The 1,153,433-nt window shown below is 37.2% G+C and overlaps 1 protein-coding gene, 1 non-coding gene and 1 pseudogene across 3 annotated transcripts; 2 read left to right on the top strand and 1 right to left on the bottom strand.

The window, feature by feature from the left end:
- Positions 1 to 60,556: 60,556 nt before the first annotated feature.
- On the bottom strand, positions 60,557 to 60,633 carry LOC139179275 (small nucleolar RNA SNORD121A). The gene has a single exon (XR_011563654.1). It is a non-coding gene; the product is annotated as a small nucleolar RNA SNORD121A (small nucleolar RNA).
- A 105,955-nt stretch (positions 60,634 to 166,588) lies between these two features.
- DPP10 (dipeptidyl peptidase like 10) lies at positions 166,589 to 967,537 on the top strand. Of its 2 annotated transcripts, none has more exons than XM_070768724.1 (26): positions 166,589 to 166,892; positions 344,471 to 344,585; positions 392,736 to 392,831; positions 575,081 to 575,175; positions 601,231 to 601,305; positions 793,855 to 793,907; positions 794,008 to 794,089; positions 830,357 to 830,477; positions 840,773 to 840,927; positions 848,430 to 848,527; positions 857,072 to 857,195; positions 872,829 to 872,867; positions 882,670 to 882,777; positions 912,225 to 912,316; positions 912,734 to 912,781; positions 916,297 to 916,418; positions 917,736 to 917,783; positions 927,351 to 927,449; positions 927,557 to 927,626; positions 943,194 to 943,388; positions 944,334 to 944,388; positions 959,117 to 959,216; positions 959,470 to 959,528; positions 959,637 to 959,709; positions 963,168 to 963,241; positions 965,131 to 967,537. In XM_070768724.1, exons 1-26 carry the CDS (start codon positions 166,821 to 166,823, stop codon positions 965,263 to 965,265), a joined length of 2,403 nt encoding a protein of 800 aa, XP_070624825.1. In that variant the 5' UTR covers positions 166,589 to 166,820; the 3' UTR covers positions 965,266 to 967,537. The 2 variants fall into 2 exon arrangements, with proteins under 2 accessions (XP_070624825.1, XP_070624833.1); XM_070768732.1 differs by lacking the exon at positions 166,589 to 166,892 and adding an exon at positions 167,031 to 167,131.
- A 54,449-nt stretch (positions 967,538 to 1,021,986) lies between these two features.
- On the top strand, positions 1,021,987 to 1,023,248 carry LOC109575404 (glutamine synthetase pseudogene; annotated as a pseudogene).
- The last annotated feature ends 130,185 nt before the right edge of the window (positions 1,023,249 to 1,153,433 follow it).

The raw sequence follows: 1,153,433 nt of genomic DNA on the forward strand, positions 1-1,153,433 counted from the left end.
ACTCATCAAAAACATGTTAGTCTCTGGGTTAAATGGAATCTCTTCCTGCACTGAGCATCATGCTTTTAGTCACAAGTTTAAAAAAAAAAAATGTGAAAGCTAATTAGTAGTGCAGAATACAGTAATACCCTGGGGCAACGAACAGTAGGTAGTTATTACCACGGACCTAGAGATTACAGGTCCCTGCTGATCCCAGTTTCCTTCCTATCCTCCTATTGTCTTCCCATTCTGTCCATTGGCTGAAACCAGTCAGAAGCCAGTGGACCAGAGGTCCTAACAATACATCTGTAAGTGTAGCTATCTAGGGTACAGAATTAAGGCGACAGGGTGAAAAGTGATTAAGAGGTACAAACAAGAAATTCAATAGATTACAGCTCATAGGAATGTTTTGTATTTTTATTACTTTATATTTAGTTATGTCCTCCAACAATTCTAAATAAGATAGGCACTCATTTTATAATTGGGTAGTAAAACATTTTTTATTGATACTTATGCTGAATTAAGCATAGACACTCAGAGGAAGGCTGAATTCCACACAATCTCCACATCTTACCAGCTCCCCAACCAAACCCATTCAACACATACATATCTCCTGGTAAAGAACCTGCCTGCCAATGCAGGAGACAGAAGAGACACAGGTTCAATCTCTGGTTTGTGAAGATCCCCTGGAGGAGGGCATGGCAACCTACTCCAGTATTCTTGCCTGAAGAATACCATGGACAGAGGAGCCTCAGTTCAGTTCAGTCTCTCAGTTGTGTCCAACTCTTTGCGACCCCATGAATTGCAGCACGCCAGGCCTCCCTGTCCATCACCATCTCCCGGAGTTCACTCAAACTCACATCCATCGAGTCAGTGATGCCATCCAGCCATCTCATCCTCTGTCGCCCCCTTCTCCTCCTGCCCCCAATCCCTCCCAGCATCAGTCTTTTCCAATGAGTCAACCCTTCACATGAGGTGGCCAAAGTATTGGAGTTTCAGCTTTAGCATCATTCCTTCCAAAGAACACCCAGGGCTGATCTCCTTTAGAATGAACTAGTTGGATCGCCTTGCAGTCCAAGGGACTCTCAAGAGTCTTCTCCAACACCACAGTTCAAAAGCATCAATTCTTTGGCGCTCAGCTTTCTTCACAGTCCAACTCCCACATCCGTACTTAACTACTGGAAAAACCATAGCCTTGACTAGACGGACCTTTGTTGGCAAAGTAATGTCTCTGCTTTTCAATATCCTATCTAGGTTGGTCATAACTTTCCTTCCAAATCTGGCAGGTTACAATTCACAAGGTCACAAAGAGTCACACACAGCTGAAGCAATTTAGCACGCACCCATACATCTCTCATCTTTTTATCTCTTCTTGCAGAACAACTTCTTTGCTTTACAGTAAACTTGAATTCTGGTCCCAGCTCTGCCAAATTGTTCAATGACCATGAGTAAGCCACTTAGGCTTCAATTTCCTCTTCTGTACAAAGAACAATCTTCTTTCAGTAAAAAGAAACCAGAGTTCGCTGAAACCAGAGTTCACTAGGTTTAAATCCTAGCTCAGTCTCTCTACTGCTTCATAGGAACACAGTAGTGTAAATCACTGAGCCTTGGTTTACTCACCTATTAAAAAAGTTATTATCATCCTTGTGTTAGTTTCCTATTACTGCTGTAAAACAGTTCCCACAAATTAAGTGACCAAAGCAATGCAAATGTTGTCAAAGGTCAGAAGTCCAATACATGTCTCAACAGGCTAAAATCCATGTGATGGCAAGAATTCTTCCCTTTATAGAGGCTCTAGGGGAGAAGCCACTTCCTATCTACTTGCAGTTCTTGGTGGGAATCCTTCCATGCAGTTGTAGAACTGATGTCTCCATTTCCTTGCTATGTCACTTTGGAAGGCTCCTGGAGATCTCTCTCTGGTCCTAACACATAATCCCCTATGTCTCAGAACCAGCAACAGAAATTCTGCTCAAGCTACCATTTCTCAGACCTTTCTTCTATTGTCTCATCTGTCTCTTGGACTGCAACTGAGAAAAGTTCTCTACTTTTAAGTGTTCATGTGATTAGTTTGGGTCTACCTGGATAACCCAGGATCATTCCATCATCTCAATACCTTGAACTTTTGTTATGTAATATAGTAACTAATCTAGGGATCAGGATGCAGACACCTTTTGAGGAGTCATTATTCTGGCTACCTCAGTTCTGAATTTATTACATTTTTTTATAAGGATTAAATGAGATAATGCATGTAAAGCATTCAACATAGTGCTTTGCAAAAAATAGATTTTTAATAAGTTGAAACTGTGACAGTACATGTAATATTGTGAGTAGGAAAGCAGTTAGTTACCTACACAATATAATTTCAAGAAGGTAAAGTGTTTTATTTAGTTTTTTATCTGACACATCTCACCCTTTGTCCAGGGCTTGAAATATCACCAAAAGTCATGTTTTCCTTTAGGTTCTGGAATAACTAAGCACTGAAGCATACATTTTATAAAGTGTGAGAAAGTCAGTTGTGCTGAAAGGATGCTACAGTCTCCATTAGAGCAGAGATCATTTTGCTTACTGCTATACCCTCAGTGTTTATAGAAGTAGCATGACTTACACAGAAGCAACCTAAATGTCCATCCACAGAGGAATGGGCAAAGAAGATGTGGTACACATACACAGTGAAATATTACTCAGCCATAAAAAGGAATAAAACTACCATTTGCAGAGATATGAATGGACCTAGAGGCTGTCATACAGAGTGAAGTAAGTCAGGAAGAGAAAAACAAGTATCACTTAATATCACTTATATGTGACTTAATATCACTTATATGTGGAATCTAGAAAAACAATACAGATGAACTTATTTCCAAAGAAGAAATGAGACACAGACATAGAGAATGAACATATGGATAACAAGGTGGGAAGAGGAGGTGAAACAAATTGGGAAATTAGGATTGACATATAACACATATACCCCCTTTTTTGGATCCCTTTCCCATTTAGGTCACCACAGAGCATTGCATACAGTTTTCTCTACTCAATGTAGGTTCTCATTATGAGAATCCAAAAAAGGGGGTATATGTGTATGTATTGCTGATTCACTTTGCTGTATAGCAGAAACTGACACATTATAAAGCAACTATACTCAAATAAAAAATGTTTTAAAGGAGTGAAACAAATATTTATTGAAAAAAAAATGAATGAATTTGTGTGTGAATGAATAAGTGGGGAGAGCAAGCTTGAGAGAATAGATGTGCTGCTAGGAGAGAGAATCAGGCTTCAACAATACAGGCACTGCTTCTTCTAGAAGCACTCATCTCTCTCCCAAATTACTTCCAAGAGTCTCTCTCAGTTCTTCTGAATTGAATTCCTTGCCAATCCATTCCTGATTTTACAACTGGAATGAAATGCCTTTAGTCAAAGCTCATTACTCACAAACCTCATTAAATTCCAAGTGGTGTTTCTTTTTTTCTGTTGAATAAAACCAAGTTCCTGCAACACCCTCAGAAAACTGGTCCCAGTCACCACCTTATTCATGCTTTACTCGGCAGCTGCCCCCAAAATTTACTCTTCCCTTGCTCCCCTATGTAAGTTACATACTAAATAACCTGAGGCCTTTGTTCATATCAATTCCTCTGCTTTATAGACTCATATCTCCATCTCAAGATATCCTTTTCTGACATCTTGTTTTGGTTTTAGTACTCAACACAGCTGCCAAATCCTCCACATTCCCTCCCCCAATGATGTGGCTCCTTTTAGAAAGAAATACTATTCTAAAATCAGATTTTTTTGCAATTTTTAATTTTTTTTTAATTTTTATGCTATTTTAAAGGTTATTTTCCATTTACAGTTATTACAAAACATTTACTCTATTCCTAGTGTTCTAAGATATATCCTTGAGCCTATCTGACATCCAATAGTTTGTACCTCCCTTTGCTCCACCCCTATATTGCCTCCCCTCCTCACTGGTAACCATTAGTTTGTTATTTACATCCATGAGTGTGCTATCTTGCTATAGTCATTAGTTTGTTGTATTTTTATTTATTTATTTAGACTGTGTTGGCTCTTAGTTGAGTCATGCAGGATCCTCATGGCAGCACATGAACTCTCTAGTTGTGGCACTTGGGTTCCAGAATGTGTGGGCTCAGTAGTTGTGTCACATGGGCTCAATTGCTCCACAGCAAGCAAGATCTAAGTTCCCCAGTCAGGGACCCAACCTGCATCCTCTGGATCGCAAGGGGGATTCTTAACCATTGGACCACCAGGGAAGTCCCTAGTTTGTTTTACTTTTAGATTCCACATATACAGAGTGAAGTAAGTAAGAAAGACAATTATCATACATTAACTCCGGTGTTCTTGCCTGGAGAGTCCCAGGGACAGCGGAGCCTGGTGGGCTGCCGTCTATGGGGTCGAACAGAGTCGGACACGACTGAAGCGACTTAGCAGCAGCAGCAGCAGCAGCAACGCATATATATGGAATCTAGAAAGATAGTGCTGACCATACTACTTGCAAGACAGCAAAGGGGACACAGACATTTTGGACACACTGGAGGAAGGAGAGTGTGGGATAATACGAGAGAATAGCACTGAAACATGTGCATTACCGTACATGAAATAGGTAGCCAGTGGGAGTTCAATATATGATACAGGGAACCCAAAGCCAGTGCTCTGTGACAACCTAGAGGGCTGGGAAGGGGAGAGAGGACGGGGGTTCAAGAGAGAGGCGGCTATGTATACCTAATGACAATTCATGTTGATGTATGGCAAAAGCTATCACAATATTGTAAAATAATTCAGATCAGATCAGATCAGTCGCTCAGTCATGTCCGACTCTTCACGACCCCATATCCTCTAACTAAAAAAAATATTTAAAAAATAGATTCCACATATAAGTGATTCATATAGTACTTATCTTTTTCTGTCTGAAATATTTCATTTAACATAATGCCCTGAAAGTCTGTCCATGTTTCTGCAGATGATGAAATTTCATTTTTTTTTATGGCTGAATAGTGTTCCATTGTATATAGGTACTTATCTTCTTGATTTATTCACCTGTCAGTGGACATTTAAAGGTTGCTTCCATATCTTGGCAATTATAAATTATGCTGCTATGAACACTGGGGTGTATATATCTTTTTGAATTAATAGTCTTGTTTTTTCCAGATTTTTTTTTTCTATTTATCAACAAAGGTCCATCTAGTCAAGGCTATGGTTTTTCCAGTGGTCATGTATGGATGTGAGAGTTGGACTATAAAGAAAGCTGAGTGCCGAAGAGTTGATGCTTTTGAACTGTGGTGTTGGAGAAGACTTGAGAGTCCCTTGGACTGCCAGGAGATCCAACCAATCCATCCTAAAGGAGATCGGTCCTGGGGGTTCATTGAAAGGACTGATATTGAAACTGAAACTCCAATACTTTGGCCACCTGATGCGAAGAGCTGATTCATTTGAAAAGACCCTGATGCTGGGAAAGATTGAGGGCAGGAGGATGCCGAGGTCCAACCCCGGCTGATCCAGGGTATTCGAAGGAGAGACGGCCTAGGCGACTATTTATATGCTAATTAGAGATATAAGAGTAATAGAATAAGGATAGCTCAGTAGGAAAATTCAGTGGAGAAAAGAGGCTGAGTAGCTTGGTTTACGCGGAAAATCAATATAACCCGTGACACCAGATTAGCTCTGACCACGGAGGCCACAGGCGCCCTCTCGAATAGCGGAAGGTGCCCCATCTTAGACACCTTCTCTAGTGGGTCTTAGAAGCCCAGGCAAATAAATGGTCGCAGAGGATATCCACGCTCCAGATGGAGACTTCAGCCAGAATGTGAAAAGAAAGAATGACATGGGGAGACCAAGCGTTGGCGAGCAAGGCCCGTAGCTTTATTTTTAACATGGGCTTATATACCCTAAGTTACACATAGAGGATAATAGGGGATGCAAAGTCAGCAGTCTTTGATTCTTATCAAAAACCAGGGTTTCTTTCCTGCAAATTTATCATATACAAATGGTTTAGGTGATTTACATCATCTTCTGGCCAGAAGGCCTATTAACATTTTATGACTCTTGACAAGGACTTATCAACAAAGACTTATTTTCTCTAAGAGTAATTATTTTAAGGTTTGGCACCATCTTCGGAAGATAAAATTGCATTCCTATAGGGTGGATGTGTAATGGGTTTACAACAAAGGAAAGAATTTATTACCTTAAGGGTCTAAAGTTACTAACACCAAGGCCACTACTTATTTTTTCTACATACCAACTATATTAATGAATACACATTCAAGGATACAATACAGGGGATGTGAAAACTTGGCAACAAGCATTAGCTCATCAATGAAATCCTTTACTAGTTTATTCTGACAGTTTCTAACTCTCTGAGAGGTTCTAAGCTATTTGAATATCTTAAGCTTCCCGTGCCTCTCAAGGCTGGGAGACTGTAAACAATCGTATGCATAGCTGTAGGAGTCCGGGTAAACTTGTCAGGCGAGTTAGAGAGCCATCTGAGGGGTTTGGATTTAAACACTCCTAATTGCCCAGGAACTTTATTAATTGGAGCTGTAAGTTAACTCTTTGACAGAGAGAGTGAGATGGTGGTAGGGGACAGCCCCCAGTAAAGTCAGAGGTGAGAGCACAAAGCAATAAAGTAGGCAGACTCTGGTTTTTGGGGGTAGATGCTCGAGAATATCCGGGGGGACTCCTGAGGCTCAATCCCACCTTTGCGTATGCCGAGCCTCCTTCCTCATGACCTTTGTCACGAGTGGAATGCCTCACCGGCTCCCGGCAGGAGGAGAAGGGGATGATAGAGGATGAGATGGTTGGATAGCATCACTGACTCAATGGACATGGGTTTAGGTGGACTCTGGGAGTGGGTGATGGACAGGGAGGCCTTGCGTGCTGTGGTTCATGGGATTGCAAAGAGTTGGACACGACTGATCAACTGAATTGATTGAATTTATTGAATGATCATTAAGTGTGTCTGAAAAAAAATTAAGAGTTTAATCTTATCTTTCCATTGTTATGGTTTATGGGCAGATAAGATTGACCTTAAAGCATTTGTTAGGTAGCTTGGTCTAAAATGAACCATCTTCAAAAAGGATCAGAACAAAGGATGGGAATGAGTGTGGTTGGTGGTATGCAGTGAGTGGCACCAGAGTTCACAGTCTGCTTTGCATGTGTTTCTACACAGAAATGGGACCAAAGGTGCCAGGACATGTCTCAGATTATAATCTCAGGAGCTTAGCCAAGAGCCACATCCTCCAGGAAGCTCCCCTAACACCTGAATTCCAGTGTAGTTTTGTAATCCGGTTTTGGTGCTCCTCTAGCACCCTCTGTGTAGCTTTTCCCTATCTTAAAGGGTGCTGTATGTATTTACTGGGCCCTCTCTCCTATCAACTCCTTTCAGGGACAAATCTTTTGTTGTTGTTGTTGTTGTTTTTCATATTCCCTTTGTTCCTTTGCACTGTCTAAACAAAAAGTGAGCTAAAAATAACCAAGCTACAGATACCCCACTTTGCATAAACAGACATTAAGAAAGACTGACATTAAAAGTATAAGAACTTAAAGGGCACGTTTCTTCTTTGAGATTACATACTGGTGTTCCAGTATGTAAAGATAGCACACTGAAAGATGAACTGCACAGGTAGGTAGGTGCCCAATATGCTACTGGAGATCAGTGGAATGAAGGGATGGAGCCAAAGCAAAAACAACACCCAGTTGTGGATGGGACTGGTGATAGAAGCACGATTCGATGCTGTAAAGAGCAATATTGCATACGGTAACCTGGAATGTCAGGTCCATGGATCAGGGCAAATTGGAGGTGGTTAACCAGGATGGCAAGAGTGAACATCAACATTCTAAGAATCAGTGAATTAAGATGGACTGGAATGGGTGAATTTAACTCAGATGACCATTATATCTACTACTGTGGGCAGGAATCCCTTAGAAGAAATGGAGTAGCTATCATGGTCAACAAAAGAGTCCGAAATGCAGTACTTGGATGCAATCTCAAAAACGACAGAATGGTCTCTATTCATTTCCAAGACAAACCATTCAATACCACAGTATTCCAAGTCTATGCCCCGACCAGTAACACTGAAGAAGCTGAAGTTGAATAGTTCTATGAAGACCTACAAGGCCTTCTAGAACTAACACCCCAAAAAATGTCTTTTTCATTATAGGGGACTGGAATGCAAAAGTAGGAAGTTAAGAGACACCTGGAGTAACAGGCAAATTTGGCCTTGGAGTACAAAATGAAGCAGGTCAAAGGCTAACAGAGTTTTACCAAGAGAACGCACTTGGCAAACACCCTCTTCCAACAACACAAGAGAAGACTCTACACATGGACATCACCAGATGATCAACATCGAAATCAGATTGATTATATTCTTTGCAGCCAAAGATGGAAAAGCTCTATACAGTCAGCAAAAACAAGACTGGGAGCTGACTGTGGCTCAGATCATGAACTCCTTATTGCCAAATTCACACTTAAATTGAAGAAAGTGGGGAAAACCACTAGACCATTCAGATATGACCTAAATCAAATCCCTTATGACTGTACAGTGGAAGTGAGAAATAGATTTAAGGGACTAGATCTGGAGTACCTGATGAGCTATGGACAGATTTCTTGACAATGTACAGGGGACGGGAATCAAGACCATCCCCAAGAAAAAGAAATGCAAAATGGCTATCTGAGGAGGCCTTACAAATACCTGTGGAAATAAGAGAAGCGAAAAGAAAAGGAGAAAAGGAAAGATATACCAATTTGAATGCAGAGTTCCAAGGAATAGCAAGGAGAGATAAGAAAGCCTTCCTCAGTGATCAATGCAAAGAAAGAGGAAAACAATAGAATGGGAAAGACTAGAGATCTCTTCAAGAAAATTAGAGATACCAAGGGAACATTTCATGCAAAGATGGGCTCAATAAAGGACAGAAATGGTATGGACCTAACAGAACCAGAAGATATTAAGAAGAGGTGGCAAGAATACACAGAACTGTACAAAAAACATCTTCATGATCCAGATAATCACGATGGTGTGATCACCCACACTCACCTAGAGCCAGACATCCTGGAATGGAAGCCAAGTGGGCCTTAGGAAGCATCACTATGCACAAAGCTAGTGGAGGTGATGGAATTCCAGTTGAGCTCTTTCAAATCCTAAAAAATGATACCGTGGAAGTGCTGCACTCAATATGCCAGCAAATTTGGAAAACTCAGCAGTGGCCACAGGACTGGAAAAGATCAGTTTTCATTCCAATATCAAAGAAAGGCAATGCCAAAGAATGCTAAAACTACTGCACATTGCACTCATCTCACACGCTAGTAAAGTAATGTTCAAAATTCTCCAAGCCAGGCTTCAGCAATACATGAACCATGAACTTTCGGATGCTCAAGCTGGCTTTAGAGAAGGCAGAGGAACCAGAGATCAAATTGTCAACATCCACTGGATAATCTAGGAACCAAGAGAGTTCCAGAAAAACATCTACTTCTGCTTTATTAACTATGCCAAAGCCTTTGACTGTGTGGATCACAATAAACTGTGGAAAATTCTGAAAGAGTTGAGAATACCAGAACACCTGACCTGCCTCTTGAGAAACCTATATGCAGGTCAGGAAGCAACAGTTAGAACTGGACATGCAACAACAGATTGGTTCCAAATAGGAAAAGGAGTATGTCAAGGCTATGTATTGTTACCCTGCTTATTTAACTTATATGCAGAGTACATCCTGAGAAACACTGGGCTGCAGGAAGCACAGACTGGAATAAAGAATGCCAGGAGAAATATCAATAACCTCAGATATGCAGATGATACCACCCTTATGGCAGAAAGTGAAGAAGAACTAAAGAGCGTCTTGATGAAAGTGAAAGAGGAGAGTGAAATAGTTGGCTTAAAGCTCAACATTCAGAAACTAAGATCATGGCATCCAGTCCCATCACTTCAAGGCAGATAGATGGGGAAACAGTGGAAACAGTGTCAGACTTTATTTTTCTGGGCTCCAAAATCACTGCAGATGGTAATTGCTGTCATGAAATTAAAAGACGCTTACTCCTTGGAAGGAACGTTATGACCAATCTAGACAGCATATTGAAAAGCAGAACCACTACTTTGCAAACAAAGGTCCTTCCAGTCAAGGCTATGGTTTTTCCAGAGGTCATGTATGGATGCGAGAGTTGGACTATAGAAAGCTGAGCACCAAAGAATTGATGCTTTTGAACTGTGGTGTTGTAGAAGACTCTTGAGAGTCCCTTGGACTGCAAGGAGATACAACCAGTCCATACTAAAAGAGATCAGTCCTGGGTATTCATTGGAAGGACAGATGTTGAATCTGAACCTCCAATACTTTGGCCACCTGATTCAGAGAGCTGACTCATTTGAAAAGACCCCAATGCTGGGAAAGATTGAGGGCAGGAGGAGAAGGGGATGGCAGAGGATGAGTGGTTGGATGGCATCCCTGACTCAATGGACATGGGTTTGGGTGGACTCTGGGAGTTGGTAATGGACAGGGAGGCCTGGTGTGCTGCGATTCATGGGGTCGCAAAGAGTCAGACATGACTGAGAGACTGAACTGAACTGAACTGAACTGGTGTTCCCACCATACAGGAGTGAAGAAAAAGTGGCAAAGATAAGTTTATCTATCCTGTATTGCAATTTTGTGAGACACCCACTAGCTGTGCTTAACCTCCAGCTTAAGAATCTGCCTGAAATGTGGGAGGCCTGGGTTAGATCTCTGGGTTGGGAAGATCCCCTGGAGAAGGGAAAGGCGACACACTCCAGTATTCTGGCCTGGAGACTCCCATGGACTGTATTATCCATGGGGTCTCAAAGAGTCAGACACTAACTGAGTGACTTTCACTTTCACCCACTCCAGTATTCTTGCCTGGAGAATTCCATGGACAGAGGAGCCTTGTGGGCTCCAGTCCATGGTGTCACAAAGACACGACTGAGCAATTAACACACACACACACAAGAGGGGAAAAAAGAGTCTAGTAACAAATGCTTCTTCTCTCCTGTCTCCCAGGATTCAGCACTATTTCCATTGATGAGAAAACCCAGAAAGACTACTGTAAAATCAGCAAATTTGATAGCCAGTGTTAGGAAACATTTTCTAGAAAACATGATATGATCTAAGGTTGTGAGATCCTTGAATGCTGATAATGATTCTTGTTCCTCTCTGTTGCCCCAGGGCCTAACCTATGCCTGGTAAATATTCTGAGCTTAGGTATTCTCATTTGCCAAATAACATTAATATCTAACTCACAGAATTGTGACAGGATTATATAACAGCTAAGAAGTTTTATTTAAGTATTAGTTTCATATGATATGCATGTAGCTCCTGAAATTTATTTTTAAGCTATAAATTCACAAATGAGTAAATGTAAATACACAATTAATCCATGAAATGATTCTTCAAACTACCAGCCAGAAAAATGTAAATTAACAACAAATATGAGATAATATTTCTGTCCTTCAGATTGTCAAATTTTCTGAAAGTTGGTATCATCTAGTCTGTTAAAAAGTTATATCCCAGCCAGGTATTTATTTCTGGTGGGAACAGTATTGCAATATTTTTTAAAAGTAGGCAGGTCTTCCAAAATTTTCTTTGAAGATTTTGATACTTAACATTTTAAAATATGTAAGAAATTATCATCATGAGAAGTCAGAATTGTGTTGGATTTTCTTACATATCTCTATTGTTAGTTTTGTTTTCATTTAAATTACATATTTGGCAATAAGGGAAATTATTAGATTTTCAATGCTTAAAGTCTAAGATTTTTTAGTTTTGGGTAAAATATTAGTTGCTATAACCTGGCAATATCAGTTATCATTATAAAATATTTATTTTCCCCTGAAATCCCAACTGAAAAACTATTTTATGGCAATACAAGCAAAAATAAATCATTTTACATAAATTCATTTGCTGCAGTGTTATTCGAAGACAAAAATCCAAAATCAGACATATTTCATCAATAATTAAAGCTGATAAATTAAAGTGGGTACTTCTATTTTTTAAAATAAGAGAATACACGAGCATTAACCTGGAGAGTTGCCTATAGTATGCAAGTGAGGGAAATGGAAAAGTAAAAGAAAGGTAACAAATTGCAGAGTAATATAAATGGTAAAATCACATTTAAAGAAATACAAATTGTATATATACGGTGAGTGTTTAAATAAATACAGAGATAGGTCTGGAAATTATATACTGTATCAAAGTTCTAATTTGGATTACTTCAGTGGGTAAGCCTACAACCAGAACATTAGAAATAATAACTTAAAAGTTCAATTATGTTATATTTTCCAATTTCAAAAGAGTATATAACTTTTTGACTTAAAAAATCTAAGAAAGTTTAAAAATGAACTTTAAAATGTTAAAACTTGCTATAGGTGGAAATATTGACTGAAATGCAGAATGAGAAAAATCTTGAGGGTGACATAAATGTTCTTTATCTTGATTGTGCTAGAAGTTACATGACTTTATATATTTGGCAAAACTTATCAAATTGTACCTTTAAAATGGGTGTATTTATTATATACATGTACACATATTATGCTTCAATAATTTTGAAAATGAAATGGTGAGGAGTTATAGGTTTTATTTTCTTTAATCCTCGACCTCTGTACTCACAAGTACTTCCAAGAGTGGTTGAAAGAGTTGTTTTCTTGGCTTGAACTGTTTCTGTGCTGGAAATAGAATAAACCCAAGAATATAGCATTTTTAATTACTCTTTTTATTAATTCAATCCAATTCCCTGAGGAAATGCTACATATGTACTTATGTTCGCATGTATTTTTCCTGTAATTATTTTAAACAATAAGTATTTTTGGAGTTAATTAGTCTCCTTTTTCTCCTTGATCATCCCTAAGCTCAGAATCAAATTTCCAGCTGAAACAAATTGAATCTAGTGTACGTTATAGTCTTCAGGCTTGTGTTTCCTCTTGTAACTTCTCCATCTCCTCTATTCAAGAACCTAATGTTGAGCCCCATTTATAATTTGGTTTCTCGTATTTTTACATATGTATTATTTATGTGCTTTCTGAAAAATAAATTGCCTAAAATAATTTGTAGAAAAATAAGGGCGTTCTCAGTCATGTCCAACTCTGTGGCCTCATGGACTGCAGCCAGCCAGGCTTTTCTGTCCATGGGATTCTCCAGGCAGGAATAGTGTAATGGGTTGCCATTTCCTCCTCCAGAGGATCCTCCTGACCCAGGGATGGAACCTCATGTCTCCTAAGTCTCCTGCATTGGCAGGCAAGATTCTTTACCACTGAGCCACCTGGGAAAAATAAGGCAACACAATTTGAAAATCAAATTTGTCAGGCTTTAATTTAGTGCTTGTTGTACATCTAGGACTGCTTGGGACATAGAAACAAAGAAATAGGCACCCACACACAAATTAGGAGACATAAATCCTAGAGCTGAGAATTTGTATTATCAACATTTTTTTCTTTTTCGAGAATTAACAACTCTGGGGCCGGGGAGGAGCATTTGAGTGGGGGGAGGGAGCGACTTTTGAAAGAACTGTATTCTGTGATGTAGAAAAGAAAAAGAAAAATACTTAATTCTTTCAGGAGATTTTTTAGTACATAGAGTTAGGAATAGTTTGTATCTTTTATATTGGTTCCTTTTGTCATTACAGTAAATAGCCTCAGATGCTTATAACCCACCCTGCTGCTCATAAAACTGGTTTGATCTGTGTTTATCATTTGCTCTATGAGTAGTTCTTCATTTCTGTTGTGACCATGATTATAAAATATTCTATTATGACAGGTCTTAAATGCACACTAGCACTATAAAATAGTATCTTTGGTAGGTATTTAAACAATTTTAATGTTGAGGCAAAAATAAGTAAAATTCCCTCCTGTATGCTGATTGTTCCTAAAAAGCATTTAAAAACTCAAACCCTCACATCTAAAAATATCCCCAATTTTTCTGGCCTTATTCAGGCTTATGAGTTATCCCAAAACCACTCAAAGCATTGCCATTATATAGAGAGAAAATAAGGCATAGTCACTATAACAAGTATCCATACTCCACTATACTTTGTTTCAGAGTTGAGAAAATTAATACACATTTCAGATCTTAGTTTTGTGACATATTTGACTTTGGAGGAGCAAGACAATAAGTGGAATCTATCAAACTTTGAGATCCATTAAGTTGTCATACTCTACCTCTCACATTTTTTTTACAGCTAAGTTAACATTCTTTGTATTAGCAATAAAAATGTTATTTCTATTTATATTCAAAATCTGACTTTCTTCATTTTCAATGCTATCAGCATTTAAATAAGTAACATTAGATTTTGACTTATTCTGAAGAAGTTTTAAAGTGCCATTATGAAGTGAATTTTGTGAAAGCTTTAATTTGGAAGTTAAATATTTAATGGAATATGGAGAGTTTTAGAACAGTTACATCATTTATGTAATATGAGTAACTCACAAAAAAATTCAAAGCATACATAATTCTCAAAATAGGCACAAATAATTTTTTAAATAAATACTTTATATTCATGTAGATATTTATCAATACTTTCTCATTATGTAGGAATTAGTGAATAAATGTACAACAAATTTTTATAGCAATTATAGACCTTGTTAAAACCAGACCTGTTTCATTATTATAACAATATTATATTATTATTATATCTTATTCACCTATTCATGAATTCAACAAATATTTGCTTTGTCCTTACTATGTGTATGGGCCTGTGTTAAACGCTGATAGTATGATACTTAGCAAGGTTAGTTTCGGCTTTTTAATTTTAAAGAAAAGAAAAATTTTAAAGAAGAGAAAAATTGTATATTAAAAACAAGAAAAATTGTATTTTAAAGAAAATAGAATTTTATTTAAAAAATAAAATAGATCTTTATTTTAAAGAAAAGAAAATAGAATTCTATTTTAAAGAAAGTAACATATACATTTAGGATATACTATGATGTTTACTCAGATACTGAGTTATAGGTCTTCCAAAACTTTCCACTTTATCTATCTTCAGTTTACCCTATACTTGATTTGTTAAAATAAAATGTCTTTGACTATTTTTGTGTTTTCCTTGCTGATTTTGTCACTCGTGGCTGATTCTACAAGTTATATTCTACATATAACTTCATGACTTGCATAAATCCTATTTTAAAATTTCCATGTCCAACCAAGTCACGGTAATTCTGAAACCTAAGCACCAAGCTTGTAATCGATGTGGTGACACACTGTGGAAATGTGTACACATGAATGTAACAACAGAATCAAGTTTTAATTTATTCCTGCTGGTAGATAATAATAGGAAGTCAAGCAGACTGATGTGCGATAGCTATTTATCCAGCCGTGCATTGTTTGTGAGTAAGCACAATGCATGAGACCTTCTTTGTGCCTCATTAAATAAGTTAATTACATAAATCAGGGAAAATTTTTAGAAAATGTGGGTATAATTTTAAAGATAAATGATGCATTTTTCATTGCTGAGAATAAAAACAGATGTGACCATGCCCAGGTGTCAGTCATGAAACATTACCATTCTTTAGTATCTAATGTGAATGAGAAATTAAAAGGTCAAATGAATAATATACTGCTATTTGTAGAACATGGTCACCAATATAAATGTCTGCCTAATTAAAATAAGTCTAAGGGGCTCCAATGCCATGATAAGAATTAAAAATGAGATGCATATAATTTCTATAAATTGCATTAAAAGACTTTTTCAACAGAAGCTCCCCAAATCCATCATTTAGTCAATGAAAAATCCATTAATACATTTAGTGTATTTATTAAGGTAAACCAGACATGCCTAAATCCTTTTATTTGTCCAGCTTCTCAGTGTTCCACATGCCTTCTACTATTATAAAGGGTAGTAGCCAGACAAGAGAGGCAACACCTGAAAAACCAATGGAGAGAAAGGATTAAATGGAGAGGAACATACAGAAATGATCATTACAAGGTGCATCATTAAGGCAGTGTCTCTAGAGGCAAATATGGGCCTTAATGCATGGATATGTTATTTTTTTCACTTCCAATCAGTTCAAAATATTTTCAAATTTCTCTTTTGATTCCTTGTTTGATTAACAGATTATTTAGACATATATTATTTAGTTTCAAATATTTAGGAATTTTTCTGCAAATATTGTTACTCGTTTCTAATTTAATTCCATCAAGGTCAGAGAACATATATTGTATGTTGTTAAATTAGATTTACTGAGATTTGTTTTGTGGTTCAGAATGTGGTCTATCTTGATAAATGTTTTGTGTAGACTTTAAGAGAATGTGTATTCTGCTTTTGAACAGTATTCAGAAGGCAATGGCACCCCACTCCAGCACTCTTGCCTGGAAAATCCCATGGACCGAGGAGCCTGGTGGGCTGCAGTCCACGGGGTCCCGAAGAGTCGGACACGACTGAGCGACTTCACTTTCACTTTTCACTTTCATGCATTGGAGAAGGAAATGGCAACCCACTCCAATGTTCTTGCCTGGAGAATCCCAGGGACGGGGGAGCCTGGTGGGCTGCCGTCTACGGGGTCGCACAGAGTCGGACAAGATTGAAGCGACTTAGCAGCAGCAGCAGCAGCTACAAATGAAAATTTGGGCATTTTGATTGATAATGTTATTGACATCTTTTATATTCTTACTATTTTTTTCTCTCTGTTCTGTCAACTATTGAAAGTCTTGAAATTTCTAACATTTCAATGTGTTTTTGATAATTCAATTTGAACAGTTAACTGCCTTTTACAGAAAATTAAATAATAAAAAAAGACTTTATATTTGCTTGCATAGGTTTTTTTTTTTTGATGTTTTTTCATTCTTTTGGGCAGATTCAATTTTTCCACTGGCATCATTTTTCTTCTGCCTGAGGGCTTCCTCTAGTATACCTTCTAGTATAAATCTATAGGTTATTAAATTCAGCTTTGATATTCGTTCAAGATTCTTTTTATTTCACCTTAAAATTTTAAAATATCTTTCACTTTATCTAGAACTCTTTTTCTCTTCTGTCAATGTTTTAAAGGTATTACCCAGCTGCCCTCTGACTTTCATTGTTTCTGCTGAGAGGTTGGCTATTATTCTTAGCTTTGTTCCACAGTATCGTATTGTTTGATTGCTTTTAAGATTTTATACTTATCAATGGTTTTAAACAATTTAGTTACAACATGCCTTCGTATAGTTTTATTCATACTTTTTCTTTTTGAAGTACTTTGAATCTATTGGATTTGTGAGTTTACAGGTTTCATCAAATTTGGAAAAGTTTTGGCCATTTATTTCTTTAAATGCTTTTTCCATATCCACCCTTCTATCCATCAAAGATTTAAATTTATGTATATGTGGTTACTTTTTGTCACAGTTCACTGATACTCTGCTAATTCTTTTCCCTAATATTTTCCTCTCTGTACTTCATTTTGGGTAGTCTCAATTTATTTGTCTTTATATTCACAGATCTATTTCTCTATAGTGTTAATCTGTTTCTAATCCTATCCAGTGTTTTTCATCTCAAATATTGTTTTAATACCCTTGCATGCTATTTTATCATGGTATCATTGCTGGGAATGTTTAAACTAATTTTTTCCTCCTTATGAGTCATTATTTTCCTGCTTCTTTGAACGTCTTATACTTTTTATTAGATGTCAGAAATTGTGAAATTTATCTGTTCGGGGTGCTGGATATTTTTCATTCATGTAAATGTGATCAAGTTTTGTCCTGAGATGCAGTTAATCTTATTTGGAAATCATTTAATCATTTTGACCCTTGCTTTTAAGCTGTGTTCAACAGACCAGAACAGTTTATTCTAGATGTAAGTTTGCCCCATTATAGAAACAAAAGCCTCTGAGTACTCAGTCAATGCCCTCTATATTATGAGGAGGACTTTTTGTTTCATTTTGTTTCCTTTAACTCAGTTTCTTCAGCTGAAAACTTCCCCTGAAGATCTCTAGAGTGTTCTGTTTATACAACCCTCACCTTTTCAATACTTTGTCATTCAAACTCATGCAGCCTTGGCTTTCCCTGGATTTCAACAACTATCTTTATCTATTCACGGAGACCTCAGGGTTCCGCCCAATTTGTCTTCTTTGTGCCATGTCTTGTAGTCTCTCTCAAAGGTAAGCTCAGGCAATCTTAAGACTTGATTTACATTTTTCCAAATCACTATTCTTGATTGCCTAGTATTCAATGTCCTAAAAAAATGTTATTTCATAAAGATTGCCTGATTTCCTTTTGTGGTTTTGCTTGGTTTTGGTTTCTGCTTTTAATTGTTTCAGGCATGATGGTAAATCTGCTTCCTGTAACTCAAATTTATCCAGAGGTGGATATCTGGATTCTTTGTAATTTCATATTTACATTAGTCTACATTTTAGTTCCTTAGGCAGGGTTTAGTTAAGAATATCATTTTCCAAAATGAGAGTCAATATATAAGATTTATTCTCTAATATTTAATTAGGATAATTTTTCAGAATATAGCCTCACTATTTTGGGGATTCCATTATCAATAAAAATTTTTGACATATAGTCCCTAACTGGAGACTGCTTAGACATAAAGAAACTGCTGTTTTATTTTTTTTTCCACTTAGAAATTTCTTATTTGAGAACAGTATAAACACCATGGACCAAACTACTTACATGGTCAAAAGTTCAAAATTTCTTTTTCTCCAGAAGAGTATGTCCAAAGATCATTGACTTAGAAAAATCAGTTCAGTTCAGTTCAGTTGCTCAGTCGTGTCCAACTCTGCGAACCCATATACTGCAGTACGCCAGGCTTCCCTGTCCATCACCAACTCCCTGAGCTTGCTCAAATTCATATCCGTCAAGTCAGTTGTGCCATTCCGCCATCTCATCCTCTGTCATCCCCTTCTCCTTCTGTCTTCAGTCTTTCCCAGCATCAGAGTCTTTTCCAATGAGTCAGTTCTTCACATCAGCTTCAGCATCAGTCCTTCCAATGAAGATTCAGAACTGATTTCCTTTAGGATTGACTGGTTGGATCTCCTTGCAGTTCAAGGGACTCTCAAGAGTCTTCTCCAACACCACAGTTCAAAAGCATCAATTCTTCAGCACTCAGCTTTCTTTATGGCCCAATTCTCACACTCATACATGACTACTGGAAAACCCATATCTTTGACAATACAGACCTTTGTTGGCAAAGTAATGTCTCTGCTTTTTAATATACTGTCTATGGTTTGTCACAGCTTTTCTTCCAAGGAGCAAGGTCTTTTAACTTCATGGCTGCATTCACCATCTGCAGTGATTTTGGAGCCCAAGAAAATAAAGGCTCTCACTGTTTCCAGTGTCTCCCCATCTGTTTTCCATGAAGTGATGGGACCAGATGCCATGATCTTCATTTTTTAAATGCTGTTTTAAGCCAATTTTTTCACTCTTCTCTTTCACTTTCATCAAGATACTCTTTAGATCTTCTTTGCTTTCTCCCATGAAGGTGGTATCATCTGCATATCTGAGGTTATTGATATTTCTCCCAGCATATTGATTCCAACTTGCTCTTCATCCAGTCAGGAATTTCACATGATGTACTCTGCATATAAGTTGGAGAAGGAAATGGCAACCCACTCCAGTACTTTTGTCTTGAAAATCCCATGGACAGAGGAGCTTGGTGCAGGCTACTGTCCATGGGGTCGCAAAGAGTCGGGCATGACTGAGCGACTTCACCAAAAAAAAAAAAAAAAAAAAACAAAACTCTGCATTTAAGTTAAATAAGCAGGTGACAATATACAGCCTTGACATACTTCTTTCCCAATTTGGAACCAGTCTGTTGTTTCATGTCCAATTCTCTGTTGCTTCTTGGCCTGGATACAGATTTCTCAGGAGTCAGGTAAGATGGTCTGGTATTCCCATCTCGTTAAGAATTTTCCACTGTTTGTTGTGATTCACACAATCAAAGGCTTTGGCATAGCAAATAATTCAGAAGTAGATGATTTTTTGGAATTCTCTAGTTTTTTGTATGAGCCAATGTATGTTGGTGATTAGATCTCTGGTTCCTCTGCCTTTTCTAAATCCAGCTTGAACATCTGGAAGTTCTTGGTTCCCATACTGTTGAAGCCTCACTTGGAGAATTTCGAGCATTGTTTTGCTAGTGTGTGAGATAAGTGCAATTGTGCTATAGTTTGAACTTTCTTTGGCATTTCCTTTTTTGGGATTGGAATGAAAACTGATCTTTTCCAGTCCTGTGCCAATGCTGTGTTTTCCAAATTTGCTGGCATATTGAGTGCAGCTCTTTAATAGCATCATCTTTTAGGATTTGAACTAGCTCAGCTGGAATTCCATCATCTCTACTAGCTTTGTGTGTAATGATGCTTCCCAAGGCCTGCTTGAAAAGTCACTTAGGGAGAATAATTTCTCCTGCAATTTAATGTTTATTTGAAGAAAGGGAAAAATAGAAATAACAAACTCTGGACAGTATGTGACATCACAGGACTGCTCTATCTTTGTTAATACCTAATACTTATAAGATGTTCGACTGGCTTTTCAAGCACATGAATAGAGTTTGGTTGGTGTAATTGTGTCCAATCAGAATGCATTTGCCATCTAACTAATTAATATTTGTCTCATCTCTGTTGATGTGCAAGGAGTTAGACTAGGAGACTTTCAAGATCATTCATTCATTGCTTTCTCTAAACAGGGGCTGTTCTTCTGCATGCAGATTACATATTAAGTATATGCAGTTTTATAGATGACTAGAATGCTAATAAAAGAAACAAATAGAGAAGGTAAGAATTTGTTGTTTATCCTTTTCTCCAATGATTTCATGGAAGTGCAAACCTTTACAAAAGCTCTCAAAGCTACTTTAAGAATGGTTTCTTACAATGTGAACAATGCAGCTTTTGGCAGTTTAGCATTTCTAACCTTGCTGTCTGACTTGAGGGAAGATCTGTTCTCTTACTTTTTGTCAGGTTTTGCACCTGAAATATAGCCATAATATGCTTTGCTCTTCTATGGACTACATAAGTTAGCTGTAAAATTCAATTTGAAAAACACTACCTATTACAATCATAATATACAACCTCAGTGACATGTGTCATTGCTGAATTATTCTCTTGCAAATGCTTACTGTAATGGTAAAATGCAAAGTTTGAGTCTATCTTAGATAATTTTATTATAGTCAGATAGAACAAATAACTCTTTGATGTAGTCTGCATGAGAATGAGAGTAATGTGGTTAAAAAATTAAATACATAGGCAATATTAGTTAACAATAGAAGGGAAATATCTTGGAATCTATTTTTCTTAGCAAAGGGTGGAGGCCTTTTCAAATCATATTAGCTCTTAAAATTGCCTTTATTCCTATTAAAATACCAAGAGTATCCATACAGCAAGGCAGAGATCACGCAAAGCTGAGAAATCATTCCCATGGTATATCATTGAATTTGGAATTTTGCAGAAGGATGAAGTAAAATCCTGAGATTTTAATATTATACATTTCTGTGTAGATATTAAAAATTTATATGATTCTCTAAGTGTGTATATTGAACCATTGCATAGACAAAGACTAAAAAAATCTCTGAAACATAGTATTTGTGATTGGTGTGATTCAGAATAAGAAGATATTTCCCTTAGCAACAAATAACTGTGTTAATATTCCATAAATATGATATATGTCCATCCATCAATAGGTACTTATGTTGTTTTCATATTTTGTCAGTTGTAAGTAATAGTGCAATAAATAGAGGGGTGCGTGTATCTTTCTGAATTAGCATTTTAGTATTCTTCAGCTAAATACTTAGAAATGAAATAGTTGGATCACATGTGAGTTCTATTCTTAATATTTGATGAATCTCTATACTGCTTCCCACAGGGGATGTACCAGTTTACATTCCCACCAAAAGTGTATGAGCGTTCTTTTTTTCCATATCCTCTTCCACATTTGTTATTTTTTGCCTTTTTGATAACAGTTATTTTAATAGGTGTGAAGTAGTATCTTATTGTGGGTTTTTATTTGCATTTCCCTGACACTTAGTGTTGTTAAACATTTTTTAGTGCCTGTTGGCCATCTGTTTGTCAGAAAATGTCTTCTTTTAAAATTTGAGTTGTTTTTTTGTTGTTGTTGAATTGTATGAGCTCTATACATACTTTGAATATTAACCCCTTATCAGATATGTGACTTGCAAATATATTGACCATTTGGTAGGTTGTCATTTCATTTTGCTGATGGTTTCCTTTGCTGTTCAAAAGCTTCTTAGTTTTATATAGTCCTATTTGATTACTTTTGCTTTTGTTTCTCTGCATGAGAAGCTATCTCCAGAAAGATATTACCAAGACCCATGTAAAAGGGCATACTGTCTATGTTTTCTTCTTAAAGTTTTATAGTTTTATGTCTTACATTCAAGTTTTTAATCCATTTTGAGTTAATTTGTGTGTATGGTATAAGATAGTGGTCTAGTTTTAATCTTTTGCATGTGGCTGTTCAGTTTTCCTAATTCCATCTATCTTTTCACTATTGTATGTTCTTCATTCCTTTGATATAAATTAATTATCCATATATGTGTGGGTTTATTTCTGGGCTCTCAATTCTGTTCCATTGATCTACATGTCTATATTTCTGCCAGTACCATGCTATTTTGATTACTGTATCTTTGTAGTATAATTTGAAATCAGGGTAGTGATACTTCCAACTGTGTTCTTCTTTCTTAGGATTACTTTGGTTATGTTGGGTCTTCTGAGGTTCCATACAAATTATAGGACTTTTTTGTTCTATTTTATATTTTAAAAATCTCTGGGGATTTTGATAGGGATTACATTTAATCTATACATTGCTTCAGATAATGTAATCATTTTGACAATATTAACTCTTCCAATCCATGAGCACACAATGTCTTTCCATTTCTTTTATTCAATTTATTTCAACAATGTCATTGTTTTCAGTGTACAGGTCTTATGCCTTTTTGGTTAAATTGCATTACAGATTCATTTTGTTGCTATTTTAAATAGAATTGTTTTCTTAATTTCTTTTTTTTTACTAGTTCACTGTTGGTGGATAGAAACAACTGATTTTGAAATTGACTTTTTGCATTATACAACTTTCTATATTCATTATTATTAGATTTTTTTTTTTTTGGTAAAGTCTTTAGGGTTTTCTATAAATAAAATCTTGTCATCTGCATGTGGTGACAATTTTACTTCTCTTCCAATTTGGATGACTTTTTTTTTCATTACCTAGTTGTTTGGCCAGAACTTGTTGATTAAGAGTGATAAGAGTGGATATCCTTGTCTTATCCCTGATCTTAGAGAGGTAGCTTTCAGTTTTCACCATTTAGTATTATGTTAGTTGTAGCTTTGTTATATATAACTTTTATTATGTTGAGGTACATTCCTTCTATACCCAGTTTATTGAGAATTTTTATCATAAATAGTTAATTACAAATTTTCTTAATAGTTATACCTTATTACTTTGTTTTTACTCTTTTGAATAAAATTTTTACTTCTACTGGACATGGAACAACAGACTGGTTCCAAACAGGAAAAGGAGTACATCAAGGCTGTATATTGTCACCCTGCTTATTTAACTAATATGCAGTGTACATCATAAAAAATGCTGGGCTGGAAGAAGCACAAGCTGGAATCAAGACTGCTGGAAGAAATATCAATAACCTCAGATATGCAGATGACACCACCCTTATGGCAGAAAGTGAAGAGGAACTAAAAGCCTCTTGATGAAAGTGTAAGAGGAGAGTGAAAAAGTTGTCTTAAAACTCAGCATTCAGAAAACGAAGATCATGGCATCTGGTCCCATCACTTCATGGGAAATAGATGGGTAAACAGTGTCAGACTTTATTTTTTTGGGCTCCAAAATCACTGCAGATGGTGACTGCAGCCATGAAATTAAAAGATGCTTACTCCTTGGAAAGAAAGTTATGACCAACCTAGACAGCATATTGAAAAGCAGAGACATTACTTTGCCAACAAAGGTCCGTCTAGTCAAGGCTATGGTTTTTCCAGTGCTCATGTATAGATGTGAGAGTTGGACTGTGAAGAAAGCTGAGCACCGAAGAATTGATGTTTTGAACTGTGGTATTGAAGAAGACTCTTGAGAGTCCCTTGGACTGCAAGGAGATTCAACCAGTCCATTCTAAAGGAGATCAGTCCTGGGTGTTCATTGGAAGGACTGATGCTAAAGCTGAAACTCCAGTACTTTGGCCACCTCTTGCGAAGAGTTGACTCATTGGAAAAGACTCTGATGCTGGGAGGGATTGGGGGCAGGAGGAGAAGGGGACGACAGAGTATGAGATGTCTGGATGGCATTACCAACTCGATGGACATGAGTTTTGGTGAACTCCGGGAGTTGGTGATGGACAGGGAGGCCTGGTGCACTGCAATTCATGGGGTTGCAAAGAGTCGGACACAACTGAGTGACTGAACTGAACTGAATGAAAAACTAGAAGACAATTAAGGAAAGATATCATCATCATCATCATCAAAATTTATCATGGAAAATCTTTGCAAACTCACATATATTACATACATGTGCATGTGACTTTTTTTTGGCTTTTCATCCAGATTCTCAAATTTCAGATGAATTTCTGGCTTATTTATTCACTTTTATTCTTTGATTTATAAAATTAATATACATTTAATAGCCACTAAGTTCCAGGGGATATTGTAAGCAAGAAAAATTAGTGGCAAATAAACTGCCCTTAAGAGGTTTGTGTTTCTTGTTCTGTGATTTTTAAAGTGTAGTCCTTAGAAGTGTCTTGGATATTTGTTAACTCTGAATATATCTTATGTCACCCCAAATATTTCTGTGTATGGGTTTCCAAAGTCTATATTTTTAACATACATCCTCGTTGATTCTTTTGTTCTTTTCAAAAATTTTTCTTTTTTGTAGTATAGTTACTTTACACTACTGTATTAGTTTCTGCTTTATAACAAACTGAATCAGCCTTATGTGTATATATATCACCTCTTTTTTTATTTCCTTCACATTTAGGTCACCACAGAGTACCAAGTAGAGTTCCCTGTTCCATACTGTGCTATATAGTATGTTCTTATTAGTCATCTATTTTACACATAGTATAAAATATATATATGTTTAATTGTATGCATATAAATTTATATGTATATAAATAAATATATATGTGTATATATGTGTCAATGCCAATCTCTCAATTCATTCCACACCCCATGTCCTGGTTTGTATCCACACATTTGTTCTTTACATCTGTGTTATTCTTTAAAATTTGCACACTGAACTATTGCATTTCAGCATTTCCCATTTTTAGTATTTCCCATTCCCATGCCTCCTGAGTCTGCATCTTAACCTGTCATCGAAGTCTTTTTCTACTTTAAAGTCTGAGAAGGATTGATGTGATCTCTATGATTTCTGAAGCCAATCTTGTGATATAGGTATGTTATGTGACCAAAGAGTGATGTAGGAGAGACCAATAAAAATGTGCTCTGGAACTTGAATTTTACTGTTGAAAAATTTACTTGAATTTTATTCTATTCAGAGAAGGCAATGGCACCCCACTCCAGTACTCTTGCTTGGAAAATCCCATGGATGGAGGAGGCTGGTAGGCTGCAGTCCATGGGATTGCTGAGGGTCGGATACGATTGAGTGACTTCACTTTCACTTTTCACTTTCCTGCATTGGAGAAGGAAATGGCAACCCACTCCAGTGTTCTTGCCTGGAGAATCCCAGGGACGGGGGAGCCTGGTGGGCTGCGGTCTATGGAGTCGCACAGAGTTGGACAAGACTGAAGCAACTTAGCAGTAGCAGCAGCATTATTCTATTTTTAACATTTCTCAGTTGAATCTATTTACTACACTTTGATTGGGTTTCTTTGTTTGTTAAGTTCCAATTGACACTGATATAAAGAATAGTGATGTACCACTTGGGCTGATCAGTTACTCTCTGAATACTCTCTGCATCAGCCTGATGCAGGGGCATATGGACAATGAATATATTGACTAGATTGAAGGTCTGTATTACAAAAGTAAGAGAAACCACAGATGTAAAGTTAGTACAACCTGTCTTCAATCATCCATTCATTTATATTAGTCAGCAAATGTTTATTAAACTTTTCCTATGAGCCAGGGATTAAATAGCATCTAAATTTTAAGAACAATAAATATTTATAGAATTTCACTATGTATCAGTGATTCTTTTTAACTGTCACATGTGTTATCAAATTTAATTGTTACAGTCCTATAATGGAGGAATTGTGATCTCTCGTCTTACAAATCAAGAAACAGAAAGGTAGAGTAACTTGCTTGAAGTCACCCAGCTATAATAAATTTTATTGGGAACTTGAATCCATCTCTTTCCTCAGAGCCCTCCCTTTTTGACTGCTATGCTGTATTACTGAGTAAGATGCTAGGAATTAGCTCATGAAAGTGATTAGTTAGACAAAAAGTGAAAAAAAAAAAGTTTGCTATATTTGAGGCATACTGGAGTTTCAGTGGAAGCACAGAAGAAGTAAGAATTCATGGGGGGTATAGAGAAAAAGATGTACTAAAAGAAGCAATATGAATAGTGGTAATCGAAAAGAGCATACAGACCTTGAAACTTGAGAGTTTCTGAATATGGAATTAAAAGAGTTTCAAAATACAAAATAAAAAAATAAACAATTTATTGAGTCTACCTGTAGGAGTCAGAGAAGGCCAGGAGATCGTTCCCTTGTATAAACTTAAAGATGGAGGAACAGACTTCTGGACATCAGTTCAATTCAGTTCAGTCGCTTAGTCATATCCGACTCTTTGCAACCCCATGGACTGCAGCACGCCAGGCCTCCGTTCATCAGCAACTCCCAGAGTTTACTCAAACTCATATCCATTGAGTCAGTGATGCCATCCAACCATCTCATCCTCTGTAATCCCCTTTTCCTCCAGCCTTCAATCTTTCCCAGCCTCCGGGTCTTTTCCAATCAGTCAGTCTTTAGCATCAGGTGGCCAAAGTATTGGAGTTTCAGCTTCAACATCAGTCCTTCCAGTGAACACCCAGGGCTGATCTCCTTCAGAATGGACTGGTTGGATCTCCTTGCAGTCCAAGGGACTCTCAAGAGTCTTCTCCAACACCAAAGCTCAAAAGCATCAATTCTTCCAGGCTCAGCTTTCTTTGGAGACCAACTCTCACATTCGTACATAACTACTGGAAAAATCATAGCTTTGACTAGACAGACCTTTGTTGGCAAAGTAATGTCTCTGCTTTTTAATATGCTGTCTAGGTTTATCATAACTTTTCTTCCAAGGAGCAAGCGTTGTTTAATTTCGTGGCTGCAGTCACCATCTGCAATGATTTTGGAGCCCCAGAAAATAAAGTCTGTCATCGTTTCCACTGTTTCTCCATCTATTTTCCATGAAGTGGTGGGATCATATGCCATGATTTTTGTTTTCTGAATGTTGAGTTTTAAACCAACGTTTTCATTCTTCTCTTTCACTTTCTTCAAGAGGGTCTTTAGTTCTTCTTCACTTTCTGTCATAACAGTGATGTCATCTGTATATCTGAGGTTATTGATATTTCTCCTGGCAATCTTGATTCCAGCTTGTGCTTCATCCAGCACAGCGTTTCTCATGATGTACTCTGTATATAAGTTAAATAAGCAGGATGACGATGTACAGCCTTGACGTAGTCCTTTCCCTATTTGGAACCAGTCTGTTGTTCCATGTCCAATTTTAATTGTTGCTGCCTAACCTGCAGCAACAGGTTTCTCAAGAGGCATTCCCATCTCTTAAAGAATTTATAAAGTTTATTGTGATCCACACAGTCAAAGGCTTTGGCATAGTCAATAAAGCAGAAGTAGATGTTTTTCTGGAACTCTCTTGCTTTTTCAATGATCCAGCAGATGTTGGCAATTTGATCTCTGGTTCTTTTGCTTTTTCTAAATCCAGCTTAAACATCTGGAAGTGAATGGTTCACATACTGTTGAAGCCTGGCTTGGAGAATTTTGAGCATTACTTGTTAGCGTGTGAGATGAGTGCAATTGTGCAGTAGTTTGAGCATTCTTTGGCATTGCCTTTCTTTGAGATTGAAATGAAAACTGACCTTTTTCAGTCCTGTGGCCATGGCTGAGTTTTCCAAATTTGCTGACCTAGTGAGTGCAGCACTTTCAAAGCATTATCTTTTAGGATTTGAAGTAGCTCAACTGGAATTCCATCTTCTCCCCTAGCTTTTTGCATAGTGATGCTTCTTCCCACTTGACCTCACCCAGGATGGTCTGGCTCTAGGTGAGTGATCACACCATCATGATTATTTGGGTCATGAAGATCTTTTTTGTATAGTCTTCGGTGTATTCTTGCCACCTCTTCTTAATATATTCTGCTCAATATCTTCTTATTAATATCTCCTGCTTCTCTTAGGTCCATGCCATTTCTGTCTCTTATGGTGCCCTTCTTTGCCTGAAGTGTTCCCTGCTGCTAAGTCGCTTCAGTCGTGTCTGACTCTGTGCGACCCCATAGACGGCAGCCCACCAGGCTCCCCTGTCCCTGGGATTTTCCAGGCAAGAACACTGGAGTGGGTTGCCATTTCCTTCTCCAGTGCATGAAAGTGAAAACTGAAAGTGAAGTCACTCAGTCGTATCCGACTCCTAGCGACCTCATGGACTGCAGCCTTCCAGGCTCCTCCATCCATGGGATTTTCCAGGCAAGAGTACTGGAGTGGGTTGCCATTGTCTTCTCCTAGGTATCTCTAATTTTCTTGAAGAGATCTCTAGTCTTTCCCATTCTATTGTTTTCCTCTATTTCTTTGCACTGATCCCTGAGGAAGGCTTTCTTATCTCTTCTTGCTATTCTTTGGAACTCTGAATTCAGATGGTTTTATCTTTCCTTTTCTCCTTTGCCTTTCACTTCTTTTCTATTCACAGCTATTTGTAAGGCCTCCTCAGACAACCATTTTGCCTTTTTGCATTTCTTTTCCTTGGAGAAGGTCTTGATCACTGCCTCCTGTACAATGTCACGAACCTCCTTCCATAGTTCTTAAAGCACTCTAACAGATCTAATCCCTTGAATCTATTTGTCACTTCCACTGTATAATCATATGAGATTTGATTTAGGTCATACCTGAATGCTCTAGTGGTTTTCCCTACTTTCTTCAATTTAAGTCCAAATCTGGCAATAAGGAGTTCATGATCTGAGCCACAGTCAGCTCCCAGTCTTGTTTTTGCTGACTGTATAGAACTTCTCCATCTTTGGCTGCAAAGAATACAATCAATCTGATTTCAGTGTTGAGCATCTGGTGATGTCCATGTGTAGAGTCTTCTCTTGTGTTGTTGGAAGAGGGTGTTTGTATAACCAATGTGTTCTCTTGGCAAAACTCTATTAGCCTTTGTCCTGCTTCATTCTGTACTCTAAGGCCAAATTTGCCTGTTACCTAGGTATTTCTTGACATCCTACTTTTGCATTCCCATTCTCTATAATGAAAAGGACATCTTTTGGGGGTGTTAGTTCTAGAAGGCCTTGTAAGTCTTCATAGAACTGTTCCAGCTTCAGCTTCTTCAGCGTTACTGGTTGGGGCATAGACTTAGATTACTGTGATATTGAATGGTTTGCCTTGCAAACAAACGGAGATCATTCTGTCATTTTTGAGATTGCATCCAAGTACTGCATCTCGGACTTTTTTGCTGCTATGATGGCTACTCCATTTCTTCTAAGGGATTCCTGCCCACATATTCTGGACATATGGGATAGTATGTTGTTGTTTAGCTCCCCCGTCATGTCTGACTCTTTACTGACCCCATGGACTGTAGCCTGTCAGGCTGCTCTGTCTGTGTGATTTCCCAAGCAAGAACACTTGTGGTGGTGGTTTAGTTGCTAAGTCATGTCCAACTCTTGCGACCCCATGTACTGTAGCCTGCCCAGCTCCTCTGTGCATGGGATTCTCCAGGCAAGAACACTGGAGTGGATTGCCATTTCCTTCTCTGGAGATCTTTTCAACTCAGGGATTAAATCCTCATCTCTTGTATTGCAGACAGACCCTTTACCACTGAATCACCAGGTAAACCTCATGGAACAGTATGTACAACAGCACAAAACATTAGACAACACACCATGTTTAGGCAACTAAAAATTCCTCAGTTTTGCTGAAATGTAAGTTTTGAGGTAGGAGAGAAGTGAGAAATGATGGACAAAATAGGAAAGAGATATATACTGAAGATAATTGTATGTCATGCCAAGAATTTCAGATTTATCCTAAAGAAGATACAAATCTATTGAATAGTTTTAAAACAGATAAATCATTAGATTTCACTTCAGAGAAATTAATTTTTAAAGAATGGAAATGAATGCTGTAATGTTTTAGATAATAATAAATATAAGTGTTCTGTTATTGCACTTTTTAGTCTTCTGGGAAATACATAAAAGGAACAGCAGTGTTGCTGAGAGAGCTGTAAGTATTCTGGCCCCAGGAAAAGGTGAGCATAACATGATTTCTTATACCAGAGGGCAAGACCTTCCCAGCAGATTTTTGACCTGGTAAATTATGTGTGCACACTTTTTTCCCCCATGAGTTAGTGAATTGAGTTGTTATTCTTGTAGGTCAGGATCTTTAAAAACTATTTTGTGTTTACTTTCACAAGCATGATTACTTTATAAGCCATCATTTTTGGGGATAATGCCTAGGTTGTTAGGTACTTTGGGATCTTAGAAGCTACATATTTTTGGACACAATAATTAATGGTGCAGGACTCTACTGAGGTACAAATGTATATATCCATCAGCAAATGTCTACAGGGCAATTTTCAATCAATGCCTTACTAACAATACTAATTTCTAATCATAAAACTTTATCTGACAAAGCCATCTGACTAGCTGTTCAAAGATCATACAAATATCAATAGAGATGATGCTAGAATCCTATTTATTCATTAGGTTCATTCAAACCACACGCACATAGATCTTCTTTCAGAAAAATTAATACTTTTAAAGGTTTCAATTTCAACCTGATTTAAACATGTACTAACTTATAATTGACTAATTTTCTTTCGTTTTAAATTGCATAAATTTAGTCACAATTTCCAGTATAAGCCAAGGTGAAAGGAGACAACTTTACCAATGCCCCGGTCATAGCTATAGCAGATAGTCATTCTTTGTTTTTAGTATTCTGTGATCACCTGGCAAATGGAATAAAATAAATAACTGATGCAATCCTTTCCATTAAGTAAATTTCAAGGAACACTGCTTCTGCTCCCACTGATGTGATTTCCAGTATCTGGCACTTGTACCATGTATAACAAATAATCATTGGCTTTTTAACTTTGAGTTTGGCCTGGCATTCACCCAAGAGTGAAAGGTTTTTCATCATTCTTCCTCACCATGAGATGTCGCTTATGTGATAGGATAAAACAGAGACCATCTCTAGTTCATTGATATTTATGACCCAAGACAGGATATGAACTTAGGGATCCCTGCTCTATGCATTATTAAGCCATACTCTTTATACATTTTTCATAGGAACAGTGGTGTTTTTTGTTTTCCTAGCTGTTTCCTTACTTCCCCTCTTTTTCCATCACAGTGGAACTCCATCACTCTATTTCTTCCAAACAGTATATCTTTCTAGGTCACACCCTTGCTGCCTCAAGAATTTTAACGAGAGTTATAAATCTATGGTGTCCACATACCTGGAAATCTCTTGCTGACCTTATCTTTCATCATTTTTGCATGAGGATCTGTTATGACTTTGAGTAATGGTGTGTTTTAAGAAAATACATATTATATAAATAGGTTGTGCCCTATGTTACACAATGAGGATGCCATGAGCCTGCTGGCCTTCTGTCAACAGGCCATTCTCTTGCTTGCTGGTTTTCCATCAGTGGAGTTTCTGTTATGAATCTCCCACCTCCTGTTTTCATAATTAAGCTGTTTTTCTTGCTGTCACATTACTTCTCTTTCAATCAAGAACATATGATTTAGCTAAAAAAGCATTTATTTTAGTGTGGCATTAGCTTTATTTTTAAAAATCTTTTCCATAAATTTTTATTTTATCAGAGCATAATTCCTTTACAGTGTTATGTTAATTTCTATTGTACAATGAAGTGAATCAGTTATGTGTGTGTGTGTATATATATATATATATATATATATATATATATCCCCTGCCTCCCACCCCATCCCCATCCCACCCTACTAGGTCATCACAGAGCACCAAGCTAAGCTTCCTATACTTTATAGCAGGTTCCAACTAGTTATCTATATTACACATGGTGGTAAATGTGTCAATCCTAAGAAAGAGACCCACAAAACAAGCCCCCAAAAATTAAAAATTAAGAAAATGGTAATAGGAACATATATATCAATACTTATCTTTAATGTAAATGGATTAAATGTTCCAACTGAAAGACACAAACTGGCTGAAAGAACATTTAAAATCAAGAAAAGGCAGATTTGAATTCTGGATTGGTCATCTACCTGCAAAGTGATTCAACATTCCCAATCTGTGAAATAGATAAAATAAAGCTAACTTCAGATGATTGCTATAAGTTTTAAGTTATGCAATACAAGTAAAATGCTAATATTTTAGCTGTCCTAGAATAAATTCTCATACACACCTAGGGTTGTTGCTACTGTAATATTCTGAACACAATTTACTCTTGACTATTGATACATGGGATGTGGAATTGAAACATTTCTTTATTTTGAAACTCTTGTGACAGATAAGAAAAGTAAGGCATAGAAATGATGTTGCTCAAAGAGCAGGGGGTAAAAATAGAATACTTAGAATTGATACTTCAATTCCAAATCACGCCATAGTTTATTTTACTACATTTTCCCCATTAATATTTTCCTACCAATAATATTGTTCCTCTTCTCACATCATAGCATATATTTGTAGATCACTTTTAATTTGAACCTAATAATCAAGGACTCTGTCTAGTTCACTAGAATCTAATGTTTCATGTGAAACCTTTGGAATTTGTCATATTTTTCATGTTAAACAATTTCATAATTCCAGTAGTGTATTTCAGTAATGACATACACAACATTATTTCACTGAGGGAGAAGACAAAGCAAATTTCCCTGGCTCAATGCACTGAAATACATTTAAGCCTTGCTAGCCAAAATAATTAAAATATTTTGTTTAAGGCATTCTGAGTACCAACTACTTTTTGAGTCTCTGATGAGTACTTCATGGCCTAACAGAGAAACAAAATATTGTGTTGATTTTTTTTCCTCCTTAAAACATAATATTATGTTGCATGATTGGTTCAGCCAATATAAATATTAGAAAAAGAGGTATAATCATTTGAATCTTATAGAGATTGCATTTAGTTGAAAACTCAGTTGATTGGATTTAAATAAACTTACTTTCCAAGAAACCTGTATGCAGGTCAGGAAGCAACAGTTAGAACTGGACATGGGACAACAGACTGGTTCCAAATAGGAAAAGGAGTACGTCAAGGCTGTATATTGTCACCCTGCTTATTTAACTTATATGCAGAGTACATCATGAGAAACGCTGGGCTGGAGGAAGCACAAGCTGGAATCAAGATTGCCGGGAGAAATATCAATAACCTCAGATATTCAGATGACACCACCCATATGGCAGAAAGTGAAGAAGAACTAAAAAGCCTCTTGATGAAAGTGAAAGAGGAGAGTGAAAACGTTGACTTAAAGCTCAACATTCAGAAAACTAAGATCATGGCATCCAGTCCCATCACTTCATGGCAAATAGATGGGGAAACAGTGGAAACAGTGTCAGACTTTATTTTTTTGGGCTCCAAAGTCACTGCAGATGGTGACTGCAGCCATGAAATTAAAAGACGCTTACTCGTTGGAAGGAAAGTTATGACCAACCTAGATAGCATATTAAAAAGCAGAGACATTACTTTGCTAACAAAGGTCTGTCTAGTGAAGGCTATGGTTTTTCCAGTGGTCAGTATGGATGTGAGAATTGGACTGTGAAGAAAGCTGAGCACCAAAGAATTGATGCTTTTGAACTGTGGTGTTGGAGAAGACTCATGAGAATCCCTTGGATTGCAAGGAGATCCAACCAGTCCATCCTAAAGGAGATAAGTCCTGAGTGTTCATTGGAAGGATGAACACTGATAATGATGTTGAAGCTGTAACTCCAATACTTTGGCCACCTGATTTCAGAGAGCTGACTCATTGGAAAAGATCCTGATGCTGGGAAAGATTGAGGTCAGGAGGAGAAGGGAACGACAGAGGATGAGATGGTTGGATGGCATCACCGACTCAGTGCACACAGGTTTGGGTAGACTCCGGCAGGTGGTGATGGACAGGAAGGCCTGGCATGCTGTGGTTCATGGGGTCACAAAAGTCAGACACACCTGAGCAACTTAATTGAACTGACTTTCCAAGACCACAAAATTTGAGAGACTTCACACTTTTGTTGTTGTTCAGTTGCTAAGTCATGTCTAACTTTGTGACCCCATGGACTGCAGCACACCAGGCTTCTTTGTCCTTCACTATCTCCCAGAGATCGCACAAACTCATGTCCATTGAGTCACCCACTTCTTTTGTTGACTTCTTTGACTTTTGTTGACAAAGCATAACTTTTCTTCCAAGGAGCAAGCATCTTTTTATTTTGTGGCTGCAGTCACCATCCACAGTGATTTTGGAGCCCAAGAATATAAAATTTGCTACTGTTTCCACTTTTTACCCACCTATTTGCCATGAAATGATGGGACCATATGCCATGATCTTAATTTTTTGAATGTCAGCTTTTTCACTCTCTTCTTTCAACCTCATCAAGAGGTTCTTTAGTTCTTATTCAATTTTCACTCTTAGACTGGTATTATCTACATATCTGAGGTTGTTGATATTTCTCTTGGCAAACTTGAATCCAGTTTGTGATTCATTCAGCCCAGCATTTCACATGATGTACTTTGTATAGAAGTTAAATAAGCAGGGTTACTGTACACAGCCTTGTCATACTCCTTTCCCAATTTTGAGCTAGTCAATTGTTCCATGCTGGTTCTAACTGTGGCTTACAGGTTTCTCAGGAGGCAGGTGAGGTGTTCTGATATTCCCATAAGTTTAAGAATTTTCCATGGTTTGTTGTGCTCCACACAGTCAGAGGCTTTAGCATAGTTAATGAATTAAAAGTAAATATTTTCCTGGAATTCCCTTGCTTTTTCTATGATCCAACGGATATTGGTGATTTGATCTCTGGTTCCTCTGCCTTTTATAAATCCAGCTTGTACATCTGGAAGTTCTCAGTTCACATACTGTTGAAGCCTAACTTGAAGGATTTTGAGCATCACAGTTTTGCTAAACTGTTATTTGTAAGAGTGCTTAACACAATATGAAGACAAATAGATATTAAATTATGTAGCTATTCATTGAAAATGTCTTCTTCCATAGAAAGCACACTAAAGTTCATAGCTTTAAGTTTCTAATACTTATTATATCTGACTACAAAAGATAACACAGTGAATTCTTGATTATTCTGGGATTGACTTGGTATGTTAATCAGGTTCTTGATTTTCTCTTCTCTCTCCTTGCTGCATGCTCCATGGTCACATAAGTATTCACTAGCAACTCAATTAGAATGAAGGAAAAAAACTAAGAAAATACAAATTTAGATAGTATCCTTTTATTATTGAATTATCCTTTTAATTTAAAAAGTATAGAGGAAACATCTAAAGCATCAGATTTTATTTAAAGTTTTTAGATTATCTATATGTTTAATATACCTTTCCCTGTTTAATATATCAAAACATTTCCTCTTCACTAGTTCTATGGTATTCAAAGATATATTTTGGCCAGGTGAAAAATGAGTACAGATGATAATTTTGGTTTATCAATTCTGTTGGTTCATGGGGAATTTCTGTTTTGTTTCATTTTGTCTGTTTTACTAATTGGATGAATGATTTTCTCAAGTTTGTGTATACTCAGAAGAGACATTCAGCATTTAAAGACTGCAAGTGTGTGTGTGTTTTTCTTAATGTTAAATAAATTTAAACTATTGCTTTGAATTGGCCAGTTGTTTTCATGTAGAAGCAATAGACATTTTTGTTAAGATTTTTAAAAAACAACAACTTAAGTTTCTAGAAATCAATCACAGTGTAGGAAATTTAAAATTGTCTCCATCTGTGAAACCATCATTTCCACAAGTGATAATGTTTTAAACAATGCAGCTTTGGTTACAAAGTATATAAATTCTTACCTAGTGAAATAAAGGTAACTACTCCAAATCATGCCACTTGAATTCTCAGAAACTGTAAAGCTTAACTAGATTCCTACTCTTCACACCCCATGGGCATTTTTAATAAGTCACATAATGTGATTCTAGGCTAGGGTGGGGGAATAAACTAGGAATCTCTCTCTAGAGGATGCTTATGTATATTACACATAATTAGGTTGTTTCTGTGAAATCATCCTAAATCATAGTGGGTGATGCAGTTTGTAATTTTCAACTGCAGGGGCCATCTTAGTTTGCAACTTAGTTTAGTTTGGAAGCATATAGTATATAGGTGATATCCATCAAATACTTTGTAAACTGAAGACCAAAATATTCAGTTGTCAAAAATAGAGAAGGGTATATACAATTATAATTAATTTAAACATACAATAACACTATATTAATAGAAAAAAGGATTATTTTTACCATTCTTATAATCTTTGCATAAATTTACTATATATGAATTTTTATTACTTTTGTTTATACTTTGTTCCTATCTCATGTATTCTTTTTTTTAAAAAAAATCAGAATTGCCATTTTAAAATATTATTAGATTCAAATGTGTGGCTCTATTTAGTATTTTAATTTTGTTTTCATTTTATAAGCTCCATCAGCAAAATGCCATTTGGTATGTTTTAAACATGAACCATATCTTCATTTAATCTGGTTGATATTTAGAAAACAAAGCTGAAGAGATATCCCTCTACATTATTTTTTAATCATTTGTTATTTACTAGCATTTGAGAATTTATAATTTTAATATTAGTAACGTGTGTATATCATTCCATTGAAAAATTAATCTTTGATTCAGAAAGCATGTTGAAAGAAAGCTTTATTAAATTATGAATGCACTGAATAGATAGGTGACTTTCATGTCAATGTTGAAAAAATCAAATATTTTACCATCCTCGTGATTCTTCCAAGCAGTTATCTGATTTCTACTAATATATTTACACTATACCCTTTTAAATCCATTTATAATGTCATTGCTGCTCTTTGCCAGCAATATTGAGTGTTAATTAAAATTTCACTGTATCGATCATGATGACATTGTGATTGAAAAAATACTGTGTATTCAGTCTAATCTTAGTTTCTCAACTTCAGAAAATATGTCTATAATCATATTTTCATTAGTAAGAATTATTTCCAACCAAATTTTAAATACTTCTCTTTCATTCTTTTAAATCAGTAAAACTTTCATATTTTTCCTCCTTTCTTGTTTTAAATGTTGTAAAGTAACAATTATCATGTGATTCATACACACATGTTAAAATGTTAAAAATGGGCAGCAATCTTGACATCTGAGCAATAAATAATGAAAGAATGCTAGACATTAAAAGAAGCACTCATTTGTATCTTTCAAATAAGATAGAATAAGAAATGAACACTTATTAAGGACAGTTTCTAAAATTAGAAAATCTCAAAGTAATACATATTATAGATATCAGAAACTAAAGAGAAGCTAAAATATTTCTTACTGAGCTGCACTTACTACAAAGATCACCTACCAGCCCCCAGTAAATTCCTGTATTCTCAAACTACTTCCCACTTGATCACCCAAATCTGACTTCTTGTTCACCAGATAAAATTTGGAAAATAGCAACGTTGTCTTTATGAAAAATTAGTCCACAAAATAAGAATAAATAGAACTTGTTCATCTTGATAAAGGACGTTTGTTGAAAACCCACAGCTAACTTCATACTAATGGTAAAAGATTGAAAGCTCTTACACTGACATCAGGAATAAGCCAAAGGTGTCTGCTCTTATCATTTTTTTCAAAATTTTCTGGAAACTCTGCCAGAGCAATCAGGCAAGGGAAATAAATAAAAGGCATACATCTTGAAAAATAAGAAGCAAAACTATCTCTATTCACAGATGACATGATCTTATATATAGAAAAAAATAAAATAAAATAAAATCTCAAATAACCCAAGAATACCTATTGGAGCTAATGAGTTTAGCAAAATTTCAGAACATGATATTAATATACAAAAACTCAGTTGTATTTCTATACACTTTGAATAAATAATTTAAAATGAAACTGAGAAAACAGTTTCATACATAATACCATCACAAAGAATAAAACACTTATGAATAAATTTAACCAAGGAAGTGAAAACATATACCGTTAAAGTGAAAGTATTAGTCACTCAGTCATGTCTGACTCTTTGCAAACCCCTGTGGCCAGCTAAGCTCTTCTGCCCATGGAGTTCTCCAGGCAAGAATACTGGAGTGGGTTGCCATTTCCTTCTCCAGGGGATCTTCCCAACCCAGAAATTGAACCCCGGTCTCATGCATTGCAGGCAGACTTTACTCTCTGAGCCACTAGGACAGCATGGCATAAAAACAGATATATACATCAATGAGACTGAAATGAAAGCTCAGAAATAAATCCATATATCTATGGCTAATTGATTTTCAACAAGATGCCAAGACCACTGAATGGGAAAGAGTAATTTTTTTTAATAAAAGAAAGTGCTGAGACAACTTGATATCCACAAGATAAAGAATGGGTTTAGATCCTTATCTCCTATCACAAGTAAAAATTAACTCAAAATAGATCAAAGTCGTAAATGTAAGACCTAAATCTATAAAAATCTGTGAAGGAAACAGCTGTAAATTTTAGTGTACTTTGCAGTGGTTTCTTAATTATGACATCAGAGCATAAGCAACAAATGAAAAAATAAGCTAAACAAATTTAAAAAATATATATTTCAAAGGATGTTATCAAGAAAGTAAAAAAACAACTCATAAAATGAGAGATAATATTTGCAAATAGTATATCTGATAAGGGTCTAGTATCCAGAATATATAAAGAACTCTCACAACTCAGCACCAAAAGATAAAATTGAAAAATTTGCAATTGATCTGAATAGATATTTCTCCAAAGAAGACATACAAGTGACGAATAAACACATAAAAAGATGCTCAGCACCATAGTCATTTCTCCTGCTGCTGCTGCTAAGTCGCTTCAGTTGTGTCCCACTCTGTGCGACCCCATAGACGGCAGCCCACCAGGCTCCCCCAACCCTGGGATTCTCCCGGCAAGAACACTGGAGTGGGTTGCCATTTCCTTCTCCAGTGCATGAAAGTGAAAAGGGAAATGCAAATCAAAACTGCAGTGAGATACTTCACATCCACTAGAATGACTATAAGAAACAAAATGAGAAATCACAGATGTCACTAAAAAGTGAAGAAACAGGGATCCTTGTACATTGTTGTTAGTAGTGTAAAGTGATGTGACCACTGTGGAGAAGGTTGACAGTTCATCCAAAACAGAGTTATCATATGACCAGCTATTCCACTCGTAGGTGTAACTAAGAGAATTGAAAATACGTATTTGCACAAAATGTATAAATTAATGTTCATAGCAATGTTATTCACAACAGGCAAAAGATGGAAACAACACAAAATTCCACTGACTAGGGAAGAGGGTAAATAATATGTGATATATCTATGCAATGGAATATTATTTAGCTATTAAAAAAAAACAGCACTCATATACTCATGAAACCTGAAACATTATGCTAAGTGAGAGAAATCAGACACAAAAGGCTATATAAGATTCCATTAATATGAAATTTCCAGAATAAACAGACATTTATGTCATAAAGACAAATTATATTAAGTGTTGCCAGGGCCTGGGGACTGTGGAGAATTGATGGTGACTGCTTAAAGATTATTGCTTTTCTTTGGTGGGTGATGAAAATGTTCTAGAATTAGAGAGTGGTGATCACTGAACAATATTGTGATTTTACTGAACCTGACCTAATTGTTAAAATGGTAAATTTTATCTCATTTTTTAAAAAAGTTAAATAAGAATTTTTTATAGACATTTTCAAAATGAATACAAATATGGAAATTGGAGTGTATCTCATGGCCTACTGAAAACATTTCAGTTTGATTGAATGAAAACACCATTATTTTAGACTTTTCCTCTGAAATTTGTAGCATGTTATATTAGAGTTCCAATATGTGTTTGTAGAGGTTTCCCTGGTGGCTCAGATTAGTAAAGAATCTGCCTGCAATGCAGGAGACCCAGGTTTGATCCCTGGGTTGGGAAGATCCCCTGGAGAATGGAATATCCTTGCTTGGAGAATTCCATGGACAGAGGAGCCTGGTGAGCTATAGTCCATGGGGTTGAAAAGAGTTGGACACGACTAAGCGACAAACACTTTCCCTTCCATGTGTTTATAGAATATAGAAGAGTATGTTATCTTTCCTACTAGACTATATGCACCTTGAGGGCAGAAACTAAATTTTTGTTTAATTTAGTTTTACTGTTCATAGCTAACTTAGTCAGTTATAACTGATGGACATATCAATACGTAGTTGTTGAATAACTTAATCAATTAATATCCTGGCTTAGAAGAAGGAAATTAATGTGTTATCAATGGTGATATATTGCCTAATTCTTGCCTTTATATCCAAGTATTTAAAAAAAAAAATGATTTCTCATCCTAGCTACAAATAGGATGGAGCAGCCATCATCACATGTTAGTTTCATGGAGATCATTCAATTGATGAACGAAATACTGAAATGTGAGTTAATTTTCTGGTACATTACCATATATAAAATTGCAATTTTCTGAAAACTTATGTAATATGATCAGTTATTATCTTTGGTTTCAGTACTAAATGCTTTGTGGCCCCTCAAAGACCTGAAATAATGTAAAAGAAGATGAGAAGTGATCCACTTTCTACTCACTGAGAATTTCAAGCCATTATCTAGTTGCCACTGATGAAAGTTATACTTGACTCTTGCTTCCTAACTGCAATTTTTAAAAGAGTAAGTCTGTTGAACTCAGATCTAGCCTCGTTTACAAACATGGTGCTTCATTGAAAGTAACACCGTGAACTGTGGCTTCAATAATATTCTTGGGGGAAAATGTACTATTAGGTTCATTTTTGTAGTTTCTTGTAGCAACCTAAGTTAAACTAAAGTTTAACTGAACAACTAAAGTTAAAATTCACTTTCTTAGCTTGCTCTTGGTGTATAATATTCTCTGGGCTTCCTAGGTGGCTCAGACAGTAAAGAATCTGCCTGTAATGCTGGAGACCCAGATTCAATCTCTGGGTCCGGAAGATCCCCTGGAGAAGGGAATGGCTACCCATTCCAGTATTCTTGCCTGGAGAATTTCATGAATAAAGGAGACTTATGGGTTACAGTCCATGGGGTCTTGAAGAGTCTGACATGACTGAGCGGCTAAAACACAGACACACATCATACTTTCTATATACAATTTCTTTTGAAAAATTCCATGTGTTTCGTTTCCACTTTTACTGTATTTCTTTGTTATTCTATTTCAGCATTCTTTCTGAATTGCCCACTCTCCTTCAATAACAATGCTACTATTTATTTTTGTGGTGCTTGAAATAAAACTTTGCTATTGGTCTACCTCTTCTGCTGTTTGTTGGCCAGCTTGTCTTCTTTAAGTGAATACAGATTTTATTAAAACAAAATAGAAGACACAAACTACTAATGTTTAGACTATTCCAAGACCCTGTATGCTGTGCTTTTCATTGCTCTCTTGAATTCCCATTCTATTTGTTCTGGTTTGAATCTATTTTTTTATAAGTTGTTGTTCAGTCACTAAGTCATGTCTGACTCTTTGTGACCCCATAAACTGTAGCACACCAGGCTTCCCTGTCCTTCACAATCTCCCTGAGTTTGCTCAAACTCCTGTCATTTGAATCAGTGATGCCATCCAACCACCTTATGCTCTGTCACTCCCTTTTCCTCCTGCCTTCAAACTTTCCCTGCATCAGGTCTTTTCCCATGAGTCAGCTCTTCACATCAAGTGGCCAAGTATTGGAGCTTCAGCTTCAGTATCAGTCCTTACAATGAGTATTCAGCATTGATTTCCTTTAGTATTGACTGGTTTGATCCCCTTGCTGTTCAAGGGACTATCAAGGGACTTCTCCAACACCACAGTTCAGAAGCATCAATTCTTAGGCTTTCAGTCTTCTTTATGGTCCAAATCTCACATCCACATGTGCGTACTGGAAAATCCATAGCTCGACTATATAGACCTTTGTCAGCAAAGTGATGTCTGCTTTTTAATATACTGTCCAGGTTTCTCATAAGTTTTATTCCAAGGAGCAAGCATCTTTTAATTTTGTGGCTGCAGTCATCATCCACAGTGATTTTGAAGCCCAAGAAAATAAAGTCTGTCACTGCTTCCATTTTTTTTATATAAGTTGTAGAACCATGCAATTCAACATAGGAGGTGATATAAATAAAACTTACTCAAAAACTACTACTTAATATTCTTGGTTGTTTTGAAACTTATTATAAGTGATAAATATAACAGAATTCCTAATAACTTATCAATGTAATGATCAGAAAAAAATGGCTTTTTTTTCAGTGATGATGGAAATCACTTTGACAAAATGCTTGGTACCAACTAAACAACAAGCTGAGAACCACTTGAACGGGTAACTTTTAAAAAACTTCAAACTTGAAACACTATTAATCTCCTAAGTTCATAATTTTTATACTAAATATCAAAAATAAAATGGGTATTTGATTAGCATACTATCTCCAAATGTTTATTTTCTGCCAGCTGTCAGAGAGTAATTTGAAGGTGACTCTTTACAATTATTTTTAGAACTGGCATAATTTTTCTGCACTGATTTCTAGAATGGATGATTGAGTGCATCTTGATGCACCCAAGACACTGTAAGGGAAATTTTACTCATAATTGCATATTTTAATATTTTACTTTCATAAATATTTGCTGTTATTTGGGCTTTTCCTGTCATATAAAAAGTAGGGATTTGTTGATATAGTACTAGAAATGTATCATATTAGACTCACTCTTTTAAGAAGTTATGCAGCATTTAACATATATAAAATTTATAAAACATAAAATGAATAGCCATACCCACTGCCCAGTTTACTAAATAAAAGATTCAGTTCAGTTCAGTTCAGTTGCTCAGTCATGTCTGACTCTTTGCAACCCTATGAATCACAGCACGCCAGGCCTCCCTGTCCATCACCAACTCCCGGAGTTCACTCAAATTCATGTCCATTGGGTTGGTGATGCCATCCAGCCATCTCATCCTCTGTCGTCCCCTTCTCCTCCTGCTCTCAATCTTTCCCAGCATCAGAGTTTTTCCAATAAGTCAACTCTTTGCATGAGGTGGCCAAAGTATTGGAGTTTCAGCTTTAGCATCATTCCTTCCAATGAACACCCAGGACTGATCTCTTTTAGGATGGACTGGTTGGATCTTCTTGCAGTCCAAGGGACTCGCAAGAGTCTTGTCCAACACCACAGTTCAAAAGCATCAATTCTTTGGTCCTCAGCTTCCTTGACAGTCCAACTCTCACATCCATACATAACCACTGGAAAAACCATCTAGCCTTGACTAGACGGACTTTTGTTGGCAAAGTAAGGTCTCTGTTTTTCAATATGCTATCTAGGTTGGTCATAACTTTCCTTCTAAGGAGTAAGTGTCTTTTAATTTCATGGCTTCAATCGCCATCTGCAGTGATTTTCGAGCCCCCAAAAAGAAAGTCTGGCACAGTTTCCACTGTTTCCCCATCTATCTGCCATGAAGTGATGGGACCAGATGCCATGATCTTAGTTTTCTGAATATTGAGCTTTAAGCCAACTTTTTCACTCTTCACTTTCACTTTCATTAAGAGGCTCTTCAGTTCTTCATTTTTTGCCATAAGAGTGATGTCATCTGCATATCTGAGGTTATTGATATTTCTCCCGGCAATCTTGATTTCAGCATGTGCTTCTTTCAGCCCAGCATTTCTCACGATGTACTCTGCATATAAGTTAAATAAGTAGGGTGACAATATACAGCCTTGACGTACTCCTTTTCCTATTTGGAATCAGTCTGTTGTTCCATGTCCAGTTCTAACTGTTCTGATCTGCATACAGGTTTCTCAAGAGGCAGGTCAGGTGGTCTCTTATTCCCATCTCTTTCAGAATTTTCCAGTTTATTGTGATCCACACAGTCAAAGGCTTTGGCATATTGATAAAGCAGAAATAGATGTTTTTCTGGAACCCTCTTGCTTTTTTCATGATCCAGCGGATGTTGGCAATTTGATCTCTGGTTCCTCTGCCTTTTCTAAAACCAGCTTGAACATCTGGAAGTTCACGGTTCATGTATTGCTGAAGCCTGGCTTGGAGAATTTTGAGCATTACTTTACTAGTATGTGAGAAGAGTGCAATTGTGCAGTAGTTTGAGCATTCTTTGGCATTGCCTTTCTTTGAGATTGGAATGAAAACTGACATTTTCCAGTCCTGTGGCCACTGCTGAGTTTTCCTAATTTGCTGGCATATTGAGTGCAGCACTTTCACAGCATCATCTTTCAGGATTTGAAATAGCTCCACTGGAATTCCATCACCTCCACTAGTTCATAGTGATGCTTTCTAAGGCCCACTTGACTTCACATTCCAGGATGTCTGGCTCTAGGTGAGTGATTACACCATTGTGATTATCTGGGTCATGAAGATCTTTTTTGTACCACCTTGCCACCTCTTCTTAATATCTTCTGCTTCTGTTAGGTCCATACCATTTCTGTCCTTTATCAAGCCCATCTTTGCATGAAATGTTCCCTTGGTATCTCTAATTTTCTTAAAGAGATCTCTAGTCTTTCCCATTCTGTTGTTTTCCTCTATTTCTTTGCATTGATCGCTGAGGAAGGCTTTCTTATCTCTCCTTGCTTTTCTTTGGAACTCTGCATTCAGATGCTTATTTCTTTCCTTTTCTCCTTTGCTTTTCACTTCTCTTCTTTTCACAGCTATTTGTAAGGCCTCCTCAGACAGCCATGTTGCTTTTTTGCATTTCTTTTCCATAGGAATGGTCTTGATCCCTGTCTCCTTTATAATGTCATGAACCTCATTCCATAGTTCATCAGGCACTCTATCTATCAGATCTAGACCCTTAAATCTATTTCTCACTTCCACTGTATAGTCATAAGGGATTTGATTTAGGTCATACCTGAATGGTTTAGTGGTTTTCCCTACTTTCTTCAATTTAAGTCTGAATTTGGCAATAAGGAATTCATGGTCTGGGTCACAGCCAGCTCCCAGTCTTGTTTTTGCTGACTGTATAGAGCTTCTCCATCTTTGGCTGCAAAGAAGATAATCAATCTGATTTCAGTGTTGACCATCTGGTGATGTCCACGTGTAGAGTCTTCTCTTGTGTTGTTGGAAGAGGGTGTTTGCTATGACCAGTGCATTCTCTTCAAATCCCTTTGTTTCTTGCTTCCTGAGCATCTCTTTCAGAAGTAAATATGATTTTGTATATGACTTTCTTGAATTTCCCTATGTTTACCATATATATATATATATATATATATATATATATATATACTTACCATACATATTTATTTCATATATGTGTGTGTGTGTGTGTGTGTGTATATATATATATTCATGGACTTCCCTAGTAGCTCAGATGGTAAAGAATCTGCCTGCAGTGCAGAGACCTGGGTTTGATCCCTGGGTTGGGAAGACCCCCTGGAGAAGGAAATGGCTACCCACTTTAGTATTCTTGCCTAGAGAATCCCATGGACAGAGGAGCCTGGCAGTCTACAGTCCCTGGAGTCACAAAATGTCAGACACAACTGAGTGACTTTCACTTCACTTCACTTCATATATACACACACACAACAGCCTAGGTTTGGAGAGTGAGGCATATAGGCTACAATTTACAGAAAGAATGTATGTGTCAAGGGCACTATGGTGTGGAGCTCAGCATCGGCAGAATAGATCTGAGTTTTTAATCAATATACTATTATGTCCAGAGTCTGAAAAACCCGAGTCATTGAGGAGCCCCATGGTTCTCAGTTCCTCGGTTACTATGAACCATGACAATTAAGTTCAATGCTGCATATCTTCTCTTTCTAAAGAGCCCAAACCTGGGGAGAAGGAGTGGGGCATCAAGACAGAAAACAGTGAATGGGAGGAAAAGAGGATCGGGGGAACCGAGTGAGGGTGTCTACTCAGAGTCCTGCCTGTCTTTCCAACAGCCCTGCTCACTGAAAGTGTCCTTCACCTCTTTGTGCAGCAAAATTACCTGAAACAATTTATAACTAAGAATAGGGGATATATTTTCCTTTCTTTTTTTGCTACTATGGTAGCTAAAATTATGCATCCACAAATGAAACCAGATCAGTAATAGAAACCACTTCATTCACAAGCTTCATTTTCTCAATGCAACTTTCAGAGAGCCACCCCCAAAACAGCAACAACAGCAATAAAATTGTATCTTCTTTAAATGTTTCCTATCAGATCTGAAAAAATTTTGTTTGTTTTGGTTTGGGTTTTTTTGCTATTTTTTATTTTTTTAATTTTGGAATGATTTTTATAACTCAAGTTACTGTTCCTCAACTGCACTAGACATGAGAAAAAAGAAATACACCACCTTATCCTAAAAGCAGTGCACCATGACACCCCCCTCACCCACTCTGTGCACCAATCTACGTGCTCTGCTGTTTGAGATGAGAGTAGAGTTTTCATTGCAAAATATTCCTCCTTCTTATATTTGTTGTAATTGTGAATGGAAGAGTTATAAAAACAAAGCCTTACATTGAAGTAAGGTTTTATGAAAAGTGAAAATCACTCAGTTGTGTCTGACTCTTTGCAATTCAGTGGACTATACAGTCCATGGAATTCTCCAGACCAGAATACTGGAGTGGGTAGCCTTTCTCTTCTCCAGGGGATCTTCCCAACCCAGGGATCCAAACCAGGTCTCCTGAATTGCACGTGGATTCTTTACCACCAAAGCCACAAGGGAAGCTAAGAATACTGCTTTTTCACATTCAACATTTCGACTACAAAAATAGGCAGATGGACCGGACCTATTTATGAGATAAGATAACCAGGAGTGAGTGACTTCCTAGGACAATGTAGACCTGCTGTTTTTACTGGGTGAAATTCCCTTTCTGTGGAAGAATACAGAAGAGGCAGTGTTTTACTTTGTTTATTTATTTTAGTTTTTTTAAAAAATGTGCATGTGTGTGATTCAGTAGTGGTTTGGTGGCTAAGATGCTGCACTCCCAATGCAGGGGATCTGGGTTCATTCCCTGACCAGGGAATCAGATCTCACATACCACAGCAAAGATTCTGTGTGCTACAACTAAGGCTTAGCACAGCCAAATAAATATTTTTTTTAATAAAAATAAATTGAAAATGTGCATGTGATCTCAAAGAATAAAACAGCAAGAATGCAGTGATGTATTAAATTATTCACTTTTGGACTTCAAAGAGTTTCTGTAGACAATAACCTCATAAATCAATAGGTAATGGGCATAAATAAGAGTCATAGAATTTAAGAGCTGGACAGAGCTCTTGAGATCATTCAGGAAAACCCCTCCCAAGGGATTATACTGGTTCCAATGGCTCTGAGAAAACAAGCCCTATGACAGACCTCCTAGTCTGATCTAGGTTTGAGATTTGGTAAGGATTTTCATTTGAACTCAGGGAAAGCTTACTTTCTCTTTGGTTTATCAACAAAGCAGCTAATAAGCAGTGAGAAAACTGTACAGTAGTTATGAATGTTTTGGGTCTTAAATTTCTTGCTATGATCACATTGGGATAATGGTCTCTTATGTGCACCTGCTCTAGAGGACTTAGGAGATTCCTTATTTTGTTCAGTCAGGCTTTCTATGGGCAGACTTATTCATGACCGAACAGAAGAAATAAGCCTGGCTCCGTGAGAACATCCCCTCAGGGGTATCACAGTGTTTTGTCTGCCAGTTTGGGAAATGTAATAGTCAGTCTTTCTTCTACAGCTTACATGTTGAAATCAAGGCTGGGTTTGCATCTTAAAGTGGAAAGAAACATGCTCTTTCAAGACCTTCAACACCTACTGCTCTGTTAGCAGTCTTTTTGTTTCCTGGAGACAAGAAAACCATCTCTTAAGTTTCCGACTCTTTGTACTATGTTTTTAGTCTGAAGCTGCACAGAGAAAGTCAGCAATCTTTTCAGCAAGACAAACTTTCAAATACTTCAGTGAATTACCTCCCTTTCACAACTACTCCAAGGCTGGGTCTTCATCTTTGTTTTTCTAGCCCCAAATTCTTTTTTTAACCTTTATTTTATATTGTGTCTAGCTGATCAACAATGTTGTGATAGTTTCCAGTGAACAGCAAAGTGACTCAGCCACACATATCCACGTATCCATTCTCCTTCAAACTCCCCTCACATCCAGTCTAGCTCCCAAATTCTGTTCTCTCTCTTCCTAACAGATAGATCCTTTTGGGTTTGTGTGCTCTCATCAAAACATTCTCTGATGTGTCATATCCAGTTTTAAAATGTATCATGCGTGCTAAGTCACTTGAGTCTTGTCCAACTCTGTGCGACCCTGTGGATTTTAGCCTGTGAGGCTCCTCCGTCCATGGAATTTCTAGGCAAGAATACTGGAGTTGGTTGTCATGCCCTCCTTCAGGGGATCTTCCGAGGGATTGAATCCGTGTCTCTTTTGTCTCCCACATTGGCAGGAAGGTTGTTTACCATTAACATCAGGTGGGAAGCCCTTTAAAATGTAAATCTCCTAGCAGATCCCAGCTGAGCCCCAGTCGTTTGCTACTAGGGATTCATTCATATCTCTACTGTCAATCATCCGCTGATTGTCATTTAAAGTAAATGACATTTAAAGTAAATTAAAATCATTTAAATTAAACAATTAATTGTTATTTAATCATTTAAAGATGATAACAAAAAAGGGAAGGACGAGAGGAAAGAAGGAAAGAAGTTAGGAAGAGAGGGAAAGATGGGGAAGAGAGAGAAAGGAGAGAGAGAAGGAGGAAAGGGAGGGAGGCAAAGAAAAATAATCCACCACCCAAATAAGAAAAGGATTCTGCGGTGCTCTGTTAAGTCATACAAGCTTTTCCCTTATCTTGTTTTCTAAGTTCTCACAAACTATTTGATAAATACTGCAGTTATAATATTTATTGTTTGCCTATATAATATCCATTCTCTTTTTTCTAATAAATGTGCCTTAATTTCCTAATGGATCTATGCTCCCTCACTTCCAGGAAAAGTGGTTTGGGAGAGCTCTGTCTAGCATGGACTTTAGTAGAGTATGTGAGATTCTGGCCTGAACAATCAAAGCACTCTAGTCCCATGACCACTGTTTCAGATATGGGTATTTGACCCATACAGGGCCACAGAACTAACCTCAGAAGTTTTATGAAAAATACCAGAAAATAAATTATATTTCAACATAATTTGGGAAGAAAGCTTGGCTGCTAGACGCTCCAGGAGGAAAAAGAAGCCAAGGTTAAAAAAAAAAAAAAAAAAGAATCAGGAGATGGAAAGACCTTCTTGATAACTTGGAAGTATAGGGCACACCACCATGCTGCAAGTCAGTTATACTGTGAACTTTTCAGTTACTGACACTTTTTGTTTAAGCCACGTTCAGGTGGGCTTCTTTTATTTGTCACAGAAAGAGACATGATGAATAACATCTATTTTCTAAAAGTAGATAATCAAATTTTACCAGAGTTTCCAAAATCAATTGTTTCTAATTAAAAGCATAAGAATCATGTGTGCATTTATTTTTTAATTCTTACCCTTAATGTAATTTATTAATTGTATAATTATTTTATTTAGCAGCTCTTTCCTCTAATGTTATAAGCTACATGAGAGCAAGAAACACAGTATAAGGCAACCTATTTGTCTGGTACAACACCAGGCATTCAATTTCTAGTACCGTACAGTAAATACTAAGATAGATAAATGAGACATATAGGTAGAGATAGATGATAGACGTTATTAAATGTATATTCTGTCAACTCCCCCATCCTCTGCAGTTTAGCATTTGGTGACATATGCTTTGGGAACTCATTCACAACACTTTCTATTATTCTAACAGCTTTCCCTTTCCGATCACATGCTCTCTGAAAATCTATTTCTCCCTTCTGACTTCATCCTTGTACTAGCTAAAAAATGTTCCTCTTATGCTAGTAATAAGCTTATTCAGAGAGATGCCACTCACATTCTTTAAACCTAGAAAATGTTCCTGGTAATATAGAGATGGTGCTCATCCCATGTGGAAGAATAGATATAGTATTTAAACAACCATACATTTTTATCATACCTTTGAGGGTCCATGCTTTCTGCTGCATCTCAAGATGAATTAGAAATTCCTTGTGATGCCTTGGCTGGGACCAGGTGGTGCTAGTGGTAAAGAATCTGCCTGCCAATTCAGAGACGAAAGAGAGGTGGGTTCAATCCCTAGGTCAAGAAGATCCCCTGGAGTAGGAAATGGCAACCCACTCCAGTATTCCTGCCTGGAAAATCCCATGGACAGAGGAACCTGGCAGTCTACAGTCCAGGATATTACAGAGTTAGACATGATTGAGTACACATGCTTTTTTGTGATGCCTTACTCCATTTCAAACAATCAGAATCTTTTTGGTTATGTTGGAGACCTTTTTAAGACTCTTAAATTTTCATTTGTCTCCTCCCTAGCCATTATAGATACAAGACTATGAATTAACTTCAACTAACAATATTGTCAAAGGCCAACAAACATTATCCAACCTCATAAAAATAACAGAAGCACAAACACAGAGACTTCCCTTCTATTTAAGTACTTATTTAAGAAAGTATCTAACCTTTGCAAGAACTTCTGGAAAAGCTTTTATGTTTTATCTATTTGCATTGAAAATTCATAAATAAACGTAGATGAAAATGGTTCGTTTACTTCTCAATTGTGCCCAAATTAGCCAAATGTCTTTTGAAGCTGATGACTTCCAGTTGTTTTGTGCAAATGGACAAGTGACTTCCACTTTATGGGGCTGGGGAGAGCATTATAGTGGTAGCTAATAATGCAGTTTAGGCAACAATTTACACAAATAACACATTGATTAACTTCTATGTAAGAGCTAAGCCATTTTCAATTTGTAACCATAGACTTACACTGATTTCAAACTTGAGAAATTTAAAAATGGATGCTAATTACATAAAACACACAGTGTCCATAAAGAAAAAGAAAGCAATAATGATGATGATAGTAATGATGATAGCTAGATAGCACTTACATAATTGATTTTTAGATTTACAAGGGACCCTTGTAAATGTTTTATACAAATTAATCCATTTAATATTCTCAAATATCATTTGAGACAGGTAGTATGATTATCCTAGATGAGAACTGAGAACAACATTATGCAGATTAGGTGGGAAATATTAACTGCCAAGGGTCTCAGACGAGACTGAATACAGCATGTTGGAGAACCCAAAAGAAGATCAGATGTTCATAATTAACTTTAACATAATATTTTATAATTTGTTTTCATTTTCTTTCTAGTACAGAGTTGTTATTAAGTATATAAAATTTCCAAGCAAGAGAATATTTGTTATTGTTATTGGTTTATTTTTGACTGTTCCTTTTTAACTTTACTTTCGAAATGTTTTGTTCAGGGAATGTGACCTTCCATTACATAATTTGTTCTGATTGTATTTGTGAAAATTTTAAATATTCTTTCCTGTGTATTTGGAGAAAAAATGTATTAAGAGTGCAGCATTCTCTCTCTCTGTGTACATATACAGTATATGTATACTACATATGCATATATATTAAATAAAATTGTTCATTTGAATTTTACAGTTCCTCTTTATTTTGAATCTAGTATCATCATCAAAATTGTTTGGAATGAAGTATCTTAAAGGTTCTAACACTTAGGGATCAGTACATTTCTCCTTGTATTTCTATCAGCTTAGTTTTATATGTGCAGCTTGATAATATATTTCAGGCATAGAAGGTTTCATGACTTTATTTAAACCAATAAGGTGTATTTTTAGCTTGTCCCATTCATCACTCTGTTTTCTGCTATTATAATTAGCTCCACAGTGTTGGTGCAATGTGTGACTTTTGTTATTAAAATTTGCCCTATATATTGATATATTTTCTGTTATTATCACACTTTATGTTATCATAGTTTTCACTCACTCATATATGGAATATAGCTAGATTTAGGATTGTGGTTAACTTGGTTTCTTTCTTTTGTCATTTATTTATTTATTTATTTATTTTATTATTTCTTGACTGCCTGCCTGCCTGATGCTGAAGATTTTGTTTATAATGAGGAAATAAAACTTGTGTTTATTGTACTTACTTAGCATTCCTTAGGTTGGAGTCCCCAGAAAGGAGAGCCAGAGGCAGGGAGCAGAGTAAAGTCAAGTGGAGAGAAAAAGGGAGAGTCAATAGAGAATATTTATGGAGCTGATGGTTGACCTTCAGAACCACCCTTCCAGAAAATGGTGTGAATCAGAACAGTATGGTCTCGGGAGAACAGGGTGGGAATTTATCCACTCACTCCTATTGCTCACTACTCAAAATTCTGGCTGATGGGATGTTAATTCTTCCTTGCCCTGTATTCTGGCTGCACATGGATGGGAACTGAGCAAAAATCCTTAGCTACCTGCACTTATCTGTGAAAGACGAAATGCTGGGAACAGGAGGCATGAATGAGGCATGAGGCAAGGGTGTTGACATGCAATGCAGACACACCTGAAGAGGTTGTTCCGTGTCTACTCAGAGGCAGTCTTCGCAGAGGTGGCTGGGAGAAGAGCAGGTGAATCTGAGAAGGTGAATGAATGGTGCATACGAGGTTTTTAGTATGGTCTTCAGCCTAATATCTGTTTGTTTTTTAAAATCTCATTTTAATTCATCAAATTGTCTTTTCTCATTTTTTTCTAGTTTTTATTTAATTTTATTTTAAAGATTTTATTAAAGTATAGTTGATTTACAATATTGTTAGTTTTAGGTACACAATAAAGTGAATCATTTATATGTATACATATATCCATTCTTTTTTAGATTCTTCTCCCATATAGGTAATTACAACGTATTGAGTTCTCTGTGCTCTACAGTAGGTCCTTACTAGTTATTTTATATATAGTAGTGAGCATATGTCAATCCTGATCTCCCAATTTATCCGTCCCCTCTTCCTCCCTGGTAACCATAAGTTTGTTTTCTACATCTATTATTTTATTTATTTATGTTTTGTAAATTAGTTCATATGTACCATTTTTTTAAGATTCACAAATAAGCAATATCATACTATATTTATCTTTCTCTGTCTGACTTATCACTCAGTATGATTATCTTTAGTTCCATCCATGTTACTGCAAAGCATTATATATCATATGCTTAATAGTTACAACTATTTAATAGTTATAACCATTTAATATACACATTCATAGAATAATGTTTAGTATCTATTTAGAAAATGAACATAACATAGTTTCACTTTCCTATGTGCTCCATCTCCACCAGTTATCCTGTGTTGACATTTTCAAGGTTTAATTGAGTATTAATAAAATTTTTGCAATATTTCTGCATTATCTCATGATAACCATTACATATTTGTTTTCTGCATTAATGGGGAAAAATCTATTTTTGAGTTCACTGTTTTCTTTTATAGCTATATCCACTTCTCAATTCAACCCATCAAGTGAGTTTTCTATTTATTTTATTTCAACTGGAAATTAAAACCTTAAAGTAAACTCTTTTAAATGGCAACTGCCTTGCATAAACTGAGAAGAGTTGAGACAGGAGAGGTCCATCTACTCTAATAATTATGGTGATGAATGGCTAGGTGACCTCTCCTGTGCTTAGCATCCATTGACTCTGATTATGGGGGTCCCCTAGAGTGCTACCATATTAGCACAGGATTGATACAGAAGTCTGGAGCTCTGTTTTCTTATGTTTGTTTTATTATCTTCATAGTTCTTTCTAATCTCCTTTCTAAATTCCAGGGATTCCACAAAATATCTGGTTTGCTAACAGCATTCTTCAGTTTTTGGTGCTCATTTGAAGATGTGCACACACATGCTCACATGTGTGTGTGTTTGTGTTCGTAGTCTTTTTTCCCAGTGGCACCCTCTCCCTATCTCACCTCTTTCTCTCCTCCATTCTGCTTTTGCTCTCAGAATTTTTCTCATTATATAGAATTTGGAATAATAGAGTAGAACTGTATACTCAGTATATTCTGGCTCAATCTCCAGTACATTTTCTAATTAACTATATGCTTTTATTTTGTTACTCTTAGTTTTCATTAAAACATATTTTTTTTAAATGCAAGCTGGATAATTGGGTTAGTATATCTGAGTGTATTTAGTAGATGAAGGTGTGTTAGTTGCTCTATCGTGTCCGACTCTTTGAGACGCCATGAACTGTAGCCTCTGTCCATGGAATTCTCCAGGCAAGCATACTGGAGTGGGTGGTGGTAGTAGTAGTAAATAAAAGTTACTAAGTCATGTCTGACTCTTATGACCCCATGTAGCCTGCCAGGCTCCTCTGTCTATGGGATTCTCCAGGCAAGAATGCTGGAGTGGGTAGCCATTCCCTTCTCTAGGGGATCTTCAACCGAGGATCAAACCCAGGTCTCCCACATTGCAGGCAAATTCTTTACCATCTGAGCCACTAGGCCAGCATGATTTAGTGGATAATCTTTTTCATTTTCAACTGGTAAAGAATCCCCCTGTAATGTGGGAGACCTGGGTTTGAACCCTGGGTTGGGAAGATCCCCTAGAGAAGGGAAAGGCTACCCGCTCCAGTATTCTTGCCAGGAGAATTCCATGGACTGACTCTACAGTCCGTATGGGGTTGCAAAGAATCGGACATGACTGAGTGACTTTCACTTTCACTTTTTAAATTTTAAACTATGTTAACCTTAGCATTTGCCCAGATACTGCCTGCCATCCTCCATTCTGCTCAGTTCCTGAATCAAAGTAATGCTTAAGTGATACATTAATAAACAGCAAAGTATTTGAACTTACCATCTTTTTAAATTATATGACTTGATAAATTGCATGTTACTGCTTAAGATAAACATTAAAAACATTTAACATTGTAGGTTAAAACTGTATTAGTCTAATCTAGAAGCCACATCACAAGTGAATATGTATTAATTTATAAATATAAATGTCTAACTCTGTCAATCATCTTACAGATTATACAGTTAAGATTGAATACCAGTTGTAATTTTTGTCACACACAAGGCTTCATGTGTACATACTTTATGTACTTACATATGTACACATTTATATCTCTACATTATTTCTTTACTAAGGGTAATTCAAGGATATTCAAAATATGAGAGAAATACAAATAAAAATATGAAAGGAACTAATATGATTATTTGCACAATGTAAATATAGAAATAGAGCATGCTTTAGGGATCTTAAGGGATCTTGGGATCCATTACTTCCACAGTTGTTCTAAAATTATAGTGTCTCTCAAATTTTGAAAGCTAGAAGTTACCTTCAACCTAAAGCAAATTATAACGGCAAAATGTTACAATAACATATGGCACTAAGAATGGATTCTAAATGGCCACCTGTTCCTAATATCTATAATTGCAACAGATAATTTTTGGGAACCTGCTGCTCAGCACTGTGTTAGCCACTAAGAGTTTGAAGATGATTAAAAGGACAAAATAACAACCAAGCACAATTCTTATTGTTGCCTTTCTCAAAAATGTTATCAAATTGAGGAGTAATAGTAGTAGTTTTGTTATTTTGTTAAACATCAGACTTCCAAATCTAAGTAAAATAAGAAACTGTCAGGGAATTCCTTGGTGGCCCAGAGGTTAGGATTCTGAGCTCTCACTCCTGAGGTCCTAGGGTGCAGTCCCTGGTGGCCAAGACGGTAAAGAATCTGCCTGCAATTCAGGAGACCTGGGTTCAGTCCCTGTGTTTGGGAAGATCCCCTGAGGAAGAGAATGGCAACCCACTCCAGTATTCTTGCCTGGAGAATTTCACGGACAGGAGCGCCTAGCGTTACAGTTCATGGGGTTGCAAAGAGTGGGACAAGACTGAGTGACCAACACACACACACACACACACACACACGGAACTAAGACCCTGCAAATAATGCATCATGGCCAAAAAAAATAAAAAAAGATTCCAACCAGGTCCAGGAATCTTAGGGATCTGTGAAAGTCATAAAGAGTATCCTCCAAACTATTCAGTCATTTCCTTATAAAAATCAGTGTTTTACTTTTAATGTCTTTGATGAGATCACAAAGACTAAAGGATCCGTACTTCCTTGCTTTTGTTGGAAGTGAATGAACTCAATCTTTACCCAGGTTAGCACAGAAATAAGGTGGTAAATGAAACTGATAAGGTTTGATGACACAGATCCAGATTCTAATTCTTGTGTCTTATCACACCCTGGTGAATTTAGGCAAATTACCTCCTTGAAAAGGAGTACATCAAGGCTGTATATTGTCACCCTGCTTATTTAACTTATATGCAGAGTACATCATGAGAAATGCTGGGCTGGAAGAAGCACAAGCTGGAATCAAGATAGCTGGGAGAAATATCAATAACCTCAGATATGCAGATGACACCACCCTTATGGCAGAAAGTGAAGAGGAACTCAAAAGCCTCTCGGTGAAAGTGAAAGATGATAGTGAAAAAGTTGGCTTAAAGCTCAACGTTCAGAAAACTAAGATCATGGCATCTGGTCCCATCACTTCATGGGAAATAGATGGGGAAACAGTGGAAACAGTGGCTGACTTTACTTTTGGGGGCTCCAAAGTCACTGCAGATGGTGATTGCAGCCATGAAATTAAAAGACACTTACTCCTTGGAAGGAAAGTTATGACCAACCTAGATAGCATATTCAAAAGCAGAGACATTACTTTGCCAACAAAGGTCCATCTAGTCAAGGCTATGGTTTTTCCAGTGGTCATGTATGGATGTGAGAGTTGGACTGTGAAGAAAGCTGAGTGCCGAAGAATTGATGTATAGTGCTCAAATTTAAATAAAACAGGATTGAACTTAATACCCTGGTAAATAGATATGTATCATCATAATCTATTAATATGTGTAAGCTCTAAAATAAACAAATACAATGAAACCCCACAGGCTCATATAAGTATAATAAGAAATATATTATGTGGTGATAAGTGATCATACATCATGCAAACGTGGCATTGCATGTATCTTTGTGTTTAGGAATATGCTTGCCAGCTATGCCACACTAGTCATCACTTCTTAACATATTCTGGTCTTAAATAGCACACAGATAAAACTAAAAAGAATTAGCCCTATCTTTGATCAATGTTCAGAACAAATATATGGCAGAGAATTATTATACAGCACACTTTTTCCAGAGGGCAATAGATTATTCACTACCATGTCAAATCATATAATTCAGCCTATTTAGATATGATAGATTACAGTAAAAAAGCATTATTTTAATAATGAGTGTAAAATAGTGTTAACTCTAATCAATCAGACATTTGTTAGCATGCTAACAACCTGATTACTGTAGTATCGGCTACCAAACAGGTAAGAGTATATGCTTATAAAAAGATAACAACATTGATTACAGTATATGGGTTCACTTATTCTAGGAACAATAAGTATAAAGATAAGTGTAGAAATAATAATTTGTTAATTAAATGTGTTTTAAAATCACAGTTGCTGACACTGGCTGCTTCTTTTCACCTCTCTGAATTTTAAATAAAAAGTGCCTTAAATAACTTAGAATTTTCTGCAATTCATTTATCAGTGCACTTAGCCTTCACCTAATAAAAATGCATTATTTGGCTTCAGCATGAAATTTCCCAGATAGTCCAAGGCAAATCTGCCAAATCTATGCCAATACTTTTCTAAGTATTTTGCAAATTAATCTTTAGAAAGGATGAAAGTTTACTTTCTTAACTTTGCAATTAAATGAATATTTTCTCTTCATAAACAGAACTTAATGAACCAATGTTTATGTAATTGTCTGTTTGCCAATTAAACACTTATCCTAGAACTCATAACTACCCTTCTTCGTCAAGGAGTCAGCAATAGAAAATTCTTTCTTTTCTGTCTTTTTTTTTCAGTAACCTTTCTTCTGCCAACTTTTCCCTTATTCTTCCTCCTAACTGTTTTTGCTCATCCTCTTTGCTTTTTACTCCTTGCTTTTTCCATTTCTCCACCCTGCTCCACTTCCAGTGGAGCAGGAAGTGAGGGCATAGTGATATCTCATAAACAGCTAAGTGGGGAACAGCAGGTGAAGGTGTAGATCAGGCAGGAGAGGGAAGCCATGATCATAAAGCTTGATCGCCTTGGTTTAAAACATTTAGAAGGTGAGATGGAGGAATTTTCCTGGCCCAGAATCTGGGAACTAAAAAAAAAAATTTCCATTAGATTTTTCTCAAATGAAGAGAAGATTACATGTTCAGATGGTTCAATGTCATTGGCAGTGATGCTGAGGAAAAGCCAGAGAGCGAAGAGCTAAAAAAAAATAGGGGCAAACTGTCTAGTTGTGCACAGGAGGGAAGTTGAGCCCAAAGTTGAGATAATGAGAGTGAATTTGAAAGAGACAGAGACTATCGAAGGAATACAACATTAAAAGAATCCCTGGAGGAGTCAGCAATCAGTTGCAGAAAGGACAGAAGTGAGTCACAGATTAGCAATGGAATGAATGCACATTTATGCGTTCTTTCCTAGCTCCTTTCCTGAAAAGCACATATATCACCGGATGGTTATCTGAACAAGAGCCCCGCTGAAGAGGGTGACAATCAGCCTAAGCCAAGCAGACAAGTAACTCTGCTACAGGGAACAGCCCTAGAAACAGGTTTTACGATTTAGCATAGATATGTCTTTTTTCTTAAAAGAAACAATCTCAGCTTATATTTTATTCATAGAAGCCATTCTTTACTCTATTGCCTTGAGTGATTTTGGCGGTGAGTAGATGTGAGAGTAGTAGCTTTAAATTCACCCGTGCCCTTGAAACAGCAGTGTGCAGTACATTCAGCATTGTTACCCTGTCGCTCTTCTGCCTGCTTTGTGGGCCTGTTATGAAACTCCTCTTTTCAGAAAATTGTATTCTGGTGCTATTATTGAATTAACATTTTACTTAAATGTACACACACACACACATATCTCTGAGAGACCATGTAAATAATCAAAGGACAGCAAAAAGGCATACTCTCTAGGAAAAAATTTTAAAATGTCTAAAATGCCCTGCTTACCTTAGTTTCAAGGGAGATGCAAGGACCTATTAATGAGGTTTACCAGGTGACTCAGTGGTAGAGAATCCGCCTGCCACTGCAGGAGATGCATATTCAGTCCCTGGGCTGGGAAGATCCCTGGAGGAGGAATGGCAACCCATTCCAATAGTCTTGCCTGGAAAATCCCATGGACAGAGGAGCCAAAAGGGCTACAGTCCATGGGGTATCAAAAGAGTCAGGCACAACCTACCGACTAAACAACAACCACCTTAGTTTCAAGGGAGATGCAGGGACTTATTAATGAGTGGACATATTATATACTAAATAGAAAGTCAAAGTATATATTTTCTTTCAGATAGAAACAGAAAGCATGATATTCCTGATTCTGCTTCCCACATTAAAGAATAATTATTTTCTGTATAAAACATAATGTTTATTTGTACACTGAATTTTAAAAGTTGTGATACATTTCTAAAAAAAAATTATGTGAGCTGTGCATCCTAACGTTAGCTGCACCTTGGAATCCTCTGGAGAATGTAAAAATACTGAAAACAGAACTCCACCCTGAGAAATTCTGATTTGTAAAATTCTCCCTAGTCAATCTCATACATAGCCAAGGTGGAAATCACTATATTAGGGCCTGCCTGTGGTTTAAAAAGTAATTTCTCTCCTACCAACATAACAATAAAATAGGATGTTGGAGGAAAGTTCCTTCTGAACTTTGTATGTGAAATCAATCTCATTCAATTTACAATTCTGTCACTGGATGATCCTGGTAATGAGTTGACCTGAGTCATCCCTTCATTGAAAGAACACAGTGCAGAAAGAGGAACAAGAACACTGGAATCAGGGATTTCCATGGGTGTTGGCCCAGCCATTTGTGGAGCTGCTGAGATGCTTTGAAAATGACTAAATCTCTGTTAATGTCAGTTTCCCCACCAATAAAGTAGAAGTGATTAAAATATATACTTAACAGCCCAGAAGCTGTTTATTTTTTTTCACATATTTACCTTTTTATTTTTTGATGAGAACTCTCTAAGCAAATTTGAATTATACAATACAATACAATGTTATCAGCCCTTCATGGGTGACTAAATCAACCCTGAATATTCATTGGAAGGACTGATGCTGAAGGTGAAGCTCCAATACTTTGGCTACCTGATATGAAGAGCTGACTTGTTAGAAAAGACCCTGATGCTGGGAAAGACTGATGGCAGGAGGAAAAGAGGGCAGCAGAGGATAAGATGGCTGGAAGGCATCACTGATTCAATGGACATGAACTTGGACAAACTCCAGGAGATGATGAGGGATAGGGAGGCCTAGAATACTGCAGTTCATGGGATTGCAAAGAGTTGCACCCAACTTGGCAACTGAACAACAACGTTATTAACTCTAGTGACCATGTTATACATTAAATCCTAAGATCTTACTGATCTTATACCTAAAATTTATACTCCTCCTTATTTCATCCACCTTCTGCCCCTGGCAACCATTTTCTAACCTCTGTTTCTATGAGTTTGGTATTTTTTTTACAAAAAATTTCCACATATAAGTGATACTATTCACTACTTGTCATTCTCTCTCTGACTTATTTCACTTAGCATAATAGCCTCAAGTTTCACCCAACATTTTCTTGTTTTGAATTCCACACAGAATTGTCAGGTATGTGCTTGGAAATTATGACATCATTGTTAAGTTTCACCCAACTCTTTGCAATTGGCAGGAGTATCTTCTTTTTCATGGTGCAACAATATTCCATCACATATGTGTACCACATGTTTATTCATTTATCTGTGATGGACACTTAGATTGTTTCTATATCTTGGGTACTGTGAATAATGCGGCTATGAGCATGGGAGTACAGATACGAGAAGCTGTTTAAATTAAATGAAATAATATGTATAAAACTTGTCACATTGGAAATAATCAGCATGCAATTCCCTTTTCCTTTACTACTGAATTGTAACCTTTCATATGCTCTGGTGCTACTTTAGGATAAAATAGGCAAAATCAAGTGAAGGTGATCAAAATCAAGTCTATCTATTTATTGCCTTGTCAACAACTCTGTGGAGACTGGTACGAGGTACTTTTAAGTTTTAAGGAAGAGAAATGATTTTTTTAAATAAAACACACACAAAGCAGATATTTTTCTCTTAATATATACTGTTTAACTTAAAATAGTTGGTTATGAGAACTACGAGGTTATTACAAAGACAATGCTGCTGATGCTAAAAATAAACTCATATGCATACATGTGAAATTGTTTCTCGGAATTTAGGGCACATACGGAAGGATGACAATATAATGCAATTAAAGAGTCCTGGAGATGTGGACCTAAGACAACAAGCTAGTTTCCTAACTCCCTGGTTTACCTTTCAGTGGGCTTTTCAGGTGGTGTTAGTGGTGAAGAACCCGCCTACCAATGCAGGAGACCTAAGAGACATGGGTTTGATCATTAGGTTGGGAAGACACCCTGGAGAAGGGCATGGCACCCCACTCCAGTACTCTTGCCTGGAAAATCCCATGGACGGAGGAGCCTGGTAGCCTGCAGTCCATGGGGTCACCAAGAGTTGGACACGACTGAGCGACTTCACTTTCACTTCACTTTCATGCATTGGAGCAGGAAATGGCAACCCACTCCAGTGCTCTTGCCTGGAGAATCCCAGGGACGGAGAAGCCTGGTGGGCTGCCGTCTATGGGGTCGCACAGAGTAGGACACGACTGAAGTGACTTAGCAGCAGCAGCAGCAGCAGAAGTGACTTAGCACACACATACCTTTTAGTGGAAAATATATTTTGATCAAGTAATTACATAAATAACTGGAGCAAGTAAAACACACCAGATGCAGATGGGAAGGAAGCAAATGTGGACGTGGCAGGTAATGGAGGTTATCCAGGTGAGAGAGACGACAGACCCTGGACCAGCATGGGCGATGGAAACAGAGAACAGATGGTTTGTATGAACTATTTGGAAGACAGAACCAACAGGATCTACATACAAGGAGTATTTACCTCTAAACTACTTTTGTTATTATTTTTTTTTTTTAATTTTAGCTGCACTAAGTCTTTGTTGCGATGCACAAGCTTTCTCTAGGTGCGGCACACAGGCTCAGTTGTTTCACAGAATGTAGGATTCCTGACCAGAGGTCTAACCTGCATCCCCTGCATTAGAAGGCAAAGTCTTAGCCACCAGCAGAGTCCCTATTTATGTACTATTTTACAGTTAAAATCAATAGGATTTGAAAGAGAAGTTTATGGGCGATAACTATATACCAGACTTAAGCAGTCACATAAATGATGCTACTATTTGATAAAATTGGGTATATACTAAACAAATCTCTCATTTGGGATGAAAGATCATATTCCAAACACTTTGTGTTTGAAATTTGTTTGAAGTATCCAAGATGAGATGCCAGGTTAACAGTTGGGAGATGTCTCAGACCCATAAAGGAGAGATATGGGAAGCAGATAGACACCTATGGGTCATCGATTTTAGATGGTAAGGTAGCAAATGAAGTGATGAGTGCAGGGGATGATATTGAGATAAAGCACCTGGTGAAAAGAGTACACACGTTGGTGTTAAGGGCTTCCTGTGATAACAGTGACTGCCAGTCATGCTAGTGCTTTGTGTACAATAGCGTGCATGTGTGCTCAGTCGTGTCTGACTCTTTGTGACCCCATGGATGGTAGTCTGCTCACCAGGCTTCTCTGTCTATGGAATTTTCCAAGCAAGAATACTGGAGTGGGTTGCCATTTCCTCCTCCAGCAAATCTTCCCAACTCAAGTATCGAACTTGAGTCTCCTGAGTCTCCTGTATTGGCAGGCTGATTATTGTACATAAGAGGGAAAGGGGGAAGCCCCTTATGTACAATAGCAGAATTTAACTCATACATCCTCTTTCTTAGAACTTGTCTGCAAGTGAAACCAAAGCTGCTCTTCAAGAAATGTTGCATATTCAGTTGACCTTGAACAACATGGGTTTGAACTACACAAGTCCACTTATATTTGGATTTTTTTGACAGTAGATACCACAGTACTACACGATCCAAGGTTGGTTCAATCCAAGAATTTGAAAGTGTGAATACAGAAAAATCCTGGGTATAGAGGAACTGCACACATGGAGGGCCAACTATAAATTATACACAGAATTTGACTGCAGGGGTTTGGTGCCCCACATTATTCAAAAGTCCACTGACTTGGAAGTCTTCAAAAGACAACCAAATTTTCCAAATGGCCCTTAGATACAGGCATTGTATAGAATGACCAAGTAAAAATCTCAGACTGAGAATTATAAAGATTGGTTATTTCTATTTAGAATCCTGTCCAGAATCCCAAGATTCTTTTTTCTGTTGTTCAGTTGTTAAGTCATGTCTGACTCTCTGCAACCCTATGGACTGCAGCATGCCAGGCTTCCCTGTCCTTCACTATCTCCTAGAGTTTGCTCAAATTCTTCTCCATTGAGTCAGTGATGCTATTTAACCATCTCATCCTCTGCTGCCTCCTTCTCCTTTTGCTTTTAATCTTTCCCAATATCAGGGTCTTTTCCAATGTGTCAGCTCTTCACATCAGGTGGCCAAAGTATTGGAGCTTCAGCTTTAGCATCAGTTCTTCCAATGAATATTCAGGGTTAATTTCCTTTAGGAGTGACTGGTTTGATATTCTTGCAGTTCAAGGGACTCTCAAGAGTCTTCTCCAACAGCACAGATCAAAAGCATCAATTCTTTGGTGCTCAGCCTTCTTGATGGTCCAACTCTCACATTCATCCATGACTACTGGAAAAACCATAGCTTTGACTATATGGACCTTTGTCAACGAAGGATTGTCCCTGCTTTTTAATGTATTGTCTAGATTTGGCATAGTTTTTCTTCCAAGGAGCAAGTGTCTTTTAATTTCATGGCTGTAGTCACTGTCTACAATGATTTTGGAGCCCAAGAAAATAAAATTTGTCACTACTTCTACTTTTCCCCCTTCTATTTGCTGTGAAGTGATGGGACTGCATGTCTAGATCTTAGTTTTTTGAATGTTGGATTTTAAGCTAGATTTTCGCTCTCCTCTTTCACCCTCATCAAGAGGCTCTTTAGTTTCTCTTTGCTTTCTAACATTAAGGTGGTATCATCTGCATATCTGAATTTGTTGATACTTCTCTCGGCAATTTTGATCAAGCTTGTGATTCATCCAGCCCAGCATTTTGCATGATATATCTGCATAAAAGTTAAATAAACAGGCTGACAATATATAGCCTTGTCTTACTCCTGTCCCATTTTTGAACCAGTCAGTTGTTCTATGTCCAGTTCTATGTGTTGCTTCTTGACCTGCATACAAGTTTCTCAGGAGCCAGTAAGGTGGTCTAGTATTCCCATCTCTTTAAGAATTTTCCACAATTTGTTGTGATCCACACAAAGGCTTTCTTTTTAAGTCCCTGAAGAAATAGTTATCCATTGAGGGTTTGCTAAATAGTCTCTTTAAGAAAATTATTTTCATGGTCATCAGCTGTAGTCTGTGATCTAAAATTTAATTAGGAATTCTAAATCTCTCTTGAGTCTCTAATAATCAGTGACTATAAAGACATTTGCAGCTCACTAGTTCTGACTATCTTACTACAGAGAAAGGAGTGAGAAAGCTCCAATGAAGGATTCTTCCTGTGTTAGGTAACTCCCTCCCTTCCATAATGTAGAGAAACATCTACTTTTTAGTTAACATTCTATTTCTATCCACCTTAGGTGGAATGGTTGAATTCTTAGTATTTGAAAACAGTGAATAATTTAAAACTCTAACAAGTAAAATTTAGTCCACCTGTTCTTAAATGCAATCTCACCTTCCAGGGTCAGGTATGCTTTGATAATTTGGGTTCCTAACAGAGTGGAGGAAGCAATTAAGAGCTTTGCTTTTGTAAATCATGTTTTGTATTCAGAATCAAAAGACCAGGTTTTCCTAGCCCGCCCAGTGCACAGGATGTACTGTGAACTGAATACAGTGGGAACAGAGAACTGTCTTCACTTCCCTAAATCCTCATCTTCCTTTATGAAAGTTTTGTCTTTTTTGTTGTTTCTCGTTATTGGACTTTTGATTTTATTGTGGGCTATTTCAGGCATTTGAGTAAGAATAAAGTGATATAAAAAAAGCATTATAGTCAACATTAGGGGTCATTAAAGATTAAATTAGGAAACAATTGTTTCTGATTTTTTTAAGAAGCTGAACATGACAAAGAGTTGAAGTTCCTTTTTGTCCTCTTCACCTGTATCATTTCATGCCCTTTCTCCTTCAATTTCACTATTCAAAGGTCAGCGCTCTTAAAAGAAAGGTTTTTGTTTGTTGGTAATGACTGAAGGTCTCCTGGACCCTTACCAGTTTCTGTACAGAGAGAAAATCAGAGAATGTACTAAATCTATAGAAACTGACCCTGTATATGTTAAAACCATAACAATTTTGATACATATTATACTCTACACGCTCAGTAGATAGTGAGGTATTCAAAAACTTACATATGCGGTTTGCAGTTTTTGTTACCTTTTTGAATAGTATTATACTGCATGTAAAATTTTACACTTGTTCTTTTTTTTACCGAAGTATAATTGTGTTACAATACCATGTTAGTTTCTGCTGTACAACAAAGTGAATCAACTGTATGCATATGTATATCCCCTCCCTCTTATACCTCCCCCCTTCCCTCCTCCACCCCACCCATCTAGGTCATCTCAGAGCACCAAACTGAACTCCCAGTGTACGCCTGGCTCTTAATATTTCATTTTTGAGTTTTATCTATGTTAGTAGCAGTAACTCTAATTAATATCAACTGGGGTTGGTACACACTACTCCAAAATATGACACCTTGGCATATTGAATATTTTAAGCTGAAGGAGTTTGAGAAAATAGCAGAGGCAGGAAGGTCACTCTGACTTCCCCTCCTTCCTCTGAAACCTTCTGATTCCTGGAGAAAAGGAGCATCTTTTTCTCCAAAGACAAGGTGTTGAGCAGAATCTGAACAAACTTTAAGGCTTTACTAAGTTTCCCCCCAGTTTATTCCACCTGCCTCATGTTCTTTGACCTATCATATTTCTCTGTGACTGTCAGCTCTTCACCAAGTATGCCATACTCACCATTTCTTTGACGCTTTGTTTCCTTGTGTAGGTTCCTATGTCACATGAAAACTATATTAAATAAATATGTAAGCTTTTCTTTTATTAGTCTGTCTTTATCAGTTTAATTTTCAGACCCAGCTAGGAAGTCTAAGATGGTCAAGGAAAACATTAGCTCCCCTACAGTAATATTCCATTTACAGTAATATTATAGTAATACTCTAAGGTATTATTCCATGTTCCCATAGATGAATGTGAGGTTGTTTATAGTTCTAGTATTATAAAAAAAATGAATCACTAAGCATTATTGTTCTGGTACATGCCTTCTTGTGTTTATATGTGAGAGTTTTACATATAAGATATTTATTGTTTGTTATATATTATAACATTGTTAACTTTATGTCATATTGCTAAATTGCCTTCTGAATTGGTCTTAAAAATATACACTCCCGGTAATAGTGGGAGGCCTCATTTCTTCATTTTTTGCTAACACCTAGTATTTTATTTTTTGTGTGTTGGCTCAATTTTATCTCAGACTTCTGTGATTAAGTCCATGAAAAATCTTGGTACTGCCACCATTTTCATGGGTATCCTCTCCATAAACACTACCAGCTCCTTGATTCTTTTCAGATGAACAATTCTTAAACAGTTATAATACAGTGAGCCAAATACTTTGTATACTTATTAGCTGTTGTAATCTAATATATAACTATCCCTAATCAAAACAACAGGAGTAAAACTTTCCATCTGTTATATTCACTGTATATTAGCTAAATGGTGACAATTAGAATAAATGTAATTCTGATTTAATAATGAAAAGTAAGAGGATAACCCAGTCATCGATGAGACCACACCAGATTCACCATGAACTTCAAGTTGCTGTTGTTGTTTAGAGTAAGATACTCAAAATTACGTTCCTGCTTCAGTCACATACATGGTATCTTACCCCACTGGTAAACTAGGAAATCGGTCAAGGTACCAAATCCTTTTTTAGCTCCCTATATTCCCTATTTAAAATAAGTTTATTATGATTTTTGAATTAAAAAAAATATATTAACAATTTTTCCAAGCACCTTAGTTAATCTTTCTAAAGGATTTTTCATATGTTGAGGCCTTAATAAAGTCACATTACCTTTCACCTTTTTAACCTAACTTGGGCTTCCATGGTGGCTCAGACTGAAAAAAATCTGCCAGCCATGCAGGAGATCTGGGTTCAATCCCTGAGTCAGGAAAATCCCCTGGAGAAAGGAATGGCTACCCACTCCAGTATCCTTGCCTGGAGAATTTCATGGGCAGAGCAGCCTGGAGGGTTACAGTCTATGGGGTAGCAGAGTTGAACATATCTGGGCAACTAACTCTTTCACTTTGTCATACTAGGGTCCCACAGTTTGGTGACCTGCCCAAACACACTGACCATGAAGAACAATCTAAATGATCAAGATTTTGTTGCCCCACTTATTTATTCTACATCTCACCTACTTCTCTATTATTTCAGGACTTTACTCCTTGATAACAAATCTGGGAAACTAATTAACCAGTACCAACAGTGGGTTAATGTCCTAGAAAATATTTACCCTAGAAAGTAGTTTTTAAGTCTCTCAAAATATTAGTCTATAAGCCTCAAACTAAGCTTATCAAATGTAGAAGGGGAACAAAAATAATATTAGACTCCAGCTTATTTTAACTCACTTAGGTACCCTTAAGAAAACTCCCATTTGATCATCCACCTGCCTCAATAAGGCCTGAGACAATCATACTCACCATTTAAATTCAAAGCCATAAGCATAGCATGCTAATGGAACCAAGGCAAATAAGTAGGTAGCAGTTTATTTTTAATGGCTATTAAATATTGTTAAATTGTAATGAAACGTTTAAGAAAATATATGTGATATTCAAATGAACACCAAATGATTTCATTTCACACTAGTCAATATTAAATTAACTCCATATTACATGAAAATGTTGTACTTCACTGAAATAAGCAATAAAAGAAAATTATGCTCTAACCCACAAACATGTTATGGTTGGAAATTTGTTATTAAAAAAGAATAGGGCTAATATTGTAGAACTATTTTAAAGTCATTTATTTTTTAAATAATTAAGGGAAAATAACCACACCGGTAGTTCCATTATGTGTTTTAAATCAATGAATCAATGAAATGCACTAAAATGTTGGCAGGCATAAACAAATTGCTGTTGTACCATCCAAGGCCTACTAAAAGTTATGTAAGTAGTATAACAAAAATCTAAAAAACATAACATTTAACACTGAAAGTGAAATGAAAGTGTTCATAGCTGTCCAGTCGTGTCTGACTCTTTGTGACCCCAGGCTCGTCAGTCCATGGAATTCTTCAGGCAAGAATACTGGAGTGGAGCCATTCCCTTCTCCGAGGTTCTTCTCAATGTTTCAAATTTGAAAGTTGAAATAATTAACTAAAAGAATTAATAACCTAAACAGCCATGAATGTGTAATATACACATGTAATTGGTCAACTGATATGAATATTTAAATTGTTGCAAATTATGGAGTTGAATAAAAAAGGTCCTTTTGCCTTTATACCAACTCTCATTATTTCCACATATTCATCCAAATTAACTATGCGTTTAGGAACTTCCCTGGTGATCCAGTGGTAAGACTGTGTCTTCCAATGGAGGGGGTGAAGGTTTGATCCCTGGTTAGGGGGCTCAGATCCACATAACCCATGGCCAAAATAAAACAAAACATAAAAAAAAAACAGAAACAACATTGTAATAAATTCAATACTTTAAAAATACTCCACATCAAAAAATCTTCAAAAAAGATGTATTTAAATATTATAGATAAAATAATAAAGTCATAGTAAAATGCTCAGAGTAACAATAATAATTAATATACAATAATATTTTGATTAATTTCACCTCATGCTGCTGCTGCTTCTGCTAAGTCGCTTCAGTCGTGTCCGACTCTGTGCAACCCCATAGACGGCAGCCCACCAGGCTTCCCCGTCCCTGGGATTCTCCAGGCAAGAACACTGGAGTAGGTTGCCATTTCCTTCTCCAATGCAGGAAAGTGAAAAGTGAAAGTGAAGTCGTTCAGTCATGTCTGACTCTTCGCGACCCCATGGACTGCAGCCCACCAGGCTCCTCCGTCCATGGGATTTTCTAGGCAAAAGTACCGGAGTGGGGTGCCATTGCTAATCATACTCAAAAGATATTTATGGGTTGTTTGATTAATGGGTGATTTTAACTTAGATTTAATCTATGATAAACTGAAAGTGATTCAGTTTGGGTGGGATTTTTTTTATTGTTCTTGTTATCATTTTTGCTTCATACACCAGTTCATTAAAATACACACACACTTAATTGAGTGCCTACTCTACAACATGCTGGGACACAGAAATAAGAGATCCTCCAGGACATCACAGCTTCATGTGACAAGCAAGAATGCACTGTGTGGCCTGCCTGCCATGGCACACTAGCAAAACACTATGGGATCTCAAAGGTGTGTGTGTGTGTGTTGAATTTGGGGCACCATCATTTTGTGGAGGAAGCATTATCTGGATTGAGAAAAGACTAGCATTTGACAGCTACACAAAGTGGGGATGAAGAGGGCAGTAAAAACAGCCTGGGTAATCACATAGAAGTAGCCAGAACATCATTCTCAGGAGACCACGGTCCTTAATTGAAGTGATGAGACAAGCTTAGACAGAGTGGAAGAGAAGTGGCTAAAGAGAAAAATCAAACACTGAATCAACAAAGGCCCTTGTGTCATTTTAAGGAACTGGAGCTTGATAACCAGACAGAGAGCATTCTGTGTTGAAGAATCCGCCTGCCAGTACATGAGATGCTGATTTGATCCCTAGGTCAGGAAGACCCCCTGGGAGAAGGAAATGGCAACCCACTCCAGCATTCTTAACTGGGAAAACCTATGGACAGAGGAGCCTGGCCGGCTGCAGTCCATGGGGTCTTGAAAGAGTGGGACACTCTGCAACTAAACAACAACAATCAGACAAAGAAGTCCTTAAAACACTTAAACAGGGAAACGGCATTGTCAGATTTTCACTTCATATAGCTCACCCCAGTTGCCTCATTGTTGGTGAACACTTCCTACAATTAGAAAAGTGGACACAAAAAGAAACTGTGTAATAATCTCCCAGGGCTTTACCCCTGGCTGTGGAGGGAGGAGTCAGAGTCCCCACAAAACATGGAGTACTGACCTTATTATAGTTTGACTCATGTTAAACTGCAACAGTAAGGAAAGGATGCAAATTTAATTAGTCCTTTGCTTCCCCCTCAGCTTGGAGGTAAACTCAAAGAGCTCAGGAATAGAGCTGCAAGTTTACTTTGTTGTTCAATAGCTCAGTCGTGTCTGACTCTTTGCAACACCGTAGACGTCAGCAGATCAGGCTTCCCTGCCCTTCACTATATCCCAAAGTTTGCTTCAATTTATGTCAATTGAGTTGGTGATGCCATTCAACCATCTCATCATCCTCTGTCACCCTCTTATTTAACTTAGGGATTTAACAACGAACTATAGCCAACTTCCTATATCCAGCCCACTCTCTGTTTCTATAAACAGAGTTTGATTGAAACTCAGTCACGTTCTCATTCTTTTATGCATTTTCTATGGTTCATTTTGCACCATGACACTAGAATACTCACAAAAGAGAGCGCAGAATGTGCAAAGCCTACAATATTTACACTCTGGAGCCTGTGTAGGAAAAAAATGCCAATCCCTGATTTCAGAGATCACTCAGTCCCCAAGATGTATTTTTTCCACAGAGTTCTATCTTCTTTGCTCTTTATTCTTATACTTCAGACATATCTGGGATCATTTTCCTTCTGCCTGAAGTCCAACTTTTAGATTTTTTTCTATGAAAGTCTGCCATGCTGACTGTTCTTAGCCTTGTTTGATTGAAAACATCTTTTTTCACCAACAGTCACAAAATGTTTTACACATTAAAGAGATGATTCTTCTATCATATTTGGTTGCTGTTAAGAAGTCAACTGTCAGTCTAACTATTGCTCCTTTGAAGATAATCTTTCTGTTTTGTTTGCCTCTGGCTTCTCTTAAGATTTTTCTCTTAGCCTTTTTTTTTCCTTCTCAAGTTTCAATGTAATGCAGTTAGTTGCAAGTTTCTCTTTAATTATCCTGTGTGGGATCTGTGGGATTCTTGAATCTGCAGATTACTGTATTTCAGAATAAAAAAAAAGAAAAAGTCAACCACCACTCTTAAGTTATATTTGCTCTTCCACCACCTCTTTATCTTTCTCTAGAACTCTGATGACATATCCAAATCTTGTTGGGTTCATCCATGGTTATGTCTCCTTTGGTCTTTTTGGATAGAACTCTAGAGAATTCTTTTCAACCTATCTTCATACAAACCAAGTCTGTCTTCAGCTCTCCTTGTGTGTCTTTAAGTCTCCTCACAGATAATTTAATTTCTAATATGTATTTTTCTAGAAGTTTTATTTCTTTTAAAACCTGCTTTGTCACTCTTTACTGTACCAAGCCCTCTAGGGATATCTTTAAATTGATTGTTCTTTTATTTAAACAAGTTCAGCATAAGTGTTTTATGGTGGTGGTGGTTTAGTTGCTCAGTTCTGTCCAACTCTTTGCAACCTCATGGAATGTAGCCTGCCAGGCTCCTCTGTCTGTGAGATTTTTCCAGGCAAAAATACTAGAGTGAGCTGCCTTTTCCATCTCCAGGGGATCATCCTGACCCAAGAATTGAACCCATGTCTCCTGCATTGCAGGCAGTTTCTTATGCTGAGCCACCAGAGAAGCCCTATAACTGTTTTATAGTTGGTGTCTAATTATCTTAACATCTTATGTCTGCATTTTACTGTGCTTCTGGTTTCTTTTTCCACGTTTTCTACATATCTTCATAGAGTCTAGCATGTATATGCATCTAGTGATCATTTTTGGTGGGATAAGCATTCTATATGAAAAACTATTTTAGGGCTAATTTGACAAACAACTTTTCAAAGACAAAGTCTGTCACTGAATCAGGTCAAGATTTGACCCAGATAATTCAGTACATGACTATAATTATTCCCAGAATCTGCCATTTCTCCTTCACCTTCAACTCTTGGCCTAAGAGTAAATTCTTTAGGGTCTTGGCTTACCAAGAACAAAGAGTCCTATTCAACTTCTCAGTTTAGTTGAATTCTAGCCTTTGATTTTAGTCCCATTCTCAGAAGGCAACTGCCAAGAAGTTAGATACCTTCAGGGCAAAGTTAGTTTCTGTGCTGGCATAAATCTCTGGGTTTTCATTATTCCTTCATTTTGGTCTGGTAATTGCTTACTGTCCTGTTGTCTGTGTGATGCTCTTTTGTGATATTTTATCCAGCTTTTTTAGTTTTCAGCAGGAGGGTACCCGCCAATAGCCTGGCCCTCCAATTACTAGGAACAAGAAGTCTTTTAAATTACATTTTAAAGGTGAGGATATTAGTTTAAATGAGACATTAATTTTCTGCTAAAGGAGACCACTTACTCTGTTGCCTTGGTGAAGCAGGGGAAGTGTCTCAATTTTTTTTTTTTTAAGTACTTCACAGGTTTAAAGGACTATAGAAGACTGTGCTCTTTTTTGCGCTGACATTATGAAAGGCTCATGTTAAAATAACTACTCGAGGTCATTTTTGTCCATAAAGGGCTGTGGCTCTGGCAGATATCCAGAATTCCAAGAATGTTTTGCTGATGCCAATGGTAGACTGAGAAAAGGGCAATTCACTGCAGCTTCTTCCATCAAGTGTAGAGTCTGTTTTTTCTACCCTTTGAATTTGAGCTGTTTTCCATCTTACTCTTGTAGGTACAATGCTACAGAAAGGATGTTCTCCATGTTCTGAGCAGAGCTTTAATAATCTTTGAGTACATCCACTCTTACTTCTGGAACCCTGTGAACTTCACTTGAGCAAGTCAGTGACAGACTCCCGGAGGATTTGAGACCACGTGGAAAGATGCCCCACTTACTCTAGCTGGGGGAACTCCCAGTTGACCACTGACCCATGAGCAAGCTCACCTGAGATCAATCAGATCTGCCCCAGACTAAAAAAATTCAACCGAACCCAGTCACCTTGCCAGCCCAGGGATTTATGAGTTGAATATCTGGTTGTTTTCTTAAGCTACTAAATCTAGAAGAGATTTTGTTTGTAGGAAAAGCAAACTCACATAGCTTTGTAACCGATATATTACTTAATTAAAAGTATTCTTTTAAAATCACTAATAAGCTCTCAATAGTCAAATCAATGAGCCTTTTTCTGTTCTTATCTAACAAGACCATTTTAAAGCATCTAAGAATCTTGATTATTTTAAAATGTGTACTCTCTTGATTTCTGTGACACCATAACCTCTTGCTTCTACTAGAACTTCTATACTGTCCTTTCTTCATTTCTTTGATGAATTTTATTATTTTTGTTGTTCTGTTTTTGTTTTTTCCTACAAGTGTTAGCATTTACTAGGCTTCAGTCTTCTTCCTACTTCTCCACCCACAAATTCCCTTTTTAGCTCTCTTCAGTTTTTCTTTCAATGACCATTGGAATGGTTATGATAAACTGTATCTTCATTAAAAACAAAAAAACAAAAAAAAACCTCTTCCTGCCTTACAAACTTATGTAATCTCACAGCTGACTGTGCGTTATCTGTCCCCAGGCCCTAAGATTTAACATAACCCAAATTGTATAATCATGTTCTTTTCTTCTGTCTGATGATTGACTGGCTGGCTCTCCCTCATTTCAGACAGTGTCACCACCCGGCATCCAGCAAGCTGCTTGAGAAATCTCAGCATAATACTGAACTCTGCTAGACTCCATCCTCCTCATTATATCTGTGTCCTCTACTCCTATTGCATTTCCCCAGTTCAAGCCCTCCTTTGCTTTCTCTTGAAATGCTAATAGCATCTTGATGAATCTTCCTAACCTTGTTCATCTTTCTTAAATAGCCATCTTAAACTCATCTGCCAAAATAAGTTATTAAAAACAAACAAATAAAAAATAACTTTTAGAGGCTTAACATTTACTGTAAGAGATTTGGAAAATCATAAGCACATATGCTACAACAATTATTTTCTCTGCCTCTGACAGTCATCACTATGTGATTTCTGCATTATTTTCATGTTATGCCTAGAATCCAACTTCACACAGATGGCCATTACTAGTGGATAAGAGATAGCTTTAAGGCTGAAATCTACTTGCCTTGGATTGTCAAAGATAAAACTGGATACTCGCCAGAGTGGTAAAAAAAATTTTGATCGGTGAAATATTACTGCAATAGATAGTGTTACAAGAGCTGAACTCAATTTTTATTGTACAGAAGTCACTAGGCATTTTAAAGGAAAAGGAAGAAGTGTAATTAGAGGCTCAGTAGAATTAGGGAAATGAAAACTTAAAAAAAAAGTGGTCAGTGTAAATGCCAATTGGGCCAGCTGTGTCTGTTAGATGGCAAATATGGAAGTTAGGATTTTATCCTCCCATGGAGACTGGGAGACTGAGGTAACATCACATTTTAAAGGAATGACTTTCAAGTCCTTGAGAAAGACACTGTTGAATTGTAGCAGATACATGTATATCTCGAAGGGATAGAGGAAAGAGTCGAATCTGAAAGTCCTTTTCAGCAAATGCTCTAAGAAAGAGATTTTTAGGGACAAATTTCACATGTTGTCTGGGGCCTTGAATTTATTCCAACAGGCACTTTACAGGAGGCTAGAGTCATTCAAGGGATGAGGTATTGAGTTCTATGTTCACTGTAGGAGGAGGAGAGTGGACAAAAGCATTTTTGTTGAGAGTCTATAGTTTTTATAGACCTAGTCTGAGATCTAGTCACTAAGAGGGCTCAGGGGAGGCTGGCTAGAGTTTGGTCAAGGAGAGAATCTTTGTCAGGATTAACATCTATATGCCATAACATTATATTGTAAGAATAGGGTATTCATTCAGTAAAGACTTAATGATTGTTCCAGTTAATTGTATTTTGTTGTTGTTTAGTCGCTAAGTGGTGTCCGACTCTTTTGCAACACAATGGACTGTAGCCTGCCAGTCTCCTCTGTCCATGGGATTTCCCAGGCAAGAGTACTGTATTGGGTTGTGATTTCCTTCTCCAGAGGATCTTCCTGACCCAGGTTTCGGACTTGCATCTATTGCTGCATAGCAAATAACTCTTAAGTGCAATGGCCTATAGCCACAATAATAATTTACTTCACAAACAAATTATAGTTTGGGCAGAGCTCAGAGGGGAGCTCATCTCTACTCCATACAGCAGTAACCAGGGCAGCTCAACTGAGGCTAGAAGCTCTACTTCCAAAATGGGTCATTCACACGATTGGCAATATAGTGCTGACTGTGTAGTCTGGGATCTCAGCAGTAGGCAAGGAGTTTGTATTTCTCTCTATTTGAGTCTCTGCATCAGGCTGCTTGGGCTTTCTCATAATGTGGCAGCTAGATTTTAACAGTGAGGGTTCTGAGAAAACCAGGCCATAAAACAAGTTTTAGGACAAAATCTGGAAAGTTCTAGAAGGTCACTTTCATCATATTTTATTGGCCAAGTGTTAAGGCCAACCCTGATTCAAGAGGAAGGCATTCTACCTGTTGGGGAGAAGAATGTCAAAGAATGTGTGACTGTTTTTCTTCCACTATGCTGAGTGCTTGAATGAATGGAGTCGATGCAAGATTCTTTATTAGCTGTCCCCTGTCTATATCTTCTGGAATTTTTTTTTTTCATTTCTCTTAAACATATTGTGTAAAAATAAGCAAAGAAAAATCTAAAAACGTATTTCCATTCTCTTAAATACTCCTTTCTTTTCCTCTGTTTCTCTATTGATGCTGTATCCTCAACAGAGAATGTCCATCCATTCTCCTACTATTTGCTTCCTATATAACTACATCTCTTTTAATAGTCAACTAAATTTTCTTTCAGGTATTTTTTCATGAAAGCATTCTAGATTCTCTTCCTTTGTGATTATGTCAAATCCTATATGAATCCTTCTAAATATAACTGCATGCAGTTTTGAAGATTTTTTATAATGTATCCATTCATCTCATTAGAACTCTGAAGTCAAGTATTACATTTTAAATGTCTTTGTATTTCTAATATTTAGTACATCCCCTAACAATTGTATCCATACAGTGGTTTTAAAATAAAGGACACTTAAAACAATGACCTCTCTAAACTCCAACAAAACTTGTGGACTCAAAACATCTGAGAATGGGTCATTCAGCTAGGAATTATGATTCCAAAATAACTAAGGGCTCTAGGCAACATTTTTCCTTCCCTCTGAGAAATTCTCAAGGAGTCCAGCTCTCTGAAGACAAGTGTTGTTTGACAAGTTTGTGAAATCAAGTTCACTGCTCTCTCAAATTCTGCCTGGTACTATGATTACAGTGCCTCAGCAGCTTGAATTTCCTGGGCAAGAGTACACTATGCTGTAATAATTCAGAAGCTGTTTTTTTGTTCTTGAAACATATGGTGCTAGCTCAGATTTATCTTGGGAAAAGCTGGTCAGGAAGAGAAACTGCTGAAGAGCTGAAATCTCTCCCAACAGCTAAGGAAACGATGGAGTGACACTGGCGTCCTTCCTTGGAGAGCTCAGGCTCTCTGCCAGTTTGTGGTCCATATCCTGAACCCAAGAGCTGCTTCAGGTCTAATAATGATTGCCTCGAGTTGCATAGGACTGATATTACCCCAAAGGGCTCATAGTTTCGAGCATGCTTAAATGAACTCAGCTAGAAAACAGAGCCTCAGAAAAATGGATTAGCACTGCTAAGAACAGAGTTTATTTTTATTCTTCCTACTTACAAAGTTACAAGTTGACTTGTTCACAAAGAATTCTGGTTTTGCTCCACATTGATGTTCAGCTGGGTGCAACCATTATTCTGGGAGAACACATAGAACAGAATGTGGTAATAGAGAAAATGCTGTTATTGGCTTATCTCTTATAGAGAAGTTTGCAATGGGGCTGAGACCACCTGAAATGAATAACATCCTGAATGTTCAATCTATATCATCCTGTGATTTATTACTTCATTATAATAGACTGAATTTGAGTCAATAGTCTGCTCAGGAATTAGAAAAATATCTTACTTGATTTGTTTTGTGTGCTCTTTTGAAATATTTGCTTCATCAAGTAATCCTTTACCCCACTCTCCCTCCCCTAGCCTCCTCTCCTCTCCTCTTCTTTTATTCTCTTTTTCTACATATACATGTGTGTGTGTTTGTATAAATTAAATACATACTTATATATGTAAACATAAATATACACTGTTTGCATATATGCATATTAAGTGTTAAGTCTGGTTGAATGACTACAATTGAACTTATGATTTGAATATTGTACACACATTCCTTCCAGACAGAAGACTAAAGGTTAGTTTCCTAGCATTAAGGAGAGAAAGATAGGTTAGTAAACATATGGACACTATGTGCCCAGGGAAAATGTTTTTAGAAAAATAATGGCATTAGTAAAAGGCATAGAGAAAGCTGGAGAAAACTCCAAATTAAAAAAAGGACAAAAGGCCTCTGCTAATTTTTTGTCTGGAGGAATAGTGTTCTATGAATCTTGCATCTTCAGTAATAAGAATGGATTAACAATGGAGAACAGCTGGAATAAGAAAATATTCTGATTAAATATTTAATATTTTAAATAGGTTTATTCTAATAAAGGTAGATTATATTTAACCAAATAGGTCAACCAAGTAAAGACTAGTTTTTAATCAATCATAATACTAATTTGTACTTGGCTTCTTAGGGGATGCATGTTCTTCATGGAATACTCTGATTTCTTCTCTAATACAGTTTTCCATGTGTGTGTGTGGGTGGGTGTGGGTGTTCATTCATTTTATTATGATGACTAAACACCTGTCATTTGTTGGAACAGGATAAACATTTTCCTATAAATATTGGTAGGTTTAGAAAACTTTATTTCAGAAAGAATAAAAGTGATCATTTCAGCTTAGTTTTTTCCAAATCATAATAAATTAATCTGAATAAATGATTTTGTAGTACCATTTTAGTAAAAAAAAAAAAAAAAGTTAAAAAGAAACTTTCTAAAAAATAATACTTCACAAAAGCCAGATTTCAAATTGAAAAATCAGAGATAGATAAAATCTGAATATTTGGTCATCTGAATATTTGTCATCAAGACATAGGTTAGGAAATCTCAAAGTTCCCCACCTACCCAAAAAAAGTTCCTCACCCCTTCAAAAAAATTTGTTTCTCCAAGAAAATTGAATCAGCTTTCCTAGCCCTGGCTCATTATAATGCTTTATTTACATTTTATAGAATGTTTTATAAACAGTTAAAATATCTGATCTTATCTCAGATAAATAAATGTATTGTTCACATGTTACACGCATTTACACCCTTCCCCCCACAGGCTATCTTCCAAGCTACGCTTTCAACTCCAGAGAACAAGCACTGCAGGGTGTGTGGCCTGTTCTAATTCCAGTCACAGGACAAATGTTCTCAGCCAATAAGCGCTTTGTGTTCCAAGTTGAGTGCATTCTTTATTTATTTTGCTGCACTCTCTTGTGGTGCCTCCATTTATTTTATTTTATGGTAAACAGTTTTCATCCACAATGGTTAAGAGAAACAATCTGTCAAACACAAACACCTAGCTGAATATGCTAGTATTAAACGAACATTGTTATGATGGCCGTGTGTAACTACAAGGAATGGTTGAAGGAAGAGATGAATATCAAAGATTGGTAGAAATATTTTAATGGTTTTATGGGCATCAAAAAATATCCCTCAATCAATTACAAATCACAGTGGTCCTTAAATTCAAGCATGCATCAGAATTACATAGTAGTCTGGTTAACTACAGATTGCTGGCCCCACCTTCAGAGGTTCTGTTCCATAAGTCTAGGGTAGGGCTTGAAAAGGCTCATCTCTAACAAATTCCCAGGTGATTCTGATGCTATAAGTTGGGGAGCACACTTTGAGAACCATTCTTCTAGAGTAACACCTAAAGGGTTCTTCAATCTGGATTTATCATAATTACTAAAATATTATTTGAGAATTGTTTGAAAAAAAAAATGGTGCTACTTACACAACTTCCACAGAAAGAATAAAAAATAACTAGCTCTATATATCGGAGAAGACAATGGCAACCCACTCCAGTGTTCTTGCCTGGAGAATCCCAGGGACGGGGGAGCCTGGTGGGCTGCCGTCTATGGGGTCTCACAGAGTAGGACACGACTGAAGCGACTTAGCAGCAGCAGCAGCTCTCTATATATAGTTGTTTATAGTTGCTTTTATATAGCTGTTTTATATATACAGTTGTTTATAGTTATTTTAAAATATATAATTGTTTTATTATAATAAAATATAAATAAAATATAAAATACATATCATAAGCCCACTTGGACTTCCCCAGTGCTCAGTGGTAAAGAATGCACCTGAAATGCAGGAGATGCAAGTTTGATCCCTGGGTCAGCAAGATGCCCTGGAAGAGGGTACGGCAACCCTTCCAGTTGGAAAATCCCATGGACACAGGAGCCTGGTGGGCTACAGTCTATGGGGTCACAAAGAGTCAGATGCAACTGAAGCAACTGAGCACAAGAAATGGCAATCCACTCCAGTACTATTGCCTGGAAAATCCCATGGACAGAGGAGCTTGGTAGGCTACAGTCCATGGGGTCGCAAAGAGTCAGACACGACTGAGCGACTTCACATATTAATTCCACATTCTTTTTCTGCTAGGCAATTAGTGAAATATTGAGTAATACTTTAGCCAAATTTAACTAAGGGAAAAACTTGGTTCTGGCATAATCTGAACCTTCAGACACAATAGACTTCTACTTTTTTTTTTACTGCCTTCCCATTTTGGGTACTCACCCCCAGAGTAACATCCTGGAAAACGGTCATCTAAACCTGCTTTATCTATTACTTCTTAAATTCTATGTCACCTTCTTACAACCTCCTCGAAGTTTACAGACTCTGATTGCCTCCTTTTGATTTTTTTTCCTCTTTTTTCTCAGTTTTTCAGTTCATTCTCTTCCTCCTTCTTTTTCTTTGAACACATCTGCACCTCAAAACCAATCACCACAACCATGAAGAAATGGCCATTATTTTTCTACCATTGCTTTCTTTGCATCCTATTTGGCCAAAATAATCCAACCTAATCATTTCCCCTTTGCTTTGCACATTATTCATCATCATTAGACAAATTAAAGGTAAAAGAACCTGTATATTTGCAGCTGAAATTTTGTGAATGCCAGTATTAGTTGGACAGTAGTCATACACGTCCCTATTAGTCTTCTCTGCTGTTTTCACAGTCTGTATTTCAGATTCTCATCACTGAAGTCCCTTCTGACCATCTTCTCCCTCACACTTTGGGGAAAAAAAAAACTTACCTTCCATATAATAGTAGCCACAAGTCAGTTTTTCCCTACGACTTCCTTCACCCTTCCCTATGCTGATGCTTGTGCCCTCGGTTATCTGTGCCTAATTCTTTGCTTTCCACTTCTGAGGAAAACAAGAGCAGAAGCAAGAACCAGCACATGGGTAGTGTCAGATAAATACCCTATTTCCCTTTATATTGAATATTTCTTACCACCAGCATGCATGTGTGCTCAGTCATGTCCAACTCTTTGTGACCCCATGGACTATGTAGCTCACTAGGCTCCTCTGTCCATGGGATTTTCCAGGCAAGAATACTGGAGCAGGTTACCACTTCCTACTACAGGGGGTCTTCTAGACCCACAGATCAAACACAGTTTTCTTGAGTCTCCTGCATTGGCAGGTGGGTTCTTTACCACTTGGAAGCCCTTCTCACCACCAGAACAATGCCTTAAATCTTTGGAAACAAAGCCACTCTATTATATGCTGCTCTTCCATTTATTTTTAAAAACAAAACCAAAAACTCATTCTATTCAAATTATTTCTTTCCCAGCTTCTTGTCTCCTAAACTAGCCTGCAAGGTTTTGTTTTTTTTTTTCCCCTGTGAGTCCTACTCTTTACCTCCATCTTGTCTCTAACAGTTAACTTAGTACCAGATGCATTGCAGGGGCTACTCAGTCAATGAGCCAATGGGTCATTTCTCTGTTTTCATTGTCTCATCTCTGCCAATCCTCACTTTGTGCTCCTTAGTTATTTCCCGTTAGTTTTCTCATCTTGGCAATGATGTTTTTATTATCTGTCATTTGCTTACCCATTTGCCAAACGTTTACACCTTTAAAATATATGTGTATATATATATATATATGAGACATAAGAGCACAAAGAAGAGTCTCACTCCCTCAAAGGCAACCTTTGCTTGTATTTGTTAAATGATATTCTAAATACAGCTCCATGCATACTTAAAATGCACAGTCTCTGGGTCTTTTACTGGTTTCTTTTCTTTATTATTTCTATTTCAATGGGGTTGGTGGCATGGTAGTAAACTGTACCTGGAGCAGCTATCAACCATGACTAGAATGGGGATTAAAGTCAGGGGTGGCAGGGCTTATCTTGGAACAATTCAGTGCCCATTTGTTGTTTCAAATATCTTCTCATAAAACCTGCTATGTCTTCAAACTTAGGAGCATCCCTCTCTTTCTAGCAATGAAGTCATGTGATATGATCAGATGGTCACTGCTTCTCTTCCCTTCTGGTTGTCTATGTCCAACCATCTCCCTGTACTAAGAAACAGGATTGAAGACAGAAAGATGGCACACTGGCAGGATCCAATTTTCAGACTGCTTTCTCCTGTTTTGCCCTGTAGATTGGGGTCTGCACAGGGCCACTCTCCCTTCCTCCCTCGCAGCATGCACCCTTCTCCACCTTGTCAACAGTGTCCATGGCACTCTGCTAGGGTCTCCTATACACTGAAATCACTTAAGCAGCCCAGGGTGTGTCTGCTGTACCCACATTTTTTTTAAAATAAAGAAACTGAACTACAGAAAGCTTAAATAATTTGCTCTATTTCATCACACTGCTAGGTGGGGGAAGCTCTCTGTTTAACTCCAGTCTTGTCTATATTCTTGAACACTTTCCAAAATCATACCAAGTAACTCACTTTCCAAACAATTTGTGTCCATTATCATGTGATTCACACATTATCACCTCATTAATTTGTTCATTTTATTGCTCATTTCCAGAATGGTCTTGCTGCTTTTTTTAAACATAAAACATCCCAGCCAGTCTTAAAGAGCCAGTTTATAGCTTGACTTGCATCCTGTCCTTCCCCTAATTGTCCTAGTAGAAAGTAATATTTTTTCTATTACACTCAGGTGTGTTTGTGTCTAACATTTGTTTTAATTGAAGTATAGTTGATTTGGAGAAGGAAATAGCAACCCACTCCAGTATTCTTGCCTGGGAAATCCCATGGACAGAGGAGCCTGGTAGGCTACAGTCCATGGGGTCACAAAGAGTCAGATACGACTTAGCAACTAAACCACCACCACCATAGTTGATTTACAATGTTCTGTTATTAATGATAGTTAATAGTTTCAGGTGTACAGAAAAGTGATTATATATATATATATATATATATATATAATTTTTCATATTCCTTGCCCTTATGAGTTATTACAATTTATTGAGTAGAGTTCTTCTGTTCTATACAGTAGGTCCTTTCTGATTACCTTTTTTGTGTATGGTAGTATGCATATGTGAATCCCAGACTCCTAATTTTTCCCTGCTCGTATCCTTCTGCTTTGGTAACCATAAATTTGTTTTCTATGGCTATACTTATTTATAATGAATCAATTCTTGTTAGAAATACAAGCATCACCTTAGATCTCAGAATTGTACTTTGTATTTCTCTCGCTATCTGGTATAAAACTATTTTATTTTTGTTTTCAATACTTGGTTTCGATAAATAGTGTGAAAAGTGGAGGTAAAATCAAATGAAAAAATAATGTAGCAGTTATTGTAAGAAGACTAAAGACTGAAGTCCTAGCATTTATTAGCTGTGTAATATTAGAAAATGCGACTGGGGCCCCTGGACCTTATTATTGTCATCAAGAAGAATGGTAGTAATGATAAAACTACATGTTTTACCTTTTGTTGAGTTTTTAAGAGGGAATCACATACAATAATAGATATGGAAGTGTTTTATAAATCATAGAGTGCTGTGTAACGGCATTTTATTGTTGCTAATAAAAAACAGTCGATTGGTTATTTAATTGACTATTAGGAAGGAATACAGTGCATAGCAAAAAAAAAAAAGAAAGAAAGAAAGAAAGAAAAACAAAGAAAGAAAGCTGAGACTGTGATCTTAAAATACAATTGTAGAAATTGTTGATGCTGTCTTTCCTGTAGCTGAAGTTACCTGATTCTGCCTTGCTTTAGGGCTTTTTCACTACCCCTTAAGATAAAAGACTAGAAGACAAATCCAGAAAAAATGCATAGCTAGGCAAAAAGTCTAGCTGGAACTCAACGAAGCAAACCGAGATAAGTAAAGATCCACCTTGAGGTGGGGTAGAAGATATGTAATAATTGTTAAAGTGACTAACTACACAAAGAAAGAGAGTTGCTTTAAAGTTGCTTAAAAACACAGGAAATATGGATGCTCCTATTGAATCTGCCTGTAATGCAGGAGACCCAGGTTTGATCCCTGGGTTGAGAAGATCCCCTAGAGAAGGGAATGACAACCCACTCCAGTATTCTTGCTTGGAAAATCCTATGGACAGAGGAGCCTGGCAAACTATAGTCCATGGGGTTGCAAGGAGTCACACACAACTGAGCAACTCACACACACACACACACACACACACACACACACCCATTGAATCAGCTTAACTGAGTCACATACACATAATTATCTGTATCGCAAAGCAATATTGTAAATATCAGCAATGAGTTGTAAAGATTATATCACAGTGAATGACTATACTATCCTTTGTATTATTACCCACCAATTACAAAAGACAGGTAAAATTAAATTTAAAAAGAAATTCTCTATGTTTAATCCAGACATTAAATTGTTATAAAAATTTTATTTATTTTACTTTGGAGGGAAGCCGAATTTGGAGAAATAACAATAATTTGATGTTACATAATGTCTAGGAAACAGTGTGTACATAACAAATATTTTTTGAGTCACTCAGTGAATGGTAGCCACTGGTGTATAAGGTAAATAGTATTTCTGGGTGAAAAGGCTGAAACAATGATTCTTTTGGCCCATAAGTGCTGGGATATTACTTACATACAGCAAGTTCCCTACATACACACCTTCAAGTTGCAATATTTCAAAGATGTGAATGTGCAGTCTTCAGCAACTTAGTGATGCTCATTGAGAAGCTAAAGCTAGATCTGCAAGGAGTAGGCTTCACTGAACTCCTTGCTGTGCAACATGAGGAGCTTACTAATGAAGACCTGATGGAACCGGAAGTCCAGAGAAGGGTAAAGAGAGACAAGAGGAAGAAGTAACTGAAGAATCAAAGAGATTTATGACTCAGGAAAAGGCAAAGGGATTTTCTTTATTTGAGGAGTCACTGTTGGTTTGTGAGGCCAGGCCTCAAATGTAGAATGGTACACAAAAGTTGCAGCAGTGGTTCAGAATGCAATCCAGTGCTGCCGTGTCATCTACGATGAGAAAAAAAGAGCTATGACCCAGTCATCATTGGATCAGAGGGTAGATATAATCCAACCAAGAACCACCACCTGTACCGTCAGGCATGAGTGAAATTGTAGCCTGCCCTCCATTACCTACTGCTAGAGATCCTACCGTCAGGCATGAGTGAAATTGTAGCCTGCCCTCCATTACCTACTGCTAGAGATCCTTCAGCTCTACCATCTCCCACCTCCTCTCCTTCCTCCAGTCAGTAACTCTTCTTGCCTCTTCACTTGATGCCAGCCCTTGGAGGCCAGCTGTTGTACTGTATACTGTACTTTTCAGGTACTGTACTGTAAGATTTAAAATATTTTATTTATTTTTAGTGCTTATTTGTTCTTTATTTGTGTGAGAAGTATTATAAACTTATTATGTTGCTGCTGCTGCTAAGTCACTTCAGTCGTGTCCGACTCTGTGCGACCCCATAGATGGCAGCCCACCAGGCTCCCCCGTCCCTGGGATTCTCCAGGTAAGAACACTGGAGTGGGTTGCCATTTCCTTCTCCAATGCAGGAAAGTGAAAAGTGAAAGTGAAGTCGCTCAGTCGTGTCCGACTCTTAGCGACCCCATGGACTGCAGGCTACCAGGCTCCTCCTTTCATGGGATTTTCCAGGCAAGAGTACTGGAGTGGGGTGCCATTGCCTTCTCCTATAAACTTATTATAGTACTGTCCTATATAGCCAATTGTGTTACCTGAGTACCTAGATTAACTTTGTTGAACTTATGAAAAACTAGACTTACAAATGTTCTCTAGGAACAGAACTTGTTTGTATCTAGAGGTCTTTCTGTATTTAAAAAGAAAAAATAACTCTTAACTAAAAATAATTTTTAAAAAATTAAAATTTGGGAAAATGCATAAAATATCACCTAATATTTTCATTGTTCCACTAAATGAATTTGTTTTAATTTATAAGACAGTAATTATTGCATCTTGTCTCTGTGAAGACATATTTGTGAACCATTTTAAGTAAATCCTTTTTTCCTTTTAAATTTTCTAACAGTGGAGAAAATATTTTTTTGTCCCTGAAATATGCAGTTAAAAATTATGAAATTGGATGGGTAATTTATGGATAAAAATTATCATATATGTCATGGTGTGATTCCTTTAAAACTTAGTGGAAGGCTTTTAAAACTCACCTACTGTTTTGTAAGGGTATCAAGAATTAATATCTTTGAGGGTTTCAGAGGTGGCTCTAGTGGTGAAGAACATGCCTGCCAATGTAGGAAGCAGAAGAGATGTGGGTTCAGTCCTTGGGCTGGGAGGATCCCCCATAGAAAGAAATAGCATCACACTCCAGTGTTTTTGCCTGGAAAATTCCATGGAAAGAGGAGCCTGGTGGGCTATCGTTCATGGGTTGTAAAGAGTCAGACACAACTGAGCACATGCACACAAGCGCATGCACACACGCACACACACATAGAGTAACTTTGAGGTATGGAGTAGTGAATGATGGAGTTTATGTTTTTGTTAAGTGTAAAGGGAAAAACATTCACACAGTAGCTGCTGTTTATATAGTAGGTTCACAGTTACCTAATATACCAGCGTGCCAATTAAAATCGAGAACATGTCATTAAATAGGCTTATTCTATTCAGAGTTAAAAACATGACAGCAGCCAACCTTTATTGTTAGGCTTTACTGCAACAAAAGTTCTTTGGATGCTACTGTATTTCTAGTGTTAATTGACTGAAAGTGATAAAAGAAGTCAAATATCTAGACAGGGCTATATATTTTGGGAGATAAAAAAAAATTACTTTCTTACTTTCAGTAAAATCTCTCATTGATCACAAGAAGCAAATGTCAGTCCCCAATTCTCTAACTTACAACTATAATGCATAAAAATGTACTACTTGAATCAGTTCAGTTGCTGAGCCATGTCCGACTCTTTTCAACCCCATGAACCACAGAACACCACGCCTCCCTGTCCATCACCAACTCCCAGAGTTTACCCAAACTCATGTCCATTGAGTCGGTGATGTCATCCAACCATCTCATCTTCTGTCGTCGCCTTCTCCTCCTGCTCTCAATCTTTACCAGCATCAGGGTCTTTTCAAATGAGTCAGGTCTTTGCATCAGGTATTGCACCAAAGTATTGGAGTTTCAGTTTCAACATCAGTCCTTCCAAAGAACACCCAGGACTGATCTCCTTTAGGATGGACTGGTTGGATCTCCTTGCAGTCCAAGGGACTCTCAAGAGTCTCCTCCAACACCACAGTTCAAAAGCATTAATTCTTCGGTGCTCAGCTTTCTTCACAGTCCAACTCTCACATCCATACATGACCACTGGAAAAACCATAGCCTTGACTAGACGGACCTTTGTTGACATAGTACTGTCTCTGCTTTTGAATATGCTATCTAGGTTGGTCATAACTTTCCTTCCAAGGAGTAAGCGTCTTTTAATTTCATGGCTGCAATCACTATCTGCAGTGATTTTGGAGCACGCTAAAATAAAGTCAACCACTGTTTCCATTGTTTCTCCATGTGTTTGCCATGAAGTGACAGGACTCGATGCCATGATCTTAGTTTTCTGAATATTAAGTTTTAAGCCAACTTTTTCACTATCGTCTTTCAATTTCATAAAGAGGCTCTTTAATTCTTCACTTTCTGCCATAAGGCCACCCTTATGTCATCTGCATATCTGAGATTGTTGATATTTCTTTTTTTTTCTAAGTGGTTTATTTTTATTTTATTTTATTTAACTTTACAATATTGTATTGGTTTTGCCATATATCAAAATGAATCTGCCACAGGTATACATGTGTTCCCCATTCTGAACCCTCCTCCCTCCTCCCTCCCCATACCATCCCTCTGGGTCATCCCAGTGCACCAGCCCCAAGCATCCAGTATCGTGCATCGAACCTGGACTGGCGACTCATTTCATTTTTGATATTATACATATTTCCCGGCAATCTTGATTCCAGCTTGTGCCTCTTCCAGCCCAGCGTTTCTCATGATGTACTCTGCAATAAGTTAAATAAGCAGGGTGACAATATACAGCCTTGACGTATTCCTTTTCCTATTTCAATGGAATGCATAAATGAGATATAAAGGTGATATTCTATGAGTAAAATGAAAAGGTCATACTAAACTGTGTACTTCTTGTCTTACTAATATTTACATTCTGTGGACTTAGCATAACATCTATTTTGAAATAGAAGCTCCTTGAGTATTTATTGAAGTTAACATAGTTTGATTATCTAAATTTAAATGTAGTTGAATTACATAAGCAACTAATTTAGCTTAAGTAATTTTACTTAGCTGACAAAGATAGTGACAAAGATAGCATTAAGATGGACTAACAAATAAGTATACAAGAGTTTTGCAAGCAATTTTTGGAAAAGATGAGGTAGTAAATATTTTGAATTTAGGGTATCAAAATCGAGGATATTATGTAGTATTTATAAACTTATTTTTAAATGTCTATAAATACATTTAAAATATAAATATTGTATGTGAAAGTGAAGTCATTTAGTCATGTTCAACTCTTTGTGACCCCCATGGACTATAGCCTACCAGACCCCTCCATCCATGGAGTTCTCCAGGCAAGAGTACTGGGGTGGGTTGCCATTTCCTTCTCCAGGGGATCTTTCTGGCCCAGGGATTGAACCCGGGTCTCTGGCATTGTAGGCAGACACTTTATCATCTGAGCCACCAGGGAAGTCCTAAATATTGTATGTACTATAATATAAACAGAAATATAAAAAAACATTCCTAACTCATAGACAATACAAAAACAGGCACAGAGCATATTTGGTTCATGAGTCCTGGTGTGCTGATCCCAGAAGGAGACCTTGTACAATAAATCTGAAGATTTTATTCACAAATTTGACCTAAATGTTTCTGTAGATTTTGTCCTTCATAATGAAGATTTACATACAAAATGGTAGTGTAGTGATAGATTGCAATCAATCTCTTGTGAATTTGGAGTCAACAGTTGTAGTGACTGGTTTAATTGTGTCTTTATTTTGCCACATACGTTAGCATGATGTGGGTAATAGGGCTTAGATAAGTATGGATATTCTACTGAAGATGACATCATCAGGAGAAAAAAATCAATGGGGTTTAAAGTACACCTTAGAAAAAGGATGTGCTATGGGAAAGGGAAAATATTCTTCCTGGCAGAAGGAGGATGTTCATATCCAAATGGGCTTTGGGAGCTATGTGAGGCTCGGTTAGTTGCTTAGGGGTATGTCAGGCTGTTGTCCTTGAGATCCACCTTTTGACATAAGAACATCTGCATTGGAAATATTAAACATAAGTGCTATCTATTTATGAAACTGTGCTCTCCTTTGCCAGAAGGAATTCTACACCTCTAACATGATAAAACATGCAATCAAACATGCATGTGTGATGGAAATTAAATTTAACCAATTAATTTATCTACTTTAAACAAGATTTGACTGTGGTCCATTAGTGTTGCCTTTTTAAAGGAGCCATGCATCATTTTCCAAACTGTAAATTATCTTACATGTAGCACCTTTGAGTAGCATCATAGTAAAATTTAAGAAAATCTGAAAAATTATGAAGAAGGGCAAAGCTCTTAACCTTTATGAGTCTGTGTCCTCATGTATCAGGTGAAGAGATTTGATCTAATGAATGCTAATAATCTACTTTTTAAATTCCAGGAAGGTATGAATTTTCTAAATATCTAACATGCAAAACTACTCACTGAATCACCTAAGGTACAAAAATCTACTCATATGAACTATTTTAACACCTAGACCATACTTCCCAAACTGTGTGTCAGAGTGCTCTGGGACACTACAGTGAACTCACAGAGACATCTGTCAGACACTACGCAAACTCCTGGATAGATGTAGGTCAATTTCAACTCATTCTTTTAATCCTGTCACATCTTTCAGGAACTAACTTTATGGTAGTTGCTGTGACAAACATAGTTCCATGTGAAAATCAATGTGAAACAGGAAATGAGAATGGTAGTGAACAGTCTAATTTCAAGGTTTGAGAAGTTTCACAATGACCAAGAGATTGAAAGCACATACATGATTATTCACATTCATTTTAGACATTTTAGGCTTCCCAAGTGGTACTAGTGGTAAAGAACCCTCCTACCAGCTTAGGAGACATAAGAGACACCAGTTCAGTTTCTGGGTTGGGAAGATCCCCTGGAGGAGGGCATGGCAACCCACTCCAGTATTCTTGCCTGGAGAATCCAATGGACAGAGGAGCCTGGTGAGCTACAGTCCATAGCGTCGTGTCACGATACCTTTGAGGGACTTAGCATGCATGCACACTTGCACATGGTAAAAGAATGTTAGATATTTCATTTGTCCTAGTAGCATCATGAAAATATTACTAAGTGTGCTGTGAACCAGGAAAGTTTGGAAACTGCTGAGATGATGTATAAGTCATTTATGGGTCATGTGTTTCTAGTGCATTCGATTTTTCTAAAGCTAGTAATCTAAATATTGAGTATATCTGTCATACTAATTGTGATTCAAAAACTTGATCATACTCACTTTCAATCTATAGTTCTCCAACCGCAATCCTACATTGACTTAAACTACTCCTAACCCTTGAGAAATAAGGGTTCTCAGAAATAAGGGTGCATACCTAAAACACAATTTTTACATAATATGATGGTAATAGTGGGGTGGAAAGAGGATGGAATTTTAGTTATATTCAGGAGATACTACATTCTTTAAAATATTTTTACTATTATGCCATATTTCCATGTTTTCCTATGATACAATGAGAATTTAAATGTGATGAATCGTGGGTAGAAAAAAAGTGAGCCGTAGGGAACGGAACAGACCCTCTACAGGAAACTGTTATAGAGAAGTCATATTAGTGAATATAATTCCTGGTCAGGAGGTCAGTAAAATGAGAAAACAGATGTGCTCGGGGAGTAGATAGTCCTTGACATGATGGTATAGGCAATCTTTTCAAGAAAAGGGAACAGTCAGATTTCGCTTAATGTTATTAAAGGCAAGACTGAGCTTCCAGCTGAAGAAAAACTTAACATCATAAATCACTGTACCTGGTGTACAAGGGAAATGAAACTCAGCCTAAATTAAAACATGGACCAAAATAACAAACATGAAAAACAAAAAGAAGAGCCATTGCTTTTCTAAGTGAACATAGAAAATATTTTTTCAGCTGCATAATGAAATGCAATGGACAGGTGCAAAGACACAGAACATAGTAAGCCACAGAAACAGATAAATTAGGAGTCTTGGATGAGCAGATTTATATGCAAGTATAACTGAATCACTTTGCCGTACATCAGAAACTAATACAACATTATAAATCAACTATACTTCAATAAAGAAAAAGGAAAGAAAATGAAATCAACATGAGCAGAAAGGCTGGCATTTAAAAAATTGACCTTAACTGTGTGCAGGAAGAGTCAGAGGAGCCCCACAGCAGGTAAATATCTAGGGCATTAATAAGAGTAAATGCAGTCCAGTGAGATCCCAGGAAATGTTAATATAAACAGAGCTCCCAAATTCAAGTGCAAAATGAACAGGATGGGCAGCGAGAATGAATGGACATGAGTTGCATGAAACGCAGTGGACTAGGGCATGTTACTTGGTCAATCTCCAGCTTTTTGGAAGATTTTCAAGTGGGAAAGAGGTACCATTATTGTCAGATTTTCTAACTTTATATAAGCCAGATATTGGATTTTTATGTGAAATCTACTAATCTTAATATATTGACAGAAAATTAAAAATAAAAATTTAAAGAACATAGCGATCAAATAAACACATGAAGACCAAAGAGAAATTTTGGTTTTGCATTTCTTTTGCCAAAAGTCTTCACCAAAATGAGTATGTAAAGATTCATTTGTTATCTGATACACAGGTTTTTTTATTACACAAAATACATTGTATGTGTGTGTCTAGAGAGAGAGAGAAAGAAAGAGAGAGAATGACTACAAGTTACCAGCTCATCATTAATACTTACTGTCTTAGTCTGTTAGGGCTGCTATAACAACATACCACAAACTGGGTGGTTTATAAACAACAGAAATTTATGTCTCACAGTTTTGCAAGCTTTTTGCAGTTTTGCAGCACAATCAGCTTCTGACATGGGCCCCCTTCTGAGATATATTCTGCCAACATTTTGCTCTGTCCTCGCATGATGGGAGTGCTTCCTAGGTGGTGCAGTGGTAAAGAATTTGCCTGCCAAAGTAGGAAACAAGACACGCAGGTTCAGTCCCTAGATCAGCAAGATCCACTAGAGGAGGGCATGGCAACCCACTCCAGTAATTCTTGCCTGGAAAGCTCCATGGACAGAGGAGCCTGGCAGGCTACAGTCCATGAGGTCGCAAAGAACTGGACACAACTGAGCACAAACGCATATGGTGAGAGGAATAAAGGAATCCATGGGGTCTGACTTATAAAGAATCCACCCCAATCATCTAATCACCTCACAAAGTTCTTGTCTCCTAACATTATCACATTAGGCATTAGGATTTCAACATATGAATTTTGAGGGAACATGGATTCAGACCATAGCACTTAGGAGGTTTTGGTTTTCAAAATGTCTTCCACACATTTAGAGAGATATCAGTTTCACAGCTGACTGTGGACCTGGGCCAACTCTTGTGACTTAATCAAATCAAATTGCATTTAAATTGAATCCTTTTCTAAAGAAAGGGTATATTTTTCCCTTTAAACCCATTCCTAATATTATTTTAAATGTAATTTTTCAGAAAATTAGAAAGAGAAACAAAAATCTGAGGATATTACCAAGCAAACATAGAGTTTAGAAAGATCTATTTGATTACTTGGTTTAGAAGCAACTTTTCCATACAACTATATTCATCAATAACCCCAAGGTGACTGATCTATTAGAGGACTGCATAAATAACAGTAGAGAATGACAAAGCTATTAATCAATAGTTTAGTTATTATCAAAAGTTATTAATCAAAAGTTTAGTTATTATCAACATATTCTATATAGGAAGATAGGATAAAATTCCAGAGAGTAATGAAAACTTTCTACCATAAATATTTGTATAAATTTTCATAGGTTTGTAAGTGCTGGTAAGCCTTTTTATCTGGAACATTTCACTTCCTAAAATTGCCAGGCAATTTGCTACCAATATAATCAACAGTATATATAAAAGTAATACATTGCAAAAAAAAAATGCATGGGCATAAATTCCACCAAATTTTATTTAATACCCCTTTCAACTGTGATTTCCTAATCTTCCCCAAAGAAATACAGTCAAGTCCTACAATTCACTAAAACTTGATTGTCTCATAATTTATTTTGATCATTATAATTTGATGACTATGATATTCCAAATTTAGGACTCTGCTACCTTCCAGCTTCTGGTTTTGCTTTTTTAGAACACTGCCTTGACAGAACCTTAAGGAAAAAAAAAATGACTCTAGTCTTCTTAAGGATGAGAAACCAAGTGGGAGAGGTTCTAGCCAATGGTGAGCACTCAGAACTAACAAGGGGAGTGAGGCTTCCTTGGACCATCTATCCCCTTAGGAGCAATGAACTGACTGCTAGAATTAGAGATCTGAGGGAAGACCTGCAGAAGAGCTAACCAAATGAACTGAGCCCAAATTGCCAACCCTAGGGATTGGGAGCTAGTAAATGACTATTTTTTCTATGAAGTTTCAGGATGGTTAGTTACACAGCAGAAGTAAAACAATGTGTACTAATCAGGGGTCAACAAATTTTTCTGAAGAAACCAAAAATCAGGAATATTTTTAGGCTTGTGAGTCATACAGTTCCTTACACAACCACTCAACTCTGCTCTTGTAAAACAAAAGCAGCCATAAACATGTAAACATATGAGCATGACTGTGTTCTAATAAAACTTTATTTACAAAAAGAGGTGGCTATTACACAAGTACTTATAGTTTGCCCAGCTCTGATATATATGTATTTGTATGTACACATTGAATATGTGTGCTTATATGCTCTCAAGTGGTCCATGAATATATGAAGTCTTTCATGATTAGTGTTAAAATAGAAGAGTAGATACTTAAGTGCAGAATGGAGAGAAGGAAGACAATAGGCAGATTAGAGACAGTTTGGATCAAAAAGAATGAAGACCACTAATCAAAGTGAATAGGTTAATAAGTTCATTGTATATATACTTATTACATGTATACTTCTATCAGTTCAGTTCAGTTCAGTCACTCAGTCGTGTCTGACTCTTTGTGACCCTATGAACTGTAGCACACCAGGTCTCCCTGTCCATCACCAACTCCTGGAGTTTACCCAAACTCATGTCCATTGAGTTGGTGATGGCATCCAACCATCTCATCCTCTGTCATCCCCTTCTCCTCCTGCCCTCAGTCTTTCCCAGAATCAGGGTCTTTTCCAATGAGTCAGCTCTTTGCATCATGTGGCCCAAGTACTGGAGTTTCAGCTTCAACATCAGTCCTTCCAAAGAATACCCAGGACTGATCTCCTTTAGGATGGACTGATTGGATCTCCTTGCAGTCCAAGGGACTCTCAAGAGTATTCTCCAACACCACAGTTCAAAAGCATCAATTCTTTGGTGCTCAGCTTTCTTCACAGTCCAACTCTCACATCCATACATGACTACTTGAAAAAACATAGCCTTGACTAGATGGACCTTTGTTGGCAAAGTAATGTCTCTGCTTTTGAATATGCTATCTAGGTTGGTCATAACTTTCCTTCCAAAGAGTAAGCATCTTTTAATTTCATGGCTGCAATATATATGTATGGATTTATAAATATTATACAATATTTACAGAAAATACAAAAGGTAAAGTATTTATATGCATATTTTATCTATATGTATAATATATATTGTTATATATACTAAAATACTTTTTTTGTATTTCTATATATGTGTATTTATAAATATATGTGTGTACATGTACCTAATAATATCATTTTCTCTAAGAAATATTGCTAGCAAATTCATTCTTCATCTGTGTCAATGGCTCATTTCAGATATGATAGATATCTAGTTATATTACTCTGAAACTTGTGTTTTGGAAAATAAATCAATGAATGTCCATTTTAAACCTATTTCTCAAGTTTAAACTCATTCCCTTGGTGCTCTCTCTTAAATAGTAATAAAAGGTTTTGCTCAAGCTGAGCCTGCCTAATCTAGACATTACACTCTTGTGAAAATAACCATTTTGATAATAAGGAGATAACCAGACTGCTAGAGATTCAACCGGGACAGTTATGTTACTGTGTGGCTGATATTCAATCAGCCACATTATTAAGACCCAAGATACTGTAACAAATTTTTAATATACTATAAGGTGATACTAGTAATAATCTATAGTGCAGTGAGCAAAGACTTTCAAAAAAATATTTTCCACTTAAATGTTTTTCTAACTTCATGTTAAAGATTGTGTCTGTGATCCTAGTTAAAGATCAAATCTTTAAAATATAGGTACTTTAGATCTGTATTTGTATTGAATTTGAATGTGAAGATCTTTGCTAGAATGCTTTGAAAGAGATTAGAAATATTGATTCTCATTTAAGTACTCTTAGATCACCAAAATCTCACTAATGAAGAATTTCTTTAGATAATGACCCTTATTGGCTAGTTAACAAACTATCCCATGAACATGTAATACATTAATCCCTCAAACATGGCCTGAAATCTCTAAATGAGATATTCTGTGGACAGGCACCACAAATGGCACCCCCTCTCAAAGCTGACGGTGGTTGTTTAGTGGTGGTGGTGGTTTAGTCGCTAAGTCATGCCCAACTCTTGCAACCCCATGGACTGTAGCCCACCAGTCTCCTCTGTCCATGGGATTCTTCAGGCAAGAATACTGGAGTGGGTTGCCATTTCTTTCTCCAGGGGATCTCTAGGGGATCTGCTGCAATGCAGGCAGCTCTTGCATTGCAGGCAGGTTCTTTACAGCTGAACCACGACAGCACCCCCTCCCACCACCCCACCCCACCACCCACCCACCACCATCTATACAAACATCATAATGCAAACCTCAGCTTTGGCTCTTCTGCTTTTGCCATGCTGCCCACCCTGGACCCCGCATCTGCCAAGTATATGACTAAGTTTATGGAAGTTTTGGCAATACAATTCTTTCAGAAACTTAGTAGGCATATTACCTATTTTATCCCTGTCATGTTGTAACCACATGTAAAGTTTTTTCTAGACATGCTTCCTTTTTTTTTTTTTTTAATTGGAGGATAATTGCTTTAAAAGGTTGTGTTGATTCCTGCTGTATAACAACATGGCTTCCCTGGTGGCTCAGAGGGAAAAGCATCTACCCACAATGTGGGAGAACTGGGTTCAATCCCTGGGTCAGGAAGGTCCCCCGAAGAAAGAAGTGGCAACCCACTCCAGTATTCTTGCCTGGAGAATCCCATGGACAGAGGAGCCTGGTAGACTATAGTCCACGGTGTCACAAAGAGTCAGACACGACTGAACGACTTCACTTTCTTTTTTCTATCAACCATAAGTGTACATATATCCCCTCTCTCTTACTCCTCACCACCCCCACATGTTTCTTAAACCTGATTGATTTCTCTAATTGTTTGCCTTCATACATTATATCTCAGTTAATTGTGGTGATTTGGGGACTTTCTGGCATGACAGTTTTGAGTGAGATGGCCACAGCCTTAATAGGATCTTTGCTTCAGGGCTGTATATGAATTGTTCTATATCATTCTATTTTTTTTTTTTTCCTCTTAGCAGTTACTGTTAGTGGACTAAACAAAAACTTTGATAACCATTTGGCACTCTCAAATTTGGACTCTTTAATTTATTTTGATTTATTTTAGCAATTATTTCCCAGACAAACATTTTATTATATTACTATCTCAATACACATAATTACTCTTATCTTTCAAAGCATTTTATTGAGAGCTACAGGCTCAGGAGCCCTACTTCTCAGTCTGTCTACTTCCTAAATCACTAATGACAACAATTTTACCTGATGGTTTACAACTGCATAACACGGGTCTCCATTCAAACTGCTTCCAGTATCAGTGACTTCCTTGCATGCTGCCCAACCACTAAGCCAGTGCAGTATATATACTTATTGTGTACTGTGCTTAGTCACTCAGTCACGTCCAACTATTCTCCACCTCATGGACTGTAGCCTGCCAGGCTCCACTATCCATGGAGCCCATGGGGTTTCTCCAGGAAACAATATTGGAGTGGGTTGCCAAGCCCTTCTTTAGGGCATCTTCCCAACCCAGGGATCAAATCCAGATCTCCTACATTGCAGATCAATTCTTTACCATCTGAGCCATCAGGAAAGCCCTTTAGATAAAACAGGGCCTTATTTTCTGATACCAAAATCTCACTATCAGAAATAAGTGAATTCACTATGAGTAAGTAAGTACCCGACATTCAAAAAACTAAGATTATGGCATCCGGTCCCATAACTTCATGGCAAATAGATGGGGAAACAATGGAAATAGTAACAGACTTTATTTTCTTCGGCTCAAAATCATGCAGATGGTAACTGCAGCCATGAAATTAAAAGACACTTGATCCTTGGAAGAAAAGCTATGACCAACCTAGACAGCATATTAAAAAGTAGAGACATTACTTTGCCAACAAAGGTCCATCTAGTCAAAGCTATGGTTTTTCCAGTAGTCATGTATGGATGTGAGAGGTGAACTATAAAGAAAATTGAGCACCAAAGAATTGATGCTTTTGAACTGTGGTGTTAGAGAAGACTCTTGAGAGTCCCTTGGACTTCAAGGAGATCAAACCAGTCAATCCTAAAGGAAATCAGTTCTGAATATTCATTGGAAGGACTGATGCTCAAGCTGAAGCTCCAAAACTTCAGCCACCTGATGCGAAGAACTGTCTCATTGGAAAAGACTCTGATGCTGGGAAAGATTGAAGGCAGGAGGAGAAGGGGATGACAGGATGAGATGGTTGGATGGTATCACTGATTCGATGGACATGAGTTTGAGCAAGCTCTGGGAGTTGGTGATGGACAGGGAAGCCTGGTGTGCTGGCAGTCCATGGGGTCACAAAGAGCTGGACACGACTGAGTGACTAAACTGAAATAAGTACTTTGTTTTGCTCTGTTTCCCAGCAAAGACTGTTTGTAGACCTAAATAAATGTCTTGCAAATATTTTACATGACCGTAATATGAGATTTTGCAGCTGTATACATATGCACACATACATACAGTAGCCATCCTTTGAAACAATATATATGATCTTCTTGGGTCTTCACACTAAGTGAAGTCTCATCAATGTGATTAAGAGGTAGTCTTTTTTTTTTTATTTCTTTGCCAATAACTCAGTAAGAGGCCAATGCTTTCCAATATTTTTACATAATATCAAAAATGTCTGATTAAGCAAAAAATTTATTTAATTTTATCTTTTGTTAGGGAAAAAAAAAGTCTATTTTATAAAATGATTATCTAAATTTCCAGTCAGAGGAAAGAATCTAATTTGCCAAAAATGACTCAGAATTAATTTTATATTTTACCATTTATCCTTAGCACCCACTCAGGCCTGTGTGTACCTCTCTACTGATTGTGCTTTCTTGTAATTTTTCTCTTAGAGAGCTACTTTGTGATTGTAAAAATCCACACAAGTCAACACACCAGAATAGTTACAGATAATTAATTAGGCTCTATTAAGTTAATTTCAATCCTAGAAAAACAAAAGTTTATATTTTCTAACAATGTATGTGCTGAAATTGAGGACAGTCATCTGGTGAATCATTCATTCTTTTGTTTGTTTTTTCTAACCTCACAAATTTTCAGTGATTATATTGAAAAATACTCAGGCAAAGACTCCAAATAAAGAAATTAAAATTCTCAGAAGAGATATTATAAACAGATGGTAACATAAAGGTTAAAACCTTTGTGATTTAAAAAATCAATAATTAAGTTTTTTTTTTAGTGTGACTTAGATCTTTAAAGCACAGATCAGATTGATTACTGACATAATCCAGTTTTTTAAACTCCTTTTTTATAGTCTAAAGACATGAGCATACATATATAATTTCAATCACCCAAAGCTATTTTGGCATCAGTGTGATAGCCTACTGTACTTCTGCAAATTACTTTATCTCCTTTACTGCTGTGCGATTCTTCCTGTCAATGCCATGTCTCTGATAATGTCACTTCGAACAGTGATTGTGTGAATGCTTGGAATCACTGATAATTTCCACAGACAGCATCTTGTAGTAAAGTAGTAAGGGAATGTTTTTCTATTCTGTGTAAGTGTCTTACAGTGACTGATTTCTTACAAGATGGCTTTCTTGGCATCCAGTGCAAGGACTCTCATCCCAAGACAGAACTGTATGCACAAATTAGAAATGGATGAAAAAAGTCTTAAAATAGAACTGCATTGGAAAAATGCATTCTTTCTTAACAAACTCCTGAACTTCTATAATCCCTGGTTAACAAGGTTATCATAATTCCAGACAGAGAATTTTCTGAAGTAATAAACATGTAAATGTCTTTCATCTTGATAATTTTTATATTACTTCATTGAATATTATAGCTTGAAAAGAACAGAAATTTCTTTCCATATAAACTAACAACTAGACGATCCATTGCCTAGTCTAATTGTTTACAAAGTTAAATTTCTCTAAAATAATAAAATTCTAAGTTTAAAAATAAAATACTAAGATAAAGGGGGAACAAGGAGGTTGATGGGAAGTATAATAAATAGAGAGCAATAAAAAGGATTTTGGACTGGTTACAGATTTTATTTACTTTTATTTTATTTGATTTCTAAGTGCTATATCAACCATGTTTTATATGGTTAACTATGTCAAATAGCTAGAAACCTTGTCTATATGTTTAAAACAAGGCCCATAATATTAGAAAGATACTGATTTAACAATGACTCAGATTAGCTAGACAGAGGGATAGATAGATAGGTAGATAGATAGATGATAGACAAGCATGGTATATATATATATACCAAAGCAAACATTTTATATGTGTATATACACTGCAGCATCTTTTTCAGTTTTAGTCAAATGCTCTTATGCATTACTATTTGATCATAAACTCAAAATGTACTCTAAAATGCTAATTTCTAGAAAATATAATGCCTGAGGCAATTTTACAGAACTTGTGATTTGTGTCATTACAGTCCTACTTATTATAATTTCAAAAGATTTATAGAACACTTCTAGTCAGTCTTTTTAAGAAAACCTAAACAGTGGTCATGTATGGATGTGCGAGTTGGACTGTGAAGAAAGCTGAGCAACAAAGAATTGATGCTTTTGAACTGTGGTGCTGGAGAAGACTCTTGAGAGTACTTTGGACTGCAAGGACATCAAACCAGTCCATTCTGAAGAAGATCAGCCCTGGGTGTTCTTTGGAGGTAATGATGCTAAAGCTGAAGCTGCAGTACTTTTGCCACCTCATGCGAAGAGTTGACTCATTGGAAGAGTTGACTCAGGGTGATACAATCCCTCTGATGCTGGGAGGGATTGAGGGCAGGAGGAAAAGGGGACGACAGAGGATGAGATGACTGGATGGCATCACCGACTTGATGGACGTGAGTTTGAGTGAACTCTGGGAGTTGGTGATGGACAGGGAGGCCTGGTGTGCTGCAATTCATGGGGTTGCAAAGAGTCAGACATGACTGAGCTACTGAACTGAACTGAACTGAAACATGAAAAATTTAAAATAAGCATTCTCTCTTTTTAAAAGACATGGGAATACCAGATCACCTGACCTGCCTCTTGAGAAACCTATATGCAGGTTAGGAAGCAACAGTTAGAACTGGACATGGAACAACAGACTGGTTCCAAATAGGAAAAGGAGTTCGTCGAGGCTGTATATTGTCACCCAGCTTATTTAACGTATATGCAGAGTACATCATAAGAAATGCTGGGCTGGAAGAAGCACAAGCTGGAATCAAGATTGCCAGGAGAAATATCAATAACCTCAGATATGCAGATGACACCACCCTTATGGCACAAAGTGAAGAGGAACTAAAAAGCCTCTTGATGAAAGTGAAAGAGGAGAGTGAAAAAATTGGCTTAAAGCTCAACATTCATAAAACTAAGACCATGGCATCTGGTTCCATAACTTTATGGCAAATAGATGGGGAAACAGTGGAAACAGTGTCAGACTTTGGGGGCTCCAAAATAACTGCAGATGGTGATTGCAGCCATGAAATTAAAAGACGCTTACTCCTTGGAAGGAAAGTTATGACCAACCTAGATAGCATATTCAAAAGCAGAGACAGTACTTTGCCAACAAAGGTCCGTCTAGTCAAGGCTATGGTTTTTCCAGTGGTCAGGTATGGATGTGAGAGTTGGACTGTGAAGAAGGCTGAGTGCCGAAGAATTGATGCTTTTGAACTGTGGTGTTGGAGAAGACTCTTGAGAGTCCCTTGGACTGCAAGGAGATCCAACCAGTCCATTCTGAAGGAGATCAGCCCTGGGATTTCTTTGGAAGGAATGATGCTAAAGCTGAAACTCCAGTACTTTGGCCACCTCATGCGAAGAGTTAACTCATTGGAAAAGACTCTGATGCTGGAGGGATTGGGGCAGGAGGAGAAGGGGACGATAGAGGATGAGATGGCTGGATGGCATCACTGCCTCGATGGATGTGAGTCTCAGTGAACTCCGGGAGTTGGTGATGGACAGGGAGCCCTGGCGTGCTGTGATTCATGGGGTCACAAAGAGTCAGACACGACTGAGCAACTGAACTGAACTGAATCTGATCATACACGATAACATTGATTTACCCATTGTTTTTTATGCTGCTAGTTTTCTCTTTCACCAAGTTGTTTCTCGGGGTGATACATAGGCCCTTGTGAATATTATTCCTGGGAAAAATAATCTAACCACTCCCAATACATGTGTATCTTAACTAATGCAGATAAAATATGCAGAAGGAAATTGCAGATTTCTGAACCTGGAGTAGGATCAATGGGTCATAGTATTATAGACTAGAGTTTTTCAAACTTAGATATCAACAGAGTCTTGGAGGGTAATAAAAATGGATTAAACAGGTAGGTATAATCTTGTAGACTGTAATGAACATAGGAACCGATGTCCCCTCAAAAAGAGCCAATATCTACAAATGTCAGGCAATTGTTTTCTTGCTGAAATCTGGACTATATAGTACAGCTGGCGAAAAAGGCAGAAATTCATTTTTTGTATGTCAAGTTTCAATTCAGTGTAGTTATCTAATTCAAATTATTGAACAATATACACATCATACAAAACACATCTCTGAGAACTGTCAACAGTCAGTTTTAACACTATGTACATATCATTTGTCGAAATAACAAACTTTTTATAACAAAAATAAGTATGCAACATTTTTAATTGAATTTTAATATTTTTTTCAACACCAGTCAGTCATGACTCCTATCATTTCTTATTATCTCATAACTGTCAACTTTTAAAATTTATTTACTTTGGGGACTATGAATACTCTTGATATTATAACTATCAAAATTCTTATGACAATATCTGTGTGACCACTCATCAGTGGAAAAGAGGGTGGGTGCATAGTTGGGATGGGAATGAAAAGTTTAGGAAATTGTTTGCTAGGTTGTAACAGGGAAGTTTCTTGGTGGCTTATATAGTAAAAAATCTGCCTGCAATGCAGGAGACTTAGGTTTATTCCTGGGTCAGGAAGATCCCCTGAAAAGGAAGTGGCAACCCACCCCAGCATTCTTGCCTAGGAAATCCCATGGACAGAGGAGCCTGGCAAGCTACAGTCCATGGGGTTGCAAGAATCGGACATGACTTAGCAACTAAACCACCACCACCACCATTGGGGAGCTGAGGCAATTTCTCTTCCTTATCAAGCATGGCACCTCTTTATCTATTTGGGCGTCTCTAGCTATATGGGGGAAGAAAACATGAATTTACGTCTCTAAGGTGTTTTAAAATAGCAACAGAATTCTAACCTAAAATATTAGTCCAGGAAATTAAAAAAAAAAAAAAAAAGAATTGAAGCCATGTCCAAAATTTAGCCTGAGACTTTAAAAATGTTGAAGGTATTAAAGCCGCAGAACAGGCAAATGAAAAATTGCTATAAAATTATTGTAACAAGAATTCACCTACTGCTGGAACTATTTTTCCTTCCTCAATTCTCCCCAGTTCACCTCTAACACCACACAGGCTCTGCTCCTGGTTAACTTATGGAAAAAACTAAGATGGTTTCAGGATGGGAAAAAACATACTCAGGGTAAATCCTGACATGGCTACAAAAGGTAAGCTCTCTACGGAAAACCATGTTCTTGCCTTCTATCTGTTCCACCTCTGCTCCCTTGAACTAACCGTGTTAATGATGAGCCATTTCTCAGTCACTGAGACTGTTCTTGGAGAAAAGTTGGTTCTCTTATACCCAGATCTTTAGGAGGTAGTCCTAAGCAAAGGTTCTATACCTCAGGCAATGCATCTCATCACGCTTGCTTCTCATTTAGAGTTACTCACTCCAGTAAATGATGCCTTAGCCATTTTAATACTCAGCTGGCGTGTCAATTGTCCCATGCTGACAAATGCATAGATGTCAGTAATTGAGCAGCCTTTTTTTTTTTCCTGCCTCTGGCCCAAGGGCCCAAACAAACCTACTTAGAAGGCTGTGAATATTAGCAACTTTTGAAATCACTGAATAAAATATCTTCACTTTTTTATTCAGTTATATATTTACAATGTATATTCCACATATACATTGGAATACATACATAACTAGTTTTGTTTCTTATTAAAATTATATTTTAGGTTAAGTGCAATATTTTGATTCTGTTCTAAATGGCAGAGAGAGCAAGACATTGGCATTCATTTTTTTTTGTTGTTCCTTTTGCTTATGCTATTATGATGTTAATTAAAAAAATCTGGATCTAGATGAAGAGAAACTTTATTTGAAAACATTATTACTAAGGAACTGGGGGGATGGACTTTTACGGTAGGAAGAAGGAGGTTAATGCAATAGGAAGAACATAACCATGTGATCTACCAGCTTCTCAACAGCTAGTGGGCAATATTCTTCTCTTCGTAAGGAGGATTAAACAAAGCTAACAAAAAACAAGGTTTGAGGAAGTGAATGTGCAAGGATGAGATAGAAGGATCATAAATCAGAGACTGTTTTATGTTGCCATCTGACTATTCTCAAGATGGGAACTTAAAGAGGGGTTGTATACAAGCTTGGGCTAAGGATGGATCAAAATGCATGAGCCTGGGAGAAGCAGAGGAACTTAACCAGAATTTGGTTACAAGCATTTTGTTTGGATTAATCAGTGGGGACTCAACAGGTAATCTGATCATCTGTAAGGCAAAGAATGAGAATGTAGAGGATCTGTCTCTGACCTTGTCAGAAGTAAAGAAGAAGAACATCTATAGTCTTAACTGAATCATATGGGAAGGGTTGATTCATTGCAACAATCCTCTTCCTCAAAACAAAGGCATGGAAAGATTGCTTAACCATTGCTACTTCCCAGAATCACAGGACTCAGATACAACTCAGCATTGACATTCAAAATTTCATACTGAAGTACAAAGATAAAGTTTAAAGTAATTTAATCTTGAGAAACTAGAATCTACTTTAATTCCTCGTAATGACTGAGTAATATTCCATTGTATATATGTACCACATCTTCTTTATCCATTCATCTGTCATTGGGCATTTAGGTTGCTTCCATGTCCTGCATATTGTGAATAGTGCTGAAATGAACATTGGGATGCATGAATCATTTCAAATTTTGGTTTCCTCCAAATATATGCCCAGGAGCGGGATTAATGGATTATGTGGTAAATCTATTTTTAGTTTTGATATTTTTTAAGAAGCCTTCAATCTGTTCTCCAAAGTGGCTGTATCAATTTACAATCCCACCAACATTGCAAAAAGGTTCCGTTCTCTCCACACCCTCTCCAGCATTTATTATTTGCAGATTCTTTCATGATGGCCATTTGATACATTCTGATTATAGTTTATGATTTGCATTTCTCTAATAATTAATGTTGAGCATCTTTTCATGTGCCTCTCGGCCAAATGTATGTCACTGTAAACCAATTATACTCCAATAAAAAAACAAATGAATGTTCTTGGAGGAATGTTCTGTCATAGTTTATGAAGATAACCATACCTTCAGGGCAGTGGTTATCAGCTGGCAATTATCCCTTCATCCCCTTCCCCTGCAGACACCTGGAAATATTTTTGATTGTCCAAATGGAAGTATGGATGCTACTGGCATTCAGTGGGTAGAAGCCAGTTTTTCAGTCACTCAGTTATGTCCAACACTTTGCCACCCCATAGACTCCAGCACACCAGGCTTCCCTGTCCATCACCAATTACTGGAGTTTGCTCAAACTCATGTCCATCGAGTAAACGATGACATTCAACAATCTCATCCTCTGTCGTCCCCTTCTCCTCCTGCCCTCAATCTTTCCCAGCATCAGGGCCTTTTCTAATGGATCATTTCTTCCAATCAGGTGGCCAAAGTATTGGAGCTTCAGCTTCAGCGTCAGTCCTTCCAGTGAATATTCAGGGTTGATTTCTGCTAGGATTCACTTGTTTGATCCCCTTGAAATCTAAGGGATTCTCAAGAGCCTTTTCCAACACCACAGTTAAAAAGCATCAATTCTTTGGTGCTCAGCTTTCTTTATGGTCCAATTCTCACATCCATACATGACTACTGGAAAAACCATAGCTTTGACCGTATGGACCTCTATCAGCAAAGTAATGTCTCTGCTTTTTAATACGCTGTCTAGGTTTGTCATAGCTTTTCTTCCAAGGAACAAGCGTCTTTTAATTTCATGGCTGCAATCACCATCTGCAGTGATTTTGGAGGCCAAAAAAATAAAGTCAGCCACTGTTTCCACTGTTTCCCTATCTATTTGCCATGAAGTGATGGGACCAGATGCCATGATCTTCGTTTTCTGAATGTTGAGTTTTAAGCCAACTTTTTCACTCTCCTTTCACTTTCATCAAGAAGCTCTTCAGTTCCTCTTCGCTTCCTGCCATAAGGGTGGTGTCATCTGTATATCTGGGGTTGTTGATATTTCTCCCAGCAATCTTGATTGCGGTTTGTGCTTCATCCAGTCCGACATTTCATATGATATACTCTGCATATAGTTAGATAAGTAGGGTGACAATATACAGCCTTGATGTAGTCCTTTCCCGATTTGGAACCAGTCTGTTGTTACATGTCTAGGTCTAACTGTTGCTTCTTGACTTGCATACAGATTTCTCAGGAAGCAGGTCAGGTGGGCTGGCATTCCCATCTCTTGAAGAGTTTTCCAGTTTGTTGTGATCTGCACAATCAAAGGTTTTAGCATAGTCAATAAAGCAGAAGTAGATGTTTTTCTGAAATTCTCTTGCTTTTTCTATGATCCAATGGATTTTGGCAATTTGATCTCTGGTTCCTCTGCCTTTACTAAATCCAGCTTGAACATCTGGATGTTCATCGTTCACAGACTGTTGAAGCCTCACTTGGAGAATTTTGAGCATTAGTTTGCTAGCTTATGAGATGAGTGTAATTGTTTGGTAGTTTGAACATTCTTTGGCATGATACCAAAATTAGATTGATTATATTCTTTGCAGCCAAAGATGGAGAAGCTCTATACAGTCAGCAAAAACAAGACCAGGAGCTGACTGTGGCTCAGATCATGAACTCCTTATTGCAAAATTCAGACTGAAATTGAAGAAAGTAGGGAAAACCACTAGACCAATCAGATATGACCTAAATCAAATCAAAACTGAATTTGGGTATTGGCCACCTGGTGATATCTATGTGTAGAGTCATCTCTTGTGTTGTTTGCTATGACCAGTGCATTCTCTTGGCAAAACCCTGTTAGCCTTTGCCCTGCTTCATTTTGTACTCCAAGGCCAAACTTGCCTATTACTCCAGGTATCACTTGACTTCCTACTTCCTACTAACAGAAGCCAGGGATGCTATTAAATATCCTATAGTACACAGGACAACTCCACAGGAAAGATTTATCTATACCAAACTTTCAATACTGTTGAGGTTCAGAAATTCTGCTTAAGGGAAAAAAAAAAAATTGATAACTGTGTAATTCTCTGCCATTGTCTGGCTGTGTAGACTCTCAGAAGTCAGTTACCTAGTCTGAGCCCCAGTTTCCTTATATGTTACCTGGGAGCAATGCTGTTTATTTCATAGGGATTGTTGGGAAGACCTGGGAAATAAAAGTCAGATAGAAAATATTAATTACTTATTTCCCAATTTTCCTTTCATATACTTTTATCCATTTCTCACATTGGCTTCTCCAAACTAACTTTTGGTTATCACCCATGTCCCAGTGGTTGGACAGAGATGCTAACTCAAGAATCTGGGGTTGAAGTAACAGAGAACAGAACTCGAATACCACCAGGATTAGCTTTCTGAACATAGGCAAAGCGACAAACTTATTCCCTCTATGTTTCAGTTTCCTTAACTGTCAAAAGGATAAAAAGACATTTTCCCTTACCTGTCTCGGGGATAAAAATAAATAAGTTAATAGGGAAAGCAATCAGCTTGCCCAGAAGAAGTGATCAATAAATGATTTTTGCTTCAACAAGATGTGAAAGCACTTTCAGAAGTTATGAGCATTATCTAAATTGAGGGATTTAAGTGGCCATTAAAATTTATTTCACTATAATTTATTTACCAGTCTTGTGATCATAAGGGTGCTCTTTAATTTTTTAGTTTTATTTTAAATTAAATAACTATCTACAAAAAATCTAAAACTATGTATGGATAAATCTCAAATTAAGAGTATAAAATTCCTCATATACTCAGATCTGTTTCTACTCTGGATACTTCTTTTCATAATTTTTGAGTTTTATTTCTTTGAGTAGTTTCCTTTGTATTGTTGTTCAGTTGCTCAGTCATGTTTGACTCTTTGCAACCCATGGACTGCAGCAGGCCAGGCTTTCCTATCCTTCACTATCTCCCAGAGTTTGCTCAAACTCATGTCCATTGGTTCAATGATGTTATCCAACTATCTCATCCTCTGTCACCGCCTTCTCCTCCTGCCCTCAATTTTTCCCAGCGTCAGGCTATTTTCCAATGAGTGGGCTCTTTGCATCAGGTGGGCATAATATGGGGGCTTCAGCTTCAGCATTAGTCCTTCCAATGAATATTCAGGGTAAATTTCCTTTTGGATTGACTGGTTTGATTTCCTTGCTGTCCAAGGGACTCTCAAGAGTCTTCTCCCACACCATAGTTTTGAGAGCATCAATTCTTGGGCACTCAGCCTTCTTTATGGTCCAACTCTCACATCTGTACATGACTACTGGAAAAAATCATAGCTTTGACTACAGACCTTTGTGGGCAAAGTGATATCTCTGGTTTTGAATATGCTATCTAGGTTTGTCATGGCTTTTCTTCCAAGGAGAAAATTTCTTTTAATATCATGGCTGTGGTCACCATCTTCAGTGATTAGAATAAATATTTTGATTTTTCATGATTTATTAATTTTAGACAGAATTATGTGATTCCACTCTTCAAAAGATTAATCATATAGTGACTTACCTAACTATATATGTCTCTTTTCCTTCCTGTGCTAAAGTTTACTGTTTATGCTATTATTTTAATGTTTCAAAGTTTATAAACTTCACACTTGATATGTAACTTGTTGTATTCCAATTTTACTTTGGGTTAATTCCAAAAATTTAAGTGAAATTTAAAAGCATCAAAAGCATCAATTCTTTGGTGCTCAGCCTTCTTCACAGTCCAACTCTCACATCCATACATGACCACAGGAAAAACCATAGCCTTGACTAGACGGAGCTTTGTTGGCAAAGTGAGGTGGGTTACAAAAAAAAAAAAAAAAACAGGATTGGGGAAAAGGAAAGGCTGGGCTGTGAAACATGACAAAGTCCTCAACTTATCCCAGGAGAAGCTCTAGAGCTAAGATGCCACTTTAGAATTGTCCCAAACTGGGTCAAAGGAGAAGGCATTGGTGTGGGTTACAGCAAGGAAGGGGCATGATGTTGGGTATGATTAGTTGTTCCCATCAACAGGAAAGTTTGGGTGGTGGGTGGGGAGGGAATCAGCTGCCCACTATCAGCCACCCCACCAGTAATTCCAGCAGCTGCGGGAACTCAGGCTCCAGACCTGAAAGGGGTGACAATGAGGCAGGGAGGAATGTGGACAGCACAGAGTGGAATCCAAAACTGTCCCCAAGGAGTTATTTCTCATATGAGATCCTGGAACATTTGAAAATTTGGATTTGTCTTTTTCTTTATGCTTTCCTGGTAATTCGTCTGAGTAGATATTCTTTTCCTCAGGTTGTCTATTTTATCATCTTCTTAGCACACAGTTTGGATAAGTAAGTCTGCCAACCAGATACTTACTATAAGCTGTAGCTGTATCCTTTTTCTCTCTATGGAAGATTGAGGAATTTCTCTTCATCCTTGAAGTTCTGAAATCTCTCAGGATATGGATCCTCTTCAATTCCAATCAGTGTTTCTGTCTATGATACAAGGCTGTATCTTTTCTTTAGCTAAAGAAAATATTTTTATTTATGTATTTCATTGTTTCTTTCCATTTGTAATCCCAGTTCTTTTCATCTGCAACACTTATTCAATAAGACCTAGAATCCTGGATCTACCATAGAAGGAATCTGTCCTCTGATTATACTTGTCTTTGCCTTTTGTTTTTTTTGTCTTCTGGGACATTTATTCAATTTTTATCTTTCAGATATTCAGCTAGAATCTGAGCTTTATTTATTTTACTTTTCATTCTATATGCTGACTTTAAAAATATCTAGGTACTTTCTTTGTCTAGTAATATTCCTTTCTTTGGACAGCAATCTCTTTTATAAATGAAATAAATGCTTGTTTTTCTCTGAATATGCTAAATCTATTTTGTAGATGTTCTTTTCTTCTGTACATCATTTCTATTTCTTCCAAATTGGCTCTATGTTTCTTTACCCTGGTGTTTGCTTTAATGTTTTGCTCACATATTTGGCAATTCATGGTTCATTGTTTCATGAATAAAAACAAACCTAATTTGACTAGTAAAGGTTGTTTTCATAGGTATACTCTGAAAATACATTTAAATCTGTCTCTCTAAGTCACTAAGTTATGCATGCATGGTGTGTGTGTATCACTGTGGACTAAATTTTATATATATATATATGAGAATGTATGTATATTTCATATGTAATTGTATGTATTTACACTAAATATATATAATAGTTTGCATATATTGTATATATTGATATATATTATATATGCTTTATTTTATCTTTTGTTTTATGTATTTTGTGTTGTTTATAGGATATATATTACAAATATTTAATGTATTATTATATATAAGTAATACATATATATACACACTATGTATATGTGTCCTTTTTTATGTAAAATGTAAGTGACCTGAATGTTTTTTGACCATCAGTTCAGTTCAGTTCAGTCACTCAGTCGTCTCTGACTCTTTGCGGCCCCATGAATCACAGCACACCAGGTCTCCCTGTCCATCACCAACTCCAGGAGTTCACTCAAACTCACATCCATTGAGTTGGTGATGCCATCCAGTCATCTCATCCTCTGTCGTCCCCTTCTCCTCCTGCCCCCAGTCCCTCCCAGCATCAGAGTTTTTGCCAAAGAGTCAACTCTTCACATGAGGTGGCCAAAGTATTGGAGTTTCAGCTTTAGCATCATTCTTTCTAAAGAACACCCAGGACTGATCTCCTTTAGGATGGACTGGTTGGATCTCCTTGCAGTCCAAGGGACTCTCAAGAGTCTTCTCCAACACCACAGTTCAAAAGAATCAATTCTTCGGCTCTCAGCCTTCTTAACAGTCCAACTCTCATATCCATACATGACCACTGGAAAAACCATAGCCTTGACTAGACAGACCTTTGTTGGCAAAGTAATGTCTCTGCTTTTGAATATGCTATCTAGGTTGGTCATAACTTTCCTTCCAAGGAGTAAGCATCTTTTAATTTCATAGACATCTCTATTAGCCTCAAATTCTCATTACTTTCAATATTTTCATAAGATATTTTTGGTCATATTTTCTGCTCTTTTCTTTCCATCAGCATCCTAGTTTTTACTCCTTAGCTCCAATCCCACTCCTTGGTCCCAGGGAAATACATATAATCTGATTAGTTATCAATCAAATGTAATTAAGTCATTCTCATTAACATCGTGGTGGTTTAGTTGCTAAATCGTGTCTGACTCTTGTGACCCATGAAATATAGCCTGCCAGGCTGTTAGTTCATGGGATCCTCCTGACAAGAATACCAGAGTGGGTTGCCATTTCCTTCTCCAGGGCGTCTTCCCTACCCAGGAATGAAACCTGTGTCTGTTAAATCTACCTATACTGGCAGGCGGGTCCTTTACCACTAGTACTAGAGTGTGAACTAAATCATACACATCTACCTTTTCTGCCTCTGTACTTGTTCTACCTCTTCTCTATTTCCAAGGTGCTTTTGTATAGGTGAAAGAGCCACTGTGTGCCACAGTTTTCAGACCTGGCCATCTGATACTCATCTTCTCTCTACTTCCTTTATTGATGTCACAGTCTGAGGGTGATAAGTTCTTAAGGTAAAGGCTTCTGGAAACATATAAGGTCCCACATTTGTTGTTGTTCAGTCACTCAGTCATGTCCCACTCTTTGTGACCACATGTATTGCAGCACGCCAGGCCTCCCTGTCCATCACCAACTCCTGGAGTTTACTCACACTCATGTCCATTGAGTCGGTGATGCCATCCAACCATCTAGTAGTCTGCCTTCCATTTCTCCTCCTGCCTTCGATCTTTCCCAGTATCAAGGTCTTTTCTAATGAGTTGTCTCTTTGCATCAGGTGGCCAAAGTATTGGAAAGAAAGAAAGTCAAGTCACTCAGTCGTGTCTGACTCTTTGTGAACCCACAGACTGTAGACTACCAGACTCCTCCGTCCATGGGATTTTCCAGGCAAGAATACTGGAGTGGGTTGCCATCTCCTTCTCCAGGGGATCTTCCCAACCCAGGGATCAAACCCAGGTCTCCTGCATTGTAGGCAGACGCTTAACTGTCTGAGCCACCAGGGAAGCCATGTGGCGGTCCCACATAGGCTACTCCAAACTAGATGCTAGCAGAGCTGCTTACTAAGAGATCAGGCTTTCATGCAGCCCTTACAATTGTGTTTTGGTTCTCTATAGCTATTATTATTCCTGTTGTATATTGTCCTACTGAAATCACAGGCAAAAAAGTATAAAGGGCAAGCATTTGATTTAATGAAAACATCACCCTAAATCCCAACAGTACCCATTCATACATTCTCCTATGTCTACATGAATCCATTTAAAAATTATAAATATTTATGAAGTGCTTAGTCACTCAGTCATGTCCAACTCTTTGTGACCCTTTGGACTATAGCCCACCAGGGTCCTCTGTCCATGGGATTTTTCAGGTAAGAATACTGTAGAGGGTTGCCATTTCCTAATCCAATTTATGAAGAATAAAACCTATCTATCAATCAGCATCCACCACTGATTTTTTTCTCAGAGGATTATATTCACAAGGGCCAACAGACCCCCCGACCTTTGCTCCCCAACCTGCTCAGGAGACTGTTTTTTAATGGTAATTCCATTGATTTCACTCCAACTAGGTAAAAATAAAAGAACATTTCAATACAAGTGAATATTTTTATACTGAGAACATTGATGAAAATCTAATATAAATAATAACATTTCCTTCACATAATCTTTGCATTTTATCTAACATTAGCAACTACAACTAGAATTAGTAACATTACTTTTGACATGCCTCTCTCCTTATTGGAGGAGGTCACTGAGAGGACATGACTGCTGGTTGACCCTTGGAGCTGGACTTGGGCAATGGGAAGAACCTTTCCTCCTCTCCTGTCTTTAGAAAATACCTTCTCTTTCTCTAGGAGCTACCTCAAAGATGCCAGCCCTGAGGGAGTCATATGCTAATAAAACCATGACTGTATACATGACAACCCCATTAAAGCCTCTACATAAACTCTTAAAACTGTAGTAAGCAGATGTGGTGATCTATTTGTCTTGAGGTCACCCAAGACAGTGGCTCAATGGGTAAAGACTCCACCTGCAATTCAGGAGACACAGTAGGTGTCTTCCCTGGGTCGGGAAGACCCCTGGGGGAAGAAATGGCAACATACTCCAGTATGCTTGCTTGAAAAATCCAATGGACAGAGGGCTTGGTGGGCTACCGTCCGTGGGTCGCAAACAGTTGAACACGACTGAGCAACTAAGCACATGCACACAAAACCAAGACTCATGTAAATTCCCTTGCTTATAAAAGTTGCCACCGACCAGCCTGGAGTGGTCTGCCTCTTTCTTTGGTCTCTCCTTGCTCACTGTGTATGGGGGTCAATTTTGAATTTCACCTGGGGAATTCCTGGGATTTAGGAAATCACTTCTGATTATGACATACCAATGTGTTTCTACTTCTGTACTTAGGAGTGTAGCATTAATGTATTGGCATAGATTATTAATTCCTTGATTTAAGTAGAAAACTCAAATAAAGGAAGTGGAATATAGATGCTTTGTTAAGAGTGAAGAGGATCCAAAGCATTTCATTACCTGCAAAGGCTACACTTGCCTATGTGTATGGTGGAGTGTGTGAGCTGGGGATCTGCATGGAGGGAGATTTGAAGGAGACGGTATGGAAAATTGGCCTATCTTCATAATTTTTTCAGGAGCTTTTGTTGCTCCCCAGAGGGACTGTGTTAAGAGATAGTGAAACTGTATCACATTGTTTGAGTAGATGACAGAGCTCTGGGAAAAGGGTAAATGACCGAAGACAGAAAGGTGTGAGGTGACTTGCTTGGGCTTCAGAGTCTGTCACTCTGTTGCTGAGGCAACCATTGCTAGCAGAGAAATAAGATCCATGGTTACCTTTCTGGTGGTGTTGAGTTGTTGGGGAAAATATTAGCAAAGAATTTGGATCATTTGTTCCCAGGAGACCCATTTGAATCATCGAAGCTTAGTGTCATTTGTCTGTATCTCTTTCAAGTATGCATTCCACATATCAATTTGCTTAAATGGTGGGTGCACATGCCAAATCTAATTATCCCTTATCTCACAGAGTCATTAATCATTTCTATCCATTATTCATTGTCTACCGATAGCTACTCCAATCTTTAGTACATGAAACTTCAATACGTATTAGAATACCATGTTTGTAAATGGCATTTTTCCCTGAAATGCACTGCATGGCATTTCTTAGTTAGATGAAATATTTTGGGCATGAAAACTGGTGGTGTGTTTTATGTCTAATAATCTATAAAAATAATAAAATAAAAACAGGATGTTAGAGACAATTGTGAAGCTGCTAATACTTATTCATTATAATGTTCATTAGCATGGTAAAGTGAAAATATTATACAATCTAAATAGCATCCAAGAATCTCAAAACACATTGAAAAGAAATTATAACTTATCAAAAGCATCATGGGTGAATGATGTGATGAGGATATTTTCCTAGCTAAAATTTAAAAATTACGTGAAACTAGGGTTAGCTATGGGCTTCCCAGGTAGTACTAGTGGTAAAGAACATGCCTGCCAATGCAGGAGACACAGGAGACTCAGGTTCAGTCCCTGGGTTGGGGAGATCTCCTGGAGGAGGGCATGGCAACCCACTCCAATATTCTTGCCTGGAGAATCCCATGGACAAAGGAGCGTGGTGAGCTATGGTCCATAGCTCAGGGTTGCAAAGATTCAGACATGACTGAAGTGACTTCACATGCAGGATTAGCTATAGCATTCTCTAGCTGTTGAGTATCTTCAATTGCTGTGTACAATCATTATTGCCCCATATGCATTTTGACTCTCTATTTTCCTCCAAAATATTTGAGTGGTACTGAAATAGATGTGAACAATGATCAAGTTCAAAACATTTTTTTCAGACACTAAGTCTATTGCACAGCAGAGATTTAAACTCAGATTTCATGACTGCAACTATAGGTATTTCATCCATAGATAGGGATGTAGCCAAATGTGTTCAGTGCCTCCTACATAACCAGTTACTATATATAGTGCCAGTACATATTATTTTCACTATTGGGAAGGCTAATTGTTTATATGTACTATCTATATTTCCACCTGTAACATCTATCAGCTGTCTTTCTATCAACCTATCTATATCTATCTATTGTGAAGGTAATCAAAGTTCAACAAGGTTAAGTGTCTTGCCCAAGTTTCCTAGATAACAAATGAATCTGCCAAGATTTGGATCCTAGTCTGTCATATTTAAATTGTAATTTGCATGTTGCCAAACCCCTCTACCTTTTTTTTTTTTTTTAGTTTCATATAATGATGAGGAAGTAAAAAATAACATTTTCTTTATACTATAATGTTAACTTAATGTTAAATGTCAAAGATTCCACCCAGAGTAGCTTAATTCATCCAATTCACTTATTTTAAAAGTGTGAAAATGATGGTTCAACAAAGGTTACTGCTTTACATATTTATACCATTATTGTTACTGTTTCTTAACTTGTTATCTTGTTAATATTTTTACTACATCTCACACTTTCTTCTTGAGCTGCTCATAACTGGAATATCATGTCTTATTTTTCTTTTATTTCATTTTTTGTCTCCTTCTAGCAAAGATCTACATATATAAGATTGAACTCAAAACTTTTGTCTTCCATAAATTCTTGGCAAATTTCTAACACATAAAATGTTGTCTGTTGGAACTAAGCATATATACAGTATAATTAACCTTTTCTTACTGTGGCTTATTATTTATCCCTCCTTGTAATCATCTTTTTGTTTCTTTCATTTTTGCTGAGACAGAAAATTTTTATCACATGTGTTAATATTTATTTTTACTTGAAGAACAGAGTCACAGACAGAAAAACAAGCTGTTAATAGGTATTCGTAGAGTTCAGTGGTCTAGCATAACACCAGGTACATAGTAGGTGATTCAGTGGGCTTGGCAGGTGGCACAGTGGTAAAGAATCTGCCACTGCAGGAGGCACAAGAGATGTGAATTCGATCCCTGGGTCAAAAAGATCTCCTAGAGGAGGAAATGGCAACCCATGCCAGTATTCTTGCCTGGAAATTCCATGGACAGAGGAGCCTGGTGTGCTATAGTCCCTGGGGTCACAAAGAGTCAGACACAACCAAGCACATGCATATACAGGTGGTTCAAAAAGGACATGTCATTATCTTTCAAATGCCAACTTTTGGTACAGTAAACTATCAATCACTTTTTACATAAATGCCTTGCATGGTTGATTGGGTTTCCCTGGTGGTTCAGAAGGTTAAGAACATGCCTGCCAATGCAGGAGATGGGAGTTTGATTTGCAGGTTGGGAAGATCCCCTGGAGAAGGGAATGGCAACCCACTCCAGTATTCCTGCCTGGAGAAATCCATAGACAGAGGAGCTTAGTGGGCTATAGTCCATCAGGTCACAAAGGGCGTCACAAAGGGGTCATGCTGTGACTGTGTCACAGTCACACAACTGAGGGATTAAATCACTTGGATGGTTATCCTACATTTTTGTCATTTAGGGACTATTTGTTTTTGTTTGGTTTTCTGATTTTTTTTTTTTTTTTTAGTTATCTTTAGAGGTTAGGTGATACCTAACCATTTCCCTCCCCCCACAACAGAATACTATTCTTATTAGAAGTTCCTAATACAGGCAATTCCAGAATGCAAAGTGTGATAGAACACATCTGGGAAGGTGAGAAATTGAAACCATAGTTTGGGGGTAATACATTGCATCACCGTTATCCTTGCAGCCTTCAGGTCTTCTGTGCCACCCTCTCCATTAAACCATTTAATGTGCAAGATCTTCATTTGTTTTACAATTTTTACCAGATTTTTCTGCTTTTACTAGATTCTCCAGCACCCAAATCCCTGGTTTCCTGTAGGCCTTAAGAAAAAATATATAGAGAGAAAAGGGCAAGTGTGGGTATGGGGTAAGACAGGGACAGAGAGGGGCCACCAGAGGAGGAGAGAGGGAACTGTTTGGCCAAACCACTCATCCTTTTAAAGACATGTTCATCTACTGTCTCACCAGCTGGGCAAAGAGTGCCGTGAGAGAAACTTGTCCACTTTCTTGTAGCTCTTCATGCTTTCCAGTGTATTGACTTTGCCAAAGTGTGCACTCAATCAGTATTTGGTCATTGATTGATGTTTAGTCATGACAGAGGGCAAATCGTTTGGTCTAGTTCATTGACGAGGTACAGCAAGTCAAATCATGTGAACTTTTATCATTGAAAAGGGAAAAGAGAATTACAGAAGTTGGAAATTCACTGCCCACTACCATGGAGGTAGAAGTCAAAATAAGCAATTTTTCCCACCAGCTTTTCCCTTTGTGTGCTTCTAGGCCAACAAACTCAGTATTTTAACATGAATTGCCTAAAACTAACTGCAAGTGTCTATATTTCAAAATGTGTCTCTATTTCACCTTTGAAGCATTGACTTGTCTATCAATCCCTGAAAAGCTTCTGTAAGATCAACATAGCTGAAGACTGACCCAGTCATGTTGAAGACATTTGTGGACACATGCCATAAAAAGGAATGAAATTGTGCCATTTGCAGAGATGTGGATAGACCTAGAGTCCATCAGAGTGAAGTAAGTCCAGAAGAGAAAGTGTGAAAGTGTTAGTCAGTTGTGTCCAACTCTTTGTGATCCTGTGGACTCTAGCCTGACAAACTTCTCTGTCCATGGGATTTCCCAGACAAGAATACTGGAGTGGGTTTCCATTCCCTTCTCCAGGAGATCTTCACAATCTAGGGATGGAACCTGGATTTCCTACATTGCAGGCAGATTCTTTACTATGTGAGCCACCAGGGAAGCTCCAAAAGAGAAAAACAAATATCACATAAGAGTGCTTATTTATGGAATCTAGAAAAATGTTACAGATAAACTGTTTTGCAAAGCAGAAATAGAGACACAGATGTAGAGAACAAACTTATGGATATGAAGGGGAGAAAGGGAAGGTGGGATGAACTGGGAGATTGAGATTGATCTGATCTGATACATAAAATAGATAACTAATGAGAACCTACCGTATAGCACAGCAAACTCTATTCAGTGCTCCATGGTGACCTAAATGGGAAGAAAATCTATAAAAGAGGGAATATATGTATACATGTAACTGATTCACTAACATAACATGTAAAATAAATACACTCCAATAAAATTAAAAAAAAACACATATAAAGACCCTCAAATAAATAAATATGTATGTACAATTAGGCAAGGGAGATTAACAGAGGGAAAAATAATTCAGATGCCCTGTTGTATTTGATCCTCTCATTCATGTACTTATTGCCTCAAGTACCTTCAGAGTAACCGTATGGGGGACAAAGTGGGAAAACATGGAGAGACAAAACACTGGAGTATTCAGTAAACTTGATTCCCAAGTGCAGGAATAATTTAGGGTATCATTTCAGAGTAACTTCCACCTTAGCAAAAGCTTTCTTCACTAGATTTGTTGCTTCTCTGGAATAGGTTGCTGATTTGATAAATGGGTACCCCTTTACTCAAGCCCCAAACCTGAATGGTACCCTTTATCCTTTTCTGTCCCCCACCTACTACATCCATTCAACTACCAATTGTTGTTTATTCTGTCCCCTAAGTAGTCCTTGATTTTTTCTACTTCTCTCCAATCTGCTATTATCACAATAGTCTGAACCAACAATATCTCTCACCTAGACAATTAACTCCTTCAAGCTAATTTCCATCCCTTTCTACAATCAAATAAAATACAGAGGTTAAGACTGCAAGCTTTCAACTCAGACTGCTCACTGATCAGCTTTGTGACACTGGGCAAGTTGCTAAAGCTTTTTATAAAGTGGAAATGTTTTCCACCTCACTGAGTTGTTATGAACATTAATATCTGAATACATGTAACATCCCTAAAGAGATCTAGTGTATAGGAGGTTCTTAGTATTACACTCAGCAGATCTAGTGATATATAAAATGAATAGCTGATCATCCCCTTTTCCAGCTTAAAACCATTTAATGACTTCACATTATTTTTAGAATAAAGTCCAAAATTCTTAATATGGCTTCAAATGAGTTTCCTTGACTTGGCCCTATACATATCTCCAGCCACATCTTTGCCATTCCTGTGTTCATTATTTCATCTTCAACAGCACTGGTTTAATTCACATTTCTTAGACATTCAGGACTCATTTTGATCTAAACCTTCACATGCACAGCTTTCTTTTACCTTCCTTTAGCTGGATCTTCTCTCATTTTCCCTTAAATTCTGATGTTCTTTCAGAATCAAACTTAAATAACACCTCCTTGGAGACTTCCTTGGAGATTTGGGCTTCCCTGGTGGCTCAGCTGGTAAAGAATCCACTTGCAATGTGGAAGACCTGGGTTCAATCCCTAGATTGGGAAGATCCCCTGGAGAAGGGAATGGCTACCCACACCAGTATTCTGGCCTGGAGAATTCCATAGACTATATAGTCCATGGGGTTGCAAAGAGTCGAATACGACTGAGTGACTGTCATTTTCACTTTGGAGATATTTATTAAGTGACATTATTGTATGAGTACTCAAAACTAGATCAAATCCCCCTCTATATGCAATTTCATAATGTCTAGAATTAAAACTAGCTATTTGTGTAGTTATATGTTTTGTTCTTTTCTATCATGTAAATTTGATTACATTAAGCTTGTAGTGAAACAGGCAATATCTATTAACCAGTGAAGACACTGCTGCTGCTGCTAAGTCGCTTCAGTCATGTCCGACTCTGTGCGACCCCATAGATGGCAGCCCATCAGGCTCCCCCGTCCCTGGGATTCTCCAGGCAAGAACACTGGAGTGGGTTGCCATTTCCTTCTCCAATGCATGAAAGTGAAAAGTGAAAGTGAAATCGCTCAGTCGTGTCTGACTCTTAGCGACGCCATGGACTGCAGCCTACCAGGCTCCTCCGTCCATGGGATTTTCCAGGCAAGAGTACTGGAGTGGGGTGCCATTGCCTTCTCCGTGAAGACACTATCACTAATCTAAAACAGTGCCTATCTAGCTGTTTAGCAAATTCTTTAATTCTTAATCGATCAGTCAATCAAAGGCTTAGAAGAATAACTGTAGAGTTACTCTAATTCTGTTCTTTGATTCTCTAGAGGCTTCATCCTGGATCTACTTACCAGAAGGAGAGCCAGAGATGCCTTAGATAATTCATCCTAATCTCCCATTTTATAGATAAACCCATCAATTCAATGAAGCAATATGAAAGGCTGTCTCCACTTTTCTCCTGTCAAAAGTTCGACTGCTTCCCTATCTACTGTCACTATGGAAAAATTCCCAAATATTAACCTGGACATTAGTAGAGATTAGTTGGCCAATTTATAAAGCTGTGTATTGTTGAGTCGAAAATTTAAATGGTAAAACTGAGATCAGTAAAATACTGTAATAAAAAAAATATTGAGACCATAAACAAATATCCCTTCTACCTCATCATAATGTTCTGTTTAAAATCATTCTTGAGCATAAAATATAAACTGTGATAGATATTGTTAAAGATTTCTTAAATTACTTCTATTAATAAACAGAAAAAGGTGTGATAATGGATAAAAACTTGAATCTTGACAGATGCCTTAAAATCTGACTGTTCTTATTCTTGCCAGTGTGGAAAAAGAAATATATTTTCAATATGAAAGAACTCAAACATATAAAATACAAACTTGAAAATCAGAAAAATTGTAAGTTAGTTACAAGATTTAAAAATATATTTTATTTCTCTGTTTCTTTAAATAGTGAGCCACTTAAGGGCAATGGATCCACAAATTGACTTTTTAAAATATTTCAATTAGACTTGCAAAAAGTCATATTATTAGGATCAATAAAGGGTACTTATTTCACAACTGGAATTGCATCTACTTACAATGACCAGATACAAAGTTTTGTTGAAAGAGTTTCATTTGTTGAGCATTTCTGTTTTATATAATTGTATCTTAGTCTACAGCATCACTGCTATTGACTAAAATTATATGGCACTTCATACATTTCAAGTTATTTTGTGTTTTCTGTGCTCAGGCAATCTTGACTGAATATGAATTCTTTTTGTCAACCTGGAGTAGTTGAAGTATATTTATTTAAAAGCAATACTAATGATATAAATAGACGTAAGAAAGGTATCACCTGAATAGGCATTTTCAGGTAAAAGAAACGTTTATATTTGAAGTGGAGGAGACATAGTATATATTTACAAGTTGTTTTTTACACAAAATTTCAATGTTGTTTTAGTTCTTCTTCTTCAGACACTCTCGCTCTTGTTCCTTTTCCTATGTCACAGACATTTATACTCCTCTTTTCTCAACGTAACCTTTCCCTGATTACAGGCATTGTGCTAATTACTCACTGTGATTCCAAGGTTGCACACAGCCAGCTTTGTTCTCACTTCTGCAGAGACACACAGCTGCATCCATATTCAGTAGGGAGTTCTTGAAAATAACCTAAGTGGCACTTGGGAATAGATCTTCCTCCAGTGAGTAAATACCTATTCAAATAAACAAAATATACATTCAGTTAGCATATTTATGAAATGTTACACTTTCCAAATGAGTCTTTTTACAATGAAAGATTCATCATATGGTAATACAATTGTAAATATTGTGCCAGGTCATATCTAAAGATACAAAAGTCTAAATGCCTATTACCCTAGGTCTTCAAGGTTTTTCTGCCAGAGACAATACACGATAGTAGCACTTTGTCACTGCAAAGAACCAGGAAGTTTGTTGCTGTAGCTTTGTTTTGTTTGGTGGAAGTATATCAGCAAAAGACACCAACTGTAGAGTCCTGAGTGTGTTTTGTTTCCCTAAATAGAATTCTGATTCTCTTGTTAAAATAATTTAATTAGTTCCTACTTAAAAAAAAAAATCAGAAAATATTATCTAAGTACTGGATTTCTGTTTTCTTTTGAAAACCATGAAGATCTTCCAACTCTGAGCCCCATCTCTGTCCCAAAGCAGTGACCACTGTCCAATAGCTCAGCTAGTAAAGAATCTGTCTGCAATGCAGGAGACTCTGGTTCAATCCCTGGGTCCGAAAGTTCCTCTGGAGAAGGGATAGGCTACCCATTCCCATATTCTTCGGTTTCGCTTGTGGCTCAGTCGGTAAAGAATCTGCCTGCAATGTGACAGACCTGAGTTTAATCCTGGGTTGGGAAGAGGAGGGCATGGCAACCCACTCCAGTATTCTTGCCTGGAGAATCCCCGTGGACATAGAAACCTGGCGGGCTACAGTCCATGGGGTCACAAAGATTCTGAGATGACTGAGCAACTAAGCACAGCTCAGCACACAGGGATCTTTCTATCCTCAGAGGGAGGAGGGTTCTATTGTTTTCCTAATGTTAGTTAAAAGATAGTTTTTCTTATATCTCTTTTTCCATCAAGTGTGGTAAAATTAAAAATGGACCAAGATGCTAGTATGTTTCAAATAAATGGAGAGCAATATATGGAGCCAGTATATTTCTTCATGGAAGCAACAAACATTCCATATATTTAATTTGTAGCAGTGTCTGCATGAAAGATTGCATCTTCAACACCTCGCCAGTCTCCGCTCTTGCACACATTTATATTAACTTACTTGCCTCTTAGGAGTTGTGTTTACAGCCACTATGACATAGTGTGAGCTGACTTTTGTAAAATGAGTGTGTGAACATGTGTACACTTGGGAAAAATTGGCGAAGGATACTCCCGATGTCAACTGCACTATTTCTGGTCTATGGGGTTGTGAGTGATTTTGACTTTACTCTGCTTCCCTTTTTTATATTATGAGTTTTTCACTGTATACTTGTGTTATTTTTAAAAAAACAGAAACAACAGTAATTTTTTCTTTCTTTCTTTTTTTTAATTAAAGAAATGGTTTGGTCAGAATGCTAAACACCCATTCCCCATTTGTTCCCCTCTGGATGCAATTAACGCATATTTCAATCTTTATAGAACCTAACCCCAAATGCAAGGATCTTTATAATCAACCTTGCCAAATTGATTTTCACTCAATCAAAAACCTCGTCTCCAGGCATATTGATTTTCTCATTGTCGTTTAAACACACCTGAACCATGAACTGTTTTCCTCCTCTCCATTTTTATTTATTCTGTTAACCCTCTCAACTTGCATCCCAACCCAGAATATCTTATTTTGTCAATGCTCAAAATACTCACATCATTCAATGCCAGCTCAAAATCCTCATTAATGCCTCCCTAGATTTCTGAAATGATCTCCCTAATTGCAATTGTACTAAACCAATTATAGCAGACAGCTTAATTTTACAATAATATTCCCTTATTTGTCCTCTGAGGAATACGAAGTCCTTGAGATATTAGCAACTTTTATAATATAAAAACCCAGTGGTTTAAAAACAAAACCAAATCTTTAGAAACTTTGGTTTCTTAAACGAAGTTAATGAGATTTATTAACTACAGTGCTGCTGCTGCTAAGTCACTTCAGTCCTGTTCGACACTGTGTGACCCCATAGATGGCAGCCACCAGGCTCCCCCATCCCTGGGATTCTCCAGGCAAGAACATTGGAGTGGGTTGCCATTTCCTTCTCCAATGCATGAAAGTGAAAAGTGCAAGTGAAGTCACTCAGTCGTGTCCGAGTCTTTGCGACCCCATGGACTGCAGCCTACCAGGCTCCTCCATCCATGGGATTTTCCAGGCAAGAGTACTGGAGTGGGGTGCCATTGCCTTCTCCGAACTTCAGTGCTAAGAATCATTAAATTTAAAATAAGAGAACCATTAAAATATGCATGCTCTCCTATTTATGTTGAAGACAAGAAGTTTTAAGATATGGTATTTTACAAACTCTTATCAGCATCAAACTCCTTTTTATGGTCTATATTTTTTGTAGAATTTCACAGAATACTATTCTGCAGAAGACAGTTTGTGTGGTGCTAGTTTATTCTGTAGTTCTATGTTTATGCTTTTCTTCCAAATCAGCTAGAAAATCTCTAAAGACACTGAACTTGAATTTGAGCTCTTAACAATATTTTTGTGCCTCAGAGTTCTTGGACAGTTATGAGCATATGGTAGGTACACAAAAACCACAGGGAGATGAGAACAGCCCTAAAGATGCATTGGCTATTAGCTGAGACAGAGGAGTAACAGCAAAGGGAAAGGAATGGGGCCAGGGGTGGGGCCATGCCTAAAAGAGCATTAGCTAATCTCTGAACATCTAACTTTTTCTCTTTGTGACACTTATTCTTTGTGACTATCCTGTCTGGATCAAATACTTTCAAACCCATGCTTCATGTGACTCCACTGCAAAGAGGAAAAAGAATAAAGAGATAGGGTCACTTCCATTCAAGGTGCAGCCTCATTTTTCCCTCTCTTGTTGGCAAATTGATGGGAACTTGACACCTGACATATCTTCTTTTAAAATGAATGTAGGGAAGGTGGATGATAATGTACTCGATTTTTTTTTTTCAGTTTCTAAATGAATGGCACAGTGAAAATCCTTCATGAAGTCTTGATCCAAAGAAATTAATTCAAAGAAATATTTGAGCTGTCTACCTACCATCTCTAACAGATTTTGACCATTTATTTCTGAGCATGTTTATTTCTGAAGTACATACATGTCTATTAATTAATTAACATTCTTCTTGTTTATGTTTTCTTGTACATCTCATAATATCCTTAAACTGCCCAAGACTGGACTTAACGTGCCTTGTTCCATGTTCTGCAAAGGAGAGGTATATGAATATTGAGCATGTAGTATGGTCTTAATGAATACATGAACTATTCATAAAATGCATTCCTATTGTTCCTCTTTGCCATGTTTAACCATTCTGTTTCCTGTCTTTTGTCAAACTATGTCCTTATTTTGCATGTATTCTGATTACACCCAAAAACCCATTCTCCTCAGTCTTCATTTCTCTCTGTCCTTATTTCTCAAATAGTCACAGAACTAGTAGCATTATCACCTGACAACTTGTTCAAAATACAGAATTTTAGATCCAACCCAGGCATAGTGAATCAGAATACACATATAAACAAAATCTCTTGGTAATTCTTATGGCTGTTCCTGAACATTTGAGAAGCTATATTCTAAGTGTCTTCTGAATTCCCACTGTGGTCTCAGGTATTTAGCTTACAGACTCCTTTCTTTCTCACTTTCTGTTATTGCAGGAATTTCGCCAATTTTTCTTTCTCTCTCTTCTTTTTTTTTTTTTTTTTTTTTTAGCAAGTCAGCTGGCTTAGGAATCTCTAAACCATCTTCACAATCTATCTTCTATCTTTTCAAAACTCTCCTATCTGTACATCCTTCACTCTTACCCCAAAGATAAACATTTCATTGAACCTGCCTTCCTCATAGTTAATTGAATCACGTAGAATTTCCTTCTTCAAGATTCTCTGAAGAGGAGATCGCTCCATTTTTTAGGCATTCTGCAGGCCACTGTCTGCTTTTCTGCTCCATAACTCTCCTTAAACTCCTTCAACTCACAATTACATAAAATTTCTGAAGGTATGGAGCATTTCCCAAACTTCAGTTGATGTCAAAACTTTCTTTTCCCTCAACTTCTGTGGCATAGTCCTTTCCTGATTCTGCAAAGATTCAGATCTCTCGTTCTCATTTTCCTACATCTGCTTTCTTAATAAATATACTGTCTACAGTCATCTCTCTTCAGTTTCACTCATTTATCTCCCTACACAATTTCTGTAGGTGACATTACCTACCCTCAAGGTTTGAACTACCAAATTCAGTGCTACTGACTCTTTGTATCTCTGGCCTTGCCTTCTCCTGGGCTCCATGCCTTTCTTTGCCTGTTAGATAGCTCTCCTTGTCCATATGCCCCCAATTAAACTAATTTTCTCCTCCCTTTTTGCATTCTCTGTTCCTTAGCTGGGTTGGTAGAATTGAAATGCCCTTTTCAACTCCTCTTTTCCTTTACCCTCCATGTCCAATCATCTCTTAGTTCTGTCAGTTCCACTGTCTTAATCGCTTTCAAATCTATCTTGTCTCTCTTATCACATTGTTACTGACTCAGTCCAACATTTCTTCATTATTTCTTCCTTACACTGTTATAATTGTCTCCTAATAGATTTTCTTGCTCCTCATCTGCTGAGCTCCTTCTAGTTAATCTTTCTCACTTCCTCTAAAGTGAAAAAACTTCTTTCCTCAAACTGGAGTCAGCTTAGTGGGTTTCTCCTTGTGCTTAGTTGCTCAGTCGTGTCTGACTCTTTGCAACCCTTTGGACTATAGCCTGTCAGGCTCCTCTGTCCATGGAGATTCTCCAGGCAGGAATACTAGAGTGGGTTGCCATCCCCTCCTTCAGGGGATTGTCCCGAGCCAGGGACTGAACCCAGGTCTTCCACATTGCAGGAGGATTCTTTACCATCTGAGCCACCAGGGAAGCCTGGGTTTCTCCTTGCATGTTCACAAAAAGCAAGTAAGGTCTCCTGAGGTCACAACCTGAAAGGAACAGGAAGGTAGATAAACAACCCAAGTGAGGCGTGGTTTCTTAGGCAACATTTCTTTCTAGTAACTATGTATAAATGAAAATAAGGAAAAGGTTTAAATTGATTCTGGGTCGAGAATATGATTACAAATTGCTTTTAAGACTTCTTATCTTAGCCTTTAGTGATTGTTCTTAAATAAGCCCTACTAATTGCCCATCCATGTTTCATAGATGTGCATCATTTTCCTCATTTATATCTTTGACTTACCTAAAAACACAGCTCAGGAATGACCTTTTCTCATTTCCAGATTCTTCACTCTCAATTTCCTTTTTCTTTTCCCCAAACTACGTCTTCTGAAAGGGAGACTGGAAATTCAAATCTTACAGTTTGAATTCATGGGCTAGGATCAGGAAAAAAAGGAATTATTCCAGGGGTTTGTGAAAGATTCCAAAATCTGAACAGAGGAAAACCTCAAAAATCACCAATTTATGAACCAAAGATGGAGATGATAATTACTGAAAATATCTTTCATGATATCAGCACCAAAGCTAAATTCTATGAAATGTACAATCCAAGATGATGGAAGACAAGAGAGGGTACAGGTGGAAAAGTCTTTGGCAAATACTTGTAATTACTGTGAGACATTGTACGGAATGGGGACCACTGCCTGGGACTAGCATTGACATTCAAGTACTTGGTTGGTGCAGAAGTCAGCCTGCCATGTTTACAAGACCAGGACTTGGTACACACCTTCCCTCAGAGCCTTGCTATGTGGAGGAAATGCCTTTCATTTCCACCGTATGCCTTGTTCTGCATTAGAAATGTGAGAAAGCCTGATCTAAATGAGGATGACAGAGAATCTCCAGATTAATAATAAGGGTGATAGCAATTCCAGGCAGAGGGCCTGGAATATTCCTGCAATGAGAAACTATCTTATTTAAATCTGTGTTCCCAGGATCTGTCATATAGTAGGCCCTCTAAATGCATTAATATGTGAGTCTGCAATTAGAAAGTCACAAACATAAGATAAATGCTGAAGCCAAACAAATGACCACGGAGTTTAAACAAATAGAACAAAACTGAAACTCATTTAAATTTGTCTATACATACTATTCTGGTATTCATTTGGTTGGCAGGGCTTCCATGGATTAAAAATATTCCTCAATTGGATGCCATTTAATAAACAGGAAAATTTCTAAATGTAACTGTGAACTACATGACCAATAGAAGATTAAGTAGTCCAACCTAAAGTTTCTTAACTACTTGAACTATAATAAAAACTTTCCATCTATTCATACCATTAGATAATCAGATATTTTGAATCCACACCTATTAAAGCCTCCATGTGGGTATATTTGGGACATGTTCAAAACAGCATCCGAGTCAGAATTACTAGAAGTCTTATTAAAGAGTCCCAGTATCATTTCCACAGAAACAAATGTGCAAGTATGTTACTTCCTGTGTATTCAAATACAGAAATTAACAAACCACTCATTCTTTATTTTGCTTCCCTCAATGCCAACATGTAAACTTTAAGTTCATATGTGAAAAGTGGTGTTAATGGATAATCCTTAAAAATACAGATTAACAAGGGAAATTTCTCTTTAGGGACTTAAAGATCAGGGAACTGAATTAACATTGAGTTCTTACTGGATTCCAAGGCATTTAGATAGGTTTTCTCATTTGATCTTCACAAAAACTCTAAGTAACTGTTATCAATAGGAAACAAATGAGAAACAATGAGTGAAAATACCAGCGACTTCAGTTCAGTTCAGTTCAGTCCCTCAGTCATGTCCGACTCTTTGTGACCCCATGAATCGCAGCAGGTCAGGCCTCCCTGTCCATCACCAACTCCCGGAGTTCACTCAGACTCACATCCATCGAGTCGGTGATGCCATCCAGCCATCTCATCCTCTGTCGTCCCCTTCTCCTCCTGCCCCCAATCCCTCCCAGCATCAGAGTCTTTTCCAATGAGTCAACTCTTCACATGAGGTGGCCAAAGTACTGGAGTTTCAGCTTTAGCATCATTCCTTCCAAAGAAATCCCAGGGCTGATCTCCTTTAGAATGGACTGGTTGGACCTCCTTGCAGTCCAAGGGACTCTCAAGAGTCTTCTCCAACAGCACAGTTCAAAAGCATCAATTCTTTGGCGCTCAGCTTTCTTCACTTTCCAACTCTCACATCCATACATGACCACTGGAAACACCATAGCCTTGACTGGATGACCTTTGTTGGCAACGTAATGTCTCTGCTTTTGAATATGCTATCTAGGTTGGTCATAACTTTCCTTCCAAGGAGTAAGCATCTTTTAATTTCATGGCTGCAGTCACCATCTGCAGTGATTTTGAAGCCCCCAAAAATAAGGTCTGACACTGTTTCCACTTCTTAATGCCAAGAACTTTAATAGGCATGTGGGTATCTAGTATCTAAAGCTCATTTTGCTGTTGAGGGCTACTGCTGAGTTGATTGGTGACTTGCTTACAGAAATGCTACTCTTAAGTGGTAAAGTGGGGTGTATGAAGATTTTCTTACTAATTTCAAGGCTTGAGTTGCTTTTATTATAAGCACCTACAATCCTTAAAATAGGTTAAGGCCATTTGGGAAACAGTGAACTGAACTACTTATTTATCTGTCATTTAATCAAATCCATCTGCTTAAATGCCTGCCTGCTATTTTGTATTTGTCCACAATGCCTAGCATTGCATTCTGCCGTACTTGACAACCAGTAAATGCTTGCTGAATTGATGGATGATCTTTTGTGTTCTGTTAAAGAACACTCATCAAACTCCAGGAACTGTTTGTCTTTGTGTTAATAAACAACTGGTTATGATGAACCTTTTAAAGAAAATTAAATTATTCTCCTCCAAAAACACACACATTTAGTAAACATGAGAATTTTATTATTTGGGGATATGTTTTTGAGGGTATTGATTTTAAACTCAGTTAAATCGCTAGAAGGCAATGGCACCCCACTCCAGTACTCTTGCCTGGAAAATCCCATGGACGGAGGAGCCTGGTGGGCTGCAGTCCATGGGATCACGAGGAGTTGGACACGACTGAGCGACTTCCCTTTCACTTTTCACTTTCATGCATTGGAGGAGGAAATGGCAACCCACTCCAGTGTTCTTGCCTGGAGAATCCCAGGGATGGAGGAGCCTGGTGGGCTGCCGTCTATGGGATCACACAGAGTCGGACACGACTGAAGTGACTTAGAAAGCAAGCAAGCAAATGGCTAGAAGAATGGGAATAGGATTGAAAAAATTTTCTTTATGAGCCATATCTAATAATAACTGTTTGATATGTAGATTTAAGTACAAATTCACAGAAATCCTTATCAAATAACTGATATACTGCCTTATGCTTGAGTGTACAATAAAATATCTCTTAATAGATCATTTAATGTATATGCTACATCTGTATGTTAAGTATATACACTTACCCTAAGTATATGTAACAATTTAAGCCTTATCCTCTAGACATAAAGAAAGGAGATGATATGTATTTTGTCTGCTCTGCATTTGGCAGCTGGCTGGAGAGTATGCATCCTTCCTAATACTGATGTTCAAAATAATCATATGAAACATATATTACTATTATTGCATTTAGATGGAGAAACTAAGTCAGGAAGACTTAGTTGCCCAACTCACACATCTTATTTAGAGTTTAAACCTACCTGTCTGATTTCAAAGTCTTTGTCTATTGTACTTATGGCACACTAATCCCAGTAATTCAAAATACAAGGAAGACATAGTGATGCAAATAGAGCCTTCATCCAAAAGGATCAGAATAAAAGGGTAATGGATAATAAAATATTTACAATATCTGTAGGGTCAAAGATAAGTGCATTTTTGGAAAAAAATAAGAATGACTGGAAGGAAACACAGCACAATGTGAACAGTGGTTTCATTACATTACATTTTGTTATTGTAGTAATGGAAAAATTTAAACTCATAATAAGGCAGGATGAGGGCATTGTAGGACAAGACTTCATATCAAATTAAAAGAGAATTATGGGAGAGGAGCCTTGTGAAGTTATCCAGAAGCTTGGGCAGGGAGAAGGGAAGTTGCAAGCTTCTACTCTGAATAACCACAGACAAGAGCACTTAGCACTTCTTCGTGAAATTACACTTTCATTTCAAACCCAGGATAAGAGCAGTAGTCATGGTTGGGTGAGAGTGTTGAGGAAAAGAACAGTGATGAAGTCTTCTACTTATCACACAGGCAGGAAGGTCCCAGGCTGACTAGACAATCAGTATGCTAGATGCTGGAGACAGTGGGTGAAGTCATGTCAGGAGGCCCCACATGCTCCTTTGACATGTGACAAATGGTCCTACTCCTTGAGCTGTTGCAGGAAGGGGGACTCCTCCCAGGTCCTGAGAGTGGGCTCTTGTCTAATGCTCAGAAATGAATTGTCTGAAGAGACACACATGCTGACAAAGCAAGAGACTTTATTGGGAAGGGGTGCAAGGGGGAAGGCAGTAAGGTAAGGGAACCTAGAAGTACTGCTCTGCCACATGACTGGCAATCTCAGGTTTTATGGTGATGGGGTTAGTTTTCAGTTGCCTCTGGCCAATCACTCTGACTCAAGGTGTGATGGTGCACACATCACTCAGCCAAGATGGAGTCCAGTGAGGTAGACTCTGGGAAGTTGCTAGGAGGACTGGAGTTTCCTCTCTCCTTTGACCTTTCCCAAATTCTTCTGATTGGTGGTGGCTTGTTGCTTCCACATTCCTTGCCAGGACCTCCTATTTAAGATAACTGTGAAAAATTCTTCAAGAGATGGGAATACCAGACCACCTGACCTGCCTCTTGAGAAATTTGTATGCAGGTCAGGAAGCAACAGTTAGAACTGGACATGGAACAACAGACTGGTTCCAAACAGGAAAAGGAGTTCATCAAGGCTGTATATTGTCACCCTGTTTATTTAACTTATATGCAGAGTACATCATGAGAAACGCTGGACTGGAAGAAACACAAGCTGGAATCAAGATTGCCGGGAGAAATATCAATAACTTCAGATATGCAGATGACACCACTCTTATGGCAGAAAGTGAAGAGGAACTCAAAAGCCTCTTGATGAAAGTGAAAGTGGAGAGTGAAAAAGTTGGCTTAAAGCTCAACATTCAGAAAACGAAGATCATGGCATCCGGTCCCACTATTTCATGGGAAATAGATGGGGAAACAGTGGAAACAGTGTCAGACTTTATTTTTCTGGGCTCCAGAATCACTACAGATGGTGACTGCAGCCATGAAATTAAAAGACGCTTACTCCTTGGAAGGAAAGTTATGACCAACCTAGATAGCATATTCAAAAGCAGAGACATTACTTTGCCAACAAAGGTCTGTCTAGTCAAGGCTATGGTTTTTCCAGTGGTCATGTATGGATGTGAGAGTTGGACTGTGAAGAAGGCTGAGCACCAAAGAATTGATTCTTTTGAACTGTGGTGTTGGAGAAGACTCTTGAGAGTCCCTTGGACTGCAAGGAGATTCAACCAGTCCATTCTGAAGAAGATCAGCCCTGGATTTCTTTGGAAGGAATGATGCTAAAGCTGAAACTCCAGTACTTTGGCCACTTAATGCGAAGAGTTGACTCACTGGAAAAGACTCTGATGCTGGGAGGGATTGGGGCAGGAGGAGAAGGGGACGACAGAGGATGAGATGGCTGGATGGCATCACTGACTCTATGGACGTGAGTTTGAGTGGACTCCGGGAGTTGGTGATGGACAGGGAGGCCTGGTGTGCTGTGATTCATGGGGTTGCAAAGAGTCGGACACGACTGAGCGACTGATCTGATCTGATGTGATGTAAGTAGTTACTATCAGGACTGGCCAGGGACGATGGATTCAGTCAGTGATTCCCCTACACAATTCCTTTACAGATCCCCTGAGAGGAGGTGTTCAGGCTACCTCTCACTGTATTCATGTGTCTTTTCCCTGCAGTGCTCCTGACGAAGCACTCTGGAGATTGTGGAGAGGAGAGTAGACTGGTAATGAGAGAAAATAGAACTTTGTTGTTTTTATTCTTCCTTCTACACAGCTTTTACTGCTTCCTTTTCCCCTTCCTTCATTTCTCCCTTCCTTCCAAATATGTGCATCCTGCAAGAATTCCCGCTTACCACCCCATATACTGGTCAGGTGTGGAGAATGTATTGACTATGGCTTTCTTTAACAATAATACAAAACTCATCTATTTTATTAAAAAACAAAACAAAACTCGGGTCTTATATTTCATTTTTAATGCCCCCAAAGAAAAGAAGTCACTAGCATCTTAAGAGTGCTGCTATATCAAATGCTGGTAGTGGTTTAGTCACTAAGTCATGTCTGACTCTTATGACCCCATGGACAGTAGCCTGCCAGACTCCTCTGTCCATGGGATTCTCCAGGCAAGAATACGGGCGTGGGTTGCCATTTCCTTCTCCAGCTACACCAAGTAGCCTACCCCTTAAAACTGTTTATGATTTTAAAACTGGACATTTTAAAGCTTGGAGAAATCATTTCTGGTCCCCAGTCAATGAACTTTTCTCTCATCTCCTAAGGAGGCTGACCTTAATGAGCTAAACGAGGGTCCTTTTAGTTCTAGTTTATGTGAGTAGTGATACCGAGCCACCAACCTAGCACAGAAGATAACTTCCTGTGAGTCTTTGAGGCTGGGTGTTCAATCTTTCATGTTTTAAGCATAATCCCAGACCATTCTGCAAAAAGATTTCTTGACTTCCACTTCAAAAATCAAAGGCAAGTTTTCTCACGGTTGTTGATTTTTATGCCATAAATGAATGTACAGGAAAGTCACAAAGCTTTTCTCTTTACCTTGGGCAGTCAAGCTTGCTAATTTGACCTCCTACTGTCATTCAGAATCTTCCACCAGGAGAATTTTTTTAAGAAGCAAGAAGCTGAGCACTTAGGCATGGAAGATTGTTTTAATTATTTATTTTTATGGGATGGAAAGAACTGAAAGAAAAAAAAAAAGAGGTATCTTGTGTCTTTGAGGAATCTTTCATGGATGAGAAACTTTAGGGTACAAAACAACAGCTTTTCTCAGTTTATCCCGAAAATAAAAAAATAATGTGAACACAAATCACAATGCAACAAAAACTCTGAGGTGAGTTCTATACATGCCCAGATCCCTCTAAGCATACCTATGTGTGTTAGATTATCTCGGAGAGAAATTGTGTTGGAGTTTATGACAGGAAAAGTGCACCTGTGTGAGTTCTGTCTTACTATTTCTGTAATAATGTAGATATTCAATGAACATATTTAGAACAAATGACAATGTTTTTCCAGTTTTATGTATTCTCATAGTATTTACAGAGACACATCAACTGGATAGAGTTGCAGCTATGAGCAAGAAAGTAAGGCCATAATATTTCACAAATTATTCCCCCTAAAAGCTCATGTATATATTCTCAAGAGATGTCCTCAGGCACTGAGTCAGAACCAATATATTTTTATGTTATGACCTATTCTACCATACATGGCTATCTCGTGTCTCAGGTCTAAACAGATTAAAAGAGAAAATGCCGCTAGCAATCGGCAAAGACAAAACATGCAGAGGGATAGATGGGAAAACCACAAAGCAGACACAGAGATTTACAGAGTCAAAAAATGAGGGACACCTATTTTAGGAGAAAACAGCTACAATAATAATCTTTGGGAGCGTGGCACAGAAATATATGTCTGAATGTTGACTGAAGTTATCATATTTAAAACCCCCAGTATAAGTAGAGAACCATGTAAAAATTCTAGAAATCTGTCCATCCAAAATTGACTTTCAAATATTTTCACTTAAAGAGATTTCCTTTACCAATGATGGAGGATACATTTGGTCTGAGATTCACTTAACTCAGTGTTTTTAGCATTAGGTGCAGGGGTTGGCTTCTCCCTTACATGGCCCAAATGACTTCATTTTCTTTTAAAACAGAGCCAGAGCAGTTAGCATGCATGCAAGCCATGGGGTGGGTGGGAAGAAGAGATACTTTGTGCTAATGGAAAATTAGCTCAATAACTCAAAGAGCATATCTGGCATCACTTTTGTATGTGAGAGACATCTATTTCGGTTTTCATTTTCTGATAGGCAGTGATAGAATTACAACTAATACAATAAATAAATAGAGCTTTAAGAGGTACAACAAAAACATCCCAACCCTGGCCAGTGATTTGATTTGCTCCGGCACATCTATTGACTGAGCCATGTGGCAGGGAACCAGGGTTTCCACACAGCAGTGGGTGGAGCCATGAATCAGGCAAGCCTCTTAGCAGAGAGGCTCATGGGAAAGTGCAAGATGAGGCAGTACTGCGACTGGCTGACTGCCCAGGCTGCAGAGGCTCTCAGCACAGGACAGGAAACGAGGGCTCCATTCCGCTTTGTCCAGCCTGTTGGGCCAGGCCAGGTGTGGAAGGGATCTGGGTCCATCATCAAGCAAGGAATATCAAGCAGCAGGTGGGCCAGGCAAGGGAGGGAATCAGTCTGTAGTTCAGAAGACACCAATGAGCGTTGTAGTTTTAGGAGAAGTTCATTCACAGTAAAAGGAAAGGGGCACTAGATGAGGTGGAAAATTTCCCCAATGGAAAAGATATTGATGGGACTCCAAGTAAGATGGCCAGTCAAGGGACTAGAATTCTAGGTAGATAAAATCTAGGTAGATAAAAGCAAGGTATAGAGAAGACTGTGATGTAGAGACTATACCAACTACATTCCAGGCACAACTGTGCTGTTAGACTATTAGACAAAGAACCAATTCAAGGTTCTGCTTAACTATGGGACTTAGGCTGCCAACACTTTCCATAATACCACATGTGGCTGGGCTAGACTTACGCTGAGAAATGAGGGTGACCAGTATAGAGGTTGGGATTCCCTGCTGGCTCAGATGATAATTTGCCTGCAATGAAGGAGACTAGGGTTTGATCCCTGGGTGGGGAAGATTCCTTGCAGAAAGGAATGGCTACCCACTCCAGTATTTTACCATGGGCAGAGAAACCTGACAGTCTATATAGTCCATGATGTTCAAAGTTTAAGAACAAAAATGTAGAGGATATAATGTAGGGACTGGCAGAGGCACTGGTGTGCATCACACTGCTCAGATAAAGCTTATAAATCTGGACCAAAAAAAGGGTTTTTATTCTAATTTGCTTTTCCAAAAGTTATATACATAAATGGTTGCCTTGCTTCATTTCTCCTCTACATGGGGAATAGGGGTGGCTATCTGGAGAAAAAAAAAAAGGCTTATCAAAAAATTTTTAGTACCCTATTGAACACATCACTGCATTTTAATCTGGGACAGCGGGTGGAAAATTGGCATCTGGTTAATCAGATGTTTCTAGATTATTTGATGATATAACTTAACTCTGTTGATGATGAAATGAAAAACTGCATGTCTTCCCTAGAGCAGCATTATAAAGCATTCTGCTTGGTACTTAAAATTGATTGTGCATTATATTGGTTAAAGAGTGACATTTTGAAAATAAAATTAAGGCTGGTTTGCATTTGGTTGAAAAAGTTGTGCATCTATTTAATACGAATATTATTTTTCTTCTAGAACACATTTGTAGTTTGCATTTAAAATAACTCAATGTTTTTACTCAATATTGTTTTAAAAATAAGATGAATATGGATATAATCATTCACAAGGAAAATAACTCTTATGAGTGAGATTGGTTGCTATATATTTCCTTGGAAAAATAAAATGCAATATATATTTTATTAATGATAGCATAAGCAATACCATAGTAAAAATACCAAAGTGGTTTAATTTTTTTAATTGAAAGTCTTTATAAAGCAGTAGGAAGCATTATATATTATTTCCTTTTACATCTAGAGTTACATTTAGAGATGCTATCGGAATCCTGGATCAATATCTGTTTATTATGATTTAAGCTCCATGACTTTGTTGCATTATGTTTAATTTGTGTGTATTTCCTTGATTCACAACCTACAGTAAATTCTTATTACTTAGATCTGGGCAAAATGTCTTTAAAATTATCCATAACTTCCAGGTAGTAGAAAAAAATGAATTTCATATTGATGGTAAAGGAAAACAAACTGCTACCCATGTGTGATGCACATAGATTTATTATCTAAATAAGTCTTGAATTCCTCCTTCAAATATGATTGGGAGTTATATTCTTTCTAGAAAATTTCATTTTCCAAGGGCGCATTTGCAAAGATATCAGAGCAGCAATTAAAATAGCAAATAGTCCAGCAATTATAACAGAGAATTTGAAAATATTTGCAAAAAAAAAAAAAAAACTGTCTTATTTAACTTAGGGTATATTACATGATATTTGAAAAGGGACTCAGGAGACTTGGTGTTCATAATTTTAATCACATAAGTGAAAAAATATATTGCTGTTATAAAATTTGTGTTATAAGATGATGTCAGAGACAAAAATAATAGGGAAGTTCAAAGATTGTGTTTTCAATTTTTAAGTGATTTAGGGTAAATCATCAAAGGACTCTAGGAAGACAGTCTCAATTTCTCTCTCTTTCTCACACACCTTAAAAGCCTCACATTTTAAAAGGCCAGGCAAATACTGTACTAAAAGTCAGTGAGTGAAATATATAGTAAGCATCTGATTGTAAATCTAGCCACAATCATCTAGAAAGATAGTTATAAAATGGACATTTTGGGCCGAGTATCAAAGATTTAATAAATTAAGCTTTGTCAAGCAAGAGAAGGAATTGAGTTTCAAAGCAGCCTAGAGGGGGAAAAGTAAGAATGGAAAGATACATCTAGGGTCTAACTGAGTAGTATTTAATTGAAAGACACATCTGAGAAAACAATAAACAAGATCTTGAGAGTATTTTGTTATAAAATAGAATGATGATTCCGTGGTAACGGTGCATTGATCAATCTCTGACCAGCAGGAGAGTGAGCTTGGCCAGTGAACTGGCTCTAATGTGAACCTCTTTGTCCCATACAAATGGTTCTAGGCCAGAAAATCTAAGCTCAAGGACACTGGATCCCACTGGAGAGCTCAGAGCATTTGTACATCAAACTACGTATTTATTGTGTTAGTCCTTATCATGTCTGACTCTGAAACGCCATGGATTGTAGCCCACCACACTCCTTGATCCATGGAATTCTCCAAGCAAGAATACTGCAGTGGGTAGCCATTCCTTTCTTCAGGGGATCTTTCCAACCCAGAGATCAAACCTGGGTCTTCTGCATTGCAGGCAGCTTCTTCACTGAGTTACCAGCGAAGCCTAATATGTATTTATCAAATGCCATGTAAGAAGCAGACCCTATGCTGGGTACCTAGGGCATGGGCATGAACAAAAGAGACAAAGGCCTTAAGGGAGGGTATTTTAGGGAAGTTAGTCAGGAAAGATCTTCCTAGGATAGCAGCACTTGATAGAGACTTGAAGGAAGTGGAAAGTGAGCATCATGGGTTTTAGAAGTGTGTTCCCTGTGAAGGAAACCGCAGAGACTCTCAGGTCCTGTTTAAGGACCAGAGAAGTGGTCAGTGAAGCTGCAGGAGTAGGAGCAGGGGAAGAATGATGGGAGAAGATAGATCGGAGGTAGTGACAGCAAAGGGGCCAGTTCAATGAGAGCCTTAGAGCCACTGTGAAATCTGGCTTTTGTCTCAGTAAGGTCATTGAACAAATTTGAGTAAAAGAGGCTGCTCTGAAGAAATTGAAGGGAAGCAAGGGTGTAGGAGGGATATGAGCAAGCTTTAACGATCATCCAGATAAAAGATTTTAATAGCTTGAACCAAGTTTCTAGCAGTGGAGGTACTAAGATGTGACTGAACCCAGGATCACTCAGCAGGATTTGCTGCTGTAGTGGATATGGTGTGTGAGAGGAAAGAGAAGTGAAGAGAGGAGTAATTGATGACTCCAGGTTTTCTAATACAAGTAATCAGAAGGATGGACATGCCATTTACTGCAATGCTTTATATTATGAGAGGGAGATAAATAGAGTTTTGGGCATGACCATTTTGAGGTGTCTACTGGACATTCAAGCACAAAGGAGAAGTTGAAGTATTTATCTTTGAAAGTAGAAAATAAATGGAATAGAGGAATATTGTAATATTACCAGATAGCCCTAAGGATCCACCAGGGATTATGAATTTCCCCAAGGGATTCTAATGTTAGTCAAGAATGAATACTGTTGAATAGGACAAGAAGGCATGGATATTCCATTAAGTTATTAAGGCTATCAAAATCCCTTGGCAATATATTGCACTCTGCACATTGTTTTTTGGGCATGGGAGTGGGGACTGGAAACTGAGTGGCTTTGAAAAGTTCCTTAATTGATTCCATAGATTGTTCTCAACATGGAAATCACTAACATAAATCAGAAGAAAATATTTTTTCTAGTTTCTTTCAGGAGCATTCTCAAATTAATATCTGTAAACTTGACATTTATGAAGGAGGCAAACAAAAATTCCAGAAGGCATGTTATGTCCCAAACACTGTATTTGCTGCTTTATGCATGTTATCTTTTTTAAATTAAAATTTTAATTGGAGTATAATCGCTTTACAATATTGTTTTAGTTCCTGCTGTACAATACCGTTTAAGTCAGCTATATGTATACATATATCCCCTCCCTCTTGAACCTCCCTACCATTCCCCCCAACCCACTCCTCTAGGTCGTATTATCTTAATTGATCCTTCCAGCACACTGTTCAGATGGAGACTCAATTTGTAGAGATGAAGAAAAAAGGTTAAGGTATTTCACCTAGGTAACAGGGATAGGGAGAAGGCAATGGCACCCCACTCCCGTACTCTTGCCTGGAAAATCCCATGGATGGAGGAGTCTGATAGGCTGCAGTCTATGGGGTCGCTAAGAGTTGAACACGACTGAGCGACTTCACTTTCACTTTTAACTTTCATGCATTGGAGAAGGAAATGCCAACCCACTCCAGTGTTCTTGCCTGGAGAATCCCAGGGATGGGGGAGCCTGGTGGGCTGCTGTCTATGGGGTCGCACAGAGTCGGACATGACTGAAGCGACTTAGCAGCAGCAAGAGGGATAGAGGTAAGATTTTGCCTTCAGTTTAGTCACTCAGTCATGTCCAGCTCTTTGTGACCCAATGGATTGCAGCATGCCAGGCTTCCCTGTCCAACACCAACTCCCAGAGCTTACTCAAACTCATGTCCATCAAGTCGGTGATGACATCCAACCATCTCATCCTCTGTCATCCCCTTCTCTTCCTGCCTTCATTCTTTACTAGCATCAGGGTCTTTTCTGAGTCAGTTCTTCACATCAGGTGGCCAAAGTATTGGAGTTTCAGCTTCAGCATCAGTCCTTCCAATCAATATTCATGACTGATTTCCTTTAGGAAGGACTGGTTGGATCTCTATGTAGTTGAAGGGACTCTCAAGAGTCTTTTCCAACACCACAGTTCAAAAGCATCAATTCTTTGGTGCTCAGCTTTCTTTATAGTCCAACTCTCACATCCATACATGACTACTGGAAAAACCATAACTTTGACTAGACGGACCTTTGTTAGCAAAGTAATGTCTCTGCTTTTTAATATGCTGTCTAGGTTGGTCATAGCTTTTCTTCCAAGGAGCAAGCGTCTTTTAATATCATGGCTGCAGTCACCATGTGCAGTGATTTCAAAGGCCAAAAAAATAAAGTCTGTCACTGTTTCCATTGTTTCCCCAACTATTTGCCATGAAGTGATGGGACCAGATGCCATGATCTTCATTTTCTGAATGTTGAGTTTTAAGCCAGCTTTTTCACTCTCCTATTTCACTTTCATCAAGAGGCTCTTTAGTTCTTCTTCACTTTCTTCCAAAAGGGTGATGTCATCTGTATAACTGAGGTTATAGATATTTCTCCTGGCAATGTTAATTTCAGCTTGTGGTTCATCCAGCCTGGCATTTCGCATGATGTACTCTGCATATGAGTTAAATAAGCAGGGTGACAATATACAGTCATTTCTACCTGAAGAAGTTGAAAGACGTTTCCAAGTGTTTGTTATAAGGCAGAGGTTTAATAACTTGTTTAAGTGCATACTGTCTATACAGTGATGTCCTTAGTGGTAAAGAATCCACCTGCCAATGCAGGAGATTCAAGCAATGTGGGTTCAATCCCCAGGTTGGGAAGATCCCCTGGAAGAGGGAATGGCAACCTACTCCAGTATTCTTGCTTGGACAGAGGATCCTGGTGGGCTACAGCCCATGTGGTCAGAAAGAATCAGACAGGGCTGAGTGACTTGAGAACACACATATACCTCTATACAGTGATATGTTAGATTCTGGAAACACTTAAAGACTGTAAGTGTCATGAAGATTGAGTGTGCTGGATGCTGGTGTGTTCTTGTATTCTTTTATTCATCCAACTTTTATTTAGAGTTTATGATGGGTAAGGAGCTAAATAACACATAGCCTTGTTCTCAAGGATTTCCTATGCTATTAAGAAAGTCAGATAATGGTGCACTGTTTCTGCTTTAAAGGCTTTGTTCCTCTTGCTTATTTAATATTCATCAACTGCCTATAATCCTAGGCTTTGCAGAAATTATTTACTGCTTTCTGCAGTGATCAGTTAATCAAGCAGGGTCACAAAGAGGATCAAGCGGGGGTGGTAGAAATCTAGATCCTGGAATTCAGTAAAAGTCTCTGCTAGCTAGAGCCCAGGGTTCTAAATACAAAATTAGAGGCTGGGAACACAGCAGTGTGTGCTGATAGGTAAACTGAACCTAGCAGATGAGCCACCAGGAGGGAGACCAGGTGGAAGCCAACACTGCTGGTTTCAGTAAAGGCAGAACAAGGTTGGAAATTCCAGGTCAGAAGGTCAACTGTTTCGAAGAGAAGGGTATTGCTGAAATATATGAATGAAAAAGCAAAGTTCAGAATCTCTACCTCCATTATGGATCTGCTTAGGTATCAGACTTTTTAGAGTAGGCTGTACTACTTTTTCAACACTCAGGGAAAGAGGAATGAATGTTCGATGGGTGTACTGACTGTCACTAGCAGGAAGAATCAGAGCTGCAGCCCCCCAGGTCCCTAGCTACATGAGTTCCTTGAGAGTCCCTGGTCTACTTCAGTAGAGGAACAACAGGCAGAGGGCTGCATACTTATTAGGACAGTCTTTTGCTGGGAAGATCCCCTGGAGAAGGGAACAGCTACTCACTTCAGTATTCTGGCCTGGAGAATTCCATGAGCAGAAGACCCTGGCAGACTACAGTCCATGGGATCTCAAAGAGTTGGATACAACTGAGCAATTTTCATTTCACCTTGCTGGAAAAGGGAATAGCAACCCACTCTGGTATTCTTGTCTGGAAAATTCCATGGACAGAGGAACCTGGTGTGCTGCAGTCCATGGGGTCACAAAGAGTCAGACGTGACTGAGAGACTGAATTGAACTGAACTGAACTGAGCGACTAACACTTTTTCTTTTTTCACTTTCTTTTGCTAGCACATAGCTGGGCAGATAACTCCTTTCAGAAACTAGAGGTTGAGACATTAATTCTGAAACTAAAGAATAAGACAACTGGAAGAGGTGGTTTATTAAGATTATTAAACCAACAGCAGCAATGACACTTCCCAGCCTAAGCTGCTATTTAAGGCATTATAAGATGCTTGCATAGACAGACTTGCTCAACAGACCTGAAAGAGTAATAAAATACGAGGTGAAGTAAAGGCAGAGAATGAATGGATTTGATCAGTGAACAGAGCACTATCCAAGTTACAGAATAGTTTCCACAAGGTTACGAATTCTAAAGGCAGGGAAAATGCAATAGGTTTAAAATGCACTGGAATCCTAAATATGCCAAATGCACTGCAGAGTCCAATAGACTTGATCCTGCTGGGGATGGTCATACTTCAATAGGGTTTAGTCTTCTGAACTTCACATCACTCATTTGATCTGAGGGTGTAAAAGTGTGTGGCATTGCAGAATAAGCACAATTTTGAACAATCTTCCCAGATACCCAAAGGTCCCAAGCACATTTTATTCTGTTCTTTTATCACACAACAAGTAAAGGGCAGAGGACAGAGAGACTGTCAAATGCTTCCTCTGACAATCCAGAAATTTCTGCAGCAGATCTTTACAAGTCTCGGGCAGATGGTCTTTGCTTCTCCGCAGCCTGGTTCCAGATTCATTTCACAATTTATCAAGCAAAGTAGTGGAAGAAAACACAGAAAAACTTTAGGCTGAGACCCTCTCTGTTGCATGACACCAGAGGGCTGTGTACAACCTGGGGTAGAATCACTTGGTGTATTTACTAACATTTAAAAGAGTACAAGTTTTTAATATAAAACTGATTGGTTCACTCAATTATTGTAAGGAGATGAGGAACTCATTAAAATGCTGGCCAAACCCAACCACAATTCTGGGACCTGGGGACTCAAATATTTTCTTAAAAATACCAGTGTGAAGGAAATGAGCATTATTACCCTGGAAGCAGTGAACCCCACTCTGAGACAAGAATACCCCACTCTGACCCATACTTCTAGTTGTTGGGGCAACCACTTTCCCTCTTTCTATGATTTTTCTTTACTATACATTGCATGTTATTCTTTGACCATTCTCATATGGATGGACTACTCCCTTCCCATGCAAAAGTTAGGATTCAGAACAAGGAGTCACTTAGCTCTTGTTATGTAGAATGGTTAAGAGTCCACAACCTCGACTTTTGAAAACTTGAATTTTCAGCCTGGGTCAGCTCTCCTATCTGGCCTTTTTATTAAAAGCTTGGAGAATTTATATGTGATTTTTTTAAAGCAAATTTTGACTCTATGTATAGAAGAAGAGGAAAGAGAAACATGCAGTTGTTGAGTGTGTGTTACACAAATATTAATTAAGTCAATGGAATCAATGAAAAAGATACTATTTTTCAACTCATCTACATCTTTACTAATTTTTTTTTTGGGGGGGGGGGTCTAGTTCAATCAGTTGCTAAGAGAGGATTGGTAAAATCTTCAACTCGAATTTTATTTCTTCCTTAATAGAGGAGACATTATTAGAGGTTGAATTGTGTTCCCTCAAAATTCATAGTTTAAAGTCTTAGCCCCCAGTATCTCAGAATGTGACTGTAGTTGGAGACAGGGCCTTTAAAGAGATTATCAAGGTAAAATTAGGTCAGATGGGTGGCCTCTAATCCAATATTACTAGTATCCTCATAAGAAGAGGAGATGAGAAGGCTGCTGTTTGCAGGTCAAGAAACAAGCCCTCCGAAGGAATCAAACCTGCTGTCACCTTGATCTTGGGTTTCTAGCCTTCAGAAATGTGAGAAAAATTTTCTCACTATGGTTTAAACCACCCAAGTAGCATAATTTTGTTACAAAAGCCCTTACAAATATAACCATATATAAGTTTATAGTAGCTATGCCTTCGGTAAATTAAAACTCTATCAATATAAAATATCCCTCGACATCTCTGATAGTATATATTGTGTTAAATTCTATTTTTAGTTCAGTTGCTCAGTCATATTGGATTCTTTGTGACCCCATGGACTGCAGCATGCCAGGCTTCCCTGTCCATCACCAACTCCCGGAGCTTACACAAACTCATGTCCATCGAGTCGGGGATGCCATTCAACCATCTCATCCTCTGTTGTCCCCTTCTCCTCCTGCCTTCAATCTTTACTAGCATCAGGGTCTTTTCCAATTAGTCAGATCTTCACATCAGGTGGTCAAAGTATTGGAGTTTCAGCTTCAGCATCAGTCCTTCCAATGAATATTTATGACTGATTTCCTTTAGGAAGGACTGGTTGGATCTCCTTGTAGTCAAAGGGACTCTTAAGAGTCTTCTCCAACACCACAGCTAGAAAGCATTATTCTTTGGCACTCAGCTTTCTTTATAGTCCAACTCTCACATCCATACATGACCACTGAAAAACCATAACTTTGACTAGATGGACCTTTGTTGGCAAAGTAATGTCTCTGCATTTTAATATTTTGTCTAGGTTGGCCATAGCTTTTCTTCCAAGGAGCAAGTGTCTTTTAATATCATGGCTGCAGTCACCATCTGCAGTGATTTTGAAGGCCAAAAAAAATAAAGTCTCTCACTGTTTCCATTGTTTCCCCATCTATTTGCCATGAAGTGATAGGACCAGATGCCATGATCTTCATTTTCTGAATGTTGAGTTTTAAGCCAACTTTTTCACTCTCCCTTTTTCACTTTCATCAAGAGACTCTTTACTTCTTTTTCATTTTCTTCCAGAAGGGTGATGTCATCTGCATATCTGAGGTTACTGATTTCTCCAAACAATCTTGATTCCAGCTTGTGCTTCATCCAGCCTGGCAGTTCACATGACATACTCTGCATACAATTTAAATAAGCAGGGTGACAATATACAGCCTTGAAGAACTCCTTTCCCAATTTGGAACCAGTCTGTTCCATGTCCAGTTCTAACTGTTGCTTCTTGATCTGCATACAGATTTCTCAAGACAGGTCAGGTGTTCCGGTATTCCCATCTCTTGAAGAATTTTCCATAGTTTGTTGTGATCCAGAGAGTCAAAGGCTTTGGCATAGTCAATAAAGCAGAAGTAGATGTTTTTCTGGAACTCTCTTGCTTTTTTGATGATCCAGTGAATGTTGGCAATTTTATCTCTGGTTCCTCTGTCTTTTCTAAATCCAGCTTGAACATCTGGAAGTTCATGGTTCACGTACTGTTGAAGTCTGGCTTGGAGAATTTTGAGCATTGCTTTGCTAGCATGTGAGATGAGAGTAATTGTGTGGTAGTTTGAGCATTCTTTGGCATTGCCTTTCTTTGGGATTGGAATGAAAACTGACCTTTTCCAGTCCTGTGGCCACTGCTGAGGTTTCCAAATTTGCTGGCATATTGAGTGAAGCACTTTCACAGCATCATCTTTTAACATTTGAAATAGCTCAACTGGAATCCCATCACCTCCACTAGCTTTGTTCTTAGTGATGCTTCCTAAGGCCCAATTGACTTCACATTCCAGGATGTCTGCTTCTAGGTGAGTGATCACATCATCGTGGTTATCTGGGTCATTAAGATCTTTTTTGTTAGTTCTTCTGTGTATTCTTGTCACCTCTTCTTAATATCTTCTTATTCTGTTAGGTGCATACCATTTCTGTCCTTTATTGTACCCATCTTTGCTGAAATACCATGTTCCCTTGGTATCTCTAATTTTCTTGAAGAGATTTTCTAGTCTTTCCCATTCTATTGTTTTCCTCTATTTCTTTGGATTGATCACTGAGTTCAACAGGAAGTGAACTCTTTTATCTGATATTAATTCTGGCACTCCAATCTTCTTATGCTCACTGTTAACTTTCAACCTGTTTGTATCTTTATATTTAAAGTATATCTTTAATAAACATAAAATAGTTAGGTATTTGTTTTGCTGAAGGTTTTCACTTTCAACTCAGGTTCAGAGGATTTGTTAACAAAATAAGCCACTTGTTGTATACAAATAAATAATACAAACATTTATTAGAGAATTATCTAGTTAACTTATACTAGCATTAAAAGAGAAGAGAAATAGAGACAGCAGAGGATACATCACCAAACTGGGTTTTGACCAATATCCAGACTCTAACAGTGCTGGGAAGTAAGGTGACATAGCACATCTGGAGTCCCAATTGGGAGAAGATTCCAGGCAGAGAGGCAGCTCCATGGGTAGACTTCAGAAACTTCAAAGATTGCAGTTTGGGGTTCCCATTTACAATCCCAGGAAGCAAACTGATATCATCATCAATCTGTGAGCAAATAGCACCTCTGGTTTCATGTTAATGTTGTTAGTTTTGCCTTGTAAAACTTGGAATGTTGTTAAGCCTGGGGCTACCCTTCAGGGGTTCAACAGTCTCAGGACTATCTTTTTTTTTTTTTTTATTTTATTTTATTTTTAAACTTTACATAATTGTATTAGTTTTGCCAAATATCAAAATGAATCCATCACAGGTATACATGTGCTCCCCATCCTGAACCCTCCTCCCTCGTCCCTCCCCATACCATCCCTCTGGGTCGTCCCAGTGCACTAGCCCCAAGCATCCAGTATCGTGCATTGAACCTGGACTGGCATCTCGTTTCATACATGATATTTTACATGTTTCAAAGCCATTCTCCCAAATCTTCCCACCCTCTCCCTCTCCCACAGAGTTACTATCTTATCTATGGTTCAAGCAAGTCTTGCACTTCAAGCAGGCAGTCACTCACAGTCATTCATAGGGCAGTGTCCAGGCAGGTTACAATCAGGTTACAGGTTACAATCAGAGGCCTGTTCTGCTTTGTCTCTGAAGTCTAAACAAGACTATTTATTTAATTTCCCTAGAAGTATTTTAAAAATCCATTTTGACTATATCAGCCTTTTAAGCAAAAGGTTTAGTCCATTTACATCTACTGCAATTATTGACATAGTTATTTACCATTTTCTTTTATCCTCAAGATATCACTTTTTTATTTCTGTTTCTGTTTATGCTAAGTAACTTATTTATTATATTCTAGAATTCTGGACATTATATAATGAAGACCCTGGAGTCTGTTTTGTTCCTCCAAAGAATCCTGATATCTTGTTTGTTTATGAAGCAGATAAATTGATTGGACTCAAACTGCAAATTCTGTTTTTTTTTTTTTTTTTTTTTGGTAGAAGCCCAAAATTCAGTTAAGTTCTTCAATTCTTAGGTCATCTATTTGGAGTATTCTCTAAATGTCTATAGTTCATGGGTCAGCCAGAAAATTAAGCAGCATCTTTAAATGCTGTTTTATCTGCTTTGCAAGGTATAAGCTGAAGTCTGCCCTTAGATTAGATGCTCTGGAATGAAAAACTCACTCAGTGCTGCTCCCTTCTTCCAAGTGTTGATTCCCTTTCAAAATGTGTCTTTTTCTTTTTTTTCCCCCTAATCTCCTTCCTTTAGCTATGTTTTTCATAACTATTTTTGCAGTGGTTATAGTTACTATTTTGGGGAAGAGTGGTCCAATGGAAGCTCATTTAAGAAGTAATTTAAAATAAAGTTAGGAAAAGTGCATGGGAGAAGGAAAGAAGAAAGAGGAAGAGGAAAAAGGAAAGAAGAGAGAGATTTCCAACAAACAGTGGGCAAATGGGAAAGACCTACAGGAAGGCACCTGAGATCCAGTCCATTAGATTAAATGACATGAAGAGACAGAATAACCGTTTCATGTGGACCTGAGAGAAAAGTGAGAAGGGCTAGTGGGAAAGGAAGAACCCCAGACACTAGTAAGAGTTATGTGAGAAATACACACAGGAATGACTTCTAATAATAAAGCCCTTATGTAGTATAGTGTCCTCCCTTTGAGTGTAGGCAGAACCCATGGCTTGTTTCTAACAGATGGAATATGGCAAAGGTGATGGGATCTCACTCCCTTATTTATGTTCCATGATATGAGATGCCTGGTGGACAAACCAGAGTGAGATGCTCTCCTCCTGACCGTGAAGAAGCAAATGGCAGTGCTGTAAACTGCCTATGTCACATGGCAGAAACTATATGTCAATGGCTTCTAGGAACTGAGAGCAGTCTTCAAACAAGAATCAGTTAGTAATGGATGTTCTCTTTCATATGTATTTTTGTTGTTGTTATTGTTGTTCAGTTGCAAAGACTCTGTGACCCCATGGGCTGTAGCATGCCTGGCTTCCTTGTCCTCCACTATCTCCTGGACTTTCCTCAAATTCATGTCCATTTAGTCGGTGATGCTATCTAAACATCTTATCTTCTGCTCCCCTTCTCCTTTTGCCTTCAATCTTTCCTGCCATCAGGGTTTATTTCCAGTGAGTCAGTTCTTTGCATCAGGTAGCCAAAGTACTGGAGCGTCAGCTTCATACAGCTACAAGGAAATAAACTCGACTGCAAAGTGACTGAGCTCAGAAGCAGACTGTTCTCCAGTCCCAGTTCTAGATGAGAACACAGTCCAGAAAAAAATCTTAATTTTTGCACTGTTAGATCCTAAGCTGAAGACCCAGCTAAATCATGCCACATGGAAACTTGTGAGGTAATGGACAAGTTTGTAGTAATTTGTCAGCAACATAGAAAACGAATACAGGGTGTAAGCCAAAAAGCACTGCTTTTCCAAGTTGAGTATCTCAAGTGAAATCAGAAAAATGGTATCTGTTCAAGACATTCAGGAATAGGAGGAAGAGGGCACACATCAGAGGGACTAAGTAACACTGACTCTGACTCAAGATTATAATGGCACATTACCAATGGAAACTCTGAAAGTGACCTCAGTCAGAGGCGGTGATTGGGAAAATTCAGTTATAACAGGGAGTCAAGAATTAGAGTGACTGAGCTTGGTCACCTTGAGGCCAACATGATTACACTGGCATGGATTAGAACTTTCAGGGGAAAATAATTATAATAAAAAAGAAAATTTGACTGTATATAAGAAAAGAAAAGTAGTGAAAGTCCACTACAAGAAACTCAAGACATTGACTACTACTACCTAAGAGCTGTGCTAATATTTGGAAGGACTATTGTATACTGGGACTTCCATGGTGACTCAGATGGTAAAGACTCTACCTGCAATGCAGGAGACCCAGGTTCAATCCCTGGGTTGGCAAGACCCCCTGGAGAACAGCAACCCACTCCAATATTATTGCCTGGAGAATTCCATGGACAGAGGAACCTATTGGGCTAGAGTCCATGGGGTCTCAGAGAGTCAGACTTTCACTTTCACTGGTATACTAGAAATTTTGCTGATTTCATAGATCAGCATTGACCAAGAGAAATATAATGTGAGCCATATATATAATTTTTAAAAATTCAGTAGTCACACTTGAAAAGTAAAAAGGAAGATGTGAAATTAATTTTAATATTAGATTGTATTGAATCCAACATATTATTTCATTTAGTATTAAATATAAAATGTGTTAATGAGAATAAGATAGCTTCCTTTTTTTTTTTTCTACTAAGTCTTCAAAATCTAGTTGTGTATTTTTCACCTAGAGCATTGTGTTCATTCAAAACAAGTGTTATTTTTTCAATGTCATATTTTCACATTTAAGCACTCAAATAACAACTACATTTTTGTCTGTTTTATTTTGCTTTGTAATTATTGATTTTATTTTTAAAAGCAGTTTTAAGATTACAGAAAAAGTGAGTGAAAAGTACAGAGATTTCTCATATACCCCTCACCTGTCCCATATACACTGTTTCCTTATTATTAATATTTTACATTAATGTGGTATATTTGTTACAATTAATAGGCCAATATTCATATATTATTATCAACTAACTGCCATAGTTGGCATTAGGGTACTTTCTTTGTGTTGTATATACAATAGACTTTGATAAAAGTATAATGACATATATCCACGGTTGCAATATGATACAGAATAGTCTTATTGTCTTAAAAATCCCTGTTGCCCACCTATTTGTTCCTCTGTCTGTCCTCCCCTGAACTCCTAACAGTCACTGATAGTTTTTGCCTTTTCCAGAATGTCACATAATTAGAATTACATGGTATATAGACTTTTCAGATTAGCCTATTTCACTTAGCAATGTGCATTTAAGTTTCCTCAATACGTTTTCATGGCTTGATAGGTCATTTCATCATTGAATAATATTCCATTGTATGTATATACCACGGTTTATATCCATTTGCCTAAAGAACGGCATGCTGGCTGTTTGCAAGTCTGGGCAATTATGAATAAAGCTTCTCTAAATATTTGGTGCTGGAGAAGGAAATGGCAACCCACTCCAGTATTCTTGCCTGGAGAATCCCAGGGACAGAGGAGCCTAGTGGGCTGCCGTCTAAGGGGTTGCACAGACACGACTGAAGCGACTTAGCAGCAGCAGCAAATATTTGGTGCAGGTTTTTGTGTGGACAAAAGTGTTCAGCTCATTTGGGTAAATAGCAGGACATGTGATTGATGGATCACGTGGTAAGAGTATGTTTAGTTTTGTTAAGAAATTGTCAAGCCAACCCCCAGAGTGGTTGTGCCGTTTTGTGTTCCTGCCAGCAATGAATGAGAGTTCCTGTCGCTCCACATTCTCACCAGCTTTTGGGGCCAGTGTTTTGGATATTCGCTATTCTAATATGTATGTAGTGCTATCTCACTGTTTTAATTTGTAATTCTCTAATATCACATGATGTTAAGAACACCTACATTTTAACAACCACTAATACCACCACTACCACTACTTACTAACACTTAATTATCACTTCCTATGTACTAGACCAAGCACTTTCCGCATACTTTCTCACAACATCATGAATCAGATCCTATTATTTTTAGGCATTTTTGCAGAAAAAAACAAACAAACTGAAGTTTAGAGAAGTTAAGTACATTCTAGTTAATGGTTTCTCTGACTCCAAATCTCATCTCTTAACTACTAGTATCTTTTTCTTCCTCTCTCGAAGTGTGATCCTAGAATCTCTTACTTCAGAATCAACTAGGATGTTGATAAAAACTCAAACTCCCAAACACTCTCCTGACACTACCATGGGGAAAAAAATGGCAACCCACTCCTGTCTTCCTGCCTGGAAAATTCCATGGACAAAAGAGCCTGGAGGGCTACAGTCTGTGGGGTCACAAAGAGTTGGACACAACTGAGTGACTGAGCACATAGACATTACTCTATTATATCAAAATCTTCACAATGAGTATCTGGAGAGGGAGATGCTGATTTATATCCAAGACTGACAATCACTACACACTATACTATCATATAAGGATTATTTAAAATCTAAGTAGAAGTTGTGATATTTTGTTGTACTTGATTCATGTATTTCTCTTTGAATCATATTTGTAAAATATAATTATTTATATAAAATAAACTATACTGGAAACAGTGAGAGAATAACTTCAATGTAAGTCAATAAGTGGTTCACTGTGTCTCCTCATTAGAGAATACATAAACAGTTTTCCCCACATATATCCAAGCTTGTATCGGAAAATATCTACCAAAGATTCTTATTATTAGTACATGCACTTGAGTGCAGATTATAAAATATAGGAGCTCTCACCTAGATACGGATTCTTAAATAATATATCTGAATGAGGAATAGAATAAAATTGATAGTTTTATAATAAGGAAGCATAGCTGTAATTCTAATAAGAGGGGAAAAAAAAAGTCCATTGAATAACTCTTAGGTATCCCTCTGTGCTAGATAAATTGGACAAAATCATGCAAAATACTCCTAGTGTTATGATAGATTTGTCTAACTATATGTCTGTATACCTTTTTATATTGGGTATATATATATATATATTATACCTATAAATATGCACATATATGGGACTTCCGCAGTGACTCAGTAGTAAAGAATCCACATGTAAATGCAGGAGATGAAGGCTCGATGCCTGGGTTGGGAAGATCCCTTAGAGAAGGAAGTGGCACCCAGTCCAGTATTCCTGCCTGGGAAATCCCACGGACAGAGGAGCATGGTGGACTACAGTCCATGAGGTTGCAAAAGGAGTCAGACATGACTTAGCAACTAAACAATAACAACAATGCATGTATATATATGTGTGTGTGTGTGTGTGTGTGTGTGTGTGTAAAGTTTATAGTATATTTTAAACATCAACTCAGGCCAAGCAAAAATCAACAAAAGAGAAAGTCTATAAAAACTTATGAATTAAATTAAATAGATATGTATTCCTTCTGACTTTTGACCCAAGACATTATTAAGGATATTCTCAATGGGATTACCTGTATTCAAATCCTCGTTATGCCTCTAAATAGGTTTGGAACATTGGATATTGAAAGACTTGGTTTACATCATTCTAAATGGAGGTAGAGATATATCTACACTGTAGAGTTGTTGCATTAAAACCATTAGAGAGTGCCTGAATCACATTAAGCAGTCAATAAATGTGAGTTATTATCTTAACTATTATTATTATTCACAGGAAAAATTCAAAAATGGGAAGGGACTTGATAGAGTAGTAGAGTGGAAAGAGGCTCGAATGCCAGTGTGGTACCTAATGGTATCAGGAAGTAAATGGTATGTGACGGATGCACAATGTAGAAATTAAGCACTCTAGGAATGGAAAACAGAAGAACTCACTTTTCACAGGAATGGGCACGGATGGTTTCTTCAAGAAACCTAAATGAGTTTGCAGTTGTCTTTAGGTGGAGAAAATGTGCATTTGAAGGGAGTGTGCTTTCAGGGATATACAAATTCAGAGATTTTAGCACTTCACAAATGGAAGAACCTCAGTTGGACCCTCAGACAGAGCCCACTGTGCCAAGATTTGGAATGTAGGCAGAGAGAGATTCAAGATAGGTGCTACATAAGAAAGAAGCTCAGCTCCAAGTGAGAAGAAGGCATCTTTCTAGCACTAACTGAAGCTCACCTTGAGTAGTACTGCACAGCCTTGTACAGCTAGAAAACTGCAGACAGGACAAAAGAACCCTTTAGAGAAGATGCCCCTGAAGACAGAAGAGAAGAGGCATAGCTACAGGAAGCCACCAATCCTGCCAAGAAGAGCATTAACTGTTCTCTATCACACAGCCTGTGTACTTCTGCAATCAATAAGAATGAGTGGGCTCGGACTGGGCCTCATTGTTTTACCATGAAATTTGGAATTGAGCAATAGAGTCAATCTCCCATTTTCTACATGGTGTTAGACCGAAGCTCAGTTGACACAGCATTTAACAATATGCAAATGAGTCAATGGCCTTGAGTTAATGGTCTTGCAAGGAAGATCCCAAAGAGGATGCCCAGCAAAAGATAAAACTCCTTTCTCCTTACAACTTCTTTTGTCTATCTCCTTGTTGATCTCAGTATTTGCTACCTTGAGGAGTTCTAAAAGCATAAACAAGGTTAGCTTTCCATTTTCAAAGCCATAAACCATTTTGGAAAGTCAGGAGCAATTCTGTAGCTGTACATACATTGAAGAGAGAGCATGACACTGAGCATAGAGCTTTACCATCACTCAAAACAATTTGGAAGGGATTATTCTAAAATGCAGTACCTATCTTTTATTTTCCATTTTTTTAATACACACCTTTTATTGTTTACTAAGAGCCAAGAACTCTATTAGGCATTTTTTAAACTGCTGTTTTAAAACAAAATACAAACACATGAAATCACAGAAAATTACTATAAAGCAAATACTAAAACACTATTATTTTAACCGAGCTTCCCAGGTGGCACTAGTGGTAAAGAACCATCTACGAGTGCAGGAGATGTAAGACACCTGGGTTTGATCCCTGGTTTGGGAAGATCCCCTGGAGAAAGGAATGGCTACCCACTTCAGTATTCTTGCCTGGAGAATCCCATGGACAGAGGAACCTTTAGGGCTACAATCTATAGAGTCACAAAGAGTTGGACACAACTGAAGTGATGTAGCATGCACACATTATTTTAACTACCACCTACATCAATGAATAAAACATTGCTAGATATCTAGAAACCTCTCCCTCCAAAAGAAGCTCTGTCCTCTCCCTCCAAAATTAAGCACTGTTCCGACTTTTACAGTAATCCTTTCCTTATGTTTTTTTACAGTTTATCCCTTAAATGTGCATCCTAAGGCACTGTAACCTAGTCATCAGTTTTCAAGTTGATATGTTTTTTTTTAACTCCATTTTAATCGTCATCCCTTTCTCCTCCCACCACCAATTGCCTCCTTTTCTCTTTTTAAAAATGTATCTTTTTTTCTCGAGTTTGCTCTAGATTAGAGTTGCTAATTGCATATTCATGATGCAGCTTTTCAGGTTTTCTTTTCTGTATTGTGGGATACAGGACCCTTCTCCACACAACTTTGCTGTTTTGGGTAAGACTATTGATGGTGCTGCGTTCGTTTATCAGGAGACACAACAACAATGACTAAAGGCTTAACACATCAAAGACTGATGCTTAACATGTCAATCCATCCATAAATATCTAATAAAAATTAGAGATTCCAAAATGGTAACATTCTAGCTCTATTCAATGTTTTTGTACATTAACTCTAATAGTTTTATGGATAAGGAGATGCTTCCTCTCATCTACAATTTGGTTACCCAGTGGTACAGTTCCAAAAAAGGCAGAATTAATGTTTGATTCTTTTCTTTCATCTAGTTTTCATGAGAACAAACTGGTTTCCTATCAACCTCAGAAGGGGACCAATTAAGATTTAAATGTATCTGGTGGATTCCCATCCACCGTAATTTCTATCCTTACCAAAGTTCAACATTTTCTTTGGCTCAGTAGAGGCATTTTAATGCTCCCTTTTAATTCCCCTTAACATTTTCACTTTGATGCACTGGAGAGGGAAATGGCAACCCACTCCAGTGTTCTTGCCTGGAGAATCCCAGGGACGGGGGAGCCTGGTGGGCTACCGTCTATGGGGTCGCACAGAGTCGGACACGACTGAAGCGACTTAGCAGCAAAAGCCCCAGCAGCAACATTATCCTAATAGTCTTTGAACGTGTTCATGCTGCTGCTGCTGCTGCTGCTAAGTCGCTTCAGTCGTGTCCGACTCTGTGCGATCCCATAGACGGCAGCCCATCAGGCGCCCCCGTCCCTGGGATTCTCCAGGCAAGAATATTGGAGTGGGTTGTCATTTCCTTCTCCAATGCATGAAAGTGAAAGTGAATAGTCTTTGAACCTTTCTATGCTAGTTTATGTCAAAATGTTTCAGGTTTATCTGGTACACTGCTTATTCCAGATACAGTGCATCTATTTCTATAAAAAGCCCTGGTTTCCTTTATGATGACAATCTGGCTGTAGGTGATAACTGTTGCTACTAGGGTTGCTAGTTCTAGCAAATAAAAATAAAGGACACTATGTTACATTTCAATTTTAAATAAACAACGAATACATTGTCCCAAAATCTACACAGGACAACTTGTACTAAAAAGTATTTGTTGCTTATCTGAAATCAAATTTAAATGGACAGCCTATATTTTATCTGACAACTGATTACAACTAGGCAGGTCATCTCTAGACAGTATTAGTCCAGGTCCTCTGAGAAGCAGATAAGATTAGCTATGCAAGAGAGTTATGGGAGGAAATCATTATGAGGAAACAAAGCCAAGGGTTTGAAAAGACAGGGGAGCCCTCAGAGGGTGATGCAGGCTTGACTTCTGTGAAAGGCAGGGAGATGAAAGGAGAGTAAGAGAACCAGAGTCTCAAATTACAGTTCAGTTCAATACACATAAATATTTACAAATATATACATATCCCTGGTTCACATGTTATTTCCTTAAATATCTTAAATGTGTAGATTTATTTTCCCCTTAAGATAAAGTATTATTGTGGAAAAATCGAATGATAATATTAGTTAATTTTAAGTATTTTTTTGCCTACATGCCCTTCCAATTTTCTTCCTTTAAAACCTCTTAATTTTACATGGTGTTGATTGTGCTGTGTTAATAATCTCAGGCACATTATGTGATTTTTGAAAAAGTAGTTACATTTTTTTTTCAATGTCATGATATTTTCTTAAATCATTGTTTTCAATGTTTCTTCTCCCTCCCACCTTGATTTGTTTTCCCACTAAGGAACTCCCATAATCTGTATGTTGGATCTTCCTTTGTGTCTGCAGTATTTGTGGCTTTCTTTTGGATATGTTTATTTCTTTCTTCACTTCTTTTGGTTTTTTATCATTTTTCTCTTCCCACTTTGATTTTCCTTAGAAAGTAAATATTTAACTCTTTGCAGATCATTTATTCTCTGTCATAATACTTAACACTGTCATTGCACCTTGAAAATAATCATAAGTATATGTCAATGATCAAGTATGAAAAAGTTTTATATTCCAGTAACTTTATTTATAAAATAGGAAGTGAGCTGCAAACTATAGTTTGCCAATCCTTGGTCTATTGGGATATTATTCTCCTTCTTTCTTGCAGGAAGTTTGTTTTAAAGGGAAACGTTTAAGTGAACTTTTAGATTGTTAGAAGTTCAGACAGGTTTTCTAACTTCAAATAAATCTTTTTTGTTTTCCTGTAGTACTTAAAAAAACATAATAGCTTGTGCTCTTAGATTTCCCAGACCTGTTCACCTTTTGTCCATATTTTCTCTTTCCTTCATCTCTATTATTTTTATTCTGCTCAATTTTGATTCCAGTTCTAGTAATTTTTCCTCAGTGTGTGGTCCTGTGTTGGAAAGAAGCCTTGGAAGGTCAATTTCAAAAGTTCAAAGGATCTAGGCTGCTTTAGCTACCTTAGACTTTGACATTGGCTTGTTAAAAGCTATGAAGTTAAGAACTATGAAGCTGTGAAGTGTTTGAGATTTTACAAGGCTTACAAGTTAACAAGTTAACCTACCAGTTTTATGGATATTTTCAAAAAGTATGAGACTCTTGAGTCAGAGACAAAGAATTTTACTACTTATAGCAAAGAGTATGAAAGTGAAAGTCGCTCAGTCCTGTCCAACTCTTTGCTACCCCATGGACTATGCAGTCCATGGAATTCTCCAGACTAAAATACTGGAGTAGGTAGCCATTTCCTTCTCCAGGGGATCTTCCCAACCCAGGGATAAAACCCAGGTTTCCCACATTTCAGGAGCATAAACATCATCATATTCTATTTGTGCAAGCTCTCCTTGTCCCCAGGTCCCATGGAGGTGAGTGATTGGACCCAGATGAATGTTGGTTTATACAGTGGGTTACAGATGAGGAGGAACCCTGAGCTTAAGAAAGTCAAACCTTTTTCAGTGAGAAGTAAGGCGGCTCTTTGCCTTTGTTCCAGAGGAAGACCATGCTCCCTCTTTCCAGGATAATTGCTGTACAAATATACTTTAAAAAATACTCAAGAATAAAAGACCATTTCTTGTTAGTAAGGCCTGCAGAAATGGGAGAGATCAACTGGAAATTGATTCCCTGCAGAATCCCTTTCACTCACTATTGAAATGAACAAAACCTCTCCCAGTTATTTTTATATTGATCCACGGTGCTTTCTCGTGAATACCATCCACTGACTATTTTTTGGTTTTTTTCCTTGAATATTTTGGGATTGTAGATACGTCATTTGCCCTACTGCTTCCCTCTGCTTTCTCTAGATACCATGGGCACTCAGGCTGCGTGGCTTCTGGTATTTACAGATTAGTAGAGGTGTTTTATTGAATGGATTTGTTGTAAATGTTGTGCTTCTGGTTTTGATGTCTAGTTCTCATCTAGCCTAAACCCATGCTGACATCACTGCAGTCCATCTTCCCAAAATAACCCTATCTTTTTAAAGAAAGTATGCCAAGCTGATTTTCCTTTTTTTTTTTTTAATTCTCATTTTGGACACCAACTTTACTATGCTATGATATGGTTATACTCTGTGATCGTACTGAGTTGCAGTGGGGTGTTTGACCTTTTCTCCCTCCTCCCAACACTAAATGGTACTAAGTTTTTCTATCATTTTAACTGCAGGTCCAGTCTTTTTCTTTTCTGTTTACAAGATTACAGACTACATATTTTCCCATCTTGCTATTATTTGTGTATCTCTGCTGCTGCTGCTGCTAAGTTGCTTCAGTCGTGTCCGACTCTGTGCAACCCCATAGACGGCAGCCCACCAGGCCCCACAGTCCCTGGGATTCTCCAGGCAAGAACACTGAAGTGGGTTGGCATTTCCTCCTCCAATGCATGAAAGTGAAAAGTGAAAGTGAAGGCGCTCAGTCGTGTCAGACTCTTAGTGACCCCATGGACTGCAGCCTACCAGGCTCCTCGGTCCATGGGATTTTCCAGGCAAGAGTACTGGAGTGGGGTGCCATTGCCTTCTCACCCTACACTAATTCCTGTTACCCTCTTTTTGAATATCTTACCCAAAGACTAGTAAATCAGACAAATAAACTTGTTTAAAACGTGTGCAGAGGTTGCAAAGGAAAAAGAAAAATGCTCTGAGTTTGGGCATAATTCTAGAAGATTCTGTTGACCTTGTGGTAGTTTTGGCATTATATGGACAGGCTATAGAAATTTAAACTGTGTGAAGATGACAAACCTTTGTGTTCAGTTCAATATAAGTTTACCTAGTATGGCTCCTCCTCCCTCAAATTCAGTATAAGATTTATATCCAAGGTGGGAAATAGATGTCCATAGGAGCTGCATTGCCAATATAACTCTTATGTCCAAATTCATTTTTTCCTATGAGTTCTCAGTACTAGAGGTTCAGTATTTTACAGCACATACTGTCTGCTCATGAGCAGTGGAAAATTTCAAGTTTATTTGGCTTTCACTTAATGTTTTATAACTCAGCAATATCTGGCAAGCCTTTACCGATATCCAGCCTCAGCAGATCAGAGGATTATGAAGATTACATAATTGCTACTGCTAAGCCACTTCAGTCGTGTCCGACTCTGGGCGACCCCATAGACAGCAGTCCACCAGGCTCCCCCGTCCTTGGGATTCTCCAGGCAAGAACACCCGAGTAGGTTGCCATTTCCTTCTCCAATGCATGAAAGTGAAAAGTGAAAGTTAAGTCACTCAGTCGTGTCTGACTCCTAGCAACCCCATGGACTGCAGCCTACCAGGCTCCTCCATGGGATTTTCCAGGCAAGGGTACTGGAGTGGGGTGCCATTGCCTTCTCCGGATTACATAATTCCTACATGTTAAATAGAAAAACGTAAAATATTCTGAGACAATAGTAAGATAGAAAAAAGATATTTTCTTTGGATGATGCTGCTCAATAAATTATATAAAAATAAGTTCATAGGAGATTGTGAGAGAGCTTAATATTGAAATGGTAAGGAGAAGAATTATTTTTTTTCAAAGTATATTTCATCCACGACTTCTTTTACTTAAGCAAGGAGACTGATATCGATCCTCATCCACAACCCCTGCACACACACAAACTGTACCTCTGTGCCCAGTAAGCTTTTCTGCCCCCCATACAAATTACAGTTTAGTAGAAAAGGTAAAATGTCTTTTGTGGCAATTAGAATGCTGAGCAAGCTAATGTAGAATAAAGGCATAAATTGTGTAGTGAGGTATACACTAGAAGACATGTTAATGAAGAGTGTCTCTTTGAACTTGACTTAGGAAAGGATGTGAGAGGAGCTTAGCCCTAATCAATCAATTACAGTTGAGAAGATGGACAAATGAGTGGATCGCTTCTCCACAAGTAGGAGTAGGGAACCACAAAAGAGACTTCCATCCATCCTATGAGGCTATTTTGATGTCCTATCAATAGGATTAAATGCTCATATGAATACTACTGACTCAAAAAAAATGGCCAATTAATTGCTATTTCTCTAGTCATTGGTTTGTATAAACTGTGATATTTGTTAGTGATTTTCTCCACCTCCTCCACTGATGCATGTAGTTAATTGTTAAGCGCAAAATGATAAACATTACAAGAAAATACAGATAATTGATAGTAATTGAAAAATATCAAATATAACTCAACTAGAGAAGAATAAGGAAATTAAAATTTGAAGTATGCTTTCTAAAATTATGTGAATACATACTATAGAATCAATGGCAGGTGCTATACTTAATACCTAACCAAAAGGAATTAAAGTATTTCACAATTCTTATGAAAACATTAATAAGAATATAAAAGACTTAATATACTTGGATAACCCTAATAATAATAGCATTAGAATGCCTCTTTTGGTTTTCCCTCTTTCTTTTTCTTTTCTCACTTCTCCTTAATCTCTTCTTAATCTTTCTCCTTTTTTGATTTGAATAAAGATACATGAAGCTAGTAAATATTTAGAATCGTAGGATAGACATCAAGAGACTCAGTTATCTTCCCAAATAGATACAGATGACGGATAGATAGATGAATACAAGGATATAAGAAGTAATCTATATCAATAGCAAACAACTCATCTAGGTTAATATGTTAAACAGCGTTAAACAGTGTTCAGTAATAAGAGATGTATTTTATGTGCCTCATTTCAATAGAGGTCACATCCCAAGATGCCCTGAACTATATTTGCAAAATCTAAACATAGAACTCTGGGACGAAAGGACTGGCTGGGAATCCAAAGACTTGGCCTCAATTTTCTTTGGAGATGGTAGAAGGAAAGTTGCCAGTGGTAGAAACTCAGTGGGTAGAGAAGAATGCCAGGGGCCCTTTAATGCTAGTGGATGGTCTGGAGCCTTCTCATTTGAATCTGAGACTAGACTATCTTTAGTTTTCAAGAGGAAAATTCATGAGGGAGTGTGAATCTAGCACGAAATCCTTAAAAATACACTGAGCATGGTGAAATTGTTAAAAACAGAAAAGAAAAGAAAGTAGGAATTCTCTCTGAAATTAGTCAAGATCTCAAGTTTTATCTTTCAATTTATAAAAGATTTCTCTGAAAGAGAAATGTTCTTTTTGCTGTTCTGGGAATTATATAAGGAAAGGAGTCAGGTAACCACTATGAAGTCTGAGTGTAGAAGTAATAATGTACTTTCCAAGAACAAAGATAAAGAGGTTATTTTGAATCATTAGAAAATCTAATCCTGTTTAGGAAGTCAGAAATATCAGAGATATCAGGTTCATAGACACATTACCTGAAAAGAACAAATAGTATGCCAATGTTTCTGAGTACTTTTCCACATCTGACAATCCTTCTGTAATTTGTGGACAACATCTGATTCAGGAAACATGATTTCATTTCTGAAGAAATAGGAAGATAAGGAAATAATTATCACAAAAAAAAGGAAGGTATTTTACATTAGTTCAGTTCAGTTCAGTTCAGTTCATTCACTCAGTCGTGTCCAACTCTTTGCGACCCCATGAATCGCAGCACACCAGGCCTCCCTGTCCATCACCAATTCCCGGAGTTCACTCAGACTCATGTCCATCGAGTCAGTGATGCCATCCAGCCATCTCATCCTCTGTCGTCCCCTTCTCCTCCTGCCCCCAATCCCTCCCAGCATCAGGGTCTTTTCCAATGAGTCAACTCTTCGCATGAGGTGGCCAAAGTACTGGAGTTTCAGCTTCAGCATCATTCCTTCCAAAGAACATCCAGGGCTGATCTCCTTTAGAATGGACTGGTTGAAAAAAAAAAAAAAAAAGAATGGACTGGTTGGATCTCCCTTCAGTCCAATTACTCTTAAAAATCAAATAAACACAAACCCCTTGTAAAGCAAGGATACTGAAGTGAGTAGCCATTCCCTTCTCAAGGGGATCTTCCTGACCCAGGGATCAAACCTGGGTCTCCTGCAGGCAGATTCTCCACTGTCTGAACCATCAGGGAAGTGTAAAGAATCTAGTAGGTAAAAATAACAGGTAATTGCCCCCACATTCTAGATGTTTTGGTGTTGTGATTCAGCTATACATTGGAGCGAAAATATTAAATGGGAAAATCATGTTCACTGCTTTCCTGTCTGAATACTCATGTATGTCACAGAAGGACTGTTGGGGATAAAGATTCGAGGTGTTTTAATGTAACAACCAAGAGGACTGTACAGTCCTGGTCTCAGTGCCAATGAGAAGTTTGTTAATATCTTCCTGTCTCCAGTGAGCAACAAGAATGACTGTCAGGATATTGCAACTCTGTCTGCTTCCACCAGAGATCATAATTGGGCTATGAATTTTTATAACAGGAAAGTCTTCGTATCATAGACAGAGACTAACAAGTTTAGTTAAATTAATGCCCACAGCATCTCAGAACAGGATGAGCTCTGTACATGGGTATCACTCAAATATGTAGTGACACTACTTCTTTTTCTTTCTTTTTTTATTAAAACATCTTTGTGATAGTTTACTGGTTAGAGCTTCTGTTAATAATATATGTCTTATTTCTGAGGATTGCTCAGCATCCTGGTCTTCTGCCCAGTGACATGATATGCACTTCGGGGAATTCAAGAAGCCAATTGAGGTGAATAGAGGTGATTTATAAATCGAAAGCAAATGATAGTAGAAGATGTGAACCAAAGCTATTTCTTGATCTGCGAAAAGCTAATTGGGCACATTTCAGGCTAGGTCTCAAAGGCGCAGCTCATGAACTCTGTCTTCCTGATGTTGTGCTCATTACAGACACTCAATAGAGAACTGGCTAATGCTAGAGAAATCCCCATCAAAGTGGCCTTAACGTGACACTGCAGATTTACTTCTGGAAAGAGAGAGAAGCAAAAAGAAGGGAGAGATTCCAGGCAACCAGCCATTACAGAGTCCTATTTGCCTTAAGTAATTGATCTGAAACTGAAGAGTTTGTCTCTAAAGGCTCTCTGGGCTTCACACATCCTCAAGGGACTTTGTCTTCCTCTAACTTTTCAGGGTTTAGCCAGCCTTTATTTGTTACTGTTGTTGTCAGAGGAAATGTGGGATTTTATAACCTTTGATATGGAAGACTGAATATAGCACACATGATCTAAATATTCTGGAAAAATCCATTTTTGCCACTAATGCTTAAAAATGTTAATGATAATCTTCAATGAATTTAATTATCTAAATCTCATGGCCTATGCTCAGTCATGTTAATCATTCTAGATAAAATGAAATGTATGAGTTGGTATCATACTTTTAAAGAATCAAATATCAAGGAAAGAAAGACACTGCAAATGTTCACAATGTCATATGTGAGAAAATTTGGGGGTGACTTGGAAAACTTAAATCAATATATTGACGAAGCAGCTTAGTGAGTTATGTTTACATGGGAACCTGTAAGTAGGATTTGAGTCAGTAAAATTTTTCCAAAGCGAATAGAGGAGTCTGAATTCTAGAAATTTTCCTGAATAATATGGCCACATGTTGCAAGATTTGGATATTTATAACCCCAAATAGGAGAGATTTTGGTGGACAATCTCTTCAGTTTTTGCAGTTTTAAGACCCTGATTCCATTCCACAAAAACTGTAGGAAAACTTCCTTTATCATTGCCTGACTGTTATAAAATGAATGCTTGTCCATGAGTTAGCTCATTAAATATATGAAAAAGCTACTGAGAAATACTGTATAAATCTCTACAAAACTCTCCTTAATAAATCTGTTTTTTAGAGATGATACACTATAAAGAAATGAATTTTAATTTTCTGAATTCTAAAAATAGTATCAAGACAAGAATTGTCAGTGTACACATATGTGTAACTAGAGAGCCGGGGGAAGTTTGGTGGATATTAAGGGTCTTTTGTGAAGTAATTTACTTATCTATTGATTTTTTGTGTTATTTTTGTAAATACTTGTCTAAGATTTAAAAGTATGTAATGTAAACATTTTAACATTTCAATGATACATGTTTGCTCCATAAAATTAATATATTATCATAGAAATTTATAGAGAAAGATGAGATCTTAGTGGTCGTGTGCTCTAAAGATTTTAATTATACCAGGTAAGGAAGCAGATCCATAAGTAACTTTCAGTTCAGTCACTCAGTCATGTCCGACTCTTTGCGACCCCATGGACTGCAGCATGCCAGGCTTCCCTGTCCATCACCAACTCCAAGAGCCTACTCAAACTCGTGTCCATCGTGTCAGTGATGCCATCCAATCATCTCATCCTCTGTAGTCCCCTTCTCCTCCTGCCTTCAATCTTTCCCAGCATCAGGGTCTTTTCCAATGAGTCAGTTCTTCGCATCAGGTAGCCAAAGTATTGGAGTTTCTCTTCCAATGAACATTCAGGACTCATTTCCTTTAGGATGGACTGGTTGGATCTCCTTGCTGAACAAGGGATTCTCAAGAGTCTTCTCTAACACCACAGCTCAAAAGCATCAATTCTTTGGCGCTCAGCTTTCTTTATAGTCCAACTCTCACATCCATTCGTGACTACTGGAAAAACCATAACTTTGACTAGATGGACCTTTGTTGGCAAAGTAATGTCTCTGCTTTTTAATATGCTGTCTAGGTTGATCATAGCTTTTCTTCCAAGGAGCAAGTGTCTTTTAATATCACGGCTGCAGTCACCAACTGCAATGATTTTGAAGGCCAAAAAAATGTCTGTCACTGTTTCCATTGTTTCCCCATCTATTTGCCATGAAGTGATGGGACCGGGTGCCATGATCTTCATTTTCTGAATGTTGAGTTTTAAGCCAACTTTTCCACTCTCCTGTTTCACTTTCATCAAGAGGCTCTTTAATTCTTCGCTTTCTGTAATAAGGGTGGTGTCATCTGCATATCTGAGGTTATTGATATTTCTCCCAGCAATCTTGATTTCAGCTTGTGCTTCATCCAGCCTGGCATTTCACATGTTGTACTCTGCATATAAGTTAAATAAGCAGGGTAACAATATACAGTCTTGATGTACTTCTTTCCCAATTTGGAACCAGTCTGTTGTTCCATGTCCAGTTCTAACTGTAGCTTTCTTGACCTGCATACAGATTTCTCAGGAGGCAGGTCAGGTGGTCTGGTATTCCCATCTCTTTAAGAATTACTTCTGCCCATACCTCCATGCATGAACTAGGGCATGAGACTAGGGTAAGAACTACAATACGATCACACCTAGTCTGGCACAGGTCCTTTTGTCTACACTGCACTAGCTTTACATCTAATTGTGTGGTTTTAAAACTTTGTAGATGTTTGATTGTAAATCAGTGTTTTATGTCTTTATACGATAATGTAATCAGAAACCATACAACACTCAGCTTCAGACATTCTCTCAGAATATAAGCCTTTTTTTTCCCTTGACCAGTGGAATTTTTCCTTCAATAAAGAATAAAGTAGAAAATCCTATGTTGTAATTCAAGGACATCACATTTCAAAAAAATAGAGTATGTAAGTTGGAGACATTAGTTTACCTGTGCTGTGGTTAGTCATGTCTTTTCAACTCCCTTGAGTGTAGTAGCCTGCCAGGCTCCTCTGTTGGTGGGAATTCTCTAGGCAAGAATATTGGAGTGGGTTGCCATGCAAGGTGGATCTTCCCAACCTAGGGGATCAAATCCAGGTCTCCTGCATTGCTGGCAAATTCTCTATTGTCTGAGCCACCAGGGAAGCCCAGTTTATCTGTGATTAAGTTTTAATTAATGCCCTTAACTTAGATCCCAACAGCTGTAAAATAATCCTCTTAGCTTAGACAAAATAAGGACCCACCAAAAAGACAAAGACTCAAATTAAATCAAAGAAGCTTTCCTTTAAAAAATGATATATGCACACAAATACACATACACGAAACATACAACTTATGTCTTGAATTGTGACCCAAGGGGATTTTATAGTGAATACTGATAATGGATGCAAATTGAACAGCTTAATTCAATCAAATAAGTAATCTTAAGTAGAATGAAGATAACTGCCTTGTCCTATGTGGCAGAAATCTTTGTATATAACTAAATTCCTGCAAGTCAGTTGTTCAATATAGAACCAAATGCAAAGGATGACACATTGAAATAATGAACAGAAGAGCAAAATATAAAGACAAAAACACTTTTTGAATAATAGAGCTCCCTTTCTCCCAAAACGTTATATGTAAGGGAAAATCTGTATTGTCAGTTTTAATGGCTAAATTGCCCAATAGCTATTTTACTACTGTTTCATTTAAAATTTTTGTTTTGTACTTTTACAACTAGCACAATTATTCCTATGAAAATGGTCCAACACACTATAATAGGCCACTCATAATATGTACTTCATTACCTGTTTTTTAAAAGCCAGTTTTCTCTCCATCCAAATACTACCTTTTTCTGTAGAGAAAGTCATTTTATTCTCTAATCTACTCAAATCTGGTGAACCTGGCTGTCTTAAAAAAAAAAGAAAGAAAGAAAAAGCATATCTTAAAGGCACTATTGCTACAATTAATGCTTAGGATAAGTGTGACAATGCATACCTTAGGAACTAACAAGGCAGGATAAAAACGTTTTTTTATCCTACAACATTCCCTCAGCTGTGTGTATGTATGTGTGCCTGCGCGCTCAAGTGTTGACTATTTGCTGCGACACCATGGACTGTAGCCTGCCGGGCTGCTCTGTCCGTGGAATTTTCCAAGCAAGAATTCTGGAGCAGGTCGCCATTTCCTACTCCAGAGGATCTCCCCCGACCAGGGATCAAACCCAGGGTCATCTCTTGAGTTTGCTAGGAGGTGGCTTGTTCTTGGACCAAGTAACTCAGAAAAGGATGGAGTTTGTCCTTAGCTAGTAAAACATGAGTCAAGGCGACTCCCCTCCCCTCCCCCACGCATTTTCTAGGTCCCTTCTGCCGAAACCTCACAACTTGTGTTCTGAATCCAGTAATACCAGATAGTTGACTCCTCCCTTCCAGTCTCTGGCAAGAAATCTCCAACAACCAGTGCTTGAGACTCACGGGCTGCTTGTTGCCCATCTGCTCTGGGCGGGACCTTTCTACTATCCCGGGAAATCCGCGTGCTAGCGCACTTGGATGAAACTGGAGGACTTTGTTTTCTTATACCCACAGGGATTCGGCTCCAAAAAGCTACATTGACTCATTGTTTTGTATCCATGCTCTAGGCTCCCAGTACTCACTAAAACGTAAACTTTGAAAGGGAGAGAAAGTTGTGTTGAGGAAGGGAACGGTGTAAACGGACTGAAAATTTGAGGATTTTTCTTCGTGTCCAGAGACAGAGAGAAAAAAGTAGGAGTACCAGAGTATCATTATTTTAATTCAACCTTTAGGAATTCCACTGGCATTATTAACCAACTAGCCGGGGAATCCAGGCTGGAGGCTAAAGGATCCCTGTCTATTGACTCAAATCAGAAGACCGGTCGTAATCAGTCTACGACAACCTCTTCGGTCCCGATAGGTGTTGGTGCCCGGGATGGGGCTCTCGACCGACAGTACCCCTCTGCCCCCTGGCTTCTCGGAGCGCTGGAGCATGCCCAGTGACAGCGCAGGAGCCACCGAGGGCTTTGCAAGCGCGCACTCCGCTTCTCCGGGTTTTAGCAGGAGCCCGCGGGGGGCGGGAGGGGGTGAGGGGACCCGCGGAGCTGGGCAGGCTCCGCCGCGCGTGTGGGGAGCTCGCGCCAGGCGCAGTGCTCTCGCCCGCTTTGCAGTTGCTCCAGAGATGCTGGCGCGCGGCTCCCGGCTGCTCCACCTGGCGCGCTGAGCTCTGCGCGGGGAGCCCCCGGGGGCTGGCGGGGGGCGCAGACTGCGGTAGAAGGCGAGCCGGGCTCCTCCGGGACTGCGAGACAACGCTCCAGCACTGTCAGGTGCCGCTCTCCAGCCGCTCGCCGCTCCGCTAACTTGTCACTTGGTGGTGTCCGCTCTCCAGGGCTGTCTACGCTTTGGGGTGGTGGGGTGGTGGTGGGGGGCGGGGGGAGTGGGGAGTTAGAGGGTCTGCGGTGGCCGAAGGAGGGATCCTGCGAGGGGGAGCTTGCCTGGTGCCGCTCCTCTTCCCCTCCCCATCGCTCCCCTCCCCCCACCCCGTCGCTGCCGCTTTGCCTTCCGCCAATTCGGAGAGCATCGGGAGCCTGTGACATGCAATCCCTGCCAACGGTCCCCGAGTCTGAAGTGCCCGCGAGGAAGTGAGCGCCAACACGGGCCGCGGGCGATGACAGCCATGAAGCAGGAGCAACAGCCCACCCCAGGGGCCAGGGCGAGCCAGGCGCAGCCGGCGGACCAGGTGAGAGTTGGCAGCTGCGGCCAGGCCCTCCCAGGAAGGGAGACTCCAACCCGCGCTTCCCCCGCCCCTCCTCCAGGGCTCAGCTCCCACGCCTCCTTCTCCCCACCCACCCCCGCCCCAGTTCCAGGCTCTCCTCAGCTCATCCATGGACTCTGCACGAAGTTAGAGCCTCCGAGTGCGCTCCGGGGCCGGGCGAGAGGATGCGCAAGGTGGAGAGCCGCGGGGAAGGGGGCAGAGAGGTAAAGGAGGGGTGGCCTGGGCAACCCCTCGGGCCGGCCCCCGACGGAGGGGAGGTGGCCGGGGCCAAGAAATGGGGACCTCTTGGCTCCTATTGAAGCACGTTGGAGGAATTGCTGCTCTCTTGGAGGCTTCCACTTGCTGGGTTCGAACCCTGTTTTCACGTAGCTGAGACCAAAGCTTACCGGAGTAGGCAGATGACCTTTAGGCCATCAGAGTACTTCCTTTCCTTTCTGTTTTCCTTTGAGGAGACCGGGACGGGGGTGGGGGTGAGGGACGCAAAATGGGGGAAGAGGGTGTACCACGCATCTGTTGTCTGCTTGGAACCGAGCTTGGAGCAAAAAGGCATGATTAGGTGGAACTGGGAAGATAGTGGCTTTAGTGATTTGTTGAGTCCAGATGTGTTGTTTCTGCAGAAATGAGGGGGTGCGCTGTGCTGGCTGAGGGTAATTTTAGTCCGTTTTCTGTCTTTCCTCTCTGGTCACCCCGTTTTGTTTCGGTCTTTAGGAATCTGTAACATAACCATACGGTGAATCTCCATCTCGTCTCTGTCCCTGGGTTGGGGTGACTCGTGAGTTCGGTGTCGTCTTTTCCCAAAGTTGGAGGGTCGGGAGCGCCGAGGTGCCCTGGCCGAGAGGAGGGAGGCTGTCACGTTTACTCATTTAGAGAGTCTGAACCAAGAGGGTTGTACTTAGGTCTGCGGATAACCACGGAGCTGGAGGATGGAGGCGCCGGGGTCCAGAGGTGGTCTCTCTGCCCCGAGCGCACTATTGAAGGCCTCTCAAAGCATTTCTGGCGGAGACACTTCTAGCTCATTGCTAGAAGTGGATGAAGGGGGTGCAAACAGCGAGGCTACAGGAGGGCTCAGCTCTTCGCATATTTTAAGCATTGAGGAGTTAGTGAAGGGGAGCTGTCCGCTCAGAGTGGTGGGAGGCAGAGGGGGCGACTCTAGGGCTGCCGTTATTAATGTTCTAGTCCTGGCTGTCGCTCCTGGCTAGTGGCCTCTCTTTCGCCCTTCCCACCCTTCTCATTTTGCTCACATATGTTTCACATAGGTGGTGAGGATTACTCAGACTTAAAGCCCCCTCCCTTTACTGAGATGGATGTTGCAGTTTTTATAAAGCACTTGTTTTCTTAAACCATTCTTTTTGCTCCTTACCCTGAGAAAAGTATGAAAATATTAAAACATGTATATAACCTGTCCTTTCTCCTTGTATCTCTTTTCCCTGCTCCCTCCAGCACACATCACAAGGTAGCAACGGGTTATCTGATTATAAAAATAATTTCAGGAGAGGAGCATGGATTTAACATCCTCTTTCAGGCTGACAGCTCTTAAATTTCATTAATAAGCCACTGAGCCTCTCTACTGCACTTGGAATGATACTACCAATAAGAATGATTAGTCAGGTGAGAGTTTCCACATGAAATCTTTACTCACTAACCTGTGACACCAGCTGGTTACTTGAGGCTCTGCAAACAGTTCAGTGATGGTGGAGGTGGGGAGGAAGAAGCAGAGGATACAGAAGCTGAAAATGTTTATGTAAATAGTGGACAAGCTGTATATCCACAGCAAAGCCTTTTTTCAGAACTAATCTGGTACTTAAAATTCACATGAAGACAGAGACTCAAGCTTGAATCTGTTGTTAGTGTGCATTTTTGCTTATGCCACTTCAAATAGTCAGGGAGTGGCCATTTGTAGAACTCTTGTTTTAATTGAGTTTTTTTTAAGTGCCTTTCTGAGCACTGATGTGATTTTACAATGTCAATGGTATGCATATTACACTTGAGCTAAAATGAAAGAGATTGATTTCTCAAGGGAAAGGAAAGGAAGACTGAAATATACATGGCAGCATCCCACTGGGAGTTTTCCAGGCAATCCCAGAATATACCTATGTGTAGTCTATTCTTTGTCTAAAGCTTGACATACAAAATGGTGAGCAGATGATGTGGACAATTGCTGTGATGGCTTAAACTATTTCTTTTAAGAGTCTAGGTTTTTTATTAATAGTATTAGTCATTGTGATTTAATTCTGCAGTTGTTAGGTAACTCTCATGTGGCCCCAGATACAATACCTCCATATAGACAAGATCGATTGTTCAAGTTTCTGTGATATTTCTGGAAAAAAAAAAAAAAAAGATTCACAAAATTAAAAATGTAGCTTTATGAAATCCTACTTAATGATTTAATAGGAGGCGTGTTCCAGTAAGTCACTTGCTAGGTGTTGATTTTGAGTGATTTAAGCTTTTGAATATTGCCAGAAAGGTCTTTTGCTTTTTGTGGTAGTGATTATTATGAAACCTCAAAGATGCCTTGTCCAGAGGCCATCAAATACCCATTTCTACGAACAGCATCATGGAAGACCAGAGTCTTTCTTCTCCGTGAGATGGTTATGAACCACATAATTTAATTGTTGTTGTGGCCTTTTAGAGAGTTCGGCGTCCCTATTTCACCTTATCTACTACTGTCTTCTAGCGTAGGGTGCCATGACCAGAGGTAGCCCCTCCTCTGGGAGCAGATGCAACAAGAGTAACAGGGACTGCATATTTTTATTACTGTTCTGAATCATTGGAGATATTTTCATCATCTCAGTAGTCTTGCCTTTAAAGCTTCATTGATTAAATAAATGTTTACAACAGTTACTTCTGTTGTTTTTATAACACTCCACATTTACAAAATGTCTAAAAATAAATGCTTAGCTGTGGGTAGAAGCAGTCATTCCCACTTAACGTAATCAATATCCATTTTACATCAGGGAATACATAATCTTGAGTGGCTAGTTGTAACTTATTATTAGATTTGGAAATCACTTCCTGTGTGCTTGCCATGTGCTGAGTACTGTCCTCTGGGTTGATAAGGTAACACTCACTGAATGCATTTTCCTACTTGATCCTCAAAGCTGACAATTTTTAAGTTAGGTCTTGTTATTATTCCTAGTGTAGGGATGAGAACAGAGAATTCTCTCAAGTAACTAAACAACTTGATCAACCTTGTCTTCATAAGTGGTACAGATGAGACATAGTCCTAGTCTATGGCAGTTAAAAAAATAAGCTCTTTTAACTCTAAAGCTCCATCTTCTAACCTTTACACAATTACAGTTCAACACCCTTCTACTGGCATAATGCAGAAGAATTGCAAATATTACATATGCATGTGTATAAATTTACCTTGAATATAAAATAGGTAAAGATTTTGTTTAACTCTTCAACTGTAAATGTAAATAATAAATCTTGAAATTAAAAAATTAGGTTAGTATCTCTTAAAATAATATAAAACCAGATATATCCTGATAGGTACATAGGAACTTAAAAAAAATATTTCTATCATTTGCCCTTGGTAGTGGTAAGACTTTCGAGGCTTCTTAAACATACCTTTTTATAGTTAGACCTGGTTTAGAATTTGCTCAAGTTGCCACCAGGTGGCACCCTTCTGCTGAGTCCAATGGGTAAAAATATTTCCTAAAATGTTTGATAGGTCTCTCAGCTCCAAAAAACCAAACCCAACAACAAAAAAGCAAACAAACAAACAAAAAAATTAAACAAGAAAAAAAACGATAACCTTATTTCCTGAAGTATGACTAAAAAGTGTATTTTTATAAACAACTGTTTGGCTGCAGAGGCATTAGTTATGCATAAAAAATCAACAACAACAGTAAAACTCATTCTAGTAGAAATCCACTCTCTTACTCTCTTACATAACAGCCTATTAATGAAATAGTTCATGAACAAAATTGGGGTTAAATAGATAATACGTAAAATGCCTTTTGTAAAATATTAGGGTACTTTTGACTTTTAGGTGATATTAACCTAAAGTTTTCACAAAGAAATTAGGATCCAGTATTTTTACTTCCACTTTGGTCAACAAACCTGATTAAAAATTTCAAATGAATACTTAATGAATTCATAAAAAAGTTATTCTTCCCTAATACATAAACATGTCATAATTTAGTTTATATTGTTTTTAACACAGAACGTCAAAGAAAGCTTTTAGAAATCATGTTAAGAAACTTTAACAGAAAATGTATTACTTCTCAACATTCAATATAAAATACATAGTATCTTATTGGTGGAAGAATTCTGTATCATTTGGTTATAAAAGACATTTGATACAGGTGCTATGTAGAAGTTTTTATAACTTGTTGTTCAGTCACCAAGTTATATCTGACTCTTTGTGACCCCATGGACTGCAGCATGCCAGGCCTCTCTATCTCTCACCATCTCCCGGAGTTTGCCCAAGTTCATGTCCATTGAATCAATGATGCCATCCATAACTTAGGAGATATATACATCCTAAAGTGAAAGAAAGAAAGTGAAGTTGCTCAGTCGTGTCCGACTCTTTGCGACCCCATGGACACCAGGCTCTTCTGTCCATGGGATTTTCTAGGCAAGAGTACTGGAGTGGGTTGCCATTTCCTTCTCCAGGGAATCTTCCTGACCCAGGGATCGAACCCAGGTCTCCCACATTGTAGACAGAAGCTTTACCATCTGATCCACCAGGGAAGTCCTATCATCCCTTAATTTCTTATTACATATATTATATATATATGTCTTACTGCAAATATGTACAACATTTTATCTGCTGAGTTTAGAACACACCACAAAACGTTCCTTGCTTATAAGCTTCTGATCTCTCTGTTTATTTGAAAGACTGAGCATATTGCACATTTAAGAAAGATTAAAGTATATAAAAACAAGTTAAATAAAATTGTATTATTAAATATTAATGCTGCATTATCTTATGAAGAGCGTTATATTGGAAACAAAACACTAGAACCAATTTCTCCAAGTCTAAGTAAAATTAAAATTATTTTCAAACTTTGGTTTCTTGGACCATTTATGATTATATTATGTTTTAGACTTTTAGTACTTATAGACACATTTTAAATTTATTTATAGGGTATCATGTAGCATGCATGGCATGCTGAGTTCCTTCAGCTGTGTCCAACTCTTTGTGACCCTGTGGACTGACTATAGCCCTCAGGCTCCTCTGTCCATGGGATTCTCCAGGCAAGAATACTGGAGTGGGTTGCCATGTGCTCCTCCAGGGGACCTTCCCAACCCAGGGATTGAACCTAAATCTTGTATCTCCTCCATTGTGGGCTGGTTCTTTACCATTAGCACTGCTACAAAGCTAGGATGCTGCAACTAGGACTGTGAGTTTTTGTGCCATCAACCGGAGTATTTATTTACCACTATCTATATATTATGCACTGGAAAGCTCAGATTCAAATTCATATCTCAGCTCTGATAGTCATTGCTGTGTTTTGGGTAGCAAGATAAGTCATTTTCTGTATTTCATCTGTGAATGGAGGTGGCTATAGATCCTATACCTGATTGTTGTAAGGACTGAATGAAATAATAAGTAAAAGCTTTTGAAAAATGCTTATCTCATACAAAGTGCTTTCATTACATGTATAGTTTGGGAACAGGAACCCAGAGAGGAAGAAACTTAGAGGATCACTGAGTCATGTACAGCTGCTATATCATTTTAGTATTTTCCAGAATATTGCATTAATTAGTACACATATGTATGTGATTACATATGAGTTTTCACATGCATAAAAATATTTTAATGATGTAGTAAATATTACTGAGTTAGGCATTGAGTTGGCAGAAATGCAGACTTTACAATATTTCATAACATCCTTATTTCCACTCAATGAAAACTCACTTCTCTACCAAAATTGAAAAAGACACATGTACCCAAATTTTCATTGCAGCTCTGTTAACAATACCTAGGACATGGAAGCAACCTATATGTCTATTGACAGATGAATGGATAAAGAAGCTATGGTACATATATACAATGGAATATTACTCAGCCATAAAAAGGAACACATTTGAGTCAGTCCTAATGAGGTGGATGAACCTAGAGCCTATTATACAGAGTGAAGTAAGTCAGAAAGAGAAAAGCAATTATTGTATATTAGTGTATATATATAGAATCTAGAAAGAGGGTACTGATGAACCTATTTGCAAGGCAGCAGTGGAGACACAGACATTGAGAACAGACTTATGAACATGGCTTGGGTGGGGTGGGCTGTATAGAGTTACATGGAAACATACATTACCATATGTATAATAGATAGCCAAAGGGAATGTGCTGTATGAATCAGGAAACTCAAACAGGACTCAGTAATAACCTAGAGGAGTGGGATGGGGAGGGAGGTAGAAGGTATGTTCAATTGGGAGGGGACATGGGTAAACCTATGGCTGATTCATGTTGATGTTTGGTAGAAACCAATGCAATACTATAAGGCAGTTATCCTTCAAATAAGATTAAACAAACAAAAATTAAAAAAGCCTCACTTCTTTACTGTCCTACTCTATAAGAGGCCATGCTAAAAGTAAACATTGGTTAAGTCTCACTGCTGCTGCTGCTGCTGCTGCTAAGTCGCTTCAGTCGTGTCTGACTCTGCGCGACCCCGTAGATGGCAGCCCACCAGGCTCCTCCATCCCTGGGATTCCCCAGGCAAGAACACTGGAGTGGATTGCCATTTCCTTCTCCAAGGAATTAGCTGCTGAACATGCATATTGTTTGCAATGTACTTATATTGGTAATAAGCATGGAGAAGGAGAAAAGAGGGGTGTGGCTTACAGAAATATCTCAGGAGATGAGATTTTAGTTTTGGAACAGGAAAATGTGCATCGCAAGTGGAGTCCCCTGAGGAGCCCAGGGTGGGTGTGGCTACTATCATTGGGAGTGAGACTAAGTAACCCAGTATTGGGCTCAGATAATTTGAAATATTTTTACACACACTTTTTTTTTTTTTTTAACAGCTATTCCATTGCAATATTTAAATATACACAACATTTTTGATGTCTGACTGTTAAAGTTACCTCCATGTATTTTCATGCTTTTTGAGTGACTCTGTGGGTTCTAATCAAGTTAATATCTTACTGAAACATTTTAATGGGGATAAGTACTAAAATATGTGTCAACCAGGAAAGGGTGGAGCTCTCCCTACTTGAAGACCTCTAAAAGCTCCAAAAGAGCAAAAATAAATAGTGGAGGAAACATAAACTTCTTCATAAACACATCTTCATATAAAGTTAGAAATACTTCAGTGAAAAGTGTATGCTGCCTCTCCTTGAGAAGTCATATAGTTCAGTACTGATTATTTCCAGCTCAGTCTTGTGTTAAAACTTGTACTTGACCTGGTCTACAAGCTTTTTGGCAATAGCCAACCTCTGTTTACTTTTCTCCATCTAGACAACACATGTTTTCCAAGGCTTTTAAAATGTGTGCCTACCATTCCCCTACCTGGTAGATATTCTTTTTTTTTTTTTTTTGATATTCTTATGATTTATTATGTATTCACTAAAAAAAGGCTTGTCATTTCCAGGATAAGAGAGGAAGCTGGGGAGTAGGCTCAGTGGGGAGAATGGGACATTTAAGAGAGACTTCATCTATTATTCATTCATTTTCCTTAAACTGCCCTAAATTCCTAAGGTTTCAGACATACTTGTATGTTATGGTAAATATAACACCCAGCCGCCAGACCAAATGCAGAAAACTGGCTTCTATCTGAAGCTGATAGAAAAAACATTTTATTTCAAACTGTAATTGATGTTAACAGCACTCTTGGTAATGTCTTCTACATAATAGAAAATTATTTTCATTTTCTTTTCAAGTTTGTTCATCCCATGGTTTATTTCAGAATTGTTAAAGCATTAATAATTTTTAAACCAATTTGCAGATAATGTGCTTTTTCCCACTAACCAGAACAGCATCTTCTGCAATATATTTTGGAATTGCCAAATGATTCTCAGATTAATTATATTTTGGAGAAGAAGGTGACATTATGTAGGGTTGAAAACAGAGTCCAACAATTTCAGACTGAATCTTTCTTTTGCTATTTGCTGTGCAATGTAGAGCAAATGATTTAACCCCTCTGAAACCTGTTCTTCTCTTTAAAGGAAGAGGATGGGGAGAAAGCGGCAAGGATTAGTGACAATCCATGTGAAGAGGCTTGTTTAACTTCTGTCCCAGGGTAAAACTTAGGGCATATTGGGTTGGCCAGAAAGTTTGTTCAGGTTTTCTGGTAACAGCTTATGGAAAAGCCTAAATGAACTTTGCTGGTCAACTCCATATTTTTATTCTTATTGTCACTATGTGTCTAAATTATCTGAGAAGATTATTGTGTTTTTTTGCAAGGGTAATTTTGTATTTACATTAATGAAAATACTAAACTTGATGAAAGTGAAAGAGGAGAGTGAAAAAGTTGGCTTAAAGCTCATCATTCAGAAAACGAAGATCATGGCATCTGGTCCCATCACTTCATGGGAAATAGATGGGGAAACAGTGGAAACAGTGTCAGACTTTATTTTTTTGGGCTCCAAAATCACTGCAGATGATGACTGTAGCCATGAAATTAAAAGACGCTTACTCCTTGGAAGGAAAGTTATGTCCAACCTAGATAGCATATTGAAAAGCAGAGACATCACTTTGCCAACAAAGGTCCGTCTAGTCAAGGCTATGGTTTTTCCTGTGGTCATGTATGGATATGAGAGTTGGACTGTGAAGAAGGCTGAGCGCCGAAGAATTGATGCTTTTGAACTGTGGTGTTGGAGAAGACTCTTGAGAGTCCCTTGGACTGCAAGGAGATCCAACCAGTCCATTCTGAAGGAGATCGGCCCTGGGATTTCTTTGGAAGCAATGATGCTAAAGCTGAAACTCCAGTCCTTTGGCCACCTCATGCGAAGAGTTGACTCATTGGAAAAGACTCTGATGCTGGGAGGGATTGAGGGCAGGAGGACGACAGAGGATGAGATGGCTGGATAGCATCACTGACTCGATGGATGTGAGTCTGAGTGAACTCCGGGAGTTGGTGATGGACAGGGAGGCCTAGCGTGCTGCAATTCATGGGGTCGCAAAGAGTCGGACATGACTGAGCAACTGAACTGAACTGAACTGAAGCATATGTGTGTGTGTGTGTGTGTGTGTGTACATTACCATGGGCTTCCCAGGTGGCTCATGGGTAAAGAATCCACCTGCAATGCAGGAGGTGTGGATTTGATTCCTAGGTAGGGAAGATCGCCTGGAAGAGGGAATGGCAACCTATTCCATTGCCTGGAGAATCCCATGGACAGAAGAGCTTGGTGGGCTCTGTTCCATAGGGTCGTACACACACTCACACAAATGATCTTAATATGCTAAGTAATTACAGTTGATTTATTATAAGGCATTCAGTAAAAATTTATAACAACCTGACTGATTTGTACTATTTTCAGCTGCTAAACTGTTTAGGATCTTCTTTGAAGTGATCATGGTTTAATATTCTCTTTCCAGAAGTTTGGTTTCCAGAAATGACTGAATTTCCTTAGAAATTCTTTGCATGTGGGAACTGATGATATGTTGAGTTGAAATTTAAGAAAAGTGCATAATCAAAACTGACTTCAGATCTGGGAGAGCCAAATCAAGTCATCTATATATTCTCCAGCCAAGTTGTATGTTATCTGACTTGAATATTATTGTAATTTATCATACTTATCGATTTTTCTCAGGTCAGTGCAAAAACCTATGTGTCAGGTTACAAGACAGCAAATGAAGAAAAGTGAGGAAACAAGCCATTTTTATTATCTTTATCCCCAACCCCCTTTTAAGATCTAAATACAGATTCGATTTTTTTCTTCTGTATGAAAGTCTCTGCTCTGAAAACCTAAATATGACAAATCTGAGGTATATTTTTGAGAACCTGAATAGAAAGCTCTCCTGCAATTTATTTTCAAATAATGGGCCAGAGAGACCACTCAAAGTTGCATTAATAAGGCTTATACAAGGTAGAAACAGGCCTTTTCTGTTATTGATATGTGATTTTAGTTTTTGCAAGAGTAATGGAGTAAGTGAAAATTCTGGTACTCATGATTCCATTAATCACATCTCACCTCCAGGAAAAGTTTTAATATGTGTTAATGAATGCAAGACATGGATTTTTTTTTTTCATTTCACATATTTTGAAACAAATGCTAGAACTTTCTTTTTTTTTTTTTTTAACAAAACAACCCTTTAAATCAGTGTTTTATGAACTTGCATAATGATTCTTCTCACTTAGACACAGAATACAGGATTAGGAATCAAGATACCTTTGGAATAGAGGTCAAAACTATCTTTTCACAAAGAAAAATCTGAAATTCATGAAGAATGTCTCAAATATAGAAATAGGTCATTTGTTTGGCTATGTTGCCATGTAATTTACATTTCCTGGGATTTATGAATTTATGAATAGATTTTCTATCTACTCCATTAGCTTTTAGAGATTTTAAGGGAAAAGACTATGCATTTCACTGTTTTGTTTCCTCTTAGAATACTATAAAGAGTGTTTTTAAGATATAAAGAAAGCATATTTTGAAGGTATCTTCATAAAGTTGTTCCTTTTCCCTGATCCTATGAATTAAGTGGTTTTCATTTCTTGACAAGTCATGTTGGCAGTGATAGATAGGTGTGAATTGAACCTGGAGCTGAAATGAAGAGACTCACCCTCATATGATTATTGCAAATGGGATTTACCCAACATTAGTGCCAGAGTGGCATTATGGGTGGTTTCTTTTGCATCTGTCACTCCTTACAAATGTCTGTTTGCACACAGAATCAGAGCTTGTTATGTTACAGGATGGTCCCTTTGATTTCCTGTGTTTCCCTTTGCATCTGTGCCGTCTCTAAATCCAAATCCAGTTTTTTCTGCCTTTCTGTATTTCTGAGATCCAGTTTCTTTCCAAGACTAATTCCTTGAGTCTAGACAACTGCAATGTCCATAGTGACCTTGCTTTTCCAGATTCTTCCATCAAATAGCCATAAAGTCATCGATGATAACATTTTGAGAAACTCTCCTTGTCTTTGTTTTCAAATCAGGAGACAGTCAATGTAGAGGTGAGTGTCCTGTTTCAGATCACACCATTGGTTAGAATCGGAAGCAATACTTGATTTGGGGTCTTTCACTTATGTGCATTTTTCATGTGTCATGCCACCAGAGTCAGCTATTGATATAGAGTCTCTGGTGATTTTTTGGTGGCACAGACACCTTCCTTAGCATTTGACATCAGAGTAAAATTTTTTTTAAAATTAGTGTTCTTAAAGGCTTTGAATCTGTAGGTAAAACTCTTTGATATTTCTTGGTTTCTCCATTGTGATGTGCTGGTTCTAGGCCAGTGGTCTTTAGACTCTTGGCACCTGGCCACAAAACCATGGAACCATATAAGCATCTTCTCCAACTAGCTGTGGCAAGAGAGCACCCCAATGCCATAAAGCCATCATGAAAATAAGCTGTGAGGTGCACTGTTCCAAGGAAATGATAGCAACTCTCACCATACGTGAAGACATGGGCATTCTTAGACCTCTCCTCTTCTCCTCAGCATAAAAGGGGACCCATTGATCTTTACACTCAGCACTTGAAATTGCAATTCAATGATGAATAGACAAGTGATTGGATGAGTCCCTTCTTGTGAATGGAGGGATGCACCCAGGTGCTCTAGAAAGCATCAAGGTGAATTTTAGAGCTTTCTCTGGAAGTTAGTAGAAATAACAGGCTTCTGATTTGCTGGAGTTCTTGGAAAACAGAACCATTTCTAGAGGATGTAGTAATTTTGTCAGTGTCCCACGTTTTAGTACTAGATCAGAGGAACTTTTATATGCTAAATATATAGGAAGCAGTTTTGACATGTGAACTACTTTGAACCAGTTTGACAAGTAGTTTTGTGTGAACATTTACACAAAATTCTTGTTAGTGGAAAGAACAATGGCTTTCTATTCATTTGATGATGTCATGCATGCTTATCTTTGTGACCCCATGACTATAGCCCACCAGGCTCCTCTGTCCATGGGATTCTCCAGGCAGGAAAACTACAGCAGGTTGCCATTTCCTCCTCCAGGGGATCTTCCCAACCCAGGGATAGAACCCACACCTCTCCTGCATTAGCAGGTGGGTTCTTTACCACAGAGCCATCTGGGAAGTTACAACCTCAGTTTAAACTCTACTAACTAGTTTGAGCAAGTTACCTAGTCTCTTTCTGAATTTAATATTTCATCTGAAATGGTATGATGCTTACCTTGCTGAATTGTTCTGAAGATTAGCAATGAGATAGGTTTATTAATCAGGGGATGATGAAAATGACTGTGCTTGTATTGTTGTTAATGTATATTGGGTACTGGAGAAGACTCTTGAGAGTTCCTTGGACAGCAAGGAGATCAAACCAGTCCATCCTAAAGGAAGTCAGCTCTGAATATTCATTGGAAGGATGGGTGCTGAAGCTCCAATACTTTGGCCACCTGATGTGAAAAGCCAACTCTTTGGAAAAGATCCTGATGCTGGAAAAGATTGAGGGCAGGAGGAGAAGGGGGTGACAGAGGATGAGATGGTTGGATGGCATCATCGACTCAATGGACATGACTGAGAGTAAACTCCGGGAGACAGAGGAGGACAGGGAAGCCTGGTGTGCTGCAGTTTATGGTGTCACAAAGAGTTGGACATGACTGAGTGTTGAACAACTACAACTACCAGAGAAAGGCAAAGGGATGGGGCGTCAGGCTTCCGATGGACTGGAGGCTCTGGCTTCATCTTTTTTCTCTGTTACTTTGACTAAACTTCAGAGCACATTTAATATTGAGACTTTTTTTTTTTGACATGGAGACTATATGGGTTCAACTTGGCTCCAAAGCAAAGATGGATTAGGTGTTGGTTAGTAAAATATCCATTTATTTTTAGATTCTTTATAAATGCAGAAAAATCAACAATGTTTGCATTCTGAAGGTGGAGAACTGAGTATGGATTTGCCTTTCCTGATTTTTTCCCCTCCATTCCATGGTTAAAAATCCTACTCATACTTATGATACATTCTACATTTGGAATGCTGTTTCATTCCTATTCAGAGCTGAGAGCTGTAATGGCGAATCTAAAAAAACTAATATAGAATCACAGATGGTGCAAATATTTGAAAATAGGTAAATACAATCTAGGATTAGCTGTTTGGGCTCAGAAATGTCAGCTTCGTATTGCTTATTGGTCACACAAGACAGTTTTAGCTAAGGGGAAATCCAGGACAAAAGCATCATGGTATAAAATTTCTGGTTTGGAGCTATGCAGTATAACAAGCCCATGATTATTACATAAACTCCAGAATGAGTCTCTATGTAGCTAGAAAAGGTGTTTTAGACAGGTCACAAAGTACCAAGAGGTTATATATATGATAAAAATTAAGTAAATATAATAGCATGGAACTGCTATCATTAATATCTGCTAAATTACATTTAAAGCCAATTTTTGAGGAGAAAATATCCATTCTTATAGAAATGCTGCAGTTTCACAGTACATGACCTGAGCATGGGAACTACTAGATTGCCAGCATAAAATCTGTAGATGGTAGTTATTAGTAGTAAGTGCTGTGTGTCCCTATTTCTGACTGAGAGTTTTAAGCAATATAATTTGTTTTTCTTTCACTTTTTTCCCCTATTACAGATAAGATTCTTTTAAAAGTTTCTTAGAATTAACTATGGTGATTGTGTTACCTGATTAACTGACAAGACAACTGAGAATGATATAGGCTAACTTGTTAAAGGTTGTAACCACTGATGAATTTAGAAACCAGAGTAGTTTAGTAATTAGAGGTCCTGTCTTCCAGTTTGGGAGTTGGTAGGTGACTCACTCAATCATGGGATCATAGAAGCCATGTCTGGTTGTCTGTGTTGTTGTCAGATGAAGTAAAAGAGGGTGAGAATTAATGGGAAGGTTCCAGCTGGTTTAGGTTTTTTTCTTTTACTTAAAAATTTTTTTTCTAGGCAGTAAGTTTAATAAGATTAAATCTATTATATATTGATCCTATCTGGAAGCATCAAGGAGCAGGTGGACATGAGTGTAATGGTTGGGTGAAACCTCGATTTTCTGCTATTTTTTATTTCTCAGATGAAGTGACAGAGAATGGAAAGATAGATTGTAGATTGTATACGATCTGTAAAGCAGCACTGATCCCTATCAAGTAAGAAATCCTGGCTTCTCATATAAGTGTATAGGGAACATATGTCAAGGATTTAACTTATTAATAAAGAAACCATCAAGATGGGAAAGCTGGTTTGAAAAACATGTGAGGAAGAGACTTGAAATAAATGACGTACAAAATCTGCAAACTTAGATCCAAAACTGGTTAATATTCAAAAGGGCATTTAAATTATAACCTTGGTGGTTATCTTTTATAGCAGACAGAATTTTTTTGCCACTTACCTATCTTCTACAAGTAACATCTAATAATTACTTTGGATCCATGTTGAGAGTAAATTTTAAGTCTAAGAAAGATACATTCTCCTAGAGTTGTATAATCCTTATGTGGGTTGATTAGAAATGCCGTGGTCTAACACTATAAAGATGGACACATTTCCAAATTCTCTAAAATCTTAACATCCCCAACCTCACAAAAATGATGCAGTCCAGGTCTACAGTTGATGTTTCAACCAACTTCTTAAGCAATTTTATGATAGCTTTTTACAAGCCCTTTGGAGCTTGAATGTCAGACCTGATTCATCAACAGCAAAGTTCTGGAATGCAGCCAGTCATCCAGTGCTGTTTGTCAGGTTGTCCCAACAGATTGGTCCAGGTGTTTTTGAAGGATGGGAGAGAACAGTTTGATAATTTCAAATAGCTCTCTGTGGAGAAGGTTAAGTATTTAATAGAATAATTGCACACAGGGAGGTGAAAAGCCATTCTTGAGGATTTAGCGAAATAAAGTTCAGATCAAGATCCAAGAGACATGTGTCCAATCCCTGGGTTTGGAAGATCCCCTGGAAGAAGAAACTAGCAACCCACTCAAGTATTCTTGCCTGGGAAATCCCATGGACAGAGGGATCTGGTGGGCTACAGTCCATAGGGTCATGAGAGTCGGACACGACTGAGTGACTAAACAACAAACCAACAAACAAGTTGCATAATAGTAGTGGTTCTTAGAAAATGGCTGCTTTCAGAGCTGCCCTTTGGAGGTGAGGGATACCATAAGCACTTCCACAGTCTGATTTAAGATGTATCCTAAGTTTTCCTTCTCTTGGCACTCACTTTCCTGACTGCAAGTCCAGGGGTAGCTCATCTCATCGTCTGCAGATATCTGACTGAATTCCACCATGAGTCCCTTTGGCCTTTTAACTTTAAGACTGAGTAGACGGTGGTCATGATATATGTCTAACTGCATTGATTTGAAATTCCATGGTAACTTGGTATGCTCTTCCTTGAGAACTGATATTTGGGCCAAGAGGAAATGAGGCCTTTATGAAAGTGAAGCAGTAGGGGTGGGAGAAAATAAACATAGATATGGGATTGAGAATCTCAGGAGGGGATGATCCCCTGCACATGGGGCCAGACACTTCCCTTAACTAACCCTCAATTTTCTTATCTGAGTGAAAAAAAAAAAAAAAAAGATTTAAATTTAGATGAGTATTTTTGTATTATGTACAAAATATGTATGAGTATATTTGTATTATGTATCATCTGCATATCTCAGGTTATTGTTATTTCTCCCATCAGTCTTGATTCCAGCCTGAATCTGTGCTTCATCCAGCCTGGCATTTTTCATGATGTACTCTGCATAGAAGTTAAATAAGCAAGGTGACACTATACATCCTGAACATACTCCTTTCCCAGTCTGGAACCAGTCTGTTCCATGTCTGGTTCTAACTGTTGCTTCCTGACCTGCATGCAGGTTTCTCAGGAGGCAGGTAAGGTGGTCTGATATTCCCATCTCTTTAAGAATTTTCCACAGTTTGTTGTGATCCACAAAGACTTTAGCATAGTCAATGAAGCAGAAGTAGATGCTTTTCTGAAACTCTCTTGCTTTTTCTGTGATCCAACATATATTGGCAATTTGAACTCTGGTTCCTCTGCCTTTTCTAAATCCAGCTTGAACATCTGGAAGTTCTCAGTTCACTGAGAAGCCTAGCTTGGAGAGTTTTGAACATTACTTTGCTAGTGTGTGAAATGAGTGCAATTGTGTGGTAGCATTTTTTGGCATTGCCTATTTTTGGGATTGGAATGAAAACTGACCTTTTCCAGTCCTGTGGGCACTGCTGAGTTTTCCAAATTTGCTGGCATATTGAGCGCAGCATTTTCACAGCATCATCTTTTAGAATTTGAAATAGCTCAGTTGAAATTCCATCACCTCCACTAGCTTTGTCTGTAGTGATGTTTCCTAAGGCCCACTTGACTTTCCACTCCAGGATGTTTAGCTCTAGGTGAGTGATCACACCATCGTGGTTATCTGGGTCATTAAGATCTCTTTTGTATAGTTCTTCTGTGTATTCTTGCCACCTCTTCTTAATATCTTCTGCTTCTATTAGGTCCATACCATTTCTGTCCTTTATTGTGCCCTTCTTTATATGAAATGTTCCCTTGGTGTCTCTAATTTTGGTTTCTATTTCCTTCTCCAAGAGATCTCTAGTCTTTCCCATTCTATTGTTTTCCTCTGTTTCTTTGTATTGTTCACTTAGGAAGTCTTTCTTATCTCTCCTTGTTATTCTTTGGAACTCTGCATTAAAATGGGTATATCTTTCTTTTTCTCCTTTGTCCTTTGCTTCTCCTCTTTTCTCAGCTATTTGTAAGGCTCCCTCCTACAATCATTTTGCCTTTTTGAATTTCTTTTTTTGGGGGATGGTCTTGATCACAGCCTCCTATACAGTGTTATGAACCCCCATCCATAGTGCTTCAGGCACTATGTCTGTCACATCTAATCCCTTGAATCTATTTGTCACTTCTCCTTTATAATTGGTAAGGAATTTGTTTTAGGTCATACCTGAATGGCCTAGTGGTTTTCCCTACTTTCTTCAATGTAAGTTTGAATTTGGCAATAAGAAGTTGATGATATAACAAAGTTACAAAGTAAATTTAGAATTATAAAAGGAAAATAGTTTTAGTAATAAAATTATTGGCATTTTTATTATCACTGACAGAGGGTAAAGTTTTGAATACTATTCATAAATGCCATGCAGTGGTCAAGTGCCTATTCTCATTTTATCCTCACCATAACTCTATGTGATAGGTATTACTTTTATTCCAGTTTTGCGTATGAGAAGCTACGGTTTGGAGGGTGAAGAGATTTCCAAGGTAGCACAGCTAGTAATTAGGGAAGCTATCTTTTGGTCACATACAATCATATATATTATAATAAGTGTCAGGTGTTTCCTTTATCAAAATGAGGCCATAATTTGCTGTGTGTGGTTGATCAGTACATCATATTTGATTTTTTTACACAGAAAATAGTAGTACTAGTAATTTTACTGGAAGTTAACGGTAATAATCCCCTTTAGAACTCTGCAAGTTTGTACCATCATCCTTATGTTAAAAATGGGGAAATTGTGAGATCGAGTGGTAAAGTAGTTAGACTAGGGCCACATACCATAATTCTATGTCATAGATACTACTTTTATTCTAGTTTTGCAAATGAGAAGCTGCAGTTTGGAGGATTAGAAGATTTCCAAGAACCAGAGTGGCAGAACAGAAATCTGAATCCTCACCATCTGCCTCTGGAGCCCTTGCTCTTGAGTCCTCTACTACACAGTTCCTGAAGTGTTTAGTGCATACCTATTGTGTGTGAGGCAATGTGATAAGAGCATGGCTTCCATCTTCTGTATGTCCATGACAAATGAAGTTTACTTTGAAATTATTAACCATGAGTAACTTCATGTTTACTCAAATATTTTAAGAAAAATGTTTCTCCCATGTCCAAATGTGTTCTTCAGTTTGTGTAACATATGAAACCAGCTTTAAAATTAGACATAGCTAATTTTAGTGTCTTTCACATGGTATCTTATGTCTACTTTTTTATTAGTGAAAAATGATGAGAACTAAAGGATATAGGGTGTGTCTGTAAACTTCATCATGTAGAAGAACTTAAGATTGCCTTGCCAGTGTCTCACAATAACCTTGAGCGACACATGGGCTTCACTATTTTAATGAATGAAAAGGTGAATGCTTTCACCCTAGTTATTCAGCAACCTAAGTGTCAGATCTAAGCCTGATTTTGCAACATTCTCATGTAATTTTATTTAGTTCAATGACCAATATTAACTGAATCTTTTTATATTTCCTGACTTTAAATACAACAATCTTCATTAATTTCTGAATAACATAATCAGGTGGTTCAAACATCAAAATTGGTATACATAGAGTGAGAAATCTCCCTCCTGCAGTTATTCCCCAGCTACTGAGTTTCTAATTCTATTATTTTCTAAATAGATAATCACTATTAATGTTTACATTTTTTTCTGTTCTTTGTTCTGGAGACATTTGTTGTATGTAAAACCTACTCAGTTTCTTTAGCTACCTCCCTTTCTATATAAATGTTAGCATATGTCGATTTAAAATGTGTGATATTTTAATTGTTTTGATAAATATCTGGATATTATTAAAATAGGCTAACAGTTGACTTCTTTGACACATATGTTGATTTAAAATGTGTGATATTTTAATTGTTTTGATAAATATCTGGATATTATTAAAATAGGCTAACAGTTGACTTCTTTGACACATTTACTCTTTTATTCATTATGAATTAGAGCTCTTTGTGTCCACTAAACCCATAGCCAGTTTTGGTGCCTGTGTGTGCCTGTGCACTTGTATGCATGTGGAAGAACTGTGCTCTTGGGACATTGCCTGAATATAGTACATTCCCACTAAACACCTGAGAAATTGTCTAGTGGAGCACACAGTAGCATAAACTCTAAAGGCAAATAGCCAGTATGCTTTTCTAATCAGCCACACATAGTAAGTCATTTACTATCACTTAGATCACTTGTGAGAGTGTTAGTCTCTCAGTCACGTCTGACTCTTTTGTGGCCTGCCAGCCTCCTCTGTCCCCGGAATTCTCCAGGCAAGAATACTGGAGTGGGTTGCCACGCCCTCCTCCAGGAGATCTTCCCAACCCAGGAATTGAACCTGAGTATCCTGTATTACAGGCAAATTCTTTACTGTCTGAACCACCAGAGAAGTTTAATATTATTTAAATATTTAATAAATCATTTAACCTCAATTTAATAAAAGAAAGCAATTGATGGTTATTAGGATGTGTTTGACTGTATGTGACCAAAAAAATATTTTCTCTACTTACTAGCTGTAATACTTTGGGAATCTTAACCTTTCTGAACCTCAGCTTCTCATTTGTAAAACTGGAATTAAGGTATGCAATTTGTTGACATTTACTTCACTGCTGTGTACATCTATGTATATATATATATTTAGCTTTATAACCTTGGTCTGTATATGTTAATTAGATTATTCTAATGGATTAAAAAGAGAATAGCATCCTTCCCATCTCAAGCATTAGACTTAGGAATAAGTGCCAACTGTTGCATATTCTAAAACTTTGCAGGGAATTTTTGAGCACTTCCCAGTGGATAGATAAAAAGGAAAGGGACATCTACTGTCATTTATTAAAGACAGATTTATACTCAATAAGTTACTTAGGGTAAGGAAATAAGACAAACTTTAGAAATTTTAATATAGCATTTTAAAAGTACCATGAGTTTTCTGTAACAATAAGAAAGATTTTATATCACTAGATGAATGAATGGTGTTGTGAAGCATAAAGTCTGCTTGTAGACAGGACCCAACACTGTGAAAATATCATTTCCTGTAATTTTATTACGTGGTATGGAGACTTTCAGTATGTGATGATGAATATATGTCATGCTTGCATTTTTGTGTATCCTGGGGGGTTTAAACTAATTTGTAAAATGGGAAGCATCTCTTTAAGAGTATACTATACTTGATTTTCATTAAAATGCTAAAATTATTTGCTTAGCCTAAAAATGCTGTATGTTGTTCTCAGCCACTGTTGACTTATTCTCCTAGTGAAGAAGAAAGAATAACCATAGTTTAGGGAGAGATGGAAGACCTTGTCCTTTGCAGAATCTTTTTTTTTTTTTCAATTACTAAAATAAATGATAAATTCTTATGTCCCTACAACCTTATATAGTGAAGTAGGTGAGAACCATTTCAAACCCACAAAATCTATTCAGTCAAAACATTCCCCTCTGTTCCACCAAGTAGTATTGAAAATTATTAACAAAAACACGAGGAAGAAAAATAGCAGTGATGAAATATTTTATTGATCCATTAAGGACGACCAGGTCTCCAAGGCTGTAGTCACTTTCACAAGGGGATGTTTTAGTTAAACTATTCTTAACAACAGGGAAAGAAAAGTTTTAAAAATTTCTTTTAAAATTCCATATAGGTTACAGAGCTTTTTAAAATCAAATAACTCCTTTTCTCAAAAAATTTTAAAGAAAAATCAATTTTTTACAATGCACTTCCTGAATTATGGTAGAGCATACTTGGTGGCAGGTAATCTTTAAACATTAGGTGAAAACATTTCATTTCTAATGGTTCTGGGAAGTCAGGCCACTAAATGGGAAGCAGTTATTAGAATCTGAAACAGGCAGTAATCCTTGATGTCCTGCTTGGGATATTAGGAGAAAGTGGGTACGGTTTAAGAGGTACATTGATGGAAATAGAGGTTTTATAATTCATTTTTCTTGATCTCTAAATAACCTAATCAGAAAACATATATGAAGCAATACCAGAAGAATTCCTGATTTCATACGAAGTGAATGAATATGACTTAAAATAAATCTTAATGTGTTAACTACTACATTTTTATACACAAAGACTGGGTAGCAGTATCATTTGATTTTATCATGAGGAATCAACCCTGTTGTGCATTTTAATTCAGCATCTCTTAAGTTAGTCTTTTGCTTTTCCAAATTAACCTGGAAATCTTAGGTCAGAATATTAGAGTGGGTAGCCTTTCCCTTTTTAAAAAATTTGGAGGCTAATTACAATATTGTAGTGGTTTTTGCCATATATTGACATGAAGCAGCCATGGGTGTACATGTGTTCCCCATCCTGAACCCCGCCTTCACCTCCCTTCCCATCCCATCCCTCAGGGTTATCCCAGTGCACCATCCCTGAGCACCCTGTCTTATGCATTGAACCTGGACTGGTGATTTGTTTCACATATGATAATACATATGTTTCAGTGCTATTCTCTCAAATCATCCCACCCTCGCCTTCTCCCACAGAGTCCAAAAGACTTCTTTACATCTGTGTCTCTTTTGCTGTCTCACATATAGGGTCATCATTACCATCTTTCTAAATTCCATATATATGCGTTAGTATACTGTAGATTGGTGTTTTTCTTTCTGACTTACTTCACTCTGTGTAACAGGCTCCAGTTTCATCCACCTCATTAGAAGTGACTTAAATGTGTTCTTTTTTAATGGCTGAGTAATATTCCATTATGTATATGTACCACACTTTCTTATCCATTCATCTTCCAAGAGACATCTAGGTTGCTTCCATGTCCTGGCTATTGTAAACAGTGCTGCGATGAACATTGGGGTACACATGTCTCTTTCAATTCTGATTTCCTTGGTGTGTATCCAGCAGTGGGATTGCTGGGTTATATGGCAGTTCTATTTCCAGTTTTTTGAGAAATCTCCACACTGTTCGCCATAGTGGCTGTACTAGTTTGCATTCCCACCAACAGTGTAAGCGGGTTCCCTTTTCTCCACACCCTCCCCAGCATTTATTGTTTGTAGACTTTTTGATAGCAGACATTCTGACAGGTGTGAGATGGTACCTCATTGTGGTTTTGATCTGCATTTCTCTGATAATGAGTGATGTTGAGCATCTTTTCATGTGTTTTTTAGCCATCTGTATGTCTTCTTTGGAGAAATGTCTGTTTAGTTCTTTGTCCCATTTTTTGATTGGGTCGCTTATTTTTCTGGAATTGAGCTGCACGAGCTGCTTGCATATTTTTGAGATTAATTCTTTGTCAGTTGCTTCATTTGCTATTATTTTCTCCCATTCTGAAGGCAGTCTTTTCACCTTGCTTATAGTTTCCTTCATTGTGCAAAAGCTTTTAAGTTTAATTAGGTCCCATTTGTTTATTTTTACTTTTATTTCCATTACTCATAGAGGATCCTGCTGTGATTTATGTCAGAGAGTGTTTTGCCAATGTTTTCGTCTAGTAGTTTTATAGTTTCTGGTCTTACATTTAGATCTTTAATCCATTTTGAGTTTACTTTTGTGTATGGTGTTAGAAAGTGTTCTAGTTTCATTCTCTTACAAGTGGTTGACCAGTTTTCCCAGCACCACTTGTTAAAGAGATTGTCTTTTCTCCATTGTATATTCTTGCCTCCTTTGTCAAAGATAAGGTGTCCTTAGGTGTGTTGATTTATCTCTGGGCTCTCTATTTTGTTCCATTGATCTATATTTCTGTCTTTGTGCCACTACCATACTGTCTTGATGACTGTAGCTTTGTAGTATAGTCTGAAGTCAGGCAGGTTGATTCCTCCATTTCCATTCTTCTTTCTTGAGATTGCTTTGGCTATTAGAGTTTTTTTTGTATTTCCATACAAATTGTGAGCTTATTTTTTCTAGTTCTCTGAAAAATACTGTTGGTAGTTTGATAGGGATTGCATTGAATCTATAGATTGCTTTGAGTTGTATACTTATTTTCACTATATTGATTCTTCCGATCCATGAACATCTATTTCTCCATCTATTTGTGTCCTCTTTGATTTCTTTCATCAGTGTTTTATAGTTTTCTATATATAGGTCTTTTGTTTCTTTAAGTAGATATATTCCTAAGTATTTTATTCTTTTCATTGCAGTGGTGAATGGAATTGTTTCTTTAGTTTCTCTTTCTGTTTTCTCATTGTTAGTGTATAGGAATGCAAGGGGTTTCTGTATGTTAATTTTATATACTGCAACTTTACTATATTCATTGTTTAGCTCTAGTAATTTTCTGGTGGAGTCTTTAGGGTTTTCTATGTAGAGGATTATGTCATCTGCAAACAGTGAGAGTTTTACTTCTTTTCCAATCTGGATTTCTTTTATTTCTTTTTTTCTCTGATTACTGTGGCTAAAACTTCCAAAACCATGTTGAATAGTAGTGGTGAGAGTGGGCATTGTTCTCTTATTCCTGACTTTAGGGGACTTTGTTTCAATTTTTTACCATTGAGGATAATGTTTGCTGTGGGTTTATCATATATGGCTTTTATTATGTTGAGGTATGTTCCTTCTATACCTGCTTTCTGGAGGGTTTTTATCATAAATGGATGTTGGATTTTGTCAAAGGCTTTCTCTGCATCTATTGAGATAACCATATAGTTTTTATCTTTCAATTTGTTAATGTGGTGTATCACATTGATTTACAGATATTGAAGAATCTATGCATCCCTGGGATAAAGCCCACTTGGTCATGATGTATGATTTTTTTAATATATTGTTGGATTCTGTTTGCTAGAATTTTGTTAAGGATTTTTGCATCTATGTTCATCAGTGATATTGGCCTGTAGTTTTCTTTTTTTGTGGCATCTTTGTCTGGTTTTAATATTAGGGTGATAGCCTTTCTCTTCTCCAGGGGATCTTCCCATCCCAGGGATTGAACCCAGGTCTTCTGAATTGCAGGTGGATTCTTTACCAGGTGAGCCACAAGGGGAGCCCAATTTTAGATCAGATAATATAAATACAGTGAGACAGAGCAGTGTATCAGGATTCTCTTGATCCCAGGATATTGGTGTGTTAGGTGACACACCAAACCCTCTGTTTGCCTAACAACCAATAGAGTCTCAGGACATACCTCATGGATGAATTTTAAGTGTTACTTCTGGCAAAATCTAACTTTATCATCCTATCAATAGAAATTCATGTGTATATATACATCTAGACAACCAGGATTATGCTCAAAAAAAGCTATTCTGAATGGGGAAGTTTCTGCCTATTCTTTCAGTGCATGCGTGCGTGCTCAGTTGTGTCTGACTCTTTGCCACCATGGATTCTAGCCTACCAGGTTCCTCTGTCCATGGAATTTTCCAGACAAGAATACTGGAGTGGGTTGTTGTTTTCTCCTCCAGAAGGTCTTCTTGACCCTCATCACCTGTGTCTCCTGCATTGATAGATATATTCTTTACCACTGAGCTGCATGGGAATTAAGTGTTTACTTTGGAAGCACTGAGGGTAACCTCAGACATTCTTCCTTAAAATAACTTACCTCCCTGCTTCTGCTTTTTTTCTTTTTTTCCTTCCTTCTTTTCATTCTTTTTAAACTAAAGAGACAGGAAGTAATACAGAAGTAAATAAAAGTCTATCACTTTATGGCAACCCACTCCAGTATTCTTGCCTGGAGAATCCCATGGACAGAGGAGCCAGGCAAGCTACAGTCTATGGGATCTCAAGAGTCAGACACAACTGAGTGACCAAAGACACACAGCACACAATGTAGTTCTATGTAGAGAATGTCACTATAGTTGTGAGTGTATGTGTGTGCAGGTACAGATAAATAATGGAAACATCTCACCTTTGTTTTGATTTGTGAATACAGAACCCTTCAATGCCATATTCTAACATGAAACTGCTTTACATCAAGACCTTTGAGGCACATCTGTTCTTTTTATCTTGGACCCTGAAAAATAATTTTTGGATAAGCATTTTGTTTCAAGATACTTGAAATGAGCAACAGTAATTTCTTTAAGTCACAAAGGAAAGTCTGGTGAATTATGGTGCTAACCTGGTAGCTGCCTCAGGCCAGACAACTAACAGGGAGGGACCACAGCCCAACTCATCAGCAGAGAAAAAGTTTAAAGCTTTACTGAGCATATACTGAGAATACACAGAAGAGCTATACCAAAAAGATCCTCCTGACCCAGATAACCACGATGGTGTGATCACTCACCTAGAGCCAGACATCTTGGAATGTGAAGTCAAGTGGGCCTTAGGAAGCATGACTACGAACAAAGCTAGTGGAGGTGATTGAATTCCAGTTTAGCTATTTCAAATGCTAAAAGATGATGCTGCGGTAGTGCTGCATTCAATATGCCAGCAAATTTGGAAACCTCAGCAGTAGTCACAGGACTGGAAAAGGTCAGTTTTCATCCCAATCCCAAAGAAAGGCAATGCCAAAGAATGTTCAAACTACCACAGAGTTTCATTCATCTCACATGCTAGTAAAGTAATGCTCAAAATTCTCCAAGCCAGGGTTCAACAGTACATGAACTGTGAACTTCCATATGTTCAGACTGGATTTAGAAAAGGCAGAAGAACCAGAGTTCAATTTGCCAACATACATTGGATCATTGAAAAAGCAAGAGAGTCCAGAAAAACATCTACTTCTGCTGTATTGACTATGCCAAAGCCTTTGACTGTGTGGATAACAGCAAACTGTGGAAAATTCTTCAAGAGATGGCAACACCAAATCAGCTGACCTGCCTCCTAAGGTATCTGTATGCAGGTCAAGAAGCAACAGTTAGAACTGGACATGGAACAACAGACTGGTTCCAAATCTCTAAAGGACTATGTCAAGGCTGTATATTGTCACCCTGCTTGTTTAACTTATATGCAGAGTACATCATGAAAAATGCCAGACTGGATGAAGCACAAGCTGGAATACAGATTGCTGTGAGAAATATCAATATCCTCAGATATGCAGATGACACCACCATTATGGAAGAAAGTGAAGAAGAACTAAAGAGCCTATTGATGAAAGTGAAAGAGGAGAGTGAAAAAGTTGACTTAAAATTAAACATTCAGAAAACGAAGATCATGGCATCTGATCCATCACTTCATGACAAATATTGTTTCCAGGGGAAACAATGGAAAGAGTGACAGACTTTGTTGTTTTGGCCTCCAAAATAACTGCAGATGGTGACTGAAGCCGTGAAATTAAAAGATGCTCACTCCTTGGAAGAAAAGCTATGACCAACCTAGATAGGATATTAAAAAGTAGAGACATTACTTTGCCAACAAAGGTCCGTCGAGTCAAAGTTATGTTTTTCCCGTAATCATGTATGGATGTGATATTTGGACTATAAAGAAAGCTGAGCACCGAAGCATTGATGCTTTTGAACTGTGGTGTTGAAAAAGACTCTTAAAAGTCCCTTGGACTGCAAGGAGATCCAACGAGTCCATCCTAAAGGAAATCAGTCAGGAATATACATTGGAAGGACTGATGTTGAAGCTGAAACTTCAATACTTTGGCCACCTGATGCTAAGAAATGACTCACTAGAAAAGACTGTGATTCTGGGAAAGATTGAAGGCAGGAAGAGAAGGAAACGACAGAGGATGAAATGATTGGAAGGCATCACTGATTCAATGGTCATGAGTTTGAGTAGGATCTGGCAGTTGGTCATGGACAGGGAAGCCTGGTGTGCTGCAGACCATGGGGTCCCAAAGAGTCCGACATGACTGAGCGACTGAACCAAACTGACTGAGCATAACCCTGCCCTCCAGGGCAAGACTCAGTTTTCCCCACAGTCAGTCCCTCCCATCAGGAAGCTTGCACAACCGTCTTGTCCTCATCCATCAGAGGGCAAACAGAAGAATCAAGAAGTACAGTCCTATGGCTTCCAGGATGAAAATCATATTCATAGAAATCTAATGAAAATGATCTCATGGATCACAGCCTTGTGTAACTCAGTGCAGCTATGAGTCAGACCTTGCAGGCCCACCCAGAATGGATGGGTCATGGTGAAGAGTTCTGACAATATGTGGTCCACTGGAGAAGGGAATGGCAAACCGCTTCAGTATTCTTGCCTCAAAAACCTGGAATTATTCTGAAGTTGTCTTAGGCAGATTCTGTTTTTTGTTTTTTTCTCATAACCCATTGCTCAATCACTTGGTGGCTTAAAATAAAAACTACTTTATTTCTCATAATTTTGTTGTTTGTTTATCCTAGCAGGAATGGGTGACAGCTCTCCAGTTCCCTGCAGTGTCACTAACTCTACTAGGAGCGAGGCTACGTGAAAGGGCCAAGGAGGTGTCACTCGTGTGGCTGGTATCTTGGGACATGTTCACATGGCCTTTATCTTTCACCACAGTTAGCTTGTCCTTTGTGCCAGTTAGTTGTCTTCCAAGAGGGAACATTTCAAGCAGTGAAGGCAGAAATTGCAGATCTCTTAATAATCAACCTTGGAAGTTATAGAGCTTCTCTTCTGCCACTTTCTATTGGTTAAAGCAAGATATAGGGTCAACCCAAATAACAAAGAGGGAAAAATACTTTATTAGAGATGTGTAAAGAATTTGCAAGCATCTTAAAACTACCAAGACTCAAATAATGTTGGTAAAAACAGAACTATATCTGAGCATAAACGCTATATGAGCATGTGAAGAATTTAAAGGTGTTTAAATGATGAAAAATATTGTAAGAATGAAAATGATCCCATGAAATACAGAGAACAAACTGGTGGTTGGGGAAGGGAACAGGTGAGGGAAATAAGGAGGTACAACCTTCCGGTAGCAAAATAAATGAGTCATGGGTATGAATGTAAAATGTGGGGAAAATAGAGACATACTGTTTTTTAGTTGTGACTTTTTTTAACTTTGTATTTTATGTTAGAGTATAGTTGATGAACAATGTTGCAATAGTTTCAGGTATTCAGCAAAGGGATTTAGTTATGCATATACATTTATCTATTCTTTTTCAAGTTCTTTTCCCATTTAGGTTGTTACATTATGTTGAACAGAGTTTCCTGTGCTACACAGTAGGTCCTTGTTGGTTTTCTATTTTAATGTAGCAATGTGTAACTGTCCATTCAAACTCTCTTAATTATACCTTCCCCTCACTTTTCTCCCCTGGTTATCATAATTTCCTTCTCTAAATCTATGAGTCTGTTTCTGTTTTGTTAGTAAGTTCACTTGTATCCTTTCTTTTTCGATTCCCTTTATAAGCAGTATCACGTGATATTCCTTTGTCTGATTTACTTCATTGAGTATGACAATCTCTAGGTTCATCCATATAGTTGCAAATGACATTATTGCAGTCTTCTTAGTGGCTGAGTAATATCGCATTGCATATATGTGCCACATCTCCATTATCCATTTCTCTGTTGATGGACATATAGGTTGCTTCCATATCTTGGCTACTGTAAACAGTGCTGCAGTGAACACGGGGGTGCATATATACTTTCAGACTGTGTTTTTCCCTGGATATATGCCCAGGAATGGGATTGCAGGATCCTGTGATAGCTCCATTTTTAGTTTTTTAAGGCACCTCATACTGTTCTCCATAATGACTGAACCAATTTACATTCCCACCAACAGTATAGGAGGGTTCCCTTCTCTCAACACCCTCTCCAGAATTTATTGTTTGTGGATTTTTTTATGATGGCCAGTTTGACTGGTGTGAGGTGACATCTCATTGTAGTTTTGATTTGCATTTCTTTAACATTTTTTCATGTGCCCCTTGTCCATTTGTATGTTTTCTTTGAAGAAATGTCTATTTGGGTCTTCTGCCCATCTTTTTATTCAGTTTTTTTGTACTGTTTTTGTATGGTGGTGGTGATGGTTTAGTCATGTCCAACTTTTGCGACCCTGTGGACAGTAGCCCTCCAGGCTTCTCTGTCCATGGGATTCTCCAGGCAAGAATACTGAAGTGGGTTGCCATTTCCTTTTCCATTTGCATGGTCACTGATAGTAATCAGGTTTATCATGGTGATCATTTTGTAATGTATGAAAATATCAAATCACTATTGTACACTTGAATCTAATGTAAGTTGATGATAGTTCAATTTTTTAAAAATTCATAATACCACTTAATATTTAAGGGTTGGGTATCAGACTAAGAATTTGAAGAGATGCTTCAGTGTTAATAAAAATTTTTTAAAAAGTGATATCATGGCATCAATGCTATGCTTGGCCATATCTATCCATGTGAGCCTCTTTAGAATGTGGAGGCAAGTTGTAGTTAACAGAAAACAATCCTTCAAATGCAGTGATGCTTAAAAAGACACAAATTTATTATTTTCACTTAAACATAGAATTATATGTAAAGCAATCACATTTATCAAGGTATAGTCAAGAAATATATTTATTTGGAAATAAACTTAATCTACTATTTCATTGAAAATATCATATGTTCTAAATAAACTTTTAACTTCAGAGAAATTATGACCATCTAGAATAATTTGGTGCCAAGAAGTAAAATATATATCTAGACTTCTGAGAAGGTGTACATTTTAAAGAATGGGACAACATTGTACATATAAGTTGGTTGTTATGGCTGCAAGGGTACTTTAATTCTGAGATATAATTACTTTAATGAATTCTGCCACTGTGAAATATTTTATCTGGTCACATTTCATGCTGGAAGAAGCAGCTAAGCTGGGATCGATGGAATTCCAAAGATTTCACATGAAGTGAGCTTTTTCAGATAGGGGAAAATGATCCAAGAACAAAATCTTTGGGGTTCTCAGGAATATCATTCTTTGTAAAATATTTTTAAAAATTATTCCTGTCACTCCTTAGACCTTAATAGTACTTGAAAATTATCCTGTTCTCGGTGGTGTTGCCTAAAAGTGGACTTCAGTGCTAGTCAGATACCCCTCTCCATGGTGTACATCCCTAGATATGGTGCCTTCCTTCTTTATTTACCCATGGATCAAACAAAGAGCTATTTAACTAAGGGAGAAGGTGGGAAGGCCATCTCAGAAGACCCTTGTGTAATCTGAGTGATGGAAAGTTGCTTTTCTGTGCTCTCCCCTCCTCCACACTATCTGTTCTACTTGGAATACTGCTTCATATTTGCATCTTCCCTCACTTTTAGGGGAGATGGGAATGTAGAAACCAAGTAGTAAACTTACCACCTGAGAAGAGTAGTGTGGCTTATACCACAGGGATCACAGGCTGCCAAGAGTCCTTTTTGGAATGTGAAAAATTGTGTGTGCACACACACACCCAGTGAAGGAAAATGTGAAAATTTGCACACATGTGCGTGTACACACACACAGTGAAGGAAAAGTAATAAGTTGCTTGGAGATTTCTCTTGGCGCAATAACCTAAGTTGTGCAAAAGTATCTCTGACTACATTTTAAGCAACTCTCTCTGACTCAGAGCAGAAAAGAACATAAAATAATATTATCCACTGCTGTAATAAAATGTTTTGGTACTCAAAATGCCACATATTCTTTTATTTCTTAGAGATGGGTACTTCCGTTTATACTCCAAATTCTATGAAAAAAGTCCTATTCTTTTTTAATTGAATAAACATTTATTGAGTATCTATTATATGTCAAGCATTATACTGTTCCTAAACTTACAAAGTCAACCATCTAGTGGAACTTTATGTAGACACAATGATGCTACTGATGATTATTGCAGTGAGGTGCCCATGGTAATGATGGAGATGAAAATCGAGCACAAATAGGAAATTACTAAGTATCCCTGAATATCTGTAGAGATTTGCTCTTCAAAGTTTCACCTCAAAAACTCTTTTTACTTTGATTTACTACCTTTTTATGTTGACTCTGACTTGCAGTCCTCGGGAATAAAGCTATGTGTGGCATTTTAAGCATTCTCTCTTGTTGGTTTCAGTTAAGTGCTCTCCAGCTACAATCTTTTAGAATCTTTTACTCCATCCTATTTTGTATTTACCTGTTAACTGGTCTCTCTCCAAATAGCCACATCTCTTAAGGGCAGAGACTAGGATTTGTTAATTTTGAATCATCAAATATAAAGTTTCAAAAAATTGTTGTGAGATTTGCGTTTGTGGCAGAAATGATTTGAAGAGAAAGAAGTTTGGCATTTAGATGAAGAGGTAATCTTTATTAAGCTGGTTAGTGTTTATCATAGCTCCCAATTTGTGGATCACTTTAAGGGTACTAGGGCCGGTGAAGCCTTGGTGAACTTGTTTTGACAGATGCGATGATCATTTAGCCTTTTGTTATATAATCTCACAGGAAAAGTTCAGAGTGAGATGATGTACAGCAGAAGGACAAGAACTCCAAAAGCTTAAAAACTCCAAAGATTAAAACAAAGTCTGGGAGAAACAGAATCCAGAGGGTACGGGGCTTACAGGGGGTTGTGTTGGAAACTTTCTGTGTGACCAGGTGACCAAGAGCACAAGCTAAACTGACAGGTGAGTTAATTACATTAGTTTGAACTTCAAATCTAATCAGTATCTTGGGGTTTGAAGTCCAGATAGGGGGAGGGAATAGGCAACTCAATGACTTTCTGAATAAGCAATTGAAAGAGTCTATAAAACCTAATAATAAGAATAGTGACCCCAAGGGCAGGACCACTATTCCTGAGGAATGTCAAGAATCAAAAAGGGGACTTCCCTGGTGGTCTAGTGGTTAAGACGTCACCTTCCAATATAGGGGGTGCAGGTTCAATCTCTGATTGGGGAACTAAGACTGTAAATATCTGGTGGCCAAAAAACCAAAACATGAAACAGAAGAATATTGTAATAGATTTAACAAAGACTTAAAAAAAAATAGTCCACATCAAAAATAAGAAACAAACAAAAAAAAACCTTAAAAAAAAATAAGTAAAAAAGGAAGCAGTACTTTAAACTCATGTCCAATTATCAGAATGATATAGTCTTTGGCTATTATTATCATTATGGTTATTATTACTGTCATCATCATCATTATTATTTTGCCATAACTTGGTGTATCAGGAGGAATTCTTGTGCTTCCTGATAAGAATTAACTGTGCAGCTGAGCTGACTAGGCTGGGTTGCATTGGCTAGAGTAGAAGAAGATATTACAAAAAGAAGGAGAAAGGAGAGAAAAATGTGAACATCTGTGGATGATATATGTAAAGTTCTTCCATTTCTTGAACTTTATAAGATGATGGCAGCAGGAACTTGACAAGAGTAACATTCTCTTTGGAGGTTGCCCTCCATGGATGCTCCCATTTATCACAACTTATAGAAGTCGTATGTGGGAGAGTTACTTTAGACAAAGCCAACCCAGCTGTAATTAATGGCTCAGGCCAATACTGGGTCTTTGCAACAGGTGACAGCAAGTTGCCTGAAGTAGTTACAATGAAAGAGAATAATCTAGTGGAAGCTATTATCCTAAGTAATATATTTTATACAAAACAGAGTTAAGGAAAATGAATAACAGTATTTAATAATGCACAATATGAAGTCAAAGAGAATTTTGAAAACCTTAAAAGATGCTTTATTGCTAAGTTCCACCATTGCTAGAGAAAAATTAAATTTTATATAGTAGTCTTTTGTTGTATGTTAGTAAAATATTGAAATAAAGGAGGAAAATAATATTGCTTGAAATTTTTATTTTTAGAATTGGATCAGGATTATACAATGAGGTGTATCGCAGCTTGTTTATAACTTTTGAATTCTGAACTTGTATAAACACTGGAACATTGTTTGAAAGGATCTCATGCTTAGAACTCACAGCAGGTTAACTGGCTTGTTCCTATGGCCTGCTTTTATAGATACATTTGTTGTTATTTCTTTTTCAGCTTTTAGATTATAAGTATACAACGAATTGCAGGAACTTCTGACCTGCTTGAAAAGCTTTGGAGGCTGAACTGCATTGTATTAATGAGTGAGAAGTTAAAGCCAAGAATTTAAATTTTTCAGCACTCATTAACATAAATGTAGAACATTTCACCAGAGAAATGAATGCAATGACAAAAGTTTTAAAGTATTACAAGAGTCTGAACTAAAAAAGAACTCATGAAATATTAACTCACCATTTTACGAAATTCATTTTGCAGAATAATTATTGCTAGAGTCCTAGAAAATGTTGGAGAGTTTCAAAAATTAAAAAAAAAGTATGTAAAAGTCAAGTTTTTAGCGATAAATATTTTAAATTTACGTCAATTTATACTAAGCTTCAAGTTTTTTTTAATTTCTGAAGAAAATTACATTAAGAATGCATGGAATATTTTAGAGTTATGACTAACAAACCAAGAAGAAAATAACATAAATATAGCTATGTAATGTTATCTAATTGGGCATAGATGGATGTGACTCTAATTCAGTATAGCAGAAACTCCAGGAAGCTATTTTAACAAGAGGATATAGTCCAGACAATATTACATATGCAGGTCACCATATTTAGAGGTAATTACTGTAATTATAAACCTATTAGTATAGATTGTAATGCACGTATGTTCATTATAGGAATTCTCCAGGAATTGGAGTTCTCTAGGAATTGAGTCTTCTCTAGTGAAAAATATTAAAATTATTTTCAAGAATAAAGCTGATTACAGTATAATGGAGCAACTCCCCATCACCTTTACCTCACAATAAATGCACCCCATATTATTGTATTGGTTATGAATTTCACAGAATTCTTTAATTGGTTGAATTTCCCAAAAGTCTATTATATTAACTTAATTCCTTATAACTCTTTGGCAGGTAAGGAGAAAGTTTCTTTTATTTCTTCCTCTATTCTCTCTCTCTTACTGCTCAGTAGCTCAGTATTTCCATTGTTTTATTCTCTTCTTCATTCTTGATCTTAGTTCTTTTTGCTTGTAAACTTGGTTTTACATGGATATTTTTCTGTGTAGAGAAAATAGAGTGCTCTTTATATGCTTGGGGTACCAGATGCACACAGATGAACCTTATACACCAGGAACTGTACTCATCACTGAAGTCATAGTTTTGAAGAAGACGATAGAGCTCTCAGAGCCTAAAGTGAAGTAAAGGCAGAGACAGACAAGCACACAGTGGTTTGGTGAAGGTAGCAGAGTGTGCAGTGAACGCTACAGGCATCTTGTAAGAGTCTTGCTCAGCTCATCCTTCAGTGTGGTAGTGGAAGGGAGTCAAAGACGACTTTCCAGAAAAGATGACCTTTGACCTGAGACTTGAAACATGAGCAGAGATAGGATAAGAACGAGGGATGGTAATCACTTCAAGAAGGCAGTGTGATGCATGAATTGTATAGGTCCTAATCATTGTTACTTATGGAGAAATTACAAGCAATTGTGTATGACTGTCCATAAATTTCAAGGAAGTGGTATGTGATGAGGTTGGGGGATGGAGGAGGCTTGTCCTAGGAATCATTGTCTCTATAGGGTATTCCTTTGGGCTTCCCTGGTGGCTCAGCAGTAAAGAATCCACTTGCTATTGTTGGAGAAGTGGGTTAGATCAGGAAGATTCCCTGAGAAGGAATGGTAGCCCACTACAGTATTCTTGCCTGGGTAATCCCATAAACAGAGAAGCCTGTGGGCTACGGTGTATGGAGTCACAAAGAGTTGGATATGACTTAGTGACTGCTGCTGCTAAGTCGCTTCAGTCGTGTCCGACTCTGTGCGACCCCATAGACGGAAGACCATCAGGCTCCCCCGTCCCTGGGATTCTCCAGGCAAGAACACTGGAGTGGCTTGACATTTCCTTCTCTAAGACTTAGTGACTAAGCAACAACAGCAAATAGGATATTCATAGCAGCTTGGGCTATTCCCTAGCAAATGAGGAGACTGTTGGAGGACTTCAAGCAGGTGACACTCAAGGCCAATTTTATATGTTTCATTTGGTAGTTTTATATGTTTCATTTCTATGTAGGATGGACTTAGAGTAGTAATACTCTCCAGTGAACAGTCTATCAATAAGTGCAGATGAGATAAAGCACCTGGGCTAAAATTGTGGTTATAAGGAAAGAACAAAGTAAAAAGTTTGAAAATATAGTTTCAGTTTATCAGGCCTTGGGAGTCAAGTAGGATGATGATACATCTTCAGGGATGTATATTTAAGTATGGAACCTCTTTGAGGGAATATCATGAGTTCAGAATGCCTCACAGGTTTTTCAATTTGTTGGCTCAGGGACGTTGTGGGAAGACTCGTAGAATACATAAGGAGAAACAAGTCCAACTGAGAAGTTAGTTTTTGGTATATGAAGTTTGAGATACTTTTGGACATTGTTGATCTGAGATTAAGTCTTAAAAAAGGAAAGTAGATATAAATTTGGAAGTCATCACTATATGTAATATATAATATATATATATATATAATATATTTTTCTGAAATTCCCTTGTTTTCTCTATAATCCAGCAAATATTGGCAATTTGATCTCTAGTTAATCTTCCTTTTCTAGACCCAGCTTGGAAGTCTGGAGGTTCTTGGTTCACATAATGCTGAAGCCTAGCATGCAAGATTTTAAGCATGACCTTACTAGCATGGGAGATGAGTGCAATTGTCCAATGGTTAGCACATTCTTTGGTACTACCCTTCTTGGGAACTGGAATGAGGACTGACCTTTTCTAGTCCACCAGGGAAGGGTGGATCTTCCCTGTACCTCAGATGGTAAAGGATCTGTCTGTGATACAAGAGACCCAGGTTTGACCACTGGGTTGGGAAGATCTCTGGAGAAGGGAATGGCAATCCACTCCAGTATTCTTGCCTGGAGAATCCCATGGACAGAGGAGTCTGGCAGGCTACAGTTCGTAGGGTCACATAGAGTTGGACACAACTGAGTGACTAACACTACTAGTCCTGTGGCCTTTTTTGTGTCTTCCAGATTTGCTGACATAATGAATGCAAAACCTTGATGGCGTCATCCTTTAGGGATTTGAATAATTCTGCTGGAATTTCATCACATCCACTAGCTTTATTAACAGCAGTGCTTCTTAAGGTCCATTTGACTTCACACTCCAGAATGTCTGGCTCTGGGTGACTAATCACACCATCATAGTGATCCGGTTCCTTAAGATCTTTTTATGCAGTTCTTTCATGTTTTCTTTCCATCTCTTCTTGATCTCTTCAGCATCTACTAGGACTCGACTATTTTTATCCTTTATTGTGCTCATCTTTGGTCAGATGCTCCCTTGATGTTTCCAGTTTTCCTGAAGAGGTCTCTAGTCTTTCCCCTCTTGTTGTTTTCTTCTGTTATTAAACCGTGTTCATTGGAGAAGGCCTTCTTGTCTCTTTCATTGACCACACCAAAGCCTTTGACTGTGTGGATCATGACAAACTGTGGAAAGCTCTTAGAGAGATGGGAATACCAGACCATCTTACCAGTCTCCTGAGAAACCTGTATGTTGGTCAAGAAGCAGCAGTTAGAACCACGAGGAAGAGCATATGGGAAGTAAAACTTCAAAAGAGTTTTGCTGAGCAGGGAAGGAGTAAGACTAGCAAGAGTAGAAGAATCATGGAATTCAGCAGGTTTTCTTGTTTCTTAAGTTTTATTTTGTATCACTTATTTGATTTCTCTTCTTATTTTTTAGGACAGCAGGAACTGAAAAATGTTTATAGACTACAGGGAAAGAACCAGTTGAGGCTAAGATGGAAACAATGGGAGGAAAGGGGATTATTAAGGAAGTGGTGTCTTGGGTATATGTCAGGTAACTGGATCTTTCTGTGTAAAGAAAAGCTTGGGCTAATATCTATTATGACTATTCGAATTTCATTGAATTTAACTAAAAAGAACCATGACTTGAGTAATTTTAAGCCTACAGAATTACATTAAGATAACAGGTAGTGTTTCAGAAAATTCATGCCCATTCAGAAAATTCATGGATGAGGTCATAAAACATAGGAAATCTGAGAAAGGTCAATAATAGAAAATGGGTAGAAAACAGAAATGCAAATACTTTCTAACTGTGCATAAGAGGCTCATATTTTCTCCTAAAAAAAGAAACTCAAATTGAAATTATACTGCAGTACCAATTTTCACCATTCTGATTGGCAGCAATACAAAAGTTTGGTAATATATACTGTTGTTGAGGCTCTCAGACTTGCTGGTAGAAATGCAAAATGGTACAATTTTATATGGAGACAAATTTGGCACTATTTAGTACAACTAGATGTACTCTTGCCCTTTGACTCAGCAATCACACTTTTAGAAATCAGTTTCAAAATATATTGGCAAAATATAGAAAAACAGAAAGTACAAACAAGGCAATTCATTGTAAGTCTATAATAGCCAAACACTGGAAGCAGCCCAAATTTCCTTAAATAGTATTGTGATACATCTATACCAATTCAGTACTTTGTAGTTATAAAAATGATTGATATATTTCTATTCACTATTACCATCATTATATATATGTTAAATATACACACACATTAGAGAAAAACATATACGCACTCACAATGTAGAGAGAAGTATGTATGTATTATATACTCTCATTTTCCCAAGAGGATCAATCTGCATATTCTTAGATAAATGGTACAAAATATAATTGTGTACACACACACACACACTTATCTGTTTATACTTACAAATATAAACCTAGAAAGATAGATATAACCCTATAAATATTTTTCCCTGTTACAGGAAGAGGGCAATGATGTGACAGTGACAGAAAGAGAAGTATATTTTTCTTTGAAAATACATTATCTTGTAGAAGTGTTTTTGAATCTCTGTAAATACATAGTTTAAATTATGACAAACTAAATTAACAAAGGCATCTCTAAATATTAAAAATAAAACATACTAACATATCTAAATATGCATCCAGAAAGAAGCTATTCCAAGTGACTTTAAAAAGCAGCAATCTGAATATTATATGCCTAGTGGAATATCCTTAGATTAAAAAATTTTTCAGGAAAATAATTGTTTATAATTGTCATATTTTTTGAGTATTGTTATTATTTTTCTGAGACTCAGTGTGTGTGATATGAGCAAGATATCATGATCTCTGATGTATGGATATGAAAACTGAGAAGTTCAGAGAAGTTTGTAAACTTATCAAATGTAACATATTAGACAAACTGACCTTCAGGAGGTCTGACTTTCTCACCAGGACATTCTAGGCTCTTCCTTGCTGCTAATGTAAGAGCCTGAAGTGATTTTCTTTCTCCCTTTTTTTCCCTAGGCATTTTTAAAATATATGAATAAATATAACATTTTTATTGGTGTATAGTTGATTTATGATTTTTTTTTAGTTTCTGCTGTGTAGCAAATGAATCAGTTATACAAACATATATATCCAGTATTTATTTTTTTAGATTTTCTTCTCATATTGATCATTACAGACTGAGTATTGAATAGCATGCCCTGTGCTTTTCAGTAGGTTCTTATATATATTAACTATCTATATATAGTTATCTATATTAACTCTATATATATCAGTTCAGTTCAGTTCAGTTCAGTCACTGAGTCGTGTCCGAATCTTTGCTACCCCATGAATCACAGCACGCCAGGCCTGGCTGTCCATCACCACCTCCCGGAGTTCACTCAGACTCAACGTCCATCGAGTCAGTGATGCCATCCAGCCATCTCATCCTCTGTCATCCCCTTCTCCTCCTGCCCCCAATCCCTGCCAGCATCAGAGTCTTTTCCAATGAGTCAACTCTTCGCATGAAGTGGCCAAAGTACTGGAGTTTCAGCTTTAGCGTCCTTCCTTCCAAAGAAATCCCAGGGCTGATCTCCTTCAGAATGGACTGGTTGGATCTCCTTGCAGTCCAAGGGACTCTCAAGAGTCTTCTCCAACACCACAGTTCAAAAGCATCAGTTCTTCAGCACTCAGTTTTCTTCACAGTCCAACTCTCACATCCAAACATGGCCACAGGAAAAACCATAGCCTTGACTAGACGGACCTTTGTTGGCAAAGTAATGTCTGCTTTTGAATATGCTGTCTAGGTTGGTCATAACTTTCCTTCCAAGGAGTAAGCGTCTTTTAATTTCATGGCTACGGTCACCATCTGCAGTGATTTTGGAGCCCCCCAAAATAAAGTCTGACACTGTTTCCACTGTTTCCCCATCTATTTCCCATGAAGTGATGAGACCAGATGCCATGATCTTCGTTTTCTGAATGTTGAGCTTTAAGCCAACTTTTTCACTCTCCTCTTTCACTTTCATCAAGAGGCTTTTTAGTTCCTCTTCACTTTCTACCATAAGGGTGGTGTCATCTGCATATCTGAGGTTATTGATATTTTTCCTGGCAATCTTGATTCCAGCTTGTGCTTCTTCCAGCCCAGCATTTCTCATGATGTACTCTGCATGTAAGTTAAATAAGCAGGGTGACAATATACAGCCTTGATGTACTCCTTTTCCTATTTGAAACCAGTCTGTTGTCCCATGTCCAGTTCTAACTGTTGCTTCCTGACCTGCATATAGGTTTCTCAAGAGGCAGGTCGGGTGGTCTGGGATTCCCATCTCTTTCAGAATTTTCCACAGTTTATTGTGATCCACACAGTCAAAGGCTTTGGCATAGTCAATAAAGCAGAAATAGATGTCTTTCTGGAACTCTCTTGCTTTTTCGATGATCCAGCGGATGTTGGCAATTTGATCTCTGGTTCTTCTGCCTTTTCTAAAACCAGCTTGAGCATCTGGAAGTTCACGGTTCACGTACTGCAGAAGCCTGGCTTAGAGAATTTTGAGCATTACTTTACTAGCATGTGAGATGAGTGCAGTTGTGTGGTAGTTTGAGCATTCTTTGGCATTGCCTTTCTATTTCTGCTTTATTGACTAACCCTTATGGCAGAAAGTGAAGAGGAACTAAACAGCGTCTTGATGAAAGTGAAAGTGGAGAGTGAAAAGGTTGGCTTAAAGCTCAACATTCAGAAAACTAAGATCATGGCATCTGGTCCCATCACTTCATGGGAAATAGATGGGGAAACGGTGGAACTTTATTTTTTTGGGCTCCAAAATCACTGCAGATGGTGACTGAAGCCATGAAATTAAAAGACGCTTACTCCTTGGAAGGAAAGTTATGACCAACCTAGATAGCATATTCAAAAGCAGAGACATTACTTTGCCAACAAAGGTCCATCTAGTCAAGGCTATGGTTTTCCCAGTGGTCATGTTTGGATGTGAGAGTTGGACTGTGAAGAAAACTGAGTGCCAAAGAATAGATGCTTTTGAACTGTGGTGTTGGAGAAGACTCTTGAGAGTCCCTTGGACTGCAAGGAGATCCAACCAGTCCATTCTGAAGGAGATCAGCCCTGGGATTTCTTTGGAAGGAAGGATGCTAAAGCTGAAACTCCAGTACTTTGGCCACCTCATGCGAAGAGTTGACTCATTGGAAAAGACTCTGATGCTGGGAGGGATTGGGAGCAGGTGGAAAAGGGGATGACAGAGGATGAGATGTCTGGATGGCATCACTGACTGGATGGACATGAGTTTGAGTGAACTCTGGGAGTTGGTGATGGACAGGCAGGCCTGGTGTGCTGTGATTCATGGGGTCGCAAAGAGTCGGACATGACTGAGCAACTGAACTGAACTGATCTGAACTATCTATATATCTTGTTAAGTATCTATATATAGTTGTGTGTATATGTCATTTTTGAGCCTTTGTTGCTTGCTCCCTTTACAATAGGCTGTGAACACGTGCTATAATCTAGATGGTAGGGGATAGAATGAGCATTGGTGTGTGAAGTTGAATACATTAATACAAGATGTTCAGTACCATAGCAAGTTCTCAGTGTTGTATATTCTTGTGCAGATGCAGTCTTCCAGGTCCCCTCAGGAAGACAAAAAAAAAAAAAAGGGTGCTTCCCTGGTGGCTCTGGTGCAAGAGATGTGGGTTTAATTGCTGGTCGGGAAGGATTCCATATGCTGTGGAGCGGCTGAGCCTGTGTGCCACTGCTGTTGAGTCTGTGTTCTAGGGCCCATGCACAGCAAGGAAGAGTGGCCCCATTTCACTGCAACTGGAGAAGGGCCATAACAGCAGTGAAGAGCCAGCATGGCCAAAAATACATAACTAAACAGAATTATTAAAAAAAAAAAAAGTCTTTCTGAAGGAGCTTTTGCTGTACTGTGCATAGGAAAAGAATTGCACTGGTCAGACTCCTAGGGTTGCATTTTGCCTGTCTGATAAATCTATATTGGGACACTGATGCAGATTTGGGGGTATATTTTGGGCATTTAACACATGTTAATTATCATCACTGACTGGGCAGACTTATTTGAAGAAACAACATGTGATTAGAAGATGAGGGGTGCTCTGTAATTCAAAAGCCTATTTCGCACTCATGAGACTTTGTTGGGGATACTAATTCTGACTCCTGGTGGCTTTCAAGGAAGATTTATCTTTAAGATCATATGATCATTGTCCCTCTCCTATTTTATCATTGTTGTGTACTCTTAAAGATGTTAGGATTAAATGTTTTTTATGTTCTAATATGATGAAAAAAGGGCTTTCCCAATGGATCAGCGGGTGAAGACTCGCCTGCAGTGCAGGAGATACAGGAGACATGGGTTTGTTCCCGGATCAGGAAGATCACCTGGAGGAGCTCCTGGCAACCCATGCCAGTATTCTTGCCTGGAGAATCCCATGGGTTTAGATGCCTGGTGGGCTATAGTCCAAAAGGTCACAGAGTCAGACACAACTGAGCAACTAAGCATGCATGCATGATGAAAAAGACCCCTCCCCCCAAAAAGCACACACAACTGTAGAGATGAATATTCTGTTGGGTTTGCAACTCTGGAAGAAGAGACTTCTTTTTCCTGTTTGTCTCTCAAAAGTGTGAATATATTTCTGGATACTACTTTGAGCTTGTGCTTTAAAATCTACCCAGTTATTTACTTCTTCCCCCAAGGAGTCTGCACACATTCACATTCTCATGTCTACTTATGTTAATGTCTTTATGCCATTGTTCTGTCATAATAAATATTGCTTTGGCTACACATACCTGTAAATTATTATGATATATTTTGATCCTGAGAGTTGGATAACGATTAAAACTTGTGGGACCTCAGCTTATTCATTTAGAAGTGGTAGAAGTTTTTATTGCTTTGTCAGAATTCTTAACCGCTGCCTCTCCCTTAGTTTCATCCCACAGTAATCCTTCCTTAATGGCTCTTGTGGGGTATTTTGTGGCATTTCATTCTTAACAAACAAGTAACTCTTCAGTGGGCACTCTAATTTTCTCTCACTTCTCTTCCACGTTGACTGGTGTACCAACACACAGTATATTACTTACTTTATTACTTCCAGTTTGGTGAAAAAGTGGATTTGACATGACAACCAAATATTTAATGGAACAGAAGTATAGAGGAAGAACACATCTTAAAAGAAATATAAGAAGCAGTATTTCATGTCAATCTGAGGTGTTTTCAGCGTTGAGGAAAAAAATATGTGCCATTGAAGTGCAATTTTTTCAGAGACAAGAGTTCATTTTATTTATTAATTGTGGACAATCCATAAAGCACAGCAGTATTTTCCCAGAGCTTTCCCCCTGTGGTTTTCTAATTTATTTGAAATGTAGAAAAGAAAAATTTCAGCTGGGGCAGTAGAATTAAAGTTCAACTTAAATATATTTGATCACTGGGGCATATTCTTCCCTCAGATGACAAATGTTTAACAGAATATATTAACATCTGCCTTGCTTGACTCTTGAATCTGTGTGCCTCTCCTACTGGGGCTTATTATGCTGACAGTGGCCTACTAGGTTAGTTATTCTCTATTTTGTGAAAGAATATTTTTTAAATTATTACTATCAGATTATATTTTTAGTAAATTGAGATTTCAGTTTTCTATTTCAAAATATAATATTGTTAGAGTTGTGTTAATCCATGATAGCTAAAACTGATACTACATTAAAATGTGTATATATGAATATGTGTATGTGTGTGTGCTAAGTTGCTTCAATCGTGTCTGACTTTTTGCAGTCCTATGGACTAAGCCTGTCAGGCTCCTCTGTCCATGGAATTCTCCAGGCAAGAATACTGGAGTGGGTTGTCATGCCCTCCCTCAGGGGATCTTCCCAACCCAGGGATTGAACCTGATTCTCTTATGTCTCCTGCATTAGCTGGCGGTTCTTTACCACTAATGCCACCTGAGAAGCATACATATATGTAAGCTACCCTTTCAATGGGTAGCTATCCCTAGGAAAGATAACTTTTCTAAAGGATCAACTTTAACATTTATTATTCTATAAGCAAAATCATGGTCAAGACCTCTGATCATATTTTCTTGGGGACTCTTAAGGCATTCATGAATCATTACTGAGTTCTCTGTTTGCACTTCTCACTTTGCTAGAGCATAAGAAGGTGTGAGTACGGTGTGTGTAGGGCAGCTGTCCTGAAGGAGCTTATCAGAGAACAATTGGAGGACAAAGCACAATAAAGTCAAAACATTAGGTTTAATATAACCACAAACTATGATGAAATATATGGAGCTGAAAAGAGAAGAGCTTCCTATTGGGAGTTGCTTTATTATAATATTGGAAATTAAGTCACATCTTAAGATATGGATGGATAGGCTTAGTCCGGTTGTGGTGAGATGATGGATGATGCTGGTAAATAAGTATGACATGGGCAAATATTTAATCACAGAGTACCGGGGAAACAGAGAAGACTGGAATAAATGGAGTTGCAAATATGGACTCATAAACTTACCTTCAGCAATTGTCAAGATACCACTGGTGGAAGCTGGTCAACTTCATGCATTTTGGCCACAGTAATTTAGTTAAGAATCCAGATTGTAGGGTAAGAGATCTTATTGGCTATATTCTTCAGAGGTTAATATATCATTTTCTGTACTGCATTTAAAGCACACTATAAACCCTAATAGAAGACTTGCTTCATAGCCAAAATCTGGGATGTTGGTAAATCTTGGCCATAAAATTTAAGAGTTGGCTTATTTCATATCCTGTTTTAATGAAGCTGCAGGATCATTGGGGTCTTGAATTATGCTTAACAAAATGAATATACTGTGGCATTTGTAGTTGGTGTGATTCAGAATTCACTTGGGTAAACTGCATGTGTCTATACTCTTTAGGATCCTATTACTAACTTTTGTAGTAGTCTGCCAAGTGTGATTTTATTAATTTGTGTTATACCTATAGTCATGATAAATGCTCTTAATTCCCCATGATATGTACTAGGTTATATATTAATATACAGTGATTTTCACTTTGAAATATTTGTTGAGATTTGCTGATTAATATAGTATATTTCCTTTAAAACTCTTATGTATTTGTCATTCAGTGTAATTTCTCATTAAAATTTAGTGATCATATCAACATTATTTTCTTGGAAATGATTCATATAACTGCATCAAGATTAATAAAAATAGGTTTGTCCATCCTAAATCATTAGGCTAAGACTTAAATGAGTGATCCTTAGGTTAAAATCTTGCAAGTTTTCCTCATCTCACTAAGAGTAAAAGCCAAAGTTCTTTTCATGATTTACAAGCACCCATGTTCCCTGATAGCTCAGTTTGTAAAGAATCTGCCTGTAGTACAGGAGACCCCATTTCTATTCCTGGGTTGGGAAGATCCACTGGAGAAGGGATACGCTACACACTCCAGAATTCTTGGACTTCCCTTGTGGCTCAGATGGTAAAGAATCCACCTGCAATGCGGGAGACCTGGGTTTAATCCCTGCGTTGGGAAGATCCCCTGGAGAAGGGAAAGGCTACCCACTCCAGTATTCTGGCCTAGAGAATTCCATGGATTATACTCCATGGGGTTTCAGAGGGTCAGATATGACTGAGCGACTTTCACTTTCAGTCATTGAGCACCTTGATACTTGTCTGAACTCATCTCCTCAAACTCCCTCTTACTCATAGCATTCAGTTTGTGGTACTGCTGTGGATTGTTGTGAGGGTACCAAATGAAATGTGTGTGTGTGTGTGGGTGTGTAATTGTGTACTCTCCCAGTTGGAGGTTTTATCCCTTAGTGTAACTATCTGATTCTATATGTGCACCCTGAAATTTTCGCTGTCCCCCAGTCATGCCTTTGCCTGTGCTGTTCCATTAGTCTAGAATTAGTTTCTCTAAAATATCTTCAGGGAAAACTCCCTCAAATTCTCAAAGACCTTGATCAAATTAGTTCTTAATGAATCTTTTCCTACAAGGATTTTTTAAAAGTTGCACCACTTTTCTTCTAAGCAGTCTTTTTCTTCACAACACTTGCCACTTTCTAATATGCTATATTATTTTTGCTTACTCTCTTTGTTGTCTATATCCCTTCCTCACACATAGAACATAAATTCAGAGAGAATAAGGCATTTTTTGCTTGCTTTTACTAGAGAATCTCCAGCACCTAATTCAGTCTGGTGTGGAGTGTCTAATAAATATGCATTAAATAAAGACTAGAATCTTCATCTAAATGCAAGTCTACCATTATTATCACTTCAAAACAAATAGATCTTATGGTGAAAAAGGATGAAACAGGTCTTAGCTTTTCTTCTAATCAGAAACATTAAATGGAACCAAATTTCTAGATTTCTTTCTATTTGCATCTCCAGACAACATTTACAATCTATCTAGAAACATGCCAGAGACTAATTACGATGAAATAGATAATAATATTATAGTAGTAATGGCAATAATCCTAGCTAACACTTTTTAAAATATTAAATCTCAGGCATAATTTTTATTAATTTTCCCCAATTTTATTATTATTGACATACAGTACTGTATGAGTTTAAGGTATACAGCATAATGATTTGACATATACATTATGAAATGATTGCCAAAATAAGTTAATTTTTTATTTCTATTTATTAATTTTTTGTCTGTGTTCTGTGGCATCTTGGTTACCTGACCAGGGATTGAACCCACACCCTCTGCATTGGAAGCATGGAGTCTTAACCACTGGACCACCAGGGAAGTCCCACTCAATAAGTTTATTGAACATTCATCATCTTGTATAGATACAAGATTGAAGAAATAGAAAAAAACTTTCCCCAGTGATAAGAACTCTTAGGATTTACTCTTTTAACAATTTTAATATACAACACACTGCAGATCAATTACATGTTGTAGTACTTATTTATCTCATGACACTAAGTTTGTATCTTTTGACTGCCTTTATTCAGTTATTTCTTTCCCTACTTTCTGGCTCTGGGAACCAAAAATTTGATATCTTTTTCTTGGAGTTTGCTTGTTTTTGAAGTATAATTGACCTGCAACACTATATTAGTTTTTTTATACAGCATAGTGATTTGATATTGCTATATATTTCAAAATAATCCCCATGATGTCTAGTTACCATCTGTCAGCAAAGATGTTACAAAATCATCGACTGTATTCCCCACATTGTACATTTTATGGTCGTGACTCACTTGTTTTTCAGCTGGAAGTTTATACCCCTTTTTCCCCCTCACCCATTTTTCTCCTTCCTTCACCCCCTGCCATCCAGTAACCTGTTATTTCTTCTCTGTATCTATGATTCTGTTTCTGGGTCATTATACTTGTTCATTTGTTTTGTTTTATAATTTTATTTTATTTTTCTTGAGGTTGATCTCACAGTCATGAGATGCAAATAAAAGACGGTGATTTTTGCTCATCATTATTTTGTTATTTAGATTCCACATGTAAGTGAGATCATATAGAATGTGTTTTTCTCTGACTTATTTCATTTAACATAATATTCTCTAGGTCATCTATGTTTTCCCATAATGGAAGACTACATTAATATATGACTAATATTCAATTGTGTGTGTCATATATATACATCACATCTTTGTTCATCTATTAATAGGCACTTAGATTGCTTCCATGTCTTGGCTATTGTAAACAATACTTCAATGAACATGTGAGTAAAGGTCTTCCCATGTGGTGCTAGTCATAAGGAAATCTCCTGCCAATGCAGGAAACATAAGAGCCATGGGTTCAATCCCTGGGTTGGGAAGATCCCCTGGAGGAGGGCATGGCAACCCACTCCAGCATGCTTGTCTGGAGAATCCCAAGGACAAGGAGTCAGGCAGGCTATAGTCCATAGTGTCAGGAAAGAGTCAGAAACAAATGAAGCAACTTTGCACACACACACACGAACATGAGTGCATATATTCTTTTGGAATGAGTGTTTTCATATCTTTGGGTAAATACCCAGAAGTGGAATCACTGGATTATATGGTAGTTTTATTTTGAATTTTTTGCAAAATCTCCCTAGTGTTTTCCATAATGACTGCACCATTTAACATTACCATCAATAATGCATGAGGGTTTTCTTTTCTCCATATCCTAGCTGACACTTGTCTTTTGAATAATAACCATTCTAACATGCATGAAGTGCTATCTATTGTGGTTTTGATTTGCATTTGCCTGATGATTAGTGGTATTGAGCACCTTTTCATGTGCCTCTTGACCATCTGTGTGTCTTCTTTGGGAAAATGTCTATTCAGATTGTCTTTTTTTTTTTTTTGTCTGCCTATTTTTAAATCAGTTTTTTTTTTTTCTTTTTTGATGTTGTATGCGTTCTTTGTATATTTTGGCTATTAACCCTTGTTGGATATATTATTTGCTTTTCACATTCTGTAGGTTACATTTTCATTTTTTGGTCCTTTCCTTCACTATGCAAAAATGTTTTAGTTTGATGTAGTCCCATTTGTTCATTTTTGCTTTTATTTCCCTTATCTGAGGAGACATATCCAAAAAATATCACTAATACTGATGTCAAAAAGTGTACTTTCCTGTGTTTTCTTCTAGAAATTTTATGGTTTGAGGTCTTATATTTAAGTCTTTAATCCATTTTGAGTTTATTTTTGTGCATGGTATGAGAAAGTAGTCCAGTTTGAATTATTTTTTGGTTGTAGCTGTTCAGTTTTCCCAACACCATTTATCGAAGAGGCTGTCTTTTCCCTCTTGTATATTCTTGCCTCCTTTGTTGTAGGTTAATCGCCCATACAAATGTGGGTTCATCTCTAGGTATTAGATTTTCTTAAGCTTTCAATATATATATTTTAAATTTTTGCTAAATTTTATATAGATTTTATTAAATTACCTAATAAAAGTGTTAAATTTTTAACAAACATTTTGATTGGCAATGCAGAGCAATATGATGCCTGCATTAAGTATGATGGAAATCAACCACAGAAACTTAAAGTAACTTGTCCAGGGTTAGACAGCTGGTAAGGAATAGATTTCAGATACCAAACAAGGATCTGCCTCAGAGTCCAGGCTTTAACCAATGTGCCAAGACTACTATTAACCACTACTCTGTTTCCTGAAGTCTAGCTGTGGGGGAGTACAGGACTCTTTAACCTCTTTTCTATTTTATTTGTTTATTTATTTATGCTTTTATTTAGTTAGTTGGTAATTTGCATGTATATGTACATATTTTTTTCTACTTGAGATTCATTGGGTATTTGTGTGTGGATTTTATGATAGCTATATCTAGTCTAGAGAATATAAGAGTCGGGTAAATTCTTTTATTTTCTAGGGGGGAATTTATTGGCTTCTAAACACAGGGAATCAAAAACTAATCTAAATAACTATTAAGTTGTTTCCATTTGACATTTCTGTTTTTCTTGTTATATTAAGGGCATCATCTTTATTAGTCATTTGAACTTTTAGGTCTTAGGTTTGAAAGTAGTAAGTACCTGAGAGAAGGTTTTTGTTCACACAGAGCCATGTAACTCTATCTTTATTTTAATATAATACTTTCCCCAAAAGTATTTGAGACGAAATCTGTGCTTCATTTTGGTTTTGACATATCTTGGTTCTTGTATTTGTTTTTTTTTCTCACCTTTTTGTGTTCATACCCTCTTTTTATTCTTTATCTTTGTTCATTGCACTGTGTAGTTTTAAATTCGTATTTAGACTAAACGATGATTTTAAGAAGGTAGTTCTTGTGTCATGTTCCCTTTTCATTCATTGTCTTCAAGATAGCTTAATATATCTGGCTTAATATATCTGTCTTAAGATAGCTTAATATATCTGGCTTTCATAAGGCATAGTCTATAGACTATATATATGAGTTTGAATATATGTCAAATAGTATGCAAAGCTCTCTACTTGACACTTTAGGGATCAAATACTATCATGACACTCTGTGTTTTAAATGAAGGCAGGTGTTTGACCTCCAATATAGCTGACCTTTAATCAACAGGGAACATATAAAATGTCCCTAGTGTGGAATGATAGTATTTAGATTATACATAAATGAAACCAACTCTCGGTCCCCTTACTATTTCTGTTATTCTACATCAGTTATTGCATCTGAGAAGCAGAGTACTTTCTGTTTCGCTACAGTTCATCTAGTTTGAAGTAAGAAAATTTAAGAGTGCAGCAAAACAAACTGCCTTTTGCAGCCGAACTCTGTCTTCTCTGACAGATGGTTTGGTTGGGCGTCTTTTCCATTCAGAGAAGTGTTATATTTGAAGAATGAAAGCATTGAAAGAGGCCATTTGTTTTATAGAAGCAGGGTTTCAAATAACTATTACCACTGCCAATCTCTACTGTAATTCTTGGTTTTTCACATAGGTGTACAAGAAGCCCTGGGGTGATATTAAACATTCAGGCAATGTTTTTTTTTTTTTTTTCCCTAAAGTCATTAAGCACCCAGCATTTAATCTTTTCTATATGCAGATTAAAAATGAAGCTTGATTAAATAGCAACAAAGGAAGATTCATTCAGAAAAAATTGCATCATTATTGTTGGTTTCTTTAGTGCAAATAACTAATTTATTATGCAGAAGAATAAGACTTTCTAAGAGTATTATTTCCCCAAGCAGACATAGCACTTTTGAAGGTTATGGAGTATCTGTTTACTCTGCTAACCTAATTCTCTGCCCATGCCTCTTGTCAATGCCTTTTTTCCATTCTGGTATAGAACAATCCACAGCTAGGACTATCCTACTGATTATACTTCAGGCTCTAGATCCTTCCTAAAACTGTTCTCATATATTGATATCATGACTTGATTATACTGTCTACTTGAATCATTCCACCTAATGGGAACTTGCTTTTATAACAATTTAAAATATTATTGACTTACTTGCTGAATATATTTGCATTTTCCTAAGGATTACAGGGGCTTCCCAGGTGGCTCAGTGGTAGGGAATCTGCCTGCCAAGGCAGGAGACCCAAGAGATGTGATTTTTGATTCCTGTGTGGGAAAGATCCCCTTAAGTAGAAAATGGCAACCCATTCTGATATTCTTGCCTGGGAAATCTCATGGATAGAGGAGACTGGCGGGCTACAGCCCATGGGGTAGCAAAAAATCAGATACGACTTAGCAACTGAGTGTGCATGCACACAATGACTATAAAGCCTTGTCCTAAAGAAATAATGCAAATAGAGGGGAAGCAAATGTGCTTGTCATTCATTAAGAAAAAGAGAGAAGCAAGAAAATAATATTTGGGAACAAGAGATATTTCTTTGTTTTTCAATTCTCAGTACTTTGTCCTAGTTTAGGTTATCCTATGAGCCCCTTTAAGAAAGTAAATGGCAACTCAGTCACTATAAAATCTAAAAGATTAAAACAGCCCACTTACTTTGAAACCATAAGGTAAATAATCCTCCTGCAATGCAGGAGACACAGAAGATGCAGGTTTGATCCCTGGGTTAGGGAGATCCTCTGGAAGGGGAAATGGCATCTCACTCCAGTATTCTTGCCTATAAAATCCCATGGACAGAGGAGCATGGTGGGCTACAGTCCATGGGGTAGAGTCGGATACAACTGAGGGAGCAAAGAGTCGGACACGACTGAGGGAACACAATCAATCTTTACCCGAACACATCTCACAGTTTTTAGGATATGGAGCCATTTTGCTAGCCACTTTGGGGACAGTTCAGGTTTTAAATATCACTTTTAAGCTAATTCCGTCTTACACTAGAATCTACCAGTTGTGTCTATGTGTGAACAGCAGAGGAGATGAGTCCAAGAAAGGTAATCAAGAATGATTTCCTCACGAGTAGGCTGTTTTTTTTTTCTTTTTTTTAAGGAGACTATGTTGTCCTTGAGGTGTATGGAAATCTTTCTTTAATTTTAGTTTACTTTGTATGTATCTTTATTTAAAAAAATTTGTTGTTGGAGTATAATTGCTTTACAATGCTGTGATAGTTTCTGCTGTACAGCAAAGTCAATCAGCTATAAGTATGTATACATCCCCTCCCTCTTGGATTCTCCGCAGCCCCAATCCCACCTCTCTAGGTCATCACAGAGCAGGGAGCTTGCTATATAGCAGCTTCCCACTAGTTGCATATTTTATGTATAGTGGTGCTTATATGTCTTATAGTGCTGCTCTCTCAGTCCGTCCCACCCTCCTTTTCCCCCACTTGTGTCCACAAGTACGTTTATGTCTGCATCTCTATTCCTGCCCAACAAATAGTTTCATCTGTACCATTTTTCCGAGTTAATATATGATGTTTGTCTTCCCCTTTCTGACCTCCTTTACTCTGTATGATGGGCTGTAGGTCCAATCTTCTTCTTTATTTTTTTAATTGCTACTCCTTCTGCTCTGGACCTAGTTTCAGCCCCACGTCCTAAATATTGGGCCACAAGAGGAAAGTGATGCCCTGTTGTGTCTTCAGGAGCAATATTTCTGCATATTTAGAATTGCTACCCCATCAGGAAATCTTGAGGTTAAGAACCCTTATTTGAAAGAGGAAAATATTGGGGAATTAGAGACTGAATATCTTTCACTTCCTCATATTAATGTCTGTCTTTAAAATGTAGTGCTCTTATGTCCTGGCATGTGGCTCCTGTATTCTGAAGGTTTCTAAGTTTTATGTTAAATTAGTGCTTGTGCTTTCTCAAAATGCTAATCACCAAGATTATTTTACATTTGATCAAAACTCAGCCACAGATACATAATTCATTTCCATTATTTAATTAATTACAAATTCAAGAAATTAGCACTGCTGATTTGAAAGTCAAGCAATTTTCTGTGACCTAGCAGCTTAAAGCACAACCTTTTCTGGTTTATCACTAAATGAAAAATACCTGCTAATTAGGAATGGGAAAATTGTGGTTTGGTGAAATTGAACTTATCTCAATTTCCTGACTAAATGCCCTTGGCATTTTAGGCTCATCTAATTCAGTTTCCTGATTTTTTTTTTTGAATTGCTTAGCTTTGGTTTAAATACCTATTTTCCTCTACTTATTTACTGGAAAGTCTATATATCTAACAGTTGTATTTTTTTGTGAATACTTTATTATTTTAAGTCTAAATTGGATTCCTTATAATTTTACTTGCTTTCATATGTCTCAGAGCAAATTTTTTTTAACATTAGAATGTTACTGTCTAATAACGCTTTCTGTGATGATGAAATGTCATATTATGTCCAATATATAGATGTAGCTATAGACTTTGAAATGTGTCTAATATGACTGAAAAACTGAATTTTTAATAGAATCTTGTTGTTGTTGTTGCTAAGTCACTTCAGTCGTGTCCAACTCTGTGTGACCCCATAGACGGCAGCCCACCAGGCTCTCCCGTCCATGGGATTCTCCAGGCAAGAACACTGGAGTGGGTTGCCATTTCCTTCTCCAATGCATGAAAGTGAGAAGTGAAAGTGAAGTCGCTCAGTCGTGTCCGACTCTTAGCGACCCCATGGACTGCAGCCTACCAGGCTCATCCATCCATGGGATTTTCCAGGCAAGAGTACTGGAGTGGGGTGCCATTGCCTTCTCCATAGTGACCCCATGGATTTCAGCCTAACAGGCTCCTCTGTCCATGGGATTTTCCAAGCAAGAGTACTGGAGTGGGGTGCCATTGCCTTCTCCATAATAGAATCTTAGCTAAATTAAATTAAAATACCCATTCATGGCTACTGGCTCTAATACTGGATATCAAGAAATACTGTTGTCACCAAGGGCACAGAGTAGAAAATTTTCTCTTGTATATTGCCTCACAGGTAATACACCATGCACACAATTTTCTTTCACAAGCATTTGAGAAAAAATTTTTGGTGTTAATGCTTATTTTGTCAAAGAGATAAAGTCATAAGGAAAATCTCAGAATGTGGTCAACTCAAATTAAGAAAATAGGTACACATAATGATCAATCAAGGGTGAGATGGGCAGGGGAGGCATGGAAGCGGGCATAGAGAGGGCAGTAAGACAACCAAAGAGTGGCAGTTACTCAACTGCATTGTCCAGGTTCATGTTTCCTACAAGAATAGATGAGTCTTCAATATAAGAAATAGGGTTGGCTTGCAGTCTTTTCTTTAAGTTTTTTTTTTTTTGTATTTATCCTTTTTTCCCCAAGTTGTTGCCAGTGTGTGTTATTCAAAAGATCTTTGACATTTCTCAAATCTCTGCTGATGAGTCGACTCTGTTAAGTGTGAAAGAGCTATTAAGGTGAGGAGATGGAGAGTCATGTACATATATGCTTGTCTTTTATCTTTTGTACAGTTTTACTCCATTCTTAATTTCAGGGTAAACAGATTGGAGAGAAAGATGCTGAGCTGCATCACATTGGGCAGAGCTGAACTGATCAGAGCTAAGGGTGGTGGCCTTCCAAATTATTAAATTAGTTTACTTTCAGCCTCATTCAACTAATGTAGTCATTTCCCTGCTCTTAAAAAATAAACACACACACACATAACACCTTGAAGTTGCTGCTTTTATGTTTTTTGGCCTCTACTTTCTCTTTTTGAACCTCTTTGTGATTTACCTCGATCTCCCTGTCCGTGCATAGTATTCTTTATATCATACAATATATTTTATTATGTTCATTTCTCATTAAATTTTCCCTTCTCTCTGCCTTACCTAAACTCTTTCCCTGCCTATAGAAGTTTACCTAATTATCATACTAAAGCAGTTCATACTCAGTTGTGAAGCAGTTCCCCAGGTTAGGAATAATAGAGAAAGTGAGTTATTCAAATGAATGTTTAAATGATGGAATCCTACAGCGGTGGGTGACTCTAAGCTGAGAAGATTTCCCTTGCCTACTATGAGCTGTCTTTTGTCATCCTGATTTGAACTGATTTTAGGGTTTTTGTAAAGAAAAGGAAAGCTAATTAGTGAAATTGTCTTCTGCAGTTAAAATTCCATTATGCCTTGTCTCCCTGTCTCTTCCATAAAGCTATGTATACACTGGTGGCCTCTTAAAACACTAAGTGACCGCTTCTCATTAGGCAAGGTATAAAAACACTAGTAGTAAAGAGGGTGATTTAACTCGCTCCAGGGAAGTCTTCTCTTCACACACATCAAGAACTGGCCACGAGTCAGACATTGGCCTCAGCATTTGTGGAATAAAAACAAAGCCTCTAGCCCCTTAGAGCTGACAGGAGCAATAGGTATGGTGAGGACTGCGTAGATCCAGTGTGTAATTGCAGCAAATTCTATGATAGTAATGGAGAAAAATCTATTGAGCCTTTAGGCGATATAAGCAGCTTAGTCACATAAATTCTAATCTGCCAACAACCCACAAAGCAGATGTTACCACCTACATATTTCAAATGAGGGTCCTGAGGCTCAGAGACGTGGACCCTCTGGGTAAAACCTTTGGCCCTGTCTCTGGCTGCATCCATGCTCACAGGGCAAACGTGTCATGGAAGAAAGAGGAAGCAGCTCATTGTCTTTTGCCTGCCTTCCCTATCGGATAGTGACAACTCCTCCTCTGGGGCACAGTGACTCACTTCAGTGACAGGAATTCAAAAAGGGAAGAAGCAGCTTCTTACTTGTGGAGGAGACTAGTGTACACATTTTCTTGAAAGTGTTAGTTGCTCAGTTGTGTATGACTCTTAGTGACTCCATGGACTGTAGCCTGCCAGGCTCCTCTGTTCAGGGGATTCTCTAGGCAAGAATACTGGAGTGGGTTACCATTCCCTTCTCCAGAGTATCTTCCTGACCCAGGGATCAAACCCTGGTCTCCTGCACTGCAGGCAGATTCTTTACTGTCTGAACCAAGAGGGAAACCCCATACATTTTCTTATGGGAGCATAAAGTTGCAGAAATGTTTCTTTGTCACAGGTGACTAGGCTGCTTTCCGCATGTGTTAGTGAAGGAACTCTGTTAGTGTGAGTAATGTAGTAGATAACCTTGAGAAACTGACTTCATTTTTAGGAGAATCTTTAAGACCTCAAGTCAGCATTTTCTGATATGTCCTCCACATGTGTTCATTAGCATTCCCTGAACAAGAGTTTCTTGTACAAAGAGGTAGATGTGGTCCATACTTATGGTTCCATGTGGGAGACACTTCCTACCAAATCCTTCTTACTCAGTTCTCTGAGAAGTACTACAGTAGAGAAAATATTGAATTTTGTTTATTTTTTTTTAATTTTTTAAAAATTTTATTTTATTTAACTTTACAATATTGTATTGGTTTTGCCATATATAAAAATGAATCTGCCACAGGTATACATGTGTTCCCCATCCTGAACCCTCCTCCCTCCCCCCTCCCCATACCATCCCTCTGGGTCATCCCAGTGCACCAGCCCCAAGCATCCAGTATCATGCATCGAACCTGGACTGGCGACTCGTTTCATATATGATATTATACGTATTTCAATGCCATTCTCCCAAATCATCCCACCCTCTCCCTCTCCCACAGAGTCCAAAAGACTGTTCTATACATCAGTGTATCTTTTGCTGTCTCGTATACAGGGTTATTGTTACCATCTTTCAAAATTCCACATATATGTGTTAGTATACTGTATTGGTGTTTTTCCTTCTGGCTTACTTCACTCTGTATAATAGGCTCCAGTTTCATCCACCTCATTAGAACTGATTCAAATGTATTCTCTTTAATGGCTGAGTAATACTCCATTGTGTATATGTACCACTGCTTTCTTATCCATTCATCTGCTGATGGACATCTAGGTTGCTTCCATGTCCTGGCTATTATAAACAGTGCTGTGATGAACATTGGGGTACATGTGTCTCTTTCCCTTCTGGTTTCCTCAGTGTGTATGCCCAGCAGTGGGATTGCTGGATCATAAGGCAGTTCTATTTCCAGTTTTTTAAGGAATCTCCACACTGTTCTCCATAGTGGCTGTACTAGTTTGCATTCCCACCAACAGTGTAAGAGGCTTCCCTTTTCTCCACACCCTCTCCAGCATTTATTGCTTGTAGACTTTTGGATCGCAGCCATTCTGACTGGCGTGAAATGGTACCTCATAGTGGTTTTGATTTGCATTTCTCTGATAATGAGTGATGTTGAGCATCTTTTCATGTGTTTGTTAGCCATCTGTAGTCTTCTTTGGAGAAATGTCTATTTAGTTCTTTGGCCCATTTTGTGATTGGGTCATTTATTTTTCTGGAATTGAGCTGTAGGAGTTGCTTGAATATTTTTGAGATTAGTTGTTTGTCTGTTGCTTCATTTGCTATTATTTTCTCCCATTCTGAAGGCTGTCTTTTCACCTTGCTTATAGTTTCCTTTTCTTCCCACATTTGACCCTGGAATCATGTTGGTTTCTTTTTCCTCTTCCAAAGTCAATCTATTAACATTTCCGTAGAACATATTTGAAAAATATTTCATTAAATTAAAGGGATAAATGATGTGGAAAATTCAGGCATACTAGTGGGACTAGGGAAACATTTTTTTCAGGGTGTGGGTTGTAGACAACCATTTTGTTATTCAACTAGGTTTACAGTTCTGGTGGTACCTGGTACTAAGCAGGTATCCTTATAGTTTTCTATGGTAATAGAACTGACTGGCTTGCATGGATTCTGTAAATGCTAACCAGTGTTAAATAATAATGCTGAGATTAAGCATGTGCATCCTGTCTGCTCAATCTGGATGCAGGACTCTTGTTGCTGTTTAGTTACTAAATTGTGCCCAACTCTTTGCAACCCCATGGATTGTAGCCTGCCATGCTCCTCTGTCCATGGGATTCTCCAGGCAAGAATACTGGAGTGGGTTGCCATTTCCTCCTCCAGGGGGGTCTTTCTGACCCTGGGATTGAACCCACATCTCCTCCATTGCAGGTGGGTTGTTTACTGCTGAGCCACCAAGGAAGCCCAAATGCAGGATAGTCTCAAAGAATTATGTGATACAGTCGTGCTATCTCTTTAACAGTCTTCAAAGATGTGATCATAAGATCTATAGAACTATAAAGAAATCATGACTGAACAAATACGACTCTTGGAGATTTTTTTCAACAGCCACCAAGTGTTTTGTTGACTTTTCCAGACTTTTAAAAGTGCTGTAACTTCAACATTCAAACCTCCTTTTTGTGTGCATAATAAACATTTCTGCTCTGTATAATTTTAACTAGACCAAATGATGCTTACACTTTCCAGATACCAGCTGTTGAAGCAGCAACTTTCAAATGATTTTGCAGATTGGCAAACACATTATATCTTTGTGTGTTTTGCAGCTGTCTCTTCAGTGAGCCTTGCTTTGCTTTTTGTGAAGTAACTCATGTACAGTGACAGAAGAGTATTTGTTTTCCTCCAACAGTCTTAGCAATTAGTACTTTTCAAGCTCCAGTTTTCCTTCCATGCAACAGGTACCCTGTACTGTGGACCATTTACAAACCAAGGTAATGATGTGTAGGGTTTTTAAGGGCAATTACTTTACAGAAATAAAGGAGAAAGAAGGAATATGCCGTGTCCTGACATGAGTAATTTTAAAATTATTTACTCAACAAATACTCAACACAGTGTCTTTGTGCTGAAGGTACTCTGCTAAGTATTTTACAGCAACTGAACAGTAAATTGTATGAAGTAGTTGGATAAAGTGTAAAAGAGAAAGTTGTTCTAAGGAAAAATGAAATTTTAGAGGCGATAGTGCATCACTTTAGTGCAATAGAGGGGAACCCAATGAGGCTAGTGCAAAAAATCCAAAATGAGAATATCTTAAAGTAAATCTTGGAAGGCAACGGAGAGATTGTGGAAGGCCATGTTACAAAGCTTGGGACTGAGCCTGAGCTAATGGAAAGCCTTAGAAGGATTTTTAGCAGGGAGATACCAAGGTCAGATTTGTGTTTCTAGGCAAAGATGGCTTGGTATCGGATGGAGAACAAATTGGAGAGAGTCAAACTGGATGCAGAGAAACCCTAAGGATGTTATTACCTAGTTAATTAACAATGATTGGCAAGAAGGAGGCAGTGGAAATGAAGGATCCCAGTAGTTTTCTTATACATGTCTATTAGCTGATATAGACAGTTGTGAGCTAGAGGATGATAGAACTTTATGTTTATTTTTTTAAATTGACTGTGGCCCAGATTCAGTTCAGTTCAGTTCAGTCTCTCAGTCGTGTCCGACTCTTTGCGACCCCATGAATCGCAGCATGCCAGGCCTCCCTGTCCATCACCAACTCCCAGAGTTCACCCAAACTCATGTCCATCAACTCAGTGATGCCATCCATCCAGATTATGAACTGCTTATTGCCAAATTCAGACTTAAATTGAAGACAGTGGGGAAAACCACTACACCATTCAGGTATGACCTAATCAAATCCCATAGGATTATACAGTGGAAGTAAAAATAGATTCAAGGGATTAGATCTGATAGAGTGCCTGAAGAACTATGGACAGAGGTTCCTGACATTATACAGGAGACAGGGATCAAGACCATCCCCAAGAAAAATAAATGCAAAAAGGCAAAAAGGTTGTCTGAGGAGGCCTTACAAATAGCTGAGGAAAGAAGAGAAGCTAAAGGTAAAGGAGAAAAGGAAAAATATACCCATTTGAATGCAGAGTTCCAAAGAATAGCAAGGAGAGATAAGAAAGCCTTCCTTAGTGATCAATGCAAATAAATAGAGCAAAACAAGAGAATGGGAAAGACTAGAGATCTCTTCAAGAAAACTGGATATACAAAGGGAGCATTTCATGCAAAGTTGGGCACAATAAAGGACAGAAATGGTATGGACCTAACAGAAGCAGAAGATATTAAGAAGAGGTGGCAAGAATATACAGAAAAACTATACAAAAAAAAAAAATCTTCATGATGCAGGTAACCACGATGGTATGATCACTTACCTAGAGCCAGACATCCTGGAATGCAAAATGAAGTGGTCCTTAGGAACCATTACTATGAACAAAGCTAGTAGAGGCAATGGAATTCAAATTGAACTATTTCAAATCCCGAAAGATGATGCTGTGAAAGTGCTGCACTCAATATACCAGCAAATTTGGAAACCTCAGCAGTGGCCACAGGCCTGGAAAAGGTCAGTTTTCATTCTACTCCCAAAGAAGGGCAATGTCAAAGAATGTTCAAACTACCGCACAATTGCACTCATCTCACACACTAGCAAAGTAATGCTCAAAATTCTCCAAGCCAGGCTTCAACAGTATGTGAACTGTGAACTTCCAGATGTTCAAGCTGGATTTAGAAAAGGCAGAGGAACCAGAGATCAAATTGCCAACATCTGCTGGATCATTGAAAAAGCAAGAGAGTTCCAGAAAAACATCTACTTCTGCTTTATTGACTGTGCCAAAGCCTTTGACTGTGCAAATCACAACAAACGGTGGAAAATTCTTCAAGAGATGGGAATACCAGACCACCTGACCTGCCTCCTGAGAAATCTGTATGCAGGTCAAAAAGCAACAGTTAGACCTGGACATGGAACAACAGACTGGTTCCAAATAGGGAAAGGACTAAGTCAAGGCTGCATATTGTCACCCTGCTTATTTAACTTATATGCAGAGTATACGAAATGCCAGACTGGATGAAGCACAAGCTGGAATCTAGATATTGCTGGGAGAAATATCAATACCTCTGATATGCAGATGACACCACCCTTATGGCAGAAAATGAAGATGATCTAAAGAGCCTCTTAATGAAAGTGAAAGAGGAGAGGGGAAAAGTTGGCTTAAAACTCAGCATTCAGAAAACTAAGATCACGGCATCAGGTCCCATCACTTCAGGGCAAATAGATGGGGAAACAATGGAAATACTGAGAGATTTTTATTTATTTTTGGCTCCAAAATCACTGCAGATGGTGACTGCAGCCATGAAATTAAAAGGCGTTTGCTCCTTGGAAGAAAACCTATGACCAACTTAGACAGCATATTAAAAAGCAGAGACATTACTTTGCCAACAAAGGTCAGTCTAATCAAAGCTCAAAGCTAAGGTTTTCCCGGTAGTCATGTATGGATGTGTTAGTTCAACTATAAAGAAAGCTGAATGCTGAAGAATTGATGCTTTTGAACTGTGGTGTTGGAGAAAACTCTTGAAAGTCCCTTGGACTGCAAGGAGATCCAACCAGTCCATCCTAAAGGAAATCAGTCCTGAATATTCATTGGAAGGACTGATGTTGAAGCTGAAACTCCAATACTTTGGCCACCTGATGCAAAGAACTGACTCTCTAGAAAAGACCCTGATGCTGGGAAAGATTGAAGGCCGGAGGTGAAGGGGATGACAGAGGATAAGATGGTTGGATGACATCACCGGCTAGATGGACATGAGTTTGAGTAGGCTCCAACAGTTGGTGATGGACAGAAAAGCCTGGTGTGCTGAAGTTCATGGGTTCACAAAGAGTCGGACACAACTAAGTGACTGAACTGAATTGAACTGATAGTTGATTTGCAGTATTATATTAGTTTCAGGTGTATAGAATAATAATTCACTATTTTTACAGATTATATTCCATTGAAAGTTATTAGAAGATAATGGCTATCATTCCTTGTGCTATAAAACATAGTCTTGTTACTTACCTGTTTTATACAGAGTAGCTTGTATTTTTTTTAGCATTGTTATTTATTCATTTATTTGGCTGCACTGGGTGTTGGTTCAGCATGAGGCAACTTTAACTGCAGCATGTGAATTCTTAGTTGCATCACATAGGATCTAGTTCCCTGACCCGGGATTGAACCAGGGCCCCCTGTGTTGGGGTCTTGTCACTGGGCCAGGGAAGTCCCAGTAGTTTGTTCTTAATCCCTTACCCCAAACCTCCTTCTCCCCTTTTGTAACCTTAAGTTGGTTTTCTGTATCTGTGAGTCTGTTTCTGTTTCATTAAGAGGATGGTAGAATTTTAGATCTAGAAGATTCAGTAATCTAAGCCCTTGGTTTAAAATGTGAAAACTCAGTCTCAAGGCAATTAAGTCAACTTGTTAAAACTTTTAAAGCTGGTTAGTAGGAAAGCCAGAATCAGAACCCATGTCTCTAGGGAAACTTGCTTTGTATCACCTCTCCATTTTTATTTTGTATTTTATGACTTTCATTTAGCCTTACCTGCATAGCATTGAGTAAAAGAGTAATTTCTTTCAATAATATTGTGAAATGCTAAAATAAGATCTTGTAACAGAGGGGGAAGATTGAAGGCGGGAGGAGAAGGGGACGACAGAGGATGAAATATGTGGATAGCATCACTGACTCAATGGACATGAGTTTGAGTAAACTCCGGGAGTTGGTGATGAACAAGGAGCCCTGGCATGCTGCAGTCCATGGGGTTGCAAAGAGTCAGACATGACTGAGCAACTGAACTGAACTGAGCAGAGGGGGGACATTTAATGGCAGCTGTCTCTTCCTCTGCCTCTTGCTATTTGACTTTGAGCAATGCATCCATTTACTTCCAATATCTGGTTTATAAGTTTTGACTCAACCAGTCTCACATGTCTCCATCAGTCAGTAAACAAGTATTGATCACCACCCATGCTCCAGGGACTATAATAAGTGCTACGTGTATATTTTGAGTAAAGCTCTGTCCTTAAAGCTTTGCAGCATAAGGCGAATGCACAGGGCAGCAGGGCATCCAACCCTTCTCTGGGTTCACTCTGACTTCCTGGGAATGAAACTTATTTAAGGGCAGTGCCAGTATCACAGTTTCAGATTGTCTGAAGTGTAAATTTAGGAGTAAATTGACAAAGCTGAAAAAAAATACTGTTCATATTTCATTTTTGTACCTCACCCTTGTGATTAGTTGTAACATATTTATTCTGAAACCCTTTCTGGAATTGGCCTTGTGGATGTCAGATCAATTCTGATCTCAGAGTTAAGTCATTGTAAATGGGTACCATGTTAGATTACTTGGGCCATGTTAGATTACTTGGTTCAGCCCTTGCGCTAGTGGTAATGATAGCAGTGCTTACCTCAAAGGCCTTCCTTAATGAACTTTGACATCCCCATCTTGATCCTAAGGAGACATCCTTACTTTTGAACATATCTCCCAACTTTAAACTGCAGCTCAATTATAAAAGTTAAACATTTTCATCTTAAGAAAAATGTCAATGCTCTCATAAAAATCCACATTCTGTCCAAGAGGCCAAATATGACTCTGTATGGAACACAGGCATGTTGGCAGAAGAAGAAACTGTGTACAAAGCTTGTATTCTGTATTCGTTTGCTCATTAATTGTTTTTATTGGATAGATTTGCTTAGCAAAATTTAAGATATGCACACACACTCACATTTGAAATAGTTTATGCTGCTGCTAAGTCACCTCAGTCATGTCCGACTCTGTGCGACCCCATAGATGGCAGCCCACCAGGCTCCCCCGTTCCTGGGATTCTCCAGGCAAGAACATTGGAGTGGGTTGCCATTTCCTTCTCCAATGCATGAAAGTAAAAAGTGAAAATGAAGTCGCTCAGTCGTGTCCGACTCTTTGCGACCCCATGGACTGCAGCCCACCAGGCTCCTCCGTCCATGGGATTTTCCAGGCAAGAGTACTGGAGTGGGGTGCCATTGCCTTCTCCGGAAATAATTTATAGTGAGGTTTAAATGTGAAGTTTTGGTGTGTGAGATTGTGATTCTCTTCATCAGCTGCATTCTTGTGGGTTTTGTTTTTCTAGCATTTTTTGTTTCTTTGGTATTTTTCTTGTGTTACTTGTCTACTATGGTTTTTTGGGGGGTTTTTTTGTCCAGTCTAACTTTCTTCTTTTATGCCTTGCTCTAGTCATCTTGCTTTGGCTCTTGTTCATTTCCTGAGTAGGCAAACAAACCTCTGGGAAATGTGGTCTCACAGCTCAGAACAGCAAAGAAAAAATAAATAACACAGTAACTCCAAGGAAGGAACTGTGTTTCCTGGAGATGAATTCGTGCCAAAGCAGATGCAAGAAGCAGCAGCTCTGGCAGGAAAAGGGAAGAACTACAGATGTGTCAAGGTTGTAATTCCCAGCTTTAGTGACACCAATAGCAATGTAGACAAAAAGCACTGCGTTTCCACAATATAGTTATATAGATGCTAAAGATACAGAGAGGGAGATTGAATTAATCTCAGCAGTACAAATAAGACACCTTCAAGACATTTATATTTTAGTGCAGTTGGTTTATTTTGCAAACAAATTCACAACTATCTGAACTGTTGTATGACTAATTCCATTTTTGTGCTGTACTTTTAAGACTAAGGTGTAATGATTTGAATAGAGCTATTTATTAACTTTAGTATAATTTTGCTAAATTTATGAGTGCTTTTTGGAAAGTGAGTCACCTACTTAGTTTCTTTTGGTGATCTTTATGCATTTCACTGTGCTTTTATTTTAGACTATAAAATATTCTGTGAGAATATATTTTTGAAACGAGGATCTATCAGTGGGTCACAAACAGCTTCAATTTGCCAACATATTAAAACTTTTTTTTTTTTTTACTAATAAGATCACAGCTATTTTCTTATTCATTTGACATGGAAAATATTTGACTTTCCCTAAGGCAACCTTTTTTATTATCTCCCTTTTTAAAGAAGAACTCAACATTGTTTTTTACATTTGAGTAACATATGTTCAATTGAACAATATAAATGAAACCACAGTCAAATAATTAGACCCCGTAAATGGTTTTCTTTAGGTGTTCTTATTTATTCTAAACTTCGAATGGTTATGATATGTCAGCCAGAAAGATCCAGTTTGAATAAGAACAATAAATAATTTGATTTTTTAATGGATGTGTTCTGGAATTTGCCTGAACAGAGAACAGCCTGATGCGGTGATTAAAAGGATGGGCTCTGAAATGTGCCAGCCAAGAGGTCTGCATGCTCCTTCCTGTATGACATTGCTAAATAAGGATGATGATAACAGGCAAGTTGGCCTCTGGCTTCTTTGTAAAATGGCACAAATACCAGTGCCGACGTGAGAAGACAGTTTTGAGACAATGTAAGAAAATCCTTTAGCAGAGTCAAGCCCTAGGAAGTACTGACTAAATTGCCCTTGGTTAATAGTATAATTGGTTCTTCCAGGTGGCACTAGGTAAAGAATATGCCTGCAGTGCAGGAGGTGCGAGAGCCATGGATTCGATGTGGGTTCCATCCCTGGGTTGGGAAGATCCCCTGGAGTAGGAAATGGCCACCTACTCCAATATTCTTGCCTGGAAAATTCCACAGGCAGAGGAGCCTGGCAGGCTACAGTCCATGTGGTCACAAAGAGGCGGACACGACTGAGCACTCTGCAGTAGTATCATTACCATTTCTATAAGCTCTGCTAGTTCTGTTTATGAGATTAGTCATACATCATCCATTGTCAAATCTAAAATGTGACAACAAATTTTAGATTTAATAACATTGGTTGATTTAGCCCATTGAATTATATTCAATATGCAATATGAAATATATATATACACACACACGTATATATAATTCAAATAATTCCTCTTTGTGTTTATTTTCCACCCTTTTGCCTTAGACTATTGACCCTTGAGGGACTTTAATGCTATGTTGTTTCACTTAATATGGCAGTAATATACTAACCATCAGTTGTGTATATCAGAAGCAGTAAAACCAATATGACTTTAGTACATTCATATTTTGAAAAATTTTTTTCATATATTGCTTAGACTCTAAGAAACAAATGATGTTGATACTTGCATGAAATAGAGTGAGAAATGAGCTATTAGGTATTTTCTTTTCTTTTTTTTAGGGTTGATTGTAAGAGGCAGCAAATGCTTTGAGTCTTTGAAATGTTTTCCTATCTCATTTATTACTCTTTTCTTGATTAACAAGTAAGTACTAGTTAAAGCTATTTGATGCTATGGCTGTTTAGCTTTTTACACAAAAATGGGTCAAAACCATTTGATAAGTGTGCATTTAGCATTATGCAAGAGCACTAACCCAGGATACATGGCTTAGATCTGACCTTCACCTGCAATTACTTATCAATGAAGCTCTGCCCAGGCCATTGTCAAGTACTTGTACATTATCCACATTATCCACAAATTATCTAATTTACAAGTTGAGAGGTTAGTCTTTATCTGTATTACCTTTAAACTAAATACTTATTGTTCCCTTAAGCATGTTAGTAATTTAGAAAACAAGGAGTAAACCTTTTTGCCTGAATCTGTTAGGTCGTAACCCTTCATCACAGGCTCTTTTGAAGATGTGAAGAGGCTTTATATGAAGATGATCAGAGAAGCCTGCTCAATGGGAAAGAATCAACCCTATGTGTATGACATGTAGTAGTGTCTTCCCTCGCCAAAGGCCTACTCCAGTTATTTAGATCAGAGGTTGCCTTTCATTACCGTAGCCAAAATACTCCCCTTTGATCTGCATCTTCTTAGATTCAACATAAACTTTTATGGCACATATCTTTGAGAAGTCCTTATTGGCATGTAAGGGGTCACTGCATAGTGGAACTTTTAACATATGAAACAAAACAATATTAAAAAATGCTTTATTTATTTGGCTGCACTCAGTCTTAGCTGTGGCACCTAAGATTTTCCGTCTTTAGTTGCTGTATGTTGTATCTTAGTTCTCTGACCAGGGATTGAACCTCACCTCCTCCTTTGAGAGCAAGGAGTCCTAGCCAATGGACCACCAGAGAAGTCTCAAAACAATATTTTTGTGTTTGGTGGAATGATAATCTATGCAACAATATTGTAAAAGCTAGTTTTCTTTAGTTGCTACCTGTCTGAAGCACACACATATATGCTAAACTGCCTTTTACTTTGATATATTTTTATCATAACATATTAATGTATAAATACATATTTGGGCATGTTTGTCCATAAATTCTTAGAGTGACATGTTTATTATTGCATGTTCTGCCTGAAATGAGTTCATGAGTTCAGTACTTGAGAAATGCATGTTATTCATATCAGGTTTATTATATATGGAATTGCAAGAGTTTATTTTACTTCTCTTTCAAGTCCATATAAACAATTTATCTATCTAAGTAGAAAACTGAGACATTCACATGACTAGCCATGCCCACTAATATTTAGTATTCATCACTCTGTTATCCTTTAAGTGAGTTCTTAAATAGTTCTGTTGAACTATAGGCCCAGTAAGGCCTATAGAATATAGTTGAAGATCTGATCAGCAGTTATAGTGAGAATTTCCGAGAGGAAATTTGGGAAAGTCTTCACTGAGGACTCATTTCAGGTAGCTGGAGTATAATACCCTCCTGGACCTAGAAGGATGCAGTGCATTTTTATTTCACATATTTTGTTTCAAAATCAGTAAGAGATACCTTGGAGTAGGAAGTTGTGTTCCTGACAAGCATTAGTTTAGAAAAGACTGAGATTGTAAACTCAAACATATTATAGACCCACTTTGCCCATCTCTTGCTTATAAGAAACTCTCTGTGCTTTTACCCTGCTTCACTGACCCACAGTGTGAAGAGATCATAAGAGTAATCAATACTTATCCTTAAGGCTTCAGAGTTTGTTTTATATGAGGTCTCCATGGAAGGATCTGTGTTTACTTTATCTGTCTTCATCCTGACTGATCATATACCACTTACCTTTCCTCTTTTCAAACTAAAATCTAATTTTTCTTTCTTTCTTTTTTGAAAATTTGTTACTTAAAATGTCTCCTCTGATATTCTTGTTCTGATATTATTGTTTGATGATTTTAGTAGGAAAGAATAAGGTCTGCATTTTTGTTTGTGAACTCTTCCTGGTTATTCTTTGACATTGTTTTTAGTTGTATGGCTAATATTTATGTTTGCTAACATGCATGTACTTAATCTCAAGTGAATAATAATAATGCATTACAATGTATAACATATCAAGATGATTAGCATATAACTGTTTCCTAAGTACTACAGTGTTTAAGTGTAAGTCTATAGCACTGAAACTACTATTATCTAGTACTTACTAGGATAAGTAGATTTTAGTCATATTTAAGAGCTTAATAAGCTGACTCAGGTCCCTAAAATAGTGTTTGTTATACTGAAATAAGGGCAGAATTTATAGATTGAAAAAATTCAGCAAAAATATTTTAAACAAAAATATTAGGGTAAAATAACTTTTGAAAAAAAACATTTAGAATTTGGACTTCCATTTTGCAGAGAAATTCTGTGTTTGAGAAGCAATCCTTCCCAACAGGAGTTGGGAAGCAGACTTCAGACTGTAACATAATTTTCTGGCAAGTGTGGCCAGTGGGTTGTAGAGTGCCATGCAAATTGAGAATGGTTGTCGCTGTGGAATGAATGGAGGTTTGGTCTGGGTGCCAAGTCAACGTAAGGAATGAAAGCTACATCCCATGAAGATGGCTTCATGACAACCCTGGCTTTCAGCACATTGATGAAAAGCTTTATTATTCCACTTCTGCTTCAGTTGCAGGCATCCTTTCAGGGGTTAAGCTTACCCAAGAGTATTACCTCATTTCCAAGTCTAAGCATCAGGTCCTGATAGATGGTATGAAATCGTCAAACCCTGTGGATTTTCAATGGCATTTTAAAATCATCTGTATCAACAGAAATGATGTTAAGATACACTGAGTTCATTTTAAATAATTTCTACTTCAGCCTACTTTGAGAGGGGGCAGATAGGGAAATATGAATCAGTATTGTCATGCGATGTGCAATTTCTATATGAAATAGTTAAAGTGTCACTAAACGTGTTTGTCTGGAAGTCGTATGAGTGTCCCAGTCTGTCCTTCCTCCAGACTTCCCCCTTTATTCAAAAACACTCCATGGCCATAATTTGAGCTTGTCTCCTGTCTCTGGGGGGATGTCAGAGGTTTGCCTGGTTTTCTGTATCAGCTCATCACTGGCACTGCCGTCCATTCCCTACCTGACTGCATTGTTGCTTTCCTGACAGAATTGTGACCCCTGGCTTCCCTGCGCTCTCAGGTTTCCCATCCACTCAGTCTGACTGAGGGCACACAGCTTGTTTTCCCTGTACTCATCTTGTCTAACTGAGATCACTGTCCTGTGGTTAACGACTATCTGTGTTGTGGACATGACATAATTTGAAAAAGGATAGGGCAAAAATTTTAACCTACTCCATTACCCAGTGGGTTTGGTTTTTAAAGTCTGTGTTTTTATTCTAGATGAGACAATTTATGTTATGATGTGGTAAAAATTTTGTGGATATTTTCACTGTTGGTTATCCAGAGTTGCCACAGAACAAAGGTGTTGGTGTAATTCTCTAGGTCTGTCAATATATTATGCTAGTATTAATGTGATGTCAAAGAGTGACTCCTTACAGTATTGCACCAAATAAAGACACATCTTGTTCTGTGCTAATCTCAGCCTACCAATAACCAATGTTGTGGCTGGGCAGGCCCTTGTGGTTCTTATGATTGCAAGACACTCTTCAGCAGTAACATTAGGAAGCTATGAAAAATAAAAGTTTATTATGTATAGGACGTAGAAATTACACGGGCCACACAGTGAGGTTGTGGGTGAAGAGAGAGAGGGCCTATGCCTGCAGTTCAGCTCTTATTGGTGTTAATCAATGGTGGGGACCTAGGGTTTCCACAGGCTCACTCTTTAGTGGAGAAGGGATTGGCAACCCACTCCAGTGTTCTTGCCTGGAGAATCCTGTGGACGGAGGAGCCTGGTGGGCTGCTGTCCGTGGGGTCGCACAGAGTCAGACAGGACTGAAGTGACTTAGCAGCAGCAGCAGCATTCTTTATTGGTGAATTTAAAACACAAAAGTGGAAATTTAAAGCTGGAAGAGAAAAAACAAGTGGCTCAAATGTCAGTTATCAAAATCAGCCTAAATTTGTAAAGCAAAGGAGACTTAGTGAGGGGAGGTAGTCTGAATCTTTATCTAGTGTGTCTGGCAGTGTGCTTTTCTGAGATGACCCTGTTTGAACCAGATGCCCCAGCAATCAAAGCTTAAGTCAGGCACTTGCATTGAAAAAAGGAGAAAACCCAACTTTCAGGACTTACACTGTACATCTTTATTCCCATCTAACAAGAGATCACATGATTTCTTTTGATCATTTTAAAATTTTGAAATTTTTAAGTTCCTTGACCAACGTGATGAGCATTAAGTTGCAATTTTAACTCTGAAAAGAGAAGATGCAATATGATTTTATAAATCTGCAGAGTTCATGAAAAAAACTTTCATTTTAGAATAGGCCAGATGCTATTGTAGCTGATAGATACATGCAAAAATTTAAATCCTCCAAGGTCTATGAAGAGACCACAAAACTTTAAAAATGTCAGTGATTGATTTTATAACTATACATTATCTGATTTAACATAATAAAAACATGCATTAAAATTTTTGAGTTTAATGGCAAGGTACCTTTCAAATTTATACATGCAATCTGTTTGGATTTATTTCTTTATCTGTTCAATAAGTTTCTATTCATCCTCAGTACCTAGTTTACTGAATAAACTTTAGTACTCAGTAAATTTTTAGTAAAATTTAGTAATTTCCCATCTTCTCCCAGATGAGTTATTTTTACTTCAGGGTTTTTACCAAGATACTTCATAATTAGGAGCTAGAAAGAAGTCTCAAACCACTTAGTTTTGATTCCTAGATCTCTCATTACCAGCTGTTGACCTTAGAAAAATTATTTAATAACTTTAAATCTTAATTTTTTTCATCTGCAAAATGATACAAGTGTAGTTGTTTAATAACAGTAACTGGCCCTCCTTATAAATGACATGACAATATGGTAAGCCGCACATAGAGTGTTTGTCAATAAGGTTAATTTAATATTAATTCTGTTTCTGTGATGGTTATTATTATTTATTTAGGACTTTGACATTTTTGTTTAATTTTTTGCTCATTTGACTATTTACCATATTATATGGAGGACTCTTTCCAGACAGAAATAACTTGGTCTGGTTTGGTCTTTCCTCAGTAGGTAACATGTGTCCTAAACATAATAGGTATTTAATTAATTTAAGGTGAATAAAGAAAAAATGCCATTCCTCTACAAAACGCTGCCAGAGGAACTTACTAGACACACATTTCATCTTTCATTCAATGCTACCCATCACCCATCCTAAAGCATCTGATTTCCTATACATGAAAACCAAACTCCCTTGCAAACAACATCACTGAGGTTGACTTTGGTTACTTTGCCCAGCACTATTCATACTAAACTATTTCATCTGCTAAAGCACACTACTGATTCACATGTCTTCTTGCCTTTGCCTATGATTACTTATGACTAGAATTGTCTCTGCCTTATTTACCTGTCTAACCTACTTAAGGAGATCATCCCTGGGATTTCTTTGGAGGGAATGATGCTGAAGCTGAAACTCCAGTACTTTGGCCACCTCATGCGAGGAGATGACTCATTGGAAAAGACCCTGATGCTGGGAGGGATTGGGGGCAGGAGGAGAAGGGGACGACAGAGGATGAGATGGCTGGATGGCATCACCGACTTGATGGACATGAGTTTGAGTGAATTCTGGGAGTTGGTGATGGACAGGGAGGCCTGGTGTGCTGCGATTCATGGGTTCACAAAGAGTTGGACACAACTGAGTGACTGAACTGAACTGAACTGAACCTACTTACTCCAAGACTCACATCAAGCATCACCCTTTCTCAAGCCTCTGCTAGGTTTAGGTCTACCTTCCATCCTCTGCTTTACTTACTTGTCATATGTCACTTGACCTTTACTGTTATTCATTTTTTTTCTCTCTCGGTCATGTGATTATATTCTTTGTAAGGGCAGGCAAAGTTCCGGTCTTAATAATAAATGTTTTGCCTGAGAGTTTCTTAAAAGGGTCACTAAACATGTACTGAGCTGAACTGAATATGTTATATAGAGTTATACTTTCTCCATTCAGCTTTCTGACTTGCATTCAAAAGGATACCCTTTCTGTTTTTACATTTGCTGGTGTAAAATGTTACTTTGAAGCCCTTATCCCAGCTGTCAAATACAGGTAAAAAAATGAATTCAAGAGATAAGTATCTTTGAGGTTTTGGGAAAGGAGAGAAAAAAAGGATTTGGTTGTTCTTGAAGCATGACCTCTAACCTTATATATCTTGCCTGTGACTTTAATCAGTGTGTAGCAAGAAAGTTCTGCTGGATACTTTTTTCTGGAAAAATTGTATTCCCTTACTTATAAATTGTATTTATACCTGGCTTCCTTAGAGCATGACATTTGAATGAAATATGTACCTTATGAAAATTTATTTGTTTTACACTACATGGTTTCCAGCTATGGTACTGGCATATCTTATATTGAAAGCAGTGGTCATGTCTAATGTTGTTAAAAAAAGAAGGTGTCTTTTAATAAACTAAGAAATGCATTGATTTCTTAGAAGTTTTTCTTAAGCTCCTCCCACCAAAAAAAACCCCAAAAAACAAGAGATAACAATTCTGGTCTAGTTTTAATATTTTATTTGGAGACAGTAAGATCTTATTCTGTTTGCATCCATTTGAACCAGACTCTCTGTGTGTGTGTGCGTGCGTGCGTACATGCTCAGTCATGTCCAACTCTTTGTAACTCTATGGACTGTAGCCCACCAGGCTTCTCTGTCCATGGAATTTTCCAGGCAAGAATACTGGAGCAGGTTTCTATTTCCTTCTCCAGGGCATCTTCCTAACCCAGGGATCAAACCTGTGTCTCTTGAGTCTCTGCATGGCAGGTGGATTGTTTACCACTCTACCACCTGGAAAGCCCTGAACCAAACTATGTATTTCATATAAACTTTTTCTTTGAGGATGCTGTGAGTAAAATTTTTGACTTACTCTCCATGCCAAGGAGATCCTCTGTAGAGTAATATATACTGGAAATAATTATAATAAAATATGCTTTTGATTTCCCATGTCTAACATTTGAGTCTCTAATGTTTATGAAGTACAAATCAGTTTTGTGGTGATTGTTTTTCTGACCATAATTTAAACAGAAAACACTGCTGAATTAAACTATTTTAATTGAGAGAAAAACAATGTCGATTTTTTTTTTTTTACTAAAGAAAGCCAATATCATATGTTCAAATTGAAGTTCATTTATTTATTGGTCTTAGAAGCATTATTATTACACATTCTGATATACATGATCATTGCCCACCAAAGCACTAGGATCTGTGATTAGTGATAATATGTTGTGCTATGCTTAGTGGTCTATAGCTCACCAGGCTCCTCTGTCAATGGGGATTTTGCATTGTCTCTTTTATCAGAGTATCTATGCTAAGTCACTTCGGTCCTGTCTGACTCTGTGCGATCCCATAGACAGGAGCCCACCAGGCTCCCCTGTCCCTGGGATTCTCCAGGCAAGAACACTGGAGTGGGTTGCCATTTCCTTCTCCAGTGCATGAAAGTGAAAAGTGAAAGTGAAGTCGCTCAGTCGTGTCCGACCCTCAGTGACCCCATGGACTACAGCCCTCCAGGCTCCTCCATCCATGAGATTTTCCAGGCAAGAGTACTGGAGTGGGTTGCTATTACCTTCTCCGATCAGAGTATCTAGGGTATTATTATTATTCCCATTTTATGGATGATAAAAAAGGGCACAGAGAGTTCAAAGTAACATAGCTTAAAAAAGTGTTAACGGGTTTTAATTCTTCAGCCTAAGATAATACATATTCATAAAACAGGCTTGTATTTAGCTGTACTTGGTAAAAAGTTGAGTAATTTTGGTTTCTAGACTGTGAAGTGAACTTGAAAATGAACAACATTATGTTGTATTTATTTCCCCACCATTTATTATGTAATAGGGATGCAGTCAGTTTTTGCATCCTGGTCTTGCATATATGTTCATATTTACTTGGTTTAATATTTCCAGCTCTGGTTCTTAGTACTTTTCCATGTTCATTTTACTTCTGTTTCAAGCCACAAACCACATGCCATTCTTAGTACAGATCTTTCTCTGTCCATGGTCCTGAAGTCAATAAGCTATTCCGTAAAGAATAACAATAAAAAGGTTCTCTCTTCATCAACCATCAGATGATTGATGTTTATCATATGTATTACTGAGATATAACCCAGAGAAGTTTGTATTTCTTGAAATATTACCCTATATTGTCAATTTAAAAGTTCTGAAAACTTAGTAACAGGAGAATAAAATGACCTCAAATGTCATTTGTCAAGCCCTGAGAAACAGAAAGTTAAAGAAACTGACCTAATTGAGCTTGGAACCTAGGCTCACAATTAGCTTGAAATTGAGCTTGGAAGAAAGCATAGCTATATTGTTTTATTTCCTTGTCCTTTAATGATGCTACACTGCCTTGTCTCTTACATTAATAAAGAGAAAATTTATCACAGAAGAATGTGAATTGTTGGACTTTTCCCTCAGAATTTATCATCTGTGATCAACAACTAGAAATGTGTGAACCAGTTGGTCCACCTAACTGTGATAGAGTGATGGCAGAGATTATAATAAACACCACCAGTGATTAGCATTTATTGGGTTTTCACTGTGATCTTTACAAGCATCATTCAATTTAATCTTCCCTTCAACCCCATAAGAACTAAAATTATCGGTGTGATGATGGAGATCCTAATACTCAGAGATTTAATTGCCCATTTACCTTGGCATTGTTGCAGGGTAAATGTTTGAAGCCAGGTTTTCTAACACCAAAGTCTATATCCTTAATCACTATTTTATATTGCCGACTTTGTTTCATACACTATTGTATCTATTGGTAGTTGTCAACATTGCAGGCGTTACCACTGCCACAGACTCTTTTTATGAGCTTGTTTGTGACAGTGATAAGAAAAAAATATAGTATATTTCCAATTAGTTATCTTTTGTAGATTTCCCACATGATCCTATGAAAGACACCTTGGGTTTAGCATTGTTCTAGGGAAAATGCATTCAGGAATAATGATGTTACAAAGTCATCTGTTTGCAAAAGATTATGTGTAGTCTACACATAACCAGTCTTTGATAGGGGAGCAGTATTTCACCAACATAAATGACCTTGAGAAAGCTTTAGACCTGCTTAACTTGAAGTTCATTTAATTTTTATTTCTGAAAGCAAAACACACTATGCTTTTGAAGAATCTTAACAAGTTCAACAGAGAAATATAACAATACTTCACTATTACTATAGCATGCACTCTACTGTGCATTTAACATAATTCCAATTATCATATCCATTCTTCAGAATATGGATCTATTTTTATATATCTATTTCTTAACGAACAGATATAATCTGAGGTAAATGTGAAATACACAGTGCAGTACCTGATTTAGATAGATAGATATTGTGCATTGATTATCTATATATGGATAGATATAGATGGCAGTATCACCTCCCTCAAAGCTCTAGTTATCGAGAATATCCTCTAGCATCTAGCAGCATTGTAAGCTGTTATCAGAAAATGTCAGGAAAGCTTAAATTCAATTTTACATACTCTTCAAGAAGACAGCATATATGCAAAACATCTTGTCACTTAGAGTATTGCTGTCATTTGTCTCACTTGTAGATTTTGTTGTCATGATACATTGAACAGATTCTGGTAGTGGGTGGGTTAGACTGTCTAAGTATTATTTTCTATCCCAAAATGTTCATTATGCTCTTTTGGTGCATTTTTATTAAGAAACTTAATTATTTAGAGTTCTAGCTATATATGTCTCATGAGTTGTACATATGGTGAATGTGTGCCAAGCAGTTTTGTTGAATCTGACACATTTCTACAAAGACACTGTGAGAAAAAGAAGTCAATAAGATCTACTTGCATTTTGAGTTAGAAAACCTTCCATTTAGTCATCATGTGGTTCTATTCTTTATTTCCATGAAAATCGTTTGAAACATAGCAAACCCATATTTTTGAATTTGATATCTATACTGTCAGTTTTCCATAGAGCAAAATAAAACTTAACAAGCAGGAACAAGATCTTTGACTGCCATGTAATAATGTGTCAGGTAATCTTATTCAGCTGTGAAATACTTAATACTTTTGAATGGCACTTTACTGAATACTTCTATCTATAACAGAATTTATTAAAATGCTCATTTTGACTACTTATAACAAGTGGATCAATTCAGTATTTCCAATAGTGGTTAAAGAAAGCTCAATTTCATTAAATATCTGTGAGGAGGAAATTGATTTCAGAACAAAAGTCACTATTTCAAATTACTTATTTGGACTTCAGTTTTGCTTGTTGGTGGAGTTCCCTTTGTATAACCAATTATAGTAAGTTAAGCTTTTCATTTGTTATAAGGGATGTGTTCCTGTCTGAAAAACTACAAATTTCAAGTAAATCAAAAGAAAGACAAACCGTGGCACCAAGGGATTTACTGTAGACATTGAGGCACATTTCAAGTTTATACTGAAAGCTGGAAGCTCCGTATAAATTGCCATGTTCCTAGGACATTCTTATAGTTCTGGATGCAGGCAGACACTACATCTGGCATTATTTTGACATCAGGACATTTGGATGGGTCGGATCTTCTCAAGATTTCATTTTAAATTGTTTGGAGTTTCTGAAGTACCCATATGCTTCCTTCTTTTTAGGTGACATAAAATAAAATGTTTTGAATAGTCTGAATTATGTGAATATGTAAGATTCTAGAAACTTCATGAAATATAGAAATTATATTTTTCTGAACTGAAGTGGATGAACCTAAAGGCTGTTATACAGAGTGAAGTGAGTCAGAAAAACAAATATCGTATATTAATGCATATATATGGAATTGAGAAAAATGGTACTGAGGAACCTATTTGCAGGGCAGGAATGGAGATGCAGATGTAGAGAATGGACTTGTGGACACAGCGGGGGAAGGACGTGATTGAGAGAGTGGCACTGACATGTATGGACTATTGTGTGTAAAATAGATAGCTAATGGAAGTTGCTGTATAATACAGGGAGCTCAGCCTGGCACTCAGAGATGACCTAGACGGGTAGGATGGTGGGGGGCGGGTAACGATGGGAGGGAGGCTCTAGAGGAAGGGGACATATGTATTCCTATGGATGATACACATTGTTATATAGCAGAAACAAACACATTATAAAGCACTTATTCTCCAATTAAAAATTTAATTTTTTTTATTTTTCATTTTAATGCAGACTATTTTTAGCAATAAATAATTTGTCAGAGTGAGGTCAGTTTTCAGAATACCTGAAATAAGTTAGAAACATTTACCTTGCATTGGAGAAGGAAATGGCAACCCACTCCAGTGTTCTTGCCTGGAGAATCCCAGGGACGGGGGAGCCTGGTGGGCTGCCGTCTATGGGGTCTCACAGAGTCTGACACAACTGAAGCGACTTAGCAGCAGCAGCAGCCACTCCAGTATTCTTGTCTGGAGAATTCCATGGACAGAAGAGCCTGGCAGGCTACAGTCCATGGGGTCTAAAGAGTCAGACACAGCAGAACAACTGACACTTTTCACAGGAATATAATGAATCCTTGAGTTGTAATTCATGCTTTTTTGTTCTCTTTTTTTCTTAGGTCAAATTTATTGAGATGTAATTTGCATACAGTATGATTCACTCTTTTTAATAAATAGTTTTGACAACTGTATGCAGTCATATAACTGTTAGCACAATTAAGATACAGAAGTGTTCTCTCAAACTCTTTTGCCCTTAGTCACCCATCCTTGACTGTCAGTCCTTGGTAGGTACTGATACGTTTCTCATCTCTATAGTTTTGCATTTTGCAGATTTTCATAGAAATAAAGTGACACAATCTGTAGTCTTTAGGGACTGGCTTCTTTTAGTTAATGTATTTGAGATTCTTTTCTGCTGTTGTATGCCTTAGGACTCCATTTCCTTTTATTGCTGAATACCATCCCATTATATAGAGATACCATAGAGTGTTCAGCCATTTTATGCTTTCTTTTTATTTTTCTAGGCAGGGTTTCTGCCATGAACACTTAGCATTCTGTTAGCACTTTGACTAATTATCATTTTATATACATTTATTTTCTTTAAGGCTTTTCAAATGAGCTTTCACAATTTTAGTTTTTGAAAAGCAGGAGCTTTTGGACTTACTATGTTATTTGTAATCATTTATACTTAAATAAGGAGAAGGCAATGGCACCCCACTCCAGTACTCTTGCCTGGAAAATCCCATGGACGGAGGAGCCTGGTGGGCTGCAGTCCATGGGGTCTCTAAGAGTCGGACACGACTGAGTGACTTCACTTTCACTTTTCACTTTCATGCATTGGAGAAGGAAATGGCAACCCACTCCAGTGTTCTTGCCTGGAGAATCCCAGGGACGGGGGAGCCTGGTGGGCTGCCGTCTATGGGGTCGCACAGAGTTGGACACGATTGAAGCGATTTAGCAGCAGCAGCAGCATACTTAAATAAGACCTAAGGTAGGAAATGACTGCCCAGTTCAGGATTCTTGTTGGGATAATCCCATGAAACAGAGGAGTCTTGTGGACTATGGTCCATAGAATCACAAAGAATTAGACACTACTGAGCAACTAAGCAGTGAGCAAATACTTAAATAAGCATATATTGTATTTAATAAAAATGAATCATATTATAAAATATTCTATTAAAACCTCAAGATCTGGTAATGATTCATGTTCATACATTTTTGGGGATGCCTTTTTGATATCAAATTAATTGTGAAAAATTTGAACTACAGACACTTATAAAAGAATAAAAGGAGAAAAATCTATAGTGTGCTAACATTGCCTATAGTTTCCTGGAAAATAAATATAATTTTTCTTAATCTCTAATGTCTGTAACCTTACTCTCAAAAATTGAGAACTATTGATTTATACTTAAGTTGGAAGGTTTAAAGTGAAACCTAAATTAGGTAATTTAGTTAACTTAGGGGAAGCAAGCTGAGTCTGTGAAATGTGAATACGAAAAATACTTGAATGTTCAAAATGTTAAAAAAAAAGAAAATTGTAATTTATTTTTTGAAATAACCTGTATTCTTCCAGGGAGTTCTCTACTATTATTAACCCATATATTTCAAGTAGAGTTAAAGCTCAGTTATTTAAAGTTCTGTAGGAGAAGGCAATGGCACCCCACTCCAGTACTCTTGCCTGGAAAATCCCATGAGCAGAGGAGCCTGGTAGGCTGTAGTAGCGACCATGGGGTCGTTAAGTGTTGGACATGACTGAGTGACTTCACTTTCACTTTCCACTTTCATGCATTGGAGAATGAAATGGCAACCCACTCCAGTGTTCTTGCCTGGAGAATCCCAGGGACGGGGGAGCCTGGTGGGCTGCCATCTGTGGGGTCGCACAGAGTTGGACACGACTGAAATGACTTAGCAGCAGCAGCAGCAGCAGTAAAAAATAAGTAGTATAGAATTATTGATGGAAAAAATTGCTTACACATAATTAACAATCTAGGTTATGAAGTATGGAAGAATAATTTTAACTTTAATATCTTAAAATAAGAATATGCATATTCTTTTACCTTTATCTCATTCTAAATACATGAAAATAAAATAACATGCATTCTACTTATATACATGTATGTTTTTCCTATTGCACTGGGCTGGCTGAAAAGTCATTTGTGTTTTTCTATAAGATGTTACAGAAAAATCCAAATGAACATTTTGGCCAACCCAATACATATATTTGTAATCTTTTTTGTTATTGTTATATTCCTCATCTTTTCCTGTGATTTTTAAAAAATTATTGAAATATAGTTGATTTACAATGTTATATTAATTACTACTATACAGCAAAGTGAGTCAGTTATATATATATATTGGGTTGGTATAAAACTTCTTTTGGTTTTTAAGTAAAAATAAAGGGCACATTTTTCATTTTCATCTAAGAATTTTATTGAACATCATATTCATCATTTCATTCCACTACCTTCTCCCATTTTTCAGGCAACTTTATAATTCCATCTCCCCAAAGCTTCTATTTCTTGAGCAAAGAATAGTTCCAAACACCTTTTACAGTTCAGAGAACTGCAATTTTTTCCATTAAGAAAATTTTGTAAAGAAAAAGACATCTGAAGGTGCAATTTCTGGTGAGTACGGTGGGTGAATCATAACTTCCTAGCCAAGCTGTAACGGTTTTTGCCTGATCATCAAAGGAACATGCAGTCTTGTGTTATCCTGATATAAAGTTATTCATTTTTCTATTGACTAATTCTGGGCAGTTTCCATTGAATGCTGCTTTCAGTGTGTCTAATTGGGAACACTACTTGTTGAAATTAGTCATTTGATTTTCTGGAAGGAGCTCATAATAGAGGACTACATTCCAATCCCACTATGTACACAACATCACCTTCTTTGGAGGAAGACCAGCCTTTCGTGTAGTTCACGGTGGTTCATTTCATTCACTTGCCCTACAGTCTCTTCCATTCCACATTATTGTACAGTATCCACTTTTCATCATTCCATAATGTTTTCTTTACATTTCAATAGAGAGTTGCATGTGGAAATATTGTGAAGAAGGTTTTTTTCACTTTAGCTATATGGAACTGACATATAAAAGCGATTAACATAACCAAGCTGGTAAAATGATTTTCAGCACTTGATTTGGATATTTTGAGTATGTCGGCTCTCTCCTGCACAGTGTAACATTGATTGTTGTCAGTGAATGTCTCTAATTGATCACATCAATCACAGAACATACAGTGCACAAATCTTTGTTTATGTTTCAGTTGTGTTTTTATCTTTCTGGAAATAAAAAAGCATATTATGCTGAAAATGTTGCCTTTTACTTCCATTTTAATATGAAATTGGCTACACACAAAAATCACCAGTTTTTAAATGCATGTTGATATGACAGGTATCACAATACAATCTAACAAAATTGTTTTGAATGAAGTTAAAGTGCTAGTAGAGCGTATTATGGGGATGGGGGGGATGAACAGACTTTCTGGCCAACCCAAATATGTATAATTTTTTGTATAATTTTATGTTATGGTTTATCCCATGATATCAATTGATTATAGTCCCTTGTGCTACCTAGTAGGACCTTCTTGTTTATCCAGTCTATATATTCCAATTTGCATCTCAGACTCCCAGTCCATCCCTCTCCCACCTCCTCTCCCTCTTGGCAACCACCAATGCATCCATGAAAATTTTTAAGTACCCATTTTACATTATGATTTATTTTAATGCTTGAATCTTTTGTATGTTATACCTACATTTAGAATTGAAAGGGATTTAAATTATCTTAGTTGAGGCAGCTCATTTTTCTGGAGAAGAAAGTAATCTCTTGAGTGGTTAGTGAACAGAAAAGTTCCAAAAGGTATGAGATCTCCATGTCAATTCAGGAGAATCTCCCCTATTTTTCATTTCATAGTTAATGGGAAATGAATCCTATCAGAAAGAATTTTCTATACTTCTGTTTGAGACAAACTCTGGGCCCCAACGCTTTTATTCAAGAATTAGAAACATGAAATAAATCTAGTGCCAGAGTACACATCTTCCTGGGGCCCCTTCCTTTCTTCCTCCTCATACTCCTGTGGCCTTCATTCCAGATCAGTTCCATGTCATCTCATGTCAGACCAGTGCTTCTCAAACTTTGGTAAGCATGAAAATTATCTGGAGAGTTAACAATGCACACAGCAGCCTAGCTTGTTCAAACTGGGCTTTAGATTTTCATTAAATTCTACATTTGACAATTGACATTGTCAGTTGACATTGGTTCCTATTAGAGTTTAGAATCGCTGGTTTATAGAGTCCTGCCTGCACTGTTGCAGAAGCGCGCTCTCTGCTTAAATCCAGGGAACATACTTTACCTGGCACAAATGTTCTTAATGTAAGTCCATTGTTGTTGTTGTTTTAAATCTATATCATTGGCACAAAAGTGCATTTCCTGCTCTCAGTCTTGAATTAAATTCAGAGTTATTTCAGATAGAACTTTATTGGGCCTCATCAGGTTTTTCTGGAGAGTGAAAAATACCAAGGTTTTATTTTATGAGCTTTGAATATATTTCAATAACACTGAGCATAGAGAAGAAGGCACTGGGTTGCTAATAGATAACCCCAGTTATCTATTAGCTGCTAATAGCTGCTAATAGATAAGCTAGTCCTTAAAAATGCCAGGTTGTCCTCTTTCTAATTATTTTGCTTACAGTGTTTCACCTGGCCCTCCCTTTTAAATTTGCTCATCAATATGCAGATTTGATTTCACAGGCTCCAAGAAGCCTGTGATTTCCCCAGTGTTTTGTGCTTTCTTCTTCCTCTGAACATGTGTACAGTTGTCATGTAGCCACTGTTATGAAAGGTATTCTGACATGTATGAGTGTCAGTGTGCATTCTCATTATCGTCACACAAGGCAAGGAAACTAATTTTATTCCTTTTCATGATCACTGCACATTACAATCTCCCTAAAATGCATATTGCATGGAGTGAATACACTCATTTTGAGCTCTTAATCTTATGGCATTAATATTTCCTAGTAATCATAGTAACAGCTGCTGTTTATTCCATAGGTAATATACGCCAGCCTTGCTAAGTGTTTTATGTATATTACCATCCTTAGATGTCCTTACAGCCATCACTCTGAGATGTAGGTAGGTTTGTTTACTCAATTTCCCATGTGGAGCAATGTGAGGTTCAGGAAACAAATAATTTAATGTGTTGCAATAGCGGGTAGGGACCATAGCTGCCTCTTAAATATAAACGGTTAGCAGTTTCACTGATAGTGTTCATAATCATCTAATCTTGACTGTATGTATTTATGTATGTGTGTGCTCAGTTGTGTCCAACTCTTTGCAACCCCACGGACTATAGCCCGCCAGCCTCCTCTGTCCATGGGATTGCCCATGCAAGAATACCAGAGTGGGTTGCCATTTCCTTCTCCAGGGGATCTTCCTCGACCCAGGGATCAAATTCATGTCTCCTGTATTGCAGGCGGATTCTTTACCAGTGAGCCACCAGGGAAGTCCAATCTTGATTGTAGATTGTCTTTTTTTTTTTTTTTTTTAATGGATTCAAAGTGGCAAAGTGAAATAGGTGACTGTCTTGTAATTTAAGGGCTTATAGGGACAGGATTTATTCTGTTATGCAGAATCAAAGATGATCTTTCAGGCAACTTGAAGGTTTGCAATTGTGTTGGAATCAGGCATGCATGCGTTTGTGTGATATTTGTTTTCATGCAGTTCAAGTGAGGCTAGATGAGTGGTATTATGTTTTCCAGTAACTGATACCACTGTGCTTTCTGAAAGAAGACAGTCTAATTGCCTGTTTCAAAAACTTTTTGTTATTTAGAGAATTTTATCTGCTTTTTTTTTAAAAAAAACAAACAAACAAACAAACCTGGTTCTTGAATATAGTCCAAAGTAGAGTCCCATGGGCTTCCCTTGTGGCTCAGCTTATAAAGAATCTACCTGCAATGTGGGAGACCTGGGTTTGATCCCTGGGTTGGGAAAATCCCCTAGAAGAGGGCACAGCAACTCACTCCTGTATTCTTGTTTGGAGAATCCCATGGACAGAGAAGAGTCTGGCAGACTGCAGTCCATAGGGTTGCACAGAGTCCAACATGACTGAAGCATTCAGGCACGTCTGTGTGATTGTCCACCCTTCTCCCTGAAAGTGAAAGTGAAGTCGTGTCTGACTCTCTGCGACGCCGTGGACTGTAGCCTACCAGGCTACTCTGTCCATGGGATTCTCCAGGCAAGAATACTGGAGTGGGTTGCCATTTCCTTCTCCAGGGGATCTTCCTGATCCAGGGATTGATCCCGGGTCTCCCGCATTGCAGGCAGATGCTTTAACCTCTGAGCCAGCAGGTGACCACCTTCTTAGTACAGACCACACTCACCTCCATAGGCATCTTTTGGTTTGGAGAAGTCCACATCCCCATCCTCTGCTCTCTACTTTACCTCCTGGTGTTTCACTTTGAGGGGGATATTTCAATATGAGTTCTCTCTGAGGTTACATTTGATGATTCTTCTTAGAGACTTTGGGTTTCCTTGCATGGAGACTCAGTTTCTGCTGAGAGCAAACCACAACGGAGCCTGTCACAGACAGGAACTCCTCTCCCAGCTTACAGCCCACTGTGGGTGTGCACACGATGTAATCCCCTGGTAACTTCTGTACCACCCTCTGACTCATACAACACTCACTTATCTTTGTCACATCAAATGTGGGGAGAGAGGCTATGCTACTCCCTACCCCCACAACACACCTCATCTCTGTTCTCCAATTTCTCTCCAACCCCAACTGTGTCACTTAGCTTTAAACAGAACATTCTAGATCTTGGAGTGAGTTACCATACCATTCCTTTCATCAGAGGATCTTCCCATCCCAGGGATTGAACCCAGATCTCCCACATTACAGGCAGATTCTTTACCACCTGAGCCACCAGGGAAGCACATTATGAGATATAAAAAGTGAAAGTGAAGTCACTCAGTTGTGTCCGACTCTGCGACCCTGTGGACTGTAGCCTACCAGGCTACTCTGTCCATGGGATTCTCCAGGCATGAATACTGGAGGGGGTTGCCATTTCCTTCTCCAAGGGATCTTCCTGACCCAGGGATCGAACCCAGGTCTACTGCATTGCAGTCAGATGCTTTAACCTCTAAGCCACCAAGGAAGCCCATGAGATATAAACTAGTCCTCAAACCAGTAGAAAGATGAATGAGGTAGGAGGGGAAATGCTTTTTATGTCACTTCAATCTTAAAGAAAGGGGAGTGGATTCTCACAAGTGATAGGACGAAGTTGAAGATGTTTTCTTTCAGATTCAGTTGTCCTCTAGTTTTATTATGAGAGTCAGTGTTTATCATTTTTAGGCTTTTAGGCTTCCCTGGTGGCTCAGTCAGTAAAGAATCCCCCTGCAATGTAGTAGACTCTCTGTAATGCAGGAGACCCAGGTTTGATCACTGGGTCAGGAAGATCCCCTGCTGAAAGAAATGGCAACCCACTCCAGTATTCTTGCCTGGGAAGTCCCATGGATAGAGGAGCCTGCAGGACTACAGTTCATGGGATCACAAAGAGTTGGATATGACTTAATGTCTAAACCACCACCACCACCACTTATCATTTTTACCTCCAGCCCACAATAAGAAATACATTTTGCATCATAATCTAGTTTTCTTGTCTCTGTCTTCCTTTCTCTCTTTTTTTCATACCCACACATATACAAACACACACACCCAAAATATATTTTAAAAATCCAGCACTTAGTTATACTATTAATGCAGGCCCTGCCCTATAATTTCTTCTTTTCAGTCCAATCAGTCTTCAGGACATTTGTTTCATGGCCTACTAAACTGATTAGATAACCTTCAAATGGATCAAGTCTCACAATTTATAAACACTACTGTAGAAGGTAAAGGGTAATAAACACGTTGCCCTTTCTCTCCTTGATACCACAGACTCTCAGATCAATAGCTAGACCTTCCTAAAATTGGCCTTGAAAATTTTAGAATCTTAATTCTCAACAGCGGTTTTCTCTGCTGTAATTCATACACTACTGGGGAGCATTTGGAGACGAGAGATAAAGCAGTCTCTATGTTGTGCAACTGCTCATTGTGTACACTTTGACCAGAAAACAGATCTGTGTGGGTGCACACACACTCATATTTATCAGACCAGTTTTGTTGTTTTCCTTAAATACAACAATAATACATGCTTGTTGTTTAAAAATATTCTGAAATACTTGTTAAATAGTTTTTTTTTTTTTTTTTTTTCTTTTCCACTCCTGCAGAGTAACAACCATTTCAGGTCATTTTCAGGCCCTACACAATACACATACACCCCCATGCACACATATTTTAGTAATCTTGCATTTCTGTCAGGGCTTTGCTTATTCTAGAAGTTGATCATCATAGGCAATGTGACCTTGGCATGAGAGTCAGCTTTTGTTCTAAAGTTTAAACAGGCACCTCCCAGTTGCCTGGAAGGGCAAATTTATGATCTCTCTGGGATGAGAACTTGATTTTTAGACTATTAGCTTTTCTTCAGCTTCTCTCTCATTTCCCATGAAAATACTTAGGTTTTTCTTTTTAACTTTTTTTTTTCCTTAGCTTTTATTACACATTTGCTAATTTTATTCTCAGTGTGACCTCTCAGCTATCTACAGGGAAAGGCAAATTGCTCTAGAAAACCTCCACTCAAGGAAGTTCAGAAAATAGACTTCTCTTTGTAAGACTAATATGGTCTGGGAATGGTTTACTGGGGTGCAAAAACACTTGCACATCCCAAGAGAGCAGGAGAGTAGAAATAATGATCTGGATGGTGAAAACAATAATGAAGACTGTGCCTCAATTATTTTTTTCTTTTTTAAGTATTTGTCTTCTAAGGCACTGAGGTATAAATCTCTGGTTTCTAATTTGTGGAAAATAAGAACTGTGGATAGAAGGATACAATCTGTGATACAAACTCATTTAAAACAATATAATTCTATTTTAAAATGAAGTTGCCTTACTTGGTAATTTCAAAGCTGAGCATGTGATGCTATTTCCTGAAGTGCTCTAAATTATCCTAAAGTTGAAATTTGACGCTATTACCCTAAGAAATGCATTTTGTGGGATGGGCTTTGTGCTTAAGTTTGCAGCCTGGGCAATTTCTCACTGAAATGTTTCAATTGTCTCTAAGCTCCAACCCTAGTTCCTTATCTCATGACTAAAATAGTTTTTTCTTGAATAAGGTATAGGAAACAACCAGCCAAAATAAAAATTATGTACACTGTCTTGGACACACACTTCAGAGTTCTGTTTCATTGTTCATGATGATGATTGTAACCCTCTATCTAGTACTTTTTGTGTCTGTGCCTGACATTCTCCTGAACATTGTCATTAAATCCTCAAAATGAAACTCTGAGTATGTACTATCAACTTTTGGTAAAATGAAAAAAAAAATGCTCAAGAAGTTTCTTACTAATGTAGCATGGTGGTGGAGCTTTTAACCCATGTCCTCAAGAATATACTCTGGACATGGTTGTTAGGCAGATGTTCTCAAGAACAGTTGCTCTTAGGTATTTAATGGCAGAGTCTTTCCAGACATCTAGCAGGAATTCAGTGGATGTCTTATTTAGTGTGTTGGTGAAAGTATTAGTCACTCAGACATGTCTGACTCTTTGCGACCCCATGGACTGTAGCCTGCCAGGCTCCTCTGTCCATGGAATTTTCCAGGCAAGAATCCTGGAGTGGGTAGCCATTCCCTTCTCCAGGGGATCTTCTTGACCCAGGGATCAAACCTAATTCTTTAGCATTTGAGCCACCAGGGAAGCCCAGGATGAAAATCAAGGTGATAAGTATTCTCTTTGGTCCTCTTATTACCAAAGAATACTTTTATATTATTAATAAGTTCTTCAAACAAACACCAGGGAGTCTCATGTGTTTTCTTTTTCAGTGGCAGGCATTTTGAACTGATCACAGCATTCATCCTGGTGGAACGAAGTTTGTTTGCAGGATCATTCACAAAACAGCATTCTAGCCAGCCACCACGGATCAATTGTTGATGGCATCAAAATAGACACCATTGATTGGCATAAAAATTGTGCTATTATAGTCTTCTTCCTTCCTATGACCCACCTGTTCTGATGACTGAAAAGACAATTTTGAATTTTTAACTCAAATCCATAAGAGAAAGGTTGATTTGTAAGAGACACTTCTTAGGTGCTATGCAAGTGAAGCTGGACTCATAGGATACATTCTGTTGTGGAGTTAAGTAAGTTGGCTTTCCTTATTAATGAAAACAATTTTAACATTTTGGTGTTTCAGTGAGTTAAAATTTTAAGGAAAGGTTACATTTATACACTAGATTTTGGAATTTGACATGAACAATTTTCACTTAAGATAAGGATCTTAAAAAACCATTGTTTTCCTTGCAGCCACTTAATGTACAGGAGCAGCAACAACAACCACAATAAAAATAAAACTTTTCTGGCTTCTGGGGCTTCTGTGGTGGCTCAGATGGTAGAGAATCTGCCTGCAATGGGAGAGACCAGGGCTTGATCCCTGGGTCTGGAAGATCCCCTGGAGAAGGGAATGGCAACCCACTCCACTATTTTTGCCTGAAGAACTCCCTGGACAGAGGAGCCTGGCAGGCTACAGTCCATGGGGTTGCAAAGAGTTGGGCCCAACTGAGCGACTAATACCTTCACTTCACTTTTCATTTTCTGCTTTCCTTCTGGAAACCTAAGCTCCGTGTTGATAAGCCCTATATATTCAAATGCAATCTTTACAAAAAGCCTTGCAAAATGTTGTTCTATTTTTAAAACAGAATAAAACCAAAAATAACTGTGATTCATCTTTCAGTAACTTCCTCTTCAACAGCACAACTCATAACTGACATATCCTACAGGGAATACCAGGTATGTCTCTCCATGTCTAAATCTTGTGATCTAACAATGAACTGAACGATAGCAGGGACTTGCCATGGTAAATATAAAAAATAAGTACTATTTCTAATATCTCTAAGGCAACTTTTTACAAACTTCATATTCAGATATTTTGCTAAAATGTAATATTTTGGGGTTTCCCAGGTGGCTCAGGGGTAAAGAATCTGCCTGTCAAGCAGGAGACATAGGTTTGATCCCTGGGTCAGAAAGATTCCCTGGAGAAGGAAGTAACCGAATCCAGTATTCTTGGCTGGGAAATCCCATGGACAGAGGAGGCTGGTGGGCTACAATCCATGGGGTCTCAAAAGAATCAGACACTGTTTAACGATTAAACAGCAGCAATATTTTGATTAGCCCTGGTAGCTGCAAGTTTCATAATTTTCTTTCTTTACTCTTTCTCTGAAATAACACAATATGCATAATTTCTAATATCATCAGAATCTTACCTTTGCATAGATTACTGATATAAAATAGCATTGGTATTATTCATAAAATACAGTATATCCTTAGATATTGTGATTTAAATGAATCAGTATTAGTACATCAGTTCTCCTTCCCCCCTACACTGGTCTTAGTGATGTTTGTGCTGGGAATTCTTTAATCATGGCATCATAACGAAAGAGATATATAAGCTGGACTTTTACTGTCAATCCAGCCACTTCCAGTTCCCCTGGACTTTTCATGAGCCTTATTTTTGGCTTTGTGTAAGGCAAAAACTCTTCATACTATGGAGTAGAACTGTACTGATGTGCGTTTAGTCTTCATCTTTGTTCATCATTTGACTTTGATGAAATCAGTCAGTCCTTCTGTGCTTAAGAATTTTACCTTGAATATGTGGATAAATATAAGTCATAGGGTTGTCAAAAAGATTGTCATACACTTATGAGAAATTCCTTGGAAATTGTGTGTTCACTGACTTCTATTACTGTCACAGCAGTTACTTTGAAGATAACTGCTTCAAAGTAGGTAGCACTTGGATGTATAATTTTTAAATAGTTTAAAAAATGAGCCAATATACAGTTGTAAATAAGCTTACGTGGAAATACTTGATAGAAAAATGAATATTAATATCTATTATGTTAATTCTTAATGGTATTTGTTGATTTCTCTACCATCTCACATGAACTTTCTTTACTTTTCAAATAAATTCAAATATTGGTTATATATAGAAAAATATGGGTTTCCCTGGTGGTTCAGCAGTAAAGACTCCACCTGCAGTGAAGGAGATGCAGATGGGTTTGATCCCTGGGTGGGGAATATCATTTGGAGGAAGGAATGGCAACCCACTCCAGTATTCTTGCCTGGAGAATTCCATGGACAGAGGAACCTGGCAGGCTACAGTCTGTGGGGTTGCAAAGAGTCAGATATGACTGAGCAAATATCTGTCTGATGTATATACACACACACACTCATGCAGATACAAACACCATAACTATACCATATCATGCCATGCTCAGTTGCTTGATGAAAGTGAAAGAGGAAAGTGAAAAAGTTGGCTTAAAACTCAACATTCAGAAAACTAAGATCATGGCATCTGGTCCCATCACTTCATGGCAAATAGATGGGAAAACAATGGCAACAGTGACAGACTATTTTTTGGGGCTCCAAAATCACTGCAGATGGTGACTACAGCCATGAAATTAAAAGACACTTGCTCCTTGGAAGAAAATTTATGACCAACATAGACAGCATATTAAAAAGCAGAGACATTACTTTACCAACAAAGGTATATCTAGTAAAAGCTATGGTTTTCCCAGTAGTCACATATGGATGTGAGAGTTGGACTATAAAGAAAGCTGAGCACTGAAGAATTAATGCTTTTGAACTGTGGTGTTGGAGAAGACCCTTGAGACTCCCTTGGACTATAAGGAGATCCAACCAGTCCATCCTAAAGGAAATCAGTTCTGAATATTCATTGGAAGGACTGATGCTGAAGCTGAAACTCCAATACTTTGGCCCCCTGATGCAAAGAACCAACTCATTGGAAAAGACCCTGATGCTGGAGAATATTGAAGGCAGAAGGAGAAGGGGATGACAAAGGATGAGATGGTTGGATGGCATCACTGACTCGATGGACATGAGTTTGAGTAGTCTCCAGCAGTTGGTGATGGATAGTGGAGCCTGGCATGCTGTAGTCCATGGGGTCACAAGGAGTCAGACAAGGCTGAGTGACTGAATTGAATTGAACTGATGAAATGTTGCTTGCCAGGCTTCTCTGTCCATGGAATTTTTTAAGCAAGAATACTGCAGTGGGTTTCTTTCCCTTCTCCAGGGGATCTTCCTGACCCAGGGATTTTACCTGGGTATCCCGCATTGCAGGTGGATTCTTTGCCATCTAAGTCACCAGGGAAGCCCTGTGTGTATCTATGTATACTTACATACATACATATATAATGTTCTTTATTCGTAGTGATGCTTTCTAAGGCCCACTTGACTTCACATTCCATGATGTCTGGCTCTAGGTGAGTGATCACACTATCGTGATTATCTTGGTCGTGAAGATATTTTTTGTACAGTTACGAACAAAGCTAGTGGAGGTGATGGAATTCCAGTTGAGCTCTTTCAAATCCTGAAAGATGATGCCGTGAAAGTGCTGCACTCAATATGCCAGCAAATTTGGAAAACTCAGCAGTGGCCACAGGACTGAAAAAGGTCAGTTTTCATTCCAATCCCAAAGAAAGGCAATGCCAAAGAATGCTCAAACTACCACACAATTGCACTCATCTCACACGCTAGTAAAGTAATGCTCAAAATTCTCCAAGCCAGACTTCAGCAATACTTGAACCGTGAACTTCCAGATGTTCAAGTTGGTTTTAGAAAAGGCAGAGGAACCAGAGATCCAATTGCCAGCATCTGCTGGATCATCAAAAAAGCAAGAGAGTTCCAGAAAAACATCTATTTCTGCTTTATTGACTATGCCAAAGCCTTTGACTGTGTGGATCACAATAAACTGTGGAAAATTCTGAAAGAGATGGAAATATCAGACCACCTGATCTGCCTCTTGAGAAATCTGTATGCAGGTCAGGAAGCAACAGTTAGAACTGGACATGGAACAACAGACTGGATCCAAATAGGAAAAGGAGTTCGTCAAGGCTGTATATTGTCACCCTGCTTATTTAACTTATATGCAGAGTACATCATGAGAAACTCTGGACTGGAAGAAACACAAGCTGGAATCAAGATTGCTGGGAGAAATATCAATAACCTCAGATATGCAGATAACACCACCCTTATGGCAAAAAGTGAAGAGGAGCTAAAAAGCCTCTAGATGAAATTGAAAGAGGAGAGTGAAAAAGTTGGCTTAAAGCTCAACATTCAGAAAATGAAGATCATGGTGTCTGGTCCCATCACTTCTTGGGATATAGATGGGAAAACAGTGGAAATAGTGTCAGACTTTATTTTTTGGGCTCCAAAATCACTGCAGATGGTGATTGCAGCCATGAAATTAAAAGACGCCTACTCCTTGGAAGAAAAGTTATGACCCACCTAGATAGTATATTCAAAAGCAGAGACATTACTTTGCCAACCCAACAAAGGTCCATCTAGTCAAAGCTATTGTTTTTCCAGTGGTCATGTATGGATGTGAGAGTTGGACTGTGAAGAAGGCTGAGCACCAAAGAATTGATGCTTTTGAACTGTGGCGTTGGAGAAGACTCTTGAGAGTCCCTTGGACTGCAAGGAGATCCAACCAGTCCATTCTGAAGGAGATTAGCCCTGGGATTTCTTTGGAAGGAATGATGCTTAAGCTGAAACTCCAGTACTTTGGCCACCTCATGTGAAGAGTTAACTCATTGGAAAAGACTCTGATGCTGGGAGAGATTGGGGGCAGGAGGAGAAGGGGACCCCAGAGGATGAGATGGCTGGATGGCATCACTGACTCGATGGACGTGAGTCTGGGTGAACTCCGGGAGTTGGTGATGGACAGGGAGGCCTGGTGTGCTGTGATTCATGGGGTCACAAAGAGTCGGACACAACTGAGCGACTGAACTGACTGAACTGAATGTTCTTTGTATTCTACTGGGCTTACATTTTGCCTTCCAGTTTGTTGTAGTATAAAAGTTTTGCTAAGCGTTTGCTTTGGCATAATATGAAAATTCATCTTGGCAGCCTCCAGTATTTCTTGTTACCAGCTTCATGACTGGCAATTACAACTATTTTTATTTTAGTTGTGGAAATATCCCACTTTTGGTACTGGTTTGGGTACAAGGTAAATTATGGTATGCACATTAACCCTAGAGACAACATCTCAATGACTGAACATGTAAGAATGGAAGTTCTCTTAATGTCTAAAAGAAAATGATGCTTAGATTTAATATATATACCTGTTTATATATATTTACATTATATAGTATATAGTTTTATATATATGTATATATATATATGCAAAGAATAAGGTTATTTTTCTGTTGTTTCATTTTCTCACATTCTTAAATTATATATTATTTTGTAAGTATTATAATTATAAAGAGGCTTCCCCAGTGGTAAAGAATTTGCCTGCAGTGAGGAGCTGTAGGAGATGAGGGTTTGATCTCTAGGCAATTTGGATAACAGAGAACAGCAGAGTGGAAAGCTCACCATAATCTTTGACTTAATGACAGGTATGAAAGTCAAAGTCTTAGTTGCACAGTCAGGTCCAACTCTCTGTGACCCCATGGGCTGTAGCCCATCAGGCCTCTTTGTCCATGGGATTTCCCAGGCAAGAACACTGGAGTGGGTTGCTGTTTCCTTCTCCAGGGGATATTCCTGACCCAGGGATCAAACCTGGGTTTTCCAGGTTGCTCGCAGATTCTCTACTCTCTGAGCCACAAGGGAGGCCCTAGTGAATGACAGGTATGGAAAACAATTCATATAAATTAAAGGCCATAACCTAGGCAACCACCAAGCACTTGATTTAGCCAAATCTGTATCATAATGTCCTTTGGCCCAGGATGGTGACTTCTTTTCTCCCCTTCATGCTATTTTTAATTTGACCATTTCTCTCCTCATAGCCACCAGAGAATGCTTTTTGACCATTAAGAAATATATGAGTTAGTTGTTTCAAACAATGTCTATGCCTCTTTGAATGAGGATTTGTACAAAATGTAGTTAAATGTATTGGCTGAAATGAATTTTATTTTACAGATAAAAATAGTATAATATGATAATTTAAAATGATATAGTAATAATACATAACACAATAAATATAATTATGTATAAATATAAATATGTATAATAATACAATAATGTTATTAATTATATTATTATAGTATTATAATAATATAATAAATATAAAAATGAAAAAGAATATTAGAGTTTGGTAAACTACGTAGAGAATCTGTCTTATCATTATTTTGAAACCCCAAATTATCATTTTGTGTTGTCTGTCGTGTTTTAAGATTGAAGTTTTTTTGTGTGTTGGATATTTACTACTATAGAGATAGTGACAACTTAAAATAAGAATTTAAATACTTATAATGATAAGTAAATCAAAAAACCTTTTGACATTAAAAGGAATTTTGTGATATTTATTTTTGTGTACATTAATATGAGAACTGAAAATAAATGCCCAGCGTTTCTATTAATATATAAATGACTGTAGTATATATACATATATACATGATACAGTGACCTTTAAAGTTACTTCTACAATTGCTATAATTAAGCCATAGTCTTAACAAAATATTTTTTCCAAGATGAAAGGAATATAAAAGTGTTTCTGGCATTAAAAATTGCAATAAAGAAGTTAGAAATCAAAGCCAAAATAAATAGCTTACATAGTGAAAACAGTGCTTTGTCTGTGGTAAATTTTTTGGCTGGGATAATGTAAAATATTTCTTAATTCTTGAAAGTAATTATTGTGAATGCTTCATAAAATGATAGGGTGAGAAAGAAAGCATTTTGTTTAAAAGCTGAAAATATGAATAGAAACATATTGCACAGTAGAGTATCTTAAAATTTTATAACAATTCTGAATAAATATTAATGGTAATAAAAATAAATTATGTACATATATATATAGTTTTCTCCAATCTGTATCCCAAGACTACCTCTATCTTTACCATTGCTTTCAGATTTATTTTACAGAATTGTAAGCATTCTGTGAGACAACAGAATAGTTGTCATAGTAATACGTGATAGGTTTTCTCTTCTAAAAGTCTGTCACAAAAGGAATGGATTCTTATGTCCTCCTTATAAGTTTCTTAGGGAGACTGACAATGAAATCCCTGTATTAATTAATTGAATATTAGATCTAAAACTCTATGAACTATTTCAGATACAGTGATAATTTTTTAAATTTAATTTTGCACTGATGTACTTCTGATTAGAAAAACATGGTCATAGTAACTCTTGGCTTAAGCCTTGGAAGAGTTAATGGATCTTTCCAAGTACTTGTCAGCAAAGAATACCATAGACACTGAAATGAGCTAAATGAAGTTGATGAGCAAGTAAAAGGACCTATAGAAGAAAAAAAATGTTAATGCCATAAGCTGAACACTGCATGGGAAATTAATAGGATGAGAACTGAAAAGATGTGATTGATATTACTGCAAAACAGCCAATGGTGTCTGACTTTGAGTTCTTTAGTAGAGTGATAGGATATGGAATCAGATTGCAGGAGTATGGAAATAAGGAGAAACTAAGGGAAAGGTAGTTTGTCCTTTGAAGAAGGTTCTTGATGAAGGAAAGAAGGGAGTAGTGTTTGAAGAGAAAGCATAGTCCTTGTAAAGTCTGTATGCAAAGACAACAAGCCAAAGTGCGGTTTGGTTGTTACCCTTGATCCTATTCTGACTAATGGGGCTTTGCAGCCTCCTTCTATGCCTCGCCATTTAGTTCAGGTTCTTCCCAAAAAGGGTATTACATGGCAAATCATTGTGAATAGCATGTCTCCTCTGCCAGTTTTCTTTATTCCAGTTCAGGGGATTGTAATGATGTTCTGTACCATTGACTGCAACAAAGGTAACAAAGATGTAAATGTGCCTTCCGCAAAGGTGCGGATGCCCACTGAATGGCTAATGCCTTTTCCACAAGGAGAAATTTCAGTATAATCCCACTGAAGTCAGTATTTAGATTTGCCTTGTACTTTCAGACTCTGACAGATTTCTGTAAAACAGCTCTTAGTTTTTATATACTCTTATATGCTTAAATGCAATTCCCTCTCTCTAGGACTCAGGTATGAGTCCCACAGGAAAAGGGCTGGCACATGTGTGAAATGCCAGACCATGAGGTGTGGTCCATTATTCCTGCAGTCAGATGTGACTCATGGTTTTGAACTACACTTGTGTACTTTCACCCTCTTCTCCTTTATGATTAGATTTTTCACTAGGGGCTTCTCTGACTCCACTTGCAGACTTCTTTATGGGTCAGTCCACTTGTCCATCATGAATATGCAGGAATGAGTGAATTAGTGTGTATACAAATTAGGCTGCCAACTGGGGTGAACTGCTATGTTAGTTATTACAGAGCGAATGGTGAAGTGGGTGGAGTTGAAGTTGTTACTCTTGTTTGACAGTGAATAAGTGTGGGGAGTAGAACAGGAAGGGAACAAAGTCCTAATGATAATGAAAAGAGCAGTACTATCCTAATGAATATTTAAAGAGGAAGTGCATATACAACCTTCTTTATGTGAAATATAATGAATATTAATATCTTAAGTACAAGAGTACAAATCATACTTCTGTTCCTACACCATGATCTGAGAGGATGAAAAAAAAATATTAGATATATGTTCAAATTAGTTAGAAGACTCAGTAGAAAATCATGATGATGGTCTGGGTGACACTTGGAGTGGGAGACTTTAAAATAGGTGCATAAATATTTTTTGCAGCACATGAATATTATAAAAGACATAATTTGAAAGTAGAAATTCTTACAAAGCATTTTGAAATTTTGGTAATATGTTAATATTTTATTGGGAATTGATCAATAATTTTTGATGTCTATATATGCTAGAGATTAAACCTAGTAGCTTTTCAACATTTAATATATAAAATGGGCTTCACTTATGGCTCAGAGGATAGAGAATCCATCTGCAATGGAGGAGACCCAGGTTCCATCCCTGGGTTGGGAAGATCCCTTGGAGAAGGGACTGGATAAAATGTCACAAATAGATGAATCTGATAACTTGTCTTTCCTGTTTAATGAATATCTTAATATAAAATACACTGTGAGAAATATTAAGTGTTGTAAGAAGTAAATTATTAAGGAAGTTCAAGCAGATTATGTCTACATGAAATGATTGGAGAATGTCTTATAAAAGATGACTTTTTACCTGGACCTTAATAATAGGTAGGACTTATGATATATGGTAAAACCAATACAATATTGTAAAATTAAAAAATAAAATAAATAAATAATAATAGGTAGGACTTAGCAATACAAGGGGAAATATGATGCATTCCAAGTAGAGGAAGCTGCATAGACAAAATGAGAGAAGTCAGTGAGCAGTGAGCACAGGAAGTGGCTTAATTTAAAAATTTTCATTTTATATTATAGATTTACAATATTTTGTTAGTTTCAGATATTCAGCAAAGTGATTCTGTTATACATTTACATATACCTCTTTTTTAAAAATTTATTTTCCCATTTAGGTTATTGCATAATTTTGAGTAAAGTTCCCCATACTATACAGTAAGTCCATGTTGGTTATCTATTTTAAATATAGTAGTGTGTATATGTCAATTTCAAACTACTGATTTATCCCTCACCACCACCTTTCCCCTTCAGAAAGCATTGTTTGTTTTTGACATTTGTGAATCTGTTTTGTAAATAAATTATTTTTGTACCATTGTTTTATGTTCAGCATATAAGTGATATCACATAGTATTTGTTTTTCTCTGACCGACTTCATTTAGTTGGATCACCTAATAGGTCAAGTGGTTTATGAGAAATGAGGTTGAAAGTGTAATTAGAGGATACATCATTGCATACAATATTAAGTTTGAGTTGTTTCTTAGAGTATTTTAAGCTGAGTTGTTTCATGATCTGGTTTGGAACTTTAGAAATAAGTTCCTGAAAATATCAAGACTTCTGAGTTATATATATTTTAAAGCAACTTCTATAGAAGAAGGATAATTCAAGTCTGTGGACAAACCATCAAAGAAAAAGGAACTTTGCTTTTCTTTCTTAAAGAGCTAGTGGAAGTTAAAAAGGTGAACCTGGTTCCAAGAGAGGAACAATGAATCTCTGGGGTCAGGAATGCTGCTGTGGTTAATGAATAGCTTCATAATAAAGATCAAACATACAGTCCTTACTGACTGTGCAGGGGTAAAGAATCCACCTGCCAAGTCAGGAGACACGTTGGGAAGATCTTCTGGAGTAGGAAATGGCAACCAACTCTAGTATTCTTGCCTAAAAAATTTCATGGACAGAGGAGCCCGTCACATAGAGTCAGACACAACCGAGCAACTGAACATGCATGCATAATTATCTTGTATTTATTTTTATAATGAGTGATTTACCAGACAGTAAAGAAATCTGTACAGTAGCTGATCAAATACTGAAAAGACCCAGAAATATGATGCGTTTAGCTATTGAATTTACTATTTAAGTATTCCCCAAAGGTATTAAGTTTTTTGCTTCTTCTTACTCACTGGCTTCTCAGTTATTTATGTTAAAATATATTTCATGACCCAGATATTTTCTTATTTACCTTTCTGGCAAGGTCTGAATGTATAGGCAAGAGCCCTTTTTTATTCTTTTGTAAAATACATATGCAGAGAGAGACTACAATGTGATAGATCCCAGACCCCAAATCAGCGAATCTACTGCACACCGACTAATGATATAGCCTCTCTTTTGTGTATTTACCCAGACACAGATCTTGCCTTTTAGTTGTAGAGGTTAAAATTGAAAGTTTGTGTAAGGAGAGAAAGTCATTGATGGACACATTGGACCATGTAAAAGGTATAAGCAGAATTTAGAAGAAAGGGAGAAGAATTGACCAGAGATGTGTGGGTGATGAATGTAGGGAAGTGGGAGTCAGAGTATGAATATGGAAAATTATGAGGCCATGGGTTATGGCAATGATAGCTTCAGCTCACAGGACATTTAATTACACACTCTATTTTGGTTCTTAAAGAAGATTCCCAGAAGAAATTACTGTTGCTATGAGTCAACTTAATAACAGCTTATATTCAAAATTGTGTTTGTATACATAATTATTCAGTTCAGTTTAATGGCTCAGTCATGTCCGACTCTTTGCAACCCCAGGGATTGCTGCACGCCAGGCTTCCCTGTCCATCACCAACTCCTGGACCTTGTGGAAACTCATGTCCATCAATCAGTGATGCCCATCTAACCATCCCATCTGTCATCCCCTTCTCCTCCTGCCTTCAGTCTTTCCCAGCATCAGGATATTTTCCAATGAGTCAGTTCTTCATGTCAGGTGGCCAAAGTATTGGAGCTTCAACTTCTTCATCAGTCCTTCCAATGAATATTCAGGACTGATTTCCTTTAGAATGGACTGGTTGGATCTCCTTGCAGTCCAAGGGACTCTCAAGAGTCTTCTCCAACACCACAGTTCAAAAGCATCAACTCTTTGGTGCTCAGCTTTCTTTATAGTCCAACTCTCACATCCATACATGACTATTGGAAAAACCATAGCTTTGACTAGATGGACCATTGTTGGCAAAGTAATGTCTCTGCTTTTCAATATGTTGTCTGGGTCGGTCGTAGCTTTTCATAGATAGTTATTGGCAACTAGCAAAAATCTTCACTGCTTACAAAGTGCTATATGTTCCCACTCTGACCTAGAAAAGTCTTCTCTTATAACTGACTTGTAGAATTATATTAATGAAACAGATCAGATCAGATCAGATCAGTCACTCAGTCATGTCTGACTCTTTGCAACCCCATGAATCACAGCACGCCAGGCCTCCCTGTCTATCACCAACTGATGGAGTTCACTCAGACTCACGTCCATCGAGTCAGTGATGCCATCCAGCCATCTCAGCCTCTGTCGTCCCCTTCTCCTCCTGCCCCCAATCCCTCCCAGCATCAGAGTCTTTTCCAATGAGTCATCTCCTCGCATGAGGTGGCCAAAGTACCGGAGTTTCAGCTTCAGCATCATTCCTTCCAAAGAAATCCCAGGGCTGATCTCCTTCAGAATGCACTGGTTGGATCTCCTTGCAGTCCAAGGGACTCTCAAGAGTCTTCTCCAACACCACAATTCAAAAGCATCAATTCTTCGGCGCTCAGCCTTCTTCACAGTCCAACTCTCACATCCATACATGACCACAGGAAAAACCATAGCCTTGACTAGACGAACCTTTGTTGGCAATGTAATGTCTCTGCTTTTGAATATGCTATCTAGGTTGGTCATAACTTTCCTTCCAAGGAGTAAGCGTCTTTTAATTTCATGGCTACAGTCACCATCTGCAGTGATTTTGGAGCCCAGAAAAATAAAGTCTGACACTATTTCCACTGTTTCCCCATCTACTTCCCATGAAGTGGTGGGACCAAATGCCATGATCTTCGTTTTCTGAATGTTGAGCTTCAAGCCAACTTTTTCACTCTCCAGTTTCACTTTCATCAAGAGGCTTTTGAGTTCCTCTTCACTTTCTGCCATAAGGGTGGTGTCATCTGCATATCTGAGGTTATTGATATTTCTCCCAGTAGTCTTGATTCCAGCTTGTGTTTCTTCCAGTCCAGCGTTTCTCATGATGTACTCTGCATATAAGTTAAATAAACAGGGTGACAATATACAACCTTGACGAACTCCTTTTCCTATTTGGAACCAGTCTATTGTCCCATGTCCAGTTCTAACTGTTGCTTCCTGACCTGCATATAGGTTTCTCAAGAGGCAGGTCAGGTGGTCTGGTATTCCCATCTCTTTCAGAATTTTTCACAGTTTATTGTGATCCACACAGTCAAAGGCTTTGGCATAGTCAATAAAGCAGAAATAGATGTTTTTCTGGAACTCTCATGCTTTTTCGATGATCCAGCGGATGTTGGCAATTTGATCTCTGGTTCCTCTGCCTTTTCTAAAACCAGCTTGAACATCAGGAAGTTCACGGTTCACGTATTGCTGAAGCCTGGCTTGGAGAATTTTGAGCATTACTTTACTAGCGTGTGAGGCCTAGATCTGATAGATAGAGTGCCTGATGAACTATGGAACTGATTCAAATGTATTATTTTTAATGGCTGCAATAATATTCCATTGTGTATATGTACCACAGCTTTCTTATCCATTCATCTGCTGATGAACATCTAGGTTGTTTCCATGTCCTGGCTATTATAAACAGTGCTGCGATGAACATTGGGGTACACGTGTCTCTTTCAATTCTGGTTTCCTTAGTGTGTATGCCCAGCAGTGCGATTGCTGGGTCATATGGCAGTTCTATTTCCAGTTTTTTAAGGAATCTCCACACTGTTCTCCATAGTGGCTGTTCTAGCTTGCATTCCCACCAACAGTGTAAGAGGGTTCCCTTTTCTGGAGCTTCCCAGGTGGCTCAGTGAATCCACCTGCCAATGCAGGAGACTCAAAAAATGTGGGTTCAATCCCTGGGTCAGAAAGATCCCCTGAAGAAGGAAATAGTTTGACTTGCATCCTGTCCTTCCCCTGATTACCCTGCTGCTGCCACTGCTGCTAAGTCGCTTCAGTCGTGTCCGACTCTGTGCGACCCCATAGATGGCAGCCCGCCAGGCTCCCCTGTCCCTGGGATTCTCCAGGCAAGAACACTGGAGTGGGTTGCCATTTCCTTCTCCAATGCATGAAAGTGAAAAGTGAAAGTGAAGTCACTCAGTCATATCCAACTCACAGCAACCCCATGGACTGCAGCCTACCAGGCTCCTCCACCCATGGGATTTTCCAGGCAAGAGTACTGGAGTGGGGTGCCATTGCCTTCTCTGCCTGATTACCCTAGTAGAAAGTAATACTTCTTCTATTACACTCAGGTGTGTTTATGTCAACCCTTACATTTTTTTTTTTTTAACTATTGAAGTATAGTTGATTTGGAGAAGGAAATAGCAACCCACTCCAGTATTTGTGCCTGGAAAATTCCATGGATAGAGGAGCCTGGCGGGCTACAGTCCGTGGGATGGAAGAGTTGGACACAACTTAGTGACTAAACAACAACAACAATAACTATTTCAAGCATGGTTTCTGTGGGGAAGTATGTATTGAACTTCAGTGAAATGCCAACATCAGTGTGTCCAAACTGTAACTGTCTTGTATGCTATTGGGGAATGTTCCACAAGCTGGGATTGCCATCTCAGAAGTGGGGAGGAGAATGAAAATAAGAGTCAGGCAAGGATCTGGTCCATGAAAGTGTTTCATGACTTTTTCTCCTACTGAAGTTATTGTAAGGAAGACAGAAATAATAGCAACTGCAGCATCTACGCAGGGCAAGTTTGTGTACTGCAGGAATCAAAGTACTTGTATCCACTCCTTTAGCTTAGAATCCACAACAATTTGAAACACTTTTCTCCCATTTCCGACAGCTTCACTAAGAAAAGCTCCACAGCTTTCTCTAAGAAAAGTTTTGAGAAGTAGGTGTGATTGGCCCAATTTTATTAATGATGGTTTTAAGGCATATTGAGATTGAGGCTGTCTCTGCTAAACCTAACACCTCTCTTTGCTAAACACAGTTCCTTGCACGTACATACATGCCTCACTCTTCTGCCATCTTTCTAGCTGCCTCCAATGGCTCTATAAATTCGGTCACTAGGGAAGTGTGAGCCTAATAAAATCTGATTAGAAAGTTTTACTTAAACCCTCAGCCCTAAAATCTTAGCTCTACATCTCTTTAACAAATATCCATGGTGGCTAATTGAAGTGCAAACGTAGAAAAAAAAAAAAAAAAGAAAGAAAGAAATGAGAAAGTGATGTCTACCAAATGGCAGCGTAAGTATTTCTACTGTGCACTATCGTTCTCCCTTAAACAAGAAAATACCTTCACAGGAGCTAAGGATTGCAGGTGAGGGATTGTAGCGCATGGGTGAAGCATTTTTGTTCAGTTTTCTAAGCCATGTCTGGCTGTTTGTGACATGCACTGTAGCATACCAGCCTTCCCTGTACTTCACTATCTCCCAGAGTTTCTCAAACTAAAGACCTTATGTATGACTTGAAACCATGAAACTGCTAGAAGAAAACAAGGGGAAAAAAAGCTTTTTGAGATTGTTATTGACTGTAATTTTCTGGATATGACACCACAAGCCCAAGCAACAGAAGCAAAAGTAAACAAGTGGGACTATACTCAAGTGGCCATTGAGTCACTGGTGTTATCTAACCATATCATCCTTGTCGCCCCCTTCTCCTCTTGCTATCAGTCTTTTCCAGCATCAGGGTCTTTTCCAATGAGTTGGCTCTTTGCATCTGGTGATCAAAGTATTAAAGCTTCAGCATCGGTCCTTCCAATTAATGTTCAGGGTTGATTTCCTTTAGGATTGACTGTTTTGATCTCCTTGCTGTTCAAGGGACTTTTACCAGTCTTCTCCAGCACTATAATTTTAAAGCATGAGTGAAGCATAGAAAGAACAAAAGGTGCATAGAGAAGGGTAGGAAAGATTGATTTGCTTTGCTCCCATCACTTCTCCCCCAAGCCTGAGCAATCCAACCATAGAGACAGGTCTCTGACCCACCTGGGTGTTGGCTAATTCTTATGGCCCTAGTCAGCTCCCATGGCATCAGCAATCAGTGGATTCCTGCTAACACAAGCTTCTGGCACATCTGAGTGGCAGCTAGCTGCCACAGCCCCAGGGTGCGCCTGTGGACACAGGCTCCCAATTTACCCTCAGGAACTCAGGCTCCCCTCCATGCCAACTACCACAGACCTAGGCTTTCAACCCATCTCAGCACCAAGCTAGGTCCCATAGACCCAGCATCTTGACCCAACCCAACAAGAGACTAGCCCTCATGATTTCTATAAAGCAGGTTGAATCCTACGGACACACCCTTCTGGCCCACTGCATTGCCAGGCCAGTCTCCAGACTGAAATTGGAACCCTGTCTCACATCATTCACAAAATTTAGCTTAAGATGGATTAAAGACCTTATATATGACCTGAAACCATAAAACAACTTGAAGAAAGCAAGGGGAAAACAAGCTTCTTGACATTGTTCTTGACCGTAATTATCTGGATATGACACCACAAGTCCAAGCAACAGAAGCAAAAGTAAACAAACGGGACTATATTCAAACTGAAAATCTTCTGCACAAAAATAGGAACATTGAGTAAAATGAAAAGACAGGCTATGGAAGGAGAGAACATATTTGCAAATCATGTATTTAATGAGGGATTAGTATCAAAAATTGCATAACTAACTCCAATGACCCAATGGTAAACAAACAGATAATGCAATTTCTAAAAAATGGACAGAGGACTTGAATGGACTTGAATTTTCCCTCTCTAAAAAACTAACCAAGCATAAAGATAGTGAACAAGTACATGAAGAAATGCTCAACATCACTAATCATCAGGAGAATGAAAATCAAAACTACAATGAGATACCACTTCCCACCTGGCTATTATTAAACAAAGGAGAAATAGCAAGTATTGGTGAGGATGTAGAGAAAAGGGAACCATTGTGCACTGTTGGTGGGAATTTAAATAGTACAGCCACTATGGAAAAAGGGATGGAGGTTCTTCAAAAAGTTAAATATAGAACTACCATATGATGCAGTAATCCTACTTTTGAGTTTATGTTTGGAAAAAAAAAAATGAAATCACTGTCTTGAAGGATATCTTCATCTACATGTTCATTGTAGTATTATATGTGATAGCCAAGACATGGAAGTAACCAAAATGTACATTTATGATTAAAAGGATAAAGAAATGTGGAAGTATGTGTGTGTGTGTGTGTGTGTGTGTGTTTACATGCAATGGAATATTATTCTGCCATGAAAAGGAAAAGCTTTTGGACAACATGATTTGACCTTGAGAGTGTTGATTTAGGTGAAATAAATCTACACAGAAAGACAAGTACTTTATGTTTTCACTTATAAGCACAGTCCAACAACAGGAACTCATACAACTAAAGAGCAGAATAGTGGGACTGGAGAGTAATGAGGAAATATTGGACAAAGAGCACGAACTTACAGTTATAAGATAAATAAGTTCTGAGGATCTAATCTGTATAGCATAGTCACTGTAATTAACCATTTTCTATTATGTGTTTAACATTTGTTAGGAGACTAGATCTTAAATTGGAAACCTACTCCAGTATTCTTGCCTGGAGAATCCCATGGACAAAGGAGCCTGGTGGGCTACAGTCCATGGGGTCGCAAAGACTCGGACACGCCTGAGCAACTTCACTTTCTTTCTTTCTATAGTTCCTTTTGGAGAAGGAAATGGCAACCCACTCCAGTGTTCTTGCCTGGAGAATCCCATGGACAGAGGGGCCTGGTGGGGCTGTGGTCTGTGGGGTTGCAAAAAGTTGAACACAACTAAGCAACTAACACACACACACACACACACACACACACACAGATCTTAAATATTACCACCACAAAAAGAAATAATAATTATATGATACCACATAAGTGTTAATTAACTGACTGGAGTAATAATCTCATAGTTTATATGAGTATAAAGTCAGTGTTGTACACCTTTAACTTATATATGCTATATGTAAATTATAAATATCCCAGTAAAGCTGGGGGAAAAGAAGGAAAAAAAATATTTGAGGAATTAATGGCTGAATACTTCCAAACATGTTAGACAAAATAGAAATACATGAGTTTTTACTGAGAGAAAGAAAGGAAGGAGAGGGGGAAAGAAGGAAGGGGAAAAGGGAGGGAAGGAAGAAAAGGAGAAAGAAATAAGAAAAGAAAGGGAAAGGAAGAAAGAAAAGAAAGAAAAAAGGAAACAAAAGTTTTTCTTTAGAAGGCAAAATACTGTAAGAAAAAGGAATGATATTTTTCAAAAACCAAGGTCTCAGACTGTTAGGAGAAAGCTTAATAAGGAATGGTTATTTACATAATCTCAAAGTATTTTCTTACATAATACTTAATTACAAAGAAAACAAGGCCAACTTTACAGATACTAACTCTGATGATAGACATCACTGTAATCAAGTGATTAATGTTAACATCACCATAATTAGGATAAATGATATAGTCTGCCTTTTGACATAATGCACCAAGAATGATATAGCATCATGCACATGACATTCCTACCAAATATGTTTAATGTGAATCTAAACATGAGAAAATATTACACGAATGTAGATTGAGAGCATTTCACAAAATAGCCAACCTGTGCTCTTCAAAAATGTCAAGGTCAAGAAAGAAAAAGAAAGGTTGTGAGACTGTTTCAGAAATGAAAATGAAAAAGACAAAGGAGATATTACTAAGTTCTAAGCACAATATAAAATTGCATCTTGAACAGGAAAAAATGAGATGGTTGTTATTGGGAAATAGAGGAAGTCTGAATTTTTACTGTGGATTAGGTGATAATTTAACTTTAACACATTTTCTGAATTTTATGAATATATTGTGGATTTTACTTATACTTCAGAAGTATATTTAGAGATGAACAATGACGATCAATGAATGATCAATTGAATCATTCAATCAATGAAAAATATTTACTAGGAAATGGGATAGCATGTGAAAAATATTTACTAGGAAATGGGATAGCATGTGAAAATAATTAATCTATGAAGATTTACATATTTTAAGTCCAGTTGTTTTTCAATATCATTGTTTATTAAATATATATATACACACAGCACATACATATATATGTATATGTACGTATCAGATCAGATTCAGATCAGCCGCTCAGTCGTGTCCGACTCTTTGTGACCCCATTAATCGCAGCACACCAAGCCTTCCTGTCCATCCCATCTCCTGGAGTTCACTAAAACTCACGTTCATCGAGTCGGTGATGCCATCCAGCCATCTCAGCCTCTGTCGTCCCCTTTTCCTCCTACCCCCGATCCCTCCCAGCATCAGAGTCTTTTCTAATAGTCAGCTCTTCGCATGAGGTGGCCAAAGTACTGGAGTTTCAGCTTTAGCATCATTCGTTCCAAAGAAATCCCAGGGCTGATCTCCTTCAGAATGGACTGGTTGGATCTTCTTGAGGTCCAAGGGACTCTCAAGAGTCTTCTCCAACACCATAGTTCAAAAGCATCAATTCTGTGGCTCTCAGCCTTCTTCACAGTCCAACTCTCACATCCATACATGACCACAGGAAAAACCATAGCCTTGACTAGATGGACCTTTGTTGGCAATGTAATGTCTCTGCTTTTGAATATGCTATCTAGGTGGGTCATAACTTTCCTTCCAAGGAGTAAGCGTCTTTTAATTTCATGGCTGCAATCACCATCTGCAGTGATTTTGGAGCCCCCAAAAATAAAGTCTGACACTGTTTCCAGTGTTTCCCCATCTATTTCCCATGAAGCGATGGGACCGGATGCCATGATCTTCGTTTTCTGAATGTTGAGCTTTAAGCCAACTTTTTCACTCTCCTCTTTCACTCTCATCAAGAGGCTTTTGAGTTCCTCTTCACTTTCTGCCATAAGGGTGGTGTCATCTGCATATCTGAGGTTATTGATATTTCTCCCGGCAATCTTGATTCCAGCTTGTGCTTCTTCCAGCCCAGCATTTCTCATGATGTACTCTGCATAGAAGTTAAATAAGCAGGGTGACAATATACAGCCTTGACATACTCCTTTTCCTATTTGGAACCAGTCTGTTGTTCCATATATGTATGTATATATATATATATATATACACACACACACACACACACATATGTATATGTATGTATATATGTATCTATATATATGCATGCATATATGTATATGTGTAAATATGTGTGTATATAATATGTATATGTATATACATACATTGAATATATATTGAATATATATATACACACATATGTATGTATATATCTGAGTGTATATATATATATATATAGATAGAGAGAGAGAGAGAGAGAGAGAGAGAGACTTCCCTGGTGGCTCAGCAGTAAAAATCTGCCTGCAGTTCAGGAGACTCAGGAGACACAGGTTCACTCCTTGAGTCAGGATGATCCCATGGAGAAAGAAATGGGAGCTCACTGCAGTATTCTTGTCTGGGAAATCCCATGGACAGAGGAGCCTGACAGGCTACAATACCTGGGATCCCAAAAGAGTTGGACATGACAGCACACAGTCATGCATATACATGCACACACACACACACATATGTGTGTATATATATATATGTGTGTGTGTATATATGTGTGTATATATATATATATATATATATATATATATATACACACACACATATACCCCATGCAGAACTCATGTGAGGTAGTGAGTGGTCATAAATATACTAGAAATAGTTCTTATATTTGAAGTAATTATAAAGTGATGGACAAGTATATATTAGTATTATGTTCGAAGCTGTTTCTAAAGAATTAGAATTGAGAACATGGGAAAAGAACAGCCTTTGAAAACGTTTTAGATAGATTGTCTTTGGGCAGTCCCATCCTCCCAGTATCAATTCAGTTCAGTTCAGTCACTCAGTCGTGTCCGACTCTTTGCGACCCCATGAGTCCCAGCACGCCAGGCCTGCCTGTCCATCACCAACTCCCGGAGTTCACTCAGACTCACGTCCATCGAGTCAGTGATGCCATCCACCCATCTCAGCCTCTGTCGTCCCCTTTTCCTCCTGCCCTCAATCCCTCCCAGCATCAGAGTCTTTTCCAATGAGTCAGCTCTTCGCACGAGGTGGCCAAAGTTCTGGAGTTTCAGCTTTAGCATAATTCCCTCCAAAGAAATCCCAGGGCTGATCTCCTTCAGAATGCACTGGTTGGATCTCCTTGCAGTCCAAGGGACTCTCAAGAGTCTTCTCCAACACCACAATTCAAAAGCACCAATTCTTCGGCACTCAGCCTTCCTCATAGTCCAACTCTCACATCCATACATGACCACAGGAAAAACCATAGCCTTGACTAGATGGACCTTTGTTGGCAACGTAATGTCTCTGCTTTTGAATATGCTATCTAGGTTGGTCATAACTTTCCTTCCAAGGAGTAAGAGTCTTTTAATTTCATGGCTGCAGTCACCATCTGCAGTGATTTTGGAGCCCCCAAAAATAAAGTCTGACACTGTTTCCACTGTTTCTCCATCTATTCCCCATGAAGTGATGGGACCGGATGCCATGATCTTCGTTTTCTGAATGTTGACCTTTAAGCCAACTTTTTCACTCTCCTCTTTCACTCTCATCAAGAGGCTTTTGAGTTCCTCTTCACTTTCTGCCATAAGGGTGGTGTCATCTGCATATCTGAGGTTATTGATATTTCTCCCAGCAATCTTGATTCCAGCTTGTGTTTCTTCCAGTCCAGCATTTCTCATGATGTACTCTGCATATAAATTAAATAAGCAGGGTGACAATATACAACCTTGACGTACTCCTTTTCCTATTTGGAACCAGTCTGTTGTTCCATGTCCAGTTCTAACTGTTGCTTCCTGACCTGCATACAGATTTCTCAAGAGGCAGACTGAAATCAGATTGATTATGTTCTTTGCAGCCCAAGATGGAGAAGCTCCATACAGTCAACAAAAACAAGACCAGAAGCTGACTGCGGCTCAGATTATGAACTCCTTATTACCAAAATCAGACTTAAATTGAAGAAAGTAGGGAAAATCACTAGACCATTCAGGTATGACCTAAATCAAATCTCTTATGATTATACAGTGGAGGTGAGAAATAGATTTAAGGGCCTAGATATGATAGATAGAGTGCCTGATGAACTACGGAGTGAGGTTCGTGACATTGTACAGGAGACAGGGATCAAGACCATCCCCATGGAAAAGAAATGCAAAAAAGCAAAATGGCTGTCTGGGGAGGCCTTACAAATAGCTGTGAAAAGAAGAGAAGTGAAAAGCAAAGGAGAAAAGAAAAGATATAAGACTCTGAATGCAGAGTTCCAAAGAATAGCAAGAAGAGATAAGAAAGCCTTCCTCAGTGATCAGTGCAAAGAAATAGAGGAAAACAACAGAATGGGAAAGACCAGAGATCTCTTCAAGAAAATTAGAGATACCAAGGGAACATTTCATGCAATGATGGGCTCGATAAAAGGCAGAAATGGTATGGACCTAACAGAAGCAGAAGATATTAAGAAGAGATGGCAAGAATACACAGAAGAACTGTACAAAAAGATCTTCACTACCCAGATAATCACGATGGTGTGATCACTGACCTAAGTCCAGACATCCTGGAATGTGAGGTCCAGTGGGCCTTAGAAAGCATCACTACGAACAAAGCTAGTGGAGGTGATGGAATTCCAGTTGAGCTATTCCAAATCCTGAAAGATGATGCTGTGAAAGTGCTGCACTCAATATGCCAGCAAATTTGGAAAACTCAGCAGTGGCCACAGGACTGGAAAAGGTCAGTTTTCATTCCAATCCCAAAGAAAGGCAATGCCAAAGAATGCTCAAACTACCTCACAATTGCACTCATCTCACATGCTAGTAAAGTAACGCTCAAAATTCTCCAAGCCAGGCTTCAGCAATATGTGAACCGTGAACTTCCTGATGTTCAAGCTGGTTTTAGAAAAGGCAGAGGAACCAGAGATCCAATTGCCAACATCCCTGGATCATCGAAAAAGCAAGAGAGTTCCAGAAAAACATTTATTTCTGCTTACCGACTATGCCAAAGCCTTTGACTGTGTGGATCACAATAAACTGTGGAAAATTCTTCAAGAGATGGGAATACCAGACCACCTGATCTGCCCAGTATCAATAAGGAAGCCTATATGAAAAATTGGCATAAGATGATACACATTCTTGACCATATCTAAAATTAAAAAAAAATACCCATGCCTATGAACTTTGCATTGTATCACAAAATAATGATACCCTGAAGCAGACTCCAACAGAATTTCCTCAGACAGACCACATCACCCTATAGATGAAAGAATTAATATGTCTTCCATGTGATTCAGAATTATTATTTTTTAAAATGTACTTAGACTAACAGATACTGTGGTCTGAACTTTGCTTGTAATACTAATTTGTTCAGTAAAAGATTGATTAAAATATGTAGCATTTGGAACTAATCGGTAACAGTTACAGAAAATTCATTTTTCCTCCCTGCAAAAGTCACTTCTTTCAATTATCTTAAGTAATTCCAGTGAATAACTTTTATTTAAATTATTTGGATAATTGCATCTGATCAAAGTTGACCTCTCATGGGCTGTTGACCTATAGGATTATATCTGAAATAATTGCCAAGGTTATTGCTTAGTATAATGCTTGTTTAACTCAGAGATATACATGCCTCACTGTTAACTGTGTTCTAAACCCTTCTCATCTGATTGATCATGATTTATTGAGAGCACCCTTTTTTCTCTGTGTGTTTACTTCAGTTCACATAACCTAAAAGGGTGTGTGTGTGTGTGCAGAGAGTTGGCAGTGGGGCCTCTGTTGGATTTGATGCTAACTTTAGTTGTTGGTCTTATACTTAATCAAGATTTTATTTTAAACTTGATCCGAAGAATAAAAAGTTCAGATATTTTTTATGGACTCGAGTGAAGGTTGCCTAAATTCTTTAAAACTGTACATCTCAATTTACTTCTTAGATGGGTTTAATGCATCTCTTTCCCAATTGTATTCCTTGAAATGAAAAATATCTCTTCTAACCCTCTAGCTGTAGGGAGTTTGCCAAAGACAAAGTTGTTTACAAAGATTTTAATTTCTGACCTATGATTTCAATCTTCTTTTCATCTTAATATAGGTAATGGTAATATGTATGCAATATGTCTCAATATGTCATTGTTATCTGTAAAAAGTGAAAAACTAAAGTAGAAACCCTATCATTTTAAACAGGTGTTTTCTTCTAACTTACATAAAGTTACATAATTTTTTTCTAAGTTATATTCATCAATTCCTATATGTGCACTTTGTTTGCACATATATGTTTGCTTTAATGATATAACTTCAGTTCAGTTCAGTTCAGTCGCTCAGTCGTGTCCGACTCTTTGTGACCCCATGAATCACAGCACACCAGGCCTCCCTGTCCATCACCAACTCCCGGAGTTCACTCAGACTCACGTCCATCGAGTCAGTGATGCCATCCAGCCATCGCATCCTCTGTCGTCCCCTTCTCCTCCTGCCCCCAATCCCTCCCAGCATCAGAGTCTTTTCCGATGAGTCAACTCTTCGCATGAGATGGCCAAAGAACTGAGTTTCAGCTTTAGCATCATTCGTTCCAAAGAAATCCCAGGGCTGATGTCCTTCAGAATGGACTGGTTGGATCTCCTTGCGGTCCAAGGGACTCTCAAGAGTCTTCTCCAACACCACAATTCAAAAGCATCAATTCTTCAGCGTTCAGCCTTCTTCACAGTCCAACTCTCACATCCATACATGACCACAGGAAAAACCATAGCCTTGACTAGATGGACCTTTGCTGGCAAAGTAATGTCTCTGCTTTTCAATGTTATCTAGGTTGGTCATAACTTTCCTTCCAAGGAGTAAGCGTCTTTTAATTTCATGGCTGCAGTCACCATCTGCAGTGATTTTGGAGCCCCCAAAAATAAAGTCTGACACTGTTTCCACTGTTTCCCCATCTATTCCCCATGAAGTGATGGGACCGGATGCCATGATCTTCTTTTTCTGAATGTTGAGCTTTAAGCCAACTTTTTCACTCTCCACTTTCATCAAGAGGCTTTTTAGTTCCTCTTCACTTTCTGCCATAAGGGTGGTGTCATCTGCATATCTGAGGTTATTGATATTTCTCCCGGCAATCTTGATTCCAGCTTGTGCTTCTTCCAGTCCAGCGTTTCTCATGATGTACTCTGCATATAAGTTAAATAAGCAGGGTGACAATATACAGCCTTGATGAACTCCTTTTCCTATTTGGAACCAGTCTGTTCCATTTCCAGTTCTAACTGTTGCTTCCTGACCTGCATACAGATTTCTCAAGAGGCAGGTCAGGTGGTCTGGTATTCCCATCTCTTTCTGAATTTTCCAGAATGATATAACTTATGCTCTACATAAACCTCTACATGAGGTTTAAAATTATTTTATAGGATATTTTTAAGATAATATTGTCAATGGAATTGATTTTAAAGTATATGAAATACCATGTGTGAAATAGATAGCTAGTGGGAAGCTGCTGTATAGCACAGGGAACTCAGCTCTGTGCTCTGTGATGACCTAGAGAGGTAGAATGGGGTGGGGTGGGAGGGAGGTCCAAGACGGAGGGGATTATATGTATGCATATAGCTGATTCCCTTCGATGTACAGCAGAGACCAACACAACATTGTAAAGCAATTATACTCAATAAAATATAAAGTTATAGAGAGTTCTAGACGAATTTTCTGTTCAGAGAAGGCAAAATGTGAAAAGATTGAGAACCACATGGGATTTCCATTGAAACTGAAAAATACATAGCCTGACTTCTTTTTCTCTCTATTCTTATTACTACTTCAAATTCTTAAGTAGAAGCAGCTGTCATGAAAATTTGGGCCTGTTTCTTTTTAAAAAGTAAATTTGATTTATTGGTGCCAGAAACATCAATAAAACAAAAATACAGTTGACCTTTCTATACAACATGGGTTTGAACTTATACATGGGTTTTTTCCAACAAATATATAGTCCATGATCTGAGATTGGTTGAATCTGCAGATGCAGAACCACTCTTGTAGAGAGCCAACTGTAAAGTTATACATGGATTTAAAACTGTACTGGGGAGTCAAGGCCCCAATCTCCACATTATTCAAGGGTCAAATGCACTTTCAAATTAATTTTATTATTGTCATGGTACACTGAAATAAGATTTATCCTAGTTTATGTATCTGAAATTACTGTATTATGCAAAAGGATTAGAAATGAGAAATTTAAGCAAGTTGACAGTGAAAATGCTGTCAGTAGCTTATATTATTTGAATACTCACTGGCTGCCAGCTGCATGCATTTTTATCTCAATTTTTATGGCAACCCACTGATGGCAAAACCATTCAGAGTTGAAATAACTGATTTGAAAACAAGAAAGTAAAGACAAGAACTTAGGAATAAATCAAATTTTAAAAACATTTAAACCTCAAAATTCAATTTGGCAAATTAAATCTTCATAAAAATTAATTAATGATGAAATTAAATTCAATATAGAATGTTAATAATAAACATGTACTCAGCATTTTAAATAAGAAATATAAATTTCATTCTACAGAGAGAATGTCTACTTTTACCCATGTACATCACCACTGAAGTTTATGATCAGCCACATTTATCAGAACATAACAAATAACAGTAGTTTAAGTAAAGTTGATACGTATTTCTCTTATAAAGAATATCTAGAGGTTGGCATTCCCAGGCAGGTATAGGCAGCAGTTATTTCCTGCACCTTGCTTATCTTATTTCCTGCACTTAACACTTATCTCCAACTTGGTGCTGGAATTTCAATCACCATGCCTGTGCTCCAGTTAGCAGAGGGAGGAAAGACTACAAAGGCAGTGTGCTTCAACTATACCTTTTAAAGAGCCTACTCAGAACCATCCTCATAAAACTTTTGCTTACTGTTCACTGTTCAAAGATTTTATTATATGACCACACTTAGTCACAAGAGATTCTAGGAAATACTGATATATAGTCTGTACCTGGACATATTGCTGCCCTAAGAATAATCCTTTTTTCATTTTCTTTTTTTTTAACATGTTAAATATATACAGTTTATCGAATGTCAAATATATTTCAGTAAAGATGTTTAGAAGGAAAAAGCAGGAGAATACACCAAGCAGATATTAACAAGAACAATAATGAAAAGATTATTTCCGGCTATATTACCTGAGACAAAACAAATTCAAAGGCAAAAGTCATCATTAGTGATAAAAGTTAACTGTGTAATGATCAAAGTTCAATGCCTACCAGACATTGTAAGTCTAAGAATATAAACTTGCAAATATGTATTGTTAGATATAAAGATATGAAGTTGTACACACAGATAGTATCAGAATATCTTTTAGTGCAAATTCCAAGGGATATTGACAAATTCCTCATTTCTGTGGAAATTTTCAATATCTCTCTCTCAGTTATTGGCATGTTAAATACACATAAAATTAGTGAGGAATAATTAAATTAATATGGTTGATAGAATCAATGTAAATAGACTTACCTGCTCTAAGTATAATTTTGGAGTTGCCAAATAGAAGTCTCAGTCCTGGCCTATTTTCATTCAATATACAGTGATTTAAAAAGTACACATGCACATATACACAAAAACAGTATGTAGTGTGATATATATATATAATAAATATGTATTTATTAGAAATTTTTATTTATACTTGCTTTAGTATATTCAATAATGGTTATTTATCAGTGAAATATATGACCTCTTTTTGTAGCTCATAATTTAAGTCTATTTTATCTCATAAATGTATACCTTTACAAATAAGTTTTTAAAATAATAATTTTGAAATTTCCAATGTTTATTCACTATTTTCCCCCAGATTAACCCTTCTAGAGTCAGTCACTATTTTTTATAAACTATATATGTTAAATGTTACAGTATTTTCAATTATTTGGTCAATGTCAATGACAGTTTGAAAGTTGGAGATATGTTCAAATCATTCTGTTGATATTATTTGGACTTGCTTTCTTTTGGGGGTGCTTCCATGGTAGCTCAGCTGGTAAAGAATCTGCCTGCAATGTGGGAGACCTGGGTTTGATCCCTGGGTTGGGAAGATCCTCTGGAGAAGGGAAAGGCTACCCACTCTGGTATTCTGGCCTAGAGAATTCCATAGACTATACAGTACATGGGGTCGCAAAGAGTCAGACACAGCTGAGTGACTTTCACTTTCTTTTTTTTTGATATGATAAGGATTGCTTGGGCTTCCCTTATAGCTCAGTTGGTAAAGAATCTTCTGCAATGCAGAAGACCTCAGTTCAATTCCTGGGTGAGGAAGATTCCCTGGAGAAGGGATAGGCTACCTAGTCCACTTAAGTATTCTTGGGCTTCCCTTGTGGCTCAGCTCGTAAAAAGAAACTGCCTGCAATGTGGGAGACCTGGGTTCGATCCCTGGGTTGGGAAGATCCCCTAGAGAAGGAAAAGGCTACCCACTCCGGTATTCTGGCCTGGAGAATTCCATGGACTGTATAGTCCATAGAGTCACAAAGTGTTGGACACGACAGAGACATTCACTTCACTTTCAAGGATTGCTTATTTGTTTACTTTTTTATCATTCCTGAGTCAAGAAACTTGGAGATCATATGAATGTACTTGCTTTTCAGTTAAGGGTCAGATGTTCAATTTAAGAAAGGTTAGGGATGAGGTAAATCAGTGTGTTCTAAGATGACTCCATAAATCCAAGACACTGGCCAGGAAAAAGAGAGTATGTTTCTCAAAATCTCAGTAACAACTGCTATTGGCTCCTTGAATGTAAGGTACTGTTGTTCAAGAATGTGTCATAGTTTATAGAACTGTGCATCAATGTCTATACTAATTAGTAATACTGAGTGTTTACTGAGTCAAAAGGGATAGATATATGATTTTAAAAGCCATTTTGTATAGCTGTTATTTAGAATTTTAAATTTTCTTAGTGTGTTCTTCGTAATTTACCTTAATTGTAAATGTTCTTTTGAGAAGTAAAGCTAAAATTTGGGGAATGGAAAGTACTTTTAAAATCAGAGCCTCTCCTCGAGTTCGCTAGTTCATTAAATTAGAAATTAAAAGTTGAGGAAACTGACAAGGGAATTGGGGCATACTCTGGAATTACTTTCAAAGCTAAACATGAAAGTAAAACTGTGTCAAAACCATAATTAGTATTTGCCCTTGAATTGTCCTTGTTAACAGAAGTGGAACAGTGGAAAACACTGCATAGAAGCATTGGCTGGAAATAGTGCATTTCATAGCCAATAAATCTCAACCACTTTAGCAGAATATAATTAAGAGGAGGGTTTATAATCTCTGTTGCTTAAAAAAAAGCAGAGCACATCTTTTTCTACATTTCTAAATTCTCTCATGGAATCAGCTGAACCTGTGTCTTTCAAGATTTCATTGCAATCCACAGTTAAAAGCTGTATTGGAATTTTTAAACTACTCTAGATAGCCCAGTTTTATTGAGTCTAAAAGGCAGCAGGTCATACTGTTATTTTGGTGGGTCATTTCCACTTTGGCTATTTCTGGTGGGAACCATAGGAGAATTAAAGGAAACCTCTGGTGAAAAAGTAGGGCTAACTGGGTCAGGATTGAAGAGGTTTGCCTTGGAATCATGGTGGATTCTCATTCAGCCTTGAAAATTTTTAAATAGGATAACTTTTCTGTCCCAGCACTTTCTTATAATCTTATTTATCTTTTGACTTTTTTTCTTGTTGGAAGAAAATACATTTGCCACCTATTTCTTGAGTGCACATCTTGGAAAGGACTAGGCCGGGAGTTTATTTGTATGAATTGCCGACATTTTGTGTCTGTTCTAAAATCATCAACAAATGTTTAAATGTTTGGAAAGTAGGTGATTCTCTTGTACTACAGCCAGTAGTTATATAAAGTTTGTCTCATTTCTCTTTTTAACCTTTCCCATATTCTACTCATTATAAGGCATAGGTATTTTACTTATGTCTATATTGCCATGTATTTTGCAACATTTAGTTATATTATTATAACTGTTCAGAGAAGACCCAGATATCCTCCCAGAATATCTCCCATGAAGTTCTACTTATATAAGTAGTGGCTATGTTAACTTGACCCCAGACAAACAGTCTTGAAGTATCTTACCCCAGACAAACAGTCTTGAAGTGTCTTATCAGTTTGGGATTTCAGCTATAGGCAGTTGACAAAGGATTAAGGATGAGCTGGCGAGCAGCCTGCAGAACTAACACTTGGGAAAATCGTCAGGAGAGCTTAAGTGCTTAAGTGCTGAAGTTGAAATAAAACTGTCTTACTGAAACTGATCTGAAAATGCTGAGCAGTAAGGTAGAAACCAGGTGTGAGACAAAGGAACCAAAACAAACAAGTGGGATTGGAATATAGATTAAGAAACTAGAGCCAGGGTACCTTCATTTTGGTGCCTAAATAACATGCGTATGTTTTCTCAAATGGAGAAAGTAGATCTCAGGATCCTCAGTTGATTTCAGTCTTTTTTGAGGAGGGGCGGATTGTAACCTCAGGGGTATAACAGCATTCTCCTCTTTGACCTTCCTTGAAAACTACCCAGAGCAAATCTAAATTTATTAAACACTGTAGTGAGGGAGTAGATCACACTGATGCTCAATAGGGAGAACTCACGGAACTCTATTGAATTTAGGAAGAGTTCAAAGCCAGGAAGATATAAAGAGTTCATATTTTCCCCTGTATATTGGGAAAATGATGACCTATTTGGTCAGAGATTCAGAGAAAATTGGTGAAGCTGCATTCTTTATTATATTTACTTTTTAATTTTACTTTTAATTGGAGAATAATTACTTTATAATATACTTATGGTTTCTATCATACATTGACATGAATCAGCATAGGCATATCCATGTCCCCTCCCTCCTAAACCTCCCTATCACCTCTTGTCCCATACTATCCGTCAAGGTTGTCATAGACCACTGTTTTTTTTATTATTTAAAATTTTTTTTAATTTTTATTTTTTAAATTATTATTATTTAATTATAATAGTTTTAATGCCATTCTCCCAAATCATCCCCTCCTCCCTCTCCTGCATCCTACAGCAAATTCCCACTGGTTATCTCTTTTACATATGGTAATGTTTCATCCTACTCTCTCAAGTTTTCTACCCTCTCCCTCACTCACTGTGACCAAAAGTCAGTTCTTTATGTCTGTATCTCCTTTACTGCCCTGAAAATAGGATAATCAGTACCGTCTTTCTAGAGGCCATATATATGTGTTAATGTATGATAATTGTCTTTCTTTTTCTTACTTCACTCTGTATAATAGGCTTTAGGTTTATCCACCTCATTAGAACTGACTCAAATGCATTCCTTTTTATAGCTGAGTAATATTCCAATGTGTATATGTACAACAATTTCTTTATCCATTTATCTGTCAACAGACATCTAGATTGCTTCCATGTCCTAGCTACTGTAAATAGTGCTGCAGTGAACATTGGGGTATATGTCTTTTTCAGTTATGGTTTCCTGAGGGTATGTGCTTGGTAGTGGGATTGCTGGGTCATATGGTAGTTTTCATTGCTAGTTTTTTAAAGAATCTCCATACTTTTCTCCACAATGGCTATATCAATTTGCATCCCCACCAAGAGTGCAAGAGAGTTCCTTTTCCTTCACACCCTCTCCAGCATTTATTGTTCATAGATTTTTTGATGAGACTCATTCTGACTGGTGTGAGGTGATACTACTAGTTGTACCTGACACTTTGTAACCCCACAAGCTGTAGCCCTTCAAGCTCCTCTGGGATTTCCCAGGCAAGAATGCTGGAGTGGGTTGCCATTTCCTTCTCCAGGGAATATTCCTGACTCAGAGATTGAACCTGTGTCTCCTGCATTGGCAGGTGGATTCTTTATCACTGAGCCACCAGGGAAGCCCCATCCATAACACTAGGCCTATAATAAACCATATTCCAATATATGGGTCTGGGACCTATATTCTTTGCTCTGTTTTTCTATATTTATATCTATATCTGTAAAGTCACTATAACTTGTAACACTGTTTCCCACCTTATCTTATTCTTTTTTTGACTCAAATAAAATTTGCTAATTCATTGTCATTTGCTCACTTATATGAATATCACAATGATATTTTTCAAATTAAAAAAGAAGTTTCTGAGATTTTGGTAGAAACTTGATCAAGCTGGTGATAAATTATACAGCTTTAAATTTATTTAGACTAGGTTTAAAAGAACAGATAAAGCATTATAATTTTACAAAAAATACTGTGCATTGTTTCAAATTTCTTTCTAAATATATGTGTATGTATATAGCATATATATGTATATATACATATAATTGATATTATTTTTATTTTAAATTCAGTTATATCCTTGTTTCATATTTGTAGAAGTCATTTTGTTTGTCTGCAGACCCTGGAACTGGTTAGAGACTCTGATAGATTTGAGAATTTCTGCTTTGTGTTTTTCTAAATATAAAGAATTTCATTTATAGATAGTGACAGTTTTATTGCTTACTTTATAATCCCCTTACATTTTGTTTCTTTTGCATCTGCTGTGCTGTGCTTAGTTGTTCAGTTGTGTCCGACTCTTTGTGACCCCATGGACTGTAGCCTACCAGGTTCTTCTGTCTATGAGGATTCTCAAGGCAAGAATATTGGAGTCGGTTGTCATGCCCTCCTCCAGGGGTCTTCCTGGCCCAGGAATCGAACCAGGGTCTCCTGCATTGCAGGTGGATTCTTTTATCAGCTGAGCTATCAGGGAAGTCTCTTCTTTTGCGTATGTCTTATTATATAGAAGTGTCAGTAGCTCTCATTCTTATTTATTTCCTGGTCTTGAAGGAAATGATTTAAGCATTTGCTTTAAATGCTTATCATGTGATAGAAAGCACTTATCATGTTAAAGTTCCAGGACTATTGTATTCAGTGCCCCTGACCCCAGAGCAGGTCACTGTTGATTCACGCCTCTGCTGTAGGTGCCTGACAGCCACGGGCAAGTCTGGCTCAGTCTCTTGTGGGGTCACTGCTCCTTTCTCCTAGGTCCTGGTGCACACAAGGTTTTGTTTGTGCCCATAAAAACTCTGTTTCTCCAGTCCTGTGGAAGTTCTGTAATCAAATTCCACTGGCTTTCAAAGTCGTATTCCCTGGGGGTTCTCAATCCCTTTGCCAGATCTACAGGTTGGGAAATATGTTGTGGGCCCTAGAACTTTCACAACAGTGCGAGAAGTTTTTTGGTATAACTGTTCCCTAGTTTGTGGGTTGTCTGCTTGGTGGCTGTATGGTGGGGCTGATACTCTGTGCCTCCCAGGTCTGCTGCAGCCAGAGCCCCTGTCACCACGGCAGGCCACTGCTGACCTGTCCCTCCACAGGAAACATTCAAATTTGGAAAACTTAACAGTGGCCACATGACAGGAGAAGGTCAGTTTTTCATTCCAATCCCAAAGAAAGGCAGTGCCAAGGAATGTTCAAACTACTGTACAATTGCACTCATCTCATATGCTAATAAAATATTGCTCAAAATTCTCCAAGCAAGACTTCAACAGTATGTGAACAGAGAATTTCCAGATGTTCAAGCTGGATTTAGAAAAGGCAGACGAACCAGAGATCAAATTGCCAGCATCCATTGGATCATAGAAAAAGCAAGAAAATTCCATAAAAACATCTGCTTCATTGCATATGCTAAAGCCTTTGACTGTGTGGATCACAGGAAACTGTAGAAAATTCTTAAAGAGATGGGAATACCACCTTATCTGCCTCCTGAGAAATCTGTATGTAGGTCTGCTGCTGCTGCTGCCAAGTTGCCCAAGTCGTGTCCAACTCCATGTGACCCCATAGACAGCAGCCCACTGGACTCCCCTGTCCCTGGGATTCTCCAGGCAAGAACACTGGAGTGGGTTGCCATTTCCTTCTCCAATGCATGAAAGTGAAAAGTGAAAGTGAAGTCACTCAGTTGTGTCCGACTCCTAGCAACCCCATGGACTGCAGCCTATCAGGCTCCTCTGTCCATGGGATCCTCCAGGCAAGAGTACTGGAGTGGGGTGACATTGCCTTCTCCGTATATAGGTCTAGAAGGAACAATTAGAACCAGGAATGGAATAATGGACTGGTTCCAAATTGGGAAAGGAGTATGTCAAGGCTGTATATTGTCACCTTGCTTATTTAACTTCTGTTCAGAGTACATCATATGAAATGCCAGGCTGGGTGAAGCACAAGGTAGAATCAAGATTCCCGTGAGAAATATCAATAACCTCAGATATGCAGATGACATACCCCTTATGGCAAAAAGTGAAGAGGAACTGAAGAGCCTCATGATGAAAGTGAACAAGGAGAGTGATAAGCTGGTTTAAAATTCAACATTCAGAAAATGAAGATCCTGGCATCCAGTCCCATCACTGCATGGGAAATAGAGGGGGAAACAGTGGAAACAGTGAGACTATTTTATTGGTCTCCAAAATCACTGCATATGGTGACTGTAGCCATGAAATTAAAAGACACTTCTGGAAGCAAAGCTATGACCGACTTAGACAGCACATTAAAAAGCAGAGACATTACTTTGCTGACAAGGTCCGTCTAGTCAAAGCTATGGTTTTTCCAGTAGTCATGTATGCATATGAGAGTTAGACCATAAAGAAAGCTAAGTGCTTTTGAAAGAACTGATGCTTTTGAACTGTGGTGTTAGAGAAGACTCTTGAGAGTCCCTTGGACTGCAAGGCAATCAAACCAGTCAGTCCTAAAGGAAATTAGTCCTGTATATTCATTGGAAGGACTGATGCTGAAGCTGAAGCTTCAATACTTTAGTCACCTGATGCAAAGGGCTGACTCATTAGAAAAGGCCCTGATGTTGGGAAAGATTGGGGGCAGGAGGAGAAGGGGGTGACAGGGTATGAGATGGTTGGATGGCATCACCGACTCAATGGACATGAGTTTGGGTGAACTCCGGGAGTTCGTGATGGACAGGGAGGCCTGCTAAGTCACTTCAGTCGTGTCCGACTCTGTGCAACCCCATAGATGACAGCCCACCAGGCTCCCCCATCCCTGGGATTCTCCAGGCAAGAACACTGGAGTGGGTTACCATTTCCTTCTCCAATGCATGAAACTGAAAAGTGAAAGTGAAGTCACTCAGTCATGTCCAACTCCTAGCGACCCCATGCACCACAAGCCCACCAGGCTTCTCGGTCCATGGGATTTTCCAGGCAAGAGTACTGGAGTGGGGTGCCATTGCCTTCTCCAACAGGGAGGCCTGGCGTGCTGCAATTCATGGGGTTGCAAAGAGTCAGACACACCTGAGTAACTGAACTGAACTGAACTGTACTGTTGATAGATATTTAGGTTGCTTCCATGTCCTGGCTATTGAAAACAGTGCTGCAGTAAACATTTGGGTGCATGTATCCGATTATGGTTTTCTTCAGATATATGCCAAGGAGTGGGATTGCTGGATCATATAGTAGCTCTCTCTTTAGTATTTTAAGGAAACTTCATAATTATTTTCATAGGGACTATACCAATTTACTTTCCCATCAACAATGTAGAAGAGTTCCCTTCACTCCACACCCTCTCTAGCATTTATTGTTTGTAGACTTGATGATGGCCATTCTGACCAGTGTGAGGTGATTTGACATTGTAGTTTTGAGTGGTATTTCTCTTGTAATTAGTGATATTGAGTATCTTTTCATGTGCTTCTTGTCCATCTGTATGTCTTCTTTGGAGAAATGTCTATTTAGCTCTCCTGCCGCTTTTTTGATTTTTTTTTTTTTTTTTTATATTAAGCTGCATGAGCTGTTTGTATATTTTGGAGATTGATCCCTTGTCCTTTGCTTTGTTTGCAAATATTTAGTCCCATTCTGAGGGTTATCTTTCTGTCTTGTTTATGGTTTCTTTTGCTGTGCATAAGTTTGTAAGTTTAATTAGGACCCATTTGTTATTTTTGTTGTTATTTTCATTACTGTAGGAGCTGAATCAAAAAGATCTTGCTATGATTTACATCAGAGAGTTTTCTGTTTATGTTTTTCTCTAAGAGTTTTATAGTGTCTGGCCTTACATTTAGGTCTTTGATACATTTTGAGTTTGTTTTTGTGCATGGTGTTAGAGTGTGTTCTAATTTCATTCTTTTACATACACCCATCCGGTTTTCCCAGCATCACTTATTCCAAGAGACTTTTTCTCCACTGTATATTCTTGCCTCCTTTGTTATAGGTTAGGTGTCCAGAGGTGCATGGGTTTATCTCTGAACTTTCTATCCTATTCCATTGATCTGTATTTCTGTCTTTGTGGCAAATACTGTCTTGATAGCTATAGATTTGTAGTATAGTCTGAAGTCAGGGAGCCTGATTGCTCCAGCTCTGTTTTTCTTTCTCAAGATCAGTTTGACTATTCAGGGTATTTAGGTTGTTTGTCTTTCCATACAAATTGTAAAACTTCTTATTCTAATTCTGTAAAAAATGCCCTTGGTGATTTATTATGGATTGCATTGAGTTTGTATGTTTCTAAGAGTAGTATAGTCACTTTCACAATATTGATTCTTCATGTCCAAGAATATGGTATATCACAACATCTGTTTATGCTATCTCTTATTTCTTTCATCAGTGTCATAATGTTTTCTGAGTATATATCTTTTTCTGCTTTGCTGCTGCTACTGCTGCTAAGTCGCTTCAGTCGTGTCCAACTCCGTGCGACCCCATGGACTGCAGCCTACCAGGCTTCTCCGTCCATGGGATTCTCCAGGCAAGAACACTGGAGTGGGTTGCCATTTCCTTCTCCTTTTCTGCTTTAGGGAGGTTTATTCCTAGGCATTTTATTCTTTTTGATGTGATGCTAAATGGGATTGTTTCTTTGGTTTTTCTTTCAGATGTTTCATTGTTAGTGCATAGGAATACAAAATATATTAATTTTTATCCTGCAAATTTACTGAATTTCTTGACAAGCTCTAATAGTTTTCTGGTAGCATCTTTTCTATGTATAGTATCATATCATCTGTAAATAGTGATAATTTTACTGCTTCTTTAAAATTTGGATTCTTTTTATTTTCTTTTCTCCCATAATTGCTGTGGCTAGGACTTCCAAGTGAACTCTGGGAGTTGGTGATGGACAGGGAGGCCTGGCGTGCTGCGAGCCATGGGGTCGCAAAGAGTCGGACACGACTGAGTGACTGAACTGAACTGAGGACTTCCAAAACTAGGTTGAATAATAGTGGCTAGAATGAGCATCATTGTCTTGTTTGTGATCTTAGAGAAAATGCTTTCAATTTCTCTTGTTCCTGATCTTAGTTTTTCACAGTTCAGATACTTTCAGTTTTTCACAGTTGAGAATAATGTTTGCTGTAGTTTTGTCATATATGGCCTTCATTATGATGAAGTAAGTTTCTCTCTATGCCCACTTTCTGGAGAGTTAAATCATAAATTTGAGTGTTGAATTCTGTCATAAGCTTTTCTTGCATCTATTAAGATGATCATTTTTTTATTCAATTTGTTAATGTGGTGTATCACACTGATTGATTTATAGATTTTGAAAAATCCTTGCATCCCTGGGATAAACCTACTTGACCATGGTGTCAGTTCAACTCAGTTCAGTCACTCAGTCCTGTCCAGCTCTTTGTGACCCCATGGACTACAGCATGCCGGGCTTTCCTGTCCGTTACCAACTCCTGGAGCCTACTAAAACTTATGTCCATTGATTCAGTGATGTCATCCAACCATCTCATCCTCTGTCGTCCCCTTCTCCGCCCACCTTCAATCTTTCCCAGCATCAGGGTCTTTTAAAAATTAGTCAGTTCTTCGCATCAGGTGGCCAAAGTATTGGAATTACAGCTTCAGCATCAGTCCTTCCAATGAATATTCAGGACTGATTTCCTTTAGGATGAACTGGTTAGACTTCCTTGCTATCCAAGGGACTCTCAAGAGTCTTCTCTAACACCATAGTTCAAAAGTATCAGTTCTTTGGCACTCAGCTTTCTTTATAGTCCAACTCTCACATGAATACATGACTACTGGAAAAACCATACCTTTGACTAGATGGACCTTTGTCAGCAAAGTAATCTCTCTGCTGTTTAATATGCTGTCTAGGTTGGTCATAGCTTTTCTTCCAAGGAGCAAACGCCTTTTAATTTCATAGCTGTAGTCACCATCTGCAGTGATTTTGGAGACCAAGAAAATAAAGTCTCTCACTGTTTCCATTGTTTCCCCATCTATTTTCCATGAAGTAATGTGACTGGATGCCATGATCTTAGTTTTCTGAATGTTGAGCTTTAAGCCAGCTTTTTCACTCTCCTCTTTCACTTTTATCAAGAGGCTCTTTAGATTTCTTCACTTTCTGCCATAAAGGTGGTATCATTTTGCATATCTGAGGTTATTGATATTTCTCCTTGCAATCTTTATTCCAGCTTGTGCTTCATCCAGCCTGGAAATTTTCATGATGTACTCTGCATATAAGTTAAATAAGCAGGGTGACAATATATGGCCTTGATGTATTCCTTTTCTGATTTGAAACCAGTGTTGTTCCATGTCCAGTTCTAACTGTTGCTTCTTGATCTGCATACAGATTTCTCAGGAGGCAGGTCAAGTGATCTGGTATTTCCATCTCTTTAAGAATTTTCCACAGTTTGTTGTGATCCACACAGTCAAAAGCTTTGGTGTAGTCAATAAAGCAAAAGAGATGTTTTTCTGGAACTCTCTTGCTTTTTTGATGATTCAACGAATGTTGGTAGTTTGATCTCTGGTTCCTCTGTCTTTTCTAAATCCAGCTTAGACATCTGGAAGTTCACGATTCTCCAAGTCTGGCTTGGAGAATTTTGAGCATTACTTCACTAGTGTGGGAGATGTGCACAATTGTGCGGTAGTCTGAACATTCTTTGACATTGCCTTTCTTTGGGATTGGAATGAAAACTGACCTTTTCCAGTCCTGTGGCCACTGCTGAGTTTTCCAAATTTGCTGGCATATTGAGTGCAATACTTTCATAGCATCCTCTTTTACAGTTTAAAATAGCTCAAATGTGATTCTGTCACCTCCACTAGCTTTGTTTGTAGTGATGCTTCCTAGGGCCCACTTGACTGCATTCCAGGATGTCTGACTCTAGGTGAGTGATCACAGCATCCTGATACCTGGGTCATGAAGATTTTTTTTGTATAGTTCTGTGTATTCTTGCCACCTCTTCTTAATATCTTCTGCTTCTGTTAGGTCTATACCAGTTCTGTCCTTTATTGTGCCCAGATTTGCATGAAATATTCTCTTGGTATCTTGAAGAGATAATCATCTTGAAGAGATCTCTAGTCTTCCCCATTCAATTGTTTTCCTCTGTTTCTTTGCAGTGATCACTGAGGAATGCTTTCTTGCCTCTCCTTGCTGTTCTTTGGAACTCTGCATTCAAATGGGTGTATCTTTAGTTTTCTCTGCCTTTAGCTTCTCCTCTTTTCTCAACTGTTTGTAAGGCCTCCTTAGGCAACTATTTTGCCTTTTTGCATTTCTTTTTCTTGGTGATGATCTTGATCACTGCTTCCTGTACGACGTCAAGAACCACCGTCCATAGTTCTTCAGGCACTCTGATTGTGGTGTATGAAACTTTTATTGTGTTTGGGTTTAGTTTGCTAGTATTTTGTTGAGGATTATTATTATTTTTTTAATCTATGTTCATTGCTGTTATTGGCCTGTAATTTTCTTTTTGGTGTGTGATGTTTTTGTCTGGTTTTGGTATCAGGGTGATGATGGCTTTGTAGAATGAGTTTGGGAATGTTCCTTCATTTGCAACTTTTTGGAAAAGTTTCAGAAGAGTAAGTGCTGACTCTTTATGTGATAGAATTTGCCTGTGTAGCTGCATCTTTAGGTTATTTAGTTATATACCATCTGTGTACCTAGGAATATTTATTACCTGTAGGTCTTTTCTGTCTCATAGTATGTGTACAACAGTTTTATTTGGGTTATTTTCTTCCTAGTCATTCATGTTTTTTCTAAGATTTTGCTTTGGATAGTTTTCTTTTCGGTCTTAAGTTTTAGGAATGCCTTTTGAAAATGATTCTGGTAATAAAAGCAATACTAATACCTGAGTTTTTAGCATATGTATTCAGTTTCTACTCTCCACCTACAAAAAATCCCCTACAGTCCCCTCCAAAAAGACTCCTTAATGCCTGTGCTTATTCTCATTTTGAAATTCTCTCTTTAATTTTAGAATTATAAATTTTCTTTCTTTGTAACACAATTAGGTATTTCTAAAATACCTAACAAATGAGCTAGCTCACATTTATATGTGTTTTAGCAGGAAAAGGGCACATATTATTTCAGTGTGTCAATTTGCCCCTAATCAAAAACCCTGAACTATAATTTTTTAAATTCATTGCCATTATAGACCTGTTTGGTTTAGCACCTCATCTTTTGTCATGGATCTCTCTCAATTTCTTCTAGTCTTATTCCAGATTTCATTCATGTCACAGTAATTACTTTGTGTCATCATTCCTTTACTCACCACTATTTTATTATTATATATTTTATGAAAAACCTAAAAAGTCATGGATATAGCTCAGTATTTATTCATTTTGACTATATATTCAGAATATCACATAATCTGATTCAACTATTGATTATGATATATATATATATCTAAACATTTTAACAAAGCATTTAAAAAAAATACTTATGCTTCTTTCTGTCTCAAACATAGGTCTTTGTCAGTAATTGATATGTTGAAAAATGCAATGTTTAACAAAAATTGCATTAATTAAAAGGCAGATAAATCAATCTTAATATTAAAAGCACTGATGATTCTTAGATAAATTGTGCACTGATAAATTAACGTTAATAGAAGTGCCATATGCCATGCATTTTCTTTTTGCCATACTAGCATCTCTGTATTCACTGCTCTCATTAGTTATTTTTCCCCCAGACCCTCGTAAAGAAGATAAACTCATTATAATACATTGTGTATTAATTCCAAAATTCCATGTATTTCTACAAGGGGGAAATATAAGCCACAATCATGGTACATTTCTTTGGAACCAGCAGAGTAATCCTACACTTATACCTCATTCCCCTTTAAGTAACAGTGTGTAGCTTGAGCCTTCCACAGTAATGTTTAAAAGTGTCAATAAAATATTAGCATTTATTGCCCTCATTCTGGAAATAATAGCTATATCCTAGATCAAATCATCTTATGTCCCTAGATGTAGTTTTTCATCCTACAAATATTGTATAGAGCTTATCTACAACAGAAGTCACACTTCTTTTATCTTACTAATGTGTCCATTTCAGTAAGTAGCCCAGCCTTTGGTCCTGGGCCCAGATTGATCTTTGGGGATATGTTACCCATGGGAGCTATGATTCTTTATCTAATGAATGCTTAAGACTCTCATTGTCCTGACTCCTAATCAAGAGTTGTCCTTTTTAAGTATTTGACAATGATATGTGATGTTCTGTCTTTTGAAGATCTTCCCAGGGACAGACTTGGTAGCTTCAAAATGATTACTGATTGTGTTACTTTAATAGTTTTATCCTATTAATAACTGCAATCTGTGAAAGTCTTATTCTTGTTTTTAAAAAATACATTCCAAAGAGTCATTAATAGAAAGTAGAGTAGAGATACTCATTAATAAGCTAGGAGTTGCTTCATTGGTTTGGCTTTTATTTCCATATGCTTTTCTCATATACTTGTTTTATAGGTTTTTCCCCCTCTGAGACTATGTTCAAAACTTTAATTTTCCTTCAAAAACAGTAGTGCAAAAATTCTATATGTGTTCACACATTCATGTGTGCACATACTCACACACACACACAAGCCCATTATTAAATGCATTAGCTGGCAGCCAATAAATCTATATCCATTTCCATAATTTTGTTGGTTATTATATGTCTGAATTCAAGTAATTATGAATTGCAGTAAGTTGCATTTTAATTCATAATGAGAATGGGAAGTAGTTAAAATGATCTCCATACTAAAGATTCAGTATAATTATAAACAAAGAAGAGTATATGTACCAAGAAAATCATGCTGAAAAACTTAAATTATTGAGGCTGTTCAAGAGTGCTAATGGATATTTTATGATATATTTTAGGGATTTATGTTACATTATTAATATATTATGGTTTTGAGTTATGACCTATATTAGTTTTTATTAAAATAATGCTCCATAACAAGCCATCAAAAATCTCAAAGCCTAACAACAAATATTTCACTGAAATGACTGTGTATTGCCTGCTGTGGCTATGCTTCACACTACTGGTTAGGTTTGTGTCTCCGTGCATCTCACATTCTGGGATTGATGCTTACTTGAGGAGTAATATTTGCATGGTTTAAGGCAGGATTGCATATACCAACCAAGTCCTACATGTACATCTAAAGCTTGACTGAAAAGATTAATTATATTAGCACACATGCCAACAGTTCAGACAAGTCATTTGCTCACGCTCCAAGTCAGTGAAGAGGACAGGTATATACACATTGTATATTCACCCCATTTTCAGATGGAGAAGGAAGAAAGAATTGTGAACAAATAATACTATGTGCCACATGAAATATGCTTAGTAATATTTGGTAATATTTTGTAGACTTCATGTAACAAATTCAAACTATTCTTCATGAAATATAGCAATGAAGTCATGTATTTTAGGATTATACTGTTTAGACAGATGGTGCTATTTCAGTTCTGTAAGCTATTTAATGTTCATTTGTAGATCATGTATGCATTAAAATATCAAGATTTAATTTCATAGTGTATGTGAAAAGTGGATACCAAATTCTGGGCTGTGTAATAAAACTATATAGGAAATGGTCATGAGAAAATCATGAATTTAGAAAACTTCTATTTATGGTTTATATTAAAGGCCCCAGATGTTCAGTCTTACACAATGAGGAAAACGGAGCTTTTCTTTCATATTGTTAGGTTCTACAACTTGCTGGTATTACAACTTGTTATAGATGACACTTGAGTTTTTAGATGATTCAAAGATCCTCACTGAAGCATGTGTGCCACATAGTCTTGTGCCAATTTGAGCCATCTCTAGGCTGCATTGCAAATAAAATTTAACTAGCAATTTCACAGTTCCCATTTGTCTCATTCAATACATATTCAGTAGCGCTCCCAATGTCTCCATTCTGTTCTTTAGTTTTGGTTTTTCCTTGTATGTTTTTTATTTTCTCTGAATTTAATTCATCTTACTGTCCTAAAGTGACAAATGCTTTCATTATAAGCATTTATTTAATATAGAATTCTGTATTAGATACTCTATATGTAAGTTAGTAGGGAACATGGTCTTCTAGGACAGTGGTTTTCAAATTAAAAAAAAATAAATTGGTCCTATAAGAAAAAGATATTCATTACAACCCCCTAAACACATACATCCTGCTGCTGCTGCTACTAAGTCACTTCAGTCGTGTCCGACTCCGTGTGACCCCATAGATGGCAGCCCACCAGGCTCCCTCGTCCCTGGGATTCTCCAGGCAAGAACACTGGAGTCGGTTGCCATTTCCTTCTCCAATGCATGAAAGTGAAAAGTGAAAGTGAAGTTGCTCAGTTGTGTCCCGACTCTTCGCGACCCCGTGGACTGCGGCCCACCAGGCTCCTCCATCCATGGGATTTTCCAGGCAAGAGTGCTGGAGTGGGGTGCTATTGCATTCTCCAGCATACATCCACATACATATATAAAACAAAAATTTTGTGTAGATAATAGTTACCTTACTGCATGTGATACATTCTGATGTATTCTATTTCATTGGGATAAGGTCTGGTAGCAACTCACTAAATGTATGTTAGTTCCTCTAATATGTCTCATTTCACTGTAAAATGCTACTTTAAAATTTTTAGGTCCAGCTGGATGTTAGACTTAAGGACAGAGGAGGGGACACTTATGCATTCATACATTCTCTGGTATCTGTGTATGTGTATGCTTAGTTGATCAGTTGTGTTCAACTCCTTGCGACCCTATGGATTGTAGCCTGCCAGGCTCCTCTGTCCATGAGATTCTCCAGACAAGGTATACTAGAGTGGGTTGCCATGCCCTCCTCCAGGGGATCTTCCCAACCCAGGGATCAAACCCAGTTAACCCACATTGCAGGCAAATTCTTTATTGTCTGAGCAACCAGGGAATGCATTCATACATTCTCTGGTATCATTAACTGCTAAATAAATGGTACAGATCATAAATACTAAAAGAGTTTGGTAAAGGAGGAAGCTAATCTAATTATAATAGTGATATCAGACCTCATTAAGGATGAAGAGGTGACACTTGGATTGCATATTGGTGTTTCAAAAGGATTAATGTAAAAAAGTATTTTGTTACAGTGGCGTGGTCATCAGGAGGACATATTGTGGGCAGTATGAATTAGATGAGATGGATTGAGATGTAGGGGTTCATTTTGAGAATCTGTGAGAAATAAGCATGCAATGAAAGACTAATTCCAAATTATATCTTTATATGAATGTCAGGCCAAGAATCTTAAAATTTATTCTTTGGGCAATAGGAAGTTTCTTTCAGTTTTTTATTTTGGAGGCTGGAATAATGTAAAAAGTGTTTAAGAAAGTGAATTTGATGGGTGACATAAAGCATCAACATTTTACTGCTATTGTATTTTTGCAAGTTTCTTTTTTAGATTTTCTGATAAATTCTTTAGTGTTGAAGTTGTTAATTGCTGAACAGGGTTAATCTCTTACACCTTTCTGGGACTTGTTGGCATTTTGACAGGAACTAAATTGGATAGTGTTTTAACACTTGTGAATGTTACTATTGAGAAAGTGTCCATGGGGATCAGATGCATTCACCTCTCATATATTCTATCCTGAGAATTTTATGTGTTCTTAAAAGTGTTATTTTCAGTGTCCACTATGCATTGAATCTGCTCCCTACTCTCTAGAGTGGTTTTATCTTTATTAATGATCTTAATTTTTTTGAGGACTGTGATAAGAAGCTTCATATTTCAGAATGATAATAATTTGATCAGCCTTTATGTTCTAAGAAGTTAATTATTAAAAGTACTTAGAAAGACAAAATAGCATGAAATATTAGTGACCATATTAGTGAAACAGGCTGTTGTATCCTCATAAGTTATTTTGCAAAGGATACAAACAAAGAAAGCCCTTATTATTTTTTTTTTTTTTTTGCTGGGAGGAGCAGGGAATAAGACTATTTATATTATGTTTGTTTTATTATAGGCAGAAACATGTTCTTCCTTTAAGCTTCTGGTCACTGTCAACGCCATAGGGCTATTGAATTTTTCTACTTATCAACCCCTGTAGGGTGTTCAAGGCTAAAAACATCTTAAATGCCATATAAGTTAGTTTGAAAACTTTGCTCTGTAGTCTATAAAGATGCAAATATTTATACCATGAGAAAATCAAGGGATGTTTAGAGGATGTATTCCTATACAGTTTAGATTATCATATTGGAAGCAAATCATATTTTCAGTGAGATGTCTTTCCATCCTTATATCAGAAAGGCATGTCTCTGTGCCTTGAGAGAGAATATTTAAAGACATTTCTAATTTCACAAATAGGAATACTTTGGAATAGCCGAGAGTTGTCATTAGGGAGGAAATCTGCTACACATTAGCAAGCACTATTAAATGTAAAGCTTCCCTGGTGGCTCAGATGGTAAAGAATCTGCCAACAAAGCAGAAGACCTGGATTCGACCCTTAAGTCCCAAAGATCTCCTGGAGGAGGGCATGACAACCCACTCCAGTATTCTTGCTTGGATAATCCCCATGGACAGAGGAGCTGGGCGGGCTACAGTCCATGGGGTCGCAAAGAGTCAGACATGACTGAGCGACTAAGCACATTATATGTAAAGGTGATGTCTCAGGCAAATAATGGATCAAATTCTTGAAAAATCAGGGTACCTTCATTATCATGTAACTGAATTTCCACAGTGTTTTTCACCAATCTGTGATGTACTCAAAGAAAACTTTTCTGTATCTCTCTGCTCTTTTCTCCTACCCTCTCTCTTTCACCACCTGTATCTGTCTTTTAATCTTGTCACAGGTGCTTTTCCAGTACTTTCCATCCTCAGGATATTTGCTCATATAATTTCCTCTACTTCATATACTTCTTTTCTTCCTACTGGTAAATATAATTCCTCACCATAAAAATCAGTCTCAAACCACAGAATCTTTAAGATGTTTCCTCAAACTTTCATCATATTTAATCTTATGTACCCATTTTCACTGTGACTTGTGTTTTAAAAACTATAGTTCACCTTCATTTTCTTACTTAACAGTAATTTATGTATATCCACTTATTCTTTCATTAATGTTCTACTGTAGGTCAAGGGCTCACACACATCATAGTCATTGACACAGAAATTTGTAGAGTTGGCAATTAATAGATATTAGGTGATTTAACATTATTTCTATGCTGTAAATACTTAAAATTATATTTTCCATTTATCTTTCAATTTTCATACTATTGTGGCTTCATTAGATATAATCATAAGGGTAAGACTATTCATCTTCATACCTGCTTTACTTGAACATGTTGTTTTATATGACATAGATGCTTACTAAATGTTATTTGGGAGACAGCATGAATTGTTGTAAAGCTCAATATCTTAAATTCAAGGTTGTAACTTGAAAAGTTAACACCATTTTACAGAAAAGTAATTAATGTATTGAGTTCCTATTAAGTTATTGTAGGATACCAGGAGTAAGAATATAGAGCAACTGTATTAGTTATCTATTGCTACATAACAAATTACCCCCAAACTTCTGGCTTAAAACAACAACTAACATTTGTTATCTCACTGTTTCTTTGATTAGGAATCTAGAGCCTGATTTAAGTTTTCTCGTGAGGTTGCAGTAAAGCTGTTGACAAGGGCTGCATTCTCATCCGAAGAGAAGGGGAGAATTATTTCCAAATTCACTATTGTAAGCCTCAGTTTCTTTCTGGCTGTGGCCAAGAGCCTGTTCTTGGTTTTTTGGTTTGGTTGTTTGTCCTATAGATTACTCCACAAAACTGCCTCATGATATGACATCGTTTTCCCTAGGTTGAGCAATCAGAGAGACAGAGATAGAGAGACAGACAGATACTGAGCGAGAGAGAGAAAGAGAGAGAGAGAGAAGATGGAAGACCAAGTCTTTTTATAATCTAAATTGGGAGTGACATTCCATCATTTTTGCTACATTTTATTGGTTTAAAGCAAGTCACAAAGTCCAGCCCACATTCAAGGGCATGTGAGACATAAATATAGAAGGGGGATTTTGGGGTCCCATCGTATAGGCTGTCTACCACAATACTTACCCTCTTTTTTCAAACTCAGTTCAGCATACTGAAAATGCCCAAACTCTTTCCCCTATAGTATAATGCTTTCATATCATTTTATTGCTGCTTAAAGGAATTTGCATTTTGCTATGTATAAAGTATCAACAAATTGGTGTTGTACAGCCAATTTTTTTCCACTCCATAGAGGAAACTGATTTGTACAACATTAAGAGAGACATTAACTATATTCCATATCTATGAACTGTTACTGACAGTTTTAATACAGCAGGGTATTTTGTAGCTGATAAGGTTTTAGAATAAGGAAATCTTGACAGAAGTTTTGAGTGTATATTCTTTATGCTTTCATACTGTGAAAACTATGCACTCTCCTAAGAAAAGATTTTGAAGTGACACAAGGGATCAGTCTGAAAATTGACTTCTAGAGTCTTTGCTCTGCTGGTTGTAGCATTTTTTTTTTTAAACTATTGAGCACTCTCTTTTTCATGTTTATTTCTTGTTTTTTCTTACTGCTTTAAGAAATGTAGTGACAAAATCTAATTTCTCACAAAAAGAGTAAGCAGTAGAGATGCTAGGTACCTTTGAACAGCTGTGATGTCTTCTGAAAATATTTATACATGTGAACTAGAACTTCAAAATCTACCTGACAGCTGAAATATAAATTGTAAACCAAAGCAGGTTTAAATAAGCCATAGGTGAAAAACATTTGAGTAGGAAAGTATGAAAAAAATGGTAAAAACTGCATTATAATTTGATATCTTCAGTAAATAATTAATATTAATAGTGTAGGTTCTTTTTATTAAAATTTGACTGGCAGATGCTTTACCCTCTGAACCACCAGGGAATATTACTTAAAATTTGACAAATAATAACAAAAATCATTAGAAATGTTATTTTTCCAACAAAGGTCCATCTAGTCAAAGCTATGATTTTTCCACTAGCCATGTATGGATGTGACAGTTGGACTATAAAGAAAGCTGAGGACTGAAGAATTGATGCTTTTGACCTGTGGTGTTGGAGAAGACTCTTGAGAGTCCCTTGGACTACAAGGAGATCAAATCAGTCAGTTCTAAAGGAAATCAGTCCTGAATATTCATTGGAAGGACTGATGTTGAAGCTGAAACTCCGATACTTTGGCAACCTGATGCAAAGGACTGGCTCATTGGAAAAGACCCTGATGCTGGGAAATTTGAAGGTGAGAGGAGAAGGGGACAACAGAGAATGAGATGGTTGGATAGCATCACTGACTCAATGGACATGAGTTTGAGCAAGCTCTGAAAGTTGGTGATGGATAGGGAAGCCTGGTGTGCTGCAGTCCATGGGGTCACAAAGAGTTGGACATGACTGAGCGACTAAACTGAACTGTACAAAAATAAAAATAACAAAAATTAAAAATTGGTATTTAATTGTAAAATATAAAGATGACTTAATTTTTTTTTAAATTCCATGATTTCCATTTGTGATGAGAACACTTTTATTTAGTCAAATATATGTGAAAATGTTATCTTGATAGACTTTTAAGAGTTTAATAAAAGATACAATCAGTGTAACAATACATATTCTATCAACTGGTTTTATTCATACACTTTGGGAATAATCTGATAATGATGAAACATGAAAGCACTAACATAATAAAATTGAACAAAAAATCTTCTCAAATAAATTGATGTTACTGTTTCACGGACAGCTGGTATTGTTATAAATCATTCTACTTACATTATCGTAAGTGCTGTCTGTGAAATGAATCAGCTTCACCACGTAGAATATACAGTAGAAGGTTGCTAACAGGTTGTTAGATGAAGTGAACATTGGATTGTGTCGTAATTGGCATTGTTAGGCTGACAGACATTGTAATGCCTAAATGGGCCTCTTCAGTGTTTTTTCTAGAAAAATAATCCAGCTTGTAAGGCTTGTAGAAATGTTGTAAATGAACAGAAAAACTTTCATTTTGACCTAGAATGTGTGAGTTTATTAAAGGATAAGTATGTCAAGTTTGTGCTAATTTTAACTACCTTTTACCTTGAGCCACTGAAGGGTAAAGAGATTAGAGTCAAGATCATTATGGATGTGAAATGCTTCATGATTCAAATATTTATCTCATATATGTACTCAAATGGTAATAGGAAACAAAAATACCTATCAGATTTTCATTGTGATAGTGAAATATCTAAAAGAGTGGGATTGCTTTGCTGTAATTTATCTTGCTGCTTAGGTTTATTTGGTAAAAATGACCAAACTTTTATTAAAAGCAGTTGTTTTCTTTTATACATATAAGGTGCCATTTTATGATAGATATTGATAGATACATAGGTAGTTAGATATTGATAGATACATAGGTAGTTAGATATGGAGAGACAGAGAGAAAACTCCCTTGTATGAAATTTAGCTTTTCCCTTGATTGTTTAGAAATTCTCTTGTTTCCCCTTTTAATGTCAATTGGATAGCCAAGAGTGGAGTGTATTTGTTTTCTAAAAGCACATTTTTTTTCCATCTTTATTTTTTGTTATTCATTCACTCTAAATATCTGTTTGAATTTACTCTAATACTTTCCTGTCTAACCAAGATTATCTGTACTTTTTATTTTTCACATTTTGTCTGGAGAATTTGCTTTTCATGAGGTCTCACAAACAACTGACATTTATGACTACCTTGGGCTTCCCCAGTGATTCAGAGAGTAAAGAATCTCTTTGCGATGCAGGAGATCTGGGTTCAATTCCTGGGTCAGGAAGATCCCCTGGAGAAAGGAATAGCTACTCACTCCAGTATTCTTGCCTGGAGAATTCCATGGACAGAAGGAGCCTGGTGGGTTATAGTCCATGGGATGGCAATGTCAAATATGACTGAGCATATTTTATTTCAAATCAAGTATTTCAGAACAGTACTAGAGATTTGAAATAATGTTTTTAAAAATCATCAAAATGATTGTTGTTTTTTCTGAAGCTAAAGAGCAAACATTGATTGTAAAGATTGAATTTGGAACATAAGGCCAATATGGTAGTTTCCCCAAACTGTTTTGAGTAGAAAACTAGTGTGGTAGTCTTTCAGTAGGATTCCAAGGCCACATAAATTTCAGAATTAGAATTAACGCATTGTAGCTGCCCTGTGAAATGTTTCAGTCTTTACTATGCTCAGATACATCATGCATCTGCTAGCATCTGGGAAAAGTCGTGTAATAAGGTGTGCCAGTTGATTGGTTGGGCAAAGAACTCCCGCCTGCCTCTGTGAAGCACCTCAGGGAACCAGTTTTCTTGTGCATACAATTTGAATCCTCAGTTAAAAGTTATTATCTTAGTCGGTCTTACCTTTGGATGATAATCTTATTATAGGTAATTGTATAGTTATGCTTCAAAATAGTCTATCTGTTTTATTTTTAAAGGTGATTTTAAAGCTTTACTGTTATGAACTCTGCTACTTCATGTGGTAATTCTTTAACTCTAGAACCTACAAAATTAAGCCAACTCTGATACTAAAGCCATCACTTCTTTGACCATCACTTTCCCTAATTCTTAAGTGAAATTTGAGATTTGATTTGTTATTATTGCTATAGTGGTATGGCCGGAGTATTTTTTATTTCTTTTTTCTTCTTTTCATTTTTGTTTAATCTGCAGAGAAGTTCTGACACCCTCTGGAACTCTAATGGGAAGAACTGTAGAATGTATCCACTGCCAAAAGAACTAATAAAAAATTTACACACTGGAGGCCTTAGTTAAATGAATTATTCATCAACAACTGTCCATCAGGGCATTAGAAGTTTATGGCAGTATGAGCTGTGGAAAATAGAAAGAAAAATTACCAATCACCAACTCTATAAATGGGAAAATCAGAAATTCAGATTGAATCTGAATTTTAACTTATGCACATAGAAAGACACCATGCAAAATATTGAGAGTGACTGCAAACTTTTTATACACCTCATTATTTAATAAACGTAATTGGCTGCCAATTAACAGTTGTAGACTCTTTCTTGTTTTTCTGTCCCTTCATCAAGCATAATATTAATAATAGTGGAGAAAAAGCATGTTCTGGTTTCTAGTGTTAACCCTCCTCTTTAAGATTGCTCAGCACTTCAAGCAGGCAAACTGTGTTCCCAGAATAGAATCCTATTTTGGCTTTCTTTTGTATTAGAAACAGTCCATTGCATCTTGACAAGGTGTTTTGAACCAAAGGAAGAGGTCAATGATTTAAACAAGCTTTCGTAAAAGTGTATATAGAGAAAGCTGATTCTTAGCTTTCCAAAATTAATTTTAACAACCACCTGTAATTGAAGGCACTTCACCCAGGGACCTTCACAAAACAGACGTTCAAAAATTGCAAGTTGACCCGTACTGCAGGAGAGTCATTTTGTGCCTTTGAAAAGTTCCCTGGGATAAATCACACAGTGTCTGTATTGAGTTCTCTGATTAAATAATAATGTCTCCCAGTCTTTTTCATCCCTCTCTAGCTAGTCATTCATCTATCTATCTATCTACATATATGTGAATGTGTGTGCATGCTAAGTTGCTTCAGTCATGTCCAGCTCTTTGCGACCCTATGAACTATAGCCCTCCAGGATCGTCTGTCCATGGGATGCTCCAGGCGAGAATACTGGAGTGGGTTGCCATGCCCATATATACACATATTCAAATATATTTTATATAATTTATCTATTGATGTATATTAATCGGTAAATACTATGGATCCAGCCGTTGTTGAGGGCATGTGACTTAATATACACTTGCAAAAATTTATGAAGAAAATAGTTATTAATATTTTATATATTCTAAGTCATGGCTCAAAGAGTCTAAGGAATTTTTCCATGTTGACCTAGTAAAGGAAAAAGTTACTGTATATGTCATTTTAGTAGCAAATACCAGCCTTTCTCTTTTTTTCTGGATATTATGTAAAAAACGTACGGACAAGTTTCTTCACAAACTCATACCATAAGAACAACTCCTTGGTTTCTATCATATTCTTGGGGACAGAAACATCTTTCTTAAATCTCACCCAGAGATGAATTGCACGCTCATCTTTTTCTGATAATGAATATGTGGGGACACCAATTACAGTTTTTCTTTTCTCTTGGCTTTTAGCATAGTTATTGATAATGAGAAAATACTCAAATGGCAATTTGCCAGTTGGAGAAGAGGGAACAAAAATTCGTAGAACCTGGCCAATCCAAATTTGAAACAATCGCCTTTTAAGAAATGGAGAGTTCACTGTGGTTGCTCATGAATGTTGTCACTTGTATCACTTAAAAGGATAATTTATAAATGGCTGGGGGAGAATCCCAGGCCCAAATATGCTCTCTTCTCTGAAAAGCAGGCAAACACATTTTGAGCTAATTTTATCTGCATTTTTGTCTAAGAAAAAGATGTTTCATAATTCTACAGACAAGTGATTTTGTTTTTTCTAAATATGGGCTTCCTCTAAGAATCTGAAATTGCTCATACTCGGGACAGAACAATCCTGAGCTGAGTGTCCAGGGGGAGACTGTCATGGGAGTTGGCACATTAGTGAGAAAGGAGACATTACTTCAGAGGAACTTAATGATGCCATTTTTTTTTTTTTTCTGGTACTCCAAGGTACAGCCGCCATTAGAGAGATGACTCTGAGAATTCTGTAAGATACTCAATGATATATAATCACCTTTATTGGTGACATTATGAAGCATGAGACATTTTAGCAAGATCATCTTTTGTCAGAGACATGTTTATCATTTCTCTTTCGTTAAGTCAGTGCTAATAAAGTTTCTGATTCACTGCTGTTTTACTCCCAGAACTGCACTAAATAGGATTATTTTCATAAAACTCATGACTTGGGCTTCCCTGGTGGCTCAGTGGTAAAGAATCTGTCTGCCAACGCAGGAGACTCAGGTTTGATCCTTGGTCTGGGAAGATCCCACTTGCTACGGAGAATTAAAGCCTGTGTGCCACAACTAGTGAGCCAGTGCGCTAGAGCCCGGGAGCCACAACTACTGAAGCCCTTGCACACTACAGCCTGTGTTCTGCAACAAGAGAAGCCACCGCAATGAGAAGCCTGCACAGCACAAGTAGAGAGTAGCCCTCACTTGCTGCAACAAGCAAAAAGCCCATGCAGCAGGGAAGCCCCAGCATAGCCAAAAAAAAAAAAGTGACTAAAATGACCTGCTTTTGACCTATGTCCCTCTATTTCTGCGGTGATCCAAAAGATATTTCAGCACAGAAGTACATGCCAACAGAAGTTTAAAGTTTACAATTTTAAAGTCCTGTTTATTTCTTACTTACCCAAAATTCTAAAATGAATTTCTTAAACAATTTCAAAAAGATTGAAAATAAAAGCAGTAATATTAAGAAATATAAATTATACTTTGTATAATTTCACTTATAAGTTAGATATTTTTTAAACAAGTCGAGAAGTAAAATCCTAAAGAAATATTTTCCATGTTTTTCCTGTCTCAGAATTGGTGTAAACAACCACTGCAAACTAAAATATAAAATATGTTCTCCATTCTCTACCAGTAAGGGAATCTTGGAGTATCTGCTCTGTGCTTCTTAGAGACCAGCAAAGCTGTGAGTGAGGCAGATAATAAAGTGCAGTGTAATGAATAACTTTATAGAACTTCTAGCCTTTAAGGGCAGTCAGTTTGGAATACTATGCTATATTTTAGCACAGTGTACTTTTTGATGTCACCCTAGGGATCTGAGAGAATGAGACTGCTACTTATATCCTGCCAGTTTTTTTTTTTTTTTTTTTTCCCTTCTGTACTCAATAGCACTTTCCCTATATTCTATACATGACATTATGTTACAGGAGAAAATGTTTTATAGCAAAGTCATTTGGGCACTTCAGTCACTATGTTCCCTTGGATACTTATAAAGAATAACCAGTTTTATAATAAAAGCCATTCTAGTGATATATGCATACTTTTTTGGATTCCTCCTATTTTTCTTTTAGGAGTTGAAAGTTAATGAAACTATAGCATTTCTTGAGAACAACTTATGTAACTATTTGTTGTTGTTTAGTCTCTAAGTCATGTCTGACTTTTTTGTGACCCTATGGACTGTATAGCTTGTCAGGCTCCTCTTATGGGATTTCCCAGTTGGGAATACTGGAATGGGTAGCCATTTCCTTCTCTAGGGGATCTTTCCGACCCAGGGATTAAACCCACATGTCCAACACCAGCAGGCGGATGCTTTACCACTGAGCCACCAGGGAACCCCTTATGTAACAGTATTCCTTTTAAAATAAGTGTACATTTTTGTTACTCAACATATCACGTAAACCAAATTCTACCTGTTATGTATGAAGTACTGACTTTTAACTTTCTTAAAGTATATGTAATTGAATTTGTAAGTTGTTACAAATTCTTTTCTTCATATCGCCATAAAAAAATTAAGGTTGGCAGAGATATCGATCTTCCCTGGGGGCTCAGATGGTAAAGAATCTGCCTGCAATGCAAGAGACCTTGGTTTGATCCCTGGGTAAGGAAGATCCCCTGGAGAAGGAAATGACAACCCACTCCAATAGCTCAGTTGGTAAAGAATCTGTCTGCAATGCAGGAGACCTGGGTTTGATTCCTGGGTCATGAAGATCCCCTGGAGAAGGGAATGGCAACCCAGTCCAGTATTCTTGCCTAGAGAACTCCATGGACAGAGGAGCTTGCTGCTGCTGCTGCTGCTAAGTCGCTTCAGTAGTGTCCGACTCTGTGCGGCCCCATAGACGGCAGCCCACCAGGCTCCCCCGTCCCTGGGATTCTCCAGGCAAGAACACTGGAGTGGGTTGCCATTTCCTTCTCCAATCCATTAAAGTGAAAAGTGAAAGTGAAGTCTCTCAGTCGTGTCCGACTCCTCTCAACCCCATGGACTGCAGCCTACCAGGCTCCTCCGTCTATGGGATTTTCCGGGCAAGGGCTGTATTTCATGGGGTTGCAGAGTCAGCTACGTCTGAGCGACTAACATTTTCACACTTTCCAGTCAACCTCCATTAATGTTATTGATCTATATTTACAATCAGATGTTTCATTGCTGTACAGTTTGATGAGGTGGTTAAGACCATAGCCTGGGAGACAGGCACAGATGCCAATTCTGTTTCAAGCTTCTCTACTTATGTATAACTTTGGACATTCCACTTTTTCATTCTGAGGCTCAGTTCCCAACTCTTAATGTAGAAATAACACTTTCTTCATAATGTAAAGTTGTAAGAATTCAACTAAATGTCATGATTGCTCCTATGATAAAGTCATTCAGAGCACAGGCTGCCCACTGCTTATGATGTGAAACTGTTTCTTTGTGCTCTGTCTAGAGCCTGAGCTCTTTATTTCTGGAACAGTTATTGATTGTACCACTTACTTATCTATTAAATTCATTGTTATAGATGCCTTTTGAGTCTGGCTCATCAGAAGCTGTTCTTTTTTTTTTTTAACAGCTTTAGAGATAATCTATACACCACATAGTTAATTAGTTTAAAAATAGAATCCAGTGTGTTTTACAGAGTCATGCTGCCATCACCATATGAAACTATAGAAGCAGGGCACTCAAAGCTGGCGCTCTGGGACAACCCAGGGGGATGGGATGGGGAGGAAGACGGGAGGGGGAATCAGGATGGGGGGGCACATGTGCACCTGTGGCTGATTCATGCTGATGTATGGGAAAAAACACCATAATATTGTAAATTAATTATCCTGCAATTAAAATTAATTACTTAAAAAAAAAAAAAACCTTAGAAGAAAACACAAGAGTAAATTCTTATCTTGGGTTACACAGTGATTTCTTAGATTTGACATCAAAAGCACCAGTGGTAAAATTAAAAAAAAAAAAAAAAATAGAATATAGGGAACCCAAAGCTGGTGCTCTGTGACAGTCTAGAGGGATAGGGTGGGGAGGAAAGTGGGAAGGGGCTATAGGAAGAAGGGGACAGATGTATGCCAATGACTGATTCATGCTGATGTAAGACAAAAACCACCACAATATTGTAAAGTAATTATTCTCCAATTAAAATAAATAAATAAAAAATAGATAAGTGGAATTTCATCACAATTAAAACCTTTGTGCTTCTGTGAACCCCACCAGATCAGAAGCCCTTCTTTTGCTATGTGAATGACCCACAGACTTAATTGGTCTGGAAATGGACATTTAACCCATGGTAGTTTGACATAGATTTTCTCATGTAGGAAACTGAAGTAGATACAAGAAAATATCATGAAGGGAATCTCAATTAATCTATTACTTGTAAACTTCAGAAAACTTCATTCATCATGTTTTATTCACTATGTAAAACGAGAAGCCCAAAAGTCAATTAAGAAAGAGAAGGAAAAGTGAGGAGATTTTGATCTAGAATAATGCGCTCAAATTAAAAGACGCTTACACTTTGGAAGAAAAGTTATGAAAAACCTAGATAGTATATTGAAAATCAGAGATATTACTTTCCCAACAAAGGTCCATCTAGTCAAGGCTATGGTTTTTCTAGTGGTCATGTATGGATGTGAGAGTTGGACTGTGAAGAAAGCTGAGCACCAAAGAATTGATGCTTTTGAACTGTGGTTTTGGAGAAGACTCTTGAGAGTCCCTTGGACTGAAAGGAGGTCCAACCAGTCCATCCTAAAGGAGATCAGTCCTGGGTGTTCATTGGAGGGACTGATGCTGAAGCTGAAACTCCAATATTTTGGCCACCTCATGCGAAGAGTTGACTCATTGGAAAAGACCCTGATGCTAGGAGCGATTGGGGGCAGGAGGAAAAGGGGATGACAGAGGATGAGATGGCTGGATGGCATCACCGACTCGATGGACATGAGTTTGAGTGAAACCCAGGAGTTGGTAATGGATAGGGAGGCCTGGCGTGCTGTGATTCATGGGGTCACAAAGAGTCGGACATGACTGAGTGATTGAACTGAAATGAACTGAATGTGCTCAAAATGTTGCCTGTGAATCAGTACCAGGCCATGGATTGCTTATTACTGGTTTCTACATGATAAGGAGTGTGTGCAGGAATGTCACAGTTCAGTTGGCATTTGCATTTGGTAGCAAGAATTGCCCAATTAAAAGCAAATTATTTGTTATACATTTCTAAAATACTTATTTATTTGACTGTACCTGGTCTTTGGTGCAGCCTGTGGGATTTTTAGTGCACATGTGGGGTCTGGTTCTCTGACCAGGAAAGGGATATAGTCCCCCCGCATTGGGAACATAGTGTCTTAGCCACAGGACTGCACCTTGAATACATTTTACACAATCTTATTAAGGACCAGCTTTTTGTGTGACAGTCTTCTAGATTATTGGGACATAAATCTTTTTTAAAGTATTCCTTGTATCTTTCCTACAATTTTATGTCCAATGGTAGCAGGTTGCTTGCCCTAATCATGCTTAATAAATACTGATTGAATTAGTTGTGGAAAAGTGAATCCAGTTGCAAGTTGAATTTGGAATTATATAAAAAAATGACATGATGAAAGATGTGTCTTTAGGATCAGCAGGCCTGTGTGGAAATGAACATTTTTATTAGCCTTAGAAATAATAAATAGTAATGAAGCTGTTATTTCTGTTTTACTAAAATATGGACAAAAAGTTAAAATCTATGTCTTTACTTTTAAGCATTGGTAAAAACAAAGAATGAACATTTATTTATTTAATTTATTAAATGACAATTTTATTATATATGTGTGTCTGGAAGTCTTAAGTCTAAGGCATAAGAATGCAGGCTTTTCCCAGGAAAACTGTGACTTCTTGAGACATATTTTATAAACCAGCCCATGTTTCTTTAGTTATCTTTTATGATTTCTCACACAGACCAACATTATGTTGATTAGACAGACAGTCATAAAATATCAGTAGTTTCCATTGGGAAAGTATTTAAATGCAAAGCAAGATGTCACATTTGTTATTATGTATTCCACATATGTTTGGAAATTATCTCTTGAAGATTTCTGTAATTAACCTTGGACAATTAGCCTTTGTTCTTTACTATGTTGAGATATGTTCCCTCTTCGCCTATTTTCTGGAGAGTTTTTATTGTAAACAGGTATTGAATTTTGTCAAAAGATTTTCTGCATCTTTTGAGATGATTATATGGTTTCCATCCTTCAATTTGTTGTGGTGGTGTATCACATTGGTGGATACTGAAAAACACAAAAGCCTTACTGCATCCCTGTTATGAATCCCACTTGCTCATGGCATATGATACTTCTAATATATTGTTGGATTTAGTTTGTTGGTATTTTGTTGAAGACTTTTGTGTCTATGCTCATCAGTAATATTGGCCTGTAATTTTCTTTTTTGTGGTATCTTTGTCTGGTTTTGGTGTCAGGGTGATGGCTTCATAGAATTAGCTCAGAAATGTTCCTTCCTTTTCAATTTTTGGGAATAGTTTCAGATGGATAGGTATTCATTCATCTCTCAATATTTGGTAGAATCAGCCTGAGAAGCCATCTAGTCCTGGACTTTTGTTTGTTGTAAATTTCTAAATCACAGATTCAATTATGGTACTTGTAATTGGTCTCTTCATATTTTCTATTTTCCTCATTCAATCTTAGGAGACTGTATCTTTCTAAGACTTTGTACATTTCTTCTAGGTTGTCCATTTTATTGATACATGGCTACTTGCGGTGTTCAAGGTTTGAAAAACTATTTTCTCCACTTAATATGTTATATTATAAATATTCTGCCTCGGATTTGTGAGAGAAAATTTCTATTTTACTCTTGTTTTTCTAAGAAAGGTCCTATGAAGGAGTACCTTAAATATCCTGACCCTATGGCTAATATATTTTTGTTCTCACCTGATTTCTTTCATACTCCTTTAACCATGAGAATTCTATCTTATCTCCAACAAAAGCTATAATTGAAATAACTACATCCATAAATTTTATTTATGGATGTAGTGGAATTCAGCCCCTAAAAACAATATTATACACACTTTTTTGTGTTTGCTTTTTCTCAGCTAGACCATAAACACAGGTTTTAATTTTTTATTTTACTTTTTATGTAGTTGCTTCCAAACAGATTTTCACTACATCCCCTAAACTTAAGTTTTCTTTTACTGTTTTCACTCTTAGAATAAAGTGAAGCTCTTGCGTTATTTCAATAGGAACTGGAAATACATGCTTTAATGAGGCAATTTCTGATTCTGTATCAGAACTGGGTACAATGTGTTTTTTCGTTTCAGAAGTAAAGATAATCCCCTGTTCTTGCTGGTGTGTGTTTCAGAGACTTTTTTTCTTTTGCTTGTTTGTTTCTACTAGTTAGAAATGAGACAGAATTCCCATAGAGTAATTTTATCTGAGACACTACACACTTGAAAACTTCATAGAAAAGGAGGCTTCTTCCTCAGTGGAGCTCATTTGCTAATACATTATTTTCCACATGATCAATGCTGGTTTGAAATGGAATAACCAGTGTATCTGTGCCTCTTGGTAAAATCACAAGTCCACCAGAAAAAGAATACACCTGTAGGAGAAATCCTAGCTTCTTATTTTTAAAAAGTACATATGATCTTACAACTTCTATTGTTTTAATTGCTGTTGAAATTAATGATTTGCCTGTATCAGTGCCTAGCAAGAAATGGTATTCAACAAATGTTAGTTGAGTTAGTGAGTACTTTAGTCCACTTGGGGCTTCCCTTGTGCCTCAGCTGGTAAAGAATTTGCCTGCAGTGTGGGAGACCTGGGTTTGATAGTTGGGTTGGGAACATCCCCTGGAGAAGGGAAAGGCTACCCAGTCCAGTATTCTGGCCTACAGAATTCCATGGACTGTATAATCATGGGGTCACAAAGAGTCAAACACACCTGAGTGACTTTCACTTTCACTTGGTCCACATAGTATAAGTCATAGGATATAAATATATGTGATCGTTTATCCTCTGATGTATATACACTACTGACACTATGTGTAAAATAGATAACTCACGAGAACCAACCGCATAGCACAGGGAACTCTACTCCATGCTCTGTGGTGACCTAGATGGGAAGGAAATCCAAAAAAGAGATATATGGAAACATACGGCTGATTGACTTTGCTGTACAGCAGAAACTAACACAACATTGTTAAAGTAAATATATTCCAGTAAAAATTAATAACAAGTATACATGATCCTTATTCCAATATCAAAAACACTGGATATCTTAAAATATTATAAAGTTAAATGTGGAAAATTTTTGCTGTGCTTTATGATTATGAAAGCAATAGCTGTTCACAATAAAGTATTCAAAAATATCAAAATGTTTATAGGGTAAGAAGACATTTCAAGAATTCTAGAATTCTAACCCAGGAATAATCTTTAAGTTTATCATTGATTTTGTGTTTTTTGTTTAAAATTTAATATTATTATTATGTTTATAAAATGTATATTCTTTACTTTGAGTTGGCAGTGTGGAAGAAGAGAATCCAGTTTTGTACTTTAATACTAAAAAGTTTGTATAAACAAGTGATAACCTAAATAACCTTAGTACTTTAAAAAAGAGATATGAGCCCTGCCAACTTATAATATGTTTTTAATAAATGCATTTAGGATGATAAATATGCATCAAACAGAATTGTGTGACACAGTTATGGTTGGCTTTACTGATGTATTTCCATACAATAAAATCCACCAATTTAAATGCAGTTTGATTAGTTCTGACAAATGTGTAGAACTATTGGCATAATATTGGCATAATAATATCATTTATAAAGCACTTCTATCACTCAAGGATTTCAGGTTTTCTTCTAAAACTTTTACAGTTTATCTATTATTTTTACATCCATAATGCTTCCCAGTTAATATTTTTATGTGATATAAAGTCATGATTATGGATCATTATTTTGCCTGTGGATAACCAATTATGCCAGTATCATTTCAATAAAAGATGATCCTTTTTCCCCTTAAATTCCTTTGGCACTTCTGTTGAAAATCAGTTTGTCATTTATGTGTGAGTTTATTTTTTTTATAACATTCAATTCCATTCATCTATCTTGACGTCAGTGCCATACTGTCTTGATTATTCCAGTTCTAGAACAAGGTAGAAATCAGGTAGTGCAAATTTTCCAGCTCTGTTCTCCCTTTTTCATATTAGTTTGACTATCTAGATCTTTTACATTTAAATATCAATTGTAGAATCAGTTTGCAGTATCTAGACAAAAAACCTTCTGAAAATTTGATAGATATTGCATTGAATCTATAGATCATTATGGGAAGAAATGGTATCTTAATAATATTGTCCTGCAATTGATAAACATGGCCTATATCTCATATATCCCCTTTATTTGATCCTTATTAATTTATCTCAGTGAAAAGTAGTTGTCAATTAATGTCTTGCACATATTTTATTAAATCTATCCTTAAATATTTTATATTTTGATGCTATTGTAACTGGTCAAGGATTGAACCTGCATCTCTGCGTCTCCTTAATTGGCAGGGAAACCCTATGTATTGTATGTATATATATATCTATATATATACACACTTCACATACAATTGATTTTTAGATAAGTGGATGTCTTTTTATTTTGCAAATCTGCTTTTCAGTTCTAGGACTTTGCCCTATATTCTCTGGGATTGATTTTCTGTGTAGACAATAGTGCCATTTGTAAATTCAGTTTTATATTTTCCTTCCTAATATCTGAATGGCTAGTATTACTAATTTCCCCCCAGTGGCTAATATTTGCTTTTGGTTTCTGAAAGTACACTCAAAAGCTATGAAGTCTTTTTCCCTGAATCCCACTCCAAAAAATATTGCAGAGCTATATTTATTACATTTTATACTTATAGTGTCTTACCTATAAAAAAACTTATAGGCAAGGCTCTTTCAGGAGACTAGTTCTTTCATTTTGTACTAAGAGCCATGAGGGTTTGCATCGCAGAGGATCTTATCTAGGAGGTAAACTTCATCAGCAAGTGTAGTATCTCACCAGCTAAGTTTCCTTGAAATATACCAGAACCTAGTTAAATATCAGAAGCTGGATATCCTGTGTTTAGAGATGAAAAATAATATCCAAATTTAAGCTCTGTTTTAAACCAGCAGCAGATATTGAGATGTTTTGGAGTGTAAGTCTCTTCAGTAAGATACCATTCCGGTCTTGTACCTTATTCCCCACTTTGACAGCAGAGCCTTAACTCATTCTTACATATAGAAAAGCTTTTTGCTCCTCTCCATGCTGGGATAAGGATTATATCTATATGTGCATTTACAATATAATTTGGACATTTGAATATTTTCTAACTTCCAATAAACCCCATTCACATGCCCTTCTTTAATTGGATCCTATATCTGGCAATGATTTTCCTCTTATTTCCTGGTATTAGCTCACTCTTCTTAATTCGAATCTCACTTCTGGTTCTGGCCTCTTTCACAAGTACAAAGATAGTATAGATTTTTATATCATAGGGCTGCCTTGAGCTGATGCAAATCACTCAATTACAGTAGTGTAGATAAGGCGAGGGAATATTTCATGCAAAGACGGGCACAATAAAGGACAGAAATGGTATGGACCTAACAGAAGCAGAAGATATTAAGAAGAGGTGGCAAGAATATACAGAAGAATAAACAAAATAAGAATAAACAAAAAAGATCTTCATGACCCAGATAACCACAATGGTGTGAGTACTCACCTAGAGCCAGACATCCTGGAATGCGAAGTCAAGTGGGCCTTAGGAAGCATCACAAAGAACAAAGCTAGTAGAGGTGATGGAATTCCAGTTGAGCTATTTCACATCCTGAAAGATGATGCTGTGAAAGTCCTGCACTCAATATGCCAGCAAATTTGGAAAATTCAGCTGTGGCCACAGGACTAGAAAAGGTCAGTTTTCATTCCAGTCCCAAAGAAAGGCAATGCCAAAGAATGCTCGAACTACAGCACAATTTCACTCATCTCACACATTAGCAAAGTAAGGCTCTAAATTCTCCAAGTCAGGTATCAACAGAATGTGATCCATGAACTTCCAGATGTTCAAGCTGGATTTAGAAAAAGCAAAGGAACCAGAGATCAAATCGCCAACATCTGTTGTATCATCAAAAAAGCAAGAAAGTTCCAGACAAGCATCTGCTGCTGCTGCTAAGTCACTTCAGTCATGTCCGACTCTGTGCGACCCCATAGAGGGCAGCCCACCAGGCCCCGTCCCTGGGATTCTCCAGGCAAGAACACTGGAGTGGGTTGCCATTTCCTTTTCCAATGCATGAAAGTGAAAAGTGAAAGTAAAATCGCTCAGTCGTGTCCGACTCTTAGCGGCCCTGTGGACTGCAGCCTACCAGGCTCCTCCGTCCATGGGATTTTCCAGGCAAGAGTGCTGGAGTGGGGTGCCATTGCCTTATCCGAGACAAGCATCTACTTCTGATTTATTGCCTATGCCAAAGTCTTTTTGAACATCTGGAAAATTCTTCAAGAAATGGGATTCCAGACCAACTCTCCTGCCTCCTGAGAATTCTGTATGCAGGTCAAGAAAGCAACAGGTAGAACTGGACATGGAAAAACAGACTGGTTCCAAATTGGGAAAGGAGTATGTCGAGGCTGTACACTGTCACTCTGCTTATTTAACTTATATGCATCATGAGAAATGCTTGACCAGATGAAGCACAAGCTAGAATCAAGATTGTTGGGAGAAATATCAATAAGCTCAGATATGCAGATTATACCACCCTTATCGCAGAAAGTGAAGAAGAACTGAAGAGCCTCTTGATGAAAGTGAAAGAGAAGAGTGAAAAGTTAGCTTAAAACTCAACATTCAGAAACTAAGATCATGGCATCCGGTCCCATCACTTCATGGCAAATAGATGGGGAAACAATGGAAATAGAGACTTTATTTTGGGGTACTCCAAAATCACTGCTGATGGTTACCGCAGCCATGAAATTAAAAGACACTTGCTCCTTGGAAGAAAAGTTATGACCAACCTAGACAGCATATTAAACAGCAGAGAGATTACTTTGCCGACAAAGGTCCATCTTGTCAAAGCTATGGTTTTTCCAGTAGTCATGGATGGATGTGAGAGTTGGACTATAAAGAAAGTTAAAAAACTGTGGTGTTGGAGATTACCCTTGGACAGCAAGGAGATCCAACCAGTCCATCCTAAAGGAAATCAATCCTGAATATTCATTGGAAGGACTGATGCTGAAGCTGAAACTCCAATACTTTGGTCACATGATGTGAAGAACTGACTCATTGGAAAAGACCCTGATGCTGGGAAAGATTGAAGGCAGGAAGAGAAGGGGCAACAGAGGGTGAGATTGTTGGATGGCATCACCGACTAATGGACTTGAGTTTGAGCCAGCTCCAGGAGTTAGTGAAGGACAGGGAAGCCTGGCGTGCTGCAGTCCATGGGATTGCAAAGAGTCGGACACAACTGAGTGACTAAACTGAACTGAACTAATAAACTTTATAATCAGACTGAAATTAGTGAATGACAAAATCTGTGATACAGAACATTACATTTTTGGATGGACAGTTTTTAAATTCTAGCAATGAGGAAGTGATAACTACCTGCTGAAATTTTATGTTGACTGACTCTCCTCATGCTGTTTTTGTTTTTATTTATTAATTTGGCTGCATCAGTTTCTTAGTTGCCTCACATAGAATCTTCATTGCAGTATGCAGGCTCCAGAGTACATCAGCTCAGTAGTTTCAGTGTGAGGGTTTAGTTGCCCGGCAGCATATGGGATCTTCGTTCCCTGACCAGGGATTGAACCCATGTCCAATGCATTGGCAGGTAAATTCTTAACAACTGGACCACTGGGGAAGTCCCTTTATGCTAACTCTTTTAACTGTGTTTATTATTTACTGTTTTATGTTGGTCACTGTTTTAAGTTCAAATAAGTAGTCACTTTTAATAACTCGTGCTTGTTTATCTTAGATGTGAAGTATATGGTACAATTTTATTAGAGATTTTGACTGATTAATCAATCTAGTTGAACACTAATCTAAGCTTAGTGTTTAAATTCTGTCTGAAGGTGCCATTACTGGATCAGGGAAGGATGGAATAACCAGCCTTGATTTCTGATCAGTCTGACAATCTCTAAAAATAGAGATACACACCCTGAGTGTGTATGCATATGATATTGAGTTGTGGTTGTCTCTTAATTATAAGCAAAATTACTCTCATTTTCTCCTCAATATCAAAGTTTTCATCAATTTTGAGTAAAGAATTCACAGAAAGAAGGAGAATCTAGATCAATGTGCTGAAAATTTTTGCTTAGTTTCTGTGTAATCATGGCTGTTAACTACCTACACTATTAATTTTTGGTGACACATGAAAATTACTTTCACAATAAGCCTGTTCTTTATAACACCCACATTTGTTTAGCATAGTCGTGTTTCTGTTAAACCCATTGAACAGAGAGAGCCTATCAATTTATCTTTAATGCATTATCTTTTGAAAGCACTGTGAATTCTTTGTTTGTATTCTCTGAGTGGCCTTAGTAAGTTAAAAAAAAAAAAGACCTAATATTTTAACCTGTCAGACCTTTAGGCACTAAGTAATTTTTCCTGCACTATTAATTAATGGTACATGGTATTATCTATGCTGTAAATATGTTAATCAGTTACAATAAAATAGGACATACCAGCTTTTGGCTCAGTGGGAAAGAGAAAGTAAATATATTTTTGTTGTTAGAATAAAACATGTTACAGTGTTGCTATAGGAAATAGATGCTTCTGAAATAGGTTCAAGGCAAAGGAAACCTACAAGTTAAAAAATATATTTTGTAAACCTGTACCTCTAAAGTATGTTGACAGAAGAAAACTTAACATTTGAGAGTTAAGTTTATTTGGAGATCATACTGAGAATCATATCCCAGAGATGTCCTCTAATATAGCCCTGAGGAACTATTCCAGAGAGGTAAGGAATGACCCAGGTTATATAGGAGTTTTTTTTCTGGGGAAAAAAATGTAACTGGACATCAAAAGATTAATGCTATTCACAAAGAACAGACATCTCAAGTTAATAATTTTAGTACTTTTCTTTGTATGAGAAAGATGCAAGAATTGGGGCTCGTTGAAGTTGTTTCTCAGGTATGCATCTCAGCTATCTAGGGCAAGTATCCAAAGCACAGAATATTTCCTGTTTTTCTCCAGCCTGAATTCCCCCAGCATGTACCTCTGATGGCCAGTTGTAGTGACTAATGACTTGATCCATTATAGAAGTAGGATGTACTTTGGTGCTTGGTCACTCAGTCATGTTGGACTGTAGCCTGCCAGGCTCCTCTGCCCATGGAATCTTCTAGTCAAGTATACCAGAGAGGGTTGCCATTCCCTTCTCCAGAAGATCTTCCCAACCGAGGGATCTAACCTAGGTCTCCTGCACTGCAGGCAGATTCTTTACTGTCTGAGCCATGTAGAGCTTTCCTAGAAGTGGGATGGCGGGCACCTTTTTTTGTTTACTAGAATGGCAAGCAACAACATTCCCTGTCCAGGGTACCACACAAAGGAAGAGGCTCCAGTGAGGGAGGAACAATGGGTTTACACGTTAATGTCACATTCAGTTCAGTTCAGTTCATTTCAGTCACTCAGTTTTGTCTGACTCTTTGCAACTCCATGGACTGCAGCACGCCAGGCCTCCCTGTCCGTCACCAACTCACAGAGTTTACTCAAACTCATGTCCATTGAGTCGGTGATGCCATCCAATCTTCAATGTCACATTAATTTCTACTTTATCCTTTACATCACTTCTCTTTATTCTTATTTCCCTTAAAATGTAGTTTTTCTTCCAAACTATAGCCATAACCCATTTACATAAAATTCTTAGGTTATCAGTGATGTTTCCTACTCATTGTGTTTTAACATCTGAAGTGTGGACTTGTAATTAATTATCACAATATTTAACTTAAATGTTTGTCCATAACATGCTTGGCTCTGTGCTCAGGGCTTAAAACTCATTAACTCATTTAAACCCCACAGCAAAACTCTGAAGTTGTGAATGGAGAGACCAAAGCTTCAGAAATTTAGCCATAACTTTAGATGAATAGCAGAGCGAGTCCTGAGTGCATGTCTTTCTACAGTGACACCCAGTCTCTTAACCACTGCTCTTTCGCATGTCACCTTATTATTGAGTCACTAAGTCATGTCCAACTCTTTGTGACCCCATGGACTGCAACAAACCAGACTCCTCTGTCCTTCATTGTCTCCCAGAGTTGCTCAGATTCGTGTCCATTTAGTCAGTGATGCTGTCTAACTGTGTCATCTTTTGTGCCGTCTTTGCCTTTTGCCTTCAATCTTTTCCAGCATCAGGATCGTTTCCAGTGAGTCAGCTGTTTGCATCATGTGGCCAAAGTATTGGAGCTTCAGCTTCAGAATCAGTCCTTCTAATGAATATTCAGGGTTGATTTCCTTTAGGATTGACTGGTTTGATCTCCTTGCAGTCCAAGGGACTCTTAAGAGTTTTCTCCAGTTTTCAGAAAGATAATTAACATCCACTATTTCATAAGCTGAAAGATAGATTACCTATAATATTAGAATTGTGATATCCAAATGCAGGTATTAGAGAACATATACTAGAGAATAAAAGTGAAGGTATAGTAGGAGGGATAATTATATATGTCTTGACTTATTTTTAAAATTCTTTGGAACGTGTACAAGTACACTGGTGACCTTTCTACATAGACCTCCAATGAGGAAAGGTATCCCTTTGTTAGATGAAACCCTTTTCATTTCAAGCATGTAAGCAGTACCACACTTGGTGGATTAAAGATCGATTTATCTCAGCAAGCAAAAAACATTGTCAAATTGGTCAGTCCTCCTTTCTGGCTTTCTCTTTTTTCTAGGAATGGGAAAAAAAAGAGGGCTTTACTTTCTACTGTCTCAGAATCTTGTACCTAAAGCTACAATTGCTACAAATAAAACCCAAGAACAATTTGCTTTGTGGTTTCCATATGTAATTACATTATAACTGCTTCTCTTTGCCCTGTAGTCACAGTTGCAATTTGTGATTAAAATATAAATGGAAATAAAGTAATGACCCATTGTAGTTAATGAAGCATTTTCTTTATCTGTAGTTTCTTTATTGCCTTTATTTCTTTTTCACAGGTTAACATATGTATGTTAATTTTTATGCATGCTGTATGCTGAACTTACATTTCCGTATATTATTTAGGGAAACTTTTACATTAGCTCTAATAAATAAACTGTTAAGTTTTAAATCATAGTCTTTACTTAATTTATTTCTATTTGCTCATTTTTTCATTACTCCAGGAGGAAACAGCCTGGTGCTTTATTTTTATAATAAAATTCTCTGAGAAAGAGTTATTATGGGTTTTAACACTGGTGTGAAAACATCATTAAAGTTTACAAAGCAATAACTTTTAAAAACATTTGGAGAGATTTTTGGCTGATGCAATTTTTCTGCTAATATTTTTGCTTCTAGATAAGGGAAACTGGATTTAATTCTTCCTTAGATCCTGTTAGATTTACACAAATTTAACTATATTTCCTTTTATGATACACATGTAGAGTCACATCATTTTCACTTTGAAGTTATTAAATACGATTTATTTTTCTGTGTTAGTGGCCTGTGAAGTTTAAAGTGAAAAAATATACATATGCACACAGAGGGCTGAATACTGAACCAGTATTGACTCATTCTTCACAATAGCAATTAGAACAGAATTTAAGGAAAGGAATAGAGGATGTGTGTGGAGGAGGGAGATGAGGGTATGGATTAGGGGTGATGAGAGTGAGCAAAGAGAGAGGAGTATAGAGAAGGAGAGAATGAAGTTTATTGTTAAACTCTATAAAAATGCTCATTGTTTCGATGGTCATTTTACTGTTGTTTTTACTATCCATGAAAAATGAATAAGATCACTGAAAAGGTAGCCAGTATCAATGTGATTCTGATAGCAATGGGCTTCCCTCATGGCTCAGCTGGTAAAGAATCTACCTGCAATGCAGGAGACCTGGGTTCTATCCCTGGGTTGGGAAGATCCCCTGGAGAAGGGTTAAGGCTACCCACTGTAGTATTCTGGCCTGGAGAATTCCATGAACTATATACAGTCCATGGGGTTGCCAAGAGTCGAACAAGTCTGAGCGACTTTCACTTTCTTTTTTTCCTTTCCTTTTCTGAGAGCAAAGGAATTATAGTGCCCACATCCTTTTGAAAAAGTTTCCTGAAGTCACATAACACTGATTTGTTACAAACCAGATGGGCAATGGCAGTCTATCAAATTCACATTTCCTGCTTCCGTGTGTACAAGACCTGTCTATATGAGAGTTTGCTAAATTCTTATTGAAATATTCAGAAATACAGCTTCAAGTATGTATTTGTGATCTTGGAGAAATGATGACATTTTTAATAATTGGATTTCTTTACTCTGGAAAGGTGGAAAATATAGGACTATAAATTCAGCATTCATGAAATTATTAGGGATGTGTTTAAACAGAACAAGGAATTAGCAAGTCCCAGTGTGTTCATATCAGAAAATGGAGTAAAGGTAGGATTCATGGAGATTTCAATGAAATTTAAAAGAGATAATGATCAAGGCAAATGAAAAGTACTGGTACCTGATTCATGTGAGATTTGTACATTTTACCCTATGTAAATTTCACCAAAAAAGTTAATGCCATAAATAGCAAGTTAATAATTCTGAAATCTGGCTGCTGGGTACGTAGCTATTCACTTTTCATTTTCTCCAAATTTTCTATATGTTTAAAAATTGTAATAATAAAATATTGGGTAAGAAAGTAAAAGTTCCTAAGACAATGGTAAGAAAATCCAAGTCTATTCTGGTAACAATAGTTGAAAAATAAATTATTTTTTTAAAAAAGCATTTTGATAATCATGACTTTTATAAACAGTACTCTCTGAAGGCCCCAATATTCTTCTGACTTTATTGGAATCCTGGACTTAATAGCTGTGTGTGTGATCAAGAGTATCCAGTTTTGACATACTTTTGATACAAAAGGAATTGTCATACACAAATATTTGGCAGAAAATTTTCTAAAGTCATATGGTCTACTGCAATGCTTCTGGGCATACAGGACCTATATGTGAAGATTGGCTCAAATCTTACTAAACCATTCAAGAATATAGGTTGAAGCATGTATTTGAGACCTAAACTAAAACAGAGATGAGATCAAAGTTGAAAATAGCCTTGAGAAAGTTGAAAATAGCCTAAACCAAAAGATATCACTGATACAGGATTAGTCAACATTTTTCTAAATTGATACAGTATGTGTTTGGGGAAAGACATTTGTTTTTTCCTTAAGTCATGACACATCAATAATTATGTACATGCAGTAAGTTTGTCTCTGGTTTCTCTAAGACACCCAAATTATTTGGGGTTCAGTTCAGTTCAGTCAGTCATATCTGACTCTTTGCGACCCATGGACTGCAGCATGCCAGGTCTCCCTGTCCATCACCAACTCCTGGAATTTACTCAAACTCATGTACATTGAGTCAGTGATGCCATCCAACCATCTCATCCTCTGTCGTCCCCTTCTCCTGCATTCAATCTTTCCCAACCTCGGGATCTTTTCAAATGAGTCAGTTCTTCGCATCATGTGGTCAAAGTATTGGAGTTTCAGATTCAACATCAGTCCTTCCAATGAACACCCAGGACTGATTTCCTTTAGGATGGACTGGTTGGATCTCCTTGCAGTCCAAGGGACTCTCAAGAGTCTTCTCCAACACCACAGCTCAAAAGCATCAATTCTTCGGCGCTCAGCTTTCTTTATAGGCCAACTCTCACATCCATACATGACTACTGGAAAAACCATAGACTTGACTAGATGGACCTTTGTTGGCAAAGTAATGTCTTTGCTTTTTAATGTGCTGTCTAGGTTTTTTCATAGCTTTCCTTCTAAGGAGCAAGTGTCTTATAATTTCATGGCTGGAGTCACCATCCACAGAGATTTTGGAGCCCAAGAAAATAAAGTCTGACAATGTTTCCATTGTTTCCCCATCTATTTGCATGAAGTGTTGGGACCGGATGCCATGATCTTAGTTTTCTGAATGTTGAGTTTTAAGGCAACTGTTTCACTCTCCCTTTTCACCCTCATCAAGAGGCTGTTTAGTTCCTCTTCACTTTCTGCAATTAGAGTGGTATCATCTATATATCTAAGGTTATTGATATTTCTCCTGGCAATCTGGATTTCAGTTTGTGATTCATCCAGCCTGGCATTTCTGTATACATTGTATATATAATATACAGTGTAAACTGTTTTGATCTTATTTTAGAGCAGCATTTTTCAAACTTGCTTACTAAATAGTAACAAGGAAGGCTACAGACTGAATATGATTACTTCTTGAAATATCTTTGAAGTTTAAATTATTTGTCTTTACAACATGTTATATAGCTTTTGCTCTCCATGAAAAATCTTGCTTACTTTAAAACATCATATCTTAATATATTCATTAGGTAAAAAACTTGTACACATCAAATGTTCAGGTAGAATGGATTCTCTGTGAATGGATTTTGAATTTACTCTGCATCTTACCATATCTTTGGTCTGCTGCCGGGATCTCCAAAGTGATGTGTAGCAAAATTTGGGGAGCATAGTCTTAGTGGATTACAGATATAATATATTTTTGGTTATTGTTTTACCAAAAGATTGTTTACTGTATCCGCTGAACATGTAGGTATCAAATTGAAGCACTTTCTTTTACTGATGTGAACATTGTCATATTATATATATTAGGCTGGGATGTTGGTAAATACCTTACTGAGAATGATAACTAAATCTATGATATATGTCTACTATGAAAGTTTGAAAGACAAGTGAATACCAAGTTGAACTGTTACTCAGTGAAATCAACTGGTTGCTCTTCATTTCTCATAACACTCCTTTTATTTTGATGGATTCACCTAAAGACAAGATCTGCTACTCAGATTTGGGGAATAGATATACTGATACTTAAAATCATATTAAATGCATCTACCTCTTGGGTGCAGATTCGTATTAAACAACAGCATAGAGACTGGCAAAGAAACCACATTGCTAAGGTATAAATTGATCTAGAAAAATGACCTTGCAGCATGTAGGACTTGGATCAGTTTAGTCAAGCCTTTCTGTCCTTATTGACAGACTTTCAGGGAAGTTAAATGAACATCTAGAAGTTGCTTGGTGAACATGAAACCAGAGCAAGGAAAATTGGTTATAAATTTAAGATACTTGATAATCTTAGCCCTGTATTCTCTTATATGTTCATTTCTTCAATAGGAGTTTTTGTGTCTAGGGGATCACAGTTAATAACTAGGAGAGCACTGCTGTATATTACCTCCTTCTGTTTGCTGAACAACTTCTCTACCTATAACAATCTAGGCAGAATATAGGCCATGTTCCTCTTCACAAACTGGGGCCAGTTCTGTTTCTTATGATTCAACCACAAGAAAGCAATATTTTTCTTTATTCCCTAAATTTACTGTGGTACCATTATGTTGTACAGAAAATCTTCTGGAAAGGGAAGAATAAAGATAATGTTGAGTTGTTCAGAAACTGTGGAACTTACAGCACACACATCATTAGAGTAATGCATCTAGTAAGAAGAGAGAGGTAGAATGGAGATTTAGAAATGATCTTTTAAAAGGAGAGAAAAAGAAGGTGAGGAGGACAGTTATGGTGGATTCATATATCCTGGGTGATCTTATGAAAGTTCATGTTTAATCATCGAGTCTGAATCAATACAGACATCTATAAATGTCTGTTTGTGATGAAGGAGCAAGCCCTGGGTTTCATCAAGTATTTTTTTTTAAATATCCTTTATCTTCCTTTTAACAATCAAATTGAGGAAACCAGATAAGGAATTTTTATCATGGAAAATTATAATAAAGAAAATGTATTTTACCTTGGGACAAATAATTTGCCAATCTTATATCTTATAAAGAATTAATATTCCAAGTATGTAAGAAACTCATACAACTCTATAGTAAAACCAAAAAAAATCCCAAAATCTGATTGAATAGTGGATAGAGGACCTGAATAGACAGTTTTTCAAAGGAAACATACAAATGGCCAACAAGTACAGGAAAACGTGCTCAACATCCCTAACCATTAGGAGAACAGAAGTGAAAATCAGATTGAGATATTATTTTACACCTATCAGAATGATATAAAAAAAGACAAGAAATAACAAGTGTTGATGAGGATGTACAGAAATGCGAACACTTGTGCACTTTTGGCGGGAATAAATTAGTACAGCCACAATGGAAAACAGTATGGGGATTCATCACAAAGTGTGAAACAGAAATATTATAGGATTCAGCAATCCCACTTCTGAGAATATGTGAAAGAACATTAAATCAGGATCTTAAGCAGATATTTACTGAAGCATTAATCTCATTAGCTAAGATATGGATACAACCAGTGTCCATCCATGGATGAACGGATAAAGACGATGGGTATAGTTATGTACATACAATGGAATATTTTTCAGCAATGAGAAAGGAGGAAATCCTGCCATTTTTGACAACATGGATGGACCTTGAGGGCTATGCTGAGTGAGATAAGTCAGAGAGAGAAGGGCAAATACTATATGATATCACTTATATATGAAATCTAAAGAAGTCAAACTCATAGAAATAAGAGTAGTTACCAGGGGGAGGGCAGAGGAAATGGAGCAATGGTGGTCAGAGTATAAACTTCCAGTTATAAGATGAATAACTTAGAGTTAACAATCATATATTGGACTTTAAAATTGCTAAGAAAGTAGATCTTAAATGTTCTTACAAAAAAGAAATGTAAATTTTATGAGGTGATAGAAGTGTTAATCAGTGCTCCTGTGGCAACTGTTTCACAATACATAAGCGTATCAAATTAGTGCTTGGTATACCTAAATTTTATACAATATTATGTGTCAATTATATTTCAGTAAAGTTGGGGGAAAAGAAATATGCATTTTCTGAAAAGGAAGACCCTGAAAACCACTAGTTGTGTGGCTTCTAAGCCAATCATCCACCCTGCCCCCATTCAATAAATATTTGTTGATTAAAGAAAATAGTCTAGTGGAAGAGACATATAAAACTAGACCATCAGATGTAATTTAAGTGCTACCATCAGGGTAAGCCAAGGTGCCATCATGGAAGGGGGCCTCATGCAAACCTGGGGGCATAAATGCATCATTCTGGAGAGACCAACAAGGCCATCACTATAAGTGAGCATACATTAACCAGGAGGATGATCTCTGGAAAAAAACATGCTTCTAGTTTTAGAGATTTAATTATTTATTTACCAAATATAGGTTGAAGTTTTACTGTGCATGGGGCTCTTAAATTAGTTCTGTGCATACACTGAAAAAAGAAACAAGATCCCTGGAGTTTGTATGCTAGTAGGTAAATTGTGTATATTTTGGATTGTTGTTGTTTAGTTGCTAAGTCATGTCTGACTCTTTTGGATCCCATGAACTATAGCCCACTAGGATCCTCTGTCCATGGAATTTCCCAGGCAAGAATACTGGAGTGGGTCTCCATTTCCTTCTTCAGGAATCAAACCTGGGTCTCCTGCATTGTCAGGAGACCACTGAGCCACCAGGGAAGCCCATATATTTTGGATTAGGTTTTGCAAATTTAAATCTGGGAGAATTATTTTCTCTGCCCTATCCCCATTAGTTTGTTGCTTTTTTGAGGAAGAGAGCCTCCAAAACAGTGCTTACAGCATTTCTTCTTTGAATAACTGTTCTTAAATTTATCTTCAAAAATCTCTTCTATAAAGCGCAACAAAATGAGCAATGATATGGGTCTCTTTTGGTAAGCTTATTACTTGTGACTAGTAACTTAGAATCCTTACATCAATGTTTTTTTTTTTTTTTTATGAGGGAGAACTTATGATTGGTTTGAGACATCTATTAAGCATCCTCAAATTCCGAGAATGCTTTTTTTATGCTAATAAATATCACAAGAAAGTGAGTTGATGATGTCTATCATGTGGCCAAAGCAGTGATGGTTTTCCAGAGGGACAGACAGGAGTCGGTTATCTTTTCCTGGTAGGTGGATTGTCACTGCCCATTTCCTCCCCAACACAAACTTAAAGCTGATTGAATTTGTGACCCCATGGACTGTAGACCACAGGGCTCCTGTCCATGGAATTCTCCAGGCAAGAATACTTGGGTGAGTAGCCATTCCCTTCTCCAAGGGATCTTTGCAATCCAGGGATCAAACCTGGGTCCTCTGCATTGCAGGGAAATTTTTTATCACCTGAGCCACCAGGAAAAGCCCTTTATATCTCTGGGAGAATGAAAATATGACATGCAAAACTTAAAAAATATCAAATTTAGATTTAAACTCTCCAGTAATTCTGGCAAAATGAACATTTAGAGCAAACTTCTTTTGAAAGAGATTGGGGGATGGTCAGTTTATAACTAGAGTACTGAGGGGACATTCTGTTGAAGGCTGCAGATACTGACTACTGTATTCACAGACCAGGGGAAAAAAAGACTCTCTTCAGCATATGAATAGAAACATTGACTGGCTTTGAGGCAAGTAATTGCCTTACTCATCCGCGCACACAAATTTCAGCCAGAGAAGTCCTCATTTAAGCAGAGCACAAATGATGCATGATGCATACTTATGTCGATGAAGTGTAATTTACCTTGGATTTATTTAATTATTCTTGGTCCATGGGGTTTCTGAAAAATATCCAGGATACCACATTACTGCAGATTTAACTAAAAGGTCCACATCTTTGTTAATTTCTTATTTCTTCATTGCATGATGTGTACATAGAGTATATATGTGTTAGAATTGGTCATAACCATCACAGGGCAATAGAGAAGTTGAAATAAACACATATTCTTAACATTTCCAATTAAAAGTAGTACAAGAATGTTGATTAACATAGTGAAAATATAATTTATTTCTTTCCTTTTTAAATACCTGTATGATACTTATTAACATTTTAATGGCAAAAGCAATAAAAATAATTAAAAGCACATTTAGTTCCTGTTCTGCTCTATTTCCCTGATTCCTGCTCTTTTTTTCTTTTCAAGTGAAAGTTGTAAAATTGGTGTTCTAGCTGTAACTGCCTTCTTATGATATTAAATTTCTACGTGTGAAGGAAGAATTAGAAAAATTTTTTCCTACACAAATTCTGTGTTTCAGTTTGGGAAAAAAAAAAGTGGTTATACCTCCATTCTTGCCATTTGAAGGGCAGAATTGAAAATTTTAACAATAAAATGCTTAATTTTCAAAGTTCATTATACTTTTTCAGGGTTAAAAATAATAGATAATAAGTAAATATGTGAAAAAATCAAGCTATGAGCAGTGTCAAATGTGTCTGTTTCTATTTCAACTATTAATTATTTTCTACTGCTGAGAACCCTGCAGTAGTAAAGAATTCATCTGCCAATGCAGGAGACACAAGAGATGTAAGTTCGATCCCTGAGCTGGAAACATCCCTTGGAGAATAAAATGGCAACTCACTCCAGTATTCTTGCCTGGAAAATCCTCTGGACAGAGGAATCTGGCAAGCTACAGTTCATGGGGTCTCAAAGAGTAGGACACATCTGAGCGACAGAGCACACACATGTGAGGACCCCAAAGGTTTTTTACTGAAAGAGAATTCTTCCTCGCCACTGACTCTCCCCCTTGTGTGCCTAACTGAGAAGTGACACTTGTTCCTGAGGAGGCCAGCGATTTCCAGATCCCGCCCAATGCACACACACTTCCTGGGAAGATTTTTGGCTGGTAATTTGGTGCTAGTGATATAGAAGTCCAGTTAGTTTAAATAAGGAAATCTGGTGAATTGCCAGATTTGTCCCCAGATGCTCAGCAGCAGCTAAAGGTCAGCTGTGTTATAAAGAGCAAATTAATAATGCTGGCTTTGAACTTGGCTTGTAGCTACAGCACCACTTGTTCTTTTCAAGCAGTCTGGCTTTGCCAGTGGTGCTATTTTCTTAACCTTTGTTTGGAATCTTATTTGACTCTTGGACAATGGCAACCTTTAACTAACCACTAGAAAAAGAAGCCTATTAAATATACCTTGTTCAACTGAAGAGTTAACAATGAATAGTTTCTCCCTCAGCCTGAGGTGAACTTTTTCTGTCTTTCACCTATAAGCTCTTCCTGATCCAAGTCTTAGCTAGGAAAGGGTCAAAATAGATTTGGTCTTTAGTATACCTAATATTTAACACCATTGCGGGGGTGGTCTTCTCTCTGGATTCCTATCACGTTCAACTTCTTACACTACAGTATTAATTTTTTAAGAATATTTTGTGTTATTTTCTTCTATTGTTTAATAATCTGTTGATCTCCCCAACTAGGTTGGCGGATTGTCACTTATTTGAAGGTAATAAACTCATCTGAATTCCTTACAATCCTCCCTTCCTTCCTTTCTTCCTTTCTTTCTCCTTCCATCCATCATCCAATATAAGCTGACATCTGTCCTTGCAATAGACTGAAACTTCAAAAATGTATATGCTCATTGAGACTTTGCGAAAGTTTTATAAAACTGTCTGTTTCAAAGGAACTGCTTTTCCTGATTCAATGACAGTTAATACACATGAACAATTGCATACAATTTTAAAATTTAAATTAGAGGTGGTTACAAAATTTAATACAGCCTAAACAGTTTATGAATAGTTCTCACTTGCATGATTTCTTTCAAGGCTCACAGATATCATATGCAAATTGGTAATGTCACTTCTGTTGTATATGTGAACAAAGCAAAGCTGTTTTATCTAGGAGACAGAAAAATGGAGATGATTTTTGGGAAGTACTGGCTGCACTAGACAGTGTCCAGTGGCATTATTTGGACATAGGCTGCTATTTCTGACTGATGTCTAAGAAAATGAAGGCTAAGCTAAGCTAAGCTTGAGTCACACAGGTAAAGTGGGTAGACCAGGTTGCTAGATTTTACTCTTTTCTCTCTCTCTATGACAAATACTCCACATTAAACATGGATAATCTGTTGTTAAGTTAGTTTTATATCACACTTTGATATAAAAGTAGTTTTATATCTGTTGATATAATAGTACTGAAAATTAAGATTTGAAATTCTGAAAGTAACTGCAAGATAAAGAAAAAGTATTGTCCCACATCCCCCAAGTAGTTTCTTAGTCTATTACATTCATAACATCAGTGAATGTGGGTAGGTCCACCATGTTTCAAAAATTGTGCTGGGCATCACAGATACAATGAGAAATGACTAGCTTCACTGCCATCCTCATAGGCAAGAGGATAGTTTGCTAAAATATTGGAACTTTGGGAAAACTTAATGAAAGATGATGTCTGCAGCCTTCTCAGCTGAAACCACACTCAAAGATGATTGTCTGCCTTGTTGGCTACTCATGCTGACTAATGAATCCCAGAACTTTAGGACTGTTGATCCCAGTTTGTAGATCACTGAGATTCTTTTAGTGGTCTTTAAACAATAAGCATACATTTCCTGAGATGAGCCAACAACTACTCTCCTGGGGTGCCTTTTCTCTTTAGATTACAGAGAGAGATAGCTAGTTCATCTCCTAGTTCTCAAATGGCTGGGATGACTCCCTGGAGATTAAAGACCTTATTCTTTACTCTTAAAGCGTAAAGCTGACCCCAGTCGGGCAGTCCAAATAGTTTGTGAACACTTACTATGTGCCATACCAGTTGTAGGGGATGCAAAGATGAGTATGTAGTGTTTTCACTTGCAGATGAGGTGGAACTCAATTGAGATTGAAGCAAGATTTGGTAGGAAGAAGATAATAAAAGTGACCATTGTGTCTTAGGCACTATCTGTTGGATTCATAATTATGAAATATTAGGTCGATCATATATGTTAATAGAGCTTATAATTATAGAATTTGAATATAAAATCAAGATATACTGATGCCAAAGCTGCTAACCAATAATGTATTCACCAAATTTCACTGAGGTTGAGGTGCATCATTTTAATAGTTTCAGAACTGTATTACTAGGACATAATCTCTATAGTTGAGATTCTCAGCCTTTAGTGTGCACAAGAATCTTCTGAAAGCTTGTTAAAACAAAGATTATTCAGGACCCAGAAACTCAATAAGTCTGTGATGGAGCCGAATAATTTGCATTTGTACTATCTCAGAAGTGACACTACCATTCTTCGAGTAGCACTGACCTCAGGGATGTTCATCTAACTTTAGCAAACAGCAGAATCACTAGGACAGATTTTAAAAGACATTGTTGGACTGGGCCTTCCATGGAGATTCAGCAGGTCCAGAATGAGGCTAAATACTTTTTATTTCAAGCATGCTTTCAGATGATGTTCAGCAGCATCTAAAGGTCAACTTTAGACTCTGCTGGTTCATGGACTGCACTTAGGACTAAGGAATTTTCTAACTAGGTAAATGTAAATAACCTAATAAGAAACTCAATTTTGAGAGATGTAAACCCTTTGACCAAAATAAGTATTTTACCTAACTTGGAATTCTCATGGGAAAAGTAGAAAAAAATTGTGTAAAACTGCATATGTGAATGGCATAAATCTGGGAAGCAGTAAGTCCTTCAAGTGACAAGTGATAGTGATACATGTGAAAGTGAAAGTCACTCAGTTGTGTCCAACTCTTTGTGACTCCGTGGACTAAACAGTCCATGGAATTCTCCAGGCTAGAATACTGGAGTGGGTAGCCTTTCTCTTCTCCAGGGGATCTTCCCAACCCAGGGATCAAACCCAGGTCTCCTGCATTGTAGGCAGATTCTATACCAGCTGAGCCACAAGGGAAGAATACTGGGGTGGGTAGCCTATCCCACAAGACAAGAATACTGGAGTGTGTAGCCTATCCCTTCTAGAGTGGATCTTCCTGACCCAGGAATTGAACCAGAATCTCCTGCATTGCAGGTGGATTCTTTACCAACTGAGCTATGAGGGAAGTAACAATGATACATGAAAAGATGTTATACATATAGAGGGCAAAGCTAGGCTGCTTGAAAAATACAGTGATGCCTTTAGCTACCTGTTTTCTTAGAGATCAATTTTTTAATAGCTTGTCCATACATTCATTTTAAATATTTAATGTATAAAATTAATTAAAAATCTTTGAATGGTGTAAAATGCCATTAAATGCTATCACTAGAAATTGTGTTCATACAGAGGAAAAATTGGGCCTGAGCCAAGCCTGGGGGAGCTCCACAGTTTAGAGTTAAGTCTAAGAAAAAACTAGTAAATAAAATGGAGAAGTAGCTCATGATGGAGGATAAAAAATTAGGAGAGTGTGGTATCACAGGAAAGACTTTCCTGGGAGGATGTGTTGGTTAATGGTTTAGGTTGCTGCTGAGAATTTGTGTAAAATAATGGAAAAATTGACTGTCTGATTTGGCACCATAAAGACCATGAAGTCATCTCATCTAAGTGTCATGTGAAGCCCCATTTGGCCTTCTTACAGAAAGAAGGTATAATGAGAAATTGGGGTCAAAATCTAAATAATTTGTTGATATGTGTGTCCATGGATTTTTTTTGAAATATAATTTTAATTAGTGTTTCTATTGTTATAATATCACATTTTTTATTAGTACAGGTTTATATTACATGTAATATCTAGCATGCATCATTATTTTTCTTTCTTTCTTTCTTTCTTTCTTTTTTTTTTTTTAAAGCATTCTATCTTCAAATGATTATTTTTCCAGACTAATTCACAGTAATTTTATCAGATCAAGGGAAGAGTTCTTTTAGAGTTTTGTTTTTTGGGGACTGCTTTAAATTTTTAGTTTAATCTAGGAAGATGAACATTTTTTTCCATATTGAATCTTGCTTAAGAGCGATTCAGTGATTCCTACATCCTTCAAGTGATCTTAGATGCCCTACAGCAAAGTTATGTGGTTTTCTTTCTTTGGACACTAAAACTTTCTAAAGTCACTTAATATATCTGCTGCTATCATGTACATTTCTAAATCTGTGGCAAAATATGCATAACATGAAACTTACCACTATAATTTTTAAGTGTGCTGCTCTCTTTGGTAATAAGAGTGGTACCACTCTAACTGGTATGAAGTCCATTCATACCATTGTGCAGCCTACATTAACATATATCTTTAGAACTTTCTTGTCTTCTAAACTGAAACTCCATACCCATTAAACAATGACTGCCCACATACAGACAGATATCAAAATGACTCTTTTACAGTTCCCTCTTTCCTATTTTACATAAATGATAACAATTACATATTTATATTGTGTGTCAATTAACACAGACAATCTTTATCTTTTGTTTTTCAAATTCTATGTGTGTGTGTGTTAGTGGCTCAGTCATGTCTAACTCTGCGAACCCATGCACTATAGCCTGCCAGGTTCCTCTGTCCATGGGGATTCTCCAGGCAAGAATACTGGAGTGGATTGCCATTTCCTTCTCCAGGGAATCTTCCCAACCCAGGGATTGAAGCTGGGTCTCCTGCATTGCAGGCAGATTGTTTTCCATGTGATTGTGGTTTCAGTCTGTCTGCCCTCTGATGCCCTCTCTCAGTGCCTACCATCTTACTTGGTTTTCGCTTACCTTGGATGTGGGTTATCTCTTCACAGCTGCTCCAGCAAAGTGCAGCCTCTGCTGCTTACCTTGGACATGAGGTAGCTCCTCCCTGCCATATCCCCTGACATCGGGGGTGGGGTAGCTCCTCCTGGTCACCACCACTGACCTCGCATGTGGAATAGCTCCTCCCAGCCGCTGCCCCTGACCTCCTGGATGTGGGGTAGCTCCTCACAGCTGCGTTTGTGCGCTGTCTTAGCTGCCTGTGCTGTGGAGCCATCCAAGACGGACGGGTCATGGTGGAGAGGTCTGACAGAATGTGGTCCACTGGAGAAGGGAATGGCAAACCACTTCAGTATCCTTGCCTTGAGAACCCCATGAACAGTATGAAAAGGCAAAAAGATAGGACCCTGAAAGATGAACTCCCCAGGTCGGTAGGTGCCCAGTATACTACTGGAGATCAGTGGAAAAATAACTCCAGAAAGAATGAAGGGATGGAGCCAAAGCAAAAGCAACACCCAGTTGTGTATGGGACTGGTGATAGAAGCAAGGTTAAGTGCTGTAAAAAGCAATATTGCATAGGAACCTGGAATGTTAGGTCCATGAATCAAGGCAAATTGAAAGTGGTCAAACAGATGACAAGAGTGAACGTCGACATTCTAGGAATCAGTGAATGAAGATGGACTGGAATGGGTGAATTTAACTCAGATGACCATTATATCTACTATTGTGAACAGGAATCCCTTAGAAGAAATGGAGTAGCCATGATGGTCAACAAAAGAGTCCAAAATGCAGTACTTGGATGCAATCTCAAAAACGACAGAATGATCTCTGTTCATTTCCAAGGCAAACCATTCAGTATCATGGTAATCCAAGTCTATGTCCTGACTAGTAACGCTGAAGAAGCTGAAGTTGAACACTTTTTGAAGACCTACAAGACCTTTTAGAACTAACACCCCCAAAAGATATCCTTTTCATTATAGGGGCCTGGAATGCAAAAGTAGGAAGTCAAGAAACACCTGGAATAACAGGCAAATTTGGCCTTGGAGTACAGAATGAAGCAGGGCAAAGGCTAATAGAGTTCTGCCAAGAGAACAGACTGGTCATAGCAAACACCCTCTTCCAACAACAAAAGAGAAGATCCTATACATGGACATCACCAGATAGTTGAAGCCAAAATCAGATTGATTATATTCTTTGTAGACAAAGATGGAGAAGCTCTATACAGTGAGCAAAAACAAGACTGGGAGCTGACTGTGGCTCAGATCATGAACTCCTTATTGCCAAATTCAGACTGAAATTGAAGAAAGTGAAGAAAACCACTAGACCATTTAGGTATGACCTAAATCAAATCTCTTATGACTATACAGTGGAAATGAGAAAGAGATTTAAGGGACTAGATCTGATAGTGTGCCTGATGAACTATGGAATGAGGTTCATGACATTATACAGGAGACAGGGATTAAGACCATCCCCAAGAAAAAGAAATGCAAAAAAGCAAAATGGCTGTCTGAGGAGGCCTTACAAATAGCTGTGAAAAAGAAGGGAAACAAAAAGCAAAGGAGAAAAGGAAAGATATACCCATTTGAGTGCAGAGTTCCAAAGAATAGCAAGGAGAGATAAGAAAGCCTTCCTCAGCAATCAATGCAAACAAATAGAGGAAAACAATAGAGTGGGAAAGACTAGAGAACTCTTCAAGAAAATTAGAGATACCAAGGAAACATTTTATGCAAAGATGGGCTCAATAAAGTACAGAAATGGTAAGGACCTAACAGAAGCAGACGATATTAAGAAGAGGTGGCAGGAATACACAGAACTCTACAAAAAAGATCTTCACGACCCACATAATCACAATGATGTGATCCCTCTCCTAGAGCCAGACATCGTGGATGTGAAGTCAAGTGGGCCTTAGGAAGCATCACTATGAACAAAGCTAGTGGAGGTGATGAAATTCCAGTTGAACTATTTCAAATCCTGAAAGATGATGCTGTGAAAGTGCTGCACTCAGTATGCCAGCAAATTTGGAAAACTCAGCAGTGGCCACAGGACTGGAAAAGGTCAGTTTTCATTCCAATCCCAAAGAAAGGCAATGCCAAAGAATGCTCAAACTACTGCACAATTGCAGTCATCTTACACTCTAGTAAAGTAATGCTCAAAATTTTCCAAGCCAGGCTTCAGCAATACATGAATCATAAAATTCTAGATATTCAAGCTGGTTTTAGAAAAGGCAGAGGAACCTGAGATCAAATTGCCAACATCTGCTGGATCGTCAAAAAGGCATGAGAGTTCCATAAAAACATCTATTTCTGCTTTATTGACTATGCCAAAGCCTTTGACTGTGTGGATCACAGTTAACTGTGGAAAATTCTGAAAGAGATGGAAATATCAGACCACCTGACCTGCCTCTTGAGAAATCTGTGTGCAGGTCAGGAAGCAACAGTTAGAACTGGACATGGAACAACAGACTGGTTCCAAATAGGAAAAGGAGTACATCAAGGCTGTATATTGTCACCCTACTTATTTAACTTATATGCAGAGTACATCATGAGAAACGCTGGGCTGGAGGAAGCACAAGCTGGAATCTAGATTGCTGGGAGAAATATCAATAACCTCAGATATGCAGATGACACCACCCTTATGGCAGAAAGTGAAGAAGAACTAAAGCGCCTCCTGATAAAAGTGAAAAAGGAGAGTGAAAAAGTTGGCTTAAAGCTCAACATCAGAAAACTAAGATCATGGCATCTGGTCCCATCACTTCATGGCAAATAGATGGGGAAACAGTGTCAGACTTTATTATTCGGGGCTCCGAAATCACTGTGAATGGTGACTGCAGCCATGAAATTAAGACGCTTACTCCTTGGAGGGAAAGTTATGACCAACCTAGACAGCATATTAAAAAGCAGAGACATTACTTTGCCAACAAAGATCTGTCTAGTCAAGGCTATGGTTTTTCCAGTGGTCAAGTTTAGATGTGGGAGTTAGGCTATAAAGAAAGCTGAGCACTGAAGAATAGATGCTTTTGAACTGTGGTACTGGAGAAGACTCTTGAGAGTCCCTCAGACTGCAAGGAGATCCAACCAGTCCATCCTAAAGGAAATCAGTCCTGGCTCTTCATTGGAAGGACTGATGTTGGAGCTGAATCTCCAATACTTTGTCCACCTGATGCAAAGAGCTGACTCATTGGAAAAGACCCTGATACTGTGAAAGATTGAGGGCAAGAGGAGTAGGAGACGACAGAGTATGAGATGGTTGTATGGCATCACCGACTCAATGGATATGTGTTTGGGTGGACTCCTTGAGTTGGTGATGGACAGGGAGGCCTGGCGTGCTTCGATTCATGGGATCACAAAGAGTCGGACAGGACTGAGTGACTGAAGTGAACTGAGCTGAACTGTTTACCATGAGTCTCCAGGGATGTCTTCAAATTCTATAAAATTTAAGATAAAGTGTAGTATTGGCAGCCCAAATTACAAAAATACTATTTTTTTGTTTGTCTTCTTATTTACCCTTATGGGTTGCTTTGCGTTTTCATCTGACTTCAAATTATTTTTCTTTTGTTTCAGCTTGAATGACTCCCTTTAGCCTTTGTTGTGGGGCATGTCTAGAGGCATTGAAATCTTTCACCTTTTATTTATCTGGCGATGTCTTAATTTTACCCTCATTTTCAAAGAATGTTTTTGCTGGACATAGATTTTTTGTGGTTGATAGTTTTTTCTTTTAGTCCTTTAAATATATTATCCCATTGTTTCTGGCCTGCAAATTTTCTGCTGAGAAAATCATTGCTATTGCTCATAGAGCATATTTCTAATAGCTGTTTTAAAGTCTCTCTGTAGTAAGTCCAGAACATGTTATTTTACAGTTAATTTCTAGAGATATATTTTGTTCTCTGACTGGACCATGTTTTCCTTTTTCTTTTTCTGTAAGCCTGTGGTCTTTTGTTTAAAACTGGGCATTTGAATAAATAGCCACTTCTTCCAGTCATTAGAGACTGGATTTTTGCAGAGGAAGATGTTCTCTAATCAGTTCAGCAGGAAACTTCAACATATTTTCAGGTTTTTTTTGCATTTGTCTTCCCTAGACCTGTGTGTCCATGCCCCCCACCCTACATTCTTCCTTCCCCACTTCCCACCATTTCCCAGTATACATGGTTCTTTTAAAATGTCTTGATTTCTCTAATGGTTTCACCCTAGCTTTATCTTAAGGTGTTGAGTATTATAGTTTATTTCTAAGCAGATAATCTATTTTCCTCAAATTCTGTTTGTCTACAGACCTCCTGCAGTTTTCATTCACCATGGAAGCCTCTGTGGCCTTCCATGCCTTCGACATGAGATCTAAGCTATTGCTGCTACTTCTCTCAGGCAAGACAGAAACCAGTCTCTCAGGTAGCACACAGATAGGCCGGAGCATGCAAACAATTCCCGCCCATTTCTTCCATCTGAAGAAAGGAACTGGGAATTGAGTCCCTTCCTCCTGAGTGTACTGTACTATGCCAGCGAGGGAAATAGGGCATTCAGACATGCCATGACATATCCCGCCTTTTTAAGTATGGCTTTTTCATGGTTGGATATTTGCTTGGTTGCTACAGATCCGTAGCTGGTTTAGAGTTCCTATAATGCTATTTTAATCAGTCCATTGTTATTTACTTGGTGTTTCCATGAAGGCCTGGAGCGTCCTAGTCTGCCATCTTGCTGATAGCAGATTTGTTTGTTTGCTTTTTTAATTGATGTATTACAGTTCTACTTGTGGTTTTGAAGTCTAAACAGGTTCAGAATCTTAGGAGATCTGCCAAACCTATAAATCATGATATTGTGAAAATATTACTGAAAACACATTGCTGATAGCTGTCATGTTTGTTTTGTTTCTAATTTAATGGTGATCCATGTAGAAGTGTGTCACAAACATAATTATCAGGGAGTGATGAATGCCAAATTACAATTGGGATAATTGCTACTTCTTTTATAAACAAATTAATGGTGAACAAATAAAACCAAATGAGAATGTTTTTAAAATAATAAAGCAAATAGCAATAAAGACTCTTGCCTTGTATTTCTAATATTTCCAGGTGATGATGCTGTGGTCTGTAGGTCACACTATGAGTCGCACTAGCTCAACACTGCCTCATGTACACTGGTAACATGAAGCTGTAACAGATATCATTTTTAAAAAATATATAACTTGTGCACTTCACTTGACATAGTCTTTTAATTGGAGATGTGCACTTCACTTGACATAGTCTTTTAATTGGGGATGGATGATAAATTAGAAACTTGTGAATGTCTGCAAGCATAATGGGCAATCTTAAGAAGTGGTAGGTATTATCAGCATTAAATTACAAATTAAGTATGAAAAATAATTTCTACAGTTATATTTTCATTACTAATATTCATTACTAATATTACCACCAACTCCCGGAGCCTACTCAAACTCATGTCCACTGAGTCAGTGACATATTTATTATATACATTTATATTCTTTTGGGACTTTCCAGGTGGATGAGTGGTAAAAAATCTGCATGCTAATGCAGAAGATGCACGTTTGATCCCTTGGTCAGAAAAATCACCTGAAGAAGGAAATAGCAATCCACTCCAGTATTCTTGCCTGGAAAACCAATGGGCAGAGGAGCCTGGCAGGCTATAGTCCCTCGGGTAGTAAAGGGTCAGAAGTGACTTGGCAATTGAGCATACCCATACATTTATATTCCTTTTTCTTAATTTTTAGAAAGTTGGCTTTGCTGGTTTAGCTTTTTTTCCTTGTTTTGCACAAAGAAATTATATATCAGTCAGTACAGTTGCTCAGTCATGTCCAACTCTCAGTGATCCCATGGACTGCAGCAAGCCAGGCCTCCCTGTCCATCACCAGCTCCCGGAGTTTACTCAAACTCATGTCCATCACATCGGTAATGCCATCCAACCATCTCATCCTCTGTTGTCCCCTTCTCCTCCAGCCTTCAATGTTTCCCAGCATCAGGGTCTTTTCAAATGAGTCAGCTCTTCGCGTTAGGTGGCTAATGTATTGGAGTTTCAGTTTCAGCATCAGTCCTTCCAATGAATATTCAGGACTGATTTCCTTCAGGATGGACTGGTTGGATCTCCTTGCAGCCCAAGGGACTCTCAAGAGTCTTCTCCAACTCTACAGTTCAAAAGCACCAATTCTTAGGTGCTCAGCTTTCTTTATAGTCCAACTAACATATCCATACATAACTACTGGGAAAACCATAGCTTTGACGAGATGGACCTTTGTTGGCAAAGTAATGTCTCTGCTTTTCAATGTGCTGTCTAGATTGGTCATAACTTTTCTTCCAAGGAGCTAGCATCTTTTAGTTTCATGGCTGTAGTCACCATCTGTAGTGATTTTGGAGCCCCCAAAAAATAAAGTCTGTCACTGTTTCCATTATTTCCCCATCTGTTTGCCATGAAATGATGGGACCAGATGCCATGATCTTAGTTTTCTGATGTTGAGCTTTAAGCCAACTTTTTCACTCTCCTCTTTCACTTTCATCAAGAGGCTCTTTAGTTCTTCTTCACTTTCTGCCATAAGGGTGGTGTCATCTGCATTTCTGAGGTTATTGATATTTCTCCCAGCAATCTAGATTCCAGCTTGTGCTTCTTCCAGCCCAGCATTTGTCATGATGTACTCTACATATAAGTTAAATAAGCAGGGTGACAATACACAGCCTTGATGTACTCCTTTTCCTATTTGGAACCAGTCTGTTGTTCCATGTCCAGTTCTAACTGTTGCTTCCTGACCTGCATATAGGTTTCTCAAGAGGCAGGTCAGGTGGTCTGGTATTCCCATCTCTTTCAGAATTGTCCACAGTTTATTGTGATCCATGCAGTCAAAGGCTTTGGCATAGTCAATAAAGCAGAAATAGATGTTTTTCTGGAACTCTCTTGCTTTTTTGATGATCAAGCAGATGTTGGCCATTTGATCTCTGGTTCCTCTGCCTTTTCTAAAACCAGCTGGAACATCTGGAAGTCCATGGTTCATGCACTGCTGAAGCCTGGCTTGGAGAATTTCGAGCATTAGTTCACTAGTGTATGAGATGAGTGCAATTGTGTGGTAGTTTGAACATTCTTTGGCATTGCCTTTCTTTGGGATTAGGATGAAAACTGACCTTTTTCCAGTCCTGTGGCCACTGCTGAGTTTTCCAAATCTGCTGGCATATTGAGTACAGCACCTGCACAGCATCATCTTGGCTTTAGACAATTATTATTCTAGACTGTCACATTTGCACTTAATTTTTTAGATAACATAAAAACATTCAAAGGCTTTGTGGAATAAAGTGATGTAAATGAAACCAAGATTGAGAAATATTATAATGGTAATAAATTTAAGATGAATGAAAAGAGGGAATGAGAGTAAGAGTTCATTAAGTCTGCTTTCCTAAGCAGGGACTTGAAGATGCCTTAGGTAGTGATGGGTCATTTTTAGAGGAGCCTGACATTCTTATGTGTATCTCTTTATGAACACCAGATAAATATTTTTTACTCAAGTATGTTTTACAATTTTTAAAATGGTATATATTTTTTTACTATGCCATTAGGGAAAATATGAATTTATTTGAAAGCATTACAGAATTCAGAAAAGTGTTTATAAAACTGTGAATTTTTCAAATATGTAGAGGCTCAAATTATTCCTTGATTTATTGGTTTATGGACTGCTTCAAGAAATATTTACTTCTAGAACAGCATATTATTGGGTGAGCAGGGTTTCTGAACTTAGACTTTTATGGGTTGGAACTTGAGATATTCTACTCATTAAGAGTGAATGTAATTGTTATTGATCTCTCTAAATCTCATTTTTTGATGTGCAAATTTGTCAAAATAATAGTACCTTTACTTATTTATTGTGAGGATTTTATGAGATTGTGATTATAACGTGTCTAGTACAGTACCCAAACACATAAGATATCTATTATTGCTGTTAGACAGTGTTTGGTAGACATTATAGTAATATCGTGTTCAAAAACCAAAAAACTCACTCTGAAGTCATTTTTCTGGTTATTTGCCTTCAGTTTCAGTGAGTGAATCAAAATCAGAATCAGTAGATATAAAATTATAATTTCCTCTTGATTCTTTTGAAAGTGAAAGTGAAGTCGCTCAGTCGTGTCTGACTGTTTGCAACCCCATGGGCTGTAGCCTACCGGGCTCCTCTGTCCACGGGATTTTCCAGGCAAGAGTACTGGAATGGGTTGCCATTTCCTTCTCAAGATTCCTTTATTGGACTGAACAGTCGGTTATAATTGCTTACAGTTACTCTTTTTCCCTTTTCCTACACATCCCCTTGAGTTAATAAATGTGGCAGTGCTTGTGATTGTTGGCCAAGATACTCACTTCTTATTGTTTGTTGCCCCTTTTTTCATTGTCTTAGTTCTTGAGATGAGTATTTCACAACTTTTTGCCCATCTTAGCCTTCTTTTCAGGGCTTCCCAGGTGGTGCTAGTGGAAAGAACTTACTTGCCAATGCAGGAGAAGTAAGAGATGTGGGCTTGATCCCTGAGTTGAGTAGATCCCATGGAGAAGAGTATGACAACCCACTCCAGTATTCTTGCCTGGAGATCCCATGGACAGAGAGCCTGGTGGGCTATAGTCCATAGAGTTGCAAAGAGTCAGGGTCTGAAGTGACTTAGCATGCATACACGCACAGGGTTCTATTAATACATAGAGCATTGCATCTCTGATCTGTCACTCTTACTTCAGAGTAGTCTTACCTGACTTGTGCATGTGAGCTCGGTTGTGACTGACTCCTTGTAACCTCATGGACTGTGTAGCCCATCAGGCTTCTCTGTCCAGGCAAGAATACTGGGGTAGATTGAACCTGTCTCTCCTGCACTGTCAGATGGATTCTTAACAACTAAGCCACCTGGGAAGCCCTGTGAGTAGTCTTAAGTAGAACCTTCATATGGAAAATAACTGTTCATCATATCGCACAGATTCTAACAAAGAAATTGACCTATCAACCTTCAGTCACATTGCATTCCAGAAAAGTGTTTCTGGTCTGGGACAACTATTACTTGTCTTTTTTTAAATTTATTTGTGGTTGTTCTGGGTCTTTCTTTGCTGCTGCACAGGTTTCTCTCTAGTTGTGGTGAGTGGGGACTGCTCTCTTGTTGTAATGCACAGGCTTCTCATTGCTGTGCCTTCTCTTGTTGTGGAGCATGGGCTCTAGAGCACAGACTCAGTAGTGGTGCCACACCAATTTAGTTGCTCCGTGGTATGTGGGACCTTCTCGGACCAGGGATCAAACCCGTGTGTCCTCCATTGGCAAGCAGATTCTTTACCACTGAGCAACCAGGGAAACTGTATTGTTTGTCTTGATGTTGCTGCTGCTGCTGCTGCTGCTATGTCACTTTAGTTGTGTCTGACTCTGTGCAACCCCATAGATGGTCTCCCGCCAGGCTCCCCCGTCCCTGGGATTCTCCAGGCAAGAACACTGGAGTGGGTTGTCATTTCCTTCTCCAATGCATGAAAGTGAAAAGTGAAAGTGAAATCGCTCAGTCGTGTCCATCTCTTAGTGACCCCATGGACTGCAGCCCACCAGGCTCCTCTGCCCATGGGATTTTCCAGGCAAGAGTGCTGGAGTGGGGTGCCATTGCCTTCTCTGCTTAATGTTGTTACTTTAATGCTAATGATTTGATAATCTACTGTCTCAACTTATATGGAATAAGTTTATAAATGGAAATTCTAACCAAAATGCAGGAGGGGTAGAGGTATTGAACAGTAAGCATTAATAAGCATGAACAAGAGGTGTGGCGTGAACCATTTTAGAAAAAGGAGTGAGATTGACTTCTGCTGGATTTGGTTCATCAGAATGAAAGATAAACCTAAATGTACTGATCTGAGAAGGGCTAAACATTAAGAAAACACCCTCTATGCATGGTTTATTCTAGCATTTATTTAGGACCTAGTTTTTAAGTCCAAAGAGTTTATGGCAGAATTGAGTGCCACTGTCACTATGTGAAAATTGGCTTCAGTGCTTTAAACTGTGAGTCACAATAACCCATTTATAGTTTATCAAATGTTTATATCATATTTTACTTATCTTTTTTAAAGAAAGACTGGGGCTTCTTGGATGATTTGTGTATACACTGTGAACTGGAAACCTTTATGTTTTGTTTCATTTGTCCCCAAATCATTTGACTATTTTTCAATAAAGAAGGTTTTATTGGGAATGGAGTAAAAGAAATTGGGAATTGGGGTAGAGAGAAAGAAACAAGAAACTTAGTGTTTTATAAACTTTATTGTAAAGAAAATCTGCCATGTATTTCAAATCAGGGTGGTCTATGCTTTACTTTGGTGAATGATGCTCATATATTTCTAGTCAACAGAATGGAACACAGATCTGAAAATTATAAAGTTTTACTATGCATATAGTAAAAGATGCTCAAGTTTCTCCTTCTCTGTCAGTCATACCTTCTTGCCAATATTATGCGTGCTGCCCAGGGAGAAGATGTTGTTATCTATTGCTATGGAAGCAATTGTTTAATTTAGTTACTACATCCTCTTGATTTTTATGAGTAGTGGTAAAAGAGGACTTTTTATATTGACTAATGTGCACCGGTCTGCATTGAGGGGGATTTTGAATTATTTTCCCATCACTAATCTTTTTTTACCCCTTTACCAGTTAAAAAAGTAGTCTATAGTGCTTCAGGAATATTAATATTTAAATCCTCATTGTAGGGTCCATTGTAGCAAGAAAAATGTAAATGGGCACACTTTATTTCCATATTATTTTGCAGAGTATTTTGGCAATCATTCTAGTGTTTATAGTCAATGTATTTTAATGCCATCCACATTTTGGACAGCAGGCATAAAGCTCTGCTGGTTTATCTCTTGGAGAAGTAAGATTGCCCCTCATAAGACAGCCATTTATAATACATGCACCTTTGAATAATTAAATGAGCCACTGAAGAGGAAAAGGATTCTAATCAGTTTTCAAACTGTGATTCTTCCATGCACTGAATCATTCCTTTATGAATACATTTCTCTTGGAACATGTATAATTATGAAACTTCTTTTTTTCTCTCTCTGTAGGAACTGGGAAGTAACAGCCCTCCACAGAGAAACTGGAAGGGAATTGCTATTGCCCTGCTGGTGATTTTAGTTGTATGCTCACTCATCACTATGTCAGTCATCCTCTTAACCCCAGGTAATCTGTCTTTATTACTCTCTTATGGTGGTATTGTGGATGATAATTTCACATTGAAATATCTAAAGAGGATAATCTTATATGGTATCTTAGGACACATTAACATTGGTTGGAATAAAAAAATGCATAACCAGACATTTTGCAAATGGCACAGTCATTTTGTGGTTTAAATATCATGCAAGATATTTTGGGGACATTGGAATATAAAATATATATGTGTGTGTGTGTATATATATATATATATATATGGAATGCTAAGGAGATCTTTGGTCTCTATTGCTACTGAGAGACTTATTATGATTGTTACTTTAATAAATGTGGAGCATATTTGACTTTTATTGCAAATGGAGATGAGGGAATAGAGTCTGGAAGTTTCCATATGTAGGAGATAGCTCAACTGTATTGATGGTGGGAAGGGAGGATATGATGGACAAAGAGATTTAGATCAAAAGAAAATGAGCTAAGCCTCTGAGTATGATACCTCAAATTTCTTCCTCTCTTCTTTCTCTGTTGTTTTTACATTCCTAGTTTCTGTCTAAAGATACTCTCCAAGCTGCTCTTGCATTACTCTTTAAATTTTGTTCTTTATATTAAATGGTTGAATTCTATTATGTAAATTATCAGTATGTTTAATTCTTCACTGGTATTTATTTCAGTACTTGGAATTTTACTGCTCTTTGGTAGGTGCTATTACAGAAGGCAGAGAAAGGCTGCTCACATTTTAAACTCACAAACTGCCTTCCAGGAACAAAAAATTTTGTCATGCTGCTACAACGCATCCAACTAGCTTGCTCAAAGACTGGTCACTGTATAAGGCTCAGCATTATAAAAAATAATCATTTCTTATACCTATAACTAGTCCAAAAATAGATAAAGCTAGTCCAAATTATGCAGTTACAGCCTGTTGTTAAAGACTATGTATTTATAACTTCACTTCCTGTCCCAGTTTTGTTATTTACAAACCCTTTAAAAATGTTGAATTTATCTCCTCATGTACAATATTTGATTAACAAAATGACCTCTTTCACAGGTTCATTTAGTCAACTAATTATTGTGGCTAATTATACAAATTGCAGTATCCATTGTTCCAAATATATAGATTTCCAAAAATTTAGTTCATAGTTGTTATTTAACATATGAAGAGCTGGAGAAAGAATTTGAGGGAATCAGGAAAGAGGAAAGAGGAGGGAAAGAGAATTTTAAACAAAGATAGAAAAAACATTCCTGATAAGAACTGGTTTATCTATCATTCTCCTTAGGAATTTTCTCTTACAGCCTCATTTGTGCATCTGCAAGACAGTGTAATGAATGGTGTGATGGCTATGAGTTGTTGCCAGTTGCCAAGAATCTTTGTTAAAGGAAAATGAGCTTATGTTTGGTGCAGTGTTTCACTTAAACATAGAAATTTTGACATAATTATTAAAAACTGAATGACATGCCTTAACTGCTTCTATTGGTGACTGTTAACCAAATGGAAGAAATTAGTTTCATAAAATGCCTCTGTGTTTCTCCTTAATTTTTTTCTGTCTGAGTCTAGTATCCTTTTCCTAGTTGTTGACTCTTTGAGGCCACAGTGATACTTTGGTGTCTTTGGGATATTGGTATAACAAAGACCTATAGGGTTGGTTACTCACTCTGCAAAACCCTTCCCAACTTGCCCCAGTAATAAAAATATAGGATGGTTGCATTTATTTTGTCATGCACTTATTCATTTATTAAAGCAAGAGTTTACATAAGATACACTTTGGTTTGAATTCTGGATCTAACAGAACTAGTTTTGTGAAATTAGCTAATAGTTAAACATTATATCTACTACTGTGGGCAGGAATCCTTCAGAAGAAATGGAGTAGCCATGATGGTCAACAAAAGAGTCCGAAATGCAGTACTTGGATGCAATCTCAAAAACGACAGAATGATCTCTGTTCGTTTCCAAGGCAAACCATTCAATATCACAGTAATCCAAGTCTATGCCCCAACCAGTAACGCTGAAGAAGCTGAAGTTGAATGGTTCTATGAAGACCTACAAGACCTCTTAGAACTAACACCCAAAAAAGATGTCCTTTTTATTATAGGGGACTGGAATGCAAAAGTAGGAAGTCAAGAAACACCTGGAGTAGCAGGCAACTTTGGCCTTGGAATATGGAAGGAAGCAAGGCAAAGACTAATAGAGTTTTGCCAAGAAAATGCACTGGCCATAGCAAACACACTCTTCCAATAACACAGGAGAAGACTCTACACATGGACATCACCAGATGGTCAACACCGAAATCAGATTGATTATATTCTTTGCAGCCAAAGATGGAGAAGCTCTATATAGTCAGCAAAAACAAGACTAGGAGCTGACTGTGGCTCAGACCATGAACTCCTTATTGCCAAAATCAGACTTAAATTGAAGAAAGTAGGGAAAACCACTAGACCATTCAGGTATGACCTAAATCAAATCCCTTATGATTATACAGTGAAAGTGAGAAATAGATTTAAGGGACTAGATCTGATACATACAGTGCCTGATAAACTATGGAATGAGGTTCGTGACATTGTACAGGAGACAGGGATCAAGGCCATCCCCATGGAAAAGAAATGCAAAAAAGGAAAATGGCTGTCTGGGGAGGCCTTACAAATAGCTGTGAAAAGAAGAGAAGCGAAAAGCAAAGGAGAAAAGGAAAGATATAAGCATCTGAATGCAGAGTTCCAAAGACTAGCAAGAAGAGATAAGAAAGCCTTCTTCAGCGATCAATGCAATGAAATAGAAGAAAACAACAGAATGGGAAAGACTAGGGATCTCTTCAAGGAAATCAGAGATACCAAAGGAACATTTCATGCAAAGATGGGCTCGATATAGGACAGAAATGGTATGGACCTAACAGTAGCAGAAGATATTAAGAAGACATGGCAAGAATACACAGAAGAACTGTACAAAAAAGAGCTTCACAACCCAGATAATTACGATGGTGTGATCACTGACCTAGAGCCAGACATCCTGGAATGTGAATTCAAGTGGGCCTTAGAAAGCATCACTACGAACAAAGCTAGTGGAGGTGGTGGAATTCCAGTAGAGCTATTCCAAATCCTGAAAGATGATGCTGTAAAAGTGCTGCATTCAATATGCCAGCAAATTTGGAAAACTCAGCAGTGGCCACAGGACTGGAAAAGGTCAGTTTTTGCCGGGAGCCAGAGTGAGGACCTCCATCTGTGGCAAAGGTCATGAAGAAGGAGGCTCGACATACGCAAAGGCGGGATCGAGCCTCAGGAGTCCCCCTGGAAATTCTCGAGCATCTACCCCCAAAAACCAGAGTCTGCCTACTTTACTGCTTTGTGCTCTCAACTTTGACTTTAGTTGGGGCTGTCCCCCACCACCATCTCGCTCTCTCTGATAAAGAATTAACTTACAGCTCCAGTTAATAAGTTCCTGGGCATTAGGAGTGTTTAAATCCAAACCCCTCAGATAGCTCTCTCTAACTCGCCTGACAAGTATACCCAGACTCCTACAGCTATGCATACGATTGTTTACCCTCTCCCAGCCTGGAAAGGCACGGGAAGCTTAAGATATTCAAATAGCTTAGAGCCTCTCAGAGAGTTAGAAACTGTCAGAATAAAACTAGTAAAAGATTTCATTGATGAGCCAATGCTTGCTGCCAACTTTCCACATCCCCTGTATTGTATCCTTGAATGTGTATTAATTAATATAGTTGGTATGTAGAAAAAATAAGTAGTGGCCTTGGTGTTAGCAACTTTAGACCCTTAAGGTAATAAATTCTTTCCTTTGTTGTGAACCCACTGCACCTCTGCCCTATAGGAATGCAACTTTATCTAACACCTCTGGAGGATGGCCCCAAACCTTAAAATAATTACTCAGAGAAACTAAGTCTTAGCTTTGACAAACCTTTGTCAAGAGTCATAAAATGTTAATAGGCCTTCTGGCCAGAAGATGATGTAAATCACCTAAACCATTTGTATATGGTAAATTTGCAGAAAAGAAACCCTGGTTTTGATAAGGATCAAAGACTGCTGACTTTGCATGATTTCACACCCCCTATTGTCCTCTATATACAACTTAAGGTATAAAAGCCCCTGTTGAAAATAAAGCTACAGGCCTTGCTCACCAAAGCTTGGTCTCCCCATGTCATTCTTTCTTTTCACATTCCGGCTGAGTCTCCATCTGGAGCGTGGAGGTCCTCTGCGACCATTCATTTATCTGGGCTTCTAAGACCCACTCGAGAAGGTGTCTAAGGTGGGGCCCCTTACCCTATTTGAGAGGGCGCTGGCGGCCTCCGTGGTCAGAGCTAACCTGATGTCACAGGTTATATTGATTTTCTGCGTAAACCAAGCTACTCAGCCTCTTTTCTCTGCTGAATTTCCCTACTGAGCTATCCTCATTCTGTTACTCTTTATATCTCTAATTAATATTTAAATAAAGCTATAAGCTACTGTATCCAGAGAACTCGCCGAAGCCGGGGCTGGACCTCGGCAAGTTTTCATTCCAATCCCAAAGAAAGGCAATGCCAAAGAATGCTCAAACTACCACACAATTGCACTCATCTCACACGCTAGTAAAGTAATGCTCAAAATTCTCCAAGCCAGGCTTCAGCAATATGTGAACCGTGAACTTCCTGATGTGCAAGCTGTTTTTAGAAAAGGCAGAGGAACCAGAGATCAAATCGCCAACATCCATTGGATCATGGAAAAAGCAAGAGAGTTCTAGAAAAACATCTATTTCTGCTTTATTGACTATGCCAAAGCCTTTGACTGTGTGGATCACAATAAACTGTGGAAAATTCTGAAAGAGATGGGAATACCAGACCACCTGACCTGCCTCTTGAGAAACCTATATGCAGGTCAGGAAGCAGTAGTTAGAACTGGATATGGAACAACAGACTGGTTCCAAATAGGAAAAGGAGTACGTCAAGGCTGTATATTGTTACCCTGTTTATTTAACTTATATGCAGAGTACATCATGAGAAACGCTGGACTGGAAGAAGCACAAGCTGGAATCAAGATTGCAGGAAGAAATATCAATAACCTCAGAAATGCAGATGACACCACCCTTATGGCAGAAAGTGAAGAGGAACTAAAAAGCCTCTTGATGAAAGTGAAAGTAGAGAGTGAAAAAGTTGGCTTAAAGCTCAACATTCAGAAAACTAAGATCATGGCATCCGGTCCCATCACTTCATGGGAAATAGATGGGGAAACAGTGGAAACAGTGTCAGACTTTATTTTTTGGGGGCTCCAAAATCACTACAGATGGTGACTGCAGCCATGAAATTAAAAGATGCTTATTCCTTGGAAGGAAAGTTATGACCAACCTAGATAGCATATTCAAAAGCAGAGACATTACATTGCCAACAAAGGTTCATCTAGTCAAGGCTATGGTTTTTCCTGTGGTCATCCTGTGGTCATGTTTGGATGTGAGAGTTGGACTGTGAAGAAGGCTGAGTGCTGAAGAATTGATGCTTTTGAACTGTGGTGTTGGAGAAGACTCTTGAGAATCCCTTGAACTGCAAGGAGATCCAACCAGTCCATTCTGAAGGAGATCAGCCCTTCAATTTCTTTGGAAGGAATGATGCTAAAGCTGAAACTCCAGTACTTTGGCCACCTCATGCGAAGAGTTGACTCATTGGAAAAGACTCTGATGCTGGGAGGGATTGGGGGCAGGAGGAGAAGGGGACGACAGAGGATGAGATGGCTGGATGGCATGAGTCTGAGTGAACTCCAGGAGTTGGTGATGGACAGGGAGGCCTGGAGTGCTGAGATTCATGGGGTCGCAAAGAGTCAGACACGACTGAGCGACTAATCTGAACTGATGTGATCTAAACCTTGTCTTTAACTTCACTCATCTGTGTTATGGATGCAACTCATAATGGCAACTTTACATTGTTGTTACTAACCAAGGTTCTTGACTTCATTAATCAATAGAAATTAATAAGAAGCCAGACAAAAAATTCAGGCAAGGCTTTCCTGGGGCCCCTGCTGTAGCAGAGAGGAGCAAAAAACAAGCAACAGGTTCCCTTTCTTGCTCACTTGCTCCCCAAGGGGGACATGCTGGTTCTTTATATGGGGTGACAGTCTCAGGTCCAGGGCTTGGCTCAGAGGGATGACTTAGGTGTTTTGCCCACCCCTTTGGTGGTGCTGTGTGCAGGGGATATGCACAGTACCCTCCTCTTGCTCTTGGTTCTTCAGAAGTGGCAGTTGGGATCTTTTGATCTTTTTGTATTTTGTTGTCAATGGTTTGTCCAAACTGGGCATGCACACAGTTATTTTTGGTCCCTTATAGTTTTTTTGTATTTTGTTGCTTGAGAAGATGTTGGTCCATGTGTAAGCACTGCAGTAAAGGGTATCGGGTCCCAGATCTTAGCCTGTCTCAGTGTTACCTCTCAGGGATAAATGAGCTAATAAAATTGAGGTGTTTGGTATAGTGTGTAGAACTACTGCTACCATTTGTTTTATTATTTTTATTGTTAAGTACTTATTGACCACCAGACACAATGCAAAACACTGTTACACGAGGGAGACTGCTAAGAAAAAATATAAAGTCTTTTAGGAGTATAGATCTTCTCTGATTTCAATGTTAAGTTTTGGCATGTGGAAAAATGCCAAATATTTAATCTGGAGTCAGTATCTCAGTATTCTGTTCATTCATTTATTCATACATCAATAGATGATAATGGAGTTCTTACAACTTTCTAGGTACTACAGTAGTTGGTCTGTCTCCTGCTTTGTATCTTATCTTTATATCTTCCAATCTCCTTTTTCCACAACTACACAGGAGCACAACAACCACACATCCCCAACTCAAAGAAGTGAAGTTTTAATTTCATATGAGATTAATTATACAAGTGGAAGTGGCAATTATTTTTTACATTAATAATGTACTAAATTTGTTTTCCCTGGAGAAGGAAATGGCAGCCCACTCCAGTATTCTTGCCTGGAGAACTCCATGAACAGAGGAGCCTGGTGGGCTATAGTCCATGGGGTTGCAAAGAGTCAGACACGACTGTGCTAACACACACAGACACACACACACACACACACAAATTTGTTTACCACATGTTCGAATATGTTTGCATTGCACTGTTATTTTTGGCAGGGATGTTATGAAATGAAAAACAGAAGTCAGTATACTAGAGTGGAAAAAGTATTATTACAGAAACAACCTGTGTTCTATACTCTATAAATTCAGTGTCACCAGAATTGTAAGATTATGCAAACTGATGAAGCAGATAAATGAAATCATGGTGGTTAGGAATTTTGCTTGAGTTGTGAGTAAGCAAATACTATCCTGACTACATGACCATTGTGGTGGGCTCACACCAAACAGCAGAGTGAAATATAAGGTCAGAAGATTTATTAGTTTGTGGCCTGAGTCCTAAGCCTGGAAGTACTCCCATAAGTTATCTAGTCTTGCCTCCCTCATTAGACAGGAAACAAACAAGCAAAAACCAAATAAAACTGAGTTTGTTTGTTTGTTTGTTTTTAACCTCTGGTTCTGAGGGCTAGCATGTTCATTGAGACCATTAGTGTGGACCTTTGATTTCATGCATGTATGCTTGTGTTTATCTGTGACCAGACTAGTGCTCTGATTACACAGAACCTTCCTCTTTTTAACCTCAGCAGAGCTACAACAGACCAGCAAGGGAAAACCTGTGACTGAGGGAATAATGTGCTACACTCCCCTCTAATCTTCACTTTGTTCACAAATATGTCCTGAAGGCTCAGCTTTCTATTAGTCCATCAGACAGATGGCAACTTTCAACCAGGAAGAGGAATCCACTCAGGAGGGGAAGCTTCTGATGGTGAAATTATTCATCAAGACACCTGACTTTTTAGAATAAAGGACTGACTCTAGAACAATCCATCCAGCAAGGGTGGAGGTCAGAAATCCGTTTGCCTTTTATAGCTCTATGACCTTGGGCAAGTCACTTACCTTCTTTTGTTACTGGGAAGAACAAAATCTGACTCCATATTTAATCTGCTTCTTTTGCTTTAACCTTTGTTTTACATTACTTTTGTTCACAAAAAGGATAATGTTTATACATAATATCATGCATCAGCGAACCCTGCCTCTCTGCCTGAATGGTAAACTAAAGTGCCTTTGTTCAGGATCCTGTCCACATGTGGTTGTCCACAGGAAGGTAGGCTTCCCTGGTGGCTCAGAGGTTAAAGCGTCTGCCTGCAATGCGGGAGACCGGGGTTTGATCCCTGGGTTGGGAAGATCCCCTGGAGAAGGAAATGGCAACCCACTCCAGTATTCTTGCCTGGAGAATCCCATGGAGGGAAGAGCCTGGTAGGCTACAGTCCACAGGGTCGCAAAGAGTTGGACACAACTGAGCTACTTCACTTCACTTCTCCCTGAGGTTACCATTCCAAGAGATATTTGCAAGATTAATGGTCTTTTGACTTTACTTCCTCACATTCACCCCCCACCCCACCCTGTTCTATAAAAGAACCTGGTATCCAGAACTTGATAAGATGGGTTTTTTTTTTTGTTTTTTTTTTTTTTGAGTAACAAGTCTGCCTTCCTCTCAGTCGGCCAGCCTTCCAAATAAAGTCTTAATCCTTTCCTCAACACCTCATCCCTTGGTTAATTGACCTGTCATGTAGTGAGGAGAGCCAGATTGGACTCAGTGACACTGTGATATCAAGTGTTTTGTTGACAAAAGGGGCATCTTTGTTTTGCCAAAATTTGAAGTGATTTCTTGAAGCTCATTACAGTCCTAGTATTTATGATCTAATAAAACAATAGTAATAATAGTGGCTTCCTTAGTAACATACTAAATCTGGTAAACTCTCTCACTGACCCTTCCTACATTGGAAATATATTTAATTGTTTTGAGGGGTAGATGGAGGAGAAAGCATACAAGGAATTACCTAGTCTAAGAAATGATTTAGAAACTGTGATTTCAAAATAGGATCACATTTTGCAGGTTAATGCTAAGACATGCAAGCCTATAACCAGAGAAACACATGTTCATTGTAATTTTGGTTTGATTGCAAATTTTATTACAGAAGTAATTTGACACAGGTGTCTTAATTTCCAAGATTGTCAGCAACTTCCCTGTCTTGTGAAAAGAAATCCTAATTATTTTTGAAGAGTGGGTTAACCATTTAAGTGTTTCTTTAATAAGTAACTATTTCTGAAACCAAAACTTTTCATTTTTTTTTCTGATTAAAGGGTATAATTACTTGGATACGTTGATTAAGCCCACATATCTTTTTATTTGCACTGAAGTCACTAATAAAAAAAGAATACCCACATTTATTTTCAGAATAGGTAACAATAAGATCAATAATTTAGCTTCTCAGGTGGTGCTAGCGATAAAGAACTTTCCTTCAGTGCAGGAGACTTAAGAGATGTGGGTTTGATCCCTAGGTCAGGAAGATCCCCTGGAGGGGTTAGACAACCCTCTCCAGAGCTCCTAGAGAATCCCATGTACAGAGAGACCTGGAGGACTATGGTCCATAGGGTCACAGAGAGTTAGACATGACTGAAGCGACTTAGCAAGCACACAAGATCAATAATTATACTCTAAAATATATGGGTGTACATTCATGCTTAAAGTCCTGGAAACCAGTTTTAGGTAGCTATACATTTACTCTACAGTCTTATATTTATATTTAATATGCAGAATGATAGTGAACATGGTTAGGAAATGTTTCACACAGGAAATAATTACCCATTTTGACCTGTTTTGAAAAATAGAGAAATGTATTTTATGAATTAGAATGTATTTGGTAGAGAATATTCATCAAGCTCTTCAGTCTTGTTGCCATATTAAAATAACCACTATGGACTGTGTGTATTACACCAGTTCTTCAGCGGCACTGGCCTGTTGCCCTTTGATTAATGTCTGTAATAAGTCAGTGTCAAAACAGGGTCATCAGGTTAATTTACTCTCATGGTTGACTAAAGGAAACATATAAGGTACTGAAATTGTGTCTTCATCATTAGCTCTAGCTCTCACTTTTAGGCAATTTTTTCTCCCTTTAGTTCCTTCTCCAGGTGTGCACCTGGGGTTGATCCTCACAGGTCTATCAGAGTATAAAAGAAGTCAAGCATTAAGGTGTAAGATATGAGAACTCTGCTTGATCTAACACAGTAATTTAATAAGGACTGTCCATTTCCATCATATAAATTTACTTATTTTCCCTAAAAGGTATCTCTAATAGTAAGAATTTTACAATAAATTTAGATTCCATTTTGGAGAAAATTTACAGAGGTTGAGATTGCCACTGTGATGCTGATGATAGGTAAATCTTTAATGTCAGATAGGATTTGATCCATGAAGTTAGGCTCAAATAGTTCATTTGAGCCAAAACTTAGAACCAAGGAAGTAGAGGCTACCCAAGAAATACATATAGTCCTATTGTGAAAAATAAGCAAAAGAAAAATTGAAGTTAGCCATTAAGGATGAGTGCCTTTCTTTGAAGAAATACCTACTTATGTATATTTTCCAAAGAGAGTGAACAATCATCTCATTTACTCATCACACACAAATTTAATGGAGTAGTTTTTTAGGTAATAAGTCCGAGGTCAGCAGAATGTGGATGAATTAGGTGCCTAGTTTACAGAGAATATGCAGCAGATAGACTGATTAAATTGACCTTGATATCAGACTGACTTGAGTCCATGTTCTTGCCTTGATGTGCATGTTAGTTGCTTAGTTTTATCTGACTATCTGCAACCCCATGGACTGCAGCCCGCCAGGCTCCTCTGTCCATGGGATTCTCCAGGCAAGAATATAGACTAGGTTGCCATTCCCTTCTCCAAGGGATCTTCCCCACCCTGGGATGAACGTGGGTTTCCCACATTGCAGGCAGATTCTTTACTGTCTGAGCCACCAGGGAAGTTCTCCTTGCCTTGATATGTGCCTGCAAATATGGCTTTGTAGCAAAGAATTTGCTCTTTCTATTGTCTTAGACATTAAATTAAAAAAAAAAAAGAGTGAAATAAGCCAGAAGGAAAAACACCAATACAGTATACTAACGCATATATATGGAATTTAGAAAGATGATAACAATAACCCTGTGTACGAGACAGCAAAAGTGACGCTGATGTATGGAACAGTCTTATGGACTCTGTGGGAGAGGGAGAGGGTGGGAAGATTTGGGAGAATGGCATTGAAACATGTAAAATATCATGTATGAAACGAGATGCCAGTCCAGGTTCAATGCACGATACTGGATGCTTGGGGCTAGTGCACTGGGACGACCCAGAGGGATGGTATGGGGAAGGAGGAGGGAGGAGGGTTCAGGATGGGGAGCACATGTATACCTGTGATGGATTCATTTTGATATTTGCAAAACTAATACAATTATGTAAAGTTTAAAAATAAAATAAAATAAAAAAAAATGATTTGACCCTTTGAAATGAGGCTTTAAAAAGATTAATCTGTCCCTCTTTATCAAAAAGATAATTTTCCAGAAAACAGTTGATAAAATTAAGTACCTTATTGGACTAATGACAACTGGTTTGTTATTGTTATGCAAAAACTCAAAATGAATTTATTCTAGTTACTATTATGTCCTATGAAAATAATAGCTGCTGGTTATAGTTAGTTAAAATGTCATATTATATTATGTTCCAAGCAATCACTTGGCAGCTGTAATTTAAAAGGTGTCATTTAAGTATCTGACCTGTGTTTTAAAATGTCAAAGCAACGATTAAAGTCTCCCATTATGCTTTTATGAGGGTGAAATAATATTTTACAGATTTTGAGATTTGCACTACTCAGTTGTAAACATCAACATCAACCAAGATGCAAATTGTTTATTTTATTTTGTTGAATTAAGAAGGGAGATATGTTGTATTGACAGGCATAAGCTAAATTGTCTTTGCTTGTTTTTCCAAGAACAGCACAGATGAACACATTTGAATATGGTATTAACCAGGCATAATCAGGCTGCCAAAGAGAAAACAATGACAGATTTTAACAGTTTCCTCCTAGATAACACGGATTGTGGTTGCTTTTCTAATAGATTTATCTCTTAGGTTAAATGGAAAACAATTTTATCTGGCACTAATAAAGTCAGAGTAATGTTTTTTGTCTTTGCTTTATCGTTGCATTTCTATTTTTAAGTCAAATTTGATTTCCTTATTTATTTTCATATTTTTGTGTTGTTCAATCAGATAAGTAATGGATTTAGTTCACATTTTAATATGTTGATTTTAATAAGAGTCAGAGGAGAATTTGTTTTAATAAGTAACATTTATTTATTTGCTTGCTACATGCCAGGTTTTTTTTTTTTTTAATTTTAATTGGAGGCTAATTACTTTACAATATTGTGGTGGTTTTTGCCATACATTCACATGAATCAGCCATGGGTGTACATGTGTTCCCCATCTTGACCCTCCCTCCCACCTCCCTCCCAATACCATCCCTCAAGGTCATCCCAGTGCACCAGCCCTGAGCCCCCTGTCTCATGCATCGAACCTGGACTGGCAATCTGTTTCACATATGATAATATACATGATTCAGTGCTGTTCTCTCAAATCATCCCACTCTTGCCTTCTCCCCACAGAGTCCAAAAGACTGTTCTATATGTCTGTGTCTCCTTTGCTATTTCGCATATAGGGTCATCATTACCATCTTTCTAAATTCCATATATATGTGTTATTATACTGTATTGATGTTTTTCTTTCTGACTTACTTCACTCTGTATAATAGGCTCCAGTTTCATCCACCTCATTGGAACTTATTCAAATGCATTCTTTTTAATAGCTGAGTAATATTCCATTGTGTATATGCACCACAACTTTCTTATCCATTTGTCTGCCAAGGGACATCTAAGTTGCTTCCATGTGCTGGCTATTGTAAACAGTGCTGTGATGAACACTGGGGTACATGTGACTTTTTCCATTCTGGTTTCCTCGGTGTGGATGCCCAGCACTGGGATTGCTGGGTCATATGGCAGTTCTATTTCCAGTTTTTAAAGGAGTCTGCACACTTTTCTCCTTAGTGGCTGTTATAGTTTGCATTCCCACCAACAGTGTAAGAGGGTTCCTTTTTCTGCGCATCCTCTCCAGCATTTATTGTTTGTAAACTTTTTGATAGCAGCCATTCTGACTGGTGTGAGATGGTACCTTATTGTGGTTTTGATTTGCATTTCTCTGATAATGAGTAATGTTGAGCATCTTTTCATGTGTTGATTAGCCATCTGTATGTCTTCTTTGGAGAAATGTCTGTTTAGTTCTTTGGCCCATTTTTTGATTGGGTCACATATTTTTTTTCTGGAATTGAGCTATAGGAGCTGCTTGTATATTTTCAGATTAATTCTTTATCAGTTGCTTCATTTGCTATTATTTTCTCCCATTCTGAAGGCAGTCTTTTCACCTTGCTTATAGTTTCCTTCATTGTGCAAAAGCTTTTAAGTTTAATTAGGTCCCATTTGTTTATTTTTGCTTTTATTTCCAATATTCTGGGAGGTGGGTCATAGAGGATCCTGCTGTGATTTATGTCAGAGAGTGTTTTGCCAATGTTTTCCTCTAGGAGTTTTATAGTTTCTGATGTTACATTTAGATCTTTAATCCATTTTGAGTTTATTTTTGTGTATGGTGTTAGAAAGTGTTCTAGTTTCATTCTTTTACTAGTGGTTGACCAATTTTCCCAGCACCACTTGTTAAAGAGATTTTTTTCTCCATTGTATATTCTTGCCTCCTTTGTCAAAGATAAGGTGTCCAAGGTGCATGGATTTATCTCTGGGCTTTCTATTTTGTTCCTTTGATCTATGTTTCTGTCTTTGTGCCAGTACCATACGGTCTTGATGACTGTAGTTTTGTAGTATAGCCTGAAGTCAGGTAGGTTGATTCCTCCAGTTCCATTCTTCTTTCTTAAGATTAATTTGGCTATTCAAGGCTTTTTGTATTTTCATACAAATTGTGAAATTATTTGTTCTAGTTCTCTGAAAAATACTGTTGGTAGCTTGTTAGGGATTGAATTGAATCTATAGATTGCTTTGGGTAGTATACTCATTTTCACTATATTGATTCTATCCATGAACATGGTATATTTCTCCAACTATTTGTGTCATCTTTGATTTCTTTCATCAGTGTTTTATAGTTTTCTATGTATAGATCTTTTGTTTCTTTAGGTAGATTTATTCCCAAGTTTTTTATTCTTTTTGTTGAAATGCTGAGTGGAATTTTTTCCATAATTTCTTTTTTTGTTTTCTCATTGTTAGTGTATAGGAATGCAAGGGATTTCTGTGTGTTGATTTTATATCCTGAAACCTTACTATATTCATTGATTAGCTCCAGTAATTTTCTGATGGAGTCTTTAGGGTTTTCTATGTAGAAGATCATGTCATCTACAAACAATGAGTTTTGCTTCTTCTTTTCCAATCTGGATTCCTTTTATTTCTTTTTCTTCTCTGATTGCTGTGGCCAAAACTTCCAAAATTATGTTGAATAGTAGTGGTGAGAGTGGACATTCTTGTCTTGTTCCTGACTTTAGGGGAAATGCTTTCAATTTTTCACCATTGAGGATAATGTTTGCTGTGGGTTTATCATATATGACTTTTATTATTTTGAGATATATTCCTTCTATGCCTGCTCCAGAAGGAGGGTTTTTATTATAAACGGATGTTGAATTTTGTCAAAGACTTTCTCTGCATCTATTGAGATAATCATATGGTTTTTCTTTTTTAATTTGTTAATGTGGTGTATCACATTGACTGATTTGCAAATATTGAAGAATCCTTGCATACCTGGGATAAAGCCCACTTGTTCATGATGTATGATCTTTTTAATATGTTGTTGGATTCTGTTTGCTAGGATTTTGTTAAGGATTTTTGCATCTATGTTCATCAGTAATATTGGCCTGTAGTTTTCTTTTTTTGTGGCATCTTTGTCTGGTTTTAGTATTAGGGTGATGGTGGCCTCATAGAATGAGTTTGGAAGTTTACCTTCCTCTGCAATTTTCTGGAAGAGTTTGAGTAGGATAGGTGTTAGCTCTTCTCTAAACTTTTGGTAGAATTCAGGTGTGAAGCCATCTGGTCGTGGGTTTTTGTTTGCTGAAAGATTTCTGATTGCACTTTCAATTTCCATGCTTGTGATGGGTCTTTTAAGATTTTCTATTTCTTCCTGGTTCAGTTTTGGAAAGTTATACTTTTCAAAGAATTTGTCCATTTCTTCCAAATTGTCCATTTTATTGCCATATAGTTGCTGACAGTAGTCTCTTACCATCCTTTGGATTTCTGTGTTGTCTGTTGTGATTTCTCCATTTTAATTTCTAATTTTGTTGATTTGACTCTTCTCCCCTTTTTTCTTGATGAGTCTGGCTAATGGTTTGTCTATTTTATTTATCTTCTCAAAGAACCAGCTTTTAGCTTTGTTGATTTTGGCTATGGTTTCCTTTGTTTTTTTTGTATTTATTTCTGCCCTAATTTTTATGATTTCTTTCCTTCTACTAACCCTGGGGTGCTTCATTTCTTATTTTTCTAGATGCTTTAGGTGTAGAGTTACATTATTTATTTGATTTCTCTCCTGTTTCTTCAGGTAAGCTGATATTGCTATGAACCTTCCCCTTAGCACTGCTTTTACTGAATCCCATAGGTTTGGGTTGTTGTGTTTTCATTTTCGTTCATTTCTATGCATATTTTGATTTCTTCTCTGATTCACTGGTTATTCAGATGTGTGTTGTTTAGTCTCCATATGTTTTTATTTTTAATAGCTTTTTTCCTGTAGTTGAAATCTAATCTTACTGCATTGTGATCAGAAAAGATGCTGGAGATGATTTCAATGTTTTTGAATATACCAAAGCTAAATTTATGGCCCAGAATGTGATCTATCTTGGGGAAGGTTCCGTGTGCACTTGAGAAAAAGGTGAAATTCATTGTAATAGGGTGAAATGTCCTTTACATATCACTTAGGTCTAACTAGTCCATTTTATCATTTAAAGTTTGTTTCTTTGCTAATTTTCTGTTTAGTTTATCCATAGGTGTGAGTGGGGTATTAAAGTCTCCCACTATTATTGCGTTACCATTAATTTCCCCTTTCATACTTGTTCAGTTCAGTTCAGCCACTCAGTCATGTATGACTATTTGCCACCCCATGAAGCACAGCACGCCAGGTCTCCCTGTCCATCACCATCTCCTGGACTTCACCCAAACTCATGTGCATCGAGTCGGTAATGCCATCCAGCCATCTCACCCTCTGTTGTCCCCTCCTTCTGCCCCCAATCCCTCCCAGCATCAGGGTCTTTTCCAGTGAGTGAACCCTTCACATGAGGTAGCCAAAGTATTGGAGCCTCAGCTTCAGCAATAGTCCTTCCAATGAATACCCAGGACTGATCTCCTTTAGAATGGACTGGTTGGATCTCCTTGCAGTCCAAAGGACTCTCAAGACTCTTCTCCAACACCACAGTTCAAAACCATCAATTTTTCAGTGCTCAGTATTCCTCAGAATCCAACTCTCACATCTATACATGACCACTGGAAAAACCATAGCCTTGAGTAGACAACCTTTGTTGGCAAAGTAATGTCTCTGCTTTTTATTATGCTATCTGGATTGGTCATAACTTTCCTTCCAAGGAGTAAGCGTCTTTTAATTTCATGGCTTCAGTCACCATCTGCAGTGATTTTGGAGCCCCCCAAAATAAAATCTGACACTGTTTCCACTGTTTCCCCATCTGTTTCCCATGAAGTGATGGGACCAGATGCCATGATCTTCATTTTCTGAATGTTGAGCTTTAAGCCAACTTTTTCAGTCTCCTCTTTCACTCTCATGAAGAGGCCTTTTAGTTCCTCTTCACTTTCTGCCATAAGGGTGGTGTCATCTGCATATCTGAGGTTATTGATATTTTTCCCAGTTAATCTTGATTCCAGCTTGTGCTTCTTCCAGCCCAGCGTTTGTCATAATGTACTCTGCATATAAGTTAAATAAGCAGGGTGACAATATACACTCTTGACATACTCCTTTTCCTTTTGGAATGAGTCTGCTGTTCCATGTCCAGTTGTAACTGTTGCTTCCTGACCTGCATATAGGTTTCTCAAGAGGCAGGTCAGGTAGTCTGGTATTATCATCTCTTTCAGAATTTTCCACAGTTTATTGTGATCTACACTGTCAAAGGCTTTGGCATAGTCAATAAAGCAGAAATAGATGTTCTTCTGGAACTCTCTTGCTTTTTTGATGATCAAGCAGATGTCGGCAATTTGATCTCTGGTTCCTCTGCCTTTTCTAAATCCAGCTTAAATATCTAGAAGTTCACGGTTCACGTAATGCTGAAGCCTGGCTTGGAGAATTTTGAGCATTACTTTACTAGCGTGTGAGATAAGTGCAACTTTGTGGTAGTTTGAGCATTCTTTGGCATTGCCTTTCTTTGGGATTGGAATGAAAACTGACCTTTTCCAGTCCTGTGGCCACTGCTGAGTTTTCCAAATTTGCTGGCATACTGAGTGCAGCACTTTCACAGCATCATCTTTCTGGATTTGAAATAGCTCAAATGGAATTCCATCACTTCCACTGGCTTTGTTTGTAGTGATGCTTCCTAAGGCCCACTTGACTTCACATTCCAGGATGTCCAGCTTAGGTTAGTGATCACACCGTTGTGATTGTCTGGGTCATGAAAATCTTTTTTGTACAGCTCTGTGTATTCTTGCCACCTCTTCTTAATATCTTCTGCTTCTGTTAGGTCCATACCATTTCTGTCCTTTATCGAGCACATCTTTGCGTGAATATTCTCTTGCTGTCTCTAATTTTCTTGAAGAGATCTCTAGTCTTTCCTATTCTATTGTTTTCCTCTATTTGTTTGCATTGATCACTGAGGAAGGCTTTCTTGTCTCTCCTTGCCTTTCTTTGGAACTCTGCATTCAGATGCTTATATCTTTCCTTTTCTCCTTTGCTTTTTGCTTCCCTTTTCAGAGCTATTTGTAAGGCCTCTTCAGACAGCCATTTTGGTGTTTTGCATTTCTTTTCCATGGGGATGGTCTTGATACCTGTCTCCTGTACAATGTCACGAACCTCAGTCTATAGTTCATCAGGCACTTTGTCTATCAGATCTAGTCCCTTAAATCTATTTCTCATTTCCACTGTATAATCATAAAGAATCTGATTTAGGTCATACCTGAATGGTCTAGTGATTTTCCCTACTTTCTTCAATTTAAGTCTGAATTTGACAATAAGGAGTTCATGATCTGAGCCACAGTCAGCTCCTGGTCTTGTTTTTGCTGACTGTATAGAGCTTCCCATTTTTGGCTGCAAAGACTATAATCAATCTGATTTCGGTGTTGACCATCTGATGATGTCCATGTGTAGAATCTTCTCTTTTGCTTTTGGAAGAGGGTGTTTGCCATGACCAGTGTGTTCTCTTGTCAAAACTCTATTAGCCTTTGCCCTGCTTCATTCTGTACTCCAAGGCCAAAGTTGCCTGTTACTCCAGGTGTTTCTTGACTTCCTACTTTTGCATTCCAGTCCTCTATAATGAAAAAGACATCTTTTTTGGGTGTTAGTTCTAAAAGGTCTTGTAGATCTTCATAGAACCATTCAACTTCAGCTTCTTCAGCATTACTGGTTGGGGCATAGACTTGGATTACTTTGATATTGAATGGTTTGCCTTGGAAATGAACAGAGATCATTTTGTCGTTTTTGAAATTGCATCCAAGTACTGCGTTTCAGACTCTTTTGTTGACCATCATGGCTACTCCATTTATTCTAAGAGATTCCTGCCCGCAGTAGTAAATATAATGGTCATCCAAATTAAATTCACCCATTCCTGTCCATTTTAGTTCGCTGATTCCTAGAATTTCGATGTTCACTCTTGCCATCTCTTGCCATCATACTGGTTAGCATTTGCCTTATATATTGCAGTGCTGCTATGTTGGGTGCATATATATTTACAATTGTTATATATTCTTCTTGGATTGATTCTTTGATCATTATGTAGTGTCCTTCTATGTCTCTCTTCCCGGCCTTTATTTCAAAGTCTATTTTATCTGATATGAATATTGCTACTCCTGCTTTCTTTTCATCTCCATTTGAATGAAATATCTTTTTCCAGCCCTTCACTTTCAGTCTGTATGTGTCCCTAGATTTGAGGTGGGTCTCTTTCAGCCAGCATATATTGGGGTCTTGTTTTTGTATCCATTTAGCCAGTCTTTGTCTTTGGGTTGGGGCATTCAACCCATTTACCTTTAAGGTAATTATTGATAAGTATGATCTTATTGCCCATTTTGTTGTTTTGAGTTTGAGTTTATAAACCTTTTCTGTGTTTTCTGTCTAGAGAAAACCCTTTAGCATTAGTTGAAGAGCTGGTTTTGTTGTGCTGAATTCTCTCAGCTTTGGCTTGTGTGTAAAGCTTTTGATTTTTCCTTTATATTTAAATGAGATCCTTGCTGGGTACAGTAATCTGGGTTGTAGGTTTTTCTCTTTCATCACTTTAAGTATGTCCTGCCATTCCCTTCTGGCTTGAAGAGATTTTATTGAAAGATCTGCTGTTATCCTTATCCCCTTGTGAGTTATTTGTTGTTTTTCCCTTGCTACTTTTAATATTTGTTCTTTGTGTTTGATATTTGTTAATTTGATTAGTATGTGTCTTGGGGTGTTGCACCTTGGGTTTATCCTGTTTGGGACTCTCTGGGTTTCTTGGACTTGGGTGGGTATTTCCTTCCCCATTTTAGGGAAGTTTTCAACTATTATCTCCTCAAGTATTTTCTCGTAGCCTTTCTTTTTGTCTTCTTCTTCTGGGACTCCTACGATTCAAATGTTGGGGCATTTAACATTGTCCAGAGGTGTCTGAGATTGTCCTCATTTCCTTTAATTCTTTTTTCTTTTTTCCTCTCTCCGTTTATTTGTACTATTCTGTCTTCCACCGCACTTACCCTATCTTCTGCCTCAATTATTCTACTGTTGGTTCCCTCCAGAGTGCTTTTGATCTCAGTTATTGCATTATTCATTGACTCTTTTTTGTTTCTTCTAGGTCCTTATTAAAGTTTTCTTGGGCCTTCTCAATCCTTGTCTCCAGATTATTTATCTGTAATTCCATTTTGTTTTCAAGATTTTGAATCATTTTTACTATCATTATTCTGAATTCTTTCTCAGGTAGACTCTACATCCTCCTCTTTGGTTTGGTTAGGTGTGCTTTTATCATGTTCCTATACCTGCTGAATATTTCTCTGCCTTTTCATCTTGTTTAGATTGCTGTGTTTGGGGTGGCCTTTCTGTATGCTGGAAGTTTGTGGTTCTTGTTTATTGTGGAGGTTCCTCCCTGTGGGTGGGGTTGGACGAGTGACTTGTCAAGGTTTCCTGGTTAGGGAAGCTTGCTTTAGTGTTCTGGTGGGTGGAGCTGGATCTCTTATCTCTGGAGTGCAATGAAGTGTCCAGCAGTGAGTTTTGAGGTTTCATTGGGTTTGGTGTGAGTTTTGGCCGCCTGTATTTTAATGCTCAGGGTTATGTTCCTGTGTTGTTGGGGTGTTATTGGTATGTCTTGCTCTGGAACTTGTTGGCTCCTGGGTGGAGCTTGGTTTCAGTGTAGGTATGAAGGCTTTTAGATGAGCTCTTGTTGATTAATGTTCCCTGGAGTCAGGAGTTTTCTGGTGTTCTCATTTTGGATTTAAGCCTCCCGCCTCTAGCTTTCAGTCTTATTCTTACAGCAGCCTCAAGACTTCTCCCTCCATAAAGCACCTATGATAAAACATCTAGGTTAATGGTGAAAAGATTCTCCACAGTGGGGGACACCCAGAGACGTTCACAGAGTTACATGGAGAAGAGAAGAGGGAGGAGAGATAAAGAGGTGACCAGGAGGAGAAGCATGGGAATCAAAAAAAGAGAGAAAAGTCAAGCCAATAATCAATTCCCTATTTACTCTCAACAGTCTGTAACACTCAGAGAGGTCCACCGAGTCCCATAGAGAAGAGAAGAGGGAGGAAGGAGATAGACGTGACCAGGAGGAGAGGAGAGGGAGTTGAAAGGAGAAACCAGTCTAGACTGTGATCAGTTCCCTAAGTGTTCTCCACAGCCCAGGACACCCAAAGAGATTCACAGAGTTAAGTAGAGAAGAGAAGGGGAAGGGAGGAGATAGAGGTGACCTGGGGGAGAAAAAGGAAAGTCAAAAGGGGAGAGAGCAATCAAGCCAGTAATCACACTGCTAAGTAAAAATGTGTACTGAAGATTGGATTCTTAAAGGTACAGAATTGATAACAAATACCAAAAAGCAAAGATTAAAAATCTAGAGTAGAGGTTAGAGTCTCAGAAATACAATATCAAAAAAAAAATGCAACAAAATCACAAAAGTTATAAAAAAAAATATATATATATATGAAATTTGCTTTAAAAATAGGGTCTTTTTTTCAAGGTAATAGGTTTTAAAAATGAAAATTAAAGGATTAATAAAGAAGTTAAAATTAAAAAAATAAAAAACATTAAAAAATGATAATAGTAAAATATATCTAGAAATTTCTTTGGAGCTGTTGAGGGCAGTGTAGGGTCGGTTCAGTTTCAGATAGTTCCTTGTTCCAGCTTATACTTCTTCTGAAGGTTTATAGGTCCCTTCCAATGTAGCCAATGCTAACTACAAAGTTTTAATCTGTTGCTCTTATCACTTCCAAAGTGGTTCCCTCTTCTTTGTTTATTTTGGCTTCCTCTGTTTACAAGTCTCTTCAGAATCTAACTTCCACCCTGACAGAAGGGGGTGAAGGTGATCATTTATTTAGGCTCACTTGTTCAATTGTGCTGTGGGGAGGGAGGAAGACTGCAAAGAAATATCACTGGCATGTGTAGGGAGTGCTCGCAGGGTCTGGGCCACACTGGGTTTGCCCCTGCTTACAGTGTGTGTGCTTTCTAGGTCTACACTGCACAGGCTCCAGGTTGCTCTACATGGGAACTGTCTAAGGCAGGCCCTGGGTTGCATGCATTTCCCGGGTCTAAGCCATGGAGGTTCAGGTTCTTGGGTACTCCACAAAGGCACAGACTTGGCTAGGCCTGCATTTTGTGCCCTTCCCAGGTCTGAGCAGCTCAGGCGACCAGGTACTTGGTGAGCACACTTCCCAGGTGGGCAGTGTATCTTATCACCTCCCTCATCTCAGCTGTTTGGTTTCCTGGGTGCACAGCGGGAGTGCTGTCTCAAGTGTGCTGTGTATCTCCTCTGGGGAGCATATGTATGGCTGTGACTCTCCTGGCAGATGTCAACTGTCCAGGATCCCAGGAAGACTTGGTTTGCAACTGGGAGCCTGCATGCAGTTTGGTAGAGGATGCAGTCTCTTGGGCTGAACTTGCCCCTTGCCTTCTGGCTCTGACTGTCGCCCGCCTGCCTCCCTGCCTCTGGCGGGGGATGGGCTGTTCTGCAGCTGGCTAGCTCTCCTCTGGTATTTGCTCAGTCCTTCCTTCTGTGAGTGGGCCAGCAGTGCCTTAGGTTAGAGCTTTTCAGGGGAAAGTTCTCTCTCTCTCTTTTTTTTTTTCTCTCTCTCTCTAGCTATCTCACAGTTTGGGTTGCTATCTCATGTTAGCGCCTTCAGATTGCCCTCAGGGCATTCTGGCTCAGTCCTTACCCTAAGCAATGTAGCCCATGTCTCCCTGTTTAGCCCCCGCTTGCTGGTGGCCAATGTGAACATCTAGGCTACTTTGCTGCTGGGAGTTGCCGTTAGACACGTAATCTGTGGGTTTTATTTATTTTTTTCCTCCCAGTTATGTTGCCCTCTGAGATTCCAAAACTCCCCACAGACCCACCGGTGAGAGGGTTTCCTGGTGTTTGGAAACTTCTCTTTTATGACTCCCTCCTCGGGACGTCTCCCTCTCCATCTCCAACTCTTTTGTCTCTCTTTTTATCTTTTATATTTTGTCCTACCTCCTTTCGAAGACAATTGACTGCCTTTCTTGGTGCCCGGTGTCCTCCGCCAGAGTTCAGAAGTTGTTTTGTGGTATTTGCTCAGCGTTCAAAGGATCTTTTGATGAATTTGTAGGGCAGAAAGTGGTCTCCCCGTCTTATTCCTCTGCTATCTTAGGACCGCCCCCCCTCCAGGGGTTTTATTAAGTACTTTTAATGTACTGATTATTTATGCTCATGCCACTAACATGAAATAGATACTATTAATTTATTTATTCTACATTATTTGACTGAGTCTTGCAAGTTACAGTAAATTGGCTGTCACACAATTAGAATGTGGGGAAGTTGGGTCTCTACTCCAGGGCTTTTTGGCTCTAGCACTTGTCTTAATCTTGAAATGAAAGTTAAAGTCTATACTGTATCTATGGACTGTATAGGCAAAGATCATATTAGAAAAAAATAGAGAAATGAACTATGCTTTATTCTGAACCTTTATTATTTTTAATAAGTGAATTAATTCTGTGTATTTCTATAAGGGAATGCAAAGCAAAGAATGAATTAATCTGGAGGTGTGACCAAAAGTAGGTAGGGAGAAATAACAAGTGGTTGATTAAAAAATACACATGTATATTCTCTTTCAGCTATCGAATTTTTTTTTTGAAATCTCAAATAGTCATGATAAAATATAAGTGAACATTTTCTTTCCTAAACTGCATTGTATTAAAAATATTTACATGTCACTGTATAACTTTAACTATGTTGTTGTATTTTTATTTGCTTGTTTCTAATAGAAATATTTACTTTAGGGGTATAATAGCTTGATCTCTGAAAATGAGGGATCAAAATAGTGCTTATGAAGCAGTTTCCTTATGAGAAGGAGTTGCATCCAGTTGCCCCTCCTCCTGGAAAAAAATTAACATAAATTTCCCCCTTGTATTTGTGAAAGGGGTTATTTTAATATGCAGTTATTTACCAGGGACTTCAGCATCCAGTCCTTTGGTTTTGAAGTATAACTGAAGCCACTTCATTCCAGAGTTCATTTATTGGGTATGAGAAGATACAGTATCTGTTAAAAAAAAAAAAAAAAACCCAAAGCCCTTAAGTTAAATAGTGTTTTAAACTAAATAATATCATACTCTCTGCCTTTGCTCTGGAAAATGAAATTTTGGCTGGAAAAATTTCAGTGTTTGTTCATTGTTTTGGCTTATTTTTTCACCTCTTATTCCTGGTCTAAGATTGCTCAAATGAATCTTAAGTTCCAGCTAAGAAACCTTTCTAGAGAAAGTGGAATCAGTGAAACTAGACTTGGGAAACATCCTTACTTAAATGGAAAACTGGCCTGTATAAGTGAGTATAATAATTTTACTTTGGCATGGAGAGTAGATCTCTGATCCTAGACTCACAGCCTACTTTGCTTTTTCTGGGATAGCATAGGACGCTTACTCCTTGGAAGGAAAATTATAACCAGCCTAATGAAAAGATATACCCATTTGAATGCAGAATTCCAAAGAATACCAAGGAGAGATAAGGAAGCCTTCCTCAGTGTTCAGTGCAAAGAAATAGAGGGAAAAAAATAGAATAGGAAAGACTAGAGATCTCTTCAAGAAAATTAGAGATACCAAGGGAACATTTCATGAAAAGATGGGCTCAATAAAGGACAGAAATAGTATGGATCTAACAGAAGCAGAAGATATTAAAAAGAGGTGGCAAGGATACACAGAAGAACTATACAAAAAAAAATCTTCATGACCCAGATAATCACGATGGTGTAATCACTCACCTAGAGCCAGACATCCTGGAATGTGAAGTCAGTGGGTCTTAGGAAGCATCACTATGAACAAAGCTAGTGGAAGTGATAGAATTCCAGTTGAGCTATTTCAAATCCTGAAAGATGATGCTGTGAAAGTGCTGCACTCAATATGCCAGCAAATTTGGAAAACTCAGCAGTGGCCACAGGTCTGGAAAAGGTCAGTTTTCATTCCAATCCCAAAGGCAGTGCCAAAGAATGCTCAAACTACCACACAATTGCACTCATCTCACACACTAGTAAAGTAATGCTCAAAATTCTCCGAGCCAGGCTTCAGCAATACGTGAACCATGAACTTCCAGATATTCAAGCTGGTTTTAGAAAAGGCAGAGGAACCAGAGATCAAATTGCCAACATCTGCTGGATCATGGAAAAAGCAAGAGAGTTCCATAAAAACATCTATTTCTGCTTTATTGACTATGTCAAAGCCTTTTTGTGATTTTGTGGATCACAATAAACTGTGGAAAATTCTGAAAGAGATGGGAATACCAGACCACCTCACCTGCCTCTTGAGAAACCTATATGCAGGTCAGGAACAACAGTTAGAACTGGACATGGAACAACAGACTGGTTCCAAAAAGGAAAAGGAGTTCGTCAAGGCTGTATATTGTCACCCTACTATTTAACTTATATGCAGAGTACATCATGAGAAACACTGGGCTGGATGAAGCACAAGCTAGAATGAAGATTGCCGAGAGACATATCAATAACCTCAGATTTGCAAATGACACCACCTTTATGGCAGAAAGTGAAGAGGAACTAACAAGCCTCTTGATGAAAGTGAAAGAAGAGAGTGAAAAAGTTGGCTTAAAGTTCAACATTCAGAAAACGAAGATCATGGCATCTGGTCCCATCACTTCATGGCAAATAGATGGGGAAACAATGGAAACAGTGGCTGACTTTATTTTTTCGGGCTCCAAAATCACTGCAGATGATGATTGCGTCCATGAAATTAAAAGATGCTTACTCTTTAGAAAGAAAGTTATCACCAACCTAGACAGCATATTAAAAAGCAGAGACATTACTTTGTCTACAAAGGTCCGTCTAGTCAAGGCTATGGTCTTTCCATTAGTCACGTATGGATGTGAGAGTTGATCTATAAAGAAAGTTGAGGGTCGAAGAATTGATGCTTTTGAACTGTGGTGTTGGAGAAGACTCTTGAGAGTCCCTTGGACTGCAAGGAGATCCAACCAGTCCATTCTAAAGGAAATTAGTCCTGGGTGTTCATTGGAAAGACTGATGTTGAAGCTGAGACTTCAATATTTTGGCCATCTTATGCGAAGAGCTGACTCATTTGAAAAGCTCCTGATGTTGGGAAAGACGAAGGCAGGAGGAGAAGGGGACGACGAAGGATGAGATGGTTGGATGGCATCACCAACTCGATGCACATGAGTTTGGGTAAGCTCTGGGAATTGGTGATGGACAGGGAGGCCTGGCGTGCTGTGATTCATGGGGTGGCAAAGAGTCGGACACGACTGAGCAACTGAACTGACTGAACTGCGACAACATATTAAAAAACAGAGGCGTTACTTTGCCAACAAAGGTCTGTCTAGTCAAGGCTATAGTTTCTCCAGTAATCATGTATCGATGTGAGAGTTGGAGTATAAAGAAAGCTGAACACTGGCGAATTGATGCTTTTGAACTATGGCATTGGAGAAGACTCTTGAGAATCCTTGGACTGCAAAGAGATCCAAGCAGTCCATCCTAAAGGAAATCAGCCTTTAAGGAGGCCTGGCATGCTGCAATCCATGCGGTTGCAAAGAATCGGTCACGACTGAGCACTAAACTGAACTGCACTGATTAGCAGTTATACAGTATTAACAAACAAGGCTAAGGATTTTACTTTTCCATATGAGTTATTCCATATACCATAATATTATCCACTTTCAAGTGAACAGTTTAATGGCATTTAGTATATTGACAATGTATGTAACCACCAAGTCTATTCCAAAATATATTATCACCCAAAAGAAAGCCCAGTGCCCATTAAGAAGTTACTCTTCATTTTCCAGTTGTCCAGATCCTGATGATCACTGGTCTAGCAGTTTCTATCAGTTTACTTATTTTGAATACTTCATGTGAATGGGACCAACCTATACATGTCCATTTTAGTTTGAGTTCTTTCATTTAACATGATATTTTAGAAGTCCATCCACATTGTCACATCCATTCATCCATCCACTGATAGAAATTTGGGATGTTTTCATCATTTGGCTCTTGGGAATAGAGCTGCTATGACCATGTGCTTACATGGATTTTTTTTTTCAATTTTTTTCATTTCAATAATATTATGGGTATACATCCAGGAATACAATTGTGAGATTATGTGTTAATTCATTCATATTTAACTTTTTGAGAAACTACCAGATTATTTTCCACAGCAACCAAACCATCTACATTTCCAACAACAATATATATATGTTCTAGTTTCTCCACATACTCACTAACACTTGTTATTTTCCATTTATTATGTGATCATCATCTGAGAGCTCTGAAGTTGCATCTCTTTTGGTTTTAATTTGAATTTCCTGAATGATTAGTGATGTTGAGCATCTTCTCATATACTTATTGGTCATTTGTATATCTTCTTTGAAGAACTGCCTATTCAAATCTTTTGAACATGTTTTCATCACTTTGTGTGATTTGCTGATGAGTTGTAGCAAAGAGATCCAACCAGTCCATTCTGAAGGAGATCAGCCCTGGGATTTCTTTGGAAGGAATGATGCTAAAGCTGAAACTCCAGTACTTTGGCCACCTCATGCGAAGAGTTGACTCATTGGAAAAGACTCTGATGCTGGGAGGGATTGAGGGCAGGAGGAGAAGGGGACGACAGAGGATGAGATAGCTGGATGGCATCACTGACTCGATGGATATGAGTCTGAGTGAACTCCGGGAGTTGGTGATGGACAGGGAGGCCTGGCGTGCTGCGATTCATGGGGTCGCAAAGAGTCGGACATGACTGAGTGACTGATCTGATCTGATCTGATTCTAGATATTAATATCTAGCTAGATATATAATTTGCAAATATTTTCTTCTGTAGGTTATCTTTACTTTTGTGACAGTGTCCTTTGATGCATAACGTTTCTTAATTTTTATGCAGTTCACTTTTTCTTTTGTTGCTCATAGTTTTGGTGTCATATCTAAAAATCCATTACTAATACAGAGCCATAAAGATTTACCTGTTTTTTTGGAGGTTTCTGGTTGTCATGTCTATAATTAGAGCTTTGATTGAAATTGAGTTAATTTTTGTATATGGTGTGAGGTAGGTTACAATTTTATTTTTTACATGTGGATGTACATTTCACCTAGAAACATTTGTTGTTTGTTTACCCACTGAATTTTTTTCATCCTTGTTGATTATCATTCACCTTTGTTGATTATATTGGTTTATTTAAGGATTTGCAACTTTAATCAGTTGGTCTGTTTCTAACCTTAACCACTATCATATCATGGTTTTGAGTACTTAGTGTTATAATAACTTTTGAAATTAGAAGATATGGGTGCTCCAACTTTGTTTTCTCTTTTATTTTTTCCCCCTACTTGGAGCCTTTTACAATTCCATATGAATCTGAGAATTGTCTTTTCCATTTCTACAACAACAACAAAGGCAGTTGTAATTCTGATGCTGATTGAACTGAATCTGTGGATCACTTTGGATAATATTGCCAACTTAGAAATATTCTTTCAATTATTAAAAACAATTGTCTTTTCTTTTATTTATAGCTATAACTTCTTTCATCAGTGTTTTATAGTTTTAAATGTAAATTCTTTACATCCTTGGTTAAATTTATTCCTATGTATTTTATTTTTTTGCATGTGATTTTAAGTATAATTGACTTCTTATTGCTGGCATAGAGATATACAACTGAATTTTGAGTGTTGGTAAACACTAAATTTACTCATTAACTATAGAAGTTTGTTGTATATTATTTGGGTTTTCTATATATATAGTGGAGAGATGTTTGTGTCATTTTTGTGACAGATATTGTGTCAGATATTGTGACATTTATGAATAGACATAATTTTGTGTCTTCATTTCCAGTTTAGCTGTCCTTTATTTCTTCTTCCTGCCAGGCTAGAATTCTGGTTAGAAATTCCAGTACAATTTTGAATAGCAGTGGTGACATTGGCAATCATTTTCTTGTTCCTGATCATGAGGGAAAGCTTTCAACATTGACTACCACTTTAGCTGTCGGTTTTTCATAAAGACCTTATTTCCTGTTGAAGTTTCCTTCCATTCCCAGTTTTTGAAACATTTTTAAAAGAAAAAATAATGAATTTTCTCAAATGCTTTTTATCATTAGTTGAGATGAGAATGCTATTTTCCTCCTTTTTTTCTATTAGTGCAGTATTACATTGGTTGCCTTTTTTTGATCAGGTTACCTTACATTTTGAAATAATTCTCTTTGTTAATAATTAATAATCCTCTTGATATGCTAAAGAGTATGGTTGGCAATTAAAAAAACAATTCTGCCATCTGATACTAGTATTTCATTGAAGGTTTTTGCATCTATTTTCTTAAGGAATGTTAATATTTTTTTCATGTGTTTTTTTGGCTTAGAATCAGGATATTTCTAACCTTACAGTATGAGTTATTAAGTTTGCCTTCCTCTTTTATCTTTTGGAAGAGCTTGAGAATAATTGGAGCTAATTCTTTCTTAAATATTTGGTAGAATTTGTCAGTAAAGCCATCTGTTCCTGGATTTTTCATGCTGAGTTGTTTTTGGCTATGAATTCAGTCTTTTTATTAGTAATTGATCTGTTCAGGTTTTTTATTTCTTGAGTCAATTTGGTAGTTTGGGTGTTTTTAGAAATATGTCCATTTTATATGTTATTTAAGTTGTTAGCACACAATTGTTCAAAGTACTCTCTCATGATCCTTTTAAATTCTATAAGATTTTAGTAATGTTCCAAGTTATAAGTGACTTATTACTTGCATCTTTCTTTTATATCTTAGTCAACCTAAGTAGAGTTTGATCAATTGTGTTCTTTTCAAAGAACAAACTTTTGCTTTTATTGATTCTTTCTATTGATTTTCTATTCTCTAATTTCATTTATAATCACTCTAATATTTTATTACTGTCTTCTACTAGACTACAGTTAATTTGCTCTTCTTTATCTACTTCTTTACATGCAAAATTAGGTTATTGATTTGAGATATTTCTTTTTTACTGGAGTTGTTTTTCTCTTTTAGTAATACTTCACTGTTTTGAAATGTATTTTCATTTTCATTGTCTCAAAGTATTTCCTAATTTCCCTTGTGATTTCTTCTCTGAAATATTGCTTATTAAAAGTGTTTTGTTTAATATCCTCATACAAGTGATTTTTCCAGTTTTCTTTATGCTATTGATCTTCACTTTTACTCTATCTCATTTAGAGAATATATTTTGAGTAATTACAATATTTTTAAGTTTGTTTAAGCTGGTTTGGTGACCAAACATATGGTGTATCCTGAAGAATGTTCCATGTATTTGAAAAGAATGTATCCTGGTATAGTTGGATGTATATATAGATTAATAGATCAAGGGATTGATGATGCTGATATACTGATTATTTTACTGATATTGATGTATCAAATTGGGGAAGTCAGTATTCATTGTAATGAATAGTCTCTGAAGTCTCTATTCCTTTAGTTTATATACAGTTAGTGTTTTTCAAATATTTCACTGAATGTTAGGAATCAAGAAGTTGGGGCAGGCAGGGGGAAAAAGAAAGAAAAAAAAAATTTTTTTAAAAGAGGGGACAAAATCCACTCTCATTCTTTTCAAATTAGTCCTGTGCTTGGATACTTTTTCAGATCATCTGCATTTCTACTTTAGCCTTCACTTCATGCATGTACTGAGTCTAGAGTTTAGCCAGAGGTGAAAACTCGGGGTCTTTTCAGCTCTTTTTAGAGCGTGCATATGGCTTTCCAAATGCTCCAATATATGCAGGCGTTTTGAATTCATAATTTTCCAGAAAAAGTAATTTTCCAACTTTCCCTCCCAGCTTTTGGTTCTCTGTGTTATGTCTTAACTGTGTCTTTTTCCCCATGTAGCTATAGCCTGTTCATTTGCTTTAAGACATTTTTGAGGAATATTCACTTTGCTGCCCTGAATGTTCTGAACCAGATGTAACAAAAATGAGTGCTTCTATTAGTTAAGACAGTTTAGAGCAGGCAAGCACAGTTCTTTGGGAATAAGAACTACTTTTCTCCTTCTAGAATCAGAACCATACTTCAAATGCAGGCACCTGACTCAAAGATTGCCACCAAGACCATGAGGGGAATGGGGGTTATGGCCAATAAAAATACCACAAACTTTCCTGTTATTTTTGAGTTGCCTTTTTCTTGATTTAGTGTTTCCTTGACTTCTATAAATATTTGACTGTTTTCTAGACTTTTGACAAAGTTTATTCTGACAGTTTTGCTTAGTTTTTTTTTTTTTTTTTTTTTATGTTACGATGGGGAAATTGTGTTTTTGAGCAGCCTACTTTATGTGCATTCATCACTCTAATAACAAATTTTACTGATACAACTTATATGCAACTGGCCTCTGTCATTTTTGATCAACCCAAATTCCTTGTTATATTTGAAACCATCAAGCATAGATTTTATATCTTTACTATTTGTACAGTTTCCTCCACTTATTTTATGATGCATAATAGTTTACACTATCAGTACAAATAGTTTACACTATCAGTATACTACCAATACAATATTTAGTTTCCACTAAATATTGAGTAGTGACAAATAATGCACTTATTCACTCTTGTATTAAAAATTAGAGAATATCAGAGAAATAGTTCAGGGAAGTTCTTGATGCTGAACATAATAAATAATAATACAACATAGTATAATAATTAAATCTGATGTTGTTACCAAATCAAGAAGCTCTGTATCTGTGGAGACCTAGGATAATACTATAATCTTGTTGTTGTTTAGTCACTTAGTCATGTGTGACTCTTTGTGACCCCATGGACTGCAGCACACTAGGCTTCCCTGTCCTTCACCATCTCCTGGAGCTTGCTCAGACTCATGTCCATTGAGTCAGTGATGCCATCCAACCATCTCGTCCTCTGTTGTCCCCCTTTCCTCCTTCCTTCAATCTTTTCCAGTATCAGGGACTTTTCCAAGTCAGGTCTTCACATCATGTGGCCAAAATATTGGAGCTTCAGCTTCAGCATCAGTTCTTCCAATGAATATTCAGGATTGATATCCTTTAGGATTGACTAGGTTTCATCTCCTTGCTGTCCAAGGTTTCATCTCCTTGCTGTCCAAGGGGCTCTCCTTGCTGTCCAAGGGGCTCTCAAGAGTCTTCTCCAACACTAAACTTAAAAAGCATCAGTTCTTCAGTGCTCAGCCTTCTTTATGGTGCAACTCTTATATCCATACATGACTAGTGGAAAAACCATAGCTTTGACTGTATGGATCTTTGTTGGCAAAGTAATGTCTCTGCTTTTTAGTATGCTTTAGGATTGACTAGGTTTCATCTCCTTGCTGTCCAAGGTTTCATCTCCTTGCTGTCCAAGGGCCTCTCAAGAGTCTTCTCCAACACCAAACTTAAAAAGCATCAGTTCTTCAGTGCTCAGCCTTCTTTATGGTGCAACTCTTATATCCATACATGACTAGTGGAAAAACCATAGCTTTGACTGTATGGATCTTTGTTGGCAAAGTAATGTCTCTGCTTTTTAGTATGCTGTATAGGTTCGTCATAGCTTTTCTTTCAAGGAATAAGTATCTTTTAATTTCATGGCTGCAGTCACCATCTGCAGTGATTTTCTAATTAGTCAGGTCTTCATTGACCCATAACCTTAGCAGTTTGAAATGAGGATACAATAAACTTAATAAAATACACAAAAAAGTACACATAGGAGAGCTTAGTGTACTAAGCTCTCAACAAATCCTTGAAAACACAAAAATTATTTTAGGCATTTGAATTATACCTATATATATTATCTGAATTAGAAATTAAAAAATAATTTCTTAGAATTTTTATGAAATATCTTTGAATTTATTTAAAATGGCAAAATAAGGCTATTAAATGTAAATATACATAATATGTAATGAAAAATATATTTTCAAACTTTGGTGAGAAGAATGTCATTATTTTATGTGTTTGCAAATATTTCACATCTGGCTCAATAGAATTCTGCAGGATTCTTCTATGTATCTTTTGTCAATTCTTTTGCAATAAGTTGCTTTAATTGAAGTATATGAAGGACTTCTGGCCTCATGAAGATATGTAGTTAGAGCCTGAGGAATTTTTTTAATAGCTTTTTCACATAATTATAGATTCCTTTCCTTGATACTTCTTGAAAACTTGTGGTAGATTCTAAAAAGGTAAGTGATACATTCTCAATGGTTAGTTGCAGTGTGAAACCTGAAGCCATATCAACAAAATGTCAGTACTCTTTAAAATCCATTGGTCCATCTAGCGCTTTAAAAGGATCTTTTACCTATGCATGATTCTCTAACATTATGTATTGGTCATTTGGAAAATATTAGTTCACTGAGTTATACACACCTTCCAAATCTTGGTAGAGTTTATTGCATAGTGTTAAAAAAAACAGTGAATATCACTGATAGTAAAACTAGAAAATTCTCACTGAAGGAGTATTGGGAAGCGGTCAAATTCAAGGTGGAGAAGACAAATTTTACTCGAAAGCTTGAATTTTATAGTTTGTGGTAAATACAAACAGTTGTGTTTTTTAAGTGAGAGACTCATTTTTTTATTTTGAAGAAAACATTTGCCTGATACTTAAATCTAAATAATTATAATTTGTTTTCATTCTTTCGACTAGAAATAATGTTCTATGGGAAAAAAAAAAAAGAAACAACAGTTCAGTTCTTAACTCAAGCAACTGCCCACATGCATTTCTTTGGAACAGCTGTCATGTTGCTACGCAGTGGATGTGTTTTGATGGGCCAAGGGTAGGGGATATAACTCCATTTTCACCACACGAATATTAAAAGGATCGCAAGGGTTCAGACTGAATACAATGAATAATTTTTAGAACTGTATTTGGGAAATTCTTCACTGGAATAGAGTTTTTAAAGCATTTTTTTGAGTATCTGTATAAAGAACAGGATGATGACAGTATAGTTTGATGCCATAGTGTTGACTCTCAATGAGATACCTGTAGTTTGGTTTTGCTCCAGGCATGAGAATTTCAACCCAGTGTAAAAGAAAGATGTATCTTAGTATTACAAATGTAGTTTTGACTTTTGGGACTGCTGTCCACTAGTTGTCCATGGATTAAGGACTGCTAACTTCTCCTGTAGAGCCATGTATATCTGGAACAAAAATTTGCTGATGGTGAGATCACTGAAAAAAGTATTCTTGAAGAAGCAACTTAAACTTGGTTATATAAGAGCTCAAAGGCCCAGAGTAGTGCCACATCACTCTAGGGTAAAAAGAAGACTTCATTCTAGTGTGTGTGTGTGTGTGTGTGTGTGTGTGTGTGTGTGTGTGTGTACATGCATGTTTGTGTATATGTATGTGTGAGGTGTGTGTTATGTGTATATATGTATCAGTCTGTAAATGGCCTTTATTTCTCACAATGTGAAAGGCCTTTAGAAAGGAAATTTTTCATATTTATGTTTCCTACTCAAATTCAGGAGATTTAATTTGGGAAAAGTCTCAGAAAGAGGTTTGAGAATGATTAGCACTTTCTATAATTGACTAATTTGACTAATTAAACCTATGAGTAAATCCTAAAGCTCTTGATTTATTTATTCAAGAGATGACAAGTTTGAGGTGGAATTTAATAAATCCTTCAGAACCTAAAAGCCATACGTTATTTGATGAACACTTAGAGTCTCTGCTGAAAATAAGGAGAATGAGTACAAAATATAACAGAACTTAGGGCGTCTTAGAGATGCAAGCTACTTTATATGCCACAGTGCATATGTGTGTGTGAGTGCATGTGTGTGTGTGCATGTGTGTGCACACACACGTGTGCATTTGGTATGCTCAATAAAACTATATGAAGAAACCAAATATGTTGACAGCACAGATATTCTAGTTGAAGAGTTTTAACCATGTAATCCTCATCCACCCTTGTCCTTTCTCTGCCCTAAGAGAGTTTGTTAGTCTCTAGAACACAACTAGCCATAGTGTAATTAGGTCCAACTCTTTCTCTTCACAAATGAAGAAACTTCTGCCTGAATAGATGGAGTGATCTAGCCAAGGGCACATATACTAAGGGTTTAACTAGGATTAGAATATAACCGCCTAGCTCTGATTACTGTTATTTCAGCATTAATTCTTGTCCCTGTCTGAGTATAGAGAGTGGGAGCATGATCAAAACTGTGTATTGGGAGACTTTGAGAAGATGAATTGATCATAGGAGGCAAATACCTTGTAATCCATTTTTTGATATTTTGTATTCAACATAAATTTCCTGTAACTTCTCCTCATGGATGGTGAAAAGGGGCAGAATTGGGAGTGACAGCTAAGTAAATATTTAATACCTTCCTTGCTAGCTGTCCTCTTCATTCTATTCCGTATAGACCCAGCATTAGTTATAATTTAATAAATTTCCACATAGTTGAATTTTTAAATGACTTTTTGTAATTAAAATATGGCTTTTTTACATGAAAGCTACATGCTGGAAATATGTGGTACTTGAGAAGGAAAGACAATTCATTGGAAGATAATCTGATTTAGGAAGTAAATTCTTTTTGAGAGGATATATAATTAGACTTTATAAAATATGGGGTTCATCTGAGTTAAAAGTGGTTCTAGATGATAGAATTGATGAGGATAATGGATTGCCTGGTCTCTTTATTCAGGAAACTTTGCTAGTGCCACAACACAATATTAGAGTAGGAAAAGGCAAAAGAAAGAGATAAAGGAAACTCTGGGCATACCAAGAGGAACAAAGGTAATTATCTGGGACTATAAAACAGATGGCCTGCACTGCACTAATTCCCTTTGTTCTTTTGTTCAAATGGATGAATCGGTGTCCAGAATACTAAGTGACAAGCTGCTTCAAGTTTCCTTCATTGACATGGCTGATTTACAATTTATTTGTGTGATCCATATTTTTGACCATCCAAATTCAAAATAACTGAATACTCTTTTGCAAAAAGAGACTTCTGGGACTTCACTGGTGGTTCAGTGGTTAAGAATCTGCCTTGCAATGTAGGGAACACCCGTTCAATCCCTGGTCTGGGAACTAAGATCCCATTTGCTGCAGAGCAACTATGTCCATGCTCTGCAATTACTAAGCCACAAGGAAGGATCCCACACGATTCACAAAGATCCCACATGATGCAACAAAGACCTGACTCATTCAAATAAATTTTTTTTTAAAAGAGACTTTTAAGTAAATTTTACATTTCACTAAATTTTTTCACCTAAAAGGTACAACTCAATACTGTACTTTTGGTAGGTACTTACAAAAACATATTGGTAATATTTGGGCTAAAGGAAGCTATGAAAGAGACAAAAACTCAAGAGGGGAGAAAAACATTTTGTTTTGTGACTTTGAAATTTCAAAATTCAAATTTGCTTTGTACTGACCTATACCTTTTAACATTTTAGTAATAACATTTTAATATTTAACATTTTAATAATAATAATGACAGTGGCTAACATTAAATGAGGTGATTACCTTGCCTAATGATTTCCATATACCTCTTCATTTAGTAATAAAAATCAAAGGAGATATAGCTTGTACCAGAACATATCTTGTAATTTTCTTCTGTTTCAATGATACATACTTTTATTCCTCTAATTTACATTCTAAACAGTATATATAGCTAAAGATGATGCTGTGAAAGTGCTGCACTCAATATACCAGCAAATTTGGAAGACTCAGCAGTGGCCACAGGACTGGAAAAAAGCAGTTTTCATTCCAATCCCAAAGAAAGGCAATGCCAAAGAATGCTCAAACTACCACACAATTGCATTCATCTCACACGCTAGTAAAGTAATGCTCAAATTGTCCAAGCCAGGCTTCAGCAATATGTGAACCGTCAACTTCCAGATATTCAAGCTGGTTTTGGAAAAGGCAGAGGAACCAGAGATCAAATTGCCAACTTCCGCTTCATCATCAAAAAAGCAAGAGAGTTCCAGAAAAACATCTACTTCTGCTTTACTGACTATGCCAAAGCCTTTGACTGTGTGGATCACAATAAACTGTGGAAAGTTCTGAAAGAGATGATAATACTAGACCACCTGACCTGCCTCTTGAGAAACCTATATGCAGTTCAGGAAGCAACAGTTAGAACTGAACATGGAACAACAGACTGGTCCTAAATAGGAAAAGGAGTATGGCAAGGCTGTATATTGTCACCCTGCTTATGTAACTTATATGCAGAGTACATCATGAGAAATGCTGGGCTGGAAGAAGCACAAGCTGGAATCAAGATTGCCGGGAGAAATATCAATAACCTCAGATATGCAGATGACACCACCCTTATGGCAGAAAGTGAAGAGGAACTAAAAAGCCTCTTGATGAAAGTAAAAGAGGAGAGTGAAAAAGTTGGCTAAAAGTTCAACATACAGAAAACTAAGATCATGGCATCTGGTCCCATCACTTCATGGGAAACAGATGGGGAAACAATGGAAATGGTGTCAGACTTTATTTTTTTGGGCTCCAAAATCACTGTAGATGATGATTGCATCCATGAAATTAAAAGATGCTTACTCCTTGGAAGGAAAGTTATGACCAAACTAGATAGCATATTCAAAAGCAGAGACATTACTTTGCCAACAAAGGTCCGTCTAGTCAAGGCTATGGCTTTTCCAGTGGTTATGTGTGGATGTGAGAGTTGGACTGTGAAGAAAGCTAAGCACCGAAGAATTGATGCTTTTGAACTGTGGTGTTGGAAAAGACACTTGAGTGTCCCTTGGACTGCAAGGAGGTCCAACCAGTCCATTCTGAAGGAGATCAGCCCTGGGATTTCTTTGGAAGGTATGATGCTAAAGCTGAAACTCCAGTACTTTGGCCACCTCATGCGAAGAGTTGACTCATTGGAAAAGACTCTGATGCTGGGAGGGATTGGGGGCAGGAGGAAAAGGGGATGACAGAGGATGAGATGGCTGGATGGCATCACAGACTCGATGGACGTGAGCTTGAGTGAACTCCAAGAGTTGGTGATGGACAGGGAGGCCTGGCGTGCTGCAATTCATGGAGTCGTAAAGAGTCGGACATGACTGAGTGACTGAACTGAACTGAACTGAACTGGAAATGGTAATCCTTTTTTCATTTTCTTGGTGATAAATTAGAAAATATTAAAAAGAATTTGAAATATTGTATATTTCAAGATCTCAAATGACGTATATTTTGACAACATTTAGTATTCTGAGTCACAGTTCAGCATCCTAGTGAAAGAACAGAATAGGAAAATGATGGAAAATCAAAGGGGAATTAGTGCTTTAGTTGTTAAATAGTAAAACAAAAGTTTTAAGTCTGACTAGGAGATTCACAATCAACAAATATTTTGAAAACATATGAAATTTGGTGTGACCGCTATCGTTTGTATTCAGTATTTTCAACTAGTTATATAAGGAGGGGGTGTTCCTAGTGCACCAGCCCCAAGCATCCAGTATCGTGCATTGAACCTGGACTGGCATCTCGTTTCATACATGATATTTTACATGTTTCAATGCCATTCTCCCAAATCTTCCCACCCTCTCCCTCTCCCACAGAGTCCATAAGACTGTTCTATACATCAGTGTCTCTTTTGCTGTCTCGTATACAGGGTTATCGTTACCATCTTTCTAAATTCCATATATATGCGTTAGTATACTGTATTGGTGTTTTTCCTTCTGGCTTACTTCACTCTGTATAATAGGCTCCAGTTTCATCCACCTCATTAGAACTGATTCAAATGTATTCTTTTTAATGGCTGAGTAATACTCTATTGTGTATATGTACCATAGCTTTCTTATCCATTCATCTGCTGATGGACATCTAGGTTGCTTCCATGTCCTGGCTATTATAAACAGTGCTGCGATGAACATTGGGGTACACGTGTCTCTTTCCCTTTTCTCAATGTGTATGCCCAGCAGTGGGATTGCTGGATCATAAGGCAGTTCTATTTCCAGTTTTTTAAGGAATCTCCACACTGTTCTCCATAGTGGCTGTACTAGTTTGCATTCCCACCAACAGTGTAAGAGGGTTCCCTTTTCTCCACACCCTCTCCAGCATTTATTATTTGTAGACTTTTGGATCGCAGCCATTCTGACTGGTGTGAAATGGTACCTCATAGTGGTTTTGATTTGCATTTCTCTGATAATGAGTGATGTTGAGCATGGTATGGGGAGGGAGGAGGGAGGAGGGTTCAGGATGGGGAAAACATGTATACCTGTGGTGGATTCATTTTGATATATGGTAAAACTAATACAATTATGTAAAGTTTAAAAATAAAATAAAATAAATTAATTAAAAAAATAAAATAAAATAAAACACAGAATAGAAAAAAATAAAAAATAAATAAAAATTTTATATTTTGGAAAAAAAAAAAAGGAGGGGGTGTTACCCTTTCCATGAACTTTAAACAATCAATAATGTTTAAAAACAGAAATGCACTAGAAGACTAGTCTGTAGTGATGTTAAAGATGGGATATGATAATAAGCTTTAAGAATAAATAAAGATTTAAAGGTAGAGTTGGGAAATATAAGTGGTAGTATACTGGAAATCCAGAGAAGATAGAGAATGCCATGAGCAGAAAGAGTTCTGAATAACTACCTGATTAGACTTTTCTTTTTATTACTGTTTTAATATGACATTATTTCAAATTTAAGATTTACATTAAAAGAAATATTTCTGAACCACTAATATCAAGAGTAAACCTATTAAAATTAACACAATTTCAGTAGAGAAAACACGTACTGAAAGTCACAAATTAATTTTATTCAGCTTAGTACTGAAGAACTTTCTTTTCTCTTCTAAGATTATACAGCTAACTTATTTCAAAAGGCCATTTAAAAACAAGATTGGAGTTTTGGAAGAAAGCATAGAAATGCCAATAGAAGTCTATGATCATAAATGACAGACTAGTACAGAGAAAAGAACATGGAGTGAATTATTTAATGTCAATTCTGTTTCCTATTCTGTTGCCAAAGATTAATCTTTTAGTTAAGATTCTATGTCTTGTAAAAATTTAACAAGTAATTACTGTTTCCAATTCATTAAATACTTGTGATCATTGTCATATTGTGCATCTCTTTGGATCTTTGTGCTCTTATTCATAATTATAATCATAATCATAGGATTCTATTAATATTTGGTCAGCAAATATTCAGCATTTTAATTGCAACTATTAACATATATTAGATTTTAAGACTTTTACACATGTACCCACACTCATATGTATACACACACACATTGCAGAAATGTATTTCGTTACAAAATAACTAGAGATAAGATGTGTTACCCACTACCTTACTAATGGAGGATAAGGTCTATGAAGAGAAGTGAAATTTGCTCAGTCATGTCTGACTCTTTGCAACCCCATGGACTAGTCCATGGAACTCTCCAGGCCAGAATACTGGAGTGGGTAGCCTTTCCCTTCTCCAGGATATCTTTCCATCCCAGGGTTCAAACCCAGGTCTCCCGCACTGCAGGCAGATTCTTTACCAGGTAAGCCACAAGAGAAGCCCAAGAATACTGGAGTGGGTAGCCTATCCCTTCTCCAGGGGATCTTCCTGACCCAGGAATCTAACTTGGGTCTCCTGCATTGCAGGCTGATTCTTTTACCAACTGAGCTATGAGGGAAGCCCCAAGGTCTATGAGATGAATATTAAATTTGAGTAATATATATTTTTTGATATTAGGAAACAGATACTGATATCAGAATTTCTTCCTCTGAGGATTTCTAAGAAAGGAGTTGTGCATGAGGGATCATCTCTCAAAGTTATTTACAATCTAATACCAATTTCCTTCTAAGCTACCTTCTCAGTGTCTAATGTAAGTGATTGCAATGAGTGCGAGCCATGGAATGAATGCAAGCCAGGCTTCTCTGTTTAAGTGCAACAGTGGAGTTAAAATAGAGAGAACATTAATAAAATGTATCAAATAGTCAGGTTTCTCAAGTTGATTCTAACATAAATTATCTTAGAAATCAAGTTGCAATTGAGTTATACGTATTTGCTGATAAGATGTAATAGGTGATGCTACTAATATTAGTACTAAATAGCATGCAACAGTGAGCCGAGGGTAAATGTGGAGTTTCAAGCTGATGTATTATAGACAGTTTCCTAAAGGAAACAAACAAAAGCCTCACTGTTTTGTGAATGCTCTGACACTGCTCTATGTGTGAAAATAGACGGACACTTTCCTGAGCAGGCTGGAATAGAATATGATGCTAATAAGGTCTGGAGAGGTACACAGAGCAGTTGAATTTCAATAGGAGAAAGGTTCTTGTAGCTATAAAGAAGTAAGAATATTCTCAAAGTTATCTCTATAAAATTGTATATTTAAAAAATTTAATTAACACAATATTAGTGAATAAGGGGCCTCCCAGGTGATACTAGTGGTAAAGAACCTGCTTGCCAATGCAAGAGGCATAAGAGATGCTTGTTTGATCTCTGGGTAGGGAAGATCCCCTGGAGGAGACCATGGTAACCCACTCCAGTATTCTAGATTGTAGAATCCCATAGACAGAGGAGCCTGGCAGGCTAGAGTCCAGTAGGGTCGCAAAGAGTCAGACAAGACTGAAGCAACTTAGCAGGCACTCATGCAAAGAGAATGAGGAAATAAAATTTATTTTGTGAGTCATTGTAGCTTAGTAAGTCAAAGAGATGTAGGCCCCAATTTCAGTCCTGCCTCTTACTGACCACGTGACCTTTGTCGAAATCTTTAACTTTGCAGAGCTTAAGTTTCTTCTCAAGTGAGTTTACTAATATACAATATGACTTGAGGGAACATCTGGAAGAGAGATGGTAGATTACAGAGGATGGAGACCCCAAAAGACTCTGATGAGATGTGGAGATGAAAGGAGGTAGGGGATAAAAGTCAGGCTCCAAGGTTATTAAAACAGAAGCTTACTTATTCATTATGTGTTGAAGGAAGAAGTCTCTATTCTAGGACTGAAAAATTCAAGAGACCTCAGTGATAGTGCCTCACAGCTAAGGAAAAATTTAAAGAAATGAGCCAAGAATAGAAAAAACAGAAAAGAAATGAAGTACAGAGCTCACTCAGTAATGAATGAAGACAAATAAATTAATCCTTATGTTATGTTTGAGTATTGTTTAAATTTTAGATTTCATCACAATAATTTGAATTACTTTGATGAATTGATTTTATAATAAGTTCCAGAGGCAATTGGAGTTAAAAATCCTTACTATTAAAATTATTAAACTATTTCAGATTACCAAAATAAATGAAGTTCAAAATCCTTAATAAAATATTGAAATGTTAAATGATCAATACAATAAAAATGAAAAAAAAGATCATTAGTTTAATTCATTAAAAATGTAAACATTTAAATAAATATTTAACATATTAATCTAGCAGTATAGAAGTAATAATAATTTTCCATGAGCAGTTGGATTTTGTTATAGAAATAATGGTGTTAGAATAAGGAAATTTCTTTTAAACAATTTTTATATCAACACATTAAAGGAAAATATTTTTACATAAAAGGCTGTAAGTGTATCATAACATAATTTCAAATAAAAATTTTAAATGTCATAGTAATAAAAACAAATTACTTAAGAATGATAGAGATTCCTTTCCAATAATCTAGAAACTATATTAAATAATGAAATATTAAAGATGCTGCCATAATAGAAGAAAACAACAGGATTGTTATTTTTTCATTATTATTCAACATTGCTTTGACAATGAAGCTAATGAAAGCATTCACTAAAATGAAATAAACATCTTTTAATTAATGGTGCTGGAGCAGTTACTTGTCATGCAATGTGCCCAAAAAATAAAATAAAATATGAATCTCTAATTGTTCCTCATATGATAGACAAAATATATCTCAAGATCATTCAGGGAGTTATATGTAGAATATAAAACTATGAATCTTTCAGGATACAAGAAAATCTTCAGTGTTATTTGAAACATTCTAAGTCTTGACAGCAAAAGTGTGATTTATAAAATGATAAACTAGACTTCATCAAAACTGAAAAAACAAAAAAACAAAATATCTTTTCTTCTGCAATAGTCCCTTTTAAGAGGATGAAAAGAAGCAAGAGAGTTGGAGGAGATTTGAGTTGACATATCAACAAATGATTTGTATCAGAATATAAATACTCTCTAAACTCAACAGTTAGCCAATCCCACAAACAAAGCAATCCAATTAGAAAATGTTCAAATGACATTACCAGACATTTCACTGAAGAGGATATAAATATCACAAATAAGCACATTAAAAGATGTTCATTAGCTCTCAGGGTAATGCAAGTTAAAACCACAATGGCATTCATTATACGCATGTCAGAATAGCTTATTAAAAAAAAAAATCCTTGCAGGAATGCAGAAAAACTTGATTTTTTTTCTTACAAAAATAAATATGTACCATATGACCCAACAATTGCATATTTTGGTATTTATCCCAAGGAAATGAACATTTATGTTTACATAAAAACCTATAAATAGTTTTCATAACAACTTTATTGATAGTAGCCCCAGACTACAAATGATAACCCAGATTTCCTTCAACAGATGAACAGTTCAACAAACTGGTACGTTCATGCCTTGGAATATCAGCAAACAGCAAAAAGAAATGGAGTACTGAAAGACTCAATGACTAAAGTGGATTTCAAAACAATTATGCTGAGTGAAAAAGGCCAGTCTCAAAATATTACATAATGCATGTTTCCACAACACCCTTGAAATTGCAAAATTATAGAGATGGAAAAGTAGATTAGTGGTTGCCAAAGGTTTCAGAGAGAGGCTATGTGACAAAAGGGCAACACAGGAGATCCTGGTGACAGAACTGTTTGTGTTTTCTGGTGCTCATCATATTTGATACAACTACATAGAAATAAATACGGCCACATATACACACATGTACACAAATGAATACATGCAAAACTGGTGAAATCTGAATAAAGTTGATGGAAGATATAAATTTTCTTTTTGTGCTATTGACTATGCAGATATATGTGACTGATGGAAACTGAATGAAGGGTATAAAGGATCTTTCTGTATTTTTTCTTATAACTGCATGTGATCTGTAATATCTGAAAATTTTATATATCTTTTGTATATGCCTATGTGTATATATTTTACACATAAGTGTATGTATACATATAAACATATGTATATGTATGTGAAAGTGGAAAGTGTTAGTCACTCTGTCCAACTTTTTGAGACCCCCATGAACTATAGCAAGCCAGGCTTCTCTGTCCATGGGATACTCCAGGTAGGAATACGGGACTGGGTAGCCAGTCTCTCCACAGGCTCTTCCCTAACCAAGAATTGAACCCCGGTCTCCTTCATTACAGATTCTTTACCATCTGAGCCACCAGGGAAGCCCATATATATATGTGCTGTATGTATGTATGTGCTGTGCTTAGTCGCTCAGTCATGTCTGACTCTGCAACCCCATGGACTGTAGCTCACCAGGCTTCTCTGTCCATGGGGATTCTCCAGGTGGTAATATGGGAATGGGTTGCCATGCCCTCCTCCAGGGAATCTTTCCAACCCAGGGATTGAACCTAGGTCTCTAGCATTGTAGGCAGATTCTTTTACCATCTGAGCCACCAGGGAAGCCCATGTGTATGTAAATATACATGCATACATATATGTATAAATTTAAACTTTATGAAAAGGAAAAAATATTTTCAGATGATGTAACCAAATAAGTAGAAAAGAAAAGATTTCATTTCCATTGGCATTTTAAAGCAAATGTGATATGGTAAATAATGTAATGATTAACTCTATGTGTATATAAAGTTATTTAGATTAAGAATGGGAAATATTCTGTTCACAGTAACAAAACACATGTGAGAGAAAGTTGCTCAGTCGTGTCCGACTCTATGCGACCCCATAGACTATACAGTCCATGGAATTCTCCAGGCCAGAACACTGAAGTGGGTAGCCTTTCTCTTCTCCAGGAGATCTTCCCAACCCAGGAATCGAACCCAGGTCTCCTGCATTGCACGTGGATTCTTTACCAGCTGAGCCACAAGGGAAGCTCAAGAATACTGGAGTGGATAGCCTATCCCTTCTCCAGCAGATCTTCCTGACCCAAGATTACAACCGGGGTCTCCTGCATTGCAGGCAGATTCTTTACCAACTGAGCTATCAGGGAAACCCTAAACAAAACATACATACTTACTAGTAAATACAATAGTAAATACAAAGGATCTATATGAAAAGTAGAAGATGAAACAATTAGTGTACATAAAATATGAGTGAACTAAGTTCTGAAAGAAGAACCTTTATATTACAAAATGTTTAGAGTTTTTCTATTCACTGTGTATATGTTTTGCTATTTTAGTAAGATTTCTATTTTGGTGGGTTTTAATATGATTTTCAAGCTCATATGAAAGAATGCATGTTTGAGAAATAGTATTTGAAAAACTATTAATACTTGAAAATAAGAATTATATGGTGTGGTGTAATTGCTTTAAAGGTGTTTTTTGTTTGTTTTATATCTGCCTAAAAGATGCAGTAAATAAAATATGTGGAATTTACCTAGGAGCAAAATTATAGTTAATTTTTCAATTCAGTTGATAAGGATCATTTTTAATATATTGTGTTAGGATAATCTACCCTCCCATTGAAAGTTAGATCCTACCTCCCACTCTTAGCTGTATTAATTTCCTTGGATCAGCTAAATAAATGCCTATCAAATAGAGATGATGAAATATAATCATGTAAAAATTGAAAGGATTGGACTGGACAAATTATGGTGCTTTTATATAATCTCAGGAAACTTTACATTGTGAAACTTACCTATAACAAAATCCGGTCTTATTGAGCTATCTCATTGAATAAATATATTTTCTGAAATCCTAATAAAATTAGCTCATTTTATTAAAATCCCAAACTCCTATGACAGAAAATTAATTATAGAATCATGGCTCTTTTTCTTTGTCAAACAAAAAGCACTCATCCTTCCCGCTAAAATGTTCTCATTCCTTCATTTGTCCATGCCATTCCCTTTCTCTGTATTTTGAAACCTGAAAGTAGTGTCAGCCACTTAGTCATGTCTGATTCTTTGCGACCCCATGAACTGAACCCTGCCAGGCTTCTTTGTCCGTGGGATCCTCCAGGCAAGAATACTGGACTGGATTGCCATTCCCTTCTCCAGAGGATTTTTCCCGACCCAGGGATCAAACCCAGGTCTCCTGCATTGCAGGCAGATTCTTTACCATATGAGCTACAGGGAAGTTCCACAAAGGAAAGATCCAGAAATGAAACCTGAAAGGCCCAGGTCATTTAACTTTAACATAAAAATGAATAGATTTTATTTTCAAGAGAAATTTTATGTTCATGGTAAAATTGAACAGAAGGTATAGAAATTTCCCTTTTACCTTCACCTGGGTGAAACCTTCTGCACTGTTATTATCCCACCCAAGATATGTTTGCTACAATTGATGAACTTATATTGACATATCATTATCAGCCAAAGTCCGTATTTTACTTTAGGGTTCACTCTTGCTTTTTACAGTCTATGAATTTGGACAAATGTAAAATTACATGTATCTAGCATTATAACTTTTCATACTGTTTATGGTATTCTCAAGACAAGAATGCTGAAGTGGTTTGCCATTCCCTTCTCTAGTGGACCCTGTTTTGTCAGAACTCCCCACCACGACCTGCCTGTCTTGGGTGGCCCTACATGTTATGGCTCATAGTTTCATTGAGTTAGACAAGGATGTGATCCATGTGATCACTTTGGTTAGTTTTCTGTGATATTTTTAGAGTCTTCAATGTTTACATTTTTCAGTGTGTTAAGTAGTTGGAATCATACAGTATGCAGTCTTTTCAAATTGGCCTCTTTCATTTAATAATTTAAGATTCTTCCATGATTTTCATGGTTGATAGTTCATTTCTTTTTATCACTGCATAATATCACAACATCTGGACCACAGTTTATCTGTTCACCTACTGAAGGACATCTTGATTGCTTCCAAGTTTTAGCAATTATGAATAAAACTACCATACCCTCCATGTGCAAATTTTTGTGTGGCTGTAAGTTTTCAACTCATTTGGGTAAATACCATAGAACACAATTGTTAGATTATATGCTTAGTTTTATAAGAAACCACCAAACTGTCTTCCAAAGTATCTGTACCATTTTTCATTCCCACCAGCAATAGTTGATATTTGTTCATTTTGTTTTTCACTGAAGTCTTTTCTGATTGTTTTTGCAAGGTATTTTCCTTCCTTTCTTTCTGTTTATACAGCACTCTATATCCTCATTCTGACATCTATCATATTCTTTCTTGCTTTGTGTGAAGCCCTTGGGACATGAAATAGATATGTCTCCTGTACCTTATATTACTTCACTTAACACCTTGAAAATTAAGAGCCCTATTATTTGTTGAATGAATAAAGTAATTTTAAATTTTGTCATATGAGACTGTCAAATGGAGCATTTTGTTTTGCAAATAATTTTATTCTAGGCTTGGATCACATGATTCTCACTAGTTCCACTTGTTATCTATTTTTCAGTTGTTTCTGAGCAATTATTTTGTGGGTTAAATACATGCTTGACTCATATTGAAGGAAATTGCATTTAAAGTTATTGATTTTTTTGCCCCAACTTTTCTACTGGAAGAAACAAAACCTTGCTGCAATAAGTACTGAGCCTTTAAAAAAAACAATATCTAGTGTTCTTGCCTGGAGAATCCCACGGACGGGGGAGCCTGGAGGGCTGCCGTCTATGGGGTCGCACAGAGTCGGACACGACTGAAGTGACTTAGCAGCAGTAGCAGTAATGATGTTAGCATATATTCTTAAGACTTTATTTTCAACAAGAGTTTAGGTAACAGCTGAAAGGTCACAAAGATGGTTTTATACAGTAAATAAACAATGGCATTGTTTTACAAAGAAAATAAAATATCCCAAACTTGTGTATAGACTTTTTCATCTAAAAACTTGCTTGCTGTGTTTAATTTTGGTGCTTGGGAAATTGTGTTCTTCTATTTCTTAGATTTTGGAATTTAAAGGGAAATACACCTAGTTTATGTGTCAGGGACTAATATGAATGTATACTTTTCATTCATATTCTGGCATTGTATTACTTTTGCAATTTTTGCATTTGACTCCTAGACTCAGTATTTGTTGGATGGTAATTATTTGTTGAAATTTGGCATTTATTCTGTTTATTTGGTGAATTTGGGAAGTTTTATTTATCATATTTGTTTATAACATTTACCTCTTCATCTTTGATATTTATAACAAAACTGTAAATTTATCATTAGAATATGTTGAAGTTATTTTGGAAAATAGTGGGCTGGATTATGGTTAAACGGTGAAAAATGTGTCCTTTGAGGCACAATTCACTGTTTTCATATTATATATCACAACATAAAGTCATGGAACAAACTTCTAAAGCCAAAGAACATTAACATTGCCATTTTATATTGTTATTAACATGTTTTTGAAGCAAAATAGTCCAAATATTATAATTCATTAGTTTTTAAAAGTAACATAAGTGTCTAACCTAAATTTTATTTTATTTTAGATGAACTCACAAATTCATCAGAAACTAGATTGTCTTTAGAAGACCTCTTCAGGAAAGACTTTGTGCTTCATGATCCAGAGGCTCGGTGGATCAATGGTATGTATGTATGTTCTTATACATCATGTTTATTTCATGTTCTATATGGTGAAAATTAAATAATGGGATTTGTATTAATATTTTAATTGACATTATTCTTCAATGATTTTGTATACCATTTAATCAGAAATGTACACCTTGGCTCTTATGAATAAAAACCTTTTCTTAAGATAAGTCTTCAATAAAATCATCCCCCAAACATTAGATTGACTGCTCTGTATCTGCTTTTCCCTCATAATCATTAATTATGTGACTTGAAACACATATTATATCTCTAGCATTTCTCTAGGTAATTCTCATTGGCGTAGAAGTATAGATATGGGGAGCCTACATGTAAGTGCTTCAAATTTGACAATCAAGTTAATTTTCTTTTCTCTGTAGCTTTTCTTTTTTAAGTTTAAATGCCACAAACTAAGGGGACTGTAACAAAGCTGAAATGACAGAAAGAGCATGGGAATATATTGCATTTTGCCTTTTTCTGGCTTGACTAAGAAACCGCCTCAGCTTTCTCTAGGTTATTCCTTATTTTGTTATTTTCAAAAAGTTTTAAAAAACATTTAGATTTTAAATTAATTAATTAACTCACATCACCTAGTGGCTCCAGGGACTTCGGTTTGTCTTTATGGGAGTTTGTGGGGAAAGTTACTGTGTAATCCAGTCATAAGAAATGTGTTGGTGAAAAGTAAGTCAGGGGATTCCCTGGTGGTCCAGTGGTAATGACTCCATGTTTCCACTGAAGGTTGCAGAGGCTCTATCCCTGGTTGGGGAACTAAGATCTCACATGCAGCATGATACAGCCAAAAATAAATAAAGAACTAAAAATTGTCTTTTAGAGAAGAAAGAAGGAAATCAAATTTCCATTCCTTGAGTTTTACAATTTGCCTAACCATAGTAATCACTGTGGTTGTTGTTTTTGTTTTGTAGTCTCTAAGTAAAGTAGGACTCTTTTGTGACTCCGTGGGTGGTAGCCCTTCCAGGCTTCTCTGTTCATGGGATTTCCCAGACAAGAATCCTGGAGTGGGTTGTCATTTCTTCCTTTGGGGGATCTTCATGACCCAGGGATTAAACCCATGTCCTGTGTCTCCTGCATTGGCAGGTGGATTCTTTACCACTAGGGACACCTGGGAAGCCCCATCACTGTGGCTTGATAGCTGTTAATCTTTGCCCTTCACTTTGTTTAGACATAACATGTATATATTTTTGCTTTATCTTCAAGGCCTAGATTATTTCAAAGCATAGAGCTTTGCCTTTTTATCTAATAAGTACTGTCTCACAGTCCATCCTTTCTTCTCTAATATCCTAATTAAGTACTTTTATGTCTGCAAATTAAGTGTTAATTTATGGAAGCTGTAAAAATAATGTAATTTAATTCACTAGGGCAGGGGCCAAATCATACTTGTTTACCTATCATAGATACAGTTTTTGGAGATTAGCAAGCACTTAAGGTAATTTTTTTTCTTTGAATAAATAAATGAAAGCATTTAATTGAATTTCAGTTTTATTTTTCTATAAACTCAAGTTTCAGTTGAAATTGGTTGCAAGATAAATATCATGCTGATGATATTACAAATAGAGAAAATATGATAGCGATTTTATTAATCTATTTTTGTGTATTTTCATTCTGAATTCTTCATAAACTTTAGTCTTGCCATATTGTTGCCTTTGCATTATGATTATTTTAGATATACAAAACTGTGATTTATTTCAGATGAGTACTATTACTAAATGTTAAGAAGGGGTATAATTTTCTAGTATTATTCTAAGTGGATCTCTCACAAACTGTTCTCCTGATGTGCTAATGTAATTTTGCAAGTCATCTTTTTACTTGCTAGCCAGTATTTTCTACTGAAGGAGATGATCAAAAAAAATGTGAGTCATTAAATTTGAAATGCTGAATAATATTCTGTTTTCTTCACCATGATTTTGATCAAACTGTTAGAAATTTGTGTAGTCTTTTACTTTGGAAAGCAAGAAAAATCATGGGTCTCATCTCCCTTCTCAGGTTAGATTGGGCTATTTTAAAAGTCATTTACTCCTGTGTGTACCTGCACTTCAGTATCGAAGTACCAAAGGACTGGAGGGATGTGTAAGCAGTGAACCGCGTGCTAAATTAGGCCATATTTCAATATCTAGGGCACACATTCTACTCTAATGCTTTACAAGGTATCACAATAGTGTTATTTGGAGCAAGTCATTTTAATCACTTTTTCATAATTTCTTTACCAATCATTGGTAAACTTGATTTTGAGACTATATCCTTGGATAAAGCTGCAATGTTATTATTGTAGTCTAAGTAAAACCTAAAATCAATAATACTTAAAAAGAATTTGACATAAAACAACCCTTTAAACAGGATTAAACAAAATCTAAGCTCTTAGAGGCATGCCGTCTTCATAAATCCTACTGAAGGAATTGATTCACTGTCAGGAGATTGTGTGTGCTGGGTTGCTTTTTGAGCAGGGGAATAGATTTGTCTTCATTTATTCCTGTTATGCAATCCAGATCACCTTTCTGGCAATCACTAGATACTTGGCCTATTTATGTATTCCTCACAAAGCCAGAAAATACAATGGTAACTATGAGTACAATGTGTAACCCTGGCTTCATTGTCACAGATTATGTCTGGATGTAAAATGTGAGCTTCTTTTTGCTAATAATGTTTCACCAGGATTCCAAAGTATATAAGTGGATTATATAGGAGTCTAACCTATGCTCATTTGGAAGGAGTCTAACCTATGCTCATTTGCAAACTTTAGTTAATTGTTATTACATATATTACATAATATAATATGTAATTATATTACATATATATTATATACATATATAATATATTATATACATATATATATAACTACATATATATATGTAATTATTTAATACATTGCTAGTGAAGGAGACTGAAGGCTTATAGATGACCCTGATATGTGTAGGCTGAAGTACAGTAATGTCATTCATTATGCTCCTTCACCATTAATATATATTTGAATGTCAATGCAGCCTTGGATGGGTGCTCATGTTCCTGGTTAGCAGAACATCTGCCTTCCCCTATACCTACTCAGATATCTGAAATCTCCATTTTTATAGTGTCTTCTTCCTAGTTATGTCACCTTGAGTCCTGGACATCTATCTTCTTTAATGTTATTCATCTCCCACATACATTTGAGGATCAATCCATCATCAAAGAAAAATCTAATATTGAGTGGTTTCTATGCTAGGCTTTGTGCTGGATATTTATGAATGTATTTCATACATAGCATGTAAGTTATAATGGTGAACTCCAGAAAACTAAGGCTAAAGCAAAAAATTTATCCAAAACACAGCTGATAAGAGTTGGAGCCTTCTTTAAATCAATATGTTCAAAGTATAAAGCCTATCTTCTTTCACTGTTTCACTGAGGTGCCATTCCCAATTTTTAACACATACAGTAATTACCTCCTTGATAGCCTCATGGTTACAGATGTCAGTGTGACTAATCCTTCATGTTGAATATTGCAATCATGTCATTTCCCAGGTGTATCCATATAATGGTAACTCATGTGGTCACTAAAAGAAAAATGTATAAGCATATTTATTGATGTGTATGGTAGAAGGAGAAGAGGGCAACAGAAGATGAGATGGTTGGATGGTATCACAAATGCAATGGACATGAACTTGGGCAAACTCCAGGAGATGGTGAGGGACAGGGAATCTTGGCATGCTACAGACCATGGGGTCACAAAGAATCAGATATGACTTGGTGACTAAAAACAGCACGGTATAAAAAGTGAACAAAGATGTCTTTAAAACAGAGTGGATAGTATATGGTTCACACTGTCTCTCCTGTATACCAGTGCAAGTTTACAAATGCCTGGATTTTGACCTGATTTTTTTTTCTTTTTGCATATTCATTTTTTCTAAATTTTATTTAATGAATGTATACATTTATGTGATTTTATAACTAGTTTTTATTTTTTTAATTTTTAATTCAGTTTTTATTTTACAAGTGAATTTTTATTTGCAAGTGGATTTGCAAGTAAAGTTGTGTTTGTCTTAAGTGTACAGCAAAGAAATTTAGTTATGCATATACATATATCCATTCTTTTTTAGATTCTTTTCCTATATAGGTTATTATAGAATATTGACTAGAGTTCCCTGTGTATAGTAGGTCATTGTTGATTACCTGTTTTATATATAGAGGCATGTATATGTTAATCACAGACTGCTTCATAAATAAGAAGTTTCATGGGTCTCTAGACCTCCAGCAGTCTCCTGGCAAATATAACTTTGTAAGGCTCAGCTAAAAATTGTAAAGTTATTTCTCAAAAAAATCAGAGGGACCCCTTTGCCAGTTGAATAAATTTCAAAGTCTTCCCAGTGTATTCCAGGCCTCTCAGAACCAAGCTTGGCCTCTTTCCTACTCCTCTACTGTACATTATGTTTTAGAGATATTGAACTACTGGATATTTTTCATAGGTCTCAAAAGCTCTTTTGACTTGGTACTTTTGTCCACACGGTCTTCTGTACCTGGAATCCCTTCCCCAGTCAGACAGCCTACATTTTTATCCCACTTGAAATCTGATTTCCAGGTGCAAAGACAGTGACTATTCCTTTTCCTGCCATCAGTAAGGCACATTATCTTCCTGTAAACCCCAGAGGCTGATTCTCTCATATAGAAATTTCTGCCTTGATTATAACATATTTTAACCTACTCTAAGACAGTGCTTCTAAAACTATTATGAAAGACCACTATCTTAAAATTTAATAATTTGTTTTTATTTCTTATTTGGTATGAATCTATATTTTTGAAAAATACAATAAAAAATGAATTACTAGAAAATAAAGTGATAAATAGGCATTTCATATACAGTCTCCAAATTTATCTTCTTATAATCAACCATTCAAAAATTACATTGCAAAAATGTAATACATACCACAATAAAAATGGGCTCCAAAAAAAGAAATTTCATATCATGCTTTGTTTGAGAGAGGATATACAGGCAACTCATAGAAAGGATTGTTACTGGTAATTTTTGTAATTCCTAAATCAGAATTAAACAAACAGTGAGAGAAATAGTGGTTATTCACTTTACATGCCAATTCTCAGATTTTGAACAGAAACTAGTATGTCAACAATATTCAGAGGTTTTAATGTAGGAAATGAACTAGCTTCCTTCTTGTTAACTAATCTAGGTTAGATTGACAACACTAATCTCAGGGGATGCTGTGTATCTAGACTATCTCTATTTTTTTTTTAAATAACATTATTGGTGAGAAGAAATCAGTCTCTAAAATAAGGATGATGGCAATGGAAGTAGAGATCTTATAGCAATTTTAACAATTTTGGGATATTGACTTTAAAGTTTTATACAAAAGGAATCAAATGATACTATATTTTTAAACTCTGTCTTCAACTCTTTACCACTAGCTAATGTCAAAATTTATTCTGTAGGTTATAAATCATTTATCCATCAAAAACAGATTTTGGATTTTAAGTACATCTGGGGTATAGTGAAAAGACTACAGTTAAGTCCATAACACATGCTGGGGGTCAGGAGACCCATGAAATTTTTCATGGGAGAAAGCCAAGCTTCTGCTCAGGTATTAATAAATTAGTTCATTTATCATGCATTTGGATCTTGCAACACTGTCAAATTGCTACCAAAGCATCTAAATGCTTATCTTCAGTTAAACTTACCCCATTGTGGACCAGTGGTCAACAAATTGCAGTTGGCTGAAGTCTAGCAATGTCACTCTAAGAGCAGCTCAGTTCTAAGAGACAATAAACCCTGAGAAATAGGACTTGTGTCACATTGATGTAAAAGTCAACCCATCAATTAGCACATTGCTGGGATCCAACTAGGATTCAAAATAGTTCACTTAGCACAGTGAGATACATTTCCTGGTATATGAAGGTGGGCCCCTTTGACCCACAATCAGTATAAGTTTCTTTATGGTTCTCTTTCTTATGGTGTGCATAGATTTTTTTTTTTTTTAATCTATACAAAGTTGTCTTTGCCAATATCCATCCCATATATGAGATTTTGCGGTGTTGTTTTTTTTTTTTTTAATGGCTAGCTGGGATGAGTGATCATGTGTGAGGCTCTGGATATAACTGTGATTTTATTGGACTAATTGTTGGAGCCAGCTGAACTTATCTATCACATGATACTCAAACCTGTTATCTTCAAAATGATGTGTCAAAGTATGACATATTGAAAATAGGAAAAAGTCCTTAAAAGGAGATTAACCAGATAAAAGAAGATGAAAAAAAATTCAGCTATTTTAAAAAGCTTTCCAAAGCTTGGTTTCTTCATCAATATTTGGGATAATATTTCCTATAGGTAAGAGCACAATGAAAACAAGCTATAGTTTATAAAACACAAAGATAAAAGGTAAATGCAAAAAAATAAGAACACACATATGAAAAGCAAAAATCTGGAACCTAATAAATCTTCAAATAGTAGAGATCCTGACGACAGCTTTTAGAGATGCTCTGGGTAATTAATAATTCTTTAAAATACCTCCAGCAGGCTTATGCTGATAAATTATATTCAAGATTTTTAATATAAAGTAAAAAGCCATTCTTGTAATCTTCATGAAAAATAAAACAAATTGCTGAAATAGTACCAATAATATTTACAGTAATAAGGGAACTCATACTTAGGGAAATCAGACAAAATAATCAGATTTGTTTCTTTGCTTGTTTGGCATTGTTTTAACATGCAAGGATTTTTGTCCCTCAGTTCAATTTTATTGTGTTGCAGAAAATGGATTTATTTGTGTGCAAGGAGCTAGTTACACTTCTGACAGCATTATGACTCCCAGCCCTGAGTCAAAATTTTAACTCTTTCAAAATTTTAACTCTTTCAACTGATTTTTAATTTTTCTCTCTTTTTCTTTTTTTTATATATAACCATCAGCAAAGCTGATATTTTTAAAAGTTAGAGTTGAATTTGTGACTATGAGTTTTTGAGAGTAATTTATATTTTTATTGAAACATAATTTAATTAGTTTATCATGCCTGATATATTTTAAAGTAAGGATGTCAAAGTATCTTGCTATCAAGAGTAGATCACTTCCTGCCAAAATTAAAGTGTGCATGATAATATGTCATTAAAGCATATTTACTTTTATGCATACTGCCAAAAATGTTCTCTTTATTACTATGGGATTTATATGCTCCACATGCTTTCATGAACATTTAAATTAATCTGTATTAAAAACATTAGAAATCAAAAATAAAATTAAAATATTTACTATAAAAATCAAACTGTGGTAATTTTACATACCAGTTGAAAGTATTCCTACTTTTGTTTGAAATTAAAATATAGTTTTTTAAGAAAATATTTTAAAGATTCCAGCTTATGTTAAAGTGATAATATTTATACTAAATGATTTACCCATAAAATCCAGTGTTAACATTTCAGGGGGAAAATATTAGGAAAATAAAATTCCTATGTTTAAATAACACATGGTTTACTTAAGAGTATTTAAAGGGAGTTGAAAATATAAACTGAACTTTAGATTTTGAGAACTAAACTTTCATGTTACAACCTACTTTTTATAGTAGAAAAGTATATTTTGATTTTTTAAAGGGAACAAAAAAGTCTGTGTGAGTGGTAAGAAACATTTATGCTTATATTCATCAAGCATTATTGAATTCCAAAACTACGTGCCCTGCACAGTTCTGTATATTCCAGGTGGAACCTGTTGACATTTAGAAGGTTTGCAATAAAACAGATTGTGTACTTACAGTGCATTCCACATAATCATGGTTGGTCTTGGCTTTTTGGCCCAGGAACTGGGTTTCTCAGCACAAATGTAGATTAATAGACACTTTGACATCTATTTTTCCCTCAATTTATCCATCTATCCTTTTATCCATTCAAGATATATTTACTGAGAATAGACAAAAATTCTTCTAGATATAGGATGTAAAAATCAATAAACACAGTTTTTTTTGGTCAGGGAAATTATGAATGCATTCCCCATTGTTTACAGTATCTATTCTGATATAGAATGTGAAGAAGTAAAATTAGTAATCAAAATACTGTGATTGGAGTAGAAAGTAGAGATAATTGGCGAGTTGCCAGAAATGTTCCGTTCGGACTATGATGAGGTTTGGTTAACATTCTTTTCCCCAGAATCCAAACCACATCTCCATTTTCCACACTTCTGTCCCTGATATGATACAGGAACTCCAGCACATTTTGGTTTTTGAACTCTTTTATTCTCTTTGCCTCTCCTTTACTTGATACAGTTTCCTCTTATATGTGATAGTAGTTATGGCTAATATATACATGAACCACTGACATGTTTAAAAGAAATAAAATATAATTATGGTACCCAGGGAATTCAGAAACTAGATGAAGATAACATGCCTGAAATAATCAGACAACAATTTGATGATAAACTCTTGGGTCATTACTGAGGGGAAAAAAAAAGAACTGTAAAAGATCAATTTGAGTTAAGAATAACTGGAGTCATCTTTATGGAAAAGGTGAAGTTCAGTCTTAGTGTAGAGGTCAGATGAGCCCAAGACTAGAAAGAGGATGTCCCTGGAACAACAAGGAAGTATTATGACAGGGTCATAGGAATTGGCATAGTGTGTAAACTATCTGTAATGTCCTATGCCTGTGTGTGTGTTTAAAATTAATGGTGAAAAAAGGCAATCAACTCAGATTGGTGTATATTTAGAATATTAATACTATCATTTTACTATACCTGTTATACTTTGATCTACTTTAGCAGAATCATATTATTAAATTATGATTTTAAAACAGAAGAATTTGAAGTTACTCAGATCATTACCAGCTATATCATTTTCCTTGGAACTAGAATAGGAATTTCACCTAATATGTTTATGATACATTCCTGTTTACATTTACTCTTCCACTTTTTTAAGATGTTTCAACATGCCTTAGATATTTGTGTTTCTTTGAAAAACTTTGTTTGGAGGCAGAGTGGGCATTAATTTTGTGTTATACATGAGTAAGTTGAGCCACTGTTTTTTTCTTCACGTCTCCCCAGTTCAAAATCAGCACTTAAGTCTGGCCAGAACCCAGGTTTTCCATGTTCAATGTTGGGCAGAATACATCACCCTAGAGAAAATGTCTTCAGTGAACTATTTTTGTATTTTCCTTAAACTAATTTTTAATACTGTTTATAAACTATCAAAAACACATATCTGGCTTAAGGAGAGACATATTAAGAGGAGGATTAGTAATAATAAGGGAAGATTTCTTTTGACTCATATCTGACAGTTTGAATTTGAACAGAATTTTTAGGTGATTTTGAGAAAGCATAATCATTTTTGTATCATCAATTGTAACTGTAAAAAAAAAAAAAGTCTTGCAAAAAAAGTAAAATAGTGACATTTACACATAAAGCTTTTAATGCAACTTGCTTTGCCTGAGTCATGTTTTGTGCTTGTGTGTATGGCAGGGGGCAGGGGGGTGTGCATTTCTTTCTAAGGCCAGTTTTACTTAATCGTGTTAGTCATGTAGTCAGAGGGGATGGGCCATTGAGACCTTTGGGTAACACACAGTCAACTATTCTGCTATGTTATATTGGATAAACAAGTATTAAACACACAGGTACATTTCAGAAAGTCTTTAGTTAGAAGAATTGCTTGAGATAATTTTGTTTAACAGTAAAAGGCTAAGATTCTCTATAGTAATTCATTTCAAGCATGAGCATTTAGTCAACTGAAATGTTCCATCCTGTTCACAGTGGCTTGGTTTCACGTCTGCTCAAAGAGGCACATACAATAGTATATCTAGCATTTTACTTCTATTTCTTTTCAATATTTATCTTTTATTTTTGGTAAATATTAAATACTATTTTTATATAGTCCTGTAGGGCTGCAAAAAGTTTGTAATATATTCTTTCATTAATTTATTTTTAATGTCCATAATATGTTATTTTGAGATTTATCTAATAGGAGCTAGTAACCATGCTTGCATTTTTAACTTATCATACATGATATTTATAGTTCTCTAATTTAAGTGAAGATACATTCATTTTATAAATCAACAAACTGAAGTTTCAAGCAAATGTGGCTTTATCAGGTCCACACAGCTAAAAGGAGGCAGATTCAAGCTTTAAGGTAATATATCGTACTATCAATTTCAGGCAACAATGAGCATAATAACTATAAACAAATTAAAGTTTTAGAAATATAATATTAAGAAAAGATATAACACGTATAGAAAATAGTTTTTAGATGTAAGATTAAGCATAAACTGTATAATTAATGTTGGAAAAGTGAAACTTCTCTAATCAATTTATACAAGAACTCTGAAATAAGATGTGCACAGAATTTAATGTGGGATTTAAAATTTAATGTGGCTAGAAAACAGAGTATTCCACTGGGATTCAGGAGCCTGGCTCAGTAGCTGAATACTCCCCTTGGGAAGACCTCATCACCATTGCTGTGCTGGACCTCAGGTTCCTCTTGATCAGTGGGTTTGATTGAATAACACAGTCAATTAGATATCAATGAGATGGCACCAGTTTTCTCACTTGGGATTACCCAAATCTGCATGTGGTTGCACAATTGGCCTTAAAGTAATTGGCAATGTGACTACAATGCATACTTCTGAACTTCCTATTATCTAGTTTAAGTGGAAGTTTTATTATTATTATTAGCAGTAGTATTAGACGGATTTTAAAATTCTCTGTTATCACTTTCAAAACTTGATTCTACTCCGTATCAGTTTCTAAGAGACTTACCAAATGACACCAGTTAATCTGATAATGCAGTTTACCTTGTCTTGTAAGATGCCAAGATTTTAATCATCAATAATGATAATAGCTTAATGACCTATGCATTTATTTATGAGTTAAAATATTAGTTGTGTCTTGTTTCAAATGAACATTGAGAATTAGGGGCAGTGAAGAAGGTCTGAGAAGGGGATATTCTGATCATGCCATTTATTATACAATTTTTATAATTTAACTTTTTCTGTTATACATAAAAGTGAAAAAAAAATAGTGTAATCAGCCTCTAAGTAATTATGATCAACTTGTGAATGATTACCAACATGCTATGGTAATTATTCAGCCAAGGATACAAATATGAGTGTGAAATACAAAAGACTGGAAAAATGAAAGGAATAAATCTAAATGAAGCAAAAAAGGAGATTTGTTGTTGGTGATGTGCTAGAGGGGAGGATTGCATGCTGATCTGGAATGCTGATCTTTTATGATCTGGAATGCTGATGGATTCATGATCTGGAATGATCTGTATGCTGATTCCATGGTTCCTGTGCTAATTCTGAATGATATAACATACCTTTAAAAAAAAAACATATATATATATATATATTTATTTATTTATTTATTTTGGATTGTGCTGGGTCTTCATTGCTGCACAGACTTTTCTCTAGTTGTGGAGACCAAGAGCTACTCTCCAATTGTGGTATGTGGGCCTCTCTTGTTGTAGACCTTGGGCTCTAGAGTGCATGGGCTTCAGAAATTGTGGCACGTGGGGTCATTAGTTGCAGCTCCTGGGCTCTAGAGCACAGGGTCATAGTTATGGCACATGGACTTATTTGCTCCCCAGCATGTGGGATCTACCAAGATCAAGGATCCAACACACGTCTCCTATGGGTTAGATCTCCAGGTAGATTCTTTATCACTGAGCCACCAGGGAAATGGATACATTTATCTTTAAGGGTAAAGGCAAGGAGATTAAACCAGAATTATGAGTGTGAATTCTTGCAATATGATTGAAAAAATCAGACCTCGAGAAACAAGAAATTGGAGGTGCTATCAGAACCATCATTGGATGCAAAAGGCAATCCTGTTAGTAAGGGGTTTGATTTTTCATGCAGATTTCAGAGTTAACAAAAATGAAAGCCTGTGGGGATGGATGTCTGCTCAACTGAAATATGTTACATGTAACAAGCATAGTCTTCCATCTTTTGATGAGGCTAGTTTAGGTAAAAAGTAGTGATTTCTCCACTGGGCCCCAGTGCCCGGAAACGCAACGGCCCGCACGGCGCGAGGCCGCGGCGCCCCCTGGCGGCCGGCGAACCCCTAACCTCAGCGAGTGCCGGCGATAGGACTCCTCCAAGTCGATCGCACAGAGAAGGCAATGGCACCCCACTCCAGTACTCTTGCCTGGAAAATCCCATGGACGGAGGAGCCTGGTAGGCTGCAGTCCATGGGGTTGCTAAGAGTCGGACACGACTGAGCGACTTCACTTTCACTTTATTAATGTTACAGAGAGGTTGTGTGATCATGTGATAAGGATGCCTTAGTAGGATTCATATAATTGATAGAAAATTGTAAAAGATCTCTGAGTGTAACTTTAGTTCTGAGACTTCATAATTTTTTTTTTCTCCATGTCAACATAAAGTCATGGTATAAACCACTGTTTTAACAGTTCTTTGGTTTAGGAAACCAGTTGGTACTTTGGCCTAAAACCTTAAGGAATTGTGTCAGCTTTCACAGAAATTCCTTTGCTTCTTGTTCCCATACCAGAAACCTCCAGTATATGACATAACAGTGTTTTCTCTTTGTTTTGACTGGCCATATGGAATTTCTGAAACATAATTTAAAAGCTGATCTCACTTTGCACTTTCAGTTGATAACACCTTGGCATACTTCTTTGTGCTGTCAATACCTGTGCCAGTTTTAATGAGCTTGAATATTCATTACTGGAGTTGTGTACTCAAACCATTAACCTGTCACTTCTTTGTTCTTCTAAATAGCATCTGAAAGCAGATAGCTTGCAGCTACCTGGTCCCTGGTGATATTCAATTTGTAAGTGAAAAATTACACACATTAATTAGTTCTATGTGTATATGTTTCCCACTTTTTCCTAGGAGTATGAATGTTCACTAGATTTTCTGTCATTACCAGTTTTGCTAATTGTTTAATTTTTCTTTTGATGAAGCTAGTTTAAGTAAAAAGTAGTGATTTCTCCATTCCTTATTAATGTTACAGAGAGGTTGGGTGATCACATGATAAGGATGCCTTAGTAGGATTCATATAATGGATAGAAAATTGTAAAAGATCTCTGAGTGTAACTTTAGTTCTGAGACTTCATAATTTTTTTCTCCATGTCAACATAAAGTCATGGTATAAACCCATGACAAAATACTTTTTACATAGCCATTCTTGAGTTTTAATTCCACAAAGATGCTACTATATTCAAAAGATTATAAAAAATATAAACTCTCTTAATAAGAAAAGAGAGTAACACCTCTTGTAGCACCAAGTACTGCATAATCTTTTCTGACTGTTGATTTTAGATGACTATGTTGCTCTCTGAGGTCCTCCCAACCATTGAGGTGGAGAAGCAACCTGTCTATATGTCAGGGCAGAATGCTTGACAAAGAAAAGGTTAGGTCTCCAACAATCGGAACTTTACATCTGTCTCTGGTTGAGCTGGTAGGCAAGTCACTCCACTTCTTTAAGCAGCCCAGTCATTACTCACAAGACTGAGAAGATAATTTGTCTTTCACTTCCTCCTAGAGCCACTGTGAGCATCACCTGGGATGTAAGTTCTCTAAAAATGTTAAATCATGTAAAAAGTTCTGTCTCTGTTCTTATTTACAGAGAGTTGATATTCATTTCACTAAATAGTATGGCCTTCGCCAAGTCAACCAATATGCTTGGCATTACTTTTATCAAAGTACCATAGTGAGAATCACAGCATCTAATTATTACTTGGGTGTTGAGTATGTGCCAGGCAATTGGTTGTTTGTAATGTTCGACTTTATTTAATCCTCACAACAATGCTCTGAATAGTGTTTATGATCTCCGCTTCACTACTGAAGAAACCAAACCCAGAGACCTTAGAAACTATCCCAGGCTCCTATAGCTAGTAAGTAGCGGACCTGCGGAGAGATTCCTCAGGTTATAGGATGAGGAGAGATTAAGGGTACAAAGTTTCAGTTATGCAAGATGAATACATTCTGAGGATCTAATGTACAGCAATGTGATGACAGTTAACACTATTGTACTGTTTTTCTAGACATCCGCTAAGACATAAAAGAAAATAAAAGAGAAAACGTTAACTGTGAGGTGAAAAGTGAAAGTGAAAGTTGTATCCGACTCTTTGCAACCCCATGGACTATACAGTCCATGGAATTCTCCAGGTCAGAATACTGGAGTGGGTAGCCATTCCCTTCTCCAGGGGATCTTCCCAACCCAGGGATCGAACCCAGGACTCCCACACTGCAGGTGGATTTTTTAACCAGCTGTCACAAGGGAAGCCCAAGAATACTGGAGTGGGTAGCCTATCCCTTCTCCAGTCGATCTTCCCAACCCAGGAATCAAACTGGAGTCTCCTGCATTGCAGGTAGATTCTTTACCAGGTCAGCTACCGGGAAAGCCCTAACTGTGAGGTCATGGGTGTTAATTAGTTTGTTGTGTTGATTAATACATAGTGTATAAGCATATATAAACCAACTCATAGATATGAGTTTGAGCAAGCTCTGGGAGTTAGTGATGGATAGGGAAGCCTGGCATGCTGCAGTCCATGGGTTCACAAAGAGTCAGACATGACTGAGTGACTGAACTGATATATTAACATCAACTTGTACACCTTAAATATATACAATTTGCATTCACCAATCATGCCTCAATAAAGTTGGGAGAAAAAAATTAATTACTTAAAATTTAGTCAAAAAAACTGCTTAGATAAGAGTACAGAAGAAAAAGATCATGAAATGTCCTACTTTAATTTTTTGTTTGTTGTGCTACTTTAATTTTGTTTTGTTTTGGCCAAATTTGCTAAACGTCCTGCTATCACTTTCCCTATCTGCTTTGAAATCCCAACTCTTGCTATCATATTTGAGGGCACATTTGTCAGTTCTTATTACTTTTAGTTCCTGTTACTCATTGAATGAGCTGAAAAGCCATGGCATGTGCAACTCTTGTGACCCGATGGAGCCTGCCAGGCTCCTTTGTCCAGTGGGATTTCCCAGGTAAGAATACTAGAGTGCCATTTCCTTCTCCAAGGGATCTTCCTGACCCATGGATGACCTGCATCTCCTGTGGCTCCTGCATTGGCAGATTCTTTACTGCTGAGCTACCTGGGAAGCACCACCCCCCATCCCCAACCAACTGAGTGACTTAATGTTTATTAAGTTTATTTAAATATAAATAAATATAAATATTAAACATGAATAAACTTGTTTATTTAAACAATAAAGTTCTTATTGTTTAAAGATCCTATAATTCACTGAATGAGCTGAAAAGCCTTGGTTACACACAGCTGGTATTTGCTCTTACCAAATTACCACTTTCTACTCTCCAAAACTTGCCATACCAAAGAAAAGTGCTCAAACCATGGAAAAGGCACACACTGTTGCATGTTCCCCAGTTGAGTTTATGTCCTCAAACCTTTCTTTTCTATAGCAGAAGTAGAAGCTTCAGTTCTGCTTGAAATTCAGCCCTGGCTTTCCTAGTCTTCTCTAGTTTTTGAGAAAGCCTCCTGGACTAGTTTATGCTCAGCTGTTTGAGACCTTCACTGGTAAAGTCAGTTTCCTCAAGCAGAAATGTTAAATTTTGTCTGTATTTTCAGATTCGAAAAACAATGTCTTGCATGTAGTTATTTTCACAAATGAATTGGTAATTTGGTGCCACACACAGACCCGCATTTTAATTTGAAAACAGACATAATTGTGAGGGTAGGCTTTAAAATGTTTCCTCACAGATTTAGAAGCAATATATATAATAGAGGACATTATTTCTTCTTTCAGCAATTCAAAGGAAGAAAAGCATTCAGTTTATTTAAAGTTTAACAAAGGAACTAAATTATCTTGATGAACTATTATGACCAGTCATAGTGTGGATTTTGATTACTGATGGGCAAACTCCCATATCAAGTTACACACATTTTAAAAAATGAATATTTTTTTCTCCACAATTGGTGAGACAAGTTGTAAAGACTAGACATATTTGTTTCTGTTGGGATCCCTGAAATATTCATTTTTGTCATGGAATTACACTTGAGTCAAAACCAAATATCTCAAACTAGAGGAACTATGCTAGAATTCAGTACATTGTTGGAGGTCTCCTGCATGCCGGCAGGGCAATATATATTACTGAATTATTCTCATTATTTAGGGCTTCCCAGGTGATTCAGTGGTAAAAGAATCCACTTGCTAATTCAGGAGATGCAGGTTTGATACCTGGGTTGGGAAGATTCCCTGGAGCGGGGAATGGCAATCCACTCCAGTATTCTTGCCTGGGAAACCCCATGGACAGGAGTCATGGGGTCTCAAAAGAGTTTAAAACTACTTAGTGACTAAATGACAGCAGCAGCAGCATTATCTGTAGTTGCACCATAAAAGACAAATACAAATATGGAAACTTCTAAAATATGAATAATTTGGACCCTTAAAGAGAGTAGTTTTGGGCTACTGGGTAGGTTGGTTCCTTAGAGCTGATTCTTTATACCAAGAACTGAAAATGTCTGCAGATCCATGTAATCAGGCAGAAAATAGGTGAGTTGCTCAAAATATACCATATCTTCATGAGCATCTATTGAGTTTTTATGTTCAGAAATTTCTTTTCTTTTTTTTTTTTTATATTGGGTTTCTATGTATCAAGTTACTGTTTTTTCTTTGATTTTTCAAACTTTTCATTACACTGGCAATTGATCCAGATAGGCAAAACTGGAAGAGGTTTTAGAAAATTGTTCCTTGGTGTACCATAATATTTGAAAGTGAGAGCAATGTTGAGTTTATTTTAATTCTGTGGGGTCCATCTCAGTGCCTGACACCTTTTTGGTGTTCAGTAATCTTTTAGTTAAATTGTGCATTACCTGCCACCATCCACAGTCATCATACCAAGCCCTGTGTTAGACTTAAGTGAATCTTGTGATAACTGTGGGTTTTCTCAAGGTCATAAAAACACAGAGAGTCATAGTCAAAACCAACCCAGTGATTCTTATTTTTGTTGTGTGCTGTGCTCAGTCGCTCAATCCTGTCTGACTCTTTGCAACCCCATGGACTGTAGCCTGCCAGGCTCTTCTGTCCATGGGGATTCTCCATGCAATAATACTAGAGTGTGTTGCCATACCCTCCTCTAGGGGATCTTCCCAACCCAGGGATGGAACCCAGGTCTCCTGCATTGCAGGCAGATTCTTTACCATCTGAGCTACCAGGAAAACTTTATTATAAATCAGTATTAGTTTATAAATTTATATTCCTGTTATAAATCAGAAATTTTTAGTATAAATCAGTGTTACTATATTACTGGCTTTTCTGACCTCTATAGTAATTTTCTGATTGTAGATTTATTGATTTCATGCAATCTAAAAGGTCGGTTTTAAAGGAAGACACAGTGATTGGTAGAGTTGGCCTGGGTTTTGCCAAGAAGTGACATTTTGACAACAGAATTATCTGGTTTCTTCCCCCAAAGAGACCCATAATGCTTAAGGTGATTCTTTGCTCTGTCTTTTTTACCTATCATTACACCAGTTATTACTTCCCTCTCTTGACTAAGTTGCATATTTCAAGAGCTCCCCAAATTTACCTTCCACATGACTTTTTTTCCATCTTCATTTAGGCATCAGTTCTGCTAAATGAATACCTCCAATGCTTCTATTGAAATTCTGGCTCTTGAAGGCCTTAACTATATTTATTCTTCATATAATTATCCATTTTATTCTTTACAGTTTGTCTATGGTTATATTTGCCACATACTATCATATTTCATTTTAATTTACTAAACAGATTTATTTTATTTTATTTTTTAACTTTACAATATTGTATTGGTTTTGCCATATATCAACATGAATCCGCCACAGGTATACATGTGTTCCCCATCCTGAACCCTCCTCCCTCCTCCCTCTCCGTACCATCCCTCTGGGTCATCCCAGTGCACCAGCCCCAAGCATCCAGTATCGTGCATCGAACCTGGACTGGCGACTCATTTCATATATGATATTATACATGTTTCAGTGCCATTCTCCCAAATCATCCCACCCTCTCCTTCTCCCATACAGTCCAAAAGACTGTTCTATACATCAGTATCTCTTTTGCTGTCTCATATACAGGGTTATTGTTACCATCTTTCTAAATTCCATATATATGCATTAGTATACTGTATTGGTGTTTTTCTTTCTGGCTTACTTCACTCTGTATAATAGGCTCCAGTTTTGTCCACCTCATTAGAACTGATTCAGAAGTATTCTTTTTAATGGCTGAGTAATACTCCATTGTGTATGTGTACCACAGCTTTCTTATCCATTCATCTGCTGATGGACATCTAGGTTGCTTCCATGTACTGGCTATTATAAACAGGGCTGCAATGAACATTGGGGTACACGTGTCTCTTTCCCTTTTCTCAGTGTGTATGCCCAGCAGTGGGATTGCTGGATCATAAGGCAGTTCTATTTCCAGTTTTTTAAGGAATCTCCACACTGTTCTCCATAGTGGCTGTACTAGTTTGCATTCCCACCAACAGTGTAAGAGGGTTCCCTTTTTTCCACACCCTCTCCTGCATTTATTGCTTGTAGACTTTTGGATCGCAGCCATTCTGACTGGCATGAAATGGTACCTCCTAGTGGTTTTGATTTGCATTTCTCTGATAATGAGTGATGTTGAGCATCTTTTCATGTGTTTGTTAGCCATCTGTAGTCTTCTTTGGAGAAATGTCTATTTAGTTCTTTGGCCCATTTTTTGATTGGGTCATTTATTTTTCTAGAATTGAGCTATAGGAGTTGCTTGTATATTTTTGAGATTAGTTGTTTGTCAGTTGCTTCATTTGCTATTATTTTCTCCCATTCTGAAGGCTGTCTTTTCACCTTGCTTATAGTTTCCTTTGTTGTGCAGAAGCTTTTAAGTTTAATTAGGTCCCATTTGTTTATTTTTGCTTTTATTTCCAATATTCTGGGAGGTGGGTCATAGAAGATCCTGCTGTGATGTATGTCAGAGAGTGTTTTGCCTATGTTCTCCTCTAGGAGTTTTATAGTTTCTGGTCTTACGTTTAGATCTTTAATACATTTTGACTTTTTAATTCATTTTAATTTCTTTTTAAGAAAAATATCTAGTCTTCCATAAACAGGTTAGTATCAGCCATTATCTCTCCCTCTCAGTCCCCGAGATTATATTCTGTAAATTTTTTATCATAAACATTGTGTTGCTGCTTATCTTTGGAGTAAAGACTGTCTGTCTAGACTCAGCATTTATTCCTATTGACTCTGCTGGGTCTTCCAACTATCCACATACAGAACAGGTGAAACTGTATCTGCTTTGATACTTTTTAGCATCTAAGCAGACTCCAGCTTAGTGACATCTTATGAAAATGAATATTGCCTCTTTTCCCATCTCTTCAATTCTTGCCCCTCTAATACTTTCCAAGTGAAAGTCGCTTGGTAGTATCTGACTCTTTGCCACCCAATGGACTGTAGCCTGCCAGGCTCCTCTGTTCATGGAATTCTCCAGGCCAGAATACTGGAGTGAGTAGCCTTTCACTTCTCCAGGGGATGTTCCCAACCCAGGGATTGAACCCAGGTCTCCCGCAAAGCAGGAGGATTCATTACCATTGGAACCACCAGGGAAGTCCCTTTCTGACACTTTAAACAGTACTAATGAAAAATATCATGTTGCATTCCCAAGAATCCCCTTTTAGGAAGGTTCGTCTTGCTTGTATTCAAGTCTGTATCTCTTTACTTATAGGACTACAGATTATAAAACCTATGGGCTCCATAAATGTTTTCCCTAGTCCTTCCTATTTCCCAAGTATTTTCTAAAAGCTGACATTCTAATGGATATTGTAAGAATGACATTGTAAGGAGGAGAGACTGAGAAAGTATGGTAAAGCATGTATGATATTTTAAATAGCACCTAAGCAGCAGACTTAATTATCTGGTTAATACACTCACTTGAATTTTAGATCCAAGGGATGGACAATGGTAGCAAATGGGAGCAAAAGACTCATGTGTGTGCGGGTGTCTGTGTGTGTGTGTTATGTATTCATTTATGACAACATAGCCTGGTGATCCAAATACTGGAGTTTTTAATCCAACTCTTAAGAAGATGATGGAAATTCTTCCCAGTTTCTCAAAGGTTGATGTTTCTATTTTTTAGCAAAGTGTGATAATTGCTAAATACAACTATATTTGTTAAAATGTATAATTTGGTAGTTTCCTAGATGGTGCATTGGTAAAGAATCTGCCTGCCAATGCAAGAGACATAGGGATGCGGGTTCGATCCTTGGGTTTGCGAAGATCCCCTAGAGAAGGAAATGGCAACCCACTACAGTATTCTTGCCTGGAGAATTCCATGGACAGAAGAGCCTAGTGGGCTATAGCCCAAGGGGTCACAAAGTTTCAGACATGACTGAGCACACACAGTGCTCACACACATAATTTGGTAGAATTTTGGGAGAACATCTTGAAAGTACTGCTAGTAAGATACCATTTCATATGAATAAACTTTGGACATTTTTTACTTTTTAAGTTCTGAATGACATTTATTCTGTTTTGACTTCTTCTAAGGTTGTTCAGATCACCAAAACATTCCTTGTAATTTAAAGGAAATTTAGGATCAATAAATCACTGAAAGTCTGATGAGATGCAGCATCAAAGCAGCTCTATTCACCAGAAAGGAGTTACAATGACTAATTAATAAGCACTAATGAGCTTCTGCATCTTTACATGAGTTATATGCTTGATAATTTTTTATTTTGAAGTTTTAATGAAATTAAAATTCTACACAATAGCTAATAAAGATAGCTTTAATATTTATAAAAACCGAAGATATTTGAGAGACATTTTATGAGAAAACTTGAAATTATCCCATGTCTTGGATTGGATTTTAAGATTTCCAATTGACATCAATTTAGGAATTAAAAAGAAAAAAAGAATACCCATGCCCTAGTTGTGCTTCCATTTCATGTGTAAATTTGGGAACATTCTTAATTTTAGGGATCTCACTTAGTTGAAGGCCGTCGGTGAGTTCAAAATACTGTTTCAGGGGCCTCACAGTAAATTAGAGTTTGTGATAATTATTAAAGAACTCCCTGGACTTCTTACAGCTTTGGTTTTCCATCTCTTTTTGTCTTGAGACTTTGTTCTAACAAAAACACACATGAAAGGAGCGAGAGAGAAGAGACAAAGAAAATAACTCCTCTGAATAAAGTTTAAATCCTGCAGGAGGTCTGGAGTTTGCCAAATGTCTCTCCTTTTTTCCTGGCAGCCCCTGGAGTCTTTTGTGAAAGCTTGAGGGCTTCAAGGAGCACAGGATGGAAACCACAGCACACAGCATGTTTTCAAGATCAAAGGATATATTCGGACACTTGTAGTAATATGCAAAGTGTCCAAATATAATGTTCAGTCTTATTTTACTAGTAATTTATTTCTTTGTAATGTATCTATCCATCATTTTTTCCAATTCATTACTTCTTTTAAAAATCTGAATTAGTATATGATACTTATTATTTTGTAAAATTAATTGGTATTACAGTATAGCTGATTTACAATGTTATATTAATTTCTGCTGTATAGCAAAATGAATCAGTTACGCATATACATTTAGATTAGTTTCTCATATAGGTCATTACAGAGTACTGAATAGAGTTCCCTGTGCAATACAGTAGGTTATTATTAGTTATCTATTATACATATAGTAGCGTGTATATGTTCAGTAAGTGTTATGGTGAATTAAGTCCCTAATTTGAATCAAATATGATCAAGAGGGAAGAGAAGAAATATTAATTTTTAAATTAATTTAAAATTTATTATATAAATTTTATTATTAATTTAAATTAATTAAAGCAATTTTAGTGCTTTATGTGATTTAATGCTATGTGGTGTTTTTACTGGAGGTCTCTATGTTATGCATTTGTACAGATACGAGTTTGTGAAAGGTTGTTTTTCTTTTTTCCTTGAAGTACTAAAAGTATTTTCTTTGAGTAAAATTTGAAACCACTGTGGAAATTTATGATATTTACCAACTGCCTTTATATGGTCATATTAGTCTATGGTTAGTTTATATCTCATTATTTCTGTGATTGCCAGCTGGTCAAATATATACTTTTATTTGTTTTACTTGCTGATGAAACTGAGCTGTTTTCACTAATTATAACAGTTACTTCGGATAAGCATGTTAGTCACTTAGTCATGTCCAGCTCTTTGCAGCCCCATGGACTCCTGTCCAGGGATTGGGCAGGACAAGCCTGTCAGGCACCTCTGTTTGTGGGATTTCCCAGGAAAGAATATTGGAGTAGGTTATTATTTCCTCCTCCAGGGGATCTTCCCGACCCAGGGATCAAATCTGCAAGCAGATTCTTTACTGTCTGAGTCATCAGGAAGCCCATAATCAAATAATCAAGGACATGATTGATGAAAAGGAAATGTTCTCAAAAGTATTTCAAAAATTGAGATTATTTTATAAACTGATCTATATTTTCACAATAAAGCAGAAAATTGAAGCTGTATTATTGTGAACAGCAACAACAACAAAACACTTGCCTCAATATAATTTCATGAATTTCTTTTGATTTTTAAAAAATTTTACACGAGTAAATTTCTTGATTTTCTTCTGCAGTTTTGATTACTTAAATATACACATACTGAGTTCATATATATGCCACACCCATGTATGGTTTTGGAAATACAGATGAATGATGATTTATATATTAACTCAAGGGTAAGTTAGAAATGTAGGCAAATAATTTCAGTAAAATGTTTGGGTATCATATGAGGTTAGAAATATACTGAAGACAAAATTTATAGCAGAAGAAATATTGACTTTCTGTGGTGGAACCTTTACAAAAGAAATACAGCTTGTGCAGGGGTTTCAAGAATGAATAGAAATTTCTAAATGAACAAAAATGGGTCAGAGAGTAGTACTGGGTGAGGGAACAATGGTGTCTTTACATGCAGAGATGCAGCCCAAATGCTTTTCTGTTTAATATTTGAGAAATGTCTTGTTTCCATCTTTTATTCTTCAACTGGCTGATTGTTTTACCCAGGACAAATAAATGAAAAACACAAAACTTTCTGTTAGTAGTAATTTTTGTAAATCTATCTGTAATACATACAAAGGTATCTGGAGAAGAAAATGTTTTAGATCAAAGTTTTTAGATTTGACTGTGCAGAAGTTTGGGTTCCAAAAACACTCTGTGAAACTGCAGAAGCAGCAACGGCATGAAAAGCTTTTCTGATTCTCTACTTTAACCAGAATAGTCTCACCTTAAACTGGTTTTAATATTGAGGTTCTTCATTTAGGAAAGGAAAAAAAAAAACAGCGTTCTATCACAAAAAGTAAATGCACAGGCAAGATATATTTAACTGAAATCCCTTATAGACTTAGACTTGTGGTCATTTTTTCTTTTCTTTTTTTATATGTTTCAGATGACAGGATAATTGAGAGATTGTTTATTGACTTGGAAATTCTCATCCCATGAAATCCATATTTACTTATTTGCAGGTCACTCATTTTTCCCCTGATAATTTTAGAAAATGTCAGGGAAAAAAGACACAGTGATTGATCATATTTGGATAGAGTTAATCCATGAAAAATTAAAACTTGATCTTGAAAACTGTAATGTATAACAATTTTCAGAGAAAAAGAAAATAGTTAAAGGCATGGGGAAAGAAAACATGGAGCAAAAGCTGCATAGTGTCAAGTATGGACATTCTGGTCCCACTTCTACTATATGTAGAAAAAAATAAACCATAGAAAGTTAAGGTTTAATTCCTATGATAAACCTATACAGCATACTAAAAAAGCAGGGACATAATTTTGTGAAAAATGTCCATCTAGTCAAAGATATAGTTTTTCCAGTAGTCATGTACGGATGTGAGAGTTGGACCATAAAGAAGGCTGAGTGCTGAAGAATGGATGCTTTCAAACTGTTGTGCTGGAGAACTCTTGAGAGTCCCTTGGACAGCAAGGAGATCAAACCAGCCAATCCTAAAGAAAATCAACCCTGAATATTCGTGTGAAGGATAGATGCTGAAGCTGAAGCTCCAACACTTCAGTCAGCTGATGTGAAGAGCCAACTCACTGAAAAAGACCCTGATGCTGGGAAAAATTGAAGGCAGGAGGAGAATGAGGTAATGGAGTATGAGCTGGTTGGATGGCATCATCGACTCAATTGGCATGAGTTTGAGCAAACTCCCCGAGATAGTGAAGGACAGGGAAGCCTGGCATGCTGCAGTCCCTGGGGTCACTGAATCAGACATGACTGAGCAACTGAACAACAACAACCTGATTTTTAAATAAGTATTTTTAAACAAGAAGATAAATTTAAATAACAGTACGTGTCTTGGAGCCCTCCACCTGTTTGTATCACATACTGTAAATAAATATGCTTAGGAAATATAAGATAAACCAAGTATAAGAGTGGGCTTCCCTGGTAGCTAGGATAGTAAACAGTCTGCCTGCAATGCAGGAGACCCGAATTCTATCCCCAGGTTGAAAAGATCTCTTGGAGAAGGGAATGGTACCCACTCCAGTATTCTTGCTTGGAGAATTCTATGGATAGAAGACCCTGGCGAACTACAGTCCATGGGATTGCAATGAGTTGAACACAAATGAGTGACTAACATTTTCACTTTCAGAGTGCATCAGAATCACCTGGAACTATTGTTAGAATACAAATTGCTGGTCCTCATGCCCAGAGTTTCTGATTCAGAGGGTCTGGGTTAAGCCAGAAAATATGCTAGGTGACACTGCTGGTCCCATGACTAACACTTAAGAGAGAAACAGATCATATGAATTTGAATTACTGAAATTCTGTCTTCAGATAAGAAGAAAATAATGATCATATTTCTACCTACAGGGTTGTGGAGGTCTTCTTTATTAAACAAATTTCATAGTTTTGTTTTAGAAATTAAGTTTAGAAAGTTTGCAATAATGACTGTAACAATATCCCTTACTGCTATTTTAACTCAATTTTTAGGTACATAGAGCTTCTTCCTATTAATATTTTCCACAAAATTGATTTATGTTTAATTATAAACAAATTTAACTTATTCTGTATTTTTTTTTGCTTTTGTAGTATACTACTCTGGGAATTTAAAATTTTACATTTATATTTTCAAGATGAACTCAATTGAACCTATGTATATCTCTCAAAAATTTTTACCTATAATTTGCATAACTTGAAACCAGATGGCAGAAGTGATTTCTTATATAAACATATGATAATATTTGTAAATTTATCTTTTCAAAAACAGTCAGCCAAGACTTTTCATTAAAAGATATGAACCTGAAATCTTTAAGAAATACCATTTGAAGATTATTGATTTTTAAACCAAATTTGCCTTATTAAATTTCTTTTCCTTTCCCTAAAAAAAAGTCATTTTACCATTTTCAATATCATTATGTAAAAGTATATTGTAAAAACATTATGTAAAAACACTTTATGAATGTTACTTTTTCCTGAGTATCATTATTTGGGCACACACCCAAACCTACTGATAATGCTGCCATCCTCACAATGCAAGAGAAATATACTGAAGGGAGAATAATTTTGATATCCAAATATTTGAAGAAGTAACATTTGAAAGGGATATAGATTTTGGTTTAGCATAGTGTCAGTGGAGGGAAGTTATAGGAAGACATATTTTATCCTAATGTAAGAGAAAATATCTAAACAGAATGATAGAGCAATTAAATAATTCTCTGATGCACTCTATAAGTGTCTTCAAATTATGAGTGTGTGCTTGTAAGAAATCCTGTACGATAGATTCTGAACAAGTTTGAGTGTTAGAATGGATGCTGTCCTGATTTTTTTATGGTTCTTATAATTTAAGCTAGTTTTTTTCCCCCCTAAAGCTCATTTTCTTTGTTATTTTATTAGCTTTTTAAGTCTTTTTAATATTCATGTAGGTAAGAGTTTAAAATTCCTTGGAGCCTTGCATTCCAAAGATTTTTTTATTAACACATGCAATTTGTTGATCATTTTGTTTAAACCATAGACATAAGTTGAAGAAATGCTGTTCTCAACATAAATTATGGAAGGAATACAACTGAAAAAAAGAAAGACCTTAAAGAGAAAGAAAAAAATGGGTGCATGTAAGGTCTTTTGGTTTTAAAAATAAGATAGTTTTTGAAAATTGCCATTCTTTGGTTATTTCTTTAGCTTCTAGGTGTCAGTCTAGATGGTGAATGGAAAGATAATCATTACCCTTCAGAGGTAAGAAAATCTCCACAGGTTTTATAGAACTTATTTGATTTCAATAAGCATTAAAAGGTTTTGTAATTTTTGCACTGTCCCACATTCAGTGTAAAGCCAGGATTGATTCTGCTCTGAGCTCAGCAGGATGAAACTCTTAGCAAGTATGAAACTCTCTTAATTGGCCCACATCCTTTCAGTAGGACTATTACTCAGTCAGAGGCCATTATTTGTGATAACCCACTATTGACTTGGCAACTAGACCAGGGAAAAAGGTTGTTAATAACCCCTGCTCAGAGACCAGATTAGTTGACCAGTCCTGGAGTTTATAATCCAGTATATGGAATAAACATATAACCATCACTGCAGTCAGACTACTTTAAGCCCTATACCTGAGGCGGTACAGTATATGAGAACTGAGTGTAGCACTAGGGTCAAGCTTGTTTTAAAATCCTAGCTTAGATGTTTACTTTGACATTATGCTAATTGTTTAACTTATTTGGGGCACTAGAAATATAAACACAATCAAGACGTATTATCTGCTTACTTTTAAGGAAATTATTACTAGCATATTTGTTAATGCAGTCAGTTATTGTTATTACACTTTGTAATATCCACTATGTATAATTGTAATGGACTCTGATGGTGCCACACTAGAGATGCTGCATCTTGGAAGCCACAGAAGGATTGCCTGACTACTTAAGGAGGTCAGGACAAGTTTCCTGGAGGAAAGAACAATTGAACTAAAACTAGTAGGAAAAGTAGAATTAATAGCTCTTTAGTAAATATTGTGTGTTTATTTGTGTCGAACACATAATTTCCATAATAGTGAACTAGCTTAGTAGGACAATCCAACGATATAGGAAATCTTATTCCACATGAGAACATAGATGTTTAGGGAGATTATATAAGATCATTATTTACATACAGCATGTTGTAGCTGAGCTCAAAGTCCAAACAAAGTTAATGCTATCAACCTATTTGCAATATTGTGCAGTGTTAGACAAATAGAATAGTGAGTCTTCGCTGTCTTACCTCAAAAAAAAAAAAAAAAGGATTCTATGAAAACTGATTAGAATGCTACTTGACAGTAGAATGAGGGTGGAGGATCTGAGCATTATTTCAGGGGGACTCCTTCCCATAAAAAACTAGCTGGAGAAACTAGAAATGGGAATAATGTTTCAAAAAAGAATAGTTAGAAAGATAACATAAAATTATGATGGATTTAACACTTTGTATTTTACCAGTAGTGTTTGACTAAAGAAATTCATTAGGTTGTTGAGGGTAAAAGCCTGAAAATAAGGCATTGGGGATGAATGTTGAAAGAAGGAGTAGATGAAGGGAGTACAGCCCATTCTTGCGAGCCATGAACATGTAATGAACATTTGAAACACATACACCTACACACACACACACACACACACACACACACACACACATATATATATGTACATTATATATATATTTCAAACATATATATATTTTAAAAAATGCTTGTTTGTGTGCACAGTAACTAGAGACTTTTAAAATAAATCACTTCTCTTTTTACTGATACACCATTTTGTTCTAAAATTGTGATAATCAGATGGAAGTGGGGGTAGGTTGCATTTTGAAGTGTAAATTCTAGATGTGAACATCTTTAAGTATTTTAAAATTTGTCCTCACTGTTAGGAAAAGGTGTGATTTCACAGTATTCTTTGCAAAGAGTAGAAAGACAAAATTTAGAATATTATCAAGGAAGTAGTCTATCACTTTTTTGTTCCTCTCTCTCTCTTTAGCTCTGCTCTTCCAGACTGGCTTTCCAATCTTGAATTTCACTAATAAGCCCTACTGCTTCTAATGATTTCTTTCCACTGCTCTGTCTGTATTTAATTCTTATTATTAGGTCTGCTTTCCCATCTGAATTTGCTTTCAATGGAGAAGAGGTATCAATATATATATAGGAATATTTCACTGTTAAGCAGAGCTTGACTTGAATGTAAATTAAAAAAATACATAAAATGGAATAGTTTTTGCCTCTGTCTACATTTATCTCCACCCACTCAATTATTATTTTAAAGGAGTCCATGAGAAATAATGGAAGAAATAAAAAGAATGAGGGAAAATATTGGGAAATAAATAATTTAAGTTTTCAGCTTGGGAAACTAGAAAAAGAAAAGCAAATTAAATCCCAAGAAAGTAAAAGCAATACTATGAATTAAAACAGAAATCAATGAATTACAAATAAAAGAATAGGGAAAATCAACAAGCACAAAACAAGTTCTTAAAATGATGAATAAAATAATAAGCTCCTAGCTAAGCTAACTAGCTAAAAAAAGAGAGAGGAACATATTTACTAATAAAGGAAATAAAAGAGGGGTATCATTATGGACACTATGGACATTAACAGGATAATAAATGAATACAATAACCAACTTTATGCACACAGACTTGATAACCTAGATGAGATACACCAATTCCTTGAGGGAGACAATCTGTCAAAACTCACAGAAGAAGTAGACAATCTGAATAGTTCTATTTAAAAAAACTGAATTAATATCTAATAACCTTCCAAAATAGAAAGCACCAGGCTTAGATGGTGAATTCTACCTAATTTAAGGAAGAAATTACAGTAAACCAACTCTCTACAGTCTTTTCAGAGGATAAAAGCAGAGAGAATGTTCTAACTTACTCCGAGGCCCACGTTACTCTTATACCAAAACCAGACAAAGACAAAGAAAGAACAAAACCATAAACAAAAATGTAGATCCATATTTCTCATGAATATAGATGCAAAAATCCTTAGCAAGCCACATCTAACAAAGTAGAAAAATTATACACTGTGACCAAGTGGGATCTATCCTCAGGTATGCAGAGTTGGTTCAACACTTGAAAATCAATAGGTGCAATCCATCACAGCAAGAGGCTAAAAAGAGATGCAGAACATGATTTGACAAAATCCAACACCATTTAGTAAATCTTTAATACAATTTTCTGTTGATGAGTGGAGCTGTGTTCCCTCCCTGCTATTTGCTATGCTAAGTCACTTCAGTTGTGTCCGACTCTGTGCGACCCCATAGACGGCAGCCCACCAGGCTCCCCCATCCCTGGGATTCTCCAGGCAAGAACACTGGAGTGGGTTGCCATTTCCTTCTCCAACGCATGAAAGTGAAAAGTGAAAGTGAAGTCCCTCAGTCGTATCCGACTCCCAGTGACCCCATGGACTGCAGCCCACCAGGCTCCTCCACCCTTGGGATTTTCCAGGCAAGAGTACTGGAGTGGGGTGCCATTGCCTTCTTCGCCCTGCGATTTACCTGGGGTCAAACTATGGTGGAGATAATGAAGATAATGGTAACCTCCTTCAAAAGATCCCATGCATGTACTGCTACACTCAGTACCCCCAACCCTGCAGCAGGCCACCACTGACCCATGCCTCCTCTGGAGACTCCTGGACAGCAGAAACATTACTTTGCCAACAAAGGTCCATCTAGTAAAGGCTATGCTTTTTCCAGTAGTCATGTATGGATGTGAGAGTTGGACTATAAAGAAAGCATCAATTTTTCAAATGATGCTTTTTAACTGCAATGTTGGAGAAGACTCTTGAGAGTTCCTTGGACTGCAAGGAGATCCAACCAGTCCATCTTAAAGGAAATCAGTCCTGAATATTAACTGGAAGGACTGATGTTGAAACTGAAACCCCAATACTTTGTCCACCTGATGCAAAGAACTGACTCATTTGAAAAGAACCTGATACTGGGAAAGATTGAGGGCAGGAAGAGAAGGGGATGGCAGAGGATGAGATGGTTGGATGGCATTACCAGCTCGATGGACATTAGTTTGAGTAAACTCCAGGAGTTGGTTGTGGACAGGGAGGTCTGGTGTGCTGTAGTCCATGGGGTTGCAAAGAATCAGACAAGACTGAGCGACTGAACTGAACTGGCTGAACACCCATTCATGGTAATACTCTCAGTAAACTAGGAATAAGAGGGAATTTTTTAACTAATTTGCCATCTGGAGTAATTAAGATTGACCAAAGAGATAGGATTGAATTTTAGGATTTATTAAATTTGTTTTTTAAATGTTTGTCATACTGTATGATAATTAATGGTTAGACAATTTATATACCTTATATTCATTACTTAAAATCTAGGAAATTAATTATACTAGGCAAACTTTATTAAAGAGGCATGAATCACTGAAATATTATTAATTAAGAGGATCAAATGAAGATAATAAGACTTCTTTGTTTCTTGTGCTCCAAGTAAAAGTATAAAATTCTATGTTATGGGATAAATTCATTTTTAATATATTTTTGTCAATCAATAAATACTTATTGATTGCATGTTAAGTTCTCAAAAAAAAAGCTATGGGAAAATACAAAAATATGAAAGGCATAGTTTAAAATTTTCAGCTTTAATTGTGAAACTTACATATGTATGTATGTGTATTTATACTTTTATATTCTTTTACGATTGAAAATTCCAAACATGCAAATCAGCGGAGAGAAATGTAAAACAAAACTTCAGCAATTCCTGGGTCTGTTTGTTTTTGTATGCATTCCACACTTTTGCCTGCTTACTTCTATGTTCTTTGTAATGGGAAGCAGACCCAGTGAGTTAGGATTTTCAACCTTCTCTGTCCTTCTCACCTGATTCTAGCAGTGGGAAATATAAGGAATGGGACTTGAGGCCCCCAACAGGTTTCTTCTTATCCTTTCATACTCACTAGCTTCAAAGAACATGTTAACATGTTGCCTTATTAGCCTCATCAACGTTTTTCTTAATTTTAAATAAATAACAACCATCATGCTGTTTTACCCATAAATACCTCAGTAATGCATCTGGAAAAATAAAAACATTGTCCTCATAACCAAACTATCATCATCACATCTAACAAAATTAGCAATAATTTCCATGGCATTTTTTTTTTGCATTTTTTAATAATCTTAACTGTACTTTGTCCTTTATATTTGAATTGTTTGAAACATACTTCAATGAAGATCCCCATATTTTAGTATATCTCATGCAATATTTGGGGCTATTTGTACCAAAAGAGTAATTTTCATTTATCTGAATTTCAAATTTAACTAAATGTTCTATGTTTTTATTTGGTAAATTTAGCAATCATACGTCTAATTTGGTTATTATGTTTTTATAGGTTATGAGTGTTTGCCAAGTCTTGGTTCAGTTACCAGTAGTAAATATGATGAGATAGTCAAGGTTGTATGGCACTTATATTATATAATTAAGGATGCTAATCAAGCAATAAACAATTGGATGAATAAGATCTTGACAAGCACCATAAGAAAAAAAAAAAAAGTGGTGAATGTGACTGGAAGATGGGGACAAATGCACACTCAGGGAAAATTCCTCTTAGGAAATGACATTGACCTGACTGAAAAATTACAGAAGGCAGCCAGACATGTGCAAATTCTAAGAAAATGTGTTTTTAGAATAGAGGATTGAAGATGTAAACTTTCTGATGTGGGAACAAATTATATATATATATATATATATATATATATATTTGTTTTTACTGAAGACTGCAATAAGGTATTTGTTTCTGGACTGTCTTGAGTAAAATTAGGAAAGTATTCTGAGATAAGAGTCAAAGAAGTAGAAAGACACTATCAGGTAGAAAGACACCATGTTATTTAGAGGATTTTTGTGTCATCAGATGGGCTTCCCTGGTGGCTCTGATGGTAAAGAATCTGCTTGCAATGCAGGAGACCTGAGTTCTATCCCTGGTCAGAAAGATCTCCTGGAGACTTGCCTGGAAAATTCCATGGACAGAGGAGCCATGGAATAGCATTTTGGGCTCTACACTCAAGTATAATGGGGGGCTTTAAAGTAGGAGAACAACAAGAAATTATTTTCTATGGGAAGAGATCATTCTGGCTGCAGAGAACTGTTAGAGGGGAATGGTGGACTTTGGACTAGTTTGCAGGGGGTAATTATGGTAGACTAGCAGGAGGTCTAAGTAGTTCAGGCAGAGTAGCAGTGGAGACAATAGAGGAGGCAGTCTGTAAACCTGGCCTTCCAGGGTGATTCAACCAGCTGTACTTAACCTCTTTCCTTACACTTCTAATAGTCTCATGAGTAAAACACCCACTGTCACCACATATAAAATGCTATATTGAAATTTCTGATTATGCTATGTTTCCCCTTCCTAGACTTATATACCTCTTCGGGACAGACTAAATGGTTTTTCATAGCATCTTGCTCATATTCAGTGCTCAAATCATATGTGGAGAGGAAATTAATTAATGGGAACTTGTTTCACATTCCATAAATACTTTTTAATGAATGTGGCTCCTGCAGTTCTGTTAATTAAAAAGCCAATATATAAGATATATAACTATGGCTGTTATATATGATATATATTATATATGACATTTATATAAAATATATTGGTATATATCAAGCATATGATATGTAATTAAGACATTATAGAAACTTTAAAGCCTATTTGTTTTTTAACCCTTGAAAGCTAAGTTTGGAAAAATATGTTTGTAAGCCACTTGGGATCATAGCAAAAGTAATCAAACACATGTTTTTAACCTCTTAAAGAAAGCCAGATGTAATTTCCTCAATTTTCATGACTATATTGTATGTTTGATATCAGACCTCATTTTTTCTCCTTTTTCATTGAAGGCCAATGCCTGTTATCTTATAATCTGTAATATCTTCACACCTATCAACTTAATGAAATCACTTTTCAAAATGTCACAACTGCATTGTGATAAAAAAATGCACCCAACTGCAGCATTCCCCCCCTGCCTGCAGTTAGATGCCCTTACAGTAATATCTCCCACACACACATTCTACTGGATTTCAGCTACATGAAATTTACCATATTTCATGAAGCAATATAATGTCCTGGTTCTTTTACAGTTATGATTAGTAATTAACCATTTGTGTCATAACTTTAATTTTTATTTACCTTTAACACTTGGGGAAGGAATCATTTCTATTTTGTTAAATTTTCTTTGCCTCAGATGAGCTTGAAGCTTGGAATTCAGCAAGTTTATCATGAATAAGTAACTGACATAATGAACTAAATAGTAGCCTTACTAAACCTAATGATACAAAGTCAACTGTGGTTATCTCCCTAAGGGTGTTGAGGGGGTAGGAGGATGAGAAGAGTTCTGGTTAGAGGTGTACCCATGAATTAAAACAGCCACTGCTAACAAAATTGCACTCACCATATTCTAGGGAAGCTCAACATAATATAATGCATGAGGACTTTGGGACATTTTTGAGAACATTATTCATAAAAGTAGTATTTGATATACAATTATCTTACAGCCTCTGTGTGAATGCTTATTTGTTAACCATGTGAGATTTATAGAATTACCTATCAAGGCTTCTCTGTAATTGACTAGTATTTCATTATTTAGCACAGCTCCTTTGTTGTAAGACAATCTTTAATCTATCCTGTAATTATGTTCTTATCAAATCAAAGCTGGTCTATACCTTATTCCCCACAGGCCATAGGAAAACTTGAGAATTCCTTTGTTATATAAAATCCATCTACATTCAGCAAGATTCTTCTGAAAACCCAGTCCCTCATTTTGTTACATATTTTTGCCTCTCTAGTTCTTACTTCAGTGAATGGAAACTTTTCGATACCGAAAACTATTTGTTATGTAAGTTGAAGGAGGAAAAAGAACTTGAGTTGAAACTAGGGCAAAAGCAGCTTTTAAGAATTTGTGTCTGTGTCTCCATGGACTCTTGTTGAATACACAAAAACACCATGCTGGAGTATAATCACCCCAGGAAATGAAGCTAAGCTGAGACAATCCCCACAAAGGCTGTTTTTAGTCAGTAATAATTATATGTTAACCAACTGGTGTTTTCTGCCAAAGGGTAGATGACATTTCTGTTGATGATAAGTTGCATGTTCTGTAGCTGCATCTTCATAGCACAAACGGCTTTCACTAAATTTCTCAGCAGTGTGGATTAACTATCAGATGATCTTGCTCTTCTTGTCACTGCTTTCTCTTTTATGCTCTGCTTGATATAAATAGGGGTATCGGACATTCTTTATTGTATCTTTCCTTCCACATATCAGTTGCTCCCTTTAACACTCAAGTTTACTGTTGAAAGAGAAATAAACTGGGTCTCCTCTCCCCTGTCCCTGTTTTTTTTTTTTTTTTTTTAAGTTTTGATGGTTGATCAAAATGAGAGCACCATTTTTCCTTCCAAAGACTTTATAGGATAATTGATGTGCTAAAATTTCACACACTGTACAAGGTGTATTTTGTTGTTGTTCAGTCCCTAAATCCTGTCTGACTCTTCCAGGACCCCATGGACTATAACCCCCTCAGGCTCCTCTGTCCATGGGGTTTCCCAGGTACGAATACTGGAGTGAGTTGCCATTTCCTTCTCCAGGGGATCAATAAACTGCATATCAAAATTATCTAGATCTCATTAAAAACTAGAATTAAGTTCCTCATTTTAGTAAAGAAGTTGAAATTAGAGGTTAGATCATGTGTCTACAGTCTAGAACTAAGTCGCAGGATTATTGACTGCATCCCAGAGTTCTTGTGTCTTCATAATCACTCTCATCTTACATTAGTTATCTTTTCCATCAAAAGGAACACACACATAAAATATTACTCTTTCTGTCATTGTTTGAAATCCCAGTATTGATTTCATGAGGACCATCAGACAAAAAAAGTATAGTTAAAATGGAAAATAGTGAAGAACCTAGAGGAAGGAGAGCTGCTCAGAAGGCTGATGTATGTGAGTTTTACAAACCCATGAGTGTATTAGTTTCTTTAGGAACCCAGAGTAGAAATCAACATTTACTTAACATGTGACATATAACACCATTATTTTTAATTAGCCTGTTGTATTTGGGAATATTTTACTGATCCAGAGTCTTTTAAAGCATGGATATAAAACAGCAAAATAACGATGAGCTACTAGGACTTCTCACTGCTTATACTGGAAAAAAAAAAGCAATTTTTAATAATGCCAACAAATATAAGGCTTCCCTCATAGCTCAGTTGGTAAAGAATCTGCCTGCAGTGTAGGAGACCGTGGTTAGATTCCTGGATTGGGAAGATCCACTGGAGAAGGGATAGGCTACCCACTCTGGTATTTTGGGGCTTCCCTTGTGTCTCAGCTAGTAAAGAATCCACCTGTAATGCGGGAGACCTGGGTTTGATCCCTAGGTTGGGAAGATCTCCTGGAGAAGGGAAAGGCTACTCACTCGAGTATTCTGGCCTGGAGAATTCTATGGACTACACAGTCCATGGGTCACAAAGAGTCAGACATGACTGAGCAACCTTCACTTTGACTTTCAATAAATATAAAGGCCTTGCAACTGAATACCTATCAGGTGACCAGTGTAACACCCTTACAGGATCACATTGATCATGGAGAGTGATTATGTTCTGAAATCATTCTATTTCATGACTGCTAAAATAGGCTGTATTCTAGGTACTATGAGAACATTCAGGGTGAATACTGACATCTAGAAGAAAAAGATTTTTGAAATAGTATATGAAATGGCTATGTTCATATGTCAGGCAGATCTACCTTTGAGACTTGAATCTTTAACTTTTTTCCCCAATCCATATCCTTTATTAGTAAATGAATAGATCTAGCTCTGCTTTTGTATAATTGTTGATATTCATTTCTGGTCTGAACCTAAAGGAAAACATAAAAACCTCATGATTGAACCACAGGATGCACACAGGTTTGAGTCCTCATCTTAATAAGTTTAGGAGCTTCATCAACTGTTCTCTCTAAACTAGTTTCCAGGTCTATACAAGTGAAATACCAGCATCTAAACTATGATGTATACTGAAATATGTGTGAGACAATGTGACTTTAGCACATATAAATAGTAAATAATATTTATCATAATTATAAATATATATTTGTAAGTAATTAGTCCAGTGTTCATAGCCTGCCAGGCTTCTCTGTCCATGTAATTCTCCAGGCAAGAATATTGGAGTGAGGTGCCGTTGACTTCTTCAGGGAATCTTCCTGACACAGGGATTGAACTCTCATCTCTTGAGTCTCCTGCACTGCAGGCAGGTTCTTTACCATTTGAGCTAGCAGGGAGGCCAAATAACTTTTTATCATAATTATATATCTGTAAATAATTTAGCCCAATGTTCATTTTATTAAACTGAGGCCAAAATTAAAACAGAAAAAAAATTTTTTTTTCTCCTCTAAGTGAATGAGAGAAAAGTACAAAGGTAGTTGTAGGGGTGATAAATGAGGAAGTCACTGTATTTACAATTGTTGTTTAGTCACTCAGTTGTGTTTGACTCTTTGTGACCCCATGGATGGCAGCACGCCAAGCTTCCCTGTCCTTCACCATCTCCTGGAGCTTGCTCAAACTCATGTCCATTGAGTCAGTGATGCCATCCAACCATCTCATCCTCTGTTATCCCCTTCTCGTCCTGCCTTCAATCTTTCCTAGCATCAGGGTCTTTTCTAATGAGATGGCTCTTCATATCAGGTGGAGCTTCAGCTTCAGCATCAGTCTTTTCAATGAATATTCAAGATTGATTTTCTTTAGGATTGACTGGTTGGATCTCCTTGCAGTCCAAGGGACTCTCAAGAGTGTTCTCCAACACCACAGTTCAAAAACATCAATTCTTCAGTGCTCAGCCTTCTTTGTGGTCCAACGTTCACATCCATACATGACTACTGAAGACCATAGCTTTGTCTCTAAAGACCTTTGTGGGCAAAGTAATGTGTCTGCTTTTTAATATGCTGTGTAGATTTGTCATTAGCTTTTCTTCCAAGGAGGAAGTGTCTTTTAATTTCATGTGTGCCCTCATCATCTGCAGTGATTTTGGAATTCAAGAAAATAAAGTCTGTCACTGTTTGCATTTTTCCCCATCTATTTGCCATGAAGTGATGGGACCGGATGCCATGTCTTAGTTTTTTGAATGTTGAGTTTTAAGCCAGCTTTTTCACTCTCTTCTGTTACCTTCATCAAGATGCTCTTTAGTTTCCCTTTGCTTTCTGCCATAAGGGTGGTGTCATCTGCATATATGAGGTTGTTGATATTTCTCCTGGCAATCTTGATTCCAGCTTGTGCTTCATCCAGCCCAGCATTTCACATAATGTATTCTACATATAACTTAAATAAACAGGGTTATAATATATACAGACTTGATGTAATCCTTTCCCAATTTGGAAGCAGTCTGTTGTTCCACGTCCAGTTCTAACTGTTGCTTTTTGACTTGCATACAGGTTTTGCAGGAGGCAGGTAAGGTGGTTTGGTATCTACAGTACACCAGTTCAGTTCTTCATTTCAATGTAGGTAGATCTTAGTGAATTAATGAGCTAGACAATAAGATTTTCTATTATCAGAACCTGAGTGTCTCAACAGAAATAGTATTGACCCAAAACACCAGGGACCTGTGTTCTCTCAGTAAGTTCTCCCTATATGACTCAGGACCACTCAGCTGGGTATCCACCTTCTCATCTGTATAATAGAGTGCATGTGTGTGCTCATTCATGTCCTACTGTTTGTGAACCCATGAACTATAGCCCGCTAGGCTCCTCAGTCCATGGAATTTTCCAGGCAAGAATATTGGAGCAGGTTGTCAATTCCTTCTCTAGGGGATCTTCCTGACCCAAGGACTGAACTCCCTGTCTGTTGAGTCTCCTGCATTGGCAGACAGGTTCTTTACTACTGTTCCATCTGGGACTGAGTCCTGAAGGTCTTTCTAGACACAGATTTCCATGGTTCTGTGAAAATCCATATTCTCCACTTGTTAACATAAAAAAAAAATCCTTCCATTTTGTGTTGTCAAATGGGAAATAAATTCAAGGCCTCACATTATAATATCATCTTTCCATTTTGTGTTGTCAAATGGGAAATAAATTCAAGGCCTCACATTATAATATCATCTTGGCTAATTTTGCTGTCTTTCCCCTCAAGCCTAGAATTACTGGCAAGCTGTAGCACCACTGAAACTTACTGAGGCTCTAATCTTCAATGACCTTTTGTTTTAAAAGCTGTGCTGGGTTTTATTTTCAATGACTACTTCCTTTTAAAGAGTGGTGGTCACTTTGATATCTCGTTAATAGAAAGGTCAAAAAATTGTCAGTCTTAAGGATTCATAAATTGTTGAGCTGTGCTTTGTTATTTTCCCATTTTCAATTTTTATATTTCCCATACAAAGCTGTGTGCTTTCATTGAAAAAATACATAATTGCACTCATAACTGCAAAATATTACATATAGAGAAAATTTACTTCGGGTTATAGGTGAAAAGAAACTCTATGCCTAGTGAATTTAACCATAAAGGACATTATTTTTAGGACTGTCTATTAGATGAGCAAGCAAGTTACATATCAGACTATTTTAATATAATTTCATTTCAGTGGTCATGATTTAAACTATAGCAAATCCTAACATTTCCATACAGATATATTGTTTTATAGTTTCGTTCTTTATATTTATAGTCACCATTATGTGAGATATTCAGTATAGTGAAAACAGTAGCTACAACTCTAGAATTCTAGTTGCTGCTGGAGTTCCCATGGCAGGGTAAATTGGGACATGAGGAGAAAGGAGCACATTGAATTCATTATTGGTCTATTCAGTTTCTGGGCCTTTGTACGTCTTCAGTAAAAGAAAGAGACAGAGCTTTGGAACTTGTTATTTTTTTTCAATTCGCAAGAGGCAGGCCTTTCTTTGGTCTGGCTTGGTTAAAGGACTTAATATAGTAGCAGATCAGCCTCCCAGATGTGCTCTGTCTCACCTGGTTTTTGAAGACAGCAAAATCCAAGCTGAGATGCGTGAACCTGAATTGTCCAGGCCACCTCAGTGAAGATAGCGTATTATGGCACTCAAGCCAATGAAACACCATATACTATGTGTAGGGCCATAGCAGAGAGAATATGATTTATTTTAGGACCTGAAAGAAGTTTGTAGTTAATGGTAGGTAGACATAAGGCAGTTAGATGTTAAGAGTTGGGACTGACAGAGGGAAGTGGATTAATTTAGACCATTATACAGAAACTGACTTCCTTAGAATTTTCTCAAATGTATAAAGAAATTCAGAATTCATTTTTAAAGCCATATGGAGACACCTTAGTATTTTAAGTGAAAAGTGACATGATCAAATTTCCATTTTAAAAATTGGAATGTAAAATTATTACAGTCTTCATATTTCAGAACTTCTGAAGCTGGAGGACAAAAAATGGGGCAGACATTTTAAGTAAGAATACAGTCCTTGCCTCAAAATCACAGTGTTCTTGAAATGTAAGTGGAAGGACTGATGAAACCCACCCGACTGCTCTTTAAATTACTCTTTTGGGAATGTGGAAGATGTTACAATTATTTTTTAATAAAAATGTCACCTTATTATAGGCTGCTATGAGTAAAATGCTTGTGCTTAGTCAGTCAGTCATGTTAGACTCTTTGCAACCTCATGGACTGTAGCCCACCAGGCTCCTCTGTTCATGGAATTCTCCAGGTAACAATACTGAAGTGGGTTGCCATGCCCCTCTCCAGGAGATCTTCCCAAACCAGGGATCGAACACAGTTCTCTCACATTGCAGGTGGATTCTTTACTGTCTGAACCACTGGGGAAGCTCATGAGTAACATACAAGAGAAAGAAAGAAAAAAAAAAGCCCATTAAATGTTACCTCTCCATGAAACTAATGAAATGGTTGAATAATTTATTTGTAAGGCATTTATTCTAGCAAGATACAATTTTCTAATATGAGAGCAAGTTGAAGATTTAAAACAGCTATCAAAATAGTTCATATTGGGTGAAATCATTTTTCCTGAATTACGAGACCATTATAAAATAGGAGTCTAATCAAAGGGGTTGTTCAGAGGTTAACCCTCTATCCAACCCAGGCATCCTTGAACTCTTTAATCAAAGAAACTGTTAAGAAGCCAGAAGAGACTTTCAGACAAGGGTTTGTGTGTGTGTGTGTGTGTGTGTGTGTGTGTGTGTTTGTAGTTGATTTATAGTGTTGTGTTGATTACTGCTGTACAGCAGTGATTTAGTTACACACATATATTAAGTATGCATATACACATTCTTTTCTCTAATATTATTTCTCATTATGGTTTATCATAGAATATTGACTAGTCCTCTGAGCTATACAGTAAGACCTTTATTGGTGCTTCTGGAATAGCACAAGGGAATAAACACAAGAAACAGGTATCCTTGACTGATCTTCCAGGAGCCAAGTTCAGATCTTAAATAGAGTGAGGGTTGGGCAGATCTGAGGGTTTGGGCCAGAGGTGTGCTCTGGGCTGTCCTTTCTCCCTCTTTCCCTTCCTGGGTGCCCTGTGCAAGGATCAGTCACATCACTTCAAACAGCGTGAACCAGCTCACTACTGCCACCCTAGGAAGATGGAATAGTGGTCAAAATTCCCCTTTTGAGCATGCTGATGCTGGATGTTTTGAGCATGCATGATGCCGGGCTGGTCTTAGCTGCCTTTGTGGTCTCCACTTCCAGTTTCACCAGCTGGTCAGGTGCCTCCTGCTCTGAGTCAGTTTCCTATTTGTTCAGGGAGACACTGTCCACGTGCTACTGTTCTGGCAGGTTCCAACTTATCTCAGTATGAAGTGGAGCAAAACTCAACCCACTGCATGGTATAGTGATGTATAAAGTTTGCATTTACTAGAGACCCCAAACTGAAGGCAACTAAACAGCAGTATTTCTACACTTATGTTACATGCCATTTTCTCTAATATACTAATCCAGGAAAACTTTCTGGCCCATAACCAGGGCTAGCTCCACTGCAACTCCTGAACACTACTCTGCAGGGAAGGCCATGTGGAGAGTCTGGGTTTGGGGGATGGTCACTGGGGCGGAAGGCATGGCTCCTTCCTTTCTGCGCATCTGGCCAGCAGAGGATCACATAACTTTACTGTCCAGGAGCAGAGGAACCACATTAACTCCAGTGGAGATCTCCAATTTCAATAGGGGATCGCCTCCTATTCCACCCACTGAGACCCCCCTCCCCAGACCCTGCCCAGGCATGATCATGCCGTTCACTCTGGGGCCCTGCCTGCCTGCCACATCCTCCTTCAACAGTATGCACCTCTGAGCTTCCCCGAGGCTGCTTTCTCACTTCCAGAACCCACAGACCAGCGGGTGATCCCAGAGACCCTCCCGTAACTCATTGGACCCCCAGCCCGGCTCTTTCACCTTTCACCTACTTAGGTGTGAGGTCCAGCCTGTCCTCCCTGAGGATGCAATCCACATGCTCATCTTCTTGCCCTATTCCTCCATGTTGCTGGCAGCAGCCGCAGCTGCATGGGTCACCCCAGGAGTACAGCACTTCTTGTTTCAGCCACCTACTCGCCTGGCCTCTACCTCTCCAGCGCGGCTGCCTGATCGCAGTCTCTGCCCATCCATGGGTGTCTGCCCCTACATCCACTCCCTGGTGGTCCCAGCACTTCCCCGTGGAGGGTGGGCCCTGCCTTCATACCTACCATCTTTGGAGTCAGACTGTCTCAACCCTACTCTTTTGCTTAGGACAGCGCAGATTTTTTTTTTTTTTTTTCATGCATGTAGGATCTTAGTTCCCTGGCCAGGGATCTAACCTCTAACCCAAGATTCCTGCAGTGGAAACTCTTGGGATCTTAACCACTAGACTGCCAGGGAAGAGATTTTATTTTCCAGAGGTCAAATGATTATACACTCCTCAAAATATATTTTTTATAATGTATTCATCTTACTTGGCAGTGGGACTTCCATAAATAATAACAGTAATAATTATCTAGAATTTCCTGCTGGGGCTTCCCTGGTGACTCCACCATAAAGAATCCACCTGTAATGCAGTAGATGCTGGTTGAATCCCTGGGTGGGAAAGATCCCCTGGAGAAGGAAATGGGAACCCACTCTAGTATTCTTGCCTGGAAAATCCCATGGGACAGGGGAGCCTGGTTGGCTACAGTCCATGGGGTTGCAAAGAGTTGGACATAATTCAGCGACTAAACAACAACAACAGAATTCCCTGCTAAGAGTAATGGTATCTGTGTTATCCAAAGTTGAGAGTGAGTGTTGCAAGAGAGTTAAAAATCAAGAATGATTATTTTGACCATAGAGAAATGAATGATTTCTTCCTTCCATCCAGTTGTTTGTCTTCTACTTGTATAGGAAAAAAAAAAAGTACTCTCATGTTCTCAAAACTATTCATGTAATAGGACTCTTCCTCTGAATTAATTTGCTAAGGTTGCCACAATCAAATACTACAGACTGGGTGGCTTAAAGGAGAGATGATTATGTCCTCATAGTTTTATCATGTCCTCTGAAAGACTTAAATCAGAGTGCTAGCTGACTTTGTTCCTTGAGGACTCTCTTACAGGCTTACAGATGGCTGTTCTCTCCCTATCCCTTTGCACGGCTGTGCCTCTGTGCATATGCTCCTAGGGTCTCATTGTATGTGTCCATATCTCCCCTTCTTGTAAAAACACCAGTTAGAGTAGGTTAAAGCTTACTCTAACAGCATCATTTTAACTTCCAATTTAAAGATCCTATCCCCAAATATAGTCACATTCTGAAATACGAGGGGTTAGAGCCTCAGTGTATGAATTATGGGGGGACATAATTCAGTCCACAATAACTACCAAAAGTTTCACTGACACCTATCAGCTTTTAACTGCTCTGATTTTCCACCTAGGCCCTCCCCTAGGGCTTTATTTTTGCTTTATTTTACTAATTAAAGTATGCTAATTAAATTTACTAATTAAAAATACTGTTTAATAATTAAAGTGTCTTTGCATATCAAATTCATTATCCAATAAAGGTCTATAGCTTTAGTTTCCAGTTCACTAGATCCTACCTAGTACTGACTTTATACCTCAGCTCAAAATTTTCACAAATTCTTTTGTAGGTAAAAATCTTTGCTGGAGATAAAACTCGTGGGTAACTGATAGACACTTTTCCCCTTAATTTTGCATTCTTTTACATTGAATTTTGATTATTCCATATATTTCCATTGTCTGCTTGTCTAGATTTTAGTTGATTTAGGATGAAAATGACATTTTATATTCACTCTATATCTTAATAATGTCCAGTAGAATGTTGTATATATATCATATTCTCAAATTATCCTATTTGATTGAATTTCTGATTACTGAAGTATGCAGCTACTTCAATCCGTTTATTTTCAATGTTACCTTAATTGGCTTTGTGAATTCCCAGCACTTTCATTCAGCACTTGTCATCTACAGTGCTTGAATGAGCTAACAGTTGCATGCTTTGGGTAGCACTCTAGGCATGAGGGTTACCTCGATGCACTGTAATCCTTGCGTACCTCAATGCACATCTATTGCCTCATAGACTGCCAAGCTTGATTTTACTGACATGGATGGATGGTTCATTTTTCTTTATGTGTCCTTTCAAGAAGATTAGCCTGCCTGAAAGACAATTATTTCTTTTTAACCAAGGTTATATGAGCATATACAGCTTTTTTGTGATAATCTTAAAAGTTATGGTCACTTTTGAACTATGTTAGGTAAAAGATTCATATTGACTTCCATGAATTATCAATGTTTGTTTTCAGAACACTGGTGGAATAATGTTTAGGAATAAGTTGATATCTGAACTCAGTATCCAGTAACCCATGTCAGTTCCTTTTGTGATTTGTTAAAATGGTAATTCTTTAATCTAACTCTTTCACCTTGGAATAATATACAAAATATCAGTATGCATAAAGGGCTCTTGGAAGTCATTGTTTATTTATTGTTTCTTCTTTTGTGTGTATAGTCATGCACCTAACAAAAGAAATAGCACACAATGTCAACAGCTCCCACTGTATTAGTCTTTTACTATCCCAACATATGCCCTAATATTTAAAGAGCAATAAAAGTCTGCTGCTTCCACGGTCATTAGCTTTGGTTGTTGCAGTCAATCACCCATAGAAGTCAGAGTCATATTAGTTTTTTTTTTCTTCCTCATTGAACAATCTAGCCATCATTCTCCTTTATCATTAAAGGAAAAATTAACTTAGGAGACTGCCCAGACACTAAAGTGCATTTGCAACATGAGAAAACTCTCATCACTTTACTTGAGGAAAGGTACCTCTGTCCTGTTGAAGGAACAGTAAAAATGAGGTTAACATTATTGATTAATGCATTAGCCTATCTTCTTTAAAGTGGATTGATAGTTTCTAGTTTTAAAATACGTGTTAATTCAAGAAAAGAACTATATGAGTAGTTTACTGAAATACTTAGATAATTTTAGAGGATATTCACTCTGGTCTCACTGATTTGATTACTTTTGCTTAATCATAATTAGTAATGGAAATAAGATTATTTCAAACCTGATGTATCTGTAAAATCAAGAAGTTAAAGAAAGATATAAGTTGGTCATGTTTGAGCGTCCTTGGTGGGTTATGTAACCTTGAAATAATTTCAGCTAGGTTAGGGAGAGTAATTTGGGAGAAGGCAATGGCACCCTATTCTAGTACTCTTGCCTGGAAAATCCCATGGACAGAGGAGCCTACGGCTACAGTCCATGGGGTCGCTACGAGTCGGACACGACTGAGTGACTTCACTTTCACTTTTCATTTTCATGCATTGGAGAAGGAAATAGTAACCCACTCCAGTGTTCTTGCCTGGAGAATCCCAGGGATGCGGAGCCTGGTGGGCTGCCGCCTACGGGGTCGCACAGAGTCAGACACGACTGAAGTGACTTAGCAGCAGCAGCAGCAGCAAGGAGAGTAATTAAATTTTTTTCAATAACCTCATTATGGAGAAAAACTAGAAACATAGGCAATTTTATATTTACTTTATAAGATAAAAGTAAATACTATTTTTAGTTTTATTTCGTTTGAACTGAAGCAATTTCATTGATAATAAATTTTGCATTTCTTCCATCATTCCAGAGTCATAATTATAAGTGAATAATGTTAAATTTCAATTCTTCTGATATTCAGATCAAATTTTTATATTTGTGTTAAATATATATGAATTACAGAACATGAGTTTGGAAGTGAGCATCTAAATATCATCATGAAAACTATACATAAGTACTCTTATTAAATGTAAGTTGTAGCACTGTGTGATTCACTGGTGAGGCAGGGAGCTAATGTGTTGTCACTCAGGCTCAGCTTCCTCTTTAGTCTCTGACCAGTTGCTGGCCCAGAGTTTTTTTCCTATGCTTTTGGCCAGAACTTTTTGATTACTCAGATTACTTGTCCGCCTCCTTTGAGGTAGGGTTTTCAGAGTTAGTGTTGGCTGGGTCTCTCTATATCCCCTCACATGTTTGTTTCCGTAACCAGTGGTCCTTGCTCCTGACCACATGCCTCTCTGATCAGTCGCAGTTTTGTCACCTCAGCACATCGCTGGGTTATTAGTGTGAGTTGATCTCATAGAACAACATCACATAGAACAAATGTTCATGACTGTTTTGTAATTTGATAAAGTGATGAAATTTGTGGATATGTCTCTCATAAAGATGTTCTTCACACAAGCAGTTGCATAACATTTCAGGACTGATTGATGACCTTAGAACTCATGGTGAAGAGGTGCCTCTGGATGCATTTCCTTGGATATTTTACTTAAGTGTGATTTTTTTTCTTTCTTTTTTCCCTCGGTTATGTTAAGCTTCTTATTAATAGTAAGGGAAGCCGTGCTTAAAAACTAGATTATTTTTTTATGTATGAATATGTGGCAAAATTTACTGCAACTTATATGATTTATTAAACTAACTCAATCCTGAAGCAATTGCATTATTAAGTAGTTAAAAAATTCATGACATGTCCTTAACACAGTGAGAGTGCCTTGGAGGAGCTCATTCATCCAATAAATATGTGTTTAACAAACTGCTTGAAATGAATCTCTTTTATGGGTTTTTGTAATTATTGTTCTTATTTAAGATTTATATATGTGTGTATATATATATATATGTATATACACACACACACACAGCATAAATAACAGAATTTGTTTTTAACATAGGGTTATGGTTTGTTTCTGAATGCACGTAGTCACAGTCCTTTGCTTGTGAGTATGTAATAAAATGCTTTGTTGCTTCATTAAAGCTACTCAGTAGGCTGTGGTGTCCTAGACATATTCTCTACATGGTGCATAGCTGCCTTTCCATTTTGAGATTTAAAGGAGCACTGCATTGAAAACTTTCTGTGATTTCTTATTCTGTATCAGATGCTGAGCTCTAAGATGCAAATGAAGATCTTAAATTTTAACTTTTCTGAATTTTCAGCCAGATATTTTCAAAACTAAAGGGCTATGTGAAAAAAAAAAAACCACACCATTTCCTGTGTCATCTTAAAAAGAGGTGGTTCTGCTTATGTCGTATTCTGAGATATATGCAATCAGTGGCAAGCCTCCTCAATAACAGATTGTAAATCTGTTATGACTACAGACACATAGAGAACACAACTGTCTAAGAACTGCAGTTTTCAATTCTTTTAGCACTTAATTGTGTTTTAGTTTAGTTCAGTCTCTTAGTTGTGTTCTACTCTTTGTAACCCCATGGACTGCAGCACACCAGGCTTCCCTGTCCATCACCAATGCCCAGAGCTTGTTCAAACTCACGTGCATGGAATCAGTGGTGCTATCCAACCATTTCATCCTGTGTCATCACCTTCTCCTCCCGCCTTCAATCTTTCCCAGCATCAGGGTCTTTTCCAGTGAGTCAGTTCTTCACATCAGGTGGCCAAAGTATTGGAGTTTTAGCTTCAGCATCAGTCCTTCCAATGAATATTCAGGACTGATTTCCTTTAGGATGAACAGGTTGGATCTCATCGCAGCCCAAGGGTCTTCTCCAACACCACAGTTCAAAAGCATCAATTCTTCAGCTCTCAGCTTTCTTTATGGTCCAACTCTCACATTCATACATGACTACTGGATGGGTCTTTGTTGGCAAAGTAATGTCTCTGCTTTTTAATATGCTGCCTAGGTTGGTCACAGCTTTTCTTCCAAGGAGCAAACGTCTTTTAATTTCATGGCTGCAGTCACCTTCTGCAGTGATTTTGGAGCCCCCCCAAAAACAAAGTCTGGCACTGTTTCCATTGTTTCCTCATCTATTTGCCATGAAGTGATGGGACCGGATGTCTTGATCTTAGTTTTTTGAATGTTGAGTTTTAAGCCAACTTTTTCACTTTCCTCTTTCACTTTCATCAAGAGACTCTTCAGTTCCTCTTCACTTTCTGCCATAAGGGTGGTGTCATCTGTGTATCTGAGGTTATTGATATTTCTCCCTGCAATCTTGATTCCAGCTTGTGCTTCATCCAGCCCGGCATTTCTCATGATACACTCTGCATATAAGTTAAATAAGCAGGGTGACAATATACAGCCTTGACATACTCCTTTCCCAATTTCTAATCAGTCTGTTGTTCCATATCTGGTTCTAACTGTTGCTTCTTGATCTGCATACAGATTTCTCAGGAGGCAGGTCACGTGGTCTGGTGTTCCCATCTCTTGAAGAATTTTCCACAGTTTGTTGTGATCCATACAGTCAAAGGCTTTGGGGTAATCAATAAAGAAGAAGTACATGTTTTTCTGGAATTCTCTTGCTTTTTCTGTAATCCAATGGATGTTGGCAATTTGATCTCTGGTTCCTCTGCCTTTTCTAAATCCAGCTTGCTGCTGCTGCTGCTAAGTTGCTTCAGTCGTGTCCAACTCTGTGCCATCCCATAGACAGCAGCCCACCAGGCTCCCCCATCCCTGGGATTCTCCAGGCAAGAACACTGGAGTGGGTTGCCATTTCCTTCTCCAATAAATGAACACCTGGAAGTTCACGGTTCACATATTGCTGAAGCCTGGCTTAGAGAATTTTGAGCATTACTTTACTAGCGTGTGAGATGAGTGCAGTTGTGTGGTGGTTTGACCATTCTTTGGCATTGTCTTTCTTTGGGATTAGAATGAAAACTGACCTTTGCAAGTCCTGTGGCCACTGCTGAGTTTTCCAAATTTGCTGGCATATTTGGTGCAGCATTTTCACAGCATCATCTTCTAGGATTTAAACAGCTCAACTGGAATTCCATCTCCTCCACTAGCTTTGTTCATAGTGATACTTCCTAGGCCCATTTTACTTCACATTCCAGGATGTCTGGCTCTAGGTGAGTGATCACACCATTGTGGTTATCTGGGTCATGGAGATATTTTTTGTATAGTTCTATGTATTCTTGCCACCTCTTAATATCTTTTGCTTCTATTAGGTCCATACCATTTCTGTCCTTAGACTTGTGTTATTGCTTAAGCATCATATTTTTTGACTCTGTATTGTGAATTAGTGTTTATTGGTACCACCTCTTGCCTCATTACTTCTATTTCTACTAGTATCATCATCCCTAAAAATTATAATTTTGTGAATACTCCTACTCTGACTGACATATAGAAAAGCACTTTATTTTAATCATGTTGCACATAAAGAAACTGAGATATAGTAATTTTTAAATGACTTGCACAAAATCACACATACAAAAACTGTATTGGGAAGATAAATTTTTCTTTTCAGTAATCCACATATGTAAACCAAAGACCCAGAATAATAGTAGCCTAAACTACTGCTCAGAGTATTACCAGGCCCTTTAATTAAATAAAGCACATTGTTTAGTTATGATTTATAACCTACCTAAACTGTTGGAATAATCTTAAAATTATTCTGTTTTCCAGCTACATTATTTATTTACCTGTGAAAGAATCTTGAAATTTTGCCTTAGAATCAATCCACATACTATATGCAGCAGTTTTATGCATTCATTTACCCTTTATTTTAGAAGTTTTGATATATTAACTTATATGCTTTTTATTTTTTAAAAATGTTATTGGAGTATAGCTGGTTGTCAATGTTTTGTTATCTTTAGGTATACAGCAAAGTGAATCAGTTATGCTTAAAGACCTGTTGATGTATCTGAGTAAAAATATAACTTTAAGACAGGAAAAAAAAATTGTTTCATCATAATTCCACCCAACTCCTCTATAAAAAGTCTCAGATAAGTCTCTTGACTGACTGAATTTACCAAATAAATATGGATGAAAAGAAGTGAATGAATCCCATCCAATAAAGGAATTTCAGATTAATTATTTAAAGAACCTAGAAGTAAATACTCTTATTTAAATTACAATGGACTTTTGCTTATGGCAGCATGAAGATGTTGCCAAATTCTCCCTCTTGTCCCACTCCCCAGATAAGTATAAAATTAAAAGAAAAATGTCAGAAACAACATTTGAAGGTACTGGATACCAACCAAAAGCAGATGAAAGGTTAGTAAGAATTTACTCATAATTAACTCAAGAGCTATAGGTTAGAAGACAGAGTTATCTATGGCTTTTTTTGTCTAAGTTACTTCCATCTTTACTTCACTCCCCAATAGGGTCAACAAAAGCTATTGTTTTAACCATTGACATGAAAGCCACAAGCTCCAAAGTCATAGGGAACTGATTCAGTTTGGAGTTGTCAGTGAAAACCTATGGTTTTGGCAGCTAATGTGGGAATTTAGATAGGACAAAATTGGGGAGGAGGGGAAATTTATATATTCGTTAGTCCAGTGTGGTCATCCTGATTGGGATAGACCAGTCTGAAATTTAATTGAAAGATCCTAGAAATCGGCTCCATAGAAAATCTGAGATAAGGTCTTCACGTATCACTGGCTGATGGAAAAGTTTGCATATTTGTCAGGGAAACCTGAGAAGGCTTGAGAAATATGTGATGATGCAGACTTGAGGACTAGCTATAATTCTGAATGTGTTTCCCAAACCACTCACTAATCAACCTGAAGAAGGTTTGCACCTTATGGGAACAATGATTTAGAGCACATCTTCTATCCAAATAATGAGATAACCAATAAACCATAAAGACACGGGGGAGATTATCTTTCCTGGTGGCTCAGAGGGTAAAGCGTCTGCCTGAAATGCTGGAGACCCGAGTTTGATCTCTGGGTCGGGAAGGTCCCCTGGAGAAGGAAATGGCAACCCACTCCAGTATTCTGGCCTGGAAAATCCCATGAACTGAGGAGCTGGTTAGGCTACAGACCATTGGGTCACAAAGAGTCGGACATGACTGAGTGACTTCATTTAAGCATAAACATAATGAGAATAATAATAATGAGAAAAATAAGTAAAGAATCACAGGCTGCTCATCATGGGGGAGACAGATTCTACAATAAGATTAGGAATTTAATTAAAAAAATACAAAACTCACAGGACTATAAAACTTATTTTAGACTTGGTATCGTATGTTCTCAAAAATGTTAAATTTTCACCCCCAAATTATGAGCCATTCAAAGAAACATAAAGGACTGTATCTATGAAAGTTGATTGATAGGACCAGGTGTAAAATTTAACAGGACAAAAAAAAAAAAAAAGCAGCTATTGTAAATATCTTCAAATTAAAGGAAACTGTATTAAAAAAATAAGAGATATAATGGCAGTGAATCCACAAATAAAGAATATCAATAGAGAAATGTAATTATAGTTTTGAAATGAAAATAAAAATTATATTTTTGAAAAGTGAAAATATAGTTTTATATTTGAAATAACTGAAATTAAAACATGATCAATGTATATAATAGTAGATCTAAAGTTGCAGGAAATAATATTCAGAAATTAGATGATAAATATGATCTGAATTTTGAAATCTGAATAACAGAGTGAGAAAAAAATTGAAGAAGAGTAGAGACTCTGAAACAGGTGAGACAACATAAAACTATCAATGTCACAGTAGAAATTATTGGAAAAGCAAGTAGATAAGCAGAGACAATCAGTAACCAAAATTTGTTGTTGTTTTTTAATGGTAGGTAAAAGAGATAAACATTTAATTAGACTGATTAATAAAGAAAGAGAAGAAAAAACTACCAAATTCGGTAATAAAAAAGAGAACTCAGTATAAATTCTTCAGAAATTACAAAAAAACACTATAAGAATAGTATTTGACAATTATAAAAACCTAAGTAAAATGGATACATTAATGAAGGACTGAAGTTACCAAAAGTAACTCCAAGGGTTGGGGGGGTAGGCAAATCAAGAGATTTAAGTCAAGTCCAAAAAAAATAAAAGGTTATTAATTAGTGCTCTTTCCTCAAAGAAAGCCTTTATGTAGATAATGGATTAATTCTATCAAGCATATACAGGAGAATACCTAATAATGCTTTACAGACTATTTGAGAAAATAGAGAAGGAACACTTTTCAATTTATACTTTGAGGTGATTATCACCCTGACACCAAACCTGACAAAGATGTTTCAAGAAAATAAAACTGCAGAGAATATCCTTCAGGTACATAGAGAGCAAAATTCTTAATGGGCTGGTAAATTGAATTTGACAACATGTAAAAAGGTTATACAACTTGACCAAGTGGGGTTTACCCCAGGAATTCAAGATTAGTTCATCATTCAAAAAATAAATTATTATAGTCTTTATACAAGTGAGAATCAAATAAACAAGTGAGACTCTCAAATTTTTCTCAGTTGATGCAGAAAAAATTTATTAAATCTAACACAATTATGGTGAAAATTTATCAAGAAACTATATAGAAGAGAATATCTTCAAATTAATAATGAGCACTTATGAGAAAGCTATTCCTAGTATAAAAGGTGAAAGGATGAATGATTTCACTGTATGATTGGAAAAAATGTAAGAGTATCTAAATTCATCTTTTTTACTCAATGTTGTTAAGGAGTTATACCAATGCAATAAGACAGGAAATGGAAATTAAATACATAAAGTTTAGAAAGGAGAAAATAGAAAGGTTTTTATTTTTAGATGACATGATATTGTATGTAAAAACTCTAAAACATCTACAAAACAATCAGTAATATATAATAAGTTCATTTAGAAAAGTGACAGAATTCAGTCAATATACAAAAAAATAGTTTTTTCCATACTAATAATATCTGATAATATAAAATATGAAATAAAGAAAATCCTATCCACAATTTTAAGAAAAGTTATTTATGAGTATATTTTTTAAGAAATATATGTTCTTTAGAATAAAAATTGCAGAACATTGGTTTTTTTTACATTTTAAAATTAAGAATTTTATTTTTAAAAGTAAATTTACTAAATTAAAAATATGAACATTCTAAAAAATGTTATGAATATTGCTAAACTGCATTTTTTTTTTCTGTAACTCTCTTGCTTATTTTATTTTATTTTTAAACTTTACAATATTGTATTGGTTCTGCCATATATCGAAATGAATCCGCCACAGGCATACACGTGTTCCCCATCCTGAACCCTCCTCCCTCCTTCCTCCCCATACCATCCCTCTGGGTCATCCCAGTGCACCAGCCCCAAGCATCCAATATCGTGCATCAAACCTGGACTGGCGACTCGTTTCATATATGATATTATACATATTTCAATGCCGTTCTCCCAAATCATCCCACCCTCTCCCTCTCCCACAGAGTCCATAAGACTGTTCTATACATCGGTGTCTCTTTTGCTGTCTTATTTACAGGGTTTTTGTTACCATCTTTCTAAATTCCATATATATGCATTAGTATACTGTATTGGTGTTTTTCTTTCTGGCTTACTTCACTCTGTATAATAGGTTCCACTTTCATCCACCTCATTAGAACTGATTCAAATGTATTCTTTTTAATGGCTGAGTAATACTCCATTGTGTATATGTACCACTGCTTTCTTATCCATTCATCTGCTGATGGACATCTAGGTTGCTTCCATGTCCTGGCTATTATAAACAGTGCTGCGATGAACATTGGGGTACACGTGTCTCTTTCCCTTCTGGTTTCCTCAGTGTGTATGCCCAGCAGTGGGATTGCTAGATCATAAGGCAGTTCTATTTCCAGTTTTTTAAAGAATCTCCACACTGTTCTCCATAGTGGCTGTACTAGTTTGCATTCTCACCAACAGTGTAAGAGGCTTCCCTTTTCTCCACACCCTCTCCAGCATTCATTGCTTGTAGACTTTTGGATCGCAGCCATTCTGACTGGTGTGAAATGGTACCTCATAGTGGTTTTGATTTGCATTTCTCTGATAATGAGTGATGTTGAGCATCTTTTCATGTGTTTGTTAGCCATCTGTATGTCTTCTTTGGAGAAATGTCTATTTAGTTCTTTGGCCCATTTTTTGATTGGGTCATTTATTTTTCTGGAGTTGAGCTGTAGGAGTTGCTTGTATATTTTTGAGATTAGTTGTTTGTCAGTTGCTTCATTTGCTATTATTTTCTCCCATTCTGAAGGCTGTCTTTTCACCTTGCTAATAGTTTCCTTTGTTGTGCAGAAGCTTTTAAGTTTAATTAGGTCCCATTTGTTTATTTTTGCTTTTATTTCCAATATTCTGGGAGGTGGGTCATAGAGGATCCTGCTGTGATGTATGTTGGAGAGTGTTTTGCTTATGTTCTCCTCTAGGAGTTTTATAGTTTCTGGTCTTACATTTAGATATTTAATCCATTTTGAGTTTATTTTTGTGTATGGTATTAGAAAGTGTTCTAGTTTCATTCTTTTACAAGTGGTTGACCAAATTTCCCAGCACCACTTGTTAAAGAGATTGTCTTTAATCCATTGTATATTTTTGTCTCCTTTGTCAAAGATAAGGTGTCCATATGTGCGTGGATTTATCTCTGGGCTTTCTATTTTGTTCCATTGATCTATATTTCTGTCTTTGTGCCAGTACCATACTGTCTTGATGACTGTGGCTTTGGAGTAGAGCCTGAAGTCAGGCAGGTTGATTCCTCCAGTTCCATTCTTCTTTCTCAAGATTGCTTTGGCTATTCGAGGTTTTTTGTATTTCCATACAAATTGTGAAATTATTTGTTCTAGCTCTGTGAAGAATACCATTGGTAGCTTGATAGGGATTGCATTGAATCTATAAATTGCTTGGGTAGTATACTCATTTTCACTATATTGATTCATCCAATCCATGAACATGGTATATTTCTCCATCTATTAGTGTCCTCTTTGATTTCTTTCACCAGTGTTTTATAGTTTTCTATATATAGGTCTTTAGTTTCTTTAGGTAGATATATTCCTAAGTGTTTTATTCTTTCTGTTGCAATGGTGAATGGAATTGTTTCTTTAATTTCTCTTTCTGTTTTCTTATTATTAGTGTATAGGAATGCAAGGGATTTCTGTGTGTTGATTTTATATCCTGCAACTTTACTATAATCATTGATTAGCTCTAGTAATTTTCTGGTGGAGTCTTTAGGGTTTTCTATGTAGAAGATCATGTCATCTGCAAACAGTGAGAGTTTTATTTCTTCTTTTCCAATTTGGATTCCTTTTATTTCTTTTTCTGCTCTGATTGCTGTGGCCAAAACTTCCAAAACTATGTTGAATAGTAATGGTGAAAGTGGGCACCCTTGTCTTGTTCCTGACTTTAGAGGAAATGCTTTCCATTTTTCACCATTGAGGATAATGTTTGCTGTGGGTTTGTCATATATAGCTTTTATTATGTTGAGGTATGTTCCTTATATTCCTGCTTTCTGGAGAGTTTTTATCATAAGTGGATGTTGAATTTTGTCAAAGGCTTTCTCTGCATCTATTGAGATAATCATATGGTTTTTATTTTTCAGTTTGTTAATGTGGTGTATTACATTGATTGATTTGTGGATATTGAAGAATACTTGCATCCCTGGGATAAAGCCCACTTGGTCATGGTGTATGATCTTTTTAATGTGTTGTTGGATTCTGATTGCTAGAATTTTGTTAAGGATTTTTGCATCTATGTTCATCAGTGATATTGGCCTGTAGTTTTCTTTTTTTGGCATCTTTGTAAGGTTTTGGTATTAGGGTGATGGTGGCCTCATAGAATGAGTTTGGAAGTTTACCTTCCTCTGCAATTTTCTGGAAGAGTTTGACTAGGATAGGTCTTAGCTCTTCTCTAAATTTTTGGTAGAATTCAGCTGTGAAGCTGTCTGGACCTGGGCTTTTGTTTGCTGGAAGATTTTTGATTACAGTTTCAATTTCCCTGCTTGTGATGGGTCTGTTAAGATTTTCTATTTCTTCCTGGTTCAGTTTTGGAAAGTTATACTTTCCTAAGAATTTGTCCATTTTTTCTACGTTGTCCATTTTATTGGCATATAATTGCTGATAGTAGTCTCTTATGATCCTTTGTATTTCTGTGTTGTCTGTTGTGATCTCTCCATTTTCGTTTCTAATTTTATTGATTTGAATTTTCTCCCTTTGTGTCTTGATGAGTCTGGCTAATGGTTTGTCAATTTTATTTATCCTTTCAAAAACCCAGCTTTTGGCTTTGTTGATTTTTGCTATGGTCTCTTTTGTTTCTTTTGCACTTATTTTGGCCCTAATTTTTAAGATTTCTTTCCTTCTACTAACCCTGGGGTTCTTCATTTCTTCCTTTTCTAGTTGCTTTAGGTGCAGAGTTAGGTTATTTATTTGACTTTTTTCTTGTTTCTTGAGGTATGCCTGTATTGCTATGAACTTTCCCCTTAGGACTGCCTTTACAGTGTCCCACAGGTTTTGGGTTATTGTGTTTTCATTTTCTTTCATTTCTATGCAAATTTTGATTTATTTTTTGATTTCTTCTGTGATTTGTTGGTTATTCAGCAGCGTGTTGTTCATCCTCCATATGTTGGAATTTTTAATAGTTTTTCTCCTGTTATGGAGATCTAATCTTACTGCATTGTGGTCAGAAAATATGCTTGGAATGATTTCAATTGTTTTGAATTTACCAAGGCTAGATTTGTGGCCCAGGATGTGATCTATCCTGGAGAAGGTTCCATGTACACTTGAGAAAAAGGTGAAATTCATTGTTTTGGGATGAAATGTCCTATAGATATCAACTAGGTCTAACTGGTCTATTGTATCGTTTAAAGTTTGTGTTTCCTTGTTAATTTTCTGTTTAGTTGATCTATCCATAGGTGTGATAGATCTCCTATGGATAAAAGTAATAGTAATAATAGTAATAAAAGTCTCCCACTATTATTGTGTTATTGTTAATTTCTCCTTTCATACTTGTTAGCATTTGCCTTATATATTGAGGTGCTCCGGTGTTGGGTGCATATATATTTATAATTGTTATGTCTTCTTCTTGGATTGATCCTTTGATCATTATCTAGTGACCGTCTTTGTCTCTTTTCACAGTCTTTGTTTCAAAGTCTGTTTTCTCTGATATGAGTATTGCTACACCTGCTTTCTTTTGGTCTCTATTTGCATGGAAAATCTTTTTCCAGCCCTTCACTTTCAGTCTGTATGTGTCCCCTGTTTTGAGGTGGGTCTCTTGTAGACAACATATGTAGGGGTCTTGTTTTTGTATCCATTCAGCCAGTCTTTGTCTTTTGGTTGGGGCATTCAACCCATTTACGTTTAAGGTAATTATTGATAAATATGATCCCATTGCCATTTACTTTATTGTTTTGGGTTTGAATTTATACACAGTTTTTGTGTTTCCTGTCTAGAGAATATCCTTTAGTATTTGTTGCAGAGCTGGTTTGGTGGTGCTGAATTCTCTCAGCTTTTGCTTGTCTGTAAAGCTTTTGATTTCTCCTTCATATTTGAATGAGATCCTTGCTGGGTACAATAATCTGGGCTGTAGGTTATTTTCTTTCATCACTTTAAGTATGTCTTGCCATTCCCTCCTGGCTTGGAGAGTTTCTATTGAAAGATCAGCTGTTATCCTTATGGGAATTCCCTTGTGTGTTATTTGTTGTTTTTCCCTTGCTGCCTTTAATATTTGTTCTTTGTGTTTGATCTTTGTTAATTTGATTAATATGTGTCTTGGGGTGTTTCGCCTTGGGTTTATCCTGTTTGGGACTCTCTGGGTTTCTTGGCCTTGAGTGATTATTTCCTTCCCCATTTTAGGGAAGTTTTCAATTATTATCTCCTCAAGTATTTTCTCATGGTCTTTCTTTTTGTCTTCTTCTTCTGGGACCCCTATGATTCGAATGTTGTAGCATTTAATATTGTCCTGGAGGTCTCTGAGATTGTCCTCATTTCTTTTAATTCGTTTTTCTTTTATCCTCTCTGATTCATTTATTTCTACCATTCTATCTTCTAATTCACTAATCCTATCTTCTGCCTCTGTTATTCTACTATTTGTTGCCTCCAGAGTGTTTTTGATTTCATTTATTGCATTATTCATTATATATTGACTCTTTTTTTATTTCTTCTAGGTCCTTGTTAAACCTTTCTTGCATCTTCTCAATCCTTGTCTCCAGGCTATTAATCTGTGATTCCATTTTGATTTCAAGAGTTTGGATCAATTTCACTATCATTATTCGGAATTCTTTATCAGGTAGATTCCCTATCTCTTTCTCTTTTGTTTGGTTTGGTGGGCTTTTATCCTGTTCCTTTACCTGCTGGGTATTCTTCTGTCTCTTCATCTTGTTTAAATTGCTGAATTTGGGGTGTCCTTTCTGTATTCTGGCAGTTTGTGGAGTTTTCTTTATTGTGGCGTTTCCTCACTGTGTGTGGGTTTGTACAGGTGGCTTGTCAAGGTTTCTTGGTTAGGGAAGCTTGTGTCGGTGTTCTGGTGGGTGGAGCTCTATTTCTTATCTCTGGAGTGCAATGAAGTGTCCGGTAATGAGTTATGCGACGTCTATGGTTTTGGGGTGACTTTGGGCAGCCTGTATCTTGGAGCTCAGGGCTGTGTTCCTGTGTTGCTGGAAAATTTGCTTGGCCCTTGTTGGTGCTTGGTTTCAGTGTAGGTATGGAGGCATTTGATGAGCTTCTGTCAATTAATGTTTCCTGGAGTCAGGAGTTCCCTGAAGTTAGGGTTTGGACTTAAGCCTCCTGCTTCCAGTTATCGGTCTTATTTTTACAGTAGTTTCAAAACTTCTCCTTCTATACAGCACCATTGATAAAACATGTACGTTAAAGATGAAAAGTTTCTCCACCATGATGGCCACCCAGAGAGGTTCACAGTGTTACATGGAGAAGAGAAGAGGGAGGAGGGAGTTACAGTTGACCCGAATGAGATGAGGTGGAATCAATAGAGGAGAGAGCGGGCTAGCCAGTAATCATTTCCTTATGTGCACTCCACAATTGGACCGCTCAGGATGTTCACGGAAGTATACAGAGAAGAGGAGAAGTAGGAAGGAGACAGAGGTGGCCAGGAGGATAAAAGGGGGAATGAAAGGAGGGAGACAGATCCAGCCAGTAATCAGTTCCCTAAGTGTTCTCCACCATCTGGAACACACAGAAATTCACAGAGTTGCATAGAGTAGAGAGGGGTTAGGGAGGAGACACAGGTGACCTGTTGGAGAAAAAGGAGAGTCCAAAGAGGGAGAGAGCAGTTGAGCCAGTAATCTCGCTCACTAGTGAAAAATGGGTACTGAAGATTGGGTTCTTAAAGGTACAAAATTGGTAACAAATACCTAAAAGCAAAAATTAAAAATCTAGAGTAGAGTTTGGAATTTCAAAAATACAATGTTAAAGAAAAGAAGAAGGAAAAGAAAGAGAGAAAAACAAACAAACAAACAAAGTCGCAAAAATTACAAAGAAAGTATAGGTACAAAATTGATAACAAATACCAAAAAGCAAAAGTTAAACATTTAGAGTAGAGTCTGGAATTTCAAAAATGCAATGTTAAAAAAAAAGAAGAATAAAAAGAAAGAGAGAAACAAACAAAAACAAACCAAGTCGCAAAAATTATAAAGAAAATATAGGTACAAAATTGATAACAAATACCAAAAAGTAAAAGTTAAAAATCTGAGTCTGGAATTTCAAAAATACAATGTTAAACAAAATAGAATAAGAAAAAGAAAGGGAGAAAAAACATACAAAAACAAACCAAGTCACAAAAATTAGAAAGAAAATATAGGTACAAAATTGATAACAAATACCAAAAAGCATAAATTAAAAATCTAGAGTAGAGTTTGGAATTTCAGATATACAATGTTATATAAAAGAAGAAGAGAAAGAAAGAGAGAGAAAAAAAGAAATAAAAAAAGTCACAAAAATTATTAAAAAAAAAAATATATATATAGGTATAAAATTGATAACAAATACCAAAAAGCTAAAATTAAAAATCTAGAGTAGAGTTTGGAATTTCAAAAATACAATGTTAAAGAAAAGAAGAAAAAAAAACAAGGTCACAAAAATTATAAAACATATATATATCAAGTTTGCTTTTTAAAAAAAAATCGTCTTTTTTTTCTTTTTTTTTGCAAAGTAATAGTAGGTTATAAAAGTGAAAATTAAAGTAATAATAGAGGACTTAAAATTTTTTTAAAAATTAAAAAAAAGAAAGAAAGAAAGAATGATCATAAAATTAGTAAAAATATATCTAGGACTTTCTCTGGTTTTGTTTTGGGTATTGTGGGGTCAGTTCATTTTCGGCTAGTTTCTTGGTCCAACTTATATTTCTCAAGATCTATAGGCCCCTTCCTATGTAGATGGTACTAACCACAGGGTTTTAATCTATTGCCTGTAGCTTCCAAGGCGGTTCCCTCTGTTATAGCTTCTTCTGTTTGCTGGTCTCTTCAGTGTCTGGTTTCCGCCCTGACACAAAGGGGACAGTGGAGGACACTTTTTTTTTTTTTTTTTTTTTAGGCTCACTTATTCAGTCGTGCTGTGGGGAGGGAGGTAGGATGCTGTAAACAAATAACACTGGCGTGTACTCACAGTGCCTCAGCCACACTGGGTCTGCCCCGGCTCACATAGCATGTAGCCTCCCTGCCCACACTGTTCAGGCTCTAGGTTGCTCCGCCGGAACCATCCGTGGCTGGCCCTGGGCTGCCTGCACCTCCCAGGTCCAAGCCGCTCAGGTTCAGGCACTCGGGTAGTCCTCAGAGGCGCAGACTCGGTTGGGCCTGCGTTTTGTGCCCTTCCCAGGTCTGAGCAGCTCAGGTGATGAGGTATTTGGCGAGAGTGATTGCTGCGACTTATCGCCTCCCTGCCGCTCGGTTATTTAGGTGTGCAACCGGCACCCCTTCTCAGGCGGATGTTGACCGTCCAGACCCCCAAGAAATTTTAGTTAGCAAAGAAGCCTGCTTACAGTTTTGTAGGTAATGTCTCTCTGGGGCTGCAATTGCCCCCTTCCAGCTCTGGCTGCCTGTCACCAGAGGGGGACGGTCTGCAGCCGGCTATCTCTGTACAGTCCTTTGTTCTGTGCGCGGGCCTGGCGGTGTCTTAGGTTAGGGCTGGCTTTTCGCGTGGTAGATATCCCACAGTCTGGTTTGCTAGCCCAAATTATTTCGCTCAGATAGCGCTCGGGGTATTCTGGCCAGATCCTTATGCTAAGCAATGCAGCCCGCGCCGCGCCTCCCTGCCCAGCCCCTGCTTTCTAATGGCGGATGCAGGCGTCTGCGCTGCTTCTCTGCTGGGGGAGTTACCGTAGGGCTTGCAATCTGCAGGTTTTAATTGTTTATTTATTTTTCCTCCCTGTTATGTTGCCCTCTGTGCTTCCAAGGCTTGGCACAGATTCAGCAGTGAGAAAGTTTCCTGGTGTTTGGAAACTTCTCTCTTTTTAAGACTCCCTTCCCAGGACGGAGCTCTGTCCCTCCTTCTTTTGTCTCTTTTTTTGTCTTTTATATTTTTTTCCACCTCCTTTCGAAGACATGGGTTGCTTTTCTGGGTGCTTGATGTCCTCTGCTGGCATTCAGAAGTTGTTTTGTGGAATTTACTCGGCGTTTAAATGTTCTTTTGATGAATTGTGGGGGAGAAAGTGTTCTCCCCGTCCTACTCCTTCGCCATCTTAGCTCCTCCCCCAGAACATTGTTGAAGATAATAAAGAAGACCTAAATAGGTGAAGATATCTGCCAAGTTATTGAATTAGAAGATTCATTATGTTTCAGATGATGATTATCAGCAAGTTAATTTGTAGATTAAATGCAAATCTTATCAAAACCCCAGCAGGCTTTTTGTTGTGGAAATCAATTTACATGGAAATGCACAGGACATAGAATTAAACAAATAATTTTGGAAAAGGAGAACAAATGTAGAGGATTTATACAATTGATTTAAAAAATTATTGTAAAGCTACATAATACACTGAGATACTAGCATAAAGAAAAAGTTATAGGTCATTGAGAAATTAAATAGGTGGTCTAGAAATAAAACTGAATATTTATGGTCCACTTACTTTTGACAAAATTGCCAAGATAATTCAATGGGGGAAAGGATGATGTTTCAACATGTAGTGCTAGAATAATTTTATGTCCTTGCTTTACATAAAAAGTAACTTGAAGTGGATTATAGACCTAAATGTAAGAGCCAGAATTTCAAAACTTTCTGCAAATGTCGTAGAAGAAACTGTGACCCCAGGAAAAGTGATTTTCTTTTTTTTTTTTTTTTTAAATGGCACCAAAAGCCCAATCAAGAAATTATAAAAATAAAACTACTTCATAATATTAAAAACATTTGCATTTCAAAAAAACATTAAGAATATGAAAGGTAAGCAACTTACTAGAAATAATATTTGCCAAGCATATGTCTAAAACTACCTTTATTCATGGAAAGTGAAAGTCGCTCATTGTGTCCTACTCTTTGCGACTCCATGGACTGTAGTCCATGCAATTCTCCAGGCCAGAATACTGAAGTGGGTAGCCTTTTCCTTCTCCAGGGGATCTTTCCAACCTAGAGATCGAACCCAAGTCTTCCTCGTTGCAGGCAGATTCTTTACCAGCTGAGCCACAAGGGAAGCCCACTTTTATTCATAATATATAAGGAATTTTGACAAATTAATAATTTAGCCAAAATGTTAAAAATATATCAAAATTTTTAAGTCACTTAAGATGATATATGAACAACAAATAAACACATAAAATATACTCAAATTTCTTAGTTATTAGGCAAATACAAATTTTTATCCATATTTGATTTCACCTACCACTTAATGGAATGGTAATAAACAATCAGAATGACAATGTGAAGAGATGGTGAAAATATGGAGAAAATGCAGCTCTCAAACACTTTTGATGAAAGTGTTAAGGACAATATAACCACTTAGGAAAACAGTGTAACAGTTTCTTAAAATGTTAAACATTTGCTTACCACATGGCCCAGCATTTCCACTCCTAGCCATCTACCTAACAAAATAGAAACAAATGCCCATTTAAAGATCTATATGTTCATATAGCAATACAGTATTCATAAAAACCCCAAACTGGAAACCAGTGGTCATCAACTGGTAAATGGTTAAACAAACCATTACATCAGGAAGTGGAAAGCTTATTATCAGTAATAAGAAAGAAACTATTTCAATATGCAACAACACATATGGACCAAAAAACATTTTGTGAAGTGAAAGAAGCCTATGTATTATATGATTTAGTTTACATTAAATTTCTTTATAAGGCAAAATTATAGAGACAAATATCAGTGTTTCCAGAGGCTGTTTGTGGGATTGACTGGAAATTGATGTAATATTTTGTAGTAATGAAAGTGTTTTAAAACTGGTTTGGGATGATGGTTGGACAACAGTATAAATTTACTAAAACTTCTCAAATTGTACACTCAATGTTATATTATATAATTTATACCTCAGAAAAGGTCTTATGATATTTCAATTCATTTTCTTAAGATTTGTGCATGGCATGTTTGTTATAGCTTAATATAATTTTAGTGAAAAAGTAAATCTTATCTGCTTATTCATAAATACAAATAAGTATTTATATATTGTTGTTTCTGTTGGGTGTCCTTTTTCCATGGAAATAAAATTATAAATGTTGGGTAATTTTTCAAATAACCAACAGTTTTGTTTTAGGTCATGATACCGTTCATCCCAAGTTTTCTTAGTTCCTGTGGGTTATAATTTTCCTAGTTTCTGTATTATTCCTCAAATGTTTACTTAAAAAAAAAAAAGCAATTGCAGAAACAGCATTACTTTTCAGACATTATATCACATCACACATTTACATGAGCATCTACTGTGAACCATGTGTGATGCTGTGCTTTAGAGATAAAACTGACTTAAGAAAAAACAAACAAAACAGTATTTTGTTCCATATAAAACCTCATTTTAAGATCCAAATTAGATTGCGAAAAGCATATAAACTGAAAGACTTTGTCAGGGACTGGTAAGGGTTCAGAGCAAAGGGAAAGTTCTTCCTACTTGTATTCGTATTGAATTGACTATTCAGAAAGAGCTGCTGTCTAAAGATTTATTATAAAGGTTATAAAGATAAAACCTATAAAGATTTTGTTATTACATTGGAAAAAATTAAAAAGACTCATGCTATAATATTTGTATCACTTTAAATCACCCATTAATTACAGTGTAAATTCTAGATTTATGAAGAATAGAACATCTTTAGACAGTTTGACTGAAAAGGGCAGAATTTGAAGAACAGCAACAACAAAACACCCTGTAAATACAGGTCTGTACTTGTAGAGTCACTGAAATTTAAATTTCTTCAGAATTCTTCTCAATGAATGTTTAATTAGCATTTTCATTTGAATAATTAAAGCATTAATGGTACTGGGTTGACAGCAGTTGATTTTTGCAGTGATATGATCCTTTGTAGTGACTCTGGGTGACTATATTAGTTCTCCTTGACACAAGACTAAGCTCTTCTGATCTGTTCATTGAAGTGCAAATACCTGAAATTATTCATCCTTTTGTACTCAATGTATTATTAAGGTTTTCTTCTCACTTACTATTTTTTTAAGCTTATTGTTTGGGAGAAATAGAGATCTTTAACTTTTATAGAGAAGAGAGATGACTTTTCTAATCTGAGTATGTGACCACTTAATGTCAAAAAAAATGTGTGCCTTCACTGTATTATTTAGGGGGATTCAGAGAGTCCCTATTGTACCAGGGCAAATAGTATTCATGATTGTTGTACTTTTTAATATTAATACCTTAAATGTCTCTCAGTCGTGTCTGACTCTGCAACCCCATGGACTGTAGCCCGCCAGGATGCCCTGTCCATGGGATTTCCCAGGCAGGAATACATTAAGTAATTGCCTGTAAAATACTAATGCCATCAATCATTCTGCCACATATAATTTCTCTTTTCTGGGATGTCTGTGTGTGCCATAGCCAGATATTGTTTTCTGAGGAGTGGTTCCCTACACAGGGACCACCCAGTGTTGTGCCACGAAGCTCTAGCATTTGAAACACAGCTCGGTGGACCAGTGAAGAGTATCTGAGGAAAGGGCAGTTTTCAGTAGATGAGCTAGAAGATCACACAGTAACCTGGCCCACAAAATCTGCTCCACATCTTTATTCTGCTGAATAGTAATTGGCAGCTATTCAGCTACTTTTTCTTTTGCTGTCTGAAATGTAGGAGAAACAGATGCAAGGAGAAACAGAAACAGGAAAAAGTCAGTAAACAGAGACCATGAATCAGAAAATTCATAAAATAGAGTTAAGTAATTGTCAAAAAGCAGAAAATAGTGGCAGAGCCCCCACAATAGTGGGGCACTAGAATAGGTTATCTCTTCACAGTGAGGTTTGAGTAAATTAGATTTCTTTCTTTATATTTTCTCTGTTTTAGGTAGTCTACAATAAGAGAATGTTGCTTTCATGATTAGAACAATATGTACAAATAGCATAAATGCATCTAAAATTTTGAAAAAAATTACTAGCTTGATTTAACTAGATTTTCCTTTGTTTATCATCATGACTCTGCAAAAGCTACTGCATCTGTTCCTTTATGAATGAAATACTGATTGGGCAAACTGAAATATAGTTTCTTACATCTCATATTTAGGCTTCTGTAAAAAACGTGGTTTCTGAATAAAATGCAGACATAGGTTTCTACTCTGTGTTTCAGCTCAGGGACAGTTTGTGGAGGATGGGGAGTTTCAGCCTGTTAGTCATCAAGTTTAATTCTCCAGCTGTCATTTTAGTCATTTGGCTTTGTCTAAGGAAGATAATTCTATATTTCTCAGTGATTTTTTTTTAACTGAGATTTCTCTGTCACAGTGGATATCTTCAACATTGTCACTGGAGCCAGAGGAACTTGATATACGCTTCTGATTCAGAGGTCAAGGTGTCAGAGACACAGTTTTGTTTTGTTTTGCCTTTTTCTGAGGAGGAGTCATTAGTTTCTTCCTTTCATTAGTATAAACTAGATTTATGCCAGATCTATTCAGGTGCTACCAGATGATTAATGAGTATATAATCACCATGTCCAAAACTCTATCAGTGTGACATGAGACTTCAGAATCTTGCTTCAAACCTAGACTTTAAAAATAATTTAATCCAACTCTCTTATTGTAGAGATGAGTCAGTGTTGTCTGAGACAAGTGAAGTGACTTGCCACAATTATACAAAAGCATATGATAGAGCAGATTCTAGATCTGAAGCCTCCTCTTTCTAGCCAGGTGCTTGTTGTGCTGTGCTGTAAGAGAGGTACATTCCATTTGTCTTTTGTCCCAACATGTACTATATTTCTTGATACAGAGTAGGAGCTCAATTAAAATCTCTTATAGGTATCAGTGAATACTGAGTACATTCTATCACTTATCAGAGATATGCACAATTCATCTATGGAGAAGCTTTTATCTCCACACTATACATTGTTACAGCAATTTTTAAGACTGAGATATATTTAACATCAAATCGCCTTCATTAATATACATGGAATTGTGCCTGGCACTCTGCCAGGATCTGCCCAAAGAAAATAATATAAAATTCGCCTTACCTTTCTAAATATTTAATCTCTCACAAGGTCCAGAGAGAGGGAGAGACTTCAAAAAAGTGCTAAGCTCCTGAATTACTAAGGCAAGGCAAGCATCAAACACAAGAATGCAGAGCCACTATTCCCCAGATCAACATCAAGACATAACGCTGTCTTCAGGAAGACCCTGAGAAGGAAAGCACTGCTATTGACCCGAATTTTCCAGATTATCACTGATAAGCCATGTGAGTCAAGATGCAGACAGATTTTCTGAAGTGCTGTCACCAATATCAACTTTGACTCTTCCTGTGTCATCTGACAGCTTCATCATTATCTTAGATCTAGGCTTTCCTGGTATCCTTTTCTATTCTTGAACTCTCAGTTGGGTCTGGTGATCTATGGTCTTATTATTGATTTATATTTATTATTAGCCTGTCTGCCTAGTAAAAGAGATGTTTAATTCTGCTCACATTTCTCCTCTTGCCCTCCTAACAGGAGTTATACTTTCTTTTCTCTTTGTCATTACTCTTTAAACATCTGTGTGTCTAGCTGTACTTTGACGAATTTAAAGTACAGAGGCATGGATGTCAAAGATAGATACAGAAACAGCTGTTAAGATGGGGTCTTGGAATTTTTAGTAAAGCTAGGTCTTTTGGCATCTGTGCCCCTGTACATTATTATTTGTTCAACAGTTGTTTCTAAACGGTTGACTTCTAAAGTCCATCCTTATGTTGACCATCCTTTAACCAAGTTCACTGCTTAAAATTAAAATAGAAAGTAGCACGGTCTATATTAATTAAAAGATCCTTTAAGGGATCAAGGCCAAAATCTGGGTAAATGAAATCTTGCCAAGTGCACAGGCCCAGAAATAACTGCACCTTCCTTTAGCAAGAATTCTACAGACTATCACACTCAAATATATGACTTTCCCTTAATTTTGTGCTAATGTATAAACTGAGGGTCCTGCTTGTCTTTGTAATTACCATTTACATGATATATATGCACAGGAAATAGTGGAGTTTGTGTATGTATATGTCAGGATAGGGCTCCTGACCTTGTCACTGGGAAATAAATCTGATTGTGTAGATGGCCTACTTGATATGTTCATGTAAATATATATACATTCATGTTTATTTTAATATCAGAATATTTGAAAATTACAATGAGTTTTTAATATAGTAGCATTCTAATTCTAGGATTGTTGCTATTTCTCTGTATAGCTTCAAAAGTTATCAATACACATATCTGAAAACAAAACTGTCAATTTGAGGTCATTTGTGTTTACTCTCTCTTCTGAGAATATCAGACTAATTAGATTGCTGCTGCTGCTGCTTAGTTGCTTCAGTCGTGTCCGACTCTGTGCGACCCCATAGACAGCAGCCCACCAGGCTCTGCTGTCCCTGGGATTCTCCAGGCAAGAACACTGGAGTGGGTTGCCGTTTCCTTCTCCAATGTGTGAGAGAGAAAAGTGAAAGTGAAGTTGCTCAGTCGTGTCTGACTTGTAGCGACCCCATGGACTGCAGCCCACCAGGCTCCTCCGTCCATGGGATTCTCCAGGTGAGAGTACTGGAGTGGGGTACCCCTAAAAACTGAAATTATATTTTGTTGTTTGCAACTAGATAATATTACAAAATAAGTTGCCATAGAAAGACTACTCCAGTAGCTATTCAGCAGGCATTTTTCTTAGCCAAGTCATAGAGTGAAGTAAAGAGGTGGGCGTTATGTTGATAGAGTGCAAAAGCTAGTACCAGTTCAGTTCAGTCGCTTAGTTGTGTCCGGGTCTTTGTGACCCCATGGACTGCAGCATGCCAGGCCTCCCTGTCCATCACCAACTCTTGAAGCTTACACAAAGTCATCTCCATTGAGTCAGTGATACCATCCGACCATCTCATCTTCTATTATCCCCTTCTCCTCCTGCCTTCAATCTTTCCCAGAATCAGGGTCTTTTCAAATGAGTCAGTTCTTCACATAAGATGGCCGAAGTACTGGAGTTTCAGCTTCAACATCAGTCCTTCCAATGATTATTCAGGACTGATCTCCTTTAGGATAGACTGCTTGGATCTCCATGCAGTCCAAGGGACTCTCAAGAATCTTCTCCAACACCACAGTTCAAAAGCATCAATTCCTTGGTGCTCAGCTTTCTTTGTAGTAGGAGCCCCTTGTGGCTCACACAGTAAAGAGTCTGCCTGCAGTACAGGAGACCTGGGTTCGATCCCTAAGTTGGGAAGATCCCCTGGAGAAGGAAATGGCAACCCACTCCAGTATTCTTGCCTGGACAATCCCATGGATGGAGGAGCCTAGCACTCACATTCATACATGACTATTAGAAAAACCATAGCTTTGACTAGATGGACTTTTGTTGGCAAAGTAATGTCTCTGCTTTTGAACATGCTGTCTAGGTTGGTCATAACTTTTCTTCCAAGAAGTAAGTGTCTTTTAATTTCATTGCTGCAGTCACCATCTGCAGTGATTTTGGAGCCCAGAAAAATAAAGTAAGCCACTGTTTCCCCATCTATTTGCCATGATGTGATGGGACCGGATGTCATGATCTTAGTTTTCTGAATGTTGAGCTTTAAGCCAACTTTTTCACTCTCCTCTTTCACTTTCATCAAGAGGCTCTTTAGTTCTTCTTTTCTTTCTGCAAGAAGATTAGTGTCATCTGCATATCTGAGGTTATTGATATTTCTTGCAGCAATCCAGCTTGTGATTCATCCAGCACAGCGTTTCTCATGATGTATTCTGCATATAAGTTAAATAATCAGGGTGACAATATACAGCCTTGATGAACTCCTTTTCCTATTTGGAACCAGTCTGTTGTTCCATGTCCAGTTATAACTGTTGCTTCCTGACTTGCATACAGAATTCTCAAGAGGCAGGTCAAGTGGTCTGGTATTCCCATCTCTTTCAGAATTTTCCACAGTTTATTGTGATCCACACAGTCAAAGGCTTTGGCATAGTCAATAAAGTATCAGTTCAGTTCAGTTTAGTCGCTCAGTCGTGTCTGACTCTTTGTGACCCCATGAATCACAGCACGCCAGGCCTCCCTGTCCATCACCAACTCCCGGAGTTCACTCAGACTCACGTCCATCAAGTCAGTGATGCCATCCAGCCATCTCATCCTCTGTCATCCCCTTCTCCTCCTGCCCCCAATCCCTCCCAGCATCAGAGTCTTCTCCAATGAGTCAACACTTTGCATGAGGTGGCCAAAGTACTGGAGTTTAAGCTTTAGCATCATTCCTTCTAAAGAAATCCCAGGGCTGATCTCCTTCAGAATGGACTGGTTGGATCTCCTTGCAGTCCAAGGAACTCTCAAGAGTCTTCTCCAATGCCACAGTTCAAAAGCATCAATTCTTCGGTGCTCAGCTTTCTTCACAGTCCAACTCTCACATCTATACATGACCACTGGAAAAACCATAGCCTTGACTAGATGGATCTTTGTTGGCAAAGTAATGTCTCTGCTTTTCAATACGCTATCGAGGTTGGTCATAACTTTTCTTCCAAGGAGTAAGCGTCTTTTAATTTCATGGCTGCAGTCACCATCTGCAGTGATTTTGGAGCCCCCAAAAATAAAGTCTGACACTGTTTCCACTGTTTCCCCATCTATTTCCCATGAAGTGATGGGACCGGATGCCATGATCTTCATTTTCTGAATGTTGAGCTTTAAGCCAACTTTTTCACTCTCCTCTTTCACCTTCATCAAGAGGCTTTTTAATTCCTCTTCACTTATAAATAGACGTTTTTCTGGAATTGTGTTGCTTTTTTGATGAGCCAGTGGATGTTGGAAATTTGATCTCTGGTTCCTCTGCCTTTTCTAAAACCAACTTGAACATCTGGAAGTTCATGGTTTACATATTGTTGAAGCCTGTCTTGAAGAATTTTGAGCATTACTTTACTAGTGTGTGAGATGAGTGTAATTTTGCAGTGGTTTGAGCATTCTTTGGCATTGTCTTTCTTTGGGATTGGAATGAAAGCTGAGACATTTTTCAATCCTGTGGCCGCTGTTGTGTTTTCCAAATTTGCTGGCATATTGAGTTCAGCACTTTCACAACATTGTCTTTTAGGATTTGAAATAGCTCAACTGGAATTTCATCCCCTTCACTAGCTTTGTTTGTAGTGATGCTTCCTTCCTAAGGCACACTTGCCTTCACATTCCAGGATGTCTGGCTCTAGTTTAGTGATCACACCATCGTGGTTATCTGGGTCATGAAGATCTTCTTTGTATAGTTCTTCTGTATATTCTTGCCACCTCTTCTTAATATCTCCTGCTTCTGTTAGGTCCATACCATTTCTGTCCCTTATTGAGCCCAACTTTGCATGAAATGTTCCTTTGGTATCTCTACTTTTCTTGAGAAGATCTCTACTCTTTCCCATTATTGTTTTGCTCTATTTCTTTGCCCTGATCACTGAGGACAGCTTTCTTATATCTCCTTACTATGCTTTGGTACTCTGCATTCAAATGGGTATATCTTTCCTTTCCTCCTTTGCCTTTCACTTCTCTTTTTCATACTTATTTGTAAGGTCTCTTCAGACAACCATTTTGGTTCTTTGCATTTCTTTTTCTTGGGTATGGTCTTGATCCCTGTCTTCTGTGCAATTTCAAGAACCTCTGTCCATAGTTCATCAGCCAGTCTATCAGATCTAGTCCCTTAAATCTATTTCTCACTTCCACTGTATAATCATAAGGGGTTTGATTTAGGCCATACATGAATGGTAGTGGTTTTCCCCACTTTCTTCAATTTAAGTCTCAATTTAGCAATAAAAAACAGTATAGATCCCTGCTTCCCTGGTGTGCAGAGTACACATTGAGATTTTGAAAATAGAGCTAATTAGTGTATTCCTCCCTTTATTCTCATAATTTGCCAGTATTGGTTCCATATCTATTTAGAGTAGAAGACAAATCATATTTAAACTGGCAGCTTCCTCATTGTGTAGCTAATACATATGGATAAGTAAAATTAAAATCATGGCTTAATCTAGCCAAAAGAGGTGCATGGAAAATTGATGGTACCTTCTGGATGATCTTGAACCATACTACTCAGAAGCATTTTCTTACACTTAACATTTCTGTGTCAAGTACTTTACTAACTTAGGTGTATGGTAAAGAAAAGGACCTTGGAAAATTTTGTCAAGACATTCATATGCTCAAAATACCATTAATTGATTAACATATTAATCAATTAAATAAATTCCAGTTCATTTGTATGCCTTCCATGTTGCAAGTTGTTACTAATTCTGAGTTCTGGCTTTATAAGAGATAAACATGATAAGCCATTTGTATATGTCCACTGAGGGCTCAAAGTCTTCCTTGTGAATTAGATCAATAAATGCACAATTATAAGGCTATGTTCCATTTTCATGAATAGAAGTTTACACAAGAAGATTGAAATCTATGAGAACATTTATAGAATTTAGATGTAGAGAGGATTGTTCAAAGCAAGGAACTACATCAGGTTGGGGGATGGTGGAGTGGGGGTCTTCACTCGTGTAACTGCTTCCTGGTAACATCCTACTGGTACTTTTATCTTAGATCATTTCAGATACTTGTTCTGTAATATTTATACAGGCAGCAAATTCTGTTGTTGTCACTCATGCTTGCTATATAAGACTGATAAAATCTTGTGTCACCCTTTTCTATGGGAAATTGATGTTGTAAATTTAAGTGGACTCTGGTAAAAATATTTCAGAGCTCCACAAGATAGATCCAAGTCTTTGAATATGAATTTGTTGGTACCATGTATTGTAGGTTGTCAAAGGTCCACTAGAAGAAAGATAAAGTCAGTGAATTCAAACTCCCAAATAATGGGAATATGTTACCTTTTCTGGCTCTTAGGTAGTGGTGTCAACTTGTTTCTAATGTATGTTCCTGTATGTTGTGGGAATGGAGTCAATTTGGAGGAGCTTGGGAAAAGATTTGTAGTTTGGAAAAGGAGTAACCTCATATAAATCTTTGTAACAGTTTACTTAAATATTAATAATAAATAATTTACCAATATACTTGATTTAGCAAGCTCTTCTATAAGTAGTATTTCCAGTGCTTAATATATATTAATTTTTTTGATCATTGTAACAACTCTATGATGTACTTTTTATATCATCGCATTTTGTATATAAGAAAATAGAGGCAAAAAGAGGTCAAGATTGTCTAGGACCACAGCTACTAAGTGTCAGAGTCTGGTATTCTCTTCAGCATTGTACTTAATGCCTCTGAATTTATGATGCCCTGCTCTTTCTCTCATCTGGTGCTTGGTGTTTGTTCTACTTATGTTAATTTTTCAGTTGAATCATCTGTGTTTTGCAGGTATTCAGTCATGCTTTCAATATATTTTATACCATTATCTAGAATTTTTCTCTATTATTTTTTTTTTTGGTTTGTTTTGATCTAATTATGTTGACCAATACCGCCAGAATAATAGTTGTGATAGTAGGCATTTTGCCTAAGTGGAATGCTACAGTTGTTTCCCACTGTATCTATGATATAGGCTTTGTTCTGCTGCTGCTGCTGCTAAATCGCTTCAGTTGTGTCCGCCTCCGTGTAACCCCATAGACAGCAGCCCACCAGGCTTCCCCGTCCCTGGGATTCTCCAGGCAAGAACACTGGAGTGGGTTGCCATTTCCTTCTCCAGTGCATGAAAGTGAAAAGTGAAAGTGAAGTCGCTCAGTCGTGTCTGACTCTTAGCGTCCCCATGGACTGCAACCTACCAGGCTCCTCCACCCATGGGATTTTCCAGGCAAGAGTACTGGAGTGGGGTGCCATTGCCTTCTCCTTTGAGTTCTAGCTAGCTAGATTTCATAAAATTAAGGTTCATGTGAGGAAGCAAGTTCAGTAATCCATGTGAAGAGAAATATTGAGAGTTTGACTCATTTTGAAGGTGGAGTTGATTGCCTGATTATTGGGTTTGGATTTGCAGGGGGTCTTTCTAGGTGGCACAGTTGTTAAAGAACACATCTGCAACACAGGAGACACAAGAGACATGGGTTTGATCCCTGGGTTAGAAAGATCCCCTGAAGGAGAAAATGGCAACCTATTCCAGTATTCTTGCCTGGAAAAGTCCATGGATAGAGGAGCCTGGCAGGCTATTTAGTCCATGGGGTCATAAACAGTTGATCAGAACTGAGCACACATGCAAGAAAATTAAACTATTGGTTATACCACTGTAGAGATTATCATTGACCTTGACAAGAGCAGTTTCCATGGGGAAGTAAAGGCATAAGCTTGACTGAAGTGAAATCAAGGAAGAATGAGAAGAGACATTAGAAAGAGTTCTTTCAAGCAATTCAAGTAAGGAACACCCAGAAGAGATGGTAGCTATCAATGAAAGAATATGTAGGGTTAACTCACTGTTTTTAATAAAATACATTGTAGCATGCTATACACTGATAAGAATTATCTAGGAAAGAGGGAAAGATTGGTGCAACAAAGACAAATGTAATTGATAGACGTTTGTTCTTCAGATGAAAAGGATAGAATTTAGGTCTTGAAAGGAGGCATGATCAGAGAGTGGAACAAGGTAGTTGATCCCCAGTCACAAGGAAGACAGAACATAGGACCAGACAGGTATGCACACAGGGTGCTGAGCACACTTGCATGAAAATAAAGAAGAGGGAAGAGGTATTTGTAGAAGAGAAAAATATGAATTGTCTAAGAGAGTGGTACATTTGTACAATCTAGAAACAGCTATTCCTTCAAAATGATACTTTTCTGTCATCTTCCAGAAAATTGGTGAAATACACTAATCAACAATGACTGTGAATGTATTATAAATAGGGCCCTCTATGGTTGGGCAATGCCCCAGAAATGTATGTTGATGATAGTTTTAGGAAAATATAGTAAGAGATCATAGTAGTCATTTGCTGAGTGAATGAATATAAAATATAATAGTTGTCTTAAAAAGAAACTTAATGAAATCTAAGATGGATGCTGAAGGTTATAAATATATTTTGGTCTTTGAGATATACCAAAATTAGGAGTATAATTAAAAGATAAAGTCCACCATTAGCTTCATGATTTAATGTTTTGCCCAGTTTATCACTGTATCCAAATTATTAAAGTAAGCTTTCAAACATTTGCTTTAAAATAGACCATTCTTTTCTATTCTTTATGAATTAAATAGAGTCCATTTTCCCCCAAAATGTATGTGCAGCTTGAATTCTATAGAAAAGAAAGAACTAAAATGCATTTAAAAAATACCTAAGGCCATTAAAACGTCCTCTGGTGATATTTAAAATGAGAAATAGGGCACTACTTAATTTAAGTAGTATATTAATAATGTGGAAATGGGTTCAATCTTCTCCTCTTGGGGTTCTAGAACTTTCCTCTTGCAGCTGTCTATATCCTTAGATGACATATATTATTATTAACTGAGAGCTAAAGAATGTCTTACGAAAGTACTTTTTATTCAGGTTAACATACTTCATGTAAAATACCAAGTGCGAGTTATCAGAGGAAGAGGTGAGGTTTTGGTGTTTTTCCAGATTATTGTGGTTCAATTCATAGAAAACCCAAATCCTGTCCTGCTAATCATGACTTCTCCCCACAGAGTTCCTGTACGTGGAGAATCTGTATATTTAGGTATGAAAGTACCAACTTTAACAATAGCCTTGTACATATTTCATCCTCCAGTGCAGATATCTGGACTAAGGATGAATTGGCACAACTGACCTAGACTCAAGGCTTGAAGGAAATTTTCTACTTTCCCTTCTCCTTTATAAGCATGCTTGCAGGAAAGAGAAATATAAATTTTTTGCTTGCAGCAAAGAGAAATTTGAACCAAAAAGAATCCATTTATGTTGATGTCACAAAATAGAGTTGAAGTGGGACTGAAAGAGAAGGGATGGAATGAATCATGGATAGTTGGTTACTAAGGCACTATTTTATTTTATCTTAATTTTTATTGGAATATAATTGCTTTACAATGTTGTATTAGTTTCTGCTGTACAGTGAAGTGAATCAGTCATAAATTTACATATATCCCCTCCCTCTTGGACCTCCCTCCCACCCAATACTCTAGGTCATCAGAACACTGAGATGAGCTCATAGCAGCTCAGATGTGCTTTATAGCAGCTTCCCACTAGCTATCTATTTTATAGATGATAGTGTATATATGTCAATCCCATTTTATTGCCCCAAATGCCTTATACTCTCACCAGTGAGATTTACTACTCTTCCTTCACAGAAAGATCTGGAATAAACTGTGTAGAGCCAGGACCACTTTGAGAAGTATACCAGAAGCCAAATGTAATGTTTTGAAGATGTTGAACCTCATCACATTTTGACCTCAATTGGTATTATTTGCGGAATGGCAATTACTTTGGAGGCCATTTACTTTAATTCACTGATAGTATCAGTGAAGTAATGGAAATCCAGAGGGCTTAAATGTCTTGTCCAGAGTTTCAGAGAAATTTAATAGAACCAGCACCAGAATTTGACTCTTCATTTGTGAATTTTTTGATTGATATAGTTCATAGATAAAATCTCTGACTGCTTTCATAGGATTCAGAAATGTCTGATCAATCGGTGGGAATACACCACTAACAGTCTGTTTCAAAGGAAATACTGAAATGTGTCCTGGGGGATAACTATGCCAAAGATGACTTCTTTGTGGTTCCATCCAATAAGTAATACTGAGTTTGATAGACTCTTTTATAAAAGGGGATGGAGTGAGGTTGTGAGGTGGATTATCCAGGCAGCTGAATATCTGCGATCCCCACTTATTGCTCTGACACACCCAACATGTACTAGAGATCAAAGAACTAGAAACTATGGGTAAAAGAGTGAAGAAACGGTTTTCACTATAGATAGTTTAAAATATAGGGATCATAAACTATATTCCTGGCTCTCTGTCAAACAGTTTAATGAAAACAGTAGGATTCTCTCCTCTTTGGCATGAGACATCATATTGCCTGGACATGTTGTGGGCTCCCCAAAATATAGTGAAGTCATAACTTTGGCTTATCAGGGATGAGGGATTAGAAGCTCTTGAAAGCAACACTGGGAGAAGTCCTCTGAAATAGAAACCTCATCTGAGATCCAAAAAGATGGATTGTTCTAACCCATACTGAAAAGTGTTGCTTCTTTTCTCTGTCTCTTTCTAAGTGCATTTAATTTACCAATTGTTTATTAAACCATGTTCTTGAAAGGCAGACATGACTCAGATGCTAAAAAATCTGCTTGCAATGAGGGAGACCCGGATTCAGTTCCCTGGGTCAGGGAGATCCTCTGGAGAAAGAAATGGCAACCCACTCCAATATTCTTGCCTGGAGAATTCAATGGACAGAGGAGCCTGGTGGGCTACCGTCCCTGGGGTTGCAAAGAGTGAGACAAGACTGAGCAGCTAACACTACCGTGTTATCATTAATAGCTTTATACCTATATATATATATATATATATATATATTTAAAAAATGTCAAACCTGAAAATCATCTTCAACAACATCAGCTTATTTTTATTAATCCGGTTCAATTAGACTTAGACAAATAGTGAATAATATAGGTGGGAATTCCATAAGGTACTAAATTATATGGACGTGAGTCTGAGTGAACTCCGGGAGTTGGTGATGGACAGGGAGGGACTGGTTGGATCTCCTTGCAGTCCAAGGAACTCTCAAGAATCTTCTCTAACACCACAGTTCAAAAGCATCAGTTCTTTGCCACTCAGCTTTCTTCATAGTCCAACTCTCACATCCATACTAGACCACTGGAAAAACCATAGCTTTGACTAGATGGACCTTTGTCAGCAATGTAATGTCTCTCCTTTTTAATATGCTGTCTAGGTTGGTCATAGCTTTTCTTCCAAGGAGCAAGCATCTTTTAATTTCATGGCTGCAGTCACCATCTTCAGTGATTTTGGAGTCCAAGAAAATAAAATTTGTCACTGTTTCCATTGTTTCCCCATCTATTTGCCATGAAGTGATGGAACCAGATGCCATGATCTTTGTTTTTTGAATTTTAAGTTTAAGCCAGCTTTTCACGCTCCTCTTTCACTTTCTTCAAAAGGCTCTTTAGTTCCTCTTTGCTTTCTGCCATAAGGGGTGGAGTCATCTGCATATCTGAAGTTATTGATTTTTTTCTCCTGGCAATCTTGATTCCAGCTTCTGCTTCATCCAGCCCTAGGTTTCACATGATGTACTCTTAATGTAAGTTAAATAAGCAGGGTGACAATATACAGCCTGGACGTACTCCTTTCCCGTTTTGGAACCAGCCTGTTGTTCCATGCCTGGTTCTAACTATTGCTTCTTGACCTGCATGCAGATTTCTCAGGAGGCAGGTGAGGTGGTCTGGTATTCCCATGTCTTGAAGAATTTTCCGTAGTTTGTTATGATCCACACAGTCAAAGGCTTTGGCATAGTCAATAAAGCAGAAGTAGATATTTTTCTGGAACTCTCTTGCTTTTTCTATGATCCAATGGATGTTGGCAATTTGATCTCTGGTTGCTCTGCCTTTTCTGAATCCAATTTGAACATCTGGAAGTTCTTGTTTCAAATACTGTTGAAGCCTAATTTGGAGAATTTTGCTTATTACTTTGCTAGCATGTGAGATGAGTGCAATTGTGCGGTTGTTTGAACATTCTTTGGCATTGCCTTTCTTTGGGATTGGAATGAAAGCTGACCTTTTCCAGTCCTGTGGCCACTGCTGAGTTTTCCAAATTTGCAGGCCTCTGAGTGCAGCACTTTCATAGCATCATCTTTTAGGATTTGAAATAGCTCAGCTGGAATTCCATCACCTCCACTAGCTTTGTTCATAGTGATGCTTTCCAAGGCCTGCTTGACTTTGGACTCCAGGATGTCTGGTTCTAGGTTAGTGATCACACCATCGTGTTTATCTGAGTCATGAAAATTTTTTTGTATATTTCTACTGTGTATTCTTGCCACCTCTTCTTAATATCTTCTGCTTCTTCAAAGATTTTTAGTAAATAATCACAATTCATATACCTTTCATTTTTTAATGCTATGTAAACTTGGGTTGATAATAGAATAAATAATTTCTAGTGCTCTCAATCGTGATAGTGGTTTAGTTCAGTTAATAAATTAAAACTGTAAAAGTGTGTTCATGTCCCTATGACATTCTCACTGTCGGGACCATTTGCTCAGATTCATTTATACATGTGAAAACTTTTTAATTATTTAGCATTGAGAGAGATAATTATATTCCTGGAAATACCATTTCCCATCTATGTGTGGCCACAGTCCTGAAAATATCCTGAGTTCTCCCTAGAATATTGCTGTTCAGCTGAGCTGTAACAGGAGATACAAATTCAAATAAGAAGTTTAAATTGTCTAGTTGTTGTTTGGTTGCTAAGTCATGTTTGACTCTGTTGTGATTCCATGAACTGTAGCCTGCTAGGCTCCTGTGTCCATGGCAATTTCCCAGGCAAGAATACTGGAGTAGGGTGCCATTTCCTTCTCCAGGGTATCTTCCCGACCTAGGGATCAAACTGAATCTCCTGTGTTGGCAGGCAGATTCTTTCCTGATGAGCCACCAGGGAAGCCCCAAATTGTCTAGTAGCCACACTGGATTAAAAAAAAAAAGGTAAAATTAATTTTAATAAAGTATGCTACTCAATCCAATATAAATTTAAGCATTTACCTCATGGTACCAATATAAGAATTGTTAATGATATATTTTAGATTCCTTTAAAAATGTGTTGTAATTTGTACTTATAGAATATTTCAACTCAGACTAACCATGTATGAAGCACTCAATAGTAAAATATGGTTAGAATGGCAACACTATTTGCAAAGAGAAACTCTAGGGTATGTTTTTTTATGGATATATAAAACTATTATTTTGTGGAAGCATAATAAGAATTATGAGTTTTAAAAATATTAATTAAAAATTCAAATGATACTTGCCATCTTTTGTATAATATAAAAAAAATCAGTTTTTTTTTTTTTTTTTCCTGTTCTTTAATATGGATATTTTGCTCGTATACATAGCTCCCCCTGCCTGTGGAAAGTTTCTCCAGAAGAAAATAATTGAAAGGAAAATAATTGTTTTGCCTAGAATAGTAGCAGAGAAAACTGGGAGAAAAAGGATGTTCCAGTGTTACTTAAAGCAAATTTTAGCTTAGGCATCGGTCATCATAACTTGGACGTGAGTTTGAGTGAACTCCAGGAGATGGTGATGGACAGGGAGGCCTGGCGTGCCGCAATTCATGGGGTCGCAAAGAGTCGGACACGACTGAGTGACTGGACTGAACTGAAGGAGTATTTACTGAGAGAAGTGCTATAATGTTACAACTGTGCAACTAATGGCAGTGCCTTGTGGAAATGCTGTCTGAGACTAGTTGATAAACAATATTTGGGAAGTATGATTGCTTTATTATTTGATAACTATGCTCATCAACAAGGAAACTTTATATATTGCCTGTTATATTTGCTTAACATTGTTACATATTATATTTAACTCATATGAATTAATCTTTAACAAATAAAATGGAAGAAGAGTAGGAGGTTCCAAAGCTTACTCTCCCACAAAAACAGTAATAAATAAACAACTTGAAACTAATGAAAGTAACTCAGGGAAACTCTAGACTACAACAGAGTAGCAACAACCACCCTGGGATCTCAGATATGAGGATGATGGCAAAGAAATGTATATGAAGCAGTTTATCTACATCACTCCATCCTTCCTGAGGGTGGCTCAGTGGTCAAGAATCCACCTGTAATGAAGGAGATGCAGAGACACAGATTCAATCCCTGGCTCAGAAAGATGCCCTGGAGAAGGAAATGGCAACCCACTCAATTATTCTTGCTCAGAAAATTCCATGGACAGAGGAGCCTGATGGGCTGCAGTTCATGAGGTCACAAAAGAGTTGGACACAGCTGAGTGACTAAACAATAGCATCCTCCAGGCCAGAGCATCTTGGTGCCAGGAGAGAGATTCTTGGGGGAATTTCACCCCATGTAATGGGAAAAAGGAGAGTGGGAGAACCCCAGCAACCAGTGTGGACAGTTGCAGCATGTGCTACTGAGGACTCCCACGGGCCCTGGACCAGAGTTGTCACTGCAGTGAGACCTGCCCCCAGGGGCCCAAATGCCGAGCTCTTTAGGGTTGGGTTGCCATGGTGCCTGGCCCTATCTGGGGCCAGAGCTGCCATTGCTCTATGCCCCTGCCAGGTTCCAGGTTGTGGCTTTGTCCTATCCATATTGGGGCAGCCACTACTGCTCTGACACTCCCACTTCCACAAGTCTAGGATGCAGATTATTGTGAAGATCCACCTGGCTGATTTTCCAGTTTTAGCAGCAGGACCTCTGGGTCCCAACACATGGCTTTACTAGGCCACTGCAGGGGACATGCTACTGCTATTCTCTCACTGCCCTCTGGGGCCAGAGTGGGGACTTTGACTCACCATATCAGGTCATGCCACTTTGCACCGTGTACCCTAGGCCCAAGCCACCGGTGTACCCTGTCATCCTAGAGCTGCAGTCTGCACTGATGTTGACCCCAACTGAGGAAGATGCATGACTACTATGTGTTGTGTGCTCCTGGGAAATAGACATTGCACCCTTCCCAGATGGCATCCTTCCAACCACCTTCAGGACAGACTGTAACCTTAAAGTCTGTCCACACTGAAGTCAGTCTGAAAAGGCTGAATGAGATGACTCTTTCAAATATACAGATATCCATGCAAAATCATTAGAAATGTGAGAAAACAAGGAGACATGACACCACAAAAAGGATGTGATCATTTTCTACTAACAAACTCCAAAGAAATGGTGATATGTGAGTTATCTGAAAAAAAAAAAAAAACAAAAAACTCACAGTGATTATTTTAGGGAAGCTCAGAGAGATTTAAGAGAATGGAGACAGACAGCTCAATGAACTTTGAAAAACAATATACGAAAAAAAAAAGTTAAGAAAACAGTGATAAACTATATTAAAAATAAGAAAACAAATTCTAGAGCTGAATAATTTAATGAATTAAATTAAAGATACAATAAAGAATTTCAACAATAAACTTAAAGAGGCAGAAGAGAATCTGTGAACTTGAAGACAGATACCTTGATATTATCCAGTTGGAGGAGAAAAAAATATTAGGATGCAAAACAGTGAGGAAAGCCTATGTGAATTATGGGACACCATCAGACAGAAAATATTCACATTATGGGAATATTAAGGATAAGAGAGACAGAAAGGGAAAGAAAACTTCTTTAAAGAAATAATGTCTGAAACTTACCAGATCAGGGAGAGACATATCCTCAAAGAGAACTTAACCAAACTGATTCATCCAAAAAGAACTTAACCAAAACATATTATAATCACGCTGTCAACCATCTAAGACTTTTTGATGGTTGATTTTGATTCTTTTCTAAGAATTTTGAAAGCACAAAAAATGGCTCATCACACAGAAGGGGATTCTGTTAAGATTATTTTATTGATTTCTCAGTAGCAACCTTGCAGTCTAGGAGAGAGTAAAATGACATATTCAGAGTACCCAAATGGGGAAAAAATGCAAAAACTCAATCAGAAAACTTTGCTAGCCTAAGAAAAAAGAGAGATGGCTCAAATTAATAAAATTATAAGTTATAAGGGGGACTATTTCATCATCGTGATACTGAAACCAGACAAGGACATTATAAGACAAGAACATTACAAGCCAATATCCCATATGAACATGATGTAAAATTCTCAACAAAATACTAGAATACCTTTCAAGAATACATTGAGAGGATCATACAGTGTAATCAAATGAGATTCATCCCTAGAATGCAAGGATGTGTCAATGTATAAAAGTCAGTTATTGTGATACACCACATTAACCAGATAAAGGGTAAATATCATAGATCACTTCAATAGATGCAGAAAAAGCAGTTGGTAAAATTAAACATCTTTTCATGATAAAACTCTCAACAGATTTGGTAGAAGCAATGTTCTTCAACACAGTAAAGACCATACGTGACATGCCCACAGCTAACATAATGCTCAGTGGTGAAAAGCTAATGCTGCTGCTGCTGCTGCTAAGTCGCTTCAGTTGTGTCCAACTCTGTGTAACCCCATAGACGGCAGCCCACCAGGCTCCCCCGTCCCTGGGATTCTCCAGGCAAGAACACTGGAGTGGGTTGCCATTTCCTTCTCCAATGCATGAAAGTGAAAAGTGAAAGTGAAGTCACTCAGTCGTGTCCAACTCTTCATGACCCCAGGGTCTGCAGCCCACCAGGCTCCGTCCATGGGAGTTTCCAGGCAAGAGTACTGGAGTGGGGTGCCATTGCCTTCTCCCGAAAAGCTAATAGCCTTCCTCTAAAATCAGGAATAAGACAAAATGCCTACTCATGCCATTTCTATTCCACCAAGTACTGGAAGTTCTGCCCATAGCAGTTAGTAAAAAAAAAAAAAGGAAAAACAGGAATCCAGATCAAAAATAAGTAAAATTATTTCCATTTGTAGATGATCTGATCTATTTAGAACCCCCTATAGACTGCATACACACACACACACACACACACACACACACACACACACACATAAGGAAATAGCATTGAGGAAGAAAACTCTTCTCATGTATGAAACTGGAGGGCATTATGTTAAGTGAAATTAGCCAGACAGATAAAAACACATACTTTATGGTATTACTTATATGTGTTATTTTTTTAAAGGCAATTTCAAAGGAATAAAGGACAATATTGTGACTGCCAGAGGCTCAGGGAAGGGGTAAAATGAGTGAAGTAGATCAAAGAATAGGGGCTTCTCTGGTAGCTCAGATTGTGAAGAATCTACCTGAAATGCAGGAGACTTGGGTTCAATCCCTGGGTCAGGAAGATCCCCTGAGAAAGAATGGCAACCCACTGCAGTGTTCTTGCCTGGAGAATCCCATGGACAGGGGAGCCTAGTGGGCTATACAGTCCATGGGGTTGCAAAGAGCCAGACACGACTGAGCAGTTAACACAAAAACAGATTAAAGAGTATAAATTTTCAGTTATAAGAAAAATAAGTTCAGAGGATACAATACACATCATAGTGACTCTAGTTAATAGCATGGTATTATATACTTGAAACCTGCTGAGAAAAGATCTTAAGTCTTTTGCCACACAGAAGAAAAGTTAACTATGTGAGTCGATGGATGTTGTAATTGTAATGTTCTTGGTAATCATTCCACTGTGTATTTATATATCAAACCATCACATCGTACAGTTTAAAAATGCACATCTATATCTGTCATTTATTCCCCAATAAGTTTCAAAAAAGTCTATTGTTGTATCTCTTAGAAGTCTGTTTCTTCAAATTATTCCTTTCTTGTCACTTTGTTACTTTTGCTTCAATATGACATATTTTTTTCCTAGTAAGATGTGTTTTAAAATAAAAAAATAAATATAATTAAAATTTAAAATAGTCTAGAATAATATATAATATCTAATAATGTATATGTATATATATGTTAGAGATTCAAAAATGTATTTTAATGAAAAAAAGGAATTGGTTATAGCTGATTTATACAGTCATCATTCCTTCTCTGCTAAAACTTCTGTGGAAGCTACATCATTTGCTCAGGATTATTTATTCTTGCCTCATAAAATACTGTTGCCTAAAACTAAAGTTTCTCTGCCTTGCATTGCAGTTAGTTTTATTTTTCTTAAAGTGTTGGAAAGAGAAGGGTGGTGGTGAACAAGGCGGGGGATACTTTTATCACCGGTGGCTTGCTACAGGCCACGTTTTTTCCTGGGAGATTTTGACGAGGCTGAGCGCTAAACATGAGAGGGACATGAGTATTTCATCCATACAATTTGAAGTGATATAAAATTTTCAAGAAACTGGAGCAGTTTAAGGCTGATTTAGGATCCAATAGAGAGATCATGGGTATCCATAGCAGAGTGTGCATACTAGAAATACTATTGGGTACTCTGTAAAAGTATGGTTTTCACTTTTTTTTAGGAAAGTGGATGACCTAACATTATAGTTTCTATCATAATTTTAACATGCAAGCTTTTACCTAGCAATACCTCTCCTAGGAATTTTCAAAATGATATTTCTTACAACATTATTTATAACACTGAAGCAAAACTAAAGTTCTACAGATAAGAAAGTGGCTAAAAACTTAAAGAGTTTCTTAGAATATTTTGCTGCTTTTAAAAAAATGAACTACATGTATATAACAGATGAGATATAGTTCAACCCATTTTTTTTTAATATATATGACTGCCTGATAGGTAGGAGAACTAAAGAGAAAGGTATAAAGGATTAATGAGTGTATAGAAGAAAGAAAGAAAAAATGCAGGGAAAGTAAATTAAGGAGATACATGTTAAACTTTAACTGTGGTTATTTTTGTGAATAAAATTACAGTGAATAAAGGAGGAAATTTTTTCTTTATATTTTTAAGGTTTTTTTCCCTCCAAACTCCTTATATTACTTTTGAAATATGTTACATAAGAAAAACATGTAAATATGCTATTCTTACCTGGGGGCTGTTATTGTGTTTAAAATGAAATTATATTTATTATATACCCCTCACTTTATTTGGGAAAAAAAAAGAACTTGAGCTTTATAAGAAAACATAAAATTTAATAAATTAACATAAATATAGTGTTTGGGGGAAATGATAATATAGGATGTGATCATAAGATAGAGTAGTAATGTGATCTAAAAATGCATAGCATAATATCTAATAATGTGGTTCCATGCTGTCTGGCATAGAAGAATAGTTCAAAAGACAAGATTTGTTTTATGTACATAATAATAAAAGCCAACTGACACTCCTGTAGTCTCTCCAGGACTTAAAAAACTTGTGCATATTTTACAATTAGAATACACATTAAGAGACTGCCCGCTTTCCCAGGATCAGATCTTATCTGGCACCTTTGCTTGGTTTATTTTGTCTTAATACATAACCTTCTCCTAAGAAAAGCAAACAAACAATTAGGCTGAGGGCATTAGCAGTGTATGGATGATAATGGAGCAGACATTTATTAACATTTAGAATCTTGAATGATTCATGATTATCACACTCCACTCTAGTGAATAAGACATGCCAATTATTACTGTGTTAACCTTTTTTCATTTTGTGAATATGTATGTGAACAGCCTAGGCCAGGTTCAGAGGAACATGTAATTGGAAAGGTAAAGGTAGTGCATCTGACAAAGGGTTGAAGGGTTGGGGAGGTCTTTCAAAAAAATAGGGGGAGGGCACAAGAACTGTGTGATATCTGTTTTCAAATACTTAGAAGGAAAATGCAAAGGGGGAAATAAATGAAATGAATTAATAAACTAGGACCTGAAGTTGGAGGTTAGAGGGCAGTAGATTTGGGTTTGGAGTCCCTTGGACTACAAGGAGGTCCAACCAGTCCATTCTGAAGGAGATCAGCCCTGGGATTTCTTTGGAAGGAATGATGCTAAAGCTGAAACTCCAGTACTTTGGCCACCTCATGCGAAGAGGTGACTCATTGGAAAAGACTCTGATGCTGGGAGGGATTGGGGGCAAGAGGACAAGGGGACGACAGAGGATGAGACGGCTGGATGGCATCACTGACTCGATGGACGTGAGTCTGGGTGAACTCCGGGAGTTGGTGATGGATAGGGAAGCCTGGCGTGCTGCAATTCATGGAGTTGCAAAGAGTTGGACACGACTGAGTGACTGAACTGACTGACTGACTGAACTGACTAAGAAAAGATTGTCTAAAAGAGTGTATCTGCTCACTGGTGACATTAATTGTTTCAAAAATGATGTTTGCTAGTTAGCTTTGACTGAATTATTACAAGACCAGGGCTTAAATATTGGAAAAGTTACTAAACTAGACCATTTTAAGATTTCTAAAATGTTTCCAGATCTGTGGTCAGTTCTTTTTTTTTAATTATTTAGTTATTGAGTGATATGAAACTAACATGAATCATTGTGAAACATGAAACACACACCTAAAACAAAGCATAATATTTTTGTTTCTTAATGTAGCACAGTGGAAAATGAGATTATTTAACATTGGAAGAATGAAAATAGTAGCACTGTGATTTCTCTTCATAGATTTTTAGTCTTTGCCAATCAAAGTTTTCAAGTACTTGTTGAATTCAGCTGTTTACCAGAAGTAAGATATTCCAAATAATACAACAACACTAACAAAGAAAAATTAATATATTCTAGGGAAAAAAATTTGTAAATAGTATTCCTTTTACAGTACATATGAAGAAATAGCTAAATTGGTAATCCCAGGTTTTTGTTTTCTATTGAATTTTCTAACTGAAAAGCCTCGGGCAATCCCTTTTCAAGAATGGTATTCTTTTCATATATAGTTTAATAAAGACAGCACAATGCCAAGATCCTTGAAATGGCAGATGAGCAAATTGCTCTGTGTTTTACTGCTCACTCAACTCCTGCATTGGTAGTATTTGACAAGTAGAACTTAAATGGGAGCGCTTTTCTAAATTTGTTCTTTTCCTTAGAGAGGGCAGTTACTCTAAAAACTTACTGAAGTAAGGTGGCATAAATTTCCCTCCTCATTTATTAGGATCCAATCTGCATGTAAACTCTGCCAGGCATATTATACTAGGTTGGTTAAACAGATATGATACTAGCTCTTTAAGAGAATGAAAATCAGATGATATCAAAGTAGAGACACAAAGCTATTATTTATACCAAGACACTGTCATTCTTCATGAACTAATATCTTGCAAAAGAAGAAGAATCTAGGGGTGCTGCAATAAATATTAGATGATCTGTTCTGACCAGAAATCTAAGCAATCAAGCTAAGCATGATAGACTTTTAGGAGCATAGAGAACAAATCTATAAATCTCATTAGGTCAAAGAGAAAGAGGCAAATATATACATCTAGGTGTGATTTAAGGCAATAAGGAGTAAAGGATCCAGGATCAGGGAATATAATAGAGTCAATGCCTAAAATAGAGTCAGTGCCTTATGAACACATCATGGTATCAGAGTGTCAACAAAAATTTCCTTATATTAGTAGGTATGGATCTAGATTAGGTAACAAAATACAAATGGACTGCAAAAATGAAGTTTGATTCTGAAGTTAAGTAGAGATGGTGCTTCAATTGAGGGACTCTGGAGAGGCTACTCCTCAGCATGTCCCAAAGGCACTATCTATTGAGCCCCAGTGTCTGTTACACAAGCCGTTGGGGATTCTTCTGTCCTTTCTTTTCTCTGTGCCAAGGATCAGACCAATGAAACTGTGAGCACTGGTCAGATATTTAGCAAATTTTCCGGCGGGCTATGAAGGGGATTCCTTGGCACATTTTTCTTTTTTTTTTTTGGATTTTTTTTTAATTTTTTTTTTTAAACTTTACATAATTGCATTAGTTTTGCCAAATATCAAAATGAATCCACCACAGGTATACATGTGTTCCCCATCCTGAAGCCTCCTCCCTCCTCCCTCCCCATACCATCCTTCTGGGTCATCCTAGTGCACTAGCCCCAAGCATCCAGTATCGTGCATCGAACCTGGACTGGCATCTCATTTCATACATGATATTTTACATGTTTTAATGCCATTCTCCCAAATCTTCCCACCCTCTCCCTCTCCCACAGAGTCCATAAGACTGTTCTATACATCAGTGTCTCTTTTGCTGTCTCGTACACAGGGTTATTGTTACCATCTTTCTAAATTCCATATATATGCGTTAGTATACTGTATTGGTGTTTTTCCTTCTGGCTTACTTCACTCTGTATAATAGGCTCCAGTTTCATCCACCTCATTAGAACTGATTCAAATGTATTCTTTTTAATGGCTGAGTAATACTCCATTGTGTATATGTACCACTGCTTTCTTATCCATTCATCTGCTGATGGGCATCTAGGTTGCTTCCATGTCCTGGCTATTATAAACAGTGCTGCGATGACCATTGGGGTACACGTGTCTCTTTCCCTTCTGGTTTCCTCAGTGTGTATGCCCAGCAGTGGGATTGCTGGATCATAAGGCAGTTCTATTTCCAGTTTTTTAAGGAATCTCCACACTGTTCTCCATAGTGGCTGTACTAGTTTGCATTCCCACCAACAGTGTAAGAGGGTTCCCTTTTCTCCACACCCTCTCCAGCATTTATTATTTGTAGACTTTTGGATCACAGCCATTCTGACTGGGGTGAAATGGTACCTCATAGTGGTTTTGATTTGCATTTCTCTGATAATGAGTGATGTTGAGCATCTTTTCATGTGTTTGTTAGCCATCTGCATGTCTTCTTTGGAGAAATGTCTATTTAGTTCTTTGGCCCATTTTTTGATTAGGTCATTTATTTTTCTGGAGTTGAGCTGTAGGAGTTGCTTGAATATTTTTGAGATTAGTTGTTTGTCAGTTGCTTCATTTGCTATTATTTTCTCCCATTCTGAAGGCTGTCTTTTCACCTTGCTAATAGTTTCCTTAGATGTGCAGAAGCTTTAAGGTTAATTAGGTCCCATTTGTTTATTTTTGCTTTTATTTCCAATATTCTGGGAGGTGGGTCATAGAGGATCCTGCTGTGGTGTATGTCGGAGAGTGTTTTGCCTATGTTCTCCTCTAGGAGTTTTATAGTTTCTGGTCTTATGTTCAGATCTTTAATCCATTTTGAGTTTATTTTTGTGTATGGTGTTAGAAAGTGTTCTAGTTTCATTCTTTTAAAAGTGGTTGACCAGATTTCCCAGCACCACTTGTTAAAGAGATAGTCATTAATCCATTGTATATTCTTGCCTCCTTTGTCAAAGATAAGGTATCCATATGTGCGTGGATTTATCTCTGGGCTTTCTATTTTGTTCCATTGATCTATATTTCTGTCTTTGTGCCAGTACCATACTGTCTTGATAACTGTGGCTTTGTAATAGAGCCTGAAGTTAGGTAGGTTGATTCCTCCAGTTCCATTCTTCTTTCTCAAGATAGCTTTGGCTCTTTGAGGTTTTTTGTATTTCCATACAAATTGTGAAATTATTTGTTCTAGCTCTTTGAAGAATACCGTTGGTAGCTTGATAGGGATTGCATTGAATCTATAAATTGCTTTGGGTAGTATACTCATTTTCACTATATTGATTCTTCCAATCCATGAACATGGTATATTTCTCCATCTATTAGTGTCCTCTTTGATTTCTTTCCCCAGTGTTTTATAGTTTTCAAATCATTCCAAGCGTCTTTTCTGACCACAATGCAGTAAGATTAGATCTCAATTACAGGAGAAAAACTATTAAAAATTCCAACATATGGAGGCTGAACAACATGCTGCTGAATAACCAACAAATCACAGAAGAAATCAAAAAAGAAATCAAAATTTGCATAGAAACGAATGAAAATGAAAACACAACAACCCAAAACCTGTGGGACACAGTAAAAGCAGTCCTAAGGGGAAAGTTCATAGCAATACAGGCACACCTCAAGAAACAAGAAAAAAGTCAAATAGATAACCTAACTCTACACCTAAAGCAACTAGAAAAGGAAGAAATGAAGAACCCCAGGGTTAGTAGAAGGAAAGAAATCTTAAAAATTAGAGCAGAAATAAATGCAAAAGAAACAAAAGAGACCATAGCAAAAATCAACAAAGCCAAAAGCTGGTTCTTTGAAAGGATAAATAAAATTGACAAACCATTAGCCAGACTCATCAAGAAACAAAGGGAGAAAACTCAAATCAATAAAATTAGAAATGAAAATGGAGAGATCACAACAGATAACACAGAAATACAAAGGACCATAAGAAACTACTATCAACAATTATATGCCAATAAAATGGACAACGTGGAAGAAATGGACAAATTCTTAGGAAAGTACAACTTTCCAAAACTGGACCAGGAAGAAATAGAAAATCTTAACAGACCCATCACAAGCACGGAAATTGAAACTGTAATCAAAAATCTTCCAGCAAACAAAAGCCCAGGTCCAGATGGCTTCACAGCTGAATTCTACCAAAAATTTAGAGAAGAGCTAACACCTATCCTGCTCAAACTCTTCCAGAAAATTGCAGAGGAAGGTAAATTTCCAAACTCATTCTATGAGGCCACCATCACCCTAATACCAAAACCTGACAAAGATCCCACAAAAAAAGAAAACTACAGGCCAATATCACTGATAAACATAGATGCAAAAATCTTTAACAAAATTCTAGCAATCAGAATCCAACAACACATTAAAAAGATCATACACCATGACCAAGTGGGCTTTATCCCAGGGATGCAAGTATTCTTCAATATCCGCAAATCAATCAATGTAATACACCACATTAACAAACTGAAAAATAAAAACCATATGATTATCTCAATAGATGCAGAGAAAGCCTTTGAAGAAATTCAACACCCATTTATGATAAAAACTCTCCAGAAAGCAGGAATAGAAGGAACATACCTCAACATAATAAAAGCTATATATGACAAACCCACAGCAAATATTATCCTCAATGGTGAAAAATGGAAAGCATTTCCTCTAAAGTCAGGAACAAGACAAGGGTGCCCACTTTCACCATTACTATTCAACATAGTTTTGGAAGTTTTGGCCACAGAAATCAGAGCAGAAAAAGAAATAAAAAGAATCCAAATTGGAAAAAAGAAATAAAACTCTCACTGTTTGCAGATGACATGATCTTCTACATAGAAAACCCTAAAGACTCCACCAGAAAATTACTAGAACTAATCAATGACTATAGTGAAGTTGCAGGATATAAAATCAACACACAGAAATCCCTTGCATTCCTATACACTAATAATGAGAAAACAGAATGAGAAATTAAGGAAACAATTCCATTCACCATTGCAACGGAAAGAATAAAATACTTAGGAATATATCTACCTAAAGAAACTAAAGACCTATATATAGAAAACTATAAAACACTGGCACGTTTTTCCCACTGCTTTTTCCTCCTGTCCTTCAGCTCTCTCCTGGGACTCAAGCCCGACCAAAACCAATGAAACTCAGGCTCTGATGTCTCATTGCAAAAATTCATTGAGAGACAAAGTGATAAGAGGTAGATTTGGTGTACCATTGCTGTTGGCAAGGGCTGGGGCCATGGAATTAGGCCTGGCTAGGATTTGTCATGGAGAAGGCAACGGCACCCCACTCCAGTACTCTTGCCTGGAGAATCCCATGGATGGAGGAGCCTGGTAGGCTGCAGTCCATGGGGTCGCTATGAGTCAGACACGACTGAGCGACTTCACTTTCACTTTTCACCCTCATGCTTTGGAGAAGGAAATGGTGACCCACTCCAGTGTTCTTGCCTGGAAAATCCCAAGGACAGAGGAGCCTGGTGGGCTGCCGTCTCTTGGGTTGCACAGAGTCAGACACTACTGAAGCAACTTAGCAGCAGCAACAGAGATGGTGCTTACCAAAATCTATCTACCTAATGCCAGTGTGATAGAGAAAAATCACAGGACATTCCTTACTCCTCTGTGGATCTTGACTTCACCATTGTGCTAATGATACTCACTTCTGGTCTCTAACACTTTGGTGGTCTAACCAGCTCACTTTCCTTTATCTGTGACCCAACCTGCACAATGTGCATGCCTTGGGTGTCAGCTGTCCACCCCAGCATTTGCTCTTACTTCTTCTATTTGAATGTAAAAATAGGACAAGTGGGCACTTGTGTCTGCCTAAATATTCATGTGAACTACATTTTGAACACTAGCATTCTAAATCTCCATTACTGCAGGATGTCTATAAAGTTGGATTTGGAATTTGATCAGAATAATGGCAGAATTATTGCTAATAAGGCAAATAAGCTGTTTTCAAAGCTGAACAGAAAGCCCATCTACTTTATCTGGGAAAAAATCATGTCAGTAAGCACAATAATCAAAGCTGTATAAATTACACATGCTCTAAATAGGGAAGCAGACAAGGCACTCTTAACCAAAAAAGGGATTTCAGATCATTTTTTTTTACTCAGTTTTCTACTCTGAAATTCATTGTTACCTATCAATTGCCTTTCCTTAGCCAATGTCAAGTCTATGGACAAGTACACTTAATTATGTTAGCTGGAATGTTCAGCTCCATGGCAGCCCTCATCAGTTCATTGCTCTTTTTTATTTAAGCTGTTACAGACTTTGCTAAAATCTAAAGGAAAGGAGAGGCAATTTCTTCTAGGAAATAATGCCTGAAATTAAATACTTGATTTCCAACAAGAAAGATATATGTAAATATAGAAAGAGTTGGTCTGCTGGTTTTGCGGCAGTCAATCTGAGGGACTTTAACTTTCACCTCCAATATGGGTCTTAGCTTTCTCATCTGTGACATGAGAGGATTAGATTTGCCCATGTGGAGGCCCATTTCCTTCTTTTAGACTAGAGAATTCTTGATGAATAGACCAAATGATTGGCTGACTGGATTTCAATTTTGTATGTTTGAAATAATTTGAGTTACGTTTAAGGGGTCTTTGTTTAAAAGGCATATACAAGTGAACATGTCTGTATGTGTGTGTATCTTTTTGTCAGTACTTATCAACAGGGGGCAATTGTGCTCCTCAGTGAGCATTGAACAATGTCTAGAGACTGTTTCAGAGACCCAGAGATGGCATGTTATGTCTTCTGGTTGGAGAAGCCACAAATACTGCTAAACATCCTATTGTGCACAGTACAGCCCTCCCACAACAAATGGTTTTACAGTCAAAAATATTAACGATGTCAAAGTTGAAAAATCCTACAGGTAGTTATGGCCCAGGTTGACTGCATACCCCATATTTCTGGATATTGTAACAAGTCCAATTGTGACTTGTCATATAGATTAGACAGAGCAGGATCTTTTCCTGACCCCATAAAGAAAGGATTTCTCAGTTTTGTCTTAAATGCTAGGGATTAGAGGCCAGGTTTATTCTGGTGCTTAAGATTTCACCTTATTGTGAAATTAACAGTCATGATTCGAGAATTCTGTACATGTATTTCTTTTTGGGCTTCCCTTGTAGCTCAGTCGGTAAAGAATCTGCCTGCAGTGCAGGAGACCTGGGTTTGATCCCTAGGTTGAGAAGATCCCCTGGAGAAGGAAACAGCAACCCACTCCAGTATCCTTGCCTGGAAAATCTCATGGATAGAGGAGCTTGATGGACTTCAGTCCATGGGGTCGTAAAGAGTCGGACACAACTGAGCAACTAATACTTACTTACTTACTTATTTCTTTTTATTATTAGTTGATATATTGTATCCTTCCTAATGTACAATATAAAAAATATTTCAAGGTCTATGAAAGCAATATGTTATCCATTTTTATGTTGTGGTGTTAGTACGTATTAATACAATTGATATTATGGGTTGACCTCTAGGTTTTCTATATATTTATAGCCAACTGAAAACCAATAGATATTTTCATGATTTCTATAATTTTAATGATTTTCTATATTTAGGTAGAATTGATTTGACTGTGTGTATGTTGAAATAAATATATGCAAAAGCACATCTATAAATAAAATAACTAAATTTTTTATTTCTATGATATCATTACTTCCAATAGCATGATGCTGTTTTTTATGTGTAGCACAAATTTTTATCTAGCTAAGGTCTACATTTACTAACTTTTTAATATACTATTGATTTCACTTTAAAAACAGATTATCAGGCTAACACATGGTTGTCCTTCACATTAGGTATATCTGCAGGGCCTCAGAAAATGAAAACATTCGGTATTTTGCTCCTATTTCTTTTATTAATTCCATTTATTTCTTTATTCCCTTTAACAAGAGGGCTGGTATTTTCAAAGATTAAGTTATCTAAGTGAGCTTCTCACTAACTTTAATAAAGATTTGTCCTTCATGTACCATTCATCTATCATGACTAACATGCTCCTATCCAAATCTAAATTTTTACCTTATAAGATTTTGTAAGTTTCTGGTTACATGACTCATAGCCTGTCTCTAACAGTCATTTTACATTTCTTTAGATAAATAACGTCTATATACTGTGATTCAGTTTCTTCTTTAATAATCTGGTCACAGTTTTCTGTTCAATTTACCCCAGAAATGGTGGGTTAATTAATATTAAGGCACTTTGAGAAATATCTGAGATGCAATAGATGTGGGTTTGATTCCTGGGTTGGGAAGATCCTGAAGAGGAGGGCATGACAACCCAATCCAGTATTCTTGCCTGAAGAATGGACAGAGGAGCCTGGCAGGCTACAGTCCATAGGGTTGCAAAGAGTTGGACATTACTGAAGCATTTTAGCACACATACACACACGTACACATGGGTAATGTTGGTAGTATAATTTTTACATGAGATAGCAGTACCAGGAGCAACAAAAACATGAATTTACTGGGGCAAATTAAAAAAAAGCTATGATATAAAAATGTTCCTGCGTTATTTTGCATTCAGATTATGATTCAGCTATAATTGGAAATTTGAATAATTCCTTCAAAAATCTCTATCACCAAAGCTTCTGAAATACAAGCTCACTTCAAGGTCAAGTAAATTATGTCCTTTATTGTTAAAGTTGAGCAAACACCTGCAATGTACCACATATTGAATTGTGTCCTGGGAAATACCTGGATGAATCAAATTGGTTTCTTGTCCTCGAGCAGCATCCGGTTCAGGTGAAATGGAGTGACAGACGCAGTAATAGAGTCATGTACAGCAGGAGTGGAACACGAGGAAGCACAGGTAAACTCTTCTTGGTCGGAGGGCTCAGTATCAGTTCAGACATTTCCTCTACTGTGGCTTGTCTTTAGCCCTCCTACCAAGAAGAGTTTACCTGTGCTTCCTCGTGTTCCACTCCTGCTGTATATGATAAATATTTGGGGGTAATTTTTACTTCAAAGCCGTGGCCTGTTTTGAAGCAAAGACCTTTGGTAAGTGGTGTAGAAACCATCAATGAAGACAGGTATGCTGTTGTTAGTACTGACTAGACTCTAGAAGAGAGGCATCTGCCAATGGTTTTTGGGCTGTGGGTAACCAAATCATCTTTGTGATCATGCACAGTTTGAAAAGCTGTACAAAAAATCTTTGAACAGTTTCTTGGGATTAGAGATTACACATATGTAAAACAATTTAAATATTTTCTTTATGTTTGATGCTAAATGAATTATTTTTGTTTTCTAAAGGAATGTTTATTTACCAAGAAAATAAGTTTGACTTTTATGTGCATGCACACACACACACACTTTGGTAAGAGTAAATGTATATTCCATATTTCCAGGAAATATTTAGGAAATTTCAACTATTGTTTTCTTTTCCTTTTAAACTTATCAGTAATATGAATAGAAATGTAACACATTTTAACAATTAATGTTTTATTCATTGTGTTTGTTTCTGAACTGTTATGGTGTTTGGAAATGTGTACCTTTTACAACTGCATGTTAAAATTCTTTTCCAAGTGCCTGAGTAAACTTGGTATCAACTTCAAAAATGCAAAGTATTTCTTTCTACTTTATCATATAAAGTGCATAAAATGATATTTTTAGCAGATAAAGACTTTTTGAAGATAATTTAAACTGAGGACATACTCTGCAAGTATAATCTGAAATATGTGGAGCACTGTCTTATTCAGAGTCAAGAACATCAATTTGATTTCAGATTGCAGTCTATTTCTACAGCAGTGTGGCAGAGTGCTTAAGAGCTCAGCCTCTGCCAGTCGATGGACCTAAGTTTGAATTTCTGCCACTATCCTGTGGTTAACTGTGTGCTGGCATGGTGCTTAAACTTTCCGATCTTTAGCTGGTCCTTGAGTATTGTTAGGCTAAAAATAATACTTTTTAAAAGGGTTGTTGAGACAGTCTAACAAGACTGTGTGTGTGTGTGTGTGTGTGTGTGTATGTGTGTGTGTGTATGAGCACATGCATGCATACTTTGCAGAATGGTCAGTAAAGAAGCATTTGATTTAAGGTTAACTGTTATTATTGTATTATTATTTCATTACTATTATTAATATAGTTTTGTGCTGAAATAAATCCCTGGTCCCTCAGACGGTAAAGAATCCAGCTGCAGTGTGGGAGACCTGGGTTCAATCCCTGAATTGGGAAGATCCCCTGGAGAAGAGAATGGCTACCTACTCCAGTATTTTTGCCTGGAGAATTCCATGGACAGAGGAGCCTGGCAAGCTACAGTCCATGGGTCATAAAAGGTTGGACATAATTCAATGACTTTCATATTCATATGCTAACATGCTAATACATTATAAAGTGCTTCCCAGCTGGCTCAATGGTAAAAAATCTACCTGCCAAGCAGGAGACACAGATTCGATCCTTGAGTTGGAAAGATCCCCTGGAGAAGAAAATGTCAACACACTCCTGTATTCTTGCCTGGGAAATTCCATGAACTGAGGAGCCTGGTGGACTATCGTCCATGGGGTCGGAAAGAGTAGGACACGACTTAGTAACTAAATGCATCAACGATGCACTGTAAGGCAGTTTTCTCATTCTCTTTTCCAGATACATACAGATGTCACTTCTTTGAAATGAATATCCAGGATATCCTTGAAGAGAAGGATATGACAAAACAAACATGAAATATGTCCAAGGAGTGTGCAGGGAGGAAGAAGAGTAGTTGCCTCTATTTGAAAAAGTAGGGTCAAACCTTTGTTCACATGACTTTCTCTCTGTGAGACAGCCTACTTCTTTTTGGCTACTCTCTAGGTGTTAATTCCTTTTTTATGACTTTCCTCAGGACCTTTTTGTTGATCAGACCTCTTTTTAACCTTTCATCCTCCTACACCTTCCTTCTATCCCCAGCCTTGTAGAGTGACCACTCCTCCCTTGATTCTACAGTCTGCTATACCTAGTGCATACATGGCATATACTAGATGTGATGTTTAACTGGAGTCTTAAGTATATGCATATCTTCCCTTAATAGGCTGTAAATCCTGCTTATTTTATTTCTATATCCCAGAAATCTAGTAGTTTATCTAGGAATTTCATACAGTTTCTATGTGTGAATGAATGTGACAGATTCTCCGTGTCATAAGAGGATGGACAGAAGCTGTCTGATTGCTGTAGCATACCAAATATCCTTGGGTTAAAATGATGATCTGTATTGGCTACTATTGAACTATTCCTGCAATTAGATAAATGATGAGAAAGTGTGTCATGATCACGTGCTATGAGCCCAGTGGTCTATTCTGTAATCTTAAAAATCCAATGACATAAATTCATGTGAATTAACTGTAATGAAATACTCCTCTGAAGAAAAGAAGTTGACCTTTCTGAGGAGGAATCCATGACTGTAATTTCAGTACCACAGACAGCAATTCAGGATCCCTTGTTCCATGGTCTTACAGTGGGAATGGACATCTGAATGCTATATTCAGCTAGAGAACATTGTCACTGCAGCATTTGCTTAGACTCCATGGAAAAGGGATGTGGGTGGAAGCAGGAAAAGTAATTTTCTCAGTGAAAGCCTTAGGAATTCTCACGTATTTTGAAACTTAAAAATGAGTCAAGAAACTTAAGGATAGTTTCACAGAAGAAAAATGTGTATAGCAAGTTGATTTTGGCATTGAGAATAGGGTCATGCAGAGTATCAACAGAAAATTTATTTTAGTCTGGGCTTCTCTTTTTTTCCACTGATGACTCCCTGACCGTGATAGTCTTTTATCATCACTCCCATCTTTGTAGAAGTATGGCTTTTTTTTTTTTTATCTTTCTAAAGCTTCCTCCCATCTATTATCATTTTTTTTTGTTCTTTCATTCCTCTGAGTATCCCTCCTCATTGTTATCCATAAGCTTTTCTATTCTTAATCCCTTCTCTTTATTCCTTCTACATACTTAGAATAACCTGCACTTCTTTGACCCTTTTCTCAAGCTTTCCTGTTTTCCCACTTTACCAAAACAATTATAAGCAGCTTGTTTTACTATTTCAATCCTCATTGATTGTCAAGGCTTATCTACAAACCATCCAATCTATCCAAGTGATTTTCAAATCCCACTAATCATCAAAGGCATTTAATCCTATGAAGTTTTAGGCTACGTTCATGGAGATTAGATTTTGACAGCTCTGTTTCCAAGAAGGTCTAACTTTATCAAACACATTTGATGATCAGGAAATATATATGCTATCTATTTTTCTAGTTAACCTCTGGCCTCATATCTAATACAGTTTAATTATATTTTGGCTCAATTATTTAATCTTTGTTGATCATTTTTTCTAAGATTTATTAGAAACCCCTTGAATATTAAGGCCATGTATTATATCATTTTATCTAACTATAGATAATAATTAAAGCATTTTAAATTTAGCTAATTTTAAGGAAATAAGCCCCCGCATATATATAATATATATATATATTTACTGTTTATATCTTTAATTTAGTGGAAGAAAAAGTGAAATTTTAACTTCTAGGATGAGGTACCTAATGACAAGGGATTTGGATGGTATAAATAAGTGAGAAGCAGCCTCACTGATGTAGTTTTGTATCAGCTAAAGAGACATGAGGCTGGGGCAGAAACATCTCTGAAGTTCTACTTCCAAAAGTCATACTTGCTAAGTAATCATCCTGGTATAAAATACAAAAAAATGTTAGTGTGCATGCACACATACAAATATATGCACACAAACGCACATGCACAGAGTAGACTTCTTTTTGCAGTTCTGCTATTATGAATTCCCTTTCCATGATTTTGCTAAATATTAATAGCATCAGTCCTCCAACACTATAGTTCAAGTTTCATTTACTATGGTATATTAGTTGTGTGCAATTTGCAAAACATATATTTTACTGGTTGCTCAGTAGTCCAGAAATCACTATGTAAATAAGAGATTGTATCATGATTCATGACCAATTATGTCCTTTCTTAAGGTCTGTCTGTTTGGTCACTTAACATCTCTTATTTAGTTCATAGACAGACAGCAAAGCATATTTTTATGTCACTTCCTTATCTCAAGTTGATAAGTCCATGTGATATTTTACAAAAATGAGTGAACAAAATAAGAAACTGGCCAGCACAAATAAAAGTACATCAAACAAATTAAAACTGATAATGCTGGGAATGAAATTTGAATGGAATGCAAATACAATAGCTGATGTAAGGAAGTTGATATTGACACCATTCAAGAATACATAGAAAGCCAGAGGAACTTAGTGAAGGGCAAAGTGAAAATGAAAGTCGCTCAGTCATGTCTGATTCTTTGTGATCCCCATGGACAGTAACCTGCCAAGTTCCTCTGTCCATGGAAATCTCCAGGCCAGACTACTGGAGTGGGTAGCTGGTCCCTTTTCCAGGGGATAGTCCCAACCCAGAGATCGAACCCAGATGTCCCACATTACAGGTGAATTCTTTACCATCTCAGCCACCAGGGAAGTCCAAGAATACTGGAGTGGGCAGGCTATTCCTTCTCCAGCAGATCTTCCTGACCCAGGAATCAAACCGGGGTCTCCTGCATTGCAGGTGGAATTTTTACGAACTGGGCTACCAGGGAAGCACAGTGAAAGGGAACCTGTGACCATAAATGAGGGAAGTGATTTTGAAAAAGTGGATGAAGATATCACAGAGGAAGTGATATGCCCTAAAAAACTTCACATTAAAGGAACTCTCAGAGATATTTCATGACATCTCAGGCAAAAAAATAGAAAATGTTAGAAGCATATCTAAACATAAAAAGGAGTATTACAACTCACCATGTTGTTTAAAATATACTTTATTATCATTAATTTATATAATGAGAAAAAATACAAGCATAGTTCAAAATATTCAATAAATTTCTTATAAGAAGCACTTTAAATTTCAATATTCCTAATGTTTTAGATTACATCATACTAAATAAATAATAGTTTTACTACTTCTTTTCATCGCCCCATATATGTATAACCAATGATAAGATAATTTTTTTTAACATTTTGAAAACATTTTTCAAGTGCCATGGAACAATCATAATTTTTCCCACTAAGTTCACTTTGCAATATCAGTCAAAGCTTTCATGAACATTTTTGCAGTCACACATACTATATACAGAAAAAAACTGCTTGAATATTCTTTAAATGAATAATCAAACTTGCCACAAGGTAAAGAAAATCCTTTGGACTAGTGAAAAATGCATGTGTTTTTCAGACTATGTATGTTTGTGCAGATCCTAAAGTTTGAGTTTTTATGGGGCAAGAGCATTCTAGAAAAATGGACAAATATGAGAAAAGTACCACAATACAGTGGCTTGAACAAAGGGAATGTTAGTGGGTTAGAAAAAAATGAAGTAAAATATTAAAGGAATGAGGTTCTGGGGCTTGTTTTGTCTATCAGATAAATGTAATTTTTCTTTAAGTTAAAGCATTTGGACCAATGTTATCGTGAGTGACAGTATCCTTTTTTTTGTTGATTTTTGAAACACCTTAGGTAACAGATTATGGCAACAAAGATAATTTTTTCAGACATATCAACCAAAAAATCTATTGTGATGCAAAAATAACATGAATATATTGGATGTGGAATGGTGATAAAATTCTGAAATCTTAGTTGATAAGTGACCACTCCACTCCAGTGTTCTTCCCTGGAGAATCCCAGGGACGGGAGCCTGGTGGGCTGCCGTCTATGGGGTCGCACAGAGTTGGACACGACTGAAGCGACTTAGCAGCAACAGCAGCTATGATGACCCGTTGAACATATTCTATATGCCTACCTGTTTTTAGTATTGCATATAAACTTAGAACAGTGGATAAAATTGATGGTATTTGGTTTAAATTTTTGTCTACAGATCTTGCTGTAATAGCTTAGGCATTTGATATGATTAAATGTTTTTGATCTTGAGACAAATGAGCTGTAAATTGAATATTTTAATTTCTTGTTCTAAAATGATACTGAATATAACTTACAAAAGCATGTAATAGAATCCTTTGGTGATATAAAGATTAAAGCACTGAATTAAGTCCTAGATTGTTGTTCTTATTTAGAAAATGCCTATTTTAAGATAATCAATGGATTCCTGACCACACTCATCAGTGCTCAAATATTAAATGTAGTCTATCAACCATTTTAAAACACCATTTACTGATGACCATTTAGAGCCTTGGATACAGCAGAGGACAAGGTGGGTAGTAAAGAGACAATAATAAAAAATGGAAATGGCATGAACTAAGACTTGGAAGTTTTAAAAACAAGGAAAGTTAGTTTATCTAATGAGACATTTTCTTGATCTAGTTCTGAAACTTCATTCAATTTGTGTATATGACTATGTTTTGAAGAAAGTATTGGGATTTGTATGAAGTACTTTCAAAATAATCTGTATTCAGATTAATTAACACTTTTGCTACCAAAATAATAATAATAATATATTAATTGTTGATATGAAATTTAGGGTTAATGTCTATAAAATGAAAGTGAAAAAGTTGACTTAAAACTCAACATTCAGAAAACTAAGATCATGGCATCCGGTCCCATCATTTCATGGCAAATAGATGGGGAAACAGTGGAAACCATGAGAGACTATTTTTTGGGGCTCCAAAAATAGTCCATTTGGGCAGATGGTGACTGCAACCATGAAATTAAAAGAAGCTTGCTCCTTGGAAGAAAAGCTATGACCAACCTAGACAGCATATTAAAAAGCAGAGACATTACTTTGCCAACAAAGGTCCATCTAGTCAAAGCTATGGTTTTCCTAGTGGTCATGTATGGATGTGAAGTTGGACTATAAAGAAAGCTGAGCACGGAAGAACTGATGCTTTTGAACTGTGGTGTTGGAGAAGACTCTGATAGTCCCTTGGATTGCAAGGAGTTCCAATCAGTCCATCCTAAAGGAAATGAGTCCTCAGTACTCATTGGAAGGACTGAAGCTGAAACTCCAAAACTTTGGCCACATGCAAAGAACCAACACATTTGAAAAGACCCTGGTGCTGGGAAAGATTGAAGGCAGGAGGAGAAGGGGACGACAGAGGATGAGACTGTTGGATGGCTTCACCAGTGCTATGGACATGAGTTTGAGTAGTCTCCGGGAATTGGTGATGGACAAGGAAGCCTGATGTTCTGTAGTCCATGGAGTCGCAAAGAGCTGGACATGACTGAGCAACTGAACTGAACGGAACTGAAAATATATTAATTTTATAAAGTAAAGATATATAATAATTCTCAAAAGGAAGCATAGTGTTTCATTGGTGATTAATCATGCGACTACATGAAGGTAAATCAGAATATAATTTATGATAGTTCAGTTAAGTTCAGTCATTCAGTTGTGTCCGACTCTTTGTGATCTCATGAACCACAGAGACCAGGCCTCCCTGTCCATCACCAACTCCCAGAGTTTACCCAAACTCATGTCTGTTGAGTTGGTGATGCCATCCAACCATCTCATCCTCTATCGTCCCCTTCTCCTCTTGCCCTCAATCTTTCCCAGCATCAGGGTCTTCTCAAAAGAATCAGCTCTTCTCATCAGGTGGCCAAAGTACTGGAGTTTCAGCTTCAGCATCAGTCCTTCCAATGAATATTCAGGACTGATCTCCTTTAGGATGGACTGGTTGGATCTTCTTGCAGTCCAAGGAACTCGCAAGAATCTTCTCCAACACCACAGTTCAAAAGCATCAATTCTTCGGTGCTCAGTTTTCTTTATAGTCGAACTCTCACATCCATACATGACTCTGGAAAAACCGAAACCTGACTAGAAGGACATTTGTTGACAAAGTAATGTCTCTGCTTTTCAATATGCTATCTAGGTTGGTCATAACTTTCCTTCCAAGGAGTAAGCGTCTTTTAATTTCATGGCTGCAGTAACCATCAACAGTGATTTTGGCCCAAAATATAAAGTCTGCCACTGTTTGCACTGTTTCCCCGTCTATTTGCCATGAAGTGACAGGACCAGATGCCATGTTATTAGTTTTCTGAATGTTGAGCTTTAAGCCAACTTTTTCACTCTCCTCTTTCACTTTCATCAAGGGCTCTTTAGTTCTTCTTCACTTTCTGCCATAAGGGTGGTGTCATCTGCATATCTGAGGTTATTGATATTTCTCCCGGCAATCTTGATTACAGCTTGTGCTTCTTCCAGCCCAGAGTTTCTCATGATGTACTCTGTATATAAGTTAAATAAGCAGGGTAACAGTCTATAGCCTTTACATACTCCTTTTCGTATTTGGAACCAGTTTGTTGTTCCATGTCCAGGTCTAACTGTTGCTTCCTGACCTGCATACAGGTTCTGAAGAGGCAGGTCAGGTGGTCTGGTATCCCCTTCTGTTTCAGAATTTTCCACAGTTTATTGTGATCCACACAGTCAAAGGATTTGGCATAGTCAATAAAGCAGAAATAGATGTTTTTCTAGAACTCTCTTGCTTTTTCAGTGATCCAGCAGATGTTAGCAGTTTGATCTCTGGTTCCTCTGCCTTTTCTAAAACCAGATTGAATATCCGGAAGTTCACGGTTCACATATTGCTGCAGCCTGGCTTGGAGAATTTTGAGCATTACTTTACTAGCCTGTGAGATGAGTGCAATTGTGTGATAGCTGGAACATTCTTAGGCATTGCTTTTCTTTGGGATTGGAATGAAATCAGATCTTTTCTGGTCCTGTGGCCACTGCTGAGTTTTCCAAATTTGCTGACACATTGAATGCAGCACTTTAACAGCATCTTCTTTTAGTATTTGAAACAGTTCAACTGGAATTCCATCACTTCCACTAGCTTTGTTCGTAGTGATTATTCCTAAAGCCCACTTAACTTCACATTCCAGGATCTCTGGGTCTAGGTGAGTGGTCACACCATCGTGATTATCTTTGTCATGAAGATCTTTTTTGTATAGTTCTTCTGTGTAGTCTTGCTACCTCTTTTTAATATCTTCTGCTTCTGTTAGGTCCATACCATTTCTTTCCTTTATCGAGCCCATCTTTGCATGAAATATTCCCTTGTTATCCCTAATTTTCTTGAAGAGATCTCTAGTCTTTCCCATTCTATTGTTTTCCTCTATTTCTTTGCATGGATTGCTGAGGAAGGCTTTCTGATCTCTCCTTGTGGTTCTTTGGAACTCCGCATTCAAATGGGTATATCTTTCCTTTTCTCCTTTGCTTTCACTTCTCTTATTTTCACATGCACATCACCAGATTGTCAACACTGAAGTCAGGTTGATTATATTCTTTTCAGCCAAAGATGGAGAAGCTCTATACAGTCAGCAAAAACAAGACTGGGAGCTGACTGTGGCTCAGATCATGAACACCTTATTGCCAAATTCAGACTTAAATTGAAGAAAGTGGGGAAAACCACTAGACCATTCAGGTATGACCTAGATCAAATCCTTTATGACTATACAGTGGAAGTGAGGAACAGATTTAAGGGACTAGATCTGATAGACAGAGTGCCTGATGAGCTATGAATGGAGATTCATGACATTGTACAGGAGACAGAGCTCAAAACCATCCCCAAGAAGTAGAAATGCAAAAAAGCAAAATGGCTGTCTGGGGAGGCCTTGTGCTAAGTCACTTCAGTTGTTTCCAACTCTGTGCGACCCCACAGATAGCAGCCCACCAGGCTCCCCCATCCCTGGAATTCTCCAGGCAAGAACACTGGAGTGGGCTGCCATTTCCTTCTCCAGTGCATGAAAGTGAAAAGTGAAAGTGAAGTCACTCAGTTGTGTCCGATTCTTAGTGACCCCATGGCTTGCAGCCTAACAGGCTCCTCCGTCCATGGGATTTTCCAAGCAAGAGTACTGGAGTGGGGTGCCATTGCCTTCTCCAGGGGAGGCCTTAAATATTGATAATTATGTTTCCTAAAATGCACATATTTTTAGAATTGTAAGAGATGTCAAATATCATTTAATCTTGCCCCCTACATGATTTCGTCTGATGAATAAGTTCTGTGGAAAAGATGTATTTGAATCAACCTCAAATGATGTTAAGACATTCTCTAACACTGATTGAGAATTTTTTCTGTGAATTATTTTTATCTAGTGTGAAGACCAAGTAGCAAACTGAACTCTCTGTTTACTGTGTAGCTCCTTTACAAATGTCAACCACCCTTTGCTTTAACCACTGAGGGAGGGTTCAGCTTTAAAGAAGAAATATGTTTTATCAATTTTATACTTTTCAGGGCATGTTGAAGCTGTGGCCCACCTATATCTCATGCCGACTTCCTTATGGAGCTGCTACTTATTTGTAATACAATATTTATTGGCCCAAGTAGCTGGAATCTGTCTCAGGTCCCCCCTAGAGACTTCATTTCATGATACAGATTTAAAAAACTGGAATCTATGAAGTCCAAGTGAAGTGAAAGTGATTAAAATAGTTACTTCCCCAGCCACATTAACTGTATAAGTGAAATATGTTAACAGATCATCAGATTGAATCTGAAAGAGCAGAGTTTCATTCCACAAGTGTTAAGCTTGATAAGCACAGCTTTTGTATTATTTTTTTCTACAACAATCTCAGATACAGGTCTCCATGGTGCTTTTAAAAATGGGAAGTGATGCTGGATAGGAAAACAGATGGCAACTTAAATATTCATAATTTGGTGTTCCTTTACCTTAATCATGCAGTAAGCGACAGCTTGCACAACAGTGTGTGAAACATATTAAGAGTATGACTAATATGTTTAAGTTCACTCAGGAGGAAATTGGTGTGAATTTTGAAGGTGATAAATCACTCTCTTGGTGGTATTGTAAAAGCTGTCACTAAAAAATGAACAATAATGGTAGAATGTTTTTGTTGTATCTCAATCTTCATTCAAACAATTTAATTTTTATAATAGGTATTTTAGTTTACTAAGTGTATTCTAGGCATTTCATAGTGCCAAACAAGTGATACGCATGGACATCAAGAATAAAAGTCATATTTATTTTATAGAATCTATTAAAAATATTGTTAAGGCCATTTATATTACTAGGGGTTCAAACTGAAAGAAATAACTTTTACTGTGGATGAAATTTCAAATTAAGCAATAACTATGATAAAAATAGTGGGATCAAGCACATGAAAAGATGTTACACAACACTGCTAATGAAATGCAAATTGAACTACAGTGAAATATTACTTCTCATTAATTAGAATGACCATTATAGAAAATAAACCAAAAGTGGAAAGTAACAAATGTTGTCAAGTATGTGGAGAAATTGGAACCTTTATGCTTTCCTGATGGGAATGTAAAATGGTATAGCCACTGTAATATACAGTATGATGGTTCCTCAAAAAAAAAAAAAAAAAAAAGAAGAAGCATAAAATTACCATAAGATCCAGAAATTCCTCTTAAGGTGTATACTGAAAATAATGGAAAGCAGGCACTCAGGATATATGTACACTGATATTCATAACAGCATTATTCACAGTAGCCAAAAAGAGGTATAACTCAAATATCCATCAGTGGATAAATGATAAACAAAATGTGGTATACACATGAAATAAAAAATTATTTAACCTTTAAAAAGAATGAAATTCTGATACATGTAACAACATGAACACATTTGAAAACCTTATGCTAACTATAAAGAAAACTGAGCACCAAAGAATTGATCCTTTTGAACTGTGGTGTTGGAGAAGACTATTAAGAGTCCCTTGGACTGCAAGGAGATCCAACCAGTCCATTCTGAAGGAGATCAGCCCTGGGATTTCTTTGGAAGGAATGATGCTAAAGCTGAAACTCCAGTACTTTGGCCACCTCATGCGAAGAGTTGAGTCATTGGAAAAGACTGTGATGATGGGAGGGATTGGGGGCACGAGGAGAAGGGGACAACAGAGGATGAGATGGCTGGATGGCATCACTGACTCGATGGACCTGAGTTTGGGTAAACTCGGAGTTGGTGATGGACAGGGAGGCCTGACGTGCTGCGGTTCATGGGGTCACAAAGAGTTGGACACGACTGAGAGACTTGGACATGGAACAACAAACTGGTTCTAAATAGGAAAAGAAGTATGTCAAGGCTGTAGACTGTCACCCTGCTTATTTAACTTATATACAGAGTACATCATGAGAAATGCTGGGCTAGAGGAAGCACAAGCTGGAATCAAGATTGCCAAGAGAAATATCAACAACCTCAGATATGCAGATGACACCACCCTTATGGCAGAAAGTGAAGAAGAACTAAAGAGCCCTTGATGAAAGTGAAAGAGGAGAATGAAAAAGTTGGCTTAAAGCTCAACATTCAGAAAACTAATATCATGGCATCCAGTCCCATCACTTCATGGCAGATAGATGGGGAAACAGTGCAAACAGTGGCAGACTTTATTTTTTGGGCTCCAAAATCACTGCTGATGGTTACTGCAGCCACAAAATTAAAAGACGCTTACTCCTTGGAAGGAAAGTTATGACTAACCTAGACAGCATATTGAAAAGCAGAGACATTACTTTGTCAACAAATGTCTTCTAGTCAAGGCTATGGTTTTTCCAGTGTCATGTATGGATGTGAGAGTTCGACTGTAAAGAAAACTGAACACCAAAGAATTGATGCTTTTGAACTGTGGTGTTGGAGAAGACTCTTGCGAGTTCCTTGGACTGCAAGGAGATCCAACTAGTCCATCCTGAAGGAGATCAGTCCTGAATATTCCTTGCAAGGACTGATGCTGAAGCTGAAACTCCAGTACTTTGGCCACCTGATATGAAGAACTGACTCACTGGAAAAGTGCTTAATGCTGGGAAAGATTGAGAGCGGGAGGAAAAAAGGATGACAGAGGATGAGATGTTTGGATGGCATCATGGACTCAATGGATAAGTTTGAGTAAGCTCCTGGAATTGGTGATGAACAGGGAAGCCTGGCGTGCTGCAGTTCATGGGGTTGCAAAGAGTGGACGTGACTGAGTGACTGAACTTAACTGAACTAACCCACTATTGAATTATAGAGTTTCTGGCTTTGATTTTTGTAGTAGTAATTGCATACTCTCCAAAAGACATAGTTTAGGTGCTACTTATCCTAATTTTTCACTTTATAAATTCTTTTGATTATCATTTTTTAATATTAGTAGTATTTCTATGAAATAAACCACTTGCCCTAGTAGAATTTGTACTTAAATAGAAAATGTGTATGTATTTCCATATATTATATGAAAAGTGAATTTTACTAACAAGAAATTTTCTCCCTTAAAGAAAAAATGTTATTTCATTAAGAATTATTAAACTGACATTGTTTTTCTTTTACACTGGTTTTCAGAAAGTTTGTTGGCATATTCAACTATACAAGCCCTACATAACTTCCTGTATTGGTTTTATTTTTTTCTCCTTTTTTAAAAATTATATTCCTCTTGTATCTGTATTTTCTTCTTTTTAATTTAGTGTTATGAATATTTTATTACTTCACAGTAGTTTTTTATTTCAACTCCAGCAAGATTTTGAGGGAACTGATAAACCCAAATTCAATAAAACAGAACAATAAAGCTAGTCACAATAATAAAATTGGAAAATAAAGAAGATGTAGTGTAAACAACCAAAAGTGTAGTTGAATAATCATGCTGTATGGATCCAGAGACAGGAACACACACTTGCAGCTGAGTTCTTCAGCATGCCGTGGTGTATATGATTTAGATTCAGCAACCTCATGTGGGACTTGAGAGATTTTATTACCTGAAGTCGTGAGGCATAAGTTGGGAAAGAATTTTGCATGTGACCAATATATATGTCCATTTGCAATTCAAAGTCATATAAACTAGTATCTCCTTTAGGAAACTTTTCTACCTCTGTCTGTTCATGCTTAGGATCTGTGATTACTATGCTTTTTCAGGATGACCTATACGTGTGTTAGCAAGGTCGTGTACCTCTGTTATACTCTAGACCTGTTTTTTTTTTTTTTTTTTCAATACCTCAGCCACTGGCCACATGTGGCTAGTGAACACTTGAAATGTGACTGTTCCTTGGCTTTGAGTTTCTGAAATCACACATAGTTAATATCAATTTAGACTCCAAATTTGTTTAAGAACTTAGACCCAATAATTTGATTTATCATGGGACACTTTATTTTTTTTAAATCTCTCTTAGCCCCAGATCAAGAAAAGGTTCTTAGTTTCTTGCTCTGGTAAGTAGAGATTTTTTTTTTCCTCCACTTGGCTTGCACTCCTGTGAAATCATCTATTTAATATAGTAATCTCAGTTCTGCCCTGTATGGACATCAAAATCCAATTCCTTTATCATAACTAGCCCAGTGATCCTGCTCGTACTTATCAGGGCTATTACTAGTCAGACTGGCTGCCTAGTACTCTAGGTTTTCTTTTTTTTTTTTCCTTTAAATCTCATAGCTGTTCTATGTCTGTGACTCGCATATGTGTGTATGTGTGCACCCCCACCCCCCACACACACATTTCATCCAATCATTCTTGGTGTTATTTTACAAGTGTTGCTGAGTTACCCTAATTCTTGATGTGTTTAATAGTGTTCAGTGTGCAGTGTTCAGTGGGGCATTGCCTAAAATTTTTAAAAGAAGATCAAACTGATGTTTCAGGAAGATTAGTTTGGTTACTCACGTGTGAACATGTGAGTAGATTATAAAAAAGAAGACAGTAACTCAAGATGCCTTTTATTTAATGCCTTTGATGATTACTGAGATATATCAAGTTTTAAATTGAACACAAATCTAGAGGAAACATTGATAAATGAAGTCTGTCTTTTATGAATATAAATAGAGTAGTTCCCCTTTGCAACTATATTAAAAACTATTATCACAGACATATTTTTCCTAGAGATTTCATAAGTGAAAAAATACAACATGAAAAGATTGAGCAGTTAACAGCTGTAAAAATTATCAATATTTTTCCATCATTTATAGAATAAGTGTTGTCTTGAACAGTTAAACTATGTGGCTTTAGTTTTTTTTTTTTTTTCCAACTACAATTTTATTTTTAAACTTTACAAAATTGTATTAGTTTTGCCAAATATCTGAGAATACACAGTTAGAAAGCTAAGGAGAGAAACAACATTGTCTGAATAAGAAGGAAGGTTTTAACAAGAATCAAGCCTATCCATATGGATGGTAAACTATTTTATTTATTTATCCATTTTTATTTTAAATTTTATATTCTGCTGACAAAAAGTCTTTTAAAATTTTAACATTATGTTCTATTAAGTCTTTGATTTGGGTTTAAGTTACAAAGCTTGCCAGGTGGCTCAATGATAAAGAATTTGCCTGCCAGTGCAGGAGGTGGAAGAGATGTGGGTTCAATCCCTGTGTCGAGATGATCCCCTGGAGGAATAAAGGCAACCCACTCCTATATTCTTGCTTGGAAAATTCCATGCAGAGAAGGAGCCTGGGAGTCACAAAGAGTTGGAGATGACTGAGTGACTGAGTACATACACACACACTACTGAGATACATGATTTTCATTAGTACCAGTGATGCACATACTATTTTGTATAATATTGTATAGTATTTTAAATTCTTTAGCATTTTGAATTCTTCAAGGCTTAAAACAAGGCTTAAAACAATCTGATCACATGGACCACAGCCTTGTCTAACTCAGTGAAACTATTAGCCATGCCATGTAGGGCCACCCAAGACGTACAGGTTATGGTAGAGAGGTCTGACAAAATGTGGTACACTGGAGAAGGGAATGGCAAACCACCTCAGTATTCTTGCCTTGAGAACCCCATGAATAGTATGAAAAGGCAAAAAGATAGGACACTGAAATATGAACTCCCCAAGTTGGTAGGTGCCCAATATGCTACTGGAGATCAATGGAGAAATAACTCCAGAAAGAATGAATAGTCAGAGCCAACACAAGAACAGCACCCAGTTGTGGATGTGACTGGTAATAGAAGTAAAGTCCAATGCTTTAAAGAGCAATATTGGAGGGGAGGAGCTGAGATGGTGGAGGAGTAGGATGGGGAGAACACTTTCTCCCCAAAAAATTCATCAAAAGAACATTTAAACACCGAATAAATTCCACAAAACAACTTCTGAATGCCGGCAGAGGACATCAGGCACCCAGAAAAGCAACCCAAGTCTTCGAGAGTAGAGAGAAGAAATACAGCTCCACCCACCAGAACACCGACACAAGTGTCCCTAACCAGGAAACCTTGACAAGCCACCTGTACAAACCCACACACAGCGAGGAAACGCCACAATAAAGAGAACTCCACAAACTGCCAGAATACAGAAAGGACACCCCAAACTCAGCAATTTAAACAAGATGAAGAGACAGAGGAATACCCAGCAGATAAAGGAACAGGATAAATGCCCACCAAACCAAACAAAAGAGGAAGAGATAGGGAATCTACCTGATAAAGAATTCCAAATAATGATAGTGAAATTGATCCAAAATCTTGAAATCAAAATGGAATCACAAATAAATAGCCTGGAGACAAAGATGGAGAAGATTCAAGAAAGGTTTAACAAGGACCTAGAAGAAATAAAAGAGAGTCAATATATAATGAATAATGCAATAAATGAAATTAAAAACACTCTGGAGGCAACAAATAGTAGAATAACAGAGGCAGAAGATAGGATTAGTGAATTAGAAGATAGAATGGTAGAAATAAATGAATCAGAGAGGATAAAAGAAAAACGAATTAAAAGAAATGAGGACAATCTCAGAGACCTCCAGGACAATATTAAACGCTACAACATTCGAATCATAGGGGTCCCAGAAGAAGAAGACAAAAAGAAAGACCATGATAAAATACTTGAAGAGATAGTAGTTTAAAACTTCCCTAAAATGGGGAAGGAAATAATCACTCAAGTCCAAGAAACCCAGAGAGTCCCAAACAGGATAAACCCAAGGAGAAACACCCCAAGACACATATTAATCAAATTAACAAAGATCAAACACAAAGAACAAATATTAAAGGCAGCAAGGGAAAAACAACAAATAACACACAAGGGAATTCCCATAAGGATAACAGCTGATCTTTCAATAGAAACTCTCCAGGCCAGGAGGGAATGGCAAGACATACTTAAAGTGATGAAAGAAAATAACCTACAGCCCAGATTATTGTACCCAGCAAGGATCTCATTCAAATATGAAGGAGAAATCAAAAGCCTCTCAGACAAGCAAAAGCTGAGAGAGTTCAGCACCACCAAACCACCTCTCCAACAAATACTAAAGGATATTCTCTAGACAAGAAACACAAAAACGGTGTATAAACTCGAACCCAAAACAATAAAGTAAATGGCAACGGGATCATACTTATCAATAATTACCTTAAACATAAATGGCTTGAATGCACCAACCAAAAGACAAAGACTGGGTGAATGGATACAAAAACAAGACCCCTATACAAGAGACCCACCTCAAAACAGGGGACACATACAGACTGAAAGTGAAGGGCTGGAAAAAGGTTTTCCATGCAAATAGGGACCAAAGGAAAGCAGGAGTAGCAATACTCATATCAGATAAAATAGACTTTAAAACAAAGGCTGTGAAAAGAGACAAAGATGGTCACTACATAATGATCAAAGGATCAATCCAAGAAGAAGATATAACAATTATAAATATATATGCACCCAACATGGGAGCGCCGCAATATGTAAGACAAATGCTAACAAGTATGAAAGGAGAAATTAACAATAACACAATAATAGTGGGAGACTTTAATACCCCACTCACACCTATGGATAGATCAACTAAACAGAAAATTAACAAGGAAACACAAACGTTAAGCGATACAATAGACCAGTTAGACCTAATTGATATCTATAGGACATTTCATCCCAAAACAATGAATTTCACCTTTTTCTCAAGTGCACATGGAACCTTCTCCAGGATAGATCACATCCTGGGCCATAAATCTAGCCTTGGTAAATTCAAAAAAATAGAAACCATTCCAAGCATCTTTTCAGACCACAATGCAGGTTAAGATTAGATCTCAATTACAGGAGAAAAACTATTAAAAATTCCAACATATTGAGGCTGAACAACACGCTGCTGAATAACCAACAAGTCACAGAAGAAATAAAAAAAGAGATCAAAATTTGCATAGAAACTAATGAAAATGAAAACACATGAAAAGATACTCAACATCACTCATTATCAGAGAAATGCAAATCAAAACCACTATGAGGTACCATTTCACACCAGTCAGAATGGCTGCGATCCAAAGTCTACAAGTAATAAATGCTGGAGAGGGTGTGGAGAAAAGGGAACCCTCTTACACTGTTGGTGGGAATGCAAACTAGTACAGCCACTATGGAGAACAGTGTGGAGATTCCTTAAAAAACTGGAAATAGAACTGCCTTATGATCCAGCAATCCCACTGCTGGGCATACACACTGAGAAAACCAGAAGGGAAAGAGACACGTGTACCCCAATGTTCATCGCAGCACTGTTTATAATAGCCAGGACATGGAAGCAACCTAGATGCCCATCAGCAGATGAATGGATAAGAAAGCAGTGGTACCTATACACAATGGAGTATTACTCAGCCATTAAAAAGAATACATTTGAATCAGTTCTAATGAGGTGGATGAAACTGGAGCCTATTATACAGAGTGAAGTAAGCCAGAAGGAAAAACACCAATACAGTATACTAATGCATATATATGGAATTTAGAAAGATGGTAACAATAACCCTGTGTACGAGACAGCAAAAGAGACACTGATGTATAGAACAGTCTTATGGACTCTGTGGGAGAGGGAGAGGGTGGGAAGATTTGGGAGAATGGCATTGAAACATGTATAATATCATGTATGAAACGAGTTGCCAGTCCAGGTTCGATGCACGATACTGGATGTTTGGGGCTAGTGCACTGGGACGACCCGGGGGATGGTGTGGGGAGGGAGGAGGGAGGAGGGTTCAGGATGGGGAACACATGTATACCTTTGGCGGATTCATTTTGATATTTGGCAAAACTAATACCATTTTGTAAAGTTTAAAAATAAAATTAAAAAAAAAAAAATGAAAACACAGCAACCCAAAACCTGTGGGATACTTTAAAAGCAGTCCTAAGGGGAAAGGTCATAGCAATACAGGCATACCTCAAGAAACAAGAAAAAAGTCAAATAAATAACCTAAAGCAACTAGAAAAGGAAGAAATGAAGAACCCCAGGGTTAGTAGAAGGAAAGAAATCTTAAAAATTAGGGCAGAAATAAATGCAAAAGAAACAAAAGTGACCATAGCAAAAATCAATAAAGCCAAAAGCTGGTTCTTTGAAAGGATAAATAAAATTGACAAACCATTAGCCAGACTCATCAAGAACCAAAGGGAGAAAACTCAAATCAATAAAATTAGAAATGAAAATGGAGAGATCACAACAGACAACACAGAAATACAAAGGATCATAAGAGACTACTATCAACAATTATATGCCAATAAAATGGACAACGTGGAAGAAATGGACAAATTCTTAGAAAAGTACAACTTTCCAAAACTGGACCAGGAAAAAATAGAAAATCTTAACAGACCCATCACAAGCAGGGAAATTGAAACTGTAATCAAAAATCTTCCAGCAAACAAAAGCCCAGGTCCAGATGGCTTCACAGCTGAATTCTACCAAAAATTTAGAGAAGAGCTAACACCTATCCTGCTCAAACTCTTCCAGAAAATTGCAGAGGAAGGTAAACTTCCAAACTCATTCTAAGAAGCCACCATCACCCTAATACCAAAAGCTGACAAAGATCCCACAAAAAAAGAAAACTACAGGCCATGCAAAACTAATACAATATTGTAAAGTTTAAAAATAAAATTAAATTAAAAAAAAAAACTACAGGCCAATATCACTGATGAACATAGATGCAAAAATCCTTAACAAAATTCTAGCAATCAGAATCCAACAACACATTAAAAAGATCATACACCATGACCATGTGGGCTTTATCCCAGGGATGCAAGGATTCTTCAATATCCACAAATCAATCAATGTAATACACCACATTAACAAATTGAAAAATAAAAACCATATGATTATCTCAATAGATGCAGAGAAAGCCTTTGACAAAATTCAACATCCATTTATGATAAGAACTCTCCAGAAAGCAGGAATAGAATGAACATACCTCAACATAATAAAAGCTATATATGACAAACCCACAGCAAACATTATCCTCAATGGTGAAAAATGGAAAGCATTTCCTCTAAAGTCAGGAACAAGACAAGGGCGCCCATTTCCACCATTACTATTCAACATAGTTTTGGAAGTTTTGGCCACAGCAATCAGAGCAGAAAAAGAAATAAAAAGAATCCAAATTGGAAAAAAGAAATAAAACTCTCACTGTTTGCAGATGACATGATCTTCTACATAGAAAACCCTAAAGACTCCACCAGAAAATTACTAGAACGAATCAATGATTATAGTAAAGTTGCAGGATATAAAATCAACACACAGAAATCCCTTGCATTACTATACACTAATAATGAGAAAACAGAATGAGAAATTAAGGAAACAATTCCATTCACCATTGCAACGGAAAGAATAAAATACTTAGGAATATATCTACCTAAAGAAACTAAAGACCTATATATAGAAAACTATAAAACACTGGTGAAAGAAATCAAAGAGGACACTAATAGATGGAGAAATATACCATGTTCATGGATTGGAAGAATCAATATAGTGAAAATGAGTATACTACCCAAAGCAATTTATAGATTCAATGCAATCCCTATCAAGCTACCAACGGTATTCTTCACAGAGCTAGGAAAAATAATTTCACAATTTGTATGGAAATACAAAAAACCTTGAATAGCCAAAGCTATCTTGAGAAAGAAGAATGGAACTGGAGGAATCAACCTACCTGACTTCAGGCTCTACTACAAAGCCACAGTTATCAAGACAGTATGGTACTGGCACAAAGACAGAAATATAGATCAATGGAACAAAATAGAAAGCCCAGAGATAAATCCACGCACATATGGACACCTTATCTTTGACAAAGGAGGCAAGAATATACAATGGATTAAAGACAATCTCTTTAACAAGTGGTGCTGTGGAAACTGGTCAACCGCTTGTAAAAGAATGAAACTAGAACACTTTCTAACACCATACACATAAATAAACTCAAAATTGATTAAAGATCTCAACATAAGACCAGAAACTTAAGACAACATAAAACCTTAACATAAACAAAAACATAAAAACTTAAAACAACATAAGACCAGGATGGGGAACACATGTGTACCTGTGGTGGATTCATTTTGATAATTGGCAAAACTAATACAATTATGTAAGGTTTAAATAAAATTAAAAAAAAAAAAAAGAAACAAGATCAGAAACTATAAAACTCCTAGAGGAGAACATAGGCAAAACACTCTCCGACATGTATCACAGCAGGATCCTCTATGACCCACCTCCCAGAATATTGGAAATAAAAGCAAAAATAAACAAATGGGACCTAATTAAACTTAAAAGCTTCTGCATAACAAAGGTAACTATTAGCAAGGTGAAAAGACAGCCTTCAGAATGGGAGAAAATAATAGCAAATGAAGCAACTGACAAACAACTAATCTCAAAAATATACAAGCAACTCCTACAGCTCAAGTCCAGAAAAATAAATGACCCAATCAAAAAATGGGCCAAAGAACTAAATAGACATTTCTCCAAAGAAGACATACAGATGGCTAACAAACACATGAAAAGATGCTCAACATCACTCATTATCAGAGAAATGCAAATCAAAACCACTATGAGGTACCATTTCATGCCAGTCAGAATGGCTATGATCCAAAAGTCTACAAGCAATAAATGCTGGAGAGGGTGTGGAGAAAAGGGAACCCTCTTACACTGTTGGTGGGAATGCAAACTAGTACAGCCACTATGGAGAACTGTGTGGACATTCCTTAAAAAACTGGAAATAGAACTGCCTTATGATCCAGCAATCCCACTGCTGGGCATACACACTGAGAAAACCAGAAGGGAAAGAGACACGTGTACCCCAATGTTCATCGCAGCACTGTTTATAATAGCCAGGACATGGAAGCAACCTAGATGCCCATCAGCAGATGAATGGATAAGAAAGCAGTGGTACATATACACAATGGAGTATTACTCAGCCATTAAAAAGAATACATTTGAATCAGTTCTAATGAGGTGGATGAAACTGGAGCCTATTATACAGAGTGAAGTAAGCCAGAAAGGAAAACACCAATGCGGTATACTAATGCATATATATGGAATTTAGAAAGATGGTAACAATAACCCTGTGTACGAGACAGCGAAAGAGACACTGATGTATAGATCAGTCTTATGGACTCTATGGGAGATGGAGAGGGTGGGGAGATTTGGGAGAATGGCATTGAAACATGTATAATATCATGTATGAAACGAGTCGCCAGCCCAGGCTTGATGCACGATGCTGGATGCTTGGGGCTGGTGCACTGGGACGACCCAGAGGGAGGGTATGTGGTGGGAGGAGGGTTCAGGATGGGGAACACAGGTATACCTGTGGTGGATTCATTTCGATATTTGGCAAAACTAATACAATATTGTAAAGTTTAAAAATAAAATAAAATTAAAAAACAAAAAATAAAGAGCAAGATTGCATAGGAACCTGTAATGTAGGTCCATGAATGAAAGCAAATTGGAAGTGGTCAAACAGGAGATGGCAAGAGTGAATGTCAACATTTTAGGAATCAGCAAACTAAAGTACTGGAATGGGGAATTTAACTCAGATGACCATTATATCTACTACTGTTGGCAAGAATCCCTTAGAATAAATGGAGTAGCCATCATAGTCAACAAAATAGTCCAAAATGCAGTACTTGAATGCAATCTCAAAAATGATAGAATGATCTCTATCTGTTTCCAAGGCAAAGCATTCAGTATCACAGTAATCCATTCAATATCACAGCCTATGCCCTGATCAGTAAGCCTGAAGAAGCTTAAGTTGAACGGTTCTATGAATACCTCCAAGACCTTCTGGAACTAACACCCAAAAGAGATTTCCTTTTCATTATAGGGGACTGGAATGCAAAAGTAGGAAGTCAAGAAACACCAGGAGTAACAGGCAAATTTGGCCTTGGAGTACAGAATGGGACAGGGCAAAGGCTAATAGAGTTTTGCCAAGAGAATACACTGGTCATAGCAAACACTGTCTTCTAACAACACAAGAGAAGCCTGTATACATGGACATCACCAGATGGTCAATACCAAAATGAGATTGATTATATTCTTTGCAGCCAAAGATGGAGAAGCTTAGCAAAAACAAGACCAGAAGCTGACTGTGGCTCAGATCATGAACTCCTTATTGCCAAATTCAGGCTTAAATTGAGGAAAGTAAGGTAAACCACTAGGCCATTCAGGTATGACCTAAATCAAATAAAAAATACAATCAAGTGAAAAATAGATTCAAGAGACTAGATCTGATTGACTGAGTGCCTGAAGAACAGTGGATGGAGGTTTGTGACACTGTACAGGAGACAGGGATCAAGAGCATCCCTAAGAAAAAGAAATGCAAAAAGGCAAAATGGTTCTCTGAGGAGACCTTACAAATAACTGTGAAAAGAAAAGAAGTGAAAGGGAAAGGAGAAAAGGAAAGATATACCCATCTGAATGCAGAGTTCCAAAGAATAGCAAGGAGAGATAAGAAAGCCTTCCTCAGTGATCAGTGCAAAGAAATAGAGGAAAACAATAGAATGGAAAGACGAGAGATCACTTGAAGAAAATTAGAGATACCAAGGGAATATTTCATGCAAAGATGAGCACAATAAAGGACAGAAATGGTATGGATCTAACAGAAATAGAAGATATTAAGAAGAGGTGGCAAGAATACACAGAAGATTTATACAAAAAAGATCTTCATGACCCAGATAATCACAATGGTATGATCACTCACCTAGAGCCAAGACATCCTGGAATGAAAGTCAAGTGGGCCTTAGGAAGCATCACTATGAACAAAGCTAATAGAGGTGATAGAATTCAATTTGAGCTATTTCAAATCCTAAAAGATGATGCTGTGAATGTGCTGCACTGAATATGTCAGCAAATTTGGAAAACTCAGCAGTGGCCACAAACTGGAAAAGGACCGTTCTCATTCCAATCCTAAAGAAAGACAATGCAAAATACTGCTCAAACTGCCGCACAATTGCACTCATCTCACACACTAGTAAAGTAATGCTGAAAATTCTCCAAGCCAGGCTTCAGCAATATGTGAACCATAAACTTCCAGATGTTCAAGCTGGATTTAGAAAAGGCTGAGGAATCAGAGATCAAATTGCCAACATCCATTGGATCATCCAAAAAATGAAAGAGTTAAAAAAAAGTCTACTTCTACATTATTGACTATGCCAAAGACTTTGACTGTGTGGATCACAGCAAATTGTGGAGAATTCTTAAAGAGATGGGTATACCAGACCACCTGACTTGCCTCCTGAGAAACCTGTATGCAGGTCAGAAAGCAACAGTTAGAACTGGACATGAAACAACTGACTGGTTCCAAGTGGGAAAAGGAGTACGTCAAGCCTGTAGACTGTCACCCTACTTATTTAACTTATATGCAGAGTACATCATGAGAAACAGGGCTAGATGAAGCACAAGCTGGAATCAAGATTGTGAGAGACTTTATTTTTTGGGGCTCCAAAATCACTGCAGACAGTGACTGTAGCCATGAAATTAAAAGATGCCTGCTCCTTGGGAGAAATCTTATGACCAATAGATAGCATATTAAAAAGCAGAGACATTACTTTGCCAACAAAGGTCCATCTAGTCAAAGCTATGGTTTTTCCAGTGGTCATGTATGGATGTGAGAGTTGGACTATAAAGAAAGCTGAATGCAGAAGAATTGATGCTTTTGAACTGTGGTTGTAGAGAAGACTCTTGAGAGTCCCTTGGACTGTGAGGAGATCTAACCACTCCCTCCTAAAAGAATTCAGTCCTGAATGTTCATTGGAAGAACTGATGCTGAAGCTGAAACTCCAATACTTTAGCCACCTGATGCAAAGAGCTCACTCATTTGAAAAGACCCTGGTGCTGGGAAAGATTGAAGGTGGGAGGAGAATGGGAAGACAGAGGATGAGATGGTATACTGGATGGCATCACTGAGTCAATGAACATGAGTTTGAGTAAATTCTGGGAGTTGGTGATGGACAGGGAGGCCTGGCGTGGTGCAGTCCATGGGGTCGCAAGGAGTTGGATGGGACTGTGTGACTGAATTGAACTGAAATAGTTGGAGCAGTTTTCGCAGTACTTTCAACCTTCAAAGGCAGAAAGTACACAATTGGTAGTAAAGGCTCCCCTCCCACACTTTTATCTCTTAATGTGAAAAGTCTGTGATTAACAAACATTTTGTTGGTGTTCTCTAAAGAGAATAGTGTTCAAACTCTTAGACTTTGTAACTTTACAGCAATGTTCTTAACACTTGATTTCAAGACATTTTTATTCACTGGAAATTTGAGTGCCTGTTGTGTGAATAAACAGTAATGAACTAAACAGACACTGCCTTTGCTGTAATTGAGTTTAGAATTTGGAAAGGAAGATGGACATTACATTTGTGAATATAGCTATTCTATATCTTACCTAAGGAGAAGCGTGGGATTTTACAATTGGTGTTGTCAAAGTTGTTTAAGTGAAGATGGTGTTTCTCAAGGGGGCTTCCCAGGGGGTGCTAGTGGTAAAGAACCTGCCTGCTAGTGCTAGAGACGTGAGACTCGGTTCTATCCCTTGGTTGGGAAGATCCCCTGGTGGAGGGCATGGCAACCCATTCTAGAATTCTTTCCCAGAGAATCCCATGGACACATGAGCCTGGTGGGCTACAGTCCATAGCATTCCACAGAATCAAACTTGACTGAAGCGACTTATCACACACTGTGTTCCTCAATATGCAGTTCCCAGACAAGCAGTATTAGCAACACCAAGAAACTTGTAAGAAATGTAAATTCTAGGGCTGCACCCGAGACCTGCATGCAGGTTGTCGCTTTAGTAGTATCTGACCCAGTGTGATGCTATGGACGTTAGCCGGCCAGGCTCATCTGTCCATGGAATCCTCCAGGCAAGAATACTGGAATGGGTTGCCATGCCCTCTTCCAGGGGATCTACCCAACCCAGGGGCCGAACCTACATCTCTTACCTCTCCTGCATTGGCAGGGTTTTTTTTTTTTTTTTTTTTTTTATTACCACTAATACCACCTGGGAGAAGGCAATGGCACCCCACTCCAGTACTCTTGCCTGGAAAATCCCATGGACGGAGGAGCCTGGTAGGCTGCAGTCCATGGGGTCTCGAAGACTTGGACATGACTGAGTGACTTCACTTTCACTTTTCACTTTCATGCATTGGAGAAGGAAATGGCAACCCACTCCAATGTTCTTGCCTGGAGAATCCCAGGGACGGGGGAGTCTGGTGGGCTGCCGTCTGTGGGGTCACACAGAGTCGGACACGACTGAAGCGACTTAGCAGCAGCAGCAGTACCACTACCACCACCACCTGGGAAGCCCCCATCTGAGACCTACTGAGTCAGAAAGATTAGGGATGAGTCTAGCAATTGTGGTTTTAACAAATACTCCAGGTGGTTCTAATGGCTGAAGTTTGAGAAGGACTGATCTAGGTCATGATTTCTGAGTGTGGGCACCACTGGTATTTGAGACAGATAATTCTTTGTTGTGTGGGTCTACCTTGTGCATTGTAGCCTGTTTATTAGCACCCCTGGCCTCTAACCAGTAGATGCCAGTGACATCTCTCAGCCCGTCAACCAAAAATGTCACCAGATATTGTCACCAAGGGACAAATTCTTGTTGCCAGTTCCCCCTCCTCGCATCTCTCCATCTGCTCACATGTTAGATAAAGTTCAAATAACATACTCAGCCCTTTATCTTGTGATCACATAGTGTGTGGTTAAGTGCTCTGAAACAAATGAAATAGGGATTCTACCACATTTATTCAACAAAGAATCCTAAATTAATTTGATCTTAAATATAAACAGAGAGAATCTAAGTTTTGGTCATGCTGGTCTCTCCTTCATCACTTGCTTTCAACTTTTTTCTTTTCCTTTTTAGTTCTTCCCTATTTTGACATCTGTATTTTTCTTATCCTTCTCTTTTTTAAAGTAAGGAGTGGATAAATACTGTTATAGATTAGTTCTGTTTTGACCTTAAATAGTAACTCATTCTGTTTCTCTTCTAAATTTAGCAATTTGATGAATCTCATGTAATTAAAATGAAGTTTATTTTCACATAAATTAGACTGAAGCACCTGCTGTTTCCTAAGACTTTGAACATATAAAAGTAAAGAAAGTGAAGGGTGCAATTTTCATTTTATCTTATATTAGCAAAAAATCAAAATATTCCCACTGTTGATTTATATTGTCTAGAATCCTCAGTCAGTCATAGATTACTTGGGAATTCATTTATTTTCAGGTCATTTAAAAAAAAAATTTACTCATCCATTTTATTGATATTTTAAAAACTTTCCTCAGCCCTGGTTATTGGATAAGAAGATGTTCTAGTTTCTTATGACTTTGAAGCAAACTCCAAAGCCCTAATTTGAGGATATGTTGCCAGAAGTCAAATAGATAAAAGTAGTTGCAGTGAAAAAGCAGAGATCTCTCCTGATCCAGCAGTCATTCATTTTGAAAAGTTCATAAACATGTGCATACTTTCTGAAATTGTTAATAGACCCAGCCCAATTGCATGTTTCCACAAGTTAGTTATGCTAGCAGGCCTATAGCAGGGGTTATAGGAGTTAATTCTCAGTAACATTTGACTGATACTGATAAGGATCGGAGAGGGGTCAAGGATATTTTATCTCCATTATTAACATTCTTGAGCAGGATTATAGTTAATAAGTTGTTTACCATAGATAATGGGGATGATGATGATGGTGATCATAAATAATATGTATAAATAGCTGGAAAAATTTCAGACAGGTTGAATCAAAGATAACATCTTCTGGAATTTTTTTTTTTTTAATAAGAGTTCTTTGTTGATGACTGGAAAAGGCAATGGCAACCCACTCCAGTACTCTTGCCAGGAAAATCTCATGGAAGGAGGAGCCTGGTAGGCTTCAGTCCATGGGTTCTAGAAGAGTTGGACACGACTGAGCGACTTCACTTTCATTTTTCACTTTCATGCATTGGAGAAGGAAATGGCAACCCACTCCAGTGTTCTTGCCTGGAGAATCCCAGGGACAGCTGAGCCTGGTGGGCTGCCATCTATGGGGTTGCACAGAGTCGGACACGACTGAAATGACTTAGCAGCAGCAGCTTTGTTGATGACAATGTAGTGTCATGGAAGGCGGATAGTAGCTGAGTACTAGATAGCCCCAGTACCCTGGGGATCAGGTATACATTATAGAAAGGGAATCACAAATAGAGATGGGGAAGGTGGGGATTGAAGAAAGTGTGGTTGATTGGGGTAGGCCTCATCGTAACCTGAATTTTCGAGGATGCAGCTTATAACAACCTTTGATGCCCTTAGGCTTACTCACAAAAATAAAATCTTATGTCCCCAGTGAATCCAGAATCAGAAGACAGCTGGATGGTCAGGAACAATCAGAACAGAGACAGAATAAAATGGTGAGTTAAGAACAGGCAGAAATGGGGAACGGCAGGAAAGAGACAGCCAGGATGGCCAGAAACAGCCAGTGAGGCCAGAAACCATCAGGAAACAGAGCTGGAGACAGTCAGGTTCAGACAGCCAGAGCAAAGGGAGCCTGAGCCAGGAGAACTGAAAGTTTTCTGAAGCAGTGTTACCAGTTTGACAGCATGCTTTGAGGGTCAATGTGGCCTCAATTGAGCAGAAGCTCTGACTCCACTTGTAATATATTTATTTATGCATAAAGATGTAAGTGCCTCTCAGAAACCAGCAAAGAGATATATAACTACAGGAGGGGTCTGGGTTCAGGGTGGGAGCCTTGGCACAGAGCAGTGGAATGTTTTCTGTGCAACAGGGAGGCAGGGTACCCAAACACCATCCCAAATATTAAATTATTAATTTGCCTTGTAAAAAATCCTTATAAGGTGAAGCACAAGGAAAGGAGGATGGGGAAGCCAAAGACAAGATTTGGGGTGGGGGATGGGGAGGGAAGCTGCCCTCATTGTCCCCAGGCCAAATAAACATGTGGAGGTCCTTCATTTCATGGTAGGGAGTCCACAATTCTCTCCTCCTTTCTCTCTTTTTCCTCCTCCTTGTTTCCCAATCTTTCTTCTGCGTGGCATTTGTTGTTTTGTGTCTAAAGAATTCACAGGGTAAGAAGGGAGGGTGAGTTCAAGGAGTCAAAAGGCTGATTACTGCCAAGGCATTTGACTTTGTGGACGTGTAGGCTTCCACCTTTAGGCAGGGGAAGACAAATGAGCACAAACAAAGGATTATCTGCAGAGATGGCATCAAAGAGGACTTGAACTTGACTGTGTTTCAAAATTGAAGCTATCAGGTTTGGGAATGCATCTTGGCTGGTCTGGAAGAGCAAGGTGATGGTGGTAGGAGCATCTATTTGAAGCCATCTTCCTTAGTGGATACTGTCCCCCACAAACCTCTCACCTTTCACTCTAGAAAAGCCTTCACTTCTCCTCCTCCTGGAATCTCCTCTTGGGTTCTTCTAGGCACAGCATGGGCTGGCAGGCCCAGTTCCACTGCTGTGTTTCAATGAGAGCAGAGGTTGTGAGATGTGTTTGGTAGTGAAATAGATACAGCATCACTCAGGTTTTGGAGGGAAGAGTATAATCCATGTTGCATGGGGAACACTGAGAACACATCTTTGTGCTCAATCGTATCCAACTTCTGTGATGCTGTGGACTATAGCCTTCCAGGCTCTTCTGTCCATGGAATTTTCCAGGCTAGAATACTGGAGCAGGTTGCCATTTCCTACTCCAGAGGATCTTCTCTGATCCAGGGATTGAACCCATGTCTTCTCTGTCTCCTGCATTGCAGGCAGATTCCCAGAGGTTAGAGCATGTCTGCCATGTGGTTAATCAAATGATTGGTTACTGGGAAGGCAGAGGATAATGACCTGCATTTTTAATGCACAGGACGAGGAGGACAATGAGGGGAAAACTTGAAAAATTCCATTCTTAGGAAGAAGTAAGCAGAATGAAAAGTGAAGCTTCCCCTTAAAGATTCAGGAGGGTAAGGAAAGAAAAAACAAGAAGAATTGGCCCTCTGTGAATAAAATACCATTAAAGAACAAGATGTCAGATTAAAACAGGCCAATGACAACAAGAAAATAAGAACAGCAAGATTGGCTCTGTATTAAAGAAACTGCACAACTATACTTCAATGTAGCATGAAGTGCATGCACCTTTGCACTAAGATGCATAATGAGCTACCCTACCCCTCAAGTATTATCTGCTGTCATTCAGTTCAGTTCAGTCCAGTCATGTTTGACTCTTTGAGACCCCATGAACTGCAACACGCCAGGCCTTCCTGTCCATCACCAACTCTCAGAGTTCACCCAAACCCATGTCCATCGAGTTGGTGATGCCATCCAACCATCTCATCCTCTGTTGTCCCCTCCTCTTCCTGCCCTCAATCTTTCCCAGCATCAGGGTCTTTTCAATTGAGTCAGCTCGAAAAGCTAATTCAAGACATAATCCTGATCATAAAGAAACTAGGACCCCATATTTATAAAACTTACTGTGTGAAGAAAAGTATCACCTACTATTGCCAGACAAGAAAAATTCAAGATAAGAAATCATCATCATTAAAAAGGGACCCAATATTCACAAAAATGTATACATGAAGAAATGGCACAGAATGAATATTTATTGAATGAATTCCTCAATTTTTGTTTTAATTCAGAAGCGCTCATGAAAATACATGGGTAAATTTTAAAAATGCTTACTTCATTTCATTCAAGCTCTGCTGAATGGAGGTATCCACAGAGTTGCCTTCTCAGACCACACTTTCTCAAATAATTCTCCCCAATCACTCTCTTCATGGAAAATACCACCACCTGAAGTTTTACTCTATCATTTTTATTGGTATATTTTCTGTCTCTGCTACTAGATTAAAAATACCATGTGGTCAGCAAATTCATTTGCTTTAATTTATCTCTCATATCTAAAATAGTGCTGGCCAAACAGAAGGCACTCAATAAATAACTGTTGAATGAATAAATGAATGAATGAATCCATTAAATATTTTTGAAGGGATCTGTATACAAACTAAAAATGAAATAGTGAAATGTTCATCAACTTCAATCAGATATTTGAGATGGGTCCAATTTATCTGCTTTGACATGTAAACTTATTGTGACTTTGTTTTAATACTGTAATTTTAACAGGAAAATATATTTCTAAATGAGTCAGCTAATACATTTTGGAAAACAGTTGGTGCAATAAGTACTGGGAGAGAGCCATGGGATCAGGCCAATGAAACATTCATTTTACTGTTGGAAATTTTAATAAAACAGTAAGATTATTGATGTTGCTTCTTATTAGTAAGACTTATCAGAGCAGCATATGCTGAGAGGATAAACAAAGATGAGAAGTATAAAGTCTGGTTGATCTTAGTAGTTGAGGTGACTGTGTTAACATTTGAGAAGAAAAACAGTGTTCTCATTTTAACATTCACTGCACTCTTATCACTGATGCTGAACCTGGCATTTCTTACATTTGATGTGGAGTGAGAGTGGTTTGTCTTCAAAACCCTCTTGGCTAGGGCCAGTTGAATTTATCCCTGCATCTGACACATGAATGTCTAACACAACAAAGTGTTCTTGGCTCCATTACATTGAATATCACGTTTAGGGAGGTCCTGTGATGAACACATGTCAGTTTCTGTCCTAAATGTTAAAATCAGAATCACCTGTTTAATAGCCACTTGGCGTTAAGCTCCAAGTGGTTGGAGCTTAAGCTCCAATCAGCTACACTGCTGCTGCTACTGGTGCTGCTGCTAAGTCGCTTCAGCTGTGTCCGACTCTGTGCAACCCCGTAGATGGCAGCCCACCAAGCTCCTCTGTCCCTGGGATTCTCCAGGCAACAGTACTGTAGTGGGTTGCCATTTCCTTCTCCAGTCAGCTTCACTGATTCCACTGAATCAGTGGATTCAAAATATTTCCCAAGCTGCTGCAAAGATGTAAGTCATAGACCCTCCATCAGATCCTCAGCATGTTTGTAATAGGGATTTGTAACTGTGGATTATGAGGCAGTCATGGAAGTTACACGAAAATTACCTATATCTTCCCTGGTGGTGCAAGTGGTAAGGAACATGCCTACCATTGCAGGAGATGCAAGAGATGTGCGTTCAATCCTTGGGTCAGGATGATCCCCTGGAGAAGGAAATGGCAACCCACTCTAGTGTTCTTGCTTGGGAAATCCTATAAACAGAGGAGCCTGGTGCGCTGCAGTCCACGGAGTCCCCCCAAAATCTGAGTCCCAACACAACTGAACACACACATGCTTTAAAAACATGCAGGTGCTTATAGTCAAGAAATATGTATGGTAAAATTGATTAAAAAAAGGAACTTTAAGTATGGAATTATCCTTTCATTTTTTAAGATAGAGTAAAATAAAACGCCAAAGGTGTGAATTTATTTTTCTCAAGCCCAAGAATTATTCGTTAGCAGAATAAAGACATGAATTGAGGCCTCTTGAATCCCAATTATTTGGTACTTTCTAATAGGTGCAAAAAATCATCTGAAATCTGATTAAGTGTGCAAAAAATCATCTGAAATCTGATTAAATAAATCTTTCAGCTAAGTTTTGTTACATAAAATTTTGATTTGTAAAAAACATTACAAAACAAAGAAACATTGAAATGTAAGATACAGATATATAAGCCAGTACTTGAGATACAATAAAAAGAAAACTACCAAATAGATTCCAAGGCCAGGATATAGTCAGCATTACTTTTTTTTTTTTTTTGGTCACTTCTAGTACCTTGTTATTGAGATATCTGAGACAGGCAAAAAGGAGATCAAATATGACATTCACTTGTTCTTCATAGCTCTGAATATTTGCTGTCTAATGTGTAAGCTTTTAGCTGGGAGGGGCTGCTAGCCATTTACTGTCTCTGTGTGTTTCGGAAATTGTGCTGAGCTCTGATGGCGTAGTCATTCCCAAGTCATTCACTCCTATTTGTCTGTCTTTCTTTACTGTACATCTGTGCACATTTAGAGATTTTATTTGCTGTAATATTCAAAATGCAAGATAATAAAATATGAACATAGAATTCTCTAGTATATAAATGTTGTTCCTCACAGAATATCAAATCCTCTGTGATAGGGACCAGTGTTCTTATGGTTGTCTTATTCATGTAGAGGCTGAGGCTTGTAGATTGTAGTTTGACAGAAATGACAAACCCACTAAATGACAAAACATATAACAGGGATTTACAAGGAAATCAGTGATTTTCCTACTGGAGCCCTCATACTCTCTATGTGGGAATATTAAATAATGCAACACAATTTAACAGTTTCTTTAAAAGTTTTTAGGTGACATAGTAAGTATGTGCCCAGGCAAAATGAGAGGTGTGTGTTTGTGTGTGTGCGTGTATCCTGTACATACATATATACACACGCACACTACAAACCTGTATGAAAATGCTCATTAGAATATTATTTGCATGGGCAAACACTGGAACCAATCCAAAAGTTTATCAACTGGTAAATGAATAAACAAAAGTTGTATATTTGTGTAGTAGAATACAAATCAACAATAAAAACAACCAAATCCTGATGTATACTACAAAATGAATGAACCTTGAAAATATTGTATGAATCCACTCATATGAAATATCCAGAAGAGACCAATTTACAGATACAAACTGAAGACTCTCTGGTGAGATTGCACCAAATGGGCTCCAGAGAATTTTTAGGGGATGATGAAAATGATCTAAAACTGAATTTTGGTACTTAATGTCCAACTCTGCAAATTTATTATGACTCTTTGAATTTTGTACTTATAATAGGTATTTTTAAAATATACATTTTACCAAACAAATACAAAGTGGGTGGCAGTGGTGAGGAAGGGAGGGAGAGACAGGGAGACACTCAGAGACTGTTAACAATAGGAGAAGCCATGGGAGCCATTCTAGATGTAATCTAAGGGAATGGCAAACCACTCCAGTATTCTTGCCTTGAGAACCCCATGAACAGTATGAAAAGGCAAAATGATAGGATACTGAAAGAGGAACTCCCCAGGTCAGTAGTGCCCAATATGCTACTGGAGATCAGTAGAGAAATAACTCCAGAAAGAATGAAGGGATGGAGCCAAAGCAAAAACAATACCCAGCTGTGGATGTGACTGGTGATAGAACCAAGGTCTGATGCTGTAAAGAGCAATATTGCATAGGAACCTGGAATGTCAGGTCCATGAATCAATGCAAATTGGAAGTGGTCAAACAAGAGATGGCAAGAGTGAATATCGACATTCTAGGAATCAGCAAACTAAAATGGACTGAAATGGGTGAATTTAACTCAGATAACCATTATATCCACTACTGCGGGCAGGAATCCCTCAGAAGAAATGGAGTAGCCATCATGGTCAACAAAAGAGTCCTAAATGCAGCACTTGGATGCAATCTCAAAAATGACAGAATGATCTCTGTTCATTTCCAAGGCAAACCATTCAATATCACAGTAATCCAAGTCTATACCCCAACCAGTAATGCTGAAGAAGCTGAAGTTGAACGGTTCTCTGAAGACCTACAAGACCTTTTAGAACTAACACCCAAAAAAGATGTCCTTTTCATTATAGGGGACTGGAATGCAAAAGTAGGAAGTCAAGAAACACCTGGAGTAACAGGCAAATTTGGCCTTGGAATACGGAAGAAAGCAGGGCAAAGACTAATAGAGTTTTACCAAGAAAATGCACTGGTCATAGCAAACACCCTCTTCCAACCACACAAGAGAAGACTCTACACATGGACATCACCAGTGATCAACACCAAAATCAGATTTATTATATTCTTTGCAGCCAAAGATAGAGAAGCTCTATAGAGTCAACACAAACAAGACCAGGAGCTGACTGTGGCTCAGATCATCCTTATTACCAAATTCAGACTGAAATTGAAGAAAGTAGGGAAAACCACTAGACCATTCAGCTATGACCTAAATCAAATCCCTTATGATTATACAGTGGAAGTGAGATAGATTTAAGGGCCTAGATCTGATAGGTAGAGTGCCTGATGACTATGAAATGAAATTTGTGACACTGTACAGGAGACAAGGATCAAGACCATCCCCATGGAAAAGAAATGCAAAAAAGCAAAATGGCTGTTTGGGGAGGCCTTACAAATAGCTGTGAAAAGAAGAGAAGCGAAAACCAAAGGAGAAAAGGAAAGATATAAATATCTGAATGCAGAGTTCCAAAGAATAGCAAGAAGAGAAAGAAAGCCTTCCTCAGAGATCAATGCAAAGAAATAGAGGAAAACAACAGAATGGGAAAGACTAGGGATCTCTTCAAGAAAATTAGAGATACCAAGGGAATATTTCATGCAAAGATGGGCTCGATAAAGGACAGAAATGGTATGGACCTAACAGAAGCAGATGATACTAAGAAGAGGTGGCAAGAATACACAGAAGAACTGTACAAAAAAGATCTTCACGACCCATATAATCACGATGGTGTGATCACTGACCTAGAGCCAGACATCCTGGAATGTGAAGTCAAGTGGGCCTTAGAAAGCATCACTACGAACAAAGCTAGTGGAGGTGATGGAATTCCAGTTGAGCTATTCCAAATCCTGAAAGATGATGCTGTGAAAGTGCTGCACTCAATATGCCAGCAAATTTGGAAAACTCAGCAGTGGCCACAGGACTGGAAAAGGTCAGTTTTCATTCCAATCCCAAAGAAAGGCAATGCCAAAGAATGCTCAAACTACCACACAATTGCACTCATCTCACATGCTAGTAAAGTAATGCTCAAAATTCTCCAAGCCAGGCTTCAGCAATACATGAACCGTGAACTTCCTGATGTGCAAGCTGGTTTTAGAAAAGGCAGAGGAACCAGAGATCAAATTGCCAACATCTGTTGGATCATGGAAAAAGCAAGAGAGTTCCAGAAAAACATCTATTTCTGCTTTATTGACTATGCCAAAGCCTTTGACTGTGTGGATCACAATAAACTGTGGAAAATTCTGAAAGAGATGGGAATACCAGACCACCTGACCTGCCTCTTGAGAAATTTGTATGCAGGTTAGGAAGCAACAGTTAGAACTGGACATGGAACAACAGACTGGTTCCAAATAGGAAAAGGAGTACGTCAAGGCTGTATACTGTCACCCTGCTTATTTAACTTATATGCAGAGTACATCATGAGAAACGCTGGACTGGAAGAAACACAAGCTGGAATCAAGATTGCTGGGAGAAATATCAATAACCTCAGATATGCAGATGGCACCATCCTTATGGCAGAAAGAGAAGAGGAACTAAAAAGCCTCTTGATGAAAGTTAAAGTGGAGAGTGAAAAAGTTGGCTTAAAGCTCAACATTCAGAAAACAAAGATCATGGCATCCGGTCCCATCACTTCATGGGATATAGATGGGGAAACAGTGGAAACAGTGTCAGACTTTATTTTTTGGGGCTCCAAAATCACTGCAGATGGTGACTGCAGCCATAAAATTAAAAGACGCTTATTCCTTATATGTTTGAGACGGATTATGATCTAATCAGAAAACTCAGTCAGCATCTACTGTCATTCCACTTACTTCCCTAGCTAAATAACTAAATTAGAAAATTTGTTAAATCTGATGAGTTCTAGGTAAAAATAATGACCAGTGAGGATCTACTGACTTCCTGTGGACTCACATATTTTTCTAATTTTTAGCTTCACCATGGGTTTCCTCACAGCAGCTGTGTTCATTCCATCAATAAGATCACATTCTTATATTTATAATGTTTTTAAACATTTAACTTTTCTCTCACTAATTTCAACATCTCAATTTTAAAACTACCTAGTGCAACACTATGATTTTTTTAAGGTTTTTTTTCTTTTTTTTTTTTGTCTTAGAGAGTGGAAACTAAGATGTCCTCAAAGAAACACAGCATGCCAGTTTTGACAATTTCTAGAATGTTGAGTGAACTCTGGGAGTTGGTGATGGACAGGTGGACAGGTAGTCCTGGCATGCTGCGATTCATGGGGTTGCAAAGAGTCAGACATGATTGAGCGACTGAACTGAACTGAGAATGTTGAGACTTTTGGAGTTACCAGCCATGTTGAAATAAATTATGATACATTGATGTTCAGTACCTCAGTCATGTCTGACTCTGTGCGACCCCATGGACTGCAGTACACCAGGCCTCCCTGTACCTCACAATCTCCTAGAGCCTGTTCAAACTCATGTCCATTGAGTTGGTGATGCCATCCAACCATCTTGTCCTTTGTCCCTTTCTCCTCCTTCCTTCAATTTTTCCAAGCATAAGGGTCTTTTACAATGAGTTGGCTCTTCACATCAGGTGGCCAAAGTATTGGAGCTTCAGTTCAGTTCAGTTTAGTTTAGTCGCTCAGTCGTGTCTGACTCTTTGTGACCCCATGGATCACAGCACTCCAGGCCTCCCTGTCCATCACCAACTCCCAGAGTTCACTCAAACTCATGTGCATTGTCGGTGATGCCATCCAGCCATCTCATCCTCTATCGTCCCCTTCTCCTCCTGCCCCCAATCCCTCCCAGCATCAGGATCTTTTCCAGTGATTCAACACTTCACATCAGGTGGCCAGAGTACTGGAGTTTCAGCTTCAACATCAGTCCTTCCAATGAACACCCAGAACCAGTCTCCTTTAGGATGGACTGGTTGGATCTCCTTGTAGTCGAAGGGCCTCGAAGAGTCTTCTCCAACACCACAGTTCAAAAGCATCAATTCTTCAGCTCTCAGCTTTTTTCACAGTCCAACTCTCACATCCATATGGAAAAACCATAGCCTTGACTAGATGAACCTCTGTTGGCAAAGTAATATCTCTGCTTTTGAATATGCTATCTAGGTTGGTCATAAGTTTCCTTCCAAGGAGTAAGTGTCTTTTAATTTCATGGCTGCAGTCACCATCTGCAGTGATTTTGGAGCCCAAGAAAAGAAAGTCTGACACTGTTTCCACTGTGAGCTTTAGCGTCCTTCCAATGAATATTCAAGGTTGATATGCAAGACTTATAAAAAGGAAAAAAAGTAGTTTTCTTAAGTGAAAAGAGATAAGATCTATTTGTACCATGCATACTTTACATACATGTAGCTAATCTATAAATCTATTAACATGCCTATTTTAATTGAGTATATATAATATGAACCCTCTGCTACTGCTGCTAAGTCGCTTCAGTCGTGTCCGACTCTGTGCGACCCCATAGATGGCAGCCCACCAGGCTCTGCTGTCCCTGGGATTCTCCAGTTAAGAACACTAGAGTGGGTTGCCATTTCCTTCTCCAATGCATGAAAGTGAAAATGAAGTTGCTCAGTTGTGTCCAACTATTCACGACCCCATGGACTGCAGCCTACCAGGCTCCTCCGTCCATGGGATTTTCTAGGCAAGAGTAGTGGAGTGGGGTGCCATTGCCTTCTCTGTAATGTTAAATATAAAATATTCATACTAAAAATATATGCTCAATATATATATTGCTGGGTTCTTCTCTAATCAATGGAATTTTTACCTAATTTTTGCCTTGATTCTGAAAGTAGAGACAAATAAAGATAGAACCTTCATGGAACATGTGTTCTATGGCAGAGGATCACAATTGACAACTGCCACTGCAAACAGCATTGGTGGCCATCTATGTTAATCTCTCTGAGGCCCCATTGCTGACTTAGGTGGATACATGGTAGACAGTTATCAAAGTTCAGGATGTGTGTGTTTGCCCATTGCTCAGTTGTGTCTGACTCTTTGTGGCCCCATGGACTGTAGCTCGCCAGGCCCCTCTGTCCGTGGAATTTTCTAGGCAAGAATACTGGACTGGGTTGCTATTAGCATGTTAATTTTCCTGGAGTGTTCACCAGCTCTTCCAGTAACCAAGTACCCTCTAGGGATGAAAAAGACAGTTTGAAGAAAGGTGGGCCTCAAAGTACACTGGAAAGAAAAAAAATTTTTTGAGGAACAAAAAATGCATGCAATATGAATCCAAATCTAAGGGTATATTTTCAAGTAAATGTTACCAACTTCCAATAACTAAATAATTGGGATTATTTTTAACTTCTTCAAGATTAATTTTAGTCCTACAACTAGAGTTTAAAGAAAAAAATTGGGAAGATATCCATACCATAAGTCCACCCTTAGGTATTATTAACTTGCAAGGCTTACATAAGGAAATACATACTAAACATCTTTATTCAAATCATGGTCCTAGATGATGTGGATATAAAGCAGAGTGGAATATGGAATTTGTACTCAAGATAGAAAATCACATTAAATTTTTTTTTCTCTCTTCTCAGCATATAACCATAAATGAAGTAGTTTTCCTTTTTAAAATTAGTAACTGTGGTATTCATGTGAATATTCAGTGGTGATGAGAAATTCAAATTTTAGCTTTATAGGCACTTCCTAGTGACTGATACAATAGGTTTCAGAGGCCCGTTAACTCTACCTGGTGACCACATAAGTAATTCACACTCTGTTGTATGAATGGGTTACATTTTTCATAATGGCCTGAAAATATAAAACCTGTCTTTCTTTCCCAATTAGTTATCCTCTTTTGGCATATAAGTGGAAGAGACATAATGAAGTACCAGAAGTTTTATCTGTTTGAGCTCAAGTAATACTTCCCAAGGTGACATTTCATGGCTAAAGAGGCAGTCTTCTTGGTTTTGTGTTTGAAAACACACTTATTTAGATTGAGATTTAAGATGGTATTTTTATTTCCACAGGAATTTGAAAATGCTTAGCAAACATACACTTGATCATTTCCTTTTACAAATATACTGAGGCTTCTGAATTTCAATAATGAACTCTTCTTTTTGGCCAGTTGCCTGTATATTTATCTATAAAATTAGTATCATTGTGACAAGGTTGTAGTTATATAATTGTTCCCTTACTGTTAGATTCTGGGTCTCTCTCATTTTGCCCTATCAGAATCCTGGGAAGTAGCAGAGAAGGTCACTGCAGGTTCCAGTGAACATCAATTTGACTTCACAACTGCTATGCTTTGTCAACTAAAAGGAAAAAAAAAAAAGAGTTGGGCACTGTGAGCAGTTGGAGCACCGTCAAATGAATTTGATCAGGAGATATTCCCTGGCCCAGCCAAAGGTTCTTTATACATGGGATTAGTCCCACATGAGAGTGGGGACCTTTCACATAATAAGGTGGGGAAGTGACCATCTCTGATTAAATTTCAGAATTATGGAGAGAGAGGGAGGATAATGGTAGAGTACATTCTGACAACAGATCAAAGGAAATATGAGATTAAATCCAAGAGAAATATATTCCTGAATGCAAACTTAATTGCTTAACCAATTCTTACTGATTAGGGCCTCTGTCTTCTATAACAGGAGCAGGATAAACTGAATAAAAAGAATGTGTCCTTATGCCTCGTCATCACAAAAGCCAGAACTATGCTGAAACATGGTCAGATCAGATCAGATCAGTTGCTCAGTCGTGTCCGACTCTTTGCGACCCCATGAATCGCAGCACGCCAGGCCTCCATGTCCATCACAAACTCCCGGAGTTCACTCAGACTCACGTCCATTGAGTCAGTGATGCCATCCAGCCACCTCATCCTCTGTCGTCCCCTTCTTCCTCTTGCCCCCAATCCCTCCCAGCATCAGAGTCTTTTCCAATGAGCCAACTGTTTGCATGAGGGGGCCAAAGTACTGGAGTTTCAGCTTTAGCATCATTCCTTCCAAAGAAATCCCAGGGCTGATCTCCTTCAGAATGGGCTGGTTGGATCTCCTTGTAGTCCAAGGGACTCTCAAGAGTCTTTTCCAACACCACAGTTGAAAAGCATCAATTCTTCAGCGCTCAGCCTTCTTCACAGTCCAACTCTCACATCCATACATGACCACAGGAAAAACCATAGCCTTGACTAGATGAACCTTTGTTGGCAAAGTAATGTCTCTGCTTTTGAATATGCTATTTGGGTTGGTCATAACTGTCCTTCCAAGGAGTAAGTGTCTTTTAATTTCATGGCTGCAGTAACCATCTGCAGTGATTTTGGAGCCCAGAAAAATAAAGTCTGACACTGTTTCCACTGTTTCCCCATCTATTTCCCATGAAGTGATAGGACCAGATGCCATGATCTTCGTTTTCTGAATGTTGAGCTTTAAGCCAACTTTTTCACTCTCCTCTTTCACTTTCATCAAGAGGCTTTTTAGTTCCTCTTCACTTTCTGCCATAAGGATGGTGTCATCTGCATATCTGATGTTATTGATATTTCTCCCGGCAATCTTGATTCTAGCTTGTGCTTCTTTCAGTCTAGCATTTCTCATGATGTACTCTGCATATAAGTTAAATAAACAGGGTGACAGTATACAGCCTTGACGAACTCCTTTTCCTATTTGGAACCAGTCTGTTGTTCCATGTCCAGTTCTTACTGTTGCTTCCTGACCTGCATACAAATTTCTCAAGAGGCAGATCAGGTGGTCTGGTATTCCCATCTCTTTCAGAATTTTCCACAGTTTATTGTGATCCACACGGTCAAAGGCTTTGGTATAGTCAATAAAGCAGAAATAGATGTTTTTCTGGAACTCTCTTGCTTTTTCCATGATCCAGCGGATGTTGGCAATTTGATCTCTGGTTCCTCTGCCTTTTCTAAAACCAGCTTGAGCATCTGGAAGTTCATGGTTCACGTATTGCTGAAGCCTGGCTTGAAGAATTTTTAGCATTACTTTACTAGCGTGTGAGATGAGTTCAATTGTATGGTAGTTTGAGCATTCTTTGGCATTGCCTTTCTTTGGGATTGGAATGAAAACTGACCTTTTCCAGTCCTGTGGCCCCTGCTGAGTTTTCCAAATTTGCTGGCATATTGAGTGCAGCACTTTCACAGCATCATCTTTCAGGATTTGGAATAGCTCAACTAGAATTCCATCACCTCTACTAGCTTTGTTCATAGTGATGCTTTCTAAGGCCCACTTGACTTCACATTCCAGGATGTCTGGCTCTAGGTCAGTGATCACACCATCATGGTCATCTGGGTTGTGAAGATCTTTTTTGTACAGTTCTTCTGTGTATTCTTGCCACCTCTTCTTAATATCTTCTGCTTCTGTTAGGTCCATACCATTTCTGTCCTTTATCGAGCCCATCTTTGCATGAAATGTTCTTTTGGTATCTCTAATTTTCTTGAAGAGATCCCTAGTCTTTCCCATTCTGTTGTTTTCCTCTATTTCTTTGCATTGATCACTGAAGAAGGCTTTCTTTTCTCTTCTTGCTATTCTTTGGAACTCTGCATTCAGATATTTATATCTTTCCTTTTCTCCTTTGCTTTTCACTTCTTTTCTTTTCACAGCTATTTGTAAGGCCTCCCAGACAGCCATTTTGCTTTTTTGCATTTTTTTTTCCATGGGGATGGTCTTGATCCCTGTCTCCTGTATAATGTCACGAACTTCATTCCATAGTTCATGAGGCACTCTATCTATCAGATCTAGGCCCTTAAATCTATTTCTCACTTCCACTGTATAATCATAAGGGATTTGATTTAGGTCATACCTGAATGGTCTAGTAGTAGTATTTATTTATTTTTTTGTTTTGTTTTTCAGTAAAACTTAAAACTTAGTGACTAAAAGTGATCTTTTTGGAGTAGTTGAGATGTTCTGTATCTCAGTTGTGATCGTAGTTGGCTGTTGTTCAGTCACTAAGTCGTGTCCAAACTTTGTGACCCCATAGACTGCAATATACCAGACTTCCCTATCCTTAACTGTCTCCCAGAATTTGCTTAGATTCATGTCCATTGAGGCAATGATGCCATCCAACCATCTTATTCTCTGTCACCACCTTCTTCTGCCTTCAATACTTCCTAGCATTAGGGCCTTTTCCAATGAGTCAGCTCTTCACATCAAGTAGCCAAAGTATTGGAGCTTCAGTTTCAGCATCAGTCCTTCCAATGGATATTCAGGGTTGATTTCTTTTAGTATTGACTAGTTTGATCTCCTGGCAGTCCATGGAACTCTCAAGAATCTTCCCCCGTACCACAATTTGAAACCATCAATTCTTCAGCTCTCAGTCTTCTTTATAGTCCAACTCTCACATCCTATATGTATACTGGAAAAACCATAGCTTTGACTCTGTGTACCTTTGACTGCAAAGTGATGGCTCTGCTTTTTAATATGATGTCTAAGTTTATCATAGTTTTTCTTCAGGGATCAAGCATCTTTTTAATTTCATGGTTGCAGTCACTGTCAGAAGTAACTTTGGAGCCCAAGAAAATAAAGTCTGTCACTCTTTGTACTTTTTCTCCATCTTTTTGCCATGAAGTGAAGGGACCAGATGGCATGAACTTAGCTGTTTAAATATTGAATTTTAAGCCAGTTTTTTCACTCTCTTCTTTGACCTTCATCAGGAGACTCTTTAGTTCCTCTTTGCTTTCTGCCATTAGAGTGGTATCATCTGTATATCTGACATTGTTGATATTTATCCCAGCAATTCAATTCCAGCTTGTGAGTCATCCAGCCCAGCACGTTGCATGATGTACTCTGCATGTAAGTTAAATAAGGAAGGTGACAATATACAGCCTTGATGTACTTCTTTCCCAATTTTGAAACAGTCCATTGTTCTATGTCCATTTCTTACTGTTTCTTCTTGACCTGCATACAGGTTTTGCAGGAGGCAGATAAGGTGGTCTGGTATTCTCATCTCTTTAGGAATTTTCCACAATTTATTGTGATCCAAGCAATCAAAGGCTTTAGCATACTCAGTGAAGCAGAAGTGGATATTTTTTTTCTGGAATTTCCTTGCTTATTCTATGAACCAACATACATTGGCAATTTGATCTCTGGTTCCTCTGCCTTTTCTAAAACCAGCTTGTACATCTGCAAGTTCTTGGTTTATAATGTTGAAGTGTAGCTTGAAATATTTTGAGCATTACCTTGTTAGCATGTGAAATGATGGTAGTCAGTCAGTCAGTTCAGTCGCTCAGTTGTGTCCAACTCTTTACAACCCCATGAACCACAGCACTTCAGGCCTCCCTGTCCATCACCAACTCCCGGAGTTTACCCAAACTCATATCCATTGAGTCGGTGATGCCATCCAACCATCTCATCCTCTGTCGTCCCCTTCTCCTCCTGTCCTCAATCTTTCCCAGGATCAGGGTCTTTTCAAATGAGTCAGCCCTTTGCATCAGGTGGCAAAGTATTGGCATTTCAGCTTCAACATCAGTCCTTCCAATGTAGTATATACCTATTATATATATATTTGTTAAAACTTATTGACCTAGGCTGTTAAAGTGGGTGAATTTCATTATATATAGATTACATCCAAAGAAAGCCTATTTCAAAAATTGTAACTTACCTTTCTCTTTCTCACTGATGTGATAGAAATTCTATGTATTATTTGCTTTGAGTAGAGGTATTGCAATAAAGAATATGCAATGCTTCTTTGTGCACCAAGAGATTATGTTCCTTTTGTCTTGATACTCTGTTGACCATAGAGTCATTTTCAATCTCACTCCCTGAAATGAAAGTGTTAGTCGCCCAGTCATGTCTAATTCTTTGACCATGGACTATAGACCACCAGGCTCCTCTGTCCATGGAATCCTCCAGGCAAGAATACTGGAGGGGTTGCAATTCCCTTCTTCAGGTGATGTTCCCAACCCAGGAATCAAACTCAGGTCTCCTGCATTGCAGACGGATTCTTTACCATCTGGGCCACAGGAGAAGCCCTCCTCCTCAGCAAACTTCCTTCCCTCTTTCAACTACATAAACAAAAATATACTTTGATAAAGAAATGCCCTTTCCTGTTGGCCTCTCAAACCCCATGGTACTTCAGGATTATTTTTTTTTTTAAGCATTATATCTTTCTACTACTGGAGAAGAGAGGAAAATAGCACCAATATGCTACTGGAGAAGAGTGGAAGAAATAGCTCCAGAACAAATGAAGAAGCTGAGGCAAAGTGGAAGCCACACCCAGGTATAGATGTGTCTTGTGGTAAAGTCCAATGCTATAAAGAACAGTACTGCATAAGAATGTGCAATGTTAGGTCCATGAATCAAGCTAAATTGGAATTGGTCAAACAGAGGATGGCAAGAATGAACATCAACTTTTTAGGAATCAGTGAACTAAAATCACTGGAATGGGCAAATGTAATTCACATGAACATTGTATCTACTATTGTGGGCAAGAATCCCTTACAAGAAATGCAGTAGCCCTTGTAGTCAACAAGAGTCCAAAATGCTGTACTTAGGTACAATCTCACAAATGACGGAATGATCTCTATTCATTTCCAAGGCAAACCATTCAATATCACAGTAATTCAAAACCATGCCCCAACTACTAATGCTGAGGAAGGTGAAGTTGAATGGTTCTATGAAGACCTATAAAACTTTCTAGAACTAACACCAAAAAAAAAAAAAAAAGATGTCCTTTTCATCATAAGGGACTGGAATGCAAAAGTAGGAAGTCAAGAGACACCTGGAATAACAGGCAAGTTTGGCCTTGCAGTACAAAAGGAAGCAGGACAAAGTCTAACATCATTTTGCCAAGCAAACATGCTGGTCATAGCAAACACCCTCTTCCAACCGCACAAGAGACAACTGTAAACATGGACATCACCAATGGTCAATACCCAAATCAGATTGACTGTATTCTTTGCAGAACAAGATGGAAAAGCTCTACACAGACAGCAAAAACAAGACTGGAAATTGACTGTGGCTCAGATCATGAATTCCTTATTGCCAAATTCAGACTTAAGGAAGGTAGGGAAGACCACTAGGTCATTCAGGTATGGCCTAAATCAAATCCCTTACAATTATACAGTCTAGTGACAAATAGATTCAAGGAATTAGATTTGATAAGAGTCCCTGAAGAACTATGGATGGAGGTTCGTGATATTGTACAGGAGACAGGGATCAAGACCATGCCCAAGAAATATAAATGCAGAAAGGCAAAATGGCAGTCCAAGGGGGCTTTACAAATAGCTAAGCAAAGAACAGAAGCAAAAGAAAAAGGGAAACGGAAAGATATACCCATTTGAATGCAGAGTTCCAAAGAAGAGCAAAGAGATAAGAAAGCCTTCCTCAATGATCAATGCAAAGAAATAGAGGAAAACAGTAGAATTGGAAAGACTAGAAATCTCTTCAAGAAAATTAGATACCAAGGGAACATATCATGCAAATATGGGCACAATAAAGGACAGAAATGAAATGGACCTAACAGAAGCAGAAGATATTAAGAAGAGGTGGCAAGAACACACAGAAGAACTATACAATAAAGATCTTAATGAGGCAGATGACCACAATGGTGTGATCACTCACTGAGAGCAGACATTCTAGGGTATGAAGTCAAGTGGACCTTAGGAAGCATAACTATGAACAAAGCTAGTGGAGGTGTGGAATTCCAGCTGAGCTATTTCAAGTCCTAAAAGATGATGCTCTTAACCTGCTACATTGAATTTGCCAGCAAATATGGAAAACTCAGCAGTGGCTGCTTGACTTGAAAAGATCAGTTTTCATACCAATCCCAAAGAAGGGCAGTGTCAAAGACTGTTCAAACTACCACAAAATTGCATACATTTCACATGCTAGTAAAGTAATGCTCAAAATTCTCCAAGCCAGGCTTTAACAGTATGTGAACTTAGGACTCCTAGATGTTTAAGCTGGATTTAGAAAAGGCAGAGGTACCAGAGATCAAATTGCCAACATCCATTGGATCATAGGAAAAGCAAGAGAATTCCAGATTTACTTCTGGTTCAATGACTATGTTAAAACCTTTAACTGGGTGGGTCACAACAAACTGGAAAATTCTCAAGGAGGTGGGAATACCAGACTACCAACCTGCCTCCTGTGAAACCTGTATGCACATCAAAAAGCAACAGTTAGAAACAGATATAGAATAACAGACTGGTTCAAAATTGGGAAAGGATTTCATCAAGGCTATATATTGTCACCCTTTTTATTTAACTTATATGCAGAGTATATCATTAGAAATGCCAGACTGGATGAAGCACAAGCTGGAATCAAGATTGCAGGCAGAAATATCAGTAACCTCAGATATGCATGTGACAACACCCTATGGCAGAAATCAAGGAGGAACTAAAAAGCCTCTTGATTAAGGTGAAAGAGGAAAATGAAAAATCTGACTTAAAACTCAACATTAAAAAAACAAAGATCATGGCATCCGGTCCCATCACTTCATGGCAAATAGATGGGGAAACAATGGAAACAGTGAGTGATTTTATTTTCTTGGGGTCCAAAATCACTACAGATGGTGACTGCAGCCATGAATTTAAAAGATGCTTGCTCCTTGGAAGAAAAGCTATGACCAACCTAGACAGCATATTAAAAAGCAGAGACATCACTTTGCCGACAAATGTCCATCTAGTCAAAGCTGTGGTTTTTCTGGTAGGCATGTACAGATATGACAGTTGGACCATAAAGAAGGCTGAGCACTGAAGAATTGATGTATTTCATCTGTGGTGTTGGAGATAACTCTTGAGAATCCCTTAGATTGCAAGGAGATCAAACCAGTCAATTATAAAGTAAATCTATCCTGAATATTCATTGGAAGGACTGATGCTGAAGCTGAAGCTCAAATACTTTGGCCACCTGACTTCTTAGAAAAGACCCTGATGCTGGGAAAATTTGAAAGCAAGAGGAGAAGGGGACAACAGAGGACGAGATTGTTGGATGGTATCACCCACTCAATGGACATGAGTTTGAGTAAGCTCTTGGAGATGGCGAAGGACAGGGAATCCTGGCGTGCTGCAGTCCATGTAGTCGCAAAGTATAGGACACAACTGAGACTGAACAACATATATCTTTCAGAAATTGAATAGTATTTGGAAATTATCACCTTGTTTTATTTTACTATTTTTCTACTAAAAAATTGAGATTTTTACCATCCACAGAGACACCTCAAACCGCATGTTCAAAGTTAGGTTCAAAACTGTTCCTCACCAACTCTTTCTGCTGTTTTCCAGACTACAGCTATGATACCATCACCTGCCCATCATATAGAACTCCTCCATGATTCCCTTTTTCTGATTCCTTTCTGCACATGGCATCCAGTTTCAATCAGCTCTACCTCCTTACCACTTCTTTGTCTCATTCCCTTATAGTCATCCCCCTATTTCAACCTCAATTCAGACTTCATTCATTGTTTGCCTAGCCTACTGTTTTTCCTATGTATTCTCCTTTAAGTCTTATCTCATCAGTCCATATACCTTGTGCCTATAAGTTCATCATGAACATATGAAATTATTTCTGTCTTTTTCTGATTTAATCTTCTTCTCCTGACTTCTCATTGCCTATGTCATTATAACCAAAATTTATTGGTATGACACACAAGGTCCTCCATGATAGAGGCTGTCCACCTCTTCAATACTGATTACAAAACCTTGCCATATTTAATAGTTTGGTCCTGGTATGGACTGAATATTTGTGCTCCTCCAGAATTCATATTTTGAAATCCTAACCTCCAGTGCAATGGCATTAGGAAGTGAGATCTTTGTGTTATGTCATAAGGGTGGGGCCTCATGAATGCAATTAGTGCCCTTGTAAAAACAAACAGGAGAGCTTCTCTTTATGTTTCTGTTTTTTGCCATGTAAGGCTAAACTAAGACAGCCATCTGCAAACTAGGAAGTGGCTTCTCACTATTGGTGATGGCATCTTGAACATGGATTTCCCAACTTCCAGCACTGAAAAATGTTGTTTAAGTCATGCAGACTATTGTAAAGTGTTATAGCATCTTTGCAATCTCAAAGCCATAGTAAGCTGTCTAATTCATTTGTGTTGTTGTTTAACCTATTTTATGAATGGCCTTCAAGGTATATTAATTCCAGGCAGGTGGAAATAGTTACAGTGTAGACCACATTTGGAAATTATTAATACTCATCTGAAGGAGAATTTAATGTTTTCTTATCATTTGAAAAGACCCTGATGCTGGGAAATAATGAAGGCAAGGGAAGAAGGGGACAACAGAGGATGAGATGGCTAGATGGCATCACTGAGTCAATGGACATGAGTTTAAGTAAACTCCAGGAGTTGGTGTTGGGCAGGGAGGCCTGGCATGGGGTTGCAAAGAGTGGGACATGACTGAGAGACTAAACTGAACTGAACTGATGAGTCATCATCTCCTGTGTAGTGCAACAACTTTCTTTATTTTGTTCCATTTGTATCTAATCTATTGCATTACCATATCATGCACTAGATTCAGCTTCCCTTTAGGCAATGCTGACTCCCTTGGTTAAACAGGCTCAGTCTGTCAGCTAGGTCCCTCTTTGGACTCTCACCATAAAATGGTATCTAGGCAAGATTTGATTTCCTAACCTCATGCTGCTGAAATAATATTCATGCATTGTATTACCCTCTGGCATCTCTGGACTCTAGTGCTTTTATCCTGTTCCCTGTGGTTTGCTTTCTCTCTGTTGATCTTAATGGTGAGCTCCTAAACTGGTGGAATCCAGACTGGCATATCTCATTTGCATTGGATAGAAACTAGTGGTGCTCTCTTATCTACTTAGCCTGTGCTTGACTCATGATGGTTTACAGAATCCCTGAATCACGATCTGAATCAGCCTCCATCAGGTCATCACTGTTTAATCTCCAGGCTACTTTGCATGTCCAGTTCTATTCACATTGCTCTCAAATGAGTCAGATGATACTCTGTGACTCCTCTCATTAACCAGAATGATGTGATCAGAACAGGACCAATCATAATGTCTTTGGGGCCAGAGCAAGAATAGAAAGGGAAATGCTTTTTCACAATAAATATTTAATTCATAAGTCATGCTGTTGGATTGTTAAATAAAATGTAGTTCAATCTGTTACCTTAACAAATATGTGGCCCTGACTATCTGGGAAGTTACATTTGAATTGAGAATTATATGACTCTGGGCTCCTCTTGTGGCTCAGCTGGTAAAGAATCCACCTGCAATGTGAGAGACCTGAGTTCAATCTCTGGGTTTGGAACATCCCCTGGAGAAGGGAACGGCTCCCGACTCCAGTATTCTGGCCTGGAGAATTCCAAGGGGTCACAAAGAGTTGGACATGACTGAGCAATGTTCACTTTGTGACTCTTTAGATTTCTGAATCAAAGCTCAGTGGCACAGGAGAACCAGAACCTGGGATCTGTCACATGGCCAACCTATCATCTTAGTGCCTTTAGAGCCTCAGACAAGCATGTGGATACCCCAGCCTGCATGGGGAGAATGTTCACACTCTTCTGGAAACAACTATTTGTCCCCTACTATTTGTCAGTCTCAGCAGTATCCACCTAGGTGGTTTAATCTATTCTAAAGGAGGAAAGACCCAAGGAATGAACTCTCCTAGGCTCTGGAACAAGGATCCAGTAAAACTTTCTTACAGTCCTGGGCAGGTATGGACTGCACATGGGTATATTACCAATGGATAACTATGGTACACCCTTGGCCATGGAATCCTTGCCCCATGAGTGGGAGTGTGGCTAGAAGGGGGATAGAGTAGCCTAGAGAGTACAGGGGTTAAAGTTGCCTTCATCTGTGTGCAGTGTTGATCCATGCACAGTAGTTATCACAATCTCAAGAGGAACAGGTATGTGCTCCTGTGCACCACCTTTATTAAGTACTCTGTTGTCTTCTCTTTAACCATTCTGTGCTCTGGTTATCCTTTACTTGTTCTCAAGAGGACAAGTCACCAATGTAATCTACCAATGTAATCTACAATATGTTTTGGGGTCCATCTTAAAGGAGAAAAGGTTCAAGGAATCTTAAACAAGGAATAGGTATTATTTAATATTCACTGTATCTTTTCTCTGTCATGCATGTAAAAATTGCACGTGACTCTTTCTAGGTTGAAGTAACATGTATTCATAAATTCAGCAGTTAACTTCTTTAGCTTTGCCAATAGCTCTGTTGATTATTTCTTTAAATAGTATGCTTATCTTATTGTGAAATGTGAACTTTGCAGTAAATCTATATATTAAAATGTGACTAAAAATGAGAACAGATAAAGGAAGTGGGAATGCTACATTTTGAAGGATCTAGTATATTTTTCACACCAAGGGGAACAAAAGTTATTGAAATCAATTGTCCTGTGGCAAAATGTTATTACAGAATGTAAAGGTTAATGACAATAGTTGAATATTCTTGCTCAAGTATGGTAAATTATGTTTTAGGATTTGAGGAAATGCTAAATATATTGAAATAGGAAGTGAGAAATAATAAGCGCAACATTTTTATTATTTAGTTGATATATCTATAGGTTTTGAGTTTGCCTTGAACCAAACACTATGGTTCCCCCATTAGTTTACTTTCTTATTTGCTTTGCTTCTTAAGACACTGATGCCAAATTCCGTTATTGGTAACCATGATTAACCTTATTTTTAAACAATTCACCTTTACTATTTATGTGAAGACTAATTTAAAAGTATGAAAAACATTGTTTGTCATCCATATCAACAAAGTGTTCATTTCCAAATCCCCAATTTAATTATTTTCTTCCTTTAAAAAAAAAAGAGTAGACCCATGCATTACAAACTGTGTGGAAATAACAGTCCACGCAGATCTTTATTTATCAGGAAATTTTAAGTTTCTTTAAAATGCATTTTGTATTGTTTAAGATGGGAATTATAATGTGATGTTCCTGAACTTTTAAAATCATGAAACCCATAATTTGGAGTACCAGGTAACATTTTACGGAAGCTAGTATTCTTGAAAATAGAGACTGATATATTTGGTGGAAACTTCTTACAAACAACATGTCTAGGAATATGAATAATCCCCAAATGATATTAGAAACCTACACTTAATTGATGTATCAATAATAACTTATTTCAGTTTTTGAAGATTGTTGCCAAAACTTCTTACTTATGAAAATGTCCTCTAATAAACCTAATGTAGTCCTATCTGTAGTGTTAATAATTTACAGTAAAATTAAAATTTTAGATGATAGAATAATATAAATAGTATTACATTTGTGAAAAACTGAAAAGGCTATCTATTAAAACTTTAGTTTTTTAAAATCTGACTTTTTAATTATTTGTATAATTAGTAATTTACATGACTCTTGAAACATTATGATACAGCACTAAAACATAGAGATTTTTGTCTAGATATTGAACTAGAAATCTAGTCCAGTGTTGGTTTCTTCACTAAGTATCAGTGTGACTAAGGGCAGGTTAGTGCATCTCTCCAGATTCTAAAATGGTGATAGCATTATCCTCCTAAAAAAGGCTGAGATATTAAAGAAATGACATATATATGGAAAGTACCTGGCCTATAGTGGGAATATTGATTACAATTAACCTGTCTTCTCCATATATTTTCTTAAATTTCAATTATTATCCTGAGGAGGTATCTAGCTTTCATATAAAAGGTTAAAATTTCCTCAGAAACTTGGAAAACCTAGGGGAAATTTAGTATAATGTTAAAGAAGAAAAGCAGAAGTATAGACAGCATTGGTAACAATGAAGAGAAAGCATATACATGCTCAGTCACACATGTGCATAATATGCCCACACAATGCACAAACTAAATCCCACATGAAATAACTCATTCAAAAATCAGCAGGGAATAGACTCTAAAACTTGCTCTTATGTTAGGATATATTGAACTGAACTGCTACATTTTAATACGGCAAACTGAGGGACAGATGACATTTTTAATGAAAAGTTTTATGTCAATGTGAGAATAGTGATATTTGAAGTGTTGACTTTTGGCTTCTTAGTAAGGATCATTATATAGAACAATTTGTACCCCAGCAAAGCATTGTGAAACAGAAATTATCACCCTTAGCAGTCAGGAGAGATTACAAATATAAACTGAGATAACAGAGTCAGGGCCTTGTTTGAATGCTATGTTCCAGGTTTGCTAAATGGATGTTGGAAGAATTTGGGCAAAAAAGGAGAATCAAGAAAATTATGTAAAGAAAAGTGAAATATAAATGTATGTCTTTTAAAGAATAATTAGAAAACAGTAAGGAAAGACTAACTTTACTTTCAAATTAAAATTATTCTAAAATAAGGTTTTTTGTGCTTTTTTTTTTTTTTTTTAAAGAGCAATTGCCAGGAGTTTTTTTTTTTTTTTTTTTTTTATTGTTTGTCTAACAGAACAAAACCAGGCAGAGAAGTCCCCAAGGAAACACTTAAACACTTCATTGCTGTTTGCCATTTGGTCCCTCATCTTCTAAGCTCTTACTATATATCCTTTTAAAGATTTAAAACATTTATTTCAATCACAAATGCAATCTAAGTGTGAATAAATAAGTGTATTATCTTTTAAGACCTCCCCACTTCATGTTCCTTTAAAGAGAAGAGGTGCTAAATGTCTCTTCATAGCCTATTTGGCCATAGTTTTCCCACCTGTGGTTTTAAAAATAGATCTGAAGTCTTTTCCTCATTTCATTAAAGAAATCCTGGGAAAGAAGTCCTATTGATACTGTTGATAGTCTCCAAAATGTAAAGATAGTAACTGGGCTGAAGGCAACTCGGATGGGCCTTCAGCTAACAGAGCATCATTAGGAAGTGGTGCAGAGGCAAATCTTATCAACAAGATACCAGCTCCTTCCACTAAAGCCAGAAGAATGGCACCCATTGCTGCTGACCCAACCATGGCTGCTGGTACCTTTCTTGCTGCCATCATGGTTCTTGTGAAAGCATCACTCTTGATGGAGTTCTAGGGATCTTCTTTCTCTCTGACTTGAACCATATTATAATCATTCATGGAAAGCAGACCTCTCCCAACTGCAAAGCTATGTCCAACTGCAGAGCCCTGGTTTTAATAGCTGTCAAACTGCTTCCTAGCCTGTGCTTTACTCCCAGCAGAGAATTGTGAAAACCTTTGCTTTCTTGAAGGATACCACCATCTATGCTTCTCATCTTGAAGTCCCCACATCCATGATTCTCTAGGGGCAGGGCGGGCCTGCATACTCTTTTATCTTGACTTCGTGGCTAAATAAGTTTTTAAATTCAGTTTAATCTAGGGACATTGTTGATTAAATTTTAGATAACAGTTTGGTATCTGATTGAGATAATGAGAACACAAGACAGATTTACTGATCTCTATTTTGTACTGTGTGAATTTAGAGTATAGTCAATTTAAAGGTCTGCTAGTTAGAAAGTGCTGCCTCTCTATTACTACAATCAAAACCTTTTGGACTTTAATTTTATCTTTGTTTAAAGAATTAAGATCCTTTTAAAAGTTGTTCAATCACAGAATGGAATTATTTTTAAAGAAAAGTTAACTCCTTTAGGTTTTACTTAAAAGATAGATTCTTAAACTCTTAGATATCAGTTAAGATCTGTATATTTTATTGAATATACATGCGTTGGATTAATTAAATTTAAAATGAGACAAATCTAGATTGAAGGGAAAGATACCTCAGTAAGTAGAATTGTTGCAACCTAGTGTCTACTTTTTGGAGAAGGAAATGGCAACCCACTCCAGTATTCTTGCCTATAGAATCCCAGGGATGGGGGAGCCTGGTGGGCTGTCGTCTATGGGGTTGCACAGAGTCGGACACGACTGAAGAGACTTAGCAGCAGCAGCAGCAGTGTATACTTTATGGCTTCCCTGGTGGCTCAGTGGTAAGACTCTGCCTGCCAATGCGGGAGACATGGGTTTGATTCCTGGGTCAGGAAGATCCCCTGGAAAAGGAAATGGCAAGCTACTCCAGTGTTCTTGCCTGGAACATCTCATGGAGAGAGGAGCCTGTTGGGCTGCAGTCCATGGAGTTGCAAAAGAGTCAGATATGACTTAGTGACTAAACAACAACAAACAAGTCTGTACTTTAACTGGGAATTTTCAAAATACGAAATATTTATCACTGCAGCAAGCAAACAAAATCCTTATTTATACAAGTCCTCTTTTCTAAAGAATTTTGAATTTGAATGTCCACTCACAACAAAAAGAGAGGCTTTGCCTTTTGTCCTTTGATATAATGTGGTTATTAGATGTTTGATTTTAAAACATTACAGAAGAATCTTTTGGGGGCAGACATGTTGGTAAATCTGTTTCTGTAGCCAAGACTATGAATAAATCCCAAGCTCTCATCTTGGTGAACTTCATTTATCATCCTGTCACTGCACCATCTTTTTACAGTTTCATCCTGGACCAAGGTTTCATGGCACAGAATAATATTCTGGGCATCAAACCATAGCATATGAACAAGTGGATGGCCCAAATGTTTGAAAGCGTAAATGTGCCTCTCTCACTGGGCACTGGTTGAGAGGGTTGAAGCCCATTAGTTGTAATTGCCGTTCAGACTAGAAGAAGAAACTGTGTCCAGATGAGAAAAAATTTCAATATTTGTGTGGATTTGGATTTTAATAGCGTCTGTCACATTCCATCACTGTTTACTTGAGTATTTCTCCAATCTGCTCTTCCAGCACTGCATTTCTGCATGCTTCTTTACAGCACTCATTGTTTTCAAAATGTGGTGTGCCATTCTCTCCTTTCCAGTCCAGTAGTTATGTTTGCAATTTAATATTAATAAATGGTCAGTAAAAATATAGATCCCTACAAGCTTAAGTTCTGAAATAATATTGATGATTTAGTGTAATATTTGCTCTATGATCCCATGGACTATAGCCAGTCAGGCTCCTCTGTCCATGGAATTCTCCAGGCAAGAATATGGGAGTATTTCCTTCTCCAGGGCATCTTCCCGACCCAGGGATTGAACTGGGGTCTCTTGCATTGCAGACAGATTCTTTACCCTCTGAACCACCAGAGAAGTCCAATATTTATTTACTTTTACATTTTATTTACTTCTAATTTTTTCTTTCCTTTTTGTTCTCACTCATCTGAAGGTGCATCTCAGTCTTAGTTAAAATTTTATTCTTTTCAAAATTAAATATTGGGAATTCTCTGGTGATCCAGTGGTTATCACGCTGCACTTTCACTGCCATGGAGCTGGGTTTGATCCCTGGTTAGGGCCTCCCTGGTAGCTCAGCTGGCAAAGAATCCACCTGCAATGTGGGAGACCTGGGTTCAGTCCCTGGGTTGGGAAGATCCCCTGGAGAAGGGAAAGGCTACCCACTCCAGTATTCTGGCTTGGAGAAACCCATTGACTATATAGTCCATGGGGTCGCAAAGAGTCGGACACGACTAAGCGACTTTCACTTTCCACTTTTCCTCAGGGAACTAAGATCTCACAAGCGTATGATGTGGCCAAAAAACAAACAAACAAATAAAAAGCCCCTAATTAATGTTGATTGTGTTGTTTAATTTCTAAACCCAAAGGAGCCTAAAGTATAAACTTTTTGCATAAAGAAAATACATGGAAGGAAGTTTGTAGTGTTGAGCCATGCTGCTGCTGCTGCTAAATCACTTCAATCGTGTCCAACTCTGCGCGATCCCATTGACGGCAGCCCAACAGGTTCCCCCGTCCCTGAGATTCTCCAGGCAAGAACACTGGAGTGGGTTGCCATTTCCTTCTCCAATGCATGAAAGTGAAAAGTGAAAGTGAAGTCGCTTAGTCATGTCTGACTCTTGGCGACCCCATGGGCTGCATGCAGCCCACCAGGCTCCTCCGTCCATGAGATTTTCCAGGCAGGAGTACTGGTTGAACCATGAGAGAGTAATAAATATGGTCTGTCAATGACACTGTTCAGAACACTATTGTCTTGGGAGGAAGAGCATGCCTTACATAAGGCAAAGCTGCTGGTCTTCCAGTGGCACATTCAACACTGAGATAGGGTGTATCAAAGAGGTAGAGTACAGCAGACTTTGAAAAGTATGTTAATAACACACTATGGAGAAATATTTAGGGTGGGTACCAACTGTGAGACTGGGATGTGTACTTTGGTACTGTCCTTGAATGTTGGCACAGCTGTGCTGTTTGTATCTAGCTGTTTAAGACATTGAAGACAAACCAGGGAATCTTACTAGGGAAGGAAACAAAGGATGCAGATCAAAGTTAAAAAAATGATTTCAGGTATTATTGCTGGTTGCTTATAGTTATGGGTTATTCTATCACCAATTTAGAATATACTACCAGTACTTTGGCCACCTCATGCAAAGAGTTGACTCATTGGAAAAGACTCTGATGCTGGGAGGGATTGGGGGCAGGAGGAAAAGGGGACAACAGAGGATGAGATGGTCGGATGGCATCACTGACTCAATATATGTGAGTTTGAGTGAACTCTGGGAGATGGTGATGGACAGGGAGGCCTGATGTGCTGCAATTCATGGGGTCGCAAAGAGTTAGACACGACTGACCGACTGAACTGAACTGATACATATATATATATATATATATATATATATATATATATTTGTTCATTTCACTTTTTATAATGTTATATCAATATATTAGTCTACTATTATTCCTCCCAGAACAGTCTCCTTTCTTACTACTTTACTGTTCTTATGACATATCACTGTGACTATTGTTAATTAATTAATTAAATAAGGAAGTCCTTAGACTAAAGTGGCTCTAATGTTTTGGATGCCTACTAAGCAAACCAGAGCCTAAGCCAGAATCAATGCACCAAAATCCATAAAAACGAAACTAAAGAACAACTGACCACAAACTGCCTGCTAGGATTTTCCAAATAAGTCAACTGCTTAAGCTATAGACAATCAAATAATAGATTTGTTTTTCTTCTCTGTCTTCTCTATTAAAATAGTTTCCCTAACATCTGTCAGCAAGGAGCTCCTAAGCATTTTTGGTCTGACATTGTCCAATTTGAGTTGACCCTTAAACAGACATTTGGAAAAAAAAAAAATAATGTGCTTCAGTTCAGTACAATCGCTCAGTCGTGTCTGACTCTTTGCCACCCCATGAATCGCAGCACGTCAGGCCTCCCTGTCCATCACCATCTCCCAGAGTTCACTCAAACTCATGTCCATCGAGTTGGTGAGGGCATTCAGCCATCTCATCCTCTGTCATCCCCTTCTCCTCCTGCTCCCAATCCCTCCCACCATCAGAGTCTTTTCCAATGAGTCAACTCTTAGCATGAGGTGGCCAAAGTACTGGAGTTTCAGCTTTAGTATCATTACTTCCAAAGAAATCCCAGGGCTGATCTCCTTTAGAATGGACTGGTTGGATCTCCTTGCAGTCCAAGGGACTCTCAAGAGTCTTTCCCAACACCACAGTTCAAAAGCATCAATTCTTCAGTGCTCAGCTTTCTTCACAGTCCAACTCTTGCATCCATACATGACCACTGGAAAAACCATAGCCTTGACTAGACGGACCTTTGTTGGCAAAGTAATGTCTCTGCTTTTGAATATGCTATCTAGGTTGGTCATAACTTTCCTTCCAAGGAGTAAGCATCTTTTAATTTCATGGCTGCACTCACCATCTGCAGTGATTTTGGAGCCCCCAAAAATAAAGTCTGACACTGTTTCCACTGTTTCCCCATCTATTTCCCATGAAGTGATGGGACCGGATGCCATGACCTTCATTTTCTGAATGTTGAACTTTAAGCCAACTTTTTCACTCTCCTCTTTCACTTTCATCAAGGGGCTCTTTAGTTCCTCTTCACTTTCTGCCATAAGGGTGGTGTCATCTGCATATCTGAGGTTATTGATATTTCTCCCGTCAATCTTGATTCCAGCTTGTGCTTCTTCCAGCCCAGCATTTCTCATGATGTACTCTGATATAAGTTAAATAAGCAGGGTGACAATACACAGCCTTGACATACTCCTTTTCCTATTTGGAACCAGTCTGTTGTTCCATGTCCAATTCTAACTGTTGCTTCCTGACCTGTATACAGGTTTTTCAAGAGGCAGATCAGGTGGTCTGGTATTCCCATCTCTTTCAGAATTTTTCACAGTTGATTGTGATCCACACAGTCAAAGGCTTTGGCATAGTCAATAACGTAGAAATAGATGTTTTCTGGAACTCTCTTGCTTTTTCGATCATCCAGTGGATGTTGGCCATTTGATATTTGGTTCCTCTGCCTTTTCTAAAACCAGGTTGAACATCTGGAAATTCATGGTTCACGTATTGCCGAAGCCTGGCTTGGAGAATTTTGAGCATTACTTTACTAGCATGTGAGATGAGTGCAATTGTGCGGTAGTTTGAGCATTCTTTGGCATTGCGTTTCTTTGGGATTGGAATGAAAACTGACCTTTTCCAGTCCTGTGGCCACTGCTGAGTTTTCCAAATTTGCTGGTGTATTGAGTGCAGCACTTTCACAGCATCATCTTTCAGGATTTGAAATAGCTCAACTGGAATTCCACCACCTCCACTAGCTTTGTTTGTAGTGATGCTTGCTGCTGCTGCTGCTAAGTCGTTTCAGTCGTGTCCGACTCTGTGCGATCCCGTAGATGGCTTAGTTTACCTTTTAACACTTCTTATATTTCTAAAACAAGAGGAACCTTTTCCTGAAAACTTCTAACCTTTTCTCTTTCACCTGGAAAGTAGACCTCTCAGACTGATTTTGTTTTATAAATTATAAATGTCTTATGAGTGTTGGTGGCTATCTGATATTGTAATAGAACCCGAGCATTGATATTTATTTTGGTTGGCATGTCCAATTTATGAAATTCAAAATTTATTTTCATAACCTGGCTTACGAAGGTTATATTAAGTGAACACAAGTTTTAGAGGCTTGTTGGCTTAGTAGACTCAATAATAGAAAAGGACAACTGTCTAGCTATCAATAGCTGTGGGAATTTAGAGTGGGAAAGAAGAAAATATGCCTTTCTCCTTAATAATTCTTTCATTAATATCTTAGTAACCTCCTACATAACATCACTTACTCCCATTTAATTTATTCTCTTTGTATATCTCCTTTGGCTTTCCTAAAACAATACAGTTAATTTTATAGAGGGAATTCCTAAATTCAAGTCCCAGGAAGGGCAGTGCCAAAGAATGTTCAAATTACCGCAAATTGTACTCATTCACATGCTAGCAAAGTAATCCTCAAAGTTTTTCAACACTCAATGTTTTCAAAGGCTTCAACACTGTGTGAAGTGAGAATTCCCAGATATTCAAGCTGGATTAGAAAAGTCAGAGGAACCAGCAATCAAATTGCCAACATCTGTTAGATCATAGGAAAAGCAAGAGAATTCCAAAAAAACCTCTACTTTGGCTTCATTGACTACATTAAAGCCTTTGACTGAGTGGATCACAACAAATTGTGGAAAATTATTTAAGAAATGGGAACACCTGACCACCTTACCTGTCTCCTGAAAAATCTGTATGCAGGTCACGAAGCAACAGTTAGAACTGGACATGGAAAAATGGACTGGTTCAAAATTGGGAAAGGAGTATGTCAAGGCTGTGTATTGTCACCTTGCTTATTTAACTTATATGCAGAATATGTCATGTGAAATGCTAGACTGGATGAAGCACAAGCGAGAATCAAGATTACAGAGGAAAATATCAATAACATTAGGTATACAGATGACACCACCTGTATGGCAGAAAGCAAAGGTGAACTAAAGAGCCTCTTAATGACAGTGAAAAAGGAGAGTGAAAAAGTTGGCTTAAAACTCAAGATTAAAGAAACAATGGGCTTCCCTGGTGGCTCAGATGATAAAGCGTCTCTCTGCAATGCAGGATACCTCAGTTCGATCCCTGGGTTGGGAAGATCTCCTGGAGAAGGAAATCCACACCAGTACTCTTGCCTGGAAAATCCCATGGATGGAGGAGCCTGGAAGGCTACAGTCCATGTGGCCGCAAAGAGTTGGACATGACTGAGCAACTATGTGTATATATATATATGTGTGTGTGTGTGTATGTGTGTATATATGTATATATATATGTATATATATATATATATATATATATATATATATATATATATATGGTATAAAGAAACAAAGATCATGGCATCTGGTCCCATCACTTCATGACAAATAGATGGGGAAACAATGGAAACAGTGACAGGCTTTATCTTCTTGAGCTCCAAAATCAGTGCAGATGGTGACTGCGACCATGAAATTAAAAGCCAGTTGCTCCTTGGAAGAAAAGGTATGATGAACCTAGACAACATATTACAAAACAGAGACATTACTTTGCCAACAAAGATCCATCTAGTCAAAGCTATAGTTTTTCCAGTAGTCATTTATGGGTGTAATAGTTGGACTGTAAAGAAGGCTGAGTGATGAAGAACTGATGCTTTTGAACCATGGTGTTGGAGAAGGCTCTTGAGAGTCCCTTGGACTGCAAGGAGATCAAACCAGTCAATCCTAAATGAAATCAGTCCTGAATATTCATTGGAAGGACTTGATGGTGAAGCTGAAGCTCCAGGTCTTTGGCCACCTGATGCTTAGAGCCAACTCATTAGAAAAGACCCTGAAGCTGGAAAAGTTTGAAGGCAGGAAGGCAACAACAGAGGATGAAATGGTTGGATCGCATCACCAACTCAATGGACATGAGTTTGAGCAAGCTCTGGGAGATTGTGAAGGACAGGGAAGCCTGGAGTGCTGCAGTCTATGGGGTCCCAAAGAGGTGGACACGACTGAGTGATTGAACAACAACCTAATGTCATATGTTCTTTAGAATAGTATTGGGCAGTGCAATGACCTGGCTTTTCAGTGTTTCTTCCCACCACCGCCTTCAGGAAGTTTGCAATCTTACACCTTGAAAACCACTTTCAGTTCCTGCAATGGTCGGACTATGGCTAATTCAAGTTTTATGATTTTATTCATATTGTCTCTATTATCTTCCTATTACAGTGGGACAGTTTTCTAACATTTTTTGAAGCTTTAATGAAACTATAATTTTTTTTTCTCTTTTAAATTCTTCTTGGAGTTTACTTCTTCTGAAGTAAACTTCTGAGATAGGTGCTCTTTTTATGTGCTTGCTTAATGCTTATGTATTTAATACTAGTTGCCTTTTAGATTTTTTTTGGTTCACTTACTTCTCCCAACAACCCTGTTGAGTAAACAACTGTAATTTTTATCAGCTTCTTCTTATACATAAGGAAACTGAAGCAAAAAAAAAAAAAAGAAAAAAAACCTGCAAAAACTAGTACTTGCCTAATGTCTCACAGCTAAGTGATAGAATGAGTTTTGAAGACAGGTCTAGTATATATACCAGTGCTGTCCAACAAAAATCTGAGTACAAATGTGATTTAATTCATAAATTTTCTAAAGAACACATTGAAAAAGTTAACAGAAACTGGTGAAATTAATAGTATTAATTTATTTTGTTTAATACAGTATATCCCAAATAACATTTTGACATGGAATCAGTATTAAAAATCAATATTAAAAATGAGGTATCATAATTTTTATGCTGTCTTCAAAATGCAGTATATATTTTATAGTTAAAGTATATCCCAATTTGGCCTAGAGTTTTACATTGAATGTGGCTAATTGCTACCTTTAGTCAATACTGAATAGCTTTACTCTTAATCACTGTACTCTTTGTACTGAAATAGTTTTATTTGCCTATATCCCCTACTGAACTCTGAACTAAATGAGTGAGGAAGTTTTGTATTTTTAGTACATAGACTAGGTATTGCATGATATATAATAGAAACATGACTATTTATTGAATTTTGTTGCTGAAGTATATTGTCAAGTTGAAATTTCAAGAGATTCAAAATACTTGATTAAATGCATACATTTGCCACTCTTGAGCAGATCATGAGAGAAAATTGAGAAGATATCCAGGAAAATGGTTGTGTCAGGAACAACAGGATATACTTAAGATTCCATTTTAAGAATATTATTATATTATTATTATTATATATAATAATGTAATATTATAAGATTATCATTATAATATTATTTTATCATGTTTGATAAAATCATGAGTGGAATCATGCTTCATGCATTGTAGATGCCTAATAAATCATTTCTAATTTTATTTTATTTTATTTTATTTTTTTGAGCCAGGGCTAGTAACCTCAACTCCTACAGGTGTTTATTATTTATTTGAAATCCTATCCAACTTGCCATTAGTTTGGACAAGCTGGGACAGTTTCTCAAAATGAACTCCATTATAGTGAAATTGTTCCATCTGTTTTCCCCAAATGAAGGCAGCTTCCCTTGATGCTAGTCAAAGAGTGAGGGCTCCTTGACTCAGAACCAGATGCAAGCTTAATACCAGCCTTCCATTTCAGCTCAATTACATTCTTGGCAGCCTATGAGACTCATGGGGTAAACTTTTTATAACAATTATCAATATCAGCCAATTTTTCAGAATGGGCAAGAATAAACTTCAATAGCTCCAAGATGAGTTTTCAGTGTTCCAAAGGTTCTGTCTGGCTGACTGCCACGGAGAATATTGTAGGAGCGTAAAGAGTGCAGTTTTATGCAACATTCTAGAAAACAGCTAACTTTATGTTACTTAGATTCCGAAGATTTTATCAAAATAAATTAACTATTTAATGCTCTTCTTTTGGTATAGTTTTTTTGTGTGTGTGAGATAAGGAAAATGACTGTTTTCCTGTGATATTTTATATATGGAACTGCAGCTGTGTGTGTGTGTGTGTATGAATATTTTCTAGCAATGCTTGGAGACTGGCCTATCATTCACTCTCTCATAAAACTATTGTGGAGTGAAGAGAGGGAGAGCATTCTACTGAAGGGCTATAGGCTCAAAAATAACCTGAAATTTTGAGATTCTCTGTAGACTGGTATATGTTTATTGGGGTTGAAATTTTGTTAGCAGTAGAATTGGAATTCAGGCTAATTTGAAATGATATAAAGTCCTTGAACCCAGGAATGGCTAAATCCTGTCATTATTTAGCATTCTTTTGTCTTATAACATCAGATACATCATTATACAAGGAGCTATTAATTATATTGAGTGTCCATAATCACAAAAGTGAAATTCTTTTTTTTTTAATTATAATAGGGCATCTAGATTTAAGTGAAACTTCCCTTACCTCAGAAATCTAAATTTTAGCACCATGCTGCTCTAAAAATGAAAGCAAATATTTTCTATAAAATAGAAGAGGGTAAGAAGTTATAATTGTCTTCTTGCCTCTGAGCAAGGCTCTAATGGGTTCAACACATGGAAGCAGACATTTTAAAAAGCACCAGAGACCATATGGACTTGGCTTCTTAGGAATTCAACCACAAAGACTCTGGAAGCATAAGAAATAGCAGTACTTCAACAATGACTTTTGAACATAGTGACTTCTCACATAAGTAATTTTTAACTTGATTTATACAACTATGCCTGCATGCATGCTCGGTCATTCAGTCATGTCCAACTCTTTGTGACCCCATGGCCTATAGCCCACCAGGCTCCTCTGTCTTCATAGGATTTTCCAGGCAAGAATACTGGAGTGAGTTGCCATTTCCTTCAACTTTGTATTGCATAAAAGAATATCTTATATAATTACAAAAGTATAAAATTGTATTAAAGGATTTACAATAACCTTTTAATCAATAAGTTTATAATTGACGTAAAAATTCATCAAGTCTGATTTAAAATATTTAATATAAAAAGATAGAGCTAGCTATATTGTCTTTTTAAGTGTTTTCTAGAGAAACAAGGCCAATTTTCTCTTGTCTATCTATCTGTCTATCTAGAGAGAAGAAGAAAGAGGGAGGGAAATGGAGAGAGAGAGATAGAGAACAGGGAATACTAGTGGGTCCATTCAGTCTCTGTCTGATGTGCCAAGAACCAGGAGGACTAGTATCTGAGGGCAGGAAAAGAGACACCCCAACTCAAACAAAAAGAGTAAATCCACTCTTCTCTTGCCTTTTTGTTCTGTTTAGAACCTCATTGGACTAGATACTACCCACCTACATTGGTGGTCTTTATTCAGTCTCTCTCAAATGCTAGTCTCTTCCAGAGGCATGCTCATAGACATACAAAGAAATAATGTTCTATTACCTATCTGAGAATCCCTTCACCCAGTCAAGGTAACACATAAAGTGAACTATCTCAAGAATGCGTAGAACTTTAATTTCCTTTTTAACATTTCCATTCATTTCTAAAATACATTGTGTTACTATTTAAGTCATAAATGCGGGATGAATAGAAAACACCAGGATCCATCACCCCACCTAGATGATGATTGTATTGACAGAATCAGTGTGATATAACTATTTTGAAACCTTGGAGTCTATTAAGGCTTGTAACTTCCAGGGGGAGGTTTGGATAGCAAATTATAGATGATATCAGTAAGTTTCAACTCTTAGTGCAGTACCAGCTACCCATCCCTCACACCTCAAGCTGGGGCAGAAAACAGTGGATATATTCCAGGAGAATCTTGCAGAAGCTAGAGTGAACAAAAAGGACCCTACCTTCTAACTATTAGTGATCAGTGTTTTTATTACTGATTGTTGCTTCTGATCATAGAGGTACAGACAAAGAAGTGGGATCTTTGTTATACCTACCTCTAGTGTTGCAAGCTCCCCTTCTTTTGGCTGAAGTGACTTCTAGTGATATTTAAAGGGCTAGCATCTTCCACCCTTGCCTTTTCTTTTCATTCTTCCCCCCACCCCCTCCATTTTGGTAACCAAACACTGAAGACTGACACCTTCATTCCCAGGGGAAAGCACAGTATCAGAAAAGATCTGAAAAATTCATAAGCTTATACATCAATGATCTTCAGCTCAGCTAGCCTACAATAATCAAAAACAAAACAAAACAAAAAAACCCCAGCAAACTCTGGGGAAGGAGGATAATCTAGTTTCCAGAATTATCACAATACTACATTTAAATGAATAATTATCGACAAAAGGTAAAAAGGCATAAAATGGGACAGGGCATTGTGACCTATTCAAAGGTAAATGAAAAGTAAACCTTCAATAACTGTCCCAACAAAGGGACCGTAGTAACTGTTTCTGAAATAGTCTGGTGGAAGATCGACTAGACAAAGATTTTTAAACAATTTTGTACATACTCATACAGCTAATGGAAGACATGGGAAATGTGAAAAAGGTAATATATAAACAAAATATAAATATCAATAAGAAGACAGAAAACATACAAAGAAACCAAAATGAAATTCTGGAGCTGAAAAGTAAAATAATTAAAATGCAAATTTTTCAACAATATTATCAGCAGATTTCTTACCAGATGAATGGGAGGCCAGAAGGCAGTAGGTGATATATGCAAAGTGCCAAAAAAATTTTTTTAAAGCTCAACCAAAAAGTCAATATCCAGAAAAACCATCCTTCAAAGGTGAGAGAGACATTAAGACATCCCCAGGTAAATAAAAGATAAAGGAACGCAATAGTGTTAAAATGTTCTGCAATAAATTCTAAAAGAGAGCTATACATGTTGAAATGAATGGACACTAGACTGTAACTCAAAGCTGTAAGAAGAAATAAAGAATTCAATAAAGGTAAATATATAGAAAATTATAAAATCTAGTTATTGTAGCAATGGTTTGTAACTTCATTTTTTTTTTTTTTGGTTTTCTACATGATATAGTAGGTTAATACATTTAAAAATAATGTATTAGTCTAAAAGCTAATATTATTGTAAACTGGTTTGTAACTCCACATTTTATTTTCTACATAATTTAAGATACTAATGCATTAAAATTGTTTTTGGACATAAAATATGAAAATATATAATTTTGTGACATCAACAACTAAAAGGAGTAGGAAAGTAAAGCTATATAGAAGCAGCAATTTGTATGTTATTGAAGTTAGGCTAGTATAAATTCATATTGACTGCTACAACTTTAAGGATGCTAAATGTACTCCCCACAGTAACTACAAAGAATTAGCTATAGAATATACGCAAAAGGAAATGAGAAAGATATTTAAATATTTCTCTATAAAATATCAACTAAACACAAAAGAAGTTTAATGCAGGAAATGAAGAACAACAAAAATAATGAGCCTCATAGACCACAAATACACACAAAATGACAGGGGTCTTTGCTTATCAGTAAAAATGTTACAATTTCAATTAGTAATTAAATGTAAATCAATTAAATTCCTAAAGACAAGATTATCAAAATGGATAAAAGTATATAATCAGTAAATTCTATCTATAGGAGACTCACTTTGAATACAAAGACAAGAAGAAGTTAAAGCCAAAAGATAGAAGATATGGCAAATAGTAACCAAAAGAGAGCATCTGTGACTCTACTAATATTTAAAATATACTTTAAATCAAAAAAGTTTGCAAAAGACAACATTATATATTAACAGATGGCTCAATTCAAGAAGATATAACAATTATAAACATTTATACATGTAATAATCAAAATATATGAAGCAAAAATAGAATTAAAAGAAATTAGGTATCTCTGTAATAATAACTAGAAACTAGAAGATAAATAAATAGAATACTAGAACAACATAGTCACCCACCTACCTCTAACAGAGAGAACAATCTACCCAAAAATAAGGGAACAGACATTCTATTCAAATGTAGATAGGGCATTTTTCAAAATAGGCCATATGTTAGTTCACAAATTTAATCTCAATGGATTTTAAAATGTAGATGTCATACAAAATATGTTTTGTGATCACAATGGGATAAAGTTAAAAAATCAATAACAGAAGAAACACTTTAAAATTCACAAATTTGTGGAAATGAGACAGCACATTCTTAAAAATTAATGGAACAAGGAAGAAATCACAAGAGAAAGTAAAATAAACTTAGATATAAATTAAAATGAGAATACCTCTAAAATATCTTGGGAACAGTGAAAGCAGTGCTGGGGAGAAATTTATAAATGTCAGCAGTTACATTAAGAAAGAAGAAAGCTTTCAGATCAACATCCTGATTTTGTAACTTAATAAACTAGAAAAAGAAGAAAAAACTAAACCCAAAAAGCTAGAAGGAAGGAGATAATAAAATAAGAGAGATAAAATAGATAATATAAAAACTAAAACATTGAAACAAAAATTTATTCTTCAAAAATATCAACAAAATGGACAAATCTTTAAATAGTTGGACTGTTAGAAAGAGAGAAATATAGAGAAAACATTCAAATCTCTAAAATCAAAATGGAGGTGGGGACATTACTAGTGGTTCTACAGAGAATAGTGAGAGCATCAGCTATTTGGATAATGTACAAATTCCTAGAAAAATAAAACAGTAAGTGATGAAGGAAAAAACAAACAAACAAACCAGTAAGAGCAAGCCTGTAACTGGAAATCTCCTAACAAAAGAAACCCTGAATCTAATTGTTTCAATGGTCAATTCTATCAGACTTTAAAGAAGAAATATCATGGAACCTTAAAGCAATTAAAGAAAATATGAATAAATGGAAAGATATACCATATTTAGCAGTTAGAAAACTTGATATTGTTAAGATTTAAGTACTACCCAAAGGGATCTACAGATTCAGTGAAATCCCTATGAAAATTCCAGCAATAACTTTTTTGCAGAATAGAAAACCCCATTTTCAATTTCACATGGAATCAAAGGGACTGTATATAGCCAAAACGGTCCAGAAAAAGGAGAACAAATTTTGATGACCCAGATTTCCTGATTTCAAAGCTGACTATAAAGCTATGGTAGTCAAAACAGTGTGATACTGGCACAATGACAGACATACATTATAACAATGGAATAAAACAGGGAATCCAGAAATAAACCTTAGCATATTGATCACATGATTTTTGACAAGAGTTCTAAGAATATTCATTGGAGAAAGGACTTTTTTTTTCTTTGACAAATGATGCTGAGCGATTGCATATCGCCACACAAAAATAGTGAAGTTGGACATTCACCTGAAAACATATATAAAAATTAACTCAAAATGGAACAATGACTTAAATTGAAAACTTAACACTTAAAAAATCTTGGAAGAAAACAGAGCAGAAAGGCTTCACAACATTGCATTTGCCAATGATTTATGTGTATGCATGTGCGAGTGTGTGTGTGTGTGTGTGTCTGTAAGACACCAAAATCACAGATAAACAAAAGAAAAAACAGAAAATTTGAGGCTCTTAAAAAAAATTGTTTACATCAAAAGACACAAACAATAGAGTAAACGACAGTCCACAGAATTGAAGAAACATTTCAAAGTCATGTATCTGATAAGGGATATCCAGAATGTTTAAAGAACTCCTAAAACTCAACCACAAAAGCACCAAACAATATGCCATATAACTTTTTATTTTTATTTTACTGACTGAATTTTAGTTGCCATTTTCTCCCCTTCATATTTCCAAGAAACATGGTAAACACTTGACAAATAGTTGTTTGATTACTCTAACCATACACTAAAAAACTGCATTTTTTTTGTTTTATCAGAATACTTTAATAAGGACACAGATAGTGATTGTTTTCTCTATTATATCTGCATCTGTAAACATAGTCATCTACTAGCTTGTCGTATTTGTGCTTCCAGCTGTGTACCAGGGCAAATGTTATGAGGATGAAATGCAGGTGATTTGGGGCAGGATTTGCAGATGGGGCTCTTATCTGCTTAATGATGTGAAAAATGTCATATTAGGAAGAGAACAGGAAGGTTCATCTTTTTGAAGCAGAAACATTATTTCCAATGCAAGGAATCTCATGTTTTCTAAAAGATCATGGGACACAAAAAAGGTGATATAAAATGCTTATTTTATTTGTAAAATGTTCTCTCTGATTCCTTCACTTCAAACTTGGAGAAACAAAGCAAAGAGACAGTTAACTCTTGTGTTTTGTCAGGCCTAGATCTTTAGCTCTTGTATAAAAGTTAGCAAGCAAACTGCCATCTGTACAAACAGGTGGCTTGAATGATGTAGGGTATTAGAAACAAATCATTTTTGGAAGGATGACAAGGAATAGAAAATTTAAGAAAACCCAGAGTTCCTTTAATAAGATGAGAAATGTGAATCATTGATTGTGTCAGTGTTAGAAGATAAAGTGTGGAAATATTTGTTCAAGAAGTCTCTGCATTGCACACATTTTCCCGTTGTGATTCTGTAATCAGTGTGCTCACCCCAAGGAGCCAATGGAGCAGTTACCCTTGTGCCTTCACAAGAGACTTAACTGAGGTCATCTTAGAAACTGTAGTAGGGAAGATGACTTAATGCCACAACATACCTAAGGTATTGCTCACCCTTGACTTAATTATGACTTCATAGTGATTTTCCTGGCTTCATAATGAAGTTCTTCTTCAAAGCTCAACTTTGTTCTCAAGACTACTTTTATTAAAAAAAAAAAATCTGTAAAAATTACTGATAAACCAACTAAATACTCTCATAAATCTGTATGTCTAATGTTAAATTTTCAGTTTATTCATGATCTACTATGTGTAGAGCTTGTGTTAATAGAAGTAAGGGTGAGAAGGTTCAAAGTAAAGAAGATGATGAGTTACAGATTACAACCAGAACACAGAAACAAACCATTTTTGTTTTGAAGATGATGAAGAGTTTAGCTTTATTTTTGAATAGTTGGAACAAATATCAGGTAAATAGCACATATATTTCTTTTTTATTCCACCAGCAGTTTTACTTTTATAGCCAAAATAAATCTAAAAATGTATTTTTTAAACTTTTTTAGCATTTCAGTCTTCTATTCTTTGGTTTTCTTTACCTTTCTTCTGATTTATTTATTTTAATAAATCCATCAAGGTAAAATTCATATAGCATAAAGTTCACACCTTTAAAGTATACATTTCATTGTCTTTTAATATCTTCATAGAATTATCCAACCATTGCCCCTATCTATTTCTAAAATATTTTCACTGCCCTTGATACTCATTAGTAGTTATTTCCTCTTTTCTTTTCCCTTTCATCCCTGGCAACCAGTAATCTACTTTCTATTACTATGCCTTTTCCTGTTCAGACATTTCTTATACATTGAATTATACAATATGTGGGTCTTTTAGAAGAGCTTCTTTCAGTTAGATTGTTTTCAAGCTTCATCCCTCCTGTAGCATGTATCATCTGCTCGCTTATTGACAATGTTCCATTGTATGAATATATCACGTTTTGTTTATCTATTCATTAATTTATCACATTGAGTTGTTTCCACTCATCATTGGCTTTAGACCTTAATATCCTTTTATAGCTTATATTATTCAGTGAGAAATTAACCCTTGTAACTTTTTTATTCTTGCATAGTCCTCATAGAATGTATCTGATTATATAAATGCACAAAATGGAAAGATTTAGACATTAATTCAGTGAGACACACAAATACCAACTATATATTCAGTTCTATTCTAAGTAATGTGATAAATAAGAAAATATGAATATTTCCTTTTAGAAGGAGTATCTGTACTTTTTAATGATTAAGCAATATCTGATAAGAATGGAATATAAGTCAAGTAGAGAATTCTTTTTAATGCTAGCCAAATCATCATAATTTGTTTTGGTACCTCCATCATCAACAAAGTCAGGATCACTTATTGGGCACATAACTCTCTACAAGATATTGCAATTTTTTGCATATATCATTCAGATACCTAATTGGGACTTTTTTTTTTCTTATTTCTAATGACAACAGTAAATTGCAGATAACTAATATAACCACTCCAAAAATTAAATACTTGGGAAGTAAAAAAGTCAGTTTTTATCTCAAATCTCTAAACCATACTTCATAAATATATGCATATATGCATGCCTAGAATATATGTGTATATATATATACATATATTCTATGGGATTTCCCAGGCAAGAATACTGGAGTTGGTTGCCATTCCCTTCTCCAGGGGATCTTCCTGACCCAGGGATCAAACCCATGTCTCCTATACTGCAGATGGATTTCTTACCATTGAGCCATCAGGGAAACCCATATAAATATAACATACACACATATTTTTATATATTGATATTAATTTCATAGCTGAATAAGATTGTTGAAGGAACAGACCTTGAACTTACCCATGGTGTTTAACATTCACATTTGGTTAATCATGCTCAGAGTTGGGGTTGAGGTCAGTAGTTTGAGGAAAACAGTTACAGTGATAAAAAGCATTATTACCATCACAGTGGTGTTATACCATTAAATGATTGATTTTAAATAGTATGTTTAGGTTTTATCCTTATTGGAAAGACTAATTTGTAATTCAGTCCATTGTTTGGCAAATCTGAAGTCTCTTAACAACTCAACGGGAGACATAAAACTTTGATGGAGATTTGTGATTCTTCCAGGACATGCATCTACATCTCCTCAGCAGTCTCAGATCAATCTGCTGCCAACATGTTTTCCCCCCCCTCAGTAGAATGCATCCTGGCAAACCCATTCAATCATCCTGGCCAGCTTCCCCAGTGGGCCACAACAATCTTATGCTTTCAGGCAAAATAATTTTCCTCTAAGGCAAGTGTGACTTAGGAATATGGCAAGGCCCCAAGTAAATTGGAAAATATTCTCAGAATTTTAACAATTACTAAAAATATTTCCTTTTATGGGCCCATTATTCTGCAACCAAGTACCCGTTTTACACACACACATACACACACACACACACATACACACTTATAATCAACTGTGCTGCACTTTCCTGCATGATAAAATGTCCTCTTATAGTAAGTTTGGAGAGGCATTGTTTTTGTTGTAAATACCTTCATAAATAAAATGTTTACCTCAATTCATATACACTGTATAGTAGATCTGTTGTCTGTTTCACTTATCCAGACTTGACCCTTTCCTGGCATCCACAAAACAATTTCTCCTTTAAAAAAAAGTACATACCCAAACTTCAGTAGAAGTGAACATGAGATTTAGTCCTATGCTTGTTAGTACATCACACACCCCTAACAACCCAAGGCAAGAATGTTTCCCTGGTCCAATGAGGACCAAAGGGGTAATGAATCTCTTATTGAGAATCCTAGAAGAAGAATCTTAATTTTTCCTGTTGGCCTTGAAAGTGAGAGGCAATAGATTTTACTGATATTTGGATCATAAAGGGAAAGCCTATTAGAATGAAGCCATCTGAAAAAGACAGAACAAAACTGTAGTATACTACCCATGCCTAGATGATATCATTTGAGCCTCTGCAGCAATAGAAACCTTGAAGTCACAGACAATACAGGTTTTTTTTTTTTTTTTCTTCTTCTATTTTTTGAGTTAAATCCATTAGGGTTGGGGCTTCCAATACTTGAAACTGAAATAAGCCTCTACTTTTCTCCCAGTTCCTACCCTGGTGTATAAAATGGTAACAATAAAATATTTCTGTGTTCTTATCTGATGTTTTCTTATAAGAATATAAATTTGTATAAGAGCTGTTTATAATTAGGTAAATATCACCTTTAGGCTTATTACAGAATATAATTAACTCCTTTATACAAGTTGGACTCATCAGTCTTTTTTGTTAATTAATTGAGTTTTTCTAATGAACTTTAACACTATTAAAAAAAAAAAAACTAAATATGCTTGAGAAGTTATTTCAAACAAACTTAAAAGCCAGACTTATTGCCCAAGGTTATTGCCTCTTTTTATAAACCTGCCTATAGAATTAATAACAGTTTTCTTACATTAATATTCCCAGAGTCTGATTGTCAGAAAGTGAATTTTTAAGCAGTGTTCTAGTTACTTATTTCAGTGTTGTTCAAAGTTGTTTCTGTTAAAAGCAATGCAATACTTCCATTTTACTCCACTAAATTAATTTCCTATTCAATTAAGTCTTACCTTATGGTTCAAATATATGCTTCTTTAGTGCAGTGATCAATTTTAATCTCTAGAGATTTAACTGAAAATGCAGAAATTGATAAAGGTATGTAATTATGCATTTGAAAAGTCACAGCATCTGTTGTTTAGATGTATTAATTAGTTGTACAACAAAAAAATTCGTCAGTGCTATTTTGTGAAACTATGTTCAGGGCTAAAATATCTACATTTACTTTATTGTATTTTAAAATGTTTTTGCTTTTTCTTTTCTTTATTTCCAACTATGATGCCCTAATTTATTTTTCTTTATATAATGTCCATTTGAACTGAAACTATTAAACATTTGAAATAGCCAGTGGAGAATTTTTAATGGTAAGGTATAATGCCTAATTTACAATTTTAAGAGGAGTAAAAGGGATGGAAGGCCTGACTTATGTTGAGATATCAACTACAAGTTTTGTAAGGAAACACATTAAAATTTCAGTTATTTTTCCTTAGTATATTATCATTATACAAATTTTCTGTAATGAGTAAATATTACTTTATAATCAGAAAAGAAGCAAAAAGTTACTGCCTTTAATGTATGTCTTTTTCTTTTGTTATCTTGAGGGTTTTAATAATAAACATGACTGGAAAAACATTTTCATAGGATGAAAATCTGCCTGAGATAAGCTGGCACTAGATAGGGAAAGGTAACAGATCCATCTGTCCATTCAACTGGAAGACCCATTTTAAGATACTGTATCTTGATAAGAAGGACATAACCTTATCAAATATAGTAGAGAGTAAGCATGTTTGTCAGTGGAACAATGTCAGTTGTTAATGGAAATTGACTAAAGTACATGAACTGGTCACACAAGATCCAAGTAGTTAATATATACATATTTAGATATAGACATGTAGATATAGATATTTATATCTAAGTATAAGTAGATATCTATCTAATCTACCTATCTATCTGTATATATAAATAGTGGATTTCAGAGCTTTAAATGGCAGTCAGTGTTGTAAGATTCAAGCACAAATTGGATGTGTAGAGTTAATGTTCATTTTGAGTCTCTAATTTACAAGTTTGGTGTAGATTATTTGATTTATTATTGTTAATTAAATGTCACTATGCAATTTGAGACCGTGTTATTAATGATGTTGATATTAATATTAAAATTAAAACCTTGAGAGAAAAGGAGGAGATGTTTAGAACTGAGGAAGGATAACTTGTAAAGCAGTAACTAAATTGTCTGAAATTTTTCTCTGCTTGTTAGCTCACATATATATATATATATATATATATACATGAAGCCTATGGATCACAGACAAAGAGAGTTTATTAGTCATAGCAACAGACAAATCATCACAGGGCAATGTGTTGAGAGCCAGATGGTACCTTCTCATACAGTGAGGTGCCTTACAGGAATGGAACCCTGTTAAAAGAAGGCTTTTCTCTTGCATAGAATTGCTAGTGACTGCCCATCCACAAATGTACATTTGGAGGCTGTGGTCAGCCCAGTTTATTCTTTCTAGCCTAAGGAAAAATTGAGAGAAGTTTTGTGCTCAGATGCTCAGTCATGTCTGACTGAGACCCTATGGACTGTATCCTACCAGGTTCCTCTGTCCATGGGATTCTTCTGACAAGAATACTAATGTAGGGTGCTGATCCCTCCTTCAGGGCATCTTTCCAACCCAGGGATTGACCCATGTCTCTGATGTCTGCTGCATTGGTAGGTGGATTCTTTACCACTAGCACCACCACCAGCCCAGGGGCTGACTAAAACAAAAACAAAATTAGAGAAGAGAGAAGTGATTTAAGTGTTTTCACAGTCTGTTATTTTATCTTTATATTTTTAAGTTTACATGTTACCTTAAAATAAGCTGTATTCTTTGTATGTGTCATCGTAGTGTAGACTTCTAAACCTTTCAGATCCTAGCTGTCATTTATATTTCATGTAAGATGCTTGGTGAAGGGAAGACATGAGTCTGTCTTCTTTTTGCTTTCAAACTTCAGTAGATGGGACCACTCAAGAGAGATATATGTGTTTGACATTAAGAAAGCTTTGGTAAAGCCGTTGTTATTTTTGAAAATTTTATTTTTTATTAATTTATGTTTTTATTTTTGAAAATTTTAACTGAAGAAAGTTAAAAAACACTTACAAGTGGTATTTATTTGCTGCTGCTGCTAAGTCGCTTCAGTCGTGTCCAACTCTGTGCGACCCCATAGACGGCAGCCCACCAGGCTCCCCCATTCCTGGGATTCTCCAGGCAAGAACACCGGAGTGGGTTGACATTTCCTTCTCCAATGCATGGAAGTCGCTCAGTCATGTCTGACTCTTCGCGACCCCATGGACTGCAGCCCACCAGGCTCCTCCGTCCATGGGATTTTCCAGGCAAGAGTACTGGAGTGGGGTGCCATCGCCTTCTCTGATTTATTTGCTACTGCTGTGCAAACAGACCTTCTAGTAGGAAGACGTATTTTAAATTCTGGAGAGTAGTATTTAAGTTTTCTCTTAGGTGACTATTTTGCAAATAATCTAAAAAATGAAATGATCATATAAGAAATGCTGCTATTCAAATTTTAGCTACAGATCAAAATAACATCATTTAGTTGAGTGGTCATCAATGGTTCCATCTAGTCTGTAAAGGGCTCTTTATCACAGGAAGTGTCATTCATAGGATTGACATTTCCATATGAATTAATGATGATTACTCAGAATTATGACAACATTTAAATTAAGACAGCTTTTATTCTGATTACAAACTTTTAGGAATATAACATTTATTTTTTACATTTGTCTTTATCCTACTTAACAGGAATTCAGATCCAATTTTAAGGTAAATATACCTCTCATGGCAGATTGGGAAACAAAAATTCTTTCAGTGTATAGTTATTTGGGGGATCCAAAAATAATTCTTCTAGTGACATTGCAATGATCAGGGACTAATCTAACATTTATAAATATGGTAAGTAAAGTGAAAGATATGTTCTTTGAATGAAACAAACAACACAGAAGTCATCAGATTTTTCTTTAAAGTTATCAGAGACTAAATGTTTTAGGTTTTGTGAGTCATATAATGTGTGTTGCAGCTACTAAAATCTGCTATTGCAGTGCAAATACAGTTACAATACATAATAAATAATCATGTAAATGAGTAATCATGACTGTGGGGAAAATTTGGTGCCCCCAAATCTAGACCACATCAACTGCCAGAGTTTATCAAACACTGATCTAGCATACAGAGAAAATATCTCTGTCTGTATCTCTCTGTATAGTTTATATATATTTCAAATATTTCATTTAACATCTTAATTAAATCAGTATCATAGGGCTTATATTGATTAATGTTGACTTCAGTTTAGTTGAGTTCAGTCACTCCGTCGTGTCTAACTCTTTCCAACCCATGAACTGCAGCACGCCAGGCCTCCCTGTCCATCACCGACTCTCAGAGTTCACCCAAACTCATGTCCATTGAGTCAGTGATGCCATCCAACCATCTCATCCTCTGTCGTCCCTTTCTCCTCCTGCCCTCAATCTTTCCCAGGATCAGGGTCTTTTCAAATGAGTCAGCCCTTCACATCAGGTGGCTAAAATATTGGATCATGAACTCCTTATTGTCAAATTCAGATTAAGTTGAAGAAAGTAGGGAAAACCACTAGACCATTAAGATATGACCTGAATCAAATCCCTTATGATTATACAGTGGAAGTGAGAAATAGATTTAAGGGACTAGATCTGATAGAGTGCCTGATGCACCATGGACAGAGGTTCATGACATTGTACAGGAGACAGGAATTAAGACCATCCCCAAGAAAAAGAAATGCAAAAAAGCAAAATGGCTGTCTGAGGAGGCCTTACAAATAGCTGTGAAAAGAAAAGTGAAAAGCAAAGGAGAAAAGGAAAGATATGCCCATTTTAATGCAGAGTTCCAAAGAATAGCAAGGAAAGATAAGAAAGCCTTCCTCAGCGATCAGTGCAAAGAAATAGAGGAAAACAGTAGAATGGAAAAACTAGAGATCTGTTCAAGAAAATTAGAGATACCAAGGGATCATTTCCTGTGAAAATGGGCTCAATAAAGAACAGAAATGGTGTGGACCTAACAGAAGCAGAAGATATTAAGAAAAGGTGGCAAGAATACACAGAACTGTACAAAAAAGATCTTCACAACACAGATAATCATGATGGTGTGATCACTCACACTCACCTAGAGCCAGACATCCTGGAATGTGAAGTCAAGTGGACCTTAGAAAGCATCACTATGAACAAAGCTAGTGGAGGTGATGGAATTCCAGTTGAGCTATTTCAAATCCTGAAAGATGATGCTGTGAAAGTGCTTCACTCAATACGTCAGTAAATTTGGAAAACTCATCAGTGGCCACAGGACTGGAAAATGTCAGTTTTCATTCCAATCACAAAGAAAGGCAATGCCAAAGAATGCTCAAACTACCACACAATTGCACTCATCTCACACAGTAGTAAAGTAATGCTCAAAATTCTCCAAGCCAGGCTTCAGCAATACGTGAACCATGAAATTCCAGATGTTCAAGCTGGTTTTAAAAAAGGTCGAGGAACCAGAGATCAAATTGCCAACATCCGCTGGATCATGGAAAAAGGAAGCAAGTTCCAGAAAAACATCTATTTCTGCTTTATTGACTATACCAAAGCCTTTGACTGTGTGGATCACAATAAACTATGGAAAATTCTGAAAGAGATGGGAATACCAGACCACCTGACCTGCCTCTTGAAAAACCTATATGCAGGTCAGGAAGCCACAGTTAGAGCTGGACATGGAACAACAGACTGGTTCCAAATAGGAAAAAGAGTATGTCAAGGATCTATATTGTCACCCTGGTTATTTAACTTCTATGCAGAGTACATCATGAGAAACGCTGGACTGGAAGAAGCACAAGCTGAAATCAAGATTGCTGGGAGAAATATCAACAACCTCAGATATGCAGATGACACCACCCTTATGGCAGAAAGTGAAAAGGAACTAAAGAGCCTCTTGATGAAAGTGAAAGTGGAGAGTGAAAAAGTTGGCTTAAAGCTCAACATTCAGAAAACTAATATCATGGCATCTGGTCCCATCACTTCATGGCAAATAGATGGGGAAACAGTGGAAACAGTGGCTGACTTTATGTTTTTTGGCTCCAAAATCACTATGGATGGTGATTGCAGCCATGAAAGTAAAAGACGCTTACTCCTTGGAAGGAAAGTTATGACCAACCTAGATAGCATGTTGAAAGGCAGGGACATTACTTTGACAACAAAGGTCCATCTAGTCAAGGCTATGGTTTTTCCAGTGGTCATGTATGAATGTGAGAGTTGGACTGTGAAGAAAGCTAAGCTCCAAAGAATTGATGCTTTTGAACTGTGGTGTTGGAGAAGACTCTTGAGAGTCCCTTGGACTGCAAGGAGATCCACCCAGTCCATCCTAAGGAGATCAGTCCTGGGTGTTCATTGGAAGGACTGATGCTGAAACTGGAACTCCAATACTTTGGCCACCTAATGCGAAGAGCTGACTCACTGGAAAAGACTCTGATGCTGGGAAATATTGACGGCTAGGAGGAAAAGGTGATGATGAGGATGAGATGGTTTGATGGCATCCCTGACTCAATGGACATGGGTTTGGGTGGACTCCGAGAGTTGGTGATGGAAAGGGAGGCCTGGCGTGCTGTGGTTCATGGGGTCACAAAGAGTCAGACACGACTGAATGACTGAACTGAATTGAAAAATAAATTAAATTGAGAAATATTAAAAAGAATATTGTAGTAGAGGGAAAAATTCATTAAGATCCTTCATTGGGATGGATGCCATATTATTCTGCTCTACAGAAATTATAAACTGATGAGTATTAGTTCTCTCAAAGTATCACCAAAATAACCTTATGTACATGAAGAAGCAGAGATGAGTTTGTTGCTTACTTGGTAAAGATCACTTTCTTGCCCACTTTAAAGTGGGCAGCATATTCTCCAAACAGAGTGGCAAAGGAGAGGTGTTTTTTATGAGGTTTTGGGGGGATGTGGTTTTACAGGTCTTTCAATAAGTAGTATTGATTAGGACTGGTTGAAGTTTTGTGTTGGAAATGTTGGGGACTAGTGAATTTTAGAAGGTGAGGTCTTGGGAGAAGATCTTGAATAGTAAACAGTCATTTGGTTGAGTTATGTATTGTTCTGAGAAAGAAATGTTTACTTTAGTGAGCATTAGTTGAGTAATCTATTTTTCAAATAAAAGGGTTTTCAGAAAGTTCCTGAAAAAAATAAAATGATGAGGGTATTTGCAACCCCATCTTCCTGGCAAGAATGTTATGAAATATTAAAGCCATATTAATGCAGACACTTGAAGAGTAAATTCATGTTAATATACACTGTGGAATATGTGTGTATGCAGTTTCACTTCTGAAAGGAACAAGAGATAGAGTGTTTCTGGAATTTGTAAAGTAACTGAAAACCCAAAATAAACACATTGATATTGAATAAAAATAGATAGTAGAAATATTTGAAAGAAATTATATGATTAAATATTAAATGATTCATGTAGAAGTGCAGAAAAGAGACATACAGAGTAAAGACGTTAGAAGTGCTGAGAATCTAACAATGCTTTGGGAAAGATGAAAATTCTGGACAGGACTTGGTCTTTGAATACTGGATATCATAAGCAAAATAGAGTGGGAGTGAAAAAAGACTTCTGGACAACTCTCAACAATAGATGATTAGGGCTTTTTTTAAAAATAGAGATCAGGAGATAATAAATAGGGAAATATATGCTGAAGCCACTCAGTGAGTAACCTGAGTGCAGTGACTGTTTTCCAAGCATATGAGAGAATTCCAAGTGTTCTTTAGGATGTTATACTATGTTATGGGAATAAACTACAGGCATAAAGAACACTGAAAAAACTAAAGCAATCCTCCAAATGAGAGGTCATAAGGCATAATATTAATATAGGAGTTGAAGAGAAAGAGAAGATGTAATGAACTTATATGTGTATATACATATGCATACATACATAGATACATAAATATATATATGTCTGCTATGTTTTATGTATCTGCAAGACATGTATGTCATCTAGCATAGAAATGGAAATATAAAGCCAACATACAGGAGAGGTCAGGGCTCAAAAGTTTAAAAAATCAATTTTGGAGGTTTTGAGGTTTCCCAAGTAGCTCAGTGGTCAAGAATCTGCCTGTCAATTCAGGGGCTGTAGGAGACATGATCCCTGGGTCCAGAAAATCCCCTGGAGGAGGAAACGGCTACCCACTCCAGTAGTCTTGCCTGGGAAATCTCATGCACAGAGGAGCCTGGCCTGCTATGGGATTACAAAGAATGGGATATGACTTAGTGGCTGAGCGAGAAGTAGAAATGACCACTCAGAGAATAGCAATTGGGAAAAAAAGAGCTCAGAGTTGAGCTTTGCAGGGTGTCTTTGTTTAGACAACAACTGTTTGAGTAGAATGTGTAGACTTTTTTTTTTTTAATTTTATTTAATTTTTAAACTTTACATAATTGTATTAGTTTTGCCAAATATCAAAATGAATCCACCACAGGTATACATGTGTTCCCCATCCTGAACCCTCCTCCCTCCTCCCTCCCCATACCATCCCTCTGGGTCGTCCCAGTGCACTAGCTCCAAGCGTCCAGTATCGTGCATTGAACCTGGACTGGCATCTCGTTTCATACATGATATTTTACATGTTTCAATGCCATTCTCCCAAATCTTCCCACCCTCTCCCTCTCCCACAGAGTCCAGAAGACTGTTCTATACATCAGTGTCTCTTTTGCTGTCTCGTTCACAGGGTTATTGTTACCATCTTTCTAAATTCCATATATATGCGTTAGTATACTGTATTGGTGTTTTTCCTTCTGGCTTACTTCACTCTGTATAATAGGCTCCAGTTTCATCCACCTCATTAGAACTGATTCTAATGTATTCTTTTTAATGGCTGAGTAATACTCTATTGTGTATATGTACCACTGCTTTCTTATCCATTCATCTGCTGATGGGCATCTAGGTTGCTTCCATGTCCTGGCTATTATAAACAGTGCTGCGATGAACACTGGGGTACACGTGTCTCTTTCCCTTCTGGTTTCCTCAGTGTATATGCCCAGCAGTGGGATTGCTGGATCATAAGGCAGTTCTATTTCCAGTTTTTTAAGGAATCTCCACACTGTTCTCCATAGTGGCTGTACTAGTTTGCATTCCCACCAACAGTGTAAGAGGGTTCCCTTTTCTCCACACCCTCTCCAGCATTTATTATTTGTAGAGTTTTGGATCGCAGCCATTCTGACTGGTGTGAAATGGTACCTCATAGTGGTTTTGATTTGCATTTCTCTGATAATGAGTGATGTTGAGCATCTTTTCATGTGTTTGTTAGCCATCTGTATGTCTTCTTTGGAGAAATGCCTATTTAGTTCTTTGGCCCATTTTTTGATTGGGTCATTTATTTTTCTGGAGTTGAGCTGTAGGAGTTGCTTATATATTTTTGAGATTAGTTGTTTGTCAGTTGCTTCATTTGCTATTATTTTCTCCCATTCTGAAGGCTGTCTTTTCACCTTGCTAATAGTGTCCTTTGATGTGCAGAAGCCTTTAAGGTTAATTAGGTCCCATTTGTTTATTTTTGCTTTTATTTCCAATATTCTGGGAGGTGGGTCATAGAGGATCCTTCTGTGATGTATGTCAGAGAGTGTTTTGCCTATGTTCTCCTCTAGGAGTTTTATAGTTTCTGGTCTTACATTGAGATCTTTAATCCATTTTGAGTTTATTTTTGTGTATGGTGTTAGAAAGTGTTCTAGTTTCATTCTTTTACAAGTGGTTGACCAGATTTCCCAGCACCACTTGTTAAAGGGATTGTCTTTAATCCATTGTATATTCTTGCCTCCTTTGTCAAAGATAAGGTGTCCATATGTGCCTGGATTTATCTCTGGGCTTTCTATTTTGTTCCATTGATCTATATTTCTGTCTTTGTGCCAGTACCATACTGTCTTGATAACTGTGGCTTTGTAATAGAGCCTGAAGTCAGGCAGGTTGATTCCTCCAGTTCCAAGAAAGGATTCCAGGCCAAGATAATGGTTCAAAGGCAAAAGAGGATTTAAGAATCCTTCTGCTCATTTTAAGTGTCACACAATGCAAAGTTGAGTAAGGTGGGGATAAGCATGGGGGGAAAGCACATTGGATTTGGTTATCCCAGGTCAGTTTTGATGTTGGCAGCTTGTTATTTGAGGGGAATGAGGGCTGAAACTGCTTCAGAGAGATACGGAGAATTACATGTATGGTGGGCACACAGGCTAAGTCTGAAACCCCTTGTACAGAAGATTTATTGAGGCTTATTTTGAAAGGACAAAAGCCTGGAACAGAGCAAAGAGCTGAATGATAGTGATTATTATTATTAATTTCTAATATAGAGAAGAAATATATACACCATGAAAAATACAAGTAACTGGCAAGATGTATACCTGTGGCGGATTCATTTTGATATTTGGCAAAACTAATACAATTATGTAAAGTTTAAAAATAAAATAAAATTAAAAAAAAGATATTTAAAATTATGGAACATATTCAATTTGGTTAAAAAACAGCTGTATTTTTTTTTTTTTTTTTAGCTTTTGAAATAAGAAAGAGCATCTCTTTCTAGAAGTCTGAGGAAAGAGAAGAATGTATATGGAATGATATTTTGAGGTAGACAAAAAGGACAATAAGCCATTTCTGATGGCCTGAATGTTCACAGGTGAATATATGAAGCTGGGGGTCTTTAAAAAGTGAGGAAAATTTCTACAGATATGAGCAGTGTTTTAGGAGAGATGGTTTAGGACCTATTGTGTTTCAGTTATGATTAATTCAATAGTCTAGATTTACTATTGATATCTTTAAATAATGATTAAATCTTATTTTGATATTTAACATATTCTTCCTGAATTTATTTGAACATTTTCAGTGATTATTATTTCATTATTTTGTTTTACTGTTCTTTTTGTAATTTTTTCAATTTGATTGAGTGTGAATTAAAAAAAAAAAGATGCCATAGAATTTTTCTTTGAGATATGTTAAAAAATAGATTTTTAGGGCAAAAATCACATTTGGATTAAAATGTTTCAAGCCATCAATTTGTCAAGATTTTTTTCCACTTTTTGAAAATTCTCTCCACAGATGGATGATGGATGATAGATTTAATTTTGAAACATTAAAAGCAAATTATCATGTTAAAATTAAATGCATAATTATCAATAATAACATTAAAAAATAAGGTGACTTTATATAGATATTCAGGGAAAGTGAATTTCATCAGCTGTCAACACCCAGAATAACCTGTTATGCGAAGCTGAGTTTATTACCTATTTTAGTCAGGGAGGGCAATATTTTGACTGTCTTAGAATGTCCAGAAGGAGGGATTGGTAGGGTAGGATGGAATGGGGGTTATGTATAGGGCTGGAAATCTAGAAGTGAATTGTTAAGACAGCTCTTCCAGTGTGAGGATCTGATTGAAGAGGTGTGCATTTCATGATGTAACGGCCTAGGTAGATTGACACTGAGAGACAAATATCTTGAAGTGACTCTTAGAGAAACAGTTACTAATAAGAATTATGGTTGTTCAGTCACTAAGTTGTGTCCAACTCTGTGGCCCCATGGACTGCAACAGACCAGGCCCCTTTATCTCTCACTATCTCCCAGAGTTTGCCCAAGTTCATGTCCATTGAATCTGTGATGCCATCCAACCATCTCATCCTCTGTTGCTCTCTTCTTTTTCTGCCCTCAATCTTTCCCGGTATCAGGGACTGAATTAACAGTTGATAATTTGCTCAGATTTGGGAGCTTATGGTTCAGATACATTACTTTTAAGAAAGTTTCTGAAACAAAATTAACTTTTGTACTAATTTACAGTCTTATATTCATGGGCTAAAACTTGCAAGCTCTAAAAGTAAAATCTTGTGGATGCAGATCCTGACAGTCTGGGTGAATGCAGAGGCCTCAGTTCTAAATTTCAATAGCAATTTGAGAACTGAACTATAATATGAATTGCATTACTACCTGCTTTGTGTGGACTAGGTATAAACTAAAAGCTTACCTTTACCTGAAAGAACTTAAATTTAGGATATAGTACTATTTTTTCCTTTTGCTACAAATTGTAGAAAAAGGAATTAGAATGACAAGAATTTGGGGGTGGGGCAGACACAAAAAACACATTCATATAGCTCAGGATGAAAAAGCTAGACAGTGATTCTCTCTTGTCATGTCTTTTCATTTAAAAATAAAAGCATGACTGAATTGAATGTGTCTTCAGGATAATTGACTCTTAACTTTCAATGAGCTGAAAAGGAAGAAAGATTATTTAATCAAAGTACTGTATAGACATGTCTAATACAGTGTTTTAAGAATTTTTCAAGTACACTCACCTTGATCTTCTTGTGTTAAAACACTTTACTCATTGATCTAATTCACTCATATTTCATTACTTAATACTAAAGAAAATATGAAGTGACACTTGTAAAATAAATTCCAGAAAGTAATTTATTAATGCTATAATAGGAGTTTCAAAACTAGGAGATTCCACTAGTGATTATAAATCAAATAGTAAAGTAGCATAAATATGACACCCAGAAGATCAGATTTAAAGACCAGAAAAAAATTAAAGAGAATTAATAAAGGCAGATGTTAGATGCTTTTAAAATAATTCATGCAGAAATCTGTTTCAAATGTTAACCTAGAGAGTTACAGTTAAATTTTAAAAAAGAAAGGTTTCTTCTACTAATACAACACTGAAAGTCCACTAGTAAAATTTGCAGGAGTGCAGATTCAAAGGCATTTATAAACACAAATCTCTACAGATGTTTTTCAAGTCTAAATGATTATCCAATTAATTTACTTTAAAAATATTAAGTGTAGTCTTTATCTTCTCAAACAAGCTCCATTTACTTCTATTCTGATTCTAAGGGAAATATTATAAAAATGAATGTTTCTTCCCCCACCCCAATATAATCCATCACCTGCTGAGGGTTTCCTCTTACAATGAGAGACAATAATGACATGTACTACTTTTTCACTTCCATTGAAGAAGAATCACTGTTCATGCTCTCTGAACTTTTCAGTTCAGTTCAGTGCAGTCGCTCAGTCATGCCCGACTCTTTGCGACCCCATGAATTGCAGCACGCCAGGCCTCCCTGTCCATCACCAACTCCCAGAGTTCACTCAGACTCACGTCCATCGAGTCAGTGATGCCATCCAGCCATCTCATCCTCTGTCGTCCCCTTCTCCTCCTGCCCCCAATCCCTCCCAGCATCAGTCTTTTCCAATGAGTCAACTCTTCGCATGAGGTGGCCAAAGTACTGGAGTTTCAGCTTTAGCATCATTCGTTCCAAAGAAATCCCAGGGCTGATGTCCTTCAGAATGGACTGGTTGGATCTCCTTGCAGTCCAAGGGACTCTCAAGAGTCTTCTCCAACACCACAGTTCAAAAGCATCAATTCTTCAGCACTCAGCCTTCTTCACAGTCCAACTCTCACATCCATACATGATTACAGGAAAAACCATAGCCTTGACTAGACGAACCTTTGTTGGCAAAATAATGTCTCTGCTTTTGAATATGCTATCTAGGTTGGTCATAACTTTCCTTCCAAGGAGTAAGCGTCTTTTAATTTCATGGCTGCAATCACCATCTGCAGTGATTTTGGAGCCCCAAAAAATAAAGCCTGACACTGTTTCCACTGTTTCCCCATCTATTTGCCATGAAGTGAGTTTATTGAGGTTGGACTATTGATTCAAGTAAGCATTGATTGAGAGCTATAAGACAGGAGACCAGAGTCAGCTGGCAAGACTGAATGAGTAGCACAGGTGACCAGGGTTGCTGTTGAGCCTGTGCCCATAACTATGAGATAGAAAGGAAAAGGAAGAGAGGGAAAGAATATAAATATAAAATATTTATGTGTGTAAAACCTGTTATTTTTTTACATCATGAGAAAGGTCAGCAAGTAAAGTTCATAATGAAAAGAACCTAAATTTTTTTGTACGTGATGGAAGAAATTGAGAAGGTGACAGAAGACCTTATTTTAAAGATCTCATAGGTTTATCTTTCAGTACATCTAAGTACAGTTCAGATAGTAACTTGGAAATCTTTGTCTCTTCTTCTTCTGTCTTAAAACACTTTGTCTTTTTCTGTGGCCCATGTCTTTCCATCTTTCCCTTTCTGTGTCTTTCCAACGTGTCCCTGTCCCCATTTGATTGAAGTCAAGAAGAATCATCGACCTCTGTGTCATCCCTGACTCTAGTAGGAGAGTCATATTGGGCTCTTGATCTTCTGAATGAAATGCTGAAGAAAAACAAACTTTATTTTTGCTAGTATTAATTGCTTCTCATCATAACTTCTAGGTGTTACTATTTATAAGGTTGCAATAACTAGAGAACAGTCAGAAAACCTTGCTCTGTCAAAATGTCAGGCATTTGCACATATTCTTGACAATCCAACATGTAGTATTTATTTACTGCCAGTATATGGATGATGACCATTGGGTTATATAAGTTATATGTAACTTATATAACTTTACTTACTGTGAATAATAGGTCCAATCCCTCTCAATATTGCCTTTTTTTTTTTCAAGACTGTACATAGGGTTCAATTCATTTCAGTTCAGTTGCTCAGTCGTGTCCAACTCTTTGCGACCCCATGAATTGCAGCACGCCAGGCCTCCCTGTCCATCACCAACTCCCAGAGTTCACTCAGACTCACGTCCATTGAGTCGGTGATGCCATCCAGCCATCTCATCCTCTGTCATCCCCTTCTCCTCCTGCCTCCAATCCCTCCCAGCTTCAAAGTCTTTTCCAATGAATCAACTCTTCACATGAGGTGGCCAAAGTACTGCAGTTTCAGCTTTAGCATCATTCCTTCCAAAGAACACCCAGGGCTGATCTCCTTTAGAATGGACTGGTTGGATCTCCTTGCAGTCCAAGGGACTCTCAAGAGTCTTCTCCAACACCACAGTTCAAAAGCATCAATTCTTTGGTGCTCAGTACATAGGGTTAGTGAAGTACATAGGGTTAGGGAAGTGTAATACCATGGAGAAGTTTAGAACAGTAAAACTGAAAAGGAGGTTATGCTCATGCAAAAAAAAAAAAAAAGACAAGACTACTTTTGTTTGGGTATCTTTCCTTTTATCTAATTACATATATATGTATATATTATATATAATTTATATATCTTTTATGTGAATATAGATATCTTTCTTTTCTTAACTTCTGAGTACTCTTCCTGGCAATTTTTCTCAAGTTGATATTTTCAGGTGTAGAGTTCTTAAAATGGTTTAATTTCCTGGTTAATGTGGCTGAATTAAACACAAAATTATATAACATTATCAGTTCTCCAAACTAAATGCAGCTATTTAAATTGAGGACAGCATTCTCTTTAAAGTTGACAAAGTGGATACAATGGTTGGCATTGTACCAGTCTCAGAGATTTTGACCTTTGATCAGACAACCCAGGCAAAATATCAGAGGCATAATTCGAATCCCAAGGGAAAAAGAAGTTGAGTAGAAATTGAGTGGTGGCAGTACTGGATACATGAAAAAATTTGCATGAATGTGGTTCATAATGACAGTCTCAGAAATATGTCTAGTTATGTTTCAGGGGCAGCCTCGTTAAAGTTTAACTACATCACTAATCGGTAACAGCTTCAGAAATGGGAGGTGCTTCTCTTTGTCTCTTCTTTCTAAGCTCAGAATGGGCAGCAGGTTGCCCATATTTTAATTACTTTTCATTTGTTGAGCCAAGAATCTCAGTGACCCTCTCACTAACCCTGTTTTCTTTGCACAATAGGCCATAGGCTAGACAGGCTTCCTGATCACTGAAGAGGATTAATATGACCCAAGTGTAGAGATCTGCTCAGGTTATTAAAGGCTAACAGTCATTGTTCCAATGAGCCTGTTTATTATGCACATTATCTTCTCTATAGCCATTATATTACCTAGTCAATGTGTTTGTCAATTGTTCATATCTTTGTTGTTGCAGATACAGATGTGGTGTATAAAAGCGAGAATGGACATGTCATTAAACTGAATATAGAAACAAATACTACCACATTATTATTGGAAAACACTACTTTTGTAAGTAATGAATAATTAATTACTTTAATCATTTCGGTGTTGTTTAGAATGCTCTCAAAGTATACCTAATGGCCTTTTGTTTTAGCTTCAGTACTTGCAAAACTTTTCAGGTGACGTTCAGTTCAGTTCAGTCGCTCAGTCGTGTCCAACTCTTTGCAACCCTATGAATCGCAGTACGCCAGGCCTCCCTGTCCATCACCAACTCCCGGAGTTCACTCAGACTCATGTCCATCGAGTCAGTGATGCCATCCAGCCATCTCATCCTCTGTCGTCCCCTTCTCCTCCTGCCCCCAATCCCTCCCAGCATCAGAGTCTTTTCAATGAGTCAACTCTTCGCATGAGGTGGCCAAAGTACTGGAGTTTCAGCTTTATCATCAGTCCTTCCAAAGAAATCCCAGGGCTGATCTCCTTCAGAATGGACTGGTTGGATCTCCTTGTAGTCCAAGGGACTCTCAAGAGTCTTCTCCAACACCACAGTTCAAAAGCATCAGTTCTTCGTTAGGGCTAGTATATTATGTCGAATCAGGAGATCTGTTGATAGGAAATACTCATGTGACCATTTGCTTTGTTTCTTCCCCATTGATCCTTTTTAGTAAATGAATAAATATTTCTTTTTTTTTAATAAATATTTCTAAGAATATTATTTTTTGAATGAATATTTATTCCAGTATTTTCTATGTCAGTTTAAACATAAAAAGGCCAATTTTTTAAAAAAGTTAGTATAACCCAGATCATTATAACTTTTTCTCTCCATTTACTTCTCATTCTTCCTGACTTGCTTTTAATTGTGATTTTGCAAATCAAGTAGAAGACAGGTTTTGTAAAACTGGCCTTTTGTTGAGGTTGCTGTGTTTTACCTTTATAATTTTGCATTCTGTCAATATCATTCCTCTTCTCCTGAATCATTGTTTGGCCTAGCAATGATCAAATAAACAACTGAATGTATTTTGTTCTTATAAATGTATATGAACTTTGGGGTAAATTAAGACCTCTTTGTTTAGATTTGCATGGAAACCCACCCCAGTATTCTTACCTGAGGAATACACATGGACAGAGGAGCCTGGCGTGCTATAATCCATGGGGTTGCAAAGAGTCAGACATAACATGATTGAGTGACTAAGCACACCATCTTAAGGTTATATTTAGCTGTGATTACCTAATGAGTAAGTGATAGTTAATTAACTATTTCAAATGTTCAAAATCTAGCTATCAAACACCACTGAAAAATAGTATACAGTTATTTGCTTACTGTTTTAGATAAACAAAGGTTCAATGTATTTCCTATTAAATGTGTTAATATGGTATAGACATAGTACAAGGCCTCAGAAGACCTTCTGTACAAGTTAAAGAAATAAGCAAATTATCAGATACTTTTTGTATTTATTCCTACTGGTACATTTGCAATAAACATCTGGTCTTCATGTTTATAACAGAGTGGTCAGGTGGAAGAGATGAACTAAAAATTTTGTTGTTTGGTGTTTTTATTTAATAAGAGAGAAGTGGTTGTTGAAATCATGAAGTGATTGCATATGTATATATCTGTTAGACTAAACCAAACAGCTCATGTACTTTAGCAATTAGGCTATTAACTAAATAACAATGACATTTCTGTTTTTAAATGAATCAGTCATTTCACAGATATTAGAAGAACAGGTACTCTGAATGCAATGTGTAATTGTATTAATACTTGTGGAATGCCAAGGAAATATGAAGCATATTTCTCACTTTCTAAAATATGGATTTCCTTGAGGGAGATAATGCTAACATTCCTGAAAAAGCTTAATAAACAGCATGGAACAGTATCTATTATTTATTTTTCCATTTTTAATTAAGTAATATATTTATTTTTTATTTTCGCTGTGCTGGGTCTTTGTTGCCGCTCACAGGCTTTCTCTAGTTGCAGCGAGCAGAGGCTACTCTCTGTTGTAGTGTATGAGCTTCTCACTGTGGTGGCTTCTCTTTTACCAGAGTGTGGGCTCCAGGGCACCGGGCTTTAGTAGCTGCAGTACTCAGGCTCCAGCGCCTGGCCTTAGTTGTTGTGTTGATACTTGAACTTAGTTTCTCTGTGGCCTGTGTAATCTTCCCAAATGTGGGTTCAAATCCGTGTCCCCGGCATTGGCAGGTGAATTCTTAACCACTGGGCCACCAGGAAAGTCTCTATTGTTTCTTATTTTGGTGGTCCTCTGGGATATTAGAGAAGAGGCTAAGGAATCATTGAGAGATGTTTTAATCAGTGGGAAAGAAGGCATCAGTAGGAAATAGGCCAGGGGGTAGAAAGCAGAAATTGGTAATGATGGCAGCTAATGATTTGCTGATTTAAGTCAATGCAAGTTAATTTCAATAAGACTAGTTTGGAGAAGAAACTTAAATGCATTTTGTATTTTGTTTCCTTTATTATAAAGTAATATTTTTGATGAGGATGGGTATAGGCCTTTAGTGGTCAAGCATTTAAGAATAGACTCTTAATACCTGAATATCTGGTGTGTGACTTTCCCATATTGATCATCCCCTTACACAGGTTAATGAGGTCTTCTAGTTAGGCAGGTAGGTAGTTTAATCACTCAATCATGTCCAACTCTTGCAACCCCATGGACTGTAGCCCAGTAGGCTCCTCTGTCCATGGGATTTCCCAGGCAAGAATACTGACGTGGGTTGCCATTTCCTTCTCCAAACGAGGTCTTCTACTGGTTGTTAATTATCCTTTTTTTTTTTTCCCCAGAATTTATTCCTTGCTTTATTAGTCTCTTTGGTGCATCAAAAAAGAAACAAAACAAACAAACATTTTTGGTTATTGTTCCCTTCTGCTGTTGGTACTTCATACCAATCCCATCTCATTGTGGTTTTCTCCATGTGCTGATTAATAACATTTTATCATTATGCTTGTATGTTTAATCTTTTAAAAATCCTTTTGAGGTCTTTTTCTACTCTTCTGTAGTTAGTCATGATTCTTAATTACCACTAAGTAATATTTAACAAATATTCAAATTTACTGATCTTCTAAGATTCATAGGATCCCTAAAGACATTTATCTCACAGCACAGATACTTAAGCAATTTATAAGTCCTGGAGGTGTCAGAATTCAACAGAGGAGGGTGAGGATAAGGATTGGAATGTGGCTTATATTTGCAACTAGTTAACTTAGATCTGCAAACAAAAAATACAAATTACCATGATTCCAGATAAATTCAAAGGTACTCATTTAATCATTTCCTCCTCCTAACTCCAAGATAGCATTATTAAACACAGTTGTGTTTTAAAGTGCATACTAGGCTAAGTTCTAGATATATTTTCTCTCTCAGGCTATTCTCTTGGGAAAAAAATCTATCGGAGCATAAAAATTTTATTCATACTGCAGTTTCATTTTTTTTCATTGAACAATTAGTGATACTTTAATTACAATTATAATTAATTGGATTAGATGTCTATAAAAATCTTTGTAATAAAAGTGTACCAAAGCAATTGAAAAAAAAATTACTTAAAATGTGAAAGCAGAATAGCCTTTTGTTTAATAAGATATATTTTTAAAAAATGTGACTGTCAATTTATTTTAAAAATTAAGATGACACCATACTGTCAGTTCTCTTATATATATTTTAAATATGAATATGATTAGCTGTGTAACCATATACAGCAGACACTATGATTAAAAATAATATTGACCCTGACTGTCAAAATAAAACAAAAGCAAATAATTTTCCTGAAATAGTTGTCTTAAGGCATTCTTTTGTTTTGAAGATAGGTAGATTTGTAATGAAAGAAGAAATTAAAGGGTATATAGCTTTTTGAAAAGGAGTTATGTGAAAGAAATGATTTAGCCCCCAAACTGCTCTTAATCATTTCTAAGTGTTTGGAAATGTTATCTCATAAACCCAGAACTATTTCAAACAAAGCTAATTCACAGTGTCATAATTATGAAAACGTTTCATAAGTATTAGCTGTATTCTTTCTATTGTCAATAATTTGAATATTGCCAGTGGTCTTGGCAGAAAACACCAGTATTCATAAATAGTTCTATCAAATCTTTGTTTGACATTAGAAAGGAATTGAAAGCACGATTCCAAGCCATATGCTTAAACATTATTAAGATTTCTTTTTTTAAAGAGACAGCTTATGTACTAATATTGGAAGAGACATGGAATATCTGTAAGATATCTGTAAGCTTTTAAAAATATGCTATTAAAATAGCCTAAAGCAGAGAGGGGAAATTCATATATTTTAATGATTCCAAGGAATGTGACCTGCATATGTTTTGGTCCAGGCTCAGCCTGCAGCAGCTTGAAGCAGGATTTGGTTTCCTGGCCAGAGATTGAAGTCTGACTGTGGCAGTGAGAGTCCTGAATCCTAGCCACTAGACCAGCAGGGACAATTGACAAGGCCCTGGCCCACTGCTGTGTAGAACTGAATTTTCACATAGAAATGGGAAGCAGTGAAACAAGTAAAGTGCGTATTCGAGGAAAAGAGTATATGTGGATAGACTTAGGGGGAGGCTCAGAGATAGTCACACCTTTGTGGTAGTTTGAATCACTTCAGTTCACTTCAGTTCAGTCACTCCGTCATGTCTGCTCTTTGCGACCCTGTGGGAAGGAGCAAGCCAGGCTTCCCTGTCCATCATCAATTCCCGGAGCTTATTCAAACTCATGTCCATAGAGTCAGTGATGCCATCCAACCATCTCATGCTCTGTTGTCCCCTTTTCCTCCTGCCTTCAATCTTTCCCAACATCAGCATGTTTTCAAATGAGTCAGTTCTTTACATCAGGTGGCCAAAGTATTGGAGTTTCAGCTTCAGCATCAGTCCTTCCAATGAATATTCAAGACTGATTTCCTTTAGGATGGACTGGTTGGATCTCTTTGCGGTCCAAGGGACTCTCAAGAGTCTTCTCCAACACCACAGTTCAAAAGCATCAATTCTTCGGTACTCAGCTTTCTCTATATTCCAACTCTCACATCCATACATGACTACTGGAAAAATCATAGATTTGACTAGATGGATCTTTGTTGGCAAAGTAATGTCTCTCTCTGCTTTTTAATATGCTATCTTGGTTGGTCATAGCTTTTCTTCTAAGGAGCAAGCATCTTTTAATTTCAAGGCTGCAGTTACTATCTGCAGTGATTTTGGAACCCCAAAAAATAAAGTCTGTCTCTGACAGACTTCCATTGTTTCATCTATTTGCCGTGTAGTGATTGAACCGGATGTCATGATCTTAGTTTTCTGAATGTTGAGATTTAAGCCTACCTTTTCACTCTCCTCTTTCACTTTCATCAAGAGGCTCTTTAGTTCTTCACTTTCTGCCATAAGGGTGGTGTCATCTGCATATATGAGGTCACTGATATTTCTCCCAATAATCTTGATTCCAGCTTGTGCTTCATCCAGCCTGGTATTTCTCATGATGTACTCTGCTTATAAATTAAATAAGCAGGGTGACACTACAGAGCCTTGATGTACACCTTTCCCTGTTTGGAACCAGTTTGTTTTTCCATGTCCAGTTCTAACTGTTGCTTCTTGACCTGCCCACAGATTTCTCAGGAGGCAGGTCAGGTGGTCTGGTATTCCCATCTCTTTAAGAATTTTCCACAGTTTGTTGTCATCCAAACAGTCAAAGGCTTTGGTGGTCAATAAAGCAGAAGTAGATATTTTTCTAGAACTCTCTTACTTTTTTGATTAATCACTTACACAGGTCATTTCTTCCAGGTTACCTTTGGCCAGTTATCTTGCTTTGTCTGGTTCTGATTCTGTATTGAAGGTCTGTATATGAGGGTCTTCCCATATGTGTGTGCATTTCTCTGCCAAGATGGACACTAGCGAAAAGTCTGTCACTTACTATGGGGTGGTACCCCCTCCATTATGGTTCTTCAAGGAGCTGGTCTTTACACGTTCTATGTATTCAGGAATGTCTCTGACTTTGAGAATGAGGAATATGTCATCCTTTATCTCTTATCTGGGCTGGGCTTAGCCTCTCCTCCCTCCTGCTATTTTGGAGTATCTGTCTACAGGCGAGAAACTCCAGCTGCTCAGCCTGGGGTCCATCTATCGCCTGCCTCACAACTGTTTATTTATAGATCAATATGAAATAGATTTGACTAGAACCAAGAGAAATTTTTGGACTTATCATGCATAGAGATAGCATCAGTTGATTTGCATACCACTGTATTATTTTTGTTTAATATTCACTTATTCTGCCACTGAGCATTTGGGGTAGGAGATAGATACAAATCTTTTTACCACCAAGAAATTAAGGAACTTATTTTCTATCCATGATAGAGTAAAGAGCTACCTGATGAAAAAAAACCAAAAGACAAAAAACAATGTTACAAGCAAATAATTGTTAGATAAAGATAACCAAAATGTCACCTCTTAAGATTTGAAATAAAGTAAAGTTTTTGGAAACTTCTGATCAGCCAGATGGTTTCACATACTGGCTATAATCATGGAAAACTTATTTGTTAAAAGTCTAGCTTCAGGTAAAGCATACAAAGATGGTAGAGTATTAAAACCCTAAGTTCACCTTCTCTCATGGGCATATCAAAGTTACAATTATTTATTGAACAAGCACTGATGAGAGAGACCAGAATCTACTAGAAAAGATCTTCCACAAGAAAGGATATAAAGAAGGAACCACAACAAGACAGGTAGGAAGGGCAGAGTTATAGCGTATATTCCAGACCCATTCCTCCAGGAGAATGATCCACAAATGAGAGAATAATTACAAATGCAGAAATTCTTCCCAATGAGAAAGGAATCTGAGTCCAACACTGGGCTCTCCAGCCTGGTGGTACTAAAGCAAAAAGTAGAGCCACCAAAATGTATGGGTTTATTTATACATTTATGCAAAACATATGTGTGAAATTCAGAGGAGCTTACTTTAGGAGATCCAGAGGACTGTGGAGCATAGGACTTCACTTACAAAGCGCATACATAGACAAAATCGCAAACATTGTGGGACCCAGGGCAGAAGCAGTAGTTTGAGGGGATCCTAGGTCAGACCTATCTGCTGATCTTTTGAGAGTCTCCTGGAGAGGCAGGAGGCAACTGGAGCTCACTCTGAGGATATAGGTACTGGCAAGAGCCATTTTGGGGAGCTCCTTCTACCAGGTGGATACTGATGCTATCAAAGGACATCTTGGAATCTTCCCTCTAGCTTTTTTAAACAAGACCCTGGCTTGCCCCCACCTACCAGCCCATAGATACCAGTACTGGAACCCCTCAGGACAAGCAACCAGCTGGGCAGGGAGGCAGTCCCACCTACCAGCAGGCAGGCTGCCTTGAGACTTCTTGAGCCCATACCAGCCCTGGAGAGGACCCTGTCCACCACAGGGTCCATGAAGAATACTCATAAATCAGTACACAGGTACTAGATCAACGACCCCCAGGAGGGCCCTGCAGCCAGAGACCATGGGACACTGCTTTATCCATCGGTGGGCATGAATGGTCCCTAGAACCTTCTGGGCCCTGGGCCCTCCCAGCAGCCATCCAGTTCTAACTTTGTGGTCAGCCTCATTCACTAGCAGTTCAACACCAACACCCTAGGACCCAGCTCAGTCTTCCAGCAGATGGCACTAGCCCTTGGACCTGGCTTTATCCATGATGGGTGAGCACTTTGTACTCCTCTGCCAGCTGCCCCACTCTCCAATGACCAGTACCAGCTTTGGGATACCCTAGAACCTGTGGCCAGTCATGTAAGGAACCAGCCTAACCCACCAGCAGGCCAACACTAAATCCAAGAAAGCCAAAAGCCCTAAAGCCATCCGCCTAGAACCTAGCACTGCCCTGGAGTATGCCAGCACTAGCACTGGATTCCACAGCCAGCCACCATGTGACTGGGCTCCACAGTGGCTGTCAGTCTTTTGTACAAGACAGGGGACTGGCAACCAATCATACCAAGGGCTAGCACACTTACCATACTGCCTAAAGTAGGCCACCATGAGAGAAGGACCCACATAGCCCACATAGGGGCACCCCAAGAGCATAGAGCTCCAATGACCAGAGGGGAATGTGCTGCTGAGATGCAGGATGTCTACCTCCTACAAAAGACCACTTCCAAGGCCACTTTTCCAACTTTCCAAGGTCAGGAAACCTAACCAACATACTAGAAAGAGAAACAGCAAATTAGGGAAATGGGCAAAGTAACAGAGGAACAAGTTCTAAACAAAAGAACAAGACAGAACCCCAGAGGAACTGAGTGAAGTGGATAGAGATATATGGTCTAATAGATAAAGAGTTCAAGATAATTACAATAATCAACAAACTTGAGAGAAGAATTGATGAAGAATGAAAAGTTAGACGTTTTAACAGTGTACGAAAGTACTGGATTGGCCAGAACGTTTGGGTTTTTTAGAAAAATGTTATGGGAAAACCCTAACAAACTTTCTGGGTAATCCAATATAAAGAAGAACCAAATAGAGATGAAGAATACAGTACTGAAAAAAATACACTAAAAGGAATAAACCATAAGTTAAGTGATGCAGAGGAACAGATCAACAAGTAGGAAGACTGAGTAGTGGAAACCACTAAGGATGAAAAGAAAAAAGAAAAAAAAAGAGATAAAAAAGAAATAAGGACAGTTTAAGAGGCCTCTGGTACAATGTTAAGCATAGTACCATTGATGTTATAGGGGTCCTAAAGAAGAAGAATTAGAGAAAGGGTCAAAGGACAGGTCTGAGGACATGATAGCTTAAAACTTCCGTAACCTGAGAAAGGAATCAGACACCCACATCCAGGAAACACAGTCTCAAACAGGATAAACCCAAAGAGAACCACATTAAGACACACTGAAACTAAAATGGCGAAGTTAAAGAGAGGAATATTAAAAACAGCAGAGGCAAAGAACAAGTTATGTGCATGGCAACTCTTACTAGGCTCTTAGTTATTTCAGCAGAAACTCTGCAGGTAGGAAGGGTGGCAGAATATATTTAAAGTAATACAAGTGAAAAATCTACAACCAAGGAAACTACCCAGCAACAGTTTCATTCAAACTTGAAGGAGAGATCAAAAATTTTAGACAGCAGAAGTTAGAACTATAGCATCACCAAGCCAGCTTTACAAAAAGTGTTAATGAGACTAATCTAAGTGAAAAAGAAAAGGTCTCAACGAGAAACATGAACATTATGAAAGGAAAAACTTCCTTAGTAAGGCCAAATACACAGTAAATATATTTTGGATATTAACTCCTATCAGTCATGTCATTTGCAAATATTTTCACCCATTCGGTAGATTGCCTTTTCATTTTGTTAGTGCTTTTATTTGGTGTCTGAAAGCTTTTAAGTTTAATTAGGTCCCATTTGTTTATTTTTGCTTTTGTTTCCTTTGCCTGAGGAGACAGATTCCCTAAGAAATATTGCTATAATTTCCATCAAAGAAATTATATATCTGCCTATATTTTCTTCCAGGTGGTTATGGGTCTTGCATTGAGGTCTTTAATCCATCTTGAGTTTATGTTTGTATATGGTATGAGGAAATATTCTACTTTCATTCTTTCATATGTAACTGTTTGGTTTTCCCAGCACCACTTATTGAAAAAGCTGTCTTTTCTCCATTGCCTATTCTTGCCTCCTTTGTTGTTGATTAATTGACCACAAGTTTGTGGGTTTCTTTCTGGGCTGTGTATTCCATTCCATGGATGTGTGTGTCTACTTATGTGTCAGCATATGTTATTTTCATTACTATAGCTTTGTAGTATAGTCTGAAATCAGGGAACTTGGTTATTGCTGCTTTGTATTTTTTTCTCAAGATTGCTTTGGCAATTTGAGGTCTTTTGTAGTTCCATATAAATTATAGGATTATATGTTTTAGTTCTGTGAGAAATGTCATGGATATTCTGATAGGGATTCCATTAAATCTGTAAATTGCTTTGGGTAGTATGGGAATTTTAACAATATTAATTCTTCTGATCCTTGAACATTGGATATTTTTTCATTTCTTTGTATCATTTTCAATTTTCTTTATCAGTGTTTTATACTTTTCACAGTGTAGGTCTTTCAAGTCCTTGGTTAAGTTTTTTTCCTCAGTATTGTATTCTTTTTGATGTGATTTTTAAATGGGATTGCTTTCTTGCTTTCTGTTTCCTTTAGTTCATATTTGTATATAGAAAAGCAACAGATTTCTGTGTATTATTCTTATATCCTACAGCCTTACTGCATTTATTTACTAGCTCTAAATTTTTTTGGTGAATATTTCAGGGCTTTCTATATACAGGCTCATGCCATCTGCAAATAGTGACAGTTTTATTCCTTCCATTCCAGTTTGGGCACTTTTTCTTGCCTGATTGATGTGGCTAGGATTTCCAATACTATGTTAATTAGAAGTGAGTGTTGGCATTCTTGTTTTATTCCTGATTTTAGAGGAAAAGCTTTCCAATTTACACTGTTACGTATGATGTGGGTTTGTCATAAATGTCCTTTTTTATGTTGAGGTATGTTCCATTTGGACTTCTCAGGTGGAGCCAATGGTAGAATCTGCCTGCCAACGTAGGAGACTAAAAGATGTCAGTTCAACCCCTTGGTTGGGAATATCCCCTGGAGAAAGGCATGGCAACCCCCTAAAGTGTTCTTGCCTGGAGAATCCCATGGATGGAGGAGCCTGGTGGGCTACAGTTTATAGGGTTCGCAAAGAGTCTGAAGCAATAGGCACGACTGAAGCAACTGAGCATACAAGCACGCACGTTCCATCTACATATTCTATTCTTACCAAAAGTAATAGTAAATACAAATTCAGTTTATATAGATAATCTTACAGCTTTATATATACTTATATATTTAGTAAAAAAAAAAAGAAGGCAAATAAATTCACATTGTTAGTTCTGTTTTTTGGGAACAAAGCATTTATTTTTACAATCTCTCATTTAGTGTAATATTGTTTTTACAGTCATATGGCTTTCTTCTTATTCTTTGTCTCATAATTTATATGTGTTCATTAAATATTAACAATTGATATTTTGTAAAATTAGTATAAAGAATATATTACTTTTAGTCTTCCTCATTGACATTTTAAAGATGACATAGTGAAAATATGGTTGGAAAATATATACAGTATATTGGCTTATCCAATAAGACGGTCACTAGCCACATATGACTATTTAAAATCTAATAAAGTTAAAAACTCTATTTTTTAGTTACAACAGTCACATTTCAAACATTCAATATCCAAGTGTAACCAGTGGCTACCAATTTGGATAATGCTCATACTGAGCCTTTCCATTATCATAGAAAGTTCTGGTATTATTGTTGTTGTTCAGTTGCTCAGTTGTGTGGACTACAGAACGCCAGGCTTCCCTTGTCCTTCACCATCTCCTGGAGCTTGGTGAAACTCATGTCCCTTGAGTCAGTGATACCATTGAACCATCTCGCCCTCTGTCATCCCCTCTTCACCTGCCTTCAATCTTTCCCAGCATCTAGATCTTTTCTAATGAATCAGCTCTTCATATCAGGTGTCCAAAGTATTGGCTTCAACTTCAGCATCAGTCCTTCCAATGAATATTCAGGATTGATTGGTTTGATCTCCTTGCAGTCCAAGGGACTCTCAAGTGTCTTCTCCAACACCACAGTTCAAAAGCATCAATTCTTCAGCACTCAGCCTTCTTTGTAGTTCAACTCTCACATCCATACATAACTACTGGAAAAACCACATCATTGACTAGATGGATCTTTGTTGGCAAAGTAATGTCTCTGCTTTTTAATATGCTGTCTAGGTTTGTCATAGCTTTTCTTCCGAAGAGCAAGCCTCTTTTAATTTCCTGACTGCAGTAACCATCTGCAGTGATTCTGGAGCCCAAGAAAATTGTCTCTCACTGTTTGCATTGTTCCCCATCTATTTGCAATAAAGTGATGGGACCAAATGCCATGATCTTCGTTTTTTGAATGTTGCGTTTTAAGCCAGCTTTTTCACTCTCCTCTTTTACCTTCATCAAGGTGCTCTTTAGTTCCTCTTCACTTTCTGCCATAAGGGGTGGTTTCATCTGCATTTCTGAAGTTATTAATATTTCTTCCTGCCATCTTGATTCCAGCTTGTGCTTCATTCAGCCTGGCATTTCAAATGATGTACTCTGCATATAAGTTAAATAAGCAGGGTGACAATGCAGCCTTGATGTACTCCTTTCCCAATTTGGAACCAGTCTTTTGTTCTGTCTGGTTCTAACTGTTGCTTCTTGAACTGCATACAGGTTTTGCAGGAGGAAGGTAAGGTGGTCTGATATTCCCATACTTAATAAAGATAAAATTTTCCCTCAATATTACATTTTGAGGGTAGCAATGTATCTATTTGTTCAGTTCAGTTCCTCAGTCATGTTCTACTCTTTGTGATCCCATAGACTGCAGCATGCCAGGCTTCCCTCTCCATCACCAACTCCCAGAGCTTGCTCAAACTCTTGTCCATTGAATCAGTGATGCCATCCAAGATATTTGCACCTATCATAAATTTCTCCAGAAATGTGTCTATGATCTGTACATAAACAATATATCTCAAATATGTATATATTTATGTGTGTAAGTGTTAATTTCCACAGCATGGATGATTACCTTTTTCATCCACTTAATAGTATAAATTGAAGATCTTTTTTTATGATGCCTTTTTTTTCCCTCTGATATGATTTAGTGAGTTCATAGAATTCCCTTGCATAATGTACTACCATATATTCATTTCCTATTATATTCCTGTAAATATACTTGACAGTCATCTTTGAAATATATTTGTGGGCTAAATTCATAGCAGTATGTTAAAAAAAAAAGTTTATTTGAAATTTAATAGACAGTATTAAATTGTGGTAAGCAAGTCCACCAATGTTATATGATACTGCCTGTTAATCTACTCTGGCCATCACTAAGTATTGCCAACATGTTAACCATTATCACTTTGGCTGATGAAAAATAGTAATTAATTTTATATGGATTTGTGGTTATTTAATTATGAGTGAGACTGAGCATTATTTTGTCATATGTGCATTGACAATCGATTCATTTTGTCTATGAATTCCTTTTCATAAGTTTTTAAAATTGGGACTTAGAAGTGACACCCATGTGGCAAAACTTTAAATATTTCTACTTACCTTGAATCATACTGGAATGATTCATTCACCACCATCTAGAAAGTTCAGTGAAAGTTTTTTTGTATTACATAGGTCTTATTCAGTTCAATTCAGTTCAGTGGCTCAGTCATGTCCAACTTTTTGTGACCGCATGGACTGCAGCATGCCAGGCTTCCCTGTCCATCACCAACTCCTGGAGCTTACTCAAACTCGTGTCTATTGAGTTGGTGATACCATCTAAGCATCTCATCCTCTGCTGTCCTCTTCTCCTCTTGCCTTCAATCTTTCCCAGCATCAGTTTCTTTTCCAAGGACCTGTATCTGTCATTAACTGGTGGAAGAAGGAATGAATCACAAGTATTAGTGAAGGAAGAGCAATGGGAGGATTCGCGAGTAAATGTTTATAATGACCTCATTTAACTTTAAATATTTATTTAACAAAACAATCAGCTGCCCTATAAAGTGTTAGAAGTATATACCTTAATTTTTCTCTCAGTTGTCAAAGTGAAATAAAATTAATACTAAAAAAAGAAATAGGCAAACTGAACACACTCTTCATGCTTTGAGCTTAATGTAACCCTGAAAATGTGTTAAAAAGAAAAAAGAATTGATCTTTGCATTCTATACATTTTGTTAAAAATATTGAAGCTATTAATAAACATTTCTGATAAAGGGGACAATGCAAGAAGTAACATGGATTTTGGTCATTAAAATGCAAAATTAGTAAATGACAATTCATTTTTCTATCTATGCTTATGGCATCCCACTCCAGTACTCTTGCCTGGAGAATCCCATGGGCGGAAGAGCCTGGTAGGCTGCAGTCCATGGGGTCGCGGAGGGTCGGACACGACTGAGTGACTTCACTTTCACTTTTCACTTTCATGCATTGGAGAAGGAAATGGCAACCCACTCCAGTGTTCTTGCCTGGAGAATCCCAGGGACCGGGAGCCTGGTGGGCTGCCATCTATGGGGTCGCACAGAGTCAGACACGACTGAAGTGACTTAGCAGTGTTTTTTTTTTGGTGCATGCATAACAGCTGCTAAGCACAGTTGAGGAGATCCAGAAGTGTTTCCAATTGAGACTATTAGATGATATAAAAAACTGTTTCTTTAGATCTTGGAATTTAGGCTCAAGACATTGATCAGGAGGTAGCCTCTAATTGTTCCTTATTGTCATTCCATGGGATTTGCTTTGATTACAGGACATTTTTCTATCCCCAAGTAAGCAGAAAGTTCTGTGTCACCACGGACGTAAATCTGAAATTACTCTTTTCTTTTACTATTGTCCTTTGATTTGGCAGATTAGGGCCATTTATATTATATCTGCTTATTAAATGGATACTGAAAAAGAAGGAAGTGGAGAATCAACTTATTATGATTCCAGAGCAGGAGGAGAAATAATACATCTGTTAATATACTCAAGAAACACTTTGTTCAAAACTGAAAACCTGAATCTTGTTACTCTTTGGTTTTTCATATGAGTTGCATATTCAGATTCTGCCTCCGAATTGTCATATTCTATGGTTTTTGTTATTTGTATCCTGTATCTATTATAATCTGTGAAGATCATTAGTTAGTTGAAAAATATTAGTGTGTAATTAATATAACAACTCTTCCTATTTAATTGAAAAAATAAGCTAAAAATATAAAAACACAGTTCACAAAAGAAACACAGAAACACATATCATTGATAAATAAATAAATACTTAACATAATTTACAAACAGAAAAAGGATAGTCAAGAAAGAGATAGTATTCTGTACCTATCCCACTGGCAAAGTTTAACTCTGACGTCCCCAAGAATTGAAAAGAATGTGGAAAACAGGGCCTCTTAATCATTGCTGACAGGAGGGTAATTTGTGTTTTTACTTTGGGTAACAGTTTGTCATTTTGTGTGAAGTAAAACATTCACACACCCTACAACCCACGCATTTCTCACTTTCTATTAATAGGCATTTCTAATAAAGTGAAAAATAAAGAATTACTTTCAGGTTTGGAACATTAAAGTGAAATTTAATGAACAAATGGCAGCTCAACTTTTCAACTAATTCCCTCTGGAAAATATTTTTATATCCTTGAGTTTTTGTTGAATGTCTAACTCAGTTTGGTTATATATATGTTTACCTAAATGACACATTTTTTTAGTCTTAGTTGGTTTTGAACTTTTAATAGAGGCATCAGATGGTCCATGATATTATGCATCCTACTTAAATGTCCTCAGCATTCTGTTACAGATTCATGCATATTTACATTTAGTTGTAGTTCACTGACTTTTATAGGCTATTATATTATTTTATGTTATTTTCCTATTGTTATCTGGTTTGTCATTATTTCTGTAGATTATAACATATTTGCTGTGTATATGATATTTAAGTTTAACTGGGCATCCTGTGTTTTTACAGGTTAAATCTCTTGTGAACAACACTTAGTTAAGTGAAAGTGAAAGTTGCTCAATTTGTCCGTCTCTTTGGACCCCCTGGACTATACAGTCCATGAAAATCTCCAGGCCAGAATACTGGGGTGGGTAGCCTTTCCCTTCTCCAAGGGATCTTCCTAACCCAGGGGTCAAACTCAGGTCTGACAGAAAAGTTATTAGTCTAATTCCATGTATTGAAAGTCTATTAAGATGAAAACAGCAAATAAATGTTACACTATTTATATATTATGATTTTATCAAAGATAGAAAATAAGAGAAAGTAGATATCGAACTTGATATTGTTAAAGAATATACCAGAATACATTAAATCTCAACAAATAATTTTCTTTTTCATTACTAACCTATGTTCTCTTATTTTCTTTGAAATTACTTATGGCAATGCTAAACTAATGATGTCATACCAACTTATGATCATGTCTCAAGAAAATTTAATTTTTACAGCATTAGTATTATCCTATGTTTTCCTCATATTGAAAGATTTAGCCAAGTTAATTTTTTTATGAAGCAATATTGGTCTTTATATTTTCTTTCTAGAAATGTAAAAATTGCATAGTTTTTGGTAACCATACCCTGGCCTATGTCAGATATGAAATCATATCACTGACAAAAATACTTGAAATGTCTATATCATATTTTAAAATATTAACTCTATTAACTACAGTTTTCTTTCTAATATTTACCTAATGGAATATTAGCAAAAATTGTACTTAAGTAATTTGCTACTGGAGGAGTCTAATCAACCTAACTTATAAACATTATATTGAATAAATCATATTAGACCATGATTAGGAAAACTTATCCAGAAATCCTAATGTGATATATTATTAGGATTCCATAACTTTTCTATCTACTGTATTTTTAATACAATTAGTATGTTATATTCTTTGCCTGAATATAATAGCATCCATTTAAAAAATACGTTTGAAATATTGTGATTAGGAAATATTAAGACAAGAAGAATCAGAGTAGCACAGCTGACTTCAGAAAAATAATTTGCATATTTTGTAATTTATAGTCTCTCTATACTTTCTCCAGCTTCAGTTCAGTTCAGTTCAGTTCAGTCTCTCAGTCGTGTCCAACTCTTTGCGACCCCATGAGTCGCAGCACGCCAGACCTCCCTGTCCATCACCAACTCCCAGAGTTCACTCAAACTCACGTCCATCGAGTTGGTGATGCCATCCAGCCATCTCATCCTCTGTCGTCCCCTTTTCCTCTTGCCCCCAATCCCTCCCAGCATCAGAGTCTTTTCCAATGAGTCAATTCTTTGCATGAGGTGGCCAAAGTACTGGAGTTTCAGCTTTAGCATCATTCCTTCCAAAGAAATCCCAGGGCTGATCTCCTTTAGAATGGACTGGTTGGATCTCCTTGTAGTCCAAAGGACTCTCAAGAGTCTTCTCCAACACCACAGTTCAATTCTCCAGCTTAAACTTTCCTAATTTATTGTATTCTTGAGTGGAGGAATACTGACATTCTTTTCTAAGTCACCTAGTTGTCCCTGTTTTAAGTTATTAATAGAACTCAGAAACCATTAGCTGTCATCTTCTATTAAAGATAAAATATTGTTTTTTAAATGTTTTAGTGTATGGAATATGATCCAAATCAATAGAGTATTAATTGGCTGTTCATGTTTATTGAGCAATAAAGATATATGTGAGGCATTCTGCATGAGTTAGTAAGTACTGATTTAATAGTCTTAAGAGCTACCTACTGGTGCCATGGCATTTTCGTCATTGAGTATTTTAATAAACTATTCTAGTATCTATAAAATGCAAGTTTCCAAGAAAAAAAGAGTGACCATATTTTATGTTTATACAAGATGAATGTCCTAGATATCACAAAGAAATATAGTTCAAACACTCTTCTAAGTAATTGGGTAGCTAAGAAAAGACAACATTAAAAAATACAATAATGGTCTGATTTTTTTAAATCTTTGCATATAAACACAGTTATGGTGGTAACAAACAATCATGTTTTTATTTAGATCTGCAAGATAGAAGGTAATCTCTTTGCCTCTTCCTTGTTCCTTTTATTTGAAGTTAGGCAGAGAAAGAGAGCCCATCTTTGGTATCACATAATAGACTACAATTTGGTTTGTATTCTTTTCTGCCTTCTCTCAGTCCTCTTTCCCTTTTAATCAATGACATAGTAACCATTTCTCTCCTGCCATTCACTTAAGTTCAACTGGCTTTTTGAAATCTTTCCTTATGCTCATTTCACAATCACTTATAGCCTACATTGCCAAAGAAACTTTTTCAAAACATTTGAAAATGTAATATTTTATTTTCTTCTAGAATAAGAGATGACTTTTCAAAGCATTTTCGTCAGTTATTAAAATGATCAGTTTAAAATTAAATTAGATAATTAGGGACATTATAGCCAAATAATTTAACATAAGGGGTATTTGTGTTTATGTGTGTGTAGTCATTTTGGTTGGACGAGGTGAAGAGAGCAGAAAATAAAAAAAGACCATACGGTTCTTAAAGACTTGTTTTCTTGTTTTTATCATTCTATATTTGTTGAAAATGTACTCTTTTACACTCTAAGACTTAGTTGATTCTCCAGCTAAAGTTTTTAGATCAGTATTTTTGTTGTTGTTAAATAGAGATGCCTATGCATATGTTAGGACTTCCCAGATGGCACTACTGGTTTAAGAACCCACTTGTCAATGCAGGAGAGACGTAAGAGACACAGGTTTGATCCCTGGGTCGGAAAGATCCCCTGGAGGAGGGCCTGGCAACCTATTCCAGTGTTCTTGCCTGGAGAATCCCATGGACAGAGGAGCCTGGTAGGCTACAGTCTATAGGGTCACAAAAAGTTGGACACTACTGAAGCAACTTAACACTCATATATTTTATATGAGTGTTAACACTTAAATATTTTATATATAACACATATTTTATATAACACATATATTTTATATTTATATATAACACATATATTTTATATATAATATATATATATATTTACCACGTACATGTTATAAGATCTAGAATAATATTCACCTAAACTGTACAGATCTTATGCATCTGACATTTCTCAGTTTTAAAGTACCCAAGCTTTCTTACCAACTTTTGTTTTATTTTTAATTCAATCTCTGATTCTTCTCCTCTTGATTAGTCTTTTCTCATCCTTAAGTCACACAAATGCATATTTTATATTTTCTGGCACTTCTGACATTTAAGTTTGTGTTTAATGATTTCTTGCCATGATATTCAATATCTGACAACTTGGAATACCATCATTATCTATTTCTATCTCCAGTTATAATGTTTCTGACAAGAATGAATCATTGCAATGGAGCCTCTTAATAGGGGCATTACTGTGGCAATAGATGTAAATTGAGATTCCAAACAACCCAGAAGAGCAATCAGAAACAGTGATCAATGATGAGATGGACTGCACATATAATTATATACATGTGACTCAGATGAATTGCTTGTGCTGAAAAGGACAGAAAAGGCTTAAAGGGGGAGAATTAGAATGATCTTTGTGAGAAATAAAACTCAAATAAGGAGCAGGGAGAGGTGATGCTGTTACAGCAGGTGGGACAGATTGAACAATAATACAATAATAAAACACATTCAAAGAATAAAAGTAATAGTAAACATTACTCAAAATAACTGTATTGTTTCTGATCCACTCATGGTAAAACATGTTGTTTGATAATTTTTTCCTTTAATTTGGGAATTAATTTGCATTGGATGTAACCTTTTATGTAATATTCCATAAAGTCCCAAATATTTCATTTAAATTTCAGGCTTTTGCACAAAAATCTGAAATATCCCCTGTTAGGTTTCCACAGGGATTATAACCACAGCATTATCTAAAATTGATATGTCTAAAATTTTCCTTAAAATATGCCTGTTTTTTGCTTTTTCCCAACTGAAGTTGCAGTAGCAACATTAACCCATGGATTAAAAATGTGAAAACCCATATTTGTTTTGTAGTTTCTTTCCTTGGTTTTCAAATATAGTCATTAAATTATTTTGTTTTTATCAACCATCTCCCTTGCATATGTCCCCTTCTTTCTATGCTCTTGGCTCTTTCTAAACTTCTTGACATTGCTTATCTGGATGACAATGAGAACCTCTTACCAGATCTAATTGACCTCAAGATATCATTAGAACCAACTCATTTTCTTTTCCACCCAATTGTCAGAGGAATTATTCTAAATTCAAATCTGACTTTATTGCTTCCTTGGCTTTAAATTTCACCATTCATGGATTTAAATTTTACCATTCAGCACTAATCCATGGGGCTGGCCACACCTCTTTTAAAGCTTTGTGCATATTTTTGAAGATTGTTCTCATAATATAGTCTGCAATTTCATATAACTGGAAAACACTGGATTATGAAGTTTTCACTGACTTTACCACCAAGTATATGAAGTGTATACCATTCTTTTTTGTAACTCTCCCAGCATTGCCCCTCTGACCCCCACCTCACCTTTGTCCTTATGGCAGTTATTGCTTTACCAAAATTTAGCAAACTAGTAGCCCCTAGGCAAAATATGGTAGCCATATATATTTCAAAATACTGGGCTATAATTTTAAAATCTTATTGTGAATTATATTAGAACTACTGTATATAATTTCTTAAATGATAATGGTTATTGAAACCAAGGGGCTACTGCACCTTTAAACAACCTAGTCTAAGGGCTACTTGCCCGCTAGTCCATTTGGCCTCAGTGTATTCAGACATCCCTTTTCTATCACTACACACCCAGTCTTTTAAGTCATTTGGATTTTGGACTCCTGCTGTATCATGGAAAAGCACAGTTCTTATCTTATCCTGCCCAGTATAAGATGGGAAAATTTCCAATGACTTTGTTTTTCAACTTTGTAGCACCTTCAGTGTTTACCATGATGCTCATCTTATTTTGAACGTTCAGTAAGTTAGTTTTGGTACAGTTGAGTGATATACAGAATGAGGTACTACAGAATCTTCCCAAGCTGCCTGAAAGCATGCATTTGTTTCTCAACTTGATCAGATAGATGTCTTGTTTTCATTGTTATTAAATTAACAACCAGCATATCTGTTTTTCTGTTTCTCTCACCTGGCATGTCTTTAATTGAATGTTCCCAGATGGCAGAGTTCATGCATTTTAATGCTTTTTGTCCAAAAATGCACTAGTAAGCATCACTGCTGAATAATACCAATAAGCACATGTAGAAAATATCTCTGCATCCTTTTATTGCAATAGTAATGAAGTGATTAAATATATAGGTAACAAAATAGCATTATTGACAATAATAAACTTCCTAAAATGCTAATTTGAGGCCTTATCAATTTGAGAGTCAACTGGAACTATATTAATGTCTGTAATTAGGGTCAATATACACCAAGGAGTCTCTGGGGTCTGCTAGGAAGAATTAATCTCCCAGATGCAACAGATGATAACGTAAATGGCTTATGCTAAGAGGGATTTTTCCTGAGATTTCCATGTCCCTTAGCTAAGCAGCAAGAATGTCTGTCTTATACGTGTATCATCAGCAAGTCTCTTTGCAGCACCACCTGTGCACAGCTCTCTAAATTTAGAGAAGTTTCTAGAGCTTGGGCCTCTGAAAAGGTATTTGGAATGTTTCCCAGGTTGTATGCTGCATAAACTTGGAGGCAGTATAGTGATAATTAATAAAGTGCCAGACTAGATAATTGTAGGAACTGTAAAAGATACTAAAATGTTGTTACCAGGGGCTCAGATGCACCTGTGAACGTGTGAAGTTAATTTATGTGAGCAACATCATATGAGAGTGGATGGGGACAAGGGAGGTGAGATTTTCTTTAATTCAGACTTCAGACAGTGTGGCTCTCTAAAAAAAGAGAGAGAAAGGAGGAACGAGGGAAAGAAGGAGGAAAGAAGGAAAGAAGGAAAAAAGAGAGAGAGGGAGAGATGGAGGAAGGGAGGAAGGGAAGGAAGGAGGGTGGGAGGAAGGAAAGAGAGAAGGAATGAAAACAAAAAAGAACCTCCTGTTGGTGCAGGGCTTGTGAAAGGAGTTCCCCCTTCATTCTTTCATGATGTATACTTCTCTGTGACCTTGACAAAAGTTTAAGAACTGTTATAATTAAAGTTGTCTTATTCCCATTGGACTGGAATGATGGGTATTGCCCTTTTAACCAATTTTTAAATAACAATGAACCTCCTCATCTGTGTAACAATGCACCTCCTAATACTGCATTCCTGTAAGAGAGAGGACCTTGTGTTCTCTATGTGACTCTGAATTTCATACAGGCTAATATCCATGGTTTCTATGTACACTAAGTTAGTGAAAAAATTAGAATGAGGATACCTTCCTTACAGCTTTGTCATGGAAGGAGTGTTGAGAACTACAGAGTTCAAAGCAATTTCAGAGCTTATAATATGATAGATGATAGCTCTACTAATTGTGATGGTATCTCCTCTGTTGTGATTGTAGTTTGTTGTTATTTTCATTATTATTGAAATGGCTTTTTGAAAAAATGAAAAGCATATCTAGCTGAGAAATGAAAAAAACTATGTTATTTCAACAATTCTGTAGGTGTGTGTATAAGGGGGTGCTTTCCCCTGGCTCAGCAGCTAAAGAATCAGCCTGCAGTGCGGGAGACCAAGGAGATGTGGGCTGGATCCCTGGGTCAGGATGATACCATGGAGGAGGAAATGGCAACACACTCTATTATTCTTGCCTGGAGAATCCCATGGACAGAGGAGCCTGGCAGGCTACAGTCCAAAGTGTTGCAGAGTCAGACACCACTGAGTGACTAAGCACAGCACAGACTTACAATTCAATTCTTTCTGAGACTAATTACCCAGAGTTAGTGAAAAACCCACAGGTTAAAGACACAGTAACTGCCCCCAATTTGATAATGTGATAGAATGATACAGAAAGAGCTATAGTTATGATCACTGGTTTATTATAAAGAATACAAATGAAAAGCTAGATGAAGAGGTAAATAGGGTAAGTGAAGAAGGGTCCTAAGCGCAGACTCTGTCTCAGAGTTGAGACGCATCCTCTTCTGCTACACTGATATGTTTATTATCAAAGAAGCTTCTACAAATCTCATCATTCAGAGGCTTTCACTGAGATTTTGTTAGCTAGGACTGGTTGATTAAATTGCTGGCATTGTGATTAAACTTCATCTCCAGTGCTACCACCCTCCCTGACCTCCAAGTAGGGTCCAAAGTTCTACCCCTCTAATCAGGTGGTTGGTTCTTCTGGTGACCAGCCCCCATCCAGAAGCTATCGAGTCACTCTCCCCTCATGGAGTCATCTCATTCAAATCAGATCAGATCAGTCTCTCAGTCGTGTCCGACTCTTTGCGACCCCATGAATCGCAGCACACCAGGCCTCCCTGTCCATCACCAACTCCTGGAGTTCACTCTGACTCATGTCCATCGAGTCAGTGATGCCATCCAGCCATCTCATCTTCTGTCGTCCCCTTCTCCTCTTGCCCCCAATCCCTCCCAGCATCAGAGTCTTTTCCAATGAGTCAACTCTTCGCATGAGGTGGCCAAAGTACTGGAGTTTCAGCTTTAGCATCATTCCTTCCAAAGAAATCCCAGGGCTGATCTCCTTTAGAATGGACTGGTTGAATCTCCTTGCAGTCCAAGGGACTCAAGAGTTTTCTCCAACACCACAGTTCAAAAGCATCAATTCTTCAGCACTCAGCCTTCTTCACAGTCCAACTCTCATATCCATACATGACCACTGGAAAAACCATAGCCTTGACTAGACAAACCTTTGTTGGCAAAGTAATGTCTCTGCTTTTGAATATGCTATCTAGGTTGGTCATAAATTTCCTTCCAAGGAGTAAGTGTCTTTTAATTTCATGTCTGCAGTCACCAACCGCAGTGATTTTGTAGCCCAGAAAAATAAAGTCTGACACTGTTTCCTCATCTATTTCCCATAAAGTGATGGGACCGGATGCCATGATCTTCGTTTTCTGAATTTGAGCTTTAAGACAACTTTATCACTCTCCACTTTCACTTTCATCAAGAGGCTTTTTAGTTCCTCTTCACTTTCTGCCATAAGGGTGGTGTCATCTGCATATCTGAGGTTATTGATATTTCTCCCGGCAGTCTTGATTCCAGCTTGTGTTTCTTCCAGTCCAGCGTTTCTCATGATGTACTCTGCATATAAGTTAAATAAACAGGGTGACAATATACAGCCTTGACATACTCCTTTTCCTATTTGGAACCAGTCTGCTGTTCCATGTCCAGTTCTAACTGTTGCTTCCTGACCTGCATACAAATTTCTCGAGAGGCAGGTCAGGTGGTCTAGTATTCCCATCTCTTTCAGAATTTTCCACAGTTTATTGTGATCCACACAGTCAAAGGCTTTGGCATAGTCAAAAAAGCAGAAATAGATGTTTTTCTGGAACTCTCTTGCTTTTTTCATGATCCAGCAGATGTTGGCAATTTGATCTCTGGTTCCTCTGCCTTTTCTAAAACCAGCTTGAACATCAGGAAGTTCACAGTTCACATATTGCTGAAGCTTGGCTTGGAGAATTTTAAGCATTACTTTACTAGCATGTGAGATGAGTGCAATTGTGTGGTAGTTTGAGCATTCTTTGGCATTGCCTTTCTTTGGGATTGGAATGAAAACTGACCTTTTCCAGCCTTGTGGCCACTGCTGAGTTTTCCAAATTTGCTGGCATATTGAGTGCAGCACTTTCACAGCATCATCTTTCAGAATTTGGAATAGCTCAACTGGAATTCTATCACCTCCACTAGCTTTGTTTGTAGTGATGCTTTCTAAGGCCCACTGGACTTCACATTCCAGGATATATGGCTCTAGGTCAGTGATCACACCATTGTGATTATCTGGGTCGTGAAGATCTTTTTTGTACAGTTCTTCTGTGTATTCTTGCCATCTCTTCTTAATATCTTCTGCTTCTGTTAGGTCCATACCATTTCTGTCCTTTATCGAGCCCATCTTTGCATGAAATGTTCCTTTGGTATCTCTGATTTTCTTGAACAGATCTCTAGTCTTTCCCATTCTGTTGTTTTCCTCTATTTCTTTGCATTGATCGCTGAAGAATGCTTTCTTATCTCTTCTTGCTATTCTTTGGAACTCTGCATTCAGATGTTTATATCTAGTCATCTCATTAACTTTTATTATATATGGTCAAAGTGGACTAGTTATCAATAACAAAAGACCCTTCTATCACTCAAGAAATTCCAAGGATTTTATTGTTTAAATCATTTTTAAGAGATTTCAATTATTTATTTATCTGGTGGTGCTGCAGGTTATATGGGTTCTTAGTTTTCCAAACAGATCAAACCCATGCCCACTGCAGAGGAAACCTGGAGTATCAACTATCAGACCACCAGGGAAGTCCCCCAAGCATTTTAGAAGCTCTGTGTCAGGAGCCAGGAAAAAAGGCCAACTATATATTTCTATTATACCACAGTTTGCCAAATATTGGTTAGTCTGAGTTTCCTATCCTTTCCAATATGTTGAAAATTTGTAAGTACTAAAACCTTGACTTCATCCTTTTTTTGTTTTTTCTTGGAGAACTGTTGTGGAAACTGCCCTGTATACAATTATTTATACATGTATTTCTCTGCAAAAACCATTAAAAATTAGTTTGCTTTAAATCCATATAGAGTTTATTTTTTTGTTTGTATTTTGTAGGCTTTTGATGTGTCAACTCAATTTCCTTGCCTTCTCTAGATTTGAAGTTACATATAAACTCTACTTCAAATAAAACAATTTCCCCACTCTCTATTTATCCTTCACCTTATTTTCAATTCTTTTCAACATCAGATCTATTCAATGGTAAAATTAAGGGCTCAAAATAGAACATTTGTATCATAGTTGTTTATATACCATATAAACACATTTCAAGTTTGTATGAATTTGAAAGTCACTCAGTCGTGTCCGACTCTGCGATCCCATGGACTGTAGCCCACCTGGCTCCTCTGTGCATGGAATTCTCCAGGCAAGAATGCTGAAGTGGGCAGCCATTCTCTTCTCCAAGGGATCTTCCTAATCCAGGGATTGAACCCAGGTCCCCCACATCTAGGAGGACTCTTTACCGTCTAAGCCACCAGGGAAGCTGTATATGCCATATATATATACACATACATATATATATATATATATGGTAATCAAGATAATTAAAACATTTGTGTCTAAATCTGCTCCACTCTGGGAGTTTTCTTTAAGGAGATTTTGTCTTTAATACATGTCTTTTCAAAAATATAAATATATAACCAGTGATAAAACTAAAGTGCAAAGACAGAATATCATGACACCACAGAAGGCCACTATTTCTTTTCCTTTTCACTAATCCAGCATGCAAATATAAAAGCATTTTGATTACTTTGAAGAAATTCAATGATGTTTTGCTTTTGTTTCTATAATGAAAATATTAACTTAGTCTATAATGTTAAAATGTAGGGGACATATAGGGCAAATATTTTTCTTAATGAAATGTCTAATATAGGCTCTTCCAAGTTTTTATGTCCATCTGTGTGCATGACTATTTAGACTTAAAGTGTGAATGAGAGTGCTTATTTTACAGTATTATGAGGATAATGGAGATATTTTTAATATTTACATATCTAAATGCTTATTAACCTTTCTATTATTAAACATTTTAAAATAATTGTTTCTTTTTACTTTCAGGTAACCTTCAAAGCATCAAGACATTCAGTTTCACCAGATTTGAAATACGTTCTTCTGGCATATGATGTCAAACAGGTAAAGGAATGAACTTCTTTGCAAAAATGTTTTATTTGTGGTTCACTCAGGTAACAGTTCATAGTTTTTCATGTCATCTACTCAACTAGAGAAAATTTGGCATATCCAATAGCTACTGGTGATTATTGATGACTAAGATGGCACAAGAGAATTTTGGTGAGAGTGTCCTTTCTTTCATACCTAGCTAGTAAATTACTGGAGCAATCTGCTAGGTACTGGCTAGATACAAGGCCGTCTCTTTTAGTGGGGAGTGTGGCAGAACTCAGGAAATCCAAAAAATGGGAGCTTTTGATATTCCCACATAAGGCTTAATATCTACTTAACTGTCATATGTATACGTGGATTAAGGAATTTCCTAATAGCTGTTCCCTGAGCTGCAGTGTGTATTGTTGGAGGGGACTGGTGAAAACATTGATTCAGTTTATTGTCAATGGATTCTTTGTTGGTGTTTGAGCATAACCCTACAGTTGCAGAAAATTCTGAAAGTGGGATAAGGCAAAGAATCAATTCTGAATAAATAAAATGTTCTAACTGCAATTAGCATTTCATTATCCCATGTCAGCTCTATAGCACAATTAGAGTAATATGCATGGTTGTGGAGTATCTTATACTTAGATATAATTTGCATTGTTAAAAAGCAAAGTAAATGTTGAGAAGGCCGTTCAGCAGATTGGATTCTTTAGAGAATAAATGATTGGAAATTATTCAAGGAAGTTTTGTGTGGTTTAAGGCAGATAATAAAAATTTATAGACTTAAAGCAGAAAGCTTCATATAATGCATTGAAAGCCTTTGAGCACATGACAGTTTACAGTTCAAAGAACCCTCTCCTTGATGGTTTTAGTCTTTTGAAATATACATATGCTATACTTTTAGACAAGTTTATGTTTCTTATTTAAAAAAAGTAATTTATACTTCAAAAGGCAAGGAGATTGTAATCAGACATTTTTTTTATGTTATAAAATTTGACCCTTTTCCTTCACCTTTGTTCTGTGTTCTATTCATTGAAATTTTGAAAACCATTGAGGAAAAATGCTCGTTTCAGAAGCAAAAATAATACAATGTCCCCAAGTTTTTGAAATAATATTTATCTAAAGAGTTTTAATTAAAATGACTGCTACATAGCTTTCAGTAACTACCATAATTAAAGACATATAGAACTAGCAGAAGGATAAATACACAGATGAATGAAACAGAAAATAGAACTCAAAAACAGACACATCCAAATCTGCCTAACTGACTTTCGACAGAAGTACAAAAGCAATTCAGTGACAGAAAGATAGTACTTTCAACAAGTGGTCCTGAAGCAATTGGACATCCATGGGCAAATCAAGCAAGCAAAAGCCCCATAAATACATTGACTTAAGTTTCACATTATGTGAAATCTCAAAATGTATTATGGATTTAAATGTAAAATTTTAATCTATAAAACTTATAGAAAATACATAGCAGAAAATATTTCATATCTATAGCTAGGAGAATTTTCTTAAACTGTATATTAACTGGTCACACTTAGCTACTCTGGAATGTAATATGCAAAATTAGGTTGACTTTGGATACTAGCCAAAATATATCAGAATTATGTGAAAATATACTTAACACCAAAAAGATACCTATAGATCAATCTTAATAACCCCATTTTATATTTTTGCTTAATTTCAGAAAGAATGAAGATATTTTATTGACATAGTCTTTGAAAGTGAGAGGAAGCTCACTTTAATAAGTAAAAAATGATCAAATGAAATTTCATAATCTTCTATACTTCATTCATATATTCTTATTTATTCATCATCTATTAAGTACAAACTCCTGGACTATACATTCTGCAGGGTGTGGCATGTGCACCTATAGGCACACACAAGATTGAAGCTTCTCCTTTAAGAAACACACAATCAGTTACAGGTGATACCACTCAAACACTTATGTCCACATACAGCCTTTGAAGGATGTGTTATAGGCTTGATGATATTAAACAATAGAAAAAATTCCATTCAAGATACTCATGATAGAGAGGGAAGCATGGGTTGGGCTCTCAGAGTCAAACAGGTAAGGATGAATAGAAAAACATTCCAGGTGGGCAGACTACAGGAGGCTTCTTAGAAGCAACATGAAGTCTTTGAGGTATAGCAGTCAATTCAGACTAGCCCAGAGACTGACAATTTAGTGAGGAAAAAGAAATAAACCTGTAAGTTTTTTTGAATCCAAATTAAAGACAATTTAATAGAAACCATGGTGTACCCTGAGATGGCAATTTGGGATCATTGGTTTTAAAGAAATTAAATGCTGTGATTACCTGGTGTATCTGTCAGTGTACGCACTTACAGATAATGCCCATTAATAGAAAGAAGGAAAAGGTTCATATAAATTCCAACCAACCCAAACACATCCACTCAAATTATTATGGAATGTTTTATTCCCTTTATCTCCCTATATATAAAAAAGTAGAGAAACAGAAATTATCATATATAAAACATTGTTTTAGGCAGTTTTGAAACTGTTTTTGAGTGTATCCCCCTTTTCTTGAATTAATATTTTATGGAATCCATTTTTATAAAAGGAGTTTATGAAGGAAAAGATATAACAAAATTTTAACTGAACTGAAATTCATAATAGTTAACAAAATTAACTATATTAAAATGTACAATTCAGGGGTATTTAATACATTCACAATACTGTTCAAACACTCTCTATTTGGTTCCAAAAAATTTTAATCATCCCAAAAGAAAATCTTATTCCCATTAATCAGTAATTCCTCATTCTTCCCTACCCTATGCTCTGATAATCATGAATCTAATTTCTACCTAAGAATTCACTTATTTTGGATATTTTACGTGAATGGAATCATGGAGTATATGACCTTTCATCTTGTTTCTTCCACCTATTTTTTTTAGGTTTATCTGAATTATAATATATGTTAATACTTCATTCTTTTTTATGGTTGAATACTATTTCATTGTATGTATGTACCATGTTTCTTTATCCATTCATCCATGGAAGGTCATTTGGCTTTTTTCCCTCACCTTTTGACCATTATAAATAGTGCTGCTGTGAACATTTGTGCACAAGAAGTTTTTTGATTACATATTTTTATCTTTGGTGGTAAATATATTGAGGTGTAGAATCACTGCGTAAAATGATAATTCTGTTTATCTTTCTGAGAAACCACTAAACAACTTTTTAAAGTTGCTGCACCATTTTACATTCATACTGGCAATGTGTAAAATGTACCCGTTTGTCTGAGTCCTCACCAGTTGTTGTTATTTTCCATTCTTCTTATTATAGCCATCCTAATTGGTATATCATTGTGGTTTAGGTGTTAACCTCCATAATCAGACTAATGATGTTAAGTGTATTTTAATATGCTTGTGTGCCTTTTGTGGTTTCTTCTTTGGAGAAATGCTTATTCATATCTGTTACCTTTTTTTTTTTTTTTATTGTAGTTGAGTTTGAGAGCTATTCAGACATTCTAGATAGCAGACCATTATCAAACATAAGACTTGCAATTATTTTCTTCTACTCAGTATATTGTCTTTTCATTTTTTTGATAATGTCCTTTGGTGTATACATTTAAAAATTATGATGAAGTATGATTTATCTATTTTTTTATCTTATTACACATGCTTTTTGTTACTATGTCTAAGAATACATTGCCAAATTCAAGGTCATGAAATTTTAACCTTAGGATTTCTTCTGAGAGTTTTATAGTTTTATTCCTTATATTTAAGTGGTTGATATATTTCAAATAATTATTTTTGATTGAAATAGGGGTTCAGATAGAAAATATTTTAAGGGTCTTGTTATATATTGAAAAAATGTTTTCCAAATAGTTGTGTGATTTATACTGCCCTTAGGCAATGCATAATCTGCTATATTACCATCTTTACTAACAAAGAACTTTATCTTAAATATGGACTAATTATTAAATTCATAGATTCTATACAGCCTAACTACTAATTGGATGCATTTACACCCACACATACCCACACACATCACACACACATACCCACACACATCACACCTACATTATACACCATCTGTATTAGTTTTATTTTACTATGCAATAAATTACCTGAAACTTAGTGACTTTGAAAAAAAAAAAACCAAAAAACTTTTTTCACAGTTGTTTTTGTGTATAAGGAACTGGGGATTGGCTTAGGTGGATGGTTCTTGCTTTAATGATGTTGCAATCAGGTATCAGCTGGGGCTGCAATCATCTGATGGCTTGACTGAGGCTGTAAGATACATAGCCAAGGTAGAGCTCAATTAACTAGTGCTTGCTGATGGCATGAGGCCTCAGGTTTCTCCACATGAAACTCGTTTCAGTGCAACTTGTGTGTCCCCATGATGTGGTACTGGGATTGTCCCAGGGTGAGTAAGCAGAAGATAAAGATGGAAATATCTGTTACTTTCACTTTTTTTTTTTCTTTTTTGTCACATGAGTCAGGTCTAATTCAGTGCTGGAAAGGACTACCAGATGATGAGGACTTGGGGAGACCAATTTAGAGGATGGCTAGCATAGTCCCCAAATATTTCATATTCATCCTACACGAAGGAAAGTTACATGGCTCAAAATAGCCTGGGGTTAAAATTCCCCTCCAGATCCTCCCCACCATTGTATGCAAAACAAAGAACTCTCTCACCCCTAGAAAGAAAATGGACATTTAGATTGATTAAGCCCAGCTCCCAGCCAGTCTCAGCCTGTGGCGGATCTCCAGAATTCCTTGCCCCAGCCATTTAAGAGATAACTACTTCAAACAACCTTGGAGAAGAACAGACCCTCTTAAGACAGTAGATTTCCACATATGTGCCTATATATACTTACTCTTTTCTTGGGTTAGTGCAGCAGCTCACTACTCTGACTGGTGCCCCTTCTCGCCTCATTAAAGGTGATCTGTCCCTGTAAAGTGCTGGTATCGTTCTTTTTCCGAACCTCTCCTTCTCTAACTCCCTTACCCTACACTACATATGAAGTATACTCAAACCCCCAAATTTTATCCATTATGATCTAGTATTTTAGTCAAGCAAATCCATCTGCCGAGGCATGTTTCTTGTGACTGTAGTCTCGAGTATATTTATATAATCATATATAAAAGTAAGTATACTCAATATATATCCATATATTTGTATCCATATAAACACTATAAATATACACATGCATTTTAGTATGTATTTAAATAAAAATTTAGCTATTATTCTCAGGGTTTTTCCTTTAGTTTTATTGTGAATAATATTTTATTTACTCCATTTATCTTTTCTAGTCTTAGTATTGTTTAAACATTCGTGTGTATAATTCAATTATTAATTTTATTACCATTTACTTAAATACATCAACAATTTTTTGGCTTTAATTATTTTTCTGACTTAAATAAATCTTGAATTTTGTGATTAAATTTATTTTTCACTTTGTTATGTTGACTTTCTTTGTAGGCTTAGAGAACTGCTCACCAATATGTTAAATATGTAATTATATTTTTTTATTTGTATACATTTTGTGTGTAAACATTCATTCTGTTTTACTTGCAACTGTTTATGGTGACAAGTGATCAAAAACCGCTCCTTCTAATGATATTAATAATGGAAAGACCTATCTTTCTTATCAGTGAATGTGATCAAAACCAATCTTCCCCAAATGGAAAACTCCACAGAGACATTTTCAATGTATTATGAGAAAACCACCCAACACAATAAACTGTCATGAGTGCCACACACGTCTTCAGTTTTCCCATAACAATACGCAAGAAGGGGAAAATACGAATACTTCTCAGTTAAGTTCAGTCATTCAGTCGTGTCTGACTCTTTGCGACCCCATGGACTGCAGCACACCAGGCTTCCCTGTCCATCACCAACTCCCAGAGCTTACTCAAACTCATGTCCATTGAGTCAGTATTACCATCCAACCATCTCATCCTCTGTCGTCCCCTTCTCTTGCCTTCAATCTTTCCCAGCATCAGGGTCTTTTCCAGTGAGTCAGTTCTTTGCATCATGTGGCCAAATTGTTGGAGTTTCAGCTTCAGCATCAGTCCTTCCAAAGAATATTCAGGATTGATGTTTAGGATAGACTGGTTGGATCTCCTTGCAGTCCAAGGGACTCTCAAGAGTCTTCTCTAACACCACAGTTCAAAAGCATCGATTCTTTGGTGCTCAGCTTTCTTTATAGTCCAACTCTCACATCCATACATGACTACTGGAAAAACCATAGCTCTGACTAGATGGACCTTTGTTGGTAAAGTAATGTCTTTGATTTTTAATTCTTCTCAAAGTTACTCAAATCTACTATCCTGAAAAATTTCCTGGTGTAGAGAAAAATCTCACATGTTGATAATCCTGCCTCTAGGATTCTGTGAGAGAGTTTCACTGATATACAGGATGTAGCATTGTTATGTTGGAGTATGGGGGTCTTAATGGGGAAAGCTTATTTAGTTTTCCTTCTCTACTAATGTCCTCAATTGGAGTCAAATGTCAATAATTGAGTGTAGGCCAAATTTAGAAAGTATGTTCTCAGTCAACAACTGAGTTCTTCCGTGTGTCATCCGTTGAAACACTATGTTACTGACTTTGAAATGCTTTATTTAGAGCTTAAGTTGGCATCTAAGCTATGAAGAGTATGATTCTTTCTTAGACTTTTTTTCATGTTAACTTGTACTATTTTAACAGACAATAATTATCCATAGACACAAAGCAACTATGATTAATAATATAGGGTTATGGACACTTTTTTAAGAATCTGTATCAAGAAGATCATGTAAATGTAAACCAATAATGTTTTAGTCTTTGCAAAGAAGCCAAAATAATATTCATTTTTGTATCAATGTCAATTTTTATTGAACTTGGGCTAAATCTTTTCCCTTGAGATGCTTGACTATTAATTAACTCAAATATGATAATATGAATGCTAGTTCCAGCATTATTGGCATGGCCAAGAAGTTTGTTTGGATTTTTCCTAACATCTTACGGAAAAACTCAAACAAACTTTTGAGCCAACCCCTTATTTTACTTCCACAATATCAAAAAGGTAATTTCAACAAAGTAAGAAGTTGCTGGATCATCGAAAAAGCAAGAGAGTTCCAGAAGAACATCTATTTCTGCTTTATTGACTATGCCAAAGCCTTTGACTGTGTGGATCACAATAAACTGTGGAAAATTCTTCAAGAGATGGGAATACCAGACCACCTGACCTGCCTCTTGAGAAACCTATATGCAGGTCAGGAAGCAACAGTTAGAACTGGACATGGAACAACAGACTGGTTCCAAATAGGAAAAGGAGTATGTCAAGGCTGTATACTGTCACCCTGCTTATTTAACTTACATGCAGAGTACATCATGAGAAATGCTGGGCTGGAAGAAGCTCAAGGTGGAATCAGGATTGCCAGAAGAAATGTCAATAATCTCAGATATGCAGATGGCACCACCCTTATGGCAGAAAGTGAAGGAAAACTAAAAAGCCTCTTGATGAAATAGAAAGAGGAGAGTGAAAAAGTTGGCTTAAAGCTCAACATTCGGAAAACGAAGATCATGGCATCTGGTCCCATCACTTCATGGGAAATAGATGGGGAAACAGTGGAAACAGTGTCAGACTTTATTTTTCTGGGCTCCAAAATCACTGCAGATGGTGACTGCAGCCATGAAATTAAAAGACGCTTACTCCTTGGAAGGAAAGTTATGACCAACCTAGATAGCATATTGAAAAGCAAAGACATTCCTTTGCCAACAAAGGTCCATGTAGTCAAGGCTCTGGTTTTTCCAGTGGTCATGTATGGATGTGAGAGTTGGACTGTGAAGAAGGCTGAGCGCCAAAGAATTGATGCTTTTGAACTGTGGTGTTGGAGAAGACTCTTGAGAGTCCCTTGGACTACAAGGAGATCCAACCAGTCCATTCTAAAGGAGATCAGCCCTGGGATTTCTTTGGAAGGAATGATGCTAATGCTGAAACTCTAGTACTTTGGCCACCTCATGCTAAGAGCTGACTCATTGGAAAAGACTCTGATGCTGGGAGGTATTGGGGGCAGGAGGAGAAGGGAACGACAGAGGATGAGATGGCTGGATTGCATCACTGACTCGATGGGCGTGAGTCTGAGTGAACTCCAGGAGTTGGTGATGGACAGGGAGGCCTGGTGTGCTGCAATTCATGGGGTCGCAAAGAGTCGGATACGACTGAGTGACTGAACTGAACTAAAGAAGTCACTTTTTTTTTTTTTCTGACCAGATGAATGTTTCTCATGGTTTGGGCATGTAACGGTTCCTAGGTCATTATTCTGCACCATAAAATTGTAGAATGTTCTATTCTCATTGTGGTAATCAGTAGGCACATCAAGATGAATGCTGTTTGGCTGTAAGAATTTTATAGTGTGGTAGAGGCTCTATCGGAGAAGGCAATGGCACCCCACTCCAGTATTCTTACCTGGAAAATCCCATGGATGAAGAGCCTGGAAAGCTGCAGTTCACTGGATTGCTGAGGGTCAGACACAACTGAGCGACTCTACTTTCACTTTTCACTTTCATGCATTGGAGAAGGAAATGGCAACCCACTCCAGTGTTCTTGCCTGGAGAATCTCAGGGACGGGGGAGCCTGGGTGGCTGCCGTTTATGGGGTTGCACAGAATCGGACACAACTGAAGTGACTTAGCAGCAGCAGCAGCAGAGGCTCTAAGATACATATTATACCTATTTATGGAAAAATAGGTAGATAAGTGGGGGAAAGAAGATGAGTGTTACTGTAGGGAGGTAGAGACTGATTTTTTGAGAAGATTGCCCTCTGCACAGGCACATTGGGGTGATCTTATGATCCTTTAGAGTGTTAGGGTTATAGTTATTCCCTTTACCCCTTTCCAAAGGAGAAGTCTACTGGTGATGGTAGAGCTTAAGCTTCAGTGTCCCTGCTGGAGTGCTTTAGTGATGGCAGGGAATCTTTCAGATTGTTTGATTTTTCTCTTTCCCAGAAGGCTTGTCACAACTTGCAGGAACAATCGACCCCTGTAGACATCACAGTTAGTGACCCTATTTACATGTAAACGGACTCCAAAGCAAATCAAACTTATAAATCTTTAGGTAATATTCCTGAAATTCTGGAGAAAATGGCATGGAGTCAGATAATCTTTGACATTTTTTCCTTTTTTTTGAAAAAAGAAGATATTAAACTTGCATAATAAAAGGGAATATAAAGCTAAAATACGTCATCTCATATATCAGATTATTGAGTTTATCTGGTGCTATTTTTGGAATGCAGCAGTAGTTGAGATAAATGGTATATTTTCTGTGTTATTAGACCAAAGAAAGAGAACTCACTAAATGCTTTTTTCCTTGGCTCATGGCAATCATTATGAACACTGATTACTCTACAGTAACTCAGCAAGAGTTTTCCTGTCTGGTTTCTCACATCTGTGTCCTTGTCTGAAGGATGGGGTACAGAAGAATAAAGAGCCTGGAGAGAAAGACAAATACTGAAAGACAAATAGAGAAAGACAATGTAGAATTTAAATAATGCTACCTTGTAAAAACAGAATACAATGATATTCACCGGGGAATGGCAGATGGGAGAGCAGGAAAGATGTTATTTTAGGAGATAACCTTACAAGGAGTAGTAAGTAAACCCTAGAGATTATAATGCACATATAGACAGTAATATTATATGATAATTATCAAACTTGCTAAGAGACTAAAACTTAATTATTCCAAGGACTAAAAAGAAAGTGTAATTATGTAATGTGATAGAGGTGCTAATCATTGCTACAGTGGCAGTCATATTACAATATATAAACTAACATGTACTCATTAGACTTACACAATGATATATGGAATATATTTCAATTAAAAGAAATGGGTGAATAATATGCTTACACCATCTCTTGTTGGAAGGAATGTCATAGCCTTAGCAGGTTTTCCTTTAATCACTCTTCTTCCTCATTTTTTTCCCCCTATTTTTTTGGGCACACCATGCTGCATGCAGGATCTTAGTTGCCCTGACCAAGGACTGACCTATTCTGTGTGCTGTGAAAGCATGGAGTCTTAACCAATGAACCATTAAGGAAGTCCCTTTTCTTCCTTTGATTTCCTACACTCAAGCTAAACTGATCCTAAAAAATAAATAAAAAAACCTGTCATTCTCTGTTTAAAATCTTCCTGAGGCTTTTGGGATAAAGAAGTCATAACACAATGCACAAGGTCCTGCCTGCTGTTTTAACCTCATTTTCCACAACCTACCCACCCCCTATCCCTTGCTTTCCGCACTTCTGGATTTCCTTTATTTCTTCAAATCACCATGCTCCCTCCCATCTTGGGGCTTTCACTACTCTTCTGCCTAGAACAAGTTCCTGTCCCTTTTCTTCATATTGATAATTTTTACTTATTCTTTAGATGCCCATTCAATCATGTGTGCCTTAAACATACAGGCTGTTCCAGACCTTCTCTGACTTGATCAATTCAGTTCAGTTCAATTGCTCAGTCGTGTCTGACTCTTTGCAACACCATGGACTGCAGCATGCCAGGCTTCGCTGTCCATCACCAACTTCCGGAGCTTACTCAAACTCATGTCCATTGAGTAGGTGATGCCATCAAACCATCTCATCCTCTGTCATCTCCTTCTCCTCCCACCTTCAATCTTTCCCAGGATCAGGATCTTTTCAAATGAGTCAGTTCTTTGCATCAGGTGGCCAAAATATTGGAGTGTCAGCTTCAGCATCAGTCCTTCCAATGAATATTCAAGACTGATTTCTGTTAGGATGGACTGGTTGGATCTCTCTGCTGTTCAAGGGACTCTCAATAGTCTTCAACACCACAGTTCAAAAGCATCAATTCTTTGGTGCTCAGCTTTCTTTATAGTCCAACTCTCACATCCATACATGACTGCTGGAAAAACCATAGCTTTGAAGAGATGGACCTTTTTGGCAAAACATGGCTCTGCTTTTTAACATGCTGTCTAGTTTGGTCATAACTTTTCTTCCAAGGAGCAAGTGTCTTTTAATTTAATGGCTGCAGTCACCATCTGCAGTGATTTTGGAGCCCCCCCCCCCACCCACCAAGATAAATCTATCACTGTTTCCATTGTTTCCCCATCTTTTTGCCATGAAGTGATAGGACCAGATGCCATGATCTTAGTTTTCATGATACTCTTCCTTTCCTTTGTAGAATTTATCACAATTATAAATGTGTCTAAGGGGTTTCTCAGGTGGCTCAGTGGTAAAGAATCTGCCTTCAACGCAGAAGACTTGGGTTTGATCCCTGGATCAGGAAGATCCCCTGGAGAAGGAAATGGCAACCCGCTCCAGTGTTCTTGCTTGGGAAATCTCATGGACCGGGGAGCCTGGCGGGCTACAGTCTATGGGGTCACAAAGGGTCAGACACGACTGAGCGACTGAGAATCATAATTGTGTCTAACACAAAGCTTGACACACTGTTACTCGAGGAAAAAAAAATAAAGAGTGAATAGAAACATAATTTATGAATTAATAAGCCTGAACCTCAAGTAAACTTTTCCTTAAAGTGCTGGGCAAGGGTCAGTTGCACTTCTCTATGCCTTTATGGCATCTGGTATATACTCACATCTCAATATTTCTGTCATTGCATTGAACACATCCATTATGTGTATGTGCCCTTGACTAAACTATAAGACCCTTAAAGTCAAGAATTTCACTTCATTCATTTTAATGCCCATAGAGTTTTCTGAAGTGAATGGCACATAGTAAACAGTCAAGTGTTTGTGAAACTAAAACCGTGATTATCAATCTTGGCTACACATCAGAATCACCTGGAGAGTTTTAAACATTATTGATGGTTAAGTTCTATCCTGCAGAACCCTGATTTAATGGTTTTGGCATAAAGCCCAAACATTGGAATTTTGAAACTCTTCAGGAGATTGTCATGTCAGCCAAGCTTACAGACCACTGATTTTAAGTGAACTGATGTCTTCCACCTATTGAAGACTTTTCAGATTTCAAACAAAGGAAAGGCAAGAAATAAAAATTAAAATACCTGCTTTTTTGTACTGTGCCTACTCAGTGCCAAAGTCTTTGCCTATATATCTTCATTCCTTACCATTTCTCTTTACAATAGTTGCTATTATTTTATTAATGAAATACATACAGAAACAAAGGAAATCCCCAAATTTGCATAATATGACTTAAGATTCATTCTTTGTTTTTCTTCCAGGAACAATAGTTCTCAATATATAGTCCCATAATAGCAGCACCAGAACCTCCTGAAAATTATTAGCAATGTAAATTATTGGGCTCTTCCCAGACCCACTGAAGCAGAAACTGTGGGTATTGGACCCAAGATCTTGGGGTAACAAGCCCTCCAGGTGATTCTGATAAAGCTCAAGATTCAGGGGGAACTGATTCCTTCAAATTCAAAAGCTCTACTTGGGAAAAGACCTAAGTAGCCAGAGCTTAACCATGTATATGGCAGTGATTTAGAGAAAATATCATTTAAGAAAGTTAATTTGCCATTTTCTCTTTTAGTATTTAGTATTTCTAAATAATGTAATCCTGGATTTAATGTTCAGTTGTTCCCTTCTGATGTTGGCCATTGTTCTGGCATCATTTACTCTTCAAGGTTGATGCTTAATGTTTACTCTGCCATATTATAATTAGGTATGGCTTAGTGGGGAATGCATGGAATTTGGAGGAAAATAGGTGAGTTTATATTCAAATTGAAAATAAAAGTATTAGTCCCTCAGTCATGTCCAGCTCTTTGTGACCCCATGGACTATATAGCCCACCAAACTCCTTTGTCCATGGAATTCTCCAGGCAAGAATACTGGAACGGGTTGCCATTTCCTTCTCCAGGGGATCTTCCTGACCCAGGGATCAAACTGGGGTCTCCTGCATTGCAGGCAGATTTTTACCTTCTGAGCCACCAGGTAAGTCCGGATTATTCATACTTATATTTTAGGGACATATGGTGAGGATAGTCTAAGTAAGTTTTACAGCTGAGCATATCTCTATGACTATCACCCAGATTAAGAAGCAAAACATTACTGTGTTCCTTTCCAGTCACCACACACCTCCAGTCACAGTTCAAGCTGTTAACAACCTACATTATTTTAGTTCAATTTTATATATACATATATTTTTTTCATACAGTATATACTGTTTTGCGTATGTCTTCTTTTACTCACCAGTAGGTTTGTGCAATATATCCATATTATTCGATAGTAGAATAGTACCTGGTTTATTTTCCCAACTACATAGCATTCCACTGCATACATCACTGTTTATACATTTGGACTATAAAAAATTTGTATCTGAAACATAGATTTTTGGTGTTGGATTATGTCTCTGAACACTCCCTTTACTATTTATTCCCTGCCTCTTTTTTAGCACCTATTTCAGAAGGGGATTTTAGTAGACGAAACAAACTTTTGTTGAGTACTCGAACAGTGCCTCTTTATGAGAAGTCTGTCAATTTAAACCTGTCAAAATCCTTGTTCCCTAGTCAGTGATATATTTTACTAAGGTGGGAGACTTAGAGGTGTTAACTAACTGACTTAAATAAGGGTCCCTCTTTCCAGTTGCAGAGCTCACATTCAATCCTGTCTTTCTAGCTCCAAAGCCCCTAGTCTTTTGATCATACTGCCACTTTGTGAAAGTTCTTACATATCTCCGTAGGTTTATTCTACAATCTGTCATAATTATTTATCAATTCATTTGCAATTATATCTGCTGTATTCTAATTAAGTAATTAGAAAACAAATGGAAATTGTATTTCGTATTAATTACTGGCAATACTTGGGTAGAATTTATTATATTTCTCCAGACTTACTGGTTATGCATTTTATTTTTATATTTCCTTCTTAGAAATTGTTTCTCAAAAATAGTCAACTAAATAAATATGGAATGCATTTGGATACCATTAATTTGAAAATATTCCTGAAGAAAAAAAATTAGTGTTATAAAATATAATTCAGTCTAGATTTTATGAAATTTTGATTATCAGAAAATTTATGGTTAAGAATTATCATTTTGTATATGACATGTCCCATATCAAACAAAGTTATTTTTCCCTCTATTCCAAGTGATGCTAAATCATAAATAGTTTTAACCATTTAAATCAGGTTTTCCTTATATATTATTCCAAGACAAGTGAAAGTATTAGTCCATTCATTATTTAACAATTGCAGTAGTAGGAAAGCCAGTAGTATAATGCATATATAAATATATATTTAACTAAAACAATAAATAATGGAAACAAACATTTAAAAATTGTTTAATATAGTTTTCTTACTGTTTGAATTAATCTTGCACATTCAATAGACTAATAAATACCTAAATTAACTATTTCCTTTAATTGCCAACATCCTTATTATGTCTTATGTTTGGGGTCAGAAACTTTAATTACATTTACTTTCATTTAGGCATAATTAGAACTGTCCTTTATACATAATAGGAGATACCTCTTCATGAAAATAAGCTCTTTCTAAAAAGCAAAGCAAAACAACAACAACAAAAAGGAACAAATCTTTCAAACCATGTCTAACAGAAGGAACAAGTCAGTTACACATGTGCTACAGAGACTGTTGACATCTGTCTTCCAAAGTCAGTGCTCTGCAGATCAGTCCTGTATTTCTCTAGTGTTATAGGTATTCACTTTAGTTTATGTTTCTACTAGTCTTGTAGACAAGACCTTCTTTATGATAAATATCTATTGTAATTCACTGTACCATGAATTCGGCACGCACTACTCTCTGAAAAGTAACTCTTCTCTAGGGAATTATCTAATTAAATTCTGAGCCTTAATACTTCAGTGCTTTACAATTATAGACACATATTTAAGAAGTTTATGGGAATGAATGATCTGATCATGGAATTATCTAAGCTATTGATATTCATGCACTTGGGGAGCACTAATATTTCAAATAATCCTATTAATAAGAAACACAGGGAAATCACAGCCTAGGAAAGTGACAGTATTCAAATATACGGAACTTGGAATCCCATGTATTTGGATTCTGAGAGCCTCTGCCTTCCAGTGCCTGTAGAAAGTACCTTCTTGGTTCCATTGTTGCTGCTGTTGCTAAACTGGCCTTTCTAATTAACCTCCTCCTTGCTAAAGAGAGATAATAAGGCATGAAAAAACATTAACATCAATTTTTGGTTTTTTCCCTTGGTTGAAAAAGAAGAATCCTAAGAGACAAAAAAAAAAAAAAAAAAAAAGAAAGGAAGGCAGTGAGAGAGGGAGGGAAGGATAGAGGTAGGAAGGAAACCTAACTTTCGGAAGATAGCATTTATAAAACCTCATTTTTGTAGTAGCTATAAATGTATTTATCAGTGTATCATTAATTCAACCACATAGCATTTATTTGACTTTGATTTTGAAAATATAGTATAGTATGTGTGTGCTTAGTCATGCCTGACTCTTTGTGACTTTTTAGACTGTATCCCGCCAGGTTCCTGTGTCCATGGGATTTTCCAAGCAAGAATACTGGAATGGATTTCCATTTCCTCATCCAGGGGATCTTTCCCATCCAGGGATCAAAAGCCCTTCGCCTACATCTGCTGCATTGCAGGCAGCTTCTTTGCCACTGAGCCATTGGGGAAGCCCAAAGTGTAATATAGAGAACCTGAAAATACTGAAATACATGAAGATGATTATAATGTGTGTTCAGATCAGTTCAGTCACTCAGTCATGTACAACTCAAGGTGACCTCATGGACTGTAGCACACCAGGCTTTCCTATCCATCACCAACTCCCAGAGTTGACTCAAACTCATGTCCATTGAGTCGGTGATGCCATAAAACCATCTCATCCTCTCTCATCCCCTTCTCCTCCCGCTTTCAACCTTTCCCAGTATCGGGGTCTTTTCAAATGAGTCAGTTCTTTGCATCAGGTGGCCAGAGTATTGGAGTTTCAGCTTCAGCACCAGTCCTTCCAATGAATGTTCAGGACTGATTTCTGTTAGAATGGACTGGTTGGATCTCTTTGCTGTCCAAGGGCCTCTCAAGAGTCTTCTCCAACACCACACACAGTTCAAAAGTATCAATTCTTTGGTGCTTAGCCTTCTTTATAGTCCAACTCTCACATCCATACATGACTACTGGAAAAACAATAGCTTTAACTAGACAGACCTTTGTTGGCAAAGTAATGTCTCTGCTTTTGAATATGCTGTTTAGGTTGGTCATAACTTTTCTTCCAAGGAGAAAATGTCTTTTCATTTCATGGCTGCAGTCACCATCTGCAGTGATTTTGGAGCCCCCCAAAATAAAGTCTGTCACTGTTTCCACTGTTTCCCCATCTATTTGCCATGCAGTGATGGAACCAGATGCCATGATCTTAGTTTTCTGAACGTTGAGTTTTAAGCCAACTTTTCCCCTCTCCTCTTTCATTTTCATCAAGAGGCTCTTTAGTTCTTCTTCACTTTCTGCCATAAGGATTGTGTCATCTGCATATCTGAGGTTATTGATATTTCTCTTGGCTATCTTGATTCCAGCCTGTGCTTCATCCAGTCCAGTATTTCTCATGATGTACTCTGCATATAAGTTAGATAAGCAGGGTGACGATACACAGCCTTGACATACTTTTTCCCCAATTTGGAACCAGTCTGTTGTTCCATGTTCAGTTATAACTGTTGCTTCCTGACCCACACACAGATTTCTCAGGAGGCAGGTCAGGTTGTATGGTATTCCCATCTCTTTAAGAATATTCCACAGTTTGTTGTGATCCACACAGTAAAAGGCTTTGGCATAGTCAATAAAGCAGATATAGATGTTTTCCTGGAACTCTCTTGCTTTTTCCATGATCCAGCGGATATTGGCAATTTTGATCGTGGGGCCTCTGCCTTTTCTAAATCCAGCTTGAACATCTGGAAGTTCATGGTTCATGTACTGTTAAAGCCTGGCTTGGAGAATTTTGAGCATCACTTTACTAGCGTGTGAGATGAGTGCAATTGTGCAGTAGTTTGAGCAGTATTTGGCATTGCCTTTCTTTGGGATTGAATGAAACTGACATTTTCCGGTTCTGTGGCAACTGCTGAGTTTTCCAAATTTGCAGGCCTACTGAGTGTAGCACTTTCATAGCATCATCTTTTAGGATTTGAAATAGCTCAGCTGGAATTCCATCACCTCAACTAGGTTTGTTCATAGTTATGCTTCCCAAGGCCCACTTGACTTTGTATCCAGGTTGTCAGGCTCTAGGTGAGTGATCATACCATCATGATTATCTGGGTCATGAAGATCTCTTTTGTATAGTTCTTCTGTGTATTTTGCCACCTCTTCTTAATATCTTCTGCATCTGTTAGGTTTGTTCATAGTGATGCTTCCCAAGGCCCACTTGACTTTGTATCCAGGTTGTCAGGCTCTAGGTGAGTGATCATACCATCGTGAATATCTGGGTCATGAAGATCTCTTTTGTATAGTTCTACTGTGTATTCTTGCCACCTCTTCTTAATATCTTCTGCATCTGTTAGGTCCATACCATTTCTGTCCTTTATTGTGCCCATCTGTGCCTGAAAATTTCCCTTGGTATCTCTAATTTCCTTAATGATATCTCTAGTCTTTCCTATTCTATTGTTTTCCTCTATTTCTTTGTATTGATCACTGAGGGCGGCTTTGTTTTCTCTCCTTGCTATTCTTTGGAACTCTGCATTGAAATAGGTATATCTTTCCTTTTCTCCTTTGCCTTTTTCTTCTCTTCTTTTCATAGCTATTTGTAAGACCTCCTCAGACAACCATTTTCTGTTTTTGCACTTCTTTTTCTTGAGGATAGTCTTGATCCCTGTCTCATGTACAATATAATGCCTGTATTTACCTCTTTTAGAGAAAACCATTATTAATATATTTATTTATTTCAAGTCTTTTTTGTCATGCATAGATCTTTCTTTCATTTAAACACAATTATTAGAATACCTTGAGAGGTACTGTGTAGACAAAGTTTGTCATACTAAGCATCAAGATTTTGTTCAAGTAACCTAAATTGACTAATCGACTCCAAACCTTTGTGATATAAAACAGTTTTATCTTCATGGATTCTGTGTGTTCTGCAAGGGCTCAGCTATACTGTTTGTTCCCACTTGCCTTCTCATACGTGATTGCTGTAGGTGTTGGTTGGGGCTGCAGTCAAGTGCAGAGCTGACTGGGGATAGAGGATCTGCTTCCAAGGTGGCTTACTCATGTGATTGAAAGTTAATACTGGCTGTTGACTGACAGCCTCAGTATTTTTCTATGTGGACCTCTCCAAAGGGTTACTTGCTATCTTCATGACATAGTAGCTGAATGGGATATCCAAGGGAGCAAGGTGGAGTCTGCAGTGCCTTTTTGGATCTGGTCTTGAACCAAAAAAGCCTTCAATACCACTATGTTCTGTTGGCCACATAGGGTCAGTTGTGATTTCAGGTGGAGGGAGAGTATTCTAGGGCATGAAAATCAGGAGATGAGAATCATTGTGTGTCATAGATTCTAAGATAAAGAAATTAAATTGCATGAAGGTTTTGGACAGTTTATCATGACACCAGTGTAGCATTAATGGAGATAACATGATGAATGCTCGTGAAGTTAGGTGGCTTTGAAACTGCCTAACTACCAAAAGAGTTATGATTAGTTAGTATTATGTGTGAGCATCTCTGTCAATATATCAAAGGCCTATGTTATTCTTATTGTCCCTTCCTATTCATTATGATTAAACCAGTTTTAAATAAATAGATAAAAAATGCTGATAAATGTTTAGAATGAAAGTTGATTTAGTGGACTACAAAATCTAGATTACAGATTGTCTTGATGTGAGAATGCTAACCCAAGGCAACATAGTTACATTTATTAATGGTTAGTGTGAATTTAAGCATGTGTTTATTTAAAAATCTGGTTCTTAAAATAAAGGATTTGGGATAGTAACTGGTATCCTAAGTTGGGTACTTTTATTGATCTTAGACTCAGTGTGGACTTTGACTCTCACATGAATTTTAAAAACATCTATATATTTTTTTGTTTGAATTAATAGAATTAAACTGCCTAGAACTGTGCTTTCCTATATTGTAGCCACTGTCCACAGGGTGCTAAATGAGCATCTGAAATGCAATTAGTCTAAGTTCAGGAGTGCTGTAAGCATAAAATATACATTCCAGATTTTGGAGGCTGAGTTAAAAAAATAAGTAAAACATTAATAATATGTCATGTTCAACATATATAAGATAGCATTTTATATAGAAGTTAAATGCAACATATTCATGATTTGTAAACATTTTGCTCCTTTTGTTATTAATGGAGCTACAAAAATTAAACTTACTTGTGTAGTACTTACATTACAGTACTCTTGTTCAGTACTGCACTAGAACACATGAGGTAAATATTCCAGTGTTGTAAGTGCCAGATGTTAACTTGGGATGCTGGGCCCACCTGAAGATCATATGAAAGGGGATAGTCGTGATTCTCAAAGACTTAGAAACTGTTGATATAATGAAGGAATTAGATAAGTAGCTATGAATAGAGAAAACTTGGCAAAATACAGGGAGAATAATATGCATCTTGGGTGTTAAAGGGCTGTCAGAGAGAATAGAAGCTAGATATATTTCTTATTGTAAAACTCAGGCTGGTAATAACAAATGTCATCAGAAACATTTGACTCAACATAAAGAAGGCCACTCTAACAGTTCCTTGTTCAGTGATACAAGGGCAGGAGTGGGAGGCAGAAAGCCTACTTTCAAATGGTAGATGGATAACTCTGCATTATAGTCACTATAGAAAGAAATCTTGCACAGATGAACTGTGTTGGAAAGTGTTTCATTATTCCAAGAAAAACAACAGCTTTTTCTCTGAAATACATCATACCATAAACATAGGAAGAAAGAGTTGTGTGATTCTTCCACTAATATGTCAAGTTTGAAATCTTGCAGAATATACAGTCCTGGGATTTTATTTCCATAGATGTCAACCAAAAGCAGTAGACATTGCTTTATTTAGCCATATCTATTTTGAAAAGATGAAACATAGAAAAACTTTTCAGAAAAAAAATAACAAAAATCATTCTTACATTTCAAAGTAGAAAATTTCAAGTAAGAAAAAAAATATGTATACATGGAAAGAAATTCAGATATAGGGTTTTCTGATTATACCAAGGGACAACAATGTTATGATTCCTAACTGAGATTTATACTAATTAACTTGTAATTGCTTTTATGTTGCCTATTTTAAAAAGAAAAAAAAACAATTAAAGATTGTGTGTAAGTAAATTAAGCAGCTCAAAGATAGTGTGTGGTATAAGGAGCCTCTTAATTAGCCAAACTGAAAGGACCTAAGCATTTTTGAATAAAGAGGGAGCAGAGAATGAAACTAGAGTAATGAGGCCATGCATTTTTAAAAGAACTCAGCCAGAAAATGACCAAGACCTACTGTCAAAAAATTGAGACTTCATTTTTAAGAGCCCTTTTTTGTTTATATATAAGATTTAATTCTATGGACAGAGAAGCCTGGTGGGCTACAGTCCGTGGGGTTGCAAAGAGTCGGATACGACTGAGCGACTAACACATACAGAAACACACAATTCAGTGTACCTGAACATAATGAAATGTTGTATAATCATACTTAATTTTACTTATTTGTACTTAATTATGTTCAATATATGTTTTTATACATTTTTCTCCTCTTGTAACTTTGAGATCATTTAAGCCTCTAACTAGACATTAATTTGGAGAAGGAAATGGCAACCCACTCCAGGGTTATTGCCTGGAGAATCCCATGAACAGAGAAGCCTGGTAGGCTGCAGTCCATGGGGTCGCATAGAGTCGGACACGACTGAAGCGACTTAGCAGCAGCAGCAGCGGACCTTAATTGGTGTGACATCCCCAACACCAAGTTCCATGCAGCTGAGCACCATTGTCATTTGTTTCTTGAACAAGTGGATGACTCCACAAGGAGGGGGCAAAAATTCACCTCCCAGGAGGAGAAGACCTACTCTCTGGCTCTTCTGCTTAATAGCCTTCCAAGGCTCTCTATCAAAATAAGAGATACTTTACAAAGATGATGAAAAGTCAGTGCTATTCATGTGAAATTTGATCTTCATAAAAGAGATAAATGAAATAATCAGAGTTCTTCACATCTAATTTTTCATCTTGAGCTAGTTTTTTCACCTATAATTTTACACTTGCATTTATGAATAGTAGCTGATTGACAGTTATTTACTCATTTTTTAAATTTTTGAATAGAAAAATGGTTCTGGCTATTATAATACCAATGCAAAAACATTAACAGTTTTCAATATAGGGTATCACTTTGTCATTATTACTTTTCCCTGTATATAGAATTGAGGAGCAGATTTTTATCATTTATGTTTACCATTGTATTTCACTTAATATGGTGCCTATCATGCATAATAACATTCTGTTGCCTTTATATGTAAAATCAGTCATACCTTGAGACCAAAATAGTGATATGTATGTTCATTTACTCTCTCTTATAATTGACACAGAAAAGTATTTTTATGTTTATTGGTGTGATACAGAATGGAGGTATATTTGATGCTGTTGCTAGTCATGATGTTAAGAAGGAATAGAAATGTTAAAACTGACTATAATTGAATTATTGCACATTAGAGCTGTACCTATTAATTATTTATTCATAATAGAAAACAAGGTCTTGGTTTTCAGAAAAATGCTCCAAATTACTGTAATTTTCATCAAAAACACAAAGCTCTTTTTCCTGTAGTTGGACATTTAGGTTATTTCAGACTTTCCCTCTATCTAAATAATGTGTAATTATCATCTTTGTACTTAAAACTATGTCCACATTTCTAATAAATCACTGAGTTGGATAATATCAATTTTGTAAGGGTTGTACTTGTTTCTAAGAAGCTCATCTCAAATAACACTTCTATTACCTCTGAATTATCATGTGTTCTTTTAACTTAAACTTTTAGCATTATTAATATTGTTGATGAGAAAATTGAATAAATCATTTAAGAGATTAGATGAAGACCTACTAGATAGAAAATAGCAGAACTGGTATCAGAATCAATAGTCCTGATATTAATCACAATGTTAAGATGGTTTTCCTTGAAGTAAGACGTTCCAGTCATCCAACATAAATTTATTCAACACCTGTTTATAGAGAGCTTACTTTGTGCCCAGCACTGTTCTACGCATCATGGATACAGCCCTGGATAAAAACAATGAGAATTTCTTGTCCACATGGAGCTTACATACTGAAAGAGAAAGAATAATGAAAATAAATGAATAATTTATATATCATGTTAGATAGTGCTGAGTGCTAGGGGACTTTATTTTTATTTTACTTTTTTTTTTTTTTTTTCCTCTGGACGTTTTTAGGAGATCCTGTTTCTTCCTTATGTTGTTTAAATTTCATAATTTTGTGTATGATTGAGGTTTTGTTGATTTATTCAACCAGGTATTTAATATCCTTTTCATCTTGGAGGTTTTTTTTTTTTTCTTTTTTTTTTTTTAGGGATAACGCAGTGTTTGTTCTTTTTTTTTTTTTTTTTTACAGGTCTGCAGGAACTTTTTTTTTTTTTCTTCTTATTTTTTTTTTCTTTCTCTATTGACCCCTGACCTAAACTTTTTTTTTTTTTAATTAAAAAAAATTATACATGTGTTCCCCATCCTGAACCCTCCTCCCTCCTCCCTCCCCATACCATCCCTCTGGGTCGTCCCAGTGCACCAGCCCCAAGCACCCAGCATCGTGCATTGAACCTGGACTGGCATCTCGTTTCATACATGACATTTCACATAGGTTCACAAGAAATTACAACATAGCACAGAGTCGTGTCTGTACCCATCACCAAGCCTTCTCACTTGGCTATATCTTACATTAACAATCATGCATTCTTAAAGCCAGGAATAGTGTATTTATCAAAAATTATATGATAATATTACTGAGAATTTACCATATTTTGCATACACTCATCCTTTGGCAAGTCCTTGTATGTATTTCTGTTGCATTTTCTCACTTATAACCCATGTCACTACCATAATTAAGATACACATCTGTCACCACAAAGGGAATCTCTTATGCTGCTTCTTTATAGCTATACCCTCCCACCCCTGCCTCTAAACTGTGGTGACCACTGTTCTCCATCTCTATAATTTTAGTATCTCCAGCATGGTATATAAATTGAATCATACAATATATAATATTTTAAGATTGACTTTTAGTTTTTTATTTTCAGTATAATGCTCTTAAGGTCTGTATAAATTGCTTTGTGTTTGTTCCCTTTTATTGCCAAGTAGTACATAGAAATGTATGAAGCAGAAAAGATGTATGAAGGAAAAATGCCATAAGAAGGGTAAAGTTTTCAAGAGTGGTTAGTACAGGTATTCCCAAGGAAATGGCATCTAAGCATATGGTTAAGGATGTGAGCAAAGATGTGAGCAAAGTTAAAGATGTGAGCAAAGCACTCTTGTGCTCTGAAGAAGAGCTTCTTAGATGGAGGGAGTATCAAGACCTTGGTCCTGAGTAAAAGTTTGGAACAGCAAGGAAACTGATGGTGGCTAGAGTGGTAGGAGAGAGAATGGCAAGCATGAAAAGATGACATCAAGGCTAACGGGGGGAATCTCTTGATTCTCTGCAGACCCTCCAAAATTAATATAACTGCAATGACCATATAACTCGAGTGATTATATAACAGCTGTGACTCAACAAAAGTTATTTTTAAAAGATGAAAAGAGTGAGAATAAAAACCAGTGCTCTATAATTACAAAATACCTTTTTGTTTAAAGTGTAATTTTATCTTTAAAAAGAATTAACTGAATTTTTTATTCCATTTGTGAATTGTTTGTGCTGATTTTATCAAATTGTTTAAGTGATTTTGTCATTAAGTGGAAGAAACATATATTCTATTTCTTTTCATTATTTATGACCGACTGGTATCTGCAGACCTCATTCAGAGGGCAAAAAATTTTAAGAATTTACTGGAAGAACAGAAATGGCATCTCCTGTGATTCAAAGGGCATTCCATCAAAGTATGGTCTTCATTATAGCAAAATCTCATGGAAGTCAGGGAAAATGAAGGCGAAGTCTTACCAGACACATTCTGTGGTTCTTTGTGGTCATCTCAGATGTCACTCAGTGAACTCACCAGAAAAGCCAGTCCATTTGGAAAGTTGTATGAGCTGAGCCAAGTGTTAGCTTTTACCCATTCAAAGAATAGGAGTCTACTTTGTCTCTTTGACAGTTCTCAAAAGCAGCTCAATAAATGAACAAACAAATTCTGAATTGAACTGGTATTGGGAAGAGCTGGAAATCCTAATCTTTCTTCACAAATATGCTGATAATAAACAATAAACTTCAGGTAAAAACACAGCCACACAAATAGTAGTTCATTCATTTCAGCTAAATACCAGCTTCTCCATGAAAACTTTCTCTCCTTCCTTCTGTACTATGCAGTTAGAAACTTACCTCCTCAGCATGTGATGCTGTATTTCCACCATCAAATATAAGCTCCCTGAGGGCAGATACTATTTTTTCCTTCATTTGTTTTTCCTACCATACCTAAAATGGAGTAAAAAGCAGTAGACACTCTGTAAAGAAAGAATACATTTCTCTTACATCAAGGAACACAAGTTATGACTTGCAGGTGTGCTTGGAAATATGGCTACTGTTGTAAACAATTCTAGACATTCCTTTAATGAGCATCAATATCTGATTACTATCCCTTCTATAAAACAAGGAATTAAGAGATGAAACCTAACTGCCAAGAACCAATAGGGGAAATTTTTCATTCTGTTTATTTGAGTGCCTGCTGTGCAAGTGACATATTAATATTAAATGTGTTTTTAATAATCACATCATAAAAGGGGAAAGAATTGATTATTTGAAAAAATTAAAAGCATTTACTACCCACTGTGTAGGTAAAGAAAAAAAAGAAAAGAAAACTGAAGAAACAGTAGCTTTCACATGCTTATTTCTCCCCAAAAGTGTGAGATGGTAAAACTGAGAAATAAATTAAAATGTGCTTTTATGTATTTATAATATTGTGTCATGAAAACAGTAATAAAAATTCCTTTATGAGGTTCATTTATAGGATATTAAATAATCCTTAGAACATTGTCAATATAGTCAGCTTTCTGGGACTACAGGTATTGGTTGTTCTTGTTCTAATTTCTTGTTTTACATTTAAACATCCTGGGCTACCTGCCACACAGGTGTTTATGATTGACATAATGGACGATAAACATTGCTATTTCTGCAGGTTCTTCAGCACTGAGATCAAGTTTTGCATTTACTTTTTATTAATTCCTAGACACTCACATCTTTAAACATTAGGGATGAAAGTGTAATCTCAAAAGAAGCAATAGGAAATACAAGACAACTTGGTCAAAGTTGTAAACTTCATATAGGAAATTATTTGGTATCTGTCCCAGAATTCATTCTAGTGCAAAATTTAACCATACATCCAAAAACTATTTATTCAGCCCTTTTCTCCAATCAAGTGTAGAGCTCTGATTAGAAGTTTTGCAGTCTAGCTCAGTTTAGGTCTGGTTCATTTTATGGATTAGAGCTAAATTAGGCCAAGTATACTCAGACAAGTTCCCACTTAAGGGCAATGTAACATAAGACGTTAAAGCATATGCTGCTTTAAAATTGTAGCCCCACATATAAAGAGATGCAAAATGTTTCTCATCTGCTGCCAGAGGTGAATTGAAATGGTGGAAATGGACCTAGTGATAGTATGGGACTATTTCCATTTGCTTTATTTCATCTTATATTTTCTGTTTGGTAAATAGACCATCCACTGAAGTTTTGTCTTCAGCATTTGTTGCCCAAATTATTTCTTTTTTTTTTTTTTTCCAGGTTAAGAGAGGTGTTCTGGGAGAACAACAAGTTACCAACTTACCAACTGAGAAATTGAGGCCCAGAAAAGTCAAATTACATAAGGCCATATAGTGGCAGAGTTTGATCTAGATATTGGTTCTCTATATTCCAAGGTTTTTTTCCATTGTTCTTCAAAATATTTTGTATAGTTAGGGGAGGGAAAACTTATATTCCCTCCAAAAATGTTTTTAAAAGACACAGGTATCTTAAGCCCTTTCGAATACTAATTATATTATAGATTTCCCATACATCTACTCATTCATTTTCAAGTAATTAAATATAAAGAAATGTGCTAAGAATTAAGAATAAAAATAGTTAAATATAATTCCTGCTTTTTGTTTGAAGAGTTCATACTCTAGTGGGCAAATTTGTATAAATGGAAGAATTAAATGTGAATGAGGATTGATCAAGAGCCAAGAAAGTTCAAAATTTCCAGAAAAGAACATCAAAACTCTACCTTCAAGATTGGGTAGGAGTTGTCTAGGATTAAAAAAATAAAGTGGAGAGATGCCTTGAGGCACAGACAGAACCAGAGTTATGAAAGGTCCCAGCTTGTGTACAGAGCAGTGAGATGCTTGGTGTGGTAGAAATGTTGGAAAGTGAAATGTAGAAGTGATGCAGAAGAATTTTATCTGCTTGCTAATTATTGTCAGTCTCTGAATTTAGTGTGTGTGTGTGCATCTTCAGTCACTTCAGCTGTGTCAGACTCTTTGAGAGACCCATGTAGTGTAACCCGCCGGGCTCCCCTGTCCATGGGATTTTCCCAGCAAGAGTTCTGGAGTGGGTTACAATGCCCTCCTGGTATCTTCCCGACCTCGGGATCAAATCTGCATCTCCTGCATTGCAGGTGAACTTTTTTTACCACTGAAAGGTTGCAGCTGTGAACAGTGAATGACACTGGGATTTGTGGCCTCTGGAGTAGAGGAATTCAATCCAGGACCCGAGAGGAGGCTTGATCACTCGGAGCTTTTGTGTAGCAGAGTTTTATTAAAATATCAAAGGGATAGAGAAAGCTTCTTTCATAGACATCAGAAGGGGACAGAAAGAGTGACCCCTTGCTAGTTTATAACAAGTAATTTTATACCTGTTAGCATGCTGCTAGGAGATCCAACCAGTCCATCCTAAAGGAGATCAGTCCTGAGTGTTCATTGGAAGGACTGATGTTGAAGCTGGAACTCCAATACTTTAGCCACCTGATGCGAAGAGCTGACTCATTGGAAAAGACCCTGATGCTGGGAAAGATTGAGGGCAGGAGGAGAAGGGGACAACAGAGGATGAGATGGTTGGATGGCATCACCAACTCAATGGACATGGGTTTGGGTGGACTCCAAGAGTTAGTGATGGACAGGGAAGCCTGGCGGTTCATGGGGTCACAAAGAGTCAGACATGACTGAGCGACTGAACGGAACTGAACTGAAACAGATAAAAGAAACACCTCAAGACTGAGTTGCACCAGGCTCCTCTCCTACAATATATATTTTGAGATAGAATCATCTCAAAGGGGATAGAATCATCTACAAGTGGGATCATCTCTGGCCGTAAAACAATTCTGGCCATAAAACAATTGACATGAATCTTGAAGAAAGGCAGATTTCCAAGCAAATACATCCTTTCATTGACATAGCATAAGGAAATATTTCCATAAGAAAAAACATTGGTTAGCTCAAGGTTCAAGATAAAGTTCAGGCAGATCCAGGTGTCTTCATGATAACACAGGATTAGAAGAAAAGAAAAAAAAAAGTCTACCACTTACAGTTTATTTCCTTCTGCCACTTGAGAACCTCTGCCCTCCTTCCCAAAGCTGTTAACCCTCTCACCAATGAGCCACTGGAGAAGTCCCCTAAAGTTAAATGTGGTGAAATAAAAGCATGAATTCCCAAATCCTCACTTACAGACTCCAAAGAGCACATGAGTTTTTGATATCAGGCAAAGCTGCCAATTTGTTATCAGAGAGTTTGCCTCTGTGTGGCACCTCTGGGCCTAATGAGCTGGGCAAGATCATAAGAAACTACAGGTTCTCTTTTCCCCTCTCTGACCTAAGATTAGTGGTGAAAGTTGCTATTTTGATCCCCTATCTTCCATGTCCTCATGCTTGGTACTCAGGTCTTTTCTAATCCTTCTTAACCTTATTAATAATCTCTTTTTTTGGGAGTGGAAAAAGGGGGCAAACAGAAGCTCTGAGCAATCCCTAACTTTAGGAATGTCCCTCTTAGACTTGATTTGGGGCATGGTATAATTTTCTTTGCATTTTCTATTTCTGAGAGGCAGTGACACTGATAGATTTCATCCTCTCCCTTCCCAACTGATCACTAAAATTTCTATCAGAGATAAACAGTCAAGACCCACTTGACTGGATATTTTCAGTCAGATGAACATTTCATTGATTAAAATTTAAATAAGAAAATTGATTAGCAAGTGCTATTCTAACCCAGTATTAAGTATGCATATTTTGTGTATATGTGTATGTTGATATGTATTTTCATTCGTGTAGGTAGACCATTCTGTAGTTATATATATATTTGCAGCTGTACTCAATCTGGATAAACTAAAATGTAAAATACATTCCTGGTTCCCTTGCAATGGGATAAGAGATGTATTTTCTTCCCTCTCATTTTTTTTCTTTTATTTTATTTTTTAACTTTACAATATTGTATTGGTTTTGCCATATATCAACATGAATCCCCCACAGGTATACATGTGTTCCCCATCCTGAACCCTCCTCCTTCCTCCCTCCCCATACCATCCTTCTGGGTCATCCCAGTGCACCAGCCTCAAGCATCCAGTATTGTGCATCAAACCTGGACTGGCGACTCGTTTCATATATGATATTATACATATTTCAATGCCATTCTCCCAAATCGTCCCACCCTCTCCCTCTCCCACAGAGTCCAGAAGACTGTTCTATACATCAGTGTCTCTTTTGCTGTCTTGTACACAGGGTTATTGTTACCATCTTTCTAAATTCCATATATATGCGTTAGTATACTGTATTGGTGTTTTTCTTTCTGGCTTACTTCATTCTGTATAATAGGCTCCAGTTTCATCCACCTCATTAGAACTGATTCAAATGTATTCTTTTTAATGGCTGAGTAATACTCCATTGTGTATATGTACCACAGCTTTCTTATCCATTCATCTGCTGATGGACATCTAGGTTGCTTCCATGTCCTGGCTATTATAAACAGTGCTGCGATGAACATTGGGGTACACGTGTCTCTTTCAATTCTGGTTTCCTTAGTGTGTATGCACAGCAGTGGGATTGCTGGATCATAGGGCAGTTCTATTTCCAGTTTTTTAAGGAATCTCCATACTGTTCTCCATAGTGGCTGTACTAGTTTGCATTCCCACCAACAGTGTAAGAGGCTTCCCTTTTCTCCACACCCTCTCCAGCATTTATTGCTTGTAGACTTTTGGATCGCAGCCATTCTGACTGGCGTGAAATGGTACCTCATAGTGGTTTTGATTTGCATTTCTCTGATAATGAGTGATGTTGAGCATCTTTTCATGTGTTTGTTAGCCATCTGTATGTCTTCTTTGGAGAAATGTCTATTTAGTGCTTTGGCCCATTTTTTGATTGGGTCATTTATTTTTCTGGAATTGAGCTGTAGGAGTTGCTTGTATATTTTTGAGATTAGTTGTTTGTCAGTTGCTTCATTTGCTATTATTTTCTCCCATTCTGAAGGCTGTCTTTTCACCTTGCTTATAGTTTCCTTTGTTGTGCAGAAGCTTTTAAGTTTAATTAGGTCCCATTTGTTTATTTTTGCTTTTATTTCCAATATTCTGGGAGGTGGGTCATAGAGGATCCTGCTGTAATGTATGTCGGAAAGTGTTTTGCCTATGTTCTCCTCTAGGAGTTTTATAGTTTCTGGTCTTACATTTAGATCTTTGATCCATTTTGAGTTTATTTTTGTGTAAGGTGTTAGAAAGTGGTCTAGTTTCATTCTTTTACAAGTGGTTGACCAGATTTCCAAGCACCACTTGTTAAAGAGACTGTCTTTAATCCATTGTATATTCTTGCCTCCTTTGTCAAAGATAAGGTGTCCATAGGTGTGTGGATTTATCTCTGGGCTTTCTATTTTGTTCCATTGATCTATATTTCCGTCTTTGTGCCAGTACCATACTGTCTTGATGACTGTGGCTTTGTAGTAGAGCCTGAAGTCAGGCAGGTTGATTCCTCCAGTTCCATTCTTCTTTCTCAAGATCGCTTTGGCTACTCAAGGTTTTTTGTATTTCCATACAAATTGTGAAATTATTTGTTCTAGTTCTGTGAAGAATACCGTTGGTAGCTTGATAGGGATTGCATTGAATCTATAAATTGCTTTGGGTAGTATACTCATTTTCACTATATTGATTCTTCCAATCCATGGACATGATATATTTCTCCATCTATTAGTGTCCTCTTTGATTTCTTTCACCAGTGTTTTATAGTTTTCTATATATAGGTCATTAGTTTCTTTAGGTAGATATATTCCTAAGTATTTTATTCTTTCCGTTGCAATGGTGAATGGAATTGTTTCCTTAATTTCTTTATTTTCTCATTATTAGTGTATAGGAATGCAAGGGATTTCTGTGTGTTGATTTTATATGCTGCAACTTCACTATATTCATTGATTAGCTCTAGTAATTTTCTGGTGGAGTCTTTAGGGTTTTTTATGTAGAGGATCATGTCATCTGCAAACAGTGAGAGTTCTACCTCTTCTTTTCCAATTTGGATTCCTTTTATTTCTTTTTCTGCTCTGATTGCTGTGGCCAAAACTTCCAAAACTATGTTGAATAGTAATGGTGAAAGTGGGCACCCTTGTCTTGTTCCTGACTCTAGAGGAAATGCTTTCCATTTTTCACCATTGAGGCAATGTTTGCTGTGGGTTTATCATATATAGCTTTTATTATGTTGAGGTATGTTCCTTCTATTCCTGCTTTCTGGAGAGTTTTTATCATAAATGGTTGTTGAATTTTGTCAAAGGCTTTCTCTGCATCTATTGAGATAATCATATGGTTTTTATTTTTCAATTTGTTAATGTGGTGTATTACATTGATTGATTTGTGGATATTGAAGAATCCTTGCATCCCTGGGATAAAGCCCACTTGGTCATGGTGTAAGATCTTTTTAATATGTTGTTGGATTCTGATTGCTAGAATTTTGTTAAGGATTTTTGCATCTATGTTCATCAGTGATATTGGCCTGCAGATTTCTTTTTTTGTGGCATCTTTATCAGGTTTTGGCATTAGGGTGATGGTGGCCTCATAGAATGAGTTTGGAAGTTTATCTTCCTCTTCAATTTTCTGGAAGAGTTTGAGTAGGATAGGTGTCAGCTCTTCTCTAAATTTTTGGTAGAATTCAGCTGTGAAGCCGTCTGGACCTGGGCTTTTGTTTGCTGGAAGATTTCTGGTTACAATTTCAATTTCCATGCTTGTGATGGGTCTGTTAAGATTTTCTATTTCTTCCTGGCCCAGTTTTGGAAAGTTGTACTTTTCTAAGAATTTGTCCATTTTCTCCACGTTGTCCATTTTATTGGCATATAATTGCTGATAGTAGTCTCTTATGATCCTTTGTATTTCTGTGCTGTCTGTTGTGATCTTTCCATTTTCATTTCTAACTTTATTGATTTGATTTTTCTCCCTTTGTTTCTTGATGAGTCTGGCTAATGGTTTGTCAATTTTATTTATCCTTTCAAAGAACCAGCTTTTGGCTTTGTTGATTTTTGCTATGGTCTCCTTTGTTTCTTTTGCATTTATTTCTGCCCTAATTTTTAAAATTTCTTTCCTTCTACTAACCCTGGCGTTCTTCATTTCTTCCTTTTCTAGTTGCTTTAGGTGCAGAGTTAGGTTATTTGTTTGACTTTTTTCTTGTTTCTTGAGGTATGCCTGTATTGCTATGAACTTTCCCCTTAGGACTGCTTTTACAGTGTCCCACAGGTTTTGGGTTGTTGTGTTTTCATTTTCATTCGTTTCTATGCAAATTTTGATTTCATTTTTGATTTCTTCTATGATTTGTTGGTTATTCAGCAGCGTGTTGTTCAGCCTCCATATGTTGGAATTTTTAATAGTTTTCTCCTCTAATTGAGATCTAATCTTACTGCATTGTGGTCAGAAAAGATGCTTAGAATGATTTCAATTTTCTTGAATTTACCAAGGCTAGATTTATGGCCCAGGATGTGATCTATCCTGGAGAAGGTTCTGTGTGTGCTTGAGAAAAAGGTGAAATTCATTGTTTTGGGATGAAATGTCCTATAGATATCAATTAGGTCTAACTGGTCTATTATATCGTTTAAAGTTTGTGTTTCCTTGTTAATTTTCTGTTTAGTTGATCTATCCATAGGTGTGAGTGGGATATTAAAGTCTCCCACTATTATTGTGTTATTGTTAATTTCTCCTTTCATACTTGTTAGCATTTGTCTTACATATTGTGGTGCTCCTATGTTGGGTGCGTATATATTTATAATTGTTATATCTTCTTCTTGGATTGATCCTTTGATCATTATGTAGTGACCTTCTTTGTCTCTTTTCACAGCCTTTGTTTTAAAGTCTATTTTATCTGATATGAGTATTGCTACTCCTTCTTTCTTTTGGTCTCTATTTGCATGGAAAATCTTTTTCCAGCCCTTTACTTTCAGTCTGTATGTGTCCCCTGTTTTGAGGTGGGTCTCTTGTAGACAACATATGTAGGGGTCTTGTTTTTGTATCCATTCAGCCAGTGTTTGTCTTTTGGTTGGGGCATTCAACCCATTTACGTTTAAGGTAATTATTGATAAGTATGATCCCATTGCATTTACTTTATTGTTTTGGGTTCGAATTTATACCCCCTTTTTGTGTTTCCTGTCTAGAGAATATCCTTTAGTATTTGTTGGAGAGCTGGTTTGGTGGTGCTGAATTCTCTCAGATTTTGCTTGTCTGTAAAGCTTTTGATTTCTCCTTCATATTTGAATGAGATCCTTGCTGGGTACAATAATCTGGGCTGTAGGTTATTTTCTTTCATCACTTTAAGTATGTCTTGCCATTCCCTCCTGGCTTGGAGAGTTTCTATTGAAAGATCAGCTGTTATCCTTATGGGAATTCCCTTGTGTGTTATTTTTTGTTTTTCCCTTGCTGCCTTTAATATTTGTTCTTTGTGTTTGATCTTTGTTAATTTGATTAATATGTGTCTTGGGGTGTTTCACCTTGGGTTTATCCTGTTTGGGACTCTCTGGGTTTCTTGGACTTGAGTGATTATTTCCTTCCCCATTTTAGGGAAGTTTTCAACTATTATCTCCTCAAGTATTTTCTCATGGTCTTTCTTCTTGTCTTCTTCTTCTGGGACCCCTATGATTCGAATGTTGTAGTGTTTAATGTTGTCCTGGAGGTCTCTGAGATTGTCCTCATTTCTTTTAATTCGTTTTTCTTTTTTCCTCTCTGTTTCATTTATTTCTACCATTCTATCTTCTAATTCACTAATCCTATCTTCTGCATCTGTTATTCTACTATTTGTTGCCTCCAGAATGTTTTTGATCTCATTTATTGCATTATTCATTATATATTGACTCTTTTTTATTTCTTCTAGGTCCTTGTTAAACCTTTCTTGCTTCTTCTCAATCCTTGTCTCCAGGCTATTTATTTGTGATTCCATTTTGATTTCAAGATTTTGGATCAATTTCACTATCATTATTCAGAATTCTTTATCAGGTAGATTCCCTATCTCTTCCTCTTTTGTTTGGTTTGGTGGGCATTTATCCTGTTCCTTTACCTGCTGGGTATTCCTCTGTCTCTTCATCTTGTTTATATTGCTGAATTTGGGGTGTCCTTTCTGTATTCTGGCAGTTTATGGAGTTCTCTTTATTGTGGCGTTTCCTTGCTGTGTGTGGGTTTGTACAGGTGGCTTGTCAAGGTTTCTTGGTTAGGGAAGCTTGTGTCGGTGTTCTGGTGGGTGGAGCTGGATTTCTTCTATCTGGAGTGCAATGAAGTGTCCAGTAATGAGTTATGAGATGTCTATGGTTTTGTAGTAACTTTGGGCAGCCTGTATATTGGAGCTCAGGGCTGTGTTCCTGTGTTGCTGGAGAATTTGCTTGGTATGTCTTGTCCTGGAACTTGTTGGCCCTTATGTGGTGCTTGGTTTCAGTTTAGGTATGGAGGCGTGTGATGAGCTCCTGTCTATTAATGTTCTCTGGAGTCAGGAGTTCCCTGGAGTCAGGGTTTGGACTTAAGCCTCCTGCTTCCAGTTATCAGTCTTATTTTTACAGTAGTCTCAAAACTTCTCCTTCTATACAGCACCATTGATAAAACATCTAGATTAAAGATGAAAAGTTTCTCCACCGTGAGGGTCACCCAGAGGGGTTCACAGCATTACATGGGGAAGAGAAGAGGGAGGAGGGAGTTAGAGGTGACCTGAATGAGATGAGGTGGAATCAATAGAGGAGAGAGCAGACTAGCCAGTAATCACTTCCTTATGTGCACTCCACAACTGGACCGCTCAGAGATGTTCACGGAGTTATACAGAGAAGAGAAGAGGGAGGAAGGAGACAGAGGTGGCCAGGAGGATAAAAGGGGGGAATGAAAAGGAGAGAGACAGATCCAGCCAGTAATCAATTCCCTAAGTGTTCTCCACCATCTGGAACACACAGAAATTCACAGAGTTGGGTAGAGTAGAGAGGGGTTAGGGAGGAGACACAGGCGACCTTGTGGAGAAAAAGGAGAGTCCAAAGCGGGAGAGAGCAGTCAAGCCAGTAATCTCGCTCCCAAGTCAAAAATGGGTGCTGAAGATTGAGTTCTTAAAGGTACAAAATTGGTAACAAATACCTAAAAGCAAAAATTAAAAATCTAGAGTAGAGTTTGAAATTTCAAAAATACAATGTTAAAGAAAAGAAGAAGGAAAAGAAAGAGAGAAAAAGAAAAAAAAAAGTCACAGAAATTATAAAGAAAATATAGGTACAAAATTGATAACAAATACCAAAAAGCATAAATTAAAAATCTAGAGTAGAGTTTGGAATTTCAGAAATACAATGTTAAAGAAAAGAAGAAGAGAAAGAAAGAGAAAAAAAAGTCACAAAAATTATATTTAAAAGATAGATACAAAATTGATAACAAATATCAAAAAGCTAAAATTAAAAATCTACAGTAGAGTTTGGAATTTCAAAAATACAATATTAAGGAAAAGAAGAAAAAAAAAGAAAGAAAGAGAAAAAGAAAAAAAAAACAATATCACAAAAATTATAAAAAATATATATATTAAGTTTGCTTTTAAAAAAAATAGGGTCTTTTTTTTTTGCAAAGTAATAGTAGGTTATAAAAGTGAAAATTAAAGGAGGAATAGAGGACTTAAAAATTTTTTTTAATAAAAAAAAAAAGAAAGAATGATCGTAAAAATGATAAAAATATATCTAGGACTTTCTCTGGTATTGTTGTGGGTATTGTGGGGTCAGTTCATTTTCGGCTAGTTCCTTGGTCCGGCTTATATTTCTCAAGATCTATAGGCCCCTTCCTCTGTAGTCGATACTAACCACAGGATTTTAATCTATTGCCTGTCGCTTCCAAGGCGGTTCCCTCTGTTATAGCTTCTTCTGTTTGCTGGTCTCTTCAGTGCCTGATTTCCACCCTGATACAAAGGGGGCGGTGGTGGACACTTTTTTTTTTTAGGCTCACTTGTTCAGTCGCGCTGTGGGGAGGGAGGAACGCTGCAAACAAATAACACTGGCGTGTGCTCGCAGTGCCTCAGCCACACTGGGCCTGCCCTGGTTCACAGCGCATGTAGCCTCCTGCCCACACTGCTCAGGCTCTACGTTGCTCCCTCGGGAACCATCCGTGGCCAGCCCTGTGCTGCCTGCACCTCCCAGGTCCAAGCCGCTCAGGTTCAGGCACTGGGGTAGTCCTCAGAGGCGCTGACTTGATTGGGCCTGCGTTTTGTGCTCTTCCCAGGTCCTAGCAGCTCAGGTGATGAGGTGTTTGGCGAGCACAGTTGCTGCGACTTATCACCTCCCCACGGCTCGGTTTTCTGGGTGTATAACCGGCGCACCTTCTCAGGCGGGTGTTGACCATCCAGAACCCCAAGAAGTCTTAGTTAGCAAAGAAGCCTTCTTACAGTTTTGTAGATAATGTCTCTCTGGGGCTGCGATTGCCCTCTTCCGGCTCTGGCTGCCTGTCACCTGAGGGGGATGGTCTGCAGCCAGCTATCTCTGTTCAGTCCTTTGTTCTGTGCGCGGGCCTGGAGGTGTCTTAAGTTAGGGCTGGCTTTTTGCATAGTAGTTATCCCACAGTCTGGTTTTCTAGCCCAAATAAGATCGCTCAGACAGCGCTTGGGGCATTCAGGCCTGATCCTTATTCTCAGCGATGCAGCCCGCGCCTCCCTCCCCAGCCCCCGCCTGCTAATTGTGGATGCAGGCGTCTGCGCTGCTTCTCCGCTGGGGGAGTTACCGCTGGGCTCGTAATACGTTGGTTTTAATTGTTTAATTATTTTTCCTCCCTGCTATGTTGCCCTCTGTGCTTCCAAGGCTCGGCACAGACTCAGCAGTAAGAGTGTTTCCTGGTGTTTGGAAACCTCTCTCTTTTTAAGACTCCCTTCCTGGGACGGAGCTCTGTCCCTCCCTCTTTTGTCTCATTTTTTTTGTCTTTTATATTTTTTCCTACCTCCTTTCGAAGACAATGGGTTGCTTTTCTGGGTGCCTGATGTCCTCTGCCGGCATTCAGAAGTTGTTTTGTGGAATTTACTCAGCGTTTACATGTTCTTTTGATGAATTTGTGGGGGAGAAAGTGGTCTCCCCATCCTATTCCTCCGCCATCTTAGCTCCTCCCCTCTTCCCTCTTATTCATTTGTAGTTATCCATATCATTTTTATTTCCTTTTCAACATTCTTGCATGCATGCATGTTAAGTAAATTCAGTCATGTCCAACTCTTTGTGTTTATGGACTGTAGCCCACCAGTATTCTCTATCCATGGGACTTTTCAGTCAAGAATATTGGAGTGGGTTGCCTTTCCTCCTCCAGAGGACCTTTCCAGCTCAGGAATCAAACTCACATCTCTTATGTCTGCTGAACTGGCAGGTGGGTTCTTTGCCACTAGCTCCAGCTGGGAAGCCCTTACTCCTTATTTGCATGATGGCAGTGGCAACTAACAGGGTTATCTACTCTCATTAAAATGAATTAAAATAATCATTGTGTGATGAAATATAGATGTAGTTGTTACTATTCAGTTACTAAGTTGTATCTGACTCTTTGCAATCCCAGGAACTGCAGTATGCTAGGCTTCCCTGCCCATCACTATCTCGCATAGTTTGCTCAAACTCATGTCCACTGAGTCAGTGATGCAATCCAACCATCTCATCCTTTGTTGCCCGCTTCTCCTCCTACCCTCAGTCTCTCCCAGCATCAGGATCTTTTTCCAATGAGTTGGCTCTTCCCATTATGTGGCCACAGTATTGGAGCTTCAGCATCATTTCTTCTAATGAATAGTCAGGGCTGATTTCCTTCAGTATTGACTGGTTTGATCTTGCTGCCCAAAGGGATTCTCAAATGTCTTCTTCAGTATCACAATTCAAAAACATCAGTTCTTTGGCACTCAGCCTCTTTATGATCCAACTCTCACATCTGTATATGACTACTAGAAAAACCATAATGTTGACTATATGGACCTTTGTCACCAAAGTGATGTCTCTGCTTTTAATATGTCATCTAGGTTTGTAATTGGTTTAGAGATAGAATAAAAATGAAGACACTGATAATTGAACCTCTTAAATAACAATATTGCTTGCATTTAACTCTTTTCTTTGCAGATTGTAAAGGGCTTGAGAGTGTTTTTGAGGAACTGAATGTCTAAATCCTTTGGAAGAGCTGTCAAAGTGGGATAGTGTAGTTAATAGGATGAAAACTTGGGGAAAGACAGACATTTTACCTATTTTATCATGTAGGACTATGGGGCTTTCCTAGCTCCTCTTATTATGTTTGCAGTGTTGCAGTTTCATCACATCTACATGTGATGAACATTAATTATTAGATCTTACTATTAGACCTACTATCTGATGAGCCTGATGGGAAATGATTATGAAATCCTTGGAAGTTATGACCCTAGCCTTTGAGAACCTTGTAATTTGATATTCTTTCCTTGACTCATTTTTAGATCTGTGTTCTACCCTTATCCCTGATACCAAATGTCACCTCATATCCATTTCCATCTTGATATTGCCTTACAGAAAAACTCTAAGCAAGACATGAATGATAACTTACTATAAAATTCCCAGTGAGGTCATTCTTCATCTTTCATTTTGTTAAATAATTGGAGAACTATTTTAAAAGCTGTCTGGCTGTAACATATAAAGCCATTTTGGAAGGATGTTTTTGCAGAGTTATAGCACTGAAATCATTTTTATTAGAACTTCAAGATCTTTGAAAAAGTTCCTTTGTACATGAGAATATTTAAGGCTTCTATGATATATTAGTAGCTTATATTAAAAAGAAAGCACAATGCCTTATCTCATTTGCTGTTTCTAAATCTGTTTCATAAGTCTACATCAGATATGCTTTTCTAAAAAGGCTTATAAACGATTTTATTAGGGAAAAATGTTAGAGGAACAGGAGTATTTTATATTTCTTTACATGTAAGAATAGCACTCCCTTAATAGTCTTGGGTAGAAATAGCAGTTTTACTTATTAGAATAAAATCTATTTCTTTTATGTTTCATTGTTCAAATGCATTTTACTTAATACTCCAATTAGACTTGAAAATAGTACTTGAATAAATAAGTCATTTTAACTTTTGCACAATAAAATCTTGATTAGCTAGAAAAAAACTAACAAGAAATATCAATTTACCAGAATTAAATTGTAAGGCAACTGAAAAGTACCTGGAATTTAGAAAACTATATTAGAAAATTTGAGGGAATTGTGCTAAAGGTTATAATCATCTAATCTGATTATTTTGCTTTTTATTGTTTTAAAATCACAATAGATATTTAAGTCTTCTCAGATCATTAAAGCAAGTTTTCTTCTGTTTCTTAGGTTCTTCTTACAAACTAGGAAGTGGAATAAAATTTTCATAGCATAATCAACAAAAAATGAAAGAAAATCTTCTGATGATTCCTTAGTTAACCAGGGTCAACATAACTTCTTTGCTGGCATTGTGTTGAAAATACATACATGGAGAAGTTGATAAGGGGGTTTGTCAAATAGACAAATTAGAACACAAAAGTACAGAAAGACAAAGACTTAACATACAGGGAATATTCTTTAACCTCAGTGTCAAAAAGTCAGTGATGTCATGGAGAGCTTTAGCTACTTCCTCAGCAGATCTCTAATCCCTTTTTTATTCAAACATTAGTGACTCTAAAGAAGACATTATTCCTGGCCTCTAGGAATTTACCATCTAATGACAGAAAGTGGAGGAAGCTAACAGCTGCATAAAGTGCCATATGCACCAAATTTAATTACTAATTAGACACATTTAAAATACTCATCAATAAATGACATAGCCATGGTGGATGTGTCTACAGTATAAACAAATCTGCACTTTAACTACCAATCGCTTGAAAATAGCATTTATTTCCATCTCAGTTACAGTTAGTGTTGCTTGATTCTATGGAAACAAGGCAATATATCTTGTAACTAATTTATAATAGTTATAAAATTATCCTTTTCTTTTACCAAAATATAATATTCCCTCAGTTTTTCTGTTTCTGTTAATAGTATTATTACCCATCTAACTAGCAAACTTGAAGTTCCAGTTATCTTTGTATTCCTATCATCATCAAATCATCCTAATGCTTCTGCATTTCCACTGCAAAGACTTACTAAGGCCTCTTTTAATCCTTTCCTTTGCTATGGTTGTGGTTTAGTAGCTAAGTAATGTTCAATTCTTAGGTTTCCTTAGCTGGGACTCCAGAAATCACCTCCCCACTACTTCCAGATACATACAAATATTAAAGCATTGCTTTGTTTGGATAAATTGATTTCCTGAAAACCTTTTCCTGAAAATGGTCCAGTGCTTTCTGTTGAATAATGTACAAAGAAGTCAACCAGGCATCACGCCAATACAATAAACCCAGATCTGACTTTTTCTGACACTGCTTTCTCTGTCTACATTAATGATCCCTTTGTGCCATAACCGTGCATAGTTACACTTTGACCTGTCCCAAACGGTTCACCTTTTCCTTTCTTACTACCTGTGCTCACAGGTGTTGCTCTCTCACCTCCATCACTGTTTATAATACTTTATCTATCCTTTACTCTTTAGTTCAAAGATGTAATCTCCCATGTGTTCTTTCCTTATCCCTTCATTTCAAGATGATCTTTTCTATCCCTGAGATCTTACAAACTTGTCCACTAGTCCTGTGATACTTTATACATATTGACTTCTGTAAGTCAAGGCATCTATATGTCTCTTTGCCCTCATCTATTAATTACATTTCTATAATACCATACTCCTCAGAATGTCTATCATCTTTCACCTGGACTGCTACAGTAGACTCCTGATTGGTCTTCCTACTGCCACGGCCTGCCACTTCCTTTCTTGTTCATTCTCCACCCAGAAACAAGGATGATTTCTTAAACAAAACACAGATATGAGCATGTCAGTCATTAAAATCAGTGAATGACACCACATTAGGATAAACCCCAACCTTTTTGAAGGTTTACAATGATTCATAAACTCTGGATTATGTCTGTATCTCTGGCTTTTTCTTTCTCCACTATCTTTCTTTACTATCTATGCACCAGGGGCATTTGATGAAATGTATTTTTGAGTATATTATACTCCTTCTTACTGCAGACTTTACATATACTAATCTCCCAACTGTAATGCCCTTTCCTACAACACAATCATGTTTGATCCAGGCATGGATGATGTTCAGTACAGCATCCTTTATACATCCTTTGTATAATACACTACTTGATATTTGGAAAGCAAGTCCATCCATTCAGGTTAGGTAGAACCAGTCCCACTCATGAAATGTAGGTCATTTCAGTTATACAAAAGGTGGGAGAGAAAATTTTCTTAGAAAAGTCCAAATGCTATTAAGAAAATGAAATAAAAAGAATAGATTCTAGTTTGGCAACAGTGAAACTCCACTATAGTCAGTGATGGCATGTAAGTATAACCATACATAATTACAGAAACTCTTTACACAGTTGTGAATTACATCAATAGTTGGTTAGATTATGAGATATGAATAAAAAATAAACAAAACCTGTCATCATATATTATATGCATATCCATCCAACAGCTAAAGTTAGCTGACTTGATTCTTTGGCCCAGGTAGAACTTTTCATCCTTATAACATCAATTTCTTTAACATCATTATTGTCATTGCTCCTCAGAAACATTGCTCTGCTCTGACAGCTGTAATGAAATACACGATACATACAAAATGTTCTTGAAACCACACTCAAGGGAATATGCAGAGCACATATCTGAAACAGATGAACAGAGTCCCTAGTGCACTTTACATCACAGAAATATCTACTTCATTTTCTAACTGCTTTTCATGCAGAAACTGACCCCCATTTTTGTTTATTTCGTGAAGTTCTCACTAACCATCTGCTTAGCCTATGACCTATTTTATTTCTCAAATTTTCAGTTGAAATGAAAATCAACTTTAAAGCTTTTTTAAAGGAATGTGAAAAAGCTAAATATGGGGTTGCAGCTGGTTCAGACTTTCTGTTGAAATTATTATGGCCTGTATAATTTAAGATCTATTTATGTAATTGTCTTGAACCAGGGAAAACAATCAAAGAAAGCTGCATGTTACATCATTTTGTCACAGTCAAATATATTAAAAGAGACATTGTCCTTGTCCTCTTGTTTAAATAATTTAACTCCTAAATAATAATCTTGCTCACCCACAGATGTGTTAGGTTGACCCTCATGGTGTTGGTTGAAATACTGACTTAAAAAGTTCAAAAACAGTTTAGTTGTCAGCATTTGAAACTGGGAAATTGTACATACAAATCCATATTTTTTTTCCTCTTAAAAACTTGGAAGATCTTCAATATTGTCATATTGGGATGGGATTTCCATGGGCAAATGATGACTGGCCTTCATAGATACCTTATTCTCTTTTGGTTAACCTTGGTACTCGTAACTTGTTTGTTTGTTTTCTTTTATTGTGAAGTAAAAGTCACTCAGTCGTGTCCTACTCTTTGCGATTCCATGGACTATACATTCCATGGAATTATCCAGGCCAGAATATTGGAATGGGTAATCTTCCCCTTCTCCAGGGGTCTTCCCAACCCAGGGATCGAACCAAGGTCTCCTGCATTGTAGGCGGATAATGTTGTCTTAATTTCAAGTGTACAGCAAAGTGACTCAATTATACACACACACACACATACACACACATATTCTTTTTCAGATTTTTTTTCCTTATAAGCTACTGCATGATATTTTGTATAGTTCCTTGTACGATATAATAGGTTGATTGTCTACTTTATATGTAGTAGTGTGTATATGTTAATCTCAGTCTCCTAATTTATTTGTAACCTCCCCCATCCCTCACCTCTCTCACCTTTGGTAACCACAGATTTGTTTTCTTTCTTTTTTTTAACTTTTTTTTTTTAATATTGGAGTATAGCTGATTAACAATGCTGTGATAATTTTAGGTAGACAGCAAAGGAACTTGGCCATACATGTACATGATTCCATTCTCCTTCAGTTCTTGCGTACTCCACTTATTTATACTATCTGTCAAGCTTTTATAGACATTTCGGAATATAACAATTACTTATCAAAATTAGAATCTTGGAAAGGAGTTGACCAAAATGAACAGTATATGGAGTTCAATATCAAATAAGATTTGGGCGTCTGTCTTACCCCTGGTGGGCTCCAGTCCATGGGCCACAAGAGTCACACATGACAGTGACTAAACCACCACCATGAAATAAGATCAATTTCAAGCTTAAGAACAAATCATTGAAGTGATGAACAAATTACAAAGTGAATAAACTAGAAATGCTTGCAGCTACAAGTGAAAGCAAATCCAAATGCAGTTGGTTAAAAAACAAAATTGTATTAGTTTCATACAAGAAGAGGTCCTAAAGTAGTCAGCTAATGTTATGTGTTCTGTGACTGTGCATAACTGGGCTGGCATCTCTAAATGTGATTAACTTTTTCCTCCTGTCTGTCACCTTGTTGTTATATTAATAGAATAGCTACTATAAGAACAGATATCCTATATCTACTCTAGGTAGAGAGGTGAAGGTAATAAAATGGGAAGGGCTATATCAATTCTGTTTGCACCTTTTTATCAATTAAACAAAATATGTCCATGAAATCTCAACTAGCTGACTTTAACTAAGGCAACGTCTCTGTTCAAGAGAAAATAAATTATAATGAGTCATTTAGAAAAATCATAATTTATCCCCTTGGGATAACATAGGGTTTGCCCTCCCCAAGATTGTTACCTCCTAGAATTTTCTTAGCACAACATATGGAAATGAGGAGGAGACAGCTGTGTAGACATTGATCAAAATTTGTCACACAAGACTTCTATGCCCCCAATCAATTTCAAAGGACTTCACTATAAATTTTGTCTTGTACTTTAGAAAGGCTCCTTCCAAAATAACCATTGTCTCACACTAACAGAATTATTATCAAACCAATCAATATTTTCTGATAGATGAGGCCACTGAGTTGTTCATTCTGGAGACTTTTCATCTTTTACTCTGGGTTTCAGTTGACCTTGGCAAGTGATACGTATGTTGAGGGAGGTGGAAGATTTTCTAAGGCAGTATAATTTTAGGGTATAACAAATTCAGGGGGCAGAAAAAAATTTTTTAAAGCATCTTTGTTAGAAGTCCTTTGAAATTGATTGGGTGCAAAGAAGTCTTGTGTGACAAATTTTGATCAATATCTACACAGCTGTCTCCTCCTCATTTCCATATTCTGTGCTGCATATTGAATAATCATTGATAAAGTATATTATTAGTTCACAAAATTCAAGATTGTGTTTTCCAGACTGGGATGGTGTTAAAGAATGAATTAAGCAGAAAGAAAAGGTTGGGAAGAGATCAAAATTTCTTTATAACTTCTGTCTTTTTAAAACATTTCTTTTCCTTTGATTTTAGGCAAGATGAGATTACATAATATATGAAAAAAATCTACTTATACTTTAAATTCCTCTATTTATGGCCTGAAATTTGAAACTAGGTTGACCCAGCTGTGATGAATCAAAAGATGGTAAAGAGAATAGAGGACTTAGATCAAAATCTTCATATAGTTATGGTTGTCTGGCTAAGGAATGAATGGATTTAAGGGGAATTCACTATTGCAAAAGCAATTCAGATAAATTTAATGTGAACATTTCCATGTGCACTTTTGAATTATTCATGTTATCCAGATTTTATCAATTTATAAATAAGTATGTAGTCATTTGACTTTCAAAAGCATATCCTGTAGATACCATAGGCTTGATATACTTGATATAAATTATGAAATCACAGGATAACATTACCATGAATTTTTATATTCAAATGCAGACTATCTCTTTTCACATAGCTCTTCTTCTTACTCATCTAAATAATATGAAGCCAATATAAATTATATTTGTAAGTTGGAATTATCACTGTTTCATGATTAAAAAGTATATAAACATTAATAAATTGTTTTCAAATCTGTAATTGTATACACTTATAGTTCTTCCTCCGGAGAAGGCTATGGCACCCCACTCCAGTACTCTTGCCTGGAGAATCCCATGGACGAAGGAGCCTGGTAGGCTGCAGTCCATGGGGTCGCAAAGAGTCGGACATGACTGAGCGATGTCACGTTCACTTTTCACTTTCATTCATTGGAGAAGGAAATGGCAACCCACTCCAGTGTTCTTGCCTAGAGAATCTCAGGGACGGGGGAGCCTGGTGAGCTGCCATCTATGGGGTTGCACAGAGTCAGACACGACTGAAGCGACTTAGCAGCAGCAGCAGCAGAAGCAACTTAGCAGTAGCAGTAGCAGCATAGTTCTTCCTCAAAAAATTTCTTTTTCATTTTAACTTTGAATGTATAAATAGAATGGCATATTAACATAAAATATTTTGATCATTGAGTATCATACATTTGCAAAAGCTTCATACAAAAAGAAATGAAAGGATCCTAATTGTATGAGGACATTGTTTGAATATATTACTGAGTAAATTGAATTATTTACAAAACAAATGGTGTATTTCACTTTGTACTATGTGCTTTCTAGCAAAATGATCTATTTTAATTCTTTCATATAGACCACCCCATAAGCACATGATTGGGACCGTGCTGGGAAGATGCCCTCTGATGCTCTTTTGGCTCAAAAAATCATGCTGCGGTGTGCTTTTCCTGAGATGATTTTTATATGCCATTCAAACAACTCCCTAAATAACATACTGTGAGCTGAATTATTCAATTTCAGGTGGAGTGAATAGACAGAACCAGATCCAGATTAGTTTCTCTGTTCTATCTCTTTATTTCTCTGTCTCACTCTCTCCCAGACACACATACACACACACACACACACACACACACACACACACGTACATGCATGCACATAACAAAAGAACAGCTTCCTCCATAAATATATTAACCGAAAAACTTTATCTTAGTTTAAGGCCGGTGGTTATTTAGTGTTATTCTCTGCAATTTACTTTGCCCCCTACCTAAAATTTTGACATGACCTTTGGCACAACTTAGGGAGTTAAAATTGCTGAAATTTTTATCAGACATGAGAAAATAGAATTTAAATCATAAATGTGCCCTCACATGAGTTCACCACAACGAAAGCAAATGGTAACAAGAGAATCAAGATTCATTACATTTTCAGTTACATTATCATTTTTCACCACTAAGATAGTCATTTATTATTTTTGAAAAGGACACCATCAAAGATATTATTCCCTAAGCTTACAAGTATAGTAAAGACTAATATTTGTTCTTGGGCAATAGCAATTTGAGCACCTACTATGTGATGGGAAGATGAAATAAATATATTAAATATGTATGTTCCCAGCCCTCAATTACTACATGTATTGGTCAGAGTAGACTCCATCTATACTGCATTCATAAATCAAATCTGATCTCAGACAGTTAATGTAATCTCACACCCCGGAAATAACTGTTACTAATGACTTCCCCAGTGGTTCAGTGGTAAAGAATCCACTTGCAATGCAGGAGATGCAAGTTGGATCCCTGGTCAGGAAAATCCCCTGAGGAAGAAATAGGAACCCACTCCAGTATTCTTGCTGGGAGAAACTGGGACAATCCCACGGACAGAGGAGCCTGGTGGACTACAGTCCACAGGGTTGCAAAAATGTCAGACACAACTGAAAGACTGAGTATGCACAAATGGTTCCTCATGAGTCCTTCCAATCTTCTTTCTTCATAGCAACATACACACTGAAGCACATACAGAGTTTTATACAAAGGAACTAGTATCCGGGAAGCTGTTCTGTAGGAAGCCTTATTTATATTTAACCATTTTTATAAAATATCTTTAAATGAAAAAAACCCATAAATATAGTCTTCTTCTTTTGCATCAAATCATTAAAATCATTTCTTTGGCTTGTATTATAATCTCTGCCTCTTGTTCAAATTTACCTATTTACTGTATAAATCACCCACTACCTATTTGGATTGAATATTCTGTTGGAGTTCTTTCCCGAAACATTCATTTCTAATACAGAGGTATCTCTATCTCTCTCTTCAACTCCTTATGAGTGCTATGAAAAAAAGTCTTAATTCCTGTGCAAATACCCAGATTTTCATGCCTCTGTAACAGAGAGAAGAAGGTGACTGTGATAGGACATCAGTATCTCATTCCTACTGCCCTTATTTTGGTAACTGATGTTTGATACCAACATTAATGAGGGAATTTATACCCAAACTAAAAATCAGAGGCAGAAATAAGTCTTCTTTTCAAAGGCATTGCTTCCTGTCTTACGTTCTGTTCTCTAGAGATTGGGAACACATGATTTTGTTCCTTTTTCTTATCTAAAAACCATACCCCCCTAACTCATTCTTGATCTCTTCCTACTTTCTTACATATTAACACTTAAGGAAATAGCGAATATACTAATGTTTGGAAGCCTGATATGCTGACTTGTGTATGTCATTTTTGTCATGAGTGAATTTGTTTTCAGGGAGTGAGGAGAGGCGATGGGGTTACCTGGGGAAGATTTTTCTGTAGCTTCTAGTTTCTTCGAATATATTGCCAGAGTATGCACTTATTTCTGTATGTATTTCCAAGACATCATCAGTAGCATGCACTAACTAGTTGTTGTTTTGTTGTTCAGTTGCTAACTCATGCCCAACTCTTTGCAACCTCATGAACTGCAGCATGCCAGGCTTCTCTTTCCTTCACTATATGCTGGAGTTTGCTCAAACTCATGTCCACTGAATAAGTGACACCATTCAGTCATCTCATCCTCATTTTTTCCCCCATTGGAGTGTAATTGTGTTAGTTCCTGCTGTACAATGAAGTGAATCATCTGTAGGTTTACATATATCCCCTCTCTCTTGAACCTGCCTCCCACCCCTCCCCACCCCACCTATCTAGGTCATCACAGAGCAACGAGCTGAGCTTTCTGTGCTTTATAGCAGGTTCCCACTAGCTGTTTTATACGTGTAGGGTGTACATGTCACTTCTAATCCACTTGAGAATCTTCAGAATCTTTCTATATCTTTGAAACAGGAAGAGTTTTTTTGAGTACTAAAAGCATAACCTAAGTTAAAGATTAAGTTAAAAGGTTAACTTCTAGGTTGTTTCTTTAGTATAGTCTTAATTCAGTTGTACAGAAGATAAGAAAACTTCGATTAATTGACTGATACTCTTTAGAGCACTAATATGATCCTGGGAAAGATAAGAAAATTAGCTAGAAGGTGAGAAAGAGGTGTCATTACATTTAAAAATGTGCCTCATTAACAGTGACTGCAATATCAAAATCTGAATTGTGCACCAAATAAAAGTACTATCAGAATCTTTCTGCTCTTAAAAATGGGTTTAATTAGTGCTCACTTTCATGCATTCATTATATATATTCTCATATTGTCTTTTTTAAAAATAAAAATGTAATGCATCCCACAGTCATTTCTACGAGGATATTCTGGCTAAATCAATTTAATCAAGGTGCTAAAATCTATTGTTTTCTCCTTCAAGGTAACAAAAGCACTTTAGAGCTACTTTCAATGCCTGGAATGGGTCAAAATTGATTGAACAGCTTTCTGTTTATACACTATGATGTGTATATACACCACTTTATATACCATGATAAAGTTATAAAATGTACAGCTTACACAGTCTTGTGATAGAAACAATTTTATGCCGTTTTCAGGTGAGCATAATAAAATGTGTCATTTGTCCAAGGCCCCAAACACTGGTAAACTCAAGATTCAAACAAATACATTTTTCTGACTGCAATGACCATTGTGTTTTTACCTTACTTAGTAAACCATGAAAATTCATGGCTTTACAATTGCAATTTGGAAGTACTCCAGAAATTCTGTAAACAATATATTGTATTATATTATGAGTTAAACTTCACCATGTTAAGCATATACGTGTATTTATGTGTGTATGTACTTAATTTCTTGATGTATTGAAATGCTGTCAAAAGAGTTCTAGTTACTTCACATTTTTTCAGCATGTCAGTCATGAAGAGGAAAAAAATGAGAGATTTCTGTATAAAGAAATTGAATCATCTTTTACAACATATCACCAAACCAGCTGCCATTTTGATTCTGCATAAGACAGTCATAGAATTATCCATCATTGGTTTTTCCATCAAGAACTTTTCCTGTCACCTCTATAGAGATTACCAGGTTAAGGTCTACCTCATTCAGAATCTTCCCTTTTGCTCTAAACCTGACTTCTCACAATTACCCTTCTAAATTCTATAATAACTTCCTTTTCTTGGGGTATAATTTTCTATAATCTGTTGAACTGGATTTAAGATTTGTGCACATATTGTAGAAATACTCAGTGATACCTAGAATATTTTTCTAAGTGTTCTAGAGGGCACAGATCCATCATGGATTATAAAACCTTTGGTGAATAAAAAATGGATCAAGGTCGGACTGGAAAAAAAATGGCCTACTCCTATTTGTCACTGATTCTAAAATGCAAAGGCTTATACTTAGGAAACCATTTTCAGGGGCTGAGAGGTCTCCTGAGATTTTATTTACTGTGAAGTTTTCAATCGTCAACGTAAATGCAGAATTAATGCTGCAAAAGAGGAAGCAACATCGTCTAGTGAAAAAGAATGGATTTGGAGATTTAGAAGTCAGATATTATGGGGTTTGTTTTTAATCTCCATCACTTAGTACCTGGGGAATCTTGGACAAGTTTCTTGATATTATATGTACTTTATAAGATATTATTTTGTATACTTTATATATTTTTATATAAATCAATATATTATATATTGTGTGTGTGTTTATACGTGTGTATGTCTTCAAGGAGCAGACCCAAGATGGAATTAGATATGAAAGAGATTTATTAAGGAAAAACTTGAAAAAGAAAAACATGAAAGATCAGAGGTACAGAGCTCAAATTTGACATTTGTGAAAGTAAAAGGGCAGGGAAGGAAGTGTCTCAGACTATATGGAGGACATAAGAAATTTTCAGACAGGACTATTTTAGCAATCTCTTAAACCAAAGCTGCCCTTCAGAGAATTCTACCTCCTGCAGGAATAGGTTTGCACTTGTACCTTCTTGAGAGCAGCCCTCAGGAACATGTGAAAGTGAAAGTGTTAGTCCCTCAGTCATGTACAACTCTTTGCAACCCCATTGACTATAGCCCACCAGGCTCCTCTGTCCATGGAATTCTCCAGGCAAGAATACTGGAGTGGGTAGCCATTCGCTACTCCAGAGGATCTTCCCAATCCAGGGATCTAACTTGGGTCTCCTGCATTATGTGCTGATTCTTTACTGTCTGAGCCAACAGTGCAAAGTTGATAGTGATTCCAGCAGACCAGCAGATGGGACTACTCTGCAGGGTCTCTTAAGGGAGATCTCAGTGAGTTATGTCCTTGTACTGTGGCATGTGAACTAGAAGTTGCACAGATAATTTTGGAGAATGAGAGACAAAAGGTTTGTACATTATAAAAATGTCTGTCTTTATTGAATAGATTATATGAGTAACTGTTATGAGAATTATCAGTCAGATTTTCAAGTTACATTCAGGGTTTGGCTAAAAATGGTGGTCCTAAACTCAGGTATTATGATTCAATAGAGAGGTAATGGGATCCCTAAGAGTCGGACACGACTGAGCGACTTCACTTTCACTTCTCACTTTCATGCATTGGAGAAGGAAATGGCAACCCACTCCAGTGTTCTTGCTTGGAGAATCCCAGGGATGGGGGAGCCTGGTGGGCTGCCGTCTATAGGGTCACATAGAGTCAGACATGACTGAAGCGACTTAGCAGCAGCAGCAGCAGAGAGGTAATAAGGAATGTGCATTGTGTGTGTGTGTGTGTGTGTGCATGTGTGTTTTCAAACTTTATTTTGTATTTTTTCACAACCATTTTTATTTTTTACAATGTTGTTGTCTATATTCCCCATAATGTATATTTGATTCCTATTAATCATTTACTTTGTAACTGGGAGTTTCTGTCTCTTAATCTCCCTCACACATTTCACTTATACCTCCACCTCCCTCCTAACTGGCAACCACCAGTTTCTCTTTTGTGTATTTGAGTCTGTTATTGATGTTATGTTTGTTCATTTGTCTTGTTTTAGATTCCACATGTAAGTGAAACCATATGGTATTTGTCTATCTCTGTCTGATTTATTTCTTTTAGTGTAATAAAGTCCATACATGTTGTTGCATGGGAAAGGAAATGGCAGCCCACTCCAGTATTCTTGCCTTGAGAATTCCATGGACAGAGGAGCCTGGCAGGCTACAGTCCCTGGGGTTGCAGAGTCATACACAACTGAGCAACTATCACTCACTCACTCATGTTGTAGTCTAATAGTCCATATATATGTACGTATACATATATAATATATATCATATTTTTCTCATTCATCTGTCAAGAAAAACCAGTAATTTCCATATCTTGGCTATTTTAAACAATGCTGCAGTGAACATAAGGGTACATATATCTTTTCCAATTAATGTCTTTGTTATCTTTGAATAATATCCAGAAGTGGAATTGCTAAATCTTTGGTAGTTCTTTTTAATTTAATTTTTTGAGGAAACTCCATTGGCTGTACCAATTTATGTTTTATCTACAATGTAAAAGTGATCCCCTCTTCACTGACAGTGGTTATTAGTTACCTTTTTTTATATAACAGCAATTCTGATAGGTGTGAGGTGATATCTTATTGTGGTTTCAATTTGCATTTTCCTAAATTATTAGTTATATTGAGAATTTTTTCATGTATCAGTTGGCCATCTGTATATCTTGGAAAAATGTCTGTTAAAGTCCTCAGTTCATTTTTTAATCTTATTTTTTTTTGACATTGAGTTATATGAGTTCTTTGTATATTTTGCATCATGTATTAACCTGTTATTGAATATACTGTTTGTAAAATAGATTTTCTCATTCAGCAGGCTACCTTGCAGTTCTGTGATAGCTTTTCTCTCTGTGCCAAAACTTTTAAATTAGATATAGTCCCATTTCCTCATTTTTGGTTTTGTTTCTCTTGCCTAAAAAGAGATATCTAAAGAAATATTGCTAAGGCAGATGTCAGAGGATCTTCTGCCTGTGTTTTCTTCTAGAAATTCTACAGTTTCATAAGATGTGTAATCTTTAGTCTATTTTGAATTTAGTTTTGTATGTGGGATGAAAAAGTAGTCCAATGTGATTATTTTGTATGTAGCTGTCCAGTTTTCTCAGCACTATCTGTTAAAGAATCTGTCTTTTCTCCACTGTATATTTGTGACTCCTTTCTTATAAATTAATGGACCAATAAGTGAGGATTTATTTCTGGGCTTTATTCTGTTCCATTGATATGTATGACTGTTTTTGTGCCAGTACCACGTTGTTTTGGTTACTGTAGCTTTGTAGTATAGTTTTAAATCAGGAAATGAGATACCTTCACCTTGTTCTTCTTCCCAAGATTCTTTTGACTAGTAGGGGTCTTCTGTGTTTTCATACTATTTTTAGAATATTTATTCTTATTCTGTGAAAAATTGCTATCAGTATCTTGAAAGGGATTGTGCTAAATATATACTTCTTCCAAACCATAAAAATGATGTATCTTTTCATTTGTTTGCATTTTCTTCAATTTCTTTTTTCAGTATACTATAGTTTCCAGAGAAGAGGTCTTTTACTTGGTAATATTTATTTGTAGATATTTTATTCTTTTGTAATAGAATTATAAATGAGATTTCTTTTAAATTTCTTTTTCTAGCAGGTCATTTTTAGTATATATAAACACAACAGATTTTTTAATTTTACTGAATTCATTTATTAGCCATAGTAGTTGTTTGGTGTCATCTTTGGAATTTTCTATATAGTATCACATCATCTGCAGTCACAGTTTTCCTTTTCCCTTTCTAATTTGGATTCCTTTTATTTCTTTTTATTATCTGATTATTATATCTAGGATTTCCAGTTCTGTGTTACATAGAAATGGGTAAGAGTGGGCATCAGATCAGATCAGATCAGATCAGTTGTGTCCAACTCTTTGCGACCCCCCATGAATCGCAGCACGCCAGGCCTCCCTGTCCATCACCAACTCCCGGAGTTCACTGAGACTCACGTCCATCGAGTCAGTGATGCCATCCAGCCATCTCATCCTCTGTTGTCCCCTTCTCCCACTGCCCCCAATCCCTCCCAGCATCAGAGTCTTTTCCAATGAGTCAACTCTTCGCATGAGGTGGCCAAAGTACTGGAGTTTCAGCTTTAGCATCATTCCTTCCAAAGAACTCCCAGAGCTGATCTCCTTCAGAATGGACTGGTTGTATCTCCTTGCAGTCCAAGGGACTCTCAAGAGTCTTCTCCAACACCACAGTTCAAAAGGATCAATTCTTCGGTGCTTAGCCTTCTTCACAGTCCAACTCTCACATCCATACATGACCACAGGAAGTGGGCATATTTGTCTTATTTTTGACTTTAAGCTTTCCAGTATTGAGTATACATGGTTTTTATTATGTTAAGGTAGATTCCGTCTAAACCCACATTGTTCAGAGTTTTATAATAAATGAATATTGAATTTTGCCAAAGAATTATTTCAATTTATCATCATATAATTTTTATTCTTCAATTTGTAATTGTTGTATATCACATTGGATGATTTGCAGATATTGAAGCATCCTTGTATTCCTGAGATAAATCCTAATTAATCATAATGTATGCTCCACGTAATGTACTGTTAAATTCAGTTTGCTAGTATTTTGTTGAGGATTTGTTTGCATCTATGTTTACCTGCAATCTCTGTGCCTGCAATTTCCTTTTTTGAGGTATCTTTGTCTGTTTTGGGGCAGGGTGAAACTGGTCTCAAAAAGTGATTTCAGAAATATTCTAAGAACCCTGCAGTTTTATTCTTCACTAATATTTAACTTTTTGATGTATTTTACACCTACTTATAGGTTATTTTGCTTGTTTTATTTTTAAACTTTTCTACTGTCTTTATAAGTGGTTTATTCTACCTTTGCTGTATATTTACCTTGGCTATTGTGAGTTTTTTCTTTTAAAACTTGTATATTTCTAGTTGTGGTGTTTTCCTTCTTACTCAGAGAAGTCTGTTTAACATTTCTTGTTAAAGCTGGTATAGTGATTCTCTACTCTTTTAGCTTTTACTTATCTGTAAAATATTTATCATTCCTTCAAATGTGAATGATAATCTTGCCAGGTAGAGTATTCTTGACTATAGTTTTGTTTGTTTTTTCATCAATTTAAATATATCTTGCCACTCCATTTTGGACTGCATAGTTTCTTCTGAAAAGTTGATTGATATATAGGAGTTCCCTTGTACTTGTTGCTTTTCTCTTGTTCTTAAGATTCTATCTTCATCTTTAATTTTTGACATTCTAAATTACAGTATGTCTTGGTATAGACTTCTTTGGGTTGATGCTGATGGGGACTCTTTGTGATTCCCAGATCTGGATATCAGGTTCCATTCCCAAGTTAAGGATATTTTTAGCTATTATTTCTTCAAGTAAGTTTTATGCCCCTTTTTCTTTGCCTTCCAGGACCACATAACACAAATGTTCATATGCTTGCTGTCATACCAGAGATCTCTTAAACTATGCTAATAATTCCTTTTTTCTCATTTTTTTTCCTATTCAGTTTGAGTGATTTCCATAACTCTGTATTCCAGTTCACTGATCCATTCTTCCATATCATCTGATTTTCTGTGGATTTCTTCTAGTATTCTTTATTTCCACTATTGTGTTATAATTTGCTTCTGTTTGGTTCTTTATGTTTTCTAATTTTTTGTTAAAATTCTCACTGTGTCCATCCATTCTTCCCTAGAGTTTGCTGAGTATCTTTATGATCATTATCATGAACTTCTTATTGAGTAAATTGCTTAACTTTATGTCACCTATTTCTTCTTCCAGTGTTTATTTTGTTCCTTCACTTGGAACATATTCCTCTGTAGCCTCATTTTTTCCTTACCTCTCTGTTTTTATTTGTATGTATTAGCTTTGGGGGCCTCTTAATCTTGGGAAAGTTGCCTTGTATAGGATACAGCCTATTGGTCCCAGCAGCACACTTTCACCTGGTCACCAGAACTATATGCTCTAGGAGAAGTTCCCAAAGTAGATTGTGTGATCCTTTCTGTTGTGGCAGAACCAACTAATACAGGTGAGCTGGGAAGCAGGGCTTACCTTGATCTGCTTGGCTGCCAGGTCCTGCCTCATACAGTGGCTGCTAGCCCACTCGAGGGTGGAACTGGGTCCCAGCACAGCTGATCTCCAGCCCAGAGAGTCCTAGGGCTAGTGTTTGCCAATTGGTAGATGGTCATGGGTCCTGTGACAGCTGGCGATGGGGCTCTGGGATTCCTGGGGCTATTTCTTACTGATTGGTGGGCAGATAAGACCCTAGTACTAATAGACTAGTGAGAGAAATCCAAAATGAGAGGATCTTTCCAACATCAGTGTCCTCGTGTTAGAACAAGCTCCACAAAATGGCTGCCAATGACATCTATTTTTGTAGAGGTATGCTATTTACCTCCTATCTCTGAGAGACTCTCCTAAAGCAATGAGTAGGTACGATCTAGGATCTTTACAATTTACTGTCTCCACACTAGATCTTAAGAGAGTGTGAGTTTTTGCATTAGCCCTTTAAGGTTAGCGCCTCTGTTTCCTACAACGTCCTGCCTCTCTTGTATGCAAGCCCCTCTGGCCTTTAAAGCCAGATGTTCTAAGCGTTTGTATTCCTGGTGTAGGACTGCAGGTTGGGAGCCTGATTTGGAGCTCAGAACCGTCACTCCTTGAGGAGAATCTCTACAACTGTCATTATCATCCTGTTGTTTGGTTGTCCACCCAAGAGTGTGGTCCTTGACTTTCTGGTATCTCCACTCCTCTAAGCCATCTCATTGTGGTTCCTTCTTTATCTTTAGTTCTGGGGAAAAAAAAAATTCTGCTAGTCTTTAGGTCATTCTTATCAAGAATTGCTCTGTAAAAATGTAATTTTGGTATGGTTGTGGGAGGATGTGAACACAGAGTCTTCTTACTCCCCCATCTTGGCCACCTCAATGATGTGTATTTTTAACAAATAACCAAAGGATTCTGAAGTTTCTATGCCACAGCCTGAAAAACCCTAAGTCATATAGAATATATAAAACCACAGTGATTATTATATACCCTATTTAAAATTAGAAATGGTTTTATATTTTAAAAATCTACTCTGGGGAATTATTTTCATTTATTCAAAAATTGTATTTTGTATATGATATTATGCAACCAAGGCATAAATAGATTAATAATTTTTATGGAAGTTCACAAGGGAAGTAGAAACTAGCAGCCATTCAAATAACCTCATTTTCCTTTTTTAGCTGCTATCTCTCAGCTACTCCAAATACCAATATCTACTTTAATCATAATGAATCACTGCATTTGTGAATGATGGGTACGTAGTTATGCAAATGAATTGCCCACACTGAGCTAGTTTAGTTGATCAAGCTTTCCAGGTCAAGTAGGGCATTTCCCTAGGTAAGACTGAGAAATGATACTTCCCAAATCTCTTGGAAGATAAAGAGAAAATCATTACAGCATATTATCTATTTGTAATTTCAAGTAGTATTTTTGTCCTTAAACTGTTCCCCAATTATTGGGCAGATTCAATATAGACATTATTTCTTGGAATATTTATTATAATTCTTTTTTGAACTCTATTATTTTCCTGTTGTTCAACTTCACAAAAATGTACTCAAGCGGGATAAGTATTCCAATAGGAATATGAACATTATATGAAAAACAAGCTCAGTATAAATGCAAATTGCTTCATAAAAATATTGTGAAATACTCTAAAAGGGGCTAATTTAATGTGAATAAAACATTTTAAAGTGACTTTTAATGTTAATGCCTATAATTTTTCAATATACTGAAAATAGTAATTAGTGACAAAATTATAATTTTATAACAATACCCTACTTAGTTTGAAAGTACTGAATAAGGTCATTCTTATTTATTTTACATTTTTATTTCTAATTTACAAACTTGAATGAGACTGCCTTCTTGGTGCTTAAGTTAATCTAGTGTAATATAAATGATGCTAAAATGATAGAATGGTACATTAGACTTCACTTTATTTTCCATTAAAGTTAAAATTATTAGTTTGTGGCTGATGTTTTTGTTTTTATAACTATGTGAAAAGAATTGTACTTTTATTTTCCAAATGATGTACAACCTAGTAGACAACCATGCCAACCTTACAGCTGCAGTGCTCAAACAGTATCTTGATTTTTTTTTTTTTTTTTGTTACATATAACAAGATCAAATGAGCAGGATTGGCAGGCCACTTAACAAATATTCAAATTTGTTATAACACGTTAATTTCTTGTGGAAAACATTTTATCAAATTATTTCTAATGTTATTATGAGTTTATGATGGTTCTTTCTTAGAGATGATATCTGCAAAGAATACACTGTTTCATTGTTTTAGAATCCTGACTTTGATCTACTTTTGAGCAGGTATTCATGAATCTGAAAAGAAAAATCTTTTCATATGTATGAACTGGTCATGACTGTCCACTTTAAATTTTCTCTCTTGGGCTTGAGGTCTTTGTTCAAAGAATGCATTGCTGCAAAAGAGTCAACAGTGTCTTCTTGCTTTGTAAAATAATAAGGCAAGCTACCAAATTTCTTGTTGGAAATGTATTTAGTCTTCAAGATGGTGGTGTTGTTGCTAACTACCTAACAGTAGAGCCCTCAGAGATCTAGCCAAGCCACACAGATAATTCTCTTTAATATGCAGGTGGTGTGACCTGCTGAGACCTAGGATTATACCAAAAAAGATCAAGCAAGTTGAGACTATAGCCCACCGGACTCCTCTGTCCATAGGATTTCCCAGGCAAGAATACTAGAGTGGGTTGCCATTTTCTTCTCCATGGGATCTTCCCGATGCAGGGATCAAACCTGTGTCTCCTTCATTGGTAGGCAGATTCCTTCCTGAGCCACCAGAGAAGCCCATCAGGGAGGAGCATTTATAGAAAGAACACATAAGAAATGAATATTTAAATCATCACTATTAAATTTGTCTTACCATGGCCATTATGACCATTTACTCTTCCATTCTAAAATGAATTGGAATGTTTTTAAATGCATTATCAGGCCCTCTTTGAGTCAGTGATCCTGATATCTCCTAATATGGACACCTCTGTTCATTTAGGTATCATGCCACTCCATACTTCCCAGTGAAGGGAACAGAAGAAAGAGTAAGTTATCAATAGAAGCAGTTCTTTCTGCAACAGAGAATCTATGAGTTCTTTTGACCTTTTATAATACGAGCCTTAAGGAAACCAGCCATTATTTATATTGAGCTGATAGAATTGCCTGCTGAAATCTCAGGGGTGAATTGAATAATCTACTGCAAAGTTCAGTTCAGTTCAGTTCAGTTCAGTCGCTCAGTCATGTCCGACTCTTTGTGACCCCATGGATCCCAGCATGCCAGGCCTCCCTGTCCATCACCAACTCCCGGAGTTCACTCAGACTCATGTCCATCGAGTCAGTGATGCCATCCAGCCATCTCATCCTCTGTTGTCCCCTTCTCCTGCTGCCACCAATCCCTCCCAGCATCAGAGTCTTTTCCAATGAGTCAACTCTTAGCATGAGGTGGCCAAAGTACTGGAGTTTCAGCTTTAGCATCAGTCCCTCCAAAGAAGTCCCAGGGCTGATCTCCTTCAGAATGGACTGGTTGGATCTCCTTGCAGTGCAAGAGACTCTCAGGAGTCTTCTCCAACACCACAGTTCAAAAGCATCAATTCTTCGGCGCCCAGCCTTCTTCACAGTCCAACTCTCACATCTATACATGACCACAGGAAAAACCATAGCCTTGACTAGACATACCTTTGTTGGCAAAGGAATGTCTCTGCTTTTCAATATGCTATCTAGGTTGGTCATAACTTTCCCTCCAAGGAGTAAGCGTCTTTTAATTCCATTGCTGCAGTCACCAACTGCAGTGATTTTGGAGCCCCCAAAAATAAAGTCTGACACTGTTTCCACTATTTCCCCATCTATTTCCCATGAAGTGATGGGACCGGATGCCATGATCTTCGTTCTCTGAATGTTGAGTTTTAAGCCAACTATTTCACTCTCCTCTTTCACTTTCATCAAGAGGCTTTTTAGTTCCTCTTCACTTTCTGCCATAAGGGTGGTGCCATCTGAATATCTGAGGTTATTGATATTTCTCCTGGCAATCTTGATTCCAGCTTGTGCTTCTTCCAGTCCAGCGTTTCTCATGATGTACTCTGCATATAAGTTAAATAAGCAGGGTGACAATATACAGCCTTGACATACTCCTTTTCCTATTTGGAACCATTCTGTTGCTCCATGTCCAGTTCTAACTGTTGCTTCCTGACCTGCATATAGGTTTCTCAACAGGCAGGTCAAGTGGTCTGGTATTCCCATCTCTTTCAGAATTTTCCACAGTTTATTGTGATCCACACAGTCAAAGGCTTTGGCATAGTCCATAAAGCAGAAATAGATGTTTTTCTGGAACTCTCTTGCTTTTTCCATGACCCAGCGGATATTGGCAATTTGATCTCTGGTTCCTCTGCCTTTTCTAAAACCAGCTTGAACATCTGGAAGTTCTCGGTTCACGTATTGCTGAAGCCTGGCTTGGAGAATTTTGAGCATTACTTTACTAGCATGTGAGATGAGTGCAATTGTGTGGTAGTTTGAGCATTCTTTGGCATTGCCTTTCTTTGGGATTGGAATGAAAACTGACCTTTTCCAGTCCTGTGGCCACGGCTGAGTTTTCCAAATTTGCTGGCATATTGAGTGCAGCACTTTCACAGCATCATCTTTCAGGATTTGGAATAGCTCAACAGGAATTCCATCACCTCCACTAGCTTTGTTCATAGTGATGCTTTCTAAGGCCCACTGGACTTCACATTCCAGGATATATGGCTCTAGGTCAGTGATCACACCATCGTGATTATCTGGGTTGTGAAGATCTTTTTTGTACAGTTCTTCTGTGTATTCTTGCCATCTCTTCTTAATATCTTCTGCTTCTGTTAGGTCCATACCATTTCTGTCCTTTATCGACCCCATCTTTGCATGAAATGTCCCCTTGGTATCTCTAATTTTCTTGAAGAGATCTCTAGTCTTTCCCATTCTGTTGTTTTCCTCTATTTCTTTGCATTGATCACTGAGGAAGGTTTTCTTATCTCTTCTTGCTATTCTTTGGAACTCTGCATTCAGATGCTTATATCTTTCCTTTTCTCCTTTGCTTTTTGCTTCTCTTCTTTTCACAGCTATTTGTAAGGCCTCTCCAGACAGCCATTTTGCTTTTTTGCATTTCTTTTCCATGGGAATGTTCTTGATCCCTGTCTCCTGTACAATGTCACGAATCTCATTCCATAGTTCATCAGGCACTCTATCTACCAGATCTAGGCCCTTAAATCTATTTCTCACTTCCACTGTATAATCATAAGGGATTTGATTTAGGCCATACCTGAATGGTCTAGTGGTTTCCCCTACTTTCTACAATTTAAGTCTGAATTTGGTAATAAGGAGTTCATGGTCTGAACCACAGTCAGCTCCTGGTCTTGTTTTTGTTGACTGTATAGAGCTTCTCCATCTTTGGCTGCAAAGAATATAATCACTCTGATTTTGGTATTGACCATCTGGTGATGTCCATGTGTAGAGTCTTCTCTTGTGTTGTTGGAAGAGGGTGTTTGCTATGACCAGTGCATTTTCTTGGCAAAACTCTATTAGTCTTTGCCCTGCTTCATTCCATATTCCAAGGCCAAATTTGCCTGTTACTCCAGGTGTTTCTTGACTTCCTACTTTTGCATTCCAGTCCCCTATAATGAAAAGGACATCTTTTTTGGGTGTTAGTTCTAAAAGGTCTTGTAGGTCTTCATAGAACCGTTCAACTTCAGCTTCTTCAGCATTACTGGTTGGGGCATAGACTTGGATTACTGTGATATTGAATGATTTGCCTTGGAAACGAACAGAGACCATTCTGTTGTTTTTGAGATTGCATCCAAGTACTGCATTTCGGACTCTTTTGTTGACCATGATGGCTACTCCATTTCTTCTGAGGGATTCCTGCCTGCAGTAGTAGATATAATGGTCATCTGAGTTAAATGCACCCATTCCAGTCCATTTCAGTTTGCTGATTCCTAGAATGTCGACATTCACTCTTACCATCTCTTGTTTGACCGCTTCCAATTTGCCTTGATTCATGGACCTGACATTCCAGGTTCCTATGCAATATTGCTCTTTACAGCACCGGACCTTGGTTCTATCACCAGTCACATCCACGGCTGGGTATTGTTTTTGCTTTGGCTCCATCCCTTCATTCTTTCTGGAGTTATTTCTCCACTGATCTCCAGTAGCATATTGGGCCCCTACTGACCTGGGGAGTTCCTCTTTCAGTATCCTATCATTTTGCCTTTTCATACTGTTCATGGGGTTGTCAAGGCAAGAATACTGAAGTGGTTTGTATTGCCTTCTCCAGTAGACCACATTCTGTCCGATCTCTCCGCCATGACCCACCCGTCTTGGGTTGCCCCACGAGCATGGCTTAGTTTCATTGAGTTAGACAAGGCTGTGGTCCTAGTCTGATTATATTGACTAGTTTTCTGTGAGTATGGTTTCAGTGCATCTGCCCTCTGATGCTCTCCTGCAACACCTACCATCTTACTTGTTTCTCTTACCTTGGGCATGGGGTATCTCTTCACGGCTGGTCCAGCAAAGCTCAGCCGCTGCTCCTTACCTTGGACAAGGGGTATCTCCTCACCGCTGCCCTTCCTGACCTTCAACATGGGATAGCTCCTCTAGGCCCTCCTGCACCCGCGCAGCCACTGCTCCACAATGGTCATATTTACAAATGGCTTTGAGGGACTTTAGGTAATTTTTATGAAAAAGTCATTGTAGCATGTATAAGCAGTATTTAAATTATAAGATAAATTAGATAAATAATTATTTTATGTAAAATAAAGCATTTTTAGAAATAAAATCATCAAAGTACTTGATATAAAAAAGAACAATTATCTAAAATTTGAGCATCAATTTTCCCAATGACAGAGATTATTCAAATACATACTAATGATCTCATTCTCATCTTTTGAAGTTTTGGGGGACATATTTTGGAAAAAATAAATGTCTATATGTAAAATTTCTTACATTAGCATTTTAAATGCTCTGAATCAGTATTGCACTTATCAACTTTTGCCAAAAGAAATCAAAACTAAAGAAAACAAAAACTATTCTGTGGTATCTTTTAGAGTTACCTTTATCTGATTCTCAAAACTGTACTGGTCTTTAAGTGCCTTTCTGGATATATTATTAATTTCTTCCTTTAGAAAATCTGATAATTGTTGAAATCACAATCCGTAAAGGCTCTGTGGGAAGCGATATTTTCTTCCAATCCTCCATGGGTTATAGAGCCAGGAAGCAGAATAGATACTGTATCAGCTCCTCATTACAACTTCAAAATAATTTCCCACTTTTCCTATCTGAGAACCCAGATTTAAAACAAAGCAAGCAAGCAAACAAACAAAAAACTCAAGGCATATAGCTCTACAAATCTCTCTCTTTCTCATAGTCATTATCTACTAACATTATCTACTAATAGTATGTTGAAGCTGCAAAAGATTGAAGGTGGGAGGACAAGCTGCAAAAGATTGAAGGTGGGAGGACAAGGGGACGACAGAGGATGAGATGGTTGGATGGCCATCACTGACTCAATGGGCATGAGTTTGAGTAAACCCCGGGAGTTTGTGATGGACAGTGAGGCCTGGCGTGCTGCTGTCCATGGGGTCGCAAAGAGTCAGACATGACTGAGCAGCTGAACTGAACTGAACTAGCTATAACTAACTATATTTGCCACTCACTGCCATTTATTTATGGCTTGAGATTCTGGCTCACTCTTTCTCTTCATCTCTACTATATTCTGCTGCTACTGCTGCTGCTAAGTCGCTTCATTTGTGTCCAACTCTGTGCGACCCCATAGACAGCAGCCCACTAGGCTCCTCTGTCCCTGTGATTCTCCAGGCAAGAATACTAGAGTGGGTTGCCATTTCCTTCTCCAATGCGTGAAAGTGAAGTCGCTGAGTTGTACCCGACTCTTAGTGACCCCATGGACTGGAGCCTACCAGGCTCCTCCATCCATGGGGTTTTCCAGGCAAGAGTACTGGAGTGGGTTGCCATTGCCTTCTCCGCTACTATATTCTACATGACCTCAACATCAAAATGCTTCTAAAGCTTTTATTTGCTTTCAAAATCTTTTTAGTTCAGTTCAGTTTAGTCCCTCAGTCGTGTCCGACTCTTTGCAACCCCATGAATTGCAGCACACCAGGCCTCCCGGTCCATCACCAACTCCCGGAGTTCACCCAAACTCATGTGCATCGAGTTGGTGATGCCATCCAGGCATCTCATCCTCTGTCATTCCCTTCTCCTCCTGCCCCTAAGCCTTCCCAGCATCAGAGTCTTTTCCAATAAGTCAACTCTTCCCATGAGGTGGCCAAAGTATTGGAGTTTCAGCTTCAGCATCAGTCCTTCCGGTGAACACCCAGGACTGGTCTCCTTTAGGATGGACTGGTTGGATTTCCTTGCAGTCCAAGGGACTCACAAGAGTCTCCTCTAGCACCACAGTTCAAAAGCTTCAATTCTTCCACGCTCAAAATCTTTTACTCTATGTTAAATCAACTTATCATTTCAAGGCTCAAACACTAAATTTTTTCATTAGCATTACTCATCTGTGATCATTCATGATTCAAAGAATTCTACATCTTAACATTTTTTTACCTTGTTATATTATCCCCACTCTGTTAATTACCTCTATTGCTTTTCATTATCCATCTTCTCCTTCTATTTCTCTTTTTAATTAGCATAGATTTCAAAGTCCAAAATAATATTTGCTTTCTTGCAAACAATCTAAGTTATTTTGTCTCTCTCTTGCTGAGACATAATCATGTGTCATATCTGGGTTTTAATCATTGCTTTGTTTCAACCTTAAATAAAAAAACCTCCTCAAATGCACACCCATCTCATACAGACCTAATTCAGTTTCTCATTTCATACCTTCTATTTTCTATCAGGCCTTCCCTGGTGGGTCAGACGGTAAAGCATCTGCCTACAATGCGGGAGACCTGGGTCTTTCTAAAATGACTTCTCATCTGAGTAGTCAAATAATTTTCATAAGCTATCAATTTAAACTCATTTGTACTTTTATCATAATCAGGAAGCTGAGGGATCAGAACTAAGGTAATACATTCTTCACAGTAATTAACATATGAAGTCAATTGACTATCTCTATTTCTTCTGACAAATATTTATATATAAATGCATGAAATATTCAACTACCTTTCCTTGAATATATGAATACATATTAGGACTAACTTACTTTAATGAACATTGTGAACAAAACATGAAAACATAGAACAATCATCTCTTAAACATGTCAATCAATTATCATACTTATATAAATTTTGACATTATGATTGTTTCTGGAGCATGTACTATTTGTATTTCATTATTATGCCTCTCAGCATTTTTACTATTCCTAACTCATTGTAGATATCTTCAGTGTATTTATTTGAAATATATATTGTATTTTTCCATTAGGTCTTATAACTGTCAGAGTTCAAGATGAAAAATCTTTAAAAGTCTTATGTTTATTACAAATAACACATCAAATGTCTTCTGATAGTACAAAGCAAAATCCCTCTCAAACCCAAAACAGCAGCTATACAATCACCTGAGAACAAGGAAAGGCAGATAAAAAGAAAAGAGACTCATTTAAGCTTTAAGAACACTCAAAAACTCTAAGTGAAGGGATTAAAAAGATATTTCATGTGAATGGAAGCAAAGAGAGTCAGAGTAGCTACACTTACAACACACAAAATAAACTTTAAGTCAAAAGCTGTAAATAATGACAAAAAAAGGGTATTATATAGTGATAAAATTGTAAATTCATCAGGGCTATATACAATAATAAATAGATATGTAACTCAATATTGGAGGACCTACATATATTAAACATTTATTAACAGATATGTAGGCCAAAATAAATAGCAATATAATAATTATAGGAGATTTTAATATCCCACTCCCAATAATGTATAGATCATTCAGACAATCAATAAGAAAAAAATTAAGAAAATAATGGACTTGAACTATGCTTTAGACTAAATGTACTTAACACACATATACAGGCCATTCCATCAAAAAAAATGGAATACATGCTCTTTTCAACTGCACATGGAACATTCTGTAGTACAGATGACATGTACTAGAGGCTACAAAACAAGAGAGAAAGAAAGTGAAGTCGCTCAGTCATGTCCAACTCTTTGCTACCCCATGGACTGTAGCCTACCAGGCTCCTCTGTCCATGGAATTTTCCAGGCAAGAGTACTGGAGTGGGTTACCATTTCCATTCTCCAGGAGATCTTCCCAATCTAGGGCTTGAACCTGAGACTCCAACATTGTACACAGACGCTTTACCGTCTGAGCCACCAGGGAAGTCTCTACAAAACAAATGTGAAAAAATTTAATCAGGCTGAAAACATATCAGGTATCTCTTCTGACCACAGTGGTAGGACACTAGAAATCAATAATATAAGCAAAGATGAAAAATTCACAAATATGTGGAAATTAAATAGTAGTATGTATGAACAGCAAATGAGATAAAAAAAAAAAAGATATCAAAAGAGAAATAAAAATATTGAGACAATTGGAAATGGAAACACAGCATACCAAGCAGACAATTCTGAGAAAGAAGTCTACAAGATAAATGCCTGCCTTAAGAAAAAAAGAAAGATTGCAAATAAACAAATTAATTTTATACCTCAAAGGACTAGGAAAAGAACAAACTTAGCCCAAGTTTAGAAGAAAGAAATAAAGATCAGGGCAGAAATAAATGAAATAAAGATTAAGAAACAATAGAAAACATCAATGAAACTAAGAGTTATTTTATTTTTTTAAAGACAGAAGTGACAAACCCTTAGCTAGATTAGAAAAAGAGGGGTCTCAATTAATGCAATTATAAATTATATAGAAGATATTATACCTGATATCAAAGAAATACAGTGGATCATAAGAGACTATTCTGAACAGCTAGTTCAGTCACTCAGGCATGTCGGACTCTTTGCAACCCCATGGACTACAGCATTCCAGACTTCCCTGTCCTTTGCCATCTCCTGGAGCTTGCTCAGACTCATGTCCATTGAGTCAGTGATGCCTTCCAACCATTTCATCCTCTTTCATCTCCTTCTTCTCCTGTCTTCAATCTTTCCCAGCATCAGGGTCTTTTCCAATGAGTCAGTTCTCACATCAGGTAAACAAAGTATAGGACTTTCAGCTTCAGCATCAGTCCTTCCAGTGAATATTCAGGACTGATTTCTATTAGGATGGACTGGTTGGATCTCCTTGCTGTCCAAGGGACTCTCAAGAGTCTTCTCCAACACCACACACAGTTCAAAAGCATCAATTCTTTGGTGCTCAGCTTTCTTTATAGTCCAACTCTCACATGCATACATGACTATGGATTTTTGTCAGTGAAGTAATGCCTCTGCTTTTCAATATGCTGTCTAGGTTGGTTGTAGTTTTTCCTCCAAGGAGCAAGCATCTTTTAATTTCATGGCTGCAGTCATCATCTGCAGTGATTTTGGAGCCCAAGAAAATAAAGTCTGTCACTGTTTCCATTGTTTCCCATCTGTTTGCCATGAAGTGATGGGACTGGATGCCAGGATCTTACTTTTTTGAATGTTGAGTTTTAAGCCAGCTTTTTCACTCCCCTCTTTTACTTTCATCAAGAGGCACTTTAGTTCTTCACTTTCTACCATAGGGTGGTGTCATCTGTGTATCTGTGATTATTTATATTTCTCACAGCATTCTGGATTCCAGCTTGTGCTTCATCTAGCCTGGCATTTCACATGATGTACTCTGCATAGAAGTTAAATAATCGGGATGACAATATACAGCCTTGACGTACTTCTTTCCCAATTTGGAACCAGTCTGTTTTCCATGTCCAGTACTAACTGTTGCTTCTTGACCTGCATGAAAATTTCTCAGAAGGCAGGTAAGGTGGTCTGGTTTTCCCACCTCTTGAAGAATGTTCCACAGTTTGTTGTGATCTACACAGTCAAAGGCTTTGGCATAATCAATAAAGCAGAAGTTTATGTTTTTTCTGGAATTCTCTTGCTTTTTCTATGATCCAGTGGATGTTGGAAATTTGACCTCTGGTTCCTCTGTCTGTTCTCTTGTTTCCTTTCTGAACACCTATTCACCAACAAATTTGATGACTAGAAGAAATGGATAAATTGCTAGAAACATACAACTTATCAAGACTGAATCATGAAATAATTATAAAATGTGAACAGACTAATAACAGGGAAGAAAATAAATCAATAATAAAAAATCTGCAAATAAATAAAAACCTAGAACTGTATAGCTTCACTGGTGAATTTTACCATATATTTAAATAAGAATTAATATCAGTCCTTCTCAAAAACTTACCAAAAAATGAAGAGGAAAGATACCCTTCCAAACCCATCTTATGAGATATTGGATACTATAATAAAATTGCAGGTCATTATCCCTGATGAACATAAATGATGTCCTCAACAAAATACTTGCAAACTGAATTCACAAGCACATTAAAAGGATCATTAATCATGATTAGTTGAGATTAATCCCTGTGATTCAAGGATGTTTCAACATATGCACTCAATAGATGTGACATACCATATTAATAGAATGAAGGATAAATAGCATATGATTATTTTAATAGATACAGAAATATTATTTGATAAAATTTAATATTTTTCATAACAACTCTCAACAAATTAGGTATAAAAGGAATGTGCCACACATAATAAAGGCCATGTATGATAGCCTGACAGTTATCATTATATTCAATGGTGAAAAGTTAAAAACCTTTCTTCTAATATCAGTAACTAGACAAGAATGCCCACTGTCACCATTTCTATTCAGTATTGTACTAGAATTCCCAACAGAGTAATTAGGCAAGGAAAAAAAAAATAAAAGGCATCAAATTAGAAGAATTGAAACTGTCTCTATTTGTAGATTTTTTTGTGTGTGTGTGCAGCCACTTAGTGGTGTCCAACTCTTTGCTACCCCAGGGATGCAAAGCCTGCAGGGCTTCTTCTATCCATGGAATTTCCCAGGCAATACTAGAGTGGGTTGTCATTTCCTCCTCCAGGGAATCGTCCTGATCCAGGGATCAAACCCACATCTCCTGCTTGGCAGCAGATACTTTACCACTCAGCCACCTGGGAAGCCCCATTTTCAGATGATATGATATTACATACGGAAAACCCTAAAGACTTAAAAAAAAAAAAGAAAAACCCTGTTTAAATTAATAAATAAATTCAGTAAGTTTATGAGATACAAAATCAACATGCACTATGAGTTTTATTTTTCTTCATTTACAGTGAACCATCTGAGAGACATTAAGAAACCAGTTTCATTTCAATAGCACCAAAAATAATAACATACTTAGAAATATTTGACCTGAATGCTGCAAACTATAAGACATTGTTGACAGAAATTGAAGACACAAATAAATATAGACATCCTATGCTCTAGGATTGGAAGGAGGACTTTGTGAAAATATCCATACTATATTAAGTGATCTACAAATTCAGTGTAATTCATTTCAAGATCTCAATAACATTTTTCACAGGAGTAGAACCTAAAATTTATATAGTACTATAACAGAATAAATAGCCATAGCAATCTTGAGAAAGAAGAGCAAAGGTGCAGGCATCATATTTTCTGGTTTCAAACTGAATTATAAAGCTGTAATAATCAAAACAATATTGTACTGATATAAAAGCAGGCACATAGACCAGTGAAACCGAATAGAGAGCCTAGATAGTATTACAGCATATATAGTAAATGAGAGTATATGTATTAAACTAGTTTTTTGACAGAGTTGCCAACAAATAAAAAAAGGATAGTTTCTTCAATAAATATTATTGGAAAACCTGAATATCCACATGCAAAAGGATGTATTAGGATCCCTGTCCTACAGTACTCACAAAAATAACTAGAAATGATCAAAATTTAAATATAATATGTGAAACCATAAACTCCTAGAAGGAGACACAGTGAAAAAGACTTTGACAAAGGTCTCGGCAATAATATGTTAGATAAAGCACCAAAAGTCCAGACAATATAAACAATTGGGATTATATCACATTAAAGAACTTTTGCCAAGCAAAGAAAACAGTCAGTAAAATGAAAAGCCAAACTACAGAATAGAAGAAAATATTCACAAACTCGGGGGCTTCCCAGGTGCCTCAGATGGTAAAGAATCTGCCTGCAATGTGGCAGATCTGGTTTCAATCCCTGGTTTGGGAAGATCCCCCGGAGGAGGGCATGGCAATCCACTCCATTATTCTTGCCTGGAGAATCCCCTTGGACAGAGGAGCCTGACAGGCTACGGTACATAGGGTTGCAAAGAGTTTGACACGACCAAGTGATTAAGCACAGCACAATCTCCAAGTTATACAAAAACATCAGGCAATTCAATAGAAACATTTCAAATTATTATTTTTATGTAACAATGGGTAAAGGACCTGAATAGACATTTTTCTTGAGAAGATATTCAGATGGCCAATAGCCATTGGCAAGTTGCTCAACATCATTAATCAACAGGAGAATGCTAATCAAAATTGCAGTGAGATGCCACTTCGCACCTGTTAGGATGGGTATAACAAAAAAACAAGTGAGAAGAAGAGGTGGCAGGATGTGGAAAAAAGGAACCCTTTTACACTGTTGGTGAGAATGTAAGTTGGTAGAGACACTATAACAAATTATGTATTTTTTTCTCAAAAAATAAAAATAGAACTACCCTATGATCTAGCAGTACTTCTGGGCATATAAGAATCCCCCAGCTTTTCAAGGTTTATGCCACTTTGCTTTTATCAAAGACCTACATTAATATCTGCTTTTGTGAACCTAAAGAAATTAAAAGAGGATTTTTACTTTTATGAGAGAAGGTGATAAGCACAAAAAGCCTTCAGAATTTCTTTTGCTGCTATCTGTTAGAGAGGCATTGTGCACTGTGAATAGTGAAGAGTGGCATTGCTAGTTTCCTTCCCCTGGGACTACACTCAGCATCTCAGCATCAAGCCCTTTACCTCTGAACTGTGTCTCTAAAGTTAGTATGCCTGAGGCAGTATGTGTGTGTGTGCATGCGTGCGCTCAGTTGTGTCCAACTCTTTGGGATCCCATGGACTATAGCCAGGCAGGCTCCTCTGTCTGTGGAATTGTCCAGGCAAGAATACTAGAGGGGGTTGCCATTTCCTACTGTGATTTATCTGGATTTATTGTGTGCATCTCTTAGCAAGACATGTCCTAAAGTAACTGTTCCTTTGTTTAATGTCTTTTAGGTTCAGGAAAGTTTTCACAGGAACACTCTACTTTTAGATGGAGGTAGCGTTATATATCCAAAGAAAACAAAATCACTCTTGAAAAGATATCTTCACACCTATGTTTATTGCAGCATAATTCACAATAGCCAAGGTTTGAAAACAAGCTAAGTGTCCTCTGACAGATAAATGCATGAATAAGGAAACATGGTGTGTTTAAACATTCTCTCTCTCTCTCTCTCTCTCTCTCTCTCTCTCACTGGAATGTTATTCAGCTGTAAGAAAGAAGAAAATACTGCCATTTATGATGACATGATGGACCTTCAGATCATTAAAGTGAAATAAACTAGACAGAGGAAGACAAATACTGTGCGGTATCACTTACATGGGCTTCCTAGATGTCTCAGCAGTAAAGAATTCGCCTGCCAATGCAGGAGATGCAGGAGACACGGGTGTGATCCCTGGGTTGAGAAGGTCCCCTGGAGTAAGAAATGGCAACAGCCCCAGTATTCTTGCCTGGAAAATCCCATGGTGGGCTACAGTCTGTAGTGTCTCAAAGAGTCAGAAACCACTGAGCGACTAAGCATGCATCACTTTTATGTTGAATCTAAAAAGCCAAACTCCTAGAAAGGGATAGTAGAACGATGGTTGGAGGACGCTGAGGGTAGTGGAAATGGTGAGATGTTGGTTAAAGGAAACAAACTTCCATTACATTTAATATTTCTGAGTTGTGTGCTTGAGAGTTGCTGAGAGCAGATCTTAAGTAGTCTCACCAGGGAAAATAACTCTGTGAGGTAATTCATATGTTAACTATCTTAATCTTGACATATGAGTATCAAATCATCATATTGTATACTTTAAACACATACAATATGTGTCAATTATCTCTCAAAAATAGGGAAAAAAAGTTGAAGTAATAAAAAAGAGGATATGATTCTATTTCAAGTATGAAGAATGATGTAGAAATATGCTGGCATTTGGGGCAGATGGGGGCTCAAATTTTGTGCCTACCACTTAATGCTTAACATTGTAAAAAACACCACATCTTTATGATAATAAAAAAGACAATTTTATCTCTAGTAAGCACTTGGATCAAGTTTTTTCTCTCATTTTTCCTACTCCTATCCCTTTGTTCTGAGATAAAATCAAATTCAGAATTAAAATAATGAAATTCTTGAGACATTTTAGCAGAAAATAGCAAATTTCAGGAGACTGTAGCAAAATATCTGAGTTATATAAATGACAGAGAATTTTGTGCCTTGTCCTCGTATCAGTGGGACACTGGGAATGAGATTTTTTTTCTAAAATCAACTGGTCCAATCAGCAATTCTAAGATGATGAAATAAAGGTACTCTGCTATAGTCAAATTTTTATGTAAATAGTGTTTAATTTTCAAGTATTTGCTCTTTCTTCTTGACTTTAGCATCTTCTGTACCTCATTCTGGAAACTTCTTTTGGCTACTCTTTTGGAACATAAATTGTGTTTGTTTAAAAATACAAGGTCTTCAATACTCAAATTAATATATCTTCATTCATGGAAAAACCTTGGACAGAGTAAGTCTATTTAAAAGAGATCTTTAATCATTTTTCACTCAAATTTTATCATATGGATATTTATGTGTGTGTTTTAATTGGGTTTTAAATGGTTTTCTTCTGATTTTATTGAACTTTAGGTTTAGGGAGAGAAAGATGACAGTAAAACACATTTAAATGTAAACTGTTAATAACTGTTAACATACAAAGAATGTTCTTTCGAATATTTTCTGTGTGCAGATACACTTTCACTTGAATACAATCATGCTTTATACTAACTTGTACCTAAATTATTTTTTATTATTTGTATATCACAGAGAGGCTTCTATATAAATATACACATATATCATTGTTATTTTTTTCTATGATCTTATAGTGCTCCAAGATATAAACTTACCGTGACTTATTTCATTAATATTCTTGGAAATTTAGAGGATATAATGATTCAATCAGATGAACTCCTAAGTCATAATGACTCTTTGAACACTTAACTCAGGCACTATCTAGTGTTTCCAATTGTTTTACTCAAAAGAAAATCTTGAGAAGCACATTGTATGGTAAACTGTCATTTTGAAACAGTGTTTCCCACAGTAAAATTATTGACTTCTTTATCTTTTGCAAATTTAGCTTCCAGTTTAAAGAACATTTTTGTATTGATTTTTTTTTTTACTTAAAGAAAAATTGAGTCTTAGTCATGCTAGAGTCAGAAGAACTGGAGTTCTAGAGGCAGATTCCAGACTTAGACTCGGTCTGTGAGGCTTGATTTTGAGAAACTAAGTGTATCACCATTCTGTCTCAAAGAATGATAACCTGAATGTCCTTACTTTGATACCAAATGACCTACTTACTTTCTATGATACTGTGAGGAAAACAATGAAAATACATTATAATCGAAGCATAAAGCAGAAACTTCTCCTACCCCTTGAAAAGCATGAGGTAGCAAACTCAGAAACTTGTAGTTATATGGATGTATGGGTGCCCTGAAAATAATTTATTTATTTTTTTTTTATATTTTAAAACTGTTGAATTTGAAATAATTTCAGATTTTAAAAATATTACAAGATTATTTAAAGTAATATTGTAAACCCTTTGCCAAGATTCTTTCTTTATATATGTATGCACATATGCACTTTACACATAAACAGAGGCATTTTTTTCCTGAATCATCTGAGAATAAGTGATAATGCCCCTTTAGTCCTAAGTGCATTAATTTTTCATTTTAGGAAAAAGACATTCTTTTAGAAAGCAATAACATGATTATCAAATCAGGGAATTTATATAGATACAGTATTATCAAACCTATTTAAATTTTGCCAGTTGTTCTACAAATGTATTTTTAGGGGGCAGGGGAGAGGGAATCTTGGCCTAGGATCCCATCCAGGATCATGCTTTATTTTTGTCTATTTTGTCTTCTTTTATCTGGACTATTTCCTTAATCTTTGTGTCTTTTATGGCCTTGGCATTTTTAAGGAGTACAAGTCAATTATTTTATAGATCTTCCTTCATTCGGGTCTGTCTGAGATTTTCTTTGATTGAGTTCAGATGATGTATTTTGGGCAATGACAGCAGGGAGGTGACTTTGTGTCCTTCATGGTGCAACAATTCAGGACCCACACTCTGTCTATTTGTCATTTTAATGGCAGTGGTTACTTTAATCATTGGGTTAAGATACTGTCACTTTCAAATTTGTAAGTATCAATCATTTTCCACAAGAGAATACTATGGCTTTATATAAATGGTATGTTCTTTATCAAATTTCCCTAATGTCTTAGCATCCATTGCCTTTCTTTCCTGAAACAATTATTACAGTGGTATTTCTAAAATTTTAGTAAACTTTTTTCTTCCATATGTTTCATCTACATTTGAATTCTTCTCTAAGGAAACACTTCCCATTTATCCCCATTCATCTGTTTTATCCTATGGGTTATCCATTAGCATTTATTTTGGTGATCCAATTTTCCAGAGTTTTCCAATAGGATTCACTTCAGGCTGGCGATCAGTAGGTTTGATGATAATGTTGTATCTCTACTAATTTTCTGTATTGATTCAAAACATTTCCATAATTCCATAAACATTTGCTTACTTTTTGTTAGGTGTGTTATTCTAGGCTTATCTTGAATGTTTCCTTCTCCAATTTAAGAATCAATCATTTATCTTGTTTATTTCTTTATATTAAATAGCAATACTTAGGAACCTAAACCTTGGATTTAGGTGTGTTCATTATTACTATAATGACAAATAAGCACATCTGCATACTATGATTATAGATACTTCACTATATCAGTTTCTAATGTTTTATTAATATTCATTATTTTATATTGATATTCCAGTTAATATTACAGGGTTCATTTTAGCCTTCCCTTTTCCTGTGTTCTTACAGTCTTACATAGGGAGAAATTTGGAATCAATTCTCCACAATATATTGAAAGATTTGGTATTTCCTCAGCCTTAAAGTGGGCTTCCCAGGTGGCCCAGTGGTAAAAAATCAGCCTGCCCATGTAAAATACGCAAGTTCAATCCCTGGTCGGGAAGATGCTCTAGAGAAGGAAATGGCAACCAGCTCCAGTATCTTTGTCTGGGAAATCCCATGGACAGAAGAGCCTGGAAGACTACAGTACATGGGGTCACAAAGAGTTTGACATGATTTATGATGCAGCCTTAGAGTATGCATAAAATAGTTTTATATTGCTAAATAATGCCATGTGGAAATGAAAATAACTCACTACTCTCTCTCTCTGTATGTATTTTAGACTCCAGATTTCAATAACATGTTTTCTGTATTATTTTTTTATTTATAGAAAAATTGAATCTTAATTGCATTAAAGCGGGAAGAGCTGGAATTCTAGAGGGAGATTCTGTACTTGACCTGTGACACTTGATGTGAGAAACTGAGACTATTTCCCTATTTTCATTCAGACAGATTATTATGAAAAACAACTGTAAGCATATATGTCATATCTCAGATATTAAATTATAGTTTTTCTTTCAGAACATCTAGATTATTAATATGAAGTGTGCTTTTTCCCACACTTGTAGATTTTATATATCATTTGTGTATCTTAATTTATATCCAACATTAAAATAATTCTTAAAGTTAAAATTGTACAAAAATATATACTTACGGTGTTCTTACTTCCTCTGTTCCTTTCTATCTATCCTTTCCTAAGCCACCAAACTTCCTTCCAGGTTTAACTCACTTCTTATACATATACACATTAGTTTCTGGTTTATATCTTCAGTGCTGCTTTTTTCAAAAATGCATAGATACAAGTACCTTACCTCTTCCCTTTTGCATGAAGCATAGTGTACCGTAGATACACTTTTGAATTTTTTATTACTTTTGTACCTTTGTATCTTTTGTGCTTCTTATGACTTAATGCAGTATCCTGAGTATCACTCCATATCACACTTCTTAATATCTCAATTATTTTTTTTAACTAAATAGTGAGGATGTATGCAAGATTACCCACCTTCTCTCACATAGTGATGTTTGGCTTGTTTTCAATTTTATGTATAGGCATTGGGGCTTGATTTCAATTTTTAGCAATTATAAAGACTGCTTCAAGGAGAATTTCTAGATGCTGACTTTCTTGGACAAAGATAAATGCATGTGAAGTTCTATTAATTAAATGTTGCCAAATTTTCCTTTACAAAGTCAGCATCGATTTGCATTCACAGTAGCAATGTTTGAGAGTGCCCATTTCCCTTGAACTTCACCAAGAGAATGTTAAAAATATGTTTAATTTTTTCCAATAAGATTGGTAAAAAAAACTATTTCAGTGTATTTACATTTGCATTCCCCTACCTGGCTTCCCTGCTGGCTCAGAGGTTAAAGTGTCTGCTTGCAATGCAGGAGACCTGGGTTCGATCCCTGGGTCGGGAAGATCCCCTGGATAAGGAAATGGCAACCCCTCCAGTATTCTTGCCTGGGAAATCCCATGGACAGAGGAGCCTGGCAGGCTACAGTCTACGGGGCCGCAAAGAGTCGGACATGACTGAGTGACTTCACTTTCACTTTTCACTTTCACCTGCACTTGAGACTGAATACTTTCCTTATGTTTAAGAGCTAATTTGGATCTGTTTATGCACTGATTTTGACATTTGCTCAATTTTTATTATACAGTTCATTATTCCAAACCAATTTAGTTGCTAAGAGTATGTGTCTGTTTATGATATTATGTTATTCAGTTCAGTTCAGTTCAGTCACTCAGTGGTGTCCGACTCTTTGCGACCCCATGAACCGCACCACACCAGGCCTTCCTGTCCATCACCAACTCCCGGAGTCCACCCAAACCCATGTCCACTGAGTCGGTGATGCCATCCAACTATTTTATCCTCTGTCGTCCCCTTCTCCTCCTGCCCTCAATCTTTCCCAGAATCAGGGTCTTTTCCAATGAGTCAGTTCTCACATCAGGTGGGTAAAGTATTGGAGTTTCAGCTTCAACATCAGGCCTTCCAATGAACACCCAGGACTGATCTCCTTTAGGATGGACTGGTTGGATCTCCTTGCTGTCCAAGGGACTCTCAAGAGTCTTCTCCAACACCACAGTTCAAAAGCATCAATTCTTCAGCGCTCAGCTTTCTTTATAGTCCAACTCTGACATCAATTATTACATGGCCACTGGAAAAACCATAGCCTTAACCAGACGGACCTTTGTTGACAAAGTAATGTCTCTGCTTTTTAATACACTGTCTAGGTTGGTCATAACCTTCCTTCCAAGGAGTAAGCATCTTTTAATTTCATGGCTGCAATCACCATCTGCAGTGATTTTGGAGCCCAGAAAAATAAAGTCAGCCATTGTTGCCACTGTTTCCCCATCTATTTCCCATGCAGTGATGGGACCGGATGCCATGATCTTCATTTTCTGAATGTTGGGCTTTAAGCCAAATTTTCCACTCTCCTCTTTCACTTCTATCAAGAGGCATTTTAGTTCTTCTTCACTTTCTGCCATAAGGGTGGTGTCATCTGCATATCTGAGGTTATTGGTATTTCTCCCAGCAATCTTGATGCCAGCTTGTGCTTCCTCCAGCCCAGCCTTTCTCATGATGGACTCTGCATAGAAGTTAAATAAGCAGGGTGACAGTATACAGCCTTGATGTACTCCTTTCTCTATGTGGAACCAGTCAGTTGTTCCATGTCCAGTTGTAACTGTTGCTTCCTGACTTGCATATAGGTCTCAAGAGGCAGGTCAGGTGGTCTGATATTCCCATCTCTTGAAGAATTTTCCACAGTTTATTGTGATCCACAGTCAAAGGCTTTGGCATAGTCAGTAAAGCAGAAATAGATGTTTTTCTGGAACTCTCTAGCCCTTTCGATGATCCATAGGATGTTGGCAATTTGATCTCTGGTTGCTCTGCCTTTTCTAAAACTGGCTTGAACATTTGGAAGTTCACGGTTCACGTACTGCTGAAGCCTGACTTGGAGAATTTTAAGCATCACTTTACTAGTGTGTGAGGTGAGTGCAATTGTGCAGTAGTTTGAGCATTCTTTGGCATTGCCTTTCTTTGTGATTGGAATGAAAATTGACCTTTTCTAGTCCTGTGGCCACTGCTGAGTTTTCCAAATTTGCTGGCATATTGAGTGCAGCACTTTCACAGCATCATCTTTCAGGATTTGAAATAGCTCAACTGTAATTCCATCACCTCCACTAGCTTTGTTCGTAGTGAAGGCCCACTTGACTTTACATTCCAGGATGTCTGGCCATAGGTCAGTGATCACACCATCGTGATTATCCGGGTTGTGAAGATCTTTTTTGTACAGTTCTATCATAGAAAATATAATGAGACTTGTATTTTATGTATTTATAAATCTAATATGAAATATGGAATATATGATATATATTATATATCAAGTGATTGATATTACATATCAATCATTGAGTAATAGTGTGTATGACCTATGTATATTTAAATACATATTAAATAAATTTATAATATGTAATACATCATACATATGATATATATTTAATATTTATATGATATTATGCATAATAAAATATATGTAAGATATATATTATATCAATTAATCAATTAGCAAGTTTATATATACACATTTATAGTATATATCTATTATATATTATATAAATATATAAAATATATATCTAATGTATCTAATGTAATGGTACTGTAATATACTATAATTAGAAAATGTATGATATAATATATTTTACATATTAAATAATATAAACAATAATATATATTATACAGTATACCAATCAATTCATATTATATAATACATCAATCATTTTGTAAGAAGGTGTATATATATTTATACTATATTGTGTTGCCCAAAATATTCGTTTGAGTTTCTAAGATGTGATGGAAAAACCCAAATTAACTTTTTATCCAATCCAATATTTTATATAAATATATAAAATATATATGATATAATATATATTTTTGTATTTATGTGTATGTGATATATTGCATAATAAAGAGCACATATGATATATATAATATACCAATCAGTTGGTAACAAAGTGTGTATATATATATATATATATATATATATTTATTTATCATATCATATACATGATCATATATATATCGTATAATATAATTTATAGGAACATATATATTTATCATACAAATATATATGTGAATATATCATGTATTTACATATATATGTAATATATACTATATTTCACATAAATATATAGTATATTCATATTATATCTTTCATATATCATATAAGATGTAAATATGTTGAATATATATGTATTAAATATATATTCATACTATAACATATAGATATTTTGTCATGTGATATAATTTTAAAAAATTTGCACTCAGTTTATCAGTTTGTCTTTGAGTTTGTCTATGACATTTAATATATTTTTAAATATAGTTTCTGTTCTCAGTGTTTTATTGTTTCTGAACTTTGAACTATAGTTTCAAAACCCTTGTGTACAAACAGGGCAAAAAGATTTTACAGCATTTACATGTTTTCTTGTAATATGGTTTCATTTTTACATTTAAACCTTTAATTTATTAGAATTTGATCAGGTATATATTGTAAGATACAGATCTAATTTAATCCTTTTTGACACTTAGCTATTGTCAATTTATTTATTAAACTATTTATTAAAATGTTATCTTTGCCCAGTTATTTGAGATGTCCCCTTTACTATATACCAAATTTCTTATTTAGTATACATTTTGCTGCATGAGGTTTTTGTTTTACCTCTGTTCATTGTTGCCTTACTTTTTATTTTTTAGAGAAGTATAATGCCTAGTTAACTTCTTTGAATAGTTTATCTTTTTCCTTGGCATCAATATTTTAATACTGATACTTAGTATATATGTGTGTTAGTCACTCAGTCATGTCCAACTCTTTGCAGTCCTATGGACTGTAAACCACCAGGCTCCTCTGTCTATGGGATTCTCCAGGCAAGAATACTGGAGTGGGTTGCTGTGCCCTCTTTCAGGGGATCTTCCCAACCCAGGGATAGAACCCAGGTCTCCTATACTGCAGACAGATTCTTTACCTTCTGAACCATCAGGGAAGCCAGTGGATACTTAGTCTTCCTTAATTCTTTCTCCTGTTTATGCCTGAACAAAGGTCTTTATTTTTTATAGATGTGCTCAAGAAATATCCTGTTCTTTGTACTATATTAGTTATACTGTACAGCAACTATGTGAGGTTTGTACTTGCATTAAACCTAGTATACAAATTAAAAAAAAAGAGAAATCAAGTTATAGAAAGTTGAAGTAATTGAATTCGTATAGCTAGCAATTTGTGCAACCTGGTTTTAGACTCAGGTCACCGGCTTTCAGAGCCTGAACTCAAAACCAGTAATCTGTATGTTGCATGGAATGAATGAGCATTTTATTGATTTTGAAAATTCCAAGATATATAATCCAGTATCCTAAACTTTAAAATGAGAAGAGTTGCCTAAAAATACAGTAGGTAAATGAGCTATCTGATTTTAACTAAAAAGGCAATGGTATGCTATATTACAAATATTAAATATAATTTCATAATATAAGGTCTGTCTAGTCAAAAATCTGATTTTTTCCAGTAGTCATGTATGGATGTGAGAGTTGGACTGTAAAGAAAGCTGAGTGCCAAAGAATTGATGCTTTTGAACTGCAGTATTAGAGAAGACTCTTGAGAATCCCTTGGACTGCAAGGAGATTCAACCAGTCCACCCTAAAGGAAATCAGTCCTGAATATTCATTAGAAGGACTGATGCTGAAACTGACACTCCAATACTTTGGCCACTTGATGCGAAGAACTGACTCAGTGGAAAAAACCCTGATTCTGGGAAATATTGAGGTCAGAGGAGAAGGGGGTGACAGAGGATGAGAATGTTGGATGGAATCACCAACTCAATGGACATGAGTTTGAGTGAGCTCCAGGAGTTGGTGGTGGACAGGGAAGCCTGGCGTCTGCAGTCCATGGGGTTGCAAAGAGTCAGACATGACTGAGCGACTGAACTGAACTGAATATCAGTAGTTTTAAACATTAATTTATGCTTAATGAGATATACCAAAATATTATCCTTCAAGAGGGAGAGGTAATTATTACAGAATTCATTAATAAGAGATTGAAATGATCTATTTTCAAATATACTTAAATCATGTATACATAACTGAGGAATATGTATATATTATTCAGGACTTGTATGATTCAATAAGAAATGATCAGTAGGAAAGTACACCTGATGAATTTACTTAATGAAAATCATTATACTCAATATGGACCACTGCTAATATGTATTCACAGTCACACCCTTGTACAGACTGTGGACTGCATGAGTACCTTCCCAGGCTAGGGGGCCCTTGCAAAGTCCTCTAATTCAGAAATCAGGGAGAACCTGAAAGATTCAGTTGACAGTGGGCATGATCAAAACCGTATTTATTATTATTAGCTAATTGTAATCACAAATATGAACTAAAATTAATTTAAAATAAAATGGCACTATACCATGTAGGTATAATGGTCATCTGAGTTAAATTCAGTGAAAACGTCTATTTCTGCTTTATTGACTATGCCAAAGCCTTTGACTGTGTGGATCACAATAAACTGTGGAAAATTCTGAAAGAGTTGGGAATACCAGACCACCTGACCTGCCTCTTGAGAAATCTGTATGCAGGTCAGGAAGCAACAGTTAGAACTGGACATGGAACAACAGACTGGTTCTAAATAGGAAAAGGAGTACGTCAGGGCTGTATATTGTCACCCTGCTTATTTAACTTATATGCAGAGTACATCATTTGAAATGCCAGGCTGGATGAAGCACAAGCTGGAATCAAGATTGCAAGAAGAAATATCAATAACCTCAGAGATGCATATGACACCACCCTTATGGCAGAAAGTGAAGAGGAACTAAAAAGCCTCTCGATGAAAGTGAAAGTGGAGAGTGAAAAAGTTGGCTTAAAGCTCAACATTCAGAAAACGAAGATCATGGCATCCGGTCCCACCACTTCATGGGAAATAGATGGGGTAACAGTGGAAACTGTCAGACTTTATTTTCTGGGACTCCAAAATCACTGCAGATAGTGACCGCAACCATGAAATTAAAAGACGCTTACTTCCTTGGAAGGAAAGTTACGACCAACCTAGATAGCATATTCAAAAGCAGAGACATTACTTTGCCAACAAAGGTCTGTCAAGTCAAGGCTATGGTTTTTCCAGTGGTCACGTATGGATGTGAGAGTTGGACTGTGAAGAAGGCTGAGCACTGAAGAATTGATGCTTTTGAACTGTGGTGTTGGAGAAGACTCTTGAGAGTCCCTTGGACTGCAAGGAAATCCAACCAGTCCATTCTGAAGGAGATCAGACCTGGGATTTCTTTGGAAGGAATGCTGCTAAAGCTGAAACTCCAGTACTTTGTCCACCTCATGCGAAGAGTTGACTCATTGGAAAAGACCCTGATGCTGGGAAGGATTGGGGGCAGGAGGAGAAGGTGACGACAGAGGTGAGATGCCTGGATGGCATCACTGACTCGATGGACATGAGTCTGAGTGAACTCCGGGATTTGGTGATGGACAGGGAGGCCTGGCATGCTGCGATTCATGGGGTTACAAAGAGTCGGACACGACTGAGCAACTGAACTGAACTGATACCATGTAGAGGGCTTCCCTGGTGGCTCAGAGGTTAAAGCATCTGCCTGGAATGTGGGAGACCTGGATTTGATCCTTGGGTTGGGAAATTCCCCTGGAGAAGGAAATGGTAACCCACTCCAGTACTCTTGCCTGGAGAATCCCATGGAAGGAGGAGCTTGGTGGGCTACTCCACGGGGTCGCAAAGAGTCGGACATGACTGAGCGATTTCACTTCAGTTCACTATACCATGTAGAAGAGAAAATTATTCAAAACTGATTAAAAGATAATCAGAAAATATATTTTCATATCATCAGATTTTATTTTAAGTGAGGTTCATTGCAACTGAAATTACCTTAATCTTCTGTGTGAAAAAGAACCTGAGGTCTGTGGTCTGAGGAGAAAATTTTACATAATTTTACACTTCCATCATTGTAGTGTTGCTTTCTGAAGAGTCTGAAGAAAAATCAAGACAACCGGAAAACTGTTTTATCTTTTATTCCTGCTGTTTTCTAATCTTATGAAAGTGACACTCATCATAGGTTAGTTGTTAGAAACTGAAAAATAAATGACATTCTAAGACTGTCTGCAGAAGCAAAATAATCAGGAGACCTTGAAATAATCCCATTAATTCAATATAGTCAAAACAGAGTAAAGGAGGAAAATCCTTAATCCATATTTACCTATACTGGTTCAACAGTTTCAGTGACATACTTGTAAAAAGTCATTCTTTTCTGTGCTAGACATTTTCCTCATGTTTCATCAGGAGCAAAATACTTGATTAGAATGTCTAGCATTAAATATTTTTGTATTTCAAATGAAGTCTATACTTCAGATACAATAGAATGCCCACAGATTTCATGAGAACTTAAAAATGTGTTGTGGGGATTTCCTTATAAAAAATCACCCCCTCCATCCATCATCTTACTTGGTCATCTTCAAATGCATGCCAAATATATGTTCTGAGTTAGTGCTATGGCATAATTATTTTAACTTCCTAAGAGGAAAGTGTTTGTTGCTACATCAATCTGACTCCTTTCGACCCATGGACTGTGGCCTGCCAAGCTGCTCTGTCCATGGAATTCTCCAGGCAAGAATACTCAAGTGGTTTGCCATTTCCTACTCCAAGGGATCGTCCCAACCCTGGGATCTAACCCAGATATCCTTCATTGCAGGCAGATTCTTTACTGTCTAAGCCATCAGAGATGTCAATTAAAGGAGAAAAGGGCCTTAAAATAAAGTTATTTTGTTAAAAACCTAACTTTAGAAATGCTTTTCTTTTAAATGTATTATTAATTAATCTACTGAAATAGATACAGGCTTCCCAGGTGGTGGTAGTTTTGGTGAAGAATGTGCTTGCCACTGCAGGAGGTGCAGGAGACCTGGGTTCGATTGGGTCAGGAAGATCCTCTGGAGCAGGGTCTGGCAACCCACTCCAGTATTCTTACCTGGAGAGTCCCATGGACGGAGGAGTCTGGCAGGCTAGAGTCCATAGGGTCGAAAAGAGTCAGACCGGACCAAAGCTGCTAGCACACGTGCTAGTGGATACAGAAATGGATACAGTAATTCTGCATGATCAAAGACTGTATATAGTTTGAACAGATAACATTAATGTATGAAAGTAATGTGTATGTTTAATCACTAAATTGTGTCTGATTCTTTGCAATCCCATGGACTGTAGCCCTCTGGGAAGAGTTACTGCTGAGCCACCGGGAAGAAATGTAATAATATGAGACAGTATTGTCCTTCAGGATAGCTATGTCTCATATACCACCTAGCGTCATTCTTTGCTGTTGGTTGACTCACTGACTCCCACCAGTTGAGAGGGCTATTGGTGGGTGTCAGGCACAGTGTGAATCAAGATGTGGAGATGCAGTCAGTCCTTGGCCCCAGGCACCTGCACACCCACTAAAGGATCCAGGAAGCCAGGGCTAACTCCCCTGTGCTTGCTCTCAGCCCAGATCTTTTTACTTAACTCACTAAAATGTAAAATAATTAGACCCACTGAGACCTAAAGTATGAGTCAGTGAGATGCAAAAGCTATCAAAGCATTCAGTCACTTATATCACCTTGAATGTTGGCAGTATCTTTAATCAAATATGCAAAGTGTAGAAATATGTTAGGGCAGCAGACTTAAAATGGACACTTTTACCATGTCACTGCTCCCCCTTAGTCATGAGGACCCAGCATAAGGAAGTTTAGCTCTCTTTTGTTTCAAAACATCAGGTATAGTTGTTTGTTGCTTTTCCTGATTTTAGAAGCAGTGTGTTCTCACTCTGGAGAACATAAAAATTAGAGAAGATTTAAGAAGAGGAAATTAAAAACTACTCATACCCAAAAAGGAACCTCCTGAACAATTTTTGATGTATTTATCGCCAAAATCTTTGTGTGTATCTGCCTGTGTGCACATGTGTGTCTGTGTATCTTTTATAGAGAAAAAACATGCATTCCCAAAGGAAATATAGAGTAAATTCTTTTCACCTTTCTAAGCTAAATTGTTAAAGGCCTTTCTTACATTGGAAAATCATAACACTCAATTTAGGTAGAAAGTATTTTACCCATCATCTGAACAAACCAAAGTTGTTTAATTACAGTATTACATATTGTATTCTTTAAAAAGCTTAATGTATTTACAGATCAAAGCATGTAGCATAACACCTGGGTTGCTATAGAGATGCCTAATTTTATCAAGATTTAAAAAATGTAACAGTAAATCCATTTGCTTTGTAAGTATTCTAAAGACTTACCATGAACACTTCTTTCATCAACTGTATATGACAAATACAGGTACAAGATCTTTTATATACCTTTTAATTAGCTCCATTTTCCAATCTTTTAGTTTTCTGATACATTCTGTCTATATTTCCTCACTTTAGAATTATCAGTGAAAAAGTTACATTCTTCAAACTTTTTAAACTTGGCTTGCCAACCTAATAATGTATGTATACATGTGTATTAGGGTTCCTGGTAGCTCACCTGGTGAAGAATCCGCCTACAATGCAGAAGACCCTGGTTTGATTCCTGGGTCAGGAAGATTCCCTGGAGAAGGAATAGGCTACCCACTGCAGTACTCTTGGGCTTCCCTGGTGGCTCAGTCAGTGAAGAATATGCCCGCAGTGGAGGAGACCTAGGTTTGATCCCTGGCTTGGGAAGAACTCCTGGAGGAGGGCATAGCAATTCACTCCAGTATTCTTGCCTAGAGAATCCCCATGGACAGAGAAACCTGGCGGGCTGCAGTCTATGGAGTTGCAAAGAGTCGAAAATGACTGAGTGACTAAGCACACATACACATATGTATATTGTACACACACACACACACATATATATATATACACACACACACACAAATACATATACACATGAGCTGTGCATGCATATGTATTTGTTCGTTCATGTTGTTCAGTTGCTAGGTCATGTCTGATTCTCCCCATGGACTGCAGCATACAAGGCTTCCCTGTCCTTCACTGTCTCCCTAAGTTTGCTCAAACTCATGTCCATTGAGTTGGTGATGCCATTCAACCATCTCATTCTCTGTCGCCCCCTTCTCTTCCTGCTCTCAATCTTTCCCAGCATTGGAGTCTTTCATATCTTTTTTTTTTCCCTCTATGTATGTGTGATATAACACTAGCATGAAGATTCTAAAATTGTTCATGGGACAGAATCAAGGTCATCTGATTACATAAGTCATTATTTAGATTCATTTTTTGTAATTTCATGAGAGTTTGAAGAGAATATTTCTTGGGACCTAAAATGTTAGTATTGCAGTTGTTGATTTAACAGAATCTTTAAGAAATCATTCAGTTATTAATGAAGACCAAAGCTTATTATTCTGTTTTGAACTGTCTTTGAAAAGATGTGGGGTAACTTTGGGTCTTCCAGAAGGTAACTGACTTGGGTAGATAATGACTATTTCATGATGCCACTTGAAGAAAAGTAGTGAAGAAGAAACTGGATCTGTAATAACAGAATTCTGTAATAATAGAATTCCATCTGTAATAACAGTACAGAGAAGATATATTGATTATGGCATAAGATGTATCTAAATGCTTCATTAGAGTCATGAAAAAAGGTTGTCATTATCCTTTGGAGGTACAGAACTCATTAGCCAGATTCCCAAGAAAGCAGAAATTTCAGAATGCTGAAATAAAATTCAAGATAGAGAGTGAGAGAACCTACTAGTGGCAAGTGGGAACTAGACCAGTGGTCAGAGAATGATGGAATCATATCAATGAACAGAGCAATGAAGTGAAGAGCTATAAATACTTACTGCTGAAGTGCTAGCCATGCCTGCATACAGCCTGTATGAAACCCAGGTGTCTGGAGGTTTTTGAGCTTCTGTATTTCCAGTGTGATTCCCATTTTCTTATATCTCCGTACATATATTGTAAGAGCTCCTCCCTTTACTTAAGTTAGACTCAGTCTCTACAGCTTGACCCATTGAAGCTTAGTGAAAACTATGTCCTTCTTAACACAATTCATGCTGGGCATTGTAATTTTCTTTAGCTTCTGTAAGCTAATTCAGTCACCAGCGAAGTCATCCACATAATCTAAGAACCTCATAATCATACTTCACTTTCCTCTCCATCTTACCAACTCCCTCTATTTCCCCATCTTCACTCTATCCCCTCTACTGCCACCTAGTTCTCAGAATTAATTAATCCTTTTCCTCCTTAATACTACTCTCTCACCAGGGTAATGTCTCTACTGAACTACTCTGAGAGCATGGAACTATTTCCCTCCCCTCTGTTTTGTTTCCTTATCATCCTCTACATTTTATTTGCTGTGCTGTGCTTAGTCACTCAGTCAGCTCTGACTCTTTGCGACCCCATGGACTGTAGCCTGCCAGGCTCCTCTGTCCATGGGGATTCTCCAGGTAAGAATACTGGAGTGGGCTGCCATGCCCTCTTCCAGGGGATCTTTCCAACCCAGTAATTGAACCCAACTCTCCCACGTTGCAGGCAGACTCTTTACTAGCTGAGTTACAAGGGGTAGGATAATCCATATGTGATATGATTAGAGCCTTAGCACAGGCTTCTTGCCTTCCTGTATGAAGTTTTCTGTGAATTGGCTCTCTCTACCTCACTAGACTGTAACTCCTCCAACACCTCCTGCCCTGTTGTCTCCGACTCAAATGCCTGCCCCATCTCTATTTGCTTAGTATCTCCACTTGCTCTTCAACACCTAACTGAACTATCATTGTCTCCCAGAAGATTTCTAAAACACACAGTTGTTAGACCCTCCTCTGAGCTTCCAAAACTGTGCTGCCTGTATGTAGCATTGTCCACTGAGTGAACAACTTAATTGTCTGTTTTTTTCACAAAGCTATAAGCTTACTGATGCTGAGGACAACTGTTATTACACCCAAATCTGAAACAGCACCTGGAATATGCCAGTGACCAATACATCTTTTCTGAATGTACTTTCCCTGGACCTTGCAATCTCTTGGCTTTAAATGACCTCCTGGGCCCTCTCCCTGCCCATATTAGCCCAGTCTTCTCCATAGAAGGATTGACAGCAGCAGCTTGTTTACCTGCTGTGCCAAACCCAGATTGTGGCCAGTGCTAGGGCTCAGAGGAGCTTAGAAGGAAGCTCCTACAAATAGTTAGAATTCCTTAATGGTTTCCCTGGGAGTTGATTTTCTTAAAATCATCTTCCCATGCTCAGTTTTATCAACTTTACCTTGATTAATCATGCATCTAGAAGAAATCTTCAGTTTCTACTTTGTATCTTTATCCTGTGTTAGAAAAAAAAAAATTGCTCTTTTAGAAAGATGTGTTTTGATACTAACAGAAGGGGTTGTACAGCCAGGGTAGAGTGTAATGAAACAACAGGACTATCAGGAATCAGACTGCATACTTGGACTTTGGGGTAAACATAAATAATAATAATAATAAAACCTTGCTCATGCTTCATTATATTTAGTTTTGATTTTTTGGGATGAAATCTGTCTTGAAGCATCATCATAAGGAAATGAGAGTTTGGTACTGTTTTAGAACTTCAACTTGAAAAGGATTTCAAGTGAGCAGATTCTGAGTCCTCTAGAGACATTTCATAGGCACCATCATTAGTGATAAGTGGAACAGCCCTGTGGGCTCTTTTTTGTTTATAGCCCTTGTTCCTGAAGGATGAAAAGTAGCTTTTCCTTGTACATACAGTAGCTCGAAGCTCACCACTTCCTAAGAAAGTGCCAGCTCTGTGGCTGTATTCAATTTGTGTTCAAAATTGCCTAAAGCAGAATTTCAGACTGTAGCAGCAGGACAGGATCATATCCTTATAATTACCCATGGTTGATGATTGTGATGGGCAGAATAATGGTCCCCCAAAATGTCCACATCCTTATCCCTGGGATTTGTGGATACATTGAATTATAAGGCAAAGGGAATTAAGGCTGAAAATCACTAAATCTTAAAACAGTAAGATTATACTGGATTATGCTGGTGAATCTAGTGTAATCACATAAGTCCTTTAAAGCAGAAGAAGGAAGAAAAGTCACCCAAAAGCCACAAAGATGAAGGGAGGGCATGAGCCAGAGAATGCAAGAAACCTGGAAGCCACTAGAAGCTGCTAAATACCCTCCACTGACAGCCAGCAACACGGACCACAACTCTATAGCTGCAAAGAGCTCAATTCTGCCAACAATGTGAATAAGTAAGGAAATGGGTTCTTTCCTGGAGCATCCAGAAAGCCTCCCTGCTCACACTTTGATCCGATTCTAGTGAAACGTTTGTCAGACATTTGACCTACCAAACTATAAGATAATAAATTTGTGTTGTTTTAAGCCCCTATGTTTGTGACAATGTAATATAACAACATAGAAAACTAATACAGTGATCTATTAAACACTTACCCATGGCAGGGACAAAATGCCTTTGAGAAGATTGCAGTTTAATTGTCAGGAAAGATATAAATACATGGGAATTTCCACAGTAATGAAAGAACAAGGCAATATTTTGAGACAGTAATTGTTTTAGTGGCATAAAACAGTGCTTGATAAATTGCCAAATGAATTCTGCTAAGTTTTAAGCAGAGTTTTAATGAAGAGGTCAAAAGAAATGAGGTTCAGATTCATGGTCTCAAGTATGTTCCAAGAGGCTAAGCACAGCTTTGGTAAATAACCTCACAAACTTTGGTTTATTTAATGTGAATTGGTGTTATATCACTAAGTGGAACATTTTATGACACTGAATGTAGGAATTCACAGTATTCAGTTGAAATTTTCAGGAAAATACTGAAAGGAGATTGAATAAGAACCAAGCATGAATGTCTAAGTAGGATTCATTTAGAAAAGGAAAGGAGAGAGAGGCTTTATAGAAGATAACAAACTGATCAATATTTCAAAGTGGACAATGTCTGCTTACCTATGGGACAATTAAGAATAATGCACATTTGCTGAAAAACACCCACAAAATCTGAGTGATAACTCCAGTCCAGGTACACACACAATCACAAACATATACCTCCCTCTCCTGAGCAGTTGGCAATACACAGTTTCTGAAAATGAGACAGAATAAAGAGTAATCTCTCATGTGTTCTCCACTAACCAAACTGAGATAGAGCATAAGTTGTAAGAAATTTAAGAAAAGAAGCCCCAGCATTTTGGTTTCTAATTCCTTTCAAGTTGGGACTCAAAAGGTCACTGAAAGTCAGGAGAAATCCTCAAATAATACCACTCTTCCAGCCAAAGTTGAGACTACTAAAGAACAGGAGATTTTTTTTTTTTGGTGGGGTCGGGCGGGTGGGGTGGATCAACACAGCTCTTAGATAAGCCCCGATGTTCCCTCTGTCCCAACAAGGATGATAGCCAAAGCAGTGAGGGCCCCCAACCGTCAGAAACTGTCCTAGCTGCTCACTGATTTCCAGGCCAGAAGAGTTCAGTCATTAGGCAGATACTGTGTCTTCTGTCTCCTCCTACCTGGAGACCCATAGAGCCAAATCCTTCTGAAGCAGGAGGCCCAGGAAAGACATGTAGAGAGAAGACATGGGTGTAATTTGTGTCTTCATTACTGATTAATAATGGAACTTCATGCCAATCAGCAAACTTCTCTAGGCTTTAGTTTCTTCATTTGTAAAATTGCACTGATGATATTAAAGTGCCTATCTCAGAGTAGGCTTTTATGTCCTTTAGTGTGTGTGAGAATTTTAATGAGATCATACAAATCTTTGAAAGTGCTATAAAAATGTTAGTACTGTTGTAGTTATTATTGTATTAGTTCCCTAGGTCTGCCATGACCAAGTACTACAGACTGCGGACTTAAACAATAGGTATTTATTTTCACACAGTTCTGAAGGCTAGATGTCTAAGATCAAAGTGTTGGTGGGGTTGGTTTCTTCCCAGGCCTCTCTCCTTGGCTTGTAGATCATCACATTCTCCCTGTGTCATCACATGGTCTGCCCTCTGTGCCTATATGTATACAAAGGTCCCCTCTATTATAAGGACACACAGTCATACTGGCTTGGGATCTACTCTAATGACTTCATTTACTTCTTTAAAGATTCTGTTACCAAATACAGTCACCTTCTGAGGTACTGGGGGCTAGGGCTTCAACATAGGGGACAGGAGGTAAAACAGTTCAGGTGATAATAATTATTATTTGATGATTATGATTAAAGCCAGTTTAGTGGTTAAAATAATTTTTTTTGTATTATATCAGTTATGAACTTCATCTGTAAAAATAGTGAACACCTCTTTTGGGTCCCTTTGAGGCCTTAAAGTCACAAAGTCACTGCTTCTTAGGGGCAGCAAAAGCTGGCAGCATGGCTCTGTACCTCCTCTTTGCTCAAGTATTCATGCTCTGAATCCAGTGCCTAGGTCTCTGTGGATTTTGTTACTTTTAACAGGAAGTTAAAGTGTTAGTCACTCAGTCCTGTACAACTTTTTGTGATCCCATGGAGGATTCCTCTGTCCATGGAATTCTTCAGGCAAAAATACTGAAGTGAATAGCTATTCCCTTCTCCATGGGATCTTCCTAACCCAGGGATCAAACCCGGGTGTCCTTCAATGCAGACGGATTCTTTACTGTCTGAGCCACCAGGGAACCCCCCTTAACAGGAAAAACTCTCCTCACATTATGGTCTCATAATGTGACCATGGATGTGACTTTCGTGCATCATGAAGGTATTCAGTCCAACTGTAGAAATTTACTCCAAAGACAAAATTAATGTGGAAGCTAACAACTTTTCTGCAACAACTCTAAATTCTCTTCTGGAAAAAAAAAAAAATGTTGCTAAAATCATCATGCTTAGTTGGCATTTCCTATTGGAGCTTTTCTCCACTAGGCGTAGAGACTGGACTGACTAATTCAGGGTAAAGGGCTATATTCTAGTGTATCCCAAACTCCCAGGGACCTCATTTATATCCACACCTCAGACAAGCAGAGATATGGGCAGTAGGCAACATTTATCCTGGGGAAACTGATCAAAGAAGAGAAGGCACCTGGAAAAAACAAACCAAGGAAACCCACCGACTCAACTATAATTTGAGATGCTAATCGTTCCAGAAGCATATCTTATTGGTTCATTTAATTTGATTTGGGGAGAAATCTTCCACAAGGATTTGGGGATTTTTCAGACCTAAGATACTGACAGAAAAAGCAAAGTTTAATTTACTATATTAGCTGCCTCTGTGGAATCACTTCATCAAGGCTCCTAATAACCAAAGCACCGGCTTTCAAACTTTAATGTCACTAAGAATTATCTAGAGCACTTGTTAAAATGCCACTGGCTCAAAAGATTCTGATTCATCCAGTCATATGGGGGGCCCAGAAATCTCTATTGTCTCATGCTTTCCTTCTCAGAGGCAATTTTTATTTCCCTAACAAATACTTACATAGTGTTTATTACATACCACATACTATTATAAACATTTTATAAGTGTTGAGTGAGTGAGTGAGTGAGTAAAGTCGCTCAGTCGTGTCCGACTCTGAGACCCTGTGGACTGAAGCCCCCCAGGCTCCTCTGTCCATGGGATTCTCCAGGCAAGAATACTGGAGTGGGTTGCCATTTCCTTCTCCAGGGGATCTTCTCGACCCAGGGATCGAACCCAGGTCTCCCACATTGCAGGCAGATGCTTTACCTTCTGAACTGAAGGGTTTAGAGGCTGTCAAATGGACATGACCTATAAAGGCAGTTTTGATGGTTTTACATAGAAATGACCTCTAATGGAAGAGAACACAAATGGGAACTATTTGAGATATATTTCTATGTAAAATGTAGTTTGCACATAATTCAGCATTTTAAATGAGCACTCTGCAACCGAGACCAAATATCAATCATCTCTTGAGGTTTTCTACTATGTACCAACATCAAATCTACATAGGAACAAATGTTACTCCTGCTTTTCTCTTCTATATCAAATGTCCTGATGCCTTTGTGTCTCTCTGGAGAGAGGCCGAGTTTCTGAAGGCGTATTGTTGGCTTCTGATAAAGAAGGCAGAGCACCAAAGAATTGATGCCTTCAAACTGTGGTGCTGGAGAATACTCTTGAGAGTCCCTTGAACACCAAGGAGATCAAACCAGTCAATCCTATAGAAAATCAAGCCCGGATATTCATTGGAAGGACTGATGCCAAAGCTGAAGCTCCAGTACTTTGACCATTTGATGTGAAGTACCAACTCATTGGAAAATACCCTGATACTGGGAAAGATTGAGGGCAGGAGTAGAAGAGGGCAACAGAGGATGAGATGGTTGGATGGCATCACTGGCTCAATGGACATGAGTCTGAACAAACTCCAGGAGATAATGAAGAACAGAGAAGACTGGTGTGCTGCAGTCCATGGGAAATAGTCAGACAAGACTTAGCAACTGAACAACAAAGCTTCTGATAAGTCACAAAACACTGTAATTTTTTTTTGTCTGCATTTTATAAGAGAGGAATGAAGGCAAGTTGTTTACCCAAGGACATAGTGCTAATAAGTGGAAGGGCTGGGATTTGCACCCAGGCAGTTTTGTTCAATAGTCTATGCTCTTGGCTACTATGATATGCTGCCACCTCATCTTGATGCATATTTTCCAGCAGTCATGGTATGAGAAATGCCACAGTAAAAACTATTCATGCAGATATAACAACTGATCCCATTAAGCAAATGATGTCTGTCAATCATGTATACCTGTTTGGGGAAAAGCAAAACACAAGCATTTGTGGAGTGCCTACTCTGTCAGAAGCTCTGATAACCACACAAACTTTATAGGAGAAATGACTTAAAACATTTTAAATGAAAACACTTTCAAGCCCACTGTGTTTCTCTGGGTCCTAATGAATGATCAGGAAGCAACATAAAAGTTGTTTCCAGATGCCCAAACTGCTGCTGGATGCAATCTCCAGCTCTTCCAACATATAACTTAGGAATTTGCTGGTATTAAATCTTTTTTCTTTTAAAAACAATTTTTATTTGGAAGCAATCTCAATATTACAGAGATATTACAAGAACAAACATTCTGCAAATGATTATCCCTCATATATTCTTTAGCCTGGATCTTTCATTATTAAAAATTTACATAATTAATTCCTTCATGTGTTCAGCTATTCTCTCCCTTTCCTCCCGCCTTCCCTTGGTGCCCTCCCATCTTCCAGCTCTGGAAAATGCACCTGAATGTGGAAGTCTTCAAGACATATTTTTTTGGACAAACATCCATTGGACAAATAAGGAAAAGGAGACCCAAAACAGTTAAATCATTTGACCAAGGTCAAATTTCTGGAAAGTGACAAAGCAAAGATGTATTGTAGATTCCACATTCTTATATAGTGTACATTTAATCATCTGAGAGAAATAAAAGGAGCATGACTGAGGCTCATATTTTTGAGTTTTCAGTGGTGGAGCTTCTGTGTTCTTAGTGGAAAGTTCTTTGGTATCAGTCTTAGGAAAAAGTTTTTGGATACATCTCCTCAAGCAAGGAAAACAACAGCAAAAATAATTAAATGGGATGACATCAATCTAAAAAGGTTCACACATAAATGTTTCTGTCTTTCTGTGATCATTGGGCTCAGCTCAACTGCAAAAAATAATTTGACTCAAAAATAGTGAGTACTCAGTAGTAGTATGAATAAAGCGCTTTTGTTTTACAGATCTCTATATAATCATCCTAGTATTGTCAGCTGCCTTATGTCATTTTACTTCATAATAGGTCAGTGAATCAGGGCTTATTACCCCCTTACTATGAATGAGGAAATTGAAGCTCAAGGAGTTAGTGATTTCCTCAAGGTCATACAGCAAAAATGTGATTGAGAACTGGTGCCCAGGTTCCTAGTTTCAGACCTGATCTTTGTACTAACAAGCTTCTTGCTCAGCCACACACACTACTAAACTCTGTTATACAAAATAACCTGCTAAGCAGAATTAGCAAACCACTGACCCATACAAAGTTGTAGGTATGAAAACAACAAGATTCTCAGTGGTACCTACAAATGACCATTATCCATGGAGTAAATGCTACTCAGAAATGCTAAAAGACTCTAGGAAGTTGTGCAATTTCATCTTGTCCTTTGAGGATAGGCATTTAGTGGACCTGAATCTTTTTTTTTTTTTTGGACCTGAATCTTATTGTGACCCTAGAAACTGGTTTCCTAAGTGACTAAGGGAAATGAATTCAAAGATCAAGCATCTTTTCTGTAGATGTCTCCATTGTGCTCACCACAAAGTACAAGGACTTGAGACAAGACATGGATCTAAAGATTTTCAGTCCAGGGAAACAGTAGACTGTTATCATCAGGACTTCCCAGATGGCACAAGTGGTAGAATCCGCTTGCCAGTGCTGGAGACACAAGAGACTTGGGTTTGATCCCTGGGTCAGGAAGATCCCCTGGAGAAGGAAGTGGCAACCTGCTCCAGTATTCTTGCCTCGAAAACTCCATGGACAGAGGAGCCTTGCAAGCTATATAGTCTGTTGAGTCACAAAGAGTCAGGCATGACTGAGTGACTGAGTATACACACACACACACACACACACTCACAAACATCATCATTATCATCATCATTAGTGACCAACACAAATATTTCATATTTCCTAGCAGTTTTAACTTCATAAACTTTGTTAATAGTAATTGACATATTTGAATCTCAATGTAGTGTAGATCAGTAGATATGTAACAATTGTCATATTTCAGTGGAATTCTCAGCAATGTTAGTGATTCAACTAATATCTTGCAGTTAATTTTACTCTCCTGATCCTGAGCCTTTCCTCTTGTCACCAGTCAGCAAAGGGGAAGAAGAAAAAATTGGTACATGCTTGCTTGCTATGCACTATGCAATCAGTTAACACTCATCTTCTCATTCTCCTTGCTTTGTAATTATTTTATCATCTTGCATCTCTGTGAGATGATCAAATATTATAATCTCCATTTTTATGAATGAGAAACTGAGGCTCAGAATGCTTTTCAAATTATTTCTAAATAGAAGAGAAATTTAAGTTCAAAAAGCAAAGAATGGGAAAAAAGTACAGTGAATATTTTCTTTAGGTTTTACATATGTTCCAGGTCACATTCTAAACAAAGTGCTCCCTCTTAAATTTCTCTGTTGTCAAGACTACTAGGAAAATAGTTCCTTTCTAGCCTCTTTAGAATCATTTACTCAGTATTATTTCAGTTCAGTTCAGTTCAGTCGCTCAGTTGTGTCCGACTCTTTGTGACCCCATGAATCGCAGCACGCCAGGCCAGGCCTCCTGTCCATCACCAACTCCCGGAGTTCACTCAAACTCACATCCATCAAGTCAGTGAAGTGATGCCATCCAACCATCTCATCCTCTGTCGTCCCCTTTTCCTCCTGCCCCCAGTCCCTCCCAGCATCAGAGTATTTTCCAATGAGTCAACTCTTCGCATGAGGTGGCCAAAGTACTGGAGTTTCAGCTTCAGCATCATTCCTTCCAAAAAAATCCCAGGGCTGATCTCCTTCACAATGGACTGGTTGGGTCTCTTTGCAGTCCAAGGGACTCTCAAGAGTCTTTTCCAACACTGCAATTCAAAAGCATCAATTCTTTGGCTCTCAGCTTTCTTCACAGTCCAACTCTCACATCCATACATGATCACTGGATGAATATGAGGGATTGTGCTCATTCTCTTCAGTTGTTTCCAACTCTGTGTGACCCTATGGACTGTAGCCTGCCAGACTCCTCTGTCCATGGGATTCTCCAAGGCAAGAATACTGGAGTGGGTTGCCATGCCCTCCTTCAGTGGATCTTTGCAACCCTGGGATCAAACCCATGGTGTGTCCTGCATCTTTTGCATTGCAGTCGAATTTTTTACCCCTGAGCCAGCTGGGAAGCCTGAATCTGAGGGATTACAATGATTAATTTTTAGATAATGTCAGTGCATTCCTGAGAAAATTTTCCAGGAATTATTTGTTAATCTGTTAAGAATATTTGGAAGGAATGATGCTAAAGCTGAAACTCCAGTACTTTGGCCACCGCATGCGAAGAGTTGACTCATTGGAAAAGATTCTGATGCTGGGAGGGATTGGGGGCAGGAGGAGAAGGGGACAATAGAGGATGAGTTGGCTAGATGGCATCACTGACTCGATGGATGTGAGTCTGGGTGAACTCCGGGAGTTGGTGATGGACAGGGAGGCCTGGTGTGCTGCGATTCATGGGATCGCAAAGAGTTAGACACAACTGAGGGACTGATCTGATCTGATCTATGTTCATGTACTATTAGTTTCTTTGTGTGTGTTAACGTTGTTTGTTTTTATGTCTTTCTTTTTGTTAAATAGTATCAAAGTCATAAGATGAGTTAAGTATTCTTTATTTTATGGAAGAGTTTATGTATAATTGATTTATTTATTTCTTAATTGTTTGGCAGAATTTACCAAAGAAGCCATCTGAACCTGTGATTTTTCTTTTCTTTTATTAGTTGAACTAATAAAAAGTTCAACTTATATAATTAATATAGGACCATCCAGGTTATGTATTTTTTCCTTGAATGAGGTTTTAACATCTGAAGGATGTTTATGATACTGGTGATTTGTAACTTCTCTATTATAAGTTGAATATTTTAATATAAGTATTTTTCAATGAACAAGATTTGGCATTATTTATTTTCTGTACTGTTCACATCTTTTCTTTTTTGTTAATTTGTCTTTTAGCATTACTATGTTCTTTTTCTATTTACTTTGGGTTTACATTGATCTTCTTCTATATCCTCTAGATGATATCTAAAGCTAGAAATTACCCCCAAGTTCCTGACTTCAGGCTTAGTCCATTTTTTAAAATCTTTTTTTTCTCTCATTATTTTTTTGACTTAATTAAATCTGTTGGTAGGTCTTCAAGTGCACTGATTTTCTCTGTCATTTTTTTTCTACTTGCAAGCTCATCTATGTTTATTTCAATTCTAACATTTCCTTTTATTTTTTTTTGTATTGTCTCTCTTTGTTGAGATTTCGTATTTTCATTCATTATGAAGGCATATTCATTTACCTTATAAAATATAGCAGCTACTTAACCATCCCCATCTGATAATTCTAACTTTGAGCCATCTGCTTGTCACCTGTTGATGATCTTTTACATTAGAATTTAGTCACATTCTTCACCTTCATATGTCTAGATATTTTGGGTTGTGTCCTGGACATTGTGACTGTTATTGTGTATAGACTCTGGATTTTGTTTTGTTTTATTTTCCCAAAGATTTTATATATAGATAGATACAGACATAGATGTAATTTTAGCAGGCAGTTTACTTGTTAAGACCTTAATTTCAGTCCTTCACACCTGCATTGCTTAGTGACTCACATTTTCCTTGTTTGGTCATTTTTATTTGTAATTTGCTTTAATTCTGTTCACCAGCCCCACTCCCCACATGAGTGATTCAGTAATCAACTAGAAACTTGAGCTGAGTTTGTGTATAAATTAAAGTTTAATGTTTCCCTCCTCCAACTCTTTGGCAGCCCTTGTTACCTCAGAGCTTCTCCTAGTTCCTCTGACCAGAAATCTTTTTAGCTATCTCCTCCAAAACTGCGTCTACCCTAAGGATAAAGCACCAATAAAATGGGGATCAACTATGTGCTGGTCACTTTCTCAAAGTTTTAACTTATTTCTTGGAAATTCCATTTTGTCCAGCTTCTAAAGCCCTCAACTAAATCTGCTTTTTGTATTTATCCAGAATTTAAAGCTCTTATTTATGTGAGAAAAGGTTTGTTAGGGGCTTATTTCTCCAATTCAAAAGTATAAACTTCATGTTCAATAAATTTTAATAACTAAAAGAAAGAAGAAATGAATTTTCCCTCATGTGAAAGATGCAGATTTTAATGCATTTTATCAGATTCATTAACATACAGTTTGAAAAAGAACAGTAACAATGGTGATTTTCTGAAATTTGTATTTATATATCAAGCCTTTTAAATGCGTTAGTTGATTTCAATATACGTATTGAAATGCACAGGACTAAAGTGTTCAGATAATCTGTTCTTACACATCATTGGGGAAATGATTTCTGCTTGATTGCCTCTAAAGCAAGGTTCATTCACATTTAATTAGCATAAGAGTAGACCACTTATAACATTAATCCACAAAGCTGAATTTATAATTTGTAAGAGGTGGCAACTTTGAAGTTGACATTTCTTTTATATCAGTGAGATTGCAGCTGCAGATGAAGTACAAATGACGTATTATGCAAAATAAAAATTTAATTATGAGGGAAAACTTGAATATTTCCGTTTGATTAATAATATAAGCAGATACCATCTAATTTAAATTTACACAAAAGCATAACTGCCGTTGAAAAACTGCAGTGTCAATTTAACACTGACACCAATCCAAGTCTCTCCCTAATCTTTCTGTATAGGCAAAGCTAGTAGTCATTTGGGTATGAACCAGTCTTTTTAGAATTAATGCCTAGGAAACAGAAAAAAATAAAATTTTATTTTAAGCCCTTCTATTTCATGCTCATTCACTTATTTATCTTGTAAATGTTCATTTTTTGGGGCTTATGGTACTAGAATATTTTTCAATTTGGCTCTAGTTGCCTACTTTTAGAAAAGAAAAGCATTCATTCATTCAAATTCTTTGAGCTGATATTTATGGGAATTGTTCTAGTTTGCCAAAGACACTCTTAATGTGCTGACTAGAACTGAACACAGAACTTACTCAAGTAAATTATGATATATTTCACTTTTATCATTTTCTGGATTTCAGAATGATATTAACTTATTGTAAGATTTAATTAGTTGTTGGTTTGTTTTTGTTTTTGGGTTGGTTTTAGCAGTCTTGCTCTTGTGACAGCAGCAATACAAACCACAAAGCTACCAAAGTATATATTGATGACTAAGTTCTAAAACTTTTTCACATTAAATGCTGTTAAGTCTGCATTTATATATATATATATATATATATATATATATATATATATATATATATATATATATATATATATAAAGTTACCATTTGGCAGTTCTGTCTCCCAAAAGAGGAATCTATAGAGACAAATGAAAGAATCATTACTTGGGTTAATGAGCATTACATAGGGAGATAGAAAGTCTTGTTCTCTACTAGTTGAACAACACTAATTGTATAACTTTGAAACCAGGTTCCCCTAAAACTGAATTCCCTTGCAGAATTTAGGATTAATCTCTATGTCTAAAAGTGTATTATCTTTCTTTTTCCACCCCTGTTGTCCTCAGGATTGAGGCGTATCCAAGGAAAGAGGAAGAGGGTAGGAAGAAAGAAGCAGGAGCTTGTGGGGCCCCTATAAGCTACAAATACCCCTTGTGTCCCCTATTTCTCATTTGTAGAAAAAGGGTTTTTGTCTCCCAGGCCTTTTTCAAGTTCCAAAGAGCAGATTGAAGCAGTTAATGTTTAGAACTAAAGAGTTACAGGACTATAATGGCAATGAAACATGTAAAATATCATGTAGGAAACGAGTTGCCAGTCCAGGTTCGATGCATGATGCTGGATGCTGGGGGCTGGTGCACTGGGACGGCCCAGAGGGATGGTATGGGGAGGGAGGAGGGAGGAGGGTTCGGGATGGGGAGCACATGTATACCTGTGGCGGATTCATTTTGATATTTGGCAAAACTAATACAATTATGTAAAGTTTAAAAAATAAAATAAAATTAGAGAAAAAAAAAAAAAGAGTAACAGTTCCTTCTGAAGGTTGTAGATAAGAATCTAATGTACATATTTGGGTTGTTCTGCAGAAACTAAGACCCTTACCCAGTGGAGGATACTGACTACATGATGACCACAAGCATTCAAACCCAGACTGGTTGAAATCAGAAAGTTGATGATTGAAATACCCTAAATATTACCCTATTAGCTCACTGCCAACCAGTCAGAAAAAGATCCATGAGCTAAACAGGCGTCCTATGACCCTCCTAACACTGTCTTTAAAATCTTTGCCAAAAAGCCATTGAAGAGTTTGGGTCTTTTGAGCATGAGCTACCCATTCTTGCTTGGTGCACTACAAATAAAGATTGCACTTGCCTCACCACAACCGAGTGTCAGTAGACTGGCTTTGGTGCAAGTCAGGTGAGCAAACCCACATTTAATTTGGCAACAACTTTAGGCAAATCTTTCAACATCCCAAGTTCTCTGTTTCTTCAACTGCTAAATTAGATATATTTTGTATTAAATGATCTTTTAGTTTTGTGTTTCCCCCCAAATTAACATTTCTATGAATAAACTCCTTAAAACATGCAGGGAGTTAACAGTCTTTAGGTAAAAGTCTGTTTGTCAAAAGGATAGAAGACTCAAAGCAATGATGTTTCTCATAATCTCATTTGTATATTTTCTGAGGACTCAGAGATCTATTAGATATGGTATCTGTCTGAAGGAGCTGGCTAATTTTATGGAATGGTGGAGTTATATATAAGAAAACATAATGAATGTTTCAAAAAATGCTACAGGAATGTATGTTTCCAAAGTCAATGTATGTTTTTAACACAGAATCTTATAAAGACCTCTTAATCATATTTATACATCATTAAAAGTTAATTTCAGCCTTCTGTTTTCCTGGCTATCTGTATTTCTGTTGTCCAGTGAAAGAGATTATTTCATTCAATATCTAAAAGCATTTCCTCAAAAACACTTTTTTTCTTTTTTTAAAAGCTTTTCTACTTGCCCTTTTAAGCCATGTAGGTTTTGTCTTTATTTTTCCTTTCTACTTTTTCATGTGAAGTTGCTGATCTTAAGAGACTGGGATTTTTACAAAAGAAAAGAAGGATCTTCCTTGCAGGCAAATGATCTGTGTGGAAAAAAAAATGCATGTGTTTGCAAGGTGAAAGTTCTTCAAGGGAGTCACTCACTGAGCAGCCATGGTCCACACAGATCATGGAATAATAGCTGTGGGGGCTGTGGGGAAGTCAGAACTTACTTTGTAAATTGCTCTAATTTTATCTGCCAGAGTCAATACTCTGAAATAACCACTTAATTAAAAATAGCCACTCACTGGCTATTTTTAATAATAGTGCAATGGATAGACATACACGTTAAATTGGTATATGCTCTCTTATTTCCTTGAAGTAATTTCTGTGATATATAATTATACAACAAGGTTAAGGTTACAATAATTTAAGATACTTTTAAATGATTACTATTAAGATTCTTAATATACATTGATATACTATCTCCCAGGAAGTTGGTACATTTTCTGTTTTACCTGGAATGTTTTTTTTTCTGTTTGTTTTGGTTTTTTTTTATTGAAATATAGTTGATTTACAGTGTTATGATTACCTGGAATATTTGAGTCATATCTACTTTCCTTCCTTTCAACATTCTAGATATTATCACTTAAGAATGTTTTTAAAAATCCATATAAATTTCCCATATAGTAATTGAATATATCTTGCTGCTACTGCTACTGCTAAGTCACTTCAGTCGTGTCGGACTCTGTGCGACCCCATAGACGGCAACACACCAGGCTCCCCCTTCCCTGGGATTCTCCAGGCAAGAACACTGGAGTGGGTTGCCATTTCCTTCTCCAATGTAGGAAAGTGAATATATCCTATGGGAAAATAAAAGACTAGTTTTGGAACAAAGTTTTCTAGTCAAAATATAGCCTGTCATTTTCTTATACTTCGGTTGGTGACAAGGATACCATACTATCTGTGAATTGTGACTTAAAAAAGGCACAAATAGGAGTCCAGTCTCAACCCTGAGAGTGGCAGTGATCAGGAAAATAGAACAGATCTGTTTTCTCAGGTTTCTCTACTCTCCCCAGTATCTGAAGAGACAGGTAAACTAGGGTGTGGGCTCTTGCTCTTATGTAACATTTGGGCATAACAGAGTTTGCCTGAAAGAACTTCGCCTCCCTTCAGGTCTGTTTATCTTTGGTTTCTTGACAGTTATTTAACATGTCAGCCTAGCAGCAAAGAAAAGGAGAAAAAGTATCAGTCCTGCTATGTGCAATGCTGGCATATTTTTAAAGGTACACTGAGTGCAAAATAAATCTTAACTATTTCAGAACAGTGATATTTTTTCATCAGAATTTGGATCAGTGAGTTTGATCCACTGTCCAAGATGTGTGATAAGCATAAGGCTGATTTTTTTCTGAAAGATAAAATATTATGAAGTGACTTTTTAAAATTGGCAAATACTTATTAAGCAGCACTCTGCAGACTATGCTTGGTGCAGACTCTCTTTGCAAACTTAAACCAAGGTAAACATGTAGGAATTTACTTCTTAAGACATAAGGTGCATTAGCAAATGAATGTTGAATAAGAACAGGCATTTATAAAGATTTAGTTTATAAAGGAAAGAGGAAAATGTATCTTAGGTACAAGCCACAATTTGAATAAACTTTCTTTCAAGCTATTTTATTTGACAATAGCAGCTTAGAAACAGTGCAGTCTTTCAGGATATACAGATGACCTTTGAAATGAATTGATATTGAATGATAAGCCTGCTTGTTTTTGTTAAATGGGGTGATGACAGCTGATTCTCAAGGTTGTCCTTCCGCAGGGTAGCCTGGGACCCTATTTTCAGAATTTATCAATTTTCTAGTCTTCTCTGTATATCCCTCAGAAACTCCAGTCTCTTGGCATCGATCTTAAAATAATATATCTTATACAAGGACCTGTCCAACTTCTGATTTAAAATCAAGCTGCCTAAGTGTAATCCTCATACCTGTCATTTCTTCTCTGACCCCAGAGGAACTATCTCAACCTAGACTGCTCACCCACTCGTTGAAACATAACAATGCTCTGAGCCTGAACTGGTCACCCACAGTTTTTCTGTTCTATCAAGGTAATTGCTATCATGTTTCACAACCACTGTCTCTTTCACTCAAGGCAATGCCAGTCATATTTATCCTACTTCCTTCACCTTGAATATCACCACCTAAATCCAAGGCTTTTTCATTTTATGACCCTAAACCTGCAAGGATCTCTTAACTATTATCTCGCTTTCTTCCAATGTGCCAATAGCAATAATATCATCCATTGTACTTTTTCATCTGTTCATCTATTTTTTGAAAACATTAAATAAACACCTCTTTCTCACCACATTATCAAAATGCCTTTATGAGACTGTTAAGGTCATTTATAGCTGAAAATCTCCAATTTTATCTTATTCTCATCACAAAAGTGTGGGGAAACATTAATTATCCAACAAATTATGTTCTTTTATTGTATTTTATTCTAATTTTTAAATGCTTGTTATAATTTAATAAATGACTTCATGCATACAGGCATGCTAAATCGCTTCAGTCGTGTCTGACTCTTTGTGACCCTACAGACTGCAGCCCACCAGGCTCCTCTGTCCATGAGACTCTCCGGGCAAGAATACTGGAGTGGGTTGCCATGCCCTCCACCAGGAGATCTTCCCTGACCCAGGGATCAAACCCGTGTCTCCTGCAGTTCCTGCGTTGCAGGCATATTCTCTGCTGCTTAACCCCTGGGGAAGCCCAAAGTGACTTCATGACCCACTGCTAACTTTTTACAACGTGTTACTTAAAGATGAGTTCTATAAAGTTTTCCATGATTTTACAACAGTGTATGTGAATGGATAGATGATAATGTGACAGAGAAAATTAATAACCAATATCCACCTACTTTAAAAGACTAGGTCATGGCTAGAATTCTGGAAAATAAAGACATTTTGAAAGTGTGTTCTTGGGCAGATGATAGTTAACCAGGCATTTATTGGATATAGTCTGTGTCTGAGATACCACACATGTTATATCATTTCATGCTGATAAGAAAAATACTAGTTACATTACTTCTCCAGTTTTGAGGTTGAAAAGACTGTGAGTTAGAGAGACTTTGTATTATCAACTAAAATATATTCACAACCTAGGGGTTGAGAGCTGTGTTTTATTTTGCAGACATACTGGGGACTTCAAGACTAGGATACATCATCTCAAATAACACTGAGAAAACTTCTCTGAGAATTCTAGGGAGGAACCATGGTATATAGGAGTTTTGCAACAAAGAACAGTTAGTAGGAACAAAAGATTATTGTTAATAAAAGAAAATTAGGTGTCTCAAGTTAAGGAATTTAGCACTTTTCTATGTATGGGAAGACACAAGACTTTGGGCTTACTGAAATCATCTATCTGGGGCCAGTTTCCTCTGTTTTTACATCCTGAGTTTCCTCAGCTACTAGATGGCAGGTATTTGTTTTATTCCTGAGTTCCCTTGGGGCTTACCAGCTCACTGTAGGTGGGGGCTAAAATCATTGTTGGCTTATTAATATGGCAGACAATATTTTATTCCTCAGTAGGTATCATAGTTTTTCTAAGATGACACAATGTGTGAGCTAAGGGGTCAAAATTTAAATTTAAACTTTGCTATCACCCTATGCTGTCTCCCTAAATGGTGATGGTAAACATTTTCAATAATGCCATTGCCTGTCTAATAAATTCAATTTCTACTTCCTAATCTGCCCAAATTCTTATTAATTTCCAACTCTTAGAATCTAAGACATTTCTACATTTTCTCACAATAGCATTTAACTGTATAATATATATTTCAGTATTTAAAAACTCATTAAGGCATGGGAAATAGTATGTAGTAGCACGTGGATAATTTTCTGCTGATGTTCTGGTGATGTTTCCAAACCAAAGAGTCAGTTATTTCTTGCATTTAAATTTTGTAATCTGAGAGAAAAGACAAAGATGGAGGAAGAGGCAGAAGGAAAAAATGAGAGAAAGAAAGGAGGAAAGAAAGAGAAAAGGCAGAGAAGAAAAGAAGAAGGAAACATGTTTTAATGTCAGCACATAAGTAAAATTTTGGAATCTCTAGTATTAACACTACTCCACTCTCAAATAGCCAGAAGTAAGCAAGCACACAGGGTATCTGTGAAAGTAGATAACAACAGGGAATTCCCTGGCTGTCCAGTAGTTAGTTAGGATTCAGCACCTCCATTGTCATGGAACTGGGTTCAATCACTGGTCAGGGAGCTAAGATCCCACAAGCCATGCAGCATAGCCAGGAAAAAAACCAAAACAGAACAGTAGAATAAACAACAACAAAACTGCACGTGGCATTCACTGTCATGTGTTCCATACTCCCAGAATAAAGTCTCACATTTTATTTATTTTCTAATTATCTGCACAGAAATTGAAGTTGGCATGCATGTAATTGAAAATTATGGAAAAATACCTAATTTGGTGTATCATTTTCTGAACATTTTTCTTGCCAAGAATCTTTATAAATGTTAGAGAATTTATAATGGATCTGTGACTCACACCTTGTGTCTGAGTCTGTGTCTGTGTCTGTCTCTTAATCCTTTTACTTGTAGGAAATAGGTTGTATATTACTTGACTTGCCACTTATTGAACCCATGGTTTTTAAAAGACTTCTATCCATTTTAGTCATTTAGTGTGACTATGAAGTCCTACAAAATCCAGTGACTTAATGTACCTCATAGTAATTGAATAACCTCCCAAACTGTGAGTTAAACTTTTTGTTTTATCCGAAAACCTCAAATTCCAGTTTTCTTAGGTTATTATTTTTTTTTTTAATTTTAGGTAGGTATTTTCTCAATTTTACACTATTTCTGTTTTTCTTATATTCTGATTCTGTTCGTGCTGAGCAGAAATGTATTTTCCTCTCAAATTTAAGTGACTTAATTTGGCACTTGTCCTTAGTTTTCATTTATAGAATTACTTGCAGATGAGAGAAATGAAATAATGAAGAGGGAGAGAAAGCCAACAGAAGAGCAGTTTCTACCTATTTTCAAATCATTTTATGGTCTAGCCATGAATATTCCCATCTTGTGATCAAAACAACTAAAATTTACCCAAATAAATTATTTCAAAAACAGAAATGTCTGCCTTGTGTGTCTTTTAAACTCAGATTAAATCAACATATATGAAGTACCTACTATGTGATAGATCCATCTTCTCTTTCATCTTCCCAACAATACTCTGATTTACTGATTACATAGGCAATTTACTCTGATTTACATAGGCAATTTACTATGCATACTATATAGACCAGGAACTAAGCTCTGAAGTTAACTGATTAAAAGTCACACAGATTCAAATCCAGATTTCATGATCGAAAAATTCAGTGTCTTTGATTTTTTATATATCTTTAGATGATTTTGCATCTGTCAAATTCATGGTGTAGAGTTGGTAATACAGAGATGTCTAGCTAAAATTTAAAATTGACATACAGGTTAATACAAATGATTTTTAATGAAAAATTTTGTTAAGCATTTTAGTTAACATATTGTTATTAGTGGGCTTCCACTGTGTCTCAGTAGTAACGAATCTGCCTGCCAATGAAGGTGGCACAGGAGACATGGGTTAGATCCCTGGGTTGGGAAGATCTCCTGGAGTAGGAAATGGCAACCCACTCCGGTATTCTGGCCTGGAAAAATCCATGGAAAGAGGAGCCTAGTGGGCTACAGTCCATGTAGTCTCAAAAAGTTGGACTTGACTGAGCAACTGAGAATGCATCCAAACATTGATATTAGCTCACAAAATTAAATTTTCATTGACTAAAAAATAATGGCTTAATAGGTGTATTTTTTTTTTAGATTTTACCTTCTCTTTTTTTATTTTATTTTATTTTTTATTTTTAAACTTTACAATATTGTATTTTTAAGCACTGGTAACAATCTGAGATGCCAGTAAGTGAAAGTGGAAGTCACTCAGTTGTGTCCGACTCTTTGTGACCCCATGGACTACACAGTCCTTGGAATTCTCTAAGCCACAATACTGGAATGGGTAACCTCTCCCTTATCCAGGGGATCTTCCCAACCCAGGGATCAAACCCAGGTCTCCTGCATTGTAGGTGGATTCTTTACTAGCTGAGCCACAAGGGAAGCCCAAGAATATTGGAGTGGGTAAAGTATCCTTTCCATGCCAACTGAGCTATCAGGGAAGCCCCTGAGATGCCAGTAACAATCTTAATTCCTGAAAGAAAAAAATACTTTTTAAGATTCTACAGGGAAATTTCAAATATTAGAGATTAACTTCTCAATATGTATGTTCACAGTTTTTTTTTTTTGATAACTGCAAAAAAATAATATGTTTAAAGGAAGTTTTTATTAACATCCCAAGCATTATTTTAGCTAAAAGAATAGATTCAAATTGAAACTGTTTAAGTCTAGAAGATAAAACCAAGCTAAAAGAAATAATACTGCTTAAAAATATAAGTCAAATGTATTCTTATCTTTTCTTGTCAACTTCATCCTGTGTATCTTGTCACTGGTTACTGATTAATTTCCTTTGAATTGTTTCTCTCACTTTCTTCATGAGAGCTTGATTGCTGGATCTGACAGCAGATCAGATACTCATAAATAGTTGGCTGAAGGATTCTCAATCTGATAGTGGAGAACTTTGAGTTCAAATGAGCTTAGGATTTCCAAAGGAATATCCTGAAGAAGCAAGGGACAAGGGTTCATCTCTGTTCATTAGACTCAGTCCTGCTGTGAAGATATCACAAAAGTCAAAGTTAAAAACAAAGAATGTGAATGCCAGTGTTGATTTCCTGGGCTGATTCTTAAGGAGGTTTTTGGTTTGCACAGTAAGAGGTTGGTATAATTGTTCCTATTATAAAGATAGTAACTGTGTACCTTTTTTTTTTTTTTTTTAAGTTCATAAAAACCCATGTTCTTTACCACTTTGGGAAATTAGTGATGAATAGCATATCAGGCAAAAATAAGGAAAAGAATGAAAGCTTATAATCTTCTTATAACTCAATTGTTACTGTTCAGTTGCTCAGAGCCTGCAGGTTTCCCTATCCTTCACTATCCAACCATATCATCCTCTGTCACCCCCTTCTCCTCTTGCCCTCAATCTTTCCCAGCATAAGGGTTTTTCCCAATGAGTCAGCTCTTCACACCAGGTGGCCAAAGTATTGGAGCTTCCACTTCAGCATCAGTCCTTCCAAAGAATATTCAGAGTTGATTTCCTTTAGGACTGACTGGTTTGATCTCCTTGCTGTCCAAGGGACTCTCAAGAGTTTTCTCCAGCACCACAGTTTGAAAGCATCAATTCTTTGGCACTCAGTTTTCTTTATAGTCCACCTCTCACATCCATACATGACAACTGGAAAACCATAGCTTTGATTATATTGACCTTTGTCAACAAAGTCATGTCTCTGCTTTTTAATACACTGTATAGGTTTGTCATAGTTATTCTTTCAAGGAGCAAGCATCTTTTAATTTTGTGGCTGCAATCACTGTCTGCATTGATTTTGGAGCCCCCCAAAATGAAATTTGACACCATTTCCACATTTGTCCCATTTATTTGCCATGAATTGATAGGAATGGATGTCATGATCTACATTTTTTGAATGTTGAGTTTTAAGCCAGCTTTCCCACTCTCCTCTTTCAATTTCATCTAGCTGCTCTTTAGTTCCACTTTACTTTCTGCCATTAAAGTGCTATCTCAATTAGAACTGGCCAAATGCAGTCCAGTCCTTGACCATCTAAAATTGGGATGACTCTTGATTAGTCTGTGACTTCCCTGAAAGTATTGAAGAAAGGAGTTCTAGGAAGGAAAACCAAAAATTCACAGAAAAGTTAGCAAAACTAAAGTCTAAAGTTGATTCATGAAATTATATTAGCCCAGATGGGTACTCATTGCTTTTCCATGAGCTCTTCCACCATCTTGTCAATTACTTGAATACTAATGTCAGAGAAGGTATACTTATCATATTTGTAGATATGGTAGACATGACTAATGTACTTAAAAATAACATAAATTCACTCAAATATATTTCAGTAGTGTAAAAAATTATATTTTCCCACAAGAGGAAATTTAATGCAAATAGATATGGAAAGTCACATTTAGTAAAAACAATCAAATGAAAGTAAACATATTTACACAAATATACAGGGAGAGATGGTTTTTAACAACTGTTTATGTGAAAAAATATACATAAGGATTTTAATGGATTATCTTTAGCACAACATGAGCCAATATCATGAAGTGGCTGTTAAAAATATTGTCCCATCACTTTCTGTAGTATGTTTCTAAGCCATTTGTAAAAATAAAAGCAGATAGTTCTTCTATGGGCTTCCCTCATAGCTCAGTTGGTAAAGAATCTGCTTGCAATGCAGGGGACCCTGGTTCGATTCCTGGGTTGGGAAGATCCCCTGGAGAAGGGACAGGCTACCCACTCCAGTATTCTTGGGCTTCCCTTGTGGCTCAGCTGGTAAAGAATCTGCCTGCAATGTGGAAGACTTGGGTTCTATCCCTGGGTTGGAAAGATCCTGTGGAGAAGGAAAAGGCTACCTACTCCAGTATTCTTGCCTGTACAAGAATTCTGTACAGTCTATGGAGTTGCAAAGAGTCAGACACAACTGAGTGCCTTTCACTTTCAATCCTTCCACTACATTGTCCCTTTTTTATGTCCTTTAGAATTTTTTTAAATTTATTTTTAATTGGAACATAATTGCTTTACCAACTCAATGGACATGAGTTTGAGCAAACTGGGGGAGATAGTGAAGGACAGGGAAGCCTGGCTTGCTGCAGTCCCTGGGGTCCCAAAGAATTGGACATGATTTCAGAACTTAACAATTGGTTTATAGTGCTGTGTTGGTTTCTGCCATACAACAACATGAATGAGTCATAAGTTAACATATCTTCCCTCCTTCTTAAATCTCCCTCCCACCACCCATCCCATCCCACCCCTCTAGGTTGTCTCAGAGCAGTAGGTTGAGCACCCTGTGTTATACAGCAACATTCCATTAACTATCAGTTTCATATATAGTAATGTATGTTTCAATACTACTTGCTCAATTCCTCCCACCCTCTCCTTCCCCCCACCCACTGTGTCCACAAGTCTGTGTCTCTATTCCTGCCTGCAAATAGGTTAATCAGTACCATTTTTCTAGTTTCCATATATATGCATTTGTTTTTCTCTTTCTGACTTACTTAACTCTGTATAACAGGCTTCTAGGTTCATCCACCTCACTAGAACTGACTCAAATTCATTCCTTTTTATGGCTGGGTATTATTTCATTGTATATATGTATCACCCTTTATCATTTGTTATGGCTTAAAGCTCAACATTCAGAAAATTAAGATTGTGGCATCTGGTCCCATCACTTCATGGGAAATAGATGGGGAAACAGAGGAAATAGTGTCAGACTTTATTTTTTGGGCTCCAAAATCACTACAGATGGTGATTGCAACCATGAAATTAAAAGACACTTACTCCTTGGAAGAAAAGTTATGACCAACCTAGATAGCATATTCAAAAGCAGAGACATTACTTTGCCAACAAAGGTCCGTTTAGTCAAGGCTACGGTTTTTCCTGTGGTCATGTATGGATGTGAGAGTTGGACTGTGAAGAAGGCTGAGTGCCATAGAATTGATGCTTTTGAACTGTGGTGTTGGAGAAGACTCTTGAGAGTCCCTTGGACTGCAAGGAGATCCAACCAGTCCATTCTGAAGGAGATCAGCCCTGGGTGTTCTTTGGAAGGAATGATGCTAAAGCTGAAACACCAGTACTTTGGCCACCTCATGCGAAGAGTTGACTCATTGGAAAAGACTCTGATGCTGGGAGGGATTGGGGGCAGTAGGAAAAGGGGACGACAGAGGATGAGATGGCTGATTGGCATCACCGACTCGATGGACGTGAGTTTGAGTGAACTCCAGGAGTTGGTGATGGACAGGGAGGCGTGGCGTGCTGCGATTCATGGGGTCGCAAACAGTCGGACACGACTGAGTGACTGAACTGAACTGAATATTATTAAAATTCGTTTCTTTACATGTTTAATGTATATCTTTTTACTAGCTTATTACCTCTCCATATCACATGTTTTATTCACTAATACATGTTTAAACTATGCCTAGTATAGCACTTGGCCCAACATATATTTTCCGAATGTCTGATATATGGTAAATGAGGACACTTCAGTGAGGTGAATGAGGACATGTTCTATATTTTCTTCAATCTAGAAAAGTTGGAGCCCTGGGTATATATGTCTTATATTGCAACTCAGGAAACAGGCTCAGACTCAAAGTGTAGAAACCATGGAAAGATTAATTTAAATTCAACATATTATATTTTAAATATTATAAAACTTAATGTTGAGATTTGAAGGAAAACAGCAAAATTCTTTAAAGCAATTATCCTTTAATTAAAAAAAAATACTCTAAAACAGAGATATTCCAAAATGGAGTAGCCTAGAGTTCTAAGTAAACATGGTAGAATAGAAATATTTGTTTCTCTGGTATTGGAGATGCCAAGTCAGATAAAGGAACAAGTGCTTATGGAACAGGGAGAAAGAGATACTTAGTCTATACCCTGAATGATGACACAGCTCCCACTCTCCTAAACCCTGCCCACTAATTTTACTGTCTCCTGAAAGGATTTGGAAAGCTTTTCTCTGAAAATGGAGAATTCTAAGAGAAAAGATGCATAGATATTGCCGAATAGTTATCACAAATAAGATGAATGTCTGGTTACTCTACAGAAAGAATCACCAATCCTGAAGCTCTGTCTGTGATAATAATGTCCAGTCATCCCTTAGCATCTTTTTTCTTAAATGTGAATGATTCAGTGATGATCAAATAATGGGCATAAGCTTCTAACTGGAAAGAAACTAGAGATATAAAATGAAAGCAATAGAGACATTGGGAGAAGTATAAGAACAAAAAACTACCATTAATATCCACAGAGAATTTGTTGTTGTTGTTGTTTTTTGTTGTTGTTAATGAGAGGATGCTGTATTAAGGAGTATGGAAAAGGAAAAACAAGTTTGAAAATTTTTAAAATATATATATATATATATATATATATATATATATATATACACCATGTTCTAAAATTTAATGCAAATTTCATTAAAGTTGAAGATGTTAACATATCTGTAATATATATATTATACAATATTATATAATGTATATCTGTGATATATATTATCATATATAATATAAAAAGAAAATTAAAACAATTGGATGGCAGTCCATAAAGACCAAGAAGAAAATAATTTAAAAAAAACAACTGTTTTCAAAATATATATATATATATGTATATTTTAAAGATATATATTTCTAGACTGAGTACCAATGGCAATGGGTGAGGGGAAAAAAAGATTCATTCAAAGGCATATTAATATGAAATTTCAGAATGTAGAAGAAAAAGAAAAGTCCATAAAGTTTTACAGAGAAGAAAATAGATTTGGAAATACAGAGGAAGACATAGCAGACAGATTCTTCTCAATGGCAAAGTTATACATTAGAATACACTGGGAATTACTTTCAAAACACAGGGAAAATTATGGGGCTTTATACCTAGTCAATTGAGCATGATGTTAGAATAAGGACATTTTCAGATCTACAGAATCTCAAAACAATGTTTCTCTCAGGAAACTAGTAGGGAATATGTTTCAGGAAAAAATATAAATCAGAAAAATGAAGACATGATATTGGTATCCATAAGTCACAGGATCATTCACAGGAGACATGAAAAGTGAATTATCAGAATGGTAATGGAAAGGTACCCCAGGATGCCATTTTAACATCAGGAAAATGGTAAGCTCTCACACAATGTGTCCAAATTAAAATTAAATTAAAGTAAGTAGATAAACATAAAAGCAAACACTCTGGTAGAACACTAGAACCTACTGTAACATTTACAATCTGTTTGGAAAATTCAGGGTTAAATTAGCTTTCATTATATGCTATGCTATGCTATGCTAAGTCACTTCAATCGTGTCCGACTCTGTGTGACCCCATAGACGGCAGCCCACCAGGCTTCCCTGTCCCTGGGATTCTCCAGGCAAGAACACTGGAGTGGGTTGCCATTTCCTTCTCCAATGCATGAAAGTGAAAAGAGAAAGTGAAGTCGCTGTGTCGTGTCCGACTCTTAGCAACCCCATGGATTGCAGCCTACCAGGCTCATTTGCTTTAATAAAACCAAAATTGTTTCAAGTAAAAAAAGCATGCAGGTAATGCCTCAGCTCTGGATAGTAGAAACAAGCTTAAAGAGAGAGAGAGAAGGAAAATAGGAAAAAAGAAACAATAAACAATACTGGCCAGAATAAATTAACGTTAGAAAACATACCTTTTAATAGAACATTGATATTCCTGGGCATGTCAGGAAATTAATCTGCCCACTCGATAATGGTTGCAAATTAGTATCTTAAAGCATGTCTTTTCCCCTACATATCTATATTGTATCAGATCAATGTAACTTGCATTTTCACAGCACAAAGCAAATAGAATTTTAATAAAAACTGGATTGTGTGACTAATACTTTTGAATTTTAGTGCATAAAAAACCTTCATGTAGGAAATGAAAGAGAAAAAAATAACCAAGTCCCTAACTTTTCAGTAGGGGAACCAAATGTAAAATGATTATGGAAAATAGATCATTTTCAAATTAGTATTCTGCACTTCAGAGGAAGAACATATTTTTCTCCTGCATAAATTATGTGGCAACACATTTCAAAAACCCAATCTTAATCTAAGCAATGAACATTTCAAAAAGTAAATTAATATCTTCAAGGGAATGAAATACAGCATGTTAGGGAGCCAACTCCAGCACTACAGTAATTATGGCTTTGCCAACATTTCTGCAAAAAGCCTGATTCTGAAACAGTATTTTCCCTACTTTCCCAGCCTTGTTGATGACAGAGTCTAGTGTTGATCCCAGGCTCTGAATACAAAGCTGACCTGTTGTTTTTTTTTTTTTTTTTTTACCTTCTTCAAGTGAAACTCATTTATAGCAATTTGGGTTTCTAACTTCTTCTAGAGAAATATGTATGATTCCAGATTTCTCTCATTTGATCTGTTGTAGCTTACAGATGGGAGAAGGAAATGACAACCCACTCCAGTATTCTTGCCTATAAAATCCTGTGGACAGAGGAGCCTGGTGGGCTGCTGTCCATAGGGTCTCACAAAGTTGGACACGAAGAGCAACTTAGCATGCATGCATGCATTGGAGAAGGAAATGGCAACCCACTCCAGTGTTCTTGCCTGGAGAATCCCAGGGATGGAGGAGCCTGGTTGGCTGCTGTCTATGGGGTCACACAGAGTCGGACACAGCTGAAGTGACACAGCAGTAGCAGCAGCAGCAGCAGCAGCAGCTTACAGATATGAGAGTATCATCATATTGAAGAATGATTGAATTTTACAGCTGCATTTGGGGATCATGTTGCTGAAGCCATATCATAAGGGGTGGGGTGGGGGCAGGGATCAACTTATAAATGTTTAACAAGTGCTAATCTTGAAGTCAGCATGCGTACTACATTTTCTTGAAGTCAGCATGCGTACTATATTTTCTTTTTTTTTCATTTGTCCATCAGTGGAAATATAGGTTTTTCCATATCTTGCCTATTGTGAACTATGGGAGTGTAGATAATTCTTTGAGATCCTGGTTGTTGTTATTTTGGGTAAATATTCAGAAGTAGATCATATGGTAAAGAAAATGCAATTATTCAGAATACATTTCTAGGTTCAGTTCAGTTCAGTTCAGTCGCTCAGTAGTGTTCAATTCTTTGCGACCCCATGAATTGCAGCACACCAGGCCTCCCTGTCCATCACCAACTCCCGGAGTTCACCCAAACCCATGTCCATTCAGTCGGTGATGCCATCCAACCATCTTATCCTCTGTTGTCTCCTTCTCCTCCTGCCCTCAATCTTCCCAGCATCAGGGACTTTTCAAATGAGTCAGCTCTTTGCATCAGGTGGCCAAAGTATTGGAGTTTCAGCTTCAACGTCAGTCCTTCCAATGAACACCCAGGACTGATCTCCTTTAGGATGGACTGGTAGGATCTCCTTGCAGTCCAAGGGACTCTCAAGAGTCTTCTCCAACACCACAGTTCAAAAGCATCAATTCTTTGGTGCTCAGCTTTCCTATGGTCCAACTCTCACATCCATGCATGACCACTGGAAAAACCATAGCCTTGACTATACAGACCTTTGTTGACAAAGTGATGTCTCTGCTTTTTAATATGCTGTCTAGGTTGGTCATAACTTTCCTTCCAAGGTATACGAGATATATTGCAATATGGAAAGGCAATCATGCCCATTTGTGACACTTTCCAATGGCCCTGGATCAGAGAACTGTATGAAGATCGTGAAAAGTGTCTGTCCAAAATTCATATTTTTATATCTTCATCAGCTTCTCACTATTTGCTTGACTTGACTTCTTTTTAATATGACCAAATTAACATCTTTATGAAGCATAAAATGTTCCAAACAATCTCATTTATAATCAATAAGACCCAGTATTATAAATATTTGGTGATACCTGTCATGATATTTTCCCCTGGACCAAAGATGGAAGCCATTCTGGAAACCAAGAGCATTTAATTAGAATAGACCAGTGCTTTCTCTTTCTGTGATGACTATTCTTATGAGTTTCTAGTTGGGAGTATTTGCAGAATTATTTTACAAATATAGTTTGGCTAAGTAACTCCTTATTACATACCTCTATGAAACCTACTAGAACAACATCATAATTTCATAACTGTAATTTCAGCTACTCATTTCTTCCACATGTATAATGAAGTAGAATGTATCTCTTTAGTTCCCACCAATAAGTTTATATGATGATATCCTCTGCCCAAATGTAGCAACTGGGAAGAAAGTGCTTTGCGGGCAGAAAACCTGGGCTGTAATCTCATATCTGCAAAATACAATTATAATGATCCTCTGAAAGTTACTTAATGTTTCTGCACCTCAGTTTCCTCCTTTGTAAAATGAGATTAATACACCATCTCTTCTAAGGCTAAGTATTAATATATATTCTAACTAACTATGTATATATATGTATGAAATTATACAAAATTATAAAATAGATACAGTGGTATCCCTAACACTGTTAGATGCATTAAAAATGCTGAACACTTGAATTTTTTTATCCCTTTCATAACTTTCTGTTTAATCACAATAACGGTATTGTGACTGGTAATATTAGGAGTAATTTTACCACTAGACAGAGTTAATAAATCAACTGTGTAAAATGGGATATAAAGCAGAGAATGTGTTTCTTTGTTTAATGATTATAACCATGACTGCTACCTGACTTTCATATTTTATTCCTGAAAAGATGCCTATTTATCCAAGACCTAAAAGAAATACATTCTCAGAGTATACTAAATACTATATATGTATATAATAGGAAGTGAATCTCCATTGGTTGGAAGTTCTTGGCATTGGTACTCTCTCTTTTGTTAATTGGCCTGGTAAGTGTCTTAGTCATAAGTGAAGTTCAAGAAATCTGAATGCTTAGTCAGTGTTCAATAAGCACTCAGAAAAGTATGTGAATGCTAACATTGGAATAATGTGTCTGTGGTTTTGGATTTATATGTGCTGATAGAATATCTTTTGGTGTTCAGGGTATAGAAACCCTTGTGTTAATTTATCATCAGATTAGTTCTGTATCTGAACGTCCAAAGTGCTTCCAACTTGCTTATCTAATATAGCTACTGCCTCTCCATGGTGTGGAATCTGCACTGTGATTCAGAGTCATCCTCTGCATAGAGCAGGCTCAATATTCCATTGTTCTTGTCCCTACTAACATAAGCCCCCATCTTCAGCGAATCCTTTCCTGACAGCTTGAATAAATACTGCTAAGACACACCCCTTTTCTGAACCTCTTTAATACTTAGAGCCAATACATAATTGTCTCAATTTGTATTCCTGCAAAGGCAGACTCAGGCATGAATTTGAGTAGAAGTAGATTATTGGGGAGATGATCTTAGGAAATCCCATGAGAAAGCAGGACAGTAAAGATATAGCAAAGGGTATATTATCAAGTATCTTAGACTGTGAGCACCTGACTTTAAACCCTCTGAGGAGCTGTGCTTTGGGAAATGGTATTATAATTCATACCTCAGAGATATTTCCATGCCTGTCCACAGGAGAGATAAGGGTGGACTCAATTCTTGACTTAAAAATGATCTTAGGGACACTTGCTACAAACCACTTCCATGGATGGCTGAAGGGGAGGCCCAAGAGATCCTTGGAGCAGAGCAACAAAAGTATTATCGGATGGAATTCAGGGTACACACTGAAATGTAAGGGCCAAAGGATATGGACAGAAAACTGAAAGGTCTACCATCATCACCTTGAGAACTTTTCCCTTATTCAGTTTTAGAATTGGATAGAACTTTAGAGATCAGTTCTCAGCTTACGTCTCTCAATAAAGTTGTGGATTGTGCTTTAGATGCGACAGTTCTTCAATGAATGGAGCCATGTATGCACATGGCTGGACCTGCCCATCTAGTGCCATTCAGGCACCTAGTTACTCAGACTGTACGAATCAACCTTGCATATTTCCAGGTGCCTTCTGACAGTAGCATGTGTGCATGCTTAGTTGCTCAGTGGAGTTGGACTCTTTGCAACTCTATGGACTGTAGCCCGCCAGGCTCCTCTGCCCATGGAGGTTTCCAGGCACGAATACTGGAGTGGGTTGCCATTTCCTCCTCCAGGGGATCTTTCTGATCCAGTGTTCAAGCCAGTGTTTCCTGGGTCTCCTGCATTGCAAGTGGAATCTTTACCACTGAGCCACTGGTAAGCCTGGACAGTAGCGTGACTGTTGATTAAAAATTTCTCTGACTTCCACAATTCTACAGGTGAAGGAAATCTCTCTTGGAGAGGGTAAGTGACTTCCTTAATGAGGCAACCTGAGTGCATGTCTCCTGCAGTGAGGACAGAGATCATCTCTTAGAGTGAGACCGTATCAGAGATTATTTTGATACATGGGTTAACAGTGAACACATAAAAAGTATAAAATCATATGTGAGTGGGAAACATATTAAATTATTACGTGTACTAGTCAAGTTCAGTTCAGTTCAGTCACTCAGTTGTGTCCGACTCTTTGCGACCCCATGAATTGCAGCATGCCAAGCCTCCTTGTCCATCACCATCTCCTGGAGTTCACTCAAACTCACGTCCATCAAGTCGGTGATGCCATCCAGCCATCTCATCCTCTGTCGTCCCCTTTTCCTCCTGCCCCCAATCCCTCCCAGCATCAGTCTTTTCCAATGAGTCAACTCTTCACATGAGGTGGCCAAAGTAGCCTTACATTTATTTCCCTGTCTAAATTTTTCTACCTCCTTTCTTAAGTGTGCTGCTGCTACTGCTGCTGCCAAGTCGCTTCAGTCGTGTCCGACTCTGTGCGATCCACATAGATGGCAGCCCACCAGGCTCCGCCATCCCTGGGGTTTTCTAATTATTATATATGCACAAAAAGACAGAGAAAATCTATTTAAAATTATTGCAATTCAGAACAAATATATACACATTAAAGAGCATATATTTTGTTGGAACAACCTTGCTATTGTGACTGGTGAAGCTTACGTGATGCCTGCTGTAATCCCAGGACGCTAACACAAACAAGATACTTGTTTACCTGAGTAGCTTCATCTAGCAGAACACTCTCCAAGAGCTCAGTGTTGTCCAGCTCACTAAGTGGGTAATTTCTTTTGCCATGGATTCTTAAGCAAATGGAATCTAGTTGGAAAAAAGGTGAGATAATGAGAATGAGGGTATTTTAAAACAACATAGCTCTCTTCTTTTAGTATAGATTACATGTCCCTACTCCTGGGGCCTGTATTATCCATCTCTATTAGACAAGTGCTTCCAGACTCATCACTGCCTCTGAGAAGTGATAAGCTATTGGGTATGTATTTCTTTCTTTCTTTTTTCTTTAAGTAAAGTTGATTTACAATGTTATGTAAATTTCTGGTATATATCACAGTGATTCAGATATACATATTTATACATATTCTTTTTCATTGTCTTTTATATTATGGCTTGTTACAGAATATTGGATATAGTTCCCTGTGTTGTACAGTGGGACCTTGTTATTTATCTATTTTATATATACTAGTTTATATCTGCTAATCCCAAACTCCTAACTTACTTCTCTTCTACCTTCTTCCCATTTTTAAAAGTGGCTGGAGAAAACTAGGAATAAATATAATTTTAAAGGAGGAATTAAGAACATATCAGGATAAGAACATTTAAAAATAAAATTAAATAACTCTGATGTTAAGCAAATGAGGAAAAATGAGAGTAAAAATTTCAGTTTTCCTTTCATCTGTGAAAAGAAAGAAAATCAAGATTGAAAAGAAATTAGCAGGTTCTGAAATTTATAAAAACTGTCAGGAAAGCAATGAAGAAGTAAATAAATATTTAATAGTAAGTTATAGTTATAAAACTGTTTATATTTTTATTACATCTGAAAATTTGCTAGCCAATTACTTTATTAATTCAGTCCACTTAAAACATGTGCAATTACATACACACACACTTACACATGCACATTTATTTTTATCTCAGGCTATTTTACTTCTAAAATAGAAATATATGTTTTGAAAAATAAGCATTATTTATTGTGTCTCATTGACTTATTGTAAATTCTAGAATGGCATGAAGTTACAAGTTGCATCACAAGTGACTCCATAGAGTAGATGAATACAAATTCTAGTTACAAGATCATAGAATTACAAAGTAAATGTATTCTCAAATTGCTGTAGTTATGTATGAAAATATTAGCTCAAACAAAAGGGTAATTGTTAAAGGAAAGGGTAGAGCAACATGTAATATTAAACAAAAATCTGGAAACCACTGCTTCTTGTTGCCAAAGCATATCTGCTTAAGGTTATTGCAATTATTTAGGGGGATTAAGAAAATTAATGCCAAACCTAATGATTTGAAAACATAGTCAATCATGTAATATGGAATGAGAAATTTTATCCTGAATTTCTTTCCTTTCTCTTTGCAGAGAGAATCGAAATGATTATACTAGAGAATTGAGTTTGACTGTACAATTAGAAAAATGTAGCACATGTCAATTAAATAGAAGTGAGAGATACAGGGAATTAATCTTCCTGTCCTAGGGTGTACTTTTTCCTACATTTCTTTTACTCACAATTTTCTACTGCTAACTTTATGCTGTACCATAAAATTTCAAGTTTCTCTTCCTCTAATATTCTTTTTTCTCTCTGTAATGACTTTTTCTGACTAGCTCCATTCATTCTTTGGACTTTAACTCAGATATCACCTACATTAAATAGCCTTCCAAAGTCTAGGTATTTAATCTAGACTTTACTTTTTAATTTATTTTTTTTAATCTAGGTATTTAATCTATACCTGTATGGCAACACCGTTCACTTGTCTTTCAATCTTTCATACCATTTATAGTTCTAAAATTCAGGTATGGACATACTAGTTCCCTGCTTAAAATATTTCATTTGTCCTCAGTATCTATAATAAAAACTCTAATATTCTTAGCATGGCATTGCTTGTACTTCATATCTTCTCACAGTGCTCTCATCCTTTTCATAAAAGATCAATACTCAGTTACAGATTCACTGACAGTTTTCTGAATAGGTGCAGCAGTTTCTAACCTTCCTGCCACTACCCCTGCTGATTCCTCTGTGTGATCCTCTTCTATTCTAGTAACCCGCTCTCCTCTCAAGGCTCAGTCAACCATCACACTGTGAGCTTTCTGCCCACCCAGGCATAGAACTGACTTTCTCAGTGTGCCTGTGTTGCTGACCCTCCCAAGTTAGTCCCCAGAAAGAGTTCTTCTGCTCCATGAGGCACACACCAATAGAAGGAGACCAGATTCAGTTCAGAAGCAAACGAAAGCTTTATTCTTTGATCAAAAAATGGAGAGATGTGAGCTTGCTTTCTTGAGTACACATATTCCGCCTGAGAGACTGTGGGCAGGTCTGCTTATAAGGTTCTGTCAGCGGGGAGGGGTGGAGAGAGAGTTCGCGTGAGGTGGGTGCATGTGTGTTGTTCATGCTTCAGATCACAGCATCTCTGTGAGGGCCCACTTCTGCCATCTTGAATTACAGTGCCGTGCACAGCACTTTGCCACATGACCCAGGAGCCGAGATGTCATTTCATACTAGGAACTCCAGTCTGAAGTTCTGGGAGTGAGGCCTCTGCTCATGACCTCCTACGAGCAAGTGAAACAAAACTAAGCACAAGGGGGAAAAAAAATAAAAGTTAGACTTTATTTTATAATGCAGATTCTATTTTTACTCCCCTGTAACTCTTAATGGGCTTTGTCTGTGACACCTGCTTTATTCTGTCTCAATGTCTGTCAAAACACGTGTTATCACTTAGTGAATCCAGTCATTTCCTATTCTGTCTTTTTTCCAGCAAACCTACTGAAGATAGGGCTTTGTTTTTTGATTTCCAACAACAGATAGAGTGGATACCTGAGAGTTGGTTATTATTTGATTGAGTAGATAAATGAGTCAATTGTAAAATGTGGAAAAGATACTGAAATGGGCTCCAGAGTTGAAACTATATTCTTAATAAACCTAAATTAAGGAAGACTTATTCCATGTGTTCAGTTTTTCCCTCCAAGTGAAATAGCTTCACATTCATATATAGCATATTGGAATGTTCTGCCACTGCTGCTTTACAGACGGATGTTCTCATCTCCTGAAATCTTTGCTCACTACCATTGATTTAAGAAGCTCTTCTCCAGGATGACAGCAGTACTACCTGAAAATCAAGTCCTTGCTTACCAAACAGAGCTCAGGGCCAGCTTCAAATTGGAATACAGTCACCAATTATGTGCTAAACTACTCTCCTTCCTGCTTTATCTCTTTCCTTTCTGCACACACTCACACATATTTTATATTCCAAAGAATAATGTTAAGTTTCAGTTCAGTCACTCAGTCGTGTCCAACTCTGTGAACCCATGGACTGCAGCACACTTCCCTGTCCATCACCAACTCCCGGAGCTTGCTCAAATTCATATCCATCAAGTCAGTGATGCCATCCAAGCATCTCATCCTCTGTCATTCCCTCCTCCTCCTGCATTCAATCTTTCCCAGCATCAGGATCTTTTCTAATTAGTCTGTTCTTCGCATCAGGTGAGCAAAGTATTGGAGTTTCAGCTTCAGCATCAGTCCTTCCAATGAATATTCAGGACTGACTTCTTTTAGGATGGACTGGTTGGATTTCCTTGCAGTCCAAGGGACTCTCAAGACTCTTCTCCAATACCACAGTTCAAAAGCATCAATTATTCAGCACTCAGCTTTCTTTATAGTCCAACTCTCACATCCATACATGACTACTGGAAAAACCATAGCTTTGACTAGATGGACCTTTGCTGGCAAAGTAATATCTCTGGTTTTGAATATGCTGTCTAGGTTGGTAATAGCTTTTCTTCCAAGGAGCAAGCATCTTTTAATCTCATGGCTGCAGTTACCATCTGCAGTGATTTTGGAGCCCCTCAAAATAAAGTCTCTTACTGTTTCCATAGAGTGGATAGCTGTTCCCTTCTCCACATCTTCCCAAACCCAGGGATCGAACCCAGGTCTCAAACATTGCAGGCATGTTCTTTACCAGCTGAGCCACCAGAGAAGCCCAAGAATACTGGAGTAGGTAGCCTATATGTTAAGTTTAATTCTTAGCATACATAAGAATGTTTTAAATAGGTATGATAGTCCTTGACATGGAGCATTTTTAAATATGAGAAAATGGAAGATGAGCCCCATTAATTTAATAAACACATATTTTCTTTGATTGTCTATTTCTGAAGGTTGTAAGATTCATGGATGGTAAAACAGGGATTTTAAACATGCAAGGATCATTTCTATAGTGGAACTCTATAATGCAAAATCTACAATGCAAATTTCAGCATGGAAAAGATAATGGGAATACTCCTAATCTCAATATGGTTCCTTAAGTGAACTTAGCACCATATGGAGTGCCATATACTTAGAGTAGCCTGGTAAATACTAGAGATCCATTGACTCTTATTTTTTTCCCTGAATTGGCTCTTTAACAAATATTTTCCTCATATTCTTTTATACCTCTTATATGCATAGCCTTGGCCTTCTTTGGAAGAAAAGAGACTATAATTTATTTGTTTTGAGATATTCTTCTTTATAAAGTTTATTCTATAGAAAAATAATCATTGCAAAAGATAATGAATACCTCTGACAGTGAGTCATTTCTTTAAGTGTTAGAATATTTTTTTTTTTGCATTAAGGAGACTTTCATTACATTTCTTTCTTATCTGTATTAAGGGCAAATTAATTTTAACTTTCTTGGATGACCTTTCATGATTTTGCATTCCTCATCTGTGAGTTAAAACAGTACTTTTCAAAGTATAATACAAAAATAACTGACTCTCCAGGATTTCAAGGACAATCAAGTTTAGGAAATGTTAAGTATGTTTTTATAATACCTTTTAGCATTCCCTGGAACTTGTTTAACACAGAACACTTTTTTTGAGAAATACTGACTTAAAGGGACTAGGATCATTTTCAAAAATGTCTCACAAAGGGGAGCCCAATAAAGGAACCAAACATTTTCTTCTATCATTATCATTAACTGGAGGCATGGGGCTTTTAAAAAGCTGGTTATAGTCAAATGTAATATTCTATAGGAAAATGGATTCATTCTTTTTCTGAATCCTTTATCTAATCAGTCCAGACTAACTTCCAGCAAACATATTCTGTTGATCATCAAGTCAGCTGAAGGAAAATCCATTTCTACTACAGGAAAAAATTTCCCAGCTAGTGTTGAATATAAGGGTGTGTAGAATGTAGCATGATCTATTATTATACAGTCAGCGTATGGTGATTACTTTCCTTGGCTTTAATCCTTGTGTTATAATTGGCATCTGAAAAGGATAAGATGAATTCCCTAAACTGCCTGCACATTGTATTTTTTAATCTTGTTGTTAAAGAAGTTATAATAGTTTGGTAAAATGATTCTTAATGCTGTTAGTAGACATAGGCCACTTTGGGAATCTGATTCATGCTAAGTCACTTTAGTTGTGTCCAACTCTTTGTGACCCTAGGAACCATAGCCTGGTAGATTTCTCTGTCCATGGGATTCTCCAGACAAGAATACTGAAGTGAATTGCCATGCCCTTCTCCAGGGGATCTTCCTGACCCAGGGAATGATCTAGTGCCTCTTACACCTCCTACGTTGGCAGGTGGGTTCTTTACCACTAGCAACACCTGGGAAGCCCACAGACCCAACAAAATGCAAATAAGCACATAAACACAGATATTTGCATATAAATTTAGGGCTAACAACCCCTTTACTTTATCCTTGGGTCAGTGGTCTCCAGATTAAGACCCTTGCTACTATGAGGCTCGGGTCTCTTAAGAATTCTTACTTGGATTATGATTTTTACTACACTTATTTTTAAGAGAGTAGGTTGTTCAGGAAATGTTTATGAAACGCCAAACAAATGCCAAGCATCATTTTAGCAATGGGATTACAAAGATTACTATGACAGAAAACCTGTCTTTAGCAGCTCACAATCTAGATGTAATTATAATCTAAATATGACTAAATATTTACATATGGAGAAGGCAATGGCACCCCACTCCAGTACTCTTGCCTGGAAAATCCCATGGGTAGAGGAGCCTGGTGGGCTGCAATCCATGGGGTTGCAATGAGTCAGACACGACTGAGTGACTTCACTTTCACTTTTCACTTTCATGCATTGGAGAAGGAAATGGCAACCCACTCCAGCATTCTTGCCTGGAGAATCCCAGGGACAGGGGAGCCTGGTGGGCTGCCATCTATGGGGTCTCACAGAGTCAGACACGACTGAAGTGACTTAGCAGCATTTACATATAACTGAATTTCCTAGCCACATTCAGGTGTGTCTATAATTACTCTTAAATATATTTATTTTATTTATATAAGAGTAAACTCTGGTGGCTTAGTGGTAAGGAACCCTCCTGCCAGTGGGTTCACTCTCTGGGTCAAGAAAATTCCCAAGGAGAAGGAAATGGCAACCCACTGTGGTATTTTTGCCTGGGAAATCCATTGACAGAAGAGCTTGGTGGGCTACAGTCCATGAGATTGCAAAGAGTAGGACATGACTTAGTGACTAAAATAACAACAACAAAAACTCATACTTCAAGGTTCTCAGAAAAATAAACCTAAAAGATGCAAAGACAAGTGAACCAAAGCACATCTGGCAAAATTGTCATAACTATCATTATATTGGATATTAATATGGTGCTTTTTGTAGAGTTCACACATATCTTTCACATGTATTTTGTGAGCTGGGTAGAATTTTCTTACCATTTCATTTTTGCTGACTGAGGTTCAGATGGCAATAGCCCCATGCCAAAGTTTAGATGTTTTAATCAGCATAAGAATCGTTCTAATTCTAAAAACCTGTGCACCTTTTACTTCCCTGGTTTCAATGTATATTTTTTAAGAAAGATTAGTTTTGAAAGCGGCAAATCCTGGAGACTGCATCAATGAATTGATCAGTCAGAGTACATCATGCTTAGAATCTAGAGGTTAATCCAGAAAATCACAAAAAGGAGCCAAAGAAGAAAGTGTACAATGAGAATCAAAGGCAATGGCTAACAGATTGCTTCATTGTCAAGGGTGAGGAAAAGGTTTTTATTTACATCCAGATATTTTCCTGATTCTTTACTGTCTAATCCACCAGGTGGGGCTAGTGGTAAACAACCTGCTTGCCAGTGCAGGAGACTTAAGAGACACAGGTTTGATCCCTGGGTTGGAAAGATCCCCTGGAGCAGGAAATGGTAACCCCCTCTAGTATTCTTGCCTGGAGAATTCCATAGACAGAGGAGCCTGGTGGGCTACTGTCCATAGGATCACAAAAAGTCCCTCATGACTAAAGTGACTTAGCACATTTTCCTGAATTCATGCCTGTGGATTGCCTGAAAAGTAGATCAAAAGCTTTTCATTGATTTTCATGTTCATGCAAGTATGCATTCTCACAAAATACATGGATTCTGAAAGAGCATTCATAACTCAGATTTTAGCAAATTGAATGATTTCACTAGTAAAAGGAGGCCATATGAATCACTTAGTATAGTGGTTGGAAATACTCTGCCCCTTTTTTAAAAATGTGTTTTTAACAGTTTTATTTAGATATAATTTACATGCCATAAAGTTGACTCATTTGGGAGGGAGATTCAAAAGGGAGGTGATATAGGTATACCTATGGCTGATACCTGTTGAGATTTGACAGAAAGCAACAAAATTCTGTAAAGCAATTATCCTTCAATAAAAAATGAATTAATAAAATAAAATACACAATGAGTCTATTTTCAGAGCTGGGTATCCATCACTATAAACTAATTTTAGAGCATTTTCATCATTCCTCCAAAGTAGTCCTTAATACTTTGGGAATCATTACCCATTTGTTCCACTATTTACCCCTTGACCAGGCCCCATCCATAGACAACAGCTTATCTATTTTATGTCTGTATATATTTGATGATTCTACATATTTCATATAAATGGCATTTTATACTATGTGAACTTTTGTGTCTACTTCTTTCACTTGATATAATGCTTCTGAGGTCTATATGTGTTGTAAGCTGTATAAATACTTTATTTCTTTTTATTGTCTAATAATATTCCATTGCATGGGTATACCACAGTTTATTTACCCATTCATCAGTTCATGTAAATTTGAGTTGTTTCCACTTTTGACCATCAATGCTACTGTTTATGAAAATGTTTTTCAATTTATTTGCTTATTTTGTATATATATTTCCATCCCTCTTTTTAGAATTCTATTGCTGAGGCATATGGTAACTCCCTTTTTAAACTTCTGAGAAACTGCCAGATTGTTTTCCAAAGTGGCTGCAACCATTTTACAATCTCTCAGCAACATATAAGGCTTCCAATTTCTCCATATTGTTGCCAACACTTTTCCAGCTCTTTAAAATGTATTTTAGTGTTCTCAAAAATTATAATTATCACTTATGCCTTTTTTTTTCTTTCTCACGTTTTCCTTTTTTGAGCAATTCATGGCTGTATCAGTCTCAGAAATACTTTCATAACCTCCTTGAGAGATTTTATCAAATCTCATAGAAACAATCCCCCAAAAGACATTTTTATAGATCACTAATGATATTGAGGAACTCTGATTGTTTGGATAAATAAAAATGTCTTGGAACACAACCACACTCATTCATTTAGTTTTATTTCCTATGGCTGTTTTGCAGTATAATGGTGAAGTTGAGTAGTTGCAAGAGAATATATAATCTGCAAGGTCTAAAATATTTATATCCAGACCTTTACAGAAGTTTGCCAACCCCTGCTTTATCAAATAAAAAATCACATCCATAACTATGTTTTATTTACATGAGAATTTCTATATATCAGTGTCCTTAATGATAGAGAAAAAAGTGTATCTAATTGTATATGGAGAGGAAGACTGAAATGACTGGATACACCTATGAACTTGTGGTTAGTGTTAAGTTTCTATTTATTCCTTCACTCATAGTCATTCAGTATGCTTATCAAATATTCATTTATTTCATGTATTTATTAAAGTCTTACTATATTCCTATAGATGCATTAGACTCTGGAGACATTGCAGGAAGGATGGCCAATAGCTCTGCTCTAACCAAGTTCACAATTTATGTAAAGACTGCCTTTTACAGAGTGAAAGTGATGAAGAACAGTGGTGACAGAGCATGAGGGAAGATGGGACATGAGAGTGGATAAAGATTAGTGGAAGGGACTGTTAGAGCAGTATTTCCCAAAGTATGAAAATATTTATCAATGTCGCGAGAGGAAAAAATAAGTATCTCTGATATATTATCTTTGTGTCTGAAGAACCAATTTCTTTTTCTATGTAGTGTCTCAGAAACTTTAATATGTAAAATATGCACTGCAGATCTCTAGCTGTATTTCCCAGTTTCCCAAGATCACCTTTTAGTTTGACAGAGAATTTTTATAGGAGTTAGACCTCCATGAAACATTTTCTGGGGGGAAAAAAAAAAGAACTTTGCTATTCAAGAATTGAGTTGAAGATGGAAAAGATTCATAAAAGCTTCTGGAAAGAAAACGAGGTCACACACTCACACCTTTGGTTTTCTAGTACGAGGTTACCTTTCAGATCTTGCAACTTCCCCTTGTGTAGATATTAGGCCTGTAAATTAGTTATGATAATGCCTCTTTCAAAGGGTCTTTGAAGTTTAGATTTTTTCCTTTATTAAATACCTGTCTTTCATTTGAATTTTCTAAAGCACTTTAAGATTACAGAGAAGAAAGTTCAAGGAAAGATAATATAATAGATTATTCTTCCTTCAGCTCTAACACTTTTGAAAGAATTATTTCTTACCTTTCTGTGAAATTGACTTAGATAAATTTTTCAAAGTGAAGTGTTTGGTTCTCAAAAGCTAGCAATATCTTTTCATCCTTTTTTTTTTTTCCTAATATTTTCCTTCTTTGACCAATTCATGCCTGGATAAGTCTCCAAAATACTGTCATAATTCCCTTGCCATTTTTTTTTTAAATCAAAACCTTCAGAAGCAAATTTCCAAAAAGCAAGAGCAAGCAGCATCAAGAATGTTCAGTTAACCAAGATTACAAGTGCAGATAGCAAGCAACCTATGAGAACACCTAAACTTCTGCTATGTGCAGCCAGTAACAATTCTGAACCTTGTGAAACTCAAGCTCAATTACACTGCCATTTAGCACTGTGTACTTGATATGATTAGTTACCTTCCCCTCAGTTTCCTCTTTTGTGTCATCAAGAGACCTAAGGATACGTATCCCAGCCTATTGTGAGTTCCAAGTAGACAGTTGGCATGCAGTACATATAACTGCCAATACAAAAATTGGTATAAAAATGATGAAACATCTGTTAGAACATTTTTTTTTAATTTGGTGAAAACATTATTAGTGCCTTGAGGCAAAATTCATCTGCTATATTGCATCAGAGTTTGTGTAAAATTTGTATCACTTTGTCATGACTTGAAGCTGGAGGGGATTGATAATATGTTGGATAACCAAAGAATGACCATATCATATTGACAGAGGTATGATGCATCTAATTATTAGATAATAATATTACTATATATATATAATTACTATATATAATATAATATTACTATATATATAATTACTATATATAATATAATATTACTATATATATATAATTACTATATATAATATAATATTACTATAATATTATAGACATAATATTAGAAAATTAAGAAATTGGTAAAAGACCCTTATTTGCATCAAACATAGTCTTACAAAAAGTCTATGAAATGAAAGGGGTGAGTGTAGAAAATACTCATGGGTTTAAAATTACTGTAAGAGCAAAATGAGTTAATGATATGATAAGGAGACACATGTGCCCAAAACAGTCCACTGTAATTATAATTTCCTCAAATAGATAAAGTATCTGCAGCCATAGCGATTTTCGCCCTCCTCAGATTTGGACTTGATTCTTAGAGTGCTGGATTCAGATATAGTCACTCCACTCTGAGGGATAAAGATAAATGCTAATATATTCAAGAAAATTAAGTAGTTGTTGGTGGCAGCTATTAATAAAAAGATTAAGATATTAGGGGCAGTCATGTAGATTTGAAAATCAAATACAAAATTATATAATTGAAAATAATAAAACCACTTTGCTCCCACAACCCCAGGTGAATTTGCCTTAAAGAGGATCATCCATTTGTGATAGTGATGTGTACTCAAGGTTTGAGCATTAGTTGTAACTTTAAAAGACTAGAAGCATCCTAAGGTTATGGTTGAATAATTTATCTACAGCCACTCAGTGAAATAGTATTTTTCATGAAAAAAGATGAAGTAGTTTTCCATGAACTGATGTGATTTCTAGGATACATAGTGTAAAGAATGAGTACAGAATAATATATAGTATATTATATTATGTAATATATATTTGTATAAATATATTGTGTAATATATAATATATAAATATATTATTATAGTACATAATAATATAATACATAATATATTATGTGATGATATATTACATAACTTTTATGTAACAGATAAGGGGAATTAAGAATAATTGATTTTCTCTTTCTTGAGATATCTGTGTATCTAAATATCTGTCTATACTATTTTGGCAAAAAGAAGCAGAGGGCCACTTAATAGAAGCTAATGAAAATAGTTACGTATAAGGAGTAGATGAAAATGAAAGAGAGGAAGTAGGAATAAGGGTGTGCCTTCTCTGAAGTTCCTTCATTATATAGTTTGATGTTTGAACTATAAAAATATTTTGTATATCTAAAAAATAAAAATGTAATTTAACCAAATACAAATAAATAAGCCTAACCAAATAGCCAGTTAATAAAACCACACTAAGAAAATAACTTAATTAACTTACACTTAAAATTTAATTAATTTACTAATAAACGTATTAATTAAAATATTTATTTGTTGCAATGTTAGTCATAAAACACATGCTTAGAACTAGATGTATTGTGAAGTCCAAAACCGCTGTACAAATAGGATCTTTTTTGTAGGTTTGTTGTTGGTAGTTATATTGATGAGATAATTCTGAAACAATACTGTGTCTGTAATGCAGGAAAAAATAAATGAGTATGTATATAGATATTGTTGGGAGACAGAAGATATAAACATGGAACAAAATAATGTAGAAGAACACTGCAGTGTAGGATTTTATTAAGAAGTCTTGGTTATAACCACATCACATGTGCGCACGCACACACACACCACATACATATATTTGATATGTCCTTCAAACACAAGCCCTTATTTATCCGTCTGGAATCTATCTAACTCTTCTACATTCTAATAATATACTTTCCTCTTGGTTAAAGTATGTCATGATATCATTTTGTGCACCTAATGCTGAGATCATGATTTCTAAAATCTGTTTACTGCACGCATATTAAAAACTAGGAAACTTAAAGAAATGGTTGGTTTCAGGTCTGAACAGGAAAAAACAAAGTAAGTCTTGTACTCAAAGATTAATAGGGTAAGAGAGGGTAGAGATATGGTGTATAGGGAATTCGGATCTCCTAGGTGGCTCATTGGTAAAGAATCTGCCTGTAAATGCAGGAGATGTAGGTTTGATCCCTGGGTCAGGAAGATTCCCTGGAGGAGGAAATGGAAACCCACTCCAATATTCTTACCTAGGAAATCCCATGGACAGAAGAGCCTGGCAGGCTACAATCCATGGAATCGCAAAGATTCAGACATGGCTGAGTGACTGAGCATGGGCACCACATAGGGGATTTATTGATCTAATTTGTAATATATAATATCTGTAAGAAAAATATAGAATGGCATATTAAACTGAAAAAAAATGCATACACGTGTCTGCAGTGATGCAAGAGATAGAGAAGAAATCATAAAAATAGGGGTCATCATTCAGTTGCTAAGTTGTGTCCTACTCTTTGCGACCCTGATGGACTGTAGCCCTCCAGGTTCCTCTGTCCATGGGAGTCTCTTTTTTCAATAGAATGACATGTTTTACAAAACAGTTGATCTGGACTTTTCAAAAGATTCAGTAGGAGAAGACTAGGAGAAGTCATTCATTTTAAATGAGAGAAGACTGTAATGGCATAACAGTCTAATACAATATATTAACTTTGTATCATGTATCAAATTATATGTATATATATCAAATTATCTCTCTCTGTATATATATATCTATATATATAAAGCTTCCCAGGTAGTGATAATGGTAAAGAAACTGCCTGCCAACACAGGAGATGTAAGAGACACAGGTTTGATCCCTGGGTTGAAGGATCCCCTGGAGGAGGGCATGGCAACCCACTCCAGTATTCTTGCCTGGAGAATCCCATGGACAGAGGAGCCTGGAAGGTTATAGTCCATAAATTCACAGAGTCAGACATAGCTGAACAACTTAGTATATACACATAAAACATTTATATGACTACTGGTGAATTTTGCGTATAGGTTCTGTGTTGGATAATGTTAAGCTTGATTTTTCTTGGGCATGGTAATTGTGTTATGGTCGTATGTTCTGGACAGGCATGTTGAAATGTCATACTATGTGCAATTTAATTTACATTGGTTAACAAAACAGATTTGTGCAAGTGTGTGTGTGGGTGTGGGTGTGTGTTGAGAAACAGATGAAAGAGATATGGCAAAATCTTGATAGTTTTTGAATACAAAGAGTATTTAGGTCTTTGTTTTACTGTTCTTTTAATTTTCCTTCATGTGAAAATCTGAAAATAAAAAATCATAATTAACCTACACTATACTGAAATGTAAGGAGAAGGCAATGGCAACCCATTCCAGTACTCTTGCCTGGAAAATCCCATGGACGGAGGAGCCTGGTAGGCTGCAGTCCATGGGGTCGCGAAGAGTCAGACATGACTGAGCGACTTCACTTTCACTTTCCACTTTCATGCATTGGAGAAGGAAATGGCAACCCACTCCAGTGCTCTTGCACTGGAGAATCCCAGGGACGGGGGAGCCTGGTGGGCTGCCGTCTCTGGGGTTGCACAGAGTCGGACACGACTGAAGCAACTTGGCAGCAGCAGCAGCATACTGAAATGTGAAAACCGATCAATTATTATCAAGAAATAACACAAAGAGGGAGACAGATTTCTATTCCCATGTCATATATAACATAATAAAACTCAAGAAGATGGGATCTTGAAAGATTCTGAAAGAATGACAAACTACAGAAGATGGATAATTTACTTAAACAGACCTCTCACCAACAACCAATAGAAACCCCAAAAGAGTGGAACAGTATCTTCAGTGAGATGAGACAGATTACAGTTCTGTACCAAGCAATATGTCTTTCATGAGCATGGGTGAAAAGAGATATTTTTAAGCATACAAGCTGAGTTAAGCCAAAATAAATGACTCTCTAAGAAAGAAATTCTAAATATATAATTTAGGCAGAAGGAAAATGGAAAGGCAGAGATGCAAGAAGAAATTATGAGCAATGATAATGGTAAATATGTCATTAAAGCTAAACAAATGATGACTATATAAGACAATAATAATTTGAAATTTTGTGAAGAGAAAAAAAATCATCTTAGAAATTAAAAAAAAATAATAACCCTGATGACAAAATTGCCTACAGCTACATGAGTAAAGTGTAGTATAAAATCATCTTTGTATGGTGTGAAAGTGGATAACTTAATTATCCTTGTTAAGTTAAATTAGGATAACTCCTGAAAGGATAGACATAAAGCATAAACACTCAAAACCAGAGGGGAAAAACAGAAAAAAAAAAAAAAAAAAAACCTTGAGAAACATGAAAAAATGCAATGCCTGATAGAAAAGTTTGGGCAACAACAAGGTTATAAACATTGGAGATTTTAGAAAACCAATACAGTGTAATATTGGGCAAGGATATCTAACAGGTGAAGAAAAATAGCAACACCAAATTGTGGATAAATATTGCTTAATAAGAACTAAGACTGAAAATATTATTGGATTTACTAGTGAGATCAGAAAAATAGCATGTGTCATAGACAAAAGACTGATTAAATTTCTGTTTTCTTGAGGGAAGGGGGTTACTTATCTAAGCCAGGGATAGACAAAGCTCTCACCAACTGACAGCAAAGGTGATGATGCCAGTCAAATCAAACTTGTGTGAAGTCCAATTAAGCCTGAATATTAAAAGTCTTGTGACCACTGCAAATATGGCATTCAGTTGGTATAATTCAAATATAAGAGTGAAGAAATCAAATTGTGTAAAGACAGTGGCATGTAGATTAATATCAAGAACTCTGATTCAGTATTACATTAAATGTAGGATATAGAAGAGAATCTGAAAGTTAATAAAATCTTTGGAATTCTGAGATCATTTTTCCACTGAATAAGCCTTGTGAAAATCTCTGATGTATGCAGTTTCATATGCTTCTGTAATTTCTCCTATTTTTAATGGGTGCTGCTTTGTGATTCTTTGGAAAGAAAAAGTATCATGAGACTTAGAAATCTATCAGTTGATTGCACATTTCTTGTTCAGTCAAAACTGACTCAGAATTCTAAGTGTACTAACACTGTGCTTGAAGGGTTGATAATGAGTGATTTAATTCTTTGAATGTTATATATGATTACAGTCTGGAAGGCTGAACCCTTTTGGTGATGGTCAATGATGCAGTAAGAAGGTTAACACAATTTGCACTGGTAATTTCTCCCTCATTTGTATATTTCAATCAACCTTGGCCTTTATCTCTAAGGGCAAATAGAAGTGCCTGTACACAGAAGTCCAGAAGAGAATCTGGCTTTTCCTCTTTTAATCCTCGAATTTTAGGGCAAAATGGCAGTTTCCCAGGTGTCTCAGTGGTAAAGAATCCACGTGCCAACCAGGAGACGTGGGTTTAATCCCTGGTTCAGGAAGATCCCCTGAAGAAGGAAATGGCAACCCACTCCAGTATTCTTGCCTGGAAAATCCTATGAACAGAGGAGCCTGGTGGTCTACACTCCATGAAGATAAAAAAGAGTCAAACATGACTGAGCAACTAAACAGCCACAGCAGCAGGCCAAAATGCCAAGTAAAAGTTTTGTGACTACATCAGTACTGATTTCTAGGAATAAAATAGTTTCTAGGAATAAAGGTAATGTGAATATATCAATATTGATTTCTAGGAATAAAATAGGAATGCCTGAAGGACTGTATGTATTTTTCCCCTATAGTTCACACAAAATAACTGGGTAGTCTATTTTTTTTTAAACATGTAAGGTTTCCATCATCCTACAGCATTTCCCTTTGATATCCCCCTCTGGACTGTAAGGACTTTCCTGATAGCTCAGTTGGTAAAGAATCTTCTGGCAATGCAGGAGACCCCTGTTCCATTCTTGGGTTGAGAAGATCTGATGGAGAAGGGATAGGCTACTCACTCCAGTATTCTTGGGCTTCCATTATGGCTCAGCTGGTAAAGAATCTACCTGCAATGCAGGAGATCTGAGTTTGATCCCAGGGTTGGGAAGAACTCCTGGAGAAGGGAAAGTCTACCCACTATGTATTCTGGCCTGGAGAATTCCATGAACTGTATAGTCCATGGGGTCACAAGGAGTCAGACACGTCTGAGCAACTTTCACTTTCACTTTCTGGACTGTAAAATATGAAGGGCATGGACTGCGAGTTGAGCTAGTTTAATGTGTGTTCATCTCATTTCCATCAGTAAAACAGAGCTGCTTAAATCACTGTAGGCATAAGGATTCATTCTAAGAATTATACTCTACATTAATATGGGAGCATCAGATGAGGTGAAAGTCTTTAATGGAGAAATGGAAGATTAGAAAGAGAATCACTAACAGATTTGTCTAAAGCACTGCCCAGGTACACAGGTAAGACCTTGCAGTCGAATAGAAGAAACTGAACAAGTCTACCACCAACCTTCTCTGGTGGTTTAGACTTTAAAACTCTGCCTGTAATGCAGGAGATGTGGATTCAGTCCCTGGCTCAGGTAAATCCCCTGTAGAAGGGAATAACTACCTACTCTGTGGTAAGTGATACCTTACTACTATCCTAAGGTAACCTGAAAGTGGTGTTTTCAATTTCTCTTCTACCTTTCATACATAAGTGTTCTCTTCTGATCATCTCTAACTGGAACCATAAGGAAAAGGGTATTTTGCAAATGAAAGTACCCATTATTAGCCTGAATAATCAACTCAATGATTGGGAGTGTAAAACAGTAGACAAACTAGGAATAAAGAGATCAATAATAGTTACAGGGAAATAAGCCAGTTGTTATATGCAAGGAGAGCAGACAGGAAAGAAAAGTATCCAGACAGACTTCTTCTGACCTGATGCTTTATGTCATGTAAGTATGTGCAGGTGGCACAATGGTAAAGAATCCACCTGTCAGTGCAAGAGATACAAGAGATGTGGGTTTGATCCTTGGGTCTCGAAGATCCCCTGGGGAAGGAAATGGCTATCTGTTCCAATATTCTTGCCTGGAAAATTCCATGGACAATGGAGCCTGGTGAGCTATAGTCCATAGGGTCACAAAGAGTTGGAGATGACTGAGCACACACACACACACACACATGCAGCAGTGTGATCTTTTACAACAGTAGAAGATCAAGGAAAAGATTGGTTCCAAATCAGGAAAGGAGTTTGTCAAGGCTGTATATTGTCACCCTGCTTATTTAACTTATATGCAGAGTACATCGTGTGAAATGCCAGGTTGGATGAAGCACAAACTAGAATCTAGATTGCTAGGAGAAATATCAATAACCTCAGATATGCAGATGACACCACCTTATGGCAAAAAGAGAAGAAGAACTAAGGAGCCTCTGGATGAAAGCAAAAAAGGAGAGTGAAAAAGTTGTCTTAAATCTCAACATTCAGAAAACTAAGATCATAGCATACAGTTCCATCACTTCATGGCAAATAGATAAGGAAACGATGGAAACAGTGACAGACTTTATTTTACTGCACTCCAAAATCACTGCAGATGGTGATTGCAGCCATGAAATTAAAAGATGCTTACTCCTTGGAAGGAAACTTATGACCAACCTAGACAGCATATTAAAAAGCAGAGACATTACTTTGTCAACAAAGGTCCATCTAGTCAAGGCTATGGTTTTTCCAGTAATCATGTATGGATGTGAGAGTTGGACTATAAAGAAAGCTGAGTGCCAAAGAATTGATGCTTTTGAATTGTGGTGCTGGAGAAGACTCTTGAGAGTCCCTTGGACTGCAAGGAGATCTAGCCAGTCCATCCTAAAGGAAATCAGTCCTGAATATTCATGTTGAAGCTGAAACTCCAATACTTTGGTCACCTAATGCAAAGAACTGACTCACTTGAAAAGACCCTGATGCTGGGAAAGAGATGGTGGGAAGAGATGGGGATGAGATGCTTGGATGGTATCACCGACCTGATGGACATGAGTTTGAGTAAGCTCCAGAAGTTGGTGATGGACAGGGAAGCCTGGTGTGCTGCAGTCCATCAGGTCACAAAGAGTCAGACATAACAGAATGGCTGGACTGAACTGATTTATGCTAGGAGCCAAAGTGAAGTGAGACTTACCGCTGAGCTGATAAGGGCTCATAGATGAATGAACATCAAATTTGCTGCAATTTTCTTTTTCCCTTCAAATATAATTAACAGGAAATTAATTTCAGAAAATTTGTGGTACTTGTGAAAAAATGTAGATTTCTAGATATTCCTTATAGACCTAGGAATCGGAATTCTCTGGGGTTTGGATTCAAGAATCTATGCTTTAGCAGTATGCTTAAATGTTTATTCTGTACAATGTAATTTGGAAACTTAAACTTGTGGAATGGCTAATTTATGCCAAGCATATGCCAAGTCCTTTAGAGGCACTGTTGTCTTTCCTCACTATAACCAATGACTGAAATAGAGACATAAAAAAATAAATTAAAATTTTAAGAAGCTAACAAATAGAAGAGATATTGCTATTTTTTAGAGAAAAGAAATAATTAAGCTAGAGATGGCAAATAAATTATTTGTCACATATCTATTAAGTGATTGAGTCCATATCCAAATTTAGATCTTTTTGGCTCCAAAGTATGCCCTTGGGATGTTGAATATGATAAAAAGGCCAAGCTCACTGAATCACATACCATCTTGATAAATAAGCATGAGCAAGATTCCTCCAGGAAGAATGAATAATACTGTTCTTGCATTAAGTTATGTCTGAGTGGACTTCTAAAAAAGTCCTGGAGGTTGAGATGCCTCATCCATTCCCCAAACAAGCAAGTAAGTAATAGACAAAGGAAGGGTTTGAGAAAAGACCTTCCAAGAAAAGGAGAATTTCCCACTTGCCCTGTTTCCTGTTTCACCTCCTCCTCCCTTTCTACCAACCTACCACACATGATGAAGAAGTCCTGCATATGACTTATGTCATCTTTGTGTGCCCTTAGCATTGGGGAGCATTCTCATTTCTTCTCAGAAAAAAAAATACATTGTTTAAATGATATTAATTTTATAGTTAATATATAAAAAGAGTCTCTTTACCTATCTTTTTAAAAGCAGTACTGTGGACTCCCTATGGCTGAATTATTTGTATTTTTGAAGGAATAGGTGAGTGTGAGTGAGAAAGCTGTGGAATCAGATTTTAACCTTAGCGGTGAACCTAGCTGTTGCTGTTGAAATGTCACCTGCAATGCCTGTATTCTAATTTAGACTCTGTTATGAAGCATTACCAAGACAACTAAATTGCTGGGTACCTTTTCTAACAATCAGAGGTGGTCCAGTTGTTTTGAATTGTCTTGGGCATCAGATAATTCTTCTCCATGTAAGATATTTTTGTAGGGGCTTATATTTGCATGGAGATGTAAGTTTCAGTCCCTCAACCTTTTTTTTGTTGTTGTTCTATTACTGTCATTCACCAAATGATGGTAAAGCTATCTTTCTTCCCATGTCTTGCTGAATTCCTGCTAAGACTGACAAGACAAAAATTTGTAAAATAGCTTTGAAGATATGTAAAATTATGTATATTTTATGGTGTGCACATAGGAAAGCACTCTTCCATCAGCAACAATTTCATTGGTTCCAATATCTCAAATCTGGATGCTTTTTACTATTTCTCTTAGCCCAAGCCATCATGGCTCATTGGCTCACTAATAGGATTCTAAATGGTCTCCTTTTGTTCTGCCTGCTTCAAGAGCCCATTACCTATTCAGAGTAATTGAGATGCTATCCTTTCCTTGCATGAGAATGTATCACTACAAGTCTCACCATGGCTTCAAGGCCTTATGTGGTTTATCCTCACCTGTTTTTTCAGGTCACTTCTCCTACCAGTGTCCCTTTAGTTTTCTATGTCACAGCATCACAAACTTGCTTTTTTATCTTCAAATGTGTCCAGCTCATGCCTACTTTCATCTTTGCTCCTCTCGTTTTGTTCAAATATTACCTCTTCAGAGAAACCTTCAGATCAGATCAGATCAGATCAGTCGCTCATTCGTGTCTGACTCTGTGACCCTGTGAATCTCAGCACACCAGGCCTCCCTGTCCATCACCAACTCCCGGAGTTCACTGAGACTCACGTCCATAGAGTCAGTGATGCCATCCAGCCATCTCATCCTCTGTCGTCCCCTTCTCCTCCTGCCCCCAATCCCTCCCAGCATCAGAGTCTTTTCCAATGAGTCAACTCTTCGCGTGAGGTGGCCAAAGTACTGGAGTTTCAGCTTTAGCATCATTCCTTCCAAAGAAATCCCAGGGCTGATCTCCTTCAGAATGGACTGGTTGGATGTACTTGCAATCCAAGGGACTCTCAAGAGTCTTCTCCAACACCACAGTTCAAAAGCATCAATTCGTCGGCGCTCAGCCTTCTTCACAGTCCAACTCTCACATCCATGCATGACCACGGGAAAAACCATAGCCTTGACTAGATGGACCTTTGTTGGCAAAGTAATGTCTCTGCTTTTGAATATGCTATCTAGGTTGGTCATAACTTTCCTTCCAAGGAGTAAGCGTCTTTTAATTTCATGGCTGCAGTCACCATCTGCAGTGATTTTGGAGCCCAGAAAAATAAAATCTGACACTGTTTCCACTGTTTCCCCATCTATTTCCCATGAAGTGATGGGACCAGATGCAATGATCTTCGTTTTCTGAATGTTGAGCTTTAGGCCAACATTTTCCACTCTCCACTTTCACTTTCATCAAGAGGCTTTTGAGTTCCTCTTCACTTTCTGCCATAAGGGTGGTGTCATCTGCATATCTGAGGTTATTGATCTTTCTCCCGGCAATCTTGATTCCAGTTTGTGTTTCTTCCAGTCCAGCGTTTCTCATGATGTACTCTGCATATAAGTTAAAAAAGCAGGGTGACAATATACAGCCTTGATGAACTCCTTTTCCTATTTGGAACGAGTCTGTTGTTCCATGTCCAGTTCTAACTGTTGCTTCCTGACCTGCATACACATTTCTCAAGAGGCAGGTCAAGTGGTCTGGTATTCCCATCTCTTTCAGAATTTTCCACAGTTTATTGTGATCCACACAGTCAAAGGCTTTGGCATAGTCAATAAAGCAGAAATAGATGTTTTTCTGGAACTCTCTTGCTTTTTCTATGATCCAGCGGATGTTGGCAATTTGATCTCTGGTTCCTTGGCCTTTTCTAAAACCAGCTTGAACATCAGGAAGTTCTCGGTTCACATATTGCTGAAGCCTGGCTTGGAGAATTTTGAGCAACCTTAAGTCACCCTAAATCAATTAGCCTAAACTCCTTCCCACTCCCACTGTCCTCCTTTATTGTCTTCATAGTACTTCAGTTCAGTTCAGTCGCTCAGTTGTGTCTGAATCCTTGTGACCCCTGCAGTGGGCCAGGCTTCCCTGTCCATCACCAGCTACCAGAGCTTCTCAAACTCATGTCCATCAAGTCAGTGATATCATCCAACCGTCTCATCTTCTGTCCTCCTCTTCTCCTCCTGCCTTCAATCTTTCCCAGCATCAGGGTCTTTTCAAGTGAGTCAGTTCTTCTCATCAGGTGGCCAAAGTATTGGAGTTTCAGCTTCAACATCAGTGCTTCCAATGAATATTCAGGACTGATTACCTTTAGGATTGACTGATTTGATCTTCTTGCAGTCCAAGGGACTCTCAAGAGTCTTCTCCAACACCACAGTCCAAAAGCATCAATTCTTCTGCACTCAGCTTTCTCTATAATCCAACTCTCACATCCGTACATGAGTACTGGAAAACCCATAGCTTTGACAAGATAGACCTTTTTCGGCAAAGTAATGTCTCTGCTTTTCAGAATGTTGTCTAGGTTTATCATAGCTTTTCTTCCAAGGAGCAAGTGTCTTTTAATTTCATGGCTGAAGTCACCATCTGCTGTGATTTTGGAGCCCCCCAAAAATAATGTCTGTCACTGTTTCCACTTTTCTCCATCTATTTGCCATGAAGTGATGGGACCAGTAATGCTAGTAAAGTAATGCTCAAAATTCTCCAAGCCAGGCTTCAGCAATATGTGAACCGAGAACTTCCTGATGTTCAAGCTGGTTTTAGAAAAGGCCAAGGAACCAGAGATCAAATTGCCAACATCCGCTGGATCATAGAAAAAGCAAGAGAGTTCCAGAAAAACATCTATTTCTGCTTTATTGACTATGCCAAAGCCTTTGACTGTGTGGATCACAATAAACTGTGGAAAATTCTGAAAGAGATGGGAATACCAGACCACTTGACCTGCCTCTTGAGAAATGTGTATGCAGGTCAGGAAGCAACAGTTAGAACTGGACATGGAACAACAGACTCGTTCCAAATAGGAAAAGGAGTTCATCAAGGCTGTATATTGTCACCCTGCTTTTTTAACTTATATGCAGAGTACATCATGAGAAACGCTGGACTGGAAGAAACACAAACTGGAATCAAGATTGCCGGGAGAAAGATCAATAACCTCAGATATGCAGATGACACCACCCTTATGGCAGAAAGTGAAGAGGAACTCAAAAGCCTCTTGATGAAAGTGAAAGTGGAGAGTGGAAAATGTTGGCCTAAAGCTCAACATTCAGAAAACGAAGATCATTGCATCTGGTCCCATCACTTCATGGGAAATAGATGGGGAAACAGTGGAAACAGTGTCAGATTTTATTTTTCTGGGCTCCAAAATCACTGCAGATGGTGACTGCAGCCATGAAATTAAAAGACGCTTACTCCTTGGAAGGAAAGTTATGACCAACCTAGATAGCATATTCAAAAGCAGAGACATTACTTTGCCAACAAAGGTCCATCTAGTCAAGGCTATGGTTTTTCCCGTGGTCATGCATGGATGTGAGAGTTGGACTGTGAAGAAGGCTGAGCGCCGACGAATTGATGCTTTTGAACTGTGGTGTTGGAGAAGACTCTTGAGAGTCCCTTGGATTGCAAGTACATCCAACCAGTCCATTCTGAAGGAGATCAGCCCTGGGATTTCTTTGGAAGGAATGATGCTAAAGCTGAAACTCCAGTACTTTGGCCACCTCACGCGAAGAGTTGACTCATTGGAAAAGACTCTGATGCTGGGAGGGATTGGGGGCAGGAGGAGAAGGGGACGACAGAGGATGAGATGGCTGGATGGCATCACTGACTCTATGGACGTGAGTCTCAGTGAACTCCGGGAGTTGGTGATGGACAGGGAGGCCTGGTGTGCTGCAATTCACAGGGTCACAAAGAGTCGGACACAACTGAGCGACTAAAGTGAACTGAACTGATGGGACCAGATGCCATGATTCTAGTTTTCTGAATGTTGAGCTCTAAGCCAGCCTTTTCATGCTCCTCTTTCATTTTCATCAAGAGGCTCTTTAGTTCTTTACTTTCTGCCATAAGGGTGGTGTCATCTGCATATCTGAGGTTATTGATATTTCTCCCAGCAATCTTGATTCCAGCTTGTGCTTCATCCAGCCCGGCATTTCCCATGATGTACTCTGCATATAAATTAAGTTATGCTTAAATTATGAATTTATGAACTTAAATTCATAGTGCTTAACACTATCTAAATTTATTCACTTACCAGTTTATATATTCATTATTAATTTCCTGCTGCTGCTGTTGCTGCTGCTGCTAAGTCGTTTCAGTCATGTCTGACTCTGGCTCCGCCGTCCCTGGGATTCTCCAGGCAAGAACACTGGAGTGGGTTGCCATTTCTTTCTCCAATGCATGAAAGTGAAAAGTGAAAGTGAAGTTGCTCAGTTGTGTCTGACTCCTAGCGACCCCATGGACTGTAGCCTACCAGGCTCCTCCGTCCATGGGATTTTTCCAGGCAAGAGTACTGGAGTGGGGTGCCATTGCCTTCTCCGAATTTCCTGCTACTAAAGTGTAAACTCAATAAGAGTAACACCTTTTATCTGTATCCCTAGTTCCTAGAAGAGTGTCTTTCATATTCTGGGTTCAGTGTACAAGCTGAATAAATCAATAAACCAATGGGAGAGACTTGCATGTGTTAAGCTCAGTGACTGGTCAGATTCAGGGAAATTATGGGATGTGGGTGGCTCCAGTGGATACCCTTTTTTATGTCATTCCATGTATCATAGTATCACAAAGCATCATGCTTTTTAGCCACAGAGTCTGAAATAATGAAACAGAGCATACAAGTTGGCTGTGGACTGCTTCTCCCTTAGGGGCATGGAGTAATGAGCAGAAAGTTCATGCACAATTTAAGTTGATCACTTAAAAATAATCCTTTCCAGCACATAGACAAAGGATGAAAAGGGCATCAGTTTCTAAGTCATTGGCTTTTCAGTTGTTAGATAAAATGATTGTAAATATGTTATTTGCAAGTTACATTTATTAAAACTCTAATTAAAAAATATTTTCTGTTTTCAAAATAGACACAAATTTAAATAGAAATGACGCGGTGCCTCATAAATACAATTTGATGATGTTTATTTAATACATAAGATACTGTGGTGTTTAGTTGTACAGGTTAACTTGACTGGGACACTGTGCCCAGAAACTTGGTCAAACATTCACATTATTGTGGATATTTCTGTGAAGATATATTTTGTTTTGTTTTGTTTTTTGTTTTGGATGAGATTAATCAGTGGACTTTAAGAAGGTAGAGTGTTCACCATGATGTAGGTAGGCCTCATCCAATCTATTAAAGCCCTAATGGAACAAAAACTGACCTCCTCTGAGCAGGAAATAATTCTGCATGCCAATTGCCTTTGGACTTCAAATGCATCTCTTCTCTGAGTCCCCAAACAGCCAGTTCATCAGATTTTGGACTTGCCCGGTCTCTAAAATCATATGAGCCAATTCCTTAAAATAAATATGTCATTAATAGAATGTTGACAAAATAAACACATTTTATCACCATCCTGCTGGTTCTGTTTTTATGGAGAACACTGACTATTACAAATATATTACTGTTATGGGTTTAAAATATACTTTTGAGGAAAATTTACATAACCTGTCCAGATATTTATTTGGTTAATCATTCAGTTAAATATATAGGCTGTATCTGTCACTTCAGAAAGCTTATTAGTACATTGCTATTAAGAATCAAAAGATGATATATAATATCCCATGAAATGTGAATTATTCAAATTATTTAACATAAATTAAAAGAAAATGAAGGAATAAACTCAACTTAGTTCATTTTCTCTGATTCAGCAATTAAAGTCGGTCTTGGCCCTAGCAATAAAATTATCTGAAGAAAAGGTAGAAAGAGCAAGTATGACATTAGTATTCAGTGTAAATGATGGCCATAGCAGGCTAGACTTATATAAGCTGTTATAATACGTAGAACTCATCACTGTAGTTCAAAGTTATGCTCAGCATATTTTTTCTTCTTAATTGCTCAAGACACTCCACTGTGACATTGGCTTCTTTGGCTGCATAGAGAATTTAAAGAATCAACTCATTGTATTTTATGGTTAACATGATTGCTAATAAAGAACAGTAATGGCATGAAAATTTGCAGAGAGACAGTAAAATGGAAAGCTCAAGGACTCCATGTGTGCAAATTGAAAAATACATATTCTGCACAAAAAGTTGAAAAGGGAAATAAAGATAAAGCCATGATATGGTGACTTAATTCAAGAGGTAATGTATCTGACTTAGAATATTTGACAATGTTAGGGGCATAGGGCACATATGAAATTATATCAATAGAATTATTCTCCAAGACCCTTTGTAAGTTGCAAGAATTACTGTTAATTATTGATTTTGCTTGCAAATGTGTCTATATTCAGCATACTTCTAGAAAGCTGATCACAAAGTTTCATTGTGTTTTGTCCTCATGAAATATCTTAATTCCTGTCCGCAGGTCTTTGTATTTGTTCAATTCATTTCAGTTCAGTGGCTTAGTCGTGTCCAACTATTTGCGACCCCATGAACTGCAGCATGTCAGGCCTCCCTGTCCATCACCAACTCCCAGAATTCACCCAAACCCACATCCATCGAGTCAGTGATGCCATCCAGCCATCTCATCCTCTGTCATCCCCTTCTCCTCCTGCCCCCAATCCCTCCCAGCATCAGAGTCTTTTCCAATGAGTCAACTCTTTGCATGAGGTGGCCAAAGTACTGGAGTTTCAGCTTTAGCATCATTCCTTCCAAAGAACACCCAGGGCTGATCTCCTTCACAATGGACTGGTTGGATCTCCTTGCAGTCCAAGGGACTCTCAAGAGTCTTCTCCAACACGACAGTTCAAAAGCATCAATTCTTCGGCGCTCAGCCTTCTTCACAGTCCAACTCTCACATCCATACATGACCACGGGAAAATCCATAGCCTTGACTAGACAGACCTTTGTTGGCAAAGTAATGTCTCTGCTTTTGAATATGCTATCTAGGTTGGTCATAACTTTCCTTCCGAGGAGTAAGTGTCTTTTAATTTCATGGCTGCAGTCACCATCTCCACTGATTTTGGAGCCCAGAAAAATAAAATCTGACACTGTTTCCACTGTTTCCTCATCTATTTCCCATGAAGTGGTGGGACCGGATGCCATGATCTTTGTTTTCTGAATGTTGAGCTTTAAGCCAACATTTTCCAGTCTCCACTTTCACTTTCATCAAGAGGCTTTTGAGTTCCTCTTCACTTTCTGCCATAAGGGTGGTGTCATCTGCATATCTGAGGTTATTGATCTTTCTCCCGGCAATCTTGATTCCAGTTTGTGTTTCTTCCAGTCCAGCGTTTCTCATGATGTACTCTGCATATAAGTTAAAAAAGCAGGGTGACAATATACAGCCTTGACGAACTCCTTTTCCTATTTGGAACCAGTCTGTTGTTCCATGTCCAGTTCTAACTGTTGCTTCCTGACCTGCATACACATTTCTCAAGAGGCAGATCAGGTGGTCTGGTATTCCCATCTCTTTCAGAATTTTCCACAGTTTATTGTGATCCACACAGTCAAAGGCTTTGGCATAGTCAATAAATAGATGTTTTTCTGGAACTCTCTTGCTTTTCAATGATCCATCAGATGTTGGCAATTTGATCTCTGGTTCCTCTGCCTTTTCTAAAACCAGCTTGAACATCTGGAAGTTCATGGTTCATGTATTCCTGAAGCCTGGCTTGGAGAATTTTGAGCATTGCTTTACTAGCATGTGAGATGAGTGCAATTGTGCGGTAGTTTGAGCATTCTTTGGCATTGCCTTTCTTGGTAACTTGGGTAAGGATGTGACTAAGTATGCCCAGTGAAAACTCTTATCACTTTTATCCTATGGTAAGAAGGAAGAGCTTATTTTATGCTGTTACTTTGTATCAGCAGAGACTTAGCCAGGGAGCTCTCTCCCTCCAGTCTAGCTTACTTACCAAGGGAAATAAAAGGTTTCTCACTTAAGGGTGAGAAAAGGATCCATCAGAGCAGGCAGAATGGTGAGCCTTATGATTCCTTTATTTAAAAGTAATCCATTAGAATTTTGGTCTTCCCAGGTGGCTCAGTGGTAAAGAATCCATGTGCCAACCAGGAGACGTAGGTTTGACCCATGGGTCAGAAAGATTCTCTGGAGAAGGAAATGGCAACGCACTTTTCTGGGAAATTTCTGGGAAATTCCATGGACAGAGGAGCCTGGCAGGCTGCAATCCATGGAGTCACAAAAGGGTTGGACATGACTTAGCGACTGAACAACAGCAGCAATTAGAACTTTTTGCGACCTAGACTGTCCTAATTAATTTACATTCATTTTACCATGAGAGAGGAGAACATGTATGAGAACTTATTAAAGAGTGAGGTGAGAGTTCACAGATTAATGGAGTAGAGATTCCAACCCAGTTGGAAAGCAAATAATAATTGAAATCATATGGAGGGTCCTCACCATTCATCTTTGTTTCCTTAGCACCTACCAAGTGTTGAATGAGCCAAGTTTAAAAGATTAATGGCTTAGAGACACCAACCCAGTTGGAAAGCAAAGCAGTAATTAAGACCAGGCAGAGGGACTAGCACAGAAGTGTTCATATTGTTATGATTATTCTCCTAAAAATGTATCTTTCCAGCATTGATGGTAAGAGAAGAGTAAAACCTAGAGAGAATTCAATGGCATGGGAGAGAAGAGAGGAAATGATACAACAGCAAGAATAAGAATATTAATGGCAGGAAATAATGTATCTTCCCTTGGATGCATTAGTGAATTAAAGTTTAAAATGACCAGAGTGATCTGGTCAAATATTTAATATAAATGAGAGGAATTATTCTTATGTTCCTTATTCTGAGTTCATTAACAACCAAAGGGATTTTAATGGACTTTGACAGAATTAAGTGACAACCAACAAAATAAGATAGGAGTTCATCATGGAGAATATTATATTTTGTGGTAATATTAACTTTGCACAAGACATTTTTGAAACTACAGCTTAAGATTTCCTATATTCATATGTTTTGGTTTTTAAATCTTTATTCCTCCTTCAAAATGTTCTACATATAGAAACATGATGGGCAGGGAGTCATTGACCAATGTCCTATTAATTTTTTCATCCTTTTATATTACCTTTTAAAATACAATTATGATTCTTTTAGACTACTTTAAAATAATCTTTGGGGTTAACAATGTTCTGCTTTCAGTGGTAAAAAAGGAGAGAATTCAATTAAATTTTACATTCCCTCACCACATGGATTCTAAAGTACTATATACTTTATGAACTTACTATGTTTTATGCTCTATACTATTTAATTTGAATGAAACTGTGCCTCATATTTTCAGAGTATATATTCTTTAGTTATTCATATTAGTTCAAATAGTGAGAAAATAAATATATCTCCATTTTTCTTCCTGCACATTGGCTTCTAACCAGTCACAGATTTTCTTTCCAGCCTTAATACTTACAAAAAAGCTGATTGCTATTAATGTCAGCTGGCAAATAACACATTTTCTCCAGTATGGAAGAACTAAAACATATTTTTGTTCACAGTATGTCAAATGTATAAAGTCAGTGAACTTCTGATTTGTTGGCAGAAAGTGAGACTAAAAAGCAACGTTTGATATTCTCCTGTGGTTTCTATTAATTTGTTGGCACAAATAGTTTTTATATTATAAATGATACTCAACTTCTTTGATGGCCTCACTTTAAGATTTTGAACCAAAAGATCTTAACCATATAGAATTTCAGTCACTGGGTGTTTTTTTCAGAGGTATTTGGTACGAGAAAGTACCTTTTATTCACTTCAGCTAGAATGTATGTACTGGATTTCCTATTAATGTAATTATTTCAGGGAACATCTTAACTGAGTAACATTTTATGACATGACAACTTTTATCTCCTCAATCTTGAAAAATATGGGTCACAACAAAGGTACATGCTGGTGTGGGGTGGTGTGGGGTAAGCCACTTGGCATCTTGTAAGGATAATTGTATATTTACTGTTTGTTTAAATAATTAAAGTGTTGATTTGTCAAGATTATGACTATAGTTTCTCTTTTTAATTCATTATACATATTGCTGCCAAAGCGATTATTCTGTCTCATATACTCTGGCTGAAAAAAATATATACAGTATCTCTGTACTATTTTCAGAATTTTTTTTTTCTTCTTAGAAGAGTACACTGGTCCTTTGCATCATTGCCCCTACTTGGCTCCCAGCCTCATCTGCTCTTCTCTCACCATGATGACTCCTGCTCTTAGCAATGGTGGTACAGAGTCATCCTCACAAACTCCCTGCTTTGGGTCATGGACTTCCATTCTAGTGACACCTTAACAAGAAAAGAAAAAGAAAGAAAAGGAAAGAAAGAACTCCTGCACATTTTTGAGGCTCACCTCAAGTATCCCCTCCCCCTTATCTTTCCCAAATCCCCCTGATAGAGAGCCCTATTCTACCATCTATTGTACTGTGTCAACACACAGAAAATTCATCCAATTTTGTAAAGGATTTTCATGGTTTTCATTTTATCTTACAGATGATTTGGAACTTGAGGGTAGGTTCTGAGTCTTGTGTATCTCTGTATCCTCCATCACTTAGCAGTAAATAGTGGTAAAACTTTTCTTTTTTTTTTGAAATAAGGAATGAAGGGACAGCACAAGTTTTTATAAACAAGAGAACAAAACAAGCAAGTCAACAAAACAGTACTGATTCACTCAATCCTATTTGCATAATAGAAGTTGACATCTGAATTAGTTTTTTGGTTGTTAAATTGGAAGAAAATTAATGATCCTGAAAATGAAAGGTAGGGTGTCACATTATCAGCATTCTTAGAATATAACTAGGAACTTTCATTCCTTCTGTTGTCCTCTTTTCCTTTTCTGCTTTGAATTATCTTCTAACATGGTTCACCCAAGTAGAAAGTTAATTAATTTTTATTAAGCAGTTAAAGGAAGAAAAGTAATTTTCATTTCCTAGTCAAAGAATTGGAAAGAGAGAAACTGATTTCTTAGAAATGACCATCTTAGAGGCCAAAAGTTTGCCTACATATAGCAAGGTCAAAAGGATGAATATTATGGGAATATTACATGGGTAATGCAACATGTCTGTCAGTGTGGAGAGATATATCTCGACATCAACTTTGATCACATGATGAAGGGAATTTTTGTTGTTGTTTAGTTGCTAAGTTGTATCTGACTCTTATGACCCCATGGATTGTAGCCCATCAGGCTCCTCTGTCAATGAGATTTCCCAGGCAAAAACACTGGAATGGTTTGCCATTTCCTGGGTCAGGGGATCTTCCTGACCCAGGAATTGAACCCACAGATCCTGCCTCATCTCATGCACTGCAGAAAGATTCTTTTCCTCTGGCCCACTGGGGAAGCCCAAGGGATTAGTAGAGAGAAATGGCCTATTCCTTTAATCATATTCTCTAGCTTCCATTTCGGAGAAGGCAATGGCACCCCACTCTAGTACTCTTGCCTGGAAAATCCCATGGACGGAGGAGCCTAGTAGGCTACAGTCCATGGGGATGTTAAGAGTTGGACACGACTGAGCGACTTCACTTTCACTTTTCACTTTCATGCATTGGAGAAGGAAATGGCAACCCACTCCAGTGTTCTTGCCTGGAGAATCCCAGGGACGGGGGAGCCTGGTGGGCTGCCGTCTGTGGGGTCGCACAGAGTCGGACACGACTGAAGTGCTTAGCAGCAGCAGCAGCAGCTTCCATTTTGCTGTAAAGAGAATGAGTAAATAACTTCCATGGTTGAACAGCTTTTTGTTTCTTATATTTATTTTAATTGGAGGATAATTGCTTTACAATATTGTGGTGGTTTCTGCCATACATCCACATGAATCAGCCATAAGTATACAGATGTCCCCTCCCTCAGAAACCTCCCTCCCACCACCTACCCCATCTCACCCCTCTAGATTGTCACACAGCACTGGGTTTGAACTCCCTGAGTCATACAGCAAATTCTCACTGCCTGTCTGTTTTACATATGATAATGTATATGTTTCATGCTACTCTCTCAATTCATCCCACCCTCTTCTTCCCCCACTGTGTCCACAAGTCTTGAACAGATTTTTAAATTTTGCAGATTTTTAATCTTTCTACAAACAAATAGTGGCATACTCTACTCTTCAGGCTAACAGAGTTAAACTGAATTGGATTTCACCATTTCACTAGCTATAACAAGTAATGATCAGTTCTTAAAGCCTCTAAGGAGTACATCAATGACATCTATAGCTTAAGAGCATGCCATAATACTCAGAAATACATAAATTCAAAATCTGGACCCCATAATTGGTTTGTTCCGTGATGTTGGATAATTTAATTTTCATCTTTAAGGCCTGATTGTCTCAGTTATAATATAAAATTGGAGTCTTTTGAGGATATAATGAATAATAAAAATATCTAATATAAACTGAGTACTTAGTACATGCCAGTCTTTTTTCTAGGTGCTTTATACAAATTAATGTATTTAAACAATACTGATAATTTATTATTTATATACAATTATTATACCCATTTTACAGAAGAAGAAACTGAGAACCAAGTAAATGATAAATTATTTGTTAAATTAGGTATATTGCACAGGGCCTGATATGTAGTGAGCAACAACTAACTGGAAATGGATGCTGCTTATTTCTATTATTCATATGTCATTTATATTATACATGTGAAGACAGGTAAGTAGATTGATATGAGAGAGAGAAGAGATTGAGAGAGACAGAGATTCATTGTAAGGAAATTATATTGACACTGAGGAGTCCAACAACTGCAGTCCCCATGCTCAAGACCCAAGGGAGACTACGGTATAGTTCTAATCTGAGTCTGAAGGTCTGAGCACTGGGAAAGTCAATGGTTCTAGTCCTAGCCTGAATCAAAAGGCAGAGAAGAGCAATGTCTCAGTTTGAGAAGAGTCAGGCAGAGATATAAAATTCTTTCTTATTCTGCTTTTTGTTCTATCTTCAGTGGATTGGATGAGGTTCACCCACAGTGAGGCAGGCAATCTGCTTTACTCATTCTATTGATTCAAACTTTGATCTCTTCCAGAAACACCCTCACAGACACACTCAGGCTAATGTTTAACCAAAGATCTAAGCACCTATGGGCCAGTCAAGTTGACACAAAAGATTGACCATCACACTAAATTTCAAAGGAGGCAATGTTTATGGAATCACTTAAAAACACATTCTTAAAGTGAAGCTTATAATTTCATTTTACAAATGGAAGCATAAATGAAGGTGGAGTCTGGTCCACACCTCACACACAATAAACATTTTATTCAGTGAATAAATCTTCCCTTAGAGGTGGATATGCTAAATTTAGAACATTGTTGCAAATAATTGAAAGAACAAGGTACAAAGGAAGTCCAAGTAGAAGATAATTTAGGAAAAGCAGAGCAAATGAAATGATGGTAAAGGATATATCCACATATCTCAAGTAACTGAGGTATCTACATAGGTATTGGTTTTAGGAATTAGACAACTGGACAAAACATGAAGTAGAATTTGTCTAACTGAAGTTGAAAAAGAATTTTAAAAATTATTCTTGGAGTAATGATGACTATACAGAAAAAAATATAAAACCATAGCTTCTTCTGTTGGGCCCTATCTCAATCTATCCTCATTAGTACCAGTAGTTTACTTTTAAAACGATAACTGTAATTCACATACTTAAAAATATTTTAGAGAATCCCCACTGTCTAAATGAAATTCACACTGCTTTGTATACCATAGATTCTCCTAGCATTTGCCTAACTTTTCATTTGCAGACTCAATTCTTTCCACTGCTCCCTCTAAATACACTCAATTCTATCTACAGTTAACTACTTATACTCCTTCTCTTGTCTAAATGACTCCAAATCCCCTTTTTCAACTGATGAGCCCTGCTTCTTGAAAAGCGAGTTTATGATGGTAGCAACAATAATGGGAATCACAATATAATGGGGAAAAAGAAGAAAGCGATGGAGATTATAGCTCTTTTATTGATTATTGCTGGCCAAGTCTTTTAAAGAACATCTTAACTGTGTTATTTCATTTAATTCTTACAACAAATCTTGATTCAGTTATTCATAGATTATTGTTGTGGGAATTATAGCTTAGAGAGATTGAGGGCCTTGCTCAAGGTCACCCACTTAATAAAAATAGCTTTAATTTAGGCTGAATACCAAGCCCACATAGCAAAATATTTCTAAAAATCCTTTTATTAATAATAAAAATTTAAAATTTGTGAAGTTCTCTAGTATGTTGTTTTTTATATTGTATTTTTATAAGAATTATTTACACATCAGACTGCTCAGTTGATTTGATTTCCTTAAACTGAGAGAGGAGTTCCATCAATCTGGTTGCCCCTTGCCTTGCGCAGTGTTAGGTTCATCATAAGTAATTTATAATCTTTTATTAATAAAAACAAATATAAAAATTCTAAATATACCCAAATTAAGGCCTACAACCCCAATAATAAAAATAAGAAATCAAAGCAAATTGCTTTTGCTATTTTAAATGTTAGGAGAGATAAAGTCTTATTAAAATTCCCCTCTACTGGGATGTCAACAGATAAACATACTGGACAAAAATAAGCACAAAGCTTAATTATTTCACTTAATTATTATTTGCGGAAGTTCTTTGGAAAGAGAAGTATAAAAGGATACAAAAAAAGGAAGATCAAGAAATATGCCAAATTGGCACTAATTTCCTGAGCAAACAGAATAATCTATAAAAAACCATTGTTTGGGGGTAAGAGTTGTGCTTGTTTCAGTCACAAAAAAGCATGAAAATTATAATTTGTTTTAAAATAATCCTGTCATAGGGGAACTCAATATGCTTCTTCCTATATTAAAAAACAAAATGAATTTCTTGTGTGGCTGCCCATTATGAGGAAGGATAATGATCTTTGTCGCTTATAGCCTGATCAATAGCTTTCACTCCCAATGTGCAACCTCTGTGTCACCATCAAGACAGCAGAGGGCAAAAGAGATGCAATAAATGCTGGCACAGGCAGGATGAAGTAGCAGATGGACTCTTTAGAGTAATTATCAGAGATAGAGAATTCCATCTCCCAAAACTAATTCCTACAACTGTAACCTTTTGATTGGATTTCTTCATAGAATTCAGCCTGTCTTTTCTCATTTTAAAAATTGTGCATTTGTTCTCTAGTTTTCCCTGTCTTTTACAGAATTTCTTTGTAAATATTCTCTATAAGTAAATATTTGAAGCGCAATTAATGCATTTTTCTTTTTTTTTTCCAGCTTCACCCTATGGTCAGTTTGTAAATACATTCAATTGGAGATAGATAAATGCTATTTATAAATTTCAAGTTCAACTTGAAATTTAAATCCCCTTATCCTTTTTACTAAAATATACATTGCCATTGTGTAATATTTGTAACAACCCACATACATAACTTCTGTACCATTTTCGATTATAAGCATTTGCCTAAATAAGCACAATTATCATTGAGATTCTGGGACTCAAATTTGAAATGACTGAGTACACCCATAATGTGTACTCTTTGTGTGCTATTTGCTAAAAAGTACTTCTAAATACTGTACATGTATCAGAATAAAACAAAATTTTTGGTGTTAATCAGGGAATAGCAGGTCCTTTAGAAGACTTTTTGTAACAAATGATACAAAAGTTAAATCATACTATATAAATTTTGAATCTGTGAAAGTCACAATTTGTGTTTACTCATCCATGATATTTATTTATATCTTGTCTACTCTATCCTCTGTTTCCTTCTAGATGACTCTACTGGGTGAGTGGTTCAGATACCTATTAAGTCATATGGATCTGTGACCTTTTTCTATAATTTTGTTTTTTTCAAATTCTAATCTTTACTTAAATCAATAACAAAATACATGAATTTACAAACCACTAAGAGGTTGGTCATATAATTGTTCAACATCTTCCCACTGAGTTGATTCTATTTTTCAGAGAGTTAGTGTTTTCTTCAAGATAAGTAAGTTTTTAGGGGAAGACTGGGAGAGAAGACTGAAAGATACAGAGTTGGTGACAGGTATTAGTTACTATGGGAGAGTCAATAATAATATAATACATTTCCAGATACTATTCATGTTTGAATTACTTTTTCTTAAGTCTCAAGTTTAAAATTTGGAGCTTACTTTTTTTTTTTTTTTCTTAAATTCTGGAAGGATAAAAAACTGGAGGCTGAAGCAGCTTTGGAATATTACTAATATTTGACATAAAGATGTGAATATATGAAAGAACTTTTATATCTTAGCATAGAAAAGGAGAAGGACAAAACTGTGCGTAAGAGAGAAAAATTATAAATTCTAGTTAGGAATTAGTCTTCATTTGGTTTCATCTCAATATCACAAAAATGCCTATTTATGATTAGAACTGCTCATATTTAAAATTCAGAAAATATAGAATATTATAAAGAAGAAATTATAAATTAGCTGAAATGCCATGAGTTGAAGAAGATCACAGTATACTTGGCATATATTCCTCAAGAACATAAATAAAATATGTTAAAACACAACTAATATCTTGACATGCTTATTATTTATCTTATAGAAATATAATCATTCTATATAAAATTTATAAAATATCTTCTCATATAATTTAGAATGACTATGAAAAAATGCAGAATTATCTTAAATTATAAAATTAAATTAACACTTTTGCTCCTATCAGCATTGAAACATAATTATATATCAGAAATAAATTTAAGGTAAACCTCTTTCATTTGTTTAAAAAAAAAAAGTATAAACCTAGAAGTAGATATAAAATGATGGTAGTAATAAATTTCCTCAAAAAGGTTACATGCAAACCTAATTAATTGATGATGAAAATAAAGATTAAAGAAAATGTCTCATGACTTTAAAACCAGCCATTTCACAGTTGTGCAATCATGTGTCAAGTTCAGTGCTTATTGCAATATGTGGCTCTAAATAAGAGTACATTTCTTTTAATTTATAAAATATTAAATGGTTTTTTCTCTAACTTTTAAGGCATTATTTAATCTGTATTTTTTATTTTACTATTTCTTTTTTCTCATTTTAGCCTTTATTATTCTCTCCTTTCTCTCAGCCTGGTCCATTTGCTCTGCTTTTCTCTATTCTGCCTTGAAATTCTCAGCCACCATGAGGTGGATTCCCATTAATGATTACTTTTAGAAGTTCTTGTGTATTTAAAGCTGTTTTGGAGCAACCTGAATGCTTGGAAGTTATATAATCACAAGACTTAAAAAATGATAGTTATATTTACATTTATGTAATGAAAATGAAATGTCCTTTCCACATTAATGGCTACTAGCAATAAATAGCATTAGAAATTCTCTCAGAGAATTTAAACATTTATGTCTAATGTGTTTGAAAAGGTTTCTTGTTTAGTGGATCTCAGTAGAGCATATGTTCATGTTCTTTTTTCTTTCAATATTTAGGGCATTATCTGTGATATCTAAATTGTACCCAAAATAATAACACTAATGACTTTTTTTTTTTTGCCAGCAATGTAAAGTAGCACACATGTGTTATCTCTCAGTTTTTTGCATCAGAGATCCAGGCATGGATTAGCTGGGTCATCTGCTCAGGATCTCACCAGGGTGCAGGTGAGGCATCAGTCAGAACTGAGCTGCAGTCTCATTTGCCATTTAGGGGTCCTATTCCAAGCTTACTTGTTATTGGCAGAATTGATTTTCTTAAGGCTATAAACTGCAGCTTTTAGCCCCAGTCTGCCTGCTTTTTAGCATCTGCAGGCCATTCCTTGTCACGTGATTCTCTACACAACATGGCATTTTGCTTCTTCAAGGTCAATAGGAGAATCTAGTATCTGCTCCTGCTACTCCTGTCTCTGAATTCTAGTCCCAGTTTTAAGGGGCTCACTTGACTAGGTCAAGTCATTCAGGGAAATCTCCCTTTGGATTAATTTAAAAGCAACTTAATAGAGATTTTAAGAGATTTAAGAGACCCAACAGAGACTGAGACAGAACTGTGTTTGAGTGTCTCCTGTGAAGGTACGGGTCAGCAGTGGACTGCCACAGGGGCTCATGGATAAGGCATTAAGACCTCTTGGAGGAGGTCACCATTACTCCACCATAGAGCCACCTGAACTTACAAAGGACTGGGAAACAGACTCTTGGCAGGCACAAACAGAGCCTTGTGTGCACCAGGACCCAGGAGGAAGGAGCAGTGACCCCACAAGAGACTGACCCAGACTTGCCTGTAAAGTGTCCAGGAGTCTCCAGTAGAGGCGTCGGTCAGGGCTGGGGGCACTGGGTGCAGCAGTGCATGCATGGGGCTTTTTGAAGGAGGTAGCCATTATCTTTATTACCTCCACCATAGATTGGCCCCTGTTTTCCAATGAACTGTGGAAAATTCTGAAAGAGATGGGAATATCAGACCACCTGACCTGCCTCTTGAGAAACCTATATGCAGGTCAGGAAGCAACAGTTAGAACTGGACATGGAACAACAGACTGGTTCCAAATAGGAAAAGGAGTACGTCAAGGCTGTATATTGTCACCCTGCTTATTTAACTTATATGCAGTGTACATCATGAGAAACGCTGGGCTGGAAGAAGCACAAGCTAGAATCAAGATTGCCAAGAGAAATATCAATAACCTCAGATATGCAGATGACACCACCCTTATGGCAGAAAGTGAAGAGGAACTAAAAAGCCTCTTGATGAAAGTGAAAGAGGAGAGTGAAAAGTTAGCTTAAAGGTCAACATTCAGAAAACGAAGATCATGGCATCTGGCCCCATCACGTCATGTGAACATGGCCTTGCCCATCAAAACAAGGTCCAATTTCCCCCTCAGTTAGTCTCTCCATCAGGAAGCTTCCATAAGCCTCTTACTTCCATAAGCCTCCTACTGCATCTGAGGGCAGACAGACTGAAAACCACAAGCACAGGAAACTAACCAACCTGATCACATGAACCAAAGCCTTGTCTGACTCAATGAAACTATGAGCCATGCCATTTAGGGCCACCCAAGATGGACGGGTCATGTGGAGAGTTCTGACAAAATGTGGTCCACTGGAGAAGGGAATGGCAAACCACTTCAGTATTCTTGCCTTGAGAACCCCATGAACAGTATGAAAGGGCAAAAACAAAAATAGGACACTGAAACATGAACTTCCCAGGGCAGAAAGTGCCCAATATGCCACTGGAGATCAGTGGAGAAATAACTCCAGAAAGAACGAAGAGATGGAGCCAAAATGAAAACACCCAGCTGTGGAGTGACTGGTGATGGAAGTAAAGTCCTGTGCTATAAAGAGCAATAATGCATAGGAACCTAGAATGCATAGGTCCAAGAATCAAGGCAAATTGGAAGTGGTCAAACAGGAGATGGCAAGAGTGAACATCGACATTTTAGGAATCCGCAAACTAAATGGACTACAATGGGTGAACTTAACTCAGATGACCATTATATCTATTACGGTGGGCAAGAATCCCTTAGAAGAAATGGAGTAGCCATCATAGTAAACAAGAGTCCAAGATGCACTACGTAGATGCAATATCAAAAATGACAGAATGATCTCTGTTCATTTCCAAGGCAAACGATTCAGAATCACAGTAATCCAACTCTATGCCCTGACCAGTAATGGTGAAGAAACTGAAGTTGAACAGTTCTGTGAAGACCTACAAGACCTTCTAGAACTAACACCCCCAAAAGATATCATTTTCATTATAGGGGACTGGAATGCAAAGCAGGAAGTCGAGAGATACCTGGAGAAATAGGGAAAGTTGGCCTTGGAGTACAAAATGAAGCAGGGCAAGGGTTAACAGAGTTTGCCAAGAGAACACGCTGGTCATAGCAAACACCCTCATCCAACAACACAAGAGAAGACTCTACACATGGACATTACTAGATGGTCAATATCAAAATCAGATTGATTATATTCTTTGCAGCCAAAGATGGAAAAGCTCTATACAGTCAGCAAAAACAAGACAGGGAGGTGACTGTGGCACAGACAATGAACTCCTTATTGCCAAATTCAGACTTAAATTGAAGAAAGTAGGGGAAAACCACTAGACCATTCAGGTATGACCTAAATAAAATACCTTGTGATTATACAGTGGAAGTGACCAATTGATTCAAAGGATTAGATATGATACACAGAGTGCCTGAAGAACTATGGACACAACATTGTATAGGAGGCAGGGAACAAGACCATCCCCAATGAAAAGAAATACAAAAAGGCAAAATGGCTGTCTGAGGAGGCCTTACAAATAGCTGTGAATAGAAGTGAAAGGCAAAGGAGAAAAGGAAAGATATACCCATTTGAATGCAGAGTTCCAAAGAATAGCAGGGAAAGATAAGAAAGCCTTCCTTCAGAGATCAATGCAAAGAAATGGAGGAAAATAGAATAAGAAAGTCTAGAGATCTCTTCAAGAAAATTAGAGATACCAAGGGAGCATTTCATGCAAAGATGGGCACCATAAAGGAAAGAAATGGAATGGTCCTAATAGAATCAGAGGATATTAAGAGATAGCAAGAATACACAGAAGAACTGTACAAAAAAGATCTTAACGATCCAGATAATCATGATGGTGTGATCACTCACCTACAGCCAGACATCCTGGAATGCAAAGTCAAGTGGGCCTTAGGAAGCATCACTATGAACAAAGCTAGTGGAGGTGATGGAATTACAGTTGAGCAATTTCAAATCCTAAAAGATGATGCTTTGAAAGTGTTGCACTCAATATGCCAGCAAATATGGAAAGCTCAGCAGTGGCCACAGGACTGGAAAAGGTCAGTTTTCATTCCAGTCCCAAAGAAAGGCAATGCCAAAGAATGCTCAAACTACCACACAATTGCACTCATCTCACACACTAGTAAGTAATGCTCAAAATTCTCCAAGCCAGGCTTCAACAATACATAAACTGTGTACTTCCAGATGCTCAAGCTGAATTCAGAAAACACAGAGGAACCAGAGATGGCATTGCCAACACCCACTGGATGATTGAAAAAGCAAGAGAGTACCAGAAAAACATTTACTTCTGCTTTACTGACTATGCCAAATCCTTTGACTGTGTGGACCACAACAAACTATCGAAAATTCTTAAAGATATGGGAATATCAGACTACCTGACCTGCCTCTTGAGAAATCTGTATGCAGGTCAGTTAGACCTGGACATGGAACAACAGACTGGTTCCACTTAGAGAAAGGAGTATGTCAAGGCTGTTATATGCAGAATACATCATGAGAAACACCAGGCTGGATGAGGCACAGGCTGGAATCAAGATTGTCGGGAGAAATGTCAATAACCTCAGATATGCAGATGACACCACCCTTATGGCAGAAAGCTAAGAACTAAAGAGCCATTTGATGAAAGTGAAACGGGAGAGTGAAAAAGTTGGCTTAAAACCCAACATTCAGAAAACTAAGATCATGGCATCTGGTCCCATCACTTTATGGCAAATAGATGGGGAAATAGTGGAAACAATGACAGACTTATTTTGGGGGGCTCCAAAATCACTGCAGATGGTGACTGCAGCCATGAAATTAAAAGACGCTTGCTACTTGGAACAAAAGTTATGAGCAACCTAGACAGCATGTTAAAAAGCAGAGATGTTACTTTTCCAACAAAGGTCCACCTAGTCAAAGCTATGTTTTTTTCCAATAGTCATATATGGATGTGAGAGTTGGACTATAAAGAAAGCTGAGCACCAAAGTATTGATGATTTTGAACTATGGTGTTGGAGAAGACTCTTGAGAGTCCCTTGGACTTCAAGGAGATCCAACCAGTCCATCCTAAAGGAAATAAGTCCTGAATATTCTTTGGAAGGACTGATATTGAAGCTGAAACTCCTATACTTTGTCCACCTGATGTGAAGAACTGACTCATTGGAAAAGACCCTGATGCTGGGAAAGATTGAAGGCTGGAGGAGAAGGGGATGACAGAGGATGAGATGGTTGGATGGCATCACCAACTCAGCAGACATAAGTATGAGTAAACTCCGGGAATTGACGATGGACAGGGAGGCCTGGCATGCCGCAGTCCACGGGGGTCACAAAGAGCCATATACGACTGAGAGACTGAACTGAACTGACTGAATAGAGATTTTAGAACATCTGCAAAATCGCTTCACTTTTGCCACCTACAGAGCACACTCACATACTCATGTGAAAAAAGTCCCATTATATTTACAGTTCTTGACCGTACTCAAGGGGAAAGGATTCTGCAGCGTTTATGTACTAAGAAGATATATCAGAGTTCTTCCTGACGTAATTTTATGTTTTAAAAAAGTGATGGCTTTTTGAGTATAGCAGTTACACATAGGGCTATTATGTTTTCAAGGGGAAAACATTATTTTATTTCCTCTTAATTGGCTACGAATTATTATATAATATCAAATTAAAACCTTGGTCTTCTCATCCAACCATCTTGTCTATTATTACATAGTCTCAAAAGGAGTATGTACATGCTTTTAAAGTCTAATTATGCTAAAAAGTCAAACTAGCTTTTCAACGTCAATTTTTATAAAAGTTACACGTTTACTTTTTTATTGTCTTTTTAAAATTGATGTTCAAAGATTTATATTATATGTGTACAGAATAGTGATTCAAAATTCTTAAAACTTATAATTTCATTTATAGTTATTACAAAATATTGGCTATATTCTGTGTTGTACAATATATCTTTATATCTTATTTTGTACATAATACTTTGTACCTCTTAATCCTCTATGCCTATACTGCCCACCTTTCCCTCTCCCCACTAATTTGTTCTCTATATCTGTGAATCTGCTCCTTTTTCATTATATTCACTATTCTGTTTTATTTTTTAGATTCCACATATAAGTGGCAACGTAGAGCATTCCTCTTTGTCTGATCCATTTCACTTAGCATGATATTCTTCAAGTCCATCCGTGTTGTTACATATGAAGACATTTCATTAACTTGTATATATATCTATGAATATGTAAATATATGTATTTATATAATACAGCATATGCTTATCTCCTTTTTCTCATTTAATAGGTAATACATTATGTATAATATGTAAATTATATTATTGAAAAGTAATAAAACTAATGACATTTCATGAGGCCACGATTTGTTAATTCTTCAAGACAAATTGCAAAGACTATTCTATTTGGGAGGAATTTCCTATTCTGGATTGTTGTGCTTTTGGAGAAGTACATATCCAGTTCACATTAGTCACTCAGTAGTGTCAGTTAAAACTGGACATAGAACAACAGACTGGTTCCAAACAGGAAAAGGAGTACATCAAGGCTGGATATTGTCACCCTGCTTATTTAACTTATATGCAGAGTACATCATGAGAAACGCTGGGTAGATGAAGCACAAGCTGGAATCAAGATTGCTGGGAGAAATATCAATAATCTCAGATATGCAGATGACACCAACCTTATGACAGAAAGTGAAGAACAAGAGAGCCTCTTGATGAAAGTGTAAGAGGAGAGTGAAAAATTTGGCTTAAAGCTCAACATTCAAAAAACAAAGATATTGGCATCCAGTCCCATCACTTCATGGCAAATAGATGGGGAAACATTGGAAACAGTGGCAGACTTTATTTTTTGAGGCTCCAGAATCACTGCAGATGGTGACTGCAGCCATGAAATTAAAAGACACTTACTCCTTGGGAGAAAAATTATGACCAACCTAGACAGCATATTAAAAAGCAAAGATATTACTTTTCCAACAAAGGTCACTCTTGTCAAGTCTATGGTTTTTCCAGTAGTCATGTATGGATGTGAGAGTTGGACTATAAAGAAAGCTGAATGTGGAAGAATTGATGCTTTTGAACTGTGGTGTTGGAGAAGACTCTTGAGAGTCCCTTGGACTGCAAGGAGATCCAACCAGTCCATCCTAAATGAAATCAGTCCTGAGTGTTCATTGGAAGGTCTCATGTTGAAGCTGAAATTCCAATACTTTGGCCACCTGATGCAAAGAGCTGACTCATTTGAAAAGACCCTGATGCTGGGAAAGATTGAAGGCAGGAGAAGGGGATTACAGAGGATATGATGGTTGGATGGCATCACCGACCCAATGGACATGAGTTTGAGTAAACTCTGTAGTTGGTGGTGGACAGCGAGGCCTAGCATGCTGCTAGGGGTCGCAAAGAGTCAGACAAGACTGAGCCACTCAACTGAACTGAACTGAATTGATTGTGCCCATCTTTACATAAAATATTCCTTTGGTATCTCTAATTTTCTTGAAGAGATCTCTAGTCTTTCCCATTCTATTATTTCCCTCTATTTCTTTTCATTGTTCACTTAGGAATGCTTTCTTATCTCTTCTTACCATTCTTTGGGATTCTGCATTCAAATGGGTATATCTTTCCTTTTCTCCTTTGCCTTTCACTTCTATTCACAGCTATTTGTAAGGCCTCCTCAGGCAGCCATTTTGCCTTTTTGCATTTCTTTTTCTTGGGGATGGTCTTGATGACTGCCTCCTGTAAAATGTCAAGAACCTCCCTCCATAGACAGGCACTCCGTGTATCATATCTAATCCCTTGAATCTATTTGTCACTTCCACTGTATAATCATAAGGGATTTGATTTAGGTCATACCTGAATGGTCTTGTGATTTTCCCTACTTTCTTCAATGTAAGACAAAATTTGGCAATAAGGAGTTTATGATCTGAGCCACAGTCAGCTCCTAATCTTGTTTTCATTGACTGTATAGAGCTTCTCCATCTTTGGCTGCAAAGAATATAATCAATCTGATTTCAGTATTCTGGTGATGTCCATGTATAGAGTCTTCTCTTATGTTGTTGGATGAGGGTGTTTGCTATGACCAGTGTGTTCTCTTGCCAAAACTCTGTTTACCTTTGCCCTACTTAATTCTGTGCTCCAAGGCCAAATTTTCCTGTTACTCCAGGTATCTCTTGACTTCCTACTTTTGCATTCTAGTCCCCTATAATGAAAAGGACATCTTTTTTGGGTGTTAGTTCTACAAGGTCTTGTACGTCTTCATAGAACCATTCAACATCAGCTTCTTCAGCGTTACTGCTTGGGGCATAGACTTAGATTACTGTGATATTGAATTTTTTTTGGAAAATGAATAGACATCATTGTCATTTTTGAGATTGTACCCAAGCACTGCATTTCAGACTCTTTTCTGACTATGAGGCTACTCCATTTCTTGTAAGGGATTCTTGCCCACAGTAGTAGAAGTACTGGTCATCTGAGTTAAATTCGCCCATTCCAGTCCATTTTAGTTCACTGATCCCTAAAATGTCAATGTGGATATGGATACATATCCAGATCCAGATCCAACATAACTCTATTCTTTAAGCATAGTAAATGCAGCAGCTGCTGCTGCTGCTAAGTCGCTTTGTGTCCAACTCTGTGTGACCCCATAGATGGCAGCCTACCAGCCTCTTCCGTCCCTGGGATTCTTCAGTTGAAAACACTGGAGTGGGTTGCCATTTCCTTCTCCAATACATGAAAGTGAAAGTGAAGTCACGACTCTTCATGACCCCATGCACTGTGGCCTACCAGGGTCCTCCATCCTTGGGATTCTCCAGGCTAGAGTACTGGAGTGGGTTGCCATTGCCTTCTCCAGTAAATGCAGCAAGAGTATGTAAAAATAAGTTAAGCTGCTTAAAAATAATGTAATTGATAGGCACTCTACAGAGGTTTCTTTCTACCATCCCATCCATATTTTTTGGTACTACTCTGTAATGTCCTCAGATTTGACCCATTTACCTGTCCTTTCTGTGCGCAGTTTCTTTCCCTGTCATGCTTAGGTCTAGCTGACAACCTTTTCCTTGAGGATGATTTAGGCGTCATAACACCTCTCTCTCTTTTTTATATTTATTTCTGTTTGTCAGCAAACACAGTTATGACTTGCTGTATTTCACTCCTCAGAATGTTAATATCATCCATAAATTATGACCTATGGTAGGCCCTGGTTTTTATCAATCATCAGGGAGCAGTTGATGCTGATTGAATCAAATAAATGTGATGTTTGCCAAGTTATGACCTTGTCAGTTAACTTGGGCACCGCAAATCTTTTAGATCTATAGGAATGGAATGTAAAAGATAACTGAAGAAGGCAAACTTCCATTAATTAAAATAATGGCTTTTGTCTTTGAATAGTTTTTTATTTATAACATGGGATAATCTAAAAGCTCTGCATAAAAAATAAAAAGACACCCATTGCAAATCTCCCTCATGTGGAGTCACAGAGTAAAGGACAATTGCCAGGAAAATTAAACATGAAAGAAAGCTTGCTCAACTTCCCATTTTCTAACTACACTATGTAAGTGAGAAGGGCTTCCCTGGTGGCTCTGGTGGCAAAGACTCTGCCTGCAGTGCTGGAGATCTGGGTTCGATCCCTGCATTGGGAAATTCCTCTGGAGGAAGACATGGCAACCCACTCCAGTATTCCTGTCTGGAGAATCCCCATGTACAGATAAGTCTCGTGGGGTACAATCCATGGGGTCACAAAGAGTCAGACATGACTAAGTGACTAAACACATATAGGTGTGAGAATAAGATAGGAAGGATTGTTCCAGTTCATTCAGTGAGCTTTAGCAGACTTGAGACGAAAACTGTTTTCCTCACTGACTCCACATTCCATCTCCTGCAAAGTGATTTTTTCCTACACTGAAAGTGATTTACAAAACATAATTTAGGATTAAATCTATTTCCAGTTAGCTTCAAAAATGCAAATAGAGTCCACTTTAATATACATCTCTAAAATGCTGCAATTCAGATAAGGCCCTGAGGCTACATTCAAATATGAGAAGAAATAAAATTAACATGAATTGTGTTGATTTAGCCACAAGTTGGTGATTTGTGTTAGCCACGTTATTTTTTCCCCCATAAAATGACTGAATTTGAGACAGTATTTCCAGAACATGCACATAAGCTTTAGATGATGGCCTTAATAGTAATATAATAATTATAAGGTAATTGTTTATATGTCTACTATACAGAGACATATCCAAGGATTTTAAGTGTTTGTCTGCTTGTTGTAAGAAATTCAGTTGGTAACTCTTGCAAGGAAGAACTCATTAGTTCTCAGTCATTTGTCAGTTGTACCAGTCCCAGGCAAATTTCTTTCTGTTTTGACTTTCTATTAATCAACCATATCCTAAGTGCTAAAAGCAATGAGTCATCTCAAGAATTTATGTTTTGTATGTCATCATTTCTAGTTTTGCCATTTTGTACTCACAAACAAGCCACAAATGGATTAGTCATTGTATCATCTAAGGGTATAAATCCATGGCATGGAGGTTAATTTAAGAAATAGGTTGTCCTAGAATTTTATAATAACTTCATTTATTGAAACCCTGTTATGTGACATTCAGTGTGCTAGGCGGTTTCCATTTATCATTGCCAACTTGTAACTGGCAACTATTTAAGGATTATCTAGTTGAAATCCTTCCCTTTACACAATGAGAAATTGAAGCTCAACAAATTTGGGCATATTGCTAAAGGTTGGTGAATGAAATAGCTGTCATTAGTTCTTGGTCTCTGGATCCCAAATCTTATGTTTTCACCCTTCATCATTCTGATTTTGTATATCTGAGAATTTAGAGAGAGTCCTTTTAGCTTTTCAAATCACCACCCCTTGACAGAAACAATTGGATGGATGAAAAACCATCTCAGGAGATACTCAGGTCATTCCTTAACATCAGGTTTCTTTATTGTGCAAGTGTTTTGACACCAATGCTGATTTTCTCTTCACATGGTTTGAAATGGAACTTATGTAAATCAATGCCTGAAGAAAATATAGTGAGAGAAATACACCAGAGTAAATAATACCAATAAAACCTAACTTGCAGTGTACTAGTTAGACCAGCTACATAAACTGTGGTGCCAGGGAAAATAAAGATGTGAGATCCCTCATTTAAGAAGCAGGAATAAAGTGCCATTAAAGATGTTAATACTAAAATATTTTTTTATTTCCTCTATGGTCTCTGTCTCTTTTAGCTTGTTATGGTGTTGTGAATTTTATTATTATTGCAATTTAATTTCATTCTAAATACAGAAAATAATAATTATTAGCATGAATTTTAACATTGGTACTTGTATTGCATGATACCAAATGTAAGTGAAAATATTAGTTCTTATCTCATATGTGGAACTGAAGATATACAATTCATATTCCTTTTTAGCTTGTATATGAAAGTCTTTCTTTCATACTTGACACTGGAAACACACTGAATTCAGCTGTTTTATTTCACTTTTTGATTTGGATATATTTTGCTAACAATCTCTGTGTACTTGTGCTAAGTCGCTTTAGTCCTGTCCAACTCATTGAGACCCTATGGACTGTAGCCCACCAGATTTCTCTGACTCTGGGATTCTCCAGGTAAGAATACTGGAGTGGGTTGCCATGCCTTCCTCCAGAGGATCTTCCCAGTCCAGGGACTGAACCAAGTTTCTTCCATCTTCTGCACTGGCAGGCAGGTTCTTTACCACTAGCGCCACCTGGTCTACTTTTGGCTCTAAGATGTGTAAGACAGAACATCAAAGGAAAGGAATTATGGGTTTTTCTCCTGCTTCCTTCAGTGACATCATTTTCAGCTTAAGCAATTGACTAACATAAGGAAGTAGCACACATAAAGACAATATGATGTCGTTCCTTTCTTTTTTTTGTTTTAAATTCAGATAAGTTCTGGTTCAAACAGAGAGGATTGCCTCTTGTGGCTGTTAAGCCTCCTTGCCTACTCAACTGGGGACTTGGCACAATTACACTAAGTTTGAGTATTGCTGAACTACCACACATTGTGAGTTTATCAGAATTTGGTGAATATGATCATCTTAGATAGTATCTATGAATGGGATAACAAGCAATGGCAGACATGTCTATTGTGTATATCTTCTTTGGTCACATGTATGCTCCGCTATCCCAAAAGACTTTTGTTATAAAACACAAGTTCAAAGACAAGCTGTTAAAATGTCAACATGTTAAAAACCAAGCACAAAGTCTTTCTGTGTCTGGGGCCTAGGTCACAGACTTAACTTGTAAAGGTGAAAACTTGCTGTGTCTAAAGAATATTTACTATATAAAGAAGAATTAAAGAAAGACATTTCCTTCAGAAATATTTTACTTTTTAAACATAGTATTGGAAGTCTTAGCCACAGAAGTCAGACAGACATTATTTGTTTGTTTATTTGTTTGCTTTCTTCCTTACAAGAATGCCCCTTTGAAGTTGGAGAAATTTTAAGAAGTCAGGAAACTACTAAGAGAATACCTGGGAAACAAGACATTGTGCAAATTTTAACTTCATTTTGTTGAGTGGCCATAATGCTTCTAAGCTAGATGGAATTTAGACTGTATTATTGTTGGGGGAAAGAAAATGAACAAGGGATTTAAAATCGGAAAACGTATACTTACTAGATAGATAAAATATAAATAAGTTATATAACTTGATCTGTAAAATGAGAATGATCATGCTCGTCTCTTGGAGTTTTGCAAAAACACAACTCTAATATACACAGGGGGGTTCTAATAAAAGTTCCAAGATGAATATGGAATCTGACATAATAGATATTTTATAGATAATAAATATCTTTTTAAAAATGGAAATATCCTATGACACTTGAGGAAAAATCTTATTAATATGCTCTAAGGGTCAAAAATAATTTTGGAAGATAAATAAAAATAGGACAGTATACATTTGAATCTTTGAAAGTATCATAAAAGATAAAAACAGTAAGTGACAAAGTGACAAAAAAAAAAAAAAAACTGAAATATCATGATGAGTTGTTCAACACTGTAAGAAAAGAATCAGACCAAAAAGAAGGCTATCCCAGAAAGAGAAAATTGAGGAGAAATGAGGAGTTGATTTTACAGTTCTGTTTGAAGCGTGATCCTGGAGAAAGAGTTCCATAAGGCCCTGTCTGATTTCTGTACCCTATATTAATCTTGTTTTTCTCTGAATCAGCACTATATCACTTAATTATGTACCTCTTAAATCATGCCCCACTCCAAATGTCTGTGTCTCATGTTCATCACTATTTTACAGATTTCTTGGTCATTAAAAACCAACTATGAAAATTCATTTTTTTCTTTTATTTTCTCAGTATATGGCAAAATAAAAGTTAATTGTTTTTCAGGTGCTTACTTTATTTTTCACATTCCTATGACTGTTTCTATGGTCATTATAAAATAACAATTCAAATATTTGGATAAAAATGAGAGGCTTAGGCTAAAGATTATTGAGTCATTTTTGGGTTCAAAAGTTTATTATATACATGCCCCTGGAAAACGGAGATTTCTTTAATGAAAACAGATGATTTGAAGCCTAATAATTCAGTGTTTACATAATCCAATTTCCTTAGAAAACAATTCTTCTATTTGTTTAAAGTCCACGACCCTAACTACCATCTTACACTGGGTCCTATTGTACTTCTTGTTCTTATGTTTTCCTTCATTTTCTTCATTTGTTCTGTCTGCTTCTTTGTATCTTGTTTCAGATTTTATTTTTATATTCCATTGCATGGAGATGTATGTTTTATTCTGTTCTGCTTTGCTTTGCCTTAATTATAAGAGTCTTTATTTGGAATTAAAAAAATATTTCCCATAAATGACAACATTATTTTGTACCACATTTATAGACCAATTTCTTGGCTAATTATTTGGCCAACATTCTGAGACAGTTATTTAAAAACACGAGTGTTCTGTGTCATCATATGAAAATCAAGAATAATCATAAGAAATGTGTGCAATTACTTGATAATTCATTTGCTATAGACTCTATGTTTTTACAAATCACTATAGATAAAGGACCTGTATACAAAAGAAATAAAGAATTCATCATTAAACGTTAACAATAGCAATAACATAACAATCTCCTTACCCACTACCAATAATAAGACAATATTTCAAGATATATGTTCAAGGAAAATATACAGATAACAATTAATATGGACATGAAAAAAAATTCAAGATGATAAGTCATTAGGAAAATTCAATACCACTACACACTTTACTAGAATGGGAATATAATAATAGTACCAATGAAAGTGAAAGAGGCGAGTAAAAACCTGGCTTAAAACTCAACATTCAGAAAACTAAGATCATGGCATCTGGTCCTATCACTTCATGGCAAATACATAAAATGTAAATCTATGTTCACACAAAAACCTGAATCTTGACGTTTATACTATTCTTCAGATAATTATCAACAACTTGAATCCAACCAAATGTTCCTCAATTACAGAATTAATAAATTTTGGTATATCAATATAGTCAAATACTATTCAGCTATAAAAAGGAAAAAACTCCTGACAGACACAACATGCATGAACCTCAAATGCCTAATGCAAATGAAAAGAAAATAGGTTTAAAGGGCTACATACTGTATTAATCCATTTATATGACATTCTAAAACTTGTAAACTATGGAGACAGAAAACAAATCCATAGTTGTAATGTGCTAGAATTAAAGAGAAAGATTGAATACAGAGTGAAGTGGGGTAATTTTTTGGTGTAATGGCTCTATTCTCTACCTTGATGGTAGTGGTGGTTCCATGACTAAACAAAGTTGTTAAAACTTACAGACCTGAACAGTAAAAAGATTGAATTTTTAGTACTTAAATGGATAGTGAGCTATTTGTCATTAGACATAAGGCGAGATACACAAGATGTATAAAGAAAGAGGGTATTTTAAGAAAACTCTCAATTCATTAAGACATTATCAAGTATCACTTCAGTTCAATCACTCAGTTGTGTCCTAATCTTTGTGACCCCATGGACTACAACATATCAGGCTTCCCTATCCATCATCAACTCCTGGAGCTGACTAATGTCCATCGCGTTGGTGATGCCATCCAACCATCTCATCCTTTTCAGGAAAGTAATGTCTCTGCTTTTTAACATGGTGTCTAGGTTGGTCATAGTTTTTCTTCAAGGAGCAAGCATCTTTTAATTTCATGGCTGTAGTCACCATCTGCAGTGATTTTGAAGCCCAAAAAACAAAGTCTGTCCAATAAGTCTGTTGTTTCATGTCCAGTTCTCACTGTTGCTTCCTGACCTGCATACAGATTTCTCAAGAGGCAGGTCAGGTGGTCTGCATATGATTCTGTAAATGAAGAAGAATTGGCTCTTTATTTTACCGTATTTCGATAAAGCTAAGACGTGCATTTTTTCACATTGTATCATCCCTTGAATTAAGATGACTCTAAAACAAATGGGACATCATAACTGAATCACTTACTGGAACACAAAATAGTGCTATATCTTTCAATTGATGATATCTCAGATTTGATGAAATTCAGTAATTATTCTCCTTTAGCTAGCAAGTTTTGGGAAGTATATCTTTGTCAAAAGGGTTAAAGGCTGAAACACTGTGACTGCTGCACTTTGCTGACCTTCATTCCACAAGACACTACTAATTACTTCACAGCAACTGCTAAATGGAAGAACACAATCAATATGATATTGAGACATTTAGTGTGTCACTGGAGTATTTAAAGCAAGATTCCAGGGAACTGTAAGTTAAAAAGGAAAATTAATTTCTAACTGCTTGAACCAGCATGGTCAATAGAGCCTTCAGAAATGATGGACATGTTCAGTCTGCACTGACCACAAGCCACTTGTGACTATAGAATGCTTGAAATGTGACCACTGCAACTGAGAAACTAAACATATAACTTTCCATCACGTTAATTTAAATTTAAATGGCAATGAAGCAAGTTTAACCTGACTGAGGCACAGAGAGAATTCCAGCATGGTCAGAGTATGCCCAGGGGGAAAGGGGAGTCACAGGGCAGCAGTCAGAGGAAGGCAAAGGCCAGTCTAGAAGGGCCTTGTGAACCCTGGGACTTTTTTTCTATGTGTAAAGGGTCACCCTGGGAGGGCTTTAAAAAGAGAGTGATCTGACAATTGGTCTTGAGAAATCTGTATGCAGGTCAGAAAGCAACATTTAGAACTGGACATGGAACAACAGTCTGGTTCCAAATAGGGAAAGGAGTACGTCAAGCCTGTATATTGTGACCCTGCTTATTTAACTTATATGCAGAGTACATCATGAGAAACGCTGGACTGGATCAAGCACAAGCTGGAATCAAGATTGCCGGAAGAAATATCAATAACCTCAGATATGCAGATGACACCACCCTTATGGCAGAAAACAATGAACTAAAGAGGTTCCTGATGGAAGTGAAAGAGGAGAGTGAAAAAGTTGGCATAAAGCTCAACATTCAGAAAACTAAGATTATGGCATCTGGTCCCATCACTTCATGGCAAATAGATGGGGAAACAATGGAAATAGTGACAGACTTTATTTTTGGGGGCTCCAAAATCACTGCAGATGGTGACTGCAGCCATGAAATTAAAAGATGCTTGCTTCTTGGAAGAAAAGCTATGACCAACCTAGACAGCATATTAAAAAGCAGAGACATTACTTTGCCAACAAAGGTCCATCCAGTCAAAACTATGGTTTTTCCAGTAGTTATATATGGATGTGAAAGCTGGACTATAAAGAAAGCTGAGCACCAAAGAATTGATGCTTCTGAACTGTGGTGTTGGAGAAGACTCTTAAGAGTCCTTTAGACTGCAAGGAGATCCAACCAGTCCATCCTAAAGGAAATCAGTCCTGGGTTTTCATTGGAAGGACTGATTTTGAAGCTGAAACTCTAATACGGCCACCTGATGCAAAGAACTGACTCATTGGAAAAGACCCTGATGCTGGGAAAGATTGCAGGTGGGAGGAGAAGGGGACGACAGAGGATAAGATGGTTGGATGCTATCACTGACTCAATGGACATGAGTTTGAGTAAACTCCAGGAGTTGGTGATGGACAGGGAGGCCTGGAGTGTTGCAGTCCCTGGGGTCGCAAAGAGTCAGACATGACTGAGGAACTGAACTGAACTGATCTGATCTAATTACCTATTAACACTACCAAGGCTTCTGGGTAGAGAAGGGGAGGGGAGAGAAGTGGGCAGAGAGAGCATTTAGGAAGCTGTAGAAGGGTCCAGGTGAGAGCCTTTTGTGGTTTAACTAGGAGGGGCAGAAGTAAGCTACTCTCCAGTACTGGACGGTGCTGGGAAACTGCCAGAAACCTCTGGGGGGTGCCTGAGAGTGTCGCTACTGGACCAAGATAGAGCCACTACTCATCCATTAATTTATTTAAAATATGTATAGATTGAGCATCTGCTCTTTACCAGGAGCTGTGCTAGGAGTTGGGATTACAGCAATGAAAGGTACAGTCATGGTCCTGACCTCTTGGAGATTATAGTCTGGGGGGTATTGAATAAAAGACAACCAATGAACATCGAAAAAGCAATAGAGTCCAGAAAAACATCTATTTCTGCTTTATGACTATGCCAAAGCCTTTGACTGTGTGGATCACAATAAACTGTGGAAAATTATGAAAGAGATGGGAATACCAGACCACCTGATCTGCCTCTTGAAAAACCTATATGCAGGTCAGGAAGCAACAGTTAGAACTGGACATGGAACAACAGACTGGTTCCAAACAGGAAAAGGAATATGTCAAGGCTGTGTATTGTCACCCTGCTTATTTAACTTCTATGCAGAGTACATCATGAGAAACGCTGGGCTGGAAGAAGCACAAGCTGGAATCAAGATTGCTGGGAGAAAAATCAATAACCTCAGATACGCAGATGACACCACCCTTATGGCAGAAAGTGAAGAGGAACTAAAAAGCCTCTTGATGAAAGTGAAAGAGGAGAGTGAAAAAGTTGGCTTAAAGCTCAACATTCAGAAAACTAAGATTATGGCATCTGGTCCCATCACTTCATGGGAAATAGATGGGGAAACAGTGGAAACAGTGTCAGACTTTATTTTTCTGGGCTCCAAAATCACTGCAGATGGTTACTGCAGCCATGAAATTAAAAGACGCTTACTCCGTAGAAGAAAAGTTATGACCAACCTAGATAGCATGTTCAAAAGCAGAGATGTTACTTTGCCAACAAAGCTCCATCTAGTCAAGGCTATGGTTTTTCCAGTGGTCATTTATGGATGTGAGAGTTGGACTGTGAAAAAAGCTGAGTGCTGAAGAATTGATGCTTTTGAACTGTGGTGTTGGAGAAGACTCTTGAGAGTCCCTTGGACTGCCAGGAGATCCAACCAGTCCATTCTGAAGGAGATCAGCCCTGGGATTTCTTTGGAAGGAATGATGCTAAAGCTGAAACTCTAGTACTTTGGCCACCTCATGCAAAGAGTTGACTCATTGGAAAAGACTCTGATGCTGGGAGGGATTGGGGGCAGGAGGAGAAGGGTATGACAGAGGATGAGATGGCTGGATGGCATCACTGACTCGATGGACATGAGTCTGAGTGAACTCCGGGAGTTGGTGATGGACAGGGAGGCCTGATGTGCTGTGATTCATGGGGTCGCAAAGAGTTGGACACTACTGAGCAACTGAACTGAACTGAACTGAACCGAATGAACTTACTGCTGTTGAGATCACCTCTGAAAAAAATCTAGATTTTCTCCTGTAAACAATGGGGAGACATTGATGGACACTGATGCTTTACACTTATTTTTTTAATTGATGTATGTCTTATAAATAGTAGATTGTCCAGATCTAAAATGCCCCTCATTATGAATCATAACCACCACTCAGTCAAGATTCAGAATATTTTCAGTGTGTTAGTATTCAGTTAAAATTGTTTCACATGTAGATATATTTTTCATGTGTTAGTGGTGGGAGGTGAGTACCATTTCCTCCCACTTCATCATCCTGATCGCTTTCAGCCACCGTAATACTAATTGCAATTGTTAAGAGTCAAATTTGTCTAAAAATATCTAGATAATTGACTTATCTGAAAATTATAATTAAAAAATGTAGTTTGCAATGATTAAGTTAATAATAAAATCCTAATAATTAATACTTCAAACATGATATCCTCATAGTAACAGCAGTGGCAGCAGCAACAGCAACATCAACAGTAATAATAATATTTGCTGCTGCTGCTAAGTCGCTTCAGTCATGTCCAACTCTGTGAGACCCCATAGACAGCAGCCCACAAGGCTCCCCTGTCCCTGGGATTCTCCAGGCAAGAACACTGGAGTGGGTTGCCATTGCCTTCTCCAATGCAGGAAACTGAAAAGTGAAAGTGAAGTCTCTGAGTCTTGTCTGACTCTTAGCGCCCCCATGGACTGTGGCCCACCAGGCTCCTCCATCCATGGGATTTTCCAGGCAAGAGTACTGGAGTGGGGTGCCATTGCCTTCTCCGATAATAATGTTTATTGAACACTTAAGATATACTAAGAACTTCACAACCATTATCACAGTTAATCTATACAGTAAGCCTATGAGGTAGGTCATATTATCATTCTTATTTTCCCCATATGGGGCCTTAAACTCACTCTGTCCAAAATGTAGTTCACTGGAATTTAAATGTAGTAGGCTGCTGAGCATAAATTCTAATAGCACATTAGGTCCCTTAGCCAAGTCATTGAGAAAATTATATTTCTTTTGTCCAATTTTTTGTCATCTACTTGTTCAATATCTTCTGATAGTTTCTGGAATTCTGCATGCTATTTTCCTCCACATTCAGAACTGTGGTTATTTCCTCATATGTGGGTTCTTATAACTAATTCAGAAGTTCAAAGCCTCAATTAAGAATAATACTTAAGTTAAAGAAAATGTATCATCTTCTTCAATGTTACCTAAAAGGGTAATTTTCCTTTATAATTCAGTGTGTAATACCTGCTGCCAAGTATATTACCCTCAGCCTAGCTGCTGTTTTCTTTGAACCAGGAAAGATATTTGATACCTGTGTACTCCTAGATTCTGCCCATGATACTGTATTGGGAAATGATTTTAAAACTTTGTATATTTTCTTGTAAGAATCACTTCTTTAATGTACTCTAAACTGAACAGGATGATGGACTTCACATTAGGGAAGAACACTGACTCTGAAGCCCTTTTCTCATGTTTTATAATGAAATTTCTACAGCCCCTAGTTTTTCTGTTCACTCACTTTGCCTCTGAAAAATGGAAGTTCTCATAGAGTAGGATAGCATTTCCCAAACCTGCCTGACAAAAAGAATGACTGGAGTCACACAGTAAATTATAGATTTCAAGGTCTCTCCTAGGTGATTTCCTGGAATTCATAATTTTATAAAGTTCTTCTAATGATTTTATGATTCAGAAGAGTTGAACTCAGTGCTCTGTTGTGACCTAGATTGGTGGATGGGGGTCGGAGCGAGATCCCAGAAGGAGTGGGTATATGTGTACATATAGCTGACTCACTTCATTGTACAGCAGAGCCCAACTAACCTTTGTAAAGCAACTATGTGAGTGTATGTGCTCAGTCGCTCAGCGGTGTCCAACTCGGCAACCCCATGGACTATAGTCCACCAGGCTACTCTGTTCATGGAATTTTTCAAGCAAGAACACTGGAGTAGGTTGCCTTTCCTTCTCCTAAAGGGGATCTTCCAGATCCAGGGACTGAACCCATGTCTCCTGAGTCTCCTGCATTGGCATGTGGATTTTTACCACTGAGCCACCTATACCCCAATTTAAAAATACCTGAAATCAAAAGACATTTTTTTTTAAGAGGGGAGGGGAAGGAAACTTTGGATTATAGTAAGTCTCCTACATACGTACAAGCCTTCAAAGATGTGAACATGCTACTTCCCGGACTTCACTGCATCATTTGTTCAAGAGGGTGGATAGAATTAAATCCATCAAGGAACCAGAACCTGTGCTGTAAACACTGGGTGTGAGTGAAATTGCAGCTTGCCTTCCATCTCCTATTGCTGATGATCTTTCAGCCCTACCATCTGCCACATCCTCTTCCTCCTGCAGTCACTAACTCTTCTTACCTGTTCACTCAATGCCAGCCCCTGTATGCTGGCTGTTGTACTGCACTTTTCAAGGTCCTGTACTGTAAGATTTAAAATGTTTTCCTTATTATTGTGTTTCTTTTTTAATGTATTATTTTGTGTGAAAAGTATTATAAACATATTACAGTTCAGGACTCTATACTCAATTGGGTTGGTTGGGTACCAGGCTAACTTTTTTGGTCTTACAAACTAATCGAACTTAAGAACATGCTCTTAGAATGGAGCTTGTAGGAGAGTTACTGTAGGAGCCTTACTGTGTCAAGATACTAATGAGTCCAAGTGCAGCACTGGGTCTCTGGGGTCAACCAAATTGGGCACAGAAGTAAAGGAAACAGATCCACGTACTTTAGCTTTTCAGATTTTGGGTATAAATCATATGTACTTGCAAGTATTATAGTTCATACAATATATAGCTTTCTAAGAGGGATAAAAGGTCTATTTTTGATCCTTCGGCTCTGGTACCTGCTCTACCTGATGGTTTCTGAATGATCTATTTGTCATTTTGAAGGCTCAGTTGGTTCAATTGAGAAAGTCCTGCTTTTAGTAATAATCAAATTTGCATAGGCCACTTTTCCAGAGGGATATACATGAAGATATAGATTGAAAGTCAACTCTTTATGTATTTGATTTTCATGCCATTAGAAATGTTACAAATAGAGGGGTCAGAGGGATTTTATATTGAAAATCAGTGGAGCATTATCTTTGCTACGTGGGGTGACAACTTCCTTTAGATATTAATGTCACAATTTTGTTTCAAGTTCTGTTTTCTTTTGAAAAATAGGTATTTCCTTAAAGCTTAGAATTCAAGTCAATTTTATAAGCAGCATATAAAAGCACATTCATTTTTATGGATGTCTGCCTGTATATTTATTCCAGGACTATTCTCAAATATTTTCAGCCTACAACATTTACCCTTAAAAGAGTTCTCTATTAACTCTTTCAGTAACTTCTTATCCTTAACTTTTTAAAAAAAATTATTGGCATATAGTTGCTTAACAATATTGTGTTAGTCTTAGCTGTACAGCCGTGATTCAGCTATACATATACATATATACATTATTTTTCAGATACTTTAATCATATAGGTTATACAGAACATTGAGTAGAGTTTCCTGTGTTATACAGTAGGTCCTTGTTGGTTATCTACTTTATATGCAGTAGTATGTATATGTTAATCCCAAGATCCTTATTTATCCCTGCCTGCTATTTTTTCCCTTTTGTAACCATAAGTTTGTTTTCAAAATCTGTGAGCCTATTTCTATTTTGTAAATAAGTTCAGTTGTATCATTTTTAAACATTAGATTCCACATATGTGATATCATATGATATTTGTCTTTATCTGACTTCATGATTATCATTCATGATTATCATTCATTATCATTGAATGATACTGATTATCATTCATCTAGTATGATAATCTCTAGATCCATTCATATTGTTGCAAATGAAATCATTTCATTCTTTTTTATGGCTGAGTAGTATTCCATTGTCAGAGAAGGCAATGGCACTCCACTCCAGTACTCTTGCCTGGAAAATCCCATGGATGGAGGAGCCTGGTAGGCTGCAGTCCATGGGATCACACAGAGTTGGACACGACTAAGCGACTTCACTTTCACTTTTCACTTTCATGCATTGGAGAAGGAAATGGCAACCCACTCCAGTGTTCTTGCCTGGAGAATCCCAGGAACGGGGGAGCCTGGTGGGCTGCCATCTCTGGGGTCGCACAGAGTTGGACATGACTGAAGCAATTTAGCAGCAGCAGCAGTATTCCATTGTAGATACATACACATTTTCTTTATCTATTCCTCTGTTGATGAACATTTAGGTTGCTTCCATGTCTTGGCTATTTCAGATAGTGCTGCAGTGAACATTGGGTTGCATGTATCTTTTTTGATTATGGTTTTCTATGGATATATGCCCAGGAGGGGCTTTCCAGTTGATTGATGCTAGTGGTAAAGAATCTGCTCACCAATGCAGGAGACATAAGAGATGTGGGTTTGATTCCTGGGTAGGGAAGATCCCCTGGAGAAGGAAATGGCAACCCACTCAACTGTTTTTGCCTGGAGAATCCCATGGACAGAGAAGCCTGGTGGGCCACAGTCCACGGGGTCACAAACAGACACGACTGAAGCTGTTTAGCATGGACACAGATGCCCAGGAGTGGGATTGCAGGATCATATGTTAGTTCTGTTTTTAGGTTTTTAAGGAACCTTCATACCATTCTTCATAATAGTTGTATCAATTTAAATTCCCCTCAACAGTGTGGGAGGGTTCCTTTTTCTCCATACCCTCTCCAGCATTTATTGTTTGTAGACTTCTTGATGATGGCCATTCTGACTGGTGTGAGGTGATACCTCACTGTAGTTTTGATTTGCATTTTTCTGATAATTACTGATGTCAAGCATCTTTTCATGGTTTTTTTTTTTTTGGCGGGGGGGTCATCTGTATGTTTTCTTTGTAGAAATTTCTATTTATGTTGATCTTCCACCCATTGTTTTGATTGAGTTGTTTGTTTCTTTGACAGTGATTTGCATAAATTGTCTAGATGTTTTGGAGATTAAACCCTTGCAGAGAATATATTTACAAATATTTTCTCCCATTATGAGGGTTATCTTTTTGTATTGTTTATGATTTCTTTAGCTGTGCAAAAGCTTTTTAGTTTAATTAGGTCCCATTTGTTTATTTTGGTTTTTATTCTCATTTCTCTAGGAGAAGGATCCAAAAAGATAGTGCTGTAATTTATGTCAAAGAGTGTTCTACTTTTGTGTTCCTCGAAGAGTTTATAGTGCATGACCTTTCATTTAGGTCTTTGTTTCATTTTGACTTTATTTTTGTACATGGTGTTAGAGAATGTTCTAATTTCATTCTCTTGCATGTAGCTCTTCAGTTTTCCTAGCACCACTTATTAAGAGACTGTCTTTTCTCCATTGTATATTCTTGCCTCCTTTGTCATAGACTAATTGATCATTGGCATGAGGGATTATTTCTGGGCTTTCTATCCTGTATCCCATCCTTAAGAAAATCATTGATTCTTCTTGAAGATGTTTTTATCACTATGAAAAGACAAAGTTATGTCACTTGTTCAAGTTTTCACAGTAAATGTTGAACCAAACAATCTACAAACTTTTACACCCAATCCACAGTCTTCATATTATACTACTCTGCAAGCTTATGATGATAGAAGATATTAAATTAAAACAGGAACAAGTAAATTATGCTCATGACCAATAAAAGTATATTTTAAGAAACGGACTCAAGTTTTTTGAAAGTAAGAAACAATAACCTTTCATTTGACAACAATTAATCCTATTCTTGGTTTAACTGGAATTTAATCAGGAGTGTAACTGGAATTTAATCAGCAGATTAACACCTGTACTTAGGCAAGATTTAGAGTGTATGTATGTCACAAAAAAGTGAAATGAACTAACTTTCTCAGATGTTCAGTTCAGTTCAGTCACTCAGTTGTGTCCAACTCTTTGCGACCCCATAAATTGCAGCACGCCAGGCTGCCATCACCAACTCCTGGAGTTCACTCAAACTCGTGTCCATCGAGTCGGTGATTCCATCCAGCCATCTCATCCTCTGTCATCCCCTTCTCCTCCTACCCCCAATCCCTCCCAGCATCAGGGTCTTTTCCAATGAGTCAACTCTTCGCATGAGGTGGCCAAAGTATTGCAGTTTCAGCTTCAGCATCAGTCCTTCCAATGAACACCCAGGACTGATCTCCTTTAGGATGGACTGGTTGGATCTCCTTGCAGTCCAAGGGACTCTCAAGAGTCTTCTCCAACACCACAGTTCAAAAGCATCAATTCTTCGGTGCTCAGCTTTCTTCACAGTCCAACTCTCACATCCATACATAACCACTGGAAAAACTATAGCCTTGACTAGACGGACCTTTGTTGTTAAATATGTATTTTAAAGTTGTATTGTAGTGATTCTAGTCAGAAAAAAAGATCAGTTATAGAAGGCATTTAGGATGTTCATTAAGTAAAAAGATAAATTACAAATCAGTTATACTGGAGAACAGCCTGGTTATTGGGGGAAGGAAACAACTGAATTTATGCTACTGCTAAGTTGCTTCAGTCATGTCCAACTCTGTGTGACCCCATAGACAGCAGCCTACCAGGCTCCTCCATCCCTGGGATTCTCCAGGCAAGAACACTGGAGTGGGTTGCCATTTCCTTCTCCAATGCATGAAAGTGAAAAGTGAAAGTGAAGTCGCTCAGTCGTATCCGACTATTCGTGACCCCATGGACTGTAGCCTACCAGGCTCCTCCATCCATGGGATTTTCCAGGCAAGAGTACTGGAGTGGGGTGCCATTGCCTTCTCCAAAATGAATTTATACTTCACCCTTTAAACCAAAAATAATTTTAGGTGGATAGACGATATCATGGATTTTAGAAGTACTAGAAAAATAACTGTTTATAGTGTTGAGGTAATGAAGCTTCTCTTGGCACAGCACTAGGATCTGAAAAAGTAAATAGCTTAGAAATAATCACACAGAGGTTTAACATTTCTCTTTAGAAAATAACCAGGGCTTCCCTGGTGGCTCAGATGGTAAAGCGTCTGCTCACAATGTGGGAGACCTGGGTTCAATCCCTGGGTTGGGAAGATCCTGTGGAGAAGGAAATGGCAACCTACTCCAGTATTCTTACCTGGAAAATCCCATAGACAGAGGATCCTGGTAGGCTACAGTCCATGGGGTAGCAAAGAGTCGGACACGACTGAGCGACTTCACTTCACTTCACTTAGAAAATACACATAGACAAAGAGAAAAGGCAAACTTTAGTTGGGTAAAATATTTATTGCATGCATGAAAATATATTTTCAATTTGTAATATAAAAAGAGCTTTTAGATATCAACAAGGATAAGACCAACAATCTGTTTGAAAAGACAATGATAGGTGAGTCACAAATGAATAAATACAAATCTTTAGGAAAAATACAAAGCAATATGACAAGCTAGTTAGGCTTAATCATAATCTAGCTGCAAGTTTAATAATGATGTTTGTTTTCATTTTTGCCATTCAAACAATCTAAATCAGCACAATGGGTAATATTATTTTATGGTGGTATTAAAGATAAGCTATTATACTTGTAAAGCACTTAGCATTATAAATTATTTCTAATCTTTCTAGAAAATGACTTGGTAATATGAAGCAAAATGTAAAATATGCAAATCTTCTGACCTACAAATTTTACTTTGGGTCACGTATCCTAAGAATATGTGTAAATATCCAATGAAAATAATTTCAATATTTTGCTTATGTGAAAAATTTAATAATCTAAATAGCTATTAACATGTAAATACTTGCATAAATTAAAATATATTCTTTAAAATTATGTTTTTAATTTTTTCTCTTATATTTTAGCAATTATTCAAAACAAATGAGTCAATTATTTATGGGGTTATGGTGTTATAAAAAGTAACTAGTATGAATTACATACAATTAATTTTTATGGTTGTTTTCCTTTCCTATTTGATAGTGAGAGGTTTCTTAAATTTTAAAATTTCAATTGCAATAATTTTGAGTTTTCCTGATTTTGATGGGAGTTTTGATTTAGCCTCATGTGATAACTAAATAGTTTCCTTATAATTTTTCATATATTCTTTAAAAGCAAACGGTTGGATATGTTTTGCTTTCTCCATTTTCCTAACGAATAAAGCAAAAAGTTTAAATAACTTGCTCAAGTAAACACAAGCTAGGACTTTATTCCATTGAAATAAAGAAAGGACCTTTTCATCAAGTTGCTGGGGAATTAAATTACTAACTTCCTATTCTGCATACTTGGTTCAATCAACAAGGGCCTGCGAATACCTCCAAGTATTGTTGAATCAATTATTTTAATCCTTGTTTTTCAAGCAGCAGTACTAAGTGGAAACAGCTTGAGATTTTTGTCTCTTGCATTGTTGTTGTTGTTGTTATTCAGTTGCCAAGTTGTGTCTGACTCTCTGCAGCCCCATGGACTGCAGCACACCAGGCCTCCCTGAGTCCCGTTGCAATAGATTTATTTCTTCACTGACATGCTTGAGAGAAATCTAGTGTATGGGTATTTCGATGATATTTAAGTTTTGCACTTTACAATACAATTTGAAAACCTGCTTGCACTACTTGTCAGCAATTGACCCTTAAGTGCTATTCAGGTTATCAAACCAGATGTGTTTAATATTAGGACATAGGAAATAGTATAATGTCAGGTGGATTGAAAGTAGTTTATTCACATGAATTAATATAGAAAGGTCTGGTATATGAAAATATTTTATTACAAAAGGTGGCACTGTCAATGAGGTTGGTACTTTAGTCAGCAGTATATTATGGTGAAAATTACCTGTTAAATATGAATAATTTAAAACTGATGCCAGGGAGCTTCTTTGAAATGAAATTTTGTATTATAGACAACTTCTCATGAATAAAATTATAAGAGTAATTCTAGGACTTATTGTTATGATGAACAGTTAATGTTTTTAACAGGAAATATATCAGAAAATGGTTTCTTTCTCTCACTCAGCAATCTTGTATAATGAAATATACTCTTCGCATACTAGTTGCTGTTACTTTGCAAGCCATAGGTTTATATCCTGGGCACAACAAACCTATATGAAATTGAAAAATGATACCCAGGTCATTTTTTTTTTTGTCTGCTTTAAAGACTTGAGTCATTAGCCATCCATTTTCTTATACAAAACAAATGTTTTAGATGAAATCATGTTTGAAAATGAAAGTCACTCATATGTGTGATTCTTTGCAACCCCATGGACTATAGCCTGCCAGGCTACTCTGTCCATGGGATACTCCAGGAAAGAATACTGGAGTATTAGCTATAGTTTTGTAGCTAGTTTTCATTTGCTTCATGTAGAATATGAACTCTACCCTGTATAACTTTTACACATTTATTGTGTTCTGCATGCATGAGTGCTCAGTTGCTTCAGTCATATTCGACTCTTTTCAACCCTATGAACTATAACCCTCCAGGCTTCTTTGTCCTTGGTATTCTCCAGGCAAGAATATTGCCTGGGCAATATTCTTCAGGCAAGTGGGTTGCCATTCCCTTCTCCAGGAGATCCCAACCCAGGGATCCAACCTTGGTCTCCTGCATTGCAGGCAGATTCTTTACCATCTGAGCCACCAAGGAAAATTTAATTTACTCTTATTAATCAAATTAATTATCTACGTATTTTTATTAGGTTGTCCATTTTCATAGTACAGTGACTGTACTGTATTTCAACTTAGTGAACACACTATGAATACTAAAAAAAAAAAAAAAAAAACAATGTCCTATCTTCTCCAAATGGGAAGCCTACTAGACTCAAATAAAACAAGAAAGAGTAAATATTGCTATATATTCTACGTGATAATGACATCATGATGCCTTTAGGCTAACAGAAAGAGTAAATTGGGTTGTGAGAAATTGTCTTTTTTTAATTAGCAAATTTATTTTTATTTTATATAGGTTTTGCCAAAATTAATGCTGAATTTAAGCAGCATCTAAACTTCATCTTCTCTAGCATCATTTATGTTAGTCTCACCCTCTTGAATATTTTACTGTCTGCCACTTACCGTAAAGGTAATACAATGAAAGAATCTTACATGATTCTTTTATGTGGTAACACTTTAAAACATGCTTGCCTGTGTGGAATGTATAAGATTTTGGTTCCAATCATGGTTTTAACTTGTTTACCTCGGAGGAGGAAGAGGTTTTTTTTTTTTTTCTTTTTTCTTGTGTACAGGATTCTTTGTCTTTCTTATAGGATAAAACATAGGGAAAAAAAAGTTTGTTTTTTTTTTTTGCAGGTGCATGCTCAGGTATGTCCAACTCTTTGTGACCCCATGGAATGTAGCCCACCAGGCTCCTCTGTCCATACAATTCTCCAGGCAAGGATACTGGAGAGGGTTGCCATTTCCTCTTCCAGGGAATCTGCCGACACAGGGATTGAACTTGCATCTTCCGCATTCACCAGTGGATTGTTTAACCACTGAGCCACCTGTGAATCCCAGAAAACATTTTTATCCACTTTCAGATTGAGGATCAAGGGTATGACATCAGTGAAAATCTCAAAGTAGGGAAATCTAGGGTGTGCTCATCCCAAGAAGCACTGACATAGGTGGTAAAACCTGTCAGTAATGATCTTATCAATACATATAAGTTTTTTAAAATTAATTTTTACTGGCATGTAGTTGATTTACAGTGTTGTTAGTTTCTGCTATACAGCAAAGTGAATCAGTTATGCATATACATATATCCACTCCTTTTTAGAGTCTTTTTCCAATATAGGTCATTACAGATTATTGAGTAGAGTTTCCTGTGGTATATGGGCTTCCCTGGTTGTTGAGATGGTAAAGAATCTGCCAGCGATAAGGGAGACCTAGATTCAATCCCTGGCTTTCAAACATCCCCGGGAGAAGAGGACTGGCTATCCACTCTAGTATTACGGCCTGGAGAATTCCATGAACAGAGGAGCCTGGGAGGCTACAGTCCATGGGGTCACAAAGAGTGGGACACAACTGAGCAACTTTCACTTTCACAGAGTGTTCATGTCAATCCTAAGGACTAAGGAAAGGAGACTAAAATATGACAAATATTACTTAGACCTTTAATACCCTCCCATATTTATTTTCTTTTTCTACTAGTACTTGCTGTTCACAATGTTCACAGTTGTTTTTTTTTTTAATACAGTGTCTTAAAACAATTTTTGTAGAACTGCATCTTGTAATTTTGTGAACCCTAATTACCCCACTAGAGTTTCCTACCTGATGGTCTGTTTTTTCATTGAATAATAAAGATAAAATTTCCAACAACAGAGCCACTCCTTACTCATTGCTAAAGTTATTATCCTAGAACAAACTTCGCATCATACCATTTATTTCCAAGAGAAACAAACACTTTGTTGCCTACATGGTCTTTTCTCTCACTGCCATTTTTCACAAGTATTAATATTATTTATTCAGAGACTTACTTCCTCACACTTTAGTTTTCCTAACTGTCTGATTTAATGGCAAATCCATAGTCCTATTTTAAATATTCTCAAGGCCATGAAAATGCATGCTATTTATTCCAGTTCGGCAGTTTAACTGCGGTGCAGAGGTTTGGTACCTAGAGATTTAAGCCTCTACTTAAGCATAAATTACTAAAGCACCCTTTCTTTTTTCCTTGTAAATGTAACTCTCTTTAACATGAATCTCCATAGATGTCTTAAGTAATAACTGATATTCCAAGAAAAAAATCTGAAAAACAGCTAAAGGAGAAGGGGATTTACATTTTTAATCTGATATATTAGATCATCTTTCAATGAAATCCCTGTTAACTGTGATAATCACAATTAATTCATGCCTACTCTTGTCCATAAATCTTTGGGTGGTGCTTTAAAAGGTCTTTCAGAAATAAATCTTTTGCAAAGCTGGAGTCATGCTTCCTGTCCCAGGTCCCTGAGAGAGTGTACAGAGAGATTAAGTCATAATATGGGTTGTAATCGGACAGATGTAGGTGCAAATTGTGGCTCTGTCTCTTACTTAAACTTTCAGTGCTTCCAGAGCCTGTCATATGAATTATGAATTACACTTTCTACTTCCTGAGGTTGATTTAACATAAATAATATATGTATAGTGCTCGGCAGTGTCCAGTATATAGTAAGTCTTCAATTCAATAATTATATTAGTCCCTTCTATGCCTAACTCAGCCGTTATCTTCTTTATGATTGCATCTTGAAACAGATTACTAACTGCTTTTTGGAAACCTTATGGTTTATAATTTGCAAGTCCTAATTTAACCAAGACCTGCAAATAGATGCCCTTATGCTAATATGTTTCCTAACTTTGCCACCGCAAATGAATGAGTTGTGGGCAGGGATCATATTATAGGTTTTGCATTTGGCAAGGTACTTGATTTATGTGCTTGCATATAATAAGTATTCAACACATGTTTATAAATTGACCAACAAATATCAGATCAGATCAGTAGCTCAGTCATGTCCGACTCTTTGTGACCCCATGAATCGCAGCACGCCAGGCCTCCCTGTCCATCACCAACTCCCGGAGTTCACCCAGACTCATGTCCATTGAGTCAGTGATGCCGTCCAGCCATCTCATCCTCTGTCGTCCCCTTCTCTTCTTGCCCCGATCCCTCCCAGCATCAGAGTCTTTTCCAATGAGTCAACTCTTCGCATGAAGTGGCCAAAGTACTGGAGTTTCAGCTTTAGCATCATTCCTTCCAAAGAAATCCCAGGGCTGATCTCCTTTAGAATGGACTAGTTGGATCTCCTTGCAGTCCAAGGGACTCTCAAGAGTCTTCTCCAACACCACAGTTCAAAAGCATCAATTGTTCGGCGCTCAGCCTTCTTCACAGTCCAACTCTCACATCCACACATGACCACAGGAAAAACCATAGCCTTGACTAGATGAACCTTTGTTGGCAAAGTAATGTCTCTGCTTTTGAACATGTTATCTAGGTTGGTTATAACTTTCCTTCCAAGTAGTAAGCGTCTTTTAATTTCATGGCTGCAGTCACCATCTGCAGTGATTTTGGAGCCCAAAAAATAAAGTCTGACACTGTTTCCAGAGGAAATAAAAATTGTCAACTAATACTCCTTTGTATTTCATTCTTTTTAAAAATGGTTTTTATCACCATAATCATTTTTTAAAATGCTGCCGAGTGCAAAACTGTGTCAAAGAGATTGTGTACTAGACATTTGATAACTGAATGGATGTAGCTAGTATTCATTTACTTCATGTAGAACATGAACTCTACCCTGGATAACTTTTATACATTTATTGTGTTCTGCATGCATGAGTAAGTGCTCAGTCGCTTCAGTCATATATGACTCTTTGCATCCCTATGAACTATAGCCCTCCAGGCTTCTTTGTCCATAGTATTTTCCAGGCCAGAATGTTGAAGTGGGTTGCCATTTCCTTCTCCAGGGCATCTTCCTAACTCAGGATCAAACCCATGTCTCCTGCATTGCAGGCAGATTCTTCACCTATTGAGCCACCTGGGAAGCCCTTTTGTGTTCTGGCAAGCCTTAAATATGACTGCTATTTTTCCTTATTTCTTCTAGTAATATCTCATCCTATATCTATGTTATGTGTATAGTTGGTCTTCTGTATTTAAGGATTCTGGAATTGCAAATATGCCTATTTTCTAAATTCAATTTGTAGCTTCAGGATCCATATTTGCTGCACATTCTCAGTTATTCAAGACAAGTGCTGAACAGGAGAACATTTGTGATGCCTGGTGTGCACTTTCCCAGGTGAGATCAAAGAAGATGATGCAATGCCTTCGTTTTCCAGCTTTCATACTGTAAATTAGTGTCCTTTTGAGGGTTTTTTAGGGCTATTTTTTCATGTGTTTTTTTTTTTTTTTTCCATGATTTTACTGTTTAAAGGGCTCCCAAGCATAGAGCTGAAGTGCAGTCCAGTGTTACCAGGTACCAGTAGGCTATGATGTGTTTTAAAGAGAAATTACATGAGTTAGGACTGAACAAAAAAGATCTTCGTGACCCCAAATAATCACAATGGTGTGATCACTCACGTAGAGCCAGACATCCTGGAATGTGAAGTCAAGTGGGCCTTAGAAAGCATCACTATGAACAAAGCTGGTGGAGGTGATCGAATTGCAGTTGAGCTATTTCAAATCCTGAAAGATGATACTGTGAAAGGGCTGCACTCAATATGCCAGCATATCTGGAAAATTCAGCAGTGGCCACAGGACTGGAAAAGGTCAGTTTTCATTCCAATCCCAAAGAAAGGCAATGCCAAAGAATACTCAAACTACCGCACAATTACACTCATTTCACAGGCTAGTAAAGTAATGCTCAAAATTCTGCAAGCCAGGCTTCAGCAATACATGAACCATGAACTTCCAGATGTTCAAGCTGGTTTTAGAAAAGGCAGAGGGACCAGAAATCAAATTGTCAACATCCTCTGGATCATCAAAAAAGCAAAAGAGTTCCAGAAAAACATCAAATAGTATTTCTGCTTTATTGACTATGCCAAAGCCTTTGACTGTGTGGATCACAGTAAACTATGGAAAATTCTGAAAGAGATGGGAATGCCAGACCACTTGACCTGCCTCTTGAGAAATTTGTATGTAGGTGAAGAAGCAACAGTTAGAACTGGACATGGAACAACAGACTGGTTCCAAATAGGGATAGGAGTACCTCAAGGCTGTATATTGTCACCCTGCTCATTTAACTTATATGCAGAGAACACCATGAGAAATTCTGGGCTGGATGAAGCACAAGCTAGAATCAAGATTGCAGGGAAAAATATCAATAACCTCAGATATGCAGATGATACCACCCTTATAGGAGACAGTGAAGAAGAACTAAAGAGCCTCTTGATGAAAGTGAAAGAGGAGAGTGAAAACGTTGGCTTAAAGCTCAACATTCAGAAAACGAAGATCATGGCATCCAGTCCCATCACTTCATGGCAAATAGATGGGGAAACAGTGGAAATAGTGGCAGACATTATTTTTTGGGCTCCAAAATCACTGCAGATGGTGACTGCAGCCATGAAATTAAAAGATGCTTGCTCCTTGGAAGAAAAGCTGTGACCAACCTAGACAGCATATTAAACAGCATAGACATTACTTTGCCAACAAAGGTCCATCTAGCCAAGGCTATGGTTTTTCCAGTGGTCATATATGGATGAGAGTTGGACTATAAAGAAATATGAGCGCCAAAGAATTCAAAATACTTTTGAACTGAGATGTTGGAGAAGACTCTTGAGAGTCCCTTGGACTGCAAGGAGATCCAAATTATAATGGGAATTATTCCTGAATATTCATTGGAAGGACTAATGTTGAAGCTGAAACTCCAATAATTTGACCACCTGATGTGAAGAGCTGACTCATTAGAAAATACCCTGATGCTGGGAAAGATTGCAGGTGGGAGGAGAAGGGGACGACAGAGGATGAAATGGTTGGATGGCATCACCTACTCAATGGAGATGAGTTTGGGTAAACTCGGGGAGTTGGTGGTGGACAGGGAGGCCTGGCATGCTGCAGTCCATGGGGTTGCAAAGAGTCGAATATGACTGAGTGACTGAACTGAACTGAACATGAGTTAGGTAAGCTTCATTCAGACATGAGTTATAATACCACTGGCCATGAGCTCAATGCTAATGAATGAACAATATTCAGTGTTAGATGCCGCTTTTTCAAGTTAAAAAGAAACACATTAAAAATGTATTGATTATTTGATCAAAATGTAACCAGAGGCTCATAGAAATCTAATCCTGTATTTCTCCTAGGAGAAATCATTCAGTATTTTCTAATTCAATGTTCATGGTGACTTATAGATCATAACAGCAATAATGATAATCAATTATACCATTCATGATGATTAACATTTAGTAATCTTGTATAAGTTCCTAGAGATGATTGGAATCGGATTGGTTTGTGGGATCCTATGATATTTTCTGTACCTCCCAATACCTTTTGGTATCAGGAGACTGAATATCATGTCAGGTCCAGCTTCCAGGAGTATATATTTGATCAAATTTTTACATAGTATGTCTCAGTTTTGCCCCATACCTACTACCTTTGCCATAACTATTCATACTCTGTAACAAACAGTGGAGCATCATTTACAGAGATGAGCTGAATATGTAATTTTTGACCATGAAATTTCTTTGTCCCCATGGATCTTATCAGATGTTCAATTTGGCCCTTATTTTACAGCAGCCAATAATTACAGTAAAAAGACTGTTTCTAACCTTAGGGATTCCACTTTCATCTTCTCATCATAAAACAAGACCTACATAGCCAATGTAGAAGAGATATATATGATAAAAGGAAGTGAAGAATGTTAAAAAAGAATAGAAAAAACTGGAAATACAACTGCCATATGACCCCGCAATCCCACTGCTGGGCATACACTCCAAGGAAACCAGAACTGAAAGAGACACGTGCACCCCAGTGTTCATCGCAGCACTGTTTACAATAGCTAGGCCATGGAAGTAACCTACATGTCCATTGGCAGATGAATGGATAAGAAAACTGTGGTATATATACAATGGAATATTACTCAGCTATTAAAAAGAATGAATTTGAATCAGTTCTAATAAGGTGGATGAAACTGGAGCCTATTATACAGAGTGAAGTAAGTCAGAAAGAAAAACACCAATGCAGTATAATAACACATATATATGGCTTTTAGAAAGATGGTAACGATGATCCTATATGTGAGACAGCAAAAGAGACACACATGTCAAGAACATACTTTTGAACTCTGTGGGAGAAGCCGAGGGTGGGATGATTTGGGAGAGTAGCATGGAAACATGTATATTACCATATGTGAAATAGTTCACCAGTCCAAGTTCAGTGCATGAGACAGGGCACTCAGGGCCAGTGCACTGGGACAACCCTGAGGGATGGGATGGGGACGGAGGTAGGAGGGGGATTCAGGATGGGGAACATATGTACACCCATGGCTGATTCCAATATTGTAAAGTAATTAGCCTCCAATTAAAATAAATAAAATTTTAAAAAAGGAATAGAAATGCCATTCAAGGAGAGAGATGCAGATTAGCACAGACTGAATTTATTCCAATGTGCCTTAATATAGATGTTCAATAAAACCAAGTTCATTTCTTTTTGAAAATTCCCCCTTTTAAAATCTCTGCAACACTATGCAAACAAACATAAAGAAATGTCTGTCTCTAACCTGTTCATCTCCTACCTTGTACTATTTATATTTTATGGTGGACACATAATATAATTTAGTTATGGGAAAATTACAAAACAAGAAGTATTTGAGATCTTCTGTGAGTACATGCACACACACACACACACACACACACACACATACACATCACAGATAGTGGATTTAGTGGAAAGAGTTCTAAGCCAGGAGAAAAGGGTTAGGATCTAATTACCTGTAAACTGCAAACTATTGGCTTTTTAGGGAACCGATAGTTGAGGCTCAATCTCTATGATATGTTTGCTATGTGTTTGCAGGTTGGGTAGGGTTAACTTTTTTTAAAAATTAAAGTATAGTTCACTTGCAATATTATATTAGCTTCAGGTGTACAGGGCTTTCCTTGTGGCTCAGCTGATGAAGAATCCGCCTGCAGTGTGGGAGACCTGGGTTCAATCCCTGGGTTGGGAAGATCTCCTGGAGAGGGAAAAGGCTACCCACTCCAGTATTTTGACCTGGAGAATCCATGCGGTTGTAAAGAGTCAGACACAACTGAGTGACTTTCACTTTCAGGTGTACAACATAGTGATTCAATATTTTTATAGTTTATGCATATACAATATTATTAACTATACTTGTGACTTATTTATTTTTTTTTATATTTTTTTGACTTATTTATTTTATAACTTGTTGTTTGTACCTTTTAATCCCTCTCACCTGTTTTCCTCATTCTCTGATCCTCCTTCCTCTGGCAAATGCTAGTTAGTTCTCTGCATCTGCGAGGGTTAAATTCTTTATTATGATCTTCCATTTCAACATACCAGCTGAGAGAAACAAATGCTGTATCAAGCTAAGAACTACAAAGCAGAAAGTGAATTTATATATTTTTCTCTCTAAATCCCATCATTGGAAAGACATCTAAGTTCTTAGGATTCATACACTGAGAAGAGCCCGTAACCTCTATAGCTCTACGTCATATAAATATGATAGAAAGAGACCAACATTCAATGATTATATTCATCCAGTTTTGTGTCAGTGATTATTTTGGCTTGCTTTGACTAAAACAGTAGTGAACAGGAACTCTTTGTCAAGAGGGATATGAACCTAGAATTCATAGGAGAGTGCATTAGGTAAATTAACAGATGGAATGAATAGTTTGTTTCTACCCATAACATCATTGAAACATTTGTCTGGTTTGAAGACCACTTAATGACTTGGCAGTTTACTTTGGCAACATAACTTTCTGAGATGGAAAAACAATATGTAGAAGTGGTCACAGTTCTCACCTCTTTATCAGCTATAGTAGTAAATTCAATATTTAAAATTTGTAGTCAAATATGGAATTTTATAGAACACAATATGAATGCCAAAATAGACACCAGAAAAAATATTTTTCACTTCTATGACTCTATAGTAAAGGTGATCTCAGGTTTAATAGTTATTCCAAAAGAAATGGAGGAAACACTTCATTATGAAACACAGTAATATAACAAATTGTGGGAGGATTGTAATTTCAATGCACAGAATGAACACTAGTATTTATTTACCAAATATGTGGCCAATCATGTTTAATTGAAGTTATTATTGTAGTGAGAAGAAATAATAATTTGACTTCCGAGGAGTTTTAATTGACAGTATTATATTTGTGCAATGTACATCGACTATAGGATAAGAGAAGTTTTTATAATTACATGCTGAAAAGTGAAAGTATCAATATAAGCTCTATGAATCATGTAAATAATAATATAACAATATAGTTAAGTGGAAAAAAGTTTCTTCACTGGATCCATATAGCTTAGAAAAATATAATTTCATTAAAATGTCACAACTTATCATCTCTCTCCCTAACCTATCTTTTACAATTTTCCTCATTTTCTCTGTATTCCATTATTTCATCATCTTTAATTAATAAGAACCAACATTTACGGATATCTTTGCATCATCCACTATGGTCCTTAATGTCACCTCAACACGGAAGCTGTGATCCTTTGGAGGATGCCCTTTAGAAAGAAACAGGACTCTTTATTAGATGATATAAGATGTCTCTTGAAGATACATACTTGCAACCAATTATTTAACATATAATTTTCAGATATTTCTATGAAGTGCTTGGGGTATTATCCCATTTTGTCTCCACAAGCACTTCCATTTGCAAGAGATTTTTCCCCATCAGAATCATTATTCAACAAATATTGATTGCATGTTGCAGGCAAATATGATACCATATAAGGTAATATGGCAGATGCCAAGGTAATACACACCCAGACCTGATTCCAGTGGGAAAAGGAAACAAGTACTTAGAATCTTATCTAACTTATGCTACAAGGTGTGAAATGGCCTAAGAGTCAAAAGTAAACTTTGAGAGAGAGAAATTCTCTAGATAGGCTGTAATGGAAGGAGGAAAATTTTTCATCTGAGTGAAGTTAGGATATCCTAAAAAAATTAAAAAAAGAGATATTCAGAATGTACAGAAGGAATTTATCTAATATAGCTGAAGTATAGACTAGGTGAAGAGAAGTAGTGGATGATAAGAGAGGAAAACCATGTAGAATACAAATACCAAAACACTGGAGTTGTCAATGTTTTGATATTCAAACTTGAATAAGGTTTGAACTTTATTTTATAGGTAATGAAGAATCACATTTTGAATTCTCTCTAAAACCAATTTTGCATTTCCAGAATTTAGTAAAAAACATATATATATATATATATATACTCATTAAAATAGAGCCTTTGCTACAAACTATAACTCTTCTTTTTGTTTCAGATTTTTCATTATTCGTATACTGCTTCGTATGTGATCTACAATATACACACTAGGTAAGTTCTTTGATCATCTGGTTTCCATGAGCAACCGTCCAACTGAACTGTAGGTGTAGGTGTCAATTTGTTCATATAAAAATATTTACCTTTTTTCAAGGGAAGTTTGGGAGTTAAATCCTCCAGAAGTAGAGGACTCTGTCCTGCAGTACGCGGCCTGGGGTGTCCAAGGGCAGCAGCTGGTAAGTACAGGCATTAATATGCACCAAACACTGTCAGCCAGGGCCCTATGGGAAATGCCTATAGAAGGCAATGTCTTTAAAAGTTGTCCTATTATATGGATGTTTTCCATTTACTTTAATATCTTGTATCTAATACTCCAATTTAAGAATATATCAAACAGTACCAATATTATGTTGTCAATTAATTAAATAGTAAAAATTTATAAAGTAATGTGTGATTAAACTGTTAGTTGATCATGAAACCCAGAAGAGATCCAAGAATATGAAGGCCAGTTCTGCAAAATTCCGGTTACATCATGTTTTATTTATTCTTAAAGCAAAATTCAGAGCAAAATTTAAGAGAGAAATCTATACTTGACAGTGTTCTCTTAAGAAAAGGTTTTTTCATCATCATAATTTGAAATTATCACAAGTTCAAAAAGAGAATGATTGATGTAAAAGCAGTTTGAGCTTCATGATATTCTTGTACATGTCTCGTGCAGGCCTGGATATAGACTGTAAGGGCAGACTGCTCAGAAAGTGGTATTGCTTGTGTGCATGGCTTGAGCATGGTCAAAAGTAGTACACATGGCCAAACTGATTTCTAAGTGTTTTTGTGTGTTTATATGCCTACTAGCAACAGTGTGAGAATTCCCTTTGTTCCCTATCCTCATCAATACCTAGTTTTTCCAGGCTGTCATATTTTTTGTTAATAATGACATTATTGCTTCTTTATTCCAATTTCTATACTTTTTATTTTATTAAAATCTTTTTGCACTAGCTAACCTACAGATGTGTCTAGTTATGGTGTGATAGTTTCTTTTTTTGTGGAAAGATTTTTTTTTAATTATTTTATTATGACTGTAAGATTAAGGTTTTGGTAATCTATGCATTTATAAAATTCCATTTCACCTAAATTTTCAAATTTTTATCATAATACATTTAACTTCTCTGTTTTTTTAAGCTTTACATTTGTTTCTGTATTTATTTTTTCGTGTTTTCTAATATTATTTGTAGGTTCTGTTCTCTCTTTTTTCATGGTCAGCTTTGGTTGATATTTATAAATTTCACATTTGTCTTGTCAAAAAGCCAAATATTGAATTGATTTTATCCTTCCTAGTATAATGTTAGTGTTTCCTTTTTCTTTTGTAAAAAATAACTGAAGACTAGAATTTTCTCTAAATTTTCCTTAATATTCATTCAAGTTTGATAGTGATATTTTTATACTAATTTGGTTTGAATATGTAGAAAATAGATCATATGTTCTTACTTCTGATGGGTTATTTTGATGTTTGTTTTCGAATTTACAAAACTATGAACTTGGATTTGAAATTGAGTTCTAAAGTTCAAAAGCAGGTCTCTGTAATACTGACTTTGGAAATAATAAGAGTTGATTAATGGCTTAATATAAACTTTTACAGACGTTTTCCATGTGGGAAGTACAATGTTTTATATGTGCCTATTAGGTCTATCTTAATACATAATTAAGTTTTTAAGACTTTTTAAAACAAAAGTTTGTCAATAACAATGAGAGAAATACGTACAAATTTGCCAGACGTTAGACTTGAAGCTGCTTAAGCATCTTTATGGTTGTATTTTATAAAGAAATCCTATGTAACAGTGTATTCATTGTCATATCCACTCTAAATGGTTGATTAAATTATTTTAAAAACAATAAGTAGTAATTTAAAAATGAAAAAAATACTGCTGTGTTTCTGTCCTCCTCAAAAGAAGGCAGAGGTTACACTAAAACAGGTCTTAATCCAGGCACCTGCTTTGAGGGTGCCAGACCTAGAGAAAGCATTCCATCTATATGTCCATAAGAAGGAAGACATAGATTTGGGAATATTAACTTAGAGGTTGGGACCTGAACCCCAGTCACTGGCATACTTGTCCAAGAGGCTCCACCCAACCACCTGAGGCTGGCCTCCCTGCCTTCAAAACCTTGCAGTCATTGCAAACTTGATAAAAGATGCTTTAAAACTTGGGGGCAAACTATTTTTATTAGACACCAAGTGAAACAACTCCTGAATGGGAGAGGTCACTTATGGATGTCTGATCAAAAGATCTTCAGATACTAAGTAATATTTAACAAAATCCTGCTTGTTTGAGCTACAAGTGGTCTGTCATTCCAGATCTTTTTAACAATGAAACAGAAGGCAGAAGACCATATTAATAACAACAAACTAGTTATAGTTACAGCTTGGTTACAGCTCAGGTGGGAAGCAGGCAGGGGCAAAGGGCAGTGGCTTTCCAAGATGCAAGTGCAGGGCAACCCCTAAAGCGGTCCTGATTCCTCTTGGCTTCCCTTTTTATCGTTTCTGTCTCCTCCCTGTGAAGCCTGGTGGGTTACATCCTGTGAAAAATAGGTGGTGGTTCAAGTATTCACCAGATTGTTTATGCCCAGGACCAGAGGTTCTCACTCAGGTCCTCGACTTCCTCTTTTGTAGGCACCCCCAACCTGCGTTGTTCTGCTATCTTGGACTCTATTTTTTTCTATTCTAACTACCTGACAGTTCTAATACCATAGATTATAAGCAGTGTGTTTGTCTTTATCATGGGTCTATTTTAGAAACATTTAAAACAGTGTGTTTATATTCCTATGTAAGACTGTCTCTAGATCCATTCCATTATGATATTCCTAAAAGCTGGCAGCAGAAAATGCACAGAATATGCTAGATATAAAGGTGCAGGTCTGATTCAGAGAAGGGAAGAATCAATGTGTTTATCGGCAGTGGTGAAGTGGGCAGTTCTATAGTCTTACTCACTTTCCTCTGCTGCTGACAAGAGAGCTGGTTCATAGGGCAGAAGCAGATTCTAAACACAAAATGTCAGAACACAGAAACCCAAGTTAACCTCATGTTTGTGGCACTACAGAGTCGTTGGGACAAATCTATAAATGACTCTTGTTCTGCAAGTCTGAGAGGAGAAAAATTCTGTGCCAAAGTTTATGACAAAATAAGTTTCATACTCTCAATGAAGTAGTATTAGTTGCATGCATTTTCTCTAATGATTCATATTTGCTATCGATTCATTATTCTTTAACATATTTGAAACAATCATAAAAGTGCTAAAAGTTTATAAAAAGCATAGATCTTCTCAAGGGAGTTATTTTGCAGGTGATTGAATCCTCATACATCTATCTTTGAGACTGTTACTTAATCTCCATATGCCTTAGTCTCCTTATCTGTAAAGTGCTGACAATAGCAATGCTTTACTAATAATGCTATCATGTTTAATAAGTATCAATCAAGCATATAGGATTTTAGAGGTGTTAGATTTAATTGTTTTTAAAAGATAAAAAAAAAACTTTGTTACTTGAATTTTAACTTCTTTAGGACTTTTTATGTCACTAAATTTGTGAAGAAATGAGGTTAAGTTCTGTGTAATGGCATTTTTCAAAGTCATTTGGGAAAGTTTGCAGTGAATTCCATTCTTATTGAGGTTATGTTTTGTGCAAGTAAACATAAATTCAATGCATTATCATTAAAGAGTTATCTCTACAAATAGCTATTGGTCCATTTCATGTGAATGACAGGCTTTGTCAATATTTGAAGCCATTAGCAAACTCTTCAATATGATTTCTCAAAGATGAGCCATTGCAATTAATTTAAATGAGTCTTATAGTGTTTATAAACTAAGGACAATTCATTTTTCATCTTTAATTCTCAGTTTCAAATTTTATTTGCTGTAAAATAAACTCCTGGCTATAAAGAAGAAAGGAAAGAGGTTAGGCATAATTCGTAGATAAAGAAAGTCTTAACTAGAATTTAAACGATGTAGAATTTTTTAGTAGCACTAGGTGTAGGGGAAAACAACTTCGATGGATCTAACTACATGAGGAAAGAATCTGACACAATACAACATGTATTATTTATAAAAGGCAGTGAGTACATTACTTTACTTGTAGCAAATGTATTATAGAAGGAAATAATAGATCCTGAAACAGGAAAAGGTATATTAGTCATTCATTTGAAAAAAATTCTGGTTTAAGATGATTTAGCCTTTTTCTTTTCAAAATAGCTTCATCATATGAAAGTTAAAATCACTCATTGTAAAACATTTTGAAAATTCATATAGTTCCTATAATTATATGAATTCTTCTAAATTCATATAATGGAGAAGGAAATGGCAACCCACTCCAGTGCTCTTGCCTGGAGAATCCCTTGGACAGAGGAGCCTGGTGGGCTATAGTCCATGGAGTCAGAGTCAGACACGATTGAGTGACTGACACACACACACAAATTCATATATAAAAATTAATTATACTTACCTATAATTCTACCATAAGAATTGAAAGATTTTGAAAATCAAATGAAATTTGAACATAAGGAAAAAACATTTCACTGACTAAAACACGCTATCTAGAATTAGAAAAAAAAACTCAGTTCAACCTCAGATTCTGTTTTTTATTTTGTGACTTATGGAAGGTTGAAAGTGTTAAGCTTGCTTGTTTTAAAAATGAAAGAAAATCATAGCTATTCTCAGTTTAAATGAGATAGGTCATATGCACAAGTTGATTTCCAGAAAACAGTATTAACCATGTATATGTGTATATATGTGTATGTATCATATGTATGTGTATGTGTATTCAGAGAGAGAGAGAGATAGGAAACTTGACTCATGCAATTATGGCAGCAGTCTGGTCAGCTGGAAACTCTGATAAGATTTAGTATCACAATCTTGAGCTGCAGAACAGAGGCAGAAGTCCTCCTTCAGGAAGCCTGTTTTTGCTGTTAAGGTTTTCAACTGATTAGAAAGGACAAATCATATTATTCTTTAGTTAAGGTGAACTGATTATAAATGCTAAGCATACCTTTTAATTACATTCACAACAGGAGTAGTATTTGACCAAAGAGACACCAAAACTTATCCAAATTTACATATAAAATTAGCCATCACAGCATAGTAAGCACACAATAAATGATATCTATTCATTTGATTCTCACTTGTCCTTTCACGTATTAACATAGTTAGTGCAGAATTTCATCATCTTTACCCTAAAACATTTTACAGCTTATTTTCTAATATCCCTTCTTCAGTGGCTAGCCACTCTAATTCACACCTGCAGAGGTATGGTTAATAATGCAGATCCTTTACAGCTGCCGCAAGCTTATGAAATGTCACTGAGGTGACACAGAGTGCCACTGATGTGACTCACAAGATGTGACTAAGGTGTCACATCATCTGACTCCTGACACTTCATCACAGTGCACAGCACAGAGTTTGCTCTGCCTGAACTAAACTCTGTAATTTGCAGAGGGTGACACAGGGCTGCTTTATGTTCTAAGACATTTCCCTTTCTATACCCATTGTTTTCCTCAGAACTCTTTGTCAAAGACTTTCTATCCTCTTTGACAATTTTTTCCCCAATATGTCTACATCTAAGTGAATTTCTTACTCCTCAATAGTCTAACATTCTTCTTTTTTACCTCAAATTTTAAATATTTTATATTATTTATATACATTGCTATCTTCCACCACTGACCTATAGTCATTTCCAGGGCAGATGGAATAAAGACTATGCTAAATGTCTCTGTCCTCTCTCTCTTCCGTCTTTCCCTCATCTTCCATCCCCTCTTCCTCCTTCATAAAAAATCATTTAGCACAAGGCAAAAGGTTTATTTAATAAGAAACTAATGAAAGACTAACTGTTGTCTCCATGGATAGTGGGATGCCAAAGAAGGTTTTGAGAATGGCATAATATGAAAAGATATCATACATGTAAAGACACATTTGGCAGGAAAGTTTATAACAGAGTGTAGGTAACTAAAGGCAGAGAGCTAGGTTTAGAGGCCATTAGTATAACCTAGCACTGATTTGATAAGAAACAACATATTTAAGAGATGAATAAATCAAGTTTTAAAATGAGAAACTTTGCTTGCAGTTGAACAATGAAAACTGTAAAGTGTTTATTACACATAAATTATGTGTATTTCATTACATTTTACAAATAATCTCATTTAGACTCCTAATTTATTTAAGCCACTTTATTGAATATAAATAAAAATTGATGCATACTAAAGGCTGTACTTTGCATTGAATACATACAAAAGACTGTACATATTTAATGTATAAAAATTGATGAGATGAAAATAAGTAAACACCATGAAAGCATCACCACCATAAACAATGTAAACATATCTATCACCTCCAAAAGATTTTTACTGCTCTCTACTTTTTCATGTGATAAGAACACAGCATAAGATAGATTCTTTGTTAGATACTGCTAGTATTTCTTTCAGTCTATTTAGGGTACAATAATCACCATACCTGTTCTTTCAGTGGCATAAAGCTTTAAACATATTCAGTGTGTTAATTTATCACAACTTAGGTATTTAAAGAAATCACATTTCTGCACTTTATTATATATATTTCTGAAAAACATAATGTTTAGGTAATTCTCCATATACAAACTGTTGCTGTTGGTTAGTTGCTGAGTAGTGTCTGATTCTTTGCAACCCCATGGACCGTAGGCTGCCAGGCTCCTGTGTCCATGGGATTTCCCAGACAAGAATCCTAGAGTGGGTTGCCATTTCCTTTTCCAGGGGATCTTTCAGATAGGGCAGGTAGATAGTTTACCACTGAGCCACCAAGGAAGCCCTTCCAAATACAAGTACAAAACTGTCAAATTTTCTATCACCTGTGTTTTTACCTACTAGATATTTACCTTAAAATTGTACTAAAATCTTAAGTGATTAACAAGGGTTCTTTGCCTCTCAGTTCAGTTGCTCAGTTGTATCCGACTTTTTGCGACACCATGAATCACAGCATGCCAGGCCTCCCTGTCCATCACCATCTCCCGGAGTTCACCCAAACTCACGTCCATTGAGTCGGTAATGCCATCCAGCCATCTCATCCTCTGTTGTCCCCTTCTCCTTCTGCCCCCAGTCCCTCCCAGCATCAGAGTCTTTTCCAATGAGTCAACTCTTCGCATGAGGTGGCCAAAGTACTGGAGTTTCAGCTTTAGCATCATTCCTTCCAAAGAAATCCCAGGGCTGATCTCCTTCAGAATGGACTGCTTAGATCTCCTTGCAGTCCAAGGGACTCTCAAGAGTCTTCTCCAACACCATAGTTCAAAAGCATCAATTATTCAGCACTCAGCTTTCTTCACAGCCCAACTCTCACATCCATACATGACCACTGGAAAAACCATAGCCTTGACTAGATGGACCTTTGTTGGCAAAGTAATGTCTCTGCTTTTCAACATGCTATCTAGGTTGGTCATACCTTTTCTTCCAAGGAGTAAGTGTCTTTTAATTTCATGGCTGCAGTCACCATCTGCAGTGATTTTGGAGTCCCAGAAAATAAAGTCTGACACTGTTTCCACTGTTCCCCATCTATTTGCCATGAAATGATGGGACCAGATGCCATGATCTTCGTTTTCTGAATGTTGAGTTTAAAGCCAACTTTTTCACTCTCTTCTCTCACTCTCATCAAGAGGCTTTTTAGTTCCTCTTCACATTTTGCCATAAGGGTGGTGTCATCTGCATATCTGAGGTTATTAATATTTCTTCTGGCAATCTTAATTCCAGCTTGTGCTTCTTCCAGCCCAGTGTTTCTCTAGAACGGTTTCAATTTCTTTGGCGTAACTTGCTTACATTTTAATTAATAAACATTTTGAACTATTTTATTGACTTTAGAGTTGACCTTAATCCTTCTTGGTTTAAAAGCAGATGTGTAAGTTAGCATTTTTTCAAACATGTCGTTGAGATCTCATGTCCCCCACTATAAATCAACACGATTTTGCTTCATATGCTATTATCTGTTTTTTTTTTCCAGTATAAAAGTGATCATTTTAAATATCATTAAGATATATTCAAGAGATATACGATAAGCATTTGCAAATGTAAAATATACATGTGCATACTCATACGCACATTCACTCCCTGCTGCTGGTGTCATGTACATTTGGAAAAAATGTCATGGTTTAGAGTCTCAGCATACCAGCATACCAGAGGGGACATAGAAATAAAGAAAAGCAACCACTGAGAGTCAAGGTCTGTTTGTGTGTGTGTGCTCAGTCACTTCAGCGGTGTTGCTTCAGTGGTGTCTGAAGCTTTGTGACCCCATGGACTATGGCCTGCCAGTCTTCTCTGTCCATGGGATTCTCGAGGCAAGAATACTGGAGTGGATTGTGATGCCCTTCTTCAGGGGATCTTCCTGACCCAGGGATCAAACCTGCGTCTCCTGTGTCTCCTGCATTGCAGGTGGATTCTTTACCCACTGAGGCATCTGGGAAGCTGAAACAACATCTATTTCAAGTTAATTTTTGCTGTGTTGTGTGTGTTATGGTGCTTTTTCCTAGTGAGTACTTTGGTGCAGGAAAACTTCCAAGAAATTTACACCATAACATCTTCAAGTGTTTGGAGTGATAAACTTTTCTCATATAAATGAAGTTGGACCTTTTTAAAAACTGCATTTATTTTCATTAGTGGCAATATGTGAAAGCAAGATGACTTTTTCATTTATCTGGAACAAAATGTTTTTGTGTTTTTATTTCCATGAGATAATAAAAGCAGTGATTCTTACTACATTCTAGTACTAGATTTACCTAAGGTCTAATGGGTCTCACTTCAAGTTTGGAATAAGGAAAATCAGTATCAAAAAGTATACTATTTTTCTATAATTAATATTTTGACTAGTAGTAACTGATGAACCAAAATAGGATAATTGGGTTTAAAAAAAATCACAACAAAAATACCCTTAAAATATCTCAAGCATTTTGATTGATACTTTTGCATTGTATTCAAGCACGTGTTTACATTAATGTATCATGTTAGCAGGGGTTCCCTGATGGCTTAGCAAGTAAAGAATCTGCCTGCAATCCAGGAGACACAGGAGATGTAGGTTCAATTCCTGGGTCAGGACGACACCCTGTAGGAGGAAATGGCAACCCACTCCAGTATTCTTTCCTGGAAAATCCCATGGACAGAGGAAACTTGCTGGCTACAGTCCATGGAGCCATAAGGAGTTGGACAGGATGGAGTCACTGAATACATGCTCCCACATACCTACATACATCATGTAGGCAAATGAGACGGAAAGTACATTCTCACAGAAGTAAAATAAGATAACAGTGTAAGTGTATATGTGGAAAACTATGTAATTACAATATATAATTTAAAGGAAAAGTAATTTCCACTATTATCCAATATAAATCTCTTCAGTGCAGTTCAGTTCAGTCGCCCAGTCATGTCTAACTCTTTGCAACCCCATGAATCGCAGCACACCAGGCCTCCCTGTCCATCACCAACTCTCGGAGTTCACTCAGACTCATGTCCATCAAGTCAGTGATGTCATCCAGCCATCTCATCCTCTGTCATCCCCTTCTCCTCCTGCCCCCAATCCCTCCCAGCATCAGTCTTTTCCCATGAGTCAACTCTTTGCACGAGGTGGCCAAAGTACTGGAGTTTCAGCTTTAGCATCATTCCTTCCAAAGAAATCCCAGGGCTGATCTCCTTCAGAATGGACTGCTTAGATCTCCTTGCAGTCCAAGGGACTCTCAAGAGTCTTCTCCAACACCACAGTTCAAAAGCATCAATTCTTTGGCACTCAGCCTTCTTCACAGTCCAACCCTCACAGCATACATGACCACAGGAAAAACCATAGCCTTGACTAGACGGACCTTTGTTGGCAAAGTAATGTCTCTGCTTTTCAACATGCTATCTAGGTTGGTCATAACTTTCCTTCCAAGGAGTAACTGTCTTTTAATTTCATGGCTGCAGTCACCATCTGCAGTGATTTTGGGGCCCCCCAAAAATAAAGTCTGCACTGTTTCCACTGTTTCCCCATCTATTTGCCATAAAGTGATGGGACCAGATGCCATGATCTTCGTTTTTTAAATGTTGAGCTTCAAGCCAACTTTTTCACTCTCCACTTTGACTTTCATCAAGAGGCTTTTTAGTGCCTCTTCCCTTTCTGCCATAAGGGTGGTGTCATCTGCGTATCTGAGGTTATTGATATTTCTCCCGCAATCTTGATTCTAGCTTGTGCTTCTTCCAGCCCAGCGTTTCTCATGATGTACTCTGCATATAAATCTCTTAGTGTCTTCTAATTATTTAAGCAGCATATTTACGACTTTTCTACCAAATTCACAGATTTCCAAAAGAAATGGAAAATGAAATTCCTATCCTTTATGAGCACATATTTCAGATTATTTTCTTTCAGTTATGTGTTGCTTATTTCAGTGTGAGGAGAAAACTTAGCAACTCATGTACTGTTAGCTATACTTGTATTGCTTTTAAAGGGTTTGCACTGGCAGTATTAGAAGTCACTTGGTAAGTAAGAGGTGACTTGACTTTGATGACTGCCTTGGTGTATAAACAAACTCTTTGACTGCTTTGGTTTTTAAACAAATTCTCTGAAAGCAAGAGTTCAAATTCTGTAATTCTCATAGCATGTATAACTGTACATTGAACTATGGAGTTAGTAGCATGAATTTTTCATTGAAAATAATAAAAAAGAAACTGCTTAGAGAAGATGTTATAACCTGTGCTAGTATGTGAAAGTGGAAGATTTTTAGATACTGACAGTTATAAGTGAGGCCAGCCCTGACTTAGATTTAGAGAGTGACTAGAAATACTACCAAACTTATATTTAATAATAATACTATTAATAACTAAAAACAAGAAAAGAACACCATCAGTTCACTCTATGCCATTTGAGAATACCATTTATGTATGCTGTATTTATTCAACATTTGGGAAAATCAATGGAAATCAATATTGTATATATAAAGTGCCAATTTTAATGACAGAATATCTAAATTTTACTTATCTCTTCTGGGCGGAGGTGGTAGTCTTTATTCTGATTTAAAATGCTTAGTTTGGTTTAACCAGTATGAATTATAAAATTTTATAGAGCTTTTCACTAGGTCTTATGAACTTGTTACTTATTAGGTGTATAAATGGCATAATATCTATTCTAGGAACTCAAAGGAAATAAACTTAAAGATGAAAATACTCACCTTTGGAAACACCTGCAACAGGAAAATTCTAACATGGACCTCACCTTGCAGGGGGAGTCCTCTCTGAGGTGATGGAGCAATTTCTTGGAGGCAGTAACCAACCAACTGAGTTTTGGAGTTATATACCAAGATTTAGACCATTACTTAAAGACATCTTCTGGACTATAAGGAAATTCTCAATTTGAAAAGAAATAGAGTAGACTGGTATGGAATCATGCTTGAATTATTTTGTTTATACTTTTAATAAGAGAAACGTAATTTATACATTATTTCCAAACATCTCATCTTTTGAAAAAAATAAACTATAAATATATGTCAGCAGACTTGAAGTAGAATGAATAACCATAAAAATTCACTGTAATAAAAACTCACTATGTTTCCCTTAACTTACATTTAAACAATTTTGAGTTATTTAGTAATAATAAGATAAATGCAACAGCCATATCATTTTTCCCTATTTGTTTGTTTCCCAACATAAAGAATAATTTCTGTGGCACTTCTTGTCTCATGCTGCTCCTAATGTTGAATTAAATAGTATATTATGGTGTTAGAGCTAGAGACATTCTAGGTTTGCAGATTTTTAAACTAAAAATCTAGACCATACATAATCCAATGTACTGACTACTTTGAACAGATCCTGCTAAGCAGACCATTTGAATGGAATAGCAACATAGATGATGATCAATGAAGGTTTTTAAATATAAGTCTCTTTCTGTTTCATTGCAGCTAAGCTCTTGTATATCTATTATTCTTACTTTTAACCATACAGGGTTATTCAACAGTGCTGCCAAGTCATACTCCCTTAACGGTCTAAATAAAAATTTTAATAATAAGATTATAGTAGTGTTTATCATAAGATATGAAACCATCCTATACAAACCATGAGGTTTGAAGATTCCAATTAGGAAAAGTTCAGTATTCTAGTGATTTGCTGTTTTTTCATAAAATGGCATGAAGAGAACTCTCTGAGAAAACTGGTCTACATTGATGTCAAGATTCCTCATGTCATAAATAATTCCAGGTATCCTTCTGTAATGTGGTAAAGGAACTCTCCCCTTGCTCTCCTTTTTAAGAACGACAAAGATACTGAACATGTGAAAAGAAACTCTATATTTTATGATACTATGAATCGACCATAACCTAAACTATTGTCTTTAAGGAACATGAAATAATAATAATAATTCTCCAGAGCCAGGAAAAAGTTGAAAGCAAATATACTCTTTAGCAGATTTCAGAAACTCAGAAAAAGAGACAAATTGACAATTTTGGCTGGTAATTTCAATGCTTGTCTTATAAAAAATATAGTCTTATGGAAAATCCATATAGTTATATGGAAAATCAGTAAGGATATAAAAGATTTAATCAACATAATCAATCATGACACAGTACCCAACAATTACAGAATACAGGGCATTTTTAAGTGCACTTAAAGTGGTCATAAAGTCATAAAGTCTCAATAAGTATAGGATAATGGGATTCAAGCAAAGTATGTTCTTGGGCCATAAAGGAATTAAATTAGAAATAAAAAATAAACATAAACCACACACACACAGAAACACACATTTTTAATGGGCCATGAGTATATCCATTAAGAAATATAGTATCTATCCATTCTAAATATAGATTTTATCCTGTGGCTATATCATACCTATGTCTAAAGACATCAGAAAACTTACTGTAATATTATTTATAATTAAAAAATTAATAAAAGAATAGAAACAACTTTAAGTCATCATTATGAGACTAGTGAAATAAATTAGGGTGCATGAAATATAAAATATTAAGCCATTAAAACTAATATGATCCTTCCACATGTGCAGATATTCAGTGCCATCCACTAATAAAAGTTAATTAAATTAATAAATATGCTCATTATTGTAAGTAAAACAACACTAATTATATATATATATATATAATTTAAATATTTCTAGAATCCACAAGACATTCTAAGAGTAGTTATGCCGTAAGAGTGAACTGGGGTTTGAGAGAGACTTTTAATATTACTTTATTGTATTTTCTTGAACTTGTCTTATTTTTAAATAAAATACATTTTTATTGATACATATAATAAAACAAAATTACACATATATGTGTACTGTATGTTAGGAATGGATATATAAAATGAGATTTCACCTGTGCTACAGTATGAAACCTAATCAGGGAAAAATGTATCAAGGAGATATATGTTAGTAAAAAAATAACTCCTGGTTTAGAGTAGCAGTATAATAGGTAATTTAGTCTTTAAAAATATTTGATGTTATTATATTGTTTTAATAATTAGAAGAGAAATTAGTTTGAGAAAGAATGAAGGACATAAAAAAATTGCATATATAAAGCTAAATGAAAAGCAACCATGGCATGCATCTTCAATTCTACTTGTTAGAAAAAAAATTGCTGATATTGAAGATGAATATTAAATGATTTTGGTCACTAACCGGCTAACCTACTATGAGGAAGTAGAGTGTTCCTGTGAAACCCCTATTTAGGAGATGAATTGGCATAAATTAAGAAGCAATTACCAGAGGACACATCTTGCTAATGGATTCACAAAGTTAATCAAGATACACTTGCTCATACTGTTCAGAGCTCTGATGGCTTGTCTCACATGGATGTAGTTCCTGAGGGAGGTGCTAGGTGGCGCCACGCTCACTGATAGCTGTCTGCTCTGCCTTTGTGATGCCCTCCCTGCAAAGCAAAGGCAGAACGCTATTTGAGCTTTTCTCTGTGTTTTGTTAAAACAGAAGTTCTCTGGGTTTCTTTCCATTAGTGAAAACAGGAACTAATCTAATAGGTCTTTCTAAAAGCGAAGTGGTATAACTTTTTCGGAACGTGGATATTTCTGTCTTGTTTCTAAGGTACGCTAATATGAAAAGTAGAATAGAAGGTGAAAATGAAAATGCAAGTTGCTCAGTGGTGTCCTACTCTTTGTGACCCCATGGACTATACTAGTCCATGGAATTTTCCAGGCCAGAATACTGGAGTAGGTAGCCTTTCTGTTTTCCAGAGGATCTTCCCAACCCAGGGATCAAACCCAGGTCTCCCCCTTTTCCGGTGGATTCTTTACCAGCTGAGCCACAAGGGGGAAGAATAGAAGGTAATTATATTAAAAATTGGTACTCAAATCTCTATCCATTCAAAATTATTCTAATAATCACACTTTATGTACCCAGAACTAAACAAGAACATGGGGTGAACATAGCCAAGTTTGGCTTTTTTTTTTAATATAAATTTATTTATTTTAATTAGAGGTTAATTACTTTACAGTATTGTATTGGTTTTGCCATACATCAACATGAATCCAAGTTTGGCTTTTAAGAGTAAATAAACTTGTTCACTAATAGTAAATAGTAAATAAACGTTCACTTTTGAGTTCTTTTTATGTTATCCAAATTGAATATTTTCCAAAGTAACTTTCCTTTGGAAAATTTATACTATATTCTAACTAGTTTTAAATCTGATTTTTAAAAAAAAAGTCCTATCTTGTCCCTGGAACCATAATGATGTGTATCTATTAGTATGTCAGATCTTTCATTCTTAGAACTAGAATCTTCCTCAAATTTAAACCACTATAACTTTAAAAATTATGTTACTTACCCAATACCAATGAATTCAATCTGAAAAAGAAACTATATATATTACACCAGGAATATGATAAATTTTATACTGGAAAATTTCTTTCAGCCTCCATATCCAGAGCATTCTCCATTTAAAGTTGAATAAGTGGTTTCTCAAACCTGATATGGAGGATTGAACTTTTATAGTCTTCATGCAAATTCAACTATAAACTCTGGACAAAACATTAAAAACAAAAAAGAAAACTATGCTGGAGCCTAAACAAAAGTGAGCAGGTTTTTGGAAGGGAGCAAAAAATAATAGTAAAGTGACACTCAAGGTGCAAACTCTTCATTTTGTATGTTTCCTTTAGGGTTCTATCCTAAGAGTAGCTATATTTGAGGCAGAGGTGGACATGTAGTGAGCTGAATCTTTGAAAGTAAACATCTTTGTCTTTCAGACAGGACCCAGAGAAAGAGTCCCTTGGTGACCATGACTGTCAGAGACTAAGAAGGAATAGAATTTTCAAGCAAGGTCCTCAAAGTTGCCTTCTGTGTTCCATGAGTGTTTCAAAAATAAATGCATGAAGAAGTGAAAAGATGGAATGTATCAACAAAGAAATATATATATATACAAAATATGTAAAACCTGTGTATCTCCATCTCTATTTATTTGTTTAGCTACCTATCATATATAAAATATTTTATACACATATATACAAAAATCTTTAAAAAGCTAAAATGGACATTTTTAGAATTGCTGCTGCTGCTAAGTCACTTCAGTTGTGTCTGACTCTGTGCGACCCCATAGACGGCAGCCCACCAGGCTTCCCCGTCCCTGGGATTCTCCAGGCAAGGACACTGGAGTGGGTTGCCATTTCCTTCTCCAATGCATTAAAGTGAAAAGTGAAAGTGAAGTCGCTCAGTCGTGTCCGACTCTAGTGACCCCATGGACTGCAGCCTACCAGGCTCCTCCCTCCATGGGATTTTCTAGGCAAAAGTATTTTTAGAATTGCTAAACAATACCTAAAAAAAGTTAACTGAATGAGATTTAAAGCCAAATAAAATGAGAGAGCAGTGACATACAGATTAGTACAAATTATTTAATCTGAAAAAATTAATGAGAAGGTTTTAAAAAAAGTAAAAAATAGAGCCTCACAAACTAGTAATAAAACTGCAAGAAGTCAAATTTTATGTTAACCAATATTTTAAAAGAAGAGAATGAGACAGGAAAAATATTTGAGGAAGTGATAATCAGAAATTCTAATATTTAATAAAAATTATAAATTCACATATTCAAGATGTTCAGTAACACCCCTCCCACCCCCAAGAAAAAAAGTAAATTCCAAAAGAACCATGTTGCTTTTGTTTAGTCACTAAGTCATGTCCAACTCTGCAACGGCATGGACTGTGGCTCACCGGGCTCCTCTGTCCATGGGATTTTCCAGGCAAAATACTGGAGTGAGTTGCCATGCACTTCTCCAGGGCACTCTTCCTGACCCAGGGATTGAACCCTCATCTCCTGAATTGGCAAGTGACTTCTTTACCACTGGGCCACCTGGGGAACCCAAAAGGACCATCTTGGGAATAAATTAATCAGACTACTGAAAACGGAAGTAAAAGAGAAAATGTTGAAGGTGCCAGAGAAACACTGCAATATAAAACATACAAAGGGACAATTAGAATGCCTACAAAAAACAAAAAAGAATACCTACAGACTTTCTGAAGAAACCATGGAAAATCAAGGTGAAAGGAAAGCAATTTCAGGTAAAAGAAAAATTAAAAAATTGATCACCAGATCTATGCTTAAGAAATTTCTTTATTTTGAATAAAAATGATACCAGAGGGAAACTTAGATCTTCAGGAATGAAAAGCAGAAGATTGGAAATGTTACGCATATGAGTAAACACTAAGCACTAAATTATCTCTTCATTTCTGTGTAAAACATATGACTGTTAAAAGCAAAAATGATGATACGCTTTGACCTTATAATGTATGTACATGTGAGACTGCTTACAACGATTAACAATAAAAGTGGTTGAGGGGTTAGAAAACTACATTTACAGCATTTCTATATTTTACATGAGCTTATGAATTTCCTCAGAGAAGGCACTGGCAGCCCACTCCAGTACTCTTGCCTGGAAAATCCCATGGATAGAGGAGCCTGGCAGGCTGCAGTCCATGGGGTCGCTAAGAGAGTCGTACACGACTGGGCTACTTCACTTTCACTTTTCACTTTCATGCATTGGAGAAGGAAATGGCAACCCACTCCAGTGTTCTTGCCTGGAGAATCCCAGGGATGGAGGAGTCTGGAGGGCTGCCATCTCTGGGATCCCACAGAGTCAGACTCGACTGAAGCGACTTAGCAGCAGCAGCAGCATGAATTTCCTCAAAGGTAACTTATGCAAGGCACTTCAAGTTGTTAGTTGACTAATACAAATCAACTTATCAGTTAAATAATTTTAATATGTAGAGGTATGTGATAGTCTATTTATTCTCTTCAATCAGAATTAGTAGAATCATGCATTCATAAGAAAATGCTAATTTTATAAAACATGTTTGTTCCTATTACATTTTATAAGTTGAAACCAGTTTTTCTGAAGTTGCCTTATAAGTGATTAACAATATACAATTGTTTCAACTTCTTTTTAAATCATTGTAAGTTTTTGTGATTCTAGTTCTTATGGATTTTATTTCTAAAACCAGGGTATATTCTTTTGGTGGTTGATCCAGTTTTAATTATATGGTTAATAAAATATGTATTAAGTAATTCAGTTAGCATGAATTCAGTTCTGATAGCATATTTTGCCCCCAAAGGTGAAGACCTTCAAGAATTAAGTTAGTAATATGTAGAAAACATTTCTTGTGTAAAAAAAAGCCACTAGAGTTTTTAGAGAATAAGTAGCTTGTCTTTAGAATCTGCTATGTTAGTCACTAGAGAATCTGGTTAGAGTGAAATTACAGAATTGCTGAGACATTTAAAATCTAGAAGCAGAAGATGATAAATCAAGAAAACTGTGGACAAATATGCAATAGTTATAGCACAATAACATGCATATAAGGCTAGTTGAATGCATCCATTTTTTTTTAATGAGGGAAATAGTGGGTTTATTTCTTTGGAATAATGGTTGTTTTCTTTTTCTATTTTTGGAGGGGTAAGGGTTTGAAAATAATGTGCATTTATTCTCAAAATAAAAAGAGACTTTACAAAAGAATAAAGTTATTTGAAAAGACTTTGGGGGAAAATTTTATATATTTGCTCTGGACATTTGGATCATTGTATCAGAGAATCTAAAAGATGATGAAAAACAAAATAAAGGATCTGATGGGACAGAAAAGGCTTGACTTAGTTTGCCTGGAAAGCTATAGTGGCTAAATATTTGGTGTATTGTAAACCCTGTTTTTAAGAATAATAAGAAAGTGTCGCTCTAAATCAGTCAATTCATTCCAATCAATTCCAGATGTTTAATTTCTCAAGATGAGTTTTATTACTGCTGCTGAATTTTGCTGACAAAAATTGACCTATAACTTGCAGAAGTGTTACTGCAGTTTGAAAACTGAAAATAATAGGTCTTTAAGGATACAAATAATGATCACATACCAGTTAATTTTTATTTAAGATACAAGACGCATTTTAAATGACATGTAAAAAAAAGTTTTTCCTAGAATATTTTGCCTGCTAAATGGTCTGATTTTTTTAAATCATGGTCAAATGTACTTAGGAAACATTATATGGATCTCAGTGTTTCACAATGAAATTAGCAAAAGCTTTGAAGAATCTTGAATAGAAAGGATGAAAGACATAAAGAAAGAAAGGGTGAGAGAAAGAAAGAAAAGAAGAAAGGATGGAAGAAGGAGGAAGAAAAAGAAGGAAAGAAAGCAGGATGGACAAAGGAAGGGAAGAAGGAAGAAACTGTTAATACAGTTCAATTCAATATTTCTTAGTTGTTTACCCCAAACGAAGGGTCAGCAAACCATTTTCTGTGACAGGGCCGGATAATAAATATTTTTGGTTTTGCAGGACAAGAGGCAAAATCAAGAGCATTATGTAAGTTTTTATATAACAAGACAGAAAAGAAGTTGCCAGAAAATTCTCCTGAAGTAATTTAAAAAAATTAGATACAATGTTTTATAATACTTATCTACTCTTGAGAAACTTGTATGCAGGTCAGAAAGCAACAGTTAGAACTGGACATAGCACAACAGACCTGTTCCAAATAGGAAAGGAGTAAGTCAAGGCTGTATATAGTCACCCTGCTTATTTAACTTATCTGCAGAGTGCATCATAAGAAACGCTGGGCTGGATGAAGCACAAGCTGGAATCAAGATTGCCAGGAGAAATATCAATAACCTCAGATATGCAGATGACACCATCCTTATGGCAGAAAGTGAAGAAGATATAAAGAGCCTCTTGATGAAAGTGAGAGCTGCTGCTGCTGCTGCTGCTGCTGCTGCTAAGTCGCTTTAGTCGTGTCCTACTCTGTGCCATCCCATAGACAGCAGCCCACCAGGCTCCCCCGTCCCTGGGATTCTCCAGGCAAGAACACTGGAGTGGGTTGTCATTTCCTTCTCCAATGCATGAAAGTGAAAAATGAAAGTGAAGTGACTCAGTTGTGTCCGACTCTTAGTGACCCCATGGACTGCAGCCCACCAGGCTCCTCTGTCCATGGGGATTTTCCAGGCAAGAGTACTGGAGTGGGGTGCCATTGCCTTCTCTGAAAGTGAGAGAGGAGAGTGAAAAAGTTGACTTAAAGCTCAACATTCAGAAAACTAAGATCATGGCATCTTTTCCCATCACTTCATGGCAAATAGATGGGGAAACAGTAGAAACATTGGCTGACTTTATTTTGGGGGGGCTCCAAAATCACTGCAGATTGGGAAATAGATGGGTAAACAGTGGAAACAGTGTCAGACTTTATTTTTCTGGGCTCCAAAATCACTGCAGATGGTGACTGCAGCCATGAAATTAAAAGACGCTTACTCCTTGGAAGGAAAGTTATGACCAACCTAGATAGCATATTCAAAAGCAGAGACATTGCTTTGCCAACAAAGGTTCGTCTAGTCAAGGCTATGGTTTTTCCTGTGGTCATGTATGGATGTGAGAGTTGGACTGTGAAGAAGGCTGAGTGCCGAAGAATTGATGCTTTTGAACTGTGGTGTTGGAGAAGACTCTTGAGAGTCCCTTGGACTGCAAGGAGATCCAACCAGTGCATTCTGAAGGAGATCAGCCCTGGGATTTCTTTGGAAGGAATGATGCAAAAGCTGAAACTCCAGTACCTTGGCCACTTCATGCAAAGAGTTGATTCATTGGAAAAGACCCTGATGCTGGGAGAGATTGGGGGCAGGAGGAGAAGGGGACGACAGAGGATGAGATGGCTGGATGGCATCACTGACTCGATGGACATGAGTCTGGGTGAACTCTGGGAGATGGTGATGGACAGGGAGGCCTGGCGTGCTGCGATTCATGGGGTCTTAAAGAGTTGGACACGACTGAGCAACTGATTTGATCTGATCTGATCTGTGATTGCAGCCATGAAATTAAAAGATGCTTACTCCTTGGAAGGAAAGTTATGACCAATGTAGATGGCATATTAAAAAGTGGAGACATTACTTTGTCAACAGAACTCAATCTAGTCAAAGCTGTGGTTTTTCCAGTGGTCATGTATGGATGTGAGAGTTGGACTATAAAGAAAGCTGAATGCAGAAGAACTGATGCTTTTGAACTGTGGTGTTGGAGAAGACTCTTTTTTTTTTTTTTTTTCCTTGAGAGTCCCTTGGACTGCAAGGAGATCCAACCAGTCCATCCTAAAGGAAATCAGTCCTGAGTGTTCATTGGAAGGACTGATGTTGAATGTTGAAGCTGAAACTCCAATACTTTGGCCACCTCATGCGAAGAGTTGACTCATTTGAAAAGAATCTGATGTTGGGAAAGATTGAAGGCAGGAGAAGGGGACAAGAAAGGGTGAGATGGTTAGATGGCATCAATGACTCAAAGGACATGAGTTTGAGTGAACTCCTGGATTTGGTGATGGACATGGAGGCCTGGTGTGCTGTGGTTCATGGGGTTACAGAGTGGGACATGACTGAGCGACTGAACTGAACTGAACCAATAAGAAGAATGAATCTTTTTTTTATGGGATAACATTTCACTTAATTAGGATTCCAAGTAAGTGTTTCTTGCCATCAAATTAATTACACATGTTGATCTGCAGAAATCATTCTTGGCTCATGAGTCATACAAAAACAGGGGCAGGCTAGATTTTGCTCATGCACCATAATACTCTATCCCTCCATAGACCTCATGGTCTTTTGTTGTTGTTGTTGTTGTTCTTCATACAATGGCTATCAGATTGGTATTTTTATGACTAGTGTTTTAGAATATTATTTTTCTGCACTAAAGAGCCAAAGAATGGTAAAGCTGGATGCCATGAACCTCCTATGAAAAGGATTTTTTATAATGGGGTTGAAGAATTATGTTCTAAAGGAACCAAAGGGAGCAATGAGCATCTTGAGGTATGAGATGATAAACAGGGATCATTAGAGAGGGCTTCTGGGTAATAATATCCTCAAAGGAGACCAGGGTTCAGATATAGCAAAGAAGGAGAAGGGACCCGTAGAAAAGGGAAAAAGTAAAGAGAAATTGGTTGTTTTTGGAGTGCTATACTAGTTTACAAATATAGAGTAAAAGAGCATAGACGGTTGAGAGGGTAAAGTGCTGGGAGTATTGACTGCTCTTATAGGGGTGATGACATGGTGGAAGATCAGTTGTTAGTGGCCAAAGCTAAAATCTGGAGTGGTCTGATGCAAACAGGAATAAATGACAGGAGAGATTTCACTGATATAGTCTGTGTGAGGATCACTTAGCTTGGAGCAAGGAGATTTAATTGCTGCAGTGATGGGTTCTGTGCAAAGCTTGATGGTCTTCTTTGGTAGAATAAAGGATATCACAAGACATCTGTTTGCTTGAACTATGTGATGAAGGATTCTGGACAACAGATTTGCAGCCTATGCAGCCTAAATGAATTGAGGAAATATATTCTTTGTGTATTTCATCAATTCTCATTCTTGTCTTCATCTTTTTTTTTTTTTTTTTTGCCCTCCTCTTTTTCATCATCCTTCTCCTTCTTATTACTTAAAATTATTTTACTCAGGGATATACTTTGAAAGTTTAAGTGAAGCCGTCATGTCTTTTGACCTTGTCTTATTCCATCCTCCATTTAAACCCAAGAATGTATATGCACTAGAGAACATGACCCTCCCCTCCCCACCTAGAATTATACTATTCTTTTGTTTCTGAATCATACTATATCTCTTCAAGACTTATGATATCAAGTTATCTCTGGAGGCTGAATTTAGAGTTTCCTATTAAAGCATCTTGCTATCTGTCTGGGCATCTGATTTTCAATCACTAGTAGTCTTTGTTTTGAATATTCTAACTTTAAAGGAGTATATGCATTAATCTTATAAACACACCCACCACCCACCAAAGGCTAATGTGAAAATGAGTCGATTTTAAGAGGGATCATATTGTTTGTCTACTGTATGAATACCTGTAGAATCAGGAGATCCATATAGGAAAGCTATTTGGAGGTATAGTTGTAAACAAACTGTGGAAAATTCTGAAAGAGATGGGAATACCAGACCACCTGATCTGCCTCTTGAGAAATTTGTATGCAGGTCAGGAAGCAACAGTTAGAATTGGACATAGAACAACAGACTGGTTCCAAATAGGAAAAGGACTTCGTCAAGGCTGTATATAAACATGTCACCATGTTTATTTAACTTATATGCAGAGTACATCATGAGAAATACTGGACCGGAAGAAACACAAGCTGGAATCAAGATTGCCGGGAGAAATATCAATAACCTCAGATATGCAGATGACACCACCCTTATGGCAGAAAGTGAAGAGGAACTAAAAAGCCTCTTGATGAAGGTGAAAATGGAGAGTGAAAAAGTTGGCTTAAAGCTCAACATCAGGAAAATGAAGATCATGGCATCCAGTCACTTCATGGGAAATAGGTGGGGAAACAGTGGAAACAGTGTCAGACTTTATTTTTCTGGGCTCCAAAATCACTGCAGATGGTGACTGCAGCCATGAAATTAAAAGATGCTTACTCCTTGAAAGGAAAGTTATGACCAACCTAGATAGCATATTGAAAAGCAGAGACATTACTTTGCCAACAAAGGTTCGTCTAGTCAAGGCTGTGGTTTTTCCAGTGGTCATGTATGGATGTGAGAGCTGGACTGTAAAGAAGGCTGAGAGCCGAAGAATTGATGCTTTTGAACTGTGGTGTTGGAGAAGACTCTTGAGAGTCCCTTGGACTGCAAGGAGATCCAACCAGTCCATTCTAAAGGAGATCAGCCCTGGGATTTCTTTGGAAGGAATGATGCTAAAGCTGAAACTCCAGTACTTTGGCCACCTCATGTGAAGAGTTGACTCATTGGAAAAGACTCTGATTCTGGGAGGGACTGGGGGCAAGAGGAGAAGGGGACGACAGAGGATGAGATGGCTGGATGGCATCACTGACTCTATGGACATGAGTCTGAGTGAACTCCGGGAGTTGGTGATGGACAGGGAGGCCTGGCGTGCTGCCATTCATGGGGTTGCAAAGAGTCAGACACAACTGAGCGACTGATCTGATCTGATACTTTAGTTAATAGTATAGTATCATTGATATCATTGAGATCTCATTCCATTTCCTGCTTCTCCAAGAATAGAGGGTAATGATTTAAACTGACTCAAATGATAGAGTCTATGATCATGATTAAAAATTTTCCCAAAAATTTTACCGGTCATTGTATCTCTACAAATGAACCAATATTATCTAGTCAGTTTTTAGGTGAAACTTCTTTTCAGAATGGTCGTTCAAACTAGTAAATGGTAATTGCTAAGAAAGATTGCATTCTTACCTCCTTATGTTTCTCTCACTTCTCTCCAGCTCTCCAATAATTCATTATCTATAGTCTGGCTTCATTCCCCCTCTAACACATCTCATTGTCTTGTCCTTTTCCTCCTTATCTTTCTACCTTTTTTCTATATACTGTGTTTTCAACATCTTATCATTTAAACCCACCTTTTTTCATGCTATTTCCTCTACTTGAATTTTGTTTTCCTTTTCTCTGCCTAGCAAAATCCACCTGAACTTGTAAGTTCAGCCAAAATATCATGCATCATCTGAAGCCTTTTCTGACCTCTGTATTCCTCAATAGGGCTTTTCATAGCTGAGTAGGTAAAGAATCTGCCTGCAGTACAGAAGATTGGGGTTCGATCCCTGGGTTGGGAAGATCCCCTGGAGAAGGAAATGGTGACCCATTCCAGTATTCTTGCCTGGAAAATCTCATGGACAGAGGAGCCGGGTAGGCTTCAGTCCATGGGGTCGCAAAGAGTCAGGCACAACTGAGCCACTAACACTTACTCTCACTTACTATTCCTCAATCAGATTCAAACTGTCTTGTGTCTTTCATTCACATCCTAATAGTAATTTGTGTAACAGTATATCATAGAAATGACATGTATTTTGTTAAATAGTGTTTTTCTTATCTTTCTCATTTTAAACTGTGAGTATATCAGCAACAGGGACTAAGACTCAGTCAACATCATCTCACAGACGTGGTACACAGTAGGAGTGTAGTGAAATTGCAAGGAAATGAGTTACCTGTAAAAACTCATGCCTCCATGTATACCCCATACACATAGCTTGCCATCTTCTTTCATCTTTAAACTTTCTTCATTAAGAAACTTACAAATACTTCATCAAGTAGTAAATAAATATAATTATGTGTGTGTGTGTTAGGTTGCTTCAGTCATGTCTGATTGTGCAACCCTGTGGACTGTAGCCTGCCAGGCTCTTCTGTCCATGGGATTCTTCAAACAAAAATACTAGAGTGGGTTGCCATGCCCTCCAGGGAATCAAGCCTGTGTCTCTTATATCTTCTGCAATGGCACTCAGGAGGCCCCATATATAATTATATGTGTCTTTAGTAAATATGAAATGTACAACATCATCTGACATTCAGTTCAGTTCAGTTCAGTCGCTCAGTCATGTCCGACTCTTTGCGACTCCATGAATCACAGCACGCCAGGCCTCTCTGTCCATCACCAACTCCCGGAGTTCACTCAAACTCATGTCCATCGAGTCGATGATGCCATCCAGCCATCTCATCCTCTGTCGTCCCCTTCTCCTCCTGCCCCCAATCCCTCCCAGCATCAGAGTCTTTTCAAATGAGTCAGCTCTTCGCATGAGGTGGCCAAAGTATTGGAGTTTCAGCTTCAGCATCAGTCCTTCCAATGAATACCCAGGACTGATCTCCTTTAGGATAGACTGGTTGGATCTCCTTGCAGTCCAAGAGACTCTCAAGAGTCTTCTCCAACACCACAGTTCAAAAGCATCAATTCTTTGGTTCTCAGCTTTCTTTACAATCCAACTCTCACATCCATACATGACTACTGGAAAAACCATAGCCTTGACTAGATGGATCTTTGTTGGCAAAATAATATCTCTGCTTTTCAATATGCTATCTAGGTTGGTCATAACTTTCCTTCCAAGGAGTAAGCGTCTTTTAATTTCATGGCTGCAATCACCATCTGCAGTGATTTGGGAGCCCCCAAAAATGAAGTCTCGGAGAAGGCAATGGCACCCCACTCCAGTACTTTTGCCTGGAAAATCCCGTGGACGGAGGAGCCTGGTAGGCTGCAGTCCATGGGGTCGCTAGAGTCAGACACGACTGAACGACTTCACTTTCACTTTTCACTTTAATGCATTGGAGAAGGAAATGGCAACCCACTCCAGTGTCCTTGCCTGGAGAATCCCAGGGACGTGGAAGCCTGGTGGGCTGCTGTCTATGGGGTCGCACAGAGTCGGACACGACTGAAGCGACTTAGCAGCAGCAGCAGCAAAAATGAAGTCTGACACTGTTTCCACTGTTTCCCCATCTATTTGCCATGAAGTGATGGGACCAGATGCCATGATCTTCATTTTCTGAATGTTGAGCTTTTAGCCAACTTTTTCAGTCTCCTCTTTCACTTTCATCAAGAGGCCTTTTAGTTCCTCTTCACTTTCTGCCATAAGGGTGGTGTCATCTGCATATCTGAGGTTATTGATATTTCTCCCGGCAATCTTGATTCCAGCTTGTGCTTCTTCCATCCCAGTGTTTCTCATGATGTACTCTGCATAGAAGTTAAATAAGCAGGATGACAATATACAGCCTTGATGTACTCCTTTAGCATTTTTTAAAAGTGTTACTTCACAAGAAACTTGATGTTCATTTCAAGGTAGATTTTTCTGTATTTTATGTCAGTGTCTTTTCAAGGAAGAAGAAAATAAAACAAATACAGACCAAAATTGTACTATGTGAAGGCAAATGAATGAAATTTACTAGGGTAGAGTTTGCCTTAGAGGTGGATTAGTGCATAAATCCTAAACAGTACAATTTGCTTAGAATTTTAATGTAATAATTTGACTTTTATTCTTTATGAAATGCTCAATAAAAAGAAAACTTTAATTGGACAAAACCACAGTCAAAAGAGTGACACAAAATGTTTGTTTTGTCATTTTATTGGATAGATCCAAGTAGAAGAACTGAAGGGAGGAAAGCAGAGAATAACCTACTGCAAACACTAAACATGCATTACTAAGAATCAGAAATGACTTTATTAAACATCTTCTTACATTGCTTCTTCCACAAAATAAAAAGATATTAGTGTATATTATGTTACAGTTACACATACATCAGAGATAAGGTTTAGTTATACTTCATTGTAGCAGACAGATAACTGAAACAGAAGAAATAATCATTTCTATAGAATTTCACAAGGGGAAACAAAGAAAGAAACAGCAAGGAAGTATTTCAGGTGATTTTTGTTCTGCATTCCAAGTTATGCTTGTGTTTAAATGACCCTCATCCTCCATTGATCATCAGCTCAATTAAATTTAAGTTTTTAGAAACATTATCTAGAATAAAATTAATTCTGGACACGGACATTCATTATGAGGTTGTATTTTATATGGTTATTTTATTGATATTTAGTATTCTGGAAGGATAGAGTAAAAAATGTTTGGATATTCTTGTGTTGGAAAAAGAGCCTATATTTTTCATTTGTGATCAGGGATGCCTTGAAATTGCATGAAGTGGAATAAAGAGTCTAGAGCTGTGGGTAAAATGTGCATGGGAGATAGCCAAGGCTGGTTCCACCTTCTGCATTTTTCAATTTGTTTTCTTATCAACATGCCCATAAACTGGAAAGCATTAGGCACAGACACATTGATAAGCATATGAGAATTACTCCCACTCTTCCTCAAACCTCTGTCATGGAATCTCTTTTGAAATTTTGGATTCTCCATTTGAAATACAAGGAGTTACAATAGAAAAGTAAAATCAAATTGATTTAATATCAGTGAATAAAGTGTATATACAGCCTGCTTTTTTGTGAATCCTGGGATGGATGAGAACTGGAAATAAAGAGGGGTTAATTCAGCATGCTCTCAGCATAACCGACAGTGAAGGGCTTTCTTACCCGTGAGGGCTTAACTGTTAAGCTGTCATGTGTTACCTGGAAATTAGGATTCCTGGAAGAAAGCAATAGATGTGGACTCACATTCATTTCAACCCAAAATGAATTCATTAAATAGGTTTCTGAAAGCTCTCAGAATCAATGAAAAAGCTGGAATTCCAGGAAGGAGAAATGAACAGAAGCCATGAGTGGTCAGTCATTGTTGAATATAGGATTTTTTTAGGAAAATTTGTTTGCAATGCCACAGGAAAATATGATTATGATCCTGCAACTGGCAGCTACATCAGTTGTACAAAGAACCTACCAGGATTTAATCTCATGTCTCTCTAATAGAAATCCCACTTTCTACACTTTTCCTTTTATTTTTATTTTCCATTGACAGAGGAGCCTGATAGGCTACAGTCCATGGGGTTGCAAAGAGTCAGACACGAATGAGCGACTTCACTTTCACTTTCAAGTTCTACTACCATGACACATATTCGGCAGTAGCATTTCTCACTAAATTCATATCTTCATACATTTGGTTTTACTTTTCTTTACTGGCCACATCTACAATAATTTGTGTATGCTTGTATAGGAGTGGAACATTATATCATAAGATCTTGCTTTTTGTCCTCAAAACTTAGCACAGTGTCTAGCATATAAACAATTCCAGATACATATTTGATATATAATGAAGGACTAGAAAAAGGGTAATATGACAAGAAGATGGAATGGTGAAAGAACAATAAAAAATAAACTAGAGTAGAGGAAGAAATGAATCCACAATGACTAGATAATGCAATTCTTTATCATTCTGATGCATATAAATCAGCACATTAAGAATTTTTTAAAATATTGTAATAATGTTGACTGTCTTCAATGGATCCCAGTTTATTAAGTATTTTTAATTGATTTTTCAGCAATTTCCAAAAAAATCAATTTATCATACAGTCTTCTCTTACTTTAAATGAGTTTTAGGGACTGATGCAGCCAAGAGATAGTCTTTTGTTACATATCATTGATGGAGTTGGTTTTCAGTGACAGTTTGCTAACTTTATCTGGTATCCATTTTTCTCCTAAAAAAAAAAAAAAAAAAAAACATGAATAAAAGTGCTTTGGAACTGAGGAGTGACTTGCCTAATTATGAATCTAAGACAAAGGGATATATTTCACTTCTTTGAGAATGTGTAATGTTCTATAAAAGTTTTAAGAAATAAGAACTCTTTGAAAGGGCTTCCTCATGTGAATAATTGCAAATGTCAAGGGATGAGAGTTCTCTGATAGTGATTCTATCTCTAGAATGTCAGGTACTGGTGCAAAAGTGACATGAATGATTTGAGTGAGTTATTCTATCCCAGAGATGCTTCTGCAGAGAAACGAAAGCAGTATTCTATAAACGACAGACAGATTTATTCAAAGCCAAAATGTCAGAGGTAATCAAACTTTAACTTGTGCTCATAGCTTTACTTTGCATTACATAAATGGGCACTCAGAATTTACTACATACTGGCAAATAAAAGAAACAATTTTTATAAAGTTGAATGATACACTGTGGCTTTCAGTAAAATATTGATCATTTTTATGGTAGCATTTTCAATGAATAATGATTACTAATAAAAATTCTGCATTTTTTTTCTTTTTCTTTGTTTAAGAAAATATGCAGCAAATATGCAGACTTGATTCGTGTGAACAATCCCATTTTCACAGCGCCCAGAGTAAAAACAGACATCATTCATATATCAGAAATCAAATTTTGCTCTTTGCTAGTGTTACCAAACCAAATGTGTTTGCTGACCCACCACACAGCAAAGCCAATCTACTGACACTGAATTGTTGGGAAGGAAAGTATAGCATTTATTTATAGGATGCCAAGCAAATAGAATTGGCTGCTAATCCTCAAAAGACCAGAACTCCCTGATAGTTTTCAGGGAACAGTTTTTGAAGGCAATATTTGGGGTGAGGGTGTTGTTGCAGCTTGTGGACTTTCTTCTGATTGGTTGTGTAAAGGTAACAGGGTGATCTTTCAAGAATCAGAATCATCAACTTTCTGGTTCCAAACATTCTGGGTTTTATGTGCTTGTGGTCAGCATATGGTCACCACCTTCCACCTGGGTAGGGTTCTTAACTTCTGTTCAGCGCAGTTCAGTTACTCAGTCATGTCCAACTCTTTGAGACCCCATGGACTGCAGCAAACCAGGCTTCCCTATCCATCACCAACTCTCAGAACTTACTCAAATTCATGTCCTTCGAGTCGGTGATACCATCTAATCATCCATCTCATCCTCTGTTGTCCCCTTTTCCTCCTGCCTTCAGTCTTTCCCAGCATCAGGTTCTCTTCCAGTGAGTCAGTTTTTTGCATCAGGTGGCCAAAGTATTGGAATTTCAGCTTCAGCATCAGTCCTTCCAATGAATATTCAGGACTGATTTCCTTTAGGATGGACAGGTTTGATCTCCTGCAGTCCAAGGGATTCCTAAGAGTCTTCCCCAACACCACAGTTCAAAAGCATCAATTCTTTGCACTTAGATTTCTTTATAGTCCAACTCTCACACCAATACATGATTACTGGAAAAATCATAGCTTTGACTAGATGGACCTTTGTTGGCAAAGTAATGTCTCTGTTTTTAAATATGCTGTCTACATTGGTCATAGTTTTTCTTCCAAGGACCACGTGTCTTTTAATTTCATGGCTGCAGTCACTATCTGCAGTGATTTTGGAGCCCCCAAAAATAAAGTCGGATACTGTTTCTACTGTTTCCCCATCTATTTGCCATGAAGTGATGGGACCAGATGCCATGATCTTAGTTTTCTGAATGTTGAGTTTTAAGCCAACTTTTTCACTCTCCTCTTTCACTTTCATCAAAAGGCTCTTTAGTTCTTCCTTACTTTCTGCCATAAGGGTAGTGTAACCTGCGTATATGAGGTTATTGATATTTCTCCCAGTAATCTTGATTCTAGCTAGTGCGTCCTCCAGCCCAGCCTTTCGCATGATATATGCTACATATAAGTTAAATAAGGATGGTGACAATATATAGCCTTGACATACTCCTTTCCCGTTTTGGAACCAGTCTGTTGTTCTATGTCCAGGTTGCTTCTTGACCTGCATACAGATTTCTCAGGAGACAGGTCAGGTGGCCTGGTATTCCCATCTCTTGAAGAATTTTCCAGTTTGTTGTTATCCACACAGTCAAAGACTTTGATGTAGTCAATAAAGCAGAAGTAGATTTTTTTCTGGAACTCTCTTGCTTTTTTGATGATTCAACGGATGTTGGCAATTTGATTTATGGTACCTCTGCCTTTTGTAAATCTAACTTCTTTGGTATAGCTCAAAGATATGTATGGTTCAAGCTGTCTAACTGATAAAAAGTGATATGTACATAATTATGTGATTTAGTAGTGTCTCTATGACAAAAGTTTTTTATTTTTTGAAAAATGATAACATCTGTCTCTAATAGTGACTTCATATCACTCAAAATATTTTTGTGTCATTTAATTCCAAAATAGTATTACATTAAATTCACTTTAATATCACATATTTAATTTACTCCAATATAAATTATTTAAGAAACTGATAAACTTGCATGTTTAAAAATTAAATCTATTCTTGACCAAGCAAAAAGCAAAGATTCCACACAAGTTTTGGAGCTACTATTGGACTAGGAAGTATAATCAATTTTGAGAATGGTTAATAGGCCAGGAGCCAAAAGGAGCCAAGGATATGGTTTGGTGAATGTTCACATTCTCTTGCTGCTGCTGCTGCTAAGTCGGTTCAGTCGTGTCCAACTCTGTGGGACCCCATAGACGGCAGCCCACCAGGCTCCTCCGTCCCTGGGATTCTCCAGGCAAGAACACTGGAGCGGGTTGCCATTTCCTTCTCCAATGCATGAAAGTGAAAAGTGAAAGTGAAGTTGCTCAGTCATGTCCGACTCTTCGAGACCCCATGGACTGCAACCCACCAGGCTCCTCCGTCCATGGGATTTTCCAGGCAAGAGTACTGGAATGGGTTGCCATTTCCTTCTCCACATTCTCTTAGGTCAGGGCAAAAGATAAGAATTGCCTATAATTTGAAGCGTATGAAACTAGTGTTAAAAGATTCAAGAGTTGACTCTGGAAAATGAAACATAACAGGATGCAAGTGAGACATACTAAATATTGGCACTAGAATTTGCCAACATCTTAGACATAAGCAGGAAGTTATCTGTTGACAATTTGTCATATGATGTCAATTTGTCATCCATTTGACAGTTATCATCCCTATTAAGCAGAATATTTGAATTATCATCTACCATTTCCCCTTTACAGTCTCTCATTTCCCCTTTACATTCTTTCATTGCCAAAAATTATTTTCCTAAGTAGGGCTTCCAGGGTAATTCAGCTGGTAAAGAATTTGCCTGCCATGCAGGAGACCCTGTTTCGATTCCTATGTTGGGAAGATCCCCTGGAGGAGGGCATGGCAACCCACTCCAGCATTCTTGCCTAGAGAATCCTCATGGACAGAGAAGCCTGGAAGGGTACAGTCCATGGGGTTGCAAAGAGTCAAGACTATTGAGCAACTAAACACAGCACAGCATTTTCCTGAGTAACCTCCTAATCACTCAACTGCTTATAAACAACTTAATGCTGTCAATTACCAAAAAAGGAGAGTTTAAACTTTGGTCTAGTATTCAAGTTATTCTATGATTTGGCACCGCCTTAACTTTTAGAGCAACCACAGGTGTATAGAAATATATTTGAATCTTACAGAACTGTTCTCCTTAACATTTCCATAGTTGTCCAGTTTTGGCTTTAGCTCATTCTGTTCCCTCAGCCTGGAGTTTCTTCCTCTCCACTTTCCCAATCCTATGGAATCACTGTTTGCCCTTAATGACACAATTTAAACTCAGTAATCTTTAAAAGTCTGTATGAACCAATTCCCCCACACTGACTCCTGATGCTCATGGCTAAGCCCTATAATATGTGTTTTTCCTCCTTTGGGTTTTAGAAGTTTGCCTACCTGTCTCTCACATAAATTTGTAATCTCCTTGGAGACAAGGACTACACATTATTTTTTTTTTATATATATAACTCAGGCATACTTACCTAGAGTTCTTTCTAACAACAAATTACAAATTGGGTTTTAAGAGCTTGAGTAATTTATTTTACTTATATGGAACATATATATGTGTTCTCTAGGATATTTTATTAATTCCAACATTTTTCCCAGAAAGCAAGCAACAGTAGAAGGCTACCCCCATCATATCCCAACTTGGTTATAACTATAAATTCTCTTAAACCAGTACAACACATGGGAATTTTTTGAATGATCTAGTTTTCTCATTTAAAATTATCATAAAAATAATTAAAATCAGTGAAGGTGGGATAGCTTTTCAGTAATATTTCAGCTAAAATAGGTGTAACATTCAGTTATATTTCTGTTTTATTCTGATGTTCTTTTTCAATTAAATTGACTGAAAGTTTGTAACAGTCGGCTCTTACAAGTTTGTAGTAGGCATTGTCTTGGATTAAATCAGCCACAGTAGGGTAATTTACATCGCAGTTGTTCTCAAACTCAAAATCTTAATGACTTTTAACTTTAAATGAACTTTAGGTGTTCATTTCTTGCCATATGTCCATCACAATGTGGCTGGGAAGGGGAAGGAATTTATTCCATACTTCTTTATCCAGAAATCCTAGCATCTGGGGCAGCCATCACTGAAGCATTACTGGGGTTGTGGCAGTGGGGAAGAGAAGGTAGAAAATTGAAAATCAGCTCTTAAAGACTCCTGCACTACAATGACACATATTGTGTTTAATCACTTGGTGATGAGTAATATCAATTAATGTTTTGATTAGAATAATTTCTTGGGTCATTTATTGCATACTTCTCATTTTGTCATGATTCCACACCTAACATTTCAACTGTTTTCCTGTTGCTTTTGTGGTGACTTTACCAATTTTGAATTATTTTGTAAATGTATTAAGACCATAGATTTTGAAGAACTGGACAATTGGCTTGCTCTATTAACTGAAAAGTTAACTGGTCAAATAGACATCACTGACTCAACGGACGTAAGTCTGAGCAAACTCTTGGAGATGGTGAAGGGCAGGGAATCCTGGCATGCTGCAGTCCATGGGGTCACAGAGTCAGACACAACTGAGCGACTGAACAACAGCTATTTAGGGGGCTTATTGAAAGAATTGATCAAAGGCATAAAAAATATGATAATTTAATCAATAGTATTAGGATAAATGACATTAGTATTTGTCATATTTTCAGTGTGGTTTAAATCTAGTCACAGCCCTTGATTATTGTCATTTGGATCCAGTTTAGTTTCATCAGTGGGCCCAAGTAGTACCTGGGAGTATTTGCAGCTCTTATATTGCTAAGATAGTGATGAGAGTTTGTGATTGTTATTTGAAACTAATATAATTCAAGGAAAACACTTTGGTAATTTTAAAAGGTTTAGAATATTATTAAAGTACATTTTTATAAAGCCAGCCACTAATTTTTCTCCACAGATAAAAGATATTAGGGACATCCCTTGGTATTGCAGCTTCTAGCAAATGGTATTAAAATTCTAATTCCATATTGCTTGTTCTTTTACATTGAAGCAGATGTCAATTTTATATGGATTTTGAATATCATCCAATCTGTTCTTCAAATATAAATGTAATTACTGGTCAATGGTTTTGGATAATTTATACATCTGCTGAAATCATGGAGTTTTTATTAATTATTTTGACTTAGAGTTTGTTGCCTTCAAAAAGCTGAGAATTTGGAGCAATATTATGTTGGGTTAAATCACCCTTACTTTTGACAATAGTCACATGTGCTTATATAGTCTGGGTGTGGATAATGTGAATTTCTATTTACTTACAAATACTGATAGAAGATTCTGGTACAAAAAGAGGATTCCCTCCACCTAAAAATGATTTTGTGTGTCTATGTCATATACTGTTTGTGAAAGGCAAAGGAGGTAGTATGTGTTTATGTAAAGGTTAACCTTTAGATGACTATAATAAAGTTAATGTTATTTCTCAGTAATGAGATGTTGCTAAAGTCATAAAAAACAACTTCCATCCAGTTTTAAGTTACCTGAGATATAGTTCTCAAACTTTTGCCAAAGTGTGACCCATATGCCTTAATAATAAGCTTATTTCTTATATTCTTATCACTTAAAACTTTCTAAATGAAGTGAAAGCAGTGGATATCACTCTTTTGCTCTCCTCCTAATAGTACTAACACTAATGCTATAACTATTTGTAATACATAGTCAACATAATATAATTATCCTAACAGTCAAAATTTGTGTTAATTTATTCATCAGCTGAAGCATAGCCCTAAAGGTTTTAATTTGATTTAGAATCTGCAATGCCTGCAAAAGTGTAAGATGTTGAACCAAATTATCTTGGATAAAGTCAGCCTTGCTTCTAGTAATGGCTACATGTGTTATATGTTCTACATTCATCTCGTTTCTTCTTCACATCAACTCTCTAAAGTAGGTGTGAGACACCCACATCTTATAAAAGAGAGGATTGAAATTTTGAAAGCTTAAGCAAATTATTAAACTTATCTGGATTTTAAATTTAGGCTGCCTGATTATAAAACACATGTTTAAACATCTATTCCTTCCATCCTCCCCGCCCCCCACTGGCAACAATTCTTATTCTTATCTTGGCATACTCACCTGTAGTATAAACAACAGGTAGTGGTGGATTTAGTCTGAGCCACCAGGGAAACCCTAACTAAATACACTTACTGTTAAATGCTTGCTCACCGGAATCAAAGTAGAATATCAATAAAATATTCTGGTTATTAAGATTGCCTTCATCATTGTGCACATCAAGTATTAAAATCTAGGATCTCTAGACAATTATTTCAGATGTTCTTTTGTTTGCCCTATCTACAATCGTAATGATCCTATAGCATGCTGAAACACACAGGGACTAGGCCGTCTTTCACCTTCTTAGAAGAATGTCAATCTAAATAGCAGTTGACCTTTCCCTGAACAATATTCTACTCCCCCAAACATGTGGATGAAACATAGTTCTGTGATAGTTATATCATCACATAGGCCAACAGTTTGAAATGTTTTGCACTAAAAATATTTTAAACTGAATTATAGGTAATTTTATCCTGAATTATCTCTAGTAAAGACATACATTTAAGTGTGGATAGATATTGTTAAATTTCCACTGATGTTCCTTTGTTGGGATTGCTGTTGTTGCTAATGATGATGTTGATATTATTGAAAGACTTTCAATGTTTTGGAAGAATCTGTAATGTTTTCATATTAAAATTCCTTCCTGAATCCTCAAGCACAAGGTTATTATTACTGCTGCCCTATTTAAGAAGGAATTACCAGGAAAGTTTGGAGCATAAGGAGATGTGTTCCACTTTACAATTTGAAGGAATCTTGTCATTGTTTCTTTTCATCAATAGATCTGTGAGTTGAACTGGATAGAATGAGAGAGATTTTCTAAATATTGTTTCATTTATCATGATTAAATAAATCACCAATTTATTTTTTTTTTTGATAAAAGACCCCAACTTGTAGTTTTTCTTGAAGTTTGCTGTTACCAAAATTGTATCTAGTATGGTTATCCATCTCTTGAAAAAGTGAAAGTCACTCAGTCATATCCGACTCTTTGCGAACCCATGTAGCCTACCAGGCTCCTCTGTCCCTGGAATTCTCCAGGCAAGAGTACTGGAGTGGGTGGCCATTTCCTTCTCCAGGATTAATCTCTTAAGTATGCAAAATAGTAGCTTCCCTAGTAGCTCAGTTGGTAAAGAATCTGCCTGCAATGCAGGAGACCCAGCTTCTATCCCTGGGTAGGGAAGATCCTTGGAGAAGGAAATGAAAACCCACTCCAGTACTCTTGGACAGAGGAGCCTCGCGGGTTACAGTCCTTGAGATCACAACGAATCGGACACTACTGTGTGATTAGTATATATACATATTAGTGTATGCAAAATATTACCTCAAACCTAAATCAACTTTGTACTATAAGAAAAAGATTATTAAGTAGATGAAACATTGTTGTTGAAAATGTGGATTTAGAAGCTTCAATACCTAGTACCATGTAATTTCTAAATCATAACTGGGTATTGATATGATAGGGAAAGAAACAGCCATTAGTAACTGAAAGCAATGAAAAATATGCATTAAATAAAAACAAATTAAAAGGAAATAAGTAATGAAATACTTAGTTATTCAGCTAATATTCTGCAATATGAAAGTGTAAAAAAATGTTTCCTAATATTTTTGGTTTATTTGCATGTTTCCTGATACAGATTTACATTTTTGAAAATAATATCTACTATCAACCTGATATAAAGAGTAGTTCATTGCGACTGACATCTTCTGGAAAAGAAGGAATTATTTTTAATGGAATTGCTGACTGGTTATATGAAGGTGAGTTGAATAGATTTAGCTTCAAAATCATACAAATGACATATTTTTATATAATCTATAAGAAAAATCTGTTCATTCTGGAGCAATACTTAGAACACTATTTCTTCTCCTCATTTCCTTTCAAAATTGCCTTCATGCTTTCATATCTTTGTATTGCTCATATTTTGACTGGTTATGATTTACATGATTCCCTGTTTGAGACATATATATATATATTTATATATATTAATACACATACATATTGTTCAGGTTAAATAGATCTTATGCATGGTATTATTGAGGCATAAAATTTGAGAAAAAGGAAGTCACCAAGAACCAAGAAGCAGTAACCTTAAAAATAATCTGGGATTTCAATTATTTTTCCACTATTAAATGGGGAAACTTATACAGCTTTTCAAGCAATGAAGTGCCAAGATTAGATCTTCCTCATAAATAGATCATTTTAGCTACCGTGTAAGGTGGAATTGAATAGCAAAAAGAACCATTGAACAACCAGAAGTCTTTTCCTATGTTCTATCAAAAGAGAATGAGCAATAGGACTAGGGTTAAAGCAGTAAAAAGGAAAGAAGATTCTAAAATTGATGAGGCAGTCAAATAGGTAGATCTTAATGTTTAAAAGGATGAAATGAGTTGAAGAAGTCAGGAATGATTCTTCGACTTCTGGTTGGATCACTAGTAAATATGGTGGTAGCAGACACAGTGAGCAGACATTCAGAAGGAACAGTGACTCAGCAGAAGAGGAATAATTTAGCGGGAACACTGGTGCTTCTCAATGTGCTGGTATGCTCACTGGGTGACAAAGTAGGATCCTTTACACAGAAGAAATTTTGAATTAACTGGGAGTAAACTTAATGTACAGTGTACTGAATTGACCATTGATCAAGATGATTCAGGCCTCTGTCTTTTAGGGAAAGCTTCATGAAGTTTATGGAATTACATATTTGAGGAAATTGTAAGGAGATAAATCAAAGACCATTATTTGAGAAATAGAGCTACTTTCTTAATTAGAGAATAGAAACCTATATATTGGGGCTGAAACTGAAAAATGTGTTGGGTAAAGGCAGGACCAATGGGTAGCAAAAACTTTCAAGACTACACAGTAGGTCGGACACTTTCCAAAAAACAGGAAAATGGGAAAATTATGGTTTTTGCTATTCAAATTAAAGTTACACCTTTGGTCATATATTCTACATATACTAGGAAATTTCAGATATGCTGTGTGAGTTAATTCTTACAATCCTAGTGTATTATTTACTGAAGAAACCAAGACTCAAGGAGGATAGGTTTCTTGCGCATGACCTCAGCTTCATGAGGGCAGAGCTGGGGCTTGAATGTGTGTCTTCAAAGCCAGTTCTTCATCCTGGGCTACTCTTTCTGTTACAGTGGAAGGCCTTTCAGTGTTCTCCAAAGGATGATATGCATTATGGACACAAGGTGTTAGATTTCTCTGGTCTGTTTCATCAACCAGACTCTGAACTCTACTGTCCATGGACTTACCTCAACTCTTGCTTCATTTCCAAGAGAAGGGACCCTCCCAAGGGAATCTGTATTAAGGTCTGGCAGAGGGATCTAGGCAATTCAGATGCCATTGAGTTTTCCCTCAACATTTTGCCTGCCATCCTCAATCTATGCTTCAAGAGTCCCACATGGACCTTAATAATATAATAATAATAATATAATATAACTTACTATTACTCAGTCAGACACGACTGAGCAATTGAATTATTTTACTTGTCCAATGTGCCATCAGCTCCCAGAATCCAGACCCTCTCTTTTCCCTTCAATATGCTCGTGAAAATATAGTACTTTCTGTTAGGAATGCATGTGACCTTTAATGGGAGCTTCCCAGGTGACTCAGTGGTAAAGAATCTGCCTGCAGTGCAGAAGACACTGGTTTGATCCCTGGGTTGAGAAGATCTCCTGGAGGAGGAAATGGCAACCCACTCTAGTATTCTTGCCTGGAGAATCCCATGGACAGAGGAGCCTGGTGGGCTACAGTCCATGGGGTTGCAAACAGTCAGACACAACTGGCAACTGAGCATGCATGATTTTAATAGTATGTGTGTCTTACTCTAGTGTGGAAATTTTTTTTATTACTTTCCAGAAATCAACTACAATATGAATTAGTGTGTGGGGGAAACCCAGGAAGTAACATGTACCATTTCGACTTACTTTTTTTTTTTAATTGAAATGTACCTTCTATAATTACAGGAAAAAAAAGTTTGGAAGAATCACATTAAAGATAATAAAATATTTTAAGGCAAATTTTAAGTGCATTAATTTTTTAGGACTTAATTTTTTAGGGCCAGGCCAATGTGTGAGTGTAGCTATTGCTTCCAACCACTGTCACTAAAGTAGTCTTTAAAAGTCTTTTAAAAGTGCAATTGTTTCCATGTCTAGTATTATTCAATTCCTAAGGAAAGTAAAAGCAAATAAAATATAATGTGTTTTAAAAAGTTGGTGAAGTTCAGAAGAAAAATAGAACTTTGTGCTAAAAATGAAACATTTTAAATATAATTTACACAACGCACCTCAAATCTTATTCATATAAATTGACATATTTAACAAAATAAAATATCAGATCAATGTTTTGTTTAAAAAGGTAGAGTTCACAGTTGCCAAGTTTACAAATTTGAAAGTTTCTATGAAGTATTGAATCTGTTAAATAGAAACAAAAAATGACTTAAGTTCTATTATTTGAATGTATAGAATAATGGAACTAATATGCCTACATGATTTACAAATATATTTTAGAATCTCATATTTTAAAGTAATCCTTCTTTGAAATTCAATTCAACAGTTATTGAGCACAGATATCTGTCAGGCATTATCTGAGAGCAATATCATGAGGAATATGAGCCTCTATGTTTTGGATATTTCCAACTTAGTGAAGTGAAAGACTGTAAACAGCTATTATATAATGAACCATCTGGAGCATGGTAAATAGAAATAGAACTATTGTTGTTCAGTCACTAAGTCGCATCCAACTCTTTGTGACCCCATGGACTGCAGCACAGCAGGTCTCCCTGTCCCTCACTATATCCCAGAGTTTGCCCAAATTTGTGTCTATTAAATCAGTGATGCTATCCAACCACCTCATCCTCTCCCTCCCTCTTCTTTTGCCTTCAGTCTTTCCCAGCATCAGGGTCTTTTCCAATGAGTCAGGTCTTTGTATTAGGTGGCCAAAGTATTGGAGCTTCAGCTTCAGCATCAGTCCTTTCAATGGATATTCAAGGTTGATTTCCTTAAGGACTGACTGGTTTGATCTCCTTGCTGTGCAAGGCACTCTCAAGAGTCTTCTCCAGCACCACAATTTGAAAACATCAATTCATTGGCTCTCAGCCTTCTTTATGGTCCAACTCTCACATACATACATGACTGCTGGAAAGATTATAGCTTTGACTATACAGACCTTTGTTGGCAAAGTGATGTCTTTGCTTTTTAATATGTTGTCTAGGTATATCATAGCTTTCCTTCCAAGAAGCAAGTGTCTTCTAATAGAACTATATGTCATCATATTAAATATATGCATAAGTAGAGTTAATTCTGATGGGTTGGGGGAATATAGAGGGGTTTTATAGAAGAAAGAGTTTTTGCACTGAACTCTAAGAATGACAAAAATAAAGAAATGAGACTTAAAAAAATTTCAAGATAAACAATATCCTTGTCAACAAACTAGGATTGTTAATTTTTTGTTATTTGGTAAGAACAATGTGAAATGCCTATATTCATTTCACTTGTACCTTTTCATAGACACAGGGAATCACATTTACCCATTAACTGATTCAAAAAATAGTTACTGAGTTTTTACTAAATCCCAGTAAAACTGAACTGTGACAGATAAAAGGAAAATTAATTAGAGATGCAGCCATGGAAGCCAGAGGAAGATATGGTAAACAATGATGCTAAATCCAAGGTCAAAACAGCTAAGGATTCCAAAGTTGCTGTTGGATTTGCTATCAGAATTTGATAAGAGCAAAATCAGCCAATTGGTGGTGCCATAAGCAAGATCTCAGTGGATGGAAGTGTAAATGGGAAGCAAGAGGTTTTGAACATAGACAATACTTTCAAAAAGTTGACAATAAGATACAAACAGTAAGGGGAAAACTCAACCACAAATTACAGGTCAGTAACATCCTCAGGAAATCCTATGTAAATGTATAAACTCAAATGGATAAAATCAGCTTACTTTTCAGAAATGTTAATCTGAACCCTATGATCATATATGAGTTAGTTTTCAGTGAATGCTTTGTGTTTAGGCTATATTTTTAAGTGTTTGTGATATAAAACAACATGTGTTGAAAACTCCATCTGCTCTGCAGTAAGATTTTCTAAATCAGTATAATAGAGACAATGAAATGGAATGGGATGCGATTTGTAAAATTCATTGTTTGTAAATAGTATGATATAATTACAGGAAGTTTAAATCCATGAGTAAAAGTCGCTCTGAGTTGCAATTAAAGAACTGCCTTGTCCAAGAGGACTTTTAAACAAATTCATATTAAAGATTTTTTCATTTATCTCCTTTCTATTTGGTTAGGTTTATTTTTATACCTGAAGGAAGTCACATTACTCTTTGTACTACTTTGCTATTTTGGCATTTTTGTGAGGAGAAACTTTAGGCCTAAGTCACTCTAAAATAAATAAGAGCGGATAGTGTCTAGTTTCTATTGAATAATGCCCTCAAATTGGAGACCTTCTTTTCTTGGAAAGTACTTGTGTATACATACTTCATTCTTGCCTGGAGAATCCCAGGGACCAGGAGCCTGGTGGGCTGCAGTCCATGGGGTCACACAGAGTCCGACACGACTGAAGCGACTTAGCAGCAGCAGCAGCAGCAGCAGCAGCAGCATACATACTTCAGCACCCAGGACAGTACCTGTTTCTTAGAAACCCTGAGTGTTGATTTTGGGCAACACACTATCTCTCTGTACCTACAAGTCTCATAAGACTTAAGGTTAAACACTCAATTGTCATTTAGCATGTTTTTTCTTCAGTGTGTTATGTGGATGACTCAGGTCTCTTCATCTGAATTTTAAGTTATTAAGTAAATCAGTGTCAGGATCACTACTGGAAAAAATAAAAAGTCACTATCAAAATAGTATTCAGCTTTATCTATGAAGGAGCCATTTAAAAATGACAAGGAATATCTAACCTGGGACTAGTAATAATTCAGCCATTAAAATCTGAAGAGGTGTGGCAGCTGTTACTAGGACCTAGAAGGAGGGAAATGCGTGATTTTCACAGTTCTAGAAGCAGTAAGCTTTGGTTGAGGAACAGAGCCAGACCTACATGACTTCATGGGTGGGAACCAAAGGAATAAATGCCATGTACTAACTTCTTTTCTCTTTATTTGATTTGCCTGGTTTCATATTGGCCATACTTAGACTAGACACCATGGGAATATTCTTTTCCAGTGAAAAGGTTGTGGTGTCAAAATAAGAGCATGCAAAGTCCCATCTGGTACTGTTTCATTGTAGAGTAATATTAGTCCAGTAATATTCCTGTATGAAATTGATAGCTACAGACAAATACTTGTGTTCTTCATAGAAGATTTGGGGGTAAATGCCCCTATTAAGAAAAAAAAACTTATCATAAGACTTTAATTGGTAATCAAAACACCTTCAACTATTCATTCTTTTTCCCCTTTATCTTCTGCCAGCATTTAGAATAGACAGGCTATTTACCTGGTGCATCAAACCAAGACTTTATTCCTGATGAATCTTATTCCTTTGCTTCCTCTTCTTAATTAGGTTGCAACCATTTTAGTTTTCCATTAAAATGGAAATTGCAGTATGGAAATGTAGAATTGGAAAATTAGATGGAATTATACCAGAGAATACTTGTGAATCTGCTAAATTCCAAATAGATTCTTCCTTGTACTTTTTTTTTTTTAATAGTAAAGGCACATTATCTTCCTGGCAATGAGATTAAATCCTTGGACCCAGCACAGTGACTATTTTTTCTGTCAGTTTTTTTGCCCCCAGTCATACTGAGCCCAGAATGGTCAGAGAGAAATTTCAGTTTTCAATTCAGAGGAACAGAATTATGGCTTTGTTCCTTGTTGATGCAATCCTCCTTTGGGCATGAGGATTTCTAAACCCACCAAGCATATTATCATGAAAATAAGAAACAGAATGTGCCCAATGGATTACTGGTGTGATAGTGAAAGAGAACATTACACTTTTACCGCTTAACCTAGACCTATGCTTCCTAGTAATTCAGGAGGAACACAGAGCCTCCTCTGCTGTGGGTGTACTCAAGTGGACATTAACTAGGACACTAATATCTGTAGGATAACATCCCAACTTCAGGAATATTTTCAAACAAATAGTGCCAAAATTGAGATAGGGCCGGCTGTTTTACTCTTCTGTCAAGCCAGGTATGTACAGCTAATGAGGGACATGATGAAATCAGTGAATCCCATTTGAGCCCATTGCCCCTCTTTTTGCTATAAATAGTTACTGTTTGGAGGTGGCATAGTGTGAGTTATTGTGGCAATGGATAAGTTATTCTGTAAACCCATGAAGAGCGGAACTGATAGGACTAAAGGCAGCAAATGCACAACCATACCTAGACCATGTGTCTATCTCTGTAATAGCAGTGCTACCCCTTCTTCATGGGAGAGTTTCCATGTAGTCCACCTGTCATCAGGTAGTCAACTGGGTCTTCTGGTAAATAATGGCATGTGAAGAGTTTATTAATGATCACTATTATTGACAGGTCATGGTGGCGCACTGACATGCACTTGGTCGCCATACTGTGATTGGATCATTAAGAACCTCTTCTGCTATGGATATGCTCTGATCGACATTAAGCTGGACACTAGTATCTTCAAATGTTTATATTTTTACACCTTCTGACAAGTCCATACACTTACCTTTCCCTAGACTTCCTGTCACTAATTCTGTAATTTTACTTTTCTCTATCCCTGACCAGGTGGACTCTTTTATTAGTTCCTGTGCAGAAGTCTGGATGGCCCCATGCTTTAATCCAAGTCTCCTTCCACAAGAAGTGGAAAATATATATCTTGTTCAAAAGCCTTCCAGCTGGGGGAGTTTATGTTTGTTATAGTCTTTTAATATCACTCCTGAATCAGATTATAGTACAGTGAAGTGAAAGTTTCTCAGTCGTGTCTGACTCTTTGCAACCCCATGGACTTCTCTAAGCCAGAGTACTGGAGTGGGTAGCCTTTCTCTTCTCCAGGGGATCTTCCCAACCCAGGGATCGAACCCAGGCCTCCTGCATTGCAGGCAAATTCTATACCAGCTGTGCTACAAGGGAAGCAGAGCCTGTCTAATTCCAATGTGCTGAAGTACATCATGCAAACCTGCCCATAAACCAGGCTTGCATTTATTCCTCCTCTGCCAGTTTATGTTAGAAAACACACCCTGAGGCACAGATGTGAAATAGAAGAAAGAGGATAAAGTAGAGGATGCCTGTATATAGAGTTCACCTATATGTTCTGATCTAGTTCTATATAAACCCCTTCTATCTTATAGTGGAATATAGCTGTATATGTTTAGTTTTGTGGTCACTGAATCAGATAGAAATCAGTTCATAACTGGTAGTTTGGTTGCATCGTCACTTGGCATCCCATGGTCAGGGTTACCATAGCTCAATAGAGAGCTGCCTTTGAATTGGGGAATATTTATCAGCACAGGAGAAAATGGCCTTTCTGTAAACCGTGTAATGCCTGTGGTTCAATGGTCATATGGTAATTGTCAGGAGTTGCACACAAAATCAGTTTGCCATGGATGCTTATATCACCATCATATCTCTGGGTCACAAGGTGAAGATGGTAGGGAAGGTTGTACCATGGCCCTGATATGGTACACAACCTTCTCCTGCTCAGGTTCTACTCAGAACTGGCAGCTTTACAGGTTTAAGTGAAGTGAAAGTTGGTCAGTCATGTCTGCCTCTTTGTGACCCCATGGATTGTAGCTGCCAGGCTCCTCTGTCCATGAAATTCTCCAGGGAAAAATACTGGAATGTATCGCCATTTCCTTCTCTGGGGACCTTCCTGAACCAGGGATTGAACCTGGGTCTCCTGCATTGCAGGCAGATTCTTTACCATCTGAGTCACCAGGGAACCTGGGAGCAAAACCGGCCAACATGTGTGAATATGGTTTATGTTCTTCAAAATCCTGAGTCCAGGACCTCTACACATTTTTTTAAAATTTTTAAAATTATGCAAATATGATGACACATTTACAGAAGAAAATACAGAACAAGGTTATATAGTTCCACTATATATAGCAATTAATTTTAAGTCAATAAACTAAGATTTTTAGTTGGAGTTTCAATATCAAGCTCTCAAAAATTAATAGAATGAAAGACAGAAAAGTAGAAGGATATAATAGATGTGAAAAAGCACTATGAACTAATTCAACATACTTAAGGTTTATATAATTTTCACACAATAGCAGCATACAAAATCTATTCAAGTTCCCATAGACTAAACCAAGGGACAGTGGAACATATCCAGGAACATAAAACAAGATGCAAAAATTTCATGGTCTAAAGATATTGAAATCGTACAGAGTCTGTTCTCTTATCACTGTGGAATTATGTTAGAAATTAAGTGTAGGCCCTCTAAACTTTTAAAGAAATACAATCCAAATAAATCTTCTCTCACTTGATAAGAGATATCCTACTCTTCCCTAGGGATGCCAACTCATAGGCTTTACAGGAATTCATTTTATACTCTGCCTTTATGCAGAGCAGGTCTAGCTCCCTTGGATAGAGGTTGCCTCAGTCAGCAAGAAGATTTGTGGAAATTTTGAGGTTCAAAATCTTTAGCCAACATTCCATTGTAAAACTGGTTATTCATGAGACTGGTCCAAAAAGCATTGAGTGTGCTGCACACATCTACCTAAGCATTCTTATACTGTGTCAACTCCAAATACTTCCCCAGTACTGCTCTCAGCTCTAAAACCCATAGTTTGTGATTCAGCTCTGCAGTACAACTTAGACCTCAGCCACATCTGCCCTTCCATCAGATGTGGGACCTCTCACCACAGAAGAGAGGAATACCAAAGTTGTTATGGCTACCTTTTGTGTTTTCCTGATTTAGTGGTCATGATTTCAATTTCTGTTTATCTCTATGTAATCCCTCTGAGGTCTCGTAAAAACTCACAGTCTTTACAGTTGCCCTTGCTGCAACAGCTGAGTGTCACAACCACTTGTCCTTCCAACACTTTTCCTCTCTAGCTGCATTTCATCCTATGTCATCACCAGTGACAATTGATTATTTGTGATTCCAAACCTCACTATGGACTATCTATGCTCCAGTTCCCCCAAGAAATTTTATTATCACATGAAAGATATACATATAGATAGACAGATATAGATTAACATCAACATATAGATGTAGATAGATACAGATACATCTCCAACCTAGTCTCAGAATCTAAATTTGAAGCTCTCTTTTCTGGGTCTTAAAAGGAAAAGAGTTAGCATATTCAATAATTTGAAAGGGGTTTATTTACAAAAAGATAAATAGCAGAACTATAATCTAGACTAATAGCAGCCAGGCAATGATGACCTCTATGGTAACAGAAGTGAGCCATTATCAGATACAAAAGGAGAAAATTGTGTAGATGAGGCTGCATTGATGGGAGAGTAGCATCATTTAACATACACAGCAAGTCTTGGGTGATATTACAGGTCATAGTCAAGGGAATGCATATAGCCATTTCACTCGTCTTCTTATAATGTCTTGCCAAAGGACCAGAATGGCCATACTCTAGAGTGCATGGGAGCTCTTTGGATAGAGTTCATACAAGTTAATTTCCTGGGCCAGAAATCAGATATATTAATGTGGATAGTGGATCTTGGGTCACACAAAAGGTATGTAGTATATTTTTATTTCCTTAGAGTTTAAAATAGTTTAATCTGCAGGGTATTCAACTAGTTTGATGATAAGAGGATGGAAATGTGACTGAATGCAAATATGAATGATGACACAGATATGATTAGTGTCATATTTCAGTCTTCAACTACTCTTCTCCTCTTCTTATTCCTTTTACTTCCATTGTACTTTCACCTCTGTTCAAATTGCTGGCAATCCACAAAATCCTAACTTCACTGCTTTCTTCTTTCCTTCCTTTGCCTCTGGTTTTCCTGAGACTGAAAGGGTAACCTGAAAATAGAGAATTCTCCATGAAATTGAATCAAGTCCACCACACTGTGTAGAAAATATTTATGTACAATGGAGATTTCAAGGACAGACATTTGTGGGTCAATGAGCCCACATCTACAGTTGGTTTCAAACTAACACTCATTTATTCTAGAGGAACTTCTGCATTCTCACATCGCCCACTGGTGGTCACCAGATGGAGAAAGGCTCGCCTTCCTAATGATAAATGATTCCTTGGTGCCTAACATGGTTATCCCTCGGTTTACTGGAGCTTTGTATCCCAAAGGAAAGCAGTATCCATATCCTAAGGTAAGTCCTGTGGGAATGCTAGTTTGTTCCCCTTCTCTCTGCACCAGTGAGTTGATCAATAGTATTCTTGGTTCAGAAACAAGTTGTCTTGGGAGAATTAAAGAAACCCCCTTACTTGTCGACAGACTTACAATTTTAAGAGCACGCGATAGTCTATCCACTGTGTTTGCATAGGCACAGGTGAAGATGATTCAAGATTGCAGGAGCTTCTGCTTCATTTCTTTCCCTTTGATGCTCTCAGTCTTTATCTCTCACTTTCACAGTTAAAAAGAGAGTGAGAAAACATAAGTCAGCACTGATGCCAGGGCAAAGGTTTCTCCAAGGTATATTCTGTGAGTTGTTTATCACAGTCAAATAAGCTGGGAATTCTCAGTTAATAAAAACATCTAGTTTTTTTCAGATGATTTCTCAGAGCAGTTAATATACTGTATGCTAATGTGTATTATAAATCTCATAAAAAGTAGACTAAGCATAAAGGATCTCCAGTAAGGAATAGACTAAACATAAAGAATCACCAATAAAGAATAGACTAAGCCTAGAGAATTTATTAGTGTTAATATTAACATCAGTATTCTTTTGGCAGAGCATACTCTGGAACATACTTTATAAAATGCTGGGCAGAGCCATAGTCAGGCATAGCTGGAATAGCTGGAATTGTTGTATTGTGTGAAATGAATATGGAACTCTTGCCCAGATAGCAAAACTATTTTTTCTATGAGTAGCACAATTTCTCTTATTCCTAATGCTAAGTCCACAGGCCCTGACTCCACCAATCCATTCTTGCCATATCCTCTGTGAAAACAAACTGATACTGAAGAACAAATAATGGATATCTTTTTAAGGAGTGATAGTGAGTTCTCATGATGAAAATTTATTATAAGTATTTTTCTTCAAAAGTGTTTAAATATTTTAATGTGATGAAAAGTTGCTCAGTCGTGTCCGACTCCTTGCTACTTCATGGACTGTAGCCTACCAGGCTCCTCCGTCCATGGGATTTTCCAGGCAAGAATATGGAGTGGGTTGCCATTTCCATCTCCAACCTTTGCATCTTTCATGAAACTAGAAAGAAGTCATATTCAGCATGGAGGTTTAGAAAAATCCCGCTCTTCTTCTGATACCCTGAAGTCAGCCTTGGTCAACCACAGAGTATATGCTCAGTAACAAGGTCATAAATCAATTTGCCTTTTGAGTCTCTTGGTATATTTTTATTCAGCAAAGCTACTTTTAAGTGTTGGGTAAGGCCTCTGAAAGCAGGCTGCAGAAACATCTGGAGTGTATTGGCTTTTCTCTTATATGTCATTTTTAATTAATCTCATTCTTGCTTTAAAGCTAATTTTCCCCATGTTTACAAAAAAAAAAAGAAAAAGTGAGGTAGCCCTAGACATTAGTCATGTAAAGAAGTCTTATAGAAAACTTTTAAATTCCAGTTTACACATTTTAACTCTTAAGGAGGTAAGAGGTGGCTGTTGATTTTATTTAGAAGCTGTTTTTAAGCCATTTCTTTAGTGAGTTGTACTTTGTGTTTACAAAGTACAATAGATTGTACCTTTAAATGTATGCATTACCTTAACTGCTATGCAGAGTACTGGAAAAATTATGCATCACATGCATTCTTTACTTCTGCAATGAAGGTGTGGACGGTAGGAAGGGGAGGTGACTGCTGATATTCCTGTCATCCACAAGACTCCTGGGGACAGGAGGAAGGAAAGGAGTGAATATTAAGAGGGATGAGAAGACTATTTGCTCATGGAGAGTCTGTGCTTTCTCTCTCCCCATCCCATCTTCCTTCCGGTAGGCTGTAATATCAGTGTGACTGACTGGCAGCTATGGAAGGCAGCAGGATTGAGAAGAAGCTGATTCCACCATTCTGAAATATCATTTTTAGGCCATTTTCTGGGCATAGATCTGAAAACACATATACTCAACGCTCCTCAGGAAAATATGGCAGTTTGACCTAGCAACAAAATAATTATATCTCCCAAGACGTTTTTATGGTACTTCATGTAAAATCTTTATGTCTTCTCCAGTTGTGGATTTACCCATATTTTATGGATGACAGCTTATGCCAGTATAACATACCTGCACCTTTATTTTTACCAGAAAAAAAGTGAAAAGACTTCTGAAATAGATTCTCATCCCATTGGATTTACTTATAATGAAAGTTCACCTGACCATGTAAATACAAAATGAATAATAGGTCTTTGTTGTGGAAACAACATGTCAATAGGCAGGACAGTCACTCAGGATGTTCAGTGTGCACTACATGAAGGGCATAAAGTCAAATCTGGGGAAGGGGCCACTTTCTATAATTAATTTCCCAAGAGAAGTGGGGATTTTAGGATTCACAGAAAAGCCATATGTCATAGCTGCATCGTCAAGTTGCCTTCTCTGTTACAGACTTGGTGCTTGAACTTGGACACTCCTAGGCCTTAAAATTTTATTGTCTGTGGCAAACAAATGGAAATATAAAAACATTTGAGAAAATCTAAATAAGTTAGCAGTAAAGCAGAAGATTCTGTGTTGACAAACCTAGACCATGTATTGTTATTTATGCTATCATTTAATTAATATTTTTTAATAGTAAGTAGGCATAAAATAAAAATAATGTTTATGTATTAATTGGGTAAATCATGTATGCTAATAATATGCTATATATTTTCATAGAGACATTTCACTTTTTTTCTTTATTTGGCCCTCTTCACAATTGCCTCTGGTTTACAAATGGGCAAAATAAGGCTCTAAAAGGCTATGTCCTTTTATAAAAGTCATAGTTATTTTGAGAACAGAGAAATAACTCAAATTTATTGATTCTGTCTCTCTCTCTGTAAAACTACCAGAGGTTAACTTGTATCTCAGAAGATGTAGCTAGAATCAAAATATCTCCTTGTCAAGTTAACTAATAGATGTGGAGCTCTGGTGGCTCCATTAAGTACAAATGACTCAGCTCTGTATGAGTAACTTTCATAGACAGCATCAAACATGTTACGTGTGCGTGCTCAGTCGCTCTGGTTCTGTCCAACTGTATGTGACCCAGCAGACTGTAGCCCAACAGGCTCCTCTGCCCTTGGGATTCTACAGACAAGAATACTGGAATGAGTTGCCATACCCTCCTCCAGGGGATCTTCCCGACCCAGGGATCAAATCCACATCTCCTGTCTTACAGTGGATTATTTACCACTGAGCCACCAGAGAAGCCCCACATATGCTATATATGTAATAAACGATATATCTCCAGGGGATCAACCTGTGCTTCTTGCATCTCCTGCATTGGCAGGCAGATTCTTGACCACTAGCACCACCTGGGAAGCCTCATATCTAATGCATGATGTGTGTTACATAATAAAGGTCCTGAGTGTATTCATAACTACCGTTGCTGCTGCTGCTGCTAAGTCGCTTCAGTCATGTCCAACTCTGTGAGACCCCATAGACGGCAGCCCACAAGGCTCCCCCATCCCTGGGATTCTCTAGGCAAGAATACTGGAGTGGGTTGACATTTCCTTCTCCAATGCATGAAAGTGAAAAGTCAAAGTGAAGTCGTTCAGTCGTGTCCGACTCTTAGCGACCCATGGACTGCAGCCTACCAGGCTCCTCCGTCCATGGGATTTTCCAGGCAAGAGTACTGGAGTGGGGTGCCATTGCCTTCTCCATAACTACCGTTAAGGAGTATTAAAAATAAAGACAAGACATATAGTGGCCAAAGAGAAAGAGTTCCAAGTCCTCAGGTGGTTGTCACTAGAAATATCTGCAGATACTTAAGGCAACAGAGCTCGAAGAAACTAGTTTTGGGTTTTCATCCTGTTCTCAGAATAAACTTCAGTATCATTTTGAGTCTATTACTGGAATTTTCAAAATCTCATTATTTTCTACTCTGGTTTAAAAAAGAAATGTTTGTTAATTTTTCCACTAACAAATATGTTATTTTGATTTGCTTTTACTTATGCAATAAACTTTCAAAAAGTTGTCCTTTAGACTTTTCAGTAACGCATAGAATTCACACTAAATTGTGCTTCAAATTAAACTAGATTAAAATGAGTGCAGCAAATACCCAATGTGGTCAGATTTCTAATGAAATACTTACACTAAACAAATATATTTGTATTTTACTTAATTCAGCATGATTCAGAACTCATAAAATACCCTATCATTAGCAATTCAGCACAAAAAAGATACACAATTATATCTTAATAACCTCAGGTTAATCTTCTTAATTAAAACATTATCTCGTTTAATGACAATTTGGTTGCCAGTAAAATAAGGTTAATTATTATTGAGGCTTGTGTTTCAGAATCATAGAGGGAGGATTCTGTGGATTTTCAGTCTTTGTAGCAAATTAACTATAAAAGCCCAATAGATGAATCCTCTAATTTGCAAACTATTGAAGCAATTCAAATATTAAAAGGTACAAGTGAATTTGCAATGTGCACTTAATTTCAAAACTCCATGGAAAGAAATCAAATTGAGATTATAGAATTCTAAACAGCTGAATTTTAGAAACAGCTTAATGTTTGGTTTTGGCCACATGGAAGCTAACTGGAATACCAGTTATCCTTACAGTCTTATAGATCAGAAAAAAAAAAAAAAACTGCCTTAATATATGGTAATTACCATGTATATTTTCAACAAAGTATGTCATAGAATTATGCATCATTGATGAGTTCACAAAAACTGATCAGATTTAATGTAATTTGTCATTGTCTTTAATCAGTTTACTGAAAGATTAAAAAATATAAACAGAGTAAAAAAAACTAGAAAAATCAGTGTCTAACCATTATATTTAATTCATGAGTTAGTTATTTAAGTAAATGTATACTATTTTGGGCACCTTTGTAAATCATCATTTTTGTTAGTCCATATAACAAAAGTATGAGATGGTTGTTTTCCACAGAAACAAAATCTATTTTGACTCAAAACTTCTGTGACATATTCTCAGAAAAACATTGTCTCATTTTTGATAATCAAATAAAATAATACTTCAGAATCTTTCATGTCCTATCCAATGTCCATATCCAGTAAATAACAGTCAAAATTTGAACCCAGACTTCTCTGATTTGTAAACTGAACCAGTTCTCAAAATGTAGCCCTTTTACTAGCAGTATCAGCCACATCTGGGAAATTATTTGAAGTGCAAATTCTCACATCCCATCCAGACATTAGAAATGCTGCAGGTGGAGCTCAGCAATCATAGGTTTAATAAGCTTTCCAGGACCTCTGGATGATTTTCATGAAAGTTCACCTTTAATAACCGCTGAGCAGGAATATGTATCTATATGTAGATATGCACATATTAATATATAAGTATTTTGTTAACATTTGCATACTAATTATAATTATCCAGAAATCTTGTTAAAGGCCAGGTTCTTAGATCCACACCCCAAGATTCTTATTCTGAGTATGAATATAGGTCCAGTTGGGGCCATGAATTTGTGTTTATAAAATTCTCATTTATTCTGCTGGCTAATGAACAGCATTTTGAATGACATTGCAAAATACTGTGTCCCCACCCTAAATTTTAGCATATTTGATCAAGCTAAAGAAATGATTAGACTCAAAAAATACAGAGAAAGACCAATACTTTCAGGGCAGAACATGGCAGTTTAATTAAAACAAAAGTGATGTGAAAAAGTTACTAAGGGAGGAAGAAGGGTATATTGCTCAAGACAGAGGAACCTAGGCACTGGAGCGTTTCAGAATAAAAAGCTTTACAAAATTTGGCACCAGAGGCTTCTCTGTGAGGCAAGTTCATTGCTTATTTTCCAGGAAGGCCTTTATCATATGAACCATTTTCATAATCTCTGTTTATGGTCACCACATTTCTAAAATGAAAGCTTTTCCAGACTCCTTTCTTTGGATCAAACTCCTGACTTGTGTGTAATACACTTCCACAGATGTACTAGTCAGTTTTTTTTAATGAAGACTGTCTTTTTTCAGAGCAGTTTAAGATTCACAACAAACTTGAGGGGAAGGAAGATATTTGTGCCCTATATAACCCCTTTTGCCACTCAACATCCCCCACTAGTGGGTTTGATACAACTGATGAAACCCCATTGACACATTGTAATCACCCGAAGTCCAGAGTTTGCATTATGGTTCAACCTTGGTTCATGTATTCTATGAATTTGGACAGATGTGTAATGAAAGATACAGAGTATTTTTCTCTGCTCTACAAATCCTGTTTCTTCATCTATTCATCCCTCCTCCCTCCCCTCCATGCTCCTTATTTTTAATAAGTTAACAAGATATTCTTGAGGAGCTATTACTGATTGTTGGTGGAACACATCATGTTGCTTCTGGTCCTAATTTAATTCTGGATTTTGTTAGTACCAATTCCTTGAATGTGAATCTTCATTATCTTTAAATCAGCGCTATTATTCTCCTTTGGTTTTTACCAGGTCTTTTAATTCAGCTCACTTTTAATTTCCTTGTCCTTTGTATATCTCACGTGGTCTTCTCTTCACAAAGCAGCTAGACCACAATGATGGTGATGTGTTTTTTAGAAACACATTGAGCTACAAGTAGTCAGTTGATTCTATTATTTATTCACACAAACATTCTTTCATTCATTCATCCAACGTACTTGCGATACGTTGATTTAAGTTCCCAGGTCTGCTCCCTAAAAGTTCACAGTATATTTTAAAAACTTAGATGATGATTGCCTAGGAATGAACTGAAGCATAACTAGAGCAGTTAAGAGCATCCTGGGGTTAAATACTGGCTCCCTTAGTTATTGGATGCTTCCCCTTGAACAATTTCCTTAGCTTCTCCATCTGGGAAATGGTTTTAAATAGATCTTAGGACTGTAGTAGGAACATACAATAAGATAATGCATGTGATGCTTTAACACACACGAGGAGCCAGAAACATACTAACTGCTATACAGCCTAGTTACTATTTCACAAATTTTGGTTTGATAGACTCAAATTACAGTTTCTTACCACTGTCTTTCTAGTCTTCAAGCTAGGTGCATAGTGAGGGCAATCTGCTCCATACTACATCCTAAGGGAATTTATACCTCATTTTAGTATTCGTTATAATTTAAAAGAAAGCCTGTGATGACTAATGCATGGAGTAGATTAGGTATTGTGGAATTTTAAGCACCAGGATTTGGTATGTTTTCTTTTTCTTTCTTCTCCCTCTTCTTACTTTTAAATTAACCAAGCTCTCTTCCCTTTGCATTTCATATCCTATAGTGTGAGTTGTTTTGTAAAGCCAGCCATTCTAGTGTCATTCTAGGGGAAGAACACAGTAGTTCTGCCTAATGAATAAAGTCATCATGATTTTCTATCACCTTTAATTGTCTGACTAAAATGCTCGAGAAGCAGCAATCTACAAAAACAATTGAAAGCAATCAAGTTGTTGAATTTAAAATCATTTCTACTCCAGAGAAATTAAACATTTTTCCCATTCTAACACAAAATTGCAAAAGAATCAAAATGCATTTTCTTTCTTTCTCAATATATTCCAATGCTTAATATATTTGCATTGCAACTTTCATTTTCTCAAAGGCAGGTCAAGTGAACCCAACAATCAAATTATATGTTGTAAACCTATATGGACCAACTCATACTTTGGAACTCATGCCACCAGATAGCTTTAAATCAAGGTATGTAATTTCAATTTCACTTTTACCAGAAAATAGATCTATTAACTCCAATGATCATTTTGTTGCCATTTGGAGAGAGATGTGATCAGCTCAACAAATTCACTTGAAAATAAAACTGAGGTTGCCTCCATTAGTGTAAGAATGAACTCATTCTGAATCTCTTCTTGTTCCCAGGAAGAATTTAGAGTTTTAAGGTGATTACCAGCACCACAAAATGACTAAATATACTGATAGCAAGAATTAGATCTTCAGCAGGAGACATGTGTGAGAGAGATGGGGGCAAAGGATAATTTTCTACTGAATTTTCTTCCTGAAAATAACTGCTCCATATTTTTAAATGTCTCTCCTTAAAAGAGTACCATCTTCCTAAAATGTGTGTGCTATTCCAACTTTTTCCCTCTTAACTTGCCAATGATTCCCTAGCTTTATTCTCCAGGCAGAAAAATTTAATGCGATTTTGCTTTAAATAGCCTACGTAAAAATCCCATTTATTTAAGCCCTAGTACAGAGAAGCCAGTGGCACCCCACTCCAGTACGCTTACCTGGAAAATCCCATGGATGGAGGAGCCTGGTGGGCTGTAGCCCATGGGATCGCTAAGAGTCGGACACGACTGAGTGACTTCACTTTCATGCATTGGAGAAGGGAATGGCAACCCACTCCAGTGTTCTTGCCTGGAGAATCCCAGGGAAGGGGGAGCCTGGTGGGCTGCCGTCTATGGGGTCGCACAGAATCGGACATGACTGAAGCGACTTAGCAGCAGCAGCAGCACCTGCAGAAGGGACAAAAGAAATACATCATATGGATCAAAAGCATCATTTTAATATTAGTAAAATCTCCAATATTTTAGTATTAGTAAAATCTCCAATAACTGAACAGCTAATAAAATAATCATGTGGATTGTGAAATCCACAGTGATCTCAAACTTGTAAATTGACTTTTCAAATTTTTAACCTGGTGAAAATTTACAACATCCCTGGAGATTTTACACTACAAGTGAGTGAAGTCGCTCAGTCATGTCTGACTGTTTGTGACCCCATGGACTGTAGCCTACCAGGCTCCTCCATCCATGGGATTTTCCAGGCAAGAGTACTGGAGTGGGATGCCATTTTCTTCTCCAGGGGATCTTCCCAACCATATAATTTACACTATATTGAATGATATAACTAAGCTTATAGTTTGTTTTTTTAATATCAAAAATAATTACAGGGTGACTAATTGAAGTTGAAATACCACTTAGTGTTCCATTGACATATTTGGGAAATTTTCATCATATTTGGGGTTTTCACAGATAGTGCAGCCTTCAGTCTGTGGACATTTTTCCTGCTTGAAGAGTTGTTAAAAATATACGTAATGCTTCCACTGGAAAGGCCTCCATTAACCATCTAGTATCGACTTTTCCTATTATTGATGGAAAAGATGAAGTCCAAAGTAAAAGTATGCTTGACGTAGAATCTTAAGATTAGTTGGCAGGAGAGATAGAAAGTGAAATAAAACATCTTTCAAGTTATAGAGCATTTCATCTAGATTGTGATAAAATACTTTTATCACAAAATTGACATATAGAATACAGTATAGGTTGACCAAATCAGATGAAACTTCAACTTCTGAACTCGGTTTACCAGCAGTGAAAGTTTTACACACAAATGAAGCGATTATGAAAATTATTGATATGTTTTGTGATCTATACTTTCTCTGATTTGTTTAGCACTCTGAACTAACAGAAAGGGCACTGGATTGGAGTGTCTGAGTTATATCTCTACTACCACTTTACTATATGACCTTGGATAAGTCACTTTATCTCTCTCTGGGACTGAATGCCCTCATCTTAAAATAATAATTTCTAATTTTCATTAATTTTTAAAATCTTTAAAATGGAAGTCAATTTTATAATGTCCAGATTTCTTTCTTGATACTATTACTTAAGAGCCTCTCTAATGAATTCACCAGATAGGACATAGTAGTGTCATCAAATACAAAAATTTCTAAAGGTGGAATCAGTTGTCACTATTAGAGTATTAGTTAAGCACATTTCTCTTTAATATTTGAGGTAAAATGTGATCAAGTTAGGTACCCATTGCAAAAAGATATTGCATATCTTTAAATGTTGGGAATCCAATATATAGAAATATAGAATGATATACTAGATCCCTCTAAGAATGAAGAAGCATCCTGTGAAGGAAAAGTTCTTAAGTGTAATTCAGGTATGTTGTTCTGGCAATGAATTTGATCTACATTTGGAAGAGTCAGGTAATACCTTATCTACACAATATATGTAGCATGTTAGTATGTTTTGTTTTTCTTCCATAATTATGTAACTTGGAGAAGGAAATGGCAACCTACTCCAGTATTCTTGCCTGGCAAATCCTACAGACATAGGACCCTGCAGCCTATAGCCCATGGGGTTGCAAAGAGTTGGACACAACTTAATGACTAAACAACAACACAACAATTATATAGCTGCAATTTGTTACATGTGAAATGCGCCCACGTGTATAATTTACTCTTTTTGTTGGAAAACTCAAAATCAAAGTTTACTTCAAAATGGTGTTTCAAATATTCCCCATGCTTCAGTTTTCATGTTTCCTTATGCATTTCCTTATTCATTTATTCTTGATGAACACTTTAGTCCAATTTCCTATCACCTATATTTAGCCTCTCTAAGCACAGGTGTTAGTTTAATGGGTCTAAAAACACACAAGCATGAACAACATAGAAATATTCTATGATGCAAATCAAAGAATGCTACATTTATCTGCACATCAAAGGGAAATTAATCTCACACTTTCTCTTGATTTTGCTTTAGGATTTTCAGTATCTATAATAGTTAATACTCAGTATTTTAGCCATATGGAAATTTGCTAGAAAACTATTGTGCCCTCCCTGGTTAGATACACATTTGAGATCTAAGAGTTATCATTTTTCATAATTTATTGGTCAGGGTTCTGAAAATTAAAAAGATGACACACTCAAGAGGTGCAATTGAAATGCATTAATTAAGGGACCTTTAGCAAAGATATGCGGAGAAGGCAATGGCACCCCACTCCAGTACTCTTGCCTGGAAAATCCCATGGACAGAGGAGCCTGGTAGGCTGCAGTCCATGGGGTCGCTGAGGGTCGGACATGACTGAGCGACTTCACTTTCACTTTTCACTTTCATGCACTGGAGAAGGAAATGGCAACCCACTCCAGTGTTCTTGCCTGGAGAATCCCAGGGACGGGGGAGCCTGGTGGGCTGCCATCTATGGGATCACACAGAGTCGGACACGACTGAAGTGACTTAGCAGCAACAGCAGCAGCAGTAGCAAAGATATGGGAAGGATTAAAAGGAAACTCACAGAGATGGGAATGCAACAAAAGAGTCTGCAATAGCATAAAGCTTTTACTGCCTCAGGACTGAAGAAACAAGGGGCAGACTCACTTAAGAAGCCTGAAAAGGCCTGTAGTAAAAGAACAGGATGGACCAGCAGGTAGAACAATTCAGTAATTGCCAAACCAGATCCTAATGGGGGGAGAGTGTCCAGAGAATAAAACTGAATCCTCTCCTCTAAAGCTTTGAGTTCCTCCAGAGGTCTCTCTTGGGCTAGGGAACCTGTTGGTCGAGTTCAGGCTCTGGAAACGTGGAAGCAAGGGGCAAATTCCAGACTAGATCTGGCAAATGGAGACTATTCAATGCAAATGATTTAAGGATAATGTTGACCTTAAGAAATTTATCATGGTTATTACTTTAGGGGTGAGTTGGAGATGTCCACCAGGATACACAATAATTTATCTGAAGCCATGTGAAAAGTCTCTGTTTCTGTCTCTGTTTCTGGTTCTGTTTCTGTCCCTGTCTCTTTTTCTCTTTGTGTATGTATAGTGTGTGTGTGTGTGTGTGTGTGTGTGTGTGTGTGTGTGTGTTTCAGTCTTTCTCTCTCTTTCTCTCTCTCCACACACACAAACACATGCAGACACACACACAAGCCTATACATACAAGATGATTTATCTTAGTATTATTTGTGCTTTTCCTGAAAACTTGCCATATTTTTCTCAAATGCATTGTAGATTATATAACTGTTTCAACTGCATCAGTGTCTTTTGGACATAGAGTTTACCCTAGGTGATACTTTGTGCTGTGTGCTGAGTCGCTTAGGTCATGTCCAACTCTTTGCAACCCCATGGACTGTAGCCTGCCAGGCTCCTCTGTTTTGGGGGATTCTCCAGGCAAGAATACTAGAGTGGGTTGCCTCCAGGGGATCTTCCCAACCCAGGGATCGTACCCAGGTCTCCCGCATTGCAGGTGCATGCTTTACCATCTGAGTCACCAGGGAAGCCCTTTGTGGTACTTTAGGTATCCTTTATAACTTATTTTCCTTTATCTGTCTTCCCAATCTTATTTACCATGGTATTCTTAAATCATTCAAAACTAACAAAAACTCTTTATTTTTGTAACTGTTAGATATATGGGTGTGTACTTAGTCGCTCAGTTTTGTCCAACTCTTTGTGACCCCATGGACTGTAGCTTGCCAGGCTCCTTTGTCTATGGATTTTTTTCCAGGCAAGAATACTGGAGTGGGTTACCGTGCCCAACTCCAGGGGATCTTCCCAACTCAGGCATTGAACCCACATCTCCCGCACTGCAGGTGGATTCTTTACCATCTGAGCCACCAGAGAAGCCCCATTAGATATATAAATATACAAATTAGTTTATTGGTGCCAACATTAGTAGCAATACTTCCATATTTATTAGGTGCAGTATCCCCATAGATGTTAGAGAATTTAGGTATGAACTTAAAAATATATAATTAACTTTTAGAGGAAATCTTTTTATAATAATAAGTCATGTAGATTTTTCTACATGGTAGCGAATTGTCACACTGTTTTGGAGAAGTGATCTTCTCCTGTGTTCATTCATCTCTAGGCTGAAGAATAAAAATAATGGTTGATCTTTAGGTTCTCCTTACTCTCCATCTTTGACATTATTTTGTTTACCTGAAATCTTTCTTTTTTCATTCAGCCTTTGTGACCTATTGTTTTCAGACTGTTTCATTCGTGTGATGCTCTGCCACTGTCACTCTGGGCTTAAAACTGCCATGCTTTTTATTCCTATTTAATTGAAGCATATCTAGTCTGCATCTCTTATTTTTCCAATGAATGTCTATGCCTTCCAAAAATATAATTAATAAATGTATCTTTTTTAGGGAAATGACCCTTCTTATAAGTCATGCATATTTACTATTAATAACAGAGGTCTACAGAGGACCTCGGAGAAGGCAATGGCAACCCACTCCAGTACTCTTGCCTGGAAAATCCCATGGATGGAGGGGCCTGGTAGGCTGCAGTCCATGGGGTCGCTAGGAGTCGGATACGACTGAGCGACTTCACTTTCACTTTTCACTTTCGTGCATTGGAGAAGGAAATGTCAACCCACTCCAGTGTTCTTGCCTGGAGAATCCCAGGGACTGGGGAGCCTGGTGGGCTGCCATCTATGGGGTCACACAGAGTCGGATACGACTGAAGTGACTTAGCAGCAGCAACAGAGGACCTAGCTGTGAGTTAGTCATGAATGTCATCACAATACATTAATGGGCAGAGATCTTGGATTATCTGGAAGCATGTGAGCATATTTGCACAAAGATTGTTGTGAACAAAGGGGAGTGATTGGACAGGAAGCCAGTGAAAACACAGGTGTGACTGGCACCTGTCTGCTGGTGATGCTGGCACCTCCATTTCACACACCCTTGTGAACAATTAGATCTCCTGTACCAGACCACCCAGCTAGTAGAAAGTCTTTCTTTACTTGAGTGCAATCCCTCTAATCTGCTTGTCTCTGTCTCTGTGGCTCAAGAGGACCAGAGAGATCCTTGAGGACTTCCTGGGTAATCCAGAGCCACGGAGACTAGGAACAAGCAGGAAAGCCAGTTAGAAGGAAGGGACAGTTTTGCTGGCCACAGGTTGTGGGACACCAGATCTAATGTGTTCATGAGATGAAGTTCCAGGAGGACAGCCACATTTGCAACAGGCAGGCCAAATAGTGTGGCATTTTCAGGTAAGGGCATGTCCTTACTTCCTCATTCAGAGCAACCCTAAATATTTACATGCAAACTGAAAAAGTCTTTATGAATCATAAGGAGATGTGCACCTAGGATCTTGAAACAAAGAAAGAAAGAATATGGCATGTGATCTGCCCTCCCCTTTTTAGGTGTCAAGTTCCACTTTATCTTTCATTTTGGGTATTTCCAACACTTTATCATGGAGATTTCAATGGTTTGAAATTATCCCAATGAACTTTACAAGTTTTATTTTGTGGAGAACTCTAATCCTTATGAATATATGTACTAAAATGTCTCACATAAGACTAAATTTTGCTTATGAACATAAGACACATTATGCACAAATGCACAAAATAATATTATTTGATCAAAGAGAAATATAAGTGGTATGACTATAAATAATAATTTTTAACTTAATTTTACACCTAAGTTAATTTCCTTTTAAAAATCATTTATTCACCAAATTTGCACCAGTTGAATTTTGTTTTTATTTGAATTTTAATTGTTTTTATAAATAAAAATTTTCTTTTAAGTCAAGATTTCCTATCATAGGTAAAAATATAATGTATCAATATCTGGGAAGACATTGCAAATATGTTCTTAAAACATTTCACTTGAGGAGTATATTGAAAGGAAAAACACTCAAAATGAATATTTAAATTTTATTTGTTGTTCCTGTTGTTATCTATTTTAAAAATAATTCATGTTAGTTCTCATTTGGCACAAAGTATACTACCACTCACTTTAGTTAATTGAGACAAATTTCTGATCATTTATAAAATTCTTCCATCTGGCATCATTTTTCAATAAATATGGGCACTTTGATTTTGCAATCTAGGATCAGTTGTTTGTAACAATCAAATTTGTTTTCCTTCAGTTTTGAACTTTTATGCCAATTAATGATAAATATATATTATCTCAATTCAGCATTTTTTCCTGATTGATTATAGTATGCATTATCATTCTTCTCCATGCTAAAATGTCTAAGTATTTCTTAAAAGCTGATGCTTATATTTTTTTCCTTTTTAGTATTCATACTGCCAAACATAATACATGTAAAATAAATCAGTTTAAAATAAAGCATAGTGAAAATGAACAAGATATAGATATATATATAGAGAGAGATTTTTTAAGAATTACAAGTTCCATTGATTTGGCCAAAGATTAATCCTAAATCAGTTGCATATTTTATTCAAAGTTGCTTTGTTAACTTTATTGAGGGAACTTTATTCTATGACTTCACTAAGTTTCTAGGCAATTTTCATGTGGGACTCACCTGGTTGTGAAAGCTACTGGGTGCCTTGAAGAGCTTGTTGAAGAAGATATGGCAGGATTCACTGTGTAACAAGTTATGCTTGTCTTTCCACTGATATTTTTTTCTCTTTGATGGGCTAACACATTTTCTAGAGATAGCACTAACTACTCAATAATGTTAATAATGTGAGATTCAGGTAGTTGAATGTCTAACCCAGATGTGTCTAAGGACAGAAGGTTTTTCTTTCATAAGTGTTTTTCTTCTAAGTCATATAAAAATCTGATGGATTAATTTTAACATAATATACATGGATGGCATTTTTCAAACCATTTCTAAAGCATCCCATATATTCTTAAACTGGGCAATTTTGTTAAATTTTTCTTATCATAAATTGAATTATGGATGAGTGCATTTGTTATGTGTGGATAGGGGGATTTTGTGACATACTATGTAAATTTCCAAACATAGACTCTCTAATGAAAAAATATAAACTGTAAGGGAAAAATATAACTTTCCCCAGTCCACAACCAGTCTGAGGACATCATAGTCATCATAATTAGCATCCTCAATATACCTAAAATTCAGTAGCCCTTCATTACTCTCCATTTGATTCTTTGTATGCTTTAAACTTTTTCAAATGAATAAGCTAGAAAAGCAAAATTGTAGGAAGTATTATAAATAAGATTGAGAGTGGCCCTTGTCCCACAAGCAAAAAGACCAAAACAAACTATTCATGACTCTGTATCTCAAGTCCCCATGGATAAAGTGAGATGACATGGAAGTCATACCTAAGAAATAATTATTAAATCAATAATAAGATTTGCATTTTAATTTATTATTGAATATTTTTGAAAAAGTAAAATAGAATATAGCTTAGAAAGTTTTTACTTATTTTGCACATATGTTAGTACTGTACTAATCAACAAAAATTAACAAATTATTTATAAAGGTGTAGCATTTTGATTATTTTTATTTTTCTAAAATGTTCCTTCTGTGAAATCATTCAGTTTTAAAATTAATCTCAGATTTTCTGTATATTTGTAAATGTGCACATGTTTACATATATATGCATACACATAATTTGTATTTATATATGTCAATACTTGAAGAAGCACATGTATATATATATATATATTAATGTAACATGACATCCTTAAAGTGTTTCCTTTATTCTGTATATAAAATAACAAGTATAATTTTTGGAACTATGCAGGTTCTCTGGCTCTAAATGTAAATTCTAATTTTGTTTCCAAACTAGAGAATACTATATCACTATGGTTAAATGGGTAAGCAACACCAAGACGGTGGTCAGATGGTTGAATCGACCTCAGAACATCTCCATCCTCACAGTCTGTGAGACCACTACTGGTGCTTGTAGCAGAGTGAGTATGATTTGATTTTCTTTATGCTTAAAATAAAATCTTTTATGCTACCTCTCAAAGGAAAATTAAACAGTCATTTGTGCAAAGACTTCAGTATTTAACTCCGAAGGTAGTAGAATAGTCATTCTGTTAGCAGTGTATACTTTAATTCATACGTCTTACATACTTTGAAGTAAGAAATACAGATGATAATCCAAAGAGAATAAACTAGGCTTTAAAACAATGAATTCCTATATATAAAAGATAGTCCAAGCCATGTTAGTTTCATTCTCAAATATGAGCTTTCTCTCTACATTTTGACAGTGATTAACTTGAGAACATGGGATGTTTCTTTTCTGTCTTTTTTAAACACACTCCAAAAGATTCAGTGATTTTCTGTAGTTCAGATTAGTCTTCTAAAAAAGTGTCTCTGTCTTTAAATTAATCGAAAATAGTAAACAAACAAACAAACATATTCTTAAATACTTTTGAAAGTATATTGTATTTAAATTCTATAATCATATTTATAAAATATTCAATTGATTCTATACATATAGTTTTTAAGATCCTTAATAAAGGAGGTACTTGAATAAGTTTAAATTATTATAATACATATTGGTTACTTGATAAAGAATTCTCAATTATTTAACAACAAAATTTTCAGACTTATGCTTCTGGATATGATGGAGTAAATGTTGCCAGCCTAGTATCTCTACAGAAATCAATTCTAAAACTTTACAAAATTCATTAAACAACTATAGTCAGATATTGGACAATAAGACAATTGAGGCATGAAAGGTGAAATAAACCTGTAGTTTCCTACTGGTGACACATTTGCGGCACATTGTAAAGGAATGGCATCCAAGAAAAGCACAACTGATTCATTAAGACAGGGAGAATTAGTTTGAGGCTATTGTGGTGGCTGAAATTTGCAGGATAAGTACCACAGGATGGGAGCTATATAGAAAAGAACTTCAGCAAACTATGTAAAGGATCTCTTAAGTCTTTATCTCAGTACTTAGCTGTGTAGGTAAAGGGCCTATCTCAGAAAGAGAAGCAAATAGAGAATATGCAAGTTGCACAATGCTTGGAGACTTTGGAGCAATGAACAGCAAAAATAGATCTTTCAGTAAAAGCCCTGAGTTCAACTCAGAGCCCAGAAAGAAAAAGTATTAGGAATAAAACTACTGTAAACTCCTTATAATAAACCTTCAAATTAAACCTTGAAGGAATTGAATTCATTTGCTTATGAACTAGCTGCCTGACAGAACAAAGTCTACTCTTCAAAAAATATAAAAATGAATTCTCAAAACAGCATTCACGATATCAATCATACAATTAAAATATGTTATATACCTAGAAACATAGAAAACATAACTCACCCACCTCCCCCAAAATAAGTAGCAGACTTATAAAGGATGTAGATATTGGAATTAACAAACAAACTTAAAAAAAAAAATAAAAGCTTTCACCTGTTTTTTTTTTAACAAGTTAAAGAGTGGCTATAATTAGTAAACAGATGAAAAATCTCAGTAGCTAAATAAAAACTATGAAAATAGAACAATGGAATTTCAGGGACTGAAAAATACAGTGTCTGAAATTAAAAATTGCTTGGATGAACTTATCAACAAGTTAGAATCTGTGATAGTAGGAGACACAGAAATAATTCAAACAAAATTCCTAAGGGAAAAAGGCTGGGGAAAAAAATGAACAAAGCCTTAATTACCTATAAAACAATATAAACTGGTATATAAGTTCAATTATGTATACAGAAGGCAAATTTTGAGTTATTGGGGTTGGAAATATATAAGAAACACTGACTTAAATATCTCAAATTTGATGAAAAACCATTAATCCATATATCCAAGAAGTCAGCAAATCTCAAAATAAAGATAAAATATGTCATCACATACTACATAAATTATTTCAAACAAAAGATTAAAAAAAAATTTAAGTATCCTGGGAGAAAAAGCACGTTACATATTGTGAAATATAATGATGAGTAATACTGCTTCTGTTTCACCAGAAACAATGCAAACCAGAAAGCAATGGAAAGACATTGTTAAAGGACTGAAGGAAAAAATGTATCAAACTAAAAGTCTACATCCTATGAAAATACCCTGCAAAAATGAAGACAAATGATGATAGATTCAGATAAACAGGAACTGAAATAATTCATCAAAAGTAGATCTGCAGGAAAGAGAGTTATTTAAGCTAAAACACATGATATCAGATGAAAACTCAGATCAAAATTAGGGAAGTACAGGTGCCAAATATGATAAATGTGGGAGTAAAATAAAATCCACTCTAGTTTTGAGCTTTTCGAGAAATAGAGAAATAAAAGTTTTAATATTAACAGAATAATTTAATAATGATACAGTGTCAATTGATTAGGAAGCTATAACAATTCTAAATACCTATGTATCTAATAATAAGGATTCTAAATACATAAGCAAAATTTATAATCAAAAGCTGACAAAGCTAAATAAGAAATAGAAATATACTTAGGGACTTAAATATGATTTTCAGTGTATTGGAAGAAATAAGTAATCAAAAAGTCCATAAATATAGTAAAGGATTCAGACAATACTAACAACTTATATTGATATTTAGGAAAATTTCATTCAACGACTATATAATCAACAGTCCTTTTGAGTACAAAGGAAATATTCACAAGTCTCAAAATGCAGAAGCTGAAATCAAGCAGAGTATATTGTTTGACTATAAGAGAATTAAATTAGAAATTGTTAACGAGTGTTAACTGGAGAAGAGTATGGCAACCCACTCCACTATTCTTGCCTAAAGAATCCCATGGATAAAGGAGCCTGGAGGGTTATAATGCACATGATCAAACAGAGTCAGACATGACTGAAGCAACCCAGCATGCCTGCAACTAAAGAATATTTGGAAAATATTTGAAAATTTTAAAAATGTTCCTAATAACTCATAAGTTAAAGGAAAATCACAAAAAAAATTAGAATTCAAGCACAATGAAAAAATAACTTGTCAAACTATTATTATGTGGATGAAGAAAATGATCTACATTAAAATGGAGTTTATATCTTTAAATGCTTATATTAGAAAAGGAAGAAGGTATTCAATCAATGATTAAGCTCTAAGTTATGAAGCTAGAGAAAGAAGTATAAATTTAGTTCAAAGCAATTAGAAAGAATGAAATATAAAAATAAAATCACAAATAAACACAAAATAGTCTATAGAGAAAATCAGTGAAAGCAAAAATTATTTTTAAAAGATGAAAACCTGATGAATACTTAACTGTACTGAAAAAAGAAACACCTCACAAAGTGCCAGTTTCAAGGTGAAAGAGTTCCAATGGATATATTGAGGGCATTTTTCACAGAATTAGAACTAATAACTTTGAAATTTGTATGAAAAGACAGAAGGCCTCCAGGCAGCCAAAATAATCTTGAGAAAGAGGAACAGAGCTGGAAGCATCACACTTTCTTGACTTCAGATGATACTGCAAAGCTACAGCAATCAAACCAGAATGGTATTGGCACACACTAGACATGATCAGTGGAATAGAATAGATAGGCTGGAAAGAAACCCACACACTTAAGGTCAATTAATCCACAGCAAAAGAGGCAAGAATATATAGTGGAGAAAAGAAAATCTCTTCAACAAGTGGTGCTGGAGAAAGCAACATATAAAAGAGTGAGATTAGAACATTTCCTCACTTAGTATACACAAATAAACTCAAAATGGATTAATGACCTAAATATAAGGCCTGAAACCCTAAAACTCCTAGAAGAAAACATAAGCAGAACACTCTTTGACATAAATTGTACCAATATTTTTTTAAAATGTCTCCTGAAGTGAAAGAAATTAAAAAAAAAAATTTAAATGAGATCTAATTCAACTTAAAATCTTTTGCACAGCAAAAGAAACCATTCACAAAATTAAAAGATTATCTGGTGCATGAGAGAAAGTATCTGCAAATGCTATGACTCATAAGGGATTAATACAGAAGATATACAAACAGCTCATAAAAGTTAATATATTAAAAAAAAAAAAGCCTGATTAAAAATTGGTCAGAAGGCCCCAATAGACAATTTCCAAAAGAAAACCTCCAGATGGCCAACAGACACATGAAAGTATGTTCAACATTGCTAATCATCAATAAGCCAATCAAAACCACAATGAGATACCACCTCACACCTATCAGAATAGCTATTAAAAAAAATGTTCAGGAGGATGTGGTGAAAAGCAAACACTTGTACGCTGTTGGTAAGAGTATAAATTGGTGTAGTCACTTGGAAAACAGTATGAGGTTCCTCAGAAAACTAAAAACAAAACTATGATATGACCCAGCAATATACTCTTGGGTGTATATATATCTATATGTAAAATAAAAACCCCCAAATGCTAATTTGAATATATACATGCATTCCATTCTTCATAATAGCATTATCTACAATAGACAAAATAGGAAAGAAACCTAAGTTGTTTAATCAGAGTATATACACATAATAGAATTCTGCTCGGTCATAAAAAAGAAATGATGCCATTTACAGTAATGTGGATCAACCAGGAGGGTATTATACTTGGGAAAATAAATCTGACAGAGAAAGAAAATTGCTGTGTATTATGTCTTATACGGGAATCCTAAAACATAAAACAAATGAATGAATATAACAAAACAGTTATAGACTCACAGATACAGAGAACAAACTAGTGGTTACCAGTGGAGACATAGAACTGAGAGGTGCAAACTACTATTATAAATAAGCCACAAGGATATATTTTACAGCAAAGGAGTATAGTCAATATTTTATAATAAGTTTAAATGGAGTATAAAGATTTTATAACACTGTTGTGTACTTAAAAACTAATTTTGTAAATCAACTATAACCTCAATAAAAAAAGAAAGTGGATATCATATAGTGCAAATAAATATTTTGATGTAATAAACAAGTTGTATGCCATAAATTCTTGAGGATATGATATGAAAAATACCATTCAAAAGGTAAAAATGACCAAAAATGACATATATGAAGAAGAAAAACATTGAAATAGTTCCATATCAATTAGAGAAATTAAATTCCATGATCAGAAATCTTCCCACAACAAAAACTCCAGAAACCAGTGGCTTCAGTGATGGATTTCTTTAATGATTTAAGAAATAAAAGAAGTCACATGTGTCATCAAGGTGGCAACATAGATCATTCCAGACTTTAGTCTCTCTGAGAAGACCAAAAGCAATATCCATATATAGGACACTGTTGTGAAAATCCTAGGACATGGAGATGAGACTGAAGCACCCCCTGGGCCACAGAGACTGAAAAGAACCCATTAAAAAGATAAGAGTGGCTACACTCTGACCATATAACCGCCCCCTCCTCTCAGGCCGGTATTGTGTGCCACACTGAGAGGTGTCTCTAGGCCTACAGTTTCTCCAGTGGAAAAAAGAGAGTCCACGGTGGACATCTAGCTCCTCCAGAATTGTGATTTCTTCATGGAAGGCTCACTTGGGTCTTGCCTCAGGAGGATCAGGAAGGGGAATTTGGAGGATTAGACCGCTGCAGATTGTGATGGAAAAGGGTAGGGTGGAACTTGTAGCCATCAGCTCTCAGATCTTGGCAGACATTTCATTCTCCCGGTCGCGCTCAAGTAGAAATTCAAAGTAGCATCTTTGCCACCTGTACAGCCAAGACAGTGATCCTATCCAGACAGGGAACTAGGTTTGCAGTTTTATCCAATTCAGGATCCCAAATGGCAAGCACAGTCAACATTGGAGCCTGTTTGTAGCCCTGCAGAAAGAAGCTAGTTCATAGCTCTGTCTACTACTGAGTGCAGCTCAGGACTGTCTGATCAGGAAACCTATATTGCCCAGTGGCACCAGAGTGATCAGTAAACACAGCCAGTGGTTTGCCCTTCTGCAGATCCAAAACTAATGCTTGTCTTGCCAGGGAGCTTGGTGCACAGTTTAGCATGATTCAGTCTTTAAACAGTAGCCTTGCCAATCTTGGGTCCTAGTCTGTGGACTCACCCAGGTAAAGAAGCTACTTCATATCCTCAATACATTGAATTGAGCATTGAAGCTAATTCAATGCTCAATACAACCGCTAGCCCCACCCAACTGGTAAACCTAACCAGAGCGCCCAGGATGCTGCATAACCTGTCCTATATCCTCACTTACAGTGGTATTTGAACAGTACATCCAGCCTTCTATACCCACCTACAGAACAAAACCACTGTCCCTGTCTTCTCAGGAAACTCATTGTTCAGATTTGCCTGATTTGGAGTCCCTTACAATGTGCTCTGCTGGCATTGGAGCCCACTCTCCAACCCTCCCTGGATAAGGAAGCTAATTTATAGCCCTGTCTACTATACTTCCCAATCCAGCTCACTAGGAAGTTTGATGGGAGCAATAGTAGAGCTCATCCTACAGTGAAGCTTGTACAGACAATCAAGCAAGTCCTATCTAACAACACATACACCTCAGAGTTTCAGAAGTGGTTTTGTCCCAAAATAGACCCCAGTAGCAAACTCCATCTTCCTGGACAAGATGATAACAGCTGACCTGTCTAGAATGCCATCCTATCTCAACAATGGATGTATCATTGAGGGAATAAAGATAATAGTTGATTTTAACAATGCTATAGACCAAGTGGAGTTAATAGACACATATAGAACACTCCCATGCAACAGCATCAGAATACACATTCTTCTCAGGCACACATGGAACTTTTTATAGGATAGATTATATGTTATGCCACAAAACAAGTCTCAGCAAATTAAAGATTAAAATCATGCTTTTTTTTCTTTTCTTACCACAGTGATATGAAACTAGAAATCAATACAGGAAGAAAATTGGAGAAAACATAAATATATGAAAAGTAAACAACACACTCTTGAACAACCAGTGAATCAAATGAAAAATAAGGAGGGAAATAGAAAAGTATCTTGACCCAAACAGTAATGGAAACACAATATACCAAAACTTATGGGAATTATTTAAAGGAGGTCTAAGAAGAAAGTATATAGCTATTAACACACACATCAAGGAAATAGAAAGCTGTCCAAAAAACAGCGTAACTTTTTATTTCAAATAACTAGAAAAAGAATAAATTTAGCCCCAAATTAGCAGCAGGAAGGAAAAATAAAGATTATAGCACAAATAAATGAAATGGAGAGTTGGAAAACAATTTAATAAAATAATAAAATTAAGACCTGGTTCTTTGAAAATATAAACAATTTTGGCAAACCTTTAGCCAGACTGGCCAAAAAAGAGACAAGACTAATACATACATACATATATATATACACACACACATATATATATATATATATGAATGAAAGAGAGAACATAATAATTGACATAGATATTTCAGAAATACAGAAGTTCATAGAAGATGGCTATGAAAAATTACATGCCAATTTATTGGAAAACCAAGAGGAAATGGATAAATTTCTAAGAACATTAAACCTATGAAGACTGAATCATGAAAAAATAGAAAACCTGAATAGACCAGTTACTACTAAAGAGATTGATCAGAAATAAAAATCCTCCCAACAAAGAAAAGCCCAGAACCAGATGACTTCACTGGTGAAAATTACCAAGTACTTAAAGAAGAATAAACACTAATCCTTTCAAACACTTCCCAAATGTCAGAGAGGAGGGGATACATTCAAACTCATTTTATGTGGCTCGCATTCCTCTGCTACTGAAGCTAGACAAAGATGCTGCAAGAAATAACAAATAAATGTAAAAGTTCTCAACAAAATACAAGCAAATTCATTTCAGAAGCATATTAAAAGGATCATACACCATGATCAAGTGAAATTCATCCCTCAGATGCAAAGATGATTCAACATATACAAGTTCATAACTGTGATACACAACATTAATAGAATGAAAGATAAAAATCATCTCAATAGATGAAATATGTTTAACAAAATTCAACAGCCATTCATGAAAAAAAATTCTCAACAAAGTGGATATAAAGGCAATATACCTCAACATAATGAAGTCCATATAACAAATGTATAGATAACTTTAGACTCAGTGGTGAAAAGCTAAAATAAAAGCTTTTCCTCTAAGCTCAGGAAGATGAGGGTGTCCACTCTCACCACTCCTGTTTAACACAGTACAAGAAGTTTTTCAGATAAGAAAAGAAATAAAAGACATCAGACCTGGACAGAGAAAAGTAAATTTGCTTCTATATGCAGTTGATTTCATACATAGAAAATACTGAAGACTTAATTAAAAACCATTAGATGTAATCAATAAATTCAGTAAAGTTGCAGGACACAAAATCAACATACATAAATCAGTACTGTTTCTACACAATAACAAACTATCAAAATAATAAAAAAAGATTCCATTTACAATAGAATGCATAAAATAAAATATTTAGGAATGAATTTATCTTAGGAGGTGAAAGATACTTATATCAAAAACTATAGGACATTGATAAAAAAATGGAGAAAGAAAAAAATGGAAAGATATCTTGTGTTCATAGAATGGAAAAATTAATAGTGTTAAAATGTTCACTTGTAGATTAAATGCTCTCTCAATCAGATTCCAATGGCATTTTTAACAGAAATAGAAAAAAAGATTATAAAATCTCTATGGAATCATAGAAGACCCTGAATAGCAGAACAATCATGTGAAAGAAAATCAAAACTGGAGTCATCATGCTCCCAGCTTTCAAACTATGCTTAAAAGTTATGTTAATGAAAACAATATGACAGTGGCATAAAAAGACACATATACCCATGGATCAGAATAGAGAGCCCAGAAATGAACTGGTACATATGTATTCAACTGCTGTTTGATAAAGGAGCCATGAACATGCAATAAGAAGAGGACAGTCTCTTCAAGAAATGGTGCTGAGAAAACTGTATAACCACTGCAGAAGGATGAAATTGGACCCTATTTACACCACTTACAGAAAATGAAATCAAATGAATTAAAGACTTAAATGTGTGTGTGTGTGTGTGTGTGTGTGCTCAGCCATGTCAGACTCTTTGTGACCCCATGGACTGTAGCCCGCCAGACTTCTCTGTCCATAGAATTTTTCAGGCAAGAATACTGGAGTGGGTTGCCATTTCCTACTCTAGGAGATCTTCCCAATCCAGGGATCAAACCTGGGTCTCTTGGGTCTCCTGAGTAGACAGGCAGATTCTTTACCACCGTGCCACCTGGGAAGCCTAAAGACTTAAGTAACAGACCTGAATCCATAGAAATCCTTGGAGAAAACAAAGGGGGAAACTTTCTTGACTTTGATCTTGGGATTGGATTGTTGGATATGACATCTAAAGCACAACAAAAAAATAAATGTACAAATGTCAAATTAGAAAGCCTATGTACAACAAAGAAGAAGTCAACAAAATGAAAAGCCAACCTAAACAATGGGAGAAAATATCAGCAAATCGTATGTCTGATGCTGGGTTACTATTCAGAAATATATAAAGAACTCATACCTCAATAGCAAAAAAGTAATAATTCAATTAAAATGAGCAAATGACCTAAAATAGGTATTTTCCAAAGGATATAGTCAAATAGCCAAGTGCCCAGTATCTCTAATCATTAGGAAAATGCAAACCATAATGAGATATCACCTCTTACCTGTTAGAATAGTAATAATATATTTGCAAGTTGCTGAATCTTGAAAATTCTCATATCAAGGAGAAAATCTGTTATCTATGTAAGTTGATAAATATTAACAAAACTTCTCTTTTATTGGTCATTTCATAATATATACATATATCACATCATTATGTTGTACAACTTAAACTTACATAATGTTGTATGTTAATTATATCTCATTAAAACTAGAGGAAAATGGATTTTTTTTTTTTTACCTTTCCTACGTTTTCTAGAAAGTGGGAAAGAAAGAGAATTTCTCAACTTTATTTTTATTTTTTTTTATTTATTTTTTTGTGTGTGTAATAAAGTTTTATTAAAGTATAAAGGAGACAGAGAAAGCTTCTGACATAGGCATCAGAAGGGGGCTTGCTAGTGTTAACAATGAAGTTATATAATCCAAAGAATGTCTGGAGGTTGTAAAGACCTCATCAGATCTACTCCCATAATTTACATTTTAAGATAACACTGTCCTCAGGCAGGATATTTTTGTAAGAGAACATTGTCCTGTTATCAAAACTAGACAAAGACATTAAAAAGAACATTTTAGACTGATATCTGTTGTGAATATGTATATAAAACATTTTTAGCATATTAATATATCCTTCTGGCGAATATAAAGAATAATGCATCATGACTAAATAGGATTTTAGCCTGGAATTTAAGATTAGTTTATATTTAAAATCAATGTAATTCACTATTTTAACAGAAAAAAAATAGAAAAACAAGTAGGCAATTATCTTAGATGAAGAAAAAGCAACTAACAAAACTCAACATCCATTCATGATAACTTTCAACATAAATGAATAGAAAGTAATATCTCCATTCTGATGCAGGATACCCACAAAATAACCAACAAATATTATATTCAATGGTGAAACATTATCCATGTTTACCTTAAGATCAACAATAAAGTAAGGATAGACAGTCTAACTCTACACATTAAATAAATATTAGGGACTCGAGTCAGAGTAACTTTCATGGAATATCTATCATGATGATTGGCAAGGAAGAAGTAAAATTATCTTTATTTGTAGATAATATTATTGTATAAACAAAATGTAATAAATTTACCAAAAATACCAGAATAGGTCACAATTCATAAGAGAATTTCTCAGCTTATTTTTATATGTCAAGGCATCAGCTGTCAGGAGCCGCGTTAGGCATTACTGACAAAATGGAAGCACGGCCCCAACCTCCTCTCCTCATCCCGCAGGCACGGTCCCAGGATGAAGGAGTTAGGTCTTGTGATTCTGATTTGTTCTTTCCTTTCTTCGGTTGAGTTGGCTGGAAAGAATGTTAAGGTGCTTATTGTTCTTGAGAGAAGCATGAGAAAGCACAAAGCCTTCTGCAGTTGTGCCCAGAAAATAATTCATAAAGTTAACCATTGACATTTGTTCAAGGATCTTTACAAAGAATGTTCCAGGATGAGCACGTAGGCCACAGCTTGAGGCCATGGGAAGAATTGTTATCTGAGACCTGTTTGTGAGGGAAATGTTTATGGCAAAAGAAGTTTGCTGAGTTTAAGGTTTAGGAGTAATTAAGAATAGTTAGAAGCTAAAAATTTAAGAAATGTTGTAGTGTTGGCATATTTTACTATAGCTTATGGAGATTAGGAATTTTAGAGATATTAATAGCTAGAAGCCTTTTTTAGGAGATAGTGAGCTTAAGATACTAGGGGCAAATAGGATTTAGAAAGATAAGAAATAAACTGAGGGATGTGGCATGAGTTACAATGTAATCACAAGTTAAGTATAGGACACATAAAAGGAAGTAGATAACGGATAGTAAAACCGATTTGCTGAAGCAGGAACTCTGTTTGAAGGGCAACAGTAATTTCTGGAGACAATATATCTGGGTGAGGGGGAACTGAAAATGTCAAACCTCTGACCTAATGCTTTTGTCAAAGTATAAAAGAGAACCTGAAGCTTGAAATAAACATGCAGTCCTGCACCTTGAGTCAGAATAAACATCATTCTCTGCTGACACCGCTCATCCCTTCAGGCTGATTCCCTGGCTGCTGGAGCTGGACTCCAGCAATCAACTTCAATTGTTTGTTCTGTTTCCTGATTATTATTCTTTTACTGTAAAAACATTTTATTAATAGTATAGGATACCACAGTTTTCTTAAGAAATCCTCACTGAATTATTCTGGGGTAAATGGAAACAATACTTCAAAATTGCTATCAAATTGTTTAGAAAAAAATTAAATTTCTAATTGATTTTGAAAAAAATAGATTTCTACTAGACTCACAAATAGTTTAGAAACAATAGAGAGATATAAAAATAAAACAAATGTATCAAATTATAAATACATGAGGAATATGTCTAAGGGATATGAAGATGCTTCTTGAACAGGTCTTTTAACTTGTCTGTAAGTTTACACTTATTTCAAAGAAAGATTTAAGAAGCAACAAAATGTATCTTTAAGACTGGTATTATTATGATAGATGGGGAAACAATGGAAATAGATAACAAATAGATGGAGAAACAATAGAAACAGTGACAGACTTTATTTTCTTGGGCTCCAAAATCATTGCAGATGGTGATGGCAGCCATGAAATTAAAAGACACTTACTCCTTGGAAGAAAATCTATGACACACCTAGACAGCATGTTAAAAAGCAGAGACATTACTTTGCTGACAAAGGTCTTTATAGTCAAAGCTAAAGTTTTTCTAGTAGACATGTATGGATATGAGCAATGGACCATAAAGAAGGCTGAACACCAAAGAATTGATGCTTTTGAATTGTGGTATTGGATAAAAATCTTGAGAGTCCCGTGTACAGCAAGGAAATTAAACCAGTCAATCCTAAAGGAAATCAGTCCTGAATATTCATTTGAACGACTGAGGCTGAATCTGAAACTCCAATACTTTGGCCACCTGATGCAAAGAACTGACTCATTGGAAAAGACCCTGATGCTGGGAAAGATTGAAGTCAGAAAGAGAAGGGGATGACAGAGAATGAAATGGTTGGATGGCATCACTGACTCGATAGACATGAATTTGAGCAAGCTCTGGGAGTTGGTGTTGGACAGGAAAGCCTGGGTGCTACAGTTCATGGGGTCACAAAGAGTCAAACGTGACCAAAAAACTGAACTGAACTGACTGAATATTATGATGGAAAATAAAAATATTAAGATCTTTAAAAAATGAAATGCATATGAATATGTTTAACAAAGAGTGGCAAAGTCCTAATATTGAAAACTAAATCATTCCTGCAAGGCATTGGAAAAGACCTACATAAATAGAAGCTAAGCTACATACCTGTATCGAAAGACTTAATGTTGGAGATGTCAGTTCTACTCAAATTAAACTGTAGTTTCAATACAATACCAATTAAAATCTCAGCAGACTTTTATGGTAGAAATAGAAAGGATGGTTTTAAAATGCATTTGGAAATGCAAAATACCTGGCCAGCTAAATCAATCCAGTTAAAAAAGAAAAAAAAATTGGAGATTTACTACATAGTTTCAGGAATAACCAGAAAGACAGAAACTGAGATTGTAGTGGAGGAAGAGAACACACACACGAATAGATCACTTGTACTGAATAGTCTTTCTAGAAATAGATCCATATTTATATGATCAATAATCAACATAGTTGCCAAAACAATTCAATTGGGGGAAATGATGCTGGAACTATCAGTAATCAGATGGAAAATACAAGGATGGTTGACATTTCTTACATTATATTCTAAAACTAATTTGAGACACATTGAAGTCTTAAATCTAAGAGCTAGTACCATCAATCTTCTAGATGAAAAGATGGAATATAACTTCACTATATTGAATAGACAAAGTAATCATTTATTGTAAAAGAAAAAAATAAAGTATACATCATCAAAATTAGAAACTTCTGATGAACAAAACAAAGCATATCAATACAATGACATTCCAATCTGCCACTTGAAACAGAATGCTGATATACTCAACAGTATGAATGAATCTCAAAAACATGTGATGTGAAAGAAACCCCACAAAAAAGAATATATAATATGTGACTCCAGTTATCTGAATATCTAAAACAGGCAAAACTATCTATGGAAAAAGAGTTTGTAGGAGTAGCTGTCTTTTGAAACCTCTGTGAAGGGACTTGAGGGAATGTGTTTAAAAATGTAAAATTCTCATGTCTTAATGGGAGGTAAATACATTTATCAAAACTCATCACATACACTTAAGACCTATACATTTCACTATATGCAAATTATACAAGTATTTTTAAACATTATTTTTAAATGGTCTGTAAAGGGTAGAACTAAAGAGGAAAAAAGTTATCTGTGATTGGAAAGATGAGCATAGATATGACAACAAAGTACAACAGATGGGCATCACCATTTCCTTACTGGGTTTCACTGATGTTCTTTACATTTAGCTTGTGCTTGTTAGAAAATATGTTTTAATCATCTTCTTCCATCTGACTGGCTTATAGGCTGATCAGAATTTCATTATTTATTTAAGTGTTCTGGATGGTTTCCTAGTCAGTTGATTACACAGTCATTTACAAATTGTTCATGCATATGTTCTAGTTAGAGAAAACCTGTCAATTGTCTATATAGGTAGGGATAATCTATATAGGCAAAATGCTTCAATAGAAAAGCTATGGGAACCCAATCATGTTCCAGAATTGATACCTTATTGATATTCTATTTCAATTTCTTTATGGAGTTAGAAAGATTTTGCTTTCTACTATGATTGAAATAGTAAGACAAATAATTGCATGTGAAATTTTGGACCTTTGTGCATTGTAACAAAACTTAGTGACACTAATAAGCAGGGGCACTGATACGTTTTTTTTTATTGAAGGATAATTGCTTTACAGAATTTTGCTGTTTTCTGTCAAACCTCAACATGAATCAGCCATAGGTGTACATATATCCCCTCCCTTTTGAACCTCCCTCCCATCTTCCTCCCCATTGCACCCCTCTAGGTTGATACAGAGCCCCTGTTTGAGTTTCCTGAGCCATATAGCAAATTCCTGTTGCTATCTATTTTACATATGGTAATGTAAGTTTCCATGTTACTCTTTCTATACATCTCACCCTCTCCTCCCCTCTCTCCGTGTCATATCTGTGTTTTACAGACATCAAGGATGATTACTGTCAAAATATGAATAGGAAATCAAGGAATGATTCAGTTAGATGTTTTTCTGATATAGGTAGATAAATTAAGAAAAAATCTATTTGAAGAGAAATGCCCTGAAAAGGGGAAATGGTTAGTAGTTATGTAATAATAACACGTATTTAAAAGGGCAAATTGGTAAAAACAAACTATAAATAAATAATTATTATTATTTATAATTTGAAATGATATAATTTGGCATACAGGTAAAATCACCAATATATTCTGATTTAGTTTTCTCCATTTGAATACTTTTATTATAGAATCATTTTTCCGGAGAACCATAAGATATAAGTTGCTACATGTGAATAGCATTACTAAAATTTGCCTTATATACACATATTCAAATTGAGATTAGTCTAATTTTGCTTTTTGATATGTAACTTTATTCTGATCATGTGTGAAATTATTCTAAAGATACAAAAAGCTTTGCCATTTCGAATGTTTAATTATTTTACCTAGGAGGAAAGAGTGACTATGGTAAGACTGGATCGAATGACAGTATGTCCACACTTAAATTTTATTCCTGGCTGTTTGCCCAGTTTTTTTGGAAGATCTTAATCATTTTGTATTCTGATGATGGCCAGAGGTGAAAAGAGACAGTGTCTAGTGACTCAAAACAGTTTGAATGATGTAATCAAACAGAATTGGACAGTTATCTTCTATCTCTGGTGAAGCACAACTGAGAATCCTGAAGGGGTTCACCAAAGAAAAGATGTTGTAATTAAAATAGCATTTAATTTCAGTTCTGTACTTATTCATTCAGCTTAAATCAATAATGACAATGGGATTTCTCATGGTATTTCACTAGCTGCAAGGAGGGTAAAGTGCCTGAAGGATAACATTGTTGGAAAAAAGTGAAATCAACACATGTTCATTCTGGTCTTTAGATACTTCATGGATTTAATTGTTCTGTTTCAGAAATATGAGATGACATCAGATACCTGGCTGTCTAAACAGGTATGGTATAGACGGTCTCTTTATGTCACATTTTGTCATCATCTCTACCATATTCACTCTTTTGTTTTATATATAACTTTTTCTTAAAAGTTATTTCAGTTCTATGAATTTTAGGCTCTGTTATGCTTGAATAAGTCTTTTTTGTTAAAATATATATGACCTGGGTTTTATGACATCATTTGTGAAAAGATTACTTTTTTTTTAAATAGAACACAAGTTGTTGAATTATTACCAGGATCCATTTTCGGGACCATTCATAAAAGTAAATATTTGTGTTGAATAAAAAGGTGCAGCCCATATAAACTAAGAACCATCAGCATTGCTCAAGTTGCCTAGAAAGCTGACCAAATCTCCACATAAATTGCTATTCAGATGAACATTTCCTTAGATAATTTCTAGTTTACACAGTGCTAGCTTGTGATATAAATGGAGCTAGAATCCAGATGATCACAAATGTCTCCACAACGTGCTAACTGGATATTTCAGAAGGAAACACAAGATTATTCAAATATAGATAAACCCATTTTACTACTAACTTCATCACTGCTTTTTGCAAAGGAAATGTTTTGCTTGGCTTATTGGTTTTGATTTGTTTTGTTCTTTACAGTGCTCTTTTATTTCATATTCTCTCCCTGGGTGTCATATACGTCTGTGGTTTCAATTGCTACCTCTGACTGTATAGCCCCTGGCAGCTCAATTCTCTGAGTTCTGATATATACTTGGCATCTTCTCCTAAATCTATAAAAGTAACAGCATACTCCTCAGGTTCAAACTAAACTCCATTCTCTTCCAGTAAGTCTGTATTCTTATCATAGAAGTCACAGACGTATTTATCCACCCAGCTATCAAAATCATAAACCTACTGAGGATTATTGAACTTTTCTTATCCTTATCTGCATATGTTACTCATCACCAAGTTATTTTGATTTACTCTCAAAGACTTCACGTCATTTACTTTTCTCCAATTCACAAACACTATACAGGATCAAACTATTAGCACTGCACATCCTCCTTGACTGGTGAACTCTCAGTCCCTTAGGAAGCTGCCAATCTGTTCTCCACATTTCAGCCTGGCTGAGTGATATTTTCAAAACACATAGCTAATTCTACTGCCCCAAACACTCTGATATTCTCTCACAACTGAAAATTTGTATCTCCCCTTTGTTCTACAGATAAAGACCAACATCCTTAAAGGGTCTATAAGAGATTAATTTGAAAGCTTTTCCAGCTCTGTCATATCATCTTTTCTCCCATTTTCTCCATTAGCCTCATATTCACCAGACCTTTATGTGAACTCTTCCTTCTGAACAGAATTTTCTCAATTGCTTTCTTACCTGAAAGTTGCTTATTTGTCAAACTTCAGCCTATATTACCTGCTTAAGAAGTCACCTCTTCAAAACACCCTAATCAAATAACATCCCCCAATAAAACTTAAAGTCCAGTGCAATATTTATGTAAACTTACACAGTTAGTTCTGTGATTTTTTTTTACAAACTTCACAAGGACAAGAATTTTGTTCCTTTTTTTTATTAATTATATACCAAATGCTTAAAATACAGTCTGGTTATAAGAAGAGTTCCATATGTACCTGTTGAATAAAAAAAAAAAGAGAGAAAGAAAGATTGTGAATGTGCTGTAGATATATCTCTCTCCCTATCTGCCTGTCTATCATCCATCTGTCATCTCTTTCTCCATAGATAACAATATGAACTATTTAATTGTAATCAGTGTGCAAAATTAAATTGAGGGAAAAACTGACTTTATTTAGCACAAAAAAATCAAAATTAAGTTAAATAATTGAAAATAATAAAAACAGATATGGATTTATTCTAAATTACCTGCATTATTAAACCTACTTTAATTGTCAGTGACATTCATAATAAACATACAACAACACAATGCATGAACTTTTAGGATTATGTTACCTATATTTTAAGTCCCAAATTTATGAATATTTAATAGAAATTTACAAAAAACACAGTTATCAAGTATTCAATAAGAAAATGTAGGAAGTAGTTTGTTACAGTTGATTTTTTCTCCAAAAGTTCTAAGGGAATTTCATGAAATACTTAGAATTTGGTGAAATTAAAAGGATGAGAATGTGTTATAAGGTGAAGCAAATTTCCAAGAAAATGAGAAATTTAATGTAATACTCATGCTTGTTTTCTGTTTGGTGAGAAGAGCAGAGAGAAGTGAGCATGTTTCTCCTAGCTTTCAAGAGACTTATAATTGGAATAACCAGTATAAAAAATGTTTGGTCAAGAGGTAAAGTGTGCTATCCTCAGTTCATTGGCCTGTGTGTCATAAACACTGCCTTGCTTAAGGTCATAAACATGGACAGTGAGATTGGCTTCATTCTTTATTTGATTGTAGGAAAGGCTCTATATAGAGCTGTATAACTAGTTTCTGTCCGGTGGTGAAAGTTTTTAAACCCAGAAATGTATTAGTAATTATAACCCCCATCTATTCCTTAAAATGAACTATTTCCAAGGTATGAGAATTGGAGGAAGAGGGACTAACATAAAAAGGACAATGCTCAGATTTAATTTTGGAGTAAAGCACAGGAGCAGAATCTTGAATAGGGAGGAGCCAATAGTTTGGAGTAAATGTAGTGGATAAAGTGATATATGTAACAAATATTTTTGCCCATTGTACACATGCATTCATCTGTGCAGTTATAAGTAGGTCACCTACTGTGTCCTAGGGAAAAAAAATAAAATTACAAACTTACTTTAATTATTACTTGCCTAGTGAAGGAAGTCAACCATATAACAGAGTGCACTGAAAGTCATGAGAGATGAATACAGAGTACTACTTAGAGTCTCCAGGGATAGATTTCCTAAATAAGAGGGGCTTTCTAGCTACAGAGATTTAAAGATGGTTTCTGTTTTGAGTTTAAGTAAAAAATGAGGAAGATATAGCACAAAAAAGATGAGTGAAAGCTTACTTCAGACAGAAGAAATCCCATTGAAAAGGCAGAGAGAGATATTACATATAGGCAAGGGATAGAAAATACAGAATTCTTGACTCTATCAGAGTTGCCAACATCCAGTGGTTCATAGAAAAATCGAGAGAATATAAGAAAATCATCTACTTCTGCTTTGACTCTGCTAAAGCCTTTGACTGTGTGGATCAAATCAAACTATGGAAGATTCTTCAAGAGATGGGAATAAAGATCACCTTACCTGCCTCCTGAGAAACCTATATGCAGGGCAAGAAGCAACAGTTAGAACCAGTCATAGAACAATAGACTGGTTCCAAATTGGGGAGGAGTACATCAAGGCCTCATATTGTCACCCTGCCTATTTAAGTTATATGCACAGTACATCATGGGAAATGCTGGGCTGGATGAATCCTGGGATCAGGATTGCTGGGAGAAATATCAAGAACCTTGGATATGCAGGTAACACCACCCTTATGGCAGAAAGTGAAGAGGAACTAAAGAGCCTCTTGATGAAGGTGAAAGAGGAGAGTACAAAAGCTGTGATAATACTCAACATTCAAAAAATGAAGATCATGGCATCTGGTCCCATCACTTCATGGCAAATAGAGGGGGAAACAATGGAAAGAGTGACAGACTTTCTTTTTTGGGGCTTCAAAATCACTGCAGGTGGTGATTGCAGCCATGAAATTAAAAGACGCTTGCTCTTTGGAATAAAAGCTATGACAAACCTATTAAAAAACAGAGATATTACTTTGCCAGCAAAGGTCTGTCTAGTCAAAGCTATGGTTTTCCAGTAGTCATGTATGGATGTGAGAGTTGGACTATAAAGAAGCCTGAGAGGTGAAAGACATTACTTTGCCAGCAAAGGTCTGTCTAGTCAAAGCTATGGTTTTCCAGTAGTCATGTATGGATGTGAGAGTTGGACTATAAAGAAGCCTGAGAGGTGAAGAATTGATACTTTTGAACTGTGGTGTTGGAGAAGACTCTTGAGAGTCCCTTGGACTGCAAGGAGATCAAACGAGTCAATCCTAAAGGAAATCAGTCCTGAATATTCATTGGAAGGACTGATGTTGAAGCTGAAGCTCCAATACTTTGGCCAACTGATGCAAAGAGCCAACTCACTAGAAAAGACCCTGATGCTGGGAAAGATTGAAGGTAGGAGAAGGGGATGACAGAGGATGAGATGGTTGAATGGCATCAGTAACTCAATAGACATGAGTTTGAGCAAGCTTCAGGAGATGGTGAAGGACAGGGGAAGCCTGGTCTGCTGCATTCCATGGGGTCACAAATAGTCAGACATGACTGAGAGACTGAACAACAAATCACACTGCAGAATGTGATTCACTCAATCAAATATCTTGTCAGTATTTATTATCTGCCTTGCAAAGCATTTTTCCCACCCTTGTGTTGTGTTAGTTCAGACTTTCAAATTTATTACACATACCATTTACATTTTCATGAGTGTCCATACAGTATACAGTAAAAATAATATTTTTATTGTTTATATTTATTATATTTTCTATTAGTAACAATAGAATAAATAGAATAATTAAAAAAGAATTAAAATATTTATTATATTTTCTATTAGTAAGATAGAAATATTAGTAAGATATTTCTATTTTACTAATGAAACTAGAATCAGACTCGAGATTATTAAATAGTTATTAATTTGCTTATTCATTCAATAAATGATTATTAAATACAGCTTATGCAATAGTCACTGTCCTGGGTGCCAAATGCAGAGCAGTGAAGAATACAAGGTTTTTGCCTCATGGAGCTTACATTCTAGAAGAACCCCTTCTACTTCTCATCTACTTACCTACCTATATGCACACATACACACATCCATTCATATACAAACAAACGAATACATATATAAAATATATGTTGGATGGTATTAGGTGGTATGGACAAAATAGAAAGTCGCTAAAAGAGTGATGGGGGATTCAAATACAGTTGGATGATCTAGTTTCCCCAATCACAATTTACATGGGATTACCAGAAAACACCTGCCTGATAAGGTAGATTTAGAGCAGAGAAAGGATGAGATCAATGAAGATCTTTTTGCAGCAGCATGGATGGACCTAGACATTGTCATACTAAGTGAAGTAAGTCAGAGAAAGACAAATAACGTAAGTTATTGCTTAAATGTGGAACTTTTAAAAAAATGGTACAAATGAATTTACTTATAAAACAGAAAAAGTCACGGATGTAGAAATCAACTTTGGTTACTGAGGGGAAAGGGAAGGGAGGGATAAATCGGGAGACTGGCACTGACGTATGCACACTACTATCCCAGGTGTCAGTGGTAAAGAATCCACCTTCAATGCAGAAGACCCAGGAGACATGGGTTTGATACCAGGGTTAGGAAGATCCTTTGGAGAAGGAACTGGCAACCCACTCCAGTATTCTTGCCTGGAGAATCCCATGGACAGAAGAGCCTGGTGGGCTATAGCCAAGGGGTTGCAAAGAGTTGGGCACAACTGAGTGACTGAGCACACATGAGTATAAACAAAATAGATAAATAAGAAGAACCTATTGTATAGCACAGGGAAATCTACTCAGTGCTCTGTAATGGCCTATATGGGAAAAATCTAAAAAAGTGGATATATGTATTACCGATTCAGTTTGCTGTATACCTAACACAACATTGTATATCAACATTAATCATCAAAATAAATGAGTTCCACCAAAAAAGAGAGTGAAAGAAAGAGTGAGGGCTGAGAAAGAGCCAGACAAAGTGAGGGAAAAAAGTTAAAATGTGCGGACTCTGGAGCAGAAAAATGCAGGATGCAGAAGGAAGGAAGAAGAGATGAGAGAGAGTGGAGGATCAGGTCATTTAACAGTGCTTGAGCCATTCTGAAGACCTGTTAAGGAAACCATATCAAAGCCTTACTTTATACCATATGTATAGTCACTCTTCCCCTTTATGGATCACAGCCTTGTCTTGGAGAAGGGGCTTGTGTAACTCATTGAAGTTATAAGCCATGCCATGCAAGGTCATTTAAGACAGATGGGTCATAATGAAGAGTTCTCACAAAACGTGGTCCACTGGAGGGAGAAATGACAAATTAGTATTCTTGCCACAAGAACTCCATGAATGGTATGAAAGGCAAAAAGATATGACACCAGAACATGAGCCTCCCAGGTTGGAAGGTGTCCAGTATGCTCCTAGGGAAGAGCAGAGGACAATCATCATTAGTTCCAAAAAGAGTGAAGTGGCTGGGCCAAAGCAGAAATGACACTCAGTTGTGGATGTGTCTGGTGGTGAAAGTCAAGTTGGATGCTGTTAAGAACAATATTGCATAGGAACCTGCAATTTTAGGTTCATGAATCAAGGTAAATTGGACATGATTAAGCAGGAGAGGGCAAGATTGAACATCAACATCTTAGAAAACAGTGAACTAAACTGGACAGGAATGGGTGAATTTAATTCAGATGACCATTATACCTACTACTGTGGGCAAGAATCCCTTAGAAGAATTGGAGTAACCCTCATAGTCAACCAAAGAGACTGAAATGTGGTACTTGGGTGCAATCTCAAAAATGACAGATGATCTTGGTTCCTTTCCAAGGCAAACCATTTAACATCACAGTAATCCAAGTCTATTCCCCAAACACTGATGGAAAACAAGCTGAAGTTGACCAGTCCTATGAAGACCTACAACATCTTCTAGAACTAACACTAAAAAGAAGTCCTTTTTCATCATGGGGGATTGGAATGCAAAAGTAGAAAGTCAAGAAATATCCAGAATAACAGGCAAGTTTGGCTTCGGAGTACAAAATAGGCAGAGCAAAGTCTAACAGAGTTTATCAAGAGAACAGGCTGGTCACAGTAAACGCCCTTTTCCAAAAGCCAAAGAGGATGGTCAATATAAAAATCAGATTGATTATGTTCTTTGCAGCCAAAGATGGGGAAGCTCTATAGAGTCAGCAAAAACAAAACCTGGAGCTGTCTGTGGCTCGGATCATGAGCACCTTACTACAAAATTCAGGTTTAAATTTAAGAGAGTAGGGAAAACCACTAGGCCATTAAGGTATGATCTAAATCAAATTCCTTATGATTAAAGAGTGGCAGTGATAAACAGATTAAGGGATTAGATCTGGTAGACAGAGTGCCTGAAAAACTATAGACTGAGGTTCAAAACAATGTATAGGAGGCAGTGACCAAAACCATCCCAAACAAGAAGAGATTCAAGAAGGTAAAGGGGTTGTCTGAGGAGGCTTAAAAACTATTGATGAAAGAAGAGAAGCAAAAGTCAAAGGAGAAATTGTAAGGTATACTGAATGCAGAGTTCCAGAGAAGAGCAAGGAGATATAAAAATGTCTTCTTAAATGAACAATGAAAAGAAATAGAGGGAAATAATAGAATGGGAAAGAATAGAGATCTCTTCAAGAAAATTTGAGATATCAAGAGAATATTGCTTGCAAAGATGGACATGATAAGGGACAGACAGTAATGACCTAAAAGACGCAGTAGAGATTAAGAAGAGGTGGCAAGAGAGAACTATACAAAAAGGTCTTAATGTTACCACTGATAATCACTATGGTGTGATCACTCACCTGGAGCCAGACATCCTGGAGTTTGAAGTCAAGTGGGCCTTAGAAAGCACTACTACTGATGAAGCTAGGGGAGGTAGATGAATTCCAGCTAAGCTATTTCAAATCCTAAAAAGATGGTGCTGTTAAACTGCTGCACTCATTTTGTCAGCAATTTGGAAAACTCAGCAGTGACTGCAGGAGTGGAAAAGGTCAGTTTTTATTCCAATCCCAAAGAAGAGTAATGCCAAAGAATGTTCAAACTACAGTACAATTTCACTCATTTCACATGCTAGCAAGTTTATGCACAAAATCCTTCCATTTCAACAGTATGTGACCTGTGAAATTCCAGATGTACCAACTGGGTTTTGAAGAGACAGAGGGACAAGAGATCAAATCGCCAGCATCTATTGGATCATGGAAAAAGCAATGGAACTCCAGAAAAATATCTACCTCTGCTTCTTGAACTATGCTAAAGCCTTTGACTAGGTGGATCACAATGAACTATGGAAAATTCTTAAAGGGATGAAAATGCTAGACCACCTTACCTTTCCTGTCTCCTGAGAAACCTGCATGTGGGTCAAGAAGCAACAGTTAGAAATGGACGTGGAACAACTGACTGGTTCCAAATTGGGAAAGGAAAAGAACAAGGCCAAATAACTGTCACCTTGCTTATTTATCTTATATGCAGAATACATCATATAAAATGACAGGCTAGATGACTCACACACTGGAATCAAGATTGCCAGGAGAGATATCAATAACCTCAGATATGTAGATGATACCATTCTAATGATGGAAAGTGAAGAGGAACTAAAGAGTCTCTTTAGATGAGGGTGAAAGAGGACAGTAAAAAAGCCGGATTGAAACTCAACATTCAAAAAACGAAGATCATGGCATCTGGTGCCATCATTTCATGGCAAATAGAAGGGGGAAAAGTGGAAGCAATGTCAGATTTTTTTTTTTTTGGCTCCAAAATCAATGCAGACAGTGACTGCAGCCATAAAATTAGAAGACTCTATCTCCTTGGAAGGAAAGCTATAACAAACCTAGACAGTGTTTTAAAAAGCAGAAACATTCCTTTGCTCACAAAGGTTTTATAGACAAAGCTATGTTTTTTTTCCAGTAGTCATGTAGAGATGTGAGATAAAGGTGGAGTACCGAGAAATTATTGCTTTTGAATTATGGTGCTGGAGAAGACTCTTAAAAGTCCCTTTGACAGCATGGAAATTCAACCAGTCAAGCCTAAAGGAAATCAACCCTGCTTCATTCAGGGGATGGACTGATGCTGATGCTGAAGCTCCAATACTTTGGTCACGTGATGTGAAGAGCCAACTCATTGGAAAAGACCCTGATGCTGGAAAAGAATGAAGGCAAAAGAAGGAGGCAACAGAGGATGAGATGGTTGGATAGCATCAACAACTTTGAGCAAACTCCAGGGAACTGTGGAAGACTTGCCTGCCTGGCACATGCAGTCCATGGGGTCGCAAAGAATCGGACAGGACTTAGGGAATGAACAAAAACAACATAGTCACTCTCACTAATCCAAAAGAAAGAACTCAATTTTTTGTTATATAAATCCAATTTCTTAATGTTTCCTCTTACACAAGAGAAAGCAGTCTATAAGTATAGCCTCCATCATTTAATTTTCAAAAACAATTGTATTGATTTAACATGCCACTGAAGTTTAATTTAAAAATCATCAAATGGGCATCTATGTTTGTGTGTTTGTGAAAAAGTGAGCAGTGAGGATGGGAAATTTGAATTAAATCATTTTCAATTGATTGGTTCCAATTTTGCAGTCTTTTTGTATTTACAGTAAATTTATATAACATCATCAGAAATGTATCTTCAATAACTTCACTTGCTGAGTAAAAGATTTCAGGAAGATGTATTAAATACTGTATGTTATACAATTTTCCAAAGTAAAAAGAGATTTTGATAAACTGTTACAGCTGTTCATATTTTCTTAATTTTTGAAGGGTACATCTCTAAGCACAATCATATGTGAAGATATGAAAATTATTTTCTGAACCAGTTTTAAAACTGTCTTTAGTCTAATTGTGAATTATTTCTATTCAATATGCAAGATACTTTTACATCCATCTCACCTTTCAAAAACACACATATGCCCATGGGCCTAAAGCATCACTGAGTTCACTTTAAAAATATTATGATACTTTTATATTTTAAATAATAATTCAACCTTTTGCTAAAATAAACCAATTATTTGTCTAATCCATGAATGTATTGGTAGTAGTTGGCAGCACAATTTTCAGATGCCCTTTTGAGATTGTTATACGTGCTTCTGTTTTTTAGAATGAGGAGCCCGTGTTTTCTAGAGATGGTAGCAAATTCTTCATGACAGTTCCTGTGAAGCAAGGGGGCCGTGGAGAGTTTCACCACATAGCTATGTTCCTGGTCCAGGTAAGTGCTGTGTTCCTCTTCGTTGCCATCTACATGGCATTCTGCATCGATGGTTAGTATCTGTGGCATCCAGTCACATATCCAACTCGGATGTTTTAGGAAGAGGGTCCCCATCCATAGCCCTAGTTCAAGCCACCCACAAAACATTTTCAGCAGTCAATAAAATTTAGTGAGATACACATGTGTGCTATGAGTTGAGGGCCTTGGGATATAGAATTTAATAAATAGAAAGAACCAAAGTCCTACTTTCAAAGACCTGAGGAAACTCGAGAGACAATTTCTCATTCAACAAATATATATCACCTATTTGATACAAGTAATGTTTTCAAAGTGTTACAAAATTTCAAATACCTAAAGCAACCTGAATGTCCATCAAAAACTGAATAGTTAATAAGTTATGGAACACTCACAGAAGGAAATGCAATGCAGATTCTAAAAACCAGGATAAAATAGATTTCTTAGGTGTTGTCAAAGTCACAAAGTCTGTGCTACATTTTTATGGACTTTTGGATAAAAAGAGAATAAAATGTTATTTTTCCTCTACATTTCAAGTGAATGTTAACCAGTTTATGCAGTTTTACTAATTATAAAAAGGATCAGGGAATTCACAATAAATGATTAAAATATGGTAAGGTTATGAGTCAATTTGAAACTAATTACCAATAAAATATTCATGAGAAAGAAAGTTTCCTTCAAAATCAAATAAACGGTCTAGTAACAGGTAAATGACGATTTATCAAGATAAAGCATTGTGGATAAATTGGAATCTTTCTTAAGAATGTTATAAATATACTAGCCAAGAATCAATTTCATACTTACTTTGTTGTTGTTCAGTTGCTCAATCATGTCTGACTCTTTGTGACCCCATAAACTGTGGCACACCAGGCTTCCTTGTCTTTCACTATCTCCTGGAGTTTGCTCAAACTCATGTCCATCGAGTCAGTGATGTCATCCAACCCTGTTGCTTCCTTCTGCTTTTGATCTTTCCCAGCACCAGGGTCTTTTCCAACCCCGGTGCTCTTTGCATCAGGTGGCCACAGTATTGGACCTTCAGCCTCAGTATAAATCCTTCCAATGACTATTCAGGTTTGATTTCCTTTAGGATTAACTGGTTTGATCTCCTTGTAGTCCAAGGGACTCTCAAGAGTCTTCTCCAACACCACAGTTCAAAAGCATCAATTCTTCAGCATCACAATTCAAATGGGTGATTATCTTGTGGCTCAGATGGTAAGGAATCTGCCTGAAATGCAAGAAAGAGACCCAGGTTCAATCCCTGAATCCAGAAGATTCCCTGGAGAAGGGAATGGCTACCCATTTCCAGTATTCTAGCATGGAAATTTCCATGGAAAGAGAAGCCTGGCAAGTGACAGTCCATGGGGTCAAAAGAGTTGGACATGATTGAGCAAATTTCATGCTTGCTAAGAATAGAATAAAAATAAATTTGACAAAAGATCCCTAAGCAACCTGAGTGCTTTTATGTTCTTAATATCTTCAAGTCTTGTGCATATTCACAAAATTTTACCATTATCCATATACATATTTACATTGGGCAGCTCAGAAATTTGAATTCTTAAAATCAATGTCAATAACTTAAAAGGCAGCACTTTTCCAAAATCTGTACTATTAAAGTAATTGTCATGATTTTAACTTTAATTTTAAACAAAGCTTTGACCATACATAATTTCCACAGTGGAGAAGTAGATCATTTTTTATTATTAGAAAAATAAGTTATAGAGTAATATATGATGTGATATCATTTATGTTTTTAAATAAATGAATGCATTTATATATGAAGAAAATTGGGGGTGATTCTATACTGAACTATTAAATGATTATAATAGACAGGTGATATTAATGGAATATTTTTGATGTTTATGTGAACTGGAGGAAGCTTTACCAGCAAATTGCTGACCTGATTCACTTTTGCTTGTTAATCATAAATTTTGTTATTATAAATACTAGGGATATACTTGTGCCAAAATAATAAATCTTCCAAATCTTACAATTGCCTGTGGTGACATCTTATTAAAATTTTAATTATCTGCATTTTTATTCAGTAATCTGAATACAAACCAAAGTAGTCAAAATTATATACAAATTGTGAATATATTCATAAGATACAGAGAAAGGTAGAGAAAGATGTATAATACATCTATAGATGAGTAAATGTAACATAAATGGACTTCCATTGGCTCAGCAGGTAAAGAATCTACCTGCGGTGCAGGAGACACAAGAGATGCAGGTTTGATCCTTGGGAGGAGGAAGATCCCATGGAGGAGAAAATGGCAACCCACTCCACTATTCTTGCCTGAAAAATCCAAAGGACAAAGGAGCCTGGCAGGCTGAAGTCCAAAGGGTCGCAAGGAGTTGGACACGAGTGAGCAACTAAGCATATCTTAAGTGTTAGTCATACAATTGTGTTAATTCTTTGAGACCCCATGGATTGTAATCCACCAGGCTCCACTGTCAGTGGGATTCTCCAGGCAAGAATACTAGACTGGGTTGCCATTACCTTCTCCAGGAGATCTTCCAGGGGTCGAACTAGTGACTCCTGTATTGGCAGGCAGATTCTTTACCTTCTGAGCCTCCAGGGAAGTCAACTAAGCATATACATATGGAGAAGGGAATGGCAATCCACTTGAGTATTCTTGCCTATAGAATCCCATGGACAGAGGAGCCTTGTGGGCTACAGTCCATGGGGTCGCAGAGAGTCAGACAGGACTAAGAGACTTTATATATATATATATATCTTAGAAGATAGTCTATCCAACAAAGTAGGAAGTGAAATGTCATTTTGAAAGTGTGGACTTGGCAGAGCGGGGGTCAGGGATGAACATGTTGACATGTAAGAACTGAGGTATTTATATACTTAACAAAATTTTCTTTACAAGCCTTGGGAAGAAATACCTTCTGTCTCCCAATCAAACCAGTCTGAAATGCAGTCTAATTCATTATTTCTGAAATGTTCAGAAGAACAACTTCAAGAGCAGATGTGTTTACTTTGTTCCTCTTCCATATGGAGATTATAACAAAATTTCATTGAACTAGAAAACATTTTGATATATCCTGGTTGCAGTTCAGAGAACCTGAGGTTTGCCTCACTGAGAAATAAACATGGCTGCATGATTATTTGAGGATATTTTGGCAATGTGGCTAAAGTTAACTTACTTTGTTAATGAATCAGAGGTCAGTGCCTCGGTAAATACAATTTATTCTTAAGTTAACACATATATACAAACAGAGAATTTTAGTAAATATTTTGAATCTCTTTGGCTCAATTTTAAAATAGCGAACAAAAAAGCTCTTTAATGAATTGTTTATAATTACCATATTGACATCTACATATATAACACTATAAAAATTTGTAAAGTAATAACTGAATAAACTAAATAAAGGTATATATAACATCGAATATGGTCTCATCACCCCATACTGGCACATTGCAAATCAGTTTTTGTATATATTTTGAATTCCTTTTTACATGAAAAATATGTCATTTTTCCCTAAAAACATACAAAGCTATATATTAACTTGTAACATTTATAGAGTAATTTATGAGCATTTTCTCACATCATTTAATTGCATTTCTAATATTTAATATTATTTTAAAATGTGATTTTAATAGCTACTCTATATTATGTCCAGTAAACATATCATACCATATTTAAGTGAATTACTTTTAATCATCAAATTTATTTCTATTTTTGATACTAAAAAGTATTCAAAGGTAAACATTATTCCTATAAATATATATTTATAGATATCAAAAGGTACCTAGGCAAAGTGTATGTGTACATATATGTCTTTGCTTAGGCTTTGATATAGAATGTAAAATTGGACCTCCAAAAATAGTTTAATAATTTACTGCCTAAACAGTAATGCATGTCACCAGAGATGACTTTTTACCCCTTCTTCCTTCCTTTTACATGCCTAAGGATACCACCGAAACTGATGTGCCCAGAGAGAGAGAAATGACAGGGACAGAGAGCTTAGCAGCCAATAGTCAGGAAGACTACTTTTGTAGTACTAGATGCTAAGCTACATTTGAGAGCTTCCCCATTGACTGAAAATATATTTATCTGTTTGAACTGTCTTACCAAATGAAAGTAGTAAATTTTTGCAAACATTTTTTTCTCTTACACAATTAGTAGGTAAACAAAAATACGAGACCAGGCTACAAATTAGTGTTTCAATATATATTCATTGCAGAAATGGACAATTTTCCTTACAAATATTTTGGTGTTTTTTCCCCCCTCATTTACAAAACTAATGCTTGTTAAAATAATTCCAAAATATAAAAGTAGAAAAAAATTATGACATTTTCCTCCAGTATTCTTTTAAATATGATTATAATTTTATGTAAACTATAGCATTTTATCCTGCTATTTTAATTTAGAAGCAAAATCATCCCATAGTGGTAAACAATTTTGAGTACAGTTCTTTTGAATATTCATATTTAGTTGACTGGGTGTACCTTCCCAGGTGGCACTAGTGGTAACAGATCTGCCTGCAATTCAGGAGACCTGTGTTCAGTCCCTGGGTAGGGGAGTTCCTGTGGAGATGGGCATGGCAACCCACTCCAGTATTCCTGCCTGGAGAATGCCATGGACAAAAGAGTCTGGCGGCATACAGTCCATAGAGTTGTAAAGAGTCAGACATGATTGAAGTGACAGCACTCACGCACCTACTTAACCATGATTATTCAGTGTTTAAATTAGTGACAATTTGCTGTAGTTATAGATTTCACTATGTATAAAACTTACTTTATTATAAATTATTTCTTTAATTTTAGTTTCAGAACTGGAATTCCTATATCAAAAGTAAAATATTGTTAAGCCCTATGTATTTCCAGATACTTTTTATATAAATATGACAAAACACAATTTATGAATAAGGTTTCTCTGCTTTTATATATTCTGTTAAAGATAATAATAAATTTAAAAACTGAGTTTTCCAAAAATCTATATAGTTCAGTTCAGTTCAGTCGCTCAGTCATGTCCGACTCTTTGCGACCCCATGAATCGCAGCACGCCAGGCCTCCTGTCCATCACCAACTCCTGGAGTTCACTCAAACTCACGTCCATCAGGTCAGTGAAGTGATGCCATCCAGCCATCTCATCCTCTGTCATCCCCTTCTCCTCCTGCCCCCAATCCCTCCCAGCATCAGAGTCTTTTCCCATGAGTCAACTCTTCGCATGAGGTGGCCAAAGTACTGGAGTTTCAGCTTTAGCATCATTCCCTCCAAAGAACACCCAGGGCTGATCTCCTTTAGAATGGACTGGTTGGATCTCCTTGCAATCCAAGGGACTCTCAAGAGTCTTCTCCAACACCACAGTTCAAAAGCATCAATTCTTTGGCGCTCAGCCTTCTTCACAGTCCAACTCTCACATCCGTACATGACCACTGGAAAAACCATAGCCTTGACTAGACGGACCTTTGTTGGCAAAGTAATGTCTCTGCTTTTGAATATGCTATCTAGGTTGGTCATAACTTTCCTTCCAAGGAGTAAGTGTCTTTTAATTTCATGGTTGAAATCACCATCTGCAGTGATTTTGGAGCCAAAAAAATAAAGTCTGACCCTGTTTCCACTGTTTCCCCATCTATTTGCGTGCAGTGATGGGACCAGATGCCATAATCTTAGTTTTCTGAATATTGAGCTTTAAGCCAACTTTTTCACTCTCCACTTTTACTTTCATCAAGAGGCTTTTTAGTTCCTCTTCACTCTCTGCCATAAGGGTGGTGTCATCTGCATGTCTGAGGTTATTGATATTTCTCCTGGCAATCTTGATTCCAGCTTGTCCTTCTTCCAGGCCAGTGTTTCTCATGATGTATTCTGCATAGAAGTTAAATAAGCAGGGTAACAATATACAGCCTGACGGACTGCTTTTCCTATTTGGAACCAGTCTGTCGTTCCATGTCCAGTTCTAACTGTTGCTTCCTAACCTGCATATAGGTTTCTCAAGAGGCAGGTCAGGTGGCCTGGTATTCCCATCACTTTCAGAATTTTCCACAGTTTATTGTGATCCACACAGTCAAAGGCTTTGGCATAGTCAATAAAGCAGAAATAGATGTTTTTCTGGAACTCTTTTGCTTTTTTGATAATCCAGCGGATGTTGGCAATTTAAAAATCTATATAAGCTAAAATAAATTTCCTTCTGAGTAGAATGTGCAATATGCAGTATTAGAAACAGTTTGATTCAAGCAATGACGCAATTTTTTTTTTTTTTTAACAATAGACCACTTTAGATAGTTTCCTTTCCCCTTCTCCCTGTGGCATTCCTTATGTAGAGTCTAATTTCTGAGGTCCCATATTTGATCCTCTATCTTACAATGTAAGTTGCAGTTAAGAAATGGTTTTTGTCAAGGATATGGCTGCCTTTTCCTCTCTAATATGGGATAAGCAGAGTTGCAGTCATGTTAAGTGGTTCAGATTTATAAGCATAAGCAATTGCCCAGTTATCTTCCAAATCTGTATTAAATGAAAAAAATTTATATGTTGGTGAATTCATTCACTGTCTCTATTCAGCAGTACAGAGTTTTGCTCATGAGAGCTGATGATTTCACTTGGAATAATTTTAAATTATTCATTAGAAATACTATAGAAAATAGCATGCCCCCAATCCTCAGTTCTATCACCTAATCAACCCAATACAATTTTTTCATTACATTTCACTGTTGTATCTGATAAGGACATTGTCTGAAAACAATTCTCTCACTGCACATGTTGAATAGACAATAAATTAAAGCATGCTATTTTTAAGCATTGCAGTATTTCCCATATTTAAAAGCTGTAAAAATTAAACAGAATTTATTATAAGAAATGAATGAACAGTGTATAATCAGGTGAAAAGCATGTGTGTCATTAAACTTTTACTGATACTAATATGTTTTCTGCTTGTGAATATAAATATCAGTATTGAACTGTCTGAGTAAGATAAACTCTCTGCCAATTCAAGGAAAGGTGCCTGGTTTCTGATGTCCCAAATAAAAACATTTTATTTCCTATATTTTCAGTTCTTTCAAAAATAAATGAAGTTACTAGTTTTATTGCTGCTCTTTGAAAATTAAAAGTGAAAAATGAGTTCAATTTGAAGTACATTGCCATGTTGCCCTCGTCAAAATTCCACCACGGTTTCAAATTCATAATCAGTGTTTTTATTCTACTAAGTTAATATAATATAGATTGTGGTTTCACAGAAAGAAAGAATTATTTCTGTGAAGTAAAATAATTATTCTTTCCTGCTTTTTAAAATTACTTTTCCTGTGATTATATTTCTACTGAAGGTGGCTGGAAAATTAAGGTAAAGACACCCCCTCATAAAGACTAGCCAAGTCTCTTGTTATTTATTTTAAATTTACTGTATGGGCATCTATCATATTGTGATTGGTACTGGGATTATTTACCCAGAGTACAGATCAAACTTAATATGCTCACTGTTATGATATAGCTAGTACTATTATTGGAAAAGTAGCTTGAGTCTTATAACTATAACTATACAAGACAGTCTATGATAGTACATGTGAATGAAGTGCCACTTATTCCCCAAGCCCACTGTGGCTGTGGTAGACATAAAATAAGCAAAGAAATTATAGATGTTGAATAAAGTGCAAAGGTTTGTGAGGTTGTTATTATGTCTACCAACAAGAGATATTTTGCTTCTACACTTAGAAGTATATTTTGATCCTAGATGCATCATTTTTTAATATTTTTTATTTATTTATTATTATTTTTTTTTTTTTTTTTACTTTACAATATTGTGTTGGTTTTGCCATACATCAACATGCATCTGCCATGGGTGTACACGTGTTCCCCATCCTGAACCCCCCTCCCACCTCCCTCCCCATACCATCCCTCTGGGTCATCCCAGTGCACCAGCCCCAAGCTTCCTGTATCCTGCATCGAACCTGGACTGGCGATTCATTTCTTATATGATATTATACATGTTTTAATGCCATTCTCCCAAATCATCCACCCCCCCAAAGAGTCCAAAAGACTGTTCTATACATCTGTGTCTCTTATGTGTAATTTTTATTTTCTGTACATTGTTTTCAAACAATTTTCATATCATTGGATTTTTACTCATGATCACTTTTAATGTGGTCACTCTTATTTCCTTAAAAGACACATAAACACACACCAAAATTCTCTGAAAAACAAAGTATAATCAATCTAGAACTTTGTGAAAAAAGCCTATCTCCAAACAAATATTGATCAAAATCTCTTTACTTTTTAATGTTTTGAGATTTTGTTCATCGAGAAATTGAGCACCGAAGATGCATTAAAACCTTGAGCTGTTAGTATTCTTTCTGTCCTTGGCCAACTCAAAACAGGATCAAAATTATTAAGTAAGGCCATTCACTGGGTGGTTGTTCTGTGGAAATTTGACAATTAAATATGAGACTTCAGAACTCTACAACAAATTTTAGGCTGTGTCAAATCTCAGAAATTTGGTTTTATCTTTACATTTATACTTTTTTCCAACAAATGCTTGTAAAGTGCTGTAAATCAGACAGCATATGAAGAAGTTAAAATAAATTACATGCTTGTTGTTGACTTTGACCAGCTAGAACTCCCTTTAAGAATATGGAATAGTTGATTTAGGTAGATGTTTGAAATACCAATGTGTACCAAAAAGTCACAAGTACTTTTTTTTTGAAAGAAGATTCTAATACCACCTATACATAGTTAAGTGACCATTTAGTTTCTGCCTCAAGTAGTCTAGAAAAGTGTATATTTAATAAAACTTTCCCACCTCAAAATCTTAGATTCTTTATATATTTATACCAAACATGTTATTCATGTTTAATATGTTATTCAGCTAATAGATTACATTCCCTGAAAGTAACAAGATTGAATTAGAAGTAGCAACAATTGTAACTTTATATTTAAAATATTTGAAAATGAAGTATACTTTCTAAATTTATGGTGGGTTAAAGTATATATGTGGTTCCAAATAAGAAAAGGAGTATGTTAAGGCTGTATATTGTCACCCTGCTTATTTAACTTATATGCAGAGTACATCATGAGAAATGCTGGGCTGGAAGAAGCACAAGCTGGAATCAGATTGCCAGAAGATATATCAATAACCTTAGATATGCAGATGACACCACCCTTATGGCAGAAAGTAAAGAGGAACTAAAAAGCCTCTTGATGAAAGTGAAAGTGGAAAGTGAAAAAGTTGGCTTAAAGCTCGACATTCAGAAAACTAAAATCATGGCATCTGGACCCATCACTTCATGGCAAATGGATGGGGAAACAGTGGAAACAGGGTCAGACTTTATTTTTTTGGCTCCAAAATCACTGCAGATGGTGATTTCAACCATGAAATTAAAAGACACTTACTCCTTGGAAGGAAAGTTATGACCAACCTAGATAGCATATTCAAAAGCAGAGACATTACTTTGCCAACAAAGGTCCGTCTAGTCAAGGCTATGGTTTTTCCAGTGGTCATGTACGGATGTGAGAGTTGGACTGTGAAGAAGGCTGAGCACCGAAGAATTGATGCTTTTGAACTGTGGTGTTGGAGAAGACTCTTGAGAGTCCCTTGGACTGCAACGAGATCCAACCAGTCCATTCTAAAGGAGATCAGCCCTGGGTGTTCTTTGGAAGGAATGATGCTAAAGCTGAAACTCCAGTACTTTGGCCACCTCATGTGAAGAGTTGACTCATGGGAAAAGACTGATGCTGGGAGGGATTGGGGGCAGGAGGAGAAGGGGACGACAGGGGATGAGATGGCTGGATGGCATCACCGACTCGATGGACATGAGTTTGAGTGTACTCCGGGAGATAGTGATGGACAGGGAGGCCTGGCGTGCTGTGATTCATGGGGTCGCAAAGAGTCGGAGACAACTGAGCGACTGAACTGAACTGAATGTTATTTATAATTATATAATATATATGCATATGTAGAAGGACATGAGAAATGCAACAGTAGGATTTGATGAAATAGAAAGTAAAGGCAAAATTAAAAGATTTTGCCAAATAAACAGTTGGTTCTTTGAAAAAATCATAATTCTCTCTGGAATGTATGCTGCTAATTCGCTTCACTCGTGTCTGACTCTGTGTGACCCCATAGACAGCAGCCCACCAGGCTCCACGGTCCCTGGGGTTCTCCAGGCAAGAACACTTGAGTGGGTTGCCATTTCCTTCTCCAATGCATGAAAGTGAAAAGTGAAAGTGAAGTCGCTCAGTCGTGTCCGACTTGTATCGACCCCATGGACTATAGCCTACCAGGCTCCTCCTTCCGTGGGACTTTCAAGGCAAGAGTACTGGAGTGGGGTGCCATTGCCTTCTCCACTGGAATGTATAACAAAATTAATTTAAAAATGGGCAAGCCCCTAAAATGCAAGTAAATCACACACAGGTAATTTTTAAAGGTGAATTCTACCAAATATTCAAAAGCCTTAGAAATTTAAAAATAAAGGGAACTTCTTTAAGTTGACAAAGGCATTCATCAAAAGCTTAAAATATTCTATAGTGGAAAAGTTAATAATATTTCTTTTAAAAATCAAGATGAAGAAAACGAATCAGAATGAAGCTATTTGAATATGCACAAAACTGAAGATGACAGGTTTTAAAATTTACCACCTAAGAAACAGGAAAAGAAATAGAAAAACACTTGATAGAGACAGGCATCTCTTAGAATATTGTTGGCAACAGGAAAAGTGAAAACTAGTGATAGAAATTAAGAACTCTACAGAAAAATTTATCATTGTTGTTGTTCAGTCACTAAGTTGTGTCCAACTCTGCAACGCCATGGATGGCAGCACACCAGGCTTTCCTGACCTGCACTATTTCCCAGAATTTGCTCAAATTCAAATCCATTGAGTTGGTGATGCCATCCAACCATCTCATGCTCTGCCACCCTCTTCTCATTTTGCTATTAACCTTTCCCATCATCAAGGTCTTTTCCAGTGAGTTGACTCTTCACATCAGGTGGCCAAAGTGTTGGAGCTTCAGCTATTCAGCATCAGTCCTTCTAATGTATGTTTAGGGTAGACTTCCTTTAAGATTGACTGGTTTGAAAAAAATATTTTCTACTCCTAATGGTGTTGCATCAGGGTACTTCTTGGTGTACTAGTTCCCAACTAGTAATAGTGCTCCTCTGAAACACTTCTCCTTTTACCATTTAAGAGAAATATCTAATATCTCACCGTCCTTAAGCATCCCTATTCTGGAAGATCTGAGATACTCATAAAGAACAAAATATCATTGGCAATAGGTTTACAAAATTACTATATATGAAAACAGAAATTCAATAAAATTTTCCAATGCATAAAGATACTTTTCCTGGATAAAGCAATGATGAGTCATACAAATTCTATAAAACAATACTCCAGAAAGAATGATGTATCATTAAATAAGCATTTGTAGATAAAAAATTATCAAGTAAGAAATTCAAAGCCTGGAAAAAACCTCATACAGTAGAAAAAAATATACAAACCAAAAAGTGGCAGATTTCAGGAATGAAATGGAAAGAGCAATACAAAATAATAACGGAATTAAATTAATTGAAAGATGCCCATGGGTAAATAGATCTTCCTTAAAATATACTAACGGATGGCAAGAAGAGAAATAAAAACAGCCAGTAAAAAGAAATAAAATAGAAAGGATTCTAGTTACATGCGGGCTTCCCAGAGCTGCAGTAGTAAAGAATCTGCCTGCAGTACAGGAGACGCAAGAGACATGGATTTGATCCCTGGGTCAGGAAGAGCCCCTGGAGTGGGAAATGGCAACCTTTTCCAGTACTCTTGTCTGAAAAATTCCATGGACAGAAGAGCCTGGCAGGCTACAGTCTATGAGGTCACAAAGAGTTGGTAATGACCAAACACATACACACACACACACACACACACGCATTTCCTTCTCCAGGGGATCTTCCTGACCCAGAGATCAAACTCGGGTCTCCCACATTGCAGGCAGATGCTTTATCGTCTGAGCCACCAGGGAAGCACAATAAGCCTAGTAATCAATAATATATTTTAACAAGTTTCCAGTAGCTAATATTTTAAGTAAATCTAATTAAACAATTTATTGGAGAATTCAAGTCACAGTTCCCAAATAAATGAAATAATAATAAGAAAAAGAATGGCACACTTTATATCTAAATAAGTTGTCAGAATAAAAATCATAAGTTAGCAGGCTTATAAAAATGAAAATGTAAGAATGAAATGAATTGCATCCTCAAGTCAAACAAAATTATCAGAAAAAATGCAATATACATTAAAAAAGTGGAAATAACTAAAATTTGAAATGGAAATGAAGTACTTTATAAATAGAAAAAGGTAGAACTAATAAGTGAAAAAAATAATTTTTACCCTTTGAAGATAAACACACACAGAAGACAAAGCACATACTCATTCAGTCAAAGAAAATGAGAGAGAAAGCAAAGTAATGCAAAATTAGAAATGGCTAGTGGGAAATAAAGGACTTTTTAATAAATCATAAGAGAGAATGTTGCAGACCTCTATGTCAATTCATTTGAAAACTCAGATGAGATAAAAATTTCCTAAAGAAATAAAACTGTCCCCAGGAGAGCTGCAGAACTTAAACTGATTAATGACATAGAAGAAGCAGAATGTTACCAAAGAACTACACTACAAATGAGCACCATGTTCACACGATTCCATTAAAAGAATTTTGTTAGGCTTTCAAAGGCAATGCCAATACAATTTAAACTGTCTATAGCATAGATTTTCTTTGTAGTTGCTATAAAAAGTCTTTTTAAAAATTTAATACAAATTTCTGGTTAAAATATATATGTGTTGTGTGCTAGATCACTTCATTTGTGGCTGACTCTTTGTGATCCCATGGACTATATAGCCCACCAGGCTCCTCTGTTCATGGGATTCTCCAGGGAAGAATACTGGAATGGGTTGACATGCCCTCCTCCAGGGGATCTTCCTGACTCAAGGACTGAACCTGTATCTCCTGAGGCTCCTGCATTCTTGGCAGATCCTTTACCATTTAGCCACTGGGAAAGCCCCCAAATATATACATATATATATATATGTATATATTTATGATAATTTCTCAAAGTGATGAAACATGTATATCTCAGCCCCTAAATAATCATTCTAGTGCCATTCCCATCATCAACATCAGGAGCAAGGGAGAATGCATACTATCCACTATTATGTAAAATGATTTTGAAAGTTAATGAGACAAGAATAAACAACCAGATATAAAATTTGGAAAAGCATTTAGTGAGACAGTAACATAGATATTTAGCATATAGAAATCAATAACTTTCATAGATGCAAAATATAATCAATTAAAAGGGTCTGATAAAAGAGAGAGGCCTATATGAACTACTTAGTAATAAAAATGAAAGTGAAAATATATGATATGTACAAAACACTTATGAGGACAACATTAAAACATTCTGGAAATATATAAAGTAGACTTGAACAAATGGGAAAATACCTATATTTTCCTGTAGAATAACTGAAGATAATAAGATTATCATTGATTATAAAACTAATAGTATCCCAATAAGATATTTCAATAAGTTTTTATTTGCTTGAACTGTATATGCTTATTTTTACATTCCTATGGGAAAACAGACATGTAATTATATCTAGAGGAATCCTATAAAAAAAAAAAACAATGAGTAAGAATGAATCCTAGATAATATGGATATTAAAAAATCTATAACTAAAAGTGTTTGGTGTTTGGACATGACTTAACAGAGATTGCTGCTGCTAAGTCACGTCAGTCGTGTCCAGCTCTGTGCGACCCCATAGACAGCGGCCCACCAGGCTCTCCCTTCCCTGGGATTCTCCAGGCAAGAACACGGGAGTGGGTTGCCATTTCCTTCTCCAATGCATGAAAATGAAAAGTGAAAGTGAGGTCGCTCAGTCGTGTCTGACTCTTAGCGACCCCATGGACTACAGCCTACCAGGCTCCCCCGTCCATGGAATTTTCCAGGCAAGAGTACTGAAGTGGGGTGCCATTGCCTTCTCCGTAACAGAGATTAGATACAGCTATATAACAGTATAGATATAATACAGATGTAGACTCAGGTACATATAGAAATTTAATATATAATGAAGGCGGCATTTTAAATCACTGAAAAAATGAACTTTTTGTAAAATTACTTTAGGAAAACTGGTATAGAAGTAGTTCCAGACTACCACCATAACTCTAAAATGACAAAGCTCTAATTTTAAAAATTAAACCTTACCTGTACTAGGAGAAAACACCAGTAAATTCTTTGTAATCCTTTAAACTACACATCATCTACTAGAAGTAGTATAGGAATATGTTGGTAAACTTGATTTTATAAGGAACAGAAAAAATGGGTGGAAAATACCAACATAATCAGTGTCAACACAAAATGAGAAACCAGGAAAATATATTTGCAGTATATATTTCACAAAAATGTATATAAAGAATTCTAAAATACACAGAAGATCAGAATTCAAAGAAGTCTCAATAGATAACATAAATATTAGAATCAGATAAAAGAATAATGCAAATAGCATTATATATGAAAGTGAAAGTGAAGTCGCTCAGAGGTGTCGAACTCTTTGCGACCCCATGGTTGCAAAGGCTCCTCCTTCCATGGGATTTTCTAGGCAAGAGTACAGAGTGGGTTGCCATTTCTTTCTCCAGGGAGTCTTCTCAACCCAGGGATCGAACCCAAGTCTCCCTCATTGTAGACAAATGCTTTACCATCTGAGCCACCAGGGAAGTCGTAGCATTATATATATTTGCGTATGCTGCTGCTGCTGCTAAGTCGCTTCAGTCGTGTCCGACTCTGTGTGACCCCATAGACGGTAGCCCACCAGGCTTCCCTGTCCCTGGGATTCTCCAGGCAAGAACACTGGAGTGGGTTGCCATTTCCTTCTCCAGTGCATGGAAGTGAAAAGTGAAAGTGAAGTCGTTCAGTCGTGTCTGACTCCTAGCGACCCCATGGACTTCAGCCTACCAGGCTCCTCCGCCATGGGATTTGCCAGGCAAGAGTAATGGAGTGGGTTGCCATTGCCTTCTCCGATTTGCATACATACACACACACACACACACACACACACGAACATACATGTGTTCTAAGTCACTTCACTCATGGCCAACTCTTTGTGACCCTATGGACCATAGTCCACCAGGCTCCTCTGTCCATGGTATTCTCAGTCCATAATACTGGAGTGGGTTGCCATTTCCTTCTCCAGAAGATCTTCCCAACCCAGAGATGCAACCTGCCTCTCTTCTGTCTCCTGCATTGACAGATAGGTCCTTTACCACTAGTGCCACCTGAGAAGCCCCTAGGCATTAGCATATATAAACATAAAGGTACACAAATATGTTCAACTTTTCTTCTAAGAGAAATGAAAGGTGAAATTACACCAATATCCCTGTCATAAATTGAGTTTCACAAGAAGCTCCTTATGAAATAAAGATTAGCTTGCAGGCCAGTTTTTACAGAGATAAATATCTTTGAAAAGTAGAAGAAAGCAAGATTGGGCAGAAGAATTTAAGCAGTGGTGCCATCTGAATGAAGGCCTCAGCCAACCCCACAGAGACTTCTGGACAAGAACAGGCTTTTAGAGAAGTCCCAAGTTAAGGCAAGAAGAATGAACTTCTATATTCAAGTCTTGATCAGGTTGTCCTTTGAAGGACTGTTGAAAAGAGATATGATCTTGGCAGAGGCCATTTCTTCGGTCCAGGCCATCCCCAGAGAAGACTGACAACTGAGGGCCTTTTCCCAGCAGCACCTCTAGCCACTGGAGAGATGGGTCCTTCTAGAAGGAAGTTCTGGTTGGCATCTGTCATGTCTACCATAGCAACATAGCAACATTTCTCAGATTAGCAAAAATTCAAACACTGAACAATGTGTTCTGTAACATATTCATGGAAAGACTGTACTTTCATGGATCATTTCTGCAGATCACTGTATGTCCATGGGAAAACAGGCACCTTATAATACATTACTGGTAGATGGGAAGAATGGTACTTTCCATGTGGAGGAATGTATCCCTAAGATATTTCCCTACATGTTAAACCACAAACATATACACAGGGTTAATCACTACAGCATTTTTTGAGATGTTCATCATTGGAGGATAGTTGAATAAATTATGATAAACCCACACAAGGGAGAGCTATGTAAGAATTAAGAAGAAGATACATAATAAATAATATAAAGCACATCCCACACACTCTCTAATTTATATATATATATATATATATATATGAAATTAGCTTTGCATTTATATTTATAGCAATAAAATCTTAATTTTAATTATAAAAATCTCCACCAGAAAAGAAGGATAAATAAACGCCTAGTGACAAGAAGTTATTTTTTTCCTCTGTGTTGAAACAGGTTGAGATCAAGACTTCTGCCAGTGTACATGTATATGTATACATATACATTTTTAACATATTTTAAAATTAAAAAATGAGGGTATGAATTTTGAGATATGACTAAGAAAACACACACATCTGCACACACACAAGACATGTGGACATCTCTCTCGGTTTACCTATTTCTTCTAAAATCATCCAGAACTAACAACATTAGAGTAGCAAAGAGTGTACCTAAATTCAGACTTTGATATATAAACATAATCCAGTGGAAAATATTTCTTGAGCAATTATTGATTATGAGGGTTTAGCTTGAAGGCGTTACCACTAACCCAATTTTGTTAATTTCAGTATCATAAAGAGTAACAATAAAAAGAATGACAACAATAATGGAACATAATATATCAGATGTAAAATGTTTATAGATGTTTATAGTAGTATCAGAAAGAGAGAAAGACAATGAACACATGTAAGCGTGGAAAAGTAAGGAAAGATCTTTAACAGAAGAATATTGTTCAGTTGCTCAGTCCTGTCTGTTTCTTGGCAACCCCATGGACTGCAGCATGCAGGCTTCCCTGTCCTTCGTCATCTCCAGGAGCTTGCTCAAACTCATATCCATTGAGTCGGTGATGCCATCCAACCATCTCATCCTCTGCCGTCGTCTTCTTCTCCTGCCTTCAATCTTTCCCAGCATCAAGGTCTTTTCCAATGAATCGGTTCTTCGCATCAGGTGGCCAAAGTATTGGAGCTTCAGTTTCAACATCAGTCCTTCCAATGTATAGTCAGGGTTGATTTCCTTTAGATTTGACTGATTTGATCTCTTTGCTGTCCAAGAGACTCTCAAGAGTCATCTCCAACACCACAGTTCAAAAACATCGATTCTTGACACTCAGCTTTCTTTATGGTTCAACACTCACATACGTACATGACTACTGGAAAAACCATAGCTTTGATTAAAAGAAACTTTGTTGGCAAAGTAATGTCTCTGTTTTTTAATATGCTGTCTAGGTTTGTCATAGCTTTTATTCCAAGGAGCAAGCGTCTTTAAATTCCATGGCTGCAGTAACCATCTGCAGTGATTTTGAAGTGAAATAAAAGAAAGTCTGTCATTGTTTCCATTGTTTCCCCATCTATTTGCCATGAAGTGATGGGACAGGATGCCATGATCTTAGTTTTCTGAATGTTGAGTTTTAAGCCAGCTTTTTCACTCTCCTCTTTCACCTTCATCAAGAGGCTCTTTAGTTCCTCTTTGCTTCAGAAGAATACTATGTAATAAATGTAGAAGGGATGTTACAGTGAGAAAATCACTTTGAAATGATAATTTAATCAAGGAAAGGTCATGAATCATTGACAAAACTACTGAGCAGATAGTTCATTGAAGAAAACCTAGTCACGTAAAGTGCATTATCATCACACTTTTAATTTCAAGGTGAAATGTATTTTTACAAAAAATGTATCTCCCAGCTACCCTGTAAGCAGGATCATGAAAAGTGAGAAGATGAGTACCAGTGTGTTTCCTGATGTGAAGTATAAGTTCAGTTTAGTTCAGTCGCTCGGTTGTGTCTGACTCTTTGCAACCCCATGGACTGCAGCATGCCAGGCCTTCCTGCCCATCACCAACTCCCGGAGTTTACTCAAATTCATGTCCATTGAGTCAGTGATGCCATCCAACCATCTCATCCTGTGTCATCCCTTTCTCCTGCCTTCGATCTTTCCCAGCATCAGGGTCTTTTCAAATGAGTCAGTCTTTGCACCTGTGGCCAAGGTATTGGAGTTTCAGCTTCAATGTCAGTCCTTCCAATGAATATTCAGGGCTGATTTTCTTTACGATGGGCTGGTTGGATCTCCTTGCTGTCCAAGGGACTCTCAAGAGTCTTCTCCAACACCACAGTTCAAAAGCATCAATTCTTCCACACTCGGTGAAGTAAAAGAGGTATCCATTATCACCTCTATAATATCCTTGCCAAAAATGTTAGTCTAAATTGTATCATAAAAAAATAGATAATCCAGAATGCTGGGCATTCTATAAGACTGCTGGACCAAGAGTCTTAAAAATGTTCAATATTTTAGAAATCAAAATATGATAGGATAACATTTACTTTAAAAGAGACTAAAGAGGCAACAACCCAGTGCAATTATCAGATAGATGATAGAAAGATAGCTAGATATATATAGATATGGAGATATTTGGGTTACTTAGGGCACTGTGGATATTAGAATATAGACTATACATCTAGATGATATTAATGTTATTATTATTTGAACTGTGGTGTTGGAGAAGATTCATGAGAGTCTTTTGGACTGCAAGCAGATCCAACCAGTCAATCCTAAAGGAAATCAGTCCCGAATATTCAATGGAAGGACTGAGGCAGAAGCTGAAGCTTCAATACTTTGGCTACCTGATGTGAAGAACTGACTCATTGGAAAAGACCCCGATGCTGGGAAAGATTGAGGGGAGGAGGAGAAGGGCACAGCAGAGGATGAGATGGTTGGATGGCATCATTGACTCAATGGACATGACTTTGAGCAAGCTCCTGGAGTTGGTGATAGACAAGGAAGCCTGGCATGGGCAGTCCATGGGGTCACTAACAGTTAGACATGACTGAGCACTGAACTGAATGTTATTATTTGGGGCTTCCCAGGTGGTGCTAGTGGTAAAGAATCTGCCTGCCAATGTGGGAGATGCAAGAGATGTGGGTTCAATCCCTGGAGTAGAAAATGGTAGCCTACTCCAATATTTTTGCCTGGAAAATTCCATGGGCAGAAGAGCCTGACAGGCTACAGTCTATTGGGCCACAAAGAGCTGGATATGACTGATCAACTGAGCACCAGCACACACAATGTTATTTTCATAGGTGTGATATGCCATTTGCTTATATGAGAAAATATTCTTACTTTTGAGAAATTCACACTGAAATATTTAGAGCCAAAATAGTCTGATGTTTTCAACTTAGTTTCAAATATTCAGCATACGAATAAAGGGGGAGGGTGAATATTTGAAATATTGATGTTTGGTGAATCTCAGTAACACTCAAATGGATATTCATGTTCTGTTCATTAACGTTTCTGCAACTTTGAAAGTTTTCTTAATAAAAAGGTAGTGGGACATAAGTGGGACATGCTCCTAAGCAGCCAAGTCATTTCAGTCATGTTCTACTCTGTGCGACCCCATAGATGGCAGCCCACCAGGCTCCGCCGTCTCTGGAATTCTCCAGGCAAGAACACTGGAGTGGGTTGCCATTTCCTTCTCCAATGCATGAAAGTGAAAAGTGAAAGTGAAGTCGCTCAGTCATGTCTGACTCTTCGAGACCTCATGGACTGCAGCCTACCAGGCTCCTCCATACTTGGGATTTTCCAGGCAAGAGTAATGGAGTGGGTTGCCATTGCCTTCTGCCATTATGTGGGACATAATGGGATATAATTTCGTACTTATTAATTTGACAAAAAAAAAAGTCATGAAATTAACAGTTGGTGAGGAAGTGGAGAATTTTAAGCATTACTTTACTAGCATGTGAGATGAGTGCAAATGTGAGGTAGTTTGAGCGTTCTTTGGCATTGCCTTTCTTTGGGATTGGAATGAAAACTGACCTTTTCCAGCCCTGTGGCCACTGCTGAGTTTTCCAAATTTGCTGGCATATTGAGTGCAGCACTTTCACAGCATCATCTTTCAGGATTTGAAATAGACCATTCCATGGGGATGGTCTTGATCCCTGTCTCCTGTACAATGTCACGAACCTCCGTCGATAGTTCATCAGGCACTCTATCTATCAGATCTAGTCCCTTAAAACTATTTCTCACTTCCACTGTATAATCATAAGGGATTTGAGTTAGGTCATACCGGAATGGTCTAGTGGTTTTTCCCTACTTTCTTCAATTTAAGTCTGAATTTGGCAATAAGGAGTTCATGATCTGAGCCACAGTCAGCTCCTGGTCTTGTTTTTGCTGACTGTATAGAGCTTTTCCATTTTTGGCTGCAAAGAATATAATCAATCTGATTTTGGTGTTGACCATTTGGTGATGTCCACCAGTCCATTCTGAAGGAGATCAGCCCTAGGATTTCTTTGGAAGGAATGATGCTACGGCTGAAACTCCAGTACTTTGGCCACCTCATGAGAAGTGTTGATTCACTGGAAAAGACTCTGATGCTGGGAGGGATTGGGGGCAGGAGGAGAAGGGGACGACAGAGGATGAGATGGCTGGATGGCATCACTGAGTCAATGGACGTGAGTCTGAGTGAACTCCGGGAGTTGGTGATGGACAGGGAGGGCTGGAGTGCTGTGATTCATGGGGTCACAAAGAGTCGGACATGACTGAGCGACTGAACTGAACTGAACTGAGGAAGTGGAGAAAATGTGGAGTAACAGAAACTGATATTGCTAGTAGATTCTAAATTGCCACAGCTTTTGAAAATCATCTGTCACAAGTGACTCGGTGGTAAAGACTCCGTCTGCCAAGCAGGAGACTCAGGTTTGTTCCCTGGGTGGGGAAGATCTTCTGGAGAAGAAAATGGCAACCCACTCCAGTACTCCTGCCTGAGAAATCCCACAAACAGAAGAGCCTGGTGGACTCAAGTCCGTAGGGTCTCAAAAGAGTCTGACACAACTTAGCAACTAAACAACGAGTTAGGTAGAAGATATATATCTTTCGACAAAACAATCTTACACATCAGTGTTGCTTTTTTTAAAATTTTTTAATTGAAGGATAATTGCTTTACAGAATTTTGTGGTTTTCTGTCAAACATCAAGAATCAGCCATAGGTATACCCATGTCACCTCCCTCTCAGACCTCCCTCCCATCTCCCTTCCCACCCCACCCTTCAGAGGGGTTCTGTTGCAAAGCCCCTGTTTGAGTTTCCTGAGTCTTACAGCAAATTCCCATTGGCTCTCTGTTTTACACATGACATTGTAAATTTCTATGTTACTCTCTCCATACATCCCCGCTTCTCCCTCCTCTCCTCCCACCTTGTCTGTAGATCTGTTCTCTATGTCTGTTTCTGCATTGCTCCCCTGAAAATAAATTCATCAGTGCCATTTCTTCAGATTCCATATATATGTGTCAGTGTATGGTATTTATATTTCTCTTTCTGAGTTACTTCACTCTGTATAATGGACTCTAGTTTTGTCCACCTCATTAGAACATATTCAAATGTGTTCCTTTTTATGGCTGAGTGGTAATCCATTGTATATCTGTACCACAGCTTCTTTATCCATTCATCTATTGATGGACATCTAGGTAGTTTCCATGTTCTAGCTATTGTAAATAGAGCTGCAGTGAACACTGGGGTAAATGTGTCTTTTTCAGTTTTGATTTCCTCAGGATATATGCATAGAAATGGGATTGCTGAGTCTTATGGTATTTTTATTCCTACCTTTTTAAGGAGTCTCCATACCATCTTCCATAGTGGCTGTATCAGTTTACATTCCCACAAGCAATGCAAGAGTGTTCCCTTTTCTCCACACCCTCTCCAGCATTTATTGTTTGTAGACTTTTTGATGATGGCCATTCTGATTAGTGTGAGGTGGTATCTCATTGTAGTTTTGATTTGCATTTCTCTGATAATGAGTGATGTTGAGAATCTTTTCATGTGCTTGTTAGCCATCTGTATGTCTTCTTTGGAGACATGTCTCTTCAGGTCCCTTTCCCACTTTTTGATTGTGTTGTTTGCTTTTTTGGTATTGAGTCATATAAGCTGCTTGTATATTTTGGAAATTAATTCTTTATCAGTTGTTTCCCTTGCTATTATTTTGCCCATTCTGAGGGTTGTCTTTTCACATTGTTTGTAGTTTTCTTTGTTGTGGAAAAGCTTTTAAGTTTAATTAGGTCCCACTTGTTTATTTTTGTTTTTATTTCCATACTCTAGGAGGTGGGTCATAGAAGATCTTGCTTTGATTTATGTCATCAAGTGTTCTGCCTATGTTCTCTTCTAAGAGTTTAATAGTTTGTGGTCTTGCATTTAGGTCTTTAATCCATTCTGAGTTTATCTTTGTGTGTGGCATTAGGTAAGTGATCTAATTTTATTCTTCTGCATGCAACTGTCCAATTTTCCCAACACTGCACCACTTATTGAAGAAGCTGTCTTTGTCCATTATATATTCTTGCCTCCTTTGTCAAAAAATAAGGTACCAGGTACCCATGGGTGCGTGGGTTAATCTCTGGGTTCTCTATTTTGTTCCATTCATCTATATTTGTGTTTTTGTGCCAGTACCATACTGTCTTGATGAGTATAGCTCTGGTGTATAGTCTGAAGTCAGGACGGTTGATTCCTCCAGTTCCATTCTTCTTTCTCAAGACTGTTTTTTGCTATTTGGGGTCTTTTGTGTTTCCATATGAATTGTGAAATTTTTCATTCCAGTTTGGTGGAAAAAGCCATTGGTAATTTGATAGGGATCACATTGAATCTGTAGATTGCATTTGGTAGTATAGTCATTTTCACAATATTGATTCTTCTCACCCAGAAACATGGAATATCTGTCCATCTGTTTATGTCATCTTTGATTTCTTTCATCAGTGTCTTATAGTTTACCGTATACAGATCTTTCATTTCTTTAGGTAGTTTTATTCCTAGATATTTTAATCTTTTTGCTGCAATGGTGAGTGGTATTGATTCCTTAATTTCTCTTTCTGATTTTTCATTGTTAGTATATAGGAGTGGAAGTGATTTCTGAGTATTGACATTGTATCCTGTGACTTTGCTGAATTCGCTGATTAGCTCTTGTAATTTTCTGATAGTATCTTTTGGGTTTTCTATGTATAGTATCACGTTATCTGCAAACAGTGAGAATTTTACTTCTTCTTTTCCAATCTGGATTCCTTTTATTTCTTTTTCTTCTCTAATTGTTGTAGTTAGGACTTCCAAAACTATGTTGAAGAATAGTGGTGAGAGTGGACACCCTTGTCTGTTCCTGATCTTAGAGGGAAAGATTTAATGTTTCACCATTGAGAATAATGTTTGCTGTGGGCTTTTCATATATGGCCTTTACTATGTTGAAGTAGGTTTCTTCTATGCCCATTTTTTGAAGCATTTTTATCATAAATGGATGCTGGATTTTATCAAAGGCTTTTTCTGCATCTATTGAGATGATCATGTGGTTTTTATTTTTCAACTTGTTGATATGGTGTGTGAACACCATTCTATGGTTTGCTAGAATTTTGTTGAGGATTTTTGCATCTATGTTCATCAGCGATATTGGCCTGTAATTTTCTTTTTTTGTGTTGTATTTTCTTGGCTTTGGTATCAGGGTGATTGTAGCCTTGTAGAATGAATTTGGAAGTTTTCCTTCCTCTGCAATTTTTTCAAAGAGTTTCAGAAAAATAGGCATTAGCTCTTCCCTGAATGTTTGATAGAATTCCCCTGTGGAGCCATCTGGCCCTGGGCTTGTTTTGGGAGAGATTTTTGATCACCATTTCAATTTCAGTGTTTGTAATTGGGTTGTTCATAATTTCTATTTCTTCCTGGTTCAGTCTTGGGAGGCTGATCTTTTCTAAGTATCTGTCCATTTCCTCTAGGTTGGAAAGGAACCAACCTTAGCATATAGTTGCTCATAATATTCTCTTATGATCCTTTGTATTTCTGTTGTCTGTTGTAACCTCTCCTTATTAATTTCTAATTTTATTGGTTTGATTTTTCTCCCTTTTTTCTTGATGAGTCTAGCTAGTGGTTTACAAATTTTGTTAATTTTCTCAAAGAACCAGCTTTTAGTTTTATTATCTTTGCTATTGTTTCCTTCATTTCTTTTTCATTTGTTTCTGCTCTGATTTTTATGATCTCCTTCCTTCTGCTGACTTTGGGTGGTTTTTGTTCTTCTTTTTCCAGCTGCTTGAGATGTAGAGTTAGGCTGTCTATTTGATGCTTTTCTTTCTTCTTGACTTATGGTCATATTGCTATAAACCTCCCTCTTAGAACTGCTTTTTACTAAGTCCCATAGGTTTGGGGTCATCGTGTTTTCATTGTCATCTGTTTCTAGGAATCTTTTGGTTTCTTTTTTTATTTCTTCAGTAACCTCTTTGTTATTTAGCAATGTATTGTTTAATCTCCATGAGTTTGTGATTTTTGCTGTTTTTTCCTGTAGTTGATATCTAGTCTCATAGCATTATAGTCAGAAGATACTTGATGCAATTACAATTTTCTTAAATTTACTGAGACTTGATTTGTGGTCCAAGATGTGGTCTATCCTTGAGAATGTTCCATGTGCACTTAAGAAGAAAGTGTATTCTTCTGTATTTGGATGGAAAGTCCCGAAGATATCAATTAGGCCCATTTGGTCTAATGTTTCATTTAAGGTTTGTGTTTCCTTAATGATTCTTGGTTTTGATGATCCGTCCATTGATGACAGTGGGGTGTTAAAGTCCCCTACTATTATTGTGTTGCTGTTGATTTCTCCTCCTATGTCTGTTAGTTAGCCTTATGTATTGAGGTGCTCCTATGTTGGGTGCACAGATATTTACAATTGCTATGTCTTCTTCTTGGATTAATCCCTAGATCATTATGTAGTGTCTTTCTTTTTCTCTTATGATGTTCTTTATTTTAAAGTCTATTTTGTCTGAAATAAGGATTGCCACTCCAGCTTTCTTTTGGTTTCCATTCACATGGAACATCTTATTCCAGCCTTTTACTTTCAGTCTGTATGTGTCCCTAGGTCTGAAGTGGGTCTCCTGTAGGCAGCATATATATGGGTCTTGTTTTTGTATCCATTCAGTCCGTCTGTATCTTTTGGTTGGTGCATTTAATCAATTTACATTTAAGGTAATTATTGATACATATGTTCCTATTGGCTTTTTTTTTTTTTATTTTGGGTTTGTTTTTGTAAGTTTTTCCTTTCTCTTGTGTTTATTGGCTATGTAAGTCCCTTTAGTATTTGTTGCAAGGCTGGTTTGTTGGTGAATTCTCTTAATTTCTCCTTGTCTGTAAAGCTTTTGATTTCTCCATCAATATTGAATGAGACCTTTGGTGGGTAGAGTAATTGTGGTTGTAGGACTTTCTCTTTCAGTAATTTAAATATATCTTGCCTTTCCCTTCTGGCCTGTAGAGTTTCTGCTGAAAGATCTGCTGTTAATCATATGGGTTTTCTCTTGTGTATTACTTGTTGCTTTTCCCTTGCTGCTTTTAATATTCTTTTTTTGTGCTTAATCTTTGTCTTGATGTGTTTCTCCTTGGGTTCATCCTGTAGGAGACTCTCTACGCTTCTTGGACTTGATTATTTCCCATGTTGGGGAAGTTTTCAACTATAATTTCTTCAAAAATTTTCTCAGTGCCTTTCTTTTTTTCTTCTTCCTCTGGGACCCCTATAACTCAAATATTGGTATGTTTAATATTGTCCCAAAGGTCTCTGAGGCTTTCCTCAATTCTTTTCATTCCTTTCTCTTTATTCTGATCTTCAGCAGTTATTTCCACCACTCTATCCTCCAGCTTACTTATCCATTCCTCTGCCTGTTATTCTGCTATTGGATCCTTCTAGTATATTTTTAATTTCAGTAATTGTGTTATTCATCTCTGCTTATTCTGTATTTCTTGTATGTCCTTGGTCATTGTATTAACTGTGTTAAATGCTTCTTTCATTTTCTCCAATCTATTTTTAAGTCTTGGGAGGATCTTTACTATTATTATTTTGAATTTTCTTTCAGGGAGCTTACTTGTTTCCTCTTTATTTATTTAGTCTTTTGAGTTTCTACCTTGCTCTTTCATTTGTGTTTTATTTCTCTGTCTTTTCATCATCATCATTTTTTTTTTCTAAATTGGTCCATTTGAGGTCTCCTTTTCCCAAACTTTAGGGTTGTATTACTTCTTTTTTTTGATTTTTGCCCTTGGAGGGAAATGTTAGTTGGGTGGTTTGTGTTGATTTCTTGTTGGGTGACTTGTGCCTGTGTTCTAGTGGGAGGAGATAAAGTAGGTAATTACAGAAATACTGGGACATATACATACACACTTCCACATATACAGTTACAACCAAAGCGTTCTAAAGAAAAAAAGTACAAGAGATTGACTTGGTGAGCCAGGGAAACCAGAGGTGATATCAACCAATTGAAAGAAGAGTTAACTGATTCTCAGTCTGATAATCTGAGCACAAGCAGAAGGCCAATTGGGGAATATAGCATAGAGAGCTCAACAATTTAACTTGGTGAAAGCAGAGTGAGGGAAAAAAGGGAGAATAAAAAAAGAGAGGAAAAAGAAATAGGAGAAGGGTGGGAAAAAAGAAAAAGAAGGGATGGAGAAGAGGGAGGACTAAAAAATAAAAAGAGAAAGAGAGAAAAGAAAAAATAGAAAAGCAAAGATGAATAGACATGTGTGGGAAAAATATATTTTATATAATATATATATATATATTCAGGAATATATATATATATATATATATATATATATATATATATATATATATTCCCTACAGCCAGTAAAGAACAGTAGGAAAAGCAGATGAATGTATCCAAAACAAAATCCAAAAAACTCATCAAGAAAAAAGAAAATAAAATTAAAAAAAAAAAAAAGTGAGGAGGAAAAAAGAAAAGAAAAACCTAAAATGAATTTGTTCTTGCTTTTTTTTTCTTGACAGAAAACACAAAGAGGAAAACTCTACAGAACTGCAGAAGGCTAATAGGGAGGTGGAAATATGTAGGGGGAATAAACCATATGATTTATAAGAAAAAAAGGAAACAAAATCTTAAAATTATTATTATTTTTTTAACAAGGAAAACACAGCATCGCAAAAAGCTAATGTGATAGTGGAAATATGTTGGGGAATAAGCAGTGTGATTTATAAGAAGAAAAAAATCTTAAAAAGATTTTTTTTTTTTTAACAACAAGATAAAAAAGAGGAAAACACAGCACCGCTAAATGCTAGTGTGAAGGTGGAGATATATTGGGGGAATAAATGGTGTGATTTATAAGAGAAAAAAGTGAAAAAGGAAAAAAAAATTAAAAAGGGTTTTCAAGGTAGTAGTTGTTGGTTGTGGAGTTTGCCTCTGTGGATGGGGTTGGCTTAGTGTCCTGTGATGTTTTCCTGGTTGGTGGAGCTTGTGCCTGTGTTCCGGTTGATGGAGCTGGATCTTGTCTTTCTCAAGGGCAGTGCCGTTTCCAGGAGTAGATTTTGGAGTGTCTGTGGGTTAAGTATGCCTTTGGGCAGTCCTAGCTTTCGCAGTGTTGCTGCTGCTGCTCCTGCTAAGTTGCTTCAGTCGTGCGAGTCTATTTTCACAGCTGCTTCAAAGTGTCTCTCTCAGCATACATGCAGTGCAGCCTACATGTCCCTGGGATCATTGCTGGTCATTCAGTTCCCCTGTCCCACCCTGCACTGCTGGCAGAAACTTCCTAGGTAGGTGCTTGTGTGGATCCTTCTGCGTTGCCGCGACTTGTGTGGGATTCCCTCAGCCCCCTAAGCTCATCCTCTGTGTCGCAGGGCTGTGTGCACTTGACTCTCAATTCCCAAGGTCCACCCTCTGCGTCACGAGGTTTGTGTACACCTGTTTCATCTCACTGCCTGCACTCTTTGTCGTGGGGGTTGTTCTTCCAGCTGTGCTGGGAGGGTTGTGTGCGCTGCCCAAGTTTGTATGCCTTCCCACTATGGGAACCCTAGTCCTGCCCTTTGCGCAGGCTGTGTTTGTCTGCTTGGTACCTGGGCCTGCCCTGTGTACTACTTTCTAGCTAGGTTCATCTGCCCCATCACACTTGCTACCTGGGACTGCCCTCTGTGCTGCAAGGGTTGTGTGTGCTGGCTGGGTTTGTATGCCACACCACTCTCGGTTCCCAAGCCTGCTGTCTGTTTGGGGTCACAGTCCATGAGCTGTTAACGAATTGAGAAGTACAGCTTTCTCTGTTTACTGCCCTCCAAATCTCTGATTTGGAGATGGCAATGGCACCCCACTCTAGTACTCTTGCCTGGAAAATCCCATCAACAGAGGAGCCTGGTAGGCTGTAGTCCATGTGGTCTCGAAGAGTCAGACATGACTCAGAGACTTCACTTTCACTTTTGACTTTCATGTATTGGAGAAGGAAATGGCAACGCACTCCAGTGTTCTTGCCTGGAGAATCCCAGGGACAGGGGAGCCTGGTGGGCTGCCGTCTATGGGGTCGCACAGAGTCGGACATGACTGAAGCAACTTAGCAGCAGCAGCAGTAGCAGCAGCAGAAGTCCCTGATTTTCCAAGACTTCGTAGCTCCCCTTTGGGCCTATCTGTGAGGGAGTTTCCCTGTTGCATGGGAATTTCTGTTTCATGGCTCCCACCCTCCTCTGGGGTACAAGTTCCTGCCCAGAAGTTCTCTGTCTTTTCCCTTTTGGCTCCTTTCTCTCTCCTACCTCATTTCAGAGAGCTTAGCCTGTCCCTCTGGAGGCCTGGGGTCTTCTGCTGTCACCTAGAGATTGCTTTGTAGGAGTTGCTCCATATCTTGATGAGTTTTTATGTATTTGGCGGGAGACTGGTGATCTCCCCGTCTTACTCCTCCACCATCTTCTCTGTGGTCCCTCCAGGAGTTTTCCCACTTACCAGCGTTTGTCTCAGGAAAACCCTGCCACATGCACAAGGAGACATTAATAAAGTAGTTCACAGACAACTTGTTTTAAAGAGCAAAAATTTGGAAAAACTCAAATATCAAAAAATAAATTTTTCTGTATTCATGCATACAATAAATTACCATATAGCAGTGAAAATAAACTATGTCTACAAGTATCAACATGAATTAATCTCAGAAGTAAATTATTGAGTGAAAATAGCAAATCTATCAGTATTATTCTCAGTACACATGCTGCAAAGGTTAAAAGTATATAACACTTAAAATCTATTTGAAATGAAGTTTGTTCTAAAAGTTTTATTCAAAGCTATTCAAACCGTTTAGCTGTCGATCATTTAGATTAACGTTATCAAAGTCCTGTGTCTATACTAAATGCCAAGATGACTTCCTATGTCAAGGTGATGCTACCCATGTAGTCCTATGTGGAGATGTTTTGTGAATTATTTTCCTACAACATAGGAATAAAGGTACTGTCTTGCCTGTAACTATGGTTATGTGAATGTGTATTCATTCTTGAGATTAAAAACAAGAAACTCAATGTTAACTGAGAACTAAAGAATTAAAAGTGACAGGGGCAGTTAGCACTTTGGTATTGACCAGACAGATGCTATTTAAATAAAAGGGAAATCAATATTTTCTATTTCTTTGCAGAGTAAAAGTGAGCAAATTACCGTGCGGCATCTGACATCAGGAAACTGGGAAGTGGTAAAGATCCTGGCGTATGATGAAACTACACAAAAAATGTGAGCGTTTTTGATTCTCTAGTCAAGTTGGAAGTCAGTGTTGTTAAATGCAATCCTATCTGCCAGATTTATTTTTGCTTACCATGGTCCTAATCCAAGTAGCCTGGCCATGTAAAAAACAACCTTTAAGACTCTCCTGCAGCTTCACCCAGAAAGATGCTTACACAGACACATTTGCACAGACACATGCATGCACACACACACAGAGTCACACTCAGAGAGATTGTGAGAGACCATAGAAAAAAATGTATGACAACATTTTAAGAAAAGAAGTTTCCCAAATGGATCAAAGCCCTGCTGTTGAATAATAGAAAAGCTCTTGCCTATTCTTTGGTAGTTGGAAAATTCAAGTGAAAACTCAGTGTTGCAAAAATTGATTGGTGCCTGAGGTTTGTGTTGTTTTTTTTTCATGGGCAGTTACTTTCTGAGCACCGAGTCATCTCCCAGAGGGAGGCAGCTGTACAGGTAAGCAGTGTGAGAGGACCTTCCTGCACAGGTTGGTTACTCAGGGGCCATCCACACAGCATAATCATAGGATGGAAAGATCTGAAGTTGCGTTTTTGGTATGACTAGGAGAGAGCCAACTCAGTATGACAAAACCTCATCTCTAGACCATTGTGAGCCTAAAGGTTTGCAACTGGAGTGGAGACCATCTTATTCCTCCTTTATTTTTCCCTCACTTGTTTTTATCTTTTCAAAATATCTTTTTTTTTTTTTTTTTGAGGCTTGCGTCTCTGAATGACACATACCACTAGCATTTCCTTATTTCCCAAATAGCTTTTCATTCTGCTATGCCTCATTTAAAGTTTTCAGTATATGAGGCCTTCCCTGATCAAACCAGTCGATCCTAAAGGAAATCAATCCTAAATATTCATTGATTCTGAAGCCGAAGCTCCAATACTTTGGCCACCTGATGTGAAAAACTGATTCACTAGAAAAGACCCTGATGCTGGGAAAGTTTCAAGTCAGGAGGAGAAGGGGATAACAGAGGATCAGATGGTTGGATGGCATCACCAACTCGATGGACATAAGTTTGAACAAGCTCTGGGCAGGATGGTGGACAAGGAAGCTTGGCATGCTGCAGTCCATGGGATCAAAAAGAGTTGGACAGGACTGAGCAGCAGAACTGAACTGAATTGGTGTCTCAGATGGTAAAGAATCTACCTGCAATGAAGGATACCCAGGTTCGATCCCTGGGTTAGGAAGATCCCCTAGAGAAGGGAATAGCTACCCATTCCGTATGCTTGCCTGGAGTATCCCATGGACAGAGGAGCCTGGTGGGCTATAGTCCACGGGGTTGCAAAGAGTCAGAAATGACTGAAGGACTAAGCACATATGCAATACTGTACACATGTGATTTATCCCTGAACAAATTAAAGCATTGTGGACATTTAGTAGAGTAGATCAAGTGGCAGTTTTTCTCTCCCCACTCTCAGAATGTGTAAAATCCATAGATTGCTATTTAAGCCAGCCATGGCCCTTGCTTACTAAAATAGAGCTGTGGATGGGGACTATTTTCATCTCTCCAATTTTCCCAGAGGAAAAGCTATATTCATAAAAGGGTTTAAGGTCATACCTATTTAGTATTAAAAATGCCTCCTCACTCAGAAAGCTTTCACCAGGGCTTCCCAAGAATGACTTTCATTTTTGTCTGGCAAGCAACTTATTAATTCTAGACTTCATATATCCTTTCTAATTTCTGTTTCACAGATCCATTTTTAAAGTGTCAAAACTGCCATGGCATATTCTCAGTGGAAATTCATCATGTTTGAAGCAGTGTCACCAGTGATTCTTACCAAGTAGCCTAGACTTTCCTTTGAGAGCAAAAATGCATGTTTCAAGTACCCTTACTCACTCTAATTCACTCACACACTCTTATTTATGCATAAATCACTGTCATCTGAAGTGAGCTGCTCCTCGTTTTAATCACATATCGCAATATGTCATTTTCACATTCTTTGTTTTTCTCTCTTAGAGTCTGGAACACATGTTTTCAATTCTAATGACTTCCAAAGGAAGAACAGCTATTTATTTAAAGAGACTGATTCTAATTTTAGCTTAGACATCTTGATTAAAGTATTGGTCACTTTCTAGTTTTGGTTACCTAAAACTTATCTTTCTTAAAACTTATGTTGTGGTTAATATTGGCAGTCAAGAATAATCCTTTAGAGAGATAGAAATACTTGACTGATATTTTATTTCCCCCATTTTGTAAAACTCTTAAAGAAAAATGAGTGTCAGAAAATTAGATTTGGCTAAGTTCAGCTAATGGAGCTGCCTCATCCTCTTCTCCTTTTATTAGCCTAAAAATGTGATTTGAGTAATAATGAGTTCTTAGATTTGTGTGCTTGTCCTATGGGCTTCTCAGACAGTAAAGAATCTGCCTTCAATGCAGGAGATTTGGGATGGATTCCTGGGTCAAGAAGATCCCCTTTGAAGGAAATGGCAACCTCCTCCAGTATTCCTACCTGGAGAATTTCATGGACAGAGAAGCCTAGCAGGCTACAATCCATGGGGTCACAAAGAGTCGAACATGACTGAACAAGTAACACGCTTATGGGTTTCCGAGGTGGGACTAGTGGTACGGAACCTGCCTGCCAATGTAGGACATGTAAGAGACACGGATTTGATCCCTGCATCGGGAAGATCCCCCGGAGAAGGGCATGGCAACCGACTCCAGTATTCTTGCCTGGAGAATCCCCATGGACAGACAGCCTGAAGGGCTATAGGCCACGGGGTCACAAAAAGCTGTACATGACTGAAGCAAATGAGGACACACACATCTCTAGTGACTGAGGCAAAGCAGTACAACAGTCAATATATCTATGGCCTACACTACTGTAGAAGACTGGGTTATAATGAAAATTTACAACCAATAAATCTTTCTTTAAATGGCTCATCAAGTGCCAGTTGACTTGACTATAGATAATGTTAGTGTTTAACCCAAAAAACTCAATCATTGTCTTGTCCAGGTCCATAAAAATATTAATTGGTTGATTTAATCTATGGGATTAACAGAATCAGAATTGCTACCATATTCAGTGTCATAATTTTGTCTCAAAGTTTGCTTTTCTTTATTTTTAGTAATTTCATAATCTAAATAATGAGAAAATACAAATATAAATTTTTAGGGAACTTGGATCTGAAAAATTATATGACAGAGTAGAGAGAGAAAAGTTAAATTCTGTGTGTGACTGCCACACATTCATAGTCTCTTGGTGGCAATAGTTGTGCAATATTGTGACTGAAATAAACCATATACTTGAAAACTGGCTAAAATGGTAAATGTTGTTTTACCACAGTTTAAAAGAAAAAAAAAAAGGCTATGATTTATCATAAGGATGAAACTAGCTAATGCGTTTAAGTGCCTATTATATTGATCACTTTGGGTGTAAAGGAAAATTTGGGTTTATAATGAACCCAAAATGTTTCAAGTGTGAAGTTATGACTTCGTGAAGTATAGTATACTATGTGTTTTATTCCAAAATGAAACTGAGAATATTTTGTCCAGCCAAGTTTTAAAAAATGTATCATTAGCAGTGTTTTTGTCTAGCAGCACAGATAATTTATGATTATTCATAATTTATTAGTTCTCTCAACTAATATTATTGCTAGTAACTATGCTTGTCTGTGTGGGTAATTTCTTTTTAGACTTTACAAAAAAATATCTATAAAAATATAACTAAGAATAAGTTATATTGAGTCCTGGGAAAGTCAGTTTCTTTAAGGCATATATAACTATATACATGCTACATATGTATATGTGTTTGTAATTTTAATTTTTTTACTGAGAATAAAAATGTGTATGTCATAACATTAGTAATGGAAATTGACTTTGCATTTTTATGATAAGTGATAATTTATGAGGAACTTCAATGTAAGTAATACTGTAACTTCTTTATGTTAATATTAAAATAATGATACCACACATTTAAGTACATGGAACAGTAGTATTTCTCACTTTCTTCTTCTTTCCCCAGTGCTTCTACTGAAGGCTTATTGAATCGTCAATGCATTTCATGTAATTTTATGAAAGAACAATGCACATATTTTGATGCCAGTTTTAGTCCCATGAATCAACATTTCTTATTACTCTGTAAAGGTAATAGTTGATTTCTGTTAAAATTTATTTTATCAATTTTGTTTGATCAGTATCTATTACTATCAGTAGTAATGATTACCCTCGATCTATGATTTTATATTCCTTGTTTACACAAGTTTTTGTTAAAAAGTAATAAATAAGGGTTTTTGTGATATAAATTTTATCCATTACTTTATTTAAAAGACAAAAATTGGGAGTAAGTCAGTATATATACAGGTACATGATCAATACGTGCTATTTTATATGAATATTTTTAAAAAGTGATAAACATTTACATTAGCAAAATCATCCTAGAATAATAAACTAATTTACCTAGACTTTAGGAAAAGCAATACTTGTTGAAATAATGGCTTTGTTGTTAAGAAATGGCTTTGTTGTTAATTCTTTGGGTCTAGCCTCCTTAAATTTTGAGAAAGTGTGTTCACCCCAGTTATTTCTTCTATATGATAATAGTATGCTAAGTCTTACCTAGTGGTATAGTATGTCTAGGTTATACTAGTAGGAATCATTGTACCTTTAATAGGATACTCTGATGAAATGGGAGATATCCTCTTATAATGCAATGGATTGAGTGTTACAGCTTTAGCTGGTATCTTGTGCAGTCCTGTTTTAAGATACCATGAGGAATAGACCAATACTTGCTCTTTTTCATTATTTTTTTTCTCTTGACACCTTAATTAATCAAAAAAGAGAAGTACTTGTTTGATGACACCAGAGAAAAACCATTAGCCTCCAAATAGAGTTCATTAGAGCAGTGAAGTTTCAAGATAACATCTTATAGTTACACCTGAATTGTCCAGTGTATTTGAAATAATATTCCAGTTAATATATTTTTAAATTAATATAAGATTAGCTCTGAAATTTAATTTGTCTTGTGGATGGAATATTTCTAATATGCATGCATTCTTTCTTTCTTGGCTGAGTGGTAAATAGAATTTAATCTTGGATGAGAGGGTAAAAGGTCACAGGTTTGGGAATCAACTGACAGATCAGTGACTATTCTATTAAAGACTAGAGAAAAAGACAGTAGGGTGCATTAGATTGGCTAAAACCATAGAAATACTGATGTATATGGCATTTTAGAGAAGGGAGGATCTTAGCAATAATCTTGTAAATAGTTTATTTCCCCATATGTTTTTACTTTTCTGAATAAAATATGCATAGAAAGGAGTGAAATCTAATAATCTGATTTCTATTTCATTATGTTTTAACTATGAAATGCTTACATGTGGAAAAAAAGAATTCTGTCATCTAGCCTTCCAACAGTTATTATTTAGATGTCTTTAAAATGTTTCTACATATATTTCTAAAATCCAGGTCCAGGGGTTCCAGTGGTCAGCCTACATAGCACAGACAACCCAGCAAGTAAGTACATGAACACAACAATGCAGAATCATGGTTGGCATCAGTCTTTGATATGATCTTATTCATTCTGAGTTTTGTACTCTATAGAACCTTCTTCAAAGGAGCCCTCAGATTGGGGAAAGAGGCATAGGTACCATCAATATGACATTGTGTGTGTAAGAGAAATAATAAAGCAAATAGGTCGGGCTGCCTTATAATTGGAGTTGGATCTTATCAATGTATGCCCGAAATGGGGTATCTCCTGTATCTAAATTGACTGAGGAGTGATTGATGAAGTTCATTTAGGTACGTTTCAGTCTATTGACCCATTAGGGCTCTGGTTTATTCTTTCTTGAACCTCATGCAGACTATTTCTCCAGATCAACACACTTATTTTAGAAAAAAAATATGAAAAATATATTGTTTCATATATTTTATATCCTATTTATTTTAGTTATCCATGACTAGTTTTACATATTCATTTATGTTTTTATATATTTATTAAATTGTCCATTATCTATTGAGTGAAGACTTTATTAGGATATATGGCAGAGACTGGGTGTTCATTGCTAGTGAGATGTGGTCAATGTATTTAAGAACTTTAACAGAAAAGAGTATAAGCACAAACACGATTGAGCTGATCTGAAAACTGAATAGCCAAATTACTTCCTGACTCTTTTTTTCCTTATTTTCATCTATCCTTCTTTTCCTTCTTTCATTTAAAATTTTTATTTAATCAATACCCTCATGCTGTAATGATTTATCATAGACTATTATAATCTATTGTGAAACTTAGTCTCTCAGTCATGTCTGATTCTTTGCAACCCCATGGACTATACGGTATATAGCCTGGAATTCTCCAGGCCAGAATACTGGAGTGGGTAGCCTTTCCCTTCTCCAGGGGATCTTCCCAACCCAGGGATCGAACTCACGTCTCCCACGTTGCAGGTGAATTCTTTACCAGCTGAGCCACAAGGGAAGCCCAAGAATACTGGAATGGGTAGCCTACCCCTTCTCCAGCGGATCTTCCTAACCCAGGAATCGAACCTGGGTCTCCTGTGTTGCAGGTGGATTCTTTACCAACTGAGCTCTTGATTATAGGGAATCCCATAATCTATTGTAATTGAGGCTTATATTTATTAACACATTTACTCCTCAGAACACCCCTGATATTGTTAATTGCATCACCCGCTTTTATAGATGAGGAAATTGAGTCCCAAAAAGGTTAAAAAACTTGGAGAGAGTCACTCTAATATAATAGATAGCACAGGTGGGAATCAAATAAGACATGCTGACTCCAGAATAGGGTTTATGATCATCACTGTAAAGCTTATTATATTGTTTTTGTCTCTCTCATGACATCAGTTCAGTTCAGTTCAGTCGCTCAGTTGTGTCCAACTCTGCGACCCCATGAACTGCAGCACACCAGGCTTCCCTGTCCATCACCAACTCCTGGAGTTCACTCAAACTCATGTCCATCGAGTCAGTGATGCCATCCACCCATCTCATCCTCTGTCGTCCCCTTCTCCTCCTGCCCCCAATCCTTCCCAGCATCAGAGTCTTTTCCAATGAGTCAACTCTTCGTTCACATGAGGTGGCCAAAGTATTGGAGTTTCAGCTTTAGCATCAGTTCTTAGGTATGAATCTTACTTAAATGCTTTGACTTAAAGGAGAGATAATATAAAAATGTAATGCTGAAGGACAAATACAATTTTTAGAGGACAGAGGAAGAGTATTTACACTTTTCAAATATCACCATATGGAGACATCCAGCCTCAATGAAAAAGACAAAACTTCTAAATAGCGAATGGAGTTTTGTGTGATTTTGGAAATCATTTAGCACATCTTCTGGTTTCTACTTATCAGTGTAAATCCTAAAAAGATTATGGTAAGCATATTAAATCTGTTGAATATTAACACTGAGAGCAACAATAATGATAATAAGGGCAATATATTTGATAAAATGGAAAGAAGATTGAATTTCACAGATATAAAAATTAGTGTATAAAGTGAGTCTGTCACATATCTTTTGTGGGTATAATCTCATAGAATCTATTTCCTTGTAAAAAAACTAGCAAATGAATTTTCTGTGAGGATGAGCTATATTTACAACATAGGAATTACTTGATAAACAACTATTTGTGTTACATTGCATATTCTGCCAAAATGATAACTTTTTTAAAATTTCCAACCTGAATTTAATTAATTATATCCTATTGTTAAAAGTGGATGTTGTTGTCTAATAACTTTTGTTACAAATTGTGACACACTTTTGTCTCAGGCAAATCTTTCATATTTTCTCATTTATAATTCTGTTAGTCTCAAGATCAAGAAAATAAATGGACTGTAAACAGTGATCAGGTTCTTAATTTTATTTTCTAAAGACAACTATTTATTTATATAAAATTTAAATTTGATTGTAATTAAGTTTTTGGGTTAATGGATCTTCAGGTTAATCTTTATTAAACTAAGTGAAAAGTTAGAGGCTCAGTTAAGTCTGACTCTTTTCAACCCCATGGACTGTAACTCACCAGGCTCCTCTGTCCATTCTCCAGGCAAGAATACTGGAGGGGGTAGCCATTCCCTTCTCCAAGGGATCTTCCCAACCCAGGGATGGAACCTAGGTCTCCTGTATTGCAGGCAAATTCTTTACCATCTGAGTCACCAGGGAAGCCCCTGCTAAATGAATGAATTAGTCATAACTCATTTGGGGACCACGAGAAGTACAATAAAGCATCAAAAGTATATTGAAAAAATGAAAATAAAAAACAAATGTGAAAACCCTTTAAACTCACCGGTTATCCAAAGATGCAAAGTAAAACACTACCAAATATTTTTTCCCTAACAAATTAATAATATCAAAAAATTTACATTGCTAATGAGGCTCTTATAACTTGCTGGTAGAAATATAAATTACAGTAAATCTTTTGGAAAAAAATAGCCATAAGCATTAAATCTTTTGTATCTATTTACCCTATATTTTTCTTTTTTATTGGTTTACACTGAAAAGATAATTCTAAATAGAGAAAATTACAGATGTACTACTGATAATAGTGAAAAAAAAAAACCACAAATAATGAAAGGTGGGATTTGTAAATAAACTTTAATGGCGTATTAATTTGTGTTCTGAATATCTTTCATTAGTCTTTTCAGAGCCACTCTTAACTGTTTTTTCTCTCCCATGGTCTCTACCCAAGAAAGATGTTGTTTTGATGACTTAAGTTCTGCAGCTATTTACTGCCAATTGGATTCAGCTAACGCAAATCCTACAGGTGACTGAAGAGAGGCAGAAAAGTGACTTTGGAGTCTGTATTTCTCCAGCATTATCCCTGTGGAGTTACCCAGGCTGCTGTGACTGTTGGGTGAAAGTCACGGTGGGTCTTTCATGCAACCATCTCCAAGTAACTGCTCTCTCTGACCTACACACCAAACCACTGTCATGAGCCTGGGTTGTGGTACTATCCCTTATGATCCCTGTGCCATTTTCCTATATTTATAAATGGTCCTTTATTAAAATTTCATCAAATTGTTCTAATAAAGTTGCCATTAGTTCCCCACTAGGATTAAAAATAAAAATATGTTTTTAAAAGTCAATTATTCAAAACTGTTTAAGTTATATTTCTAAATGATTGTGCAATTCAAATACTTATGCCACTTTAAAAAAAGTACTTAAAAATGCATATAAAAATTCTGGAAGACAACATTTGCAAACAGTAAAAAGTCTTGCATTTATGTGGCAGCCTTTCAGGTGATTTTTTTGTTCTCTTTTCTTGAGTACTTTCCTAATTTTCTACAATGAACATATATTACCTTTAAAATGAAAAAGAAACCCTTCATTAACATGTTCAGTGACTTGGAAAATGTATAAATATGCAACATTTTACTTAGTATTTCAAAAGTCCTTTGTCTTATATTTCTATGATTCTTTTCCTCTTTTATATTTTCATTTTTCCCCTTAATTATTCATTTATGCTTTATTTCTTTTACTTTAATTTACTTTTAGTCTCTTTCCTTTCTTCTTTTCTCTATATTGTATATCTTTCTTCTCATCCCTCCTTATACTTCCTTTCTACTTTCTTATCTCTCCCTCTTTTCCTTCTTCCCAATTTTCTGTTCTCACTTTATCCTCTTTTCTTCCTCAATCCCACAATTATATCATGTCTTAATAGTGTCTTCTCTTTATAAAGTTTCACAAAACTTTGTATGAAATATGTTTTCTGAAAATATCATGAAAAAATTGTTTGCTTTTGAAAATGACTTTATTATCTTCTGTATTTTTTCCTTAAATAGAATTTTATTTCTCTGTGACCATGGATTGATTTTTTCCCATGAGCAGATAAATATCCTTTGATTTAGAAGTAAAATTTTCAGCTACCTCTTATCTCATATAATTTAATTTTTCCTGTTCACTTTTGGTAATAAAAAAGAACCATGATAAATTATTCATATATTACACTCATATCAATACCTCTAACTCATTTAGTCAACTAATCATTTTAATACAATAAACATATTTTCCACTTTAAAAATCCTTATCCAATAAGATGACTTCTAGTTAAAGGTGTAAAGGAAAAATTTAACAGTCTGTAAAAACTGCTGCTTATGTAGTTAACAAATATCAGATGATTTCTTTTGAATCCAAAATGAATGCTTTTATCTATGATTAGGTTTATTAAGTGCATTTTTATGACAGGTCTTAAACATTATAAATTCTGAATCCTTAATGAAAGTATATAAAGTTGAAATGTTCACACTTTAAATTTTATAATTGAGTGTTTGGGATAGATTCCTTGAAAATATACTATTATTTAAAAATCAGAAATTTCTTATATTAAGTCGATAGAAGAAATCTCTGGAATCAGCTAATTTCCCAAATTCGTATTATAGAAAGTGATACTTATTTACAGGAGAGGTGGTTTGATGTGTCTGGAATTCACGCAGAATTCTCAGTCCAAAGCAAGAATCAGAAAATGTAATGCTTGTAATAGAATAAAATAATTTCTCTGGTAGAAGTGTGCACCTTTCAAAAAAAAGGGGGGTGGAAATCAGTGGAAAGCATTTCTGGAAGAAAGAATGTGAATGCACAATCATGACACATGAAATATTTACATTTGCAAGATAAAAATTGTTCAATGTGGCTGGAACAAAACATTTAAGATAAAAACAAAAGATATAGGCTACAGGGCAGGCTGGAGCCAGATCATGAAAGCCTTATGTTTCATTCTAAGGAAATTGTATTTAACAATAAAGTATCAATGATAAGCCATTGACAATCAAAAATAAATATTCTTACCTGGCCACAGAGTACATGGAAGTAAACGTGGCCTCTTAGCCAAAAGACAGAAAATAAAATAAAATAAAATAATTTTTTTTTAAAAGCTGTGTAAAATACATGAAATAACACCTTTCAAACGTGGGACAGTAGTCATGATAGGGTCCTGATTCCTGAATGAAAGGAAACCAATGAGATTAATGTGGCAATTGCCCTGGCTTTCCGGCCAGAGTTATTTTCTGAAATCCAGTGTAATGAGGAAGAATGAAATAAGTGTATAAGAGTACCTCAGAAACAATGGAGACAGAAATTAAACTCTGAAGGGTTGAAGCTTTTGGAATGTTGGGAGGGTAGATAACACTGGAACAGATTCCCTGGAGGCAGAGAAAGAACACCAGGAATCTGCATAGAGCTGTGGGGGATCATCTGTTGCTGAAAATACCTCGCTGAGTATGCATAGGAAGATACTTTGTGCTTGGGAAAGCTAGAACTCACACAATGCTGGGGTATATTAAAGTTCCAACTAATCAGAACACTGGAATGTTTAGAAGAGATCCCAGAAGAGTCATGCCTTTTGTAGTATAGCTTAACAAGTCATAGAACAAGGGTCATTCAAACTCACACTAAATAAAATATTTTTAAAAGCTTTTAAATAATTAAGCTGACCTCCAAATAGCTTAAACATCTGCTATAACAAAGACCAACAATTTATAAAAGAACAGAACAATGTTTAGAACTCAACAATATAAATATCACAATGATTAGAATCCAATAAAACATTACTGGTTATGTAAAGAAGCTAATAAATGTAACTAGCTAGAAAAAAGAAAGCCAGTGAATTGAGACAGATTCAGATATGATGAAAATTATGGAATCCCCTGATGAGTACAATAAATGGGCAATTATAAAAATATTGAATGATATTAATAAAAAATGAATGTAGTGATAAAATAAATAGAATATATTTTAAGTTTAAATATATGAAATTAAAACTTTACAGAAAAATATTGCAAGCAAATTAAACACTGTAGAAGAAAATATTAGTGAGTTTGAAACATTATCTATAGAAACTTCAAGACAGAGAAAAATGATGAAAGAAATGAACAGAGCCTAGTTAACTTAGGCTAATATCCATATCTATAATATTTTAAACTCAGAATGGAAAAATATATTTGATGAAATAACATCCAAATCCAAATCTGATGAAAAATATGAAATTGCTCAGCAACCCTCAAGCAGGATACAAAATTAAAAAGACATCCACACATGATATACATAGTAAGAAAGCCAAGAATGACTGCAGACTTCTTATCAGAAAAAAAGAATGGAGAAAAATCTTTTGAATACCAATGGAAAGCAAAAATAAAACAAAACCAACCTAGAAAAACAAACTTTGAAAATATCCTTCAAAAGTAAAGCCAAAATAAAGAATCAAGAAGAATAGAAACCAAGAATCTTTTGTCATCAGACTTGCATCTTTAAATAACACAAAGATCAAAGAGGAATTTACTTATTAGAAAAATAATTGGAAAATATTTGAGCCAAATGAAAATGAAAACACAACTAATCTGAATTTAGGGATACTTAAAATCCCCTGGATAAGGAAATGGCCACCCACTCCAGTTTTCTTGCCTGGGAAATACCATGGACAGAGGAGCCTAACAGGCAAGAGTCCATGCAAGTCACAGAGTTGGACACAACTAAACAAGAACAAAAACATCGTGATTAGAAACAGGTTTATGTCTCTAAATTCTTATTTTATAAAAAGGGAAATCTTTAAAATCAATCATCTAAGAGTCTGCCTTAAAAAACTAGAAAAAGAAGAGCTAAAGAATAGAAAGTAAGTGGAAGGAAGGAAATTATACAGTCAGAGTGGAAATAAATGATATAGCAAATGGATTGACAGTAAACAAAACATATAAAAACTAAAAGATTTCTTAGAAGAATAAGTAAAATTGATAATATTTTAGATAAAGCCATAAAAGGGAAAGTGCACCATCATTTTCACTAATGAAATAGACGATGTTAATAACAGCTTCTACAAATGTTTGATGTAGATGATAGTAATGGAATGTTATAAGTAGTTTTAATGGTAGTAAATTTGACATCTTAGAAAATGGGTAAATTTCTTAAAAGAAAAATTGCTAACCACTCAAAGAATATGTATAATATATAAATATCCCATTATCTATTAAAATTTTTAATTCACAGTTAGTACTCTTCCCATAGAGAAGGAAATGGCAACCCACTCCAATATTCTTACCTGGAGAATCCCATGGACAGAGAAGAAGACTGGCAGGCTACAGGCCATGGGGTCGCAAGAGTTGGACATGATTGAGCAACTAAACCACCACTACCACTCTTCCTAAAAAGAAAATTCCAGTACCAGTATCTTCACTGGTACATTCTGAGCAATATTTAATGTACTAATACCAAGCTCACACAAACTCTCAGAAAATGTAAAACCAGCATTGACCAGGTTCCAAAGTCAGCATAGATATAACAAGGACAAAAAAATAAATTTTTCTCAGAATATTGATGCAAAATTTCTTAACTAAATACAAGCAACACAAATCTAATAATTTATAAAAAGGTAATGACATTTAATAATTAATCAATGCAACTTACTATATTATTCTGTCAACAACTCAAAGGATTTAGAAAAAAATTATAATGAAAACAATAAGGTAATAATAATAACTGAAAAAGAAGAAATAAATGATTTAACTTAATGATTGTTATCTACAAAAATACTAAAACTGATATCATATTAATACTTGATGTTGAAGACAATGCATTTCTCCCAAGACTGGGTAAAAGTAAAGAGTGTTTGCTATCACTACCTCATTGTAAATTGTATTAGAAGATTTAATGAAATAAGGCAAGAAAAAGAAATATAGGTGAAAAACTTACCTTTATTTTCAGAAGATATACTTGTAAACAAAACAGAAATCAAATAAAAAATATGGAATCCACATATACTCATAATAATTTTAGATATAATGAAGGGATTTATCATGATTATAGTTTAATATACAAATATCACCTATTTTATATACTATAAGGCAATGCAAAATGTAAAAATAGATCAAAATAACCATTTAAAATATTGTTAAGAACTATATAGGATAGTTAAGAACTATCCTATAATACATGTAATAAATGTGTCAGTCTCCTAAAATGAAAGTAAACATTTCCAAAAGAAATTAAAGACTCAAATATATACGTATATACACATATAGCTATTTATGGATTAAAGAGTTCACCATTTTTATATATAAAATATCCCCAATAAGTCAATGTATTTAACATATCAATCAAAATTCCAGCAATTTACTGATGCTTCTTTCACTTCATGTTTTGTCAATTCTTTGTCTCTTTTTCTTTTTTGGGTGTTTTATTTTTTATGTTGTCTATCACTATATTGTCAAATATAGTTAATTAATCTTTTCTTCAGCAGTATCTAGTATGCCATTAATCCCATCCAGTATTTTTAAATCTTAGATTTTATAATTTTTATGTGCCTCAAATTTTTCAGTTTTTTAGTTTTAGAATTTTAACTTCTTTCTTTTTAAACTGTTTTTTTTTCATATTTCTCCCTATTATCCTCAGTTTTTTTTTTTTTTTTTAACTTACTGAACACACGGAATTTAATTAAAATATGCTTTAATGCCATTGTCTATCCATTATACGCATCTGTGGCATTTCTGGGTTCTTTCTATTGAATAAAATCTGTACTCATCAAGGGTGATGTTTTCCTAATTTTTGCATGCTTAGTAACTTTGTATTCAAATTCAGCCACAGTGACTTTAAGTCATTGGATGCTAGATAGTTTTGCATTATTTTCAATATATTTTTAAGCAGAACCATAGAATGATCAGATTTACATTTTGAAAATGTAAACATGTTCCAAGTATAGGGCAACTGGAGACAATTTCACTAAAATAAGGAGGCCCAGTTAGAAACTATTACAGTAATCCAAGAGAGAAATTATGAGAGGTTAATGGGTGCCTAGGGCTTCCCTGGTGGCTCAGATGGTAAAAATCTGCCTCCAATGCAGGAGACTTGGGTTCAATCCCTGATTTGGGATGATCCCCTTAAGAAGGGAATGGCAACCCACTCCAGTATTCTTGCCCACAGAATTCCATGGACAGAAGAGTTTGGTGGGCTGTAGTCCATGAGTTTCCAAAAAGTCAAACACAAATGAGTGACTAATACTTTCACAATTAGTGCCTATCAAATGGTAATGCTGGATAATTATTTGTGTTGTGCTGATTCTTAATCTAATTATTTGCACTATCCTTTCTGATTTATAGAATATTTTATTTTGGAAAGCAATTCTATGCTGAAGGAAGCTATCCTGAAAAAGAAGATAGTAAAGTCAGAAATTAAAATGCTTCATATTGACGACTATGGTAAAGTTTTGTGCATGCTTCATCATTCAAGAACAACTTTCTCTGCACCTTAGAGTTTTACATATAAATGACTCTCCATCTTTAATATTTTGCTCTTTCTTTAAAAGAACTTCCTTTACAGTTGTCCTTTCCCAAAGATTTTACGGACCGAAACCAGTATGCTCTTCTGTTAATAATGTAAGTATTTTATTTGTTTTTGAAATAAAGGAATCTAAAAAGTTTAGTTTTTTTTTATGTCTCACATGCCAATATTCTGATTAAAAAACAACAGAAGAAATCCCATGTGTGTAGTTAAGCAGGACAGCTGTCAGTTGTGTGAGTTCCTCAAGGACACCACCGCTAAATAATATGGAAGTGTGTATAATTGTTTTTGCTTCTTGCATCCCAAACTGAACTCAGTGTTACTCCTGGGAATAATGACTCATACATTTAGTTTATGGATGTCTGATTAGCAATTACTCAAGCTCTACCTTCCCTTTGTTTTTTTCTTTTTTTTTTAACTTTACAATATTGTATTGGTTTTGCCATACACTGACATGAATCCGCCACGAGTGTACATGTGTTCCCCATCCTGAACCTCCCACCCACCTCCCTCCCCATCCCATCCCTCTGGGTCGTCCCAGTGCACCAGCCCCAAGCACCCTGTATCATGCATTGAACCTGGACTGGCAATGTGTTTCACATATGGTAATATACATGTTTCAATGCCATTCTCCCAAATCATCCCACCCTCTCCCTCTCCTACAGAGTCCAAAAGACTGTTCTATACATCTGCGTCTCTTTTGCTGTCTCGTATACAGGGTTATCGTTATCATCTTTCTAAATTCCATATATATGCGTTAGATACTGTATTGGTGTTTTTCTTTCTGGCTTACTTCACTCTGTATAATAGGCTTCAGTTTTCACCTCATTAGAACTGATTCAAATGTTTTTTTTTTCCTTAATAAATGATACTGGTCTATACTTTTTTTTCTTTGTGATATCATATCAAAGTTATGCTAAATTTTTAAAAGTCATTTAAAAAAATTGTGGTGAGAGCACTTAAAGTGAGATCTACCCCCTGAACAAAATGTTAGGTATGTAATACAATGTTGTTAATTATAGGCACAAGGTTGTACAGCAGATCTCTAGAACTATTCCTCTTGCATGATTGAAACTCTGCGCTCATTAAACAGCTACTCTGCCTTCCTCCCCCTACCAGTCCCCATCCTGCTCTCTGCTTCTAGGAATCTATTTTAGATACCTCACTTAGGTGGAATCATGCAATATTTGTCGCCTTCTGTGATCAGTTATTTTAGTTAGCATAAAGGTACATCTGTGTTTTCACATCTAAGCCTTTTACTTTTTATCAGTTCTTTTGCAACATTGAGGAAGCGTTTATTTCCCCTGCCAAAACAGTCAGTTAAATTTGAATCATTCTTATCAGTTTTCCTTCTTGGATTTAAGACCAGCAGGAAGCCCTTCCCATCCTTAGAAAAACCTGACTCTTAGGTTTTTCCAACTTTGGAATTGACTATGGAATTGAAGGCATCCATACTTTCTGTGAGACTATGCTGTGACTACATAGTATTGGGCACAGAGGCCTCTAACACCTATTGGTTAACCAACTTGATATTGATGTAGAATTGTTTTCCTGAGCGTAATTATTAATAGTTATTTTCGTTATTGAGAACCCAGCTAACATTGCTTTGACAGCACTTAAAAAAAGAGTAGAAATGAAAATAGCATTACTTGTTATGACTACTGAATGTGAACAATAAGTCTGTGTAATCAAACTGTCGGAGTTCAAATCCCAGTTTTGTCATTCATTAACAGTGTATCCTTGAAAACGTTGCTTAACCTTTTTTAAGGCTTAGTTTATCCAAATATAAAATGAGAATTATAGTTTATCTTATGTTTTAAGGCTGCTTTTTAGATTAAATGAATTAGCATATAAAGTGTCTAGTACAAATGACTTTTATAACTATTGTGATTATAATTCATTATTTTTATGCAGATTGCATTAATTTAGATATTTTGATACATAGAAACAATTTATCATTTCATTTTAATAAGTCAGATAATACAGAAAATGCAATAGTCAATGGTTTTACTTCCTCTATTGTTTATTCCTAACTGTGATACCATGACCTAACTTTCTCCTTTGTCATTTATGGCCAGAGGCCCTGAAAGTTCTTGACGTCTTCCTGAAGAAGTTGTTATTTGCTCTTATGTTAACTCCTTCTTCTGTAACTTCTCTTTCATTTAGTTCTTTTTAATTTTCTCTTTTTTTATTGAAGTATAGTTGATTTACATGTCATGTATACAGCAAAGCTTTATATATGTTCTTTTTCAGGTTCTTTTCCATTAGGGATTATTAGAAGATATTTACTGTAGTTCCCTGTGTTCCTTGTTGCTTATCTATTTTATATATAGTAGTATGTATATGTTAATCCTAAACTCTTAATCTATGCTTCTTCACCCCACTTTCCTCTTTGGTAACTATAAATTTGTTTTCTGTGAGTCTATTTCTCTTTTGTAAATAAATTGATTTGTATCATTTTTTTAAGATTCCACATATAAGTGATATCATATGACATTTTTGTCTTTCTCTGGCTTACTTCATTTAGTATGATAATCTCTATTTGCATTCATGATGCTACAAATGGCATTATTTCATTCCTTTCTGTGGCTGAATATTCAATTCTTATTTGAATTATATGTGTGATTTATTGGGGAAAATATCTCAGGCACTAAAATGAGAACAAAATGAAAAAAAAAAATTCTCACCCTCATCTTCTGTCTCATTATACCTCCTTTTGGGAAAAGAAATTGTTCTTTGTAGTCACTGAGAAATAAGGCTTCTCAGGGGAAAGAACCCTAGTAGGCATCTTTCCTTGAAGCATGACTAAACATATGCAGGGGGACATATTGGCAGTTCTTCCCATTGGTATATCCTCTGGTTCCAAAGTGTAACAACACTTTGGGGGAAAATGTAGACAAGAGTTCTAATTCTCTTTGCAGCTTTGAGTCAAAGAATCCAGCTAGCTTGTCCTACCATCAGATTTGTGCTTTGGTCTGAGTGATTTTTAGTTCATGAGAGGAATATGAAGAATAACCCAAGACTCAACTCTCTTATTAGAAAGAGTTAAGTCTTTTTTTAGAGGCAGGAGAGTAAAGATAGTGGTTTAGGAATAAGGTAGCCTTTAGGTTCTAATCTGAGTTCAAAGATTTACCAGTATATTGTTTAATTTTTTAAGCTTCAGTTTCCTTATAAATAAATTGAAGACAATAACATGGAATAGTTTACATAAACATGTCACCATAGTGTCTGGAAGAGCATAAACATTTGTACTTAGTGTTTAATAAATTTTAACCATAAATATAATTATTATTAGTAGTAATAGTCTTTTTAATATTTAGAAGTATCACTATAGATATTTAATACTATATTTTAGCATCCATAAAATTAGTTAATAGACATTATTAAAGCAGATAAGATAATATAGTTAGGCCTGTAGAGTTTACTTTGCTCCTGTTTTTGTTAATGAAAAAATAAAAATGAGTATTAATTCATTATTTTTCATTTGTTTTCATATGCTGACTACACTAAATATTAATTTACATTATCCAAACTCCTTGATTTTCAGAGGTAAATTCTCAGAAATTTCACATAATATAACTTACAAAGCCCAACTGAGGAGTTTTTTATTTTATATTTAAAAAATGATCTATTGCTTTGAGCTGCATGATAATTCCTAAAATATTTAAGTTTGGAAATCCATATAGGTCAGAATGGTTTTAAGTGTTTTTTAAGTGTTATTAGATAAAGTGTTGGAGAAGGAAACGGCAACCCACTCCAGTATTCTTGCCTAGAGAATCCTGTGGACAGATGAGCCTGGTGGCTGCCATCTATTGGGTTGCACAGAGTCATACACGACTGAAGCGACTTAGAAGCAGCATGAATGTAAAGGCTTATAGCCTGGGAAGAAGCAGTGTAAACAGATGTACTATTTATTAGAGAACATTTTTTTTTTTCTTTGTTTGCTGTGTTCCTGAAGACAAGTATAGCAAGCTAAGGAGTTTCATACAGTACCAAGAAATCATCATGTCTTCCTATTTTCTTTTTTTTTTTTAATATATATAATTATTTTATTTATGTTAACTTGCAGTGGGTTTATTGTGATTATTTTTATTTATGTCTTCCCATTTTCTACTTTTTCATGTTCAGCTTGTCCATGCCACCCTTGATAAAGGTCTAATGCAGGGAGACAGTGACTATTCAACAAATTACATTAATTTCCAGAATGCAACATACTCTCTCATGCTCTTATGACTTAGTTCCATCTCACTGAATTCATCTTCCTTGAAATTATAATGAAATCTTGTTCACCTATCATCTTATCTTCCTGAAGCTTTCTTTCACCATGCTCATCAGCCCATCTAACAATCTCAAATCTATACCTCCTCCTACAGTGACAGCTTTCTGTTCAAAGTTTTCACATATATCTTAAACAATGTTGATCCAGCAGTTACTTTTCCAGCTCACCCTAATTTTATGAGGATATTTTTAACATAGTATTTAGAGAATTTCTGACTCCCATTAGATTTTGCACCAATGTTTCTGAATGAAAATCTACAATCTAGAAGTAAATATTCAGATAAATAATTTGTAAAATGAAATTATTATATCATGAAATATTTTAGCATCTTGAGAGAGATGTTAAAATTTTTATTTTACATATTCCATATATTAAATGGAATTTAATATTTAATTTAATTTAATTTAATTTTATTTAATATTTAATTAAATGGAATTTAATATTTAATATTAAATAACCTTACTTATTTGTATATTTCTCCTAGCAGCTAGTTTTGCAGTCACTACTCAAGCATGCATTGAATGAGTAGATAAATAATGTCCAGAAACCAGATAAATATGGTTATTACCACAGTGCCCCACTGTGTCATTTTAATTTGAGAGTACTACTCTTTTTTATCTAGTATTTGTATCATTTAATCAATGGTATTCATATCAGAGTCCTACAACTTTGTCATCTTAATGGAACTGAGTTGTTTGTCAGCTCTTTTGTATAGTTAATCTGTTAAAAAAGCAGGATATAATTAATTGACACATTGGATAATCCAGCTACTCATCTCCAGTAGTCAAGATAATATCACTACTTTTTTCATACACACATTTTCCTTTCAATAAACAATACAGATATTGTTTAAAATGTTGAATACCAGAGGTACCTTGTTTTGAGTTTTGAACCTATGGGATCATCCAAGGGCCCACAATCTTCTTCAAGTCCCACACCAGGAAGATGGTATATCTGGACTAGTCAATTCTAATCTGCCACCCTGCTCTCTACCTATACTTCCTTTTCTGTGATTAAGTGCTATATCATCTCCTAGCTAGTTTTTGGGAGACCGCAATGGCACCCTACTCCAGTACTCTTGCCTGGCAAATCCCATGGACGGAGAAGCCTGGTGGGCTGCAGTCCATTGGGTCGCAAAGAGTGGGACACGACTGCGCGACTTCACTTTCACTTTTCACTTTCATGCATTGGAGAAGGAAATGGCAACCCACTCCAGTGTTCTTGCCTAGAGAATCCCAGGGACGGGGGAGCCTGGTGGGCTGCCGTCTCTGGGGTCACACAGAGTCGGACACGACTGAAGTGACTTAGCAGCAGCAACTAGTTTTTATTCCACTGATGCTGGTATGAATTTTCTGAGATCCATATCTGAAAATGTGGCTCTCCTGGGTAAAATACTCTCACTATTATTCTTCAGTTGATTTAAAGTTCATATTTCCTAACACAGCATACAAAACAATCTTCATCTGATTTCCACTTAACTCTCCATCTCATTCTGACTCCATCCACCTCTAAAGAGAGATTCACTGCTCTAGATATTTTTGAAAACTGCTTTATTATGGGAAATACTAGCTTCTCAATCATTTCTCTCTATATTTTCCCACAGTTTTCCAGTACCTTTAGTTTCCTTTTCCAACTGGAAAAGTTCTATTAATATTCCAAGCAATACTTTTATATAACTCTATGTACACCTCTGTCGTAACATGAAACCACACTAGGTTACAATATTTGCTTTGCTGTCTCTTCTTTTAAACTATAAACTCATTCATGATAACAGCTCTTTTTGTATTGTCTTGCCTTAACACAGTGTTTGGAGCATTTATGTTCATAAAATATTGATTGACTGAATGGGTATATGAATGAAGGAACACATGAATTAGAATAAACAAAGAAATTAATCAACCCTAAGTTAGTCATCAGGAATGACTGATGTCATAGTAGAGAAAAAGAGAGAAATAAATGATCTGAGAGTTTATAATGTGTTACAATTAGACTTTTGGTTGAGTAAATTTCTCTGCAGTTGTAGTTTCCCTCTCAGAAAAACATGAGGTGAGCTTCTCATTTCCCTTACAATCTTTTTGCATAAAGCTAAATAATTGGTTTCTGTACTATCTTTTCACTGTTTCTCTTTTGATTATTGAGCTTATCTTCTTAAAGTAATAGGATTTAATAATAGCTACTATTTATTGCTTACTGTACAAGGGACATCATGCTAAGGATGTATAAATACCATCTTTAATCCTTATAGAAACCAAGTGAGATAAATATAGTTGTCCTCAGTTTAACACAAGGAAACCATGAATTTATATAATATATAAATCCAAGATCATGAACAGGACAAAATTAGGGTTTGAACTCAAGGTGTTTTTAATTTTCTTTTCAGACCAGAAAGCTCTGCTTTTTTTTTTTAATTACATAATAGTCTACCTAGATATTCTATTATATGATAATTATCATTGGAAGATTATCAAGAATGCTGTCCAGAATCAATAAAGACTTCTCTAAAACCCAAATCATATGACCTTTTGTGCCTTCCACTTAACAGTTTATAATAACCTCTGGAATGTAATATTTTCCAGCTGCCTCATGTTAATGGTTTGGTGTAAAGTAAAAATTCCAAACATCTTGAGTAAGTTCCTAGAAGGTCCACAAGAAAGATCAAATACTCAGTCCGCATTATTTCATATAATTCCAAATTCTGATCAAAGAATTCACTTTATGGGACTTCTTTCTATTTATTATTTATCCTTTTATTCTTTTTATTTATTATGTGGCTTCATAGACTTTTGAGCAGATGAGATTGTTAGAAGTAAGCTTGTTTCACTTTCCAAGAAAAAGACATATATTTTCAAAATTTCTATAACATTATTTAAATATGCACTTGTTCATGCCAAGTACATACCTATTTCACTTAAAGATAGCACATTTACTGAAAGTATTTGGACAAGAGAGGTAGCTAATACTTCTCTCAAAAAATCGTTATTACTGCTTTGCTGTGTAAGGAGAGTCAAATTTAAGTTACTGCTTTTCTTCATTCTTGTTCTTGTTCCTCATTTAGGTGGATGTAAAATGTACTCACATTGTAATACCCATGAAATAATTAGAAGTCAGTGGCATTTAATCTTGATAATGGAAATGGAGAAGGTGATCATTGCTTTTTATATTATTCTTGAACAGATTAGACCTTGTTCTTCACAATCTATAAGTAATATGTCTTAATGTCAATATTAAATTCTAGAGTCAGTCAGTTCAGTTGCTCAGTCATGTCTGAATTGTTGCAACCCCATTTCTGCCACACGCCAGGCCTCCCTAACCATCACAAACTCCCAGAGTTTACTCAAACTCATGTCGATTGAGTTGGTGCTGCCATTCAGCCACCTCATCCTCTGTTGTCCCCTTCTCCTGCCTTCAATCTTTCCCACCATCAGGGTCTTTTCAAATGAGTCAGCTCTTCGCATCAGGTGGCCAAAGCATTGGAGTTTCAGCTTCAATATCAGTCCTTCTAATGAATATTCAGCACTGATTTATTTTAGGATGGACTGGGTGGATCTTCTTGCAGTCAGGGGACTTAAAAGAGTCTTCTCCAACACCACAGTTCAAAAGCATCAATTCTTCAGTGCTCAGCTTTCTTTATACTCCAACTCTCACATCCATACATGACTACTGGAAAAACCAAAGCTTTAACTAGATGGACCTTTGTTGGCAAAGTAATGTCTCTGCTTTTGAATATGTTGTCTAGGTTAGTCATAACTTTTCTTCCAAGGAGTAAGTGTCTTTTAATATCATGGCTGCAGTCACAATCTGCAGTGATTTGGGGGCCCAAAAAAATAAAGTCTACCACTGTCTCCACTGGTTCCCCATCTATTTGCTAGGAAGTAATGGGACCAGATGCCATGATCTTAGTTTTCTGAATGTTGAGCTTTAAGCCAACTTTTTCACTCTCCTCTTTCACTTTCATCAAGAGGCTCTTAAGTTTTTCTTTACCTTCTGCCATAAGGGTGGTGTCATCTACATATAAGAATTTAATGATATTTCTTCCAGTAATATACTCACCAGCAGAAACACAGGCTTTGAAACTGTAAGAAGGAGTCTGGTTAGATGCATAAATAAACTTGTCCATATCAAACAGCTAGAGTAACAGGCAAATTTGGCCTCGGAGCAGAGAATGAAGCAGGGCAAAGGCTAATAGAGTTTTGGCAAGAGAACACACTGGTCACACAAACACCATCTTCCAACAACACAAGAGAAGACTCGACACATGGAGATCACCAGATGGTCAATACCGAAATCAGATTGATTATATTCTTTGCAGCCAAAAATGGAAAGGCTCTATACGGTCAGCAAAAACAAAACTGGGAGCTGACTGTGGCTCAGATCATGAAGTCCTTAATGCCAAATTCAGACTTAAATTGAAGAAAGTAGGGAAAACCACTAGACCATTCAGGTATGACCTAAATCAAATTCTTAACGATTATACAGAGGAAGTGAGAGAGAGATTTAAGGGATTAGATCTGATAGACAGAGTGCCTCATGAAATATGGACGGAGATTCATGAAATTGTACAGGAGACAGGGATCAAGACCATCCCCAAGGAAAAGAAATGCAAAAAAGCAAAATGGCTCTCTGAGGAGGCCTTACAAATATCTGTGAAAAGAAGAGAAGTGAAAAGCAAAGGAGAAAAGGAACGATATACCCATTTGAATGCAGAGTTCCAAAGAATAGCAAGGAAAGATAAGAAAGACTTCCCCAGTGATCAGTGCAAAGAAATAGAGGAACACAATAGAATGGGAAAGACTAGCGATCTCTGCAAGAAAATGAGATACCAAGGGAATATTTCATGCAAAGATGGGCTCAATAAAGGAGAGAAATGGTATGAACCTAACAGCAGTAGAAGATACTAAGAAGTCGCAAGAATATACAGAGGAACTGTACAAAAAAGATCTTCATGGCCCAGATCATAATGATGGTGTGATCACTCACCTAGAGCCAGACATCCTGGAAAGTGAAGTAAAGTGGGCCTTAGGAATAATCACTATGAACAAACTTAGTGGAGGTGATGGAATTCCAGTTGAGCTATTTCAAATCCTTAAAAGATGATGCTGTGAAAGTGCTGCACTCAATATGCCCTCACATTTGGAAAACTCAGCAGTGGCCACACGACTGGAAAAAGGTCAGTTTTCATTCCAATCCCAAAGAAAGGCAATGCCAAAGAATGCTCAAACTATGGCACAATTGCACTCATCTCACACGCTAGTAGAGAGATGCTCAAAATTCTCCAAGCCAGGCTTCAACAATACATGAACTGTGAAATTCCAGATGTTCAAGCTGGCTTTAGAAAAGGCCAGGGAACCAGAAATCAAATTGCCAACATCTGCTGGATCATGGAAAAACAAGAGAGTTCCAGAAAAACATCTATTTCTGTTTTATGACTATGCCAAAGCCTTTGACTGTGTGGATTACAATAAACTCTGGGAAATTTGAAGGAGATGGGAATACCAGACCACCTGACCTGCCTCTTGAGAAATCTGTATGCAGGTCAAGAAGGAACATTTAGGACTGGCCATGGAACAGCAGACTGGTTCCAAATAGGAAAGGAGTATGTCACCTTTCCAAATAGGAAAGGTGTATTGTCACCCTGCTTATTTAACTTATATGCAGAGTACATCACGAGAAACACTGGGCTGGAAGAAGCACAAGCTGGAATCAAGATTGCCAGGAGAAATATCAATAACCTCAGATATGCAGATGACACCATCCTTATGGCAGAAAATGAAGAACTAAAGAGCCTCTTGATGAAAGTGAGAGAGGAGAGTCAAAAAGTTGGCTTAAAGCTCAACATTCTGAAAACGAAGATCATGGCATCCGGTCCCATCACTTCAAGGCAAATAGATAGAGAACAGTGGAAACAATGGCATACTTTATTTTCTTGGGCTCCAAAATCACTGCTGATTGTGATTGCAGCCATGATATTAAAAGATGCTTACTCCTTGGAAGAAAAGCTATGACCAACTTAGACAGCATATTAAAAAGCAGAGACATTACTTTGCCAACAAAGGTCTGTCTAGTCAAGGATATGGTTTTTCCAGTAGTCATGTATGGATGTGAGTGTTGGACTATAACGAAAGCTGAGCGCTGAAGAATTGGTGCTTTTGAACTGTGGCATTGGAGAAGACTCTTGAGAGTCCCTTGGACTATAAGGAGATCCAGCCAGTCCATCCTAAAGGAAATCAGTCCTGAATATTCATTGGAAGGACTGATGTTGGAACTGAAACTCCAGTACTTTGGCCACCTGATGTGAAGAGCTGACTCATTTGAAAAGAGCCTGATGTTGGATAAGATTGAAGGAGGGAGGAGAATGGGATGACAGAGGATGAGATATTTGGATGGCATCACTGACTCATTGGACATGAGTTTGGTTAAACTCTGGCAGTTGGTGATGGACAGGGAGGCCTGGCCTGCTGCAGTCCATGGGGTCGCAAAGAGTTGTGAGTGACTGAACTGAACTGAAAACTGAATATCAAACGCTCCCCTAGTTGTAACTCCAGGACACGTAATTCAATGAAAAATTATTTGTAAACGAACAAGTGATCAGAAATATGAAGGTTATATTATTATTTTCCTAATGGAAGAAGATAGGAATGTGGACAAGAAACAGTTCTCTGACATAAAAATATTCTTTTTTCTTATATGATGTAATGACTATTGGAGAAAACTCGTTCTGCCAAACTGCGTATTGGATAGTCCTTCCATCCGAGGAAATCTATGGATGACAAAGTCAGAAATAGAAGTAACTGACCAAGAAGCCCTTGACCAATGGGTGTATTTTCATGTATATATTGCTTGAAAAAGTACAAATTTCATTAGCTTTTAGATATACTTACATTGCAACTGTATCATCACAGACTATAAATTTCTATAACATAAATTTCAGATTAAGACAAGACAAAATTGTTTCACTCTAGTTTACTCCTATATTAAACTCATGTTCTATTGTACAATGAGTTCTCTCCCAAAGAACAAAATCAAAAGTCTTGACAATTCATCTTCCCTAAGAATTTACTGTGACATATCACAGCATCATTTTCCTTTCTCTTATCATGTGTTCCATTCTGTTCTTTATCCTTCTTTTCACAGTCTTTTTTATTTTACTATATCTAAAATAAAAATGCAACCCAGCTCACAGTGAACCCACTCTAATCTAGCACTTATGCAGCTCAAGTGGATATATTCTATGCCTAGAAAGAGAAAAGAACTAAGAAGACTACAAGCAATTTTTCCTGTGTTCCTTTCTTCCACGACCCAGTAGATACAGATACCCTGATGTCCGTGTAGCAGTTTTGAAATTCCGTGGTGTAGGAAAAAAAAAAAAAATTCTGCCATTCAATAGATCTCTTGTGGAAAGTACTCTCACTGGTAAATATTTGCCTTTTATTTATTCTAGCCAAAGGTTTAGTGGTAAGGAAAAGGCTTTTTAAAATGTACTCTACATGATATTAACTATTTACAAACCTGGTGGCTCAGATGGTAAAGAGTCTGCTTCCAGTGTGGGAGACTCGGGTTCGATCCCTGGGTTGGGAAGATCTCCTGGAGAAGGAAACGGCAACCCACTCCAGTATTCTTTCCTGGAAAATCCCACGGATGTAGGAGCCTGGCAGGCTACAGTCCATGGGGTCGCAAAGAGTTGGATATGACTGAGTGACCTCAGTTTCCTTCCTTCTATTCTATAATATAATTGCCAGGGTTAACTGGTAAAAAAGTCAGGACCAAAATCTATCTCTCCTGAATATAAATTCACCTCTTTTCATGAATTCAAATAGCACCATGTGAACCTGACAGACGTGTGCTCTGAACAAATCTCTTCACTTTAATTCAGGTTTTGTTATAGATGATGTTTTGTTATGTTATGAAGAAGTGGTTTGTTTTGCCATTTTAAAGGTCTATTGAATTTTATGTGTTTTGCTTAGCTTTTTTATTATTTACTCATATTGTGTATTTTTCATCTAAACAGACACCACTGATTGATTGTTCAATGTATTAATATTAAAACAGATGCCAAAGTCTGCCTTTGAAGACCTTAACTTGTAAGAAAACTTTAATCTTAATTTGATTTTGCTTCCTGTGTTAGGAAGTGGACACATTTAGTATTGCTATGGACTTTTCACTAGTTAAAACAGATTGAATTTTTCTTTTCATTAAACTTTCAACAAAAATATGTGCCCGTATTCTCAACCTTGAAGCGCTGTTCTTTATATGAGTCCCCGGGGATTTCTGAGACAGAAAGTAAAACAAAAATGTCAGGAAAAAAGATGTGGCATACAGAAAAAAAGCAAAGAGGAAGCAAATGCAACTTACCAATTCTGTGTGGCCAACACAGTTGCAAGTTGTAATACCCATTTATTATATGATAGGTGATTTGGTCTATGGTACATTCCTATGGTCATCCCTACCACCACATATCTTGCTATTGCTGCCTCCTCAAATAAGTAATATTTTCTTGCCTTAATTTGTATTAAAAAAAATCTACTATTTTCTGGTCCACATTTTGTGAAAAATTTTCCCTTTGCTCCTGCAAGCCTCTGACTTGTTCCTTATACTGACGATGCTTACCATCATAATCCATGTCCTTTTATAATTAATCTTGAAATAGATATACCTGTATTCTGCACCAAAAAAGAAAGAACAACACACCCAGTTAGAGCAATGTGTTAAAATTATTGACTGATAATGGATTGATAACATTTTGTGTTCAAACATTAAAAGCAGGTGCAGCAAGGTTGAAGTTAAAAATGGCAACTGAGAAAACAGAGCAGAGGAGGAAACTGTATTTTCTTGATATTGCAAGCATGAGTAAGGAATTGAGTTTTTGCCTTGAAAAATCTTCAATCATTTGTTAATCATAAGTTTGAAAAATGTTCAATAAATCACATAGTAATTTTGTATTGCTTGCTATATTTCAAAAAGTATTTTTCAAGTACATTATGCCACTTAATGCTTAAAAATTCCTTGAGGAAAGCACAGCAGATTTTACCATTATTAAAGATAAGGAAACTAAGTCTTAGTGTTTTAGTATCTTTCCTATCTATGTTCAGAGTGAAGTTGGGACTTAAACTGTCATGTACTTACTAAGCTTAAATGTTAAAGTTAATCCTTGTATCTTGTTCTCTGTGAATCATATTTTGCTTTCTAAAGTTCTCAATAAATCTCCAAGCTTCAAAATGCAGGATTTATGAAGCTTTTCAAGGTCCTTTCATTTTAAACTTTACACGAGTCTACTTTCCCTGAAAGCATCTAGTTCAGCAAGCATTTTCTATGTTCTCCATGCACCAGAAAGTGTGCTACGCATGATGATTCATGCCATTTCTCAACTGGTAGGCAAGTTATATCAGTACCATCTGGAAATGTGGAAAAAAATACCAATTTTAGACTTCATTCTGAATTAGGCAATTGAATTTCTAGGGAAAAGAATGTGGAGATGTTTAGCCATAATTCCTAATAATCTGACCAAGACCTAACTGTGCAAAAAATAAAATGAATTTAAAAATTTTTAATTAAATTTTATAAAAGAGATCAAGATTGTAAACATTGCAGAAGGACAAAACAGATCTAGGTTTGGATCATGTAATCACTCTGAAATGTGTGATTTACAAAGGAATGGAGTAGGTCATAATTAAAACCCATCCATAGTGCTTGTTATTTAAAATGTAGGAATTAGAACACATGCAGTAAGTCGTCATTCAACAGACAGCTACCTCCCCGAAAAGATTAAGTAACTCTTGATAGTTTATAGTAAGTTAGTTAAAGGATCCTAAGTGGTTAGGTCTCAAAGGTCTTTGCATTAATTTACTAGGGCTGACATATAAAATACCAGCCTGGGGTATCTGAAACAACAGAAATTTATTTCGTCATAATTCTAGAGGCTAGACCTCCAAAAGCTAGGGTTCAGCAGGCTCTGTTTCTTCTGAGACCGCTCCTTGGCTTGCAGATGGCTGCCTTCTCGGATCCTCTTCTCATGTTCTTTTCCTTGTGCGTGCCCACCCCTAGGGTCTCTGTGTGTCCTAATTTCCTGCTGCAAGGACACAGGTCAGATTAGATTAGGGTTCAGCCTAATAGCCTCATTTCAATTTAATCACTGCTGGAAAAGCACTATCTCCAAATACATTCAGATTCTGAGGTGGTACACATTACAGATTCAACATACAGTTTTTGAGACACAGTTCATCCCATAATAGCATTCAATGCATTTTAGTTGTCTGACATTTTGCCCTATTCCCTGTTTCCTCTTTAGGTCCCACTCAACCTCTGCATCTACTCAGTTCCACTTGCTGCTCAGAAGTTTTTTCTTTAGCAAACCTGATAACCTCAGAGCTTGTTAATGAGGATTAGTTTGTGCATTGGTATATTTTAGTGCTTCTAAGCAATATATTTGCATAGACTTGAAGGCAAGTTTGGTGTCTTTACAAGGGAGTGTGTAGGGTGAAATTTTCTGGTACGTAGCCTATGAATCTGCACCTCCTGCACTGCAGGCAGTTTCTTTACTTCTGAGCCATTGGACCACTGGAGAAGCCATTGGACCTAGATAATCTGTGTGATTTTTATGAGAGTCTGCTTTTTTTTTTTTTTTTTAACCTTTCTGTATTCCAAAGAGAATAAGTTATAAATACCACTGTAATGTGACATTTTAAAATTGTATCACCTTTTCCCTCTGGAGAGAATGTTCATGCTTTATAATCGGTGTGTCCTTCTTTACTTCTAGCTTTCGAATTTTTCAAACGTATGTGTCTCTGCTTCCTTTTCTTGCTGTCAGCCTTAGGGATGAGAAATATCTTTTTCTCACTCTTTGCTTAAATTCTTCTCAGTGAGAATTCTGTCACAAGAAACAATTCAGGAAATATTAATGCAGTGTTTCTTTTTAAATCTGATATGCTTTAGGATTGCACATCTCTTGTTAAATTATTTTTAAGCCTCCACGACTGATCCTTCTTTCTATCAGATCTCTAACCCCTTGTATACCCTCTGTAAGACGTTTTGAAAACACTGTAAGAAATCCAGTAAAGTAGGGCCTGTATGTCAACTTCATGATCATCCTTTAGAAATGTCTATGAAAGGTGTGTGTATTTTTCTTTGTTCTCTTTTCAAAATGAATTAAAATAGTTTCTCATGGATAGTTTTAAGTTCTGTTTTATATTTTCATTTCATTCAAGAGTTTTCCATTCAAAAGTTTACAAAGGGAAATGACATATTTTTCAGGCTAATATCAAGAATTAACTGAAATTTTAATAATCAAAATGGGTCTTTTCCATAATTTTTAACTAATAAGTAAGAAAACTTAGATTTCTACTGCATTATTAATTGCTCTTGTATTGAGTCAATGTATCGGTATTTTCAGGGATGAAGAACCAGGAGGCCAGCTGGTAACAGATAAGTTCCATATAGACTGGGATTCAGTGCTTGTCGACACGGATAACATCATCATTGCACGGTTTGATGGCAGAGGAAGTGGATTTCAGGGCCTGAAAATTTTGCAAGAGATTCATCGAAGATTAGGCTTAGTGGAAGTAAAGGACCAAATAGCAGCTGTGAAGTAAGTAGGTGTACATCTTCTTATTGTTTGTCCTATGTGAATGCTAGGTATGTGATATATAATACTATTAATGCTAAGAGGTTTGTGTTTTAATGATTAGACAACTTTCTAGGTTAATTATATAGACCAGTAGTCCCCAGCCTTTTTGATCCCAGGGACTGGTTTCATGAAAGACAATTTTTCCATGGATCAGAGAAAATCTAATGCCACCACTGGTCTGACAGAAGGTGGAGCTCAGGCGGTAATGAGAGTGATGAGAGAATGTCTGTAAATATAGACAAAACTCCACTGACTCACCTGTCTCTCACCTCCTGCTGTGTGACCCACTTCCTAAGAGGTTATGGACCAGTACCAGTCTGTGGCCTGGGGAAAGGGACCCCTGATATAAACTATTTTTTCAAGTATCTTTCACACTCATTGACATAATGAAAGAATTATCATACGTCCCCCTCTAGAATTAGAATTCACTTTGGATTTGTGAAATGGGAGAGAGCTTCATTAAACTACAATATTATTATTTATAATAATCACAATGTCTATTACTTTCCCAGTTAATTACAGTTCTTGAGCTTTCATAAATACGTTTCCCACATGAGTGAGAAAAGGTGAACTGAGAAAGTTAATAGGTTCTTTAACACAGCGTATAGATATCACCTAGGATATTGTTAAAATGTAGATGCTAATTCAGTAGGCCTGTAGTGGACCCGAGATTCTGTATTTGTAACAAGCTAACAGGAGTGACACCCAAACTGCTCCACTACTCTGAGAAGCAAGACTTTGGTATACAGTACCCTTCCATATGAACAGAGTTCTAACCACTAAAGCAGTTCTTGTTTGACTTCTGTTTTGGTTTTGGTTTTGTTTTTTTTTCCCTTATGGCTAAGAATGAATTTCCGTGGTTCATTTAACTCAAGAAGATATAACTATAATTTTTTTTCATTTCAGATTTTTACTGAAACAGCCATACATTGACTCCAAAAGATTAAGCATTTTTGGAAAGGTAAACAGTAGAAATACGTGTGCGTACATTACCTGTTTCTATGTGTACTTGTATAATTATTCTCTTCATATTACTATAATTTCTGTTATCCTTTAAAATGAAACGTAATTAATTTTATATAAATTCAGTTATTTATTAATTCAGCAACTATGCACTGTGTATCTCTAATTGGAACCTGGTATTAGAAATAGAGCAACAGTAGGGCAAAAAAAAAAAGGAATCTGTTTTCATGAAGATTATCTTCTAGAGAGGAGAAAGAGAAAGTAAACAAGTAAATTAAAAGCATAGTTTCATCTGGTATTGTGTCTTTTAAGGAAAACAAAACAAGAAAAACTGATGGATGAAGGGACCAATGTTATTAGATTGAGTGGTCAAGTAAGGCCCCTCCAATTTAAGTGATATGTAAGTGGATACTTAAATAACAAGAAATAATCAGTCATGTAAATCTGTTGAAGGAGCCTGTTATCCAAATAAGGAACAAGCACCACAGACTTGGCAAAGACTACAGGGCTTAGAGACTAAAAGATGACCAGTATTTATAATTATGTTGCTGTGCTCTTGGATGATATTTACTTCCTTTTAAAATAATTTTCTATTAAAGTATAGATGGGACTAGTTATAAAGAACCCACCTGCCAATGCAGGAGAAAAAAAGAGACGTGGATTTGATCCCTGGGTCCAGAAGATCCCCTGGAAGAGGGCATGACAACCCACTCCAGTATTCTTGCCTGGAGAATCCCATGGACAGAGGAGCCTGGTGGACTACAGGCCATAGGGTTGCAAAGAGGCAGGCATGAGTGATTATACAAGCACAATTATCCCATATAGATACAAAACTAAATAGGAAAAAAAAAATTTTTTCGTTGAAATGGGCACTCTTAGGATTTACTATCTTGTTGTTCTGTTGTTCAGTTTCTGTCATGTCTAACTCTTTGCAACCCCACAGACTGCAGCATGCTAAGCTTCCCTGTCCTTCACCATCTTACGGAACTTGCTCAAACTAATGTCTATGGAGTCAGTGATACCATCCAAACATCTCATCCTGTCATCCCCTTCTCCTCTAGCCTTCAATCTTTCCCAACATCAGGGTCTTTTCCAATTAGTCAGATCTTCGCATGAGGTGGGAAAATTATTGGAGCTTCAGTTTCAGCATCAGTTCTTCCAATGAATATTCAGAACTGATTTCCTTTAGGACTGACTGGTTTGATTTTGGACTGAATTGGTTTGCAGTCCAAAGGACTCTCAAGAGTCTTTCTTCTCCAACACCACAGTTAAAAAGCATCAATTCTTCAGTGTTCAGCCTTCTTTATGGTTCAACTCTCACATCCATACATGACTACTGGAAAAACTGTAACTTTGACTATATGGACCTTTGTCAGCAAAGTAGTATCTCTGCTTTATAATACGGAAAACTCGGCAGTGGCCACGGGACTGGAAAAAGGTCAGTTTTCATTCCAATCCCAAAGAAAGGCAATGCCAAAGAATGCTCAAACTATTACACAATTGTACTTATCTCACACGCTAGTAAAATAATGCTCAAAATTCTCCAAGCTAGGCTTCAGCCATACGTGAAACATGAACTTCCAGATGTCCAAGCTGGTTTTAGAAAAGTCAGAGGAACCAGAGATCAAACTGCCAACATCTGCTGGGTTTTCAAAAAAGCAAGAGAGTTCCAGAAAAACATCTATTTCTGCTTTATTGACTATGCCAAAGCCATTGACTGTGTAAGGGAAAGGGAAAGGGAAGTTGCTCAGTCGTGTCCGACTCTTCGTGACCCCATGGACTGCAGCCTACCAGGCTCCTCCGTCCATGGGATTTCCCAGGTAAGAGTACTGGAGTGGGGTGCCATTTCCTTCTCCATTGACTGTGTGGATCACAATAAACTGTGGAAAAAATTCTGATAGAGCTGGGAATACCAGGCCACCTGACCTGCCTCTTGAGAAATCTGTATGCAGGTCAGGTAGCAACAGTTAGAACTGGACATGGAACAACAGACTAGTTCCAAAGAGGAAAAGGAGTCAATATACAGTCAAGGCTGTGTATTGTCACCCTGCTTATTCAATTTATATGCAGAGTATATCATGAGAAATGCTGGGCTGGAGGAAGCAAAACCTGGAATCAAGATTGCTGGAAGAAATATCAATAACTTCAAATATGCAGATGACACCACCCTTATGGAAGAAGATGAGGAAGAACTAAAGAACCTCTTGATGGAAGTGAGACAAGAGAGTGAAAAAGTTGGCTTAAAGCTCAACATTCAGAAAATGAAGATCATGGTATCTGGTCCCATCACTTCATTGGAAATAGATGGGGCAACAGTCTGGCTGTGAGTGAGAGACTACACCATAGTGGTTATCCGGGTCATTAAAATCTTTTTTGTACAGATATTCTGTGTATCCTTTCCATCTCTTCTTGATCTGACCTGATTTTATTAGATCTTTGCCATTTCTGTCCTTTATTATGCCCATCTTTGGATGAAATGTTCCTTTGATATTTCCAATTTTCTTGAAGCGATCTCTAGTCTTATGCTTTCTGTTTGTTGTTTTCCTCTTTTCATTGCATTGTTCATTGAGGAAGGCCTTCTTGTCTCTCCATGCTTTTCTGTGGAACTCTGCATTTAGTTGGGAGTACCTTTCCCTTTCTCCCTTGCTTTTCTTCTTCTCTTTCCTCAGCTATTTGTAAAGTCTCCTTAGACAAGCACTTTGACTTCTTGCATTTCTTTCTCTTCAGGATGTTTTGTTTGCTGCTTCCTGTACAATATTGTAGACCTAAGTCCATAGTTCTTCAGGAATACTGTTTCCTTGATTTCATCCCTTGAATCTATCAGTCACCTCCATAGTATATACATAGGGGATTTGATTTAAGTTGTACCTAGCTGGCCTAGTGATTTTGCCCATTTTCTTTAGTTTTAGCCTGAGTTTTGCTATGAGGAGCTGATGATCTGAGTCAGCTCCAGGTCTTGTTTTGCTGACTGTATTCAGCTTCTCCATCTTTGGCTACAAAGAATGTTATCAATCTGATTTCAGTATTGACCATCTGGTGATGTCCATGTCTAAAATAATCTCTTGTGTTGTTGAAAACGATGTTTGCTATTGACTGGTGCATTCTCTTGCAGAATTATATTAGCCTTTGTCCTGCTTCATTTTGTACTCCAAGGCCCAAATTATGTTTTACTGTAATTATCTCTTGACTTCCTACTTTGGCATTTCAATCCTCTATGATGAAAAGGATGTCTTTTTGGTGTTAGTTCTAGGAGGTCTCCTAGGTCTTCATAGAACTGATCAACTTCAGCTTCTTTGGCATCAGTAGTTGGAGTATAGACATGGATTACAGTGTAGTTGAATGGTTTGTCTTGGAAAAGAACTGAGATCATTCTGCCATTTTTAGGTTGCAACCAAGTACTGCATTTCAGACTCTTTTGTTGATTATGAGGACTACAGCATTTCTTCTACAGGATTCTTGCCCACAGTAGTAGATACAATGGTCATCTGAATTAAATTAACCCATTTTTATCTATTTTAGTTCACTGATTCCTAAGATGTTGATGTTTTTTCTTGCCATCTTCAGCTTGACCACATCCAATATACCTTGATTCATGAACCTAACTTTCTAGGTTCTAATGCAGTACTGGTCTTGACAGCATCAGATTTTACCTTCATCACCAGAAAAATCCACAAGTATTTCTGCTTTGGCCCAGTCACTTCATTTTTTCTGGAGCTATTAGAAGACCTCCTCCCTCTTCCCCTGTAGCATATTGGACACCTTCCAACCTCAGGTGGGGCTCTTCCTTTGGTGTCGTATCTTTTTGTCTTTTTATACAGTTCATGGGGTTCTCACAGCTAGTGTGCTGGGGTAGTGTTCCATTCCCTCCTCCAGTGGATCACGTTTTGTCAGAACTCTCCATTATGACCTGTCTGTCTTGGGTAGCCCTACAGGGCATGGCTCATGGCTTCACTGAGATACACAAACCCCTTCATCATGACAAGACAGTGATCCACAAAGGAGCATTTGTAACATACAGCAGTATCAACTACATTTATCATGTGATATATTATATATACCTGGTACTTATTTATCCTATAACTAGAAGTTTGTACCTTTTGACTGCCTTCATCCAATTCCCCTATCTACCTCTACAATACTGCGTTAGTTCCTGTTTAGTGTCTGTTTTCACAACATAGTGATTTGATATTTCTTGGTGTTGCTGAGCTGGGCTAAGTCATGTCCGACTCTTTGTGACCCCATGGACTGTAGCCTGCTAGGTTCCTTTGTTAAAGGGATTTCCCAGACAAGAAATACTGGAGTGGGTTGCCATTTCCTTCTCTAGGGGATCTTCCTGACTCAGGGATCAAACCCGCATCTGTTGCTTGGCAGGCAGATTCTTTACCTCTGAGCCACCGGAGAAATCCTACTAAATCAGAGGGAGCATATTATAATTACAAACCTGTTCTTCCCTTTTTTTCATCTTTTAAATTGAGATATAAATGACATACTAAAAAAATCACTGTTTATAATAATATTGTATCTAGAAATGAGATAGTAGAAGTTCTTCTGTCTTGTTCTTTTTCACGGTTCTTTTATCTCATCTAGACATTGTATTTCTTTATAAATTTTAGAATCACCTTTTGTAATCTTTTTTTTTTTTTTGGCTACATCACACAGCATGTGGGATCTTAATTCAAGGACCAGGGATTGACCTCATGCTCCCTGCATTGGAAGCACTGAGTCTTAAACAATGGACCATCAAAAATAGACCACGGGGATTTTCTTGGGAATTCTACTGAATCTGTGGATCACTTAGGAAGAACTGGCATCTAAGAAATATTGCCAGTTTCACTTTTTTTTTTAAGATATATTTTCTTTGGCGTTTTATAATTTTTACAGTATGTGTATAGTTATGAATATCTTTTTATTCATCATGTTTGGGATTTGATGGGTTCTTTGAATATGTTTAATTGTCTTCCATTAATTCCATCAAAACTGGGATTTTATACTTGGGATTCTTTAAGGCTTATATTGCATTTGTATATTTGTGTTTGCTTTGTTTTGTTTTAATTATACTTACATGATACATTGGGTCAGCAAACACTAACGTTGACCTATGGCTCAAATTTTTAGTCAAGATTAGTTTTTTTCATTGATTCAGTACAAGTTCATGACAAGAATAAAAACAAAATTATTTCACCAATCCTTTAATGCAGCATAGTTTTCTCTTGTCATCTTTAGGGGTAGAGCTTTGTACAGTCTCTCTTTAGTTTGGAATCTATGCATTTTGTCTACATCATGCATTGAGTCATCATAGCAGAAGGCCTAAATCACTTGCATTTGCAAAACAAATAAAGAAACAAGCAAGCAAAACTGGCTTTATGCTTGTTTACCTCTCAAGTTCACAGTTTTCAGTAATATCTGGCCTTTGTGAATTCATAACCTTTGTGCCAGCTCAATGTTGTATTCCAAATTACTTTTAGTTGTTTTAGTTCTTTATTTTTTTAATTACCATTTTTTATGTATTTATTTTTTGTTTAGTTTTGGTTTTGTTTTCAGTTGAATCTATTAAGATGTCAGTTTCACCAAATGCTAGAAATGGTATTGCCACACTTCATGTTTTTACCATCAATGAGGCTAAAGCACTGTTCCCTTCTAAGATTCTAGGCTGAGTTATAATTTATTGTGAAAAATTTTATGATTCAAGTGAGGTGTTCTAAAGGGCCAGGAATTTTAATTTCAATCAACAATCTTTAACCGACTTATTTCCTTTAGCTGTATAACTATTTGATTGAGTTTCCAGGTTTTTCTTCCCTTTGGTCTAAATTTCATTCTGTTTTTTTATGGTCTATTATATGTATATAACTATATCTACATCTATATCACCCTCACTAAATAATTGATTTCATTCATTATAATTGACTTTGTCAGCAGGAATGAAATTTGCTTGGAAGTTTTCAGGTACATTTCACTGTTGGTCTCCATAAAGCTGAAATAGAGCACTCTAGGAAATTGGTCAATATTTTTTATTTTATGTGTAATTTGTTCAGTTTAGTCTCTCAGAATTTGAAAAGCAATATTATTCTTTCTACCCTTGTAACCTGATTAAGGAATATAGAGTTTTTAGTATTTCTAAAAATGTATTTTGTGTTAAATAATATATAATTTTGGACAACATCCCTACCTATATTCTATTAATTGAAATAATAAGCCTGTAAATGCCAGGAAAGCACTGATTAAATAAATGCATTCTCTTCAAAATTATCACATGGATACTAGAGAAAAACTTCAGCCAACATAAAAGATAATGCTTGACTTTTTATATCCAATTTCATTTTAATATTGCACACATATTCTATAGGTAAACAAAATTAACTAAAAAGTTTTAACTATTACCTAACATAGGTTTTAAGCTTATTCTGAGAGTTATTTATTGTTCCAAATGAATTTTCTTCAATATAGTTAAGCCAAAATTTTTACTGGTTTATAAGTATTTCTTCCACCTTTTTACTTCACTGCTTTTGTTCATAACTTTTAATTTATTTCTAATAACAGCCTCAAGTCTGTACATGGGTTTTATAATTCTACTTCTTATTCAGTCTCATTCAGAGGTCCTTGCCTCCATTAATTATTCACTAAATTTCTCCCACTGGAAATCATCATTCCCTCCTGTGTATTGAAAGAACACTTTGTCAGTCGTTTCTTATATTCATTATATCATAATATAGCACATTATATTTGTGTTCTTATTTCATTTCTTATGTCAGACTGTAAGCCTTGTCAAGGTATTTATGTTTTATTTGATTTTCAGTTGCAAAAACATTTGAATTGAACCCCTTTCATGTTCTTTCTCTCCTCTGGGATTTTCTCTTTCCTGCTAGATAGCCAACCCTTAACCCTTAGGGGAATACACTGTGCTTTTTGGCTTTAGTGTTTTCATCAAATTTGGAGAATGTACAGTTATCATTACTTCAATTTTTATTTTATTTTTTTGCTGTTCCAATTTTCCAAAGTTTTCAAATAGGTATGTAATTATGCCAGTTGAATTTTTCCCTAAGCTCACCAAAATATTAATATTTGATATTTTAATATTTTTAAAAAATATTTGTCTCTGTGTGCTTCATTTTTTGATATATTATGCTGTTGCCCATCAACTATACTCTTACAGGCAGGAAGCTGTAGCAATCCATGGAATTCTCCAGGCCAGAATACTGGAGAGGGTAGCCATTCCTTTCTCCAGTGGATCTTCTAAATCCAGGGATCAAACCCAGGTCGCCTGCATTGCAGGCAGATTCTTTACCAGCTGAGCCACCAGGGAAGTTGCTCAGTTGCCTCCAATTCTTTGTGATGCCATGGACTGCAAACCCCCAGGCTCCTTTGTCCTTGGAATTCTCCAGGCAAGAATGCTAGAATGGGTTGCCATTTCTTTCTCCAAGAGATCTTCCCAACCAGGGATGGAACCCAAGTCTCCTGCATGGTAGGCAGATTCTTTACCATCTGAGCCACCAGGGAAGCCTTGGTGGGTATAGTATGCTTAATAATAATTCATTTTAATATTTTAAAATATTTCCCACTTTTTGTTCTTTTCTTTCAAGATACCTTTGACCTACTGCTCTTATTTTCTCCACTTTCTCAAATTCTTGCAAAACATTTGGCTATATTCTTTTAACTAAAATTTAATTTAAACAATATTTAATTTGAGAATAATTAAAATTTTCAAAAGATGCTGCTTTGATTGAATGACATAGTACATCTCTTTTATTTAATCCTTTTTGCATTTTTCAATAGAAATTTTAGTTTTCTTTATGGATGTCAATATCTTTCCTGCTTTGTTTATTTCTATGTATTGTTTATTTTTAGTGCATTTTAATGTTTATTGTGAGTAGTATGTTTTTGTCAGTGTTATTTTCTAACTTGTTTGTTAGATAAATGGAAAGCTTATACTATTAGCATATTTAGCCATTAAGTGGCCATCTGTTACTCAATAATTATTCAAATAACATGATTAAAGATGTTAAACCATTTTAGTTTGAATAATTATCCTTATGACCTAATCAAGTTCATAAAATACAATATAATAATATTACGTTCTTTGTACCAAGTACTTATATTTAAATGTTAAAAGTAAAAAAAAAAAACCTGCTGAAAAAAACTTTTCTGACATTTTTTTGATTGATGACACAAATTAAAAATAAATGGCAAAATTTAATACCCTATATGCATCATACTGAGAACTTGTATTGCTGTGGTTACCAGGCCAGCATTAATGGAATTAAAATGTATTCATTCAACAAACATTTACTGAGTGTATACTATGTGCCTAGCACTTTTCAGTTGCTGGACATATAGAAGTCACCAACACAAACCAAAAGCAAAAATAAAGTCTATCTTTTTAAAAAATTGTTAATGCAATGAGGAGAGATAAATGAAAACAAATAATTAGAAAAGTATATAAAATGTCAGACATGGTATTGCAATTCAGAAAAGTGAAGCAGAGAGACAGGAGATCAAGATTAAAGATGAGTGGGCAATTTTCAATCATGAGACAAGAACTATTTCACTAGGAGATATTGATTGGTCTAAAATAGGGAAATTTGAGGAGACAAGAGACAAGAGACCTTCCTGGGGAAGGTAAAAGAAATTTTAAATGCAATAAGTATGGAAGTTTTTCAAGCAACCTATGGAGGTAATTATTTATTATTTATAGTCTTATTAATAATAGTCTCAATATGGGTAAGAGTTTGTTAGGGACACTGAGTCACTTCTAGGAAGGCAGGAATATAAAAATTTTAATATAGTATATGTGATTACATTAAACAAATTTAACAGTTTTCATGCAAATTAATATAATAAATTTTATTATTCATAAAGTATTTACAGTATTTTACTTCAAATCAATTCACTATATATTAGAAGTGATGTGATTCAGAGGGAATCATACAAGTCTAAAGCTGCAGGAAAACTTTTTTTTTTTTCCAGCTCTGTTACTATGTATTTTTGATTACAACCATGAAACCTTTAGGGCTTCCCTGGTGGCTCAGAGGGTAAAGCATCTGCCTGCAATGCGGGAAACCTGGGTTTGATCCCTGGGTTGGGAAGATTCCCTGGAGAAGGAAATGGCAACTCACTCCAGGTTTTTTGCCTGGAGAATCCCATGGACAGAGAAGCCTGGTAGTCTACAGTCCATGGGGTCGCAGAGTCGGACACGACTGAGCGACTTCACTCACTCATGAAACCTTTTTGCACACTGTGTCAAAAAAGTCACTTTATTATTTCAAAACATGAGTCCCATGAAAATGTAAGTCCTCAGTAAAATGGTATTACAGATTTCCCCTCTCCCCTGCTCTTCTAGTCCTTTTGTCTATTGGATTCAATTTCTTACACCAAGGGTAAAATATATTTTTTAAAGAAATAACAGTTTTCTATACTTTAAATCCACAGAATAAACTTTTAAAAATCTAGATAAATTTGTTAAAATTTTACAAGTAATGCTAAAGATATTTTGCAAATGCACATGATGTAACAATTGTAATGAATGGAAAAATCTGATCACTGAGAATACCAATAAGATGACAGCACAACTGAAACATAGCAGCCTATACCAATTATTGACCATTATTGGTCTATATCACATTAATAAAAACATCCTCTCATTAACTGCAGTCAATATGATGAACCCCGGGTTTTGGCATCTTCCTGATAGATATGAGTTGCTTTGAAAATTAAAGCACCATTCCATATCTAACTAGAACTTAAGATTCCTAACATCTTGTGGGATATTATTTTTCCAAGAACTTTTTCATGATCTATTCTTTTTATTATTATGTATTTTATTATTTTAATTAGAGGATAATTACTTTACAATATGGTGACTTTTTTTCCACACATCGAGTCAGTATTAGGTGCACATATGTGCCCTCCCTCTTGAACTTCTTTCCACCTCCTCCCCATCCCACCCTTCTAGGCTGTCACAGAGCACTGGCCTTGGGTTCCCTGCATCATACATGGACTCCCACTGGCTATCCATTTTACATACAGTAACGTGGTAGGAATGAAAACTGATACAGAGAACAGTATGGAGATTCCATAAATAAACTATGATAAAGCTACTATGGTCTGTTCTTATATTCAGTAAATAAATATGAAATGATAGAGAAGAAGGTAAGCAATTAAAATTAATTTTAATCCTGCCAGTATTGATTTTCTTTTAAAAATAGAATTTATTAACTGAAATAAATCAGATTAAAGCAGTATTTTGAATTAGATTTTTAACTGCTATAGAGAGAATTTTACTCTAAACCTTTCAATATTGTTAAGTTTTCAATTTACTTTCATTGATCCCAAAAGCCAGATATTTGTTTTTTAAGAAATCAGATACAATGTCTTATGCAGCAGCAGTGATTTACAACAGCACTTTCACTTAGAAGCACATGGAGAACTCCACAGCCCATTCTACACATATTGATTCAATTGATTTTAAGGGCATTGGTACACACACACACACACACACACACACACACACACACACACACACACATATATATAAAGTTCCATTAGTCTAGGGAATTCTGGCTGAAGTTAGAAAGATAGTCTGGTGGGAATCCCTATTACATTATTACACAATAAGAACTTTCTATTCAAAATATGGACCAGCAACATAAAGACCTCCTGGGAGTTTGTTAAAAATGCAAAAGCTTGGGCCCTATCCCAAATCTACTGGTTTAGAATATGAACTTAAAAAGACTCTCAAATTGAACTCAAAAAGAACTTTCAGGTATTTTTCTGAGATCTGCCCCTCCTGTGAAAGATATCTTTCTTACTTCCTGGAGTTAAACAGACTCACTCCGGGAATCATGTGAAACTGAGATAAAAAACAATACAATCTATTAATTTATATTATTTAAATATGATATACATTTATTCTCAGAATAGTTATATTCAGTTATTCTCTCAAAGTAGTCAAGTTATATAATAACAGAATCATAATCATAATCAGAAATCATGGTAGTTATGGAATTAGAACCAGAAAAGTTATCAGCTAAGATGCATTTTTCACTATGAGAATACTGTTGCAGCTTGGGAAATATTTGAAACCTCTTGTCTGCAACACCATGGTCTCAATCTTCACGATAGTGAACTAGAAACTTGAAAAGTTCCTTATAGGAAGAGAACTTTCAGTCTCTCAACACTTTTGCTCTATAATTGCTATTTATTTACATGCTTTGTATGACTCATTCATTTCTTCATACTTCTGAAGAGGAGCAGAATATGCCGTCCCAGAATATGTTTCTTTGGCAAAACATTTTTTTGAGCTGATTATTTCAAGAAACAGCATAAAGAGGAGAAGCTTTAAAAACAGAGTAGAAGTTACCCTTTTGCAAGGGACATTTACATTTGTAAAGAAAATCTGTGTTTATGTTTCCCTCTCTTTACAAGAAAGTGAATCTTGTTGTTTTTCAGGCCCTAGGACATGTCCAACATTATGCCACTCCGTAGACTGCAGCACGCCAGACTTCCCTGTCCTTCACTATTTCCCAGTTTGCTCAAGCTCATATTCACTGAATCAGTGATGCCATCCAACCATCTCATTCTCTGTTGTCCCCTTTTCCTTCTACCTTCAATCTTTCCCAGTATCAGGGTCTTTTCCAATGAGTTGGCTCTTCATATCAGATGGCCAAAGTACTGCAGTTTCAGCATCAGTCCTTCCAGTGAATATTCAGGGTTGATTTCCTTTAGGATTGACAAGTTTGATCTCCTTGCTGTCCAAGAGACTCTCAAGAGGCTTCTCCAGCACCACAGTTTGAAAGCAACAGTTCTTTGGTGCTCAGCCTTTTTTACTGTCCAGCTCTCACATCCATTCATGACTACTGGAAAAACCATATCTTTGACCATACGGACCTTTATCAGCTAAGTAATATCTCCGCTTTTTAATATGCTGTACTATTGTTTTTGACTACTCCTCCCTTTTCTCTGCATCCCCTCCCTTCCCTGATTAGCCAGTTTGAACCTGCCCTTTGGAACTCAGGGAAGGCCATGGATGTTGGAATCTTATCTACTCCCTACAAACAAGAAAAGGGGGACAGATAGTCTTCTGTGCCCAGGAGCCCCTCAGACCTGCTCAGTTTCAACAGGGAAAGAGAAAAGGGGATATAGGTATGTTAAGAGAGAGTAAATTATTTTTGGGCTTCCTTGATGGCTCAGATGGTAAAGACTCTGCCTGCATTGTAGGAGACCCAGGTTTAATCTTTGGGTGGGGCGAATCCCCTGGAGAAGGAAATGGCAACCCACTCTAGGATCCTTGCCTAGGAAATCCTCTGGACAGAGGAGCCTGGCAGGCTACAGTCTCTGGGGTTTCAAAGAGTTGGACACAACTGGGTGACTAATGTTTTCACTTTCTTTTCAAGTTAGTGTTAGGAAACACATGGGGCCTTAGAAGAATAGATGGGAGGCAAGGCTTGTGACACAGTGAGTCTGGGTGTGGTGTCAATTTCTAGTCTCCTTTCCTGTGACAAGAATCAATCTTCCCTCAGTGATGAAACTTCCAGGTAGGGGCCCTTGAACTTTTGGAGGATCTGCCTTTAGGCAGATACAGGCATTCAGAGAAAGAAAAGCTTCCCTCTGGATTTGCTGTTTTTGCAAGTGCTTACAGCTCAAAATAATTAATATGCCAAGTAGTGTACTTTTGAGTGGTATATTCTGCTACTCTTCACATATATTCTCTCAACCACTATAGTAATGTCTGATTACATTTTGGACTTTCCAATACCCATTTTTAAATGATGCTTTAGAAAAGCATAAATGACATTATTTATTTCTCGAGTTATAGAGAAAATAACAGTTTCCTATAGCACCAAAACACACTAGAATCATCTTCAAATCTTTCACAAGTAGAGCTTATCATGAACCATTTGCATTCACTTCAGTTCAGTTCAGTTGCTCAGTCGTGTCTGACTCTTTGCAACCCCATGAATCGCAGCACGCCAGGCCTCCCTGTCCATCACCAACTCCCGGAGTTGACTCAGACTCACGTCCATCGAGTCAGTGATGCCATTTAGCCCTCTCATCCTCTGTCGTCCCCTTTTCCTCCTGCCCCCAATCCCTCCCAGCATCAGAGTCTTCCAATGAGTCAACTCTTCGCATGAGGTGGCCAAAGTACTGGAGTTTCAACTTTAGCATCCTTCCTTCCAAAGAAATCCCAGGGCTGATCTCCTTCAGAATGGACTGGTTGGATTTCTTTGCAGTCCAAGGGACTCTCAAGAGGCTTCTCCAACACCACAGTTCAAAGGCATCAATTCTTCAGCACTCAGCTTTCTTCACAGTCCAACTCTCACATCTATACCTGACCACTGGAAAAACCATAGCCTTGACTAGATGGACCTTTGTTGGCAAAGTAATGTCTCTGCTTTTGAATATGCTATCTAGGTTGGTCATAACTTTTCTTCCAAGGAGTAAGCATCTTTTAATTTCATGGCTGCAGTCACCATCTGCAGTGATTTTGGAGCCCAAAAAAAATAAAGTCTGACACTGTTTCCACTGTTTCCCCATTTATTAAGGCTTGAATATTAATATCTTTATTAATAATACCTCTCAGGATATTCCAATGTCTGGCAAAATAAAACACAACACCAAGAGCACAGCAAAAATTAATGCTTAAAATGCACTGACAACTTAGGTCATCCCCTTAACCCAGCATTACTATAGTTATTAAAATCTCCTCTTAAATTTTTCTAGTCAGAAAAATAGTCTTCAAAAGAAAACTAGACACCTTGATTTATGTATTTTTTAAATGTATAATTAGATTTGTTCAAAAGCATTTCAAGGTGGATATTTAAAAATTGAATTTAAAAATAATCCAATACATCTAACTAGCGAAAGTATTTATCATATATGAGTTCTTTCAAATGTTTAGTTGTGTGGATTGAAAACAGAATCTATACTTGTGATGATATATATTAAACATTTAATACTTTCTTAATTCTTAATAATCATAATTTTAAATGTTTTATTAAATGAATATGCTGTTTTGTTAAATATATATGTCTAAAATGATATATGATTTAGTCACTGGGCTTCCCAGGTGGCACTAATGGTAAAGAACCTGCCTGCTAATGCAGATGGGGGTTCAATCCCTGGGTCATAAAGATCCTCTGGAGGAGGGCATGGAAATACGCTCCAGTATTCTTGCCTGGAGAATCCCATGGACAGAGGAGCCTGGTGGGCTATAGTCCATAGTCACAAAGAGTCGGACATGACTGAAGCAACTTAGCATGCATGCACATATTACCCTGATTTCAAATTATTTGGATCTATTCCCAGATATCAGATCAAAGAGCAAATATTTGACACTTGATGATAAATAAATTTTATATTTTACCTAAAGTTATTGAAATAACATTATATAAAAATTTAAATAACTTTTCAAAATTTTCATCTGTACATAACCATGTTTTGTGTATTCTTTGCTTAAAGATGGAGCATTATGAGACATTCTGATATGCATATTAACTGCTGCTGCTACTGCTAAGTCGCTTCTGTCGTGTCCGACTCCATGAGACCCCAGAGACGGCAGCCCACCAGGCTCCCCCGTCCCTGGGATTCTCCAGGCAAGAACACTGGAGTGGGTTGCCATTTCCTTCTCCAGTTAGTATATTAACTAACAGTGACCAAAAGGTAAAACATTAAAATGTCTCCAGGAATAATCAATAATCTTACATATATAAACCTTTTTTTTTTTTTTTGTCCAGGGCTATGGTGGCTATATTGCATCCATGATCTTAAAATCAGATGAAAAACTTTTTAAATGTGGATCAGTGATTGCACCCATTATAGACTTGAAGTTGTATGGTGAGTAATTCCTACAGACTGACCTAAAATAATGTATTGATTTATAGAAACAAAAGTCCTCATGTAGAGATGCTCAGTCGAGGTCATTTACCATGTACTATCAGAGATGTTTTCAGCAGTTTATCACCTCTCTGATTCAATCAGTTTTACTGGTGCATGACAATTAAATGTGAAAGGTAGAAACTAAATAATGAAATGTGCTAGTCAAATGGTTTTTAGTGTATCCTTAAATTTCTGTGTTCTTGGATCATAGCCTCAGCTTTCTCTGAAAGATATCTTGGTATGCCATCAAAAGACGAAAGCACATACCAGGTAACTAACTTAAAAGCAATGAGTAAAGAATAGTATTTTTATTCTAAAACTGCTGAATGCAAATATAGGTTAATCTCTATATACAGATTCTTGTGTTTTTATTTATAGGCATCTAGTGTGCTACATAATATTCATGGCTTGAAAGAAGAAAATATATTAATAATCCATGGGACTGCTGACAGTAAGTAGCTGCTTAGTGTCATTTGCTGCTTCTTAATTGATGGAGTCTGACCTTGAACAAAGGGACACCTCCAAGGATTTGCTTACAGGAGGTGCTGTAACCTTCTGGGGAGGAGAGCAGAAGAGAATGGCACAAGCAATCGAGTACCTGGGAGGAAGTGGGCAGAAGGACAGAAGGACATCAGGACTAAGAGTGGAGGAGGCAATGGGGCTTGATGGCAGCCACTGTGCAGTAAAACTCTGTGATGATGGAAATGTTTGTGCAGCTGAGCACAGTAGCCACTGGCCATGTGTGCTTGACATATTTAGTATGACTGAGAAACTGAATTTTTAAATTTTATTTAATTGTAATTAACTTAAATATAAATAACCATGTGTGGTTACTCACTACTAGGATCATGTTGTTCAGCATACCGCACATGGACTCTAACCTGAAAAACAACAGCATAGCAAAAGGTGCCAGCACTGAGATGAAATTCTGATGAGATTTCTCACTTAAGTTAAAACAAAAAACAAAAAAAGCACTTTTATATCATCTCCTTTTTTATTATTTTATACATTGGAGATGGATGTGATTGATATTACTAGTAATAAATAATATCATTTTATATTCACCTGAAGTGTTAGTGGCTCAAAGAAATTATATCTTTTTTCACATTATTTTATGTGAAATTTTACAACAGAGGGCTGAGTATTTATAGCTCCACTCACAGATGAGAAAAATCAGTTTCAAGGAGGAAACTGATTTATCCAAGGCTACCTGGCAAGTGAACAAGGAGAAGCAAAGCCTTGCAGCAATATTTCCTAAATCTTAAACTTGTTTTTGTCAGTCTACCCTGCCTTGCCTCAGTATTTTTATCCCATTTTACAGAGAATATTACTAACAAGGGCTTACAGTGAAGATAACACTAGCCCTCAAACTTGACTTTTAAGCATGTCAGGTCATAGTTAAAATAGTTAAATTAGAGCTCATATCAATACCGATATACAGTATGTATATATTATGTTTATAGTATATATGTGAATAAATAGGTAAATGAGGGAGAAGAGACAAATCTCCCTTAGGTAGATTTCCAAACCATTTTCGTAGGTGCCCCACCTCAAAGAGGCAAAGCTCAATCCTCCTCCCTTCACCCTACTTAGTGATTTGCTTCAAAAGCCTACTAACTGATGAGAGCCTGAGGAATAGCACAGGGAACTGTCAGTGCTCTGTGCTGCTTCACCTACCTGATAAAATGTGAGTAGACCTTCAACACCGATCACTTCAAAGGAAATGCGCCTATGTGTTTGCACACACACACACAACAAATGTACTCACACACACACACACACACACACACACATATTCCATATGGGACTCATAGATTATAGGCAGTCAATCAGTAGTAATATAATACTACCATTGTTAGTATTATCTTTCAAAATTATCATCAAATCAGGAAACTCAACCAATTAGACTTAATGCCTCTATTTAGTTTTAAGAAGGGATACATGGCAATTATCAACATGCTTTGCACTAGAAACTAAACAGAAAAAAAAAAACTAGAAAATCCATTTGCACATTTATTTTCAGCTTTATCCATAAAGCTGAATGATGGAGTCTTTTTCAATTTGTTTTCTACAATAAACAAATGAGGTATATAGAGTATCATTTTACCTCAGTCATTACCCTATTTATTAGCATTTCTGGTAGCTTACCTTTATGGAGCAATTTGCACAGTTATTTAGAAATGACATGGCAATTTTCCCATTAAGTACAATAAGAGAATGTTGGAAAAGATTACCAGAATTTTAAAAGATGAAAATGATTATTTAGAGTCTTTTATTGTCTGCTCTGTAGCAGGATCAATCAGTACCATAGCATTAGAGCAATGAAGTCTAAACTATTGGTAAGACTGCCCTACTTTTACAAAGACAGTTGAAACACATTAGCTTAAAAGTTATTTACAGAAATTTGAAGATGCACAGTTTAAGAATGTACAGCCAAGGCAGCCTATGAGCAAAATGCTACACAAAATTATTGAAGTGATTTGTCCAAGTCTTCATAGCTAGTTCAGGTCAATGTTGCTGCCCACACTTAGGCTGCTATGCTACTTATTTCGGTTTTGTAACTGAGGTTCAGGGAGTAGCAAGTTAGAAAGAAAGAGGAGAAACCAATATGGTCCACATTAAATATTTAGCCCTGAGTAATATCAATAACCTCAGATATGCAGATGACACCACCCTTATGGCAGAAAGTGAAGAGGCACTAAAAAACCTCTTGATGAAATTGAAAGTGGAGAGTGAAAAAGTTGGCTTAAAGCTCAACATTCAGAAGATGAAAATCATGGCATCCAGTCCCATCACTTCATGGGAAATAGATGGGGAAACAGTGGAAACGGTGTCAGACTTTATTATGGGGGGCTCCAAAATCACTGCAGATGGTGACTGCAGCCATGAAATTGAAAGACACTTACTCCTTGGAAGGAAAGTTATGACCAACCTAGATAGCATATTCAAAAGCAGAGACATTACTTTGCCAACAAAGGTCCGTCTAGTCAAGGCTTTGGTTTTTCCTGTGGTCATGTATGGATGTGAGAGTTGGACTGTGAAGAAGGCTGAGCGCTAAAGAATTGATGCTTCTGAACTGTGGTGTTGGAGAAGACTCTTGGGAGTCCCTTGGACTGCAAGGAAATCCAACCAGTCCATTCTGAAGGAGATCAGCCCTGGGATTTCTTTGGAAGGAATGATGCTAAAGCTGAAACTCCAGTACTTTGGCCACCTCATGCGAAGAGTTGACTCATTGGAAGACTCTGATGCTGGGAGGGATTGGGGGCAGGAGGAGAAGGGGGCAACAAAGGATGAGATGGCTGGATGGCATCACTGACTCGATGGACGTGAGTCTGAGTTAACTCCAGAAGTTGGTGATGGACAGGGAGGCCTGGCGTGCTGTGATTCATGGGGTCGCAAAGAGTTGGACACCACTGAGTGACTGAACTGAACTGAACTGAATGAGATATGCATGCTATTTTCTCAAGATGTGCTTTTCTTCTTAATTTGATATAAAGCAGAATGTCAGTGTTTGAGATTGACCTTAGTAAACCTCAGAAACAAAGAAGGCTGGTTTGCTGTATTACTATCTAGGCAGGCATTCACTCTGTTAAAATTATTATCATGGTATAAAATATGTGAATAATTAGAAATAATAAATGGCATTCAGTAAAGTAAATCTAACCACAATTCTGTAGAGTAAGTAGAGACTTAGTAGTAACTCCTGCTTTAATGTATTTTTTTATAATGTGAAGCTCAAAGTTTTATTACCATTGTACAGATTGGCTTTCCAGGTAAAGCTAGGTATCAGTCTTTTAAATGTGCACTGGATGTAAAGTAAAATACTTAATTTCTTTGAAAAAATGTTATAAAAACGTTTTAATCCTGAAAAATGTATTTCCTTCAATATCATAATTTAATTTCTTGCAGCCAAAGTTCATTTCCAGCATTCAGCAGAATTAATCAAACACCTAATAAAAGCTGGAGTGAACTATACTATGCAGGTAAGCCACTTTTTCAGAAGAATGTGTTGTTCTACCTTAGTTTCTTGTCGTGAGATACAGAACACAGTTTTTGCATGATTCCATCTCCCACCCTTTTATTTGTTTTTGATTTTTGTTCTTCTTTTTTCTTTTTTTACCAAATTGTCTTTACTTCCTTATTACAGTGAGAATGTAGATCATCTTGTTTTACATGTGAATTGCATAAACTCTTTCAAAAATGCTTGTTTCTCAGACATTTATTCATTATCATTGATAAGAAATTCTTTTAAAATGATAAATTTTATTTCCCTTCTGGTCCTTTTGTCTTTCTTATGGTCTCCATCACTCTTTTCATGAAAGATAGGGGGCGAAGTGTTTTGAGTAAATATCACAAGACAAAAGGGAAAAGAGAAAACACCATTTACGTTTCTGCATTCAACCATATTTAGTAAATATTTATCAAGGACTTAATTTACATGAGTCTCTATACTAAATGGATCAAGAAGACATACTTTACACATCAAGGAACTTTCAGTCTGGTGGAGTAGTTATGAAAGGGAAATAAAGTTACTTTCATTCCTAAGCATTTGGAAGAACTAAAAGTGGTTCAGCTTATCAAAAGTATAGGTACCACAGTTAGAATGATGAAAAATGAAGGTGTAGCAATAAACAAATGGAGGGTCATGGCACTGACCATAGACTGTGAGGCTTTACTCAGAGGGAAATGTGGCACTAGCTAAAAACTTTATACCCAGGAATTGCTGTGACAATATGTTCACTTATGTTTTTAAAAAAATCACTCATGTTGTTTATATTGAAAAGGACACTGTCAAAGTAAAATTTTCATCGTGCCAAAGTAAACAAACAAGGAAAATTTTACTTGGGACTACTGCAATAAGGGAGGAAGACTAAACTCAACTCTTTTGAAACAATGGGCTGGGGAGTTTTTGAGAGTCCCCATGAGGGATTCATTGGTCCTGGTGTTTGGTAACAGGCCAAGGAAAAGTAAAGTAAGTAAAAGTGAGGAAAGGAAAGGAAAAGTAAACTTTCTTGTACCCTTATGGTAAGAGATAACTTGGAGACTGGGAAATGGGGATGCTCTCTCCTTCAGTGTTTACATTTTAAAGTGATGATTTCCAGGACTTCCCTGGTGGTACAGTGGTTAAGACTCAGTGCTTCCAATGCAGGGGGTGCAGGTTTCATTCTTGGTCTGGGAACTAAGTAACCACATGTTGTATGGTGCAGTCCCCCTGCCCCCAAAAATAACTAAAAGTAAAAAAAAAGAAAAAAGAGAGAGAGAGATGGTTCCCAAGTCCTTGAGAAAGATATTTCCTGGATTGTAAAACTGACAAAAGTCTGAAAGAAGATTTATATAAATTTCAAAGGGGCAGAGAATGAACTTACAGTTGCCAGTTTTCTACATTAAATACTCTAAAGGGAGGTCAGGGGCCTATAGTCAGGATGAAACAGCCCAAAATGTAGCTAAGTTGATATTAATGTCATCTTGTTCAGTGTGAACATAGAAGGCTCTAACTTTTTGGATAACCAATCCTAATTTATTTACTTTATTTGTTTATTTTTTGGCTTGCAGGATCTTAGTTCCCCAACCAGGGATTAAACTCCAGCCCCCAGGCAGCAAAAGGGCAGAATCCTAACCACTGGAACACCAGGGAATTTCTAACAAATCCTAATTCACAGGCACAAAATTGCATTTTGTCTCAAGTGTCTTATTTTGATCTAATTAAAATAAAAATGAAATATTTAGCATGAAAGACTCAGAATTGAATACCATGAGATTTTGGTTAAATATTGTTTTCCGAAGTTCCCTTGCCATGGAGCTGAAGTAATGAATTCTGAGAGAGAAGGCTTTCTTTGACAACTTTAAATCTCCTTTCCATTCAATATCTTAGGTCTACCCAGATGAAGGCCATAACGTATCTGAGAAGAGCAAGTATCATCTCTACAGCACAATTCTCAGATTCTTCAGTGATTGTTTAAAGGAAGAAATAATAGTGTTGCCACAGGAACCAGAAGAAGATGAATAAAAGACCCTATTTATATAGAGCTGAAGGGGATATTGAGGCTCAATGGAACCTAACGAAGAGACTGTAATATTGTAGATGCTCCAGAATTTCAAGGGCAGCTTAAGGAGATGACACTGGAACAGCACACTCAGAGACAATGAACTAGAATTTGAATACAGAAGTCCATGTCTACTGTGTTGCCAAGGGTGCAGAACCTGTTTCTTTGTGTAAGAAAAGTCAAAGGGTTGGTTTCCGGGGAGAAATTAGTTTTGCATTAAAGTAGGAGTAGTGCATGTTTTCTTCTGTTATCCCCCTATTTGTTCTGTAATTAATTGCTCTCATTTTAATTTCAGTGGCCACCGTCATCTTTGCATATAATGCACAACTTCTCAGTACTACAGTCCCTGATCTTTGATGGCCAAGCTGCAATCTAACACTTTACTGTACCTTTAAAATAAGTGCAATTCCTTCATTGTCTATTATGATGCTTAAGAAAAGAGTCAGTTAATAAAACCAGAGTATTTTATGTAACTTCTGTTTATAAAAAGACATTTTTAAATGGGTCACAGGTCATGTAGAAATATGGGTTTCAGCACCTTCCAAAGTTCAGCCAGTTATCAGTAGATACAATATCTTTAAGTCAACACATGAGTGTACGTCTCACAATATGTATACACACGTGTGCATATGCAGTCAATAAATCTATCTTTACGTGTTATTCATGCTACAAAGGATAAACTTGATGACTTAGAAGAGATGCTTACAGGCTGTAATGGATGCTTTGTTTAATGAGCCAAATATGATGAAATTTTTTTTCAATTCAAATTCTAGCTATTGCTTTCCTATAAATGTTTGGGTTGTGTTTGGTATTGTTTTTAGTGGTTAATAGTTTTCTAGTTGCAGTTTAATTTTTTGAATATGATACCTTGTCACATGTAAATTAGGTACTTAAATATTAAATTATAGTTTCTGATAAAGAAATTTTGTTAACAATACTATACCACTGAGTGCTATTTTGCTCTTTTGGTGGAAAACGCTTTTTTAAAACACTTAATCCTTTTTCTTCTCTCAATGAAAAACCAATTCTCATTTTCATTGTAAAAGCAAAGAGCTGGGTTATTTCATTTGCCAGTTCTTATTTAGTATCCCATGCCTGCCCAGTGCATCTGTTACTGTTTAATTTAAATCCTTCTGGTGAGATTTAGAAATGAAATACTTTTTATTCATTGGCCAAAAAAGTTCACAAACAGCAGTGTTTACTATTTAAGGCACAAAATGCATTAATTTCTGTGCTGTGTTGATTTGCAGTAGTGAGTAATTGAGAGTATAAAATAAACTTGACTGTAATGAAGTCAATTTAAGTCATGAGAATATTAACTTTTCTGACAAAAATCAAAGAATATCTTCTCATTTCACTGGAGGGATCTTCCAGAAGATATGTCCAAAAGTCAAGCACAGAAGTTCAGGTAAATCTAGGCAGAAGACTGGGTTTTGTGGTTTTAAAAATTTCTTAGGACAGGCTAGATTATAATGACATCAGAATATCAGGAGGAAACTTAAAAATTTCGTGGAATTGCTCAGTAACCCTCTTGTTTTATGAAGGCATCAACCCTAAAATCTGGGTGTTTGGAAATACATAAGTCATTTTTTGGGTATTCTGCTTTTCTCCCATATTCTTTGGAGCTGCATCTTCACTGCTGTGTTGGATTCCATTTAAAATGGGAAAAATTTTTGAAAGATCCATTTCAGGTCTTTTTCAAGACTAGTAAAACACATTTAAAAAAAAAAATAAGTATACTGTTTTAAAAAATAAGTGTAAAAGGAAAGCTTTGCCTATTTTATTAAGATGGAAATTTCTTTTTTAGGCTGATTTGAAGTCCAATTGAAGCTTTTGAATCAATATTTTAAATTTCAACAACTAGAGTTTTTATGATGCAAATAATTATGTTGTTTGAAAGATGTGGTGTTATTGTCTATTTGAGCAACATTTAAAAAGTACCTTTTACTGTTCCTCATTTCTCTTGTTTTATTATTATTATCAGTGTTTATTTTTCCATTAATTTCATACAGCTTCTAACATGAAAGACATTAGTCTGGAACCCGCTTTCACCTTTAAGGCTAAATAGATATCCAGTGAAAACTACTGATTTGTAGGAAGGTGGAAAATATTTGTTCCTGTGATTATCTGGCTTTTCATAATTGGGCTATTTTGGAAAAGGGAGATGCTCACTAAAACACAGAGCCACCAAACATTAAAGGAATCATCTAACTGGATTTTGTCTTTTATACATTTGCCCTTGGTCATAGACTCATTATTTCATACGTGTTCATAAATTCTAATAGTTTCCTAGAACTTTCCAAGTATTATTTCCAAGAGCAAGCTTTCTAAGTGCTGTTTTCCCCCTAAAGTTAAAAAAAAAAAAAGACTCAAAATAAACTATAAGTTCCATAATAAGAAAGTAAGTGGTATTCAGTCATTCACAGAGGTGGGCATATAATATTTTGAAGCTATTTTAAAAAAAGAAAGCAATTTCTCATCTTAATTGTCTCCATTGAGGTTTCTAAGTCAACACTTGGGACTAAATAGATTTTGTGGATTGTTTTTGTTTCTTGACAGAATTTAGGGCAGAGGACTCACTTCAAAACATGAATCTCAGGCCTCCCTGGTGGCTCAGGGATAAAGAATCTGTCTGCCAATGCAGGAGACTGGTTCGATCCCTGGTCCCAGAGAATCCCTCATACCACAGAACAGCTAAGTCCATGCACAGCAGCTACTGAGCCTGTGCTCTAAAGCTAGGGAACTGAAACTACTGAGGTCCACACACCCTAGAGCCTGTGCTTCACAATGTGAGAAGCCACCAGAATGAGAAGCCCACACATCACAACTGGAGAAAAGCCCCTGCAGCAGTGAAGACCCAGCATGGTCAAAAATAAATAAATAAATCTATAAAACAAACAAACAAAAAAAAAACATGAATCTCAGTTCACCTGGAGACTGTGTCTTCTTGATTGGATGTTTAGCACTGAATTCACCATTGAGGGTCTCACAGTTGTAGATCTACTAGAAAAAGACGACAAACTTTTGTTTTTGCCATAAAGAAAATTACTTAAGCCATGGAGCTCAAATGGTAGGCTTTGAAACAGAAGTATCTGGGACTGAATTGCTTTCAAATCTCAAGAGTCATTGAGGACACATGACTGCTAGGAAGACTCATGTATGAAATGCCACTTGTCAACTAAAAATATAGTCTCTTAAAGTAGAGAGTTATTTTATTTGGTGAGAATGATAAGGACTCTGAGCCTGGAAGATAGCATCTCAGTAGCTCTGAGAAAACTGCTCCAAGGAAGCAGGAGGGGGAGTCAGGCTATCTACAAGTTCCTAACAAAAGGAGCAGGCAGTCTGAACAGAAAAGATTATTGTGAGGTAAGAAAAATCAGATCCCACGTTAAGGAATGTTGCATTCTATGTATGGGAAGATGCAAGCCTCTGGGCTCACCGAATGAACTCCTTTCATAATGCACCTCAGCTATCTGGGGGCAATCCTCTTTCGTTGTTCACCTTAAGGAGTGGCAGATGGCTGCTTCTTGCATTCCCCCAGCTCCTCAGCAGTCATCATGGGGAATGGCATAATCTGCTGGATTGCAGTTTTGGAAGCCCTCATTCACATTTGGAGGCCAGAAATTTCTGATGGCTGTGACATTTCTTGTATATTGGTATGACAGGAGATATTTTCATTTCACACACTTCTGTCCTTCCTCACATGTAGGTTTAATCACCTACACATCCTGCAGCAACCAACATTGTAGTAAATAAACCCTGACACCTCAGCTGGGCTCTTTTTCACTTTCTCTTCTCTGCTGCTAATGTTGTCTATCTGCTAGAACCAACAGTCTCATCACTTACATACTACAAACCTATATGACAATTTAATGGCTCCACAGAAACCCAATTAATGGAAGACAGAAGCAGCTAACTATATGTTCCTCTTTTCCTTCCCTTAGATATTGTACATGGTTCTCAAAAGCCCCATGAAACTCAGCTGTCCACCTCTATACATACTTCGATGTCCCTCTTCCCTATTTCTAGCCTCTCAGTCCTATTTTCTAGAATCACTTCCCAAAATAAACTACCTGTGCACCAATGTTGAATTAGATTTTACTTTCTGTGGAAACACTTTCTTCCCACCAGAGCGTATCATGGTGAATATTACAGGACGAAGAAATAGTATGAGAATAAAGAAGTGGTTTCTTTTCAGGTTGGAAGCTGTTACTACCCAAAAGTTATTGTACTTTTACTGAATACCAAGCATGCAGCAAGAACTTTATACTGTTTATCAAATTGAATCTATTCAATATGCTCTGAAATAGGTATTATGATTCCTATTTTATGGATAAAGAAATTGAGTCTCAGATAAGTATGTAACTTGTCAAATTTGCATAGTTAATGAACTGTTTTCATTCAGGTGCTAAAGTCCTATCTCATTTGCTGCCCCAAGGGCTGCAGCGTGTCAGGCTTCCCTGTCCTTCACCATCTCCTGGACTTTGCTCTAACTCATATCCATTGAGTTGGTGATACAATTCAACCATCTAATCTTCTGTCACCCCCTTCTCCTCCTGCCCTCAATCTTTCCCAGCATCAGGGTCTTTTCCAATGAGTCAGCTCTTCATACCAGGTAGCCAAACTATTGGAGCTTCAGCTTCAGTGTCAGTCCTTCCAATGAATATTCAGGATTGATTTCCCTTGGGATTGACTGGTTTGCTCTTACAGTCCAAAGGACTCTCAATAGTCTTCTCCAGCATCACAGTTCAAAGCAACAATTTTTCAGTGCTCAGCCTTCTTTAGGGTCCAAATCTCACTATATGTACCTTTGTCAGCAAAATGATGTCTCTGCTTTTTAATATGTTTTCTAGGTTTGTCATAGCTTTCCTCCCAAGAAGCAAGTGTCTTTTAATTTTATGGCTGCAATCACTATCCACAGTTAATTTGGAGTCCAAGAAAATAAAATCTGTCACTGTTTTCCACTTTTTCCACTTCTGTTTTCCATGAAGTGATGAAACTAGATGCCATGATCTTAGTTTTTTTAATGTTGAGTTCTAAGCAAGCTTTCTAACTTTCCTTTTTCACTCTCATCAAGAGACTCTTTAGCTCCTCTTTGTTTTCTGACTTCAGCTTGAGCTTCATCCAGTCAGGCAATTCACATGATGTACTCTGCATAAGAGTTAAATAAGTAGAGTGACAATACACAGCCTTGATGTACTCATTTTCCAATTTTGAACCTGTCTGTTCCATGTCCTATTCTAACTGTTGCTTCTTGATCTGCATACAAGTTTCTCAGGAGACAGGTAAGGTGGTCTGATATTCCTATCTCTTTCAGAATTTTCCAGTTTTTTGTGATCCACACAGTCAAAGACAATTTGGTCTCTGGTTCCTCTAAATCCAGCCTTTTCTAAATACAGCTTGTACATCTGGAAGTTCTCTGTTCATGTACTGTTGAAGTCTAGCATGAAGAATTTTGAGCATGATCTAGCTAACATATGAAATGAGTGTAATTGTGCTGCAGTTTGGACATTCTTTGGCATTGCCCTTCTTTGAGATTGGAATGAAAACTGACAGCTGAATTTTCCAGATTTGCTGAGTGCAGCACTTTAATAACATCATAATTAATGAGTAAATACCATAAAACCCAGCTCAAGCCAACTTAGAAACCCATTCTGTTCTAAACTATTCCTGAAATGAGGAAAGTTTTAACTCACGTTCACCTCAACTGAGAATAGATTTTAAATATTTAAACATTTAGTTAGAGATATTGTTAGGAAAATTTGATAGCAATAATACTGAAAGGTAAATGATAGTCCAGTGTAGAATATTGACATGTTTGAAGTTACCTGGTTTCCCTAATGTCAAGAGTACGTATATAATATTAAAATGTTTTATTTTTCTGTTGAAGATATGTAACATTTTTATTTTTCTGTTGGAAATATGTAACAGCTATCTCTATCCATTCAAACCCTTGCTCAGAAAAATCATAACTTTATGCCTAGAAAGTTGTAAGTAAATTCCCTTGCTCTGGCATTAACCTAGGACATTCCAAATACTCCAAGAGGTATTCAAAGCATTATGTTAATCAAAGCACCCAGGCTTATAAACATGAAGAAAAGAAGACCTTGTCTCATCATCAAACACTGCAAATTTAGATGTAATAGCTGGCGTCCACCATCCAATCTGCAACCTGACTTAAAAACATGTTATCTTCCACCTTTCTGTCATTAGGGGGAGTAGATTTTGCTTATACTGATCAGCTCTGCTAACATTATTTTCATTTCATTTAACAATATTCCACCAATTCTGGAGGAGAGAGCCTGTGATTTAAAAATTTACTCTTGGACTACCCTGGTGGTTCAGTAGTTAATAATCTGCCTTGCAATGAGGGGACAAAGGATCTATCCCTAATCTGGGAATATTCCACATGCTGCAGGGCAACTAACCCCATGCACCAAAAATACTGAGCCCTCATCCAGTAACTACTGAAGCCTGTGTGCCAAGAGCCTGTGCTCTGCAATGATAGAACCCACTGTGACTAGAAGCCTACAGCTAGAGACTAGGCCCCTCTTGCCATAACTAGAGAAAGCCGTATGGCAACAAGGACCCAGAACAGTAGTAAATAAATAAATAAAAATTTCACCAATGCAGACAGGTTTTAAAGAAGAAACCAGCCATATAAAAGTGCAACTTTGTTTACATTTTAAAAAAAATTCCAATTAAGTTTAACATAGCCAGGTACAGGAATCACAAGATTTTGATAGAGCAATTTGGTTAAAGAAAAGTCTCTGGATTGATTGCCACAATCTACAATTTTTCTATCAGACTTAGCACCATTTAACTAAGCAATCTTAGGCATGAAAGAACCTTGACAATACAGATTCCATGCCACCAATAGCATCATAGAAAAAGAACTCACATTTGTTTAAGACCTAGACTTCTTAATTGCATAATTTCAACTAATCTTCAAGCCAACTGTATGAGATAGATGACATTGTTCTCTGAAGAAATCAATATTCAGAGAGGTTAAATAATGTTTCAATAGGATGGCGCTAGTGGTAAAGAATGCACCTGCCAATGCTGGAGATGCAAGAGATGCTGGTTCGATTTCTGGGTCGGAAAGTTCTCCTGGAGAAGAAAATGACAGCCCAATCTACTATTCATGCCTGGAGAATCCCATGGACAGAGGACCCTGGCAGGCTACAGTCCATCAGGTTGCAAACAGTCGGACACAACTGAAGCAACTTGGTATGCAAGGGTCACACTGTGTGTAAGTGACAGAACCAGGATGTGAACACAGATCATGAGGACCTCAAAGTCCTCAACTGCCATAATCATATCTCTGCATTTTTTAACTAGTGAATTGCTAAGGTTTGTCATGCATATCTTTAGATTGGATTCAACTTTCAAGTCTCTCTCTATTCAGTGTTGCCATTTAGTATACTTGTGGCTTCTAGTAACTGAATAGAAACTTAAAAGTTGCCTAAATACTTGTGACTCAATATGTAAGAAGTTTGGGCATCACCCTTGTTGGTTAGAAATGCAGACTCTCAGGCACTGCTTCAGCTTTCTAAAGCCGAATCTAAATGTCACAAGGTCCCCAAGTGCTTGAGAAGCACTGGCTTAAGTGATAAGAATTATGTTTTGTTTATCAATTATTTTTAAATGTATATTTAATTGGAACATAATTTTTTACAATGTTGTATTCATTTCTATTGTACAACAGTGTGAACTAGCGATATGTATACATATACACTCTGCTCTCTTGAGCCTCCCACCCACCCCATCACACTCCTCCAGGTTATCACAGAGTACCTGAGTTCTCTGTGGTATGCAACAACTTTCGACTAGCTATCTATTTTACACATGGTAGTGTACATTTGTCAGTGCTACTCTCTCAGTTTGTCCCACCCTCTCCTTCCCTTGCTGTGTCCACAAGTCTGCTCTCTATGTCTGTGGCTCTTCCTGCCCTGCAAATAGGTTCATCAGTACCATTTTTCTCGATTCCATATATACGCATTAATAGACAATATTTGTTTTTGTTTTTCTACTTAATTCTGTATGACAGAGTCTAGGTTCATCCATATCTCTACAGATGACCTAGTTTTGTTCCTTTTTATGATTAATATGCCATTGTATATGTTGACTCACATCACAAGAGATACTTGTTGGTGCTTCTAGGAGCAGTTTAACAGACCAAGTTGGAAATCAAATTCCAGCCTCCCCCACCCTTTCCCTTCTCCAGCTCCAGTGCGCTGCTCATCTGCTTCATTGGCTGCAGCTGATGCGAGCAGTACATTCTTTCATGGCACGTCCAAGGATAGTTAGGCAAAGAGTGACTATTGTTTTTAATGAGGAAAGATAATTCCTTCAAGTCTCATTGTCCACAGTTTGGTTGCAAGCCTCCATCCTAGATATACAAGAACCTGGTAAGTTTTGTATATGAAATTGCAATATCCTTCACGAGGGTGCAACTAGTAAGAATGGTTCATGCATGCTAAGTCACTTCAGTCATGTCCAGTTCTTTGTGTCACTATGGACCATAGCCTTCCAGGCTCCTGTGTCCATGAAATTCTCCAGGCAAGAACACTGGAGTGCGTTGCCATGCCCTCCTCTGGGAGATCTTCCCCACCAGGGATCGAACCCTTGTCTCTCATGTCTCCTGCATTTGCAGGCAGGTTTTTACCAATAATGCCACCTGAGAAGCAGTAAGACTGGTAGGAGAACTGATGTAAAATAGGTGCCCAATGTATGTATTGCCCAGAAGAAGTAAGAACACCCTACTAACGATGATCCTTAGTCCTGGCATTTCAGCCACAGGATAAGGTATTGACAGTGAGACTGGGTAAACACAGACCCTTCATTTGAAAGTGTCTCACAAGACCCTGAACTCCAGGCTTTGTTTCCAAGGGTTAGTACACCTTCCCTAACCAATATCTTCTCCTTTCTCTTCTGTTCCTCGTCAGTGACACATTGTTGCCTTCAGAAAGGCAGTTTTGAAATATGATTGCTGTGCTAACAGTCCCATTTTTCAGGCTTTATTTGCTTTAACACAATTTATGAAGGCTTGATTATCTCTGTATAGCCTGAGTTGCTAGTCACACCGTTGATTCTCCTGATTGATTGATTATATAAGGCATATTCCAATGGGAAAATAAAACGTCCTATCAAAGAAACACAGGTAACACAGGAGACCCCCGTTCATATACATTTTTTAGATTAAATTTTTATTTTTTTGTACAATTTTAAAAGTTACTTTCTATTTATAGTTATCACAAAATATTGGCTACATTATACAATATGTACTTGAGCCTATCTTACACCCATTAGCTTGTGCCTCCTATTCCCCAACCCCTATGTTGCCCCACCGCCACTGGTAACCACTAGTTTGCTCTCTATATCTGTGAATCTACTTCTTTTTTTGTTATATGTTTTAGATTCTCTATATAAGGGATATCACATAGTATTTCCTTTTCTCTGTCTGACTTATTCACTTTTAGTGGTTGTCATTCTTATTACCTGACACATCTTCATCCCTTTAGGATAGCAAGTGTGGATTTTAAAAATCTGTATGTTGTAAATGAATTTTGAGTAGCCTTTAGGGAGAACAAAATTGCTTTGCCCAGATACGTGGGAAATTCCAACTTCAACATTGACTTCAAATCAAAATAAAGCTCAAAGATTTTGTGCCAAAGTCAGATACTGTGCTGTTTGATACAGCATTAGCATCCTTTTTTACCATTCAATCTAATGAACATATCTAATGTATACATGGATCAGTTCAGTTCAGTTCAGTCGTTTATCCGACTCTTTGTGACCCCATGAATCGCAGCACACCAGGCCTCCCTGTCCATCACCAACTCCAGGAGTTCACTCAGACTCACGTCCACTGAGTCAGTGATGCCATCCAGCCATCTCATCCTCTGTCGTCCCCTTCTCCTCCTGCCCCCAATCCCTCCTAGCATCAGAGTCTTTTCCAATGAGTCAACTCTTCACATGAGGTGGCCAAAGTACTGGAGTTTCAGCTTTAGCATCATTCCTTCCAAAGAAATCCCAGGGCTGATCTCCTTCAGAATGGACTGGTTGGATCTCCTTGCAGTCCAAGGGACTCTCAAGAGTCTTCTCCAACACCACAGTTCAAAAGCATCAATTCTTTGGCGCTCAGATTTCCTCACAGTCCAACTCTCACATCCATACATGACCACTGGAAAAACCATAGCCTTGACTAGAAGGACCTTTGTTGGCAAAGTAATGTCTCTGCTTTTCAATATACATGGATATCTTAGTTCAAACGTTTTATAGCTGAGTCATCATTTACTAAAAATATCAGCATATTCAGTTCATGTTTTGATTTTCATTCTTTTATAGTGATCCTTATATTACAAATGGTACTCCCTTGGACCCATTCCCTTTGAATAAATATTCCATAATGAATCAACTTGTTTTATTCAAGTTAAAAAACCTTCATATGTCCGCTACCATACTGAAGAGTAGTTGCTCTGCATTCAGATTTCTGTCTCACTCACAATTTTAAGGAAATTTATAGTAAAGCCCTTCCATTTTCTGGCAGTTATTTCTCAATCCAAAACACTCATGGCAGAAGGACATGGATTTTAAAAAGAAAAATAATATTTAGTTTTTTTTTCATTTGTATTGCATTAGCTTTTCTTACCTGAAGGAAATCATTCACATCCTATGGAAAGATAAATATTTCTGGAGTATAAAAATAGTAAACAAAGCAACCTGCTGCCCCTGGCACACTGCTTGCTTTGGATCTCAGCTGAGTCTCTGTTCACCTTGGACCCAAAACCAGTCTTTTTCTCTGAACGTCACTAACTTTCCAGTAGGCGTCATTCATTTTCACAGTCCAGGAGAGCATATTGTTTGCATGCTTTTCTTTGTCTCCATGTAGATCGGTACTAGTGAAAAGAGTTCAAAGGTTTGGCATACAAAATTAATTTTCAAAATTCGTCTGGACTCTGTATGATACTGGAGACTTTCTATAGCTGATCCTTATTCACCTTTCTATCAAATTCTAATTTATCTCTCTCAATTATTTTCAATTCACCCCAAACACCAAATTCTCACTCATTATCTTATTTCACTGAATATAATGCTCGCTCACATACACTCTTTAATATGTGTAATTTAGATTATACTCTTACCTGTAATTTGCTAGGGAAATAAAATGATAATCATCATCATCATCATAGTAATAGTATTCATAAAAATAAGTAACATTAACTTGTTCCTTAATTTGTTCCAGGTCCTAGGATAAGCTCCTTAATACACATATTTATGTAATCTTTAAGATAGTTGCATAAATTAAGTACAATCACTATCCTAATTTTTACATGAGGAAACAGTAATTTTAACAATTAATTGAGTTACTGAAAGTCATTGGATTAGTCACAATAAGATATATGAATTAGTGCCATGAAATTTTAAAAAGTTAATTTCGGTATGTTAAGAACTTTTTAATATTTATTTTTATGAATTTATTCATTTGCTGTGTTAGGTCTTAGTTGCGGCACACAGTATCTTTGATCTTCATTGTGGTGTGTGGGATCTAGCTCCCTGACTAGCAGTCAAACTCAGACACCCTGCATTGGAGCACAGAATTTTAGCCACTGGGATCACCAAGAAAGTCTGAGTATGTTAAGTAAATAAATCTTTACTTCTCACATGATGTCACACATGGGCAGGAGAGTAATTTTACATCCCCCTGGCATCTGAAACATGGACCTCCATGCTGTTACGTCAAAGGAAGAGAAGATTGAAGAAGACACATGATACCTGCTTACAATTACCACCTTTATGAAGTGACACCATTACGTCTGCTTGGAGTTCATTTTTCAGGACAGGTCTCAGCATCTCACCCTAACAACAAAGAGACTGGAAATTGCAGGAGAATGAATGGAGAATTTAGAGACCACTAGTGTTGCACTTTATTTTGGGGGGCTCCAAAATCACTGCAGATGGTGACTGCAGCCATGAAATTAAAAGACACTTACTCCTTGGAAGGAAAGTTATGACCAACCTAGACAGCATATTAAAAAGCAGAGACATTACTTTGTCAACAAAGGTCCGTCTAGTCAAGGCTATGGTTTTTCCAGTAGTCATGTATGGATATGAGAGTTGGACTGTGAAGAAAGCTAAGCATTAAAGAATTGATGCTTTTGAACTGTGGTGTTGGAGACTCCTGAGCGTCCCTTGGACTGCAAGGAGGTCCAACCAGTCCATCCTAAAAGAGATCAGTCCTGGGTGTTCATTGGAAAGACTGATGCTAAAGCTGAAACTCCAATACCTTGTCCACCTCATGCGAAGAGCTGACTCATTGGAAAAGACCCTGATTTTGGGAGGGATTGGGGGCAGGAGGAGAAGGGGACCCCAAAGGATGAGATGACTGGATGGCATCATCAACTCGATGGACATGAGTCTGAGTGAACTCCGGGAGTTGGTGATGGACAGGGAGGCCTGGTGTGCTGCAATTCATGGGGTCACAAAGAGTTGGACACGACTGAGCGACTGAACTGAGTGACTGACTGACAGTCACTGACATAGTCTACCATTCTGGACATCAAACATTTCACTTGCTCCTTTGATTCCTCTATACAGAGTACAATCAATCCCACCACAAAGGACACAACCTCAGCCCTTTCCAGCTCAAGGTCCAGAATTGCTGAGTATTGTACATTAGTCCATGTAAGACTCCTTTCAGTCTGAAGATATTTAAACTTTAAAATGATCAAAAAATAAAAAAATAAAATGATCAGTTTTCTTTCCCCCAGGTTCCTAATACACAAAAGTGACACAGGGATGGGATAACCAAAATAAACGGTCCCCTTTGAAATGGGAAAAAAATAAATCTGCATTAGGGTGCAATGCAACTTTCCTATTACCATCAAACATTTGGTATATGTAAGAAAAGCAAGACAAATGCCATGGTTTTTCCCTTTACTTAAAAATTTTCAAAAAATGAAATGATTCTTCATTATTTTCCAAATTTACTGAGGAAGATTTTTATTTTTTCAAGATTTGTATAAACTTATGGGTAAAGAATCTACCTGCAATGTAGGATCCCTGGGTCATGTCCCTGGAGGAGGGAATGACAGCCCACTCCAGTATTTCTGCCTGGAGAATCTCATGAACAGAGGAGCCCTGGTGGGCTACAGTCCATTTAGCAAAAAGTCAGACATGACTACTTCATGAATTTAAACATATTTTATACATATCGTGCTTAGTCGCTCAGTTGTGTCAGACTCTTTGTGACCCCATGGACTGTAGCCCGCCAGGTGCCTCTGTCCATGGTGATTCTCCAGGCAAGAATATCGGAGTGGAGGGATCTTCCCGACCCAGGGATTGAACCCAGGTCTCCGGCATCGCAGGTAGTTTTTTTACTATCTGAGCCACCAGGGAAGTCCTTAAACCTGTTAGTATCCTAACTGATAGTTAATGCATGCCTGCATTATACAATCTCAGCATATTTAAATTGGTTCTTGAGTCCTTTTGGCATTATCTGTGTAGTTTCTGGAAGGCTCTAGGGATGTTTTAGTGGACAGAGCTAGAAAATACATTTTAAAAGTAATATACATCTTGAGTTCAACACTTTTTGTCTCTTTTATCAAGTACTTTTTTTATATGTTTTTAATTTTTTGGCCATACAGTGTGTCCTGCAGCCCTACCAGGGACTGAACCCATGCCCCCAGCATTGGGAGCACAGAGACTCAAGCACTGGAGCACGAGGGAAGGCCCTCATTTTATCTCTTAGTGAAACTAAACATTTATTTATCCATTTTAAACCATAATTCAATTTTACAGTGGCAGGGAAAATATGCCAACCTTACTGACAATTAAATTATTACTATATATTATTTGGGGCTTCCCTGGTGGCTCAGATGGTAAAGCGTCTGCCTGCAGTGCGGGAGACCTGGGTTTGATTCCTGGGTCGGGAAGATCCCCTGGAGAACTATGGAGATAAATTGTATTTAGAAACTACTATGAGAAAAAAATTTTTTTCAGTATGATTATACTGTATACTCAATATAAAGTTAAAGTTATTGGTTTTGTTTTCCCTTACATGTTTTAGATCTGTTTATTACATTCTATTTTGATGTATAATAATCTAAAATATTTGCATGATTCCAAAAGGAAATTTAAACTAGATTCAGTTCCTCTTCTCTCCACTCATTCTCTCCCAATACATATAGTACTTAAAATATGGTTTATATATTCATTTGAAACTATGATTTGACAAAACATGCATATGTTGGTATTTACCTCTAGCTTCACAAATAAACAGTGCCGTATTGAGACACGTTTATCCACCTACAGTTTTCACTTAAATTCTTAACTCTTTAGGAGTATCAGGATATAATCCTTGTGCCTTATTATTACTGCATATTACAATGATGTAATAGCAATAATGCCTGCTATTTGGGGCACTGTATTGAGTTTATTAAATTAGCAATATATTTATCATGCTGATCCTTCCTAAATAAGAACACGGTATGTATTTTGATTCATGTTTTATTCAGAAGTGTTTCAAAGTTAATATCATATGGATTTACACTTCTCATTTTAACCTAGATATTTCCATTTTTGTCCTTTTTGTTATTATAATAATTAGGTTATTCTCTTATAACAATTTTTTCTTTGTATACATGAAGGCTAATAATTAAAATTCAATTAGTTTCAAGATAGACTTTCCTTGATTCCTTCAACAAATTATCATATGTGTGTGTATGTTTGTATGTATATATATATGTATATATACACTGCTGCTGCTAAGTCGCTTTAGTTGTGTCCGACTCTGTGCCACCCCGTAGATGGCAACCCACTAGGCTCCTCTGTCCCTGGGATTCTCCAGGCAAGAATTCTGGAGTGGGTTGCCGTTTCCTTCTCCAGTGCATGAAAATGAAAAGTGAAAGTGAAATGGCTCAGTCGTGCCCGACTCTTAGCAACCCCATGGACTGCAGGCTACCAGGCTCCTCCGTCCATGGGATTTTCCAAGCAAGAGTACTGGAGTGGGTTTCCATTGCCTTCTCTGATATATATATATCATATACGAATACAGGTACTTCTAATTTTTCCTCTCTAATTCTTATACCAATTGTTTTTGCTAGTCTATGTTGACTGAAGATAGGATTTTTCCCTGATTTGCTCTTAATTTTAATGGTGAAGAATAAGTGTTTTTGTCATTAAGAAAGAGGATAACTATTGGTTTAAGGTATTTATTTTATAGGGCTTCTCTGCTGGCTCAGACAGTAAAGAATCTACCTGCAATGCAGGAGACCCAAGTTCCATCCCTGGGCCAGGAAGATCCCCTGGAGAAGGGAATGGCTACCCTCTCTAGTATTCTTGATGGGGAATTCCATGGACAGAGGAGCTTGGTGGACTATAGTCCATGGGGTCACATAGAGTCAGACAGGACTCAAGCGATTTAGCATACACACAAACAGTCTTCGTGGACTGTCATAAAAGGATATCACAGACTAGATGTGTTAAACAAAAGAAACTTACTTTCTCACAATTCTGGACTTGCAGGCAGGGCTGATTTTGTCTGAGGCCTCTCTTCCTGGCCTACAGATAAGTGACTTGACTTCTTACTGCATTTCATGTGGCCTTCCTTGTGAGTGTGTGTGTGTCGTGGTGGGGGTGGGGGTGAGGGGTGTGTGTGTGTGTATGCATGTGCACACATGCATGCAAGAAAAGAAATCTGATAATCTTTCTCCTCTTATAAAGGCATCCATCTTAATAATGAGTGTGTCCTGGTTTCAGTCCCACTATGCCTACTATTGTTTTTTTTTTTTTTCCTTTTTCCTTAAGAACCTCTTCCCTCCAATTTTTTTGTTTGTTTGCTTTGTTTCACAAAAGAATCACCACTTTATTTCTTTTTCATTTGACTTCATAGCTTAAGGGAGTATAATGTTTAAAAGAAATTTCATCTCCTTTACAAAGTAAAACACTAAGCAAATGTGAAAATTATTAGCATTTTAATAATCTTTATGAATGTTGATGTGGAAAATTGAGATAATTACATAAACCAGTGGCCCCTGATATTTACAATATATATAATTTTTTGCATACTCCTTTTTTTTTGGAAAGCTTTTATCTGAACTTAACTTTGTTTTTTAAAAAATAATAAACCATTTTCCTATTTTGATAATAGTTACTAAACTTGTACAACAAATTTTGAATAATTACCAAGGGTCACACACAGTCCTAGGCACTGAGGAGTCCACATTCAACAAAATATACACAAATCCTCGCCCTCATGGAGTTTGGTAAGAAAAGGCAGGCAATAAATATTATAGATATGTTAAATATCTAGTATGGTGATGCATACAATCATGTTGGAAAGGAGATCTAAGTGGGAGGAATTCCAGTTTAATCAAGTGTGACAGTTGAGTAGAAAACCTAAACAAGATATATGACAGTTATCTGAGGGGAAGTTCATTTCAGGCAATGGAAAAACACATGCGAAGACCTGAACTGAGACCATGTTTGTCAAGGAGCAAGGACGTTATAGTGGCTGGAGGAGTATCATGAGGAGAAATGGGTAGAAGACATTAGAAAGGCAGTTATGTGGGTCCTTGTCTATTGAAGGACTTGCCTTTTGCCTTCAGAGAGATGCAAGCAACTAAAGAGTTGAGCAAAGCAGCAACATGGCCTGACTCATGATTTAACAAATTTACTCTGGATGCTGTATTGAAAATAGAAAGACAGGAAGACCGCAAGGAAATAGACATTAGACCAGTGAGGGTGCTACCTTGGAAAACAAGGGGAGAAATTATGGTGACTTGGATCAGAAACATGGAGATGGAGTCCATACTGAGAAGTTGTCTGGTTCTGAATATATTCTGAATATAGAGTTATGAGGATGTTAACATACTGGATGTAACGGATGGCAGGAAGAGAAGAGTTAAGAGTAACTCCAGGGGTTTTGTTTGCTTATGTGTTTGACAACAAATGTAAAGAGGACTTGCCATTTACTGAGATGAAGTAGGTGTGAGACAACACATATGTTAGAGGCAATTAGGATAATTAGTATGCTATGTATGTTTAGATGTTAAGTAGGTAGGTAGATATCTAATTCCAGGATTGAGAGGCTGGGACATAAACATTTTGAGAGTTGTCAGTAAATAGATGATAGTTACATCTGCCACACAAGATTATATCACAAAGGGAGGGTGAATAATGTAAAATGAAAAGAAAGTAAAATGTCAAAGGAAAAATTGGAGATTCTGATTAGATGCAATAACTTCTATGAAACTGTTATTATCATTCTCTTACCAATTATTTATTCCAGTACTTCCTGATTCTATTAATATATTACACACACACCAACTTACACAATGACTGAACATTTAGTTCCTGACATAAGAAATAAATTCCTATTTATGCATCAAAAATTGTGTGCTTTTTAAATATATATATATATATTTTTTTTTTTTTTGCTGTGCTAGGTCTTAGTTGCAGCATATGGGTTCTAGTTCCCTGACCAAGGATCAAACCCAGGCCCCCTCCATTGGGAGCGCAGAGTCTTAGCCACTAGACAACCAGGGAAGTCCCCAAAATTGTGTGCTTTAAGGCTAATTTGATTCTAATACATCTCCTGTTTCAGTCTTGGTAAATTTTTATATCACTCATTTCAGTTCAGTTCAGTCGCTCAGTCATGTCCGAACTCTTTGCGACCCCATGGACTGCAGCATTCCAGGCTTCCCTGTCCATCACAAATTCCTGGAGCTTACTCAGACTCACATCCATAGAGTCGTTGATGCCATCCAACCATCTCATCCTCTGTCGACTTTATATATCCTTAAGTTTATTGATTTCATGAAGTTTCTGAAGTGTGATAGTTTTGTGCTTTTTCAGCCTTTATTATTCCAGATTGTTGTCTTTTTTCATTATTTTTGAGTATCATTTTGTGATAAGCAATTGATGACTACAGTTTTTAAAACAAAATATAAGTGAAGGGAGTCCATATTCTAATTTTTTGAAGCAAGAGCATCTATCTTTATATGATCATAAAACCAGCATTAAGAATGTTTGTCCATAATAGGAACAGAAATGTCTGTATTGAAAGAGTAGAAAAAGACATAAAGGAAGAGAGACTCCTTGAATAAATAAATAGAACTGCTAAGAGATTTTTCCTAATTTTAGAATTAATTGGAAAAGAAGAGTCTTAGTTAAGACTTAATTTTAGTTGATATTTAAAGAAAAACCCTTTCTATTAGTATAATTGTATGAAAAAAGCTTGCATTATGGTAACATTATAAGTGCTTCTAATCAGGAGAATAACATATGTGGTCCTATATTTTCTTATGTCTGTAGAGGTGAAGGTAAGGAGAAAATCTGAAACAGTCTTCTTCTGTTCAGGCTTTAGTCCAGTTCTTATTTGGTGACAAAGTCTAGTCAGCATCACACTTAACACTATACACATTATCCTGACAAATAATTTGAAATATTACTAAAATGCCTTGGATTCATTAACCAATTTATTCATCACATTTTTTATTGAGTGCCTTCTGTGTGCTCAACAACATTTTGGATGCTAAGAACTTAGCAGTGAATAAGACATACATAATCCCTGTCCTCAAGAAATTTGCATCTTGGGAAGGGAATTTGTAGAGAGTGAGTGCATGTATATGTACGGCAGAGTTCCTTTGCTGTCCACCCGAAGCTATCACTAGATTGTTAATTGGCTATACCCCAATATAAAATTCGGAGAAGGCAATGGCACCCCACTCCAGTACTCTTGCCTGGAAAATCCTATGTACGGAGGAGCCTGGTGGGCTGCAGTCCATGGGGTCGCTACAAGTTGGACACGGCTGAGTGACTTCACTTTCACTTTTCACTTTCATGCATTGGAGAAGGAAACGGCAACCCACTCCAGAATTCTTGCCTGGAGAATCCCAGGGACGGGGGAGCCTGGTGGGCTGCCATCTATGGGGTCGCACAGAGTCGGACACGACTGAAGCAACTTAGCAGCAATATAAAATTAAAAAGTTAAAAAAAATAAATGGTAAATTGCATTGGAATAAAAGAAACTTGCATTTTAGCAACAAAGAAAGAAATATATGAATACATAGTTTAAGATATGTTGTGTTTTAAAAAGAAAATACAAAAGAATAAAGGGAGAAAGGTGGTGTCATGGCTAAGAATCCACCTGCTATTATGGGAGATGCAAGAGACAAGGGTTCCATCCCTGGGTCAGGAAGATCCTGGAGGAGGAAATGGCACCCTACTTCAGTATGCTTGCCTGGAGAATTCCATGGACAGAGGAGCCTGGCAGGTTACAGTCCCCGGGGTAGCAAAGTTTCAGACATGACTGAACACAGCACATACATAAAGGGATAAATAGTGACAGCTGTGGGTGACAGAGATCTGAAAAGTCCTCTAAGAAGATATTTGAATAACAGCTAATGATGAAAAAGACCTAGTATACACACACACACACACACATACACACACACACCATGGAGATTATTACAAAAAAAGGGAAGTTTTGCAATAAATATGTAAGTGTTCCCTCATTCATTTAGGAAGCATTTACATAATAACTGCTAGATGCTGTAATTCAAATAATACAGTAAATTCTTGAAGCTCTTATTGTGTCTTGGTCTAATGGGCATTCTTATCAAGCTTTAATATTAACAGCAGTACCGGGAGCTGCGAGTTGAGTTGGGTGCAGCAGTTTTTCTTCATTAAGAACAAGTCTCCTGCTCATTAGGAAGAGGTAGGTAGTTGCCTCTGTTCCACTCCTGTTTTTTTCTGTATCTTTCTGCTGCTTGTCCTTATTATGCAGAGACTTATATAATCTTTGTGAAACTTTTTCTGTGCCCAGTCACCTCACTGATGGGACACCTCTGCCTTTTGCACTCTTTTCATACCTTTTCCACCTCCTGCACATTTTGAATTGTATGCAGTTCCTGCAATTTCAATACTCTTTCTTGTATACTTTCAGTTTCCTGTAGAATGTACCTCATTAACTTGTCTTTTCCTCAATGTCATCATCTGTTTTTATGTTATGACCTATTTTTAAACAACCTTTTAATTTTAGAGTAGTTTTAGATTGACAAAAAGTTGTGAAGGTAATAAAGAGAGTACTTATATAACCCACAACAATTTCCCTCATATAATTAGCATATTGCATTGTTCAGTTCAGTTCAGTTGCTCAGTCGTGTCCAACTCTTTGCGACCCCATGAATCACAGCACGCCAGGCCTCCCTGTCTATCACCAACTCCGAGTTCACTCAAACTCATGTCCATCGAGTCGGTGATGCCATCCAGCCATCTCATCCTCTGTTGTCCCCTTCTCCTCCTGCCCCCAATCCCTCCCAGCATCAGGGTCTTTTCCAATGAGTCAACTCTTCGCATGAGGTGGCCAAAGTATTGGAGTTTCAGCTTTAGCATTGTACAATATGTTAATTATAGGGGAACAATGATAATAATTAATGAACCTTTATTTATACATTGTTGTTAACTAAAGTCCATACTTTAATTACGTTCTCTTAGTTTTTACCTAATACATAGTCTTTCCCAATCCCATCCTGTATATCACATTGCTTTAGTTGTCCTGTCTCCTCAGGCACTTGTTGGGTGTGACAGTTTCTCAAACTTTCCTTGTTTTAATGACCTTGACAAATCTGAGATGTACTGGTTAGATTTTCTGTAAAATGCTCCTCAGTTTGAGCTTATCTGATATTTTTCTCATGATTAAATTGTGTAGGGATTTTGAGAGGAAGATCACAGAGGTAAAATTCCTATCACAATACATCAAAGATACATACTACAAGGTGACTTACTGCTGCTGATGTTGACTTTGATCACTGGCTAGAACAGTATTTGTCCAGTTTCTCTACTGTAAAGTTACTCTTCCCCTCTCCTTTATATACAGTGCTTTGTGTATTAAGTTACTAAGCACAACAGCCTACACTAAAAGAGTGGGGATTGTGATCCACTTTCTTAAAGGTAAAGTGTATACTTAAATTATTGGGAATTTCTCTGCACAGATTTGTCTCTATCTATCTGTCTACGTCTATATTTTTCAATTGTTAATTTATGTTAATATGGACTATTGGATACTTATTTTAATTATTTTGCTGCTCAAACTGTTAATTGTGTTTTATTATCTTGACCCACTTCAAAAGCAAGGGAAAACTTCCTGCCTTTTTTTCTTTTCTAATTTTCCTCTTCTTTGTCAGAGGAAGCCTATTTTGGGAGGTTACTTTGCATTTTGGGGTTTAGGGGCTGTTTTTTAATCATTTGTTAAACTTATGAAGAAGAAAGCCCTGCCAGGATTTTCTTTGGGGACCCCAAAAGACCCCCAATTTTTTTTTTTTAATACATTGATGGCAATACTTCCCATCATCTCATTGGTTCAGGAGAAGTAAAGAACTGAATCTGGGGCTTTCTGGTGGCACTAGCAGTAAAGAATCTGCATGCCAATGCAAGACATTCAACAGACATGGTTTCGATCCTTGGGTTGGGAAGATTCCCTGGAGTAGGAAATGGCAACCCACACAAATATTCTTGCCTGAAAAATTCCAGGGACAAAGGAGTCTGGCAGGCTACAATCCATGTGGTTGCAAAGAGTTGGACACAACTGAGCACGCACACACACAAAGAACTGAACTAAGAGGCGGAGGAAGGCCAGAAGCAATGAAGTTCCCTGCCTGATGAAACGGAGAAGGCAATGGCACCCCACTCCAGTACTCTTGCCTGGAGAATCTCATGGACAGAGGAGCCTAGTAGGCTTCAGTCTATGGGGTCGCATAGAGTCGGACACGACTGAGCAACTTCACTTTCATTTTTAACTTTTCATGCATTGGAGAAGGAAATGGCAACCCACTCCAGTGTTATTACCTGGAGAATCCCAGGGATGGCAGAGCCTGGTGGGCTGCCATCTATGGGGTTGCACAGAGTCGGACACGGCTGAAGTGACTTGGCAGCAGCAGCCTGATGAAAACACCTTCATGGATGGGCCAAGGTTTCAAACCTGCAACTGTTTTGTTTTGTTTTTCCCTATCACATATTTAGAAAGTACTCTTCATTCTCATTTTACACATTTTTCATAATCTAATTTCTCTACAGTCTCTTGAAATCTCATGTCTATTCCATCATTTGTTGTTGTCACTCACATCCAACTCTTTGTGACCCTGTACACGGCAGCACATTATGCTTCCCTGTCCTTCACCATCTCCCTGAGCTTGTTCAAATTCATGTCCATTGGGAAGATGATGCCATCCAACCATCTCACCCTCTGTTGTCCCCTTCTCCTCCCGCTTCAATCTTTCCCAGCATCAAGATTTTTCTAATGAGTCGACGTTTTGCATCAGTTAACCAAAGTATTGGAGCTTCAGTTTCAGCATCAGTCCTTCCAATGAATATTTAGGACTGATATCCTTTAGGATTGAATGGTTAGATCTTGCTATTCAAGGGACTCTCAAGAGTCTTCACCAGCATCACAGTTCAAAAACATCAATTCTTCAGTGCTCAGCCTTCTTTATGCTCCAACTCTCACATCCATACATGACTACTGCAAAAACCATGACTTTGACTACATGCCAGCTTTGTTGGCAAAGTTATATCTCGGCTTTTTAATAAGTTGTCTAGGTTTGCCATATCTTTTCTTCCAAGGAGGTCTTAATTTCATGGTTGCAGTTACCATCTGCAGTGATTTTGGAGCCCCCCAAAATAAAGTTTCTGGCTGTTTCCATGGTTTCCCCTTCTATTTCCCATGAAGTGATGGGACCAGATGCCATGATCTTCGTTTTCTGAATGTTGAGCTTTAAGCCAACTTTTTCACTCTCCACTTTCACTTTCATCAAGAGGCTTTTTAGTTCCTCTTTACTTTCTGCCATAAGGGTGGTGTCATCTGCATATCTGAGGTTATTGATATTTCTCCCGGCAATCTTGATTCCAGCTTGTGCTTCCTTGAGCCCAGCGTTTCTCATGATGTACTCTGCATGTAAGTTAAATAAGCAGGCTGACAATATACAGCCTTAATATACTCCTTTTCCTATTTGGAACCAGTCTGTTGTTCCATGTCCAGTTCTAACTGTTACTTCCTGACCTGCAAATAGGTTTCTCAAGAGGCAGGTCAGGTGGTCTGGTATTCCCATCTCTTTCAGAATTTTCCACAGTTTATTGTGATCCACACAGTCAAAGGCTTTGGCATAATCAATAAAGCAGAAATAGATGTTTTTCTGGAACTCTCTTGCTTTTTCCATGATCCAGCAGATGTTGGCAATTTGATCTCTGTTTCCTCTGCCTTTTCTAAAACCAGCTTGAACATCTGGAAGTCTGTCTGTTCTAACTGTTGCTTCTTGTCATGCATACAGGTTTTGCAGGAGGCAGGTCAGGTGGTCTGGTATTCCCATCTCTTGAAGAATTTTCCAGTTTTTTGTGACCCACACAGTCAAAGGCTTTGGCATAGACAATAAAGCAGAAACAGATGTTTTTTCTGGAAATCTCTTACTTTTTCTATCATCCAGTGGATTTTGGCCATTTGATCTCTGGTTCCCTTGTCGTTCCATCATTCCTCTAGAACAGATTCTAAAAGTTTAATGTTTTTTTTCCCATTATATTATCAAAATTCCAACACGTGAGCAGCATACTTCATACAAATGACCTAAGTCCTTGGTAAGCTTTGTTTTTACTGGTAAATCACTGTATTCTTCACCAGAAATACTGATGAGAGATATATAAGGGGGCCCTCTGTGAGTCTCTTGGGCTCAAATATAGGTTTTTCTTGACACCATTGTGTATCAGAACAAATTACCTGTCTTGGTAATCAGGATTAAATTATGATGACCCCCTTTCTCTGCTTTGGTCCACTCACCTAAGTATTTCAGGTCAGGGGCATTATTAACTTCAAATGTCATGGAAATTTAGCTTATTAATGCTGCTTAAAAGCCTACAATGTTACAAATTTACTGGTGAAATAAACTTCAAACCTTTAACTTCCAGAACATTTTATCTGAATTTGCTTTCACAGTTGTTAACGTGTTACCTTGTATTTTAGGTATCTGAACAACTACCTTATTTCCTTTAGTAACTGAGAAATTAATTAAAGCCGATTCTGCATTTTAAGTTATCTGGCATGCTTATCATGATATAAGAATTGATATACATTATTTTAATAGGTCACTGAAATACATCATTTCCAGTTACCATGTTTGTTATGTTAATAGTCTTAAGAAAATTTACTACCTTCCTTTCTTCTTTCCTTACTTTATTATCTGATAATATCCTGAATGAGATTATAGAACAGCAATAACGACAATGGGAACAAAATGACACTAATAGGTGCTAAAGAAAGTTTGGACTTCATTTATTAATAATATCTCAATATTAGTTCATTAATTGTTACAAAGGTACCATAATAATGTAAGCTATTAGTTAATAAAGAAACTGAGTGTGAGGTGTATGGGACCTTTGTACCATCTTCAAAACTTTATTTTATGTAAGTCTAAATTTATTCTAAAATGAAAACAAGTTCATTTTAAAAGTTTGTTAAAAGCCACTAGGTAGCTCGAACAGGGTGTGGAATAGTGGCTGCAGCCCTAGCAAGAAGGATGTCAGAAAAAGACAGCTGTGGCAGCTAGGATCAGCACCAGGAGGACTTTGGGGCAGAACAAGAGGGCGTTCTAGAGACTGAAGATATTGAAAGGGACTGATCAGACCATTAGACACACATGGGTATCAGGAGCCATGTTTCTGCTCTGTTCAAATAAGGACCAAAGATGGAGGCAGGAAACAATGAAGACTGATGAACAATTGGAATGAAGATGTGGGACAAACTTACTTTGAGGCATAATCTATGAAATTACTGATCTGCAATTTTTGAAAACATGAAGAATTCATGGAAATCAAGAAAAAGACTGAGAAACTGTTCCCAATAAATGAAATGCAGCATGGGATTCTTTTGCTCTAAAGAACATGACAATTGGCAATTACTGTTTCTACTCTTGCTAAGTCTTCAAAAGAAAAAAAAAAAAAACTGGAAGTTAAATAACATTATGTTCCACTTTTAAAAATTTGTACCTTATACATACACTGCTTTTTTTTTTCTCATAATAGACTAGAGAGAAATATTAGCTCAGACTACATAAGAAATTTAAAAATTATAAAATAAGTTTGATATCATATGTTCCAGATACATCTGACATTTTCCCCAGTCATTCTGAATTATTATCTGCATGTTTTCTTGAGTAATTCTTTATTTATTCTTTACAGTCTTTCTACCTTAGTTGAATATGCTTTTTTCTTGTTGCTCAAATAAATTGTTGACTTAAATTTGAACTCTAATCAATTTCAAGATGGACAAGGTCACTTGAATTTCAATTAAAATTGATCTTGGCCTGTACCTGAGTTCAACACCTTCATAAATTCTATCCTTAGAACATTTCTGTCATTTTTCTTATAAGAACCAAACTAAAAGTGGAATGAAATAATCTTATGTCATAAGATGTTTAAAAATTCTTTGTCCTCTTTCTATATTTCTTTTTTATTCCTTATGTATCTTTCTTTCCCTCTTCCTTTATCTTCTTTGTTTCTTTCTTTCATAAGAGCACAATTATTTCATTTGTGTACTTTCATTTAATGGTACTAACATTTACAATAATTATAGAAAAGAAAATTACTTAAGCAAAACATTTTATATTATTTTCTTTGACCGTAGTCACAGGATTAAAGGCAGTGGACATGAAAATCTCTAAGGAAACACTCTAACTAAAATATTTTGGAGTAGAGAACATAGAAATGATTTATGTTACTTATCCAGAAAGACTGGCATGTTTGAAAATCAAGTAGTACATTTTATGATACACTGATCACTCAGAAGAAAATAAAGGATAATTTATCAGGAAATTATTTCTAATTGGGGCATTTTTAGAATATTGAGATTTTAAGCAAAATGGTTTCATGATTTTTTTTTTGTAAAACACAGTTTAAGAGACTGAACCCAGATCAACTTGGTCACTCTTTCAACAGCTGAGACAACAGCCCAACAGTGGGTCTACAGTTGTAAATATTCAGATTTATTCTACTTTGCAGCCTAGAGGAAGTAGCTGAGAAATGCAGAACAGGAGAACTGACCTTATAACTTCACCTTACACTTGACACAGCAAGCAGAAATTCTATTCTTTCTTCCAAGATACTATCCTTCAGCCATACCCCAGAGTTTATTTCTAACTTCCCCTTCCCTCCCATCCTGATAGCCCTTAGTACCTAAGTACTATTTTTTCTCCTTTGAATAAATTCTCTTTGCCCTTTCTCAATCTGCTTTTATTCACTCTTAGATCATTGGAGCAGTCTACTTTCACTTCTGGAATATTGAAAATGTTTTTATTTCTACACTTGCTTCCTTTCAAAACTTACTGAGGATTACTACTTAGAGTAATTTTCCTAAGATACTGCTTTTATTATAGCTCAAAACTCACTATTGTCTACTGAAAATTATCCAGATTTCTATGTGGCACTCCAGTCACTGCCATCAAACTGCCATCATCTCCTTTCCAGGTTTAGTTTCCATTACTCCCATAAATGGACCTTCAACTCTAGTTAAACAAGTCTGCTTATGTCCTTCTACCTACTGTCCTATTTATCATGTATGCGTCCTTATTTATTTTAGCTTCTTATCCATTATATAACTAACACTTCTACCCCACCCTACTCCCATCTCCTTATCAAAACTGTGTCAAACACTAATATTTAATTTAAATTATTTTTATTTTTGCCTTTCTTATATGGACTCAACCCAAAGAAACTTTTCATTCTTAAACACCTAGAAGAATTGTTAAGTTGTGTTGTTCATTTCATATTTTATTTGTTAGTTTACATCCTTCATATTTCTTCTTATATATAGTGGAAGACTCAGGTATTATAGTTTTGTACATATCTGACCTTGCTGAGAAGAAACTACATTTCTGAGAATTGCCTTTCTTTATATTGTCTGACTTTTCCTAGATCTGAGCAGGCACAGGTACAGCTTGTTATTGAGAGGTCATCAGGTAGAGACTGATGCAGGTTGCAGTATGTCCTCATGAGTTTCAGTTTATCTTTACAGATTCTATTTTTCCCCCCTCCTCCACTTCTTATCCAACTCTCTTTTCTGTCTGCTAATCCCGTTGACACCTACTGTCTTTAGGCCAAAAATGCAGAGGCAAAAGTCGTGTGTTGTCATCACCAGCAGCCGAGTGTGCTAATTCCAGAATCACAAGTAAAAAAAAAAAAAAAAAAGAACAGTATAAGTAAAATGGTAAGAGAATAGAAAATGGGATATATTAATATTTTAACATTCAATTAAAACTGAAGAAAGCAGGCAAAGAGGGGAAAACAAGAAACATTACAATGAATAACATACACAACTTAAATGACAGAGCTTGTCAAGAGAGGATGAAAAATAAGACCCACCTATAGATGATTACATGCTTTCCTAGTGACTCAGATGGTAAAGAATCTGCCTGCAATGCAGGAGACCCAGATTCGATCCCTGGGTCTGGAAGATCCTCTGGAGAAGGGAATGTCCTGGAGAATTCCATGGACAGAGGAGCCTGGTGGGCTACAGTCCATGGGGTTGCAAAGAGTCGGCATGGACTGAGTAAGTAACAAACACACACATAGATGATTGCAAAAACAAGAGAGAGAAAAAGGAAAGCATTTTAAATATAAGAATTCAGCTTAAAAGCAAAGATATGGAGAAAGATACTCTGTAAACAAATCAAAAGAAAGATGCAATAATTAAATTTATTTCAGACAAAGCAAGCTCTAGAGCAGGAAAATTATCAGAGATAAACAGAAGAAGTATATAATGATAAAAGGGTCAGTTGTTGAAGAACAAATCTTCATGTGTATGTGCCTAATACCAGAGCATTAAAGAATGTAGAACAAAAACTAATAAAAAAGCAAAAGGAAATGGGCATATCCAGCACATAAAAGCTAGTAAAGGCATGAAAATTGCAAGTGTAGCTGCTCAGTCACATCCAATTTGTTTGTACTCCACGGACAGACAACAGCCCACCAGGTTCCTCTGTCTTTGGGATTCTACAGGCAAGAATACTAGAGTGAGTTGCCATTCCCTTCTTCAGTGAATCTTCCTGACCTAGCAATCAAGAATGGGTCTCCCACATTGCAGGCGGATTCTGAGTCCCCAGGGAAGCCCAGGAAAGGCATAGTTCAACTTAATATCACCAGTGATTAGCAAGATCAAATAGGCATTTATAGGACACTTAACCAAACAACAGCAGAATACATTCTTCTCAAATTCCCTTAAAACATTTATCCAGATAAACAACACTGTGGGTCATAGAATATAACACATGTGAAAGAGTAGAATTCAAGCAATGTATTCTCACAGACCTCAATGGAATTAAACTAGAAAATGAAAGGAAAATAGTTGAAAATTAGAAAAACATTTGGAGATTAAAAAATGCAGTTCTCAATAACACGAGTCAAAGAAAAAATATGAAAAATGTTTTTAGCTAAATTATAATGAAAATACCCCTTTACACAATTTGTGAGATGTGAAGAAATTAGTCGTTTTTAATTTTTTACTTATTTGATTGTAAAAACTTCCTAATCAAGGTTTTAACATAGAACACATTTCTTGAATAAATTGGAAAGTTGAAATATAAGTGTTAATAATGTTGAAATATCAATCACCATACATACAGCAACTGGTAGGAAAAAACAAAACAGCAGGATTGCACAATCTATGTAAGAACCAAAGTCTTCTTCGCAGATACCTCCTACACCTTCCAAGTGTGTTATGCTGGATACGGAATTTAGCACAGCTTCTGGGGTCACATTTGGCCATGGTTGCAACTCAAAGAACAATCACTAGCCTGGGCCTTGGTGGTGTTGACTCTGCTCAAAAGCAAAGCAGTCACCAGCACATTCAAACAATACACGGACATCCTAAATATCAAAGTAGGCATAAGAAGGCAACACAATGATGTTATCGGGAAGATAATAGCAAATAAGCACAGTTAGGTGAAACCTGAGGCTGAAAAGTGGCTTATTAGCTCATTTCTTTGGCTTCTTGGGCAATGCTCACTGAATAACAACATGTGAAGAAAATTACAGCATTGAATAAACATAAGAGAAAAGAACAAAAGTCTAAGATGAATTACCTAAGCTTCCACCCTAGAAAATTAGAGTAAAATTGCCATTTACCTTAATGGAACCATAATAAAATCAATAAAAATCAGAACAAAATATCAATAAGAAGAAAACAGGGAAACTATTACTAAAGTCACCAAAATCTTGCTTTTTGAAGACATCAATAAATTTGATCAAGCCTTTTCCAGGAAAACAATAGAAAATACAAAATTGAAGGCCTAATAGCAAGGAGATCCAGTGATGTAAGTTCTAGGTCAAAAGCTGGCAGAAACTCAGTCTGGGTCCAAAGGCAGGAAAAGTCTGATGTCCCAGGTCAAATCAGTCAGGCAGCAGTTATTTCATATTCAGCCTTTTTGTTCCATTTGGCTGTACAAAGATGTAATTTTTGGCAACAGCAACATAAATAAGGTGTGGGAGTCGCTGTGTAAGAGCAGAATTATTGAAATTAAGTTGGTATCAATTCAAACTTAATTGGTATAATTTCAGGATGCTAAATGCAATCTCCATAGTGATAAATCTAAAAATATACACAAAATAAATGAGAAAGAGGTCAAAATAGCTCTCGACACAAATCCTCTAAACATAAAAAAAGCAATGAAGAAAATTAAAACTTAAGAAAGAAAGATTATAAGGCATACAGAAAACAAATAACAAAATGGCAAAAGCAATTTCTTCTAATTATTAATTACTTTAAATGTAATTTATATTAAAAAAGAAGAAAGATCCCAAATCAATAACCTAATGTTACATTTTGAGGAACTAGAAAAAAGAAGAGCAAACTGAACTCAAGCTAGAAAAAGAGAGGAAATAATAAGTATTACAGCAGAACGTAAATAAAATAGAGAACAGAAAAATAATAACAAGAATCAAAAAAAACACAAAAGTTAAGTCTTTGAAAAGATAATAAACTAACAAACATTCAGCTAGAATGATAAAGAAAAAAAGAAGACACAACTAAAATCAGAAATTAAAATGAGAATTTTTTTACTGAATTTACACTAATAAAAGTAATTATAAGGTAATACTATAAGAAATTACACCCCAGCAAATTATGTAACCTAGGTGAAATGAAAATATTTCTAGACAAATTACTTAAAATTTAAAAATCTCTACAGATCTGTAAGAAGTAAATATATTGAATAGGTAACCAAAACCATCTTGACAAAAAAAAAATCAATATAGGTAATTTCACTGATGGGTTTTGGCAAATATTCCACGTACGTAAAAAGAAAGAAATACCAATCCTTCTCAAAGTCTTCAAACCTTCTCAGTCTTAAAAAAAAAAAAAAAAAGGCACGAGGAGGGAACACTCTTAACTCATCCTATTAGTTTAGCATGACCTTAATAACAAAGTCAAATAAAGTTATTACATAAAAAAGAAAATTACAAAGGAATAAAGGGCTTCCCTGATAGCTCAGTTGGTAAAGAATCCACCTGCAATTCAGGAGACTTGTTTGACTGCTGGGTTGGGAAGATCCCCTGAAGAAGGGACAGGCTACCCACTCCAGTATTCTTGGGCTTCCCTTGTGGCTCAGATGGTAAAGAATCCATCTGCAGTGCGATTCCTGGATTGGAAAGATCCCATGGAGAAGAGAAAGGCTACCCACTCCAGTATTCTGGCCTAGAGAATTCCATGGACTGTTTAGTCCATGGGGTCACAAAGAGTTGGAGAGGACTGAGTGACTTTCCCATTCTTTATTAACATAGATGCAAAAATCCTCAAAAGAAAAAAAAAAAAAAATACCAGGACACTGAATCCAAGACCTAATGGGATTTATCCCAGGAATGCAAGGGTCATTTAACAAAAGAAAAGAAACATAATACACTACATTAACATCACAAATACCATGATAAATACCAAAAATACCATGATCATCTCATTTGAAGTAGAATAGGCATTTGTCAAAATCCAACATCCTTCTATAATTAAAATCTTCAGAAAACTGGGAATAGAGGGAAACTTCCTCAACATGTTTCTTTTGTCTTTTTATTCAAAATTGGAACTTTCTCTTCCTCTTGAGTTAAGCTATGTATTTAATTATTTATTGCTTTTCAGTTAAACTTTAAAAGACATGGTGATTTTTGTTGAGTATAGTACCAACCATTGAATAAATTAATAAACAGGGGAGAAGGGACAAATCTCCCATGAAGAAGCGTTCCAAATTAATTAAGTAAACTTTCCTCACTAACAAGGGAGAAGCATAAATCTCCACATCTCTGTGAGCTGTGCTTAATGACTGTCTCCCAAAGAGTACAGTATAGAAAGGAAGGAAAAAATAATTTTACAGACACTATTTAAGTCAGATGATCAAGGTCAATGTAAATAGTCATAAATCATGTTCATTATAACACCTTTGATATGCTGCCATGTGAATGACATTTTGTCTCTGTTTTCTTCCTCACCAAACCCAAAACAAACACAATTTGTCTAAGGAAAAACATCAGACAAATTCTAATAAAAGGATATCTTTTAATATCCTTGACTAGTCTACTGTACTATTCAAATCCTGTAAAGGAAATGTTAAAAAAAATTTTTTTTGAGAAACTGTCACACTCAGAGGGGCCCAAGGAAAGACAATGACTAAATATATTGTCATCATGATGTTGATGAAAAATTAATCAGTCTATCTAAGAAAGGAGCGTAAATTTTATTCAAGCCTAATTGAACCCAGAACAACCTTTCAGAAGCTTTGAGAACTGTTCCACCTGCTAGAGGTCAAAACACGATTATATGAGTTTTTTGAGACAGACATATTATTAATTGACAATAATAATTCTATTAATTAAACATCATTCAGTTCAGTTCAGTCACTCAGTTGTGTCCGACTCTTTGAGATTCCATGAACCACAGCATGCCAGGCCTCCCTGTCCATCAACAATTCCCGCAGTTCATCCAAACCCATGTCTATTGAGTCGGTGATGCCATCCAACCATCTTATCCTCTGTCGTCCCGTTCTCCTCCTGCCCTCAATCTTTCCTAGCATCAGGGTCTTTTCCAATGAGTCAGCTCTTCACATCAGGTGGCCAAAGTACTGGACTTTCAGCTTCAACATCAGTCCTTCCAATGAGCACCCAAGACTGATTTCCTTTCGGATGGACTCGTTGGATCTCCTTGCAGTCCAAGGGACTCTCAAGAGTTTTCTCCAACACCACAGTTCAAAAGTATTGGTTTTTCTGCACTCAGCTTTCTTTATAGTCCAACTCTCACATCCATACATGACTATTGGAAAAACTAAGGCCTTGACTAGATGAATCTTTGTTGGCAAAGTAATGTCTCTGCTTTTTAATACGCTGTCTAGGTTGGTCATAATTTTCCTTCCAAGGAGTAAGTGTCTTTTAATTTCATGGCTGCAATCACCATCTGCAGTGATTTTGGAGCCCAGAAAAATAAAGTCTGACACTGTTTCCACTGTTTCCCCATCTATTTCCCATGAAGTGATGGGACTGGATGCCATGATCTTAGTTTTCTGAATGTTGAGCTTTAAGCCAACTTCTTCACTCTCCTCTTTCACTTTCATCAAGAGGCTCTTTAGTTCTTCTTCACTTTCTGCCATAAGGGTGGTGTCATCAGCATATCTGAGGTTATTGATATTTCTCCCGGCAATCCTGATTCCAGCTTGTGCTTCTTCCAGCCCAGCGGTTCTCATGATGTAATCTGCATAAAGTTAAATAAGCAGGATGACAATATACAGCCTTGATGTACTCCTTTTCTTATTTGGAACCAGTCTGTTTTTCCATGTCCAATTCTAACTGTTGCTTCCTGAGTTGTATACAGGTTTCTCAAGAGGCAGGTCATTAAATAAATTAAATAATGAAATTAATTAAATGACATATTATTCATACATGTAAGTAGAAAGCAATGGGTTATCATGATCCCTTGCATGATCCTGAAGAAACGTTATCTTTCAAAGAAGTATCTTGTTGATGGTAGGAGAATGTTTGCTCTTCATGGTTGAGTAGGTATTTCTGTGAATGGGAGAGGTTTGGTGGATGTATAATGTAGATAAACAATGCAAGTAGTTGGGAAAGAGGGACCCAAAAATCAGAGAAAATTTTTATGCTTAAATTTTTCTTGTCTTGGCATAAAATATGAATTTAATTGCACGCTGGAGTAGAAAAAGACATTAGATAAAAACTAAAAACATGAATAAACAATAGACCTTAATGATAATGTATCTGGGTACTTTAGTTCAGTTCAGTTCAGTTGTTCAGTCGTGTCTGACTCTTTGCGACCCCATGAATCACAGCACGCCAGGTCTCCCTGTCCATCACAAACTCCTGGAGTTCACTCAGACTCAGGTCCATCGAGTCAGTGACACCCTCCAGCCATCTCATCCTCTGTCGTCCCCTTCTCCTCCTACCCCCAATCCCTCCCAGCATCAGAGTCTTTTCCAATGAGTCAACTCTTCACATGAGGTGGCCAAAGTACTGGAGTTTCAGCTTCAGCATCATTCCTTCCAAAGAAATCCCAGGGCTGATCTCCTTCAGAATGGACTGGTTGGATCTCCTTGCAGTCCAAGGGACTCTCAAGAGTCTTCTCCAGCACCACAGGTAAAAAGCATCAGTTCTTCAGTGCTCAGCCTTCTTCACAGTCCAACTCTCAAATCCATACATGACCATTGGAAAAAACATAGCCTTGACTAGATGGACCTTTGTTGACAAAGGAATGTCTCTGCTTTTGAATATGCTATCTATGTTGGTCATAACTTTCCTTCCAAGAGTAAGCATCTTTTAATTTCATGGCTGCAGTCACCATCTGTAGTGATTTTGGAGCCCCAAAAAATAAAGTCTGACACTGTGTCCACTGTTTCCCCATCTATTTCCCATGAAGTGATGGGACTGGATGCCATGATCTTCGTTTTCTGAATGTTGAGCTTTAAGCCAACTTTTTCACTCTCTACTTTCACTTTCATCAAGAGGCTTTTTAGTTCCTCTTCACTTTCTGCCATAAGGGTGGTGTCATCTGTATATCTGAGGTTATTGATATTTCTCCTGGCAATCTTGATTCCAGCTTGTGCTTCTTCCAGTCCAGTTTCTCATGATGTACTCTGAATATAAGTTAAATAAGCAGGGTTATAATATACAGCCTCAACGTAGTCCTTTTCCTATTTGGAACCAGTCTGTTGTTCCATGTCCAGTTCTAACTGTTGCTTTCTGATCTGCATACAAATTTCTCAAGAGGCCGGTCAGGTGGTCTGGTATTCCCATCTCCTTCAGAATTTTCCACAGTTTATTGTGATCCACACAGTCAAAGGCTTTGGCACAGTCAATAAAACATAAATAGATGTTTTTCTGGAACTCTCTTGCTTTTTCCATGATCCAGCGGATGTTGGCAATTTGATCTCTGGTTCCTCTGCCTTTTCATAAAACCAGCTTGAATATCAGAAAGTTCACGGTTCACATATTGCTGAAGCCTGGCTTGGAGAATTTTGAGCATTACTTTACTAACATGTGAGATGAGTGCAATTGTGCTGTAGTTTGAACATTCTTTGGCATTGCTTTCTTTGGGTTTGGAATGAAAACTGACCTTTTCCAGTCCTGTGGCCACTGCTGAGTTTTCCAAATTTGCTGGCATATTGAATACAGCACTTTCACAGCATTTCTTTCAGGATTTGGAATAGCTCAACTGGAATTCCATCACTTCCACTAGCTTTGTTCGTAGTGATGCTTTCTAGGCATTCCTGACTTCACATTCCAGGATGTCTGGCTCTAGATGAATGATCACACCATCGTGATTATCTGGGTCATGAAGATCGTTTTTGTACAGTTCTTCTGTGTATTCTTGCCACCTCTTCTTAATATCTTCTGCTTCTGTTAGGTCCATACCATTTCTGTCCTTTATCAAGGTCATCTTTGCATGAAATGTTCCGTTGGTATCTCTGATTTTCTTGAAGAGATCTCTAGTCTTTCCCATTCTGTTGTTTTTCTCCATTTCTTTGCATTGTTAGCTGAGGAAGGCTTCCTTGTCTCTTCTTGCTATTCTTTGGAACTCTGCATTCAGATGCTTATATCTTTCCTTTTCTCCTTTGCTTTTCATTTCTCTTCTTTTCACAGCTATTTGTAAGGCCTCCCCAGACAGCCATTTTGCTTTTTTGCATTTCTTTTCCCTAAAGAATGTGGTCCACTGGAGAAGGGAATGGCAAACCACTTCAGTATTCTTGCCTTGAGAACCCCATGAACAGTATGAAAAGGCAAAATATTAGAATACTGAAAGAAGAACTCCCCAGGTCAGTAGGTGCCCAATATGCTACCAAAGATCAGTGGAGAAATAACTCCAGAAAGAATGAAGGGATGGAGCCAAAGAAAAACAATACCCAGCTGTGGATGTGACTGGTGATAGAAGCAAGGTCCAATGCTATAAAGAGCAATATTGCATAGGAACCTGGAATGTCAGGTCCATGAATCAAGGCAAATTGGAAGTGGCCAAACAGGATATGGCAAGAGTGAGTGTCGACATTCTAGGAATCAGCGAACTAAAATGGGCTGGAATAGGTGAATTTAACTCAGAGACCATTATATCTACTATTGTGGGCAGGAATCCCTCAGAAGAAATGGAGTAGGCATCATGGTCAACAAAAGAGTCTGAAATGCAGTACTTGGATGCAATCTCAAAAACGACAGAATGATCTCTGTTCGTTTCCATGGCAAACCATTCAATATCACAGTAATCCAAGTCGATGCCCCAACCAGTAATGCTGAAGAAGCTGAAGTTGAACAGTTTTATGAAGACCTACAAGACCTTTTAGAACTAACACCCCAAAAAGATGTCCTTTTCATTATAGGGGACTGGAATGCAAAAGTAGGAAGTCAAGAAACACCTGGAGTAACAGGCAAATTTGGCCTTGGAATACAGAATGAAGCAGGGCAAAGACTAATAGAGTTTTGCCAAGAAAATGCACTGGCCATAGCAAACACACTCTTCCAATAACACAGGAGAAGACTCTACACATGGACATCACCAGATGGTCAACACCAAAATCAGATTGATTATATTCTTTGCAGCCAAAGATGGAGAAGCTCTATACAGTCAATAGAAACAAGACCAGGAGCTGACTGTGGCTCAGATCATGAACTCCTTATTACCAGATTCAGACTTAAACTGAAGAAAGTAGGGAAAACCACTAGACCATTCAGGTATGACCTAAATCAAATCTCTTATGATTATACAGTAGAAGTGAGAAATAGATTTAAGGGCCTAGATCTGAAAGATAGAGTGCCTGATGAACTATGGAATGAGGTTCGTGACGTCTGGGTACTTAGTCCTGTCCAACTCTGGGATACTATGGACTGTATGTAGTCCATTAGGTTCATGGATTTTCCAGACTGGAGTGTGTTGCCATTTCCTCCTGCAAGGTGTCTTCCAGTTCCAGGGATCAAATCCATGTCTCCTACATTGGCAGTGGGATTCTTTAACACTGAAGCAACGTAATGTATCTGTATCAGTCGTTTAATAATTACAAATGTGCCCTACTAATATACAATATTAATTATAGGGGAAACTATATGTGAGGGATATATTGGGACTCTGCACTATCTGATCAATCTTTCTATAAATCTAAAGCTTAAAAGAAGTCTATAAATAAAACACACACACAAGAATTGAGCCATTCTTTTTCAGAGTTCAAGGTCAAAGAGCAGCTGTGCTGCACTGTGCTTAGTTGGTCAGTCGTGCCTAATTCTTTTGACTCCATGGACTGTAGTCCACCAGACTCCTCTGTCCATGGAGATTTTCCAGGCAGGAATACTGGGAGTAGGTTTCCATGCCCTCCTCTAGGGGATCTTCCCAACCCAGGGACTGAACCCAGGTCTCCCGCATTACAGGCAGATTCTTTACCATCTGAGCCATCAGGGAAGCCCAAGAAAACTGGAGTGGGTAGCCTATCCCTTCTCCAGGGCATCTTCCCAACCCAGGAATCAAACCGGGGTCTCTGGCATTGCAGTCAGATTCTTTACCAGCTGAGCTATCAGGGAAGCCCCAAAGAGCAGTTGCTTCAGGTAAAAATGAGAGTTAATCTAACTCTAGTAGTGGAGATACTTCTCCTTAGTCATTGATCATTCTTGGAAAATTGGATGATACTTCTTAAATCAGTTCTTTCCCAATACAGAACTAAAAAACAGAAACAAAAGAAAGAGCCAAAAGGAGAGAAATACAAGAGTTAAGTAACCCCATTTTCTTACATTTACTCCTCCCTGCCCCCCCTCTATTGTCAATGTAGTGATTTTGAACACACTATCTCCTTCACCATCCCCAGCTGGGTGTGATATTCCTTCTGTGGGTCATAACTTTCCATAAGGGGAATATTTGATCTGGATAGTTAAGAGAGTTCAGTGTCTCAAGAAAGCAGATAAAGATTTTTGCTGGTCCTTGAATTCAAATAAGATCCTCAATAAGTTCTGTGATATTGTGCGTCCCCTTGTAATTTTCTTTAAATATGCTGATTATTTTCTAAAAGGAAAGACAATGCACTCTGAAGCACTATATTAACCTAAATTACAGCTTTCTAGGCTGGCTTAGGTATGTATTTTCTCTTATTCTATGAAGATTTCCGTTACGCTGCTCTAGACTTTTGTTACATTTATATTAATGCAAGTTAAGCAAAAACAACATTGGGGTACTAAAAGATTTTTTATAAGCAAAAGATGCTATTGTTTTTTATTTCTTTCTGATATTACTTAAGCCTAATATTTTGTTTGCCATTTTAGCTTTAGGATCATATTGTTTTGAGACTCTAAAGATGGCACTCAGGTCTCAAACTCTTGAATTTAAGTAATTGCTTAGAACCACAATTTTATAAACAGTTTTACATGATTTATTCTCACTTGCCTTGATTTTGATTTGATCTGTAGCTCCCATTTTTATTCCCTCAGAAATTCAATTAACCAGTATTTATTGAGCCACCCACTCAAGCCCAGACATTATTCTAAAAAATGCTAAATCACCAGCAAGATGGATAAATTAACAGTTTTTAATGTTTTACATTCTAGTGAGGTAGCAGACAATAAACAAACATGAAAATATACAATACAATGTCAGAAATTACTATTAAGAAAGAAAAATCAGTTTTAGAAGATCAGCTCATAGCAAGAAGGCATGTAGTTTATATACAGAGTCTCTGAGGAGAAAACAATTGATCAGCAACTTGCATGAGAAGAGAGTGAGCTATACAAATACCTTAATATATTCCAGGCAGAAAGAAACTCAGAAGACTCTATTAAGTTCTTCTCTGATTCTTTTTTAAACAAAAAGTATTTTGGGGCAAATAATGTTGGTGATGAGGTACAGATTGTCTATATTACAGAAGGTCATGAACTGTGACTGGATGCTCTCCAGTATTTAGATAACTTGTTCAACAACTGATGGGCTTCCGTTGTGGCTCAGCTGGTAAAGAATCCACCTGCAATGTGGGAGACCTGGATTTGATCCCTGGGTTGGGAAGATCCCCTGGAGAAGGGAAAGGTTACCCACTCCATGGGAATTCCCTGGCCTGGAGAATTCCATGGACTATATAGTCCATGGGGTGGCAAAGAGTCGGACACGACTGAGCAACTTTCACTTTTAGATTACCTCTTTGAGTCCCATGTTTATTACCAGTGAAATTAACTAAATTTATGTATTCATTGTTGTAAGTCAAGGATAAGAATGAGGCGAGGTCTGGGTGCTGATTATATTTTATCCTTTGATTTTGACGATGGCTGCACTTTGTGTATACTTATAAGTTATGTTGTTGCTGCTGCTAAGTCGCTTCAGTCGTGTCCGACTCTGTGTGACCCCATAGACGGCAGTTCACCAGGCTCCCCCGTCCCTGGGATTCTACAGGCAAGAACACTGGAGTGGGTTACCATTTCCTTCTCCAATGCATGAAAGTGAAAAGTCAAAGTGAAGTCGCTCAGTCGTGTCCGACTCTTCGCAACCCCATGGACTGCAACCTACCAGGCTCCTCCGCCCATGGGATTTTCCAGGCAAGAGTACTGGAGTGGGGTGCCATTGCCATATCCAGCATGTATGTTAAAGTTCTACAAAAACGTTAAAAATACACAGCTATTTAGCAATGCTCTGGTAAAAGAAAACCAACTTAATAAGTGTATTTATAAAGTATTAAGCAAAATACCTGGTACATATTTGCAATATCTCTTATCTATTTCCACCCCCCCCCAGCTCAGCAGTCCTAGAGATTTAAACTCCTTCTTTTTGACTCAAAAGAGCTGAGTATAAAGTAAATGAAACAATTGCAGAAAAACAAAAATGATAATTGTTCAATGATAAGTAAAAAAAAAAACTGAGATTTTACTTCTCACCAAAATATTTTGACCCACCTCTCCCTTTCCTACAAGATATTTCTTTTCCGTGAACAGTTCTATTTGTTTTCTCAGTAACATTTATTTAGCTCTGCCACCTTCCTTTAATTATCTTTCCTATACATCCTTGGGCAGTTATTTAAAAAAAAAGAAAGAAAGGCAAAAGTAGGAATGAGAACACATGCAGAATACTTCAAAGCAATGAAGTTTGGAGAGAGTAGGCATATTTAGAAGTTATTAATGTCCCTTTTGAATTTTTCTGCCACTTTCTATTTTCAATTTCTCAATATTTCTGAACATCTAGTTTAATATTTTTCTAGCTGTTGTAGTGATGACCTGCATTTGTTTCTGTCATTACACTTCTGTTGTGTCAATGGATTTAGAAAGGAAGAAATAAATCTGTGATTATGCAACATATCAAACTGGAAGCACTATTTTCTAACATTTTTAATATATATTCAGAAAAAGTTTTTTCTATAGTATGTTAATGCTTTATTTTTTATCTGCTGGGATCAAAGTTTTATTAACTTGAAATATAGAGGTTTTTAATCACTGAAATCATTCATCAATGCAAGTATTATCTACTCTCACAACATCAAAGTGTTTTCTTAAGACAACATTTGATTTTTACCATTCCATAAGTTTCTACCTTTACTTGACAAATATAGGTTTATTTATTTTTCTCACTCACTTCTTTTGGAATAAATATCAGTGTAGCTTACTAGAGGTCATCTAGGACAAATTATCTTGTATATTTTTTATTTTACTTTAAAAAAAAATTTGTTTATTTTTAATTGGAGAATAATTGCTTTACAGTATTTATTGTGTTGGTTTCTGCCATATATTAATATGAATCAGCCATAGGTATACACATGTCCTCTCTCTCTTGAACCTCCCTCCCACCCTGTACCATATCCCACACTTCTGTTACAGAGCACCAAGTTTGAGCTCCCCATGTCATACAGCAAATTCCCACCGGTTATCTATTTTACGTATGGTAATGTATATATTTCATGCAGCTCTCTCAATTTGTACCACCGTCTCCTTCCTCCACTGTGTCCACAAGTCTGTTCTCTCTGTCTGCATCTCCACAGCTGCCTTGGAAGGAGGTTCATCAGTATCACCTTTCTAGATTCCATATATGCCTTAATATACGGTATTTGTCTTTCTCTTTCTGACTTACTTCACTCTGTATAATAGGCTCTAGGTTCATCTACTTCATTAGAACTGATGCAGATTTGTTCCTTTTTATGGTCAAGTAATATTTCATTGTATATATGGACCACAACTTCTCTGTATAGTCTAATTTATCTGTCCTTTCTCTTTTCTTGTTTCCTTTTCTTCTTTCTCTCTTCTTTTGTCCCCTGTTTTTTGTTACTGCTTTTAATTTGGCTACCCCTTGATGTGACTTGTTTTGTATGTTTATTTTGAATATCAAAGCAAACACCCAACTAGTAATGCAGGACTGAAGAGGTGTAATGCAATGCAATTACAACTAACTACAGCCCTGTCTGAGGTGTCTTCTCCCAGAAACTCTCCTCACTTACAATCACCCTCATCTTAAGAAACCAACCAATCCCTAGACTCTCCTTATGTTATGGTACTTGCTGCTGCTACTGCTAAGTCGCTTCAGTCGTATCCGACTCTATGGGACCCCATAGATGGCAGCCCACCAGGCTCCTCCGTCCCTGGGATTTTCCAGGCAAGAATACTAGAATTGGTTGCCATTTCCTTCTCCATATGGTACTTGAGTAAATTCTAAATCTAACCCATATGTACAAAAAAACTGTACACTCACTTCTAAAATGATGTTAATTTAGAATTACTGCTGTGGTATTATTTATGCTATCAGAAATCAATAAACCTCTATGCTATTGTAACATGATTGAATACTTTCACAGTTTGAAGGAAAGTCAGTTTGATAGTGAAAGTCAGCAATATAGTTTTTCCCTTTTGAAGTATAGTTGATTTATAGCTATGTTAGTTTCTCGTATACAGCAAAGTGATTCAGTTTTGTTTTGTTTTGTTTCTGTGTGTGTTCACACACACATACACATTTATATTCTTTTGCAGATTCTTTTCTATTATAGGTAATTACAAGATATTGAGTATTGTTCCCTGTGCAATATAGCAGATCCTGCTTGCTATCTGTTTTATATACAATACTGTGTGTTTCTGTTAATTCCAAAATCCCAATTTATCCTTCCCCCACCCTTTACCCTTTGATAACCATACCTTTATTTTCTATAAGTCTCTTTCTGTTTTATAAATTCATTTGTTTCATAATATTATTGTATCATTTATATCAGAGTCCACATATAAGTGATTACATGATATTTGTCTTGTTCTATCTGACTTACTTCACTCAGTATCACAATCTCTAGGTCCACCCATGTTGCTGTAAATGGCAATATCATTCTTTTTATGGCTCAGTAATACTCCATATATATATCTTAATGACATGGGCTAGGGTCTTTTAACCAGATGACTTCTAGGAAAGTATCCTGAGGATGTTTTGTCTCTTCTGCTTGACAGTCTTGACCTAAGCTGAATTTGAGTCCCAGTTTGATTAAACTTCTCAAACTATGATTTTTTATTCTGTTCCCAGAAAACTGAAATTCACTTGTCAGAGTATTTTTTATTTTTATCAGAATTGTCTGCTGAAAACATTCTTGATGACATTATGTGCTTCATCTAACCTCATATATCTCAGTCTGTTTTGTCAAAAATTTTGTCCCCTGATGCAAAAACTTGACTCATTGGAAAAGACCCTGATGCTGCAAAAGATTGAGGGCAGGAGGAAAAAGGGAACAACAGAGGATGAGATGATTGGATGGCATCATTGACTCAATGGACATAGTCTGAGCAAACTCAGGGAGGTAGTGAAGGACAAGGAAGCTTGGCATGCTATGGTCCATGGAGCCGCAAAGAGCCAGACATGACTGAGCAACTGAACAACAACAACAATTGTTTGTCTAAGAAAGAAGAATACTATAGACTCATCAACAGAGAAAGAACGAGAGGGTCATGAGACATCTGTGGTTAAGACCATCCCTGAGTAAACATGTTTCAGGTTTGGCAGGCCAACATACTTTGGTGGATAAGCTTTGCTCTTAAGGCACCATCAAAATCCTAATATGAAATTTATTGATTTTATCCTGGCTTTCTGTGTGAGTTGATTTTGGAATCAAAATCCCACAACTACCCTGTACCCTACATCTGTCTTCTGGGTGGATAGTTGGGAGTCAAATCACAGATGGCAAAGCCTCTAGATGGGACTAAGAGATAATGCAGGGCAGAAGCAGCCATTTTAACAGAGAGTATAAACTTTAAGGGCGTCTTTCTGTTCCAAGTCTTACCTTTGCCAGGCTAGACATCTGCTTCATATATCTATATATATATACTTAATGTAACAGAAAATTGTAGCAATTACATCCAGAATACTTCAAAATTATAGTGGTCACTTTGAAAATTTTCAATATGAATACAATCACAAATGCTTATCTTAGAAGTAACAGAGAAAAACCACCTTCTAATTCAATGATGCATATTTTTAAAATGAGTATAAGAATATTCTAAATAGAATTCTGACTCCAAAATAGCTGTATTAAAGGATGCTTTGGCCATAGTTATTCAAAAAATATATGAAAATTTAAAGACTGTCTCATTTATTAATTTGCCAAAGTCTAGCTTCTCTTAATATTATCTTTATATCAAAATATCCAATCACCAATTTCTACATCCTTTTTTTTTCCTGCCAAATTTATTTTCTAGTCCTCAATTATCCTCCTTTGATTATATCCCCAAATAAAAATTTACTTTAACATTGGACTGCCAAAAAAAAAAAAAAAGAAGAAAGAAAGATATCTGCCCTGAAAATCAGATTTTAAGTCATGGACTTAGTCTGTGTTACAGACCATTATTAAAATTTCTTTGAACCCCTATAGGAGAGGCATACATTTACTGAAAGATCTGGACCAATTGAGGATCTAAAATTCTATTGTAGCTGACCGATATCAGTTAATACTGTAAAAATAGATCCTTATCTACTTAGTAGGCTTCCCTTGTAGCTCAGTTGGTAAAGAATCTGCCTGCAATGCAGGAGACCTGAGTTCAAACCCTGGGTCAGGAAAATCCCCTGGAGAAAGAAATGGCAAGCCACTCCAATATTCTTGCCTGGAGAATCCCATGCACAGAAGAGTCTGGCAGGCTACAGTCCGTGGGGTTGCAAGAGTCAGACACTAACTAGCGACTAAAAAAATAGGTAGATCCTTCTGATTCAAAAGGGTGAACTAGGTTAAAAAAGAAAAATAAATAAATAAATAAATAAATAAAAGACCTAGAAACTAATGTAGCTTTTCCTGAGGTACAGTGAACAGAACAGGAGACTAAAGAACTAAATAAGCAAAATCAAACATGCTATAGAAAAATGTTTGCCAACAATTACACATGTTAAATTCCAGTAAAGAATGATTTGACTTGTAAGTTAAAAAAAAAAAAAAAGAATGTATTCATTGGATATTTTAGCAACAAATATTTTGAAATATAAAAGAGAAAACAGTAGAATCTTCCATAAAGATAAAGAAAGAAGTAATCTACCATGGAATAAACATCATATTGGTAATAGACTTTTCATTGGACCCACTAGATATTAGAAAAAATGGGGTGATATAAAGAAATTATATAAGAAAAAAAAAGTTATGAAGTGAGAATCCTGTTCTCTGCCAAAGCAGCATTCAATTTTGGAATGAAACGAAAGTTTATCAATAGTGTCATACAAATATGGTAAAATTTTAATGGATATATTCAGAATTTAATGGTAACATAAAAACTTATATAGGAACAAGATTTCTGTACAAAGAGAAAAAAAAAACCTATATATATATCAATGTAACTAAAGAGAGAAAAGTGAGAGGAGGAAAGTAATAAGAAAGTACAGAAAAAAATAGCAAGAAGTTTAAATCTATCAGTAATCAAAATACTTAAAAGATGAGATGAAGATTTAGCTGCACAGTAGTACAAAGACATGAAACTAAACAGGAATGAAATTTGAGAATAAAGGGAAAGAAAAAATTTACTATGTACATTAGTGTATATACTAATGGTGATCAAATAAAATGTGTAGCAATGTATTATACAAAATAAAAATGAGTGTGCAATGCCTAAATGATTGAAGAAATGAATATTTAATTAAAAATAACATTCAAAATGGACATCTGATTAAGAAATATCTAGATACCCTAATGCTGGCAAGGGGAATATCTTTTTTAAAGATTAAAGTTTATTCAAAGAAAGCTTGACAGAGACTAAGAGAATCTCCCCATTCATTTATTGTGATCAGCCAATGGTCAAGGAATTTTGCCCATGATACTCTCCAAACACTGACTTTTGGGGTGTTCCCAGAGTTCTTTATAAAATCTAAATTTTGCCTCAATATAGAAGCAAACAAAATTCTGAAAAAAGATCTAGATACAAGTTGAAGTGAAGTGAAGTGAAGTCGTTCAGTCGTGTCTGATTCTTTGCGACCCCATAGCCTGTAGCCTACCAGGCTCCTCCGTCCATGGGATTTTCCAGGCACGAGTACTGGAGTGGGTTGCCATTTCCTTCTCCAGAGGATCTTCCTGACCCAGGGATTGAACGTGGGTCCCCCGCATTGTAGGCAGACACTTCACCATCTGAGCCACCAGGAAAAGCCCTAAAGTGATATGAGAATAATTTTACTAATGAAATAGTACTGGAGTGGATTGCCATTTCCTTCTCCAGCAGATCTTCCTGACCCAAGGACCGAACCCGGGTCTCCCGCATTGTAGACAGAGCTTTATGGTCTGAGCCACCAAGGAAGTCCTAAGATATAAGTTAGAAGAAAATAATCTCTAGCAGTCCATTGATGTGCTACCTGATAATGCTAGAGTATTTCAAGTGGGACTTTGCTAAGTTCTTATATGAAATGACCCGCTCAACAAAGATAAATTGGTCACCATTCTTAACCCACACTAATGGGGTAATTTTGACAAAATTGCTAAGATAGTCTTCAGCCAGTGATTCATCCATGAACAATTTAATTCTAGGAAAACTATCAGTTCAGTTGCTCAGTCATATCCAACTCTTTGCGACCCCATGGACTGCAGCATGTCAGGCTTCCCTGTCCATCACAACTCCCAGAGCTTGCTCAAACTCAGGTCCATTGAGTTGGTGATGCCATCCAACCATCTCATCCTCTGTCATCTCCTTCTCCTCCAGCCTTCAATCTTTCCGAACAAAAGGGTCTTTTCTAATGAGTAGTTCTTCACATCAGGTGGCCAAAGTATTGGAGTTTCAGCCTCAGCATGAGTCCTTCCAAATAATATTCAAGACTGATTTCCTTTAGGATGGATCTCTTGCAGTCCAAGGGAATCTCAAGAGTATCCCTATTCTTATCATCAACAGATATGACCATCTTTACTTCAACACCCTCCTAAGTAATGTAGGAGACAGGAAGAATAAAAAAAAAAAGCAGGTCTTGGCAAGGGCCGCAAAAGAAATTTATAATTATTGATAAATTGGATGCTATAAGGCATGAGACTCTTGGAACAAGTCCAGAGGGAATAGTTCATAGTCTTGAAAACAAGATATGATCCTGGGGTTGGAAAACTGACCCCAGACTGTTTCTCAACTGGTACCTCAGAGTCACATGTTTTACATATCTGGTGGAAAATCTATAGATGAGAATATTAGTCTTAGTTACTGATGTATTATTGAGTACTGTTCCTTAGTTACTTAATGGTTAATGATCACTTTGTTCTTTGGCCCTGAAGGCCACATGAGTTATAGCTTAACTCCCTGCATATTCTTTCCTTCACAGCTGAAAGTATAATAAAACTGGCTTGTTTTATTATTTCGCTGCCTTCACCTTGGAGCAGTGTTGGTCTCCTGATCCTCACTTTTCCCTGAATTTTTGTGTCTTGTTTCTCGTTCTCCCACCGTATTGAGCTTTCGGAAACCCTGCTTACAAGTAAACTTTGTAAAACCTATAACCCGGAGTCTTGGTTTTCTGGAAAAGACATCAAGGGAGTACAGTCCTTGATCCCTGATAGAAAGAACTTTAAAAGGTGCTTTTAACAATTGACACACGAGTCTAACACTAAAGAATCTATCTTTGGATCCACGTCTTCCAAATAAGGAAACAAATCGTCCCTTGGCAATAGCTATGGTAGTCTGAAACAGAGATTCCAAACAGAATTTGTGATAACCTTCTGAATCTGTGTGTAGCCTGAAATCTTCTAGATACTTCTCTTCTTGTTCAAGTATACAGTGATACAAAGCTGACAAGTTATATTGAAGATATTCAAAACAAGATATCCAAAAGACTAGCCAAACATCCCAGATTACTAAACCCTTCTCTTGCCCTCTAATTTTATCCTTGCATACTTCTTTCTACTTTGTCCAGTTTGCCTTTAGAAATTTCTGATAGCATAGCAATTATAATATGACCTCATTGAAGACACTTTTATTAAAATGGCTACACTTTTTTTTCTTTAATTATTTTCAAAGGGTTATAAGCTATTTCCAACTCTTATCACTAGAACCTCACAGATGGTGAACACAGACAATGAATTTTATACCATTTGGATGAAAATCAAATTGGCACTACTTTGCCATGGACTCTTCTGGTAGTTGAAATAACTCTACACTATTAATGTCTAGTCATGTAAAACCTGAACTCTAACTGCAGAATAGAAAAATGTTATGTGAAATGAAATATGGCAGTCTCCATGGCAGCTCAGGATACAGCTGGGTTAAGTATACAGATCTTGGGGCATCAGTAGTCCATGTGCTGTGTCCAGAGAGCCCTTGACCTTCAGCATATGAGTTATTTAATTCCACTCAAGTAATTTGCCTTCCCCAACAAAGAGAGAACCAGTGTAATGGTGTGATGCTAAATAATATATTGGAGAAAGAAATAGCAACCTACTCCAGTATTCCTGCCTGGGAAATCCCATGGACAGAGGAGCCTGGTGGGCTATAGTCTATGGGGTCGCAAGAGTTGGACACAATTTATTGACTAAACCACTACCACCATATAATAATTAAAATTTTATTTTATAAGGGAGATACATGTCTTCATTCATTTTCTACTCAGAAACCTTATTGATAACTATAGGGTGATTGTTAGAAAGTTTCAGGTATATAAGAACCTGAAACCATGGACCATTTCTCATGAACCATGGACCACTGAGTGTGTACTCAGAAACTTACCAATGAAATCAGCAGAAGCTAATTAGAAGATTTACTCACAAATGTCATTAACTTGATTTTATGTACACTGTTGACAAATAGTAATTCCTACAATTAAATTATAAAATTTAGACTAAGAAATGTATTATCAACCTTGGTCAAAATTATAAATGATAATTCTATCACACTGAAGGATTGAAGGATTAGTCAACATTTAAGCTCTTGGATCAAGTGATGACAGACAATGCAATAACTTTAAGGTTTCTGTTAGTTAGCAAGGCAGTGTCTGTACTGTTGCTAAAACTTTACATTGTACTTGTTATATTACTCTGCTTGGACTGCCATAACAAAATATCATAGACTGGGTGGCTCATGCAAAATACAGTTCTTTTTTCAAGTTCTGAAGTCTGGAAATCCAAGATTAAGGTGACAGCAGGCGTGGTTTATAGTGGGGGCTCTCTTCCTAACTTGAAGACACCCGGACAGGCTAATACAAATTTTTTACTCAGAAGTGGCAGGTTGCTATACTAAATATCTAAAAATGTGAAAGTGGCATTGGATCTGGGTAAACATTAGAGGCTGGAAAAGTTTTGAATCACCAGCTAGAAAAAGCCTAGATTGTCTTGAAGGAACTGCTGGTCAAAATAAGAGTATAAAATACGATTCCAGTAAAAGGTGATTTTGGTAAAATCTCAGAAAGAAAAGTGGAAAGCCAATAAGAAGGGTTCTATCATCTTAAAGAATGCCTATATCATCATGAACAGAGGTTGGTAGAAATGTGAATTTTAAAGGTCCTTCTAGTGAAGTCTCAGATGGAAATGAGAAACACATGATTCTAAACTGGAAGAAAAGAAGACCCTCAATATATATAGTAGCAAAGAACTCAGCCAAAGTGTATTCTAGTGATCTTGGGAAAGTAAAATTTGCTTGTGTTGAAGCTGGATATTTAGCTGAGATTTCTAATAAAAGTGTTGAAGGTGATTTCTCCTTATTGATGATAATAAAATGCAAATGGAGGAACATAAATTGAAGGAATTGTTAAGCCAAAACCCCCAGAATGTTCAGATTTGGCAAAACCTCTGCCTATCAGGATTGCAGAAAGTAATAAAATATGTTCTGGAGAAGACACCAAAAGTGTGGCTAGACAATCACTCCATAAAAAGATTACTCACAGATTTAACCACCCATCTTACCTAGAGCCAGAACAGAGATGTGAAATGAATTAGGACCCTACAGTCCTTGCTTTCCCCACATGTCCTCTTCCTGATTTTGCCTGTGAAAAACTTTAGTCAAAGAATAAGTTTAATCAGAAAAATGAGAAGGGAAGAAACCAGAGATAAACAGTCAAAGAAGACCAAATAATAAAAATGTTGTCATTAAGCATGGTCACAGAGAAGGCGATGGCACCCCACTCCATTACTCTTGCCTGGAAAATCCCATGGACAGAGGAGCCTGGTGGACTGCAGTCCATGGGGTCACGAAGAGTCGGACACAACTGAGCGACTTCACTTTCACTTTTCATTTTCATGCATTGGAGAAGGAAATGGCAACCCACTCCAGTGTTCTTGACTGGAGAATCCCAGGGATGGGGGAGCCTGGTGGGCTGCTGTCTCTGGGGTCACACAGAGTCGGACACGACTGAAGTGACTTAGCAGCAGCAGCAGCAGCAAGCATGGTCAAGGGCCTTTAGTTATTTCTCAAGGTCTATAGATAGAATTCTTAGCCATATTCTGTGAACTGTCTAGTAGATACTAAAACCCCAAGTGAAGAAGTTAACTACATGATGACCACACTGTACCCATGACATGTTCTTCAGTACCTCAGTTGTGTCTGACTCTTTGCAACCCCATGGACTGCAGTATCGCCAGGCTTCCCTGTCCTTCACCATCTCCCAGAACTTGCTCAAACTCACATCCATTGAGTCAAGGATGCCATCTAACCATCTCGTCCTCTGTCGTCCCCTTCTCCTCTTGCCTTCAATCTTTACCAGCAGCAGGGGCTTTTCTAATGTGTCAGCTGTTCGCATCAGGAGGCCAAAGTATTGGAGCTTCAGCTTCAGCATCAGGCCTTCCAATGGAGGGCCTTCAGCATCCTTCCTTCCTTCCAAAGGAAATCAAAATTGATTTCCTTTAGGGTTGACTGGTTTGGTCTCCTTGCAGTCAAAAGGACTCTCAAAAGGTCTTCTCCAAACCACAGTTCAACAGCATCAGTTTTTCAGCCCTCAGCATTCTTTATGGTCCAACTTTCACATCCATACATGACTACTGGAAAAACCATAGCTTTGACTATATCAGCAAAGTAGTCTCTACTTTTTAATATGCTGTCTAGGTTTGTCATTGCTTTTCTTCCAAGGAGCAAGGGATGTGAGCTGTCACAATTCTGAGAACTGTCCTCAAAAAAATTGAAGCAAAAGGACTCTGGAACTGGAAATTAACCACACCTAAAACAATCAAAATGATGCTGGTCACACCACCGATGACCAATCTGAAGATGATTAGCAGAGCTAATGTGCTGTTTCTGCATGTAGCTGCCTCTCCCCCTACCCCCCGCCACCACTTCTGTCTATGAAAGCTCTTGCCCCATTTGTTGCCAGTGGCAGAGGGAAGTTGACCTTTGGACATATGTCCACCCTTTGCCCCCACTGCATCCCAGTTGCCAGCACCTGAAATAAAGGAAACTTTTCTTCCCACCAACCTGGCCTGTTTATTGGCTTTTGAGCACAAGCAGCCGGATCCCACATACTCTTTTGTTAAAAATACGATTATACCAACAGGAACACTGCCAGCTGGGACTAAAATGTATGATTAAAATGGAACAGAATGGTGGAAGGATTTCTGGTTATTGAGACTCTACAGGATAAGACAACAGAGCTATTTGGCTGAGAACATGTGTTATATTTCAAGAAAAAAGAAGAATGACTCCAAAGACGATTCAGAGATCAAAAGGACTGCCACTTTGAACACAGGCTCAGGAGGCAAGGCTGTTTCCTCCTCAGATTCAGCAGGTGGGGTCACCCTGCACAATGATGTAGGTGCGGCCAGCCTAAATAGTTGAGTATGGGGGCCACTGCTGGGGCCATGGGGGTGATGTTGCCCATTAGACCTGGAAGGAAGAGCATCTAGCAAAGAGGATTAATCTTGATCATTAAGACATCATATGATAGAATTGGAGGCAAGAAAAGCAAAATGGTGGACTAGGAGTTTCCAAAATTTCTGTCACCCCTACCCCCGATCCTAAACAACAAAAACTACCACTAACACCCACAGACAAATGGGGATCCCCTGGTAGTTCAATGGCTAAGACTCTATGCTCCAAATACAGGGGCCCAGGTTCAATCCCTGGTCAGGAAACTAGATCTCATATGCTAAAACTAAGAGTTTGCATGTCGCAACTAAGACCAAGCACTGCCAGGTAAAAAACAAAAACAAATACAAACCAATGAAAATACTTCTGGAAAAACTTCAAATACAATGAAGAAGGAGCATAAACCCTGATGCACACAAAGAAAAGATGGCCACACAGAAAATTTTTTTACCTGCTTCATAGCATTCTCCAGAAGGTCCCTTGGAGGAGGAAATGGCAACCCTTCCCTCTACTCTTGCCCGGAAAAATCCCATGAACAGAAGAGCCTGGTGGGCTACAGTCCATGGAGTCTCAGAGTGTACCACATGACTGAGGAAATGAGCCTGCTCAACCAGTCCCTCAACAGAGCATCTCAGTGCCAGGGGTATCCTCTCAGAGGAATTTTGCCACACAGGGAAAAAGAAGTCTACAGAATACAAATATTTCCTCGTTAATGCTGTGGACCTCTCTGAGCCTTTGTACTGATGACCCCTGCAGTCTTTGCTGAAACTGAACACAGCTGTCAGAGCCTAGAGCCCCAACCCCTGTATCCCCTCCTCAGGGATGATGTGGATGCTGTGCTGAGCTCTGCCTCATGGACGCAAGTCACTGCTGTACTCTGTTCTGTGGGGTCAAGCAGCAGGCATCTTATCATCCCTGGAACAAAAGCTGCTGCCCCTACTCCCTATCCCAACCAGTCCAGGCTTAGACCTGCCATGCCCAGGGCTGCACTCCTTCTGTGCCTCATAAGGGGGCCCAGACACCACTGCAATCCATTAGTCTTCCCTGCTCGAATGATCCCAGTGAGACCCAGAATCCCCAACCTTGGCTCCTCCGTGGGCTCTGAGGCATCCTGCAATGCCTCACCTGCAAGGCATCACCACCAAAGCCAGTGTGCCTGTGCTAGCAGCTCAGATCCCCGTGGGAGTTGCACAGGGCCCTAAGTAACTCTTCTCTTCAGACAAGAGAGACTAAAATGGCTACCTCAATCCTATCAATTATGGAATTTCAACTACAGAATGCTTTGTGAGTCTTATAAAAGTCTTTTTCACCCAGAGCTTCTCTTATAATGATGCTAAAGAAATTAAGTCATGCAAAATCACATCCTAGTTCTTTCATTCTGTCTTAGGAACTTCTGAGCACAAACTGTAAGTGAAAACAAGCCTATAAAAATACACACCTTTCCTCTCAAAGGGCTTCCGTGAATTCGCTCATTTGGTAAAGAATCTGCCTGTAATGCAGGAGACCCCGGTTTGATTCCTAGTCTGGTAAGACCCACTGGAGAAGAAATAGGCTACCCACCCCAATATTGTTGGGCCTCCCCTGTGGCTCAGATGGTAAAGAATTTGCCTGCAATGCAGGAGACCTGGGTTCGATTCCTGGGTTGGAAAGATCCCCTGGACAAGGGAAAGAGTACCCACTCCAGTATTCTGGCCTGGAGAATTCCGTGGACTGTATAGTCTTTGGGATCACAAAAAGTCATACACAACTGAGGGATTTTTACTTTCACTTTCACTTTCCTCTGAAAAGAAACCTTTTCAGATTTGTCCATGCAGCATCCTCTATTGCTACATAAATTGATAAAACACATTTTGCTTATACCACAGGTGCTTTAATTTGAAAAGAGAAATTTTAGTTTAAAAGGAGTTTTCAGTTTAGTCAACAGTTTTACTACTCCCCCGCCCCCAACCAATGCCTTTATATATGATTTTAACATTATTAGTCCATTCTGCATTTTATGGTTTTATTGTTACTTTCAAATGTTTTAGTTTGATGCATAATCTGTTTATAAATTGTGTTTGCATGACATGGTTTACAGTATCTGTTTTTTGCACTGCTGTTTATATGTATTATAGTATAATCTATTCTATAAATATTTGATGGATGTTTCAAAGTAAATTTGTAAGTAAATTTGTACTATCTTTCAAAAAGATCAATTTATATTTGCTTATCATCCATTCATGGGGCTTCCCTGGTGGCTCAGTGGTAAAAGAATCTGCCTGCAGTGGAGACATGGAGATGTGTCTCAGTGAGAAGTTCGCTCTCTCAGTCGGGAAGATCCCCTGCAGAAGGAAATTGGCAACCCACTTCAATATTCTTGCCTGGAAAAATCCCATGGACAAAGGACCCTGGTGGGCTAGAGTCTATGGGGTTGCAAAAGAGTAGAGACCACTTAGGGACTAAATCACACCAATCTGTCCTAAAGAATTATGGTAAAATCTTTAAACTAACCAATCTGATCACATGGACCACAGCCTTGTCTAACTCGATGAAACTAGCCATGCCATGTAGGGCCACCCAAGAGTTCTGACAAAATGTGGCTCACTGGAGAGGAAATGGCAAACCACTTCAATATTCTTGCCTTGAGAACCCATGAACAGTATGAAAAGGCAAAAATACAGCACACTGAAAGATGAAATCCCCAGGTCAGTAGGTGCCCAATATATTACTGGATATCAGTGGAGAAATAACTCCAAAAAGATTGAAGAGACAGAGCCAAAGCAAAAACAACACCCAGCTGTGGATGTGACTGGTGATGGAAGCAGAGTCTGATGCTGTAAAGAGCAATATTGCATAGGAACCTGGAATGTTAGGTCCATGAATCAAGGCAAATTGGAGGTGGTCATGGCAAGAATGAACATTAACGTTTTAGGAATCAGTGAACTAAAATGGACTGGAATGGGTGAATTTAACTCAGATGACCATTACTACTGTGGGCAAGAATCCCTCAGAAGAAATGGAGTAGCCATCATAGTCAACAAAAGAGTCTGAAATGTAGTATTTGGATGCAATCTCAAAAATGACAGAATAATCTCAGTTTGTTTCCAAGGCAAGCCACTCAATATCACAGTAATCCAAGTCTATGCCCCGACCAGTAATGCTGAAGAAGCTGAAGTTGAATAGTTCTTTGAAGACCTCCAAGATCTTCTAGAACTAATACCCAAAAAAGATGTCCTTTTCATTATAGGGGACTGGAATGCAAGGGTAGGCAGTCAAGAAACACCTGGAGTAACAGGCAAATTTGGCCTTGGAGTACAGAATGAAGCAGGGCAAAGGCTAATTAGAGTTTTGCCAAGAGAACGCACTGGTCATAGCCAATACCCTCTTCCAACAACACAAGAGAAGACTTTACACATAAATATCACCAGATGGTCAATACTGAAATCAGATTGATTATATTCTTTGCAGCCAAAGGTGGAAAAGTTCTATAGAGTCAGCAAAAACAAAACCAGGAGCTGACTGGTCTTGTTGACCAGGCTCAAATCATGAACCGTTTTTGCCAAATTCAGACTTTAACTGAAGAAAGTAGGGAAAATCACTAGCGATTCAAGTATGATGTAAATCAAATCCCTTATGATTATACAGTGGAAGTGAGAAACAGATTCAAGGGATGAGATCTGATAGAGTGACTGATGAACTATGGACGAAGGTTTGTGACATTGTATAGGAGACAGGGATCAAGACCATCCCCAAGAAAAAGAAATGGAAAAAAGCAAAATGGCTGCCTGAGGAGGCCTTACAAATAGCTGTGAAAAGAAGAGAAGCAAAGAGCAAAGGAGTAAAGGAAGGATATACCCATTTGAATGCAGAGTTACAAAGAATAGCAAGGAGATAAAAGAAAGCCTTTCTCAGTGATCAGTGCAAAGAAATAGAGGAAAACAATAGAATGGGAAAGACTAGAGATCTCTTCAAGAAAACCAGAGATACCAAAGGAACATTTCATGCAAAGATGTGCTCAATAAAGGACAGAAATGGTATGGACCTAACAGAAGCAGAAGATATTAAGAAGAGGTGGCATAATACACAGAATTACTATACAAAAAAAGGTTTTCATGGTCCAGATAATCACTATGGTATGATCACTCACCTAGAGCCAGACAATCTGGAATGCGAAGCCAAGTGGGCCTTAGGAAGCATTACTATGAACAAAGCTAGTGGAGGTGATGGAATTCCAGTTGAGCTAAATGTGCACTCAATATGCCAGAAAATTTGGAAAACTCAGCAGTGGCCACAGGACAGGAAAAGGTGAGTTTTCATTCTAATCCCAAAGAAAGGTAATGACAAAAAAATGCTCAAACTACCATACAATTGCCCTCATCTCACACACTAGTAAAGTCGTGTTCAAAATTCTCCAAGCCAGTCTTCAACAGTACTTGAACCTTGAACTTCCAGATGCTCAATCTGGAGTTAGAAAAGGCAGAGGAACCAAAGATCAAATGGCCAATATATGTTGGATTATCAAAAAACTAAGAGTTCCAGAAAAACATTTATTTCTGCTCTATTGACTATGCCAAAGCTTTTGACTGTGTGTATCACAATAAACTACAGAAAATTCTTAAAGAGATGTGAATACCAGACCACCTGAACTGCCTCTTGAGAAACCTGTATTCAGGTCAGGAAGCACCAGTTAGAACTGGACATGGAACAACAGACTGGTTCCAAATAGGGAAAGGAGTATGTCAAGGCTATATATTGTCACCCTGAGCATTTAATTTATATGCAGAGTACATCATGAGAAACACTAGGCTGGATGAAGCACAAGCTGGAATCAAGATTGCTCGGAGAAATATCAATAACCTTAGATTCTGATGCTGGGAGGGATTGGGGGCAGAAGGAGAAGGGGACAACAGAGGATGAGATGGCTAGATGGTATCACCAACTCAATGGACATGAATTTGAGTAAACTCCAGGATTTGATGATGGACATGGATGCCTGGCGTGCTGCAATTCATGGGGTCGCAAAGAGTCGGACATGACTGAGTGACTGAACTGAACTGATGCAGATGACACCACCCTTATGGCAGAAAGTGAAGAAGAACTAAAGGGGCTCTTGATGAAAGAGAAAGAGGAAAGTGAAAAAGTTGGCTTAAAGCTCAACATTCAGAAAACAAAAATCATGGCATCTGGTCCCATCACTTTATGACAAATAGATGGGGAAACAGTGGAATCAATGATGGACTTTATCTTTTGAGGGGCTCCAAAATCACTGCAGATGGTGACTGCAGCCATGAAATTAACAGAGGCTTGCTCCTTGGAAGAAAAGTTATGACCAACCTGGACAGGATATTAAAAAGCAGAGACATTACTTTGTCAACAAACTTCCGTCTAGTCAAGACTACGGTTTTTCCAGTAGTCATGTGTGTATGTGATGGTTGGACAATAAGGACAGCTGAGCGCAGAAAAATTGATGCTTTTGAACTGTGGTGTTGGAGAAGACTCTTGAGAGTCCCTTGGACTGCAAGGAGATCCAACCAGTCCACCCTAAAGGAAATCATCCCTGAATATTCATTGGAAGGACTGATTTTGAAGCTGAAACTCCAATACTTTGGCCACCTGATGTGAGGACTGACTCATTGGCAAAGACCCTGATTCTGGGAAAGATTGAATGAGGGAGGAGAATGGGAAGACAGAGCATAAGATGGTTTGATGGTGTCACCGACTCAATGGACATGAGTTTGAGTAAACTCCAGGAGTTGGTGATGGACAGGGAGGCCTGGCATGCTGCAGTCCATGGGGTCACAAAGAGTAAGATATGACTGAGTGACTGAACTGAACTGAACTGAAAATCTTTAAAACATTGTGTTATAATAATTTCTTTTTGACAGAGCCAAGAATGGGAGAAGAGCAGGCTGTCTAAGCAGCACCTCCCTGTCCTCCTCGCCTCTCTTCTTACCTCGCTCTCGCCGCCTGCTCGCCCTGCCACTTTGCTTGGCGCCGGGAACACCTTCCACCATGGCCACCTCAGCGAGCTCCCACTTGAACAAAGGCATCAAGCAGGTGTACATGGCCCTACCTTAGGGCGATAAAGTCCAAGCTATGTACATCTGGATCGACGGTACTGGAGAAGGACTGAGCTGCAAGACCCAAACCTTGGATTCTGAACCCAGTGTATAGAAGAGTTGCCCGAGTGGAATTTTGATGGCTCTAGTACTTTCCAGTCTGACGGCTCCAACAGTGACATGTATCTTGTCCCCGCTGCCATGTTTCGGGACCCTTTCCGCAAGGACCCCAACAAGCTGGTGTTCTGTGAAGTCTTCAAGTACAACTGAAAGCCTGCAGAGACCAATTTAAGGCACACCTGTAAACGGATAATGAACATGGTGAGCAACCAGCGCCCCTGGTTTGGAATGGAGCAGGAATATACCCTCATGGGCACTGATGGGCACCCCTTTGGTTGGCCTTCCAATGGCTTTCCTGGGCCCCAAGGTCTCTACTACTGTGGTGTGGGAGTGGACAAGGCCTACGGCAGGGATATTGTGGAGGCTCACTACCGGGCCTGCTTGTACGCCGGCATCAAGATCGGGAGGCAGGAATGCCGAGGTCATGCCTGCACAGTGGGAATTCCAGATAGGACCCTGTGAAGGAATCGACATGGGCGATAATCTCTGGGTGGCCCGTTTCATCTTGCATCGTGTGTGTGAAAACTTCGGAGTGATCGCCACCTTTGATCCTAAGCCCATTCCTGGAAACTGGAATGGTGCTGGCTGCCACACCAACTTTAGCACCAAGGCCATGCGAGAGGAGAATGGTCTGAAGTACACTGAGGAGGCCATTGAGAAACTAAGCAAGTGGCACCAGTACCACATCTGAGCCTACGATCCCAAGGGGGGCCTGGACAACGCCCGGCGCCTAACTGGATTCCACGAAACCTCCAACATCAAGGACTTCTCTGCCCGCGTGGCCAACCATGGTGCTAGCATCCGCATCCCCCGGACTGTTGACCAGGAGAAGAAGGGCTACTTTGAAGACCGTCGCCCATCTGCCAACTGTGACCCCTTCACCGTGACCGAAGCCCTCATCCGCACATGTCTTCTGAACGAAACCGGTGACGAGCCCTTCCAGTACAAGAACTAAGTGGACTAGACTTGCAGCCCTCGAAACCCCTCTTAATTCTACATCTTACTCCCACTCTCGCCCCTCTCAATGTTATAATAGCTATAACTCAAAGGGTGGAATATCAAGGTCTTTTTTTTTTTTTTTTTTTTTAATTCCTCACACCCAGTTAATATCTCTTGCTTTCTTTGGTCAGGATTGAAGGGGTCAAGTTCTTAATCACTTCATAACCACCTACCTACCCCTGCCCTTTTCTTTTTCCTATCACTGAAGCATTCTAGTGCATTAGTTGGGAGGGGGGCAGGGGAACATAACCACTGTTTCCATTTAATCAGGTGTGTTTGTCCAATAGGCATAGCTCTCCGGACAGAGAGCCCAGTCGTTGTGAAGGGAATGGGGAGGACTTTTTCTGAGTGGTTACTGAGTCGGGGACAGGGGTGCTGGATTCTATGGTTAGGTTAGGATTTCCCTTCTTGGTGGGAAGTTCCATTACTTACAAGGTTGTAACCAACTTTCTATCAAAAGTGAAAATTAGGGGGGAAGGAAGCGGGGGAAGTCAGGTAGGAAAATGCCCTAGATCTCCTGGTGTGGTGCTTCCCTTGCCTGGGGCTCAATGCCCTAACAGGCTCTGCACAAATGGATGGATGGTCCTACCTTAAAAGAAAAAGTTCTCATTGTGTGGTCTTCCATTTATAACACAAAGCAGAGTAGTATTTTTATATTTAAATGTAAAAACAAAAAAATTATATATATGGGTGTGCAGATAAATGTGTGTTTTCTCTTTAGGGAGAAAAAGCCATTCTGGTTATGGGGAACCCAAATTTGAGACTAAGTAGTCTGGTTAGAAATAAGGATCTCCTTTTGAGTGGGCGTGGGGATGGGAGAGGCTGTGCTGGAAGAGTTGGCTGTTTGGGGCTGATATTCCCTCACTACCACTTCAGGGCTTCTCTCTGCCCTGCTTGCCCTTCTGGGGGGCAGATGTTGGTTGGTTAACAGGTGGAAGCCCATGATAGCAGTAGCCATCACCTAAGCCCCAGTTTTAAAAGACACACATGTACTTGTACACACAGGGGTTTGGAAATATGAGTTGGCTGGTCAACTTGAGCATGTTACTGACAAGGGGGTATTGGGGTTATTTTCCGGTGGGACTAGCATGTCACTAAAGCAGGCCTTTTGATAATATTAAAAAAAAAGGTGTTTTTTTGTTTTTTTTTTTTTTTTAAAGCAAAACAGAATTTTAGATTTTAATCATATTTGTTAGGGTTTCTAAGTCTTTGTTTTACAGAATTGCTTCTTTGCTTCAGCTGTCTCCTCCCCATTTCTGCTCTGGAGGAGATAGGACAAGTCTGGAGTCCAAACAGTTGTAATTTTGTATCTTGGTGTCCGTTCTCTGAGTGTGAAATATTCCCTTCCTTTGTTAAGATTCCTGAAGAGTTACTATTTTTTTTTCTTTTATAATAAAAACAAACCCCACCTTTGTCCTTAAAAAAAAAATTTCTTTTTATGAGTTTTCAGAATTTTTTGTGAAGGTTTGTAAAGTAAACATCAGAGGAACAGGAATCTGTTTCATCCAGACTGATGGTTTCCATTGAATTTGATTTTGCTCTCATTCTGCTTTCTTTTATTGTGTTTAGGTAAAATGTCTCTGCATGGCCACTATTTTCAACATTACAGGCATATCTCACATGGTGCAGGTTCAGTTCCAGATCACCAAAGTGATTCATGTAATTTTCTTGGTCTCCTAGTGCATGTAAAATGTTTGTTTACATTATAATGTAGCCCATTAAGTTTTATACAGCATTAGGTCTAAAAACCAATGTACATATCTTAATTAAAAATACTTTATTTCTAAAATACACTAACCACCCTGTGAACCTTCAAAGAGTCTTAGTCTTCTTGCTGGGGAAGGTTTGAAATTTTATGAGAACTACCAAAATGTGACAGAGACACAAATTGAGTAAATGTTGTCAGAAAAATGGTACCATTAGACTTGCTTGACACAGGGTTACCACAGTCTTTAATTTTTTAAATTTAAAAGAAATGCAATATTTTTATAGTATAATAAAGTAAAAAGCAATAAAACAAGATATACCTGTATTAATAACAAGTTAATCACATTGTTCACTTTATTTAATTTATTCAGTTAAAAATGTTTATGTAGATAAACTGGGTAGACACATTTGTTGGCAACCAACAATATCCCATCTTTCTTCCTAACTAAATAATAAAGATATAGTCAGGAATCAGGAAGTAAGGTGGCTTTTCCAGGGGGTGCATTATTAGTGATCCAAATCAGTTGGGGTAATCTCCTTCTTCTTTGCCAGTGAGGTTAAGGATTGTTATATAATCCAGTTTTCCAAATGAGATGAAAATGGAAATTTACTTGTTAAATTCCAGGAAAGCTTTTCTCCTTGAATCAATTAAATAGACCTTTGATAAGCCCATTCCCTCAAATGCCCTCAGGTAACTTCATGACCTTTTTGTAATTGATAAACAACCTGATTCTTAGAGCTGTAGGAGCCATATTGTTTCCATATGAGGAAAATCCAAGAAAATTGCAAAGAAACTGATCAACTGCCAATAAATCATTTAATTACTGAGTTAAACAACTCCTATCTACCTGTGGATAGATTTGGAAATTTTTCTGGCTCAAGGTCTTATAGACTTCTTGGCCTCAGTTTTCTCATGTTAAATATGGATAATAAAAGTGATACCTTTTTAAGGTAGCATGAGGGCAGTAAAACTAAACAGAGATGATGATTATAATATACAAAGTGTTAAAAAATGCCAGCTATTGTTTTATTATTGTCTTAGTTAAATTTCTTTTTTCAGTTGTTGTGATACCTGCACTCAGATGTGTGCTGTTACAACCACATATGTAGTAGGGTCACCTTGACAGATAAATACAATCCCTTGGTATCAGCAGGGGATTGGTTTCAGAATCCCAGTAATGTCAAAATCCATGGATACTCAAATCCCTTTTATAAATGGTGTAATATTTGGATATAACTTCTGCATATCCATACACTTTTTAAGTCATCTCTGGATTACTTATAATACCTAATACAATGAAAATGCTATATAAGTAGTTGTTGGCATGCAGAAGCTTCAAATTTTGCTTTTATGGACTTTCTGGAATTTTTTTTTTAAATATAAAATTTCAATCCTAGTTTGGTTGGATTCACAGATGCAGCTCCCATGGATACAGAGAGTCTGACTGTAGGCATCAGTTTCATGGCATCTACTATAATTATAGCTTAGATTTAGATAGCTTTTATTTCAATAATGACCAAGGTGATTTTCTATTTAGTCTCATTAATTTATGTAAGATAGTTATCCTTATTCTTTCTTCATTATAAAGCACTGAGAAACTCTCCTACCACTTCTCTGCCACAGGGAAAAAAAAACTGCCAAGTAGAGCTAAGAAGAGATTTGATATCTCTCAGTCATTGTTTTCTTATACTGAAATTTCTGATATTGCTGTCAAGGTTTTAAGCCCCATTTAAGAATATATGTTCATTTGATTTTTTCTTTTAATTATCCAACTTAATTTATTTTTATTATTGAATGTATTTTTTGCAGATAGATTCAATTGTGTCATACTTTAGATTCCAGATATTAGTAATATTATATGGTATGTCTTTCTCTTTCTGACTTAGTTCATTTAGTATGATAATCTCTAGCTGCATCCATGTTGCTGCAAATGGCATTATTTCATTCTTTATTATAGCCAAGTAGGGCAGGTCGTGGTGGAGAGATCTGACAGAAGTGACCACTGGAGAAGGGAATGGCAAACCACTCCAGTATTCTTGCCTTGAGAACCCCATGAACAGTATGAAAAGGCAAAATGATAGGATACTGAAAGAGGAACTCCCCAGGTCAGTAGGTGCCCAACATGCTACTGGAGATCAGTGGAGAAATAACTCCAGAAAGAATGAAGGGATGGAGCCAAAGCAAAAAGAATACCCAGCTGTGGATGTGACTGGTGATAGAAGCAAGGTCCGATGCTGTAAAGAGCAATATTGCATAGGAACCTGGAATGTCAGGTGCATGAATCAAGGCAAATTGGAAGTGGTCAAACAAGAGATGGCAAGAGTGAATGTAGACATTCTAGGAACCAGCGAACTGAAATGGACTGGAATGGATGAATTTAACTCAGAGACCATTATACCAACTACTGTGGGCAGGAATTCCTCAGAAGAAATGGAGTAGCCATCACGGTCAACAAGAGTCCGAAAGGCAGTACTTGGATGCAATCTCAAAAATGACAGAATGATCTCTGTTCATTTCCAAGGCAAACCATTCAAATCACAGTAATCCAAGTTCTATGCCCCAACCAGTAACACTGAAGAAGCTGAAGTTGAACGGTTCTATGAAGACCTACAAGACCTTTTAGAACTAAAACCCCAAAAAGATGTCCTGTTCATTATTAGGGACTGGAATACTGGAGTAACAGGAAAATTTGGCCTTGGAATACGGAATGAAGCACGGCAAAGACTAATAGAATTTTGCCAAGAAAATGCACTGGTCATAGCAAACACCCTCATCCAACAACACAAGAGAAGACTGTACACATGGACAAAACTAGATGGTCAACACCAAAACAAGATTGATTATGTTCCTTGCAACCAAAGATGGAGAAGCTCCATACAGTCAACAAAAACAAGACCAGGAGCTGACTGTGGCTCTGATCATGAACTCCTTATTACCAAATTCAGACTTGAATTGAAGAAAGTAGGGAAAACCACTAGACCATTCTGTATGACCTAAATCAAATCCCTATACAGTAGAAGTGAGAAATAGATTTAAGGGACTAGATCTGATAGACAGAGTGCCTGATGAACTATGGATGGAGGTTCATGACATTGTACAGGAGACAGGGATCAAGACCATCCCCATGGAAAAGAAATGCAAAAAAGCAAAATGGCTGTCTGGGGAGGCCTTACAAATAGCTGTGAAAAGGATAGACGTGAAAAGCAAAGGAGAAAAGGAAAGATATAAGCATCTGAATGCAGAGTTCCAAAGAAGAGCAAGAAGAGATAAGAAAGCTTTCCTCAGTGATCAATGCAAAGAAATAGAGGAAAACAACAGAATTCGAAAGACTAGAGATCTCTTCAAGAAAATTAGAGATACCAAGGGAACATTTCATGCAAAGATGGCCTTGATAAAGGACAGAAATTGTATGGACCTAACAGAAGCAGAAGATATCAAGAAGAGGTGGCAAGAATACACAGAAGAACTGTACAAAAAAGATCTTCATGTCCCAGATAATCATGATGGTGTGATCACTGACCTAGAGTCAGACATCCTGGAATGTGAAGTCAAGTGGGCCTAGAAAGCATCACTATGAACAAAGCTAGTGGAGGTGATGAAATTCCAGTTGAGCTATTTCAAATCATGAAAGATGATACTGTGAAGGTGCTGCACTCAATATGCCAGCAAATTTGGAAAACTCAGCAGTGGCCACAGGACTGGAAAAGTTCAGTTTTCATTCTGATCCCAAAGAAAGGCAATGCCAAAGAATTCTCAAACTACCGCACAATTGCACTCATCTCACATGCTAGTAAAGTAATGCTCAAAATTCTCCAAGCCAGGCTTCAGCAATATGTGAACCGTGAACTTCCTGATGTTCAAGCTGGTTTTAGAAAAGGCAGAGGATCAGAGATCAAATTGCCAACATCTGCTGGATCATGGTAAAAGCAAGAGAGTTCCAGAAAAACATCTATTTCTGCTTTATTGACTATGACAAAGCTTTTGACTGTGTGGATCACAATAAACTGTGGGAAATTCTGAAAGATATGAGAGTACCAGAATACCTGACCTGCGTCTTGAGAAACCTGTATGCAGGTCAGGAAGCAACAGTTAGAACTGAATATGGAACAACAGACTGGTTCCAAATAGGGAAAGCAGTATGTCAAAGCTGTATATTGTCACCCTTCTTATTTAACTTCTATGCAGAGTACATCATGAGAAACACTGGACTGGAAGAAACACAAGTTGGAATCAAGATTGCGGGAGAAATATCAATCAGATCAGATCAGATTAGTTACTCAGTCATGTCCGACTCTTTGCGACCCCATGAATCCCAGCATGCCAGGCCTCCCGGTCCATCACCAACTCCCAGAGTTCACTCAGACTCACGTTTATCGAGTCAGTGATGCCATCCAGCCATCTCATACTCTGTCATCCCCTTCTCCTCCTACCCCCAATCCCTCCCAGCATCAGAGTCTTTTCCAATGAGTCAACTCTTCGCATGAGGTGGCCAAAGTACTGGAGTTTCAGCTTTAGCATCATACCTACCAAAGAAATCCCAGGGCTGATCTCCTTCAGAATGGACTGGTTGGATCTCCTTGCAGTCCAAGGGACTCTCAAGAGTCTTCTCCAACACCACAGTTCAAAAGCATCAATTCTTCAGCGCTCAGCCTTCTTCACAGTCCAACTCTCATATCCATACATGACCACTGGAAAAACCATAGCCTTGACTAGACGGACCTTTGTTGGCAAAGTAATGTCTCTGCTTTTGAATATGCTATCTAAGTTGGACATAACTTTCCTTCCAAGGAGTAAGCGTCTTTTCATTTCATGGTTGCAGTCACCATCTGCAGTGATTTTGGAGCCCAGAAAAATAAAGCCTGACACTGTTTCCACTGTTTCACCATCTATTTCCCATGAAGTGATGGGACCCGATGCCATGATCTCGTTTTCTGAATGTTGAGCTTTAAACCAACTTTTTCACTCTCCACTTTGACTTTCATCAAGAGGCTTTTTAATTCCTCTTCACTTTCTGCCATAAGGGTGGTATCAACTGCATATCTGAGGTTATTGATATTTCTCCTAGCAATCTTGATTCCAGCTTGTGCTTCTTCCAGCCCAGCATTTCTCATAATGTACTCTGCATATAAGTTAAATAAACAGGGTGACAATATACAGCCTTGACGTACTCCTTTTCCTATTTGGAACCAGTCTGTTGTTCGATGTCCAGTTCTAACTGTTGCTTCCTAACCTGCATACAGATCTCTCAAGAGGCAGATCACGTGATCTGGTGTTCCCATCTCCTTCAGAATTTTCCACAGTTGATTGTGATCCACACAGTCAAAGCCTTTGGCATAATCAATAAAGCAGAACTAGATGTTTTTCTGGAACTCTCTTGCTTTTCCCATGATCCAGGATGTCTGGCTCTAGGTTAGAGATCACACCATCGTGATTATCTGGGACATGAAGATCTTTTTTGTACAGTTCTTCTGTGTATTCTTGCCATCTCTTCTTAATAGCTTCTGCTTCTGTTAGGTCCATACCATTTCTGTCCTTTATTGAGCCCATCTTTGCATGAAATGTTCCCTTGGTATCTTGATTTTCTTGAAGAGATCTCTAGTCTTTCCCATTCTGTTGTTTTCCTTTATTTCTTTGCATTGATCTCTGAAGAAGGCTTTCTTATCTCTTCTTGCTATTCTTTGGAAATCTGCATTCAGATGTTTATATCTTTCCTTTTCTCCTTTGCTTTTTGCGTCTCTTCTTTTCACAGCTATTTGTAAGGCCTCCCCAGACAGCCATTTTGCTTTTTTGCATTTCTTTTCCATGGGGATGGTCTTGATCCCTGTCTCCTCTACAATGTCACGAACCTCATTCCATAGTTCATCAGGCACTCTATCTATCAGATCTAGGCCCTTAAATATATTTCTCACTTCCACTGTATAATCATAAGGGATTTGATTTAGGTCATACCTGAATGGTCTAGTGGTTTTCCCTACTTTCTTCAATTTAAGTCTGAATTTGGCAGTAAGGAGTTCATGGTCTGTGCCACAGTCAGCTCCTGGTCTTGTTTTTGCTGACTGTATTGCCGGGGTCCAGCCCTGGCTGATCCAGGGTATTCGAAGGGGAGACGGCCTAGGCGACTATTTATATGCTAATTAGAGATATAAGAGTAATAGAATGAGGATAGCTCAGTAGGAAAATTCAGTGGAGAAAAGAGGCTGAGTAGCTTGGTTTACGAGGGAGACCAATAAAACTTCAAGACAAGAAGTTTGCACCACTTACGTAGGCCGCAGGTGCCCTCTCGAATAGCGGAAGGTGCCTCACCCTAGACACCTTCTCGAGTGGGTCTTAGAAGCCCAGGCATAATTAGTAAGCATGGTGGGTTCCGCGCTCCAGATGGAGACTTCAGCCAGAATGAGAAAAGAATGACATGGGGAGACCAAGTGCTGGTGAGCAAGTCCCGTAGCTTTATTTTCAACAGGGGCTTATATACCCTAAGTTACACATAGAGGATAATAGGGGATGCAAAGTCAGTAGTCTTTGATTCTTATCAAAAACCAGGGTTTCTTTCCTGCAAATTTATCGTATACAAATGGTTTAGGTGATTTACATCATCTTCTGGCCAGAAGGCCTACTAACATTTTATGACTCTTGACAAGGACTTAACAACAAAGACTTATTTTCTCTTAGAGTAATTATTTTAAGGTTTGGCGCCATCTTCCGAAGATAAAATTGCATTCCTATAGGGTGGATGTGTAATGGGTTTACAACAAAGGAAAGAATTTATTACCTTAGGGGTCTAAAGTTACTAACACCAAGGCCACTACTTATTTTTTCTACATACCAACTATTAATTAATACACATTCAAGGATACAATACAGGGGATGTGAAAACTTGGCAACAAGCATTAGCTCATCAATGAAATCCTTTACTAGTTTATTCTGACAGTTTCTAACTCTCTGAGAGGTTCTAAGCTATTTGAATATCTTAAGCTTCCCGTGCCTCTCAAGGCTGGGAGACTGTAAACAATCGTATGCATAGCTGTAGGAGTCTGGGTAAACTTGTCAGGCGAGTTAGAGAGCCATCTGAGGGGTTTGGATTTAAACACTCCTAATTGCCCCGGAACTTTATTAATTGGAGCTGTAAGTTAACTCTTTGACAGAGAGAGCGAGATGGTGGTAGGGGACAGCCCCCAGTAAAGTCAGAGGTGAGAGCACAAAGCAACAAAGTAGGCAGACTCTGGTTTTTTGAGGGGTAGATGCTCGAGAATATCCAGGCGGACTCCTAGGCTCGATCCCGCCTTTGCATATGCCGAGCCTCCTTCCTCATGACCTTTGTCACAAGTGGAATGCCTCACTGGCTCCCGGCACTGTATAGAGCTTCTCCATCTTTGGCTGCAAAGAATATAATCAATCTGATTTCGGTGTGCACCGTCTGGTGATGTCCATGTATAGAGTCTTCTCTTGTGTTGTTGGAAGAGGGTGTTTGTTATGACAAGTGCATTTTCTTGGCAAAACTCTATTAGTCTTTGCCCTGCTTCATTCCGTATTCCAAGACCAAATTTGCCTGTCCAGGTGTTTCTTGACTTCCTACTTTTGCATTCCAGTCCCCTATAATGAAAAGGACATCTTTTTTGGGTGTTAGTTATAAGAGGTCTTGTAGGTCTTCACAGAACCATTCAACTTCAGCTTCTTCAGTGTTACTGGTTGGGGCATAGACTTGGATTACTGTGATATTGAATGGTTTGCCTTGGAAATGAACAGAGATCATTCTGTCGTTTTTGAGATTGCATCCAAGTACTGCCTTTCGGACTCTTGTTGACCGTGATGGCTACTCCATTTCTTCTGAGGAATTCCTGCCCTCAGAATAGTTGATATAATAGTTGATATAATGGTCATCTGAGTTAAATTCATCCATTCCAGTCCATTTCAGTTCGCTGGTTCCTAGAATGTCGACATTCACTCTTGCCATCTCTTGTTTGACCACTTCCAATTTGCCTTGATTCATACACCTGACATTCCAGGTTCCTATGCAATATTGCTCTTTACAGCATCGGACCTTGCTTCTATCACCAGTCACATCCACAGCTGGGTATTCTTTTTGCTTTGGCTCCATCCCTTCATTCTTTCTGGAGTTATTTTTCCACTGATCTCCAGTAGCATATTGGGCACCTACTGACCTGGGGAGTTCCTCTTTCAGTATCCTATTATTTTGCCTTTTCATACTGTTCATGGGGTTCTCAAGGCAAGAATACTGAAGTGCTTTGCCATTCCCTTCTGCAGTGGACCACATTCTGTCAGATGTCTCCACCATGACCCGCCCATCTTTGGTTACCTCACAGGCATGGCTTAGTTTCATTGAGTTAAACAAGGCTGTGGTCCTTGTGTGATTAGATTGACTAGTTTTCTGTGAGTATGGTTTTGGTTTGTTTGCCTTCTGATGCCCTCTTGCAACACCTACCATCTTACTTGGGTTTCTCTTACCTTGGGCGTGGGGTATCTCTTCACGGCTGCTCCAGCAAAGCGCAGCCATTGCTCCTTACCTTGAATGAGGGGTATCTCCTCACCGCTGCCCTTCCTGACCTTCAATGTGGGATAGCTCCTCTAGGCCCTCCTGCACCTGTGCAGCCACGGCTCTGCAGACAACACCCCCCTTATGGCAGAAAGTGAAGAGGAACTAAAAAGCCTCTTGATGAAGGTGAAAGTGGAGAGTGAAAAAGTTGGCTTAAAGCTCAACATTCAGAAAACGAAGATCATGGCATCCAGTCCGATCACTTCATGGGAAATAGATGGGGAAACAGTGGAAACAGTGTCAGGCTTTATATTTTGGGGCTCCAAAATCACTGCAGATGGTGACTGCAGCCATGAAATTAAAAGACGCTTACTCCTTGGAAGGAAAGTTATGTCCAACTTAGATAGCATATTCAAAAGCAGAGACATTACTTTGCCAACAAAGGTCCATCTAGTCAAGGCTATGGTTTTTCCAGTAGTCATGTATGGATGTGAGAGTTGGACTGTGAAGAAGGCTGAGCGCTGAAGAATTGATGCTTTTGAACTGTGGTGTTGGAGAAGACTCTTGGGAGTCCCTTGGACTGCAAGGAGATCCACCCAGTCCATTCTGAAGGAGGTCAGCCCTGGGATTTCTTTGGAAGGAATGATGCTAAAGCTGAAACTCCAGTACTTTGGCCACCTCATGCAAAGAGTTGACTCATTGGAAAAGACTCTGATGCTGGGAGGGATTGGGGGTAGGAGGAGAAGGGGATGACAGAGGATGAGATGGCTGGATGGCATCACCGACTCAATGAACGTGAGTCTGAGTGAACTCTGGGAGTTGGTGATGGACCGGGAGGCCTGGCATGCTGGGATTCGTGGGGTCGCAAAGAGTCGGACGTGACTGAGCAATTGAACTCAACTGAGTATTACAACAGTGCCTTACTGTACAGCCCAGAGAATTACACACAGTACCCTATGATAAGCCATAATGTAAAAGAATATTTTTTAAAGAATGTATATGTAACAGAATCACTTTGCTGTACAACAGAAATTAAGACAATATTATAAATCAACTTTACTTCAATAAAAAAGAAAAAAAATTTTTGAAATAAAGGAGCACCAAAGTACATGGAGATTTGAGATGCTGTCTGTGTCATTATGATAACCCATTCCTGGGGACAAACCAGCATTACTATCTCTCTTCCATTAGGTCATCTGGACTTGTCTGATCCATGCAGAGGCAATATAATCAAAACTATTAGATGAGGCCCTGTCTGCTACTTTGTTGTCAGCAAATGCCCATTTTGCTTGTACTTTCCAAACTTCTTTTAAAAAGTCAAACAGCTTCCTTTCTCCCTTCCTACCTCTCTCTCCACCCCTGTTATAACCGAAAATCTACTCAGTATGGTTTTTATCTAGCTTGTGAAGTCACTCAGTCGTGTCCGACCCTTAGCAACCCCATGGACTGCAGTCTACCAGGCTCCTCCATCCATGGGATTTTCCAGGCAAGAGTACTGGAGTGGGGTGTCATCGCCTTCTCCAAAGCATGAAAGTTAAAAGTGAAAGTGAAGTCACTCAGTCGTGTCCGACTCTTAGCAACCCCATGGACTGTAGCCCACCAGGCTCCTCCGTCCATGGGATCTGCCAGGCAAGAGTACTGGAGTGGGGTACCATCGCCTTCTCCGTTATCTAGCTTATGAAGGGAATAAAAGTATTGCTTTTCAAGAATCACCCCCTGAAGTGATAAAAGGGATCTGAAATTCAAGATGTAGTCAGAATATTTCAAGGACATTACAGTGTACTGTATGCATACTTCGGTCTTTTGGGCAGTAACACTGGACCACTTTAAGTGTAGAAATAAAAATATTGGTGAAAATAGATTAAATTATGCACAGTATTATGAATTTTCATTGATACCTTTTATTTAGTTTATAAAATGAATAATTGCCTTAATAGACTTTATTTTCTGAAGTCAGGCTATTCTTGGCATTACCATATATCTCTTCTTGTCTCATATAAACAGTTAATGTCTTATAAACAAATGTCTGTGATGAGGAAAACAAAAGTAGATTGAGCAATCAAGTCAAATTATTGTATTACTTATATCACACATCCTTTCAAATAAAATGTGATTACATTGAGTGATTTGCACATGTTCCTGCCCCAAATGCCAAGAAACCACACAATTTCTTTGAAGAATTTATTTCATACTTAGTATAAAGCTCCATACCCACCATAGAAGTGGTAAAGAGAGCAAAAGAGTAAATCAAATTTTAATAAAAATAATTTTAACCAGGGTAATTTGTTAAAAGTAGAAGGCCGAAATGGGAAATTAAAGGGATATGAATATTGGTTTTTCCAGCAGTCATGTATGGATGGAGAGTTGGACTATAAAGAAAGCTGAGCAGTAAAGAATTGATGCTTTTGAACTTTGGTGTTGGAGAAGACTCTTGAGAGTCCCTGGAACTGCAAGGAGATCCAACCAGTCCATCCTAAAGGAGATCATTCCTGGGTGTTCATTGGAAGGACTGATGTTGAGCTGAAACTCCAATACTTTGGCCACCTGATGCGAAGAGCTGACTCATTTGAAAAGACCCTGATCCTGGGAAAGATTGAGGGCAGGAGGAGAAGGGGATGACAGAGGATGAGATTGCTGGACGGTATCACAGACTCAATGGACATGGGTTTGGGTGGACTCCAGGAGTTGGTGATGGACAGGGAGGCCTGGCGTGCTGCACATGTTTCTGCTTCACGGGGTCACAAAGAGTCGCACACGACTGATCAACTGAACTGAACTGAATATTATGGAGAATCTAAAGACATATTAAAATCCATTGTTGTTGTTGTTATTTAGTAACTAAGTCGTGTCTAACTCCTTTGTGATAGTGTGGACTATAGACTGCCAGGCTCCTCTGCCCATGGGATTTCTCATGGACAGAGGCAAGAATGCTGGAGTGGGTTGCCATTTCCTTCTTCAGGGGATCTTCCCAACCCAGGGATCTACCCAACCCAGGGATCTACCCCAGTCTCCTGCATCTGCAGGTGGATTTTTTACCACTCAGCCACCAGGGAAGCCCATTAGAAATCACACTTGAGAGTAAAGGTGGTAAAGATTCAGTTTTCATACTCACACTGGATTTAATCTTGGTATTATTTCACCATATTCTCCTTTTGAATAGAATTCAGTATTTAACAAGCTGCATGAAATTTTGGATATTGGAAAGTGCATATGATTTTGCCTCCAGTTTTCTTTGTTTTTCCACCCCTGAGGTCTTTCTTAATGTATAACTTATGCTTGCTATAGATTAAATGATAGTCCTCCCCCCATTTCTACATTGAAGCCCTTATAACCAATGTGATGATGTTTGGAGGTAGGGCCTTTGGGAGATAAATGTTTAAATAAGGTCATTAGGGCTGAATCCCCATGATGGGATTAGTGCTCTTACAAAACAAGAAAGATATATAAGATCTGTCTTCATGCCTGAATCAAGAACTGGGCCTGTGAGGACAAAATCACAGAAAGAGAAACCTCACCTATCATGCTGGCACCCTGACCTAGGACTTCTAGTCTCCAGAACCATGAGAAATACCTGTCTCTGGTATTTCATTAGAGCAGCATGAACTAAGACAATGCCTAATATGACTTTTTGATCCTCAAGGTCAGGGTTCATAAGGGCCCCTTGCACTTGAAGGGGCCTATAGCATTTTAAATGATTGGTCTTTCAGAAATGAATTTTTCCTATCTGAAGGCCTTTTAAAATCCATTATTATTTGTTATTTGTGAAAAGATAATATTTCTGGGAGTTCCAAGCAATGCAAATAAATATGGCATAGCTTCCTCTTATACCACAAAAAATCATTAATACTTTAAGGAAAGCACATTGGGCTCCTTAGCACTATAAGGAAATGAACAATGTCTCAGACTATTAATGATAATAATAGACTTTCCCTCCTGCTTTTGCAGTGATCAAAAATTTATGTGAGAAGAGTGAAGAAATTTTATGACAATTTACTTCTTTTTTAATATAAATTTATTTATTTTAATTGGAGGCTAATTATTTTACAATATTGTATTGGTTTTGCCATACATCAACATGAATCTGCCATGGGTGTACACATGTTTCCCATCCTGAACCCCCCTCCCACCTCCCTCCCCATACTATTCCTCTGGGTCATCCCAGTGCACCAGCCTCGAGCATCCTGTATCATGCAATGAACCTGCACTGGCAATTTGTTTCACATACGATATTATACATGTTTCAAAGCATTCTCCCAAATCATCCCACCCTCACCCTCTCCCACAGAGTCCAAAAGACTGTTCTATACATCAATGTCTCTTTTGCTGTCTTGCATACAGGGTTATCATTACCATCTTTCTAAATTCCATATATATGCATTAGTATACTGTATTGTATACTATACAGGCTTACTTCACTCTGTATAATAGGCTCCAGTTCCCTCCACCTCATTAGAACTGATTCAAATGTATCCTTTTTAATGGCTGAGTAATACTCCATTGTGTATATGTACCACAGCTTTCTTATCCATTTGTCTGCTCATGGACATCTAGGTTGCTTCCATGTCCTGCCTATTATAAACAGTGCTGCAATGAACATTGGGGTACACGTGTCTCTTTCAATTCTGGTTTCCTTGGTGTGTATGCTGAGCAGTGGGATTGCTGGATCATAAGGCAGTTCTATTTCCAGTTTTTTAAGAAATCTCCACACTGTTCTCCATAGTGGCTCTACTAGTTTGCATTCCCACTAACAGTGTAAGAGGGTTCCCTTTTCTCCACACCCTCTCCAGCATTTATTGCTTGTAGACTTTTGAATCGCAGCCATTCTGACTGGCATGAAATGGTACCTCATTGTGGTTTTGATTTGCATTTCTCTAATAATGAGTGATGTTGAGCATCTTTTCATGTGTTTGTTAGCCATCTGTATGTCTTCTTTGGAAAAATGTTTGTTTAGTTACTTGTCCCATTTTTTGATTGGGTCGTTTATTTTTCTGGAATTGAGCTACAGGAGTTGCTTGTATATTTTTGAGATTAATTGTCAGTTGGTTCATTTGCTATTATTTTCTCCCATTCTGAAGGCTGCCTTTTCACCTTGCTTATAGTTTCCTTTGTTGTGCAGAAGCTTTTAATTTTAATTAGGTCCAATTTGTTTATTTTTGCTTTTATTTCCAATATTCTGGGAGGTGGGTCATAGAGGATCCTGTTGTGATTTATGTCAGAGAGTGTTTTGCCTATGTTCTCCTCTAGGAGTGTTATAGTTTCTGGACAATTTACTTCTTTTTACTTTCATTCTCTTAAATCTTGGTACCAGCTATAAGTTGGTACTACATAAGGCCTCTATTTGGGGCTTCCCTGGTGGCTCAGACAGTAAAGAATCTTCCTGCAATGCAGGAGACTCAGGTTTTATCCCTGGGTTGGGAAGATCTTCTGGAGAAGGGATTGGCAATCCATTGCAGTATTTTTGCCTGGAGAATTCCATGGAGAGAGGAGCCTAGCAGGCTATAATCCATGAGGTTGCAAAGGGTTGGACATGACTGAGTGACTAGCACTCACTTTATGGCCACTATTTAACAAACAAAATTTCTCTAAAGTTTTGATGTCCAGTGGACAAAAACCAGCATTCAGATGGAGCTACTTAAATTAGTTAAACTGACATAAAATTGAAAATTTGTTTCCTGAGTTGCACTTGCCGTGTTTTAAGATCTCCATAGCCACAGTATACAATATAGAATAGAACTTTACCATCATCGTAGAAAGTTTTATCAGAGAGCTGTGCTAACGGTGGTTTTGAACATTTGGCTACAGCTGAGAAATGTCTACATATTTAATTCATTTTAACCAAATTAAGTTAATAATATTATGCCCTGTTTATATAAATAGGGATGTAGTTATTGTGATTAAGTTCAGTTCAGTTCAGTTGCTCAGTTGTGTCCGACTCTTTGCGACCCCATGAATTGCAGCATGCCAGGCCTCCCTGTCCATCACCAACTCCCGGAGTTCACTCAAACTCATGTCCATCGAGTTGGTGATGCCATCCATCCATCTCATCCTCTGTCGTCCCCTTCTACCCCTGCCCCCAATCCCTCCCAGCATCAGAGTCTTTTCCAACGAGTCAACTCTTCCCATGAAGTGGACAAAGTATTGGAGTTTCAGCTTTAGCATCAGTCCTTCCAAAGAACACCCAGGACTGATCTCCTTTAGAATGGACTGCTTAAATCTCCTTGCAGTCCAAGGGACTCTCAAGAGTCTTCTCCAACACCACAGTTCAAAAGCATCAATTGATCGGCACTCAGCTTTCTTCACAGTCCAACTCTCACATCCATACATGACTACTGGAAAAACCATAGCCTAGGATGCAATAATTTAGCAGTATAAAAACCTGTAAGAACTTTCTACCTTTAATAAAATGTTCAAAGTACTCCCTTTGAGAAAAGGATCAATATAAATTGACTTACAGTAGTAACTGTGAACATTTTCTATTTCATATTTTTGCTTCACTAGCAGGTAGAATAAGGCAAGAAAAACAAATAAAGGTAAAGAGATTAGAAGGAAGAAAAAAATGAGTCATTATTCACATATAATATAGTATGAAAGAATATCTAAAGATTCCACAGCTAAATATTATTTTTAGTAAGAAAATTTGTGAATAATTTTGAATCAATGTATTTTAAAAAGCAATGTGTTGATATATAAAAGGAAAAATAGAAATTTAAATATCTGATTTCCAAGAGCATCAAAATAAAAATACCTAGGACTAAGTCTAACTAAAGATATAAAGAATTTTATGGAAAAATATAAAAATATTGAGTTTCATTAAAGAAGATCTAAATGAATGAAGGAATATAAAATGCTTCTGGGATGGAAGAAACAGTAATATAAATATGGCATTTCTCATCACACTGACCTCCAGATATAGTGCAATTCCAATAAAATCTCCAACAATTAGTGTGTGTGTACATACATGTGTGCATATGTATGTATGTATTTAAATTGACAGTCGAAATTCCAACATTTTTACAGGCTTAGAAAGGATAGCTACTACTAAAATATATTTGAAGGAGAAAATAGTGGGAGAATTTACGAGTTGGAAAATATATAATAAAGCAGTAGTAATTAAGAGAAAATGGAATTGTAAAGAATGTAAATTGATAATGTAACAAAACTGGACCTAGAAGTTGATTGACATAAATATGGCACCTGATAAGTCTATCACAATCTTTGTTCTAGTCAATGAATATTTGAAATATTGTCTCTCCAAGTGATAAAATATACCCATCCCAAACATTCAGTCATATCAACAAACTCAAGCACCATTTTCCCTGAAGAGGTATAGTGAGTTCTAACATAAAGTGCAGTTACAGATGCTATTGAACACAATTTATGCTAAAAACACAAATTATGTACACTCCATACATCTAATATATATTGATAATTGGGATTTAGAAAAAATCTAGTCACAACAAACAGTGCTATTTAGGAAAGAGAAAAATGAGGACCATGTATGATCCATTAGTTTGTAGCAACTCTAAAATTTCATTGAGCAGACATTCCAAAGGACATATATTCTGAGATTAGTGGGTAGGAAAAAACTATTAAGGTATGAATCCCACTCCATTTATTCTTCTTAAATTTATAATATGTATTTCTGTGGGTTGCCTTGACATGTCTTCTGTGGTCTTGTCTATAAGACACTGTGAATGGTCTGAGAGTCTACCATATTTGTGGTTAAACATATCTGCTATAGTTTCATAGATGTTGATAGAAAACATAAGTCCTGGAATAGAGGCAAATAATTTTATTATTCACAACAACAGCACTACCAAGAAAGTCAACATTTTTTGTGCCTGTCTCCTCCCCCAATTCCCACAGTGTGACACTAAGAAGACCAGATGATCCTTGAATAATACAGTGGGTTGCATTATTCCAAAAAATATGAATTTAAGGAACACATGTCTTTTATAAGGGGCAGTAAGACTACCTGACTCAGAAAGAGACATTATCTTTCTTATTACGGACAGTAAACATTACAGATTTTTGCCTAAAGAGACATTCTTTCTATTTTCCAAAGCTTTTCACTATGTAAACATCATTGCAAATACAGCTCAGAACTATATAGTCTCTTAACACTTGCCTTTTTATCTTTGTCCTGGGCCAGCTTTGAAGTAGGCATTGCAGAGTAAGTCCTCCAGGCGAACTAGGACAGGGGTTAGAAAGACTTTTTTAGATTGTTTCCTGATTGTAAAAGGTTTGGGCAGTCAGAATCATTTTTTAGTTCAGTATTATTATGTCTTTGGCAGACAAAAATCTTCAAATTTAGTTTAAAAAAATTTTGCTTGTTACCTATTTGCTTGTATACAACTCCATGTGTCATTAACCATATGCGTGGGCTTAGATTAGACATTTCTTTTTATTTGGTTTTATTGTGGATATGCTGAGCCCAATGGTTTGATAAGAGAGCCAACATCCTTACCATAAAAAAAAAAAAAAAAAAAATTACTGTTAAGACTACCTGGTTCTTTCAACCCATTCAGGTATTTTAAACATTGGTGTCTGGATTTAACCTAGATTTCCTAGTTGCCATTATGCTGAGTTCTCATTGGCCTTGGTGGCTCATAGCATGTCTCAATTTTGTTTTTTTATTTTTAGAATTAATATGTTGCCACACTCAAGTCTCCAGTCCCTAAATTTCTGAACTTTATTCCCTTATACGCCTTCTTGCAAAGGGGAGATTTTTTTTTTTTTTCCCCTTAGAGTAACCATATCAAATGCAACCAAATAGAAGCCAATAGACATTGGCTTTATTTTATTATTAACATTATTAACATTCTTTTTCCCAACTTCTATTCCTAAAACCATAGCATGTATTAGAGCCATTGTCTGCCTTTCAAATCACAGGGGAAAATATGAACTAGTATCATGCCTCTTCCTTCCATGGACTGCCGTGTTTCCAACTCTCAATAGTAGTTTGCTTATTTCTTACAGCCAGGTGTTTATTTTAGGCTTTTTAAAATTTTGATGATTATGAAAACTGGTACCCTAATTCTAAATACCAGTTTCTATAACACATTCTGTAATTTTCTATAGCAAGCAATCTGCAAAGTCTCAGTTGTTTAAAGAGAGATTACTTTCCTACACATCACATATGTCTTTTGAGTGTAGGTTGGAATTTGTTGCTTCTAATAGTCTCATAGCAACCTAAACAGACAAATCAACTTCTTTTTTGAATGTTATGGGACACTGAGCCAGAGAAAGAAAAAAGTAGTCGGGGAAGAGAGTCTTGCACTGACAATTAGATGTTCAAACCCAGGAGAGACACAGTTATTTTCTTACAATTCATATTCTTGACCAGCATACCTCACTCAGCCTCAAAATGTCAGCAAGTATAATTGGTGCCCATGTTTAGATGATTGTTGATGTTTAGTCGCTATATTGTATCCAACTCTTTTGCGACCCCATGGACTATAGTCTGCTTGTTTCCTCTGTTCATGGGATTTTCCAGGCAAGAATACTGCAGCGGGTTACAATTTCCTTCTCCAGGGGATCTTCCTGACCCAGAGATCCAACATGCATCTCCTGCATTGGCAGGTGGATGCTTTACCACTGAGCCACCTGAGTCCCATTTAGATGGTAAATAGCATAATCATAATTTTTATGTGCTCTGGGAAAGTAAAAATTTTGTGTGACTCATTTCATTGCAAAAATCATTTCATTTCAGGGATTAATATATTACATGATAACAATATATTAATATAAGTAGAAAATTAGAAATGTACAATAGAAAATAATTTTCATAGCAGTTGAAATGTTTATGAAGAATGGGGAGGAGAAAGCACATGATGTAGGAACAGTATATGGTAGGGGGGCTTGAAAAGTTGCCGGGAGTTCTGTGTCTTCATCTGCTAAATGGTATGGGTATTCACTTCATAATGAAGGAGGATGAGAGAGAGGAGGTTAGATTCAGAAAATCCAGTGACCTATCCCTTTCAGAATACACATGGGGCCTGAAGACATGCACATATTGGGCAGAGGGGATGGTGGGGGGTGGTATGTTCTGTCACCTATAAGGTTGAATGTTCAGCTGAATCCTGTTGCTGGAATGTTGCTGCTTCTGCCACAGATGCTGACAGGGCTCCTGAGGCCTGAGCTGAATACTCAACCAGAAAAGGAATAATAATACAGAAGTTTGGAAATGGAGAGTAATAAGCCGAGGTGCCAGGAGTTGCTGATAATAGGGACCTTAGGAGCTGAGTTGAAGAAAGGCATTCTGTGCCTCTTACGAATGATTCCCAAACCAGCCATGGGCAGGGGACAGATGTGGCTGCTACAAGCTCTTCTCTTTACTTGTGTGACATGTTTAATCTATATAATAGAATTAGACACAGTGAGACAGTAAAACATAGCTAAATATGAATTACTTTGAGATTAGGCAAATATGTACTGAAATATCAGTTCTACTATTTATATGTGAACTTAGAAAAGTAATTTAATGATATCTAAACATTTTATCTGTAAAAAGCTGTGATGCAAATATTCAATTACTAGGGCACTGTGAGTTAATACTTAAGAAGTACCTGAGATAATGCATGGCACAAGGTTGCTATTCAATAAATGTCAACAGCTGGTATTATGATCATTGATAGTATCATTTTTTATTTATAGTCATAGTACCTGATGTTTACTTATATGTCCTCTTTAGAAGTCAGGAAGTCAGTAAATACTTTGTGTTTCCTATTTAATGTTGTATGCTATGTACTTTATTATCTATTCCATATTATTTTTCTATTTTTTATACAGTCATTAAAGCAGAGAATGGAGAAGGCAATGGCAACCTACTCCAGTACTCTTGCCGGGAAAATCCCATGGACGGGGCAGCCTGGTGGGCTGCCATCTATGGGGTCGCACAGAGTCGGACATGACCAAAGTGACTTAGCAGCAGCAAAGCAGAGAAAAAAAATATTACACTTTTGTAGAACACAGCAGAAACAAGTGTTTAATTATAGAAAAGTACTTTGATAAAACTCAACAATAAAAAGACAATGAAAATACCACCACACACTTTTTCAGAACAGCCACAGTCCAGAACACTGACAGCGACAAACGCTGGCAAGGTTGTGCATCAGTTATTCGTTGGCCGTGGGGGTACAAAATGGTAGAGGCATTTGGGATGACAGTTCGGCAGCTTCTTACAAAACCAAATGACTCTTGGCCATACACCCAGCCATCACGCTTCTTGGTACTTACCCAAATGTGTTGAAAGCTTCTGTCCACACAAAAATTTTCTTACAGATGTTTATAGCAGTTTTATTCACAATTATCAAAACTTGAGATCAAAAAGATTCCCTTCAGGGCTTCCCTGGTGGTTCATTGGTAAAAAATCTGCTTGCCAATGCAGGAGACATGGGTTTAATCCTTGATTCAGGAGGATCCCATGTGCCACGAAGCAACTAAGCTTGTGTGCCATGACTACTCTAGAGCCTGTTAGCCACAACTGTTGAGACCATGTGCCATGACAATTGAAACCCAAGCACCCTAGAGCCCTTACTCCAAAACAAAAGAAGCCACCATAGTGAGAAGCCTGAGCACCACAATAAGAGAGCAGCTCTCACTCTCTGCAACTGGAGAAAAGTCCTTGCACAGCAATGAAGACCCAGCATGACCAAAAATAAATAAAAATTTTTAAAAAAGATGCCCTTGAATTGGTAAATTATGAGCAAAGTGCAGTACATCCAGACATGCAATATTATTCAGGGGTAAAAATAAATGAGCTATTCAGCCATGGAAAGACATGGAGGAACCTTAAATACATAATATTAAGTGATGGAAGCCACTGTAAAAAGGCTACGTACTATATGATTCCATGTATATGGAATTCTGGGATAGAAAAAAATACAGAGACAGTAAAAGGATCAGTGGTTTCCAGAAGCTGGAGGAGGTGGGAGTGAAGAAAAGAATGGATAAACAGAGCACAGAGGATTTTGAGAGTAAAAAATAGTCCATATGATACTGCAATGGTAGATAAATGTCATTATACATTTGTCTAAATCCATTGAATGTAATATGGACATGAACTTGAACAAACTCCAGAAGATAGTGGAGGACAGGGAAGCTCGGGGTGGTACAGTCCATGGGGTCTCAAAGATCAAACATGACAGCGAAAGAACAGCAACACTTGAATGTAAAACAACAAGCTATATACAACTATAATACAAATCAAAGACATTGAAAAGTTAATGATGTATCAATGTAGGTTTATGATTGCAACCAATGTGTACTGTCAAGAGGTGGGAAGTTCATAGCAAGTGAGGTTTTGTTGAAACAAGGCTACATAGGAGTTCTCTATACTTTCTGTTCAGTTTTGCTATGAACCTAAAATTACTCTAAAAAAGAATATTGATTAATTTAAAATAGAACTGAAATTGAAAAAATATTAAAAATTTGTTACAAAAGTATTTGCTACTTTGATTAGTTGGATCTCTTTATTGATTCTTATGGCAAGATATATAGGATAAATTGCTCCAGTGAAGAATCACACAATTAATCACAGGGAAATGAGGCAAACAGAAAGTTAATCTTACATTAAATTATTTGAAACATTCCCTGTTCCATAAAAGCAGGCCAAGGAATGCTGACATATACTTCATCTCTCTTCATTCATCTTGCTTCTTTAGAGGGAGATGTGCATAATTAAATTCAAGTTGTCAGTATTTCCAGAAATATGTAGCTAAATAAGACATTCATGTCACTTTGTCTTTCTGATAACTTCCTGGAAAGTTATTCAATTAAATAGGCTAACACGCTGTTATAATGGGAGACATCTCTATGTAAGTTGCTACAAGGCAAGAGTGACTAAATTAGGCTGCTAGTGTTGCCTCTGAGCCAAGTTTTGACAGGATTTTTAACTTCTCTCTCTCTTTTTTTTTCCCCCATGGAGTTTTGGCTTTTCAAAATGTGACAGTGAAACAGAAGAGGCTGCAGTTGATTCTGTTCCAAAAAAGGAAAACATCTGGAAGTAGGAAAATAGACAATGGTGCATGTATGAGCTACTTGATACATGCTGTGCCAGGTAGAATTCCTTGCCAGACCTCCCTTTCTTTGTCCTGTTTAACAATATAGTCACCCCGCAGTATTCGCAGGGGATTTATTCTAGGATCCTTGCAGATAATCTGCAGATGCTTAAGTCTCTTATATAAAATAGCAGTGTTTGTATATAATCTATGCCCATCATCTCATATATTTTATCTCTGTGCGTGTGTGCTAATTCACTTCAGGTGTGTCTGACTACATGACCCTATGGACTATAGCCTGCCAAGCTCCTCTGTCCATGGGATTCTCCAGGCCAGAATACTGGAGTGAGTTGCCATGCCCTCCTCCAGGGGATCTACTCAACCCAGGGATCCAACCTGAGTCACAGATATCTCCTGCATAAAAAACTGGCAGGCCAGTTCTTTACCACTAGCACCACCTTTTATCTCTGCTGCTGCTGCTAAGTCACTTCAGTCGTGTCCGACTCTGTGCGACCCCATAGACGGCAGCCCACCAGGCTCCCCGGTCCCTGGGATTCTCCAGGCAAGAACACTGGAATGGGTTGCCGTTTCCTTCTCCAATGCATGAAAGTGAAAAGTCAAAGTGAAGTCGCTTAGTCGTGTCTGACTCTTAGCGACCCCATGAACTGCAGCCTACCAGGCTCCTCCATCCATGACATTTTCCAGGCAAGAGTACTGGAGTGGGTTGCCATTGCCTTCTCCACCTTTTATCTCTAGATTACTTAAAATACTTAACATAATATAATTACTATGTAAATAGTTGTAAATACAATGCAAATGTTGAAAACTGTTGCCAATGAGTAACAAGTACAAGTGTTAACTTTGTTTTTTTCTTTCATTCATTTTTCTTTGTTTTCCTAACTGGGTCATGCAGCATGTAGGATCTTAGTTCCTAGACCAGGGATCAAACCTGCTCCTCCTGCAGTGATAGTGTCGAGTCTTAACCACTGAATCACCCCAAACTCAAGTTTTGCTTTTTGGAACTTTCTGGATTTTTTTTTCCAAATATTTTTGTTAGGATGTTGGTTGAATCTGGGGATGCAGAACCCATAGATAAAGAGGTTAACTGTACTGAAGCTGTGGCTGATAAACATTTTTCTTTTGCTGCTGTCTCCAGATTAGACTTTGTTAATAAAAAGAGCTAGAGGGGGCACTGTAGGGCTTTTTCCTTCTTCTGATGTGTTATTTTTGATAGCAGGAGACCCAGTACGTCAGCTTGTTGGTCTAATAGCACTGATTTTAGGGACCTTTGTAGACTAGCTATGGTTCTCACCATCCATCAAGTTTTCAGCACTGGACAGGCCACTCTTGCATATGAGCTCTGGGTTGTTGTCTCTGGCAGGTTTCTTCAGCCCTGGGAGGCTGGTGTTCTAGCGCAGCCACACCTTCTACAAGAGATCTGAGTTTAAGTTGGGGGATAGAAAGATACATTAAGTCTGTCCACTTCTTATTCTCATTTCCTGGGTTCTCAGGAGAGTAGCAATGGCACCCCACTCCAGTACTCTTGCCTGGAAAATCCCATGGACGGAGGAGCCTGGTGGGCTGTAGTCCATGGGGTCGCTAAGAGTTGGGCACGACTGAGCGACTTCCCTTTCATTTTTCATCTTCATGCATTGGAGAAGGAAATGGCAACCCACTCCAGTGTTCTTGCCTGGAGAATCCCAGGGACGGGGGAGCCTGGTAGGAGGCCGTCTATGGGGTCGCAGAGAGTTGGACACGGTTGAAGCGACTTAGCACCAGCAACAGCAAGAGAGTAGTAGCTGAGTTATACATTTACAACTTCTATATATCTTATAATTTTCTTTTAACCTTTAATCACCTAGTTAACAATTTTTTTTTTTCAAATTCCTAGCAGTGGTATATCTTCTAACTAGACGCTGATTGATACACATATATTAAATATAACTACCGTCAATGAAAAAAAATGTTGCCTACTATATATGTGAACAAAGGATGTTACAGTGAGCAAGCCATCACATTACAGCCGCCCTCACAGCTAGCCTGGAGGGAACCTAGAGTAGGAACAGAATGCCTGCCATTAAGCTATCAGCCCCTGTAGCCACCCTCCAAAGTTGCACCCTGAGGAGACTCAAGATGAGAAAGCACAAGATACTCGCCCTAGAGAGCTGAGATGCATATCAAAGGAATGATTTCAGTGAGCCCAGACTCTTACATCTTCCCATGCATAGGAAAGTGCTAAATTCATTGACTTGAAATGTCTTGTTTTCTTTATATTTTGTAATATTTTGATATTCCAACTACCTGGTATTTGTTGCAAAATCTCCGATATAACCTTGCCTCTTTGAAATAGTTTCAGAGAACTGAGAGGCTGTGTCCACGGTTTAAGTCCTCAGTTTTGTTCATCAAATAAAACATAATTCTCAATTTTCAGGTTGTGCATTTTTTTCAATCAGCACTGCTTAGTAATAGGAATTCCAAACACAGTGATATGAAACAAATTATTTGAAGAGTGGTGGCTAGGGCAAAAAAGCTTATTCTCTCATAATCTTGCTTTGTAACAGTGCAACTATTTAAATGGAGCACTCATTTCGTGGATGAGAACTAATGAAAAATTAGTATCTACTAAGATGGGGAAACAATGGAAACAGTGACAGACTTTATTTTGGGGGGCTCCAAAATCACTGTAGATGGTGACTGCGACCATGAAATTAAAAGACCCTTGCACCTTGGAAGGAAAGTTATGACCAAGCTAGACAGCATATTAAAAAGCAGAGACATTACTTTGCCATCAAAGTTTCATCTAGTCAAGGCTATGGTTTTTCCAGTAGTCATGTATGGATGTGAAAGATGGACTGTAAAGAAAGCTGAGCGCAGAAGAATTGATGGTTTTGAACTGTGGTGTTGGAGAAGACTCTTGAGAGTCCATTGAGACTGCAAGGAAATCAAACCAGTCTGTCCTAAAGGAAATCAGTCCTGAATATTCATTGGAGGGACTGATGCTGAAACTCCAATACTTTGGCCATGTGATGTGAAGAACCGACTCATTAGAAAAGATCCTGATGCTGGGAATGATTGAAGATGGGAGGAGAAGGAGATGACATAGGATGAGATAGTTGAATGGCATCACTGACTCAATGGACATGAGTTCGAGTAAGCTCCAGGAGTTCCTGATGGACAGGGAAGCCTGGCGTACTGGAGTCCATGGGGTCACAAAAAGTTGGACATGACTGAGCAACTGAACTGAAGAGATATATTCCAACTGCTAATGAAGGATATGTGTGTGTGTGTGTGTATGTATTTTTAATACAGGATCTCAGAAGACAAACCCACTAACTTTTTTTTAGATTTCAATTTCTTTTTTGTCCCCACTCCAGTACCATTGCCTGGAAAATCCTATGGATGGAGGAGCCTGGTGGGCTGTAGTCCATGGGGTCGCTAAGAGTTGGACACAACTGAGTGACTTCACTTTCGCTTTTCACTTTCATCCATTGGAGAAGGAAATGGCAACCCACTCCAGTGTTCTTGCCTGGAGAGTCCCAGGGACGGGGGAGCCTGGTGGGCTGCCATCTATGGGGTGGCACAGAGTTGGACACAACTGAAGCGACTTAGCAACTTAGCAAATGTGTTGTGTGTGCATGAGTCACTTCAGTAGTGTCTGACTGTGTTACACTATGGACTGTAGCCTGCCTACACTATGGACTGCTCCTTTGTCCCTGGGATTCTCCAGGCAAGAAAACTGGAATGAGTTGTCATGCCCTCCTCTAGGGGATCTTCCAGACCCAGGGGTGAAACCTGTATCTCTTATGTATTCTGCACTGGCAGGCAGGTTCTTTACCAGTAGCGTCACCTGGGAAACCCACATGTGTTGTTAGATTTATTTATTTAATCTACACTATCTTCTAGTTTCTTGAAACAATAATATATTCTGCTGCATAATAATTCTACTTCCCTTATTGCTGCTGTTGTTTAGTCGCTAAGTTGTATCTGATTCTTTGACCTCACAGACTTTAGTCCACCAGCTTCTCTGTCCATGGGATTTCCCAGGCAAGAATACTAGAGTGGGTTGCAATTTTCTTCTCCAGGGCATCTTCCCTTATTAGTATAATGTATAAAAGGAGATTATCCAGCACCTACATGCTTTGTTTAATTGTTCATTTAATTGTCTTACTTTTACCAGTATGAATATTGCAATGTACCTCACACATAGAAGTTAAGCAGTTTTGGGAAAGAAATGCATATCTTGTCTGGTGCACAGAATAAATTGTAGAATTCTCAATAGCTATGCTGCTGCTTCTTCTACCTATGTATTCTCTAAGGTAAAATCACTGATTATTTGTTAGATGAATTTTAATGTATGGGTTTAAGTTTCCTGAAGGAAGAGAATTTTTCCAATTCTGCTTTATTTACCACAATGAAGAGCATTGAGTACCTGCTTGCTAAAGCAGGTTGATCTCTCTTAGAACTGTAAAATGATAGCAATAATTCAAAATTCAAATATCCTGAATTTCCCCTTATTCACTGTTACACATTACTCCATTGTTTTGACTTTGACTTTCTTCAATTCTAACCCTTTCTCTCATTTCACTCTACTTTAAATTACATATTATCTACTTCTTTAATTAATGTCCTTGTTATTGCCCTCACCCCCCTCTTTTCAATGACTTTAAAAATTTTAGGAGGACCATACAAATAATAGAAACAACTCACTCATCTGTATTTGTGTTCTGATATAGGTTTATATCATGACTGCCTTTCCTTTTGGAGAAGGAAATGGCAACCCACTCCAGTGTTCTTGCCTGGAGAATCCCAGGGACGGGGAAGCCTTGTGGGCTGCCATCTATGGGGTTGCACTGAGTCAGACATGACTGAAGCAATTTAGCAGCAGCAGGAGCAGCAGCCTTTCCTTTAACATTTGTATAATGACTGCCTTTCCTTTAACATATCACCTTGATCATGTTTCTTAAATGCTTTGAGCCTTTCTTTAGATAATAGTAATAATATGGTCTATGTGATATTTAATTTTGTAATTATATGAGTCAGGGTTCTGAAAGATAATGCTGTGTAACAAAGAGTTCCATAATTTCAACAAGCATTTACTTATTGGCCAAATCTCTGAGGTTTTCTGGGATAGTTCTACTCAGGATATGGTCCAGGTTCAAGTCAGTTTCATGTCTTTCATTCAGGGACCTGCAACTACCCCGACATAATCCTATTATGATAGATACTAAAACCCAGGGCAGGCCTGTGTGTGTGTGTGTGTGTGTGTGTGTGTGCGTGTGTGTGTGTGCTGGGTCACTTCAGTCATATCTGATTCTTTGCAGCCCCAAAGACCATAGCCCAATAAGCACCTCTGTCTATGGGATTTTCCCAGCAAGAATACTGGAATGGATTGCCATGTCCTCCTCCTGGTAATATTCCCAGCAAAGGGATCAAACTCTCATCTCCTGTGTCTCCTGTATTGCAGGCAGATTATTAATGAGCTACTGGGGAAGCCCTGCCAAAACCTAAGAGGCCACACTAAACAAAAATTTAAATAAACATATTTAAATGCTTTATTTATATTACCTCCACTAGTATTTCTTGAGTAAGCCTCTATTTTGTTTCTTATGAATAGGTCCCACACCATTGTTCCCAATGACTCTTTGCTCTGGCCCATGAGAGCATACTTGTTACATACTGTGGTTTCTACTTATATATTACCTCATGCTATGAACAATGTTATGTATAGTGTGTATTTACATATGCCAGATGTTCAAGCTGGTTTCAGAAAAGGCAGAGGAACCAGAGATCAAATTGCCAACATCCACTGGATCAACAAAAAAGAAAGAGATTTCCAGAAAAACATCTATTTCTGCTTTATTGACTATGCCAAAGCCTTTGACTGTGTGGATCACAATAAACTGTGGAAAATTCTGAAAGAGATGGGAATACCAGACCACCTGACCTGCCTCTTGAGAAATCTGTATGCAGGTCAGGAAGCAACAGTTAGAACTGGACATGGAACAACAGACTGGTTCCAAATAGGAAAAGGAGTACATCAAGGCTGTATATTGTCACCCTGCTTATTTAACTTATTTATATGCAGAGTACATCATGAGAAATGCTGGGCTGGAGGAAGCACAAGCTGGAATCAAGATTTCCAGGAGAAATATCAATAACCTTAGATATGCAGATGTCACTACCCTTATGGCAGAAAGTGAAGAACTGAAAAGCCTCTTGATGAAAGTTAAAGAGGAGAGTGAAAAAGTTGGCTTAAAGCTCAACATTCAGAGAGCTAAGATCATGGCATCTGGTCCCATCACTTCATGGGAAATAGATGGGGAAAGAGTGGAAACAGTGTCAGACTTTATTTTGGGGGGCTCCAAAATCACTGCAGATGGTGACTGCAGCCATGAAATTAAAAGACGTTTACTCCTTGGAAGGAAAGTTATGACTAACCTAGATAGCATATTAAAAAGCAGAGATATTACTTTGCCAACAAAGGTCCATCTAGTCAAGGCTATGGTTTTTCCAGTGGTCATGTATGGATGTGAGAGTTGGACTGTGAAGAAAGCTGATCACCAAAGAATTGATGCTTTTGAACTGTGGTGTTTGAGAAGACTCTTGAGAGTCCCTTGGACTGCAAGGAGATCCAACCAGTCCATCCTAAAGGAGACCAGTCCTGGGTGTTCATTGGAAGGACTGATTCTAAAGCTGAAACTCCAATACTTTGGCCACCTCATGCGAAGAACTGACTCATTGGAAAAGATTCTGATGATGGGAAGGATTGGGGGCAGGAGGAGAAGGGGATGACAGAGGATGAGATGGCTGGATGACATCACCAACTTGATGGACATGAGTTTGAGTGAACTATGGGAGTTGGTGACGGACAGGGAGGCCTGGCGTGCTGTGATTCACGGGGTACCAAAAAGTCAGACACGACTGAGCGACTGAATTGAACTGAACTGATAATACGTATATGTGCATACATTATATGTTACCTCACATTATGTATAATGTATAATGTTAGTAATTATACATTACTTATAAATTACTTCATGTTGCTCTCTTCTACATCCAATCTTGCAAAAGAGTTTCCTTGATAGCAGCCAGTGTATAACACTACTATAAAAGAAATTGTGTGTTTGTGTGTGTATATGCACTGCAATAAGCCTGTGAAAATACTTACTTTCTTATAAATCACCAAGAAAATGCAAACAAAAGCATAAGAAATGTGACAACACTCTCACCTGTCCATTTGTCAAAAACAGTTTGTGTCTGCTGTAGAATCTGCAGGGAAACTGCCACTCATTCACACAATTGTAAGATGTTGAGAGTATAAATTGCTAAATCTTTAAGATAGTAGCTTGCCAGTATCTGTAGTAAAAAGTATGGACCATTTGAATATTTCCTGGGAATTTATCTGCTGGATACACTGACAAAAAATTTCAAGTTATTTATGTGAAGTGTTTATTGCAGCATATTTGCAATGATAAAACTTTAAGTAATCTAAATTTCCATTAATATATCATTGTTTAAATATAGAATGTTACCTACAACAGAAACATCCACAATTATTGAAAGAAATTAAGGGGATCGATGTTTACATACATGAGATTAAGTCAAAGATATATTCTTAAAGGGAAAGAATAAAGGATAAGGTATAGTGAGTAATTCTTTATGTATTAAGAAAGTTCAAGCGCTGATGTGTTGACAAATACACATGCTATAATAGGGAAGAAAAAAATATGACTCTACATTGGATCTGTTTGTTTTACCTTAGCATTTGTATTCTATTGCTTTTTCTAAAAGTTAATCAATAAAGGGATGATGCCTATAGCTCAAAGTATCCATAATGGCCTATTTGTATATCAGTCCGAGTCTAGAAGTTGCCTATAGCTTAAAGTATTCACTAATGGCCCCTTTGTAGCTCATCCTGACAAGGACTACCTGGGAATGGCTGCAGGAAAGTAGAAATTAACACATCCTCACTCCCTTACTCCCAGTCTGGCAGGAAGCAGGAAATAGTTGCAACAACTTATCACCTTTTTTTTTTAACTTTACTTCCTCCCCTCTGCATCTTTCTCTATAAAAGAAACTAATATCCAAACCCAGACAAGATGGCTTTTAGGGTCACTAGTCCACCATCTTCTTGGGCTATTAACTTTCTATTCAGAAGTCACTATTTCTGGCCCCAACAGCTCATCTTTCCATTTACTGGCCTACTGTGCCATGAAGAGAATGAGCTTGGACTTGGTAACAATGCCACACCAACAAACACACACATGTTTTCATTCCATTGGAAGGAAACAGAAGGAAAAGTTAACAAGCTTTGATTTGGGGGAAAATGTCTAATCCTCAAAATTTTTACAATGAGTTCAGTTTAGTTCAGTTCAGTCTCTCTGTCGTGTCTGACTCTTTGCGACCCCATGAATTACAGCACACCAGGCCTCCCTGTCCATCACCAACTCCCGGAGTTCACCCAAACTCACGTCCATTGAGTTGGTGATGCCATCCAGCCATCTCATCCTCTGTCATCCCCTTCTCCTCCTGCCCCCAATTCCTCCCACCATCAGAGTCTTTTCTTTTTACTTACAATGAGTAAATATTACTTAAAAATAAAAAATGAAATTAGAAAATAAAGTTACTCTGCCTAGTGTGAGAAACACACTCACCAGCCTAAAACCAGAGAATGGACTGGGAGACACATGGTGCGGTGGGAAGAGAGGCTTTAATGTGGTCAGGCATGCCCGGAGTTTTTACACCGAGCAAGTTATCCTAGCACTCAAGTCCCTCCCCAGTTCCTTATTGGCTGAGTACTAGGGGGTGAACAATCTTTCTGAACGTGGCCTAGGTTTGTTCCCTCCCTCTTTATGGGCTGGCCCCTCTCTGACACCTTGTCTTCTCCTTTCCTGCACACGTATTCCTGTTCTGTTTTGAATTCACCAATAGGATGAATCTGCTCAAAACCCTAATCCCATTCTTATGAGGAGCGGCTATAAATACAGACGAAGGTTTGCTCCCTTGTCTGCTGCTCACTTCCTGGTATGCAGCAGGGCTCTTAACAGATCACAGACCAGGACCAGTACCAGTTCATGCATGGCCCAGGAGTTGGGAAACCCTGCTCTATTGCTCTATTGTACTTCATTTGTGGCTCTTTCCTACCCAGCCTTTCTTATTAGAATATCAAGAAAATAGAAACTATCACCTCTGTCTGAGAGGTCAAAATATTTTCCTGTGTTTCTAATGGAGGTTCAATAAAAATACACAATTCCTTTTTTAATGAAACTGAAGACAAGTGTTAAGAATTTAGCTAACTACATCCAAGGAAAGTTTTTCTTCCTGAATCTTGAGAATTTCTTTTTGCTAGATAAGTAGATAAATTTAATGGTAAGAATTAGGATGTGGAAGCCCTTCTCGCATCAATCTTAATATCAATTTGGAAAAGTAATCTGCTTTTTCATATATGTTGATAGTGCAGTACCATGGTTACTAGCCCATAAAACAAAGCAACATAGGCTCAGTCACATTCAGATGTACATTGCCTTTGTAATCCTTATATTTTCCTTATTTTCCAAAGTATAGGCATCAGCAGATTTGCAAGCCATACTCTGCTTCTACAATAGATATTTTTTGGGGTCTTCAGGATCCTGCTGTGTGCTATACAGAAATTTTCTTATTTTTGCATAAGAATAAATGTTTAAATATAAGTAATAAACACACATAGATCACCAACTTTCTCATACATGCTCTGTTAAAAAAACAAAAACAAAAACAAAGCCAGACTTGGTTAGGAGACACTTTACACTAAAGGAGGAAGTGATCAATGCAGCAAGGAAATCATTCTGACTATTGGATACCAAGTGCCTCAAAGGTTCTGCAATGACAGTTTTCTTTTATAGAGAAGAGTGAACAGGATTACAGAGAATTGGGTGTGGGGAAATGAAACAAAAAGTTGTGATGTGATTGGACAGTAGATTCAGTATTGTTTTATTCTGAGGCCATTCTCTTTGCAGGAGTGCTGTTAAGGACGAATTGGATGCTGTCTCAGGCTGAGGGTGGACCCAAGTTCAGAGGCCCAAGGAAAAGAAGTTTCGTTAACAAGCTATGGAAGTAAACACAGACCAATTAAATGAGATAGGCAAAGGTTATTTATTCAGAGCTTGCAAGAGCAAGGGAGTCAGCCACTGTCACTTGGATTTGGCTGAAGCAGGCAGAGACATGGGAAGGCTTTATAGTGGAAAAAGTAGAAGGCTTCAGATGTGCCCTGATTTGAAGCTGTTGGCATGAGGAAGCCATGGGGCAGGTTCACTAGAAGCGAGGTTTCCTATGTGATTAGTTAAGTGTGCATATTTGACTTTTTCTGTTTGGTTCTAAGTTGAAAACAGGCACAAAAATTAGGTTCGGTATCAGTTATTAACCAAGTCCTAGCCATTTGGGGCTGATTTGTACAGAAGTTATTGTTTAGTTTTGTGGACTGTCACTAGAGATAGCAATCAGACTAGGCTGGCTTCCTGGGTTGTTTGTTGTAGACAAAAGTTAGATTTACTGATCAGGTGACTCATATATGGTCCGGTAACTTTTATATATGGTCTGTTTCATTTGTATATTCCTCATGTCAAAGCATTTTGTTTTAATGAGTCAGTTAGGACAAAACAACTCAGTGAATCATTTATTAGTTAAGAATGGGAATTTGGAAGGCTTATGTTTGGGATTTTCATAGGTAAACACAGGACATATCTGGGTATATATTAAAGCAATTTAGGAGAAGTATGACTGGTTTTTCTAAGTAAGCCATTTCCAGGAACATAAAAGTGTGTGTGAATATCTGTGTGTGGTGGACGTGGTTCTTAATCTTTGCTGTTTTCCAGCATACTTGGACTCAGGTAAAATCCAGCATTCTCGTTCCTGACCATTATTAATACAGCCATCTTCATATGTATATGGAGAGATATGTGTTACTGATGGACACAGATGGCTCACAGAAGTTAATCTGAACATGTCTATTGTATATATACATTTATATTATTTCATCCCAAAAGACAAAATATTTCATTTTCTTCATCTTAGTGTGAAGGACACTGACATCTTTTTATTCAACCCTGAGTTTAGATGATTGCCCTGAGAGTCTTATAAAAGTTCAGGGAGCACTGCTTGAAACAGAAATAATAGACACTCAGTCTCAGTTCAGTTGCTCAGTCGTCTGCGACTCTTTGCGACCCCATGGACTACAGCATGGCAGGCCTCCCTGTCCATCACCAACTCCTGGACTTTATCCAAACTCATGTCCGTTGAGTCAGTGACGCCATTCAACTATCTCATCCTCTGTCGTCTCCTGCTCCTCCTGCCTTCAATCTTTTCCAACATTAGGGTCTTTTCAAATGAGTTAGCTCTTCATATCAGGTGGCCCAAATACTGGAACTTCAGCTTCAACATCAGCCCTTACAATGAACACCCAGGACTGTTTTCCTTTAGAATGCACTGGTTGGATATCCTTGCAGTCCAAGGGACTCTCAAGAGTCTTCTCCAACACCACACTTCAAAAGCATCAATTCTTCAGCACTCAGCTTTCTTCACAGTCCAACTCTCACATCCATACTTGACCACTGGAAAAACCATAGCCTTGACTAGATGGATCTTTGTTGGCAAAGTAATGTCTCTGCTTTTTAATATACTGTCTAGGTTGGTCATAACTTTCCTTCCAAGGAGTAAGCATCATGGCTGCAATCACCATCTGCAGTGATTTTGGAGCCCCCCAAAATAAAGTCAGCCACTGTTTCCACTGTTTCCTCATCTATCTGCCATGAAGTGATGGGACAAGATGCCATAATCATAGTTTTCTGAACGTTGAGCTTTAAGCCAACTTTTCACTCTCCTCTTTCACTTTCATCAAGAGTCTCTTTAGTTCTTCTTCACTTTCTGCCATAAGGATGGTGTCTTCTACATATCTAAGGTTATTGATATTTCTCCCAGCAATCTTGATTCCAGCTTGCACTTCCTTCAGCCCAACGTTTCTCATGATGTACTCTGCATATAAGTTAAATAAGCAGGGTGACAATATACAGCTTTGATGTAGTCCTTTTCCTATTTGGAACGAATCTGTTGATCCATGTCCAGTTCTAACTGTTGCTTCCTGACCTGCATACAGGTTTCTCAAGAGTCAGGTCAGGTGGTCTGGTATTCCCATCTCTTTCAGAATTTTCCACAGTTTATTGTGATCCACACAGTCAAAGGCTTTGGTGTACTCAATAAAGGATAAATAGATGTTTTTCTGGAATTCTCTTGCTTTTTCGGTGATGCAGCGAATGTTGGCAATTTGATCTCTGGTTCCTTTGCCTTTTCTAAAACCAGCTTGAACATCAGGCAGTTCACGGTTCACGTATTGCTGAAGCCTGGCTTGGAGAATTTTGAGCATTACTTTACTAGCATGTGAGATGAGTACAATTGTTCAGTAGTTTGAGCATTCTTTGGCATTGTCTTTCTTTGGAATTGGAAAGAAAACGAACCTTTTCCAGTCCTGTGGCCACTGCTGAGTTTTCCAAATTAGCTGACATGTTAAGTACAGCAATTTCACAGCATTATCTTTTAGGATTTGAAGTAGCTCAACTGGAATTCCATCACCTCCACTATCCTTGTTCATAGTGATGCTTTCTAAGGCCCATTTGACTTCACATTCTAGGATGTCTGACTCTAGGTGAGTGATCACACCATCATGATTATTGGGTCATGAAGATCTTTTTTGTATAGTTCTTCTGTGCATTCTTGCCACCTCTTCTTAATATCTTTGGCTTCTGTTAGGTCCATACCATTTCTGTCCTTTATTGAGCCCATCTTTGCATGAAATGTTCCTTTGGTATCTCTAATTTTCTTGCAGAGATCTCTAGTCTTTCCTATTATATTGTTTTCCTCTATTTCTGTGCATTGATAACTGAGGAAGGCTTTCTTATCTCTTCTTGCTATTTTTTGGAACTCTGCACTCAAATGGGTATATCTTTCCTTTTCTCCTTTGCTTTTCACTTTTCTTTCTTTCAAAGCTATTTGTAAGGCTTCCTCAGACAGCCATTTTGTTTTTTTGCATTTCTTTTTCTTGGGGATGGTCTTGATCCCTGTCCCCTGTTCAATGCCATTAACCTCCATCCATAGTTCATCAAGCACTCTATCAGATCTAGTCCCTTAAATCTATTTCTCACTTCCACTGTATAATCATAAGGGATTTGATTTAGGTCATACCTGAATGGTCTAGTGGTTTTCCCTACTTTCTTCAATTTGAGTCTGAATTTGGCAATAAGGAGTGCACCATCGGAGCCACAGTCATCTCCTGGTCTTGTTTTTGCTGACTGTATAGAGCTTTTCCATATTTGGCTGCAAAGAATATAATCAATCTGATTTTGGTGTTGACCATCTGGTGATGTACATGTGTAGAGTCTCCTCTTGTGTTGTTGGAAGAGGGTATTTGCTATGAGCAGTGAGCTCTCTTGGCAAAACTCTATTAGCCTTTGACCTGCTTCATTCTGTACTCCAAGGCCAAATTTGCCTGTTAGTCCTGGCGTTTCTTGACTTCCTACTTTTGCATTCCAGTCCCCTGTAATGCAAAGGACATCTTTTGGGGGTGTTAGTTTTAAAAGGTCTTATAGGTTCTTCATAGTACCATTCCACTTCACTATGCTTTAGGATATACCAAGATTGTATTATGATTCAGAGCTGAAAAAAAATACAGAAAAACTTCATTCTTAGGATTGTTTATTATCACTCCCCTCCAGGTAACCATAACAACTCAATAGAAGAGCCTCTGGAGATGTGAAAGGGCTATTTAAACAGAATGATTGCCTTGTTGGTGTGGACATCTCTTTGATCACCTAAAAGTGAAATGAATTAGAAGTGGCATTCCCATTGTCACTGTCTCACTGATTAGCCTTTATCAGAGCTGTATACACATATCAACCCATTTCAGTCTTAATGCATGTGGGGCTTTCAAATTTGAGCCATCAATCATTTTAAAAAAATAATAAAGAAAAGGAAACTAATTTCTTTTTATATAGGAAGCAGCATTCTAAAATTTAATTTTGTAAGGATCTCATTTAGAAATGTGAGATGCATGGCATAAAATTTAGTGAACAACACAGGGTCACTAAACATGTGAACACAAATATGAAATGAGTGGACCAAAGTAGTGTATTGTGGTGGTCCTAATGTGAGAGAAACCACTTACAGAATCTAATTCAAAAGATGCTAAAGAACTAATACAATATTGTAAAGTTTAAAAAAAAAATAAAATTAAAAAAAAAAAATCCCATGGACAGAGAAGCCTGGTGGGCTGCAGTCCATGGGGTCACTAATAGTCAGATACGACTGAGAGACTTCACTTTCACGCATTGGAGAAGGAAATGGCAACCCACTCCAGTGTTCTTGCCTGGAGAATCCCAGGGACAGAGGAGCCTGGTGGGCTGCCGTCTACGGGGTCACACAGAGTTGGACACGACTGAAGTGACTTAGCGGCAGCAGCATCCAGTAAAGAGTCATAGGCTAACTTACTAGTTTTTAAATGGAGTAGAATGGATCTAACAGGTATATACTAATTAGAAATGTAAACCTATGTTTACTAGTATGTATACCAAAAAGTTCATAACCATACTGTTACTAATAGGCAAAAACGACACATCAGTGTTAGAATAGTAAATTAAGTGATGGAACATCACTGCAATGTAATACCAAATGGCAATGAAAACCAACCAGCTAATGCTACATTTTGATGTTGATGGATCTCACAAATATAATGTGGAGCTAAAGAAACTAGACATATATTATATGATTTTATTGAATTAAAATTAAAAAAAACAAGTATATAAATGTATGAATCAGAGAGGGTAGTGGTACTTCTACAATGGGAAAGTTTTGAGATGCATCTTGCATTAATTTTCTGTGGTTTTGATAATGTTCAATTTTTATATCTGTTTGTTAGTTAAATGTATGGGTTCTCAATTCCATAATTCATTGTTTTATATACATGATTGTGAATTTTATGTATTTATGTTATTCTGAAGTTCAAATTTCATAAATAAGAAAGGTAACATTTACATTATCAATAAATACATTCAATACTTTAAAAAAAAAAAAGAAAAAAAAAAGAAACTCCCAGTATCCCCAAGATAAGCAACTACACCTGATTAAATGTTAAAGTATGCCATGTATATATTTGAATCCTCAAGTATCAGTGGGGAAAAACTGGATAAGCAACTGTGAATAATTAATATTTGAATTTGAAGAGTTTTTGCTTGCTTGTTTTAGATTAGTAGGAATCCATATAATGAGAAATAGAGGAAGGAAAGCATTGTAATGAATAGCCAAGACCCAAATATCCCAATACAGGCATATTTAGGATTAGCTCAAAGAGGGGGGAAAGTAGCAGAATGGGTAAATGAGAGATACCAGGTAAGTTTCACAAAATATATAGCTTTGATTGTATTAAGATAATTTTGCTATTGGTTTTGAATCAGATTCTAAAAGAAATCATGTGTAATTAATCAGATTATGAGAAAGTTGAGAATTTTGGGAGCAAAGTGTCAAAGTGTTAGTCACTTAGTCCTGTCTGTGGCTGACTCTTTGAACCCGATGGACTATAGCCTGTCAGGCTCCTCTGTCCAAGGAATTCTCCCTGTAAGAACACTGGAGTGCATTGCATTCTCTTTCCAGAGGATCTTCCCAATCCAAGGATCGAACCTGGGTCTGCTGTATTACAGGCAGATTTTTTTTTTACCATATGAGCCACCTAGGAGCAAAGTCCAGCTTAAAAAAAGTAAACAAACTTAAGCCATTTGTTTCCTGTATAGACAAGAAAGGGGAAGCAGAGGTGAAATAACTGGAACTGCAGGTTAACCTGTTCCAAATCTTCCATTTATTCATTTTGCCTCTACAATAAATGCATAGCAGCTAGACTGAACTAGCATATTCTACAAAGCTTTTCAGGTTTTGTTTTTACTTTTTGTTTGTTTTTAGTTTTCAGTTATATTTTTTGTATTTTTACCCCAAACATTAATTTGTTCAAATGTTATTTGTTATTTGAATAACAAAGCTGTCACAGATGTTGTTATGTGCCCCACCTAAATTCCCTTATCTTCAACAACTTGATGTAAACTCACCTGACTCCCAGCTGCTAGAATCCATATTTCTTTACTGAGCTCCTTGTCTGGCTAACAAGCAAGATTCACACCCTAAGCAGGTGACCATCTCTGCTGAGGAATTAGGGCCACTTGGGAGCAGTGCTTAACCAATGTTTAAAGGGAGGTGATGAAAAAATACACCCATCTCCTTGACCTTCAGGTGGGATAATTGGGAGGCATGACCTTCTCATTGGCTTCTAGGGTTTCCCCAGCAGAATTAAGCTTCAGGGATCCACAGTGGTAGCTAGCTGTGTAATGTGCCTTCCCGTCCTTTTCTTACTACCCATCCCTTACTAACCATTTCCTTCATGTGTCACATAAACTAGTTACAAAAGATCCTGACCCTAAGATCTACCACTGAGGAACTCAAGCTAAGGCAAAAATCAGCAGAGCAAGTTATTTTATATAACGTAAATATATCTCCATTAAATCCTCAGGTTATAAGAATGTTAGGACAAAAACAACCTGTCTGGTAATTGATTGGCTCTCTGAAATCACTGTTTGGATCTAGAGAGAGATAAAGAGAAAGGGAAAGAGAGTGTGTGTGTGGTGTGCGTGTGTGTATGTGTGTATGTGTTTGGGTATTTTAGTGAATATGAGAAATAAGACTCATTCTGGTGGAGCCATTTTCAAGAAGTGAGGGGTGCTGTGAGCAGCAGCTCATAGTTGAAGTTAGTGATATGGGCATGTGGACTGAGCCATCACTCTGACCTCCTCTCCATATGCACTGCACAGCTGGCCAGGCTGCTGGAGGACCCTTCTGTAGTGAGACAGACTGCTGGGCTTGAGATAAAACACACCTGCTCCTCATTGCTTCCTTCTGGGACCTTCTATGCTAAATGAGATCATCTCTTTCTCAATAAACCCTGGGCTCAGTGATGGGCATCCAGCAGGCAGTGGGTGCCAGGACTGAGAAAAAAAATGCCAAGATCTGCAGAGGGAAATTGATAGGACATTATTCTAGGTGAAAAGAGGGTTGTATCTGCCAATTTATACTAGTCTCATACCCACTAGTGTTACGGAGACATCACAACCGTTAAAAGAATTTCAGGAGGAAAAATAAGCTCAATCCTCAAAGGACCACAGATTTGCATTTGGTTCCAGTGGTCCACTGCCAGTTGCATGGCTGAATATTGGGATCCTTTAAGTGAAAATGTTAGGGAGACCTACTGAAAAATGTAATTGCTGTATAAGTTGATCGCCAGTCTCCTTAAAATTCAAAGTATATTTAAGCAGTATGTTTACCTATGAAAATCTAAAATAATCCAGCCAACAGTACTCTGTGATTTAAATTATCCCAGATGTGTTTTTCATGTGCATTTTCTGCTTATAAACTCTAAGGATCAGAAATTCCCACTCAAGAATGTTAGATGGTTCTTGAATAAATATGTAATTCTTGCCTGATATAAGCATTTCTAATAGATTCATTGTTTCATGGTATCTCAGAAGCTGTTACTGAGAGTTGCTGTCTTTTATAAGCCAGAACAATCTGAAATTTAGGAGGGTGGACAGAGACCACGTCCTTTAAATAGCTCTGGGCTAGAGAGACCTTCCCCCTATTTCAATTTTTCTGCTGCAGCTTCTTTGCAAAGTTTAGCTCATTGCCCCCACCCTAGTAGAGACAGCACAACTCTTGTTTGATCATTCTGATATGTGCTCGGCAGGATTGGGATTTACAGAAGCATTAAACATGAATTATTTCTATTTTCTCTAGCTATTTCTTGTTGATTCCCAGGTGTTCTGATTATCATTGATTAAGGAGCCTGGTGTACAATGAGGCCACATTTGGACAGAAGTGACTGCCATTTACACATTTTGGAAAATCAAACACAAGAAGGAGAGAGGCTTTCATAATTTTTCTCTAAGATCCCGTGTTAGTCTTCAAGAAGCCATTACATGACGGTGTTTTCTTCCCTTCATATTGAAAAGTGAAGAGCAATATGCTTAAGACCAAGTGAGAAGTGTTTTTAATACTTTACTATAGCTCCTTTGATGACATCTTCAATCAGGAGTTGCTTATAAATATCTGTGTGCATCATTTTGAGAAAGAGAAACTCATAGCATAGCTCAACTTGCCTCAGCAGTATTCAGTATAGATCTAATGCAAGACACATATGTAATTTCAGATTCTCTAGTTGCCACATTAAAAAGTTTCTTAAAAGGTAAAATTAATTTTAATGAAATTTTTATAATTTAATATCATTTGATATCTTACAATTTAATCAATATAAATTTATTAATGAGATATTTTACATTATCTTTGTATTAAACCTTTGAAACCTGGTATGTGATTTACAATTACAGCACATCCCAGCTTGGACTAGCCACATTGTAAGAGCTCAATAGCCACACGTGGCTAGTAGCTATCAAGGCAGACAGCAGATTGATGTGGTATCTAGATAAAAAAATCTGAGAATGAAAAGTGCTGCTACTTGCAACCTCTGTAACACACTCCTTTGCTCTAATGACATTTGGAGGAAAGAAGGAAACATATAATACAGTGATAAAAACTCAACAACACATAATGCCTTTTTCCAAAATATTAATGAGTTACTTACATTTAAGCATTAGGTCTACTGCTCACAGATATGAGAGTTGGACCATGAAGAAGGCTGAGTGCTGAAGAATTGATGCTTTTGAACTGTGATGCTAGAGAAGACTCTTGAGAGTCTCTTGTACAGCAAAGAGATCAAACTAGTCAATCCTAAAGGAAATAAACCCTGAATATTCACTGGAAGGACTTCAGCATTCATTGATGCTGAAGCTGAAGCTCCAATCCTTTGGCCACCTGATGTGAAGAGATGACTGATTGGGGAAGACTCTGATGCTAGGAAAGATTGAGGGCAGGAGGAGAAGGGGTGACAGAGGATGAAATGGTTGAATGGTATTATTGACTCAATGGACATGAGTTGGAGCAAACTCTGGGAGACAGTGAAGGACAGCAAAGCCTGGTGTGCTGTAATCCATGGGGTCACAAAAAGTCAGACATGACTGAGCAACTGAACAAAAAGAAATAGGTCTATTGGTCGGCACTATGTATCTTGGAATCATCTCAACTTATTCCCTGCAACTGCAGAAGGATTCAGTGACTTATTGCTTCTAGGACATGATTTGTTTGGTATTTCAAAAGCAAACAATGACAAAAAGTATGGAAGGTATAAATATTGAGGGGTGTTTTCATTGTACACTTTGGGAGTTTTTAGAATAAGAACAGATTAATTGTTCTTAAAATTAATCTTAATTGTTCTTAACAAAATAAATTGTTTTTTTTTTGTTTCCTCCATACTAGAGTTAGTTTATTAAGGTAGCACCGTGACTACAAAGAATACTACAAAATTATTTAGTAAGACATCCTCTGCTCTACTAAATTGCCTTTATTCTCAATAGAAAGTGAAAATAAAGGCTATTTGAATGGCATCTTCTTTGTTATTTGTCTGCTCACTACCTGCTGCAAAGAATGAAGTAGATTAGCTTCAATTTGGATGCCCTGGATCTGGAACTGTCCTGATTTGTATCCTGGAAAGAGATCATTTCTGGTTACTCCTCTATAGCCATGAAGCATCAACGAATGTGAAACTAGAATGCTATTTCCATTAATGCTTCAGTTCAGTTCAGTCACTCAGTCAAGTCTGACTCTTTGCGACCCCATGAATCGCAGCACGCCAGGCCTCCCTGTCCATCACCAACTCCTGGAGTTCACTCAGACTCACGTCTATCGAGTCAGTGATGCCATCCAGCCATCTCATCCTCTGTCGTCCCCTTCTCCTCCTGCCCCCAATCCCTCCCAGCATCAGTCTTTTCCAATGAGTCAACTCTTTGCATGAGGTGGCCAAAGTACTGGAGTTTCAGCTTTAGCATCATTCCTTCTAAAGAAATCCCAGGGCTGATCTCCTTCAGAATGGACTGGTTGGATCTCCTTGCAGTCCAAGGGACTCTCAAGAGTCTTCTCCAACACCACAGTTCAAAACCATCAATTCTTCGGCGCTCAGCCTTCTTCACAGTCCAACTCTCACATCCATACATGACCACAGGAAAAACCATAGCCTTGACTAGACGGACCTTTGTTGGCAAAGTAATGTCTCTGCTTTTGAATATGCTATCTAGGTTGGTCATATAAAATCTTTTGTCAGGATATTAACACCATTTATATAATTCTGACTATTAGCAGCAAAGATGTGAAGCTAACATAAATTACTGTTTCTTTTCATTTTTCACATTGCAGTAATCTAGTGTTTCTGTCTGACCCCTTGACTTTCTCCTTCATACTCCTTCAGGGTTTTGCTCAACAGAATAAGGTATATTATCCTGTTCAGGAATGTTCCCACTACCTTTGTTTCAATAGAAACTATAATTGGGGCTTTCAATTTGTCAATATTTACTTCTCAGCTCAGCAGCACCTGTAAGAGTCAATCGATAAAATCTCAACTACAAAATACCAGGTTATGGTGATAAATATTCTATATTAAGGTATCTCAGTTTTTCACAAAGTATATTTAATATTCCTTGCTAAGCCTGAAGTCAAATACCAAGATGACTTGTAATAACTCATGAAAATTAAAAAATTTAAAAAAGGAAAAAAGATCTTTATAAGAACTCTAGGAAAATAGCAAGTTTTGTTTTTAATTGGATCATGAAACATATACGATGAAGTTAATTCTGGAATTTTGCCTAATTTTATCAGTAAATGTTAGATGTTAAGTTAGGTATAAACCAGACTTAGAAATCATTTCCCAACCATGGGATCTCCCTCTTCATATTTCCAGAATATGTAAAAATATTGTAAGAATTTCAACTTCAGAATAAATAAAGTCACATGATAAGAACATTATATGGTAAAAAATTGTTAAGAACATGATATGGTAGAGAAGGAATATTGAAAGTTGTAAGGAGGAGATTTTTTAAATATTTTTCTTTAGTTAAAATTTTAAAGCCAGAGAATAGTTTAACCAAACCTAATATCAAACTTCAGTTAGTAGAAAGAGTTTTTTAAAAATATGTGCTTTGTGGAATGCTCTAAATCACAATAAGTATTAGGAAAATATTTTCCTAAAAATAAACATTGAATTTCATATGTGGATGAAGACCCAATCCTGGAGACATAGCCACTGAAAGTATTTATTATATAAAGAAATTAATATATATATATATAATATTAAAAATAAATATATTTTTATTATATAAAGAAAAAAAAATCCATTTGAAACCAGCAGTGATGAGAAGAATATATGAGTGAAAAAGAGAAATTGACCAGAGTCATACATTTTAAGTGATGTGCATTGAATTCCCAGGTTGCAAGGAATCTCCCTGCCAGTGCAGGAGACTCAAGAAATGTGGGTTTGATCCCTGGGTTGCGAAGATCCCATGGAGCAGGAAAATGCACCCACTCCAGTATTCTTGCCTGGACAATTCTATGGACAGAGGGGCCTGAAGGGCTATAGTCCACGAGGTCCCAAAGAGCTGACCACGACTAAGGGACTAAGCATGCATGTGTAAGCAAGATTGAGAATGCAGAGAAAATTGAACATGGTAAAGATGAAATACTAGGGGATCAGATAAGTTTCAGAGGGAAAGGAAGTCATGGAACAGACTCAAGCAGGCAAGCCATGGTCAGAAAGAGGATGATGCGCAAGGATCAGAGAAAGCAGTGGTCCAGAATTCATTTGAGAACAAAATTCCGAGGTTCAAAGATTCTGGAGTGAAGAGGAAAGATGAGGTGTTCAAAGGCCAGGGAAATAGGTATGCACTAAAGGGCAGAGCTGACCAGCAAGAGCATCTGAAACAAAGCAATGACTTAATACCCAGGCAATGTCTAGCTGGTATGAATTCCGCATGTATACAGTAATATTGAAATGTCACTGCAGGGTTGAATTTATTTGTTCATGTTTTATTTTCTTATTGTTTTGTAGCAGCAGGTGAAAATTCTTACAGAATCTCCATGGGCCACTGATTCTCAACTCAGGCTCTTATTTGAATGTTCTGAGGCACTTTAAAATGCTCTGATGACTAGGCCCCTCCCCTGAGATTCCAGATGAACTCTCCTGGGTGTAGTCTGGGCATCTGGAGATTTGGTAGTTCCCCAGGAGATTCCACTAGCCTGACAGAGAGCTGCGCATATGTAAAGTTGACCACAGCCCAGCTGCTCACAGGAGAGGGGAGTAGAAGAACCTGTGGCCACTGATTCTCTCCTCCCAAATCCAGTCTAGCTTGTGAACAGAGCCTTTGGGGATACATAACAATACAGAAGCCTGGTCCCGCTTCAAATCTATTGATTATGAATCTGAGTGTTGAAGGTAAGACAGAGCATGAATAACTCTGATATACAAATCCTGTTTAAAATCCTCTGCTGCCATACCCCCATTTTAAAATACTTTTTAATCAATAGAAAACAGCTATTTAAAACATTTATTTAACAGTATACTTTACAGCACGTCCGTAAGTGGGACTCAAATGACTTGCTATATATTAAAAAAAGTAATGTAAATAAAACAATGTTATTTAATTATGCTAGAAGCTCTTTCCTGTAAAAACTCTAAGCCCCAAGCTCATTTTTTGAGGGTTTTTTTTGGGGGGAGGTTCTTTTTTTTTTTTTTGGAAAATTGAAGTGTACTTGATTCACAATGTTGTGTTAGTTTCAGGTGTATGGAAAGTGATTCAGTGATGTGTGTGTGTGCGTATATGAGCATGCCTGCTAAGTCACTTCAGTGCTGTCTGACTCTTAACGACCTTAGGGACTGTAACCTGCCAGGCTCCTCTAATCCATGGAATACTCCAAGCAAGAATACTGGAGTGGGTTGCTGTTTCCTGCTCCAGGGGATCTTCCCAACCCAGGGATGGAACCCGCATCTCTTATGTCTACCTGCACTGGCAGGTAGTCTTTACCACTAGTAGCACCTGTCTTTTTTTAGATTCTTTTCCATTATATGTTATTGCAAGATATTGAATATATCTTGAATATATCCCTGTACTATTCAGTTGGTCCTTGCTGTTTATCTATTTCATACACTACACAGTAGCAAAGTTTATCTATTTCATACAAAGTGTGTAAAACCCAAGCTCCTAATTTACGCCCCCTCCTTTTCCTTTGGTAACCATAAATTTGTTTTATATGTCTGTGAGCCTATTTCTGTTTTAAAACATACTTTTTAAACTACTTCTACAAATAAAGATCTTGACTAAGTTTCCAAACTTCTTCTGAAAGACAATACTTTCACCAACTTAGTTCTGAAGATTCAGGGCTGTTTCCAGTTCTATATTAAATAATAACTCTAATTACTATCAGTTAAGAATTATGTGACAAGATATTGCTAGTCCCTGAAGGTACTAAAAGAGTCAAGCCTTCGTCCCTGTTCCTTTAAGGATCTACCACCTAGTAGAGGAGAAACAAGTAAATATTTATGATATGGTTTGTGTGTGTATGTTAGTTGCTCAGGTGTGTCCAACTCTTTGCGACCTCACGGACTGTAGCCTGCCAGGCTCCTCTGTCCATGGAATTATCCTGGCTAGAATACTGGAGTGGATTGCCATTTCCTTCTCAAGGGGACATGATGGGTAAGTGCCCTAAAAACCCTGGGAGGAGCATGAGGATGGGCACAGGCAGGGAGAAGATCACCAATGCTGCCCAAGGATTCCAGGTGGGAAAGTTTCCTTGATGGGGCACATCAGAGGAAACTTTGGGTGACCACAGATAGAAAAGGAGCATGACAGACAAATAGGAAGAGCCTAAAAGCCAGGAAATACAAAACACTCTAAAATCATGCAAATTTCCAGATTTAAACAAGACATAGGCTGATTTCTCTGGGGGATTCACGATACCTCTCAGCTCCCTCCTCCTCTTTGTAGTTCTGTCTAGTGAAATATATGCACAGAGGTCTGTAGTTTGGTACAGGACACATAAAAAGATTCAAGAAGCATGTCTGTGCCTTTTAGGACCTGCATTCTGCTTCCTAGTAGAGGAGTAATTAATTAATTTTAATCTCTGGTCAATCATAATGGCTAATCTACCTCTGGGAAATAGATTGAAAGTGGGTGATGAGACCCAGGAGAGGAGGCAGAGCAGAGCTTTCTCTTCTGGTCATCCTATGACAAAAACCATGAGCTACTTATTTATACTCATTCTCTTTTTCTTCCTCAATAACATAACTCATATTTTGTTCAGACTCACATGTGTCCAGTTAGAAGCAATATTTACCATTCCTATTTGAAGTACTGATGTCTGTGTCTGTCCTGTATGGTGTTAATGGAGGTTGTTGAGTAGCGCTTCAGAGTGTGGCATACTCTAAGAATGTACTAGCTTTCATACTTGGCATTGTTTTGCTCACTAAACTGGAACTCAGATGCAATGGCTGCAGGCACAGCAACCATCTTATGAGAACTAATATGAGGATTAGTAGCCTGAGTCACCAGAGAAGGCAATGGCACCCCACTCCAGTACTCTTGCCTAGAAAATCCCATGGACAGAGGAGCCTGGTAAGCTGCAGTCCATGGGGTCGCTAAGAGTCAGACACAATTGAACGACTTCACTTTCACTTTTCACTTTCCATGCATTGGAGAAGGAAATGGCAACCCACTCCAGTGTTCTTGCCTGGAGAATCCCAGGGACAGGGGAGCCTGGTGGGCTGCCGTCTATGGGGTCACAGAGTCAGGCATGACTGAAGCGACTTAGCAGCAGCAGCAGCAGCCTGAGTCACACATGACTACATAAAGTGTGATGGTAGTATTGAAAAGCCTATCTTGAGAGTTACCCTTACTAGTCAGTTCAGTTCAGTCACTCAGTCATGTCCAACTCTTTGCGACCCCATGGACTGAAACACACCAGGTTTCCCTGTCCATCACTAACTCCCATAGCTTACTCAAACTCATGTACATTGAGTTGGTGGTGCCATCCAACCATCTCATCCTATGCCATCCCCTTCTCCCACCCTCAGTCTTACCCAGCATCAGGGTCTTTTCCACGGAGTCAGTTCAAAGCATCAATTCTTTGGCACTCAGCTTTATTCATAGTCCAACTCTCACATCCATACATGACTACTGGAAAAGTCCTGGCTTTGACTAGACAGACCTTTGTTGGCAAAGTAATGTCTCTGCTTTTTAATATGCTGTCTAGGTTGGTCATAACTTTTCGTCAAAGGAACAAGCATGATTTAATTTCATGGCTTAATAGAAACTAAGTGACAAATAGATTTAAGGGATTAGATCTGATAGACAGAGTGCCTGAAGAATGATGGATGGAGGTTCTTGGTATTGTACAGGAGGCAGTGATCATGATCATCCTAAAGAAAAAAAAATGCAAAAAGGCAAAATGGTTGTCTGACGAGGCGTTACAAATAGCTGTGAAAAGAAGAGAAGTGAAAGGCAAAGGAGAAAAGGAAAGATACACCCATTTGAATGCAGAGTTCCAAAGGATAGCAAGGAGAGATAAGAAAGCCTTCCTCAGTGATCAATGCAAAGAAATAGAGGAAAACAATAGAATGAAAAGACTAGAGATCTGTTCAAGAAAATTAGAGATATCAAGGGAACATTTCATGCAAAGATGGGCTCAATAAAGGACAGAAATGGTATAGACCTAACAGAAGCAGAAGATATTAAGAAGAGGTGGCAAGAATATACAGAAGAACTATATAGAAAAGACCCTCATGATGCAGATAAACAGGATGGTTTATCCTAGATAAACCATCTCACCTAGAACCAGACATCCTAGAATGAGAACTCAAGTGGGCCTTAGGAAACATCACTATGAACAAAGCTAGTGGAGATGATGGAATTCCAGTTGGGCTATTTCAAATCCTAAAAGATGATGCTGTGAAAGTGCTGTACTCAGTATGCCAGCAAATTTGGAAAACTCAGCAGTGGCCACAGGACTGGAAAAGGTCAGTTTTCCTTCCAATCCCAAAGAAAGGCAGTGCCAAAGAATGCTCAAACTACCTCATGATCGCATTCATCACACACGCTAGCAAAGTAATGCTCAAAATTCTCTAATCCATGCTTCAATGGTACATGAACCGTGAAATCCAGATGTTCAAGCTGGATTTAGAAAAGGCAGAGGAACCGGAGATCAAATTGCCAACATCCACTGGATCTTCAAAAAAGCAAGAGATTTCCAAAAAACATCTACTTCTGCTTTATTGACTACGTCAAAGCCTTTGACTGTGCGGATCACAACAAACTGTGGAAAATTCTGAAAAAGATGGGAATACCAGACCACCTGACCTGCCTCTTGAGAAATCTGTATGCGGGTCAGGAAACACCAGTTAGAACTGGACATGGAGCAACAGACTGGTTCCAAATAGGAAAAGGAGTACTTCTTGGCTGTATATTGTCACCCTTCTTATTTAACTTATATGCAGAGTACACATGAGAAACGCTGGGCTGGAAAAAGCACAAGCTGGAATCAAGATTGCCCAGAGAAATATCAATAACCTCAGATATGCAGATGACACCACCCTTATGGCAGATAGCGAAGAACTAAAGAGACTCTTGATGAAAGTGAAAGAGGAGAGTGAAAAAGTTGGCTTAAAGCTCAACATTCAGAAAGCTAAGATCATGGCATCTGGTCCCATCACTTCATGGCAGATAGATGGAGAAACAGTGGAAACAGTGTCAGACTTTATTTTTCTGGGCTCCAAAATCACTGCAGATGGTGACTGCAGCCAGGTAATTAAAAGACCCTTACTGGAGGGACACATAAATCCCCTAATTTGCTGAAGCTGCTTTTTTTGGAGGAGTTGGTCACAAGCCTGTTACTTTTAGGAGAATTATAATTCTTAACTGATACTCTCTACCATAGGAAAAGAAATGGCAAATGTAAGTCCCCTTCTCCATAAGACAAATTGAAAAGTTTGGTATGAAGGTACAAATGCTTTTCTTTCTACTTAATGATAGCAAGTAAAATATATTCCTTATAAATGTGTATGCTACAAAAAATTCCAGACTAAACAATAGCTGGAAAAAGAGCTCTTTCTCTCTCTCTCTGTTTTTTTTTGTCTTGCCCTGCAGGATATCCCCAACTGGGGATAAAACCCATGCCCACTGAAGTGGAAGCACACAGTCTTAACCCCTCAACTGTCTGGGAAATCCCTGGGAAAAAAGTACTCTTTATAACCTAAAGAAAGACATGACCTCACAAGAACTTCAAAAATCTGAATTAATTCTCAAAATAAGAGAAAAAATATCATTCTTGAACAATGCTATTAAGAGTAGCTTACCATTTCAGTTAAGTCAATTCCTAAAATTATTTTGGAGAAAACTTCTTCCAGGTTCTCTCAGTTATTAGGTGAACAACTTGGGAAAGGTTGCCTCAGGAAGTATGTTGTTCCTTTAAAAGGAAGTGACAGCTGCTGGATAATGTTGGAGTTCTGGCTTTTGCCTTCTGTCCACTTACTGTGACACAGTCATGATGAGTCACCTTATGCTATGAGCACAGACACATTCTTTATGAGAAAGAATGAGAAGAATACCAACACTATTTCTCTTTTAAAACTGACTCTGCAATTGTGAGAAACCTGCAATTATTCTCACAAGTTTTTAAGGAGCTGTTCATCATTGTGGACATTTCATGCTTTGTATGGTTTTGGTTTAAAATGAATGATGATCCTCAAGCTCTAATGATCAACTGTACAAGAATGTTTTGCAAAATGATTTAGGGATGCAACATTAGGCACTGATCTAACGTTACTCAGCTATAGCCGTATTCCACTATAGAAACTGAACACTCAAGGAAAATATCGACAGAAAGTCATTTGCATTAACATGGAAAAGAAATGAACCATAGAAGAAGTGTTGTCTTTCTCATTGTTTCTTTTAATAATTACATATTATAATGCTTCCAGTGGGCTGCTATAACTGTCAGTTCCAGGAATACCTGGAGCTTGTGGACACAAGGGTTTAGGGTTCTTAAATCAAAATACTGGCTGCTTCAAGTGGGTTTGTAGTCCCGCTGTGAGATCACAAAATCAGACTTGACAACTTTCAAAATGCTTTTGCATTTGTCAGATGTCAGGCAGCAACCAAAAGAGAATTTTAAAAATATATATTATTTACTTACTTTTTGGCTGTGCAGTGTCTTTGTTACTATGCGTGGGGTTTCTCATTGCAGTGAGTGGGAGCTACTCTCTATTTGTGGTGCACAAGCTTCTTACTGAGGTGGCTTTTCTTGTGGAGCATGGGCTTTTAGGGCATGCAGGCTTCAGTAGTTGTGACCCACGAGCTCAGTAATTGTGGCTCTGGGGCTCAATAGTTGCCCCGTGGCATGTGGAATTTTCTCAAACTGAGTATCAAACCTGTGTCTCCTGCACTGGCAAGCAATTCTTAGCCACTGGACCACCAGGGAACTTTCAGAATTTTTTTTAATTTAGTGGGAAGTCAGTTTGACCATATCTCTCCATACTTAAGGGATCACATTTTACAGATTATTATTCAGTCTTTAGAATTGATAGAACTGGACATGGAACAACAGACTGGAACAACAGACTGGTTCCAAATAGGAAAAGGAGTACGACAAGGCTGTATATTGTCACCCCACTTATTTAACTTATATGCAGAGTAGATCATGAGAAACACTGGGCTGGAAGAAGCACAAGCTGGAATCAAGATTGCCGGGAGAAATATCAATAACCTCAGATATGCAGATGACACCACCCTTATGGCAGAAAGTGAAGAGGAACTCAAAAGCCTCTTGATGAAAATGAAAGAGGAGAGTGAAAAACTTGGCTTAAAGCTCAACATTCAGAAAGCTAAGATCATGGCATCTGGTCCCATCACTTCATGGCAAGTAGATGGGGAAACAGTGGAAACAGTGTCAGACTTTATTTTTCTGGGCTCCAAAATCACTGAAGATGGTGATTGCAGCCATGAAATTAAAAGACGCTTACTCCTTAGAAGGAAAGTTATGACCAACCTAGACAGCATATTAAAAAGCAGAGATATTACTTTGCCCACAAAGGTCCGTCTAGTCAAGGCTATGGTTTTTCCAGTGGTCATGTATGGATGTGAGAATTGGACTGTGAAGAAAGCTGAGCGCCAAAGAATTGATGCTTTTGAACTGTGGTGTTGGAGAAGACTCTTGAGAGTCCTTTGGACTGCAACGAGATACAACCAGTCCGTTCTAAAGGAGATCAGTCCTGGGTGTTCTTTGGAAGGACTGATGCTAAAGCTGAAACTCCAGTACTTTGGCCACCTCATATGAAGAGTTGACTCACTGGAAAAGACCCTGATGCTGGGAGGGATTGAAGACAGGAGGATAAGGGGACGACAGAGGATGAGATGGCTGGGTGGCATCACCGACTCGATAGACATGAGTTTGAGTGAACTCTGGGAGTTGGTGATGGACAGGGAGGCCTGGAGTGCTCCAATTCATGGGGTCGCAAAGAGTCAGACACAACTGAGTGACTGAACTGAACTGAACTGAACCTATATCCTTACTAAGGCCCCCAGCTGAGAAGTAAATAAAAGACTTACAATCATCTCCATGATATTTTGGATTAGAATAGACATAGACTTAATATTTTTGGTATTTTAACTGGGAAAACCACTGGATGAGTTTTAGTCTTAATAAACTCAGCATAGCTGGGGACAGGAGGGAATAGGAGTCCCAAGACTATTTTTTCCATATTTGACTCATTTAATAGGATTAGTGGCTTTAGTTTCATACATCACAACTGTTGTATCAACCAAGCAGAAAACTCCAGTCTGGTTCTTCGAGTCCTATTTACTCAAATATCAATTTCTCCTCCATCAATAGGCACATTTAAAAAGAAAATTACCAAAACTGAATCCAATGAAGAATCTTCCCTCCATTTGCCACTCACTTTATATGTATCTCTATCTTATTATGACCAACTGTAGACAGAGACTGTGAGATGCAGAGCTTGCCCTGGGGATCAAGAAAATGCCAGTGTGTCAGAGATCAGTCAGCCTTCACTAAGCCTATATCTTAGACTCCTTTGCAGTTGATGTGTCATATACATCTTTCCCTTTTCATTAACTTGATGCAGGTGGGTTTGGGAACCTTGGAGGTAAGGTTTCCAAAGATCTGAAATAGAAGAAGAGCCTTGATATTTTGGAGGATTTGATTTTGGGGGATTTGATTGTGCTGTGCTATGCTTAGTTGCTCAGTTGTTTCAGACTCTTTGAAACCCCATGGACTGCAGCCTGCCAGGTGCCTTTGTCTTTGGAGATTCTCCAGGCAAGAATACTGGGATGGGTTGCCATGCCCTCCTCCAGGGGATCTTCCCAACCCAGGGATCAAACTCAGGTCTCCAGCATTGCAGGATGGTTCTTCACCATCCAAGCCACCAGAGAAGCCCAAGAATACTGGAGTGGATAGCCAATCCCTTCTCCAGAGGATCTTCTGACCCAGGAATCGAACTGAGGTCTCCTGTATTACAGGCTGATTCTTTATCAGCTGAGCTACCAGGGAAGCCGGAGAAGGCAATGGCACCCCACTCCAGTACTCTTGCCTGGAAAATCCCATGGACGGAGGAGCCTGGTAGGCTGCAGTCCATGGGGTTGCTAAGAGTCGGACACGACTGAGCAACTTCACTTTCACTTTTCGCTTTCATGCATTGGAGAAGGAAATGGTAACCCACTCCAGTGTTCTTGCCTGGAGAATCCCAGGGATAGAGGAGCCTGGTGGGCTGCCATCTATGGGGTCACACAGAGTCGGACACAACTGAAGTGACTTAGCATAGCATAGCATACCAGGGAAGCCTGGGATTTGATTGACAGTGGCTAAGTTATTTAACTAAGTAAGCAGTAAAAGAATCATTAGTATTCCTCTAACTCCGTGATATCCTCCTCATTTTGTAGGCCTCTCAAGGTAGGTAATCTGTCTCTTCCTTTCTTAGGTATTTATATGAAATATGCCCCCACCCTTTTTTGCCTATAATCAAGATTTACACACCTCTTCCAACAATGCCAACCTATTTCTTCTCTCAAAACTGACCAATTTTACCTCGTGTCTTCATGGACAGTTTTTTTTTCCAAAAGTAATTAACTAATTCACTCAAATGTGTAAATACCTAGCTATGATTGAAAGCATTGCCCTTCAAGTGCTAACACTTATATGTTTAAAACTTCAACCCACTAATTTAAATTAATGACTAATATTAGGAACATAAATCAAGTGACCAACTTTCAGAAGACACCCTAGCCTAGGAAGATTTTTGGTCCTTCAAAACCACATCTCATAATGTGTTTCTTATTCAGTGATGTGCAAAGTGAGTCATCAGCCTGACGATCAGACGGTAACATCATGTTAAGGATTATATTCTCACTAGATCAACCATATCCTCACCATTACCATCCTCCCATCTACTTACCCGACCCCCTGCCCAACCATGAAGTTTATATTTTCTGGAAAATTTGAAATTGCTATTCTTTCCAGTGAATTCATTCACTGGCAACTTGTTTTCTCCTCCCTCAGATGCCCTGCTGACCCATCCTCTTCCCTCAGACACCCTGATGATCCATGAAGCCTGAAGCCAGGGTGATTTCATTGAGGAATATGAATTGTTCTGTCAATTTCCCAAGTTATAGATCAGTTAGGAAATAGTAAAGCCTACATTAGAATAAAATAAAGTACGTAACTTCATAAGGGCTTCTCTGGTGACTCAGACAGTAAAGAATCCACCTGCAATGCAGGAGACCTGGGTTCAATCCCTGGGTTGGGAAGATCCCCTATAGGAGGGCTTGGCAACCCATTCTAGTATAGTTGCCTGGAGAGTCCCCGTGGACAGAGGAATCTGGTGGGCTACAGTCCATAGGGTTGCAAAAAGTCAGACACTACTTAGAGACTAAGCACCTATGACTTCATGAAGATTTACAAATAATGCTCTGCCCTTAAACTTGTCTTACTAAAGGGTACTTGATTTATTACAGAAATATTCAGTTGAAAAAGTCAAGTCCATTATCACAGTAGGTCAAAAGTGTTCATGTACACTTCTAAAAGTTTGCCTACACAGCTTTGTACAGAGTGGCTACCATGTAAGTGATTTGTTGCATGTAGATGGCTGGATAGAGCAGCCTGAACAAAACAGAATCTACAACCTTAGAAATGTCCAATGGCCTATATTATTCTGTCTGAATGCTTGAGTAGATCTAAAAACCTGGCAGCATATTGGATTGTTAAGTGGATGAGAGCTCAGACTTCACTCTGTCCTTCTTAGAAGATACTCTGTCTGTTTTCCAGTGAGCTTGTGAAAGTGCTGGGGCTGGGAAAGCTTGCCAAAAGGCCTATTCTTATCAGGGTTCCTAATAGCCAATTCATTTGTACATGGCCCCCTGTGCATTAGCGCAAATTGCTAAAAATGCCATAAAAAGAGTTATTATAGAATTATTGAAGTTCTGATAGATGATTGATGTCTTAATTAAGCCTGTTAATAGGCTTCATAGTGGTATGTTGTAATAACTAAACAGTCAGGTTGGGATTTAGGGTCACTGTATTAGTTTGTTGAGTGCCACTAAATGAAGTTTTCTCTTCATAACCAAATTATAATTTTATAGCTAACTCATAAAGTTTACTCTGCTCAAATACTGTTTAAAAGGCTCAGAGAGGTGCTTATTTACCAAGCTGTGAGCCACTAAGCTTTAAACCATAAAACTTGAATTCCAGCTATTAGAACTCTCAGTCTTGATAAAAACCCCTTCTAAATAATGTCCTACATTTCACTAAAAAAGAAAAGGTAAATTGTATTGTATGAAATAGAAAGTTGTTAAGTATGAACATAGTAATATAAAGTTACATTCATTATTTCTCTCAATTAAAAGAGAAAAATTAATATATGTTTTCAGTTCTCAGTGTTCAGTTCAGTTCAGTTCAGTCGCTCAGTCATGTCTAACTCTTTGAGACCCAATGAATTGCAGCATGCCAGGCCTCCCTGTCCATCACAAACTCCAAGAGTTCACTCAAACTCACGTCCATTGAGTCAGTGATGCCATCCTGCCATCTCATCCTTTGTCATCCCCTTCTACTCCTGCCCCCAATTCCTCCCAGCATCAGAGTCTTTTCCAATGAGTCAACTCTTTGCATGAGGTGGACAAAGTATTGGAGTTTCAGCTTTAGCATCAGTCCTTCCAAAGAACACCCAGGACTGATCTCCTTTAGAATGGACTCGTTGGATCTCCTTGCACTCCAAGGGACTCTCAAGAGTCTTCTCCAACACCACAGTTCAAAGGCATCAATTCTTCGACACTCAGCTTTCTTCAAAGTCTAAATTTCACATTCATATATGACCACTGGAAAAACCATAGCTTTGACCAGATGGACCTTTGTTGGCAAAGTAATGTCTCTGCTTTGGAATATGCTATCTAGGTTGGTCATAACTTTCCTTCCAAGGAGTAAGTGTCTTAATTTCATGGCTGCAATCATCATCTGCAATGATTATGGAGCCCAAAAAATAAAGTCTGACACTGTTTCCACTGTTTCCCCATCTATCTGCCATGAAGTGATGGGACCAGATGCCATGATCTTAGTTTTCTGAATGTTGAGCTTTAAGTCAACTTTTTCACTCTTCTCTTTCACTTTCATCAAGAGGCTTTTTAGTTCCTCTTCACTTTCTGCCATAAGGGTGGTGTCGTCTGCATATCTGAGGTTATTGATATTTCTCCTGGCAATCTTGATTCCAGCTTGTGCTTCTTCCAGTCCAGCATTTCTCATAATGTACTCTGCATATAAGTTTAGTAAGCAGTGTGACAATATACAACCTGATGTACTCCTTTTCCTATTTGGAACCAGTCTGTTGTTCCATTTCCAATTCTAACTGTTGCTTTCTGACCTGCATACAAGTTTCTCAAGAGGCAAGTCACGTGGTCTAGTATTCCCATCTCTTTCAGAATTTTCTACAGTTTATTGTGATCCACATGGTCAAAGGCTTTGGCATAGTCAATAAAGCAGAAATAGATGTTTTTCTGGAACTCTCTTGCTTTTTCCATGATCCAGCAGATGTTGGCAATTTGATCTCTGGTTCCTCTGCCTTTCTTAAAACCGGCTTGAACATCAGGAAGTTCATGGTTCATATATTGCTGAAGCCTTGCTTGGAGAATTTTGAGAATTCCTTTCCTAGCATGTGAGATTAGTACAATTGTGTGGTAGTTTGACCATTCTTTGGCATTGCCTTTCTTTGGGATTGGAATGAAAACTGACCTTTTCCAGTCCTGTGGCCACTGCTGAGTTTTCCAAATGTGTGGGCATATTGAGTGCAGCACTTTCACAGCATTGTCTTCCAGGATTTGAAATAGTTCAACTAGAATTCCATCACCTCCACTAGCTTTGTTTGTAGTGATACTTTCTAAGGCCTCTTGACTTCACATTCCAGGATGTCTGGCTCTAGGGGAGTGATCACACCATAGTGATTATCTTGGTCGTGAAAATCTTTTTTGTACAGTTCTTCTGTGTATTCTTACCACCTCTTAATATCTTCTGCTTCTGTTAGGTCCATACAATTTCTGTCCTTTATTGAGCCCATCTTTGTGTGAATGTTCCCTTGGTATCTCTAATTTTCTTGAAGAGATCTCTAGTCTTTCCCATTCTGTTGTTTTCCTCTATTTCTTTGCATTGATCACTGAGGAAGGCTATCTTATCTCTCCTTGCTATTCTTTGGAACTCTGCATTTAGATGCTTATATCTTTCCTTTTCTCTTTTGCATTTCGCTTCTCTTCCTTTCACAGCTATCTGTAAGGCTTCCCCAGACAACCATTTTGCTTTTTTGCATTTCTTTTCCATAGGGATGGTCTTGATCCCTGTCTCCTGTACAATGTCACGAACCTCATTCCATAGTTCATCAGGCACTCTATCTATCAGATCTAGGCCCTTAAATCTATTTCTCACTTCCACTGTATAATCATAAGGGATTTGATTTAGGTCATACCTGAATGGTCTAGTGGTTTTCCCTAGTTTCTTCAATTTAAGTCTGAATTTGGCAATAAAGAGTTCATGATCTGAGCCACAGTCACCTCCAGGTCTTGTTTTTGTTGACTGTATAGAGCTTCTCCATCTTTGGCTGCAAAAAATATAATCAATCTGATTTCAGTGTTTACCATCTGGTGATGTTCATATGTAAAGTCTTCTCTTGTGTTGTTGGAAGAGTGTGTTTGCTATTCCCAGTGCATTCTCTTGGCAAAACTCTATTAGCCTTTGCCATGCTTCATTCCATATTCCAAGGCCAAATTTGCCTATTACCCCAGGTGTTTCTTGACTTCCTACTTTTGCATTCCAGTCACCTATAATGAAAAGGACATCTTTTTTGGGTGTTAGTTCTAAAAGGTCTTGTAGGTCTTCATAGAATCATTCAACTCAGCTTCTTCAGCGTTACTGGTTGGGGCATAGGCTTGGATTACTGTGATATTGAATGCTTTGCCTTGGAACGAACAGAGATCATTCTGTCGTTTTTGAGATTGCATCCAAGTACTGCATTTCAGACTCTTTTGTTGACCATGATGGCTACTCCCTTTCTTCTAAGGGATTCCTGCCCACAGTAGTAGATGTAACGGTCATCTGAGTTAAATTCACCCATTCCAGTCCATTTCAGTTCGCTGATTCCTAGAATGTCAGCGTTCACTCTTGCCATCTCCTGTTTGACCACTTCCAATTTGCCTTGATTCATGGACCTGACATTCCAGGTTCCTATGCAATATTGTTCTTTACAGCATTGGACCTTGCTTCTATCACCAGTCACATCCACAGCTGGGTATTGTTTTTGCTTTGGCTCCATCCCTTCATTCTTTCTGGAGTTATTTTCCCACTGATCTCCAGTAGCATATTGGGCACCTACTGACCTGGTGAGTTCCTCTTTCAGTAACCTCAAAACCTATCATTTTTCCTTTTCATACTGTTCATGGGGTTCTCAAGGTAAGAATACTGAAGTGATTTGCCATTCCCTTCTCCAGTGGACCACATTCTGTCAGACCTCTCCACCCTGCCCACCTGTCTTGGGTGGCCCCTCACAGCATGGCTTAGTTTCATTGAATTAGACAAGTCTGTGGTCTGCGTGATTAGACTGACTAGTTTTCTGTGATTATGGTTTATGTGTCTGCCCTCTGATGCCTCTCGCAACACCTACTGTCTTACTTGGGTTTCTCTTACCTTGGACGTGGAGTATCTCTTCACAGCTGCTCCAGCAAAGCACAGATGCTGCTCCTTACCTTGGACAAGGGGTATCTCCTCACAGCTGACCCTCCTGACCTTGAACGTGGAGTAGCTCCTCTCAGCCCTCCTGCACCCAGTAGCCACCGTTCCTTGGACACGGGGTTGCTCCTCTCGGCCACCGCCCTTGACCTCGTACGTGGGGTAGCTCCTCTTGGCCATCGCCTCTGACCTTGGGCAAAGGGTAGCTTCTTACGGGCATGCTTCTGCAATGCAGTCAGTCGAAGCCGGCGCACTTCTGCTTCTCAGTGTTACGACAACATTAAGCCTATCCCTGATCAGTAATGAAAGGTACCAAAAATATGTTTGATTTCAAAGGCTGTACAAGAAAAAATGAGACCTTTATAGTTGAAATTCAACATGGGAGCATCTCACTCTTTTCGTTAAAAAAATACTTATTTTATTATTTTACTTAATTCTATATTTGACCCACCTAGACTTCAACATTTATTATGTTATTAACAAAGAAAGATTTTCCATATATAAAAGAAATTGAGCTTGCTTAAATTCTGATCCATAAATAGTATACTTAAATATTCTTATTTTTTTTTAATCTTATGCTGAAAGATGCTTTGAGTGTGACTTTCCATATGTTCTGTCACTTGTACTAAACAGTACCTGTAGACAGATAGGGACGAGAGACATACAAAGAATTCCATGCTTATCTGGGTCAATGGGCAAATCAATTGCAAAGTTTCCTACCTAACCTACATGCCTTGAATCTGTGCACTAAACTTTTCTGAAACAATTCCTCACAGTATATGGGTAAAGTGAGTGAGCTAAATAGGAAGATACAATTAAAAATGAAACTTTATAAATATGGGCCCTCTGCTATGAATGTGGAAGCAAGAAAAAAGCTATGCTTCACCCAGGGGGCCCTGAGATTTTAGAGTCAGTTTGTGGAATTCCTGGTATTTGTGGAGAATATGGAGGCAGCTGGAGGTCAGCATTGGATGGTGTGATAGAGAGGCTACACTGACTGAAAATGGAGGTGCTGAATGTGAACCAGTGAGCTTAGAAGTCCACGAAAAAGCAAAATTAGGGAAGTGGATAAAGGTAGGTTAGAAGTAAAGCAAAAAGTAAGAAAAACAAGTTTCACAGTAAGTGAATAATGGATGAGAAGTCTCGTGAACTAGTGCTTCTAAGTTTACAGAAGTGTTTACATGCTCCTAACATATGTCTTTCAGAGAAGGCAATGGCACCCCACTTCAGTACTCTTGTCTGGAAAATTCCATGGACGAAGGAGCCTGGTGGACTGCAGCCCATGGGGTCGCTAAGAGTCGAACACGACTGAGAGACTTCACTTTCACTTTTCACTTTGATGTATTGGAGAAGGAAATGGCAACCCACTCCAGTGTTCTTGCCTGGAGAATACCAGGGATGAGGGAGCCTGGTGAGCTGCTGGCTATGGGGTTGCACAGAGTCGGACATGACTGAAGCGACTTAGCAGCAGCAACAGCAGCAACATATGTCTTTACTAGCATGTGAGATGAGTGCAATTGTGTGGTAGTTTGAGCATTCTTTGGCATTGCCTTTCTTTGGGATTGGAATGAAAACTGACGTTTTCCAGTCCTGTGGCCACTGCTGAGTTTTCCATATTTGCTGGCATATTGAGTGCAGCACTTTCACAGCATCATCTTCCAGGATTTGAAATAGCTCAATTGGAATTCCATCACCTCCACTAGCTTTGTTAGTAGTGATGCTTTCTAAGGCCCACTTGACTTCAAATTCCAGGATGTCTGACTCTAGGTCAGTGATCACACCATCATGATTATCTCGGTTGTGAAGTTCCTTTTTGTACTGTTCTTCTGTGTATTCTTGCCACCTCTTCTTAATATCTTCTGCTTCTGTTAGGTCCATATCATTTCTGTCCTTTATCGAGCCCATCTTTGCATGAAATGTTCCCTTGGTATCTCTAATTTTCTTGAAGAGATCTCTAGTCTTTCCCATTCTGTTGTTTTGTTCTATTTCTTTGCATTGATCGCTGAGGGAGGCTTTCTTATCTCTCCTTACTATTCTTTGGAATTCTGCATTCAGATGCTTATATCTTTCCTTTTCTCCTTTGCTTTTCGCTTCTCTTCTTTTCACAGCTATTTGTAAGGCCTCCCCAGACAGCCATTTTGCTTTTTTGCATTTCTTTTCCATGGGGATGGTCTTGATCCCTGTCTCCTGTACAATGTCACAAACCTCCATTCATAGTTCATCAGGCACTCTGTCTATCAGATCTAGTCCCTTAAATCTATTTCTCACTTCCACTGTATAATCATAAGGGATTTGATTTAGGTCATATATGAATGGTCTAGTGGTTTTCTCCACTTTCTTCAAAAAGGCAGGGGAACCAGAGATAAATTACCAACATCTGCTGGATCATGGAAAAAGCAAGAGAGTTCCAGAAAAACATCTATTTCTGCTTTATTGACTATGCCAAAGCCTTTGACTGTGTGGATGACAATACACTGTGGAAAATTCTGAAACAGATGGGAATACCAGACCACCTGACCTGACTCTTGAAAACCTATATGCAGGTCAGGAAGCAACAGTTAGAACTGGACATGGAACAACAGACTGGTTCCAAATAGGAAGAGGAATATGACAAGGCAGTATATTGTCACCCTGCTTATTTAACTTATATGCAGAGTACATCATGAGAAATGCTGGGTTGAAGAAGCACAAGCTGGAATCAAGAATGCTGGGAGAAATATCAATAACCTCAGATATGCAGATGATACCACCCTTATGGCAGAAAGTTAAGAGGTACTAAAAAGCCTCTTGATGAGGGTAAAAGAGGAGAGTGAAAAAGTTGGCTTAAAGCTCAACATTCAGAAAACCAAGATCATGGCATCTGGTCCCATCACTTCATGGCAGATAGATGGGGAAACAGTGGAAAAATGGTCAGACTTTATTTTTGGGGGCTCCAAAATCACTGCAGATGGTGACTGCAGCCATGAAATTAAAAGACACTTACTCCTTGGAAGAAAAGTTATGACCAACCTACATAGCATATTGAAAAGCACAGACATTACTTTGCCAACAAAGGTCCGTCTAGTCAAGGCTATGGTTTTTCCTGTGGTCATGTATATATGTGAGAGTTGGACTGTGAAGAAAGCTGAGTGTCGAAGAATTGATGCTTTTGAACTTGGAGAAGACTCTTGAGAGTCCCTTGGACTGCAAGGAGATTCAAGCAGTCCATCCTAAAGATCAGTCCTGGATGTTCATTTGAAGGACTGATGCTAAAGCTGAAACTGCAGTACTTTGGCCACCCCATGAGAAATGTTGACTCATTGGAAAAGACCCTGATACTGGTAGGGATTGGGGACAGGAGTAGAAGAGGATGACAGAGGATGAGATGGCCTGATGGCATCACCGACTCGATGGACATGAGTTTGAGGGAACTCCGGGAGTCTGTGATGGATAGCGAGGCCTGGTGTGCTGCGATTCATGGGGTCGCAAAGAGTGGACACGACTGAGTGACTGTACTGAACTGAACTGAACATATGTCTGCAACCAGATGATGTAAGAAGAATCCTCAGGAAGAGTAGAGACCAGGTTGGTGTTTTCACAATTGATGTTCAGGATACCTCATAACCAGGATGTGCTTAAAAAAGTCAAAGTTGGCAATTAGAATGTTCATTTGGTCTAACTATTTGACAAAATATACAGTCGGACTCTGTGTGCAGTGCACTATTGTTTGCATATATTATCAGTACTTGTTTTAAATCTTTCCATGTTTAGATATTACAAAAATCTTGTGAGCAACCTTGTTTTGGAGAATGACTACTTAAGAGAAGTTCATTTTCAAAATATGATGATTAATCAGTGTGTTCCTTCATTTATCAGTATTTATTTCTGAATTCTGTGGTGCCAAGCCTGGTAAAAAACACATGACAGTCTAGTGAAGATTCATGTAGCCTGTAATCAAATCCTGAATCCAGCACTTACTTGATGAGTGATTCAGACAATTCTGAACCATTTGGTATCTTTGTTTTCTTATCTTTAAGACAAGAGCAATACTAGTTTTACAGGGTTGAATTGAGAATTAATTTGTTTAAAAAAATTGTAGAACAGTGTCTTGGCACAGTGTAAATAATTTTTGTATCATTATTATTATGAAAGGAAATAAATGTTATTTCTTGCCTTCAAAGAAAATACAGTTTAATGTGAAGCAAAAAAGTTCCATAATAGAGGCACAAAAAATGTTGAGGGGTATGATGTACATAATCAGTGATGTGTGACACACTAGCTGGTTCAAATTAGTGTGAATACTAAGAAATCATTCTACCTCTCAAGTCAGTCACTATGATGAGAGGCAATGGCCTTGACTTCTGTATGAGCCCAAAGACCTATGCCAGGGAAAACATCAAGAAAAACACATTAAAGAGGCTGTGGAGTTTAACTTCTGAAAACTGGATTCTGGTTTAGGAAGCAAAAAGGACATAAACTCAGATATAGTTTTCAGTTCTGGTTCTAAAATTACTGCGTGGTAAACCCAGAAAATTTTCTGTAACTTCTTGCTCAGCTTTTGCTGAATATTAGTAATTTTGCACAGGATTCATTAACTTATTAGAGATGTTGGAAAATGGTAGCTGCTGTAACTCATCATTATTTAATAAAAAAATACATGACAAATATGAAATTTAAACATGTCATTTCTTTGCTTATAGCCTTCAATATGTCTTCAAGTCCTTTAAGATAAAATCTCAGTTCCTAAGGATAGTCCATAAACCCCTTCTAGACCTCACCTCTCCTTCATCTCCTGCCAACTATTACCACTGCCTCCCCACCCAGAGAACCTGCATCATATTCTACCATTTTACTATTGAACTCTAAGATGAATACTAGTTAAACAAGCACATGTTAGTAGAAACGCAAGTTGCTTTTCATCAGAATGCTGGGAATGCTGGACTCAATGTTCCCCAAAACCATCTCTGAAATTTCTGCTTGGTCGTGTCTGTGAAATGTTTAAAGGGGAGAGGGGAAATCAATTCAGTCCAGTTCAGTCACTCAGTAGTGTCCAACTCTTTGCAACCCCATGGACCATAGCCCACCAGGCCTCCCTGTCAATCACCAACTCCCAGAGTTTACTCTAACTCATGTCCATTGCGTTGGTGATGCCATCCAGACATTTCGTCCTCTGTCATTCCCTTCTCCTCCTGCCCTCAATCTTTTCCAGCATCAGGGTTTTTTCCAATGAGTCGGTTCTTCGAATAGATGGCCGAAGTATTCAAGTTTCAGCTTCACCATCAGTCCTTCCAATGAATGTTCAGGACTGATTTCATTTAGGATGGACTGATTGGCTCTCCTTGGAGAACAAGGGACTCTCTCAAGAGTCTTCTCCAAAGCCACAGTTCAAAAACATCAATTCTTCGGTGCTCAGCTTTCTTTATAGTCCAACTCTCACATCCATATATGACTACTGGAAAAACCATAGCCTTGACTAGATGGAACTTTGTTGGCAAAGTAATGTCTCTGCTTTTTAATATACTGTCTTGGTTGGTCATAACTTTTCTCACAACAAGTGTCTTTTAATTTCAAGGCTGCAGTCACCATTTGCAGTGATTTTTGAACACCCAAAAAAATAAAGTCTGTCACTGTTGCCACTGTTTCCCCATCTATTTGCCATGAAGTGATGAGACCAGATGCTATGATCTTCATTTTCTGAGAGTTGAGTTTTAAACCAACTTTTACATTCTCCTCTTTCACTTTCATGAAGAAGCTCTTTAGATCTTTGCTTTCTGCCATAAGGGTGGTGTCATCTGCATATCTGAGGTTATTGATATTTCTTCCTGCAATCTTGATTCTAGCTTCTGCTACATCCAGCCCAGTGTTTCTCATGATGTACTCTGCATATAAGTTAAATAGGCAAAGTGAAATACACAGCCTTGAATGCACTCCATTCCCTATTTGGAACCAGTCTGTTGTGCCATGTCCATTTCTAACTGTTGCTTCCTGACTTGCATACGGATTACTCAAGAGGCAGGTCAGGTGGTCTGATATTCCCATCTCATTAGGAATTTTCCACAGTTTGTTGTGGTCCACAGAGTCAAAGGCTTTGACATAGTCAATAAAGCAGAAATACATGTTTTCCTGGAACTCCTTTGCTTTCTTGATGATCCAATGGATGTTGGCAACTTGATCTCTGGTTCCTCTGCCTTTTCTAAATCCAGCTTGAACATCTGGAAGTTCACATTAACATACTGTTGAAGCCTTGCTTGGAGAATTTTGAGCATTACTTTACTAGCGTGTGAGATGAGTGCAACTGTGCAGTAGTTTGAGCATGCTTTGGCATTGCCTTTCTTTGGGATTGGAATGAAAACTGACCTTTTCCAGTCCTATGGCCACAGCTGAGTTTTCCAAATTTGCTGGCATATAGAGTACAGCATCATCTATTAGGTTTTTAAATAGCTTACCTGGAATTACATCACTTCCACTAGCTTTGTTCATAGCAGTGCTTCCTAAGGCCCACTTGACTTCACATTCCAGGATGTCTGGCTCTAGGTAAGTGATCATACCATCTTGATTATCTGGGTCATGAAACTCTTTTTGTACAGTTCTTCTGTGTATTCTTGCCACCTCTTCTTAATATCTTCTGCTTCTGTTAGGTCTATACCATTTCTGTTCTTTATTGTGCCCATCCTTGCATGAAATGTTCCCTTGGTATCTGTAATATTCTTGAAGAGATCCCTAGTCTTTCCTATTCTATTGTTTTCCTCTATTTCTTTGTACTGATCACTGAGGAAAGCTTTCTCATCTCTCCTTGCTATTCTTTGGAACTCTGCATTCAAATGGGTGTATCTTTCATTTTCTCCTCTGCCTTTCTCTTTTCTTCGTTTCACAATGATTTGTAAGATGGATGGGCCACGGTGGAGAGGTCTACAGAATGTGGTCCATGGGAGAAGGGAATGACAAACCACTTCAGTAGTCTTTCCTTGAGAACCCCATGAACAATATGAAAAGGCAAAAAGATAGGACACTGAAAGATGAATTCCCCAGGTCAATAGGTGCCAAATATGCTACTGGAGACCAGTGGAGAAATAACTCCAGAAAGAATGAAGGGATGGGATGGAGCCAAAGCAAAAACAACACCCAGTTGTGGATGTGACTGATGATGGAAGCAAAGTCCAATGCTATAAAGAGCAATATTGCCTAGGAACCTAGAATGTTAGGTCCATGAATCAAGGCAAATTGGAAGTGGTCAAACAGGAGATGGCGAGAGTGATGGTCGACATTCTAGGAATCAGAGAACTAAGATGGACTGGAACGGGTGAATTTAACTCAGATGACCATTATATCTACTACTGTGGGCAAGAATCCCTTCGAAGAAATGGAGTAGCCATCATAGTCAACAAGAATCTGAAATGTAGTACTTGGATGCAATCTCAAAAATGGCAGATTGATCTCTGTTCGTTTCCAAGGCAAACCATTCAATATCATGGTAATCCAAGTCTATGCCCTGAGCAGTAACACTGAAGAAGCTGAAGTTAAGTGTTCTATGAAGACCTACAAGACCTTTTAGAACTAACACCCAAAAAAGATGTCCTTTTCATTACAGGGGACTGGAATGCAAAAGTAGGAAGTCAAGAAACACCTGGAGTAACAGGCAAACTTGGCCTTGGAGTACGGAATGAAGCAGGGCAAAGACTAATAGAGTTTTGCCAAGAGAATGCACTGGTCATAGCAAACACCCTCTTCCAACAACACAAGAGAAGACTCTACACATCGATATCACCAGATGGTCAACACCAAAATCAGATTGATTATATTCTTTGCAGCCAAAAATGGAGAAGCTCTACGCAGTCAATAAAAACAAGACCAGGAGCTGACTGTGGCTCAGATCATGAACTCCATATTGGCAAATTCAGACTTAAATTGTAGAAAGTGGGGAAAACCACTAGGGCATTCATGTATGACCTAGATCATATCCCTTATGATTATACAGTGGAAGTGAGAAATAGATTTAAGGGACTAGATTTGATAGACAGAGTGCCTGATGAACTATGGATGGAAGTTTGTACAGGAGACAGGGATAAAGGCCATCCCCAAGAAAAAGAAATGCAAAAAAGCAAAATGGCTGTCTGAGGAGCCCTTGCAATTAGCTTTGAAAAGAAGAGAAGTGAAAAGCAAATGGAAAAGGAAAGATATACCCATTTGAGTGCAGAGTTCCAAAGAATAGCAAGGAGAGATAAGAAAGCCTTCCTCAGGGAAAAAAAGGTCTGGTAGGTCTTCATATAACTGTTCAACTTCAGCTTCTTCAGCGTTACTGTTCGGTTCATAGATTTTGATTACTGTGATATTGAATGATTTGCCTTGGAAATGAACAGAGATCAATCTGCCATTTTTGAGATTGCATCCAAGTACTGCATTTCAGACTCTTTTGTTGACTATGATGGCTACTCCATTTCTTTGAAGGGATTCTTGCCCACAGTAGTAGATATGATGATCATCTGAGTTAAATTTACCCATTCCAGCCCACCTTAGTTCGCTGATTCCTAGAATGTCAACAATCACTCTTGCCATCTCCTGTTTGACCACTTCGAATTTGACTTGATTCATCGACCTAACATTCCAGGTTCCAATGCAATATTGCTCTTTACAACATCAAACTTTGCTTCTATCCCCAATCATATCCACAACTGGGTGTTGTTTTTACTTTGGCTCCATCTCTTCATTCTTTTTGGAGTTATCTCCACTGATCTCCAGTATCATATTTGGCAACTATCTTTTTGGTGCCAAAAAGTATTTCAGTGTCCTATCTTTTTGCCTTTTCATACTGTTCATGGGTTCTCAAAGCAAGACTACTGAAGTGGTCTGCCATTCCCTTCTCCAGTGGACCACATGTTGTCAGACCTCTCCACCATGACCCGTCCGTCTTGGGTGGCCCTGCATGGTATGGCTCACAGTTTCATCAAGTTAGACAATGCTGTGGTCCATGTGATCAGATTGGTTAGTTTTCTGGGATTGTGGTTTTCAGTCTGTCTGCCCTCTGATGGAGTAGGATAAAAGATTTATGGAAGCTTCCTGATGGGAGAGATTGTTTGAGGGGGAAAGTGGGTCTTGTGTTCCATCCCTGTTATTTATTTGGGCCAAAGTATGGTGGAGGTAATGAAGATCAAGGAGGCCTCCTTCAAAAGGTCCCATGCATGTACTGCTACACTCTGTGCTCCCAACCTTGCAGGAGGCCACCACTGACCCACACCTCCCCTGGAGACTCCTGGACACTTACGGGGAAGTCTGGGACAGTCTCTTGTGGGGTCACTGCTCCTTTCTCCTGGGTCCTGGTGCACAAGGTTCTGTTTGTGCCCTCCAAGAGCCTATTTCCCAGCTCTGTGTAAGTTCTGGCAGCTCTATGGTGGGGTCAATGGCAACTTCCTCCAAGAGGGCTTATGCTATACCCAAGTCTGCTGCACCCAGCCATACCCAAGTATGCTGCACTCAGAGCCCCTGCCCCCGCGTCAGTCCACTGCTGACCAACAGGAGACATTCAAACACAATTCTGTCCCAGTCTCTGTGGAGTCTTTGGGTCCTGGTGCACACAAGGTTTGTTTGAGCCCTCTGAGAGGCTCTGGTGGGTATGGGGTTTGATTCTAAATGCAAATTTGCCCCTTCTACCATCTTGCTGGGCTTTGCCTTTGCCCTTGGACATGGGATATCTCTACAAAGTTCCCCCAGCATGGTGCAGCCACCGCTCTAGGGCCTACCATCTTGCTGGGACTTCTCTGACCTTGGACGTTATCTCTTCATGGCTGCTCCAGCACTGCACAGCTGCCACAAAGGGGAAATAATCACAGTTAATCATTGAGATGGGGTCAAAGTTTTCACCGCCTCCACTGTCTGCAAGCTTCAGAACTTCTTTGTGATCTTTCAATGCTCTCTTGTTCATAGTTTGTGACATTACTGAAGGGGAAGCTAGGGAAGATATCTCGTCACCTGTTAATTACCTATTCTTCCTTTCCACTTCTTTGATCTATGGAAAGAACCGACATGTTAGGCAATGTATCCTGTGATCAAAAAGATTTTAAAGGTGTGATCAGGCCAAGGATGTGCAGAGCATGGTGGTGCCTGCTTTAAAGTTAAAAGACAAGACAAAGGGGATCCCCTGCAGAGAGCTCTTTCCCACTAATGCTGCTTACAATTTCTCCATGACCTTGCTCACATACTGTTTCTTCTGGTCAGAAGGTCCTCTTTTCCCAAAAGAAAGACTTATTCATGATTTATTTCTTGCAAGAAACTTTCACTCTCTCATCTCTACACAAAATGAGGTAAGTTCTCTTCTTCACTTCAAAGCATTTATGAGCACATATATCTTGGCATTCTATTACAGTTGTCTCTCTACTTTTCTATTTCCTTGACTTGAATTCTTTGAGAGAAAAGACAGGCTTTCACACCTGCCTCTTAGTTGGAAACCTAGCACCAAACTGGTAACATAGAAGTTACTCAGTAAGTGTTTGCAGAATGAATGAATCAGTGCTTTGAAAAACGTAAAATGTAAAAGTAAGCAAAATCAGATTATGAATTTAAAAAGCCATTTAAAGTACTCAAGGAATTTGACAAGATAACCCTCCCCTCCTGATAAGGCTTTTGTAGTTTTTGAAATTTTTGCATGCAGAAATATCTGGTTAAAAATTTCAGTTAAAGTAAATGAATCTTTGTTTCTGAGGAATAGAGAGGGCTCTAAGGGGAGAGGTGTGTGTGTGTCTATCACCACCAATTAATTTTTAGTCAGGTACTCTGAGCATTGGGCTTTATAAATTCTTACTTATTGCATACTCTTTTATTGTCAGGGAGTTTTTAGCTTAACCCCAAATGAAATCTCTTTAAAACAGAGAATCTACTTCATAATACATCTAAGGACTTCTGATTCCAGATGTTTTTATGAACTGGCATACTCTTGGGAAATTAAATGTAATATGTAGGCAATAGCCTGATTAATCAAACTTAGAAAAAAAACAGTTTCTTTCTCTTCTCTTTACTTCTGGCAAAACTAACTCAGCTGCTTTTAGCTGGAATTTCCCACACAATTATTTCTCCTCCATTTTGTTTGATTGAGGAAGCCTGACCACTGGCACTTATGGCCCTGTTTCCTTCATGGTCTGTGATCTGTTGGTTGAGAATAAGAAGTCACTCAAATTAACCCTAGCCAAAAAGGAGAAATTGTTTATAAGAAACAGAGTAAGGGCAATAAATGTAGTCAGACTCTCAAAAGACTTGACTTGGTACCTGGAAAACAGGAAACAAAGCTATTTCTCTTCAACTTTTAAGACTGTACCATCATGCCTTTCTGCCTCTATATGAGCATCTCATTACTTTTTTTCTCAGCCAAATGCTTTCTTCCTGCTTTTCCATATCAGTAGTAAAATGTTGTTGCATCGCAACTTGTCAGTTTATGTATCTCATCAGTTTGACTAATAAAAGAAACTACATGTCATCTTTCAATCCTCTTTCAAATGTTTGGGAGAAAGAAACCAATTAGCCCAAATGGGTCAGTTGTCTACCTCAATCTGTGTAATGATAGGATGGCCTTGGTCATAAAAGATTCTACATTTGGCAGGGTTGATCCTAGTCAAGTTTGGAAACATATTTTGAACATTTCTTTGGGTAGATTCAAGTGGAGCAGCTGCTTACCACCAAGAACAGTATTTCCAACCAAAATAAATTGGCAGTTGTCCTCTGTAATTACCCTGTACCAATATATATTCACCACAGTGAATCAAGTGCAGGGAATGAGAATCACAGGCTATATCTATATTAGCACTGAAAATTAGAGACAAGACAGATGTTAGTTCTTCTCCAAATATTTGATGGAATTTGCCTGTGAAGGCATCAGGTCCTGGACTTTTGTTTGTTGGAAGTTTTTTAATCACAGTTTCAATTTCAGTGCTTGCAATTGGTCTGTTCATATTTTCTATTTCTTCCTGGTTCAGTCTTGGAAGATAGTACCTTACTAAGACTTTTTTTGTTTCTTCTAGGTTGTCATTTTACTGTCATAGAGTTGCTAATAGTAATCTCGTGATCCTTTGTGTTTCTGTGGTGTTAGTTGTAACTTTTCCTTTTTCATTTCTAATTTTATTGATTTGAGTCCTCCCCCCCCCTGCTTTTTTTTGTTGTTGTTGTTGTTTCATCTGGCTAAAGGTTTATCAATTTTAATTTTTGTAAAGAACCAGTTTTTAGTTTCACTGATTTTGTTATTGTTTTCTTTGTCTTTACTTCATTTATTTCTGCTCTGATCTTTTTTATTTCTTTCCTCCTGATAACTTTAAGTTTTGTTTGTTCTTGTTTCTCTAGTTATTTCAGGTGTAAGGTTAAGTTGTTTGAGATTTTTCTTGTTTTCTGAGGTAAGACTAAATTGCTATAAACTTCCCTCTTAAAACTGATTTTGCTGCATCCTAGAAGTTTTGGCTATGGTTAGATGACATCATGAACTCAATGTACATTATCGGTCAGTCACTAATTCGTGTCCAGCTCTTTGGGACTCCATGAACTACAGCATGCCAGGCTTCTCTGTCCTTCACTAACTCCTAGAGTTCGCTCAAACAGTCTGTGATGCCATCATATTTTCAGGGTTCATCCATGTTGCTATATGTGTCAGTGCTTTATTGTTTTATATGGTCATTATGGAGTTATACCACATTTATTTATCCATTCACCAGTTGTTGTACATTGAATATGCTTCTACCTTTTTTTGTTGCTGTTATGAATGAGGCTACTATGAACATTTATGTACAAGTTTGTATGAATACACATTCCACTTATGTTGAGTGTATACATGGGAGAGAAATTGCTGGGTCAATTGTTATGATGGTTAATTTTATGTGTCTACTTGACTAGACTATGATATCCAGTTATTCAACCAAATATTAATGCAGGTATGACTGTGGAGGTATTTGGTAGATCTCATTAGTATCTATAAACAAATGGCTCAAGGTAAAGGAGCTTATCCATTATATTATGTGTAGGTCTCATTCAGTCAAGCCCTAGAAGAAACACTGAGGTTTCTATAAGAGGAAGAAATTCTGCTTCAAGACAGAAATATCAGCCTCTTGATGAAAGTTTATAACCTGCCAGATTGGCCTATTAATTTTGGATTTGGCCACCCCCACAATCATGAAACTAACTTCTTAAAGTAAATAAACCCATATATCCAAATGGTTGTGTTTTTCTGGAGTTATTCAGTCTAACTTATTCAGACTTTGGTACTGAAAGTTTTTTGAAGAAGAGAATCTTTTTATTTTAATTGAAGTATATTGCATTTATTATGTTCTGCTAATTTCTGCTATACCAAAACGTGACTAGCAAAATGTGAGTATACATATATACATATGTGTATATATTTTTAATGTTCTTTTCCATTACAGTTTATCACAGTTTATTGAATATAGTTCCCTGTGCAGTATGATAGAATCTTGTTATTTATCCAGCCTGCATATAATAGTTTACACCTGCTAATCCCAAACTCCTAATCCTTCCCCTTCCCCAACCCCTTTTGGCAACCACAAGTTTATTTTCTGTCTGAGTCTGTTTTGAGGAATGGAATGTTAAGAACAGTTTTCTGCTTTGGTTCTGGGATTGTTGTTGTTTGTTTTTTTTTTTTTGCTGGGGGAGGGGGGAGATTGATTCTCTAATCTGATTATGTTTCAAGGCTCTGATGACTATTTACACTGGAAGAGAGAGCACTAAAAGTCCACATGGCAGTGGAGATGTGCAAAATAACATCATTTCCTACTTGTAATCAAATGTTTGTAAAAGATAAGTTTCTGGGTGACCATGTATTTTATACCTTAGAGCAGTTCTGTAAAATTAATGAATATAATGAAATTGGCTTTTTGCTCATAACTTTCGGAGAAAGTAGGAGATCTAAAGGTGCTCAGGACTTCACATTTACAGTTTAAGCTTTGCATAAATGACCTGAAATTTTCTGAAATTTACCCTGAAAGAAACCATCATCTCCTGCAGTCATAAGGATGATGTTTCTGAAAATCAAAGCCAAACTCTCATTGTCTTATTGGCTGAATCACAACACAAATCGAACTCCTAACGCCTCAAGGAGATTTCAGTTCAAGTGAAGGCATTGGTTGAGGGAAAAAATGGATCTTGAAAATTAGAATAGAAACATATTGTAAGATCCCATTGAAGCTGGAGTCATCAAAACCCGAATTCTTCCTTTTTATCTGTAGTCTGACACACCTTTCTAAGGAGTTCAGTCTTAGTCTGAAGAGTTTAAACCAGCTTTGCCTGAAGAAACATCCTCTGAAGTAGTTGCCTTGCAAGGTACTTCTCCGCTACCCATATTTTCTTCAAGACCTATGACTGAACTCAAGTCCCAACAAGCCCAGAAGGGTAAGGACAATGTGTGAACTACACAGAGATGGGCTGTATATCAAAAAAGCCATTTGATTTTTCCAGTGTGTATAAATAGAAATCAGAGAAATATGTATAGTAATTAATTTTAAGGGTGACAACTAATAATGGTGGAGGAAAAAAAAGTTGGATGAGGCTAAATTATTCATATTAAACCATTGAGCAGAGAATCTGGATTCAACATTGAACTCAAAGGACTACAAATAGCTCTAAAAATTTGATTGCCTAGTTGGGTGAAACTTGCACCAATAAGTGGCCTACATCAAAAGAAGTCAAAATGCCATAACAGTCTTGGTATACCACAGAAGAAGGCATCCAAAAGTTCAGGGAAATTAAAATGGTAGATTGGATTTATTATGCAAGACCTGGTCACTAACTTTAGTAGGGTCCAAAAGATACACCTTTCACTAGCACTCTGAAAAAAAATTGCAAAGTATGTCCCAGCTTTCTTCACCATCTTTGTGATTGTTCTTTTCTGCAGGTCCGAAATTAAAGTTAAAACTGTTACCACTGAACTCTGGTTGTTGAATGCAGTGGGGAATAGATAGATGCCAGGATGACAAGAGGCAATGGCAACACTAAATTGCCAAAGACAGGCAGACATCATTGTCCTAATAGACAGAAGGTCAAAACAGTAATTAAAACAGTCTGACTCAGAGACCTAAGACACTGGCCAGTTGATCATGGTGTTTCTAGAAGACAATTAAATTTGTAGTCTACTAAATTCTTACTCGATCTTTATAAGCAGAAGACTTCTAGGTCAAGTGAATAGAAGTTTAACTTGAATCACCATAACAGAGTCATGAACTCTCAATAAATTCCTGGATTGTATCCAGTTTACAAACCTAGACCCCTTGAGTAAAGGAAAGTCTAGACCTGCTTACAGAAGGATCTTATTTCATTAAAATTGATATTGATAATTGATTATAGTGATTGTACTAATAATCTTCCTTGACACTTTTCAAAGGGACCTACAGCCTTTTAATAGATTACTACTCATGGGAAAAATAAATGATCAGACTTGGGATTTCTAGACTCTAGCTTTGAACTATTGCTTATTCCAGGAGACCCCAAACATACATAAGTCTGATCTACCAGTCAGATCCAACTATAATTTTTCCAGTAGTAATATATGAATGTGAGAGTTAGATCATAAGGAATGCTGAGCACCAAAGAATTGTTGTTTTAAAATTGTGGTGCTGGAGAAGACTCTTGAGAATCCCCTGGACAGCAAGGAGATCAAATCAGTCAACCCTAAAGGAAATCAACCCTGAATATCCATTAGAATAACTGATGCTGAAGTTCTAATACTCTAATACTCTGGCCACCTGATCTGAAGAGTAGAGTCATTGAAAAGACCCCGGTGCTGGGGAAGGTGAAAAACAAAAGGAGAAGAGAGTGGCAGAGGATGAGATGGTTAAATAGCATCACCGACTCAATGGACATAAATTTGAGGAAACTTTGGGACAGTGGAAGACAGAGGAGCCTGGCGTGCTGCAGTCCATGTGGTTGCAGAGTCGGACATGACTTAACGACTGAACAACAGCGAAATCAATCTCATGGCTTTCTTATGATGGGTCCACTGGGTCCCTAAATTCATTTTCTATTTTCAAAGTCACAGTATTTATACTTGACATAGACGTACTTAGCAACTGGCAGAATTCAATTACATTTGAAGTAATTATTGATAAGTATGAACTTACTGGAGAAGGCAATGGCACCCCACTTCAGTACTCTTGCCTGGAAAATCCCACGGACGGTGAAGCCTGGTGGGCTGTAATCCCACTAGGAGTTGGACACGACTGAGCGACTTCACTTTCACTTTTCACTTTCATGCATTGGAGGAGGAAATGGCAACCCACTCCAGTGTTCTTGCCTGGAGAATCCCAGGGACGGGGGAGCCTGGTGGGCTGCCGTCTATGGGGTCACACACAGTCGGACACGACTGAAGTGACTTAGCAGTAGCAGCGTGAACTTACTATTGTCATTCATTAATTGTTTTTTGACTGTTTTGTAACTCCTTTGCTCCCTTCTTCCTCTCTTACTGTTTTCTTTGTGGGTTGATGACTTTTGGAGTGTTGTGCTTTGATTCCTTTGTGTATCTACTATAGATTTTTGCTTTTCGGTTATGAGGCTCACAGTCATAACAGTATATTTTAAACTGATAACAGCTTAGCTTCAATTACATAACCAAATTATAACAACTTTATTCTTCCTCACCCAACATTTTTATATTTTTGATATCACAACTAGTATTTTTATATTGTGTGACCATTAATAAAATATTGTATTTATAGTTATTTTAAATCTTTTTGTCTTCCAGTTTTTATACTAGAGTTAAAAGTGATTAGCACAGCACCATTATGTACACTAGATAGTTCTGAATTTTGGTGTGTATGTACCTTTACCAGTGAATATTGTGCTTTCATATATTGATATATTACATGATACTGATTAGCATGAACTTGTAAGCTTCTTTGGGGTATTTATTTTCATTTTGAGATATTTTTCCTTTTCGATTTCTTTTTCTGAGAATTTTTATTATAAATTGGTGTTGGGTTTTTAATGTTTTCCTCTGTTAATTAACATAATTATAAGATTTTTCTTCTTTAGCTATTTGATATGGTGAATAATATTGTTTGTTTTTCAAAGGTTCAACTGGCCTTGAAAAACACAAATAATCTCACTTGGTGATACTATTTAATTTTTTTTGAATATATTGGATTCTGCCTGCTAATACATTGTTGATAAATTTTACACCTAGATTCATGTTATTTATTGTTCTGTAGTCAATTTGTTGGATGACTGACTTTGTTTGCGTTTGGTATTAGGGTAACACTAGTTTTGTAAATTGAATTGGACAGTGTTCCTTTATCTTCTGTTTTCTATGGAAGATTGCTTGAAATGTGGTAAATATTCTTTAAATGTTTGGTGTAATTCTCAAGTGAAATCATATGCACTTGGAAATTTATGTTTTGAGAGATTTTAAACTATTAATAAAGTAGTTTCTTTTTTTTATGACTATAGAGCCCTTCAGATTGTCCACCTACTTTTGTTTGAGTTTTGGTAGCTTGTGGTTTTTAAGGAATTGATCTATTTCTTCTAAGTTGTCAAATTTATGAGTGTGAAGTTGTCTCAAGTGTTCCCCAGCTATCTTTTTAATGGCTGCAAGATCTCTAGTGATATCCTTTATTTCATTTCTGATAATGGCAATTTTTGTCTCTTCTCCTTTTATATTGTCAATCTCATTGAAAATATGTCTTGTTCTCAATACTGCTATTGTAGGACTGTTCTTGGAAATGTTCCTGGGATTAGCACAATGCTCTTGTGTCCTCATTTTCTCTCATAAATGTTTTGCATTCTTACAGCACAAGCAGATAAACTACGTAGTATCTTGGAGCAGAGAATGGCAACAGGGACTGAGCCTCTGGTAAATGATAGAAGAGTCCAAGGGTGCTAATGAGAGTGATGTTAAGAATTTGATAGTATTTGTCCAGATGGGTAAGAGATGGGTGATTCTATTAACAAACAAACAAAAACAAAACAGAAAGATAGGAAGAAAAAGAAAGAGAACAGTTAATGTGTTTATCATATCAAATATGACTTTGGGTGTAGTTCACTGGAGTAGCTCTGATAGGAACCAGATTGGTAGAGGTCCAGGTGGATATACCAGGTGGCACTAATAGTAAAGAATCTGTTTGTCGATACAGGAGACACAAGAGATATGGGTTCAGTCCCTGGGTCAGAAAGATCTGCTGGATAAAGAAATGGCAACCCACTCCAGTATTCTTGCTTGGAAAATCCCGTGGACGGAAGAGCCTGGTGGATTACAGTCCATGAGGGTTGCAAAGAGTCAGACACTACAGAGCATGCACTTACACACACAAACAGGTTGCAAAGAAGTACAGGCATCAGATTATTACCAGTTTATCTAGAAGTAAGAAATGAGGGCAAGGAGAGAATAACAGACTAGTGGGGCTACTTATAAGAAACTGAGTGAATCTTTGCTCAGTGTAGTAAAATGTGTGCATATATTCAGAAAATTAAAAAGAATGACAAATTTCCAATGATTGATAATTAAGAGAATTCCATAAAGTTTTGCTTAAAAAGTGGTTTCAGACATCTATTTATACACCCTTTAATTTAGCTGATTTTAAATACTAACTACAAGCAAGTGATATCAAAATCAAGGTATTTATTTTATCAATCTTTTGGAAAGTTTACTTGTACAGCTTTGGCAAATGTAACTCCAAAGATCCCAATAAGAGCATCATGCTAATGCAGAGGCCATTTCCAAGCACCATCTTACAAAAGCATTCTTGAAAACTGGGATACTAGATTCTATAGTCACAGTGAGGATATAGTTACTGTTAAAAATAAAAGCAAATGATGTACAGGTGGCTTTAGCTAGAAAACCATGTGCTTATGTCTGGGAGGTATTCCAAAAGACAAGTCCTGAAAAAGATATATAGCATTGGCAATGGACCGGGTAGATAATCAGGTAAGCTCTGTGATTCTAGACCACATACAATTTAAAGCAACTCAAGGGAGAAAATTCTAACAAGGAAACCACTGTAATAAAATAGCCAAAATTATTAGCATTTAAAAACAGAACATTAAGATTAAATTCAGTGTGCTGTATCTGTTCTCTAAAAATGGGACACTTTGTGGGGAGAGAAAACTCTGAGTAAAAAGTCATCCTCAGTATAATAAAAACAAAGTTATATTGAAAATCTGGGGTCACTTGAGGTGTGGTAACAGAGAAGGCAATGGCAACTCATTCCAGTACTCTTGCCTGGCAAATCCCATGGATGGAGGAGCCTGGTGGGCTACAGTCCATGGGGTTGTTAGGAGTTGGACACGACTGAGAGACTTCACTTTCACTTTTCACTTTCATGCATTGGAGAAGGAAATGGCAACCCACTCCAGTGTTCTTCCCTGGAGAATCCCAGGGACGGGGGAGCCTGGTGGGCTGCCGTCTCTGGGGTCGCACAGAGTCGGACACGACTGAAGCGACTTAGCAGCAGCAGCAGCAGCAGAGGTATGGTAAAGTTTTCTCACTTTAATACTTTGATATATTTAAAAGACCTGGCTATTTGTTGCCTAAAAATTCAGAGCATTTGGAGAAAGTAAGTCATATTTAGATTTCTTAGGATGCTGTGGGTATCAGCTCAGGCTGCCAAAACAAAATACCACTGACTAGGTGGCTTACACAACAGATATTTAATTCTCACAGTTCTGGAGGCTGAAAGTCAAAAACAAGGTGCTGGCCAATTTGTTTGCTGGTGAGGGCTCTCTTTCTGGCTTGCAGATAGCCTCCTCACATGTAAGAGAGATAAATGTCTTATAAGGTCATCAATCCTATTGATCTAACGCTTCCCCAGTGGCTCAGAGGTAAAGAATCTGCCTGGAATGCAGGAGACACAGGTTTGATCCCTGGGTCCGGAAGATATACTAGAGAAGGAAATGGCAAGTCACTCCAGTATTCTTGCTTGGAGAATCCCATGGACAAGGGAGCCTGGGGGGCTACTGTCCATGGGATCACAAAGAGCTGGACAGGACTGACAGGACTGAGCACACACACACCTATTGGATTAAGATCCCGTCCTTATTATTATTATTATTTTTTAACCTTGTTGCTGCTGCTGCTAAGTTGCTTCAGTCGTGTCCGACTCTGTGTGACCCCAGAGACGGCAGCCCACGAGGCTCCCCTGTCTCTGGGATTCTCCAGGCAAGAACACTGGAGTGGGTTGCCATTTCCTTCTCCAATGCATGAAAGGGAAAAGTGGAAGTGAAGTCGCTCAGTCGTGTCCGACTCTTAGCGACCCCATGGACTGCAGCCTACCAGGCTCCTCAGTCCATGAGATTTTCCAGGCAAGAGTGCTGGAGTGGGGTGCCATTGCCTTCTCCGTTTTTAACCTTAATTACATCTTAAAAGGCTTATCTCCAAATGTAATTCTATTGGGTGTTAGAGCTTCAGAAAACAAATTTGGAGGGTGGAAGGACACAATTCAGTCTGCTGTTCTTTTGAACGGCTTATTTGAGTCAGTCTTCAGTGTGGTCCAGTATATATGGAGACATAGACCCTGGGCTGTGTCTCTAACCTTCCTGTCCACTCTGTTTAAGCTTCCTGACTTCTGGCTGATTCTCAAAATGCTGAATATATTTTCCTCTCAGTGCCTTTATATGTGGTGTTTTCTTTGCCTGCTTACACACTACTTTCTGTGCTTGGCTCATATCATTCAATAAGATCTCCTCCTAACCCTAATCCTAACCCTAATTTTTAAGATACTTATTGTTACTTATATCACTGAGCACTGTTTTGTTCATTGTTCATTGTGAAGTTAAGTACTAGATAAATGTTTGTTGAATCAAATCCAGAATACATGAGTTTGGGAAAAACTTTGTATTGCTTTCATGCCAAAGAGGACCTAAATGTCTAGCCTTCTCAGTTGTTTATATATAAATGTCTTATAGGCTTGAGAGAAACCAGACAAGAAAAAGTAAGCCCTCTCTCTGGCCCTCCCAGTTCAGGACCTATTCATAAATACACATATCTAACTGTCTTTTGGTATCCAGTGTAATCAGTAGCTCTTGAGTACACATTCCTACTCATCCATAACTGCAGTTTGTATCACAGTTTCCCAAAACAATTAATGGATGTCATTATAAAGGAGTCTTTCAAAGGGAGCACCTATTACAATCTCATCTTGGGAAATACAAAATTCATTATATCAAACAGTCAAAAAAAAAAAAGAAAGAAAGAAAGAAAGGAATAAAGTAAGAAACACCACTTAATGATCTTGATTGGAAAAAGCAGATTTTCCTATTGTTGTTTTAAGTGAGGAATGATTTTCTGGAAACTTATTAGTGAAACTGAATCTATTGATGACTCATCTTAACTCTTTTGGAAGATATAAACTTTCTTGGTGACAACAAGGAGCAGGAAGAAACCCCCAGGTAATTAGACACTGCCCTAGAGGAGTGGCTCCATTTCATCTTCTCCTAGTCCTAGCATTCCTTCCTGTGCTGCAGTGGTCATCAGGCATAGCACAAAATCATAGGGTGTTGACACTATCCTATTTAAGTTATCAGAATGCAATAACCATTTTTTTTTTTTTTTTGCCACTTTATGAAGCATGCAGGATCTTAGTTCCCTGACCCAGGATCCAACCTGTCCTGCCTACAATGAAAGTGCAATCTTAACCACTGGACCTCCAGGGAAGTCTCAAAATAACCATTCTTAGTTCAGAGACTCAGCACATTTTCTTTGAGTTACAATACAAAATTTGTTCTCCTGTCATTTCTTGCTTATCCATTCCTCGGAAAAAAAAAAAAAAAAAACTTTCAGAATTTTCTGGACCTCCCTTGAATGTATATGTGTAACTCAACCCTGATATACTGGCTATCTCAGTTGCATATGGCATTTCTTCTAACAATATATTTGGCATGTAGAGGCAGTTATAAAAATACACACTTAGAACATCCTTTCCTAATCTGGTTAACTTCGAGACCCATTGGAATATAACTGATTAATCTCACATCTTATTTATCTCACATCTGTCCGTCAACTATATAAACTCATTTCTTGCTAGCCAAAGTCATTTCAACACAGTATTTAAAACACCCAAGAACTTATGTACATATGATTATCTTGGATAATGTTGCTAACTTTTAAATAAATAACAATGACTTTTTAATTTATAAGATAATATATATATCAAATAACATATATGATGGTATATAAATATATAATCAAATATATTTATCATTTTATCATATATGATATCATATATATTATATATATGATGATTTATATATATGAACCATAGCATATCATGTATATTAATCATATCATATCATGTATATGATCATATACATTATGATATAAATAGGATATAATGATATATACAAAATTTATCAATTTTGTATGATATACTTTTTATATAATTCTATCTTCTCTTTAATGACAGGGGAGCTGAAGCATAAAGAGATTGATTACTTGCTAATGGTTTTAAAGGCAGGAGTTCAAATCAGTATTTGAACTAGATCGTAAGGCTACAGAAATTATTCCTTTCTTTCATATGCTTTTCTGCCTTTCAGAGAAGGCATTGATTTATTGAACAATTTGTTCAATACATTTTCTTATGCACTTTATGTGATCTTATAAAGAACTTTGCAGAATGCATAGGAGACAGAAAAAAATAGACTTGGGAATAACAGGAACTTAAAATATTCCAGAAGGTTATGAAAGGAAGAAAATGCATGTCTAGGAAGTCATCACTTTGGTGACTTCAATGCTAATCCCAGTATATTAACTGTATGATATAACTTTTTTAATTCTCAAAAGTATCCTAGTTTGAAAGTTAAATTATATTATCAACCTTGTAATGAGACATCATGCTATTGAACTGTTCATTAACTGGGCAAATTTTACAAGATGAAAGATTTATACATGTATAGGGAGTGCAGGTAACAGCAGTGAAATCAGTCATATCTAACTGTGTGTGTGTGTAACTGACTTTTTAAATCAAATGTGATCCTCAAGAATCTGCTGACATTTCCTCCTGTTTTTCCCTGTGGGGAGAAACACGAACTGAAGTAAAAATTTTACCCGCGATTTCCTGGGGAGAAATTTAGACCTAAGTGCATTTCCTACAGTATAAGTGATAAAATGTGTGATCAGAAAAAGGTTTAAACCTGTTACAAACTAAGAAAATTTAATGCAGGGAATCACATGAAGCCTGAAAATGCCCCCAGAAAATGGAATAAATAAGAAGAGATTTACAAATGGCATGTGCAGCGATCAAAATCCTGATCTAAAGAAATTGTTCTTTCATCTAGATGCACATAAAATTATTTCTATGATGAAGATCCACAGTGTTAAACCAAACAAAAGAAGTATTTTTATGTGGTGCTACCACACAAATACGAGGGGTAATGGAAGGCCAGTCAGCTACAGCTTCTCTTTCTGAGCTCAAGTTCAGAATGAAAGAGCTGCTTCCTCAAATCTGAGCCAGGAAACCTCCATTGTTATTTTGTTTTGCTACGGTTGTCATCACTCTAAAAGGAATGGTAATTTGAATTCTGTAGATCTCTGAGGATGAAATATCCATATGCATTGCTTGGGTTCACTGTGAAGAACTCTTTAGCCAGAAGTGAGATAAAATTAAAACAAATTAGTTTGACAACAGAAAAACATGTATAATGGAAAAGATGATTATTTCTCTTTTGCTCTTCCTAGTATTCAGTTATTTAAGATTGTTATCTTTTGAGTTAAAATTGAGATTTCGCCACCAAGGCAGATTTTTTCCACATATAAAATAGAAAAAAAATGGCCAGAGTCATAGTTTTCTTATGTTTTGAATATTCAGTTTTAACTTTAATACATTAAATACAAGCCATTTTTCTTTTTTTTTTTTTTTTTAAGCTTTTTATTTTATATTGGAGTATAGCCAGTTAACAATGTTGCAATCGTCTCAGGTGGACAGGAAAGAGACCCAGCCATACATATACATGTATCCATTCTCCCCCCACACAAGCTGCCACATAACACTGAGCAGAGTTCCATGTATGGTTGTCAGGAGGGAAAGATGTGGGAAGAAGGGATAGTTAGGAAGTTTGGGATCAACATGTATACACTGCTATATTTAAAATGCATAACCAATAAGTACCTACTGTATAGCACAAACCATCTTTCTAACAATTTATCTGAGAGGCTGTGTGAGACTGCTTTGATATTGGAGGGCAAAAACTATTGTATATCTCTCTCTATAATACATATGCGTGTGTGTAAATTATGGCAGCTTAGTATGTAAGGATGATATTCCATAACTTTGTGATTTTTCTTTGGCTGGGGGGATACATGAAACTGTTATAATATAAAAGCTAGAAACATCTCAGAACAATTTTGCTTGGAAAAAAATGAGGGGCAGGGAGTGACAGAGACAGGGAGAGAGAAAAAGAGAGAGACATAGACAGAGATAAGCAGAGAGACAGAGGAAAAAGGTAAACAAATTCAGCACTGAAGTTGAGGATTTTGAAAAGTAAATAATAGTAAAAGTGTAGGATGAGAGGAAGGATGGAGTTAATAAATGACAAAATAGAAAACACATCAGAAAAAAATGTAGTACTAATATGTACATCCAAATAGGATTCATTTCAAAAACAATAAAATCTGGCCTAATCAGGAAAAGATAAGGAGGAAAGCCTTAGACACAAAAGATTAGAGAGGAAATGGTAAAGAACCAAAGATACAGAGGAAATTCAATGAATTAAACAATTCATCACTTTCTTCAAGTCAGTTTGAAAGCTGAATATAATAAATGAGGTTTTTGAAAATGCAAATTGCTAAAATCAACACATGAACTGACAGGAAACATAAGCAAACCAATTGCACGAGAGAAACTAAACAAGCTCAAGAAGAAAATAGCCTCCTCGTCATTGCATCTCTAATCTGCACAAAAGGCCAAAAACCAGAGGTTATTAGTGGTGAGTTTTATCAATATTTCAAGAAATTGATCATGGCTGTGCTATTTAAACTTGTCCAGAGCACTGAGAGCAAAGGAAAAGTTCAAAACTATTTTTAAAAATCAAACATATCCTTGATATCAAAACCAGAAATGTCAGTACGAAGAAAGAAAACTCATTTAAAAATATTGATTTAAAAGTCTCAAATAAAATAGGAGTTAAGCCAAAAAACTAAATTAGGAAATACCATAGAAAACTGGAGTTTGTTTTCATAATAAAGACTGATTTAGTATTAAAAAATATTTGCTTATAGCTTAGTATGAAACATATATTAGTATAAAGCAATACCACATAGTGTACATTACTGTAAAAAACATACACATATAACTAGTATAAAAACATGTGAAAGCTAAATTGATGGCTGGAAGATGCATGATAAAATTTAAAATATAGTTTTAAATCACCTAACTCCAAATAAAAATGTAATTGATGTATACTTTCAGAGTAATGTTTGGTAGTGGAACATGGAAAAATTTACTCTTACATTCAGAAAACATAAAGGATGTGTATTACCAGCATCACTATTCTGAATACTATTCCAGTATTCAGAAATACTAGTCAAAGTAAATACACAAGAGAAACATGTATGTGTATAAAATGTATTTGTTAAGGAAGAAGCAAAATTACCCTGTTTAATGATGAAGAGATTATATAAATAGTTATATCATGTATTTAAATTGAAAATCTATTAAAACTCTTAATAAATTCATCAGTATAGATACAAAATTAATATCTTCAACTTTCATGTTTATAAACAACTTCTTGGAAATAGAGATTTTATTTACAATGGTAAACATATGCAAATAAATTATTGAAATAAATGTAAAAAGAAAGGTCCAGGACCCATAAGAAGACACTTTAAGTATTCATCAGCTCATTACATGTAATTAATCACCTAAAAACTTAGTGGCTTAAAACAATGATAACATAGTCACCCTTGTTTCTGTTTGTTGGCAGTCTGGGCCATGTTCTGCTGGAACAATGCTTTGTCCCATGTCTCAGTGTTTTCCTTGATTTTATCTCTACATGTTTTTTCATCCTTTCAGAAATAAGCCCAGGTTTATTCATGTTATGGCAGGTGTGTATCAGGACTGTAAAGTCATAAACCACAAGGGTTTTTTAGTCCTAAATCACTTGGAACCTGAGAAAATTGGAATAAAAATTATATTAAGCTGAAGACATTTGAGATTCAACAGATGCAGGAAGAAATCTTCTCAGGGCTTTTCCTATCTAACAGCAGAAATTTCTGAGAAATGACAATGACCATTAATTCCCTCTTTGGGGTGATTTCTACACCCAAAAGACAGGCGAGAAGTAAATCTACTGAAAAATGTCTTCTTTGGAGGAGTTGCATAGTACTGAAGATGGCCACTTATATCTGTGTAGACTAGTATTATCATAAACTTTCTTGCCTTCCATTCTACTAAAAATTTTTCTTCCTAAAGAAACCTATTTGCTTTTCCCATACAAGCCATTTCTTCTCCCTTCTTTTCCCCTACTAAAGTAGATATATAAGCCTTTGACTTATATATCTCTTAGATATATAGCTTAACTGATATATATATAGTTATACATTGTTGTATACAGATAGATAGATAGATGGTTTAACAAGCTAGCTACGTCTTTGTCGACTCATGTGTACATACAAATAGACATTTCTCCTGTTAATTTGTCTGTCAGTTTAACTTGTAGGTTCAAGGTGCCAAATATAAGAGAATAGCGGAAAAGGCTTTTTCCTCCCTCATAATATCAAGTTGTAAGGCTGGTCTAGAGTCAGCGTTCTGGAAAATAGATTCTCTCTCTTGATGGGAGAAGCTACAAAGATTTTGTGACTGCTGTTAACTTACCATATTTACAAAGGGAAATAATCTGTTGTTAGTCAATAAGGATAAATGTTATAAACATTCCAATTCTTTCCAAATTAATCTGGAATTTAATGGAATCTAAAAAAACCCTCCTGGCAGATTATTTATTTCTTTGACAACTTGATGCCGACATTTATGTATAAAAGTATGTAACAGTAGGCATGAATAGTAATGATAAAAATAATACTGATAATGATAAAACATGATAAAATCAATATTAACCTTCGGTAATAACAAAATTTCTACAGATATTAAAACATATTACAAAAACACAGAGCTAGAAACTTTTGATGTTGGCACAGAAATCAGCAGATAGATAAATGAAATGGGTTGAAGACTTCATAAAATATATTAAATGTATAATAAAGCTATCATTTAAAAACAATAAGAAATCCATGAATTAATCTATAAAGAATAATTGCAAAATGGATAATCCAAGTAAAAATAATCAAGCCTATATATTGTTACAACATTTTTTATACCATACTACCCCCCAATAAAATTAGAGGATAATATAGAGGTTTTTTATTTTTCATAATAATCTTGCAAAAGAAATATTTTTGCTAAATAAAAAAGAATCCAGAATTTACAAAATACATTTTATAAATTTGACTATCTAAGATTAAAAAATATGCATGAGAAAGGAATATCAGAAATCAAAATACTAAAGACAAACTGAGAAATGCATAATAAGCAATTAAGAATCAGTAAGAAAGATACCATAAACCTGATAGTAAATAGAATAGGCAAAGGATATGAAGAGGGAATATAATGATTAATTTAATCCATCAACTGGATCAGTTTAAGAAATATCCAGCTTAGCTGGTAAAATGTTATGTCTGGGTTTGTGTGGGTATTTCTGGAAGAGATTAGCACTTGATTAAGTTGAATAGAGAGATGTATCTTCACCAGTGTGAGCGTCATCCGATGCACTGGGAGTGAAATGGAGCAAAAAGACAAAGGAAGGGTGAATTTTCTTTTTTCTTGAGCTGGGGGATTTGTCTTCTTCTGACCATGAACATCGGAGCTTCTGGTTCTCCAGTCTTTTGACTCAGGGACTTACCTATGGACCCCTGGTTCTCAAACCTTTGACCTCACACTTGGAGTCACACCACAGATTCCTCTGGTTCTCAGTCCTTTGGAATAAGATTCAATCATAACACTGGTTTTCCTGATTCTCTGTTGCAGTAGAGACAGTAGACTGTGGGACTTAGTTTCCATGATCACTTGAGCCAATTCCAATAATAAATATCTCCTTGCTCTCTCTCTCTTTCTATAGATAGATAGATAGATAGAGATAGATAGATAGATAGATACTGTACTGGCTCTGTTTCTCTGGAAAAAATAATAAAGGGATGTATTAAAACTCAAGATCAAATATGGCATAAATATATAAAATTATCTACTCATGACCAACCCCACGTCCAAGGAGCTGTGGCTGCGCGGGTGCAGGAGGGCCTAAAGGAGCTATCCCATGTTGAAGGTCTGGAAGGGCGGTGATGAGGAGATACCCCTCGTCCAAGGTAAGGAGCAATGGCTGCACTTTGCTGGAGCAGCCGTGAAGAGATACCCCACACCCAAGGTAAGAGAAACCCAAGTAAGACGGTAGGTGTTGCAAGAGGGCATCAGAGGGCAAACTCAGTGAAACCATACTCACAGAAAACTAGTCAATCTAATCACACTAGGACCACAGCTTTGTCTAACTCAATGAAACTAAGCCATGCCCCTGGGGCAACCCAGGATGGGCGGGGCATGGTGGAGAGATCTGACTGAATGTGGTCCACTGGAGAAGGGAATGGAAAACCACTTCAGTATTCCGGCCTTGAGAACCCCATGAACAGTATGAAAAGGCAAAATGATGGGATACTGAAAGAGGAACTCCCCAGGTCAGTAAGTGCCCAATATGCTACTGGAGATCAGTGGAGAAATAACTCCAGAAACAATGAAGGGATGGAGCCAAAGCAAAAAGAATACCCAGCTGTGGATGTGACTGGTGATAGAAGCAAGGTCCGATGCTGTAAAGAGCAATATTGCATAGGAATCTGGAATGTCAGGTGCATGAATCAAGGCAAATTGGAAGTGGTCAAACAAGAGATGGCAAGAGTGAATGTCGACATTCTAGGAACCAGCGAACTGAAATGGACTGGAATGGGTGAATTTAACTCAGATAACCATTATATGTATTACTGCGGGCAGGAATCCCTCAGAAGAAATGGAGTAGCCCTCATGGTCAACAAAAGAGTCCGAAATGCAGTACTTGGATGCAATCTCAAAAACGACAGAATGATCTCTGTTCGTTTCCAAGGCAAACCATTCAATATCACAGTAATCCAAGTCTACACCCCAACCAGTAACACTGAAGAAGCTGAAGTTGAAGGGTTCTATGAAGACCTACAAGACCTTTTAGAACTAACACCCAAAAAAGATGTCCTTTTCATTACAGGGGACTGGAATGCAAAAGTAGGAAGTCAAGAAACACCTGGAGTAACAGGCAAATTTGGCCTTGGAATATGGAATGAAGCAGGGCAAAGACTAATAGAGTTTTGCCAAGAAAATGCACTGGTCATAACAAACACCCTCTTCCAACAACACAAGAGAAGACTCTATACATGGACATCACCAGATGGTAAATACCAAAATCAGACTGATTATATTCTTTGCAGCCAAAGATGGAGAAGCTCTATACAGTCAGCAATAACAAGACCAGGAGCTGACTGTGGCTCAGATCATGAACTCCTTATTGCCAAATTCAGACTTAAATTGAAGAAACTAGGGAAAACCACTAGACCATTCAGGTATGACCTAAATCAAATCCCTTATGATTACACAGTGGAAGTGAGAAATAGATTTAAGGGCCTAGATCTGAAAGATAGAATGCCTGATGAACTATGGAATGAAGTTCGTGACATTGTACAGGAGACAGGGATCAAGACCATCCCTATGGAAAAGAAATGCAAAAAAGCAAAATGGCTGTCTGGGGAGGCCTTCCAAATAGCTGTGAAAAGAAGAGAAGCGAAAAGCAAAGGAGAAAAGGAAAGATATAAACATCTGAATGCAGAGTTCCAAAGAATAGCAAGAAGAGATAAGAAAGCCTTCTTCAGCAATCAATGCAAGTAATAGAGGAAAATAACAGAATGGGAAAGACTAGAGATCTCTTTAAGAAAATCAGAAATACCAAAGGAACATTTCATGCAAAGATGGGCTTGATAAAGGACAGAAATGGTATGGACCTAAAAGAAGCAGAAGATATTAAGACGAGATGGCAAGAATACACAGAAGAACTGTACAAAAATGATCTTCACGACCCAGATAATCAGGATGGTGTGATCACTGACCTAGAGCCAGACATCCTGGAATGTGAAGTGGGCCTTAGAAAACATCACTACGAACAAAGCTAGTGGAGGTGATAGAATTCCAGTGGAGCTATTTCAAATACTGAACGATGATGCTGTGAAAGTGCTGCACTCAATATGCCAGCAACTTTGGAAAACTCAGCAGTAGCCACAGGACTGGAAAAGGTCAGTTTTCATTCCAATCCCAAAGAAAGGCAATGCCAAAGAATGCTCAAACTACTGTACTGCTGCTGCTACTGCTGCTAAGTCGCTTCAGTGGTGTCCGACTCTGTGCAATCCCGTAGATGGCAGTCCACCAGGCTTCCCCGTCCCTGGGATTCTCCAGGCAAGAACACTGGAGTGGGTTGCCATTTCCTTCTCCAATGCATGAAAGTGAAAAGTGAAAGTGAAGTCGCTCAGTCGTGCCCAAATCTCAGCAACCCCATGGACTGCAGCCCACCAGGCTCCTCCATCCATGGGATTTTCCAGGCAAGAGTACTGGAGTGGGGTGCCATAACTACCACACAGTTGCACTCATCTCACACACTAGTAAAGTAATGCTGAAAATTCTCCAAGCCAGGCTTCAGCAATATGTGAACCGTGAACTTCCTGATGTTCAAGTTGGTTTTAGAAAAGGCACAGGAACCAGAGATCAAATTGCCAACATTCACTGGTCATGGAAAAAGCAAGAGAATTTCAGAAAAACATCTATTCTGCTTTATTGACTATGCTAAAGCCTTTGATTGTGTGGATCACAATAAACTGTGGGAAATTCTGAAAGAGATGGGAATACCAGACCACCTGATCTGCCTCTTGAGAAATTTGTATGCAGGTCAGGAAGCAACAGTTAGAACTGGACATGGAACAACAGATTGGTTCCAAATAGGAAAAGGAGTACGTCAAGGCTGTATATTGTCACCCTGTTTATTTAACATATATGCAGAGTACATCATGAGAAACGCTGGACTGGAAGAAACACAAGCTGAAATCAACATTGCCAGGAGAAATATCAAAAACCTCAGATATGCAGATGACACCACCCTTATGGCAGAAAATGAAGAAGAACTAAAAAGCCTCTTGATGAAAGTGAAAGTGGAGAGTGAAAAAGTTGGCTTAAAGCTCAACATTCAGAAAACAAAGATCATGGCATCTGGTCCCACCACTTCATGGGAAATAGATGGGGAAACAGTGGAAACAGTGTCAGACTTTTTTTTTCTGGGCTCCAAAATCACTGCAGATGGTGACTGCAGCCATGAAATTAAAAGACGCTTACTCCTTGGAAGGAAAGTTATGACCAACCCAGAAAGCATATTCAAAAGCAGAGACATTACTTTGCCAACAAAGGTCTGTCTAGTCAAGGCTATGGTTTTTCCTGTGGTCATGTATGGATGTGAGAGTTGGACTGTGAAGAAGGCTGAGCGCTGAAGAATTGATGCTTTTGAACTGTGGTGTTGGAGAAGACTCTTGAGAGTCCCAAGGACTGCAAGGAGATCCAACCAGTCCATTCTTAAGGGCATCAACCCTGGGATTTCTTTGGAAGGAATGATGCTAAGCTGAAGCTCCAGTACTTTGGCCACCTCATGCGAAGAGTTGACTCATTGGAAAAGACTCTGATGCTGAGAGGGATTGGGGGCAAGAGGAGAAGGGGACGACAGAGGATGAGATGGCTGGATGGCATCACTGACTCGATGGACGTGAATTTGGGTGAACTCTGGGAGTTGGTGGTGAACAGGGAGGCCTGGCGTGCTGTGATTCATGGGGTTGCAAAGAGTCGGGCACGACTGAGCGACTGATTGATCTGATCTGTTTAGAATAAACTGATTCATAACAGAATGAAGCCAAGTTAAAACTCATATCACATTATATTAGCAAACATAATCCAAAGATAATGATATGTAATAAAGTTTAGCTTAGAAAGGAAAATAAAAGTGTTTATTAATTCTTAGTAGGAGGACATATGGAGAAGGAAATGGCAACCCACTCCAGTGTTCTTGCCTGGAGAATCCCAGGGACGGGAGAGCCTGGTGGGCTGCCGTCTATGGGGTCGCACAGAGTCGGACACGACTTAAGAGACTTAGCAGCAGGAGCAGCAGCAGGAGGACATATTAGTGATAGCACTTTGGAGAACAATTTCACAATATCTAACATACAATGTAAACCGTAGTCTTTGATCCAGTTTCGTTCAAAGCTTTTGACCTCTGGCTTAAACAGAACTTAGCAAAAAGAATGACTATCAGCTCTGGTTCTGAAAATGTCCTGGAGATATACTATGTAGTGTGATTCAGAGCTTGAGCCATACAATTAGCTCTGCTTTTCTTTTTTGATCCCTCAGACAGATTTGCCACAAGAAAATGTTCATTGTAGCATTGTGTTACAATAACAAAATCTAGACCTGTGTGTGTATGAGTGTATGTGTCCCCATCAATAAAAGCTAAGATAAATAAGATATGGTAAATGCATATCATAGAATACTTTTACAAGATAAAGAAAAGAAATTAGGTTGATGCACTCTGCCAAAATGGATAGTTTCATCCAAGTGTTTATTTGAAAAAAAAAAAAAAGTTTTTAGTACTGTGTCTACAATTGGCTTCTATTTGCTATTATTTTTTTAGAAAAGTGAAAAGTGAAAGTGAAGTTGCTCAGTCGTGTCCGACTCTATGACCCCATGGACTGTAACCTATCAGGCTCCTCAGTCCATGGGATTTTCCAGGCAAGAGTACTGGAGTGAGTTGCCATTTCCTTCTCCAGGGGATTTTCCCAACCCAGTGATTGAACCAGGGTATCCCGCATTGCAGGCAGAGGCTTTTACCGCCTGAGCCACCAGGGAAGAGCCAATTGATATACAAAGAAATCTGGTGGGGGCGCCCTGGGGACCAGGGAGCTGGACTTCCCTGATGGTCCAATGACTAAGACTCCATGCTTCCAATGCAAGGGGTCCAGGTTCAATCTCTGGTCAAGGAACTAGATCCCACATGCCTCAACTAAGTGGTCGCATATGCTTGTTTGCTCAGTCATGTCCAACTCTTTGTGACTCTATGGACTGTAGTCTGCCAGTCTCTTCTGTCCATAAGATTTCCCAGGAAAGAATACTGGGGTGAGTTGCCATTTCCTTCTCCAGCAGATCTTCCCAGACCAAGGATGGAACCCACATCTTCTGTGTCTTCTGCACTGGCAGGCAGATTCTTTACCAATGTACCATGTGTCACATTCTGCAGTTAAAAAATCCCTTATGCCACAGCTAAGATCCTGCACAGCCAAATAAATACATACCTAAAAAATAAATACTAATATATACATATATATATATATGCAAAATAGCTCCTAAGAGTACAATTTCTTAAGAGTTAAAGGTATGATTTTTGCTGTGTGGTAGTTTATAACTAATTGTAGGGTCTTCTGCATTTGAAATATTTTACTTTGAGAATATATTCGTTTAACAAATTAGAATATTTTTTAATTACTGAAGTACACTGATCCTGATCATAGTTTATTATGAAAGGGATCAGATAGAAAAATATTATTATGGGGAAACAAGAGATGTTTTTAATAAAATACAGCGCTTGAGTTCTGGCTTAAGGGATAAATAGAAGTTTTGAGCTTGGATGAGAAGATGGACATAACATCAAACTTATGCCACTAAAATGAATTATTCAATCTGGAACTGGCATAATGTGTTTTGTTTTTATTGTATATTCAGACCAATTTAGATAATTTGCAAAAAAAAATTGAAGAAAAAATTTTCATCTTTATATAATTCCAAATAACATAATTTCTACATGATTGTAATCAGCCAGGACTTTTTTTAGATATTTAACTTAAATACAATTAAGCAAAAAGAGAGATCTATTTAGCTCATGCTCTGAAAATGTCCTAGAACTAGACTAACTAAACCCAAGGCACAAATGTTGCACTTTGGATAAAAGTGCCCTTCATTTCTTAACTCTGCTTTTCTTTTTTTGTCTTATTCTCAGATGAACTTTCCACAAGATAGAAATCAACAATTCCAAGTTTATTATTCCAATGATATTTTAGGCTTCTCTGAGATAAATTAAAATTTGTTGAGTCCTTTTGTTTTACTGCAAAGGAGACTAGTATCCTGAATTCACCAAAGCATAAGTTCTGGGACAAACATTCCACTGTTAATGCACAGAGAAGCAACACAGCGGGGAGGAAAGACTACTGCTGTATTCGCAGCCTGGCTCTGTCCAGGATTACTCTGTAACTCAGGACAAGTCTGATCTTTCTTTTGAGTTCTTTCCATATGTATAAAATAAAGATAAGGATGCGTATCTCAAGGGCGTTTTGAGAGGGGAATGAGGTTTAACAACAAAGGACTCATCATCTCTCTGGAATCACAGGTTTAATGTCTATGTTAATTCCCTTCCTCCCTCCCCTTGCAGATGCTTCATCCTGTGCTCTTTACTGCCCCTGCCAGTCTGACCTTTTTCTCAGCTTGAGTGGTTGCTGACAAGCTCAGTTTCCATTTTCTAACCCAGCAGTTGTCCTTATTTGAAATATTTCTAAATTCCTATTTTCCAGAATGAAAGTTCATGCCACACCAGGCAGCTTCACCGTGGGTGGCCTCAGCACTCTGTACAAAGGATCATTAGCAAAGAATCCTGGAGGTCAAGCCTAAGGGAGGGAGCTCCTGCTGCTAATAGCAGGAGTGTTGGCTCAGAACTGACTGTCAGCCATGTTGAATGCATCAGCAGTCTTCGGAATTTAATATTGTACTTTGTGAATGACCTATGATAACCATGATCCTGAATGTCATGGGATGACCCTAGTGAAAGTCCTACTAGTGGGAGGAGGCAAAAGATCCCTACTTCAGGGATCCCTTGAAACCAAGCACCAAAACCACCCTGTGGGGCTCCTGGGCACAAAAGCCTTTCTGTGTCCCCCATTTCTCGATTACAGGAAATAGGCTCCACTCAGCCTCCATGATCTTCCCTGAGTTCCAATGAGCAGGTTCAAATAGTTGCTAATCAGGGAAGGGAGGGAATGCACAAACAGGGAGGACTAGTCAAAGGAAATGATAGTACAGACTTGAGGCAGGGTCCTGGTTCCCCATCAGGAATATATGAGCTGTTTTGTAGATACTGATATTCCACCATGTAGGAGAAGTTAACTGTATGCTGCACATAAGCATGGAGACCCCAGACTGCTTTGAACCAGATGGTTGATAATGCTGACTCCCACTTACCTTGTCACCAACCAACCATGTCCATGAGCTGATCATACCCTTCTTTTGACCCATTACTATAAAACTTCCCCTTACCCCCTCCAGGTAAGACACACAGGTTTGAAGGCATTTGCCCCTATTGCCTGTCAATGCAATAAAATTATTCTTTCCTACTCATCCAAAACCCTATCTCTGAGATTTAACTCAGTGTCAGGGTATAGATGCTGGATTTAGCTTCATTATCAAGCTAGAGAACTCCCAGAGTCAGAGTGGAGAGGAACTGGTTAAATAAGGGTGCAATAATGGAGAAAGGAGGGGCTTCACAGGTGGCACAGTGGAAAAGAATCCACCTGCCAATGCAGGAGACTCAGGAGATGTGGATTCGATCTCTGGGTCAGGAAGATCCCCTGGAATAGGAAATGGCAACCCACTCCAGTATTCTTGCCTGGAAAATCCCATGGACAGAGGAGCCTGGCAGGCTCCAGTCCATGGGGTTGTAAAGAGTTAGATATGACTGAGCAACTGAACACACACACACACACACACACACACAATGGGGAAAGGAGCCCATGTTCACCACATGGTACTTAACAAAGCATATATGGTTACTTCAATAGAACAAGTAAACTCTATTTTAACTATACGGTGAGATTTGAAACCAGTGTATTTTTTATTATTAAGCTAAACCATTCTAGGAAGAAAAGTACTGTAGTGCTTTTGTGCTAAATGACACTGGATAAGGCAAAAATAATTTAGCTGCTTGCTCCAGGAAATATATGATTCTGTGAACCAACTAAACAATTTATTAAAACAATTTTTCATCAAGACTCACTTTTAAGACAGTCACTTCATTTTACCGTGCCCGTTAATCCAAAATTATTAGGTCATATACTTTCCCTGACTCATCTCAACCAGGTCCCTACTTTAAACACATCTTAAAATGACCAGACCAAGCTACAAACCTGAATTCTAGATCCAAATTTTCCCATTTAGAGACACTGTTAAGAATTGGTCAAGATAATGTTCTCACTTACTGCTCAGTTTGCTTGAATAACAGATTTTACTGGCAGTCTTTTGGGAAGTTGAGATTTGAGTACATCAATAAAGACATTTGGGGAGGAAGGTTAGAAGGCACCAGATGTTAAGACACAGTATTCCTAGGCTGGCAGTTACCCTCCTGATGGCTGCTACATATCTTATCACCATTAACTAAATGATAATATTTTTTAGAGCCACAGTCATTCAGTGTCCTCTTTTCTATATAGAAATGAGGAAACTGATACCTAACGATTCTAAATAAATAGTTGACATTGATACGTGGAATTTAAGATACAGTGAGGGCTAGAGACACAATTTCCCAACTTTCAAAATTAATTATTCCATTTCATTAAAATAATGCTTATTTCTGAGGATATCTATATCTATACATTTTATGAAAGCATAACCTTTAAAATGATTCTGTGAAATTTAAAATATTCTATGAAATTTGAAATATTGACTGAAACACTTTTAAAATGGTACTATAGGTAAGAATATTACCAGCACACAGTTCATTTATTTTAGGGATATGTGTAGAATTTTGGAGTAGAGTTTCTTAAACTTATCTGGCCATAAAAATTGCTTAGAATTCTTAATATTATATAGTCTTGGCTCCTCCTTGGTTTACTGAATATTTTTATGGGAGGTACCTGAGAATTTGCTTTCTTATCAGGTTTTTATAACCTTCTTGATCTAAGGTAAGTGTGGAAAATGGTGTATTTTAGGCCAGTGGCTCACAATTTTGTTTGCAATTCTGAGTCACCTAGGAAACATCTTTTAAACTACTCATGCCTGACAGTGGTAAAGAAGCTGCCTGCCAATACAGGAAGCATAAGATATGTCTGTTCAATCTCTGGATTGGAATGATCCCCTGAAGAAGGAAATGGCAACCCACTCCAATATTTTTGCCCATGGACAGAGAAGCCTGGTGGGCTACAGTCCGTAGGGTTGCAGAGTCAGACACAACTGAAGCGACTTAGCATGCACACAAGCCTATACCCTAGATCAATTAAATTAAAATTGTTTAGTAAGATACCCAAGTATGTGTGTTTTATGTTGCCCTGATCTCAGAGAGATAGCAGTGAGCGGTAGCTTGAGGTGAAATCTTAGTTCACTCCCCCTTGGTAGCCTGATTGAAAACCAGGAATCCTAGCTGCTGCTAGTCAGCTAGGAGCTGGAAACTAAAGGCAAAATTGCCTTGGCTCTTGCCCTGTTTGCAAAATGAATTTCTCAGGGAGGCAAAAACTGCAAAAGAGGACAAAGTTTTATTATCAGAGACACAGCACAACATATGGAAGAGCAGACAGAGAAACTATTTAAGACAGAAGCAAGGCAGTAATATGCATCCAGAGAGATTGGGTGTGGGTGTTCTCTCTAGTGATGAGGGCTGCTGTAAAGGAATGGTTAAATGATTGATTCAATCATTTATATAGGAGCAGTCTTTCAAGGGTTTTGTTTACTTTCAGCCAATTATCTCATTTCTTTTCCACACCTAACCTGTCCTAGGGCCCTCTCCATGATGCATGTGCATTGTTTTGCCAAGATGGATTTCAGCCTGGAGTCGCAGAGTTGGACAGGACTGAGACTTTCACTTTCATTTTCACTATGAAGTGCTACAGGCTTTGTCAATGACTCAGCAGTAAAGAATCGGCCTGCATTGCAGGAGCCGCAGGAGACACAAATTTGATCCCTGGGTCAGGAAGTTCCCCTAAAGGAGGGCATTGCAACCCACTCCGGTGTTCTTTGCTGGTGAATCCTCATGGACAGAGAAGCCTGGCCGGCTACATTCTGTAGGGTCGCAGAGAGTCAACACGACTGAAGCGACTTAGCAAGCAAGCATGAATTGCTACATTTCTAAGAAGTCCCCAAAGTAGGTTATACCTGCTGCTCAGCAGGTCACACAATGAGTGACAAGAAATTAGAATAGCAATGTACTGATTCCCAGGCCAGGGACATCAACTTCACCTGTAAATTTGTAAACATGAAAATTCTTGGCCTCACTCTAAACCTACACAGTCAGAAACCTTGAGGTCAACCCTTTGCCTTTACAATGCCCCACAACATCCTCACAATAACAGCAGATTCACTGTCATTTATTCTACACACTGAGAATACACTACTCATAATTTTGCTTAGGAGTTCTGAAATCAACAATGAATAACAATTGGTATATAGGTACACAAGAAAACGTCACATTTCTGGAAAAATTCTAGATTTGAAATCAGAAAATCAAACATTGTAGCTCGATTTTCTCTTAGTTATGTGAGCTTGTGAATCATGTAACCTTTAGTCTCAAATTTCTTAACTGAATAAAGTGCTAAAATTAATACAAACACCTTCCTTATCTGCTTTACATATTTGCTATGAAGAACCAAGTTAGTATTGTAGGTAGTAGAAATATATACTTGGTAATGGTAGGTAGAGTAGGTAAAGAATAAAATTTAAATTTGGTTGCAATTGTATAGACTTTCAATCAATTTGGAAGCAGAAGTCAATAAGAGAAGCAAAGTAAGAAGTTGCTGGTAGGAACAAAGAAAAGGATTATAACATCTACTGAAGACCCATTTGGTGCTATAAATATGACATTTCATTTTTCCAAATTCTCAATAAATTACAAGTGAGGAAATTGGCATTGCAAATAAATTTATAAATTGCATTTGGGGCTAATTAACGACTTTCGTATCAGAAGACCTAAATTTGAGTAATACTCTATCAGTAGCTAGGTGACAATTGATTAAAATTCTCTGCTTCATTACGTCTCTATAAAATGGAGATAATATCTGCCTTACCAAGTACTTAGTATCCATAAATTCAAAAAACATATGAAATTGTTATTAAAAGTTTAAAGATTTTACAGCAGAGTTAAATTTATTAAATAAGTGATTGTTATGCAAATATAGTGTGTAAAAAGTCTTAGGATAAAGATAGCAGTTTTATTATTTTGCTAAATTTACTTCAATTTTTTTGATGCAGAAGCAATACTGAATTGTAAAGTAGACACATTAACCTTCTTTTCCACACATTTTAATTTCATAAGTTTTTTTAATGTATAGCATTTTTTCACTAATCATTACCAGATCTCTGAATATAATCATGTTGAAATATTTTTTTGCCTGATTGCTAGTTCATTTCCTTTTGTCTGAAGGCAATTCATTACTAATGGTGATGTTACTGGTAACTTCTATGGTTCAATTGTATTTTAAATATTCAGAATTTTGTTTTTTCTGGTCTTTAGGGGAAGGCCTCTCTCTCTTTCTTTCTCTCTCTCCTTAAGATGCTTACTCCCTTGTGGTTTTCCAATTGCTTCCATGCAGCTCTCCAGGGCTCCGAGCTGAGAACTGGATCTCGTGGATGTGGCTCAATTCTTACTCCATGGTGACTGCAAATATTGCTGATCCAGTAGCCAACACAGCAGGTGTGTCTATCCTGCTGCTTCTGAAGAAAGCAGAGGTATGTGAGCCATGCTGACAGCAGTGGTTGGCAGAAACTTTTTTTTAGTATTTTTGCTTTTATGAGCAAAAGTTCTTTATCATGCTCTGCTTTTAACGTGGAAATATTTATTTCTTGTAATCCAATGTGAGTCAAAATCTCAGCTGCTTCTTAATCTGAAACCTGGAGTGCTCCTGGCTTCTGCTCTGATCTGTGCATTGTTTTCTGGTTCTCAGAGGAATTTTGTTTGTTTGTTTGTTTTTGTCACATCATATGGCTTTTGGGATCTTAGTTTCCTGACCTACCAGGGATTGAAATTGGGCCCTCAGCTCTGAGAGTGTAGAGTCCTATCCACTAGATCAGCAGGGAATTCCCAAAGGCATTTATATATTAAATTTTACAGCATGGCTACATCTTTTAAAATTTGTCTTTTTTCTATTATTATTATTATATCTTTCAAAATGAGGAAGGGCCTTAGAGTCTAACACTGATTGTCAGCGTAACCAGAAATATGATGTTAATTTGATATTCTGAATGTTAGAGACATTAGGATAAAAAAAAGTGAAGAAGGCATCACAAAAAAAGGATGTGATAGAATCAAGGAGGCAAATGAGATTGCTGATGTGTCACAAAGCCACGCCCTACTCTTTCTGACCCCACGGACTGCAGTATGCCAGGCTTCCCTGTCCTTCATTATCTCTCAGAGTTGGCTCAAACTCACTCCAGTGTTCTTGCCTGGAGAATCCCAGGGACGGGGGAGCCTGGTGGGCTGCAGTCTATGGGGTCACATGGAGTCGGACACGACTGAAGAGACTTAGCAGCAGCAGCAGCATTTCTGTTGAGTCGGTGATGCCATACAACTGTCTCATCCTCTGTTGCTCTCTTCTCATCCTGCCCTCAGTCTTTCCCAGCACAAAGGTCTTTTCCAATTAGTTGGCTCTTTACATCAGGTGGCCAAAGTATTGGAGCTTCAGCTTCAGCATCAGTCCTTCCAATGAATATTCAGTGTTGATTTCCCTAAGGATTCACTGGCTTGATCTCCTTGCTGTCCAAGGGACTTTCAAGAGTCTTCTCCAGTACCACGATTCAGAAGCATCAGTTCTTTGGTGCTCAGCCTTCTTTATGGTCCAACTCTCACATCTGTACATTGGTTACTGGAAAAACCATAGCTTTGTCTATGTGGACCTTTGTTGGCAAAGTGATATCTGCTTTTTAATATGCTGCCTAGGTTTGTCATAGCGCTTCTTCCAAGGAGCAAATATCTTTTAATTTCTTGGCTGCAGTCACAGTTTTGCAGTGATTTTGGTGCCCAAGAAAATAAAATCTGTCACTGAGATTACAGTAATTTTTGCATATTTGTTCTGCAGGGACTGAAGTGGTGCCTGCCCAGCTTCAGCTATGTGGAGGCAGAGCCAATCTTTCTTATTCTACTGTTTGCCAGTTCATTGCTTTTTCGCCTCTGTTGGCACCTGGGGAAGTGAGCTTGTTTGGTCTTAACAGTGCCTTTAAATTGGCCATTTTTCAGTTGAATTTCTCCCCAGCTTGCTGTGACTTAATCAAATCAACCTTTTGCAATTTGATGGATTGTTCTATCCTCTATTATAAGGAAGGTGGAAAAAAGTGACAAGAAATATGTCAGTTGTAGACTTTTCCTGTGGACATGTTTCCCTGCCCTATGGCATGCTTGTAAAACTTACTTGTTCAGTACTCCATTATAAAATACTTGAAAAATGGTTGGTTAAGAAGCCTGAGTAGAGTTTTTATCACCTTTTCAATGAATGAGTTATTTAAACCCTTGGATCATAACTGGATAAAGCTATGTTGTCATATTGCCTTCTGGTTTTGTCTCAGTGGAGACACAGACCTCCTCATCACTGGGGACTTATCCTGAATAATATTCCAAGATGACTGTACATGAAAATTGCATTAAAAATATAAGGGGTTCATTCTCAGCATTACTACTGAGCTTCCACATTTATTTTTGCAAAAGTGGGAAATGTGAGTTGATTTAGAGATTTTTTTTCTTTTTAAAAATGATCTGGAAGCATTTAGAAACCATGGCAATATAATTTATATAAATATAGCTAAAATATTTATAGAAAATAAACATAATTATAATATGCTTTTCATTAAGGTATTGTTATTGTTGCTTAGTCTCTAAGTCATGTCTGACTTTTTTGCGATCCTATGGACTATAGCCCTCCAGATTCCTTTGTCCATGGATTTTCCCAGGCAAGAATATTAGAGTAGGTTGCCATTTCTTTCTCCAGGGGATCTTCCAGACCCAGGGTTTGAACCCTCATTGAACCTGCATCTCCTGCATTGGCTTCCCTGAACCACTAGGGAAGCCTTCATGAGGTATACTTTTCTTTTTAACTGGCAATGTAGAAAAATTTCTATTGAGGAACAATGTAAGTGGTGAATGAATCAGTGCATAGATTAATAGTGATTAAAATGAGTAATAATGTGTTAATGTTGAAAAAAAGAACAGAATATTAAGTTCAAATTTTTTCTTAAGTTAGGAGTCTTAATAGTGGTCTAACCATTAATGAGGGGGAGGGCAAGAGATCATTAAGCAAGTTTTCCAACCCTTATTTTATTCTGCTCCTGGATAGATTTCAACAATGAGAAATTCTCTGAAGAGTACAGTCCATATGCACTATGTTTTCAGAGAGGATGAGATTAAACTGGTTCCACTTCCAGCCTGTTGAATTCAGGCTTAAATATATGAATGAAGAAACATACTTGATTCACTCTTGAAATAGCCTCTGATTGCAGAACAGAAGAAATGGTCAAAGTGGAACAACATGGTTCTTCTACCAAGAAATGAGCTAACATCTTGTTCCTCAGGCTTAGGCATTGATCCTTTGGAAAGGATCCTTGGAAGGGTCCATGCTGGAGAGGATTATGTGCAGATGTGAGGTGTCCTCCATTGCAATTCACTGAGCCTGAGGCTTATGGGTTGTGAGAAGCAGTTACCCAATTTATTTATCATTTATGACATGCAACTATAGTTAATAATGGCCGGTAATATGGGAGGGAGGGGTCTTTGAAGAATGCACAGAAATTTCCTTGAGAAAAAACATTTGAGGAACTTGGTATTCTAAATGGACTGATGATACATTGCAGCTCTAGCAAGGAAATTATTTCTGATTTTCCCACCACTTCCTACCTCTTATTCAATTCTGGAGAAGCAAAATGTAATAAAGAGACAGTTATGAAGAATGCTCATAGATAGGAAGTGATGGAAGGACTGAAATATATCAAATATTCATGTGGCACTTGGATGTTAAATGTTATTATACTCTAAATATGCATGATACTTAGTAGACACTACATATATTACAAAGAGATCCTCATTCAGAATACTTGAAATGAGGTCTTAATATGACCGCCTGTTGGTCACTCCATTTTCGTCCCATATATCCTCTGCCCAGGTGGCACAATGGTAAAGAATCCACTTTCAAATGCAGGAGATGCAAGAGATGCAAGTTTGACCCCTGAGCTAGGAAGATCCAGCAGAGGAGGAAATGGTAACCCACTTTTGGGTGGAGTATTCTTGCACGGCAAATTTCATGGATAGAGGAGCCTGGCAGGTTACAGTCCATCAGGTCCCAAAGAGTTAGGCACAACTGAGCAGCTGGGCACCTATGTCCTCTGCCTAATCACAAAAATAAAGCCCATGGCTGTCTATCAAGTTGGTAGACAAACTATAGCTCATGTGGCCAGCCATATATATATATGCCCCTGTGTCTCTGACAGAACAAGGGTAATTTGGAGAGTGTGGCCCTTCCAACTCACCTGTATCCTGTATATTAATATATTCCATCTCATTTCCTCTGCTCAGTCCTATTTGTTCTAAATTCATTTATTATTCCACATGATTCAAGCACTTTTATTTGGTTTGGGAGCATACCTGTTCTTTGGCTATTACTGCTTGCATAGTTATGTACTTGTAGACTGTGGCCCCAAGGTAGTATTCCATGTGATGGCTTCTCATGCTGTAAGTCTAGCTTTCATTCAAGGTTTGTAACAAAATAGCTGTTTATTTCTTATATTTTAAATACCATGAAGCCAGGAAATATTTCTTCAGTGCCTCCAAGAATGCACAGGATATATCAGGCATTCGATAAATATTTGTTGACTACATAGATAAATTGTTAATTGTTTAGTCACTAAGTTGTGTTCTACTTTTTTGCAGCCCCATGGACTGTACCCTGCCAGGCTCCTCTGTCCATGGGAATTCTCCAGACAAGAATCTGGAGTGAATTGCCATTTCCTTCTCCACAGGATCTTCTCCATCCAGGGATTGAACTCACACCTCCTGCATTGCAGGCAGGTTCTTTACATTGAGCCAACAGGGAAGCCCACATAAATGACTCTTAGCAGGCAATTATGGACTTTAAAAATTTTTGAAAGATTTTAGATTAAAGATTTGAAGAAATCTTACGGAGTTCCCAAATAACCTTCACCCACATTCCCTTAATGTTAAGATATACTATTAACTGAATTACAGACTTGATTCATATTTTGCCAGATTTCCAGTAATGTTCTTTATTCACCTCAGGATCCAATCCAGGAAGCCAAATTGTATTAATTGTTGTGTCTTCTTAGTCTACTAAGGAACGGTGACAATTTCTGAGTATTCCTTTGTCTTTAATAATCTTGAAATTTTGAAGAATATTTTTCAAGTATTTTGCAGGCTATACTTTGATTTGTGTGTTCCTGGTACTTTCTTCTTATTGGATTAAGGTTATACATTTTTGGTTATGTGCCATCTCTTATATGTCATATCAGATGATGCTAAGTCACTTCAGTAGTGTCCAACTCTGTGCAACCCCACAGACGGCAGCCCACCAGGCTCCCCTGTCCCTGGGATTCTCCAGGCAAGAACACCGGAGTGGGCTGCCATTTCTTTCTCCAATGCATGAAAGTGAAAAGTGAAAGTGAAGTTGCTCAGTCGTGTCCGACTCTTAGCGACCCCATGGATTGCAGCCTAACATGCTCCTCCGTCCATGGGATTTTCCAAGCAAAAGGTACTGGAGTGGGGTGCCATTGCCTTCTCCATATCAGATTATACAGAGTGTCAAAGTCTTATTTATTATCATTAACATAACAATCATATTTACTTTAAATCACTTATTAGCGAGTTTCTATGTTGTCTATGTCATTTATGAATCTAGTTCTGATGATTCTTTGTCTCTCAGGGGTGTATCATTTTCTCTTGCCTTTTTGTATGTCTTTCTCTCCCCTGAAAGCCTGTTACATTGTGTAACACAGTTGAGACTGAGGTAAACAGATTTTTAAACCTAAAGATGGGCACACTTTTCATTTTACTGGGTCTTTAGGGCACCAGTGTGAGCTAATCTAATTAGAAATGGGACTGAGTTTGACCTTTGCTGTCTTTGTGGTTACCCTGTGTATCACAGATGTTAAATTATCTATGGGATACTTTGTGCTTTGTGTTGGGGCTGGTTTGCCAGGTATTTTTCGTGTTTTTGTTCTCAGATTTAGGGCTTTCCTTTCTACTCCATCTCAGCAAGTTTCTGACTTTTGCGAGTCACATACTATGAGACGTTTGTTAGCGTGTCTGTGGGGTGTTCAATGTGGGGGCACTTTCTATTTTTCTGACCAAAATCCCACCCTCTGACATACCCCCTGTCATGTCCCTGAGCCTCAAGAATGTCATTTTTTCAGTGTTCACTCGCTTCCCATAATTCTGATTCCAGAAGCTATTCTTGATCCTGTCTCAAAGTTGGAAGATTTTTCAGCAGCAGTGGGTTTTCCCTGGTACCTCCAGCTCTACAGCTCATATTGCTTTTCTTCCATAGATGAAGGCTTTCATTTCATACAGGAGACAGACTTTCAGGTTCAAAGTCTCATCTTAGTTTCCTGGCTTTCCTGAAGCAATTGCTATTCCCAGCTCTAGTTCTGAAATATAAGAGACTTGCTGATGATTCTCTTACTCTTTTCAGGAAATATCTTATATGAGGTTTGTGAAAAAAAAAAAAAAGTAAAAAAAAAAAAGAGGCTTGCAGAGAGTCTGGACTCCGCCCCCGTTCACAGTTCTTGGGGACTTCACCATCTTTCCAGTACTCCCCCATCCTCCCCCAGGACCAGTGCCCTAGATGGACTCTTTTCACCTATGTCAGATGCATCTTGCCCAGGTACTTCAGTGTTTCTGTCTCCAGTGCCCCCAAAGTTACCTGTCTTCCTCTGTTGGATTTGTTGGTTGCTCTACAACCTCCTAACACTCAGGGATTCAAGAAAAGTGATGAACTTGCTCTTTCCTGGACCATTTCTATAAGCTTGAAAGCAGAAATCTTTCTCCCTCTCTGTATCTCCCAGTGGAAACCCACAGTCTTAAGACTCCCACTGTCCCTCCAGACATGTTTTTATTCTGTTTTGTAACATGAGAGCTGGGTAGGAGCAAAGACTGAAAAGATGTAAAGTTATACCTTAAATTTTGTGATCTCGTGATAAGAATCCAAAAACTGAACTCCAAAATTCAAGTTTCTTCCCTAGCACTTACACTTTTGGAAACTTGGGCAAGTTAAACTCAGTGCCCTCATCCGTAAAATAGTTACAAGTATATAAATGTCACACTGTAGTTTTCCATTAGTCATCATCAAATCAAGGTACTTTTCAGTAGGAGTCTCCAGCCTCTGGGATCTAATGCCTTAATGATATGAGGTAGAACTGATGTAATAATAACAGAAATAAAATGCACGATAAATGAAATGTGATTGAATCATCCTGAAATCCTCCCCTGCCCCAGTCCAAGGAAAAATTATCTTCCACACAACTGGTCTCTGGTGCCAAAAAAGTTGGGGACCACTGCTCTACAGGAAGCAAGTAAGTAACATGAGGATGAAAGGTACCCCTTTCAACTTAAAGTGAAGGGTCTTTGGATTTTCTGACTTTATGGTTGAGATGTACCAGTAAGTTTTAATGTGAAGAGATAATGACTAAGAAAATGAAACCAGGGATATATGAATGTAAAATATGGCGTGCAAAATAATATTTCTTGTTTGGGGGCTTCAACTTAAGAAAATTTAGTATCATGAGGTCATAATAGTAAAAGGTAAGCCTAGGAGTTTGGATAATGGAAATCTCAGTGAAACTAAAAGGCTCTTCATGAGGGTGTAAAGAAATAAGATTGAAAGCAAAGTCAAGGGGATGATAAAAGTAAATGTACAGAGGTATGTGGTATTTCTAAGGAGGGTAGAATTTAGAGTTTAAGAGATGACTCAGTCATGTATATTTTGAGTCACTTTTGGCAAATTATTTCATCCCTTTGTACTCATAAGTCCCTTTTGGGAACAACCATTCAAATCAGTTCCGACCTCTTCATCTACTACTTCAGATTCTGTGTTGCATTTGTATTTCACTGTCTGCTTGCATGCGGAAGGCCCACCTGTGTTTACTGCTTCTGAGCTCAAAGTTTTGTCTTCCCAAAGTATTCCCAAGGAGACTTGGAGTTCCATGAGAGCAAGGGCTAGATCTTCCTTCTGTATATCTCCAGGATTTCTCGTAGCCACACATAGAACAGTATTGGCTCTCAAGAGTGTCTTTAATTCAGAATATAAGAAAGAAAGCAAGAAGGAAGAAATAAAAAAAGAAAAGAAAACAATATGGCTTAGTATTGATTCATTCATACTCAGAGGCCGGCTCAACTCTATAATTAGGGTCACACATGTAGGAGACAAATTCCACAGGGAAAAGTCAATCCGTGCATGAGGAACAAAGTGAGGTATTGGGGATGTGAAAAGACAATAATGAAATAATTAACATAGATTTTCAAATCACTAACACAAATCAAATCAGTGAGCTAATAAGCTTTTAGCCTTCCATCCTTAGATGGAAGGAGAGAGCAAAAGGAGGGAGTAAGGGAGAGAGAGGATGAATACAAGAAAGGAGATTGTTATTTTGAAACTGGGAACTCAAGTTGTGCTCTCCAAAATAGGCGATATTCACTACCAGCCATCTACACTGATTTTCAGGTAATGTTTGTGGGGATAAAAAAAAATGGAAAAAAAAAAAAAAAAAGATGAGTGGAGTAATTACCAGTATGAGCCTAGCATTAAGAAAAGCAGTGGTTTTTCTATCTGCTAAAACAGCAGTCGGACAGTTACTGTCAGGACTATTTGGCCTGCTGAATGGGTAACAGATTTTCCCAGCCACTAAGTCAGAGTCTAGTCAAAGTGCTGGAGATATTCCAAGAGACACTCCCTTTCACTTATCAGAGGTAAGATCCTACATCTAGACAAGACTATCCATATGATTTGACTTTGACTAAAGACTCTTTAAATCAAGTCTTCACAACATTTTTCATCTCAAATTTCACCATTCCTCTGAATCCTCTTCCATCAAGCTACTCCTCATTGTTACGAGCCATATACAGACTCTCCATTCTGAAATCCTAAATCACTTCAATCAGTGACATTTAGACTTTTCCTTTGCAAAAGAGCTATTAGTTGGTGTTGTAGTTCTTAATGCAAAATTCAGCATGGAACTTCAGTGTGGCAGAAGAGCTCTGGGGGAATGAGCTGAGAGGGAGTAGGTTTGAGTCCTATTTTCATGCTGTTTTTATGCTAGTTCTGCAATAGTCCATTGGGGAAAGAAAAAAAGAAGAAAAATGATCAGAAAATAAGGTTCTAATTTTAGCATCACAAAACTGTGTGAGCTTCATCAACTCAGCTCACTTATCTCACATCATTTAATATAAAAAACAAGGGGATGGAAGAAAGATATTTTGAAGGTCTTTTCAGTCATAAAATTACTTAGAGGGAAATAACCCATTACATGGGCTTCCTGATGGCTCATCAGGTAAAGAATCAGCCTGCAACGCAAGAGCCACAGGAGACTTGGGTTTGATCCCTGGGTTGGGAAGATCCTCTGGAGGGGGAAATGGCAACCCATTTCAGTATTCTTGACTGAGAAATCCCATTGGCAGAGGAGCCTAGCGGGTTACAGTCCATGGGGTCACAAAGAGTCTGACATGACTGAGTGACTAAGCAATAACAACAAGTCTATTATATTGGTAATTTCAATCCCAATACATCAAAAAAAGGGTTTTGGCATCAAAGATTTAGGGGAAAATGTCAACAAAAATATTTGTGCATTGAGGAGCATAGGTTCATGTGACTATTGTACAAAAAGGCTGTTCTTCATTTAGAGCATTGATTACTTACTGACTTGATGGATGAGGAGAAAGATCTATAATAAATGAAGAAATAGCTATGAAAGCCACATTCTTCAATAAATCATACAACCAAATCCCCATGTGTGTATGCTATTTCTCTCCTTTATTTAACACCATTTGAACCAAATATTTCATTGTTATGCCCCAGACTATTTTGTCAGCTCAAATAAATATTGGATTCCCCAGATATAAAAAGATTTTTCACCTTTCAAAGGGACTTAGTAAGGTCCCAGTGACCTGTTCCTTAAGCAAACGAAATGTCTTTTTCTGCACATAATTTTGAGTTGAGAGAAGGTAAATAAAAATGACATTTTAAAACTTAGAATTAGTTTTAGTGAATCTAATATTGACAGTGTACTACTTGGGAACACCTGACACTTGAAAGATGAGAGATGTCTCTCAGAGAAATCCTGCTCCTTTCCCTCAAGCATGTCTGCATGCTAAATTGTTTCAGTCACGTCCAAGTCTTTGCAACCCTATGGGCTGTAGCCCCAGGCTCCTCTGTCCATGGTATTCTCTAGGCAAGAATACTGGAGTGGGTTGCCATGCCCTCCTCCAGGGGATCTTCCCAGTCCAGGGATGGAACTCGAGTCTCTTATGTTTCCTGCATTGGCAGGTGGGTTCTTTACCACTAGCGCCACATGGACTGCCAGAGGAATATGCATTTATTTCTTTTGGAAACTTTAAATGTGAAATTGGGCATCAGAAATAACAGGTTGACAAAAATAATATTATGCTTAATTTTTTTAACTTGTTTTAAGTGCTTTCATGTTACTGAATTTAATTGCCTTAATTTTGGTAAAAGTGAGATAGAATTTAAAGTTAACCACATAAATCCTGTGTGTGAATTTTTTCAAGTATATATACATCTATAATGATCATCAAGCTGAAGAACCCAATTAGTATATCAGGAACTTCCCTTGTGTCTTTTCTCAGTTAATTCTCATCCTGTAGAGATAATTTTTTCTGTGATTTTTAACTGCATAAATTGGTATTGTCTGTTTTTGAATTTCACATAAATAATTATACAATACCCAATACTATTCCATCTGGGTTTATTAACAAAATTTCCATCAGATGTAGCTATGTTATTATATGTAGCAAAGTTTATTTATTTTTATTGCTGTATTATATTTCATTAAAAACATACCACACTTTATTTATTCTAAGATTGATAAGCAATTGGATAATTGCTAGTTTGGAGTTACTAGAACTAACATTGCTATCAACACTCATGTAAATATATTTTGGAAAATTTTAGAGTAATATTTTATTTATTTAACTTTATTAGTAACTACCAAAAGTATTCCTGAGCAGTGGTTGCAGTACTAACTTACATGCTCATCACTAGTGCCAATGCTAATTTTATTATCATGTTATTGATATTTTTTAAATTAATAGTTTCAATTTGAATAGGTTTAAACTGATGGCACACTTTGTTCTTAATTTTAATTTCTCTAATGTTAGTTATGTGAATATGTTTAACAGTCTCATTCTATCAAATTTATATGTTGAATTCTAAAATTTTGTTAATTTATTTTAAGTTCTAAAATTTCCAGAATTGTTTTCAGTTTCCTAGTGGAATTCTCTCTCTCTCTCTCTCTTTTTTTTCTTTTGGTAGCACCAATATCTGGATCACTCAGGTACTTTTTTATTATTTATTTTTACTTTTTGGCTATTTGATTCTCTTTCTTGACTGAGAGAGGGGATCAGAGGACAGACAGACTGAAACCACAATCAGAGACAATTAGCCAATCTGATCACATGGACCACAGCCTTGTCTAACAAAATGAAACTAAGCCATGCCGTATGGGGCCACCCAAGATGGATGGGTCATGGTGGAGAGGTCTGACAGAATGTGGTCTACTGGAGAAGGGAATGGCAAACCACTTCAGTATTCTTGCCTTGAGAACCCCATGAAGAGTATGAAAAGGCAAAAAGATAGGACACTGAAAGATGAACTCCCCAGGTCAGTAGGTGCCCAATATGCTACTGGAGATCAGTGGAGAAATAACTCTAGAAAGAATGAAGAGATGGAGCCAAAGCCAAAACAACACCCAGTTGTGAATGGAACTGGTGATAGAAGCAAGATTCAATGCTGTAAAGAGCAATATTGCATAGGAACCTGGAATGTTAGGTCCATGAATCAAGGCAAATTGGAAATGGTCAAATAGGAGATGACAAGAGTAAACACTGACATTCTAGGAGTCAGTGAACTAAGATGAACTGGAATGGGTGAATTTAACTCAGATGACCATTATATCTACTACTGCAGGCAGGAATCCCTTAGAAGAAATGGAGTAACCATCATAGTTAACAAAAGAGTCCAAAATGCAGTACTGGTATGCAATCTCATAAACGACAGAATAATCTGTTTGTTTCCAAGGCAAATCATTCAATATCACGGTAATCCAAGTCTATGTCCTGATCAGTAACACTGAAGAAGCTGAAGTTGAACACTTCTATGAAGACCTACAAGACCTTCTTGAACTAACACCCAAAGAAGATGTCCTTTTCCTTATAGGTGACTGGAATGCAAAAGTAGGAAGTCAAGGAACACCTGGAGTAACAGGCAAATTTAGCCTTGGAGTACAGAATGAAGTGGGGCAAAGGCTAATAGAGATCTGCCAAGAGAACACACTGGTCATAGCAAACACCCTCTTCCAATAACACAAGAGAAGACTCTACACATGGACACCACCAGATGGTCAACACCAAAATCAGATTGATTATATTATTTGCAGCCAAAGATGGAGAAGCTCTATACAGCAAGCAAAAACAAGACCAGGAGCTGACTGTGGCTCAGATCATGAACTCCATACTGCCAAATTCAGACTAAAATTGAAAAAAGTGGAGGAAACCACTAGACCATTCAGGTATGAACTAAATAAAATCCCTTATGACTATACAGTGGAAGTGAGAAATAGATTTAAGGGACTAAATCTGATAGAGTGCCTGAAGAACTATGGACAGAGGTTCATGACATTGAACAAGAGACAGGAATCAAGACCATCCCCAAGAAAAAGAAATCCAAAAGAGCAAAATGACTGTCTGAGGAGGCCTTACAAATGGCTGTGAAAACAAAGGAAGTGAAAAGCAAAGGAGAAAAGGAAAGATATACCCATTTGATGCAAAGTTCCAAAGAATAGCAAGGAGACATAAGAAAGCTTTCCTCAGCGATCAATGCAAAGAAATAGAGGAAAACAATAGAGATCTCTTCAAGAAAATTAGAGGTACCAAGGGAATATTTCATGCAAAGATGCGCTCAATAAAGGACAGAAATGATATGGACCTAATAGAAGCAGAAGATATTAAGAAGAGGTGGCAAGAATACACAGAACTGTACAAAAAAGAGCTTCACGACCCAGATAATCATGACAGTGTGATCATTCACCTAGAGCCAGACATCCTGGAATGTGAAGTCAAGTGGGCCTTAGAAAGCATCACTACAAACAAAGTTAGTGGAGGTGATGGAATTCAAGTTGAGCTATTTCAAATCCTGGAAGATGATGCTGTGAAAGTGATGCACTCAATATGCCAGCAAATTTGGAAAACTCAGCAGTGGCCACAGGACTGGAAAAGTTCAGTTTTCATTCCAATACCAAAGAAAAGCAATGCCAAAGAATGCTCAAAATATCACACAATTGCACTCATCTCACATGCTAGTAAAGTGATGCTTAAAATTCTTAAAGCCAGGCTTCAGCAATATGTGAACCATGAACTTCCAGATATTCAAGCTGGTTTTAGAAAAGGCAGAGGAACCAGAGATCAAATTGCCAACATCTGCTGGATCATCAAGAAAGCAAGAGAGTTCCAGAAAAAACGTCTATTTCTGCTTTTTTGACTATGTCAAAGCCTTTGAGTGTGTGGATCACAATATACTGTGGAAAATTCTGAAAGAGATGGCAATACCAGACCACCTGACCTGCCTCTTAAGAAACCTATATGCAGGTCAGGAAGCAACAGTTAGAACTGGACGTGGAACAACAGACTGGTTCCAAATAGGAAAAGGAGTATGTCAAGGTTGTATATTGTCACCCTGCTTATTTAACTTATATGCAGAGTACATCATGAGAAATGTTGGGCTGGAGGAAGCACAAGCTGGAATCAAGATTGCCGGGAGAAATATCAACCTCAGAAATGCAGACAACACCACCCTTATGGCAGAAAGTGAAGAAGAACTAAAGAGCCTCTTGATGAAAGTGAAAGTGGAGAGTGAAAAAGTTGGCTTAAAGCTCAGCATTCAGAAAATGAAGATCATGACATCCGGTCCCATCAGTTCATGGTAAGTAGATGGGGAAACAATGGCTGACTTTATTTTTGGGGGCTCCAAAATCACTGCAGATGGTTATTGCACCCATGAAATGAAAAGATACTTACTCATTGGAAGGAAAGTTATGACCAACCTAGATAGCATATTCAAAAGCAGAGACATTACTTTGCCAACAAAGGTCCATCTAGTCAAGGCTATGGTTTTTCCAGTGGTCATGTATGGATATAAGAGTTGGACTATGAAGAAAGCTGAGTGCCGAAGAATTGATGCTTTTGAACTGTGGTGTTGGAGAAGACTCTTGCGAGTCCCTTGCACTGCAAGGGTATCCAACCAGTCCATCCTAAAGGAGATCAGTCCTGGATGTTCATTGGAAGTATTGATGTTGAAGCTGAAACTCCAATACTTTGTCCACCTGATGTGAAGAGCTGACTCATTTAAAAAGACCCTGATGCTGGGAGGGATTGGGGGCAGGAGGAAAAGGGGACCACAGAGGATGAGACGGCTGGATGGCATCACTGACCCAATGGAGATGGATTTGGGTGGACTCCAGGAGTTGGTGATGGACGTTGAGGCCTGGCGTGCTGCGGTTCATGGGGCTGCAAAGAGTCAAACACGACTGAGTGACTGAACTGAACAGAACTTCACATGCCAATTAATTTTTCACTAACTACTGAATCCTCTATGCTTTGAATGATGCTATCTTTTTCCAGAGAGGGTTTAATTTTACTCCTACAGGTCGATAAAGTATAGATAAATCACCTTATTGCAGTGGAGTCTTTGTTTCCAGTTTTAATAAGGATGCCTGATTTTAGTTTGCTCTTAGCCCTAGGGCATAGCTCCCACTCACACAGTATAGCCTTTTTATATATTACCTGAAAATCTTCCTTCCTTCCTCCCTCCCTCCCTCCCTTTATTTCTCTCTTTTTACTTCCATAGCCAGTCCTGAATTTTATTAATAACCTCTTTGTGACTAGGCAGCCAAATTATTTTCTAAGTTTTATAGCTTTTCAGTTACTGCTCTTCACTTGCTTTTTCAGAGTCTCAGCTCATACATAGGAAATTACCTATAGTTCTAGGCTTATTTACTTTTGATTTCCTGGTTCTGGTGTTTTTGGCCTCAAGTTTTTTCCATTATAGGAACCCCAAACTCCAGATTATATCTCTGTTCCCTAGTTTGAATGTCCATATTTTTAGGCTACCTTGGCTTTCATTTCCCTAAAATGTGATTGGTTAACTTTCTGAGGCAAACCCAGAAGTGAATGGGGACTTACTTTGGTGTGCTTTCTTGCTCCTGCCTGCCCTCGTTACTTTCCTGTGACATCAAATGGTTGTTTAGAAACTTTATCTATCCTTTATAGTTTCTCTCAGTGGTAGGATGAATTTGTTACATGTCCCTTTATCATGGTTGAAATATATATAGGAAGTGAAGACTAAGTAAACATTTCCTATGATCACACAGAAAGGCTTTTGTGGACCAAGAATTCTAATTAGTCTCAGAAACTTGTGATCCAAGCTTTTTGTTTCACACCCTTCAGATTTCATATACTCTGAAATTCCATAGTTCAATTTTTGTCAGATTATATTGAAGAGGAACATTAACAAGCCAATGATCTCAGCTTGCAATGAAACACAATCTTGGTATTCTGGTAGTCAGTACTATGAATGCTGACTTAATTGAATATTACATTAAAGGGATAGGAAGACGTTTTCTTGAATTAGCAGCTACTCGTGAAGTCCACAATTAGAATATAGCATATAGAATACTGTAGAAATAAAATGACTCCTAACATCTCTTAACATGAATTCTAGCACTATTACCTTGACCAGAAGTCATATGTCAAATATGTTGATATATTAGAATGTATTCATAATATCCAAGCCAGTGGCTGACAAGTGGACTTTTCAATGGAAAATGACATTTATTTTATGACATCTTAAAATGCTTACAGTGATTTGCATTTACTATCTCATAAATACTTTACAGTGATGTTATAAAGTAGTTCCCTCTTATAGAGAAGGAAAAAATAAAGGATGCACAGTTATGGTCACAGGAATTTACCAGGGCAATGAGGAATTTGTGACAAAATCAGAAATGAAACTCAGGAAAACCTCAATGTTTTATGGATAAATCCCAAGAACTTTAATTCACTCTGTATCTCTGGATCTATCCTCAGGTATTGAAAGTGAATGAACTCCTGGAAGAAAGGTTTAAGAACCTTAGGATAAAAATATTACTGGAAGCACCTGCTGTTTAAAGTGTAACTGGAATCTTTCTCTCTTTTAATTTTCATATGCTCTCATAGGAACTCCAACCCTTTGTGCAGATCTTTCTTGACTCAGGAATTTAGAGAGTTCTCTATGGGAATTTTATTTGAACATCAGGGACACAATTTCCATTGATCTCAGAGTGAATGATAACCCCTGATTTATTGGTATTAGGTTTAGACTCAGAGGTTCTTCCACGATTCCCTTGTATGTTCTACCAATAAGATTTCTAGCAATTTCCTTTCTAATACTTGTCACCGTTTTTTCCAGATGTGACTAGTCTTAAAAATGTTCTAGAACTATTCACAAATCTTTTTTCATGTAAAATATTGATGAGCTGTTTGATTCCCCAAACAATTAAAACTTTTAATTTTTTAAAAACTCAAAATATGAGAGTTTGAATCTCTTCCTTTATGGTACACTTCATTACAGAAATCCCAAAGCAGTAAATGTGAGACAAAGTTTAATGAAAAGACCACCCAGTGGATATGAATTTTGTGACACCAACCTTAGGAAATACATACTGTTGACAAACACAATTACTCCCTCTCTGATGGATAAGCCATCATTAGGTACAAAACTCTTTGTTCAGAAGTCTTCTCTCAGCTGACTTTTCATTGTCATTTCAAGAAATTATCATCAGAATAGCGCACAATTTCTAAGACAGTTCTAAAATTTCTGCATTTCTCAATATAGAATTGGAACTTTCCATTATAGTAATCATAATAGATTTCATCTATAGTTTGAAGAGACTGGCTAAAAAATAATTGTACAAAATAAATACAGTAAAATGTTTATGTCAAATTCATAGTGTTGACCATCACTAATCATAGAAATAGGCATTTATGGACAGCATAGTTCTTCACTGTTTAATTAGACTATAATGGTCCTCATTGTCTAATAACTGATTTATTTAGAGATATCATTGTATTTTAGAAATTTGAGCCATCAATTTTTGAATCATCATAGTAACTTCTAACTCTTATTGAACTTAATTACAAGCTACATAGAATTTGGTAAAAATTGTGCTCTCTCTTTTAATAAAAGCTTTCTTTCTGAATCTTAATATGGAAAATAGATTAAATTATACTAGGAGGAACTTTTACCACAGTAGGCTAAGGAAAAAGAAAAACAAACTATTAAACCCTTTCCTCTAAACATATGAGTGTTCAAAGATTGCCATTTCATAGGTTTGTTAATCCTCAAAAAAAGAATGATTCAGATAATTGCTATGATTTCTTTCCTTAGGGGTTATCACTTGTAGTATGCTATTATTCCATCACAGAATAAAAGGTTAAAAAAAAAAAAAGGCATTGGTAATTTCCTAAAATGAGCCTTCTTATTTTGCTTAAGAATTCAGAAAAGATCAGAATTTAATTAAATGCATTTTGTTCAGAAATGAAACTACTTGAGAAAAGAGAGTGGGTGGGGGAAGGGGAGAGAGTCAATTGTAATATAGGTAAGATTTTTACCAGCAATTGATCACTTTGAATTGAGAAAATATAGTTACCTGTGAGCAACAGATGCTCAAGTGAACTTGTGTTTCAGTGCCAACTGCTTTAAATTGCTACGTAATTTTTGAGACCTAAATCTCCAGATTTTCTTTTGTTTTTAGGACAAGATAAATGCTGCTACTTGAAAAACCTGTGAACATGTGTCAAATTACATGATCTTGGTTGCCATATTCAATGATGAAAGTTGATCAGAAAGAAAGAATTCATATTTCTTTCATATGTATAACATATTCATACAAATAACAGGAAATAATTCAGTATTTAGTGAGATAAACATTACTAATCACTGCCTTTCCATATTGCCAAAGCTGTGGTTTCTCCATTAGTCATGTATGGATGTGAGAGTTGGACTATAAAGAAGGCTGAGCTCCGAAGAACTTATGCTTTGTGTTGGAGAAGACTCTTCAGAGTCCCTTGGACAGCAAGGAGATCAAACCAGCCAGTTCTAAAGGAAAGCAGTCCTGAATATTCACTGGAAGGACTGATACTGAAGCTGAAGCTCCAATTCTTTGGCCCCTGATGTGAAGAACTGACTCATTGGAAGAGACCCTGATGTTGGTAAAGTTTGAAGGGAGGAGGAGAAGAGGGCAACAGAGGACGAGATGGTTGGATAGCATCACCGACTCGATGGACAGGAGTCTGAGCAAACTCTGGAAGATGACAAAGGACAGGGAAACCTGGCATGCTGCAGCCCATGGTGTTGCAAAGAGTTGGATACAACTGGGCAAATGAACAACTACCATCACTGCCTTTTAAACAAAACCAGTCCATCTAATTCTGTATTCTGACAGGTCATCCATTGCTCCTGAATGTTCACATTTTTGACAAGAAACTGATAACATCAATCAAGGCAATAATTAGTTTATTGTTGGGATTTGAGAAATATTGACATGGTTTCAAGCAAGCATGTATTTCTTAAAGTGTAGAAAGTGTTTCTTTAAATATTTGAGAGCAAAGCTGCAGCAAAAGTTAATTTGGTACTAACTTCAGATATGTGTGTGTGTGTTAGTTATTCAGTCGTGTATGACTCTGCAACCCAATGGATAGGCCACCAGACTCCTCTGTCCATAGGATTCTCCAGGCAAGAATATTGGCCTGGGTTGCCATTCCCTTCTCCAGAGGATCTTCCCAACCCAGGGATAGTACCCTGGTCTCCTCATTGCAGGCAGATTCTTTACCATCTGAGCCACCAGGGAAGCCCAACTTCAGATACAGCTCAGCTTAATACATAGATAGCTATCATCTGATGAATGGTTATTTTTGGGTACATGGCAAGTTTTCTCCATATTTTGAATATAGTCTGATGGCTGCTATCTTGAGGGAATAATTTTTTTTTGCTTTATTGTGAAGAATCACACTGCCTATCCATGATTATTACAGCACAGCCACAACCATGGCTTATGTGCTTATGTTTCTACATTCAATCTAACCCTTCATGGTTTCCTTATTAATTTAGCCCCAATGGCTCAATTTCTTCTTATTTAACCTTCTCTCAATTTTTTTGCATTTGGTTTCAATCATGATGATATATTTTTGTGTATGAATATTCTAGCTGTAGGCTACTTAGGCCTCTATACCATCAATGATTCCCATGGAGGGGGATTATTCCCTCACTGTTCATCAAGGTAGACATGAGTGGTTCAAGTCTGGAAATAAAGTCTTCTTATTTTTTTGTTTTTTATACCAAGTTGAACATCTATTCAAAATCTTTTAAAAAGACAGTATGTATTATCACCTCAACTAGACTGTAAACTAGTTATTGTATCTTCTATGATCTTCACATTTCTCCTTGGTACCCAGTGGGAGAATTATGTATTTTTATTTCATATTACAATCTGCCAACATAAGAATAATTAATGGAGAGATCATAAGATGTTATTAGTCTTTCTGATCCTTTAGCTATTTCTTTCATAATAAAAAATCTTTCATAAAAAAATAAAAAATCTCTATATTTATTGCATATATTCAGGTTTTATAGCATTGATTTAAAATCACAGTCAGATTATCTCATATTAGAGTTTCCATTCCTATTTGAAGTTCTGAACTTTCTGTAATCCATGGGCTTATCAAGATCATCTTAATTCAGATATTTTGGCCAGATGTTTGTGATCTGGGTTGTTCAATTGTGTAAATGTCAAAATTAGGATATTCTCTTATCTTTGTATTGCCTAGTAACTATGTTGAGGTATTCATTCATCTATCCTTTTTGTATTTATTTTGCTCTTTGCCTCCTTTTCTTCATTCCAGCAATCATTTCTCAAAGGTTTATTATGCACTGGAAGGTAAAACATCCAAGAGTGTCCTAACATAAAGAAGTCTCAGATGTCCAGAACTCAGAAGGTGAGAGGTGAGGGGGTGAAATCACCCCCAAATCAAAACTGCAATGCAATGAAATTCTCTCTCTTGTGTACTGGTTTGCTGCTGCTGCAGCTAAGTCACTTCAGTCGTGTCCGACTCTGTGTGACCCCAGAGACGGCAGCCCACCAGGCTCCCCCATCCCTGGGATTCTCCAGGCAAGAACACTGGAGGAGGTTGCCATTTCCTTCTCCAATGCATGATAGTGAAAAGTGAAAGTGAAGTCACTCAGTCATGTCTGACTCTTAGTGACCCTGTGGACTGCAGCCCACCAGGCTCCTCCATCCATGGGATTTTCCAGGCAAGAGTACTGGAGTGGGTTGCCATTGCCTTCTCCGTGTACTGGTTTAGTGAAGACAAACCAGTTGATTCATTAGGGAAAGTGAAGAGGATTCTACTTAAAATATGACACACATAACAGATCTTGAAATATGAACATGTTTACTTAGAATGGAGAAAGTATGGGATGTCTTCTAGGTAGGGACACAATAATTATAAAACCAAAGAGAAATGAAAGAACACAGGGTGTTTAGGAAGAGAAAGTCTCTCCATGGATGCATCTGCAGTTGTGATCCCCTTGCTCCCTTATCACAGTGGGGGAATGATGGAGGGATGACCCGGAAGAGGTTCCTACACAAGACACATTAATAAAAGGTTACTCCTGCAATTGTGCTCTGAAACTGGTTGTTTGAAAAAACTTTTCCTACAAATTTTACTGAGTACATAAAAAATATATCAGATTATCAAGCAAATAATTTTGAAAACAAGAATGACACAACCAGAAAACATACTTCCAGGAGAGACATGCCTTTCTTCATGTTAAAAAGGATCCTTTAAAATGAGTTAGAATATATTTTCATGTGGCTCTTTGAGGAAAAATGGCTTAGTGCCCAATCTACCCACTGGACAGAATTAGTTAATCAAATGTATGTTGTCCTAGTGATCATTCTTTCTCCTTTTTAATTGGTATTACTTCTCCTAATGTATTTTTCAGTTACTGTGAGTCACTGTTCCCAGTCAATGTTTGTCCCTGGCAATCTGAGCCCCTTAGAAAACTGGAGAACCCATGGACATCATCAACCAATTAGGTTTGAAGGTTAAACATAACGAATGGGTTGTATGCACAGGTGTAGGTTCCCATTTTCTTCTACTCTTAGCAGGAGAATCTAATTAGACAGCATCCTTTGAGCTCTAAGAAGAGAGCCACGATGTACTCATTGACATAAGAGCCTATGGGCTAAAAAATTCTTGTTGCTACAGTAAATTAAATATAATTTGAAGTGTCTTTAGTGAGCATATGCATGTATGCTTCTTCAACTTCAAGAATATTTAGATTTGTGTTGCTTGCAGTTAGGTAGTACATTTTACTTACATCTTGTAAAGAGAAAATATCTCTGTGTGTATGTGCTATATAAGTGCATGTATTTATGTTTATAAAATGAACACCTGGGAGTAAAGACGTCAGACTAGCTTGAGAAACACTTCAGTGAAAGGTAAATGTTGATTCCTAGCCACCATATATAACAGACACTGGATTTGCCATCCCAAACCAACCAAAAACTAGACAACATACATAAAATGATGGTTTTCAGATATTGAACACTGATCGTGCAGGACAATGATACCTGAGGCATAGGAAGGAGATAAATGAGGTGAGCCGAAGATTGTTCCAATTTGCTATCTAGGGAGTTTGCAAGCTAAAACACAGGTACTAGGAAACTAAGTGAAGGCCAGAAATATTCCAGATTTAAAGAGACAGAGTTGAGAGACCAGGACAGACAAGGCATCGGGTGTTCACTATAGTACAAGAGAAGAGAGGAGGATTACCATTAAGTCTTGAACTAGTAATAATCAGTGCATGAATGTAAGAAAATTGGTAAAAGTTGAGGGGAGAACCACACCAAACTTTTTTTTAAAGAAATGATTCTTTATTATTATTATTACTATTGAATTTTATATCACATTAAATAAACAATTTTAGTATGAACAATTCAGGGCAATGTAGTATATTGAAAATGTTTCTTAATCAATACTTCTGTCTAGTTCCAAAATATTTTTATATTACAAAAGGAAACCCTGTACCCATCAAGCAGTTCCTCTGTCTTCTCCCCTAGCAACCAACAGTATGTTAATTGTTTAAGTATCTATGTTCAATTATTTGAAGTTTATTATTTAGAAGTGGTGTTTATGGGTCATATGGTAATTCTGTGTAACTTTTTGAAGGTCTGCCAAACTGTTACCTATATTTGCTTAACTACTTAACATTCCTAATAATAATGTACCAAAGTTTCAATTCCTCTATACCCTTTCCAGTACTTGTTATTTTCCATCAACAAAAATAGCCATCATTTTTGTTGTGAAATAGTGCATGTGTGTGTGTGTGCTAAGTTGCTTCAGTCATGTCTGACTCTGCGATCCTATGAACTGTAGGCAGCCAGTCTCCTCTGTCCATGGGATTCTACAGGCAAGAATACTGGAGTGGGTTGCCACGTTCTCCTCCAGGGGATCTTGTCAATCTAGGGATCAAATCCGCGTCTCTTATGTCTCCTGCTTTGGCAGGTGGGTCCTTTACCACTAGTGCCGAATGGGAAGCCCCTGGTGTGAAACAGTACCATTTGTGATTTTGAGTTGCATTGCCCTATGATATACTTTCAGATGATTGTTAGTGGCTTGGATATCTTCTCTTGAAAAATGTTTATGTAAGCCCTTTGCCCATTTTAACTGTCTTTTTGTTTTTGAGCTTTAAGACTTTATACAGTTGATCCTCCATATCTATGGGTTCCACATTCTTGGATTCAACTGATTGTGAATAATTTCAGAAAAAAATTCCAAAAGTTCCCAAAAATAAAACTTTAGTGTGCCATGCTGGTAATTATTTATGTAGCATTTATATTGTATCATGTATTTTATGTAGTATAGAGATGAATTTAAAGTATATGGGAGGATGTGTATAGATTATACACAAATATTACACCATTTTATATAAGGGAATTAAGCATCCATGGATGTGGTATCCACAGGGGATCCCAGAACAATTCTATCCTAGACAACAAGGGACCACTATGCATTCTGGCTTTTACACTCTTATCAGATTTATGATTTCCAAAATTTTCTACCATTTTGTAAATTATCTTTTCACTTCCTTGGTAATACCCTATGATATACAGAAGTTTTTAATTTTGATGAAGTACAATTAATGTTTTTTTGTTTTTGTTGCTCATGCTTTTATTGTTCAATCACTCAGTCATGTCTGATTCTTTGCGATCCCATGGACTGCAGCACACCAGGCTTCCCTGTCCTTTACTATCTCCTGGAACTTGTTCAAAATCATGTAAAGATTTTGAAATTTTGAAAGAATTGAACTGTTTCCAGCTATATTTTTCAGCAAGTAAAAATATTGAAAATCCAACAAAGCAAATTTTGATGTCTAACTTTCAAATAAGCAAGAAAATTAAGCCCATAATAAAGAGGAAAATCAAATCATATAATGAGAAATTATGGAATTACTGGGTAAATGCACTAAAATTTTTATAAGTTCATTTTTTATACCTCAAAAATAGAAGATGACAGATACATGACAGTTGTTTTTAAGAATAAATTCAAACTTTGGGATTGAAAAACATCAATATCTGAGATGAAAAAGACACTCAATAGAATTGACACTAGATTTGTCCAAGTAGAAGAGACAGTGAATTTGAAGGTAAACTGTTTATGTAGGTATTTAAAAATATTTTCATCTGTATTTTGAAGCTTCACTGTAAAAATCTTGAACAAGTTTTCTAAGATTTATACCACAGTATTTCATGGTTTCAATGCAATAGTAAATGGATACTTTAGAAATTTTAGTTTTTTATTGCTTGTTCACTTGCTCAGTCGTGTCCAACTCTTTACAGCCATATGGACTGTAGCAACCCAGGCTTCCCTGTTCTACACCATCTCCCAGAGTTTTCTCAAATTGAGTTTGCTCATATCCATTGAGTTCATGATGCCATACAACCATCTCATCCTCTGTCACCGTCTTCTCCTTCTTTCAATCATTCCCAGCATTAAGGTCTTTTCCAATGAGTCATATCTTTGCATCAGGTGGCCAAAGTATTGGAGTTTCAGATTCAGCATCAGTCCTTCCACTGACTATTCAGTGTTGATTTCCATTAGGATTGACTGGTTGAAACTCCTTGCAGCCGAAGGGACTCTCAAGAGTCTTCTCCAACACCACAGTGAGAAAGCATCAGTTCTTTGGCACTCATCCTTCTTTATGGTCCAACTCTCACATTCATATATGACTACTGGAAAAACCATAGCTCTGACTAAACAGACCTTTGTTGACAACATAACATCTCTGCTGTTTAATATGCTGTCCAGATTGGACATAGTTTTTCTTCCAAGGTGCAAGCGTCTTTTAATTTCATGTCTGCAGTCACCATTTGGACCCCAATAAAATAAAGTCTGCCACTATTTCCATTGTTTCCCCATCTATTTGCCATGAAGTGATGGCACTGGATGCCATGATCATAGTTTTTTGAATGTTGAGTTTTTTTTTTTTTTAATTCTATTGTTTTCCTCTATTTCTTTGCATTGATCACTGAGGAAGGCTTTCTTTCTTTCTTTCTTTCTTTTTTTTTTAATTTTATTTTATTTTTAAACTTTATATAATTGTATTAGTTTTGCCAAATATCAAAATGAATCCGCCACAGGTATACTCAACATGAATGTTGAGTTTTAAGCCAGCTTTTTCACTCCTCTTTCACCTTCATCAAGAGGCTCTTTAGTTCCTCTTCACTTTCTGCCATAAGGGTGGTGTCATCTGCATATCTGAGGTTATTTATTTTTCTCCCAGCAATCTTGATTCAAGCTTGAGCTTCATCCAGCTCAGCATTTCGCATGATGTACTCTGCATATAAGTTACATAAGCAGGATGGCAATATACAACCCTGATGTACTTCTTTCCCAGTTTGGATCCAGTCTGTTGTTCCATGTCCAGGTCTAACTGTTGCTTCTTGACCTGCATACAGGCTTCTCAGGAGGCACATAAGGTGGTCTGGGATATAAATACAATTGATTTGTGTATGTTGACCTTGTATCCTGTGACCTTGCTAAAATCACTTGTTAATTCCTGTTATTTTGATAGATTATTTGAAATTTTCTAGGTTGATGCCCATGTTGTTTGCAAATAAAAACAATTTTATTCTTATTTTCCAAATTGAAAAGCTTTTATTTCTTGCCTAAGAGAAGTGACTAGATCTTTTAGCAAAATATTACATAGGAATAATGAAAGAAAACACTCTCTCCCTGTTACCCATCAATGGGTAAAATCATTCAGTATTTTATATTTAAATACAATGTTAGCTGTAGCTTGTTCACTTTTAAATATCTTTTACCAGGTTGATGAAGTTCTTTCCTACTGATTTTTTAAAGTTTTTACCATTAATAAATGCTGAATTTTGTAAACAGCCATGTCCTTAATTTTCTGAGATGATCACAAAGTTTTTTATCTTGTTAGATCACAAAATGTAATGACTAATTTTCTACTGTTGACTCAATTTTATATTCCTGGGATAAATTCTGTATTATTATTGTTATCCTGAAAAGATTAACACAAACAAACAAACAAACTTACAGAACTGCTGAACTATAAAAACCATATCTAACCAGTTCTACTTTAGAAACAGTATTTTAAGTAGCATAATTTTCACTTATTCAATTGCTGTTAAATTCATTAACTGATTGACAAGTGCTACTTTTAGCTTTCAACTAAGACTTAAGAAGATCTTTATTTTAGCCATTACTTGAAATATGAAATAATACAGATCAATAAATAGTCAAAAAGTTAGACTTATGGATTAAGTGCAGTGGTAACAATGGCAGCAATGTAATTGTATTTTCTGTAGCAGAAACTAGGTGAGGCACTATATTATGTTAGCCCTTATCCAGCCCTTGTTCTCTCCATCCATTTAATGTACAGATGTTTTTCTCTCTTGCTTGCTTGCTTAACTGCATTCTGAAAACTATTTCTCTCTAGCTACACCTGACGTTTACCTGCTCCCAACACTCCTTTCCTCTGGGAGCATTCTTCATTTCAGAAAAAATGTCATGGGATGGTGACCTTCAGTTCAGTTCAGTCACTCAGTCGTGTCCGACTCTCTGCGACCCCATGAATCGCAGCATGCCAGGCCTCCCTGATCATCGCCAACTCCCGGAGTTCACTCAGACTCACGTCCATTGAGTCAGTGATACTATCCAGCCATCTCATCCTCTGTCATCCCCTTCTTCTCCTGCCGCCAATCCCTCCCAGCATGAGAGTCTTTTCCAATGAGTCAACTCTTTGCATGAGGTGGCCAAAGTACTGGAGTTTCAGATTTAGCATCAGTCCTTCCAAAGAAATCCCAGGGCTGATCTCCTTCAGAATGGACTGGTTGGATCTCCTTGAAGTCCAAGGGACTCGCAAGAGTCTTCTCCAACACTGCAGTTCAAAAGCATCAATTCTTCGGTGCTCAGCTTTCTTCACAGTCCAACTCTCACATCCATACATGACCACTGGAAAAACCATAGCCTTGACTAGACAGACCTTACATGGTGACCTTGAAGCACCAGAAATCACGGGATGACAGCCCAAATGATCTCAATGCCCCCAGGAGGAGAAGAATGCAAAACCACGTCAGCCCTTATCCTTATCTTCAGCCCCATTTTCTATCCTAAAGTTATAAGACCTCTTCCAATTTGCCAGGAAGGGGGCACAGCCTTGGAAGTGGTAGCTTGCTGTTGTCCCCCTTTGCCTGGCAAAGTAATGAACTTACTCCTTTCTACTCTTCCAAACACTGGGCTGGAAAAAGCTCAAGCTGGAATCAAGATTGCTGGGAGAAATATCAATAATGTCAGATATGCAGATGACACCATCCTTATGGCAGAAAGTGAAGAGGAACTAAAAAGCCTCTTGATGAAAGTGAAAGAGGAGAGTGAAAAACTTGGCTTAAAGCTCAACATTCAGAAAATGAAGATCACGGCATCTGATGCCACCGCTTCATGGCAAATAGATGGGGAAACAGTGTCAGACTTTATTTTGGGGGGCTCCAAAATCACTGTAGATGATGATTGCAAAAGCAGAGACATTACTTGCCAACAGAGGTCCGTCTAGTCAAGGCTATGGTTTTCCCCTTGGACTGCAACGAGATCCAACTAGTCCATTCTGAAGGAGATCAGCCCTGGGATTTTGTTGGAAGGACTGATGCTAAATCTGAAACTCCAGTACTTTGGCCACCTCATGCAAAGAGTTGACTCATTGGAAAAGACTCTGATGCTGGGAGGGATTGGCGGCAGGAGGAGAAGGGGACGACAGAGGATGAGATGGCTGGATAGTATCACTGACTCAATGGACGTGAGTCTGAGTGAACTCTGGGAGTTGGTGATGATCAGGGAGGCTTGGCATGCTGCAATTCATGGGGTCACAAAGAGTCGGACATGACTGAGCGACTGAACTGAACTGAACTGAACTCTTTGAAAACTCTGTCTCTGTTTTTCTATTTGGCATTGATGAACAGAAGCCGTTTTTTTTTTTTTTTTTTTTTGCAACACATTAGAATTTGCAGATGAAAGGATATCGCTGATCCATATGATTGAACACTAGACTCTACATGACTGAAAAAGCCCAAGAAAAGGTGTATTTATTTAGTGTAGAAGTGAAGTTGGATCTTTTGACAATAGAAAATATAATAGGCACAAAATATTTTAGTAGATTAGTATATTTTAGCTAGTTCAAAATATAGGTATACTAAATTTAATATACTATATAGTATACTGAAGATAGCTAAAATATACTAAATTTTATTATATGTCAAATATTTGAGTCGATATTTAATTTTCTATCTATTTGTATTAAGATATTTGAAAGTTAAGAAATATTCTGGATCACACAGCTAGCAAGTCTTATGGCTAGAATTCAAGCTCAATATTTTCTGCCTTTATAGTCTATGATACTAATGACTCTGCTAGTCTGAGCACCAAGATACAAGTTAGGGCAGATTGGTTGAGATCATACTGGAAAACACTAAGCAGTGCCTAACTATTTATAAGGGTTTGAGCTTGTTGATCATAATGTATGAAACAATGAGAGACAGAAAAAACAAAACAAAACAAAACTGTGGGGTTTATGGGAATGTCATAGAAACTCACATAAAAGAAAGGTTCCAAAAGTTTCCAAAAGGAAGAAAAATTTCAAGTGAGGCATTATACTAGCATATTTTGTCCCAAGTTAATTTCTACTCACTCTCAAAGATGTAGTATATTACCCTGGGTTGTTCCTCAAATAAAATAGGAAACGGCTTAATGTTATAGTAGATTTACATGAACATTATACAAAGAACAACTTTCTCATAGTGATCATTTTGTAAAAGATAGAAATATTTAATCACTATGTTGTGTTCCAGGAACTAACGTGGTATTGTAGGTAACTTGTAATTTAAAAATACACAAACTCATAGGAAAAGAAATCAGACTGGTGGTTACCAGGGGTGGGGAGAAAGGGAGAAGGGAAACTGGATGGAAAACATAATAAAATAATTTAGGCTGGAGATAGATAGATGTGTTCCAGATGTAGCAGCTGGAACCTGTTCCCCATGGACAGATATGCCAAGGTAAAGATAATGGCAAGAGCAAGGAGGAACTGAGTCCTGTTTAGATAGAAGATAAAGAGACCACATTTCTCATTCTTGAGGTCAAGGAGACTTCCCCAACTACAAAAGTGCAGAAAATCTCCTCAGGAGATTGGGTGGGACCCACCCATAATAAAATGGATGGGACCACCTCATAATAGGTGGTATCAATCTCCTCATAGAACTCTGTGCTGGAGTCCATCTTGGCAATAAAAGACATGTATATCTGTCAGGGAGGACCCTAGAACAGGTCATGTGTGGAAAAAAAATGAAGTAATTGGCCAAAAATAAACAAAGACTTGGAGGAAATATCCTATAAAGTAACATGATCACCTCTCTGGGATGATCCTCCCCACACCCTTTCTCTCCAAGTGTGTATCTCTGCCTTGGTTCTGTCTTTAATAAACAAATTATTATCTCTGTGTACTCTCTGACTTACTGTGTTGTGTCTCTAACTGTAAACTTTGTACCTGTTTTTACATTTTTTGCCTCCTTGAGAAGTTCATTCTTCAACAAGGACATGAGCCAAGGCAACTTTGCTTCTAGCCAGCCTCTATCCCCTGGTGGACTGGTGTTTACAATTCCTGATTTTCACCCAGGCTACCCAGGTTCAATTCCTGGGCAGGGAACTAAGATCTTGTGTCACACCACTACTCATTGTTGTCTCCTGAGATCAGAATGACTTCCTCAAATTGATTGATAAGGATAAATTTGTTTTCCCAGATCAGTGGCCCTCAAATTCAATAGTGCTTCAGAATCCCCTGAAGGTTTGTTAAAACAGCTCTCTGGGCCCCAGTCCCAGAGTTTCTAATTCTGCGATGGGGCCTAAAACTCTGTGTTTCTAACAAGGTTTCAGATGATGTTATGTTGCTGGTCCTAGTATCAACCTTGGTAACTGCTAAGATACCCTAGATCATTGCAGCTATAATCTTCTCTCAAGGGCTGAGTCAGCATACCAAATTCCTAGTAACAGTTCCCTAACCTCCTATGTGGCCATGGGAAAGATGCTGAGCTCCCTAGATCTCATTCCCTCCATATCTAAAATATGGGTATGAATTGTTGTTGTTTAATGGCTAAGCCATGTCCAACTCTTTTGCAACCCCATGGACTGTAGCCCACCAGGCTCCTGGGTCCATGGGATTTCCCAAGGAAGACTACTGGAGTGGGTTGCCATTTCCTTCTCCAGGGGATCTTCCAGAACCAGGAATTGAAACCACATCTCCTGCATTGCAGGAGGATTCTTTTACCACTGAGCTACCAGGGAAGCCCTGGGTATGAATTAAGTGACTATTAACATTTTCTCCAGCTTTATAAATTTTTATCTTATATAATTATTTTCATTATTTATAATTGTTCTTTTTTTTTCATTTTTTGTAATGATTTTTTTCATTTTATTTCAGAAGTCTGAATCTTTCTTGGAGCATCTTACTACTACCAGATTTGAGAACAATTCATTTTTTCATTAATTTATAAAATACTTATGATGTTTACTTCATGCCAAACATCAAGCTGTAAAATCAAGAAATTTTTCTTGCTTTTCAGGAACTATATCTAATATTATAGACCTCCAACTTTACTGTACATAAGACTCATTTTGCCAGAATTAAAAACAACTAGACCTTTCCCTGTGGGAAGATTCCCTGGAGGAAGGCATGGAAACCCACTCCAGTATCCTTGCCTGGAGAATCCCATGGACAGAGGAGCAACAAGTCCATAGCATCGCAAAGAATCAGACAGGACTGAAGCAACCTAGTATGCTGGCCTTTCCCTGAGATGGTTATTCATTAAATCTAGGCAGAGTCTTTATATCTGAAATGGCGATGAATCTCACCAATGATTATACTAAGCATCCAGTATCAAGAATTAGTGGTTTAGTGGAGGCAATAGGTACAGGAAAGAGGCTATCAGAGTGGCATATTTTGGGCACCAAGAGAAACCTGGCATAAGGTGAAGGAGTCAAGTGAAACAGCTTATATTTCATGAGCACACACATCAATCCTCCTCTCCCTGAATATTCTATCCATAATAATAATAAAAAAAAAACACCTCCCATTCAAAGGGCTAAAATTAAGATAAAAAGGGAGATCAAAAACTCTGTGGCCCGCTCCTCACTCTTGAGGACACCAGTTCTTATCTCAGAGTGTATAGCTTTCATTTCTGCCCTGAATAAACTGCTTCTTTCTCTTTATTCCTCTGCCTCAGGGTTTGTTTGTTTGTTTTTGCTTGCTTTTTTATTTTACATTTGTATTTTGTGTTCCTCAACCAAATTCTTCTGGAGAAACCAAACAACTTTTTGTTAAAGCCTTTCTGGTATCAATTTTGCCCAACTTTTTGCTCCCTAAAGGCCTTTTCTGGGCTGTTTGCACTCACTCTTCTTTATGTCTGGAACATTTTGCCCTGTCTATCTACATGGGTTAATTTCCTCTCATCCTTTAAGTTTTTGCTTATATGACATTTACACAAAGAGAAACTGCTTAATAACCCTATTTAAACTGTAGCACACACACAGACATTTCACATTACCCACTTATCTACTCTATTTTTTAATGTGCCATTTAATTCATTTTTTTTCTTTCTGTCTCCTCCTACTCAAATATGGCTCCTCTAGAGATCATATACATATAAGATCATATATATATATATATGCACATATAGTATACATACTCTGTTAATGTTATTGTTTTCTGATGAGGTCCCAGGATCTGGACCAAGTGACTGGCACACAAACCCTCAATAAATACGTGCTGTATTAATAATCATGTCCATGTAGTTTCATATGTAGATTGGACCCAGATATTTTTCTTTATCAGAAA

Source organism: Bos indicus, chromosome 2 (genome assembly GCF_029378745.1).
Source record: "Bos indicus isolate NIAB-ARS_2022 breed Sahiwal x Tharparkar chromosome 2, NIAB-ARS_B.indTharparkar_mat_pri_1.0, whole genome shotgun sequence".
NCBI lineage: Eukaryota > Metazoa > Chordata > Mammalia > Artiodactyla > Bovidae > Bos > Bos indicus.

What these genes read in the sequence shown, in the direction of transcription:
- DPP10 (XM_070768724.1), top strand. Translation starts at nt 166,821, where the DNA reads ATGACAGCCATGAAGCAGGAGCAACAGCCCACCCCAGGGGCCAGGGCG. An exon ending in ATCTACAATATACACACTAG is followed by an intron (nt 793,908 to 794,007) that starts GTAAGTTCTTTG and finishes CCTTTTTTCAAG; the next exon opens with GGAAGTTTGGGAGTTAAATC. An exon ending in GAGTGAACTATACTATGCAG is followed by an intron (nt 963,242 to 965,130) that starts GTAAGCCACTTT and finishes TCAATATCTTAG; the next exon opens with GTCTACCCAGATGAAGGCCA.